General features: G+C 40.9%; 1 protein-coding gene and 1 long non-coding RNA gene across 5 annotated transcripts; both read left to right on the forward strand.

Annotated features, from left to right (window-relative positions):
• The first annotated feature begins 47,578 nt into the window (after nt 1-47,578).
• CDH18 (cadherin 18) lies at nt 47,579-886,976 on the forward strand. 4 transcript variants are annotated; one of them, XM_073332278.1, is made up of 16 exons: nt 47,579-47,869; nt 193,280-193,362; nt 275,434-275,543; nt 433,060-433,153; nt 605,720-605,790; nt 638,755-639,244; nt 693,461-693,755; nt 708,769-708,888; nt 786,102-786,269; nt 797,936-798,123; nt 810,972-811,225; nt 828,383-828,519; nt 847,818-847,939; nt 859,835-859,952; nt 879,596-879,847; nt 881,814-886,976. In XM_073332278.1, the coding sequence occupies exons 6-16, from the start codon at nt 639,017-639,019 to the stop codon at nt 882,302-882,304; spliced, it is 2,373 nt and encodes a 790-aa protein (XP_073188379.1). In that variant the 5' UTR covers nt 47,579-47,869; nt 193,280-193,362; nt 275,434-275,543; nt 433,060-433,153; nt 605,720-605,790; nt 638,755-639,016; the 3' UTR covers nt 882,305-886,976. The 4 variants fall into 4 exon arrangements, with proteins under 4 accessions (XP_073188379.1, XP_073188380.1, XP_073188378.1 ...); XM_073332279.1 differs by lacking the exon at nt 193,280-193,362; XM_073332277.1 differs by lacking the exons at nt 47,579-47,869; nt 193,280-193,362; nt 275,434-275,543; nt 433,060-433,153 and adding an exon at nt 532,717-532,859.
• Nucleotides 886,977-988,469: 101,493 nt separating this feature from the next.
• Nucleotides 988,470-994,604, forward strand: LOC140905973 (uncharacterized). The gene is made up of 4 exons (XR_012157009.1): nt 988,470-988,936; nt 989,206-989,407; nt 990,196-990,380; nt 994,526-994,604. It is a non-coding gene; the product is annotated as an uncharacterized lncRNA (long non-coding RNA).
• Nucleotides 994,605-1,153,433: the final 158,829 nt, after the last annotated feature.

The raw sequence follows: 1,153,433 nt of genomic DNA on the forward strand, positions 1-1,153,433 counted from the left end.
CTTATTCTCTACACCAGTACTGACTTGGACTCTTAATACATTCCATAGGTGGCGTCCCTGAGCCCATTTAATTACTGACATGTTAAAAACTCCCACACCCCAATCTGGATCTATGCTGGTTATGTGATATGTATGTACCTCGTGAACTTTGTAACCGATACTTGCAACCCCCCATAACCCAAGCCCGACCTCGGATGTACAGTACCTTCCCTCTTAACTTGTGTAAATTTGATTTTAAACATTAACAAAATTTTTAAATCTGTTCTTATAAGTTTAATAGCTGATATGTTCTCTATCTGAGAGCTTTATATTAAATGGATTTTTGGAACAGGGGGATGGAATAGGAACTTGCTCCATCCAAAAAATAAAAAATAAAAAATCACTCTCCTGTAACCAGCTAGCCCGACCTTGTCACACTTGGTAAACTGTGTGCAAAGTTATTGAACTGCAGATAAAAGAGAGATGATTAACAATAACAGAGGAGAAGACACAAGGCAAACACATCAGAGACCAGAGATTTGAAGAGTCACCCTGTCCGCAGCAGAGATTTCTTGATCAAACTACTTTTCTTGCCTTTTCTGTTTTTGCATGAATATGTAATTCATGTGTAATAATAGCATTATCTTAAAAAATAAAATGTACATAATAAAGGCTAAAAAAACTGTTTAAGCCTAAATTGAATTAGATCTCATTTTTCACCCAACAGATCACTTTATGATTAAGGTACTTCATTGGGCTATAGGAATCCTAGTTTCTGCTCCCAGCTTTGACACAGACTTCCTGTGTGACTTTGGGCAAGTCATTTATTTCAGGGGGAGTTTAGGTGACTAACCTGCTTAGATGCTTTTGAAAATCCGACTAGGCATCTGTCTGCATCTTTAGGCGCATAAATACCACTGAAAATCTGACCCATAATGGCTTGTGCCTCAGTTTCTTATTTGGAAAATGTCACTGATAGGACTTCTTGACTTTGTGGGTGTTATGAGGCTAAATCCAAAAAAACCCAAATTGTTGCTCAGATATATTGCCTTCATTGCTGTTGTAAGTACCTAAATAGATTAGAGAATGACAGTGTCCTTAGCTAATCAAATGAACAGGGACACAGTCCAGTTATTTCCAAATTACAAAATAGCAGTACTTCTTGCTAGCACATTATTACAGCTCCTTAAGTGATAAAATACTGTATGTCTTAAAAATCAATGTCAGGTTAAAAGAAGAATAAAAGCATGAGTGCCTGTGAAATACTGCAGTGCAATCTTATTGTGTATATGATTGGTTTTGACAGTTCTGTGGGTTCAGGAGAAAAGCCTGAAACTTGTCTTTCACTGCTAAAAGTCTTTGTTGCTAGATACAATATGCAATAACTGAACAAAGCAGAAATAGCTGGCAAGTTATTTTTCTCCAGCACTACAAGTGGACCTGAAGGTTTATGTAAGATGTTGCCATTGCAAAGTATTTTTAACATTTTCTAAGGTAGTTAATCCGTTGATTGATTTGAGATTTAAATAAACCAATAAAAAGCCATACCAAAGTGGTGAAGTTCAAGGTCTCGAGTAGGAGATCGCAGCCTTTCCAGTTCAAATCATTTTAATGATCTCACAAACAAGAGAACGGCCCAAATGCACCTGGACATTGGACAAAGCTTGGATATCAATACAGATCCAGCCTTTATTTCTCATCCTTATATCTGTAGTGGCCAAATCTCCATGGGTTTGAACTTTTATGAAGTTCCAGTCAAAATCTGAGCTCTGCAGTTTAGGCCTATGTCTAATCCCAGACACAAACTTTAGCCTTCTCTGCATTCCCTTCTCTCTTTTTTTTTTCCTGTTGTTTCAATTCTCTGCCCTATTTCCATTGTCTTTCTTTTTTTCTTGTCCTTATTCCAGTTGGCTCCTTTATCAATCATTTTCATCCAGATGTGCTGTTTAAATGCAATGTGTGCATATGTATTACAGAGCAAAATTTCGTCCTTATTTATTAAATGTGTATCTTCACAAAAGCAAGGATAATTGCCTGCTGGGGTCACAGAATAATTTTTTCCCCATGTACACAGACTTGCACCATTGTCTGGGTGAACTATTGGGGGAGGCAGACTTTCCTCTTGCTATAATCCCTTATACCAGGGGATGGCAAACTTTTTGGCCTGAGGGCTGCATCGGTTTTCAGAAATTGTATGGAGGGCTGGTTAGGGGAGGCTGTGCTTCCCCAAACAGCCAGGCATGGCTCAGCCCCCACCCCCATCCGACCCCCCCTGCTTCTCACCCCCTTGATGGCCCCCCCGGGATCTCTGCCCCATCCACCCCCACTGCTTTCTGTCTCCTGACCTCCCCTGGACTCCCTGCCCCTAACTGCCCCCCACCACCGCACCCAACCCCCGCTCTCCTTCCTGACTGCTCCCCTCAGAACCCCTGCCCCATCCAGCCACCTCTTCTCCCTGACCACCCCCAGACCTTCTGCCCCTAACTGCCCCCCACCACCCCATCCAACCCTCCCTCCTTCCTGACTGCCCCCCGGGACCCCGCCACCATTCAACCCCGCCCCCTGTTCCCAGCCCTCTGATCACCCGAACCCTTATCCACACCTGCGGCCCCGACCATGCCCCGAACTTCCCTGCCCTCTATCCAACCCCCACTTCTCCCTGCCCCCTTACCATGCTGCCTGGAGCACCGGTGGCTGGCAGCGTGGCCCCACCAGGACAGGCAGCCACGCTGCCTGGCTGGAGCCAGCCACGCACTGCACAGCATAGAGCACCAGGTCAGGCTGCGGCTCTGCAGCCCCGCCGCCCAGAGCATTGCATCCGTGGCACAGTGAGCTGAGGCTGAATGGGAGGAAGGACAGCGGGGGAGGAGCCGGGGGCGAGCCTCCCAGGCCAGGAGCTCAGGAGCTGGGCAGAACGGTTCAGTGGGCTGGATGTGGCTCACGGGCCGTAGTTTGCCCACCTCTGCCTTAGACACAGACTAATGTGAGAAATTAGATAGACTTGATAGGCCAGTGCTCTACACAAATATAAAAATGTTTCACTATACACAACAAATATAGAACAAAAGTCTACTTTAATGCTATTGTTACAGGGCAAGTCTACACATTGATGCAGCTGTGCTCATGTATTGCATCAGGTGAAAATTCATTATGGCAACAGGAGAGTGCTCTCCCGTCAACACAATTACTCCACCTCCAAGAGAGGCGGACGCTATGTCAGCAGGAGAGCGACTCCCACCAACACAGCACTAGTGTGGACAGCACTTAAATCTATGTAACTTACATTGCTTCGGGGGTGTGTGTGTCTTTTTCACAGCACTGAGTGATGTAAGTTACATCGACTTAAGTAGTAGTGTAGACCAGCCAGCCCTGAGTGTGACTATAGAAGGGATCCACTTGTTCTCTGTGTGATTTGCCAGTTATTCTTTACACATCCTTCTCACTGAAAACAATTGACAGCATTGCTGCAAAAACCAGACCCTAAACCTGTTAATTTTATTATGTTAACATCCTTTATGAACGTGGCTGGGAAATTAAAATATGCTCTTCTTACAGGTGGAAAATTGGAAAATCTAAGGATGTTACTGAAACTGAGCTGGCGATAAGCATAAGCAGACTAAGCGATTGCTTAGGGCCCTGGAAGCTCAAGGGGTCCCCTATTCACTTTTATTGTAAGACCTAACCTGTTTTAGTATGGGGTGGGGCAAAATATTCCTATTTAGGGCTCCCAGTGAGCTAGCATCAGCTCTGGATTGAAACTATTTGCATTTCTTTACAAATAAGCTTTGACAAAGATATCTTTAAAAATTTTAAAATCCTGCAGTGTGATGGAAACATTTCACATGCAATAATGCCTTTGAGGACTACAGGGAATCAAGCATATGTTGCTATACTACCAAAAAAAAAAAAAAAGTCCAATTCCATTCACAACAAATATATAATGAATCTTTAGCATAAGGATAAATATAATCTGCAGTTGCATATTGTTTTCAACTAAGACAATAACACTGATTTAATGAATACTATTCACTTTGTGATATTTTATAAAACATTCCAGTGAAAAACTACAATACCATACAAATAACACCCACACTAGAAGGAAAGACTGCAGCAATATAAAAATATCTGAAAAAAATAACCTGTGCTATTAATAAATAAAGAAGAAAAAGGATTAATAAATTGGAGCATTATTATGCAATTATTTATGTATCATTAATAGCAACATAGCTTATTGAAATAGCTTTCTGCTGGCAAAAGATAACTAATTTGAGCTTTGATATACAACTCAGTCATGGGCACTAAAATGACTCCATAAAATAACAACAAGAACAAGAAGAAGAACTTCTATAGTTCCCTCAATACAGCCTGAGAGGCTGAAGAGTGGACAGTATTCCCATAACTGATGAAGAGAAAAAATTAGAGAAGCACAAACCATCTGCAAATAAAGACAGAAAAAGATGTACATGATTTGTGTGTATGAAATACACCTCTACCCCAATATAATGCGGTCCTCGGGAGCCAAAAAATCTTACCGTGTTATAGGTGAAACTGTGTTATATCGAACTTGCTTTGGCCTCAAGCATTTCCGTTATTAATAGTCACTTCCCGTCCCCTGACTGACTCCTCAGAACCCCCAACCCATCCAAACCCGCCCCCCCACTCCCTGTCCCCTAACTGCCCCGGCCCCTATCCACACCCCCACACCCTGACAGGCCCCCCAGGACTCCCACGCCCTATCCAACGTCCCCATAACCCTGACGGCCCTAACCCCCAGAACCTCTGAACCATACAACCCCCCTGTCCCTGACCACCCCCCCCCAAGACCCTCTGCCCCTTATCCAACCCCTCGGCCCTGGCCCGGCACCCTTAACACACCGCTCAGAGCAGTGTGTCAGAGCCAGACACGCTGACACGTTGGTCCGCCGGAGCGTGCAGCCCCGCCCCCCCAGAGTGCTGCTTTACTGTGTTATATCCAAATTCGTCTTATATCGGGTCGCGTTACATCAGGGTAGAGGTGTATTCCCTGTCGTGGGCTCAGACTACATGTACGTTTGTTGATTGATCTGTTCATTCTCACACAGCATAGGCTGAAACTTGCTGAGACGGGGGCTTTGTATTTTTGAGATTAAGGCTTTTGGTTGTGGAATTCCACCAACATAAAACAGTTTGAATCTTACCGTCTAAAGCATTTTGCCCAAGCCTCTCTTCAATAAAGTTGGCTGCAGAGTAGCTCATAGAAGTTTATACAGGAGATAAACTACAAGTGCACTCTCACTTTGACATGAAGCATAAGCCAGGGACGGTATTTGTCAGAATGAGCTGGTACATAAATTTTGTTTTATTATTCATATGATAACTCAACTGTAATATGATGGCCATTTAAAAAACAACAACAAAAAAACAGTAGGCCCAGATAATTGTACCCCAGAGTCCTAGAAGAACTAGCTGAGGAGATCTCTGGCCTTCTCATGTTCATTTGTAATAAATCTGAGAATACCAGGACAATTCTAGGAGACTGGGAGAATGCTGCTATTGTACCAATATTCAAAAAGAGCAGACAGGATGAACTGGGTAACTAAAGCAGAGTTATCCTGATATCAATTTTGGACAAAATAATGGAAAATCTGATTCAAGAGTTAATTAATAAAGAATTAAATCATAGATATATAATTAGTACCAATCAACGTGATTTTATGGAGAATTGGTTTTGTCAAAGAAACCCGATTTATTCTTAGAGGACTTTACACATTTGGCTGACAAAAACTAGCTGTGTGGATGTACTTCAACTTTTGTAAGGTGTTTGACTTAGTACAACATGATATTCTGATTTTAAAATATCACTATACACTGTCAATAAGTCACACATTTAGTGGATTAAGAATGGCTGGCTAACAGCACTAAAAAGAAAGTAATCAAATGGAATTCACCATTGAAAGGGGTGCTTCAAGTAAGGTTCTCAAGATGTCAGTACTAGGCCCGACACTTTTCAAATATAAAATCACTGCTGCTAACATTTGTGCCTGACATAAAAGTTTTGAGGAATGGTAAATAATGACAGGGCAGTAGTACAGAGCAATCTGGATCTCTTGGTGACCTGGGCCCATCCAAAAAATGTGTTTCAGTAAAAACAAATGCAAAGTCATACATCTAGGAACAAGTCGTGCAGGCCATACCTAGAGAATGGAGGACTGTCTCCCAGAAAGCAGTGACTCTGAAAAGAATCTAGGAATCGGAGTCATCAAGTTTAAGGCCAGAAGGGACCATCATATCCTTGAGTCTGGCTTCCTGTGTATCACAGGCCTTCAGTGCCACCCAGCACTCACAAACCAAGCCAACGTACAGAATCAGACGGAACTATTACAACCCTCAGGAGACTAAAGTACTGTGTGCCACAGGCAGAGAATAGGAGGGACATAGGTGCATCAATGCCCAAGACCCCTACAATGACAGGGAATTGATTTAGGGAGATATATCCAGATGATTCTAGCAAGTGACCCAGGCCCAACACTGCAGAGGAAGGCAAAAGTCCCAACATCATTGCCAATTTGACCTGGGGGGAAATTACTTGTGAACCCTGAATATCATGATCCACTAGACCCTGAACATGTTAGCAAAACCTCCCAATCAAGCACCTGAGAAAGAGAATTCTCTGTGCCACCTCAGAGCACTGGCTTACCCCATCAAGTGTCCCATCTCCAGCTGTGGCCATCTCTCATGCTTCGGAAGAAGGAGAAAAAAATAAAAACAAAAAGCACCATGCCAGAATACATTGGGGGAAAATAATTGCCTTCCTGACCCCTATAGGTTACCAGAAGAAATCCTGAAGCATGAGATTTTAGGATCATAAAACGTGAACAAGAAGGGACCCCCAGAACTGCCCTGGCCAGCACTCCACCATCACAGGCAGCAGTCTCATACAATCCCAGTCATATTTATCAAGCTCTTAAAAATAATTTGGTAATTTGCCCCCCCAAATCCTATTGGGAGGCTATCCCAGAACTTCACTCCTCTGGTGGTAAAAAATCTTCTAATTTTCAGCCTAAACTTATTCATGGCTAGTTTATACCCATTTGTTCTTGGGCCAACATTGGACTTTAGCTTAACCAGCTCTTACTCTCCCTGGTATTTACATTCCAATATAGTTATAGAAAGAAATCATATCCCCTTTCAGCCTTTGTTTTGCTAAGCTAAACAATTCAAGCTCTTTTAGTCACCTCTCGTAAGATGGGCTCTCCATTGTGCTGATCATTGTAGTAGCTGTACTCTGTCTCTTCTTGGGATTTTCTCTGAGATCTTTTCCACTGGTTTTACCTAGGCATGTCATCCATTTCTCTGGGATCCAAAAACTCAGTTAGACTCCAGCTCATCTCTCAGCTATCTTTACTAGGCATGTAACAGATCGATGCCCATGCTAGCCAGGCTCAGATGCAGGGAGTTTAGGTATAGGGTGGATACCACTATCCCAAGTTATATGACCCACTACATAGTATATATACATTTTTCCTAGCTACTAATATCTATACTTCTTGAATCTAATTGTCTTGGACATTTTACAGATCATATAAGGACAAATATTCTGCAGATTGCATAAGGACCAACTGCTTATGTCCTCACCTTATCTACATTTCAAGTTTATCAATTCAGGGTGTTTCCACTTATCTCAGTTACCCCCCATACACCACCTTCAGTACACAGCCTGTCACACCTTTGTTTACAGTTTAACCTTGCACTCAAATCAAGCTATATTCAAGTTTACTCATACCTAGCAAGCTCTATACCTACACATTTGCTTTAATTTGAATTCATCTGTCTTGAATTTGGTGATTGGAACTGTATACAGCATTCCAGAAGAAATTTTACCAATGCCTTGTACAATAGCATTAATAGACTCATAGAATCATAGAATATCAGGGTTGGAAGGGACCTCAGGAGGACATCTAGTCCAACCCCCTGCTCAAAGCAGGACCAATCCCCAACTATATCATCCCAGCCAGGGCTTTGTCATCCCTCTCCCTCTCTCTACTGGAATTGCCTTCCCTACTACAGCCTAGGATCACATTTGCCTTTTTTGCAGCTACAGTACATTGGTGGCTCATAGCCATCAGATGATCAACAAACATGCCTAGGTCTCTTTCCTCCTCTATCACATACAACTGATTAAACCCCAGCTCATGAATCAGGCTGAGTAGGAACCTGAACTTGGGATGCCCATATCCCAGATAAGTGCCATAACCTCTGGGCTACTGGCTGTTCTGGTATCACACTCTCATTTTCATGAGAAATCTCAAAATGCCTCTGTTGCATCCTGACACAGAATGGGAAAATATTTCATAATCACAATTTTTTCCTGGGCCAGGGAAACCATTTCCTGCCCAGCCCTAGTGGGGTGGTAATTTTATCTCTGTATACAGCATTGGTGAGACTGCTACTGGAATATTGCATACAGTTCCAGTGTCTCACCTATTTAAAGGATGTTGAAAGATTGGAGAAGGTGGTGAAAAGAGCCACCAAAATGTTTCAAGGGCTGAGCAAAATACCTTACAGTGAGAAACTGAAAGAGCTCAAATCTGATTAGTTTATCAGAAACATGAAGAGGTGGGCTGATTACACTGCATATGTACCTTCATTGGGGTACTAAAGGGCTCTTTAATATAGCAGCAACCAGGATAATACCCAAGGATAATACCAGTGGCTGGAAGCTGAAGTCACCTGGATTTAAATTGGAAATAAGGGATACATTTTTAATAGCGAGGGTGATCAGCCATTGGATCAAACTACCAAGGGAAATGGAGGATTCTCCATCTTTTGATGTCTTAAAATCAAAGCCTTTCTGGAGGGTATGCTTTAGTCAAACACATTATTGGACTCAAAATTGGGGTAATGGATAAATGTACAGGCCTGCGACCTACAGAAAATCAGACGATGATTTAATGGTCCATCTTGGACTTAAACTCCATGAATCTTGTTAGAAATATACAGAAAGGTGAATAAAGGGAAGAACTGAACTTAACACCAATGTTGAAAGTGTGGGTGAGCAAGGATGGTGGAGTCATTAAGAGTGATGGAAAGGAAGAGAGCCCTAACTGGTATTCTGAACAATTTTCACCCCGTACATCATTTAGATGCATTAGGATCGGGGGTCAGGATTTGCCCCATCACTAACACGAAACATTAAGAAGAGGCTTGCTTGCAGTTTATTCTGGTGTTAGAGATCAGCTTATTTGTAAGAAATTAAATGGAATGGAAATCTTTTGCTAACTAAACAAGAAATGCATCTACACATATTTCCTCTCTTCATTGCAAGGTGAATTTATTGATGGCTTTTGGAAAAGCAGAAATAAATAAGTACAGTATTCAGATCTGCTACAAGGCACGCACAAACACAAAAGAAGTCAAAACAGAGAGGAAAAAAAGATATTGTCCTAAAATTAAGTGACTTGACATTTTAGGAAAATAAGTTTTGGTCCCATTGTGAGCACATTGTTTAGAATAATTCAATTTGTTTAGGTCTATGCTGTCTTCAGCAGAAGAAACAGATTTTAAAGGGAAATTAGCACTTTGAGTGGAAAGGAGATGAGCAGGAGAAGGAAAGACATTATCCAAATCAGAAAAAGAATTAAGAAAATAAGCAGTTAATGATTTGCAATCTGTACAAAATCAGTACTGCTAGTGTCATCTAATGGAAAAACTAATGTAAGAAGAAAAATAGATTAGTAAATAAGTGATTTCCAGATTCTTCCTGTTGCTCAAAATTAGGTCTGTGTGATGTATTCTCCCTTCCACGTACATGCATAGCCCCAATTATTGCTAATGGGAGACAAATGCTCACCAGGGGGAAAATATACTTCTAACTGAATATGAAATTACGGGTCTGCACTTTTAAAAGTGACTGAGAGCAGGCAGCTTATCTCTCTTGTGCTCTCCATGACCCCTACCCCTGGATGGAAGCCACCTGATTTGAATGCAGAGGAAACAGAAGTCCGACTATGGGTGGAAAATGAGTAGATTGGGACAAGAGTATGGTGCAGACTAGGACTGTTTGGGCAAGGAGACTGGGAGCTAGAAGTGGACAAAACTGGGACTTGGACCTGGTGAGGCAAATGGAGGTGACTGGGAGCTATTTGATTGGGGAGGGAAAGCACTGAGATCAGATAAGGAACTGAGGGAGAATGGACAGGGATACTGGGATGAGGAAACCGTGGGAGATGAAGAGGGTCAAGAAGAGGAGAGACAGATTTCACAAGAAGCTGTGGATATGAAGGGAGATCTGGGTCAGTTGCGGGGAAAAAAGAAAGAAAAAAAACTTGGGACAAAGGGACAAAAGAGGCAGGGAGAGGGGATATTGCTGCCAGAAGTCCAGGAAGGGATTACTACACAAGCTTGATTCATTTCCCAGAACAGGTCCAGCCTGTGCTCTGAATGAGGTAGGGATCCTGCTTTAAAACATAGTATGTGATCATGTAATTAAAGACTGTATCATAATTCACATGCACAAGGGGGGTGAATTAATGTTGCAGAAGCAACCTTTATTCTGGCATTTTGTAACTTCTGAGTGCTTGGCTTTGCAACCTTAATAAAGTTGTTTAAATGCAGTTTTTTGTATGCACTACTTTTGCACATTAAATATGTTAGAGATAAAATACAGGTGAGCATGTTGAAATTTAAGCAATCCAAAATCTGGGGAGTATTTTGGTAAGGATTATCCCCAGTAAATACATTAGTTACAGTAGCCTAACCATTCATTCCATTTGGTGTACTTTGCCCTGCTACTGAAGATGACCTTTGACATAGGAAATTCTCAGCTAATGCAAAGCTGGTAGCATCTCTACATAGGAGGCATGTCAGGGGCAGGGTGGAGTGCACAGTTGTCTGCTAAATCCTGGCCAGCATTGTGGCTGAAGCTAGCATCATTTAGAGGAGGCCGTATTGGCCTCCAGGTGGTATATAATCAAATCAATGGAAAGATGATTAAGGAGCACCTTCCTCTCCATCCCCATCACCCACAAGTTCCCCTGAGATGTGACCCCTGAAGACTCAGTGCAGTAGAGAATTGAGCCCAATGTGGGGGAATTATTCATGTTAGACAAAAATAATCTAGTTCTCCTTTCACTAAAATGTGCATCCTTAATGTTTCATGAATGGGGGTTTTGTATTTAAGTTATATCATTTCAACAGATGCAACTATACAACTTAATGCAATTGCTGGGGGGCAGCAGAAATGCATGCAAAACACATTTCTTTTTGCATTCTTTTTAGCAAAGATAAATTATCTTAACAGTTCTTCATTTAGCATGAACATTGTTAACAGATATTGAACAGTAACAGCTTGTCCAAAGAATATACACAAAGGCCATTTGTGATGCTTTCAACCTTTTGTGGAGGAATGTTTATTAAAGGAAGATATTTTAGAAGTTTGAATATTTGAACTTTTGTTTCCCTGAAACTCAGTAGTGATAACTTTCTAATTCTGTTCCTGAGTTTCTGTTTCTAATTTCTTTGTAGACTGGGTTTTTGATATAAGGTTTTGAGTACTGATAATTTCTGCAGAGCATTTTTATTCCTTTGTGTAAATGTTATGGCTGCCACTTCGGGGATAAACCCACAGACCTCCAGAACTTGACGCATAAGCTGCTATAGTTTGAGTTAAAGAGTCCAGGCTCTGTAGGTGGGGTTGCAAAAACCCATATCCTCTGTAGGTCAGCAAAGAAGGGGACTCATCATACACACGCACCAGTGGGTTATATAAACAGAACCAAGTCTTATATCTCAAGTAACTATGTGATATTTGTCTTTGATGCGACAAACAATTTGACCAGAAATTCAAATAAGATTAAGAAAGTATCTGACAGTAACATAAAAAGAAAAGGAGGACTTGTGGCACCTTAGAGACTAACAAATTATGTTATTCATAATTTCCTTCATCTCCTGGTTTTGTTCTTTTTCTTTTTAGTTGCAGAAAGAATATAGGAGACCATCGTTAACAAGATGTAGCAAGTCCCAACAGAACTCTCTTCCCTCATGGGCCTGCATCAATAATATTCAGATACATAGTTCAGAGATTTCATTCTTGTTCTTAAAGGGGCCTCAGCATGTCAGTATTCACAAAATTGCTTCAGAAACTCACATGACATATCACAGTTTGTTTATTATTTAAAAAAACAAGTGGTTCCCAGTAAAAAGAAAAAGTAGAAAGGTAAAACTGAGTAGGGCAAATCATGTTGAAAAGATGTCTTTCTTATATTGTAATCTTAGTAAACAACCATTTATTTTCACTATAAGTAGATTCCACTGTGTTGTTATAAAGGACCTGATCCTGTGTTGTACCAGTTCAGATGTGTGTACACTCTCTCTGTCTTCAGAGACTGTTTACCTGGTTATTTCTGTGAGTGTCCAGTGATGGGTGCTGGATACGAACAAGGGGGACAGTGGTGGAGGAGGTTGGTTTTTGTATGTCATGAGCCCGTACAGGAGAGGGTGAGGTCTGCAGAGACCTAGAAGCCGGGGATGGATTCTACCTAAAAGTGTGGGGGGAGGGGCTACGACTAGGGGGACCTACACCTCCTCTTCCCCCTGAGACCCTGCCTCCCAGCCAAGCTGGAAGCTGGAACTGGGCTTGGGACCCCTAGGGACGGGAGGGGGGACCTGAGAGTAACCCCTGACCCATGTCCCCACCTCTTAGCAGCAGGTGGTGGGTCCGTGGCTCCCTACAGCTGTCCACTCAGCTCTTACTCTGACCCAGGCAGGTGAATATTTTGGAAAGGTGGACGGCAAAAAGAAGAAAGAAAGGAAACATGTAAATAGTTAGGTAAAACAAAAACTGGATGTGCTATATGAGTTTTGAGTGGATTTCAGAAGACCATTGTAGAACTGGAGACATGAGATCAGAAATATATGCACCTGGTATGTGCTGTATTAAACATTAAGAAACTTGTAGAGACTTCAGATGTTTAGACAGTATCTATGATTTAGCAACTTCAGAAATATGGGCACAAAAATAGTGTTACTACTTATAGATTAAACGCATAGGTGAAATCTTGCCCCACTGAAGTCAATGGAAGTCTTGGCATACACTTCAAAGGGGACACAATTTCACTTGATGTTCTTAGCAGTAAAAAAAACCCAAAACAAAACAACTAATCGGAATATTGTTGATGTTAAAGTCATCAGAGAATAAAGAGGAGTTAGAGGGTAAGAAAACAAATTTTGTATCTCACCAGTATTTAATTTACAATAATTAGCTTTTATCCAAGAGAAACTGAAGAGAAGACAGGCAGAAACAAAGTTGTAAAGATGGAGGAAATGAATTTAATGAGGTTTGCAATTGAGTATCATAAGTGAACAAATGGTACAGTCGGTCATATGAAGAAACAATTTCTCCAAGAAGTTAAGTATAAAGAGAAAAGAGTAGGGGACGCAGAGCAAAGCACTTGGGAACACCGTCTGCTGCAAGAGAAAATATGAGAAAGAAATATTATTCTTTCATGTACTCTAAAGTATCAGTCATTTACTTTTATGCCACCTTAAAATTGTTCCAGGCCTTTAAAGGACTTTCTGCCCTGCAGGATGAATTCAATCAACACCTAGTTCCTATTTTTTAAAAAAAATCTCCCTTTTTTTGGGGTTGTTGGAATTTTAACAATCCAGGGCTGTGATTAGGAAGAAAACTATGGGAGTACAAAATCAGAGAAACCACACAGCATGTGCTAAGGAATTAAAAGAGAAGAGCATGATCCACAATGTGAAATTCAGGTGATAGTTCAAGAAGGTTGAGGACAGAAGTAAAACCTTTAGATTTAGCCACAAACAAATAATTAATAATGCCATAACAGTTGCCTCAGTAGAAGGACATAAGTGAAAATAAGATTGGGAAGGTGTGTGAATAGAATGCTGGATCAGGGAAGGAAGAATTTGAGGACAAGCAGCCATGGGCAGCAGTTATTATAGGCAGGGAAAGGCTCTGCCTCCCCAAACAGTCTGACATGGCCCTTCCCATGTTCCACCCCCGAGACCCTTTCCTGCCTGCTGTTCCCTTGTGGCCCAGAGGCTGAGGTAGGCAGGCTGGGGGCCGCAGTGTACACAGGATCCCTGGGCTGGGCCATTCCATACCGCCAAACCTCCTGGCGCTGGGACTTCTGCTGCCCGCCCAGCACTCCAGGGCTGAGGGTGCTCCAGCCACGCCGCTTGTCCGCCCACCCAGTGCTAGGGCTGGGGCGTGCTCCAGCCACGCCACCCAGTGCTGGGGGTGTGCAGGGGAGGGGGCGGCAGCAGTAGGGTGTGTGCACACTCCGGGCTCCAGGGGGAATGGAAAGTAGAAGACAGGGGGCCTCTAGCCTCCCCCAACAGCGTGTTCACCTGCCGCCTATGGAAGCAACCCATTCCAAGATGTTAGAAAAGAACATGAGGAGACAATTGGGGTGGTAGTTGGAGGAAAAAAACAGGTTTAAGGAGAGAATTTTTTTTAGAAGAAGGGTCCCCACATCATGACATGTAGTACCAACATAAGCAGCTAATCTGCCTGGGTAGGTGAGATGGGACCACAGCAGAGGTCTCTCTGGCTGTGGTATTTCCAAGGTCCCCCAGAGCAGCAGGTCTTAGAGTTCACAATCCACGGAGGGTTCACCCCCTTTCAGGTTGTTATTTCAGTTTGTCTACAGCCATCACTGCACTGATTACAATCTGGCCATTTTTTTTCAAGGTATTCTTTACAGCTGTGAATGCTTAAAACATTGCTTTAATGAAAACATAGGTTCTTATATAATCAGATGAATCCATGAGGTAGTGCCCACTGTATGTAAGACTTATGCTTTTATTGCTCTGAGTGATACTGAGGTCTTTATGTTTTTGTCCACAAAATATTGGACAAGTCATGAGAGGTGAAATGTAATGATCACAGTGGAAAAAGTCAAATGATCACCAGGAAAGGAAAGGAGTCTTTTTCATTGTGTGAGAACGAAGGACAGTTTTTAAATAGGACTTAATTATTTTATTACGGCTGCTGTTGTTCCAAAATGTAGTATTATCTAATTTCAAGGGGTTCAGAGAAGGAGGCAAACATCAGAAAACTTGCAAAAATACTAGAGACAATTTCCTGGCTGTAAATCTCAAAAATTGATTTGCTCAGTTTCCTCTAGATATTCTGGAGAAATTATCCTGTCTCTGGATACTTTACCTTTAAATGGTCTCAACATTTGCATTTCTTTAAAATTGGGGTTTGGAACGATGTGAAAAATCAGCCTTACAATGAAGCCCTCCCTGGCATCAATACTAATATAGCATGTTTCATCCATAGATATTAAAGCACTTTCCAAAGGAGGCAAGTATCATTATCCTCATTTTACAGACGGGGAATCTGAAGGAGAGATAGACAAAGTGATGTGCACAATGTCGCCCACCAGGCCCATGCCAGATCCGGGAACAGAATTGAGGTCTCCTGTATCCCAATCCAGGGAAGCTACTGATTAGGCCACATTGCAGCTCATATGGCAGAATAGGATGAGACTCACGGAAGGGACCTAGGCACCTAACATGACTTTAGATGCCTAAGTCCAAAATGTAGATTCTCAAAGCCTCCATGTTCAACTGCCCCCTAGCCCAATAGGCACCAAAGTTTCCACTGGTAATGTCACCTCAAATTTCTGCCATTGAGCATGTGCATAGGTGTTTTAGTCCTGACCACAGTGAGCAGCGGTGAGGCCCCCATGGGATTTAGAAGCTAGGCATTCCACGCAGGTATTTTTCCATCAGGGCCTAATCTTATAGACATTATCTATGATCAGCACATCTAATGGATTTTCCCCCACCCCGATAAAACATAGGTGGTGGTGTCCCCACCACTTTTACCAGACAATCCAGTGATTAGGGCATTCCCATGACATATGGGAATCTGGATTCAAGTACCTGATCCTCTCAGGCAAAGGAGGGATTTGAACCTTGGTCTCCTACCACCTTTAGGGTAAGTGCTCTAACCACTGAGCTATAGGGTAGAAAGGAAGCAACAGCTCCTCCTCCTCTATTTTTTTTAAGCAAGACCGCCCTTTTTCAGGTGCCTAACAGCAGGAGGAAGTTCACGGCTGTGAGTCCTGACTGGAGATGATTGGCATACCCTCCACTTTGAGGGAGTGGAGTTTAACCTCCCACCCATGGTATTTCCTAGAGGCTACTTCAGTGGCTCTTCACTCAGCATGTTGGCTTCTATGGATCCCGCTCTAAAGCTCCTAACTCTCCCATATATTGTAAAGGGAAGCTGAGTGCCTAAACTCAACATTGTGGATTCCACTTGGTGGTAGGACACCTAAGAGTTAGACAGGGCAGTCCTCATTCTAAACCCGCCAGGTGAATCCTGCCTCTAGTGCCTTGCCTGCATATTATTTTTAGTGGAATTAATTAGGATCTTATCAGTATAGTACTGTGGTTCTCAATCTATTTATCATCATGGGCTACATATGCAGCCCACAATGTGTTACCTGGGCTGCATGTTGAGAAGCACAACCCCTTCCACCCATAAATCCCTATGCCCAGCACCTCCTGCCCAGAGCCCCCTTCACAGAATGGGACCAGAAGCAGAGCCCTGGGTGATGGGCCGGGTGGGTGGCAGCCAGGAACCTGGTCCCTGCTGTATGACGCAGCAGCCTTTAGCAAACAATTGGTCACAGCTGTGTGCTAAATGCAGCTCACGGGTTGAGAACCACTGGTATAGTATAAGGTGCCCATGTAGATAGATAAGCAATACATATAATTCTCATAAGAAGGAGCCATCTTTTCTGCCTTCCCTCAGTTAAACTTTGAAATCAGTGAAAACCAAGTGGTTTCCATGCCCAGAGATATTAGTGGGGTGAATCCATAATTCCCTATGGGAAGACTTACAGAAAGGTTTGAGAATTGCAATGTAAAAATGGAAAGACTCAGGCACTTGTTTATTTTGCAAAGGCTCTGACATGAAAAGATAAACTCCTGCTTCAATAAATCATGTTTATTTGTCAGTAACATTCTGATCAACAGAGTCTCACCTAAGCAACAACCTCTTTTCTTTACCTTTTACAGCACAAAACAGTAAAAGTAGCATAAACTATGAACAGAGTGTGATGAAAACTTTAATCCAAAGTTCATTAAAGCTGTTGGAAACATTCTCAATGACTTCAGTGAGCTGTGCATCAGGTCCCAATTAAATAGCTTAAACTTATATCCCACTTCTCAGCCCCTATATTATATTTATCTGCAATTTTCAACAGTAAATAAAACATCTGCTTATTAAAAGTTATTGAAATATGAATCATGCTCTCAAAGCAAAGAGGCATTGTTTTATTTTTATTAAATATAATTTAAAAGAATAAAGTAATTGGTTCTTATGTAGTCAATTGATTTTTAATTAAATCACTGTATTTCAAGTACACAGTGCTTTTCAAAGCAATTTATTTGTTCAGGTTAAGTGTTCTTGTATGCAAGAGAAAGGTAAAACCTTTTACTGTGAAAGTAGAAAATTAGGAAACCCATTAATATACCAGTGGCATGTAAATTAGTTACAGTTTTAATTTATTTATTACATATATTAATTATTATTTCCATGTGTTTTTGTGGCAATGACATCAGGTGGTGAAGTGATAAAGAGGAACACACTAAAAATTATTCTCAAATTAGACTAATATACAACAAAAAAAATCTTGGAAAGGAAAAGAATAGAGGAGGGGGGAAAGCACTGTGAAAAGCTAAATACTGTGAAAGTATTTCAGATAGTTCTTCCACTCAAAAGAAATTTAGTTACTAAGGCATGTAAAAGGGAATACTGTCCCTTTAAGGAAAGGCCAGAGTTACAGTACTATCCTCCTGTTTCAGCAAAACCAAGGCATTCTGAGGCGGTTCCTAGAGGGACCATACAATTGCAGTAGCCTACAATGAGTAATAGGAAAGAGCAAATAATAAATAATCTCTATAGGCTAGAGCTGGTAAAAAAAATGGAAAAATAATTTGTGAACAATTATGCAATTTCTTAGCCATTTTTGACCCATGTATTCAAAATATATTAAAATTTCAGTAAACATTGTCAAAATGTTTTCCATTTTTTTTTCAATTCCCTTTTCCATTCTTCTTTTTCTTACACTTTTCCTTCCCCTTTTCTCTCACTTTTGACAATGAAAGGGAAATAGGGTAGAGCAAAGAAAGGAAAAGTGATAAATCAAAAAAAGAAAAAAACCCAAAGCAGCAAAAGTAGCATACATGATGAACAAAGTGTGATGAAAACTTTCATCCAACATTCATTAAAATTGTTGGAAACATTTTCAGTGACTTCAATAAGCTTTGGATCACGTCCAGCAAATGTGCACATTTGGGTACAGCAAAGAAAGGCAAAGTGATAAACTAAAAAAAAAAAAAATAGAAAAAAGAAAAAACCCAAACCAGAAAAAACTAATTTTTCAATTTGATCATAATTAGAGATTTTTTTTAAAAAATCATTAAAGTGTTTGATTTTTAAAAAGGACTTTGATAAATAAGTCATTTGTTCAAAAAGTCTTGACCAGAACTATTAGAGGAACAGGTGGTGACAGTGGGTATCTCCAGTGTACACATTGGAGACCTGGGAGGAGAAAATGCTTTTGAAAAAGAGAGAGAGCATGATAATGCACATGAGCATGGAAATGAACAAACAGTACTCCACCAGTACTCCACCAGTAGTCCACCACCAGTGGTAAGCTGTTAAAGGAGCAAGAGCTATACACCACATCTTTTAATTTCCTTGAAGCCAAGGAAGAAATAGCTTTCAGAGAGGATCCAGAATGCTGGAAGATGAAACTTTTGAAAAGAGAAGTAGAGTGTGTCAAGAGGATTCCAGAGAGTGTGGAGGCCTTGGATAAGGAGGCATAAAGGGCTTCGTACTTGGGGCCTGGAAAGGAGGATCTGAGTACTCAGTCAAGGCTGGAGTTTCTGACAGAAGGTGAGAGGAAGCTTCTCTCCTCTCCTGCAGTAAGAGAGGAGCTGAAGGAAGCACCAACTCTCAAGAAAAGAGCCGGCAGCCCTAAGAGCCCTGCATAAACAATGTGTTTCAGCCATTGGATTTTTCTTTTGGACTTTCATTACCCAGTAACATTACCCAATAAGCAAGGGAGGAAAGTCACCAGCTACAACCACACAAATGAATGGAGACCTTGCCACCAAGCAAAACAATCTACCCCATCTTATGCATTTCAACATCTGTCATTTATTTCTCAATAAGCTAAAAAAACCTTCAGCTACAGGATTACATTCACTTGGAGATGCACATCAAAGCTTATACGATAGTAATTTGACTTTTATTTTGCATTTAATTAGCGCTGTATAATATAGTCTAGGCATTGTATTAATTGTACAGCTGAGAGAGAGCTATTCATAGCATACTATTTACTTCAATTTATTCAATTATGTTCTGAATGCAAGTAAACTGTGAACAGATTTCTACATATTGCTCAATAAGATTGTGTAGAGGAAAATTTTAAAATTCCTCTGCAGTGGAATGGGTTGTCCACTTTTCAACACTTAGAAAATAAGGGGAAATTTTCAAAGCCAATTTCGAGCAACAGTTGTGCTCTGAAGACATTTTTGGTTGTGGGTTACCGGGGAGTATCATTTCTCCACTTGGGCTGAGCACAAGCTGAACTCGATTTTCTAAGTCTTGATGATCTTTGATATGGTTTCCAGGTACTTTCCCCTGTTTCTAAATGTGATAGCCTCTCCCTCTTGTCTCTGTTTCCTCCTGTCACTTCAGCCTTCTCATTGCAACATTTATTCTCGTGAGGGAGGGCAGTACAAGCACCTGAATGGATTGAAAAGGCCATCGGAACAGACTATGATAGGAAGGAAGGCAATTAGTCACTTTGTTCAAGTGATATTAAAACAGCTTCCTCCATTCTTTGCTCAAATGTTGCACAAATAGAATGTTAGACAGAAACAAGGAACTCCCTATAGTCTGCCAGGGCAAAGAAGGTGAGTAGGGACTCAGGTATGTGAAGTGGGTCCTGCTAGCCTGTTGCAGACACAGACAGCTATACAGGGCAAAAATACAAGAACCTGGGAAAATAAACAAAGAACAAGCCTAACCTCGTGAATAGTCCAGAGGCCACAGCAGGTGTGATGCATCATCTGTAAACACTGTTTGGAGCTATTCAAAAGAATAGTCCCCATCAGCATCACAAGTTTCTGCGATGGTAGGAGTTGGAGAGCTCTACCCCACTCTGCAAGGGACTGACATGTTTTTTTAGCTAATGTGGAAAAAAAATCCCATCTCACAACAGTTCAGTGGACAAAAATCAAAGCCATAGGCAGGACTTCTGATTTTAGGTTTTAACCAATAAACACCAATAAAACACCCCCCATACAAAAAAAAATGAAATTGATGTTTACCCACTAAACACAAGAAATGGTTACTTGTATCTAAGGACTTTTCTAGACAGTGGCATAATATGCATTTTGGGGGTGTGATTTCTAAAGATTAACATGTTGTGCCTTAATTGGTCTGTGTAGACTCTGTGTGCATTAAGGGTTCCCCAGCACACTTTAATATAGTGCTGTTTGAAACAGCTGTACACAGTAATGGTCCCTAGTGAATGTTAGAGGGCTTATTCCTTCACCCACTTACTTCCCTGGTCCTTCTCACATGAACAGAGAGCAACAATACCCAAAGTCCAAAGGTGCAAACAATTTGATGTTTATTGGGGTGAACTTCCAGCAAGCATGATTCCAGTTTCCTTCCTTAGTATCCTCCTTCCCAGCTCTGACACCACAGAGCCTTACACCTGTGTCCCTGTTCCCATTCCTACCCTTAGCCAAACATGACTCCAACTTCCTTACTCCCATTCCCATTTCCCCCTTTAGCAAAACATGATTCCAATTTTCTTACCCCCATTCCCTGTTCCCATCTCCCCCTTTAGCAAAACATGATTCCAATTTTCTTACCCCCATTCCCTGTTCCCATCTCACATGCCCATGCCCACCCACACCCAGTCACTTCCTCATTGACTACAGATTATATAGAATCATAGAATCATAGAATATCAGGGTTGGAAGGGACCCCAGAAGGTCATCTAGTCCAACCCCCTGTTCAAAGCAGGACCAATTCCCAGTTAAATCAAGCCTGACCTTAAAAACCTCTAAGGAAGGAGATTCTACCACCTCCCTAGGTAACGCATTCCAGTGTTTCACCACCCTCTTAGTGAAAAAGTTTTTCCTAATATCCAATCTAAACCTCCCCCACTGCAACTTGAGACCATTACTCCTCGTTCTGTCATCTGCTACCATTGAGAACAGTCTAGAGCCATCCTCTTTGGAACCCCCTTTCAGGTAGTTGAAAGCAGCTATCAAATCCCCCCTCATTCTTCTCTTCTGCAGGCTAAACAATCCCAGCTCCCTCAGCCTCTCCTCATAACTCATGTGTTCCAGTCCCCTAATCATTTTTGTTGCCCTTCGCTGGACTCTCTCCAATTTATCCACATCCTTCTTGAAGTGTGGAGCCCAAAACTGGACACAGTACTCCAGATGAGGCCTCACCAATGTCGAATAGAGGGGAACGATCACGTCCCTCGATCTGCTCGCTATGCCCCTACTTATACATCCCAAAATGCCATTGGCCTTCTTGGCAACAAGGGCACACTTGTTAGTGTCCTTAGTTATTCCTCACTCAGACCTAATTCCCATTGTCATCAATAACCTTGGAAAGATATGAGCTCTAGAGAGGAAGATTTTTGCTTCTCTAAGACACCAGGAAACAGGTAACATTTTCTCCTTCTTTATGATATCTAGACACTACTTATTTCTATTATTCTCTTTGACTGAGGGAATAAGGTTTTCTTTAGCTGAAAAGTATGGATGTGACATCTTGCTCAGGTCACCCAGCACTATGAGTCAGTATTACCCCTCTGCCTCAGCAACAATGAACTTTGCTGCTTCTAAGCTATGTATCAAGTGCTTGCCTGCCTTGCCAGCAAACTTTTCAGGATTCTGCCAACGCAAACTTAGCCTTTCAGTGAACCCCAGTTCCTGAGTTCCCAGAGACATTTTTCTGCAGTTTCCAGTCCCTCTCACTGGAGAAAAAAAAAATCACAGAAGTTATTAGGTATGTCCTGCCTTTTTGGAGGCAGCAAACAACAGCCTGTTAGGTAAGCTGATGACTCACACTTCATCTCAATATACACATGCACATTATTCTTGTTTTATTACAAAACAATTTAAACAAAGAACATAGGTTTCAGTGTTTTCAAATAAGAGCAAAAGGTTTGAAAGTTTACAAACACTTTTTAGTGACTAAAACTTAAATTTAGCAAGTTCCAATCTTTGTCTAAACAGGTTTCTTCTTTTATAGTCAGTTCTCAGAGACTTTAGCCCACTTGGCTGAAGGATCTAACTCTCTCAGATTTCAAGAGCTTTCGCTTCTTTCGTCCCTCAAGTGATGGATGCCAAAATGGCTGTTTCTGTATTTCTCAAAGTCCATTTTCTCTGTTTCAAGGGTCAAGAAGTCTTCTTGAAATACAAACTCAATCTCCCATTGTGATCAAGTGGTCATCTCCCACATTTGCTAGTTTGGTGGTTTAGTTTACCTTATATGTAAAAACTTTCATTGCTTCTGGCCTTGTCTTGTTCAATTACCTTGGAGACACTGTCAAGCAGATGAAACATTCTTTGTCTAGGACTGGCTGGGCTTTTGCACTGTCTGCCAAACCCATTTTAAGAACAGATGAGTGCTGGACATCTATAACTCTGTATACTCCACCTGTACATACCTCAGACAATAATATTAAATGACCAGCATGCTATCAGCTTATGTATGATACCTTACATGACACCTTTTAGATACAGATTATGACCACAGTGAGTTAGAGCAAGAAGTATGTCAGGCCTGACGTGAGTTACTGAAGGAGCTCCCTGGGTTGTTATAAGAGCATTTTTAATCCGGATGAACCTGAAGTGAAAAGCTTCCTTTTAGTGAAGAACAACATGGAGGGAGAAGTTTTAATTTAGGCATGCATCTAAACTGAATGCAAGCCAACATATCTAAGGAAAGTAATCATAAAGGTGGATAAAGTATGGATGGTGAAACCCAGGAATCAATATGAGAACTACCATTGAGAGTAAATTTTAATTTCTATGCAGAGATCTGGTAGAGTGCAGTGCCATGAAATCTGAACAGTCCATTTCTTCTATACATGTCTCCATCACCAAAACTCAATGGAATCCCTTCTCTGTTGGGCACCTATGGAGGGGCATCCACAAGGTGGAAGTGAGTAGGGATAGTAATGTGAGGAAAGCATTCCCCTTTCACTTAGGGAGGTCCAAATAATTAAGGTTTGTGGCTCCTGCGTGGGAGAAAGAGACAAACTGGCGCAGTGATATTAAGCTGTTTCTTTCACTTTCCTTTTATGTAAGGAAGTAGCACACGCATGATAGTTCCACAATGCTATTCATTCCGCAAGAATACTTTAAAAAAATCACTGCTAAAGAGTCTAACAAAAAGGCCCTTCTCTTAAGATGATACTTCCTGTTTTATGTGTGTGTAAATATGTAGCAAAGAACCTAATCACAAGTCACAAAAGAGCAAATCTTGCTGGGTTCTTTCAGGTGCATTACATTTGACCATAAATTACCTGCTCAATATTACAAAGACTAGGTGGGTGAGATAATTTCTTTTATTGGATCAACGTCTGATGGAGACAGAGATTCTTCTTCAGTTCTGTGTGGCTCAAAAACTTCTCTCTTATTGGACCAACTTCTGTTGGTGAGAGAGACAAGCTTTCATGCCACACACTCCTGAAGAATAGGCTCTGTCACCAACTGAAATTGGTTAAATAAAGCTTCAGAGGGGTAGCCATGTTAATCCGATGAAGTGGGTGTTCACCCACGAAAGCTCATGCTCCAATACATCTGTTAGTCTATAAGGTGCCACAGGACTCTTTGCCGCTTGGTAAAATAAAAGATATTACCTCTTCCACCTAGCCTCTCTAATGTCATGGGACTGACTCAGCTACAGCTATACCACATACTGCTCAACATTGTTACAAGTACTGATTCTTGGCCTAGTACACTCTTTGTATTTATTACACCACAGTAAGTCGAGCTAAGTATGTTGACTTCAGCTACGTTATTCACAGAACTGAAGTTGCATAACTTAGATCAATCCCCCTCGCCCCCAGTGTAGACTGGGGCTTAGACATGGAAAATCTCCACTTCCTAGCTGCATCCAACTTGGAGACTTCCCACAAGAATAACATGCAGAATGAGCATTCTGAACACAAAAATTAAAAATATGTGCACAATATTTTAAAATTCTCCATATTTTATTTGTCAGAATAACAATATAATTACACTGGTTTCAATTAGTTTGGTAATTTATTTCAAAATACAGGTCAACAAATATGTCTGTAACAATACAGACAATAAAAAAGGTTCCAGATTTTTTTTTTTGACAAATAGATTCCTTAGTAGGCATATTAATATAAAAATTTGAGTACTAATTCATTTAAACTACAATATGGAAATGCATTTCCCACACCCCTGAAAAGCAGTTGAACAGCTTGGACAAGTATAGGGTAATGGAGTTGCTGAGGGAAAAAGAAGAAATTCCTGGAAAGGAGACTGAGAATGAACCTGGAGGCTTGTTGGGTGTGGGTGGGAGAAGTATGAAATAGGTTTTTTTATTTTTTTAGGGTTTTTGGAGGGGTGGGGGGTTGATAGGGAGCTGGAGAGGTTAGGGAGCTGGGAAGCCTCCCCATGCAGACCCTGACTGACTCCTAACTTCTCCCATCCAGTCAGGCACATCTTCCCCTTCCCCATGTGCCCCTGCAAACCCTCCCTCATCCCCATGTGTCCCTGTACTCCCACTTAGCCACCCCTCTTCCCAGTGTTTCTCCCAGGAAATGAAATTAGGGGAGGTGTTCCAATATACAAGGGGGGTGAGCGGCAACAAGTGGTGACACCATACGAATGAAAGTAGGCTGTATGGTACAACAGTAAAAATTGAAAAATGTTTCATAATCTTTTTATTAGATTTTACTCATGTTTTAAAATCATCACAGAAATTAAAGTTGGCTACTCAGGCCTACTATAAAGCCTTATGTTTATATCCTTCTTGGTTTCTTGTTGTAATTTTGAACAACTCTTTCACTGAACTTCTTGAATGCAGTGTATTCATTTTGGGTGGCTTCTTGTGTGTCCGGTACTTCTTGTCCTTCTTGATATGCTCCTGGTCAGGAAGAAGGCAACTTCTTTCAGAACACAATATTCTATTCAATGAGGGAAAAGAACTCCTCTAAGACTGTTGTGACTGGGATAGCAAGCGATGAATTCATACTTCTTTCATCCCAGGAAACATAGCACAACGATTAGGTTGAACCACTAGTGATGATAAAGAAGAAGTTGAAGTCAAATCTTCATTCATTCATCGTAAGATATTACACTCTGTGTTCAAATTCTTTATATTCTGTCCTGATCACATGGCAACCCCATTGTTGTTAGTGCCTCACTGCACTCAACTTTCAGAGTTTTATGAGACAGGCATCTGTAAAAGTTACACAGAGGTTGAGTAGAATCCAGAAGTCGCTGTTGTCGATTTGTAAGCATCAAGTCTCTGTACTTTTTCAACTGGCTTAACAAACACTTCTTGTCCTCTTCACTTACAGCAGGGATCGGCAATGTGCCCCTCCCCAGCTTCTCCCTCCACTGCACCCCACTCATCGTTGTTGTCCTTGGTCAGTGGAGACCCAGAGTACAAAGGTGCTTTCATGTGAGTTCTCCTCCCACCCCCATCTTGCTTGTTTCTCCAGCCACTCACCACTTGCTCTGGTGGCTGCTGTTGTCTATCGTGCCATCATTCACTCCACCGCTCTGTCCCCAATGGCCCTGCACTGTCACTTTCTGCTGTCACCTGCAACTATGACCTCTGAGAGTCAGTCTCTCAAGGTTCCACCAACTTGATTTCAGCTCTCATTGGGGGAACCACTTTGCTAGCACAGGCTGGGCCATCTCTTCCACAGAAACTCTCTCAGGCAGCTGGTCTAAGCCCTTTGACTTGATAATCAGTGATTTTAGCTGTAGTGGTAACTTAAAAAAACACCCCAAAAGACTACTTATGGAGTTGAATCAGCCTCAATCTTTAAACAGGAAAGAGGGGCAGGTCAAATAGTGCCTGTGACTTTTAGGCAGAGCCCACACCACCAAGCAACACACCTGTGCCCCACCCTCTCTCCCCCCACCTGGATCTGGCATCCAACCCCCTTGCTTAGCGAGGACAGTTCAGTTGAGTGTGACCAGTGCTTAATTTGTAATGAAAGAGGTGCTGGGGCTCAAGAAAGTTTGTTACTTTCGTAACTGATATGTCAAGCCCAGAGGTCCCAGGCCTATCAACTGCCAAGCCTAGAGGTTGACCACTGGGGGTGGGGTGTTGGGGAAATTCAGGAGGGAGGGGAGGAAATCCCTGCCTCTACCCCCTGTGGCCCTGCACCCCCACTCAGCCCCTAGCTCAATGCTGTCACCCCACTACCTCCTGTGCCTTTACCCCACTCTGTCCCCCACCACTAGCCCTTCTGAACCTCAGACTGTGACACTCCCAGCAGCCCCAAGTGCCATACTGTTCATCCCCTTGATATCCCATGCCTTCTCAACTGGCCCCACAGGCAGGGTCTGTGAGAAGTCAGCATCTTCTCCCTCTCCACAGCTGGGTGTTCTGGCCCAAACCCAGCTCCCTCTCTTCTGGTGCCACAGCAGCACCTGGTGAGTGAAGGCTGTAATTGTGGGCCTCTCTGGCTCAATGTATTTTCTGCAGGGGGAAAAAAAAAATCTGCATTTCACATGAATTCTTCACATGAGCAGTGGCTCAAAATTCCTCTAGGAGTAGTGTGTCCAAAGATTCAATGCTGAAAACACTACTGCTTGAACAACTTGCTACCAGTTGTGCATGGCCTAAACATGTGTAAACACGTGATAGATGAAGAAAATGTTAGGTAGTGAGTACAGGCAATGGTGTTAAAAGTCAATATTTGCCGGGAGAGTTCTCACAATTATCACATATATCCCCTATGGAAAACAGCGGGGAACACTGTGGTGATTCAGGTATGGATATGTGGGAAATGTTGGCAGTGCTCACAACCACATGAAAATGATGGACCACAGATATGTCACTGGAATGTGAACAAATAAGACTGGACATTTGCTACCATGAACAGTGGGGTAATTCTTGTTGTAAGAGTTGGTAAATGTTGGCTTTATAATGATTTCTACTGTAATCTCCTCTTTTCTGCATCTCAAATCTGCAAATTTTAGGCAACACACACTGCATGGATCTAGAGTCAGGGTGTCAACAAGAGAAGTGAAATTTCTACCCAGGAACCTGTATTTAATTAGAATGTTTCAAAAAAGGGAGACTTTTCCTGGACAATTTTTATCAAAAGTGTGTCTTTGTGCGTGGAAAAAATGTTGAGTTTCTATTCCCTCAATGAGCTGCAGTTTGAATATGAATACAGCCTGCAGAAGTTCTTTTTCTAGCTCAGGTGAGTTAGGGCAATGACTGCTCTCACAGGAAGAACAGAGGCTTCTACTGACCTGCATCTGGGGTTGATTAGGCCTCATTCAGATAGTTCCAGTGAGCACACTAGAGCCAGAGAGTCAATTTTAATTACTGTGTGCCACCTCTGGAAGGCACAACTCAGTAGTCCTCTCTTCATAAGAAGACTTTCACTATCTTTCCAAACCAAAAGGGAGGAAGGTATTATCTGATCTGTTTCTACTTTAATAAGGTTTTGTTTATCAATATGGCACTGTAACCTGATTCAGCTCAGGGCACCTTTCATCTTTCCTCATATATAATAGATACTGTCAATCCACAGGTACCTCCTATTAAGTAACTAAAAATGCTAATCACTGCCTTTCTAGTAATCAACCACTTGTGCAACACAGGCAGTCTTGCTGTCTCTTCTGGACGTGATTTAATATTAACACACACATAAATCATTGCAAAGAGTCAGGAGGGACTGAAGCAGAGAGCTCCTAGACACAAAACAGTAACATTGCCAAGTAAGCCAAGCAGCTTCACTCATTTGAGTAAAAAGGGTTTGATATTCATATGACATTCCTTCCCCACCTCAGTCCATCGCCAGTATTGAAGCTTCTACAAAAATCATGCCCAGGCTGCTCTAAACATTAAGCGAAACATCCAAGGGGCACTGATCCCTGCAGATAAATGAATATTAACATCACACTGAATGAAATGGTCTGGTTGTTTTTTTTAAAAAGGCAGAGTTTAGCAATAAATTGAGTTTTGAATGCCAGGAAGCGGGTTGTTTTCTAAGTGAAATATCACAATGTAGAAAATAATTATTACACTCAGAGGCGGAGAAGATTTTTTTTTCATATTCAAAGGAATAATTTTAATTATAGGCAAAATATGCAGACTAAACCCACCATCCTGCAAAGACATATGCACTGGCTTACCTTTACTCAGAATTCATAAAGTTAAGACCATGCATATGTCTTTGCAGGATGGGGCATAAAGTAGATGGTACCAACATCATAACTTTGTTCTTCACAGAGCTTGGCTTACACTGAAAATGCCAATTCCTACTACATTTTAGTTGAATTCTAAATTGACCCTTTTTATTCATTTTCTGCATTGATTTGTAGGACCGAACATTTATTTATAAGAAAGTCAAAAAAGAAGGCTTACATATGCTGAGGTGAGTATTCTTATGAAGGCTCTATTTTTATATATGCTCAGTTCAGAAGGCTTCTTGTGATCATCTTGAAGTACGGGACTGGAAGGGAAGGAAGATAGAAACAGAAAAGAAGGGCAAGCAAATCCAAATAATCAGTAGCATCAATGAGGAGGTTTTGTGGAGGTGCTCCATCAGATATCCCGCTGTTATCAGCGCCACTGTTATTACCACCATTAGCAGCAAGAGAAGCAGTGGGATTTGCCTACACTAGAAAGCAACGCATCATAATGCTGGTGATCTACACACAAACTGGTAGGTCAGGATTTTAAATGTCCAGATCTTTGAACATCCAATCAGCCTTAGTACAGTATTTTTTTTAAAAAATTCCAATGCCTCGCACCTTTTTCCAGGACATTTTTCACTATCCATTTGATGCCAATAGTCAGAATATAACACTACAAGACCTCTTGAATTGGAGGGGAAAAAAGCAACAGCATTATCATTTGTCAGTTCCACTATATGTGGGGCACACACAGGACTAGTTGTGTTCTGGTGACACTAGGCACTTTGGAGCAACCGTGGTTGTGCTGGCAGCACTTCTGCTGCCTGGCTTCCTCTCCCGTGGTTGCACTTGCTCTGAAACCTGAACCACTTTGCTGTTCTCCCTTTTTCAACTGAGTAAATACATTGCCATAGAACGGTAAGGAACTGAGATTCAGGGGAGGTAAAGGTTAAGATAGTTACTGTAACTTTGCACTTTCTGGAAGCATTTCTCAGCTAGTGTAAATCAAATGTAGTCAGTCACTGAATTTAGTAGAGTTGTGCTGATTTACACCAGGTAAGACTCTAGTCCATCCTCAGCAAAATTAGCTTTGGGGGCTGATTAGCTGGCATGACAAACTTGCTGTCCTCTGGGGTGCCTGGAACTGGAGGTTATGTGACCGTGCTGCTCCTTAGGTAATGCAAACAAACATTGGAATTGTTTTTAAGACTCCCTTACATGTTGACTTCTTTAACTGTTGCAGAATATGCTACCTACAGCAGCTGTTTACTTCTACAGTTCTATAATTTTGAGTTTTGAATTGAGCTACAGCTGTCTACAGTGTGCCTCTGCAGTTGTTAGTCCTAGGAAGGGGCAGTTCAAGGATGATTATTAGACATATCCACAGGAGACTAGAGCTGTGAGCAAACCTGTTTTGGGGGATAAATGCTAGGAAAGACTTATAGTAAAGTCTGATCTGTGAAGAATGATATTTTAAATGAAAAAAAATCCCAAAGTAAAAAAATAAAACAAAACAAAAAAAAACCCACCTCAAATGAACAAACAAAACTCCACCATCCTCCTAGTATAATCTATGTGATAATCAATGTATTTTGGCCTTTGAGAAAAGGAAGAGTCCAGTAGACATGTGAACTCTTTCTCCCTCTAACTTTACTAGATTTTTTTGCTCTATTGTTGTAAATACCCAGGGACGTCTCTTTACTATGTATATTTGCAGTGATGCAGTTGCAATGTTCTTGCGCAATGAGGGGAGTCTGACATACTAATGTACCTTATAGTTCCAGTTTTCCACTTTGTTCTGGGCAAAACTACCTGTGGTTTCAATGAGAGTTTTGCCTGAGAGAGAAAAGCAGGATCAGGTTCTAAGATTGTTTGCACAATTTCTTGTCAGATATTAGACTATGTAAAATTAAAATGGATGCTGTTGCTCAGTCAATTACTAACTTAAAATTAGGGCTGTCAAGCAATTAAAAAATTAATCGTGACTAATCACACAATTTAAAAATTAATCACAATTAATCACGCTGTTAAACAATAATAGAATACCATTTATATAAATATTTTGGATTTTTCCACATTTTCAAATATATTGATTTCAATTACAATACAGAATACAAAGTGTACAGAGCTCACTTTATATTTTATTATAAATATTTGCACTGTAAAAATAAAAGAAATAGCATTTTTCAACTCACTTAAGTTCAAATTTCACAATAAAGATATTGCACTATAGTACTTGTATTATAAATATAGAGTTATGTACAAAAAATAATTGCATTCAAAAATAAAACAATGTAAAACTTTAGAACCTACAAGTCCACACAGTCCTACCTCTTATTCAGCCAATCGCTCAGACAAACAAGTTTGTTTACATTTGCAGGAGATAATGCTGCCTGCTTCTTGCTTACAATGTCACCTGAAAGTGAGAACAGGCATTCACATGGCACTGTTGTAGCCAGCGTTGCAAGATATTTATGTGTCACATGTGCTAAAGATTCATATGTCCCTTCATGCTTCAACCACCATTCCAGAGGACAGATGTCCATTCTGATGATGGGTTCTACTCGATAACAATCCAAAGCAATGCAGACCAATGCATGTTCATTTTCATCATCTGACTTAAATGTCATCAGCAGAAGGTTCACTTTCTTTATTCATGGTTCAGGTTCTGTAGTTTCCACATTGGAGTGTTGCTCTTTTAAGACTTCTGAAAGCATGCTCCAAACCCCCTCCCTTGCAGATTTTGGAAGGCACTCCAGATTCTTAAATCATGGGTCGAGTGCTGTAGCTATCTTTAGAAATCTCACATTGGTACCTTCTTTGTGTTCTGTGAAATCTGCAGTGAAAATCTTCTTAAAATGAACAACATCCTGGGTCATCATCCGAGACTGCTGTAATACAAAATGTATGGCAGGATGTAGGTAAAACAGAGAGCAGGAGATGTACAATTCTCCCCCAAGGAGTTCAGTCACAAATTTAATTAACGCATAATTTTTTTTAACTTACATCTTCAGCATGGAAGCATATCCTCTGGAATGATGGTCAAAGCATGAAGGGGCATATGATTGTTTAGCATATCTGGCATGAAAATACCTTGCAGTGCTGGCTAAAAAAGTGCAATGCAAACGTCTGTTCTCTCTTTCAGGTGACATTGTAAATAAGAAGCGGACAGCATTATCTCTCGTAAATGTAAATGATTAGCTGCACAAGAAGTAGGACTAAGTAGACTTGTAAGCGCTAAAGTTTCCTTTTTTTTTTGAGTATAGTTATGTAACAAAAAAAATCTACATTTGTAAGTTGCACTTTCATGAAAAAGAGATTGCACTACAGTACTTGTATGAGGTGAATTGAAAAAATACAATTTATTTTGTCATTTTTACAGTGCAAATATTTGTAAAAAAAATATATAAAGTGAGCACTGTATACTTTGTATTCTGTGTGGTAATTGAAATCAATATATTTGAAAATGTAGAAAAATATGTAATACATTTCAATTACTATTCTATTGTTTAACAGTGCGATTAATCATGATTAATTTTTTAATTAATTGCGTGAGTTGACTGTGATTAATTGACAGCCCTATTTAAAATATCTCATACCTATTTTCTCAAGTATGCAAAGTAACAGACAGAGCAGCCATTCAACTAATAGGAGGTAACATTTCTTTGGTAGATAATCATCACCCAATTACTAAGTTGTTTTGAAGGCTATTTTCATGCCCTGTGATACTGTATCTTATTACAAATAGTTTCTATGAAACCTTTTGAAGCTTGTTTCTAATGTGCCCTCTTAACATCATTAGATGGCACTACAGAACAGTTTCTCTTTGGTTTGGACAAAGCATAAACGTTTGCAATGATGTACAGCCACTTGTTATTTCAACAAAACATTTTGAGTTTTATTTCATTGGTCTGTTCAAATGTTTCTATAACTCAAGAACTACAGAACTACAGCATTTTCTGTGCAATCCAAAAGTGAAATAAATGTGAACTGGGAAGAGGATTTGAGAGAATGATTTAGTAGACAAACAGAATCACCTACAATCATCCCTTTATTTTCTTAAGGAAGTTAATAAAGCTTTCAGCATCTGATGCTAGGGAGCACTATGGAACTGCACAATTGAAGAACCAGTAGATTCTAGAAAAATGTCAAGACACTGGGGAACTGGAAGATTGAAGACACAGAATTAAAATTGTAAAAGCAGTTGGAAAAAATTCTGAGAAATGTAATACAGTCATGGTTATACCCAGTTGGCTTCAGGGAATTCAGATTTGGTCTTTTCTTGAGACTGTAATTGTCTATGTGTCAACCAAGAGAGTTCTGGATATATGCACAAGACCATGTGGATTCCAAAGAAAAATACCTTAATCTGATCTCTAATTTTAATTCTCTGATGGAAGTGGGGAGCTCTCAGCCTAATTCCACTTACCTCTAATTTTATGTAGGTAGTAGCATAACCCACACTCAGAAATGAGTTACAGGTCCCCCTCTGTGTCAATCCACAGAATACATCAGTTGTTACAGTTCCCAACTTTAGCATCTTACACTCCTAATTTTAGAGGTCCCTGCTTCAGTTTGGCCACATAAATGGGGTGGAGTGGATTATAAGCATTTAGGTGATAATCACTAAGCTAACAATGTAATTGAAAGGATATAAGTGGGAGGAACAAGAAACAAAGGAGTTCAGAAGGAAAACTTAGAGGACGAGCCTGTGTCATAAATATAAAGGGAAGGGTAACCACCTTTCTGCTATAAAATCCCTCCTGGCCAGAAGCAAAATGCTTTCACCTGTAAAGGGTTAAGAAACTAAGATAACCTCACTGGCACCTGACCCAAAATGACCAATGAGGGGACCAGATACTTTCAAATCTGGAGGGGGGCGGACAAAGGGTTTTGTCTGTGTGATGCTTTTGCCTGGAACAGATCAGGAATGCAAGCCTTACAATTCCTGTAAAGTTAGTAAGTAATCTAGCTAGAAAATGCGTTAGATTTTCTTTTGTTTAATGGCTTGTAAAATAAGCTGTGCTGGAGGAAATGTGTATTTCTGTTTTTGTGTCTTTTTGTAACTTAAGGTTTTGCCTAGAGGGATTCTCTATGTTTTGAATCTGATTACCCTGTAAGGTATTTATCATCCTGATTTTACAGAGGTGATTCTTTTACCTTTTCTCTAATTAAAATTATTCTTTTCAGAACCTGATTGATTTTTCATTGTTCTTAAGATCCAAGGGCTTGGGTCTGTGTTACCTGTACCAATTGGTGAGGATTATTATGAAGCCTTCCCCAGGAAAAAGGGTGTAGGGCTTGGGGGGGTATTTTGTGGGAAGATGTCTCCAAGTGGTCTCTTTCCCTGTTCTTTGTGTAAAACACTTGGTGGTGGCAGCATAGGGTTCAAGGACAAGGCAAAGTTTGTACCTTGGGGAAGTTTTTAACCTGAGCTGGTAAGAATAAGCTTAGGGGATCTTTCATGCAGGTCCCCACATCTGTACCCTAGAGTTCAGAGTGGGGAAGGAACCTTGACAGCCTGGTATGAAGGTTGTAAGGAAGTATTTCCTTATTACAAGCCTGTGCTGATTTGTAAGGAAAGAATAAATAAAGCCCTTGGTGAAAGAATAATACACACCTGATTTGTGTTTGTGACTGTGAACCACATAAACTGGCTAGGCAGTACAGTAGGTGGCAGCAGAGGTGCCTTGTGACAAGGCTTACTGAGAATTTGAACCATTCTGGCCCTCAGGGGTTTGGGTTGTGCTTCCTTTAAGCAGAGGAAGTATTCACTTGCTGCTGAGTGTGTTTTACAAGTCTACTTCTGAGCCAATTCACAGGGGATATGAGTTGTTACAGTCCCTTATTGTAGCAGCTTGGTTCTTAAGCTCAAGCTGTAGCAACTCCAGATTTTAGTTCTAGAGAGCCCCAATTCAGCCCCTCTTGTGTCAGCCAAGGGGGAAGCTGTCACAATTGCATCACTTTTAAAGGTCTACTCAACCTCAGTGGTTTCCCTAGTAGCAATGTTCCTGAAGGGCTATGCTTTGAGTTTGTTTAGATTTTTTTTTAATTAGTGAAGATTCCAATTCATGGCTCTAGGAGCCTTCATATAATTAATGATACAATAAAGACAACTAAATTAAACGTCAGGAGCAGTGAAATCAGTTCCAGAGGAACATGACCAGACAGCCACCGTATCTCCTTCTTCATCTAGAAAGCATGCCCTCAGCCTTCTCCAAATGGGTGTCTTTTTCAGCATGCTCTGAAAGTCACCAAATTCAGGATATTTTAAGACCGAGGGTGAGGAACAAGTTTCAGAGTATCAGAGCCCTTACAGAATGCCCTGCCAGCCACACCCTCTATTTTATAATGAGACATGTACAGTCACACACCAACTCCCAGGATGATGTTTACAAAAAAATCTCTAAAACGCCAGCCTGGGATGCTTACCCACCCAGGCGCTAGTATAATCTAAAATATTGCTAGAAGGACTTCTTCTCTGACTGGGGAAAAATGGGTTACACACCTGTTAGGGATGATGTAGGTTTACTTGGTCCTGCTAAATGGAGGGGCAGGACTTGATGACATCTTGAGATCCCTTCCAGCCCTACGTTACTATGATTCTATGTTACGCAGATTTAAAATAACCCAAACAAGTAAATACAGCTCTTTCCTAAATAAAGTAATAAACACATTTTCTAGGAAGTTCAGAATTAAAGTATAATGAACTTTGATAAAGTCTGCACAGATTGTATGTCTATTAAGTAAATATTTTGAAAGTTTTTGAAGAAAGATTGTCAACATCTCTTGCCATTGTCTAAGCTGGATAAATACGATTTTCTAACAAAAGGACTTGAAGGTACCTTTGTACTGGTTTAGGATAAAATGAGGACTATTGGTGATGCCAGAGTCATATCAATATAGTCGATAAGAGATGACGTAATAGTGAAAGGACAAATCAGACTGATGATCTTATGACTTCAATGTAATGCTACCTGAATAGAGGGTAGAGATACAGTCTTTCTAGAAATGAATGAAAGATAAAAGTAATACGAAAACTCACACATGCTACATTTTGAGGCATTTAAAACAGGAAGATCACGACTGGCAGAAGAGAAGAAACAGCACTGGAAAGATCTTTTTAGCCAACAAAATGTTTAGTCAACACAGCCTTCCAACATCTCCTCTGGAGAAATGCTGTTGAGACAAATCTCCACAGAGTCCCTCTTGAAGACAAATGTCCTCCAGGGAAAAGCAAGGAGCTCTTCTGAGGAAGTACTACATCACCGCTTCCAAGATGTTGAGAAGCAGCTTAGAAATAGACTTGAGCTTACATCAAGTTTACACAAACATCACAACGTGACTAAGTTGATTTTCTTTCTTTGTCTCTGAGTAAGGTATGGAGGCCTCCACATAAGTTTGATACTGTTCCCATTGACATCTGTGGTATTTCTGACTCAGAGGCTATAAGAAATGGAAATTCATTATAATGTATAGGTTTCTTTGGCCACAGACCAATGCCAAACAAGCTCAGCAAACCTTTATAAAATTTTTTAGTCCAATGCTTAAGTAATTTTCGTTGTTGGACAACTATCATTCTTCTGCGTTGTCTAGATCCTAACTATGAAAATGGGTGCCTGTTTCACAGCAAGCATAAAGGGGCTCACTCTTTAAAATACAAGTTTACTCTGTTCAGAAAACACTCACACACATATTTTAAATATGCAGCTTAATCTCTATTAAGTATTAACCAAGCATAAATAAGCAGTGTGTTTAAGAAACATTGTGTTAACTTTGAATTTGATAGTTGCTGTGTATTAAATTATTTTTGAATAAGTATTCTCTACTGTATTGAAATCTATTATGTTATCACCTATATTTGGCAAGTGGCTAACAAAAGGCCATTTAAAATCCCTTTTTTCATATTAAGCTTGTAAAGAGAGCTCTAAGAAACTTACATAAATAAGTATTTTAATGTAGGAAGTGAGTCCTATTGGTTGAATTGGCAGTGATAGGTTGCCTCACACTTTCCTTCACATGATCCTGTTTTCAGTTGCTTATAACAGTAGGAAGAGAGCCTGAGACATAAGCCCTTGTATTAGAGGCCTGTTTTTTTTAAATCTCTTTTATTAATCACTCTTATATTTTTTCATTGAATAAAAAATAAAAATAAAAGGGGGAACCTCAATATTGAGGTAAAGATAATATTAACAAAATGTCAATTTCTTATTTGGGTTTTATGAACTTGTTTGCACTTTTAAATATAGTTATAGAAATGTCATAGTAATTATTTTAAAAAAATAACAATGTATGCATAAAGCTATGTCAATTTCAACAGGTTTCCACCTTTTTAGCAGTTTTCCACCATTAGCTCCCAAACATAACAAAGTGTCATAAAAATTTAATACCCTCAAAGTGTTTGCATAAACTTGCATTTAAAATTTATTTTGGTTTAATTGTTAGACATTTTTATATTATGTTAAAGGGAAGTAGTTGTTAAAGATTGTGCTTCTAAATAGTTAAAAGTGGAATTAGTATCACAAGAAAATTAACTCTAAAAAACTTGGTGAAAATTATGTTACTAACTCTTTTGCTAAAACAAAGCGCTCAGCCAAGAAAAAGCAATACACCTTCTCATAGAAGATTGTGAGCATCTATTCTAGCAGTTAAGCATTACATTTAGTATAAAATATTAGTAATGAACCTCAAGTAAAAATTAATACATTTATACTATACATTTGCTAAATTATTGTTATGAAAGACTTGGTCCCCATTACATTGTAAACAAATTAAGTTAATCTGTGTATTAAATTTGGGTTACTAAAACAATGACAAATGTAAAACAAACAAAAAATATGTTAACTAACTAGATGTTTAAGGTTGCTTCTCACACACCAAAACTATCACACCACAAAAACACTAGAAGATATCAGTATACAGCAAAGGAACCCCCAAGCATCAAGAAAAGAAAAGTGAAGTGCTTTATAAATAAGACACTGGTCAACTACACCTTAGTCCACCACCTATGGACAATTAAGTTGGCAATCAGCTAAAAACCACTAACACTGGACCAGCTTAAATTGTCATTTAATTTGAACTTGGCTACTGTGTAAAAGCAAATGTATTATTTCTGTATTGCTACTTTATTGTTGTATTTTTGCTGTACACCATTTACAATGTGCATAACCTTCTAAACTGTTTAAACAACACACAGGTAAATATCAACAAGCAAATGGCAGCAAACAACATGAAGACAAACAAAGCAAATCAAATTAGTTACAAAAAAACATTACATAGTGACTACAACTTGGCTCAACAAATTCCCTAGTAGTACCAGTAACACTCTGAAGTCAGTAACACTGCATCCTAAGTAAGGCACGTTATTCAAAACAATCTTGTTCAGTGTCAGGGTACCAATACTAAATGCTAACACAGCAATATTTAATAAATTGGTTACTGTCCATTTAGTAGATTATTTGAAAGACAGCATCTATAAAAAACAACTCATCTACAGCAGCTACTGGTGTATTACAGAGCAATGCAACCGCCAAAACGAAAAAGCTAATGGTTCCTATTTCTTGCCCAGCAAAGCTTACCTGAGGGTAACAGCCAGCAGTAAGGGTAACCTATAACCACTGTTCTCTATAAGCTGTGCGCGTGTGTGCACACACACAGATCCTAAACCCGCGCACACGGCGAAACACCGCGCGCACAAAAATTTGCACAGAAGACATTTTTTGCGCACACGGCCTGTCAAAAGTTAGAGGGAACATTGCCTATAACCTGGATGGACAGTACTGTGTACTAACTAAACACACACAAAATTATATATAAAGGCCTCATTTGTTATGTCACTACTCCAAATTTCAGTTTTACTTCTCATATACATAGTACTGTGGAAAACACTATAAAAATGCCTATTTTAATACACTCAGCCTACTACCAATAATCATACAGGTAATAACTGCTATCTGTGCAACCAAAGTAAAAGGGCCAAACTACAACACCATATTAAAAAATATTGTTATGCTTCAATATAAGGTGGTGGCATATATACACATAAATATATACCCACATACACTATAAATATATACATCATAGCCATATTATTCATATGTATTAATTATTTGGTAGTGCCCCCAAAGTTCAATCAGAAACCTACATTCCTCATTCAAAGTCCTGAGCCTAACATTCCCAGGCATAAGACCCTACACATAATTGGAAAATAAAATCTGTCCATCAGTTGTATGAGGGAATGTGCAACTAATGGTACGTCTATACTACCCACCAGATCGGCAGGCAGCGATCCATCCAGAGGGGGTCAATTTATTGCATCAAGTCTAGGCCTGATAAATCGACCCCCGGGTGATCTCCATCGACTCCTGTACTCCACCACCGCGAGAGGAGCAAGCAGAGTCGATGGGGGGAGCAGCAGCAGTCGACTCACCGCAGTGAAGACACCGGGGAGAAATGGTATATAAACCCCTGTGACTCACTGCATAAACCAACCACTAATTAACTGAGGTTAGGAAGAAATTCCCCCTACAAACAGCTTATTCTATAATTGCCTGTTATGAGGTTTCTTGCACCATCCTTTGAAGCATCTGGCATTGACCAGTGCAGGAAACAGAATTCTGGAGTAGATGAAACATTGCTCTAGTCTGCAGTGGCAGGTGCTGTGTTCTTTGAATTAGGTAAGGCAAGAGATTGTCAATGCATGGACAAATATTTTAGTCACCGGGTGAAAAACTGTTGGACATACAAGATCTGAAGAGGGAGAACAAGCAGGATATGACAATTGCCTTTAAGTGTGAGGGGAACGGACAGACAAATATCACATGAAATTGTAGGAAGGAGGTTAGTTGTGCAAAGGAGAAGGGAGAAAAAGAAGAAAGTCTGAGAGGAAAAATGAAAAAAAAACCTTGACTTTCCCCATATTACGTCTGATCAGCTGTCAGCACTACAGCTGGATGGGAAATGGTTCCCACTCTGCATCAGAATGAAACCAAGACCTTTTGGAGTTTTTCAGTGAAAAACCAGAGATGGCCACCCCAACCCCAGTGTGGCCAATAGACTGCGGTGCTAAGGCCACTTGCCTTAGCTGTGGGAGATTCCCTGGTTCAAGTTCCTTCTCCGTCTCATTCAGAAAAAAAGGCTGAAAGCAGGTCCCATCTCATGGGAGTGTTTTGATCCTCTTGGGTACTTCCTTTTCTGAGATAGTCATGGTTATGTCTACCTCTCTCTCAACTAGAAGTTCCATCCTGGACCTGAGAAACCTTTCCTGATTAAAGTTTAATTGAAATGGGTACAATCTTGTGGAAAGTTTCCATTTCAAAAATTCAGCATTTTCTGATAAAAACTGTTCTGTCCCAAATTTTCTAGTATTGGAAATATTAGGCATTATGGTAATACAAATAAATAGAAAAAAGTAGAGGAAAATATTAAAGGAGGTCCTATCATTTTTCACCATACAGTCTCCTTCCCAATTCTAGCAGTAACAATTCCCAAAACAAACCAAAACAGAAAAAAAACTAACAAAATTGTTTTTAAAACCAGTCCAAGTGCCAAGTGGCAGCAACATCACTACCAATCACACTGTTTATAAAATCTCTCCACTTAAAAGTAAGGAAATAAATAACTAATGACAGCACAAAATCTTACAATGTGCACATCATAAGCAAACTCTGAATTCTTATCAAGCACAAAGAAATATGTTCTTAAGAATATATGAACGGCCATACTGGGTCAGACAATCTAGTCCAGTATACTGTCTTCCAACAGTGGCTAGTCCCAGGTGCATCAGAGGGAATGAACAGAAAAGGTAATCATCAAGTGAACGATCTCCTGCAACCCATTCCCAGCTTCTGGCAAACATAGGCTAGGGACACTTCACAACATGGTTTTGCATTCCTGCTCTTCCTGGCTAATAGCCATTGATGAACCTAGTCTCCTTATCTAGTTCTTTTTTGAACCTTGTTATAGTCTTGGCCTTCACAACATTCTCTGGCAAAGAGTTCTACAGGTTGACTATGTGTTGTGTAAAGAAATACTGTCTTGTTTGTTTTAAACTTGCTGCCTATTAATTTCATTTGGTGACCCCTAGTTCTTGTGGTATGAGACGGCATAAATAACACTTCCTTATTGATTTTCTCCACACCAGTCACGATTTTATAGACATCTAACATATCCCCCCTTAATCATCTCTTTTCCAAACTCGAAATCCCAGTTTTAATCTCTCCTCATATGGAAGCTGTTCCATACCGCTAATATTTTTGTTGCCCTTTTCTGTACCTTTTCCAATTCCAATATATCCTTTTTGAGATGGGGCCACCAGATCTGCATGCAGTATTCAAGATGTGGGTGGAAGCATGGATTTATCCAGAGGCAATATTGTATTTTCTGTCTATCCTTTTCCTAACATTTCTAAATGTCTCTTCTTCACAGCACGATAGCCTTTATTCTGGCCATAAATGACTGAGTTGTTTTAATGCATTTTCATCTTGATTTTGGGGGAAAAAATCAGTCAAATTTATTTCTGAACAATTTCGGAGAGTAGTACAGTGGTGGTCCATAACCCCAGCAATATGGTCTCTATCTATCAGGACCTGTCATGGTGGACAGAACAGATTTTTTTTTTCAGCCCAGCAGCATTTCCTTTTGTTGTAGAGGAAGATCTTTGACAAAGAAGCAACTACTTTCATGAAGAACAGGATCTTTATTAAAAACACTCACTCATCCATTAAACCAACGCTTCTTGAGAAATCTAGGCATTTTCACAAAGAACGTGTTCTTCTTGAAAGCAGTATTGTGTTGGAGATCCTTTCTTTACCTTAAAAAAAAGTGATGGGGATGGGAGGGAATTTGGGGCTTCATTAAGAGCCAGTCCATGAAATTGTGTGTAGTTTTAAGCATAGCACAAGGAAAGATTGTAAAGGCAGACTAAGCGTTTTGAACAAGATGAACAGATAGAAATATTAATTGAAGATTTCAATTCAGGGTAAATTTTTGTTATGGACTTGTAGTCAAAAATCATTTAATGAACTTTCTTCAGATTGTGAAGAATAATGTTTTGTTCGATTTGTTAATATTACTTAACCTTTGAATTGTATTGTATTGAATTGTATAGCACACAAAGTACCTGGAGGCCAGATTCAGGATCAGGCCCTATTGTGCTAGGCATTATGCACAGGTATAAGATTTGAAAGTAGATCTGGTAATTTTCAAACCAAATCACTTTTCCATCCTAAAGATGGAGGAGAAGAGGGCAGATGAAAGAGAGATTTTTATAGTGCAAGCTGATGCAACCTTAATTCAGAAGAGGCTACTGCTTCTGCATAATATTAAGTTTGAAATCAGGCTTGTAAAACCCTTTTAAAATGATTGGCCTGCAGAGAGCAGCACTGGTTTCTTAAGAGAACTTATATAATATATGAAACATTAACAGTGATAGATAACTATTTTTAAAACATTTATTTTTATATCATGTTCATCCTGCAGAAAAGCATTTCAGCATGTGATGTGTGTGTGTGTGTGTATATATATAGCAAGAAAGGAGGACATATTACTTTTCATTGATGGGTAATCAATGGCATCAGGTTGGTAGACCTAATTTTATGGCAAAACTAAGTCAAAGTCTACAATAAATAAGACTTTGCCATTAACAACGATTGAACTAGGGACCTCCAAGACGGAAAGCATGAGTTGCCATTTACTGAGCTATAAACCAAAGCCTTGCAGGGTAGTAGCTGTATGAACTCACATCTTCTATGGATCAGGCACAGAGAGGGACACAAGCCTACATCCACAAAGATATTTATGCCCAGCCTAAGGCACCTAAATCTCAGGTTTAAGTGCCTACGTTCACACATCTCTCCTAGAACCCTGTAGGCACCTAAATTCAGTCAGCACCTAAGTTTTCAAAGTAGAAGTTATCTAAGCACCTATGTTTCTGCTTCTTTCCAGGCAACTGGGCACCTATCTTCCTCCTAAGCCTCCGAGTGATTCACAAGTTCAGGCTGGCTGCCTAGGTACAGACCCCAAGGCTCTCTCCTTTTGCTGGGGTGCTGGAAATCAGAGATGCTTATCTGCTAAGGACACAACTGCACTACCAAAAATCAGCCCAGCAGAATGTCCCCAGGATGGAAGGGGTGCAGAGTGATTTGCAAACTGAGAGAAGATAGGTGCTGCATGCAGGGAACTCAACAGCAGGTGTGCTCAGAGGCTTCCCGCCTGTTCAGGTACCATTCAAAGTGTACCTGCAGAGTGATGGGGGCGGGGGGTGTTCACCTCATAGTTGTTAGCTTAGCAACTAGCACACTCCCCTAGGATGCGGGAAATGCAGATTCAATCACCTCTCTTCTCTTTGCCGGTGGGATGGGGGGAGAGAAAGAATGTGAACTCGATTTTTCTGCATCTCAGAAAAGCTCTCTAGCCATTGATCTAGTGGATAGTCTGGTGTCATGCTATGCCAATCTCTCCTGCTGAAATTATTCCATTGGGCCAGCGAGCTAGAGCAAATTCACAACAGATGGAATGATTCTGTCATCCAATGGTTAGGGCACGTCCCCGGGAGGTGCGAAAGCCTGGCTCCAAGCCTCTTGCTCTAATCACTTTCATTATTTAACCACGCTGGAACAGCTTCAGCAGGAGAGATTAAGGGACGTTCCCCCACAAACTATTCCATAGGTCAATGGTTGAAAAACATGCCTACCATGTGGGAGATAATGGTTCACATCCTAGCTCTCCCTATGAAAAAGAGTGAATCTCACATCACAGGTCTGTGCTCTAACTAGTGGGTTATAAGGTCTGCTCATCTTGTGGTCATTTTGTATAGAGAGAGGCGCAGGTACCTCAATCATTGCCTCAAAAAATAACTTAGGCAGCTGGTTCCCATTTGTGGATTGCTAAATAGGGCTAGGTGCCTCCCTACAGACCAGATTTAAGTGCCTATTTTCAAGTGAGCAGCACAGCTTAGCACATACCTCTTTAGGAGATGCCAACCATTAGCTACCTTAGGTGGCTCCCTGCCTAGTATGCTGGCTTTTGTGAATCACATGCTTAGGTACCTAGCTCTCCCCATTCATTATGTAGGCCACCTAACTCAGCTTTGTGAATCTTAGCATTATTCCTACGACTTTTCTAGGTGTCTAAAAGTTAGGCAACATAATGCTGAGCATTTCAACAGCTAAATCCCTTTGTGGATCCCACCCACAGTGACCAGTGAGTTATACTTGGAGCAAATAATTGATTTTTTGGTTTGCTAGCCAAAACAAACAAAAAAAAACTGGGGAAAAAAATCATTCAGGAGCAACCCAAAAGTGTGTGTATATATATATAGTTTTCTTGGTGAAACAAAAAACAACACATTTGTTGACTGAAAGATAAACTTTTTTATTTGGGGCATTCATAAAATGGAGGAGAAAAGGGTGCTTTCCTTCCTGTCCCCACCCCCTTTTATCCAATAGCCCAATGGTAAGGGGGCTTTGTTCTGGCAGGGGAGAACTCCGGATTAAATCCCTACTCTGCAGCAGGCATGTCAATCCAGGTCTCCCCTACGGGAGTACCCTAATCACCCCCTATTGGCTACTTGGGTGTAGGGCACTCTTAATCTCCTCTGTTGGAGCTGTTCCACTTTCTATAAGTAATTTAAATATTAGAAGGTTCAGTAGCACAAATCTATAGCTTGGTGTTTAGAACAGTTTCTCCAAGAGAATGAGGGAGACCCGCTCCCAGAATATCTAATGGCACACTGGTTAAGGCATGCATTAGGGAGACCTAGGATTAGGTTCCTGTTTTTGTCATTGACAGTAGGAAAATGCTTCAATTACTTTTACAGCCCTTTTCCCTCTAGATGTACCCATGGCAGAACTACATCCAAGATTTTAGTACACTGGTAATGAACCTGAAACACAATTAAATCCAAACCATTTCTAAGATCAAACTATGTGGAAAAATAACTACAGTCTGTTAAACTGAAGAATTCTAACACACTGTACATAACACTCACACAACACCACATAGATTCATAAACTCTGCTGCAGTGTTGACCTTTTATAGGCACTTTTTCCCAGCATGCCTTTCTGGGTCTGGCTCTTTAAATCTGGCAGAGACAAGCAGCTGGAGCCCTAATGGAAGCGCTTTGCACTTGGAAGCTACTGGCTGTATCTTATTTTTTCTTTGTGTTTTTCTTTTTTTATGGCTGAGACAATGACATATTCACATAGATTGCAATCCTATTTTAATCCTTATTGTTACAAACTGGAAAGGCAAAGGAGCCTCTGTATCTCCCTGCCTTTTAACTTTAATGGAGTTGTGCCCACTTATATGTCTACTGAATTTGATCTTTAATACCTTCCCATGTTGTGGGGAAAAGACAAGATTTTATATTTTTAATTAATGGAATATTTGAATGATTGTGTATTTGTATTGTTCACATACCTCCTAGGACACTTTCTGTAACAGTTTCTTTGCTCAGGGAAAAGTCATTTGATATGAGGGCTGGTTTCTCCCATTGGAAGTATTAGAAGGCCAGGATCCCCCGATCATTATTATATATATATATATATATGTTGTCATATAGATCTAAATATCCCTATGCAGCTTGTATTTTCTCCTGAAAAGAAATAATGAACAGCTTGTCAAAATCTTGGTTTCTCCCATCTTTTTTGGGGCAGAGACTGTGTCTTCCTAAGCATTTGTACCATACTGAAAACAATGGGGCCATGACTCTGGGGCTTTTGGGCTGTACTGTGACACAGACAACAATCAAACTCATCACATGTGGTTCAAAATTCAGGGAAAAGTGAGCCCTATTTATATATTGATATGGGGGGGAGGTAAAAGTGCATGGGAAACAGTATTTATAACGTGAAAATTCACTACTACAGAGATGTGTGGATATATTTATGTGTGTGGGTGTGTATATATATACACACACACACCCCCTTAGTTTTGAAACACAGCAATTAGGCCACCTGGCTTTTAATGAGCTATTTATTACTGTGTCTCCTCAGGGAATAATATAAGCAGAATATAGATACATATGAAAGGCTAACGATGTTTTTTATTCTGAATCTGTTTTTGCCTAGCTCTAATTCACACTGTTTGCTGGCATACTGATTCAATGCTCTGTGATACTATACTGAGCTCTGGTGTAAAACATCTGTGCATAATTCTGCCTTGCTAAATATCCTCTCTTTGTATTTTCAACTAAAAATGTGTGCTTCCTGTCCTAAACTCTTCTGATGTGGAGGTTTTTTTTTTTTCCTATGCACTGTTAAAACAGTACTATGTTCCACCCCAGAAGTGGCTGTATTTGTGTGGTGGCCAAAGATATATTTTTTTATGCTGGATGCATATGAGTATGTGTTCAGTATGTAAACAGTATACATGGCATCTATGGTAACTCCACAGTTAAGGTTGTGTTGAAATTTTCACTTAAAGGTAAACTAAAATTCCAAAAGCAGAACAGACTTGAGGGGTGGAGTATACAGGGAGAAGTGGGGAAGTGTTCCTTTAATGCACCAGGCAAAAACTCCATGAGGAATCCTTGAAGCACAGATATGTGGACTCCCTACCATCCCAGACTTCAGACCCCACACAGTGCTTCCTGTGTCTGTTTCTCCTTCTCTCCAATCCCCCTCCCCACCCCAAATTTCCTCTCTCCTGGACCTAAGAATGGTTCAGTTTGCTGTCTTCTGCCCCATATGGTAACCACATATCTCTCACCCCATCACACAACAGGTTCTTCACTCATGAAAAAACATAATATTGATCATATAATATTTCATTTACATGTAAAATGCTAAATTTCACCACTGTGCATGCAGAAAGGTGATTTATTGTCATCCACCTAGGATTGGAGTTCAGGTTGCACATTTGAATATGGTGTGTGCTTTGTGGTTGTTGATATGTTGGAGTTGAGAAGAAGTATAGTGTGGAGCTGAGGAATCTGAAACTGGATATTATATTTGGTGGTAATGGGTGAGTTGAAGCTGGTGCGTATACGAACTTTGGCTTAATAGGTGATTTCTTGGAATCTTAGTGATAGTGTTGAGCAATTTTTACTGCAAGTCAGTTTCATGTGGGAGCATGTATGCACAGTTGCATGCGCATATACTGTGACTCAGCCTGGAAAGATCTGGGTCAGCAAATGCTTCGTAGTCCTGGAATAGGGCAACATGGTTTGAGAAGTCACACTGTCTGTTTTTGCTCACTAGGAGGCTCTTCTTTTTTTAAATGTCTGCTGGGAGCAGTAATTGTCAGTAGTTGTAAGCAAGACAGCAGCTTCTCTGGTACTGTCAACATGACGAGGTGTGGGATCACCTTATTGTCAATGAGACCAATTCTGCGGAGTTAGAAGCATGGCAGCAGCTACCCATCAGTCTGTTTCAGAATGAAAACTGGGTCAAAAGCAGAACCAGAACCACCAGCTTGCAGACCCATTTTTCTGTAAAGTTTGCCAAAATCAGTGGTAGAACTATTCAGGCTAAAGAATTTTGTGGTGATACAATGCTCAGTTATGCACAGTGCACAATGACCCTCCCAATGGTTTTACTTGTAAGCTTCTGTAGGGTATTGTTAGGGGCTGTAAAACAAATGGAAGTATGAAGGGCATAAGAAAGGATCCTGGTTCAAAATCAGAGGGATATAAATATAAGACTGCAAGGCATGTTTCCCTTCTAGTCAGCATATACTTACTTACTTTTCTGTATTTACTAGAGATAGTCCCAAGTTCCGAAACTCAGAACTGGATTTTAAACACCCTAATATTCAAGTGCTTTGATCAGGGGGTTGCTGTTCAGATCCATCTCTGGCATTTCTATTCTGAAACACTGAAAATGGGAAAGAGAGGGGAAGGTTTCAGAATGCTACAGCAGCACAGTGTGTGTGTGTGTGTTTATATAATTCACATGAGAAAGCACAGAGACAAGACTAGCTTTGAAGCTGGGGTCTCCTAAACATTCTCTCTCTAAGGGAGATAAAATATTGAAAAATACTTGGTTTAAACTGCTGCCAAAACTCTTATACTTTGTACCACTTCTGGAAAAGACCCTGGGGACCAGCACTGGAATCCTTTCTATTGATTGGCTGGTTAAATAGAGGCCTATTAGATTCAGACAGGCTAGATTGATTATACAGCAGCAGAAGGAGCTTAGACTCAGAGCTGAGAGAGCAAGAGAGGGAGAGAGTATGTACTATAGCATCAGTATGTGACTGCTGGTGCCTGATAACACTGATACCTAGCTCCCTCAGTGGACAACTTACTGAGCTACCTTCTTCCTTCATGAGAGGATGCTAGCCTCAAGTCTGTGCAAGCGATGATAGACTGGACCTTGGAATAGTTCATTTTACTTATCTCTTAACAATCTGCATCTCTGAAGAAGAGGTTCATTATTGAAAACAAAAATTCGCCCTCTCCCCACTAAACCCACACAGCACTGATAATATACACAGTTTGATCCTCCAGGTAAGGATTTTCTTTCTCCTTTCTCAGCAGTTAATAAAAAAAATGCCTTATTCTTTTGTATACCTTGCATGTTAAAAAATACCTATGAGCTTTGGGTTCATGTACAGTATGTATTTATTGCATATAGTTTTCTCTCATTCTCAGATGGATAGGTATCAAATACTATGCATGCACAGAGAGAATTAGGAAGGAGTTCTGGATTGTGAAAAATGTTGATTATACTTTTGCCCAAACTAAGTGAAAATGAAGTGGGTAGCAATGACATTTTTCTATCTACTTGTGCAATATTATAATGTAAACTGTTCCACAAATGCTAAGCAATTTAGGGCAGTAAATTTTTGGCTATTCATATTGTGCAGCCAGGTAAGGCAGTCATTTCACGGGAGCATTTCACAGTGCTTGTCAGTAGTTTAAAACAAAATCTGTCTTTTGACGGTAAGCTAACCACTGCTGCACAAACATGATCTGTCTTAAATGATATGGCATTATACTGCCATCTTATTAGAGATATGGTAATTATAGCTAACGTTCTGCTTGAAAAGAAAATACCAAGGTTTAGGAGCTGAAACATGAATCTTCAGATGTTCAGTTATTCTGTGCCTGATGTACTAGTCTTATCGAGTTGATTGCCTATTTTGATGTGACATTGACACTCCCCTCCCTTAAAGCATCTTTTGTTCTCCGTAAACTTTTCAGACATTACATCCCTCAACTTGGTGGGAAACAGTTTCATTACCTCTATGGAAGGTGATAGGTTAGAAAAGAAATAATTGAGCTTTAGGCTATGCAGCAGTCAGGAAGATGATTGACTTTGGGATTATAGGTGACAGGAGAGTAAAGCTGAAAAGACAGCACTGTGACTTCAAACAAAAGGCATTCATATCATATTCTTTTTAACTGTGATGATTTGCATCACCTTTCATCTTAGTTTGTTTGTGCTTTCTGCTTCTTGATCCCAGCCAAAAGGATGTTTTGTATTCTAGCCACTTCAATTTTCTATCTGAGCAAAGTGGAGTAGTCACTACATTAATCCAAGCATTTGAGCAGTTATTCTCACAACCAGGAATAACTTTCCTATGGGTCATCAAGTTAAGGAATTTTTACAGGAGGTTACTGATCCTAAAATTTCTGTTCTTTTAAACCCTACATTGCAGTCTACCCCTGGTGATGGCAAACCATCAGTGGATATGCTGCAATTACATTTTTCCTCCCCCAAAATATTTTATCTATGTTGTATATGCAACATTAAAGTATTAAATAATATTATTTCACCTGGTAACTACAAAATCTCCAAAAGTAACATGAAATACCTTATTCATAATTATTCAGTTCACTCTTCATATTTTGTAGACCTTAAATATTAATTAAAAACTAGTTACTGGTATGTAGGGAAATATGGTCATAGATAATTTTTTGAATTTGGCATTAGTAGAGTGCATACTTGAATGGGTGAGCAAGGTATCTGGGTTCATTTTTAATATACTTTATGAAAAAAAATTGCTAGAAAAGTAAAAATGCAAACTGACCAGCCTTAAAAAAAAAAAAGCACTGTCTGCCTATTGTATTCAGCTTTCTGTTTTTACATAGTGTAGTTAAGTAGTCCCAGTGTCTTTCTATAGTTGATAAACACAATTTATGCATATAGGTAATTCTAGCCTTTCCTCCAGTGATATTCTTCACATTTAACAGCGGACTCATTTAGGGCCAGATTCTGCCGCATTTACGTGCATTGAATAGGGCCTCACTACATGAACAGTCCCAATAGAATAAATAAGACTGCTGGCCAGAATACATTACTGTACAAGGTAAATGTCAGAATCCAGCCCAAAGTAAGAGAGAGAGAGAGAGAAATGCTTTCTATTTTATCTACTGACAATGTTAACAGAGCACAGTATATGTGTCAGGTACTGAAGGGGGTAGAGCTAGCAAGTATATTAGCTGGGGCTGGGATTTTCCACCCAACTCCCATTGAATTTCATTAGGAGCCGAATTCCTAACTCCCTTAGGCGCCTATGAAAATGCATGCCTGTCTCTTTAAATATGTAGCACTGAGGGTAACATTTACAAATACTTCTTTTGCATAGCTTTGACTAAGAGCTATGGGAAAGCTTTCACATTTCACCTCTCCCTTTTATCTGTGCAGACATGCTTGCTTATTGAACCTGTGCTCTTTAAATGTACCACTTATGAAAGAGAGGAATCACTGATTGTTCTTGGTTGTTTCCCTCAATGGGATCCCCCCCCCCGCCATGAAACTACAAAATAAGCATCAGTTTTAATTTACATCAAAGGGGTATAATATCAATAAGCCCCCGACAAACAAGTATCTAAAAACATTAATACTTAGATGCTCATCATGAAATTCTAAAAGAAAATTACAAGACTTTTATTTTTCTACTAGCGATACTCAGCTTGAATGATTATTTCTTTAAAAAGGGCGAGGGGGGGAGAATCCAAAACCTTCACGTTATTTTAGGTTTTGAGATTGTTAAATTTAAATGTGTTGATAGCGTCTGTGCATAAGTTTTACACCATAAGGGTTCACTTTTTTCAGTCCCAGGTTTAAATAATTGAATTTACCTCTTAAACAGATGTTCATTTCAAGCTGGATTTATGTAGTCTAAACTGTTCATTTCCTTTGACTTTTTGAGCACAGAGAATCTTGACTGGTCACTCCATTCACACTTTGGTTCAATAATATCAACCATTTACCCAAATTACTAATTTTTTGCCATTCAGAAACTCATTTTGCTTCTGCTTTCAACCAGGAACTCAGGAAACTGAAATCTATTTATTTTCACAGATAACTTGAAGCCATTAGGGGGCCCTTTCTTCCTATACTATTCACACAGCAGGCCATGTTGGACAGATGCTATTGGTTCCTTTACCCGTTTTTAAATACATTCTGCTTGAATGAGTTTATTCTGAACATATAACTATTTTAATCAGATAGAGCAACCAGAAAATATTTATTGATTTTTTGTATGCATGCAGATGATTGAGAGGCTAGTCCTGATGATGCTGCTGATTTATACAACAATGTTTTAAATTTATTGTGTGTGTCCATCCATCTATCCATCCAGCTGTCCATCCAGTGTGTGTAGGGAAACACTTTCAAGAAAAATAAGACAACTGCATTTAATATTAGTTGCTATAAATGTCCAAAAGATGCTACATATCTGCTCATTCCAGAAACATTTCCTGGGAGCTGTCATGAAAAGAAATAGTTGATGAGTGCTCTGATATGGTTAGCGAAAGACTCATATTTGACTGAGCTGCCTGATAAGAACCTTTAAGTTGTTTGGAATATGGAATATGTAGTTTCTTCAGACATGCAACATTCTTGTGGAAGGAGAGAATAGATATCAGTGAACTTTTAAAGTGGATGCTATTTGTTTGAAATGAGACATAGAGCAAATGCTACACCCTTCATTTCCCTTTTTCCCTATCAGCCTAAACCGGAAAACACTTACTCATGTGAGTAATCTCACTGAAGTCACTTTTGACTGGATTCTGAACCTCTTGGTCATGCTGAGTATTAGCTGACTTTAGAAGCCACCCATCAAGTGGAATAAAATACTACTCCATAGGAGTGTCCTTGAGTATTACTTGCAATATTATTTCTGTATATAGTACTATATATATAGTATATTTGCAATATATTTCTGTATATAGCACTATTTAACACAGCAAATTGACATCAATGCAAGGCAGCTGACATTTAGATGAAAAGTAACAGAGTGAGCTTAACTAGTGAAAATATTTTCCAATGAAGGTTATACCAATAAGTATACTTAGAGCGATCAGTGGTTAGCACTGTTTTCCTCTCTGTACTGAGGGATCCCTCACATTAGCTGCACACATTCTATTGGGCGACAGATTTGCTGCACAGTTCCTCCATGCAGGAGGTCACTCCTCAACACCTTCCTCAGCACAGTTGCACAGTATCAGAGGTGGCTCTGGGGACTGAAATTGAGCAGTCCAAAGGTTATGAAAAACTCATTCATAAATCTCAGTGCCAAAACCTAGAAACAAAATCTTTCTACTTGATTTAGGCAAATATGGTAGAGAAAAAATATACTGACTGGAAGATTTTTCTCAAAATGAATGATTAAAGTAGTATTTTTCTTTTAAATGCCATCTTTGAACTCTACTCTGCACTGATATGGCCTCAACTGGAGTATTGTGTCCAGTTCTGGGCACCACATTTCAGGAAAGATGTAGATGAATTGGAGAAAGTCCAGAGAAGAGCAACAACAATGATTAATGGTCTAGAAAACATGGCCTATGAAGGAAGATTGGAAACATTGGGTTTGTTTAGTCTGGAAAAGAGAAGACTGAGAGGGGATATGATAACAGTTTTCAAGTATATAAAAGGTTGTACAAGGAGGAGGGAGAAAAAATATTCTCCTTAACCTCTAAGGATAGGACAAGAAGCAATGGGTATATATTGCAGCAAGGGCAGTTTAGGTTGGACATTAGGAAAATAAATCCTGTCAGGGTGGTTAAGTACGGAATAAATAGCCCAGTGAGGATGTGGAATCACCATCATTAGGGATTTTTAAGAGCAGGTTAGACTGACACCTATCAGGGATGCTCTAGATCAGTAGTTCTCAAACTGGTTCTACTGCTTTTTCAGGGAAAGCCCCTGGTAGGCCGGGCCAGTTTGTTTGCCTGCTGTGTCCTCAGGTTCGGCCGATAGCGGCTCCCACTGGCCACGGTTTGCTGCTCCAGGCCAATGGGGGCTGCAGAAGCGGCGTGGGCCAAGGGATGTGCTGGTCACCCTTCCTGCAGCCCCCATTGGTCTGGAGCAGCGAACCGCGGGAACCGTGATTGGCCAAACCTGTGGACGCGACAGGTAAACAAACCAGTCTTACCCACCAGGGGCTTTCCCTGAACAAGTGGTGGCCCTAGTTTGAGAACCACTGCTCTAGATAATACTTAGTCCTACCATGAGTGCAGGGGACTGGACTAGATGACCTCTTGAGGTCCCTTCCAGTTCGATGATTCTATGATTGCCAAGTGATATGGTCCCTTCCAGTTCTATGATTCTTATTGCCAAGTGATCTGTTGCTAAAACATGAGAAGAGAGGCTCAAGGGAATGCATATACTAAAAACAGTGACACAATGTGAAATTGGAAAAAAAATGTGAGCCAAAACTAGCAGAAAATTATTTCCCTCCTTCTTCCATTATTTTACTTCTGAAAGAGTTATTTTTATAACTGTTTAACTTTGAAATAGAATATATTTGCTTACTGGACAAGGTAACCTGCCAAGTCTGGTTGGTTTACAGAAGCTTTGAAATTTGTAATTCTGTTTAAAACAAAAGTTACCTTGTAAAACTGGGATGTTCTGAGTATGAGTCACTCAAAGTTACTTTCAGCATACTTATAAAAGATGGGATTCTCCTATTCCTGCTATTTTTGTATCTTCCTACACAAATAAGGCTATGTCCACACTTAAACCACTGCACCATAGCAACTGCATCACTGTAGCACTTGAGTGTAGGTGTTCACTACAGAGATGGCAGGGGTCCTCTATAGCTGTAGTTAATCCACTTCCCCAAATGGCAGTAGCCTGGTCAATTGAAGAATTCTTCTGTTGAACTAGCTCTGTCTAAATAGGGGGTTAGGTTGGCTTAACTATGTTGGTTAGGGGTGTGGTGTGGATTTTTCAGACCCCTGATCTGCCTCGCTGGGTCCCACCTGACTTTTTAGTGTAGACCTGGCCTAAGTTACCCAGCTGAACGAGACAATAGGAGTAGTCGCAGAGTAAGGTATTACTCAATGTGAATAAAGATGGGAGTATTAGCCAAAATCATCTCATCTTTTACGATACAGCTAACTTAACCTTTAAAGTATTGTGGTTTTGGTAGGAATTAGGGGCCACAGTCAGTGATCAGGCACTTTACACACATATAGCAAAAAGATGTCCCTGCCCAGAACTGCATCTTAAATGGAAACAATAGTCATTTTCCTTTTATATTTTCCTGAAGATCACAATGATCACATGCTTGCTTGTTTGCAGTTTTCTCTGTGAGATGATGTGCTGCATTCTGAGAGGAGGGGCTGCAATTCATTTTATTACAGTTGAACCAAGTGGTTCCAACCAAGATTGGGAACTCAGTGCACTAGGTGCTATAGATGCATACAGCAAGAGAGAGTCCTTGTTTTGGAGATCGTACTGTCTAAGGAGGCAAGACTGTCAAAGGCTGAGAGAAAGGAAGTATGATTTTGAGATGGGGACCTGAGGTCCAGAGTGATTGATTAACATGAACAAGATCACACAAGAAGTCTGTAGCAGAACCAGGAAATGAAGCCAGAACCCTTGAGTCAGAATGTAGTGCATTAACCCCAAGCTCACTGTCTTCTCCACAAATCCTGTATAATTTAATTATGCTCTGCTTATCCAAAATCAATGAGGTTTCTTCAAACGCACACACACACACAATCTCACATAGAAGCTCTTGTCACAGTGTCTACTGTGTTCCACTGCAGAGATGTCTCTAATTTACTAGGTGGTGAATTTATCCTTTAAATACACACACTATGTAAAGCACTTTGAATTACTTTTGAATGAAAACTACTGTGTAAATGTAAGGTGGTATTATGATAAACAGAAGTCACTCTGAAACTTTAGCTAATGAAACCTGCAACAGTCTAGGATGCTCTGCTAAGCATGTATAAAAGATTTGTCACTGATGAATGTTTAAAGATGTATAAAACAATTATTCAGACATGTCTCCAAATAAGACTCCGGATATGCTGAACAGGAAACATTTTTTCCCATTTTCTGCTTTCTTGGAGTCAATGCGGGGGAAGATTGTCATGTGTCTCTGACTATCATTGCTATAAGTAAGAAGTTTACAAGAATAACTTAAATATTATGAAAACTGTTAGACTCATTTTAATAGAGCTGATTTAAGATATCAACTATATTATGCATATGAAGCTGGGTCTGTTGCTGTTATTTTTTCCAGTTTCTTTTAAAAATTAAAAAATAATTAAAGCTGGGACCCCTGTTCCCAGATACCTCAGATCAACCTATTTATCATCCTATTTATCAATATGAAAAGGACAGATCAGGACTCACTGACAGCTATTTACAACCCTTGGCTTGAGAAGCTCAGGAATAAGCCAATGCTTATATTAATTCTACCTTTTGTTCCTCATATCATCTTGTATGTAAATATATGCATACCCCCATCCTGTTCTGTATTGTTGTGTATGTAGCCCTCGATCCTGCAGTCAGATATGTGGATGGACTCTTGCAGCACCAATGCCGAAACTAGGTGTGTTCAATCAGCCTCCATATTGGTACAAGGATCCACCTGTGCAGATTCAGTTGTAAAATGTGCCCCCTAGTTAAGCTCTGTGGTGGATATAAGGTATTGAAAAAGCTTGTAACTCAAAGTGCATGAACTTTAGTTGGTCATCAGATGGTTGAATCCTGCAATGAAATTTTTTTCCCAATATTTACAGTTATTCCATCCAACTAACATGACCAGCTGTAATACATGAAGAAGGAAAAAATACTTTACTGTGTATAATGAAGAAAAATACTATTAAAGTGTGTAGAAGGACAGTCTGGAGATAAGCTTTTACAAATTGTGGATTGACTTGAATTTCAAACCTCTAGAACAGAGGCAACAAAATGCTACTGCTTTGCAAAAACACTGAATATGCTGAGGTGTAGAACAATGCACAGACAAATCTTCCTCTGTACAATAATTAATGATGCAGGTCTGTGGAGCACAAAGTACATCAGCAAGGTCCTGCAGAACAGCTGATAGTGCAAAGTACTTCTTTTAGTTGGCTGTCCTTCCTTGGCAGATTTGTACCTTAGAAAATTAACTTGTTTATAGCAACAACAAAGCCATGTCAATTCCTTGAATTATTTATACTGTTGTTATTATTTTTTAAAGTATTTTTCATGAATTCCAGTAGTTGGCTAAGGACAGTAGCCCAAGTATATTGTATACCTTCCAATTATTGAAGATTCCTGATATAAATTGGTGCAAGTTTAACTTCCTGGCCAGATCTGAAGTAGTGACCACTTCAGTTACTAAGAATGCATGATGATTAACTATTTGCTTGATTCCATTGAGGAGTACATTTGTTCTTAATACTGAAGAGTGATCAGCAGTCCCACTTGTACATGGCCCAGAATATTTAAAGGTGAAGATGATAGACTAGACATGTGGCCACTGGGAATTATGTATGGTATAGAGGAGAGTAGCAATATACTGGTTTATAAACTGCTGCATTCATCTTTTTCCTCTTGGAGTAAACAGACTTTTGTTTTCCTCTTCCAACAAAAATTGAGACAAAGAAATGGGTTTTCCTTTTTTGCATTGCCCAGTCATCCAAAATCCAGACAATACTTATCGGCTCCAGCCTTTATTGGATGATAAATAAATGTACTGCTGAGTGTAGAACGATAGACTCAATCCCTCTACAATTGAAATTGATGGCAAAACTGCCACTAAATTCATTGGGAGTAAGGATGGACCCATTATTTAATGATTTCTCATGATGTACAAAGGCACTGAAACATGATCCAAAGTTCAGATCCATTTTTTTTTCTCAAGTTTAACTTTAAAAAAATATGCAGATAACCTTCACATTCCAGTTTTGGCTGGGACAGTATCTGGATATACTAAATTACCATACGGGAGACTAGTGTTGTGAAATGTCCTACCCAATTGAAACCAAAGTAAAAATCCTCACAGGAAAGCCACCTCTCTTCAGCTATCTAACCCTATTTTGAGATGTGACAAATTTCAATTAGCTTCAGATAAAGTTTTGGATGTCATTCCAAAACATCAAAGCTTTTGGAGGGTTGCTCATTACTGCTGTGCACTCATGTAAGAGAACAAGAAAGCTTTTCTTGATAATTTTCAAACACAGTCCTATAAGAAAGTAGATAATGTAATTAGCAAAATATCAGCAACACAATTGGCAACTGCTCTTCCTTCTCCACATCTTATTCCAATAAAATGTCTAGGGCTATATTGACAATTGCCATGAAGCCACTTTGTTACACTGATACAAAGTGGCTGCAAAGAAGCTATAAAACACCTGGTAAATAACCCCGGTAAAGAAAGCCCAACTGATAGATCCAACATCAGCTCTACTGATTCTACCCTACCCCCTGCAGGAGGCCATGGTACAGCAGCTAAGGCCAGGGGATAGCTTGGAGGATGTGGAGGGGTTGTTGCTGGGGCAGACCAGTGCTTCAACTATTATTTGGCTGTCACAAGGCCTACAGGGGCCTTGGGCAGCTGTGTGCAAGTTAAGTGGCCTGGTTAGTTCCCAGGAGCTCCTGGATCAAGGTGCAAACTACCCACCTCAGTATTTGTGCAGAGATGATCTCCCCTATTTCTACGAGCAATTGGGGCCCTGTCACAAGCTATGTTCTTCCTCACTGTTGATGAAAGTACTTTCCAGAACCAAAGTTCTTCCCCCTCTAGGAAACCAGATAAAGTCATCTCCTCCTGTTAGTGTACAAGCAGGGAAACGAGCCCTTCTCAACCTACATTGTAACTTTCTCCCTCTCCTTCCCCTTTTCTCCTTCCTCCTGTTATGATTGGCATCTGGGCATGGTGGGTTTGTGAGGCACAGAAGCATACATTCCTGACCCTCTTAACTCTTTCCGGTATGGTTCTAATGCCCTGCAGACTTGTCAGAGGATGGGAAGAGGTTTCTTGTGTTATTTAGATTCTTGTAAGGAGTTCATTACCACAATACGTGTTCACCTGGCTTTACCTGGATGTCTCCAATCAGATTCTAAAAGGCTCAATAAGACCACAAGCCCTTTCAGAGTATTTTGAACATCCACATAGCAGACAGCAAAAACAATTACTAAGCCCACAACCTGATGGTTATGAACTTCTCTTAAATGGTTCTCATTATTTTCTACCAGTTTTCTTCTTCTCATAAAATGTAAACTCCAGGATTGAAGTCCAGTGTTCTGCCAATTAAAAATATAACACCCAGGGGATAACTGCTGGGAACATTACATACAGTAATGCAAATAATGATTTTTCTAATGCTCCAGAGATGCCCACATTTGACCTACTCTCAGTCTAGTTTATAGAAGTCAAACTGTTTAAATCTGTCTTGTGTCTCTTTTCACATGAGATGTTACTGAACACCTCAGCCAGGAAAGTTTTCCATTTAGTACCTGAAGTCTATCCCCACCCAAGGCATATCACTGCCAAATATTTCTGACAGTTTCTTTATAAATGCAATACACAGTCTTCCCTTCTGGAAATAATCTCGAGGAGCTTTAGGACTTCGGTACTTTGAAAAGGAAATTGCTTAAGCAATTACATTGTTTCAGCCAATCAACTGACTATTCTACTATTTGAGGAGGTATTTTCTGCTTATTGCATCATGTACTTTACTAAAGAGAAGAAATGGATTAGCAAAATCCAGGCCAAGTGAATAAAAATATAGCCAAACGTAAAGCATGTGGGCATCACAATCACTTCAGCATGCATATGATTTGGACTCTGTGTCAGAGGTACTTCATCAATGCTGTATAATATCAGAGGCACCCTCTTATCTGAGAAACAGACTTTCACCCCACACTGTTGCAGTACTTAAATACATCAGCCCAAAGCTTCTTGCTGTTGGTTCTTTAGACTTTGAACACTTTAAAACCAGTTTCCAGGGCCTTCTTAATTTAGGGATCCTTTCTCAGAAATGCAATCCTTTTGGAAATCCACCAGCACCTATGTCTAGTGAGCTAAAGGGCCTGATGCAAGATATTTATTTAGTTTGTCTTGTTTTTATGGAAAGGGAGCTTTGTGTCCTCTTGACTGAGAATATGACAAAATGGTTGCTAAAACTCTTGTAGGCAGCAACCATGTTTCTCCCGTTACCTATGCATAAGTTATGTTTTGTTTTATTTTTTTAATTTTGAAAATGTGTCTAGTCACCATGGAGAAGGATGCTGTAATAAATATGTTATATTTCTAGTGGGCAGAGGACTGGAGTGTGATCTGTGTCTTGAGGTTACGTTTACACCTCACACCTCCTGAGGTGGCATGTAGGTTCTGTGCAGCTACATGAAGCAGTGAAAAGCAGGTTGCATCACATGTGTCAGGGAGAGACTCGGGGGGACGAGGGAAGGGCTTGGGAGCAGGGAGCTGCCGGAGACTTTCACCATTGCCTCTCCCTCTGCACCAGAGCCTTCCCTACTGCCAGAGTCGTTCCTTGTTACCTCCGCAAATGCAAGAATCTTTCCCCAGTGCTGGAGCATTTTCCCATACTGGTGAAAGTCTCCAGCAGTGAGGAGGCAGTGGGACACTATACTGTTAAAAATATAAGTGTAGAAAGGGTGAGTAGAGAGCCCTGAAGGCTACATACTAGGGTACATACCCACAGGGTTCAGAAATGTCTTTGCTCTATTTGCCTAAGCGGTATCTCATCATCTACACTGATATTTATATCTTTGCTAGGGGTACATACAATGTCTGTATTTTACATTCTGCTGAAAGGAATGTGCAGAGTAGACATTATTCTTTCTTAAGCTTTTTTGGAGTGGGAGTTGCTTTACATGTTCATTTGTGCATCTTCAGCACCCTACTAATAAATCTTGAGTTCAGATAATAAAATATAATTAGGTCAAACTTCACACTGCTTGCCTTGTAGATGATGCTTTAACTTCTGGATTTAACTGCAGGCTTGTGGGTTTGTGAATGTAGAGATGTGCCAACTCAGTGAATTCTAGCAGTAAATCATAAGATGCCCTGGTCTCGGGAAGGATAGTATACGAATGAAAATAAATGTATATAATAACTTATAGGTTTTAAAGCTGAGTCTTTCCCCAAATTGCAATAAGACCAATTTATTCTCATATTTTGATCCTGTGTTTTGCTTGTATATTCACCATCACTGGTCATTCATTTCTGCTTTTATATATATATATATATATATACACACACACACACATTATTTACCTGTTGGCTCACCTTTTGGTATGCATCATGCAATATCTGTGGTGGAAAAATACGGTGGTGTTCTTTGACGTGCTAATAGTGGAATAGATGTATCATTTTAAGGTAGTCATGTGGGTATTTTGTATCCCAGAGGACAGATATAATACAGCAATTAAATGATTACCCAGGCATCACTTTGCTGCTCCAACTCACAGGAACATGTGGGACTCAAAAGAAGATTGTACCTCATGCAGCATTAGCACCTTTATTTTACTTTTTTTTTTCTTCAAAACACTTTAAAAAATGTGCAGGACATCCTCGTTCAACTGGTTTCAGTAGATGACTCTACATATTAATTGCTGGTGCTACTAATGTAAAGCCATTTTAAGTAAATTCCTTTTAGGGCCTCACACTTCTTGTATTTGACATAAATGCAATATAATCTAAACTTTCTAAAATACTCTTCAAACCTGTGTATACACCTTGACAAGGTCATTATTTTTAGCCCCCGAGTCCTGCTCCTTTTGAAGTCAAACCCTAAATATCCTTTTCTCCAAATGCACAGAACTAGAACCTGAGTCTCTTCCTACTTTACAGCATTATGAACCAGGAGTAATGCTACTGAAATTAATGGCATTCTTCTGACATAAAATTGGTATGAGAGAGCAGAGAATCAATTCCCTATCTTCTGTATAACTAAGTTCTTAAATTGCCTTAGTTATTTCTGTAGCCTTTTTTATATTTACTTAGTTATAGTTTTGTATAGCTAGGAACTAAACTAATTACTTCTCAGTATCTATGTTTATACACCCAAATTGTGGTGACTTTATTGTTTCTAAAGTCGTTGGCAAATTATATAGAGTTCTACTGAGAGAATTGTGACTGCAGGCCTAGTCAGACAAATATTACTACTAGATTTAGGATTGAAGTGAATTTGGGACTATGAGCTATTGTTGTTTCCAAAAACAGACATTGGGAATATTTTCTCTGGTGTTTTTTGAATACTCCTAATCTCCTCCATATAACAAGAGGAAGTCATGTTAACATGTGCCATGTTCCTAGGGATCAGTGTAGGCAAAACATACAGAAAATTGTGGTTCTATTTGAAGCACCTGGTCCTACAGTGCTTACTCAGGAAATTTACCTATTACTTTCTAAGGACGTTTGCATGAACAAGGAGTAGAGGATTGGACCATAAATCTGATTTCATGACATTTTGTATGTTTGTGTATATTGGCAGGGACAAGGGAATGCCAGTATAGCTCTTGCATCCATTTTTGTACTAATATAGTCTTGAAATGAGTCCATGTCTTTCTATTGTTTTCTTAGAACAATATGGGCTCCCTCAATGGCTGACAGGATACATCAGTTCTCAGTGATATTAAGCAAAAGTGGTGTTGTGTGGCGTCAGATTGTCTGTCTGTATTTGCTCTCCTTTGCAAACCCAGGTGGTTCTCTAACAGTGTGACTGCAGATCAATGATCAGAAGAGAATTGGTTAACACTGACCTAAACTGCTGCCATTTGCTGGCGGGTGTGGGGGGGGCGCTTCTGTTTTCAGTATAATGGATTGCAGATTGTTGGAATAGAAAGGCCTAAGGAAGTTGTCCCATAGAATTGTGGGAAGCTTCCAGATGACTCCCAGGACCTGAGTGAAGTGGGGCTGTGGCTACACTGCAAATAAATAGGGCTCAGACCCTCGGTCCTGTCATGACTCTACCTCAGACCGTTCAGCCCTACAGGTTCTTGGGAGCCTGGGTCCAAGTCCTGGGTTAGTGCAGTTGCAGTGTAGATGTAAGGGGGGGTTATGCTTGAGCCTGGGTTCAAGCATTGGCTTACATTGCAGTGGAGATGTACCCACGGAAAGTCAGGATTGACGTTTTCCTGTTTGTTCCAAAAGAAGAGCCCTATGCCAAACTGGGTACTGCTTGCTTTTGCTAGGGTTAGGGTGGAAGGAGAGAGAAATACCAAGGTCTGTGATAAGTCATATGTTCTTTCTGCCTGGCTTGTCTATGCTTGAAATGCTACAGCAGCACAGCTGTAGCCCTGGAGATGCGCACCACTATAACACTTCAGTGTAGACACACACTACAGCAGTGGGAGGGGTTCTTGCATCATGCAGTTAATCCACCTCCCTGAGAGGCAGTAGTTAGGCTGATGGAAGAATTATTCGGTCATCCAAGCACTGTCTACATGAGGTTTAGGTTGGCTTAACTATGTCTTTCAGGGATGTGGATTTTTCACACTCCTGAGTGACATAGTTGGGTAGACCTCACTTGTTAGTGTAGACTGGGCCTTAGGGAGGTAGATTCCCTATGCTGATGGGAGACTATGCTGAAGCACTACAATGGCACAGCTACATCACTGCCGCTGTGCCACTGTAGCATTTTAAGTGTAGACAAGCCCCAAGTGTAGCAAGCTACACAACTTCACAGCTAAACCTTGCTTGCTGATGTGGACTTGTCTGGGAATTTCCTGACTTTGTTTTTCTGTGCTATGAGAAGAGAACCAACACTTCCTCTTTCATCCTTTCAGACTCCCCACTCTCTTTTAACCCTCCTTTAATGCAGGCCATCTGGGGAGTCCTAATTTTTTGCTGACAGGTTGAACATTTTCTCTGGGGCAGGGAAAGACCCTCTGCCTTTTTCCATATGTGAGCAGATAACCCCATCTCTTTCTAATTTTATGTGTGGGCTATGTGCATCCTATCCCATCACCCTATGCAAGCGAACAATAAATGTAAATTTTCATAAAGTCACTTTCTGAAGGGCATGTACTTATCTTTCATGTTAGGTTTTACCCGATTATTTTGGACATGCATTAAGATGCATCTGGAAAGAAGATTAGGATATTGTATTGCCAACTCCAAACTTTCACAGATTCAGTCAGACTCTCAAAATTCATGATAATGACTTAAACTATTATTTAAAAAAGAACTCCATGATTTTTATTTTCCAATTGTTTCTTTAAAACTTTAGAGTGCACATGGGTCACATTACCAAGTTTTCTTTTCTTTTTTACATTTATGATAGCTAGAACCATTATTTTATTTTATTTTTAAAAAGAATATAAATAAAAGATGATGAGTTACTCGTGTAATCATGCAACCCCTTGTCTCCAGGAGCTGAGGCATTTAGTAAAACATCCAATATTGTAAGATTTGTGATAAAGTTGTGACAGTTGGAAATACTGAGTGTGTATAACCTGGAACAAGGAAGAAGAGATTCTGAAAGTCAGACTAGCACAGTGGTTCTCAAACTAGGGCTGCTGCTTGTTCAGGGAAAGCCCCTGGCGGCCCAAGCCGGTTTGTTTACCTGCCGCGTCAGCAGGTTCGGTCGATCGCAGCTCCCACTGGCCACGGTTTGCCGCTCCAGGCCAATGGGGGCTGCAGGAAGCAGTGCGGGCCAAGGGATGTGCTGGCCGCCCTTCCTGCAGCCCCCATTTGCCTGGAGCAGCGAACTGCAGCCAGTGGGAGCTGCGATCTGCCAAACCTGAGGACACGGCAGGTAAACAAACTGGCCCGGCCCACCAGGGGCTTTCCCTGAACAAGCAGTGGCCCTAGTTTGAGAACCACTGGCAGCACCTATGACAAGAAGTTCAGATTTATATTTGCAGTTTCCCAAACTTCAAAAGTTTTGGATTTGAGGTTCTGATTCTCGCCATCCTCTTACAATAAATATATATATAATCTGTTTTAAAACATCCAGATGTTAAATACTTACTGCACATTGTTTTTTAAAAGTAATTCCTACCTAATTTAAAATGTGCATAGTAGTACTCAAACAGCAAAGAATTTTATACTTTCACATTTCAAATACTGTAGCTGAGGTAAATTATTGGTCAGCAAAAGAATGCTCACTTTTCCCCGCTCCTCCAACAAAAATAAGTCTCAGTCTACTTTTCCAAAATGAAGCCAGAGTAATGTTGTCTATTGTAAAACCTGAGCCTTCCATATTTCTATCTACTTACTTCCCTTTACCTTATCACAGAGAGAAGAGTCTTGGGAGCTAAGTTATTGTGCCTTTGTAGAATGAATTCATCAAATTCTGCTTTTACTGTCCAAAATGAGGGAATGATCTGCAAGAGTTTAAACAAATCTTTCCTTTTAGGAGAAGATTTGAAACAGGAAGAAGACATCTATATGTAGGTTCACTTTGCTAAATTCTACCTTCCTGCAGCAGGCAAACTCACAAACACATCCCTATGATATTTGTAACGTCTGATGAAAATAACAGTTTATAACAAAGCAAGTCTATAACACCACTGTATTTTTCAGACTGATTACCTTTCTCTTTGCACCAGTGAGAGCCACAAACACCATTAAAGAATCTGATCTGGAAATGCACTGAACAATATGATCTCATCTTGTATAACTACTGACTACACACAAACCCATTATAACATTTAACGTACACATGCTCATTTACTTTATATAATAAAAGATTAAACCAACCCAGTAATGCTCTTGTCAATACAAAAACAATCAAAAGTTGGCACATTTTTAAATACCTAGAGAAAACTGTGTCCCTTTCATTCATACTAAGCATGAGACAGTGTCTTTTGTTAAATGTCCCATAAACCTTGCTTTAACATTGCTTTCATTGTTATGGTTGCCAACTCTCCAGGATTGTCCTGGAGTCTCCAGGAATTAAAGACTATGTCATGTGTCGAAACCTCTGGGAATACATCTAACCAAAATTGGCAACCCTATGAATAGCGTAATTATTATTCTACAAGTGTAAGAACCCATCTCTTGCCTTCAGAAGAATGTGCTGCTTTACACATTTAAAAATAAGGTAGCTAGCAAACTCTGCTTTGCGAGACAGTGACCTGACCCTTAAAAGCACTTATGAGGCAAGGAAGCTATGGTGTTTATTTTCTTCCTTGACTGGAAATGAAGCATGTTGTGTAAATAGGGACAAAATTCTGGTGCGGACCACAGAGAGTCATGCCCTGAAGAAACTCCTCATTACATTGTGTTTGAAAAGATGCGGGAGCCTTTATCAATTGCATACTGAATAATTTGACTATTCCGTCCAAACAACCATCCCCAAATGCACTGTAAGAAACAGTTGTATGACTAAATTCTGCCTGGTGATTGCCATAGGTCTATTATTGATAAACTGCTTTTGAAATCCCTCTGTGGAGATCATTAGCTTGAGGCACAAATATCTTCCCATACAAACCTACATGCTATACTTGTAATGGTCAAATCCTCTAGTGACGATATAAATATTACTTAAAGTGAATTTTGCCTCTACAGCTGTATCTGTAGACCACAAAATGCTCCTGTTCCAGCCTTTGGCTTCCTGAACTGCAGTTGGGCTCAATGACCCAAAAGAGAGATGATGCCAGATGACTTATGTTCTCAGTCAATACATAAGAGACCATCCAATTTTGTATTTATTATACATGCTGAAAGGCTGATTAGGCATGCCAGCACATAACCTCCATGGGCGTTGTAGCTAAGTGCGTGTGTGTGTACACAGAAACTTCGTGTCCCTGTAGCCATAAGGTGGATGATTGCGCCATCTGCTTTAAAGCCTTGAGAGACTGCAAACAACTGGTGGAGCTGTGGCCTTTAAAAAATAAAATGTACCCACTAAAAATAAACTAAGTAAATTGAAACAGCCTGGGTGCTCTGATAACAAACAGCATGCCTGGCCCGCACTAGTAGTTGCTGTGATGGCTCCCTCACCTGCATTTAGCAACTGTAAATTGCTTGGTTCAAATAAGCACTTTTGCTGAGCAGAGCTGTGGTCAATAAAGTCGTAATGATTAACCCTCTGAGGGCAACAGGTAATGAATCAGTCTGTACTCCCTTAGGCACCAGTCCTAGCAGGGAAATTTTATATTTGGGTAGGAGAATATCATTTAATAGACCAGCAAACATGCCCATCTCCACAATTAATTTTTACTCCCTGGGGGGAAATAAAAACTGCTTTTCTCATCTGAAATACAAGATCATGATACATTATACTTGGGCATTGAATGACACCAACAAATAGTTTTTACTCTGATGGATATGGTATTCCTTCATTACCCGACAGGCTTAATTTTACTAGGGGCTAGTGCTATGGATATTGCCAAACTACTGTAAATCTACCATAATCTAGGTGCCTAATGTTGATTTCTATACCACGAAAACTACCACATTTAACCTAAGTATAATGTAAGTAACCTGAAAGCCAAGCAGTTCTGCTGTATTATATGACCTGCAAATTGTTTCTTCCTGCTTATACAGCTGGGAAGACATAGAATAGTTAAGAGAAATCTAATTCTGGTCTAATTAATATCATCACGCTCATCATGGACTAACCACTACATCTCAATCCACTGCTGTATCAATTGCCAGTCCTAACCTGTACAGTGATCCCTATACTTCATTTCATTTGCCAATAAAAATTAAGGTAAAACTTCCTATTTATGAGTCAAATTCTGTTCTCATATCCTCTGATGTAACACCATTGACTATTGTGGAGTTAATCTGGATTTACATTACACCAGTATAACCAAGAGCAGAATTTGGCTTTATATATTTATACATTATAAAAAATCCATATATATTTCCTTATTGTTTCATAAATTACAGTATACTTACTGACTTGGAGTCTGATTCTTTTGTGCCTTGCAGGTTTTGCCGTCCATTTACAGCACTGTAGAATGCTACCACATCAGAATGGCAGTGTTTTATATTCACTTTCAACTGTAAATGACTGCATATGGTGAAAGGCTGTGGGGAACTAGACGCTATGGTATTTCATGAATTAAAGAAATACTTTTAACATTTTGATGTTTGATTTTAGACTCTTTTGAAAGTTACATTTGAAAATTTATATTCCTGACTCTTCCCATGAAGCAGCTGGTAAAATTCTGGTTGGTCTTTCTATTGTTTATTCTGTAGGTAGGGACTCAGTCTTTTAATATTTGTGAAGTATTATCCACACTTATGACACTTGTTTACTGAAGGGTAATATTAAAATCTTAGTGCATAGGAGAATATAAACACTTTAGATATTCAGCTTCATCTAAGGTTAATATCCACTTTCTTATACTTAGAATGTTCTGACTATTGCATTTGGCTATCGTATCTCTGGTTTAAGGGGCAGACTGGCAGATGGAGGAAGTCCCTGGACTTTTGCCATGCTTAATCTGGCCACCCCATTGATAATGGCCAAAGTAAGCCGTGAATAAGCTGTCATTAGTCTTTGCTGCTGGACCAGATGCAGGAGTCCCCATGGCACTCCATTAACCATCTGTGACTTCCTTGTTGCGAAACTCTTCCGATTTCCAAAATCATTGTCCTTTTATTCAGGCTGTCAATCTAGTACAGAAAAAATATTTTTTTAGTAGTTAGTTATGAAATGACAATAGTTGTATCATAGGTCTGGTTGCAAATGAGTCTCCATTAGAAGCCTGATTTTGCCTCTCCTCTAAAATGCACAAAAAAAACCCCAAACCCACCCAGCATCTGTCTCAAAATTGCTAGGTTAGATCTGAAGTCGGGGTAGAAATTTTCACAAAATACTAACTTAATCAGAGAAGAGGCTCCTGACATATGATACTCTCTAATATAGGGGTTAAATGCTGTTCCAACATTCTTTTTAGATTTTTTTCAACTTTGTAGCAATAAAATAAAGGAAGAGAGCAAATCTGCTTTAGTGGATTGAGATCTGTAGTGCCAAAGACTCAAATTTAGTTGATTTAATGTGTGGTTTCAAGAGTTATTAAAATGTAGTTTATATTATTAGCAGATAACATTGTATAGCTCAACAGAAGACAGAGGGAAACATTTACAAAAAGTGCACCACTCTACCCTTCTTTTTAGATGAGATAGAGGTGAAAAGTATAGCTATGCAGTTTTTTCTATAGGGAAAAAGATATTTTTCCTATAAAAAGGCTCATGAAGAGCCTCTCTTATAGAGAGATGTCATAAATATAAAGGGAAGGGTAAACCCCTTTGAAATCCCTCCTGGCCAGGGGAAAGCTCCTCTCACCTGTAAAGGGTTAAGAAGCTAAAGGTAACCTCGCTGGCACCTGACCAAAATGACCAATGAGGAGACAAGATACTTTCAAAAGCTGGGAGGAGGGAGAGAAACAAAGGGTTTGTGGGTCTGTCTGTAGTCGTCTTGGCCAGGGACAGAACAGGAATGGAGTCTTAGAACTTTTAGTAAGTAATCTAGCTAGGTATGTGTTAGATTATGATTTCTTTAAATGGCTGAGAAAAGAATTGTGCTGAATAGAATAACTACTTCTGTCTGTGTATCTTTTTTGTAACTTAAGGTTTTGCCTAGAGGGGTTCTCTATGTTTTTGAATCTAATTACCCTGTAAGATATATACCATCCTGATTTTACAGGGGGGATTTCTTTATTTCTATTTACTTCTATTTTTTATTAAAAGTCTTCTTGTAAAACACTGAATGCTTTTTCATTGTTCTCAGATCCAAGGGTTTGGGTTTGTGGTCACCTATGCAAATTGGTGAGGCTTTTTATCCAACATTTCCCAGGAAAGCGGGGGGTGCAAGTGTTGGGAGGATTGTTCATTGTTCTTAAGATCCAAGGGTCTGGGTCTGTAGTCACCTAGACAAATTGGTGAGGCTTTTTACCAAACCTTGTCCAGGAAGTGGGGTGCAAGGTTTTGGGAAGTATTTTGGGGGGAAGGACGCGTCCAAACAGCTCTTCCCCAGTAACCAGTATTAGTTTGGTGGTGGTAGCGGCCTGTCCAAGGTGTAATATTTTGTACCTTGGGGAAGTTTTGACCTAAGCTGGTAAAGATAACCTTAGGAGGTTTTTCATGCAGGTCCCCACATCTGTACCCTAGAGTTCAGAGTGGGGGAGGAACCTTGACAAGAGAGAAGAGTGCTTTCCTCCTTTATGTGGACTTAAAGAGATCTGCAGCAGGGGAACGCCACCCACCCCTCCAGCAAGCCTTAAATTCATTGTTCTTCCCCCTGCCTTTATTAAGCTCATGGAGGGCAAACCCCAACTCACCAGGAGCCTTAGCTTAATTGTGATGCCTCAAATAGCCATTTTGGCTCATTGCATGCAGTGTTATAGCCTTGTTGGTCCCAAGATAGTAGAGAGACAAGATGGGTGATGCAATATCTTTTATCGGTCTGAAAAGCTTTTGTGCTTACACAGAGCTCTTCTTCAGGTCTGCAGAAGAGCTCTGTGTAAGCTTGTAAGCTTGTCTCTCTCATCAGCAGAAGTTGGTCCAATAAAAGATTTTCTCTCTAAGTTTGGTTCACCGGAGGATAATGACCCTATTTTGGTTTGTCAGGGGTAGGGAGCCTATTAAGGTTTTGAAGTCCCTCCTAAGTTTCATGGGGTGATGTCTGAACAGACTTCCTAGGGTAACAAGGGGACTCCAATTTAAAGATTTTTAAGGGCTCTCCCTTTCTGTTAATTTCAGGAGATCCACGGAAATGGGGATGGTCCTCAGAACCACCTCTCCGAGACCCTTATCCTCCCTCAGTTTCCCTTCTCTGCAGATCTCCTTCGGGAGATCTGGAAGGGTTGGAACCTTAAAGGGGAGTGGCTATCAGGGGTCATTCCCTACTGAAGTCTACACAAACGGAGAACACTCAGGCAGGGAATTTATCCCCAGGCACCTATGGATTTTGGGAGATACCCTAGAGGTCTGTGTCATGCATGATAGTCTTGTGCCTTCACACCGGCTCTGGTGTTCCTGCCTTCCATAAGGCTCTTTGGCAGCATGGCTCCATCTGCAGCTGCCCGAGAACAACCTACTTTCCATGCTTTGGGGAGGGTCCACATGATGAAGGAGGTTTGCTGAAAAATGAATACAGCCTCAAGATAGTTGAACGTCTCAGAGGATTCCCCATGCAGGGGTGGGGAATGGGGAGGAGATGTATGCAGTAGACACAGATCCCTGACTCTTCCGCAGTGGAAAATATTTTTGGAGGTGGTTTTCTGAGAACCTTGAAAGGGCTGATTTGCCCATTTGGTTCAAGAAGGTGGAGATGTGTATGTGCATTTGAGGGGAGGAAGAGCAGGGCTCCTGTTTCTAGCCTTAATAAATCATGAGAGAACTCTCCTTAAACCTGTCATTGTTTCACACCCAAATATGCCCCTTGCTACATTTCAAAGCAGTGTGAATGTTGAAGGGAAAAATTCCACAGTTGTGGTGGATAGGTAAGGGAGAAGGAGGAAATATTTCTCTAGCAGGCTGTTTTTAAAAGATGGCAGCTGGTTGAGGCTGCTTAGGGATTGGACATGTGAGAATGAATTCTAGGAAGAGGATTCCTTGTGCAATATCCCCTTGTTGACAGCAGGGATCAAACCTGGGATCTCTTTGAGCTTAATGCATAAGCCTCTACTGCCTTAAAAGACGCATCTCTTTTAACCAAGGCTGTAACAGGTCCATTGATTGCTGGCTGGCCTAGCCACTAGAAGAGCTGGGCAGAGTGCCACGCTGAGCAGCCAGGGGTTACACTTGGGAGGCTATCAGTTGTGTGTATCACATGGCTTTGTCATTTATGAACAATATCTCGGGGTGTATGTATAGCTACAAAGTGCAAATATCTTTTCATATGCAAATGTATGTAGACGGGTGGACACTTTTTAGGACTCCTCTTCCAGAAGGACTTTGCTAGCAGTTGGAAGGGAGCATAACGTGTGTGTGTGTGTGTGTGTGTGTCCAGGATAAATTTACTTGCATTCTTTCACAGACAAGAATTTATACAAATGTCAGGACTTTATTGAATATAATAAGATGAGACCATCTAGCCCAGTATCCTGTCTTATGACAGTGGCCTTTTCTTAGAGGTGAAATGAAATGTTTGCTAGCCAGAGACTGTCTTTCACTTGAACTTGCCATAGCGATGGGTCCATAATTTAAAGATAAATTGCAATCATCTGGTATTTAAGTGACAACATGGTTTTTATTGCATTGTGTTGTGCTTGGCAGATTGTTAAAATATACCATACAAGTCTGTGATATTTTTCATTAACAGATGCTATTATATACAACCATTCACTGAATAGAAATTGTGCATAGCCTGGGAGTTTTCTGGGAGCCAACTGATAAAGGACCTTATTCTTAAAAGCATTTCCATTCCCTGTCAAATGTTGACACAATAGCCAAGAACTCAAATTGTAATTTTCAAAATCACCTTGCAGATTATTATTAGAGGCTGATGGAATACCACAGAGCTCAGTACACTCCGTTCTTTTAAAATTATCAGCAGGGCACAGTTAATTTAGTAACTGTTATTTATCCACGTGAGGTTTTATTTTAATTTTTTCTTAGTTTGTCTCAACTATTTACTCCCACTTGTGGTTAATGATGAACAATCTTTTCCTGTGATTACTATAAGGTGGCAGAGATGTATCAAACTGGCTCATTTAATGAGACTCTTTCATGAAAGAATGAAATTAGGTCTTGTTGTCACTGCTACAGTGAGCTTGAGGTAGGTCATGTCTACACTACGGGGACAGTTACAGTGCTGTAGGTGTGCTGGCATAACCCCATACCATAGACACAGCGCACAGTGACAGAAGAGGGTTTTCCATCACTGCAAGAACTCAGTTTTCCTGAGTGATGGTAGCTAGGTTGATGCAAGCTGTGTCTATACTGAGAGCTAGGGCCGTTTTTCACACCCCTGAGCCCTGTCGCTATGTCAGCCTAACTTGTGAGTGCAAGCCAGGCCTCAGGTTAACTCCACTTGAATTAGTCTAGCTTGAGGGAGAACAGAATGAGGGTGACCACTATGCAAAGCAACCGCAGAGCTACACAGTGATTTGATTAGCATCATAGAGTGATTGGATTAGCAGTTGATTAGCTGTAACTTCAGTTGATACATCTGTGCTGCGTTACTAGCTCTAGCAGCCCTGAGACTTAAAATCACACCCCCAGTGGGCCAGCTTGCTCAATTTCAAAATGCCACGTAACTCAACCTAGAGCAGCGGTTCAAAACTTTAGCAACCCAAGGACCCTCATTTAGATATAAAATCTTTTGCAGACCCCCCCACCCCCACCCCCAGCACTAGGCCCCGCCCCAACTCCACCCCTTCCCCCAAGGCCCCACCCCCGCCTCTCCTCTTCCCTGCCTCTTTCCGCCCCGTCCCCGCTCCTCCACCACCCTCCCAGCACCTCCTGCATGTTGGGGAACACCTGTTCACCGGCATGCAGGGGGTGCTGCGAGGGACGGGTAAAAGTTAATCAGTGGGGCCCTTGGCCCCTCGGGAGTAACCTCGTGACCCGCTTTGAGAAACCCCAGTTTGAGAAACGTTGACCTAGAGAATTGTAGGTGTGTGGATGGGAGTTGGGTTGGGGCAAAGCTCGAGTTATAGTTCGAGCCAACAATACAGTGAAAGCAGATCCTTAAATTGAAGTAAATTCTTTTTTATGTAAACATCCTCATTATGGACCTTATTGTGAAATCATTTATCAGTTACAAGGTCAAAATCCAGATGATTTCAATGGGGCTTGTGCCTGAATAAGAACTCAGTCAAGACTATATGGCGTCTGAGATCTGAATCTCAGAGCAGCAATGAGAAGCAATATTGTATGAATATGTTGTATATCCGCTGGTATTTATAACTCCAAGTATGCAAGAAATCCATTACCAGAAAATCAGGAATAGTACATAAGCCATAGCTTTTGGTTAGACTTCAGAAGTACCCTATGTAGTCACTGCAACACTCTTACCTGGAGAATGTAAAGTTCTAGGTGGTTCTTGTGACAGGAAAGGAAACAGCCTTCTGGCCAGCCATAGATGTTGAAATTCATTATGGCCCCAGTTACAATCTGAGAGCCAGATGTTTTTCTGATGATCTGAGGGTACGATAGAGAGAGGGCAGTGTGCAAGTTGCATACTCCGATTGGGCACACCAGGAGTAAATTCCCAGTAGAGCGTGTGGCATCAACCATTTCTCTAAATGGCATCAGCCCCTTCCCATAAATTGTATAGCCAACAAGCCTCATTTACATTTTATTCAGGTTGTGACAGTCAGTTTCTCTTTCATGTGGAACATTATCTTGTTCAGGGATGGAAAGACTGCAAAATTAGAGTGTGATAGAGCTGAGCATCCTTATATACTGAGGATGCTTCAGTCCAAAATATCAGTCTCCCCTAGTGTCTTCACAAATGTATGGTAGGTGGCAAAAGGGAATGCTGAAGTCCCTGCACATGAAAGCCTTTGGAGAGAATGAGTCAAGGGCTATCTTCACTGAGCTGACAGGAAGAAATGACAATAGAGAATATCACTACTACTATTAACATTAACTACTACTATTAACATCACTACTACACTAATAGTAGTAGTGATGCCAAGGCTCTCCCAATAAATCTGGGGCTGTGGTGTTTGTATGCCCCAAGAGCCAAGGCTTTCTGCCTCTTGGCAGAAAGAGCATGTTTGTAAAGTGTGTGACATATATCCCACTAGTAACAAGTAGTAACAAGTAACTAGTAACAAGAGATAACAGCTCACTACTGCTGACAGCTAAAGGATTTACTTATCCATGATAGAGGTCCGTTTTAGTCCAGGTCTTGGATTAAAACCCTGTTGATGTGCGAGGGTTGTTACAGGGTAACAGAGTCACCAATTACTTTTAGGAAAAATTGCTATGACAACTTTTCACACTTGCAATCAGTTTACATTTTGAATGTGTCTCTGAAATGAGGGGGGCTAGAAATGTACCCTACTTTTAAATGAAAGCTGGGATTAGAATAATACTTAGGGGGCCAAAACATCATGGACCCCAAATGGTGAGCCTCTGTTACTGAGACTAATTACAGTAACTTCTCCAAAGTCCAATGTAGCTGTGTGATGATTTTATCTGAGTTAAGTACATATAATGTGAATGTCAGAGTGCATGATCACGGTAGTCCCTGCTGATCTTAACATCCAAACTTCCCCATTACTCATGGTAGAGAGTCTCCTTGATCCTCATCTCTTCCTTGGACTTTCTTACTCCCCTTTATTACCCAGGCAGTGCCATGACCACTTCATCCCTTCTTGTTTGCTTGGTCTGTATGCTGTTGCCAAGCCTCAGTTGGTCAGATGAATAGATACTGGGCAGAAGTTTCTTTTCTTTTCTTTCACTACATTATTCCTCGCCCCTTTCCGACTCATAAAACCATTTACAGAGGTACAAGGTTACAACAGCTTAGTTCCATTAAGTTTGCCTGTGAGTGTACTGTACGGATTCAGCAAGTTCACACACCTGTTTTGACAATGCATTTTCCACATCTCAGGAACCCTTCCCTGCCAACATTTCCCATATTTAAGATCATGTCAGTTGAGGAGGTCAGCAAAATGTTACTCTTGTTGAAGAAAATAGAGATACGTTGAAAAAATTACAATTTAAAATTTGAAATGTTTTTATAAATAATGAGTGCTGAAAAGGGTGATGATTTGACAGATAGAACACAGTGCTCCATGGAATTTCAAATCTCCTCTGATAAATACAGTCACATTTGCAATGTTTTTAATACCTCTAACAGCATGTTAAGTTTGTACAAAAATAAATAAATTTCACTAAAGCATTTATGCAGTTACATCCACACACACACACTAATGCTTTCCTTTCAGTCCCTCAAAAGAGGGGATTTATTAGAGGGTAAACAGAGTAATTACACAGTAGTGGTATTAACACACGCTTTTATTCTTGAAAGTGGAGGACAATTAGGGAGAATGTAAACCTCACACCAATCACTTGCATGGAGTAAGATGCTCCCCTGATGTGTCAGTCTCACTTTTCAGGCTGCAGAGGCAAAGACCTTCTCTCTATCATTCCCTTCCCTGTTTCTTCAGCCTTCTCTTTTCCAGCTGTAGGGACTGCTTCTGTGAGCAGCACATATAGGGGAGCAGAGAGGAGAAACTTTTTGCTTGAGCTCGTGTAATTGCTCTGGAGCCATTTGAAATCCAGCTCACAACATATTCTTTTCTTAATTTAGCATCTTTTACGAAGGAAGCTTGTATTTATTTATTCGTTCCTGATTTTGAGGCCTCCGTTGCATTATTTTAAAAAGAGGTTCAAGAAAATAACTGCTGTGTCCTGGAAGGTCATTTTATTTCTATGTGCATTTTGAATATACATCTCATATTTGTAATATGTAATGACAGAAACTGTTGCAGCTGGTTGGTTTCCTCCTGTCTGATATCTTATCAACTCCAGAGGGAGCAGCCACTGATTACGAATTATTAAAATAAAACAATGTCTGCTATCATGATCTGCTGGCTTTTTCTGTTCTATTTTGGCCCAACATTACTGTGCTTCTACTGGACATAAAATGTGCAGTCAATGGAAGCAATCTCAGGTCTATGGAACAAACAGTATCTTGTCAACATCCAGTGGTAGATTTGTAGATGAAGACTGCTGGATCACAGGAAGCTTAGAAATCCAAAGTATGATTTTGGATTGAGGATGACCACGGTTGGCAATACACTAGTAATAAAAATAATAAAAACCTTAGGAAGATATCTGGGAGAGAAACTCAATGAGATCGTCCCCACTATGGCATACCAGTTCCAAATTATGTATCATCTATGTTTTGTTTAGGCTTTTAATTGTGGATTCCTTCCTCTTGGTCTTTCTGCCAAAGCTGTGGTTTTGGCATAGGCCCATCCTTAAATTAATGGCTTTAGCAGTGCATTACCAGAAAGACAAAGAAATATTGTTTGTCGTATACCTGTCTTATACTTTTCTCTAGTACTGAAAACTTGCCCAGCATGAAGGACATTGCTGTATATCAATATAGGGTGATGGAGCAGCATTTCTCACTGGCTGATGGAGAGGGGAGGTTCAAACAGACATGCTCTGTCAGCCTTCTCTTTCAGACTCTGGTAGCCCCTTACATCCACATTTTAAGATAAGCCTAAGGTGGCTACTTTAATAAATCAGACTCCCAGAATTTGAATAAAATAACCTACTTGTGTTTTGCTTATTAGCAGCTTTACTTACACTAATTTCCATGATGCAAGTTCAATTTAGTGGGGCCATTATTCACATCATGCAACTGTGAACTTACTGGGAAGTTTCTTCTTGTCTCCTTATGTTTAAACAGTGGGGTATGCTGGGTAGAAAGTGGTTGTTGTGAGTCAGAGGTGGTATCGCTATTACCAAAATGAATGACACTCTGGGTTTGACAGGGGAGCTCCATGATGGTGACTAACCTGCATTAACCATCCCATAAACAATCAAGTACAAAGATGTTATTTCAATACCTCTGACATACAGTGCATTGTTTAGAATCAAAGTAACATGCAATAAATATAGAAAGTCAAAAGAGAAGATGAAATAATGCTGCAGTCTTGCAAATAGCTGATTTACTTTAAGCAAGTGAATAATTCCATTGTATTTAAGTCCTTATTTTGTCCTCTCTTTTGACATCCTATATTTATCGTAGTTCATGTAGATCATAGTTCATTTGATCTCAAGTATGTACAATGTGCCAATGGCATTGAAATGACCTTTGTAATTATGTTTGAAATGCTTATTGTTGGAAAACAAGCAGTTAAAGCACCACTTCAGACTTCCTCCTGTCGCAACCAGAGTGCTATTTTGGTGTCAGCAGTGATGCCATCTCTGACTCATACTGTCTTTCTGCCCTCTAACCATAAACAAAAATGAAAAAAAAAAACTTTACATTTGCATAATGTTCAGCGGGACTGCTCAGGTGCTTAAATATTTGTGGGATCAGAGCTTTAAAATGTAAGTGCTTTCTAATTTCTATTGAATTTGCAGCTTGTTCAAAGGAATAGGATTGGTATCACTGGGAATCATATCCACAAAACAATGTTCACTTTAAATGTACTTTTTTAATTTTTATTTTATATTCACATTTCCCATTTATGTGGTTCTGTTTTAACATTTTATAAAATTACAGTAGTGTGATGAGAATGTTGAAGTGTCTTGTTTGGTCATAGCTATTTTTTCTCTTATCATTTCTCTCTCTCTGGTTGGGTATCATTAAAACCAAGATAAAATATCGTGAAAGGAAAGAAGAGAAGCAATACAAATCCTTGATTCAGAACAAGGCTGAAATAGCCCAGAGTTAAGGCAATAAGAATCCATGGAGAGGAACAGTAGGTAAGAATTTAAAACGAGATGGAAGTGGTAAAGGGAAGAGCAAGAAATGGAAAGAACAGAAGAAACAAACAAGATATAATGGCAAAATTCAGAGGTATTCTAGCAAGTTAGTAAAACAGACAAACTGCAAGCCACAAAAATTAAGCAGACAAAAAAATGTTAGCGTGAACAGGGGGAAAAAATAAAATTCTGTCTCCAGCTGTGGCCTGTACTTGACATTTCTGAGAGAGCTAACGACTCCCACACCCCATAACTAGGGCAGAATGATACCTGGAGCGACTGTGCTGTGTGGCTTCCCTTTTGATTCTCAGGAGGTTCCCTTGACTGGTTTGCTTGGACGTGGGTTGTACAGACTCAGCAGTTTGTGCCCCATTTCAGAGATCTGCTGGTGATATAGCACACACACATTCTGCATCCTTTTCCTTTGAAGGGTCCACTAGAGAGAGAGCCAGTGCCTCTCCCAATCTTACTGGGTCTTCTAAAAGGTTCAGGACCAGCCTGACCTCCATTGGGCAGAGGGAAAAACAAACATTTTCCACTGGCAGAAGGCTAACAAGCCACAGTACTAGATTATCAGAAGCGCTAAACTCTTGCAGCTCCTATTGACCACAATTAGAATTGTGAGTGCTCAGTACTTCTGAAAATCAGACCCCCTAAGGCTTGCCACATTCTAAAACTTTTGAGTTGCTATTTTTCTCTCCAGTCTGCCATCTAGATGGCACCGGAAAAGGAATGGTTAACCTATCTGCTGCCTTGAGTTGGGGGGATATTAGAGGGTTTCCAAATGGTCTCCTTTTCCTGAAGGCTCCGCTATCTGGCAGGCCCACTACAAATGATAGTGTGGAGACCTGATTTCCCAGTAAACCCCAAAGATTGGGAGCCACTGATTTCCAAAAGGGAGTTGTGGGCTAGACCAGTGGGGACTCCCAGAGCACCACATAAGTGGAAAGTGAGGAGTTTCTGGAGTTTCTGAAGCCATGGAGTATGAGTGTAAATAGAACTAGCAAGCCGTGGTCTTTCAGATTTTTGTACGCCTGTACTGATGTCCACAAGGTCTAGCTAGAACCCAAACTCACCCTAATCTAAGATAAATGCAGGGGTCTAGCCAAACATATTTCCAATTAATCCTACTTCAAATACAATTGGCCAATTATCCAGTACTGTGACCTGGGTGAAAAATCTGTCCCAGAGCCCCACAAGTGACCAGTTTACAGCTCAAACCTGTGGTTCTATTATCCTTCTGTATATAAGCATAACTAACCATCACAAAGTTATCTAATCCTTTTCAAAATCCTTATATGCTACTTTTCTCTGGCCCTCTGCAGCTGCATAAGTCTGTCTTTGTCTTTTATAACACTTCTTGGGAGGAAAATTCCTTTGACCAGAAGAAAAGAAACTAGTATGAAAATAAAATACCTAACCCCTTTTTGATTCGGAAATTTTTAACCTATATTAATAAAATCCAGAATTATGCTTCACTTTTATAAGACAAATTTGGGTGTGGGTGTGGTTTTTTACATTGGTCCTAAGTTTCAGAAATCTAAATGATTGGCAGAAGCTGATAAACTTGATCTCCCAAAAGGAAAAAAAAAAAAAAAACTTAATTCCATGTTTGTGAAAGTTGCCAGATTGATAGACATGGAACTTGAATCCCTCTGTTTAATGGCAGAACAGGCATAGCTGAAGCAGCAGCAGTACAGACTTCTCCGTGCAGTCCCACAGCTGTCTCACCCCTCATCTGGAGGGGGCAGACACAGAAACCCATCAGTGCCAACTGGCAAAAGGGTTCATTACAAGCAACTCCTGTCTCAGACCTGACAAACTTGATGCGTGGGGGTCCTTCATGAAAGACTAGGTGCTAGCTCATTGGGTCTAGCAAGTGCTGCAAAGGACTGAACTTTGGGGTTAGAATCTGCTTTATTAAATAGGAAAGGTGACTATTAATAAGATCAGGCCCTAGTTAGCATTTCATTATTTTGCTGTGTATCTGTCATATGATTCACTACTTGCTGCTGTGGCCCATCTGGCAGTTAGCTCACAACCAGTCTGATACCCACTCCTTCACTTTCTTGATCTGTGGTCAATCTCTCTGTGGAGTCAGGCTACTCTCTCCTCATCACTCAGGATGTTCACACTGCATGGCTTGGTTGACCAGCCAGGTCACTATAGTTTTCCCCATCTGAGGTAGTATCAAGGTCCTACTGGACAAATTGTTCCAGACAGGCTTCTGCTTCATTGTCCAGTCTTTGCCACTTCCCCAGTGGTTGGTAGGGGAATCCAGGCCTGCCCACTACTCCGGATTCCAGCCCAAGGACCTTATGTCCAGCAACTGTGGTCTACTCAAGTTCTGACCTTGTTGCTGTTCTGCTGAGCTCCTTCCTACCTTTCCTTCCTATAACTGGCCCACACCTGGGTTACCAGTGGAACTTCCTCTGCCCCCTATGTCTATCTCACTCACTTGATTTCTGGTCAGAATCTATATCCCAAGGCAGGATCTCAGGGTTTACTCCTCCTTGTCTGTGGCCAGTCACCTTCCTCTCTAACGAGTGACTGCAAAGCTTCTCCCCACAGCCATCTCTTACCACCAACTTCCTCTCTGTGTACCTATCCCAGTTTGGCTCCATCTGCCATTAGGCCTTATCAGCCCTGACCCTTCTCAGGTGCAGTCTGTCACAAGGTTAATTGGTCCTTTTCGTCCAGTCAGGTCTTGTGTGGGGTGCACATGCAATCTCAGTAGCTAACCATTTGTTTCCCTCACTCACACTTGTTTGTACTTGAATCTCTTTTTTCTTAAATACTTTTCCTTATGTTTTATTGTAACTGAACTGAAGTACTGCATGTGATACAGAAGTGGTGGGCTAAAGTAAAACTTGTAAACTGGGGTATACTGGTCCCTTGGAAACAGAGTGTGTGGGATTTCTGTGAGTATCCAGAGATCAGGGGCTGGACACCACAGGGAACATTTTTTAGGGAGTCGGGGTCTGGGTGCATCTATTGTCAACCTGCAAGGCAAAGGCAGGGATAGCGTAGCCCAAAGGAGAGTCCATGAGTAGCAGAAAGTCTGGTGGTGTTAGGGAGCCAACACTCAGCCACATACAGGCCAGACTCCCTCGTGCTGGTGACAGATGGCAACAAGGTGACTCTCAGCCCTTGAAGGATCACAAGCCATCTCTAGACTTGAGAGGCTAGTTCAGTCTCTGTGCGCAATTGATCTTTGGGTTTTGTGGTCTTCCTGAGGAGAATACCAACAAGCCTCCAGCTGTGTAGATGTGTTTTGCAATAAGGGCACCTTTCCACTATGAACTGGGTGCAGATCACCAATTTCATTTTACACTGGCAACTGAACACTAGATATGAACCAACAACCTAGAGGTGAAAAGCTCCTCATAATGTGATCTCTCCAGTCCCTGAATCAGCTAGTCTTTCAAAAAGAGCCAATTTTTTAATGTATTTTGTTCTCCCATCCCACAAGAAGTTGTGATGTTGATTTGAACTTCGTTTATATTCTGTAAACAAGAATGAAGTCTGTTTTTGTCAACACTCCATTCCACACAAAGAACAAAGAGGGGGAAATGTGGCACAGTGATTAATGATCATGATTAACTCCCTGCAGGTTGTGGTTTCATGCCGCAGTGATTCTTCTGTCATTATTCTGGGTAAGATGCTACATTAGCAACATATGCCTTCAGCCACTAAGTTTGATAAAACCTAAAGGTTAAGCTTGAGCTTGGTATCTTCCATTAAGGCTTGTCCTTTAATGCCCTAAGCCATTACGATTACATGTTATAAAGTTATTTAGCTGAGTTATCTAATATGGTAAACCATGTAGTCAACTGCATTTAAAATATATATATTACGTAGTTTGCAAAAATGTAATAGCTATAAATTATAATTATAGAATCATGCTTTGAGTTAACTTTTCAAAGCTACCTCCTCCTAGCTTCGATTTATGTACATTAAAATAGAGCAAATAATTTGTGTTTTTGATCCAAGGCCAAACTAAAAAAATCCATGGGGAAATGAAAAAAATCACGGCAATGAAAAAAAGAATATTGTTTTGGGTGGACCAGAACATTTTGTTCAACCTGAAATGATTTTTTCCCCAGTGTTTCTCTTTGAGTGTTTTTCATCCTTTCTAAAAAATCGCCAAATTTGTATCTGAAATGCTGTTGTGAAACAAAAAGTCAAAATGAAATGTTTCAAAATGGTTGAAATGGAATGTTTCAGTTCAAAATGGTCATAACTGTTTCAACAGTTTTTGGACAAAATTATTGGCTGAATTTGATCCAAATTATTATATAGTTTTCGTGCTTCCAAAATGCATTTTGGCAATTTTACTGTTCATCAGAAACATGTCCCCAACTCTAATGCACGCGCTGTTTTTGTGTACTGTCATTTGCAAAGACAAATGAAAGACTGGAATGATTTAAAATATAAACTCCCAGACTGAATAATATTGTGACAGCTCTTATCTTCATTGCCTCTGTTTGCTGTATGTAAACGCAATAACCATTTTTATATTAATCATTTAGACACAAATTATTTGAGTGTACTATAGAACTAATCAGACTGTAGAAATAAGAAAAGTAGTTTTGCACTAGGTCTGAAGATGGATACGAAAGAATTTCATGTATATGACATAGATCCTTGTATCACCATTGGTGAACTTGTAAAATAATTCCAAAGTAACTACACCCATGCTTTCTTTTTTATTACCACTATTTTTCTTTTCCATATGCATATCTGATATAACAAATTATTTTGAACTAGTGATTTGGGGAAAGAAATAAAATATCTTGATATTTTTTAAAAGTCCTTAATGCCAATAGATTCAGAGCTCCTGCTACTGTATGAGCTTACATGTAACATGTTGAAGGAAACTCTCTATTACCAATAATTTTCAGCTCCAAAGAATATCAAGAAACATATTTGATACATATTTTTCCTTCACTTACTTTAACTACATATTTCGGTGCACTGTGCATACAGCAGATCAGCTGATCAGGAATTTTTCAACATATCATTTTTTGTCTGCAAATGCTGATTTGTCAAATTCAAAACTGTTTGTGAAATTTTGATGCATTTTCTAACTTGAAAAAAAGTCAAACAAAAAAGTTTTTAAATTGTTAGTTTTTAATGTTGTCATTTCCAAAAACAAAAATTCCCATCTTCCAGTTTAAAATGACTTTTTGTTTCAAAATTTAAACTAATTAGAGTGAAAAAAACTTAAACTTTTTTCTCCCCTTTTTTTTTTTTAACTTGAAATTAAACATTTTGAAATATCAAAATGAAACATTTTGGTTGACCCAGAATGAAAAAAATTATCATGTTTTTGGTGTCTCAATATTTTTAAAAATGTGTCCTGGTCCTGGTCTTGTTTCAAAACCATATCCATAGGATGGGAAACAGTTTCCTGCCCAGCTGTAGTTGGGTACAGCTTGTATAGTATAAGTACAGTAAGTTGATTTTGATTTGTTAGAGTTTATGTTGAGTTCTATTAGCATCACTTGGGCATTTTTTAAACATTTGTTTAGCCTGAATAACTGTGTTTCTATCCACTCAATCATCTTCATGTGTCCCTTAGTATTTGCTTCCTGTTTGGGATTTTTTCTCATCCTTGTTCTGGGGTTTGCAGCATGTAAGGGTACACATAAGAACCAAGATTTTCAAATCTAACTAGTGATTTTTGGGTGTAAAACATGATTCGTCTTAAAGATGTCTGATTTTTTTAAAAGCGCTGATCGTCTGCCCACTGAAATTAAGGCTGCTTTTAAGCTGTTACAGGTCAGGCGCACAATATCTTTAGTCACTTCTAAAAAATTAGGCCATGGTATAACTAATCAGCCTGCATCCTGACTCTAAGGATTTTAATATCTCAACTTTTAACTTCAAATTATGTTTATCTAACTTGTTCATTTAAAACTAAGCTAAAACTAAACAAAAAAAACCCCTTTTTAACATTTTTTTCGGTTTAGTACAATCCATGCTGCAAGGTTGCTGAACTTAATTAGCACATTTTATAGCAAAATTCCAAGAACAAATAGTATTTAATAGATATTGTATTACATGATAAATCAGTGATTATATCAGTCCAGCAGCTCAAACATATGGCTTATAAACTATGTCTTATAAACATCTTTAACACCTTCTACTAATGTACTTATAACTAGAACTCTTTGGATTTTGGTTTGTCATTGACACTCTCTTCCCCCCCCTCCCCCCCAGCCAAAAAAAATATTGAATTTAAAACAGACATTTCCTGCGGGAACTTCCCATTTTGCCAAAAAAGGCATTTTTTATTTTAAAAAAAACTATTAGACCAAAAATTTTTGACCATTTCTACTTACAGCAATGAATAGGTTTTTAATAAGATTATCACAGTTTTAAATCATTTATTGACCCCTTGCAAGCTATTATAAATGCACCCTTAATATAAAGTGTGACCTACTTAATTATATTATTGCTGTATGTGCTTCAGCCACATGGTACCTGAATTAAATCCTGTCTGTTACTGAGGGCAAGGTAGGGTCCCATCTCATCTTGTGAGTTCCATAGTGAACTATTCCAAGGAGTTTTTCATGGTATTTAGATGCTGTTTCTCCTATGTCCCAGGGTGTCATTCCACTTGCTCATTTCCTGTATCATTCAGCATTCTGATTTTACTGTTACATTTCTGATCTGGAGGTTGCAGCAAATGGCAGTATTGCATTTATATCCTTATTAATGGGATATTTATCCATACAAATCCTGAAGCATGGTCTCCCCCATGCAAAAAATTTACTTTATGCATACTGCTACTCTTCTGCTGCACAACTACAACCTGATATATCATTCCTGTATAGTTTGTAAGTAAAGTTTTGTAAGTCTAAGCCTTCTCCCACAATTAGCCTACAGATTGTTCTTCTTTGTGCCAGGGGCCTAACAGGCCCCCAGTCAATTTCTGAATCAGGGTAAGCGTAAAGGTGATACAAAATCACCTTTGCCCACAATTGCACGCTCACCCCGCCAAGTCTCCCAAGTAAAGATCAGCCAGACCTAGGGATCGGGCCTTCACTGTCTGTTTCTGAGTCAGATTTCTTTTTAAATATGAATTCATTTTTGCTCTTTTGATTTCACTTCTGCCAGCCACTCAACTCAAAATAACCTCTTATTAACTTGTTTCTTTTTTTTTTAAATTGAGAACCATATAGAACAACTGCAAAGATAAAAGGCCACACCATTTTTAGAAACTAGCTTTAAATATACAGAACACATACTCATCATTGGTTGCCATGTGCCATAGGGACAGATCCTACTTGAATCTTAGTGCCCCAAACACCCACCAACTTTAATTAATTTATTTCCTTTCGGTATTATTTCTAACACTATTTCTGTTGAAAACTTCTCTGCTTAAGATGACACCTGCTTCTCAGCTTGTGCACCTTCATTCTGCACTAATTGTGCAATGCTTTGGGGAGCCAACCAAAAATACTGCAGTAAGGCATCACAATGCCAGCACCTCCAATTGTAGAAACTTTGTATCCAAATACCAGACAAATGTACCCATGGCCTTGGCCACACGTAGCAAGTAAGTTATTTTCTAACTAGCACCTTACAAAATGCAACATATTCACTAATTACCAAAACAGCTCTCACATTAAATGCTTAACAGTAAATACAAATGTAAATGTTTTAGCATAATACAAACATATTAGAATTCAAACTGTTGTTCAAAATCAATTAAGGTGTGCATTATCAGGAACAGCAGAAAGCTGGGACTTACCACAGAAATTACCACAGAATTAGTCATGGGAGAGGTCTTGCTTTTCATGCATAATAACCATAGTTACAATATGAAAAGAATAATTATCCACCAGTCCTATAAGTCTTGAACTCAGTCCCACATCTATCAATAAATGTGCAAGCATTCTCTTCCCAGTGGAATCTCAACTTAATTCTGCCATCAGTAGTAGTAGGTTGCTTAATAGAGAGGTACATGTGAGTTTCAGCACTCAGGTACATGTGAGTCTCAGAGTCCAGATCAACACACTGGGTCTTGTGCTAAAAATAGCTGTTAGTTGTGGCTTGTGCTGGAGCCTAGGCTGTGAGGGCACATCTGTGCTGCAATAAAAGACCGGCAGCATGGCCATGGCTGGCCCAGGTCAGATGAGTTTGGCTCTTGGAATTCAGGCTGCAGGGCTAAAAATTGTAGTGTAGACATATGGGTTTGGGCTAGATCCCAGGCTTTGGAACCCCACTAGATAGGAGGGTCGGAGAGCCCATGCTTCCACCCAAACCCAAATATCTGCACTTCAATGTTTAGCCTTGTGAACCCCAGTCACTTGTGAGACTCAGTGCCACAGGATTTTTTATTGCAGAGTAGACCTACCCTGAGCCTATTCCTAGACTTCAGAGCCTGAGCTCCAACCCAAGCTGCTATGTCTATGCAGTCATTTTTATCATGAACCCTGCAAGCCTGAGTCTATTGAACCAGGCTCTGAGACTTGTTGCTAGGACCAGCTGCTCACTGTTTTGACATACACTCAGGTATCTCAGTGATGACTGCCATTAGATGGGGACTCAACAGCAAACATATTTTCTCACTGGATGTAGATATGTTTTATTTTTTAAAAAAAAGATTAACAAACCCTCATTTGGCAAAGTCATTTTGTAAATCTGTCCTCAATTTTTATAGTGCCCCATAATAAAAATAATTATATTTTCACATGCAAAACCAAACTGCCTGTAGTATGAAAAGGGAGGGATAACTGTTGGAAAGTGGTTAATCTCCACTTGCAACAAATGTGTGAAAGTTTACAATTTGTTCCAAGTTGCAATTTTGCAGTTGTGCACCAACAAAAATAAAAGGTTGATAGTGGAAATGGTGGAATTTTGATCCTTATGAAGTTTATCAATGTCTCTGATGTTGCAAGAGAAATCTGTTGTTTATGTAGTTTTATCATTTTTCAAAACCCTCTGATCTATATATACCCAATTTTTTGGGAAATTCACATCCAGATCTGAATTTTACAGCAGACCCATATCTCTGTAATGGGCCAAACGAAAGTTGTAGGTATAAACAGTCTCCAAATTTTGGAAGTCTGGACTCTATTCTGGATTCAGAACTTAGTTTTGGTGCTGGAGCCAATCCATGATCAGAATTTTTTTATTAGATAAATCTTGGGAGAATTCACTAGGGAAACTGCCAGACAGTAAAATCGTAGCAGCCAATAGCTTCCACAGGAAACCACTAAGTTCCTCATACAAATCAAGCACAATCACAAGTGTAAAATCTATCTTATATTGTTGTCCATCTCCAAAGTTTCTGAGTACTTTAAAATGAAAGAAAGTATAAATAATTTTCCATATGAAATTCAATAAATTGCAAAATAAACTGTATCCACTATAAGAAGAGGTACATTTCATAGAGTTCCTTCTCCACACTGAGAAGCAAAAAAGCTGAGTTATTCTATTGTGTGCATTCTGGATTTGGAAAGAAACAGTGTGTTGTAGAAAAATAGTTTCTTCATGAAATTTTCCTTCTGTCTACTACATCCGGTTTAGGATTTGTCAAAGCCATCAGTGGAGTGTTTCCCTTTCGCCTACCAGATTGGTATAGGTTAATTTTCATTACAAATAGTTTTGTGGAGAAAAAATGGGGCCTTGTTTTTCTTCACAGCACAGGGATACATTATTACTAGTACTTATTTGTATTAGAGTAGGGTCAATGCCTCATTGTTCTAGATCAGGAATGGGAAAACTTTTTGGCCTGAGGGCCACATTGGGGTTCCGAAACGGTATGGAGGGCCGGGTGGGGAAGGCTTTGCTCCTGCCCTCTCCCACTTCCTGCCCCGTCAGAACTCCCGACCCATCCAATCCCCACTCCGCTCCTTGTCCGCTGACCTCCCCCTCCCGGGACCCCCTGCCTCTAACCTCCCCCCCAGGATCCCACCCCCTATCCGACCCTCCTGCTCCCTGTCCCCTGACAGCCCCCCCGGGACGTCCTGCCCCTAACCAACCTCCCGAACTCCACCCCCTATCCGACCTGCCCCGCCCCGCCCCACTCCCTGACCTCTGACAGTCCCGACCCCATCCACCCGCCCCTGACAGGACCCCCGGGACACTCACGCCTATCCAGCCCCCCTGTTCCCTGTCTCCTGACCACCCCTCCCCCCAGAACTTCTGCCCCATCCAACCAACCCCTGCTCTCTGTCCCCTGACTGCCCCCCAGGACTCCCTGCCCCTTATCCAACCCCCCCATTCCCCACCCCCTTACCATGCTGTTCAGAGCAGCAGGACTGGCAGCCGCACTGCCCAGCCAGAGCCAGCCCCACCGCTGTGCTGCTCAGCAGGAGCTCACAGCCCCCCCACCCAGCGCAGAGGCTGATGGGGAGGGGGAGAGTGGGGGAGGGGCCAGGAGCTAGCCTCCCCTGCTGGGAGCTTGTCAAGGTTCCTTCCCCACTCTGAACTCTAGGGTACAGATGTGGGGACCTGCGTGAAAACCCCCTAAGCTTATTTTTACCAGCTTAGGTTAAAACTTCCCCAGAGTACAAACTATTTTACCTTTTGCCTTTGGACTTTTTTGCTGCCACCACCAAGCATCTAACAAATATATAACAGGGAAAGAGCCTGCTTGGAAATGTCTTTTCCCCCAAAATCACCCCAAGCCCTACACCCCCTTTCCTGGGGAAGGTTTGATAAAAATCCTCACCAATTTGCATAGGTGAACACAGACCCAAACCCTTGGATCTTAAGAACAATGAAAAAGCAACCAGGTTCTTAAAAGAAGAATTTTAATTGAAGAAAAAAAGTAAAAGAATCACCTCTGTAAAATCAGGATGGTAAATACCATACAGGGTAATCAGATTCAAAACATAAAGAATCCCTCTAGGCAAAACCTTAAGTTACAAAAAGACACAAAAACAGGAATCTACATTCCATTCAGCACAGCTTATTTTATCAGCCATTTAAACAAAACAGAATCTAACGCATATCTAGCTAGATTACTTACTAAGTTCTAAGACTCCATTCCTTTTCTGTTCCCAGCAAAAGCATCACACAGACAGAGAGAACCCTTTGTTTCCCCCGCCTCCTCCAGCTTTGAAAGTATCTTGTCTCCTCATTGGTCATTTTGGTCAGGTGCCAGTGAGGTTATCCTAGCTTCTTTACCCTTTACAGGTGAAAGGGTTTTTCCTCTGGCCAGGAGGGATTTAAAGGTGTTTACTCTTCCCTTTATATTTATGACAGAGCTCAAGAGCCAGGAAGGACCATCCCACAGGCTGTAGTTTGCCCAACTCTGTTTTAGATACTGTACAAAAGTTAAAGGAACACAGTCCCTGGCCTAATGAGCTAACATTTTAGCCTGAGGACAAGCTGCAACAGGCAGCACAGAGCTGTGATTAGGACATGTCACAGTTCAGGCAATAGCACCTGTATTCTCCCTTAGTGGTCCAGCCAGGGCACCCACTGTAGGCTTCCAGCTCCTCAGCCATCAACTCTTTTGGGTAGAGCACCACATCTCTCTCCCTTCTGGATGGACCTTTTTTCAGGCTGCACAGTTCTCTGCCTACATTGTGATATTCCCAGAAATGTGGACTGCCTAAAAGGCCTGCATCTGTACTTTGCTTTCTCTTCAGAGTTATGAAATTCCTAATGGCCCCCAGTTATAAGTTACTACACAGTTCTTTATGATCAAACATCTTTATATTTCAGGTGAAATCATAACAGCAGGGGGGAAAACACTTTAAAAACAATGAAAGAACCTACATGCATGCTAACGTACATGTATGCTCAATGATTGCCAGTTCTGTTCATTCCCTTTGAAACACCTAGGATTGGCCACTGTCAGAAGACAGGATACTTGGCTAGATGGACTAGTGATCTGACCCAGTATGGCCGTTTTTATGTAAAAAGCTTCCCAGAGGTCACCCCAACCTCAAGCTCTGGGGGGTGTCAGTCCTTCAAAACCCACAACTGCTTTTTCCCCCATGGTTATTAGTTTGTCATTGTCTCAGATTCAGAACCTGAACCACCATGAAAAGTTGAGTCTTTTCTTTAGATATAGTAGAACCTCAGAGTTACAAACACCTCAGGAATGGAGGTTGTTTGTAACTCTGAAATGTTCGTAACTCTGCACAAAACATTATGGTTTGTCTTTCAAAAGTTTGCAACTGAATATTGACTTAATAGAGCCTTTTAACTTTAACTATGTAGAAGAAAATGCTGCTTTTAATCATCTTAATTTAAATGAAACAAGCCCAGAAACAGTTTCCTATCCTTGTCAATTTTTATAAAAAAATTCCCTTTATTTTTTAGTAGTTTACATTTAACACAGTATTGTATTGTATTCCTCCCCCCTCCTCCCCACCGACGTTTTTTTTTTTTCTCTGATGCTGCCTGATTGCATACTTCTGGTTCCAGATGTGGTGTGTGGTTGACTGATCAGTTTGTAACTCTGAGGTTTTACTGTAGGTTGGACCTTTGATCTTGACCTCATGTAACAGGTGTTCAGCAGCCAATGGTGTGCTCTTCACAACATAGTTTCAAAAGGATGGGTTTTTGCATAACCAGAAATGGGGAATTTGCATTCAACTCCCCCCTAAATATACCCCAGGGAAATGACTTCACGCTTTTTGTTTGAAAAGTCGATTCTTGTCTGGCACATTGTTCAATATAATAGTTTGAACCCCCAGGTCTCACATCAGTCACATTAACCTTCTCTAGAGGTTATACACAGTTCCATCCCACAATAATACAAAAAACATGTATTTAATACAATGATCCCCAAAGATATTTACATTTAATCAAATAAGGTCTCCCAAGGATATTGCAGAAAATTGTCTACCACAGGGCAATTCAAAAAAATTCCATCAAACATATATATTTCAATAGAAAATTGGATCTGGGAGCAGACTTTTTTGCATGTGTGATATTAAACATCATAACTGAACACCAAAACCCAGAAATTTCAGTATTTGAATTTACACCAAAAATTAAAATTTCCATAGAAAATGTAGACAAAAAATAATATTTTTGTTTTGTTTTAATTAATCTCTGACTGTAATCTTTGAGTTCCTACCATAAGCATAAACTTTTAGTCTCTTCAATGAAACTGAGTTAAAAACATAATTTAAAATACTCAAAAATATTCAGCAGCTCTAATAATATGATCAAATACGATATTTGATAAATATTATTTAAAAAAATATTTCCCCAACTGTAGAGTGGAGTTGATGATTCAAGTATTTGACATATATTGACATGTGAATATATCCCCGATTTTCACGATTTTTGATAAATTATTTAACAAATATTTTAATTATACTGCCTGTTCTACTTTGCAGTTAGAAATTCCTACTAAAAATAATGACCTACTGCTTTATTTTCTAAAATCATAGAATCATAGAAGATTAGGGTTGGAAGAGACCTCAGGAGGTCATCTAGTCCAACCCTCTGCTCAAAGCAGGACCAACCCCAGCTAAATCATCCCAGCCACGGCTTTGTCAAGCCAGGCCTTAAAAACCTCTAAGGATGGAGATTCCACCACCTCCCTAGGTAACCCATTCCAGTGCTTCACCATCACCTCTCTCCAATTTGTCCACATCCTTTCTGTAGTGGGGGTCCCAAAACTGGATGCAAAATTCCAGATATGGCCTCACCAGTGTCAAATAGTTGAGAATAATCACTTCCCTCGATCTGCTGGCAATGCTCCTATTAATGCAGACCAATATTCTATTAGCCTTCTTGACAACAAGGGCACACTGTTGACTCATATCCAGCTTCTCATGCACTGTAATCCCCAGGTCCTTTTCTGCAGAACTGATGCTTAGCCAGTCGGTCCCCAGCCTGTAGCGATGCCTGGGATTCTTCTATCCTAAGTGCAGGACTCTGCACTTGTCCTTGTTGAACTTCATCAGATTTCTTTTGGCCAAATCCTCAAATTTGTGTAGGTCACTCTGGACCCTATCCCTACCCTCCAGCACATCTACCTCTCCCCCTAGCTTAGTGTCATCTGCAAACTTGCTGAGGTGCAATTCATCCCGTCACCCAGATCATTAATGAAGGTGTTGAACAAAACTGATCCAAAGATTGACCACTAATTATGATACCATACTTTAATTCTGTACTGATTGCACCCTATATCAGACTTTCCATGATTTTGTCCAGTAAGCATGTTAAGCTAACTAGTCTATAATAATTCCCTCCAGCCACCCCATTTACCCTTTTTAAATATTGGTACAATATTAGCTTTTTCCCCAGTCTTCTAGGACTTTCCTGTATTCCCAGATTTGTTAAGTATCAACCTCAATATAAATATAAAACCCCATTTACTGAGATTCATTACTATATGCATAAGACTTCAACTACTCAAACATCTGTTGGGAAAATAACACAGCAAGGCACAGATCCTCCAACAAGTTCTTGGAATGTATTGAAAACAATTTTTTTTTATATCAGAAGTAGGAGAAAGCTACCAGAGGAGAGGCTGTTCTAGATTTGATTTTGACAAATAGGGAGGAACTGGTTGAGAATTTGAAAGTGGAAGGCAACTTGGGTGAAATGATTGTGAAATGGTAGAATTCATGATTCTAAGGAATGGTAGGAGAAGGAACAGCAAAATAAAGACAAGGATTTTAAGAAGGCAGACTTTAGCAAACTCAGGGATCTGATAGGTAAGATCCCATGGGAAACAAGTCTAAGGGGAAAAACAATTGAAGACAGTTGGCAGTTTTTCAGAGACATTAATAAGGGCACAAGTGCAAACTATCCCACTGTGTAGGAAATATAGGAAGTATAGCAAGAGACCACCCTGGCTTAACCAGGAGATCTTTAATGATCTAAAACTCAAAAAAGAGTTCTACAAAAAGTGGAAACAAGGTCAAATTACAAAGGATGAATAGAAACAAATAACGGAAGTATGTAGGGACAAAATTAGAAAGACCAAGGCACAAAATGAGCTCAAACTAGCTAGAGACATAAGGGGTAACAAGAAAATATTCTACAAATGATTAGAAGCAAGAGGAAGACCAAGGACCAGATAGGCCCATTACTCAATGAGGGGGGGGGAAACAATAACAGAAAACATGGAAATGGCAGAGGTACTTAATGGTTTCTTTGTTTTGGTTTTCACCAAAAAGGTTGGTGGCTATTGGACTTCTAACATAGTGAATGCCAGTGAAAATAAGGTAAGATCAAAGGCTAAAACAGGGAAAGAACGAGTTAAAAATTACTTAGACAAGCGAGATATTTTCAAGCCACCAGGGCCTGATGAAATGCATCCTAGAATACTCAAGGAGCTGACTGAGGAGATATCTGAGCCACTAATGATCATCTTTGAAAAATCATGGAAGATGGGAGAGATTCCAGATGACTGGAAATGGGTAAATATAGTGCCAATCTATAAAAAGAGAAATAAGGACAACCCAGGGAATTACAGACCAGTCAGCTTAACTTCTGTACCTGGAAAGATAATGAAACAAATAATTAAGCAATCAATTTGCAAACATCTAGAAGATAATAAGGTGATAAGCAACAGTCAGCATGGATTTGTCAAAAACAAATCATGTCAAACCAACCTGATAGCATTCTTTGACAGGGTAACAAGTCTTGTGGATATGGGGAAGTGGTAGATGTGGTATATCTTGACTTTAATAAAACTTTTGATAGTGTCTCACATGACCTTCTTATAAACAAACTAGGGAAATGCAACCTAGATGGAGCTACTATAAGGTAGGTGCAAAACTGGTTGGAAAATCATTTCCAAAAAGTAGTTATCAGTGGTTCATAGTCAAGCTAAAAGGAAATAATGAGTGGGGTTCTGCTGGGATCAGTTCTGGTTCCAGTTCTGTTCAATATTTTCATCAATGATTTAGTTAATGGCATAGAGAATAAATTTGGCAGACAATACGAAGCTGGGAAGGGTTGCAAGTGATTTGGAGGATAGTATTATGATTCAAAATGATCTGGACAAACTGGAGTAAATAGGATGAAATTCAGTAAGGACAAATGCAAAGTACTCCACTTAGGAAGGAACAATTAGTTGAATACATACAAAATGGGAAATGACTGCCTAGGAAGGAGTATTGTGGAAAGGGATGTGCGGGTCATAGTGGACCACAAGCTAATATGAATCAACAGTGTAACACTGTGGCAAAAAATATGAACATCATTCTAGGTTGTATTAGCAGGAGTATTGTAAGCAAGACACGAGAAGTAATTCTTCCACTCTACTCTACTCCACTCTGATTAGGCCTCAACTGGAGTATTGTGTCCAGTTCTGGGCGCCACATTTCAGGAAAGATGTGGACAAATTGGAGAAAGTCCAGAGAAGAGCAACAAAAATGATTAAATGTCTAGAAAATATGAGCTTTCAGGGAAGATTGAAAATATTGGGTTTGTTTAGTCTGAAAAAGGGAAGACTGAAAGGGAACATGATAACAGTTTTCAAGTACATAAAAGATTGTTACAAGGAGGAGGGAGAAAAATTCCTCTTATTAATCTCCGAGAATAGGACAAGAAGCAATGGGCTTAAATTGCAGCAAGGGAGGTTTAGGTTGGACATTCAGAAAAACTTCCTAACTGTCAGGGTGGTTAAGCACTGGAATAAATTGCCTAGGGAGGTTGTGGAATCTCCATCTTTGGAGATTTTTAAGAGCAAGTTAGACAAACACCTCTCAGGGATGGTCTAGATCGGGAGTTCCCAAACTTGGTTCATGGCTTGTTCAGGGTAAGCACCTGGATGGTCATGAGATGCTTTGTTTACCTGGGCATCCCCAGGTACTGCCGCTCATATCTCCCAATGGCCGCGGTTCACCATTCCCAGCCAACGGGAGCTGTGGGAAGTGGTGGCCAGGCAAGCGCCGCTTCCTGCGGCTCCCATTGGCCTGGAACAGCAAAACGCAGCCACTGGAAGCTGCGAGCTGCCATACCTGCAAACGCTCAGGTAAACAAAGCATCTCGCGGCCTGCCAGGAGCTTATCCTGAACAAGCTGTGAACCAAGTTTGGGAACCCGTGGTCTAGATAATACTTAGTCCTGCCATTAGTGCAGGAGACGAGACGAGTTGACCTCTCAAGGTTCCTTTCAGTCCTCTGATTCTATGAACATTTTGATAAAGAAATCAAAACAATGACAAATCAACTTGGCACACATTAAATGGATTAAAAACTGGTTAATTGAGGGACCTCAAAATGTAATTTTAAGTGGACAATCATCATCAAGTGGATGTGTTTCTAGTGGGGTCTCACAGGGATCAGTTTGTGGCCCTATGCTATTTAATACTTGTTATTAATAACCTGGAAGAATATATAAAATCATTGGGAGAGAATGTCACAGGTTGGTCCCTTGAGTGTCCTTTCAGGCCTTAATCACAGACCACAACTACTCCAGATCCTCTGAACCACCTCTATGTTTTATTATATGTATTGATCAGTAGCTGACTTCCTCACTTACTTCTGAGGAAGGCTGCAATTGTAGCAACCAATCCTCCCTATTTCTGCTTTCCTTCAGGCTCCTAGCACTTCCTTCCTGCTTGCTTATATAATCCTAGCTGCTGGACTATTTTCACCCAATTAGCCCCTCATCTCTGTCTCCACTGCCAACTGCCTGTCTTTCAGTCAGAGTTCAATTAATTTAAACAGGTGAGGAGTTGAATGGCAGGATGTTGAGTTAGCTTCTGAGCTAAGTTATAACTTACCAAGGGTTGTGCCGAATTCTCCATCACTGGAAACTCATAAATCAGGATTGGATCTTGTTAATTTTTTTCTAAAATCATTATGATTCATGCTGATGAAGGATGAAGACTTGAGGGATTCTGAACTTTATAACAAGAATAACATAGGAAACATTTCCATAGATATTTAACCTTCTCTCCATTTAACACCACTGCAGAAACCCCCCTAACAGTACAGCTGTCAATAAGCTGAACACTGAGACAGAGTTCAACCTCTCTACACTTCATTTTTATATGAGTGTATTGGGACTGAATACAATATCTCACTCCTCACTGTTTAAATGCTGTGCTTTCTTAATGACTAAAACTGGTAAATGTGGTTTAAAAGCACAGTTTAAAAGCACCAAGAGTGCACTTCTATCTTTTTTGAGTATTTTAGCTTGAGACAGAAGAACATCAACACTTCAGAGAAGTTGTCACATTAGATTTCAGTACTGAAGCTTCAGTGGAGATCAGCTGTGAATGGGTTAAACTGTAGAGATGTTTTAGCCAAGATGAAATAAACTAATTTTAGTGCTATTAAAGGAGTTGCATTGCACCCAGTAATCTCATGGGATGTCCTGGAAGATATTGTGGCACCTATGACTATTGTCTGTTTATCCACTATAATACAGAATTTAATATACGAAGTATGCTGTTAAATTCCTGTTGGATGACTCTTCCGGTTTAAATTATTGAACAATTATAGAACCTGGATTTATTATTATGGAACCTGTGGTACAAAAGAATATCATTTCTCAAGCCTCAGCCAAACTCAAAGGTTTGCAAAGGGTCAGCATATCTACTGCCACAAGCAAGGAGGCAGCATGGACGGAGAGGGAACATGCCCATTTCTGAGCCAGCATTCTTCACAGATCCACAGAGTGATTAAAATGTCAAGTCAGCTGACAGCAGCTGATTTGCAAAACAAGTGCATGAGCGAATTCACTTCTAGCAAAAAGTTTTCAAACAGTTAAAAAAAATTACAAAGGTGATTTCAATAACAAAGAGTTTGGCTAATGATTGAAAAGATAAAAAAAATCCCATTCTGGACAAAGTGCTTTAAACAACCCACCGATTCTATCCTCTTGTTCTTCAAATAGACTCCAGTACATTATATGAGGAAGAGAATTTGGAAACATTCTGTCAGATTCCTACAACTGTGATTTCATAGGAAGCATAAAACAAGGCAAATTGATACCTCAATGCAGTTGAAAGCATGAGCTTTGACATTCAGGTTTGAATATTAATCATTCTTGTGTTGGAAATCATATCCAGCAGAATCATTGATATATAGCACCAGAAGTGATTTGATTTTTATACTGACATGCTTTATGAAGCGCTGCTTACAACTGTGTGCACATAAATTAGAAGTAAGCTTTTTATTTATTTAAACCATGAATCATTCTTGTAATGAAAAACATTTCAAGCAAGATTTTAAACTTCTCCAAGAACACGTGTTCAAACAAGAAATCTCTTTTTATTATTTTATTTTAAATGAATTTTACTGCTCATGAAAAGTGCTGAAATGACGGCTTTCTATTTCTCTTCAAATTGACTGAACAGGTGTAGCATAGGAAGAAGCTGTTCACATTTCTCTCACACCTGAATAGTGTGCTTCAAGCCAGACTTAAACGGTGACATCTAGTGGTGAGGCAGTTGATATTAAGTCTTCCTGATTCTTGCCATCTGTGGCCTCTGTAAGCATAGCTGCTTAGCCATGGACTCTGGTAATTGTGACATAGAAATTTGTTCACTCATTTCATATAAGCCTCTAACAACCATCATTTGGTCATTTGCTGGAGGTTATTGAATTATTCACACAGAGAAATTGTGTTATTGAATTTATTCCATGTATCAATTTGGAATGCTTTACTTCATTGTATATGATCATTGAATTTATGCAAACAAATTTCAGTCTATTGATTTCAAACTATTCATAGTGAATGTTAATCTGATTGTCACATATTCAGAAATCACTGCTTAAATTGTGTGATTGGTCATCTAATTCACACGGTATTGTCTCTTAATCCCTGACTGAATGACTTAATTTTAACAAAGATCTTTCACTTCTACCCAGCACCATTATTATAATTTTTTTTTGGTCAATTAAATTTAGTTTCTAAATTAAATGAAATATGATTTAAGGCCCAAGCCTGAGTCTTCTCCTCTCTAATACATCAGTTTTACCGTAATGATACTCCATTAATTTTAGTGTAAAATGTGTTTAATGAAGTGGAGAATTAAATCCCTAAAAAATCACTTCCAATAACATTCAGATAAGCATAGTTTTGTTTGTATGAATATTTGCAATTAAAGAACAATTTTATTTTAGTCCTGAGCCAGCAAGCACACAGCTCTGCTGATGATGTATCAGGAATCTTCTGACAACAAAAAGCTGCAGGTGTATATACTGCATGATCAGAAAAGTGAGATTGCTTGGGTTAAGATACTTATTCTCTGTCCATAATGCTTTCATTCCAAGGTACATTTGTATGTTATTGAAATGTATGTAGTCATTTAATAGTGGTAGATTAGGAAGCATTTAAGGAGGCAAACATTTAAATCTGAAAGACCAAGGGGAAAAATCAATAGGGGGCAATATGGTGTCACAACAATGCTGAAGCAGTCATGCCACAAGTTTAAATGGCAAACATTCCATAAAGTGTAATGAATGACTTGGGAACTTTTTAAAAAGATCATAGCAAATCTGTCTAATTTTCTCTGTTTTTCTTCCCTTCCCTCATGATTAAGGCTACAATTCTGTCACGTGTATTTTTGTAAAAGTCACAGACTGGTTGTGGGCAATAAACAAAAATTCACAGAAGCCCCTGTGACCTGTCCCTGAATTTTACTAAAAATTCCCTGGAGGGGACGTGGTACAAACAGAATCTGTGACTACCATGACAGAATCATAGTCTTACTCATGATTAACGGGCAGGGTGGTTATCTCAGCCCCCAAATCCCTTTAACTGAAGAAAAAAACACCCCAAAACAAAAGAAGAGATTGGTACTAGACATAGGTCAGAGTATCATAGCTTGATCAAGACCCAAACTTCTCCAAATTCATCAGTGTTTGGAGACAGGGTTTTAGTTTGGTGTCTGTGTTTAAACACTACATCAACAGTATACAGCATACTGTTGCCTAGGAGACAACTGTAGTAGTATGGGGCTGGGGTGGCATTAAAAGGATCAATGAGGTCTGAGCATAGACATTCAGAAGAAGTTTAAGGCCTCAGAGCAGAATAGAAGAACTAAACTGAGGTCTCAGACAAGTGGTGTCTTTTAAGAATCTGTTCACTCTGGGGAAGGTATACACGGGGTAGCCCTTGACTGATCCCCCAAAAAGAGCACTCAGAACAATGGTTTGCACTGCACAATAACTGACTGAAAGCTCTTTGTCAAACCTATCTTAAAGGAAGTCTGAAAGAGGTGGAAAGGGGTGCTCCAATCTTAAAATATTGGCACCATGAAGTGACTATATCTCAGATTCCGTAAAGAGCTTTGAAGATGCTTTTCTGTGAATGGAGAAGGATACTAAGCACCTGCTTCGAGGCGTCTGTTCTGGTCCAATGGTGCTGTTCATGAGCCAGGCCCTGGAATGAGACCTACCATGGTGTAGAATTGGTCCTTGAAATAGAAGGTCTGCCTTTCTGGAAAAGTGAGGTTGCATTCACCGGATGGAGAAGGTCTGTGAACCATACTCCTCAGCCAATCTAGAGCTAGAGGGGTAAGCAGACTGCCATTTTTTTTTTCTCTCAGCAGTCCTAGTTGAAGTATGGGATTGGAGGGAAGGTTGTAGAAGTAATGAAAACAATATCTCCTTTGCCTGCCTGGTCATGAATTTGTCATTTGCCAGGGCCCTGGGATCCAGTTAGTAACTGCAGTGCAACCTTTCTGGTCAGTGGCTTGGACTTGATGTGAAGAGGTTGACAGTCAGTGCTTCTGACTGTCCCCTAGGATACTTTTTGATGGTCCCATTCCTGGTAGGTTTGAATTATATTGAGCCAGCCTTCATGCAGAGCTCTAAGATTTCACATTCTTTCTTGCCCAATAGTACAGAGGAGCTCCCCATTTCAGAAGAGTTGCTTTTCTTGTTCCATTTGCTTCTCGTTGCACACTGTTTCACATATAGAAAAGGAGTACTTGTGGCACCTTAGAGACTAACCAATTTATTTGAGCATAAGCTTTCGTGAGCTGCAGCTCACTTCATCGGATGCATACTGTGGAAAGTGTAGAAGATGTTTTTATACACACAAAGCATGAAAAAATACCTCCCCCACCCCACTCTCCTGCTGGTAATAGGGTGGGGGGAGGTATTTTTTCATGCTTTGTGTGTATGAAAACATCTTCTACACTTTCCACAGTATGCATCCAATGAAGTGAGCTGTAGCTCACGAAAGCTTATGCGCAAATAAATTGGTTAGTCTCCAAGGTGCCACAAGTACTCCTTTTCTTTTTGCGAATACAGACTAACACGGCTGTTACTCTGAAACCTGTTTCACATATGACACTACTGCTTTGTTTATCAGTTCATTTGGAAGTCATGGCTGTCTAGGTAAGTCATCCTATGAGGCCTAGTAGCTCAAGGCTAACAATCTAAGTACCAGGATGTTGATGAAGAGGGCCTTATTCTTGCCCCGCCAACAGTCCTGAAACATGTTCCACACTGAATGTGCCCTCAACCAAATTGACTTCTGTCTGTGATTAAGCAATTAGGAGAGTTGGGCTTCCCTGAGGGTATCCTATGGAGAGTGCTGTGGCTGTTTATTTACCAGTCTGGGAATGAAACAGTCATGTCTGCAATCTGCATGCTTCCTCCCCTTTTTTGGGCCTCTTCCTCATCTCTTCTTCCATGGTGATCAGTGCAGGTGAGATCAAATGCCTGTTCTGATATGTGCAGGTTCTTATAATGCTCTCCTTACAATGGTATCTGAGAAGCTTCCAGAAATATATTCTTCATTCATCCTCTCCACAGGGGAGACATGGTGTGTGCAATGCAGAGTTTTGTTTTAGAAGTTCATTATTTTTTTTAAACTGTCTGGAAAAGGATGTCACATCCAACAACTTCTGCTGCTGCTTTAACAAAGGCAGGAAATCAATGAGGGAACCAGCTGCAGGAATGTCTGCAATGAAAACTCTTACCATGTGGATTGGACACCTCCAGTCTCATTGAAAAGAGAGATTTCAGAGGAACAGCCGTGTTAGTCTGTATTCGCAAAAAGAAAAGGAGTACTTGTGGCACCTTAGAGACTAACCAATTTGTTTGAGCATGCGCTTTCGTGAGCTACAGCTTCCACGGTAAACATCTGATGAAGTGAGCTGTAGCTCACGAAAGCTCATGCTCAAATAAATTGGTTAGTCTCTAAGGTGCCACAAGTACTCCTTTTCTTTTTGAAAAGAGAGAGTTGATATGCCCAGAAACAGTACTAGGGTCAGGTGCTCCTCAGGAAAATAGTATGAAAGTCCTTTGATAAAAAAAATGTCTGTTTTGTGAAATAGGTGAACATGAGTGATGAGGAAAGAGGCTGACAATAGAGGTTTTTTTAGCAACACTTTACAAAATGTCATTCTGTGATCTTTATCAGCCACTTGTTACTTGTGTGACCATATATATATGCAGCCTATTTGTTTTCCTAAATGTTTTGTATTACAGTTCCCAGTATGTTAAAATAAATTCTCCAGTGTTTCCCATGACAGCATCACATGAAAGCAGACAACTAAGTATTGACAAATTTGATAAGTGCTTATATACAAATGCTAGAAGTCTAAATACTGAGATGGGTTAACTTGAGCGCCTGGTATTAAATGAGGATATAGATACATGAGGTGCCACAGAAACTTGTTGGAATGGTGATAATCAATGGAATAGGGTAAAAACAGGGTATCAAAAATATATATAGGAATGACAGAGGAAGTTATTCTGGGGAGGGGAGGGACACAATATGTGAAAGAAATCATAAAGTCAAATATAGTAAAAGTCTTAAATGAATCAAAGTATACCAGACAATCTCTATGGATAGAAATTCTGTGCTTGAATAATAAGAGTATAGCAGTAGGAATATACCTCACACCACCTGACCAGGATGGTGATGGTTATTGTGAAATGGTCAAGCAGATTAGAGAGGCTACAAAACCAGAAAACCCAATAGTAATGCAGGATTTCAATTATTCCCATATTGACTGGGTACATGAGACTTCAAGAAGGGACATGGAGAGAAAATTTCTAAACATCATTAATGACTGCTCCTTGGAGCAGCTAGTCCTGGAACCCATAAGGGGAGAGGCAATTTTTGATTTACTCCTAAGTGGAGCACAGGATCTGGTCCAAGAGGTGAACATAGATGAACCACTTAGTAATAGTGACCATAATTTCATTAAATGTAACATCCTGGTGTGTGTGTATGGGAAAATACTAAAGAAACTTAACATAGCAGCAATTAACTTCAAAAAGGGGAACTACACAAAAATGAGAAAGCTAGTTAAATGGAAATTTAAAAAGAACAGATACAAGACTGAAGTGCCTTGAAGCTGCATAAAAACTATTTAAAAATACCATAATAGAGACTCAAACTAAATGTATACCAAATTTCTTTTCTTTTCTTAAGTAAGAGGACCCGAACAATGCCATCATGGCTAGACAACAGAGTAGAAGAGATGGTTACAGGCAAAAAGACATGTTTTAAAAATTGAAAGTCAAATCCTACTGAGGAGAATAGTAAGGAGCATAAACTCCAGCAAGATGTGTAAAGATATAATTAGACAGGTCAAAAAAGAATTTCAAAAGCAACTAGTAAAAGACACAAAAACCAACAGCAATTTTTAAAAGTATATCAGAAACAGAAAAACTGCCAAACAATCAGTGGGGCCACTGGATGATTGAGGTGCCAAATGAACATTCAGGGAAGATAACATCATTGGGGAGAAGCTAAATGAATTCTTTGTATTGGTCTTCACTGCAGAGAATGTGAGGGAGTTTGTTACACTGAGTCATCCTTTAAAAGTGACAAATATGAGGAACTGTCCTAGACTGAGTTGTCAAAAGAGGAGGTTTTGGAAAAAAATGATCAATTAAATGGTAATAAGTCACTAGGACCAGATGGCAGTCACCAACGGTTCTGAAGGAACTCAGACATGAAATTGCAGAATTATGTTATATAGCCTATTGCTTTAGTCAGCTTCTGTACCAGATGACTGGAGAATAGCTACAATAACACCAGGGGTTTTTTTAGTTTTTTTTTTTAAAGAAGGCTCCAGAAGCGATCTTGGCAATTACAGGCCACTAAGCCTAACTTCAGGACCAAGTCAAATTGATTGAAACTATAGTAAAGAGCAGAATGATCAGATACATAGATGAACATGACATGTTGGGGAAGAGTCAACATGGCTTTTGTAAAGTGAAATCATGTTTCACCGATACATTAGAATTCTTTCAGGGGGTCAATAAACATGCAGACAAAGGTGATCCCTTGTGAATATTTTGTTCCTTGACTTTCAGAAAGCCTTTGACAAGTTCCCACCCCAAAGGCTTTTAAGCAAAGTAAGCAGTCATGGGATAAAAGGGAAGGTCTTCTCATGGATCCATAACAGATGGAAAGATAGAAAACAAAGAGCAGAAAAAATAGTCAGTTTTTACAGAGAGAGCTAAATACTAGGGTCCCCCATGGATCTGAACCGGGACCAGTGCTGTTCAACATATTCATAAATGATCTGGAAAAGGATAGACAGTAAGGTGCAAAGTTTGCAGAAAATACAAAATTACTCAAGATATTTAAGTCCAAAGCTGACTGTGAAGAGTTACAAAGGGATCTCCCAAAATTGGGTCACTTGCCAAGAAAATGACTGATAAAATTTAGTATTGATAAATGTAAAGTAATGCATGTTGGAAAACAAAATCCCAACTATACACACAAAGTGTTCATTTACCACACAATAAAGAGATCATCTTGGAGTCATCATAGATAGTTTTCTGAAAATATCTGCTCAATTTGCGGCAGCAGTCAAAGTTAACAGAATGTTAGCAACTGTTAGGAAAGTGATAGATAATATGACAGAAAATACTATAAAACCATGGTATACCCACCACTGGAATACTGCATGCAGTTTTGGTTGCTCCATCTAAAAAAAGATATATTAGAATTGGAAAAAGTAGAGAGAAGGGCAACAAAAATGATTAGGGATATAGAACAACTTTCATATGAGGAGAGATTAAAAAGACTGGGACTGTTCAGCTTGGAAAAGAGACGATTAAGGAGGGATATGATAGAGGCATGGGCAGTGGGTGAACCCCCGCTTTGGGGAGGTTAGCCCCCTGGCCCTACCCCCCCCACACGCCAGAGCCCCAACCGCCTACCCCCGTTACAGGAGGAGCACACAATTACAACACAGAATACAAAGTGTACAGAGCTCACTTTATATTTTTATTATACATATTTGCACTGTAAAAATAAAAGAAATAGTATTTTTCAATTCACTTAATACAAGTACTATAGAAAACAGTTATGTACAAAAAATAATTGCATTCAAAAATAAAACAATGTAAAACTTTAGAACCTACAAGTCCACTCAGTCCTACTTCTTTTCAGTAAATCGCTCAGACCAACAAGTTTGTTTACATTTGCAGGAGATAATGCTGCCTGCTTCTTGTTTACAATGTCACCTGAAAGTGAGAACAGGCATTCACATGGCACTGTTGTAGCCAGCGTTGCAAGATATTTGTGTCACATGCGCTTAAGATTCATATGTCCTTTCATGCTTCAACCACCATTCCAGAGGACAGATGTCCATGCTGATGATGGATTCTGCTCAATAATGATCCAAAGCAGTGCAGACCAATGCATGTTCATTTTCATCATCTGAGTCAGATGTCACCAGTAGAATGTTCATTTTCTTTTTTCGGTGGTTCGGGTTCTGTAGTTTCCACATCGGAGTGTTGCTCTTTTAAGACTTCTGAAAGCATAGTCCACACCCCTTCCCTTTCAGATTTTGGAAGGCGCTTCAGATTCTTAAATCATGGGTGGAATGCTATAGATGTCTTTAGAAATCTCACATTGGTACTTTCTTTGTGCTTTGTGAAATCTTCAGCAAAAGTGGTCTTAAAATGAACAACATGCTGGGTTATCATCTGAAACTGTTGTAATATGAAATATATGGCAGAATGCAGGTAAAACACAGAGCAGAAGACATGAAATTCTCCACCAAGAACTTCAGTCACAAATGTAATTAATGCATAATTTTTTTAACGAGCGTCATCCGCATGGAAGCATGTTCTCAGGAATGGTGACCAAAGCATAGAGGGGCATATGAATGTTTAGCATATCTGGCATGAAAATACTTTGCAATGCTGGCTACAAAAGGGCCATGCAAACATCTGTTCTCTCTTTCAGGTGATATTGTAAATAAGAAGCAGGCAGCATTATATCCCATAAATGTAAACAAGCATGTTTCTCTTAGCAATTGGCTTCACAAGAAGTAGGACTGAGTGGAATTGTAGACTCTAATTGTTTTGTTTTTGAGTGCAGTGATGTAACCAAAAAAAATCTACATTTGTAAGTTGCACTTTCAAGATAAAGAGGTTGAACTATGGTACTTATGGGAGGTGAACTGAAAAATACTATTTCTTTTATCATTGTTACAGTGCAAATATTTGTAAAAAATATAGATATATAAAGTGAGCACTGTACACTTTGTATTCTGTGTTGTCATTTAATCAAAATATTTGAAAATGTAGGAAAAACATCCAAAATATTTAAAATATTTCAGTTGGTATTCCATTGTTTAACAGTGCAATTCATCATGATTTTTAATCTTGATTAATTTTTTTTTTTAGTTACTCACATGAGTTAACTGCAATTAATCAACAGCCCTAGTTTTTATACGAGAGTTTGAAGGACTTTGAATTCTCTCAGTGCAGCCCAATTATAAAAAAAACACCTGCACTAAATAAATTTGTGCTGATCCATTGTGAAAATTATGAGCTTTCAATAATTCACAATATATCTAATTTCATTCCAATGGTGTTGTGGTCTAGTTGTTACACTTTGGGAGCAGTACAAAGCATGTAATGGGGACATTTGTTCATGAAACCTTAAAATTTGTTTTCTCATTAACATTGCTTAAAAAGAACATCTGTGCTTACTTAATCATAGTATACACTGTATACATTGGCTTCTACTATCGGTCGAATTAAGAATTGGGACCAGATTCAAGCTGTTCCCCATGATCAAAGTGTTGAGATTTTCAGTTCTATTGCAGCTCATTATAAAGATAAGCTCTAATCACAACATTTGGATCTGAGTCTAGTTGTGAATTTTGAACCCATCTGAAATTAAGGTTTCAGGCTCCTCTCTGTTTCTCTATTTCAATTTACCTTTTGTAAGATTAGAACAGGATTTAATTTGCAGTATGGGGGAGGTAGTTGCCTTATAGTTAGAAACCTAGGTATTTTTGAAGTACCCACGACTGTAGTATCTGAGAGATCATTAATGTATTTGTCCACAAAACACCATTGTGAGGAATTTTCCTTATTTTACAACTGGGTCAAGGAGTCACAAAAAAAGATTGTGACTTGCTCAAGGTCACAGAGGACATCTGTGGCCTACAAAGAAATAAAACCTAGGTCTCCCATGTCTTGGGTTAGGGCCCTCGCCACTTGACCATCCATTTTAATTACTCAAATTACTCACCATCTGGCAAGATGTAGGGAACAACTTGTGTCATTCTGAATATACACCTTCTCCTTGCATCACTAATCCTCCTTTGGATTTGTGACAATGTCAGTTTACAGGTTGGAGAGAGGCACTGATAAATACTAAAGGGACTAAGCCCCAGTGCGCTCCTAGTACAGGTATGAACTGTGGGGTGAGTTCAAGAATCTTACCCATTTAAAATTCTGCAAATAAAACCCAGATTGGAGGTACGATAGGCATTATTTTCTAGATTACTGCAACAGGGCATGCAACAGCTACCATTTTGATTTCTTACATTCTCTATGGTGTTTACAGGAACAGGCTGACATTATTTCATAGGAATTAAAGACACATATAATTAACTCTATACAAAAGCCCTGCAATGGTGCCATGTATTATCTCTCAATCATATGAAAACATCTCATACAGTCACTTTACTATTTGGAGTTTAAAAGTCATCATCTGTCAGCTCGTATATCCCACTGATTTTGACCCTATGAGCCCAGAAGCCACTAGAAAATAAAGAAAATCTGAAAACATATTGGAAACCAGAGAGCCCTTTGTAGCACTGAATTTAGCATAGCACTAAAGCACATGCAATGGGACTTAGGCATGTGATTAATTGCTGTGTGGAAGAGAGTTGGAATTACTCATGTGCTTAAAAGTAAGCCCATGCTTTAATTGTTTTGCTGATTGGGGCCTGTATTTGTGGCTATTTCTAAATAGCAGCAATATATAAGCTTTCTAAACTGCTTGACAGCTAGTTTTTACTGTGAGTGATTTGCAGCTTTCTGACAGCAATACGTTGACTGCCAGACAAGCATTAATTTAGCATTATATTATGCATACAAAACAATTGGAGAAAGTATTATTGCTTATTGTTGTATATGTCTGAAATTATAACTAGTCACATGATTTACCCCCCAATTAAACTGTGCAGCTCATGCCAAGTCTTCTTCCTGGATTAATCATGTATACATGGTAATAATTTATGACTGCAAAAGAAAAGGAGCTGGGATTGTCAGTTTTGACTGGTAGAGTTCTTCAAAGTTGCAACACCCCAAATAATAAAATTCTCTGAGAAGAAAAAAGAAATTAATCAAGGCATATTTTTGAGGGGTGGAATGAAATGCCCTTCACATGCTGTTTTACTGTAATATGAAAAAGAAAAGATAGGGCTAAATTCTGCTAGCAGTTTCATCCATCCAAGCCCATTGATCAATCAGGATGACTGGCTGTAAGGGAAGGCATTTTTGGCCTATAATTCTTACAAATTGGTGGTGCTGGGTAAATCTTTCATTAAGAACGCTGCCAAGTTTCACTGTCCCTTGGCTTTTTTGCCTCTTAGGGAGAAATGATCAATTAATGTCAGTTGACCTTATCTCAACACAGAAAGAGATCAGTGATCTGAAGATCAGGTTCTGACTCTCCTTACAGTCCTCCCCTTGCAGTCTCTGCTAGCCATTCCTGCTTTTGAGGCATTCCAATTAGCTGCTTAGAGACCTATTCCTAAACAAGTTGTAACAGAGGCTAATCCAAAGGTTTTGCTAGAAACAATCCTAACAGCTACCTAAACCCTGCAGTCAAAATGTAGTTCATTCAAATCAAGGTTCTATCTGGGCTCAAACATAGCAGACCTTGGACAAATGACCTGAGACCCCAGTCTTTCAAAGACTTTGGCACATGCTCAGTGTTCAATTTGTGCCAGGGCTGAGCCCAAGCACCTCTTGGCTTTGCAGTTCATAGCCCCAGCACCTCAGGACTTGCTGCATCAGTTATGAATGTAAAAAAATTGCTTAAGCCCCAGCACTTCTTTCATTACAAATTAAGCACTGATCCTACTTAACCTCATGCTCTGTGATTTAAATAAGAATATTCATTGTGTAAAGTTAAGCACGTGTGTCTGTCTGTGCAGGATTGAGACCTTAGTATTTTTTGTTTTTGTTTTTAATTGAAAGATCTAGGAGACATTATTAAGGCCAGGTCTATACTTCAGACTTACATCAGTATAGCTCAAAGAGAACAGGAGGACTTGTGGCACCTTAGAGACTAACCAATTTATTTGAGCATAAGCTTTCGTGAGCTCCAGCTCACTTCGTCGGATGCTGTGTTGCTCAGGGGTGTAAAATCTTTACACCCCGAGCGATGTGAGTGGGCTTCTCACATTGATAAAGCTACCGCCTTTCACAGAGGTGGATTCATTATACTGACAGGAGAAGCTCTCCCATCAGCAGTGTCTTCACTAAAGTGCTACAGAAGCACAGCTGTGCCAGTGCAGGTTTTTAAGTGCAGACTGGCCGGAAGATGGACAGGTTACAAATGAGCCAATGACCTAGCACATCAAAACTTGAGGGAATGTCAAACAGCCATAAAAATCCACCACTTCCAGAGTATTTGCTAGTCTGGAATCTTTGGAATGCGAAGACTTTCTTGAAAAAAATGTGGTTTTATATTCCCTGGGTGTGTTTGACAGTTTACTACATATTCTAAAATTATTCCATAAAGGTCTTAAATCACTTCCATTTGGATCATTTTCCGCTTAGTCTAGAATAACTGTAATGGAGAATGTCATGTCTGCATCATTATAGGTAAAGAAAATATTTTATGTAAAAAAATACATACTTTTTCCAGATAGCAGCAGAGCTACTCAAAATTGTACATGGCAAATGCTACCACTAAATACCAAATTATTGTCCTTAAGATTCCAAACATTTGAGCTGTTTCTATTCAAATTTAAAAAGGTAGGGTTTTTTTTATACATCTTTTGAACGCATGATAATGCCAGAGTCATTTTATTAACATGACTGACAATGGTGGTATAGCTCATTGGGCCTTACTTACCTTTCACCTTCACCCTTGTATATCAGAAATAACCGTGATTAAGTCAATCAAGCTCTACAATGATGTAAAATTGGTATGATATGAGAAGAAAATCAGACAGCATTTGATTTGCCATTTTAATTGCTAAGGTTCTTTTTCTTCTTGTGGGCCATAATCTGGTGTGTCTCAAGAATAAAACAAGATTTATGTAGTGACAAATAATACCTATCATTTGTTAACTAGAAAGTCAGTCAAAGGTCTATGGATTTCAGTAGGCAGAGAGGGTGCTCTTCATTAATAGTCTTGGGGGTCTAAAAATGGCTGGAGGAGAACAAGGTGCTGATGAAATGGCGGCCTGGCACTGTGAGGCAAGAGAATAGCTGAAAGCTGTCACTTTCCCTACTCCTGCTGTTCCCAGTATTTCTCCGTTATCTTTGTCCATCCAGGAACACCTTGTCCATTAACTTTTTGACATTACCTATCCCACAAAATGAGTGGAATGGTTCTTGTTATTCCAACCTATCCTTTACCATCATGATTTAAAATACCATGATGGATGAAAATACTAATGATATGTTTGCTGAGTGAGTTGGTAAGTAGAATTTTGCAAGGTTGCTTCATTAATAATGCACATGTAGACCCCTCCCCTCCAAACCTTGCCAGGGATGTTTTGATAAGGCCTCTATGTACTGTGAATTGGCTCCAAAGGACTATAACTACTTCCAGTTGAATTGTAGACAATATGAGGTCTACACATCCCATGATGCCATATTTGGTGTCTCTGGGACTCTTTGGACTTGGGTCTGTGATCCTGCATCTGAAGAAACTGAAAGCAAGAGATCCTACAGGGATTGCAATGATAGGATCTAAGACTGAGGGCAGGGTCAGGCTAAGGGAAGCTAAAGGAGAGAAGAGACTGGAAAAGGGGGAGTGGGAGGAGAAAGATCAAGTACCTGAAAAAGAGTGTCAGGAGTTTCATGAGAAGGGGTTGCGAGGCCAGAAGCCAGCTGTGCTAGCTTACCAGTGCTGTGCATCTATGCTACAGTAACTTGGTGCTAGGCACAAATCCTGTAATTTAAAATTCTTGTATCTTTTGTTCGTTTTTTTTTTAAAGATGATAGAATTCTCTTTTTCCTTTGGCAAGCCGTTAAAGATAAGTAATGGAGTGAGAGGAGAAAGAACCACTGCAGCAAAACATCTTTTTTTTTTCCATTCCGCCCCCTCCCCCAGTAACATTACAATAAAAGTGCTAATTAAGATGAGGGGAAATATTGTGAGTATGTGTTCAAACTAAACCAGTGGTGGGCAACCTGCGGCCCGTGGGCCACACGCCACCCACCAGGGTAATCCGTTGGCAGGCTGCGAGACATTTTGTTTACATTGACCATCCACAGGCACGGCTGCTCACAGCTCCCAGTGTCTGTGGTTCGCCTTCCCTGCCAATGGGAGCTGCGGGAAGCAGCGACCAGCATGTCCTTGTGGCCCATGCCACTTCCTGCAGCTGTCACTGTCTGGGAATGGTGAACCGCAGCCACTGGGAGCTGCAGGCAGCCATGCCTGCGAAGGGTCAATGTAAACAAACTGTCTCATGGCCCACCAGCGTATTACCCTGTTGGGCTGCATGCAACAGGTTGCCCACCACTGAACTAAACCAAAGTTTTGATTTAATTATGTTAAAAGTGATTTTTCTAGGGTGATCATGAGGCAGAGCGTGAATAGTATTAACTTACCCCCACAGACTGTGATGAAACTAAAAATGCGTACTCTAATATGAAATTGCTCTCAAATGACATCCCATTGTATGACAGTGTGCACATTTCCATGATATTGCATCCAACATTCACTTAGTATCAAAGCTCACATGCTGTCTACAGGTCTATGACATAAGAGTCTGTGATTAAATTTTTAATGACCATAGAATAGTTTTCCCCCAACAAATACCAGACACATCCAATAAACCCAGAAATGCCAGACTAGAAGTTGACACCCAGTCACCAAAAGTCTTATTAAAACACAATTTGAGCCAATTGTGTCATACTGTGATATACAGTATAGCAAATATGTTGCATAAACCACCCTGCTGTGCTTAGAGGTATATTCTTTCTTAGTTACACAAGGATTTACATATGCAAATTTTCCAGTTAGAGCCTGATTCTTATTTTTAATGGAAATTAGGTGTACAAGTCAACATGGGCTGAGCAAGAACATAGAAAAAAAATGGTAATTCAGAGAAATTAGCACAAAAGATCATCTTATTTAGGCAACGCCCTGGAACTATTTCACTCTGTGAAGTATGCTAAGAAATCATGATAGAGGACATACAACTTCATAATGGCTGGATTCAAAACTCATAGCAACTGTTACAACAGATGAATCGCACCCTGCAGATACGACTGCAATGATATAATACAGAGTTTCAATATTTATCTGTAAGAAACTCTAAATAGTTTTGTGGTTGTTCAGCACATCTTTATTGAAAAGTGTTAATAGTTTCAAATCAAATTTCTTTGACACATTACATTAAAATAATGAACCCATTAGGTCAGCATGGGATTTTTTTTAAGCATTTTGATTGCTGAATATAACATCAACCAAAGAGAATGTATATTTTTAAATCTCTGGTACATGAACCATATTCCCATATTATCTCTTTAATGTTAAATACCTTTTGCCTAATATAAATTAATTACCATAATTTGGCAATTTCTTTAAATTAACCATGCCCTGATTACTTATATGTTAAAGTTGTATCTACTTTTATGATCGAAAGCTTTACTTTCCATCTTTTAGATTAAACTGAGAATTAAGACTGTGTTACAGAATAAGTGCATTTTTAAAGCTGCAAACTAATACTACTAGCCCTGTTTTTTTCAGGGTGCCTTAATGATTCTGAACCAAATTTTCCTCTCAGTTACACCAGTCCAGTCCCGTTGAAAGCACTGGTGTAATCAAAAGGAGAATTTAGCCCTGTGGATAAATAGAATCTTTTACATCCGCCAAAAAGAAAGAAACAATATATAAAGCTGATCAAGTGGAACGAAAATTAAGCAACTGGTTATGGGTCATGTCCTTGAAAATATCCCAGAATATTAGACAGTCTTGGAATGTCAACAAGAATATTAAGACATTCATCATGCGTAAAATAAATTCTGGAGTAAAATCACACATACTAATTCATACGGAATAAAATTCAGCCTTTTGTATAGGGCTAGCCCAAGGCTTATGCATCACTCAAGTCATACTTAAGCCCTCTGAATAAAGGGTTGTGAGGGGATTAATTGATGTGTAAGCCTTGTACTGTCCCTTTGCCCAGGGTGAATTCTTTCAGTGATGCGCAAGTAAACTTTTTGGCATGTCAGGTTAAAAAAGACATGAAGAATAATCTTTTCACACGTAGGCTGCCTTGAGAGAAAATAGTCTAAAAAACTGCAAAACTGTATTGAAACTCTGTCTGATTTTAATCTATTATATACACCAGATCTTCCCAGTTCAAAGTAAGATATTTAAAAATTCAATTACCTTTCCACAAATGAATTCTGAGCAGGCTTATATCCTAGCTAAAGAGAATAAGTTAGAGAAAATGAAGATAGGATGCAGAGGGACCTAGACAAATTAGAGGATTGAGCCAAAAGAAATCTGATGAGATTCAACAAGGACAAGTGCAGAGTCCTGCACTTAGTATGGAAGAATCCCATGCAAAGCTACAGATGAGGGACCGAGTGGCTAGGCAGCAGCTCTGCAGAAAAGGACCTAGGGGTGACAGTGGAGAAGAAGCTGGATATGAGTCAACAGTGTGCCCTTGTTGCCAAAAAGGCTAACAGCATTTTGGGCTGTATAAATAGAAGCATCGCCAGCAGATTGAGGGCCTTATCATTCCCCTCTTTTTGGCATTGTTATGGCCTCATCTAGAGTACTGTGTCCAGTTTGGGTCCCACACTACAAGAAGGATGTAGAAAAACTGGAAAGAGTCCAGAGGAAGGCAACGAAAATTATTAGGGGGCTGGAGCACATGATTTATGAGGAGAGGCTGAGGGAACTGGGATTATTTAGTCTGCAGAAGAGAAGAATGAGTCGGGATTTGATAGCTGCTTTCAACTACCTGAGAGGTGGTTCCAAAGAGGATAGATCTAGGCTGTTCTCAGTGGTAGCAGATGACAGAACAAGGTCTCAAGTTGCAGTGTGGGAGGTTTAGGTTGGATATTAGGAAAAACTTTTTCACTTGGAGGGTGGTGAAGCACTGGAATGGGTTACCTAGGGAGGTGGTGGAATCTCCTTCCTTAGAGGTTTTTAAGGTCAGGCTTGACAAAGCCCTGACTGGAATGATTTAGTTGGGGATTGAGCAGGGAGTTGGACTAGAGGACCTCCTGATATTCTATGATTCTAAGATCTTTTGGAGCCAAGTTCTGTTTTCAGCTGAAATTTTATCAGATTTAGAAACAACCAATTCCACCATTGCTATCAGTTTTTATGTTCCTTTGAAAGACAGGTCCAACTAATAGTCTCATTTGGTGTTGCAATAATTAAGGTAACATGGAACAAGATAAGGGTGCCTCTCAATGTATGTCATGTAAGCTGATATTTTTCTGTGTTCAAGAGACTAATAAGCACTCTAAGATACAACAACAAAATTAGAGTGCTTATTAGTCCCTTGAAAACATAAGACCTAGTTTTACAGATAATAGTCCTGATTCTCTTCTCTCTTACACCAGTTTTATTTCAGAGTGACTCCCTTGCCTTTGATGGAGTTATGCTTGATTTACACCAGTTTAAGTGAGAGGGTAATCAGGCTCAATAGTTATAGTTTTCAGGAGGTAAATGAATTGGTAAAATAAATAAATACAAGAATCAACAGATATTTTAAAGTTAGATGAAGGAGAAGTATTCAGTCAATTCCACCAATGGTCAGTTCTAACCAGTGGTGTTAAGAAAATGGAATTTTGGAGAACAAAAATGGATAGAGGTCTTGGGTCAAATTCTGGACCCTCCTGCACAAAGACGTTGAGTTTTGTAAATGGGACTGCACAGGAGACTGAGAAAGAATGGAAAGTTTATCCCTCTTGCAACAGCAGACTGTAAAGTCACCATGTTTGCACTGCAAGAGGCACTACAAGAAGCCTCGGAACTAAAATAGTGACTGCTGAGCTTGTGATCTCCCTACACAAAGAATTTGGTTCATGTAGCTGTGGATCCCCCGGTCACACCTCCAGGCCTGTCCTCTACCACCAGTGTTCCTTCCCCGATTCCCCCCTCTGCATTGTTACAGAGAAGAATACTAGAAATATTTGTTCCATGGTGTGCATAAGGGTTGTAGACTCTTCACAATGCTGCCTTTCCCTGATTTGTCTCATCTGTGACTGGGGATCATGCTAATTTTTGCTGGGTCTGAGGATTGTTGTGGCACTAGAATGACTGGGAGAAATGTTCACAAGCTATTTAAAAATTTGGGCCATGATCAAAACAAATTTTCCCTTATTTAAATATTCTTAGGCAAAAAAGAGACATTAGCAGGATTTTCTTCTTTCTTCAAAATTGTGTTCTTTAGTTTATTTATTGTATGTAGGTATGCATATCAGTATAAATCTGGCAAAATTATTTGAGTCATGAACAATTTCACTTCATGCCCATGATGTCTTGCACACACATTTGTGTATGTGTGGGGGGCGGGATGGGGAGGCACTAAGATGACATCCTGGATATGATGAGAAATTGTTCATGACAAGTAATTTTGCCAGAACCATATTAATACACATAGGATTCTCAAATAAAATAAAAAAACAGACAATACTTGAAATGACTGCTGCCATATGACTTTGAGTAGTATAGCAGTTTATAACACTGAGTCATGGAAAATATCATCAGAAGGCTAGTTTAGAAATAATTATGGGGCAAATGTTTCTTTAATTCAGGAGTTGGCAACCTTCGGCATGTGGCCCATCAGGGTAATACGCTTGCGGGTTACGAGGCATTTTGTCTATGCCGACCGTCTGCAGGCATGGACCCCCACAGCTCCCAGTGGCTAAGGTTCCACCATTCCTGGCCAATGGGAGCTGTGGGGGGGCCGTGCCTGTGGACGGTCAACGTAAACAAAATGTCTTGTGGCCCACCAGCGGATTACCCTGATGGGCCGCGTGCTGAAGGTTGCTGACCCCTGCTTTAATTAAATATGTTTCTAATTGTTTGGTTATACCGAAAGAAGGTCAGGAGACACTTGATATGGATTTAGTCAGGCTGAAATTTTATTATTAGATGATTGGGAATATCCAGCAGATGAAACTGCACAGTGCAGGCAACTCCATGTTCATTCAAATAGCTACCCAGGCCTTCGACTAGCCACCCCCTTCATTTTCCATCCAGATGCCCCAGCCAACCCATGGCTTGGATCTTGCCATCCATTCCCCCCACCCCCCAAGAAGATGTTGAGATGTTAAAATGGGGGTAGGCTCCCTGTCATGCCAATCATAGGAGCCCCGAACCTCTAACCCCTCCATTCTGTTCCTTTAACCAGCACCTCCTTTTTAAGTCCTTTACTAGGCCATTTGTCTGGTCACTAGATACCTTCCCTATGGAGTACCTGCACTGGACATCCACCCTACACTTACAAAATGGGTTGTGACATATAGCCTAATCCCTTTTCTTCCTCACTATAATAGGTCCTCCCTGATACCCACTGTGGGGAAGGGGGGAAAAAAACCCATTCCATCTAAGCCAATATGGTGGTGAGGGAAATATTTCTTCCCAGCCTCCCTAAAAAGGAGTGACTAGCGCAATGCCCACAGCAGGTCCTAACCTAGGGTAACCAGATATTCCGATTTTATAGGGACAGTCCTGATATTCAGGGCTTTTACTTATATAGGTGTCTATTACACCACCCGTCATCCCCATCTGGTGGAAGTAAAAAGTATGCTTCCTCTGAGGTACTTTTAGTATTGTCTATTTAGTCCCCTGAGACTGATTTGACAGTCTGATACCTTTAAAGAATGAATAATATTTTGAATGAATTCATTATGAATGAACAATATATTAAGGGGGTCTAGCTGTTTTAATTAAGATGACATGGACATAGAATTTAGTTGTCTTTTTCTCCAACATTAACCCTTAGAAAAGTACAGAATATTTTGTTTTTCTATAAAGGCGAGGGTGAGGAATTAACTTTTATTTTTAAATAAACATTCTGTATATGAAAATTCTCTATTCATTATTGTTATATTTCATACAGTGTTACTTTGTCTCTCCTAGGGGAAGATTTGCTTGATTTTTAAAAATGGAAACATTAAATTAAAATGAGGATAAACTCTATTAGAGAATGAGGCAATTAGAAAAGTCAAGATTGTCTTTAACAAATATTTATTTCAGACCAGTTTATGTTTCATTCTCTGTTCAGCTGAGGTTGCTAGTGCTGCTGGTTTCCCTTTATAATTCCTAACTTTTTTTAAAACAAACATGAATTTTCCAAGTGTTTTGATCATGTTTGACTGTCCTACATGGTATTTTCTCCTTGTGCACTGCTATAGGTGTTTCTAATGCATTGAATTAAATAATCTTTATTTGGTTAATGAAGTTGTACCTGGAGTTATGCAAGCATTTATTTTCTAATTCCTAAGCCTATTTAAATGATCAAAGGCTGAAACAATATTGCATTCGTGCCTTTGATGCATTATCTCATCTTTTGTAGGAGAACATATGGCATCTCGGTAATCAAAGACTGCACAACAAATGCCATAACTAAATTGTTATTGAATATGTTTTAGGAAGAAAAAATAAAAGTAAGTTGATTATAAACTTTGGGCCAAGGGAGTATAATATTCTACCACTATAAAATTTGGTTAAGTAAAAATAAATAAAGTTATGTTAAAACAAGTCTGTGTTCTAAAAGGCACTTACCGTTGTTTATGCAGATTACTGCAGAAGCATGTTTTGTCTTTGATCTACTAAGGAGTGCATCAAGGAAATCATGACTAGTTATATGCTTCTTCATCTAATCTCCTTTCACCTCTATAGTAAAGCAATACAAGAAGCATATATGCTTTAGCAAACATCAGGAGAGTTTTTATGGTGACAGTCTCTGTGGAAGCTGTTGACTAGTCCTTACCTTAACAGGGTTTCTCTACTCATATGTACAGTCTATTTCTAAATAGGGATGTAAATCCAAAAACTCAAGAGTAAATCAGGAGTAATGTCTTTCATTTCAAAAGCATTTCTTCTTATCTCACACTGTATGTTTCCCGTATGGTTAAAGATGCTGGTCCAGATTCTCAGTTTGTGTAAATTGGTGTATCTGCGTTAACAAAAATTGAGACGTCTGTCCATGTATTTTGTTCTCTGAGGAATCTCATAATTATGTTAATATATGATTCTCACTGTTCAGGGCAACGGCACCTCTATATCCCCTCAGTGGTTCAGTAAGAGCATTCACTCTTTGCTTTCAGCTCCCCATTTGTGGCTTCTCTTGCATCTCTATCCTTTCTAACCAGGGTATCCCTACAACATGCTCCAACCAAAGTGCTATGCTGGGACCAAGGAGGGTCCCAACCTGGTCCCCTCCATCTCTAGCAAGAGGATCCTGGGCTGCATCTGTGAAGAGGGCAACAGCTGCATGATCTGGTTCTGGCTGCACAAGGGGGAGCCCCAGCGCTGCCCCTCCTGTGGTGCCCATTACAAGCTGGTCCCCCACCGTCTGCCACACTGAGAGGGTGCCCTGACCCCCGTGGGACCCTCCTGTTTCTGCTCTGTGGGACCCCAGGCTGAGCTGCCTGCTGCTTTACAATGTCGTATTGCTTCTCAGAGCCAATAAAGAGTTGGTGTGTTAAAGGCATTGCCTCTTTAAAAAAAGAAAAAAAAAAAAAGGACTGTTCCCTGCCTTCACTCTGTCATTCGCAGTACAGACAGGTAGCTTGCTTTCTCTTCAGAGGTGGATAACAGTTTAATTGCTATAGATATGCCACCACATAATTTTTTTCTATGGAAGCCTAATTTATTCTTAAGGTAAAAAACATTACAGAGAAAACATATTAAAATACTAAAAGAAACTATGTGCATACTGTTGTACCAATAAAATAAAAACCAGCAGGATCTTATTAAAGGGAAAAAGGCAAAATACCACATTTATTGTGAATACAGAAAGAATCATAGTAAGCAGTTAGTTATAGCTATAACATTCCATTCAATCTCATATTTATTCTCACATTCATTCATACACACACACACACACACAGGTTCTGCAAGGTTGTTATCATAGTTACCAGCCTTAGAGTTGCTCATGCCAAGTCACTGGCCAGGTGGCCTGGACATGAGGAGGGAGCAGGGCCTTGTCAGATGCTCATCTGATGCTCCTGGAAGTTGGTTTGCAGAATCAGACCCCAAAGTTCTCACTTTTTAGAGTCTATTTTTATAGGAATTTCTTCCTATGGCAGTCTATGGGAATTGCTTCATCATGCTGTTGCTGAATCAATCAGCAGATAGCACATTCCTGACGACTCCAAGATGTTATCTTGTTCTTTGGTTCTCCCATTCTTGAGGCTGTTGGGTGGATTCCAGTCTGCCCTCCGGGGGGGGTCCTCTGGTTATTTCCACTTGACGCCTTCTTCAGCCGATGGACACTGGATTCTTAGGCTGGCACCTCCCTGATCATTCAGTTATTATCCACACCAAGCATCCATCCACATACATCCTCTATCTCTATTTTAATCACAATTGTTAATACAACAAAAGGGTGGGGAGTCTCTGGGTGCTGTTTCTGTTGTTAGAGTATTGCTTTGAGTCTCTCTCTCTGTGAATTGCTTTGAGAACAGACTCTGTCTTAGAATGTACTAACACAATTAGCAGCTTGCAAGTTTCACACATAGAGGGAGAGAAACAGTACCAAAAACCAAGAGACCTCTTAATTAGTAATACCCTGGAATTTAAACTCTGGGGAATCAAACTCATTTGTGATTTTAATACAGAACTTCTTTAATATGATCCAACAATACCAATAATCTTAACAGAGTTCATTCCAGCTTTCACATGGATTCTGGCAAGTGCAGTCTTTTAATATACCACCCCAGGGGTATCCTTGTAGTTACAAATTCATCAGAGCTTCAGGTCAGAACAAGGACCCTCCTATCATGTTCAGTTCCCTGTTTTGCAGTTCAGGGGTCTTTGAATGGACTTTCCAGAGCAGGTAGTTAGTATTCAAAGGATCTCTCTCCCTAAAACATATCATCAAAAAGTTGGCTTTGGGGGGGGGGGGGGGGAGAATTTGCATTCCCCTCACTTCAAGATATTTCCAAAGGAAATCCACGTTGCATGAATTATTCCAAAAAAGACCTTTGAACTTCCTCATACTTTCCAGAGATTGCTTTAATCTTGTATTTCTGCAAAGAGGGTCCATGCAATCTCACAATAGTACATACACATTTGCATTTGTAACATGATGAACTCCAAAGGTGTTAGCCCTAATTCAATGAAGTTTATCTTATTTTTACCAGGTTTTTTCAGTATATTGTCAATATGTCATAATGATCATTTAGTTTAGACATGTTTCTGTTACATGTCCTAAAAATGTTCCATTTATACATATTAACCAACACTACAATCCTTTATCTATTCTGAACAATACATTTCCTATGGATTAAGAAAAAAGAGATCCAGTATCCTTTTAAACTCACAGTAGATGAAGGCTAAAAGATACCCAATATAACTACCATAGCTGTTCAGTGCCATACTACGTCAAATCTCTAAACTATTAGTAGAATTCCAGGTTTATTGAGGCAAGAACTGAAGGTGGTTGAGAAAGTGTTAGGCCCTGTAGGTGTTAGCCCTGGTGAGTTCCAGTAATTACTCAGATACATGTCTATGGCAAAGAGTATTTTACTATGGCTGGCAAGAAAGGGAAAGGTCGCAAATACCCTAGGTACAGAGGTTTCAACAGTTACAACTCAGTGAGACAATAGTAGTTCGTATTTTGGCCCCTGGGGGCAGCCCAATCAAGGGTTCGGGCTCTTCAAGCCTAATTCCTGGGTTGGCATCTACAGCCCAGTCTTCTAATAAAATTGGAGCTTTGAGGTGTCAAGACCAGGATCACTTAGTGGTATCTCTTGCTCCTGGTCCAGTCTCTGCTGCTTACCCCCCAGGTTCGGCATAGACTTGATCCCAGCTCTAATGTTCAGCAGTCTCACCCTGGTCCACACACAACTCCCTAGCTCCTGCTGCAGTCTGCTCTGCACATAGTTCTCTGGTAGCTTCTCCTGCATCCAGCTTCCCTGATGCTCATGGCTTGCCATGTGGCCTCCGCTTGCCCCAGAGCCAGATCACTTTCTGGGTCAGGGTTTTACAAGTTTCTGTCCCCTTCCCTACTTTTCCCAAGGGAAAAGGATATGTCTGAGTGTTCACCTCAGAGGGTCATAGAACAGTGGAGATGGGGTTGATGAGATTGGTGATTTCCTGCTTACCTGATTTCTATCACAAATGCCAGAATTTCAAATTCTTCACACAGATTATTTGGAATCAGACATATGATTAAGGTATATTGTAAAACAATGCATATAATATTCCTAACAAAGAACAAATTCTACTAGAAAGACTGTAAATAAAATAAATATATATTGGCAAGGCACAATAATTCTTTCTCATACAATAAAATGTAGATTAAATGTGCGTTTTAGGAGAACTTAGAAAGTCAAGATAAAATGTCAGTGAACATATTTTTGAGTCCCAGTTCAAGCTCACAGAAGGAATCTAATGAGGCCTTTTCAAAGTAGGAGAGAATTTTCTCTGAAGTTTCTGATCTGAGATCTTTGAGACTGCAATTTCCTTGCAAAATTATAAATAATAAAGTAAAATATAGTGTGGAAGCTTTTAGCCTATATAGAGACCCAGTGTAATGTTTGATACCGAAAATGGACTCAAATGGAATAATGTAAATCTTCACATTAGAGATGAAACAGCACCATAAAATATAGATCTGAATTCAGATCTGGATTTCAGACACCCTTCTCCATAAAGTTCGGGGGTGGGGTAACTGAGAGGTTTTTAAGCGTGTAAGCCAGATCCAGGTTTGTGTCTAGATTTCAAATCCCATGCAGTGGTTAGAGTTGTTCTGCAATCCATTTCAGATCCATCTCTTCTTGAAACACACTTGAAAAATATATTCCTCCACAAAGTAAAAATCTCAGTATTAACTTTTGGCAGCTGGCTCAAAACAGTCATATAGGATTAAGAATAGCAGATCTCTTCCTGTCATAAAAAATATATATGTAAAGTACCTGTGTATCACAGCCAAATAAGGAATACAAACAAATACAAAATACAGACTGAATCTTGTGTTCCCACATAAATATATGCTGCTGATGTTTACCTCCCTCATTATAAACTGCAAGAGAAGAAAAGGGAATGAAGCACAGCACTGTTCCATAATGAAATGCCAATCCTGGGCAAGTCAATGGCAAAATTCCCCCTGAATTCAGTAGAAGTAGAATCAAGCCTGAAAACCTTAATTTCAAAATTGCATAAGTAATAACATTTGCTGACAAGCAAACATAATGTCTGGAAATTGCAAGTCACCCATGGTAGAAGAAAAGAATGCTAAGAATGATTAACAAACCAGTATTTGAAACTATCTCATAAACACAATGTCCCTGAAAAATGCTAATCACGACACACCTGATCAAATATTAAATGCAAACTAAATTATTTACATTTCTAGTGGAAGGGCAATTTTGTGAACTATTGTTTTCAATAAATAGTCCGTGTTGAAGAAAGCACAGTGTTACTGGGTCTGATCTTCCTGCAATGTAAAAAAGGAGTAACTCTACTGAAGAAAGTGGAATGATGCTGGTGTAAAAAAGGTGGAAGAAATATCAGAATCAGGTGTGATATCTCTGAACATATCATCTTGGAGAAGCCCAGCAGCAAGTAGAGCCCCTGTGGGCAAATTGATCATAAGAAGTTGTCTGGCCAGTAATGTATCTGATTAATGGTTGCAGCTGTTCCTAATGGTTTATAGCTGTGAGCTACAACTATGTGATAGGGCACAGTGGAGGTGCAACATGCCAGAGAACAGCAGGGCTTGAGTGAAGAGGCAGCGCTGGCGGAGGAGCCGAAGTGAGGTGGGGGGAGTTGCAGAGCCAGCCATGGAAAACTGGGAGGCTGAGGAAAGTGCAGTGGGACTCCTGAACCCCTTTCATGTCCCTCATATGCCATTTTTGTGGTTCAATAAGAGAGAGAGATTAAGAATGCAAGTTGGGAGTAGAACTCAAAATGTTAGGGCCTATAGGAGCTTATTGTTATGATTTAGTCCTGATCAACATATGATACTTGAACAGTGACTTTATTAATCCTTAGACAATATATCTGTAAGTTTTAGGGTCCAAAGGCCAGCTCTATCAGGGATTTCACCAGATGGGACAAACTAAAGTCCTCCTTGACTCAATTCATGATGATATCTCCTAAGCTTGTCTCAGCTGGAAGATGTTCTTTGTGTGATGTATGTTTTAGGCTCTCTAGGTCAGTGGTTCTCAAAACCAGTCCACCGCTTGTTCAGGGAAAGCCCCTGCCAGGCTGGACCAGTTTGTTTACCTGCCACGTCCGCAGGTTCAGCCAATCCCGGCTCCCACTAGCCGTGGTTCGCTGCTCCAGGCCAATGGGGCTTCGGGAAGCGACGCGAGCCAAGGGATGTGCTGGCCGCCCTTCCCGCAGCCCCATTGGCCTGGAGCAGTGAACTGCGGCCACTGGGAGCCGGGATCGGCTAAACCTGCGTACGCTGCAGGTAAACAAACCAGTCCAGCCCGGCAGGGGCTTTCCCTGAACAAGCGGCGGACCGGCTTTGAGAACCACTGCTCTAGATGGTAGCAGATACATCCCATGTTACCCAGCTGTGCTGTCTAATTGAATAATTAAAATATGGAATCACACAAAGGAAATACTCTTAATTCTTTGATAAGTAGGAACACACAGGCACCCATGTACTTCAAGGGGCAATTGGATGCTTCCTTCTGACTTTGTGGAAACAGCATGATCTACTGATGAAGCAACATTAACTAACTCACTAATCACAGATGTAATAGTGGATAGAATCTGTAGGCAATGAACCATAATTGGCACAGATTTACACTCTCTCCAACCGTATTGATTTTTTGTGGGGAGACACACAGTCTAAATCAGGATTAAACTTTCCTACAACTAAAATATGTACCCCAGTGTATATATATAGTTCTGTGTGTGTGTGGTGTGTGTACACACACAAAAAACTTACTTTTACTCACTGCTCATACTTTGTTTTGTGAGTAATTTCAGATGATTTTAATAAAAAAGTGGTATATGGCTCTCTGATTTATTTTCAGAGCATCTGCCTGTTGCACCTTCATTTTGTTAAAATAAATGTTCCAACTGTCATATATTAATCTCTTTACTAATCTACCTTGGTGTATTTCTAATGCACCCTGCCAGTGTATCTGTGTGCGAGATATCTTTAAGGATATATGGTGGCAATCCTTTATGATCCAGCTGTTTTGTGACTCCTTATGCTCCTCTTACTGAAAAGAGGGCTTGGCAGGGAGGAAAGTGGACATGGCTGAAGTACCCTTGTACTCCCTGGCTGCCAGAGTAGCCCACTGGACCATGGGTAGCCAGGTATATTTTTCAGCAGCTCCAGAATTTCTCTAAATTGCATCAGGTGACCAGGATGGGCCAGGATATCAGGTGACTTAAGACTACTTTTACACTCCTGTTGCTGAGCTGCACTGAACACCTTTAGCATAGCCCTTGATCTCTCCCATATAGATGTAGCAGTTTTACCCCTTTGCCACCATGGAACAAATCCCTGAGCCCAGCTACAAGCCCAAGCAGCTGGGTATTGGGGAGATGTGCCGAAATTCAAGGTGAGACCTCTTTTTCTCTTCCCTCCTTAGCTGGCCTTAGCTGCATGCTTGAAGTAGCCCAGCTTTTTCCTAATACAGCCCCACAGTATGGGGAAGACTGAGAACATATACAGCATCAGATCCTCCCCACCCGGTTGCTCTTTTTCCCTGTGCGCTGCTGTGAAAGAAGCCTGTGTGGAGCTGGGCTCTGCACCAAGAAAGAAGCTGGGCTCTGCACACTCCCTGAGCATCCTCCTGGAATACAGTCTCATCCTTGCTGTCGCTGGTTCCAGTGAGTCAGACACCTCCATGGCTGTGTATGTCAGGACTGAGTACATCCCTCGTTGCAGGGCTTTCATCTCTGGAGGCCGATTTTCAGATGATGCTCATTTTACAGTCATAACTGTACAATGGTTTCAGTTCAGGTTTAGCTCATGAATCAAGTGACGCACATAAAACATAACATGTAACACAGAAATGCTGAGTGTTTTTCAAGGAAGATCTAGCTGATGCCACAATGCAGATGCAATTGGGCTTCTCCATACGGTAGGTCTGATGTTGAAATCTGGAAATAACACACAACACCATTAGAAGGCATCGGTGCTTCTCTCTCTCCCCGTTCCCTTTTGGAGCTTGTCAGTTCAGTTCCATTTCAAAATGTATTAAAGCAATTGCATTTTACTTTTGTTTATTTCCATTGGGCCAGTATTTTGATGCACAATGCAGCATCAATGGGATTTCCTGTCTCAGAATGTAACTGCAACTGTTACATTCAATTTTCCCCATACTTTTAAAACTTTGCTTAAATGACCCTTTAAAGCCATTGGCAGCACAGCCACCAGAGGGACAGGAGCATACTCTTGTTGCTCCATGGGATTCTTGATTTAGAAGAGATTCAGGACTCTTGCTTCCTATATACTGATTTAATTATGTAATGTACCCAGTAAATTTAATCTTGAGGGTGGGCTTTTTTTCCCTCCGTCCTCTGTCCAGTGAATGTATGATTTGCCACACATCTTTTACTGTCTGTAATTATTATTAAAACAATTCCTTTGGAAGTATGTAGATTGACAATAAAGAAGAAATGAGTCAGATTCAGATCACCTTTTTACATGCAGATATCTACAAAATACATCTAGGCCAACTAGTAATATAATGTCCCAAGTTGCTGGAAAAAAATGAAAGCTGTTTATTTCATATGGAAACTAGATATAAGAAAATGAATGAATTGGGTTAGGTCAAGTATTTTCTCAGTCTCCAAGATGGCTGTTTTAGAAAGAGGAAGTAAGGAAATATAAATATCAGTAATCACCATATGATCAAACATAATTTTATTGTGCTATGAACTTTCTAACAAAATCACTCACAGCCCTTATCAAGATCATTTAAATAGCAAGATTTTAAAGACCTGGCCTCCCTTTTAGCATGTACAAGTAATTATGAATGTAAATAAGGATATATACATATATAGGCCCAAATTTTCAAGAATCCATTGTCATCATCATCAATATGGCAAGTCCCAAAGGGACATGGCCTCCTTGTAAATCGAGCAATACCAAGATTGATCTGTGGCAAGGTACTTAGTGTTTGTCTATCATTGTCTATTTTGTTTTCCCATCAAAGCTTTTGGTGCCCATGTGCCAGTTGTGTACCAGTATTCCTTGGTAAACCCACTTTGGAATTTGTTGGTCTTTTTTCCGGTCTAATAATATGTCCCTGCCAAGAAAGCTGCCGAAACCGAACCAGTGCTGATAGGGAGGCTAGGTTTGGTTTCAAACATCCTCATTTATATCTTGTCTTACCACTTGGTATAGAGCAGCTGACAAAGTTGACAAGAAATGAAAACATCAATCCAATGTTCTTCAGCCTTTCTCAGCGCCCAGGTTTCATTGACATACAATAGAATTGGCATCATTATATTTCGCTAATTTGGGGTGTGTCTAATTTGAGGTACCTAAATGTTTATTGGGCTCAGCATCCAGAAATTATGTCTTCCCATGTTAGTAGACATTTGAAAACTGATTGTGCTCACAATTCATGTAGTTAAATATCAAAATACCTTCATTTGTGTCTGCAAATAATTATAACTGCAAGCACAATTTTGTCAGTGTATGTACTCATGACAAGAGAAAGTTATTTTAAGGCTACTTTAAAAATCTATCCCACACTGTAAATTGCAGGTGGATCAACATAAACAGTAGCTGTAATATGCAGCTGTCAATAATGTATAGCTGATAATTAGGTTTCCTAGTGCATATATTACCAGTTAGTCACCATCAGCATGATTTTTAAGTGAATTTAATATTATATGTAAGATGTTAGATGACAGCTCCACTTTGCTTGTCTGAGTCAGCCATCTTGAAGTGTTTCACATTTCCACTAAGTCTTGGCTTATTTTACTGAAATTATCCTGATGTGCAATATAACAGGCTCTCTTAAACAGGAAGTGTTTATGAAATGGAACTGCTATCAATTGCAGACACCAAGAAACAGGTTACTATGTGGCTTGATTTATAGTTTGTTCTTTGTAGTTGTAGCCATATCAGTCCCAATATATTAGAGACACAAGGTGTGTGTGGTAATATCTTTTATTGTCTCTCACCAACAGGAGTTTGTCCAATAAAAGATATTATCTTACCCACCTTGTCTCTCTCGCTTTTTCTTTGTGATTTTCCAAGGACCTCATCCTGTCTGGAACAGGACACAGCACTGAGATGTCTAGTGGCTGAATGTTATACAGAAAGGAAACATAACACAGAAACTGCATCAAAGGTCTCATTTGTGATTGTGCCTTTCCTTATGTCAATATTTGCCCATTTAAAACCAAACTGAAACTGCTACCTCACTTTATGTAGGCTACCAAGCTGCCATCAGTTAGTTAAAAACCTCCAATCACTGCAGATTTGGGTAAGATTCAAATCAGTGACTTAGATGTGAGTAGTGTCATAAGCAGTATGTTTCCTTAAAAGGAAAAGGAAATGCTCCTTAGCCTAAATAAGGGATTTGTTTATTAGTACTCATCTGTGTCTTCCAGCATGCCCCCACACTCCAAGGCATAACTTAGAGGGGAAGATGCGTTATCTAGTGAGTCATCCATATTCATTAGTATGCAAGTGCTTTTAAGCAACCAGTGCTGACAGCTCTGAGCAAGGTTCTTCATCCTATCCCTATGTAATCAGCAACCAAAAAGATGTGATCTGAATGTTCTCTGACTGAGAGCAACTGATTTGGAAACCAACAAATGTTTCCTTCAAAGCTGGCTACAGCTGACTATTTCGTTCCCCATTACATTAGAGCTTGTTTTACCCTGACATTTGTAGCCCTTTCATCAAGAGAATATTGTCCATTGATAGAGGCACATTGTTTGCCTGAATAGCACCTCATCACTGTGAACTAATGATAACTAATGAGTTACATTTTTCAATTGCATTAGCAAAGTGTTCTGGCAGAGTAAAATGTCTTACTCCTGCTGATGCTCTTTCATGTATTAGTGTTGCCACAGCGTGTACTACTATAGTTTTTAGTCTCTTTTGTAAACTGAAATTCCAAGGATTAGGTGCAGTAGGCTTTGCGGGATTTATTTGGCCTTCACATTGGAGTTTGAAAGGACAGTGATGAGGCCTGTAGATTTGTTTATGAGAACATGGTTCTGACTAATCAGGATCTTACATTGGCCAGAGGTTTGACACCACCACTACAATGCTGTAAGTATTTCATGCAGTGAGCAAATGAAAAGGAACAGCAAGGGATAGGTATATCTTCACCATTGGCAATTCTTTCTTACAGAAATTCTGTATCAGTATGCTTCAGTCAAAGAGGTCCAAGGGAGAGGTCAGGAATAGGTTGTTAATGGATGAGAAGGAGGGACTAATCAGTCTTCAAATTAATACTATAGATTGTTAGGGCCTCAACCATCTGGTATGGTTCAGTTGAACTAGCAATTATTTTCCTTACTTTTCTGAGTGTTTTAGATTTTATTTTTTAGTGCTTAATATATTCCTTCTAAGTCACCTTTCCCACATTCTTAGCAGTAGATACCGATTGTTTAGATTCAGTATTATTATTTCTATTTCAATAGCACCTGAATTGTACTAGGTGTTGTCCAAACATAGAGGAATATAGACCCTGAAGTATTTATAATTTATTCTGACTGTCCATTGTCTTTAGTGTTGTAATTCATTGCTACAAATGTACATATATGACATAGGTAGTAGGTTCCTGAGTTTTTATATTCTGAGGAGAACAGAAAGGCCAATATTAAGTTCCTTTGCTTTCATATTCAATACGGATATTATGTTCTTCATGGATGTCCTTTCACTGGAAGGTATCCTAATGTCTCAGGATATAATAGCAAGAGCAGCTCTAAAGCTGCTCCCCCCCCCCCCCCCCCCCCCCCCCCGGTTCCTCAGACATTCTTGTTAAACCCTGGATTTGTGCTGGAAATGACCCACCTTGATTATTATGCACATTGTAAGGAGAGTGATCACTTTAGATAAGCTATTACCAACAGGAGAGTGAGTTTGTGGGGGGGGGGGAGAGAAAACCTGGATTTGTGCTGGAAATGGCCCAACTTGATTATCATACACATTGAGTGATCACTTTAGATAAGCTATTACCAGCAGGAGAGTGGGGTGGGGGGAGAGAAAATCTTTTGAAGTGATAAACACCCATTTTTTCATGGTCTGTGTGTATAAAACATCCTCACTGCATTTTCCACTTTATGCATCCGATTTAGTGAGCTATAGCTCACGAAAGCTTATGCTCAAATAAATTGGTTAGTCTCTAAGGTGCCACAAGTACTCCTGTTCTTTTTGCGAATACAGACTAACACGGCTGTTACTCTGAAACCTTTGTTTTGGTAATGCTCACAAATATCTAATCGTGTACTTTTGGTGTTCTCTTTATGACAAGGGGAAACTTGTATTATTGGAAATGAAGAAATAAGTCTCTCTTGACTAGAGTAGTAGAAGGCTAGTAGCTGACTGCTGAAAAATTTAAAGATTTTATTCCCACTGAAACCTGGAAATATTGCCATCTTGATAAGAAAATATAAGATTAATTATTTTTGAAGAGGGTTTTATTTTTACTAATCGTAATGCATAGAGTGTTTCAGAATTCTGGCCTTGGAATCATTCTTTTTTAAACAAGAATTCATGTAAGTAATTTTTGGTGAACTATGTCTGAGTTACTTTAACTGCAGATGTTTGCTTGTAAGTTACCCTAATAAGCATTCTTCCCTGCTCTGGCTCATTTGAGCATGTTATTGCTAGTCCATATACAAGTTTTAGAAACAGAAAAGAGACTTCTAGTCATTTTGTTCTATGGAAACTTCCCAGTTTCCCAATTGTTAGGTGATACATTAAAACTCAAACATAGCAGATAAGAGTATTGATTTATCATGAGTTCTGTTTGCCTGCAGCAGATTCCCTGATACTCCCTAAAAAAACACCACCTTCTTCCCATTCACTGTCATGCAGGTACTTGTGCAATAATGAGCAGTATATATTATAGATTGGGAGCAGACAAAACACGTTGTTAATACTGACAGATGAATTTACAATCTGATTCATAAAAATATCATAACATGCAGAATGCAAGTCAATTTAATTCATAATTGTTCAGAACCCCTAGTGTGTCATGGCTGAGTACATCAACACAAAAAGAATCCTGCAATCTTTCTTACAAACTGAAATAATGCTGTGCCATTAGTGGACTTAACTGTCCATGTTCACCATCAGATAAGCTGTATTACTCTCTTCCCTTTGGAGGTGAGTTCCAGATGGGTGAGAGTTTGCACAGTTGCTATATATGTGAATAAATGACCTGATGCATGGCACTAGTGTAAGTCCACTGATACCAAAGGAATTACACATAATTTGCCCTTTGTAAATAAGCAGTGAGTCAGGCCCAAAGAGAGGACTCTTGGCTTCACAGGTGTTGATCCAGCATCTTCCACAAGCCCAAAAAATAAAATTCACTTAAAAATTTAAACAAACAAAATTACAAGCCTGAAGGATCCCAAACTTTAAAAACAGTAGCTCTAACCCAATCTACTGTATAACCAAAGATAACCTCCCAAAGCAACTAAGTTAAAAAGAACTCCCAAACATGTAATTTAATGGTAAACTGAAATCTCTGTATTGTGTCATCTGCTACCTTGATAAGTGTTTGTAACTTGTGAACTGAAAATTGTGATTGGCACTGGTATTTATGTAGGCTCATTCTCGTTCTATAAAATATATAGTAGTCTACATGGAGTTATCAAAAAGTAAAATAAAAATTGCACTTGATCAACTGATAGAACTAAATGCTAAAACTTAAACTGTTGATCTAAATCCAAAAAGAAATCACTTCAAGTAAAATTAATTTAATTGACTGTTCCCAAAGAAATACTTGAATTCACAAACTGTGTACAGTCCTGTCAGAGGGGCTCTTGAGTTTGGGCTTTGAGTTTAACCATATATTTATGCTCCCTATACAACTTTAACAATCAGTATTATGGACGCACATCCACATTGCAGGGGCCCTTTTGATTTTTTGCACTATATGGAGATAAATTACAGAATAAATCTAAGACGTGTCTATATTTCTTTCATTTTGCCATGAAGAAGTTGATTTTCTCCAGTATATGGCTGCTAGTGTTGGCTCCAACCATAAAAGAACAGAAGCAAAAGAAAGATTCTATATAGCAGTCTCGCTTCAAATAGCAGCATCCAATCACATGCTTACTGGATTCTCTGAGTGAAAGAGGTACAGTAATGAAGAATATATATTGCTTGGTGGCAGCACATTAATCTGATATCCCGACAGTTTAACTTTCATGCCCAAACGTGTGAGGAAACAGCTAGTGCCTTTGCCAAAGTGTCATATGTGCTAAAGTTGAAAGATTCAGACCCTGATTTTGAATACAATGTTTGGATCTGGGATGTCAGGTGAGTACATTATAAAAATAGGGGCAATTTGCAAAATTCAGATCTGGATCTGGGGTAGTATTTCAAATGACCTCAAGTTTTGGGGGTTGATCAGGGCCAGGATTTTGATTTGGAGAGGAAGGATGGTCCAGTGGTTAGGGTGTTAGTCTAGCTCTTAAGAGAAACAGATTCAGTTTCATGCTCCACCACAAACTTACAGAGCAGTAGGCCCAGACTCTTGAAAGAGGGACACACACTGCAAGATGCATTATAGGGGAGGTAACGCACTAATAATTTTTATTTTTTATTGTCTCATAATCTGGCATATTATTTGTTTTTTCCTGCACTAAATGATGTGTGTTTTCCAGCAAATGCCTTTTGCTTTTCTGAAAGAAATTCCTTTTTGAAATATTTAGAAAACTGGATAGTATTTCTTTGTTAAAAAATGGGTAATAAGAATGGCAAATGCTGTGTATTTTGAATTGGCGTTATTGAAAACACTGGTGCTCCACTTTATCATCTGAACAATTCTGTAATAGGCCTTGGGTACACAAAGTATTTTGAAAAGTAGCTCTTAGTATCACCATGTCACAATTCTTGTTACTTATCAGGGATTATCCTGGCTCTTTTGATGTTTTTTCTAAATTACTTAAAGTTCCCAGTGCATATTCTGTAGTCCACCATGGACCCTCAGCTTGTAAGAGAGGACTTTTAAAAAATGTAGTGTTAAGTGTAATTTTATGCACACAGGTTAGAAGGCTAATAGGAACACCATCCAAGTGGTGAAAGACCAAGAACTGTCAGAGCACATTAGTCCATAACAGAGCATTTTTATGTTTCTAACAGAGCAAAGCCCATAAATAATAGAAATCACTAAAAGTACCCCTCATAATTACTGAGATAATGAAGGAAATTAAGGAGACTAGCTTATAAAACATGTAACAGGAATACAGTTTATTCCCCTTCTGAGATAAGCTTGTGCCTGGCCCAACTATTGATGCAAGGGGAGGAGAGGCAAGGAGATGTTAAGAAACCATTCCTCAGTCGTATCACCTGTGCAGGACACTAGCACAACTGGAGGCCCAGGGATTCCTCTGTTCTAGTATCCCCCAGGGATGTCAATTCACCACTTTGAGGGAAAGGGGTTGGGAGAATGAATGGCCCTAGCCCTCTACAATCTCTAGCAGAGAAAGGAACATGCCTGTACTATCCTAATGTGCAAGACAACATGCATATTTCACCTGTGCACTGGGGTTTCAGGTCACCCAGAGGTAGAAATTACATATTTTGATGAAGTGTCCACCGTGTGTGCCTTTACTTATATTGTGTCACCTTCAGAACCACATGTAATGCGCCTCTTTTACATAGTCTCGAAAGAAACAAGACTTGCAGAAATGTATAGTAGAGCTAGAACACATGTATTTAAACAAAAATGGCATTTCTGTAGTGTTTGGGTCACCCTGTTTAGGGCCCAGACTCTCAGCTGATGTAAATTGACCTAGCTCCATTGAATTCTATGGAGCTCCTCCAATTTACAGAAGGTGAGACTCCAGCCCATAGAATGAATTCCATACTACCATGCTTTCTGCTTGTCCAAAAGAGAATAAGTGAACCTGTCTATGATCAGAAAGACTAGTCACTCTTATTCAATTCTGATTTTGATTGTGGAGGTATTTTGCTTCTATGATCTCTCAGTTACACCTTTGATAGAAACAATATAGTAAGTAAGTTATAAAAGTGCTGTTTATAGGACCTCAAAAGAATAAGGAGGAAAAAGACCTGATTCTCCTCTCACTTACAATGGTAAACATCAGCAGTAGTGGCTAGAGTTACAGTTGTCTTAAATCAGGGTGAGTTCTGAACAAGGACAAGAGAGTTTGCAAGATAAATAAAAACTCATTTTGTACATTTTATCTTTTACTATAAACCAAAATTTGACTCTACATGGACAAAACAGCCAAAGGTCTAGGCATAGAGCTAGTGAAAACTGAGAATTTCTGTTCCATGGGAAATTCCAATTTTTTTTAAAATTGTTATAATTTGGAATGAGAAGTAATAATTAGAGGAGCAGCTGTGGTAGTCTGCAATCATTTTTTCTAAGACATTAAAAATAGCTGCTACTCTAATTATTAAAGAATGCTTATCTTGTTGAAAGTGTCAAACTGTTTCATTACAACATCAAGCAGGAGACATTTTCAACAAGAAAATAAGGTACATTTCACTCTACTAAATTAGCAACTGATTTTAATAATTTGAAAAATAAAATTAAAGCCAGATGAGCTGGGGAGTCATACCATTTTTTTAAATTCAGTTTTGATGTATGTGGATTCACACTGCTCTGGTTTCACTTTGAAACTGAGTTCAGAGAAATCCAAAAGCAAAAAAGCAAATCTCACTTGAAACTAATAAGTTTCTCACCTAATTTTGGTTGCATTTCAAAACTAAGTAAAATGGGATTTTGCATAATGTTGATGCAAAACCCACAAATTATTCCCTACTTTCTCAAAATTGGGCTTTTATTTACCTGTAATAGCGTCCAATATCAAGTAAACAGTGCACGAAGATAAGCAAACTGTTCTTGGAACCTAAGAAGAATTTGTGATAAAACTTTAAGACAGTTTTTACTTTTTAAATTTTCACACCAAATGTTTAGTACAGTTCAATTTTATCAGTTTGAGGCTAGATTCTGGACATAATCAGACCACTTTATGTTGTTCTGGGCTACTGGTATTGCCCCTTGGGGTTGCTGACAACCAGCATAAAACAGAGCATCTCTAAGCCTTCTCTACTTTACACCAGGGATTGATGAAGGAGGATTAAAGCTGATTTTGTCCCCCAAGCCTGCTGGACTCCAGTAAGAGTAGTTTGGAAGTAGCCCTTAATTTATAAATTTGTAGCAACCAGAGGAGGAAAATAAGTTTTTTTTTAAATAAAAACTGATACGGTCTGAAGAAGAGCCATTCAAACAGTGCCATTGTTGTACTACTGTCCTATAGGGTGGCCACTTTGTCAGAAAGCAAAAGCGGGACACATGAAGGAGCCTCTGTCCCTCTTCTTTCCCTGGAGGCCCTGCCCCCTGGCCAGGCCAGAAGCCAGAGCTGGGCAGTGGTAAGAGCTGCCTAGGAAGGCAGGGATGCTGTGGGGAGCCCCAGACACTCCACCTGCCCTGGATGGGGGCCGTGGTGCCCGAGAGCAGCCCCCAGCCCATGTCCCACCCCCCAGGGCATGCCATCCAGGGCAGGTAGTGGGTTCAGTGTTCCTGACAGCAGCCCAGGCTCCCTAGATGGTTCTTACTACTGCCCAGCTCCAGCATCTGGTCTGGCCAGGGGGCTGGGCCTTATGGTGGGGGGAGAGGAGAAGCAGGGGGTGGGGTTTCATGGTGGGGGGGGCTAAGCCCCACCGGGAAAAGGCTGGTGGCACCCCTGACCCTCGGGAAGGTGTGGCCTGGTGCCACAGGGCCTAGGACTTGAACTCTGCATTTTGGGATTGTCCCACTCAATCCCAATTCAATAAGGGTGGTCACCCTACTGCTCTATGTAGCTGGTATTTATTATTATTATTTTGTGGTAGCATCCACAATGTGCCACACAGTGTCCACATATGCATTGAAAGCCAGTCTCTGCCCCAAAAGTGATTATCTTCTCAGGAAGCGATTACAGTCTACTATGAATTCTGTAAATAAGATGAAATTATTGCATGTGGTAGTGACTGTGCTCATTTATTATTCCTTTTATGACCGCATTCTTTCATCAATAATTGATTTTTACAAATTATTATACTGTAAATTATTAAGTACATAAATTATTCTGTAGTTCTGTATAATCTGTAGTTTCAAGGTAGAATAGTATTTGCCATTTTTTTGCATAACAAAGATGTCAAAAAGAATAACTATTACAGGCAACAGAAGCTGTTTCATTACTGTGCCAACCATTCATTTTAAAAGGTTACATTTCCCCAGTTTTTTGTGTCTTTAGGTAAGTGAGTTAAACACATTGTATGCTGATGTTAAAATAGCCCCTTTAGTATATGGAACACATGAGTAAATGCGAATTAAAGTAATACTCTGTGAGAGATTTGTAAAAAATATTTCTAGAGAGTTAAATATGTATTTAAAATAATGTATTATTAAAATAAAAAATCTGAATTACAGTATCACCAGTGGAGATCAGGGCCTCTTCATACAAGCCACTGTACAAACGTTTAGTAAGAGAGTCCTCAGCACAAAAAGCATACATCTAAAGAGGATAAGAAAGATGATGGATGGGTGAAAGAAGGTATTACCCTAGTTTTATACATAGGTAACTGAGGCACATGGAAATTGAGGCTGGGGTTTACAAAGGAACTTTAAGAAAGTTAGGAGTGCATGTTCCACTGAAATTCAATGAGGAGTGGATACCTAACTATTAGAGTCTTCTTTGAAAATGGCAGCCTAAGTGACTTGGCCAATATCATAAATATAAAGGGAAGGGTAAACACCTTTAAAATCCCTCCTGGCCAGAGGAAAAACCCTTTCACTTGTAAAGGCTAAAGAAGCTAGGATAACCTCGCTGGCACCTGAGCAAAATGACCAATGAGGAGACAAGATACTTTCAAAAGCTGGGGGGAGGGAGAAACAAAGCCTCTCTCTCTGTCTGTGTGTTGCTTTTGCCAGGGACAGAACAGGAATAGAGTCTTAGAACTTAGTAAGTAATCTAGCTAGATATGTGTTAGATTCTGTTTTGTTTAAATGGCTGAGAAAATAAGCTGTGCTGAATGGAATGGATATTCCTGGTTTTGTGTCTTTTTGTAATTTAAGGTTTATCCTAGAGGGATTCTCTATGTTTTAAATCTGATTACCCTGTAAGGTATTTACCATCCTGATTTTACAGAGGTGATTCTTTCTACTTTTTCTTTAATCAAAATTCTTCTTTTAAGAAACTGATTGCTTTGTCATTGTTCTTAAGATCCAAGGGTTTGGGTCTGTGTTCACCTATGCAAATTGGTGAGGATTTTTATCAAACCTTCCCCAGGAAAGGGGGGGGGGGTAACATTTGGGAGGATTTTTTTCTGGGGGGGTGCGTTTCCAAACGGACTCTTTCCTAATAACATAATACCGGTTAGACATTTGGTGGTGGCAGCAAAAGTCCAAGGGCAAAAGGTAAAAACTACGTTGGGGAAATTTTAACCTAAGCTGGTAAAAGTAAGCTTAGGAGGTTTTCATGCAGGTCCCCACATCTGTACCCTACAGTTCAGAGTGGGGAAGGAACCTTGACAGCCAAGGTCACACATTCAGTTTGTATCAATGCCAGTATATCACCTGAGTCCCAGTCTACTGCCTTTCCAATAAATGTCCGTGGAAGCTAAATGTTTTTTTGTGACACTGCAGCTGCGATCTTGTAGGGGATGTAGAGTAAAATGGTCTGAGTCATACCAGCACCAATGTCATACTGCCCACCTTCCCAGTATTCCCTCACTGTTCCCACACCCACTGCCACAATCATCATCCTCTCTATTATGGTGATGATGTTACCAGAATCTGAAAGACCACTTTTTCCTCTCTGAATTTATTGCTGCTGAAATAGCATTCACCTGGTGTAAACAGTGTTATTGTAGTCATTTTTTTCCCCTGCTTGCAGTGATTTGTGAAACATCTCTACTTAGTTATGGAGCAGATTTGTGTTGTTTGCATACTTTTCTTTAGCTATGATTTTGTGTTTATTTATTTATAAACTTTACAGCTATAGCCGGTCATCAAATAGTGTTGGACAAGTAGCTCAACAGAAAATCACAGATGTGCCTGACTTTGACTTGAAGACACACAGACAACTCCAAACAATCTTCAGGTAGTATCTCATCAGAGCTATATTCATTGCAGAATGCATCACTTTTTACTGTTACTGCCATCCTAACACATTGGGTATGCACTTAATTTGCAAAGAAATGACCGTTCTATGCACACTTTTAGTGGACAATAAAGAATTATAGATTTTGGAAAATTTAAATCACCTGAGTGATCGCTTGCATGGGTTGTGAATCCTATGGAAGACAAGAAGTTGGAAAAAATAAAAGTTTGGTGACTCCGGCCTCAGGCTGGTAAACCAGAAGGAGCAAACTGCCTATCCTGTAATCCTGCAATGCCTCGTTAGAGATGCTATTTCCATTCATACTGGCCAAAGAATGGGACTGCAAACTGATGGAATGGTTCAGTATAAAATCTAGTTATAGTCAGGATGAGATTTAGTATTTATAAAAAAGAAAGATCTGTAAAACCAAAGTTATAATTAGAGGTAAACCAATTGGAGATACTACATCTGCCCACTGTCACAGGAGCTATGAAGGCAATACAGTCAGCCCATTGTCTGAGGGAAGCTCCTTATATTTCTCAGACTCTTTTTTTAAGGTCTGTTAAAGGGCTCTGAGCAGTGATGTGATGGAAGGGGCTCTCAAGTGGCTGTTCATTAACATTCCTTCACCAGACTGAAGGGAAGTCGAGGATAATTTTCCTATCTGTGATGAAGTTCACCTTCTGTCTGGATACTGTACCACTTCCTTACCAGAGATAAGATAAAGATGGGGCTCCTAAAAATAATCTTTAAAAACAATTGGTGGACACTTTTTTGGAATGTGCTAGATTATAGTTAATGGCAGGTTTGGTTTTTTTGTTTGCTTTTTTTTTTTAATGGTTGAAGGAGGATACCCCTGTCCCTCTTCAAGCTACCAAGTTGAACATTATGCTGTTCTATCAACATAATCAATATACCCCTTAGGAAACACAGTGGATTCCAAGGAAAGATCAATAGGTTAATACTTGTTTGACCAAGATGAGTGGTTGTGAAGTGTCTCTCTTGGAGATATGCAAAAGAAGCTAGACTGGGGAAGATCAAATGAGGATTGCAGTTCTTTGAACAAGTGGATACCTCAAGCACCAAACATATCAGTTAAGCGTTTGATCTCTTTAGCCCAGCAGGTCTTGAAAGTCAAATAAACTTTGTTTAAACTCTGAATTCTGTACAGAAGACCTAAGGGAGATAGGCCGCTTTAACCTAGGAGATAATAGGCTTCCCTCCAGGTCCATAATGCAGATTATTTATTTTAGATAATTAGATCAATGTAGTAGCCAACTGTGGGAGGAAAACAGGATTAGAGTGGTCATTTATGGCTTGCACGGGAGGGTAAGTGTTCTGAACCCTTCAGTGTATCTGTTATGAATCCGAGCTGTGAGGCAATATTGGCTAATCTGATATAATTTGATGCTTGGTGCCCCTCAGGCCTTGTTTTGCTGTAGGTGTCAAGACACATTTGCTGACATTTACTTCACAAAATAAATAGGCCAATAGTTCTTTCCTAAATCATGTGTGTTTATTACTGACAACAAGACACATGTGCAGATGATAAAGAATGTAAAGAAAAATATTTTTGATTATGTTGATTGTGTTTAACCTACTCATTACAAAAATGGTAGAGACAGCCACATGTCACCCAGAATGTGATGGTGGACTGGTGGGGGTGTTCAGAGATTACTTTAGAAAATCAGAATGAGACCAATAAGTGTGTTCAGACTATGATTTAAGGTCTGTCTGTCTATCTATCTGTGTATTTATAGTAGGTCAAACAACATGGCATCCAGGCACTAAATGTGTCATTCTGAGAGTCAAGAATATGGAGCGGATATCTAACCCAAAGCAGCAGCTTGACACAAATCCTATCTGACCTGACCATATCGGAAATCTTAATCCACTGATTATACCATTTCTACCATGGAAACTAATGCATCTCAGCAAACCCAAATTATACTTGGCTAGACAGAAAATCCATGTAATGAGTGGTTAGACTAAGAATGAAGGATGGGGGTAAGGAGTTGAGTCCAGTGATGACTGGAGGCTGCAAGATCTATGCTGTTGGTAAAAAGTGAATGAGAGAGTCATTTTCCTATGAGTTCATAAACAAAGGTATAGATCAGTCACTAGCTGGTTCCTCTAGAAGGCTGAAAACCTATCATAGAAGTCTTGTTTAACTCACTGGTCAGTGTATATTATGATGCGCTGATAATGAGTTGTTACGGATCTCAGCCACAGAGTGTGGTTCATTCGTTCAAACTGTAGACACTTAGCTTTTAGCTCTGAAAGTCCCCAGTTCAAACCCCAGTGTCAGTGAAGATGATGTTTGTTACACTTGCACATTACGGGGGTTGGTTAAGAGTAGGATATGACAAACTGGGAAAATGTATTATTTCTTAGTTTATGTATGACTCAGTTTCCCCAATCAGTTTTATATTGCTGCCTACTTGAACCCAAAAGACTAAGTAAGAGGGGGTTTGGCCTTGGCAGGAAAAGAAATGATGACTAAGAGATAAGATAGCTTTAGGTAGACATCAAAGCAGGTAGGGGCCATTACGGAGAGATGCTTCTTCCAGGCAACACCAAAGTTAATGCTTTTTGTATTCCCAATGCTGAGATCCTAAAAGATCAGAGGACCCTGAGAAGGTTCCCCTGACAGCAAGGAAGGAGATCTGGGGGTGAGCTCGGAGAGGTGGCTTTGGATGTATCACTGAAAAAGCTGACAGGCTTGAAGGAGACAGCTGACAGAGACAGGGAGAGAAGGCTGCAAACAGTGCAGGCTACGTCTTTCAACTCAATGAAGCCAGACCCACCTGAGCTAAAGATAGGGAAGTTACTCAGTCACAGAGGTTAGCAGATTTCCTGATTGGAACCCAAAACAGTGTGAATGAAGAACTGCATATCAACTGTAAAATTTACAGTTTGAGAAGAGAGTTATCTCCTTGGCTATTTATACTATTCCAGCTTGTTTGCTGGATATTGGCCAAAAGTGAACATGACAGTTGTATTGAAGTGAACATACAATGTTGAGATACTTGCCTTTTTACCCTTTTGATTGGAAAGTAAAATATTACAACATTTCTTGGCTGTTGTTTCAAATCAAGAACAAGTCAGTGGTTAGCACAGATTGTTACCATCTCGAGGCTGTTTATTGGTTGATGTTAAATGTGCATGTTGGTTGCAATTCAGCTCATAAGGGACAGATGTGCACATTACTAAGCTGCTGTCATAACAGGCAATAATTGGCACTTTGTTGGTGATGTCAATGACCAATATGCTATGGCTTCAGACCATAGAGATGGCCTTTTGTGGAGAAAATTTTCTCTGCCACGCTCCAGTATACATTGTAGTTAAACCCATGATTTTCCTATGCCCATGCTGTACCTGTTTTTTTAGATAAATAAAGAACTTGAGCACTGGCAATCAAACACCCTTCTTGGACTCTAAACTGACTTGAAAACAAACAAACAAAAAACGGTACTGAAACTCCAACTTTTAAAAAAGAAGGAAACAAGGTCCTTATACCATTTGATGTGCATTGCAAATTTCCGCACAATAAAAAGATTTTCTCCACTTACTAGAAGTGCTTACTAAAGCACTGTATTTAAAAGAGATGAAAAACATGGTTCTTTGCATATGTAGGCATCTATATTTTTAATGAGAATGGAGGATAAAAGCTAGAGTCAATTACAAAGAGTTTTAATAATACAGAGTTCTAATAAAGCAAACAAGAAAACTAGGCATTCTCTTTAAAATTATATGATACAAAGGAAACAAAAGGTCAAGCACAACATTATACAATGGAATTAATACAGGAAAGGCTTATTCTAGTGTTATGTAGACTTAAACTTCATAATATTCTCTAATGGGGCTAGAAGCTATCAACAGCCATAATCTCAGCACTACCGTTCTGGAAAGTTTCACTAATGCTGCCAAGTGTGAATTGTCTTGTTATAGACCAGGACTTGGATGTATCAAGTCATCACTGTCTGACACAGCACTGAATATTCTGAAGTTGTAGGTCTCTCTGCCTAGGAAGAAATGGATTATGTGAATTATGGATTAAGTGTGGGCCCCTTACTGAATGAGGGAGGCAACCTAGTGACAGAGGATGTGGAAAAAGCTAATGTACTCAATGCTTTTTTTGCCTCTGTTTTCACTAACAAGGTCAGCTCCCAGACTGCTGTGCTGGGCATCACAAAATGGGGAAGAGATGGCCAGCCCTCTGTGGAGATAGAGGTGGTTAGGGACTATTTAGAAAAGCTGGACATGCACAAGTCCATGGGGCCGGACGAGTTGTATCCGAGAGTGCTGAAGGAATTGGCGGCTGTGATTGCAGAGCCATTGGCCATTATCTTTGAAAACTCGTGGCGAACAGGGGAAGTCCCGGATGGCTGGAAAAAGGCTAATGTAGTGCCAAACTTTAAAAAAGGGAAGAAGGAGGATCCTGGGAACTACAGGCCAGTCAGCCTCACCTCAGTCCCTGGAAAAATCATGGAGCAGGTCCTCAAAGAATCAATCCTGAAGCACTTGCATGAGAGGAAAGTGATCAGGAACAGCCAGCATGGATTCACCAAGGGAAGGTCATGCCTGACTAATCTAATCGCCTTTTATGATGAGATTACTGGTTCTGTGGATGAAGGGAAAGCAGTGGATGTATTGTTTCTTGACTTTAGCAAAGCTTTTGACACGGTCTCCCACAGTATTCTTGTCAGCAAGTTAAGGAAGTATGGGCTGGATGAATGCACTATAAGGTGGGTAGAAAGCTGGCTAGATTGTCGGGCTCAACGGGTAGTGATCAATGGCTCCATGTCTAGTTGGCAGCCGGTATCAAGTGGAGTGCCCCAAGGGTCGGTCCTGGGGCCGGTTTTGTTCAATATCTTCATAAATGATCTGGAGGATAGTGTGGATTGCACTCTCAGCAAATTTGCGGATGATACTAAACTGGGAGGAGTGGTAGATACGCTGGAGGGGAGGGATAGGATACAGGAGGACCTAGACAAATTGGAGGATTGGGCCAAAAGAAATCTGATGAGGTTCAATAAGGATAAGTGCAGGGTCCTGCACTTAGGACGGAAGAACCCAATGCACCGCTACAGACTAGGGACCGAATGGCTAGGCAGCAGTTCTGCGGAAAAGGACCTAGGGGTGACAGTGGACAAGAAGCTGGATATGAGTCAGCAGTGTGCCCTTGTTGCCAAGAAGGCCAATGGCATTTTGGGATGTATAATTAGGGGCATAGCGAGCAGATCGAGGGACGTGATCATTCCCCTCTATTCGACATTGGTGAGGCCTCATCTGGAGTACTGTGTCCAGTTTTGGGCCCCACACTACAAGAAGGATGTGGATAAATTGGAGAGAGTCCAGCGAAGGGCAACAAAAATGATTAGGGGTCTAGAACACATGACTTATGAGGAGAGGCTGAGGGAGCTGGGATTGTTTAGCCTGCAAAAGAGAAGAATGAGGGGGGATTTGATAGCTGCTTTCAACTACCTGAAAGGGGGTTCCAAAGAGGATGGCTCTAGACTGTTCTCAATGGTAGCAGATGACAGAACGAGGAGTAATGGTCTCAAGTTGCAGTGGGGGAGGTTTAGATTGGATATTAGGAAAAACTTTTTCACTAAGAGGGTGGTGAAACACTGGAATGCGTTACCTAGGGAGGTGGTAGAATCTCCTTCCTTAGAGGTTTTTAAGGTCAGGCTTGACAAAGCCCTGGCTGGGATGATTTAACTGGGAATTGGTCCTGCTTCGAGCAGGGGGTTGGACTAGATGACCTTCAGGGGTCCCTTCCAACCCTGATATTCTATGATTCTATGATTCATTCTAGAGCTTGAAAAATTTCACTGAATGGTAAAAAGGTCTGCAAAGGATTTGCGTTTGCTTATATGCACTGTATAAGTAGGAACTCTGTATTTATGTGTATCAGTATGTTGTCTATATACAGCGGTCACCAATAAACCTCAACTTGTATCTGAGAGACAATAAATCTTCATCTCCCCACCCCATACTTAGAAAACAAAATAACTGGTATCTCAGATACAGTGTTGTGGTAAATGTTAATTTTAATGGTGACTACTGTGTGTATGTGTGACATGGCAATACATAGCATGCACACAATACATACACTGACACATGGTATAAATATGTTAAAAACATTATTTCAAAATCTTAGGGTTTTTTTCAAACTGAAATGGCGTTCTGGAAGGTGACAGGCAGGACAGCCAGTCATCTCTTTACAAATGTGCCAGAGCTAAAGACAACTCCAGACTCAATCTTCAAAAACTCAAGGAGATGGCTAAAAAGTCTTATCATGCAGCTTGATATGTGAGTCCTGGTGTCATAAATATAAAGGGAAGGCTAACCACCTTTAAATCCCTCCTGGCCAGAGGAAAAAAACCCTTTCACCTGTAAAGGGTTAAGAAGCTAAGATAACCTCACTGGCACCTGACCAAAATGACCAATGAGGAGACAAGATACTTTCAAAGCTGGAGGGGGCGGGAGGTAGAAACAAAGGGTTCTCTCTGTGTGTTGCCTTTGCCAGGACCAGAGCAGGAATGCAGGTCAGAACTCTTGTAAAGGGTTAATAAGCAATCTAGTTAGATATGTGTTAGAATCTGTTTTGTTTAAATGGCTGATAAAATAAGTTGTGCTGAATGGAATGTAGATTCCGGTTTTTGTAACTTAAGGTTTTTCCTAGAGGGATTCTCTATGTTTTGAATCTGATTACCCTGTAAGGTATTTACCATCCTGACTTTACAGAGGTGATTCTTTTATTTTTTCTTTAATTAAAATTCTTCTTTTAAGAACCTGATTGCTTTTTCATTGTTCTTAAGATCCAAGGGTTTGGGTCTGTGTTCACCTACGCAAATTGGTGAGGATATTTATCGAGCCTTCCCCAGGAAAGAGCGTGTAGGGCTTGGTGGGATTTGGGGGGAAAGACGTTTCCAAGCAGGCTCTTTCCCTGTTATATATTTGTTAGATGCTTGGTGGTGACAGCAATAAAGGCCAGGGTCAAAAGATAAAATAGTTTGTACCTTGGGGAAGTTTTAACATAAGCTGATGAAAATAAGCTTAGGGGGTTTTTCATGAAGGTCCCCACATCTGTCCCCTAGAGTTCAGAATGGGGAAGGAACCTTCACACCTGGATTGAAGGAGAAGCATTATGACATCCTCAAGTGGAGCAACATTTGAGGTTGATGTAAAATATTGTTTTTATTACAACAGATTTGGGGAAAAAAGAAGTGATGACATTATAGGCCACTGTCAGACCAGATGGCCTATTCTATTTGTGCATCCTCTCTCTCTCTCTCTCTCTGTGTGTGTGTGTGTTTGTGTGTGTGTAGGGAGATTTTACCCTCTTTAAAAATATTAAGCTGAGTGAGAACTTGATAGACTATAGCCTTCAGTGATTGCCAAAAAAGGCATATTTGCACACTTTGAGAGGGAAGATAAGCATTTTGATGTGTTATTGTTCCAATGGTGATTTGTAAGGTGGCTGCAGTATTTTTTTCACAGATGTGAAGCAAGTTCTTCAGTACGTTAGGTGCTTCTTAAACATGTGGTGTGTGATTTACTTCATTAATCATCCTAATTACCTTCTAAATACACAGTTCCTGTTTGTTTGTTTTTCTTGACAAGTGAGACTTCATAAATTTAGTCCCTGATTTAGCAAATCACAGTGTTTAAGTAAATCCCAATTCCGTAAAGCACTTAAGTATGTACTTAAGTCTTATTGACTTCAATGAGATTTAAGCACATGCCTAAAGTTTAAACATATACTTAAGTGCTTTGCTGAATATGGACAAAGTGATTAAGTACTTTGCTGTATCGGAGCCCTTTTTTTAAAGTCCCTCCATAATGCTTGGGTTCTTTAGCCACAGTTTTTTAAAAGTTCTCTTCTTTCAGATCTGCCAGATCAACACACTGTGACATGTGCTCCCCACCAATCGCCATTATTTTATATCAGAAAGTGCAATATAATATGATTTACATTTGGGAAAGAAGAGTGATGCTTTCTGTTCATAGTATGACATACTAGACCTTGATATCAGTGGCAGAATGTATAACCATCTGTGATCAGGGTCCCAGGGAGGCCACACTAAGATTGCTCGGTTGGGGCAAACTGCAAAGAATGAGGCAGACAATCCCCAAAACTGGTGGTTATTCTAACACTTAGATTCACCAAGCCAGCAACAAAACAACTTCTGCAACACCTTACTGGTTACCCAGAAGCCAAAACACAGTTCCCTTAAAGCAACCCAACCTTGGGCTACCACCCAGATAGCCAAGTCAAATATGATGTTGATCACTGAAAATCTTGTTCATCATATAAAAAAGTTCTACCAGTCCCAAAGAATTGGACACATTGCCCACCAGATCAATTACTAGCTTAGATCTTACCCAAATACATACTTACAGCCAATACTTATTAACTAAACTCAGATTTATTAAAAAAAGAAAAGAGTATTGTTTGAAATATCATTATACATATAGATATGAATAAAGTTCTTAGGTCAGTTTCATAGTAGAGGTGATGAGCTTCAGAGTTGCCAAGAGTTATTTCAGAATTATTTCCGTAGGTTATAATCCAATCTCTAATATCGGGGTGATCCAGAATGGAACTGGAGATTTCAGTCTTGTGACTCAAACTTCCCTTGTTGAAGCTTAAGCAGATCTGAGATGGAGGATCAGGGCCCTAGAGTTCTTTCTGTAGTTTTCTTGCAGCCTTTTTACAGCAGGCGAATAATAGGTGAAACATTGTGTCTTTGAAGTAGACCTCCTATGTCCTAAGCATCACTGGTAATTAGCTACATGGTTTAGCATAAGGCAACTGCCCATCTCCCACCATTTACAGTAGTTTACTATGAACTTCAAAGAGAAATAGTCAGTGATATTATTGCATTTACATTTCATCTAAATGTTAACATCTCCTTTTGATCTCTGTCAATTCAGACAGGACTGTTTGGTTACGTTGTCCATATATAACAATATATATATGTAAATGCACAAAAAACCCACAATCATTAGCTACTAATATGTCTCTAAAGATTGAATCTGGGTCAATTAGCCTGATAGTTGTGTAACAATTTCTGGCCCTGTGTCATACTATCTAAAATGAAAACACAGTGAGCCAGGTTCACCAGTGCATTCTTGCTGCCTTCCACTGCTCCTATGACATAAAGCAACTATTAATTCAGCATAGTGCTAAAGCAATGCATGCAGCACGTTTCAGAGTAGCAGCCGTGTTAGTCGGTATCCGCAAAAAGAACAGGAGTACTTGTGGCACCTTAGAGACTAACAAATTTTATTAGAGTATAAGCTTTCATGGGCTACAGCCCACTTCATCGGATGCATACACTGGAACATATAGTAAGAAGATATATTAGTGGGCTGTAACCCATGAAAGCTCATGCTCTAATAAATCTGTTAGTCTCTAAGGTGCCACAAGTACTCCTGTCCTCTTTGCAAACAGCATGTGTTACCTGTAAATCTGTCCCTAATTATAATAAAGAATTAACAACAGTGGGCCAAATTCTGAAATCATAACTTTGTGTTTACTCATACAAAACTCCCATTAACTCCCAAAATGCATCACGGTTGCACAACAGACTGTTTAATTGGGATATCTAGTAAGTGTTAGGAGAAGATCTCAGCTACTACAACCGTTTCTGAATAGTCCCAAAGGGGCATTGTCTTGTAACTAAAGAAAGTGATCAGATCTTTAAGCCACCTAACATATATACTGCAGTATGCCATTTAAATTAGCCAATATGGTGCACTCCACTCTTTTCTAAAGGAGCAATAATGTGCTTCTGATCAGGTAATTACCACCTTCCTCCTGCATAGCCAGGGAGGCTTTACTAACTGAAGTACTATATCTAACAAAAAATTAATTGATCTTTTTAATATATTTTTTTCCTTTTTTTCTCCTGTCCCTCCTCATTAAATAAATGAAAATCTTTATAAACTGATATGAGGGGTTTGTGAATTTGCTTGAAATGAGGTTAATTTAATAAGAAAAGAGAAGACACACGAGTGATTAGGCCAGAGTACAGGGAATTTGCACCATCTCTCATCAGCTGACTGTGTGACCCTGGGCTCTGTGTACATCAGGTAGTAAAATGGGTATAATAAAACTTTCCAGTGGTATGAGTAGTTAGTGTTTGCAAAGGACTTTGAGATCCTCCACTGAAAGGTACTATATAAATGTGAAGTATTAAAGCATTTGATTTATGTTCAGTGAATCTTGTTTTTAAGCATCAAAATGTTTTTACAACACAATTCAGAGGGGCCTTTAATAAGATGAAGAACAAACTCTATTGCATGTGGATGTCTATATAACTGCAATCGCTCTTTCAGTGTGTGGAATGTTATTAGTCTCTGTCCCTCATTCATGTTATTTCATTGTCGGTGGTTCCCAAATGGATAACTCCCCTCTGCATGGTAAGATAAAAAATGATGCAGCTTATCACATCTTGTGGGGTGTGAGATTGGGCTAATAAATCACTCGAATTATTATTTCTTTTGTATGCAAGCAGTGTTCGGAATGGTGCAGGCCAGGGGGCAGTTTACTAAGTGAGATAGATTTACATGGGTTTGGCACATGAGATTTTGTACATGGAGTATGAGGAGAAAGGAAATACACAGTGGGCAGGAGCTGTAAGACTTCTTATATGATGAACATGAGGCTGACTTTTAAGCCTTCAAATTGATCTCCTAATTCCAGGTGACACATTAGATCAGAGTGATGCTGACTAAATGGTGTTCTTCATCTTGAATTGGAGGGGGGATAGTCTTTCCACCTGCCCAGGTGTCTAGGGTTGCAATACAACATTGGTCTCTCACGTAGCTTGGCCTTTGCTTTCCACTAAGAGAGGTTGGGAGGGGGAATAAAGGAGTATAGAAGAACAAAATATAATTTAAAATGTAGGGTGTAGAATGAGGTAGAATGTAAACCAAATACAGAGACTGCAAAAAAAGGACAAGAAATAAAAGCAGCTGTTGAGATGTTTCTCTGAGCTACACCCCAATTGCAGTAGCAGTTCACCCATCAGTAATCGTGAGAGTCACATCCGGGAGTTGAATCTTTGTGCACAGACCAGCCTGCCACTCAGAACCCTCTTAATATCAGCACGTCTCTGAGAGTGCATATGTCTGCCTGCATAGTTCCAATTGCAGAATGTGGCCCTTAGACATGAAGTTCTTCATCCTTCTGCAGTATGATGGTATGTAAATTATTTGAACCCAATATGACTAGGTAATTAAAACTGGTGAAATCCAAACTGTTGTGAAAATAATTCAAACAGCCATTTGTATCTATTAGGCATGAAGAGAAAGCAATAATTAAAGATTGTACAAGGAAGACTGTCAACTGTGATACAGGATGAATAGGGGATTCACATGAAACAGCTGGTGGGAATAAGCAGGAGGAAAAAAGAGGAGGAACAGCTGGAGAGGATAAAGGAAGAGTGGCATATAAGAGGAGGCAGTAGCACCAGAAGAGGAGTGAATAAGCAGTAACAAGAATAAAAATGTGCTCATTTCCACTATATATTGTCAAAAATGAAGTATATGAAAATTATGGATTTATTTAAAGGAAGCAATGATATCTAGATTCTCTGGGTTCTTGGTTCCTTAAAGCTTAAAGTTTTATTCCATTTCTATCATTCAAGTTAACCAACAAAATGTTAAAGCTACATATTGATCAAGAGAAACAAAGGAGTTACAGCACTGCTGTGGTCTCTGTAACTTGTGGAATGTGTACTGCACATTCAAATAGAGAGAATTCCCCTCCTTGTTCTGAGGCAGCTAAAATTTTATACTCAAATGCAGCCTGCTATGTGTGTGGTCCTACAGCGAACATTACTTTTGTACTTTCATGGTTTTGTTCTTTTAATATATGTTAAATGTTACTGTGATTGAAATATTTGAGTTTTTTTAATCAGTTAAACACACACATGGTTCTTAGTACACTCCTGTAGATGTAATCTGAAGTAGGAAACAAACTGAGTTCACCTGCATCTGATGGGAATTCAGTTCTTGAGAAAATGCAGATGGCAGGGATGCTGCTTTAATGTAGCAGGGTTGGTCAGCTTTAAATCACAATCAGGACTCCATAATAGGTCCACCACCAAAGGAGACCTGGGGAATGCATTCAGTCAGTGCCTTTCCAGTGTCCCCCGATCCCCACTCCTCCTGCAGCTGGCCTAACCAAATTCTGGGTTGTAGGGTTTGCAAGCATTTTATGATGAGAGGCTATTGCTCCAGGTGGAGTTTCGACCAAGCAAGGGTCCACAGCCCATGTTATGCTGTTAGAACCCTTCCAGTAAATCAGGCTAATTTGCTTCTTGTTTCAGTAAACATCAAGGTTCATCAAACCTTTTCGGAAAATATTGACTGAAGTGAACCCTGCGAGGTAATCCTGTCAGAAAAAAGAAATTGATTTAGAATTAAAGTTATATATGCAATTCAAACACAGCATGTTATTACACACATTATTAATTCCTCATCCAACAGCTATTAAACTTTTATAAGCAATTTGCACACTAAATCTTTACGTCCAAGTCACAAACAGAGACCATTAAATAGAAAGAGACCTATTTCCTACCACCCAATCAATGTTAACTCTAGCCTGTAACAAAATACTTCCAGCAGCCAGAAAGTATAAAGCAACCTTTCCTGCCATCAGTCATAGCTCTTTACAAAACCCCTAACTTTTATACATGGGGGACAATCTTCACGCAAAAAAGGGTCAAAAGATAGTTTTGGCAGTCAAAACTATTTGAACATCATAGAAACAGCAATCTCCTCTCACAAAGCAGAAATTAATTCCATGTAGTTATAATTAGAGAAATGTCATATGTAAGAACCTATCTCGATACTAACTCTTATGCAAAAACTAAGTAATTAGTGTTATCACCAGGACCATCTGTGAAATTGCAGCCTCAGAGCATATATCACTATATGCTTAATTGAATGAACATAATTCCACGTATATAACATTTATCTATTTTTAATTATTGCTATTTTTGTGGCTGCTGTTATGAGAAGACCCATTAGCTTCATAGTTGTTTTGAGATGCATCACTAGAAACTTTACCATTTGAATATCTTGTAAGTTTCTTTTTCCTTTAAACAGAGATTGATTCCAGTAGATTTTTGAAGAAGCATTCATGTCACACAAATGCATTGTTGTCATTAATTAGCCATTATTTTGGTAATCTAAGTCAAGAGGCTAAGGAATGAGTGGCCAAGATTTCTGAGATGGTCTCTCCTGGTCAGACTTGAGGATCATTGGTAGGACAGTGTGAAGAAATTTGCTTCTGAGAATTAATAGGATTACATTAGTTTTTATAGAAACTCCTTTTGTTTACTAAAGATGTTAAATAACTGTCCAATAAGGTAACTTCACAAAATGTATGCTTCCAAAATCAATGGGGATTAACAGAGTGAGGACATACATATCAACATCTACTTACAGTATATGCTGCAATGGTTTTTCAACATCTTTTTCAGGAGTAAGATTTCAATACTACTACCAGACCACATGAGAAAGATGTCGCTGTAACAGTATCATTGTGATTTGCCTGTATTTTGAAGGTATCTAAAATACAGACAAGTACATACAACTCTTCTTCCTTGCATTAATGCCATCTGTCACAAAGTGCTCTACTCACTGCCAGAGTGGCTCCTTGTAGCTGCATCTGGGGATCGGCTCTGCCAGGCCCACACCCCTTCCTGTAATTGCACTCTGTTACTCTCTGCCTTGCTCTCTCAAGACAGAATTTCTCCCACTTCATGCTTGACCCTCCAGCCAGGTCATTCATATTTCGTGTTTTAAAAAACTATTCTGAATTGGAAAAAAATGTTATCTACTCTATTAAAAAACACTACAAAAATACCTTGTCACCAGTTTGCTAAAGAGTCTACAAATGTTTAAAGTGCTAATACTCAGCTCACTAGGCATTGTAATAGAAGTAAGATAGAAGGATAGATGTTCAGAAGAGAACTTGTACTAAATATATGCTTGTGGTAAGTCACTGGAGTTACACTAGGTGTGAATTTGATAGTTACCGATACTATGTGTAGGTATGGGTGCAGGTTTGCGTGGGTATGTGGGGAGCAGATAAAAGTGCTCATATAAGACAGTAGACTAGAATTAAGGTAATTTCACCATCATTACCTACATCTGTGGAAATGTTCTTCACTTCGAACCATCACATTAAGGAGACCCTGAAGTTGCATCCTAAAATCAGAAGTTACAGCCTAAAATCTGTATTTAGGCAACTAAATATCCATTGGGGCACCTCGTGCTAATTAAGGTGCCTAATCTTTAAGTAGTCACATTTGAACTGGCTAATCATTGTCTGTTTCTATCAAATGAAGGACAGGAGACACTTGATATGGTTTTAATCTTGCTGCAATTTTACTATTTGATGTCTGGGACTACCTGGTAGATAAGTGTACCATTCAGGTAACTCCACGACCATTTCAATATCTATTCGGGGCTTTTGTTAGCTCTTCCTTTTTCTATTCAGGTCCCTTAACCTACCCATTGCTGGGACCTTACCACTGAGGGTTAAGGTGGGCTGTAAGATGAGCTCCCTGCCATGCCTTTCATAGGAGCCCTGAAACTTCTCTCCTCCCCCCATTCTGCTTCTTTAACAACATCTACTTTTTAAGTCTTTTCCCAAGCCATTTATTGGGTCACTGTATCCCTTCCCTATGGAGTACCTGCACTGGACATCCATCCCATGCTTACATAATGAGTAGCTACATCATAGCCTAACTCCTTTCCCTACTCACCATAACAAAGCCCTCCCCCACCCGCCACTCTACCTTTGCCAATCTGGTGGTGAGGGAAAAATTCCTTCCCAGCTCTCCCTAAAAAGGAGTAGCTAGTGCGATGCCCCCAGCAGGTCCTGCCCAAACCTGGTATTTTGCCACCTTGAAGGGGGGGGGGGGGGGGAGAGGGTATGTGCTGCTCTGCCTGGTCCAAGGAAAAGGGGCTTCCAGGTTTGCCCTTTATCAACTCCTCAGCCCTTGTGGTCCCTGGGGGATGAGTCAAAATCACCAAGCTAACCCACTCTACTTTTACAGCAGCCACTGAGCCGCTCTCTCTCACCCCACTCACAAAGCTCTATTCCATTTCCCCTGGCAAGATGGACAATGCTGCCCGCTCCCCACTCCTCCCCCCCAACCCCTGCTTAAAGTTCAGGCTTTTAGAGAGGAAGTAATTGGAGACTCTAGAGGCAACTATGACTGACATCCACAAAAACAAACCCTCAGACCAATGTACAAAAATGTATTCAGAGATCCCTCAGTTTTTTATGAAAAAGACATACAACGTGCTTCTTACCGGTGTCCAATGAGACGAGGCCAGTTCCCAAGAGCCATGACTTAGAGTGCCACACAAGATGTGTTTTATGTGTGGGAGTCATGAAGGAATTTAAGTTAACAGACCACCGGCTAGCAACTGGCAGCCTTAAAATAAACTGCTGTATAGCGGTAGTGATGTTTACTTGGGGTCATGTAATCAATTAGATAGTCTAGTTCTTGCAATCATATTGATATAGGAAGAGTAGTTTATAGAGTATTTTTTCCCACCATCTATTTGTTCTCTTCTGAACTGCTGTTTTGCCATTAAAGATAATGGAATAAGCACCCCTAGAATGCAAACATATGTTCTGGTTTCAAGGAGCGTGTTTCCTATCTCTAGATTCAAACAAGCAAAGAAAGAGTCTCTTGCAGGCTGGCTTGACCTAGGTAGTTTACAGTTGAAACGTCATAGTAAAAATAATCACTACATGAATCATGAATTCTGACCTCAGTTTTACATTAGCGGATGTTTTACATGACATATCAGAGAACATTTAGCATGTTTTGACTTGTGCAGTGTAAGACAAGCATGGGCAGCTGCTGGTTTTAGTGAATTCAACCCTGTAAAATCCAATGAAGTGGGCTGTAGCCCACAAACGATTATGCTCTAATAAATTTGTTAGTCTCTAAGGTGCCACAAGTACTCCTGTTTTTTTCGCGAATACAGACTAACTCGGCTGCTACTCTGAAACCTGTAAAAATAGTTGACACGGAATGTTATTTGTGTATTCATAAGTTTTCCATTTAAAGATATGGACAATGTGGCTCTTTGCTGTGGTGATTTAACAATTACAAAACCACAATATACTGACATAAAATTATTAGTCTGTACAAAATCCAAATAAGGTTGCAGTGATAAAAGGCATCAGCTTTAGCATTTCCCTTCTTATGAAAATAAATTACCCAGTAAATTATGAAAACAGATCCAAGACTATTATTTTCATTGAAGAAGGCAGCTGTGACAGAGAAATAGCCTGCAACTTTGATAGTACACATCAGCAGACTCCTGTCATTGGGACATATTCTATTTCAATTTCAAAATACATTCATTTATATGCAACGCTTGACTACAGTGTCTTCAAGTTACACTTAAAGACATTATCATTTATCAACAAAAGTGATGTTGGAAAGAGTAAAAAAAAAATGCTGAGCATTCATTTGTTAGATTGTTGCATTTTTATTTCAAGGAGAAAAATAAGGAGCTATTTAAAGAGAGACTATCTGCTTCTAACAGGTCTGGAAGGAATGGGCTATTTTTAAACAACTAGGCTCCAGTTTCCAGACATGTTGCTATGCCCTACTTCGATGGTCCCCCCAGAGAGGAGAGGGAATACCATTTTGCCTACCTGCCAGAAGTGCAGGCAGATTTTGGAATGCTCTAGGCTAGCCTATGATTTTCACACCTGGTTCAGGAATGGCTAGAGTGGTGGGGAAATAGTGAATAATGTGGAGGTCACTAGCATAAGAACATACAAATTGCCATACTGGGTCAGACCAGAGGTCCATGCAGCCCAGTATTCTATCTACCAACAGTGGCCAATACCCGGTGCCCCAGAGAGTGTGAACCTAACGTAATGATCAAGTGATATCTCTCCTGCCATCCATCTCCACCCTCTGACAACAGAGGCTAGGGACACCATTCCTTACTCATCCAAGCTAATAGTCATTAATGGGCTTAACCTCCATGAATTTATCCAGTTCTCTTTTAAACCCTGTTATAGTCCTAGCCTTCACAACCTCCTCAGGCAAGGAGTTCCACAGGTTGACTGTGCGCTGTGTAAAGAACTTCCTTTTATTTATTTTAAACCTGCTGCCCATTAATTTCATTTGGTGGCCCCTAGTTCTTATATTATTGGAACAAGTAAATAACTTTTCCTTATTCACTTTCTTCACACCACTCATGGTTTTATATACCTCTATCATATGCCCCCTTAGTCTCCTCTTTTCCTAGCCTCTTTAATCTCTCCTCATATGGGACCCATTCCAAACCCCTGATCATTTTAGTTGCCCTTTTCTGAACCTTTTTCTAATGCCAGTATATCTTTGTTTGGGATGAGGGGACCATATCTGTATGCAATATTCAAGATATGGGCATACCATGCATTTATATAAGGGCAATAAGATATTCTCCGTCTTATTCTCTATCCCTTTTTTGATGATTCCTAACATCCTGTTTGCTTTTTTGACTGCTGCTGCACACTGCATGAACGTCTTCAGAGAACTATCCACGATGACTCCAAGATCTTTTTCCTGATTAGTTGTATCTAAATTAGCCCCCATCATATTGTATGTATAGTAGGGGTTATTTTTTTCCTATGTGCATTACTTGACATTTAACCATATTAAATTTCATTTGCCATTTTGTTGCCCAGTCACTTAGTTTTGTGAGATCTTTTTTAAGTTCTTCACAGTCTGCTTTGCTCTTAACTATCCTGAGCAATTTAGTATCATCTGCAAACTTTGCCATCTCACTGTTTACCCCTTTCTCCAGATCATTTATGAATTAGTTGAATAGGATTGGTCCTAGGACTGACCCTTGGGGAACACCACTAGTTACCCCTCTCCATTCTGAAAATTTACCATTTATTCCTACTATTTGTTCCCTGTCTTTTAACTAGTTCTCAATCCATGAAAGGATCGTCCCTCTTATCCCATGACAACTTAATTTACATAAGAGCCTTTGGTGAGGGACCTTGTCAAAGGCTTTCTGGAAATCTAAGTAGACTATGTCCACTGGATCCCCCTTGTCCGTTGTTGACCCCTTCAAAGAACTCTAATAGATTAATAAGACATGATTTCCCTTTACAGAAACCACGTTGACTTTTGCGCAACAATTTATGTTATTCTACATGTTTGACAATTTTAATTCTTTACTATTGTTTCAACTAATTTGCCTGGTACTGACGTTAGACTTACCCGTCTGTAATTGCCAGGATCACCTCTAGAGCCCTTTTTAAATATTGGTGTTACGTTAGCTATTTTCTAATCATTAGGTACAGAAGCTGATTTAAAGGACAGGTTACAAACCATAGTTAATAGTTCCGCAATTTCAGAACTCTTGGGTGAATGCCATCTGGTCCCGGTGACTTGTTACTGTTAAGTTTCTCAGTTAATTCCCAGACCTCCTCTAGTGACCCTTCAATCCTCAGATTTGTCACCTACAAAAGACAGCTCAGGTTTGGAAATCTCCCTAACATCCTCAGCCATGAAGACTGAAGCAAAGTATTCATTTAGTTTCTCTGCAATGACTTTATTGTCTTTAAGTGGTCCTTTTGTATCTCCATAGTCCAGGGGCCCCACTGGTTGTTTAGCAGGCTTCCTGCTTCTGAAGTACTTAAAAAACATGTTGTTATTACCTTTTGAGTTTTTGCTTAGCTGTTCTTCAAACTCCTTTTTGGCTTTTCTTATTACATTTTTCCATTTAATTTGGCAGTGTTTATGCTCCTTTATATTTACTTCGCTAGGGTTTGACTTTCTCTTTTTAAAAGGTGCCTTTTTATCTCCCACTACTTCTTTTACATGGTTGTTAAGCCACGATGGCTCTTTTTTAGTTCTTTTGCTGTGTTTTTTAATTTGGGGGATACAGTTAAGTTCAGCCTCTATTATGGTGTCTTTGAAAAGTGTCCATGCAGCTGCTTGCAGGGATTTCACTTTAGTCACTGTATGTTTTAATTTCTGTTTAACTAACCTCCTCATTTTTGCATAGTTCCCCTTTCTGAAATTAAATGCCACAGTGTTGGGCAGTTCAGGTGTTCTTCCCACCACAGGAATGTTAAATGTTATTATACTATGGTCACTATTTCCAAGAGGTCCTTTTATAATTACCTCTTGGACCAGATCCTGTGCTCCACTCAGGACTATATCGACAGTTGCCTCTCCCCTTGTGGGTTCCTGTACCAACTGCTCCAAGAAGCAGTCATTTAAAATATCAAGAAATTTTGTCTCTGCATTTCGTCCTGAGGTGACATGTACCCAGTCAATATGGGGATAATTGAAATCCCCCACTATTATTGAGTTCTTTATTTTGATAGCCCCTCTAATCTCCCTTAGCATTTCGTCGTCACTATCACTGTCCTGGTCAGGTGGTTGATAATAGATTCCTACTGTTATATTCTTATTAGAGCATGGAATTACTATCCGTAGAGATTCTATGGAACGTGGATTCATTTAAGATTTTTATTTCATTTGATTCCACATTTTCTTTCACATATAGTGCCACTCTCCACCCCCAGCACGACCTGTTCTGTCCTTCCAATATATTTTGTACCCCGGAATGATTGTGTCCCATTGATTGTCCTCACTCCACCAAGTTTCTGTGATGCTTATTATATCAATATCTTCCTTTAACGTGAGACACTCTAGTTCACCCATCTTATTATTTAGACTTCTAGCATTTGTGTACAAGCACTTAAAAATCTTGTCACTGTTTGTCTGCCCTTTTCTGATGTGTCAGATTCTTTATGTGAGTGTTTCTCATCTGATCTGGCCCATACTTTATCCTCTTCCATTCTCTACTCCTAACTAAAACCTAGAGAATCTCTGTCAATAGACTCTCTCCTCTAAGAGAAGTCTCTCTCTGATCCACGTACTCCTCTGCAGCAATCGGCTTTCCCCCATCTCTTAGTTCAAAAACTGTTCTGCAACCCTTTTAATGTTAAGTGCCAGCAGTCTGGATCCACTTTGGTTTAAGTGGAGCCCATCCTTTTTGTATAGGCGCCCCGTACCCCAAAAGTTTCCCCAGTTCCTAATAAATCTAAACCCCTCCTCTCTACACCATCGTCTCATCTACACATTGAGACTCTGAAATTTTGCCTGCCTACCTGGCCCTGCATGTGGAACTGGAAGCATTTCTGAGAATGCCACCATAGAGGTTCTGGATTTTAGTCTCTTTCCTAGAAGCCTAAATTTGGCCTCCAGGACATCTCCCCTACCCTTCCTTATGTCATTGGTACCTACATGTACCACGACCACCGGCTCCTCCCCGCACTACACATAAGACTATCTAGATACCTCGAGAGATCTGCAACCTTCGCACCAGGCAGGCAAGTCACCATACGGTTCTCCTAGTCATCACAAACCCAGCTATCTATGTTTCTAATGATCAAATCTCCCATTACTAACACCTGCCTTTTCCTAATGACTGGAGTTCCCTCCTTGAGGAGGTAACCTCAGTGCGAGAGGATACCTCAACATCATCTGGAAGGAGGGTCCCAACTATGGGAAGGTTTCCCTCTGCTCCCATTGACTGCTTTCCTTCCCTGGGCCTTTCATCCTCCGTAACAGCGCAGGGTCTATCTGACCGGAGGTGGGACAAATCTACAGTGTCCTGGAGAGCCTCATCAACATACCTCTCTGCCTCCCTTAGCTCCTCCAGTTCCGCCACCCTGGCCTCCAAAGCCCATACACAGTCTCTGAGGACCAGGAGCTCCTTGCACCGAATGCACATACACACCACCCGCCAACAGGGGAGGTAATACATGCTACACTGAGTGCAATAAACAGGATAGTCCCCACTCTACTGCTGGGCTTCTGCCTGCATTCTCTCCTACAGCTAACTAGGTTGATGATAGGGTTTTTATTTAAATCAGGAAGTTTTGATTATAGTTTAGTTTAAAGGTTTTAAAGAATGGCACCTTACCCCCTTCCCACTCCCCCTTCCAAACTCCCTCTCAAAATTCCCTGCTAACGGCCCCTAGTCACTTGCTCGCTGCTTTATAAAGGCCTGGCTTTCTTGATAGCCCCGCCCCCTGACTAGGACTCAGCCAATGAACAGAGGCTTCTAGATTTCAAACCTTGTTTAGAAGTTCACAGGTTCCAACTGCCAGCCACAGCACATGGTCCTTCAAACAAACAAACAGACAGACAAACACAAGTGCAGCACACAGCAAGTAACCCCGAAACACAAACACACACTACAGACAGCCACTTACCCCAAGAGTCCCGTATTTGCTCCTCTTTCACCGGAGAACTCCCTCTTGAAACTTCCTGTTGGCAGCCCCTGTTCACAAAATAGATGTCTACCCCACCTGCTGATACAGTAGCAGAATCTCTGCACCCAATTCTTTTGTTGAGTCTAAGTAGGCTTTTGGGCCCATTGGAAGAGTGCTCAGTTTAGATGACTATTTGAATTGCTTATCCATACTGGTCTTTGTTGGGTTGCACAGGTTAACACTGAACACCATATTTGGGTCAGGGACGGAATATTGCAGCAGATTGTCCAGGCCTCAGGGATGTGGCAAAGTTTTGGTTTCCACTCTGCACTGGCCCCTCAAGAACTTTGGTAAGCAATGCCTAATTGTGTTGCAAATATATTCTCTGAGTTCCCTTTGGTATAAAGGCAATTGTCTTAGCCCTGCATCCCACTTTTCAGTTAACGTTGGGAGAATGAGGGCTGTGCTGATATTGCTGAAATCATGGTGAGAATGGTCCTTAGTGGTGGTCCTGTTGTGAAGCTCCCCTTCCCTCACATGCAGGCAGTGCCTGACTGTACTTTTAGGGAAATGTGAGGGAAGAGAACTTTATTGTTCCCTTTGATAATAAGACTAATGAAATATCCAGAGACATGCAGGGACCAATTTTTTTTTATATTCCAAAAAAATATTTTAAATGTTAATTATATTAATGCTTGCCCACATCTGTTACGTGCTTTAAGCTCCTCAGGATCAAAAACCACTATCAGTTCAAAGTATTCACACTACACACATTTCATTAAATTAGGCTCAGCATCCACAAAAAAAGATTTCCTGGATCAATAGTGAAAATCTCAGACCTGCGTGAAGGAAAGCAGAATATGCCATTGCTGAAGCCAAAAAACAAGGCAACATTAGAAAGCATAGACAAGGATCACTGCATTCAATAAATCCAGTGTCTGTTCTTAGATTATAATCTCTTTGGGGCTGGGACTATTTTATTTTTGTTGGTATAGTGCCTGGCACAATGGGGTCCTAGTTCATGACGAGGGGTCCTAATTGCTGTGGTGATACACATAAATAATAAAAAGCTCTAGCTGAACTCTAAGTCTTGCACTACAACAAGACTTCGTTTTAGACAACCTGCGCGGCCTTATAGGGCCATGATCCTCAGTTGTTATCAACCAGAGAAGCTCCGTTTACTTCTATGGAGCTTTGTTGACTTTCAATCACTGAAGATCTGCCCCGTAATTTCTATACTACATCGAGTAGTCATATACAACAAGCTCTTAGATTTGAACATCAAAACCACCAAACAAATGGGGCAAACATGGAAAATTGTCAAGGGCCTACAAAGAATGGTAAAACATATGAAATAATCTGCATAAACCATTGTGACTGGTGAAGTAAGAGTTGAAAAACTTTCACAGAATACCCTAATAAGCCTACACAGGTTGGAATCAAAGAGTCCAAATGAATGCCAGACATGTATAAAGCAGGATAGGGACTGCATCGGTGGTATCAGGAGCAGAAGGTGGCGGTGCTTTGAAAATATACACACCAAATATACACAGAAATTGTACAATAAAAAAAGTTCATGGTATCTAAAAATTGATAATAGGGCTTGTATTTGAAAAAAACTACAGTACTTGCCCCTGCTGGTATATATTCCAGTTGTCATAATTCCCCTGTTCAAATAATCAGAGTACTTAAATCACTGTATAAATCAACTCTCTACAGCTATATATAAATTTAATCTTAAAAAGATGTCAGGGATAATTTATGTACCAGGTACAGAGATACTAAAGAAATAGGCGGCTATTAGAAATCCTTCTAGAAAAAGACAGTGGTATGTTTGATGCTAAATCATGAATATAATTGGATATGACCTGTATTTTTGTTTTTTTTATAAATCACTTGAATTCCAGGATGAATGAAGAATGAATAGAAAGAAATGGTATGCTGACTATAGCTATGCTATTGCTGTGCCTTCTTGCTTAAACTTCCAATAATCAGAAGCACAGTGGATCAGGACTATAGAATACATGAAAGCCTGACAACACTATCAATATGTAGGATGTACATGTTCGCTTTGTGTAAGCTCCCATGACAATATGTTCTTTGTGCCTACATATTTTCAAGGGAGCCAAGATTGATAAAATTTGAGCAATCTATAGCACCCCAGATGGTAAAAACTCAACAGAAAGTAGTAAACAACTTAGAATAACTGTATTTTCCCATAGAAAAGGAAGTAGAGAGAAATCCTGTCTAAGTTATTTTTTTTTCATGTAGTCTCAGTGTCAGTTTTCTGCTCATGGGGCAACTTTTCTGTTTAAATTTTAGTCTTAGTACAGTAGAACCTTGAAAATATGCACTAATATATGGGGGAGACATTAGACATTTCCAGATTTTGGTGTTTATACAAGTATATAATTGTGATATTGTATGATAACAAATGTACAATGAAAAATAAACTTGAGCTGTGCAGTAGAATATAAACTAAGAGCACAGTTCTATAGACACTTTACTGTGGTTTTCTTGACAAGTGGGGAGTGACACGTTTGATGCACGGTAAATGCCATTATTTATTAACAGTTTGGGGATTTGCATCTTTCCAAAGTGCACACTAGTGCAGGTCTACTGTACTGTAAGCTAGGCCTAGTTTAAGGCCCCAATCTTGAGTGGTGCTAAATGCCTTCAACGCATATTGACTATAGTGGAAATTGAAGGTGTGAGAATCTGTCGGGATTAAGTCCAAACATAGCATCTCTGAACTGGTCCATTATTTTAACCTTGAGAGTGTGAAAGAATGAGAGTGCATGAGAACAGAATGAGAGTGCATGAGGGTACAGAGAACAGCAGGAAAATTAACATCTTTTCTGAAACTGCAAGGATTTTTAGAAAAAGATACAGGAGTTAATTATATATTATTTTGGGCCTTCAGAAGAAACCGGAATTAACCTCTCCATGGCTAAGTCTACCATCCTAGAACTCATTCTGTCTAGGGGTATCCAGTTTAATTAGCATCAAGGCACAATATAAGACCTACATATCTGGTCAAGGTTTGAAAGGTTTTTGGTTTAGTTATTACCAGAGAATGCAGTTTTCTGTCATGGAGCAGGGTACTTTCCCTTTATACTGAAAAGCTGTTATTTTATTATTGATAGTTTTTCAAAATCTTAGGGAGCCAGATACTTAGCTATAGGTAGTAATGTAAAGTTCTAAATAAAACTATACAGGATTAGGAACAGGGACTTGGGAAAGGAATTATTATGACCTTTTAGCTAATGGGTTTAAAGCTAGTTCAGGCATATGATCTTTAGCCAACATGTATTTCTCTCAACATGTGCTTTGAACTTTTGCCTATTTCAAGCCCTGAACCAATCTTAGTCCATTCTGAAGGGTCTAAAATGGATGCCAAACTTGTGGTATAATGAACTCATCAAGGGACTGACACACAAACTCCTAATTTTTAATGCTGGCTCTTCTACTGATGTGCCAGGACTAGAGGTGATGAGAAACGTTTCAATGAAACTGCCCCCTCTTAAAAAAAAAAGAAAAAAAAAAGCTGATTTACTGAAAGTAAAGCTGTTCGTAAACAATGTTTAGTTCAACAAAACACCTGACTAGACCAGCATTTGCAAAAATAGTTTCAAGATTGTTTAAACATCCCATTTCAACATTGTCAAACCACAAAGTTTCAGTTTTTTTAGTCAAAACAACTTTTAATTTTGAAAACTTACTAAATTTACACTAAAATCAGTTAAAGGGAGAAAGATTGAAATCTCAACTAAATATTTCTAAATTATTGAAAAAAAACCAAACTTTCAATTGATCCACACTAAGAAACATTTGGAATTTTGGTTTGTGAAAATTTTCAAGATTTTGAATTTTGTCCTGATTTAGGAAATTTTTTTAATGTTGAATTCTCATCTTACATGGCAAAACTAATTGCTCCCAGATCTAGCCAGGATCTTAACTTCTCATCTAAACCATGCAATCTCATAGAAGTTAGTAGATTAAAACCATTATAACCAAGGGCAGAATTTGGCCTGGTCTCTCATTTTCCCCTATCTATAAAGTTAAAACACTACTTATATATTCTTCTGCAATGATTGTACTTAGCTAAAGCGTTAACATGACTTTTTTTTAAGAGATATATGAGTTCAAATTTTATTTTATATTTTCCCATTCTTGATTAGCATGTTCCTCATTAATTTCAGGGTGCAGCTGGACAACAGGAGAGGAATGTATCTGGGAATTTTGCCCATAACTAAAAGCAAGAACGGGGCCTTTTCCAAAGTCAATAGGCTTCTTTTCATTGACTTCAATGGGTTTTGGATCTGATGGGGAGCTCATTCTAATAGCTTTTAGCCAGTTCATGCTGACTCCAGAGATTCATATAAGAAAACATTCTACTGCCCTTTGTATCTAGGAGGCTTTTCTGAGTGATTTTCTTTCTTAATGTCTCTTTATTTGCATAACTTCCTGTCTTGTAAACAAATACTACAAAAGTGGTGCATTGCTGAGTGAGTATGCAAAGTGGGCAAATAGAGAGTGTTTGTGGCAACCGGCCAAGGTTAGTTCTCAGCCAGCTGATCTACTCAGGAAATATACTAGAACAGATAATGGGCACAATGGGTTTTTATAGGGTTTATTTATTGTCCATTGCAAAGTATTTTTGAATGAAAAATTATGCTAGCTGTAAGAATTAGTGTCCTTGGATTTTTTTTTCTTTTTCTTTCAATGCTAATAATGTAAGAACTTGCTGAAATAATGTGCCTGGCTGTGTGTTTCAGACATGTCTCATCTGCTAGAGTGTGCTAGGTTTTCTGGTTGCAGACAGTTATTTGGAATTGAATATAATATATTTTGTCAAACGCATTGTTTATCCAGGTTGCAGATCCCAAATTGGCGGGGGGAGAAGGCGGAGGGATGATACATTTAAACCAAATCTCTGCATTCCCAATATATCTATTCTGAATACAATTATATCTGATAACTTGAGAGTTTCCCCTCGTGTCACAGATTCCCACAAATCAGCAGTGTAGATTTTTGTTGTAGGTCAAGTAAGATGATTAGATCCTTGATGTACCTATCTAGTCAAGTCTTTGAAAAGTTTTCCATTTAGTTATTACCAGAGAATGCAGTTTTCTGTCATGGAGCAGGATTCTTTTCCTTTATACTGAAAAGCTGTTATTTTATTACTAGTTTTTCCAAAATCTTAAGGTGCCAGATACTTGGCTATATGTGGTAATGTAAAATTCTAAATAAAACTATACAGGATTAGGAACAGGGGCTCGAGAAAAGAATTATTATGATTCCTTAGCTAGGTGGGGTGAAAGCTAGTTCAGGTATAAGATCTTTGTCTAACATATGTATCTCTCCACACATGCTCTGAACTTTTGCCAGTTTCTAGCCCTGAACCAATCTTAGTCCTTTCTGAAGAATTTAAAATGGATGTCAAACGTGTGGTATAAGAAACTCATCAAGGGACTGAGTTTCCGTTGGTTTCTTGGTTCCATTAAAGCTTTGGGTTATCAAGGCTCTGTAACTTCTGATGCTGAAGAAGCAAAAACTGGATTTTCACATTTTAGTATAAAATGTGAAATCCAGCCAACCATCAGAAATCTTCTGTTTTCTTTGTGTTAGACACTGTCCTTGAAAATTAGCTGTTAGCCTTACTTCCCTGACTAGTCTTAATAGTGTGCATATAATTAAAAGTTGGCTAGGTCTTGGCTCAGTCCGGTTTCTAGTCCACATGACAAAATTCACCAAGATAACTGGCAGTAATTGGCATCCTAGCAGACAATCTTAGCAGAGAGGGCAAGGACAGCATGGGCATGGGAACTGAACTTGTCTATCCTTTCTCTGCTAAAGGTGATTCTGCCAGATCAGGGTTAAGACAAATGGGCAGGGTAGTGCAGGGAAACTAGTTCAGACTGTACTGGACCTGTTGTGTGGATTTTTTTTTAAAGGAACATCTGTCTCTGGCTGTCACTCATATACTCTTCAAAGATATTCTGAAACCCAGTCTTCCATAAAGTAACAAAAAGAATACAGAGAAGAACCTGGTGCATCCAAAAGCATGCCCATTGCCAGACATTTTAATTTGTTCCCACAGCTCATATGTCAGCAGGAGTATCCTGGAACTATTATTTAACAGGCTCACCTCTTCCCCTTTATTTTTTAAAGCACAACAAAGCTTTTTGAACTAAGTCCATGCACGTAAGGAAGAGAATGAGTTATTGGTCATGAGAAACAGTGATTCTACTTACATTTCTTGTTCTGCACTGTGGCAGGGCGATTCAGATTCAGCTGTCAAAAAGATGCTAACCACATCCACACTTCCCCTTACTATATGTCAAGGTTGATTCCCCTCTCTGGCACTTTGAGTGCAGAAGGGGGGGCCCCGCAAGGATTCTAAAAATTAATACTTGCCACTCCAGGCTTGTATTAAACGTCCAAGGTTACAGCTTTTCTCTGACCTTGGATTGGTAGATGCTGCCACCACCCAAGTGCAGAACCCTGGAAGGCACTCTTGGGAGTTCCTTCCTGTGGGGTACCCTCAAGCCCTTTCACGTGCCCCGCCCCCCCCGCCCCCGGGAAAGAGATGAGAAGGGGCAGGGGGGAATTCAGCTGTTGCCACCAGCTAATTAAACATGTGCACAAACCTCTTCAGACACAAAAATCCAATTCTTAAGGTAAAGTTTATTAATTAAAAAAAAGAGAGAGAGAGAAAATACATCTGGGAATTTAGGCGTTTGCTAGATTAAAAAAACCTACAAGGATTAAGTATTAAGACAGGTTTCAGAGTAACAGCCGTGTTAGTCTGTCTTTGCAAAAAGAAAAGGAGTACTTGTGGCACCTTAGAGACTAACCAATTTATTTGAGCATGAGCTTTTGTGAGCTACAGCTCACTTCATCGGATGCATACCGTGGAAACTGCAGTAGACATTATATACACACAGAGACCATGAAACAATACCCCCTCCCACCCCACTGTCCAGCTGGTAATAGCTTATCTAAAGTGATCATCAAGTTGGGCCATTTCCAGCACAAATCCAGGTTTTCTCACCCTCCGCCCCCCCACACACAAACTCTCTCTCCTGGTGGTAATAGCCCATCCAAAGTGACTACTCTCTTCACAATGTGTTTGTGTGTGTGGTTTTCGGAGGGGGGTGAGGGGGAGAGAGAACCTGGATTTGTGCAGGAAATGGCCCACCTTGATTATCATACACATTGTGAAGAGAGTGGTCACTTTGGATGGGCTATTACCAGCAGGAGAATGAGTTTGTGTGTGGGGAGGCGGAGGGTGAGAAAACCTGGATTTGTGCTGGAAATGGCCCAACTTGATGATCACTTTAGATAAGCTATTACCAGCAGGACAGTGGGGTCGGAGGGGTATTGTTTCATGGTCTCTGTGTGTATATAATGTCTACTGCAGTTTCCACGGTATGCATCCGATGAAGTGAGCTGTAGCTCACGAAAGCTCATGCTCAAATAAATTGGTTAGTCTCTAAGGTGCCACAAGTACTCCTTTTCTTTTTGCTAAGTATTAAGAGTAGCTTTTTTGAAGTCCAGTTTAAGGTTACAAGCACAAAAAAAAAGTACTTGGGGTTAGCACAGAGGAATCCACAAGCCATAAACAATAAAAGAAATAAACCTAATCACATCTTCCTAGACATTTCCTGATCTACTTACATATCTGGAGTTTTAAATGAGTAATTTCTAGGTATGATACTGATGATTTTTCAGACCTGGCCCAAAGCTTCTTACAGCATAACTGCAGCCCTGTCTGCCTCTCCCCAGAGAACAACGACAGACAAAAGGGGAGTCTTGTTTCAATTTTAAAAAAGTTCTAGCCTTCCTACTGGCTCTTTTGGCCATGTGCCCACTCACTTCCTTTTACCTATGCATCACAATGAGACTTTTTAACCCTTTACAGGTAAAGCAATTAGAGAACAGCTACTAAGAGGGATTTTAGAGCTAGTGGCTGGCTGGGTGTTCATAAAAGGGAGCTACCCCCCGCCCTTTATTTATCACATTATATATTGGCTATCTTCTAATCAGGCTTAGCAGCAGTGATGGTGGCTGTACCATATGGTGGTTCCAATTCTCAACTCCAACACAGCTTGGGCTGTCATTTGCCTGTGCACAAAATAGGTATAAATGGTTCCAAATCAGAATCACTACCATTCACGTTGGGGTTTTAAAACCTTCATAGGCACTGATATAAATGGCTATATTAGATGCAAAGAGCAGCAGATCCTGGGTTTTATTTCTATTCTCATTGAAATCAATGAGCATTTTGCCATCATGTTCAGTGGCATCAGAATCAGGCCCAACACACTGATTCACAGAATCATAGAGTATCAGAGTTGGAAGGGGTCTCAGGAGGTCATCTAGTCCAACCCCCTGCTCAAAGCAGGACCAATCCCCAACTAAATTATCCCAGCCAGGGCTTTGTCAAGCCTGACCTTAAAAACCTCTAAGGAAGGAGATCCCATCACCTCCCTAGGTAACCCATTCCAGTGCTTACCACCCTCAGAGCGAAAAAGTTTTTTCCTAATATCAGGGGTGAAAGTAAAATACAGCTTTTACCGGTACGGGTCCCATTCTTTCCCCCCCGGAAGGGGCGGGGCCAAGGGTGGAAGTAAGTTACATTTCTTACCCCTATAGTCCAAACACAAGCAACCCACCTCTCCTACATACTTCATGGATCCCTCCCATTCCATGACTTAGCTATAGAAAATAAAGCTACTATTACTACTATCAGTACTGTCTGTAATAAAACTTTACTATTGGAACAAGCCTGAAAACTCACTGTCACATTTTTCTCCTTGTCCTCCCTCCTCCTCCTCCTCCAGCCAGGCTGCGGACACAGCTAGGCTCTGCATTCCCCCAACCCCCACACGCTGCAGGGGCTCCCCTCTAGCTTGTAGCAGGGAACAGGGGGACTGGCTGAGGGAGAAGCCTCCCTAGGTAGCCTGCTGCCTGCATAAGAACAGTTTAAACTTAGCTGTTCACTCAGCGGTCTGAACCATGGGATTCGGGGCTATTTCTGGCATCCTTGTTCATTTCACTCAGGGTTGTTGCTGGGACCGGGAGTGGGGGGGTTGTGTGAGACCAAGGCAGGGGCAGAATACAATAGCCATTTGGCCGCACAGCTTAAATCCAGATGTGACAGTGAGTTTTCCCCTTCCACTGGCTTTTATTAGCTCTGGATTTAAGCTGTGCGGAGTTACGCACTCGTGAGGTCTCACTTACGCATTTAGAAGAAGAATTAGGATTGAATTGTATTCCAGCAGCTCATTCTCTCACTTTGATTAATTTGTATTCAGCATCTACAACAACTGGAATGTGATGATCCTCCAGTCATATGATTATGCTCAGGTTTTTCTGTCTTTGCTTCGCATAGCTGGCTAGAGGCCCCACTCACACCATACAAACTTTTTGTATGATACCTAGTCAGTATTAATTCACATTTTAATTGCATGCATTTCTCTAAACCAATCATGCATCAAGTAAAGGAGCTAATGGTAAAATATATTTTTGAGGCTACAGTCAGAGCACCAGCAGGGCTGACATGGGAGCAGAAGTGACCCAGGACAGCATTTCTGCAAGTGCAATAGGGTAATCTGTAGCTTTTGTGGTGCTACTGCAAAGATATTTTAAAGGATTGGTTTTAAAGCAGATTTGCTTCCAGACACGTTTGGATGCAACTTTTTCTATAGACATACTGAGGGGAACAAAATACACACCTTTTCAGAGATATATGCAATAGTATTTAAGGGTGGGCCTTTGGGGAGGGGGGTACATAGATATAAGCAGATATATATTTCAGATCTGGTCAAAATTTTCCAAATTCCAAGTTTAACTTTTTTTTTTTTAATGGCACAATGTACTTTGCAATTATTTTGGGGGGGAGTAGAGTGCATTTCCAATTCACTATACATCTGCTTTGAAGTGTTTCAACAGTTGAAAGATGTTGATGCTTTTCAAAATTGAAAAAAATCAGTAAAGGGGGTTTGGTTTGGTTTTGTTTTTTAATTCCCACAAAAAGTTGTTGTTGTTGTTTTTTTCCCAGCCACCTCTAATATAGAGACATCTGCAAAGATTGTACTGGACATTCTGCAAATAAGGATTTATTATAGTGTTTGGAGATATGTCTGCCAGTGCCAAGTTCTGTTCTTAGTTATATGGGTTTTAACCAAAACCAGGTTTCTCTTTAGTAACACACACCAAAATCTCGGATTGATTAAAAATAAATAAATACAAATTATTACCCCAATCTCCAGGGATACTGTTTATTTTAGTCTGTTAGCATAATAAGTCAACAAAAGGTGATGCCTACCACAGACTCCTCTATCTACAATCCCAGACCCCCTAATCCTTTATAATCTTGAAGAGCAGTGATTATAAGAAGAGAGACACAATTAGTCCAAATTCCAGGAGAGTCACCCTTCTAGTTATCCAGGCTAGGGAATTTACTTGTGGTCTACCTGGGTGGTATCTCAGCTCCCTAGCCAGGCTCAGGCCAGGTTAGCATATTACATAGTTTCAAATTTGAAGGCAAACAATGACAGCTTGTTTAATTTTACTGATCCTGGATTAGTCTCTATAGTAGACACAGGGTTGTAATAGGGTTAATGATTATGGACCAGCTTTGTATGGTGCACTGCTGGTCCAGAATTGTTTCTGCACTAAATCCTGAAGGGCTAGTATACCACATCACAAATACTATATCTCCTTCAGTCTATTCATTAGGGATTTGTAATAGACATCAGAATTTTATCCCAGCTGCTGCTACTCTAAAAGGAGCATAGCTTTTGTTTGGTTGTTTTTTGGACAAAAGTATATAGCTCCAGTTAGTGTGCTGCTATCTGAAAACTGCATATATGGAATCCATTTTAGGAACATAGTGTAATCCTGACTTTAGGAAGAATTCTTTTACTTCTTGCTGTCAGCCAAGATGTATTTCCATAGTGAGTTGACTGGCAACATGTCATGTGCAAATCCATAGTTCCCAGCATGAATATTTGCATACTGGAACATTGTGTTAATTTGAGACAATCAGCAAAGGAGTTTGGTTCTATGAACACAATATAAGCAAGTTGTGGCAGGCATAATCTTAATGTCAATGAGGGCTCTATTCATAAATTGGCATGACTATAGCCTTCAAAATACATATTCTTGGACATAATCTCAGATGGGAAGGTTTTGATCCTGTGTGTTAACATTTCATATTCTAACCAAATTTAAAGAGCACAATGCAAAATCAGCCAGAGCCAACGGACATTCTGGAAATCAAATACTTATGATCCTGCAAGTTATTTTACCTAATATTTAGATATTATCCATTCATTAATACTATGCAAAATTGTCACTGAATATGGAAGGTTTTGTTACAGAATAATTATATCATTACTAGTACACATTTTATGACATCAGAGGACCCAAATTTGCCCAGCTCTAAGAGATTGCAAGATCTTATTGATTTTGTGATAAAGCAACTACAAGTCTCGAATAACAATGGAAATCATGTACTGAGCATTGTTCTCAGTGTGCTATAAGTCACAGCCTAATCATTCAGTTTACTTCCCAGTAATTACCTGTGGACTTTTAAATTATTCTCTCACTCTTGATGTGCATTACTCACTGGAAATGAAAATGGCACGGAAACCAATAGTGCATAATTTGGAACATTTTTAATGTTTATGGATTTCTGAGCATGATGAGAAAATTGTAGTACTGCTGCTCCTTCTCGTGGATCGATAGAGACACATATGAGGAACCATAACGACAGTCTTCTCAAGGACAATGATTTAACAACATTGGAAGTAGTGCTCGTACTACTGATTTTTTTACATCTCCATTAGTGAACATGGGGAACTGCAGTTTTGTTTTGTTTTTAAACCCAAAAACATAAAGAAAACTTTTGACTAAACTGCTTTTGGCACAAATATTTGATTATTTTAAATCTGTATCCACTGTGTTTAATGAGAGGCCTCTAAAGTCTTAGCTGTTCTGGTCTGATACTTCTCTTAATTGTATGGCCTTGCAGATCACAATTTCTGTTCTCTCTGAACTTTGGTTACAATTCCACAGTGTAAGAGAAAATGCCAACCAGAAAAAGTTTCATAGCAACTTAAAGCAGCTTTGATAAGCCTCCCCCAACCCTAAACTGAAGTGTCATAATTAAATGTTGACTCACTCTTCCTATGTACACACATTAAGATGGCCTTGATTTGAGATATCTATATAATTGTATTAAATTGCAGATTCAAATGAATCAGCTCAACAGTTGACATATCCCATCCTTTAGAAATAGCTTATTTGCATATAGATATTTTTTTAAATAATCAGTTCTTCAAAATTGCTTAAATCAAACTTAGTTTATTTTTTTCAGACTAATATTTTAAGATCTGGTCTAACATCAAATCCAATAAAAATCAAACAGAAAAATGTAATGTGCTTATTAATTTTAATTCCGTTTCTAACAGAATAGGTCTTATTTTCTTCTTGCACCAAAGGTGCTGTGTACATTTGAAAATGTAGTCCCCTGTTTCTGCAAGTGGATTGATACAGCTACAGAACTGGGTTCTTAGCCTAAATTCAGTAACAGTTTCCTTTGGTTTCAACAATGAAAAACAATTCAATAAGACCATGAGATAGTGTAAGCTAATATGCCAAAGCTGCTTTTCCATAGATTGTCATGGATTTTATTGTAATGGGGACATTTTTAATAAGTGTTATGAGCAAGGTTAAACCTTGTTATGGATTGAGGTTAAACCTCACTGAGATTGATGGGTGTGAACACATACTTCAGTTAGCATAACCATAAGGATAAGCCCACACCTAGAAAAAAAGAGTTGGTGAACTTGCCCAGGAGTTTTTGCTCAGTATTGTTTTGCTCAGTATTGAATTGTGTGTGTGTGAGGGAAGAGAAAACTGAAAAACACCAAAACTGAGAACAGACAAGAAAAGAGAGAGAGAGAAATGCAAAAGCGAAAACCAGGAAAGACTAGCAGTAGCCTGAGAGCACAGTGTGATGCTGGAAGGAGCTAAGAGCATACTTTGGAGTTGGCTAAAGAGGCTTGGGGCTGTAAACTAAAAGACTGCTCCTTTAGTTCTTTGTGCCTGCTGTGTTCAAACAAGCAGGACTTTGTAAATAAACAAGATTGAATAAACAAAATACCAGACTTCACCAATTCCTCCTTTTAACTGGAACATCCCAGGGCCACAAACTTTGACTAGCTACTTGCTTCATAAACATTCAGATCTGTCTTCACTATTGTTTGATTGGAATAATCAGATTCCATTCAAAACTCCTCATTTAGTTCATATTGTACTCTAAATATGACCCCACTTGCAAATACATTGTCCCAATTAAAAAAAATGCAGAAACAGAAGTAGTCTATTTCTGTTTAAAATTAAAGGGATCTCCCTTATGAATGGTCCTAACTAAGAAGTGAGCCAGTGAGGGAAAGAATATTCAACTTCCCTTATTTGCTGGAACACGAGTACCATATAGGCAAACAATAAATGGATAACCATTAGTTGTATTGGTCACAGCTGAATATGAATTTTTATCTCATGTGGTGGTGAGCGTTAGCAGTGACCCAGTTCCCACATGGTGGGGTCTAAAGTGCTACACTTGTTTTCCCTGTTGCTCAATGAGGAAACAACTATGATGCCTAGGGTATGGTACTTCTATTATTGTACTGCAGGTAAATAGTGATCTAGTAACTATTCTTGTTCACTGTAATGACATGAACAATTTCTACTACAGAGCTTTAAAAAATTACAGATGAGCTAGTTTTGAATTCTGTCAGCTGATGTCCAGCTGAATGCCCATGATTACATGAATGGCCAGGACCACCATAGTTGTACTTTACTCCTAGAATTGTTATATGTAAAACTGCAGTCATATCAATATATCAGGCAATCACTATTACCCAGTGGGGTAAGGAGCACTCTGTAGGAAGACTTCATCTTTTCTGTTTTCTCTCGCTGGCATGTGGGGAGCAGTGAGGAGACATAGACCTGGATAGGGGAGATAAACTACCTCTAACGGGCAATCTATTGTTTTTTTCTGGTTACACGACAGAACAGAAAAAAGGCAGTTATTAACATGGTAAACATTTAACTGTGGTGTGTCCAAAGATTTCCCCAAAGATGAGTGTTTTTTTTCATATATTCTTTAATTATCTGGAAAAGGGGAATGAGAACTAATGAACAAAATATGTAAGTAACACATTATTTAATATGTTCAAGGCTAGACACAACTGAAGAACTTCAGAGGGACCTAACAAAGCTAGATAAATTGTCAGCACATAGGCAAATGGCATTTGATCTTGAGAAATAGAATGCAGTTCATATTGGAAGAAATAATTTGAGTTAACCATAAATATTGCTAGGTTCTAAATTTAATTTAGCTGTAGCCACTTTGGACAAAAGATCCAGACATCAATTGTGGACAGGTCAATGAAAAATTTGGTCAAATCGGTGGTAGCAATCAAAGAAAAAAAAAGTTAGGATGGAATAGAAAATAATTCTGAAAATAGTGGAATGCTATCATATGAGTTGAATACTGAGCTCACATATGACTACCCAATTTTATAAAAGATATAGTGGGAAAAGATACACAGAAAGAGGCAACAGAAAATGATTAATGTCACGGAAAGACAAGCATGTGAAGCAATACTGTTCAATTTGCAGAGGAGAATAATAAAAGGAAATGAGTTCCATAAACTTCATAATTCACTTATGGAGTTCACTGCCATAAAATATCAGCATCAAAGATTTAGAAAAGCAGTTGACTGACATATAATGAATCCACAGATACATAAGAATAAAGAGTAATAGAGCCTGATTTTCAGAGGTGCTGAGGACTTTCTGCCCTTTTGTGCTTCACTTCTGCTGCTGAAGTGCTAGAAATCAAGTGGAAGTGCCTTAACTGCAAGTCCCCCCAAGTATAGGCATTTTTCAGTTGTGGGTTGTGAAGGTTGTGCAGGGACTCAATCTGCCCGCCTCATCTTGAGGCAGCAGAAAGTATGTAACTGGGGGAAAACAAGCACACTTTCAGAATCTGTGAACACTCATTCTTCCTTGTCGCTGCCACAGATACATAAGAATAAAGAGTAATAGAGCCTGATTTTCAGAGGTGCTGAGGACTTTCTGCCCTTTTGTGCTTCACTTCTGCTGCTGAAGTGCTAGAAATCAAGTGGAAGTGCCTTAACTGCAAGTCCCCCCAAGTATAGGCATTTTTCAGTTGTGGGTTGTGAAGGTTGTGCAGGGACTCAATCTGCCCGCCTCATCTTGAGGCAGCAGAAAGTATGTAACTGGGGGAAAACAAGCACACTTTCAGAATCTGTGAACACTCATTCTTCCTTGTCGCTGCCGGACCTTGGGGCTCTAGATGTATGCTTGATCAACCCTGAAGCCTGCTCTACCTTAGACTGCAGAGTCGGGGTTCCCCAATGGTAGCCTAAAGCCATCTTTGTTCCCTGCCTTGGATTCTGCACTGTGTGCAGTGCAGCCACACTCAAGAACAGACCCATATTTTGTGATACATGATGCTCAAGTAACACAACACTGGAGCCAAAACGTCTAGAGAATTTACTTACATAAGTAATATTGAAGATTGAATTTCTTGGTTTGTCATGACAATTACAGTGAACAACTTGGGCAAAAAATTGTCTGAAGGGAATTTTGCCCTGTCTTTAATTTGATCTATTTCCCTTAAACTTATGTCTTCTACTGCATTTCAAATTCAAGCCAGGAATATTAAAAGACTCTCAGAAATGCTCAAACTTGTGTTCAAATGCATGTGTGTCACTCCCATTGAAGTCAATGAGGCGCACACTTAATTTGAGGTCAGATTTCAGTTCTTCCAATTGTCCTTTTGAGTGTCAGCCACTTCATCATTTCACTTTTCTGAAACACACACATACACACGGCTTTTATTTGTGGTGGTCTTGCTCCAACTTTTCTTGACAATTAAAATTATACGATAAGCCCTTCAAATCTGTGAAAATCCATTTGTTCTCACTGTGAAGAAGAGGAGGAAGTCTAGCAGTAGATAACTTTTGTTGGAGGACTTGCTTTCTATGCCAATCATCGTCCTTATTTTGCTCCCTGGAATATGCCTGGCACATGTAGAGTACTCATGCTATTTTACAAGATAGAGGACGATGTTCTATGGGAAGCTTTTAAGAATAACTCATGTAATTTAGTGTGCTTAATGTCAAACAAGGGTCCATACTACAACAGAAGTACTGTAAATATCAACACAAATCAATTTTGCAAATGTCAAACTGACAATGAAAACCCATCTCTCTCATCATAAATGCCTTCCTAATTCATAATAAATGTTACAACATCTTACAACACAACCATTTTATAACACAGGAAATAATTCCAGCTGAACTCTTTATTAGGGATTCAGTTTCCTAATTCAGATGAATCATTTACAAGCATACCCATTATAATGATAGAAATGTGTGTTCAAACAGATAATATAGGTATAAAATATACACTTGCAAAACAAGGCTATGCAAAGTCTTTCGCAAAATGCTACAAATCCTTGAACAGTCTTGAAATGATAGATTTAATGAAAAGAGACGTTTAATGGAGGAAACCTGGACAATCACATTAAAAATTAAAGCCAAACAGCGCATGGCTGTAGACATGTGCATATTTCTTATTTATATACAAATGTATCATATATATAAATTAAAACTATTCAAATACGGAAAACCTTTCCCACTAATACCAGTTAGAATTTTTTAATGTGTTTCAGCAATGCTTTCATCCCTGCCATAGTGTTGTTCCACAAATATTTGAGTAATTCACCTTTACTGGCACAGATTTCAAAGGTGAAAGCATGAGTGTTCATGAAAAATTAACTAAAAATTAATTAAATGCAAACAGGTTTCAGAGTGGCATCCATGTTAGTCTGTATCAGCAAAAAGAACGAAGAGTACTTGGGCACCTTAGAGACTAACACATTTATCTGGGCATAAGCTTCCGTGGGCTAAAGCCCGTTTCAACAGATTCATGCAGTGGAAAATACAATAGGAAGATATATATAGATTTAGATTAGATATATACACACAGAGAATATGAAAAACATGGATGTTGCCATACCGCCTCTAACGAGACTAATCAATTAAGGTGGGCTATTACCAGCAGGAGGAGAAAAACCTTTTGTAGTGATAATCAGGATGACCCATTTCAAACAGTTGAGAAGAAGGTGTGAGTAACAGTAGGGGGAAATTAGCATGGGGAAATAGATTTTACTTTGTGTAAATGACCCATCCACATCCAGTCCTTATTCAAGCCTAATTTAATGGTGTCCAGTTTGCAAATTAATTCCAGTTCTGCAGTTTTTCGTTGGAGTCTGTTTTTAAAGTTTTTCTGTTGAAGAATTGCCACTTTTAGGTCTGTAATTGAGTGACCAGCGAGGTTGAAGCGTTCTCCGTTTGGTTTTTGAATGTTATAATACTTGACATCTGATTTGTGTCCATTTATTCTTTTGCGTAGAGACTGTCTGGTTTGGCCAATGTACATGGCAGAGGGGCATTGCTGGCACATAATGGCATATATCACATTGGTAGATGTGCAGGTGAGTGAGCCTCTGATGGTGTGGCTGATGTGGTTAGATCCTATGATGGTGTCCCTTGAATAGATATGTGGACAGAGTTGGCAACGGACTTTGTTGCAAAGATAGGTTCCTGGGTTAGTGTTTTTGTTGTGTGGTGCATGGTTGTTCATGCGTATTTCCTTCAGGTTGGGGGCTGTCTGTAAGCGAGGGCTGGCCTGTCTCCCAAGATCTGTGAGACTGAGGGATCGTCTTTCAGGATATGCAAAGTTATTCTTGCCAGAAGTGCTGGCATAGAATCATAGAATATCAGGTTTGGAAGGACCTCAGGAGGTCGTCTAGTCCAACCCCCTGCTCAAAGCAGGACCAATCCCCAACTAAATCATCCCAACCAGGGCTTTGTCAAGCCTGACCTTAAAAACTTCTAAGGAAGGGGATTCCACCGCCTCCCTAGGTAACACATTCCAGTGTTTCACCACCCTCCTAGTGAAAAAGTTTTTCCTAATATCCAACCTAAACCTCCCCCACTGCAACTTGAGACCATTACTCCTTGTTCTGTCATCTGCTACCACTGAGAACAGTCTAGATCCACCCTCTTTGGAACCCCCTTTCAGGTAGTTGAAAGCAGCTATCAAATCCCCCCTCATTCTTCTCTTCCGCAGAATAAACAATCCCAGTCCCCTCAGCCTCTCCGCATAAGTCATTGTTCTAGTCCCCTAATCATTTTTGTTGCCCTCCGCTGGACGTTTTCCAATTTTTCCACATCCTTCTTGGCATTGGCCTTCTTGGCAACAATGGCACACTGTTGACTCATATCCAGCTTCTTGTCCACTGTAACCCCTTGGTCCTTTTCTGAAGAACTGCTGCCTAGCCATTCGGTCGCTAGTCTGTAGCAGTGCATGGGATTCTTCCATCCTAAGTGCAGGACTCTGCACTTGTCCTTGTTGAACCTCATCAGATTTCTTTTGGCCCAATCCTCTAATTTATATAGTTCCCTCTGTATCCTATCCCTACCCTCCAGTGTATCATCAGCGGATTTAGCGTCATCTGAAAACTTGCTGAGGATGCAATCCACACCATCCTCCAGATCATTAATGAAGATATTGAACAAAACCAGCCCGAGGACCGACCCTTGGGACACTCGACTTTATACCGGCTGCCAACTAGACATGGAGCCATTGATCACTACCCATTGAGCCCGACAATAGAGCCAGCTTTCTGTCCACCTTATAGTCCATTCATCCAGCCCATACTTCTTTAACTTGCTAGCAGGAACACTGTGGGAGACTGTGCAAAAAGCTTTGCTAAAGTCAAGGAACAACACATCCACTGCTTTCCTCTCATCCATAGAGCCAGTTATCTAGTCATAGAAGGCAATTAGATTAGTCAGGCATGACTTGCCCTTGGTGAATCCATGCTGACTGTTCCTGATCACTTTCCTCTTGTTTAAGTGCTTCAGAATTGATTCCTTGAGGACCTGCTCCATGATTTTTCCAGGGACTGAGGTGACGCTGACTGGCCTGTAGTTCCCAGGATCCTCCTCCCTCCCTTTTTAAAAGATGGCCTCTACATTAGCCTTTTTCCAGTCATCTGAGACCTCCCCCGATCACCATGAATTTTCAAAGATAATGGCCAATGGCTCTGCAATCACATCTGCCAACTCCTTTAGCACTCTCGGATGCAGTGCATCCAGCCCCATGGACTTGTGCTCGTCCAGCTCTTCTAAATAGTCATGAACCACTTCTTTCTCCACAGAGGCCTGGTCACCTCCTCCCCATGCTGTGCTGCCCAGTGCAGCAGTGTGGGAGCTGACCTTGTTCGTGAAGACAGAGGCAGAAAAAGCATTGAGTACATTAGCTTTTTCCACATCCTCTGTCACTAGGTTGCCTCCCTTATTCTGTAAGAGGCCCCCACGTTCCTTGACTTTCTTCTTGTTGCTAACATACCTGAAGAAACCCTTCTTGTTACTCTTAACATCTCTTGCTAGCTGCAACTCCAGGTATGATTTGGCCTTCCTGATTTCACTCCTGCATGCCCAAGCAATATTTTTATACTCTTCCCTGGTCATTTGTCCAATCTTCCACTTCTTGTGAGCTTCTTTTTTGTGTTTAAGATCAGCAAGGATTTCACTGTTAAGCCAAGCTGGTCGCCTGCCATATTTACTATTCTTTCTACACATCAGGATGGTTTGTCCCTGTAACTTCAATAGGGATTCTTTAAAATACAGCCAGTTTTCCTGGACTCCTTTCCTCCTCATGTTATTCTCCCAGGGGATCCTGTCCATCAGTTCTCTGAAGGAGTCAAAGTCTGCTTTTCTGAAGTCCAGGGTCCGTATTCTGCTGCTCTCCTTTCTTCCCTGTGTCAGGATCCTGAACTTGACCATCTCGTTGTCACTGCCTCCCAGGTTCCCATCCACTTTTGCTTCCCTACTAATTTTTCCCGGTTTGTGAGCAGCAGGTCAAGAAGAGCTCTGCCCCTAGTTGGTTCCTCCAGCACTTGCACCAGGAAATTGTCCCCTACACTTTCCAAAAACTTCCTGGATTGTCCATGCACCTCTGTATTGCTCTCCCAGCAGATATCAGGGTTATTGAAGTCTCCCATAAGAATCAGGGCCTGTGATCTAGTAACTTCTGTTAGTTGCTGGAAGAAAGCCTCGTCCACCTCATCCCCCTGGTCCGATGGTCTATCGCAGACTCCCACTACGACATCACGCTTGTTGTTCATGCTTTTCAACTTCATCCAGAGACACTCAGGTTTTTCTGCAGTTTCATACCAGAGCTCTGAGCAGTCATACTGCTCTTACATACAGTGCAACTCCCCCACCTTTTCTGTCTTGCCTATCCTTCCTGAACAGTTTATATCCATCCATGAGAATACTCCAGTCATGTGAGTTATCCCACCAAGTCTCTGTTATTCCAATCACATCATAATTCCTTGACTGTAGCAGGACTTCCAGTTCTCCCTGCTTGTTTCCCAGGTTTTGTGCATTTGTGAATAGGCACTTGAGATAACTTGCTGTTTGTCCTGTTTTCTTTGTATGAGGCAGGAGCCCTCCCCTTTTGCTCTCTCCTGCTCGTGCTTCCTCCCAGTATCCCACTTCCCCACTTAGCTCAGGGCTTTGGTCTCCTTCCCCCCGTGAACCTAGTTTAAAGCCCTCCTCACTAGGTTAGCCAGCCTGCTTGCAAAGATGCTCTTCCCTCTCTTCGTTAGGTGGAGCCTGTCTCTGCCTAGCACGCCTCCTTCCTTGGAACACCATCCCATGGTCAAAGAATCCAAAGCCTTCTCTCTGACATCACCTATGTAGCTATTCATTGACTTCCATTATTCGACGGTCTCTACCCAGGCCTTTTTCTTCCACGCAGAGGATGGATGAGCACACCAATTACACCTCAGACTCCTTTATCCTTCTTCCCAGAGCCACATAGTCTGCAGTGATCCGCTCAAGGTCATTCTTGGCTGTATCATTGGTGCCCACGTGGAGAAGTAGGAAGGGGTAGTGATCCAAGGGCTTGATGAGTCTCGGCAGTCTCTCCATCACATTGTGAATTCTAGCTCCTGGCAAGCAGCAGACTTCTCGGTTTTCCTGGTTGGGGCGGCAGATAGATGACTCAGTCCCCCTGAGGAGAGAGTCCCTGACCACCACCACCTACCTCCTCATCTTGGGAGCTGTGGTCATGGAACCCCCATCTCTAGGACAGTGCATCTCATGCCTTCCAATCAGTGGAGTCTCCTTCTGTTCCCTTCCCTTACATCTATCATCTAGTCCACTCTCCACATTAGTACCAGTGGAGAGAACATGAAAACGGTTGCTTACCTGTATCTGCGTTGCTGGTACATGGACGCTTCCCTTTCTTCTTCTGGAGGACACATGCTGCCAAATTTCTTCACTGTCCTCCTGTCCCCACTGCGCAGCCTGCTCTGAATCTTCAGAACATTGTGCCTGTAGAAGCATATCCTGACATCTATCCAGGAAATGTTCAGTTTCTCTTATGCAACGCAGGGTCGATACTTGTTTCTCCAGACCTTGAACCTTCTCTTCCAATATGGAGACCAGCTTGCACTTTGTACAGACAAAGTCGCTTCTGTCCTGCCGAAGAAAGACAAACATGGCACATGCAGTACAGGTCACAAGAGCTAAACGCTCCCCATCCATATTACCTTCCATCTACGAGCTTCCTCAGGAGTTGTAGTAACTACTCAGAGAAGCCGACAAGATATAAGCCTCAGTGGGCTCTCCCTAGGTGAACTCCCAGGCAAATGCCCTCTGTTAGCCTCTCTGCTGTTCGCCATTCAGCTGGTTCCCAGCTGACTGGCTTTTTATAACAGTCAGGCCCACTCAAGGCTCACTTGGAACAAAGCACTCCCAATTCACACTTTTCAAAAAACCAATCAAGCAAACGGTCAAACTGTCCCCACAATAGACACTCAGATACTCACCCACACAGCTTCCCTAATGCAGCCCTCTGTTACTCCCTCATGCTCAGTCCAGCCCCAGTTCAGTAATATAGGTTAACACGTGCCTCACTTTAAGTACAAGAGTTGTCTGAATGAAGTGAACATTTGTATTTAAGTGCCATGCTGAATCATGGAACAGAGACCAGGAAGTGCACCTGGCTAAACATAAACATAGCTTTCATTTTGAATATTTTTGTTTAACCCCTGGTGTATTTTTTGAAGAGATACTCACTGAATAAATTTGATTTATGAATAGGAATCAATCTGAGGCTATCACAGTCTGCTCACAAACAGTCTTCCAGGAGTGAAAGAACTTAAATTCATTGAATAAATGATTAATTACAAATTATTCACTCAGCTGTAATAGACATATATAGTGTATACACCAAATACTCCCTGACTAACAAGTAAGTCACGTTATTCCACTTTTGACTGTGTCCATCACAAGTGACATAGTTGTGCTTTGTAAATATATACTGTGACGTTGCACTCTAATGTTTTATGGAAATATGCTTATGAGTGTAAATATGATGTAACTGGAATATGCTTTATGCAAAAGGTCTCTTGTAAGGTATAACAAAGGTTACAGCCTACTGAATATATTCCTTCTATTTGTATGTATGTATCATTCTTGTATCTGAAGCTAGAAATATAAAGTATAACTCTGGGGTCCTATTGTAATTATGCAAAGTGTGGGCCATTGATGGTGATTTAGAATCTTGATGGCTCCCTTTGACTAGGACAATTACTTATAAATTTCTTTGTTTACTTGCAAGCTTTTTTGTGTTCTTGTAAGCCAGCCCGGGAAGAATGGAGGCTGGGAGGTCTCACAGGACATGTGACCATGTCACATGATGCTGAAATCCATCTTAAATCTGGTACTTTTCCATTTAGAAGGAGGGATGGGGACCCAGAGAGACAAAAGATTCCCACCTTGGGCCAAAGCTATAAAAGGGGGTGGAACATAAAGGGGGCTGCCAGCCATGAGAACACATCTGTTTTCCACCTAAGATGTCTGCTGGAACCAACAAGAACCGTACCAGGGGAAAGGATTGGGCCCAGACTAGAAAGGCGTCTCGTCTGTGAAAGAAGCTTATTGGAACAACTCTGAGGGGGAGATTTACTTGTATTCAGTTTCTTGATGTATTAGGCTTAGACTTACTTGTTTGCTTTATTTTGTTTGGTGATTTGTTCTGTCTGTTATTACTTGAAACCACTCAAATCCTACTTTTTATTCTTAATAAAATCACTTTTTTTTGTTTGCTTTTGTTTATTAGTGAACCCAGAGTAAGTAATTAATACCTGGAGGAGCAAACATCTGTGCATATTTCTCTATCAGTGTTATAGAGGGCAGACAATTTATGAGTTTACCCTGTATAAGCTTGTACAGAGTAAAACAGATTTATTTGGGGTTTGGATCTCATTGGGAGCTGGGTGTCTGGGTGCTGGAGACAGAGTACCTGCTGAGCAGTTTTTGGTTAAAGTCTGCAGCTTTGGGGGCATGGACCAGACCTGGGTCTGTGTTGCAGCAGGCTAGCATGTCTGGCTCAACAAGGCAGGGTTCTGGAGTCCCAAGCTAACAGGGAAAATGGGCACAGCGGTAATTTCAGCATGTCAGGTGACAGTCCCAAGGGGGTCTCTGAGTCTGAACCCATCACATATATATCTAGAAACAAAGAATGTAGGCTATACTTGCAGGATGGGGGACTCTATCTTAGGAAGCAGTGACTCTGAAGAAGATTTGGGGGTTGTGGTGGATTATTACTTGGACATGAGCTCACAGTGTGATCCTGGGATGCATAAACAGGGAAATCTGAAGGTGAAGTGGAGAGGTTATTTTACCTCTATGTTTGACACTGGTGCGACCACTGGTAGGATACTGTATCCAGTTCTCGTGTCCACAGTTCATGAAAGATGTTGATAAATTGGAGAGGGTTCAGAAAAGAGCCATAAAAATGATTAAAGGAATTAGAAGACATGCCTTATAGTGACAGACTCAAGGATCTCAATCTATTTATTTCTGCAAAGAGAAGGTTAAGGGGTGATTAAATACAATCTATAAGTATCTACATGGGGAACAAATATTTAATAACGTGCTTTTCAGTCTAGTAGAGAAAGATATAACATGATCCAATAGCTGGAAGTTGAAAATAGACAGACTGGAAAGAAGATATAAATATGTAATTGAGTAATTAACTATGGGAACAAGTTACCAATGGTTGTGGTGGATTTTCCCTCACTGAATTTTTAAATCAAGATTGGATGTTGTTGTTTTTTTTTAAAGCTATGCTGTGGGGTTTATTTTAGGATGGTCTATGGGCAGTGTGATATAGGAGGTCGAACTAGATGATTACAGTGGCCCCTTCTGGCCTTGAAATCAGTGAATCCATTATTTGCCTATCCACTGTCTGGTGTGGCATTAAAATGTATTTTTAAAGTGGTTTGTGGATTGTTAAAAATATATCATGTAGGGATTTTCACAAAAAAAATGACTATTTCCTTGACATAAACACTCATTCACCCCATCCCCAAAAAATTATCTGATTTAGCACCGGATAGGCAAATTCTTGTGAATGTGACCAACTGGTTCATTTTGCTGGTATTTCCCATACTCACCTACATGTTCACAAATAAAAGTATGTTTTAATTTTCAAGAAATGATGTAGAGGGAGAGCACGATACCTAGGTATAACCCAGGGGCAGTTTTAACAGCCATATTCCAGTCCCCCCCACTCATTTTTAATAGGTGTATTTCTCACTTTGTGGAACTGAAAAAAAAAATCAAAAAAATTCAAATCCTAATAAAGTCAACAAACAGGGTTGTGTCTGACCTCTGAATCACTATGTTTTATTACTAGGGAACTCAAGTATTTTGTGGTGGCAAAAAAGGGCCCATAACATTTAGTGAAAATGGAGCTACGCTCTTTCCTTCCCATATAAGAAGAATGAATGCCCTCTTTTCTGACTAAAAGCTCTAATTGGCAGTGAATTCCAACCCAGTGATTTTTAAACACAATTTGAATCTGGCAGAAAGTTAATATAGCTTTAAAATTCAGAACGTATCTGGCATCTTTCACCCCAGTTCATACTAGTCTTTAAGCTGTAAAGCTTTTGATCATTGGCAGGCTTGGCACATCATTAGAATATTTCAGATGCTAACTAGTACAGTTGTAATAACTTTAGGGAGAGGTGTGGGTAACTAAAATTATAGGGTGTTTTATAGACCTGGTCAAAACCTGAAATTTCCATTCCATTTTGAAATACATTTTCGTTTCAATTTGAAACAAAAAAAAATATTTCCCATACAATTAAGTTTTTGAAAAGTTTTGGGACAAAAAAAAAAGTGTTCCATTTCAATTAAATCAAAACATGTAATTCTTTAAAAAGTCAAAATCAGAATGAATTATATAATTTCATTCTAATATAAAAGAAACTAATTTATGAATCAACTTCATTTTGAAATGAAAAATCAAAATGATCTATTTTTACCAGAACACTTTTTTTTCATTTTTCCCCAAAACAAGACATCATCAAAATTGATACTTTCTTGTGGAAAGTTAATGGAACTTCGTTTATGCCGAATGGGGCTCTGTAGGAGTCTGCATATGTGGAATACCTTGAAGGCTGGAGGTCTTAATATTTTTCAGACTGCATCCCTATTAAGAATAATTTTGTTTATTCTGTCTTGATTAAACAGAAATCATTGACACCCACTCATTTGTTTAGCTTGCAAGTAGAAATCCCAGTGGGTTAGTGCCCTCCCAATTATGTAGAGTATCCTGTACTTTCAATTAGTGTTGCGTAGGTTTGCAAAATCCTAATCTCAGGGGGGTCCTGAAGGGTGCCATTTCTGACTGGGGGTGGGGGAGGCAATTTAACTGTGATTCCAGAGGCTACTTGGGCACCTGAAAACTCTTGTTTTGTTTTTTTCAGATAATAGTCTAGATACAGTGCTCCTGTCAGATAATAATTTCTAATTCCTACATAAAGAAATAGAATTAAATAAATATTAGACCCACGCAGCTCTAATACTAACATGTTCTGACATGTGTCAATTCACTGAAGGGACCGGTTAGGTTTAAAATTGTAATGTATATTCTTACTTTGTTACTAACTCTTGACTACAACAATTGAAACAATTGTAGAAAAATCTAGATTACTTTCTATCACTTTTTTTTGCTGTTCTTCAAGCCTGGAATAGATCATTTAATTAGGGCAAGACCTTGTGAGTTTATACTGCACCGGCCTGGGGCTCTAGGGATAGTAGTAGTTACTCCACTACAAATAATAGACTAGAAACTGACTTTAAACAGCAGTGAAACTGACACTGTCAAGTCACTTACAGTATGGCCACCCCCAAATGTTGAAAAATCATGAATCAGGCTCACCAAAAATCATGATTGGGTTTAAAATAATGAGATTATGTAAAAATAATAGATTTGGTGTACTTTTTATTTACATTCTGCTTTTTGAGCCTTTGAGCTTTTTGAGTACTAGAGTCACATTGTGATGCTTTCCCCATAGCCACAAGGGACAGAAAGTTCATTTTTCTTTAAGAATGAAAGCTGATATCATCATATATCACTTGACTGCAGGAACTGGGGCTTTAAGGAAAAAAATAATTATCATGAGTCCCATGACAAAATCATGAGAGTTGGCAAAGGCTATTTTCTTTCCAGAAGGGTCTTAAACACAACACTGGAGTAACTGAGTTGCAGCTTTCACAGGAGAATATTTTAAACCAAACGCCAAGAAAATTCCACATTTTAAAGTTGAGAAAAAAAAATGAGACTTCTGAGGTATATCAGAAGGAAAGGAAAATAAACAGGCACAGGAGCTCTGGGCAGCTCTTCCTCTTGAAAGAAAGTTGGAGGATCAAATCTTCTAGTCCTTAATCAAATAAAACTTCTATCTCCATCAGCACCTAGACTCATAGATATTAACATGTGCTTAATAACTATACCCTTCATACTTAAATATCTGAGCCATCTTATCCAGAGTTACACATTTTACAGGCATTGGCTCAGGGATTACATTTTCTGGCATATGCTGAACAGTGCTGAGCACACAGATGGCACCCAGTGAATAGTACAAATCATGACAATCATCGACTGTCAATGCAGTTTCTGATCTTTGTTCTGGAATTGCCATGAATACAGCTGAAACCCTAAGAATTTGAGGTATAATCACATCTGATACTCATAGGACACTCTCTCATTCCTTCCTTTTCTCAGACTCAGAACAAAAAAATGAGAAAACAAAATGTTTTTCAGTTAAAATCTGAAATTGCACATCAGGCATTGCTGTACAACCCAGCACAGGGCAGAACCTGCCACCCATTAACAGTTAAGTGCTCTTCTCTCATCTGACTCGAATTTTCTTTCTTTCTTCATCCTTCTTGACTTCTGTGCTGCTTTTCATACTGTCAACCATGACAACCTTCCCAATCTCCTGGGACCAACTGTTGGAGACTCAGGGAACTGACCGCCTTGGTTTTCCTTCCATCTGAGTCCTCTTTTTTGCAACATGCAGCAGAGAGCAAAAGGCTGGTCCACTGGATAGGGAGCTAGCCCTGCGTGGGAGACCTGGGTTCTACTTCCTCTGCACATGGACTTCCTGTATGACCTCAGCTCAGTGATATAGGGACAGAGTTTCACAGATTTTTAGGCACCCAAAGATGCAGCTAGGCATCTAGTGGGGTTTACAAAGCACCTAACCTTCTAGGTGCTTTTGAAAATCCCACTAGGTGCCTAAATATCCCACTAGGTGCTAAATACCTTTGAAAATCTGGCCTTTAGTCTGTGTGTCCCTCAGTGCCCCATCTGTACAATGGGGATAACAGCACTGCACTACCTCATGGAGGGGCTGTGATGTGAGGCGCTCAGATATTATGATGATGGGGCAACATAAGTACTGCAGGTAGAGTGGGAACTTCCCTATACCACTGCTATTCCTTTCCTGGCCCCTTCTTTTCACCTACCCCATTCACATCTCCCTCTTTTCTGAATGTAACCTTCGCTCAGAGGGCTTAGTGGTATTTCTTCAACAGCTTCTCCCCCCTGCAGAGGGATTCCTATTTTATGGGTTCATCTAACAATTTCCAGATTCTCAATTTAATTATCAGCCCTTGCTTATCTGAATCACTCTGCCTCTGTTTGTAAACAAAAAACTGACTCCCTGCCCCAGGGGCACAACCTGGGAGCAGCACCTCTCTGCAGAACTCACATTCCGTACTAATTCTGTGCAGTTAAGATCTCCTTCTGGGAGCACACATCCTGTGTGAAACTCAGTAGGTGGCTGGAGCCGCCCCCCACCCCCCTACAATTGGCGCCCTGTATCTTAGAACTGCAGTAACTGTGGGTTGCGGAAATTCAGTCTGGAGTCACAGGGAGATTAAAAATTTTATACATACGCACATCGTTGGCCCCAGGATATGATAGCATTCACTTATGCGCCTCACACCATTTTGGTCCTAAACAGTGTTTAAAAAAGAGAAGAAAGTAGTTTGTGTTCTTCAGACTGGCTGGTTTCTTGTTCATTCAGCCAGCAAGATGGAGAGGCATATTTCATAGGTTCTGCTGGCTTTCTATAGCTTTTCACATTTTGTGCAACTAGGAAATATATTTAATCTCTATTTTAATACAGCTTTCAAAAATAGGCTTACTCTACAGTTTTGTTGTCTAACAAGTTCATATTCAATTTAGACATAATGAATAACTTATTTACATAAATAGCAATCAATTACTACATGTACACTAATTTTTCAATTAGCTCCCTGCTGGGAACATTTGATTGATTGATTTATTTTTGGGGGCAAGTGAAAGCGAATTGATGCAGAAATTACTGGATAAAATGTTATGGGGTGTTATGTAGAAGATTGAACCAGGTGAGCACAGCATCCCTTCTGGCTTTAAAATCTATTCAGTATTGTATTAATACTTCACTGCAGGCACATGTATTTTGAAAGTATCTGCAGTATGTGCAGTTTTCTGAGCCACACATACTGCAGAAGGCTGGGGTTGTTAAATGTGTTGGGATGTATTGCTCACCATATTTAAAAATTGTGCAAATTGCAAACACTGCAGATAAGACCAACAAAAAACATGGATCACAATGAAATATGAAGAACGCCATTCACTTTCTACAGTACTAACTAGCAAGGTGTATGGTCAAAAATGAACATAAATGGACACAATTTAGAGAAACTGGCACTAGAAAAGCAACAGGATGCATTGCATGCAATTGGGTACCATTGTCATCCCCACTCTACTCCTGGTCATATATGCAGAGTATGTCTCATATTACTTCAAGCAACACCACAACTTAGATCTCCAGCCGTAATAAATGAGGTTGATAAACTGGGACAGCTATATAGGGATGTACCTACGCAATCATTTAATCCCCATAAGGTCAACAACAAATGAAAAAGTGTAACCCTTACAAGTATTGACACAATTGATTTGTCATGTCTATAATGATTATTATGAATAATCAATCACAGATTCTTTCCCAAAATGGGCTACACATGAGATTCCCTTAGGAATCCCCATTTTTCTTTCAGGGACTGAAGTGATTGGTGGTAGAGTAGTACAGATTCAATACTAACCTTACAAAGAAACCTGATAATTGGACTACCTGTAAACTGTAACTGGCATAAAAAAACGTTTCCAACCAAATAGCCTGTATACCCAGTAGGGCCAGGGTAATAAACACATTTCATATTTGCACTATAAAAGATGATGATGATGATGATGAAGAAATAGGGATGTAAATTAGCAAGTGAAAAACCTCAGAAGGCCACAGATCCATCTGATGCTAATCCAGAGCCAGAGAGAACCCGAGGAAAGGGAACTAGGCATAAGGCCTTATACACTACATTATGCAGAAGTTACAGATGTATGCCCATATTTATTCTGATATCCCAATTATCAATGTTAGTGCTTGCTCCCCTCCATCTATGGCATTCTGGGAGTCCATAATTAACCCTAATCACTAATATTAACTGTTGGCATCAATCCTTTCTCAATTATTTCCTAACAATTCCGATGTGTCAGTGTGGTCTACCTACTTACCTACTGCTTGCCAAGTGATTCTGTAAGTATGGAGTTTTGGTCTTGTGGTGTACTGTCCCTTTGTGGTCTCCTGTTTATCCTCTTGAATGAGAGTGCAAACATATGAGCAAGCGTTATATTCCTTTGGGCCTATACTACTATAACTAAAGCCTTAGCCTAACTACTTCTAATAAGTTTCCTGCTTATACAGCAAATCATTAATATAGCAACCCTGATAACCCAGTTACTTATGTTCACCTACTTGCCCCCGTTCCTGTTTCAAACCAATAAGAAACACAGCAAGATCCGTCACATACCTATGTGATTATCTGAATTTTCTCTGTGTGGGTTATGAGTTCACTGTGTGCCCATCACCTGCCCTCTCCCGCCTCTCAGCATACCTGAGTAAAACACCAGTCTGTATTGTACCTACAGTTCAACTCTGATTGCTAGGAGAGTGACACAGCCACAGCAAACTGCCTCCTAGTTACAGTGCATTGCTTGGTTACTGCACTCATCTGACATGCCACTGGACAGTATGCCCGAGTCTTATCCTTCCATGTGCCCCCACTCGTCTCATTTTCTTTGCTGAGCCTAATCATGCCCTACCTCAGGGAGACTTCACCTTGACATTTTCCAGTTTGCTGTATTCCAGATCATCGTGTAGGCATCCTGTACTTGCACACAGCCTGCAGCATGACTGACTGTGCATGTACGTGTACGAGTGCTCTGAGCCAGTGTTCTGCTGCAGTGATTAGATCTGCCATCCAGTCCCTATCTCCTCTGCCACTATGCTGTCTTGAAGGGGATCCTTTCAAATTGTTACACTCCTTCCCTGACTAATTTCTCATTTGGGCAATAGTTCCTTATTGTTACTATTACATGCATAGCACACTGCTTATAGTGCCGGAGTAACACTGCAATGTTGGCTTTGCTACCATAGCAGTTGTGGTGTATTGTAACATGGTGGGGTTCACTTGGTTATTTTGGTCTTACCTTGCTATTTTCTTGTTTCTTGGCTTCATGCCACAAAACCAGCAGACAATATAGCCTAGAATATATAAATTGAACTAAAATCAGTCCTGCTATAATTGGTGGCAACTTGGTCTCAATCAGTGGTTCTTATACTTATTTGATCGGGCCCCTCTCATTTCATGTATTCCCCCCCTCCTCAAGTACGCGTACCACCCCCCAGCTCTGAAGGCAGAGCGGGGAGCAGTGGGTGCTGGCCAGGCCCCCAGCTCCAAAGGCAGCTACATGCTAGCAGCACCACAGAAGGGTGGCAATGTGAATATTTGTCAATATCACTTTCCACCGCAGACTTTGTGCCCCCTTGTCACCCTTACTTTTGAGCTGCTATTGCAACCCTGGGGCTGACAGCCAGAGCCCTGCCACCTCCAGGTGAGGGATTGGGGTGGGGGGAAGGAGAGAACAAGCCTGGGTGGCCGGGCTCCTGCTGTTCCTTTTATCCCTACCTCCTAGACATGAATGGAACTTCTGCTTAAGCCCCAGCCACCCTAGGCTGACAGCCAAAGCTCTTAAAAAAAAACAAACACAACAACACAAACCACACACACCCCCTTTGCCTTTCTTGATATATTCCTGTGCTGCTGGTCTGAATCAATGGAGCTTTATCTGCTTACCCCAGGTATTAATCTGGGACATTGAAATCAGTTCGTCAGCTTGTGCTACAATAATCTTAATGCTTCCTACAGGTGTGTTTGAATACAAACAATCCAGCTTTGGCATTCCGTCTCCTGAATAGCGTAGCCTTCTAAAAAAAGGCCAATTTTTTTATATTTTAGAGAGCGTCTGTGTTGTGAAACTGTTTGAGGAAGTATGGAGATAAGCTAGGGAGATGACCATTTCAGACTCCTTTAATAATTCTTACCCATCTGACTGAACTGCTCTGAGCAGAACAGATACATTGTGTATACTGAGGGTTTTCCCTAATATCATTCCTATGAACCTATTGAGTCTACATAAGACAGACAAAAGGCCTAAAGAAAGTCAATAGATATACAGCAGGGAGAAGTTTAGCCCCAAATGATGTGCCACAGAGTGGAAACCAAAATAATTGAACAGCTGACTGTGAGGAAGCAATTTTCCTTTGGATAGTACAAAGTCTCTGTAGTTCTAAAAGTAAATTTAAGTTGGTGAGAGCCCTCACAAATGAAAGTGTGTGTCTTATAGAAGTCCTAGCAACATTAATTCTTTAATCATATAATGACTGTATTCAAAAGGTGTTAGTATAAATGTGCACTATGTACTAGGACTCTGATCCAGCAATCAGATCTTTACAGCTGGAGACCTGTGCCCATGCAAAGATGTATTCATTTCAATGGGCTCTACATAGATGCAGAGGGCCCATCTGCTAAAATCTGATTGCAGGATTGGGGCCTAATCAATGAGTGGACATCGGGTAAAAACAACTATTTAGTATATAATTAAGCTTCAGTAGATATGTTTTTGATGAGTCACGAAATGTTAACTCCTACCCCAACATATAAGAGCAGTATCAGCTAGAAATCTCAGGTGGTATATCGTGTACTTTGTAAACTTCTACGAAGCACTCAGCCAGATAGCTCTGCAGTTCCATAGATATCCTGTCAGATGCTGTCAAAATCCAGCAAATTTGAAAAAACCCTACAAACTCCCAGAAACCTCACTGTTGGAATCCACTGTTGTTCAGCAGATGATCCTGCAGAGACACGATTAAATGTATTATATAAAATGTATTGATTTTACTGACAATAGAAATGCTGAGCCACTAGAAATGCCATTACCATTAGAAATGCTAATCCCGAGTGTAACTCCAATGAGCAGAATGGAATTACACTAGGGATGATTATGATGTTCCTTGTTTCTTCATGCCAGGCCTTCCTTATTCTTTACCCTTTTTTTTTTTTTTTTTTCTTTAAGACCTGTGCATCTCATAATATATTGGCAATTAAAAAGAGGAAAAGGGGAATTTCCTTCATGGTTTCAAAGTAAATCTATATTTCATCTCATCAGTTCACGTTACAAGCCAATAGAGACAGAAGCATACATGTAACCAAATATTACATAGTCTAGTTCCAGTTTTTTCTGCAAACATCAAGGGTGATAGCTGTGAAACATGCATTGACTTTTTTATCTAGATGCTAGATATAAAATCCAATGGATTTTATACTTTGACAGTCGGCAACTTTTTCCTGTGCCAAATGATGAAAGGAAAATTAAAGTTTGATTCCTTTAGTGTTTAGAGATTTCAGACAATTGTGCAAAAGTGCATGCTCTGTGCCAGCTACATAATAACTGAATTTTCATACCACCTGCTCCTCATCCCAGTGCAGATACTGGGGAGGAACAACTGTCTGTGTAATGTTGAGAGAATATTTTTATTTTATTGTTTTCTACTTCCTCTAATGAAACAAAGAGGCATTATTACAACATGAAAAATGCCCTTGTAGATGTACAGAGATGGGTGATATGTCTGGTAATATACATCATAGAGCTATAGGCAGAATGGCAATGGAGTTGAAGCTTTCTTAGTTTTTATTAATCAGTGTTTCCATGTACTTTCTAATAACGTATATCTATAACACAGCTAGTTTAATTATCCTTGCTGGGGGGTTTTCCCCTCCCACAGAAAATATTTATATTAAGAGGGTAAAGGATAAGAAGTGTTCTGTGTTTTATTTCTTCCTCCCTGCTCATGAAGTAGCTTTCATGATACCCCATCACAAATCTGTCTGTTCTTTGCAAAGAAGAAAAACTGAAAGAACAGATATAACTTAGATGATTTTTTTCACTTCAAGGTCCAAGAGACACAAACAAGGTTTTCATTTCGAGGCCAAAATACCAAAAACATCAAGACACTTGATCACAGCCTTGGGTAGGCCAAGAGACTACATACACTTGATCTTAGCTCATAGAGTTGAGAAGCGAATGTTCCCCACAGCACCATGCACAAAAGCAACAACCAGCCCTCAGCATCTGTCTATGCTCACACCTCTCTTAGACCCAAAGCACAATAATATGTCAGAGAATACTTCCCAGATCTGAAGAAAAGCTTTGTGTAAACTTAAAATCTTGTCTCTCTCACCAACAGAAGTTGGTCCAATAAAAGATATTACCTTATTGTGACATACCAGGGTACAATCCAGATTCATGAGCACCTGTGTTACTCCTGCCCTGCCACCTTGGGTGCCTTTACAAGCTTAGCTCTCACCGAGGATTTAGAACCACAGTTGCCAACTTTCACGTGATAAATAAGCACCCCAACTTTCACAATAAGCCAAACGTCAACCTAATCCCATTTCAAAACAAGGTCAAAACAAGTCAATCCCTAAGAATCCCAACACTCTATGTGACTAGATTCCCCTGGCATGCACTCTGGGACTGTGGTGGGCCCACTGTGCACCCCTGACTCTTCCCCCTCCCTTGCCCCTACTTGCCCATTGCCCACACTTGCTGGGAGCCAATCAAAAAAAAGAAGCAACAAGGTACAAGCCAAAAACTAGCTAACAAGCAACTCACAAGCCAATTAAGTCAAAAACAAGCCCAATTTCTGAGGGTTTGGCAGAAACATGTGTTAATAACACCATACAGGGAATCTTATAACTTTACATACAACTTTTCCACACACATTTTATCAGGACAATACTGACCAGCAAATTATAAGTTTTCAGATGATACTTTGCAAGGCATACTTTGTACAAAGATCATTACAGTAGTGTGTAGGGTGCGAATACAAGGGTGTATTCAAAAGCTTGTCTCTTTCATCAATAGAGGTTGGTCCAATAAATGATATTACCTCAGCTGCCTTGTCTCTCTAATATCCTAGTACCAACATGGCTACAACAATACTGCATACAGTAATAGGTCATGTCAGATATGAAAGTTTGATTAATAGATAGGCTACAGCTTCCATTTGCATGCTAATGCTTACAGCAAAAGAACTACATTATGGTTACATAGTGAAGCTGAACTGATTCTTACAGATTAGGGGCTAATGTGTATGTTGTCAAGCAGGTTTTTTGTTATTGTTGTCGGGGAAAGCCATTTTAATGCACCTTAACTCTATGAATGTTCCTTATTTTAGAAATGGTTAACACCTAGGAACAGCAACTTCTTGTTTCTTGGAGTCAAGAAGAGGGATCAATGATGCATATATGTTGTTAGAGGTGGGGCAGGGAAGGAAGAAGGAGGTAAGAGCTTGGTTGGACCAGAAACACTGGGGGCAAGATGAAGTTCTAGAAGGAACAGACATGCAGGAAAAGTATTAGAACATGTAGCGATCTGGGCTGAGGCTGATGGGGGGAAATGGGTGGAAGAAGGCAATGAGGAGAACGAAAGAGGTGTGATAAGTATGGCCTGACTTTTAGTGGACATGGAGAACAATTGATCACCAGCAGCTGCGTAGCCAGGTGGAGGGAACAGGGGGAGCGATCCAAAAAAATCACACCACCCGCTGCAGCGCTTTTACTCACCAGGCAGCCCTCCAGCAGCCGGCCCTCACTTGCTCTGGGTGTCTTTGGTGGCACTGAAGGTCCTGCTGCCGAGGTGAGTAAAAGTGCTGCAGCGAGTGGCACCATTTTTTTTGGATCGCTCCCCCTGTTCCCTCACCAAAGGAAAATTTAAAGGGTGCTAAGACATTGACAAGGCACCACTTGTGCTCAGTGGGGGAGCGGCCGCTGCCCCGCTCCCTCCCTAGTTACGCTACAGATCACCAGCCACTTTATAACAGCCCTTAACATATTTGAAGACTGTTATCACGTCCTCCCTCAATCTTCTCTCCTCAAGACCAAACCTGTCTAATTAAAAAAAAAAAAAAAAAGTGATTTGATGATCACTTTAGATTTTATATCAGTTTCAGAGCATAGCTATATTAGTTGATATAAAAAGCATTGCTACTTAATATTCATTCTTTTCATACAGTGAGTGCTCAAAGAAAATTCACTCAGCAATATCTTCTATATCAGCATAATTATCAATAGTGCAAAGTCACTTTAAGAAAAGGAGTACTTGTGGCACCTTAGAGACTAACCAATTTATTTGAGCATAAGCTTTCATGAGCTACAGCTCATTGCATCCGATGAAGTGAGCTGTAGCTCACGAAAGCTTATGCTCAAATAAATTGGTTAGTCTCTAAGGTGCCACAAGAACCCCTTTTCTTTTTGCGAATACAGACTAACACTGCTGTTACTCTGAAACCAGTCACTTTAAGGTTCACCTGAATTTTTCCCATCCCTTCACTCTTCAGGAGATCCAGCTGCCTGGTATCGTTGGAGCTAGAAGGTCACTGCTAATTAATTATTGTGCTTATGAGATTCCTGCTGACTCAGGGTAAGACTTTTCCTATAAATATGTGAATTCAGCAGTCTTCAAAAGTTAAACTTTCATCTTGTTATCACTACATTGACCATGCACATCTAGGTTAGGGGGCAATATGCAAAAGGGATTTTTTCAATTTTATCAATTGTTTTCCTTTGGAGAAGGCATCTGTTGAACATACTGGCCTATTAGATTGATGCATTATTAGTATCTACAGTTAAGAGTCATTCTCTCCGTGTATCAAAATGAAAGAAACCTTCAGACTCAAGGAAATCAGATGCAGCATATAATTCATCCTAAATAATGGTACCAGGCATATAATTAGGCAGCTGTTCAGCAAGTGGCAAACACTAGAATACATATTTTGAATCAGAGCTGAAGTTTGAGTGTGGGGGTAGGTAGTTTGACTAACCACTTGAATACTCATGAGAGAGAAAGTTAGAATGGCCTAGAGTTTCAGACTAGATTTTAAAATTCATTATGCCAGTTTGGAATGAAGAATTAGTATCCAAAGTGGGGAGCAGGCCTATAATAGGGAATAGCTCAAATTTCAAATATACGGTCCAAATGGATCCAAACAAGACACTCTTGTTTTGCTTCCAGGTCTGACTCAAAACCAGGGTGTAATGTCAGGTTCTAATTTGAAAGCAGCCAAAAATCTTTCAAGAACAGCCATGTTTTTTTCAGGTTTTCGGTCCAAGATTGAGTAACACCTTCAGGAAACAATTGATCTCATGAATGACTCACCATTTGGTAGGGTGGAAATTTCACAAGATCAACTACATTTTTGTAGATTTTACTATATTGCCACTGTCAAGGCCAATCTCACAAAAAGAGCATGTGAGATTTTTCCAACTCTGAATCTGAGCATAAACTTTACTTTGAATATAGGGGCAGATCCAGCCTATTGAAGTGAAAGAGTTTTTACCATTAGCTTTAAATGGTGTAAAAGAAGAGGAAGACAGCAAAGGATACCAGAAACTGGAATCTGCAGTCAGAGTTAAAAACAAAAACAAAAAACACCAGGCATAGCAAATTTGCAATCTAACCCCTATTCTGGTTTGGTTTTGGTTCTATGTTTATGAATGAAAAGTATTCACAAGCAAATGTAAGCCCCCCCAAAACTCTCTCCCTCTCTTCCTCCCACCCCTATTGCTGAAATGCTTATCATGGATATTATGTTTTGTCTTGACAGTTTACAAGATTACTCAACAGGGCAATTTCCCCCCTTGTGACTCTTGTTTTTTTTATTCCTTCAATCCGAGGATTATTTTGATAAAATCAAGTATATCTACAAGGCAACCCCAGTGTGAAACTATCCTTCATCCTAATCCAGCTGTGCCAGATTGTTGTAATCTAAGGAAACCATTTTACAGTATCTTATTTTCCTCTTGTGGACTGTACATAGCATTCAAGCTACATTTGTATACAACCTTATTTGCAAATTAATTCCAATTAATTTAGGCTTGAATAAAGACTGGGAGTGGATGTGTCATTACACAAAGTAAAACTATTTCCCCTTGTTTATTTCCCCTCCTACTGTTCTTGTAAAGTGCTGGAAATGGCCCACCTTGATCACTACAAAAGGTTCCCCCTCCCTCCCCCCAAAAAACAATCTTCTGCTGGTAATAGCTCACCTTTCCTGATCACTCTTGTTGCAGTCTGTATAGTAAAAAGAAAAGGAGTACTTGTGGCACCTTAGAGACTAACCAATTTATTTGAGCATAAGTTTTCATGAGCTACAACTCACTTCATCGGATGCATTCAGTGAGGAGATTTATATACACACAGAACATGAAAAAATGGGTGTTTATCATGCACACTGTAAGGAGAGTGATCACTTAAGATGAGCTATTACCAGCGGGGGGGGGGGGGGGGGGAGAGGGATTATTTCCCCTTGTTTCCCCCCCCCCACCCCCCCCGTTCCTCAGACGTTCTTGTTGACTGCTTGAAATGGCCCACCTTGATTATCACTACAAAGGGTTTTCTCCCCCCCACCCTGCCCGCTCGCTGGTATTAGCTCATCTTAAGTGATCACTCTCCTTACAGTGTGCATGATAAACACCCATTGTTTCATGTTCTGTGTGTATATAAGTCTCCTCACTGTATTTTCCACTGAATGCATCCGATGAAGTGAACTGTAGCTCACGAAAGCTCATGCTCAAATAAATGGGTTAGTCTCTAAGGTGCCACAAGTACTCCTTTTCTTTTTGCGAATACAGACTAACACGGCTGCTACTCTGAAACCAGTCTGTATGGTAACACCCATTGTTTCATGTTCTCTGTGTATATAAAATCTCCCCACTATACTTTCCATGGCATGCATCCGATGTAGTGAGCTGTAGCTCATGAAAACTTATGCTCTAATAAATTTGTTAATCTTAGTACAGGCATTCTTTTAAATAAGCACCTGCTGTAATAAAGAGGATTAACAAAGTCTAAAGCCCAGTAGTCTGAAGTTAACTGTGGGAGGTGTGCATCTTAACCAATTGTTAGTTGGTAGCAGAAGGAAGGCCATTTTTGATAAAGGAGCAGAACATATGTTAAACTTTGTAGCATAAAATAAGGATGAGATGAACTTTTACACATGCTATCTCTACTGCACTCGTTGTTAAACCTGCATCATTTTGTCAGAGCAGCATGGGACACAATGAAAGCAAAATAAACAGCTTCCAAAAACAATTGATTGCAAAGTAGAACAGGCAGAAACCAGATACTGCCTGTTATAAGGAAGCGCTGCTTATGGTTTAAATATTGGTAGATAAGACTATTAAAGAAATTCAAGAAAACATTCTATGACCCAGTCTTGCCATATGATGGTTACACATGGCAAGAAGAGAAAGGTCACATTCATCAAGAAGAGCTTCTAATTGCCTATATTAGTGTCAACACCTGCTTCCTTTTCCTATTTGGAAGACAGCATTAAGGCATTCATCATCTGTTCCCACTCTGATAAATTGCAACAGCATCTGAAAAAAAGTCTTTCAAGTGTGTATTTCTGATATTACATGGATCTGTAGGAAGTTGATTTTGTTAGATCGTTTTTGTACTGTAAAATGGTAATTGCATTTCCAGCTACAAGGTTCAGCAAAATGCTGGAAAAAAAAAAAAAAAACTATCTAACTTATCGGAAGAAAACTCATTGGCTGCTATTATCCAGTATGGAATCATAGAATTGTAGGACTGGAAGGGACCTCAGGAGGTCATCTAGTCCAGTCCCCAGCACTCATAGCAGCACTAAGTATTATCTAGATCGTTCCTGACAGGTGTTTGTCTAACCTGCTCTTAAAAATCTCCAATGATGGAGATTCCACAATCAGCCTGAGCAATTTATTCCATTGTTTAACCACCCTGACAGAAAGTTTTTCCTAATGTCCAACCTAAAACTCCCTTGCTGCAATTTAAGCCCATTGCTTCTTGTCCTCTCCTCAGAGGTTAAGGAGAACAATTTTTCTCCCTCCTCCTTGTAACAACCTTTTACATACTTGAAAACTCTTATAATGTCCCATCTAAGTCTTCCCTTCTCCAGACTAAGCAACCAGAATCTTCCTTCATAGGTCATGTTTTCTAGACCTTTCAATCATTTTTGTTGCTCTTCTCTGGACTTTCTCCAATTTGTCCATATCTTTCCTGAAAAGTGGTGCTCAAAACTAAATACAAAACTCCAGCTGAGGTATCATCAGCACAGAGTAGACTGGCAGAATTACTTCTTGTGTCTTCCTTACAACACTTCTGCTAATACATCCCAGAATGAGGTTTGCTTTTTTTTTTTAAACAATGTTACACTGTTCACTTATATTTAGCTTGTGATCCACTATGACCCCCAGATCCAAACTCTGCAGTGGTCCTTCTTAGGCAGTCATTTCCCATTTTGTATGAGTGCAACTGATTGTTCCTTTCTAAGTGGAGTACTTTGCATTTGTCCTCATTGAATTTCATCCTGTTTTCTTCAGACCATTTCTCCACTTTGTCCAGATAATTTTGAATTTTAACCCTATCCTTTAAAGCACTTGCAACCCCTCCCAGCTTGGTATCATCCTAAATTTCCTGTAAGCAGTGCGACCGTGTAGCCGCCTATTTAGCAATGCGCAGGCACACAGGAAATCCATCTGGAGACCTGCCATGGCTGGGAGAGGGATTCCCCACCCCCACTCTAACCCAGCTCCCAACCTGCAACAGCCGATGCAGCCCTGTAGCCCCAGCTATGCTGCAGCTCGGACATGCCGGGGCGCCCCTCCTCTGACCCAAACCCAGCCGGAGTGGAGCATTGCAGCCCCAGCCCACAGGCGCCAACTTTTGTTGGTGCCTGTAGGTGGTCACTCTCCCCAGCCCCGCCCCCGGCCCTACCCAGACTCCACCCCTTCCTGCCCCTATTGGATTCCTCCCCAAATCCCTGCCCTGGCCCTGCCTCTTCCCCAAGCGCACCGTGTTCCTCCTCCCCCCTCCCTCCCAGACTTGCTGTGCAAAACAGCTGTTTCGCAGTGCAAGCGCTGTGAAGGGTGAGGGAAGAAGCAGGACACGTCAGCCCACTCAGGGGAGGAGGTGGAGGTGCAGCAGAGGTGGAGGTGAGCTGGGGCGGGTGGGCGGGTCAGTGAGCTGCCAGTAGGTGCTCCACACCCACCAATTTTTCCCCATGGGTGCTCCAGCCCCAGAGCATCCATGGAGTGGGCGCCTATGCCCCAGCCGAGGCCCACCTGACCCAGACCTAGCTGCGGCAGCCCTGCTTGGACCCAGCCATGGCCAGGGTGGCCTGACCCAAACCTGGGCAGCCTGGCGCGGCCTGATTGTGGGGCACCCCTCCCTGAACCCAGCCCCAGTCCAAGAGCTGCCATGGCCGAGGGAGAGGTGTCTATACCCCCAAGCCCAGGTGCTGCTGTGGGGAGAAAGAGCTGAGGGGAGTCCTCTCTCCACACTGTAGTCCAGGAGCACCTTTCTGTACCCCAAACCCCTCACCCCCAAGCGTGCATCCCTATCCGGGGCCCTCCCCTCCCCACACCGAACCCTGAGCCTCTCATCCCCATCCTCACCCCAGGGTGCACACCCCCAGCCAGAGTCCTCACACCCCTGCACCACTAACCCTCTGCCCCAGCCCTGAGCCCCCTCCCACACTCCAAACCCCTCAGCCCTACCCCCACCATATGAATTTTGTTATGTGCACCAATATGGAGGTGATGTGTGACACATCACCTCCATATTGGTGCACATAACAAAATTCATTCTGCACATGGGTGGGAAAAATTAGAGGGAACAATGGAGCTGGGCAATATTTTTCAGGCAAAACTTTTCTCTTGGTGAAAAATACAGATTCAATTAAACTGACTGTGTGTCAATTTAATTAAATTGTTTGCTTAATTCCTCCCCTCCACACACAGAATTGAAATATTTTTTCAAACTTCTTAAAGTGAAACTATTTGAATTCTTGGTTTTAAACAAGTTGCATTTTAATATTTCATTTTTTTAAATTTAAAAACATTAATAATAGTCATAATAAAATGAGAACATTCTGAGTTTGACAGACCAAAGTGTTTCATTCAATAAAAAAAACAAAAACAAAAACATTTTTTTAAATCTTTTTGATTTTCCAAAAGTTTTGGAAGTGTTCAATTTTGGCCTGACCCAATAACAGGTTTGGTAACTTTTCAAAGTTACCAATAAACCAAAAAGATCATTTTTCACCCAGCTCTACATATGCTTAATTTCAAGCATGTGAGTATGTTTGTGTGGGGGGGGGGGGGGCGCGGCGGAGGGTGAGAAAACCTGGATTTGTGCTGGAAATGGCCCAACTTGATGATCACTTTAGATAAGCTATTACCAGCAGGACAGTGGGGTGGGAGGGGGTATTGTTTCATGGTCTCTGTGTGTATATAATGTCTACTGCAGTTTCCATGGTATGCATCCGATGAAGTGAGCTGTAGCTCACGAAAGCTCATGCTCAAATAAATTGGTTAGTCTCTAAGGTGCCACAAGTACTCCTTTTCTTTTTGCAAAGACAGACTAACACGGCTGTTACTCTGAAACCATATAATTCAGTGTGCCCATTCATATGCTCAAAATTAAGCATGTGCTCAAAATTAAGCATAAGGATCAGGGTATTTTGTTTCTTATTAAGGCTAGAGAATACTTAATGTTTTATGTGTGAACATAAATCCTCAGATCCTTTATTTACAGCCACGCAAGTAAAATAGAAGGTTTTGCTTTGAAGTTCTCAGGTAAAACAAAACTAAGTGATAGTAAAAGATATAGAGTGAGGGTGATGTCATTAGAATTAAGCTACATTGATCAAAAGTCCATCAAGTGAGTAGCAGGTGAGGTAGAAAGACTATCTGGCAAGCAAGAAGATAAGCATAATCACTTCTACATGTAATTAGCTACTTGAGGTTCATACAGAGTGCGAAAGGTAACTTAATACTAACTCTTGAGTAACCTTCAGATCCATAATTAGTATTTTGCAGCCTTTTTAAAAGAGCATACTATAATCCTTAAACCAGAACACCCAAAAGCCTTTCCTCCATATTGCTTAGCTGTTGCTCTCACTTTAACAGAGAGAGTATGTCATAAATATAAAGGGAAGGGTAAACCCCTTTGAAATCCCTCCTGGCCAGGGGAAAGCTCCTCTCACCTGTAAAGGGTTAAGAAGCTAAAGGTAACCTCGCTGGCACCTGACCAAAATGACTAATGAGGAGACAAGACACTTTCAAAAGCTGGGAGGAGGGAGAGAAACAAAGTCTGTGTGTCTGTCTATATGCTGGTTTCTGCTGGGGATAGACCAGGAATGGAGTCTTAGAACTTTTAGTAAGTAATCTAGCTAGGTATGTGTTAGATTATGATTTCTTTAAATGGCTGAGAAAAGAATTGTGCTGAATAGAATAACTATTTCTGTCTGTGTATCTTTTCTGTAACTTAAGGTTTTGTCTAGAGGGGTTCTCTATGTTTTTGAATCTAATTACCCTGTAAGATATCTACCATCCTGATTTTACAGGGGGGATTTCTTTATTTCTATTTACTTCTATTTTTATTAAAAGTCGTCTTCTTGTAAAACACTGAATGCTTTTTCATTGTTCTCAGATCCAAGGGTTTGGGTCTGTGGTCACCTATGCAAATTGGTGAGGCTTTTTATCCAACATTTCCCAGGAAAGGGGGGGTTGCAAGTGTTGGGAGGATTGTTCATTGTTCTTAAGATCCAAGGGTCTGGGTCTGTAGTCACCTAGGCAAATTGGTGAGGCTTTTTACCAAACCTTGTCCAGGAAGTGGGGTGCAAGGTTTTGGGAAGTATTTTGGGGGGAAAGACGTGTCCAAACAGCTCTTCCCCAGTAACCAGTATTAGTTTGGTGGTGGTAGCGTCCAATCCAAGGACAACGGGTGGAATATTTTGTACCTTGGGGAAGTTCTGACCTAAGCTGGTAAAGATAAGCTTAGGAGGTTTTTCATGCAGGTCCCCACATCTGTACCCTAGAGTTCAGAGTGGGGGAGGAACTGTGAGAGTATATTAATGCTAATCATTACTTCACAACCATTCCACTAAATGTGAAATATCGGTACTTTGTGGTTTCTTCTAAATTACCAATAAGAACCTTGATTACTTACAGATGCATGAGGCCTTTATACTTAAACAGGGATACTGAGTGCATAAAATTGACTATATAGACCAGCAATTCTCATACTGGGGTCCATGGACCCCTGGGGGTCCGCAAGGGTACTCCAGGGGGTCCACGAATCTTGTCTGGCTCCAGGGGGTCTGCAAGTCATGTCCAGGGCTGCTGGCTCTGCTGATCAACTACTCCTCCTCCCTCCCAGTGTCTCCTGCAAGCCACGGAACAGTTGTTCAGCAGCGTGCAGGAGCCTCTGGGAGGGAGTGGGAGGAGCGGGGATGGGGCGGAAAGAGGCAGGGAAGAGAGGACAGGGGTGGAGCGGGGGAGGAAAGGTGAAGTGGGACCTTGGGGGAAGGGGTGGAGTGGGGGTAGGGGCGGGGGTTGAGAACCCCCGAGGAAAATTAGAAGCTGGCTTGAGGGTCTGCAAAAAATGTGAAATCACAGTGTGGGTCCTCGGGTTGCTAATGTTTGAGAATAGCTGCCTAAACAAAAGAAGGAAAAAGGTTCATTAGCCCCTTCCAACCCCTCCTACCCAGCCTTTTTTTTTTAAAAAAAAAAAACCCAGAGTTTTCACTTACTATTCAAAACCAGTGAAATAGAACAGGTATAAATCAAAGCCCATTAAAGTCCATGGAAATCTTTCTATCGACTTCAGTGGACCATTGCACCCTGGATATGGCCCTATTGGGATTATAAAGGGAATTAGCCTTTGAAAAGGACTTTGAAAATTAAGTACTTGTTAAATTAAAATTGTCAATACAAGTTTAATTTGAAGTCAGTTACAAAAATTCACAAAATATAGAGTAAATATATATACTAAAAAGTTGAGCTACTGGAACGCTATTATTTCAGTGAGAACACAGAATTCACAACAGCAAATAAGTGTTCCACCATCCCCCATATAATCCTCCATCTAACACAAGCAGAAGTTAACCACATACCCCCCAAATATAAATATTACAGGCAAAAAAAAAAAAGCACATCAAAATTACCCCTCCTCCCCAAAATCCACACACAGTATATGGAAACTCAGTGTCCACTTTTCCCATAATCTGACACATAATATACAAAAGAAATCAAAATTGATATTTCTTTTTCTCTTTCCCTTCAAGGTTTGATAGCCCTTCATCCTCATTTATCTTCCCAGTGCACATGAACTCTGAGAACCCTTCCTGCTCTTCCACTCCTCTGTAGATCCTTAACTTACTTGGTCTTTTGGAATGGTGGAAGTTTCTGTGAGTTGCTAGCTCAAATAGCTGTCTGAGGATCCCTGTGATTAGTAGAGTACAGGAAGCTGTAGGCATAGTCAGTTGTCCCTGAATACCCTGCGATGACTGGCATGACCAGATTAAGCACCTGTAAACCGGCTAGCTGCTGACTGAAGCAGCCTCATGAAGAGTGAACTGAGTGTGAACTGAACTGGGACACCAAGCATGAGCTATCTGGAAAAGGTTCTACTTATGGCGTGTCCAGCCAATAAAAATGAATGGCAGATTCCACGAGGCTGAGCCCATGCAGTTTCTTCTTTTTCCGTGTGCCTGTAAACCACATTCATTCTCACAGTCTAGCTGCTACTGTGAGAGCTGAGAATGTGTTGTGCCAGAGTCAGGTGAAGGAAGAAGCTGTAGGACAAGAAGACGACCAGAAAGCATCTCCGTGGAGGTGCTCGGAGTCCCCAGCCCAGCCATTGCTTCCCAGTCCCAAAGGTGGGACTCACAGCACTTTGTGCTCCCAGACTTTGAGCACAGTCCCATGGATCTTAGGATCAAAATTGTGGGTCCATAGACATCCTCTCAGCAGGATCCAAGCCCACTGATCCATGCATCCTGCTTTAATACACAAAACTTGCTATACAATGAAGCTGAGCTCAAAACACGGGGGTACTGACACACACAAAAAAAATCTTTAAAATAACATTGCAAAGCCTGGAGTCACAAAGATGAATAATAGCCCAGCACCATAAAGAAATTCAAGCTAGTTTTTTGAAAGTAACAATATTTTGTAGTAACTGAGGTTTCTGCTTTAGTTTGTTTGTAATGCAAAGTCAAATAAGGAAAAGTTGGGAGAAAAAGACTGATTTTACAACTCTGACAACAATTAATGAGCATGTGGAGTGGTTCACCTCAGATTGCTTTAACCAGCACATTTCAAAAGGGGCTACGTTATGATAAACTGTTGAATTGATTGTCCTGTATAGTAATGTCAGCATCACTCCTCAGACAGATTGTGATACCCACACTCCCCTTGAGTGGTGTGAAATCACCAGGGCTACTACTCAAGGTACTCAGGATCTCCAAATCCGGCTGCTAGTGAACAAATGGCAGTTCCCTCCTTTTCTCTCAGCAGTGCTTGTGGTTGTGAGAGATGTACCCATTCATTTACCTTGTTTTCTAACATTGCCTCATGCTCATTCCCCAGACTTTTTTTGTGTTTAAAAACAATAAATAAAAAGCTATTGACAAGTTTTTGGGGAGGATTTTCAAAAGCACTAGGCGTCAGCCTCTCCTTGTTCTCCCTGAAGTCAATGGGAGATTTACCACTGGCTTTAATGGAAAAAGAGTTTTCAATTTTACATCTTTTATTATATGCCAAAATTCACTAACGCCAGGTTTTTGCTTGTATACAAATTAGGCCAAGTCTGAGTGCTTTTGAAAATCCTGCTTTTACAGCTGTGAACATATTCATAATAGTTGAAGCCTATGGATACTTCGTAATATGGCAGTCAAATTGTGCTACTCTACCAATGGTCCTGGATACTTTTAAAAGTGGATTCCTGAGTGATGCTGGATTTCTGTCAAACATAATTTGTCAGAGTGATGCCCTGAGCATCCTGGCAGGTTCTAAAAAAAAAAAAAACCTTTCTATTAGCTGAGGAGAATGCAATTACCTACTAGTCATTTTGCATAAAAGATAAAAGGAAAGCATTTCTGACATGCTTGATGGAGGTTAGCAACCCATTCAAATCTAATCAACTAGCGTGGATATTTTCATTCTTGACACAATTTTCTTGACTTGTAATCTCTAGAGAGACACAGACATTTAAATGCAGGTGATATGTGATTAAATTGGCTGGAGGTAAAACAGAAAAATTGTTCCATATTCGTTTTAAATACACAACTCAAGATGGAAAATCCTATTATCCTGTGCCAAATAGAGCTATATATATTTCTTACCCTATTTTACGAGTGTAGCCACTAATTGAGTGCCTTCTCATGGCTAAGGGTCACTTTTCAGGCATCCTATCTCTATTAGCCCTCTCTTCCAGACTGCTTAGTACTCCAGATAGTTTTAGTTACAGATTCACAGCACCCCTTTTTCAGATTGGCTTAATGTCAGATAAAGCTCATAAAAACCTCAGAGTCCTTCATCACAAAATAATCCAAACAGCTTTCAACAAAGTCTAAAATCATAAACCCTACCTAAAGCCACCACTCCCCAGACCTCACTGTTTGGAGCTCACTTTTCTAGCCCTGCTTCCTTCTCCTGTCAATATCCCCTGATTTCTGAGCTTCTCAATGACTGCAGCAGATTTCCACATTGGGTCTACAAAACTGCACTGATTTACCAATTTTCCACACTAAGTATGTTGTGGTGTAGGTGTGTTGGTCTCGGGTTATCAGAGAGATAAGATGCTAAAGTAATATCTTTCATTGGATGTGTCAAGGTTCCTTCTCCACTCTGAACTCTAGGGTACAGATGTGGGGACCTGCATAAAAGACCCCCTAAGCTTATTCTTACCAGCTTAGGTTAAAAGCTTCCTCAAGGTACAAACTTTGCCTTGTCCTTGAACCCTATGCTGCCACCACCAAGCCTGTTAAACAAAGGACAGAGAAAGAGAGCACTTGGAGCCATCTTCCCCCCAAAATATCCCTCCAAACCCTACATCCCCTTTCCTGGGGAAGGCTTGATAAAAATCCTCACCAATTTGCATAGGTGAGCACAGACCCAAACCCTTGGATCTTAAGAACAATGAAAAAGCAATCAGGTTCTTAAAAGAAGAATTTTAATTAAAGAAAATTAAAAGAATCACCTCTGTAAAATCAGGATGGTAAATACCTTACAGGGTAATCAGATTCAAAACATAAAGAATCCCTGTAGGCAAAACCTTACGTTACAAAAAGACACAAAAACTGGAATATACATTCCATTCTGCACAGCCTATTTTACCAGCCATTTAACAAAAGGAAATCTAATGCATTTCTAGCTAGATTACTTACTAACTTAACAGAAGTTCTGAAGAGCATTCCTGTTCTGTTCCCAGCAAAAGCATCACACACACAGACAGACAGACCCTTTGTTTCTCCTCCCCCCCAGCTTTGAAAGTATCTTGTCTCCTCATTGGTCATTTTGGTCAGGTGACAACGAGGTTATCTTAGCTTCTTAACTCTTCACACGTGAAAGGATTTTGCCTCTGGCCAGGAGAGATTTTATAGCTCTGTATACGGAAAGGTGGTTACCCTTCCCTTTATATTTATGACGAGATGAACTTCTGTTGGTGAGAGAGATGCACTTTCAAACTTACATAGATCTCTGAAGTAAATTGGAATGCTTACAGTGCAAAACACTGATTTTTGCTGGATCAAGGCCCAAATGGACAATTGGGTTATTCTGGTCTTGCGATTTTGATGTTCTTAATGTTTCCCCAAGATTTTGACAATGCTATTTTATTTTCACAGTCTTGATATTAGCAGCTTTCTGAATAAAATTTGTTTTTGATTTTTGAAAAAATCTTCCTGTATTGTTGTTTGTCAACAGAGTCATCTGAGAAAGGGTTTCAGTCTAGGATATATTTCAGAGTAGCAGCTGTGTTAGTTGTATTTGCAAAAAGAGTACTTGTAGCACCTTAGAGACTAACAAATTTATCTAAGCATAAGCTTTCATGAGCTACAGCTCACTTCATCAGGTGCACACATCTAGGATGTAATTGCACATGTGGGAGACAGACTAGCTAGTGGCTAAGGGCATGCACCTGAGGTCTCAAGCATTCTCAGAGAAGGGATTTGAACACAGGTCTCCCAGAACCCATTTCTTGTTGGAGCTGTTCCACATTTTATAAATAAATATGTATTGTATAAGAAAGACAGACCTATTCTATCGCCCACTGGTTAGGACAGTCCTCTGCAATGTGGGAGATCTAAGTTCAAGTTTCTGCTTCAGGACTGGGATCTGGGTTTCCACATCCCAGGTGAGTGCCCTCACCCCTGGGTTATTGGCAGTTCTGGGTTGGGTGGAGGGTTCATTTTTTCATGAACAAATTCAAAAGGTCTCTGTTTTATTTCAGTGCAGAATGGGAAAAAAATTATAAAATCTTGAAAATATTTGTGGGATGGGAAAACTGTTCCACACCCAGCTCTAATCCTAACCTCTGTTACAGACTTTTCTTGTGACCTTGAGCAAGTCACATAGGGTCAACTTTTCAAGTGAGGCCACTCATCTTAGATGCTTCCATTTTTGAGTCTCCAAATTAAAGCCACCAAAAAAGAGACCACTTTTCAAAATTAGGACCTTAATTTCTGTCCATGTCTCTCTTCTCTCATCATTAAATTGAGGTTAAGAACTCATAGGGTACTGTGAGGATTACTTCATGTTTGTAAAAGACTTTGGGCTCTTCTGATGGATGTCACTGTAAAATTAATCTAATGTATACTTCTTGCTAATTTAATGAGTTTGTTTGGACCTAACCCTCCATACATTCAGTGTGTCCTGAATAAAAAATGACTTTTGTTTCATCTTTCATCCTAATTGTACAACAGATGTAAGAAATATCATGATAAAATCTATCCTCAGGTACATCTGTAAAACAACATTGAATTGAATGGAAACGGATGGGTGTAAATAAGGGCAGAATTTGTCTCATTATTGGCCTGGTATGACCAATTGAAGTCCCTGAGACAGCAAGATACTCAAGCAGCTTGTGACAGCATACCCCTGTGTTCACACCTTACACACTGTCGTAATAATTTTTATACCAGGCACTGTAAGATGTCACTTGAAAACTCATAACGTGCTGGTCAGTATCGTCCTGATAAAATATGTGTGACAACATAGTTATAAGATATAACACAAAGTTATAAGAATTCCCTATATGATGTTAACAGGTGTTCCAAACTCCATAGCCCTGCCAAAAAAGAGGCTGTTAAACAGGTCTGTCCTAAACAAAGGAATGCATGCTCTGCTTAATTTGCATTTAAGCAGCAAACAGAGTCATCAAGTTGGAAGGGAAACAAAGGAAACTCAAACAGGTGAGAAAAAGGCAGCAGAGAGAACATCTTTCCACACAGACTCCTGTTAGTACCCAGGTGGAAATGCCTTTTCAGAGAGGGACTGAAAGGATAACAAGTGACAAACACCTCAAGCCCCTCTGCCCCTCCAGTCCATTGATTCACTGCAGCTGCAGGGACAAAGGAAGGAAGCATTGGTGTTTGGGGGAAGGAGTCCTGAGCTAAGAAGTTTGGTCAGTAACACTGCAGAAAGCATGTGGTGAGAAAACGTTGCTTTGAATTTAACATAGTTTGTAAGTTAGGCACCAGTAATGTTTTATCTTTATTTTTCTTGTAATCATTTCTAACTTTTATGCATCATTACTTGCACTCACTTAAAATCCATCTCTCTGTAGTTAATAAACTTGTCTTCTTGTTTTATGTAATCCAGTGTGTTTAAATTGAAGTATCTGGGAGACTACATTTGGGGTGGCAAGTTGTGTGCATATTATTTTCTTAAAGGAATAATGGATTTAATATAATTTGTACTGTTCGGTACAGAACACACATTTCTGGGGGAAAGCTAAAACTGGGGATGTATTCGGGTCACCCTGCAGTATAACCAAAGCTGCTGAGAGCCAGAGTATAACCCGGGTGTGGCGTGTATGCTGATAGGCTGTTTGTGAGCAGCCCAGGTGGGAGCTATTTCAGTAAGGCCATTTTAAGGCAACAAAGGTTGCAGGCCAAGAGTGAAACAACTGCTCAATAGTCTGCATTGTACCCTGGTATGTCACATATATGCCTAGCTTTAAGCATGTGTTAACTATCATTAAGGTCATGTGCTGAAGTGCCTTGCTGAATCGGGGCCTAAAAATATGAATATATATGGGGAAAATGAATGAACAACTAGCTGTCTGATTTTTTTATATGGAATGTAATTTTAACTTTTAGCCTCCTTTTTGGAAAGGGGGTTGGTTTTGTTAGGAACAGCTCCTTTAAAGATCGAGATCATAGAGTAATAATTAGATTGGCAAACTCAACGAATAAATGTTGAATCATATGCACTAGAGTGTGGGTCTCACTTTCCTTCTCTCTGTTATTACTAAGGTAAACATCCAGCTCTGGCTCCTTTATATCTCTTGTGTGAATTGCTGTCCTTTGCTTTTTAAAAACCCAGATTATAAATAAATCTTTTTATTATATTGCTTCCTGCCACTCATTTATTCAAGCAAATGTCTCTGCTTACAGATGCTTTGTTTAGTTATCACCACTGTTCATTCTGAAGCTAGTTACTTTAAAAGGTGGAGACTACTTGGCTTCAGGTTGAGCTGACTCTGTAACAAGTTTCCATCTGGGTTACAAGGAGACCACAGTGCATTTCTGTAATTTTGTTGCTTATTAATTCACATAAGGGTTCTGATCATCGTGTTCCCAGTAGGTATCTCAGCAGCCATTGATGCAGTAGACCTTATTTTTTTGTGGTTAGAATGCCTGAGGATTTCAGATGGATTAACATTTGATGGACCAGAAAGAATCAGATATTCTCTTTTCAGAGATGTTCTTTTTCCACCCTACCTGAGGCAACGGTGGATATGCTATTTCTGAAAATAAATATTAGGTTATCTAGGTTCCACCCCAGCACCAGTCCTTTAACATCTATATTCTGCAACTTTGTGCTGCTGTTATAGTTAGATGGGTATGAGTTGGATTTTTTTCTGTTAAGAGGGTCATTTATTTATGTATTTACCTTTACTGTATTTTGCCTCCTGAAATAAAATTCTCCTTTCCTACTACTTTTCAGATTGAATTGTAGCTGAATAATTGACTACCATAATCGTTTAATACTGGATTGATATAAGACCCTTGTCCTGCATGGAGCTCTGTGTGGAGGGTCCTTATGGCTACCCAGAGCCCCATTGACTTAAAATGGAATCAGTGCAAGTGACTGCCCACAAAGAAGTCCTTGAAGGATTGGGGCTTGAGTTTTCATCTTGTCTAGGCCTGTATGGTTAGCTGGAACAGCTTTGTTATATGGACTGGCTTACAAGCCAATCTTATGATTGTTGTGAGACAGTGAAGTGCTTCTGACATTTTAATAAGGCACACAACAGCATTTAGTGAACAAATTTTGTGCTAAACTTTCCATCTTGATGAAGAGTTCACGCTATCAGCTCTGTTCTATCATAGACAATTCAATTCACATTTGCATGCCTTAAGTAGTCCAACCTTTTTTACTGATGTTCCACAAAATTGTGTCATCCATGCAATGTGACCCTGCACGTACAATGCCAGTAAGGTCAGGCTGTGCAGAGGAGGCCATTTTGTTCTACGGCATGAATCTGGGCCTGGACAGAATTGTCCTGTGGGCTGCCAGGTGGATCACCTCTTTTGTGAATTCAGGGGCATGCAATGCATGTATTGCATATATAGATGGCACACCGCTGCTGCTAGCGTTGGTAAAATACTATGGGAAAAAGTATTCCTGACCATTCATTCACGTAAAACTGTCCAAGGGTCATTATTTGCTCCAGCTTCCACACATGGAGATTCTGAAGCCTGTGCATAGTGTTTCTGTGGGATTGGACTGGCTCAGGCTGAAATGGCAGCAGTAGGTCAGAGCTGACTTTACAGTGAGGCATGACCAGACTAGTGGTGATGAGGATCTGGCTTCACAGCCGAGCCTGACCAGACCATTGGAAGCAGCACAGAGCTGACTTCACAGCACCCTGACAGGTAACTGCAGAAAGCTAAATTCCACGAATGCTGCCCAACCAGATGACTGGTGACAAAGCTGATGTCACAGAACTGGATCAGGGGGCTGTACATGGGAGAAAGACCTTGTTGTCTTCACTTCTCTAGTCTAGAAAAGATTGGTTGAGGAGATTGACCCAGACTCCTCTTAGTCTTATTGGACCCATGGGTGTGGGGATTGCTTTGAGATTAAGAGTTCTGGACTACAACTGATCAAATAACTAATACTGGCAATTGTGGTGCTAACCATACTCCTGACACTCTGAGTGGGGTTTGTTCATTTGTGTGTATATATAGTTAGTTATAGTGTTTCTTTGTTTTTCTTTTATTTTTTTCACAAATAAGACACTTTCATAATCCCAAAGACTCCTGAGTACTTATGAGCAAGGAAATATCACCTAGAAAGGTGGTCAAGAAGATTATATTTTAATTTCTCAGAGCCAGAAATACGAGTACAGCCCTGGGTAGGGTCTCAGGCCATACGTTTGTTTATTTTATAGGACTCTCCTAGACAGATTGAACCCATCCCTTACTGCTGCCATTTGCACTCGGCAGAAGCATTATATATGCATGAGGAAGATGACAAAATGTAACCCTCACCAAATTCTTTCCCAGCATGCCTTTCACTGGCCCTTTAAATTTGGCAGAGCAAAGCAGCAGCAGCCCTTAAGCAGCCATTTTGCAATACAACAATAGTTGCTGTATGCTCTCTTTCAGCTGGTAAATGTTTTATTTTCTGTTATGTTTTCCCTATGCGTTCCCTGAGGAGATGGCCCCATAGTCACAGAGGCAATTAACAATGGGACACCACAATTCTGTTTTAAGTCATTTTCCAGAACAGAACTTCACATCAAGGAACAGAGTTTATCCCCCCCAAATGCCTTATATACTTTGGAGTCTTGCTCTAACCATAGAAAGCTGCAGTAAAGCTGTCTATAAATGATGATGTTGTTTGATTTGAAGTCTTGCTTTTTGATGTGACTAGCTGGGTGTACTGGAGTGAGAGACTATGTAGAAAAAAAAGGAGTACTTGTGGCACTGTCAAGGTTCCTCCCCCACTCTGAACTCTAGGGTACAGATGTGGGGACCTGCATGAAAAACCTCCTAAGCTATCTTTACCAGCTTAGGTCAAAACTTCCCCAAGGTACAAAATATTCCACCCGTTGTCCTTGGACTGGCCGCTACCACCACCAAACTAATACTGGTTACTGGGGAAGAGCTGTTTGGATGCGTCCTTCCCCCCCAAAATACTTCCCAAAACCTTGCACCCCACTTCCTGGACAAGGTTTGGTAAAAAGCCTCACCAATTTGCCTAGATGACTACAGACCCAGACCCTTGGATCTGAGAACAATGAAAAAGCATTCAGTTTTCTTACAAGACAACTTTTAATAAAAAATAGAAGTAAATAGAAATAAAGAAATCCCCCCTGTAAAATCAGGGTGGTAGATATCTTACAGGGTAATTAGATTCAAAAACATAGAGAACCCCTCTAGGCAAAACCTTAAGTTACAAAAAAGATACACAGACAGAAATAGTTATTCTATTCAGCACAATTCTTTTCTCAGCCATTTGAAGAAATCATAATCTAACACATACCTAGCTAGATTACTTACTAAAAGTTCTAAGACTCCATTCCTGGTCTATCCCCAGCAGAAACCAGCATATAGACAGACACACAAACTTTGTTTCTCTCCCTCCTCCCAGCTTTTGAAAGTATCTTGTCTCCTCATTGGTCATTTTGGTCAGGTGCCAGCGAGGTTACCTTTAGCTTCTTAACCCTTTACAGGTGAGACGAGCTTTCCCCTGGCCAGGAGGGATTTCAAAGGGGTTTACACTTCCCTTTATATTTATGACAGGCACCCTAGAGACTAACAAATGTATTTGAGCATAAGCTTTCGTGAGCTACAGTTCACTTCATCGGATTGCTACTCTGAAACCTGACACTATGTAGAGTTAGAGGAGTCTAGGGAGATGGGTGATTAGAACTTTCATTCTCATTTTAGTTCTTTCTGCCAGGGTGTAGATCCCCCTTTTTGCAGCAGCACAATTCTCAGTCCCTTATCAAAAATATGCCTTGTCTCATTGGACCTAGCTTCCTACTGCTCCTATTCTCAAACCTTTAACCACAGACTTCCCTCCAAAATATTTCCCACTAGTCACTGATGCATATTCCCCTGTGGTTGACAAGGTGGTCTGTTGCAGGAATAGGTTCCCTTTCATTCTGTAGGTGGGCATGCCCTCCCCTGGCTGCTGGCACTGTGCTCTAATTTTATCGGAGGAATTGAGTGAGGACTAGTCTTGAAGTTTGAGAGGGGAGCAGGGGTTGAAGCACCCTCCTACTATTGACTCTAAAGTTTGAGCTGAGTCTGGTCAGGCAGGTACTGAAGCAGAGAGAGGTAGCTGCAGCAGCTGCTGCACTTCCACTCAATACAACAGCAGCAGCAGCTTGGTCTTGCCTCCTCTTCACTGCTTGTTGGAGGGCAGAGATGTAAGGACTATGCCGGGCAGCACACTTCATGTGCTCATGTTGTCACTGATGGGCACAAAGGATGCGAGGTCTCCTTGCAACAGCTGCTGCAGTCAGATCAATGACAGATGCACTTGTGGTGTTTCAGTTGTCTATCTGAATAGCAAACTTCTAGGTCTCACAGAAGGCTGAAAATTGTAACAAGCTAAGTTGGCCATTGCATTTGGTCCTGCAGCCCCCCTCCCAAAATGACCTTTCCAGTCCAAAAGGTACTAATGGCTTGCATTTTATTGGGTCATTGATGTGTAAGCATCTTGACACTCTTTAAGGTTGAAGCACTCTCCTTTGTCTGGCAGTTAAAGCTCTCAGGTTCTTTTGTATTTCAGAGCAGTTATACAAAAGGAGGATTGGTGCCAAGGCTCAATCTGGAGGCCAGATGGTCCCAGATGAAGAGCTTTAAGATAGGAGGTTTCTCACATGTAAAGTTCAGGGGATGGTGGTAAGTAGAGAGAACTGTGTTTAAGCAATTAGATTGTAGGAGAGTCCTGTAGAGAAACAGAGACCAATGACAACTGCTTCTTGGGGCAGGGCAGAGGCGCATGGTGTCCCCTGAATAGATATGTGCCATCACATGACACCATCACAGGGCCTAATAACATCAGCCACACTATCAGAGGCTCGTTCACCTGCACATCCACCAATGTGATATTTACCATCATGTGCCAGCAATGCCCCTCTGCCATGTACATTGGTCAAACTGGACAGTCTCTACGTAAAAGAATAAATGGACACAAATCAGATGTCAAGAATTATAACATTCATAAACCAGACGGAGAACACTTCAATCTCTCTGGTCACGCGATTACAGACATGAAAGTTGCAATATTACAACAAAAAAAACTTCAAAACCAGACTCCAGTGAGAGACTGCTGAATTGGAATTCATTTGCAAATTGGATACAATTAACTTAGGCTTGAATAGAGTCTGGGAGTGGCTAAGTCATTATGCAAGGTAACCTATTTCCCCTTGTTTTTTCCTACACCCCCCCCCCCCCCCCGACGTTCTTGTTAAACCCTGGATTTTCGCTGGAAATGGCCCACCTTGATTATCATACACATTGTAAGGAGAGTGATCACTTTAGATAAGCTGTTACCAGCAGGAGAGTGGGGTGGGGGGAGAGAAAACCTTTTGTAGTGGTAAACACACATTTTTTCAAGCTTTGTGTGTATAAAAAGATCTTCTATACTTTCCACAGTATGCATCTGATGAAGTGAGCTGTAGCTCACGAAAGCTTATGCTCAAATAAATCGCTTAGTCTCTAAGGTGCCACAAGTACTCCTTTTCTTTTTGCGAATACAGATTAACACGGCTGTTACTCTGAAACCTTTGCAGAAATGCAGTCAAGCTGCTTCTTCCTTTCAGAGCTATTTCTTTGGTTACATTGGCCTGCATTTTCAATGGTAGCTCTGCAAGGGAAAAAGCAAGTACCAAGGGGCTCAATTCTGGCCTTATCCTCGCTCAGTTCCCATTTAAGTCAATGGAAGATCAAAATTGTGCCCCCATTTTTTGTTTTTGCTTTCTTTAAAAGAAAGCAGAAATGATCTTTCATGGGCTTCCATGCATCTTCTTTGTTTATCACTAATAGTTGTAGTCCTGGGCCAATGGAATGTTGCAGCTACTGCACAGAACTCAGAAAAAGCCAAGGACCCTGAAGAGAGCATAATTATTTCATTAATAAACCTAGACCTGAATATTGTCATGGATGTTTCCACAGGCCCAAGAATGTCCTTCCTGCGTTAATATCTTTAGTTCAAAATGGCATAATGGACAAAACTATAATTTGTCCTGTAACATTAGAATTGCCTTTGGTGGTCAATGGACAGCTAAACACTCAAAATCAAAATCTTTCCTGACTTTTCTTGGTGTAGGAAGAGAGATTAAAAAAATATGTCTGGGTTTGCTGGTCGTACCAGGATAAAGATCTGGGAAAGTTTTGGCTGGATTCCAATTTGTTTTATAAATTGGATCCAAAAATTTATGCAAGATTTTCATGATTGCCAATTGTGCTTCACACTACTCTGACCTGGAAAGGGGGGCCTACTGGGAGGTACCTTTTCTATGCACTTTTTTTTCCCATTCTTTCAATCAAGGTCATGGCTATTCATCTCAGATCTTTGTACTTAATTTATTCAAAGTATTCAAGCAGGCAGTACTGCAGTTAAAACTGAACTATATGCTAGTGATAAAGTCCTTTTCATTTCTGAGTGCAGCTCTTCTCTTCCAGCTGTTATTGCTTGTATATATGAATTTCCAAAAAATCTGCAACTCTATATGAAATACTCTAAATCAGATGCTTTAGCTTTTTTCCCCCCATTCATATATATAATTTCCTTCTTCAATGGGCAAAAAACACATGGAGCTCTTTCTGTCTATCCTTTTCTTTCAAATTGTAGTATATTAATTCTCTCATCATACATCCTGTTCAAGATTTTCAGAACTGCACAGTGATTTTGATTGCTTCATTTTTTTGGGTACTCAACTTGAAACATCTTAAAGGGGCCTGATTTTCTGAGGCACCCCAGATCACTAGTAATTCTTAAAAATCTTGACTTCCTATATAATGGACAAGTTCCAAGAGACATTCAAAACCATGGCATTCCCTCCCCGATTCTTTATAGAGCCATATACATGTAATTAAAATAGTCTTGATTTCCTGTTTGCTAAATAAACTCCACATGTTACAATGAGCCTTACAAAGCTTAATTGACTTTTTCATTGTATTTAAGAAGGTTAAAGCCCACATGTGTTTAAAAAGGATGAAATTGCCCTCTGATACGTATGTCTGGTTTCTTATTCAAAGCAATTGAGCTGAGCATTCCAGCTGCTCCCTGGTGTGTCTGTTCAATGATTTTTACCAGCAACAATGCCCAGGTAAATCAACCAACTGGCTTCATTTTCTGTGTCTTTATTTGTTGGATGTGGACCTATTTTATTAACTTGAATGAGATAATCCATCCCTTAAACCTGGATGACCTCTACTCAGACACATATATTTAGTCATTTGGTATTGCTGATTTAAAGGTGGACCGACAGGTGGCATAAAGGAAGTTTAGAATGCAATCACTGAATTCTGAACCATTATGTTGTTTGCTGACAAGAAGCTATATCTTTTACCTTAACTTGGAATGTTCTCTGTGTATACCCAAAATTGCTTAACCATAGGTAACTCAGTTTCTCCTCATTCTTATTCTCATTCTACATCTCCTCATCATCTCCCTCCTCTTTTCTTTGTTAATGCTTTCTTGGGTTGGGAATTAAAAAATAATATATTTTTTCATATGTAGGGAGCTTTCATATTTAGGGGAGCTAAGCATATTTAGTGATCAAACCCAGCTGGGGAGGCACCTAAAGCAGTGGGAAAGAGGCCAAGAAGGAGACCCAGATAAGCTGGGTAGCTTCTCGCGGGCTAAAGGCAGAAGGAAGCCTTGGAGACCTGAATCCAGAATCAGAGGCTCCTGAGCCAGGAAGAAGCCTGGAAGGTTGGGGGCCGTGAAGCGTGGAACCAGAGGTGAGTTGTCCTAAGTCAGAAGAAAGCCTAAGGGAGTAACATCCAAGAGGCAGTGATGTTAAAGCATAAGGGACATTTGGACCGGAGTCTGAGGGGCTACAGGGACAGAGCAATAAACTCTGTAGTCTCAAGACTATAAAAGGGTTCAGAAAAGAACTAGATAAATTCACAGGGGATAGGGCCATCAATGGCTATTAACCAGGATGGGCAGAGATGGTGTCCCTAGCCTCTGTTTGCCAGAAGCTGAGTATGAATTTCAGGGGTTGGATCTTGATGATTACCTCTTCTCTTCACTCCTTCTGAAGCACCTGGCATTGGCCACTGTTGGAAGACAGGATACTGGGATAGATGAACCTTTGGTCTGACCCAGTATGGCCTTTGTTATGTTCTTATCCTCAGTGCATTATAAAGAGGAGATATCTGAAATCCACAGGATTGGAGCAAGCTCCTGTGGTTAACCCTGATACAAGGCTTAGAAGTGGGGATAAACACTGGTAGGTGTTGCTTGTTACAAAGATCCCACAAAGTGGCTGGTGAAAAGGCCTTGAAGAAGGGCTCCTTCCTACCATTAGCCTAGGGAGCCAGTTGCGACGTGTCTGATGACGCACACCTTGGCTGCACAGCCTAGGGTCCCTGTGTAGGGTCAGAGGGCTTGGATTCCCCTACCAGCCACTGGTAAGTTTCCATGAAGCCCTCAGAAGGGGATATGGACTACTGAAAATCCTGAGAAAAGGGTGTAATGACCACTGGGCCCAGAATTGAGGGTGGCAGACTGTACAGAGGGATCAGACATTTGTTTTTGTTGGACTTCTGTTAACCCGGAAGGGGTGGGACTAAATGTGACCTGCCAGAGGGCCAAGTCATGAGAAGAGGCAGACAGACAGCTAAGAGAGTGAAGTGATCATCATCAGGGGCTCTAGAGAAGGCAGAGCTTCTACACTACACCCAAGGAGGCATGCCAGTGGTGAGTCCACACTTCTAACTCTCCACTAAACCTTAAAGATCCACAGAAAACGGCATAATCTAGTTCTGCTGCCCTTTCACAATACAATTCTTAAAGGTGCAGAGTGCCCTCCACTCCTGTTGAATACAATCAAAGTAAAAGGGTACTTAGCATCTTTCATGATAGAACTGATAGCCACATGAGGAGTGAAGGGCTAATGCTTGCTATCTACATGTTGATCTCAAAAGCCACAGAATGTAACACACTAGCTGTGTTGTTTAGGAATTAGTGCTCTTTTTAATGTAGAGTATTCTGATATTCTTCTTTATAAAAGTGATTGAGATGTTCCCTTGTTAAGGTGCCCTATAAATTGTAGGATATTATATAGCCTAGCCCAATTTGAAGTTTGAGTATGAAACAGTCTATCAACCAGTAGCACCCTAGACCAGAATGCATCTTGCATTTTTCATGAGTAGCACCCCCGGGCTAGAGTTCCTGTTGCATTCTGTGTGCATTTGCTCAGTAGGTATGAGAGTCAATGTTGTATGCTTAGTTGGGTATTGCACTGTTACCTGCTTACTAATTATAATGAAAAGGCAAAGCGTGTACAGGGAAGAACATATATACTGTATTTACTGTGATGAGGAAGAAGTAGAATTCAAAAGGAATAAAATGGTTTTGTTTATTTTCCTAACAAAAGAGAGAGGAAAGGCAAGAACATTAATTAGATATTCATTTTATATGGAATAAGCCATTATGAAATTAAGAACTATGGCAAACCTGTCTGAGAAGTGAGACATAAACATCCTGTTGGCTACAAAATGCAGAAAGAACCAGTAAAATATCATCTCATTTTACAGAACATGAATCCATTGTTATTCTTCAACCTTCTACCTTGGGATAGAATACAGCCTTGGGAAATAAAGGATCAATTTTATTAGCATACAGCATATCTCTAACTTTTCCAAATTCATTTTTTCTGAATGCATTAGGTCTGATATTTTGAAAGGAAACTCTTTGAAATGGTCTCATAACACTGATAAAAGCAACAACTCAACAAAATCAACATATCACTTCCAACACATCACTGCAAAATAAGTATTAAAGTACATATGTGTGGAATAGGCAATCACTAGCAACTGTAGTAAAAAAATTAGCTTTGAATTGCAAGTTGTCAAATGATCAAAGCAAAACTGCTGTGAACTGGGTGAATAGTGAACAACAATATTCCTGGATACTCATTTGAATTTGGAAGCCAGTTCTGATTTAGACCATATCCATAACTTTTTATGAAAGTTTTCCCTTTCACGTTAATATTCACATGCTTTACTAGCCAAAGAAGTAGATTTTTAGCTAAAATAGTCACTGACAACAACTTTCTAAATCCATTAACTACCCACCAACAATGTACCCTTTGAAATGCAGATTCCTTTGTTATTGAGTTAGAAGGGTGGAGGAGGGTGGAGAATCAGGCTTAGGGTGAATTTTGAATATTCACTGTTTGTGACTGACATACAGACCTGAGAACTACTCATTGGAAAAATCCACAAATAATCTCCATGGTGAATACATCTGAAAATGTTATAATATGTTTGCAAACAATTCTTATGCAAAAGAAGTAGGCCTGTTAGTTTGACATCTGTAGTATGCAAGGTCTTGGAAAAAAATTTGAAGGAGAAAGTAGTTAAGGGCATTGAGGTCAATGGTAATTGGGACAAAATACAACACTGCTTTACAAAAGGTAGATCATGTCAAACCAACCTGATCTCCTTCTTTGAGAAAGTAACAGATTTTTTTAGACAAAGGAAACACAGTGGATCTAATTTACCTCAGTTTCAGTAAGGCATTTGGTACGGTTCCACATGGAGAATTATTAGCTAAATTGGATAAGATGGGGCTCAATATGAAAACTGAAAGGTGGATAAGGAACTGGTTAAAGGGGAGACTACAGCGGGTCACACTTAAAGGTGAACTGTTAGGCTGGAAGGAGGTTACTAGTGGAGTTCCTCAGGGATTGGTTTTGGGACCAATATTATTTAATCTTTTTATTACTGACCGTGGAACAAAAAGTGGGAATGTGCTAATAAAGTTTGCAGATGACACAAAGCTGAGAGATATTGCCAATATAGAGAAGGACCGGGATATCATACAGGAAGATCTGGATAACCTTGTAAACTGTAATAGGATGAAATTTAATAGTGAAAAGTGCAAGTGTTGTACCAATAAAATAAAAACCAGCAGGATCTTATTAAAGGGAAAAAGGCAAAATACCACATTTATTGTGAATACAGAAAGAATCATAGTAAGCAGTTAGTTATAGCTATAACATTCCATTCAATCTCATATTTATTCTCACATTCATTCATACAAACACACACACACACACACAGGTTCTGCAAGGTTGTTATCATAGTTACCAGCCTTAGAGTTGCTCATGCCAAGCCACTGGCCAGGTGGCCTGGACATGAGGAGGGAGCAGGGCCTTGTCAGATGCTCATCTGATGCTCCTGGAAGTTGGTTTGCAGAATCAAACCCCAAAGTTCTCACTTTTTAGAGTCTATTTTTACAGGAATTTCTTCCTATGCCAGTCTATGGGAATTGCTTCATCATGCTGTTGCTGAATCAATCAGCAGATAGCACATTCCTGACGGCTCCAAGATGTTATCTTGTTCTTTGGTTCTCCCATTCTTGAGGCTGTTGGGTGGATTCCAGTCTGCCCTCCGGGGGGGGTCCTCTGGTTATTTCCACTTGACGCCTTCTTCAGCCGATGGACACTGGATTCTTAGGCTGACACCTCCCTGATCATTCAGTTATTATCCACACCAAGCATCCATCCACATACATCCTCTATCTCTATTTTAATCACAATTGTTAATACAACAAAAGGGTGGGGAGTCTCTGGTTGCTGTTTCTGTTGTTAGAGTATTGCTTTGAGTCTCTCTCTCTGTGAATTGCTTTGAGAACAGACTCTGTCTTAGAATGTACTAACACAATTAGCAGCTTGCAAGTTTCACACATAGAGGGAGAGAAACAGCACCAAAAACCAAGAGACCTCTTAATTAGTAATACCCTGGAATTTAAACTCTGGGGAATCAAACTCATTTGTGATTTTAATACAGAACTTCTTTAATATGATCCAACATAATCCCCCTTTTGACACTAAGATTTATAATCGTCAGTGTCACTTTCTATGTAGCCTATTCAAGAGAAAGTACTGTGAGGCAATTTGAGTTTGTGATTCCAATTCATGCCACATACATGATCCTAGTGATGTATCTTTACTACAAGGTTCTGGGGCAACAGGCAAGGTGAGGCACACCCACTTTTGAGGAGTCCATTCGGTACAACCTCTAGTGTCCAATAGCTTCCCTCCCTCCCCAGCCCACTGGCTCAAGGTCCAGGGTAGCCAAAAGGATCCCATGTGTAATATGGGGAGTGGGTTAACCTTCAATACCTTTGCCTCCAGGGACTGTTGGTGTGCAATTTTGACAACAATTTCTCCCATTAACAAGTCTGGTTTACAATACTGGAAACATATTGCATCCATTCATATTGATAAGTGTCAAACAATTATCTCTTTCTTTTTTAACAAATGCATCAAACCCTTAATATTTCCCAATATGACCCAGAACATTTTGTGTTCCAAAGTAGCTAGTGCAAGTATCTGCATTTCAGTGCATCCCATAGCTATGCCTGTGTAGTTTCCTATTTCTAATATTTTTTTTTTCTTATGGATAAGCCATGTGGTAGTATTAAGCCATTACTAAAGATTCCATTGGCCTTTTAGGTTACCCAGACCAATTTGGACCAAGTCTACTTTGGCATGTACTTGTTTTTGTATCAGGCTGTCCTGTAGCTGGGACAGAAAGCTTAATTTATTTTTAAGTTCCTGCAGGTCTTCAGTATTTTTTTTTTTTAAACACACAACAGTGCTAGCAACAACACAAAACACAAGACAAAACATAGAACACAGAACACAATTTCTATTGTGACAGTAGATTCGTGGTATTGGGTTGCTTTTCAGCTGGCAGCTTTTCCTGATTTTCTGAAAGACAAAAAGAACATGTTTCTACCCCTTTTGGGGTGGCAGATTATTGCTTAAAATATTTCTTTTACAAATACCCTTGCTGATTGCAGGCAAAACAGAGAAATTGCCCCCATATTTTCCTGTTTTTGTTCTATAGGCAGGCCAGGTTTCAAAGGCTTTTATCTTCTAAGGGTTATGGGGAAATTATCCCACTGTTTAGTCATTAAATCCCTGAGTTTTCCTTCTTATACAGCAGACCAAGTTTATAATGTTTTTCCTGCTGTGTTAAGCTTTAAGTTTTATTTACAGGTAATAACTGAGAAGCATCATTACCATACGACCTTAAAAGATTTTTCCAAAAATCATACACACTATACGTTGTTACAGGGATACTTATTATCATTACATTTATTAAAATTATCTTGTTATCCCATGCCTTTTATTTAGACAATTTGTTTGCTGACCAGGTATGTCCTTTATCTGCAGCTCCTTTGTGCTGCTAGTTCTTTCCTTCATCATTTAGGTAATTTGCATTTTCACAGAAACTTCCTGCTTTTGGATTTAAAGCCATCAGCAGCTCAGAGAGTCTATCTTAAAAGGGACACAATCAACTTTCACCAGAGTTTTGATTACTTTTAACTTCTGCTTCCAAAACACACAGCAATCTGAAAAAGAAAACCCAACCTATTGTGGCTCCCTTTGGAGCCCTAATAGCATTTTAATTAAGTAACATGGTATGTTTGCATTTCTTTTGCCCCTTCTACAATATACCCTGCACATGTTCTGGGGCAAATGCACATTCCTTCCATAGTTTAACTTCTATAACATTATCCAGATCCATTTTTACATAAGGTGTCACTATTTCTTTTTTTTTGCTTACAGAGTTTTCATGTACCTTTATCAAAGTGACAGTCTGATTACTCAGAGCCATTTTAAGACTCAGTGTTTCTAACATTGCTTCTTTTTGTTTTGTGCACCTCACCCCTGCTGTTGCTTCAGAGAGGCACTGTCTTTTTTTAATTTTTTTTTTTACTACAACTCTCATCTGCTATTTTGTTACAAAAACAAACAAACAAAAAAACAAACAAAAAGAATCCAAAAAATTTTTTTTATATTCTCCTGATTTTGACTGCCCTGCTGCAGCCACAACTTAAAAACATTTTAAATTTTGTAAAGCATTGAGTTACCTTTTAAGGGTTAAATGCCAAATCCCAAAGCCAAACAACACTAATTACCTGTGTCTAGCAAAAAGGTCTGTCAGTTTTGCAACTTTGAATTAAAGAGTCAAATGGATTTTTAGTGGCATTATTTAAAACAAAAACAAAACTAACTGGTCCTTAGAACTTTACATATTTACACACACACAGACAGATACATACACATTTTCTTTTCCTTAACATCCCTTCCACACTGCTCTGTTTTTTACATCTTACATTCCCTTTATACATTTGAGGCAGTTAAGTTCCAATAGAACCCTCTTATGTTCTTTTAGCAAATTTGACTAAATTGTCCAGTCAAATGATTTTAATCAGATAGTTTATTTTTGCCTGGCTAATTTACAGACATTCCTTTGGAAAAGGGCCCATTTTTCTTTCAGAATGGCTGCAAAGAAACCAAGAATGCTCTAACACTTTTCCTTTTTAACATTTTTGGTTAAAAGTTGTTTGGGTGAAATACAAAGTTTAACTGCTTAATTCCCTCCAGCCTCTGCAGAGTTAACTTTTTTTTTTTTTTACTCTCTTTTCTCTTTGTAATTATGCCTGGGGGTGCCGTACATAGGACCTTCTCCCCCTTTACCTGCCTCCCTCCAGCCTCTGCAGAGTTAACTTTTTCACTCTTTTTGTATTCCTGGAGTGCCTCTTTCACTATTTTCAGCTGGCTTTGGATATTTGTAGCCAGCACCTTCCAATTGTCTGCTCCCTTTTCCATTTGTGCCTTTTCCTCTTTACATGAAGACAAGCGGAGGGAAGAATCCTTATATGCCTCCCACAACAACCAAATTGCTGCTGCATCTCTTTTGGCAGCACTAGAAGGTTTGTATATGAGGATATACTGAGCCAATCTATCCTCTAGGTCCGAAATAGTGCAGACATCAGCTAGGGCTTGTTTAGTCCAAGGACTGTGCCCAAATTTTTGAAGGATTTGTTTAAAAGGTGTAATTTCTTTAACAAAAGGTGAGGTTGGAGTTCCTTCTGACTCCATTCCTCCCTCTAGTACTGGCTTACCCTGTTTTCTTTTAAACATCTTAACATGGATATTTCAATCTCTTTGTCACTGCTGGTATTACTTAGCAAGTGACACAGCCTAGATTCTGAAATCATAGCTTAATCTATGCGTTTTTCCCCTGCTACCTTCCCGGAGGCCAGCAGGTCCCCTGCTACCTTCCCAGAGGCCAGCAGGTCCAGTTAACCTATTTCTCCCTGCTACCTTCTCGGAGGCCAGCAGGTCTGGTTAACCTGTTTCTCCCTGCTACCTTCTCGGAGGCCAGCAGGTCTGGTTTAATCTGTTTTCCCTACTACCTTCTCGGAGGCCAGCAGGTCCCCTGCTACCTTCTCGGAGGCCAGCAGGTCTGGTTTAATCTGTTTTTCCTGCTACCTTCTCGGAGGCCAGCAGGTCCCCTGCTACCTTCTCGGAGGCCAGCAGGTCTGGTTTAATCTGTTTTCCCTACTACCTTCTCGGAGGCCAGCAGGTCCCCTGCTACCTTCTCGGAGGCCAGCAGGTCTGGTTTAATCTGTTTTCCCTGCTACCTTCTCGGAGGCCAGCAGGTCCCCTGCTACCTTCTCGGAGGCCAGCAGGTCTGGTTAACCTAATAGAAATGCCTAGCTCACTAGAGCTGGCGGTGTGCACACCAATATTTACAATAACTGAGGTTTTTTACCAATATTCCCCCTTTCGCAATTCTCCACCAAAATGTTGTACCAATAAAATAAAAACCAGCAGGATCTTATTAAAGGGAAAAAGGCAAAATACCACATTTATTGTGAATACAGAAAGAATCATAGTAAGCAGTTAGTTATAGCTATAACATTCCATTCAATCTCATATTTATTCTCACATTCATTCATACAAACACACACACACACACACAGGTTCTGCAAGGTTGTTATCATAGTTACCAGCCTTAGAGTTGCTCATGCCAAGCCACTGGCCAGGTGGCCTGGACATGAGGAGGGAGCAGGGCCTTGTCAGATGCTCATCTGATGCTCCTGGAAGTTGGTTTGCAGAATCAAACCCCAAAGTTCTCACTTTTTAGAGTCTATTTTTACAGGAATTTCTTCCTATGCCAGTCTATGGGAATTGCTTCATCATGCTGTTGCTGAATCAATCAGCAGATAGCACATTCCTGACGGCTCCAAGATGTTATCTTGTTCTTTGGTTCTCCCATTCTTGAGGCTGTTGGGTGGATTCCAGTCTGCCCTCCGGGGGGGGGTCCTCTGGTTATTTCCACTTGACGCCTTCTTCAGCCGATGGACACTGGATTCTTAGGCTGACACCTCCCTGATCATTCAGTTATTATCCACACCAAGCATCCATCCACATACATCCTCTATCTCTATTTTAATCACAATTGTTAATACAACAAAAGGGTGGGGAGTCTCTGGTTGCTGTTTCTGTTGTTAGAGTATTGCTTTGAGTCTCTCTCTCTGTGAATTGCTTTGAGAACAGACTCTGTCTTAGAATGTACTAACACAATTAGCAGCTTGCAAGTTTCACACATAGAGGGAGAGAAACAGCACCAAAAACCAAGAGACCTCTTAATTAGTAATACCCTGGAATTTAAACTCTGGGGAATCAAACTCATTTGTGATTTTAATACAGAACTTCTTTAATATGATCCAACATAATGTCATGCATTTAGGGATTAATAGCAAGAATTTCTGTTATAAACTGGGGATGCATCACTTGGAAGTAACAGAGAAGGAGAAGGACCTCAGAGTATTGGTTGATCACAGGATGATTATGAGCCTCCAATGTGATATGGCCGTGAAAAAAGCTAATGTGGTCTTGGTATGCATCAGGCGAGCTATTTCCAGTAGAGATAAGGAGGTGTTAGTACTGTTATACAAGGCACTGGTGAGACCTCATCTGGAATATTGTGTGCAGTTCTGGTCTCCCATGTTTAAGAAGGATGAATTCAAACTGGAACAGGTACAGAGAAGGGCTACCAGGATGATCTGAGGAATGGAAAACCTGTCTTATGAAAGGAGACTCTAAGAGCTTGGCTTGTTTGGCCTAATCAAAAGAAGGCTGAGAGGGGAAATGACTGCTCTCTATAAATATATCAGAGGGATAAATACCATGGAAGGAGAAGAATTATTTAAGCTCAGTACCAATGTGGACACAAGAACAAATGGATATAAACTGGCCATCAGAAAGTTTTAGACTTGAAATTAGAAGAAGGTTTCTAGCCATCAGAGGAGTGAAATTCTGGAACAGCCTTCCAAGGGAAGCAGTGGGGGCAAAAGACATATCTGGCTTCAAGACTAAGCTTGATACATTTATGGAGGGGATGATACGATGGGATAGCCTAACTTTGGCAAATAATTGATCTTCAACTATTAGCGGTAGATATGCTCAATGGCCTGTGATAGGATGTTAGATGAGGTGGGATCTGAGTTACTACAGAGAATTCTTTCTTGGGTGTCTGGCTGGTGAGTCTTGCCTACATACTCAGGGTTTACCTGATCACCATATTTGGGGTCAGGAAGGAATTTTCCTCCAGGGCAGATTGGCAGATGCCCTGGGGGTTTTTTGCCTTCCTCTACAGCGTGGGGCACGGGTCACTTGCTGGAGGATTCTCTGCACCTTGAAGTCTTTAAACCATGATTTGAGGACTTCAATAGTTCAGACGTAAGTTAGGGGTTTGTTACAGGAGTCCCTTCTGACCTTAAATTCTATGATTCTATAAGTATAACTTGTTCAATATATTATTCACTACAAATTATCCATCAAACTCTATTATTTACATTATCCTGTCTTTTGCTTTTTTTTTTGGTCATCATTTCTTTAGACATGAAGTATTTACAGCCCAGTGCTGATATAGCTTAATAAATTATTGACTGCATCCAAAGTGAAATTTATTTTCAAGGTATTCTGAAGCTGCAAAAAGCAGGAGATAAAACAAGAGAAGAAAGAGCAGTTTTTGTTTCTCATATTTTAAATTAATTCATTTAGGAGCTGATAGAAGTATTTGAGGTGCAGTACAATAAATAAAACACCTAGAATACCAACCAACCCACACCACCAAAACACTACTAAACCCTTAAAGTGCCTTGATTGTGCCTCCCCATCTCACTCTGAATAATACCTTACTTCTTGTATGGGTCCTTGTTTATTAAAAGGAATGTTTGTGCAAATGGTGAAGACCGGTAAATGGTAAAGAATGTTTCCAGTGAGATTCACATTCTTAAATGTGAGTATCTATGTGGGGAAACCAATTCAAAAGGTATGCCTACCCTGCATACCACCGGTGATGGTATGTAGCTACATGCCTCAGGGAAAAGCAAGCTGAACGGACACTGTGGTATGGAGCTACACATAGCAGTGAAAAGCTATGGCAAGGGGAAGGCAGGCTCTGGTAATGGGAGTCTTCCCCCATTGGAAGAGTCTTTGGGCTAGTTTACACTAGAAGCGCTACATCAGCTGAGTTGCACCTCTGCAGCTGCACCCCTGTGCATATCTGGTGAAGATGCTCTGTGCTGACAGAAGAGAGCTCTCCCATCAGTATAATAACTCCACCTCCATGGGAGCTGGTAGCTATATTGATGGGAGAAGCTCTCCTGCTGACATAGCTCTGTTCACACTTAGGTTGGTGTAACTTACTTCACTCAGGGGGTGGCTTATTCCCGCTCCTGAGCAATGTAAGTGACACTGAAGTAAGTGCTTGTGCAGAGCTGGCCTTTCACCTCAGCAGGGGAAGACTCCAGGAACTCGCCACTGCTGGAGGCTTTCCCCACTGCCCTCCCTACTGTCTGTCAGTCTTTCCCTGCATCAGTGTCGATGAGGGAGGAATGGCTTGGACATATAAAGTAGGGTACAGACCCTGAATATTCAGGTGTATCTTTACTTGCCCAAGCAGTGCCTCACCATCTACACTGCTATTTATACCAGTGCTGGGACAGGGCAGTGCCACCATAAGGAGTGTGCAGTGTAAACCTATCCTAAGGGCTTGTCTATACTGGCAATTTACAGCGCTGCAACTTCCTCGCTCAGGGGGTGTGGAAAAAAAACCAGCCCTCTGAGTGCAGCAAGTTTCAGCACTGTGAAGCACCAGTGTAAACAGTGCCCCAGCGCTGGTAGCCGCGCTCCCAGTGCGGGTAGCTACACCCCTCGCGGAGGTGGTTTCTTTAGAGAGTGGCAGCCCTTTAGTGTTGCCAGGGTAGACTAGCTCTAAGAGTTACACTTACCTATTCAGGGGATGGAAACATCCAGTGTAACTAACATAGTCCAACAAATCAGCTTACACAGAAAACACTCACAATAATTGTCCATGACTGAGCTTCAGGAAAAGAAATATTTGCAGAAATTATATGACCGTTAATTTCAGACAATGAACATGTGAGAGAACCACAGATCATTTACAAGCACAGAGAAGCAAAGATTTGTTTTAAACAATATTTATTAGGAGTTATTCACCCAGCTCTGGTAACGTGGACCCATTTCTTGTCCTTTACTCAATATGAGTAATAACTTATTCTTTAACAGAAATCAGTGGTAGTACTCACTGAGCTCTAGGTTATGTAACAATTAGTTGACATGGATGGAGGGGAGGAGCAGGACTGGGCCCTTTGTTAGTCTAATTTATACTAAAAGCTCTTTCAGTCTGGGACAGTGTCTTTTTTTTTTATTTCTGTAAAGTGCTGCAGAAATATACAGTGCTATACATAGTTAATATTAAAGATATAGGGCCCATTCTTGCAGTCCTTACTGAAGCATTGACGTCACTGGAGATTTGGGGAAATACTGATTATTAATTTGGAAATGGAAAGTTAGGTAAGTAGCTGGGCCGGATTTAGACCTTACGCACACCTAGGCAGAGCATCTTCAGCGCCTCTCCCCCCCTTCCCCGCCTACAGCTGACCTTTGTGTTGCACACAGTTTTAGAGAGGTAAGTTGCCCCTAGAATTCCAGTGCCCCTAGGCAGTTGCCTACTGTGCCTAATTGGGAATCTAGCCCTGGTAAGTGGTGAATGTGTGGTAGAGTCATAAAAAAAAACCAAACAAACAAACAAAAAAACCTCAGGTGGTAGCTATGAGATTCTGCAGAATGAAATCACCTCTTTCTCTACACCCACACAGATCTGTTCTTGTTCTTGTAAACAGAGAAATGGCAATTAACACTGTTGTAATATAACATGCTTGATCTAGTCTGTTGCACTGAACTAAATACGTTCCAAGGTGCTGACTCCAGGACACAGCTATCCTCGCAGTCATCCCCATTGTCAAAGGGATGTTAAGGTTTGTTGAGAGGATAGCAGACAGCGGGACTGGATTTTTGGTCCATGATAGTGGCCATCATACATACTCTCTCTCTCTCTCTCTCTCTTCTATTGCTGTTTACCTATTTTCAGTCTACATGATTTATTAAAACATCAGTTGCTTCTGAGTATGAATATTTAACTTTCAACATCAGATAGTTTTTCTATGCTAGTTTATGCAGACAATGATAATATAAGGCCTGATCCAAAGGCCTTTAAAATCCATGGAAAGACTTCCACTGACTTCAGTGTAGTTTGAATTAAGCCTAAGTAATGTATGATGTAAAAAGTCATTATCTTGCAATATAATAGCATGACCTTCAGTGTCTCAAGTATTTAAATAGAGAAATAATATACAGTCTCTCTTCCTTCTGCTCTTGTAAGACAAATAGCTTTATTAATTTACAGCTTTGGTTTTTAATCTGTTTGTATGAACAAGTGAATAGGCAGATGTTTGGTGTGTATCTCTTTCTGAAGGACTAAGGTTTCTTTCAGTCTTTCACTAACTTGTGCCTTTCTCTTATTTTATTATCTCTAGCTGCAGAATAGTATGTGCATTTCATATAACACATGTATACGTGTGTGTATGTATGCCTCTCTCTCTCTCTCTCTAATGTATGTATTTACTTATATATTTTGAGTTATGCAGAAAAATACAAAAACACTTATATGCGATGTTAAGTGCCCATGTCACATTTTAAATACAATTATTGTAATTTATGACTCCATCGATTTTACCAATTTCCTGTAACCAAAAACGGCCAGGCAATATATAGACACTACAAAAATCCTTTCCCTTCCCACCACTCCTTGTGCTACCAAATTTCTGCCATCTTCTCTAAAGGCCAGGTTGAATGTGTGGGTGCGGGGGGAAGCTTTGCAGTGCCTTATAAAGGTTGAATAATATGGAGTATTTAGAACCCATGGAGGAAGTAAGTTCCAGAATCAAAGGGTTTTCTTAGAGAATACCTTACCAGCATCTCCTAGGCTTTTATACTAACTGGTCTCCAGCCTGAGTGTCTCCAGGTACCACAAGTGCAACAGTGTTCATTAAAAAAGGGAGTTGTTGTAACCACAGTATATTTGAAATTTCTGGTTTTGTTTGAAAACAGAAATAGTCTTTGGAATCTGAATAATTAGACATCCATAGGACAGGGAACTTTACAGAACCACTGGCTGAACCACATTGCAGAGCATGACATAGGACTTCATTCATAATAAGTTATCAGTCTGTATTCTTCTTACAAGTCTGTTTTAAAATTACAGGGCCCAGTCCAACGCCCGTTGAAATCAATGAGAATATTTGCACTGACTTCAGTGGGAGTTGGATCAGGAACACAATTAATTTACAAACACTACTTAATATACTGCAGTTTGAAAGGGTTTGAATATATGAATCTAGATATGCAGGCATGCACACAAAGCAATTAGTGCTAATTTTAGTTTAAATGTGCCACAGTACCTCAGGGGCACTGTATAAATTTGTTAGAAAATCAAGAAATATTTTATCAGGAACTAAACCTTGCATTAATATTTAATATGAAATTTAACCTTGTCCTTCCACATTATAGAACTGTTCTTAAGAGAACCTGCACTACAGCAGGAACACAGGGGAAACTATTTTACACTTCAAAAAAAAAAAGAAAACCTACGATACATTTTAGTACATGGGTACAGTTTTGTGTTCTGGTAATTGATATGTCTTCCTTAAAAAAAATATAGTGCAGTATTAATCCTTGTCCATGAAGCAGGAATGAAAATTCATCTTTTTTTTTTTTTCATGAAACTACTGAGTTTTTTGATTTATGTATAAAATAAATCAGCTTTGAAGTTCATTGCTACTAGCAAAACATACATTTATTATAGAGCCATTCACTTACGGAACATTGGATTTGGATGATTAAATTTAAAACTCAGTTTCGCACTGACTAGCTTGACAATTGCTATTTCCTTTGTAAGCAAGTGGTATATTCATAAATAAGAAGTTAGTTCTATTATCATTTCAGCTATTCTGAAATCCTAAGTAAATCTACTCAGCCATACTGGAAGTACTTTAACATTTTACTTCACTGTTCTGGAATAGCAAATGTGGAGATGGCATTTTCCTTCCATGCCATCAAAGAATTCAAAATATTGGTCAGGTATGATACAGCTGCAATTATTTTACCAAAGCAAGGATACGAAGTGTATTCCTGTAGTCTTAAAATGTCACCTGCTCAATATTTTATAAGGACAAACAATTTTTGCATTATTAAAAATAGAGAGAGGCCCAACTTGCAAAATTTGGATCCATATTTGTATTTGGCTCCCCAAAATGTTAGGGCTATTATAATCTGGGGTTCTGTTTCAATTTTATTTCTAATTACATTTATGTATGTATTTATTTTTAAATGTGGGTTTATTCATCCTTTCATCACATTCCTCTGATGTATATTTACTGTTCAATTTTTTGTGAAGACCCAATTTAGAAAATGTATCATCAGCTTTTGTACAACATAAGCTCTGAAAAAAAATCTTAAGTAATGTAACATTGTCATGTTTTACTGAATTGGACCCAAAGGGTAGCATTGCCAAACTTTCTAACTGTAGAAAAACAAATACCCTTCCTCCGCCCCTTACCCCTCCCCTGCCCCTTCTCTGAGGTCCCGTCCCTCCATTGCTCCCTCTCCCTCACTCTTGCTCACTTGCTCATTTTTACCAGCCTGGGGCAGGGGGTTGGAGTGTGGGATCTGTCTGGGGCTGTGGGCTCTGGGGTGGGGCCAGGGATGAGGGGTTTGGGATGTAGGAGGGGGCTCCAGGTGAGGGCAGGGGGTTCAGTGCGGGTCCAGCAAGGGCTCCAGCTGAGGGTGGGGATTAGGGGTTTGGGGTGAAGAAAGGAGCTCTGGGCTGGGGCCCAGGGATTTGGAGTGTGGGAGGGGACTCAGGGCTGGGGCGGGGTCTGGGGTGAGCTCCGGGAGGGAGTTTGGGTGTGGGAAGGGGTTCTGAGCTGGGGTAGGGGGTTGGGGCACATGAGGGGGTTTGGGGTGCAGGCTCTGGGCGGTGCTTACTGACCTCAGGTGGCCCCAGCATTTGCTGGGAATGGAGGAAGTCCGCGTGGCTCCCAGGAAGTGGCGGCATATCCCTCCGGCTCCTAAACGGAGGGATGGCCAAGGGTCTCCACATGCTGCCCCTGCCTGCAGGCGCTGCCCCCGCAGCCCCCATTGGCCACAGTTCCTTTGGAGCAGATGTTCAACCCAGGTATTCCCCTCCTAGGTGGGTGTCCACCTAAGAGGAAGAGACCTGTGTTCAAGTTGCTGCTTTGGCAAAGGGATTTGAACCTGAGTTTTCCACATCCCAGGTGAACACTCTAATTACTAATTCCCCACCTCTGGAATGTTGCCGAAATCTGCTTAATGTTTTGATATTTTGATACTGTCAGAATGAGTTGTTTCAATGCTTCATTTTTTTTTAAATTTCAACCAAAACCATTTGCCAAAATCTACACGAGTTCACCAAATGTTCCAGTTGACCTAAATCTTTTTTTTTTTGGGGTGGGGGGGTGGGGTGGGGTGCGGAATTGTCCCCAAAACTTTGCCCAGATCTAACTTTGACACTCCCTGACCAGGCAATAATCTTTGGACCCATGAGTCTGTCACTTTTAGAAATGAAGTAAGAAAATATATTAGGAGGGTTTTTTTCGAGCTTAGATCAATGTTTAGTGAGGAGAGAAATCATAAAAAATTCAAAGCAATTTTGCATCAAGGAATAACGTTTTTAAATGAATATCATTACTGAATGTCAGTTTGTTTTGCTGTAGGCATCAGTCTTCAGGATAAAATATCCTTCTGGAAAGAAGAAAGGGAAAGAAAGATAAAGAATGTGTTCCTGTTCTTTTCATTGACTGGTTATGTTAAAAGGAAATAGCAACAACATTTGTTAGTTACAATGGTGAAAGGAAGTTAAATAATGCTGGGCTAAGAGGAGAGCAGTGAGGTATACACAGGGGCTTAATGGTTAGAGTTTTGGTTTCAATTTCAATTTAAGAATGAATGAATCAAATAATGTCTCATTTTACAGTGCAGTGGAATATCAGGAGGGGATCTAGAATGCAACAACAGAACTGAAGCAATCAATAGAGGCAATTAAAAACAAGTGTTTTCTAGCAATTTGAAATGTTACTTCATTTTCTGGAAGTGAAATTAAATTGATTGTTTTTTGACTTTTACTTCACCTTGCTCCATGTTAATGAAATGAAAAGGAAGCTGGTATAGTTCCTATTACAATTTGTCAGTTAATATTTTGTAAGGCCAGGTCTACTCTAGGACATTTTAGAAAAATCCCATCGGTGGTGGTGGTGGTTTTTCATACATTCCAAGATCAGAAGAGACCACTGTGTTCAGGCCAGATGATTTCCTGTATAACCTAGTCCTGAAAACTTCCTCAAAATAATTCCCAGGAGATATCTTTTAGAAAAACATTAAATCTTGATTTAAAAATTCGGTGAAGGAGAATCCACCATGACTTTTGTAAATGGTTCTAATTACTCTCACTGTTAAATATTTACACCTTATTTCCAGTCTTAATTTCTCCAGCTTCAGCTTCCAACCATTGGATAATGTTATCCCTTTCTCTCCTAGATTGAAAAACCTATTATTAAATATTTGTTTCCCATGTAGATAGTTATAGACTGTAATCAAGTCCCCCTTAGTCCTATCTTCGTTAGTTAAATAGATTGAGCTCCTTGAGTCTACCATTATAAGGCATATTTTCTAATCCTTTAATCATTCTTGCGGTTCTTCTCTGAATTCTCTCCAATTTATCAACATCCTTCTTGAACTGTGGGCACCAGAACTGGACACAGTATTCCAGCAGCAGTCACAACATTTCCAAATACAGAGGTAAATAACCTCTCTACTCCTCCAGATTCCTTTGTTTATGTATTCCAGGATCACATTAGCTCATTTTGGCCTCAGTGTTACACTGGGAGCTCATGTACAGCTGATTATCCACCACAACCCTCAAATCTTTTTCAGAGACACTGCTTCCCAGGATAGAGTCCCCTATTCTGTAAGTATGACCTACATTCTTTGTTCCCAGATGTATGCATTTACATTCAGCCGTATTAAAACATATCATAGAATCGTAGAATATCAGGGTTGGAAGGGATGTCAAGAGGTCATCTAGTCCAACCCCCTGCTCAAAGCAGGATCAATCCCCATTTTTTGTCCCAGATCCCTAAATGGCCCCTTCAAGGATTGAACTCACAACCCTGCATTTAGCAGACCAATGCTCAAACCACTGAGCTATCCCTCCCCCCTTCTTTGCTTGCATCCAGTTTACCAAGCAATCCACACTGCTCTTAAGCAGTGATCTGTCCTCTTCATTATTACCACTCCTCTATTTCTGTGTCATCTGCCAATTTTATCAGTGATGATTGTGTGTTTTGTTCTAGGTCATTGATAAAAATGTAAAATAGCATAGGGCCAAGAGGTGAGCACTGAGGAACTTCACTGGAAACACCCACTCCATGGTTCCCCATTTCGTTACATTTTGAGACCTATCAGTTAGCCAGTTTTTAATCTATTTAATGTGTGCCATGTTATTTTATATAGTTCCAGTTATTTTAATCAAAGTGTCACGTACCAAGTGGAACATCTTACAGAATTCTAAGTATATTATATCAACATTATTACCTTTATCAACCAAACTTATAATTTCTTCTAAAATTATATCAAGTTAGTTTGTCAGGATCTATTTTCCATAAACCCATGTTTATTTGCATTAATAGCATTACCTTACTTTAATTCTCTATTAATCGAGTCCTGAATCAGCCACTCCATTATCTTGCCTGGGATCAATGTCAGACTGACAGGCGTATAATTACCGCAGCCATCCATTTCCCCTTTTTAAAAATTGGCACATTAGCTTTCTTCCAATCTTCTGAAACTTCCCCAGTGATCCAAGTCTCGTTGAAAATCCACATTAATGGCCCAACAAGCTCCTCAGCCAGTTCTTATAAAACTCTTGGCATGTAAGTTATCTGGACATGCTGATTTTAAAAATTGTTAGCTGTTGTTTAACATCCTCCTGAGATTCTAGTGGAATGGAAAGAGTGTTGTCACCATATTATGAGACTATACCATCTGTTTCTCTCCTTCCCACCCCCATACAGAACAAATATTTATTGAACTCTTCTGCTCCTTCTGCATTATTATTGATAATTCTATTATTTTTGTCTAATAATGTACCAATAACATTGTCAGGGTTTTTTTGTTCCTGATATATTTAAACAAACAAACAAACAAAAGCACCTTATTGTCTTACACTCTGCTGGCCATAGATTTCTCCTGGTTTCCCTTTGTTTTCCTTATCAATTTTATCAATCCTTAACTTCTGTTTTATATTCATTACTTTCTTCCATTTGTAAAGTATTATTTTTCAATTTACATCTTCCTGCACTTCCCCTCTAAATAAGGTCAGTTTTTTTAACCACAATTGTGGCTCTTGGGGTTTCTCATAAGGTGTTCTTAAATTATTCCTAATTATCATTCACACTTTTCTGATTAAGTTCTTCCTCCCATCTGATTTTACTTAAAGCTGTTGTCAGCTTTGTGAAACAGTCTCCATTAAAGCACCAGTTATATATATATTACTGGTCTGGACTTTATTCTGCTTGCACATTATAAATCATGATCACTTGTACCTAAGCTACCATGATTTTTTTAAATCTGTAAGCAGTGCCTCTTTATTTGTTAGGAAAACATCTAATATAAAATTCCCTTGTATTGGCTTCAATGTTTTTTCAGTTAGGAAATTGTCATCTATAATGTTTAGGAATTCCAAGGATGTTTTAATATTGGCACATGTCACTCATATTGAAGGCCTCCATGCTCATGCAACTTTCCCCCCCCCCCTGCACACTATAGACAGGTGCGTAAGGACTGGAGGCAGTCTTCCTGTTCCCTGAAATTATAGGGTGATCTGTAGCAGTACCCCATCTTGTGCTTTATCTATTCAGATATTGATTCATAAACATTTAAGATGATTTTCAGTGATTCAGAAACAGGTAATGCCATTTCTGATGTAGCGTCACCCCTTCTTCCCTTTTGTCTACCCCATCTTTTCTAAATAAGTTATAACCATTGATGTTAACTTTACAAGTGTGTGACTCATCCCACCCGGTTTCAGTGATACCAGTTAGTTCTAATTTATGCTCATAAATGAGCAATTCCAATTCCTGTTGTTTGTTACGCAGGCTCCTAGCATTGGTGTATAGGCAATTCAGTAATTTATTCCCTCCTTCTTCTTTAGTTCCTTAATTGATTTTGTTCTCAAGATCTCAATTCTGTGCTGAGTATTCATATAGTCCCTCTTTTCACTCACTGATTTTACTATTAGTTTAAACCACTCCTGACTACTCTACCCAGCCGGTCCCTGAGGAGATTGGTCCAACGTCTATTGGTAGAGGAAGCTGTGTAGTTTGGATGGCCTCTATTTCAGTAGAAGGGGGCACCAACATTCTGCAGAACCTAAACCCTCTACCTTACACCACTAATCTTACCTCGTGGGAACCTAAGAATAGATAAGGCTCTGGGAGTAGTTGTCTGGTAGCTTCTGTCATGTTTCCCATTGTATCAATTAATTAAACCTGCTCGTGAGCAGGTTTAACTAGCTTAGTCGTAGAAACATCAGAAGTCACCAGAACTATTTATAGTCAGAGCAAGTAGCTGCTCCCACATTTGAGGTTCTATTTAGCTAACTAGGTGTCCTGGAGCCTTCTCTACAAAGGGTTTCCGCTACTGTGGCAGAACTAGTGTTAGTACTGACTGATTTTTTTTTTCCTCATGTGGGTGTGGCCAACTTAGAGTAGTTGCACTCTGCACCAGTTGTAGCTGCTGTCTGCACCAACCAGAGGTGAAAGTAAACCAGTGTGGTCCAGAACGGCATAATGGTAAGAAAGTAGCCGCCGTACCGGCAGGACCGCTGATATGGGGTGGGCCCTTTAAATCGCCGCTGGGCTCCCAGCCGCCGCCACCACTACCCCAGGGCACCGGCAGTGATTTAAAGGGCGCAGGACTCCTGGCTCCTACCACTACCCCAGGGCTCCAGTGGCGATTTAAAAAAAAAAAGGAAACCAAAGGTTAGGAATAAAATAGAAAAGGCTATTGCCCACACATGGTAGAGTGTAAATGGTACAAAGTTTATTTTGCCTATCACATCCTATAATGAAAGGGCTGCTGGAGAGGAGAATTCACACCTCAGAAGTTAATAGTTTATGGTTTATGCCTTTGCTGTTGCTATTGTTTGGCTACAGACATTTTTATGCAAGGTCAGCTTAACAGGGCAACAGCAATAGGTTTGAAAATGAACAGATGAGGAAAGCAGCAAATGAAAAACACAAACTGTTTGCATCATTTGGTGAATTGTGCCGTGTGTATTTCACTTAGTCATTTACAATCTTTCTTCTGTATGTTGCCTCAGCAACAGTCGATGGGGTAACAGGTCACACAGGAGACTAGACATTGTGATGTCAGTGCCGCAAAAGGAATAGTGCTGCAATAGGTTCTGATCAAATTTTAGTTACAGAAATGTTCCTAAAAGATCTTTGGGTATAAGTAATAAATCCAAGGAAAATATAAAAAAAAAATTGTTTGACGGACTCTGCTGTAAAAAGTGAGACAGTACGTAACTGCATGCTCACAACTTTTGATCCACACTTAAATTTGAAAAATCAAAGTTTGTCAGACATTTAAGATTAATGCTGGATCTAAATGTTACAAGTTGCAGTGTCTTGTAGTCTATCTGCTCTAAACTGAATATTCTTATACATCTATAAGATTATTTTTTCAAGATATATTTTTCTTCCTTTGTTGCTGTAAGTACACTTGTCTGTGTTTGTTTGTTTTTATTTTATTTGTTTTTCTTTCAGTTCTGTTTGTATTGTTTTCAATCTGTTATAAGACTTCTTTGGTATTGATTTTATGATCATTAGTTACAGCCAAGGACCTGGGATCACTGTTCTTTTTTTTTATTTGCAGGTGAGCTATTGTTTAAAAGTGGTAACAACAGATCAGGAAACAGATCTAACAACTGAGATCCAATATCCTTTGCTTTATCTAAGAGTGCCTTATTCTGGTGTATTACCTGCTTGCTGTTGTAGTCCCATTATTGTCATGGAGCAAGCAGATAGTACCCCAGAATAAGGGTATAAGAATAGGATCCTTAAAAAAATACTTGTTCACCTGCATTTGTTGGGAGCTTATTCTATTTATTTTTAATTCACTTAGACTATAGTAAGGTATTTGAGTAATGAACACGATGCTTAAGGTGGGGTATGGTTTCTCTCATATCTCCTTGGCCCCCACATCCCAACCACCAAAATTGCTTTTAGGCTGAAACTTTCAAAGTTCTGTTCTAGCTACAAAGCTGACAAGTTTATATGTCAGTTGCACTGAAGACAGCTTCTTCTTCGACAGCATCTGTTAAAGCATATTGGATCAGATTCATCTGATGGTGGTGATAAAGCTTTACATAGCACCTTTCATCTCAAAGGATTTCAGAACCCTTCACATTACAGGAGTTACTTGAGCCGCTTCCTATAGCGAAATGGAGTAGTGCACAGCAATAACATTAGTGTACAATTTGTTTTGCTAATTAATAAGGTATAGTTACGTTACACAACAATTTAGGAAGTGAATAAGACTCTCACATCCTATTAAAAGTGTAGGGGGAATGTAATTGCAATGCTACCTGCAGTGACTCAAGAGTGTGAATACCACTCTCTGGACAGACTGTTAAAAACCAGGGCATAAACACATTATCAAGCGTAAGTTCCTCAGTCAGTATAACAGCCTAAATATGGAGTCACAGACAGCCTGCTTGGGTACTCTGATCTATCTTGCCAATCATGCGAGTTTACCTTTGTGATAGATGGTCTCTTACACTAAGAATTACAACAATATTGAGGTTACTCCCAGTCCCAAAGGACCAGTTCATTACCCTGGATCAATTGCACCTTAGATCTCACACCAAAAATAATGTTTGTAGCTAATCCAATAACAAATTATATAAATACTTATTAAATAAGAAAAAGAAACAAGGGAGTTATTTACAAGGTTAGAGCAGGTAAACATACATATATATAATATACACAAATAAGTTACATTTTTAAATTTCCAAAGGTAATAGAAGCTTCCATAGTAAGCAAGATCTATATGTACTTTAGGGCTAACCCAGGCTAAGTAGCTGGGGATCTTTTGCGAATGCCTAGGGCACATTGCCCCACAGAGTCCAAGTGTCACAGGGATACACTTCTTGGTGGTCTGAGCTGCAAACTCAGCTGATGGGAGGAATCCACTTGCTTCCTGATCTGCAGGGGGTGGAGGGCAGAACAATGCAATGCCTTTGTCCTCTTTATCATCCCACAGTAGTCCATCTGGTGTCGATGGACTCTTCCAGGACGTAATACCTCCTATTGGAGATCAACACTTTATGCTAGTTTATGTCTCTCCCTGTCTGGTGATCTACACAGTCTCAGAGGCTCCAATACAACCACTCAAATATTACCTTACAGTATGGGATATAGATGTTATAAGTAAGATTAATGGAAGCATTCAATAGAGTCTAAACATGAAACACACTTTTAAGTCTAATAGCTATGTTAATGCTACTAGCACACAGGTGAGCCAGACTTATTCCACTTTATGTGTTTGTTAGTGTTTAGCTGAGCTATAGGAACTTTGGCATGATCCGGCACCTGGGTCTGCCAGCATCACAGTAATAATTCAAAAGATAGTTCAGCCAGGACATCAAAGTTAAATACTCCTTTAAAAACACTAGGGGATATTTATTAATCAGAAATGGTTGGGACTCTGCTTTAGTGCATCACTGAGAGATGGCAGCTCTGCCAGCACAGTTTCCTCTAATTACATGCTTGATCATCGGTCCAAGCATCAACTCAGATGGAAGAGATCCACATGCTGAATTACCACACCTACACGCTGCAGCACCTAGTTATTTGTAAAGGCTCCCCATCCAAACAGGGATCAGGTTTAATCCTACATAGCCTATGACCAGACTGACCAAATGTCCCGGTAGGTCATTTACAAACAAAAAACCTATCTCATTTAATTATTTTTATCAGGTTTGGCACAAAGGGACTGGGAGAAATTTCAGTGAGTGGCATTGTGAGCTGGCACGTGGAGGTTGAAGCACTGCTTAGGTTTGGACTGGCCACCCCTCTGTCATGACAACAAATCTCCCTGAAGTTAATTTGAAAATGTTGGTCAATATGCTTATGACCTCTGAGATCACATACCAAGGTGGCTTCATTGCAGGTATGTATAACTGTAAGGCTCATCTCAGTACAGACTTTTAAAACTAAATCTATAGGTCAGCTCAGTCCGGACTACCGTACCCACATAAGGAGCCATTGGCAAGGGCAAATGGAAAGGCCAAAGCAGTGCTTCTTTTTTGGATGTGGGTAAAAAGTTGTTGAATCAGGAATGATTGTTTTACAGATTATTGTGAGGATTAATTTTTGCAAATAGAATCCATAACTGTGGCCAGGATCAGAGAGTTATAACCCTATTCTAGCTGTCTTTATTATCAAGTATGTTAGTTTCTGGAATGAAAACTAATAAATGCCACTACAACTGCCAAAACGACTATTTTCAATTAAATGAATTTAATATTCATTAAAGTGAGACTGTTAGTGTTGGTAAAAGACAGCTACAGTGGGCAGGCTCTTATGAGATACACTTTCTTACGTCTCCAATTATACACAAGCCCTGGCCTACAAAACTGCTTCTGTTCCAATCCCGGGACTCTTATAAGTAGAGACTGTTGATAGCACCAGTGTGCCTGGTAGTTTCATGATATGAATATACACTCTCTAAGGAATTTGCTGAGAGCACAAACCCATTTCCTTGTTTGACAAAGAATATGCGAGATCTGAAGCCAGGATACTCAAGGGAAAAGGCTGGGTCCCACGTGGGTGAATATCCATATCTAGTGTTTGCTTTATTTTCTTTGACTACTTTTATTTTCCTCCAGAAAACTGTTGTGAAAGCTGTTTAATGTGCAGGAGGAACTTGCTACGACATATGCACTGATGCATACAGATGGACTGCATTCTAAAATAATCTGTGATTATTTCAGAGCTCATGCTGGGAGACTGGTGCAGAGAGCAATATAAGGAATGCAATTTCATGAGGATTGTTAGTGGGTTGCAGGCCTCATCAAAAACAAGCTGGCAGTATTAGCAATCAACACACTTCAGAATTGTTTCATACCAGAAAGGTCAGTGAGGTTTTCCATCCCGACGTCTGTAGTGAAAGCTTGGGTATATTTTACTTAAAGGAACAGTGTTTGCTGACAGACTTCACTGCCAGTCAGCACTCTCCATTAGTTTTAAATAAAACCTACACAAGGAATAGACTGGGTGAACATCTCTGGGGAGATTCACTTTGCTGAGTAAGCTGCTGACTCAACATTCTTGGAGCAGCTGCAGGTTTACAGAGAAAGCAACCAGCAGACAAGCAATCACACAATGCCAGTCTCTGCTTCCAGCTGGTTCTTGAGCTATTAGGGAGGATATTATTTATTATGCTTCTCTGTGAAAAATGTATAACACATGGTCTCTGAAATTCCATGGAGTGAAGGACAAGTGCCATTAGTCCTGATGTCATACCATAGCTTCAATTTGTCCTCATTTTCAGATGAGCTGAATGCTGGCAGTCACCGCTGAAATCAATGGAAGCTGAGTGTTCAGCACCTCTGAAAATCAGGCCATTGTCTGTATTATGTATTACTGTGAGAGTGTAAACCTTCATGTCCCATGTTTCTTAATCATTTTAATCTCTATTCTTTTTTTTCTTTTTAATTTGGTGGTCCCTATTTCTCTCTATACTACCAGGAGATGCAATAAAACAATTTGTTTTCAATATGGCTAAATGTAAATGTATACATTTTAAGAACAAAGAATGTAGGCAATATTTACAGGGTGAGGGACTCTACCCTGGGAAGCGGGAGGGGCATGTGCTCTAGTCGGTACAAACTCTTCTGCTCTTTCCCCGCAAGCCTAACTAACCCCTTCTGTCCCTTTCCCTCCAACCTGTCCCAGTTCAGTTCCTTCCCTATTCCTGGCTTCTTCTCCCAGTCCCATTTTCCTCGCCTAAATAATCCTATCTACACCCCTCAGGCTTCAGACCCCAGCCTCTTTGCCTGGTAAGTCCCAGTCTCATCCCTCCAGACTTTCCATCATTGTTCCAGTCTCCCATCTGCTCCTACTCCTAGTTGGCTTACCCGGACATTCCAAGTCACCCCCAGCCTTCTGGCTCCATGTTCGCAGTGTCCTTGCCCAGCCAGTCCAAATTTCCTCCTCAGATTCCCTATCTATCATTCTTAATCCCTACTGACTCCTGGTCCCAGTTTCCCTTTTCAGGTTTTTCATCCATTTCTACTATCCTCACTTCCCCTGATTCCTTTCCCAGTGTTTTTGCCTAGCCAGACCAATTCTTCTGTCTCACCTCAGCTCCTTGACCTATCTGTCTTCCCTTCCCACCACATTCTTCCCCTGTCCCGCAGTTTCCAATTCCCAGTCTCCTTGTCCTACCAGTCCCAGTTTCCTCTCTGGTTCCTAAGCCCTGCCACCTACTGGTTACCCTCCTCACTCTATCCCTCACTCCATGTGAGTGAGTTGGTTTCCTCCTCCATGCTGCCTGGTTGCCAGCTGGGGTGTGTGTGTGGTGGGGGAGTCGCTCTGCAGAGACAGGTTGCCTGCTCTCAGTTACAGTGACTGGCCCAACCCCAGCCAGGACCAGCCATTACATGGAAAGTCCTTCTGAGCCACCAGAGTGCTGGGCTGGAGGAAGCAAGCTCCTCTACTGTGTGAGGACGGTGCATGCACAGTCTGCTCAGCACTAGGAGCTGTATGGAGAATGCTCAGTGATAACAGATTCCTTGGAGACTTTAGCTGTTAAGCTCTACTAGAGAATTGTCATTTTTTTTCAGAGGATTATAACTTGGACAAATTTGGGCAGGTTTTCAGAGTATGGCAAAAGCCACATCTCCAATAGAAAGGCCACCACCTGCAAAATTTAAGATCCTTGCTCTAAGGAATTTTTTGACATTGGAAAAAACATTATTTTTCCTTGACTTGTTCTCAGAATGGCTGAACTGTTTGGACTGAAATTTTCCAGAAATCTTCACCCTGAGGCAGCAAGGAAAAATTCAGCCCAAACAATTATTTTGGCAAAGCTATGAGAAACTAAAAACTGGGTCTTAAAATGCGGGAAATGTCAGGCAACCTGAATAATCAGTGGAACTATGAACCCCACCTCTAATAAAGAACTTGTGTCCTCACTACAGGAAGGGATACTTTGTCTTGCAAAAAGGAGCTCACAGTGTGATCTGGTCATTTGCATGTTAATGGAACCTTCCTTCCAGAGAGGTGCTAAATAAAATCTTTAGCAATGCAAAGAAAAAAGTCAATCTGAAAACATGCAAAGTGTTTTGAGTGCTGGAAGAAAAACATGGCAGCTAATGATATACTTTGTTTCAAATCCCATTAAATTTTGTTTAACCACATGGGGAAGGAACAGTAAAGGGGAGAGAGGTCTCCCTCTCTCTCATAGGAAATTCAATATATTAAGTCATTATTTTGTAAAAAGGGAGAATGGAAATAGTAATTGTTCTATAACTATGCCTCCAATTTGGAGGATGTCTTAATCAAAATGTATATGTGCTTTGGCCCAACTATTAGGGAAATCATGCTTTCTATTGAAGACATACCGTTTTTGTGAATGAGATACCTCAAAAGTAGTAGGGGTTATGAGCCCGATCCTGTTAGGTTCTTGTTGTCTTCCCATCCATTGGCTTCAGTGAGAGTTGGAGATGCTCAGCACCTTACACGCAGGGGTGCCATTTGGGCGGGGGGGAGAGGGGTGCAGGGGAAGGCTCTACCCCCTCCTCCCCGAGATTCATAGGGGGGGTCTACTCACCCGAGCCCCAGACAGAGTTCTTAACTGCAGCAACTTGAGTGTGTTGAGTTCAGAAGCTGGGAGCAGCACAGCCTTTGGGGCAGGGAGTTTGTTTATAAACAGAGGCAGGGTGATTAAGCTAACAAAAGGATTATCATTAAAGTAAATTAAGGATCATTAGATGATCCTGAAAGCATTGCCAGGCATGTCAGTTAAAAGATAGGAAACAAAGGATAGGAATAAAAGGTGAGAATGGAGAGAGATAAATAGTGGTGTCCCCCAGGGGTCTGTACTGGGATCAGTCCTATTCAACATATTCATAAATGATCTGGAAAAAGGGGTACATAGTGAGGTGGTACAATTTGCATATGATACAAAACTACTCAAGATAATTAAGTCCAAAGCAGATTGTGAAGAGTTACAAAGAGATCTCACAAAACTGGGTGACACAGTGGTAGAAGAAATTCAATGTTGATAAATGCAAAGTAATGCACATGGCAAAATATAATCCCAACTATGCATATAAAATGATGGGATCTAAATTCGCTGAATCCGTCAATAAAGAAATCTTGGAGTCGGGGGTAGTTCTCTGAACACATCCGCTCAATATGCCGTGGCAATCAAAAAAGCAAACAGAATGTTGGGAATCATTACAAAAGGGTTAGATAATGAGAGAAAAATACCGTATTACCTCTATATAAATCCACAGTACGCCAACATATTGAGTAGTGTGTGAAGTTTTGGTCACCCCATCTCAATATATTGGATTTGGAAAAGGTACAAAGAAGGGCAACAGAAATGATTATGGGTATGGAACATAGCCACTGACTCTATGGGTGCTGCGGGGCTGGAGTACTTACAGGGAAAAATTAGTGGGACCACCAGCAGCCAAGCTTCCCCCACCCCCTCTTCCTAGCCTCCTGCTCCCCCGAGCACCGTGTCCCCACTCCTCCCCCTCCCCCTCCCCGTGCTTCCTGCCTGCTGCCTAACATCTGTTTTGTGGTGCTTAGGACTTTCCGGGAGGGAAGGGGAAGAGTGGGGATGCGGCACACTCAGGGGAGGAGGCGGAAAAGAGGCAGGGCAGGGGTGGGGACTTGGGAGAAGGGGGTGGAATTGGGGCTGGTCAAGGGCGGTGCAGGGACGGGCAGGGGTGGGGCCGGGGGTGGGGGTCGAACACCCAAGGGGCAGAGGGGAAGATGGTGCCTAGGGTATGGAACAGATTCCATTTGAGGAAAGATTAAAAAGACTGGGACTTTTCAGCTTGGAAAAGAGATGACTAAGGTGAGATATGATAGAGGTCTATAAAATTATGAATGGTATGGAAAAATTGAATAAGCAAATGTTATTTACTCCTTCACATAACACAAGAACTAGGGGTCACCCAATGAAATTAAGATTTAAAGCAGATTTAAAACAAACAAAATATTTCTTCACAGTCAACCTGTGGAACTCTTTGCCAGGGGATGTTGTGAAGGCCAGAACTATAGCAGGGTTCCAATAAGGACTAGACAAGTTCATGGAGGATAGGTCCATCAATGGCTATTAGCCAGGGTGGGCAGAGATCCAACACCATGTTCTGCATGTCCCTCGCCTCTGTTTGCCAGAAGCTGGGAGTGGGCAACAGGGCAACTTGATGATTACCTGTTCTGTTCATGCCCTCTGAAGCACCTGGCATTGGCCACTGTTGGAAAACAGGATACTGGGCTAGATGGCCCAATGGTCTTAAACAGTATGGCCATTATGATGTTATTATATAGAACCCACATATGTCTGCTCCCAGCTGTAACCCACTAGACCTCGCTGTCCTCTCAGAGCTGGGATAGAACCCAGGAGTCCTGATGGGGTCTCTCTCTCCACAGAAAGAAAAGGTAGCTCACAAAAGCTTATGCTCAAATAAATGTATTAGTCTCTAAGGTGCCACAAGTACTCCTTTTCTTTTTGCAGACACGGACTAACATGGCTGCTACTCTGAAATCCCTCCACAGAGTTAGTAATAAAGCAAGAATATACATTAAAATATTAAACCTAACCAGTGTCCCTTAAGTGACTTGCAACAAGATGTCAAAACACGTTGTTGTTGGAGATGAGTGGGTCTAATATTTATTTAATTTTCTTTCTTTCACCAAAATCTGAAATGGTGCCCCTGCTTACAGGATCAAGCCCAGTATCTGAACATAGGGTCAGATTGCCCTGTGCCATAAAAAATGAAGTGGCTAGATTCCCTTCTGATTTCACCAGCTTTTAACTTGAGCCCCCACCCCCGCCCCACCCCGCCCTTAGAATTTTCCCTAGGCCAATCCATCAGAGAGACAGGATTTGAAAATAGTTGAATTTAAAGGTAAACCATTAGACATTGTGGTAGAGGGAAGCAGGAGCTGTGAAATGATGGGTTTCTTTGGGAGGGGTGTGTCTTTCCTATGTAACTAAATTATGTGTTCACTTGAAATCACTTTCTGCAATACCCATAACAGGTGCACAATATTTAACTCTTTGTTTTCTGTTTCCCTAATATTGAGTTCCAAACACCACTTCTTTTGTTCATAGAATCATAGAATATCAGAGTTGGAAGGGACCTCTGAGGTCATCTAGTCCAACCCACTGCCCAGAACAGGACCAATCCCCAACTAAATCATCCCAGCCAGGGCTTTGTCAAGCCTGACCTTAAAAACTTCTAAGGAAGGGGATTCCACCACCTCCCTAGGTAACACATTCCAGTGTTTCACCACCCTCCTAGTGAAAACGTTTTTCCTAATATCCAACCTAAATCTCCCCCACTGCAACTTGAGACCATTACTCCTTGTCCTGTCATCTGCTATCACTGAGAATAGTCTAGATCCATCCTCTTTGGATCCACCTTTCAGGTAGTTAAAAGCAGCTATCAAATCCCCCCTCATTCTTCTCTTCTGTAGACTAAACAATCCCAGTTCCCTCAGCCTCTCCTCATAAGTCATATGTTCCAGACCCCTAATCATTTTTGTTGCCCTTCGCTGGCCTCTCTCCAATTTCTCCACATGCTTCTTGTAGTGTGGGGCCCAAAACTGGACACAGTACTCCAAATGAGGCCTCACCAATGTCGAATAGAGGGGAACGATCACGTCCCTAGATCTGCTGGCAATGGCCCTACTTATACACCCCAAAATGCCATTGGCCTTCTTGGCAACAAGGGCACACTGTTGACTCATATCCAGCTTCTCGTCCACTGTCACCTCTAGGTCCTTCTCTGCAGGACTGCTGCCTAGCCATTCGGTCCCTAGTCTGTAGCGATGCATTGGATTCTTCCGTCCTAAGTGCAGGACTCTGCACTTGTCCTTGTTGAACCTCATCAGATTTCTTTTGGCCCAATCCTCCAATTTGTTTAGGTCCCTCTGTATCCTATCCCTACCCTGCAGTGTATCTACCACTCCTCCCAGTTTAGTGTCATCCACAAACTTGCTGAGAGTGCAATCCACACCATCCTCCAGATCAGTAATGAAGATATTGAAGAAAACCGGCCCCAGGACCGACCCTTGGGGCACTCTGCTAGATACCGGCTGCCAAATAGACATGGAGCCATTGATCACTACCCATTGAGCCCGACAATCTAGCCAACTTTCTACCCACCTTGTAGTGTATCCATCCAGCCCATACTTCTTTAACTTGCTGACAAGAATACTGTGGGAGACTGTGCCAAAAGTTTTGCTAAAGTCAAGGAATAACACGTCCACTGTTTTCCCTTCATCCACAGAACCAGTTATCTCATCATAGAAGGCAATTAGATTAGTCAGGCATGACTTTCCCTTGGTGAATCCATGCTGACTGTTCCTGATCACTTTCCTCTTGTCTAAGTGCTTCAGAATTGATTCCTTGAGGACCTGCTCCATGATTTTTCCAGGGACTGAGGTGAGGCTGACTGGCCTGTAGTTCCCAGGATCCTCCTTCTTCCCTTTTTTAAAGATTGGCACTACATTAGCCTTTTTCCAGTCTTCCAGGACTTCCCCCGATCACCATGAGTTTTCAAAGATAATGGCCAATGGCTCTGCAATCACATCCGCCAATTCCTTTAGCACTCTTGAATGCAACGCATCTGACCCCATGGACTTGTGCATGTCCAGTTGTCATAAATATAAAGGGAAGGGTAAACCCCTTTGAAATCCCTCCTGGCCAGGGGAAAGCTCCTCTCACCTGTAAAGGGTTAAGAAGCTAAAGGTAACCTCGCTGGCACCTGACCAAAATGACCAATGAGGAGACAAGATACTTTCAAAAGCTGGGAGGAGGGAGAGAAACAAAGGGTCTGTGTCTGTCTGTAGTCGTTTTGGCCAGGGATAGACCAGGAATGGAGTCTTAGAACTTTTAGTAAGTAATCTAGCTAGGTATGTGTTAGATTATGATTTCTTTAAATGGCTGAGAAAAGAATTGTGCTGAATAGAATAACTACTTCTGTCTGTGTATCTTTTTTGTAACTTAAGGTTTTGCCTAGAGGGGTTCTCTATGTTTTTGAATCTAATTACCCTGTAAGATATCTACCATCCTGATTTTACAGGGGGGATTTCTTTATTTCTATTTACTTCTATTTTTTATTAAAAGTCTTCTTGTAAAACACTGAATGCTTTTTCATTGTTCTCAGATCCAAGGGTTTGGGTCTGTGGTCACCTATGCAAATTGGTGAGGCTTTTTATCCAACATTTCCCAGGAAAGTGGGGGGTGCAAGTGTTGGGAGGATTGTTCATTATTCTTAAGATCCAAGGGTCTGGGTCTGTAGTCACCTAGGCAAATTGGTGAGGCTTTTTACCAAACCTTGTCCGGGAAGTGGGGTGCAAGGTTTTGGGAAGTATTTTGGGGGGAAGGACGCGTCCAAACAGCTCTTCCCCAGTAACCAGTATTAGTTTGGTGGTGGTAGCGGTCAGTCCAAGGTGTAATATTTTGTACCTTGGGGAAGTTTTGACCTAAGCTGGTAAAGATAAGCTTAGGAGGTTTTTCATGCAGGTCCGCACATCTGTACCCTAGAGTTCAGAGTGGGGGAGGAACCTTGACACCAGTTTTTTCTAAATAGTACCGAACCACTTCTTTCTTTACAGAGGGCTGGCCACTTCCTCCCCATGCTGTGCTGCCCAGTTCAATAGTCTGGGAGCTGACCTTGTTCGTGAAGACAGAGGCAAAAAAGCATTGAGTACATTAGCTTTTTCCACATTCTCTGTCACTAGGTTGCCTCCCTCATTCAGTAAGGGGCCCACACTTTCCTTGGCTTTCTTCTTGTTGCCAACATACCTGAAGAAACCCTTCTTGTTACTCTTAACATCCATCGCTAGCTGCAACTCCAGGTGTGATTTAGCCTTCCTGATTTCATTCCTACATGCCCGAACAATATTTATATACTCATCCCTGGTCATATGTCCAATCTTCCACTACTTGTAAGCCTCTTTTTTGTGTTTAAGATCAGCAAGGATTTCACTGTTAAGCCAAGCCTGCCATATTTATTATTCTTTCTACATATCAGGATGGTTTGTCCCTGTAACCACAATAAGGATTCTTTAAAATACAGCCAGCTCTCCTGGACTCCTTTCCCCCTCATGTTATTCTCCCAGGGGATCCTGTCCATCAGATCCCGGAGGGAGTCAAAGTCTGCTTTTCTGAAGTCCAGGGTCCGTATTCTGCTGCTTTCCTTTCTTCCTTGTGTCAGGATCCTGAACTCGACCATCTCATGGTCACTGCCTCCCAGGTTCCCATCCACTTTTGCTTCCCCTACTAATTCTTCCCGGTTTGTGAGCAGCAGGTCAAGAAGAGTTCCACCCCTAGTTGGTTCCTCCAGCACTTGCACCAGGAAATTGTCCCCTACAGTTTCCAAAAACTTCCTGGATTGTCTGTGCACTGCTGTATTGCTCTCCCAGCAGATATCAGGATGATTGAAGTCGCCCATTAGAACCAGGGCGTGCGATCTAGTAGCTTCTGCGAGTTGCCGGAAGAAAGCCTCGTCCACCTCATCCCCCTGGTCCGGTGGTCTATAGCAGACTCCCACCACGACATCACCCTTGTTGCTCACACTTCTAAACTTAATCCAGAGACTCTCAGGTATTTCTGCAGTTTCATACTTGTATCTAATCTGAGCTGGGTATGCCTTTTGTATCTTGAGGAACATGATGACTGGTGTTCTCAAAGGGAACAAGTCTCCATTTTCTTAAGGAAGCCAATATTATATATAGGGATGTGGACATTAAGAAGGCTTCAGGCTTTCATCAAAACCAGTGCCAAAAAAATCTTGCAAATACTGTTTTGTCAAAAGAGGGTAAAAAAGCCATAAAGTTACAGGGCTGTGTTGCAATTCTTAATATGATATTTTGGAATTTTTTTTAAAGGAAACCGTCTTTTAAATAGAAGAATTTTGAACATAACTTATATGATAAAATATAAACAAATGGAAAAAAAACATGAACTTTTGTGATATTGAACAATGTATTGCTAATGCTGTTATATAATCCATGTAACTAGAAGTCTCCATTTCGACTTGACAGCTCTCAGACTAAAGTCAGTGGAAAAAGCTCATGGATTTAAAGACAACAGGATCAGGCCCTTAATGAGTAGGTCATGGTTCAAATCTGTACTGCCAAAGCATCAGCATTTTACATTTTCATATATGATCCATTCTCCATTTCACCTTTTTTTCATCAGTCTTTTTGGTTTCCACATGCCATTCTCTCAACCTGCTTTACCTTGATTTTTAATGTGTGTGTGACAGGTCTATTATTTTTAGTTCTTTGTAGTACCATCACTTTAAATTGTAAACCTAATGTTGTACATTTAGCCACATGAAACAATGCAGCTGTATTTCTGTTTCTGAGACTTAACTTTTAATAGAAATAACACTGTTTTAATACAATCCATTATCATTTTCAAGCTTCTAAACATAGATATATGATACATAATTTATTTGAGTTGTCTTTTTAAATTGTTCTTGGAAACAATTATTGGCTGCTCAATCAGCAAATATTCTTTCAGAGGGCAAAGATGGAGAGGGATTAACTGCTGTTCTTTCAACTAATGGAGAAGCTTTTACTTTATTGTAGTGGTAAGGCAAAGCAAATATCGTCAGTCTTCTGAAAGTAAGAAGTGTGTAGGCTTACCAGTCTGCAGAGACTTAAGTTTTCTTAATTTGCTACAGATGAATTACATATATTTATATATGGATACTGAATGAGGACTGAAAAGCTCTGGATTCATCTTGGACACATATGTCCTTTGTGATGCTGGGTAAGGACTCTAAAGGATTTCTGCGCTGCAATTGTAGTGTGTGGTTGCACCACATATAGGCATATCTGAGCTAACTTTAATCTAGATAGCTCAGGCACCGCTAGCAGTGAAGTTACAGCCGCAAAAGCTTCAGCATGGGCTACACAAGCCCACCCAGGATATGTATTCAAGCAGCTAGCCTGCGCGGAAGTCAGTGCTGCTGTGGCTTCACTTGACTGGTACCACTACAACTGGAGTGTAGATATATCCTTACGCTCTAAAAGCGTGATCCAATGGCCACTGAAGTCAGTGGGAGTCTTTCCATTTACTGCAATGCACTTGGGATCAGACTGTGAGTTCCGCATACCTCCCGACTTCCCAGGAGTGCTATGAGGCTGAAGTCATTAATGTTTGTGAGATCCTCAGACAATACAACACTGGGGTTCGCAGAAGTACCTATATAGATATATTTATTACATATATCACAGATTGATAATTGTTTTCCAGTGCTTAATTTGTAATGAAAGTGGTGCCAAGCCTCAAGCAATTCTTTAAAAATTTCTTTCATAACTGATGCAGAAATCCCAGAGGTTCTGGGGCTATGAACTCCCAAATTTAGAGGTGCCAGGGCTCAACCCTGGTACAAATGATGCACTGCTGTCTTCCCTTTGAGCTAGTGGTGTTGTCGGCTGTTGCACACTTAGTTGTCCTCACTGAACTCGATCTTTTTTTAATGTTGCAATGTTTCTTTCATTGTTGTAAACGAAAGGAACAGTCTGATCTCTGCAGACAATTTTATATTAATCACTGATCTCTTATTCATGAATATGCAGATTTTCTACTTCCCAAGACATACTGATCATGACTTTTCTGATGGAAGGTAAAAACTGAATCAAGTAATTTCACATTCCCTTAAAACACTGTAGAACTGGTAGGCAGTAGGCTATGTGTTAATATCACATGCACTTGGTGCTTGTGTCTGTTTAAAGGTTGTAGGAGTTCTATATCAGCAACACAGAAGAAAAGTCATTTTCTTATATAAGAGTTTTGCTACTAATGGACTAATATCAGCCCTAGATCATACATGACCAAGAGCAGCATGCAGCTGCCCAGGAACAAATGCATCACTCCTTGGATAGCAGTGTGAAATACTACTCAAATTTACCCTTTTGGTTCCAACAGGCCATTCCAGTAATCCAGCAATCACTGGACCCTAGAGACATTCTGACAATATTGCCTTTCCCCTGGTTTTGTCCCCTATATATGCGGTAGTTCTTAAGCCATCCAGGCTTCCCCACTACAGAGGGATAATTTTCAGCTGACCAGATCCATTGGATTTCCAGCCTCTTGGCAGAACAGCACAAAGAGGTCCTGGCAAAAAAAAGAATCAGCATTCAGAGGAGACCCCTGTTAAAATTCTTGTAACAAATGGAAGGGATGGTGGGATAATTTTGTTTCTGCTAATGGAATGTAAGCCCTCTCATGTCACTTCTGAATCATACCTGCCAGAGATTGTTATCCCAATAAAGTAAAAACCAGCAGGATCTTTTTAAAGGGGAAAAGGCAAAATACCACATTTATTGTGAATACAGAAAGAATCATAGTAAGCAGTTAGTTATAGCTATAACAGTCCATTCAATTTCATATTTATTCACACATTCATTCATATACACATACTCACACACACAGAGGTTCTGCAAGGTTGTTATCATAGTTACCAGCTTTAGAGTTGATCATGCCAAGCCACTGGCCAGGTGGCTTGGACACGAGGAAGAAGCAGGGCCTTGTCAGATGCACATCTGATGCTCCTGGAAGTTAGTTTACAGAATCAGACCCCAAAGTTCTCAGTTTCTGGAGTCCATTTTTATAGGAATGTATTCCTATGCCAGTCTATGGGAATTGCTTCATCATGCTGTTGCTGAATCAATCAGCAGATGGCACATTCCTGATGGCTCTGTGTTGTTCTTCGGTTCTCCCATCCTTGAGGCTGATGGGTAGATTCCAATCTGCCCTCCGGGGTCCTCTGGTCGTTTCCACTTGATGCCTTCTTCAGCTGATGGACACTGGATTCTTAGGCTGGCACCTCCCTGATCATTCAGTTATTATCCACACCAAGCATCCATCCACATACATCCTCTATCTCCATTTTAATCACAGTTGTTAACAAAGTGAGATAAATACAACAAAAGGGCAGGGAGTCTCTGTGTGCTGTTTCTGTTGTTACAAAGTATTGCTTTGAGAACAGACTCTGTCTTAGGATGTACTAACACAATTAGCAGCTTGCAAGTTTCACACATAGAGGGAGAGAAACAGTACCAAAAACCAAGAGACCTCTTAATTAGTAATACCCTGGAATTTAAACTATGGGGAATCAAACTCATTTGTGATTTTAATATAGAACTTCTTTAATATGATCCAACAAGATGACTTCTCCATGGTTCTGATAAAAGTACTTTTGAAGAACAATGTTTTTGCCTTTGGAGTATACTACACTATGTTTCAGATATTTTCAAAATAAGTTTCTCTGGGGAGTGTGAGATTACTCTCTGATTAGTACACGACAACTTTCTAATGTGCCTAGGAGGAGTTTAAATACCTTTGTTTGCTTTACTGTAAAACAGAATTAAAAATGTAAAGAATGTCCTCTCTGTTTATGGTAAAAATGGAAAAGGAAACAGGGCTTCCCACAGATAGAATGCAAAGTGTAGATTTCTGCAGGCAAATTCCTCAGAGGTAAAGGAAAACACTTGTTCTTCTCTGATTACATCCCTCTTTGTGAGGGATGACTTCCTGGCAGAGGCACACTCACTTCCTATAACAATAGCTAGTAGATATTGTTCCCTGTCATGTGACTGAGGCCAGTCATCATTTCTTCACGTAACTGGGGCAGGAAAATAAAAAAAACGTCTGTGTAATATCTTTATTTCCAGATAGTGGGTTTTTAGGCCGACGTATGGGGCCAAACTTCACATCCCTTACTTACCCTGAGTAGTTATTACACAAAAGAGTAGTGTTAGTAAACACTGGTCAGTTAACGTAATTGGACCCATAGATCGCTGAGTGGAATTAAGTAATCCCCCAGGGCTGTCTCAGTTGTACTAATTTGCAAATCCTGCACGCAGGACATGTAACGATCTAGTTAACAGGAGAGGGTTCCTTGCCATACTGAACTGGGATATATCTATCTAGCTGTGACAGGGAGAATACTAGTAGACTCCTTTGTCAGTCTTTACTCCCTATTTCAACTTATGAATATCAAATATATTTATACTATTTATACACTCTGGGTGAAATCCTGCCCCCACTAAAGAGAATAGGAATTTTGCCACTGACTTCAATGGAACCAGGATCTCACCCTCAGTGTATTTTCAGGAGTAAAGTATGAAATTTTCCAGCAAGCATATGCCACATGCATTTGTTTGCCAAGCATTGCTGTTTCCCTCCTCAATCACTGTTATAACAGAGGATTTTTGCTTAAACGGGAAAAAAAAAACAAGTTTAGAGATTTCCAGGAGCACAAGTCTTTTGAAAAGCCCAGTTGAGCTTAGGCATGCTGTAGAGCAGCGGGGGAGTTGTGGGGGATGTCACATCTGAGAGCCAATCTGCTGACCCCCTGCCCCAACCGACTGGGAGGTGCAGGATCTGACGAAGGGGGCAGCCCATGTCCCACCATCCCTAAACTCTTATATTGCCACAGTCAAGCCACAGAGTGATCAAGAGATCTTCCTCACAGATCAAGATCTGTGATCAAGATCTGATCAAGAAGATCAAGAGATCTTCCTCATCCCCAATATATGAGGTGGAATGGATATTTTTGCTTATAGAGGAAAAGAAATCTAATAGATTTCTAAGTGTTTCATTGTCTCCCTACTGTGGCACATGTGCCATTGCTACAGAGTTTACCACAGACAAAAAGAGATTTTTTGTGGGCGCCTCTTTTATAAATCACTGCTTTATTAATCGTGGTTTTTTGCATAAGGAGGCCAGCTCCGAAGTTTAGCAGGTTTAAATTTTTCTTCATATTCATGAAGAAACTTTTCATATATTTCATAACCTACAAAATCCACCCAGTGGCTGCTCAAAACTCCTGATATTACAATTTTGATATAGACAAGATGGCCATGAAAAAACAAGCAAAAACTTTGTCGTGAAAATCAAAGACAGCTAATGAGGCAGTAATGGTACTTGCTGACATAGAGGTCTTAGCAAGCAAGCTTTACAAATATTTCTGCAAGAAAATTAGCCTGCAGTAAAGTGCATAGAAAAACAAATGCAGTTGGTAGTACAAATATTCATTACTTTCAAAGTTAGCCTTATTTGCCCTTGACCAAGCTCTGCAGGTGTTACTGCTGCTGCTTTCTAGATAGGATGAAATATTGATGTTTAGATATAAAATTAAGTATAATTGTCTACATCATGCTGTTAAATGATCTGCTAATGAAAATGAGTCATGAATCTGGTTTATTACTGTCAGTGTCTGGATTAATGCATAAATATTGGAGAGGAAAACATTTACTGAAAATACATGAAGGTCCAATTGTCTACGGTAGACCACAAAAGCATACAACACAACAAAATGCATGTAATAAAATACACAGAAATGGCATAATGACATATGTATGCTGTATCCCTGTTGAAGATATATGCAAAGTACACTATGTGATGCTACTATAGGATGGGTTTGAAAGTGTGCGTGACAACATTATTATGTAAAATTTTACGTCCGAGAAATAAGATTTGCATTCAGTTCTGAAACTGCTTGTTCTCATCTTCTGGCAATGAGTTCCATACTCTAGACCCATATCCTGTGAAAAGTTCTGTCTTCTGCACTGACAAGCCTCTCTGTGGTGGTGTTTTTTCAGTGTCGATAGTTTTTTGCTGCCATGGCTATCTGGACATCTAATACCATTCAGGAGTCCATGCCCTCTGCAATTCATCCAGGGGTGACTTCAGCAAGGCATTGAGGAAACTGAATGTGCTACTGTTTACGTTGGATGTAAAGGAGATATTGCACTGAGTATTATCTGCATTTTTCTGAAATTTCAACTTGTATCGCCTCACCAGCTTTCCCAAATGCTTCATATAGATGTTGGATAATGGGGAGGAGGGAGGGAGGACTAAGAACTGTGTGATGGATAAGCGGTGAAGCTTTGCTACAGAGTAACAGAAAGTGGCATTGCAAATGGGGGGCCCTTTTTTTAAAAAAAAGACTGGTACGGAACTTGTAATTCATCCATGCTGTGATATAGTGCTTGATCCTGGTAGGAAGGATGGGACGGTGCTGTTTTTCTTCTTTCAAGGAAAAAGGGGAAGTAGGTGACATGTTTCTGCCTTGGTTAGAGCCATATCTCGGGATGCAATATGTGAAAAAGATTCACAATGAGACACACACAAAAAGTGTATCCATGTGGGAAATTTACATTAGATCTGGTTGAATGACAATTATTTTCCATGGGAAATATTTAAAAATATTTGTTTATTAATTTCCCACTACATTGTTTTTGTCAAAAACAATCTGGTTCTGGGAAACAGTTTTCAATAAAAAAAGTGAGTTTTCTGCTTTAAAAAAAGGAAAATTAACAAAAATAGGTCTTTGAAAGATAAAGAGACTATTTTATCCAAAAATTAACCAAAAAAACCCATTTTTTTTTTTACTGAAAATTCATTTTACTCAAGAAAACAACAATTTAATCTGAAACTTTTCTGGTTCTCATTTTTGTATGGAAGAGAGAATGTCTATCAACATGAAAATTTTAAACACACTGTTTTGGTTGAAAAGCCAATTTTCGTTTTTTAAAAAGCATTTTGATGGGGGGAAAATGTAACCAGCTTTGCTTAAAATGCTGTGGGGTTAATTCCTTTATTCATTCTCTAAACCTTTTATGATAACTCTTTTGTGATTTTTTTTTTTTTTTTTTAGTACTTATAGCAATAAAAGAGAAAAAAAACAGTTTCATATTGAATGTTCTGGGAATTTGGTGACTAAAATTAGAGCCATTTCTTGAAATGAAGGGCTCAGATATGTTTAGGTCTTCCAAGTCCTGAGGCCCAGGGATGCAGCTGCTGAGCTTGTTTCTAGTGCTAGAGGAAGTGCTCCTCACTCTTTACTCCTGATGGGAGAAGGGAAGAATGGAGTTTCATTGTCTTTTGAGTGCTGCTCATTGATGGAGGGAGAATTTATATCCCTATACTGGTATGGCGCAGATCACCAGGTGACACTGTTACAAGCTTTCTGCATCATTTTTCTTTGCAAGTTTTTGTCTTGGGAAGACATGTTGTGATGGTGTTAGCTTTTGGTTCGACAAGGTTCTGGATAGAATGAGTTGTGTGAGCAGTATTGTTAGCTCTCAGTCTTGTGTCTGATTACAGTCAATACTTGAAGCAGAGTTGCAGAGGAAGCAGTAATAGTTGGGGTGAAGATCCTTGATATTTTTAGTCATCAGGTTAAGTGGAATAGATATCCAGTGTTTACATCAGCTTGTGGGATTACATTTGTGGTACTTGCTGCAAAGTGAAACAGGTCAAAGCAATATGACTGTGTATCATAGAATATCAGGGTTGGAAAGGACCTCGGGAGGTCATCTAGTCCAACCCCCTGCTCAAAGCAGGACTAATCCCCAATTTTTGGCCCAGATCCCTAAATGGCCCACTCAAGGATTGAACTCACAACCCTGGGTTTAGCAGGCCAATGCTCAAACCACTGAGCTAACCCTCCCCCGATACTGTATCTATTCAGTATGCTAAAGAAGGCAGGTACAAGATAACAAAAATGCATGAAGAGAAGGAATAAGGCTAAATTTCACAGGAGAATGAAACAATGCATCAGGACAGAGATTCTTTCCTGGCTGTTAGAAGGAAAGGGGTGGGGTTAAGAAGTTTTGAAGGTTGGGTGCTTTCTTCTGTGCTGGAGCTTGCCCTATCTTCCTGTGGCCTTCTCCTGGTCACTTTGATGTGCACTGTTCCCTGTGCAAATAAAAGTAGCCAAGGGTGAAACGTTTGCTCTCCCTTTCCACAGAAAGGGTTTGTTTTCCTTTTCTTCTCCCTCTACCAGCAGTTTTCTCCTTCTTGATCTGGAAATGTGGATTTTGGTCCAAAACTCCAGATGACAGTTTGTGTTCAGGTTCTATTTTCAATTCGTACCCAACTACAAGGTGGTTAAAAAGTCCATGTCTAGCTTCTGTCTAGTTAGTGTATTGTGTTTGACCATTAATTCAGGACACTCATACAGAATTAAATCTTTTTTAAGCAGAGCTCCAGCAGGCTGCTGGACACTCGAACACTTTGTGCGCCAAATTGAGCAATGCTGGAATGCTCAGGTTACAGTTGGTGGGACACAGTTACATTATTCCTCCAATCACTTACAAACACAACAATATCTAATAAATATATTCTTCTGTAGTTTTCTGTTCCTAGTTCTCATGCAAAGCACCATCATTATTATAGTCTTGCAGACCTTCTGCCCTAGTTACAGTTTGTTCTTACTATGGTTATTTCAAAAGATTGCTTATTGTTAAGGAGGTTTGGGTTTCCTCTGAATTACTATTATTTGAAGGCATTTTATTGACAACTGTTTTCTTCGTGGTTTTGTTCAACTGTTTCCCCTGCTTATTTTCAGTTCTGGTGTCTGAATCACCAAAAATGGAAGGCAGAAAGTATTTTTCTTGCTGGTTCTGGCTTTTGTCTGTTTTACTGCCAAGGTACATCCAAAGTTCCTGTGAAATCAGTTTGATCTTTTTTGCCATCAGATCTTCATTTGCACTCTTGAATCCCTCAATATTTTAATATTTTAAAGTTGTCTCTTTTGTAAATCTGACAGTTTCTTTCTTGCACCTTCCGGAGTTTTCTCAAACACTTTTTTCAGTCTGCAGCTGCTTGATGTCTTGATGTAGCTTTATCAAAGCCCCTTTCACCACCTTCACTTTGACTTCTTACAGTTTCCTCCTTTTAGAATCACTTTTGTACATTCTTCTTTGCACAAAATATATTCTAGATCAGTGGTTTTCAATCTGGAGGCCCACTAACTATGTCTAAGATTTCCAAAGGGGTCTGCACTTCCATTTGAAGTTTTTTTAGGGGTCCACAAATGAACAAAGTTTGAAAACCACTGTTCTAGATAATACTGTTGGAATTCCTGAGAGATCACTTTCTCCTCTTCTCCTTCTACTGCTTTCAGAGCACTGCAGTTCCAACAGGCTGGAAGCTGTCTTCCAGGTATGTATGTGTTCAGTTTCCCCCAAGTCAATGTTGTTTTCTTGTGCAGCCATTGCCTACTATCTTGAAGTTCTCACATATTGGCTATATGTAGGGTGACCAGATGTCACAATTTTATAGGGACAGTCCCGCTATTTGGGGCTTTGTCTTATATAGGCACCTATTACCCCCCACCCCATCCCGATTTTTCACACTTGCTGTCTGGTCACCCTATTTGTCTCCCTCATACATGGTGGATGAATTTTCTTTTCCCTGTATTGGGTGGGAATTGGTCCATTTGGTCACAAATTGTATCAATAACCATTTTTTCCCCTTTCCATATTTATAGAATTCAAATGGTGGGCAAACTGATTATCTTTCAGTGTTGAGACCCACTCTTGCATTTTGAGATTTGGCCTGTAAGCTATGCACATTTCAAGCCTTTTTAATAAACACAACTTGTACATAGTTTTCCATGCCTATGGCATATAATGACATTACTTCTATAACCTGCCTAGTGTCCAAAAGTTTATCTGGAGTAATCTGTGTCACTTACATTGAAGTAGGGTGTAGTTGAAGAGCAACTTGTGTTATTTTGAATTCCCAGTTTCAATCAATAGATACTGTTTAATCTGTTTGCTTGCTCCACCATTGAGCAACTGTATCAACCTTGTGGATTAGGAAAGTAGAAAAAACAAATGTCATGTACCTCTTTGAGATGTGTTTTTTTGTGTATAATTGTTGTTTTAATTGTGACTTTACTGTTTTTCAGACACTTTGCTTATTTTTTCCTCTTTATATCTGTGCTTTTTTACAGTATATGACTTTCCCGCTAAGGCAGAAAAAATGAATGGTATTAGCTGAATTGTTTGTTTTGGGGGGAGAGGGAGAGGATAACAGTTGCATAAGATATAAAATTGAGGCCATGAACACTTGAAGTAACAAGATTCCATGATATTTTTCACAAGAGTAGAGTTGACTTCCCTGGTTTCTTAGTTTAATTCCAATTTGGATCCATTAAAATTCCCCCTGGTGGTTACTGTTGGAAATGCTACTTTTCATTTCCTTTCCAGCAACCTTGACTAGCATTACTGGGACAGAATAGCTACTAAAAAGACAAGGAGTACTTGTGGCACCTAGAGACTAACAAATTTATTTGGGCATAAGCTTTCATGGGCTAAAACCCACATCATCGGATGCATGCAGTGGAATGTACAGTAGGGAGATATATATACACAGAGGACATGAAAAAATGGGTGTTGCCATATCAATTGTAACAAGACTAATCAATTAAGGTGGACTATTATCAGCAGGAGAAAAAAAAAAACTTTTGTAGTGATAATCAGGATGGCCCATTTCAAATAGTTGACAAGAAGGTGTGAGTAACAGTAGGGAAAAATTACCATGGGGAAATAGTTTTCACTTTGTGTAATGACCCATCCACTCCCAGTCTTTATTCAAGCCTAATTTAATGGTGTCCAGTTTGCAAATTAATTGCAATTCTGCAGTTTCTTGTTGGAGTCTGTTTTTTGAAGGTTTTTTTGTTGGAGAATAGTGACAAGGGAGGTTGAAGTATTCTCCGACTGGTTTTTGAATGTTATAATTCTTGATGTCTCATTTGTGTCCATTTATTCTTTGTGTTGAGATTGTCCGGTTTGGCCAATGTACATGGCAGAAGGGCATTGCTGGCACATGATGGCATATATCACATTGGTAGATGTGCAGGTGAATGAGCCTCTTATGATGTGGCTGATGTGATTAGGTCCTATGTTGGTATCCCCTGAATAGAGATGTGGACACAGTTGGCAACTGGCTTTGTTGCAAGGATAGGTTCCTGGGTTAGTGCTTTTGTTGTGTGGTCTGAGGTTGCTGGTGAGTATTTGCTTCAGGTGGGGGGGCTGTCTGTAAGTGAGGACTGGCGTGTCTCTCAAGATCTGTGAGAGTGAGGGATCGTCATTCAGGATAGGTTGTAAATCCTTGATGATGCGCTGGAGAGGTTTTAGTTGGGGGCTGAAGGTGACGGCTAGTAGCGTTCTGTTACTTTCTTTGTTGGGACTGTCCTGGAGTAGGTGACTTCTGGGTATTCTTCTGGCTCTGTCAATCTGTTTCTTCATTTCAGCAGGCGGGTAATGCAGTTTTAAGAAAGCTTGATAGAGATCTTGTAGCTGTTTGTCTCTGTCTGAGGGACTGGAGCAAATGCAAATGTATCTTAGAGCTTGGCTGTAGACAATGGATCGTGCAATGTGGTCTGCTGTTACATTTTAGTTTCAGATTAATGATTCCGACAATGGAAGTCACAAAAAACAACAATTCCCATCTATTACTACAGTTGTCTGCTATTCTAAGTATAGTGAAAAATAGTGGTAAACTCAGATACCATGGAGAGGTGGCTGTATAGTACATTTACAATACAAAGTAATTGTTTGGCCTTTAGAATGAAAGATTTTATTTTATATACATATACATTTCATTACGTGTGTCTTAATATAAGTTACAGCTATAATTCTCAAATGTGGATGTCTAAAAATAGGCATCTGGATCCATATTTATGTTTTTAAATAAGTGGGCTGATTTTTCAGAAGTGATGAGTACCATCAACTCCCACTGAGCTTTGATACAATTTAATATTCCCTAATTAGTTTTCATGTACTGCAAAAGGAATTATATTAGATGGAGAAACACATGAAAGAAATTAAACCAATATGATGTTCTGAAATTAATGCAACAGTATAATATAATTCCAGAAACAAGAAAAATGGCATTTTTGAAACCTTTTAAAATAATTTTAGAATTTCATTTTTTATCAAAATTAGCAAGGAATACTTAGCATCAGAAAATGCGAAAAGTAGTAAAGGAAAAGTATAGAGCAAAAATGGAACACCTGATTTGTTCTGAAGATGTAGAGGTGTAATTAAATAGATAATTCTATTATCTCATAGCAAATGGGAGTCTGGAGGAGAGAGCAGAGTGCTGAGATGATCTGCCTTAAGAATCCTGTTGCTGTTCTTTGACATAAATGTAGCTTTTAAAAGGTCAGCACTTATTTTTTAGTTACAGAGAATCTCAGCAGTCATGAATATGTGTATTACTGTAGTTAACTCTGAATCCTATAGGAGGGAGAAATGGCATTTCTGCAGCAACAGATGGAAAATGGCATCTATTTAACTATGGCTGTTTGAGTAGCATTGAAGAGTTCAGGCAAACACTGAGGCAGCAGACTGTCTTAATGATCTTAAGGGATGTGCCCTCAAAAGAAGCATGGTATACCTCCCCTTTTCTAAAGCTATTTCTAGATTTAGAGTTGTAATTTATTCAGTAGCCAAAGAAAGATCCCAATGAGAAAATATTTTTAGGGATTTTTTTTTTAATTTAGGGTTAGGTCATGCATAAGTTTTCTGGCAGGGACCAAGTGAAAATGAAGCATGCAGGCTTTTGCTTGCAATTGAATTGGTCTGTGAATTGTCTTTTTGGCAACAGAGTTGAGGGCTTACTAGTGCTGAATGCTGCAGAACAGTTATCTCCTAGGTCTTGCATTCAATGCTCCTGTATACTGGAACATTACTCTTTTTCTCAGATGCATCACATTGTTGACTCATTCAGTCTGTGATCCAGTGGAACCTCCAGATCCTTTCTTAGCAGTATTATAACCTAGCCAGTTATTCCCCATTTTGTATTTGGTATTTCCTTCCTAAAAGTAGTACTTAGTGCTTGTCTGTGTTTCATCATGTGGATTTTAGACCAGTTCTCCCATCTATAAAGGTCCTTTTTGGTTCTAATCCTGTCCTCCACAGTGTTTGCAACCCCACCTAACCTGGTGTAATCTGCAGATTTTATAAGTTTATTCTCCACTCCATTAAACAAGTCATAAATGAAAATATTGAATAGTTCAAGATCCAGGATGGACCTCAGTGGGACCTCATGTGATACATCTCCCAGTTGGGCAGTGAGCAATTGATATCTACTGAGTACAATCTTTGAACTGCTTATGCACCCACTTTATAGTAATTTCATATCTAGATCAATTTTTTTTCTAGTTTGCTTATGACAATGTCAGTGTTCAATGACAGTGTTCAAGCCTTACTAAAATCAAGATATAGCCCATCTACTGTTTCCCTCTTATCCAATAGGGCAGTAACTCTATCAAAGAAGGAAACTAAGTTGGTTTGGCATTATTTGTTCTTGACAAAGCCATGTTGGCTATTATATATCTCCCTATTATCCTTGAAGTGCTTACAAACTGATTGTTTAATAATTTGTTTCAGTATATTTCCAGGTATCAAAGGTATGTTCCTTGTTCTAGAATTCCTCAAGTTCTCTTAGTTTCCCTAATAAAAGTTAAGTACTATGTTTGCCCTTTTCCAGTCCTTCAGGACCTCACCTGTCCTCCATGAGTTCTTGAAGATAATAGCTAATGATTCCAAGATTGCTTCAGCTAGTTCCCTAAGTCTCTGAGGTGAATTTTGCCATTTTAAATATGATTTAGTTCTCAGTCACCCTCTCAAACGCCTTCCACATGCTTCCTTCAGCACACATAGTCGCAGTCACTTGAATATATTACTGCCAACTGAGGAAAATATTGTGTGAGAAAGAACTAGAGCTGATCAAAATTTGGAATATTTATCCTGCAGGAAATTGACACTTCAACACTTGTTTCCATCCCAGAAGAAAAAAGTTGAAATATAGATTCTGAAAAAAAAATTCAATTCAGAAATGTTCAAACATTTCATTTGGGCATTTTTGTTCTAAATAAAATGTTTCAACCATTAAACATGATACTGCATATCTATTGCCTCATGGGAGTTGTAGTTTGGGCCCCCGTGGTTTCATATGATAGGTTTAGTCTTTCAGGAAACTCTATCAAGATGCAGTGTGGACCCACCTGATCAAACTGCATGGATCGTCAGGGAGCCACACAATTCTGCGTACATCCTAGAAGAAATATGCTTAGTTTCAGGAGAAATAGGTACCTGAACTACAATTACCCAATCTGCAAGGAAAATGCAGGGATTATGTTTTTATTTATTTTAACTCATTCAAAGCAAAATATTTCAGGTTAATTCACTAAAATAAAATGTTCTAATTTGAGTTGTCCTCACCCAGTACAAAATATTTGATTTTGATTTTCCTGACCAAAACTTGAAAAAGAATGACAAAATTTGAAATTCCCCATGGAAAATTTTAATATTGTGGAAACTGTGTTTTCTGTCTTTTTTTTTTTTTTCCTTTTTCTTTTGACAGAGAATTCCTGATCAGCTTTAGTTATAACATAAGGTAAATTCTCCTTTGGGGTAGAAATCTCCCGTCAGGATGGTAACACATTCTGGTGACCATGGCAGTAACTGTTCTCTTATGAATTCAAGGAGTTTATCCCAAAGCAGAATATTATGTAAATGCTTTGCCTATATATAAATAGTAGGGCTGTCAATTCATCACATTAACAAATTAACTCAAAAAATTAATCACAGTTTTAATTGCACTGTTAAACAATAGAATACTAATTGAAATGTATTAAATATTTTGGATGTTTTTCTACATTTTCAAATACATTTATTTCAATTACAACACAATATAAAGTGTACAGTACTCACTTGATAAACAAAAGAAATAGTATTTTTCAATTCACCTCATAAAAGCACCATAAATATTATTCTATTATTGTTTAACGGCACAATTAATCACGTGATTAATAGTGATTACTTTTTTCAATCGTTTGACAACCCTAATAAATAGTTTTAGATAAGATTCCAGTAGATGCTGCTTGACAATATGTAGCAAAGTTTCTGCGCTTTATAGGATCAATAAATCTTGTTGTGCACTGGGGCTTCCTGGCAGCAGCTCTTTATGTCAGTTCTTATTATCATGGCAGAACCAAAAGGTTTTTTGTTTTTTTTTCAATTGCTTTAATTCTTCATTATGTCTGACCTGAGACACTGAGTCACTTCAGCAATGACTCTGAGCAACTTTCCATTCCCTGCTGCAGTGCAGGCAGGGATACCTATGAAAAGTGGAGCTTCTTCAGAGCCTGTGACAAACTATGAAGTAGCTGAAAGTCTGGACAAAGAAAGTATGGCAATCCGATTGGCTGCACTGAATACAGCAATGGATAATGACTACATCCTAATTTGCCAGCCCTTGAGACTGTGTCTGTCCAAAAGTTAGTTACTAGACATTCATGCCTAAAATATTGTGCTGTAAAAGAACCTGTAACCTAATGTGATGCTCGTGAATACCGATTGGGATCAGAGTTTTCACAAAATGGTCATCCTATATTTGCCTCCAGGGCACTATATCCAACAGAACAAAACTGTGCTCAAATAGAGAAGGAATGCTTAGCCTTTGTGGTTCATGCACCAAGCATGACCAGGGTCTCCTGGGGTGTCGTTGTACATAGATACAGAACAAAAACCTTTGGAATAAATTTGTTATCAGCTCCAAAATTTCTTCAAACAATGTTAATGAAAATTAACAACATTGGTTGGCTGTACAAAGTGTCTCGTGTTCATTGTAGATTTTTTGTCTAGGGCAGTGTCAAGGTTCCTCCCCCACTCTGAACTCTAGGGTACAGATGTGGGGACCTGCATGAAAAACCTCCTAAGCTTATCTTTACCAGCTTAGGTCAAAACTTCCCCAAGGTACAAAATATTCCACCCTTTGTCCTTGGATTGGCCGCTACCACCACCAAACTAATACGTCTTTCCCCCAAAATACTTCCCAAAACCTTGCACCCCACTTCCTGGACAAGGTTTGGTAAAAAGCCTCACCAATTTGCCAAGGTGACTACAGACCCAGACCCTTGGATCTTAAGAACAATGAACAATCCTCCCAACACTTGCACCCCCCCCCCCTTTCTGGGAAATGTTGGATAAAAAGCCTCACCAATTTGCATAGGTGACCACAGACCCAAACCCTTGGATCTGAGAACAATGAAAAAGCATTCAGTTTTCTTACAAGAAGACTTTTAATAAAAATAGAAGTAAATAGAAATAAAGAAATCCCCCCTGTAAAATCAGGATGGTAGATACCTTACAGGGTAATTAGATTCAAAAACATAGAGAACTCCTCTCGGCAAAACCTTAAGTTACAAAAAAGATACACAGACAGAAATAGTTATTCTATTCAGCACAGTTCTTTTCTCAGCCATTTAAAGAAATCCTAATCTAACATGTACCTAGTTAGATTACTTACTAAAAATTCTAAGACTCCATTCCTGGTCTATCCCCGACAAAGACAGAATATAGACAGACACACAGACCCTTTGTTTCTCTCTCTCCTCCCAGCTTTTGAAAGTATCTTGTCTCCTCATTGGTCATTTTGGTCAGGTGCCAGCGAGGTTACCTTTAGCTTCTTAACCCTTTACAGGTGAGAGGAGCTTTCCCCTGGCCAGGAGAGATTTCAAAGGGGTTTACCCTTCCCTTTATATTTATGACAGGCAGCATTACCATAAAGGACTGTGATTGCTGAGACATTTGATTATGAAATCTTCAGCATATGCACAAAGGGGAAGTTTCATCAGGAACTTGAACATATCAACTAAGCAGAATTCCTTCTTGTGACAGATACAGTCAAGCTGCAGATAGAGATAAATCCAAACAGGTCTCTTCCAACCCTAATCATCTATGATTCTATGCTGTTCAAGCATTCAGAATGGTCATCCAGTTAGGGATGGGAAAGGTGCCATTTAATATTCATGAATAGTGGGACATATAGAAGAACTGACAGTACAAGGCTTTATAAAGGCTATGGGGTCACAATGCATAAAGATATGTCTGCTAATGCTAATCCACATACACACACAAGCCACACTGGTGCTGAATCATATGTACCAATGCCTGAGACATCCTGTATTAGCCAAACATGAGAAGTGAGGTGAAAGACGACATAAGCCAGGGACATAGCTGCAATATGTTTTTAGCCAGTCTGCAAGGAGAAGCACACAAAATATCTTATCAGCCATGGAGCAAGCTAGAAATGGATTTATGTACATGGCAAAACAAATTTTACCTTTTGATGCCTGATTACCATTTGGATTATTGGGAATTAGACCCCTTATATGCAAGAGCAGAAATTTTTGTCAGAGAGTGCTGCAAAGCTCAGTTTGCCCAGCATGAAATTTCAGATGCTCATTATAATTAATGGGTCTCTGTTTTCCTATTGGGAATTTGTTGTATAGTTTTCAGCATTAGCTGAATAGAAAGATATCACATCACCTTCCTCCTCCCCACATCACAGCCAGTCTAATGGCAAAGCAGAAACAGGTGTAAAGAAACAATTAAAAACACATACTAAATAAAACCCCACAAACAGTGTTGCTCTACCAGACAAATGCACTAACACAAGGCATGTGCAGCAGCCCAGTACATCTCATCTTTCCTAACAACAAAGGAACGATTATCCTGAAGGGATGATCTAGGAGTCCTCCCATATGTGGATGTAGGGAAGTTTGTGAGGGGAGTTCACCTACTAGTGCTTCACAGAAATTGGCAAAGCTGATGCAGAAAATCTAGTGGCCCATAAATCTCTGGAGGGCAACTGAGAAGAGAGGGAAGGGACTCCCAAAAGAACAACGGTATAGTTACTTTGTAACTTCAAAGACAACAGCTACTTGAAATTACTCAGTTTTTAGTAGAGGATGAGACATAGTAAGTGTGTCCTCTGTCTGTTTACATGTAAACAGACAATTGATATGGCACTCAAGAATATGCAGCACAGTTCCTTGGTTTTGCAGTACTGATACAACTTGTTGTGCGCTGCACATGGCTTCCAGTGTACCGCTCTTCATATTAGCTTTTAACATGCACAATATTGGAAGTGCTTTTTCAAAGTTTAAATATCAGACACTAAGTAAAATCCAGCTGTTAGTGTCACAGTTCATGGCAACTGTGTCTGTATTTCCTCTCAGTGGTCTGGCACGGGCACAGACTCTCAGGCCTCCAGCTTCCTTACCTGTCACCTCTCTCTGGGGGAGACCCATGTCTCTCTCCTTTCTGACCAGGATATCACCAGGCAGAATAGTGCCTTGCCTGCTCTCTCTCATTTCCAGCAAAAGAGAATCTGCCTAAGCACTCCTCTTGCTTTCATTTCAGAGACTAATAACAGTTTAACTGCCTAGAGTTAAGCTACCACACTGCTCTTTCTATGCAAACTTATGTAATGTTTTTACCTTAAGACTATGGAGAAGACATATTAAAACAATAAAAGAATCTACATACTTACTAAGGCTATGTCTACACTAACCATTTTGTTGGTAGAACTTATAGTTGCTTCGGGGTGTGAAAAAAAACTTGCCACAAATGACATAAGTTACACCAACAGAAGCGCCGGTTTGGACCACGCTATGTCGGCAGGAGCTGCTCTGCTGCTGACATAGTTACAACTGCTCGTTGTGGGTGGTTTAATTGCATCAGTACAGCTGTGCTGCTGTGAGCTCTCTCGTGTAGACCTGGCTATTAAGCTAATCAGAGATCAGTCTGATGCCAGCATGAGCTCTGGCAGGTGATTAGTCCTCCACACTCTACAAAAGAGTCTGTTCTATGGTCACAAGTTCATAACAGCCCTACCTGTTATGTGCACCCAGGACAAGTTTAGTCCATCCTTTATACTGTTCAGGGGTCTCTGGCCTGGAGTTTTCAGGAGCAGGACATCAGTAGATAATGACTTTTTCTCCCAGGGTGTAACTTCAAATGAACTCACAATACCTCCTAGGAAACCCATTTCACATATTTTCCCAAGCAGTTCTTTGAAGTTCCGGACATATCCCCCAAGGTTTACATTAGTAAATGTCCTAGAAAAGTTATGTGCAATCCCCCAGTAACACATAAACAATTGCATTTTTAATACAATGGACCCCAAAGGTATTAAATTAAACTTTATTTAATTAAGTTTAATTAAATAAAGTTTTTCCAGGCTATTGCAGGAAATTGCCCTCTATCCCAGTTATTACTCATAGTCCCTCTTGAGTGAGGGGGAATTCCTGCCATGCAGGTGGTGTATCTGTGCTGGTTCAGGAAGACTGATGCTGTCAAGGTTCCTCCCCCACTCTGAACTCTAGGGTACAGATGTGGGGACCTGCATGAAAAACCTCCTAAGCTTATCTTTACCAGCTTAGGTCAAAATATTCAAGGTACAAAATATTCCACCCGTTGTCCTTGGACTGGCCGCTACCACCACCAAACTAATACTGGTTACTGGGGAAGAGCTGTTTGGATGCGTCCTTCCCCCCAAAATACTTGCACCCCACTTCCTGGACAAGGTTTGGTAAAAAGCCTCACCAATTTGCCTAGGTGACTACAGACCCAGACCCTTGGATTTGAGAACAATGAAAAAGCATTCAGTTTCTTACAAGAAGACTTTTAATAAAAATAGAAGTAAATAGAAATGAAGAAATCCCCCCTGTAAAATCAGGATGGTAGATATCTTACAGGGTAATTAGATTCAAAAACATAGAGAACCCCTCTAGGCAAAACCTTAAGTTACAAAAAAGATACACAGACAGAAATAGTTATTCTATTCAGCACAATTCTTTTCTCAGCCATTTAAAGAAATCATAATCTAACACATACCTAGCTAGATTACTTACTACAAGTTCTAAGACTCCATTCCTGGTCTATCTCCGGTAAAGACCAGCATATAGACAGACACACAGACCCTTTGTTTCTCTCCCTCCTCCCAGCTTTTGAAAGTATCTTGTCTCCTCATTGGTCATTTTGGTCAGGTGCCAGTGAGGTTACCTTTAGCTTCTTAACCCTTTACAGGTGAGAGGAGCTTTCACCTGGCCAGGAAGGATTTCAAAGGGGTTTACCCTTCCCTTTATATTTATGACAGATGCGGAGGAAAAATCATAGAATCATAGAATATCAGGGTTGGAAGGGACCTCAGGAGGTCATCTAGTCCAACCCCCTGCTCAAAAGCAGGACCCATCCCCAATTAAATCATCCCAGCCAGGGCTTTTTCAAGCCTGACCTTAAAAACTTCTAAGGAAGGAGATTCCACCACCTCCCTAGGCAACGCATTCCAGTGTTTCACCACCCTCCTAGTGAAAAAGTTTTTCCTAATATCCAACCTAAACCTCCCCCACTGCAACTTGAGACCATTACTCCTTGTCCTGTCCTCTTCCACCACTGAGAATAGTCTAGAACCATCCTCTTTGGAACCACCTCTCAGGTAGTTGAAAGGAATGGGGGTACCTTAGTGCATGTTCTTCCCTTTAGTGCATACTTCATGCCAAACGTCTGCCCTGTGGATCTGTTTGCATGACAATACCACAGATCAACATATCAAATTTCCTTGGGGTGTGTGGACTACATTCCAAGGGGTCCCCTGTTTGGAAATAGGAGTGTACTCTGAGCATGGTGGAACATGCTGCACTGGTGCAATGGCAGAAAGGAGCATCTTGTGCATGAAACAGAGGGCAGGACTTTGGTTCTGTGTTTGTTTGGTTTGGTTTCATGAATATTTCATGAATGACAAAAATGAGTATTGCATTTTTAAAAGCCTAACAAAGCTTCAGTATAACATGCACAGATAAAATACAGCAGTGTTTTACTTCTCCCGGTGTAATATACAGTGCACCGAGTAATGTTACTTCTCACATTTTTACTCAGCACTCATCCAGAGCCAGATCTATAGACACTGACATGCTGATCAAGGAGAAAGAATAAGATCAAAAGAATTATGCAGTTTTTGCACTGTATTCATAAATCCTGGGTCTTTTATGTTTGTTCATTAATTAGGAATCTGTTTATGCATCACTAGAAAGCTTTAATACACCAACGGTGATACAAAAGCATCATTGAAGGCATAAATTGTTACTTAATAGTCTAATATGTTTGTTTAATATTTTAATGGATTAATATTATTGGCAGTTAATAAGAACATTACCCTTCAGATTGGTTAGCTGATGATAACTCTGATGACTCTGGCATCAAATACATTTTCTGCAGTCTTTTATTACATCTTAAATTGTTTTAGCTTTCAGTAATAATAGCAGCTTACATAATTCATGGTCTTTTCAGTACAAGGTCTTGTATATAAGGTGCCAACTTTTTTCCTCCGCTTCTCTCTTTACAAGCTCATTATAAAAATAGAGGTAGCTGAACTGTTGGAGGAAGTGTGTTTTGGTGAGTCTGACATTCTACTACCTACCCACCACCTATTGTTTTTAAGAGCCAGGGCCTTCTCTAAGGCTTTTGCTGCCCTAAGCAAACCACAAACGCCATCCCCTTCCAGCCCAGTTTCCCTAACTGTCCTTCCTGTGTAGCCACTCACATAAAGCAGCCACTTAACACTTTTCTGCCCTAAGAAACAGCATGTTCTATACCTCTGTTAGAGCTAGCCCAGAAAGAACCATAATCTCCTCTCTGTTAAATGGCACTGAGGGCAGCAAATTTAGGTTAATCCTGTTTACGGTGGCAAAAATCAAAACAGTAAACACATAACATGTTGCCCCCCTGCACACAATACATAGTAACAAATTTGTGTATATTAAATCCATATGGCATTATGGGGGAATGGTTAGCATGAATTAGGGCCATGCCTGGCAGAATTTACCATAAGTGGCACACTTCTGTAGCAATGGCCTTTAACACAGGCTTTCTGCTGCCACAAGTATCATAGCAGCATGAAATCTCTATCTACAGACTTCTTCCCTGCAGAGGTGGAACAAGTGGAGAGCTGTGATAGGGAAACAAAACAACTGTATGGCCACTGAATCAGATGTGCTGTCAGTGCTGGTTTGGAAGGATGGTAACTGGAGGGGCAGGCATTTCCTGTGAATTACCCAAGAGCTGTGAGACTGGAATGAGCGCTTACCGCAGATCTTTAGCCCTATTTTCCATTGCCTGTAATTCCTCCAACAATGGGAGAAAAAGTGGTGCAAATTTAACAATTGTTTCATTTTTTTACTTTTATGTGCGTTTTATTTCCTTAGAAGGGGAGCACATGAAACAAGAAATTTACTAAGGAGCTGTTGCATGTCTGAGTTAATGATGACTCAAGATTGTCAAATAACAGGCTCAATTGGAATTAGTTATTCACAGATTATCAATCAGCGATAGAAAGAATAGATACATTACCACCTTGGTGGTGGTGGTGGCGGTGATGATGATGATGATAAAGAGCTTTCTGTGTGTCCCTCCTCCACTGTGTCTGGAGGAATGTGGTAGATTTCATTCCCCAACTAAGTTCCCATACCAATGTCATTATGTAGGATTTCCAAACAAATGAACTTTTGCCAAAAGAAACATGTTTTGATGTAATTTCTATACATTCTCAGTTTACCTGATTTGTGTGTAAAAACATGATTAACAGTCAAGAGGACTAACAAGATAATATATTTCAGTGGGTCTTTCGAACTCAATATACTCTTTGTTAATATCCTAAAGAGTCTAAAGAACAGTTAATACATTAACCAAATGTACAGAAAGTAAAGGACTAAAAGTTGTTAATATTTGCTAACAAATTACTAACAGAGCACACAAAAGTAATCTGCTTGAATTATAACAAAACAAAGGAATTAGCTTGCAGAACTTCCTGTCACATGATATTATCAAGGCCAGGAATTTAACAGGTTCCAAACACGGTTTGGAATTTATGGATAACAAGAGGATATCCAGAGTTATAACAGGTTTTTGAAGGCATATGAAGCCTCATGCTTTTGGGCAGAAGCTAATGAGGTGTTAGAAATGTTCCTCATGGGAGGGGTTACTTACAACTGCCCCACAACCAGCTAGTACTACTCCCTATTGATGTCAAGACACTGAACTAACAGATGATCCACTGGTTAGAGTTAGTATGGCACTGCCAGTGTTCATAAACAGCACTGACCTTAATAGAATATATTTAAGCATATAGTGCAATACTTATAGGCTAATTAAAAAGAAAAGGAGGACTTGTGGCACCTTAGAGACTAACCAATTTATTTGAGCAGGAGCTTTCATCTCTAAGGTGCCACAAGTCCTCCTTTTCTTTTTGCGAATACAGACTAACACGGCTGCTACTCTGAAAGGCTAATTAAAGCTTACTTAGAAATCAGTAAGGGTGCATAAAGGACAAGTTACATAAAACTTACACCAAACCACAACTTTAAAAAAAGTCAAATATAAAACATAAGCTGGCACTCCAGAAGTTGGAACCCAAACAAAGAGAAATATTTTATAGAGAACTGTGAAAAAAATTCAAGCGCAAAGCAAAACTAACTGTTGGGGCTCTTTGTCCTTCTTTCTGAATACAAAATTTCGGGCAATAATACAATAGTTTTTGAAACTTACAAAGGGCTTTATTCCTCCACATGTAACTTTCTTGGCTTTACTGTAAAATCTTACTTATCTAGGGCCTAATAGACCTCAGATGCCCAGGCCTTAAGAATTTGTTTTCTTAATTTCTCTTTGAAGTGTTAGAGATGGTTGTTGATAGTATACCATTTTCTAATCCTTGCCTTGCCCTTATATGCAGGTCCCAGAATCCCTGGTCAGCTGATGTATTATTTCAGTCTGTTGAACAGGGCTATGCTCCACTGAACTGAATGTGGGTAGGAACTCTAGGAACCTAATACTGAGTGTGTCACAAACTAACTGGATCTGATTTCCCTGTGTCTTGCTCCTTGTGTAGTAATTTATGCATGTGTAAAGTGGATTTAAAATACTACCGTTTGTTGTATACCAACTTTGTATTCATTTTCTACAGGTATAACTTAGGGCATAAGGCTGTGGAGGATCAAGACCATTGTGTGGCCTTGATCATATCACTTAAAGAATAATTATAACAATAAATCTGCTTCAGTTTCCTTCACTGTGTAAAACAGGATAATTATTTCATAGATTTTTAGGCCAGAAGGGACCATCATGATCATCTGGTCTGACCTCCTGCACATAACAGGCCACAGAACCTCACCCAGCCACTCCTGTAATAGCCACTCCATAACCTCTGGCTGACTTATTCAAATCATGATGTAAAGACTTCAAGTTACAGAGAATCCACCATTTACACTAGTTTAAACTAGCATGTGGCCCATGCCCCATGCTCTGCGGGAAGCTGAAAAAAAACCCCAGGGTCTCTGTCAATCTGACCAGGGAGAAAATTCTTTCCCAACTCCAAATATGGTGACCAGTTATACCCTGAGCATGTCAGCAAGACCCACTAGCCAGACACCCGGGAAAGAATTATCTGTAGTAACTCAGAGCCCTGCCCATCTAGTGTCCCATCTCTGGCCATTGGGGATATTTGTTAACAAAAGTCACAGATTGGCCACATGACATTATAGACAATCCCATCATACCATCGCCTCCATAAACTTACCAAGCTCAGTCTTGAAACCAGTTAGGGGTTTGTTTGTTTGTTTTTTTGCACCCACTGCTCCCCTTGGAAGGCTGTTCTAGAACTTCACTCCTTTTATGGTTAGAAACATTCCTCTAATTTCAAGCATAAACTTGCTGATTGCCAGTTTACATACATTTGTTCTTGTGTCAACATTAGCACTTAACGTCTCTCCCTCCCTGGTATTGATCCCTCTGATGTATTTATAGAGAACATTCATATCTCCCCTCTGCCTTATTTTGATAAGGATAAACAAGCCAAGCTCCTTGAGTCTCCTCTCATAAGATGGGTTTTCAATTCCTCTGATCATCCTAGTAGCCCTTTTCTACACCTGTTACAATTTAAATTTATCTTTCTTAAACATGGGAGAAGTAACTCACAGTGGTGCTCTGATGATTTAACAGTGTTTTTCTTTAAATATGAAACACTATATAAGTCGTAATTATTACCTCATAGCCCTTTCCATTTGATAGCTAGCCTGGGATGTGGTAGTATATTGCAATGTGCAATAGAGTACAAAGTTTATCAGTCATGCATGGTAAAACCCAATATATGACTAAACATGTTTTCTCTCAAACCGCTGCTGCCATCATTAAAATTAGAGCTGATCAAAATTTTTCTGATGGAACAGTTTGTTTCCTGAAAATGCTGGTTCAAAGAAGTCAAAACCTTTCACAGGAATATTTAGATTGTCCTGGGAAATTATTGAAATATTTTGTTTTGATAAGGTTGAAAAGCTTCATTTAGACTTTTATAATTTGGGACAAAACCAAATATTGATATCTCTGAACTTCCTATGGGTATGGAAATTCCATTTTTTGATCAGCTTTAATTAAAATATTACAGCATGGCACAGAGCTAACAATCAGTGAAGCTAAGAAAATATGAAGGAGCATGAGATATTATCTAAATTGCCTGGATAGAGTATAGGCTCTATTCCTTTGTTATGGATGTTTTTTCTACACTTTTGCTATTAAATACTCATAAAACTCTTTACAAATCATAATCATTCTTTCTATAATAGTTTTTCATTTTTGTTTTTAAAAAAGCTGATTGTCTAACCAATTTTCCAAGCTGGAATGCGATGTATGGGCAGGAAAATTCCTGAGCTACTTACAAGCCTGGAAACATCCCCACTATCCATTTGTTGTGATCTGAAGTTGCTGTTATGGACAGCTGTCTATTTTTGTTTGTTTGTTTTAAAAAGCATGTGCTATTACTATCGGAACTCGATAATTTGATATATTTGCTGAAAGTAAATATCTCATCATCTATCTGTCCCAAGTGCAGCATTTTAGGTATATTGCTATTTTTCATTTCGGTATCATGCTGGCAAAATGTGATCCAATAGGCACATTGTTATCTGATAGGCATATTGAAAGCAGTATTATTCTGTTTCAGTGAAAGTTTGTGAGCCTTCCACATCCACCTCTTGATATCTTCATGGGAGATGCTCAAGATTGTTTAACCAACATGCATTTCTGAGCTGTGGGCTACTCATCAAATAAAAGGTATTTTACCTTTTTTTTTTTTTTAATTCAATCACCTCTCATGAAAAACTTGATTGGCTTGTGCAATTTATTAATTTATTTAACTTTTGACATTTCTCCTTGCTGTTCTAAACCCTCCCCTCTTTTTCCTGCTTTAGGCTTTTTACATTTTTGGTCGGGAAAACAGAATGCTTAGATTCTGCACTCTGAGGCAGGGGGCACGTTTTCATTATATGTCTGTACAACATCTATTGCACTGAGCCTTGATGTCTGATTGTTGACCTGTGGGTACTACCACGCTATAAATAATAAATAGGCATAAGAATGCACAGTGTCTCCTGTGACTGATGTACTCCTATATGCTGCTCCATAGTCATCTTGATGGGGCTGCTGAAGAGCTCTGCTGTAGGCCATGGAATTTGTTTTCAGCATGATGTATCTTAAGATCTTTATATCAAATGTATTAGTGAGCAAGATTTCCAACGTTACTTAGAAACCTGGTTGTTCTGGATGTAACAGTTCCAAGCATAATTTTCATTTTAAATGCATCTGTCAACAAAAATTCAGGTAATAGTTTCCTGACTACATTTTTCATGCCCATTTGTTTGAGTTAAACGACCCCAAAACAACTATTACCTCCCCAGTCCTTAGGTCCCCATAGAGCCTTTCCCCCCAACCCCAGATTTCTTTAATAATATGTGATGTGAAGTACTATAGTTTGACAGATAGAAATAAGGAACTCTTCCTGCTTTTAAAAGTACCAAAATGTGTACTATCAGTGGAATTATTTGAAGAAGATAACTCAAATATTTTTGCACAAGTTAGAAGCTCAAACACTTTACTAGTGACAAAGCTAGTATCTCTAATCCTGGCAGGTTTAAACTGACCTTGTTACTGTGAAGTAGAGTTGGTCGTTCTGGTTTGGGGCTTCAAAATTACTTTTTATTTTGAGTTAATGTTATAGTTAAAAATAAAAAAGATTGAACTCAAAACAAAACATTTCAAAATTAGTGAAACAAAACGTTTTTGATTGACCTGAACTTAACCTCCCTTCCCTCCCTTCCCCCCCCCCCCCCCGCACCCCAGTTTTTGGTTTATGAAAATTTTTGAGATTTCAACAATTAGTCACAATTCTATGTGGGAAAATTGTCATAATCTCAAAAATTTTCATGGGAAGGGAAAACTGCATATAAAGACCTGCATATAATACATTAGGTGATCATCCATGTTAAATTAGCTAGAGCCACTACAATTTGTAAAACTGTATTTTTGTATTTCATGGCTCATTTTGTGAGTACTGCATAACACTTTCCCTAACATTTAGGGCTCAGCTAAAGTTTGATTGTGGAAAATTTCCAAATCAGAGTTAATAAGAGTGCTGGTAGTTACACAGGCATGACTATTCTATTTAGAACACTGTGACCACAGTACCAAATGCAGTAGGGACTTTTGTATAAAGTTGAATTCTCTGCATGCTTCATGGTACATTTTCAAAGTATGTATTTTTTTTTCATGTTTAGCAGTTGTTAAATGGCAATTTATAGTTCATAGTTTTTCATTGCAAGAAACCTTGATAAAATTTCCTTAAATATTATGTAAAGAAACTACAGAGTAAACACTTAAAATGTACAACAAATTCACATAAACCCACATGAAGTGAGAAACTCAGGAACCATGAAACGGGATTTCATGGTCTCAAAGCTTTTGAAATTTTACTCTATCCAGTTGAATAACAGGTAATTGTGACTGCCTGTGTACTACTCTGTCATTTAAAGTAGAAAAATAAAATTAATCACTTGTGGAATAGATGAGAACTAATGCATAGAGTGGAAGAATGGTCTTGTTACTGAGGCACTGTAGTAGGACTCAGGAGATCTGAATACAGTCGCAGCTCTGCCGCACGCTCCCTATGTGACCTTGAGCAAGTCTCTTTGCCTCAGTTTAACAGTAAAATGAGGCTCATACTTCCTTTCTCCTACTTCATTTAGATTGTAGGCTCTTGTGGGCGTAGATTGTGTCTTACTATGTGTACATTCCAGACAAGACCAGGACATCATTGTGCTAGGCAGTCTCTGCATCACCAGAGTATAAAGAATGTCTTCCATTTATTTACAAAAAACAACAAGGAGTCCGGTGGCACCTTAAAGACTAACAGATTTATGTTTTTACCCACGAAAGCTTATGCTCAAATAAATCTGTTAGTCTTTAAGGTGCTACCAGACTCCTTGTTGTTTTTGTGGATACAGACTAACATGGGTACTCCCTGATACTTTCATTTATTTAGATTCTCTTCATTGTCCTCTTCCTCCCTTGTGCATAAGCTCCTAACAATAACTTTTCTACAAGAGTGGACTGTGAAGAAAGTAGCAAGTCTGGAAGATTTGAAAAGAAAAGACTCTTGTATTGAATTATTTTGTAAAAAAATGGTAAGTAAACACCAGGGTAATTAGTTTAAAATCAGTGATTGAGGAATTAGCTGGGTTCACTCATTCAAGCATTTGAGCTGTACTGTTCTGAAAGGTTCTTCCAATCCTACACTGCGATCAGGTGCTTGGGTATTGACTGAATGACACTGATACTAGATCATGCCTCTATATCTTACTGAGAAGCAGACCAGTTTCAAGATAAATTCTTTGCTGTACATAGTTCCTGTTCATAACAATGAGGAAACACACATAGCTTTAGCCTGCAACTGCCCTCTCATGCACTTCTTTCTTTCTGCCCCAGTAGGAAGTCTCCCAGAAAACTAAAGACTGCATGAAGAGTACACAGGAAGTGTGGCTTCTCCACACTTCCTAGAGAATTTACTCTGTATCACATCTTCCCTTTTTTGGATCCTTTTTTAAAATTTACTTATTGAATTTAAACACTGTTAAACTAAACTATTGAACTATTACAAATACTACAATGGAATTAACTCTTCAGGTTGCTTGAAACACAACCCTAATATACCTTGCTCAGTCTTTTATGGTATTTCAGCTATTTGTCTGAACTGCTGTATTGCAAACCCTCTTCAGGTAAATCCTTGTCCATAATACTTCAGTCTCCTGGTCAGTAACAGGGTCAGTCTGAATACTTTTCAACTTGTGTATCTGGTCTAACTTCAGTTGTCTTGGCCAAGGTGTTAAGTATCTTGAGCAGATTATTATGATTACTTAACAATATTTTGCCTTCATCTATGATCAGTAAGTATGAGAAAGGTTATTATTCTTTGATCCCTGTGGCTTTGACTGGCCAGTATCTATATCCTGCCAAATTCTCATTGGGGCTTTGTTTATTGAGCTGTGGAAATGGTCATGCTCCTTTATTGTAATATTTTGTCTAATTGTACTTTCACAGTCTTTTCCTCACTATCACATGTGCCTTAGTAACAGGTTTGACAATATCTAGATGTCTCCTGATGAAAGTTGCACATTTTAATAAAGTTCAGGAATTTCCTATTCTTGAACTGTGATCTGATGTCAATTATTACTTTTCTTGGAATTCCATGACAATGCAAATAGAGATTTAATGTTTCTGACAACTGTTACTGCTATGACATCTGTAGGCTTGGTTTTATATGAGTAAGTACACATGTTTGCGGTCTCATTTCTTGGGAAACAGGATTAGGGAGTTAAATGGATAGTCAGGCTGGAAACAGAATGTCTGTACTAGCTAAGATAAGGAGAAGCATGCTGGGAACCATTTACAATGAACACGATAAGCCTGGATCTCAAAATAAGGCTGAGTAAGTTGTGCATGGACAATGTGTGACAGCATGCTGTACAGGGATTGGCTTCTACAAAGTAACCAGGCCAATCCCAACCCCTATACCCACCCCATACGCTTGAATCTGATCAACTCAGCATAGCTTTGTTGTATAACAAATAAAAATACTGTAGTAATGAAATCTGGAGTCAAACTGAGTTCTTGGGAAACTGTGGGGAAAAGAAGTCTCAGAGAGAATCAATCAGAATCCTCCAGTGTGACTACTTTTGGGAAATTGTTTAAGTAGTCCATTATAACCAGGTGATTATGTCTTCCAAAACTGAATATGTCAATTCCAGCTTTGTCCGGTGGAACTGCAAGTTATTCGTGTGGTAACATTGGTTCTTTCTGCTGGGAATCTCTGTACTTCTGAAATGTTCCAAACCTGCTCACCATTTCTTTGATATCACTATTCATCTATGGCCAGAATACAGCTTCTCCAGCTCTCCTTTTTGATTGTCATTCCCAGGTGGCTTTTGTGTATTAATTCCAACATTATTCTTTCATCACTGTGGGAACCACAATATGTGTTCTCTTCAGAAGCACTCCTGAGATCACTGAAACCTTATATTTATAGTGTGAATACACAGGTCGGGAGTATTTTTTGTTTTGTTTTGTTTTCTCCTTTACTTATCACTTGTATCACTGTTCGGAACATTTCATCTTGAGCTGTTTCTGTCCCCAGTTTATTACAAATGCCTGGAGATACAGCATGTAACACTTTTATCATATTCACATGTATGTTTACTGCTTGTTCCACATCATCAGGCTGTGTATTGTCAGATGGAGCACGTTTCTTGTGTAAGCAGAGTCAGGATGAGCTCTACCCTGACATCTGGTGGCGAGTCATGGTGGGTTATGGAAAAGAACTTCAGGGGCTGATCTTGTTTGCATAGGCACACCCACCCCGCCTCGATGGCCACTTTGGCTGCTGCAGAAGCCCCAGTTTCTCTGTTATTCGTGCAGGAAGAATAAACTGTTATTATCCTGGTTATGTGAATCAAGGACAGTTGAACTGTACTTGGCCTTTTGTTATGATGGAGGGACTCGCCATCAACTTAGCAGCACTCGCTAGGCAAGCATCATGGGTTCCAAAACCCAGTGAATTGAGAGAGATAGAGAGAGAGAGGGAGCGGCCGGGGCCGAATACCTGCTTGTATGGGCTCTTGGTGAGGGCCCTACATGCCAATTACACCGTTTCCTCTGTCCACAGTGGAATATCAGAGCTAGTTTTGATTCCACTAGGAGTCGAGTTAGACCGCTAAGCTGAATTCACTTTGGGCCAATGGTGTACCAGCACTGAGGCTCCCCTACTACAAGCTGAAATCACTAAAGAGCTAAAATTACTAAGAGCTGAAATCACTGAGCATTGTGTTAAGTAGCGGGGGGGGGGGGGGGGGCTGAAGATATATTGCGGAGCAGTTTGCGGGATGGCTGGCGGAGCGGTTGGCAGAGCAGAGCAATTTGTGGGGCAGCTGGTGGAGCGGAGTCCCACAGAGAGGTTGGAAAGTCGGCTTTAGACCACATAAGGTGCCCCTTAAACCCCCCTCCCCCCATTTCCACTCAGGTTGGGAGGTAAAACACTGCAGATAAACTTTCAAACTCTGGGGCTGTACTGACCAGGGACAGATACTTTTGGGTTGTTGGACTTTTGGGACTTTGGGTGATTTGGGGTTGCTGGACTCAAGAACCAAAGGGAAAAGGGCATGCCCCAATTTGCCTGGGGTGGGGTTGTTTTTGCTCATGGGTTGTGTTATGAATCCTGTTGGTGGTGTTTCCCCAACATAATGCCACATTGTTTCTCTCTGTTATTAAAAGACTTTTGCTACACTCAGACTATGTGCTTGCGAGAGGGGAAGTATTGCCTCTTAGAGGCGCCCAGTGGGGGTGGTATATATTTGTCCCAGGTCACTGGGTGGGGGCTCGAGCCGGTTTGCATTGTGTTATTGGAATGGAACCCCTAGATACTGAACCCGGCCCTTGTTGCTGCCAACTCTGATGGGCAGAAGGGTTACACTTGAAAGAGAGTCTGCCGTTACTAAGTGGCATCCAGGTTGGACCTCCAGGTCACATCATACTTCTGTATTTTCAACAGTAGTTACTGTATCCCTTTTGGTGCTTCTCCAAGTCCTTATTTGTGTATTGGAGTCAGTGGTTTGTGACCAGTTTCTGCTTTGAAGCTACATCCATAGAGAAATTTGTGAAATCTTGTACAACCTTACACCAGAGCTAGTCTCTTTTTCAGTTTGTTCATATGTCTTCTCTTTGGCTGTCATAGCCCTAGTTGTATATAAAAGTGGCAGTTAGTTCCATAACACTGTGATAGTACTGCTCCCAGCCCTCCTTTCAAGGTATTTGTGGAGAGTTTGTCTTTCAATGGGTAAAAAAATTGCCACACTGAAGCTGGTATCAAAAAGTGCCTTAAATCACTGAAATCCCTTACATGTTTTGGCATCCAAGGCCATTGAATGAGCTTGTGGAAGAGGTGCCTTAGATGAGATATATGGTTATGTATGAAATTGCTGACATAATTCAACATACCTACAGCCTTTAGAATTCCCTATTTATCTTAAAGTCTCAGCATGTTGAGTGTTGCTTCAATCTTTGATTCATCAGGCAAGATTCCCTTGGAGGTCAATCTCTCTTCCAACTATGTTGTTTCTGTTGTTTGGAATTGTTATTTGCCCTTGTGCAGTTTAAGGTTTCTACCTGTCACAATTTCCAGTACTCTTCTTAGTCATTCCTCATATTCAAAGGAAGTCCTGCCCCAAATTATTATGTCATCAATTTACACTTTCATACCTACTAGACCCTTTAGCATCTGGTTCATTTTGCAGTGAAATACTCCTGGAGCCAAACATATTCCAAAAGGCAGTCTTAGAAACAGTATCTGTCAAATGGTTTGTTGAAAGTGTAGATCTTGAATTTCTGACTGTCTACGGGGATCTGCCAATATCCTGCCAATGCATCTTATCTGGCTCATGCTGAAGCATTTGGTTCATGCCATCTCAGAAAACAGTTCACTTGTGGGCAAGTGGAAGTGTTCTTTTTATATTTTTCTTCAGCCCTTTAGGATCCATACACAGTTGTAATCATCCTTCTTCTCTTTTTTTTACAGTCACTGAAGAGTGAATCCAATCTCTTGGTTTTTCTGTTCTCCAAATGATACCGTTTGTCATGTTTTGAAGCTCTTCTAGTCTCTTTCTTAAGACTTGTGGAACTTTTTGTGTAGCACAGGTTCTCCATCTTCCCTTAAACATTTCTTGTATATTATTGAAAGGAATCCATTTCCTGTGAATACATCTTCATATGATATTATTAATACTTTCATATCCGGTTCTGTATAGCTTTCTGTCTCTCTATGGCAGGGGTCAGCAACCTTCAGCACATGGCCCATCAGGGTAATCTGCTGGCCGGCCACGAGACATTTTGTTTATGTTGACCGCCCGCAGGCATGACCCCTGCAGCTCCCAGTGGCTGTTCCTGGCCAACGGGAGCTGCAGAAAGCAGCTGTCAGCACATCCCTGTGGCCACTGGGAGCTGCAGGGGGCTGTGCCTGCGGACGGTCAATGTAAGCAAAATGTCTCATGTCCCACCAGCGAATTACCCTGATGGGCCGAAGGTTGCCGACCCCTGCTCTATGGTAATACATCCTCTTAACAAGACCAAGCACCTAACACATGTGTAAGCCCAAGACTGGTTGCTTGCTTCTGTGTAGCACTGCAAACTTGTTTTATCATTTGCCTTTGTATTTAATGTCAGTGTACACTCTCCCAACACTTGTTGTTTTTCCATTATAGACTTTCACAGACACTTTAGATTCTTCCACTTTTATGTGCTCCATATATTTCTTTATTCCAGTTTCTCTTGTAACATTTATTTATGCCCCAGTGTCTATCATTTATCTATCACATAAGTGTCATTTGTGCACATTTTAATTAGCTATTCTTCTGAGTTTTCAGCCTCCTCCATTATTATGCTTAAGAATAGCTCTTCCTCTTCACTTGGGGGAAATCCCTTTCTGCGTTAATACATTCACTTTACTGCTTTCTTTGCACATTTTAGCATAATGGTTGGGCTTTTTACAGTTTTTACACATTCACCTGAATGCTGGGTATTTCCTTTACTCATGCTGGTTGCCACATTACTGGCATTGTTTCCTGCTTTCCATGTTTCTGTCCTTGCCAATTTAATTTCTGTGAACTTTTCCCTTGCTAACTCAGCTGTAGTACTCATAGTTGTGCTCTCTGCCTTTTCCCTAGGATTTTTATCTGTGTTTCATTATGTTCTGCTGCTTGACATATACATATTGCCATATCTAGTGTCAGATCCCTTTTCCTTAGTAATCATTCATGGACATTTTATTGTTACACCCTGGCACAAACTGGGTTTTAATGAGAGAGTCTGTTAACATTCCAAATTCATGGGACTGATACTTTTGTGTGTGTGTGACAAACTCCTCTGTTTCCCCTACATTCCATGTTCTCATCCTGAACATAGGTCTCTCAAAAATAACATTTTTTCCAGAGACACAATGATCCTCAAACATTTTCTTTTTCTCCAAAGTTTTCCTCTCTTTCTCCACCATCATCTACATAGAATGTATTATATACATCTAGTTGCATTTGTACCTGCCACCGTTAAGAGCAGGGCAATCTTCTGCTCATCCTCCAGTTTATTTTCAACTGTGGCGTTCGTTGTACAGTTGAAATTGCTGTTTGAACATTTTACAGGCACATTCAGCATTTTCCCCTGATTCTCAGAGCTGGGAAGGGCGGAGGTTAGTAGGACTGGCTCTGTGGCAGCCATTTCAATGTTACTGCTCTGACTGGTCTTCCAGCATTCTGTGCCTTCCATTCCTGGTACCCCATCATATCTTACAGAAGAGCAGACCAGTGTAAAGGTAAACCCTATGCTGGAGGGCCAGGAGAGGTTGGCACAGAGCCACTCTGCTGGCCTTACTGTAGACCAGGATTCCCCCATAGCACAGAATTCTCAGCTTCCTACTTAGGGCATGTCAAGGTTCCTCCCCCACTCTGAACTCTAGGGTACAGATGTGGGGACCTGCATGGAAAACCTCCTAAGCTTATCTTTACCAGCTTAGGTCAAAACTTCCCCAAGGTACAAAATATTACATCCGTTATCCTTGGACTGGCCGCTACCACCACCAAACTAATACTGGTTACTGGGGAAGAGCTGTTTGGATGCGTCCTTCCCCCCAAAATACTTCCCAAAACCTTGCACCCCACTTCCTGGACAAGGTTTGGTAAAAAGCCTCACCAATTTGCCTAGGTGACTACAGACCCAGACCCTTGGATCTTAAGAACAATGAACAATCCTCCCAACACTTGCACCCCCCCTTTCCTGGGAAATGTTGGATAAAAAGCCTCACCAATTTGCATAGGTGACCACAGACCCAAACCCTTGGATCTGAGAACAATGAAAAAGCATTCAGTGTTTTACAAGAGGACTTTTAATAAAAAATAGAAGTAAATAGAAATAAAGAAATCCCCCCTGTAAAATCAGGATGGTAGATATCTTACAGGGTAATTAGATTCAAAAACATAGAGAACCCCTCTAGGCAAAACCTTAAGTTACAAAAAAGATACACAGACAGAAATAGTTATTCTATTCAGCACAATTCTTTTCTCAGCCATTTAAAGAAATCATAATCTAACACATACCTAGCTAGATTACTTACTAAAAGTTCTAAGACTCCATTCCTGTTCTGTCCCTGGCCAAGACGACTACAGACAGACACAGACCCTTTGTTTCTCTCCCTCCTCCCAGCTTTTGAAAGTATCTTGTCTCCTCATTGGTCATTTTGGTCAGGTGCCAGCGAGGTTACCTTTAGCTTCTTAACCCTTTACAGGTGAGAGGAGCTTTCCCCTGGCCAGGAGGGATTTCAAAGGGGTTTACCCTTCCCTTTATATTTATGACAGGGCAATTTTAAGGTCCTATAAGCAACACAAAGGTTCATTAGCAGTGGGCTGAGATCTGGCCAATTAAATGCATAGTGCTGTTTTCCTGTGAAGAAGTTTGAACACTTTAACATGTAAAATGAATAAAAACTACACTGATTAATTGTGATTGGGGTAGAAACAGCCGATGTAAGTTGGGTTTCAATTAAATCAATGTCCCCAGAGCTGGAGCATAATGGAAAGTGAGAGTGGAAACTGGTTTTGACATTTTGTTATATATCAAAGCAAAGGAAGTGATGTGTCTGAAAGGCATATGTCCAGAAACGGATTATGTATCTTATGTACGTATATAGAAGTTTCTTCAAAGAAACAAGGTATGCAAAAAAAAAAACTTAATGATCAAAGGTTAGGAAAGAATAAATATGCATAACTTAACGTAATTTTTAGAAGTAGAAGAATATCATTCTATGCTTTCTGGCAAACTAGTCTGGATCAAATTTTTAGTGGGTTTGTTGTTGTTGTTGTTTTTGTCATTTGCTTATTAATGCAATGCAGCATCTAAACATGTAAGATTGGATCAAGTGGTTTTCTAAAATATATTTGGCAAAGATGTTCCTGGAGGACAGTTACCTGGTAGTGATGCCAACTCAGATATTTCTTGAGGAAGGGGCAAATTCCAGTCTCTCCCTCCCCATTAACCCCCCTCCCCCCCCACGGTAGGAACTCTTTCTGGTCCCCACTCATGTCCACCTCCTCCTAAAGGGAACCAGTGAACTAGTGAGGTTCTACTAAATTTAGATTTTAACACAAGATTCTACTAGTTTTAGATTGTGTGTGTGTGAGCGCACGTTTTAATCTAAAGCAGAATGAATACAATATGTACATTTAAGAAAACATTTTCACAGCTGGGCTCAAACTTTTATAGTAACAACCTGCTGTGAAATTACTGCTGGTATGAATGTGAGGAAATAATGGCAAACATTACTGTAAATATGCTGCAGATCATACATCTCTGTAGACCATTGTATAAAGAAATGGACACAAGACTGACAAATACAGAAGCCTTCCATTGCTTTGTTTTTTGTTTCTCTTCCCAATGTAACACAAAGTAGGAGTGTAACACAATGTAACACAAAGCATTAGTAGGAGCATTGCCAGCAGATCGAGGGAAGTGATTATTCCCCTCTATTCAGCACTGGTGAGGCCACACCTGGAGTACTGCGTCCAGTTTTGGGCCTCCCACTACAGAAAGGCTGTGGACAAATTGGACAGAGTCCAGCGGAGGGCAACAAAAATGATCGGGGGCTGGGGCACATGACTTATGAGGAGAGGGTGAGGGAACTGGGCATGTTTAGTCTTCAGAAGAGAAGAGTAAGGGGGGATTTGAGGGCAAAACCCCTACCTGGAGGGGGGTTCCAAAAAGGATGGAGCTAGGCTGTTCCCAGTGGTGGCAGATGACGGAACAAGGAGAACTGGTCTCAAGTTGCAGTTGAGGAGGGCTAGGTTGGATATTAAGAAAAACTATTTCACTAGGTAGCTGGCGAAGCACTGGAATGGGTTACCTGGGGAGGTGGTGAAATCTCCATCCTTAGAGTTTTTTAAGGCCTGGCTTAACAAAGCCCTGGCTGGGATAATTTAGTTGGTGTTGCTCCTGCTTTGAGCAGAGGGTTGGACTAGATGACCTCCTGAGGTCTCTTCTAATTCTAATGATAAAAACAACACAGTGCTCACAATGTCTACTGAGACTAATGGGAAACTTAATTCAGCTAATGTAGGTAGCTGGGTATCTCAGAGCCTTGTGCACATCCCAACCTAAATACCATTTTCATTTATAACAGTGGCTCAGATCAGCTCATTTATTCACAACTAACATTGCTGATACTGGGGAAAAAAGCATTCTTTGCTCATACAAGTATTATTTGAAGCCTACACAACCATAGACTGTTAATAATTGAAATGACAATTCTGAAAATAACTTATCTTATGTTAACACACCTTACATTTTGCTCTGTTATAATTTTTTTTTTTTTTTAGCTTTTGCTAGAAATACAAAGAAAGCAATAGTGTATCAATGCAGACTGCAGGATTCATTAAAAAGCTGTTTGAAGAGTTTGCAGAGGATATGGTGTGAAACACATACACACACATAGTGAATGTTAATTAGCAAAGTGTGTCGACAGTGGAGGCGAGGGGCACTTCAGAAGAAGTTTTTCTTTGCTTTTTTCCCCAACTATTCCTCCTGTTTGTAGAAACAGAGAAGTCTGTCTAAAGCTAGGATCTGGGCAAGTTCTCTGTGTTTTTCAACACTTGTTGGAAATAGATTAGCAGGAACCCATGTCCCTGTTAAACTGTCTTTCCATGAAGATTGCACCATGCATGCTTCTGATTTTTGCTGCTTTCCTTACGGAATGTTCCAATTAGAATATATATTGACACAGGCAAAATTTGTGTTTACTCTGCACTTTTTGTTTACTTTGTGCGACAGCTTGATATATTTGTACCATAGTCAGTGACAAAAATCTGTTAATCTTTCGCACCATGGAACCCTACGTAAGGCTGTGCAAACCAAGGAGAAAAACTATTCCCCCCACCCCACCCCCGCCCAGGTTTTTGCAGCCAGAGAATTAGAGCTGAGTGAATACTGCACAAATTAACCATAAATATAGGTCTGGGTTTTTTAAAAAAGGATTTGGTTTGATTATGTTTGTGCCCCCTTTTGTGCTCACTTTCTACTAATAATCAAGTAAACAAGTTTGGTGAATATTTAAACCAGTAAAGGAATTAATTTAAACATTTATTCCAGAATATTTGTGGGCAGCAAATAATACATAATCATGAGTATTCCCAGGGGAAACTTGATTCTTAAGAATCATGCTAATCCAGTTGGAAAGATACATTCCTAATGAAGAGAGGAAGGGTGGTCCTGTGGTTACAGTGCCAACCTAGAACTCGGTAGACCCGGCTTCAATTCCTTGCCCTGTTAAAGAGCTCTTGTGTCACACTGGGCATGTCACTTAGATTAATTATTCCCCATCTGTAAAATGGGGATAACAACACTTTCTTACCTCACAAGGGAGATGTATGGATCAATACAGTCACATGATTATGAGTCTGTAACAAAGCAGGGCTTCTCCCCAGCTTGCAAAGGACCTACTGTCATGTCCACAGTCTCTTTTAGGCAATTTTTATTTCTCAAACATTGCAAAGCAAACAAAAACAGTTATTCAGCTCACCCCACAAGATTTTTTCCCTTTAACTTTTAGGCTGCCCCAGTCCTCAAGGACTCTGGGAGTCCTGCTTTCTCCCTGAAGGCCCTGTTTTCAGAACAGTTCATATCAGGTTCTCACTGCTTCCCCTCCCTTGGGACTCTGGCAGTCTTCCTTCCTGTAGCTTCCTACCTCTGACTCACCAGTCTCTCTCTGCACCAGGCCCAGGTGTCCTCTTTTAAAGCCTAATCTTGGTCAGCTCATGAGGTACAGGTGCACTTGCTCTGCTCCTTCTTAAAGTGTCAATGTCGTCTTGAGACAGAGGCTCTCAGATACTACGACGGAGGCCATACGTATACTTAATATTCAGAATCATAGAAATGTAAGGCTAGAAAGATGGATCATGAGACGTCATCAAGTCCAGCCCCCTTGTGCTGAGGCAGGACCTGGTAAACCTAGACCTATTATCCTCTAGGTGCTTACAAAGTGATTGTTTTAATATTTTTTTTTCTCATATGTTCCCAGGTATCAAAACTAGGCTGCCTGGTCTGTAATTATCCTGGTCCTCTGTAGACAAGCCCTTTTAAAAGTATATAAAGCTATAGCATTTTGATTCTAAAGCTGTAACATTTTTGTATAAATGTAGTTTAGTGGAAGAATGCCATTGGCAAAATAAACTAATTTGTTTACATTGCCATTCAACTATAATTAAGGTTACATAAATAGAGAGGGGTTAGTAAGCTCAGATAAGAACTGACCTGAAACTTCTTTCAAATTTCAGCCCAAAATATCTGAAAACCTAATAAGTCTGGAGGACTTTTAATTAAATTATTTTTTATTTATTTTAATCCGTTTCCTAACTTCATGGGTCCAGCAAGGCAGAAGCAGAAATGTTGAAATAGTGCAGGTAAGACTTCTTTTGCAATGTAAGAATCTCTTACATGTCAGGATTCAGGTAGCACTGGAAATCATTTGTGAAAGACTGTTCTTTTAAGACTTTCATTCTGTTTCTTGCAAGTTCAGGAGGCTCTGACAAAGTCTGGATAAGCAATACAGACTTTTGGAATGTTCCAAAGTGAACTTCAAATCCATGTAAGATTGCAGAAACCAGTAGGGTCACATTATACATGTCTGACCTTCTGGGAAATGCAGTATTTTCTTAAACTGGAGTGGCTGTGTGTCTAATATACTTTGATATGACAGCACACTGTGTGAGAGGGTGAAAAAGAATAGTCAATTTGATACTTCCTGCTTGTCCTAATCCAGGAGAGCAGCCAAGGATTTTTTCACCACAGTCCTCTGACAATACTCTGCATGTCTTTCTTCTAGCAGAGCCCAGATGGTTTTTCCCTGCACAACTTGACTTGTAAAGGTCACTTTCTCTGTTTGGAAGGCTCCAACCCAAATTCATTTCCAGGACAATTTCACTGGCCCTTTGTGTTTAGCTCCTCCCTAAATACATATTAGCCCTCCTTTCCCTTTATTTTGTGTTCAGACATATGCTTACAGAAGCATTCTATCTAGGGCACTCATCCTGGTGGTTCTGCAATAGGATCAGAGTTACTTAGAGACCCAAAGATTTTGATATCACTTACTGTCTATTATTTCTAAAAGGATTTTTCATACAAAGTCAGTAGCCCCTCCAGTTATCTCAAATATCAGCTGTGTAAGCCAAGCTTGTTTCTGAATGACACTGTAATGGTGTCAGCTCCCCATTTTAAAAGATTGTATTCACATTTTCAGTATCCTTTTATATGTCTTATATTTTTGCTACTCCAGCTACAACACATAGATCAGTGTTAAGGCCCTTATTCTCCACCACCATGCCACTTGTGTACACCTGAGCAAAGTGAGAGCAAAACTCTACTAAATCAAAATGCCTTTTGCACTCAGTTTATACAGATTTGTTCTCAGTTTGTGTATGGCTACCCCAGGGGCAACTGAGTGGAGAATCATGCTGTAAATCTGTATGTACATGAGTCAGTTGTAAAGGGAACCTGTAGCCAACAACACTTTATATCAGTTGTAGAAGTATTCATTGTATAAAGCCTTTAACTTTCAACAATTCAAAAATTAAGTTTCTTAGATTTTAGATGTTAACTGCATTAAAGAAGGCACTATACAATCGTATTCAGAAAGGCAATGAACTTCAAGTAACCAATAAAAAGTACTTAAACATGAACAAGAAAATTGTGGCAATGTTAACATGGCTAGGCCATGGGTTAAAAAACAAACAAACAAAACACACACACACACACATCCTCTAGAAATGTATACACATCCTTTAGCAAAGGCTACTGTGATGAGTTTGGACTAGAACTAGAGAGAAGTTATTTTCCCTCACTAATGGTACCTATTGCAAATAATCCAGATTTTAACCCAAATCATGAACAAGAGAACTTTAAAGATTGGGAGAGCCATGGAATACATATGGTTGTCCAGCTATTCAGTAAAGAAATTTTCTAATTTATTTGGAGATCAAAATTTACTGGTCCACTCTCTCATGGTACCACTACTTTCAAGTTAGGCATTACGTTTCTCATTTTTCTAGAAAGAATGTTTGACACAGAAAGCTAACTTCAATGGAAGCAATGGCATCTGGTCAGTTAGAAAACAAAACAACAACAAAAAAATAATTAATTTATATCAGTCTTTGTAGACAATGTTTCTAACAAAAAAGTCCACATGTGAGATGCCAAGAAAAGGACCTAAACAGACCAATTGGGGTTTGATCTGGAAAAGAGGACCAGCAGCCTCAATCTGTAGCACAATAAAATCAAATGTCTTTCAGAGAACATTTCAGTCCTACTTCAGACCTGTCAGGTTAAATGTATAGCTACACATTGAATGAGGATCCATGTTGGAGAAATTGTGAGGAAAGAGAAGATTTTATGCATTTGTGGTGGACATGTCCAGTCATTAGAGTACTGAGATGCAATCTGTAACCAAGTATCACAAATTACTGGATGTTTATTACCAAATAAGCCTTTTGTAATACTTACAGGGCTTCCTAACAGACACAGTCACACAAGTGGAAATATATATATATAATCAAAACACTTATAGTTGAAATCATTATTGCTTTATTTCTGATATTTAGTGGCAAGAATTTTAAAACCTGTTAATACGTCATAAATAAATACTATTTTTTAAAAGGTACGCAAATGGTAATGGTTAGAGAGCAACTATCCAAAGAATAATTTTGAAAGTGGGTTATTGAAAAATGTTCTTCATTTTATATCCTTATATTTTTTTTATTTTGATTCATTACATATATGTATGTTGTCAACAGATAGTTTAGCAAGTGTTTCCTTTAGGGTTGCCAACTTAGTAATATTTAAAAACCGGACACTACAGCAGGAGTGCCAGAACCTCCCCTGTCCTACCTCTTCCCTCTAAGGCCACTGCCCCCATTGCTCGCAGTTTTTCCCCTCTCTCCCCCCTTTCTTTCCCCCTCTGCTCAAGTTGGGAGGAACTCGCCTGCAGAGCTGCGGTGTGGAGCTGCAGCCAGCCAATGCAGGTAGGAGGCAGCCCCAGCTGAGTAGGGGCTGGCGGAGGTGATGACCTGGTGTTTCCCCACCTGCATTAACCAGACTTTTGGTGTCAGTAGATCTGACCAGTTACTGTCAGGTCCCCTTTTCAAATGGACTTTCCTGTCAAAAACTGGCCACCTGGCCACCCTAATTTGCTTTTCCAAAAAACGAAAAGTGCAATCTTCACCTTTATAGGCCAGTCATTTTTACGCTTCCTCAAGTGTGGTGAGGGCAGAATGTTAAGAATATACCTAGTCTTTGGAATAAAAGGTTAGTTACATTTATTTCCCAGTGCTGTTTTCAACCATGAGATTCTACTTGTGTGCCCTTTCTCAGTAGTACTCTCCTGTTTACAATGATTGTTGCCAAAAGTGGTGGTTCTATTTTTCCACAGTGAAAATTATTATTTACAAATAATTATTTGAAGATCTTTGATTTAGAAAATAGTATTGGTCTTTTAATGACATATCAGCATTAGCTTATCATACACAAAAAATGTGTCCTAAGACTTAAGTTTTCTCCTTTTCAATCTTTACAAATTTCAGAACTTCTTTAGGGTTTTTTAATATAAAGGTACATATTTTTTTAAAAAAAGTTCCTCGTGATTTTTGGCCATAAGGTAACATGGATTGAATGTAGTTCTCTGCCTCATGAAAAGGGGAGAAAAATCTTGGAAATATGACATTTTCCACTTCAGGGCCCGATTCTATCCTCCTTACTCACACTGAGTATTACCTTCATTTATCGCCCTTTGAGTGAGAGTCTCATCCTCCTTCCAGTCTCTGAATACTGGGTAGAGGGGCCAGAGTGGTGGGATAAAGAGGCTCTAAAAGCCATGAGAAGATTACTGCAGCATAGGAACGGAGACAGCCACAGCCTGTCTACTGAGAAACGGCCAAGCAAGCTCCAACACAGGATGTGTTTCAGAGATGGGTCTTGCAGCCCCAATCTGTCTAAATTATGTTGTGGGCCACATTGACTATTGAAATAGCCAAGAACTGGGAAAGCACAAAATTGGATTATAACTATGTTAGCATCCTCTCCTTCTGGGCTGTGAGTTCTGTGCTTCTTAGATGTGCATCATATAATCTCACCAATTTATTTCAGTGGAAACTATTCCTGGAGTAAGATTTTGCTACATGTGAGTAACTGTGGCAAAATCTGGGTTCAAGTAAATCATTGTAACTTGTAAAATGTATTGCCTGTCTTGGAAGATGCTTTTCCAGAGGAAGATGGTATTATCTCCGTTTTGCAGAAGGGTAAAATGATGCAGATAGATCAGGTGTGTGGCCTACGATTACACTCCCAGTCAGTAGTGAACAAGGAATAGAACTGAGTTCTGACACCAAATCCTGTGTTCTGACTTTTGGCTAATCCTTCCTCCCCATACTTGCGGTGCATTCACTCTACAAACCCAATCTGATCCACCTTGCAGGCCACTTAAATTCATGCTGAGCTGATCTTACAAATGATTCAGTTTGATCTGTTTACCATTTGTTCTAAATAACAAGCGGCACATTCTATGTGTTCACATTTTATATATTTCTATTTAACAGCAGCAGTGCCCAGCTCTTTTGGAGCCTTCTTTACATTATTGTCAAAGAATAAGCAGACGTTATGTTAAAGGATGTTTTATATGGGGTACAATAGAATTATTTAAATCCAGTTAAAATACATGAGTCATAGATTTAGTAAACTACCTGTACTCTTGCTTAGTCTTCATAAATTAGCAAATTGTAATATGTTTAACATTTTACATTTACTCCTATATATTATCTTAATTGTGAATACAATTATCTTTGATCATAAAATATTAAACATGTTAACATTCAACATTATTGTAATAAAAAGAATAATGCATAACAAAACCAATACAGTTTAAAGCTGTTTGAATAATTGAGTAGCACTTTACCTAGCGAGAACCACTTGCAGCAGTTGTTTACTTTTAGTAAAGTAAGTTGAATGAAAATTCCAAGCATCGTCTTGACAAATGTATTGTGAAACCTGCTGATCCTGTTGCATATGTGTGGTTAGAACATCTAGACACTGACATTCCCCTAACATTATTTATAGCTGCAGCAAAAAAGCAAATGATAAGTGCACTCAAGTGCACAGAATGTTAAGTGTTTAAGACTGCAGTTTAAAATGAGATCTATGTATTCAGAGGAGCAAAATCCTTTACAGTGTTCATAGCAGGAGAACTACAGTTTTTCTGGAGAACAAATCCAACAACAAAAAGGGCATAGAAAAAAAAGTGGTAATTCATCTTTTCATATGAAAACCAAAAGGTAGAACTTGGTTCAAAGGGTTGTATTTTCAACCTTGTCAGTTTTCCTTTTCATTTCTTTTACTCCTGCTTTGAATAGAAATAATAATAAAACAATTAGTGAAAAAATGCAAGATAGTTCATCTGTAGCAGTGACCTTGGACGTACAATTAAACCTTTATGTATGAACACATAACAATGAAAAATTTAGTAAAGTATGAGGGAACAATTCAATTTAGAGACCTTTTGATCTTCCTTGAGTAACGTTTCCAGTAGAGCTGAAAGATCAACTGTTGAAATAATATGTATTAGGCTTTCTTAAATTTGAAATGGACTATGAAACATCGAAGAAAATGTAGTTAGTAAAGCATACAGAAGTTATGGACTGAAGAAATCATTTGTATTTTAATGAACTTCCATTAGTTTGTTTTTTCTTTATATAGATATATAGCTATAGATATATATACATACTTAAAGAAAAAGAAGCCCTTCAATTCAATCAGTTTTTTTTTTTTTTTTAAATGGTTCAACACCGCTGATTCCACTGCAGGTGACAGTCTCAAATCCCTTCTGCTCCACTGTTTTGCCTGCTAGCATGTAGCACACCATCATAAACTGTATGTTATTGGTGGGTATGATTTCAATTCTTTTCCAGCTGAGAGGATTTTTAGTGATGCTAGATTTGGGGGTTAGAGGGCTATTGATTGTGTGATTTTTTTTGAATCTCTGTACATATGAGATCAGGTACTCCAGACCTGCTACTTGCCATCATCCAGCTGGGTTCACTACTCCACCTTCCTCAGGAAAGGTACAAGGAAGAAACACAGATATTGGATAGAGAGGATTGTTGGTAAAGGGCCAAGTGGCTTGTTTGGAGTGGTTTACCTTTCTCTGCCTTCACTGGAGCAGGGATCAACAATTAGCATCTTCTTTTTGATTGTCTAAGCTTCTAATTGTATCCCTATTTCATTTTTAATAGTTTCCTTTTCCATATTTTTTTTTTCAAATCACAATCAGATTGGGGTTAACTGGGTTATTTTATTACAAACTCTCAGCAAGGGGGAGGATCCGTGTTATAAAATTGTGGAATGAGATTTTTGGATGTCATCATCAATTGATTTAGGACACCTTTCCATTTCAGCCTGATTCCGTCCGAACAGAAAGTGTTAAACATTCAAAACTATGACGACTGTGTGTGTTTGAAACCATAAAATGTTTGCCTTGCTGAAATTAAAATATATGACTCAAACTATTCAGAAGTACAAATTGGTCCTAGCGGAATCTAATGGAACATAATAAGTAACCTTTTGAAGCATGTATTCATAGGCCCTTGTTAGTAAAAATAAACTGTGAGTATATGATCCCATTGAAGTTCGTTGACAAACTTCAAGGAGAAGCTTTAGACCAGGCCATCAGTTCATATTTCTATGTCCACCCTGATTGTCTTCTTCTACTTTGGAGCAATTTAAATATAAAACTTTCTGTGGATCATCTATTTTATGATTAATAAATTTGATAGTGTTATCAGATGTATTTCTCACTCTTCATTTTTTCCCCCACTATGATCATTTTTGGATAGTCCTGACTGAGTTCTGATCAGAATTTTGTAAGGGAGTATATCAGTTTAATAATTACTAGGGCTGTCAAGCAATTAAAAATAATAATGATTAATCACACAATTAATCAATATAATACCACTTATTTAAATATTTTTGGATGTTTTCTACACTTGGAAATATATTAATTTCAATTACAACGGAGAATACAAAGTGTACAGTGCTTACTTTATACAATATTTATTTTTGATTACAAGTATTTGCACTGTAAAAAAAAACCAAAAGAAACTATTTTTCAATTCACCTAATATAAGTACTGTAGTGCAATCTCTTTATCAGGAAAGTTGAACTTACAGATGTGGAATTATGTAAAAAAAAAACAAAAAACCTGCATTCAAATAACACAGAGCAGTGTTGTACAAAAATCAAGGTGCTCAGGCAAGCTTACCAAAAAGCCAGGGAGGTGAACGTGCGCTCTGGGTCACAGCCCCATACATGCCACTTCTACCATGAGCTGCATGCAATTATGGGGGGTGACGCCACCACTACCCCACCCCTATCCATGGACACCTTCAAGGGGGGAGTAGCACGGAGTGAGGAGGATGAGTTTTTGGAGGAAGAAGAGGAGGAGGACAACGACACTGCAGAGGTAGCAAGTGGGGAATCTGTTTTCCCCCCTAGCCAGGAACTATTCTTAACGCTGGAGCCAATAGCTTCCCCCAACTCCCAAGGCATTCTCCCAGACCATGACCCTGGAGAAGGCACTTCTGGTGAGAGAGAGCTTGATCGGAGCCACGCAGTGAACAGCCTAGCGCGGCTGGGTTTCCCCCCACCCCCCACCGCTGTCAAAAGAACTACTCTGAAAAATGCCATAAAGATTTCTGAGAAAGAAGTCACATTTTCTGAGGACTTCTGTCAAAGCAGCCCCCCCCCAAGTGTGCATTATAATAAACTGGGGATCCCCATCAAAATTGCAGGGGCCACAGAACTCAGCTGCTGGAAGAGACTATAATTTTATGTGACACCACTAGGATGGGATTTTGAAGAGGACCAAAATTAGCTCACAACTGGTAGGCTTTATTTTTACCCATGCACTGACAGGAGTAAAGTAAGCTCAGCAATAAAATAGAATCCCTTTTTATTTTGTGTAAAGCAGAGTAAAATAGTAAGCTGTAAAAACAAGTAGAAAGAAATATAAATAACCTTATATTAGAGCTGGGACCAGTCAGTACATTTTAATTTGAAGCCATGTTTTGGATTCACACACATACACACAGTATGATGGTGTTCAGAGCTGAGGGTTGGGGTTCAGTCCATTCTAGAGATAAGGACCAGCTGTGAAAATATCACCCATATTCAGATTTACAATATGAATTTTCCTGCCCCCAAACTCTGCAAAGATTTAGAGGTGTTTGGATCCAAATGGAAAACTAGCGATCCTATTATTTTATTGTACAAGACTCATTTATCTGCAGCAATATTGTGACTGTGCAGTGAGCAGGTCTGATTAAGTAGTGTTTGGGAATCAAGTATGGAACTGCACGTATACTTTTCAGCCAAATTGTTCAACCATTACTGGGGTGTGTTTTTTTGTTTTTGGTTTGGTTTGGTTTTAAACCTCTGTCCTGCCTTGCATGTCTTAAATTCCATTGTACACTAACTCCTCAACACCCTGCTTAATGCAAAACTGGCAAAAATGATGGCACTTTATATATTCACATTCTTATTTGATGACTAAGATGGAAGGACAATTCTCCAGATTTGGGTGAATTTTTCCATTAGCTGGCAGCTCTGAAAAATCTGGGGGACAAAATTTGGTTTTGTTGGATCCATGTTTTGTTTGACCTGAAATGGATTTTTCTGGGAAGTGGCAGAGAACGAGGCAACCTCCCTTTTAACCTTTAGCCTCTCGCGAGGGCGCTCACGCGCAATATGGAAAATCCAGTGTCAGTGCCCACCTCTGCCTGATGTGAGAACTTGCAAAAGAGTGCCCTAGTCACTAGGCTATAGGGAAAGTCTCCCTTCCTCCTGTTGAAGCTTTTCCACTGTGTAAAAATAGTTAAATGGTCATTGGAGCAGGGACTTGAGTCTCTCGCATCCTATGTGAGTGTCCTAACTACCAAACTGTAAAGTCATTCTCAGTCTCTTGCCCTGGCACAATTCATTGTCATTCATAATGACTCTTCATAATCATTCATAACTGCAATGAATAGGGCCAGGGAAAGAGACTGACTATAAATTATACTAAAATTTCACCCAGCTCTGTGATGAACTCACAACAGATACATGGATCATTGGTCAGGCCACTTATCACCATGAATTGGTTTGAGAATTGTAATATATGGACAGATTGTGAACACTTGACCCTCATTGGTGGGCAGCTGCTCACACAAGTGGTCCACTACTCATTAATCTTGGATCTGATCCAGCTCCCACTGAAGTCAATGGGCTTTGGATCAGGCCCATGCCATGAAAGGGGTTCACAGTCTAAGCCATAGAAATTCCTGACATGTCCATCTTAAAGCCTCAGCTGTAAAGATGCATTAAAACAGTCCCTTTTTGTCTACTTGTTTTTTTAGCTGGGACTTTTTAAAGAGATTATAAAAAGAGTATTGCAACTGAGCTTATTTGAATACAGTATGTATCATTGCAATAAAGGCAAAGAATGCATACATCTGTATGGTGTAAATGTGAAGAACACTAACAAGGAGTGTGTATGTTTGAATTCTGCCTATTAGTTACGTGCTAAAAATGTAGTGAAAAATCTTGTACTGCACATGTACAACATATGACTTCCATATTACTTCTAAACCAGTTTTCTTTAAACATATTGGTTCCATTTTTCCTCATTAAGGCATCCCTGGTAGGTCTGATATCTTAAAAATGAAGTGATATTGAGACACTAATGTTAATTAAAATCTGATTTTTCTTAAAGCATAAAACCCACATTTTTTCCATTCTTGCATAATTTATAAACAGCTAAACAGAATTTTACCAATCGTTCCAAAAATATTTGCCTTTGGGCTGAGAACAAGCATAAGAAATTTCAGCCAAAAGTATGTTTTTTTTGTTTTGGTTTGTTTTTTCCACAAACACTTAAATGGGGTCTTTTTCCAAATGGTCTCCTCAATAATAACTACCGGTACATTTACTCTAACAATATAAACTCTGAATCTGGCAAAATGAAAAAAAAATAAATCTCAAAGACTGCAGTTCAAATGTGACAGTCTGAGATTTTTTGCATATCTCTACTTTATCAGCAGCTATATTAGAACTAAAGACACTCTGAAAGTTTAAATGTGATGTGGACTGAATCACAAATGAGCTATTTGTAGCGTTAACTAAATTAGAACCGATCCTGCAACTGTCAGTAATCAGTAGTCAAATATGTACAAGAAACACTTACAATGCCTTTTTTCCCCCCCAGAATGTTATTAAAGTTAGTTTTCCTCACTTATCCCAATAGAGTACAGGTAAACTGACCATTTGAAACCCTTGCCCTTTTATAAATAGGGATAAACTATCTAATGGTTTTATGCATTTTTGTTAGTATTTGCTTAACTGTTATGCTAAAGGATTTAAAATTAAGAAAAACAAACCCACAAAGAGCTATAGCACAAATGACACTAAATAATACTTAACACATATATAGATGAAAAGATATATTATATCTCACACCAATCTGAACACCACTGCTTTATTGCTAGTGATGAGGAGAAACTACCAGAAGCCTGAGGAAGAGTTAATGCTGAAGAAATGTGCACAGCAATGTAATTTGCCATGCCAGTCAACAGGCTGTAGCATGTGATCTGCTTTTACCAGTTCACCTCGGCTGACTGGTGTGAAGGAGATATTCCCTAGTTTTCGTCTCGCTCCTCTCTGCTCCAATAAGTTTTCTATTGCCTTTGTTCATCCTAGAAAATTTAATAGAGACTTATAACCTTTTTATTTCATTTTCAAACCAAACTATAGACTTATACTGCTGAGACATTCTCTAAATAATTAACATAACATAAAATAGTAAATTCACTTGGTTGTTTGGGTAATTTCCAGAGAAACCTATTGGTTCATCCTTATAAAGTTCTATAGGAGTTTTCCACATGAATTAAAATTATGCCTGATCCCTATATAGTGGTGAGGTTGACTCCTGGTTCTTTCTTGCCATGCCTTGTGAGTGTTCACGAGGCTAAGCACAATCCATGCCAAAGATCCTATTCAGTGAAATTATGCATGGCAATGTTGGATCTAATAAGCTTTAGGGTTCATCCATCAGATAAATCAGTAAGTACATAGAAAGTATAGATTTATGGCTTTGTACTTTAGTTTAATGCAATGCTTGATATACAGTACAGCTTCAATTATCTGAATGTCATGTGGGACAGTGAATATCTGTGGATAACTAAGGTATTTTTTTCTGTGATTAATAGGCATCAGGGCACATGATCCTGCTTTGGATACCCACCTTTCCAATAATTGGGATCAGATAATTGTATTTCTACTGAATATGGCATGGGTGTCCTTCAAGTCTGTAGATTATAGCATGCAATATAATTATAACAAACAATAATATATTGTAAGTTCATGTCTGGTGACCAGTGTGATTGTTTTACCGGATGTTACCCACCTAAAAATCTTACAGATTCTTCATCAAGTAACACATATTCCAGGATGTGTATTCACATCATCAGCGATAGTGAAAAACATTTTGAGTGAAATCCTGGCCTAACTGAAGTCAGTGGCAAAACTCCCATTGATTTCAATGGGGCCAACATTTCTCCCATCAATTCTCTGTCTTCCAGCCAACCTTCCAGCAACACTGACTACACATTAAAAAAAAAAAAAAAAAACACACACACTTTCCTCAGCTTTTGCCAAGCATTTGAGTTGCATTTTTTTTAATGTTGCTTTGCCCAAAGAGCTGCAGTAGAGGGTGTAAATTGCAGAGTAACAGCCGTGTTAGTCTGTATTCGCAAAAAGAAAAGGAGTACTTGTGGCACCTTAGAGACTAACCAATTTATTTGAGCATGAGCTTTCGTGAGCTACAGCTCATAAATTGTTTTTCTTTTTCTAGATGGTGAATTAGTTCATATAAAAGAAATTCCCTCTTCACCCAAACCTCTTGCAAACACTTTTTTTTCATATGAAAGGGTTTGGTTCATTTTGGTTCCCTGTTACTCTTCACTTTTTCTGGAGCCAAAAGAGGAAATCTGCTTTCACTATTTCTACTCCAACTTGAAGAAGGCAGTTCCAGAATTCTCAGAAGAAATCCCTAATCTAACGAGATTTCCAGACTGATTTTACAGAGTGGCCCAAAAGGTTGGGATTAGATACTCATGATGAGTATTCAAATTTCTGAGTATTCATTTGAAGCAAACCTGAAACTCAAAGTCAAGCTCTGGAAGTGTAAACCCATACAGATAAAAAATTAAGGAAAATGAAACTGCTTTTACACATTTCTATTCATCACAAACAGAGCCTCACTTCTGCAAAATCAATCCCTCTGCTACAAACTTCAGGCTCAATTTTATTGACTGTAATCAGTCTTCAGCTGTTCACACGTCAGGTGAACCATTATAAATGTTTTAATTATGACCTCTTCTTATGTAATGCCTGATGATGACCAACCCAACCCCACTTTGGTCTTGGGACTTTACCAGAAAGAAAACATACAAATGCAAAGATTAATTAAATTGAAATGTGTAGCAAGCTTTGTTCTTGCACAGTTAATCAGATTGCATGACCCTAGAAAAGTAATAAGGGCACTTTTGTGGACAGCCTAACCATATATGGTATTATTTTTTATTGCCTGGGGAAAATGCACTGTTAGTAGTTTGCAAGTGAATTTTAGTTTTCAGGTTTCAGAGTAACAGCCGTGTTAGTCTGTATTCGCAAAAAGAAAAGGAGTACTTGTGGCACCTTAGAGACTAACCAATTTATTTGAGCATGAGCTTTCGTGAGCTACAGCTCACTTCATCGGATGCATGCCGTGGAAACTGCAGCAGACTTTATTTATACACAGAGAATATGAAAAAATACCTCCTCCCACCCCACTGTCCTGCTGGTAATAGCTTATCTAAAGTGATCATCAGGTGGGCCATTTCCAGCACAAATCCAGGTTTTCTCACATTCCCCCCACCCCCATACACACACAAACTCACTCTCCTGCTGGTAATAGCTCATCCAAACTGACCACTCTCCAAGTTTAAATCCAAGTTAAACCAGCAGGAGAGTGAGTTTGTGTGTGTATGGGGGTGGGGGGATGTGAGAAAACCTGGATTTGTGCTGGAAATGGCCCACCTTAATTATGCACATTGTAGGGAGAATGGTCACTTTGGATGAGCTATTACCAGCAGGATAGAGAGTTTGTGTGTGTGGTTTTTGGGAGGGGGGTGAGGGGATGAGAGAACCTGGATTTCTGCAGGAAATGGCCCAACTTTATTATCATGCACATTGTGTAAAGAATTGTCACTTTGGATGGGCTATCACCAGCAGGAGAGTGAATTTGTGTGGGGGGGTGGAGGGTGAGAAAACCTGGATTTGTGCTGGAAATGGCCCACCTGATGATCACTTTAGATAAGCTATTACCAGCAGGACAGTGGGGTGGGTGGAGGTATTTTTTCATATTCTCTGTGTATAAATAAAGTCTGCTGCAGTTTCCACGGCATGCATCCGATGAAGTGAGCTGTAGCTCACGAAAGCTCATGCTCAGATAAATTGGTTAGTCTCTAAGGTGCCACAAGTACTCCTTTTCTTTTTAGTTTTCAGGAACTCTTCATTTTAGAATACAGAATTAGAAAAATCTAATTAAAATATACTGCAGCAGTGGTTCCCAAACTTGTTCCGCTGCTTGTGCAGGGAAAGCCCCTGGCGGGTCGGGCTGGTTTGTTTACCAGCCGCGTCCGCAGGTTAAGCCGATCGCGGGTCCCAGTGGCCATGGTTCACTGCCCCGGGCCAATGGGAGCTGCTGGAAGCGGCGCGGGCCAAGGGACATACTGGCCGCCGCTTCCAGTAGCTCCCATTGGCCCGGAGCAGTGAACCGCGGCCACTGGGAACCACGATCACCCGAACCTGCGGACGCTGCAGGTAAACAAACCAGCCCGGCCCACCAGAGGCTTTCCCTGCACAAGCAGCAGAACAAGTTTGGGAACCACTGCACTACAGCATACTTTGGAAATAGATAAACAAAGAGTAAGATCTTTTCATTCCATTTTGGTTTCCTTCAGTGGATCCTCTCCCACTCATTGTTCCTCTGGTAGTTAGTTTTTCTTTTTTCTTTACAGCACACAAGTAATAGTAAATTTAGGCTAAAGAATGCTAAATAAAGGATTCATTTATCCTTCTCTTCTAAGAGGAATTATGTTGTATATCTGTAAGGTAAGCATGATGTTAGCTAAACAAGAAATACGGGAGGATATTCTCCTCTCATTTTTTAATGTTAATTTAATCATCCCCTTGAATGTGATGAAGAGGCAATCTCAGGTGATGACACTGAGTTTCCAAATTCTTTGTCTGGAAGACAGTAAATTTTCTGGACCTGTAGCTTTTATTGCTTTGATCTAACAACAAACCTTGACTAATTATTCATGCTGAAATGCCACAAGACTAATTTAGCAAACATATGAAAACTGATGCAGGAAGAATATAAAAGTTACTCCCCTCCATTAGTGAGAAATACAAACTTTAATGATTATATAATTTTAATGAACAGTGTGTGCAAGGCTAAGTATGGCTTTTGAAAGCCTCCCACTGATTATTATCATAGTATCTGGCAGAATGCAAGATTCTCACAGTATGATGCCCTATTAGTTTAATAAATGTCAAGGATACAAATAAGAATTGTTCATAAGGTGGTGAATCAAAATGTTTCCCCCTTCAATTTGATTTCAGTAATTACCAGCTTTGTGTATTATTTGTTTCCTCAAAACATGACACATAGATGAAGAAGAATGAACAGATGTTGTTTTCCATTGTCTTTTTCTGAGTGCACATTTGTTTTATTATAACTGGACTGTATGTAGGTATATGCAGAACTGTGCTTTTTAGAGATGTGCATACATATATAACATATATATACAAAGTTTTTCTCAGTTAGATGTTAATGTAAACCATAGGCATATGTAAACTCCATCAATAATTGTATGCAAGTGAGAAGATCTGTCTCTAAATCTATATTTGTATATGTAGATCAACTGTTGCCTTTTTCTCTAATGAAATTTGTAGATTTTCTTTCTAAATTATCCTCCTCCCAAGTCCACCCGAGATAAAACAAATTACATATTCTTCAAAAGAACTAGAAGTGGAAAATGCAGGACTTCAGGCATTTCTAACAGAAGTCTGTGCATTTTGATTACCCTCTTGGGAGGGGAGGGGGAAGACACATATCTCATATTCAAACTACCTCCACAAAAGGGTCAATGCTTAAAGGAGAGGCACCACTTCCATTCTTCAATTAACATATCTTTAAATTGCAATCCCATAATCTACTCTTCTGTGCAACTAATGACATTTGTTGTAATTACATAAGTGTTCTGAGCATAGTAAAAGTTTATTCAGTGGAGTAAGTGGAAGGATGTTCTTGGTATATCTCTCTTGCAGAATGACCTCACTGCACATTGTGCAGACAGGGTCATTGTCTGGTTTGTTGAAAAAGGTGTGTGACCCCTTTCAGGGCTAGAGAGCCCGGGAGTGACTTTTAGCTGCAGTGGCAAACCAGGACAGCCTGGGATGCTGATCCATCACCACCCCAGGTGACAGAAAGAGAGAAAGGATTATATAGGTTCATGCTGGTGCAGGAAAAGCCCTCTTGTGTCTGGACCAAGTGGAGCAGCACCCACCCTTCCATGCACTGAAGTGGTGAAATACCAGGTTTTGTGAGGACCTGCTGTGGGCATTGTGTTAGTCGCTCCTTTCTGGGAGGCTGGGAAGGAATTTTTCCTTCACCATTAAATTGGCCAAGGTGAAAGCGGTTTGTCGGGGGTTTTTTGCCTTTCCCAAAGTGGTTTTGGGGGGTGGGGCTTAGTTGGGCAAACACGAAATAGGAATTAGTCTATGATTTTGCAACTAATTATGGAAACTTGGGGCAGATTCCAGTGCAGTTGCTCCATACAGAAGGGATACAGTGATCAGATAAAATGGATTGGTAAAGGATTTAAAGGAAGTATTTTTAAAAAAGATGAAACTGCGGTTTGGGGGCTCCTATGACTGGTATGGCAGGAAGCCTACACCTCCTCTTCTTTGTATCCCCCTTTAACCTTCTTTCAAGGTGGATGGTGAAGTCCCAGCATCGGGTTCACTGTGGACCAGAATGGGTAAAGAGGAGGGATGATGGAAGCCCCCCAGGTACATGCTCAAATGATTAGGAAATTACCTTTACCGTATACTTTTCTCTGCTGGTATTCTCGGACATTTAAGAATAAAGTTGAAGCCTAATTAAACCACATCCAGTGTCTCCTGTTCTCTTTTAGGCATAGCCAAACAACAGTTCTATTGCGGTGCATTGTCTTGAATGAGCCTGGAGCATAAGGCAATTCTGCACTTGTTACACATCACTGTTATTCTATATTCAATCTATTTCATATCAAGATTGATTTTCAGGAGAGGAGGTGGGTTAGTTAACAAGTGGAAGGTGTTCTTAAAGGTTCTTTCTGACAGTGAATTAAGAATACTCAAAAGACAAGACTTGTGTCGGGGTGTCACCTTTCTATCGCTTTATATCCATTTTTAAAATATTCAAGAAAAGTGCTCTTTAGGAGTCATAGATTTAAGCAAACTCATTATGTTAGTCTTCACATTTGTTTTTCTTTGCCCCCTTATATCTCTGATCCAGAGATAGCTGCAGTGGTTTGAATAACATAAGAAGAGAAGTGGATCTTCTCACAAAGCTCAAATTGAACCATAGCCAAACTCTCCAGCCGGTTAAAAATGTTTGGATGAGGCTTTTAATTTCTTGTGTGTGTGTGTGTTTGTGTCTAGAACCTGATCCGATGATAACTGAAGTAACTGGGAACCTAGGCGCCTGGAAGTGGATATACTAAAGACTAAAGAAAGTCTTATCTCGTGGTATTTCTTGCTCAAGCAGATGCAAAAAATACTGGAAATATCACAAGAGATTGTGCTCTCCTGAGATTTCCAGATACAAACCTGGTCCTCTCTTGTGCATAAAATTACTCGTGTAAATAAGGGTTGGCAGGATCAGGCCTCAATATTACAAAATCAAGCAGCTGGTATCAAAGCAAAGCAGCCAGACTTTTGAAGGCTTACCAAAACTAAAGTGAACCTAACTTTATTTTATATGTATCCATGATACATCCGACTTAAGGATTAATCTGACATATACCAATAAAGGGAAAAATAAATCTCACATTGAAATATTATCAATTTGTTTAAGCATGATTGTAATGGAGTTCACTTACCACTTTGCCACTTCCTGATGGCTGTCCTGGGGATTAGCTCTGTTTGACAATGAACCCTTCCCTGGTAGTGCCTCACTGCCGTCACTTTTGTTCCAGGACCCATGCCTTTTCAAGGCCTCTGGCATCCTCTTCAATGACACAGCCCTCCAGCCATGCCACACACTGTGCTCGCCCCTTCTGGGGGACCTTCAATCCATTGTTCAGGCACTTCCCTTAGTGGCTACTGCAGCAAATTGTCTGGCTACTTCCTCATGGTCCCAGCATCCTCTTTGCCCTTGCCACAGGGCCTAAGCCTGCAAACCCCAGCAGCCAGTCAGGAGCTGTCTCTCGCTCCTCTGGTCCCTGCTTGCAGCACTGCTCTGTCCAGGATGTTGGCAGTTCTCTCAGTCCTCCAGAGACACAGTCTTTCCTCCCTGGGTTCCCAGCAGTGAACTGCCCTCCTCTGCCTGGCAGCTCTCTTTTTATACAGGCCTGCTTGGCCTTGCTTGGTTACTCCCTTTAGCCCTTCTCTAATTGGCTGCCTCCTGCACAGCCTTCCTAGGGCTCTATTACACCTTAGAGTTCAATGTGAGGCAGGTGCCCCATCACAATGATATTTTACTTCTGCATTTAATAATAGAGGAGTTTGAATCTCCTGCCTAGCCAATGGCATGATCTTTACTGTTTTTTTTTTTTTGTTCTTCATTGTGACCCTAGGAGTAGTGAGTACACTCAGGATACAAAGTGGCAGTAGAGTTAGGTGCACTGTTTCAGTTGGAGTAGGTCTATGATATTTTAAAGCTTTTTCCCAAGTATTCAGCAGACTGTTTAATTTCCTGCCTTTTCTCTCATTTTTTGAACTGTAAAATATGTCTACTGAATCATCATTATTTGTTTTTAAAAAAATCCCTTGACAGGTTCCTTTACGGGATTTTTTAAAGCTTTCAAACAACTTATTTTGGAGCCTTGACAAATTCTGTGCAGCCGGTGTTGTTAAAGTTAATTACTTATTTGACTGTGGCTAGATACACAGCATTTCTGCATTAGTTTTCCTGGCCAGATCTTCACATGAGCCCCCTAAGACAACTGTCTGGGCAGTTCTGCTGCTGCAAGCAAGGCGTATCTGTGCTTACCTGATCAAGGCACCACCCATTCAAAGATCCTCTTGTCCTAGCTCCTGTAGGATAATTCTTTCCACTGGATTATGCAGGACAGCCAGGGATACCCTCCATCAAACTGTGCAGATTTAGGGTAGGAAGGAAGATTTACCTGTGGTTTTTGCACCCTCAGTCAAATCTTTTTCTGTGTGTGTGTGTGTCAGGGGAGGGAGATTTATGGTCTATCTGCATTTAATTCCATGGTAGTCCTGGCTACAGGACTGGTATTTAGATGTTCCAACTCCTGGAGCCCAAGTATTGACTAGGAGCCTCTCCTCCCATAGGATCGCAAATGTAGAGAGAGAACTGTAGGGATGTTGTACTTCCGTAGTCCTAGTGCAGCCCATTAAATCTTCCCTGTCTTCACAAGGTGTCAGGGTTTCCTCCCCACTGTGAACTCTGGGATACAGATGTGGGGACCCGCATGAAAGACCCCCAAGCTTATATTCCACCAGCTTAAGTTAAAAACTTCCCCAAGGCACAAATTCCTTCCCTTGTCCTTGGACAGTATTGCTGCCACCACCAAGTGATTTAGACAAAGATTCAGGAAAAGGACCTTTTGAAGTTCCTATTTCCCCAAAATATCCCCCCAAGCCCTTTCACCCCCTTTCCTGGGGAGGTTTGAGAGTAATATACCAACCAATTGTCTTTAATAAAAGTATAGACCAGACCCAGTAGGTTTAGGACACTAAAAACCAATCAGGTTCTTAAAAGAAGAACTTTATTATAAAAAAAAAAAGTAAAAGAAGCACCTCTGTAAAATCATGATGGAAGGTAATTTTACAGGGTAGTAAAAAGATTTAAAGCACAGAGGATTCACCTTTAGGCTCAACTTCAAACAGTTACAAAAACAGGAATAAACCTCCCTCCTAGCATGGGGAAAATTAACAAGCTAAAAGAAAAGATAAACACTACACATTTCCTTGCTATTACTTACAATTTCTGTAATTTTAGATGTATCATTACAGTAGGAGCTGGATTACTGGCTTGGTCTCTCTCTTTGTCCCAAGAGGGAACAAAACAAAAAGCACTTACAAACCCTTTCCCCCCGCCCCCTCCCCCCGATTTGAACGTATCTTCTTTCCCCATTGGTCCTTCTGGTCATGTGCCAGCTAGGTTAATTGAACCGACTAACCCCTTACAGGTAAGTGATTCTGTACCTCTGGCCAGGAGGGATTTGATGTTACTGCATACATAAAAAGAAAAGGAGTACTTTTGGCACCTTAGAGACTAACGAATTTATTTGAGCATGAGCTTTCGTGAGCTACAGCTCACTTCATCGGATGCATACCGTGGAAACTGCAGCAGACATTATATACACACAGAGATCATGAAACAATACCTCCTCCCACCCCACTGTCCTGCTGGTAATAGCTTATTTAAAGTGATCATCAAGTTGGGCCATTTCCAGCACAAATCCAGGTTTTCTCACATTCCCCCCACCCCCATACACACACAAACTCAGTCTCCTGCTGGTAATAGCTCATCCAAAGTGACCACTCTCCCTACAATGTGCATGGTAATCAAGGTGGGCCATTTCCAGCACAAATCCAGGCTTTCCCCCTTCCCCCCTTTTCCTGGGGACACACACACACACACACAAACTCAGTCTCCTGCTGGCAATAGCTCACTCTCCAAGTTTAAACTTGGATTTAAACTTGGAGAGTGGTCAGTTTGGATGAGCTATTGCCAGCAGGAGACTGAGTTTGTGTGTGTGTGTCCGGGAAAAGGCGGGGGGTGAGAAAGCCTGGATTTGTGCTGGAAATGGCCCACCTTGATTACCATGCACATTGTAGGGAGAGTGGTCACTTTGGATGAGCTATTACCAGCAGGAGACTGAGTTTGTGTGTGTATGGCGGTGGGTGGGGGGGTGAGAAAACCTGGATTTGTGCTGGAAATGGCCCACCTTGATTACCATGCACATTGTAGGGAGAGTGGTCACTTTGGATAAGCTATTACCAGCAGGAGAGTGAGTTTGTGTGTGTGGTTTTTGGAGGGGGGTGAGGGGCTGAGAGAACCTGGATTTGTGCAGGAAATGGCCCACCTTGATTATCATACACATTGTGAAGAGAGTTGTTACTTTGGATGGGCTATTACCAGCAGGAGAGTGAGTTTGGGGGGGGGGGGGGGGGCGGAGGGTGAGAAAACCTGGATTTGTGCTGGAAATGGCCCAACTTGATGATCACTTTAAATAAGCTATTACCAGCAGGACAGTGGGGTGGGAGGAGGTATTGTTTCATGATCTCTGTGTGTATATAATGTCTGCTGCAGTTTCCACGGTATGCATCCGATGAAGTGAGCTGTAGCTCACGAAAGCTCATGCTCAAATAAATCGGTTAGTCTCTAAGGTGCCACAAGTACTCCTTTTCTTTTTGCGAATACAGACTAACACGGCTGTTACTCTGAAACCTGCATACATAAAGTTTGTTACCCTTCCCTTTATATTTATAACACAAGGTGTGGGGTACTTATGCCCCAATCATCTTCCCCAAGTTCTGTCATCCCAGATTCCACCAAGTGCAATAACACTTCCATCCTTGAACAATTCTAGCCTCTCAGTATTCATTTCAGGATCCAGTCCCCAACTGCCTTCCTTTGTTTTCAAAACCCTTCATAGACTTTGCCACTATCAGTCTCATGGATCAGTACTGGCAAAAAATAGATGCAACTGCATCAGCTTTCTGTGTGGTGATGCGGGGAAGCCCATTATCCAGATAGCATGGAAATGGGCACTATATACATGAATATATTTGAATAATCTAGTTTCTTGATTTTCTCAATTCCCCTTCTTGTTCCCTTCACACATCCAACATTCGTTCTTCTTTGTTCCTCCATATAATGTGACCAATGATGGTGAGTGGGATTCTTCTCTGAATTTCATTACATCTATCTAATCTAATGTGTCTACCTCATGTTTATCACTTGGTATATGGATTCCTTACACATAAAACATTCTTCCTGTATTTCTCAGTCATAAACGGTCATTTCATAAAAATCAGATGCAACATATATTCTCTCCTTAGATTGTATTTTTTAACTTGGTGTTTCTCAACTTTTTCCAGGTGGCAACGCTGTATTCAAAGTCAAACATTTGTATGATCTACCCCTTTATATTTAGTGTAAGAATTAAGAATGTATCAAAGATAAGACTACGTAATACAATTACTACATTTGACCTCACAAAGTTTGAACGTTTTGGCTGCCCTTAACTTACTCTGGAAACTTTATTTTCCTTCTTTTAGAATTGTAATGCAATTTTCAATGCCTCACAACTCCCCAATTGCTTTTCATGACCCTCTTGGAGATGTCGACCCACTAGTTGAGAAATACTGTCTTAACTTATCTCGCCTTATGCTTTTTTCAACTATGTTATCAGTCTCTTTAACTGTATCATTTAACTTTAACAGTAACTCAAAATTGTTTTCACTTTGAAACAGCTGCACCGAATAAAGGTGCATTATACTCTGTTCAAAAGGCCTTTTCCTCAGCTAGTGTAAATGCGTGTAACTTTTGTGGCTTCTGTGCATCTGTACCACTCAGAAAAGCTGAAGATCTAGCCCAAAGAGTTTAGTCAGTGAATCCTTTATTGAGTGGTGTTTGAATTTCAAGTTGTCTAACTGATTATGTGGAGAATGTGGGACATCCTCTTTTGCAAAGAAGAGTTGTCATTCAAAACAGTTTTATATTCTGTATTATTATATGTGATATAATGAACTACAATGGTAACCTATGTTTACTGCTTAGTAACTCAGAGTTGACAAGCTATGACAAATTAAAATCAGTGAGAATGGGGTAAGGGGAAGAAAGAAGGGAAAGGACTCATGGATATACATTGCAGATTCCTTCATCATTGGAGTGTGAGACTTCAAAAGTGCCTTAAAATAAAGTCAAAAATGTGTGACTCACTCCAGCTGTGCAATATCATGAAAATTAGCATTGCAGTCTGTTTTTGTTGATTACCGAGTGACAGTAGCATCTTCACCTTACTACTAGCTTTTCTTTCTCACTCCCGCCACTGTGATTTGGTTTTAATGATACTTCTTTTTTCTTCTTCTTTCCTTTCTTCATTTGTTTCTCTCATGTAGGTGAAGGTGATGTCTCCCTTTATTTGACTCTATCCTATTTTTTTTTCTTAATTTCAAACTTTGTCTCCTCTTTTCCCACCAATATCTTGTTTCATCAGTCCCTACTGTGGCCACACTGAACAAATACTTTCCCATTTCAGGAAGCAGTTTTCATTATTAATATTTGACACCCAGCATGTTTTGGGAGAAGAAGGGAAGGTCATTCCACAGATGTCTTTGGTACTTCTGCACAAGCATCATGCTCTGGCCCCTGTCAGGATATTGAACTAAATAGACCATTGTTCTGGTTTGGTATGACAAGTGGTAGGGCCTTCACATAGCATCATCTGGCAGGGCTGAGTTATTCTAATTTTGTTTAGGAATCTGGCTCCAGTCAGTAGGCTAATTTCAAAATGAGCCAAAATTATTCTGGTTGAGTGAGATGGACTTTTTCTGCCTCAGCCAGGCTGAATTTGCTCCCTACTCTCTAAAGGTGATTATCTAACAATAATTTGCTAACACTGTTTCTCTTTATGTGTAGTGGTGTGTAATAAAGTATAATATAGGCCTTTTGAGGTTGTTGAGGGGGAAGCATCATAGGCCAGTACCACACCACTGCTACAGTTGCCCTATAAGAACACCTGGATGACAGCGAAGGGTGGCACTGGGGAAAAAAGGATCCAACTGACAAATAAATGATGATGATGGCATGTATAATATTATTTACTAGTGCTAGCCAAAATGTGGCAAAAAAAGAAAAAAATGTCTATTTCCATGGACATTTTGCATTTTTTTACCATTTGTATAAGGTATACGTTTGTTTGTTTTCTGAGTTAGATACTAATTTCCCCTCCCTTCTTTCTTCCTCCACAATGCAATTGACTCACAATCCAGCACAGAAGTTCTCAGTTTCCAGTATCTGTCTTTTTTTCCCCCTCTCTCGCAGCCAAAAATCAAACCCTTTCCCATCATATAAATGACCGGTTAATTCATAAGTTAAATGAAACAGGTAGGAAAATGACGTAGGGTTCTTTGGGTGTCATGGAACAAATGGATTTTTGGAAGTGATATAAATAGAGGGTAGTGGCTTTACAAACCAGCTCTTCAAGAACAGTTTATTTCTGTAATTATATCTTCATAATGCAAATAAAAAGTTGTAAAAGTAAAAAAATAAAAGCTTTGTGAACTCTGCTGCTTTGATTAGTATAGGCAGACTAACAGAAGAGAAGCGTAACATTGAACTGTTCAATCAAGTGACTAGTACTAGGATAACACATTATTTTTTTGAAATTACTAGAACTAACCTTGGCATATTTTTTTTGCTGCTCTTTATATGCCATTTCATAGTTCTCAATCTTATTGAGCCTTCAGAACCTGTTTCAGAATAACTCCATTAATGTATTTTTCTGCCCCCAAATCAGTGAATGGTACAACAAATTTAATTCTGTCCAATGGTCAGCTGGTGTAAATTAGCATAGCTCTGCTGAACCCAGTATATTGTATAATGTATGAAATGATGGTTTGAGTCAATCACGGGATCAGATGAGCATGATTTTTTATTTTTACTTTTTTTTTTCTAGTGAGTTATGTTAAATGAAACATAAAGTGGAAATACCTAAATATTCATGTACCAAACTTCAAACCAGTTAAAGTAAATTTTTAAAATAAATGCCCCTTGGGTGTCATTTGATACCACTAAATGTAAATAAAAAGAAATTCCTTTACATTTTAGCTTAGTCTTCAAAAAACACAAACTGTCATAGTAACGGGAAGCCTAATTAAAGGAAGAGGCAAAACTAATGACAAAACCAAAAAACTCCACACCTTACAGAGTGGCACAACAAGCACAGCTGTGTTGCAACACAGTTTTACATGGTGCTCAGCACCACTGACTAAACATTCACCTAGAATTCAAATCACGTTAAGATTGCATCTAAATTCAATTCAGATAGAAGTATTACAAGATTTTCAAATGAAAGACAGAAACCATTGAAAACCTTCCTAAAACAAAGATGTTAATTTTCCTTTTGCTTGGCTATAATATGCAAAATAGACCAATCTTTTTCATATGTATGGAATTCTTTTTAAATGCAGGCCATTTTGAGAAACTGAATTTCTAGGGAAAGATTAAGCAACTGGTTTAAGTTGAAGTTTAGTGTAAGACAAGAGGGCATGGAATCATCATCTCTTTTGACCGTGTTCTTAAATTGAACACTGAAAAGAATTCTAAACAAGTTGAAGGGTGTGACATAAGGTGATCTGGAGTTAAACTCTTGAGTTTATGCAGATGACATTGCACAACTGGCAGACATGTTTGCATTTATGATGATATTTTTTGTTACCTTGGAAAAATGGTGTAATCGACTTGGACTTCCAATAAATGCTAAACAATGAAGTGTTTGTATCTTGGAAAAGGACAATAGATAAAATGTTGAAATTCAGTATCAGTGAAGTCATAGAATAAGTAAAGACTTGTGTACCTAGGAAGCTTGACCAGTGCCAACAGTTCCATCAAGGATGAGGTTAAAAGGAGATTGTGACTACATCAGGGTAGAATACAAACTAAGGAGGATCTGTGTCATCCCTGCCCTGGAACTTTGGGTGCCTTGCTGAAGTAGCTCCCACCTGGGCCACTCACAAACAGCTTTCCAGCATGCAAGCCACACCTTGAGTGTCTGTATGTAGCTGCAGCCTGCCAATCACTTTTGGGTTACACTCTGGCTCTCACTAGTCTTGGTTATTTTGAGGGTGACCCCAACCACCTCCAGTCTTAAATTCCCCCCCAGAAACACATGCCCTGTGCTGGCCAGCCCTCTCCTGGACAATACACGTTATATCAGGTCTGTTATTTCTTTAAAAGGAAAAAGATGCACACAACTTGCCACCACAAATGGAGTTTCCTAGACACTTCCGTTTAAACACACTGGATTAGATAAAACAATAAAACAAGTTTATTATCTACAAAAAGAGAGATTTTAAGTGAGTACAAGTAATGAGGCATAAAAGTCAGAAATGTTTACAAGAAAAATAAAGATAAAATGCTTATTAGCGCCTAACTTAACAAACTATGTTAAATTCAATGTAAAGTTTTCTCACCACATGCTTTCAGCAGTCTTACTGACCAAACTTCTTTTGTCAGGCCTCCTTCCCCAGTCCAATGGCTGCTTCCTTTTTCTCTTCAGGTGCAGTGAATCAATGGGCATTGAGAGAATGCCCATCAATGTGACTGTTTGTCCCTCCCTTTTATAGGTTCAGTCTCCCTCTTGAAAACCACTTCCAGCTGGGTACTAGGAGACAAAAAGTTTACATGGAAGGATGTTCCTTGATGTTTTTTTCTCACCTGTTTGAGCTTCCATTTTTCCCTTCCGATCTGATAACTTTGTTTACTGCTTAAATGCAAATTAAGCAGAGCGCACATTCCCTTGTTTAAGACTGACCTGTTTGCCAACCTCAGTTTGGAACATGTTTTAATAACCATACAGCAGACTCTTATAGCGTCACATACAATGTTGGCATGCATATTTTATCAGGACAATAATGACCAGCAAATAATGAGTTTTCAGATGATACCTTACAAAGAATACTTTGTACAAAGATTATTACAATAATGTTTAGGGTGTGAATATGACATTCTGTCATAGAGATCTGCTTTAGCTACAAATACAAGCACAGAAATCAATGACATTATGAACCAATAAAAACATTGTTTGGTGCCAAAGTGAGAAACTATAAAACCAATGCACTGACAATATTACTGTATGATCTGGAAGCAGCTGTGTTAAAGGAAAGACATCAGAAGGCTTGAAGCAGTAACAGCGAGCATTCCTTAAAAGATGGCACGTGTAAAATGGAATGGTATTAAGACAAATGATGATGTTGGAAGGAGAGAAGGATATGAAATCAACGTAGGGGACTTGCTACAACTGAAAAGATATTGAAAGTGTGAGCATTGCAAAAAACAAACAGATGATACGATGCCAACAGAAATAATTCAAACACAGCCAAGGTCAGTCTTACCTAGAGGCTGACCACCAACTAGATGGCAGATGGCATTTTGGCATAGATGGCATTTTACACAGACATATGACTAATCTGGGCTTAATGGAAGAACAAGCCATGGACTGGCTCAAAAATGGCAATGCTCACTCCCTATCTGCAAAGATGCTCTGGGATGAAAAGAAGAAGAGGAGAAAAATAATGGAATCTCACCCCATTGTTTTTTTTATTATTACACAGCAGCAAAAATTCTCTGACAGACTATCCCAGCTTTCAGAAAAGCACAAAAGATACAGTCATTTTTGGCAGTTTTTTAAAAATGAAAGTATAAGGCTAATTTGTTTGCTCAACGATCAGTCTTGAAACTTCCATTGGAAGCAAGACACCCTGATCTATATTTCATGGTCTAAATTTTGGTACTGAGCATAGATATTAACTTCAGACCAAGACAAATTTTTTAAAATCTTTGTTTTATGTTTTTATTTATTTGTCACTTAGATTAATTTAAGGGAGATGCAGCTCAATTTAAGGGGAATTCTAACAGCATTAATAACTTCTATGAACATTCTCCAAATGCTCATTCATTTAGGTGCCTAGCTCCCACTGATTAGTTTTTATGGCAGCATTTCCTTAACTTCTAGAAATTGAGCACCCCCTTCAGGAAAATAAAATCAATCATCCACCCTTCATCCTCACCATCTGGTTCGAAAGACCTACGCAACATAAGGAATTAGAGTAGATTGTGTATATCTCTGTAACAAGATCCTTCTTTTCCTTTCTTCCAAGTTTTGATCATCAGTGAAATAATTAGCAATGTTGATATAAAGTATCGTAATTGGGATCTGAGTTATCCCCAGTTGAGATGAATGTGGCAAGTCATATTTCTTAGAGATATTGTAATCTCTAGCAAACATTGCTGCATCAGTTAAACTCTAGTCAGATGTTAATGTTTCTTTGCATCCTTAACAGTTATAAAAATCTTTCAAAAATAAAATTGGACATTTAAGACGTCTGTCCACACACACATACACAGACCCCAAAAGTCTTTTGCACCCCTGCATGGGGGTGCACCACACATTTTGAGAAACACTGGTTTTGAAAACTTACCACACCACAACTCTATACTTAAGTCTATCTGTATTTGGAATCAGTTCAATTTACCAAGGAATACGGTGAATTCTCCATCACCTGAAGTCTTCAAATTAATATGGGATGTCTTCCTAAAAAAATATGCTCCAGCTCAACCACTAAGATACATTAATTATTGGTGAAATTCTGTGACCTGTGTTGTGTAGGTGCTCACACTGTGTGACCATATTGGTGCCATCTGGCTTTAAAAATCTATAAATTACATGAAATTTCTCAATAAAATGTTTTTAAGAGATCAGGTTTTTTCATGAGCATTTCTGTTTGCTTAACTAGAATTTCTGTTTCCCTGTTTTTTAAAAGAATTCTGCTCATTCTCTACCACATATTGCATCCTGTTTTTTTCTCTGTTTCTCTTTTTGTTCCCTTTTATTATAATGTCTTTGAAGTACTGTGTTATACAAGTAAAGTGAAACACTGAAATAGAATTAAACCTACACTTTTATCTGTGTATATTAGTTAATTTAATCTAAAACTTGTCCTTGACTCTAGTAGCTTTTAGATCAATGAAAATATCCATATAAATAGATAAACGGTGTTCGAGTGGGTCAAAATGAACTAAATCAATTTTGTCCGTTCGTCTTGGGCACACTATAGTAATAGCCAAATATACTTTTTTAAGATTAAAAAGTTATTTTTCAGCATTTGAAATCTCTCCCTTAAGCCTTGGATTTATAATAAAAGACTTTATCAAGTTTTTGTAATAAATACATCTGGACACAGAAAATGCATTCCCTCCCTTAAGATGAGGAAAGGGTTTTACACCTGTGGCAAATAAGGTATTTTAGAGGTAGCTGAGCCTTGGATAATCTCTGTGCCCACTACCAAATTTTAGACCATGAATATATATTAAAATAAATGCTATTTTACACAGCTATCAGCACCGACTGATGTCTCACCTAGAATTTACTCTGCATTATTTACTGACATTTAAAAGATGTGCATGGACACTGACCACCCTGCACCTTTAAGTGGGGTGGGGGGGGTGTTGGCTGGCTGGCCGAGTGAAGGGAATGGTGATTTATGGCTGGGGGTGGGGGTGTAAGATGAAAACTGCTGCAAAAAGTGGTCAATGTGATTGCTGATTCATCCCCTGGGAATGCAGGGTTTAAAAGGGGCAGTTCATCGCCTCAAGCCGTCCTTTTTACACGGACCAAGGCTCAAGTAGGACCCACCCTCCCTCCGTTTTAGGTGGTAAAATACCAGGTTTGGTCAACACCTGCTGTGGGCATTGCGCTAGCCATCCAGGTTTTAGAGGGAAAGAATTTTTCCCTTACCACCGTATTGGCTTGGGTGCAGTTAGGGTTTTTTTCGCTTTTCCCATAGCAGATTCAGAAAGGGCTCTGTTCATGCATGGCATGATGGGCAGTAGACCATATGTCATGACTCATTAAGTGTAGGGTGGATGTCCAGTGCAGGTACCCCATAGGAAAGGTATATAGTGACCAGATAAATGCTTTGGAAAAGGACTTAAAAAGAGTTGTTCTTTAAAGGAATGAATGGGCAGTGGTTGGGGACTCCTATAATTGGTACAGCAGGGAGCCAACCCCTTATTCTTATAACCCACCTTAACTCTCCTACTGGGGGCAGTGGGGTTGGATTGTAAGGTCCCGGCAATGGATTTTCTGGAGGGACCTGGATGGAAGAAGAGGGGGAGCTGGTAAAAGCCCCCTGGATAATTAACGAATAAACATGGGGTTACCTGCACTGTACACTTATCTACCGGGTAGTCCCAGACATCTAATAATGAAGTTGAAGCCTGATTAAACCCATATCAAATGTCTCCTGTCCTTCTTTCTGAATAGCCAGACAATTATTACATTTACACCATCTACAGCAAAGAAAGATGAAGCTCTGAGAGCAACAGCAAAAATGCTTTCTTCTGTCCCAAAGAATCAATTTGGAGGAACAATATTTAAGAACAGAGAAAATAATTTGTTTTACTGCAGACTGAGCTTGCTATGCATATCAAAGAGTCATTTTTTAACTCTCAGTAAGAATATGAAACTATTTCTAAATGTTAGTTTAATTCCAATTTCATTAAATTGTCATATTGCTTTCTAATTTCATCTGTGCAAAATGGAAACATTACGATTTATGGCATTTTCTGCTTTACAAATATTACTTGTCCTATTTATGAAGAAAGAATTCTAGGAACTGTGTTTCATAAAATGCCTAGGTGGCAGAAAGTACAATGGAGATATATTATGAAAACTTCTTAAATAATCAGTTGAGAGAGGGGAGAAACTGTCAAACTAATAGTTTCCAATCATCCTATTCTGTTCATAAAAGTGGGAATACGGGAAAGTTGTATCAGTAATTGCACAGACAATGGGCTATGATATGTATCTACAAGCAGCTTTTTAGGAGGTGTGAAAAGCGGCCTGTGAACAGAAAGGAATAGATTATACTTTTGGTGACTATGGCAGGGGAGATAGAGATGAGTTTGGGATTGTAGGGAAGTTTAATATTTATTTGTATTCTTACACACGGTGTGAGCATAGATTAGTGCAATGTGGAACTGTAAATAAATAAAGAGAAAATCATTGCCCCAAGACTGCATGAACCACATCCCAGTATATTTCAGTATCAGTACCATTGTTTTTATGACATTTTTAATTCACAAAAGCTTTCCTCCTGTGCATCATCCTTAGCACCATTCTGGACTGTTTCCAAACAGAATTCTGAGTGAAGGACTTGTGACATATTTGATTAAATAGGTCTCTGACCAAAGTCACCCAATATTCACACTCTACACCTGTTGTCCCCACACATTTTACCTCATGCCCCCTTTTGCCCCTGTCCATGCCTCCTCCCCCTGCTCTGGGAGCTGGGCTGGGGGCATGACTGTGGCTCTGGGAGGTGGAAACGTGGAAAGGGCTGGGGACACAGCTGGGGGCAGAGCTGGGAGTGGAGCCTCAGCTGGGGCCAAAACCAACAGCCGGGGACCCAGGGCATGGGGCAGCAGCCAGGGACGGGTCTAGAAGCAGAGCTGGGTGGCGCTTCCTCCCCTCCCCATCCTACATGGGGGCTGGCCCAGACCTCATCCATGCCCCGTGGACATTCATCCATGCACACTCCACAGTTTGGGGACCTCTGGCCTATGCACTATTGTAATAATCTTTGGGAAGAATATTCCTGTGAGGTATCATCTGAAAACTAATTCCTTGCTGGTCAATAATATCATGGTGAAATGTATGTAGCAACATTATGTGTGCAGTTATGAAATCCCCATTTATGATGTTATTAGCACATGTTCAAAATCACACAGCCCTGCCTATGGGAAAGTTGTTAAACCCTAAACAAAGGAAAGTGGGTTTACCTCAATTTACTTATTGGTAAACAGGGTCCTTAGACAGCAAGAGGGGGAAGACATGGAAAATCTACATTTCAGCAAACAGAAGTGAGAAGGAATGGCATTCAACCTCTTTTCACCACCAGACACCATGTCACCTTCTTTACTTTTTGAATAAACTTTAACTAGCAGCATCCCTCAGGAAAATGCATTTCAGAGGGTGACTGAACCATAAAGTGAGGGACAAAAACACTCCAGCTCATCTCTCCCTCTCCCCCATCTCTCTTGTTCACCTAAGAAGACAAAAAGAAACAGCCTATGGACTTTGCAGACCAAGTTTCAGGTCAGGATCTACTCCAAATGTTACTGGGAACCTGTGGTGAGAATTTAACTTTAAACCAAGTGTGATAAAATTCCTCCTCTGCCTTGGTGGGTCCTGCGCTTATTGGGGGATTTGCTCACCTTAGAGATTCACAGAAGCCCTCAGTTTGGCCACTTTTGCTAGTGGCTCAAACCTGCCGTCCACTCAGCTAACCTCATCACTTGCCAGCATGGGGAAAAGGAAGGAGAACAATTCCCTCAGTCTCTACTGGTCCACCTAGTGGGTCGTGGGACAGGCCAGGGACCTTCTCTCTGGTGGAATCCCACAGTCCAGGTCAACTTCTCTTGTATCCAGTAGGGAGTTGGGAGGATGGGCGGAACCCGGGCCCACCCTCTACTCCAGGTTCCAGCCGAGGACCCTGTGGATCACAGCTGTCTACAGGGTTTCTTGTAACAGCTTTGTGACAGCTACAACTCCCTGGGCTACTTCCCCATGGTCTCCTCCCAACACCTTCTTTATCCTCACCACAGGACCTTCCTCCTGATGTCTGATAAGGCTTGTACTTCTCCGTCCTCCAGCAGTATGCCTTCTCACTCTAAGCTCCTTGTGCCCTCTTGATCCCAGCTCCTTGCATGCACTTTACTAACTGAAGTGAGGTCCTTTTTAAAACCAGGTGAATTGATTAGCCTGCCTCTCCTAACTGATTCTGGTAGCTTCTTAATTGGCTCCAGGTGTCCTAATTAGCCTGCCTTAATTGGTTCCAGCAACTTCCTGATTGTTCTGGAACATCCCATTATCTTACTAAGGGAAAAGGGACCTGCTTAATCTGGGGCTAATATATCTACCTTCTATCACACTCCTGTAGCCATCTGGCCTGACCCTGTCACACAAGTCTAGTTTGTTAAGTTTAGAAAGTATTTTATCTTATAACCATTTCTGACTTTAATTACTTACTTAAAATCTATCTAATGGTGTGTTGTCTTAACCATTTAGCAGCCGTGATTATAGTTTGCAATATTCTTCATTTAAAGGCTACAGTCTCTGTCATAGCCTTACAGATTCCATTCCATGTTTCTTCCCCACTATATTTTTTTTAAATTCAGATGGAACTGTTTTGATAGCAACCCAGCACATCCATACCTTATTAAATTCTGTGGGGATTTTTAGGGAGCAGTTAAGGGAGTTCCCTAACAGTTTTCTGCCATGTTAGATCATGATTCCTACAGAGGGCAGCTTGCTTACTTACCAGATCAGCGGTTGGGGGTTACCAGTGTGGTCAGATGTTTGGCTGTATTTGTGTTCTCTCTGCATGCTGTACTGACTCTGGCCAGATAGCCCATACAGCAGGCTCCAAGCGAACTACCCGATAAATCCACAGACTTGGTATATTGCTGATGAAGCACAGTGCTCATGCCCTGGCTCAATGGTTACAGGTAGACTAACACATGGATGCTTGTGACAATGTACCGGCTAAGTCAGTGGTGGGACTTTCCACTGTACCCTCAGCCACACAGAAACACTCCCTCTCAGACTCCATTTTATACATCAGTTCAACAAATTACATACTTCCCCTCTGACATAGTTAGTTCACACCCTCTGACATAGCCAGTTACCACCCATCGCCTTGTACTTCTCTATCCATCACACTGTCATCCTGAACTTATCTTTAGGATGGGTCAGCATATTCCTATTATCTTTAGGAAATGTGTTGGTATTGAGGTGTTCTAATACCACCCTTTTGGAATGTGTTTGCATGAGTGCTCTGTGCCTAGCACCTCTTGGGAATGTGTGTTTTTGAAATATCAGCCCTGTTCTTGCCAGATTCTGTGAGCAGGGCCTGCCTATAGCTCACAGCCTGATTTTGCTTTATATCAGCAAAGCTTTGACCACTACTTTTGCCCAGGCCTCAGGCCTCATATCAGGCCTCTGATACAAGGGCTTATGTCTCAGGTCCTCTTCCTGCTAAAACAGGCTGCTAGGGTCAGAGTTGCTGGACCAGAGCTGTGGCTATACACAGAGACGCAGGCTGTAACCTGTATGCTATTTGTCTGTTTGTGAGGATCCCAGGTTGGGTGCTACAGCAACAAAGCATTGTGAGGCACCCCAGGTTGCAAGGCAGAGGTGACACAGTCCCTCACTGGTCTGGATTGCACCCCAGAATGTCATAATGTCTGCTTACATGTGTCATCTGGCTGCAGCAGTACTGAATCCTTGTGCAAATTGGCACCTTAAATTGAGTTGAGGGTTCACACTGTGGGGCAGGATTTGGTGTTCAGACCTTTTGGTTACCAGTCATCTTAGGCTTTGCATGATTTGCTATTGAGAGAGCCTTCCTCCCACACTCTTCCATCAATGGGACTACCTGCTCTTGGCTTGACCACTCCACCCACATTCCTGGACCAATCAGCTACTCTCTTCAAATACACACACCCTGTAATGATACATAAATTAGTAGTATATTGTTCATCCACGAGGTGTCTCTGTGGACTGCATCGAGTTCCAGATAGGGTGCGGTCACTGGAAAAAGTTGAAATCAAGCAATATGGAAGCCCATTTGTTGCTATCTCTATAACGTGTAATTATTGTTTTTCTTTTTTATGTAAATGCCTTTTATTTAAGATGGACTGCGATTTCATATTTCATGGTACACGCTACTACCCATTTGTTATGGATTTGTGCAGTAAGGTTCTCACATTTTAATGTGAAAGCTATACCACCAAAGCCAGTTGTTTCATGACACATGACACAAGTGATTAGAATGGAAAATTTACAATTGCTGGTGTATGTATCATCACATTAGACCCACCAAAACATATTATCAGACTGAGCCATATGATGCAATTAGTGAAAAATAGTGCGCTTGCACTCTTTCACCCAAATCATTTGCCTTTCTGCAGAAGGGAAAGAAAACCCCCCAAAAGTACTAACATCTAATTGCTTAGTAATTACTGTTCGAATGTAATGTAATCCAAAAGCAAGAAATATCATATTTTGGTCATCCTTTTTTTTGAATATCCTATGCATTGTAAAATCCTTACTGTCTATTTTTTTTTGCTGCCATACTTTCAGCAGAATAAATTTTGTTAATATAATGAATGTAGATTCAACCATATTCCATACATGTAACTATAAATTATAAGGGTATATAAAAACTGAGCACAAATATGTGGTTTTGTGTCTGAACCATATTAGTTTCTTCATGAAACAATACAGAAATGGAAAGCACAATATATATACCACCTCTCCCTGACTACTTTTGAAGTTTGGAGGTGTTGAACCCAAGATTTACATCTCTTTATGCACCAGTGCATTATGTTCCAGTCTTCCCTATTAAACATTTGCAGCATTTCCACTACAGGAGAATGAAATGTGTCTGTGACATTTTAAAATATTTCCCAGGATACATGATTTTGTGTATGTGTGCATTCTCTGAAGTGCAAGGAAAGTTGATTTGTTTAAAAACAAGTATGTTCTAATTTTTTTTTTAATTATGAGAGTGCTGGCCATTTCCCATGCCATTCCCAGTGATGAGGTTAGCTGAGTGGACGGCAGGTTTAAGCCACTAGCAAAAGTGGCCAAACTGAGGGCTGCTGTGAATCTCTGAGGCGAGCAAATCCCCCAATAAGCGCAGGACCCACCAAGGCAGAGGAGGAACTTTGTCACAATTTTGACTTACGGGTTCCCCATAAACTTCCCTCTCCATTTCCATCTCCCCTTTGTAAGAGTCAAAACTACCACTCACGTTCAAATAGAGACAATGTAATGTAACTTACTGCATTCTACTGGCCCAGTTCTGGGTACCCTGCGAAAAGAATGCAGAATCATACCTATATTCAAAGTTAAATTATGATCTGCTTGACTCTTTTCCCCCATTTTAATGGACCATATCTGCTTACTTTACTGTCTAAACCTACCATTATATATAAAAATAGAGTTGGACCAAAACTTTGGATTCAGCTTTCATGGAAGTTCCCTGTTACGATAGTGAGTGCATCCCAGATCCAAACACAGAACTACAAAGGGATTTGAAATTCAGAGCCTGTTCTGTATCTGGAGGTGGATCCTCAGAGCTGGTAGTTAGAAAAGTACATTGCTGTTTATGAGCTGAGAAGATCTGATCTGGAAACCATTGTGACACAATTAACACAAAGCAAAGTTAACAAATATTGTTTTGGGGAGATTGTCTGAGCCCCAGTTAGAAATAAAATGACTGATCTGGTTTACATTATTAACAAATCTTGTTGCTTTCTGGAATGGTGCTTGGAGAAGGACTGTCTAACCCAGGCAAGAAACAGAGTTAAATTTTATAAAATTCCTTAGTTGTGCTTGTGAACTGCCTTACTCTAACTCCTGCTTCTCTCTGAGTGACTTGGAGCCATAGTGGCTTCATCAAGTCCTCCTTATTGTAAGATTTGTGCTTGTCCACTTAGGGAATGGAAACAATACTATGTGACTAATCTCAACTAACCAAGTTATTGGGTATGATGCAAAAATTACTGGGTGAAATTCCATGGCTCACGTCATACTAGATGATCATAATGGTCTCTTCTGGCTTGAAGAAACACAACTCAGTTTTTAAGTGTTGATTACTGAGCATTCCCTGCAAACTATTTACAATCAATCTGTAGACATAAAAATACAAATTGGCAGTAAATTTGACAAAGCACTTTACAACTTTAAATCAATTTATCCAAATTAACCCAAATTATCCCTATGGGATAAGAGAGGATTATAAATTCTGATTTTGCAAATGGGGAAACACACATAGCAGTTTTCGAAATTGTCTACCAACTTGGGATTCCTCAAGTTTTGGTTGTCCATCTTGAGACACTGACAGCCTCAATTGATTCAACCTTTTAAAAACCCATAGAACAACATATTTTTAGACGGTAACCTGAAATAGTTTTATGGAACAACAAATCTCAACTATATTCCTAACTGTTAAAAAAAAAAAATCAACCCTTCTGCATTCTCAAGCTCAGTGGGTAATTTGTTACAAGCTTAATGATAATAGCAGATAGTGACATGTGAGTGGTTGAAAAGGGTTTTTTCTTTTTCTTGTCTGCTCATTCTTGTTAAGAACATGCCAGCAGACATTTATAGGCTCCAGATCAGAATACTTAAAACCAGCTGTGGTAAGGTAGTTCTGTAAATAAATTGTTGGATGTTGAGAAATAGTGAATCTGTCCTTGTTATTATGATTGGATAATCCTAGTCATACTTCAGTAGATTGCTCAAACACAGTAAGTTTTGTCATTCTGTGATATCCCCCTTCCCGTAGAATATAACAGACTCTTCCTTTGGCATCCATTAATTCTTGGGCACATGACAATAATTCTTTATTGCTTCTTTTGTCCTCTCTTGGCAGTCTTTCACTTGGCATTTCTCTTGCAATGATTGCTTTGGCAAAGAGAAATCTTGTGACAGGTTTGGTGACAATATGCCAGTTCAAATAAAGGATAGCTTACACTTACAAATATGCAAGTATGCAACCTCAAGAGGGTTTCTTTTTCTATTGGTCTTCACTATGGATAATATTAAAATATTCATATCTCAATCTGTGGAATTCAAGAAAATCTATGCAAACCACATGCATTTACCTATGAAAAATAAATGTCTCCTCTGTTGCCCCAAGCTTCCTGATCATGGAGGTATGTTTTTCCATTTGTTGTGTAGTGCATAGTGCATCATAAACATCTACTAAACCTTGCCAGATATATCTTTTCTGAATAGGATCAGCAAGAGACATGAATATTGAGCTTTACAGAATAAAGTTCAAGATGTGCAGAACATCAGCAAACCTGCTAATGTCTGCCATTTAGATTACTTGTATTTTTACAGCATTCAACTGAAATTTTCCAGTGTGAGACTCAGAAATAATACACTTCATTTATATAGCTCCTTCCATGCTTACATCCCAAAGTATTATATAAAACAATAGGAATATTTTTTCCCATCAGAGTCAATAGGAGTGTTGCATACAAACATGTGACGAGGAGACAGAATGTCACTAACTGTAAGGTAAACATGTCGTTTACCAAAAAAATGCAGAATCTAGAGGCTGTGGTGCAAACAATCATGATATTATCATACGTCACTCAATACTTGTTATTTTAAAGCCCCAGCTCCTGGTGTCATGTGATTATGTGAAAATCTCAGCTTTAATTTAAAAACAAAACAAGATTCTAGTTCCTCTTTGTTGATAAATGAGCTTAAAAACATGACCTGAGTGTTCCTTGCAGGCTCAGAAACCGGAAGGCAAAGAGAAAGAAACCAACTTTATTTTTGACAGGTTTCAGAGTAACAGCCGTGTTAGTTTGTATTCGCAAAAAGAAAAGGAGTACTTGTGGCACCTTAGAGACTAACCAATTTATTTGAGCATAAGCTTTCTTGAGCTACAGCTCACTTCATTGCATGCATACTGTGGAAAATACAGAAGAAGAAGTTTGTTTTTATACACACAAATCGTGAAAAATTGGGTGTTTATCACTACAAAAGGTTTTCTCTCCCCCCACTCCACTCTCCCGCTGGTAATAGCTTATGTAAAGTGATCACTCTCCTTACAATGTGTATGATAATTAAGGTGGGCCATTTCCAGCACTCTCCTGGGGGGGGGGGGGGGGGAGAAAACCTGGATTTGTGCTGGAAATGGCCCACCTTGATTATCATACACATTGTAAGGAGAGTGATCACTTTACATAAGCTATTACTAGCAGGAAAGTGGGGTGCGGGGAGAGAAAACCTTTTGTAGTGATAAACACCCATTTTTTTCACGATTTGTGTGTATAAAAACAAACATCTTCTGTATTTTCCACAGTATGCATGCAATGAAGTGAGCTGTATCTCAAGAAAGCTTATGCTCAAATAAATTGGTTAGTCTCTAAGGTGCCACAAGTACTCCTTAACTTTATTTTTAAATCTCAACATTTTTAATTCAATTTCATCACTTTCTGAGGCTCGACTCAATTATTGAATGCTTGGGGTTGGCAGTACTTTATTGATACAATATAACTGCAATGCAACATGTTAGATAGGAAGTAAATACTGAAATCAACTGAAACTAGAAGAGGATTTTATTTATAAGGTGCCATTTTGCCAGTATGAAACTTCATCAGGACACTGGTGTGATGGGTTGGATCACAGAAACCCTTGGGAATTGTCACCTGATGTGCCAAGACTACTTCTGCCCCTGCTTTCCCTGCCCTCCCAGCTTAGGACTTCAGTTCCCTGCCTGGTTTGAGGCAGATCCACTAGCCCGCTGCAAACCCAGATCTGTCAAGGTTCCTCCCCCACTCTGAACTCTAAGGTACAGATGTGGGGACCTGCATGAAAACCTCCTAAGCTTACTTTTACCAGCTTAGGTTAAAACTTCCCCAAGGTACAAATTAATTTTATCTTTTGTCCTTGGAATAACCACTGCCACCACCAAACTCTAACTGGGTTTACTGGGAAACGTAGTTTGGACACGTCTTTCCCCCCAAAATCCTCCCAACCCTTGCACCCCACTTCCTGGAAAAGGTTTGGGAAAAATCCTCACCAATTTGCATTGGTGACCACAGACCCAAACCCTTGGATCTGAGAACAATGAAAAAGCATTCAGTTTTCTTACAAGAAGACTTTTAATAGAAATAGAAGTAAATAGGAGTAAAGGAATCACCCCTGTAAAATCAGGATGGTAGGTACCTTACAGGGTAATTAGATTCAAAACATAGAGAACCCCTCTAGGCAAAACCTTAAGTTACAAAAAAGACACACAGACAGAAATAGTCATTGGTTCCATTTGTGTACTTTTAATGTGGAACTTGATAATTCAAGCAAAAAGTTAATACAGAACATAAAATGGAGGAAAAGATTAATAATCTTTTCCCTCACTTGTAGGGTGTAAATGTCTGGCATAATAGCTACAACAGTTAAAACAGAAAAAAGGCTTGACTTTTATACAACCTATCAGCTCAGCTAAATGTTCACCAAATCTTTTGTGAATTAATAATTCCATAGTGAACTGGGCCAGTTTCTAATTTCACTTAGGCATAAATCCAGAGTAATTTCATTAACTTTTCACTGGTATCAGAATCTGTCCTTTAGATAAAATAAAAATACTAGTTGAGTAATTTTTTTTTAAGTTTATAAAGTTCTATGGAGGCAGTGAACATTCCTGTCCAGTTAATGTTGCTTCACTCAATCCAAGGCCATGTTCATTTCAAATAAAAAGTGATTTCTGAGTTGAAGGACTTCAGGGAGAACAGGTTGTGTATTTGAATTTCAATAACTTTAAGGCCTATTATAGTTATTCTGTAAATAATGACAATAATAATAATTCAGAAGAGATAATGGTGATTAGTCCATTATTATGTTTAAGCTTTTGCCCTAATGAGATAAGGCCGAATGAGTAGCAGAAGGAGTAATGTACTAATGTAGGATACTTATATTGTGTTCATGACCATTATATTTTAATGCCTCACACAGTCTAAAAATGTATACTGAAGGTATGATTCAAATGAAAGTCTTCAAGACCTTTATTGAAATACATGTTTATATATAGTAGCAGTGAAAATGTTAATGAATTCAAGTCTGAAGCTCTTTAGTAAACAGTGGGTCACATCTGCCAGGTTTTTTTTTTTTTAATTGAGTCTAATCATGGTCTCTTCACTGCTGAGCTCCAACTGTATTGGGGGTACACAATGGACTCAATGTTTTCATTGAGTCAGAACATAAACTTGGTCACTGGAGATGAAAGGCAGGGAATGAAGAAATATTGTACTGGCCCTGTTAAATCACATTTTGACTCTGAAGTTAGGGCAGCTTCACTCTGCAGATTAAAAGTTAAAAGGGTTGGTTGGTCATGGTGCAAATGGGAAATTAATAGGAGACATATTGACACCAGTAGCTTGACATGCCATTACTTAGAGTCCCAGTGAAGATGGATGTCTGTATTTGTTTATGCTAGATCTACACACATGATAATAAAAAGTAACTCGGTGTCTGGTTCAAAGCACATTAAAGTCAATGAAAAGATACCTTTTGATTATAGAAAGTTTTGGGTCAGGCCCTTGGTATGCCTATTAAACCTCTTGCTGATCAGAAACCACTTACTCATTTATTTCAAACTCAGAGGTACACCTGTCGAACACTATTGAAATGGTTAATGAAAATGGGCTTTTTTGCTCTCGCCCATTTCACTATTGCTGGTGGTGCTGTTGAAATTCAGGTTGTAGATGAGGTTTATAAGATCGGACTGGCCAGTACAAATTGGCCTATGCAATATCTTTTGGCCAGCTGACAAAATACTGAGTGACAAAATATTGCATGACAGTGGAGGAAGAGAAAGCCACTGTATAGGAGTATCACAATTCAGTAAAAATACATTTCATGTAGGCCATTTTGATGTAATAATTTACAATGTTGACATTTAAATCGCCGCCTTCATGTTCAGAGCTAACCCCCCTTTGAGATAAAAAGGTCAGCTCACGTCTCTCAGAGTCAGGTTCTCTGCAAAGTCAGAAAGGCAGCGCTGTCTAGTCTCTGTTCCCATTTTCTGAGTTGTTTTTATAATCATGTGGGCTAGAAACAATGTTTTCCAAATGAAAGTTGAGGATCTGGAGCACAATTCTGTGGCCAGAGGTGTATTCTTCTCCAAGTACTACACCTGCGGTATCAGGATAAACAAATCCCAGGCTGCACACAAAGCCCAGTAATTCAAAGGTTATATGAGTAAGGTGGGTTTCACCCAGTGACTCTCTCCCAAATTATCATAAGCCTATCACAGCTGTCCATCACTTTGTTGCTTCCACTGCCTCTTATCTCATCTGCCTCAGCTTAAATGTTGTCTTTAACATCCAGTCTTTAACCATCCATCAGATGGGAATGGAGGTAAAGAGCTGTTGTGCCTGAGCTCAGTGTAGCCATGGGCGGAAACTCATTTCCTTGTTTTGTAGATGGAGTAAGATAGCTCCTAGGTCTACCCCCATTCCATTCCTCATTGGAACAGATGGGATTGGAGGGTGTTCTTCCTCCCAGTCAGGAAAGCCAGTAGTCATATATACATAAAGCTAGATGTACCATGTCCCTGGTTCTGCAACCCTTCTGTACAGGTGATATTTAAGTTCCTGACAAACAGACTTCTTTATTAGCTTGAATTCTATGGTATTTAAAGCTACCCCACTGTTTTGTTCTCCAGAGTCTAATCTGTTCACTTTGAGGAGGGAGTTTACTGGATGTGAAGTTCTAATGCTCTAAACTGTGAAAACACAATGTTTTGAGAAACAGACTTGTAGTAACATTCATTTTTAGTAACTAAAATGCAATTAATAGTTTCCCCCACAGAATAAATGTAATAATGACCCATATTAAACCTACTTGATTTTGGAAATTAACTTGACACATGTTATTAAAATCCTCAATATACTGTCAGTAAAGTTCATATTGGAAAGTTCGGACATACCCCAGCTACTCAAAAGTGACCATCTTTCCAAATTCACTGTATGCATCTACCTGGGATTGCCATTGAAATGTGCCACAGTTTCCTTTCTGCGAGGGCTCAGTATGCTGCTTTGCAGTGCTCTCTGCCGACGAGGGTTTTAAGACTAAAAGCTTTGAATCTGAAACTGGAACCCTAAGTAGTGAAAATGGTAGCTGCTCAGCTGGTCTTTCCTTAGCTTTAGCTAATTTAAAACACACACATATCTACCCACCCACCCACACAGAGTAATTCAGGTCTTAAGAATGTAAACTGTCCAAATTGCAGAGGATATATCTGTCTTTCGAGGAAGGGTTTGTCTTTTTGTACTTTCCCCTTTCCTACCTGGCTCATCCAATTAAAGGCCAATTTTCATGTGGTTTCAGAGTTTGTAATGGAAGATTTGCACAGCTGTCTTCAAAGTATCTCAATCTACTTCTTTGTCTCCTCTGTGCACTCCCAATGTTCACTTCCTTTTTAAAATCCCCTGTCAGTGCAGAATTGATTTCAAGTAAGATGGAAAAAATCAGGCATCAGAGAAACATATTTAACAGTAGACTTCCAAATATTTTATATGCTTGTTAACAGAGGTATTAGCACAAATATAATACAGAATTAGACATGCATTTGTATAAGAATTCTTTTAAGGTGCTCTTGATAGAATACACATACATCTGCATTCTCCCCTCAGTCACATTATGCACTTGTATGAAGTTGCACTGGTGTAACAACGAGAAGAATATGCCCTATAATCTATTTACCATTACACACAAAAACTGTTAAAATATTATTATGGTTGCAGAGTAAAACACTCAAAAAGTAGGAAATGCTAGAATTAAGTTTTCCTGTGCAACCTTAATTCGGTTCCTTGTGCTTATACATTATTGTGCAGTCTTTAATTACATGATTGCATATACTGTTTTTTTCCACGGTAGCCCTGCCTCATTCAGTGCACGGAACGGACAATGCTCAATGAGCAGCCTTGCGATATTTTATATCCTCCTTGTTCAATATATTGCCATAGGCCTTTTTACTGCATAATATTTACAACCTTCTCTGAAGACAGAATTATTCAAATCCCCATGGGCTTTTCTATGACGCTCATCATTATAATATCCATGTGCTTCACAAGCATTAATTTATCTTCACCAAACGGTTGTGAGATGATTTTACAGATGGGGAGCTGAGGGTCAAAGAGCTTAAGGTCAAAATAATTCCAGGTGTCCAATTTGAGACAACAAGTACTTGATTTTTCAGAGGACTTAGCATTATATAACATCTCAAATGTTGAAAGCATAGGTCCCATTGATTTCAACTGCAGCTGTGAGTGCTCGGAGCTTCTGCAAATCACAGCCCAACATCTCATGTTGGGCACCCAGAAAATGATGAATACACAATTGGTGACCACCTGTGAAAAGTCTGGTTTAAGTGACTTGCCCAGCATCGTACAGGAACTCTTGTATAGAGTAGGCTTAGAATTCAGTTCTTCAGGGCATCATTTAACTATCTTAACCATGAGACTGTCCTTTTCCCCCCCTGCAATACACTGCCTAATTCACTACACCCACCCCACTTTTTCTTTAATGGCTCCCATTTTCAGTCTCCCACCACCCCTACAGCTCCCAGTCTCCTTGCCCAACCAGGCCCAGCCTGTCTTCCATCCCCAGCTCCCAGTCTTCCCTTCCAGCTCCCAGTCACAGTTCTCTCCCCTCTAGTCCCAGTCTCATCAGACTTCTTATCCCAATCTTCTCTTTCTTTCCCTCATGGAGTGGCTCTTGTACCCTCTGCATTAGACTCAGGTGACTTCCTCTTCTGTGCTGCCTTGGCAGCAGCAAGGAGGGTTGTTGAAAGCAAAGGAGAGAAAGGCTCCCTGCTCTTGGTTGTTGCGCCAGCCCCAGTCCAGCCCAGAACACCCATTTCAGGAAAAAAAAACACACTTCTGACCCTTTTGTAGGCACCCTAAATTGGAGCATGCTCAGTCAGTCTCTCAGAATGAAAAAAACAAAAGGAGGACTTGTGGCATCTTAGAGACTAAGAGATTTATTTGAGCATGAGCTTTTGTGAGCTATAGCTCACTTTGTCGGATGCATCATCTCAGGATGGTACATCTACAATCAGATTGTCACTAGGAGCTGAGAGGCTCAAGCATGCTCAGGGAGCCTGGAATCTTAACACAAAACTGTAGCAAGACTATACTGAGCATGTGTGAATTGCAGTTCTTTAAAGAGTTATAACTTGGCCAAATCTGGGCAGATTTTCATGGGAAAATCTCTGACTCAAAACCACCACCCCGCACTACCCTTCACACCAAATTTCAAATCCCTACCCCCAAAACATGGGGGCTCTAGAGCTCTTCAGATAAAAGGTTGCCAGAATATTTCAACATGGGCAAAGCAATATATTTCTTCCTAGCCTTGTTTTCAGAAACAACTGAAACATTTTGGCTGAAATTTTCCAAAAAAATCAGTGCAGCATAGAAAGTATCAACCCACATGATTAAATTTTGTTAAATTTATAAGCAACTAAAAATAGATTCTTATAACACAAAGTGTCAGGCAACCTTAATAATAATCTGCACCCATAATAAAAATATGTAATATACTTCTCCATCACAGTACTATTATCCTGGCATCTGCCATATAGTTCAGTTCCCACATCATTGGATTGCAATAACTACTGATATTCCCCATCATCACAGAAGCTATTTGATATTACTGAAAACATGACATTGTGAACGAAAAATATAATCCACCACAAACTCATTAGTGACTATGTGTTTTGAATACTTAATGCATGAAGTGGGCCCAGAAACTTGAGTGAACTTTGCACATTGGATTTTTAACAGTTAGAAATATTAAGAGTCTGCAAAATTACTGGTGATGTATAAGAAAAAAAACAGGTGTGGTTTAATTACCTCTGTGACTTGTATATTTTTATTCCCCAGCACAGAAAAATACAACCAAAATATATATTTATGCAAATGTCTTAATGAGTGTTTGGTTGAACTCATTCTGTATGACTTTTCCAATAATGGCAAAAGCCAATTAAGTAGCATATTTTTCCCTGCCATTATGTGGGTGGTTGAAGCTATTGTGATAACAACTATGGGATTCCCAAAGACATATACATATAAAAAAGACACAAACTTAAGTTGCTGGAAAAACAGAGCATTTACATTGCTGCAGCATACTGTATGACCAAACATTTTTGTGTAGGTTGCCACGTGCTTAATTAGATAAAGTAAAGGGTAAGAACTGTATATTCATCCTAAAGCAGGAGACAAGCAGTCAGTGGACTCTCACCTTGTACAAATGACAAAAATTCACCTTCTATCAACATATGGACAAACAGATGGACGTTCATTTTGATCCCTGTAGAAACATGAAAATATAATGTGCACTTTTTACTAAACTCTGTAGTCACAAAGGGTGCATTATATAATGTTTTAATTGCTACAGAATCACTAGGCTAAATTATTACAAAGAATAAGGATGTAAAGAGTAGATGGGGAATATTAGGTGCTATCCAACTATAGTTCTACATAATGTACTTGGGCTGATAATATTTCATATTGGATTTTTGCAATATTTAACATGCCTAAAGGATGAAACGTCCAAGTATTGAAGATTATCCTAGCATCTAAAAATTAACTAACTGAATAGACTAATAGAAGTTAGAGATGAAAAATATTTTTTAGATCATCCAGTGCATCTCCTTGCCAATGCAGAGTTGTTTCCTTGGGTATATATTCTAATAGTGTATTAAGTTTAGTCCCCCAAAGAAGAGTCTTTCACTACATCTGAACTGTGATTATTCCACACCCTGATACATATCATTAGGGAGTCTGGTACATGGATCCACCATTGGCCATTTGCACTGGGAATTCCTCCAGCACAGGGGAAATCTCCTGGTGGCACAGAGGTGGTATCACTGTTCTAATTTTCTAAGTGTTTGTACAATTAGAGCATTATTTTTTACTCCTGGAGGGGGGGTTGATAGGGATTATTTATTTGGGGCTGGCTGACCAATGTATTTCTGAGACACCTCGTGGAGCCCCATCTACACTGTGGCTGCTTTTGTGAGTAACCCAAGGGATGCTTGAGGGACTATTATCTATTTAGTTAGCTAGTTAAGTTCAGAGAAGCTTCTGGAAAAGGGCAGCCTATGGGGGGTGGGACTGTTTTGTTGTTGTTGTTTTCCATAATAGACTCAAACACTGTGAAACTTTGGCATTGGATCTTCATGATGTACTGGACTATGTGTCTATAAGAAACACTAAGATTTCTATTAGCATTATGTTCAGATTCCTGCTCTGGTATACAGCCGTTCTTCATATACTAAATAAAGAACAGGAGTACTTGTGGCACCTTAGAGACTAACAAATTTATTTGAACATAAGCTTTTGTGAGCTACAGCTCACTTCATCAGATGCATTCAGTGGAAAATACAGTGGGGAGATTTATATACACAGAGAACATGAAACAATGGGTGTTACCATACACACTATAACAAGAGTGATCAGGTAAGGCGAGCTATTACCAGCAGGAGAGCCAGGGGAGAGGGGACCTTTGGTAGTGATAATCGAGGTGGGCTATTTCCAGCAGTTGACAAGAAGGTCTGAGGAATGGGGCGGGGCGGGGGGAAGCGAAAAACATGGGGAAATAGTTTTACTTTATGTAATGACCCATCCACTCCCAGTCTTTATTCAAGCCTAAGTTAATTGTATCCCTAAAGTTAAGTATCCTCACTCCTTCTTGTCAACTGTCTAAATTGGCCATCTTGATTATCACTACAAAAGTTTTTTTCTCCGGCTGAAAATAGCTCATCTTAACTAATTAGCCTCTCACAGTTTGTATGGCAACTTCCAACTTATCTGTATGTATATATCTTCTTACTATATGCTCCATTCTATGCATCCGATGAAGTGGGCTGTAGCCAACAAAAGCTTATTCTCTAATAAATTTCTTAGCCTCTAAGGTGCCACAAGTACTCCTGTTCTTTTTGCTGATACAGACTAACACAGCTGCTACTCTGAAACCTTCATATACTAACTGCAACTTTCAGCCACACCAACTGGGCCTGGAGAAAATTAGGGCTCTCAGAACGATCAGTTGTACAAATGTATTCTAGCAAGAATACTACTGTCACAAACAGATGCCACAGAGACCTAGGACAATGGCAGTTTGGGGATGCAAGATGTTGATGGGTAAATTGACTGTTTCTGTTTCCTTCAAAAATATTTCATTTCCCATCTTTTTCCCTTTGTGCTTCTCATTAGGAGTTCTTCCTGTTTTTGTGCTGGCTGCTCCATTCACTCAGAGTTCTGAGTAAGTGTTGTAAACTGATATTGTTCACAGAGGCAGAGTGACACCTATATTGTTCATATCCTCAAGACAACTGGAGGCATTGAGTAAAAACATTAACTGATGACATCAGATCCAGTTGCCATTAAACAGACAGTTGCATAAAGCAGGTTGAAACCACCACAAACTAAAAACACAGCCACTCGAACTTATTAGCTCTTGCCACAGAAGTGGGGACAGGAGTTACAATTGTAAAATCAGTCATTTTTTGTCTTGTGTATGGGGGGCAGGAGCTCAATTCACATTGAGCTTTTGTACACTATTAGTCCACAACAACTGCATGCACTAGTCAACTATTTTTGGCTCCAATATGAATCGGTGTGTGTCAACAAAGTAGGTACTTTTTGTATATTACCCACCCAGAATTCCGCGTGCTTATCCCATGGTGCTTTGCTTGGTTGCTGGGCTATTTAGTGAAGCATTTTCCTTTTCCATATTACAGGTGCTAGATTTTCTCCCATATCCCTCATATGCTCTCTCATATTCCTCCCTGACACTGTCTCCCTTTTCACGTCAACTAAAATATGTATAATAGAACTTTTAGATGAAGCTTGAAAAAATTTACAAAGAAACACATTGTTTCATATTGCTATACGATTGATCCTGATCTGTCCTTGGAAAGCAGTGCAACATATGCTCCCATTCCTTAACATAATATATCTCCAGGATCTGTGATACTCCCAGAGTTTCCATAAAAATGTTACCACTACTGCTTTCCCCCCAAACCATTGCAAAGCCTTCAGGCTTCTGGACTTGCAAAAAGGATTCATCATAGGGCCAAATTCTCTCCTAGTGAAAACTGGCTCAACTTCATTGAATTCACTGAAGTTGTCTTCAAGATATAACGGAATGCTTCAAAAACTCAATTAATTCTACTGTCCAAATTTTCTGCTGGTGAAAAAGTAATACAATTGGGAGTAGTACAAAGTGCTGGATTTTGACTACATCATCAGCTAGGTGAGATGATGGAGAGCATAAGAAAGAAGAAATGTCTGGCAAAGCTCACTCAACTTGCCTTGGTACTTTAACAAGAGGCAGGCAGGTAACATCCTGCACAATTTTTTCAAATGAGAGTGATGAACACCAGACAGCACTGCAGCTGAGGTGGATGCAGATTTACTGAGCTCTGAAGCAGCCCATGGGCAATCCCCAAACATTGTCCCCTAAAACACACCATCCAACTCTGAGAAATATTGCTCCCAACTACTGAAATCCCGAAGATGCCCTCTAGCTCTGCATCTACCTCTCCGAATCTGAAAGCACAAATAAAAAACAACAAAAACCACACACAACCACAGGAGATCTCCCTCGCTTCCCCTCTAGAATCAAAATGGCACCTGAACCTGGTGGAACATAACTGATGGCTGTACTAGGATAGGTGGCTTCACATACCATTGAAATTAAATTAAATTACCATGATTGAGATTCAGTGTGTACTAGAAGCTCTGTCCAGATGATTGGGTGAAGCAGAACACGGAATTTCTGAAGCAGAAGATTATTTCAAAGAGAACACATTACAGATCATGAAGAACTGTAATGTTATCAAAATGATTAGACCAAATTAACAGATCTGGAAAGCCACTCATGGAAATGTAACATCAGGATTGTGTGTGTTCTTGAAGGAATAGAGAAAGGTAAACCTTCTCTCCCTAAACTGCGACTTAAGTAGTTGGACCTGCTCATAGGATTTTTGTTTTGATATAGAATGGGCACACCAAGCCCTTGCCCCCTACACCAGCTCCAGGACGTTGGCTTAGAGCAATGATTGTGAAGCTCCTCAGAGTTAAGAATTGTATATTGGAGAAATCCAAGCGAAAAAATAATCTGTTATGGGGAGAACCAGCCATTAAAAGACAGCTCTTTCAGGATTGTGCCTGTGATGTGCTTGAAAGGAGGGCAGCTTTTAACAGAGAAAAACAATTGGCCAGCAAGATGGACTTTGACATATCTTATTAAGTACCTGACACTGCTGCATATTAAGAATGCTGCAAAGATAGTATCATTCATTTTCCCTCAGGAGGCAAAAAATACCTCAAAAATCTGCAAACTCCTCCCTTTCAAGAGGAGATATGTGTGGAATAATTTGACTTGTATGGAATTTATATATTGCTCTCAGATGGCACCTCTAAACAAGTTGATTGGCAATAGTTGATTCTGATACATTAGTTGGTTTTCTTTTATTTCTCCTCTCTCACTGGGGCTAAAGGGTTATCAATTTACTTCCTCTTGCCTTAACTCATTGGAAAAAGAGCATCAGTGTAAAATCTATCATGTGATTCGTAATAATATTTATCATTGCTTTATTAGATTGTGGTTCCTTATGGACTAATGTATCAAGGTTCTATTGGTAGTAGATAATTAGTGTATTTGTTATGTTTGGGGCCCCAGGGTCTGTGAGGATCTTCAAGTTTTATCTGATCCAGCCCACACCCCCACATCCCATCTGTCAAGTGTATTTTTGGATTATTTAAATGGATTCTTCTTTTTTGATTGTATGGTATTAAAGTATTTCTTTATCCATGATCTTTCTTAATGTATTTCATTCCTCTTTCTGCCATCTTCCCATTGCCTTGCATGCTGGGAATTTCCTTCACACTCCTGTAAATGGGTACCAGGAAACATCCTACTCCTGGATTACATAACTTTTGCTGATTAGATATGCAAGAACTGTATGCTATATAGGAAAATTTGCAATTTTATTTATTCACAAAACAACTTTATATGTATATTATATGGTTAATATTTTAACAATGGTAGTTAAATGTGTCTGCTGGAATATAAGGGGTTTTAATAACCCTATTAAAAGAAAAATATATACTCAATGCCTAAAAAAAGAGACTCTCGACATTGCCATGCTCCAGGAGACACATCTCTTGAAGCTTGTAAACTGAATAGAGATTGGGTAGTTCTCAGTTTCTAGTTGGTTTGAATGTAAAGTCAGGGGCATTACTATACTATTGCATATAACGTTATATGTTAATATTTTGAGCACAAGATCTGACAATGAGGACAGATTTACTGTCCTCCAGGCTGAAATTAGGAATTCTATAGTCATCTTTGCCAATCTCTACCAGCCAAACCAGAATGATCCCAACTTTTTCCGTAAATTTTTGGAGTATAAATGACCTGGGTCACTATCATATTATTATAGTGGAGACTTTAACAAAACTGTAGACCACTTCTTGATACGTCTTCTCTATCTCTTTAAAAAAACACATTCGGTACTTCATAAATACATGTCTGATTTAGGCTTACAGGATGTGTGGAGAGTGGGTCATCCTATGGCCAGAGATTCTAGTGTTTGTTTTTTATTTCCCCCTTTTCCTGCAGCTCATTTAACATATTAAAGATTGGACTATTTCTTAGTGGCACAAGACTGGATCCATTCTGTCACTGATTATGGCATCAGTTCTATTGTTATATCTGACTATGCTCTTATATATACACATCTTATAGGCCACCAGGGTATGCATCCCCAATTAAGATGTGGAAATTAAGTATTTCTCTGCTGTTTGATACATCATTTGTTAACTCTATCCAGCAGGAGTTAGATTTTTTTTTAACACCCCCACTGCTTCATCAGCTGCCACACTTCATCAGAAGTCATATCCTCTCTTATGCCACCTTTAAAAAGAAATGGAAGGAACCATGGAGCAATCCTATCCTTAATACTAGTGGAAAAACCTTGGTGTTGATTGGATGGGAAAAGGAATTATGACCATCTAAGCTGATTGACAATGATAAATTTAAACCATTTGTGGCTCTGCAGCAACAATTTGGCTGGCCCTGCTCCAGAGCATGGAAATATCTCTAATTAAAGCATTTGCTTACAGAGTTATTTGGATTAGATTCATTGGGAGCTCCAGAATATCGAGAAGTTTTATTATTTTGGAGGAAACTTCCTGGATTTACTTGGCCAGTGGTATCCTTTAAAAATCTTCTGGCCCAAAAAACTGTGCCAAAGATTGATAATTGGAGAGTTGCTTGGGATAGGGATTTGGATACTCAACTATCTCCAACCCAATGGATCGGAATATTTAAAATGTTAATGTTAAAAAAGCAACTATAGACTTGAGACCACAGCTTATTCACCAAAAGACACACTGCTTTGAATATACTTGTTCCCACATAGGTTAATAGTTAGGGGCTGCATAAATGCTGACTACTGTTGGAAGTGTAATTCCCTGGGTGCTACATTAGCTCATATGTTTTGGGAGTGCCTCAAGAATCTCTGGTATGATGTGGGTCAAAAGACCAATTTGATATTGGATGCTAAATTGGGGCCCTCCCCCTTAATATTCATTCTTAGATATATTCCTGATACCTGGAAGTTACCTAGTAATTAGATGGTATGGTTCTAATGTGGAGCATTGGTCACTACAAAATGAATCCTGCAAAAATTGAAAAGTCAATCCCCACCAAACACTGATGACTAACTTAGTGATATGGCAGACCTCACAGCTAAAGAACTAGCATTTTTCAGAAAGGGAATGCCCCAAAAATTCAAAGCAAAGGTATGATTACTGTAGACTTTGAACATAGATTTGTCACTTCACCTCCTCTACCTTTATCCTAAACTTATTTACTTATTTTGAACATGATGATGAATCTGGTATTTTAGTATATGTATTACTTGTAAAAAATAATAAAAATATAAATATTAAAAAATTGCAATGGCAGAGTTCTATTGGATAACACTTGAATGAAGTTCTCAAGAGTCCATTTAGAACAGAGATTTTATATTAATTTCAATACACACTTGAATTAAAAGAAAATTACTGAAGTTAGAAAGGTATATATATCTGGAGTGCTATTTTTGAACATCACAGCATGTATTTAATAATTGGAATTTGCATACAGTATTATGCAGCTAGATCTTTCAGTGTAATAAGGTAGTTATTATATACTTTCAAACACCAGTCAATATGAAAAACTTTTTTGAGGATAGGAACAAAAGTAGTTTTGTCTTACAAACAAGGGCAGGATCATACTAATAGTTCTTTTACTCTGGGTCATCTTGTACCCTATCTCCATGCTTCCAACTCTATCGGCTTCAGTATGGTAGCACCAATGTAAGTGAGAGCAGTATCTGTCACCATATGTTTATAAGCCTGTTACTTAGTATTTGTCTACATAGAGAAGTTAGTGCAATGTAAGATAACCTCTGAATTTAAAGAGCACTAGACATTCCACATTAACTCCCAATGTGCACACTCTTACTGCATGCTAAAAGTGCCCCATGTGGTTTAAGCTAAAGCACACACATAGCCACTTTTAACGCACAGTAAGAGTGTCTACACTGGGAGTTAGTGTGGAATAACGAGCATTTTAAATTCACCTCCTATCTTACACTGCACTAGTTTACCCTGTAGACAAGGCCTTTGTTATTGAACCACAGGACCCAGATTATAATCTTAAACGGAAGTAACTGTTGATTTAAGTGGAGTTACTCCATATTTTCACTGGTCTAACTGAGGTCATTATTTGTTTAAAGTTGTATCTCAGAGGAGAAAGGAGTACATAGGAGTACTTGCCATTACTTCTGTGTAGGAAAGGACCACAGTTACAAATAGATAACTAAGGACACATTGCTCTTCTTAGAAAGCAACTTCATGCTTTCTAAATACTCCATTAACGTAAGAGTTCATCTACAGGTGAAAGTTCTTATAGTCTCTCAGTCAATAGCTCATATCTCCTGCAAACTGGTGTGTTTGTATGTGTGCAGGCACATATATATATATATATATGATCATCTTTATCATATTTTTCCATTTAACTTGGTGCAAAGTTATACCAGAGGATTTCCCTGTATGATGCTGGTTTCATAAACTTGACATATTGTTATTTGATTCCTGAGCAGCAAAATCTGAACAAAAGGTTTAAAATGCTTAGCAAGGTTATGTATTATGTAAGACTATTTTTTCCCCCAATCAAGATGGAGAATATTTGTTGTTGGTTGTTTGTTCTTCTTGAAGCAGGTTTATATTAGTTTGGTTTCTGGGACTGTAGGATATAGGGTTGAGGAAAGTGTTTTGGAAAGTTAGACTGCCCTCTCCCTTAACCTTTAAAAGGAATCACTTTTTTTGGAATGGAAAGGACCGGTAAGTCTGAAGGTGTACATAGTTCAGCACCAAAACCCAGGGTAAATCGTGGTGATTTCTTTAGGATATTGCATCACTAACCCCATAATAAGAGAACTGTCAATGTAGATAGGATAATAGATCATTAACGGTTTCATGATGAATTTCATATAGGCCATAAATATTTATGGTTAAACTATCTCATTTATCATTCTTGGTTTAATGTGTATTCATGGTTACACACAAGAATAATTTGTGGATATTCATAAATATTGGCTCCTTATAATGAAACTAGGAAATGTTAATGCATGAATTTATATAAATGAAACACAAAAAAGGCATTGTGAAAAAAATCTTTTAAGCTGTGTAATCACAGAATGTTTTCCTTCAGGGTCTAACCATTTTTTTTTTTAATTTTCTACTAAATTTCATACTTTGACCTTCTGTTTTACTCTCTAGACCCATAATCTTAAACCAGTTTGTAGCAGTATAGCAGAATACTTATGAATACCTAATTATCCATAAACTCCTTTTCCTACATTCTCCTTGCCCTGGGGATGGTTTGTAAAGGTTTGCTTCATTTTTGTGGTGTAGGCAGATATTCCTCACTAGCATTACTAAATTTGTTGTGCTGGTATTTCTTTTGTCTAATGTGTCTCTGCCTGACAAGTGCACAACATTAATAGAATTTTCCAGTTCAGACTTGAAAATCTAGAGCAAACACTGATCACATCCATAAGCATTGGTTCTCTATTCAAAGGCTGTCTGCAGTTTACAAAGTTCATATTTTTTTATGAGTGAGATAAATCCTCCAAGTTCTAATTGCCTTTTTCTTTTAGTATCGTGTTTGCCTAATATTGTTGTTTCTTTTGACATCAGCCTCCTTAACAAAAGTTTTTTTTTTTTTATTTTTAGCTATATTTTGTACATCAACATCATTCATGACTTGTGGGAAGTTGGACCAACTTGGTTGTATTTCAGTAACTGACAACGCTCTAGCTAAAAGTGTGTTGCTATGGATGACAGCATAATCTCTGTTCTGAAATGCCCCAAAATGCTAATGAATACTATGTTTCAGAGTAGCAGCTGTGTCAGTCTGTATCCGCAAAAAGAAAAGGAGTACTTGTGGTACCTTAGAGACTAACACATTTATTTGAGCAAACTTTCGTGAGCTACAGCTCACTTCATCGGATGCATCCAGTGGAAAATACAGTGGGGCGATTTATACACATAAAGAACATGAAACAGTGGGTGTTACCATACACACTGTAACGAGAGACTGGGAGTGGATGGGTCATTATACAAAGTAAAACTATTTCTTCATGGTTTATCCCCCCCCACCCCCCAACTGTTCCTCAGACGTTCTTGTCAACTGCTGGAAATGGCCCACCTTGATCATCACTACAAAAGGTTTTTTCCCTGGCGGCTCTCCTGCTGGTAATAGCTCTCCTTACCTGATTACTCTCCTTACAATGTGTATGGTAACACCCATTGTTTCATGTTCTCCATGTATATAAATCTCCCTGCTGCTTTTTCCACTGAATGCATCTGTGAAGTGAGCTGTAGCTCACGAAAGCTTATGCTCAAATAAATTTGCTAGTCTCTAAGGTGCCACAAGTACTCCTTTCCTTTTTAATGAAAACTATGTAGATAATTAAATTTAGACTTCCAATCAATTTCTGTGATTTCCCTGACCTTGTTAAAGGGAACATTAAAGAGGTGGCAAAGTCTTTCTACCCCTGTGTGGGTCCTTAAGTATTATTGTGAAAGGATACTAAGTCACAGGCATTTTAACATACCTTTGCTCTATCTAATTTAAATAATGTCCATTAAAAGTATTTCTTATTTATCATTTTCCCTTTATCCTGCTTTAGCAAATGACAAAATTGGTCCACAAATGACCACGGTGCTAGAGAAAGAGCAGCACATTGTAGCAAGGAGAAAAGGGCTGTTCATACATTGGTTTGCTGATTATATAACGTATAGCAGGTTTCTTGGTGGTAACTATCAAATTAACATAGTCAGGAATGGCTCTGTGTTGTGTTCAACATTATCAATGCTTTCTGAGAGGCTTTAATGCACAGAACAGTCTTAATTTCTAGTTTATGGTAGGCCTTTAAGATTCATTAATGTTATGTTATTTTGTTTAAGTAGCAAGTTCTACAGAGCATTCAGAATTAAATAACAATATTCAAGGAATTCAATAAAGGACAGAATTACCAAAATTAATGAAGTGGTGAGAGCAAAATTTAACTTCATTTGTAGATTTAATTCAGGAGGAAAAAAGTAAATCTTCTTGTAGTGTTTTGCTAAATAAAGTAATTCCTCTTTTGTACCACAAATATACAACGTTCATCATCTTGCATGTTTTGTCCCCGTTACACTGGAAATTATTGTTTAACAGATGCTGCTATTTACTTAATTTTCTGAAAGGAAGGTAAACAGGTTGCAATGTCTACTCATTAATATTAAACCATTTTAATTAACATTGTATAATTCATTGCAAATTAACCTAAAAGATGAGCATTGCTATTCAGAATTTGGCATCTTACATGCCAGATTTGAGTCAAGCACTGGGAGAGGTGGAAGCAAAAAATGTCATGTAAGCAGCAGCTGTAAAAGGGAAAACTTGTAAGGCATACTGAGAATGTTCTTGAGCCATGTCATCTGCTTTCCTTAAGTTATTGTTTTTATTAATTTACAAGGACAGATCTCAAAGAAAAGTAATACGGCTGCACAGAAACACAGATCATACTAATTTAATGGTAGGGTCAGCTTGTTACCTCATTTGCAAATGTTAAGTTGTTTTAGGATCTTTACTTTCTAGTTGTTTCCTAACAAGAATATTGGCAAGAATTTAAAAAAAACCTAAACACACCTATTTGGCTACCAGCAGACAAATTCACTTGGTTTCACCAGGCCTGAAGTTGTCCCTTGTTGTTTATATTTCTAACACTATAAATAGGAAGATTGGGAGGTTAATAAAACACATTAATTGGTTACAATGAGTATTAGTGATAATGGGCAAGATTTTCCTCTTCTGCACTCAAGGAAGAGAGCTTTCTTGGGAGGAAACCTCTTCATGGAAGTTTTCATCTTAGCTGGGATGCTGAGCCTGCTGCCATGTAATAAACGTGTAAGGCTCTGTCCTCAAAACAGGTGGTCCTCACTTCCTGCAGACCCACCATTGTGATTGGCTGTATTCCTCCCATTGGTATTAACACTCTGGCAACATGAATGGCAGGAACTCTCCAGAAGGGGCTAGGTTGTAAAAGGTAATCCAGTTTGGGAATGTGGCCCCTGTTTCTTAGTCAGGTGCACAAGTGAATGGGGGGTGTGGAGAAGGAGAACACCAAAGTGTGGTCCCATCCTGCACAGCCTCCTCCCCCTTTTCCAATGCAGGCCCCAGATGATCCCAGCTGGGTCCACTTGAGGACTGTTAGAGAAGGCTCGAAGCACCTCCACATAGAACAAGGGAGATCTGGATGGGTAGGACACTACCATATGCAGACTGGGAGTAGATGATCTGATCCAGTCCTTGCTACAGTGCATAATCATGTCTGTGTTTAAGTGTTAAAGTTGAATATGGTTTCAACCATTTAAAAAAATAGGAAAATTACAGAAATTCAAGTTTTCAAATTCCTTGTAGAACAGTCAAACTCTGCTTTTAAAACATCTCTTGAGCCTGGCACGCTTAAATTTATGCTAGTAGAATAGTGTGTGCATTGTGTAAGTTTTTGGTTTTTGAAGTTCCTGTTTCGATAGGATCAAAGATCCTTATTGAAATTAATATGCTGATTATGGGCAAGTCCCCAATAGTAATGCATAACTAGTCAGAATGCACTGACAGCCTGTAATAAGAATCAACCCCATATTGGTTGATCAACCCCACACTTTCAAAGATTGGGCTTTGTAGAAGTCCTTGAACCAAATGTCTAAGGCACTGAACAAACTTCCTCCAGCTGAAATATCCTGGAGGAAAACAGATCAATATGGTAGAAAAATATTCTAAGGACTACCCAGAGATGACAAGACAGACCCCTATCTTCCAGAGATTTTTTGAGCTTTTCCTTTGAGTAAAGGAAGCAGCAAAGATAATTACCTCTATCTACTCCATGTTTTCTTAACATCTTCAGAGCATCTTCAAGATAAAACAATTATCTCCTCAGATAGTAGGAGACTGGCCTTCAGGAGATGCATCTTGGAGTCCAGGCTTTGGGGCCCTTTGGGGATAATTTCACCTTACCCAGTAGATTCTCAAATTTAGTGGCCCATTTTCTGACATGAGAATTTACTTTGAGGTTTCATCTGGATCCTGAGTCCAGCCCTTTGTAAACTCTTTAGCCATGTTTTATTTTCTTTCCTCTATTTGTGAGCCTCTTGAATAGGAGGAATGCCAAGGTACTGTCTTAAGTCTTTGTGTTAGAGGGCTTTCCCTTCACCCCCTCCCCTGGTTCTTGTCACGCAGACAGAAAGCAGAAGACCAGAAGTCCAAAGTGGACACAATGCAATGTTTATTGAGGTTAGTTTCAAGCAAACATACCATAGCTCTCATGCTGCAGAGCCTTGTTTAACAGTGTCCCATCCACCCGCCTCCTTAGCAAGCATACATATACCTGTAATACATGCCCCTGATCACATCTCTTACAATTTATGGTCATGTTCCATTTTAGGGGGTCATGAGTCTGGGGTCTTCAACCTACCTCTTTTGTATCCCATGGGAGGGGTGAGGTTGTGCCATGATCAGGGAGAGGCATTTATTTGGCTTTAGTGTTTTATACCTCCCCACCCCATTGCCCTTGCCTCTCCCAACTGGTTGCTTAACCTTGCCTTGAGAGAGAAGTTGAGGCAATATGAGTGTGTGCTTGTACATTATACCCCCACCATGCCCCAGTACAATTTAACTGTTACTATATGTTCCCAGTATACTAACAAACCTATCTGGCTATGCAGACGCAACATACCGTGTCTTTGTTCACACATATTAGTAATGATACAAGTATATAAAAATATTCAAATGGGCAAAGACGACCCAAAAGTCTATCTCAGATGAATATACAGGCCTGAATCCTACATTGTCACTAGCACTCCTAACACTTTGAATTAATGCTTATATTTTTAAATGCTACTTAACTATAGATTCAGGCCACAAGGGTTAATTATATACTCGTCTAGTCTAACCTGAAAAGTTCTTTTGGCCTCTAAATCCAATAATTTCTGGATCAAGCCCATAAATTCTATTTGAGCTATCTTTTAGAAAGAATAAATGCAGCTAAAAGCTGATACAGAAACCACCAAGTCCCTAGGTAATTGTTCTATTGGTTAATTACTTGCACTGAAAAAAATGTGCACCTTGTTTCTAATCTGATTTGTCTTGCTTCAGTTTCCAATCACTGGATTTATTATGCCTGTTTCTGCCATGTTAAAGAGCTGTCAACTATCAGAAATCTCTTCCAAGTGTAGACTCTGGCAAAGTCACTGCTTAAACTTTCCTTGGATAAGCAAAATAGATTGGTCTTATGTCTGACACTATCACACGTTTTCCAGACCTCTAATCATTCTTGTAGCTATTGTCTCAACCATCCAATTTTTCAGGGTTTTTTTGGGGGGGGGGCAGGCAGTGTGGATAGACAAACAGGACATATAATTCTGGTAATGGACTCACTACAGAGGTAATACTACCTCCCTATTCCTACTGGATATTCCCCTGCTAATCTATCCAAAGATTGCATTCACCCTCCTAGCTCCAGAATCACACCATAAGTTCATGCTCAATTGATTATCTACTATGACCCCTAAATCTTGTTCAGAGTCAGTGCTTTCCAGGATGCGGAAGGGTTTCAATGTCCATTGAACGTCAAGGACAATTTCTCTCATGCAATAGCCTTGTCTTTGATGGAGAGAGGGTTATCTTCTGCTGAGGAGAGATGCAAGTCCAAAGTATATAGTTTTCCTTACATTCCTTCAGATGTTAGCAGATTGATATGCATGCATCAGTAGACAGGACTTCCAGCTCATCTTAAGCCTTCTCTTTTATTCTGAGAAGTTTCAGAGTAACAGCTGTGTTAGTCTGTATTCGCAAAAAGAAAAAGGAGTACTTGTGGCACCTTAGAGACTAACCAATTTATTTGAGCATGAGCTTTTGTGAGCTACAGCTCACTTCATCAGATGCATATCGTGGAAACTGCAGCAGACTTTATATATACACAGAATATGAAACAATACCTCCTCCCACTCCACTGTCCTGCTGGTAATAGCTTATCTAAAGTGATCATCAGGTGGGCCATTTCCAGCACAAATCCAGGTTCTCTCACCCTCCACCCCCCCACACAAATTCACTCTCCTGCTGGTGATAGCCCATCCAAAGTGACAACTCTTTACACAATGTGCATGATAATCAAGTTGGGCTATTTCCTGCACAAATCCAGGTTCTCTCACATCCCCCCCACCCCCATACACACACAAACTCACTCTCCTGCTGGTAATAGCTCATCCAAACTGACCACTCTTCAAGTTTAAATCCAAGTTAAACCAGAACATCTGGGGGGGGGGGGGTAGGAAAAAACAAGAGGAAACAGGCTACCTTGCATAATGACTTAGCCACTCCCAGTCTCTATTTAAGCCTAAATTAATAGTATCCAATTTGCAAATGAATTCCAATTCAGCAGTTTCTCGTTGGAGTCTGGATTTGAAGTTTTTTTGTTTTAAGATAGCGACCTTCATGTCTGTGATTGCGTGACCAGAGAGATTGAAGTGTTCTCCGACTGGTTTATGAATATTATAATTCTTGACATCTGATTTGTGTCCATTTATTCTTTTACGTAGAGACTGTCCAGTTTGACCAATGTACATGGCAGAGGGGCATTGCTGGCACATGATGGCATATATCACATTGGTGGATGTGCAGGTGAACGAGCCTCTGATAGTGTGGCTGATGTTATTAGGCCCTGTGATGGTATCCCCTGAATAGATATGTGGGCACAATTGGCAACGGGCTTTGTTGCAAGGATAAGTTCCTGGATTAGTGGTTCTGTTGTGTGGTATGTGATTGTTGGTGAGTATTTGCTTCAGGTTGCGGGGCTGTCTGTAGGCAAGGACTGGCCTGTCTCCCAAGATTTGTGAGTGTTGGGTCATCCTTTAGGATAGGTTGTAGATCCTTAATAATGCGTTGGAGGGGTTTTAGTTGGGGGCTGAAGGTGACGGCTAGTGGCGTTCTGTTATTTTCTTTGTTAGGCCTGTCCTGTAGTAGGTGACTTCTGGGAACTCTTCTGGCTCTATCAATCTGTTTCTTCACTTCTGCAGGTGGGTATTGTAGTTGTAAGAAAGCTTGACAGAGATCTTGTAGGTGTTTGTCTCTGCTATTCCTACCTGCATGCCTCCAGCTTTCACCCTGACCACACCACACGATCCATCGTCTACAGCCAAGCTCTGCGATACAACCGCATTTGCGCCAACCCCTCAGACAAACACCTACAAGATCTCTGTCAAGCTTTCTTACAACTACAATACCCACCTGCAGAAGTGAAGAAACAGATTGATAGAGCCAGAAGAGTTCCCAGAAGTCACCTACTACAGGACAGGCCTAACAAAGAAAATAACAGAACGCCACTAGCCGTCACCTTCAACCCCCAACTAAAACCCCTCCAACGCATTAAGGATCTACAACCTATCCTAAAGGATGACCCAACACTCACAAATCTTGGGAGACAGGCCAGTCCTTGCCTACAGACAGCCCTGCAACCTGAAGCAAATACTCACCAACAATCACATACCACACAACAGAACCACTAACCCAGGAACTTATCCTTGCAACAAAGCCCGTTGCCAATTGTGCCCACATATCTATTCAGGGGACACCATCACAGGGCCTAATAACATCAGCCACACTATCAGAGGCTCGTTCACCTGCACATCCACCAATGTGATATATGCCATCATGTGCCAGCAATGCCCCTCTGCCATGTACATTGGTCAAACTGGACAGTCTCTACATAAAAGACTAAATGGACACAAATCAGATGTCAAGAATTATAATATTCATAAACCAGTTGGAGAACACTTCAATCTCTCTGGTCACGCAATCACAGACATGAAGGTCGCTATCTTAAAACAAAAAAACTTCAAATCCAGACTCCAGCGAGAAACTGCTGAATTGGAATTCATTTGCAAATTGGATACTATTAATTTAGGCTTAAATAGAGACTGGGAGTGGCTAAGTCATTATGCAAGGTAGCCTATTTCCTCTTGTTTTTTCCTACCCCCCCCCCCAGATGTTCTGGTTTAACTTGGATTTAAACTTGAAGAGTGGTCAGTTTGGATGAGCTATTACCAGCAGGAGAGTGAGTTTGTGTGTGTATGGGGGTGGGGGGGATGTGAGAGAACCTGGATTTGTGCAGGAAATAGCCCAACTTGATATTACACAATGTGCATGACAGAGTTGTCACTTTGGATGGGCTATCACCAGCAGGAGAGTGAATTTGTGTGGGGGTGTGGAGGGTGAGAGAACCTGGATTTGTGCTGGAAATGGGCCACCTGATGATCACTTTAGATAAGCTATTACCAGCAGGACAGTGGAGTGGGAGGAGGTATTGTTTCATATTCTGTGTATATATAAAGTCTGCTGCAGTTTCCACGATATGCATCTGATCAAGTGAGCTGTAGCTCACGAAAGCTTATGCTCTAATAAATTGGTTAGTCTCTAAGGTGCCACAAGTACTCCTTTTCTCTTTTATTCTGAATACAATGAGGTTGCTTAATTTGGAACATAGAGTCCCCACCACCAAAAAAAATAATGCCATTTTTATAAACTTTGGCTTGCCACTTGTGTGATACAAAAGAACATGAATGTTATAGTTACGGTCAGATACAAAAATAGTTTACAGGTAAACATTCCTATGTTTTCTTTATATATGTATTGCTTCATGCAGAATAAATCTGTTTAACAAGCTTTAACTGTTTTCTGAACTCCAATTAAAGTATCTGCCTTTCTACATATCTAAATTGAAAATGAAAGGAAAAATTGCTGTTTTTTGAAAACATGTCTTAAAAGAAATTTGGTGAGAAAAGAAAACTTTTATTCTGCTATGGAAAGATAAGGGAATAGGACTGTTTCAGGGATATGGGTAAGAACAGATGTCTTTTAAAAAGACATTGCTGCCTTGTAAATTGCTCAATATTAATTTTCCCTTTTCTGGGCACAAGCAAAATGTAAGATGGCCTAGAATGAAAGCATGGTGCACTAGTTAAAGCTCAGAATAGGAAATCAACATGTGTGTGTTCAGTTTCACTTTTGTAAATGGTACAGTGTGACACTTAATCATGTTCTATAGATGCTATGTATTGTTAATACCTACCTTGTTGTGGAGAGTAACTTATTACTATTTGCAAAGTGATTTAAGATCTTTGGAAGGTAGGTGCTGTATTTTGTACTATGACTCTTACAAATTCACTTTGTAGAATTTGAATATATGCATTTGTGACCAGGTGCCTAGAGGGGCCACACTGAGAATGCCACACTTGGGACCCACTGCAAGAAATAGGGCAAACAAACCCTCAAACTGATAGTTTGTTCTATAATTAGATTCACCAACCCAGTGACAAAATAGCTTTCGTAATACCACATTGGTTTTGGCTTCTTGTTAACCAATCTACTTTAGGCATTCCAGCTCTTGGCTCCCATCTAGACAGCTAAGACTAATAAAGTGAGAGGTTATTAAAACCCTATTCACCATATATCAAGTTCTTCCAATCCCAAAGGATCAGACACATTACTCCCCAGGTCTATGAATATTTCAAATCTTACCCAAATACACACTTATGGCCAATCCTTAATAGCTAAATGTAAGATTTATTAATAAAAGGAAAAAGAAAGAAGAGAGTTATGTATGGTTATTACGAGGTCAATTTACATATACATATATGTAAAGTCCTTATGTCACTTTCATGGCAGAGATGGTGAGGCTGCTGATTTGTAGAAGTCTCTCTGGAATCAGTTCAAAGGGTTATATTCCGATAGATGCCTGAACTGCCTATCTGGAGATGTCAGTTTTATGGTTTAGATCTCCCCGTTAAAGTTTAAGCAGACCTGAGATGAAAAGATCAGGCCCAGGGCTTTCCTTTAGAGCTCCATAGCAAGCTGACAAGCCTCCTCACAGTAATGTCACAGGAGGGCCTCCCCCAAGAAAGAATAGGCAATGCAGATCTTTGCTTTGAAACTAATCTTCTATTTCCTATGCATGCACAGGTAAACTAGTTGCATTTATTCACATAAGTCCATTAGCCAGTCCTTCATTATAGCTTAGATAGTTAAGCTGAAGACAACATAGATAATATTAGTTTCCTACAATGTCTCACATCTTTGATCTTAAGGTTAACTGGACACAGTTACATACATAATTAAGGTGATTAAGACATGAAAGGGAATTACAAGCTAATTTGGTTACACTTTTAACCTTATCAGCATATTGGTAAATACAGACATCTACCCTTGATTTCTATTATTAGAAATAAATGGATTGATTATTGCTGGTCTAGTACACCTTTTAAGTTCACATACAAGTAGATTGTCTTGATTGCATTTCAATGCCTCTTTGTTAGGTTGTTAGGGTAATACACAGGTTGGCTATTCTGTGCCTGTCACAGCATTTTTATACAAAAGGCAATTCTAATGCAGAAAGAGAAGCACTGGGATGCTGTCAGTGACACTCACAGGAAGTTCAGAGAGTGTAGAAGTTGTAAAATGGGTTTGGCTCCTGGACCTTTGTCTAATCCAGCTCCTTCTCAACCATTATGAGCTAAATGTGACATACCTGGGTACAAATCAGACAAGTGAGGGGCCACGTAACGCCTGCCCTGCAACCTCGGATGACTTATACTATCTTGCTGATACTAGCTCCAACTTGGTCTGCTTGCTAACAGCCTCCCAGCAAGCAAATAACACTCTGAATGTCTGTTTAACTGAAGCCTGCCAGCCACACTTGGTTTACACTCTGGAGTGCACAAGCCTTGGTTATAGTGCAGGGTGACCCCAACACAATTCCAGTCATGGATTTCCTCCCAGAAATTTGTCTTGCACTGCCCAGCTCTCTCCTGGACCGTCCAAATATATTAAGTCTGTTGTTCCTTTAAGTGAATAATATATACTAGTTTACCAACTTCAATGTGTTTAAATTAAAGTGTCTGGGTAACTCCACTGGATTAGATAAAACAGTAAAACAAATTAACTACAAAAAGAGATTTTAAGTGAGTACAAGCAATGAGACATGAAAGTCAATTTTTTACAAGAAAATAAGAAAAAATGCTTTCTAGTGCCTAGTTTCACAAACTATTAGATTCAAAGCAAAGTTTCTTACCACATGCTTCCAGCTGACGAAACTTTGTCAGGACCCTTCCCCCAGAGTCCATTGACTCTTTCCTTTTTCTTCTCAGGTGAAAAGAATTAGATAATCAGGGCAAGAGAGGTGGGTGTTTGCTCTTCCCTTTTATAGTGTTCTAGTTCCTCTTTGAAAAGCATTTTTATCTGAGAACCAGGAGATAGGCAGTCTGCTGGAGGAAGGAGACTCCATGCTGTTTCCTTGCTAAGATGCAGATCTTTGTGCCTGCCCCCGTTTCTTACCGAAGAACGGCCACTTGGTAGGTGATGGCCCTTTAGCTTTGTTGACACCTGCCTGGGACATCAGCTTTACCTTTGTCTTTGAGAAACTGGTTTAATCACTCCCCAGATTTATCTGGGAAATCTACTTCAGTCATTTCAGATTATGTTCATAACTTTACATATAATGTTGCTACATGCACCTTACCATAGTATTATTGTTCAACAAGTTATGAGTTTTCAAATGATATGTCACAAGCCATACCTTTTACAAAATTACAGTACTGTGTAGGGTCTGAACACAGGGGTTTATTCCATCACACTAAGGTGGGGTCTTTTGTAAATGACCCTAATGTAGACATGCCAGTAATGAAATTCCCAACCAAGATTTCAGTTGTGATATCAGTTTTTATGCTGTGGACTTGTGTCCACCAAGAAATGTGTATTTAGTAAAACTGAGTCTGGTGCACTACAGTATTATATGAGAAAGTACGGTTAATGTGTGTGTAGTAAGTGTTTGATATTTTCAGAATAATATATCGAGAATATGTTGAAAATGTCAGTCTTGCAACAAGATTGGATGGCAGGTCAGTTTATTGACTAATCAAATACATATAAATAATTGACTGAATGTTACTTGACTACACAAATATATATATATTTAAATAAAGATTAGTTTTCTTGACTATCAAAAAAATCAAAACTGCATAAAACCTGGATTATTTAAGCATGAAGCCACTGTCCATTGAAGTCAAGTTGAATACTGACTAGTCAGAAGAGCTGTCATAAAAATAAAGGGACCGGTAACCACCTTTCTGTATACAGTGCTATAAAAATTTCTCCTGGCCAGAGGCAAAATCCTCTTACCGGTAAAGGGTTAAGAAGCTCAAGTAACCTGGCTCGCACCTGACCAAAATGACCAATAAGGGGACAAGACACTTTCAAATCTGGGGCGGGGGGGCAGGAGAGAAAGAAAGGCTTTGTCTGTGGAATGCCTCTGCTGGGGACAGATCAAGAAAGCAAGCAATCCAACTCCTAAAGCATTTTCTAGCTAGCTTACTTACTAAATCTATAGTTTTTTGTTTTTTGGCTTGTGAAATTTGCTATGCTGGAGGGACTGTGTATTCCTGTTTGTGTGTCTTTTTGTAACTTAAGGTTTTGCCTAGAGGGAGCTCTATGTTTTGAATCTGACTGCCTGTGAGATTATCTTCCATTCCAATCCTGCAGAGTTTTTATTTGTTTTGTTCTTCTAATAAAGTTCTGTTTAAGAATCTGATGGGTTTTTAGGACCCTAAAAACCCAAGGCTTGTCTGTGCTCATCTTGTTTATTCTCAAGCCTCCCCAGGAAAGGGGGTGTAAGGCCTGGGGGGGAAGCCAAACTCCAAGTGGTCTCTTCCCTAATTCTTTGTTAAATCACTTGGTGGTGGCAGCATACTCTCCAAGTGCAAAAAGTTTGTGCCTTGGGGAAGTTTTACGCTAAGCTGGTAGAAATAATCTTAGGGGGTCTTTCATGCAGATCCCCACATCTATACCCTAGAGTTCAGAGTGGGGAGGGAAACCTGACAAGAGCAAACTGCCATCCTTACTTTTGCCATTGTGAGTGTTTGCAGTCAGTTCAATAGCAAGGGGTTATTTTTATTTATTTAGTGCTCAGGTCAGACTGATGTTGATCATCCAGTTGCTTCCAGCTAATGGTGTATGTGGATTTAATTCTGGATTTTTTCACAGAATTATGTAGCTCTAATGTAAGATAGGCCTTAGCAGAATGTGTCCATAAATATTAATAACCAAGTCTACGGGATAGTTCCCTCTTGACTGGTTTTGGAAATGTGTTTCAGTAGCAAAGTACAGAAAATGTCAGTGCTTAAAAATACTGCTTTTCAAAACTAATTTGTTGTTGCGCAAACTTTTATCCATTTCAGGGGAAGAAACATCTAAATAAACTTAAAGGGCCTGAATCTCATTTATATTAATGTCCAAGGGCAATGTAAAGGGCCTCAAAATGAGTGGAACAGTAATTTACACTTACTTTAAGGACCTTTGCCACAGCAGCAAAATGGGGATTTTTTAATAAATGAGACTGTAGCCCAAAATATACATTAAAAATACTGAAAATGTAATAGGATAAATAATAAATTAGTGTGCATCTTTGTGCTTCAGTTTAAAATGCATCCTAGTTCTAAAGTTTGAAATTGTCAAGACATTTAATCTTAGTAAAATTTTGAGTGGTTTACTTAGTTAAAAAATGATTAAGTAACTGTACAATAAGAGGCAAAAGTGTAGTAGAAATATGTACCCTTTCTTTTTGAAGTGTGCAGTCCATAACTGTAGGCCCCAATTCACCAAAGCATTTAAGCATGTATGTAATTAGCACTGACTTTGAGGGGAGTTGAAGGTGTTCTGTTTTTTGTTTTTGTATGTAAAAATAGATGCAGGGGCCTAACTTAAACATGCAGGTACGTACCTTTTGGGCTACAGTGTCAACCAGCAAAAGTGCTTGTGTAAACAGATATCAGATGGTTTTAGTACCATGTTGTGGTAAAAGTACCTAGGGTAAAATCTTGGATCCATTAAGCTGGCACCAGGATTTCACCCCAGTCTCTCTACACTAGTGCTTAAGACAGTTACAACTGTAAGTGCTAGTGGCTGTTTTACAGGTACTCTTTTTGCATACCATGGACAAGGCTTGAAACCGATAGGATTTCTTTCTGAATACTTTGTAGTTAGAGTATTTAGGAAATTTCTTTTCCTCTTGAAAGTCTGCATTATACAAGAATTCTCCTTTTAAAATAGTATTTCATTATTGAATGTCATTACTTTTTTTTTGGTTTGACTTTAAGGGCCACAGAGTCAACTCTCTTCTGTACAGTAGGCAGAGAAATTTAAAAAAAAATCTGTCACTGCAGCATGCACACAAGTGAACCAGGCAATAAACTTCCATTTTCATTTTTATAACTCAGTAATATACTCCAGACAGCAGAAAGCATCTGTTGTCCTTTCATGGTACCTATCTTTTCAAAAAAATCAACAGAATCCTAATGGCTAAACCCTACCCTTACCAGCTGAATCTGGCTTAAAATAGGACAATCCTACACCACAGAGATTGTTCCCTCAGGATGTATGTTAGTAGAGCTGGCATGCTTGCAGGCTCTTGTGCTCCATGGTGAACTCTGCTTAGCTATGTTTAAGGACAGAAAAAGCTCCTTCCTTTCCCAAACCACTCACCTCACAAAATTGGCTCTGCATCAAAATTTAAGTCACCTTACTGATAGTGGCTCATCAATTAAGGGTGCTTTTGGAGGAGTCTTTAAATCCTCTGCTGTAGCTGGAACATTGTTTGGTGAGATTGTATTGCTACTGCTTTAAGCTTCTAAGGCAACTTTGCAGTTTATCACATGATTATGCAATTCAGCAGATATTTATCACTGGGAGGTGATAATCTCAGAGCCTTGTGATAAATTGCATTTATCCTACCTTTATGAATCTCAACTGTACTGTGCCCACTAATCCATCTAGCCAAACAGATTCTAACATTTTAAGACTTGGATTGGTGCCAGTCCCCTTTTCTTCATATAATCCTGCCAAAGAAATATGTCCTTCTGTCCCCAAAATTAGGTAGAATTTTCCCCTAAAAATTACCTTGTTCTGTCGCACAGGATGGGAAATGTTCAGTGACAGCCATGAGGTCTGACATTGTGACCCTGTATAGCTAAAATCAGGAGCTTTACACCAGTGGAAAGGAGAGATGCTCAACTGTCTAGTGGGATACTTACTTCTAGCCCCCAGAAGGACCCAAAGTATGAGATTAGAAGGTGATAATATTGTGTAATTCCTAAAATTTGTTAGCTAAAATTTTTCTGCCATCAAACTCCTGTGTGGTTAGACTTATAGGTTCAGATCCAGGAAGGGACTCAGACTACATCTGCACTGAATGTTTCTTTTGGCAGAGTGTAGAGTACGTACTTGGGGAGCCCTTGTAGCACAGGTATAAATAACAGTGTAGATGGGAAGGCATGGCTTAGGTATATCAAGTGCAGATAGGCCTGAAGGGTGTGCATGTGTACTACAGAACATACCCTATAAGCTCTGTACTTGCCCAAGCGCTGCCTTCCTGTCTACACTTCTACTTTTAGCTGTATAGTGTCCCACTGCCTCCCAGCTGCTGGAGCCTTTCCCTGATACATGTAGTTGTACACTGCAGCATAGACACAGCTTGATTTTCACTGCAGCATGTAGCTACATTTACCCTACATGCCCCTGAAAGTGGTGTGCAGTGTAGGTGTAGTCTTAGATGTTGCAAGACTTAGCATCACAGCACCTAACTTATAGGCACTTAGAAAAATCACTGTGAACCACAAAGCCGCAGTGAGGCATGTAGGCTTCCTATACAATGAATGGGGAGCAGGGCTGTCCCTTGCTATTCTGGAGCCCTACACAGCCCCCCGATGGGTGGGGAGTGTGGGGCCCCAGGCCTCCATGGGTGGCAAGAGAGATGGCTTGCGGGGAAGGGAGGAACTGCCTCCCAGCACTCACCAGCGGTGCGGCTGGGGCTGGGTTGCTGCACTTTTCACCGCCAGTGAGTGCAGGCCTGGCCTTGCTGCAGTTCTCAAGGGAGTGGTGGTGGAGCAAGGGTGGGGGCTTTGGGGAAGTGGTGGAGGGCTGCGGCAGAGCAGGGGTGGCAATTTCAGTGCTTAACCACCCTGACAGTTAGGAAGTTTTTCCTAATGTCCAGCCTAAGCCTCGTTTGCTGCCCTTTAAGCCCATCGCTTCTTGTCCTAGCAGCAGTGGCTAAGAAGAACATTTTTTTTCTCCCTCCTCCTTGTAACAATCTTTTATGTACTTGAAAACTTATCACATCCCCGCTCAGTCTTCTCTTCACCAGCCTAAACAAGCCCAACTTTTTGAATCTTCCCTCATAGGTCATGTTTTCTAGATCTTTAATCATTTTTGTTGCTCTTCTCTGGATTTTCTCCAATTTGTCCATGTCTTTCCTGAAATTTGGCACCCAGAACTGGACACAACACTCCAGTTGAGGCCTAATCAGTGCAGAGTAGAGCAGAAGAATTACTTCTTGTGTCTTGCTTACAGCACTCCTGGTAATACATCCCAGAATGATGTGTTTTTTGCAACAGTGTTACACTGTTGACTCATATTTAGCTTGTGGTTAGCTATCACCCCCCTGATCTCTTTCCACATTACTCCTTCCTAGTCAGGCATTTCCCATTTCATATGTGTGCAACTGATTTGTTTCTTTCTAAGGGGAGTACTTTGCATTTGTCCTTATTGAATTTCATCCTATTTACTCCAGATCATTTTGAATTATAATCTTGTCCTCCAAAGCACTTGCAACCTCTCCCAGCTTGGTAGCATCTGCAGACTTTATAAGTATACTCTCTTTGCCATTATCTAAATAATGGATGAAGATATTGAACAGAACCAGACCCAGAACTGATCCCTGGGGGATCCCACTCATTATGCTCTTCCAGCTTGACTGTGAACCACTGATAACTACCCTCTGGGAAAGGTTTTCCAACAAGTTATGCACCAACCTTATAGTAGTTCCACCTAGGCTGCATTCCCCTTGTTTGTTTAGGGGAAGATCATGCGAGACAATATCAAAAGATTTACTACAGTCCAGATATACCAAGTCTACTGCTTCCCCCCAATCCACAAAGCATAAATGGGGCTGGTTAGTTAAACTGCATGAAAAGTATGGAGATTTTTTTTAAATCTACAAAATAGATTGTTACTGCACCATTTAAAAAAATATATGGTGAACTTAACAGTGCAGTATACAGTATGGGAGTCCCAATAAAGTCCACTTTATATGTAACCAGTTCCTGCCATATGGTGGGTCCTGCACTTTTCTTGGTGGGGGGCTAAGATGCCACCCCTTGCCCATGCTCTTAGGGCCCCACTAATGGGCCAGGAAAGTGGTAGAGGAGGGAAGCAGGTTAGTGGTCTGGGTTTGCTCCTCACTCTGAGCCCCAACCCCTCTCAACCCCTACAGATTCTTATGCTTTTCCCCTTTCAGGGGGGTACCTTCAGTCCTTAGATGCTAGGGAAGAGAGTCTCCTACTTCATTTCTCTGTTTTTTCAGAACACATCTCCAAACTCCAGTCCTCTTTTCTTCCTCCTCTTCCCCTAACTGCCTGAAGCAAGTGGGGGGGGGGGGGGGGGTTATTAGGTTCCTGACAGGGTCTTAATTGACAACAGGTGCTCTAATTGACCTGTAGGAACCCTCCCTAGTCTACAGGAAACCACGCCTTAATTAGCCTAGGGCTTATATATTTCCCCTCTAACTTTTTACTATTCCTTCCTGGCCCTCCTGTATCACAACTTCTATAGGCCTTCTTTGTAAACAAATGTCTTGAATATTTAAAACCTATAAGAAGGAAATCGTGTAAACCAAAAGGCTCTATTCTTTCTTTTAGAAGATTTCAAAAGAGAAGACATTTTGGAACAGAGAGAGATTCTAAAAAGGGTTGCACCAGAGGCTCACATCAAAATTATCAGGTAGTTTTTGTATTGTTCTTCATGTTACTGTTTAAAAAATAATAATATAGAAATGTCAGAATTCTTGTCACAGTGTTATCCTTTTTTAGAAGATCTTGCTTTAAGACAGATCAGAATGTAATATGAAAAAAATACTTTTGTTCTGTTGCTTAAAAGGTTCTTATTTTAATTATTTATTTAATCATTTGTTCTCCTTCATAAATATTAATACTATTCCAAAGAGTCACACTCCTTGCAAATGCCATGGCATAGGGAGGGTTCTTTGTTACTGTGAAATCTTTTGTAGGTGTTTCTAAAATAGCGCGGGGGGAGACCCACAAAACCTTTTAATTGGTAAAAAATAGAGAGATTATATCTGAGGGAAAAGCTAACTCTTCATTGCAGAGAGAGGCCCGTGGTCCTAAATGCTAATTAAAATGTTTCCACTAATATGAGCACTACAATTAAGTGTAAAATTAATGTTTAGAAAGGAAGAACATACATAAATATTATATATACATATATTTAAAAGCATGTGTGTTTTACTATTTGTCATTATTTCTGTGTTTCTTTGCTAATAAATACAGAGAGGCTTTTCATTTCAGAAATCTTTTAGGACCTCAGTCAAAACTAATGTTATCAATCCCTGACTTACGTTGCCAATTTATTAGATGCTGGGGGCTGGAGAGGAAGGGCCTGGCAAGTAACTAGAGACTGAAAAATCAAAAGTAGGAAAAATGAGGTGGTATCAAATAAAAATAGAGATCACACCTTTCAACAACTCTTAATACCACATTTGGTTATCTTGTTATCTCAAATGTTGATTGAGCCTCCCTTGTGGCACCATCAACCAGATGAAAAGCTGAAGACTTGAAAAGAGAGACATAAGAGAGCGATGCTACTTTTTCATTGTGCACTTTCCCTCTAATTGATCCTCATTTTAACCAGCCCTTAGTAAAATAGAACAGATATGTTGCATCTTTTGAATGGTAGATTCAATAGTACTGCAAAAAATTGAACAGTATTGTAGAAGAAAAGTCTAAAGAGTGCTAGATCCAGCAGATTTTTGTGTGTTTAGGACTAGATTGGAGAGGGCATAGCTTTTCTGTAATCTTTGTGCAATCTACATTGGGGTTATGCTGTGAGGAGCACAGAGACTGCTCCATTTCCTCTCCTCTGGGGGCACAGAGCACACTATAGAGTCAGGGTGGAAATGGGGACTAGATAGGCACCTTGTAGTCACTGACCATTGAAGCTGCAAAGACATACAGGTTAGACTTAGGTTAGACTCCACCAAAGCAGCCTCTGCATGCCCAGGAGATCAAGGCCTTATTTTTCCACAGAGTGTGCCAAAATAGCAAAATTGTGCCCTCAGGTAGTCCTTAAACATGCGAATAAATTCATTGGCTTAGATGGGACTATTTGTATAACTAAAAATCAGGTGCATGACTAAGAACTTACTTGCTTAGGACTTTGTTTTGAAGAGAGAAGAGAAAGGGAAAATATTTCTCTACAATAGTTTAGATGTTTTGCATACCTCCTATTTTCCCCCTTCTGTTGATTTTGTATCATTATGGATGGTTTATCTGGCATTGAAGTGTTATATGGTACTGTGCTTCTGTAATATTTGGGAAAAGGTGTTGGTTTCTTAGTTATCATCATACCAATAATACACTTGGTTCTTTAGCAGTTGGTTCTTTGGAGGATCACAAGATGGCCTTAGGTTGTATTCAACATACCGCACCATTTTTTCTCATGCTAACATTCGGTTCTGATATCATGTTGCTCCTCAGGAGTTGTTCGTTTGTTGAGCAGCTCTCTAGTGACATTCAGGAAACAAAAACAGATAAAGTTTAAGAAACTTCAAACTTACTGAAGAAATCAGTCCTATGAAGAGCTGAATATCCTCTCCCACACTAATTTCAATGGAGTTGAGGGCATCCACCACCACATGGACTCAAACCCTTCATTGAGCTTTAGTTCATTTTATGGAATTGAAGCCCCTGGTTGTGATCATTAACTTTTCCTACTGTGAATTTCTGTTTAAAATTATGATTCAGTCTTGCCTAAGCATTGTTTCACACTGGTAACTGACAGCAATGAGATTGTGTGGAGAGATGATAGAAAGCAGGTGCCAGGAGAGGGGAAAAAGTAGTGATAAAATGCGAAGCCTACTACATTCAGACAATATATGAAGGATTGTGTATTTCAGAGTGAAGGAGGTAGAAAACTCATAATCAAATTCAGAGCTTCCTCAAGCAAAAAAAACAAAAACAAAACAAAACAAGAAAACCCAGCAATGAGAGATAGGAGCAGAAAATAAAAATATATACATTTGTAAACTTAAGTATTTCTCCCCATTTCACAAATACTTTCTCTCCTGATCTTGAGATGCTTTAAAGAATACTGATGTAAATTAAAATAAAATCTTTGTGTAAGTTTTTAAGTAGATTTTTTCAGAGTTATGAAGTTTTATTTTGGGTAGTGAATTTTCATTTTTCAGTTTTTTACCCACTATGTATCAACAGTTGTCTAAGGGTATGTCTGTACTGCAATTAGACACCCGCAGGTGGCCCATTAAAGCTGATTTGGGCTAAGGGGTTCTTTAACTGCAGCATAGAATTTGAGCTCAGGCTGCAGCCTAAGCTCTGGGATGCTCCCACCAAACAGGATCCAAGAGCCCAGCTCCAAAGCAAGCCCGATTATCTATGCTGAAGTTAAACAAGCCCTTAGCCCAAGCCAGCTGGCATGCGCCAGCTGCAGGTTTTTAATTGCAGTGTAGACATACCCTAAGACAGTAGTGAGAACCTACTTAAATAAGCAGTATGCCATTTAAGGAATATAGTAGGAATTTTTATGTGAAGCAGGGCAGCCATCATTATGATCTACTATTGATATTGCTCATGGATACTGAATGCACTTCTCAAGGAACATAGCTTGCTGGTGTCATAACATATTCTTCAATGATTTCTGCTTTAATCCAGTGCCACAGTGGTGGGTGGTCTTTCACTGAGAACAAGTATGTCTTTCAATTGCAGTATGACGTGCAGAGCATTTGAAAGAGCAATAATTTATTAATTATCATATTATAATTTATTATTAATATTTATTAATTATAGCATGATGCAAATACTGCCCTCAGTTGCACCCAATCACTATCCCTGAAGTTGAAGATGTTGCAGGGATATAACTAAGGCAAAATATAGTCTTATGCCTTTAAAATGAAGATTATCTATAGTACTCTTTAAGGGCTACATACTGTTTTTCTTCATAGCAGAATTTGCATTGACATCCCATTGATAAATGACTTTTTTATACAGATTGAGATTGGTATTAGACCATAAGCACAAAATAAATGGAATTGATGTTGTTCATAGTCGATGGGAGTGATACTCACTAGCAGCAGATTAAACGTGCCTTTTAAGTGTGCAAATGGCTACACAGAGAGCAGAGTTAACTGCAATCAGTCAGTGGCTACACTATCATGATAAAATTGGCCAATAGCTGTCTAAGCCTTAAATTTAAATATGAAAGTAATCTCTCAAGCTTGATCTGTTGACTGAGTCAGAAACCATTTTTGACACACAGACACACTGTGTGTGTGTGTATATATATATATATATATATGTGTATATATATATATATATATATATATATATATATATATATATATATATATATATATATATATATATATATATAGTGTGTGTGTATATATATTTTATTTATAAGTAAAATATATAGAGATATTATTGAAGATGATTGTCATGGCCATATTAAAAAAAATCTTTGAAGCAACATAGACATGTGACTAGCAAACTGATTGCTCCAGACAGATATGCTGTTGAGAGACTCTCAGTTCTTCTACAAGAGTAAAGTGGGAAGTTCATCACGCTTTTTGAAATGATCTGTGTAAGAATCATAGCTTTTGTCATATTAGTAGGTACCAATTAGGTAATATGCAATGAGACTGTTCTCTAATGGGACTTGAGTTAAAACTGGTACAGAGCTTATATTTTCTAGACATTACATGTAGTCAGTTAAGATTGATTAACTTTAATGTAGTTCCCATTGCTTCAGTTTGAGATTTCCATGTTTATTCACAGTTTCATAAACATGAACTGGCTTGCAATTATATACCAAAAATGCATTAGTTATTATATAGAAATTATTTCCTTGCATATTTTAATGCTTCCTGAGCCTGTGATAATGAATATCATATTTCATTTTACTTTAATTAAAGCATACATCTTCTAATTTGTCATCTAAAATGATGTGATTCAAAGCAGTAATAGCACTTGTCATCTACATTAAACCTATGTTTTCAAGAGACCCAAAGTCATTTCAAAAACTTTGCTTTTCATGTGACGTTTTAAAATTAGCTGCATATATCCAATGTAGATGGGTGTCATTTTAGTTTTCAAAAGCTCTGTTGCTTGAGGTTTGGATTTACAAAATCCAAGGTGGTTTAGATCTAGATCTTTTATCCTAACCTCTTGAATAGTGTGGTCTTGGTTCTGATTATTAATTCTTATTCAGTCCTTGTTTTTGTTGGTTTATTATGAGGCTTGTCAACCTCTAATGTCCAGATACTTCAGAGTTTAGTATTTATAGTTCAGTATTGGGATCTCACATTTCAGGTCTATCACTGCCACCTGCTAACATGAGTCATTCACTTTCTTCTAGCCCAGGGGTCCTCACTTTTTCTTCCCCTTTTTGACTCTCCAAGTACATGTGAGACTCTTATAGAATCTCAACTATTTGCTGAATTTGGCACAATGTTTTGAAATGTATTATTCCAAAGCTAGCTCACCAGCTAAGCCTGCTGCACTAGAATTTGGTAACTTTCCTGGCATACTGCAAAATACTTCAGTTTCATAGGGTTTCTTCAAAAGGCTGGAGGTTTGCTTCTCTTATCAATGAAGGAGCAGAAGGGAGCATTTGTAGGTGGCTGGCTGAACTCCTGCTGAACTGGTTGCCTGCTGAATTGGTAACAAAAACTGGTTATTTGAATGCAGCTATAATTGTATTGTTAATGATGTGTTAGGGCACCTAGAACCTTGGAAATTCTTCAGTTATTTAAATTGAAGTAGATAAATAAGATTTTAAAATAGGAGGAGGGAGATTCAGCCTCTGTAGGGCGGTCTCATTTTATTTTCCTTTCTCTTCCTTCTGTGGGACAAAATATATTTTTTGAGAGTTTCTCACAGATTGTGACTGAGGTTACGATATTACAGTTGATGTGCATTTTCTTTGTTATAACTGAAATTGAAAATCAATTCTAAATTTTGCATGATTTTTCTACCAGGAGCCATAAATTGGCTCCCGTTTGCTCAATACTGTGCCACAGCATATCTAAATCTTGGCCGAAATTTGGAAACTCAGCAGAACTGGTTCATGTTTGGGGGTTTTAATTAAATCTAAAACCAGGTGATTTTGTCTAGTTCGTGTTTAGTTCTAAGTTGTATTAGTTCTAATTGTTTTAACACAAGATATTTCTGATGGACTTTAGAAAAATGAGGATACCTTTGGCTGTTCAGCAAAGTTTCCAAAATATAGCTAGAACAAAGAAAATAAACCAAAGGCAGAATTTTAGTTTGATCCATCAACTTATACTTTATTTACTTTCATCTTCCCATCTAAATTGTGTTGTCTTTGAACTCATTAGTTTGATCACCAATCAAGGAACTTCTAAAGGATTCCAGAATGGAAACATCTCTCTACAAATTATCTGTCATCCTATAAAATACTTATTTTACGTGTCACTCCTAAGACAGCGCCACGTGTACCACATTTTATTGAATCATTATTGAATAATGATTATTCGACAAGTGCCTCAAATACATACTCCCAAAATAAACAAGATTGGGTTTTGTAACCATACTAATAAAGCCAATTTGTCTGTAGGAACACCAATATCTCCTGAAACATTTTATTTTGTTACCAAGCAAAATGCTACTTCTGATTATTTCATTTTACATTGTTTTTCATCATAAACTTCAACCGGTTGGACATGAGACCAAATAAAATACTAGAACAGCTTATCTTAATGCCTTATGATAAGAATCATGTCACGCTAAAACAAAAGTAAATAAATCAATCAGATATTAGCTGTGTTCTAATAACCTGTCTCCTTGCATGACACAGATATCCAAACCAGAGTACTGTCTCTTTTTATAGTACTCATAGAATCATAGCTTCTGTAACAGGGCAGGGCTTCTCCGCAGCTCCCACATGATCTACTGCTATACCTACAGTTTCTTTTAGGCAGTTTTATGCCAAATTTAAACAAAACAAACAAACGGTTCCTCAGCTCACCCTGGGCTATAAGCCCCTTTACGTTTCAGACTCACTGCTTCCCCTCCCTCTGATTTTTGTGGCTTCCTAGCTCTGACTCATCCAGTTTTCCTCATTGTCTCCTCCCCCTCAAAGCCCGGACATCATCTTACAAAGCCTACTCTGGATAAATTGATGCAGCAAATGTACTTTGGCGCTGCTCCTTCTTAAAGGACTGGTGTCACCCTGTTACGGTGCCCTTATGTTACAGAATCCTTCAGGGTTATGGAGACAGGAAAAAATACAAGTCACAAAGAATAAGGCAAGAAACCTGTACTTACCAAATAAAAATCTCTACAAATACTAATATAAGCACAAATATCAGATTGAGTAAAAGGGGAGCTAATTGGTCCCCGTAGGGCAGCTTGACAATTTCATGTTCTGGATTCTTCACAAGTGGTTCAATACACCTAAATTAAAACCAAAATTATGCATGGAGTGTTAACATCTGCACTGTTCAACATGAGCTGCCTAGTGAAACCAAGGTTACTATTACAAAGTCAACTTTTAACAACATCTCTGATATAACAGTATTTTCCTGTGCCTAGAACAAAGAAATAATTGTGTTATCCCCAATTCTGTTACATTTAGAAGAGTTGGTGAATGAATGCGCAAATGTTCAGTTGTGACAGTTAAATTAGGTGAAAAAATTAAGGATATTGTGTGAAGTCTGTCACAGGCGTAAAACTGATTTGGCAGGAGACAGAACTTTATTTGGTCAGTTTGAGACTGTGGAATGAACTCCCACAGGGAGTAAGGACCATCACAATCCTCACCACTTCTGGCTCCAAGTATAAAGCATACTTTTTCAGCTTTCCTTTCTCTTACATGAACACATGGCAACATGTACCAAACCTACCAAAACACTACACTACATGTACAAGTCTTCGCCTGAGGAGATGAGAGGAAGACTGTATCATGTGACAGATGTTAATAATTTTCATTTAATGCACTTCTGGAAGAGACCCATCAGCCAGACACCTGGGAAAGAATTCTCTGTAGTAACTCAGAGCCCTCCCCCTTTAATGTCCCATCTCTAGACACTGGAGCTATTTGCTAATAGCAGTTATGGATGAGCCATATGCAATTATAGGCAACCTTGTCATACCATCCCCTCCATAAATTTGTCAAACTCAGTCTTGAAACAAATTCGGGGCCCCCCCATTATTCCCCTTGGAAGACTGTTCCTGAACTTTGTTCCTCTGGTGGTTAGAAACCTTCCTTTAATTTCAAGCATAAACTTCTTCATGGCCAGTTTATAGCCATTTTCTCATTTTTCCAACATTGGACCTTAAATTAAATAACTCTTCTCCCTCACTGGTATTTATCTCACTGGTATTTATCTGGTACTCATATAGAGAGCAATCATATCTCCCCCCCATTTCAAGGATCATCCTAGTAGCTCTTCTCTGCACCTGTTCCAGTCTGAATTCATCTGTCTTAAACATGGGAGACCAGGACTGCACACATGAAGTCTCATCAGTGCTTTGTAGGAGAGTAATAACACTTCTCTATTTCTCCTGGAAATATCTCTCCTGTTGCAGCTTACGATTGCATTAGCCTTTTTCACAGCTACATTTCTTTAGAGGCTCATAGTCATCCTGTGATCGACCAGTACACCCACATCTTTCTCCTTCTCTGGTACTTCATATTGATCAATCCCCAGTTTATAGCAAAAAAGCGCATAGTCTCCCCTTCAACTAATTCCTTAACCAACTTTCTATTCTCATATTAATCCTGGTCTTCTCCAATCTATGTGGATCTATATCTAATGCTTTAAGAAATCCAGGTAGATTAGATCTATTGCATTTCCTTTGTCTTATAAATCAGTTATCTTCTCAAAGAAAGTGATCACATTATTTATTTTCCATCAAATCAAGCTTTGATTCTAAGGATGTATATCTTCTGTTGTCGTCCAAGCAAGATAGCTCTCCTTTTTCTTGCTCCAGGTTGTTCTGTGGTTTGGTCATTCACTGGGAAGATGCATGGGGGACTGGAAAGAGTAATTCTGTTTCTCAGGCTGTATAGGCACATCACAGGCTTCCCAAAACTAATGCCTGGAGTACCCTCTGAGAGCCATTATCTGCCCATCCAGGGAACAGAACGATCTGTGCAACTCCAAGTTTTCTTATACCTTGAATATTACCATGCAGGGAGCCTCTACATGGATACCTCTCATCCAGCCACACATCATCAATCCTCCTCCTCATCATTTAACCAGTTCCATGCCATTGCAGGGGCCAAAGGCATTGGTGCACCTCAGTCTTTCCTATACTCTGTCTTCTGAGGGCTGTAATGCTAATACTGAGGGCTGGTCTCATTTTGGTTCTTAGACTTGGTATAGAGGTGGCTGGGTAATGTTAGTGGCCTGTGATATACAGAAGGTCAGACTAAATGATCTGGTGGTCCCTTCTGGCTTTAAACTATGTAACACTATGACCGCTCAGGTATTGGGACTCCAGTGGGCCCACTGTCAAGGGGCTCTGCAGCAAAGGAGGAAAGGACTGGATTTGCCTCAAAGGGAATAAAATTGTGCATTTATACTTCCATTTCTCTGAGCAATATCAGATTCTGGAAGCTGAAATTACTGTCAAGCTCAACAGATGGTGAGGAAAACGTTGCCACCAGTTCTGTTAATGAAGGAGTTTTAAACATAAGTCTGCTGAGTTGACAATTCTATCTTCTTGGGCATTTTCAAAATATGACCTGCTTCCTTTCATACTGTTGTATGGAACTGGGACCCTTCTGCAACCTTTGTGCTGCCACCTACTAAGATAATTCTCAACCATGCACCCTGAAAATGGGACCCTTGCCTCAATTTTTTGCCTCATAGTAAATAACTAGACTTTGAAGCATACTGGCACAGTGGAGCTACTCCTAATTTTTTTTAAAAAATGGTAATCTTTTGGAAATGCCATTCTTCCTGTCTGCATAATTTTGGTTTTACCAATTTATTCATCTTCTCAAGAGGTGAATTTATTAATACATTTCCTCTGACACATTCAGTTAAATTTAAAATCTTTCAGGTTAGTGCAGCAGGAATGGATTAGGCCTGTTTTGTCCCTTTTGGATATCATCTTTGTAGCAATGATTAAAAAAAGACCTTGCCTATCATAAATCTTCGTAAGTGCCAGCTTATATAATTTGAATTGCAATTGTGTCAGCAAAGAACCATTAGGAAACCAGGTATGATCCTAGTACATTGATTTATGAATAGTGGTGTATATGAATAGAATTATTTCCAAGCTTAAATCTTTCAAAATTTTTCATGGACTCTCTATTCAGCATTATTGATTGGGAGAGCATTGTTTTCAAGGAGAGCAAATCATTAGGCTTTCAGGATCAGATTTTCAAAGGTATTTCAGAATCTAAGGAGCGGTACATATTGAAAATACCGAAGTATGTTAGGTTCCTAACTCTTGTTGATTTTCATGATTTCAAGGGAGTTCGCTGCCTAACCTGCTTGGGTATTTTTAAAAATCCCATTAGGTGCCTGTCTGCATCACTAGGTGTCTAAATACCTTTGCAAATCTTGTCCTCCGTTACTACCATGATAGCAATAAGTACCTAAATAGATAAACAAATAAAACATATAAATTGCTTTGCTTTGAATAATTCTTGTTTACTTTAAAAAAAAATGTTGGAGTCAAGAAAAGTAGTGGTTAAGATAGGTGAAATAAATGAATTTAGAAGTAGTATTTGCGGAAGAGATACAGGGAAATCTTAGGTCACTGTTGAAAACTTGGCAAAACAGATTTTGAGTGCCTTAATTTTTAGTTGCCTAACTTCTGACACTTTTGGATTGATTTTCAGAGAGGTTGAGCACCATCTTCCATTCACTTCAGTTAAAGTTGTGGGTGCACAGCACCTCTAAAAATCAGGGCCAAGCTCTCTTAAATTGGTGTCATAGGGCAGCCACCTCCAGGGCACTCCCTCATGTCCTCACAGTGGCTATGCAAGCAACTCGCTGCCTCGATTTTGTTGTTTTGGGCACTCATAGTTCCCCTCTTCTAGTAGTCAATCACCTGTCCACAATCTCCACCTTATATCATACAGCATCCCTTCCAGCACCATGTTGCTGCATGACCAGAGCCCCTTCCTCAGTTTTCACTTCATTGGTACCAGTAATTCCAGTACAGCTTTCTGAGCATTTAAGTCACCCTTTTGCAGAGTTAGTTTATTATGAGTCCCACAATCTTCATGAAGAATTCTCCACCACAGTCCAAGCATTACATACAGTCTTTCAATTCCCAACAATCCATCAGCACGCCAAGTATGTCTCTGGCATCTCTCAAAACACGTCATCCCAACCAGTCTAGCTGGGATGCTTCTCCCCTCCCTATTGGCTTTCAGCTCTGTCTGCTCTTGAGTTCTCTGTGTCTTGGGACTCTGGACCCTTTCTCTTTGGAATGTGGTTCTGAACTCTCTCCCTTTGGGCTGTGGGCCCTGATTTCTCTTGATCTAAACTTCATGTGGTGTTTGGGCTATCAGTTATATCTCCCAGGGACATATACTGGGACATACCCACCAAGGTTAAAATTTCCCTGCTCTCCTCATTACACCAAACTAAGGCACATCTGAACTACAACAGGAGAGTTTGACTTGATTTCATTAAAGGAGCCGCTACCCTGTTACATAACTGCCCCTCTCAAAAGCAAAATTAAACAAGTCCTGCTTATCTCACAGAAAAGCCTCTACTCCCACCCCCCCTCCTTTAAGTTTCCAAACATCTCCATGGGATACATTAGACATACCCCAAAATGAGACACATTCTCAAACCATTTCATTTAATGCACGTAGATATGGCCAGGACTTCCCAAATTCCCTATGACTTTTCAAAATAGTCATTGAGGAATAGACTTATCTCAAGTCTCATCCATGATGTAGTTCCACTGGATCTTCCTGATCTTGTCAACTCACCAGTCACAGGTGAACTGGCCTCTTTCTTGTTAAAGGGCCAGTGTCACCCTCTGACATGTAAACACACAAAATCTGATGCCATTTAATAAAACATTGACCTTAACTTTTTTAACAGTACCTCCACCATTGTGGTCTGTCAATATAGGCTCTGATTCAGCAAGGTACTTATACATGTACTTAACTTTAAATACCTGAGGGTATGTCCACACAACCCAAGCAGACAAGCCTCCCATCCCAGGTCAACACATTTGGGTTAATGCTCTAAAAATAGTTGTGTAAACAGTGCTTTGAAGTTGCAGCTCAAGCTAGTGGTAGGGATCAGAAGCACATTTCCCCCGCCCCCCTTACTAGACTTCAGAGCCTGAGCTCCAGCCTGAGCTGTAACTTCAAAACTGTTTACACTGCTATTTTCAGAAAGCTAGAGTGAGCCCACTAGACCAAATCTATCAACTCACTCTAGGAGGATCACATCCCCAGATTGTGTACACTGAGTAGTTCTATTGACTTCATTGGGCTGCCACTTTACAAAAACCAAAACATCAAAAACCGTAAGTCTGGGCAGTGTGATTCTCCCCCCCCACCCCAAATCCCATGGTTTATTACAACTAATCACATATTTAAAGATAGGTAGCTGCTTAAGTAACTTGCTGAACTGGGGCCAAGCTACTTATTTATTACAATTTATATTTTTGTAAGCAAAATAAGTGATTAGTTCATGGTATAAACCTGATTTGGAGTTTTATTATAAAGATTACCTTGCAAAGATAAGGAAAGCCCTTGTGAAAAACTGTAGACATACTCCCTAATAAATTACACTTTGATTCTACTTTAGTGCAACTACCCGTCACCAATAAATCACCCAGAGAGAGACCCTCCCACATCCAGTTGTCTAAAGTTTTAGGCTTTCTGCCAATTGTTGTTGGACTGTCACATTTGGATTTTAAATTTGCAGCTGAAACAGTTTTTAAAAAATGGAACATAATTTGCAACCAATTATTCTGCTCTTTCTTTGGCCAGCAACAGAGGGGAAAAAAATCTGATTCTAACTTTGGCAAAAACTTTGAATCAGACGTAAAACGATAAATTCTTAATATAGAATATTGCCCCAAACTCAAAACAAACTAGAATTTGAACAATATATCTTGTGTTATCACTAATGAATATTAAGGGTCAGACTGTGCTCAGCTCCCGTATGTCTATGTAATGGGAGAAGGCACAAGGAGCTTCTTCCTCCCATCTGCCACTCCCTCCTGTGAACAGGCCAGCTTCTTAAGTCCCTATCAGAGCTAATGAGGTGAGTGAGGCCATCAATCTATCCCTTACTGTACTGGACAGCAAAGCCGATAGGGTGTGGTGTTGCCGGGGAGCATGCAGCAACTTCTCTAAGCAGAGTGTAGTGTCTGTGTAACCTATGGAGGAGGGAGGGTCACAAGTCCTCCCATATGCCACTCCACAGAGGATATGAGTTGTTACAGCCCCCAGTTACAGAGCTTTAGCTCAAGCTGTAGTACCTTATGGCTTTGTCTCTGGAGGATCTCTGTTCAGTCCTTGGTCTGTCAGCTAAGATGGCAGCTATCTCATCTGCGTAGGCTGAGAGTCATTGGAGGGAATTCTTGTGGAGACAGAATTCCTTCTGTGGATTCCAGCCATTGCATGGTCCCTCTGCAGCCCCTCTAATATACCTGGCAATGCCAAGGGAAAAAATCTAGCCTATATTTGATTAAGGAGGAAAGGAAGAAAGATGATTTACAAACATCTTCTACTTCAAAATGGTTCTGCTATTTAGAGAATGACCGACCAATCGTAAGCAACAAAAATCTTTTGTGAGAATTGGCTAGACTAATACCTGCTCAGTAGAATGAAATCAAATGGCCTGTCCTTCTCCTACTGACACCACTATCAATGGGAGCAGGTTAGAGTTCACAAAAATGGACATTTTAGCACTGATATAAACAGAAATTAAATATATCCATTCCTGCATTAACTGAGGAACAGGGGCAGCTCCTTCACCTAGCCTTCATCCCTCATGTCTATTCAGACTATAAGCTCTTTGGGCAGGGACTGCCTTTTATGGTAATCTGTAAAACTACTAGCCCAGTGAGACCCTGACCCAGGATTGGGGCCTTTTCCCATTACCATGATACAACTGATAGTAGTAGTAGTAAATGCAGACTCATTTTATTCTGGAAATACATAAGGTCCTCCCAATCACAATGTTGTTCTACCACCTTCCACTAGGTTTTCACAGACTCTGAACGAAAATTATTTCACATTCCTGCACTGGTAACAATATTTTTACTAAGGTATGTTTTATAATTTAGTGGTAGGCAAAACGAAAAGGCATAATTTGGAGCAAAATTGTATTCGGTGGTATGTATTTCTTCTGAATTACCATTATTTTATTTGAAATTATATTCCATAATCGGGACAAAATATGGTTCATGTACATGTTTTGAGCGCTGTGGGCTTCTTGAAATTCTTGTTGCTTCAAATCCTTTTTGCATGTAAAGAGAATGTTAGCACTAGCTGTTACTATGAATCCAAGTACTGCTACAAAATCCTCTATGAAAAATATTAGTTTCATTAATATAATAAGTATTGGATTCTTCTATATTTGAACAGTCACTTGACAGACCAAGAGCTTCAGTAACGCACTTACGCTGTACATGTCTTGTATACTAATGTCTTTATACAGCGACACTTTTCTAAGAAATCTATCACAATATAATGACAGGTGTCTTTAAAACCATGCTTCCAGCTACACTCATCTTTCATATTATTTATTTATTATTATGATGATTATTATTTATTATTATACAAAAGTTGCAAAGAAAGTGCACATTCCGTCTTGCATTCATGCATCTTGAGATTGTAAAAAGCAGAGAGAAACAATTCCTTACAATATTGTCAGACAGCCAAACCCAGCTGCGCTGTTATCTGCAAATTCCCTTTGTTCCAAGGGGTACAGATGCACCTCAGCAATCACTTACCATCCTGGATGTTGCTGTAAAATCAAAAGTTGAACAGAAGCAAAAGTGGGGAGGGTGGAGGACGATCTGTGGGTGAGAAGGGAAAAGAAAAATAAGCAGTTGTCTCTTGGGAAAGGGGACTTCATAAATCCTAAGGCTGGGAAAGGATCATTGTGGTGATATAGTCTGACCTCTTACATAGCAAAAGCCATAGAACTGCCCCAAAATAATTTCGATAGCATATCTTTTAGAAAAAACATCCTTGATTCAAAAATTGTCAGCAATGGAGAATCCCACCATGATCCTGGGTAAACTGTTCCAATGGTTAATTACCCTCATACTTAAAAATGTATACCATATTTCCAGTCTGAATTTGTCTAGCTTTCAACTTCCTGCCACTGGAATGTATTATACCTTTGTCTGCTAGATTGAAGAGCTTTTTATTAAATATTTTTTCTCCATGTAGTTGCTCATAGACTGTAGTCAACTCACCCATTAACTTTCTCATTGTTAAGCTAAATAGATTGAGTAGGGTACATTAGACAAGAAGAACACCTGGGAAGGAGTTTTAAGGGACATTTATATCTGAGAAATGTTAGGAAGCCTTGAAAATGCAATGAGGACAACTAATGCTTGGAGACTAGAGGGAAAATTTCTAGTGAGAGGTGATAGGTAGAAAAGGTTCATTTTAATTATTGGACACCAATAATTTTATTTAAAAATACTTAGTTTAGAGAAACAAAAAATGGTTCTTACTAATTGTTTCTCTTACTACCAATTCAGGAGTCTGATACCTACTACGTAGTCACAGGGGTTCATTTACTTACCATAAATGGTACCATAGTTAAGACCAAGCAAAATAATCACAATTATTAACCACACTTATTTTATTATTAAAGAAAGAAAAAAAAGAAAACTAACAAAATTACACCCATGACTAAACACAAATGATAAACTAGTTACTTCTGTTGAAAATTTTTCTGCATGCCTCAATGTGAACATCTTGTAACAAAAATCACACCATTGTAATAGAGCCACCTCTGGGGTCCTTTTCTCTTGGTAAATTAAAACCAAAGTATATTTCCTCAACTTATTGTGAATTCAGTTTTAGTATCTTATTAGATAATTAACACTGTTCATGGGCAACATAATTTGGTTAAGGGCAAGTGAAACCTGTCCAGTCGTCAATAACCTAAACAGTTTATAACTGGGCAAAGTAAGCAATCTTAACTAAATCATATGAAATCAAATAAATATTTAAATGAGTTATTTAGAAGAAGGCTTTAATCAGCTTTCTTAAAACAGAACAATTATAAATATTAAGACTCCTAAATCCAGTTAAGTCCTACTATTTCCCTGTTTACCAATGTTTAGCCCCAGTCTCTTCTCTAGGAATACATGGTCTAACCATTTGGTGATGAAAAGAAAAAACCTAAAGTATTAAGTTACAACAGCATTTCACTGTCTGGCTATGCTGAAAGAATGACAGGAGACATTAGATATGGGTTTGATCAGGCCGCAACTATATTATTAGATGTCTGGGACTAACCTGGCAGATAAAATGTGCAGTGCAGGTGAAACCCCCACAATTAACCAGGGTTGTGGGGTGGTGAGTGCTGTTACCACCACTACCCCCACACCACCTTTCCTTTTCTCTCCCTCCAGCAGATCCACTGCCAAGAACCTCCAATTCCAGCCAATTCCAGGAGGGTGGCCGGGGGCTTCCACCAGCTCCCCTGCATTTTCATCCAGGTCCTTCCAGCAATTCCCTTGCCAGGACCTTACCGATCATCCCCCCTCTTAGGAGTGGTTAAGGTGGACTATAATGATGGGGGGTTGGCTCCCTCCCGTACCAATCACAGGAGTCCATCTGCTCCCAGCTCTCTCAATTACCAGCACCTCTCCTTAATTCCTTTTCCAAGCCATTTATCTGTTCTTTTGTGCCTTAATTTACGGAGTACCTGCACTGAACATCTGCCACAAGGAGGCACCAGCCATTAGCTTGGCTGCCTCCCCCCCACACCCAGCCGGGTTCCCAGACATCTCCCAAGGCCCTCTTTTATATCGGCCAAAAATATGGCAGCACTTGAGTCTGACAAGTGCACCCCATCTTCCTGAAAAAACTGTGGTGCTCCATAGAATATACCAGGATGTGAAATTACTGTGCCCCCCAAGGGCAGCAAGAATTTGGCCACTTCCCTGTTCACATACCTCCTGGTTTTGTCCACCCTGGCAGGATTCATGGCTCCCCGCCACACCCTGTGCTGAAGGATATTTGACCTGACAGTGTTAACCCCTGGACAAATTGCCAGGATCTGCTTCAGGTTCCTCCTAGTTCGAAGCATTAACTCCAGTCCTTTAAGTATTCCCAGACCATTTTCTCCCAGGTGTATCACCAATATATCCGGTGGCCGCTGACGCGCCTGCACAGCATACAACAGCAATATCGGTTAATCCCATAATATGCCCCTCTGTGTGTGCCAACTGAGTAATGCTTCTCCACCGAATCCCACCTGGGAGCCCAAAACACAATACTGTGCCCACAGATCCACACCCTCGTGTGTATAGTCAGCTGTCCCGTATCTAAAATAAGAACACAACCGATTAATGTTGATTTTCCACCTGTGGTCTTACATATGTTTGGTATGCATTAGACTGCCAGCACCTGATTGCCTGAATAGCCTCTGCTTCCATACCTATCTGCACTGCTGCCGGAGCCCCCTCTATTTTGAATGAGTGGGAACCAAATTCATGGGCCAGCAGCCCCAACTTCATTAGCCTCATCTCAACATGGTAATCATATGCCATGAGGGGACGCCTGTCTCCATGTACAAAAAGGGGAGCTTCTCCCTTTCAGGGAAAAACTGCAACATGTTAAGCAAAACTGCTAAGCATCCACATACACTGCAACTGCTCTGGGAGGGGCCCACTCCCTCCCCCTTTTCTTTCTTGTTCCTATACCCCCTCTACTGGACTCTACCTCCCTTTGTGACTCTGTTCTCCTGTTGCTACCCTGCTCCAGTGGTGCCAGAGGAAAAGGAGAATTAAGCCTCCCCTTTTGTGAACCCATTTTTTTCCCCTTTTTGTGTTCCCCGGAGCCATGCTGAGACTGCTTACCAGCTCCTGCCCCTTTTCCCTCCTTGACTGAAACAGGCAATGGCTTGTTTGTTTGCCTCTCTATCTCTCCCCCTCTTTTTCTCTTTTGGTCCTATATCAGGACCCCACTTGGGTCTGAGATAATCCCCTAGGACCTTGTGTCCCCTGCCACAGACAAAGTTTCCTCCCCCCCTTAACTGTCTGGACTGCCTTTTGGGGCTGAATTGAGTTGCCCAGAGCCCTTTTGTACTCGCTGCAGGAGCGAGGGAGGTTTCTTCCCCCCCCCCCCCACACTCCCTCACTGTATGGGCTATAGCAAAATTGTGTTGGTCCCAGTGCCCTCTTTCTCCCTCCTGCAGCGATTGGTGGGGGGGGGGGGGGTTCCTGCCTTCCCCTACCTGACACTGTGTGGCTTTATGTGGTAGTGGACTGAGCACTATTATGCCCCCTCCCTCTCCCTGCTACCTTCCAGTTGTGGCAGGGAATTGTGTTTTTGTTGTTTTGTTTTGTTTTAAACAGGTCTCCTAGCTGAAAACATGGGGTTTCTAGGGTGCAGGGAACCAATGCCTCCTCCCCTCTGCCACCGTGTCCCAAATGCTCCCTGTTTCTATGGCCTGAAATGGGGAAGGGGCTACTCCCCGCTTGCTGTTCCTGCTCACTGTCCGGACTGATTCCACGTGGAGGGTTCTATGGAGCAGGGAACCAATGCCTGCTCCCCTCTGTCGCTGTGTCCCAAACCCTGACTGCTTTTATGCCCTGCAATGAGGGAAGGGGTTGTTCCCCTCCTCCCCCAACCCCTGCTGATTATCCAGACTGCTTCCACATGGGGGTTCTAGGGAGCAGGGAACCTGTGCCCACTCTCCCCTTCCACTGTGTCCAGTTCCTGCCTGTTTTTTATGTCCTGAAATGGGGAAGGGGTTGCCCCCCCATCCCCGCTCACCATCTGACTGCACATGGTCCTGCAGCAAGCCATCTACTGGAGCCTCTGCTTGCCGCCGAGCCTGCTCTGAGTGATGAAGGGAGGGCCCAGGCCCAGGCTGACCTTTTTAAACCCTTCATTCCTAGGTGGTGAGTCATCTACCATGCTGACTGCTTTTCCAGCAGTTTTACATCTCCCCTCCTCCCCACAAGCCAGAAAGCATTGCCCTCTTCTCCCGGCCAATCAGACAACCCTCCCCACCCCTTGCTTAAAATGCAGGGCGGTGATTATCCCAATAAAATCATCACAAGACTGTATCTAATCCCTTGGTAGTGTCTTATTTAGCTTCTCTCAAGAATTCACATTGAAGTTTTTAGGAGATTTTCCTTGGGTTGTTTTCTTCTTGAGTCTTCTCTGTTTTTCTTATTTGTCTTGTAGAGCTTGCATTTAGACAGGGATGGGATGTGTTGTGGAGTGCTTGCTGTCTAATCAGAGAAGAAAGGGTGTGTGTGTGAGAGAGAGAGAGATGTGCTCAATTCAGATATTTTATACCATCTCCTTCTTATTTTTAAGAAATTATGGGAAAATGCACCTATTCCAGGTTAGTCTCTAAGGTGCCACAAGTACTCCTTTTCTATTCCAGGTTTGTTTAGATTCAGAGTTGGTTGTGTTCACCTTTTCAATGGCTTCATGCCTTTGGCGTTGGCTTAGGTGGCACCCTCAGCTTCTGAATATGCAATCTGTTTAATAAATATGCAATACTTATTTAATTTGTTCTTCTTCTGGCAGGGAAGCATCAGATAACTTTCAAAGCTAGTTTTAACTTTCTTTTTCTTCAGACCATTCTCTGAGATACTCTTTCAATTGTATTAGAGTTTGGGAATGCTGAGAATCAGGAATCTTGGGTTCCATTCCAGGTTCTGGAAGGGAGTGGGTCCTAGCACACAGCCAAGCACACAGATTTGAAAGTCTGAAAGGAACTGTGGGTATGTGGATGAGATTTTCTACATGAGACCTGAGTTCATATATCTGCCCCTTGCAAATGTACATTACTATATCATTCTTAACTATAAAATCATATCATGAAATATGATCATATCATGAAATTCCTAATTTTTTATGCTTGAAGGGGAAAGCCAAGAAAAGAGTGTGTAAAAAATATTTGGCCACAATGCCTTATCCTATACAATTTACAAGGTCTATTGTAAAATAAAGTAAAATCAGTGTTTACAAAAGTAATAATAAAGCAATGCCTGTTATGAAGTCCGAACAGCTCAAGTCATAGGTGGCCAACACTCAAAGACTCTTCATTCTTGGTTATCAGATGAGTGCATAGACAAAGTTATAGGAGAGTGCTCACATGTTAATTTCAAATTGAACCCTTTGACAAAATCCACTTTGTTGCATATGACTTTTTCCAAAACAGCATTGTTAGATAACTAGAGATTAGTTATGGGATACAAGTCATTTCAGTCTGGTTTAGCTTAATAGTAACCATAAGAATGGGCATACTGGGTCCGACAAAGGTCCGTCTAGCCCAGTATCATGTCTTCCAACAGTCGCCAATGCCATGTGTCCCAGAGGGAATGAACAGAACAGGTAATCATCAAGTGATCAATCGCCTGTTGCCCATTCCCAGCTTCTGGCAAACAGAGGCTAGGGACACCATCCCTGCCTGTCCTGGCTAATAGCCATTGATGAACCTATTCTACATGAATTTATCTTGTTCTTTTCTGAACCCTGTTATAGTCTTGGCCTTCACAACATCTTCTGGCAAAGAGTTCCACATGTTGACTGTGAGTTGTGTGAAGAAATACTTCCTTTGGTTTGTTTTAAACCTGCTGCCTATTAATTTCATTTGGTGACTCCTAGTTCTTCTATTGAGGAGTAAATAACAGTTCCTTATTTACTTTCATCACACCAGTCATGATTTTATAGACCTCTATCATAGCCTCCTTAGTCATCTCTTTTCCAAGCTGAAAAGTCCCAGTCTTATTAATCTCTCCTCAATGGAAGCTGTTCCATGCCCCTAATTTGTATCTCATGTCACTGTCAACTATCCTCTGTTAGGGCCAGCAATTATGGTGATATGGTAGAAATATACTATCATTTTGGTGCTAAAAGAGTGCTCCCCTTTGGACTTTTTTATATTATAAGAAGCAAAGGCACTTGATGAAATTAAGACATCACATTTCAAAGAGATAAAAAGTACTTCATGAGGCAGCCTGTAATTAGCCTGTGGAGTCATTGCCACAGGTAGTAATAGCTGAGCAAGCTTGAAAATAGATTAGATAGTTATATGAATAAGAATAGCATCTTCACGTATATTAGGTAGCATTAAAATTATAAGTACTATTAGTTCTCATCCTTCAAAGTATAAACCAATCACTAGGTAGGATATGAAAGAAATGTCAGCCTCTAGTATAGTATTTCACTGTTAGATGCATTATGGGCTTTTTTTTTACTTCCTCAGAAGTATCCAGCATTAGCCCACAGAGAGCAAGGATACCGAACTATATGAACCATAGGCCTTTTCCAGTATGGCTAGTCATACATTGTAGCTTTTCCTTAAATAGTGCATTTGTATATTAGGGATTGATGTTGCGATTGAATGTGAAATGAGCTGTTGCTCTTTCAGTTTCCTAATGGACAGGTGTTCATCTCTTTAAAAAAGCCCACTCTGCCTTAATGATATTAATTACTGTTGTTGTTGGTCTTAACTGAGAGAACAAGGATTTGAATAGGCTTAGAGAATTATGTACTTCTGGTCTGATTCACACTGAAGCCACAAGACCTATGAAGGAGAAACCTACATGGCTGGAATCTTTAAAGAAGGGGAAAATTTCTTATGTGCAATTCGTTATCACATAGGATTGTCAGTCATGGTTCTTGTCCCTGTAGGTCAAATCAGCCTAGTTTTTTCACTTTGATTTCGAAACCCAAGAAATTCTTATGTGTTTGGTTTCATGTCAGAATGTAAATTGTCCAAAAAAGTGTATTTTCTTGATTTACACCCTGATTTCAAAACCAAAGAGGTATGGTTACTGGATAAGCTTCCAAAATACATCTGAAAACGGAATTAAGTCTCTGAACCATTTCATTCTCATCCATCATTAATTAAATCATTCTTAGAGAGCCTAGAGATGCTAGGGGTACTTATATTGATTATTTATTGATATTTATTACAGTAGAGGCTACAACCAAGATAGGTCATTGTGCCGTACAGAGAAATGGCATGAGACGGTCTCTGCACAAAAAAGTTTAGTCTAAATAGACAAAGGAAGTTTTCGCAAAAAGAAAAGGAGTACTTGTGGCACCTTAGAGACTAACCAATTTATTTGAGCATAAGCTTTTGTGAGCTACAGCTCACTTCATCGGATGCATAACGTGGAAAATGCATTGAGGATTTTTTATACACACAGACCATGAAAAAATGGGTATCACTTCAAAAGGTTTTCTCTCCCCCGCCACCCCACTCTCCTGCTGGTAATAGCCTATCTAAAGTGATCACTCTCCTTACAATGTGTATGATAATCAAGGTGGGCCATTTCCAGCACAAATCCAGGGTTTAACTAGAACATCTGAGGAACAGTGGGGGGGGGGGGAGGAAAAAACAAGGGGAAATAGGTTACCTTGCATAATGACTTAGCCACTCCCAGTCTCTATTCAAGCCTAAGTTAATTGTATCCAATTTGCAAATGAATTCCAATTCAGCAGTTTCTCGCTGGAGTCTGGATTTGAAGTTTTTCTGTTGTAATATCGCAACTTTCATGTCTATAATCGTGTGACCAGAGAAATTGAAGTGTTCTCCAACTGGTTTATGAATGTTATAATTCTTGACATCTGATTTGTGTCCATTTATTCTTTTACGTAGAGACTGTCCAGTTTGACCAATGTACATGGCAGAGGGGCATTGCTGGCACATGATGGCATATATCACATTGGTGGATGTGCAGGTGAACGAGCCTCTGATAGTGTGGTTGATGTTATTAGGCCCTGTGATGGTGTCCGTCAGGGGTGATGGTGTCCCTCATGAAAGCTTATGCTCAGATAAATTGGTTAGTCTCTAAGGTGCCACAAGTACTCCTTTTCTTTTTGTGAATACAGACTAACATGGCTGCTACTCTGAAAGGAAGTATTATCCCCATTTTAGAGATGGAAACTGAAGCACAAAGGCTATGGGAGAACTAGGAACTGAGCCCTCATCTCCAGAGTCCCAGTCCAGTGCCTTAATCACAAGACATGATTCCTACCTGCTTGCATATGCAAGCCCACTATAGAGATTTCAAAATATGTCCCTTGCCTATGTCTTAAGTGTTTTCATAACATCTCATCAAACAACGTGTAACATTTTCTTTGGATCTTTACAAAACAAAATACACAAAAAAACCACCTGTTTCCACAATAAAAATGTGAAATATCAGTTCTTCTGTATTGTGCAGCAACTACTAAAATCTACATAAGCAATTTGACACAACAGAAATCAGCAACTACTGATCCAGCTTATAAATTCATCTTATCTTGGTTATCCTTTTGCAAGGAAAATTGTTTTCATTTTACATGGAAGCTACTGATGCATGAAAAGGAAATGGAGTATAAATAAGATGTAAAATATAGATTCCCATCCTCCTCACTCAGGAGTCTGTCACTTCATCTGTGGTGTCTTGAGCTTCATACTTTCCACAAACCAGTTTTACATATTTAAAACTTCATCACCTTCAAAGCCCTGTATAAAACCCATCATCCACCCAGATAAGCAGAATTTGACAATATTCCCTAAGGAGTCACTCAGGGATTCTCCTTAGCCAGATATTTGGAAAATGCAAAGGAAACCCTTACAAGTCTCCAGGAGAATGGTCTTCAGCACATGAAGAACAACAGAATACTACGGATGGACTACTTGGTTTACCCCGTATGTTTTAATCTCGTCTTCTACTACATGGTGCCCCAAGATACTGAATTCCTGGAAATAGGAGGCAGATTGTATTTAATGAGGCTTTACAGCTCTTCAGTAGATCCAAATGGAATATGATTATATGTACTATTAGTACAGTACTTCTGAGATTCTAACAATTCAAATTGCAATTTAGTGAACTTGTAAAACTAAATGATCAGGCATACACTAGTGCTTACACATCCCATTTTTAAGCAAAGGATTTACAAAGTGCATATTAGATGGGCAGAAGACAAACATCAACTACTGTATCTTGTTACAGAGCTGCCCCCTGAATACATAAACAAAAAATATCACACTTTTTCATGCATTTAAAAGTGGGAAGTGTGAATGAAAGATCTCCAGCATCAAGACAAACAAAACACAGATGACAGCTGGAAGAGAACAATAGCTCTGTATGGTGCCCTTATATGGAAATTTTGTGTGCATTAATATATGCCAAATCGAGAGTGGCATGGTCTAAACACTGGGCATATTCTGTGCATACATTAAGCAAGAGACTGTTATCTAAACTGTGTCTACCTGCTTGAGGTTTGAAGGTCAAAGTATGCATCATTCATCATGAAGTCTCATAAAAGCTGTGAGTGTTTACAAGTTTGAGTGTCTGGGGAAGTTGCATTGCTTCAAAGAAGTGAGAGCACTCAGATGAACATGGATAAGATAGTGTATGTAATATCCAACACTCAAGGCCTCTCTCTCCTTCCTGTTATCATGGGCTTGAGGGGCAAACTGAGCCTGGATTTCTCGCAGCCTCCTACTTTGATCCAAGAGCACACTGTAAATATGAAACATGTTTATTTTCTCTTCTCTTCTGGAACCTAAGTTCACTTCAAACAAAGTTCCTTTAAAATGCTGCAGAGATATAGATCAGGAGTTACAGCGACACTATCGACTTAAAAGCCACATTTCTACATGAAAATGTTGTAACTACTATCACTAGAAGTATCACCTATGATTATTACAATTGATAGATACAGGAGAAAATAATTCCTTTGTGCATTTGACAGCACTTTGTGTATAATCAGTTTCACCTTTCCCCCATTCTTTGTTTTGATCTTTAAGACAGTTACACAGAAGAGAGAAAAAAACAGGAAAATGTATTTGTAGATCCACTAACCTGAAACTTTGTTTTTGTAAAGTAGACTGTTTAAAGTTAATAGTATACTATCAACCTTTGGCACATTAAAAGTGCAAGAATTCTGGACCCGAGACATTATGTGAAAGCATTCACTGCCGAACCTGTATGCCAAGGAGAAAATAGAAGCTGATATTTGCTCTAACTTTTGTAGAGATTTAAATTAAATAGCATTGATTGGATTTTTTATAACAATTTACCAAATTTAGGAGATTCTTTCTCAAAAAGGAGTAAATGCTGGAAGAAAAGAAGCTTGACTTTATTTATTTTAAGGAAAGGATCACCTGGCAAAAAATCAGATATGGCACTATTTTTGTCCAGCTTATACATCCAGGCAGTTCCATACAAACTTAAAGCTACATCTTGCAGTTAGGCCCAGTTCTATGTTGGGGGCAATGCAGAGCTGTCTCACCCCACGCAGGGAGCATTCTTAATCCACTCAGAGAGACTTCTTGCAGCCCTCCCTCAGTGTGAACCTAGGTAAGAGACAGGCAGATTTTGACCCTTTCTTATTCTTGATCTCAGTGGGAGATTTGGGTCCCATCACTTCTCAAATGAAGCCACTCGGGTTTAGGTCCTAATTATGGATTTAAGTAGTTCCCACATTTGAATATTTTCTTAATCTCTATAGTATTTTATGTACAGGGGTTCCTAAAATTCTGTTGACACAGACAAACCCAACTTATACAGAAACAGAAACAAATTAACCAAATGCCAGGAATCCAGGTCAAAAGAAAACTTGCTAGAAAGTGAAGATGGCTATGGTTTTGGCAGTCTAATATCACATATTACAATAGAATACTGATTGGAGCCATGGAGGAAACCCCTTCTTTTACAAGAAGAATTCACTCTATCTTGTTCTTTTTCTGAAGCACTAAAATATAATCTACAAGCAGTTAGAAGGATTATACAATTCAGATTTAGATATAGTAGTTTTAAGACATTTAATGGTTGGATGCTTGGAATTTAATGCCAAATTCTGCCTTTGGATGCTCATGTGAAGCTTCCTTTGAAGTTAACGAGAGCCCTATATGTGTTTTCCCTGAAGCACAGAATTTGGCCTATAGTGGTCATAAAGGAACTAGTAGAGTTTCATACACTTTCAGAGGCTAATTCCTTTCCTTTATGGTTAAGAAATACGAAATTGTAAACATTTACATGGTAGTGTCAGGAAATCTTTTAATACTATGCTTTCACCAGAAGCACTGGAAGATTGTGAATAATCTAAGAGGCTATTAATAATAACCTAAGTCTGAAGCAGATCATGCAATCTCTAAATCATTTTGGGTTGATCTGACATGGGTACCCTCCAAATTCCTTCATAAAAGAATGGAAAGTGAGTGGTTTCCATTGTAATTTGGACAAATTATGAATAAAATTCATGCTTCTATACTATATATGTTTATTATCATGCACGGCAACTTTAGCATGGTATTGGCATCTCTTGGCCAAATTCTAATGTTCTTTCTCCATCAACACTCTTGCTGAAGTCCAAATAATACAGCTTTTTGTTTGTAAAATGTCAGATATTTGTGTGTCCACATGGAACTGGTGAAAAATAAAATGTTTGCCAGCTTTCGGTGCTGAAAACCTTATTTCTAATGATGTCTATCAAAGTTGACTATTTTTGTGACTATCCAATGCAAATTTTAAAAGGGCTCTCAACCCAGTCTCAAATGTACTTTGTGCAATTCTGCATATCTGAATATTTCCTAGTGGAATTACGAAATTTGCATGTGCAAATACTGCTTATATATCATGTTTTTTGCGCACAAGAGTGTTTGTGCGATATTAGAGGCCACAATTTAAAAACGTTGCCCTCAATATTTCTCAGATCTCTGAGAGAATGTAATGCCTTTCTAAACTAGCTTTCCAAAACTGAGAGTGCCAAAAATGCACTTCACATAGGTGAGAGTATAGCATATGATACACTTCACATATGTGCATTGTGTTAACTTTGACCAAATATGTGATATATCTATTCAGTTGTGATTTGTTGATCAACATAATTAGCAATGGTAGAATACTGACTGATTTGATGACTAGGGCTTTAAGGACTTCATTCAAAGTCTCATAACTATAATCTGAACAGTGGAATATACCAGAAAGTCTTTAAAACAATTTTATGACATTGGTAATAAAACACCATCCTAAGAGTGACTGTTGACAGCTGTTTCCATTGTACAGAAGTCAGAGAAACAATGAATTCACAGCTATGATAAGCCTGCGTGGAAAGTGAAGCTTATGAGAGATGGCAAGAACAATTTCATATTTTTGCAAATTAGGATGTTGGAAGCACTGCCATTGTCATATCGTAGTTCTTGCAGATTGGGGAAATTTTTCATTAATAACTGAAAAGAAAAACTACTTATGATGATAAGATCCAATGGGATACCCAAGGCCATAACCAGGGCAGGGTGAGGGGGGCAGTTGCCCAGAGCACAAAGCTGCAAGGGCAGAACAGTGGGGCAGAGAATTGAAGGAAAAAATGATAGGGGGTGCAAATATGCTTGCTTGCCCCAGGTGCTAAAATGCCCTAGTTACTGGGCTCTGGAGATACTACCTTCCTAGAAGAGTTTCTGAAGCATATGTTGCTTTCAGCAACACCAGAATGAATCCAAAATAACTTAATTGACCTTATAGGAGCTACTCCAAATTTAAACCAAAGACATTGGGCGAAATTCTGTCCCTATTGAAGTCAATGACAAAACTCCAATTGATGTCAATGGGGCTGGGATTTTACCCCTTATGTCTGCAGGATATTTGCTCTCATGATATGAATAAAAATAATATAATTACAAATTAAGGCCTTGATTCTTAACCTCTTGATTCTGATTCCCTAACATTGAGGTATTCCACTGAAATCAATGTTAAGCATGTCCACAAGTCTTTGTAGGAGATTGAGTTTTATTTTGCTTTTCCAGATATCCATTGCACATACTGTCCTTATTGAAATATAAAGTGGTAGGGTGATCTTAAGAGTCCAAATCTCTGTACAAACTGTTATGGTTTTTGTATATATAATTATGCAGAGTATAAGCATAGCAGGGTAGAGAAATGTGTACACACACTATGCCCGCTTCCTTCCTTGGGAGCCCAGGGATGAGTGTAGGCCAGTTGTGCAATTCTAAGAAAAAGCTTTAATATTCAAGGAATTATTTAATTAACTACCTCCTGGTGTACATACTATTTTATTTTTTTTAAAGATTGTATTTTTCTGTTTTATACCAAAAAAAATTAATCTCAGGTTCAGTGAGGTTCCCCCACCCTTCACTAACTTCTATGAACAGAATCTCACACTGGGGGTAAATTGTTTACTAACTGATTTCTCTTCAAGTTGGGATTTTACTAACATACATATCCTAAATTTTATTTTATTTTACTTAGCTCTACAAATGTTAAATCTTAGTCTTTTGTAACTGCAAATAGAGCTGATTTTTTTTTTCAAACAGAACTCTTTTTAGTCAAAAATTGGTCTTTTTTCAAAATTGGATTTTTTTCCAGAAAAGAACATTTTCAGTTTTCAATATTTTTTAAATACAATTCAAAAATGGAAAGTGTGATTTCTTTTCTTTTCTTTTCATTTTCTTTCCATTTTCAGTGGCAAACTAGAAAAAAGGTAGGCAAAAATTGAATGCAATGGAGGAAAAAAGAACAGGATGGGAAAAATGGGGGCAATACTTTTAACATTTTTTATTTTTAAAATTTTTAAACCAAAAACTTTTTTAAAAAGTTGTCTTCATTTTCAAGCAAATGAAAAATGCCTTTTCTAAATCTGTAGAAGAACAATTACTGATTTTTTTTTGGTGAAAATTTGTTTCCATTTTTTGACCATCTCTAATTGGAAAAGAGTTAAAAGTAATTTGCTCTGGCAAACTATGGTACTATATATAATGTATGGTTCCTTTGACCTGAGCATTTCTAATCATGCCATATATGTGGTCATAATTGTACCTCCTTCCCTTCATCTTTCCCTAATCTATCCTCTTCCCCCACCCACATTGTATTTGTACAGTGAGCATACAGTATCTTAAAAGTTTCCAAGATTTATTACTTGCTCTGATGGGTACCGGGAATATTTCTGAAACATTTATTATGTCATAAATCTGAAGGAACTTTTTAAGTGCACACATTGTATGTATTTCTCTTCATCCTACCTCCGGATGGTGCTGAAAGGTGCATCTCCTGCTAATGTGCTCAGTGTTCCTGACAATGGCTATAAAATCAATACAAAGTCAGCCAGTTTAGCAACAAGCACCTCTTGCCTCTGCTGCTACAGTTTTTGAGCTGGTTTGCTATACTTCCACATGCACAGATTGGTTATAAAGTTGTTTTATTTGTCCACAGAGATCAATAAGATCCACATTTGAAATTAATATCAAGTTAGCTGTTTTGCTAGCTATGACAGTGACTTGTGAAATATGTCCTTTGTGAATTAAAATACAGTGGTAATAAATAGTTCTTCTTTCACAGCATTAGGAGTTCAAAATCTTTAATTAGAACATTTGGATGATTATCCATCTGAGACTATATGCTTCCTTCATTATTTACCTTTTTACCTAGGGGAACAGGTCCTCAAAAAGTTTCCAAGAAAAATGTGTTAAAAAGAGGTCTTATTTTGCCATATTTCTTTTCATATGAAGACAGGAGACTTTTTTCCCCTTTAGTATCTATTAAGTCAGGTAGTCAAGACAGGTCTTTTCTCCCTGTTCAGCTGCAAGAAGTCACAATGGCACAGGTGTTAAGGAGGCAAGTGAGGATCACATTAAAACTAAACCAAGCTTCAGCATGGTAACCACTGAAAAAGAAAAGGACTCATGCTGACAATGGCAGGTGTTCAAATTGTTTGAAGTTGTTCATTGTGTAGACAAATTAAAAAAAAGAAAAGAAAAGTGCTTGCTCTTAAGTACAAATCAATTGAAGGTAATACTTACTGGCATGTTGACAGAGGCAAGTAGCTACTACAGGCAGAACAGGGTTAAGCAGATAAACTGAAATAGTTTTTTTTTTCCTTTGGAATTCTGCAGGTAGCGATGTTTGTTTCATTTTCCAGGCTTATTTTATACAGCAGAACTTTTGCCTGAGGAATCAAAGATCATAGAGTAATGAAACTTATAGATCATTTGTGATAGGAAGAAAAATCACTGAGTTCAAAGTCTCAAATTGCTTTGTTTTCCAAGCCATGGCAATAAAGCAATAGTCATTTCTAACCTTTCTTTATCAGCAAAATGAAGAGATGAAAATCTTCTTCTGACAGCATTCCAGGAAAGCCAATTTAGTATTTCGTTACACGGTTCCTTTGGGGTTCTTCATCTTGCTATTCTTCCATAAAAAACCCCAGATCTATTCAGTATAGAAATATTTGCTTATGGGTTCGTTTGTTTTGTGTGTGTGTGGTTTTTTAATCTACATTACCCAAGCTAATTTTTGTAGTTCTTCTTTAGTTATTAGAAGGAGCAGTCAGATTGCATGGATTCTAAACTTAATTGGTGAAGTTGCAAGGGCTTTCAGTAAAACAAAACTTTAAAAAGAGATGGACTCCATCCCTGAGGAGGACGTATTTCTTGTTGTCTTTCCCCCTAATCTGTTCCTTAACTTTTTTTAACTGCTGTTGTTGAAAACCGAGAGACAAAGTGGGTAAGGTACTATCTTTTATTGGACCAGTTTCTGTTGGTGTGAGACAAGCTTTCGAGCTTACACGGAGCTCTTCTTCAAGGCACCTGGTCCAATAAAAGATATTACCTTGCCTACTTTGTCTCTCTAATATCCTGGGGCCAACATGGCTACAACAACACTGTATACAACATTCTGGAAAATAGCTTTATATTTTGTAATTCTGTCCTTGCTTGTTTTATTCACTGGGGTGTCAGAGCATCAGTGTACTTCAACACTGGGAGAAATTCATTGTCAGTGCAGAGAGCCAGTGGAAGACACCCCGCCACCACCACCGCTTAAGTTCCACACAGAAGCTGTGGGATGTGGCTGGAGGAGCAGAAAGGGTCTCTGTTAACCTATATAGGCCAGTGTCTAAGGCAGTGATAAGGATTAGCCATGGAAGAAGCCACAGGCTCTACATTTGGGTGGATCCAGAAGCCCAAGTGCAACAGGTGTTGAGGGGCTGTGGTGAGAAGTTATTAATAGACCCTGCATTGATGGGTGGATTTTACCTGCTCAGATCTTTGGTATCTATCTGCATACAGCCTGATGAGTTAACGTTTTAGACAGATGGAGTGGATTTTACCCTAGTATGCAGAACTACAAAAAGGCAGCTGCAGCTTTAAATGCCTTTGTTTCTCTACTGATATTGAAAGGAAATTAAAACAGCACGGTGGCCTCAACTGGGAATGCAGGGGAAGGCTACAATGCACTAGATACACAGGGTTAAATCTGGAAGATTAGAGGACATTTTAAAGTAGTAATGTTATGGAGGTCAGGGACTGGTGGTGGATAATAATTGAAGGTTTTAAAATCAATCCAAAACTAGGCCAATGTTGTCAAAATTAAATGCCTAAATTTAACACAAAAATCCACATACTGGTGCACACAGCCTGAATTTCACAGGTGCTGAGCAACCATCTCTGAGATTGAAGATACTGTTACTCTTCGTGCTATACCTGGTATGTGGATGAAAAGCAAGAGTTACACATTCTATGAAATCAATGAAAAATCCCCACAGGAAATGATAGCTGTTAATCTCAAAGGCTGTCAGTTACTGGCTGTGATTGGCAGGCTTTCTGACCAAAGGAAAAAAAAGAGAGAAAAAAACCCAATCAATTTCTAGTGTAGAAGTAAATATTATTTTTATTAGTTGTTTTTTGTGCTTTTCAGAATGACTAGAGAAGTAACCCTGGAACCTTAATTCTTTTATGTACCTAACAGGTAAAACATGGATAGTAGCAGGGCATGATTTTCCATGTGGTCTGGCCATTGTACTTCAGTCCTAACCTTGATGAACTCCAATAAAACCAAGGGGCTCATGGGACAGCTGAAACCCTCAGATAATCAGTGGAGCTGGCCCAGAGAAATCTCTGGAGTTTCGGCATCAGATCTTGCTGGCTCCTTCCCCAGGAGGACTAGCTGGTTCCCAAGGCCAACAAATGCAGCACAACTAAAGAGTAATTGAGTGCAGAGGGATTAGGGCAAAAGCTGAGGTATAACTATGAAGTATGTTAACAGTGTCTCACTTAAGGTATGTTGCTCAAAGCATTTTAGCCTCAGGTAAGACATTTTAGCTAATTGTGGGTGATTCTCTTCCTCCCAAGACTGGCCTGTGCTGAAGATAAGAACCTGCTACTTATTAACAGCTCATGGCAATGATCTTTTATGCTCATTTAGCAGGAACTTTTGATTATGGTGCAGAATCAGGTTCTGGCTTCTATCTCTGACGTTCCCTGGGGACTAGATATGTGAATGTGTTGAAATGTTCATTATAAAATGGAACTTTCATAGGGTTTGAACTCCTTGTAGACCTCATGCTCCTGAGTATGACCCATGACTAATGAACGAGTATGTAATATATTGCCTAACTGGATGTGATTGAACCTCTCTCTACTGGCTGTTCTATATTGAGGATGAAAGTCTGCTACTGACTAAGAGGAGTTACCTCTTTAGTTTGAATATTAGTGGGGTGTGCTCTATGGTAGTATTGAAAGTCCCAGGATTTATCTCCACTGATGGCTATGTGGTCACAGATTCATTGCACGAGCAATGAAGTCCTACTGACCTGGCTGGCCATCTATCCAAACTTCACACAACAAAAACTCTTCTAGAGGCATGATCCTCTTTCATATTAATGGTTTTCATATAAATGAGGTTGTAGTGTATCTTTTCAAGATAATTTAGTCTCCATTCAGTTCTTGGCTTCTCTTTGGAGTCAGGCAACAAAGGAAACATAGAGGGATGATATAGATACATTTCTCACTAGGGATTGGATTAACTGACTAATTGGATTAATTGATTAACCCAACAGTGGAATAAAGTCACCTCTGATAAGAAAGAGCACCTGATTAATGATGACACCGCAGCATAGCCATCAGGTGGTAACAACTTTCAATGATTTCGCTGTGGTCCAGGCTCAAAAAGTGAGCTAGATAGCCTGTTGCCAATCTCTTGAGTCATAACTGCTGCTGAAATAAATTGCCAGAAGGTAAATAAAAACAATAAAAATGTATTATTTTTCAAAAAAATCACATATTTTAAGCCATTCTCCTTATTTTTGAGGACAGCTAATGATTGTTGGACATTTGAAGTTGACAGGAATGCATTAGATACTCAGGCAACGAGGGGGGGAGTGAGTGAATCAGGATTTTAGGCTTCTGCCTTGCCCTTTTCCAGAGCTAATTGTTGAAAGCACCAGGAAAAGATATCACAGGCAAGGAAAAGGATAAAGCTGTCATAGTAGCAGTGGTGAGGCAATGTGGCAGGATGGAGAGGAGGCTGGTGCTAGATAAGTGGAGTGGTGCAAGGATGGGAGCATGTAGATACAAAGTACATGAAATAGGTAGGAGCAAATTTACAAAAGTTGTAAAAACAAGAGTAAGATTTAACTAGATGCTGAATTGTATTGACGGGCCAATGGAGGACTTAGAGCATATAGTTTTGCTACTTTGTAGGTGAAAGAAGGCTCGTGGTGATATTCTCTATGAACTGCAGTTGAATGGTTGCAAACTCGGCCATGGGTCACTTGATACTAGCAACACTCAAGCTTACTTTTTTCATACTGAAAAAGACTTAGGTATGGTTGCCCAGTACTTGTATTTACCTCTTCACATACTGAGCACTGACTTTTTTTTTTTAACTGGTACTTAAATTTTTGTCCTTAAAATGAAAACAGTCATTTAGATAATTTTTTCCTCTATCTACTCGGGAACATGACGTGATAATTGTAGTGTAACTAAAGCAAAAGTCACATCAATTAAATACCAAAGTGAAAATGATTCATCTGAGCAAACAATATGCTAATGGTGTTAGTATATTGTTCTCTTGCTGTTAATTATATTAATTACCAAAGATCACTTTGCAGTTGAAATTCGGATTGTCAAATCTAATTTGATTTCCACTGATGACAACCTGTCAGTTAATTCCAGCAATTGTTAACACCATTGGTGTGGTTTGTCTATAGTGAGATATTTTCCCAGGCTAGACGATGAACTGCACCATAATATGTAGATTGGATAGTTCAACAATAAGGCTAAGATTTAGTCATCGGTATTTTTGGTCAAAGTCATGGACAGATTAGGGGCAATAAGTAAAAATCCACCCCCACCCATGACCTGTTAATGACTTTTAAAAAAATACCCTACTTAAATCTCTACTTCTGGGGCCCTACTGCTCTGAGAGAGCCCCGCTGGGAGGGGACCCTGGTCCAGTACTGGGGGTTGACTGCCCTTCAGCTGCTGCTCCTGGGGATTACTCTCCAGATGCTCTCTGGGCATCCTGGGTAGCCAACTGGCCCCAGGTCTCCTGAACAGTGGCTGGTGCGGCTGGCCCCAGGGACCGCCAGAGCAGCTGGCCACAGATCACTCCAGCAGCGGCTGGTTTGGGTCACCTGAGCAGTTGCCAAAAGTGATAAAAAGATCCTGCTGCTCCTTTAGTCCCTAACATGGGTACACATGGTAGCTCATGACTGAACCCATAATTTCCAGAGAAAGAGAACACATTGGCAGCATAGCCAGTTTTAGCATTTTTTTTAATTAGGTATATTTCACAACCCGTTATCTGTACTTAAGCTTGCAGTCCCACACTGGAGAATATAACTACTGGAGAAAGCAAACTGAAACATGAACCAGTTCTTTGATTGGTTATTATATTTGTTTATGATATGCATAAATAAAAAATAAAGGAAGATAATTGAAATATATGCAATAGTTTAGATCAGAAATTTCCTAGCTTTAAATGGTACCTTGTCATCTGTGTCATAATGGGCTGATCTAAAACATGGAAGTCAACTTTTCTGAAGGAAAATGTTGTGTTGAACAAAAAACTTTTGCAGTAAAAGGTTAGTCTGTTCTTATGAGATTGCTAACTCAATTTTTGCAGAGATCAAATGTTTGGATAGTGAAGATAAGCATCAGAAATCTGAACCTTTTCAGGATGTTCCATTATTAAAAAAAATAGGGACAGGATTAATTAATTGTATGAAGCAGTGGGTAATCTGAGTTATATGTGCAACTCACACTGTTGATAAAGCTTTGTGTTTATATAAAGGCTGGGGGATAGCACAGAACCTATACATTCATGACAACAGAGTTCTCATCTCCCTAAAATACAAGGAATTAGGAAAGCACAAAGACACCTAGTACTCTAATGACAATAGATCTTGTTGTGTGGGAGGTCTTGCATCCCAAAATGAGGTATGACAAAGAGAGAAGCAAAAAATTCAGAAGAAAATTAATCCATCAAACTAATTTCCTTCCCAGTTTTAATTTTAGAGGAAGTGGAACAGGTTTTTGTTTATTTGTTTGACCTACAGTGATGGGGATGCCAATCCAGTGATGGGGATTCCACATCCTCCCTTCATCTGTTATTCAATAACTTCACTGGCTTCTTGTTCACATAAGATGAAATTCAGATATGTACAAAACTCCAGCACAAAATGCACACACTGCTTAAATAATGTTTAAGACCACTGTGGAATTAATCAATCATGGATTTAGGCCATGCATAGCAAGAGGCTCTATCAAGTATTTTAGATCATAGTTAGCGTCTTGTAAGTTTGATTTTAAAGGGTTTGTACTAGAAGTGTGTTTTGAGGAGCAATTTGAGGTAAGAGGGAATTAGATTCATATATGAGAAAAGGAAGATGTTTTCAAAAGATAAGGGATGGCACTAACAATTCATATGCACTTCCATTTTCATTTTGGTACTTTGCTATATTAATATCAAATAGGAAATACCAGTTATGCACACCCTGTTTTTACTACATTAATTTCTCCTTTTTCTTTACCTTTGCTTTTTTATGTTCTATTTGTTGTCGTACTGCAATTATATTTCAAAATGAAAGCAAGCTACTTTGAAAAAAAATCAATAAAATAATCATTGTAAATGATCATAAAGACAAACTACCAAAGAGAAGTTTCATCTGAACTAACACATTTCATCAAAGTAGGACGATTCAGTAAATTAATGAGAATATGATAAGCACTATTGTTTCAGTTAGGAAAATAATGAAGATTATTTCAATGGAACCAGCAATGAAAAGTAATGAGTATTTTTACCCATAAAATCAACCATTACTGATGAGATTCGAAGCAGCACTGGTCTGTTAAAGGATTAGCTCAAAAAAAAAAAAAGTAGCAGCACCCTTTCACAGTTCTAGCCCAAATGGTATCACAGACTGCAAGAAAAGCTCTTGCCAGATTATAGTCAAAATCGTGCTTCCAGGTAAAGACTTAAACTTCATATACGCTTTCAAAGTACTGTTGCGAACCAGACATATTTCTGCTGTGTGTGGAAACTAAATGCAAATGTGAAGATTAGGATAATACTTATTTTAATTAAGTATGTTTATTTGTTCTGAGAGTTTCTCATATAAGATTTTGGCACTTTGTGCCACAGGTTGCAAAGCATAGATCTGCTTACTATGTAGAGAAATAAGATAGTTCAGTGTAAGCCAACATCATTTGTATTTTTATTAATAAAAATAATAATTTTCCATTGAAAACCTTAAGCTTATATGCCTGGATCATCTGATGTGCCTTTATTGGGATAGGTAGAATCCATATAAATGTCAAAGGAATCTAATTACTTTAACTAAATATTTAATACATTTGAAAGACTGCAGGCGAGGCAGGGATGAAGGATATCTACTCAGGGCTGGATCCTTTTTCTAAAATACAGAAATCCACATAACCTTAAACACAGATTTAGCATATATAGGACAACCAAGAAATAGAATATACACAAGCTGAGATCTATGCCCTTGGATCCTAAGGATCTAAAAGCTATGAAGGAAATATCTTACTAGAAGGAAAGAGACTATAAATTGTACAAGACATAAATAAGAATTTGTTTTTAAAATGCTGTAAAAAGCTTTTGAGCTGCATGTGTGTATGCTAATACAGAAGTTTTAGTGTAACAAATGCTGACCATGTCACAAATTTACATGAGAACTACTGTATTATTTAGTTGCAAATTTTGTTTCATTTTTTGTGTAAAGTGCAAAGTTAAGAACCAGATTAGTACCTCTTCCCCAAATAAATATTGAGTGTCTTGATCCACAATTTTTATGTAGCCTGATTGGCAAATACAATATTATTCACTTTTATTTTCTTTCTTTCCCTGCCTCATGTGAAACCATTCATTTTCACTTTATGACAAAAACCTGATTTGCTCAGTTTAAAATGTTATCCAGAGGAAAATTTCCATCAGATTATGATTTTAAGATGTTGTGGTGTTGAACATAGTGGGCTGAAACTACTTGATGATGTATCTTTAACCATGGTCCATCATCACTCATAATTGTATTTCCAAATAGATACAATGCAATATTTTCTTTTTAGATCTTTGAAACATAATGTGCACCTGTAAGGCCAGCATGATGCTGTTTTCTGTTCTTTAATGGTTCTATTGTTTAAACATCCACGCTGTTTAACTCTAGAATTGCAATGTTGGAATGTTGAGATGTGGGCACTTCTCTACATTGGTAGAATATAATGCCAGCTATCCTATATACTCACCCAGGGCTTGATTCTGTTCCCATTCAAGTCACTGGAAAAACTTCCATTGATTTGAATGGTGCAGGACTGAACACTAAGGGCATATCTTCATTGCAAGACCAGGTATAGTAGAACTCAAGTTAGCAGGACTTGAGCATCTATACTCATTTGTAACCCCAGGTTTGGAACTGTTGAACCCTGGAGTTACACTGCATTATGCAGGCCTGGATCCAACTACTCATATCCCAGACTTCCTAGTGCCCTCCCAAAAAGTGGCCACTCTAGCCCTTTTTTGGACATCCACTGCAGGAAAACTTGAATGTCTACCAAAAGATAAAGAAAGTTTGCTTGCGGAATTGTGGTATACTTTTGGGGGGCTCACAGAGCATGAACTCAGTGGAGCTACACCTACACTGAAAAGCAATAGGGATTAAACCCTGGGTCCCAGCTTGACTCAGGCTTGGACCTCCACCCCTGTGAGATCATGGGACCCTTGGTCCAAGCCCTGGGCTAGTGTGACTTGTGTGTAGATGGAAAGGGATTGGGCTTGAGTCTGAGTTTGAATGCTGGACTTACATTGTAGTGTAGACATACCCTAAAGGACCAGGGCCATTGACTTCAAAGGGTTTTGAATCAGGCCCCATGAGTCCAAGCAAGGTGCTAACCTCCCATAGAGTTCATTGGGAACTGAGGACACTCAGCACTAATCAGGAGGTGCTCTGAACCTTGCAGAATCAGGCTCTTGGCAGGGGTGCTGGAACAATTTGTATAGTGGGGTTGCTGAGAGCCATTGAACCAAACTGTAAACCGTGTATATACTGGAAACCACTTCAAGCCAGGGAGTGCTACAGCACCCCTAGTTCCAGCACCCATGGTTCTTGGACTATCCCATGTCTCTTATTAGTAGGGCCACAAGAATGACCTGTGCCTTCAAACTGAGCTGTATGAAGCTGCTACTTTTTGCCTTGAGAGTGGAATTGCCTGAGATGTTAAGTCAAGTTTCATTAAGGCATTTTCCCCCTCTCTTAAACCCTACAGATTGTTTTATTGCAATTATGGTGAATAATGTAAAATTTTGAATTTCTCCCACATTGAAAAATATTACCATTTATATAAAGAAATGTCGTCATTCTGTTGTAAAATTATTCTTGGGCAGGGGGTAGCAAAATGGCTGTTCTGAAAGAAAAAGAAAATGTTTTCTATCTCTTTGTGTTGCATCCGTTTTCAGCCCAGTTTTAACAAGGTATAACTTTCATAATTTAAATAGTACCATTGACTTCAAATGGAATGATCCAGTGACTTCTGCTGGATGGTGTGGGCAGCAACAATGGCCACGTTCAGTATATAGGGGTCCTCTTAACATCACAAATCAGAACTGCCTTGAGACCCCACTCAGTAATCTGGGAAAACACTACCTGGACACCTCCAATAGGCTTTACTTTTCCACTTGCAAATCTGAGTCTGGTATAATAAAAGAAAACTTTTAATAAAAGGGAGAGGGAACTCAGCATCAATTTGGGGAAACTATTATTCAAAAGCATGCAAGCAATAAGCAAGCACATATCCCACAGTATATTGGCCAATGTCCTTTGCCTCAGTTTCCCACTTTGCGGTGTGAAAGTTCAACAGACTCATGCCTCTCCCCTTTTTCCTCCACTCTATCCCACTCAAGGTTTGTTGTCCGAGGTAAGCAATGTCCCAGGTGTGGATTTGGATGGGTTCACATCCCCCCTAACAGGAAGGATGCTTGAGTGATTACTCCACCTTTGTTCACCACTGTCACTGCAGTCTGCTGCTTCCACCTCTACTTGTGATGCTGTGTTCTGGGGTTCTACCACTTAACTCATTTCTTAGTGATTTCAGCACTTCTGTGATTTCACTGGGTAGTGGGGAATCTCTCTGCTGCCTCCTCTTCTGTGTTGTCTTTTCACTGCAATATTGTCTCTATGCCATATCTAAAGTTCAGACTTCTTACATCAGCTTATCAGTGACTTCAGCTCTATTAATCACTAAGCAGAAATAAGAACTCAAAATTGAATCTGATCAGCTCTCTTTAGATGCTAGAGGGAGAGAGTCAAATGGTAACTGGGACTTTTTAAACAAAGGTCACGCCACCAGGTAGGAATACCTGCCCTCACCCTCTGACCTTTACTTGGATTTGGGATCATTACTTCCTGCTTAATCAGTGAGGTTAAAGTTAGTGTCCCCCACAGCTAAGGCATGTTAAGTACTGTTCTGGTGCCCTTTACTTGTACAAGAAGGATAACATTTTATTACCCCCACATTCAATAATAAAGAGAATTTTAGCCCCAAACCACTAAAATTAATTACTTTGACAAAGCAGGTCTGTCTGCTGATCACCTAGGCAGAGTAAGTCTGCTTCTGAGGTTTCTTTCTCCCAGTTCATCACTAGATGTCAGGAGAGAGTTCATTCAGACCCTGCTTATAAAAGTGATTAAAGTTAGCACTTGCTTAAGTACCTTGCTGAATTGTGGCCTTATAGAGCTCCTGGAAAAATGCAGCTGAGTATTTGTTGGTGTCACGGACTATGGAGGAGAGAGGATTTTTGTTCTTTTTCATTGCTTCTGCTTCTCAAAATATAGTAACATGGTTTTACAGAGAAGCAGAAGAATGGTACTTTCAAGTGGCAGCACAAATAAATGAAGTGGTTAGTAATATCCTGTGGCACTAACCTTTGCAATATCTATGTAATTTAGGTACAGTAAACATCATAACTTTCTCTACCAGTGGGCAGATTAGAGACCCAGGACACTATGGTCATGGTGAATGCAAGGCTTGTTTACAGAGACTCTTATATCCTTACTATAACGCTCCCTCGTGACTGCTCTAACATTCAAAGCTCACACCACATACCCTTTCTGAAATGGAAAGAATGATGAACCCTGTATCTAAGCTTTTCATTAAAGCACAACATATAACAGTAATGAAATATGAATACAAAACAAGAATAAACAGCCCTATGAAGGACAGGGTAGATTGCCTGAACCTTCAGCCTTATGTCAGTCTCAAGGTAACATGCTATATTGGAGGTCCACCTGATGGCACAAGATGACACTGACTTGATTCCTGGTGGCATGCTTACAAAGTAGCATACACTGGCACATCCCTACACGGTCACCTTTTCTTGAGAATCTTTCACCTAAACATGATCTCCTGAATTCAGTACTCTCAAGGATTCGACTCTGATATATGTCAAAGTACCACTTCTGTTGGGTTTTATTTTGATCTTTCTTCTTCTTCTTTAGTCTTGGGAAATGAGGCCAACAAGGGTCTAATTGGCAAGGGATGGTTGGAGTAGTGGACCTCAATTCTTTCCCATCAACAGTTCTACAGGGCTGAGTCAATTTGTTAGAGGTGTTGACCAGTATGCCAACAGGGTACAGAGATGATGTGATGATTAAAAGAAAGTTGTTTTATTGTCTTTATTGCACATTCTGCTTCACAATTCCTGTGGGGGAACTAGGGGCTGCATATGACAAGAGTGAAACCATAAGTATCTGCCTCAGGAAAATTGAGGACCATTCTTAGAGATGAGTTGCTGGGGAATCCCATAGCAGATGAAGATGGGTTTTATCCTCTCCACAACTACACTTGATGTGGTGTTGTGAAACCTGGGAACTTCAATGAATCTTTAGAAATAATCAAAAAATAGGTTGTGGTATCCAGATAGAAAAGATCATTCCCAACTTTCTGCCTATTTGGTAGAACAGACGATAACAATTGTCCCACTGGGTTGGTTCTTATGCAGCCACAAACATCACATTTCTCAATTCTCTGCTGTCATTTTTTGGTCAGTCCAGACCACCAAACAGGCTGTTTAGCTATCTCCCTACATTTTGTAATGACTTAGTGTCCCTCCTGAAGTCTGTCAAGGATTTCCTGTTGTGTTGATATAAAGATAACCCGTGTGTACCCTTTCAACAGTAGACCTTGATTTTTGGTAAGATCCCCAGAAACCCCCCATATGGTTTTATAGAGGTTTCTGAATGTGTCTGTTTTGTCCAGCCTTCTTTCCAGTGAATTATGTCTTGACTCAGTAATTCATCTGTCTCTTGCTGCTTTTTCACTTCTTGTAGGTATTTTTCTTTAACTGGTGATTATTAATTACTGCATCTAGAAAATCTATGAACAGCTCCTCCTGTTTACACACTTGCTCTGGTGTTTGGTACTGGGGCCCTTGAGAATGTATTAGCTGTGACAAACCTCTCAGCAGGTACAAGCACAATCGGGAACAGAAAACTCATATGTTTCATTTGAAAATATATCTTAGGGAGTAATGCTTCTATATTTTTAACTTAAATGAGTGACAAGTTCTTTGTAGTCAGTTTTCACATTAAATTTTGAGCCCACTAGAAAGTTTTTGAAATGGTCACAGCCCATGTACTAGATAATGCTTCCATTTCTATATATGCATAGTACTGCTCCGCATTCCCCTGTATAGTGCTTGTGAGGTGTACACTACTGGCTGCCACAGTGAGATAAATTGATCCTGAGGAGGACTGGAGACCCCCTCTCCCCTGCATGGTGCATCACCAGCAGAAATTGGTGAGTTTATTTGGCTGATATAGTGTCAAAAGTGGTGGAGTGCTCAGGTCTTGTTTTATTTCTGTGAATGCCTGTCTGTTTAGTTCCCCAGTACCAGGAATTGTGTGGGCTCAGGTAATTTCATACTAGGTTTTACTTCTGTATTAGGTAACATAAGAATTTTCACAGGTGTATCACCATGCCAATGCCCTGACATAATTCACTGACATTGTGAAGCTGCTTCATCTGGGTAAATTGCTCACATTTTTTCTGTATCTGGTCTGACCCCTGTTCCATCAATGGTCTGGCCTAAAAACTTGATTATCTTCTGAGAATTCACACTTGTCGTTAACTGTTGGGTCTGCTTTCTCCAGTCTTTCCAGAATTGCAGACACCCAGATCATGTTCTTTGAGTTGATCCATAGGTAATTATATGCTCTGTTTGAAAGGGAACCCCTTCAAAATCCTTCCTCCTTGTGACATTTCCTCTAGAAGAGTTCAGGAGCAGATGATATGCCAGTTGGCAGTCAATTGAAATAAAACCTTACAAAAGGTGTGCTCATGGTCATTGATAGTACAGACTCTGCAGCAAGTGGTATCTGTCAGTACCCAGACTGGGCTCCAATTTTGAAAAGACTTGCTTTATTAAGATGTCCAAGGTTGTGTTCAATGCACGGGAGTTCATGTCGCTCTTTACCATTGAGCTACGTAAGATGTACAGTTTTGAACCTTGTTGTTTGGTTTTGAGATGACTAACATGCCTGCACACCATTCAGTCTGGGTGTCTATTGTGGAAATAACACCCATATGCTCCATGCAGCTGAGGGATGGTCTGTGATGTTTTGGGTATTTATCTGATCCTGTTCTGACACAGGGTAGAGATTACAAAAACCGAGCACACCCTGGCTGGGATGAATTCAAGACTTTATTTCTTTATTTCCTGTTTATACAAATGCTTACCTCCTTGCATTGTGTCCCCTACTGGCCACAGTGCATAGTGGTTGTAAATATGCACAACTAACAGCATAACAAAGGTTAAATACGCTATTCTCCTGTGTCACATAAATAGTGACTATTCTCCACTATCAAAATGAGTTTAGAATGTGGGGTACCGCAGTTTTAAAACAAGACATGACAAGCTGCAAAACTGAACAAACACACACACACACACACACATAATTTAAAATACATTAATATGTAGTAAATGTTTATAAATGTTCATGTTCTGTACACCTTAATTAAGGAACACATATATAATATAAGTTATATGAAAATTAAATATTTACTTTGTGCTTCTATGTAACCTGTCCTGCAATTAACCAAATAAAGCACTGGTCTACAGCAGATTAATAATTGCTATAATTAATTTCCCTAGCTGCAGAGAGAGTAGTACACATCACTTTCTTAATGTGTGTATTTAAAATGTTAACTTATTTTTAGCCAACCATTGCCTTTTTGTGGTTCAGTTGTCATATATTTTTGCTGCTGGGGTCCAATTTTTGTCTTAAACTGGGTTGCTCCCAAGTCAGCATTCAGGCGTAAAAAAAAAGGCCCGATATTCAAAAGTCCTGAGCACTTACAAATCCCATTGGATTAATTGAGAGCAACTTGGCACTCGGCATCTTTGAAAATCAGCCTGCTGATTTAGGAGCCTAATTTTAGGCACCACATTCAAGAATTTTGGCCTTGGTCCTCATACATTATGATTAAGCACCATTTGTCTTTTAAACCACTAGAATGTTCCCATTTAGCATCTGTTTTGTTTTAAATGGTCTAATGTGGAAATAAAGAAGAGCAGTAGGAATGTATCATATAACCAATGCATTTTATGTTATATCACCATGTCTAGACAATATATTTTAATCTACTGTAGTTCTCCTGATACTGCAAAGCCATTTATTTATTTCATCCCAGATGACCTTCCCTCCTCAACTAACATCTAAACAAGATGCCAAAAGTCTGACATTCCTATGCCAAGTGTCTCTGCCACATTGGTCAAGATGACTGATTATCCCTGGGTAGAAGCTGTCATAGAAAATATGCTAAGAAGAATGACTAGATGAGGCAATTAACAGTTAAAATCTTTTAAGAAACACTTGAGCTAATATAATTATTTAAAGTTATTGCATTATAGATCAGTTTTAGATTATCAGGAGGTTATTATCTCGCCACAATATTATGAATTTAGAAAATTAATGTAGAATAAATGGAGGCATTTTCAGACAGATATATTAAACATTTCTGTATTCTTACATTGCTATGCTTCTCTAGTAAAGCCACTTACAGAATTGCATATAACCGCACACTAGTTTGCATCATTTATGATCTCTGAAGCAGGACTATACAAAGATGGAGTGACAGTGACAGCTGGAAAGCACTCAAATTGGAAATGTAAAAGTGCACTAACTAGCAGCAACCACTCAGTCTGGCAGCCTTTGATTGTGTCTCCACAACTTCCACTATTCACTCACACACCCCTTGACAAGTGTGCCCACACCACTCTCACCCCTGCCTGCCCATAATAGGTGTCAGCCCTCCAACTGTATGTGAGATTCTCACAATGATAGCTAAAATGAAATCCCATAAGCATCGGTCCTGTGAAGTTATCACGTTTCAATACGATGTAAATATATGTATATGCACATGCATATGATTATTGTGTATTTATATAATGTTGTTGCAAATTTTCTATGAAAATATAAAAGTTAAATCACACTTCCATTGTTTTTGTTATTCCTTTGTTTGCACTTCATGGAATCTTTTCTCCCATCTTCCCTCCTCCCCCCAGTTACCTGTCTTCTGACTGTAATGAACAGCTTCTCACCTCCTGTGCCCAAGCTGCACCTCCCAGCATCTCATTCCATCCCAACAGCCGTTTTTCCCCCCAGTCTACCTCTGGGATTCCCCATCTGACAATTCATGAGCCACAGGGGAGGCAGAAGAACATAGGGCTTATACTTTTCTCCCCTAGGCAGCATGATTCACATGAGCAGAAGAATGCAAAGAATGACTTTCATAAATGTAGCTAGTTTTCTTAAAGGTGTGAGATTTTCTAACTTGCACTCAAATCCCATTCTGCTACCTGTGGACACTCAGATATTGTACCAGAACAGCATACATGTCAATTGCATGAATTTGTAGTCAACCTGTAATTCTGTGATGATGTCAAGACTGACTACTATATTTATGTGCTTGTATATGAAGACGGTGTTGCAGTTCTCCATAGTGGAGTGGACCAGTATATGATAGGTGGACCAGTATATGATAGATGTGCTTAGCAGTCCATCTTCCCAGAACAGCATCCCGTGGTCAAGGAAGCCAAAGCCCTTCTGGTGACACGATCCTTGCAGCCAGGGATCAGTTCTTGGTCCAGTTCTGTTCAATATCTTCATCAATGATTTAGATAATAGAGTGTACACTTATAAAGTTTGTGGATTATACCAATCTGGGAGGTGGACTGGACTAAAATCCAAAAGGATCTGGACAAACTGGAGAAATGGCCTGAAGGAGTACTGCAAAAAAGGATCCAGGAGACATAGTGGGTAACCAGCTAAATATGAGTGAACGGTGTAACACTGTTCCATAAAAAAGCAAACGTCATTCTGGGATGTATTAGCAAGCGTTTTCTAAACAAGACGTGAGAAGTAATTCTTCCGCTCTATTCCACGCTGATTAGGCCTCAACTGGAGTAGTGTGTCAGTTCTGGGTGCTACGTTTCAGGACAAATTGGAGAAAATCCAGAAAAGAGCCTGAAAAATGTTTAAAGGTCTAGAAGACATGACCTAAGAGGAAAGATTGAAAAATAGGCTTTGTTTGTCTAAAGAAGAGAAGACTGAGAGGGGACATAACAGTTTTCAAGTATATAAAAGGTTGTTACAAGGAGGGAGAATAAACCTCCTTTACCTCTGAGGATAGGACAAGAAACAGTGGGCTTAAACTGCAGCAAGGGCAGTTTAAGTTGGACATTAGGAAAAAACTTCCTGACTGTCAAGGTGGTTAAGCACTGGAATAAATTGCCTAGGGAGGTTGTGGAATCTCCATCATTGGAGATTTTTAAGATTACAAAATATCAATCAATAACATAGTTCAAGCAAAAGTCCATAGCTTGTATTTGCAATATAAGAATGTGCTAAGTTATTATTTATATAGGTATGTCATTAGCATAAGAGTGAATCAAAATTTTAGGATAGCAAGAGTGCTACATAGTTCCAAATCCTCTGCTTCTGGATCAAACGTAGTGGGGCTTTGTGCAAAGGTATTCAGGGTCAAATATAAGACTAAGTTGTCCAGTAGAGTCTCTGCAAAACAGAGTCCTGCCCACTGTTTCCTAGACAGAATTAAAACAAACAAATATAAAAGCTGCCATATTCACACAGACACGATTCCTACAGCTCACAGTGGCCAAAGCTGAATGCTTCTTAAGAACATATAAAATAAATCTAATTGTGCTATACATGGTCCCAGGCAATATGCGTGTCGACACTAATTTAGGCTCTGGTCTTGCAAACACTTATGTACATGCTTAACTTTAAGCATGATAGAGAAATTGGATTACTCAGATCAAGTTAAACATGTGCATAAGTGTTTGCATAATCAGAGCCATCACCCAATGCTATTTGAGTTTTTTATTCCATATGATTTTCCCCTACATACTAGCATATCTGATTATAGTATCAGGGCCTTAATCTCCTGGAGGGGAAGGAAATTATTAACATGTAGCGAATGTAGCAATTTAGAGCATTATGTAAATAATTGTATATTAAAAATTAGATGCCAGCTCAGTGATTTTATGCTTATAATAATAACCTTCAGAGTGCCAGAAATTTGTATTTCTATGGGCTAATATATACTTAATTAGATAGACATGGTGAAAATAAGAAGGTGGAGGCACAGCACATTGGTATGTTTGAGTGCAACATAGTACAAGACTTGATTCTTATTTTTGTTTTCAACCCTCACCAAAACTTGCACCTTATCCATCATGGAGATCAGAACTATTGTGATTCTCACCTCCCTTTTCCTCCAGAATAGGGGGTAGTTAAACTATCTGTCTCTCTGTTTCCAGTGTGTCTCGATCGAATCGAGTGTCATCTCCTGTCTGATCTCACTAGTTTAGGCATTTATTAGGACTCCAGCAGCACAGTTTCTCATTCCCCAAAGTCCCTTCATATCAAAATAAATGCTTAATTTTTCAAAATATTTCTAGAAAGACCATTGCAGAGTAAGGGTAATAGTATGTTCTGTCCTTTCATAGGATGATATGTTGCAAACATGAATAAGAAAACTCTTACCATAGATAGTAATGGTGCATACTACCCTTGCTGTTGAAAAAAAAAATAAAGACTCTTTTTAAGATGCACAGTGTTTGCAGGCACAATCAGTTAGTTGAATGAATGAGCAGTGAAACACTGACATACATCATTAACTCTGCATTAAAAAATTGCAGGCACATATACTTACTTTTTCAAGAAAAACTCAACATTTTCTGTGGAGGACAGCAGATGCTTTTCACAGACCCTTATGTGGCCCTGCCAACAGCGGTGGGCTTGTAACCAGAACTTTCATAGGAGCCAAACCAAGGATATGGAACTCATTACCAGAAGAAACAAGTACAGCCACTAACCATACCCCATTCAGAGCTAAATGTATAACCCACTTCTTTGCCAAGGCTTACTCACTGTAGTACTATTACATGACCTTGTGGTCTCCTTCTGGGTTAGCACAATCAGCCAGAGTCCCCAGAAACATGGCATTGGCATGAGCTCAGTAATACCAAAAGATGTGTTTGTTACTTTAAGATGGTAACTCTTAAGAGGCAGCTCCCCTCTCGGTGCTGGTGCTGCTGACTTTGCATACTCCCTTAGGCAGGAAGCACCTTCCTCTGAGGGTTACTTCTTGGATCAGGGATCTTTCCCTTTTTGGGAGGAGCCACACTCTTTACGGGCTGCGTGTTCATGTGCCAAACACAGAGACCCAGCCAGCATGGTAACTTTGTTACAGCATCCTCGTTTATAATGTTTCATTCATTTAGAAATAAAATATCATAAGCCGTGTTGTTGGTGGCAAGGGAAGCAGACAGAAGACTGTCATTTTTTAAGCATGGGGGATACTCAATACAAAGATGAGGGACATATATTGGTTGGATTGCTAGATAGAAGTAATGACTATTCTATAAGTGTGAGTATAGAGAAGGGGAAGTTAAGTAAAACTTTATTTTTTAATTATAATTCTTGTTCATAATAATGAATTGTGGTAATTAGATTGTCTCCATTTAATAAACATTTATGCTTTAGTTCTTTTTCCTCCTGGAAAATAAGGAAAATGTATAGAACAGTTATTTGCAGTTTGAAAAGAGAGAGCTCATTTGGAGTAGTGCTCAAATAATTGAACAATATTTGTTTTAACTACTTCATTACTAAAGCTCTGAGGTCTTGCTGCACTCCTTCCTGAATTGCTGGGAAAGTAAAGTGGCTCCAAATTTTTAGGCTGCTGATTGATCTGTTTAAGCACAAACACCACTACTGCAGTTACATGTTCTTTTCTTCCATGTTAGAATAAGATGACCTAGTGCTATCTAGCTGCCAGATAAAAACACCCTTTTAATTCAGTGAAAGTTGTACATGCGTAAGAACTCTAAGACTGGTCCCATGGATCATAGGGTTCTTTGTGGGATTTTATGGGAGTCTGTGTAACCATATTCAGTAGCTGCTTCACAAAGTATGCTCTGTATCCTTCACCCAAACATAACCGATCCCCACATTCTATTTGACTTTATGAAAACTTTTTCATCTGCTTGCATTTGATGCTGATACTCTATCAACTCAGGTTTCAGAGTAACAGCCGCGTTAGTCTGTATTTGCAAAAAAGAAAAGGAGTACTTGTGGCACTTTAGAGTCTCTAAGGTGCCACAAGTACTCCTTTTCTTTCTATCAACTCAGTTTCCACATCAGGTGTGACACTTGTCCCATTCATGGGTCAGTTAAATATTAGTATTTGTTGCTGTATAACCCACTGTGCTAATGCCTTTAAGCAAAAAACAAAACAAAACATTGTCGATCTATTAAAGCAAAGCTGAGCAATCTCTCATCATGAAAAATATTCCCCACTTGAAAGACACCTCTGATCCTCAGTAATGTTCTACTCTACTGGAAAGGACCAGCTTTCCCTAAAAAGGACGTAGGTCATGTGGAAAAGCCATGAAGTTCAGCTCACCAAGTACCATTGCAGCAATGGTAGTCAGTTTAGGTTATACTGACTTTATACACTATAAAGGTGAAGTCACAAGTCATGTACTGTCATGTCTGTGACTTAAAACATTCATGTTATATTGACCTGAAAACATCAATATGTGAGAGCCTGAGAGGTGAAATAATTTTGATGCTTCTATCAAAATGAAACATTGTTTCTGATGTACCTTCCAAATTGGCCTTATTTTTTAACTTTCTATTATGCACCTGATTTTTATTAAACATTAATTTCACCTGAGACTTCTATTTTTAGCCCAGTCAGAACACTTATTGTCAACTTTTTTAGTTTCACTTTTGTCGTTCTGAGTCAGTTTCTGATATTAATTATTTTTCCTAATATGAACTTACACACCGTGACACACATGCTCTTAATTTCTCAAGCATTTTTGAATGAAAAAATTTGACTACATTTGCAAATTATAAGTGAACTCATTTGGGCAATCAATTTTTCTTTATCCACCCTACTAGGGAAGAAAATCAAGGGGAAAAGAAGAGGCTTATTCACAGAGAATACAAAAAGCATAAAGCTACAGACTGTTTTCAAAATTGATTTTAAGTAACATCAACTTTTTGAAAAAAATGTCCACGAGAGCACACAGTACCATCTTTCCTCCTAGGTTCAGATGATGTCCACTAAAAGAATGCATCCTACTGATATTATAAATCAAGGTATAAAAATATGAATGGACAACATTCATTTTTATTTGGAAGAACTATTTTTTTAACATATCCTTGCAACAAAGCCCGTTGCCAACTGTGCCCACATATCTATTCAGGGGACACCATCACAGGGCCTAATAACATCAGCCACACTATCAGAGGCTCGTTCACCTGCACATCCACCAATGTGATATATGCCATCATGTGCCAGCAATGCCCCTCTGCCATGTACATTGGTCAAACTGGACAGTCTCTACGTAAAAGAATAAATGGACACAAATCAGATGTCAAGAATTATAACATTCATAAACCAGTCGGAGAACACTTCAATCTCTCTGGTCACGCGATTACAGACATGAAGGTCGCTATCTTAAAACAAAAAAACTTCAAATCCAGACTCCAGGGAGAAACTGCTGAATTAGAATTCATTTGCAAATTGGATACTATTAATTTAGGCTTAAATAGAGACTTGGAGTGGCTAAGTCATTATGCAAGGTAGCCTGTTTCCTCTTGTTTTTTCCTACCCCCCCCCCCCAGATGTTCTGGTTTAACTTGGATTTTAACTTGAAGAGTGGTCAGTTTGGATGAGCTATTACCAGCAGGAGAGTGAGTTTGTGTGTGTATGGGGGTGGGGGGGATGTGAGAACCTGGATTTATGCAGGAAATAGCCCAACTTGATTGTCATGCACATTGTGTAAAGAGTTGTCACTTTGGATGGGCTATCACCAGCAGGAGAGTGAATTTGTGTGGGGGGGTGGAGGGTGAGAAAACCTGGATTTGTGCTGGAAATCACTTTAGATAAGCTATTACCAGCAGGACAGTGGGGTGGGAATAGGTATTGTTTCATATTCTCTGTGTATACATAAAGCCTGCTGCAGTTTCCACGATATGCATCTGAGGAAGTGAGCTGTAGCTCACGAAAGCTTATGCTCTAATAAATTGGTTAGTCTCTAAGGTGCCACAAGTCCTCCTTTTTCTTTTTGCGAATACAGACTAACACGGCTGTTACTCTGAAACCTATTTTTTTTAAGTTTATGAAGGAATACAATTCTTCTACACTTTGTCTTAGAAAAGTCACTTCAAGCCCAGTGAGCTAAAAAAATGGCAAGAAGAATGGCAAGTTCCAATTAGGTAAACAGATTTTCTGGAAGTCACAGCACACTACTTTACATTTTCTTGAAGACAAATCCAGATTAAGTTTTGCTCCGTTACATATCCTTTTTTTGTTGCCTTATAATATTTGCAACTTGACACAAGGTTACTAGTGATTTTGTCTATTATACTAGCTACATTTAGCTTTAATGATCAGGCTAATGGAGATGGGGCTATAACATCCATAGTTCTTGTCAGCTTTTATTTTTAAAGTACTGTGAACTTCATTTCAGTTTAAATCTAATCTTATCCTCTGCCCCAACCTTAAACCAAGTTCCGATGGCTTGTTGGTCACTTGCCTCCACTTCCTTAATATGATTTAATCCATAAATTTTTATACTAAGGCAATCTCGTACGAAAGTATATCAAGTCACCTGTCAAAGATTGCCACTATTCATCATCATATACAGTTTGTGAATGGCATACTGTCAGGGTAACCAATTAGGAACCACCGTGACAGGGTTTGACTGGTCCTTCCTATTTTCCATGAGACCGTAACAAATCAGGGCTGCCTTCTGCATGTTTTTGCTAATATACAATATTTTACTTGTAGGTCCTGAAAACTAATACTGTTTTTGACTATATTTTCTGTGTGGTGTAAAATTTATTTTTAGTTATAATGCTCTTTCAAATTAAAATCATTTGAAATTGCCAGCAGTTTGGTGGGCTTTTCATCTCTGCTAAAACCCCTTCAGTTCTTTGATTCAAAAGCATATTCTCTTCTACTGTAGATGGAAATTATTCAATCTCCCTTTATTCATACATTTATACATTTTTACTTGCAGTCCATTATGAAAAATGAAAACAGCTAAACAGTTGCAAAAAATAGAAAGTTAATTTCCGTATTCTTCACTAGGAAATGAGGAAAAACACAGCAAGAAAGCTGTGCTGTGATTGATACTTAGCATAATTCCTTTTCCTATCAAATGCTGAGAGCACAGGGGGAACAAGGTAGGAGTTACCAAAAAGCAGCATCTTCCCTATAACAAATCAAATGTTAATTGAAAAGGAAAACCAAATATGTTATTTAACCACAGTCCCACTACCTTTGAAATATTTAGTTATGAATATTAAGGAACCCTTTGAAAAAATCTTTAAACTACCATACAGAGTAGCTCATGTTGCTAAATTATGTGGTTAGTGGTTAGTTGCTGATATCAGCTAAAGCAAGCTTGGTCAGTTCTCTTCTCAGTAAACATGTATAATTTCCACATATTAACTGGAGTTATTGCTAATGGAAATCATGCACGTTCATTAAATGGAAAATAGACCTCACTGGAACAGTGCACACAGACTTTATGAACAATTAACTAAGACTGGAATGAGTACTGACTATCAGTTATAGCAAGGGTGTAGTGATAAAAGGGCAGAACAATTCTTCCTCCCCAGGAGTTGAGTCACAGATTCTGCTCTGCAATGGGGCAAAGGGAAATGACCTCGGGAGATACATTAAATGCAATGTCCCAATAAAAGATGAGTGGGTTCTTTCTTGTCTGGCTGACCATCAACTAGGAAAAAACACAATATATATGAGATACAGTATATGGAATCTTCCAGGCTGACTGCTGCATCACATGTCTCCACCTCTCCCCTGCTATGCATTTTTCTTGGAATAGGGTATATAGTTGGCTTTGTTTTTCGGGCAGCGTTTGGCTTTGAACAGCAAGATGTCTTTACCTTCGATACATTGGCTCGACTGACTAGCTAATATCTTAGCCTTCTAGGCTAAGAACCAAATGGTACAGCTGTTCTGAGATGGATGGAGAGCTGCATGTCACCTCAAAAATTCTGTAAAGTCCTTGTGTATCTTCATCTTCTGAAATGAAAACTCTTTGTCCCAAATTGTCAAACTCGGCTGTGTAAATAGGTGAGTAAAGGCCATATTTATGCACCTAAATATAAATGGCCTGATTTTCCAAGGTGCTGAGCATCAAAAACATCTGTTTACATAAGTGAGACTTGTAGGTCACAGAAAATTAGGTCAGTTATATTTCAGCTGACTAAACATGAATTTAGGTATCCAACTGCAGGCAACCAAATTTGAAAATGTTATCTTAGTCTTTAGTAGAAATAGCTGCACAATATGATTTTTTAAAATACCCCCTCCTAAGCCTTTTTCATGGAAATGCTCTCAACTGATGCTGTGAAAGATAGTAAAATAGTGGCTGTTAATATTTTATTGAATAAATACCATAAATAAGTTCTAGCTGAGAACATGTGAGTAGTCAGTCAGTGGGCAAAACAGTCTTTGTCACAGGCCTGTATTTTATTGTCATGGGGAAATATGCAGTTATTGACCCCGCACCTACTGCTGCAGTATTTAGCTAAACATCATCCCAAGTCAGTAGCAAATCATCTTTTCTGCCCTGTCATTAGTTAGATTTTCTTTTTAGTTTCTTACACACACATTTTAAAAAATAATTAAACTAAACTATAAAGAGTTCTTTGAAGATTCCCTGTGGGTTTTATGGTGTAGTACAAGGGAGGAAACATCCTTTGAACTGTATGCTTTATTTTCCGGCAGTGTAGTATTTTATGCTAAGCCAGCTGGAGGTTTGTTTTCAGGACTCATAATGTATCAATTTATTTTCTACTTTATTTTAAGTTTCAATTTCATTCCCATGGTTTGTCTAAACTTTTGAAGTTTTAGTCATGTTCTGCTGAAACACTTTTATTGTAAAAGGATTGAAGATTGGCTATTTCATTAAAGATTATGGATCTCCCATGTGATGGTTGGAATTCAGTTTTGTGAAAAATTTCAAGATTTTTAAAATTGTCTTCCTTCTACACCAGCATGAAAACAAGACCCTTTCAAAAAAATTTCATAATTTTTCAGTACTAACCCATAACCAATAGCTCAGTGGTTAGGGCACTGACTTGGAATGTCAGACACGGGTTTAAGTCCCTGATCTGAATCAGATAGTAAGCTATATGGGAGGACGAGGAGGGGGAGGATTTGTGGGGCCACAGGACTTCTTGTACCCACTGAGTACAGTATTCCCTGCGTGTTGGGTTCAGCAAGTGTTGTAATATATCAGTTCTATCATTTGTTGTATTTTCACCTAGAATCAAACATAAACCGATTTGTATTTACCTCTGTGAACTTGAACTGCAAAGTAAAAATGATGATTGAGCTAAGAATCCATTTCAGTCGTTAATTTGGCTTGATCCTGGAGTTGCAGAGCACCCTCACTCCCACTAATGTTAATGGTAGGTAAAGACACTCATTGACTTGCAGGATTGAGCCCAGTGCTCCCATGAACCAGGCTGTATGAAGCAGATATAGTTTTAAACTTGCTTTTCTCAAAATTTGAATTTCCCTTCTGTGAAAAGCTCCTGGTTCTTCTTAATTCACCAAAGATTTACACTGTCTTTGTGATCTCATGGAATGAGGCATTTGGAAGTATGCTATATAAAGAAACTAGTAATGAGACAGCATCATGGAGAGGAGAAATAATTTTAAAAGAATGCATTAAAACTTGTTTCTGTACTGTATTCTGCCCCCACCGCCGCAGCGCAAAGTTAAAGGGCAGTGTTCAACACATTACTGTGCACTATTTTTCAGTTTTGTTTTCTCTTTGCAGTTCATCTTTCACAATCCAAATGGCAGAATTTTAAAAAATTACATTTATTAAAAGTGCACTTAACTGTGTTAAAACTTCTGTTCAGGATGCTAGTAGATCCCAAATTGTTTTTCTGTAGTATTCCTGTGCTATGCTAAATCCTCTTTGCAATGAAAAGAGAACTTAGAGAGACACTACCAGGGCAGCTGAGAATTCCCCTTCTGAAGAAAAACCCCTAACAGGCATAGAGGCAGTGTAGCTATTCCCCTTCTCCTCACCTCCAACCCCAGCTCCCTTCTGAACAGTTGTCAAGGGCTGGAGCAGGCATGGCCAAAATCAAGGGGGAATGCAATTAAAACTTAATAGAACTTCCAGACACTCTGAGGTTTCTTTAACTTGCATGACTGGCTGACTGACCCTCAGCTGCCTTCCAGGATAAGAGAAGGGACAAGGGGCACAGAAAGGTGGCTTGACACCCCCACCCTCACCCCGATATATGCTGAGTGGAACTTCTATGCACTTGAGAATTTGCCTCTTGATTTTGGCATTCTTTCTTGTTGTGGCATGGCCCGACCTTTGAATAGGAACCTTGTATACTTGTGCTGTACTACAGTGATTTAAAGCAATGGACACCTATTAGAGATTGATAGTATTCTGGGTAGCTGAGTACATGATAACATCAAATAGGGGCAGTGGGCAGAAAAAGTCACAAAAACTTTATAACCTAAACCTGAGAGATGCTAAATTCCTGTATCTACTTATTGGCTAAGATTTTCAAATTATGGATGCCTAAATTTAGGTTCCAAACCCCATATTTAGCCACTTAAATATGTGCCCCGATTTTCAAAAATGCTGAGAGCCTAGCAAGTTCCCTAGCAAATCCTACTGAAGTCAAAATAGTGTACATGCTCTCTCTGTGGGAATGTGTGTATGCATACACACACATGCGCACACATACTTCCACACAAACACTCAAAATAATTTGTTTTGCTTACTTATTTACCAAAGTAAATTTCACATGGATGACAAGAGGGAAGAGGTTACAATGAAAGTAGTCTGTCTCAAAGGAATGAGTCATTTGGCTGTATCCAGTGTCATGCTGTCTGGAGAAGCTCACAACTGTGAGTGCCTACCCCAGGGTAGACTGTCAGAAAACAGAGCAGACACCACTGGTGGTATGTTCTATACTTAGATTTCACCAAGCCAGTAACAAATGTGAACTCGTGGATCACTATATCAGTCTTAACATGGAGACACAGACAGTCCCCTTAGGCTCTCCAATCTATCTTGCCACCCAGACAAACTGGACTTTGTGATAAAAGGTCACTTACACCAAAAATCACACCACATCAGGTTGCTCCCTTTCCCAAGAGACCAATCACTTACCCCAGCTAAATTGGTACTCCAGATCTACGCTGGTAGCAAATTCTATAGTACAATAACTAAATGTTTATTAGCTAAGAAAAAAGAATGCAAGTTATTGAAAGGTTAAAGCCGGTAAAATATATGTACAAGTGAGTCATAGTTTGTAATTCTGAATGGTGGCAGTGATACAATAAACTGTCAGTTTCCCAGAAATCTTTTCAGGGTACCCAGATTGTCTCTGGGATCTCTGCTTTGCATCTGGTACACTTCCTGTAAGAGCTGAAACAGTCCAGAGATGAAGGATCTTTCCTTGAATTCATATTTACAGCTTTTTCTCACAGAAAAGAAGCTGGCAGGGTCAGTGTGAGCTTTTTCCTTTGATTATGGTGGGTGAGGAATGCACTTTGAGTCTTCGACTGCGGATCATCTCGGACAATGACCACTTGCTTTGAAGGAGCACTTTTCTGTTAAAGGTCCCCATTTGCATTCCACAAGGCTTCTTTCTTGTTTGGTAGGTTATTTAGTCACAGGGGTATACACAACATAAATGTTTGCTATTACATTACAACAAGATACAGATAAGTAAAAACAATCCCTAACCCATTAGTTTTCATGAAGTTTAAACTCCCAAATATACACTTACACATTTAACTATCACTTTGATCTATACTAATGCACAAGTGACTTGGCCTGGGGCTTTGGCATGAGCTGTCACTTGGTCTGCCAGCATCATAGCCGGTGTCCATAATTCTCCATGGATTCTCTTGTGTGTGTCCCTTCACATCCCCCCTGCATCCAACAAAAAGAGACCTCCTCAGCAGCAGAACTGCAGTATCATTTCAGTCTCTTACTGAAAGAGTGCAGTAGTGCTCTCAGAGGAATAGCACATAATCTGCCCATAATAGAACAATTTTGGTAACTATGTCCCTGTGCCTGTTTTGGTAATAAACCTTCCAGGATACTGAGAGCTTGATTCCTTACCACAGAGCACCTTGAGTAATTTTTTACACCTTTGCAAAAGGGGTGTAAAATGCTATGGTGATGTTATATGTTGCATAGGTGTAAATAAGTACCAAATCAGTGGGACATCATGCCCAGGATGTTTCAAAGTCCTTGGAATGCTGGTGCAGCACCTTGGAAGTTTCTGAACAATAGACTGGCAGTTCTTAACCTAGTGACTTGTGCGTCCCATGCTAACACATTAGCGATTCAGATGGCAATATCAAATCAGTTCCTTTAATCTAAATGCTACTTGAACGTAGAAGAAGTCTAACTTTATTGGGAATTGAGCCAAGGACATGTGCACTGAAAACAGCAGGTTGGCCACTTGAACAAAAGGTGAATTGCGGTCGCTTTTTCACTGATATCCTCTCTGCAGGCTCCTAGTCAATATGGCACAGGAGTATTGCAATATTTGTTTCTAATTAACATGTTAAGCTTTAGCAGCAGTATTCCAGTGTTCTGAATTTTTTACACTGTTCTGAATTTAGTCAGTCACAGCAACACGCCTAGCCGGTCTGGGAGGGTCAAGGCAACACTTCATACATTTATCATGTTTCCCCAAACATATTCATAGAAGCTTTATTAATTTTCTGAGGCTGCCTTTGCTGCACGTGCACTGTAAAAACAAGGCCAATATTGCTGACAGAGTCCATCTTTTGTCTGTTCATTTCCTTCTTTATAGTGTGGGGATTATTTAAAAATTATAAATACATTCCATCTCTCTATGGATATCTATCTGTATCTGTGTGCATTGCAACATAAAAAAGTTAACCTACAGTTTAGTCTGCTGAAACATACTTTCTCCCAATGAAGCAAACACTTTACAAAAGAAAAGATTATAAATGAAGACAACATTCACATTCAGTACATTAAATCTCTAGGCATTAGCAGCCCAATCCAAGTTTTACTGAATCAGTGAAAGTCCTGTATAACCTTCAATAAATGCCAGATTAGGAGCTAACCTGTAACATTTCAGAGTACAAATCCACACTAACACACCGGTACTCTCGCTAGTGCACTCACTCTCAATTCAGCAATATTATCCCCTTCACTGCACCTGTAACATAACGGAAAGCCATACTGCAACAGGGAACTTTAACTCCAGCCTGTTAACATGGTGTTTCATGAACTGGTGAATAATGTGCATATGATATAGTGTGTATATATGTGCACACTTGCATATTTAAACGGGTTTCATTGCTTATGTGCATAGTATAGTTGGTGTGATTTTTATTAGGAGTGGTTATGTAACTATATTATAGACGCATGTGGTTTTGATAAGGTGAAAAAACCTGAGTTTGTATGAGCAACTTGGCCCTGTCTGATGTATGATGAGAAATGCCATGAGATTTAGTTTTAGATGATATTATTAATTATTATTATTATATGTATTCTGGTAGCACCCAAAAGCCCCAGTCAGGACTGGGTACCAATTGTGCCAGTTGCTGTATATATATGTAGCGTATGGCTCAAAGAGTTTAGCGTCTCATTGCAATTTAATTATTCCATAACGTGGTGTTGGGAGGTTGAAGTTCAGATTGTGTCACAGTGTGATTTTCAATTCTGAAGGGAAAACTATTTTCTAAATATGTGAGAGACTTAGGATGTTTAATTACTAAGGCTACATTCATAACCCTTTTCCTCTAAAACCTTGCTGTTCTGATTACTATGGACTGGAACAGCCATTGTAGACCTGTGTGCAAAGGCGGCATGTTCTTGTGGAACCAGAGATTGCCACCCGTAGGACACAGTCCCTTCACTTTCTTACCCTTCATGATGCTCTGCTGCAGGAGCTCTGTATGGATAAAGTTCCACACAGCCCATGAAGTAAGATAATGGAAGGTGGATCTGATCAGCTGGAGGAGCTTACACAAGCCCCTGATTCAAGGCATGACATGAAGCCCTCTGGAGTCAATAGGAGTGTTTGCATTCCATACAATGGACTTTGGATCAGACCCTAATTGAGCCAGATGTTGGGTTCCAGGGAAGACTATCATTTCTTTCATTTACAAAGAAAGTCGTTTCTTACAATGATAGCCATTCAAAATGTAAGCTAATCAATAGAGTTGAAAAGAATATACAACTGGGTTCTGGGTCTGAAGCAGGAGGCTAAGGAGACCCTAAGTTCTTCTCCTACCCTTCCCGCCACTCATACTAAGCATGCACATACATTTTGGGTGAAATGAATTGGATCCTTATTCAAAGTCCATTAAAGACAATGGCATGACTTCCAATGACTTAGATGGACTTTGGCTCAAACCCATAGCTTGGTTTGGGGTGTATCCTTCAAAAATCCTCTTACTGCTATTCTCCCCCAAATCCCCTTGTGCATAGAAGTGAGATAAAGGAAGATGGGAATTTGTTTGATGGGAAGTTGGGCAGAGTAAAGAATTTTTTTTTTTTTTTCTGGCTTATCTGGAAGTTTAAGGCTGGTCCTGTTTGTTAAAGTGTTGTCCAGTCCTGGTACCCATACTTCAAAAAGGATGTTGATAAATTGGAAAGGTCACAGAAAAGAGTTACAATGATGATTCAAAGTCTGAAAAAAACTGTCTTATAGCACAATTCTAAGGAAGCTCAGGAGTGCACCTGTGGCTGATAACATAGGTTTTAATATGTGGTGGTGTGCATTTCATTATTTATTTGTACGTGGTGAGAAGGAAACATGGGTGTGGCAGTTCAATACAAGACAGGACACGGCTTTAGGCAAGCAGGCTGGTCTGCTGATGGGATTGCCCCTGTCAGCTTTTCCACCTTTTATTTCTCTCCCCCCTGTGCATCACATACCCCAACCGACCGCAAAAGGCATCAACAAAGGAAATAATATGATTTTGATTAATATTCCTATTTACTAGCCTCTATCTACTACAATCTTTATTCTCAGGCCTTGAGCTTCGGCCGAGGAAGCTTCCCACGGCTGATGTCCTTATTTTGACTTCCCAGATGGTCCATCTTTTCATGGTCCATGTCCTTGGACAGAACAGAGCAATGTGTGCATTGCTCCTACACAACAGTCAGGGTGTGCCCTGACTGTTTCCAGGTGCATGAACGCTACATGAACCCTTCACATGGGGACAAAAAAAGAACAGTATCTAAAACAGTGGTGGGCAACCTGTGGCCCACGGGACACACACGGCCCGTCAGGGTAATCTGCTGGCAGGCCAAGATACAGTTTGTATATGTTTACATCACCGCCCGCAGCTGCCAGTGGCTGTAGTTTGCCTTTCCCGGACAATGGGAGCTGCGGGAAGTGGCGCGGGCCACAGGGATATACTGGCCGCAGCTCCCATTGCCCGGAAATAGTGAACCATTGCCACTGGGAGTTGCAGATGGCCATGCAAATATAAACAGACTGTATCACTGCCTGCCATTGAATTACCCTGATGGGCCACAGGGTACCACTGATCTAAAAGGAGTCCCTGCCTATAGCTAGGTCTGCATCCAACTAAGTAAGAATGTAAGACCTGGTCGAAAATTATGAAACATTGGAAGATTTTTTTTTTTAAATGTGAAGTTGTTTCCATTTCTACTGGGTTTGAAATCAACCCATTTTAGTTTTTTTTTTTCACATCAATTAGTCAATCAAAATTCTTTACATTGATTTTTGTATTAAAATCATGATAGAAAATTTCCATTTGCTGAAAAGTGAGTTACTGGCAAATGAAGCATTTTATTAGCTGTTTTTGATAAATTAAAAACATTTAACAAAACAACCAAGTCCCCATCCCAAATGTATATGGGGCTCCTCCTCTTTCCCAATTTTTACCAGGATGGCAAATCTATATTGGTGTAAAACTGTGGGAAAGGACTGGGGGATTCTTCCTTGGTGATTGCCATAATTTTCTGTATTTTACAAGATTGTACAGCATTTTAAGGGAAAGATTTAGCTTCAGATCTATGAGTTATGTATCTGTCATCCCACACGGAGCATGCAGGGCGGGAGTTTTTCCGTCCCCTTTGGTAGGGTTGGAAAGATAAGAGTCTGCCCCGGGAAGAATCTTCCATTACAGGAAGGAAGGACAGGAGCCCCTTGTTTTCCCTGTCAGGTTCTGCTGTTTCCACCCATTTTGGGAAACCCTAGCAATTCCAGAAATCCCCTTAAAACCTCTTCAGGATTTCCAGTGTGGCAAGTCCTCCTGTCCCCAGCTAGGAAGGAAGAGGAGCTCCTCCACGCCAGGGTCAGAAAGAGGAGAGTGATCTGTCCCTCTGCTTTCAGCGGAGAAATGCAGCCCGTTATTCACCTTACCTTAATTCCTGATTGACACAGACTGTTCTTGCAAAATAATTGTCTCACTAGAGACAGAGAGGTGTGTGGCTTCTTGAATAAAATGCCATCTACTTTTTTCTGAACCAGACTCTCCCATATGCAAAGGTGAGGCAGTGCCGTCGTACTTATAGATTATGAAACAAGAAACGAGTTGACTGCATTTTTGGGAAGGGTTGTTATGCCTTAATGTAAACAATGTATATTTGTATTCTGCTGTTCAAAATCTCAAGCAAAGCGCTTTATAGTGCCAGATCCCAAGAGAGCATCCTTTTGAATCAACTTAATGAAATATAGACATATGCAAGTTAAACCTAAACAATAAACCTTTGTGAATGTAATGTAATCACAAGGTTTGTATCTTAAAAGTAAGAAAAATGAGACAAATCATTTCCTGATAATTTTAGTTTGTTTTTTGCACTGTAGTGCATTGAAAGTCTACTGTTAGGTTCACCTCTCTGATATTACCCTGCCTTTGATCTTTACTGGGATCTCTCTTATACCCTGCCCTCCTTCCCTCCCTCACCCCCCAATAATTTATCTATGATACATATTTATAAGAACTGCAATTATTGGAAAGGAATAATTTAATACGTGCTCATAAAATGAAGATCACAGTCATAGGGTAGGTTTGAGGTATATTGTTTGGGTGCTATAGGGATGCTTACACTACACTTGCACTTTAGTAATTGCTCTGTAAATAAACACAGGACTTCAGTGTCCAGGAATTTTATAGATCTCATAGAACGTTAATGCCAGAAGGCAGCATTTTGATCATCTAATCTTACCTCCGGCATGACACAGGCCATAGAAACTGACCCAGTGATTATTGTGTGAAACCTAACAATTTGTGGATGAACTAGAGCAGGATTTTTATGTAGCACTGGTGGTACATGAGTTCGTTGGAAGCCAAAGCCTCTTAAAGAAAAATCTTTTTGTTTGAAACAAGCAGTCATTGTGTACATTGCTGTGCACCAGAAAATGCCTGAAAAACAAAATGCATACTTCTGTTCACTTTCCGCTGTAACAGTGAGTAACACTCACTGACCATGCTGGAGTAGCAGTTTTATTTAGTGGTGTGTTGGATACTGTGTCTGTGTACATGGACACTGTACTCTGATGGGGCGCACAGCTGGCTGGCTTTCTGCTACGCCTCTCCTTCAGCCGCCAGGCTCAATTTACTGAGGCGAACTTGTGTAGTTCCATATCACACTGCCAAAGCTCCTATCCTCCAAAAAGACAGAGTGCTGGTTCTGAGCGGCTGCAAAACCTGCAGCTGCAGGTAGCCCCAGAGATCAAAGGGTCCCCCACAGGAAGCCACTGCACTCCCTGTCCCGCAAAGGCTGCAGCCTGGCCCCTGCAGGGCTGGGACGCAGGAAGAATTCCCTCCTGTCCCCTCAGGGAAGTTGAGGTGACAGAATTCGCAACTCTCGTGATTTTTGTCACAGTGGCAGTAGTTTGGCTTGGACTGGATCCCCATCTGGTGTTGATGAGAGAAGCTCCAGCTGCCTACCAAATTTGAGCCTTCTGATTGGCTACTTGCCCACATCCTAGGGCTGAACAACTAATCAGAGTTTCTGCAGGTGGAATTCTGTCCTGCTTCCCCTAAACAACCCAAAGCCATTTTTAATGGGGGGAAAGGGGAATAATGGTGCTAACGAGCCCAGCTGTTTGTTCCACTCCGGTGAGCTGTAGGTACAGAATGGTGCTCTGCTCCTCCTCCTTCCTGCAGCACCCACACTAGGAAGGGTCAGAAGGGGGTAAAGAGCCCTTGGAGCCACCCACCTCCCAGCCTGGAAGGGGAAAAGAGGACCCTGCTGCAGCTACCCGGACCCAGGAGAGGGTGGGTGAACTGAGGAGCAGAGATGATGCTCAGAGGCTGAACTGATGGGGAGTGGGAGCTAAGGGGGGCAAAATTAATTGATGGGCAGGAGACAGGTAGATGTATGGCCAAAATCACCTTACCTCATAATGTCTTGCAGTGGGGGCCAAAATCACCTTAAAGTCTGGGAGAGTGGACTGTGTCTTGATCCCACTCTGCTCCAGGAATATCCTCTCAGGCCTCTAGCCATCATCCCAATTGGGGAGGGGCCCTTCTCTCTCCAGGCCAGAGGATTAGGTTGCAGCTGCCTGAGGTTGCACTGTGATTATATCCAGCCCCTGCACTTTCCTTTCTTTCCAAGGGGCTATGAACCAGTGCATGCCAACAGTTACACGTGACCACAGAGACCTTCCAAAGTAGAGTATCTTTATTTAAGAATGAAAGCATTTTGCGAAAACATGAAACACAAGTAAAGGATCTAAGATGCTTTACCAATAGCCCTTTCTGCCCATCAGTCCTATGGAGATCCTGGTAGGTTTCAATTGTTCCAAACGTGCTGCAGGATTGCATGCTCCCTTGAACAAGAGGTCATGCCCCTTTGCTGAATGACAAAGAACCACCCCTCTGTCAGTTCAAACTCAGGCTTTTATGTCCCAGTTTCATTCTTTGTCTCCTGCATATCTTAAAAATCCAGCTTCAGCCAGTATATATACACCATGTCAAAGGATGGTACTTCTCTGGAGCTGTTGACAGTCCAGGGACCATAATAATCAACCCCCACTGATTTTAATTTTTAAAGGAGCTGTGGTAACCCTCCCCAATGGAGTAGAATACAATCCCTAGACCCCAGACATACATATAAACTTCATAAGGTTAATATAATAGTCCCCAAAGACTTTTCATGTGGTTGCATTATCTGTCACATGCACACAAACTGGGGATAGGCAGGGAGATTTAAAAAATCAAGACACAGACCAAAAAATAACAATATAATATTTTTGTAGCCAAATATTATGGTTTTTTGGGCTCCAACTCATTATTTTCTTTATCTTGATGGTGTCTGACAGTCAACTTTTAATCTCTTGAGATTGTGGTATTGGAGTGATCATTTAGGTTCCAGTAGATAAAAGCCAGGCTACAGAACTATTGATCTGGCTTTTCAACAGAAGAGCCAGCTGGCACCTGTTTGAGCTTTCTCCCAGCAGACAAGCTGCTATGCAGTTTGTCCAGCATTGCAGGCATCTAGGGACCCTGCTTGGTGAGGAGCTGCTGAAGAGCAAGGAGAACTTCTGGAGCTGAAGCTGGTGTCCAGGTAAAGCTTTCACTGCCACCATGACTCCCCCACCTCTGCCCTTCCCTACTAAGGCCCCTGCCCTTTTAGTGTATGTCTACATTTCAGTTTGACACCTGAGACTAGCCTGTGCCAGATGAGTTGGGCTCATGGGGCTTGACCTAAGGGGCTGTTTAATTGCAGTATAGACATTCGGGCTTGGGATGCAGCCTGAGCTCTGGGATCCTAGAACCCAGGCTCAAGCCCGAGCTCGCATGTCTACACCATAATTAAACAGCCCCTTAACCCAAGCCCTAGAAGCCCAACTCAGCTGGCCAAGGCCAGCTATGGGTTTTTTTACTGAAATGTAGACACTATTCACAGACCTACCTCTTTACCTTCTTATTCATGGCATTTTGTTTTTTTCTCCAAGAGATACTCAAAATGTTTTGATTCCCATATGCTCATCTAAAAAAAATCACAGCTGTTGTTGATTCTATATTTGTTTGTAAAGTGTCATGAACTCTCATGGTGTTTATAACTACACTATATACATGTTAATAACTTTTAAATTACAAAATTGTCCATCTTTTGCCTTATTCATTTTAGATCTTTGGATTGTTACGGTTACTAGCTAGTGCATAGTTAAGGATGGAAAAAAGGAGTTTATTGGGTCAGGTAGTCCAGTGGTTAAACTGTAGCAATAAGGCTTATTTCTATACCTGTTTGAAAATTTGATACTGGGCATGTTTGTCTGAGTACCTTATTGCTTTTTACTTACTACTACGTTTTCACAGCAGTGCATGGAGATTTAGCTGTGTGATTCCCACTATCTTCAAAAGAGGTTTCATGGCAAACTGACATGCACTGCTTTGAAAATATTCCTCTTCACGTTTTTACAATATTGGTAGGTCCACATTTGTGATTTGCCAATGTTAGTGGGCTATTTAATCTAATGCTTTCAATAGGATGGTGCCTATGGTAAAGTTCAAAATATACAGTTGAAAATCACCTTTTTTTTAATGTGAATACTGTACTTGCTATAAAATTCTATACAACAGTAAAAAACAAAACAAAACAAAAATAATACCCCAAACCAAACCCCATAGACCCTACACAAGATTTTACTCTCTATTAAATTTCATAGGTTTTTAGAGAAATGTATATAGACCTGCCCCTCTCTCCCAAAAATACAATTAGATTTTGATCCTTTAGAACCTATTCACAGTAAGGGTTGCATGGTTGGACCCTAAATTTTGTGGCTTCTGTCAACAACTGTGGTAGGTGCATACAAGAAAATTAGTTATTAACTTTCTTTAACAACTTCACACTTACCTAGTTATGTCCAGTTTAGGAGCTCAAAATGCTTCACAAATGTGTATTAATTTAATTTTTAAAAGTTAGGGGAATATAATATTATTATTCCGTAGATAGGGAAACTGAGGCACATAATGGTTAACGGATTCAACCATGGAGCAAGTGACATAACCAATATAGACCCTGGCAGTGCTGACACCCTAGCACTTTGCTCTGCCTGTACAGCTCAATCTTTTTTGTTCTTCTTTTTCCTTCTATTTATCATTTTTAAATTGAAAGAGCACACTATAATTAGTTCCTTTCACAGTCCACAAGCCTGAGCCAGGGCCAGCTCCCCATGGAACTAAAGGCTCAAGCTGCTGTGACTTCAGCAATTAAATTAAGTACAATACTAGGAAACAAAGCTTTCCTCCTCAAAGCCAGTTGCTCAAATCAAGCCCGGTTGTGTCCAGGTATCTTTCTATCTGCCCCCAGGCCCAAACTGGGCTGGATGCTCTGCCATTAGGCACAGTCCCAGACGACTGTCAGACCGCTGCCAGCACTGGGTATTCAGAGCCTTCATTTGCTAAGCAGTAAAACCATAGATCACTTTTTCACAAGCCACAGACCACATCCTCAACGTAGAGTCAATTTACATGGAAATAGCCAACACATCTTGGCTGGTCCGTTGCCTCTCTGAAATCTCAGAGGACTAAGGGTACATTTGTGAAATAATAGTTGGGCACCAGTATGCAATCTAAAATATGCTGTGGAGCTTTTTATGGGGCCAAAGCCATTCTTGAATGCAGCATTGTAGTGGATTAAGAATGTTTGCTACCTTATCGTCAGTATATTTTGTACATCCCTGTGAAAAATATCAGCAGAGTTTAATCTAGGCTGAAGAAAGAAATTCACAGCGCTTGTCTATAGGTGGCAAAGAAAGGAATATTGGTTGTTTGACAAGAAAATGTGGTTGTCCCAATTTTCAGTCTCACTCTCATTCTCTGAAGTAAATTAAATTGAGATATTGTGGCTGCTGTGATTGTCTAAAGCATTCTTCGTCTTCTGCATGTTCTGTTTTGGTCCATTGTGCCTGGGCTTTATTGTTCTTTTGTTTTTAGTGGGTCTGATTCTGACTTGGTCTTATAATAGGCTGTATGGAAAGGCCCTTATTGTGCTTAAAATTATGTTTTGTTCCAGCAACAGGAGCGCTACTTTTTTCTCTGCAAATTTATATAGCCAATAATCTGAGACCTTGAGTTTAAAAGTTTTCCACAAGAAACGCTGCAGTTTTCTGTCATGACACATCCAAAGTTATCAGTTTTGGCATCATAGTAACAGAGTTCTTGTCCATAACTTCCTTAATGTTTGCCCCGTAAAGGCCCAAATTGGCTTAAAATGATCAAAATGTGCCTCAAAGTACATTAAAGGTAAGGCTGAATGGACTGAGGAACTTAATCATACACAAGAAAAAATATTGCAAATAGCCAATTTGGAATAAAAATTTTATTTTTTTTAATATTATGGACAATAAAATGTCCTAAAGAACTAAAAATTCTTGCCCTACTGGGGTGTTTTATGCATCAATGTTTTCTACAATCATCAGTCTAACAAATAATGTGCAATAAATTACCATGTCTACCTTTTCGTGGTAAATATAGGTCAAGGTATTTACCTCATTCCCATAATTTGTTTTTCCTGGCAATACTCACCTTTCCCTGTAGGCTGGACTATGTTACCATTTGTCCCCAAAATAACTGTTTATACGCCGGCCTAACTATGTGAAATTATAAATTTGATACATCTGATTAATTTTTCTCTGTAAATACCTAAAATATTGCTTTTTCCCTTGACAACCAGCATTTTTCCTCAGCCCCAGTTCTGAAAAAGGTAAAACATAAAACTTTTTATGGGAATCCCCTTGTATTTGACATTTATTTCTCAAATATTTAAAACTGACATCTTAGCTGGATTGGCCTGAATTGACATAATTATTGATATAAATCAACATTTTATTTTATTATTCAAATCAGTGTTCATTTTGAGTCATGTATATTGTTGGCACCGTAGGGCTTATTCCCTCAGTAAAACACACTTTTATTTGCCAGTCTGACAGTCATGGTATCTGACTCCTCAAAGTAACTCTTGTCGGACACATCAGCATTGTGAAAGACAGGTTCAGCAGATTTTTTGTTAATATTCTCACTCTTCTGACACTTACACAAGTCTGTGCAGGTAAGCCCAGCAGCAAGACGGGAACACCTCCCTCTATGACATTTAACGTGCTTTCAGGTGTAATGCACAACCTGCAACATACTGTCTGATGTTGGACTTCCTGTTATACAGGTGATGGCAAGCTCCTTGTTTTCTAAAAGCCATCTGTGGCCAATAGGGGAAGAAGCATTCATCCTGTTAAAAAGAGAGTGCTTCATTATTGCAGCCTGGTAATTTGCCTCTTTGCTGTGTTGGTGTGCAAGCAGAGTCTTAAAATGTTTTTTCCAAGTATGATTTTTTAAGAGTAAAAATTAGTGTATTCAGGCTTATTCTCAAAACTTCAATGGAATGCCACATCTAAATAATATTTAAAACTAACTATCTCCAGTTCTACAAGAAGGACTTCTCTGAGTGCATATGGAATCAGTGGGTGTGCCACAGAACCACATCTTCTCCCTTTGCTACCTGTTCTGGCTCTTTCATATTAGTAGGAGTTGAGGAGAGGATGCCAAGTTCCATTATTTTTTTCTCTTTGTTGTCAATGGCGCTAATTTAGAAAAAAATAAAATGCAGTGCATTTATCTTCATTAACACACTCAACAGTGCTGCCATCCAGGATGCAAGCACCATCTTTTGTGGGGGTTTGGTCAACTAAAGCTCCTTTTGCTGAGTAACTGCACAAATCATAAGGTAGATCCTACATAATCAGTGTCTAAGTTATAGATTTATTTCACTACAGAAAAATGGTGTAATATTTGTTAATTGCATGTTAGAATATAAATTTTAGGGGACTAAAATTCAGACTTAAATCTTTAGTCGTGTCGCTGTCATGCATAAGTTTGTTTCTTTATACAGCTTAAGACATACTGAGATGTGTATTAGGTGCAGCAGTGAAATATTAACCTCCTGAGGGAAGCAAGAAAAACTGCAGGCTGTCAAGTTTAGCAATGTTTCGTCTGGGGGTTGATTGCAAGCTTGGGGCAGTAGTTTTCACCAAGATGTCGCACACCAGCTTTTCTCTCCCATCCTCCATCTTATCTTTTAGGGATGGAGTCTAAATAGGTCTCCTATGACAGTGGTAGCTATCTACAGTGAAAACACAGTCACTACCAACATATGCTCATGTTGCTTTAAATAAAACCAAGCTTTAATTAAAAAAATGGCTCAGGCTACCAGCAAGCCATTTGCGGGGAGTGGACCCCTGTGGTCTAAGCTAATTTCATTGCACTCAGTTCTTTCCACCGCATCTAATGTTATCATCCTGGGAAACACCATGACATTCAACAGTGAAAATACACTAACAATGTATTTTCATTTCCAACTGTCCATCACAACATTTTCTAAAAACAGGCATTCCCAAGAGCCCAACTGCCACAAAAGGATGAAGTTGATTCCACACACACCAGCTCATAGTCTGACGGAACTGCATTATGCTTGTGTGTCACAAACTCCACTGCCATTCTTTTCAGAACAAAATTTGATTCAGGGATTTCCCAAGGAGTTGGGTTCCCAAATGCCTCTGAAATTCAGTGGGAGGTGGGCAGCTGACTTCCCTAGACTCCTTTGAAAATCCTGGCCTGAAGTACTAGTGTTAATCCACTGAGTGTTTCTAAATTAAGACCTGACTATGTTTGATCTAGTTCTGCAAGGTCCTGAAAGACAATTATGCACCACAAGAACTATACAGCTTGTGGGAGTAAGGTTAAAACTATCAGATGCAGAAGCAGAATATTCCTAAGCAACAGACACACACACATACACACGAGTCCAAGAAATAATAAGAGTCCATGCTTGTCTCTGGCCAGAGCAAGAGTTAAGGCATATTTCTTCAATACATTTTTCTTTAGGTACAACACAAACATCAGTGAATATATATATAAAGCTATTTTTTAAATCTATGATAAATATAAACATGTTTATCCCTCCTTGCTGCTCTGAAAACTGCAGAGAGGATTCCAGACAATTTTATTTAGCACAGAAATACCAAGTTGATTGGAACGTTAGACATACCTGAAATAGATTAGACAAATAGTTGGGCAGTCTCAAAGATTTAGGCATTTTACCAAGCCTGGAAGAGTCCCATGAGATCAGTAAATCTGGTGAAATATTCAGTCTTGTGATACCAGAGATGAAATGGTTTGTGTAATACAGTAGCCTCCAAACAAAGCTTTAAAGTGGTCCCTTGTTCCACCCGAGAACTTTTAAGAGCTCCCTTCTCACATCATACCCCTGCTCCCTGTGTTAAGGAGTAATAAAGACAGATACCAACATTTGTAAAATATTGTTTTTTAGCAACAATGTACTATATAGTAACTTCTAAAGAGCGATCTAAAACATACATTATCCATAAGAGTAACTATACCAACCTAAGGAAAATATTAGCACCCCAATCTGTGAAATGCATCCATCCCATTCTGGCTGGTAAAAGCCAGCGAAGAACAACTATTGTACTAGTAATAAAAATAGTCAGGGCTTCTTCAGAGAAGCACACCTACTGCAAAACACAATTGAAAATTGAATGAACTATCTGAAAGACTTCTCCAACTACTGTTCTGTCTCCAGCCTTCCATGCCTGGGCAAAATAATTGAGAAAGTAGTAACCACTGATCTTCAACAACATGGACATCAGCCAACATTTGGGATTGGATGCCTCACAATAGGTTCAGATCAGGACACAGCAATCTTCTTAGGACCATGGACACAAGCATGATCTCCATACTCATCGAGCTAGACCTCTCTGCATCCATTGACACAAGGAACTGCTAACCCACCTACATGACATAACAGGAGTAAATGGTCCAGCATCACAGTGGTTCCAGTCATTCCTCTACAGCAAACCTCAGAGTTGTGATGCATTGTTCTTCCTCATTGCTAAAGACCCTTGCTTGCAGAGTCCCCCAGATAGCTGTACTACCCTTCTTTTCTTCAATATCTACATGAGATCACTGGGGGAGACAGACATACGTGTTCAGTTGCCAGAAGTATGCTGATTACATTCAAGTAAATATTTCATTCTCTGTGGATGCAGCCACTGTCATTGCTGAAATGTTGGAATGTGTACAAGAAATCAATGCCTGCATTAAAGTAGCTGGTCCAAGTTTAACCCAGGCAAGACCAAAGTTATGCTGGTCAGAAAGGGGAATCATTTTCAAGAGCCAGCTAGGATGTTGTCTCCACCTTCCATTGAAGACATGCAGTCCCCATTCATCAGTGGCATGGGTCTCAAGTTACTGTTTCACTCCTCACTTTGGCCCTTTCTCCTGGACAAGGAGCTATCCACAGTGATCCATATGTTTGTCATCTCCAGTCTTGATTACTGTAATTCACTGGATCTGAAGCTAAATGTGAAGATACACAAGCTCTAGCTGAAAAAAAAGGAGTACTTGTGGCACCTTAGAGACTAACCAATTTATTTGAGCATGAGCTTTCATGGAAATGGCCCAACTTAATGATCACTTTAGATAAGCTATTACCAGCAAGTTGGGCCATTTCCACGAAAGCTCATGCTCAAACAAATCGGTTAGTCTCTAAGGTGCCACAAGTACTCCTTTTCTTTTTGCACTGGAAATGGCCCAATTGATGATCACTTTAGATAAGCTATTACCAGCAGGACAGTGGGGTGGGAGGGGGTATTGTTTCATGATCTGTGTGTATATAATGTCTACTGCAGTTTCCACGGTTTGCATCCGATGAAGTGAGCTGTAGCTCACGAAAGCTCATGCTCAAATAAATTGGTTAGTCTCTAACGTGCCACAAGTACTCCTTTTCTTTTTGCGAAGATAGACTAACACAGCTGTTACTTTGAAGCTCTAGCTGGTACAGAATACAGCTGTGCACCATCTTCCTGGCTTAGACTGCTATGAGCACATCCACTCTATGCTCTAATCCCTCATCTGGCTCTTAGTCAGATTCTGATCCCAATTTAAAGCTCTGGGTCTAATTTTCAAAGCAATTAATGCATCAAGCCCTAATTACATTAAAAAGCATATTTCAATTTATGAACCACTGTCAGCTGCACTCCTCTGGGATAATGCAAATCAACTAGGGACTCTACTATTGCTATTGAATTCATGTGTAAGTGCTCAGATAGTGTTGTGATGAGTGGCATCCCCTAATATAGATTGATAAAATAAACTTTTAAGGTGAGAGAAAAAGTTGAGAAATACTTATATATTGATATACAAATAAGAATCAAATGTGCTCTCCTTTCGTTGCTCTACTCCTCAAAATTGTATCTCTTCCCACAGACATTTCCAACATGATCCCTTTCACAAAACACATATCCCTTTTGAATTTGAGACTAGGATTCAGTGAAAAAAATAGTATGTTTGTGGAAAGTGTCATGAACACGGCCAAAGGGAATACATGTTTTTCATTTGAATGCTTTAAAAGTCTCCACCATTTGTTGCCAGGTGTTAACTAGGTTCCACAAAGTATGGATATCTTTCAGATCTAGTCTTCTCATCTTATATTGTACCTGCACCATCACTTTTATATTTTCTTCAAAATAATTTTATTACAGCGGTTACGGCTATATAATGCAAAAAGCTATGTCAATTATAGAAATATTCAAAGGGTGACCACCAGGTAGAGAATTAGAATAGAATTTTGGAAACAATTAAGAGAAATAGTGATACTAATGAGAAGAAAAATGACATGCGGTAGTTGGCTTGTACACACCTGTTTTTTCCCCATATATTTAAAACACTATTTATATAGAAATATGTCAAACTTTTATTAATCTGTTTTAATACTGATGAGTTTTTCCAATGAGCAATTGTTCAATGCTGCCTATTTTCAAATAACATGATTGAAAGTGATGTGTGCGAGGTATAGATAGTGTGGTGCTAGATGAAACGGTTATATTAATATGATAATATTAATTAACTCAGCACTGTGCTGAGTTGTCCCAAGTTTGCATTTTTACTGTGCACTGCTTCTGCCCAGCTCAGACCCTTCACACATAACTATAGCTAGAGATAAATGTGTGTTTAAGATGTGCATAAGGGTTTACACTTTCTTTTTAATCATGGGTTATATATAGCAATACAATCAAAACAAAACCAGTTTTTCAGTCTTTCAAGGTAAATAAAATATTTTGATGACACTGGAAAAATTGCATGAATGATATTTTGATAATCGCTCACCTTACATACCTTTAAAATATTGTTCCTTGAGTAGAATCTAAATGATGACTTTTTTGTTGTTGTTGCCTTATTTGTTTGAGAGATCATGGTAAATAATGTAGACATATTTTATTTTAGGAATTCATGAAATCAAAGTTATGTACACATCTGTTGAAAATCTGTTAAAGATTGCCTGATAGGAATATTTTTGTATAGTGCCCTATTTATACAATGTCTTGCAGATTGCATTTTAAGAGAATGCCTCCCTGCACTGATGACATTCAGTTTTCTAATTCACTTTTAATAAGGCAATCCTTTTCTGAGATTTATTTCCTTACGATAATGAAGTAGGATTGAGGAATTAACAGCAATGCTATTAACATTTTTTTCCTTTGGTATAGCCTTATGCTTTGTTTGAAAATAAGTTGAGATTTATTTTTCCTAGGCCAGTGCAACAAATGCAAGAGCTGAAGACGAAAAAGCTGAAGACAGCTGAGATACTAATTCTTTGGTGAAATTAAGATACCTGTGTGTTTTAGGTATGTTTGTTTTATAAATCATATAAACTATTTTTCACTCTTTCTGCTTGTGTTTAAAAATAATTGTAACTGTTTTTGAACATTTGTTCTTAATCATATCTTCTAAAGACGTACATGTTGCTTCACTTTAGGGGAAGCCCAGAAGTATTGGTCTTTCTCTTTCGGTCTTTCTCTTTCGGTCTCTTTCTTTCTTCCATTTGATACTTCTAAGCTACTGGAAATTATTTTGTTTAGAAATCAGTTTGTGTTTTATCTACATACAATACAACAGGAATAGCGAGCTGTCTGTGGAGGCTAGTTATATCCAGACAAAGTCTAATAACTAGTGACTTTACCCCATTTATAAACAACTATTCTCCATGTTCCTGGTTAATGTAATAGGAATTCTAAAATAGGATGGTATTTAAATGTTCTGAAAGAAATCATTGACACTTATCAGACTGTGTCACAAGGTTATCTTCAGGATATTAGAGCTGTCTCTACAGTTCATGTTTGTGTTTAGTGATTTTAAGTGAAGCCTCTACCAGTTCAACATGCAAAAATAAAATAGTTTGTAAGTAAATTCCATATAGCTTGATAGGAGTTCAGCAGGTGAACAGAAGGCAATCAGTAGGTATACAGGCCAATGAAGGCTGTACTGAGAAAATCCAGGATCTGCCTTGATGATTAAATTAGTGTGATTAGCCCTGTCACCGCAGGTTACAGAAGTAGTTCTAATTTTAGTGAACTTGTTTCAGCCTATGTAAATTTTACCTACAAAGCTTATAGTGAAGCTACATCCATCCACTTGTTCCTAATGTAAAGGTTCTTATACATATAGTTATCAGCATTCTCACAACCTCCATTTTACAGCAACAAAAGTAGCTTTAGTCCTGCTCTTACTGCTGTCATTGGTTAGGCTCGAGCTGAGGAATTGCATCACAAAGGTCCTAAACAGTTACAAGAGAAACACCCTAAACATGCAGCTGATGGCTAGACAAACAGCTTCCCAAAGACATTGTAATGTAATGTGAGGTTTGGGATCCAGAACAGACTGACTGTTTTCTGTTACAGATATCTGGGACTGGGACCCATCTGTTTTCCCTCCTCCATTGGCAGCCCCAGTTTTACCTTCTCTTGAATAGGTCGAGGAGCCAAACATTTTCAGCTATTATTCAGAAACACCGAGTTTTCCCAAATAGCAATTTTCAGGCTGTGCCAAGTGTTATTTCTTCCATCTACACTTGGCTAGGAAGTTGCTATTGTTTTGTTACTGGTGTAAGCATATGGTAGCTGTACTTCCAGTTTCTTTCCCTGTGCAATTCAAGATGTTAGCTTTGACCTCTGAAAGCGTTTTGATTTCTGTCCTGGCTACCTTAAAAACCATCTCTCTTCTCATGTTCTTTCCCAAAAGTTAAGATCAGCTGGTGTGGGGGTTGGTAGCAGGGTATTTTTGAGAGAGCTTTTCCAACTGCAGGATTCATGGCCTCATACACTGGTCTTTGTAGCCCTGCCCAAGACTTTTGACCCATAGGCCTCACTTGTTGCTAAAGCCTTTGCTTGAGGACATTGGTTGGACAGGTTTTGTGGTCTGTTAGAGGTGAGAATTTTGTTGAGTCCTTTAAACTGGATTCTGTATAGTATTCCCTAGTTGACATTCGCTCAGTTTTGCTAATTGTCTTTTTTTTTTTAATTTCATTAATATAATAGAATGTTTTGAAGATGCATGTAGCAAGAAACTGAACACATTTTTATACATCTAGACAAAAAAATAAAAATAACATCTTATTTTCTAACATTATCTGGATCTTTGAAGCCTTATTGACCATTCTAGAATTTATAAACACAGATACCGTTCTTTCAATGACCTCTTTCTTCCTTCTTCAAGGAACCAGTATTTGAAAGCATTATTTTTGTGGTATAAGTGACCAGAGAGAAACCAAAGAATGGAAATAGATGTCACACATTCTCAGAATTTTTGATGTTGGTTATCATATCCAAACTTCCTATAGGTTTGTTAACAAAGGAACTGACTTTATTACTGAACTTCTGACAACCAACCAACCATTTGCTGATGACTTACTAGAACAATGCTTCAGAAAGTGTCTGCCCCTGATCCGTTGAAACAATCGTCATTAGCTCCTCCTGACTCCCATTGTGCTAAATGCAAGTACACTTATTTGTCTTATAGATTGTATATAGTGTGTGTTCTTATAGTTGAAACTCGTAGTATGAGTATTAAATTTATATTGCTTTTAGGAGCATAATAAAGAATATTGTTCTATTCAACTATTAGAAGATTTTAAAAAAATAACAATCTTTTTGCTTAATGTAATAAAGCAGGGCTACACATAAATTGCTGATTTTATATATTTGCAGCTATTTTGCCCTCTGCTTTTCCATGTTTCTTTTCCAGTTTTTTGTTAGGTTTTTTAAAACCATTACATAACCTGCACTAAATGAACATCACATATAAGGAGATAGAATAAAGCAAGAAGAAGAAAAAATGTTTATACAGGGAAAATATGTATTTGCCTTTTTCGTCTAACTTAATGAGAGAATGCAATGCTACATTTCTGCCTCCTTATGGTGTTTAATACTTATCAATCAGCTGCACGTCAGGTTAATTCAGAAGACTCCAAAATGGTGGTTCCCATTAGTAAGTAGTTGCTGCTGGCTTCTCCTCTGGCCTTGACCAACAATCTTTCCAAAGGTAAGAGCATTCCTTGGAGTCTCTTTTTCTAGTGTAGAACTCAGAATAATAGAGGTGACCAGCTTTGCAAACTGCATCGGGGTCCTTCTTATCTATCTATCCCCTTGCGATTCCATGCTGGGCTTCTCAAAAGGGATTTGATATAATTATCATAGGATACCCTTCCAGGTTAATCCTTCAGAGTGGCTCCACATAATTCCATGGGCCTTTTCTTTCTCACAGTCAGATAACCCATCATAAAATAAGAAAATAAACTCTCCCCTCCCCGAAATCTGGAAATAGTGTGATAGATTTTCAATGATACAAAAACACACCCCATCTAGTGAAACTTGTTAAAGCCATTGAAACAATTCTCGATCCTAATGAACTGAAATCGTTCAAATGTTGATTCCAGAAGACTCTGTACCAACTGATGCTTTCATGTGCATCTGTCACCTGATTTTTTGTAGTTAGTTTTGACTCAATAAGTGGTGTTTTTTTTTACTTTGGTGGGAGATTGGGGGAGTTGTGAAGGTGACTGAGCATCTTGCACTGGCTTGAGGTCTCTCAAATCAGGACAATGGCATTTGATTGACATTGTAAACAGAAAGACAGGATTTACACTATGATGCTTTACCATCATATATTAAGCTGTTTGAAGATATTCAGAGGTTTGGAATATCACAGATAGACACAAGGAATATAGAATAATGGACCATGTGCAAGTGAGTCAATGTTACCATGGTGATAGGTGCCTTAGAAATGTATAGTGAAGTAGGTGCATTATACATGTGATTTATTAAATGGGTATTGCCACCAGATATGTGATATATTGTAGTTTAGCTCACAACTTAACTGTTACACGTTTATCTTGTTATGGAATTCAGCTTGGATGTGGAGATTTCTGGGTTTAAGGCCTCATGTCACAATTTTGTCTATGTGATCCTTTTCGGTGAACTCCTAACCATTGTTTGTCCTCCAGTTCTTCTTAAGCACTAACAGTCATCTAGGGATTTTTTTCTTTGCATCCCTTGTCACTGACTGTGTAGCCTGCTATTCTGCTGACCAGTCTAATGCTCTAGTGCTGAGTCACTATTTTGCAATGCATTTGTAATCCTTTCAGATTCCCCTTTCCCACACCAGTACCCTGCTAAGATGTTTGACAGCCTTTTCTCCCTTCGTGCTCACATGCTGTGCCAGCAACTTCAATTATATCCCCTATATATTGAGACTGCATCCTCGCTATTTGTCTGCATGGTGTCCGCCATACTTCTGGGGGCTTTGCAGATAAATAACTATATAATGTACTACTTGTCATCCCCTTCTCCCTCCCCATTTCTATTAAGTATATTTCTTCATAGTGGAGCTTATACCCATTGTATCTGACTATTTATTCACATTCCATTTGTATATTTTCCCTGTGATATAAAATATAAAGTATATTGCTTTTCTTTGTTATATAAAATATTTGGTTTGTATGAATTTCATACTTTTGAAAAGGCATTATACTGACTGGCTGTCTTAAATACTGCCATCTTCTGGTGTATCTTTTGGACCAAAGGAGCATGGGAAGAGGAAGTGAAAACTTTCCTATGCAGTCCTTCATATTCATAGAATCATAGACTATCAGGGTTGGAAGGGACCTCAGGAGGTCATCTAGTCCAACCCCCTGCTCAAAGCAGGACCAATCCCCAGCTAAATCATCCCTGACCTTAAAAACCTCTAAGGAAGGAGATTCCACCACCTCCCTAGGTAACGCATTCCTGTGCTTCACCACTCTCCGAGTGAAAGTTTTTTCCTAATATCCAACTGAAACCTCCTCCACTGCAACTTGAGACCATTACTCCTTGTTCTGTCATCTGCTACCACTGAGAACAGTCTAGCTGCATCCTCTTTGGAACCCCCTTTCAGGTAGTTGAAAGCAGCTATCAAATCCCCCCTCATTCTTCTCTTTTGCAGACTAAACAATCCCAGTTCCCTCAGCCACTCCTCATAATCATGTGCTCCAGCTCACTAATAATTTTTGTTGCCCTCTGCTGGACTCTTTCCAATTTTTCCACATCTTTCTTGTAGGGTGGGACCCAAAACTGGACACAGTACTCCAGATGAGGCCTCACCAATGCCGAATAGAGGGGAGTGATCACGTCCCTCGATCTGCTGGCCATGCTCCTACTTATGTATCCCAAAATGCTGTTAACCTTCTTGGCAAAAAGGTCACACTGTTGACTCATATCCAGCTTCTCGTCCACTGTAACCCCTAGGTCCTTTTCTACAGAACTGATGCCTAGCCACTCGGTCCCTAGTCTGTAGCAGTGCATGGGATTCTTCCGTCCTAAGTGCAGGACCCTGCACTTATCCTTATTGAACCTCATCAGATTTCTTTTGGCCCAATCCTCCAATTTGTCTAGATCCCTCTGTATCCTATCCCTACCCTCCCGCGTATCTACCACTCCTCCCAGTTTAGTGTCATCTGCAAACTTGCTGAGGGTGCAATCCACACCATCCTCCAGATCATTAATGAAGTTATTGGACAAAACTAGCCCCAGGACCGACTCCTGGGGCACTCTGCTTTATACCAGCTGCCAACTTCCTCATCTCTGACCTGCAGGGAACAACCCTCCATGTGCAGTCAATCCTTAACATCTCTACTGAAATGGTTTCAGAGTAGCAGCTGTGTTAGTCTGTATCAGCAAAAAGAACAGTTGCCACAAGTACTCCGGTTTTTTCTACTGAAATGGGCAACTAGTGTTCAATTGTGTCACTTTCTGGGATATGGAATCAGTTATTGAGCAATGAAACCGACAGTAATTTCAAATAGAAAGAATGAACAGCCACTAGTCAATACCAAAATGTTAGTCTCTGCTAAGCTGGACTGAATTTGAACTGGTGGTCTAGAAATGGTGTTGGCAGGCGATTTGAAATTACCAGCTTGTTTTGGATATGATCTATATGATTTAGAAAAGAAGAGTAGTTTTACACAATTTGAAATTGATTAATTTGTTTACAAACATATGTGTTTTACTTCTTTCAGAACAACTGCCACAAAAATTAATGTAGTGGGTTAGTTATATGAAGAAAATGATGATCAAATATTCCATATTTATATGACTGTTATAGCTGCATATTGAAATCTCCAAAATGTAAATCTAGAAAAACATCTAATATCTGATCAAAAGATACTTAAAAACAGCATATTCTAAAGGTTGGCTTAGATCAAGAGAGATCTGTAAAAATGCTATCATAGTAAAAACCTGTTTTGCAGTTATTTGTGAGGCCAATTTCCTTTTTGTTTTTAAGTATTTTTGGCACTTTTTGTCAAATTGATCAAAACAATCTTTCACACAACCTCTTTTAGAATAGCAACTAAAATCTTTGATTACGAGTAGGATTGCCTTCGCCTATGAGTTTAACACCCATAAATATGTATGTGCCATTGAAGTAAGAGGACTACATTTATAATGAACTGCATATTAAATGAAATAGCTTGATTTAATAGACAAGAAAAGAAAAAAAATCTAATTATAATTGTATTTGATTAAAATATGCCTTTAAGATTTCTTAAACAATGTTGCAGTGCCGCAATTGCCACAGTACAGAGCAACTGAGATCTCCATCATATGTTGGCTTTGCAGTGGGTTTTACTGCAGAGCAACTTTCTTTAAGCAGCCTTAGTCATGGTGTCATCAGATGCATGTAAAGTATGTATTATGTCTGTTCTAATCAAGGAAGATCAGTCATTTGATATAATGGAACTTGATTATAATTGGCCATCTCTGGATAGCTAGTGATCCCAGTCTTTGTACCTGCACTGGATCAAATTGTATTTGCATGTATATTCTGGATATCACAGAAGATGCAACAGAGTCTCAAACATATGGAGTCCCATTACCAATTTTCTGAGCTATTTTGTCCCCACCAAAAAAAAATCTTGTCACTTGCATATTATCACTTTTAAAACACATAAATTTAAGGCCTAAGAAATCAGCCTTTATATTATACATAGATGCACACTTTTTTCCTTTATTTTATACTCAATATTCTTTCAAAATAACATGTACTCTTATAGCACTTCATTCACACAATGCTTTTTTTCTTCGTCTTCAAAAAATGCCTTTGGAAGTGCATGTGTCATATTTTTCACTCACTTTGTGTTGTGACCATGGGTGCAGAAAGTTTTATAAAACTGGTAATCTTAAGAAAATCTTGCTTTCTTTTGTTATTGTAGATCTCAAATTTTTCTACTCTTGTTATTGTTTGTATAGGATTTTCATGAAGCAGCACAGTATAAGTCATTCCAGCAAAATGTGCTGAGGAAAAAAAGTAAAATGCCAGAAGGAAAAAATAATTAGGATCCTTCTTTGTTATATTGTGATGAGCCTCTCTTTAGGACACAGTGAAATTCAACAAAAACTGTTTTCAAATTAAATTATATGGTGGGCTCATAATAATGTACGGCCACATTATGTTCTTTTACCCTGATATAAATATGGAGTAACTCTATTTCTTACAATGGAGTTACCCTAGATTTACACTGTTTGGCTGAGCAAAGCAAGGCCTTCCTCTCAACTTAATGGCATTTTTGTCTGCCTGTAACACAATAACATTTGAATTCTGCACCTGCTTAATTCCAAATAGTCAGGAAATGTTCTAGACATCAGTGCACAGATCTTTATTGGTTTTGGTGAAACCTGGAAAAAACAGAAGGAGAAATACACAGAACCCCTTACATCTGGCTAGTACATCTATTAGTTTTAACCAGGTTTAAATGGTTTGATGTAGATCAAAGAACTGGTTGATGAAAGCCATTGTCATTTTCTAGCATAACAATGACACCCCAGCTCAGCCCATCATTCCAACAGAGTTCAAAATATTGATATCCTGAGTGATTTATCTCCCAATCCGAAAGAAAATAAATAATTCAATGATTTACACAAGGTTACATATTTGCATGTGTCCCTGACATAGAGGAGGATGGGAGGGTGGCACACCAGGAGCTTTTAGAGTGGGGATGGAGGGATGCAAGCAGTCCCTGTGTGTATGATGAGTTCAGCCTAAAGAAGCAATGGAGTTTGTGACCCTCTAGACATGGGTAGGCTAAGATGGGACCAGTCACAAAATAAATGGCGTACACACACAGCTCCTGGCATGTGATGGAGAGGAGAATGGAGGGGAGCACAAAGAACTGTGGCATTGGGGAGGAAAAGGAGAATGGGGAACCCTAGTAGGGAGGTATCATTGGAGGCCCCCAGATTCCCTGGCATGGGGGAAAATGATGGACCATGGTATGGTGGAAAGAAGAAATAGGGGACATGAGTTGGGGGATTGTAGGGGTACACACAATTCCTGGTATGGGTGAAGAGGTGGGGTGGAGTTGCTGGGACTCCCTGAAAAATAGATGGGGATGGGAGGCACACAGGGATGGGGTGGGGGCAGAATGGAGAGATACAAGTAGCCCCTGCTGCTTTCAGTGAGCATTGCCTGAAGAAGCAAAGAAGTGAATGACCCACTAGCATAACTTGATCTTTATAAAACAGTTGCTAGGTTACAGGCTTCGTATGTGAAGTGGTGTATCACACTTGTGTGGAAAACTTCATATCCCAAAAATGACCTTTAGCTAGCCTTTATTATATATTGTCTAGATGAGTTGCCATACCATGCAGCTGAATGAGACTGATGGAACACCAAACTGTCAACACACATTTGACTTAAGAGAGCTTATCCATATCTTGAACTTCAGGGCTTTCTGAATTATTTTACCTTACTGGGAAGTTATCAGTCCAAATTAGATTTTAATGTACAAGACAGAACACATATGAAACACAAAAGAACAGGTTTAGAAAGCTGAAAAATTGTGCTTTGTAGACTTCATCCTCAAAACATGACTTGCAGGATCTGGGTTGTTCTTAAAACATAAGAGAAAATGTTTAAAAAAGAGTAACTCTCCCTCTATCAACCATTTTGTTTTAGCTATATTTGGTGGTGGAATGGGGGGTGCTGGGGTTGGCTTGGTGAAAGGAGAGAGACAGGGATGCTGAGATGTTCTGTTTTTTGGATAGAGGACTAAAATACCAATGGGTTGTGGTCATGATGAATTGGGGCGAGAGCAGTGTTAGAGGTCTTTCCCTTCACCCTCTCCCCTGGTTCTTGTCATGAAGACAGAAAGCAGAAGACGAGAAGTCTGAAGTGCAGGCAATGAAATGTTTATTGGGGTTAGTTCCAAGCAAGCATATTCATCACTCTATACACCGGCAGAGTCTGTTTCCCAGGATTCCGTTCTCAGCTCTGACGCCACAGAGCATTTACCCACGTCCCCCTTCCCAGTTCTGACACCGCAGAACCTTGCCTATGTCCCCATTCCTCCTCATTCCCATTTCTCCCTTCTTAGCAGGCCCAAATATACCTGCAATGCACGTCCTCAGTGCCACCCCTTACAAACTTATGGTCATGTTCCTTTTTGGGGGGGTCGTGAATCTCGGGTCTTTGTCTGACCTCTTTCGTATCCCATGGGAGGGGTGAGGAGTGAAGTTGTGCTATGGTCAGGGACAGGCTCTTCTTTGGCCTTTCAGTGTTTTATACCTTCTCCCAATCCCTCTTTGCCCCTCCCAACTGGTTGCTTGACCTGGCCTTGAGATAGGAGTAACACTTTAACTGCTCTTCTCTGTTCCCATTATGCTAACAAACCCATCTGGCCAGGCAGAAGAAACACACACTCTGTTTTTGTTCTTTGTTCACACATATTAGTGTAAGGTGTAAGAATATTGATAGGTCAAACCCAAAATTCTATCTGAGGCTGACTGACAAGCCTATATACTAACAAGCAAATGATATCTGCAGCTAAGAGTGCTGTGAGGAGCCAGATTAGACTTGGTTGTGACATCTGGTGCTTCTGATGTTGGAGGTAGGGGGAAAGGGACCAGAACGAATTTAAAGCTGTGCAGCAGAACAGATCTGAGGAACAGATGTGATAGATGCTGGGTCGAAAAAGGTGTGTGCACAGATGTTGATTTGGAGTGAGATCCTAGGGGATTTCTGTAACATGGAAGAAGTTGGAAGCTGTTTTAAACTCATTGCTTCTGGTAGCGAAAATGGTGGAGGGGAGATTTGTCATGTTCTTGCCATTTGTAACTTCAGGTGAGAAGAATTCTTTGATATTTATCTGCAGTAAATTACACTGTACTGTGGTTGATGAGATAAATGTCTTCATTACAAATGGATGTGTTTGTTCTGAAGTATTGCCTGGTTCTGATGTATCCAAAGATTCTTCTTGAATTGTCTTCGGTGAGGGTGGGTGTTCATGGGAGAACCTTTTGCCAAGGTAAAGGTTACCTTATTTGACATCTCCCTGCATTTCAAGTGCACAATTAGTTAAGGGACAAAATCTGAACTGATTTACACCCTGCAGCCAGGATGTATGAGGTAAAAGTGACCATAAGAACAGTCATACAGGGGCAGACCAATGGTCCATCTAGCCCAGTATCCTGTCTTCCGACAGTAGTCAATGCCAGGTGCTTCAGAGGGAATGAATAAGTGTTACATCTCCCATCACCCATTCCCAGCTTCTGGCAAACAGAGGCTAGGGACACTTCAGAGCATGGTTTTGCAAGTCAAGGCAGAACAGAGACTTAAAAATACATATATTTATTGTAAAGGCTATTCTATTTTAATAAATGTCTATTTAAATTTGATATGGTGTACATTGAGTATTGTAGATATGGTCTAACATAAACTAAGGGGAGCTGAAACTGCATTCTGATGTCATTTTGCACAGTCTCTCAGTAGACACATCTATTTTGCATTCCTCTGATCATTATAACTAAGTTTTAATGTAGTACATGTACATTATCATGCGCCTGTTCTGTTAATTTTAAACCTGTTTCTGTTGAAGGGTGTTAGTGTCAGGCTTATTGTTGGAGCTATTAAGTATGTCCTACCAAATCCTGCTACTTAGATACTTCTGACAGAATGAAAACCAGATACACAGCTTTGATTTAGAAACACTAAGAATAGGCTTAATCCAAGCCTGAAAGCTATAATCCAAAATGATACAGAAGACATAATGAACAAAATGAACAGCTTACTGGCACCTGATCTGACCGGGGAAGACCCAGGAATAGACACACAGCATATTTCAAAGACTTTAAATTAAAACAAGTGACTGTACCCATCCAATTGTTAGGGCTGTAACCATCAGAATTTTATATCCCCGAGTGCCTTTTTTTCATTGTTCATCTTTGAGGTTTAGCTAACCCTTAATTCTATGTTAATCTAGAGGCTCAATGATTGATCTGCTGAAAGTAACAAATCTCATGAGTTATTTCTGTAGCTTGCTTCAGGTGGAGTGAGAGTGAACAGAAATTACCTATAGCAAAACAATGATTGTTCACAAAATAGTTTCTTGTAATTGTATGTTTTCATGAGCAATATGTTGGCCTACAAGTTGTTGATATTGCGGGGGGGGGGGGGGGAACAGTGGATAGGAGCAACCCTAGACAGATCATCCTGTAGATCATTACTTAGAATCCTACCTGCTGCCAAGGCTCACATTTTGTTCAGAATGAGCGAGAAGATTGTTGCCTCCCAAAACTTCCAGCCATGCAGCAGTTCGGAGGGGTAACACTAAGACAGGAGCCACATTTAATATACTCCATTGAAATGAATACATGTACTTCAGACCTTTCTCTTCTTTCAGGCTTCCTGTAGATATTCAATAATAAGGTTTCCCCTGTGTAAGGTTACATATCAACTTTGGCCATAAGAGCTAGAAACTTGATTTTTGTTTTTTAATAAAGAGTTCAATGCTGCAGAAACCGATGGGTAAAACCTCTGCTTATCATTTGCAGTTATCAATATTTGTGGATGAGGCTTAAATATATGAGAACATTTTTAATAATGTTGATCAACAATACATGATACTGAAGTAACATGCCAAACCTTTGCTCTGTACTTTATGATGGTTAAGTAAAAAGGCTCTGGGGTGCACGCTTCTCTCTCCCACAGACACTGCTCCCCTCCACCAGCTCCCATTGGGTGAGCTGGTATTCAGGGCGGGCACAGAGCGCAGAGCCTAGTGGGCCCCCCCACCTAGGAGCCAGACCTGCTGGCCGCTTCTGGGGCATAGCACGGTGCCCCAGGACAGGCAGGGACTAGCCTGCCTTGGTTCCACAGCACTGCTGACCGGACGTTTAATGGCTCGGTCAACAGTGCTGACCAGAGCCGTGAGAGTCCCTTTTCGACCGGGTGTTCTGGTTGAAAACTGGACACCTCGTCACCCTAATTGGTACACAGGTGGAATCACTATTAACAAGATTTATGCTGCACTATGGGTGCAGATAATCTCCCATAGTACAAATTGAAATTGTTAAATGCACAATGTTAGGATTATTGTGGCTAGGATGTGCCAAACTCAGTGTGATGCAGAATCATTTAAAATTTGGACATAAAAATAAATAAAAAACAAGTAGGCATCATATACTAATGGAGTAAATTAACTGTGCATATGTGTTTGTGCAAATGAAGAGGTAGCCCTATATTCTAAGTAGTTGATGGTAGTTTATGGTTGCAAAATGAGGTTTGACGGGAACAAACTATCTTACCACAGCATTTCCCAAATGTACAATAACTGACCACCCCTTTGGGAAAATAAAACAAAAATGCCCTCCAGAGATTCTGCCAAGGCCTACCCATCTTCATTTATACATCTGCATCCACTGGCTAATCATTCACACCCACTTTTTTTTTGGGCGGGGGGGCTCACATTTTGGCATATGCTGTATTTTGGATAGATGAAGTGTTCAGAAAAAAAAAAATCTCATTCCACTGTGAAGCCCTTCATTAATTCAAATGTGTTAGTTACGGTTTCTTCAAGCAAATCAAATTCGGCAGGCTGCAGAAGCATAGTAGTTTGGATCAGGGGGGTCATCAACTCTTTAATTTGCTTTGATCCGTTGCTGGAAGAGCCCACATTTCTTAATTTTGCAGGCACAATGCAAAGTCCATCTTTTCTCACAGGCCTTGTGGTAGGCTGGAGTTCAGAGGAGGAGAGGCTGGAGGTTGAAGGATGATTTCAATGGAGGTCTCATGGTATGTTTAGGTAGATTCATTTCTTTGCCCAGCTATACTGAAAGAAGGACAGGAGACATTCTGACATGGTTTTAATCAGGCTGCAACTTTATTATTAGATTTCTAGGACTACCCAGCAGATAAGTGTACAGTGCAGGTAACCCCACATTTAGTCCATAATTACCTGGGGGGAGGGGGCTTCTGCCAGTTCTCCCTCTTTTTCCATCCAGGTTCCCACAGCCAGTCCATCCCTGGGATCTTAGCATTCTTCCTTCCACCCCGGAGGAGAATTAAGGTGGGCTTTAAAAAATGGAGATGGGCTCCCTGCTGTACCAATCATATAGGAGTCCCCAAATCTCACCCCCCTCCCCGTTCATTCTTTAACAAACACCTCCTTTTAAAGTCTTTTTCCAAGCCATTTTTTTGATCACTATATACTTTTCCTATGGAGTACCTGCACTGGACATCCACCCTACACTTATATATTTAGTGAACAAAGCCCTTTCTGAACCCATTGGGAGGAAGGCGGAAAAAAACCCAACTGCACCCAAGCTAATCTGCTCGTAAAGGAAAAATTCCTTCCCAACCCCCCTAAGAAGGGGGCATCCAGTGTAATGCCCACAGCAGGTTTTGGCCAAACCTGGTATCTGACCACCTAAAGGAGAGAGAAGGTGGGTGCTGCAAAAAATAAAAAAAACACATTTGATTATATGAAAATGACAACAATGCAGAATTATAGGCTGAAAGAATTAAGCAATCAGAACCATCAGAGTTACAGATTCATTTTGTCATGCAGCATTCTGAAGACAAACTTTGATGTACTGGATAGACTATGCCTATTCCTCAGCTTTCAATGGACATATCCAAAGTTTGAAATGATTCGTTCTATACTTTCTGAACCTGCAATTATTTTTCTGAGTTTCATGGTTTAAACAGGTATTTACCAACACCCCATCATAAACTAGTTTTTCCCATGAAATTGCCAATCCTGCAAGGAGCACCATCCAAACTTGAATGAGCTTCATGAAAATATCCCCCATAATTTATAAATTGTAAAGTCATCCTATATATTGTTGGCAAGCCTTCTGACTGATGTGTAGTGGCGAGGCTTTCATTTTTTTAGTATATTTTGGAACAAGAAAACATTAACTTTCAAGAACCCTAACTCTCAGATGATATACAATATAAAATTACTATAACATGCTCTATCATTTTAACTGCCTTGACTTCCTGATCTGTGTCTGCCAGATGTTCAACTGACTACAGCCTCTCAGAGCAGAGCAAAACATAATTTGGCCAGACTTCTAGAGTCTCCCAAATTGTAACAATGTTCCATTACTTTGTTCCCAGATAGTCTAATGGTGCAGTTCTACAGAAGTAAGGCCATGACTTTAGGGCACTTATTATTCATCTTTGGCACTTATGGTTTCCAAGCAGTGCCAAAGTTATCTTGAAAGCTCATTTACAGACTATTTCATTTAATAATCAGTGCTCTCTATAATTAAATGCAAAGTCATGTAATTTATTAATAGATGAGAGAATTTCATTAAGATTCCTGATTAGGACAAGAGCACTAACAGAACTCTAAAGGTTATACAAATTTAGTGCCTGCTTAAGGTAAATTAAATACAAAACCACATTTAAATAAAGTGGAGAGTCTTGCTTAACTTGTCAAAAGCCAGGAAATTTTAAAATTTAATTTGATATTCTGTCCTTACTGAAACAACTCTGTCCACCCAAATGAATGAAATTAAAATATAGCTGAGTGAATCAATAGTTTCAAATATGTTGTCTTTTATTTGGTTCATAAGGATCATTAACATGGGCCTCTAGGTCTACTTTTCAAATATGACAAGTTGTTTTGGGTATCTCAGCTTTTAGTCCCCAAATTTAAAAATCATAAAGAGGCCTGATTGAGAAGGTGACTGTTTAGCATTTCTGAAAATCAGGACACTTGAAGGTGTCCCGGGTAAAGGAGGTGGTTGGGGTTAGCCTTGGACTCACAAATCAAGACACCCAAAATTGCTAGTCACTTTTAGGAAGTTATAAAACATATAGGGTGAGTTTTGCTATTGACTACAATAGAGACAGGATTTCACCCATATTATTTACCAAGGGAATATAATGTCTCCTTTTACTCTGAATATACTTTGTTTTATGACCCTGATTCAGTAACGCATTTAATTGTGTGCTAAAATACATTGCTGAATTGGGGGCATATCAAACAAAGTGAGTTGATTCATATTTATTTAACCTGACTTTAAAATATTTTTTTATCACACACACATTGTATTTCAAAATGCACAATATGTCCCCAGTTCACCAAGGTGCATAGGCATGTGACTAATTTTAAGCATGTGCTTAAGTAACTTGCTGAATTAGGACCTAAATTATTTGACAACAAGCAATTCATTCCCAAATATATCAGCTGCTTCATTTGAAAACTCTAAATAATATTTTATTTAAACCAGTCAGAACCTGATCCTGTTGATTGGAATCAATGAGCTTTTGCCATTTATTAAATAAATAGCAGGATTGTGCCTTGCCTGACCAATACTATGAGCTAAAAGTAACCCTCCAATATATGTGCTTTCTAAGCACATCTACTGCATTCTTCTGTATTGCAGAAATGAAATATATATATACCCTCAATTTTAGAGAACATTCTTTGAGCTATTTTAAGCTTTAAGAGTGGAAAACAAAAATATATAATGTTCACAAATGTAACTGCTGCAATACAGATTATATGTATATGTGTGTTTGTGTATAAATTCTGATTATAAGACTTGTATGTAAGATCAGTATTAGTAATATATTTATTGAGCTGAATTGTTACTCTTACATGAGTTAGTCCCACTGAAATAGAATTTGACTTATTATGTATCTCAGTGATCTTACAACACACACACACACACAGATTGCTCAGGGCACATAATGACAATTTGTAAAAAATATGCAGTAGAATAAAAACAATGAGTGAATTCTCTGATGAAGTAATTCCATATACCAGGAGAGAATTTTAGCCAAAACTACTTCTAACTACATATTACTTATACCAAATGTAATTCCAGACAGAGACTTATTTTCTGATGTGTTATAAACTCCTGAGAGTAGGGATTTTTATGGAAGTGTCACTCTGCCCTCACCCCCTTTCTCCCAATGTACTAGTGTAACGTTGTGAGTCAAGCATGCTACTGCAGACTTATAGAAACAATGCCATTTATAATTAAATAGTCTTGTACAATTGCATCAGATTTCACATCTGATTTTTCCATTACATTCTGAGTAACTGTGGGCTTCCTCCCGCTCCATATTCTATTATGCCCTTGCCAGCACACAGTTTCACCGATGTTTGCATTTTGTTCCAGTGCTAAGGGCTGAAAAACAACTAAATGACTCATCATATAATCGTGTTTACTTAGGTTTGTAGAAATTATATGGTATATTCTTTCTTTTGGCAGTCCAGTAACCCATTTTAAAGTTGTTATATTTCATTCTTTCTTTCTTTGTTTATTATTAGGGAAAATAATTTCAAGTTAATAAAACCAGTCTGATCATACTGTGAAAATCATTACACTACTCAAAAATTCATGACACTCTTTAATTTAAGACAAAAAAATACCTCTTCTAGGTACTGTCTGCAGGGGCGTGTTCCTTTATGCTACTTCTGCCTACAGTACTTTGTTTTCCAAGAAAAATATTTAGAGATATTACTATGAGGACCAAATCCTGTAAAGACTTACTATTGTCATGCAAGTTCTATTAATTTAGTAAGGGGCTGTAGGATGAGCCCTTAGTCAGAAAAAACTCTATCCTATGAGTTGCTCAGCACTTCTGACTTCAATTGATGTTAACAGAAATGTAGAGTGTTCGGGACCTTACACGATCACAGGTTTAGCTAACATCAGCTTTCATCTGAGTGGTTACATTGAAATTCACTGTGCAAAGCTCTACAGAATATCATTTGGCAGTTGTTGCAGACTTAACACTTTGGAATATGATTACTGGCAGTGGCATTTTAGGTGATTGACGTGTTGATTTGATGTGTTGATTGGAAATGTTCAAGTGGAAAATGTTATAGTTCCTCATTCTGAACTGGGTCTTGTTTTAAGAGTTGTCAAGGCTTTGCACAAGCTGCATGAGATATGCGACTTTATCTTGCATCTTCTTAATTCATAGACATTTCACAACAGCTGTAAAGTTTCCACAAAGCTGACAAATGTCCCAACCTTCACACTTATGTCATAAGAATTTTAGGTCTTGTAGTAGCTTTACTGATTATGAAATAGTTCACCCTCCTTTTACACGAAGAGGAAGCTGAGTAGTGCCCTAAAAAGTTAAATTTTTACGTTATATTGTTTTCTACTCACGTGAGTGCAAAAACTATAAGAAGCTGAGAAGCATTTCAATTACATAATATTTTTTTCAGTAATAACCTTTACACAAAGTATATTCAAGTCAAGCTCGATATAGATGGGGATATGAAAAACTTCTGTGTATTATTGAATCAGGGACTATATGGGCTTCCTGCCCTTACTGTGAAGCTTGCCACCTCTTGGATGCTTTTATTTATTGACGAAGGAGTTTAAAATTATGGTGCAAAGAACCACTGGAAATGGTAATGTGCTGCCACGATTTTAACAAATGCTCTCTCAAAGATTGTGTCTCTCAGTTTGTGACATGACCCCCCAAATCTAACCATCCCCTCCCCCATTCCCAGTAATTTCCCCTCCTCATGGTTTCATGGAGGCTTCTATCAATGGCCGTATACCTGATGGGTGTCCTACAGTCTTGTCTGGAAATAGTGGTGGGTGGTTGTTTCAAATCACCATGTGTGTGGGCTGGATAGGAATGGATCCCCTTTGGTTCCTGAGATGGATGGGTTTCTCTTCATTTGTGTTAAGGGGTTTGGTGGGAGACTAGGTCTTCCTGCCTTGCTGGTGCAACTGGCAAGAGTGTGCAGGAACTACAATGAGGTGTCCCCCATATATTCCTATATGCACTTGTGTAGGATGCAGGAAGGGAGCAATGGATGCACTGTGCAACAGTCTGAGAGCAGCAGCCAGCTCAGGTCCATAATCAGAGATAGTTGAACATTATATTGGCTTTAGTATTTTGGGCAGACCTGTGAAAAAATGCTTTTCCCTCTCCCCAGAGATGACTGTTTCCTGCCCACCATTATCAGACAAGACTATACACTGTACTGGGCTAAGAATTTCAGGGAGGGTCAGGGAAATGAGACTGTGGAAAACATAATTGGTTCTTTTCATATAAAAAGTGTTGTATGGGCATCATTAGGTCTCTCTGGAGCCGCTACAGAAGTTGAGCTTAGCTCTAGTTCTTTTGAACCCAACTGATCAAGTAATAGGAACAGTTTGTTTTCAAGGCTACTCTGCAAGGAAAGGGGAGAGAAACTTCCAGATTTGTTTCTTTTTCTTTAAATAAAAACTGTGATTAGTCAAAGGTCAGTTAACAAGGGGCTAGCAAAACCCTGTGGTACCTCAGCTTACCAGTGCTTTGAAAAATGGTGAGAATCCCAAACGTGATAATGATAAACAGCTGTGTACTTTGAAAGGAAGTGTCTGGCAGATGCTGCAGGGTTCAGACAGGTTTTCCTTAACATCTTCATTACTGACCTGGAAGAGGGAGCAAACAGTGTGTTAATGAGATTCACAAATAATGCTGAAGTTCTTGGAAAGCAAACATGAGCAAGAACAGTGAAATATTAAAAAGGGTCCAAGAGCGGCTTAGAATTTGGGGATCCATTTTGCTGTCCTTGACCAGGCAAAACTCCTATTTAGTGGAAAGAGAAAAGGAGTACTTGTGGCACCTTAGAGACTAACAAATTTATTTGAGCATAAGCTTCCGTGAGCTACAGCTCACTTCATCGGATGCATTCAGTGGAAAATACAGTGGGGAGACTTATATACACAGAGAACATGAAACAATGGGTGTTACCATACACACTGTAATGAGAGTTATCAGGTAAGGTGAGTGATTACCAGCAGGAGAGCGGGGGTGGGGGTGGGGAGGGAGGGAACCTTTTGTAGTGATAATCAAGATGGGCCATTTCCTGTAGTTGACAAAGTCTGAGGAACTGGGGGGAGGGGGGAAATACTTTTACTTTGTGTAATGACACATCCACTCCCCGTCTTTATTCAAGCCTAAGTTAATTGTAGCCAACTGGCAAATTAATTCCAATTCAGCAGTCTCTCCTTGGAGTCTGTTTTTGAAGTTTTTTTGTTGAAGGATTGCCACTTTTAGGTCTGTAATCGAGTGATCAAAGAGATTGAAGTGTTCTCCAACTGGTTTTTGAATGTTATAATTCTTGACGTCTGATTTGTGTCCATTTATTCTTTTACATAGAGACTGTCCAGTTTGACCAATGTACATGGTGATTAGGCCCTATTCAGGGGACACCTTCATGGGGCCTAATCACATCAGCTGCACGATCAGAGGCTTGTTCACCTGCACATCTACCAGTGTGATATATGCCATCATGGCCAGCAATGCCCCTCTGCCATGTACATAGCTATTGAGTCCATACCTGTTAATGCTGTATAAAATTCTAGACACTTGGATAAAAGAAGAATGTACAGGCTGGAATGAATTGAGTGAAGAGCAACAATAGTGATTGAGGGGCTGGAAGTGTTGACTTATAAAGAAAGGTTAAAAGAACTAAGTGGACGAGATTCAGCCCTCTAGCTCAGGGAGAAGCAAATTGCAGTGACTGACATGAGCCTAGGCCACAGAATCTCAAGATATGTCTATATTAGAAGCATGAGAGTGGCACAACTGCAGCACTATATCTATGCCATGGGTAGCACTGTAGTGAAAAAGATTTTTTTCCCCATCACTGTAGTAAATCCACTTATCTGAGAGGCCATAGCTCAATGGACAAATTCTTCTCTCGACCTACATGTGTCTACAGTGCAGGTTAGGGCAACTAAACTGTTGCACCGGGCATGACATTTTTCACAGCCCTGAGCCATGTACCTCAGGCGACCTAAGTTTTAGGTGTAGAACAGGCCTTAGTGGGGATTCATCCCCAGGGAGAGCAGGACATAGTTCTACCACTGCTGTACATCAGAAGGTCTTCCTGCGTGTGGTAACATAAGTTTCTGCTGTATTCTTCATAGGAACCTTGCTGGTAGAGGCTGCAGGGGAATTTGATGGATCAGCACTTCTGCAGGTTGACCTTGCCTGCTTTGCCTTCCTCCTCTAATCAACCTCACTCATTTTTGGGCTGTGCTAGCTCTGGTAGCTGCGAGTATGTGTGAAGGCACCTCACCCAATGGACTTTCCACTGTCAGGAATCTGGTACTCTAGTTTATGATGATATAAACCAAGGGTAAATTTGGTCCAGTATGAATATCCTGACTAATGGATAACTGACCATGATGTTGTAACTATGCACAACTATTTGGAGGCTCTAAATGCCAAGGACAGAGAGTGTTTACACTGGTGTAACTTACACTTAAGAAAAGAGAGATTCAAGCTGAAGGGGGTGGGGGAGCAACTTCCTGACAGTGAGATCTATTGTATTGTCTCTATGGCCACGTGTACACTACCCACAGGATCGGCGGGTAGTGATCAATCTATTGGGGATTGATTTATCTCGTCTAGTGTAGATGCGATAAATCGATCCCCAATCGCTCTGCCGTCGACTCCGGAACTCCACCACTGCAAGAGGCAGAAGCGGAGTCGAAGGGGGAGCAGTGGCCGTCGATCCCACGCCGCGAGGACGCAAAGTAAGTGATTCTAAGTCGATCTAAGATACATCGACTTCAGCTACGCTATTCTCGTAGCTGAAGTTGCGTATCTTAGATCGATCCCCACACTCAGTGTAGACCAGGCCTATGAGAAGTAATGGAAGCCCCAATACTTGGGGCATTTGAAATTAAACTGCAGAAAACACTTGAAAGTGTGCAATAAGGACCTATTCCACTACCATGGGGATTGATATCAATTACCTAATAAGTCTCTTTTATTGCTAATTTCTATTATTTTTATAGTCTGGTGAAAGATATCCTTTTGTAATTTTCCATGTATTTTTTTAACAGAACTTGAGCTTAAGGGCCCACTGAACTCTCATTTGAAAGTCTCCTCCTTCATGAATAAAAAACATGGAAAATGCTTGTAGTGCTCATTATAACTGAAAAATGCAAAATGACAGAAAGTGACAAGGGGTTGTTGGTTGGTTTGGGGTTTTTTTATACGTAGATACATTTTGAGCACTTCCATGAAATGGAAGTTTTGGCATGCCTGGTGATACTTCACAACATCATTTACAGTACCCACTTGACTATCATCTTAATAAAACTGATAGATTATCTTGCTCTTTTTTATTAATAAGGCTATTTAGCGTAAGTAGAAGTATAATTAGACTGTATCAAGCTATTAAAAATTGGTTTGCATTAATCTAGCTCCTTATCTTTTACACCTCTCACACCCCTCTGCTTCCCTTTCTTTTGGAGTATAGGGGTGTTTTGAAGGTGGTCCTTTCCCTTGCCAGTTGACTGCTCTGTTTTGGAGCTGTTGATCACTTTAAGTACTGATAAGGTAGATAAGTCACTAATTCTCTTTGTTAGCTCCCTGGCTAAACCCCCCAGATTTCATTCGGACTTCCACAAAGACTTTGGGGCTGCAACAGCTTTTCTTTCACTACCCAAAGGGCTTTCCCATTTCTAGATTGAAACAAGTCTCCATGGGTGCAGAACTCTGCCCTGGTCCTTTGGGTGCAGAATATCCACCTCAGGGTTGGAGTCCAAAAGACAGGGCCAGCTCTCGGCACCAGCCAAGGAAGCACGTGCTTGGGGTCGCCTATTTGAAGGGGCGGCATTCCGGCTGTTCTTGGGGCAGCACATTTCAAGGAGAAGCCTTTTTTTTTTTGCTTCGGCGGCTTGGTGGTTGGTGCGGGAAAAAAAAGCTAGAGCCGGTCCTGCCAAAAGAGTAATATTACTTAGCAAATCTTCAAAATGCTTTTATTAAGTATTCCCCCCTCCCCGTAAGGCAGGTGAGGAGAATGAGAACCATGTGTATATTTTATAAATTTCATATGCCCCTTGGGTGATCTGTTTGATGTTACTCCGCTGGTCTGCCAGGAGTTAAATCAAAGGAGACTTAAGTGCAAACCTTCAGGAAATGAAACAATGATAGACATAAAAAATGCTGGAGGAAGCAATGGAAAAGCTGTTTATTATGGAATATCCCTGTCTGGCTCCATCCATAGTTTACTCTTCCTAAGGCTGAGTCTAGGATCAAAGGGAATTCTAAACCTAAAACAAATGCTTGAGGAGGAGGAGAGAGGAGTGGGTTGTCACCAGACAGACACTGAAACCAAAATAGGCAGGCACCCAGAGACAGAGGACAGGCTGGCTCTTCCAACTCAGAAATGGGAATAAGCAGGACCTCCCTGAGCTGTGGCTAGATAGGTTAAGCTTCGGTGAGGAAGTATACGTCTAGGTCTTTTATTCTGTCAACCTATTTTCATAAATGCTTTGTACCTTTGAGGAATAAATAAATAATGCTTTGTTCTGAAGCCCCTGTTCCTGTGCCACTGCCAAATTATGCTGCCATGGGCTTCCTATGGGAAAACGCTTACCCGTACCAGACTTGAGTTAGGCCTGTGTCATTAACACAGTTGAGAATCAGGAGGTACTGCAGCACAGAGAACCAGTCTGCTCATGGTTGGATCGTGTGGTTCCACCCAAACTGAGGTGCAGGGAGCCAGGCCTGTCACCTAAGTGGTACTCAGAGACCAAAAGGGATCTAAGGTACAGTTCACCCTGTAGCCATTAAAGTAGGCAAGTATTATTTTAGAGATGGGAAAGCTGAGGCTGGGATGTTAAGACCTACATTTTGATAAAATGTCCCTAATTTTTGCTCCCTATCTTGAGACATCAAAGGATCCAAAGTATTAAGGATCCAGATATCCAGCTGACCTCAAGACTTGCTGTAGATTCCCAGCACCTTTGAAAACCATGCCCTAGGTTTCTTAAATAGGGCACCCAATAATAGTTGTCAGACATTCTTCAAAGTTTAGGGCCAAATGACGTAGTCTAAGACTGGGATTAGAACTCAGAAGATTCTGGTTTAGTCCTGTGTCCAAAGCAACTAGACCAATATCTTCTCTATTATCAGATTGTGCAGTCACTGGGCTACTCATAAGAAAAAAGAAAAGATGGGCTAGTGGGTTGTTAGCTTCTTCCACTGATTTATTTTAATAATCTGGCATGAGACAGAAGCGACTGGCTTCAAGTCAATCTCATTACTGGCTCAGGGCACAGTGTATTTGTGGATTCAGTTCACTTTGCCAAAATATGTTTTGAATGCTTGCTTATTTAGAATTAGCGTAATTCCTGTTCTGTTTCTTTAGCAAGAATCTTCCAAACAAACCCAGTGGACTCCTACATATTTGTTGTTTTATAAATAGTTTGCAAGCTATACAACATCTGGGTTATAACACATTGGCAATCATACTTGTATCATGTGATACTAAGTGATAGAAGGAAGAAATTGGAAATACAGGCTCAATTATGTTTATCCTCTGGTATGTCTAGGCTCTACTGGGCCTCATGAAAATCTCCTTAAAATGTCATTTCAAATAATGTACCATAACATGGGCTGATAATTGTGTTAGAAGAAAACAGATAAAAAGAGAAAATGAGGTTTACATACAGATTCTTCATCATTTTGACAAGTATTTCCATGGAACAAACTAGCTAATACAAACAAGAGAACTTTGCAATTTATCAGAATCTCATGGAGTGTAGCACTCCTTAACAATACAAAATGGACTAATTGAGGACTAGTTTTCTTCAGAGAAGTTAGAAGAGTCAGATCATCTCACATCTGAGAAACTCCTTCTCTACTGTCAATCTGGTCACTGGTCTAATAATCATAATGGTTAATAGCTCTGGGAACAGGGCTTCCTAATGGTCACATACTACTGGCATTTGTCATTTCCAGATCCTTAATCTTTAGTTTAAATCTTCACTGTATGATTTTTAATATTGTGATCTGATTCAAACTGTATAAAATTTCATAAAGGAGTTAAGATGTGTAGGGGGAGCAGTGTTTTGGGTTTTGTTATGTTACTATTCACTCTTATGGATGGTATTGAAACTAGGATGAGTCTATTGATTTCTCCCAGCCAAATCCATTTCCATCTGGAAATTTAGTGGGAATACAATGCTGCTATCCCATTTCACCGGAAAGGTACTGCTTGTCTAGATCTGTGATGAATTCTGCACATTGTCATGCAGTACTAATTCAGCAGCTCAGGGCTTAGACACTGTGGTAAGAGTGCTATAGAAAACACTTGAGAGAGATAAGATTTTCTCCTCAAAACATTTTAAAACAAAAATCTCTCAAGTAATTTGCTCTGCATATTACCTTAGATGAGAAGTGCGAAAAATGTGATTCAGTGATTGCCTTCACTAGTAGTTCACACAGTAGACATTTTCAGGTAATAAATTAATTGCAGGTATAAAATTTCTCTAGACCATTCAATTTACCTCCTTTTTAAGGAAAATCCAGCCCACTAACAATTTGCTATTCTAACAAAAGGAAATGATCTACTCTATTAGCAGGTATGGCCTCATTTACTTTTCTGCTGTCATATCATGTTATGTCAGCTCATGTCAACCTTTCATATAAAACATTATTGTAGCTAAAATGGAAAGAGGAATAACAATTTGCAACATTCAAATAAAAGGTATTTATTTTTTAATAAATACAACTTGCCAAGAGTACCTTTTATGGTATAAATTATATACGAGTGGCCTAAGGCTTCAGGATGCGCGTTTCTTATGATCTGAAAGGTTTAAAACAAAATAAATATAGTCAAATAGCAAGCACCGTTTCTTGAATTATTTTAGACATTTTCCACATCCTAAAAACACTGCACCTGGCAGTGGTGGGGTAACCAAAGGATTGACATATAAACAGCACATGTAAGAGTGACTTGCAGCAAATCATATTTGTTCTAAATGTATGCATATTCCTTTTAAAGTAAAATCAAGGCTGAGTTATGAAAATCAAATCAAATCAGCTCACAAAAGCTTATGCTCAAATATATTTGTTACTATTAATGCGAAGTTTCAGCTGCTTGTCGGTATGTCATCTCCTTGCAGAATGTTGAGTTGAGCAGAACTCAGACTTCTGAAAACCAGGGAAATGAACAGTTAAGGTTGCATGGACATTTAACTCTGCTCTTTCAGCAAAGGTAAACTGGCCGTGTTGTGGAGTGCATGAGGTTTGGGGGTACACTGGCATAGCTGGGGGAGCAGGGGAACTGTAGTTCACTGGCAGAGCTGGGGGGTGCAGAGGGGTTGAGGTGCATTGGCAGAACTGAAGTTGTAGGGAGTCGGCGTGCATTGGTAGAGATGGGGATGCCATGCCTCCCTCACCTGAACCCCCAACCTCTCTCATTGCAGCCCCAAACCCCTTTCTCCATATTCCTCCACTCCTCTGCCCCCTTATGTCCCTTCCTTCCCCTCCCCTCCCCTCCCCTCCCCTCCCAGGAAGCATTCAAATACCTAATTTTCCCCAAAAATACTTTGAATACTTCCCCCCAACATGATACTGCCACCCATGACTCTCAAATTGTGACAACCTCCAGCCACTCCACTCAGAATTCCCTTTGTCATTCTTAGGTATGGGTTTGTGATTAAATTATCCTTAGATAAGCTAATAGAAGAGCGAGTTCACAGCCATCAATCTCAACAGTGTCTGATTCATCCAGTAACTAGTACCTCTGGGTTTAACAAAACAAGGCAGCGAAAGGAATTTATTTTTATGGGGGACCCTTCAAACTTTGAAAACTCATGGTGATCCGGGGAAGTCCGAGAAGACTGGAAAAAGGCTAATGTAGTGCCAATCTTTAAAAAAGGGAAGAAGGAGGATCCTGGGAACTACAGGCCGGTCAGCCTCACCTCAGTCCTGGAAAAATCATGGAGCATGTCCTCAAGGAATCAATTCTGAAGCACTTAGACGAGAGGAAAGTGATCAGGAACAGTCAGCATGGATTCACCGAGAGAAAGTCATGCCTGACTAATCTAATTGCCTTCTATGATGAGATAACTGGTTCTGTGGATGAAGGGAAAGCAGTGGATTCCTCGACTTTAGCAAAGCTTTTGACACGGTCTCCCACAGTATTCTTGTCAGCAAATTAAAGTAGTATGGGCTGGATGGATGCACTACAAGGTGGGTAGAAAGTTGGCTACATTGTCGGGCTCAACGGGTAGCGATCAATGGCTCCATGTCTAGTTTGCAGCCAGTATCTAGCGGAGTGCCCCAAGGGTCGGTCCTGGGGCCGGTTTTGTTCAATATCTTCATTAATGATCTGGAGGATGGTGTGGATTGCACCTTCAGCAAGTTTGTGGATGACACTAAACTGGGAGGAGTGGTAGATACGCTGCAGGGTAGGGATAGGATACAGAGGGACCTAGACAAATTGGAGGATTGGGCCAAAAGAAATCTGATGAGGTTCAACAAGGACAAGTGCAGAGTCCTGCATTTAGGACGGAAGACTCCAATGCACCGCTACAGACTAGGGACCGAATGGCTAGGCAGCAGTCCTGCAGAGAAGGACCTAGGGGTGAGAAGCTGGATATGAGAAGCTGGATATGAGTCAGCAGTGTGCCCTTGTTGCCAAGAAGGCCAATGGCATTTTGGGATGTATAAGTAGGGGCATTGCCAGCAGATCGAGGGATGTGATCATTCCCCTCTATTCGATACTGCTGAGGCCTCATCTGGAGTACTGTGTCCAGTTTTGGGCCCCACACTACAAGAAGGATGTGGATAAATTGGAGAGAGTCCAGCGAAGGGCAACAAAAATGATTAGGGGTCTGGAACACATGACTTATGAGGAGAGGCTGAGGGAACTGGTATTGTTTAGTCTACGGAAGAGAAGAATGAGGGGGGGGATTTGATAGCTGCTTTTAACTACCTGAAAGGTGGATCCAAAGAGGATGGATCTAGACTATTCTCAGTGATAGCAGATGACAGGACAAGGAGTAATGGTCTCAAGTTGCAGTGGGGGAGATTTAGGTTGGATATTAGGAAAAACTTTTTCACTCGGAGAGTGGTGAATCACTGGAATGCATTACCTAGGGAGGGGGTGAAATCCCCTTCCTTAGAAGTTTTTAAGGTCAGGCTTGACAAAGCCCTGGCTGGGATGATTTAGTTGGGATTGGTCTTGCTCTGGGCATGGGGGGTTGGACTAGATGGCCTCCAGAGGTCCCTTCCAACTCTGTTGTTCTATGATTCTATGAAACCAATCACACCAAATCTGGGTATAAAATGCAGGAATGGAACCCCCCCCCCCCCAGCTATTTTTCTGTATTGGTGCACATGCAGTGCCAAAATATACATTTTCTTAACTGCCGTTCTTAATTTGGGTGCCCCAGATATTTAATGTGTACCATGCACTACCTCATGTAAAACTTAAAAGATTGAAACTATTTTTGACCTTCATTATATTAGTAGTTTGATCTCTAGCTCTGCAAAACAAACACAATCTTATATTTTTTTTTAAATGGCACTTTTTTCAGAGCTTCTATCTATAGAACCCCTGGCTCAAATTACTCCAAATTTGAGTCACTGACCCTACCTTACCCTACCCTACCCCTCCTGATGTACATCAAATTTCAAAGGAATCCACCAAAGCATCTCAATTTTAGTGGACTTAGAATGATTATCCTTTAATCAAATGCTGTGATGCAACCTTAACTATAATATTTATTGTGATTGGAGTTGTGGTTTACAGTGAGGTTGGGTTAATGTATTATCTTACTTTGCAAACATCAAGATTTGCATATTCAGAATAAAGATTTGTTCATTTGTTTCCATTCTGTGTAAGATTAGATGAATGCAAGTTGCCTGCTAATTCAAAACATGGGTTACTAACCTGGTTTAAAGAGGTTTTCAGCTTCCCCAATGGCCGGAAATGTAAGAAACTGCCTCTTCAGTGAATCAATTACTGACTAGTGGCCAGGTATTCAATATGTATTTCTGCATTTCCCAGACTCTTGGAGACTAGCTGTAACTGAAAGAAGTCTGTAGTTCACTAGTTTATGTGCGATTGTTGCCTTCTATTGGCTGCTCACAGTTTACAACAAGTATATGATGGAAGGTGTCCATTTCATGTAGTCAGTGTTCAAAAGAAATCCTTACACATCATTTCACAGGTGTTGAGTGTCTAAATAACTAAAATGGGTTATGGGCTTGATGTAGAAATTACTGGGCGAGGTTCTATGGCCTGCATTATATAGTGGGTCAATAGTCCTTTCTATCTCAAAAATCTGAGGATCTGTGAAAAGCCCTACAACTCTTCATAGCTGTATAACTCTTATCCATTAGAAGAATTAAGACCTTTCAGAAACCAAAAGACTTGCAGTACTTTCTTTGATTCAACATGTCTGGCTTTATCTGGTACACTTGTCTGTCATGTATACCTATGGCTTTGTTGATGTAAACTGGGCCTGAATAAATTCTCCCTGATATCTCTTGATGAGCTGAGGGGAAAAGACATCAGGAACTGACCTTGTTTGTATAGACACACCTACTCTGCCTAGGTGTGCTGCATGATGGGGCTGCTTTGCCCAAAGGATCACTTTTAGTTGGTGTTGGATTGCAAATCGCTTTGTTATTGTGTACAGGGGTAATAATGTTACCCTCATTCTGTGAATAAAGGGCAGCAGAACTGTGCTTGGTATGCCCTGATGGAGGACAGTCACCCTCAACTGAACTGCACTTGATAAGCAGGAGGTTGGAGTGCCAAAGGCCAGCGGAAATATGAGAGGGCGGGGCCAGATACTTGTCTGGTGGTGTTGTCTCTTCCTTTCTCCACTGTTTAATGACAATGTTGATTAGACTCAACTGGGAGTCTTTTGTTTTGTAAATAAGCTGAAATCACTGATAACCAGGTCTAAGTGTTAAACCTTAGACCTGGTGTGGGGCAGTGTCTCTGCTGAAAGAAACTGACTAGCCTGCCCTCGTAGTAAGGCTCCCCCACTAACTGCTGAATTCACTGAGAGCTATGGCAAGTGGTGGGACCTCAAGATATCAGAGGTTGCAGCAGAATGACACAGTGAGTGATGGTCCAGTGGCAGAGTGAACAATACAGAGGGCAACCGCGCAGCCAGTGGTGGAGTGGACAGTGGGGGGGTGGCGGCAGTAGCAACACAGAGTGACTGGTGCAACAGAAGCCACTGAGGCCTTGCTCGACACCTTCTCCCTCCCTGCAGGTGAACTCTCACAAATATACTTTTGAACTCTGAGCCTTCGCTGACCAAGGACCCCAACTATGTGTGTGATGCGTTGGAGGGAAAGGGGAGTGGCATGTTAAAGGAATATTTGTTTGACTTTCGCACTGCAAGGTGAGAACCTGAGGTGAAGAAAACTGGCCAACATACTCTGGGATGGGTGTTTTGCTCCTGGCCCTATGCTTGCAATTCACGCTTATGGTATTTTCCCAAATTAGTGCTGGCTTTCTTTTCTTTTCTTTTAAAGTTTTCTTTGCCAAACACCGACTCTCTACTTGCAAGCGGCCCCCAGAGGTGGGGCTTCAATTTCCCAGATTACTGGGTGCGGGCTTGAGCCAGTTTTGTGTTGTATTGTTAGGAGAAACCCTTAGATATTGAACCTGTCTCTTGTTGCTGCTGACTCCACCTGACAGAAGGATTATATTTTAATGACTTCAGCCTATCCTTATTTTGAAAGCATTTTCCATGGAAAAAGAAACAGGTGTTTGATCATCCATGTCAATTTTTCATAGATTTTATGTCCTTTATGACCATTTAGTCATAACCACTGAAATACACAGGACAAAGAACCTTACCCAGTTTCTTGGTACTTGTGTTTCATTGTGTGGATAGGACTTGCTTTTAAGACTGTAGCGAAGAGAAGACTCACCAGCATGTGCCTCCTGCTGGTCGTCTTGAGAATTAGCTCTTCAGCCTACGGAGCACCCTCTACTGGCCAATGTCTCGCTTGCCTCAGACCCCCGTGTCCCTCCTGGACCCTGGTGCACCTTTACCTCAGGGCTCTGCCCCAGAAGTACCCCCACGCTCTGGGTCTCCCCTCCCAGGGGAACCCCCAACCCTCTATCCCCACCTTGCCTCAGTGGCTACTGCCATCATCATCTAGCCCCTGCTCACTAGGGCAAACTGCAGTCTGTCATTGCCACTCATCATTGGCAAAGGGTTAGGACCTGCTGCCTTTGCCTATTCCCAGGCTGTATCTCTGCAGCCCCAGTACCTCTGATAGGCCTTTCCCCGGCACTGCTCTACCTCAGGTACCCTCCTCTCCCAGGCAGCGAGGTCCTTCTCTCTCCAGAACTAGAAAGACTGCCTCAGTTCCTGGCTCACAGCCCTTCTATAGGGCCAGCTGTGGCCTGATTGGGGTGTGGCCCCAGCTGTGGCTGCTTCCCCAATCAGCCTAGCTTTTTCTCTCAGGAGCAGGTAACTGCCCTGCTACATACACCCAGGGTCTGGGTCCATTTGGTGTCTTGTACCACAACCACCTGGGCCCCAGCCTCTTGCAGGGACCTGCTGCCTTTGCCTATTCCCAGGCTGCATCTCTGCAGCCCCAGTACCTTTGATAGGCCTTTAACAAGGCCTTCAGCCTGGGGAGTTAGCAGGCTGGGGCTCCCCAGCTCCTCTTGCCTTTCCCCAGCACTACTCTACCTCAGGTACCCTTCTCTCCCAGGCAACCTTCTCTCTGAGCTAGAGAGAGACTGCCTCAGTTCCTGGCTCACAGCCCTTTTATACTGCCAGCTGTGGCCTGATTGGGGCATGGTGCTTCCCCAATCAGCCTAGCCTTTTCTCTCAGGAGCAGGGTAACTGCCCCACTACAAAGACACTTAGTGAGTTGAGAGGAGTGAAATGCTGGTTATCATACTGATCATATAAAATTTCCAGAACCAAAACACTGTCATGTGGGAAAGCGTGCTAGCTCTGATACTACAGGACTTAATCGGAGGGAATTGGCATTTATCTTTGCTGATTTACATGGGTCTTAAATCCCAGGATGGAAGAAAATAAGATTATTGGGTAATACAAGAGGAATTAGTCACTTGGAAACAACCATGTCAATCTGTATTCAAGAATATCCATTCAGTTCCATTCACAAATCTTTTCTACATTGGTCCTGACCCAAAGGGGAAGGATTAGCAGTCATAGATTTCTTAAAAATAAAATTTGGAAACAGATTAGGAGCATTAAAATGCAGTCATATTAGCATCTTTTTTTTATTATTGACTCTAATGTACCATGGAGTTTAAGATATAACATTTTAATTGCCAGCATTTGAACACAGTTCCTTATTTATGAGGTTGTAAAGATTGTAGTTTGAAGCTCTGATATTTGTGTGTATGTATTTGGGGATGTTTGTTTGCTTACAGGGTAACATAAGAGTTTTAGTTGAATTCAAATATTTAACAGATTTTCTTTCCAAAATACCATTTGTCTGGGTGAGAGAGAGAGAGAGACTTATGTCACCGTAAGGTTACAAGAAGGTTCCTTAAATATTGCAGGATATTGGAAGTTCCAATAAACATGTTTATTTTACAATCCTAGATCATTGTCTCTATATCCAAACATTTTGGGTATGATTCTGTCAAGCTAACTCAAATTGAATAATTTACAATTTTAGTCGGGTATGTGGAGTAAGTGTAGCTGAACTGGGCCATTTTTAAATAAAATAATTTCATTAGTTTAAATGTATCTTATTTTTAAAATTATGGTCAAATAATACTTTTCAATCCTATAGCACCCTTTCAAAGGATAAGCTGTCTTTTACAAACACAAAGAAAATAGGCTTGCAACACTCATGAAATAAGAATTATACCAATTTTACAGATGAATACACTAAGGCACAGAGTAATTAAGCACTTTGTCCCAAGTCACACACTGAGTTAGTAATATCACTGGGGATAGAACTCATAGATGTTAAGGTCAGAAGGGCCCATCATGATCATCTAGTCTGATCTTCTGTACAACTCAAGCCATAGAACCCAGTTCTGTAATAGATGCCTAACCTCTGGCTTTGTAACTGAAGTCCTCAAATTATGATTTAAATACTCCAAGTTACAGAGAATCCACCATATACACTAGCTTACAGCTGTAAGTGGCCTGTGCCCCATGCCGCAGAGGAAGGCAAATCATGCCCTGGATCTCTGCCAATCTGCCCTGGGGGGAAATTCCTTCCTTACTCCAAATATCAGTTAGACCTTGAGCATGTGGGCAAGACCCACCACCCAGACACCTGCAAAAGAGTTCTCTGTAGTAACTCAGAGCCCTCCCCATCTAGTGTCCCATCACTAGCCATTGGGGATATTAGCTACTAGCAGTCGCAGATCGGCTACATGCCATTGTAGACAGTTTCATCATACCATCCCCTCCATACATTTATCAAGCACAGTCTTGAAGCCAGTTACATTTTTGGCACCACTACTCCCCTTGGAAGGCTGTTCCAGAACTTCGCTCCTCTTGTGGTTAGAAAACTCCATTTCATTTTTAGCCTAAACTTGTTGATGGACAGTTTATATCCATTTGTTCTTGTGTCCACACTGGCACTTAACCTAAATAACTCCTCCCTCTCCCTGGTACTTATCCTTCTGATGTATTTATAAAGCGCAATCATATCTCCCCTCAGCCTTCTTTTGTTTAGGCTAAACAAGCCAAGTTCATGGAGTCTTCACTCATAAGGTAGGTTTCCCATTCCTCGTATCATCCTAGTAGACTTATCTGCACCTGTTCCATTTTGAATTCATCTTTCTTAAACATGGAAGACCAGAACTGCATACAGTATTCCAGATGCGGTCTCACCATTATCATGTATAATGATACTAACACTTGCTAGTCTCTACTGGAAATATATTGTCTGATGCATCCTAGGACTGCATGAACGTATTTCATTGCTGCATCACACTGGCATCACACTAGTCATCATGTGATCAACCAGGTCTTTCTCCTCCTCTGTCACTGATATGTCCCCAGTTTATAGCAAAAAATATTGTTATTAGTCCCGTAGTGCATGACGTTGTACTTTCCCCTATTAAATTTCATCCCATTTCTATTAGTCCAGTTTTCAAGGTTGCCCAGATATTCTTGGATGATGTTCCAGTCTTCCTTCCTATTGGCAATACATCCCAATTTTGTGCCATCACCAAATTTTATTAGCACACTCGAACATTTTGTGCCAAGATCACTAATAAAAATGTTAAATAAGATTTGTCCCAAGACCGATCCCTGTGGGATTCCACTAGTAACCTCCCTCCAGTCTGACAGCTCACCTTTGAGTATGACCCATTGTAGTCTCCCCTTTAACCAGTTCCTTTTCTGCCTTTCAGTTCTCATATTCATCCCCATCTTCTCCAATTTAACTAATAATTTCCCATGTGGAACTGTATCAAATGCTTTATTGAAATCCAGGTAGATTAGATCTACTGCATTTCCTTTGTCTAAAAATCAGTTGTCTTCTTGAAGAAAGAGATGAGATTGGTCTGGCATGATCTGCCTTTTGTAAAACCATTTTGTATTTTATCCCAGTTACTGTTTACCTCTATGTCCTTCACTACGTTCTCTTTCAAATTTTGTTCCAAAATCTTGCACACAATTGAGGTTAAATTAACAGTCCTGTAGTTTCCTGGATCACTTTTTCCCTGTTTCTTAAAATAGGTACTATATTAGCAATTCTCCAATTATAGGTATGACCCCCAAGTTTACAGATTCATTAAAAAATCCTTGCTATTGGGCTTGCAATTTCATGTGCCAGTTTCTTTAATATTCTTGGATGGAGATTATCCGGGTCCCCCAATTTAGTCCCAATAAGATATTCGAGTTTGACTTCCACCTCAGAAGTCCTCATTGCCATTAGCCGCCTTGCCACTACCCCTAAGCTCCTCATTAACCTTGAAAACAGAAGCAAAGTATTTGTTTAGGTGTTGGGCCATGAATAAAGTATCTTTTATCTCCACCCCATCCTCAGTGTTTAGAGGTCCCTTTTCTTTTGTACTTGTTTTCTTTTCCTCAAGAGCTATGGCTCCCAGGCCTGTGTTCTCATTCCTTCCTCTCATTCCTTCCTCTTAATGTGTAATTGCCTACAAACAGAAGCATGGAAATCAAACAGGCATAGTTTTAATAATGTATTTAATTGTAAATATTTAGTATTGAATGCATTTGTATAGTCTCTGCCAGTTATTTGCTTTTTAAAATATTGAGATTGTTATTGAGATTTTCATTTGGCTAACTGCTAGGAAACTGTACACTGAAGTATTGTTTGTGCTTTTATCATGAATTGTTGAAAAATGATACTGATTATATATTGTTTCAAGTATGATGAGAGAAATATCCTCATGGTTGTCAGCAGCCAGATGTCCAGTGACTGTATCGTCCACAGGCTACCAGAATTGCATACGCCAAGATGTCAAGCAAATAAATTAAGTGCAGTAGAGGCAAACTGGTTAGAATGATTGAATAACCACAGAATATAAACAAGCTTCAAATGGTTCCCAAGTGCTGCATGGTAGAGAGAACACAGATATTAGTAACATCTGTTTTATGTATCCAAAAACTTGAGTGGGTGGGATAAAAATAGATTCTTTTTGTGTCTTAACAACTTCATGATGAATGTTGTGAAGGCTGTCTGACCTCTGAAGGCCTAATAACAAGAAACTGTGGCATGAAAATGTGATTTAAATAAAGTTTAGTGGTATTAAGCTTCTCTTGAGTTATTTAGCTCCTGCCCTGATTCTTCTTGATGGAAAGGCTTGTTTTAGTTCCTTTTTATTTGGTCTGTTGTGCTATGGAAGTATAAAATCAAACAAATAAACCCAGAACTGGCTCTTCCTTTGAAAATGTTTGGCTTTATATACTTACCTGACTTTACACCATGAGTTTCTATCTTAATGTATTCGTATGGTTTTTGTCTCTATAGTATTTGAGGGCTTTACAAAAATAATTAACTTACCCTCACAAGCCCCCTATGAGGTAGGGAAGTATTATGAAACCAATTTTACAGAGGGGGAACTGAGGCACAGAGAGAGTAAGTTACTTGCTCAAGGTCACACAGGAAGCCTGTGGTAGAACTTGGAACTAAACCCAGATCTCAGTGAATCCCACTCCAGTGCCGCCTCAATAAATACCCTGGGGACAAGGCTTGCTTTTTACATGGACCATGAGCAGAGTGTAGTTCAGGTTGTTAGGATATAGATATTCAGGCCTGTCTGTAAAGGCCTATACTCTAAGAATTTAGGTGTATTCTTATCACTTAGCTAGTGATAGAGGTATAAAAGAGAGAATCAAAATCAGTGTCTGCTGGTGTAAAGGCCTTTTCTCACTGTGACAGTCTGAGGCCCTGTTCTTAGGCTAAGATCCTTGGCTAAGCAGCAGAGGCAGCCATAAGCTGGGAAGCGAACGGTCACATCCTCACATTCCAAACTAGTCACACTAAAAGAAGGTGCTATTGGGCTTTTAGGAATACAATCCTGTCCTGATAGTGCCTATCACCTCCAGAGAAAGGGAAGTGCCTAGGAAATGTAAAAGGAAACTTAGTTTGATAGCATCCTGTCTGGCAAGAACTCACTTATCAATAGCTGGGATGTGAAATCCTCATTTCTGTGTTCTATCATTGTAGTCCTCATTTCCCTATTGTTTGTCTGTATAATCTCTGGTTCTGTGATTGTTTGTCTGCTGTATAATTTTGCTGGGTGTAAACTAATTAAGGTGGTGGGATATAATTGGTTACATAATCATGTTACAATGTGAGGATTGCTTAGTTAAATTTCAGTAAAATGATTGGTTAAAGTGTAGCTAAGCAGAACTCAAGTTTTACTATATAGTCTGTAGTCAATCGGGAAGTAAGGGGGGGAAATGGGAATAGGGGTGGGGAAATTGGAATCATGTTTTGCTAAGGGGGGAAATGGGAACAGGGACACAGGTAAGGCTCTGTGGTGTCAGAGCTGGGAAGGGGGACACTAAGGAAGGAAACTGGAATCATGCTTGCTGGAAGTTCACCCCAATAAACATCAAATTGTTTGCACCTTTGGACTTCGGGTATTGTTGCTCTCTGTTCATGCAAGAAGGACCAAAAAAGTAAGTGGGTGAAGGAATAAGCCCCCTAACACAGGTCTACCATCAGCAAGAAGCAGTCCTGATTGTTGAGATAAGTTTTAGATAAGTATCTGAATTTGGGGGTGTTTATCCAAATCAAGTTGAAACTTTTGGGCTTTGCCTATGCCAAATTCCTATGAGTGTCTGCATCGAAACAAAGGATTCTCTTCTGAAAAATCTTCAGATATTTCATGTGTGACAAAAGAAAATCAAATGTGGATAGAGAACAGGATTTACTTGCCTTAGTTTGGCCCCCATAAAATTAACATTAGTGAATTAGAAATATCTATTTAAGCAGCAATGCAAACAGCTATAACGGTCTGTGTGCCTCCTAATACATGGATTGTGGATAGGAAGGACATTTTTCTAGATTACATTACTCACCCTGCACTATAACAAAACTTACATTTTGGTGCCTGAAATACTGATTTAACATTACTTAAGGTATTCTTTACAAATATACTTCCTTCACTTAACATAGTATGTTAATGAAATGAGATACCTCTGCATTTATGCCTGGGACAGAGAGAGTTTTTACTACCTTCTGTAAACATCACTTTTCATAATTGCCTTCCAAGTGCGTATGAACTCCTGACTTTCAACTTTGACACCACTTCAATATTTTCTTCCCGTAATCTGTTACCATTCCCATATGAGTATTATTTTGTATTTCACAATTCAGAGCTTTGTCAGGGACTTAATGTTTCCATATAATATTTGTGCATCCTTGTGGCAAAACTATGGAAAACACTGTCATATATATTGAAATTCAGAGACATGGTGCTCATTCAATATAGCAGATTGCTTAAAAAATGGCCATGAAATATGCAGCCTAAAACTGTCTGAGTTCATTATGCTGTAAACAGCCATGTCCTTCAGTCTGCTTCTCCGTGGGAAATTAAACAGAGATAATCAGTCAGAAATTAACAAGCCTTCCGGATGCAGAAAGCATTGAATTAACAGCTGATTAAACAACTATGTTTGTGTTTGGTGTTTGTGTGTGTGTGAACCCAAATCATTGGTCGTACACATCACTACTTAATTTCAAAATTACAAAAGCAGTCATCCGGTGTGTTTTATAGAGGTTTTAATTTATTCTTCATCTTTACTGGTATTTATTCAATAAACTATTGCTATCTTTTAAACATTTACATTAAATACAATTTTGAGATAGTTAATTAAAATTGTTACAATTGGTTTGTTTATTTTACTTGCAGAGTGTTTAAGTGATTTGTTGTTGTTACTTAGTCCCTGATGTCTAAGCAACAATAGTTTACAAAATTATTCTTCTGTTCCTCCTCTCCCCGCCCCCCCATCAAGTGGGAATCATGTTCCATCATCCACCTGTTTACCATCTTCTTTGAAGCCATCCATCCATTGCTTCCTTGCCTCTTTTTTCTACCACACTCTCCTGCCATTCTGTCTTCATCAGGTCCCCTTCATTTGTTCTCTGCATGTGTCCAAACCAGTGAAGTTGCACTGCTGGTATTTTGTCAGCCACATCATGGACATTGACTTCCATTCTAATACTTTCATTTCAAAATCTGTGTCTTTGTATAAGCACTCTTATGGAAAAAAGACATCTCATCTCAAACACCTGTAGGCGTTGAACCCGCCATCTCTATATCGTCCATGCTTCTGTATCGTACAAGTTCCGGGGCACACCATTGTTCTACACAGTTGGACTTTTAGTCTGTGTCATATGTTTAACATGCACAGCCCCTGAGACGTTATTCCTCACTCTTCCAGCACTTCCCAGTCTGGACTATATCTCGTGTTCAAGCATGCCGTCTTCCATCACCAAAGTACTTGAATGGGTCAGTCTGTTTATTCTCACTCCATTAATCTCTATGTGCAATTCCCCTGCGGCAACTCTGCTGACCTCAGCCTTCATCATGCATATTTTCATCCTAGGTCTGCTTAGCTGGTCATACCACTGGTATACATTTTCCTCCAGGTCGTCTTATAGAAAATGCCGTATTTCCATGTCATCTGTATATAGGAGCCTCTCACTTTTTCCATTGGGATCTTCTTGCTGACCTAGTCCAGTAATAATATAAACAGCAGTAGACTTAAGGCCAACCCTTCGTGCAATCTGACTTTTATTTCAAAGTGATTTGTCATTACAAAATATGCTTGGCCCACTATTTTAGGTGTTCAATATGTGACATTCACCATAGTTATTGAATCCTCAGAAACTCCATATTTCCTCAGCACTGGTGTGAGCATCTGTCTCTCCACTTTATCGTATGCCTTTTTCTAGGGGTATAAAAGCCCAGGAGCCATCCTGTTGGTGCTCTAGCCACCTCTCTATCCTCTGATGAATTAAAAACATGGCATCTGTGTTCCCCTAAAGTCTTTCCTAAAGACCTTTTTCTAAAGCCAAACGGTTCTTCTTTAGTGAGTAGAAGGAAAAGGAGTACTTGTGGCACCTTAGAGACTAACCAATTTATTTGAGCATAAGCTTTCGTGAGCTACAGCTCACTTCATCGGATGCATACTGTGGAAAGTTTAGAAGATCTTATTATATATACACAAAGCATGAAAAAATACCTCCTCCCACCCCACTCTCCTGCTGGTAATAGCTTATCTAAAGTGATCACTCTCCTTACAATGTGTATGATAATCAAGGTGGGCCATTTCCAACACACATCCAGGTTTTCTCACCCCCCACCCCACACAAACTCATTCTACTGCTGGTAATAGCTTATCCAAAGTGACCACTCTCCTTACATTGTGTATGATGATCAAGGTGGGCCATTTCCAGGAGAGTGAGTTTGTGTGTGTGTGTGTGGGAGAGAACCTGGATTTGTGCTGGAAATGGCCCAACTTGATTATCATACACATTGTAAGGAGAGTGATCACTTTAGATAAGCTATTACCAGCAGAAGAGTGGGGTGGGAGGAGGTATTTTTTCATGCTTTGTGTATATATAATAAGATCTTCTACACTTTCCACAGTATGCATCCGATGAGGTGAGCTGTAGTTCACGAAAACTTATGCTCAAATAAATCGCTTAGTATGTAAGGTGCCACAAGTACTCCTTTTCTTTTTGCGAATACAGACTAACACGGCTGTTACTCTGAAACCTGTTTAGTGAGTGGATCCACCATTTTCCTAATCCTAACATCCAGGGTACATTCCAGTATCTTCATCCCATTCAACAATAGCTTTATCCCTTGATAATTTTCTTCTTCATGCATGCTTCCCTTCTTATGTATTGGGAACGGGATAGACTTGCACCAGTATTCAGGAATTCTCTTGTCTTGCCATGTGGCTTTAATCACTTTGCTCATCCATTTTATGCCTCTGTAGCCCAAGATTTTTACCAGGTCTGCCCTCACTTAATCAGGTCCCACTGCCTTACCACTCTCCATTTCCTAGACTGCATTGCTCACCTCTTCCTTTGTTGCGTAGATCACATGTTGGCATCTCCACAAATGGGTTTTGCCTCATTTAAGACACTCGCTAAGTATTGTTTACATCTCTCCTTCACTTGTTCAGGAGCAGTGTCCCCAATCATTATTTATAAGTGGTGTTCTAATACCATCCTCCTTCCCTTTGTGTCTCATTTTTGCAATGCTATAGATCTTTTTGTCAACCAGCTGTGGGTCATTTACAAGCTAAGTGTACAAATCTATATGCAAAATACAAATATAGTTTTATGAAGAAGAGACATTATTATTGTATCGTAAGCAAGACACGAGACACGAGAAGTAATTCTTCCACTCTCCTCTGCGCTGATTAGGCCTCAACTGGAGTATTGTGTCCAGTTCTGGGCACCACATTTCAGGAAAGATGTGGGCCAATTGGAGAAAGTTCAGAGAAGAGCAACAAAAATTATTAAAGGTCTAGAAAACATGATATGTGAGGGAAAATTGAAAAAATTGGGTTTGTTTAGTCTGGAGAAGAGAAGACTGAGAGGGGACATAACAGTTTTCAAGTACATAAAAGGTTGTTACAAGGAGGAGGGAGAAAATTGTTGTTCTTAACCACTGTTGATAGGACAAGAAGCAATGGGCTTAAATTGTAGCAAGGGCAGTTTAGGTTGGACATTAGGAAAAACTTCCTAACTGTCAGAGTGGTTAAACACTAGAATAAATTGCCTAGGGAGGTTGTGAGATCTCCATCATTGGGGATTTTTAAGAGTAGGTTGGACAAACACACCTGTCAGGGATGGTCTAGGTAATACTTAGTCCTGCCTTGAGTGCAGGGGACTGGACTAGATGACCTCTTGAGGTCCCTTCCAGTTTTATGATTCTATGATTATCAATTTTGTACATAACTAACAACATTCATTGGAAGTCTAAGATATGGTCCTAATTATGTATCCATTTGTTCATTTTATCTATGTAGATGAACACCAGATAATATCTTTATATAGCTGAATATTAAAAAAGATCCTTAACATTGCCGTGAAGTTTTATTGTTAGTCACATATTACAAAATAAATTCAAGATGTCTCAGGTAAGGAAGAAAAAACTCATGTATCAAAATAAGCTGAATGACCCTAGCTAGTTTCACAAGTGATTTTACAGCACCATGAAATTCAGCAAAAGAGACCATGTGAACAGTAATAAAGAGAAGATGCTGCAAAGTGTGTGTGTGTCTGTGTGTATTTCTGTATGAAATCTGACTTCTTTCTATAGTGCATTTGACAACCACTTTCACCTTACGTATTCTCATGTGGAACATTGTTATTTTCACCAAAAAAATCGTGAATGTGATCAAAGATTAAATGACTTGGTTTCCACCATGAAAACACAGCCTTGCGCTACAAACACTGTATGGGGTTTACATAGAGAAATTATAGATGTCCACCAGGGGAAAAAATATTCCTATTTTGGCAGAAAAAAGTTTACACAAGGTGGCAGTGTTTCACTTGTGAAATCTCCTTTTGATTTTCACTGAAACCTGTGAAAAATCTGATATGAGAGCACATCTAAGATTTTTGTATAATTTAAAATACCATTTTTCCTGGGTGAGCATTTTTTAAACACAGTCCTATAAATGACCATAAGTATGCAGGATTTGCTGCTGTTCTAGAAAGAAGCAGGCACAAATGAAAAGGATGGAGGAAAAAGTGGGTGTGGGTTGGGGTCCATGTTTCTGCTAAAATGCCACATAGATTATTCTTTTGCTTTGTAGTTCAGAATTAGTGAGAGGCAGCTTTCTGTGAAAGGCCTTTTTCTGAATCTTAACAGAAAAGTACTGCCCCAAGGCCAAGCATTGCAACTGGATTTCCTGACCTTGCTCCTAAAGGCTTGGAGTATGAGAGGTTCACCCTCCTGCACAAAAGGTCTCTGATGAAGTGTTTGTGTCCTAAAGCATAGGAGACTTGGATCTTCATTTATGTACTTCAGTCTAAAAAGAAGCTCTGCATTTGGTGGTGAGAGAGCCGTATTAAGCCCTCAGTTTACCAAGGAGTAACCAAAAAAATACACAACTTGATTTTCAGAGGTTCTGTGCACCTGTAGATGCTGTTGACACCAGTGGACTTCTTGTATGCTCAGACTTCTGAAAATCAGGCCACTTCTATTTAAGTGCCTAAACGTGGATTTAGGAGAATAACTTTAGACACCACTTTAGAATGGCAGCAGGAAATTGTGCATTCTTATTGGAATTTTTACTTGTTCATCTGGTAGAGTAAGAGGAAAACCTAAAAATCTTTTGTAGAAATTAAATGAAATAGCATTTGGAGTTAAGGCCAACATTTTGAAACATCTAGAGTTAATCACACACATCCATACTTTGCCACCTAAATAAATGGCTTGGTTTTCAGAAATGATGACCAACCTGTTGAAAGTCTGTTAGAGCAGTAGATACTATCAGGCTACTTGTTTAGGTGCTTTGGTATACATATAAGTGATTAACTTTACACATCCATGTGTGAAAATTTGGAACTATAGGAAGTTCACAAAATCAACTCCACAGTAGTTACTTAATATATATGTGAACATTCTAGTGACGAATGGTGATGTTACCTTTTCCCAGGAATGTGCAGTCTGCCATTCCCTTTTGTATTTCTCCAGTCTAACACCTCATTTTCTTAACAAATAATCCTTCAATTGAAAGACCAGAAGGGCATGGAATGAATGGTGGAATGTAAAGGAAAGAATGAAATGGAATGAGAGGCAGCATCGAATAAAGGTTAGCTTGAGTCCAGTGGAGTAACCAATTTAATGGCTGTATCCACTAATAATTATATTCATTGCCCTACTTTCAGCCTTATGATTTTTCAGGAACTGAAATTTTATCTTTGGATTTGGTCAGTAAGGGACATAAACTTGCCAAACCAGAGGAGATTGATGCATCCCATTCAATATCCTGTTTCCAGTAGTGGCCAGTAGCAGATTATTCAATGAGAGATGTTAGTTGGAGTGAAGGGCAAATTGATAATATTATGAATGAGAAATTTCTTTCTAACCCTCAAATAATTATCGGCGTGTTTATGTCCTGAAATATGTTGGCTGGCACCCCTTTAATTGTATATCCTAGTAAAAGTAAAAGCAGATGATATTTTTTGTCATTCGTATTAATGACTAATGTTGTTGCCTCAATAATATGTCATTTAGTTACATGCTATATATGTATTTCCTCTTTTCGCTTCTAGATTTGTTACCTTTTAATTTCATTGGGTATCCCTGTCTTTTTCTTTTATCATGAGAAAAGGTAAAAAGAATATCCATGTGACCTCCTACATACCACTTTTATATACCCTTATTGTTTCATATTCATCTCCTCTTTAACCTGAATAGTTCTAATAATTTTAATTTGCTATTGTCAAGTTTGCTTAGGTCTTTCTGAAGTTTCTCACAATCCTCTCTAGTGTTGACTAATTTAATTCATTTTTGTCCTCTGCAATTTTGCCGTGTCTGGCACAACTATCACTACCTTTCAATCTCTTGATATAAGAATTAATTTTAATGATAAATTATAGATTTCTGGTAGCAGCTTGACCACTTCATTCTTCAGTTTCCTCAAAACATTTGGATGGATGCTAATATAAATCTGTTTGCTAGGGGTTTGCTCCCACATTCCCAAAGTCATTGGGAGTTTTAACATTGGCATCAATGGAACCAGGAGCAGGCCCTGTATGTGCATCTAAATACACTGTATTTTGACAGGTTTCAGAGTAACAGCTGTGTTAGTCTGTATTCGCAAAAAGAAAAGGAGTACTTGTGGCACCTTAGAGACTAACCAATTTATTTGAGCATAAGCTTTCGTGAGCTACAGCTCACTTCATCGGATGCATACTGTGGAAAGTGTAGAAGATCTTTTATACACACAAAGCATGAAAAAATACCTCCCCCACCCCACTCTCCTGCTAGCAATAGCTTATCTAAAGTGATCACTCTCCTTACAATGTGTATGTACACTTTCCACGGTACACTTTCCACGGTATGCATCCGATGAAGTGAGCTGTAGCTCACGAAAGCTCTTGCTCAAATAAATTGGTTAGTCTCTAAGGTGCCACAAGTACTCCTTTTCTTTTTACTGTATTTTGAGTTCGTTTACCTCACATTTTACCAGTGGCTGAGACTCTGCACTCTTTGCAGACCCAAAGCTCCTAGTACAATCCACAGGAGTTTGAGTGAAAGGCATGCAGGATCTGGTCCAGTTTACCAATATGTGCCCTTAGCTAACTATAAAAAAGAGTGTTCTTATGAATGGAAAGAATTCTGTTATTTAAAACTTCAGTTTCAATGACTCCCCTTGCATTTCGTTGAAATAGCCCCTTGGTTTAATATACACAAAGTTGTTATTACAAGAAGGCTATTCCTCATTATTACTTTTGTATTCCTTCTCTCTCTCTCTCAAGGTCAAGTAGAGACATTCCCATTTGCTTGGCTGATAACAGTTTCTGTCTTGAGTGATTATTTCTTTACAAAGCAGGGTCTCTAAAGACTTCCTGTTAACTTCTTTTTTGACACTTCTTGTGTCGAATTAACTCCATCTACCCAAATGACACTGATATTAGAAAAAAAAAACACAATCCTCTATTTTTCCACCACAATTGTGCCACAGTGTAATGATAATACCTAGCTTTTATATAGTGCTTTTCATCAGCAGATCTCAAAGGAGGTGAGCATCATTATCCCCATTTTACAGACTGACAAGCTCACATAGAGAGGTAAAGTGCCTTGCACAAGAAGAGAACCCAGGTCTCCTATGCAGTGCTCTACTGACTAGCCCACAATAAGTAGAGAATCATGACTTTGCCATAGAGGAATAACCCAATGGCAATTAACCCTTAAAACAATGGTGGGCAAACCATGGCCACTGGGAGTTGTGGGCGGCTGTGTCTGCGGATGGTTAATGTAAACAAACTGTCTCTGGCCTGCCAGCAGATTACCCTGATGGGCTCCATGTGGGCCACAGATTGCCCACCACTGCCTTAAAGTAACCACTTAGACAGATTATGCCAGGAAATGTCTCCGGTTGTTCTTTCTAAATTAAATGAAAAAGGCAGCAAAAATGGGGGAAGTGACCCACATGTAATTAAGAAGTAGATTGTTACAATTAGAGATGGAAAATATATCTATTTCATTAGTCATCATTGTAAAATTTGCATATTTTCCCAGTATACAGTATTTGTAAAGGATTTTTCTCATTATGTTCTACAATTTGATACAGTGCCTATTGGAAGGTGCAGATCAGCACTTTTGAAAATCAGTCCATTTGTACCTAGGTGCCTACATATTATTTAGGAGACTAATTTTGGACACCTGGACTTGAATATTTTTGGTCCCTCTTTTTAACACACATAGTATGTCACTTATTTCAAAGCATAATTATGGTATAAAGATCTCTTGCTGTTGTACATTGCTCTGCAATGGTTAAACATTTAGTCACTAGGCAATGATAATGTCTTTTTACACCTCCAGCCTTGAATTTCTATTGACTACTCCTTAAAATTTCATTCCCATGTAAGATGTACTGAAAATTTATAGTATTTAATTATTTTTTCAATACTTGTAATATCTTAGTATCTGTTTTTGGACACCTAGATCTGCTACTGTAAAATAAGCTTGCTATTTTTGCCATGATGATGCATCATACTGGGAATGTTTGTAGTTTAAGTTGATAACCTCATTAAAATACTTTTGTGCTCTTAACAAAATCATTATTTTGAAGAATGAAACTGATCCTAACAAACATTAGCAGCTTTGAACCTTTCTCAGTAAATTGCCTTAAACAATTTACCCATGTCCTCTAAAAAGTACTCAGAAAAAGGAGGGAGTTTAGGCTTGCACTAGGACTGTTGTAAAGTAACTGCCTTAAAAAATAAATCAGTGGCTCAGTAGGCAAACTGATTGATTGGGAAGAGATCTGCATGCTTCTTCATACAGACCCATCCTAGCCCAACTTCAAAACTCTCATGGGCAGAAAAATCAAACAGAAGAACAAAGCATTACTTCAGTCAAAACAGTGTCTCTGTGTTGTGCTTTTTTTAGGACTGGAATGTATATTTAAATGTTGATATTCATATAATATTATAATCAAATAATGTTACCTATTAATGAGTAGACCGCCTGTACTTTATGGTTTATTTAAAAAAAATCCCTTAATCATTAGAGTATTTCCATTTAATTAAATTCAACTAACAGTCTGAATAGCTATTCTACAGTACATACCCCATCTGAATTTAGAATTAGTCTGAGACTGAAAATGTAACTAGATAGTATCAGTATCGAAGAAACCTCATTTATGTGGAGGATTCTCTTTGTTTGATTAGCTAGGTCTGGCACTACAAGACAGAGTAAAGTCTGTGTGCTCAGGTTTGTTCCAGTAGGGTATACAGTACAGTGCACTTGCCATGGTTCTGCACTTAACATAAAATAATTGCTGAGTCAAATCTGTATTTACCTACCATTAATTTATGATGCAAGGAGGTTAGTAATGATTTATCATCAGTGACTGCAGGCCTGGCCCAAAATATTTAATGTAAGATGTAATTTCATTTTCATACAGTTTTCTGCCTCTCTAGAGAGGAACATTTTTAACAATGAGGAACAATGCAAATGCTGTGGGTTTTACTCCCTTTCTAATAAATTATTATAATAAATATACACCTTATAGCTATGCTGAAAAGAAAGTTAATCTTCTAAGTAAGATAGAAATGTACAATTTGTATTAAAACTTTTTGTCACCCTTTCATTCATATAGTGTCATACTTATTAATAGCAATAGTAACTGATTCTTGGCAATTAATGACCAGCTTAACTTTGGGGCCTCAGAACCTCTTGCTGGTCATTAACTGCTAGTAGACCCCCTTCCCTTATTGCTATGTTTTAAGATGAAATGGAGGATTTCTTCATTTTAGAACCTCAGCTGGGTTTAAGAGCCTAATCCTGACACCATGAAGTCAATAGGGAGTTTGCCATTAGGTTCACTGGGAGAAGGATTGTGGAGATCAGAAAAACAATGAGGAGTCTGGTGGCACCTTAACGACTAACAGATTTACTTGGGCATAAGCTTGATGCATCTGAAAAAGTAGGTTTTTTACCCACAAAAGCTTATGCCTAAATAAATCTGTTAGTCTTGAAGATGCCACTGGACTCCGTTGTTTTTGTGGTGTGAGAGGGTTGGGACAGATCATAGAATATCAGGGTTGGAAAGGACCTCAGGAGGTCATCTAGTCCAACCCCCCTGCTCAAAGCAGGACTAATCCCCAATTAAATCATCCCAGCCAGGGCTTTGTCAAGCCTGACCTTAAAAACTTCTAAGGAAGGGGATTCTACTACTTCCCTAGGTAACGCATTCCAGTGTTTCACCACCCTCCTAGTGAAAAAGTTTTTCCTAATATCCAACCTAAACCTCCCCCACTGCAACTTGAGACCATTACTCCTTGTCCTGTCCTCTTCTATCACTGAGAATAGTCTAGAACCATCCTCTCTGGAACCACCTCTCAGGTAGTTGAAAGCAGCTATCAAATTCCCCCTCATTCTTCTCTTCTGCAGACTAAACAATCCCAGTTCCCTCAGTCTCTCCTCATAAGTCATGTGTTCCAGACCCCTAATCATTTTTGTTGCCCTTCGCTGGACTCTCTCCAATTTATCCACATCCTTCTTGTAGTGTGGGGCCCAAAACTGGACACAGTACTCCAGATGAGGCCTCACCAATGTCAAATAGAGGGGGACGATCACGTCCCTCGATCTGCTCGCTATGCCCCTACTTATACATCCCAAAATGCCATTGGCCTTCTTGGCAACAAGGGCACACTGCTGACTCATATCCAGCTTCTCGTCCACTGTCACCCCTAGGTCCTTTTCCGCAGAACTGCTGCCTAGCCATTCGGTCCCTAGTCTGTAGCTGTGCATTGGGTTCTTCCGTCCTAAGTGCAGGACTCTGCACTTGTCTTTGTTGAACCTCATCAGATTTCTTTTGGCCCAATCCTCCAGTTTGTCTAGGTCCCTCTGTATCCTATCCCTGCCCTCCAGCGTATCTACCACTCCTCCCAGTTTAGTGTTATCCGCAAATTTGCTGAGAGGGCAAACCACACCATCCTCCAGATCATTCATGAAGATATTGAACAAAACCGGCCCAAGGACTGACCCCTGGGGCACTCCACTTGACACCGGCTGCCAACTAGACATGGAGCCATTGATCACTACCCGTTGAGCCCGACAATCTAGCGAACTTTCTATCCACCTTATAGTGCATTCATCCAGCCCATACTTCTTTAACTTGCTGACAAGAATACTGTGGGAGACTGTGTCAAAAGCTTTGCTAAAGTCAAGAAATAATACATCCACTGCTTTCCCTTCATCCACAGAACCAGGAATCTCATCATAGAAGGTGATTAGATTAGTCAGGCATGACCTTCCTTTGGTGAATCCATGTTGAATGTTCCTGATCACTTTCCTCTTATGTAAGTGCTTCAGGATTGATCCTTGGCTATAGGAGAGTAATAGAAGGCAGATATATTAGCCCCAGGCTAAGTAGGTCCCTTTTCCCTGGGTAAGGTAACAGGGAAGGTTCCAGAACAATCAGGAATCGTGTGGAGACAATTAAGACAGGCTGATTAGAACACCTGCAGCCAATCAAGAAGCTGCTGGAATCAATTAAGGAAGGCTAATCAGGGCACCCGGGTTTTAAAAAGGAGCTCACTTCAGTTTGTGGTGTGCGTGTGAGGAGCTGGGGGCAAGAGGCACTAGGAGCTGAGATTGAGAACGCGGACTGTTGGAGGACTGAGGTGTACAAGCATTATCAGACACCAGGAGGAAGGTCCTGTGGTGGGGATAAAGAAGGTGTTGGGAGGAGGCCATGGGGAAGTAGCCCAGGGAGTTGTGGCTGTCACACAGCTGTTCCAGGAGGCTCTCTAGACAGCTGCATTTCACAGGGCCCTGGGCTGGAACCCGGAGTAGAGGGCGGGCCCGGGTTCCCCCCAAATCCTCCCAACTCCTGGTCAGACACAGGAGGAATCGACCTGGACTGTGGGTTCAGAAAAACTGCCAAACTGAGGACTGTTGTGAATCTCCAAGGCAAGCAAATCCGCCAATAAGCGCAAGACCCACCAAGGTAGAGCAGGGACTTTGTCACAGTGGATACAGACTAACATGGCTACCTCTCTGATATGTGGGGGATCTGAGCAACCCCTGTTATATATGTATATATGGGAGGGGTCTTGGACAGAGGAAAGCCACAGGAAATTCTCAAATCTTCTGGGGGCAGGAAATACATAGAAGCAAAGACCATCTTTGTAAAGATCTTGTGACTTTTTACTATCTTCGGTACCCTTGACCCATCCTTTTCTGGCTTCCTGGCAATATGATTCAGTGGAGCTACCCTTACAGAAAATTGACAGGAATTAAGAGGAATGAAACCAACAGGGTTTTTTAGAACTTCAGTAGATATTGCTATGCAAACCTCTAGCATTTAATATCCTTTCTGTGTAGGTATTTTGAAGCAGATGTTTAAAGGTAAAAATGGCAATTAGGCACCTAACTGCTGTTGGAAGTCAATGTGAGTGGGGTGGTTAACTGCCATTTCTGCTTTAGAAAAGTTCCTCTATGATCTCCATTAAATTTTATAAGATAGTTCAAAGGATTTCTAAAAAGGTTTTCAGTGTCCATTAAATTCTACAGGACTTTTCCACCAGGATGTACCATCATGGCCTCCCTGGCTCCATCTAGCCATTTAAAAAAACTTGTAAAACGTAAGAGCATCTGAGGAAAAGGTGTAATACAGTTTAAACTTTTATCATCCTCTAGTAATCTGCCTGTGGTGTGAATTCCTTTCACTCTTTCCCTCCATATCTCCTCGTGAACACAGGCCAATCCACTACCTCTGTCTCATCCACCCCACTTGGATTCTGAATCCATGGAGAAACCTGTGAGAGATTCCAGGAAGAGGGTACTATATGCATATGGCTAATCCACTCTCCTTTACATACAGATTGAGGGAGATATACATATAGATCTCAAAATCATGTCTGGCCTTACATTTCCATGATTCAGACATCAAGCACAACCTTCCTTTTGTCAATATCTTCTCTCCCCCGCCCCCCCTCGCACCTCCAAATTAGGAGAAAGTATTGTATGTGCTGCCTTCACCATTTTTGTCAAAAGTTATATTTATGTTTATTTCCATGGACAATTTATTTACAATGACTGCAACATGTCTTTACTAGCTAAGCCCTGAGGTGCTCAAATATTTTTGACATTTAAAAGTAGCATACAGAGTAATGAGTTGCCAAGTGTGTCATACCTAGTAGCAGTTTATTTTCTGCATCCTGTTTCTGTCACTGGAATCCAATTTATCATGTTCATTGTGCTCTAGATGTCAAAATATGAAAATGTTTAAAATGCCTTTTAACAAACTGTCAAGGTTCTTTCCCCACTCTGAACTCTAGGGTACAGATGTGGGGACTTGCAAGAAAAGCGCCCTAAACTTATTTTTACCAGCTTAGGTTAAAACTTCCCCAAGTTACAAACTGTTTTACCTTTTGTCCCTGGACCTTATTGCTGCCACCACCAAGTGTCTAACAAATATAAGCGGCAAAGAACCCGCTTGGAAACGTCTTTCCCCCCAAGCCCTACACCCCCTTTCCTGGGGAAGGTTTGATAAAAATCCTCACCAATTTGCATAGATAAACACAGACCCAAACCTTTGGATCTTAAGAACAATGGAAAAAAAGCAATCGGGTTCTTAAAAGAAGAATTTTAATTAAAGAAATAGTAAAAGAATCACCTCTGTAAAATCAGGATGGTAAATACCTTACAGGGTAATCAGATTCAAAACACAGAGAATCCCTCCAGGCAAAACCTTAAGTTACCAAAAGACACAAAAACAGGAATATACATTCCATTCAGCACAACTTATTGTATCAGCCATTTAAACAAAACAGAATCTAATGCATTTCTAACTAGATTGCTTATTAACCCTTTACAGGAGTTCTGACCTGCATTCCTGCTCTGGTCCCGGGGGCAAAAAAAAAAAAAAAACAGACAGAGAACCCTTTGTTTCCTCCCTCCTCCAGCTTTGAAAGTATCTTGTCTCCTCATTGGTCATTTTGGTCAGGTGCCAGCAAGGTTATCTTAGCTTCTTAACCCTTTACAGCTGAAAGGATTTTTTTCCTCTGGCCAGGAGGGATTTAAAGGTGTTTACCCTTCCCTTTATATTTATGACATGCCCCCCAAATCACAGATAGGGAGAAATGCTGGCTGTGATTTCTTCCTGGAGCTCTAGGAGAAAACAGAGTTAATAAGACTCATGCACCTCTAGATATACTACCAAGTGTATAAAGACTAACAATATTTTTCACATCTCAAGGACAATTTTAACTAGTTGATTCTGGGAAACTGTCACAGGAGAGTGCATCAGCCACTTTGTTAGAAGCTCCTGAGATGTGTTAGATGTCAAAATAAAAATCTTGGAGAGCTAAACTCCACTGAATAAGTTTATTTCCCATGGTGGTATGAAGCCACTGTAGCTCAGCATGGTCGGTTTGCAGGTGGAAACACCATCCCCAAACATATGGGCGTAGCTTTTCCAGAGCGTAGACAATGGCGTAACATTCTTTTTCGCTGACTGACCAGTTGCTTTCCCTCTCAGACAACTTCTTGCTGAGAAACACTACAGGGTGGAATTCATGATCCAGTCCTTCCTGCATTAAAACTGCTCCCACTCCATGCTCAGACGCATCTGTAGTTACTAGGAACGGTTTGTCAAAGTCTGGGGCCCTTAGTACAGAGTCAGATATGAGTGTCGCTTTAAGCTGGTTAAAGGCCTTCTGACACACTTCGGTCCACTGACCGGCATTTGGCTGTTTCTTTTTGGTTAGGTCTGTCAGTGGGGCGGCGATTTGGCTGTATTGCGGTACAAATCACCTTTAATATCCGGCCAAGCCTAAGAAGGATTGGACCTGTTTCTTTGACTTTGGGACAGGCCACTTTTGGATAGCATCCACTTTGGCCTGTAGGGGGTTGATAGTTCCTTGGTCCACCTGGTGTTCAAAGTAAGTCACTCTGTTTAGGCCTATTTGACACTTCTTAGCCTTAACAGTTAGTCCTGTCTCCCTTATGCGCTCAAAGACATTTTTGTAGAATTTCTAGATGTTCTGCCCAGGAATCCAAAAATATGGCCACATCGTCAAGGTAGGCAACTGCATATTCTCCTAATCCCGCTAGGAGACCATCTACAAGTCTTTGGAAGGTGGCGGGTGCATTCCGCAGCCCGAAAGTGAGTACATTTAAATTCCCAACATGTGTGGTGAAGGCTGGTCTTTCCTTGGTGGATTCATCTAGTGGTACTTGCCAGTACCCCTTCGTTAAGTCCAAGGTAGAGATGAACTGGGCCCATCCAGTTTCTCTAACAGTTCATCTGTGCATGGCATTGGATAGTTGTCAGGGCGAGTTACAGCATTTATCTTACGGTAGTCCACGCAAAAATATATCTCCCCATTTGGTTTTGGAAGTAGAACCACTGGAGATGCCCATGCACTGCCAGAGGGGCAGATTACCCCCATCTGTAGCATATCCTGGATCTCCCATTCTATAGCAGTTTTAGCTTGAGGAGACACCCGGTAAGGTTGGACTTGAATTGGGTGAGCATTACCTGTGTCAATGGAGTGGTATGCCCATTCAGTCAGTCTTGGGGTGGCTGAGAACGTCAGCGAATAGCTAGTGCACAGCTCCTTGATCTGCTGCATACGCCCAAGTGTCATGGAGAGGTTCACCTCTTCCACGCCACCAGCACTTTTCCCTTCATAGTGGACACCTTCAGGCCACTCAGCGTCATCTCCTCCCTGGGCTGTAAACTGACAAACCTTTAATTCTCTGGAATAAAAGGGTTTTAGAGAATTAATATGGTACACCTTAGGCTTTCGGTCTGAGATGGGGAATGCTATGAGATAATTAACAGCTCCCGGCGCTCCTGGACCGTGAATGGCCATTCCAATGACGCTTCCATTTTATGGGCCTGGAGCGCCTTTAAGACCATGACCTGCTCCCCTACTTTGAACAAACACTCTCTGGCATGTTTATCATACCAGGCTTTTTGCTCTTTTTGAGCATCGTATAGGTTCTCTTTAGCAAGGGCTAAAGAGGTTTGGAGGGTGTTTTGTAGGTTGGTTACAAAGTCCAGAATATTAGTTCCTGGAGAAGGTGTAAACCTCTCCCATTGCTGCTTCACCAACTGTAATGGCCCCTTAACCTCGTGGCCATATACAAGTTCAAATGGTGAAAACCCTAAACTGAGATGTGGTACAGCTCTGTAGGCAAAGAGCAACTGCTGCAACACTAGGTCCCAATCATTGGAGTGCTCATTTACGAATTTATGGATCATGGCCCCCAAAGTTCCATTAAACTTCTCCACCATGCCATTTGTTTGTTGGTGGTAAGGAGTGGCAACCGAGTGATTTACCCCATGAGCTTCCCAGAGGTTTTCCATAGTTCCTGCCAGGAAATTAGTCCCTGCATCTGTGAGGACGTCGGAGGGCCAACCTACCCTGGCAAAAATGTCAGCTAGTGCGTGGCACACACTTTTAGCCCTGGTGTTTCTTAGAGCTACTGCTTCTGGCTATTGGGTGGCAAAATCCATGCAAGTCAGTATGAACTGCTTTCCTCTGAGTGTCTTCTTTGGAAAAGTACCCAGAATATCCGCAGCTACTCACTGAAACAGAACTTCAATGATGGGGAGTGGCTGGAGAGGGGCTTTGACCTGGTCTTGGGGTTTCCCCACTCTTTGGCATACCTCACAAGACTGGACATAGGTAGAAACATCCTTGCCCATTCCCTCCCAGTGGAATGACCTCCCCAAATGGTCTTTGGTCCTGTTCACCCCAGCATGGCCACTAGGGTGATCATGGGCTAAGCTCAAGAGCTTGGCCCGGTATTTAGTTGGAACGACCAACTGTCTGAGGATGCCAGTCTTCCTGGTGTCCACCAGAAAGAGTTTCCTTGTATAAAAGTCCCTTTTCTACAACAAACCTGGATCGATTAGAAGAGCTGAGAGGCGGTGGGTTGCTCTGGGCCGCCATCCAAGCTCTCTGGAGGCTTTCATCTGCTTTCTGTTCAGTCTGGAACTGTTCCCTTGAGGCTGGAGACATCAGTTCCTCATTGGATTGTGGACCTAGGCTTGGTCCCTCTGGAAGCAATGTAGGGGATGGGGCTGTTTCCGTTGACTGTGAACCGCTCTCCGCTGATGCGCTATGTTGGGGTTTAGGCTCCGGCTGAGCCTCTGGTGTAGGGTTATCGGCTGCTGCTGGTTCAGGTTCAGTGGGGCCCTCTGGTGTTGGGGTTGCAAGTACTGGATTCAATGCTGGCAATGGGTCTGGTGCTGGTTGTTCCACTGGTTCTGGGACTGGCTCTGTCTGGGTCTCTGGGACTGGATCCACTGCTGCTGTTGCAGACGTTGGCATGGGGTCCTGGTCCATCACCTCTGACCAGGTCCTGGTAGAAGTTTCCAGATCAGAGCTAGGTGTGACGGCTTGCTTAGCCTGGCTGCGGGTGACCATTCCTACCCTCTTGGCTAGCTTCACATGATTGGCCAAGTATTCCCCCAACAGCATGGGGATTGGATAATCATCATAGACTGCAAAAGTCCACGTTCCTGACCAGCCCTTGTACTGGACGGGCAACTTGGCTGTAGGCAAATTGAAAGAGTTGGACTTGAAGGGTTGAATTGTCACTTGGATCTCTGGGTTGATTAAATTGGGGTCCACTAAGGAAACATGGATAGCCAACACTTGTGCTCCAGTGTCCCTCCACACGGTGACCTTCTTCCCGCCCACACTCACAGTTTCCCTCCTGCCAATATACTGATTTTCCTACCCTCTAAAAATGATGTTCCACCTTAATGTACTGCAGTTTCAGTCACACTCTGCTGATGCTTTTGTATTTTAGCTGAGTAATTTTACCCTCTACTAGAAATAATTGTTGCATTGATAGATAAGATAGTTCAATTTAACTTATTGTCTATCCGTTACATTCACTTTACATTTTTGTTTCTGAAAGGGTGCTACCAGGGTTGACTGTTACATCATTGCTAGCATTGCAATGCCTAGCTTTTCCCATTGGTGGTTGTTTTCATTAACCAGCAGAGCCCCTCCTACCAGCAGATCTTTCTCTTTCTCAGACACAATTGTTTCCTACTTCAGTGACAAAGGAGGATCTCCTTCAGCAGTGGTAGCAGTAGGGGGGTTGGAAGGCACATGAACCACTGCAGTGACTACAAAGTGGGTCTGGTCCCTTTTATGGCTGGACTTTACTGTCTCCTTGCTCCATGGGACCTTCACTCTTGCCTGAGAGAGAGGAGGGGAGACGTCCCCCACCCTCTGACCAGGCCAACACCAGACTGGCTGCCTGTCCAACTTGAGAAGGCCAGAGCAGAGGCATAGACCCAGAGGAGATTTTAGTCAGGGAGAGCTGTATTACACATTAGTCCTAACTTTCCTCCTAGCTAAATCTCTCTCAAGTGAACTTCTTCAACTCTAAGTTTGAGGTATCTAATTAAGAGGTGACTGGGCATTCTTTTTCCCTGGGGATACTGAGGAGATTCAAGGAAATCTGGGAGCAACTAGATGCTCTCCCTGCACAAAGGTGATCCCCTGAGAGATGTTACAAAACTGGAAATTACTGTCATGCGTATAGATACTTAGTCACTTGCATGCATAAGTTGGCTTTCCAGATGGAGGGGATCATTTCCCTGAAAGATTCTTCTGACAGGAAGTTGAGGAGAAAAGGTAATTACATACACCATTTTGGAATGTTCAGCTATGGCCTTAACAATTTTGCTGCAGAATCTGTATCCAGACTCCACAGGGGAGCACAAGTAGGTAACAAAGGCCTAGAACAACTTCTAATTCATTTCCGACTTCATGGTGTGGTCATTTTTTCTAATTATTATTTCAATGTGTAGTTTTGTAAACTCTTAATATATCATTGAATGAATATAATTATTGGATACAGAGGGAGAATGAAAAGATCCAATTCCTCAGATTTTTATGGACATGGTAGATTTTTATGGACATGGTAGATTTTAATATTGTACCTTTTGTGTTTTAGAAATTTTCTGTTCATGTATAATTCTGCTCTGAAAAGAGACCGTGCAAAATTGGTATAGTATTTAGAGATCTACCTGTAGAGAAAGGTATCTCACTGTTTGTGGAAGAGGGTCTTCTGACTCTTCTTTTTTCTTACCCTCTGTCTTTTAGCCACAAAACCCCTTTTGTAGGTTGTTCCAGAGGATGGGCTCTGTTGGTTTTTTGGGAAGTTGGGGTAGGGATTCTTCCTAAACTAATTCCATTGGTTCAGACAGAGTATGAAATAACTTAGGCTGTCACCTTGTGATTTGGGACTCCTGTAAGGAAAACTTCAAGCAGCATGTCTCATGCAGAAGACATTCCCCAGAGTTGAATGGAGCCATGGGATAAGCCATATATATTGCCACCAGCAGACCCCTTGATAAAATGAGGTTCTATGTTGTAATCCTAAATCTCTTTTGTAGACAATAAGGTATTTTGGGGGGCAGGATGAGGGTGGAGCAAACTCCACCCTCTGATGGAAGAATTCTTCTGCAACTGACTTGATTCTTGTAGCTTCTCCTTCCATATGGAGGTTATTCTGGGTGCTTTATTCAAACTGGAATGTTAAATTCTGCCATTAGTTGTGAAGTCCCATGAAAGAACTCAAAGTTGTAGTCAATAGGGTAACTCCAGATTTACACAAAGAAAGCAGAATTTAGCTCATTGGATTATACAAAGCAAAATTTGTCCTTCAAAATCTTGATGATGATGTGCAAGCCAGAAAGAAAACAGCTTGAGTATATTGTAAACTGAAAAAAAAAATTAAACCAGAAAAGCATTGAGACAATGAACAAGGGATCTAAGTATGATGTTTTTTAGAGAGTCACTTCACAGAAAATAACCACATGTTAATCTGCCATACATTTTCGGCTTGGAGACATATAAACTGAAATGTATTATTGTTACTGATCTTGCCAATAGCAGTATTAGGCAATAACCCACTAGAAACTCTCTCTCCTCTGATTTTTCTTCATGACAGACTAGCGTGTCATTCATCAGGAAGAATTGTCTTCTTCATGCTGCAGGGCAGATCTGTTTCACATTTGGCATTCAGTCATTATATAGGACTCCCATTGACGCTGATGATGATTGGACATGGGTGTCAAGTGCAGAACACAAAATCTAAGGTGCAGTTTGATTAGATAATTTTACCTGTTTATTAGGAAAATGTGTTTAATACTAACCTCCTTGTACATTTCACAGTTCCTAACAGACACACAGAAACAAACTAACCTCCTTTAACGAAAAAAGTCAGAAACTATCCATTTTATTTGGGGATACCAACCTTAGTGAGAGAGAAACAAAAAGTCACCCTACAGTAATCAGAAGCTTCAGAGAAGAGTGACAAATATGTATTCTGTTGGGAAATATGAGTGCAGCAGTAACTGGTCTATTGTGTTTATAGACAGAGAGAACAAAATCAGAAGTGTGTGAGATTTTCAAGAACACATCCACAATCCAGATCCAGAGAAGATTTGATTTTTTTTTTAAACCTAGGCTTTTTAGGGAACCAGCTGGGAATTTTACTGAGCCAATTGCCTAAAAGTCAGTTTCAATTTACCAGTGGATAGGAATCTGTCAGTTTAAACTTTTTCCCCCTGGATTATGACAGCAGTCGCAGCTGCCAAAAAGTAAACACACTCTGTTCTCCATGACCCTGCCCCTACAAACCTGTATAATGGGGTATATGCTGTATACCTACACAGAAACACACTCACCACTAAACAAAAAGACAAAAAGTAATGGATGTTGACAGTGCTGTATAAGAATCAACGTTAATTGATTTTTAAAATAGGGCAAACGTACGTATGAATGCAGAGTGTATTTTGCAGACTTGTAGTTTATATTACAATGTCATATCTTATAGCAATAGAATACAGTATATTGGTATTGAACATGACATTGCAATGTAAAATACAAGGTTATAAAAGTCCATAATTTATCACATCTGTAACATCTAGTTATGAATGTTTGCATGTATAATACATTTGCATGAATCTGAATGGTGGCAGTTATTGAAGTGTACAATTGCAATAGCCTTTCACCTCTGGAGTCCTTGAGTTTAAATGCTATCTCAGATCACAAGTAAAATTAAATTTGGTGATGTTATCTTGGTCCCTATTTTTCACATTACAAAATACTCCTCAGTTTGGTGTGACTGACAGTTCATGTTAAAGAGTGACCCAGGTCTGAAATACTACAGTGCTGTAGCCCTGGCATTGCGGATCAGGATTTATTTACAATTTCGATTTGTACATTGTATCTATCTATAAATCTCTAGGCAATCTGAGGCATTGACATTGCCGTATGTGGAGCTTTATATAATGCCTTTCCCAAGCCAGTGATACTAGTTCCTCAATTTCAAGAACATTAAAATTTCACTTACATTGAAAGGAATAAACAGTCAGTATAAGCAACAATAGACTTTGTAACACACTGATGGATGGCAAAACAAAAAAATATACAGGTGAAATATAGTGATGAAAAATAAAAGAAATTAATAATGAGTGGCAAAGTCAAGTGGTCAGAAGATGGGACTGGAAGACAAGAACTTTTGATTTCTAACCCCAGCTCTGACACTGGGTGATTCTGTATCCCTGGGCAAGTCACTTAACCACTATATTTCATTTCCGGATCTCTAAAATGGTGGTGATGATACTTGCCTGTCTGTCTTTCAGGGATATTGCTATGATTTGACGTTTTTCTAAATAGCTTTGGAATGAAAAAGTGGCACAAAAATGCTAAATGGTGGGAACAGGACTGTGGATCTACAAATCTAGGACCTGGATGAGATGAAAGGTTGATTCCATGGATCCAAGGGAAGCCCAGCATCTGTCACTCTGGGGAAAAAGTGCTCAGAGATTTGAGGCATAGCTGGCTAGTTACTTGGGGGGGACATTTACAAAGGTGAGTTAGCTTCCCAGCTCCCCTTTGTACCTTTTGAATATTCCCCATTTCCCTGTACCCAGGTGCCTTTCAGTTGATTGTGTCTACCATACTTCTGCTGGCTAATCTCTCATCAAGAAATGGAAGATTTAGACCATTGGAAAGAGATGGATTTTCCCATGGAGATCATAGCACTAAAACATAGCTTTTAGTCATGGAAGGTCCTGAGATGTCTGACTTTAAAATAGACGTTTTTAGCAAATGTTTTCAGTTTATCAGTTCTAGTTTTCTTTCCCTTGAATCCTGAACATTTGGACTCATGAAGCCTTGATTTGCAGGTAATGATATACAGAAAATTCTAAATAATATTTTTGAAAACACACATAAAATAGTGACTGACACAGAATGCATGATAGAGTAAGGAGGTGTACCTTGTTTATTGCCAGTCAAATGGAATATACTGCAAAAGTCTATTGTGGTTTTGGATGATGTAGCCACCCTAAACACATGCCAGTAAAATCATTATACCACACTATCATGTTCATACTCTGTATGCATAACTGGGGTGAAGCTTCTGCTAAGGCTCTGAAGGCAGAATTTATAATAACTCTCTTATAGAAATCAAAGGATTTATTGGGACACTGCAATTAATGACTGCAGCACACAGGCAGGCAGGATTTAACCTTCTCCTATTCCTCCTGAATCAAGATAGCAGAATATCAACACAAGACAATTTAACAATAAGATAATGATACACCACCACCTATTGTGGATGTGCTGTATACACCGATCATTACAGAATTATATCAAGAGTACATCAAAAGTGTTATTACAGTATTATATCAAGAGATATTCTGAAATCAGTTTGGAGTGAACATATTGGCCACATTATATTTTATTACATTAGGCTAACGTTTTTCAACTTGAGTTCCTAAGAGTTGGTATATTATAACAATTTTGATGTCAGGAGTTCACACTAGTCTATCGTAAAGCAGAATATGGGCTTATTTTTCAGATGTGCAGAGCTCTCACAACTCCCATTGAAATTCACTTGAAAATTAAGCCACTGCGGGATTTAGGTAGTGAACATGAGGCCCCAATTCAGCAGTCCACTCCTGTTCAGAAAAGAACTTAAGCACATGTTTTAATTTTAGGCATGTGTGTAAGTCCCATTTACTTCAATACAATTTAAGCATATACTTTTAAGTGTTTTACCAACTAATGATGGACATACACAGATGCTTAAATGTTTTGATGAAATGTGGGTCCCAGTTCATTTCTGCAGTTTGTGAAATATAAAAAAAAAGAGGAAAGGGAAAAAAATGAGTCTGTTCATATATCCTGGCATCTCACGATTTTTGGTCTGATGATTTACATTGATTTAATCAAACATTGTAAAATTCACACAGCCATATTGGTCACAACCCCTGCATGCAAATAATAATTAAAAAACATGCACCTTCTGTGTGTGTGGAGTGTCCATTTTAATTGCCCAAGTTTGAACTCTTTACCTGTCTATTTCAAAGATGTATCATAAACAGTTTCGTTGGGGGGTGGGAAACATTCATTAAATCAGTGTCATCGTTGTGGATTGCTATTCTTCTTGGCTGGATGAGGACATTTTTCTTTTGGCCAACATTTCAATTTTATGTTTTGCTGGCAATGAATGTTTGTAGGTCAGAAAAATACCCTGGTAGCTCTTCTATTGTGGAATCCCAGATAACATTCTTCTTAATCTTCAGCATCTACATTAAACCGTTCTATGATGTATACAGCAGTGGTCAACACTACGTCTAGGAGATAATTTGTTGCTTTTCCATCTTTCATAATTGTAGAGCATGTGCTTAGTAGTTCAAAGCTGAAAAGAGGATACTCAGAGGGAATGCCTTAGTTGTCTGGATGATTTAAATGCCTCAGTTCCAGTTGAAAGTTTAATCCCAGTGGGGATCAACTCAGCACTTCATCCTTCAGATATTGATAAATTTAAATCTATACAGTTTAATATGTGGAAATGTAATGGCCACATTTTCACATATAGCCTTTAATTTTGCAACTATATCACATCCAAAAATCAGGTACATTGCTGATTGTTAAAAGGTCAACATTAAATACTAAATTTAAAATTAAATTTTACTTACTGATATATGCATATGGTTAAATTCACTACACAGAATCATAGCCATGTAGGGCTGGAAGGTACCTCAATAAGTCATTTAGCCTAGCCCCCGCCCCCCGCCCCCCCCCCCCCCGGGTGGTGGGACCAAGTAAACCTAGACCATCCCTGATAAGTGTTTGTCTAATCTGTTTTTTTAAAAACCTCCAGTGATGGGAATTTCACAGTCTCCCTTGGAAGCTATTCCAGATCTTAAATTACCCTTATAGTTAGAAAACTTTCCCTAATATCTAACCTAAGTCACCTTTGCTGCAGATTAAGCTCACTGTTTCTTTTCCTTTTAATGGTCATGGAGAACAATTGATCACCAACCTCTTTATAACAGCTATTAACATATTTGAAGACTATCATCAGGTTCCCACATAGTCTTCTTTGCTCAAGACTATACATACCCATTTTTTTAATCTTTCCTCATAGGTCAGGTTTTCTAAGCTTTTCGTCAGTGCTGTTGCTCTCCTCTGGATTCTCTTCAATTTGTCCACATCTTTCCTAAAATGTGGTGCCCAAAACTGGACACAGTACTCCAGCTGAGGCCTCACCAGTGCCAAGTAGAGCAGGACAGTTGCCTCTCATGTTTTATATTGGGGTTCCCAAACCATGGCAGTGGCCCAAAGGTGGGCCTCAGCATAGTTCCAAGTGGCCCACCATCATGAGCAGAGTTTCAGGGGCTGGTGGGAGTGGTGATGCCAGGCATTTTGTGCATCCAGGTCAGTTTCCTCATGTGGGCTGATAATGGATGCCGTGCCCTAGAGGCTCAGGTAGGTGTAGTCCATGGTGCCTGCGAACCACTGGGTGCCAGTGGTCACAGTGACAGTGTAGGATGGCATGACTGGGCCCAGCCCAGTGCGTACATAGCCAAGAAGAGTGGAGCTGCCCTCATAGTGCCAAATGGGGACCAAGTGCCTGGATGGGCCCCACAGCAGCACCCCCTTGGACACAGTCCTCTTCCTGAACCCCTTGCTACCCCCCGTCCCACCTGCACACAGCCCCTTGCTACTCCTTGCTTGCACCCTGAGCTGGCTGAAAGCTGAAAATAGAAGATGAGATCAGGTTAAGCTGGAAAAACTGTGCAAGGAGAAGCAGGCACATCCATCCCATTAACACAACTGCTGGTCTGTAAGTTGATATTTTTATTTGCAATATTTTATACTTTTCTAATTCGTAGAGAATAGGGTTGGGTCTTTACTTAGCACAGAAATTCAGATTTTACACTAAAAATATTGAAAATACAATATAGGGTTCAAAGTTGGACAACTATTTTGTTTTAAAATCAAATAACACAATGTGTTTAACAATTTTGTTAACATTGTTGTGTTGCTTATTATTCCGTTTTTACAAATTGTGCTTTCCCTGTTTGAACACCACATTTTGCTCTCAACATTTTTTTTAAAATGTAGTTTTACTAAAGCTTTTTTGGTTTCAAAAATATTGAAAGATATTGACGTATTCTTTGAGTGCATATCGCTAGGTATTTCTATCATTACAATTGGTTACATTAAAATGAAAAGGAAACATGTACATTGTTCAGTTATAGTGGTATAGTTTACATGCATGTAATAATATTAATAATTTTCCTCAAGAAGTGTTAAAAGTGGGCCACAGTGTCTATTGCAGCTACACAGGTGGGCTTCAGGGAAAAAAGTTTGGGAACCCCTGTCTTAAATAAGTCTTTTTATAATTGGCTTATAACCCCCTTTTAGAACACCCCATAATATTAGCCTTTTTTGCAGCTGCATCACATTGTTGATTTATATTCCGTTTGTGGTCCACTATAACCCCCTGTCACAGGGTAACTCACTCACTGCCAGTGGTACCTCCTTCTGGCTGTTTTGGGGATTAGCTCTCTTCCAGCAACATCTCCCCTTGCTGACACCTTCTCTTGCTATCTCTCTACCCATTGTCCTCTCTCTCATTTTATGGCCCATTTCTTGCTCCAGGAGCTGCAGCTTCCTCTTTGTGACTCAGTCCTCCAGCCAGGTCTCCATGTTGTTTCCCCTTGCAGGGTATAGAGTCTCTCTGGACCCACTATCCCACTGCTCAGTCAGTGGCTGATAGGGGAACCCGAGCCTGCCCACTACTCCATTTTCCAGTCCAGGGACCCTACAAAATGCAGCCAAGGTCTGTTCAGCCCCCAGCCTTTCTGCTCTCTCCCTCAGCTGCTTCCTTCTCAGCTCCCAGAGGTTTTCTTCTCCACCCTTCTCTCTTCATAGTATGCCCTTCTCTCATCACCAGGATCCCAGGTTCCTATCCTTTCCCTGGGTTCCCTCCTTCCCTCTCTAATACACAGAGGATGGCTCTAGACTCCTTCACTGTTGCCATTTCTGTTACCATCTTCCTGGCTTTATACCAGCCCAGCCCCCACCTGGTCAACTGAGCCCCATTTTCTACTCGGGGGTTGCTTCTTGGGCCTAAACCCCTAATGTGTGGCCATTTCACGAATTAGCCCCTGTCTCAATTTCCTTAACCCTGTCAGGGCAGGTGTAAGGTGAGCTCCCCATCAGACCCCCAGATCGTTTTTAGCACCACCTAGCCAGTTATTCCCCCATTTTGTAGTTGCACACTTGATTTTTCATTTCCAAGTATAATACTTTGCACTTGTCTTTACTGAATTCATCTTGTTGATTTCTTACCAATTCTTTCATTTGTCAAGATTGTTTTGAATTCAAATCCTGTCCTCCAAAGTACATGGAATGCCTCCCATCTAAGTACCTTTCAAAGTATGCATTTTACATTGTATTAAAAAGGGAATTTTACATTGAGACAAAGTAGAAAAATGAGATTGTTTGCAAAAATTAGTAATTTTACCTGGCTGGCTATCATTTGTACTCCTTTCTCTTTTATTTCAAATATCTTCTGTTCAGATAAGAACTTCCTCCCTTACAACTCAGTTTCTTCTTCTGATTGATCCTGCAGTAAAATCATAAATCTGTGTTTATGACACCACCATCTGTCATCACGGGAATAAACGGGATTTAGAACTACTCCCTAACTACAGAATAAATAAGGACAATAAATAATGGTGTTTCTTTTTATTATGATTGCTATTTTACAATTCCACAACAAAAACATGCTGTACCTTGCACTTAAGAAAAGAACAGTCAGATGAATAAATGTCGGGTAATTATTGCTATGTGTACCCTGTTGAGTTACGTGAGAGGACTGGTACTAAGACCTACTGTGCTGAGGTAATCTTATCAAGGTAGGATTATACATAATATGTATGGGTAGATGGTAATAGTGAAATGATGAAAGGCAAAGGTGGTCTGCACTGGCGTGGAAAGAAAATGCAGCAAGCATGGTTTCTTTAAGTAAACTGTTAGACATGGTTCATTTTAGATCTGATATTCCCATTCATTTTGGAAGCACATCACTGTTACCAGAAGCTTGCTTTTTAGGCTGGAAAAGATCACTGTAAACATATGGAAGTTTCTGTATCTCAGAGGAAAGAAGGTGAAGTGTGAGGCTAGCAATATCTGCGGTTATTCACAAGGAAGCATATGCATGCCTATTTCAGTTTACTGAGATGGGGGGGGGGGGAATAGGGAACCTTTTCATTGACTTCAGTGGGAGTTGGATTGAGCCCTTTGAGAGCTGTTGCTTTTTTATGGAAAAATAGGAATAGGTGACTTTCTGGTTTAAAAAAAAATGATTAGGGCTATATTTATACCTAGATAGAGATAGCAGCTATGAGTAAAAATGAAGAAAAATACTTAAATTTTGATCTGGAGATATAAAGGGATATATAAGTTATCTGCTGCCCTGAGAGGAATTAAATTTAAATAAGAAATGAATCCTTACCTCTTGATTAAAAATAAAAAATACACCAGAGTAGGATTTGAATTCTGATCCAGTAAAAAATACTCATTCACCAGTAGCCCATTGAATAAAGCCCAATTGTGACGCTTTGCTCTATCCATATAATTGACAAGCTGTGATAGAAGTGAGGTCTTTTCACCTTCACATGCATGGAAGTTTCTATTTTTAATGCCATTTTAAAGTTCTGTATATATCACTCTATGTAACAATAAAAAAACGAGGATTCCCACAACCCAGAGAAGAAAGAGAGATATTCCCTCTAGCTAAATGCCAGGCAAAGTCGTGGCATTCATGGGTGGGGGGGAGAAAAGTTGTGCAGTGGTTATACAAGGTAATTATTTTGTGTTATTTTGGGTATAATAAAGGAGCTGTCATTCTGTTTGACTGGCATTTTTTTTAATGCTGCCTTTGGCTGTCACTGGATAAATGTGAGCCTTTCCTTATTCTTGACCTCAAAATGTACTGCAGAATCCAACATAACTTTCAGAAGGTATTCCAAGAGACTGCAAGAAAAGAAAAATGTTCACCTGCTCTAAAATGTTAATTTCTATAGCTCACCTTTTGAATACGAAAATGTTTGTGTGATAAGATGGTTCAGCTTTTTGCTTTCCTCTTAGTAGGAAGAGTATAAACTTGAAGGTAGACTTGTGCTGAGAAGGGTCAGAGTATATGTTTCTCCAAACCTACACAGCAGGTTACTGTGCCCCCAAATGCAAGAGCCATTGTACCCCAAGAGCTGCTTCATAATTTAAGCAGCTTTGAATGCCTTCCTCTGGGGCTTCGCAGTGCAAACTGAGGTGGGGAGTCTATGGATCTTACTCTGCTGCTTGGAGCATAACTGCCTCCTAGGAAGATATCCACAGTGGCTGGAGGGGAAGATGTGGCTTTCCAGTATCTCTCCTCTGGGAATACACTTTTAACAAGTGGAGGTCTGTCCTTGCCAGAATCAGGGCAGACAAGCCTAAGCAGGCTGTGAGGAGGAAGGGAACTATGCCTTACAGCTGCTGTTCTCATCTTCCTATGTTTCCTTCTTCTGATTTGGTGCTTTTTATTCAGATTATCAGGGTCCCCATTCTCAGTCAGTTTATAAATCTATCTAGAGTAAAAAAGCAATAATTTGATATGTACACAAAGTAAATATAGTTCTGGCTATTTTAAAAACAAATGGCATGTGCATATATATACTGCTTTTAAAGCTGAAACATGCTTGTTTTTTAAAGATTAGAAGGCACTAAGCAGTTTAAGACTCCCCAAATTATTTTCAGAATATGACCATGTTTGTGCTGTTTTTTAAATGCCAATATTTCCACCAACTAGTTTGGGAGCAAGACTGAAGCCGGTGATATATGTAAAGACCTGAAGAATGTTAAATACAAACTGTTGGGAAGAACTCAATTTTCTTGTTGACTAGAAGGCCCATAGCAGAAAGACTGCCTAGCCTCAAGATTTCAGCAATGGAAGGCACTCCCAACTCTCACCCCACAGAGTCCCTAAACTGTCCAGCATAACTCCCAGTGTGTGTGGTTCTGGATGGAGCAGCCAGGAGATACACTAACTGAGCCCTTGCCAAACATAGCATGCTGTCCCTGGGGTGAATTCCTTCTGTGGCAGCAGCAAGCCACCACCTCTGTGACAGCAGGGCTGTATCAAGATCAAAGGAGTTAAAAATCATTTCCTCCTTAATTTACCTGCCAAGGCCTGAGATTGGGATTTAGTGTGTCTCCAGAAAGAGTTGATGGCATCAGTAAAACTTAATATAAATCAAAGCAAGTGGGTGGCAGTTTCATTTGTTCCAGGAGTTAGTGTCAGTGGGCCCTGGTATTGGAGCTATTACTACTGCCAGAGACCCACATTCTGTGGAAAATCTTGGTGCATGTTCTTCAGCATCTTTCTTCTGGGCTTTACTTTAGAAGTTCTTAATATTCAGTATGTCATAGGACCATAGGAGGAAGGGAATTTTACTTACCATTGGGGTAGCCAGAGTATCTTTACAAAGGCATAAATGTCTGTGGTAAATAAGGAGAATGTCCATGGGAATGTTTAAAGAATGCATGAATTTCTTGGAACTTTTCCATGTGTCACATAGGCAAACCTCAATTATCCAAATAGCAGTTAATTGAAAACTCTGATATGCAAAAGTCAGATCTGTCCCTTTGTGGTTTGACTTCAGTATATAAGGTTGGACTGGTCAGACGTGTGCATATAAATCTCTATATGCTCAAGTGATTTATATGCTCAAGTCTTTATATCTGTTTGACCAGTATATCAAGATATATACACTGCAGTCCTAAAGTGCAGCTCCTTCTGTGTCTTAGAAATGTAGCAGACACTAGGAGCCTACTAGTAAGTCTGAACTCTGAGCTCAGGACCAGGGGACTTAAAAGCCTGCTAGCTGGCTCTTCCAATTATCTGAAGTTTTCGAGAGTCCTTCTAGACCTTTGGATAATTGGGATTGTGCTTTACTGTTTTCTTTAATTTTGATCCAGCTCTTTTTAGATGAGCCTTAGTGCTTTCATTTCCTTTGTGTTTTCTTTTTGAGGTCTGCATCACTGAAATATTTACCCAGAATTTGGGCAGATTTTACAGATTCTATAGTTATAAATAATAATGAGGATTAGTAAATTAACATCTTTCAGACCATTTGAGTCTGTGCAGACCAATCTTTCTACTTGATTTTATTTTTCAAATATGTTTTACTTTAGTTGCCATTTGCTGCTGACTATTTAAGAAGAGTACATCTACTAAGTGGTTGCAATTAGAAAAAAATCATTCTTCATAAAAGAGGGAAGAGCAAATTATAACATGTTTTCAAATTCTTAAAAAAAACCCACAATGTTGTTATGAGGATCAGTTAGTAACAAATCAGAAATGAAAATCCTTTCCTCCATTGATTAACTGCTCTCTTTGACATAAAACACTTTCTAGATCATCCCAGAACAATCTAATTAAAATTAAAAACACATCCAAGAAGTATTTTATTAGCTGTTGTGTGTTTGGCACTGCTACAGTAACAGAAATCTTTTTTCCCTTTTTATTAACAGATAGTTGTCTGGACATGATACATTCTTTTTCTAGCCTTCAGTTTTACATTCACTCTTTTCATTAGGTTTGCATTAGAGACAGAGCACAGGCCAGCAGGAGAACACACTGTCTCCCCAAAGTACTTATATGGTCCCCATTACTGTAGTATTTGAGCACCTCCCAGTTTTAAAGGAATTAATCCTCACAACATCCCTGTGAGCATCCTAGCATCCCATTTTATAGATGGGGAATGAGACACAGAGAGAGTAAGTGACTTTCCCATGTTAACACAGGAAGGTGAAGTAGGGAATTGAGCCTAACTCTTGAGTCCCAGGTTAGTGTCATAACCAGTGCACTGTCCCTTCTTACACTGTTTACAAGCATATAGCAAGTATTCCTTCCTGCAGCCAGTTATCACTAAAGAACAGAGTTTGTCTGTTAAGGGAAGGTGGGGCCATGACCTTACCTTTTCCCTTCTCCCGCTCTCCATCATTTAGAGGTTTGATCCTCACGGCAATGCAGGGAGTGCAGTTGTAGCCAGCCTCTGTGTAGAATACAAGGGGCTAAGGCTCCTTGTACCCTCCCCTTTACCCACCTGCACAAGAATCAGCTACAGCCTGACCCTAAGTAATGTATAGTGACACTCCATAACTGTGCGGAAAAATAGCTAAGGTTGTCCTCTTTCACTTGTTCGTGCATTCATTAATCATAAATACTTTTAATTATTAATTATTATTAAGCCACTAGATTAGTATTAGGGAAAATATTTTTAAATGGCCCCAAAAAAGTCATTTGGTGCAAGAGTATTTCATGTGGTGGAAAAGTTATGATACAGCACAGTTATGAAAGATAAAAATATTTCAGTTCATAAAACTAGTTGAGTGCTCAGAAAGAAATCTTAGAAGCCACTGAACATTTAGTATTAAAAAGATCCACCATTCTCCCATCTGATGATGTCCTAGCAAATCTCCCAAAACAGAACATACCCTATGCAACGAAATGAAATCACTAAAACCCATTTCAAAACTTAGTGTAATCCTGATTTGTTCCTAAAAGACACAACAAATCATCACAAAATCCTGAACTTAGAATGAAGAGAAAAACCTGAGACAATGGGAAGGAAAATATTCCAAATAAATAAGACATGAAGTGGTCTTAAGAAGTGTCAGGGGGAAAAACATGGAAAATTATAAGAACAGGGTTTTTTGTACATTGCTCAAAATAGCTATGGTGTGATTTCAGTTTTAGCGGTTCAGCTTTACAAGGGTATTTTTGATCCCACTGTGCTTGTATTAGGAACATAGGGGCTAATTCTTCCCTTGAAACATGCATTCAGCTTCTACTGGCATTAATGTGGTTTGTGTATATACATCTGAAGACAAAAATGGGCTCATAGGAACTGAACAAAAAGAAAACCTTTCATTAAAGTAGGAAAGAGATGTTTATTAGTCCTGCTTTAAGCAAATCTCAAGCTATCCTTAATTGTGGTGTTGCTACCTGTCTAGTTCCCTTTAATGTTATTATGGAAAAGTGAGTCCCAAAAACTATTTACAGTTAAGAGAGTGTTGAGATTCAAACTTAGAGCAAGGCTAATATCCATCTGTTTCATATTTTAATGATTGAATTTAGTTTCCAGATTTGGCACAATGATTGTTTAGAAGGCAATTATTTATTATTATTATTTATTTGTATTAAAGTAATGCCCTATGGGCTTCAATCAAGGTTCCACTCTGCTAGGTGGTATACAAACAAGTAATAAAGTAATAAGATAAGAATTCCTGCCTCAGGGAGCTCAAAATTGAATTTTCCATGAATATTTTATGTGAAACATACTTACTAACTTTTGCAAAAGAACTATTTAAATATGATCCATTTTACAAATTTATCCCTGAGAGTCTACTTTTTTTTTCTTGGGTCCTCTAGTTCAGTGGTGGGCAACCTGTGGCCCACTGGCCACACACAGCCCATCAGGGCAAGCTGCTGGCGAGCCATCAGACATTTGCACGGCCACCTGCAGCTCCCAGTGGCTGTGGTTTGCCATTCCTGGCCCACGGGAGTTGCAGGAAGCGGCACGGGCCTGGCCGTCACTTCCCACAGTTCCTATTGGCTGGGAACAGCAAACCACGGCCACTGGGAGCTGCAGGTGGCCGTGCAAATGTAACCAAACGGTTACAAATGTAACCAAATGGTCTGGCGGCCCACCAGCAGCTTGCCCTGACAGGCTGCAGGTTGCCCACCACTGCTCTAGTTGAATAACAACAATACCCCCAAACTTCTCTCTCAAAACTCCTCAGACCTAGGCCACCTATCAACTCTTAAAATGAAATACAAAAACAATCATTCCATTTATCCATCATACCCAGATTGATCCCTGCCAGGGAAAGCTGGCAGAACTCCTGAGATCCACGAATGACCTTCCCTTTTTGATAAAACAGAGGGTAATAGCACAGCTGCAAGCTCCTAGCTGCAAGTAGCACAGCTGCAAGTAGCACAGCTGCAAGCTCCTAGACTCTGAAGACTTTGACTTAGACTCCAAACTCTTCCTGGCTCCTGCCACCCTGCCTTGGCTCCCGTTAGTACCATATGGCAATGGAAGAGCCAGCGTTAAACCTTAATTCCAGACATACAAACAAACATATACAGATTTCTACACAGAAATTATCACCAAATCTAGAAAAGCACCCAATCACAAAAGTTTTCTTAACTATATCACTCTCACAATTTACAATCCTGCAATAAGCCTTCCTTACATGCACCAGTATTGCACCATGTACCGAACTAGATACAATCCCATTTGCGAAAAGCCATATCCACCCTATGTTAGTAATAGAAATACATGAATATATAATATAAAAAAATGGGCCAGGTTATGTCTGTGCTGGAAAACAAAGGAAAACTCGTTCCCTCGTTAATCTGCAGCTGCTCCATCCAGAGGCGGATTTACCATGAAACAAGCAGTGCAGTGGCATGGGCCACCCAATGGCGGGGGTCGGGGGCCCAAAATGCAGGACAAATCTCATCTGACAACCTGTTTCCGGGTCTCTGCCGGCAGTGCCGCAGGGCTCAGGTAGGCAAGGTGCCTGCATTTCATGGCCAGTGGCCCCATGCCACTCACAGAAGCCAACAGCTGCTCGCATGTCTCTGCATGCCCCTGGTGGTGGGGGGAACACGGCTCCACGCACTGTCCCCACCCCAGGCAGTGCCTGGAGACCTGCTGCCCACCTCCCCACAAGGGGTGTGCAGAGATGTGCCAGCAGCAGGGCTAAGGCGGCTCCCTGCTGGCATTGCTTCCCTCCCTTCCTCCACGCCGCACCGCTCATGGAAGCGACCGGCATGTCCCTGCAGCTCCTGGGGGAGGGGGTATCTCTGCACATTGCCCCTGCCCCGACTGCCGACTCCGCAGCTCCCATTGGCCAGGAACTGCAGCCAATGGGAGCTGCGGGGGCGGCACCTGAGGGCAGTGATGTGCAGAGACCTGCTGGTCCATCCCTCTCCCGCCCGCCTTGGAGCCACTGCCAGAGGGGTGTCCTGGTCACTTTGGGAGCTGTGCCGCTGAAGGTAAGTCCCACCCCTGACTCCTCCTGCACCCCAACCCCCAGCCCAGAGCCCGCACCCCGCAAGCCATCTTCCCCCCAGAGCCTGCATTCCTCACCCCCTCCCAAACCCCTGCCCAGCCCAGAGCCCAGCACCCCCTCCTGTATCCCAACCCCCTGCCCCAATCAAGGTACCTCACTTTGTCATTTACAAAGAGTTAAGAGAGAATGTTCTTTTTCTTGACTGGGTCCTGAGTCGGGGGGGGGGGGGGCTGAAAATGAAGCTGCACACAGGACCCCACTAATTCTAAATCTGCCACTGGCTCCATCAGTGACTTCAGTCAACCAAAGGGTAAGTTACAGCTGCTTATTTCTTCTCTTCCTATAGTTTGTGTTTGTGGACTAGTCAGTCTAGCTATTTTAATTCTAAGGGTTGAATTTTGGCTTTTGCTGTGCTTCTCAAGGAGCAGACTAGGACCCACACTGTTACTCAGTCACAGTCCATTCTTGATTCTCTCATTGCTCCATGGAGGAAGTAATCTGTGCCAGCCATATACTTGAAGCAGATCACTTTCTCCTCCTTGCTGGTTTAGCTGCACGGTTTGGTGGAAGGGATGAGGGGTGGAGCTACCTATCTGCACACCCTGGTAGGCCTCAGTTTGGAATGGTAGAAGCAGAGGTGTGGCCAATTTACCTCTCTGCCGGTTCAAGTTTGTACCTCATGGTACTGGCAGATAGTTAGGGCTCTAGCAGCCCTGAAGAGACTGATCCCTGCCTCTTCATAAGCACTGGAGATTTTCTGGGAAAATAAGAAAGAACAAACTCCTATCTCTTACTCTGTTGTGCAGGTGCATAGGGCAACTCACAGTTGAGCCCTACATTAACAAATATTCTTGCTAGGGATTTATATTTCACATCTGTTCTTATCACTAGGTCTTTTTAGTACCGCAAACCATTCTTTCTTGTGATAACATGTACATCCTCTGTTGAAACTGTGAACTTAAAGCTTTTTAAAGACATCTGAATGGCCTATTGAGAGTGAAAAATTGTGTCTGTTTTAATTTTGCAAGGATTATCTATCAATTATTTGAAGTGAAGTGTTTAAATCAAGTAGCAATTAATTTTAGACATGTTAGTAACATTAGCATGTCCAGAATGTATGCTTTAAAATGGGGGGGGAATATAAGTCTGCAATTGTGCTGCATTTTTATTGCATCATTTTGCTAAATTTGTAATTCATTTATTTTGTCCACTATGCCCTAATACCTACCAGTCTGTACTCATGAGTTGCAGCATTTCTATCTAAAATGACAGCAGAAGCATCACTAGAAGGCAGCCAGGTTTTTAGTACCAGGAATTTCTGCTGTGTTTTCTCTTTTCCCACACTTTTGCTGCTTCAACAAGGGGCTGTTAAAATATTTTTGACTATCTTTTGCTGCATTTTAAAAAATGCCATTTTTTCAGCAAGGTAAAAGAAACTGTACAATATTTTGGCTTTGCTTTAAAACTACATAACATTTATTATTTCTTATGATTTGATGCTCAAGGTGAAATTTGAGTTTTGACTGTTTTACTTTGAGATTTTGTATGTATGCAGTCTTTTTTAACCTTCACTCATATGTAATTATTTCTCTAAATAGTGTACCATTCTTGTCCTATCATATTACAGTAGCAATATAATTGTGTTTAATATTTAAAATTAATAAGATATTTGAACATACACTCAAAAATGTGAAAGAAATGACACTTCCATAGTATGGATTCCATTTTAGGATAGAGAATTACCTATAGATTGTATTAATGTCTACGGTTATAACAAGTTATTAGGGGTCAGTAGGACTCCTGTTCCTGACTCTGTCATGGCTTAATTTGACATGGCTAAGTATGCTTCATTTAGAGTACTTAATAATAAATAATAATAATAATAATAATATCTATATAGTGTTTGCCAAGGTTCCTTCCCCACTCTGAACTCTAGAGTACAGATGTGGGGACCTGCATGAAAACCCCCTAAGCTTATTTTTACCAGCTTAGGTTAAAACTTCACGAGGGTACAAACTATTTTACCTTTTGCCCTTGGACTTTTTGCTGCCACCACTAAGCGTCTAACAACTATATAACAGGGAAAGAGCCCGCTTGGAAAAGTCTTTCCCCCCAAAATCCTCCCAAATCCTACACCCCCTTTCCTGGGGAAGGCTTGATAAAAATCCTCACCAGTTTGCATCGGTGAGCACAGACCCAAACCCTTGGATCTTAAGAACAATGAAAAAGCATTCAGGTTCTTAAAAGAAGAATTTTAATTGAAGGAAAAGTAAAAGAATCACCTCTGTAAAATCAGGATGGTAAATACCTTACAGGGTAATCAGATCCAAAACAGAGAATCCTTCTAGGCAAAACGTTAAGTTAGAAAAAGATACAAAAATAGGAATATACATTCCATTCAGCACAGCTTATTTTATCGGCCATTTAAACAAAACAGAATCTAACGCATATCTAGTTGGATTACTTACCAAGTTCTAAGACTCCATTCCTTTTCTGTTCCCAGCAAAAGCATCACAGAGAGAGAGAGCCTTTGTTTCTCCGTCCCTTCCAGCTTTGAAAGTATCTTGTCTCCTCATTGGTCATTTTGGTCAGGTGCCAGCGAGGTTATCCTAGCTTCTTAACCCTTTACTGGTGAAAAGGTTTTTCCTCTGGCCAGGGGGGATTTAAAGGTGTTTACCCTTCCCTTTATATTTGACAATGTTTTTCAACAATAATGCTTTATGAAGTAGGTCAGTATTATTTTCCCCATTTTACAGGTGGGAAGCAGAACCACGGGGAGGTGAAGTGACTTGCCCAGGGTCACGCAGGCCAGGAGCACAGTTGGGAATAGGCCACACTGCTCTCTCACACATTAGTATATACATTATGAAATATGTTCATAGTTGATTGTTGCAGGCAGAAGGGTGCGTGCTGAAGAGAAGAGGAAAGAGAGAGATAAGTGGTGTTGTCTCAAGGGAGATCAGTGGGTAAGTGCTGATGATGGAAAGTGAGTCAGAGGATAAGGAAGAGGGAGATGGAACAGACTGAATAGGACCGAGCATAGAGGAAGAGGTGTATTGTAAGTAGGTGTGAGTGAGATCAGGCAGGGGAGGGGTGCTCCCTTGCTTTTGTGGGAGTTGCCTTAGGAGAGTGGAGTGGTTGATAACTGATGCCTATGAAATAAGCAGATCATTAGTAATAACATCCAGTTTTCTAATAAAGTAGAAGATTATAATGATGCACAGAGGCTATACTTCATGGACCAGGGGGACCATGGATCCTATTAGGCCACATTTTGGAACGCTAGAAGCAGAGGTATGTTCAGTCTATCTCTCTGCCACTTCAAAATTGTTCCTCTATACTAACGTATTGTTGAAAACATAGTCTGATATTAAATGAATGAGGCCATAATTCAACAAACTTAAGTACATGCTTAAATCCTATTTACTTCAGTGGGATTTAAACACATGCTTAAAGTTAAGCATGCATGCCAAGTGTATTGCTGAAAAGGAATGGACTCAATAGCACTTAAGTACGTTATTGAATTGGAGCCTCAGTCAGGGTTTCCAGTCTTCAATTGGGGGATTAGATAAGCCACAACCTGAAAAACATTTCTGTTGGGTTTATAGTTATTCTGCTGACATCTAAGTTATTTAGTTATACTGTAAACTCTTTGGTACAGGAATCTCTTTTTGTTGTTGTGTGTGAAGGTCCTAGCATGGTGGTGGGCAGCCTGCGGGCCACACGCGGCCTGCCAGGATAATCCACTGGCGGGCCACCATACAGTTTGTTTACATTTGAATGGCTGCCTGCAGCTCCCAGTGGCCGCTATTCACAGTTCCTGGGCAATGAGAGTTGCGGGAAGACGTGTGAGCAACAGGGATATGCTGGCCGCCACTTCCCACGGCTCCCATTGGCTGGGAATGGTGAACTGCGGCCACTGGGAGCTGCAGGCAGCCGTGCAAATGTAAATAAACTATCTGGCGGCCCACCAGCGGATTATCCTGATGGACCGTGTGCAGCCCACGGGTTACAGGTTGCCCACCACTGGCCTAGCACAATGGGACCCCAGCACTGAATGGGACATTTAGGCATTACAAAAGTACAAATAATAAATAATAGTAAAAAACTGTATTTGGTCCATAGTATCTTTTTACTCTTAATTAGAGCCCGACAATCCTAAACATATCCTCCCTATTCTTAATGTTTACATTTCTCAAATATTTGTATTGACATTTAACAGTTAGTTAGTTAGTACCTATTACACCTCTGGTGTTTAGGGCAGTGACAAAGCTCCTCCATTTCTGTCTCTTTCTGGAAAGTCTTTCAATGGTTCCCCAGCTGTGTCCCAGGTTTTTCAGCTCAGCATCCACAGCTCTTTGCCATGTTTTTGGATGACCTTATTTTTGCTTGCCTTCAGGTGTCCATCTTATTGCTATTCTGGTGATGGAATCAGTTTCCATCCAAAGTACATGGACAATCCATCTCCAATGTCTCCTGGTAATGATGGTGCTCATATCTTCTTGGCTTCACTGTGTGAATAGGTCTTGTTTTGAGATTGTTTGGGGCCAAAGGATGTGGAGAATTTTTCTGATGCAGGTTGTAATGAATGAAGACAGTTTGGACATGTCATACTTCTTCATTCCCCAGTGTTCTGCACTATAAAGTAGTGTTGGAAGTGTGCAGCTCTGATAAATCCTGTGTTTGGTTTTGGTGTAGTATTTTGATGATTTCCAGACTATATTTAAGCTCCTGAAGGTGTTCCTGGTTCTATTAGTCTGTTCTGAATATCCTGGCTTGTTCCACCCAGCTGGCTGATGGTGCCGCCCAAGTTTGTGAATGTTTCTATATGGGTGTGAACATAATCCTCTATCCATATTGATGATGGTGAGGCAATATTAAGGGTTATGATATCTGTCTTATTGCAGTTGATTTTCAGTCCAATTTGCTGTTGACTCAGGTTGTTTAATAATTAAAAGCTTCTTTTCCAACTTTACATGCAGTGTTGATCACAGTGAGTTTATTTTTAAAGTGAAAACAGGAGTATGTCTGTGATGTCATGTCTGCAATCCTCTTCAGCATTGCCATTGACTGGGTAACACAGTGTACAACAGAAGACATGCCAAGAGGCATAGGGTGGACATCCTTCTCATCCCTTGAAGACCTGGACTTCGCAGATGATCTCACTCTCTTATAATATACCCAACATCATATACAAGAAAAAAACAACCTAAGTCAACATTTAACGTAATGCCCATATATTTCTTTGCTTAGCCATGTGTAGCTCTTACCTTATGAATCTGTCCTTCCTTCCCTTTAATCAACACCCAGGGCAGTGGGGTTTGAGCTGTCCCCCTCCTTGCCTGGGGCAGTGGGGCTCAGGAAGGCTCAGGCTTCAGTCCCCCTTCGTGGCATCATGTAGCATTTTTTGTTGTCAGAAGGGGGTCACGGTGCAATGAAGTTTGAGAAGCCCTGCTTTATTTCATTGTGTGGGAAGTGCAGGTTTATTTATTTTTCATTTTTTAATATGTACACTGTGATCTATGTTTATTACAGAAAACAGGATTGAAGACTTCATCTTGTATTTGGAACTGAATGGTGAGGTTTGTGATGGTCCTTATTTCTTGTGGGAGTTTGTTCCACAGTATCAGACTGGCCTCCAAGAAAGCTCTGATGCATAAACTTAAGCTGTATAATAGAAATTCCAGTGTGCTTGATGAGTTGTCGGCCACGTTCTTTATCTCACTGCTTTAGACAACTTTTAAAATATCCTGGGCACAGGATATTGAGTGTCTTTGAACTTACCTTAATATTTTATGGGAAGACAATGCAGAGAGCAGAGGACAAGTCTGATGCTCTTGCAATAGCCTGTGTTGCTGAGGAGACATGCTACAGCATTCTGTGCTGGACGGAATTTCATAAGGGCTGATGGCTTCATGCATTGCTGTAGTCCCGCCAGAAATGTGATTGAGGCATGTATAACCTGGCTCAGGGCATTGTATACCCAGATGGGACAGCCTCCTAGCCAACTGAAGAGGGTAAAAAAAGTGTTACACAGGCTATGGGAAAGCTTTGTGTCAGTGAGGAGTCCAGGAGCCCTACTCAAGTACAGATTGAATAGAGCACTTGTAGGGGTGTGCCTTTAACCAAAGGAGACTGCATCATACTCAAGACATTTTGAATTATTAAAAAAAAAACATTGTGAAGCACTATATGAAATGTTCTGTTAAAGTCTTGTTACATCTCTGATCATCTGCTGCATTCCTTCCATCTACAAACTTTTTAATTCTTTGAATGAACAGATGATATTTGGGGAAGTGACATCACTTGTAAGTGATGACTGTTTCAAGCAATTGCTCTGAGAGGGAATGCAACAAAATCTACTCTTAGTGGCCTTTTAGCCTACCACCTCCTCCTGGAAAAGGAAAAGGAAACCTAGAAGGCTGCTTCATAGGAAGGCCCACATTTGACATTTGTTCCCACTAACAGCCACTATAGCAGACACAGCAGAAAGCCTTCATCATCATCATCATCACACATCAAGAAAATATGGTGCCCAAACGCTGATCAGAGAGATTTAAATGGACAAGAGCTAACCTGCAATGAAATCAGATTTAAAGGAATAACTATCAGAATTTAAGGCAGTTAGAGCAAATATTAGTCTCAAAATACTGGCCATAGTAAAAGAGCCACCAATTTGAGTTTGAGTTGAGAACGGAGTAGTAGAAAATGCAAACAGGTGCTCATCTTCAGAGATGAATGAAAGTAATGAAAAATGCAGTACATTAAAAGGATATTGAAACAGGCAAAGGGAGAACAATATATATGTAAAGAGTACCTGGGAACTCAGAGGCTAGATTTACTCAGCAGCGATTAAAAAAAAAAAATCTGCAAAATGTAGATGAAATTCTAATGGCTACAGTACCCAGAGAACTTCTCGAAAGTGCTGGTAGCAGACTAACAGACTTTATAATAAGACTTCACTGTTTTCATGAAAAAAAAAGCCATTATACGAAAGCCAGGGAATTGAGTGAGATTAATTTTTATTTTACTCCCTGGAAAAATTATCAAGGGATCTCTCCATTGACCTTAAGAATGAGACTGGAGCTGAAGGAAACAACATAGATCCTGAGAGGAGAAGAGATCCGCTACTGCTGCATTTTCCCCTTCAGATTGTCTTTTATATCTCACAGACAATCTCACAATATCAGAGACTTGAAATAAGGCAGTAATAAGATTCTAAAAATATTGGGTCGGGATGCATGTAATAAAAGAAACCAAGAGGGATAGCTAGAGCAGAGTTCAGGAGAAGGATAGTAACCAGTACATTGGACTTTAGGGAGGAGCTGTTTTGCACCGTGTAAAGGTTTTCAGAAAGATATGGAGATGCTACTATGAATTCTCGAAATAAAGTCATTTGTGTTGGTAAACCAGAATATCTACCTTACAGCACCATATGGGTGTCCCAGATTTTTTGATTTGTCAATCAGATGCGTGTGAGTAGAGTACTGTGATGCTACAGAATCCCATTGATTCATTATTGGTAGAACATGCAGGATACTAGAAAAGTTTCCACACAGAGAGACTAGAAATCCATCGTAGGAACACAATATTTGTATTTGTAAATTGTGTGATGAAAATTAAACAGAGCAATGTTTTGTTTTGTGTTAACTTAATCTATTTGGAATTCCAGTCTTCTTTTGAGCAATCCAGATAGATGGACCATTTTCTGCTGTCATTGAAATGTGTAAACAAGCAGAATTTGACCTCAAGATCCTGATTCCATTTATCAGAAAATCTTAAAGAACCACCTAAATGACTTAATTATAACAATGAAGCATTCTGGTACAGTACATGTTAAATAAATTAAAACAGATGAGTTAAGTCCTGAGATTGCAATGAGTGTGGGTGAACACTCTGTGTCTGAACAGAATCCCAGGGAAGTCAATGGGATTCTGAAAGGGTCCAGGGTTGCAACTGTGCATATCACACTGCATTCCTAGGCTTAATTTGTAAAGTGTGTAGTAAATATACTTCAGGTTCATTTCCATTGTTGCAATAAAATAATGTTAGAGTGCTGGCAAAATAAACTAAAAAAATAAAAGCAAGAGTATATCATTATTTTACTTAGTAAAAGATATTAAAATTCAGACTTATTTTTGTCACATGTTCCTCCCAAACATGAAAAAAGAAAGATGATTTACATAAATCCAGAAATGTTGGTATATTCTATGATGTCCACACTGGAGAAATGAACTTGATAACACTTATGATCATAACCTTTTCCATTTTTTTTAAAAAAGTGTTGTTGTAACCCATGTGCCTAATTGGGAGATATCTGTTGAAGAGACCATTGTGGGGAGGTAGGAGTGAGTTGTGTCTGGGTCATTGTTGCTAGGCAGATTAAGCTTAATCTAGAAGCTTCTGGAACTGGGTGTGGTAGTTTTGGATATGCTCCAATACAGGGGTGGCCAACCTGAGCCTGAGAAGGAGCCAGAATTTACCGATGTACGTTGCCAAAGAGCCACAGTAATAAGTCAGCAGCCCCCACATCAGCTCTCTTCCCCCCAACCCCGGCTCCCAGTGGCTCCCACCCACCAGCAGCCAAGCCAATCAGCGCCTTCTCCTCTCTCCCTTCCCGCACCTCCCGATCAGCTGTTTCGTGGCATGCAGGAGGCTCGGGTGCAGGAGGGGCAAGGGCATGGCAGGCTCAGGGAAGGGAAGGGATGGGGGGGGGCAGGGGTAGGGCCTGTGGCAGAGCCAGGGGTTGAGCAGTGAATACCCCACCGCACATTGGAAAATTGGTGCCTGTAGCTCCAGCCCTGGAATCGGTGCCTATACAAGGATCCACATATTAACTTCTAAAGAGCGCATGTGGCTCTGGAGCCATAGGTTGGCCACCCCTGCTCCAGTAGGTTCCCTGTTGCTGGGGTCAGACACCATGAGGGCAAGCAGTTAGGTCAGCTGCTTTGCAGAAGCCCAGGTGCCGTGTGTGGGTTGGGAGAAGCTGACCCCAGGAGAAGAAAGCAGGCTGTTGTCCCTAACTCTGAAGCATTTTGCAGCAGGTTAGTGATGATGTAACCCTCTAACAGGGAAGCCTGGGGAATGCTAATTATAGCAAGGGGAAATTGGGAAGGAAAAATAACTTCTATTTTAACTGTATGTTTTGAATGTTTTGATTTTAGCCCAACTGTTCTAGTTAAATTGCCTCAACTAGTCTGATTCACGGTCTTTTCTTTAAATGTAGTAATGGGGAAAGAGTCATTTCTATGTTTCTCTTCTCAGTTTTGTATTTTCTTGTAAGAGGTTTTTTTTTTTTTTTTTCAAATCTATACACTTAACTGAGTGATTGGTTAATCAGTTAGCTGACTGTCTAGCAGTGATTTCAGTAGAGGAAGAGTCTGCATGGATTCCAACTGAAGATTCCTACAAGCAAGTGGAGGGAAGATGTTGTTTTAGACACAGCAGACTGTATAGATTTGGTGATCAAAGACTCTAACTGAGACTTAGGTGAACAAAACCTAAGCTTTGGGAACTTTCAGATTCTTCCCACTGTATTTCTGTGGGGACTGAACTGTTCAGATTTTAATTTGTTTTCTTTATTTATGTTTATGTATAACTGTGAAGGTAATAGCTGTGAATTATAAAATAGCCATGTCATGCTGTAAAAATTAGATTACAGTTTGTTTCTTAATCATAAGATTTTATAAAGTTATTTAATTCTTTAGTTCCTTTTGGGACCTGTATGTGGTGAGGTTGACCCTGTGCAATACTTGCTGAAAAGCCTTAGAGACCGAACTGTGGGTCTACAGCTACTTTCTATGGGAGGTGTGTGGGTTTTTTTTCTTCTTTTTTTCTTTTTTGTTTTTATTTAAGGCACTGGGGATGGGAAATGAAGTGAACTCTAGCCCACCCAAAGGTTACATTATGACGTGTGGGTCACTAGTAGAGCTGCACCAAATTTTTGGCCAAAACTTTTTTTCACTGAAAAAATGAACATTTGGGTTGACCAAACTATTTAATGACCTCATGTCAATTTTGTCTAATTGTTCTGGTAAAAAAAAAAAATCAGCAATGTTGAAACACTAATTTTGACATGTCCAAAATTAAATAGTTCATGGTGTGGGTCTAAAAGCACAAAGGGACTTAGGCACCAATCACAAAACAGAGATGATTCCAGTCCCTTCTACTTCTCCAATGAATATTGAAACAAAGAGGAACAGCTTCAACAGGAGAGACAGAGAGACACGGACCCCAGAATAGCCAATACCTGGAGGATGCTCACCAATGGGGTAGGGGGAGACCCAAGTTCAAGTCCCTGCTCCAGAGCAGGGATACAAGCCTGGCTCATCCACATCTCAGGTGAGTGCACTAACCGCTGGGCTTAAGGGGGATGGCAGCACCATCACTATCTCTGTTATGTGAATGGAACCTAACTTCCCTTTGTGAATTTAGCCCCCCCACCACCAAAAAAAATGGAATTTTGTGTTTTGGACATGTGAAATATTGATATTTCTGTTTTTTTATTATTATTATTTGACTAAACGGTTAGCCAAAATCAAAACAAATTTGTGGGAATTCAAATCTGGTTCAGAGATATCTCAGGTGACTTCACTAACCACTGGGTTATTGGGTTTAAAGGTAGAGGAGAGGGGGCTACTCCTCCTCAGTTTTATGAATGGCACCTAAGTGCCCAGATGAATCTACCATTTGCTGCCAAATGGTCTTCATTTGTATTTTTGTTAAAACAAACAAACAAAATCAAAACACAACTTTTTTTCAATTTTTGCAATGGCCATCAAACCAAAAAATCAATTATTTGCACAACTCTAGTCACTACTAAAGCTTTAAATAATGAAACAAGGCCCAATCCTGCAAACATTTACTAATGGGGTTAACTTTGCTCTTCTGAGTAGTGCATTGCAATCAATGCTGCTACTCGTGGCAAGGTATGTTTACATTTGTGGTGGTGTTTAGAGTACAGGTGCTTCATGCCCAGCTAGCACAGGTAAAAATAGGAGGGTAGATGGTGAGGTACAGCTTATGCAGGTAGAGACATGCACAATCCTAGGATATTTATACCCTACATGGTCCTCACCACACCAAAGCAGGGCCTCCCCCATCTATGCTGCCATTTTTACCAATATAGTATTCCATTGCCTCTGCACTGCTGGAGCCTTCCCCCTACCAGAGCCAGTAGCTACACACTGCAGAGTGGACACAGCCTGCCTTTTGCTGTGGCACGTAACTATACATACTCTACACCTTGCTGCAAGCGTGGACAAGGCTGTAATAAAGATAAGCTCATACATACACGTTCACAGGATCGGGAGAACACACCTGTGCTGTGGTGGTAAATATTAAATTGTCTTAAAGCTTCTCTGTAATCAAAACAAGAAAAGTCTCATTACTGCTCAATAACAATTGAAAACAATGGAATGTCTAGACATTCGCTCTTTGGAATCTTTTAACGTGCATAAAGATATGCATGTGTTTGCGAGGTTTTTTTGGATTGAGGCCTGTTTGATTGTAAAGAACTAACAGAATATGTGTGCTTTGTGATGCAGGTGTCTGCTTCACTAGTTAAAAAGTCAGAAAAGTGTATGAAACACATACATGCAAGGAATAATGAAAACCCTTGGTTCAATGTTGAGTCAAGCCAGGAACTGCATAGAAGATGTGGTCTGGGGCTCCTTGAGAATCAAAAGACAACCACTGAATGTATATGGGTACTGAGGTATTTGGCAGAGGCCTTTCGATCTCTAAAAATAATCAATGGCAAGTTAGTTTATTTATTGATGTTTTCAGGTGTTAAGAAGTTTTGTACATTTCAAAAAGTTAATTAACAAGGCTTTTGTCTCAGTAGACATATTTGAGTCATCAGTTTTATAATACAGAGTTTAATGTGCTCTGGAGCAGTAGACTTTTCCTTTTCTTTTTTTTTCTTTTTTTTTTTCCATGTATTTTGGGCTACTGTATTCAGGTGCAAATGACTTATAAAGGGTGTCAGCAGCAAGGCCTGAATATTGTTTTGTCAAGGACACACAGTATAGTATAATACTTTGCTACACTACAGCAAATAAAAATCTGTAAGTAGGGGCACAATTTCTAATTTAGTGATAAGGGGATTTCAACAACAGCTGTACCATTTTGAATATCTGGCACATAACAACCCACTCACAATTGAGAACTTGGACCTAATGTAGTATATAAATGATCACCCTTCTCACCCCATTTCCCCTACTCCTTTTTTTGCTGAGTATAAAGTAGGAGCTGCTACGTTTCCTGAGGTACAACCAAAACCCTAGAGATTTTTCTGTAAAAAGAAGTATGGTAATTAAAATAAATGGCTTATGTACCACAATATAACTCCCTAAGGTCACCTAGTTACATATTTTGAGCCCAATTTTCAAATTTGGACACCTAAATTAAATTGTTCAGTTACACACTGAATTGATTAGTGTAGTGTTTTGCATCGTAGATGAGATGAGGATCTCACTTAATATTTTTTGAATAATGGTTTCTTAAAAAATAGGTTTTGGGGGGCCATTTTCATGTAAAATTGACAGTGAGTTGGTAGGGTTGCCAACTGTCTAATCGCACAGACCCAAACAACTTTTCCCCATCCCCTATTCTGTCCCTTCCCTGAGGCCATGACCCTGTCCTGCTCCCTCTCATTCCATCCCCCCCTCCCTCCATCACTCGCTCTCCCCCACCCTCACTCACTTTCACTGGCAGGGGTTAGGGTGTGGGAGGGGGTGTGGGCTCTGGGCTTCAGGGTGGGCCCAAAGAGTTTGGAGTGTGGGCGGGAGCTCTAGGCTGAGCCTGGGGAAGGGGGTTGCAGTGCAGGGAGGAGTGTGGGATGCGGGCTCCGGCAGGGAGATGCTTACCTCAGGCGGCTCCCGGAAGCAATCGGCATGTCCCTGTGGCTCCTAGGCTTAGGGGTGGCCAGAGGGCTCTGCACACTGACCCTGCCTGAAGGCACTGCTTCTGCAGCTCCCATTGGCCATGGTTCCTGGCCAATGGGAGCTGCGGAGCTGGTGCTCAGGGCAGGGCTAGTGTGTGGCACCTCCCTGATTGCCCCTGCACCTAGGGGCCAAAGGGACATGCTGGCAGCTTCCAGGAGCCAGGTGGAGCCCAGGGAGGTGTGCCACCGATCAGATTTTTGGCCTATTAAAATCTCCCGGATTGATTTCAATAGCAACCGGGAGGTTGAGAGCAATTCCAGGAGACTCCCAGGCCGTCTGGGTTGGTTGGCAACCCTATGACCAAGTTGCTAACCTCTAAATGAACGTGAATGAAGGACATATCACTAAACCCTAAACTACAGCATGACAAATGGCCTTGCAGTAATAGCATATAGATTATTGTAAATGCTAAATGAATGTGGTTAATAAAAAATACAGATACCAATGCAGTGTATTATTGTATGAAGTGTCATAAATGAAGCAATAATAGGCCTGGGATTTTTAACTGACATACTTAGGCTCCAACTAGGGTTGCCTGGCGTCTGGTTTTCGACCGGAACTCCTGTATGAAAAGGGACTGTGGTGTGTCTTGTCAGCACTGCTAACCGGGCCATTAAAAGTCCAGTTGTTGGTGCAGCGGGGCTAAGGCAGGCTCCCTGCCTCTACACAGCTCCCCAGAAGTGGCCAGCATGTCTGACCTCTAGGCGCAGGGGTGATCAGGGAATCTCCACATGCTCTCCCTGCCCCCAGCACTGGCTCCACAGCTCCCATTGGCCAGGAACCATGGTCAAAGGGAGCTATGGGGGTGACACCTGTGGGTGCGGGCAGCAAGCACTGCACAGAGCCACCTGGCCGTGCCTCTGCCTAGGAGCCGGACATTCCAGCCACTTCTCGGAGCAGCGCAGAGCCAGGGCAGGGACCCTGCGCCACTGACCGGGAGCCGCCTGAGGTAAGCGCCATCCGGCCAGAGCCCACACCCTAACTCCCTCCCAGACCCCCCACCCAAAGCCCGTACCCCAGCCCAGAGCCTCCTCCAGCACCCCAGACACAATTGACTTCAATCTTCTGTCCATAAAATACAACCTAGATTCTGAAATGTTAAAATAATCTTTGTCATTGCTAAAATGTCAACTGCATGAAAAACATGCATGCTGTAGTCTCAACTTCCATTTGCAGCAATGAACTTTTACTTCTAATGAGGCATTTCGAAGAAAGAAAAAAATAAAGGATGGATATATATACAATTAATCTCATAGCCTTATATTACAAGGAACTGGGGGGAAATATTTAATTAGCTTCAACTTTGCCAAACTCACTGTTAAAGATATCCATTTTTAAATATGTTTAGAGATTAACTGTTTAGTTCCTCATTAGTATGGAATATTAAACTGTTTTAGAAGCTATAGATCTCTTAGCTCAGCAATTACTGCTACTTTGAAAGGAAATTATGTAAAAATGGCACCTACTTACAGAATAGACATGCTTTTCATGTGTATTCAGTCATATCTTGTTCTTTTAGTGGTAAATATAAAGTTAGACTATTGTCTCTAGCTACACAGTGAATAGTATGAGGCATACTCTCCCCTGCCAATTATAACCAGAATTTTTCACTAAAAGCCTGGTTCAAGGCCAATCACTTATACCTGTACAACTCCATTGAAGGCAATGGGATTGCATTGGTGTAACTGAGGACATAGCTTGGCCTGCAGAACCTTAATTATAGATGATCATGAGAAGGAAAGGACTAGTTTGACTTTAAGATTTCAGATTGAGTGTACAGGGCTGGCAGATGGGGAGGTGGATTCTGTATCTCTTGAAATCTTCAGACGAAGACAGAAGGTCTTTCAGGAACATACATTTTAATCAAACACAAGTTGTTGGCTCAACAGGAGGGAATATGGATTAAATTATATGGCTTGTGTTATATAGGATATCAGACTCAATGATCTGATGGTACCTTCTGGCCATAAAATCTCTGAATATGCCATTGTGATAATCAATCTTCAGAATACAACCAGACTTTGTAATTACCCCAATAAAACTATAAGAATAACTTCCAATAACAATGGAAAAAGATTGTCTCATGTTGTTTAGGATATTCACTACCAAATTTTGCTTTGTGAAAAAATTGCCTTTGATCTTAGTAGACATAAGACAAAAGCACAGTACTCTAGCTAACCTTTTTACTATGAATCAGGCTTCACATTAATTTAGTTTTCCTACCTCCAGTGAAAAGATGTTAAATAATCTATGATGTGTTTATGATGTGGGCACTAAAGAAAATGCTGCCATTTTCCCCATTAATCATTTCATTTATTGAATTATTTGATAGAACAGAAGAAATGTTACTAAACATTTAATTTAATTAAAATAAAAGAATGTACCATTGAGAGAACCTCCATGCTCTGTTTATGCTTGGGGAAAATAGCAAACATCTGTTTGTTTCATTCTTTGTCACCAATCAATATAAGGTTACTTTTTGTTGCCTACAAATCTACAAAAACATACTAACATTGTTTGCAATTCTCACTATTTCTAAAGTAAGCTGAAAACCACAAGAAACAAACAAAGTATTAAAAAATGCTTTCCCACCTATGGAAAGCATTTTTTATCTCAATAGATAGCCGTATTTCAATTACTTTTTTTCTTCCTAACTAGGTGAATACTGTTATCTGGCAGAACTGGAATGTTTTCTTCCAGTAAAAGCAGGAAATAGGAATTACTCTTAGTTTCTTGACTTCCGTTTCCAGTTCTGTAACTGATTCATGGTGTGACTTCAAGAAAATCCCATAAATTCTTGGTGATTCAGTTGTTCATTTGAGCTCTTCATATGAAAGTGCAAAGGAGTCAAGTGTTAAGATTTTGAGGACCCCCAGGAATGTGCTTCTTGTATACCTTCCATCCCCTCAGTTTTTCTTTCCTCCCAGAAGACTGTTCTATCTCCTTTTTTCTGCCTTGGCCCAAAACTTGGTTCACCCAAAGGTAATGGAACGAGTGTGCGCAAAAAATAATAGACTCCATGCCCTTGTGCTAAATGTGATTGTCCCACAAAGTGGATTAATTAACAATTTAGACATCTTAACAGTGAGTTTAGCACTTCCAAAGGCCAGTTTTAGTACTATATTAGTGCAAAGTACTATTACAAGTTAGCAGTGTCCATAAGTATAGGTTGGGAAACATGACAAATTGTTTTCTTTTTTAAACTCTTTTTTTAAAGCATAGATACTTTAGACAGGTTTCAGAGTAACAGCCGTGTTAGTTTGTATTCGCAAAAAGAAAAGGAGTACTTGTGGCATCTTAGAGACTAATTTATTTGAGCATAAGCTTTCATGAGCTACAGCTCACTTCATCGGATGTATACTGTGGAAAGTGTAGAAAATCTTTTTATACACACACAGCATGAAAAAATACCTCCCCCACCCCACTCTCCTGCTGGTAATAGCTTATCTAAAGTGATCACTCTCCTTACAATGTGTATGATAATCAAGGTGGGCCATTTCCAGCACAAATCCAGGGTTTAACAAGAATGTCGGGGGGGGGGTAGGAAAAAACAAGGGGAAATAGGTTACCTTGCATAATGACTTAGCCACTCCCAGTCTCTATTCAAGCCTTAGTTAATTGTATCCAATTTGCAAATGAATTGCAATTCAACAGTTTCTCGCTGGAGTCTGGATTTGAAGTTTTTCTGTTGTAATATTGCAACTTTCATGTCTGTAATCGTGTGACCAGAGAGATTGAAGTGTTCTCCAACTGGTTTATGAAAGTTATAATTCTTGACATCTGATTTGTGTCCATTTATTCTTTTACGTAGAGACTGTCCAGTTTGACCAATGTACATGGCGGAGGGGCATTACTGGCACATATCACATTGGTGGATGTGCAGGTGAATGAGCCTCTGATAGTGTGGCTGATGTTATTAGGCCCTGTGATGGTGTCCCCTGAATAGATATGTGGGCACAGTTGGCAACAGGCTTCGTTGCAAGGATAGGTTCCTGGGTTAGTGGTTCTGTTGTGTGGTATGTGGTTGCTTGTGAGTATTTGCTTCAGGTTGGGGGGCTGTCTGTAGGCAAGGACTGGCCTGTCTCCCAAGATTTGTGAGAGTGTTGGGTCATCCTTCAGGAAAGGTTGTAGATCCTTAATAATGCGTTGGAGGGGTTTTAGTTGGGGGCTGAAGGTGACGGCTAGTGGCGTTCTGTTATTTTCTTTGTTAGGCCTGTCCTGTAGTAGGTGACTTCTGGGAACTCTTCTGGCTCTATCAATCTGTTTCTTTACTTCCGCAGGTGGGTATTGTAGTTGTAAGAATGCTTGATAGAGATCTTGTAGGTGTTTGTCTCTGTATGAGGGGTTAGAATCCTAGAATCCTTTTTGTAGTGTTGGTAGGGAGGTCTCTGTGGATTAGTATGTTGTTCAGAGGTATGTTGGAAATATACTCTCAGCCCAGCAGAAGCAGTTGTCCTATCTCAGGGCCTCTCCTTCTGCCCCTCCACCCCTACGAACATGATACAGTTCTGTGGTGATCTAGAATCTTATTTTCGACATCTCCGACTCAAGGGATATTTCCAACATACCTCTGAACAACATACTAATCCACAGAGACCTCCCTACCAACACTAACAAAAGAGGGATTCTAGGTGGACTCCTCCTGAAGGTCGAAACAGCAGACTGGACTTCTACATAGTGCTTCTGCTGACCTGCACAGGCTGAAATTGTGGAAAAGCAGCATCACTTGCCCCATAACCTCAGCCATGCGGAACACAATGCCATCCACAGCCTCAGAAACAACTCTGACATCATAATCAAAAAGGCTGACAAAGGAGGTGCTGTTGTCGTCATGAATAGGTCGGAATGTGAAAAAGAGGCTGCTCGGCAGCTCTCCAACACCACTTTCTACAAGTCATTACCCTCTGATCCCACTGAGAGTTACCAAAAGAAACTACAGCATTTGCTCAAGAATTCTCCCTGAAAAAGCACAAGATCAAATCTGCACAGACACACCCCTGGAATCCCGACCTGGGATATTCTATCTACTACCCAAGATCCATAAACCTGGAAATCCTGGGCGCCCCATCATCTTAGGCATTGGCACCCTGACAGCAGGATTGTCTGGCTATGTAGACTCCCTCCTCAGGCCCTACGCTCCCAGCACTCCCAGCTACCTTCGAGACATCACTGACTTCCTGTGGAAACTACAATCCATCGGTGATCTTCCTGATAACACCATCCTGGCCACTATGGATGTAGAAGCCCTCTACACCAACATTCCACACAAAGATGGACTACAAGCCGTCAAGAACACTATCCCCGATAATGTCACGGCTAACCTGGTGGCTGAACTTTGTGACTTTGTCCTTACCCATAACTGTTTTACATTTGGGGACAATGTATACCTTCAGATCAGCGGGACTGCTATGGGTACCCGCATGGCCCCACAGTATGCCAACATTTTTATGGCTGACTTAGAACAATGCTTCCTCAGCTCTTGTCCCCTAACGCCCATACTCTACTTGCGCTATATTGATGACATCTTCATCATCTGTACCCATGGAAAAGAAGCCTTTGAGGAATTCCACCATGATTTCAACAATTTCCATCCCAACATCAACCTCAGCCTGGTCCAGTCCACACAAGAGATCCACTTCCTGGACACTACAGTGCTAATAAACCATGGTCACATAAACACCACCCTATACCGGAAACCTACTGACCGCTATTCCTACCTATATGCCTCCAGCTTTCACCCTGACCACACCACACGATCCATCGTCTGTAGCCAAGCTCTGTGATACAACCGCATTTGCGCCAACCCCTCAGACAGACACAAACACCTACAAGATCTCTATCAAGCATTCTTACAACTACAATACCCACCTGTGGAAGTGAAGAAACAGATTGATAGAGCCAGAAGAGTTCCCAGAAGTCACCTACTACAGGACAGGCCTAACAAAGAAAATAACAGAACGCCACTAGCCGTCACCTTCAGCCCCCAACTAAAACCCCTCCAACGCATTATTAAGGATCTACAACCTATCCTGAAGGATGACCCAACACTCACAAATCTTGGGAGACAGGCCAGTCTTTGCCTACAGACAGCCCCACAACCTGAAGCAAATACTCACCAGCAACAACAGAACCACTAACCCAGGAACCTATCCTTGCAACAAAGCCCGTTGCCAACTGTGCCCACATATCTATTCAGGGGACACCATCACAGGGCCTAATAACATCAGCCACACTATCAGAGGCTCGTTCACCTGCACATCCACCAATGTGATATATGCCATCATGTGCCAGCAATGCCCCTCTGCCATGTACATTGGTCAAACTGGACAGTCTTTACGTAAAAGAATAAATGGACACAAATCAGATGTCAAGAATTATAATATTCATAAACCAGTCGGAGAACACTTCAATCTCTCTGGTCACACGATTACAGACATGAAAGTTGCAATATTACAACAGAAAAACTTCAAATCCAGACTCCAGCGAGAAACTGTTGAATTGGAATTCATTTGCAAACTGGATACAATTAACTTAGGCTTGAATAGAGACTGGGAGTGGCTAAGTCATTATGCAAGGTAACCTATTTCCCCTTGTTTTTTCCTACCCCTCCCCTCCTCCTCCGACGTTCTTGTTAAACCCTGGATTTGTGCTGGAAATGGCTCACCTTGATTATCATACACATTGTAAGGAGAGTGATCACTTTAGATAAACTATTACCAGCAGGAGAGTGGGGTGGGAGGAGGTATCTTTTCATGCTTTGTGTGTATAAAAAGATCTTCTACACTTTCCACAGTATGCATCCGATGAAGTGAGCTGTAGCTCATGAAAGCTTATGCTCAAATAAATTGGTTAGTCTCTAAGGTGCCACAAGGACTCCTTTTCTTTTTGCAGATACTGTAGAGTTTCACACATTTCAGCAATATTTTGAGGGTGTCTTGCAATGGAATTTTTTTGATGTTTTATGAAAGTTTTCCTAAGATTTAAGAAGGTAGTAGTGCCTGGAATAATAATAGCAATGGAGTAATAATAGCTCTGGAGTGAGAGAACTTTAGCAAGTCTCAAAGCAGATTCTATCCTGTAAAAAAGGGGGGCAAAATAGCATTTGGAAGTTTTTCTTTGCCTTAACACTGCGTTGTCATGTTTCACCAGTGTAGTCTCAATGGAATGAACACTCACGCATCAATAGAAATGTTATCTTACTACATTTCAGAATTCTCACTTTCAATCCATACCTAGTGTATTGCTGAGTGTAAACTAGAGTTACTCTGTGCTGGTCTATTGTCTTATAGGACATTCATCATATCCCTTAAAGCTGTGTCATTCCTGTAGACAGGCATTAGAAGAGACTTAATGTTTAGAAAGTTCTTCATGTTCAAAATCGTGATTGTTACATCAAATGTCACTTGATGAAAATATACATTCAACTTTTGACTAAATATCTTCAAATTTTTGTTGTCCAACATGCAGTCAGCTTCTCCATAATTTGGTGGTTCTGACATATGCAGAAATGTAAGTGGTTTATTTTGTATTGGTTAGTTATATTATTGAAATAAATGTTTAGTGCTTGCGAAAGGGGTGAAGTTTACAACACTAGAAACAAAACTTGTCTATTTAGAATTGAAAAACAAAATTGGATAATTGGTCTGAAATCACCAAGATGAAACTCACTAAAGACAATGCAACACACTACAGTTAGGAAGGAAAAAAACAAATGCACAGATAGAAAACAGGGAATAACTGGCTAGGCAGTACTGTAGAAAAGGATATGGGATTTATAGTGGATCACAGATTAAATATAAACCAACAATGTGATGAGAAAAAGGCTACTATCATTCTGGGGTGTATTAATCGGAGTGTTGTATGTAAGACTTGGGAGGCAATTGTCCTGCTCTGCTTGGCACTGGTGAGGCCTCAGCTGGAGTCTTATGTCCAGTTTTGTGTGCCACACTTTATGAAAGATGTGAACAAATTAGAGAAAGTCTAGAGGAGAACCACAAAAATGATAAAAGGTCTAGAAAACCTGACCTAAAAGGAAAGGTTTAAAAAAATGGGCATGTTAAGTGTTGAGGAAAAAGACCCAATAGCTGGGTGGAGGGGCTGATAAGTCTTCATATATGTTAAGGGGATTTCACAACTTTTCCTGCATTCAGTGCATAAAGAGAACATTTGAGCACCACCCTCTTTAAAAGTAATGGGCTTAATCTGTATCAAGGGAGATTTAGGTTAGATATTAGGGGGGGGAAAGCCAGCAATAAGGATAGTTAAGTACTGAAATGGGTTCTCAATGGAAGGTGTGAAATCCCCATCACTGGAGGTTCTTAAGAAAAGGTTAGACAAAAACTTGTCAGGAGTGGTCTAGGTATACTTGGTCCTGCCTCAGCAAAGCAGATGGAACAGATGACCACTTGAGGTCCCTTCTAGCTCTACATTTCTAAGATTCTATGATTTACAGATATTGCAGGAACAGACAGGAGAAGGTGAAGATTCCTCCATACAGCATTAGAAATGTTCTTGAAATTAAGGGGCCACCAATATAAGTGAGATAAGTTATCGCCATAACCATTCATTCAATCCTTTGTCCAACAACTATGACTAGTTGATATCAGCTGTAATTGATTTACATGAAGTTATCACTTGTCCTGTAAAAACTGGTCTGAAACCACCAACTTCTGCCCCATAGGTGACTATGCAGCTTTTACATGTTAAGATTTGCTCAGTGCTGACCTAAAGTTGATGACAGAGAGGTGATATATTCTGTATCTCATTATCATTCACATGAGCCATTCAATTCCACTATTACACGCTTACCTTGAAAACAAACATTTTGAAACCAGATAGTTTATTATATGCAAATAGAATAGATAAATAACTAGCAGCACCACTCTCTGGAAAGAGTTGGTCTGTCAGTTAACATTAATGTCAGTATATCAGAGATTGTTTCTTTTGGCTCTGTTAGTTTAGAAGAGCATAAGTGTAAATTCACAAAAATTCTTCATCTCCTTGTAAAAAGAAAAGGAGTACTTGTGGCACCTTAGAGACTAACCAATTTATTTGAGCATAAGCTTTCGTGAGCTACAGCTCACTTCATCGGATGCATCTCCTTGTGTAAGCCCTACTCAGTTACTTGAAAGTATCCCTAATAAACAGCAGCCATTGCCATTATGTATTGTTAGGGATATTTTGGTTTCCTGGGAGACATCTCAATTAAGCAGGCTTTCTGCTTAGGTGTATCCTGACTAAGTGCAGCATACGCTATTCACTAATATGAAGAGTTAGAGACTAGGCAGAAAGAGCTCTTGACATGTGAGTCAGACACAGCACTGTCTCTAGTTGTGTCCTTCTTCTCCTTTTTCCTCACTTTCTTCCATTCAGTATGTACAATGACGCAGAAACTCAGGGATGGTCTACACTCGTAGAAACGCTATAGGACCGATGTAGTGTAGCTTCTTACTACAGTGACGGGAGGTGTTCTTCCATTACTGATGTAAGTGCACCTCTCTAAGAGGTGGGAGCTAGGTCGGCAGAAAAATTCTTCTGTCAACCTAGTGGTGTCTAGGCCAGAGCTTAGGTTGCCTTACCTACATTTCAGAGTGAAATGTTTCAGTCCTGAGCAATGTACTTAGGTCAGCCTAACTTTGTAGTGTGGACCAGGGCTCAGTAAAGGAAACGGCACTCCTATTTTCCTCCCTCTAGCTGAGATGATTTCATATTCTCTGTACTTCTTTGCAACTGAAGAGGGAATTGCTGAGTTCATAATTTGATGGAACAGGTAGTTTCATGGCATGTGCAACTTTTTCTGCATGCCCAGGCAGCATGTTTTGCCTGTCGTTTTATGGAATACCAAGGGGAAATGGTCCCTTGTGTCACTCGTTGTCTGTGATTGGCAACTATTATTATCATTCTATTTAGCAAAAGCTGTTGCTGTTTTGTTAGAAAATATTCCAGTGGTATTAGATATATAGGGAGCCAAGGCAGCACCAGCAACCTCACCTCACCTTGAGTTTTGTTGGCTGTTGCAGAATTTGCAAATCTTTAACAATGTATCTTTTTACATTCAAGCTTTAAAAGAAACGTTTAAAAAGAAATTGGAGGGCCAGATGAAGAAGGGGACCAAGCAGTGGGGATTTATGTAAAATGAACTGCTTGTCTGAATCAATTTCCCAGTGGGCATGTATACATGTTACCAAACCTTTTTTTTTTTAAATCCACTGCCGCAATTAGCACTAACTGGCATCCTTGTAGGCAGTCTCAGTCAGGAGTTTGAGGATTATGAGATTATAGAGAATTAACCATCCTCTCGCTTGATAGGATGATTATTCCAGAACAAGATAGAAGACTGTTACTGTGCATAGTATGTATTTACTGTGGCTAAATTGAAGTGTATGTTCTATAAGGCAATTGCTTTGATATCTGTAAGAGTATCTATAGCCAACAAATGTTCATATTAATTTTAATGTGATTCTATTTCTCTTGTGTAACTTTTCATTAATCTGACACTTGTGGAAAATTGTTTCATGTCCAGTCTTACTGGCATGAATGCATAGTTTCATTATAAGGATTATGCCTATTAAAGGGCTGTATTCAGTCCATTTTTGTCCAATAGCCTTTATGGGTTTCAAATGCTTTCAAAACATAAAATAATTATTCTTTTATTATTTCTACAGAACCCAAAATATGGTATGCACTTTCTAGACAAATAAAATATGCTCCAAGTCCTGGAGAAATATAAGTTAGGGGAGAGATCCATGGTCTGTTCCAAAGCTGTGATAAGAGTGCCTGCAACGTTAGGGCCTTTTTTGCACTGAGGTCAATGGAAGAACAAAGGAAGGTCCTGGAGTCTCCAGGAGTCAAAGGTTAATCTTTAATTAAAGATTGTCATGTGATGTAACCTCTAGGGATATGTCTAACCAACATTGGCAACCCTTACTCCCATTGATTTTAATGGGGGTAATCTTTGATGGAGGTGGTACATTAATGTGTACACTATACTATAGTAGTATGTAGAAAGACTTTAAAGAGTTTTATTATTTGTATTATGTTAGTTCCCAGAGGTCCTAATCAGGATACAGGCCTCATTGTGCTAGGCAACATCAAGGCTCATGGGAAAATACAGTCTAGAGGATTTTAGAATTTAATTAAAACAATATACAACAAATGTGAGTAGCAAACAAGATGATGAGGGTAATAATAATTAGTGACCATCCCATTTCCCACTGAAATGTTCTACTCTACTTTGACATCTATTGTTTTGTTGTTACGTATGTCAAGGTCTTGTAAATGGGGCTGAGTGGGTTTAAAAAGTGTTGATGACATAAGAAGTAAGATAATGAAAGGAGAGACACATCTGTATGACAGACAGACATACAGACGTGGCTGGCTGTTCTTATGCATTAGAGCAGAGGACAAAAGTTATGGTGGAGTCCAGTCAAACATTTTGCCCTGCCCACAACCGTGGAAAACACTATTATTTAAAGAGCGAGTTTCATTCATTTTCAGAGATGACAATCTCATTCCTTTGGGTGGGTGGAAGTAGACTGATAAAACAACACAAAAGGTCTCATGTGACTGCTGGAAAGAAGGAATAATTTCTAACTCTTCTTGTAAAACTGGAAAGTTTCTGCTAAAAATAAGCCGGGGGTGGGAGCCTTTCTCTGGTGCTAATGTCATATGAACAGTCGGAATCCTAGAAGCAGTGGTGAGATCCTTGGCAACAAATGTGTTCAGTTTCTTTGTCTGTTGCTGTACAGAGGACAACCTATTTTTTTTAAATGTTACATTGAGTTGGCCGCATCATGCTGCCAATGATTAGCGGCTCTGTACATCCCTGAGGTGCTGGCAGTTTTCAATCTGTAAATGACCCTGATTTGTTATTACCTTATTTACTAATGAAAGAGTCAGTCTTTTTGTAACTGTTTGAATATTAGCTGAATGATCTATTCTCCAGCAGTGAACTGCAAGATGATCAATACATTTCGCATAATAAGTGACAGCAGAGAGAGACCAGGTAAATTAGAACTATTCTGCAAATGGTTACCTAGATCTGTTAAACCAGGGGTGGGCAAACGTTTTGGCCCGAGGGCCACATCAGGGAATAGAAATTGTACGGCAGGCCATTAATGCTCACAAAATTGGGGTTCGGATGCAGGAGGGGATGAGGGCTCTGTTTGGGGGTGCAGGCTCTGGGGTGGGGCTGGGGATGAGGAGTTTGGGGTGTAGGAGCGTGCTCTGGGGTGGGACCGAGGGGTTTGGAAGGGGATCAGGCCTAGGGCAGGGATGCGGAAAGGTGTGCAAGTTCCGGCTGCGGGTGTGGGCTCTGGGCTGGGGCTGGGGATAAGAGGTTTGGGGTGCAGGAGGGTACTCCATGCGGGTATCGAGGGGTTTGGAGAGCGGGAGGGGGATCAGGGCTGGGGCAGGGGGTTGGGGCATGGGGAGAGGCTCAGGGGTGCAGGCTCAGAGTTGCGCTTACCTCAAGTGGCTCTCGGAAGCAGTGGCATGTCCCTTCTCTGGCTCCTAGGTGTGGAGCAGCCCCCAACCCTCAGTGTGGAGCCATGGCTTGGCTTCCAGGAACTGCTTGATGCGGCCCCCAACCTGGTGCCTGGCTGGAGCGTCAGAGCAGGGCTGAGCCGCATGGTGCGGTTCCCCCAGCCGGTGCCTCGGCTGGAGCACCAGAGTGGGACGAAGCTGCGTGGTGCGGCCCCCGACCCGGCTCCCCAACAGGCGCTCGTGGGCTGGCTTAAAACGTCTTGTGGGCTGGATTCGGCCTGCAGGCCTTAGTTTTCCCACCTCGTGTTAAACAATAAAGAAAAAATATCCTAGAGGTGAAATACTGCATGTTTTCTTTTTTAATGTAACAGAAAGGATTAGTGCTGTAGTGAAGAGCTGCATGTTCTACTTCAGAATTTATTTCAGCATTACTCTTAGAAGTACTGTATAACAAGCCCTTATGATGGAAAATACTAAAAACCAAATTTTTTTGTGATGATTGTCACAATCTCATGAGTTCACAAAAGGAACTTTCTGAATGTAGTCTACAGGAGGAGTTTCTACCTTTTGAGAATTGAAAAGTACAGGAGCCTACTGGACTCTTGAGATAAAATTATGTATAGAATTACTTGAATGTGATATGCCTACATTTCCCTGGGAATACCTCTGATAGTATTATCACAATCCAGGACAGTAATTTTAACTTTCGCATTTCAGTAGTAGGTCCTGCATGAATTCTGGATTAGATTCATAGGTAGGTATGTATCACTTAGCTATGTATGTATCACTCAATAGAAGGATTCTTCTAACATGCTCAAAGTCATACAAGTAGGAACTTGGCATCAGCAATGCCCATTCTCTCAGTCTCAGAAATTAATGCAGTAATAAATTCCAGTGATAGATATGTTTTTCTGCAATCATTTTTGATATAAAGAACCTTAATCACCTCACACAAATAACTTGATTTTATTTCGGCGGGCTATTTGCTCCTTTTGATTCTCCTTATAAACTCCAGAGTGGAAGAAGAGTCTGAAAGGCAGTATACTGAGGCTTATCTTTTTTCTGATTGTCTCTTTACTCCCATGAGCCCCTCTAATAATTCCAAAATGTTCAGAACATTTCTAATCATTTTATACCAATGCATCTTGTCGTGCTCCCTGTAAACTTTTTACATTGATGTTTCCTGAGAGAAGTCTGTATAATGTCAGAAAACAGAGATCCTCAACTTGTAAACTCCTTTATGGAATTTGTATACTGCTCTTTGGAATTATCAATAGTCCCTTCTGCATGTCATCCTAGTTTACTACACAGTAGAGTAGCAAATGCCTGTTGACTTGCATTATGAATGTCCAGTGGATGTGCTTAGTACTGTCTTAGCCAATGAAAACCACCAGGAAAGACTTACAATTTTGTTTTTGTCTGTCCCTGGGTTGCATATTGGTGGCATCTCAAAAAATGCTTCAGAGGCAGACAGGCAAGCAAACATTGTCTCTTTTCACTAGAGGCAGTGAAATATACCAAGTAGGGCATCTCTAGAGAATGTCTTAGTGTGATTTTTTTTAAATGAAGCTGTATCACCCATTAAAGAGTAAAAAGTTTTGTTTGTTTATTTTGTTGTGCTTTGCTTTGTGTTTTTTCACACACATGCACTCCTACCCCTTCCTGATGGGGGAGATTTGAAAGTTATTCCTGAGGTAACAGCAACAACAAAAAGAGCTGAATTAAAAACAAAAAATCTGAATCTAGAGATATACAAAACCTAGTTCGTTCAGAACAGAAGCTGCATGAGAGAGGGCATGCAGAAATACTGAACACTAAAGCATCGATTCATGTGTGTTGCTCTTGCAAGCCAGAGGACACACACATAGCAGATGGAAACAGTTTCTGTTTCACTTCCTGCTGAGAGTTTAGATTTCCCAAATCCAAACTTCTAACTCCCTGGCTTCAACATTCCTCCACAAGTTGCACACATCTTTTAAAATGTGTATCCCAAGGAAGCTAATGGTGTTTACGTTGGAAAAATGCTGAAGACCCAGCACCAGATTTTATCCTCTTGGATGTCTAACTGTTCGCTGGACACAATTCTGCTCTCTGCATCTAATTCAGGATATCGGCGTTTAGTCCAATTACATTAAATTGTAGAATTTCTCATGCCATCTCTCCTTTACCCAGTCTCGAGCATCTCCATTTTTTGTTTCATTATGAGATATATTTTTCTCTCCTATTATTCCTCCTTGTGTAACTTCAGCATGTTCAGTTTCATCTGTCCACCCATCCCAGTTCATGCTGCTACCCAGAGGCTAAAGACAGGATCTCTGACTGCCAACAGTCTGTGTGCCAGAGTTGCCACTTATATGGTAATTACATTTCTTATGGATTGCCCACAGCAGGTTGGGTAAGCAGCATCTGGCACTTGTTTACTCCGTTATCTAAAACCTGGATTAAGCCAATGCTATTTATCTTGGGGTGGATAGGTATGGAGTGATTTGTTTGAAGTGAAGGTGTTAAAGAAGACATGGATTCTGGAATAAATTTTTCATTAAGCCAGTGTGTCCTGACACACAGCTGTCTGAGGCAACAAAATAACTACAGAGTTTCAGTTTATAGTAGAATAATGTAAAGGAGGGGATGAAGGGCAGAAAATCAATATCTATTCTTCTTTAAATACATAGGGCTGACCTGGTGGGGGGTGAGCTATCTGTGCCCTGGCTAGGCTGGAAGAAGGCACTAAAGGACATCACTCAAACTGAATCTCTCAGCCACCATCAGATCGCGTGGATCATTGATGAATGAGCCAGCAGTTGAATGTTTAGCTGGCTGTGACGACTTTGCACCGAAATATGAAAATTTATTACCAGGTTACCAACCAATGCCTTACTGCGTGCTTTCCCTTGTATACTCCTTCTGTGCACTCCCAATCCATCCGACAGCCAAGCCCCTTCTTTCTGCTGCTCCCCTCCCTCTCCTGCACTGAATTTATGGGCTAACTGCCACAGAGCTGTCATTTTTTCCAGAGCTCTAGTACCAAAGGGTGCTTTTTTTTGCAGTGATGCTGATGCTGAGCTAAGATATACATTTTCTTTGTTTCATGCAAGATGACTTTGCTGAAAGGGCTAAAGGGGGACCAACACTGTGTGCTCTAGAATTTGCACAGCCCTGAAGTGCTTAAGAAAGAAAAACAAGGGGGGCAAAAAGGAGAGAGAGAGGGAGAGGATCAGGCAGACAGGCAATGCCAGCCAATCAGAGAAGCTCTCATGAGCTGCAGAAGCAGAGCATATGAGCTGAGAGGTTTGGAGGTACACAGAGCTGGAGTCGTGTGCCTCTCTGAGGACTGGGAGCAGCTGTGCTGCGAGCACTGAGAAAAGTCCCCATTTGCTTCTTATAAATTAAGTTCCTTGTCACCAGTTAGGGCAAGTCAGCCAAGGTAAGGCTTAAATAAAATGACACTTTAATATGTAGCAACATTAATATTTCTGGACTATGGTGCTGCTAACACAGTCTTCTAACCAGTGTCAACAATATTTTGTGAACTATTACTGTAGCAGTGGATCCACAGCCTATAATATGCTTATTTTAAAGTTAACTCTAATGTGTAAGCCATACCCTTGTGATATTTTAGAATTGTGTTTGCTTATCCAAGAATATTGCAGTGCAACCTACAAAATATAAGCATAAAAATATAGCTGTGTTCTCTGTGTGCATTTATCTGTGAATGTCTGAACAATACCTACATTTCTGCTGTATAACTTGTGAGAATAATGTGCAGATGCATTTTAATGGTGATCACATTCAGATGATTTAGATCAGATCTCATTTATATATGTACCTAAATATATATTAAAAGGCAAACCCTGTAAGATTGTATAGCAGGAACATTACATTTGATATTTGAACAGTGATTTTTAATCAGTCTTTCCAGTACCTGTAACATTACATGATATCTGAGCACTGAAATTGCAGTAGAACAGAGCTCTTGTCATGGTTTTAGCTGTAGCTGCTTGTTAAAGCTTAAGCAGTGCCTAAACTTTTACTACTTGTAAAGGGCACTGTAAACAATGCACAGCCAGAAATGAGACCTCCCTTCATTTCCCCTTCCCACCCCTACACCACTTATGCTAATGGACAAAAAATAATATATGATTCAGCATTACTTTAGCTCACTCAATGGTTTTGCCAGTTGAACTTCCGCAGGGTTTGGAATTGAGGGTTTTAGCAAGAAAGGAGTTCATCAATATGACTTCACTAACGTGTATTCTGAAAACAAGGTGGCATTGAACCAGTGTGTTCATGTGCAACTTTGTTTGTCTGCATGAGTGACACCACTGACAGAGGGCAAGTGGGTGGGGAAGCTACTTACTTGTCACACGTGTAAAAAATAGTAATGTGTTTTGGAGTCAGACTTTGTAGTATAGTATGTATACTTTTTTTATAAGTACTTTGTGGGCTAAATTGGGACTTGGGATATATCCAACTAAAAGAGCAGTGATGCCCCATCAGTTTTCTCTTGCTCAGAGGAAAGTGGTGAAAAGGAAAGGTAAAATGAGCATGGACTTCAGTTAGCTCAGGTGATAGCATCACTGACTTTTTATTTAAGGTACAGATTTTTTTCTTCATCCAGAACTCTAAACATAGCTGCGGTCTTTCCAAAGCTTTATTTTCTATGCTGCAGTCAATCAAATACGGTTGTCTGAAAACACAGTGTAGCTTTCCTTTTGCAGTAATTGTTCTTCTCCTTTATGGTAGTAAACACATGTCTTCAGGGGAGATATTAAACTAGTGTAAGATTTTAATGTGTGTTTGGCATAGAGTCCATCTTGGTAGGGAAAATGACACATTTAGAAAAAATAACCTGACTATATCCAAAGGTAATTTACCCTGTTGGTATTTACCACCTTAAAATATCACCTAGAATAATTAACTCACACTTTTCTTGGATATGAATTAAGTAAATGTGTTATAGGATTTCAAGTCAAGATATGGTTCCCATTCCACATGGTGGATCTAATTATATAAAGCATTGTGTCTGGTAGAATATTTTTATGCTTCCTGACTGGTTAAAATCACCAGGGATCTTGCTGACTAGCACTAATGACACACTTCTTGTTTCATTTCTGCTGTGAAAGCCATCAAAAAACCATGAGCAGGAACATATGTATAGGTAACAAACATTGATCCAGTGCACCAGCATGGTGTTAGGGGGCACTGTGCTGCTGGAGATGGTGCCACCTTATAGATCACAGACAGAATAAAACTCCTGATCACTTGCAGATGTTAAAGATCCTTTGGGACTTCAGAAGAGTAGGAGTGCTGAGGCTGGTATTCTGGCAAAATGCCAATTTGGGTAATTACATTCTACCCATATTAATTTCCTCAGCAATTTCATACAATATTCTTTAGTCCCTGAACTAGAATTATGCTGTGACTCTGTCTTGAGCAGTTTACTGTCGAGTCCAAAATGAAGTGTGTGTGTGTGCGTGTGTGCCAAAAATGTGTGTGTACTATTACTGACTCAGCTGCAGTATATAGTCAATTTGCCTAACTTAGTGTAGTTTGGGAGACAGTCTGCATTAGAAAAGGATTTTTAAAAAATATATATACATTGACATTTTTCCTATCCTATTCTTTTCTCCTGATTTTAAAGTTATTTACTGGTTTTAGTGACAATTGTGAATTTATAAACAAAAATAAAAAGAAATTAATTTAAAAATTGGACTGGTCGAACAGGTGGTTTTGAACTTCAGCTGTTTGTAATATTTAACCTCCTTCAGAGTCCAATGAATAGGGTTTAATGGACATGCAAAGGTATGCTCTGGTTCCCTAAAATCTTACTTGGATTAAGAATTAGTATTCTGTTAATGTGGTTGTGGCATTGAACTTACTGGGCATGATCAATGTTCTGAACAGACCACATCAAACTGAAGAGGTACCAATAAGCGCTCACTCGCTCTCTCTCTCTAACAGCAAGAAGGCCTACACTAGATTAGCTATGACGACACACACACTGTGGCACAGCATTCTTAAGTGTACTGAACATGGGGGTGGAGAGTGACAAGAAACAAAGGGGTGGTGGGAAGAGGTAACAAGCAAATCAATAAAATATATTCTGTTCATGGTGTTGGACACCCACTATGTGATATACAGAAATGATTCAAAGGAAATGGTAGTGCATATGGTAATTTACATAATCCAATGTATAAAAAAAACAGCTAGAATTTGGTTTGAGATTTCAGTGGAACACACATGTTATGGGTCAGCAATGTCGGAGCTTAAAGGAAAGGGAGTATGGTCTAGTGATAACACTAAGTCAGGACTCTTGGATTCTGTTCCAGATTCTGCAAACGATTTGCTATGTGAACTTGGGAAGTCACATGGTCATAGAATGATAGAAATTTAGGACTGGAACAGACCTTAGTAGGTCATCTAGTCAAGTCCCCTGCACTGAGGCAGGATTGAGTATTATCGAGAGACTCTCCCTAACAGGTGTTTGTCTAACCTGTTCTTATAAGCCTCTAATGATGGAGAGTCCACAAGCTTCTTAGGTAATTTGTTACGGTGCTTAACTACTTTTACAGTTAGGAAGCTTTTACTAATGTCTAACCTAAAGCTCCCTTGCTGCAATGTAATCCAATTACCTGTTCTGTCCTGAGTGGTAAAGGACATTTTATCACTCTCTTCTTTATAACAATCTTTCATGTACTTGAAGATTATCATCATGTCTTCCCTCAGTCTTCTCTGCTCCAGACTAAACAAACCCATTATTTTCCATCTTTCCTCGAAGACCATGTTTTCTAGGTCTTTAATCAATTTGTTGTTTGCCTCTGGACTTTCTCCAATTTGTCCACATCTTTCCCAAAATGTGGTGCACAGAATGGGACATGATACTCTAGTTGAGGCCATATAAGTGCTGACTAGAGTGGAAGAATTATAACTCTCTTGCTAATACAGTCTAGAATGACTTCTGCATTTTTTTAACAATATGACATTGTTGTCTCACATTTAGTTTGTGATCCACTGTAACACCCAGATCCTTTTCTGCAGTACTTCTTCAAAGGCAGTCCTTTCCCATTTTGCATTTGTGCAATTGATTGTTCCTTCCCAAGTGTAGTACTTTGTATTTATCCTTATTATTGTCCTTAATCTTTCTATGCCTTAGTTTCTTCATCTATAAAATGAATATGAATAATATGTAAATTGTATAGGGATTCCCTGATGCTTAATTATGGAGTGCAAGCAGTTTCAAAGTTAAGGTTGCAAATGAGTTTCCATTATACACCCAATTTTACCCTCCACTTCTACCAAATGAAGGACTATGGGACCCAAAATTGGTAGAATTCCCCCAAAACACTAAAAATGTATTTTTTTGCCACCTTTGGGACAAAGCAAGAAAGAGAAAACATAGTTTCCTGTATTCCCCTCACTGAAGAGTAGTTAACATGACCAAAGATTAGTTGATTACAATTAAATTGTAAAAGAGTTTAACCTTCTAATTAGGAATATTTCAATAGATTGTTGGTTTCAAAAAGTTTAAAATAGGGCACTGACTGACTATTTGAGAAAGTACAAAGCTTAATTCCCCCCGCCCCCGCCAAAAAGTGTGTCGAAACTTTTTTTCTTGCAGAGACAGGCCTCAGCCTCAGTGCATAAAGCAATTGCTAGATAGGCTTTTCAATGGAGAAAGGACAATGTGTGCTTAAGCCTGGAGTTAATCAGACAAGCTCATGGTAAATTAAGACACGCTCACAAAAAAGTGACTCCACAGTTAGAAAATAATTCTTAATTTTTTTTGCAAGATCTTAGCATGGGAAAAGAGTTGGAGACAATTAAAATTACATTAATTGCAATAATTTCTTTAATCAGTGACTGCAGGGGGAATGCCTCCCACCCCATTTGACTGCTAGCCTCAGTATCTTCATCATGTGAATCTGCTAATGTGCTTACTACTTTTGTCTCTTGAGAGGTCTGCAGCAAGTGTATATGTGAGAGGGAGAGGAAGGAGATCTTGAAGATTGAGGGGATGTTGCCAGTAGAGCAGGAAAGCAGTGGAAAAGGAAAGAGGGGAGAAGCAGAGTGAGAGGAAATGTCAAAGTATGGAAATGAAAAGTATGATGTGCTGGTGGTAGGGTTGCCAATTTGATAATTGCACAAAACTGAACGCCTAGCCCCACCCCTTCATGAGGCTCCCCCCCCTACTCACTACATTCCCCCTCCCTTAGTGGCTCACTCTCCCTCACCCTTACTCACTTTCAGTGGGCTGGGGCAGGGGGTTGGGCTGCAGGAGGGGGTGAGGGCTCGAAATGGAGGTGCAGGCTCTGGGGTATGGCCAGGAATGAGGGGTTTGGGGTGCAGGAGGGGGTTCCAGCTTGGGGAGGAGGGCTCAGGCCTGGGGCAGGGGGTTGGGGTTCAGGGTTGGGGTGCGGGCTTACCTTGGGCGGCTCCTGGTCAGAAGCACAGCGGGGCTAAGGCAGGCTGCCTGCCTGTCCTGGCTCTGTGCTGTGCCCCAGAAGCAACCAGCAGGTCTGGCTCCTAGGTGGGGCGGGGAAGAGGCTCCGTGGCATGTGCTGCTCTCGCCCGCAGGCACCGCCCCTCCCAGCCTCTGTTGGCCGTGAACCAGCCAATGGGAGTGCGGAGCCGGTGCTCAGGTAGCCAGCAGAGCCCCATGGCCCACCCCCACCTATGAGATGGACCTGATGGCCACTTCCAGGGCGCAGCACAGTGCCCTAGGACAGGTAGGCACTAACCTGCTTAGCTCCACAGTGCTGATGAGCGGGCTTTCAACTGCCCAGTCGGTGGTGCTGACCAGAGTTGCCAGGATCCCTTTTCGACCTGATGTTCCGGTCAAAAACTGGACACCTGGTCACCCTAACCGGTGGTAGAGCAGAAGATTAACAAGGAAATTAATGTTCTGTTAACTTAAAGCTTTAAAAAGTGCAAAGAAAATAATAATTAATATTGCAAATGTAACATGAAGCAAGTTGATACTGTAATTTATTAGTTAATTGATGTACGATGTAGCAACCCTTGCATGTCTTCAAGCTTAGTGTTATGAAAATGGATATAAAAATGATTGAGACCTCCAAAGATAATGCATTGGATTAGTTATACTGACATGTACATTTTTGCTGGAATTATATAAACTAGAATTTTTGGTTGTTTTGCCTCTATTAGGCAGAGTTAAGGTTGCTGCTGCTATTGCATGAAAATTAAAGTCTTGTTTAAGAAGCACAATCTTAACTGCTAATCTCTGGCTTTTTGATAGTTATTTGCTTTTTCCAAACACAGATATTCTTGAAAGATATGATGAAACATATTTATGTCTTTACTTCAACTTTAACTCCAGGTTAAGTACATTTTTATCTGTGAATTAATTAATGTTTTTAGAGCACTTAGATATTTTTGGATAGAAAACAGAAGCATCATTACTTTTATCAAATTTTAAAGCAAATCGGCAAGCAGGGGACAAGAAAAGGTTGCGGATTTTCTGTTGTGATAGTTTCAAACAAAACTGAGCTAGTTGGGAGATGTTAACTGTAGTTTGTAGCGTTTCCAATGCCCAGTTAATTATAACTACAGGATTTGAGTTTCTTCCATGCCTTTTGCTACTTCATTTGACTGACAATTTCACCCATATTATCTGGATCTTATAAATTCAGTCTCTGCTTTATGTCCATTACTCTACTAGGCAGTTGCAACATAGGAAAAAGAGAGAGGGGATTTTCTCTAGGCAGTGTTCCTATTAGAGGGTTATATGTTTTCATTTTGCCAGGTCACTAGTGATTTTTCACGGGTTCATCACATACTGTATCATTTCACAATGAATGATTATTAATATACTCATGCTTTAACTGAAAATATGTTGGGGGGTGAGGGAAAAGAGAGTATCAGCTTTTAAAAAATGCAAAAATAATGACACTAAGAATAGAGTGTTTGTTACTAGTAAACACATTTATAAGGTACTGCTCACAGCGTGTAGCTGAATAATGATCTTTCTTAGAATGTTTAAATAAGGCCAATATGTTTATTTTCAGAGATGGAAACTTTCTTTTTCACAATTACACTAAATGATTTTATCTAAATAACTAAATAAATGACTGGATCACTTAACCTAGCGGTAATGTTATATAATGCAATGCAGGAGACCTGAATTTGAATCTTGTATCACTCAAGTCTTTTCCTCCTTGCAAAGATTGAGAGAACTATGAATTGAAATTCTTTGCCCGAAGTGACAGTGCATATCTTATGTTTCACAATAGCGATCCCACTGGTTGATAATGGAATAGCACTTGTAGCCATGAAGGGGATTTTTTAACTTTGAAAAAATAAATGTTGCTTTCAGATCTCCTAAGCTGAAAGAATTGAGGTCACAATATAGGGCAATGAAGGTTAAAGCAGGGAATAATGGATACATCCTCAGGGTTGAATCAGGAATCTGGAAGAAAATTTGAGGGGGGGGGGAATTAAAACAATTAAATATCAGACTAATGATGAGCAAAGATTTTTTTCACCACTCAATTCCTGTGGCTATTTGGAGTGCATGGGCTGTTTTGACATTTTAATTCTAGTTGTAGAAATAAGTTTGCTTCTGTGTTCAGCTTTCCTTACTGGGTGAAATTCTGTCTTTCACTGCATTCAAGTAACTCTTTCAGTGTGGCTACATGCGTGTGAATGCAGAATGTGAACCCATGTGGTTTAATTCTCTCATTCCCTGTGACTTTTTTAAAATGGGGGACATTCCAGCTGGTGCAGAAGACTAGGTTGTGTGTTTATAAATACATTTTATCCATAACAATGGATCCAATTTTGCCGGAGGAGCATGAAAAAGTTGATTATGCTTGGATGAACTATTTTTGTTTTGTTTTAACATTTCTTGTTAAATATAACAGGAATATCTAGGTAGCAGTCACACTGATTGACGTTCTTTCAGTTTGTGTGTGTGTGTGTGTGTGTGTGTGTGTGTAGAGTGAGTATCCTGCTGAAAGAAAGCTGGCTACTATGGCTTGTCCTGTAGTGAGAGAGATTTCATTTGATTCTAAGAAGGTATTTTTAACATTGATATATGGCATTAGCACTATGGAAGTGCTGACTCTTCTAAGTGTAAAATCTTGGCTTTCAGGAAAGGTGAAATAAACTAGGGCACATGAGCAGCACCAGAGCATGTTATCTGACTGAGGAAAGTGCCAATATTTAAAAATAAAGAAAAAAACTGTAATTTATAGCTGGGTTAAAATCCTGAATCATTACTTCTTTTATGTTTCAAATTTTGTTCTTGCTAATAAAAGGCCTTATTACTGAAGTCACAGAAAAGCTACACATCATTTGTTATATGTAATTTTCACACACTTTGCTGATGAAGAGGACATACTCTAAATAAATGCATTTGTAATTAATTAAAACAAGATTTCTTGTATTCAGTTTAGAGATATTCAGCTGAGAGTTATTATCTCACCTATTCAGCTTAAAGTGATGTGAACATATTTTTGTATTTGTATGGTACAAGGTGTAAAATAAACCAATTCAGTTAGCAATGTCTTCTGCAGTGACATGAGATGAGCTCCTTTTAAAAGCTACATTTTAAAAAGTTTTTTTTTTTAATGTAAAACATCTAAAACCTTCTTTGAAAGCGACTAAAAAAACGTGGGGGCTGGATCTGTCACCACCCCCCCCCCCCCGGGAACTTCAGTGGGAATAGGATTGAGGCTTAGAATCCAACACAGCTTTGTATAAGAAACTTTTATAGAAGGTTTGGAGGTGGGGAGGTAGAGGACAACCAAATGTGTGTAATATACAACATTCAGACATGGCAATTCCGATCACATTTTACTCCTTGTCCCAACAAATGTATTCCAACACATTTAAAAAAAGGGCAAAAAAAGAAGGATCTCAGACTGACAACTTTCTTAGCTCGATGTATAATGGAAATAATCATATAATGGATTTTGTCCATGGGATTCTTCCAGATTATAAATCCATATTCTCCCTCTCTCTCCCTCACCTTGAAGCATTACTTTCACAGCTGTCACTAAGCTGTTTTATACAGTACTGCTAACCCCAATACCGTTCAGCTGTGGAATGCTTTTAATACTACTGACCTTTGACAGGTATTTTTGTTACCATTAAAACTTCCTTGATGTTTTCCTTCTATTATGGAAAAGTCCTATGCAATTTAATAGAGATTTATATCCCTACTCTGTTATGTTTAGGGTTGCCAACCATCCAGGATTAGCCTGGAGTCTCCAGGAACAAAGATAATCTTTAAAGATGTCATGCTTATGTTATACATTAGTTATACTTAAAGTCGCCTGGCACTTTCCTTTGAGACTCTCTGTTCTCAGTTCCTGATAACTTTGTCAAGTTGCAACCATTTTGAAAAATACTATGTTGTGTGTCTGCCTTCATTTATTTGTTTATTTATTTGTGGCTGTTTTTTAAGATTCTGCAAAAAAGGATTCATCTGTTTCAGAGAATGAGATTTGGGGAAAATACATTGTTTTGCCCAAGTTAAAAAACGTCTTACAACCATTTCATTGAATAACCTTGGCCATTTTTCTATTTTTGTTTCACTCAAAAAGCCCAGCATTTTAAATTATTTTTTAAAAAAATATTAATTTCCCCATTTTCTCTCTCACCCTTTCTTTTTGGTGAGCACTGGAAAAGGGGGAAAACAATGGGGAAATGAAAGAAAAGATGAGGGTAGGAAATGGTTTCTGAAAACTAAGAAAAAAAATAGCAATAAATAAATTCATAAAAAGCATTTACACTGTATTATGGGTATAATGGTCCAAAAATGGTGTCTCCCCATGAATTAGTGAATTCCCCTCTTCCCCACACAGCCCAGCACCGATTGTACCTCCCAACCACACCTGTTCAGATTCTGCTCCTGCTCCTGATGTCCTCCTCTGTTCTGGGCTTCTGCTTCTTCCCCATCTGATCTGCTCCCTCATTCCTATCCTGAGTTTGGGTGAGGTCACTGGGTTGGGGCATCTTCCTGCCCCATCCCCCTCCACCCAGTGTGTGGTGATCAAGAGGGAATTCCTTTATTTCCCTGACTTTCCTCAATCATGCTAGGCCAGGGAGGGGGCAGAACTGGGCGATGGCAACCCAGATGAAGAAAAGGAAGGCTGAGCTCCTTGGGGCAATCCTGGTCCTTTAAGAGGGGCTGGAGGGTGGGAGGGAGCACTGCCTGCTTCATGTGCTGAGGGATAAGAAAATTCTGCAGTGTTTGGAGTTGCTCTCATTGGCTCTCTTTACCCAGGAGATGGAGGAGTAGGGAAGGACAGCCAATCAGAGGGGATATCCTTGAAAATGACTCTGAAAACCAGTTGTCTACAGGGTCAACCCATAAATTTGGCAGCCATGCAAATATCCCTTAAGCAACCAGAGCAGAAGAAAGCCTGGGTGAATGTGTAGGGTTTGTCGTGTGCCTGGATGGCCAATAAACTTGAGCTTTGTTACACTAAGGTGAGTTCAGGTGAATACCAAGTTCCAGAATCTAATAATGGACCGATTTGCAACTGGAGTCAGATTGGCCTGGATTGATAAATAACTGTGGTGTGTTTGGTCAAAACCCAATCCCACATTTTCTAGTTTTAAACTGAAACTAGAAAGGTTTTCATCCACCTTAAAAAAAAAAAAAAAGGGGGAAAAAAAGAAAGTGTATCGCATTCTCAGAACTGCAATGAGTTTCACTTCATAGGGCCATCCGAATGCTAATTATTGCTCATTAAATTACAATGAGATCTTGCCTTACTCACTGTGGAGCTTATTATATTTAATGAGTTTTGCAACTCTCCTGCAGAACAAAACTCAAGAATGCCTGTATGCCTATGTCCTATTTAAGTCGATGACACTAAACATTCTGTGACATGTGTACAAGCTTTCTGACACATTTGTAAGTATTTGCAATTGTTTTTAAAAGCAGTAGGTTACTTTCCTCAACTTTAGAAATGCCTCCTAAGGTGCCTAACACCAAATCTTTGCTGAAGCATTTTGGATCAGATGAAGGGTGAATGGTTTTACAAATCAAACCCATTCAATAAACCTTGCTTTCAACTCTTCAGTATACTCATTTAAAAGAGTGTATGTGAATTGAGCGTAATTTAGGGCTCAGTGTGAGACATCATTCATATTTAAACTTTTTTAACTTCAGATTTATACACTTCGAACAGTGTTAATATGGATAAACAGTGACAACTAAACAGCAGCCAGAGGAAAATTGAGTAACATTATTTATATAACCTGGATCCCCTGCACACCATATCAACACTTAATATAAATTTTTGGTCACTCGGCACCTCATTCTTTGCTTACTTCTGTGCAGGAATCTCAACCACACCACCATCAGCCCAGGCAAACCAAATCATGCAGAATATTTGGAAATGTAGAAATTTTAGCAGAATTAAATCTAAAATAACAAAAAAAAAATTGGAATTGTTTTCTGTGTATTACCGTTGGATATCCTCTAAGAAACTGAAGGTCTGCTTGATGTTCTTAATTTAAAAGTTGCACTCCTAGTAAATTCAGACAAGCAAATGACTCTTTAAACAAACTATTTTGCCTTCTTTTAATGCCACTAGTGGGAGCTGCACACATGGGAACTAGATCCTTGGCCCAGATTCTTGTTCCACAATGGCCTCTTGGAGTCACAGGTGCAGATGCACCTGGATTAGCCCTAAGATCAAGGAGCCTTAAAGGGAGTAGCTTGAAGACACACATGCCTGCTCCAGCTGTGCTGAGTGTACTTGGTTGCAGCTGAACAGCTAGTCCATTAAATGATGCAATAGGTGGCACTTAGCTCCTGCCTATCCAGATATACAGCATACTCCGCGAAAGGGAGCTTTGTATGCATTCTTTGCAATGCCGGTCAGTGATCTAAGCAATAGTCTTTTTTTTTGAAAAAGCAGGAATGGACTCAAGCTCTGATCCACCGCTCTAGCAGGATTCTAGGGGCCAGGTCCTGAGTGTTTGCTGACCTGAGTCAGACTGATTTGTGTGTGGAGGAGAGCTTGGGCTCAAACCTGAGTCTTAGCAAGGGCTTGGTGTGAATGTAGACATCCCATAGAGGGGTATGCAGGGGGGAGATGGAGGTGATGGCTCCAAGGCTCCTCACATATAGAGCCTTCCATTGAGGTGACAAGAATGGCACACAGAGCTGGGATGATCGTGGAGTGCCGCATAGGCCCTGCTGCATGGGGCTGGATGAATAATAGATTATTCAGTTTGCCGGAAATTCTGAAAAATTAGAAAAAAAAAACATTTCAGGTTAAACTGAAAACAACATTTTTTGAAATGTTTAGTAAATTGGAAAGTCAAAAAAATGTCTTTTAGTGTCAAATGAAAAGTTTTGTCCAACCAGAAAAAAAACATTTTATTTTAATTTTTAGCGTTTTTTTAACATTTAAAGATAAAATTAAAGGAAATTTTGAAATTAAGTCACTTTGAATGGAAAAATTGAAACATTTAGTTTTGAAAATATCAAAATGAAACATTCATGGGCGAAGGGAGGCTTGTTTTTTTCCTGACCGAAACAATTTGGTGAAATCAACAAAAAATCATGAAATGTTTCCTGGTTGCCGAATCTGTATTTTTCACTGAAAAAATAATTGGTCAAAAATGTTTGCTCAACTCCAGTCCCATCATACACAGACTTCAGTAGAGGTGCAAGTGCCACTACTCCTACGCCAATCTGCAGTAGGTGCTTCCGACCCTGCACCAACCATGGCAGCACTGGAGTGTCTCTGCAGATTTAGGAAGACATTCCTACATTGAGTTACTCTGTTCAATATTGCAAGGTTTTCTTCTCATCATATGGACTGGAATTTTATAGTTGAAGAGTGCTTAGTTTTTGCTCATGTTGGTGAGACTCACTGAAAAAGATTCCTACTTGCTGTGGGTGAGTAAATTTTGCAAGCTCTGAAAGATAAAATATAAGTGTGAAGTTATTATTCTTAGTTACACTAGCTTGTATCCAATGAAAGTTTCTGAATTAGCTGATTTTTTGCCCCATGCTGTTAGGTGCCTGGATCCATTCAGATCTCTTTTGAATTCCAATGTAAATATTCCTTTTTCCCCTCCCACACCCATTCTTTAACACACACACATACACCCTTCTGGTGTTAACAGCATGCACTCTGCGGTGTAAATAACAATAAAAAAACCACTATTCCTGAGATGTTTCAGAAATATTGTTTTTGAGTGGTTTCCCAAGGGTCTTGTGAGCCTGGCATCTTAACATTTATTCAGTCTGATCCTCTGTTTGCACTTTTTCAGTCCAAAAAACCATATTACTCTCTGCTGCCTACAGGCATAAGAGATTCATTTCTGTCTTACAAGCAAAATGAATAGATATTTTGAACTGCCTCCATTTTGTTTAAAGTTTGCCTTTGAAAACTTAGCATGATGGATTTGAGATTTCCTTTCAGGCACCCTCCAATTTATTCCCATTATTTATATTTTAAGGTAATGCTTCTCTCTTCTGTCATAGTTCTCTAAGTGCAGTGGAGGACTGTTTAGCTGCTTTATGTAAGAGGCAGCTCAGACAAGCTGCAGTATCACTTTTGCTTTTGGTAGACCTTTTTACACATAAAATGCTCCATTATATCACTGATGTTCCCTAACTGAAACATCAGAATTGTTAAAGACCGTAAAGCAACAAGTGAACAGAAAGGAAATTCAGCTTCCTTTTCCCTCTGCTGATGGTTCTACATAATCATGTTGTTGCTCTCAATTTTACCCTTTCCCCTTCTCCTTCCTTATAGTTCTCTGAATCCTCTGGTCTTATTGCTCCAATTATAGTCCATTCTTGGATTTGCATCTTGAGATTTACTTCCTCTTAGAACACTAGTTCTCTAACTGGTACATTGTCTCTCTTCTCTTTCAAAACCATCTGTAAAACTGACTATTGGGCTATCCTCACCTTCTCCTCTTCCCCAGTAATTTCTTCATTCTTTCCTAAACTGATCTTCTAAATCTTAAAAAGAAAAGGAGTACTTGTGGCACCTTAGAGACTAACCAATTTATTTGAGCATAAGCTTCCGTGAGCTATAGCTTACTTCATCGGATGCATACTGTGGAAAGTGTAGAAGATCTTTTTATACACACAAAGTATGAAAAAATACCTCCCCCAACCCCACTCTCCTGCTGGTAATAGCTTATCTAAAGTGATCACTCTCCTTACAATGTGTATGATAATCAAGTTAGGCCATTTCCAGCACAAATATTTGGAAAAATCCTCAGAAGACATGAGGAAACATTAAATAGAACTAAATATGAATAGCTTGGTTAAAGTATGACTAAGGGTGTCTTGGAATGGAGGTGGGGGTAAAATTAGATATTTGAAGAGAGTACGAGCCGAAGCAAGAAAGGAGCTGTTGAAGATGGAACAAACGTGTACTAGGATTTGTGGGATAAAATTAAGAAGGGGGAAACTGAGTCTGGATTAAGTCAGATGGAATTTCCAGACCAGAAGCTCTGTTAGATTGAGGAATTGTCTCTGAAGGAAAGCTATAGAAGCCCCATCATGAAGAATATTTAAAACTCAACTGGATGAGGCACTAGAAAATCTACTTCTGGGGAAATGTAAACTCATTAAGCTTTACTTGCACTGGAGGATAAACGTGATGTGTGAATACACAATTGTGTGTGTGTGTATGTTCATGTACATATATGTATATATTTAATATTTATCTTCAGATAAAGGGTTGATTTCCTCCACCTGAAAAAAGACTGTTGAATTTTAACTTGAGAAGCTTCTCTCTGCATTATTCCTATAGCACCAGATTTTTATTGGAGCAGTAATTTTTTTATTACTTTCAGAAAAGAGCCCTTCCTTATGTATGATGGAAGGCCTCTTTGTCTTTAAGAACGTTCCATAGATTTTTGAAAACAGAGGTCTAATACAGAGTCAGTTTCAGTTCTCTCAAGGAAGCTCAGATGAGCCTGAACAGCTACAAAAACATCAGTTATAAAAGAAAAAGGTTCTGACCTCACTATTTGAGTGTCTGAGAAACCATTCCCTGCTTTCATTTTTCAATTATTGTCCAAAGCAAAAGTAGCCTAATCATTTTCAAACAAAAATCTCTCTTTTGAGGACTCAATGGCTCTAAGCTGATTTGATTTTAATTTTATTTTTAAAAGGTATTACTTTTATGGAATTCTTGTACTGCTGTATTAAATCTAGAAACTCACTGACCAGAGATTGTGAAAACAAAAAAGACTCGGAGAGCATTTTAATGTTCTGCCACAGCAAAAATTATTCACTTTCATAAAACTAGTAGAATTCAAGGGGAGATCACCAGGCTAAATTGGCTTGTGCCTAAACTAGCTACAACATGGTATGTATGTCCCTTTTGTTCACAGATTAATTTATGATAGTAATGTTTTGCAATCTTTGAACAAAAAGCTTAACCTCCACATCACTTCTCGTTTCCAGAAAAATGGGTATAAAACCAAATAAAAAATCTCAAGACACTTAACAGAAATGAGTAAGTATTTTATAGCATTTCAGCAATGGAGAAGCTGAATCACATAGAGATTAAGGCCCTGATCGTGCACAGACATATGCACATGTTGAAGCATGAGCATAAATCTGTGCAGGATTGACACTTAAGTGGTCATACAGTAAATCAGTGACTGAGTCTGGAATAGAATGCAGGACTTTCAGCCTTGTTGCCTCTCCCTATGGCATCTCTGTAGTCTATGGGACTGTGATACAGGAAGATGAAAGCAATGTACTATAGCATCTATAAAGAGGTCCCCATGGTATCACCATGGCAACAGAGATAGATAGTTTAAAGGCATCTTTGTTTTATCTGTCTTGAATGACCCAATAGTCTTCCTCCTCCCAAACACTTTGATTCAGTTTGGTGTCCAGTAGAACTGGGTAAGCAGCTGATAAAATGCAGGATTTTTTAATTAGCTTTTTCCCTCCACAAAAATCTTTCACTAAAAAAAAAAAAAAATCAAAACATGTTGAGCACTTTACATGCTGCTCACCCAATTCTACTGGACAGCAAACTGAGTCAAAGTGCTTGGGAGGAGGAAGATTCTAACTCTCAAGTAAATATACAAGCATTGGTCCTCAAGCTGAGTTTGTGTTTGGTGAATTTTGATTTGCTGGAGTGCTCAGGATATGTTTGAGGAAAACTGAAATGTCCTGAATAACATTAGCAAGGATACAATTCATATTCTTTCGCTGCTACCACCTGTGAGAGGAAAAGGATGAGTGCTGGATTGTCCCAAAATCTAATACTCAATAGACATCCAGAGGACATCTGAGAGATTCTGTAGGGTGTGATATACTGTATAAACAGCAGTAACTTGAAGAGTAAGGGAGCCTAACATGGCCACCCTCAATATACTCTGTCACCACAAAGAGGAATCAAGAGAGCAACCCTGACATAACACAAACATAATATGGATTATTTTGGTAGCAGCCTACACGAATTGAATTGTCCTCCAATTCCTTTGTTATGGCCAGTTTGGGGCTCTGGAGGAGCTTGCTGGTACAGCTATAATTTCAGCCTTTTTGTACCTGATCTCGAAGGGGACACAATTTTTGGATTAGGACTCTGATAGTTAATTGGCATTTTATTGTAGGTACTCGGGTGGTGAGCGCAGGGGTTTTTGTTGGTGGTTTTTTGTTTTTGTTTGTTTTTTGCTATAAGAAAAGAATCACTTTGCAAAATAAAATACTCATCTGCTGGCTTCATAAGTTGAACCTGTTATAAATAAAAATCAAATGTAAATCAAAAGTTTCTTGCAGGCTTGGAGAGTCAGTACTTTTTTTAAAACAAAGATTACTGTATACTGACAAAGGTTGGAGGGTTAGTCCAGAGTACGGCAGTATAGTGCACCCATGTGACCATACTTTCAAAAGTGTTCAGGGCCATATTTTTCAAGTGATCATCACCCAGAATTGGTCCCACATTTTTAAGAGAGCTCAACTTCCATTTAGATACCTAAATAAGAGCCAGAATTTCAAGTGTTCAGCATCTAGTAGCTTGCAGTATGCAGTTACCGTCAGATTTTTTCAAAAGATTTTAATACCTAAAGTGTTGAGCAGTTCTGAAAATCTGTTTCCTAAATAATGTATCTATAACAGTTCTGCAAACTTTTGTCAACAAATATTTTCGATATGGTGGTTCTGAATAGTGCCTTGGATTACAATTATATGTGACTTTGGAGAGATGAATGTTTATAATCCGAGTTAGAAATGGCTATCAGCAGCATTATTGTGATTAACAACATAATTAAATGATGTTGGAAATTTACTGATCTGCCTTTGTTAAAGAGCTAATACTCTGAGATGGCAGAGAAAGAAGGATTTCATAGATTCATAGATATTTAGGTCAGAAGGGACCATTATGATCATCTAGTCTGACCTCCTGCACAATGCAGGCCACAGAATTTCACCCACCACTCCTAAAAAAGACCTCACACCTATATCTGTGCTATTGAAGTCCTCAAATTGTAGTTTGAAGACCTCAAGGAGCAGAGAATCCTCCAGCAAGTGACCCGTGCCCCATGCTACAGAGGAAGGCGAAAAACCTCCAGGGCCTTCCAATCTGCCCTGGAGGAAAATTCCTTCCCGACCCCAAATATGGCGATCAGCTAAACCCTGAGCATATGGGCAAGATTCATCAGCCAGATACTACAGAAAATTCTTTCCCGGGTAACTTGGATCTTACCCCATCTAAAAACCCATCACAGGCCATTGGGCCTATTTACCATGAATATTTAATTACCAAAACCATGTTATCCCATCATACCATCTCCTCCATAAACTTATCGAGTTTAATCTTAAAGCAAAATAGATCTTTTGCCCCCACTACTTCCCTCGGAAGGCTATTCCAAAACTTCACTCCTCTGATGGTTAGAAACCTTCGTCTAATTTCTAATCTAAATTTCCTAGTGGCCAGTTTATATCCATTTGTTCTTGTGTCCACATTGGTACTGAGTTTAAATAATTCCTCTCCCTCTCTGGTATTTATCCCTCTGATATATTTATAGAGAGCAATCATATCTCCCCTCAACCTTCTTTTAGTTAGGCTAAACAAGCCAAGCTCCCTGAGTCTCCTTTCATAAGACAAGTTTTCCATTCCTCGGATCATCCTAGTAGCCCTTCTCTGTACCTGTTCCAGTTTGAATTCATCCTTCTTAAACATGGGAGACCAGAACTGCACACAGTATTCCAAGTGAGGTCTCACCAGTGCCTTATATAACGGTACTAAAACCTCCTTATCCCTACTGGAAATACCTCTCCTGATGCATCCCAAGACGACATTAGCTTTTTTCACAGCCATATCACATTGGCAGCTCATAGTCATCCTATGATCAACCAATACTCCAAGGTCCTTTTCCTCCTCCGTTACTTCTAGTTGATGCGTCCCTAGCTTATAACTAAAATTCTTGTTATTAATCCCTAAATGCATGACCTTACACTTCTCACTATTAAATTTCATCCTATTCCTATTACTCCAGTTTACAAGGTCATCCAGATCCTCCTGTAGGGTATCCCTGTCCTTCTCTAAATTAGCAATACCTCCCAGCTTTGTATCATCTGCAAACTTTATTAGCACACTCCCACTTTTTGTGCCCAGGTCAGTAATAAAAAGATTAAATAAGATTGGTCCCAAAACTGATCCTTGAGGAACTCCACTGGTAACCTCCCTCCAACTTGACAGTTCACCTTTCAGTAGGACCCGTTGTAGTCTCCCCTTTAACCAATTCCCTATCCACCTTTCAATTTTCCTATTGATGCCCATCTTATCCAATTTAACTAATAATTCCCCATGTGGCACAGTATCAAACGCCTTACTAAAATCTAAATAAATTAGATCCACTGCGTTTCCTTTATCTAAAAAATCTGTTACTCTCTCAAAGAAGGAGATCAGGTTGGTTTGGCACGATCTACCTTTTGTAAAACCATGTTGTATTTTGTCCCATTTACCATTGACTTCAATGTCCTTAACTACCTTCTCCTTCAAAATTTTTTCCAAGACCTTGCATACTACAGATGTCAAACTAACAGGCCTATAATTACTTGGATCACTTTTTTTCCCTTTCTTAAAAATAGGAACTATGTTAGCAATTCTCCAATCATACGGTATAACCCCTGAGTTTACAGATTCATTAAAAATTCTTGCTAATGGGCTTGCAATTTCTTGTGCCAATTCTTTTAATATTCTTGGATGAAGATTATCTGGGCCCCCCGATTTAGTCCCATTAAGCTGTTTGAGTTTCGCTTCTACCTCAGATATGGTGATGTCTACCTCCATATCCTCATTCCCATTTATCATGCTACCATTATCCCTAAGATCCTCTTTAGTCTTATTAAAGACTGAGGCAAAGTATTTGTTTAGATATTGGGCCATGCCTAGATTATCCTTGACCTCCACTCCATCCTCAGTTTTTAGCGGTCCCACTTCTTCTTTCTTTGTTTTCTTCCTATTTATATGACTATAGAACCTTTTACTATTGGTTTTAATTCCCTTTGCAAGGTCCAACTCTACTTGACTTTTAGCCTGTCTCACTTTATCCCTACATATTCTGACCTCAATAAGGTAGCTTTCCTTACTGTGTTGTTTATTCATTGGGATGGATTATTTAATCAATATAAATACCTTTAATGTCCAACATCTAGTGAGAATACACGACAAGAAATATGGTCATGTGCAATTATATTCCGCTTGTTTGTCATTTAATGAATACATAATACACTTAAATCCTTCTAATTGCACATGGCCATTTTTTTTTGTCATGTGATCACACTAGATGTTGGAAATTAAAGGTATTGATTGCTTGGGATGGATGTTCTTGAATAACTTTTTTATTGTTCTATGGCTATATATTTGTTTTTTGTTTGTTAGCCATTGCTTATTTAATCAACAGTCCCAGTCCTCTTTTTATTATTTTTTAAAAACTGAGTCTTTAATTTTACATTAAGAACAATTATCGCAATGTAGTTTCAGGTACTACACCTGCCCTTGAGTCCCTCTGTCAATTTTTGACTATAAAATCAAATTTCCATTAGTGTGTGAGTATGTATAATGCATTTTTCTTTCTCCTGTTTCTTTGTGAAAGACCCACATAGAAATTGCCTATACAGAGGGAAAAATGAAACTAACTATAATAAACAATCTTTAGACAAAAAGATAGTCCCTAACCCAGATAGTTTAGCTGTTATTTGTAGTATTAATAGGTAAAACAGCTTCATGCAGAAGTGCGACTTGCAAGTTAGCAGTGTCTTTTTGATAAATATCTTTATTCATACATCCAGAAAATAAAATCTTTGATACAAAGTACCTTATACCTGTATCAACAGGTTAATTATGTTGGTTTGTGATGCAAACATGTTGGTTGTCTGTTTTTCGCACTATACAAAACACTTCCTGATGCAAGAAGAAAGCTGGGATTCTTTATTGTGTGAGCAGATAGTGGCAACTGCCATCTCACTCTCTGGTTTGCTTCATGAAATTTTGCCCAGGTTGAAAGGAATACGACTGTTGATTGACTGTTAAATTGGAAGCAGAGCACAAGTGGAGCTATGTCCAGAGATGCACAGAAAATATTTTGTTTTTCCTCTCTATACTCCTATGGAATGATAATTCTAACTGAATGACTAATGTCAGTTGAATGACTTATGCAAAATTGGCAACTCTATCATAAATGCATAACTTTTGTATTGTTTCTATTAATCTAGCCACAGATGGTAGTGGCATAAAATGGCATGTAATTTTATTTTCAGTGGCCATACTGAATCTCATTTGCATGCCCTGGCAATGCCTGCTCCTAGTAACTAGACGTTAGAAACCACAATTATGTATTATACCATGGTGACTGAAAATGTTTAAGGCTGTGCACAGATACAATATTTAGGGGCATTTCTCACTAAATGTGTGTGTGTGCAAAACTGCTAGAATGAATTAGAAAATCAAACCATGTATATTTGTTAATATTTTCTGCTAAAGTGTAACATTATTTCTGGGACTATTTGTAGCTCTATGTCCATAATCTATTCAATATTTAAGTAATTATATGTTTACTTTTTACAAATTAAGGTATTTGTCACTGTCACAGTGAAACAACAACTCTTTATAGGACAGATTTTATTTGCCACTCATCTTTTGACTAGTTGAATATGACATGGGAACAGATTTCATCCGAGATCTGTGTTCACTGTGTGCATTCTCTATTCTTATTCATTACTGTTACTGTGTGCTGGGTAGGAAATATTACTCTGATAGATCTAAGGAGGGTGGGCACATTGCAATTCAGCCTGTGCAAAGAGTAGCACATAGTAACTTTCTCAGCTGTTTAGTTTCACACTCCTTAGATGGAACTCAGTAGCATATGTCAGCACTCCTCTAATGTTATGCAGTGTTTGCTCATTCTGTTGAGTTATTTGTCAGGTAAATACATTCAAATATGAAAAAGCAATCGACACTGATGTAAAGAAGTCATTCAGATGTTTGAGTACACTACTGTAACTCCTCTATTCAGTGTTATAAATGTTTTCTACCTCTCTGTCTTCATATAGCTCCTGAATGTAGTTTATTTTGGATAATAGATCATAACAATCCAGCTCATACTGCTCATCCAAAGAATGACATTTTAAATCACATCTTCTCTTCACTTTTAAAGACTGGCATACATTCCATATTATGACATGTCTTATGATTTGGGGATTGAACCAGACATCTTTCTAGGTTCAATCTATGGCTTCCAGAACAGTTAGACTATTATCATGTCTTAATATTTACATGGCTTACAACTGCAGCTGTACATCAACTGGAAAACATGGCACACTAAACGGGGCTATTTCTTCTTGTAATATTTCTGTATTAATGTTATGTTAAAAAAGTCTGTCGCTTAAAAGGTAATAAGGAATGTCATTTTCGTCTTTCCTGTTGAAGACTCCTTAAGCTGTTGTGCATTTGACACTTTTTATTGCACAGTGGAAAAAACTGTAATTTTATCTACAGATAGGCCCAAGCCACATAATTCAGATCCCATTTTGCATCTAGACTTCCCAAATGTGGCTGTGTATGTGTCTGTGCTCATCTCTAACTATTATATAGTTATACATTTTTGGTCTCTAATATCTATAAAAAACATTTGTATTGTCTCTATCAATTTGCTGTCATAGGATCTTGAATCTTTGGAGTGTCTTCATTCTCTTGGGGTGCGTGTGTGTGCATATTTGCTCAAGTTCTTGTTCTCCTATTTGCCTGATGAGCAATAGTGGCTTTCTGGAATGCTTTATATGGAAACTATGGCTGCATCACAAAATACATCACTTTGCCTGATCTCCATCAATCTTTCATGTTGCAGAAAAATCCATGCTGATTTGCATTAAGTTGATAATGTCAGCAGTGTAACTCCTTTTTGTGGCAATCTCTTATGTATAAGAGTCACCATTAAAGTGTCTTCCTTTGCTAATTGTTAATATACCGTAATGTCTTAGATAGCATAGCATTCCTCTCTACATAAACATAGATAACTGTTATCTCAAAATGTTGACATTTTGGCAAATAATGACTTTTATATGTATTTGCACAGACATGCTAATAAGTGATATTTTGAAAAATCTAAACCGGTTGTTGAACTTCCTTGGTTTCTTTCAAGAGACAAAATGGTTAGCAGAACTTTCATAGTAAACTAAAACTGCAATTAAATACAAACATGATTTTGTATACCTGAACTCAGAGGAGGGAGTCAAGGAGACTATTTGGATTACATTCACGATAGTCAGTGATGTGGCTTGTGTGAGGAAAAATGCTGTCTCGTTCTTGTTAGCATTTTCCTTTCTGAGAACATCATTAAAACAATTACTCTGAAACTTATAATGAAGCAGTGACCTATCAGATAGTGTTGTAAGCTGAGGGACATGGAACAATCATGAAAAACAGTTCCTGAGTGATATTTTGTAGAAATTGCTTACATGTGTGAGCTGCCGCCAGTTCAACATACAGCTCGCAAGGAATTTTAACACAACTTCAGAACCTCCCAGCTGTTTACATTTGATATATGTATTGAGGTTTAGCATTAGGATATGCCAACAACTCCTTGGAACTTGCACGTGTGGCAATGTTGCTTCATACATATGTGTTTATGCTACAAGAAAGGTCCATTTAATTGTGAAAAATCCCAGCGGCCATGTCCAGGCACACTTCTAACTTTCTTCATGGCTGACCCATGTTACTTGAACACTGTCTTTCTATATTATATCACTTGCCCTTACTGCCCAAGTTGAGAATCAGTTTTATAGTCACCTGATGAGTGGGCTGCCTAGTTTTTTCCCCAGAGATCTAGAAGGCAGTTGCCAGTGGTAGGCTGTTGAAATCCATGTGGAGAGGATTCATAAGCTGAATGCATAGATATACCAGTACATGTTCCTTGATGTTCTAGATTGTGCTCTTAAGTGTCAGACTAATTAGGTCATTTCTGCACTACAGAAATGCTGCATTATCAGGCTAATTATACTAAAAGCACAGCGCTAATTATGTGACAGCTCACTGTGAGGAGTTGCCTTGGATGTTGTCTTTATCTGTGATACAGTTAACCATTGTGTACAGCTACACTTTCAAAACCTTATCTGTAAAGTGCGAAATACTTCTGACATGAAAGAACAAGTCCCAGTGCAGTTTCACCTGGATTCAGATAACATTACAGGAACTCTGAGAACTTTCACAATACAGCAGAGCTTCCCCAAAAGTGGGTCATTAACCCCCTGAAGGAGAGGGCAGTGAGGGTCATGTCGGGCTTCTTGGGGAAGTCACAGAGATCATACACAGTTATATTTTTCCCCGCACACACACATTTGTTTTTAATTGATAAACATCATACATTCTCTACTGATGTGTTCCTTGAAGACCATTGTATTTTGTATTATTATTTATTTATTCAGTTAGATTGGGGCCCCACTGTACTGGTCCCTTTAAGGGTTTGCAAGCCTAATAGACAGACCTCTCTGTTGACAAGACTAATCACTTTCAATTCTGCTATTCAGTGTTGGGCTGACAGTATTTTCTTGGTCCCTGGCTCCACTACAGGTCACCAGGCAGGCAGTACATTTCTGTATTTCCAGAATTATATATTACAGGATTTCAATTCCATTCTTTGGTTCGGGGATTTTCATCCTTGTTCAGGACTTTTTTTCCAAAAACTTGAAATTTTTTTGCAGAACTCAACTTTGGTTTCCTGGCCAGCCCTCCTTAGATTAAATCTCTTTGGAGGCCGGGGCTGTCTCTTTGTTCTAAATTTTTACAGTGTGTAACAGAATAGGTCTTGGTCCTTGGGGACCCTAGATCCTACCACAATGTACACACACGCACATATCTCCAAACCCTACTCTCTGTTAGGGTAAGTCACAACCACTCTGGTTTGGATAAGACTGAAATACAAGGAAGGTGTCATTAACATATAGTACTATAAGTCTCCTTATAACATTAATAGTAGTCCCATTCTGAATTTATTTATTATGATGTATTTCTATTTGCTGTTCTGTTAGTATGATAAAAAATAGGAATCACCAATTATATTGGAGCTGTTTATATAAACATTGTAATACTTGTGTTTATATTGCTGTCCTAAAGTGCAAGACAATAAGCCATTTATTGCAAGGATATTAAAACCTTTGTACTAGCAATTAAAGAACAAATGAGTTGGTGGTAATGTGTTACCATGGATCATGTGTGACCGCCTCACAATGAAAAGGTGATTTTATTCTACTGACGCAAGTGTTTGGAATTGAGAACAATATATTAATTTAATGGATAATGTAATTATCTCTTAAAAGATTATTGTATACTATACCTTCATGTAAGTACATGCAAAATAAAAGGTACTGAGCATATATTGGCTAATGAACAAAGAGATGCGGGCAATATGATCTTAGCTATGCAGCTGTTCTACAGTAGCCTTTAGTACCAAAATATCATTTCAAATGGTACCTCAACCACCAATGGATCTGATTTCTTGATAGACACCAATAATTTGTTTCTGGATTACCAAGCCCAGGTTTTCTGTTTTGTTCTAGAAATTATGTGCATAACAAAGAATATGATCCAGTGTCCTGTAGCATAAGTAGTAGGGTGCACTAGGTAATGGATTTGGTTGATGGATATTTCCATGTTTAGAGGCACCACTTACTTGATGGGTTTGGTTGATGGATATTTCCATGTTTAGAGGCACCACTTACTTGATGGGTTGGGTTGATGGATATTTCCATGTTTAGAGGCACCACTTACTTGATGGGTTGGGTTGATGGATATTTCCATGTTTAGAGGTACTCAAATCATGCCACTTACACACACACTAATGTTAACAGCATAAAATTTGGCTGTAGGTAGGAAGGGTGATTTATAGGAATGATTGAACCTAGCAGACATGGGTTCAGTTTCTGGCTCAGCCACAGACTTCCTGTGTTAAGAATTAAGACAACATTTAGGGCTTTTAGCACTAAACTAAGTACTTACGTTAAGAAACATAAAAGCAGAAACTGAGAATACCCATACCGATGCCTTCTCCCCTGTATGCCATGCTCTAAGCAAAGCCATAATTACCAATGCCACTGTACTAATAAGTCCTGGGGGGGAAATATTTCCTAAAATCCAGTTTGATGATCAAATCAACTCTACAGCAAAAGTCATTAGATTCCTTTATAGTCTTACACCTCAGCACCTCTACAAGAGCAGGGACAGCAGACCTGTAATTATCCCTTTGTTTAGTGAGTATTAGGTAATGTCCCTACTCCCTGGATCCAAGTTATTGTCTTCATCTGTTAAAAATATTTGTGTATGCAAAAAACATGGATCTTCAGTACAGCATTTGATCTTTTGCACTGCTTGAGAGTTTATTTGTTATACAAAAGAGAAAGGTAGGTTGGTTGGGTGGTAAATCAGCACGTTCAATCGCTCAGCCCCTCATTTACCACTTTACGTACCAAACTGGAAATACTTGTAAAATCCAAGTTGGCACAATGAGACTGGAACAGACTTTTCCATCAATTTCTTCAGATTTCTTTTGAGCAAATGGATGAGTGGAATAAATCGACTACATGATTTCATTTTCCTGTGATTAGTTTACCACAGTGAAAAATATCAGTTTCCTGACTTAAAATAAACAATCTTCTCCTTTTTGCCAATGCCATTCTGTATGTGTGCCTGGGCCTTGACCTTGACCTCTAGTTTTGAGTTAGAAATATTTTGATTGATCTTCACGACAATATTTGGATGGACTTCAGACACTTCCTGAGCTCTGAATCTTATCAGTACTCTACTCTTCAGTCCATTTTAGATGCTCATTGATCGGGATTCTCCAGTGCTTTCAGTGTCTTTTTTGGCTCTCACCTGGTTCTGTAATGGTCTGATTGGGCTTGAAAAACCCTTTGTATTCACTCCTCTCCTTGGGCTAAAGGCTTCCTTAGTCTTTTGCTGTGGCTTTTTAAAAGGTGATTTCTAGATGGAGAGAGCATCACCTTATAGACATTTCCTTTCTGTTCTGTATTATATAATCTCCTATAGCATTCCATCTTACTTTCACTGTCAGAATGTTCAAGGGGTAGGGGCGTGTGTGTAGGGGAAGAAGAACTTTGCTTTTTTGGATTGTGATTTGTAAACTTTTATTAGGTGGTTAACATTAATACAGGCCTTGTATGCTTTATATACCTTCCTAATTAGTTGATTTCCCTTTTGGAGGAAACTGTAGACACCAATGTTAAAATTTTGTAAGTACCATATCTAAATATCTCTGAGATTAATATCATGTAGCTAGACAAATTCAAAGAAAAGAGAAAGAAACTAGTCTAACATTTTGTTTTGAATGAAACAGCTCGCAGCTATATGCTGAAGATTTTTGAAGTATTTCTAAGTGTCTGCCTCTTGGTGCTGCTCTTGAGAGAGTGAGAATGGTAACGGAAAGAATGTTTAAATATCTTCAAAGTAATACGGTCAGCAGTTAACTAGATTTGCAATAAGAGAAATGCAGTTAATATTTTGTCTACGTTTTTATTCTAAATATATAACCAGCTAAAAAAATCATACATTGATTAAAAAAACCTGCCATCATCCCAGAACACTGGTCAAGAAATACCATGTGCCTGGAATTGAATACCTTATTCAGACTTCTTGGGCATATGCTGTTCTGTTAAATTAGTGTCTGTCTGAAGTAAATCAAAATCAGTGAAGTTACTCTGGAATTACATTTGTGTAACTAAAGGCAGAATTTGGTCCTCTAAGGTCGGCCTGTTTTTGGTTGTTTTTTTCTTCGCTGTGCTGGTAAATCAGCTTTGTCTGTTTTATGGAGAATGTGACTGGATGAATTGTGGAGTACAAAGTGTAATGTACAAAGCAGAGCTGCAAAGGATACAGTTATCTAAAAGGCTCAGCAAAATCCTCCTCTGAAGGAAATGATGGACATTTAAAACTAGTTTCTTGAACTACAGTTCTCCAGAATTTTCCATTACAGGAATGGAATGAGAATGTACCTTTTAACTGTATAGTACATTTCTGAATTTAGTGAATTCTCCATGTTGTGGGGAATTCTCTTATCAGGATTCCAGACACTGCTATCAAATCCTGATTTAAAATGAAAGCTCCAAGCATGCTGGTGGTATTACTCATACTTCAGTTTGTGGGTTTTGTTACACTCAAACCAAAAACAGTTGGTGCTTCATGGAAACGTGTGTAGTTTAAAACAACCAATATCCTCATAAAATTAGTCTGTCATTAACAGTTGAATTTTTCCCATGGGAATTCACTTCAGGACATTTCAATGACATACAGAACTGAGTAGCACTTCCCAGCACCAAAGCACTGAAGTGAAAAGCCCTCTTCTCATAATCGCTTGTTGGAGACCAAGTGTGAGAGACTCACATTTTAAATAGGATGTTAACTTGTGAGGTTTTTCTTTGTCCTGGTGTGTTCAAAATTGAATTGCTTTTGTGTAGAAGATGAAGGACTGAGTACACCAGAGGCTAAAAATCATAAGCTGAGCACAGAAGTATCCAGCCTCAGCATCAAGCTGAAATAACCACCTTTTTCTGGGGAGAGGTAAAAAAATATATACTAGTAGCTGGGTGGAGTGTGGGTTTTTTGTTTGTGTGTTTTGTTTTTGCTCATGTTTGATTTTTGAAAGTGAGAGAGATTCTGAAGCAAGAAGAGGTATCTTATGTTGTGAATGATACTGACTCAGGATCATTTCAGTATATTCATACATATTTATATCATACCTACATACACATTTCCCATAATATTAGAAGATAAAGTGGAATGCCTTTATTATTGTAACCTACAAGGTGAGGCAGTGTAGTAATAAATCATGTAATCTTAGTAAAGTAGGGCTGAAAGGGACCTCAAGATGTCATCTAGTCCATCTGCCAGCCAGGGCCAGCTCCAGGCAGGTGTTTGGGGCGGCAGTGTTTCCGCGGCAATTCAGCAGCAGCTCCTCTGTCTTGGCGGCGGCAGCTTCTCTGTCCCACCGGCCACAGTGGCAAATCGGCAGCAGCTTCTCCCTTTTGCCATCTGCGGCAGCAGTTTTCTTCACTGTGTGGGGTGGCAAAACATGTAGTGGGGTGGCAAAACATGTAGAGCCGACCCTGCCGCCTGCATGGAGATAAGATTAGTTTTAAAAGAGTTGTTATATTTCCATGGAGCCCAGCTAACAACCCCAAATTATCGTTTTACAGTAATATTTTACTTTATAAAAAGACTTTACATCTTTTAAAAATCTTAAATATTAGAAAGTCTGGAAATTAACAACAGATGTATGGAAAACTTTTCCTGAGCATCTCACTGAATTAGTAGCCTATGTCCCCTTTTCAAAAGTGACTTTCAGTGTGGCTTGGGCTCCTAGATATGTCGCTTTTGAAAATGGGATGTAGGCTCTTAGGTCCGTGAGATGCTTTTGAAAATTTTACCCCTATAGGAATGATGACACGGGAGGTCCTTTCCAATACCGTGTCCTATGTTTCTATATAATTCTTCACCATATAAAGCTCCCTCACTCACTATAACTCCCTCTGACTTGCATAACCTACCCATCATTAGCTAATTCTAGTTCCATTATTTAACTGTTCTTGTGGGGGTATACTTCAGATTTAAAATATTATTCCTTAATTGTGTAATGAAGATTTCAAAATAGCCCCAAGAAATGTTATCCAGTATGAATTAAGATTTTTTTAAAGTATGATTTATTGATGGTGATTCCAATGGGACTGCTTACAGAATAAAATACTACTCACCATGAGCAAAGGGGGTAGAATCTGGTCATGTTCAAGGCTTCAATTTTTTTAATTTTTAACTATATTTTGTGGCAATTAACCTTTTTATAATAAATAAAAGTATATTTTCGTGTTCTAATAAACTGGAAATGGAACCCTTGCCATTATATTACTTAAATCTTGGTAGCTTTATATTTTCCATGTATGTTGTGTGCATTTATTACAAAAACACTACCTATCTCTTACATAGTGTTTATCATCATTAGATCTGAGAGAGCTTCCCAGTCTGTGTTGTAGTTATCCTTACAACACCCCTGGCAGGTAAGGAAGTATTACTATCCCCAGTTTTCAGCTGGGAAAGCGAGGCACCCTAAGTCAGTTGTCCAAGGTCACAAAGGAAGTCTGTGGCAGAGCTGGGAACTGAATGTACAGTATTGGAGTTTTGGAAAATCATATAACCTCACTCCCAAGAGTATGAACATTTATGCTAAGTTACTTTTTCACCCCTGTACTGCATGAGTTGGTGAATAAATGTTTAAAATCCTCAGGCCTTGGTAAATCAAGTGGTGTGAAACTTTTTAGGAGTTGAGAATATTGCTTGAACAGCCATTGTGGAATGATCCGTACTGTGCTTTGTCCAAACATGTCAAGTCTGTTTATTCAGAAGACTTAAATAAAAAATAAGGTAATCTCTGCAGGCAGCTGCAGAAAAGCTGCCTTTGACTGATCATCTGCATTCTCTTTATCACTGAAGTTTAAAAAAAGAAAAGTAAAATGAGAATAAAGGGTAATGAACTACATATACAGTATTTATCAGACAGCCACTGTACTAGTGTAGATTTCAATACTTTATTTAGTTGATGGACCAATTTTTCTTTGTTCCGCCTAGATTGCAGTTTTATATAAGCCTTTAAACTTCTTTGCAGGTACTCTGTTAAAGGCATTGTCTGTATGCATGTGAGTGCTTTGGTGTTACATGATACTCAAAAGGGCAATGAATCATGCAGCTTAGCACCCACCATATTTTGTTTTGATAGACTTCTATGGGAGCAAAACCCATGCTTTGTAAATAGAGGTATCTTGAATAAACACAGATAAAACAGAATATATTTTATATCTATCGATTTAAAAAAAAGATTTGACCTACTATATTCCACATGCCTTGATTTTGTCTACGACTAAATGCCCAAACAAAGTAGAAAGCAAAAGCTATTTTCAACCCTCTGGTTTACACTCTGAACAGAAGCTTAGGATGGATTTACTGCTTAGCAGGGGCTAATCAACTTTTTCAGCCTAGGTTTTGGGAACAGCACATGCAACCATTTCAAGGATGCATCTGTTCTTTCCCAATAATCCTTTTTTAAACATTTCAGATAATAGAGCTATTCACCTGTTATATATGCGGCTGTATTATCTTATGCTTGTTAAGAAACCATATTGTTGTACATAAAGAATGAAATCATCCTTTAAGATTTTGTTATAATGAAAGCTCTTTGCCAGCACATGAAAATGTTCTGCTATCACCCAACCCCATCTAAACTGAAAATACTCTTATTAAATGAATGTTGAGTAAGGTCGAGTAAAATCCCTAAGGAAATACAAACCTAAGGTCCTGATAAGTGCTCACCAGTGTGAATATTGGTTCCACACCTGGGCTGTGTTGATTTTTAGAGCAATTTCTACAGGACCCCATTAATTTTTAGTAAGACACTCTTTGTTTCATTCCCATTAAATTCCATGGGATTTGTCTGTAAGGGTTAACTAAATTCAATTCAATATATAGTACCACCTGGCTAGGTAACCTGTAATGACATCTGGTTTATTTGATCCTAGAAATGACTTTTACAGTTTAGGGACATAATGTGTACCTAATGGCACTGAGATATGTATAATACTGCTTCATTGCAGGACAGGAAGTGATAGGTCACTAATCACAGGAAATGAACATTAGATATTAAAGCGTGATTCCTTATGAGCACCAAGAGAGCTATGTCAGCTAACATGAAGTATATGTGTTTCTAATCCATTGCTCTCTCATTAGTATTCTATTTGTGCAACATTTAACATTTCGACAACAGTCACAGTGTAACAATTTATCTAATTCCAATCCCGTTTCCCACTGGAATAAATATTACATGAATGGTAAACTATGCTTCAATAAACTCTTGCTGAATATCACTATTAAGGAAATGATGCATTGTTGGTGGATGCTACCTCAGTGCTGTACATTTTGATGAACATTTGTAATGAAGGTTTATGTTCCTACCAAGCACCACTTAAAATTGTGTCAATTGAAGTTCACATTATTCACAATTTAAATATTTTACTGTGCATCTTATAAAACATGATTCTGAGTCTGATAAGGAGGCAGACTAGGTTGGCAATTTAGCATTCTTTTTATGCTTTCTTCTGAACGTAAAAATAGGGAAATATTCATCTGCTTAATGTTACTGAAAAGGACATTTAAACTAAAAATACACTGAGCAAAAAATGCAACAGACAAATATGACAAGATTGTGTGTGTGTAATATATATTCCTGCTTTCAGTGCAAAACTCAACTCAACCGTAACTAAGAAATCAGGACCAGTGCAGCCACACTATTGACTCTAGGCAGCTGGAGTAGCACTTTTTTCCTAGTTTGAATGTGCAGAGACAACATTGTGCTTTTTTTTTTCACTGTAGGATAGAGGAGAGAACATTTAAAATTCATGTATCAGAGGGGTAGCCGTGTTAGTCTGGATCTCTAAAAGCAGCAGAGTCTCCTGTGGCACCTTATAGACTAACAGACGTATTCACTAGAAGTGATTAGTGTTAACTCACACTGAATCCCTATTTACAACCAAATGTGATTCTGCAAACTCTTCCTCCTGTGAGTAGTCTCATCAAAGACATTAGTAGGATACTTGGACATAGAAGGTGTGAAAGTCTATTTTTTGTTTTTGTTTTTTAAACAAGTCAAGTTTAAAAGCCCACTTGTCTGATTTTGTGGTTGTTGATGTCATTATTTATTTATTACACAATTTGTTTATGTAAGTAATGTCCTTGCCACAGTACAAATGGAATAATCATGTTGCTCTGGAATATAACCTATGCCAGTAATCTTTCTTTAGTAGGCTGAACCAAATAACTCTGCTAGGCATATATTCAGGGCTGGATTAACTGAGGGGCTTTAGGGGCTGCAGCTCAGGGCCTCTGGCTAAGGGGGCCCCCACAAAAATAAATCCATAATTCTATACAATTCAGTGGTCACCAACGTATCGATTGCGATCGACAGGTGGATCCTGGAGTATCTAGAGCGATCTCCAGGCCACTAAAAGTCCAGCGCAACAGCAGGGCTCACGCAGGCTTCCTGCTTGCCATGACCCCACGCCGCTCCCGGAAGTGGCCAGCTGCTGGCACATCTCTGCGGCCCCTGGCGGGCAGGGGGAGGAGGCTCCTCACGCTGCCCCTGCCCCCAGCACCGTCCCCACAGCTCTCATTGACCAGGAACTGGTGACACTTGCAGGGTGGCACTTGCAGGTTTAGGCAGTGCACGGAAACACACTGTTCCCCTCCCCCCAGGGGTGCGCAGAGATGTGCCAGCAGCTGTCGCTTCTGGGAGCAGCATGGGGCTATGGCAGGCAGGCAGCCTGCACCTCGCATCCCCTCCTACACTCCAACCCCCTACCCCAGGTCAGAATCCCCTCTTGCACCCAAACTCCCTCCCAGAAAGAAACAAATATAACAGCTGTATAAGAAGTAGGCTATTTTGAATTAACTTAACTATATTCTACATATTTTAAGACTGAAATGTAACCACAGAACTGCTTTATGTTATTTAAAAGGAAAGTTTAATATAACATTAATAGCCTCAATGCCATAATTGTGATCATTTGGTTTTAAATTTGGAAAAAGACTTGTATACAGGGGCCCCAGAAACTCTAATAGTCCTGTGCCCACAGGAGAGTTCATCTGAGCCTCCTGTCCCTCCTCAGAAATAAATAACTATACTGATGAGCCTCAGAGTTATAATAGAATCACAGAATATTAGGGTTGGAAGAGACCTCGGGAGGTCATCTAGTCCAATCCCTTGCTCAAAGTAGGGAGTAACACCAACACCAAGTAAATCACCCAAGCCAGGGCTTTGTCAAGCCAGGCTTTAAAAACCTCTAAGGATGGAGATTTCTCCACCTCCCTAGGTAACCAATTCCAGTGCTTCACCACCCTCCTAGTGAAATAGTGTTTCCTCCTAGACCAACCTAGATCTTTCCCACTGCAACTTGAGATCATTGCTTCTTGTTCTGTCATCTGCCACCACTGAGAACAGCCTAGCTCCTTCTTCTTTGGAACCCCCCTTCAGGTAGTTGAAGGCTGCTATCAAATCCCCCTTCACTCTTCTCTTCTGCAGAACTAAATAACCCCAGTTCCCTCAGCCTCTCCTCGTAAGTCGTGTGCCCCAGACCCCTAATCATTTTTGTTGCCCTCCACTGGACTCTCTCCAATTTGTCCACATCTCTTCTGTAGTGGAGGGACCAAAACTGGACACGATACTCCAGGTGTGGCCTCACCAGTGCCGCACAGAGGGGAATAATCACTTCCCTCGATCTGCTGGCAATGCTCCTACTAATACAGCCCAATATGTCGTTGGCGTTCTTGGCAACAAGGGCACACTGCAGAACCATATCCAGCTTCTCGTCCACAGTAATCCCAAGGTGCTTTTCTGCAGAACTGCCGCTTAGCCAGTCCGTCCCCAGCCTGTAGCAGTGCATGGGATTCTTCTCTCCTAAGTTCAGGACTCTGCACTTGTCCTTGTTGAACCTCATCAGATTTCTTTTGGCCCAATCCTCCAATTTGTCTAGGTCACTCTGGACCCTATCCCTACCCTCCAACATATCTATCTATCTATCCCCTCAGCTTAGTGTCATCTGCGAACTTGCTCAGGGTGCAATTCATCCCATCATCCAGATCATTAACAAAGATGTTGAACAAAACCGGTCCCAGGAGCGACTCCTGGGGCACTCTGCTTGATACCAGCTGCCAACTAAACAGCGAGCCATTGATTACTACTCGTTGAGCCTGACAAACTAGCCAGCTTTCTATCCACCTTATAGTCCATTCATCCAATCCATACTTCTTTAACTTGCTGGCAAGAATACTGTGGGAGACAGTATCAAAAGCTTTGCTAAAGTCAAGATATATCACATCCACAGCTTTCCCCATATCCACAGAGCCAGTTATCTCATTATAGAAGGCAATCAGGTTGGTCAGGTATGACTTGTCCTTGGTGAATCTATGTTGACTCTTCCTGATCACCTTTCTCTCCTCCAAGTGCTTCAAAATGGATTCCTTGAGGACCTGCTCCATGATTTTGCTGGGGACTGATCTGACCAGTCAACCACACACCTCATTTGGGACCGGAACTATGCAATCAGGCAGCATCAGATACACACACAAAAAAGCAAACACAGAACAGTACTGTGTTAAACCTAAACTACTAAAAAATAAAGGGAAAGTTTTTAAACAGAAAGATTTGAGGAAGGTAAGGTAAAGGAAACTGTTTCTGTGCTTGTTTCATTTAAATTAAGATGGTTAAAAGCAGCATTTTTTTCTTCATAGTAAAGTTTCAAAGCTGTGTTAAGTCAATGTTCAGTTGTAAACTTTTGAAAGAACAACTGTAATGTTTTGTTCAGAGTTACGAACATTTCAGAGTTATGAACAACCACCATTCCCAAGGTGTTTGTAACTCTGAGGTTCTCCTGTAGTATAATCTTGAAATCTGCTTCTACATCCAGATGCTCAACTGGTATAAATTGGTGTTATTCCCTTCCCATCAATATAGCTATGCTGTTGCCAACAGCAGAGGCTCTGACCCCTAAAGTTTTAGTTTAAATAAAACAGGCCTCTCAAACATAATATTATTTATACTATGTTCCCAGAATTTGTGTGTTACTGGGTATAATCACATTATAGACAAAATCCCCAGACTGTCTAGATTGAGTTGGAGTCAGACTGGTTTGTTAGGTTCACACCAGACTAAGGGGTGAAATAGAACTTTATCTCCAGAAGGAGCACCTGTTCCCCTCTTGATCCACTGGGGGAAATAATTTACTGTAAGTGTGGAAAGAATGCTGCTTATTTTCCTCCTCATACCTGGCCAGTTTTGCTGGCCAATATACTGGAGAGGGCAGACTCATTCCTTTTAGCTAACTTGATGAGATGATGTTCTCGTGGTTAGGTTGGTAGCTTGTGACCTCAGAGATCCAGATTCAGTTCTCTGTTCTGCTACTGACTTTTTGTGTGACCTTGGGAAAGTCCTTTACTCATTCTGTGCCTTAATTCTATATCTGCAAAATGGGGATGTAACCCCCTTTGGAGGTTGCTATCTCCTAGAACACTGAACTGATCCTCTGTGGGTCCTTCCCTCTGGGCTACAGCAACAATGTCTCCAGAGCCTCCGAAACCATTTCCCAGCCTGTTTAGAGTCTGCAGAGGAGGGACTGAAAAGACTGGAAACGCCTACTAAAGGCAATAGGAAGCTTTGGATTGAGTGTTCTATATAGATAGTTTGCTGGACTAATGGGGAGCCAGGACTGCTCAGTCCCTTAGTCAGAAGGGACCGGCTGCCTCAGAACCAAAGGGAATAGTTCTGGTTTGACTCTTGGGCTGTTTGAGTTTGGAGCTGAGAGAGGAGCAGTGCAGCTTGAGGAATCTCTACTCAACTCCCACTCCCCATAGAATGGGAGACTTTGAATTATTGTGGGGTTTAGTACCTGATCGAGCAGTGCCAGTTGTGTAGAGACCAGCGATCTGGGAGGCAATGAACCAACCTACTGCTGAGACCACTGAGACCAACTGAGACCTCCACAGGGCTACAGACTAGGAGCCAGGAGAGGACCCTGCCCTACTTGATAAACGCACCCCGAGGGAACACCTTTCTTTTGGTGTAAGCCAGTTAACGTTCACTGTGCTACAGCACTCATTGCAGGACCAATTCCCCAGTGTCCCATTTGCCTGGAAAGATGCTACGGAGGTAATTGGGGGTCAGAGTGCAGTGGTAAATGCAGGGAGGTAGGGAATTTATCTTGTTGAGTTCTAGTATTTTGGCTGATCTTGAGCCTTTCCTTCCCTAGAACCTTTGTTTGGTATCCTCAATAAGGTCCCCTGTGTTTTATTGTTCTTTTGAGGGTACCATTTCATTGGTGAGCTCCGTATTAATGTATTGTGTTTGTGTGATGGGTATACTCTTTGTGAACAGAGTAGAGTATTAGTTATTTTCCACAGTGACAGCACCCCTTGCGTCCCTGTCTCAGCGAGGAGTCAGCTTGGGTAGAGGCACCAGGTACCAAAATAAAGAACTCGGGACCTAACTCATGTGAGAGGGAGTCAGGGATGGGGGAAGGTCCACTCCAATAAGCAAGCATCAGGGAGGAGGCTCGAGCCATGCCTCGTGGGAAGTCTGTGGGGATAACAACACACTGTATGAAGTAGGAAATGTGGGGATAAATACAGTAAGGGTTGTGAGGTGCTCAGATAGTTATAAGTAGCTATACTGTGAACTCCTTGGGGGAGTGTCTGATTCCGGGATGCAGTTCAGATCAGTGGAGGCTTGTCACTGCCAGCCCTGCAACCTTGGATGTTTCATAATGCTTTGTTGTTTCAGCTCCTAACCAGGCCACTCACAAATAGTCTTAACAGTATGCAGATCACACCCTGAGCAACTGTGTATAGCTACAGCACTGGCCCAGCAGCTCTGACCCCAGCAGCCTATCAACAACACTCCGGTCACACTCTAGTTTCCAGCAGCCTTGGTTACTACCTCTAACTTCACCACCTCAACCAAGCTTCACAATTATCATTGCTGTGTACAGTATTAAATTGTTTAAAACTTATACTGTGTGTGTGTGTGTATATATATAATAGGTTTTTGTCTAGTGAAAAAAATTTCCCTGGAACCTAACCCCCACCCCCCATTTACATTAATTTTTATGGAGAAATTGGATTTGCTTAACATCATTTTGCTTAAAGTTGCATTTTTTCAGGAACTTAACTACAACGTTAAGTGAGGAGTTACTGTATGTGAATGTTGCAGCATTGTTTAAACAAGATAGAAGCAAGGTGGCTTGGGCAACCTTCCTCCCTCCCCCTCCTTTTTGTCCTTAAGTCATGTTAGATGGATTTCTATGGGTAAGAATGAACAGATTGTAAAAGGAGGAGAATAACTTGTGCATTTCAGCACTTGTAGGGTTGGCAGAGTAAAGGTATGGGTGTTTTGAGGTGTGTTGGGGCATTGCTGAAAAAGGGAAATGTTATGGTTGCATGGGCAACTTTAACTGTGTATTTCCTGATTTTTAGAAATTTCGTATAATCATAGAATTGTAGGACTAGAAGGGACCTCAAGAAATCATCTAGACCAGTCCCCTGCACTCAAAATATTATCTAGATCATCCCTGACAGGTGATTCTCACCTGCTCTTAACAATCTCCAGTGACAGAGATTCCACAACCTTCCTAAGTAATTTATTCCGGTGCTTAATTACCCTGACAGTTACAAAGTTTTTCCTAATGTTCACTCTAAACTGCCCTTACTACAATTTAAGCCCATTGCTTCCTATCCTGTCCTCAGAGGTTAACGAAAATAATTTGCCTCCCTCTTCCTTGTAACGACTTTTTATGTACTTGAAAACTGTTATCATGTCCCCTCCGAGTCTTCTCTTCTCCAGACTAAACAAACCTATTTTTTTTTCAATCTTCCCTTATAGGTCATGTTTTCTAGACTTTTAATTTTGAGTTTTGCTCAATTCAACCTTCTGCAAGGGAACAATATGCCACCAAGCAACTTTAACTCTGCGTTAACATAGCTTTTTGCCATTGAAATGTTCCAGATATGTGCACAGAGCAGTTATTCAAGGCTGAATGCTGGACTGTGAGTTAAAGCACAAATTATATTATGGTAGTACTCTGTTCATATGCTTATTTACATGTATTTAGGGAGATTGAATATGGATATTTTGGTAAATCTTCTATTCCCTCAATCTTGGTTCTTACTCTGTGGCTTAATTGGGCATGTAGAGCTATTTATTGTAAATTATGTTGTTAAAATGTTTTGTTAAAGTGCCCACAGGTCCTAGGAATGAGTTCCTAAGATCTAAAGATTATGATGGTGATCTAGTTTGTGAATTACAAAGCTGCTCCTTCCATTTAAACTGCTCTCTTGTAACCCTTATGTTTGCGTTAGATTACAAGTTGTTACAGGAAAGGCAATTTGGGCAGGAACTTCATCTGATGTAATCAGTGTAGCCCCTGTGAAAAGTGCTATGTATGCTTACAGTGCTATAGAGTGACACTATTCCCTGTACTTCAGAAAACAAAAACTGATTTTGCCGTTATTATTGTTGTCTAGTTTTCCATCATTCAGAAAGCATTATAAACCTCTACATTTTGGGTCTCCTTTGTCAATATCAGAAGAATCTATGGCTTCATCCGTTTAGAGGCAGTTGCTGGTTCCTATGTATTGGTTTGTAATCGCATGTGCAGAACAACTGTGGGGAAGAGAGACTGAGTTGGGAGATGAGTCTATCCTAGTCCCAACAAATGGGGAGCAAACAGTGAACATTTATAGGGGCATCTTATAGTATGCACAGTGCTTTGGGAGAAAACTACAAGCCTCAATGAGGCGGTAAGAATGGGATGAAGAGAGACTTCTGAATTAGCTTAAGCTATGTCTACACTACAGCTTATGTCAGCATAATTTATATTGCTCAGGGGTGTGAATAAACCCCCCTACCCCTGAGCAACATAAGTTACGCCCACATAAACACTCATGTGCACAGCGCTATGTCTGTGGGAGAGTGTCTCCCACCAACATAGCTACTGCCATTTGCAAAGGTGGTTTTATTATGCCTACAGGAGAGCTCTTTCCCATCGGCACTGAATGTCTTCACCAACTGTGCCGCTGCACCGCTGTACATGTAGACATGCCCTTAGAAACATGATTGGAATATTCATACACAGCTGCTTATTAGTCTTGTCTGCTAGTCATACTTGGGACATGAGAGTAATTAATAATCAGAACTTACCAATGTGTTTGGGAATGTTCCTGAAGATGCCTTTAATGGTGTCTGAGTCAATGAAAGATGAGACATATTTAAAATTATTAAAGAGAGTGGGGGGAAAGTGCTCTTTTTGTTAGTCACTTGCTATAACAATCTGAAAGAAAAATAGCTTGCAGAATGACTGTGCTAACCATTTTTTTTATTAAGTGTGGAAAAGTGAGAACAGACTAAAAGCAGTGTCGAATGAACCCTTCATTTAATTTCCATGGAAACCAATCAAAACAAATGCATGACTGCTGGATGTCCTCTTCAAGATAGAGAACTGCAAGTACTGAGGCTTAACATGTAGGAATCGTCAACTTCAGTATTTCTACTTCAGGCCAGAAAATTCAGTGTAGAAAAGAGAAGTGTTGATGTTCATAATAGTAGGCTCTTACTTGACATTTCAGGTTCAGGTTACAAACAAAATATGTTAATGTGACCCATGATGTTTTAAATAAGACAGATGGCTCTTTCTTTCTTTCCTTCCTTCCAGAATACTGCTGCTATTGTTATCTGCAGAGAAAAAATAGATGATGATGTCCCTGCCTGGAAAAATTTAAAATCTGAAGGCTTGCTTCTGACTAGTAATAGTCACATGAGTAGTCCTTACTCTTACAAGTACTTTCTTTGACTTGAAAGGAACAATATGTTAGATAAAAGATAACTCAGATGGGTGAGGGTTTGTAGGACTGGGTCCTAGGTTAGATGCAATGGGATGAAAAATGGTTACAAACATGGGGTAAAAGAAAAAGGGAGCACAAGGATCACATTAATATGAAATTGCTAGCTATTTTTTGATGATGTAATGGGAATTGGGTACCTACTTCTCTTAGGTTCATTTGAAAAGCCCAGCCTCAGTCAACAGAGTTCTTTCTTAGCCTATTAGATTTTTTTTAAAGGCAAAAACTGAATTATCTACATGAAATAAATAGCACCGACAGTGGAAACTTGTTACTGAGGAATAGATCTTTAGGCTCTTCTTTTTTTCATAATACAGTTGCTCTCACTTTCATGGAGACACAACAGACTGCTTTTACCCATCACATTTCAGCTACATTTCAGTCCTTCAGGCTTATCTCTCAGCACTGCATTCTCTGAGTTTTCAGCTAATATCTAGCAGTGTCTGTGTTCTAGAACACTTGAGAGCTTTCTATGCTAGAAGAGTTGTTCCCATAAGTAGCATGGCTTTTCTTAACTTTACACAAAGGATGAAGTTGATACATTGCTACTTCCATTTAATGTCATAAGGATCAAAGCTTAATTAGTCAATTATTTATAATAGAGTGTAGGAGTCTCTTAAAATAGAAATTTTAGTTTAAAAAAACCCCCAAACAATAAATATTTGTATTCTATTAATCAAGGAATCATACTATGCCAACAGCATGGGTGTAGTTTGTGCAGAGGATGTGGAAAGGCATTGCCTTCTCAAACTGCAAGCCTCAGGTAGGTGCAGAATTTGCCTTCCACCTGTTTCCCCATTGGTCTAGCTGGAGCTGCATCTCCAAATATAGAATTAAAACTGTATCTATGGCTATCAGCAAGATCTGAGTAATTTTGAAGGGACATATGATTTTGGCCAGGGCTTGTTTGATTATAGGACTGTGTGGATGAGTCTCCATAAAGGAAAGTGTAATCTCTTCATGTTAACATAGTTCTTCTCCAGTCAGAACTGTAGCAGGTTCTGTAGTATAGCCAGAACTATAACCAATACTATAGCCTATAAAAAGAAGAAAAAATGTCATGTATTATTATAATTTTAGAAAATAAATCATGTCAGAATGAATATGCCACATTGATATATGTACTGTAGGATCTCTTCTCTTTGTTAGGAGCATTTGCTGTGCAATTAACAGACTTACTTGTATGAGTGAAATGTTCCTTTTCTAATCTTCAGCATGCAATACTGTGGAATGGTAGTGATGACATGCTCTATCTTCCTGTGCATCACAGAGAATTATGATTCCATTTCTATACCATTGTGGGAGTAAATGCTTTCAGTTAGCCTGAGCTGATGCTACACCTCATGCCAAGTCACACATTACATTGTGCCAGCCAAAAAGATAACTCAGTAGGATGATTTTTGCTTACTAAAAATAAGAATAAGAACATGTTTACTCCTTCAATAATTCAATTCATGCCTTACCACTAATTATGAATATAGAGAACAGATACTTTAAACACCTGACATTTATCCAGTTCAGATACTCATTTTGAAAAGTTACACATTTGTGTGCGTTCTTCGAGAATGCCTTAAGGGATTAGGTTGCTGGTAGAATCCCTAGCTACAGAAGACATGTTTAACATCCATTTTAGAATCATCCATTGAAAATCAGATCCACAGTTGTCATAAATTTATGGAGATGTTCAGATTAGCTAAGAAAAACTACAGAGACAGCAAGTTTTTGGTAGCCACTTTGAATGTAGTATTTGCCCAATTTACTGAGGGGATGGGGGAGAGAAATTAAGCCTTTTGTTTTCCTGTGATCATATTCCTTTTCTTTTCTTTTCTTTTCCTCGCCTCTCTGTCATTATTATGTAGCAATAACATCTTCTGAACAAAAACAGTTCTTCCTTCTCATATTATTAAACAAGCTTTGCATTTGTTTACCCATTATTTACCTGACAGTTACTGAACGGATGGAATATAACTGCTTATTTTGGAAAGGAATGCAGCTGCTCATGTATTACTAAACAAACAAATAAATATAACCTTGGAGTGACAAAGGTATTATAAAATTCCAGTCAGTGGGAGTTTTGCCTGAGTAAAGAGTTCAGGATTATGTCTTATAATGTTAGGAGGATAGAATTTATGTTGTTGTTTCATGTTACTGTTATATAATGCTTTATTTCTGTGGTTATGATGCTTTATATTAGCTTTTTATTGCTTAATAAGGCCATTATGCATTAAGCCTGTCTGCTAAAACTGTCATTGATCTCATTCTGTATTCCAAGATCACTGTTTAAGATCAAGGTGTATTCATCAACTATAATACAATGTATTTACATTTTATTATAGCTATGTGTATCTATGCAGAATGGTTTTGTGATTAGAGAACAGGATTGAGAGTCAGGAAACCTGGGACCAGTTCTCCCTCTTCCAAATCAGAATAATTCTCTCTGCTGACACTGGGACTTCATCTTATATATGAGAAGGAACTGGGTCCTAAGTATTAATCCTTTCTTTGATAATGACTTGGTTCATGGAATTGGGCATGTCACAGTTGACCTGTGTCCCCATTTAGAAAATGGATGCAGTACTTATGTCACAGCTGTAATTTTGAGGTTTAATAATAGCTGAGATATTTGAATGGAAGAGCTTTGAGATCTGCAGGTGAAAGTCACTATATAAGTGTTAAATAATCATCAGTTACAAAGCAAAACAAAAAGCCCATTATGTTAAGATAATGGTAAATTTGCAGGTATGTACCAGTGGTTTGAGTGTTGTGACAGGGTTGGGCCGGATGGCTACAGGAGAGTAATAGAAGGCAGATATATTAGCCCCAGGTTAAGTAGGTCCCTTTCCCCTGGGTAAGGTAACAGGGAAGGTTCCAGAACAATCAGGAACCTTCTGGAGACAATTAAGACAGACAGGCTGATTAGAACAACTGCAGCCAATCAAGAAGCTGCTAGAATCAATTAAGGCAGGCTAATCAGGGCACTTGTGTTTAAAAAAGGAGCTCACATCAGTTTGTGGTGCATGTGTAAGGAGCTGGGAGCAAGAGGCGCTAGGAGCTGAGATTGAGAACGCATACTGTTGGAGGATTGAGGAGTACAAGCATTATCAGACACAAGGAGGAAGGTCCTATGGTGAGAATAAAGAAGGTGTTGGGAGGAGGCCATGGGGAAGTAGCCCAGGAAGTTGTAGCTGTCGCACAGCTGTTCCAGGAGGCACTCTAGACAGCTGCATTCCACAGGGCCCTGGGCTGGAACCCGGAGTAGAGGGTGGGCCCGGGTTTCCCCCAAACCTCCGAACTCCTGGTCAGACACATGAGGAGTTGACCTTGAGTGTGGGTTCACGAAAACGGCCAAACTGAGGGCGGCCGTGAATCTCCAAGGCGAGCAAATCCATCAATAAGTGCAAGACCCACCAAAACAGAGGAGGAACTTTGTCACAACTGGTGTCAGCAATGGGATCTGGTGCGCACGTTGCGGCGGAAGGAGGAGGGTGTTGGGATGGAGGTAAAGGGAGAGGTTTTACTTTTTTTTCACCACAGTGGAGGAGGTAGTGTGGGCACTGATAAAAGCCATGGCTGCCCAGCAGGAGGCTACCCATGTCCAGGCAGCTGCCCAACAGGAGGCAGTGTGGCTGCAACAAGAGACTAATCACCTGCTGATGGACCAGGCTGCTCAAGACCGGGCTACGTTGCGGGAACTGGTAAACCAGGTGAAGGCTCTTACAGAGCTGAACCGCAGCCATGATGGGACGCAGATCATATGGGCCAGCAATTGGCTGCAGAAAATGACATGGGAGGATGATGTAGAGGCATACCTCCTGGCCTTTGAGAGGACAGCCCTGCAGGAGCCTTGGCCCCGATAACAGTGGTCTGGCATCCTTGCTCTATTTCTGTGTGGGGAGACCCAGAAGGCCTACTATGATTTGCCTGAAGAGGCTGCGGCAGACTACCCGGAGCTGAAAGCAGAGATCCTGGCCAGATCTGGCGTAACGTCTGCAGTGCGGGCCCAGCAATATTATGGGTGGAGGTACCTGGAAAACAAAACCCTGCGGTCCCAGTTATATGACCTCATCTATCTTGCACGAAAGTGGTTACGAACTGAATCCCAGAGTCCGGAGGAGATACTAGAGGTTCTTGTCATTGACCGGTACATGAGAGGACTACTGCCCGACCTTCACGCCTGGGTAAGCCAGAACAAACCCTCCTGCTATGATGAGGTTGTCGTGCTGGTAGAAAGGTGAAGGATGGCGAGGGAGCTGACCCGACCAGTTAAGGAAGAAGCACCCCGGGTTAAACTAGCAGCACCAAGCCCTAGAGCTCGAGTGACTGGGCCACCAGGAGAGCCCAGGTGGAAAAAGAGAGGGGCTGAAGGCCCACCAGAAGCCACAAAGAGTCGGAGCTCTGAGGGGAAGAGTATCATGATGTTAGACTGCCCAAACCAAGAGACCAGGGAAAGCCTAGGGCTCCATACAGATGTTTCGCCTGTGGGGAGTGGGGACACAGTTGCACAGTGTCCCAATGCCAAGGAGCCTATGCAGTGTAACCTGGGGAACTGGGCAGACCTATGCTCCCTAATTCACCTCACTAACCCCAAATATGTACACCAGACCAGTGAAGCTAAATGGGATAGAGACCACAGCACTGGTTGATTTGGGGAGTGCTATCACACTTGTCTCAGGGAAGCTCGTGAAGTGTAGTCAGCTGCTGGGGGCTAAGTGTATGGGGATAACAGACATCCATGGGACAGTTGGTTATTACCCCACCATCCCAGTAAAAATCGAGATTCAGGGGAACACTACTGAGGTTGCAGCAGGGGTAGTCCCTAAACTCCCATACCCCGTGCTCATAGGGAGGGACTTCCCAGGGTTTGGAGACTTACTCCCGGTAGGGAAATTGGAGAAAGGGGGAAGCCCTGAAAGTAGTGAGGTATCCACAGTAGACTGTCAACCCCCAACCTTCTCTGAAATATCCCCAGATTTGTTCTCCACTCCCAGACAGCATAGAAAGATGAAAAGGGAAAGAAGGGCAGCTAAGGCCTTGGGAATACTGAATACTAGCCCAAAGTCAGAGGGCCGCTCTCGTAGGTAGGCAGACCCGAGCAGCTGAAAAGGAGGCCACCCAGGAGGGAGAAGTACCCGAGTCTGACCCACACCCTAACGCCTCTGAACCAGTAGAGGCAACAGAGCCTGGCCCCCTAGATCTATAACAGTTTTTAAAAGAACTAGATAAATTCACAGAGGATAGGTCCATCAATGGGTATTAGCTATGCTGGGCAGGGATGGTGTCCCTAGCCTCTGTTTGCCAGGAGCTGAGAATGAGGGACAGGGAAAGGATCATTTGGTGATTACTTGTTCTGTTTCATTCCCTCTGGGGCACCTGGCATTGGCCACTGTCAGAAGACAGGATATTGGGCTAGATGGACCTTTGGTCTGACCCAGTGTGGCAGTTCTTATGTTCTTATATTATGGGGTTAAATAGAAACACACCCTTACGCAGCAGAATATCTTTTGGACAATGTTTATAAAGCCAAATAGTTGCCAAATAATCTATTATATATAAAGCAATATTGGGGAGGAAACATTTGCCCCAAGTTTGTTTGAGAGACACCCACCTCCATCCTCAAGATACTACCGTCTTCCAAGTTCTTTTATCCTCTGCTGTGAAATATGCACAATTCCATAAGGTCGGTTTCCGAGATTCTGACCCCTTACCTTTTACTTCTTTCACAGTCATACAATATTTCCACAGTGATCAAAAAGCTGTATTTGTTTGTACTCAGGAAGGCCTTTTAAATGTAAATCATTGCCAATTTGGGGGAGGGGGTGTCTCTCTATTTGTAGCCAAATTTGAGGGACTTCACCAGCGTTAGACATTGATTCAATCAAGCAATACTAAACAGTAAAGTAGTGCTTTACAAACCTTAATGTATTACTATTGTGGACACATAAAAGAATATACTTCACAATAACTGAACAGACACAAACGAGATGCAGTTAATTAAAAGATTCCAATTTTATTTAAAAAAAAGAAAAGGAGTACTTGTGGCATCTTAGAGACTAACCAATTTATTTGAGCATGAGCTTTCGTGAGCTACAGCTGCAGCTCATGCTCAAATAAATTGGTTAGTCTCTAAGGTGCCACAAGTACTCCTTTTCTTTTTGCGAATACAGACTAACACGGCTGTTACTCTGAAATCAATTTTATTTAAATATTTTCAAAAATAGTCTGAACTTACAAGAACTATGAGACAAATCAAATGTGCTAATTTTTAATGTAAGGAATGCAGAAGCGAGAAAGTGCCCTATAGGGTGATGAAAAGGATGTGTGGAGATATCACCTGCCTTACAATCAGGAGTACATGGGCTAAGTTTGATTGGACAGTAGAATTCAGTTGTGCTACTAAATGTTCACACATTCTTGGTGCATCTTTATTCACTTTGCATATTTTATACAGATTTGGATGAGTAGATGTCTTGATAATAAAATATTAGCTACTCCTATGAGGGAGGAGGAGAGAGAATTTTATGGTTTAGGCATATGAATGGCTAATCATGCCATTTTGAACCCTCAGTGGTGAGACCTGGGAACAAAGTGATTCTTTTTACTGACAGCACCCTGATTGTACATATCAAATATCCTTGCACTGTGTAGTGCGGATAACCACAGGGAAAAATGATCAACTTTGCTCTTTTTCGTTAATGATGGGCATGTGACTGAGTATAGGAGAGGATGAATACAAAAAATCGTATTTTTACATTTCTTTTTCCATGCATACATTAATATGTTATAAACCTCCTTAAAATAATGTGGGATTACTAGCTTCTAAATGAGAGGCTACATCTCAATGTAGGTACACTAAAATATTCATTTATTTTTCCTTAACTAAGTATTAAACCACTAATGATAACAAAAAAACAACAATAAAACTCAGAATGAGAGGTTTGCCTATAGATAATATGAAATGCTTGCTTACTTGATATCCATTATATTCCATACTTAACCCAAGAGACATCTGTTAGTAGGAATATAAACATATGTAATGTGTATGTGAGAAAATCTCATTTGTGAAAGCTTAATGCCTGTTGCCTGAGTTGTTCATGCAATAGAAAGTGTATGGGTTATGGGCATTGTAAATGGATGTGGTGTTCTGCTGAGTACAGCAGGTGAGATGTATTGTTTGTGGACCCATGATTTATTGATGCATCAAGGACATTGAGAAACATACACAAATAAATATAACAGCTGATATGTGACTGTGAATCATCCAGGTTTACTTGGTCAGCTCCTAGTTACCCTTCTCTCTCTGGGACACATCTTCACCAGGTGAAGTACAATTATAGAAACTATGCCTCAGGCTTTTTCTTGCATAGTGAAAAGACTATGGAGTAGATGTGGGGAAGCTGTAAAAGAACTGGTTTCAGCTCCCCAGCCCTATAGTCATATAACACAGCCTCAGTACTATTCTACACTACACCTTTGCAGCAGCAATCTCCATGGGGCCAGCTTTGTCCATTATCCCCCACCCTACTACTACCACCACTGAATGCTGAGAGGCCATGGTGTATGGTAGACTAAGCTGGTTTTATGCTACCCAGTGATTCCCCATATATCGGAGGGATCCCTTTGCATCACCTGGACCAATTATTTTTATAGCCCTGATGCCTAAGAAATAAATACAGAGATTACACCTTCATTGTACTAGGCACCATACAAACAAATAGCAAAGAGAGCGTTTGCCCCAGAGGGTGAATAAACAGACAAATGGGGGGAAAGAGGTAAGTAGAAAAGATGTTTTTTCATGCACTCGATGTAAGCTTCTGTTTCTCTCTCTGAAAACCTTATTCCATACTCTGATTCAGTCTGTGGCTGGCCATCTTTTTAAAGACTTCTGAAAGGATCAGTTACCCTGTATCCTGGGTATCTCCTCCCTAAAGCTGCTCCCTCCTGACTTATTGTTTCTCCTCTATTTTTATAACTGCTTTCTTAAAAAAACACATCTGCAGGAACCAGGAGCTGGTATGAGAATCTGTTTTATTTGTTTTTTTAGTAGGTATCTAGCCCACATGGTTGCAGAGAGAGAGAGAGCTGAGTGTACCCTAGAGGCTCAGAAAGCAGAAGGCAAATAAATAAATAAATAAATGAGGATTTTAGGGAGCCAGACTCATGATATCTCAAAGCTTGGGGTTGGCAATACTGAATTCCTATAAGAATGGGAAAGGCTGGGAAACCAGAGCAATATCCATAATCCTTTCTCCTATTCAGTGGTAAAACTTATTTCCATGACAGTGAGTTTGTCACTTTTTAGTTAAAGAATAAGATGAAACAAAGATGAAAAAATTTAAAAGGGAAAACATGTTAGAGTTAATGCATATTTGGAAATGAAGCTTATGCATGAACAAAAATGCAGAATACTGTTTGTTCACTATTTATTGAGGTTACCTTTCATCCTTTCCACATTGTATAGTAATGCAGACCCCCCTTCTATATTGTGTAGAACTGGTCAAGATTACATTCTGAAATCAAAGTAATCTTTCCTATTTCTTGGGTAGAACGTATGCTTTTTAATCAAATATGGAGAAATGGCCAGTGGGATTTAGCATACTGTATAAATAAAATAAAATTTTAAAAAGTGCATTGAATTATAAAAAAGCTTTAACATAACCAAGTTATTTATGACTGCTAGGAATATGCAACCTGGTTCAGATAAAATAATTGATGCATCTATGAACAAACCATTTAGTGATATATGAAAACAAAAAGTTTAAATATAATTAAAACAGTTGTATGCCTCTATATTACAGATGTTGGGACCAGAAGCTGAAGAGTGTGTGAAGGAAGGGGTGGGTGTGTGTGTGTGTGTGTGTGTGTGTGTGTGAGAGAGAGAGAGATTGTAAAAGAAACAAGTAAAATACAGTACCCAGACCAGAAATAATACCTAGCTCTCATGTCATGTATTTCATCTGTAGATCTCAAAGTGCTAGATAAAGGAGGTCAGTATCAGTGTCCCCATGGAATGTTTTAATTAAAACCAGTATCTTGAATTGCAGAAACAAATTAGATGCCACTTCAGTCTTTTGAAGCATAAATGTATTCTGTGCCCTTCACAACATCTGCTAAGTACTTTAACAAATGAACCCTCCCCTGCAGTGTGTAAAACTCAAATCTAAGAATATTGTGCTACTGTATGAGAATTGGAAAGTGAAATTGACTGGCACCTACTTAAAAACAAGAATGAAACTGACTAGATTAGAAATCCAAAAACAAAACCACCTTTCCACCCTCCCCACCCTCTAGTCTCCCAGTAAGTAATGGGTAAAATAAATTAGCTTAAAAATTAATTCAATTTAGTAATATAGATATGGAAATACAATTTATAACCTACAGTATCTTTTTTTTTTTTTGCACAGCTGTGTAGCTTTCTGGTCTTACCTGAGCAACTAGGCAGAAGCATTGAAATTCTGCAAGTATTGCTATAAGCAGTGCCACGATTTCTGACATATCTGAAGGGGTCCTGGAAAGCTCAAGAGAGATTCTCTGTTCATGATTTTTCCAGACTTACTTTCAGAGTTTTGCTGAATTCAAATATGACTCATGTGTACATTAAAAGTGTTGTATATTTATCTGTACTGAACTGAAACCATCAAATCATCGGAGACTTATTCATAACTTGTTAACCTTTGCAAAGCAAATGGAAGGAACCAAGGAATGTAAGACTTACTTTTAGGAGTTTTTATCCAGTGGTCAGCAAATTAGAAGGGCTTTGCTATGAAGGAGAATTTGTTTTCTTTTGATGCATTGATAAATGAAATCCTGTTTCCTATTTTAGTTAATTGAACATCTGCCATTATCTTCAGTGGGAGCAGAATTGGGCCCTTTGCATTGTTTTTTCACTGGGCCATGCTACAAATCAAATTCTCTCATTCAAGTTACTCTGAGCTCATGCTATTTATTTTAATCCACTAATAGCACTTCGGACTGCACTAAATGAACAACAGTTAAATGTCTAATGGAACTAAAGACTTAGTAATAATTCTGAATGGGTTTTTAAACACATATTATCTTTTTCAAAATCCTTTTATTTTAAGTGACCCAGGATAGATATACATTACAAATATGCTCTCATACAGCCACAGTGTTCTGTGGTTACTGAACATGTCATGAAAATGTGATTTTCAAAAGGAATACTATATATACAGAACAGACACATACCTACAGACGCTTACTATGAGGTGCAGTGCTGACTATACTAGTTTTCTCTGTCTTAAATGTTTGAATGTGCAGTCCTCGCACATACACACACTATCCTTAAAATTAAACAAAAATCTTTGTTTTAATGTGTCCCAAATTCCTCTGAACTAAATGACCAATTTCATAATAGGCTGAGTATCCTGTTGTGTGAACAAATAAGATTAGTTTTTAATTATGACAATTAGAAAAGAGGTTACACGAATGAACTTGTTTATAATGTGTTTTTTTTTTTTGGGGGGGGGATGTATTTATCTTATATGGTGTTGATTCTTACTCTCCTAAATCAATAGGGTGCTGAATATCCCTTTAGGGCTTTACTGTCAAAACCATCAAACTCATAATCAGAAACAATTTTGTTAGCAGGTTTTTATTCCAAAAGATGGACTGAAGCAGGTGACCCTGCTGTGGGATTTATTATAAGACTTTGCTGCAGGACAGAAGATCTGTAGCTATAATTTTACTTCCTATTAACAGTCAGTTGGAAATCTCATGGAGAGATGTATTCTTCATAGAATTCTCCATAAAAAGACCACAAATTACATATTTCAGCATATATAGTCGACAGCCTATGCTTTATTTCACATAAAAGTATGACATGCTGGAAAAGAAACAACTACTTTGAAGCCCATTAAACTTAGTTATAACAGGACTGAATTGACTTTTGCTGAGAACACACTGTCTGGGGGGGGAATGTAATTTAAACAGAGATGATATACTTTAAAGGACTATTATAGCATTAAGCATCCCAATACAATATTTATTCTTTCAAGTTGTTGGCTACTACACTCTGCATCTAAAATACCTGTTCTTACTTTATAATATTTTGAGTCAAGAATTTTGTTGGAAATCTGAACTATTCCAATTGTGGTGCAGTCTTTATTTGGGGCTAAGAATCTTGTCCCAACTCATTACAAAAATGGTGACTGTACAAGTTCAGTAAGTAGCTCGGCAAAAGTCCAATTGTCACTTGTCTTACCAGTACTCAGCTGTTTTATTTTGTGGTTGGTTGGTTTGTTTGTTTTAAATTGTGCTTGGTAGATTTTCCTATCATGTTAAATCAGTAATGGGTCTGATCCATGACAGGCTTGTAGGTGCTACTGTAAAACAAACAAGTAATAATATGCTGTATCAAAGTAGCAGAGTTTAAGACCTTATATGAGAGGAATGCAAAGTTCTTCTTTCTGCATCCCTCATGGCACAGGTGATATACCCGAAATTATGATTCAGGATAATTACTGCTAAGTCATACTGGCACGTGAGTGCGGTTAGTTTAAACTGTTACTGGAAGATGCTCAGATAAGACAGTGATGGCAGTATAAGAACCTGAATAGAATTAATAAATCTAAGTCAGTGATCTCTCTCTCACCTCCACCTCCATCATCCAGAGCTCTAGCCTCCAGTTCTTTGCAGCTGCTGTACTATGCATCCTAAGTTGTCCCACCACCCCCACTGGCATCTAAATTTACAAATCTTAAATTCCTCTTGGTGCACCAAAGAAACTGCCTCCAATGAAGTGAGCTGTAGCTTACGAAAACTTATGCTCAAATAAATTCGTTAGTCTCTAAGGTGCCACACGTACTCCTGTTCCTTTTGCAAAGAAACTGAGACTATCAGTAAGCACTAGCGTGTCCACCCTGCTTGAGATATAGTTGTTCTTTTAATGGCTCATTCAGCAGACATCTGTCATGCTTCAACAAGTATCCCTTTAATGGGAATAAATAGATTTTTAGCCTGAGAGGGCTATTTAAAATCATTATGCTTAGCTCTGTTCCCAGGTAACTGTGCCTTGTGTGAAGATTAGACTGTTGTGCTTTTGCAAAAGTTGGTATTTGCAGAAGTGGCATTTTGGCACCTCAAAAACTTATTTGCAGAGAGCAAAATACTTTTTTGGTTATTATCTACTGCAGCTACATATTTGAAGCAGTGTGGGTAGAAGGTGAAAAGGAGTAAACACTCATCTCATCAAAACCATAGAATCATAGAATATCAGGGTTGGAAGGGACCCCAGAAGGTCATCTAGTCCAACCCCCTGCTCGAAGCAGGACCAATTCCCAGTTAAATCATCCCAGCCAGGGCTTTGTCAAGCCTGACCTTAAAAACCTCTAAGGAAGGAGATTCTACCACCTCCCTAGGTAACGCATTCCAGTGTTTCACCACCCTCTTAGTGAAAAAGTTTTTCCTAATATCCAATCTAAACCTCCCCCACTGCAACTTGAGACCATTACTCCTTGTTCTGTCATCTGCTACCATTGAGAACAGTCTAGAGCCATCCTCTTTGGAACCCCCTTTCAGGTAGTTGAAAGCAGCTATCAAATCCCCCCTCATTCTTCTCTTCTGCAGACTAAACAATCCCAGCTCCCTCAGCCTCTCCTCATAAGTCATATGTTCCAGACCCCTAATCATTTTTGTTGCCCTTCGCTGGACTCTCTCCAATTTATCCACATCCTTCTTGAAGTGTGGGGCCCAAAACTAGACACAGTACTCCAGATGAGGCCTCACCAATGTCGAATAGAGGGGAATGATCACGTCCCTCGATCTGCTCGCTATGCCCCTACTTATACATCCCAAAATGCCATTGGCCTTCTTGGCAACAAGGCCACACTGCTGACTCATATCCAGCTTCTCGTCCACTGTCACCCCTAGGTCCTTTTCCGCAGAACTGCTGCCTAGCCATTCGGTCCCTAGTCTGTAGCTGTGCATTGGGTTCTTCCGTCCTAAGTGCAGGACCCTGCACTTATCCTTATTGAACTTCATCAGATTTCTTTTGGCCCAATCCTCCAATTTGTCTAGGTCCTTCTGTATCCTATCCCTCCCCTCCAGCGTATCTACCACTCCTCCCAGTTTAGTATCATCTGCAAATTTGCTGAGAGTGCAATCCACACCATCCTCCAGATCATTTATGAAGATATTGAACAAAACTGGCCTCAGGACCGACCCTTGGGGCACTCCACTTGATACCAGCTGCCAACTAGACATGGAGCCATTGATCACTACCTGTTGAGCCCGACAATCTAGCCAACTTTCTACCCACCTTATAATGCATTCATCCAGCCCATACTTCCTTAACTTGCTGACAAGAATACTGTGGGAGACCGTGTCAAAAGCTTTGCTAAAGTCAAGAAACATCCAAACTACCAACTTTCTTTGACTCTTTAGAAATATGTTTTATGGAGACTGCTTTTGATCCTTCGATTTTAAAATAGTTTCCATATGTCCCACTAAAGACTGTCTTCCTTGCTGGTATAGAACATTATTTCCCATTGATTTTAGTAAGACTGCTTTCAAAGTAAGGCACTATTCAGTATGGGGGGGGGGGCAGAATCAGGATCTTATATTATCCGTATTGTTTTTCCCTCACTTGGTAAAATGACTCAACTGTTACTTCAGTTTTACATCTATGTAAGAGAGACATAGAAAATAAGAGCACACGTGTGCGCACACACACACACACACACACACCCCGCCTCTGGTGTGGGCTACCCATACCTACAGGAGAGAGTGAGCTCTCTGTGCTCACATAGTTCCTTTCTCCTGGAGCAGTTGGTGAAGATGGAAACTGGATTGAGATTTGTTTCCAGATCCCTGATGCATTGAGCAGCAGAGCTAAGTCACTCCAGGGGAACCCAGAAAAAGCAGCAGTTTTGTCTCAGAGAGGTGTCTCCAAGGTACAGTGCCTCTAGGCATGTACTCCTGGGGTAGAGCTGTCTACTCACTGCCCTTTGTTCAGGACAATGCCTTAAAGCACAATCTAGCCATAAAGGTTTCCAGCTGTGATCTGACCTTTCAAAAATAATTACTATAGACACCTGATGATTTGATGATGAGTTGGGTATTTTTACTGGATTTCAAAGCAAGAGACTAAGAACAAATCTCCATGGGGGAAAAACGCTGCAAGTTATCTGATCTACTTAGTGTCATGTACAACCATATTTCAGTGAGGTAGCCATGCAGTATGGGGAAACAATGTGGTACAAACAGGAGTGATTTAATAAAATTAAGAAATGAAAAATGTAGGATGAATATCGTGAAAAAAAAATCCAGTCAGTGAGCTCTGGCAGGGACATAATGGAAGTCTCCTTACAGGGACATTTGAATCTGGAAAAGAAAAACACTTTAAAATGTATTATTATAAATCACATCACTCCAGACCACCTTAGAAAATAAACTATGAAGTGTTTACAGCATAGTCTAGAGAACACCTTCTATATATGCCAGAAAAATTGAGTTATTGATAGGTCTTTTCTAATGCTAACTTCCATGATCGTATCACTGATGATAAATGATTTCACAATGAAGTTACATAAATGGATTTGACACTATGTCAAGTGAAACTCAGCAATTTCAAATGAAACTCACTTTGAATTTTTGTTAAAATGAATCCAAAATCTTAAAGCAAAACATTGCAGAGAGAACCAAAGAAAATATTTACGCAAACACCTGAGAAACAAAACTACTCGGTTTCATACAGATCTAGTTGTTGTTTTTTGCTTACTTCATCTAAATAGTTGATGAATATCATGTAAGTTTCAATGTAAATAATCCAAAGAACATAGCAAAACACAGAATATCAGAGTCTTTTCTAATAGGAAAATCAGAAACAAAAACAAGGCTTCACAATGTAGACATTAGTCTTCTAGGCAAATTTGCCAATCTCTGTATCCTTCAGTGGCATTATTGTTGTTGGAAAAATCCTGTGTGTGATAGTGCAGGTATGAAAGGGAAGAAGTTTTATTCTAAAGAAGAGGAAGCAGACAGCTTTGACCACTTCATTTGGATTACCAATAATGTTCATGGTATGGTGTCCTTTCCTCATCAGTACCATGTCCCACTTGTAGCACAACCTTTTCCTCAGACTCATAGATTTTAAGGCCAGAAGGGACCATTGTGGTCCTCTAGTCTGACCTCCTGCACATTGCAGGTCACAGAAACTCACTCACCCACTCCTATAATAGACCCATAACCTCTGGCTGAGTTACTGAAGTCCTCAAATCATGTTTTAAAGACCTCACATTACAGAGAATCCACCATTTACACTAGTTTTAAACCTGCAAGTGACCTGTGCCCCATGCTCCAGGAGAAGGTAAAGAATCCCCAAGGTCTCTGCCAATCTGACTCAGGGGAAAACTCTTTCCTGACCCCATATATGATAATTAGTTAGACCCTGAGCATTTTGGCAATACCCATCAACCAAACACCTGGGAAAGAATGATGGTAACTCAAAGCCCTCCCCATCTAGTGTCTCATCATGGGTGATTAGGGATATTTGCGACTAGCAGTCACAGACCACCTACATGCCATTGTAGGCAGTCTTATCATGTCATTCCCTCCATAAAATTATCAAGCTCAGTCTTGAAGCCATTCAGGTTTTTGGCCCACACTGCTTCCCTTGGAAGGCTGTTCCAGAACTTCATTCCTTTGATGGTTAGAAATCTTTGTCTAATTTCAAGCCTAAATTTGTTGATGGCCAGTTTTTATCCATTTGTTCTTGTGTCAACATTGGCACTTAATTTAAATAACTACTTCCCTTCCCTGGTATTTATCCCTCTGATGTATTTATAAAGAGCAATCTTATCTCTCCTTAGCCTTCTTGTTAAATCTTTAAATCTCCTCTCCTAACATAAGTTTTCCATTCCTCTGATTGTCCTAGTAGCCCTTCTCTGCAACTGTTCCAGTTTGAATTTCTTAAACATGGGAGACCAGAACTGCATACAGCATTTCAGATGAGGTCTCACTAGTGCCTTGTATGATGGTACTAACACTTCCCTATCTCTACTGGAAATACCTTGCCTGATACATTCTAGGATTGCATTAGCCTTTTTTCATGGCTGCATCACATTGCAGTCATCCTGTCATCAACCAAAACACACAGGTCTTTTTCCTCCTCTGTCTCTTCCAACTTATAAGTCCCTTGCTTACAGCAAAAATTCTACTTGTTAGTCCCTAAATAGTTACACTTTGCACTATTACATTTCATCCCATTTCTATTACTCCAGTTTTCAAGGTCATGCAGATCTTCTTGTTTGATATTCCAGTTCTCCTCTGTATTGGGAATACTACCCAACTATGGGTCATATGCATATGTTATTAGCACACTCCCACTATTTGTGCTGTGGTCCATTAATAAAAATGTTAAATAAGGTCCTAAGACTGATTCCTGAGGAACTCCATTAGTAATCTCCCTCCAGCCTGATAGTTCACCTTTCAGTAAGACCTCTTGTAGTCTCCTCTCTAACCAGATCCTTATCCACCTTTCAATTCTCATATTAGTCCCCAGAATCTCCAATTTAACTAATAACTTTCCATGTGGAACTGTATCAAATGCCTTACTCAAATCCAGATGGATTAGATCTACTGCATTTCCTTTTTCTAAGAAATCAGTTATCAGAGACATATCATCTACATATTTTTGTGGACTAAGGAGTTGTACATCCAAGGCTATGGACTAAAATCAGCCAAGAGTCCATGTTCAACAAGTGGGTGGACTCTAGTTGTAGAAAATGTGCACCCTCTGATGGAGCGGTTGTAGGCCAGGGATGCCCCAAAATTGAGTGAGCACTGGCTGTGGAAGGGGCTGTTGTGTGTCTGAGTTAATGACTCAAGACTGTCAAACAGGCTCAATTGGAATGCTTTAATCAAAGATTATCAATCAGAGATTAGTACAGCACTATACAGAATATGGAAATAAATAGATACATTACACCCTTTGTTGTCACACCAAGAGCTGGCTCTGTGTCTCTCCTTCACTGTATCTGAAGGGACACGCAGTTTCCATTCCCCCAATAAGTTCCCATACCATTGTTGTCATATAAGGTTGTACACAAAGAAGACTTCTTTGTCAAAGAAACACATGTTGTTATATCATTTCTATACATTCTCAGTTTACCGGATTTAAGTGTGAAGGCATGATTATTTACAGCTCAGAGGACTAACAATTCTTCAAGTTAATATCTCTGTGGGTCCTTCTTACCCCACAATCATTCTTCCCTGTTGATTCTCTGTTGAAACAACAAAAAACATCTGCTGTAATAATCATCCCTTATTAGTTTCCCAAGTCTATGCATATGTAAGCTTATAGATATGTTAAGGAGATGGGTTCCAACGGTTTCTGAAGTTTTATAGACATGAAGGCACCCAAGATCGTTAAAATACAGCATATAATGCATAAAATTCCTGAATAGGGTTACTTGTTGGTCAAGGACCCATGTTCTGGGCCTTAGAACTCAGACATACTCTTTGTTGAAGTTAAATATTCTAAAGAATAGTTAAGATATAAATGAATCAAATATACAGAAAGAACTAAAAGGGTTAATATTTGCTAACAGATATAAACAGGGCATAGTTAGGGAATACACAGATACATTATATCCTTATCAATGTCTATTGCTGGGGGAGCTGCTGTTCAGTTCCTGGTGGATTTGAAGCTGCCCACTCATGATAGAAACCCCAAGGGAGTGCAGGCATCAGGAATGCCAGCTGCCTTTCTTCAAGCTTGAGTGAGATAACATCAGAGCATGCAAGGGGATAGGCTGGAGGAGTAAATTTTAATTTAAAACTCTCTGCACCTGCTTCAGTGAATCTGGCCTTATATATTTATTTCTGTGGATGATATGTCATCACTCTGAAACATCACCAATAAAACATTATACTACAAGAGCAGTATGGTGAGATAAAACAGGACAAGATGTCATTGCACCCAGATGTTTGGTACCAAAAAGTCCATGACAAGATGACATAGACCTGTTAAAAAAAACAGTCCCCTTTAGTTACATAGTCTAGTTCTTAGTTTTTCCCTGGTGTGCATTTCTTTATCTCTTAAGTCTGTCTATCCATATTTTTATTTTTAAGATTCCATACAAATCATCTTCTAACAGTCTTAACACTAATTCATTCATCATCTCATCATTTGGGGAACATTCACTGAAGGACACTGTTTGAAATTTAGATTTCATTCTCAATTTTATCTCTTAGTTTTTCTGGTTTCGGAAAGACCATATGCTGGAACTAATGTCAACTCTAGTTATAAGTATTCATTGAAACTACACCATTTAGCAAACTTAGGGAATTGGTAGTAAGATCCCATGGGAAGAAAGTCTAAGGAGAAAACCAGTTTGATAGGTGGTAATTTTTCAAAGACATTATTAAGGTCACAAGAGCAAACTATCCCACTGTGTATGAAAGACAGCAAGAGAGCACCCTGGCTTAACTAGGCAATAACCAATGATCTGAAACTCAAAAAAGAGTCCTACAAAAAGGGGAAGTTAGGTCAAATTACAAAGGATGAATATTAAAAAAAAAACCCATAACAACCACAAACACATAGGGATAAAATTAGAAAAGCCAAGGCACAAAATAAGATTAAATTAGCTAGACTTAAAGGGTAACAAGAAAACATTCTATAAATACATTAGAAGAAAGAGGAAGACAAGGACAGAATAGCCCCATACTCAGTGAGGAGTTAAAGACAATAACAGAAAATGTGGAAATGGCAGAAGAGCTAAATGCCTTTTCTATTTCAAAAAGAGAAGGAGTACTTGTGGCACCTTAGAGACTAACCAATTTATTTGAGCAGAAGCTTTTGAGAGCTACAGCTCATTTCATCGGATGCATACTGTGGAAAGTGTAGAAGATCTTTTTATATACACAAAGCATGAAAAAATACCTCCCCCCCACCTCACTCTCCTGCTGGTAATAGCTTATCTAAAGTGATCACTCTCCTTACAATGTGTATGATAATCAAGTTGGGTCATTTCCAGCACACATCCAGGTTTTCTCCCCCCACACACACACACAAACCCACTCTGTGGCCTGTCTCCCAAGATTTGTGAGAGTGTTGGGTCATCCTTCAGGGAGTGGCTAAGTCATTATGCAAGGTAACCTATTTCCCCTTGTTCCCCCCTCCCCCCAGACGTTCTTGTTAAACCCTGGATTTGTGCTGGAAATGGCCCACCTTGATTATCATACACATTGTAAGGAGAGTGGTCACTTTAGATAAGCTATTACCAGCAGGAGAGTGGGGAGGGGGGAAGTATTTTTTCGTGCTTTGTGTGTATAAAAAGATCTTCTACATTTTCCATAGTATGCATCCGATGAAGTGAGCTGTAGCTCACGAAAGCTTATGCTCAAATAAATTGGTTAGTCTCTAAGGTGCCACAAGTACTTCTTTCCTTTTTGCGAATACATACTAACATGGCTGTTACTCTGAAACTTTTCTATTTCAGTTTTCACAAAAAAAAGTTAGTAGTGATCCGAAAACTAACATAGTGAACGCCAATGAAACTGAGGAAGGATTTGAGGATAAAATAGGGAAAGACAAAGTTAAAAATTACTAAGATGTCTTCAAGTTGTCAGGCCTGATGAAATACATCCAACAATACTCAAGGAGCTGACTGGGCCATTAGCAATTATCTTCAAAAACTTATGGAAAATGGAGGAGATTCCAGAGCACTGGAAGAGGGCAAACACATTGCCAATCTATAAAAACAGTAATAAGGACAACCCAGGGAATTACAGATCAGCCATCTTAACTTCAGTAGCTGAAAAACTAATGAAGCAAATCAAGCAATCAATTTGCAAACACCTAGAAGATAATAAGGTGGTAAGTAACAGTTAGCATTTATTTTTCAAGAACAAATCATGTAACACCAACCTAAAAGCTTTCTTTGACTGGGTAACAAGCCTTGTGGATAAGATGGAAGCAGCAGATGTGGTATAACTTGACTTTAGTAAGGCTTTTGATACTGTCTTTATGTGCATAAACACACTATGGAAATATAGCCAAAATAGAGCTATTATAAGATGGGTGCATAAGTGGTTAGAAAACCATTCCCGAGAGCATATTTATCAGTGGTTCACAATCAAGCTGGAGGGGTATATTGAGTGAGGTCCCGCAAGGATCGGTTCTGGGTCTGGTTCTGTTCAATATCTTCATAAATGATTTAGACAATGGCACAGAGAGTACACTTATAAAGTTTGTGGATGATAGCAAGCTGGGTGGGGTTACAAGTGCTTGGAGTATAGCTTCAAAATGATCTAGACAAACTGGAGAAATGGTCTAAAGTAAACAGGATGAAAGTCAATAAGGACAAATACAAAGTACTCCACTTAGGAAGGAACAATCAGTTGCTGGTATGCAAAATGGGAAAAGACTGCCTAGGAAGGAGGAATATAAAAAGGGATCTGGGGCTTATAGTGGATCACAGGCTAAATATGAGTCAGCAATGTAACACTGTTGCAAAAGAAAAAGGAGCACTGTTCTGGGATATATTCACAGGATTGTTGTAGCAAGACACAAAAAATATTTCTTACATTTTATTCCGCACTATAAGGCCTGAGCTGGAGTATTATATCCAGTTCCGGGCACCATATTTCAGGAAAGATGTGGACAAATTCGAGAAAGTCTAGAGGAGAGCAACAACATGATTAACAGTCTGGAAAACATGACCTCTGAGGGACAATTGGGAAAAAAAAAAAGGTTTCTTTAGTCTGGAAAAGAGAAGACTGAGGGGTGACATGCTAACAGTTTTCAAGTACATACAAGGTTGTTACAAGGAGGAGGGTGAAAAATTTCTTCTAGTTAACCTCTGACGCTAGGAAAAGAAGCAATGGGCTTAAATTTGCAACAAGGGAGGTTTAGGTTGGACATAAGGAAAAACTTCCTAACTGTCAGGGTAGTTAAGCACTGGAACAAATTGCCTAGGAAGGTTGTGGAATCTCCATCATGGAAGGTTTTTAAGAACAGGTGAGACAAACACCTGTCAGAATGGTCTAATTATTACTTAGCCCTGTCTTGAATGCAGGGGACTGCATAAGATGACCTGTTGAGATCCTTTCCAGTCCTACACTTCTGATTCTGTGATTTGGTATCTGGAAGAGTAGAGAGTATTCTACTAATGGCAGGCACTTAGGCCTTCTGTTCTTCCAGTTCAATGTCATGCTTTGTCGTTCCAAATATCTGCACTATTGTGACTCTCTCCCTAGCAATCATGGGTCCTCCGAACACAATACATCAGGTCTTCATTGTTTCTTTTACTATATGTTACCACCAAAATTAGTCACACAGCCACACAGTAACAATTTAAACAGCACCCTTTCAATCACATATTTGAACAGTAAAATCCAGAAAAAGGTTTCATACAGGTAGGGACAGGATAGTCTTGTGAAAATCACTGGACTGACACTCAGTTCCTAGCTCTGCCACAATCTGAGCAAGTCACTAATGTCACTATGATTCAGTTCCCCATATATTAAATGGCTATAACATTTTCCTACATCATGGGATGTTGTGAGGATGAATAAATTAATGTTTGGGAGGTGTCCAAGTTATATGTTGAGGAGAAAGTTATAAATATATAGCCCCTCTTGGAGTGAAGAATCCACACAGTATTACAAAAAAGTATTTGCTCAATCACTTACACTAACTTACACAATATTCATTTAGAAAGTTTATACAGCAGAAGATTCAATAAAAATAGTTGTTTGTTTGCTCTTTTGTTTGGGTTTTGTTTTAAATAGAAAATATGTCACCGTTATGCTAATGCTGCTGTTTTATTTACTATAATACTAAGCACTGCCAATTATATGTTTAACTTTCAATATTATTTTTACAAACATTATATAATTATTTCTGGAGCTGGCCAGAAAATGGGATTTTTTTCTCATGTGAATTTTCCTATGGGAAATAAGTTTTCAGATTTTCCTGCTGTGGAAAAAAAAAAATGCCACACTTTCTGTTTTTCAAGTTTTGTCAGTTGGAAAACAGTAAAACTGCTGAAAGTGTTACTTTCTTAGGAAAAAAAGGAATACTTTCACTTTTAAGTGTTAACAAAGGGGGGAGGAAGGTTAAACATAAAAAAGGTTAAAAATAAAAAGGGCAAGAAAATGACACTTTTAAAAACAGAAGTGTTACTTTCTCTAACTTCTTACCATTTGAAATTTTTGTATCACTTTTTTTTTCTTGGGAGGGGAAAGTTTATTATTAGCATTATTATTTATTATTATTGTAAAAAGAACAAAAGTGATTATTACAAAAAAATTCCATAAACTTTTCAAAAATATCAAAAAATGTCAAGGGATTTTCCCTGAAATATTTATTTTGAAGTTTTTGTTTAAAATATTGATAAACCCCCTTTTTCCAATGGGGAAAAAAAACAACCTTTTTCTATGAAAAATTGTCAGATTCTTTCTGAATTACAATATAAAGGCTCAAACATAACATGAGGACGAAGTAAATAATACTCTTCTTACCACAAACAATTTAGACAACAGGCTAGGACATGTAATGCAGAGAAGGCAGCTTCAGTTTCACAAACTCTGCTCGGTCTTACAATCAACTCACACATAATTCCCCCACCAGGCGTAACCTAATGCCAGGTGGGAACAAAATGAGCCACCTTTTCTAAATGACCAGCACTAATCTAGTCTGGGTTTATCACATTCTAGACTTTGCTATTACACCATCACACCATATCTGTGTAAGGGCCCCAGTTTGGCACTGCCAAGCTACTTCTTATCTCAGCTGACGTAATGTCCCTTGCCATTTGCAGAAACACTGCTTTCTCAGATGTAATATTTCACCAAATTATCTCCGCATATGGATTGTTGGTTCACTTGCCATAATGTCACGATTAGCATTCCATGGAGAGTCACAGATTCCAAGGCTAGAAAGGACCGTTGCGATCATCTAGTCTGACCTCATGAACTCATAACTTTAACTCCAGGTAAGAACTGAGATCCTGATATGTTGGGTATTTCTAATAGAAGCCTTGTATATATTTACTGCATCACAAGGGAAGATGTGTTCTAGCATAAGGGTGTCCACAAGGCTCTAAATGTTGGCTCTTGAGCAGGACAGTGTTAAGAAAATTTGGATTAGGTTATTAATTGAAAAAGTGCTCCCTAAACCATGTTTCTAAGCTGAAATGTTGTGGCCTTCAGAACTCCTTACCACTTGTACTCCTATTGCCTCAGGCTCTAGTGCGTAGCCTCTGAGCAGCTACTCTCCTGTCTCTGCTGCAGCAGGTCAGCAGCTCAACTCCCTCTCTGGCTGCTTGCTGCATTGCAGAGAAAGGAGACTACTCCATAGCCTCCTGTGCTACTGGATTACATCTACACTGTAGCAGGGGGTAGCCTCCCAGCCCAGGTAGACAGACTTATGTTAGTGGGGCTTGCTCTAGCATGGAAAAAACAAACAAACAAACAAAAGCTATAGCTCTGAGGTTGTGGCTTGGGCTAGCCACATAAACTCCAGCCCACCCTGCCCTCTGGATCTGACCGTGGATGCTTACCCCAAGCTCCCTTCCGTGCTGCCATGTCCGCACAGCTATTGTTAATGTGCTAGCTTGAGCCCTGTTAGCACAAGTTGGTCTGTCTGGGCTTGGAAGCTTGCTGCCAGATGCACTGGAGTCTCAGGGGAGCAGGATAGGAATTATCTGGCCTTGCTTGAGCCAAGGGGACTGCATAGCAAAGGATGGGTACCCACTATCACCAGCATCAAGGGCAGTTCAGCAGATGTGGGAAACAGATGGGAGAAGATGAGAACCAATAACCAGTTATTGCCCTAGAACTGGCTGGAAAATGGAAATCCTTTCCTACAAAACAAGTTTCTGAATGTTTTCCCATCTCAAACTGGGGCAAAAAGTCAAAAAGCACAAACTGTTTTTTGTGGGAAGGGATTTCAAGAAAAAAATCATCACAGAACAAAAATGGAATTTTTCAGCTTGTTGGCTGTTTGTTTTTTGTGGGGGGGGGATGGGTGGGCTGCCCAGTTCCCTGGCTGGCCACCGTCCCATGCTGCTTGGGAAGGCAGCTAACCAAGCAGCTTGGCAATCCAGGAATCAGCTATCTGGGGCGCTGGCTAGCCAGGCAGTGAACAAGCACTGTGAGCCTCATAGCCTGGAGACTCCCAGGTCCTCTGTAGTCCAACTGGCAGTCTGCTGGAGAGCCTGGGAGCCATGGGAAGCCTGGTAAGGGATCTGCAGGTGGTTTCTCTTCCCCCAATACTGCCTGAATGGTGCTACTACAGCAGGTCAGGTAATCTGCCCCACAGTACTGATTGATTGTGGCCACATGGTTCCTTCTGCTCTCCAGCTGAAAATGCCTAGACAGCCTGCTGCTTTCTAGGGTTTTAATTTTTTGATTTAAAGTGACTGAATTAAGACTTGCTTGAAAGAGTTTAATAAGTAACACCTTGTTTCTGCCGTTGTTCTCTATCACCATTAGATATAAAATGACCTAGGTGATTTGATTTTAAATGGCTGATCTGGAGTTCAAAAAGTGAAAATCTTGTTTGGCAATTTACCAAAAACAAAAAAGAAAGATAGGGAACATGATTGTGTTTTGTGTTACACCAACATAAATCAGGAGGAATTCTGTCAGAGTTACTGGAAGGACACCAATATAAAACTGTTGTGAGATCAAAATAAGCACAGGAAATTAATCTACTTGTAATGCTACTGAAAGGATTTCGGAAACTGGCTTGAATCATCCTTCACAGTGGGCATCTGTACAGTATATATGCTCACCAGTTCATGTACTTGCTTCTTCTCTTCAGCTCTCTTCTCACCCTTTATCTTTCATGGAGGATAGTAGACGCTAAATTGAGATAGATTATTGCTGTCAAGATAATGCTGGTCATGTCCAAAAGACATTGATACCTTTTTTACATGTGCCCTATGAATGTAAATGTAGTTCACAATTTTTAGATTGTTCTATCTCTCTCCTCTACCTTGATAGAGGAGGGGGCTGAGGTGGGGGGAGAACGACACCACCACATCAAACAGTACCACAATTTCTTTTAATCCAATCTGGACAATTCTTTCAGGCTTTGTGGCAATACCAACAGAATGAGATCAATTAATTATATTTTCCCATCAACACTGCTTGTCCTTGTCAGCCATGGCCCTCTTTCCCTCATATCTCTTTTCTGTCTTATGTAAAGTGGTGGTGGTTGTTATAAATTTACTTGTTGTTATTAGTTTAAAATACAAAATTCTAGGACAGAAGATTATTTAGATTTATAAGTGTTGGTTTCATTCTAACTTGGAGATCTGAGGCTAATTAATTGCTTTCACTTACTTTGTACCTCTAAAGATGTTTGGTATTTCTTGAAGGAGCACCAGCAAGTTACTGAACGTGCTGAATTTCCACAGCATTCAGTCATGACATTATACATCTTGGATGGCTCTTAAAGAATAGATTAGTACAAGCTATCCACTTATTTACCTTTGTATTGCTATTAATGTTTTCTCATGTGTTACATTGAAAATTACTGTCTGGTGTCATGGCTCCAATTATATTACACATAATAATCAACCTTGCTAATTGAATAGCCTTAGAAGACCCCTAGTAAAGTTGAATAACTTCCAAATGTGGGTGTACATGCATTTTGATAACACATGTTTTCCTTAGTAATGTCATGTTTATCTCAATCACCTCTAGCAAAGTGCTGGGAATGCTTATTCTTAGGTTTTGAATGTATTATGGCGTTCTTTGAAGAACCATCTCTATCAATGCACAGTGGCAGTTATTACCAGGGTGAATGCAGATAGATGCAACACTATGTCTTGAAATGCTTTCTTGTGATAGAAAATATTTTTAAAAGGAGCTACTATGTGGTGGTGACCTGTTTTGACAAAGTGGAGAATTTGAAATCTGAGCCTTTTCTTCTTTAATTCATTCAGGGATAAATTCATCCCTGATGTAACTCCATTGTCTTCAGTGGGTTTACATCCGGGGTGGATTGTAGCTAAATATGTAAAAAGAAAGCAGCGAGCTTGTTTCTGTAAGGTAGAAAACCAAACCAAACAACACACAAAGAAACAAATCTACCCGGTATAATAAGTACAAATAAGTCATGTGCCTATTTAAACTAATATATGGCTAGGGCCCTATCAAATTCATGGTCCATTTTGGTCAATTCCATGGTCAAAGGATTTTTTAAATAGTAAATTTCACTGTGTTGTAATTGTAGGGATCCTGACACAAAAAGGAGTTGGGGGGGGGGGGGGTTTGCAAGGTTATTGTAGGAGATGGGGTTGCGGTACTGCTACCCTTACTTCTGTGCTGCTCATGGTGGCAGAAACTGCCTTCAGAGCTGGGCAGCTGGAGAGCGGTGGCTGCTGGCCGGGAGCCCAGCTCTGGAGCCCCACCAGCAGCAGCGCAGAAGTAAGGAGGGCATGCTGTGGTGTTGCCACCCTTACTTCTCTTCTGCTGCCTGCAGAGCTGGGCCCTCAGTCAGCAGCTGCCACTCTCTGGCTGCCCAGCTCTGCAGGCAGCAGTGCAGAAATAAGGATGGCATGGAATGGTATTACCACCCTTACTTCTGTGCTGCTGCTGCTGGCGGGGCGCTGCGTTCAGAGCTGGGCTCCCAGCCAGCAGCCGCCACTCTCCGGCTGTCCAGTTCTGAAGGCAGCACAGAAGTAAGGGTGGCGATACCACAATCCCGCCCCCCAAAATAACCTTGTGACTTGCCCCTGCAACTTCCTTTTGGGTCAGGACCACCAATTTGAGAAATGCTGGTCTCCCCCTAGGAAATCTGTGTAGTATAGAGTAAAGGCACACAAAAGACCAGTTTTCACAGCCCGTGACACATTGTTCATGGCCGTGAATTTGGTAGGACCCTATAAATGGCCATATTCTAATACCTGTGCTTGGTTCTAGCTGGTAATTTGAGCTTCCCTTCATGGATGCCTCAGTGAAGCTACAGATGAAGGGGATTATGGGGAGCCAAGCAATTAGACTCTAAGTTTAATTAAAAGATTTAAAAAAACCCTCTATAAGTTAGACAATAAGAATTGGGGGGAAAGGCAGCATAGTAAATATTTGGCTTATGCTTCCAAAAATGCAGTTTATGTATGATAAGCACACATTATTTCTTACTGGTATTCTCAGAAAGGAATGAATTTCTCATTAGAACAAATAGCTGTATGCTAATTCATCTCCCATTTATGGCAATGAAAAAGTGCAGGGCAGTGAAGGAAAAACTGTCAAGTTCAGCTATATGGCTCTGTGCCTTCAAGCAAATGCCATATGTAGGTAGCATTTGAAAATTATAGGGCATAAAATGACCATCCCCCCCTTTTTTTTTTTTTGTTCATAGCATAGTAAGATCACTAAGATCATTATACTGTTGTTGGAGCTTAAAAATTGAAGCTTTTAGGTCCCTGCTAGGTGCATGCATTCCCTAAAGTGCTGCTCTTGTTTCTATGCTTAGACTACAGTCACTCAGTTGGATTCCAGCTATGTGCCAAAGCAAGAAGATTAATTAGGCTTTCAGTGCTTTGGCTTTTCAAGTAGCCACGGGGGAGGGGGAGGGAAGGAATATTTAAAGTGTAAAAAATCACAAGGAAATCATTTCTGATGATCACTTTTCTGAGCAAATGCTTACCAATTGAAACTTACTTGAGAATATAGTTTACAAGTAATCAATATTAGTCAAAAATGTTATTTCCAGTACAAAAACATGTAGAAGACAAGTGTGTGGGTACAGGACTGGAGTTATCATATGTTGCAGGCCTTCAGTGTTGAGGACTTCTTTCATCCATATGGATCCCAAAGCATTTATGCATTTTGCTAAATGATATAAATAGTTTGTCCATCAGTCTAGTCTAATCACTTTACCCGCTACCAAAACTGAAAGAATTATGGAGTGTAACATAGCAGCTGATAACAAATGCACAGAAACACTATGCAAGAGCTTAGGACAGGAAGTAACAATATCATATCCAACCAAAATGTCACATTGTAATTAGATGAGCACATAAGGATGGTTATTGGCCTCCTCTTGCAAAAATTGCTGTGGGCTTCTTACATGCCCCAAGTATAATAACTGGGTCTCTAGGGTAATAGTCAAGATGACTTCTGTTTTAAATCACACCTAAAAGACAGCTTCTTCAATAGCACAGTGCCCACATCAGCAATTATTCAGTTATGTCAGGTACTGATATTATAACTTCTATAGCATTATCAATACTAGTTCCTGGAGCAGTTGGGTATGTAGGTCAGGCCCAGTATGTTTACCTTCTGAGAACTAACAAAATCACTTCTTGAGATGATATAGCTGCACTGTTTCAAGTTGTAAATGTTGGGAGATTTCTTTATGATGGATTTTGCACCATTGCAATACACTGTGGTTCTCCCACAGGGGCTAGCCACATACATTTATATTGGGATTGTGAGGCAGGTTCCCCAAAACAAAGTGAGTCACAGGCACTATTTATGGTAAACAAAAAGATAATAGCTTTAGTTGGTTAGAAATATACAGAAGGGGAGTTACAGTGCTCAGCTCCCTGAGGCGGGGAGTGAGGAATTTAAAGACTAATCCTGTTGCCAATAGCACTACCTCCCCTTAATTATACAACCTAAAAAAAACCCCAAAAACTTGCCATAATTTGTGTGGCAGTAAGTTGCTTCTAGTTCCCCTAGTGGCTCATTATAGTATCAATGGGAAAACAGACCATAACTCTTAGATCTCTCCTACCATTTCAAGAAGCAATAACAAGAGTAAAAGTAATAAAGACAATATTAATAACTTCTTTCAGTGTAAGGCTGTTGGATTTTTTTAAAAAATGTATACTGTTTATTTTCTTTTCTCCCCCAAAGATATCTTTAGCGTGGTGCTAATCAAAACAGATTTATTCCAACTGTGATATTAAACCCAGAAGGGGAGAACAGTGGGTTTTTTTTAAAGCATCTACAGTTATACTCATTTCCCTTCTTCCTTTCATCTTTCGGTGATGATGATGTTAGTTAGTATAATTGGTCTTGTGTGTTCCAAGGAAGAAGAAAACCAGACTCTGAGTGCCTATTTCTTCTCAACAAGCAGGTTCCACCATGACTCACCCTGCTCAACATTCTCTGCAAAAGGGACAAATGAAATATTCTAGGAGCAGTTTGCATGTGTTTACTGTTAAAAGCCACTGTAGATGAATGTGGTAGCGCAACCCAGGTAATCACCAGAAGGAGAGAAAAGAATATTAAACATGTATGAAAAAGTGCAGGACAGAAGGAAATTTTGAAACAGCTGGACAGCACTTTTTCAAGAGTCAAAATATAACCGTTATATTTTGACTCTCTTGAAAAAGTGCTGTCCAGCTGTTTCAAAATTTCCTTCAGCCCTGCAGGAACAGGAGGGGTTTTGTTTTGTTTTTGTTGTAACAGGCACTCTTTGTTGTTCAGTGAAATCCTCTGCAGAATTGCTGGAATTATAAGACTGCAGGATTATCAATGCACTGTAGAGGGAACTACACGTATCTCATTTTAACACAGAAGGGTTTTTTTTTTTTCTATTTTATATGTTATTCTGGAGGCCAAACTTGGTGCTCCAGCTCCACATCTGATCTCTTATGATAGTCTTCAAAGGCAATCAATTTGACATCTCCTATGTTTTCAAAGTGTCATTAAAATGAGCATCTTAAAGTTTGTGCCCAACTTGCTGCCACTTCATGATTTTTCTTCAGTTTGCACTTTTTCATACATGTTTAATATTCTTTTCTCTCCTTCTGATGATTACCTGGGTTGCACTAGCAGGGGAGAGAGCTTCAATGCTTCTCTTCACCTAACAGCTACCTTGGTTATCCCCACTTGATGCTTTCACGCAGGAGAGGGGTCATGACATGGCTTACAGTCCCTGCTATTATCTGTGACAGTGGCAGATCAGGCAGGGAGGCTCAGAGTCCTGCTACACCCCTGCTGGTAACTCATAGACTCTGCCTTCCCATTCAGTTCTCTTCCAATTCTGCAAACAGCCTGGGGAGAGACTAGAAAACCAGTGTCACCTTGCTACACATTGTTTACCTTTCAGAGCTTCATGCTGTGGTGATTGTGATCGTTGGATTTCATTTGCCCTAAAACAATATGGGGAACCACAAAGGGGAGACACCATCCCAGCTTTTATCCTTCAGCCTCTTCTAGGAGTCCTAGAGAGGTGAATAGACACCCTTCTGGCTGTTCCTCTGCTCTTATCACACGCTCTTATAGGACCTGTGTACACATGAATTCCCCTAAGTTGGCATTACTGTGATGTCACCATGCTGATATGTAAAATTAATGTGAATTTCACTATCAACACAGACATGCAACTGACTGGACACTAGCTACTTAGATTGTATAAACTCCTTGGAGGAGAAACATCTTTTTAATTTTACATGTGTCCTGATCCCTAATAGAGGCCTCCATGTACTGCTGCAATACAAATAAATATCTAATGCAAAAATAAGACTGAAAAATAGAGCGCACCACATTTTATTTGACCACTTGCAATTTCTGTATGGTAAGGTTACATGTAAAAATAGTAGGTCAGAGACTTTCATATAGAAATGAAGAAAGATCTAGAGAAAAAAGTTTTTGGTTAAAGCACTGAAATGGAACTTAGGAAAGCATGGGTCTAGGCTGAGTTCCACAACAGACTTCCTCTATGACCTTGGACAGATCACTCAATCACTGTGTCTTCATTTCCCACATATGAAATGGAGATAATACTCTTTCTCCCACCCTTTTATTGTCTTGTCTATTAAGATTGGAAACTTTTGAGGGCAGCTACTGTCTCTTAATACATGTATGAACAACATAATGAGGCACTAATCTCAGTGGTGGCCTCCTAGTGCTACCACAATATTAATAATAAAATGACATTTTGAAATTGATAGTGTTCCTTTAAAATCCTTTCCTCATTATGGTTGGTGGGGTTATCAGAACTTATTTGAAAATGTCACTAGCTTTTTACTCAGCATTGCCAATCTCAGGAGATCAAAAATCATGAGTCAGACCTTAAATGCAATTTACTACTATATCATTAATAATAACATATGTATTTATTAATATTATTAGTGCAATGTTAATAAACATGTACATTTTAATGTTATTATTAATTGATAATGTTATATCTGAATAAAATAGTGGGGGTTTTGGTCTGTCTTTAGATTTTTGAGCTCTCCCTTAGTGTGTGTGTGTGTGAGAGAGAGAGAGAGAGATTTGGCCCATGCTTCAGGTGCTCTTACCCCACGTCTTCCCATCCACTGCCCAGAAATTAATTTTGCCCCAACTTTCAAATCAGTTCTGCCCCCCGCAGCCCTTCTTTCCATCAGTTCACCCCCATGTTTTCTCAGCCACACTTCTGCTCCTCTTGGTGTTCTTCACTTCTCTCTTCCAGTCTTTTGGGTTGGGGGCTGCAATGGGGTCACCTCTCCCCCTTCCAGATTTGCGGGGGGTGTCAGCTCCAGGAATTCTTTAGTTCACTACTCCCCCTCTCCTTCCATGAGCATGGCTTTGGGATTATGAGGTGGGGGGAAGGGGAAACTGCTTTTCCCATAGCAGCTGTGATTGGTTGCTCTACCCCAGGAGGCAGGCAACTGGGACAGGCATTCAAGGCTCAAATTGGCTAGAGGGCTGGAGTTTCTCTCTTCATCTTCAGACTGGGCTCTAGCCACAGCTAAAATCCCGTCACTGCAAAAAAATCATGAGAGTTGGCAACAGTGATGTTACAAAACTGTCATCATTTCCCTAAGTTTTGACAAACTTTACAGACTGCATGGAGAACTGAAAATGGAACAACTGTAGGTGTAACATTGTAAGGAAGGTATGCTTCAATGTGGTGACATCTATAATGTATCAGAAGTGAGGAATGATTAAGAGTTTTATCTGCATCTCTTTTTAAATTTTTAATTAAATTAACACCATCTGATATTTTGTAATGGAGCTTACTAGAAACTGTAAATGCTTCTTCATACTAGGTTAATAAATGTGTGACTCACACATGAATGCTAGTAAGAGTCAACTGAACTTTATTTGTTTACCCCAGTCAGCTGACATGGGTATGGGTTACTAGCCCTGTCACGTGACTGGAGTCAGGCTCACTGGCTCCAGTGGTTACTGTACCCTTCAGTACACAGCAGTTGTCACACATGAATGTCAGAAAGTCAGTGCTTTCTTCTATTTGCACCAGCAGAAGAAGAGCTGGCCTATGCATGACAGTGGGGTGTTTACTCCAAGACCTACTGTTCCGGGCGGTTCTCAGTCAATGCCACTCCGGCTGAGGACTGTGTGACAGGAGAATAATACAGTAGGCCCAGACTACCCATCCAAACAGATATATCACAGCTGCCATCACTGCCTCCACAGGGGAGAGGGACAGTTGCTGTCACCACTGAAGCTCCCATGCAGAGTAGGTATCTGCTACTGTTCTGTCAGAGATTACACAGCCCTATCCTGCTGCCCCTTCCACTCTACTCCAATTCAAGTAGAGAGCTGGGTCATAATTTGGGGGCAATGCCAGAAGTGTCTTGAGGGAGTGGGTATGTGAGTGTTGCCTTTATGTGGCCCTGGATGGGTCTAACTTACAATGAAGTTGGTTGAGATGGGGATTCTACTTTCGTATGATAGGCAAACTATAAAGCGTTTGTTGTTTTGGATTTGGCTTGCATTTGGGTGAGATGTGCACCCTGAAGCTTGAGTGCTAATTAGAATGTCATCTGATGTATCCTAGCCTTTTTCATAGGAAAATTTGAGGTGGACATCTCATAATCAGGGTCTCCTCCACATGTGACTTCTGCTTCCAGTCAGGCTGGAAATTTGTTCTGTTTAATATTGCACTATTTTGATTCTTGGGTTTCCAGTTGGTAACTGGAGGTGACATAGCATGGGGAATAAATTAGGGAGGCTATTTAAAAAGAAAAGTTAACTCACTACTCTGGAACGTTCAGGATTGCTCTTAAAAATGGCCAAAGGTGAGGGTGATGGATCTGATTATTCTTCAGTATGCTGATAAACCCATCTGATTATTTTTTCTTGGTCAGACCTGAACTTTACACAATAACATAAAATATTTGTGGCTAGATTTTACACTGACAGATTGTCATTAGTTTGTAGCAGGTAGGGGTTAAATGGAGTCCACTGTCAGAAGGGGAAAAAAGGGAACTTCCATCCCTATCTGCATTTCTTTCTGAAGAGGACTCTCAAGTGTCAACAGTATTTCCAAACAGATGTACCAATATCATTTATGCGTAACTCCAGCTCCGGGCAAGAATTAAAAATCTCTCCTCTTTCGCTAATGTCTGATTTGTTGTCTTATTTTTTTTTTCAGCATCGCAGAAGCAGTAAGATTGGCTTGGCAGATTGTGTGAGAGAAGGGAAGCACACAGCTACCATTGGGCAGTAAGTGCCAGTTTTAAGTGTTATTTTCTTATCTAACCAGCAACACATATTGCTTCTGGTTTTAAAGTGAATGGAGATGAGCAGGACGTTCAGAGTTATTGGTTTGAAATGTTTTTAGACCTGCTGCTCAGCACTGGGAGTGCTACTTTCATTTCAATCACTTTGTAACACGCACACGTGTACAATCCAAAGGCTTCTAAACTGAAGTGCTCTGAAAAATGTCAAGATATCAATTTGGCGGTAATCAGGGACCTGGACATAAGCGCTGTACAGAAATATACAGTAAATTATTGATGTGCTACAAACTGAAAAGTGTGTTAAATGGCATTCAGGTAAACTCGTTCAGATACCAAGAAGTTTTAAATAGATAATATTCAAAATTATTCAAAATCCCTCTAAAATTAGAGGGAGCAGTGCAGGCATGCACACACTAATTTATGCCCTCAGAAGCTAGGAATAAAGCCATATCTGTCCATTTTGTATACATGCTACTAAAATGCCACTCTGTTTTATATTATAAATGACTGTCAGCTTTGTTTGCAATGTGCCTTGCTGCTAATTTACACTGTTTTTGGAATAATGCCAGCTTAATTTCTATTGTAAAATATAGATGGCTTCTATTTTTCCCCTTGAGAAAATATCTCTGCAGCAGAATACAACATATAATAATAAACCTTAAAGGGCTTGGTAGACTTAATTTGCAAACGGTGCATAATGTACTAAATTGGAGGGCTGATGGTGTACGAACATTTAGAATTATTTGCAGCTGCATTAAGCCCATCAGCTGCTTTCTGAAAATAATGCAGAGATTTTGCATGTGTGACTTTTCATGCCGCAATTATCAGCTTCTTAAAACATACAAGTAAGTGTAAGGGTGCCATTTGTGAACTAACTAGAGTTAAAAAATTGACAGCTATTCAGGTAGAACTGTCTGGAAATGTAGTCTGGTACTCTAGGTCTCATGGTTCTACTTCAAATAATTAGGGGATGGATCGCGCCTTTTCTTTTTACAGAAGTGCAGATTAATAGGAGGGAATAAGGTCTCCCCTGCCACCATCCGTGTGACTAATGTAAGAGACAGCCAGATGTGGAGTTCCTGCACTCCTGAGAGCACAGGATCTTTACCTCAGCTACTCCCCCTCGGAACAACTGAGCAAAGGGGCTGGGGAGGTGGAACAAGGGTTCCACCATGCCCATGTTCTGGCTGGTCATGCTATGAGAGAGAGTATAGTATTCCCACTATGTAGCTGTAATAACTGACTCCCCTCCCTCCTGCCACAACTCAGAGACCCACAATGCCTCTAGTGCTCTCCACCCCACCCAGAGTATGGTGCATCTCCACCCCATACCTTCCTATGTACTCTATACTAAAAGCTCAAGCTAGCACTAACTAAATAAATCATTAATACTAGCTTAATATAGTAGTGGGAAGGAAGAAAGGAAGGAAGACAGAGAAAGTAGCTACATCAGATGAATTACTAGGTGACATGGGGTGGTAGAAAAGATCTAATTTGCTTGAATAAATATGGGAACCATCCATATACCAGCAGGATAATCTGGCAACCCATCTCCTACTGTCAATAAAAAGGTGCCAATCATATGTTTGACATAAAATTTATCTGAAAAAAGAACACCTTGAAGGTACGCCTGCATTATCTCCTCAGAAATCAGCACCAATGTTTTGAATGAGAGAGGAGCATCCATAGAAATATTAGAACAAGAGAAGTGATGATAATGTTTTGAATAAAGTGGGGGCGAAGATGAACCAAGAAGGTGTGATCTGCAGCTCTTTGTTTGGAAGAGTGTCCAGAGAAACTGGAGGCTCATGGGTTTATTAGTGGGAAATAGTCTCATTTTTATGTCACTGGCACAAGCCCAGCCTAGTCCAATAGGGACCAAACATTATTTCCACCTAGTGATTTTTTCACACTGTATGTGTAATGAGCAAGATAAAGGTGTCCATGTTTGAAAAAACAAACAAAAGAACCCCACAGCTGTTGTTCATTGTCACTCGTGTTTACAGTTTTAGCAGAGGAGCTGAAGACTGAAATCCCCTAATTCACAGGATATGTCAGCCCTGCAAAATGTCGGGTGGGATTGGATAGGCAGGGTATGGAAAGCTTGCCCTACCACCGGCTATGCTGTTCTTTTCCTGGTCACACATGGAGGAGTTTAGTCTGCAAGGCTGTCAACCCTGTGTCCTTCACAAGCAGAACAAAAATGAGGGGAAAAATAAAAACATCTGCCTAGTGCTCTGCATATTTACACCAAGAGGGAGTATGTTGCCATTTTTAATATGCTGTCATTATTTTGTTAATCGTTCAAAAAATAATTGGTGAGCAAATGTGAGCAGTGGCCGTTATGTGTACATAGCAGCTACCACTGCTCTTTATAGAACTTATATATGAAATGAATAGACAACGTTCACAGTTAAATAGTACATAAGCCATTATTTATTAAGATGTTTCCTACTCTGGCTGTTCAATGGGCCATAAAATACCAGTTGATGGAACAATAATATTTTATTCTATTTTCTCCAAATAAAATGAAGATTGGTTCCCTAATGAAACATGTGCCGAACAATCATCCCTATCCTACCAGGCATGTGTGGACAACTGCCCACTTGTGGTGGACTTTGTTAGTGATGGTTATGGGGTAAGAACTGGAAGACATTTCAAATGAACCCAAGACAGTTTTCAACATATGTCAATGGTGTACAGTTCAAACATTCAAAGAGGAAAAGAGTGTTCACATTTAAACAATTATGACCTTAAAGTAGATGATAGAATACAGAGATTCCAAAGCAAGTTGGGCCAGATCCTCACCACGAGGGGGCAACTTCCTGCTGCTCCAGTGATGCAGAGCTGCTCTAAAGCCATTTTAGCCAGCTTCTGGAGGATTTCTCCAGTGCAGGAGAATTCCCAGGTAGACAGATTTGCTGCGGAAGCTCCTACTCCAGCCTCTATCCCTGAAGCCAGCACTAGGGGTATTAGTGGGGAAAAAGAGTGCCCCTGGTATCCCTGGCAGTGAAAAAATAGTTTCCTGAAGGTTGTAAGGGGCTTTCTTAATGGGTTTAGCCTGGAATGAAGAACCCCACAGAGCAGGGTTCCAAAGGCAGTTTACAGGCATCTTTACACTCCATCCCTGCCCCTTATCTCCTTGGGGCTGCAGCAAAGGATTGGGGCCATGAGCTTGATATTATGGTATGCTGTTTTCATATTAGCACCAGTGGTCACTTATTTCATAAACTGCATAGCATAATAGCTCATATAGGGGGTAACTATACTGCCACCAATGGTCTTAAGCTTTGCCAGGAAAAGTGAAGCAAAATTAATACCCCGTTCTGTAAAAAAAAATATATTTTATTCATCGGTAAAATCTCTGTTTGTAGGAGTGTCTTGCACAACGGGGTCCTGGTCAATGACTAGGGTTGGTAGGTGCTCCTGTCATATGTAAAAAATAATCTGTATATTTTAATCAGAGAGGAAACACTAAAATGCAGGGATACAAAGCTGTAAATAAAGATGTCTGAGCCACATTTTTCCTGACTGGGTGAGGAATAGCTGAATCATGTTGAAGATGAGATTGTAGGACTTTTGGGTCGAATATTTGTTGGCTGTTTTCACCAGGAATCAGTATCATGTAAAAGTTCAGAGACCCCTTGCAATCTGATATTCTTTTTCCTCATTTTGTTGTTCAGCAGGGGCCAGATTGTGCAATCTATGCACATTGATGAGCAGGTACTCACATAAGTAGTCCCATAAAAGTCAAGGGGCTAAAATTTGGCCCCATAGAAATCAATGGCAAAACTCCCATTGGTGTCAGTGGAGCCATCATTTCATCCAAGGAGTTTACAGGATCCAATTCTACCACCTGTACTCCCATGGTGACTATTTATGGTGGAATAAGGAACTACTACACAGCTGTGATGCTAGCAGAATCAGGCCCTAAATTATTTGAGGATTTGATTTTCTTCAAAAATGATCACAGCAGCACTATGATCATCTACTGTAACTTCCCAGTTAGATACTTTTCCTTCTGGGCTTGTAAATTGTAAACCCAACATTTGAAACCTACAACGTATAGCCGGCACTCTTTCTTCTAAAGGGTCAAGTCTTTAGGTCATTAAGCCTTCAGATTTGGAAATCATATCAGAAAGTCTTTTAAAGCTGAAGTCTGAGTCAGGGCTCAGGGTTGAGAAAATAGCAGCTTTTAATGTTGCTCCTGGTCTTGTCTGGGGTGGAAATGGAAAAGTTTGTTTTTTGTAAACATCCGAATCATTCTAACTCTTTGGCACATCATAACAAATCACCGTAAATAAATGTGTCGGTGGGGCTAATGTGTCAATAAGGGGACTAAGGGTATGTCTACACTACGAAATTAGGTCGAATTTATAGAAGTCGTTTTTTTTTAAATCGGTTTTATATATTCGAGTGTGTGTGTCCCCACAGAAAATGCTCTAAGTGCATTAAGTGCATTAACTCGGCGGAGCGCTTCCACAGTACCGAGGCAAGCGTCGACTTCCGGAGCGTTGCACTGTGGGTAGCTATCCCACAGTTCCCGCAGTCTCCGCTGCCCATTGGAATTCTGGGTTGATATCCCAATGCCTGATGGGGCTAAAACATTGTCGCGGGTGGTTCTGGGTACATATCGTCAGGCCCCCGTTCCCACCCTCCCTCCCCCTGTGAAAGCAAGGGCAGACAATCATTTTGCGCCTTTTTTCCTGAGTTACCTGTGCAGACGCCATACCACGGCAAGCATGGAGCCCGCTCAGGTAACCGTCACCCTATGTCTCCTGGATGCTGGCAGACGCGGTACGGCATTGCTACACAGTAGCAGCAACCCCTTGCCTTGTGGCAGCAGACGGTACAGTATGACTGGTAGCCGTCATCGTCATGTCTGAGGTGCTCCTGGTCGCCTCTGTGAGGTCGATCAGGAGCGCCTGGGCAGACATGGGCACAGGGACTAAATTTGGAGTGACTTGAGCAGGTCATTCTCTTTAGTCCTGCAGTCAGTCCTATTGAACCGTCTTATGGTGAGCGGGCAGGCGATATGGACTGCTAGCAGTCGTACTGTACCATCTTCTGCCGAGCAGCCATGAGATGTGGATGGCATGCAGTCCTTCTGCACCGTCTGCTGCCAGCCAAAGATGTAAAAGATAGATGGAGTGGATCAAAACAAGAAATAGACCAGATTTGCTTCCCCCCCTCCCCTGTCTAGGGGACTCATTCTTCTAGATCGCACTGCAGTCACTTACAGAGAAGGTGCAGCGAGGTAAATCTAGCCATGTATCAATCAGAGGCCAGGCTAACCTCCTTGTTCCAATAACAACGATAACTTAGGTGCACCATTTCTTATTGGAACCCTCCGTGAAGTCCTGCCTGAAATACTCCTTGATGTAAAGCCACCCCCTTTGTTGATTTTAGCTCCCTGAAGCCAACCCTGTAAGCCGTGTCGTCAGTCACCCCTCCCTCCGTCAGAGCAACGGCAGACAATCGTTCCGCGCCTTTTTTCTGTGCGGACGCCATACCAAGGCAAGCATGGAGGCCGCTGAGCTCATTTTGGCAATTAGGAGCACATCAACCACCACACGCATTATCCAGCAGTATATGCAGCACCAGAACATGGCAACGCGATACCGGGCGAGGAGGCGACGTCAGCGCGGTCCCGTGAGTGATCAGGACATGGACACAGATTTCTCTGAAAGCATGGGCCCTGACAATGCATGCATCATGGTGCTAATGGGGCAGGTTCATGCTGTGGAACGCCAATTCTGGGCTCGAGAAACAAGCACAGACTGGTGGGACCGCATAGTGTTGCAGGTCTGGGACGATTCCCAGTGGCTGCGAAACTTTCGCATGCGTAAGGGCACTTTCATGGAACTTTGTGACTTGCTTTCCCCTGCCCTGAAGCGCATGAATACCAGGATGAGAGCAGCCCTCACAGTTGAGAAGCGAGTGGCGATAGCCCTGTGGAAGCTTGCAACGCCAGACAGCTACCGGTCAGTTGGGAATCAATTTGGAGTGGGCAAATCTACTGTGGGGGCTGCTGTTATGCAAGTAGCTCACGCAATCAAAGATCTGCTGATGTCAAGGGTAGTGACCCTGGGAAATGTGCAGGTCATAGTGGATGGCTTTGCTGCAATGGGATTCCCTAACTGTGGTGGGGCTATAGACGGAACCCATATCCCTATCTTGGCACCGGAGCACCAAGCCGCCGAGTACATAAACCGCAAGGGGTACTTTTCGATAGTGCTGCAAGCTCTGGTGGATCACAAGGGACGTTTCACCAACATCAACGTGGGATGGCCGGGAAAGGTGCATGACGCTCGCATCTTCAGGAACTCTGGTCTGTTTCAAAAGCTGCAGGAAGGGACTTTATTCCCAGACCAGAAAATAACTGTTGGGGATGTTGAAATGCCTATATGTATCCTTGGGGACCCAGCCTACCCCTTAATGCCATGGCTCATGAAGCCGTACACAGGCAGCCTGGACAGTAGTCAGGAGCTGTTCAACTACAGGCTGAGCAAGTGCAGAATGGTGGTAGAATGTGCATTTGGACGTTTAAAGGCGCGCTGGCGCAGTTTACTGACTCGCTTAGACCTCAGCGAAACCAATATTCCCACTGTTATTACTGCTTGCTGTGTGCTCCACAATATCTGTGAGAGTAAGGGGGAGACGTTTATGGCGGGGTGGGAGGCTGAGGCAAATCGCCTAGCTGCTGGTTACGCGCAGCCAGACACCAGGGCGGTTAGAAGAGCACAGGAGGGCGCGGTACGCATCAGAGAAGCTTTGAAAACCAGTTTCATGACTGGCCAGGCTACGGTGTGAAAGTTCTGTTTGTTTCTCCTTGATGAAACCCCCCGCCCCTTGGTTCACTCTACTTCCCTGTAAGCTAACCACCCTCCCCTCCTCCCTTTAATCACCGCTTGCAGAGGCAATAAAGTCATTGCTGCTTCACAGTCATGCATTCGTTATTCATTCATCACACAAATAGGGAGATGACTACCAAGGTATCCCAGGAGGGGTGGTGGAGGAGGGAAGGAAAATGCCACACAGCACTTTAAGCACAGCACTTTAAAAGTTTACAACTTTAAAATTTATTGAATGACAGCCTTCTTTTTTTTGGGCAATCCTCTGTGGTGGAGTGGCTGGTTGGCCGGAGGCCCCCCCACCGCGTTCTTGGGCGTCTGGGTGTGGAGGCTATGGAACTTGGGGAGGAGGGCGGTTGGTTACAGAGGGGCAGCAGTGGCAGTCTGTGCTCCAGCTGCCTTTGCTGCAGCTCAACCATACACTGGAGCATTCTGGTTTGGTCCTGCAGCAGCCTCAGCATTGAATCCTGCCTCCTCTCATCACGCTGCCGCCACATTTGAGCTTCAGCCCTGTCTTCAGCCCGCCACTTACTCTCTTCAGCCCGCCACTTACTCTCTTCAGCCCGCCACTTACTCTCTTCAGCCCGCCACTTACTCTCTTCAGCCCGCCACCTCTCCTCCCGGTCATTTTGTGCTTTCCTGCACTCTGACATTATTTGCCTCCACGCATTCGTCTGTGCTCTGTCAGTGTGGGAGGACAGCATGAGCTCGGAGAACATTTCATCGCGAGTGCGTTTTTTTTTCTTTCTAAGCTTCACTAGCCTCTGGGAAGGAGAAGATCCTGTGATCATTGAAACACATGCAGCTGGTGGAGAAAAAAAAAGGGACAGCGGTATTTAAAAAGACACATTTTATAAAACAGTCGCTACACTCTTTCAGGGTAAACCTTGCTGTTAACATTACATACATAGCACATGTGCTTTTGTTACAAGGTCGCATTTTGCCTCCTCCCACCGCGTGACTACCCCCTCAACCTTCCCCCCTCCCTGTGGCTAACAGCGGGGAACATTTCTGTTCAGCCACAGGCAAACAGCCCAGCAGGAACGGGCACCTCTGAGTGTCCCTGAAGAAAAGCACTCTATTTCAACCAGGTGACCATGAATTATATCTCACTCTCCTGAGGATAACACAGAGAGATAAAGAACGGATTTTGGTTGAATGCCAGCAAACATACACTGCAATGCTTTGTTCTACAGTGATTCCCGAGTACGTGTTACTGGCCTGGAGTGGTAAAGTGTCCTACCATGAAGGACGAAATAAGGCTGCCCTCCCCAGAAACCTTTTGCAAAGGCTTTAGGACTACATCTAGGAGAACCGCAAATGCCAGGGCAAAGTAATCCTTTCACATGCTTGCTTTTAAACCATGTATAGCATTTTAAAAGGTACACTCACCAGAGGTCCCTTCTCCGCCTGCTGGGTCCAGGAGGCAGCCTTGGGTGGGTTCAGGGGGTACTGGCTCCAGGTCTAGGATGAGAAACAGTTCCTGGCTGTCGGGAAAACCGGTTTCTCCGCTTGCTTGCTGTGAGCTATCTACAACCTCCTCCTCCTCATCATCTTCTTCGTCCCCAAAACCTGCTTCCGTATTGCCTCCATCTCCATTGAAGGAGTCAAACAACACAGCTGGGGTAGTGGTGGCTGAACCCCCTAAAATGGCATGCAGCTCATCATAGAAGCGGCATGTTTGGGGCTCTGACCCAGAGCGGCTGTTCGCCTCTCTGGTTTTCTGGTAGGCTTGCCTCAGCTCCTTCAGTTTCACGCGGCACTCCTTCGGGTCCCTGTTATGGCCTCTGTCCTTCATGCCCTGGGAGATTTTCACAAAGGTTTTGGCATTTCGAAAACTGGAACGGAGTTCTGATAGCACGGATTCCTCTCCCCAAACAGCGATCAGATCCTGTACCTCCCGTTCGGTCCATGCTGGAGCTCTTTTGCGATTCTGGGACTCCATCATGGTCACCTGTGCTGATGAGCTCTGCATGGTCACCTGCAGCTTGCCACGCTGGCCAAACAGGAAATGAGATTCAAAAGTTTGCGGTTCTTTTCCTGTCTACTTGGCCAGTGCATCTGAGTTGAGAGTGCTGTCCAGAGTGGTCAGAATGGAGCACTCTGGGATAGCTCCCGGAGGCCAATACCATCGAATTGTGTCCACAGTACCCCAAATTCGAGCCGGGAACGTTGATTTAAGTGCTAATCCACTTGTCAGGGGTGGAGTAAGGAAATCGATTTTAAGAGCCCTTTAAGTCGAAATAAAGGGCTTCACTGTGTGGACGGGTGCAGGTTTAAATCGATTTAACGTTGCTAAATTCGACCTAAAGTCCTAGTGTAGACCAGGGCTAAAAGTAAAATGGGAGTCAGATTTCAAAGATATCTGCAGGCTAACAATCTTAAATCCAAAGCAATGAGAGCAGAGTGGTCAGCAAGTGAGAAGGTCCAAAGAGAGAAGAGAAAGCAAAGATAGGATCTCCTCATGCTAGGAATTAAACTGACAAACTGTCTCCTAGTCTATACACCTACAGAAGGAAGAAAATATTAAAAGGAGAAGAAAGCAGCAGGGCTAAACAGTGAAGGGTAGTACCAAGCTATTTCTAGGAGTGAGCAGAAAAGAAGGAAGATCTGAGGAAGGAAACTGGCTGGACAAACTCAGCTTAGATTATCAGATTTCTCAGTCTTTAAGGCTCTCCGTATTCATCCTGTGTCCTCAAAAGAGCAACCAAGAAAGCAGAATGGTTTCCAGAAGCAAAGAATAACAAAAGACTGCTGAAATATGTGCAGTTAGGAAGTGATAGCAGAGAGCTAATGTATAAATCTACTCCCTTTACTTCCCACACGTATGTGGCCCCCACTTCCCTTCCCTTCCCTCGCCCCAGTACTTTTTCTGGATGTTCACTCCTGGATTTTTTAATGATTCTTGATCATTGAGTAGGATGATGATAAATGTTCTCTCTCTTCACTTACAGGAAATAGGTTAAGATCCAGCAGATATATAGGTTATACCTCAAGTTAGCTTCTGCATGTAAAGTGTCTAGTAGCTTCTTTCAAATATTAAAATAAATGTTCTCAGGCATACAAGAAGTGATCTCATATGTGGCTCCTAAAATGTCCTTCAGCTGACACTTGAAAGCTTCATACATATCAAATTCTGTGTCAGACTTTATAAAGAACATTTCAAAAGAAAGTTTATACTGCTTGGTTTGGTGCCAGGCTGCTACTAATACGGTGTGAATGAGGGGGAAAAAAGTTTTGAAAATGAATGCTACAAATGCTCTTAACACTTCTTAGTATATATCAATCTGTGTTTCACTGATTACTCATAAATATGTGCAATATAAATCCCACGGTATCATGGCTCCATGATACAAGTGCCACAAAGTTTGCACATTCCCAAAACTGAGATTTTGCTGAAAGTCATGTGAGTTCAGAGAACACATTAAAAAGAAAAAAAAATATGGAAACAGAAAATGTTTTTGTTCTGGGATATCAATCCACTTTATGAGTCTATTGAACCAGTATACAATAGAGAGAAACTATCAGTTTGTAAATATATCCTCACATATTACTTAGCATTGCATGTATATTCTGAATTGGTGATATGCTGGTGGGCTGGGGAAGGTGAATAATTACAAAAATAATCTCAGCACATTATATTTGTCAGATCATAAACCCATCTGTCAGAAAGGTGAATAGTTAAATCATCAAATTATTTTATGTTGCAAACATGTAATGGAAGTTTTGTAATAGCTATGCATATGTTGTGAATATTAGGATTTGCACACATTATGGAATTGCATTGTATACACTATGGATTTGTGTTTTGCAAGTGTGTAAGAGAATTTGCCAAAGACTTTTGCATTATGTATATATTGTACATGTATATATATAGGTATATATCTAACTAACATAATATATATATATATACACACACCAAAACACTCAGAAGCAATTATTGTGCTCTTGACATATTTTTAGTAACAATGTGATAGTATACAGACTGAAAAAAACAAAAAACCCACACAAAACAAAAACATACAGTTTTTTAAAAAATGTAGAGGTACAACAATATGAGATATAAGACACAGTTCTCTGCTAGCATAAATTGGTGCAGTGAGATCAATATTATCATACAGTTGACTTCAATAGGGCTGGGATAATCATAGCAACAGAGAATTTGGCCCCAAATTACCTGCAGATATACAATTTTGAAAAGAATGCAAATATGCTTTTACTACGTAAGTAGGATAAATATTTCCCTACTCATTAGTAAAATTTAAAGACTTTTTTCCCCCTGCTACAGTACATTTCTTGTTGGAAGGCTTTGGTGCAGATATAATAACCACAATTATTACTTTTTAAAATGTAGTCTTTAGATAGATTTCTTGGTTAAAATATAATATCTTGTACCTTTTTAAAAGATGTTTTGAGACCCTTTTTTATCAAACTTTTGTATGTGGAGTTAATTTGAGTTTCATTTATTTGCAATAGTAATACTGAGCAAATTTATAAGCTGGAAAACATAAGGATGCTTTCTTGGAGATTCCAGAGATTTCCAGTCACTGTAGGCAATGTATTCATAGCAGATACACTAGTTTCTTTTAATAATAGAAAAATCACAGGTTTTTCATGTCCTAAAATAGATAACCTAGTTATCCGGATAGTGGGAATCCTCCAACCCAGTAAAAGTCTTTAAATGTAAGGTGTTCTGTGCAAGTCCATTCAGCCAGTCTAGTTTGCCCCAAGGGTGAAAAGTTCAAATGCTTGATGCTTGTATTAGTTTCTGCTTGAAAGTGACAATATAAATAGTTACTGCTAAAAACAGAAATGTGATTTTTCTCCAAAGTTACTAAGAAAAAAATAAAAATGTGACATTTAGCCCTTCATTTTCTCAATCTGTTCTGGAAGGCTTCTGGACTAGATCTGGTATTTTTCTAATTATCAAGGATTCTTTTCCTGCCAAGATGGTGAAGGTAAGTCAAATATGTTTTGTGTTTGCAGAACTAATTATGGATGGACAATTCCAGTACTAAATAATATCAGACCCAAGATTTTATTTGTTTAGTTTGTGGTGGGCAGCTGGCTCCTTCCCTCCTTCCCCCACTGAAACACACATCTAGCTGTCTAATACACATTAAAAGAAAATTATTACATTTGCAATGCACGCACTCAGGAAGTAGAAAATGCCAGAATTGGGGTTGCCTATGCATCCTTAGTTTGCCTCCCTTGTGAGAATACATTATGATAATTTCATGGTCACATACTATTTTCCCCCATGGGATCCCTGCCTCATTCAGTGCACAGAGTAGACAGTGCTCAATTAATGAGAAGATATCGAATATTTTATCTTCATTGTTCAATATATGGCCCCCCACCTTATTTATTGCACACTGTTCAAACCATGCTCTGAAGACAGAATTATGAATTTCCTCCTGGGCTTTCCTATGACATTTGTCTACAGTGCCTGAGTGTTTAAAACATATTTATTTTCACAAAAGTCCTATGAGGTGAGGGGCTATCATCTCCATTTTACAGATGCAATACTGATGCACAGACAGAATAAGGTCAAAAGTGTCTGCTAATTTTGTGTGCCCAATTTGAGATACTTGGAATCTGATTTTGCTGAGTATTTAGCTTTTTATGTTCAAAGTTCAACTCCCATTGACTTCAGACCCAGGTGTGAGAGCTCAGCACTCGGACAAATCAGATATCAGGAGGAATATACAATTAGTGACTACCTGTGAAAAGTTTGGTTTCTCCAGTGCCAAATAGGAACTCTGTGGCAGAAAAACAGGAATAGAATCCAAGTCTCCACAGTAGCATTCAACTGCCTAAACCACAAGACCATCACTGCAGGAAGAGAGAGGATGATTCTTTTTCCATCCCCTGCATTCTTAGGATGATCTGTCACAAACTAACCCTCATTTGTCCTATGTGTAACAATCTGTTCCTCCTTGTACTTATCTGTGGCACTCTAGATATGTCTGCACTGGAATTAACACCCACGGCTGGTCCATGTTAGCTGACCTGGACTCTCAGGGCTCAGTCTATGCGGCTGTTTAACTCTGGTGTAGACACTCTCTCTGGAGCCTGGGCTCTGAGACCCAAATCTCAGGTTCCCAGCTTGAGCCTGAATTAAATTTTTCTCCACTAAAATTCACTGGGACATTGTGACCTGTCTTCCATGTAGACATAGGAACTGTATGTTACAATAGCAGCAGCATGGGACTCAAATGATTACTTTCACTTTTCAGAGTGAGGGAATCCTAGCCTAGGGACAGATGTTAACATCTCTTCACATTTTGTGAAATAGATGGAAAATGTTAGAGGGTTAACACTAAACAGCTAAAATATTGAAAGAGTTGAATAAAATGAATAACATTCCCTCTTTAAAGGCTGACTTTTCTGAGTTAGATACTGAGATTCTGCTCTGTGATACAAGAAACATTCCCCACACAATTCCCCTGTTGTACAAGGGGGTGAAGGCATCTTTTGGAGAACTAACATAATTGCATTATGCTGCCCAAACACCACGGCCCCAGAGTAAGAGACATATCAAGGGCAGAAAGATGGCTGGCTGGAATAATGGCCTATAAAGCACCATTTCAAACCAGTGTTATTTAGAGCAGCCCTCAGGTTACTCTAAGTTTTGCTTCTGGCTAAGGAGGACTCTGGTTCTGTACAGAATTTGTAACACCTTTTCCAATATCTCTCTCTCCTTACCTGCACCCAGCACAGGACAGGAGTAACAGAATTTAACCTTAATGCAACTTACCCCTTGAAAGCTGACTTAAAAAACTTCCAGATATTAAGCAGCATTTATTCTAGCTCCAGCAAGATGATGGTCGCTAAAATCTTGAAGGAATCAAAGTTTGGAGAAAAAGGTTCTGAAAACCTTTAGCTCATAAGGGTTAACAAGCGTTACTATTCATGACTGAAATGCTGAGATCCCAGGCGTTCATAAGATTTATGGTAGTAGTTTCTAAACCCAGAAACCAACTGAAAATGTACGAGGTAACAAGGCACAAAAGGAGGTTGAGGTGGGATGTAGTCAACACCCAGTTGTAGGAATTTCTCCTTGAAAGTTTGAGTTTAACCTGTAGGCATTGGTTCACTTCTAGCATTTGTGAAACACCCCATAGGGTTCAGTTCACAAGCCACTTCATTGACCAACCCTACCCCTTAACTACAGCTTTCATAAAAGCTGTAACAGTTCCTATGGACCTATCCTGTTTCAAATTAAAAATGAATCTAGGTCCACAGCCTCTGTAACAGAAACTGTAGAGTTTGAAGACTAATAGAGGACCCCTGTGTTTTCTCCCTGCTTCTCTTCAACACCTCCTGCAGCTAAACAGCAGGATATTTATAGACTGAGTTTCAGGATATGTTAAATTAGCAGAGATTGACTGTGTGGAACTTTCACTGAGACAAGAGCAATTTACTCCCACTTTCAGCCAGCACTCAGAACACAGCTGACAATGAATTAAAATGATTTGTGTCATGTCCATAAGTCACCTAAGTCGCTAAATGTCTCTGCTTTTTATTAGCTGAAATTCTGTCATGAACCTCAAACTGTCCCCCATATATGACTCCACCCCCTACGTTGGAATATCTATACACACTTCCAAATACTCAGAACCTAACTCTCCCTGGTCTTTTCAACTGATATTCAGAAACATATTAATTGGATTTCCAGTGCAATACTCTTTCAAATGGAAGGTAGAGATCTCATGCAGATTCATTACATATGAGCTTAATAGTACATTGTTTAGAGTAATTTCTTTCCTACAAAGTAACTGCCTGGAAGTGCTGTCGGCAGTCTTTAGCAGAGCACCTACTCAAATATTTTGCCCTGTCGTTTTCAACTAGAATGTTTGTGTGTAGAAAAATCAGTGGAATTCATGATACTTTACGTATGTTACACACGTAAGTTTTTTCAGTTTCTGTTTAATTTAGATAAAGAAGCAAGTAGTTATAACTAGAGCTGGGCAGAATTATTTCAGTATAAAAAAAAAAGTGCTGAAAATGCAGTTTTAGTTTACCCAAAACTGCGAATTTAGGTTGAATTTGGCAAGTAGTTTCAGGGAAAAATGGAAGGGGAACTTTCTAAAAAAAAAATCAAAATGTTCTATGTTGAAACTTTTCATCTAAAAAAAGTCACATTTCAACTTTTCATTAAGAAAAAAAAAGTTGTTTTGAAACTTAGCTTGATTTAACTAAAAAAGCCCATACAATAAACAAAATGTTTTGTTTCAGGTTGAACAAAACATTTTGTTTGCCCAGAAATTATTTGTTTTCCAATTTCTCGTTTCATTAGGAAAAACATGGGAAAACTTTGTCATTGCTATATACAGTAATTTTATTTTTCGATTTTGCCACTGACCTGAAAGCTCAGTTGTTGCTCAGCACCTCTGCCATCAACATCTTGTTCCTTCTCTGTTAATCCTTTAAACAGCATTTTTGAAAGCTGTTGTCCAAACTTTGACTGATAAACTTATCCTCTGTAGTCTAATGTACTGTTTGCAGGACACTCTTGTGATGGGTCAAACAAGATTTGGAGGTTTGGGGCCGTAGGGATTAATCTCTAAACATCTGGATAAGGTTTAGTGAAACTTCAGAACTATCAAAATTTCTTATGTCTGCCACATGTAGCTGGAAATCTTGTGAGAATAGCATTTATTGCTATTTTAGCACTTCAATTGCCAGTCTTGGAAGGCAGGTGGAAGTGCATGAAAATGAAAAATAGAGAGTTAAGCAATCTTTTTAAAACATCAGAAAAGATTTGGTTCAGGTGCAGGCTGAAGGTTCAGATCACTGCTTCTGCTGTTCTTGACTTTAACCAGCTGAGAGAGAACTGAACCTCAGTCTTCACTGGTTAGGTATTTTGCCAGCAGCTGAGCTATTAAGCTGGACTTCTCCTCAACATTTGAGCCACAGTTTCTGAGAGATCAGGCTTTAAGAAGCCAACTAAAGATAGACATGGGGGTTTATATTTTAAGCACAAATTAATGAGTTTTTCAGAATGATGAGGCATTTTGCTAGTCACTCATAGCATTTCCTCTCATATATTGTTGTAATTAAAGATCTGTTCACATTTCAATTGTGAACTTTGGCTTTGAGAAATTTATAACTCGAAAATACATTTGAGGAGGGAAAAAAGTTCATAGGAAAATTACATAAACAGTGCATAACATGTGTTTTTATTACCAAGATACTACAATTCATGCTGCGTGCTACTAAATTGAAAGGAAGTCTTGGTCCTGTTGAACTCAAAGGGAGTTTTGCCATTGATTTCAGTGGGGCCAGACAGTGCTTAAAGTGTACATGGGGCAGTTAATAAGGGGTTGCAGATCCATCAATAATTAAACAACTAAAAATAAAACTGAGCTGGGTCACTGAGACATGCACTTTAAGCAGTGTCTTAGTAAAGCTTCTGCTCCCAGGTTATGATAGACCGCCCCTTCCCTTTTTGTCAGACCATATTAAGCGCAGGAGCCAGGATTTCACCTTTGATTTTTGAGGAGTATGTCTGTAGACTGCTTAGCCATTTGAATCATGTATGGTTACCAACTTTATATGCAATGATAATTATGATTATGAGAATATCAAATCAGAACTTAAAATGATCTATAAATGCATATACCTTAAATGCAGAGCTGGTAGGGAATATTCAGGCACAGATTTTTGTTGTTGGAAGATGTCAATTTGTCAAAACTGAAACTATTCATGAAAAGTAGTCAGTTTCGATTGAATTTCCTGATTCAAAACATTTTTGAACAAAAACTTATCAAATTGTTGAAACATTCCAGTGAAACATGTCCAGAATGAAAAGTTTATTATTTTGGACTCAAAATAACTTTTGGTTTTGAAATTTCTGTTAATTTATACTAAAAAAAAAAGTCAAAATAAAAATGAAACATTTCAAAATTGTTGAAACAAAACATTTCAGTTGACCAGATTAAAAAAAAAAAAAGTTTGGATGATCAGTTGGTGAAAATTGTCAAAGCTATGAATTTTAATCCCAACTCGGGATGCAAAACCAATATGAAATCTCATAAAATCTTGTGGAATAGGAAAATGATTACCTGTCTATGGCTACTTCAGTGCATAACCGCAACATTTTGTTGCCCTAACCCTGGTCCTTCCTCACATCACCACTTTCCTGTTGACTACCACCCTCACTTGCCAATCATATTTTACATTTAGATTGGACAGGGGTGGCGGAACCAGGGTGACAGCGGGGTAGGTGGGAGGCTTGTGCCCCTGCAATGGGAATTGGGGGGGGAGAGTGGATCTATGTTTCCACCCCGCAATATTTTTTGTCCTCACAGTATCTCTTAGAAGCCAGAGAGGGACCTGGCTATTTTCCACCGTGTGTGTGTGTGTGTGTGTTGTGAGGGACAGAGATGAGAGTGGGACCCAGAGGAGGGGCTGCAGTGGCCATGATTGTGCAGGAGCTTGGCCTGGCTGCCATGGAACTGGTAGGACCCGTCTGGGACAAGAAGTCCTATCTTCCAGCTACTGCAGGGCCCATGGAGACACCTGACCTGGGAGAGGGGCGGGAGCATGTGTGCTAGCTGTTGGGATGGGGGAATGGGACAGGACTCCAGCATCTGGGTGAGGGGCATGGGGGTGTCAGCACACAGGGTGCCAGCCAAGGTCTGCTGGGGAGTTCCGGGCAATAGGCACCAGATGCAGAGGAACTGCCATTGGAACAGTGGTAGGAACTGCCAGGAAGCTGGCTTTTGCCCCTCCCTCCATCTCAGTATCTCCCCTTACCCCCACCTTCTATCTCTTCCCTCCCCCATTCACAGGAGCCATCTACCCCTGCCAAGATTGGTAGCATTTGGGGACAAAGGTTCTGTCTTTTGGTCTGTCCTCTAATGCACCTTGCACACTTCTGGTAGCTGTCAAAAAATGAGCAACAATAACAATAGTGATTGTTTAGGAAACAACGGTGGCAATTGGTTATACTACATTTAGTTGCAAAGCAAGGAAAACAAATAGAATCAAGCAGTTAAAATGCATTTTGTCCATGTTCTGTCTGAAAAATTCACCTTTTAAGGCATGCTTCTACATAGGGCAGACATGCCTCTTGGCATTTAGAAAAGAAATGTTTTCAAACAGCAAGCATATTTGTGTGCAATAACTACTGCAAAGACTCAGTAGTTATTGATTATGATGGCTTTTTACCCTTTCAGATGTGTGATTTTACAATGCCTTATAGATCTAAAACTGTTACACAAGCATCATTCTTCCTGCCCATGTGCATACACTGTAACAAAGAGTGGAGCACAAAGGGGAGTTGAGCACCTCAACCCAGATCCAAAGGGACTTAGGTGCCTAAGCGGAGCCAGGTTTAGGGGCAGGTGACCCAGGTGACTGCCTGGGGTACAGGGCTTTGGAGGGTGCCAGGCTTGGGGTGCTGCTGTTGTTGTTAGTGACAAAAGGGAAAATAGAATGTTTGAAGTAATATGGTTCTGGTATTGTGCGTGTGGATTCATTTTTCACTGACCTCCTAGAATGTTCTGATCCAGTGGTGGGCAATCTGCAGCCCGTCAGGTGTAATCCTCTTGCAGCCCGCCATATAGTTTGTTTACATTTGGACGGCCGCCCGCAGCTCCCAGTGGCCGTGGTTCACTGTTCCCAGCCAATGGGAGCTCTGGGAAGCAGCACGGGCCTGGTCTTGGCGAGGTGCCATTTGGTCTAGGACTGGCCCTAGCCTAAGACACCAGTTTTAGGCTCCACTCTGATTCACAAAGCTCCTGCTTGGCTGCCAACTAACCCTGTAGGCAGCTGAACTAACTCAGAACCTAAATTTCCACTGTGTAAGTTCCCTAAGTTTCTGCTTCAGAGCACACGTACTGCAGCCTCACTCTAGGTGTCCAGTCGCCTATCTTCCATTTGAGCCCCAGAGCAATCCATGAAGCTGGGGAAGCTAGGCAGGTGAACACCTGTCTTCCCAGTGGCGGCTGAGCCAGTAGGCATGCTTTGAGGAGAAGGAGATTATGGCAGTATCCACTCTATAACTTTTGGCTCAATGCTTAGACCAGTCACCCATGATGTGGGAATCCCAGGTTCAATTCCCCCCTCTGTCTCAGGGGAAGAAAGGACTTGAACAGGGGTCTCCCATAACTCTTAGGAGAGTGTGCTAACCATTGACCTATTCTGATCTGGGGCTCGCACAATCACTCCTGTTGAAGCTGTTGCACTTTGGATAAATGTTTAAAGAGTTGCTGGACCAAAGAGAGAGATGGTCTATAGCCTGGTGGTTGGGGCACCCACTTGGGATGTGAGGGAGACCCAGTGTCCAGTCCCCCTGCTCCAATGACTTTAAGTATTTATCCAAAGTGGAACAGCTTCAGTAAGAGAGATTGAGAGAGCCCCACATCAGAATAGCTCAGTGGTTAGAACCCTCTCCTCAGAGTTATGGGAGACCTCAGTTCAAATTCTTTCTTATCCTCAAGCAAGGAGTGGGGAATTGAACTTGGTTATCCCACATCCTAGTCCAATGCTTTTGCCACTGCAATAAAACTTATAAAGTGTGTGGTGCCTGGCTCCCAGAGAGGGGTTCCTAGTTCTGGATTGCAAGCAAAGATAGGTGCCTCCTTCCAGCCCAGACTTACTCACCTATCTCTGGGGAGGGGTGAGACTTAGGACACACCCCTCTCATCAGCATCTCCCATTGGCTATCTTGGGTGTGGGGGGGGAGTCACTTAGCATTCTGGCTTTTAATGATCGCATTCTCAGGCCTGCATCTCTTCCCATTCATTGTATAGAGACCCTAGGTATCTAACACAGGCACTGTGGATTGCAGTGTTGTTCCTATGATTTTCAAGGCACCTAAAGTTAGGCACAGAAATACTGAATGTCACATTGTCTCAGTCACTTTTCAGCTCCAGTTCTAACTTCTATTGGTTTCAGTGTAATTTGGATGCCTAGGCACTTTTGAAAATTCCCTATGGTGCTTATCTGCATCACTAGGCACCTCAATACCTTTAAAAATCTGTCCCTTTTATGGTTTGCCTATTTTCAATTATCTGTTAAGGTGTCATGATTTTCACAGAAGTATCATTATTCACATTTGTTTGACAAATAATTTGTCTGAACAAAGTGTATGGATTACACAGAGATGGACAGCTGCAAATATTTGCTATTTAAGTTGCATAATTGCTCATCAAAATCACTTTTTGCTTGTTTGTTTGTTCCCTGATTGAATGACCTAACCATTATGAACAGGCTGAAGAAATCACTGAAGCTTTGATTCTCTTGGGGAGCAGCTTGGAAAAAGACAGAACAGGAGAATTTAGAACACTTAAAATATTTTCCAGTTCTCTCTTGTATATGAAATTGGATTATATTTGGCTAGATCTATTTAATTCTATACATTCTCCAGATTTAGAAATAGCTGGTATGGTGCTTGACAGAGAGAAAGTTGTAAATCAGCTATGGATCATTTAGCAGACTTTGCAACTTGCTTGGGTCACTTTCACGCTTCTATTAACCATTACCATTGTCATTAATTGCAGGTAGGCATGTAGAGTTTGCAAATAGTGGAGTCACCTATCTTGTTGTGTCTCTCTTGATTAGTTGCCTGAGTATCAGGGCTCTAATCAGGAAAGGGCTAAAGGAGTTCTTATGTATTCCTCCACTCATGTACAGATGCATAGTCTTTCATAAATCATATCTGCCAAACAAGGTTCATTTATTGAATCCACTGGCTTCTATTTTGTCGTCATATTTTGCTATCAATGATTTACCATTGTATCTTATTGTGTAGTCATGCACAGTATTTTTTTTTTTGCAAATGGTGTGAATTCCTAGCTTTGTGTCACATATTTGACTAATTACTTCCATGTGAGATCCTTGAATGGGAATGAGGTAGGGTTGGAAAAATCCTTTGTCTCCTACTGCCATTTAATATAAATCCACATTTCTTGTGTCTCTTCAGTGCATTTATTAAATATATTGATCTACATAGTCAATCACTGTCGTAATTGCTGCTCACTGGAGCCATGTGTTACAATAATTTAGCAGCTGTGGTGAGGGATGCAACTCAGCTTGTGCATCGACATGTAATTATAGAACCAAACAGTTACACAGGTGCTAACCCACATATGGAAATGGGACTGCTCCTTTGTCATACTGCTCATAATCTGAAGAAAATAGTGAGGGGCGTATTTGGCCTGCAGAATCTCTATCCCTGGTGGTGTGTCTAGGGAGGAAAGATCTTCCCCTAATTCTGAGAGCACAGGGTGAGCTTTCAGACCTGAAGGTTAGAAAAGTAATCTTTTTCCTTGTAAATAATGCACATTTGCTATAGAAATCACTGAGAGCCAAAAGACCATGGAACCCCAGGTTGCCATTTTACAGTCACTTTTCAGGGTGGATCCACACTCTGATCAGGAGCTGAAATGATGAACTGTGAACAATAACTCTTCTCTCTTTAAAGTCAATAAAAATTGTAACTGAGCCTGAATACAGCTCTTTGTTCATGCCAGCTTGGGACTGACTGCTTGTAAAGCCCACGTGGCTCAGCTGTGCATCAGCAGGATCTTGTGCAGCAGCAACCACAGAAATGGTTTGCAGGTCAAATGTCCTGGCTAAACTGTCAGACTCTCTTTGAATGGTACCCTGCTGCTGCCTCCACAGATGCTGTCCCATCTCCAAGACTACTTGTGTTCCATGAGCAGCCCCATGCTTCTCCTTCAGCACCTGCACTTCTACAGAGCACTACGTTGGCACCTAAGGTCTTGGTCCTTCACCATCACAGCAGCAGCCAGGTGAATGTTCTCACTGAGCTGATGCCTTTGTTACAGGCAGCATTTATGCCTCATCCAGCACTGCTTACAGTTATGGGCCGCCTTCTTCCTCTGGCACTGCTGCAGTTTTCACTGCCTCTGTCCTTCACTGTGATACTGTCTCTTCTCTTGGTCTTGGCCTGTCCAGATATAACACAGCATTTACCTAGCTGCTAACAAAGAGCTTCTGTTGTGCGGTGGTCCTCACCCTCCTCGCTGCCTGTCCAGGAACCCAGCTAGATGAACAAGTGCATCCCTGCCCTTCATGTGTTCGTGGTTATCGCACAGACCATATTGCTGCTAACGCACCATCTCCCCACTCCCTCCCTGTGACTGCTGTCCATACTTTTTCTTGTTTTGGGGGGTCCTCATTTCCATTCTGAAGCCTTTCTTCCCTTTCTTCCTCCCAACTCACAAAGGTCTTTCAAATATGGCCTGTGGGACAACTTCCCCCTGAGTAATTTCAGAAACCATTTATTCATGCTAGTATTTGCACTCTAATATGACCTCAGCTAATTTAAATATGATTCATATTACCCAGTGAGGTAACTGTATGTTAATGCCTATTAAACTAATGCAGCGTGTGGACTCTGAATGGCTTTAAAACTGCATTTTGGCAGTGGAATATGGCTAGAGAAAAGTGGACCTTTATCAAACACTTGAATTGAACAAAAACCTTGTGGAACTTCAGGAAATGTGGTTAATTCTCTTATTTTCGTCTCTCTCTCTCTCTTATTTTCATATATAAATAAATAAAATCTCCACACTGCCTGATTTCAGTCAGGATTTTAATCAAATGTACTTCAACCCTTTACTTAGAGCAAACATAAGAGAGTCAGAACCCAGTAATATCAGAGATGCTTAAGCAGCATGAACCAGTAATCTCTAATTTTTTGAAGAATGTTCCCATCCCTTTTCCTTCACTCCAGTCTCCAAATTTTATTTACCTTTATTACTCTGAGGTACTATATCTTGAAAAAGAATCCCATGCTTCTGCGGTAGTGAAAATAAATAGGACTGCCTGCTCTTGTAGTACTGAAGTGGGATATGAATGGTCTGAAACCAAAGCTATGAAGCAAATGAAAACAAGAACTCAGGTAATGTTTTCCATATATCCATGAGTGCAAAGGCCTCTACATCAAACAACAAATGCAGCAGCTGGTTAATCAGAGGAGGTTTTCAGCTATATGTGCCCCCCCACAAAACAACATATTAATTAGTGGCAATAATTTCATGATTGCTATCATTTGGAAGCCACAGTAACTGTAATCAGCAGTTAATGTAATAGTAGTGGAGGAAGCAATATCCTTTAACATTCGTGTAAAATCTAGCCAGAAAGAACAGGAAATGGGACATAACTTTGAGAAGGCAAAAAAAGGACTGTTATTTTTATTTTTCATGTATTCGTACAAAACTGGACCATGCAGCAGTGTTTATACATTAGGTGGAATAGAGAAGATGTTCTCATAGAGAGACAAATTCATACATTTTAAGGCTAGAAGGGATCATTATGCTCATATAGGCTGACTTTCTGCATAGCACAGGTCACAGATTTCACTTGGCAATTCTTGCATTAAGCCCATCAAAGGTGTGAGGCCTGGACCAGGATGTGGAATTGATATTATATTCTTGGACCAACATAAGTGAGAACTGTCAATATGCAATATTGGGCGTGCTGGCCGCCACTTCTGCTGCTCCCATTGGCCCAGGAACGGTGAACCGTGGCCACTGGGAGCTGCAGGCAGCAGTGCCTGCGGACGGTCAATGTAAACACTGTCTCACGGCCTGCCAGCAGATTACCCCAACAGGCTGTGTGTGGCCCGCATGCCACAGGTTCCCCACCACTGATCCCAGGGACTCCAAGATCTCTTTCTTGGGTGGTAACATCTAATTTAGAACCCATCACTGTATCTGTATAGCTGGGATTATTTGTTCCAATATGCATTACTTTGTACTTATCAACATCAAATTTAATCTGCCCTTTTGTTGCCCAGTCATCCAGTTTGGAAAGATCCTTCTATAACTCCTCATAGTCTGCTTCAGATTTAACTATCTTGATTTATTTTGTATCATCTGCAAATTTTGCCTCTTCAGTGACTACCCCCTTTCCCAGATCATTAATAAATATGTTGATCAGCACAGGTTCCAGCATAGATCTCTGGGGGACCCTGCTCTTTGCCTTTCTTTAACTGACCATTTCTTTCTAACCTTTGTTACCTATCTTTTAATTAGTCACTGATCCATCAGATGACCTTCTGTCTTAGCCCATGGCATTTAGTTTCCTTAAGACCTTAAGAGACCTAATCAAAGGGTTTCTGAAAATCCAATTACACTACATTGACTGGATCATCTTTGTCCACGTGGTTGCTGTCACCCTCAAAGAACTGTGATAGATCGATGGGACATGGCTTCCCTTTACAAAAGCCATGTTGACTCTTTCCAACAAATTATGTTTATCTAGGTGTCTTATCATCCTTCTGTTCTTTGCTATAAGTTTCCACCAATTTGCCTGGTACTGAAGTTAGGCTCATTGGCCAAGATCTGTTCTGGAGCCCTTTTTAAATCTCAGCATTGCATTAACTACCTGCCATTCATCTGGTACAAAGGCTGACTTAAATGATAGGTTACATACCAGAGTTAGTAGTTCTGCATTTCATATTTGAGTTCCTTCAGAGCTCTTGGGTAAATACCAACTGGTGACTTATTGCTGTTTATCACTTTGTTAAAAAAAAAAACTCTCTTCAGGGTCAGGGGGAGTGGTAGGGGAGCATTGCCTAGTGGTCAGACCTTTGCCCATGACCTGCAGTGGAGTTATTAGGGCATCCGGGTCACTCCCACTCCATCAAGCTTTGACCCAGGACCCTTTGATGGCTATCAGTGATCTGACAGTCAGGGGATGCTTAAGGTTGTCCTCCCTGGTCCAGTTCCTATCACTCCTCCCTTTGTGATTGCCCCAGAGTCACCATCTGGGTTAAGGCAGTGTGCAAGGTGTCTGCTCACCACACAGCACCTGGTGGTGGCTGCTCTCTTTCTTGCTCAGGCAGCAACTGCCTCCTCCTGCGCTATGGACTCCTCCCCTGGGAAGGATCAGTCCCGGGCTTTCCCCTGTTGGGGTAGTCCACACAAAATAAAGGGTAATTAACAAACTCAGAGTCCACAGGAGAGGGAGGGGGAATTGCTTCCCTCTGAGGCTTTCTCTGTAGTAGGTCCTCTTTTCCCTCAGGCAGGAACCTTTTCACAATTGTCGTGGGGAGAAATTTTGCTTTTTCCTCAGCTCTTCTCTGCTGGAGCTTCAGATTGCAGGTTTGCTCTTCCCTGGTCTGCCACCAAATGAACTGCTCCCTTGCCTTTTAACTCCTCCTACAGGTGGAGTGTGATTGGCTGACCAAGACTAGTTCCTTAACCCCCGGTTGCTCAGTGTGGGGTTTCTACAGCCCATCACATAAACACATTAATTTAAGACAGTACTTCAGATTTGTCACCCAAAAAGACCAGGTCTCGTAGTATCTGCTCCATATCTGCAGTGAAGATGAATTCAAAGACTTAATTTTGTTTTCTACAATGGTCTTCTCCTTGAGTACTCCTTTAAAACCTTTATTATCTAGTGGCCCCACTGCCTGTTTGGCAGGTTTTCAAAATGCATGGGTGTGATGATGTAGGAACAGGGGAACCTTTGGGGGAAGGAATAGCCTATACAGGAGGGATGGGCTCCACCTAAAGCAAAATAGACACAGACTGCTAGCACATAAAAAGGCTGTAGATTGTTTTTGTTAAATTAATGGCTGGAGGAAAGTGCACAGTTGTAGGGGAGTACACAGTTTGTGCAGAGACATCCTGTCAAGGTTCCTTCCCCACTCTGAACTCGAGGGTACAGATGTGGGGACCTGCATGAAAGAGCCCCTAAGCTTATTCTTACCAGATTAGGTTAAAAACTTCCTCAAGGTACAAACTTTGCCTTGTCCTTGAACCCTATGCTGCCATCACCAAGCGTGTTAAACAGAGAACAGGGAAAGAGCCCACTTGGAGACGTCTTCCCCCAAACTATCCCCCCCCCAGCCCTACACCCCCTTTCCTGGGGAAGGCTTGATAAAAATCCTCACCAATTTGCATAGGTGAACACAGACTCAAACCCTTGGATCTTAAGAACAATGAAAAAGCAATCAGGTTCTTAAAAGAAGAATTTTAATTAAAGAAAAAGTAAAAGAATCACCTCTGTAAAATTAGGATGGTAAATACCTTACAGGGTAATCAAATTCAAAAAATAGAGAATCCCTCTAGGCAAAACCGTAAGTTACAAAAAAGACACAAAAACAGGAATATACATTCCATTCAGCACAGCTTATTTACTAGCCATTTAAACAAAAGGAAATCTAATGAATTTCTAGCTAGATTACTTACTAAGAAGTTCTAATACTCCATTCCTGTTCTGTTCCCAGCAAAAAGCATCACACAGACAGACAGACCCTTTGTTCCCCCTGCTCCAGCTTTGAAAGTAACTTTTCTCCTCATTGGTCATTTTGGTCAGGTGCCAGTGAGGTTATCTTAGCTTCTTAACTCTTTACAGGTGAAAGGATTTTGCCTTTGGCCAGGAGGGATTTTATAGCTCTGTATACAGAAAGGTGGTTACCCTTCCCTTTATATTTATGACACATCCCGTAGGGATTAATTTCTTAAAATGGAACTCTATATCCTAATATAGACTATAGGAAAGAAGTTGGTAAAGTACAGGTAAGAGTTAGTAAGGAACAGGCAAATGTAAATGAGTCCCATTTAAACATAACACATGAAGGCAAGCAACTGAATTTTAATAAAATGTACAAGTGCTTATATACAAATGGTAGAAGTCTAAATACTAAGAATGGTGAACTAGAGTCCCTACCATTAAATGAAGATATTAATATTATAGGCATTGCACAAACTCGGTGGGATGATGATAGTCAGTGGGATATTGTAATACCAGGGTAGAAAATGTATAACAACATAGTAGGTCATGCTGCTGGGAGGAATGGCACTCTGTGAAAGAAAGCACAGAGTCATGTAAAGTAAAACTCTTAAATGACTCAAACTGTACTATAGAATATCTATGGATAAAAATTCCATGCTTGAAAAATAAGAGTTCAGCAGTAGAAATACATTGCTGTCTACTTGACGAGGATGGTGACAGTGATTGTGAAATGCTCAGGGAGATTAGAGAAGCTACAAAGCCAGAAAACACAATCATAATGGATGATTTCACCTATCTTCATATTGACTGGGTACATGTCACCTCAGGGAGTAATGAAGAAATAAAATTTCGAGACACCATAAATGACAACTTGGAGCACCTAGTCCTGGAACCCACAAGGGAAGAGGCAATTCTTGATTTAGTGCAAAGTGGAGCACAGTATCTGGTCCAAGAGTAACTATAGCTGAACCACTTGGTAATAGGGATCATAATGTAATTAAATTTAACGTCCTTGTGGAGGGGAATGAATATACAGATATGTACACATACCACCACAGTACCATTTAACTTCAAAAAGGGGAACTAAGCAAGAATGAGGACACTAGTTAGACAGACGTTAAAAAGAGCAGTCACGAGTGTAAAATGCCTGCAAGTAACATGAAGACTACTTAAAAGCATCATAATAGAGGCTCAGACCAAGTGTATACTGCAAATAAAAAAAAAGACAGTAGGAGGACCAAAAGAATGACCCTAAAACTAAACAGCCGAATAATGGAGGCCATTAGAGGCAGACAGGCATCCTTTAAAATTTGGAAGTCACATCTTACTGAGAAAAATAGGAAGGAGCACAAACTGTGGCAGGTTAAGTGTAAAAGTATAATAAGGCAGGCCAAGAAAGAATTTGAGAAGTAACTTACTGAAGATGCAAAAACTAACAATTTTTTTTGAAGTTTTTAAGATAGACACGCTAGTGTGTCAAAACATCACACCTAAATTCAGAAGGCTGGGACCTTAAATCCTGGTTGAGCGTGATGTTTCTAAGGAAATAATTTGTTTTTTTTCCCCCAGTATGATACTGATAAATGCATTCACCACTCTTAAATATCTAAACCACCTTATAACATGCTGTGAATATTTCCAGAGTACTTCACAAAAACCAAAGGTTGAGATTTTTAAAAATCTGACGAGTCTCTAGCCGAATAATTTAAATAGAAGATGTGTTGCTAAATTCCCTAGCCAGTTTGGAAAATCTCATCAGGGAAGCATGATTTGTGAATCTCTAGGTCCATTTCTTAATTATGGTACCTTACCACAATGCTAGGACATGCAGAGCCAACAGTTGGGCTATCAAATTGTCTCTATATTGGCATAATACAGCAGTTTGTTATATTGGCACCTGAGTACCAATATGAGATTCAGGGCCTCTCAGGGGAGGGAAAAGTTTGCCCCAGGATTCCTATTTGAGAGGCCCCCTCCAAACCTGAGACACACTGTGATCCCCTGGGCCAGGTCCCAATAACTGAAGTGGTGAACTCGACCCAGCCTCCAGGACAGGATCCGAGCCACTACAGTGAGGGTGAATACCGTTTTGGCTTCATCTCCAACCCTTCCTACTGTGGTAATTTTTTTTGGAAGGGTGGAGGTCCTCAGCTTCAGATTTTGCCCCAGGCACCCAAGAAAAACTGTGTGGCCCTGCTGAGATGCCAAAGGAAGGATTTGCTTATTTAGGGAGCTTACCCACACCAAATGGGAGATTGCTTCTTTTTGGACTTTTGACACCTGCTGTGTACATATTCTTTTGTATACCACATTTGGAGCAATCATGCAACTACTTTCTCAGCAAACAAAATGGTGTGTTTGTACCTTTTATCTGCAGTGTTTTCCTTTTACAAATGTTGCTTTCTTCTCCTTTTATTGTGATGTGTTTCACCCTTTTAGAACGGGAATCCTAGTATTATGCAATCTGTATAGAAGCAGGTTTCACAGGGTACTGCTGTGACAACTCAGAACATTAGAGATTCTTTCCTTTTCCGTTGTTTGTGGTTTGTTTTCCCTTTCTTTTTTGGTTTTACTTGGGCAGCATTTATTGATTATTCTCAGCAGGAGTTGACTACAGATCAAGGTGAATAACTTCACATTATTCATTTCTCTGCATGCAAACTGTACACAAGAATATTGTAGCCTATCATGCATCTATTCATACTGTATAGCTGCCTCTAGTCATTAAACTTGAACAGTTCTTTCTATACTCATGTATGATTACAAGCATTTTATGTTTGCTTTTTCTCATGTCCTGGGCAAAATATGTCATCAGCTGACTTCAGTGGGAGTTGCACATAGGTACATGTGACACAGAACAAGAACCATTGTTATTGTTTGAAAAATAAAAAAAAAAACATACGGGGCCCATTTCTATCAGTTTTGCATTCACATCTGTCAATACTGTGTGCTGACTTTTGTTATAGGATGATTCCTATAGGTTGATCATAAATCCAATTAATTTCTATAGGCTGATTCACAGATCCAAAGCCAAAATCTGGGATTCAAATGTATACTGTGCATTTGTCTGATCCACTAGCTGATAGATAGTTTCATACGTTTAATAGTGTTTTCATCTGTGTAAGATATACAGTTGATCTTTTTCATTTTTCAGAACTTTTTACTGTCTGCTTGAATCATCTATAATTCTCAGATGCATGCTATCAATTTACGAGATCAATCTCTTATTGAGACAGAGCTTTCCACGGTATCTTTCATGATTGCCAAGTTACCACGTGTTCTTTTCTTTTTCTTTCTCCTGTGCTTATCTACCTTGATGTACTTTCTTCAGTCATTTTCAATATTCTAAGTCTTCTGAAAGCAAATCCATCTCAGAGAGAGAGTTTCACCCCGTATCTTGCACAATTGCAACGTTCCCACTTGGCCTTTCCTTTTTCTGTCTCTTGATGCCTTTTCTTTAGGCACTTTCAGTTTGTTTTATCTCACACAAAATTTTCTATCATTGTTCATCTTCTTCAATGTTTGTCTCATTCTTTTCATGCTATCTATCTATCTTTGGTTCATCATTCCTGTTTGTTCTCATTCTTGCACTCTTTCTACTCCACCATTTATTCTCTCCTCTCCATTCTCTCCAAGCTTCTCTCACATTTCATTCCACATTTTACACCTGCTCAGTCCACCTAACCATGGCTTAATGATACAGTCGATAAGAGTTAAAATAAGTGCATTAAATAACTTATAATATTGGGTTTCTACAGTGACATATTAAATGAAAGATCTGCATTTATCTGGTTTGGAAGCAGCTTATGTGTCTTTAGGGTTTTTAACATTTCACAAAAGAAAAACGGCATGAATTTATTTAATTCCCATTATCTGATCATTTACTTTTTATGTTATTACATTTCTCATACTCTTTGCAACCATGAAGTAGTATCTAGAGGCTTTCCCCCCTGGTAGTTGGCTAGTGATCACCATATCTATTTAAGATCAATATAATTCAGTATTTGTAGATAGAGATGTTCTTTACTGGAAGACACTGTAATACTATAAAAATAGTTTGTTTTAGCCTGACTCCACTGGGCCTGTGTATAGTGTGTGTGTGTGAGTGAGAGAGATATCTATGTGATAAACTGCACAGGTTGTGATACATCTATTAGGCATGTTTGATCACATCACTTGACATTAATCCATCAGCCTCAGTACATATTCTAACATTCTAAAATCCTGAGCTGTTTCAGTAAGTGATCATTTAAAAAAAATTCCATTTGTTTCCCTGCTCAGCTCCTTAAACAAAAAAAAAACACCACTGCCACCACCACAACAAAAATACCAGCCCAAGTCCTAGGATGGGAAAAATTGAATCCTGGAACAATAAGAGTTTTTATGCATAAAATTAGCAGAATTTCAAGTCTAATCCCTTATGATTCTGTATATTGAGAAAAAGGAATTTTATACCATTGGAAAAAGAATACTTCTAGCGTTTTAGTGGCAGGCACTTGGTTCTAGGGTTGGAAGATGCTGAGATATTAGACGATGAAGTTATGACTTTTTTTGTACAGAAGAACTTTTTAAAATCATTTGTTAGACATTTTAATTGTATTATACATTTTTCTTTTCTTTTGAGTCCTATACATGTAACAAAAGGACCTGGTTTTACAGGTGGAGGGGTAAGATAACTGGGCCCAAAAATATCCTAAAACATGTTAAGATATTTTCATAAATTATCTGGAATATATAGAATGCCTGATTATGTGCTTTTGTATAAAGTGTTTTTGAATTTCACATACATGGTGGCCATGTCAAGCCATGCTGAGGGAACCTTTTGTATGACACCATACCGTGATGACATCCCCATAAGTCCAACTGTACAGGTTGTGGATGTAGAGAAATAAGCAAGATGTTTTAGGGACCCTTTCATATGTAATGCACAACTGAATGTGATGGGACTTCATCTAGCCAGCAGGAAGAAAAGGGGTCATGGCTCCTTTAAAGTGCCCCACTGCCATTGGGTTATGAGGGAGAACAAAGGGGGACTCATCTGAATGGAGCCAAAGGGGGGAAATTGAAGTGGCCAGAGCAGGTGGGGACACCATGAGCACCAGGGGATAGAGAGTGGGGATGTATTTATATCCCAGGCCCTCCAGATGGAACCCTTTCCTCTCATCATATCCCGCAGCATCCAGCTATAGGATGAGAGTAGTACTAGGTATTATGATCTGATGTAGGCATTGAGCTAATCAACTTTTTCTTTCTGTTCGGGGCTCAGAAGGAATATTTCCCTCACCACTAAACTGTCCAAGTGGTGGTGGGCTTTGTATGCCTTCCTTAAAGCAGACCAGGCACCTAGTGGGAGATGTAACAAGATGCTGCAGATTAATAGGTAGCAAACGTGGTAAGTGTCCAGTGCAGGTACTCATTACAGAGCGGCTATGGTTCCTGATAAACAGGAGTAGGAAGTGGATTTAGGGGAAGGCATCCCCTAAAGAAGCTGGGCAGTGGGAGTCAGGGTTCCTGGTATGCTGGCGAGATAACCCTCAACAGTCATATACAATGTTAGAGAAACAAAGCGGGGGAGGTAATATCTTTAGTGGACCAACTGCTATTAGTGAGAGAGACAAGCTTTTGAGCTTACGCATAGCTCTCCTTCAGGTTTGTGTAAGCTGAAAAGCTTGTCTCTCACCAATAGCAGTGGAGCCAATAAAAGGCATTACCTCTCCCGCCTTGTCTCTCTAATATCCTGGAACGAACAAGGCTACAACAACACTGTGTACATAATATTGTAATTTTAAAATGGGATTTTCAAAACTGATCAGAGCTGTCCTAACTCCATCATTTTTTTTTCGAAATCAACACACTCGTGGGAAACATTTCAGTTTCAACTAAAGTTCAGTTTCTGAGGGAAATATTTTACCAGCTCTAGTCCTGATAGAGAGAGAGAGAGGAAATCAGTGAACAGAGTGCAGGTGAAGTAGTCAAACGTTTATGAGAAATGCAGTTTATCACAAAATTCTGTAATTGTTTATCTGTTTGTCACCGCCACATATGTGCTTGCGTATACATATGTGCAGCACTCTATCCTCAGACAAGGAATGAAAGAGGTCTGTGACAAGAACAGTCAGTGAATGTGAAGGAGTTGCCTAGATTTAGATATATAAACATCTGTTAAAATCAATCATTAAGCTGAATTCAAATTTAGGGTCAGTTTGCATTTAGGAAGGGTGTGAGTTTAGGGTTCAGGAATTGCTTGGGCCCACCTTAATTACTGCTCAGCTTGGACTGACGCCCTCTATGCAGCCACATAGGAGGTAAAACACAGGCACTATCAGTTTATGATTTGGTCATACAGTTCTGTGAACTTGCCTCAGTTTTGACCTGGAGTCTCCACACTCATTCTTTTTTTGCCCTCTCTCTCGAAACTACCAGTAGCCACGATGGTGGTTTTCATAATGTTGACCTGCTGTCCAGTTGAAAATTCATGGAGACCAACAACTCATTTCACATAAACTGCTTAACGCGATCAATCGGGTAGCAGTGGTTTTTGATTACGACTGCTGATGCTGTCACTCTGAACCAGTAGGTAAAAGGCCTAATCTCGTACTACCAGAGTCCCTTGAATCATCCAGTCCTTATATTGCACACATTTTACGTACTTTTAAAGAGCCATACTAACTTTTAAGGTGCTTTCACAAAAACAATCAGAAAACACTTCCACAAAAGATTGAAAATAAATGTTGATTGGTTCTGTCAAAGGTTCCAACACCAATTAGCACAGCAGTGGGTACATCACCTTTTGAGGTTGAAAAGCTCTAATTACTGTTTCTAGTGATTTGTAAGTGGTTTTCATTTTTTTCCCCTTCTATTAGGTATAAAATGGTTGGCTGTGGCAGTCTATTGTGAAGATCTCGGAACAAATACCAGAAATTTCTACACTCAGTTCTTCATGATGTAAATGCAGTGTGACCTTTCCCCAATGGGCAGTTAAACCATGGACATACTAAAAAAAACATTTTGGACTGTTTTTCTAAACCAGGCTTCACCTTCCCTCTTGGGGACCTATTAAGGGATTACGTCTGAAAAGAAAACCAAAAGAGAAAAGGAAACCTTGAACTGGAAAGTTATCCTACAATGAGAATTACGAGCACATCTTGTATCTGCCCAGTCCTAGTTTGTCTCTGTTTTGTGCAGAGGTGTTATGGAGCTGCTCATCATGGCTCCATCAAGGTGACCAGAAATCAAACCAAACACATAGAAGGTGAAACAGAAGTGCACCATCGTCCCAAGCGTGGATGGGTATGGAACCAGTTCTTTGTTTTAGAAGAACACCTGGGACCGGATCCCCAGTATGTGGGAAAGGTAAGTTCTTATTTCTTTTCTGTAAAGGGGTACAGGGACATTAGGAGAGGAATATATTGTTGTTCCAGATGCCAACCTAGCTGATGTCTCCTGTAAAGTTGGAAGCACCTCAGAAGTCAATGATGTTAGACATTCACAAAGTATTTTATTTGCCCACTATCCCTATTTACAAATAATAATCATGGTGAGTAAAAAAGATGACATACAACTATAAAAAGTTGCAAATCTTCCCTGAGAAATGCTTTAGGGACAAGATTTGTCCAACAAGTTGCAGGCCAACTTTGAGATCCATGTGAAGAAGCACCATTTTGGAAGGAGTTTCATTGGGACTCTTCCTCTATCAGAGGGTATATCATATGCTTCCCTCCACTGCTGGCCATGTGTGCATCTGGGGGGATAATGGCACCATATCTACCACATCCATTTAGGATGCAACTTTAGAGTGGTAGGAGCCCAAGGAGAGTGCAAGGACTACATTTATGTCTGGCTTTTATGCAGTGAATTCAGGGGAAAGGTCCCTATGCTTTCCCACACCCTTACGCTCCTGTGTAGGTGTCAACCAAAAAACTGGCTCCCAGCATGTGATGTTGTCTGTATGAGATAATCCATGCTAAAAAGTCATTACAAGAACATGAAGGCTGCAAAGTGTCATTTCCTGACTTCTGAGAGCCTCCAAGTTACAGGCGTATCTAAACACTGTTCTCTTCTACACATTGTGATACAGGCTTTCATTAAACCATGTTAGTTTTTCCTTAGGACCCCCACCTCACTCATTGCCCAGGATGGATGGTGCTCAGGACATGAGGCAGCTATTCAGTATTTTTTTTTTCATCTCCCTCATTCAATGTGTGGCCCCACGCCTCGTTTGCTGCACTCAGTTCAAATTCTGCACTGAATAAGGATATTGTTTTTCCTTCTTTCTTCATAGGGTTCTCTTTGGTGCCAACCATTTTAGTATCTTAGTGCCTCACAAAAGTTAGTGAATTTATCTTTGCAGCAAATTCCTTACAATGGGAATTCCATTTTACATTTGACCATTTGTAGTTTACATTTTTACATTTACATTTGTAGTTCTGATGCTCTAATTTTATTGTAGAGATTGACCAATATTATCATACGTAGCTTTATTTATTATTATTTTTATTCAAGAAGGGAAATCTGTAGAGACTAAAATAATACTAGTAATCAACAGAATTTAAATCATGGTTGCTGTGTTAGTGTCTCTTCATTTTGAGAAATAGGTTTCCAAACTGCTGTAATATTTACGGTAATTTCTTCTACATAATCTAGGTTTCATCTGATGTGCCTTTAATTTGACAAGAGATTTTCATACCAGGACCCTAGATTTATGAAGGAATGGATGGGTGGGTGTGTCTCTGTAATTCTAGGCATCTGTTCAATGTCACTGACCTGCCAATGCTGTCAATTATTAATCAAGTCATCTATTCTGCCTCATTGGTAGTAGTATTAGATCATGCCCTTTCACATTTTTCATACCCAGTTTAGGAATAACATCACAAGAGCAGAGTAATGGTGTAAAATAATGTTATAATGTTGCAGTCATTGTCACTGTAATGTTCACTAAAGACAAGAATAGGTCTCTAATCAAAATGGTGAGGTATCTCATCCTTATTATGAGGATGGATTAATTTTCTGTCACTCACTGTGTGTTGTACAGTATGTGCTCAGACATATAGGCCTTAAGGCCAGAAGGGATCATCGTGATCATCTAGTCTGACCTCCTGCACATTGCGGGCCACAGAACTTCACCCACCCACTCCTGTAATAGACCCATAATCACTTGGTGAGTTATTGAAGTCCTCAGATCATGATTTAAAAACCTTAAGTTACAGAGAATCCAACTTTTACACTAGTTTAAACCTGCCATGGATCCATGCTCCATACTGCAGAGAAAGGCAAAAAACCCCAAGGGTCTCTGCCAATCTGACCTGGGGGAAAATTCTTTCCCAACCCCAAATATGGCAATCAGTTAGATCCTGAGCATGTGGGCAAGACCCACCAGCCAGGCACCTGGGAAAGAATTGTCTTTAATAACTCAGAGCCCTCCCCATCTAGTGTCATATCACCAGCTGTTGGGGATATTTGCTACTAGCAGTTGCAGATTGGCTACATGCCATTGTTAGGGAGTCTCATCATACCACCCACTCCATAAACTCATCAGGCACAATCTTGAAAGCAGTTAGGTTGTTTGCCCCCACTAGTCCTCTTGGAAGGCTTTTCATTCCTCTGATGGTTAGAAACCTTTCTTTAATTTCAAGCATAAACTTGTTGATGGTGAGTTTATATCCATTGGTTCTTGTGTCCATATTGGCGCCTAACTTAAATAACTCCTCTCCCTGCCTGGTATTTATCCCTGTGATGTATTTATAGAGAGCAATAATATCTCCCCTCAGCCTTCTTTTGCTTAGGCTAAAGAAGCTAAGCTCTTTGAATCTCCTTTCCTAAGGTAGGTTTTCCATTCCTCTGATCATCTGAATAGTCCTTCTCTGCACCTGTTCAAGTCTAAATTCATCTTTCTTAAACATGGGAGACCAGAACTGCACACAGCATTCCAGATGAGGTCTCAGCAGTGCCTTCTATAATGGTACTAACACTTCCCTGTCTCTACTGGAAATACCTCACCTGATTCATCCTAGGATTTAATTAGCCTTTTTCACAGCCACATCACATTGGCAGCTCATAGTCACCCTGTGATTAACTAATACTCCCAGGTCTTTCTCCTTTGTCACTTCCTACTGATAAATCTCCACTTTATAGCAAAAATTCTTGTTTTTATTCCCTAAGTGAATGACTTTGCACTATCTGGGGTGCCTCAATGTCCAGGTTACTTCCCCCCAGTGGCTACTAGAGATGGGAGAGTGAACCCAGGCCCGCCCACTACCCTGGATCCCAGCCCACGGACCCTGTAGATTGCTGCCATCTGCTGTGTCACTTTAACAATGTTGCATGGCTTCTCTAATTCCCTGGGCCAATTCCCTGTGGCACCACATCATCTTCACCCTTACCTCAAGACCTTGTCCGAATGGAGTCCCAGCAACCAACTATGGCTCCTTCTCACTCTCCCCAGCTTCTGATTGCACTGCCCTGTCTGTGGTTCTGTAGTTCCATCAGCCAGCCACAAACCATCCACATTCCTACAGCTCTAGCAAGGAACTGAACTCCCTCTGGCCCTGCAGCTTTTCTTATACTAGGTGGCTGGGCTCTGATTGGCTGTGTCCCACACAGGCACTCTAGGAGGTTTGGAAGACCCTCTCAATTTCCCATTTTTGGGGCGGGGTGTGGCAGGGCCATGAGGCCTCCAGCAGGGGGCCTCAGAAGATCTGGTATACCCTGTCACATAAGTACTATATTACCAATCCTCCATTCATAGGATATAACCTATTAAAAATCCTTGCTATTATGTTTTAAATTTCATATTCCAGTTCCTTTAATATTCTTGGATGGAGATATCTGGGTGCCCTGATTTAGTCTCATTAAGCTGTTTGATTTTGTGTTCGACATTGTATGTGGTAATTTCTACTTCCATATCCTTATTTCCATTAGCCACCCCGCCACTACCCCTAAGGTTTTCATTACCCTTATTAAAAACTGAGACAAAGTATTTGTTTAAGTGTTGGCCCATGTCTAGATTATCTTTAATCTCCACCCCATCCTCAGTGTTTAGTGGTCCCACATCTTTTTTCCTTGTTTTCTTTTTATTTATATGACTATAGTACATTTTACTATTGGTTTTAATCTCCTTTGCAAGGCCCAACTCTGCTTAGTTTTTGGCTGTTCTCACTTTCCTGCCCTACACTTTCTGACTGCCAAGAGGGAGCTTTCCTTGCTGATCCTTCCATTCCTCATAGGCTTTCCGCTTTCTCTTAATCACTTGTTTGAGATGCTTGCTCATCCAGCGTGATCTGCAACTCCTCCCTACAATTCCCTCCCCCTCCCCTGCTTGGGATTCAGGCTTCAGATAGTTTCTGCAACTTTGACTTAAAATAATTTCAAGCCACTTCCACATTAAGATCCTTTAGTTCTCTAGTCCAGTCAACTTCCCTAACTAATCCCATTATTTTTTTTTAAGTTTCCCTTTTGACATCAAGGACCTTAGTTGCAAATATATTTTCTTTATCCCTCCATTTAGTTTAAAGTGAAGTAGCTCACGATCATTCGACCCAACGTTGGCTCCTGAAACCCATTTTTCTGTGATGTCCTCACTATTCACCAATACCAAACCAAATCTAAAATGTCGTCACCTCTTGTTCATTCAGGAACTATTTGTTGAAGAAATCTGTCAGCCATCACATGAGCGAAAATCTGGGCTGCACTATTATTAGTAGCAGTTGTCTTCCAATCTATACCTGAGAAGTTAAAGTTTCTCATAACCATACAATTACCAGTAGTATTTATTTAATTTGAAACTTAGAGGTCTCTATCCATATCTTAACCAGATATTGGGGTCTGTAGCATACCCCAAGCATTATCTCAGGGGAACTTCTGATAGCTTTCTTCCCCAAAGAGACTGACGAAAACAGACAGTTTTACCCATTCCGTCATTTCCAATTTCTTTGAAGTCTATCTTATCATTAATATGCAATGCTACTCCACCACCTTTTCCTTTATTTTTGTCTTTCTCGAACAGCACATACCCTTCAGTATCTGTACTCCAGTCATGACTAATGTTCCATTGTGTTTCTGTTAACCCTATAATATCTGGTTTCACTTCCTGCACCAGTAGCTCTAGTTCCTCCAGTTTGTTACCCAGGCTCCTTGCACTGGTGTCCAAACAACTTAGTTGTTTCTGTTTGGCTTTCCCCAGATTCCTCATCTGATTAGGTATAGTCATTCTACTGCCAGTATTGCCTGCCTGACTGTTAGCTTCATTGGTATAGACCCTATCTTTCCCTCTTAAACTTCATTCTTCTACCCATTGCTCTTCCTTTCACAATTGCTGTATTTCATTTTGATTTTCTTCCTGGTCAATATTAGAATCAGGCATGGAGATTACATAAGCACCTCCCAACCTTCACCACTGTGTTCCTAGTTTAAAGCTCTTTTAATCGGTTTTGCCAACCTCTATCCCAGAAGTCTATTTCTCTCCCTACAAGGGTGGAGTCTATCCCATGAGAAGAGTCCTCCTTATAGCACCACTGTCTGAGCCATCTGTGAATCATCAAAATCTTGGGTTGCCTTCGTTTTCCTCCTCTAGGAACAGGTAGAATCCTACTTAAGATCACCTGAGCCTCCATTTCTTTAAGTTTCTTCCCTAGCCTGGCACACTCTTTCTTGATGCGTTCCAGCAAGAATCTATCAGTATTATCTTTTCCCATGTGAAGGAAAATCAGTGGACTCTTTTGTGCTCCCAATAGGATCCTCTTCAGCCTTACATCTTCAGGTCCATGTTCCATATCTTAGCTCCCAGCAGACAGCAAACTATTCTGTTCTCCAGATCAGCTCTGGTGACAGTCCTGTCTGTTCTTCTTAGTAGGAAGTCACCAATCATGTAGACCTTCCTCTTTCTGGTGTTGTGGGATTCTCTGGACTTCCTCCTGTTCTTTCTGGCTGCAAATCCTCTTGTCTTTGGTCCTCTCTTGCAATATTCTGCATGTCATCCTGTATTCTCCCAGAACTCCAAACTCTTTCCATTGACTCTTCCCTTCTTCTTATATGAATAGCAGCTCTTAGCTTCTTCCTTGCCATCCCACCTTCTGTTACTGACTACTGTGCCCCTTCTTCATTTTCCAACTCAGCAAACCTCTTCCTGAGCTCTTTCTCCTTCACTAGCTGGTCTTTTCCTGTCCTTGGTTCTCACAGTCACATGCTTCCACTGCCCTCTTTCCTCACCCAGCAGTCTGTCCTCTCTGTTCTCCAGTCCATCTTACATCTGCGAGTCTTGGCATTTTCCTCCATCATGCCCAAATCCCCTCTGAAACTCAACCATAGTTTCCACATGCACCTCCAACCTTCGGATCTTTTCTTCCATCAGCTCTATCAGGCAGCACTTCATACAAACAAAGCTCTTTCTGAGTACTCCTCTTACAAACACCCACTCAAACTCCCCTGTTTTCAGTTCTGTTTGCTGGCTCTTGTGCTGCTGACTGGCTACTTGGCTGGCTTTATAGGACCCCTAATCAGGGCTGTGAAATCAAAGTTTCTGATTCTCTCTCAGCACACTGCTGCCTTCCAGACTTTCCAAACTGAAAACACACACACACACACACACAAACTCAATCACTGCCCCTGAGGAATAGGGGTTTGCCTCCTCTCTCCTTCTCCAACAGAACTCCCACTCAAACTCCCCTGGTTGCAACTCTGTTTGCTGGCTCCTGTGTCGCTGATCCTGAATTTTAACACGTTATATACCCATTCTTAAAGTGTAATATTTCTATTCTCCTGGAAACATGTTGCTAGGAGACTGGAAAATTGTATGAAATTAATCTATATTCGTAACACTCTTAAGGTTTTTATAGGAACATGGAACATGACAAAATACAGCCCTTCACTAAATGGGATTGTGATAAGAAGTGATGATGAAGTGAGCTGTAGCTCATGATGAAGTGAGCTGTAGCTCACAAAAGCTCATGCTCAAATAAATTGGTTAGTCTCTAAGGTGCCACAAGTACTCCTTTTCTTTTTGCGAATACAGACTAACATGGCTGTTACTCTGAAATATCTAACCTAATGTCTGTGCTTGTGAGATGTCCAGCATATATACACGCAAGAAAGGAATTCCATTATGTGGAGTTATTTTCTTGATAGCAACAAAATTCTCCATCCTTCATGAGTGTTCAATGAGACAAAGGCTCATGAGGACCCTTACCTCTGAGTGGGCACTTTACATGTTAAAGCAAAGGTCTACATTCTCCATTGAGTCTTGAGCACTGGATGAAGCAGGGCTCACATATGCAGAATGACCTGGGAAGGAGTTGGATACAATCCTTCTATGCAGTGCACTACTCTCATAAAATGGGAGAGTCCCAAGAGAAGAGCCACAAAGAAGTTGGCACTGCTTGATGCATCATCTCCTCACTTACAATAATTCACACTGGGTATATTTTCCACACATAAAAGAAAAAAAACATGCGCTTTCAGTTTATCTGGCTTTTTATGTTAGACTAAGGAAAACAACAAATAGAAAACTCCATGAGACTGACAGAAAATCAGAGCTCATCTTGCAGTCCATAAGATCTTCAGACATCCCTGCCTCTGACAGACAGGTAGTTATACTCCTGGTATGTTTAAAAGTGCACAGCACAGGAAACAGAATCATAGCTCACATCCTCAACATTCCTTACCTTGGAGACACAAGTAAGGTGCATGGTGATGGCGGGATGGCAATAACAATCTGACTCTTGAATGAGTTATGCTGCTAAGGAAAATTGCATAGCGACATAGGCATGGGATCCATGAAGTTGGAACCTGATATCTCTGATGGTGATCTGTAGGTTCTGTGAGTTTTTAAGGGTACACCCCTCATAAGCAGCTGCAAAAATCTTCCCACAATGGGGGAATGAGTCTGGGAGTATTTTAGCCTTTTTTTTTTTTTTAAACTGTTCACTGTAAAACACTTTGACACGCTATTTATGATGACAATATAGCAAAGCATACCAAATGGAATTATATGACTCTCAGTTTAAAGGGAGTTCAAGCAGGGCTTTGGAGCGGAGCCTGGAGCTGGAGCACGGAGCAGCTCTGAAGCGGTGGAGCTGCAGGTTTTTGCCTGGAGCTGGAGCAGAGCCGGAGCACAGGTCCAAAGCCCTGAGTTCAAGTGATAGGTAATACAAAAGGAGGATATGATTTGAAAGAAAATTATAGCATTTCCACTTCCCTGGTAAAATATTGCACCGCAAATTAGCCATATAGAGAAAGAGATCTCCATTATCATGTGGGATTTTCAAGATAATTCCTTGGAAGTTTTATTCCCTGAAGACTGAAGATACAGTATATTAAACTTGTAAGCAGTGCTGTAACCAGGTTGGTCCCAATATATTAGACAGACAAGGTGGTTGAGGAAATACCTTTCATTGGAGCAACTTCTGTCCAAGCTTAAACAGACCTGAAGAAGAGCTCTGTGTAGATCGAAAGCTTGTGTCTCTCACCACCAGAAGTTGGTTCAATAAAGTATATTACCTCACCTTGTGCCTCTATATTATACTTGTCATTCATACTTCCTGAAAAAGACAATGTGGTGACATGATGCTGAAAGAGATTAATTCTAACACACAGCAATATTGATTTAGTATTTTCCTGATAATATCAAGAAAATTGCAACTTTCTTGTCTTAATGTTAGTAAGGAGAGAAATTGAAAATGTAGAGTTTAAATCAAATGCTAAGGAGGGAAACACAAGTTGTTTTCATTAAATCACACGTAGAAAATGCATTTTATTGAACCTTACTAACGAGCTCATATGTAATAAATAATGTAACTAGAGTTTGAGCATCTTCATATGATAAATTAGTAGACTATATTACATTTATTTTAATAATTTGAAACAATGTTCTTACTTGATAAAGAAAATGAAATGAAAAATGTACATGCCACAATCTCGCTGAAGATTTTGCACATGGTTTGTTAGCTGTCTTCATGCCTTTGTAAAGATGAGTGCAAGTGGCATAATCAACAGCTAGAAAAATATGTGCTTTGTTTTATGCCTTTTTAAATTGCTAGTTTCACAAATAATAAATTCAGATAGAATTATTTTTCTAGGATCTATTGCTGGTGAAAAATGATGGCGGTAACAGTAATATAGCCAGATGCACATGAAAGAACAGCTTTTTCCTTTCCTACACTGACCTTGGGTACTTCCCAAAAGTTGTGACTTAAATGTGACTTGCAATCAATCAATCAATCAATCAAATCCTTTATAATGTAGGAAAGTCTGTTCTTAAAAACAGATAAAAGTAATTACATTTTTAATTTCTCCTAGTTGTTTATACTAAACATTCCTGTGTTGTCTACCCTGCTTTGTTTTGTTTTTCTGGATGACTAGAGAAGTAGCAGGTTTTGAGACCATAGATACTCTGGATGGAAAACCTGATTGATTGAGAGAGGAAGTGATTTTTATTCAGACTGTTTCAAGAAGTGGGTGTGTAAAACAGTGGGAAGAGAGATTTGTTCTTAAAGTTTCACTACAACAACTCCTTCAATTAAGGGTTGAGAGAACTCACAAGCTAACTTTCTGGATCCTTCATGGGAGACCTCCAGCAAAACAGCAAAGATAACACGTAAAATTCCTGATACTTCTACTGTAAAAATTCAGTTGAGGGAAAAGTATTCTTTAAGAACAATAATAGTAAAAGTTTCTCATCTTTTGTACATTATAAAGAAGCACCAAAAAAAGCACAAACCTTCTTTTTGGTCATTTTTAGGTTAATTTTCAATTTTATTGTGTTTTTATCTGCTTTTCTAGTATCTGAGGCTGCTTAGGAGCTTGTCCTTGCCACCCTTACTCACGATGAACAGGCACTGATTCTGAATGTGATTGTAGCCTTGACATTAATCTCATTGGGCACAGGATCAGGCACTAGTTTCTTATTCTGTGTTTAGTCACATTGATTTCAGTGTGGTTATTCACTGAGTAAGGATCTACTAAAGATAGGTAGACTGAATCAGACTGCAGTATAAGAGCAAAGTCTTCCCATTATCACAGTACTGATGTAAAATCTGTTGTAAATATTCAGTTTTTTGCACGCCACATCTAGTTCTTGCATAATCCTAATACATGCTACTTGCTACATTTTCTTCCTCATTTTTTTATGTTAGTACTCAATATATCGACTCTCTGCTTGTTTGGCTATAAGGAAAGAGGGACTCATTACACAAATTGTACTAGTCATGGAATGTAATGGAACTCCCTTATGACTTGGAATCTCAAAACATTCAGAGGTTATTGGGGAGAAATTAAAACCCAGTAGAAGAGACTGCTTTTACCCTTCTGAATTTGATACATAGAGTTCAGCCATGTCTTACATTTCCTGGAGCATGTTCTCCTTGTCACTCATAATGCAGTTCAGTGACAAGAAATGGCTATATAGATGAGACTGACAAGTGCATTTTGATTTGACAGAACAAACAAACAAAAAAGCTGGAACACAGTGGACTTCAGTGTTTCTGGGTCAGATTCATATCTGGTATAACTTCACTGAAGTCAATGTGGAATTCCACAGGGAGGAATTTGTCCTTTTATGTCAGAATGACAACATTCAATCTATTATATCAGTAGAATATTGTTTTTGTCAAAAGGCTTTATCCAGTCTGTTAGCCTCATACTGTAAACTGTCTAATTGCTGCAGAGAGACTATCATTTCAATTAAATGTTCAAATCAGTTTTATCAGGGTAAACTCATTTTCCTTGAGATTCTTTTTATACTGAAAAGTCAGGACAAGACTCAGCTTTCTCTGACTTTCTCCTTGTTGTTACTTCTTGCCCTTTCACCCCATATCCACATAGACCAGTATCTGAAGCACAATAACTTTTAAAACATTTTCTGCACTAAGTGGAAACATTGATCAAGTCAAGACTTTTTAAGTGCACAAGGCCACTCATTCCTTAAACTAGCCACCTTCAAGTTAAGGAAGGCCCTGGTTGCCTGCCTTCTGAAAGTAAAGAATGTCTCATTAGGAGGATAAAAGGAAGGAAACCACCTTTGTATGGAACTCTAGAGAGATGGTTGGAAATATTATTACTACATAACACATAGATCTTGTAAATATCACATAATCTTAGGGGGAAGTAACACATGTAGGGGAGATTATAAATTTAAATAAAACTCATGAAGAAATCAGACACATTACATGTAATACTAGAACTGCAATATATCACACAACCTTTTGAAAGCAGCCATTGTCTTTTAACATGATATATCTCCCCAGGCTGGTGGTACCAAAGCCGAAGCCCAAAGGCCTGAGACCCAGGCTGGGGGCCTGTAACCTGACCCCTGCTGCCCAGGGCTTAAACCCTCAGGCTTGGGCTTTGGCCCCGGGCCCCAGCAAGTCTAAGCCAGCCCTGGTGACACCATTAAAATGGTGACACCATTAAAAAGGGTACATGCACTGTTTTTAATTACAGTAAAAAGTTGTCGGAAAATAAGGAATAAAGCTGTAGATGTGTTGCCTGAACCTTTTTGTGGTAAATAATGTTGGATTAATGGCCAGTTGATCTGACAGTGATGAGGTTCTTCCCCCAGAATCAGGCTACACAGAATTCACACTATGGAGCTCAATATCTTGTGGGGAGTCTTGGGGTGGATGACAAGGACACTCGCATTGAGAGCAAAATAAAGCCTTCGATATCTTTATTAAAATAATGGATAAAGCTAGAAAAGATCCAAGCCATATAACCCCAATCCTGTATTATTGCTATCTTGTTATCTTTATCATTCTGTACATAAGCTCTTAGTATTGTATACTCATGCCCTTAGTTGAGGACCTGGTGGTAAGAGACAAAAGGACCAGCCCTGTCTCTGGCATGTCACAGTGTCCAATAGTCCAACTTCCCGACTGAGTTGAAGGGTCAGGAAGTAGAGAAGCAGACAGCAATGGAAGAGGCCCAGAAAAAAACAGCCCCTGATCACATGGTGACTGTCCTGTTATAATCCCTGAGCATCATCTGCTTGTGCTCAGTCCTCCATGCCCATATTTAGCCTTTTCAAGAATATAAAACGGAGGGTGTACTTATTCTATAGGTTAACACATTATGTGTAACTACCCTTTCAGTGCATGATCATTCCATCACCCCTTGTTTAAGCGGATTTGCGGCAGTTACTTCCATATTCCTTGCGGTAGCACTTACTGGAACATTCTAACTCTTACCACTGAGCAAGCTCTTCTTAGTTCCCAAAAACTAAAGGTAACTGTTGATCTGTGCCAAGGGTTACAGCCTACTTAACTACACTTATGCTAACCTATGCGCCAGCTAATATCTTACAGGATACAGACCTGTAGGGTTCTTGTGTTGTAGCTGAATATAATAGAAGCAACTAAATATCATAAAGGCAAGCCAATTAATAGAATGGGATGAATATAATGGCCAAGCTTGATCATAGATCATGGACATCTACCAAAAGAAGGAGCAAAAAATTAGAATACTGAGTTAAACCCTTGGATTTCTCATCTGTAACCCAGACAGCAAGCTTGGCCATTATATTCACCCCATTCTATTCACTGGCTTGCCTTTATGATACTTAGTTGCTTCTGTTATATTCAGCTGTTACACAAGAATCCTACAGGCCTGTATCCTGCAAAGATGTTAACTGGCACATAGGTTAGCAGAAGTGTGGTTAAATAGGCTGTAACACTTGGCACAGATCTACAGTTACCTTTAGATTTTGGGAACTAAGAAGATCTCTCTCTCTCTGTCTCTCTCTCTATCCCCTACTGATTTAAAGTAGCAATAGGGAGATCCCAGATTTACTGACACCTCTATAAACATTTAAGGATAATCTCTGACTATAACAGAAATTATCAGTCAGAACAATGTGAAATGACTATTTCAGATTTTTTGCTCACCAGCATTTTATTGCAGCTGTGGGAGCTATGGAAGGTTCTTAGTGAGCAGTTAATTTTCATGTATGTCATTTCCCACCGCGAGCTTGTCAGTTGCAGTTTGAATATTTTTCAGTAATACTGAATAGCACACAGAGAAGGGAACTTCTAACCTTATATAGAGAATGGAGGAGGTGGTATTTTCATCCAGTTTAGATTTGTGGCTGTAGAGTTACAGCCACAGGTTTAAACTGTGGTCAAGCAGTGTAAGTTAGGAGAGGACAGAGGGATAGCATGAGTTTAAGTCACCTCTGCATTCTCCTGGTCCTAGGTGCGTTTGTCTTTCAGTGTGTTCCTGGTGGAAATGAGAGCATCCTTAGAATTCCTTTTTTGTGCAGGCCAACCCCATGGAGCTGTTTATGGTAGCTAAGAGTTAATTGCCAGGGCATAGGGTTAGGAAGTAGTGTGGCATAGGAGCTGCTACAGTGGACTTCACCACTTGAAGACTTAGGGAATCCTTCACAAGCTAGAAAAGTCAGCTTTAGACCAGGTCACCATGCAAGAATACCACATAGTGGCCTTAATGGCACACAGAACCTGGCACTTAGGAGATTAGATTCAGTGGAATCAATGTCTCTTGAACTGTTCTCACTAGATTTTTCTTCATCTTAAATAGCAGAAATCTCAAGTGTATTCTCATTTTTTAATATTATTGTTTTGGTATTTCCTGTTTTATCCTATATTATTTAAAGCACCATGATATGTGGGAATGGTGCACTATAATTTAATAAATAAAAAAACCCTAAAACTTCCCAACAACATATAAAGCATTTTAGATATGGTAGAATATTGCAAAAGCATTGTTTGGAAACACGCACTGGATTTATGAAAAAAAAAACAACCCAGTATCAGTTTGTTTAAAGGAGATAGCTTTATAACTTTATGCCGTTGATTTTTATTTTTCACACATTAGATCAAGGCCAAATGCACTGGCCCTCTGAGCCGCATACAACAGTCGTCAGAAGTTTGAGAGCTGGAGCACACTTGCCAGGAGCCAGAACTTAGGGCTTCAGCTCCACTCCTGCTGAAGCCCCGAGCCCCGGCAGGTGTGTCCCACAGACCTGAGACCCTCCTCCCTATTGGACAGAAGCTCCTACCCCACCACTGCACTGCAAGAGCTTCCCCTCACTTCGCCCCCACGGTCTGGTAGGTGGAGAATAGTGAGGCAAAGGGAGGCTTGCAAGCAACACTTTCATGGTAAAATAGCTGCCTGTGGCTCGCAAGCCACAGTTTGGCCACTCCTGCATTAGACACTTGTTCAGATATTTCTAGGTCAAAGATAACGGGTAACCAGAATATGTCAATATCCATTAATATGATTTGCTAGTTTGCCTCAGTTGCCCCAGAGATCATCCTGTGACAGATCTCCATCAAGCAAAACACTTAAGCACATGTATACCTTTAAGCACATGAGCAGCATTATTGTCTCATAGGGATTCACATATTTAATCAGAACCCCCAAAATTGTGTGATTGGCTTAAAATTCATAGGATTTTTTTAAAAAAATCATATTGTTTTTTGCTTGGTCGCTGATTTTTTTTTTCCTTTCATCCTGTTTTTGTGTGATACTCTCAGGTTTAATATTCAACTTTAAATATATCTCCAAAAATTCCAGACTGCCTTCTCGCTATTTTAAAGGATTCTCTTTACCGTCTCCCGTTCCATGGAGCATGGGGAGCTCCATTCTATCCCCCTCTATCCCTCTTTCAAATAAACAGGATAGGCAGATGCCCCACTCATATTCAATATTCATGCTCTTCCACAGTCTCCTGTCCCCCACCTACCAGTAAATTCACTTGGTCCCCATATTTTGCTACCTTTCCCATCAAGTGTCCTACACATGACATTCTTCCTCTCTGTTTGCCAGAAGCTGGGAATAAGTGACAGGAGATGGATCACTTGATGATTTCATGTTCTGTTCATTCCCTCTGGGGCACCTGGCATTGGTCACTATCAGAAGACAGGATACTGGGCTAGTATAGTATGGACGTTTGGTCTGACCCAGTAGGGCCATTCTTATTTTTTTGTTATTTCTATGCCCTGCTTCCCCTTGAGTATTCCCCTGATCCCCCTATTCACTTGCATCACTCTCAATCTACCTCCTGATCCACACATTTCCCTGTAGCCTTTCTGCCTCTTTGTGTACCCCTGTCTGGATCCAACTCCCACAGATTCCCACCCATGATTCTCTGTCAGAACAGAGAAAGCAGAGAGAGTCATTCTCTGCCGTATGAGTTTTGTACTGAGGTATAAGCCACTATCCACAGAGCTCCTAAACTACAGTAGCCAAACGAAAACACCCTGTAATGAAAAGGCAAAAGACAAAGTTTAAGAAAGATCAACAAGAGGTTACACCAACACCATTCATACTGTTGATATGGGTTCATAGACAAATACACTTTTAAAGTTGAAACTTATGGCAAAGAAAATCCCAGAAGTATTTATGTTCTTTCTTGTGTTCATCTTTTATGAATATTCTAGTGAATTAATTTCCTGGTTGGCATGTTCAACAAAAGAGAGAGCTCATTTTCAGTATATTTGTGCAAAATGAATTTTGAATTTGTAAACACACATTCTTAATGAAAATCTGATTCTAAGACTATTTAACACTATTCTAGAGCTAGCCTGGTGGCATAGCAATTCAGTTTTGTTTGACAGTTTGAGAGGTTTCAAAATTGTCTTTGTTCTAATGCAGAACAAAACCAACACCTTTGGAATGTTTTAATGAAATGGCACTCACCTGTGGCATGGCCATGGCTGACCCGAGTCAGCTGATCCGGGTCAGCCATGGCCATGCCACAGGTCTTTTATCACAGTGTAGATGTGACCCTTGTGATTTCATTGAAAAAATGTTCCAAGCTGCTGTAACACTAACATTTTTTGTTGTGCATAAGCAATTGTCATAGAAGTTATGTACTTCTATCCAAAAGCCTTTTGTGGGAAACAACAGAATACAAAAAAGCCACAAGTGGGAATTTCATGATACTACAGTTTCAGAACACAAGGTTATCCCAGGGAGAATTCAGAAGTTTTCCAGCTGTTTTGACACCCTTCTAATTCCTGGTTAACATTTTTTCCTCAGAGCGATGAGAGCATTATCTGACCTTTACAATCAAAAATACTTTCAAAGAGCCTCTTCTGAGAATTTCAAATACATCATTATTTAATAATTGCCCGTATCAAATGCAGTGCCCTAACACCGCATTACAGAGGAGGCAGTGGCAATAACTATTTACTAAATTGGAAACAATCTGAATTATAGTACATTTTATTTAAGAAATATACCCTACAAAATTAGAGTCTCTTCAAAGCCAAGTGATTGTCCTGGTTTGTCTTGGATAATCCTAATTTAAAATATTCCATGTTTCTTGTGCTATTCCCTTTTTCTTCAGCTATATATTGTCTGCTTTTTCCCTCCCCAGCCCCCACCGCTAGCAGCAATGCCTCTGGGGAAGTGGAGATATATATTTTTTTTAAGATAAGTCTGTTGAAATGCTTCAGCTGGATTCCGTTCACTTGCTGAAATTTCACTGAGGGATTGCAGTCCCGGTTTTTAGTAACTCATGAATGTATTTGGGACCTGTAATCCCTTTGCATGCCGTAGCACCTGTGATTTCAAGAGCAACTTTAAAAGATCGCTTCATCTCACCCCCAGGCATACTCCTTTGAGGTTAAAACATGATTTAATTTTCATGTCAGCTCAGTCCATGCTTCTGCCAAATAGAATTTTTTGTGTGTGAGCAGAATGTTATACACAGGCACTAAGAGAAGCTAAACCAAAGGTTTTTTCAATCACTTTGCTCTCAACATACTCTGAACCAAATTAAGCAAGGAGATAATGTAACAAATTAAACCAGGAGATAATTTATGTTTCAAGGGTACGTAAATTGCTTATGCTAATAGGGAGACAGAATAGGAAAAAATAGGGATTACAATGCATCAAAATGATTTTGAACTATAGCACATTCTATCTAAAGATCTCAAAGCTCTTTGCAGTCATTAATTAATTTAACATCACAACACCCCTATGATTTGGGGAAATATTATCTCAGTTTTACAGAAATGGAAGCTGAGGTACATAGCTGGAAGGTCACATCATCTTCTGTGTTTTAGCCCCAAATCTATCTTTCCAGTCCTGATGAAGAATATATGAAGATTATTAAAATCAGTTTCTGGTAAATGAAACAACAGAAATTAATTCCTAGTTTTATCACTCTGTACATCCAGAATAAGCAGGAATGAAGGTTCAGCTTCAAAAACACTGCCTTTTTTTTCCATCTGAATTGTCTTTCCAAAACCAGACTCTTTACTGTAATATGTACTACTGAGTATACACAATGACAATCAATCTCCCTAGGTTCCTGGCATCACAACCAAATGGTGTTTAAGGCAGACAGATGCAGATTTGTTAGCATTATCAAGACAAAAGGAGCTCCAGGCATAACTCAGGACCACAAAACAAGGGAATTAATTGTAATGGCAGCAGTGTTGTTGTCTCTGAAGTGTTCCTCACTTCATTGAAGCCCTAAATTAATGGGTATTCATGCTGTGTAACCGTGGAAGAAGCAGAGTCCTCTTTTTTCTCCTTTTCCTTTCCCATGTGCAGATAGAAATCGGTATCTCCACTGCCTGGTGCCTGCAGAGCACAATGTTAAGTTATTGGAGAATTGCAATCCCCTAGTCAGTAGGTAAATGATTTTTAATAATTTTAATTAGTTTTTCATATTTACTGTGTGTTACTGAACATTGTTTTATCTGTAGCCCCCAGAACATAGTAAGAGCATAACCTGGACATCACCAATTGCAGCTGTGCCCATCTGTAACACCTGAGGATCTGGACCCCTCTATGGCAATTAGAGGAGAATTAGAGACAACTATTTGGCTGATACCTTGTAGTAGTTGTGTTCCCTATGTTTTGATTTGTTAGAGCTGTTCATTTGTTGTACAGCCTGAAGACTTACTGAGGGCAGGTCTACACTACTGTTTAAGTCGATCTAATTTGCATTGCTCAGAGGTGTGCAAAAGACACCTCCCCCCACACCCAAGAGTCGCAAGTTACAGTGACCTAAGTGCTGTCCACACCGGTGCCTTGTTTGTGGGAGATGCTCTCCCACTGACATAGCTTCTGCCTCTCATGGAGGTAGAGTAATTATGCTGATGGGAGAGTGCAGTCCCGCCAGCATAGAGCATCTTCACCAGATGCGCTACAGTGGCGCAGCTGCACCAATGTAGCGCTTCTAGTGTAGACCTGCCCTGAGGTAATTAAAACATTGGTTATCACCCTGATCTGTAAATCCTTCCCACACTGTAGATATGTCAACTATATCTTGTAACAGAGTGCATGAATGCGTCAGTGTGTGCTTAAAAGGGAACGCAACTTGTTCCTGTTGATTACAGCCAATGGAAAAATCTCTTGTGTGGGGCAAAGGTACATAGACAACACAGAAGACAGGTTACAGTAGCATCCCAAATCGCATTTATTGAAAGTACATACCAAAGTGGCTGCTCTTCACTGTCTATCACTTTGAGTTCAAATATAAAATTAAAGTGAACATGTTTGAGTGCCCTATGTTGCCTCTTCAGTCTTCACTCAAAGCCCTTTGATTTTGCTCAGCTTTTTCAATTCCATCCTTCTTTTAAGAAGACTCTGCTTCTGCTAATTGCAAATCCTGAATTTCTAAATAAATTATTGGGTTTTAAAAGCTTTGTTTCAGACATAAGTGCCATAAATATTTCCAGTGTTGGGATTGCTGAACATAGGAAAGATAACTAGACATCTTTTCCTCATTTATTTTCAGTTTAACACAATTTGTATTTCTGTAAATGTCTCTCACCCCACCAGCATGAAAAAAGTATTTTACACTTGTTGGCTGTGTAGTACAGTCTAAACATTGTACAGAAATAGTCATGTCCTCAGGTTAGTGGGCATTGTGTTTGCTTGCCTTTTACCTTGTAAAACAAAACCCTTGTAAATCAGAAATGTTAGAGAGATTCAAGAAAAATGAAATGACTAACTCCAGAAACTTCAGAACACTTCTGCAGACAATTGCATTTTTAACTTTGCAGAATTTTGTGGTTACTAGGGTGACCTCAAATGGGTTCTTGAACATTGCAGCAATGCTTCATATTTTTATTAATGTTCAGTTGACAACCAAAAGAGGGATTTGTAATTGGCTTTTGTTTGATAAGCTTCTGCTGTGCAGAGACAAACAGGACATGGATAATTAAACAGGTGAAAGAAGCCAGTTTATTTAACTGTCTGAAATTTCAAAGAACCAATTTCATGTTGTGTAAAAGGGACAGATCTCATACAACCCACCCACTCCTGTCTGCAGTAGGAATGCCTATCTAAGGATACACTAAAAGCTAGGTGACTAGATTATTAATCTGTGCAAAGAGTACGACAAATACAACTTGATTAATGAAGTGCGGTGTCTCTTTGGCAATTGAGTTGGGAGTTTCTTGATTTAGGACCCATTGTAGTGAAATTATTTAGTTTAGTGAGAAGAAGGGAAATTGCAAGTAAAATATATTGTTTTATATGTACTGTTCTTCAGGACCAAATGGGGGAAGGGGTTATCTCTTAGGGTATTTCTACACAGCAAAGAAAAACCCACGGCTAGCTGGACTAGTTGACTTAGGCTCACGCTGCTCAGGCTGTGGATCTGTTTCATTGTTATGTAGACTTCCAGGCTTTGGCTAGAGCCTGAGCTCTGGGATCCTCCCACCCCACAGAGTTGTAGATCCATTCTTTCTGAATGGTGAAGAAATGAAACCCTGCTTCTTTCCTCAGTAACTGGTGGAAAATTGTCAGTGTTCATTCCCAGTTTAAATCCCCCACACTCCTTCATTTTAGAGGATGTGAGACAAATGCATTCTTTTTGAAGGGAAAAAAATATTTCCCCACAATTAATATCCCACAATTTGATATCTTAATTTACCTCATTACTTATGGAATTTCTTTTATATCTTAGTTTACCTGATGGATAAGCTAAGAACCCCTGTTGTAATAAGCACTTCCTAATGAGTTAAAAACATTTCAATGGGTCATTATTTCATAAACCACAGAAAACACGTGCAATAAAAAATGTCCCATATCAATCACAGCACATACTTGGATTATAAGCATCCCCTTATTAATTACCCAGTCTTGTTTATAATATATTTCTGTAGGGTCACTTCATTAGTTTTGGGGTGTCTCTTCAATAATATATCTGGGCTATATTAGTAAGGTTAGGGGAAAGAGCAGGGTAAAAGATTATACAGATTCCATTCTTGAGTTCTTTTTCCCTTCACCAACTAGGTTCAAGTATAGGACAAAGGACATTTCAGTTTCAATAGGTAAAAGGCACTAAATACAGTAAAAGCTTTGTTATCCGGCATGTTGGCACCCTCCATACCCCCGGTTAGTCAAAAATTCCAGTTAACTAAGAGTTATACTTACCAATGGAGGGGGTTCAGGGGTGGGGCACAGGAGGAGGTGCGGGCTCTGGGAGGGAGTTTGGGTATGGAAGGGGCCTCAGGCAGGGGGTTGGGGTGAGGTAGGGGTTTCGGGGTGCCAGATTCGGGAAGGTGCTCACCTCATGCGGCTCCCCACAAGAGCAACATGTCCCTGCTGCTCCTAGGTGGAGGCGCGGCAAGGTGGTGCACTGCCTCTGCCTGCAGGTGCCGCCCACCATCTCCCATTGGCTGCAGTTTCCGGCCAATGGGAGCTGTGGAGCCAGAGTTCAGGGTGGGGTGGGGCGGGGGCAGCGCACAGAGCCCCCGTAGCTGTTCCTCCGCCTAGGAGCAGCAGGAATATATTGCTGCTTCTGGGGAGCTACGCGGAGCCAGGTAGGGAGCTTGCTGGTCCCGCACCAATCGGACTTTTAATGGCCTGGTCAGCAGTGCTGACAGGATTTGCCAGGGTCCTTTTAAGACTAGGTGTTCTAGTCGAACAACAGACACCTGGCAACCCTATTGAAGATTCGTATTGGGAGATATCAGAAATGCCAGTTTCTAGAGCTTTCCGGTTGGTAAAGTGCTGGATAACACAGCTTTTACTGTAAATAGATACAATATAAAATCATGTTGGTTAGCACATAAAAGAATTATGAGAGTTTAACATACAGAAATCATAAAAAAATTATATTTACTTATAATATTCATTGATAGTACAGCAGGTAAGACAACATATGTAACAGACATACCAATACCAATCTGTCCATATCTCTAGGGGCTGGAAGTCTACACAGCAATGAAACAGACCCACAGCCTGAGCCCCATGAGCCTGAGCTGATGGGCCCTGCCAGCCACAGTTTTTTTCTTTACTGTGTAGACATACTTCAGGAGTCGACCCCATCCCGCTTTTGGTCCTGGAGAACAGTACATATAATTCTTCCCTAGTTATGCTTTACCTCAGCAAAAAATAATTTGTCTTCCACATTGCAAATTGCCTTTTGTGACATCTCAAGGCATGGTGGGCAGCCATATATTGTAAATAGAGTCTAACCCTGTAACATATACATTATAACAAGGACATACTCCTTTTAGCAAAGGAAAAATACTTAATTTGGATGAATGCCATAAATACTGTAACCAAAGCATTGGTATAATTTCAAATTAATTTACACATAAACAGACACATAAAGAAGATAGTGTAACCCTAAATGGTTATTGCTGAGGTTTTGTGTAATGAGAATAAAATTTATTCAAATACTTATTCAAATACTTCTCATGGCTGATTTCTTGTTGAGAATTGACAGACCACAGTTCTTTTTCGAGATGTGGTTTATCAGTTCCCTAGACCTTTTAGGTCACCAAATGTGAGCTTGAACAAAACTTTCTCATAAGGTATCTGATGGTTCCTCCTCCTAGTTGGGCCAGATGCACTAAGAGAAACTTTTCTGCGAGTATCTCAACATTTCCACTTCCAGAATAAATCAGGAGCAGGAGAGAGGCATAAAAATGAAAGATTCCCTTGAAAAAATCCTTTTTAAACATCTGAAATGATTTGTTTAGAGGTCTCTGTGTTAGTAGAGGTTGCTTTTTTTATTTTGTCTGTATCCGTTCACCTATTCTTAGTCAATGCAGCCTTTGCTGCCTCCTTCCTGACACAGAAAAAACAATATCATGGATTAAAAGGAATGAGAACATTCAGAGACAAAATGGCTAAAAATATGTAAAACATTTAAAATATGTAAATATGTAAAACTCACTTGCTGAGTTTTGGAAAGAACACTTAGTGATCTTGCAAAATCACCACAAGTGTTGGAATTATGCATCTTTATTTTACTCACCAGAAGTCAGTCAAATGCCATATGTGGTGATGCCAGGGATATATAGAGAAAGCAAGTGTGATACTTCCCAGGGATACCCAAGGTTGTAAGGCACCTCATGAATATCTGTCTTTCGTGTTAAGTGGTCTTGTCTATGCCTGCTCTAGCTCAGCTAATGGAAGCTAACAGCTTCTAGCAACACAGACACTGTCTTCCAGGCCTCCGCAGGCCTCATGCCCTCTGTGCAGTCTAGTGATAGACAAATGCCAATCACTGAGTCCTCGGAGTGCTCCCTGCAGTGTCCAGCCTTTAACCACTGGACACTCAGAAATTACTAGGTTTGCTATCTCCCGAGGGATAACATACAAACTAGCTTCTCTGATTCAGCTCAGGATTAGGTCCATTATAAAATCACAGCACTGAGATACATTTATAGTGAAAACAATCATAAATTTATCATCACCGATTAGGACTGAAGAGATAGTGAGTATGGATAATTAGAAACAAAATGGTTATACATAAAATCAGAAAATGGAAACCTAGTGTAACATACCATACCTTCGGGTAGCATCTTGTAACCCACATATTCCTTATCTGTATATAATTGTGATTTTGCATATAAAGCAGGCTGTGGTATCAGGGGAAAGGTATGATCTGCTGACAGTCATTTTTCTATCCATATATGTATATCATTAATGCATATGAAGTTATGAGAATTGTGTTGTATGGTTGTCCGTAAAACATGCTGTAAATTGGTAAAACATGCAACTATTAGTTCCCCAGAGGCAACAGCAAAGTTACCAATTCCCAGGCGGGGTGTCAAACAACCCATCACTTGCCATTGTCCAACAAGGGAGCTACATGCAATGACTCACCTGCATAAGGCCAAACCATAAGGGGAATAAGGGGAATTGCTCAACCTTGCCTGGGGACTCAGCAATCCCATCATACTTCCACAATAGAAAGTGGATATACACCAGCCTTTGCATGAAGTGTTTGATAATCTGCTGAGGTTTGCAAACTCACTGGTAAAAATAAACAAGTAAACAAATTTATTGACGACAAAAGATAGAATTTAAGTGATTATAAGTGTTAGGCAAAAAGTCAGAGTTAGTTACCAAAATAAAATAAAATAACCATGGACTCTGAACTCTCAACCCTATTAAACTGGGAAACATCTAGATTAAGCGTTTTTTCTCGCCCCACTGGATATTGCAGTTCATAGTATACAGATTTCACCCTTGAAATCTGGGCCAGTCTCCTCTGTTGGAGTCTTAAGTCTTCTTCTGAGTGTCTTTGTCACTTGCAGCACAGGGACAGGAGAAAGGCAAAGCATGGGCCTGCTGTGTTCTGTTTTATACCCTCAGTCCCATGTGCTTGGAGAATACAAGTCCAGGCATGTCTGGTGGGCATTTTTTTATGCAACACATTTTATTTAGCTTTAATCTACCAACACAAAAAAGGTTTCAGGGAATAGAAAGTGCATTAATAAAAGCTAGTCTTTACCAAAAAGAAAAAGAAAATATATTATTGATTCAAAATATCTTACACTTGAATGATGTAATAACTTTGCTGAGTCCCTAGGCAAGGTTGAGTCATCCTCTGGTTGACTTCATATGTAAATTGGTCTCCCAGTGTGTTGTCTTATATGCTTAATATACATATAAACTGATAGACAAGTGACTATACATCCTCACTCCTGTCTGGAAGAAACTTTTTTTTTTCCTTTTTTTTTCTGTTTGGTTGATGAAAGACTTTAAAATGTATTTTCAGTACATACACAGAGCTCCTTACATATCATTTGTACATACGTCACAATGCTTATGAGGATCTATATGACATAATTCTTTATTAGCGATCTTCTGTGATATTCTTTATGGATAAATACTATGAAAGTGGTGTGCTAGATGTAGTGAGTTTGTCAGGCCTTTTTGGGGCTACTGTTATAGAACAGTGAATGTTTGCCAGTGAGACTCTTGTCACAAGAATGCAGTGAAATACCATACTTAGTGATGTCAGGGATATATAGCGAAAGCAAGAAATGCATGAAGTGAACCCATGGATATGAAACACTGCTTTCTCCAAATGTTCAAATTTTACAAGCAATATATGGTATAATGAACTTTCACAAACTCCCATCCTGAAAACAAAAAGTAGTGACTCCCTACGTCTATATCAGCTAATAAAGAAACAGTAATTGCATCATATGCAAAAATGATAACTCTGCAGTGAAAATGGGAACACATATCTCACTGTGTATAATTCTTCAAGATTTTAGGCTTATGTGTGCAAGCAAAAATCTGTTGTCATTCATTTTATTCTCCTGAGTGAAACATGGTGGACTATCCAGAAGCAGCTTCACTAATTATTGAGTAGGCTGGAACTTTTTTGGTATCCTCAGTAGAGCTTGAACTAACTTCATGTGGTCCTCCAGTTCATGGTTCAGATATATTCATGAAATGTGTGAGAGAATTTGCCATGTTCTACTCTGTACTGTACCTGTTCTGTGGACAAATCATTACTTGAATGAATAATAATGTCAGTTGATGACTTCATTGTCCAGAAGATAGGGGACAAGAGGACTATCAATCCTGCTTTTTTCACAACCTCTAAATTCACTGATTTGTTTTTTTTTTAATATATTTCAACCAATCTCTTCCCCTCTTTCCCTCCCGAAACTCCCCCACCAAGCATACAGAGTACTGTGATGACTGTGTGATTACTGTATCTTTGAGGATCCTTGAACACTGTATGTGGTGTAGCACTCAAAAGAGATTTGTTAAATGGAAGGAGTTGCAGCTGGATTTGGTTGGAGACTGAAGAGAAGAAAGAAGTGGGGTCAGATATAACTTGTAAATGGATACCAACTCATTGTGTTAATTCAGCTCATTGTTTGTTATATTATTTTCTTGCTGTTATTCTGATCCCAGTAAAATCACTGTATTTAAATTAAAATGCACAATTGGCTCACTGTTTTTTTTAAAAGGCATAACAAATATTAATGTTGTTTTTCTTCTCAAACTTGTGGGGAATTAAATGGTCCCTCTGAAGCAGTGCAGCTGTAATGACTTTCAGGAATACAGTAAAGTATAATCCCAGAGAACATGGCGGATAGAGCCAGATGAGTGGCATGTATATACTTTGGATTATTTTACTTTGTAACACGTTATTTCCAGTCTATATCCTATGTCAGTGCAGGTTAGCACTGGGATGATTATAATTGCAATTTCATCATTTTATTTGCAGAAATATGTAAAGAAAACAGATAAAACACTGCAAGAGACAAAGGGTTCCCACTAGATGACTTTCTCCTCCCCTAATTATTAGATGTGTGAAACAGGGACTAAGTCTTTTCTTCTCTATCAGGCCGTGTGCACACCTAAGGAGCTCTAGACACATGCTGAATAACAAAAGTGATGTGATAAAGAAAAGCAAGTTGGACGGAGATAGTGTGATAAAAGAACAAGCATCATGAGCTAAAATAAACTTATATTCAGACCTAATTAAGCAGAAATGTTTGTTCATCTAGGTAGCATGATTAATAAGTGAATAGTTACTGGCATCAGAAGAGTTCATGACAGTTTATAGGGATAGTACAGTGTATACTGAAAGTTCAAGAGTCTGTTAAATATTTGGTAGAGCTCCCTGAGATGGTGGAACCACTGCAGAAATGATGGTCTTATGTGGGGGGCCCTTACAGAATGCTCCACTGTAGTTTACAGGACTCCAAAAAATAAGAACATAAGAATGGCCCTACTGAGTCAGACCAAAGGTCCATCTAGCCCAGTATCCTGTCTTCTGACAGCGGCCAGTGCCAGGTACTCCAGAGGGAACGAACAGAACAGGTAATCATCAAGTGATCCATCCCCTGTCGCTCATTCCCAGCTTCTGGCAAACATACACTGAAAATCAGCCTGCTCCCAACACTACTATAACATTCACAAGTGCTATGGCATTGACACCATAGCAAGATGTGACCCAGGTACTGCCCACAATTGTGAGGCTTTGAATGTAGTTTGTGGAGGTCTACAGGTGATTTGCCTCAGCACTGTGCCATTTCCAGTGACCTCACCTCCTAACAGGAGTGTTCTTTTAAACAATGACTCTAGCAGGACACCTCTCTTAGTCCTGTCTCCCTTTCTAGAAAATAATTGCTCCCTTCACCTGAAGGACTGAGTCTCTTCTTCTCTCCGAAGAAGAACAATTGAAGGGAGCCCTCTTGTGGAGTTAGGGGGGATATGACACCAGGTTTACATAAGGGATTGTCATTTAATTAACCATTATAATTTGTCATACAGTTGAAAGCGTTCCCACTAGACGACATCCTCTTCACCTTTGCCTGATGTCACCTCTCCTCTGTCGTCCCATGTTCTCCTATTTCTATATCTCAGAGTTTCCTTTGGCATAAAAGAGAGAGAGGGAGTTTTCTACTGAAACTGAATCAGGTTTAAAAAAACCAGGAATGTAAATGATATAAAGTGTTGCAAACTCACCAAAAATAATGTGGGATATATGCAAAATCTGAAGCACTTGTAAAGACTTCCTGTCACATGAACAGCTATAGGCAAGGGTGAGACAGCAGCATTATTATTAGCAGTCTCACAAATAGAATATGAGTAGAGAGCCAATATTACTCTCACCCGTTTAAGCACAGCTAACCACAATTGGTTATGAAACTATCAATAAATATTTGCTAGATTTTTATCAGAAAGTAAATTCTCAGAGGCTGCATTTGTCCTTGAAGATTTTGAGAATTTAATTGGACATTATGACTTTCAACTCTTAAATAACCAAATTACATTGAAGCCAGTATTTCCAGAAAAAACAGAAGCAAGAGCAAACAACATTCAGACTGAAGTGTTAGGCACACATGTCTTTTCTGTGTATTTTGCCAATGCTTTTATCAAAGATGTAGCCACAGCTTTTATTTAGATGCATGAAGCCCTCCTCTTATGAGTAGTGATATGCTTACAATTCTGAAAATTGCTATTGTTTTCTGTGTTTAAAAAAAAGCAAACTACAAATTCAGTGTTTCAAAATATTCTGATGTTTAAACCTAATTTTATCCACTTGTTCAAGGTTGCATATGAGTGCAATTGCAAGGAATTAGCTGTGGCCATTATGAGTGGTTCTGTGTTAGGACTGAACCTGAGTTTCATGCATACTTGTGGACTTTGTGATTGTGTCTGGGTAAGAGATGTGAGATGGGTTTGGTATGTGTTGAGTGCTGGTTTCACTGGGGATTGCCTTCATTTTCAGTGATTGCTTTAGGGAAATTTGCACCCTAGTGACCTTAATTCTAAACCAATGAAAGGGTTTTTTTGTTTGGGAAACTTCCCAGGGTATTTAATATACATATCAGTGTGGATAGCCACATGGGTCACTATCAGTAGGGCCCTACTAAATTCACAGCCATGAAAAACGCACCACGGACCTTGAAATCTAGTCTCCCCCTGTGAAATCTGGTCTTTTGTGTGCTTTTACCATATACTATAGAGATTTCAATAGGGGAGACCAGCATTTCTCAAACTGGGGGTCCTGACCCAAACTGACATAGCAGGGGGATTGCAAGGTTATTTATGGGGGGTCATGGTATTGCCACCTTACTTCTACGCTGCTTTCAGAGCTGGGTGGCCAGGGAGTGGCGGCTGTTGGCCAGGTCCCCACCTCTGAAGATAGTATCCTACCAGCAGCAGCACAGACATAAGGGTTGCAATATCATACCATGCCACCCTTACTTCTCCGCTGGTGCCTTCAGAGCTGGGTGGCCAGGGGGTGGCGGCTGCAGACTGAGGGCCCAGCTCTGCAGTCAGCAGGGGAGAAGTAAGACCGACAATACCATACCATGTCATTCTTACTTCTGTGCTTCTGCTGGCAGAGATGGGCTCTCTGCTCTCCAACCTCCCAGCTCTGAAGGCATCACCACCACCAGCAGCAACACAGAAGTAAGGGTAGCAGAGCTGGAATCCCCCCTACAATACCCTTGCGACCACCACACAACTCCTTTTTGAGTCAGGACCCCTACAATTACAACACCATGAAATTCAGATTTAAATAGCTGAAATCATGAAATTTACAATTTTAAAAATCCTATGACCATGAAATTGACCAAAATGGACCGTGAATTTGGTAGGCCCCTATCCACCCTGGTAAGTATTTATCCTTGCTGTGCTTCCCAGGGACCCCAGATGCCCTTTATTTCCCACTACAGCCCTGGTTTTCATATTGAGCGCACACAGCTGTATTCCTCTAATATGTCCACAAAAAGCCCAGCACCCTGCTGAACCTCCCTCCCCCTAACAAAGTTCTATAACTTCTCCACCACATTTATTATAGCTTTTAAATGTTGATATGTACAAATGTTTCATATGTACCAGAAACCGAATGTGGTGGCACGGTGGAGGAGAGGTTGATGGGGATATGGATGGTGGTGAGCAGTATAATGAGGTGTGTGGTTGTGAGGGAGCATGTAGGGAGCAGTGCTAAGTGGAGAAGAGAGTGGGAATAGGAGAAAGATTGTGTGAGGCGGCATGGAGCTCTCTGGATGATATAGGGTTATAGGTGAGCATGACAAAGGTGTCCAGGGATGAGAGGGTGCTGGAAGGAGAACAGAGTTTTAAGGGAGAAGCGTAGGGGGAGAAGTGGTCTTCAACGGGCGAGTATGTCTCATTCGAGAAGCACTCCAATTCGATGAACTCCTGTGTTTTTTCAAAAAAACAGCTCCTCTCTGACAAACCTTAGGCGAACTCTATCCTGAACTCAACAGCTCAGAAAACATCTCCCACCTGATCCACCAGATCAGGTACTCACCTTCTGTGTCACCAAACGCTTCATCCCAGAAACCCCCTTTAGACACCCCTTATTTTCATTCCATCAAGTCGTCCCCCTTTCCCCCCACCCCCCCTGTGCCTGGATAAGCAGATCCTAAGGCAGCAGGGAGAGAATGTGGCTGCATGGAGTATATGCAAGGAGCCAGAACACCTACATCTATGGGACTAATCTGAATTAGCCCCACAGAGATCTGTGTGCCCTGTGCCTCAGTTGCCTGCAGGCTGTGTATAGTATTGCAGGAACTCCTGTTAGCCCTGGAGCATCTCTGGAAGCTCCCAGTGGCAACAGATCTACAAGAGTCTACAGCAGGAGTGGGCAAACTACAGCCCGCGAGCCGGATCCAGCTTTGGATCCAGCCTGTGGGATTGCCACCCCTGTGGTGCCGCAGGTACCGCGCCATTCCCAGAAGTGGCCGGCACTAGGTCCCTGCAGCCCCTGGGGGGAGAGGGGGCAGAGAGCTCCGTGCGCTGCTCTGCCAGTGGGTACCTCCCAGAAAGCTCCCATTGGACCGGAACAGGGAACCGCGGCCAATGGGAGCTTTGGGGGAGGTACCCACAGGCAAGAGCAGCGTGCGGAGCCCTCTGTCCCCCCGCCCCCTACGGGCCACAGGAACGTGGTGCCAGCCGCTTTCTGGAGCATGGGGCCGGGGCCAGGGCAGTCAGGGAGCCTGCTTGCCCTGACACCGGTGTGCGCTGCTGCCACCCCGGAGCCGCTCCAGGTAAGCAGCGCTGGGCTGGAGCCCTCACCCTGAACCCCTCCTGCACCCGCACTCCATCTTCCTGCCCCTCCCGCACCCCAACCCCCTGCCCAGCCTTACATTCATGGCCCTGCATTCAATTTCCCCACCCAGATGTGGCCCTCGGGCCAAAAAGTTTGCCCACCCCGGTCTCCAGTGTGGCTCACAGCTGGAGAATTAGCCCCACCAACCCCTAATAACTAACCAGCCTACCCAGAGATAGCACATAAGGTATTTCCATCAGAGATAAGGAAGTATTAATACGATTGTACAAGGCACTGGTGAGGTCTTATTTGGAATAGTGTGTACAATTCTGGTCACTCATGTTCAGGAAAGAACAGGAGTACTTGTGGCACCTTAGAGACTAACCCATTTATTTGAGCATGAGCTTTCGTGAGCTACAGCTCACTTCATCGGATGCATTCAGTGTAGCTCACGAAAGCTCACGCTCAAATAAATGGGTTAGTCTCTAAGGTGCCACAAGTCCTCCTTTTCTTTTTGCAGATACGGACGAACATGGCTGCTACTCGGAAACCATTCAGGAAGGAGGCATTCAAACTGAAACAGGTGCAGAGAAGGCTACTAGGATGATCAGGGGAATGCAGAGTCCATCTGTAAGAGGGTCACACTCACCTCTCGCGAGCCACCTCTGGCCAAGTGGTAGAGCCTGCACAACCATTCCTGTGGTGGGTCTTCGGTGGCCCGGCCGGAGGGCTGAGTCACACAGTCTGTCTCATAAAAGCAAAGCAAACCCCTTCCAGGGTATAAGTCTAACTGGGGGCCTATTTCAGCGCCCTCTGCAAGGTCCTTTGATCTTCAGCCCTATCCTGGGGCTCGCTTTTCAATCAGTTCAGCAGGGCCTATCCCACTACCCTGACCAAACTGTCTCTCAGCCCCTTCTGGGCTCCCACAAATTATCCCTGCTTTTTAAGCAGTCCTGGCCCTGGTGTGGGACCACATTCCCCAGAGCTCCCTCTCTGGAGACTCTATGCTTGCTCCTCTCTTCCCCGTCACTCTCTCCCTCTTCCTCTGGGGTATACCTGCAGAGCCAGGTTGGGAGGAGCTGATGCAGAGCCTGCCTGCCTGCCTTCCTAATCGGGACACAGGTGCGGCGCGGGGTACTGGAGAGAGCCAGGGCCATGGGTGGTTGAGAAAGTGGGTCAGGTCATCCATGCAGTGAGCCCACCTGTTGGCCCCACTTCTCAAATGCCATGCACTGTGAGGATCCCTGCTCCTTCAGCAGCAGCTGCTCTTCCATCCTCCAGGAAATGGAGGCCAATTATGGTTACTGCGGTAACCGGACTTTTGGTGTCAAGTCAGCAAAACTGACTGGACACTGCGTAGGTCCCCTTTCGACCAGACTTTCTGGGCAAAAAATGGAAACCTGGCAACCCTAGAGTTTGATAAGTTTATGAATGGAAGTATATGATGGGGTTGTCTCTGATTGCTGCGGACTGGACTCAGTGACCCAGGAGGTCCCTTCCAGCCCAATGTTCCTGGAGGTAAAAGGGCTGGATATTCCCTTTTTCATCCTACCTGCACATCTGTCGATCCTTGGTCTTAAGGGTACACAAATTTTCCCTTTTTATACCTGCATCCAAACTACTTTCTCTTGCCTTAACAATAACTAAACAGGGCTATTCGGAGAAATGGAAAACTGCATGCCCATCTTATCACAAATGGCTCTCAGAAATGTCCAACGCTTCACTGATAGAAAAGCTAATGTTCCCTTGCAAAAATAATTGAAAATAATAAAACCTATAATAATAAGCTGTGCTCCTTTCATGGTCAGCTAACTGAAGGCATTATATGACAATATCCCCTATTTATTTTAGTGTCTCTTTGGGACTGGCAGTCTGCTGACTTCTGAAATTAAAGTTGTCCCCTTTCTATGATGTTATCTAGTTATGTTTTTAGATTTATGCTTTATTATACTGTATGCATACATATTAATCTTACCTTATTCAAAATGTTTGCTTCTTTTTTTTTTTTACTAAACAGTTACAATAAAAATAATTACTTCAAGAATATTCTGTCTTTATGCCTTATTCAGTATCTCCTGGCATAATGGGTCTGAACTAAAGCCCACAAAAGTCAATGGGAGTCTTTACACTGACTTTAGTGGACTTTGAATCAGGCCTAAATTAAATAATACAAGAACCAGGGGACAGTCAATTAAACTGAAAGGTAGTAAATTTAAAACTTCTCAAGGGAAATCCTTTTCTTACACAGTGCATAATTAAATGTGGAATTCATTGCCACAAGGTATTATCATGGTCAGGTGCTTAGTAGGACTCTAAAAGGTATCACAAATTTATAAAGTGATTAAGAACATCCAGATTAAAATATATAGGATTTAAAATTAAAAAAAAGAAAAAAAGAAAATTAAATGCTTATGTTTCAAGGCATAAGCCAATCTTCAATTGACAGTGGTTAGGAAGAAATTTCCCATTTGGACAGATTATTTCATAAGTGACCAGTAAAGATAAGATAAAGCCTGGCACATTTTAGGGCGACATTTTTGAGGACTGTGAAATAGTCATGCACAAGATAAAAGAACACTTTTTGTGTTGGTGCCACCATTGCCGGTGTCTGACTCAACCAGTGACTTGTGCCTATTTCTCCACTAGACTTACGTTTTTAACATTCCTTTTAGCAAAATAATAGCTCTGATAATATCTAAACTCATTCATATTTTTTCTTCACTGGAAACAATACTTTTTGTCTTGAACAAAGGTAGATAGATTTTGATTCATGAAATGAGAAACTGGGGCATGTCAGGTATCCACAAAAATGTTCCTAGAATATCATATGAAGATGGTTACACGTGTTTTTTTTAATTACAACATTTCTTCCACTCTCCTCTGATACATCTGGCAATGCCTGAGAAAAAAAAACAATGTTCTACGTGTACCAGTGGTCTATGCCAGTGTGGCAGTTGCTATATTCCTTTTTTTTTTCTGAAGGTTTTGTATTTTATAGTTCTTTTATTGCCAAAACTAAAGATGATGAAAGAGTTGGAGAGGTGGAAAGGGTATACAGTGGTAAATGCAACGACAATATAAAACCACAACAAATGCAAACTTCTTGCATTGATACAATTTAGAGTATTAATATGTAGTTTATCATTCAACAATCTGTTTATACATTTTTCAGACAAGATGAATTATCTCCTGCATTTGGTGCTTGCTTTCTTTTCCTGTCATACAGAGCTTCTGGTTAGCTTCCCAGTATCTCTTTCTCCACATCTGACAGCAGCTATACAGTAGAAGCATCAGACAAAAAAAGTCATTCTCATTTTCAGATGATACTTTAGTATTGAAGGCACCCAGTTGAGTAGTTACAAATTAATCATTTGAAGAAAACCAGATTTTCATACTGGAAACACCAATTGGCCACCGCAAATGTTAAAAACTAGAGTTATGTCTAAAAAAAACATAACATTTGCTGAAATATATAAATATAATGATATTTAATAATAATTTATTATTATTTATTATTAACAATAATAAATGAGGTATTCATATAGTCACATGACTTCTGCAGTTAGGGGTTTAAAAAAACACCAGCTATTATGAGAAATGGCAACTCTGTTAAGAAACATCTCTAGAGGACAATCCTTATTCATACACACTAATATTTTTTATGTACAGGGCTCCATCCTGCAAGGTACTGACTACTCTGGCCCCAGTGCAGCAAAACACTTAAGCATGTATTTCACATCAAGTAGGGAATAGGTCCAGTTAAGTGGAACTACGTCTGTTCTTAAAGATAAATGGCTGCTTGAGTGCTTTACTGGTCAGAGCCAGAGTAATTGGCACCTTGCAAGATTAAGAGCATAGAGTCCTTTCCACCCCAACCACTGGGTGGGTTAGTGGAGTGCTTTACAATATACTTTTAGACAAAGGGTCACTCAGGATGGAGTTATAATCCTGAAAGCCAATAGTGCTGCCTGTAGCCATAGCAAAATTTGTTTATAAGTAAGTGTTTTAAAACTCCAAAAGGAAATGAAAAACCTAGGAATGCAAAATGGAAAAAAAAACATCCCTTAAAAAACGATGATTTCATTATATTCTTGGCTGTTTGATTGGTAGTCCATATTGTATCAATCAGCTCTATTAACTATTTTTCTACTATGTTCTCAGAACATTAGTGAATGTCACTGTAACCTTTTAAATCACTGGTTATGTTAGTCTAGGTAGGATACCCTATTTACCTGAGAGAATTTACCTGTATGCAGTAGATATTTTGAGTTACATGGCTGCAATTAAAGATCCTAAGCTTTTCCCCAGAAACAAAAGATATATGTCTGCTTCAGCCATAGGTTTTATACTTTTAGGGCCTGATTCTGCTGTTTCGCATATTGGTAAAAATAACAGTGATATGAGATCAAAATTTGACGCTTTGTTCCCCGCCACATCAGCACAGTATTAACATACTTCCTACAAGATTCCTTCCTACGAGATTCCTCTAATTTTTTAAAGGTCTATTGTGAAAGTCTTAATTAAATGAATAGGAGAGGTGTCCAGATTAAGTACACACCGGTACTGTGTGCAATAATCTCTGGAAACAAACTGTATTAAAATTCTCATTTTCATTATATCCAGAATCTTCAAAAATGAGGTATTTGATATTGATGTACCTGTCATTTTGCCAAGCCCACATTGCTTTGTAATACTTAAGGTGCTTAATTTATATTATTCTTTGGCAGAATACAGTGTGAGGCAATACAACCCTACACTGCTGGAACGTTGATTAGGGGATCTCTGGGAAGTAAAACCACTGAAATGTTGATCATAGATGACTTTGCTACTGATGTTTGAGCAGACACTGCCAAGCACACCAAGTAGAGGAAGATGCAGTTCTCCAAGTGTTGGTAATTAATTTTTGGTGTTTCATGTATTAGGAAACTCTGTTTCTGAAGAAGGGTCAAGATAGAACTGAAAATGAGTTGATGACCACAAACAACAGTTCTGTATATTAGGGATTTAATGGACTTCCTTGGGTACTTGCAAAAGGGGATGAAAGAGTGTCCCATTTGGATTTTGGTTTTGATTATCTTTGGACAGCATCATCATAAGGAGAAAGGTACACACCAAAAATTTATGAAAAATATGACGAGCAAAATGTGATATTGTGTATTCCATACACCTAAGTGTATGGAATTGAGGCCACTGGGTGGGCAAGGATCTCTCTGAGACTCCCAGAATACCACACTGCTTTTAAATCTAATCAAGAGGATAACTAAGTAGAAAGGAAGGTTGACTCGACCTGCTTTTTTGTGTGTGTCAATCTCCGTAATGAAATTACCACATGACCGGGGTACAGTCAACCTGCAGTCAGACCAGGGGAAGTTCAAATACCAGCTTCTGGTTGAGACTTTCCATGGACTCCACATTAGGGCAGTGAAGAATTTAAAATCTTGCTTCACTGAGAAACTTAGAACCAATATGTCCCTGTAAAAAAAACAAATCCCCCCCTCAAGTATTTTAGTATTGTTGCTGAATGTGGAAGATCTACCTTTCTGGCTCATGATAGCACATTCTCAGTTCTTTACTATGGGCGGAAGATTTGTTGAACAGTGCAATAGTTCAGAAGTACCAGCATATCAGAAGTTAGAAGTATACATTTTAGGGCATGGTTTCAGATATGGATACCTAATTTCTGCCAATAGCCAGTGCTTTTGTTCACATTGTGCACTCACAACCCACATTTGCATAGAGAAGCAGATATTTTTATGTGTAAAATGTTTCACATAGGAGCACAGTTAGACATTTGCTTTGTACAGTTGTGGGTCTGAGCATGCAATAGACACCCCTTTGTAGAAACATCATTTTGTTTCTTTGTGTCCCTTGTCTATTTAGTTGTCATGAATAGTTGTGAAACCATTTATTTTCTGCATTACCGGAACATAATATGTTGTCATTATCATTATCAGCACTTGTGCTGAGCCAAATCTAAACATCTGAAGTTTGATTGTGTCTTGTAGGCAGAGTCCTGCATTATTGCCACAACAGGGAAGACTTGGAGTCAATATACCTCCAAGAGGTATTCAGGGGGATCAGCTTACTACCCCTCTGAAAGCCAGTGCATAGTTGTAGCCATCAGAAACGTCCTTATTTCTTCCCCACCTGATTTGGCATGCTATGTATCTCCAGGGGAGGAGGGGAGGAGAGCAGGAGCAGTCTCTGACTTCCTCTGAATACTGACACTGCAGTTTTGCCTAGCTCTCACATGGTTGCTCAAGGGAGGATGGGAAAAGGCTTCTCAGACCCTCCCCACTTCACTTCACCCCACATCTAATGTGGCAGAATGTGGCTCTTGCTGAGGTTCAGAAGAAGCTTGGTTAACATTTTTTTTTTGGAGGGGGCAGGGAAATGGAGATTATTTCTGCAAACTTGGGAATTTCCTGGCTTCACCCAGAGCTATTGTGTTTTTCTCTGATTCAGCTAAAACAGATTGGTATTAGAAATCTCAGAAGAAACACTGAGTATGCAATTTTTTTCAGCCTTTGAATGAGGTTTACATAAGCATGGTTATCGTTGCAACAGTAGCCACATTTGTGTCACTCCTTTATTACTATCATTACCACATCTTGCCTTTATTGAGAGGGCTGGTGAGGAACATTTATAAACAACACTGGTGTTTCTCTGAAATAGCCAGCAGAGGTGTCATGAATAGCATAGCTGATGTTCACCTCCTTGCCATTATCAGAAAACACCTGAGCAGGAGGCACAGGTGACTTTCTAAAGTAATTCCTAATCACCGTTCTTCACTATGATAATATGACACTCTGTTCCCAGGCCACACAGGTCTTTGGATTTATATCAAACAATGAGGGTGCTATGATGGAAGAGGCAGGAAAGTGATCATGTCAGGGAGCAAAAGATATACAGTATTGTAAAGGAGACATGCTGAATGGAAACCTCAGACTGAAGCAATTTTCGTATACATCTAAACTACTCGTGTGCCACATGAAAAAAGTGAAGTATCAGAACCATAACCAAAACACCTCTGTAGTGCTATATCTTCTGTGTATGGCTACAGAGTCAAAATCTTCACCACTAAATTTTGTGATCTTATCATCCTGTGACTTGGAAATAATTTAAAGTAACTTTTAAAAGCCAGAGAACGTTTAACAAGCAAAGTGAAAATAAAAGTAATATGTAATACAGAGTAGACTGAAGTGGAAAAATCCCTTTAAATTGAATTGTTATGGGATCTGTAGCGGGGGAGGAGACAGATTCTCATAATATATTTTAAATTTATTTCTGTTTTTACCTTTTTGGCTACCAGCAAATGTCCAGTTCCCTCACTGTCTGTTTGAACATGTCTATATTATCTACTATATTTATAAAAAAAATTCATACAGTTTTACTGATATGGAACTGGAGTAATAATCTCTGGAGATTCTTCATATCAGGTTGTAAAAGGCATGTCTCTTTTATCGTATGAAAACAGACAAACCTCATGTTTTAGTGAACTGGAAGCCATTTGATACTGTCCTCTCAAAGATCCTCTGTTCCTTATTTCACGGTCATCAGTGTCTTAAAGGGAGTTGGACAAACTAAGCAACTCTTATTGCACTCATTCTGCATAATATTTTTCCTATTCAAAATCTTGAATTAATGGAGTCCATAAATTAAAATGGTTCCTAGTTAGTTACCATTTGAACTACAATCACTAAATGAACAAATCACGTACATTTCTCTTATTTTTGCTCCCTTATGTGCAGGGGCAGGGAAGGAGTGGGTGACTCACATTGTCACGTGGATAAAGTATTGAGACCGGGAGGCCTCAATAAAGTGTCCATGGTGCATTAAAAACAATTGACATTACCAGCTCTGGTTAAAACAAAATAAAACTGCTTATATTCCAATAATCATTAGCAGACCTGAGCAAATAGACAAAAACTTTGTGAGCATTTGGGGAATTAGAAACTGCTGTGTGTGGAGGGGTGGTGTACAGCTACACATGTACCAATGTTCGTGAAAAACTAATTTTGTGTCTGCAGCTGAAATGTGTTGAAACAATTGAAAGAAAAAGAGACTGCTGTGTCTTTCCAAAATAACACTGTGCTTTGCTGCTAGTGACAAAGAAACACATTGTGACAAAGAAGTTACGCTGGTAGTGTCCATTATAAGACTCTCTGTTAATGTCTCCACAGAGTCAAAATGTGTCTGTGGCAGATCCCTATATCCTTCCACTGCTAATTTTCTTGTACATTGTATGTGTGGATGACCAGTAAAGCAGTTGCAAATAGAACAATTCTTAATACAATGGAGGAGTAGAACTGTGGAAATGAATTGATCCCCAGAATCCTGACATAGACTACTGCAGCTCTTTAATGAACCCTTATCAGTTTGATGGTGCATGTACACACAAGGTAGGAGTTTCAAAAGTCCTCAAACATTGGTCTACCTCTTCTCCCATTGAAATCTATGGTAAAACTCACATGTAATTTCAGCAGGAGGAGAGTTATACCAATATTGAGCAATTCTGAATCTCCCATGTACAGACTACAGTTGTTGAGTGTCAATGACTGTGATGAATGGTGATATATCACAGAATACTGGAGACCAGTGCATTTTAAAAAAAAAATCCTGTAGTATATGGTAAATGGATGTTATTGTAGATGGGTTTCTGCTTAAGAACATCATATATCCAAAGACACTGATGTGCTGCCTGGACTCCTGGTCAGAATCATGGTATTATGGGTATCTGGTTGGCTTTACCAACTATGAGTGGGGGTCTGTACTACTACTGCAATTACTAATTTGTTTATGACAGCGAGTGTGGTGTGTGGTGGTAGGTGACGGAAAAAAAAATGGAGATTACTAAATTAAATACATGCAGTAGATATGGAGTGCTGTTGTACAGTATCACAGGGAGAGATTGAATTCCCAAATTTCAAAGCCAGAACCCTAACAATAGCACAGTTAAATAAAGTGGGCAAGGATATTGACCACAACCATTGTAGCTAGCCTTTCAAACCCCTGGCCAGAGTCCTGGTACAGGGACAATTACAAATCATCCAGGCAAGACTCTGACAAGACCCTTCACAGCTTTGACCACTGGTTTGGTTGAATATTACAACAGAAAATTAATTTTAAATCTGACCCCAGATATGTTATGATGGCCTATTTTTTCTAGCAGTGGTGTCATTCTTTTGGCCCAGAAAGTAAAAGAGTTAAAATATCCTAAAATTCCCTAATCCTCCCAGATTAACTTTCCCTAACTCCACAAACTGTGATCTCCTTTACTCTGTAAAGTCTCATAATTCCTCTTCCTTTTTAAAGTTACCCTCACCTACTCAGAAAAAAGAAGCAATACGTTGTAACTAAGGTAACTGCTTACACCTCGGGAATAACCAATAGTGCATATGCTCAGGCAACTCAGGAAGTGAGCAGGCTATAGGCTGAAATGCAGTATATTCACATTATATCATTTTCAAACAATTCTGAATAACACAGAGATTCATTTAAAAATAATCTGTTTTCAAACAAATTCCCAAACAGAACAAAATTATGTTCAGTTAATAGTTCAATATACTCTGAGCATTTAGCCATATAACCAGCAAAAAAATGCATTGGCCTAATGGTGACATACTTAAGATGTTCTTTGGGCACATGATTCTGCAACCAGAGTGGCCATCCTGCTGTACAAAGATCCATCTGAACAAAAGAAGCATGTGTTTAAATCCAAACTGCTGTAAAGGGCCCTATCCTTGTGAATAGTACATTTAAATGCTCATCACATCATCTCACACAAATAAAAACATAACTGAAATGAAAACCTACTACTATGAAGAGAGTTCACACAAAAACTTTAACATAACTGAGAGATTTGTTTTCTTGTATATTGATCTGTACACATAGTGCACTGTAGATGTAGCTTCTGAATCTACAACCATTTTATTTCTAAAAGAAAGGTACTCTTGTTAAAGCAGTCTAATAAATGAGCATTTCAGTTTTCTTCTGCTGACTACATTAAATACTATTTTCTTTGCTATTTTATTTTCAGGCTGTATTTCGCTTGAGTCATTCTCACAGTGGTCTTCCTTTTAATATCAATTTTTTTTGTGTGTGGAACAAAGTAAAGAGTATCATTGACCGCTTGTATCAGCTTTTATGCTCTAGAAGTTATTTCAAACTCCATTACGTATGCATCTGCACACTCCCGCCGTTACTCAGGCTCCCCAAAAATAGTAGGAAAGGAGTGGACTTTAAATGGATACGTCTCACAAAAACAGATGTTGGTGTGCTATTGTGTTATACTCTAAAGTTAATACAGTTTCTGTTGTGTTTTCTTGGATGATTGCAATCCAATTATTTTCTTCTATCTCAGAAAGCCCATTCACCAGATGGGGGCAATTGCAATTCTGTGTTTTCAGCCTCCTTTTGACATGGGTGTTTGAGTAGCTCCGACTCAATTTGTGAACACCACTATGGATAACACAGTTATCTCCTGGGCTAATGATTCCCTCTGAGAATTCAGTAGAAAGGTGTGACATTGCCCACAGCAGTACATTTCATTAAATCAGATTTTGTAGTATATGCCAAAGGAAGAGATTCACTGGGGAAGTCTGAGGATGCTCTCAGTTGCATGGAGACAATGCACATCTTAGTGGCATCAAGCCAGATGCCGATTATGCAGTATATGCCTCATTTGGTAGCATTCTGTATGTGGTTGTTAACCTCACTGGTACATTACAGGAGCATTTCTGTGAAGTTACATATTATATCTACATAAGTATCAAAAGAAGTCATCATGATCAGTATTCTCACGAGTACCAAAGAGAGAGCAAAAGATTTGCCATTTAGTATATTATTAATTTATTATTATTATAATGTAATTTCCGTTATATCTATATTTTGACTATTTTCTAGAGAAACACAAAATGAATAGGAACCTCATATACATACCCAAGGACAGAAGTTGCCCTCAATACTGTATGCATGTCTGAAGTTAGCGGGCATTATGTATGCGTTCATTGTCTACAGTTACTCCCTTTCTTTGTCAAAAATAGTTCATGTGATTGCTGCAATCTGCGTGGGAGATCCAGCTTGTAGAGTAACCTTGGGACTCTTCCTTCTTGGGTCAGTGGGGATAAGAATGTTATGGTAGTACTATGCTTGACCTCTGGAAGTAGCATAGTAGACCCACATGTTGTCTGGTTAACGGAGCAGCGATGACAGCCGTTTTAAGGGAAGCCATGCCTTCTTCCTGGGCAGAAGGAATGTGTTTGTTCACAGGTCTGAAGAGAATAGGGGATCCAAAATATATAGTGGCAGGATCAGAATAAAAATAGAGGAAATAAAGAAACTCCTTGCAAATGGATTGATTTAACTGACTAATTCACAGATGTATATATTTGCTGTTGTTCTTTTATGACAAACACTATCACTGCTTGAGACTTCTTTCAGAGGTTTTTTTTTTCCTGTTCATTTTATATTGGTTCCAGTTCGCTTCCCAAACAGTTTCCAGTACAGATCTTCATCCCACAGCTTGAGTTGCTTGTACTTTCCATAGGGACAGCAACATGCACATTAGTTATAACACAGTATGTGGAATGTAATTGCTACAGATGCAATTTAGTGTTGCAAAACTAATCTGGTTTTAGCCAGATTAACCTGTTTACATTAATATCTAAAGCTCTAAGGAACTGAACGGCCGTGTTACTACTTGGACTTTAGCTGTGTCACTTTGTTCCAGATGGATACTGAGGAAACTAGAAATTAGCCTCAATACATTACAACTAAAGCTCAGCAATTGGCATTGTGAAATGTTCTATTTTATTCTAATTATTAATTTACTTATTCTAAGACGAGGTTGTGTTATCATTTTAATGTTAATTAATATTAAATGAATTTTGGACTTGGCTTGTGGGATAAAATATATTTTAGCATATGGTAATCTGAAAATATAATATTATTTTAAAGGTGGAATGGACTGCATATAATTTAGTAGCATGGATAAATCAGCCTTGGTTTATTAACTCCTTGTTAGCTGTGCTGTGATGAATAGAGTTCTGCTGTGAGTATGGGTTAGGGGACACACATTTTTTCGTGTGTGTGTGTGCGCGCGTACATGTTTAAAGAAGAAACAGCAATACCATTTGTTTGCAAATTCAGGATAAAAATAAACTCTGGAATGCTGAAGAAGGAAAGCTGGAAGCGGTTGCTGGCTGGGAGCCTTGTCTAACAATGGCAAATCGTAGATTAGGAGGACACATGCTGTTTGAATGAAGAAATTTTAAAGTTTGCTTCTAGGGGAACAAAACCCAAAGTATTTTTGGAGTTCTGTAAAATATAAAGTGAACATTAGAGAGCTTTTCCTGCATCTCAAATTCATACAAATTTGTAATATATGTAATTTGTTAAAATATATTGTTGTCACAAAATAGCTAAACTCTCATGAATCCTTACTCAAATTCAAAGTAGTAATCTCAATTAGGAACAATTTTCGATTCCCACCCCCTGCTGTGATTGGGGTACAGATGCTTTGCTGCCCCTCACATCATTGTAACCCTCTGACCCAGTCTACCCAGCAGAAGGAAGCACCATTAGTGTAGACTCCAATGCAGTTCTCTTAACACAGGGAAGGTAAGAGAAAAGACACCTGCATCCCTCTGGAGCCTGATTTACTGAAGGCAGCTGCACTTTATTACTAATGAAGGAACTTATAAGAGGCAGTTCCTAGGGGAAAGAGACTGTCAGGGGAACAGTTCTTTGTTTTCCCCAAGTGCTTAGTGAGCTTACTGAAGCAAATCTCAGAAAACAACCCTAGGTGTGTATGTAATTTCATTTGTTTGTATGCATGTCATTGTTTATTTGAGTACCCAACAGAGATTCACTGGATGTAGTGAGAATCAAAATGAGTTAAAACTTTTCATCTTCATTGATACACAAAGCAGTACTTCAGGCCTATCTGAGGAAGGCTTTTGTTTCTGTTTTGTTTTAGAGGAACATCTAATCAGGGACTTGAACTGGAACCCAGCCACAAAATATTGTTCAACTCTAATAACCTCCATCTATTTTTGTTACTGAAACACCAATCCCAACGTGAAAAACCACTCTACTAAAGGCAGTATTGGTAGCACTGCTGATATCTAATATGAAATATTGCCTGATACTTCCTGTTATAAGACCTTGTCTTCAATTGCTTATAATTTTGCCGAACATGGGCTGAAATTTTCCATTTTTGCCTCAAGTTTTTTCCTCCCAGCTAAAATGGTCCAACTGTTGGTGAGAATGAGCTTAGAGAGGGAAAAATATTATTTCCCCATGTTTTTTTAAAAAAATCTAGCTTTAATTTGAAAAGCTCTAGTGTTTTGGGGCAGGGACTTGAAAATTGGCAAGGGAGGGGTAATCCAAGTACCAGGGATGAACCTTTTGCTCTCCATGAAAAAATTGTCCAAATTTGGCCAAGTTTTAAGTCTTGGAAAAATAACAGTTCACACCTGCTCACTAGAGTCTTGCTAAAATGTATCAGTTGAATTCTCCATACTGGGCATATCCCTGTGTAGGGCTGAATAGACATTCCCTGCAATTTCTGATCTGGGCTGCTGAGGATTGGGATTCAGAACTGAGAATGTAAGCCTGTCTTTCCTGTGATCACAATGTCCCACCAGTGATGCCTGGCCAGCGGGATGGAGAAAGTTGTCTGATTGGAATGTGGAGTGGGCAAGAACTGGTCCTTGAGGAGGAATTAGGAGGAGTAGAGTGAGACTAGGATCCTTCGGAGAGAGACTGGGACTAAAATCTGATGTGGCTTGAGGGGAAGACTGGGACTAGCTTAAGCAATGACAGTGTGACTGGAAACCAGTATGTGTGGCGAAAGGAACAAGGTGTGAGGGGAATGGGAAACAGATATAACAAGGAACTAGGATGCAGGGGGAAAATTGGGACTGCCTGGGCAAAGAGACTAGGACAAGGAACTGGGGACTAAGAGTGGTGGGGGAAGACTGGGAGTCAGGAGGGGCTGCAACTGGGATGGGAAGTATGTAGGAGGATACTAGCACTGGCTGGGTGAGGACACTAAGGCTGGGAAGAGAAGCCTGAGGAGTGGAGAATGGGACTGGGAGGAGGAAGGGAAGAGACAGGACTGGGACAGGGGCAGGATGAGAGGGGAAGAGGCAGACAGGCTTTAAGCTTGCGGGGAGTGGGCAGAAGAATCTGTTGCCCACAAGAGCACACACACCCTTGGAGGCCAGAATAAAATCCAGAAGTCCTGATTCTCGTTATTTCTCTGCTGTCAGCAAGTATCTGTGAACCACAAAGGCAAAGGATCTTACCCTCTACTTCTGGTGCATATGGAGGATGACAATGCACTGCTTCTATCGGTGACTGTGCTGGCTCATTTGGTGGGGAGCTGTGTGTGGGATCTGAAAGTCCCAATGCTGGTGGTGTCCAATGTGGATATCAATGATAATATCATGTGATGAAATTACTGTTTTTAAAAACAAACAAACAAAAAACCTGGGAAATTACACCCAGGCAAACAGAGCTCAAAGAATAGTATTAAATTTGCAAAGTCAGAGTAGATGACTCATGCCTCCCCATACCAGAGGGAGGGGGGGCACAATCTAAAGGGGAGGACACGTGACAGTCCCACATGTCTCCTCTGCTCAGTGACTGCACCCAGCCCGGGGCTGCCACACTCTCCTCACCTCATGTTACCTGGGGATGGGGGAGGGGAGGAGAGGGACTCTGTCCTCCTGCTGTGCCTGCCCCCTGGTATATTCGGGTGCTCTCCCTAGCCGCCAGGCCCAGGCAGGGAGCGTAAGGGAGCTGCTTCTCATATGGCTCAAGCTGGCCGTTCCGAGTCACTGCTCTGTACAGTGCAGCAGCTGCCTGAGAGACCCTGATTGGGGAGGCAGTGGTGGGCTGCCCCCCAGCCAGGCCCAGTGGTTGGGGATAGGGACTAAGCAAGCCAGAAACATGTTGGGGGAGTGGAGGCTCTGGCTTGCTCTGTCCATGTCCTTGGCAGCTGGGTGCAGGAAGGGGGCAGCCTGCCACCATCTCCCCAACAAGGTTCTCTCAGTCTCTCTCGGACATCTGCTTTGTTGCACAGAGCCGTGACCCAGAGTGGCTGGCATGAGAAGTGGCTGGTCCTGCCCCTTCCATTCCTCACCCAGCTGCCAAGGACAGGGGCTGAGTGTGCAGGGGGCAGATGTAGCAAGAGAAGGACAGAGCCAGTGAACCAATCTGGGGGGAGCACATCCCCATTTTATGCATCACTCAAAAGTTAGCAAATGCCACAATTAAGGTTGTCTTTCTTAATTTGGCCCCCTTGGCATATGTGTTATGATAGCCTTTAATTACATAATTATACGCTGTGTTTTTTGCCACAGGATCCCTGCCTCATTTCATGCACAGGATGGACCTGCTCTTGGAATGAATCAGGGTTGTGTGGTAAAGGAGGCTGTTGTCTGTAGGAACCCTTCCTTATATGTTGCAGAAGTTGGAAGTTGTATGGTGAATGAGGCAGGGGATTTCAGGAAGAGTGAGGATGGTCTCATGGTTAAGGCACTTTAATGCTGCCCTGGAGAATTGGATTCTATCCCTGTCTCTGCCACAGAGTTCCTATGAAATGTGAATCAAGTCACTTAAACCAAACCTTTCACTAATTGTATTTTCCTCATTTTACGGATACCTGACTTGAGACCCTGGGGTCTGATTTGCAGAATGCTGAGTTGCTCACAGTTTCAACTGAAATTAATGGGACTGTGCTTGAATATATACAAGTCCTATATAATACCAAGTACTCTGAAAAATCAGGCCCTAGGTATATCAAATTGGACACTCCAAATTGGTGGACATTTTTTACCTTAATCTCCATGCTTCTATTCCCTATCTGTAAAATGGGGATAATACAACTACCCCACCTTACAAGTGTTTGGTGAAAATTAATTAATGTTTTTGAAGTATTCAGATACTGTAGTAATGAGCACCATAGAAAAGCCTCTGAGGAAATTAATATTTCTTATCTTCCTTGTAATCAAGCAGACATCTTGAAAAATGAATATAAAACAAAATATTGAATATCTGCATGTTAATTGAGCACTGTCTACTCTGTGCATTGAATGAGGCGGGACTCCTCTGAGAATAATACTGTGTGAGCATGTAATTAAAGAGTGTATTATAATGCAGACACACAAGGGGCTACATTGAAGTTGCACAGGCATACTTAAGGTAGTTATCTGGCCCTCATCCCTACTTCATGGGGGTATAGTGAATGAGGAAAGTGCTGTTATCCACACTGTGCAGTTGAGGATCACAAGCACAGACAAACTAAATGACTTGTCCAAGATCACACACACTGTCTTTGGTATAGTGAGAAATCAAATACTGTATGGGTCTCTAAGTCCTAGGCTAGCACCCTAGCCACAGGACCATCCTTCCTGTCGTATTCAAATATAGCACTGAAACCAATTCCTTCTTTGTGGTTAATTAACTATGGTGACTATATTTAAATTACTACAAATATGTTCCCCCCAAAAAATTAAAGTTCAAAAAAATCCCACATCATGTTTTGCTTGAAATAATCAACCCCCATAGTAAAATAACTACTGTATTTATTATGATCCCTTCATTAGTATGATGCAAATTAGCATTTTTTCTAGGTAGGTGTGTATATGTGTGTGTATAATATTAAAAAAAAAATCACAAACAAGTGGGACTACCAATGGTTACATTTTGCTTTAATAAAATTTGCTAGCAATTCTTACCTTCTCCTCATAAGGTAGCACTAGAACTTTCATAACATATTAGTTATTACTGTGATCAATTGGCAATATACCGAATGAACCATATGGAGTTAAGGTAAACTTTATAGAGTTAAGTTAAACTTTATTGTATTAGATCTAACACCTTGGGGTACATTGTATTAAAAATGCAATTTAGTATGTAGAGTTGCGGCATTGTATATCTTCCTGTAGTAGAGAGGGGAAATACTAATGTACTTCCTCCATTATCAACCCTTTGAAACCACCCTCCTTGGGGAGAAATGCATATGCTAGTTCCAACTGGAGTCTCCAAGGAGCAACAGTCAAAAAAAGGATTTCTGAATAAAAGCCTGCGGTTTAACGTACCTCAGGGCCTTCTTACTGTTCCAGCAAATGGACAGGTCCATGGAGGACCCCAATCCTTAGGGGAGGTTTGGAAGGACTAGGCCTACTGGGTCCTCATAACACTGAGTGCTTGTTGTGAGCTGAAACTCTGATGAACTTGTAACCATAAGGATTCCCCTAGGTTAAAAGATTGCACTTGCCAAATCCATAGCAGAAAATTGGGTTGACTTCTGGTAAGCTTATTAGCACGCCTTGTCAGTTTTTTATTGTTTTTAATCTGTTTTCTCTGTAGTGCTTTGTACCTTACAAGTGAAAAAAGTTTGCTTAGGAAGAGTTGTGCGGAACTTATATCTGTAGCAATTACACTGTTATCTTTCTCTGAAGGGAAAGGAAGCAGGTATTCTAGGGCAAGCTGTCTGTGCTGGGAAGACACAGTGAAGGAATGGGAACTCTCCAGCCTGGGAAAGCACAGAGTCAGAAGGGAGAGAGAGATGCGTATCTCCACCTAAGAGAGACAACAGCTAGGGAGCTGAAAGCCAAGAGTAGGTGCCCATGGTGAACCATCCATGGGAAATACAGGTTCAGTTGCCCTAAACTGTGACAATTACAAAATCATTCAAATAAGCAGGTATAGCCAGCTTGCTGAGAAATAAAGCTTGTTCCTAAATTATCACTTTCAGTAGCTACACAGTGGTGCCACACAGATCTTGATAGTGATAACCTAGTTCCGGATCTGAGGGTTTTAAATATTGTACTGAAATCCCTGTGTGGTGTAGTTAGTGAGCTAGCAATTCAGATTGCAGGTCTCTGAAATAGTATGGCATTTATTTAGAGGTTTTAAAATTAGTTGTGGAAAACTGATATTAGCTAAGAGAAGTTTAAACTACATGTATTAACATGTTCTCTGTGTATATATAATCTTCCCACTGTATTTTCCACTGAATGCATCCGATGAAGTGAGCAGTAGCTTATGAAAGCTTATGCTCAAATAATTTTTTTAGTCTCTAAGGTACCACAAGTACTCCTTTTCCTTTTGCGGATACAGACTAACACAGCTGCTACTCTGAAATCTATTAACACTGTGCCTTTCAGAAACTTAATCCTTTTTATGATATCTTGAGGATTATAAAAGAAAATTAGACATATAATAGCATTAATGGAAAAAAAAATGTTTGTCTTAACAAAACAAGGACACCTTGCTCACTCTTCTGCTAAATCAGTCATACGCTAGAGAAATAGACCAGTTAAAGATGAAAGAGCTATCATAAATCATCTTGAAGTCAAACTGTTATTAAATATGTCAAGAAATGAAGCCTACTGACTTGATAAAGGTGATATTTCAGATTTACTCTTCAGCTATTATTTTCACTTTCTTGTTTCTCAGAACAGGAACACATTTAAAGAAATAAAGACAGGGATGGGGTGAGTGAGGGATAAAAGAAGGAAAATAAGCATACTGCAATACTTGTCTGGCTTCCTCTTGAAGTGAACAAATTCAGAATATTTATTGTATTTGTCCTGTTGAGGAATTTTACCAAATAAACAATATTGGATAAAATCTTCAAAAGTGCCTAAGTGATTCAAGGCCTAAATCTCATTTTCAGAAGAGACTTAGGCCTTTTCTACACTATATAGTTTTGTTGACAAAATAGTGTACACACTGAAATGCTCCTCCCACTGATGTAACTCCCCTGCTATGCCGACATAATGTAGAAGCCCAAGTCTCATTTCAAGTCAAAGGGGATTTGATTGCTAAGTGCCTAGATAATTTTTTAAAATGGAGCTGAGGCTCCTAAGTCATGCAGGCACCATTGAAGATGTTATCTTTTATTTTTGTATGGCTCACCTACAGAGAAAGGTACATATTGAAATACTTTCTAGTATTTCAGTATGTAGCCTGCCCTATCTATTTGTGGATGACCTAATCCTAGTTTGTTTATCTACTAACCTACTCCCATTCAAACCTCTCCGTGTATTTACAATTTGGAGGAAAGGGGGAAAAAATCTGCGTTATCCCACTTTTCTATTTCTCTAACATTTAGAATGTTGTTTATTAGACTGTAATCTCTATAGGGCAAGGACTGCCTTTATTTTTTGTCATGTCCAGTACAAGACAAATGAATAATTAAACATCTTGTTTTCTGAGACACAGAAGCGGACTCAGAATGGCCAAGATTTCCAAAAGTGATTAGTGATTTTAAGTGCTTTGATTTTGGATGCCCTGTTTGAGACTCTTTGAAGGGACCTGATTTCCAAAACACAGGGTGCTCAGCACTTTCTGGAAAATCAGACTCATCCAAGGTGTCTTAATTTGTGCACCCAGTAACTGAGACACCCAAAATCATGTAATCAATTCTGAAAATCTTGGCTCTGTGTCCTGCATGTAGAAATGCTCTTTTATGAGCAACCATGTCTGTGGAGTTTATAGGGAGAAGAAAATGTCTTGGTGGGGACAACAACAAAAAAACCTGGGACTTTAGGGATAAATGATTATGTCTTGGGCAGATGTGCCACAGAGGCTCTCAGAGCTCATGTACTTTAATAACCTAAAGCTGTTTTAACCTAGAAGATGGTCACTCTTTATTCTTCTTTCCTCATGTCTATGGTTTGTTGTCTTGTTTGTGACTTCCTGGATTTGGATTCAGTGATACTGCTTTTGATAGAGGGACCTCAAAGGGATAGTAGTCATTGAAAGGAGTGGAAATAGGGTTCCAAACAAGCATTGGTAACTTGGCATCTGATCTTTCTGTGTTATCTATTAGGAAAGTTAAGTAACCTCAGACCTGACAAACTCACTACACCAAACACATGATTTACAGGGTATTTATCCATAAAGAGTAACATGAAAGGTATCCACAGAAACCGCATAACTTATCAAGATTCATGATTATTCGGAGATGCATATATGGGTAATATTCAAGTCATAAGGTGTTTATATTGGAGTAGTAATTAGTCACGAGGACATGATGTGTCTTGGTGATGGCCTATTTAGTCAAAGGGGAATTGACACACTGTCCTGTTTGGCCTGTGATTCAGTGCAAGGCTCAATTGTTCAGCCTTGTGGAATACTAAGATTTTGTATGGAAAACCACCAGAGGCAACAACAAGCAACTGAAACCACTTAAAGTTAAAGGTAAAAAAGAAAGTTTACAATGAGACAGGATTTCTTCCTATCTGTGAATAGAAAAAAAATCTGTTTTCAGTATAACACGGGTGGGAGAAGCACTCTGGGTCCATTCACTGAGGAGACACCTGGTGGAGTGTGGGGAGGAGGCATCATGAATATTTGAATCGTGGTTCCTGTGAAGCCAGACAGCTCTGCAACAGACTGAACTTTGGGGTGGGAGAACCTACTTTATTATATTGGAGAGGTAACTATTGATAAGTGTAGATCCAGTTTGCATTTTGCTATTTCGAGTTCTATCCAGTTGCGTCCATCACTTTCTCTCATTTCTAGTTATTTTTTCTTAAATAAACCTACTTCTGTTTTCTTGTAAGTGTTCACAAGTGCCGTGTGGTTCACGGGAGTAGTGGTATAAGGTGAAACAGGTAAACTGGGGTACACTGTACCTTTGGGGGCAGAGGATTTGGAATTTCTGTGAGTAGCCAGTAGCAGTGGCTGGATATCACAGGAGAATAATTCAAAGGGACTCGGGGATAGTGGTGTCCCTATTGTTAACCTGTGAGGTGACGTCAGGGATGCCATAGCCTAGAGGAGAGTGCTCGAGTGGCTGTAAGGCTGGTGGACCTATCTGTCATGCAGCTACCACAAGAAAGATTCCCTCTCTCTAGAGTCAGGATTAACAAGGTGATTCACAGTCCTAGGTATCCCAAGAACCCTAACATCCTATTTTACAAATAGGGAACTGTGGCAAATAAGAGTAAGGGCTTGTCTACGGTAAAACTCCATGTAAATACTGCTGGCATGAATAAGAATAATATGAATTAGGTGCCTTTTAATGTGTGCCAGCAAGGTCTGTGTTGGGCAGTTAGAGTGCAGCACATTCTGTAAATCACACCCCTCTAATGTACTTTATCATGTCATGAGGACAAGCCCTAAGTGACTTGCCCAAGGTCACACAGGAATTCAGTGGCAGAACAGACAATTAAATCCAGATTTCCAGAGCCCCTGCCTAGTGTCCTAACCATTGGACCATCTTCTAGTCATTTTTTCTTTGTGAGCCACAGGGATACATTTTTTCTACTGGGGATGATTTAGCAGTATGCAGGGGGGGGAAAGACCAACTCCCTCATAAGTGGGGGAATGACTGAAGGAAACATATCAAAAAGCAGAAAAAGAGGCACCCAAATCATTTTCTGCCAGTTTCTTTCAGCAGTTGCTTTACAATGGAAGTGTGAAAGACACAATTAAAAATCTGAAGGGTTTCAGGTTTTGCTAATGTAATCCAACTCATTGTCTTCCCTTAATTATCCCAGCACAAATTTTCCTTTAATAGCTTGCAGGGTAATTTTCACATAAGATGTAGCAGGACAAGCATATAATTTGTTGACACCTGTGAGCAGAGGAATATTTCATTGCTGGTACATGTTTCTTACTTCCTATAGTTTACCTGTGAGAGTCAAGATTCTCCTGACTGAAAATATACCTGAATTTTCATTCTGACAGCTAGTGCTAAGCTTCCTTCCCCTCTGTCCTCCCCTCCACCCCCACCCCACAATAAAAATAAGTCCAATACTGTTCAGTTCCCTGAGCATGCCAGTGGTTTTGGAAAGTTTTTATATCCTAAGGTATTTCATACTTAGAAGCAGCCTGCTACAGACAATTTTTAAAAGTTCCCTTCTCTGGTGGACTAGTAGAACTGCCTTGAGTAGTGGCGTCTTTACAGAAAAATCTTACAAAGCTGAAGTGAGGAAGTGGTTGAGCCCATTCAGTCTGTATTGCTCAGTCTGTTAATTTCTTACCAGTGTTCTGGGCTTGGACAACAACTACACACACAGAGTATTAAAGAAAGAGAATGAGGAGGGAATTTTCCCTGTTATCTCCTTATAGCATGGAGTAGGCTTCTGCACATTGCTGGGACAGCTCCATTGACTTCAGAGCTTTATACCAGGGGTGGATTTGGAACGATCTGCCGCATGCAGCTTGTCTGCAGGTTTAATAAGAAATTAGACCACTTGTGCTTTCTGAAATAAATTCTACTGGCCTAAAAATTATGGCACATAGTAATCTATCCATAAAAGTGGAATTAGCAATGATGCACATGAGAATTCTTGCTATTTCACCAGATGGACCAACATCCTGGTCCTGATATTCCAGTTTTCTCACAGGGCAAATTCCAGCTTGGTGAGTGTTTTGGGTTTATAAGCATTACAAGACTGAGCACTCTGAGCATTATAAATTACTTACATATAAACAGATCCTCCCTTTGATAATACAAGCACCAATTCTGTTTAAGTCTGTGAGATATGTGCATGTATCTGAATGCAGAATGTGGCCCAAAGGAATAAAAAATGAGATATGTAAAAATAGAAAGATCCCCTTTCAGGACTAGATGGTTGCGCGCACACACTCTCTCAGTACAACTTTGTCTCCCTCCCCACACATTTTTTTTTTATTATTTTTCAGACTTAAAAAATAAGTTCAGAGTTATGGAATTTTATAACTTTTTAATTTGATCTTAATTGTTAGGCCAGGTCATCCACTAGCTTCAATCTGTGTAGGTACACGGGCTACAATGGAGCTATGCTGATTTATATCAGCTGAGAATCTGGCCTTTAATTTTATTAGACTTTCCCCAGCAATGTTAAATACAGAACACAGTATAAATGATGTGCAACATCAACCATGCCTAGCTGATAGAACCACAATGAAAAACGTCAAGTGACTACATATGTCTTTTACCTTTATAAATCACAACCTCAAATGCCTTTCCAACATAAAACTGAGTTTCCAAAGAAGGAAGTAGGTAGAAGGGGTGATAAGAAAGTGTCTGCAGCTTCTGACTTGACAAAGCATAAACAAGAAGGTTACAATCTCCCTTAACTATCTCATTTTACATTATACTCTATGTCCTAAAATGGTTTCTAAAATGAGGTTTGAAAGGAAATTGTACACTAATGGAGAGGCACAAATTGGACAGGCAACTGGAAAGCAACACCATGTGTTGCATTAATTGAATTAATAACATTTGTTGGTATTCTCGATATATTTTACTCAGATTCTTCAAGGAAAGTTAATAATGCCAGATATTTAGTGCTAACACATGCTAGAAGAATACAATTTGTGCTATTCAAGCAAATTCAGTGAGTATGAGAATGAGTCAGTACTTAAAATCATAAAGTCTATTTCTCCAATTTAATGTCACTTGAGGAGAATGTGAGGATTGGGACAGATGTTGATAACTGTATTCTCACTTTGGTCAGCATTGTACAAAATTCACTCTCCTCTTATCAAGGTGATGTTAATAAAAACCTTTCAACCCATCAAATAATGATGCCCTCCTGCCAGAGAACACAGATTTGTTTTTAATGTAGATAACCACTAGTTTTCCATGGTTAAAACCCCCAAAATTCTCGAATTAAAAGAAACATAAAAATCTACGTTTTTTGTGATTAAAATGAAATGTTGAACTTTGCTTTCCCTAGCCATAATATGTATAGATATTAGTTGAACAGTGTTTTATTGATATACAGTAGAACCCCATTTACCCGAGCCTCTGGCTCTCCATATTAACTGAGCTCCAGTGGCCTAGGGCTGACTGTCTGAGCCTGACAATATAAGATGGCTAAATGGAATTCTGCTGTATGAGTTCAGAGATGTCTGAAATGGGTAAGGAAAATGTTATTCTCATAAGGCAGATAACTTGCAGTGAGTGAAGCTACCAGTTTTTATCTTTACATTAAATGTAAAAACTAAAGATTTTTCCTGTAAAAGCTGAAATTCTGCATTTTTCCATGGTTTTTCTGTGGCAAACAGATTTCTAGGCTCCCTTTTTATGAATTTAGTAGGGGAAAGCCTGGATACATAGCTTTTTAGCCTTCATTTTTAATACAATTTGGTATTTATTTAAGTTCACAAGGAGTTTTTTGGTTGTTTTTTGTCCTATTCAAAGGATGAAATAATTACATATTTTAAATAGATATGCTAGCAGTAGTTAAGATATAGACCATTCAAACTCCATTACTTTATAATGGATAATACAGGGGTCAGCAGATTAGGTGACTTTCCAATAGAAGAAAGTGAAAAAGTAGTTATGTTTTAGGCAGAGGTAAAACAAGGCGGGGGAGGGGGGGCATCTGTCACTCAGGTGCTATCACCAGCTTCCAGTTATTACAAATGGTATTGTGCATGGGGCCATACTAGATGACTTATGGGTGATTGGATCTGAACCATAATCAGTGAAGTAAAACTTAATCATATTGCCTTAGCTCATCAGTATAGGTGTTTCAGACACAGTGCTCAAGGTATTGCTCCAGCAGTGCTGACTCAGTTTGATGTGAGCCTTAAAAAAAGGCAACTGATAGGAATATTGTTTTCATGTACTTGCTGGTACCACGACAGAGTTGAAGAAGCTCACTGACTGGAGGGAGATCCCTATGGAACTCAAGCAGATCAGTTATGATGAGGTAACCCACAGCAGAATAAGTATGAGTTGGCTAAACTTGTGCACAGAACATTACAACAGCCAGGGAGGAGTTTTTTCTAGACCAGTATTAACAGCATACAGATGCATTACATCGTGTTATATGACATGTTATATTAAATATGATTTTACATGATATTGTGTGTTTGTGTATATTTTTCAGCTACACTCCAATTCTGACAAAGGTGATGGATCAGTCAAGTATATCCTTACGGGAGAAGGGGCTGGAACTATATTTATTATTGATGACACTACGGGAGACATCCATTCAACCAAAAGCCTAGATCGAGAACAGAAGACACACTATGTGCTGCATGCTCAGGCTATTGACAGACGGACGAACAAGCCACTCGAGCCTGAATCTGAGTTCATTATCAAAGTGCAGGACATCAATGACAATGCACCAAAATTTACAGATGGACCTTACATTGTTACTGTGCCAGAGATGTCTGAAATGGGTAAGGAAGATATGTTATTCTTGTAAGGCAGCTAAATTTTAATTAGTGAAGCTACCAGTTCCTGTTTCACAGAGTTATAATAAAGCATTTTCTTTTTCATCAGTTATACACAAAGGTCAACAAAAGCTGGAAGGTTGTAGTAATAACAAGGCAGCAAGATTTCAAATTGAACATCACATGTTAGTTTTCTTTATCTGCCTGTCCATAGTTCACTCATACAATACATTATGCATGTCAGCAGAAGAGGAAATGCAATGCTATTCTTAAATACTTCAATAGTTTTGCACTCCTGGGTAACTGCACTTTGGGAAAAAAAGTTACATTCTTACATTTCTGTACAACTACACTGTTTACTTTATTTTCAGAGGCATCTGACTGTGTAAATAATCTATGCAATTTATGGAAAGAATAAAATAAATGAAAGGAAAAGTAAATCTCCAGTTTATTTTAGACCACAGCCTCACAGGTTCATCTTCAGTTATTTTTTATAATGGAAGATAAAGTGTAGCTCAGCTTTGTATTACCCTATGACAGTTTTACCTTAGGTATTAATTATATGTCCATGCATTTTGCTGCTGCTTGATCAGTGCTGTATTTAAAGCAGCAGCAACATGCTAGCAGTTCCTGTTACTTATTGGTTCCTCAATAATATCATTGATTTAGATTTTTTTTTTTGGCACAGTGCTAGATATATTTCTTTTCTCATGCAGGATGGACAGATCCAAAAATATTTTTGTTTTAGAAAGCTCAGTTATTGTAAGCAGTTTTCCTCCTGAAGCCTGCTGCCTTGTATCACTAACGGGTGACTGGGGACAGTTACCCACACTAGTTCTAAAAGAGAACAGCAGGAAGTCCAAGACAAAAATAACCCTCTGGAGTCGATTTACATAAAATATATAATTTGTTCACTTCTACTGACTCTTTCTTTCTTAAGTCAGCAGGTGTCTAGCTGAACTTTTGCGAAGTGGATTTTATAAATGCCAACAGGAAAAAATATCAAAGTGAACTGAGTTACTGGCCTCTCATAAAAAAGTGATTATTTGAATTATATGTTTGGAGAGAAAGGCTAGTATGATTGAATTTTGATGGTTTATCATCATTCAGTCACACTGAATTATGATGATGGCTCATCATAATGGGCCAGATGCAGCAAAAAAATAATCAGGGGTGCTTTGTACGAGTCAGGAAAACAGAGAGAAAAAGGTTTTATTTTTAATGAGAGGTAATTTGAGGACATTTAAAAGCTTAGGTATGGAGAGCTTGCTTTGGGCTGGGAGTCCTTTGTTTGTTCATTCTCTGGCTCACTGGCATTTAAGATGTAGAGTGGGGGGTGGGCATCACCAGCCGTCATTACTGTGAGCTAGCTGACATATAGGTCTCTTGGGTTCATCCTGTTTGTGACTCTAACCTTGCTGTGGGAGTGGTCCAGGCACATAGCTAGCCCCTTCACATTTTCCTTCAACACGTGCATGTAGTAAAATACAGCATATAACATATTAGCATGTGTGTTGGTCACACCATTGTAGATAGCACCAAACTGTTAAATCATGCTCCTGAAATATTCAACAGCCAAAGCCAGGATTGTAGCAGTTTGAAAACTTGAGACTGATTCTCCTCTCCCTTTACATTGATGTAAAACGGCCATTACACCACTGATGTAAATGGACTTACACTGGTGTAAGAGAGAGGTGAATTAGCCCCATTGGTTAAATACAGTTCTTTCCCATCTACCCTGCAAGACCAGATTATTTTAACTGTCCAGCCCAGCACAGTAACTATCATAATGTAGAAGGATCTAAATCTCTCCCTCCATCCCCTTCTTTTCTCCTGTTTCTAATGCTTTTAGCTCCATCCCCATTTCTCGCTTCCCTACTGTTTCATTCCTCCTTAGGTCACGGAACAATCCCCTTGTTATATCCCCTTGGTTCTCTTCTCCCACTTCCCCACTCATTCTCTTCTCAGATTTTCTTTCACCCTCACTATGCAATAGAATCCCAACTTCTATCTTGCTCAGCATCTCTAACCTCCCTCACCATGTTTCTCTTCCACAGATTATCTGATATATTCTGTAAGTCTCCATTTGTTTCTCTCCCCAATTCTTTCCCCTTTCTAAAAGTCTCTCCCTAACCCCCACCCCTTGGAAGTACCCTTCTCTCTTCCTAATAGCTGAATGTCCAAGCCTTTGGTCAGTCTTCCCCTTGGTGTCTTTCTGCCCCCGAGTGTTCTTGATTCTTTCTTTTAGTCTCCTGCTAACTTTTGGACCCCTTCCTGGGGTCTCTGTCTCTATCTCAACTCCCAGCCTTGATTCCATGAGTCTTTCCCCCATACTTGGAATCTCTCCCTCAGCCCCTTCTCCTTCCACTACCTTGCTTTCAGCTTAAAGCACATTATCTACCTTTTCTCCCAGCTCCAGATATCACCATAAATCCTTTCTAGCTGCTCTGCACTTTTTATCAGCCACTCTAACTGGCCAGTCTTTGATAGCTCTTCAGGTGACTGATAAGAGGCTTTCTAACTGACTTGATATCATTTAAAACAAAAGGTGCAACACTACTTTGCTTACGGTTGTTTGTTCCTGTCTGAATCCATGACTCCTTCATGGATACTGACTACTTAATTGATCTATTGTTTCTGACCTGGAGCTAGCAAGATTTTTCTCCACACAGAGATACTAATAAGTAGAGATCCACATGTTTTATTTTAATGCTTTGAATTCATATCTGCTATGCCCGACAACCAACATATATTAATTCTCCCCCACCTCCAGGAAGAAATATAATTCCTGGAAGTAATGTCTCAAAGGCCTGGTCTACACTACAAACTTAGGTTGACATAAGCCATGTAAAGTCAATCTAATAATGTATGGGTCTAAACTACTGAGTCCTTTCTGCTGATCTAAGTGGCTTGTGAAGTCAACTTCTGTACTCCTCCGCGAGAGGGGGAGCTCTTGATTCAATATCCATGGGTCGACATGGGGATAGTGTATAATTACTCTATCTGTAGCATGAGTAGAGTTCACCTCTCTTCACCTCTCTCTTACACCAGTGTAAGTCCATTTACATCAGTGGTGTAATGGCTGTTTTAACATCAATGTAAAGGGAGAGGAGAATCAGTCTCAAGTTTTCAAACTGCTACAATCCTGGCTTTGGCTGTTGAATATTTCAGGAACATGATTTAACAGTTTGGTGCTATCTACAATGGTGTGACCAACACACATGCTACTCTACTACTCTGTTGTATAATTCGAATGAATTGGCCTCCAGGAGGTGTCCCACAATGCTCCACTGTGACTGCTCTGGAAAGCACTTTCAACTCCGCTGCACATCAGCCAGTTAAACAGGAAACAGCTGCTCCCCTGTTAAAGCCCCTGGAACTTTTGAATTTTCATTTCCTGTTTGAGCAGCATGGAGAGCATGCTGGCATAGCTGATGATAGAGACTCAAGGCTGAAAATGCACTCCAGCATGGAGTACACAGGAGGTGGTGAATCTTATTGCTGTGTGGGGAGAAAAGTCTGTGCAGGCAGAGCTCCGATCCAGCAGAAGAAATGTTGGCATCTATGCCAAGATTGGGGGAGAAGGGCTACACCAGGGACATGCAGCAGTGCCATGTGAAAATAAAGGGGCTTCGGCAAGTGTACCAGAAGACAGGGGAAGCGAAAAGTTGTTCTTGTTCTGCCCCACAGACATGCCACTTTTATGAGAAGCTGCATGCAATTCTCGGCGACCCCCCCACCACTACCCCAAAACACTCTGTGAATATCTCCCAGGAACCCCGGGCACCCTTGAACAACAACAAGGAGGACATTGTTGTTGAGGAGGAGGAGGAAGAGAATGGAGACTCAAGGCTGAAAACGCACTCCAGCATGGAGTACACAGGAGGTGATGGATCTTATTGCTGTGTGGGAAGAAAACTCTGTGCAGGCAGAACTCCGATCCAGCAGAAGAAATGTTGGCATCTATGCCAAGATTGTGGGAGAAGGGCAGGCAAATGGAGGATCAATTCTCCCCAACAGCCAAGAACAGTATTTAACCCTGGAGCCCATCACTTCACAGGATCAGTTGGCGTCAGAATATGATGCTGGGGAAGGCAACTCTAGTGAGTACACATTTCCAATCAAACTCTAAGAGTTACATTCTATTATTTTTAATGTTTAATCTGAACAAAAAAGTTGGTGTAGTGGGTATCGGTGGCCACTCCAGCTTCGCAGAGAGTGCCTTCTGAAAAATACTATTTATGTGCATAGGGATGGCCTGGGAATCCTCCATGGAGATCTCTAGGAAGCTTTCATGAAGGTATTCTGCAATCCTTTGCAGAAGGTTTCTGGGAAGGGCTTCCTTGTTTTGTCCACCATGGTAGGACACTTTCCTGTGCCACTCCATTATTAACTCTGCTGGTATCATTGCAGCACACAGCATTGCAGCATCTGCTTCCTTGCCATCTATGATACCCTCAGGAGAGTGATATCACATAGGGTCACTTGGGAGAAACGGGGGGGAGTTTTCAATGCTAGCCCTTATACCGCAAACAATTCAACAAGTAACCCACCCCCTCTCTGGTGAAATCTGGGTCACACAACCACACTTTCCCAAATGTGCAATGGTTGCAGTTGGAAGGGATCAGTGTGCATTGCAAGCAGCATTGAAAAAAAGAGGGTGGCAGCTTCTTGTTTGTCTCCTTCCCCTCGGTGCTGCTTTTGTTAAAAACCAAACTATTTCAGGGGCTTTACCCTAGTGCCTGTCCTCAAGCACCATTCAGGTTCCTGGGGAAAGGGGGCTTTTCTCAAGTTCCAACTTGTGATCCCAAGGATGTCTTCACAAAGGCAGCAGCACAAGACCTCTCGCCCATAACTTGTGGCCTTATTCTCCATGGCTGGAGCAGCAAACTGACTCTTGCAATAGCCAGTGGCTATTGACTCATTATTATGTTGTGGCTTGCAGTGAAGTGTATTGAGGGGTGGGGTTTTTAATTAAAAATATTAACCTTGCACCAGAAACAATGTATGAACTGTCAATGCTACCCTTGTACTTTGCATTCCTTGCAGCTGAAGCCTTGTCTCCATGTGTCCATCCTCCACACCGGGACACAGACTTTCCCAGATTAGAAGGTGGAAAAAGAAGACTCTGCAGGACATGTTCAATGAGTTCAAGAGTGACAAGATGGAGCTCAGAGCATAGAGATCACACTATCCGGGAACCTGGGTATAGTCAGGGAGTACAGGTGAGCATGCATGGAACAAGAGCATATCATGCAGGAAGAGATGCTGCGGATTATGAAGGAGCAATCAGACATGTTGAAGTGTCTGCTTGAGGCTCAAAAAAGGTCACCTGGATGCTGGAGTCCCTCTGCAGCCTATGCTGAACGTGCTGCCATCATCACCCAGTTCTACATCCTCCTCCCACAAATGTCCTGTGAGGCGGAGGCTGGGAAAGTCTGTTATCCCTTGCACTCAACACCAGGGGAGGGTACCAGGACCAGAAGGTGCCCATTTCGACACCTTTGATTGTTATTGCAGTGCTTCTGTAAGCAAGCTTTCCTTGTTTCTCCTCCCATCGTGTTATCAGCCCTTTTGCCCCAGGTTATCTTACTTTTCTTTGCTGTCTCTTTGTGTTTATGTGCATAATAAAACTTAACTGATTGAGGAGAAAGGGCTCTTTATTCATTGAACACAAAGTGGTTGGTGGGGGTGGAGTATACAGGGGAGAAAATGCAGATCGCAGGGACATTTTGGGAAGGAACAACACAGATACGTGTCACATTACTCTGGCTCATTGCTGAAATTTGTTTTCTACACCTTACTGAGATATAGAGACCCTCAATGTGCTCTTCTTATTGCCCTGGTGTTTGGCTGCTCAAAATTGGCTGCCAGGCGATCTGCCTTAACCTTCCACCCCTGCAGAAACTTTCCTCCCTTTCTTTCACAGATACTGTGGAGCACACAGCAGACAGCAATAGCAATGGAGATATTGCTTTCACTGAGGTTTAACCTAGTATGCAAACAATGCCAGCAACCTTTTAAACGTCCAAAGGCACATCCCATCACCATTCTGTCTTTGCTCAGCCTATGGTTGAACCGGTCCTTACTGTTGTCTAGGCTGCCTGTATATGGCTCCATGAGCCATGGGAGTAAGGGGTAGGCTGGATCATGGCTGGCATTTCAACATCAAAAATTATTATTTTGCAGTCTAGAAAGGAAGTCCCTGCTTGCAGCTTTCTGAACAGACCTGTGTTTCTAAAGATGAGCACGTCATGCATCTTGTCTGACCATCCAACGTTCATGTTGGTGAAATGGCCTCTGTGGTCCACCAGCACTTGCAACACCACTGAAAAGTATCCCTTTCAGTTTACGTACTCTTTGGTGGTATGGTGCCAAGATAGGGACATGTGTTCCATCTATCATCCCTCCGCAATTAGGGAACCCCATCACGGCAAAACCATCCCCTATGTCCTGCATGTTGCCCAGAGTCACTACCCTTCTTAGCAGAAGTCTGTTGATGGCCCTGCAAGCTTGGATCGCTAGATTTACCCACTCCAAATTGATGCCCTTCTGACCGATAGCTGTCTGGTGTTGCAAGCTTCCACAGAGCTATCGGCACTCATTTCTCCACTGTCAGAGCAACTCTCATTTTAGTATTGCTGCACTTCAGGGTTGGGGAAAGCTCTTCGCACAGTTCCTGGAAAGTGGTCTTACACATTCAATAGTTCTGCAGCCACTGCTCATCATCCCATAACTGCATAACAATGTGGTCCCGCCAGTCAGTGCTCGTTTTCTGGGCCCAGAAATGGTGCTCAACTGTGTCAAGGTGTTGCGTGACTGTCGCCAGCAACTGAGAATTGCTCCGCACTATGTCTTCCAGCAGGGCTGCTTGCGTGGCAGCACATTGTTCTGTGCAGCAGCTCCTGTATCGGCTGTGTAAATACTGCAGGATAAGGTGTGAGGTGCTTGTAATGCTGACAACTACAGTGTACAGCTGAGTGGGGTCTATGCTTATCGTGCTATGGCAACCATGTGGGTAACCCAGGCTTACAAAAAAAGGCTCGAAAAAGGCTTGGTTTGTTTGCCGTTGATTTCAGGGAAGGGAGAGTTAAGTGCATCATGGGAGGCTAATGCCATGTTCCAATACCACCTGCGCCAATGTTTTAGTCCCATAAGGCATTGCAAGTCCAATCCAAAATTCCACTCGGCTACATGCGCTGTGGGATAGCTACCCACAGTGCAGTGCTCTGTGTATCGATGCAAATGCTGCTAGTGAAGATGCACTCCGCCGACACAATGAGCGTAGTATGGAAATGCAAGATCAACTTGCTTAAATCAGAAGCTCGATGTGGACTTAGATGAAGTTGACTTAACTTTTTAGTGTAGACATGGCCTTAGAGGCCTTTTCTGCAGATGGTATTACAACAGTGAGAGTGTTATTTCTTCATGTACACTATTGATGTCAGGGAATGCTGCTGTCATGAAAAATACAGCAGATCTGCGTGAAGTCTCTCCAGTTGTCTTTGGTTTGTTGCTGCAGTGTCACATCACAACTATAGAAACAGCACGGCAATTTTTGTATGTTTTTGGGTTAATTTTTATTTTTTTGTCTTATAGTTGCTAGCTTATATTCATTCCTTGCAATACCTTCCAGTCATCTGTAATCAGACTACACGCCAGTTACTTCTGCCAGTTCTGTCTCCAATAAGACAACTTTCTATGAAGAAAACTCACCAGTTTTACTCCTCCCTTTTTTCAAATTCTATACTCTCGAATAGGGTATTACTTGCAATTAAGCTCATGATTCTCTGTCTCTTCAGCAGTCACTTTATTATCTACATAGTGAAAAGGTTGGTAGAGAACAGATCAATGTTGTCCTCAAAGTCAAGAGCACATAAAGTAATGATTTCTTCTTCTTATCTGTAGTAGTTCACTTCTTATTGTCCTCTCACTAGTCACTCTAGGGTAGAGCTTGTTTGATTCTTCTATAGATAACAAACCTCATTTCATATCAGTCTGAATTCCTGGCTTTAATTCACAGCCACATTACAAATTATGTATCCTGATCATCAGCTTTTAGGGATTACTCAGACTCTTCCAGGCTATTTTAGGACAACATTTTGGGTAATAAATCAGTGTGTTTTATTTTAACCCAGAACACTGCTAATGCTATGGTGAAGCATCAACATCTAGCTTGTGTGGAGAAAAACATATTTTTTTTCCCTGTTGATGGGCTGTGTCTGAGATGATTGTTAAAGAATATATTCTAAGAAACTTCCCTGTGATTCAGAGTTAGTGTTACATCTCACCATTTACTGTAATCAGTCTTGATGCTTTCATTGCAGGTTTTTGATCATTCTTTTCTTTAACATTTATTGATTTTTTTCCCACCTCGTCACACTTTTTGAAAAGTCATTGTATATTGTGCACAATTTGTTTTCTTGTCAGTCTTTCCAGTGATACCTGATAAAAGTCTGTTATTGCTTTTTTATAGATATTTTTTGGTCTCTTTATCTCCCCATCACCACCTTCAATTGATGGATAGATTCATCCCATCTGGATTGGATCCACTTTCATGACAAGTTTGCCATTTTAACCTTCAGCTGGGATGCTATAAACAGCTGAACTTCTTACCTTTATTTTAGTATTTGTTAAAGGTGTTTCACCAGTAGCTATTCTTGTGCTTGTTGTGATATCTGAATTTGTTGTTTTGCCATTCAATGTACTTTCTTTGGTTCTTGAATTCTACATTAGGGTGGATTTGGTGGTAATGCTTTATGAATCTCTTCTCTCTCTCTTCTGCCCCCCATCCCCCAGTCTTTCTCATTGTCATTACCAAGAATAAATTTGTGAGCATCTAGAGGAAAATAGGGTGATAAGTAATAGCCAGTTTAGATTTGTCAAGAACAAATCATGCTGAACCAACCTAATTTCCTTCTTTGACTGGTTAAGGCCTGGTAGATAGAGGGGAAGTGGTAGACAGAATATGTCTTGATACTAGAAAAGCTTCTGACACAGTCCTACATGACATTCTCATAAGCATAGTAGGGAAATGTGGTCTAGATGAAATTATCATAAGTTTGGTGAAGAACTAGTTGAAAGAAGAATACTCCAAGAATAGTTATTATTGGTTTGCTGTCAAACTGAGGTGGGGAGGGAAGTATCCACTGGAGTCCTGCAGGGGTCTATCTTGGGTCCTGGTACTATTCAATATTTTCATTCATGATTGGGAATGGAGTGCACAGTATGCTTATGAAATTTGTGGATGGCACCAAGCTGGAAAGAGTTGCAAGCACTTCAGAGGACAAGAATAGTATTCAAGCAACCTTAATAAATTGGACAATTGGTCTGAAATCAATAAGATTAAATTAAATATTGAAAAGTACTACACTTTAGTAAGGAAAAATCAAATGTATACAAAATAGCGAATAGCTGGCTAGGCAGTAGTATGGCAGAAAAGGATCTGGAGTTAGAGTGGATCATAAATTGAATATGAGCTGACAATGTGATGATGTTGTGAAAAAGGCTAATGTTCTGGGGTTTATTCACAGAAGTGTTGTATTTAAGACATGGGAGGTAATTGTGCTGCTCTACCTGGCACTGCTGTAAGGCCTCAACTGGAGTATTGTGCCCAGTGTTGGGTGCCACACTTTAGGAAACATGTGGACAAAATGGAGAGAGTTCAGAGGAGAGCAATAAAAAAATGACAAAAGATTTAGGAAACCAGACCTATTCGGTATGTTTGGTCTTGAGACAAGACTGAGGGGGACATAACAGTTTTCAAATAAGGTAAGCATTATATAAAGTGTATGATGATCAATTGCTCTCTGTGGCCACTGCAACTAGGACAAGACGTAATCTGCAGCAAGGGAGAATTACATTAGATATTAGGAAAACCTTCTCAAGTATAAGGATTGTTAGGTAATGGAATAGGTTACCTAGGGATGTCGTGGGATTGCTGCCACTGGAGGTTTTTCAGAACATATTAGACAAACATCTGTTAGGTACCATCTGAGTATACTTGGTATTACTTCAGTGCAGGAAAGATGGACTACCTGGCCTATTGAATTCCCTTCCCTCCTTCCATTTCTGTGAGTCTCTGTGTGTAACTATAATCACATGCTTAAGTGCTTCACTGGTGCAGGCCAGAGTGTTCAGCAGCTTACAGGATTGAGCCCTATCAGCATGTTATCTGATTCCTGGTTATCTTGCTCGGCATGAGAGAAAGAGAATGTGACGATTGCTCAGGGGACCATTCTGATGGAGACAGGACCACTTCTTCCAGTGGTTTCCTTCAGAGTTATCGTTACCTGTAAATTACTGTAAATGTCAGACAAATGAACAATTTCTTCCAATGAACTATGTGGCTATATGTAAACCAGGACTCCATTACTGCTACCAGTAATGTTAATGAACCTCGTGTAGCATGTATGATTACCTGACTTATGGACGGGTGGCGTATGTGTGCATTCAGTGCAAAGAGCTCCCGGCCCCCAGAGAATGCATACAGGCTTTGGAGACCAGAGTGGCTGAACTGGAAGACCTAAGGGAAACAGAGAGGTACATAGATGAGACTTTCTGGGACGCAGTAGAATGGTCCCTCTCCCAGTCTGACAATCTCTGTACTGTTGAGGAGGATGAAAGTCTCAGGGAAAGAGAACATCAAACTGAAGCAGAGTGAAATGATCCCATAGTTGGGATCCTCTTTCCAGATTATGTCATGGTATCCTGTCACACTAAGGATACCTCTCTCTGGGAGGGAACTCCAGTTATTAGGAAGAGACAGGTAATAGTCTTGGGGGATATGATCATTAGAAACATAGTTATTTGCATGGGTTTGCGATGATCAGGAGAACCACATGGTGACTTGCCTGCCCTGTGTGAATGTTATTGATCTCTTGAGACATCTAAATAGACTTTTGTGTAGAGCTGGGGAAGAGCCAGTTGTTGTGGTACATGTAGGTACCAGTGACAGGATAGGATAGGAGAGAGGTCCTGGAAGCCAAATTTAGGCTGCTAGGTAAGAGATTGAAGTCCAGGACCTCTATGGTAACCTCTGAAATGCTTCCAGATCCACATGCATCATCAGACAGGGAGAACTGCAGGGTCTCAATGTGTGGATGAGATGATGGTGTAGGGAAGAAGTGTTAAGTTTATTAGGAACTGGGGAACCTTTTGGGAAAGGGGGAACCTATACAGGAAGGATGGGCTCCACCTAAACCAAAAGGGCAACAAAAATGATTAGGGTATGGAACGGTTTCCATATGAGGAGTGATTAATAAGACTCGGACTGTTCAGCTTGGAAAAGAGATGACTAAGAGGGGATATGATAGAGATCTATAAAATCATGCCTGGTGCGGAGAAAGTAAATAAGGAAGTGTTATTTACTTCTTCTCAGAACACAAAAACTAGGGGTCACCCAATGAAATTATTAGGCAGCAGGTATAAAACAAACAAAAGGAAAAATTCTTCACACAGTGCACAGTCAACCTGTGGAACTCTTTACCGGAGGAAGTTTTGAAGGCCAAGATTATAACAGGGTTAAAAAAAAAACTAGGTAACTTAATGGAGGATAGGTCTATCTATGGCTATTAGCCAGGAATGCAGTACCACGTTCTGAAGTGACCCTAGCCTCTGTTTGCCAGAATCTGGGAATGGGCAACAGAGGATGGATCACTTGATGATTACCTGTTCTGCTCATTCCCTCTGAAGCACTTGGCATTGGCCACTGTTGGAAGACAAAACATTGGGCTAGCTGGACTATTGGTCTGACCCCCTCTGGCCATTTTTTATGTTCTCAAAAAGGAACCAAGTAAAAAAATAAACATCTAATTTCCCTGAAGGCCTTTATTCACTAAACTACAGCATAAGTCTATATCAAGGAAACCTGAAAATTTTGCTGTGAAAGCATTTTTGACATTGTAAATATTTTTTTTTAAAAATGGTGTTTTTTTCCCAAAATTTGGATTAGTTGGTTATTCAGCGTACATTACCATTCCAAACTATTCCCCTTGGCACTTTTAGAACTACATATTGGGTATTACTTCTACTTAGTTGATACTTTGTTTGTAACTGTAAAATATGGTTATGTACTTTCAGAATCACCTTCCCCCCCGCCCCCCCAAAAAGTTTTACTTTTTCCTGTGTTATCAAAACTAGGCTGAATTGATTTGGGAAATCAGAACTGTAGCCATATATTAGTCTGTCTTTTTTTTTCTTTCTTTCTTTCTTTCTTTTTTTGCAATCAGAATGTTGTAAAGTTATCTAGAGAAGAAAAGCTGAAGAGGATAACAGTCTGTGTCTCTGCAGACAAAACTTTAACATTTAATGAGGAAGTTTAATAAAAAGTAAATGTCCGCTGAGAATGCAAATCTGTATGCATAACTTGCTGTGATTTGCTGCATTGTTAAAATCTCAGATGGATCAATGTTGAACGAAAACTTTAAGAAGTGAAAATAAGGTGAAGATTTCTGAAGGCTGAGAGTACTTGCCTGCCTGCATGAACTGCTCTGGGCTGAATTCTCAAATGAATTCGCAAGGATTGTAAAACAGCAACAGCGAACAAGATACAACTTGAATTTCATTCTGCACAAGGAAACAGTAATTTCTGCAGCAAAGCCATAACACTTGGATTCCAATGGTGCGATTTGATAAAATGTCCTGAGTATGCATTCTAGAAAGTCTTTATTTTTCATTTTTGTTCCTTTTTAACATCAAATAAAAATGAAACCATAAATAAATAATTAAGCATGAATGCATATTTATTGCTCTTTATGAATAAATAATAAAAATGCCCAGATTATTTTAAACTATGGTGTCTTCTTGGTATAGAATCATGATAGCACTTCAATCTATGAATCTTTTGCCAATGTATCTATTTAAAAGAGAGAGGGACTGTTAGAAAGGTGTTTACAATGAAATAACATCAGCTTTGGACCTTACTCCTCCTATGCCTTCTGAAAAAGCCCATATTCATTGACATGTAGAGACTTCTTCAAACCTCATATGTTTTCCAAGCTTTGGGGAAGGTGCTTATATGGGGCTAATATGTTTTGACAGGGAAGGCATCTGCTGGTAATTACTGTTTTTGAGGATAGGAAGAGATTGCAGTTTTTACCGTATTTTAAATATCTATAGAAGCTGCCTACATGGGCAGGTGGTTTTGGTTAGTATGTACATTGTAATGAGTAAAATCACTTTGTTCCTGTGTCCTGGCATTGACGGTGGCCCAAATAAAATAAAATAAAATAATACTTCAAGGTAAAATAATAAATTCATTAATAAAAAGTATAAGTAAATTAATACGGAAAGTCTGTAGTCAGCAGAGATTTTAGACTAAACTAAAGTACAGAGAAGATATGGCTTTTCCACGTTGATGTTTATATTATTGCTGAAGAGGGTGGAAGTTCATTCTTCAGGTAGTTAGGCAAGTTGTGAAACAGAGGAGGGGGCATTTGCTGTTAGTTGAAGTTATCTGTCATGATTTGCTGAAACCTGTACATGAACATTAAGCATGGGCATCACAGTAAAAATGGCCATATGGATTTCAATGACAGTTTAAGGAAACAACATTTTATTTCTCTTTTCAGCTTATTGTACTTCAACAATAATTCAGTCATCTTGAACCTAAAATAATTGCATGCCAGTGTATCTGTTACATTTCTATATAGGTTATTAAAACTTGGATAAAAATAAATGGTCAGGTCATTATCAGCTGATTGAGCTATATTTAACTTTTCAAATTAAACAAGATATTCTCAAATTTCACTCTTTCCCATGTATTCAAGTTATTTATGTGAGTGGAATTAACAACTACATCAGATAACAATTCTCAACATTATAAGGCATATGCTAATCACCAGCTTGGAAGTAGAAAGGAACTTTTATGTCCAGGATATAACATTGCACTATAGCATGGATGCTTCCTCAGCATTTACAGGTCCTGATCCTGCAAAGCCTCACATGCTTGCTTGACTATGACTCTGAGTCCCATTGGCCTCAAACAGTTCAATTCATGGTGCATACGTATCTGCCAGATCAGAGCCATAGGCTTCAAATATCACTGCCAGCTTTACGATAACACTAGAAATGGGCTAATGGTCTATTCCAATATTACATTTCTTATATGTCTCCTCATTGATATTGGCCAACTCTATGTGTGGAAATAGGAAGTGTGAGGCTACATGGAGTAGTGGGACAAGAATGAAGCTCCAAAACTTTATCCTCCTTCCACTAACTGATTTCTTGAAAATAGTGTCCAAATGAGATAACAAAAAAGATTCATAATCAAGTATTTACTGGGGAAATTACAGTAAATTTCAAAGTTTCTTTATTGCAACTGGAGCCATCACAAACTTCTCTGCTTCACTTTATCTACACAGCAATTCACACAGTTTAATCTCTCTAGAGTGCATTTTATAACCCTATTCCACTTTATGATGTAGTTGCAACTGATAATTTGTTAAAAATATCTGTTAAGTACAGCAAGAAGGCTGCTCGCAGATGTTTCTGTTAATTCTGGAATTGTGTCTCTGAAATTCCATTTGTAGTCTTGTAAAAAGCAGTTTTAGGTTTAAGTTTTTGTTCTTTGGAATCTCCTGATTTCTATACTTCAATTGTTGTACACCTTTCATTGATTTCTGGAGCTCCACTGATGTGATTTAAAATGAATATATCTTTCAAGATTAGTATCTGCAGTAAATGGTGGACTTATCCCAACATGTATAACTTTGGTGGTTCAAAATCTTGATCTGAATATGAATTTTGAAATTGCTGCTATCCTTACATAATGAGCTGAAACAAAACCCCAGACCTTAACACTCATAATTTTTTTTTGCAGTTAGATACTAAGGTGATAACACCTTAAAAATATGGAAGGATGGGAAAAGGAGAAGCAACTCTGCAATTTGATCCCTTCACTAGCTAGAAAGAAGGGATTTCGGGGGGGGGGGGAATTTTGGAAGTGCATTTAAAAATAATTGTTTGACAGGAAATCTAGAACTTTTATCAACTAAACCTTGTTTTCCTGGATGTACAGGTACCTCTGTTCTACAGGTGACAGCTACAGATGCAGATGACCCTACCTATGGGAACAGTGCCCGGGTGGTATACAGTATTCTTCAGGGACAGCCATACTTCTCTGTTGACCCTAAAACAGGTGGGCACTTTATATTTCTTATGGTTTGATGCACCTGATAGATTGCAATCTGGTAGATTGTAACCCAACATATGAAAGAATTGTTTTTCTCCTATTAAATTCTACCATTGACTTGAACACCCTTTGAGCTATGAGAATTGCAATTTTGTACTCTTCATTCAAATGACATGTCTGTGTATAGAATTTATTCTTCAAGGAGTTGTGATATGAACCATTCAGCCAAAGTGGAATATCACTTTTTTGTACTTTCAGGTTTAGGCTCAGCAAACCACTCAACTGTGCCTATTAAATTATTATTGTATATGCTTTGTCTTGCCTGTAGGACAGGCTTAGCAGGATTAGTGAATGTGAGCTTCAACACACATACCATAAGAAACAAATATTATGTTTGTATTTCTAAAACTGCAATATTGTCATTACACTGAAAATGTGTTCTATATGACTCAAGGAGTAGAATGAGCTGAAATGATCAGGTTTAAGCTCTGTGCATCATTTATGCTCCCCCCCCCCGCCCCCTAAGATACATAAAAGCATAAAACAAGAATAAGAAATCCAAATAGCTTATTAGAAAGAGTAAGAAATGTCTACCAAGTGAGGTGTTTAATACTGCTTGAATTTCCTGAACTTCATTAACCTATCCATTGTTCGATGACAGACATTTTATTTTGTTTAACGTGATTTTTTATCTTTAATAACAAGGCTGTTTAATTTAATACAGTATACACTTCGGGTTAATTTAATAATTGTTGTTTTTCCTTTTCCCTCCCTTCAAAAACAAATCCTTGTAAGCCAGCAAAATTTTGCTATGGAGCAAAGAGATCACAACTACTATTTATGACAAAAAAATAACGCTTTTGAGATTGTATGACATGAAATAAATGCAGACATACTTTATATGCATATATATTCACAGGAGACTTGTTACATGTGAAAGTGTGTGTGTGTGTGTGTTGATCTCCCTATGCACAACTGCTGGAGGAGTAAATTTACTATGTGAGGTAAGAGTATCTGAATCTGGCTCTTGGTGATTATAAAACAAAACATTTTTATCAGGAACAATGGGTTCTTATTTTCCCTGACATGTCTCAAGACAAGAAGCCTGTAGACTCAGATCGAAAAACGGTATTTTGTGCTGTGTCCTTAAGAGATGTAGTACAAACCTCCCCAGCTATGGGGGCTGAAACAGCCCCGGGTGCAATTTGAGGAGTCTAAACCATGTTGCCTATCGGCAGCAATGCCACCCAGAATCCACTGTTGTGGTGCCCCACACACATTCCCTCGTCTGGGATTTGGAGAGATGGCCTCTACTCCGTTCCTATGGTGGCTGGATACAGGATTTTCACAACCCATTTTGCTGCCACAGTATAAAGCAGCATAAAGATTGCAGAACGGGAGGGAGAATTTCCACCCTACATCATTTCTTGATGAACTTGATAAAACAATAACAACAGTTTGCTAACTTATATCTAGCAAAACTGATCCAGGGTACCAAGAAAGACATTAATGAGGCTTGGAATATTTTACACTTCAAGTTGCTCATGCAGCTTCCAGTAGGGAAGGGTCATCTTCTGATTTAGAGTGTTGAGAACAAAATCTTTCCAATATTTAATTCAGACAACTAGATACAGGTGTGTGTGTGTGCGTGTGCACATGCATAGATGTATCAGATCCTTTAGAAAGAATTCAGTATGTTTTAAAGGTGATAGAATATCTGTATTTGATTGGCCAAGCATTATGATGTGTTTGATAGTTGATTTTTTCAGAATTGTATTAATGTAGGCCTTATAGAGTAAGATAATTTTAAACTAAATTGCATTTTAAAAAGCTTAAGAAGAAAATTGGAAATTCAGAGTTAAGTTTACGCAAATTTTCTCAATCTTTGTACCACACCACACTATGCACCATCCACATGATATCAGATCACAGCTGTGATAACTATAGTTCCCATTGTTGCCATCTATATTTCTACTTTATTTTGTCATTCTAATGCAATGTTGGATCTAATTCATTCTGGAGAATGAAATATTCTGTAAACTGGAGCCATTACTTAGCCAATGGATGGCTCATAGTGCAGATTTGGTTATGTGTGGATGTTTGAAAGTCAGGCCCACATCAGGGAAGAGAATAAGACAGTTGTAGTGGTCTTTGTACTCAGAAAGTGGATAGGAGTAGATTTAATGTTAATTTCTGAAGCCTTCATGAGGATTGGCCTTATAAACTTAAGTGGTCTCAAGACTTTATGTAGATGATAAGATGTGAAAATATTATGACTTCTTGACTATATTGGAAATATGAGATGGGAGAAAGATAGGTTTTATTCCTTATAAGGAAGGTAAAAAGTGAGACAGTGATAGAGATGGCTCATGTGGGCAGAGAAAATTGGAGAAAGGTATTTGACTTGACAGGTAGTTCCGATAACATCAGTATACAGAGTTTGGTATGATTCAAGGGGGGAACTAAGATACTGGAAAATGAAGAAAAAGATGTAGTGTGTGGCTTTAAGGTGTTGTAATCTAGATGCAGGATAGTCAGAGATATAACAGGAGAATATGAACTGTTTGACAGTCTTTGTAAAATCTTAATTCTGAACTTCCAGATTTTCAATCACTTCTATTCTTTACAACTACAGTAGATTACTTTTCCTGAAGTCTTTATTTCTTCTACTCTATCATAATGAAGATTTTATCTGGCCATTCTCTTAGTTTATAACTTAATATACAAAATAATGATATACAAAAAATAAATGTAGATGGATTTGATACAATCTGGAGGGGGGAGAAAGAGAGAAAGTCTTATAAACTCCCCAGGAGTCCATGCTATGGTTATTCAAACCCACAGGGTCCCTGTAACAGTTCTTAAAGCTTCTTGGAGTCTTTGGCTAGAGACATCTTAAATCTTTTATAGCTAGCTGTCTTTTGTGAATACTGACTTTAAGAAGTACACAGCTTGTAACTACAGATAGTTTGAACTCAGTTCTGTGCAATTTACAATTCAAGGACTCCAATTCTGGACTTCTCAGAAGTATGGTATCAAATAACTCAAAAATTAGATCATCACACTTTCAAAAGTTATCAGAGTTGAAGAGAATAAAACAATAGTCACTGAAGAGAATAAATCAAATCTGAAATATGTTGATCAATGGTGGGTTTTTTTTTTCAAGTTAAACTTTCAAAAATGCAACAGGTTTCACATTTTTTAATTGTTATGTCTTAAGGCATTTGCTTAGCTACCCTCAAATAAAAATAAATACATAAATAAAACAAGTCTCCTTCCCTGGCAAAACAATATGTGCAAAATTTTCAGGCAAATAATTTAGTTTTCATCAAGGTAGAGGGATGCCAGACTCCTGCCTCAAGTGGAAACTTAACCCTGGCCAACTACTATCTAAGCTTAAGGTTTATAACATGCTTTGATTACAAAAAGGTGCTCTATACGTTTTAAGTATTATTATGTATTTACTTACTACTCTTAGTAGTTCTGCTGTGGAAAATTGAACTGGACTCTTTCCTGCCTTGCTTCACATCTTCAGCAAATGATCTATGTTCTGAGTATAGAATATTTATTACTGATGCTCATGAAAGAGGCAAAAACTGAAGAGATTTATTTTTAGATCCTAGGTTATGTTAGCAGAATTAACCTGCATCAACTTGATGTGGGACCTGAATGTGACAGATATATAGGGAACCTACGGTAATAGTCTTCCCCCCTCATATTATAACTAATGACATTATAAGGCAGGGATGGCCAACCTGAGCCTGAGAAGGAGCCAGAATTTTCTAATGTACATTGCCAAAGAGCCACAGTAATACGTCAGCAGTCCCGCGACAGCTTCATGGCGACAGCCACACCGATCAGTGCCTCCCCCGTCCCTCACCGCACCTCCTGATCAGCTGTTTGTGGTGTGCAGGAGGCTCTGTGGGGGGAGGGAGAGAGAGGAGTGAGGGCACTGCAGGCTCAGGGAAGGAGGCGAGAAGGGGTGGAGTGGTGTGGGGGGAGTGCCTGTGAACCAGGGGTTGAGCAGTGAAGTTGGCTCCCGTAGCTCCAGCCCCGGAGTCGGTGCCTGTACAAGGAGCCGCATGTTAACTTCTGAAGCACTGCATGTGGCTCCAGAGCTGCAGGTGGCCACCCCTATTATAAGCAGCAGTGAGCTGGAGCTGGTTCACACTGGTTCGCTGGAACCGGTTGTTACATTTAGAAGCCCTTTTAGAACCGGTTGTCCTGAAAGGACAACCGGTTCTAAAAGGGCTTCTAAATTTAACAATTGGCCAAAAGTGACACCTTAGGCGCCGACTCCATGGGTGCTCCGGGGCTGGAGCACCCACGGGGAAAATTTGGTGGGTGCAGCTCCCCTCCTAGCTATGCTACCCTGCCCCTAGGAGCCAGAGGGACCTGTGGGATGCTTCCCAGGAGCTGCCCCAGGTAAGCACCGCTGGGACTCCCCACCTCACCCCCTCGGCAGGTCCCTCTGGCTCTTAGGGGCGGGGCGGGGCGGGATGGGCACCCACTACGGTGGCCCACGAGACCCTCCTGCCCGGATCCAGGGGCGGACAGGGGAGGGGGGTGGATGGGTAGGCCACGAGGCGGGCGGGCCACGACCCCCTCATGGGGTGAGGAGGGAACTGGTTGTTAAGAGTTTGGCAGCTCATCACTGGTTATAAGGTAATTAAGTTATCAGTGGATATGAATGGTTATAGAACAAGTAAATTGATAAATATATTAGGGTAAAATGGCATTTAAAAATATGAATTCTAGTATTGGTGGAACTTTCTGAAGAATCAAGAAATGCTTTTAAAATACTTTTTGACATTTGTACATTGCTTGTTCAATAGTTCATGACAGATAGAGAGCTGAGTTACAAATTTCAGATCCCAACTTTCCTAATATTTGGGAAATTTTAAATCCAGTCTTTTGATTTGGAACTATCTCTACTAATTAAACTCCACATCAAAAAACTTTCTTTGTTAATATAAAAATAAGTGTATTAAATCAAAATTATATAATAAAGATAGATAAGCTGTAAAGCTCTATCGACTGACTGTACAATACAGATATCTTGCTGTATTAGGGCACGGTCGAAAGCCCATAGAAGTTACTAGGAATCTTTCCTTGAGTGTATTACTCTACAAATAGCTTTAATCATTCACTCAATGGTATAAGAAATATGAAACCGATATGCAGACATACCTGATGAACTTCATTAAAAATATACAGTGTGCAGTATTCATTAGGAATTTACTGAGACTAGTACAATGATATAATTTATCTTTTTCACACAAACAGTTTATCTTATATCCATTAAATATACTGAAATTTGTATTATGAAAATCTGACTCCTGACACTAATTTGAAATACAGAAATTGATGCAGGGAAATGCATTTATTCTTGAAACAATGTCTCTGAACAAATCACAAAGAAAAGTTAAATATTCAGATTACACAGAAAATGTACTTTTAAATGTCTGGCTGGTTGGAACTGGGTGGCAACAATACACCAAAATTCGTAATCATAGATCAGTTATTGTTGTTTTTGAACATATTACTTTAGAAGTTTAAATTGTAAAGCAACATATTTGTGAGATAATATTTCTGCAAACTAGTATAAACAAGGTATGAGAGAAGTGGCCTCATTTTGTGTTTTTCAAGAATGCAATAAGATTTCAACGGCTTCAAGCATTCCTCATAAGAAAGCATTAATTTACAACATCTCTGGACTGATTCTTTTACTGAGAGTACAATAATAATGATATTAAAATATGCCAATACAAAGAAGGGATGTGCAGGTAGTTCCAAGCATAAGGATGTGCCATGTGTGCCAAACTGGCTATCTCTGTGATTTATAACATATTGTCACTTCTATTTTGTGTAGAACAATGTACTTACCCATAATTTACAGACAGCACGTAGATTTTGTGATAACAAAATCTTTAAAAAATGATTTTGCAAAAAAGAATTTAGAATTCACTTGGAGGGGGACCGGGGGAAGGGGGGAACAAACAGCACGTGATACTAGCTCATAAGCCAACTGACTACTGTAGGACTTATACAATTTGTGTATCTGTTTTTATTTTTCACGTGTTAAATCACGCTGCATAACAGTAATATGGGATGAAACTATTAACATTAATAATTTATGATCATGGTATTGCTATACAGACACATATATATATAGCAATATGCTACAAAGACTTAAGTGGTCACCCCGTTTCAGCTCACTTAAAAATGCAGCGCTCATGGCACAGGCACGTTGTGTTTCTCTTTTAGAGAGAGTATATCTATATAAAAGGAGTACAACTATTAATGTGCCTACATTACCATTAGTGCTGAATTTTTAAGTGAGCTGAAATGGGGTGAGTACTTCAGTCTTTGTAGTTTTTAGGTGGTGTGACTTTGTTCTTTGTGTGTTTGATGTTTTTGATCACATTGGGCAGGATTGTGGCTTTTGAGGGAGGGGGTACAGCATCCCTTTGTTTCCATTCAGAGTTCAGCCACAGAGCACAACACACTGCAGGAAGGGCAGAGTGCTATGTTTTTGATTTATTATTAATTGTTAGTATCAGTATCACTTAGGGATCCTGATCAGGGCCCCATAGTGTTCAGTTCTGTACACACACAGGTCATAAAAACACAGCCAACGCTCCAAAGAGCTTACAGTTTGAAGCCTTGACTAAATTTGCACCAACATAAGTATCTCTGTTTAGGTTTCAGAGAGGTAGCCATATCAGTCTGTATCAGCAAAAACAATGAGGAGTCCTTGTGGCACTTTAGAAACTAACAAACTTATTTGGGCATAAGCTTTCGTGGGCTAAAACGCACTTCATCAGATGCCTGGAGTGAAAAATACAGTAAGCAGTATATATATTACAGCCCATGAAAATATGGGAGTTGCCTTACCAAGTGTGTGTGTGTGGGGGGGTGGGGAGGTCAGTGCAAATGATGCCAATTCATTTAAGGTGGAAGTGGCCTATTCTCAACAGTTGACAAGAAGGGGTGAATATCAAGAGAGAGAAAAATTACTTTTGTAGTGTTAACGATGCCAATGAAATCAAGGAGGACATCACACATTTCCAAAAGTTGACAAGAAGGTGTGAGTATCAGCAGAGGGAAAATTACTTTTTGTAGTGACCCATCCACTCCCAGTCTTTATTCAGGCCGAATTTGATGTTGTACAGTTTGCAAATTAATTCCTGTTCTGCAGTTTCTCTTTGAAGTCTGTTTTTGAAGGGTGTTTTTGCCACTTTTAAGTCTGTTATTGAGTGTCCAGGGAGATTAAAATGCTCTCCTACTTGTTTTTGAATGTTACAATTATTCATGTCTGATTTGTATCCATTTATTCTTTTGCATAGAGACTGTCGTGTTTGGTTTCCGTTTAGGAATTGATTTAATTACAATGGTGAAATTCTCTTGTGTGAACATTTCAGTTTCAAAAAAAGAAAAGGAGTACTTGTGGCACCTTAGAGACTAACCAATTTATTTGAGCATGAGCTTTCGTGAGCTACAGCTCACTTCATCGGATGCATGAAGTGAGCTGTAGCTCACGAAAGCTCATGCTCAAATAAATTGGTTAGTCTCTAAGGTGCCACAAGTACTCCTTTTCTTTTTGCGAATACAGACTAACACGACTGTTACTCTGAAACATTTCAGTTTCAGTGTCTTATATAAATTTGGCAAAAGTACATTCCTTTCTGACCTAAGCTAAAGCTAAAGCCAAAGCCAGGCCTGCTTGGTAGGACTCGTCATTGGCTGTTGGTATGGAGGATGGGTGACAATAGCACAGGATTTAGAAGATCTGAGTCTAATTCTTTCTTCTGCATCAACTTCCTTCTGTGACCTTGAACAAGTCACCTCATTCTGTTTTTCAGTTCCCCATCTGTAAAATGGGGATAATAGTACTCTCCTGCTCACAGGGGTGTTGTGAGGATAAATATGTTAAAAAAATGTGAGGTGCTCAGATACTAAGGCAATAGGGGCCATATAAGTAGCTTAAATTACTTCCACATTGGAGCAGGGAGGGAACTTTGAATCGTTTACAACTCCCTACTCGGTCAGCTGCTAAGTCTGCATGGCTGAGTGCTGCCCATTGAAATGGACTCAGAGTAAATTCTTGATCTGGCTTATTATGTTGTACTACAGTCTTGACATGACAAAGGGCCCTAAACCTTTGTAGCTCAATATTCAAACCTTAAGAACTCTGCAAGAATTGTTACATGAAAAATGGAATTTTGCAGAAGATAAATTCTATTTACATTATACAAGCAAGTATAGAGAGTCTTGAAAGTCTTGCTTACAATGATCACTCAGACCATTTACTTATATCCTCCACTACAGAATCCAAATGTATTATTATATTTGACTGATGTCTGCTCTGTGGTGTCAAAAAGAAGTCATACTAGAGAATGACCATGTCAGTCAAAGTCTTCTCTATCAGTGATATATGTTACTAACAGAGCATGCAGCTCCACTTAAGCTAAAACTTACTGTTTCCTTCGTGGATGATTTCACATTTTCTCCAGGAGATTTAAAAACTATATTCCATGAGCAGGTTTTATTCTTTTTTCTTTGAGGTATCCTTGGAAATAGCTCCCATGGATATTTTACCTCCTGTTTACACCAATGTCAACACATTCAGTTTACCGTCAAAGAGAATTACAAGAGAGACAAGGTGGGTGAGGTACTGTCTTTTACTGGACCAACTTTTCTGTTGGAGAAAGAGAATCTCAAGGAATTCAAGCTCAAAACAAAATTTAAGAGTCTAGTCACTTTCTTCTAATTCTGCTAGGTATTATTCAATGTATTGTTCTGATCCTTGAGGTTTCTGTTTAGTTTTGTTTCTCCTTTCAAGAATTATTTTTTACCCTGGTTCTAACAGTGCTACTTTTTTAAATAGCAACTAATAATACCTTAAGTATTATTATTTCCTTCGCTTTAGATTTCATGGGAATAATTAAGACACAAATGTGAATCTTTCTTACTATGATCGTAAGCTGCGAGTATTCACCAGTCTTCGTTGTACTTCCATTTCTTGTGTTCAGCACATTTGCACATCATTATTATGTTCCCCAAAGATACTCAAAGAAAGGGAAAGGTGGTAAGAGAGATGAGTTGTACATGTGGGAAGATGAAAAACAGAGTGGAAGAAAAATAGTTGGTTGATGCCACTTAATACATTTACTGACATGCTGCTGAGTGCTACAAAACACAGGCTAGGAATATTTAACATCCTAGTTTTGATTAAATAAAGTAGCTTTTGCTGCTCTGCATCTGGTTTTCCTGAGAACTCTATTTTGGCCCAACTAAAACTTTCACAGGACTTCCATACAATTAAAACCCTCATTGATTAGGGCTATTTGTCCACTATGATGCAAAGACTACAGGAGAACAAGATGTGCTCCAAAAAAGGGGAATGTGAGAGGAGTCCCAAAATGGGGACAGATACCTAGTCATTAATTTCCAGATCAAAAGTGCTCAGCAAAGCTTGTGTACAAAGAACAGGGGGAGGTACAAAACTCTGTGCAACCTGTCCAAAAGAAGCCAGTGAAATGGTCATGCATCCTTCTCCAAAGCTGTCTGAAAAATGATGCTTAGTTGACAACCACCAATGGTGACCTCGGTCCTGATAACAGATTTCTCGGAGAAGCTGGAATGCATGAGGAGGAAGAGGAGATATGATGTGGCACAGTCTAGCATGCTTCAGACCTTGATTGACAAAGGCATTGGACACAGACACATGTCCCAGACAGGACACGGGATGACAGTCGTTACCCCCTAAGAGGCTGCAGTGCTTTTACCCCAAACATGTCCAGTATAATGTTTATTCCAGAAAACAGTTAAGAGGATCAAGACAAAGGATAACAGGCTGCCCAGCACTCCAAGACAATTGCTCTTCTCCTTTGGAAATGGAGCTGGATGCTGGGGCTTTTTTATTTTTTTTTAATAAAAACCCTCTTTGCCCTTCTGGGCAATTGCTGTGGATGATGATGATGTCTCATGATGTCTGCCTATCTGCTAATTGCCAGTCAGCACCAGTTCACAGTGTTATTTTCTCAAGGCTTTTGGACATGCCACCTAGGGACTCCAACATCCTGACTCTATAAGCAGAACCATTATCCTAAGATGGCATTGTCCCAGTCTTCTGTGGACATATACCTCCCTTTACCGATGATCTGTGGATATATTATTATATCCTTATACTTTTGACGCAGTGCCTGGGCAGCTTTGCCCTGTATATTTGTTATACCCTGCTCTTAAACACATGGTGGGGAAGAAGGGAGGAGTATACTGTAGCACAGGTTCTGTTCCCTTACCGCCCGTTTCCCTTGTCTTATGTGTAGATTGCCCTGTGAACAGCATTATTGGAGGTTTGAGCTCTATCTTCTGCATGCTGGGACAGCATAATGATACTCCAGCTTTTGTGTTTATTTTGCATGCTTGCCCCTGTCTGATAGCTGCTTGCATCTCTTTTCACATGTGCTGGCCCCACTTCATTCAGGATGCTAGGGCCTATATTTTTTTTGCCCTTAAAATACCCTACTGGCTATGTTACAGTAGCTAATGATATCGGTGTAAGAAAAAACAATTCCGTTTTATCAAGCTGTAAAATGTGATATCCGTAAAGTAGGATTATCCTTCTATTCACAGATCTTTCTCCCTGTCTTGCTTTTGGCAAGAGATGTATAAGCTTTTTAATTTAAGAGATTTGTAAACATTGTGAGCCAATATTCTATACAAACACCATGTAGAAAATTGCATGCATGGTAGAAATGTGTTTAACTTCAGGGGGAGGAGAGGAAAAGAAAGAGATTTCACCCTTAAACCACACATACATCATTGTAATTTTTAGCTCATCTGGGATGTGAGCCAGCACAGTGACTCTAAAGATTAATGCACCAGACTCTTAAACACTCTTCCCCTTAGGACTTGTTCCACATGTTAGAAACACTTTGCAGGTCAAATTTCAGTTCTGTGGAGCTAAGTAATATCTTCATGGTTTTTGGTTGTACTAACAGGTGTCATTCTTCTTGATAATGATTATCTCTTTCTTACTTCCTGTTAATTTACTATGATAGAAAGAATGGGGAAAACATGTTGGCCAATAATGCATCTAATCCTCAATTCAAAAATTACTGGGATATTTGGAGGATACTGTTTGTCTTTTTGTTCTATATCCATTACTTACATTTTCTTTAGAAACTGATTCAATAGTTTAGATTAAAATATTAGTACAAACATATATAATTCTCTTTGTGTACTAGTACACAACAAACTTTTACTCCTCCATCCACAGCATACACCTTAGCATTATGGCAACTATCATACTACACAGATCACTCTCCATAACCTTAATTTTGCCACCCTTTGCCTTTCTCTACCCCATTACCTAATGATTTCCCCAACATTAATAGTTATGGATCTTAGCTGTAGTATTTGGTTGCACTGGATGAAGATATTTTGCTAAAGGCTGTGTGTATCAGGGAGGTTAAAGAGGATGATGGAACACTGGCGTCCCCAGAGGGAGCAGAGATCCAGGCAGCAGTGTGGTTTATAATGTGTGTTAGCTGTACTAATGGTGAGGTGTATGTTTGTGGAGGGAGGACTAGAGGTTATGTATCACTAGGTGACTTAATTTGTCATGACTTTGCTTTTGTGGGTTTGTGTCAGGTATGTTGTGTGAGTAGCAAACCTAATTACTTCACAATGAAGTGTTTTGTGTATTAATGTCCTAATTTTTTAATGTTAAATCAGCGCTTGAGGTTGTATAAAGGGCAGTGAACCTGTGGGGTGATAAAAGTACAGCTATCGGTGGAGAACATTTTATCTCTCAGCAGCTGCACATGGATCCTCATTCATCTGCCAAAAAAAATCTGACAAAAACTATAGATTTCCCTGACGGAGAAGGTCATATGTGTGTCCATCAGTTGCATTTGCATGCACCCAGGCCCCAACAATCAGGTTTGAGTGCACAGCACACAAACTTTTAGTTATAATGTGAATAACATCTAAAAATGACTCAACATTTTATTTTAAACAAACTACCTATTGTGCCAGATTTAGTCAGGAGCCACCTGTCTCTTAATGTATGTGCATATAGACAATATTTCTTGAGACATTGGACAGCCATGAAAACTAGCATTCTGAAGGACAAATTGCAACTCAGCACAAGTAGAAATACTTCCTACTAACCATTTAAATTTCACATCATTTGGCCACCTACTTTTAGAGGAAACACAGAAATATATACCTCACTTTAGAATTCAACACTAACTGAGGAGTTGATATCAGGAACCTCCATAATGCATTTTTTTCATCTGAGCAGGAAGGTGGGAGAGAAACCACTTTCAAGCCCGAGCACATTACCTCCATAATGGTTCTGAGCTTTACCAACCCAGAGTGTCAGAATTTGGTGTTGGCTTCTGGGATGTTTCGGGGATCACCAAGACTAGTTCAGGGTTCTGTCACTATCTGTCCTGTTACCTTGGGTGCCTTAATGCTGTACTGCTATGTCTCAGTGCCCTGACACCAGTAGCCAGTCTAAAAGCATAAAGGTCTCACCTCAGTTGCCACTAGCCTACTTACTCCTTACGCGTTGACATCAACAGCCCTTCCAGTCCTGAGTCTCCCCAGATCTGTCCACCCTGAGCTCTTAACTACCAGACATTTGGACTTTTCCCCTCTGGTTCATCACCCCTGAAGAAAGAAAGCTACGCCTCATGTTATAGGTTCACTTTGGCACACACACACCACACAGTCTCCACAACATAAACCTGTCTTGGGTAAAAATAAACAAAAAAAGTTAATTTAATAGAAAAGTCTTAATTTCAAAGGTGAAATAGTAAGGGAGGAAAACATATATGTGTTACCCAGAAAATAAGCATATACACAACCTCAGGCTTTATATTTCTATATTAGCTAAAATCCCTTTTCTAATACAAGTTACCTATAACCTCTGGACAGTTTCCCAGCATGTTCTCTGTCCTAGAGGGATTCCCGTATTCCACAGACAGCCCTGTGCTTAGGTGCTGGCCCTCCATTTCTGGATAAAAAAAATCTCAGCAACAAGCCTGCTTTTAAAAGTTGCACTCTCTCTTTCTCTCTCTCTCAGACTCCGGTGATCCATGGTGAGGGAAATTCCCTCGTCTCTTAGATTTCCGAGGGGTTGTCTGTGCTTACAGTGTTGCAGCAGTGCAGCTGCACTGCACCACTGTAGAACTTAATGAAGACGCTCCCTATGCCAAACACCTCCCGTCAGCATAGGTACTCCACTGCCCTGAGAGGCAGTAGTTACGTTGGCGGGGGAAGCCCTCCCCATGACATGGTGCTGTCTATGCAGGGGGTTAGGTCAGTATAACTATGTCACCCAGGGGGGTAGATTTTCCAGAGTGATGTAGTTATACCCACATAAGTTTGTAGTGTAGATCAAGGCCAAGACGGCAGTTTTCTTTTCATTCTCAAATTGTTTCAGTTTTTTCTCGTTAACTCGAATGATCCTCCATTATCTCTTCATGGCTGGACAATGAGTGGGTACTTGAAATTGGTTTTGTGTAAACTACTAGGTTGGGAGATGCCCCTCCCTGTCTGATTACTTGTGAGGTGACGCTGTAGTTGCACCACAGTTACAATTTCTATGATCTGTATGTGCATACATTCATAATCATAATCTGAATACATATCTCCCAATGACCATCACATTCAGAACATTACAAGCTTTCATATAAGACTTTCCTCAATACACTTTTATATTACAGCAATACTATATACTATCAGGTGATTCAATTACTTATTCTTTTGTGTTCAAGCTCACTATTCTCCTATGATGTTCACTAGACCCTTTAGTGGTTCACCAAGACCAGTAAGGGGTTCGGTTACCGTCTGCCCTGTAACCCTAGGTGTCTCTGTGCTGTGCAGCTTTGGCTCAGAGCCCTGACACCAGGAGCATTCTGACAGCATAGTGGTCTCACCCTGGTTTCCACCAGTCCAGATACTCCTTGAAGGATGACCCCAATAACCCTTCCAGTCCTTAGTCTCCCAACAGCCATCTCCCTTGCAGTGCCCTGTCTCTTTTACTGGACACTCACAGAGGTAAAATCAAATTCTCTTCCTCCAAGAAGCCAGTACACATAACAGCTTCTTAACTCAGCTGGGATTATACACCCATCTTAATACACAGCACTGAGATTGTTTATTTGTAGTGAAACTAAGAATAAAGTTTTATTAACAAAGAACACTTTTAGGTCCATAAACATCTCGCAGGCAAACAAGTTTCAGAAATCCCCAGCCCATAAATGCTTCCAAGGATGTCTCAAAGCAATGTCACAATCTCTGTCACTGAAAATGTCATAATTTCAGAATGAGAAAAATGGTACCACTCACTAGAGTTTCTGCCTTGTAACCCAATATGCAGTTCTTAGTCTGCACTTGGAGCAAAACTCCCTTTTAAGTCTTTGGGAGATCTTCCTTGATAAAGATTGACTAAGGACTTCAGGAATAGGCCTATAGTATGAAAGTTTTCATACTGCTTGCAACAATGCTTGCATTATTGGAATTGCCTAGACTTCTCAGGGATTCAGTTGCCATTGCATTTAACTCTATATGGTCAACAACATCCTCAATATTTTTGTATCCGCCCCATCACTTAGTATTTTGAAGAGACTAAATTTAAGATACTAGCAAAGCAAACTTTATTTCTGTCTATAAGGATGTCTTTTCCTTATAAGTAGAAAACTTAGATAAAACATTTACAACACCAGAAGAAAATGCAGGCATCCTGACAGCAGTTTCACACGATGCTGGTAGATGAAATGAGTGTTTAGCTCTCCACCACATTTTCTTAAAAGAAATACTCGTAGATTGATTGGCTGTATATAAAAGTATTCAGGCAGAAAATACCATGATTCTCTCTATATCTAACTACCACATAAATTAGGCCAGAGGCTCACTTTGCTTGAATGGAAAAAAAAATCAAATAAAGAACTTAGCTGATACAGTGGGGAATACCTTCCTGGGGAATACCTTTTTATGATGAGATTTTTCCTACCTTCATGTCCTCAGCATAGAATGGCAAAGATTGGTAACAAGATAAAGGTCTTTTCACTGTCTGAACTCATTTTAGCATTCTTGGGGTTTAATGCATTTGAAATTAGTTTCTACGAAAAGTCATTAAAATCCCAGTGAAATGGATTGTTGGCCTCAGCAATATTATTGTGTACAAATGATTTGATTGTTGCAAGTGTGATTGGGTGTCTGTCTACCTAATTTTTCCTATTCAGGTTTCCTATTCCTATACAACGCCCATCACTTTGGTATTTAGCCTTCAACTTCAAAATAGATGTCTCTATAATAAATACCTAGGTCCTTTTTTACTTAGTTTTAAAGATAGAAGGGGAAAAAATTAACAAGAGTGCCTACAGCTTGCCATGTATGTATAAAACCTTGCATCCAATATGTGCAGCCAACACATGGTTGGTCTTTGGCTCCAGTCTGCTACAGTTTAGAGCAGGTTCTCATCAGTATGGAAAAGATATGACGAGAGTTCCTGTTGCTTTGGCTCAACCAGCTGTCTAAATTCTAGCTCAAGGTGCAGTATCTTATATTTAGGAATTATTCAAAAGTCCCTGTTCCCAACAGCAGTTCTGGGCACTATAAAGTGGGTATTTCAGGAGTCCCAGAATGCACTGGTACAACCACACCTGTAAGCTGTGCTGCATCAGAATGTCCCAAACTGTTTGTGTCAAAAGTGGTAGTTTTGTTGGGTGCATGCACACATGAAGCAACAAGTTATTTCATATAATCACTGTAAATGGAATTCAGTGCAAAATTTGTACTTGCTAAAACAATCAATCTGTTTTAACAATTTATCTGTGTATTAAATTAGACTATATAAAAAAACACTGAATGCATACTCAAGGTATGGACCTATTAAGAGAATATATTTTGCTGCTATATTTCATTGTCTAGCTAACGGCATTGTGCCTTAGCTTATATCAATAAGCATATACAATGAAGGAGGATGCAGCATAGCATGATGCATATAACTGAGGCAGCTGAGTGAGATTTGCATGTCTTTATAACAAAATTTTGTTTCCTTGATCTACATTTATATCACTCTTGCAAAATCCTATGTTCTTATTCGTACTTGTCCTGAGCTAGGTTTAGGGTATTTTGTTTGTGTCTTTGTTTTTGTTTTGTTTTCACAGATAAGTAAAATATCATGAAGGCAGGAAGGTTGTTTGTTTGTTTTTCAGTAGCATGATTATCATGGGAAGGATTGGTGAGTAGATTTTGTGCCTGACATGGTGAATTTTCATTGCAGTTTTCCAAGATTGATCTGTAAATATCTATACCTAAAGATACTCTGATCAGATTTCCAGTTGGTCTGTTTATTGATTTAGTAGTTTACAGAAAGAAATAGGTGGAGAATTACATCTTAACAAATGTAATAATAAATGTAAACATTTATTGCTAGACTGTTCCTTTTAGGTGCATCTTTGAGCAGGAATGGTGCATAAACTGCCCCAGTCCAGAAATAGCAGTGACAGGCATTGTGCCTCAAAGATATTCATATGAAGCACAGTTCATTCCCTGCTTTCCCCTTGGGCTTGGGGTCATGGATAGTAATTTGCCACTGCCCTATACCAGAAGCATATTTGACCCCCCTGCTGTGAAAGCTGGATATGGGGCCAGGGGGAGATGAGTGGTGGGGCTTGTCTCACTCCTGTGCATTTGTGTTGTCCAAGTCACAGACTAGGCCAACGTGACCACAATACTTAAGAATTGCAGAACATATAGATTTATATTGGTTTTGCTGTAATTCTCCCCCATCCCTTTTTCTTCCCCCAACAGACTGCCTGTTACTAGCCGGTACTTACGGGCTGATCTAATGCCCATTGTGGTCAATAGTAGATTCCCATTGCCTTCAATGGGCATTAAGTCAGACCATTAGTAAAATGAAATAGATATTTTTTCTTCCAATTCATTAATTTGGGATTCATTACTACAACTAATGTGGATTTTTTCAGCTTGAAGACACTTTCTTTTTGATAGGCAGCTGGAGGATGAATTTCAAAGGCTTGAAACTAAAAACAATTCACATAAATTTCTTCACAGAGATAGTTGCTGACACACACATCCACTCCCAGGACCAATTTACTATTTATAAGACCCCAAATGGATTGAAAACTGATTTTAGTTCTGTCATTGTAACCAGAGGTAGTGAAACGAGGGATAACAAAAAAATTTCCACATATGCGTGGTATTGATTCTTGCCAATTTCCAAACCGCCTTAAACAAAATCAAAGTTAATGTATCACAAAAATCTTCAGTTTGAGCAATAGAGAAGTTAAAATATAAATGTAATATTTGCAGTCATTCTCAGATTTTCCAACCAGCTTTTCCACAAAGTAATCTTCAGTTAATTATGGATTTTGGATTTGAATAAAAGTAATTTTGTTAGATAAATGGCTTTTGTTTTAGGGTAGATTGTAAGGCAATACAGACAATATACTTTAACAAGTAGCAGTGGGAAGCTACTTTCTCACTGGCTTATATAGGTGAGAGTCCACACTGTGGTTCAGGTAAACAGTAATAAGACAGTGTTAGAAGGTCTGATTCACAGTCCATTAAGTTCAACAGGAATCCTTCCATTCACTTCAGTGGCCTTTGGACTAAACCCATAAAGTCTTTCCTTTCACTAATGAATCAAGAGAGGTAAACGCAATATTACCAGAACTAGTTGAAAACTGTTTGTTGAAACATTTTTGACCAAAAAATTTCAACAAAATACAATTTTGGCAGAAAGTGTCTGTCTTCCTCATTTTTTTGGTTTGTTTTTTACCCCCCAATAAATAAATAAAAAAAAACATTTTCAGTTTGGAGGTTTTCATGTTTTTGATGATAAGTTGGAAGTTTCACAGGGATTCATTTTCCAATCAGCTTTAATGGGTGACAGTGCAATATTTTAAATATATTTTATATTATTATGTTTTCCAATATCAGTATCTTTGCAGATTTTTTTTAATTAAAACATTGATTAGAGCTGAGTGAAAATCCACAATTTCCATCCATGGGAAATTCTGATATTTTAACATTTGTTTGTTTACAGATTTGGGATGAAAAGTTGAAATAACACATTTTTTATGGAAAGAAAAATTCTAACTCAGAAATGATGAAACTACATATCCCATGATACATCTAGAATCAGAGGACTCCCAAGCTGTATTACACAGCTTAGTAAGTGGGAGACCACATTGCATTGTGGGACATGTTGTCTGGTCAAGCAGCCCTGTCTATCGGGGAGAAGGAGGGCATATGGAACCCAAACTTCAATTCCCATGAGGCACCACACACTTTAGGTAGATGCAGTTTTCATTTGAGGTCTGTTCAATTTCAGTTCAATTTAGGAAACTGAAATATTTTGACTCAGATTGAACCAACTGAAATGAAATATTGTATTTTAATTTTCCTGCATTATGTTTTGATTTTGAAGAAAGTGCATTTCTACTGAAAACTCATATTCAGAGAAAATTCCTGACAAGCTCTAATGTTGATCTTCTGTTAATAATGGACTTTTTCTGATTATGTCAGTTTGGTCAGTAATGTGGTACATAAATTACCTGTTGTAACTCTGGAAATGTTTGTAAGATAGAATGTAATTAGTTATTTTGCCATTTTATTTCTTGGGAATATTGGTACAGTTTTGAATGATAGCTGTCACAAGGTGACATAAAAAGTAACTGGTAATTTCAGTGTCACTGTAATATGAAGTTGCAATTGACATGTGGTAGGTTACACTATGATAGGTCTGCAAATGATTTGCATACAATACAAATTGTTCTTCATTTTTAGTATTAAAGGAAAGATTCACATAAAACATTTAAATGTATTCTGAGCAAGTGTTTTAACATGTCTAGTTAAGATTGACTAAGACTTTCCATTTTAAGCCCCTGTTTTTAGATGCTTGCAACTTTGCCAGACTTTAATCATTTGGGCTAAAATTCTCCATACTTACTCTCTGTCTCAGGCTGTTTATTAAGTTTCAGTAAACACGGTATCCAAAGTGAGTTTAGGGAAAAATAAGTAGTTTTGCTTGCTATTTTTTTCACCCAGCTGTTTCTTTTAAGAGGGGTAGTGGCTCCACAGTTCAGAGCAGAAACATTATATTTGGGAGGTGGGCAATGCTGGGGATTAGAGGAGGTACATTTTGTTTTCCCAATGAAAATCCACCCAGAGGTGGTTGCTTAAAACTTCTGAAAACCCCCCTGCTATTTGCGCCTGTTCTGTAGAGCTTTTTAGAAAATTGTCACTCAAATATCTGAGAATGGTTCAGCTCCCTGAGTTTCCTAAATATTCTATGCACTGTGGCACAGGGCAAGAGATCCAAGGGCGATACAGTAGTACAGCAGCTGCTGTCACTTGTTTGACACCTAGGAAGGCATCCTCAGTGCCAGTCATGAGGTCTAATATTTTCTTGTATGCTCATTGGTGTTAATTCTTTGAGCTCCACAGTCCTTATTATTGAGCGAGTCCTCAAAATGCTACCCTTGGAGCTCAACATTATTTTTCCTCTTTCTGCCCACCCTATTTACAGATGAGATAGCTGAGAAGTTGCAAAAGATCACTTGTGTAAGAGCTAGAAATAGAACCCAAGGTCCAGAAAAGTGACTGAGAAGGCCTATCACAGAATGTACAACCCAGCATGGGGGTGAGGGGGGAGAAGGTGGTCTGACTCTTTATGGGCCAGAGGACCTGGGGTCAGGGGACCTGGGTCCAGCCAGCCCTGTTCAGATACAGACTTTTTTAGAACAGGTGTTTTTGCCTGGGAGAGGGGATTATCAAATCCAGCTGGAAAAGGGGTCAGGTGATTCCTATAAAAGACTGAAAGAGCTCAGTGGAAAGGACAGTTACAGGAAGTAATTGGGCTCCTGTGGTAGGCAATGGAGGAAGGAGAAAAATATGCCCAGGGAAGGCCTCTGGGCCCCTGCAGCCTTCTTTGGTTAGGGGAATAGCTGTATTTTGTGTTGGAGAGTCCTAAGAAAAAGGACTTGACCCATACTTTGGGTTTGCTGTCGGTCCTTCCTGCACTGGGAAGATAGGCCAGCAGCTTCATGTCACTTTGCATCGTTTAAATTCTGGGCTGCTTCAGGTGTCAGTCCAATCCTTGACATAAAACACAACAGCCCCGGAGGTTGCTCTAACTTACAACAGCTGTAACTGTCTGCTTATAGGAAGTTCTGCAGTCCAGAATTGTTGGAGCAAAGAGCACTTCCCTACCTCCCATATCTGACCCTTTCTCTGCTTCCAGGATGACTTTATGGGGAGGGCATAGTGTAGTGTAGTTTGGTGTGTTTGTGTTTAGGCGTTGGAATAGGACCTGGGAAAGCTGGACTTTATTCTTGCCTCTTCCCCAGACTTCTTATGTGATGCTTGACAAGACTATCAATTATAATGCATTAGGACTGCACAGGAAACCTTAAATCTGGCATGTCTGAGGTTTGGAATGCCTGATTTTGCACCCTTAAAATTCTTTTAAGATAGCTACTACTTCTATGAAACTATGCTGTGTAAAATAAAGACATGTATAGGGGGACTACAAGACTGCTTTTGTTTTTGTTTTTTAAATATTGGAACAGATCCAATATTTGGGTCTGCCAAACCTAAGCAATCTGTCCTATCACTTAGCTAGCTTTTGCTGGTGTCAGCCTGAATTGTTAGAGGGACAAAAAGAATCATAAACACGTGAATGACTCTGTACAGAGACTAGTTGGTTAGTGCAATACTTCATAAAGCAAGGGGCATTTATTCATTAGTAAATAATTAGCTTTATAATAATGTTTAGTCTTTCTCAAATCATTTTGTCACTGAGAGGTGAGTCTAAGCAGTCTTATTACATGTTTGCAAAACAGACTCAACAGAGAATCATAGAATCATAGAATATCAGGGTTGGAAGGGACCCCAGAAGGTCATCTAGTCCAACCCCCTGCTCAAAGCAGGACCAATTCCCAGAAGAGCAGGTGATATAGAAAGGGGAACTGTATTGTACATTATCACATTTCTCTTTCTGATTTAAACATTTCTATTGTGGTAAAATAAAGTGTTGTTTGTTTGCAGTTAAATGGAAATAAACAATTACTTGTACATATCTGAATTGGAACTACAGATGGGCACTAATGAAAAAAATAGTAATAATATTTGTTTTTTGTTTTTGATATATCAAAGAGAATGTTGTACTTATGAAGACAAATAGGAAAATCCCTTATGACAATAGCTCCCCCCTCCACAATACTAGGTCCCTAATGCTTTATCAGAATGCTTTAGTCTTTAAAGAAAAACCTGCACTATCGATAGAGCCCTATCAAATTTATGGTCCATTTTGGTCAATTTCACAGGCATAGGATTTAAAACATCATACATTTCACGATTTCAGCTATTTAAATCTAAAATTTCAGGGGGTGTAATTGTTGGGACCCAATAGGAGTTGGGGGGGTCTCAAGGTTATTGTAGGGGGGTTGAAGTACTGCTACTCTTACTTCTGTACTGCTGCTGGCCGTGGCACTGTCTTCAGAGCTTGGCAGCTGGAGAGCGGTGGCTGGGAGCTGGGAGCCCAGCTCTGAAGGCAGAGCCACCGTCAACAGCAGCACAGAAGTAAGGATGGTACGGTATGGTATTGCCACCCTTCTGTGCTGCTGCCTGCAGAGCTGGGCCCTCAGTGAGCAGCTGCCACTCTCCAGCCTCCTATTGCTGAAGTCAGCAACACAGAAGTAAGGGTGGCTACACTTACTTCTGTGCTGTTGCTGAAGAGGCACAGCCTTCAGAGCTCAGCACCCCTCCAACAGCTGTCGCTCTCCGGCCGCCCAGCTCTGAAGGCAACACAGAAGTAAGGAGTCCTTGTAGCACAAGGACTCCTCATTATTTTTGCTGATACAGACTATCAGGGCTACCACTCTGAAACCTGTCACAGAAGTAAGGGTAGCAATACTGTGACCCTCCCTAAAATAACCTTGGGACCCCCCCCCGCAACTCCCTTTTGGGTCAGGACCCCCAATTTGAGATACACTGGTCTCCCCGATGAAATCTGAATAGTATAGGATAAAAGCACACAAAAGACCAGATTTCACGGTCACTGATGTGTTTTTCATGGCCGTGAATTTGGTAGGGCCCTAACTACAGATGAAGAATGTTTCCATTAAATAGTGATATCATTGTAATGTCCTATATTCTGATTTTCTTTAACCTTTTGTGTTTATATAGCAGTCAATCTGTGCAGTACACTAGAGTGCAACATAACATCCTCTATACAAATTGTGTTTGGAAGCACTTTACTGAAATAAGTGACACATTTGCAGTTATAAACAAGAATAGAAGGATGAAAGAAGTTATTAAGAATATGTAACAATACCCACTGTTAGCAGATACTGAACCATGTTCTATGATTTTTGGAGCCCTAACCTATAGAGGTGACTAGGAAATAAAGTCAAATCTATTTCAGTTTTTTTATTTCAGTTTTTATTACTCAATGAGACCCCAATCCTGAAAACAATTATGGACATGTTTAACTAGACTGAGTCAGAGTTACAGGGTAACTGCACATGTTTAAACCCTTCTGTGGTTCCTCAAAAGCACCCACAAACTTAAGATTTCAAACTTTCAGCAATTGACTCTTGGACAGAGACCCTTGTGTCTTTCCCTCCTGACTGGGGGTTTTAAGGTTGCATAGCACCCTGCCATAGACTTTGATACCCCTAGCAAGCCAGTCTTCCTAAATGCCACCACCTGTACTTTGCTTTCCGTGAAGATATAAGGGATACAATTTGACTGAGGTCAGAGGCTGGCAGCTAGTTAGCCGGCTGATTAGCCCCGCCTACAGCACCTGCTAAAGCTGGCAGCTTAACCCTCTGATCATCATAAAAGGAGGAGTCAGGCAATTAAAGGGAAGAGTTGCAGTACCTGTTGGAGGCTGGAGCTCCTGCTGGGAGGAACTGCTCCCAGAAACAAAAAGGTGGATGGAAGGAAGACTGTGGGGGAAGTCCTATTATCAAAAGGCTCTCAGGTAGAAGCCAGGAACTTTGGATTGAGGAATTTATGGGGAGTGAGGGACAGACTCGGGGAAGATTTTATCTTGTTTGTCGAGAAAACTTGAAATGAAAGAAAAAGAAGCCACAACAACTGACTCTGCTGGAAATTACCTTCCCTGTTCTCAGTGAGAAAGTTTCAGGAAGAATTACCCTGGGAGAGCTCTGGCTCAGCAAGAACAAGCCAGGGTCCAGCAAGAAGGCGGCCCCAATCTCTAATACACTCTCTCTCCAAGTTAGTGTTTTTACCAGTGACCTTCCACAGCAAAGTACTGGCAAAGGCAAAGCATTACAGAGAACACATTTTATACACGTATATACATACAAATTTGAATGCACCCTATACATTCCAGGATTCACCATCATACTCATCAGTAGGCCAAAGTCTTTCCAATCGTTTAGCAAAGGTTGGGGTCCCCTGAAGATCCAATGCCCTGTCCATTTGTTGCGTCAAAAGGAAGACACATCCTCACACTCAGCTTTGATATCCCAAGTTCTTTTTTGTCCCTTGCTCTTTCTCAGGGACTGCCCTAAACCAGTTTGTGCAACCCCCTCCCCACCCCGGGGACAGTACTTCTCTGGAGCTATTTAAAATCTCTGGCACTGCAGTAATCACCCTCTTCTGTTTTCAGTTCCTGGACAAGCTGTGGTAACCCCTCCCCTAAGGAGCTGCTTTGGGCTGCACAGATAGCCTTGATGCTGGCCTTTGGGCTTCTTTGAGATCCCAGAATAAATTAATCTTAAATTCCTTAATACAAAGGTTTAGAGAAGCCAAAAAATAAAATAAAATAAAAACCCCAAACCATATTTGCAAACAAGTTGTAACATATTTAATGTGACTTTTTTCTCGTTATGTATGAAGGCATTGCTAGTTATTCCATAGATAAGGTTTTATGGAGATTAACAGTTTTAATGGTAATTACTTTTGTGAAGATATAAGGTGAAAACACTTCATTTATACTTGCAAGACACAGAGACTTTTTTTTTCTGGAAATTTACATGAAAATTTGCTCAATGGTTTCAAGGTTAGCAGTTAAAAATAACTTTTTAAAAAATTTATGCTGTTAGTCTGAACTTTTCCTTCAATGCCCTCTAGCGAACAAATAGTTTGCTCGTAGTGGTTTAAATTTAGGTTTGGATTACTCTAGACAGAATCTGAGACATAACTAGTTTTCTTTGTGTGGATTTATGGGCTGGTATAGATTTGGTTTTTGAAAGGAATACATAGTGTAAGAATGCATATGTATAGTGTTACATGTGGTTGTAAAGCTAGGTAGCATGTAATGTGTTTGGGTGATGTTTTCTTAACTAGGGAATTTCTAGTATTTAAATGGGATGGGAAATGCACTCCCATAATCTTAAGTGAAAGTTAATTGCATATTTTATATCAATCAATAAAAAGCATGTGACTCCACTAAAGCTACAGGAACAAGAGGGAAAAAAGAGAAAAAAAAACATTGTTCTATTTTTTTCTTTGAAATGTAAAAAAACAATCCTTTTAGAAGAAAGTGATGTTTTCAAATATTTCAAGATTTTTTGTTTGGGGTTTTTTTGCATATGAGTAAGTGTATTTTCATCACTCTTGAGACTAATTTCATTTCTCAGCTTTAATGAGATAAAAATAAAAGAACTGAACTAATAAAAATAAACTCCTTTCATTCCGTGGTCTAAATTCTGTTCAGAAGTAAACCAGTTTACACTGGTGATTAAGAGCAAAATTTGACACTGTTTGCTTCTGTGCTATTGTATTTACCCTCAGACTACTTTGCTAACAGTAATGCTTCTTTAATATTGTTTTTATTTTTTTTAATACATTACCTATAATTTTGATTGAACGTTTGCCATTAACACTTGTAATTCATTCTACAGGGAAGGAAATAAGTGTCAGCTTGTGTAAATTAGTCATCAATGAAGTTAGCCCAAATTAGACTAGTTGAGGATCTGACCATATATGTAACCACAAGACCAAGCTGTTGATGTGGGAAAAAAAAGTTAGTCCTTCCATGTTTAATATTAAACAATTTCCACTCATCCCATCATCTCATGTGTTTGCTGATATTCGTTCCTTCTGTCAGTTTCAGACACAGGAGAATTCAAAGAGCTTTTGAAATCAGCATGAAGTGCCATGAGCAGCTGAACCACATGCTATTTTAAGTACTTTGATGTTTCATTCCATCACACACAAATTTATAGTCCTGCAGGGATCAGACATTCTGTGACCATATGGAAGTTCTCTGAATAGCCCATTGTCAAAAGCTATGGGAATTGTGGTTTTCATATACAATATTTATACAACATGGAACTTGTATCTTGCACTATTGAAGTTCATGGGAGTTTTGCCACTGACTTCAGTGGGAACAGGTTTGGGCCTTGTGCTTGCTTCTTTCTTTCTTTGTTTCTTTCTTCCATTTGGGCTTTAGCTATTCATCTATTATGCTTCCTTTTGCAAAGGCATTCTATTCCCTTTTCATCCTCCTTACACAGAATAAGAGAATCAAGTGCTGTTTCAAACAGTTCAGCATAGCCGGATAGTGGTAACCTGGTATAAGTCTGTTGTCTACAGTTGAAAAATGAGCTGAAAAAGCAACAAATTCTGGAACACTGTAAAAATTCTAAAATCCACAATTTTATTGTGGATGTGATTTTTCAGAAGACTGGAATTGAGATCCTACCTGCTCTGTAAATCACAGCTCTTCCAGGTAAACTATAAGGAGACCTGGTTTTGGCCAGCACTGTGAGAATCTACTAAGATTCCCTGTTAAAAGTTGTGTTTTTGCATATCATGCCAAGGGCAAGTTACTGAGCCTCTCCCAGGGGGATGTGGGGATAGTGAAGTGCCAGCTCTTTGTAGAATCAGACCCCAGATGTTTAACTCATTTTCTCCTTAAAAAAAAAAAGAGAGAGAGAGAGAGAGAGGAGTTAACGAGTTGATTCACACAATGTTATGTAACAAACTGAGTTCAGCAGGACCATGATTCAAGTCACAGGTTCGCCAGGTACTTATGCCTTCACAGGATTGGGGCCATAATTTGTATTGTCAAGAATTCTGTTGATCTTTAATTAAATTTTAATTACTAAAAGAACAGAAAAATCCTGCACAGTATTCTGTGAGAGTGCTCCTAAAGCCACATCCTGGTCTCACTCCTTCCTTGCTCAGACAAAGCTTCTGTTGACTCCATAGGAGTTTTCCTGAATAGGAGCTGAGGGAGAAAGCTTCCCTTCATCCCCTCACCCCCATCCTCCCCGATTGCACAAACATAGAAGATCCAAAATGCTATCCATTCAGTGTGGTTCTGCTTGCGTCTGTTTGAGTGCAGGCCATGTAGATGAAATGGAAGGGAGAAATGACACTCATAGCACTCACTGGAGAGATGTTTTGCATTGGCTGTGTCTCAAGGAGTAGGATGGGTGCTGGTTGGAGGAGGGGTTCGTTGAGCAAAATCTCTTTGTAGGGGAATATGGTGGCCTGAGCACTGTAGCAGTCATTGCAAAGTAACTCCGCATGTGCTGGTGGATGTCGGGGGTATGTTTCCATCCTCCACAGAGATTAAGATGCACAAAGCTTGTTTACTTTCAGCACTTGGGTAATGAGGATTGCACCCTAAGAACGTAGGAACGACCATACTGGGTCAGACCAAAGATCCATCTAGCCCAGTATCCTGTCTTCCAGTAGTCAATGCCAGGTGCTTCATAGGGAATGAACAGAACAGGTAATCATCAAGTAATCCATCCCCTGTCGCCCATTCCCAGCTTCTGGCAAACAGAGGCTAGAGACGTCATCCCTGCCCATCCTGGCTAATAGCCATTGATGGACCTATCCTCCATGTATTTACTTAGTTCTTTTTTGAACCCTGTTATAGTCTTGGCCTTCACAACATCCTCTGGAAAGAGTTCCACAGGTCATGATTTTATAGACATCTATCATATCCCAATTTAGTCACCTCTTTTCCAAGCTGAACAGTCCCAGACTTATTAATCTCTCCTGATATGGAAAATGTTTCATACCCCTAATCATTTTTGTTGCCCTTCTCTGTACCCTTTCCAATTCAAATATATATTTTTTGAGATGGGGCGATCAGATCTGCATGCAGTATTCAAGATGTGGGAGTACCATGGATTTATATAGAGGCAATATGATAATTTCTGTACTATTATCTAACCCCTTTCCTAATGACTCTAAACATTCTGTTAGCTTTGTTGACTGCCGCTGCACATTGAGGGGATATTTTCAGAGAAGTATTCCCAATGACTCCAAGATCTCTTTCTTGAGTGGTAACAGCTAATTTAGACCCCATTATTTTATATGTACAGTGAGGATTATGTTTTCCAATGTGCTTTACTTTGCATCTATAAACACTGAATTTCATCTGCGATTTTGTTGCCCAGTCACCCAGTTTTGTGAGAACTGAAGGCTGTGGCACTGTGGTAATGAATCGAGTAAACTGTTGCCTCATAGACTATTACTGCAAAATTCTGTGTTAATAAAGTTAAGCCTCTTCTTAGTTTACCAGGATTTTTCCACAATAAATTTTATGTATTTACATTTTCCAGCTAATACTGCTCCTCTGAAAAATAGGTGGAAAAATACCCAAGAGTGAGATTAGCCATGAATTCTTATGGAAATCTATTTTCACATGTGAAAAAGCATCAAAATGGATAGTTGTACACAGATCTATTTACGATCTATTTATATCGTTAATATTGTGTCAACAGTCTTACAGGTCTTATAAAACGGTGATAATAATTTGCTCTCGGGGTTACAATGTAAGCAAATAAAACCCATTACAGTACCTCTGGTAAAAGAAATCTCATTCATTTTTTTTCTCTGCACAATTTTATGAAAATCTCTTAAATTCTTTAAAAGGGATGCATGTTTTGTTCTAAAAAAGTGTACAGATTTAATAATATATCTAAATATACGGAAGGCATTTAGGATCTAGTCCTGTGAAGTGTTTAATGTCCAATGATGTTAATGTACATTGAAGGTGACCCATACCTTGCAAGGGTCAGCCCTCTAGTTCTCAATCCAACCTGGGGCCTTGTACTTTATATATAATAAATCCAACTGTTACATTACGATCAAATCCAGATGGTTGCAATCACATCTTGAATCAGCAGTCACTAGTCCCAACTCCCAGTGTAACTGGGAAAACCAGTATGATCTTGAACTAAAACAGTGGTTGGTGGTGTTAAAAAATACACAAACATTTCATTTAATTATTTTTAAGGCTGAAACATGACTTAAAACATAGCCTCAACAAATATACCTTAAAAGTGGGAAACTTGATTTGCTTCACTGAAGTTACTTTCTATTTACATTGGTGTACCTGAGAGCAGAATCTAGCACAATCTCTTTATTGTCCCAGTCTCTCACAAGTGACCCCGTTTCTCCTCCCCCCAGGCTTTTGCTGTTTGTTACTATTTATTGGCCTTTGCCACATTTTTTTTTCCAATTTTGTATTGGTGTTAGAAGCTGAATAGTTCTCATTATTTTTTTACATGAATAAAATTATAATGTTGCATTCATGACAGTATGGTGGTTGTGGATTTGTAGTCTCTATTATAAACCCTGTTCTTTAATGAGCCTTTTTGATTACCATGTGTACAGCTTTCTTTCAGATATCATACATTTAAATAAGCTTTCCTCATTTGTTATCTCTGAGACAGCATAGACTCAGAATATCACATGCTAAAGAAAGAAAGTAATTGAACATATAGGAAACCAAGAAACTTTTTTCATATTGTTGTTAAACTATTCTCAGGTCTTCTGGTTGTTACTCGCTTTATCAAATACTGAGCTGAGCTGATAAGCCTTTAAACATTTTTATGGTAGGCAGGCACCGTATTTCTTTATAGTCAGGCAGGCGAGACAGTTATTTCTTATTAGTTAAACTGATGACATTTATATTTTAAAATGAATAAAGCCACTCTTTTGAGGGCAGTGTTTTAAATTATCTGAAACAATAGGGGATGATTTTAAAATAAGTGGCTAGTCATTAACAGTTTACAGTATTTGGTATTCGGTGTAATAAAGATAATCATGGTGTACTAATGAGTATATAACTTGTACTTAATAAATTGAGCAAACAATAATTATGCATATACATGTAAGAATAAAACCCACTATAGTACAAACTGTCTCTTGGCCAAAATATCAGTTCATAAGTACAGTAATTCCTTGCTTAACGTTGTAGTTATGTTGCTGAAAAATGCTACTTTAAGCTAAACAATATTAAGCGAATCTGATTTCCCCATAAGAATTAATGTAAATACGGGAGGTTAGATTCCAGGGGAAATTTTTTTTCCAGACAAAACACATTAGATACATATATAGTATAAGTTTTAAATAATTTGAAACAAACAATTTAATACTGTTCTCACCAATGATGATTATGAAGTTTGGTTGAGACAGGAGCGTAGTGGGGTCAGGGCACGGGGGCTTGCACTGCTCTGACCGCCTGGTGTTCCATCCGGGAAGTGGGGTTGGGGTCCAGGGTCTTCCCCCGCTCCGCCCGCCCGGCATTCCAGGAGCACTGGACGGGCGGAATGAGGCGAGCCAAACAGCCTTATAAGGGAACATTGCGTTACTTTAAACAAGTATGTTCTCTAATAGATCAGCAACCTAATAACAAAACAATGTTAACCGGGATGACTTTAAGTGAGGAGTTACTGTAGGTCCCTCCAAATTCACGGCCGTGAAAAACATGTCACGGACGGTGAAATCTGGTCTCCCCCTTGAAATCTGTATAGTATAGGGTAAAAGTACACAAAAGCCCAGATTTCACGGGGGACACAAGCATTTCTGAAACTAGGGGTTCCGACTCAAAAGGGGTTACAGGGGTGGGGGTCACAAGGTTATTGTAGGGAAGGTCACAGTATTTCCACCCTTACTTCTACATTGCCTTCAGAGCTGGATGGCTGGAGATTGGCGACTGCTGGCCAAGGGCCCATATTTAAAGGCAGCGCAGAAGTAATGGTGGCAATTCCGTGACCCCCCCTCCCCCTACTCCCCTCTTTGGGTCAGGACCCCTACAGTTACAACACCATAAAATTTCAGATTTAAATATCTGAAAACATTAAATTTATGATTTTTTAAATCCTATGACCATGAAATTGGTCAAAATGAATCATGAGTTTCATAGGGCCCTATTCATAAGGTTCCCTCCTCCCCCTTTTTTAGCCATGAACTACACCTGTGTATTGTGGATTCCTCTACAGCTTGACTTAGTCATTATGAAAATCTGCTTTCCTTTGCATAGCATTTCATGAGTGTCTTATGAAACATTTCAGATATGCAATGAAATGATGGGCACTACTGCCCAGTAAAGGCACAGAAAGAGTTGAGGGGAGGAACTGGGTCAGGTGACAAGGAGGTTGAATGCTATCAAATATTTATGAACTCACACAAAAATAGAGTGCACATGCTTAGATGACTGGGTGGCTTGATAGTGGGATATGGAGACTTTCATTTCCAATGCCCATGGTGAGAGGTCATATGGTTTGGATGTTTTCTTGTTGGTAGTAGTGACCAGATCCTCAGCTATCAGAATACTTTCCAATTGCCTATTGTCATTTCTGTGGTTGTGCTGTAAGATAAATTAAAAACCCCAGTCCTTTGCCTGTTTGGAGTCTGCTTGCTTCTAGGGGCTTTAAAACAAATAAACAACAGTTATAAATGTGGCAGGTGCAAATGCAGCAAACAGTGTGAGATCGAAGATATTTCCTTAGAGGCAAAAGAATCCATGTTGTTGATAATGGCCAGATCCTTAGCTGGTGAAAGCAATGTAGCTACAATGAAGTCACAGTGAGGTTCATTTACACAGCTCAGGATCTGGGGCTTTAAATCTTATTCAGCTGCCTGTAAAATCCTTTGAGGGAAAAGGAAAGAGAGCAAAAGGAGCTGTTAATTTGCAAGTGCATATTAACAAAATCTCTTCATAGGATATGGACAACTCTCTCTCACAAGCACTCTGTCTTTTAACAGCATGATCAAGGTTGCTATCTTTCACTCTGATGAAAATCTACAGAGCACTTGAAATCATCATAACCTGACATTTATTCTTTATAATACAGTCATAAACTGACATGCAATTTGCAGTATTTCTTAACTTCTGTCATTAACCAGTTTCCTGAACTGTAGAATGAGAGGCTCCATACGAAGATTTTGCTACATGAAAATCTGCATTGTTACTTTGTTATTTTTGTAGGTATCTTGGTATCAAAACAAAATGGATTAAGAAAATGGAATTCTGAAAAAAAACAGTCCTTAAAATCAGGATTTTAACAGATGACTTCATGTAAAGACAGGAAATGATGGTGTGGGGAATAATATAGTTTTATTTATTTGTTTGTTTGTTTTATCCTATTTGATATCTTTTCACACCCTGGCTTTCACCTCAGGCCAAACCAATTTCCTCCAGACTAAACTGCTTGCTCTTTTTGAATTGATTATTGACAGAATAGAGGTTTGAATTTAAGTGTACAGATTGAGCTAATCCATTTAACTAAATTCATACCACTTTGCTGTGTTTAAGCCCTGTATAACAACCCTGCTGTGTTGATTGTAATTTTTGCTGAGTTTTTATTCTCAACTACTTCAGCACCAGCTGGCATCACTTCTGTGAGACAATGTTGCTGGCATATCAATGCATTGGTATCAGTTCGGATCGGGAAATTGTTAGAGCAAATCAGTTCCAAGATACTACGTCCTATTCATGGATGAATTTCGTCCAGTGGAGGCCAAAACATAACTGTATGTCACTTCTGTTTACCACATCTTGTCATCTTTTTTTCTCTCCTCGACTCCCCCCTTATGTCATCAGTCTGGTAGTACTATTTACCTCATTAACAAACATTGCCATGCTATGGTTTCCTTAATAAATACCTTTAAAATCTGTAAATCTTCCTCCTTGAGCATCTTTAAGATGGTGGCCACACGTCTGATTAAGAACAGAACCTTTCTGTGAAGCTTAACTCTGTTTTTATTTTTCATATTTGATCTGAGTTTAGTAATGAGACAAATGTAATATCAACATATCCAGACGTATCAGACAGCTAACAGTTATACACGTTGCACTTATTATCTGTTTATTCAATGCATATAGTTTTATTAAAATTTTTATCTCTCTATTTTATGACAAATGGATTCAGGAAACACACTAAATAGCCCTTCTGGGTTAAGAGTAAGGAGTCAAGGAACACAAAGTCTGATTAAGACAATTACATCTTTAAATACTAAATTGTAACTGTTACATGGAACATTAATGAAGTGATCCAATGCCCCATAAAGACAAGGGGAATCTTTCTGCTGAATTTGGTGAACACTGAATGAGGCCCGATTGAAGTTGAAAATAGATATAGTTGTCTTAAAAGAATATATCCAGAAGCATTTATCAGATTGTAGTTCCCTGGAGAAATTTAAAATATTTCTTCTATTGTTTCCTCCTTTTTGTTGTCCTAGATAAAGCCTTCAAGCCATGATCTAACCTCCCCTTCCTCCAATGCCTTTAATATCTTATGTATAAAGGAAATAAAAATATATTATTTTTGAGAAGATTAATTCCTCCAAGATCTCAAGGAATTAATAAATGACACTGATGTCCACTTTACCACTGTTAATAAGTATTGCTTAGGCAATTGACAACTTCTAGTCTTGTTTTCTCTTTAACAGAAGCTGCAGAAAGCCTTAACCTCAGATTTTATTAATTTTAGTGTACCTTAAAGGTAGCCAAATTAAATAATACCTTTGCTAGGAAACTCAACACATGCTTGTTTTCCCTGAGAGAGCACCATCTTAAAAGGTTCAACAAAATATCCATTAGCAATGACAGGAGAAAAATGTTTAAAATCCTTAATTTTGCTAGCTTTCATGCGCAGATGGATGCATAAGTGCACCATTAAAATCTCCACAAAATAAGTGTTTAGTATAATTAAAAAATGTGTATTCACTTTCTGTTCTGATATTCTGAAGACTATTTGCCTCTGAGATTATAGTATATCTAGTATATCTATAGAAATATATTCCAAGACACAGCATTTTTTTAATAGAGCTAAAGTTGACACCTGTTTTTGTAATCAAAAATATATTTTCCTTTAACACATCATCAGTACTGTGTTATAGATAACTTAGAAAAACAACTACATGGTAAAAATTCATAGGTAAGTTAATAGCGATAGAAAGACAGCTAGAAGCCACTTCTGAGGAGCAGCTTGAAGCATGTGTGAACCTTAGCCCTACCCAAAACTTTTACTAAAATTTAGATCAGCTTGTTTAAACTTCACTCCATTCCTACATACATTATTAGTACCAATAGGAATTGTGAATTAGTGACTATCCAAAACATGAACAGCAGAAAAGATGAAAAGTTCCCATAAAACACCTGGCCAATAATTTAGAAGAATAACAAACATCAGAGTATATGTCAGGACAAAAAAAGAGCTAAATTCCTTAAAAATATATTATTTGCTAAAAAACAGTTCACATAACTCTAGATAAATAGCAAGTCTAGATACATAGCAATGCCTCTTAGAAAGAAGAGCAAGCAAATGGCTGCTTCAGATCTGAGAATAACTCAGTGAACCTCTGAGGTGCCAGTGGAAAATATACATGGTATTCAACTCCTCCAGCCCTGTCACCAAAGTTGCCTGAAATCCTTAGTGAAAATAATTAATCTTTATTTCTCTTTGAAGGATCTTATTACACATCAGCTTTGCAAACTCTAACTAAAATCTCAAGTCTGTGATGGCATAGATTTTCAAGCCCTTCCATTCATAATGTTTCACCTTAGCTCATCCACAGAGTAATACACAGGATATGAGGAGGAAGATAAGATAATTTACAACTCTCTGTAGCCCATAGTTTTAACTTCAGTTCTACAAGATGGCCATATAAATATTTGAAAGGAAGTATTCTAAGCAAAAGCAATTTACTTTATTAATGTAAATATAGATGCATTTTGAAATATTTTATGCAAATTGTATCTTTCAGTTCACTCAGTAAAATGCACTCTGAACATTCAGTGTAATAAAATAAACCTTCCATCAGGAAGAGAGGCAAATGAATGCTGCAGCATATATTCATACACAGTGACGTTAACTTGCAGTAGGGAGCAGTCCTGCATTGACAAAGAGAAGGAACTAGATGACCTAATACATCATTTCCATCTCATACTTCTATGAGTCTTTAAGTATTTGTCACGAGCATCAACACACAGAAAATGGGGAGACTGGCATATTATTTTAATATCTGCACCGTCCACTCCTTCACACCAAAAAAGACCATTAAGATTTTGACTCAGATTTATTGTCCAGTTTTTTGAGCATCTGTGTGTGTGAGAATTCATTACTGATCATGATTTTTGCACTGAGCAGGGTCTTAAAAATGAGCCTGGAGTAACTTGGAACAGCAATTTCTGTCTTAAATATATAACACGTGTGTTTGTGTGTGTGTGTGTATCTAGCATGTCTCTTGGATGAGCAGATAGCCACGGTATAGTGGTGTTGTGCCCCCAATTTTGTTTATATAGAGCTATTGCTCCTGGGTTCTTTTTCTTCCACATATTTCCTAGCTGGAATAGGTGGATGTGGGAAGAAACAGAGAGATTTTATCATGGGGGAGAAAAATCATATATATGAAAGAGAGAGAGAGCATGCAATGATTTTCTCTCTCGTGATAAAATCTCTTTGTTTCTTCCCACATCCACCTATTCCAGCTAGAAAATATGAAGAAGAGAGAAAAAAAAAAAAGAGGAGCAATAGCTCTATATAAACAAACATGGGAGCATATGAACTTTATACTGTGCCTGTCCAAGAGACGTGCTATGTGACTAGCATGCTACCTCCCACATTTAGAAAAAGAGTTTCTTGGGCAATTTTATGTGGGTGGCATCTATTTTGGATGTATAAGTATTCACATGTAGCTTTCATTCAGAGCCACACCTGGAGGTTTAATAATGCCTTCTGTTCTACACGTATGGACTTTCACAAATAAAGTGGAGCACAATTACAAATTTAAATCCTATTACAAATCTTTGCATAAAACCTGCCATAACATAGTTCTGTGCCTGTACAGACCTTAGTGAGGATGCCTCTCCTAGAAAGCCATCACAATGAAAAAAATATGTTGCAATATTATATGATAGCTATAATGGATCAAAATAAAATGGAATGTAATTTGAGGATTTACTTGTAGGAAGAATTGATTTGGAAGTGAGTGAATAGAGTTTGTGCATAAATCTAAATGCATTGTTTGCTGTACTGTCTGTTGCAGAATAATGAATATCATTTTTGACAGAATATATATAAAAAAAGTCCAAGAAAAGTCATGGCACCATTTTCCCCCATTCAGCTATAGCAAAAAAACCTTTAAAAATACCCACTTCTGCAGAGAACCCATTTTCAGCCCCTTGGGCTTGGGAGTGCTTTGTGTCACTCACAAACATCCTTTTCTGGCAGACACCCAAAGTCCTAGCCTGTCATCTTTAGCCAGAAGGAGGGTCACTGTGTTATGGGGCCTTTGAGGGAGGAGAAGGGAGAAAATGAGGGATCCCAGTAGTCCACTGCTCAGCACTGAAAGAAACTAAAAGATGCTCAGCTACATTTCTTTTGGATTTCTCCCTAGGACTCTTTGTTAATGCCATCTAATACTGCCAGATTTTTTTTCCCCCCTTGTACTCTGGCTCTGTATGTATTCATTAACTGTGGGCCAGTCATATACCATCTGCACAGGAAGGCCATACACCAAATGTACAGATGACACATTTAAAAGAGGATTACAGATGATGGCCTGAAAGTTATTATCTTTCCTGTATTTTGCCTTTTGACAAATTTGCACCTGCATGTACTTATACCACTTTCTATGTACCTATTAGTCTTTTTATATTGGAAATGTCCTGGATGATCAGAAAATAGTTTCACTTTTGTTTACTAACTCTATGTAGGAATGGACATTTAGCTGGAGTGACTTCCCTCTTAAAAATAATGGAACCAATCTGACCCAGTTTTAATTCCATTAAAGCCAATGGAATTACAGTGTGTTAGAATTTAGACTAATCAAAGCACAGACAGGCCATTCAGTGAAGATGGCTGTAGCTGGATTTATATTTTGGGGAGACAGGGTTGCCAACTTTGTAATATTTAAAAACCGGACACTCCAGCAGGAGTGCTGGAGCCTCCCTTTTCCTACCCCATTCCCCCTGAGGACCTGCCCCTGCCCTGCCCCTTCTCTCTAAGGCCCCATCTCCCCATTCCCTCCTCTTCCCCCGTCCCTCCGTCACTCACTGCTTTTTCCCTCTCCCCCACTCCCTGTGTGGGTCGGGATGGATTCACCTGCACAGCTGAGACTGGGAGCTGCAGCTTCCCAATGCAGGTAGTAGGTGGCCCCAGATGAGTAGGGACTGATGCAGGTGATGACTCGGCACCACCCCACCCTCAGTAACCAGACTTTGTGTGTCTGATCCGTAGATCTGACCAGAAACCATCAGGTTCCCTTTTCAACCGGGCTTTCTGGTCACAAACTGGACACCCTATGGGGAGAATAGGAGGAGAAATGGACCTATCTTAATGATTTCCCTGGTCCTTAAGTACGAGGCTGGTAGGCCAGACCTCCACTTTGTGGCTCCAAGAAAGTGGAAGCATCCAGAAAGTCACCCACTGAAATCTGTAGAGTTGGAGGGCTGGGAAGTAGAAGACTATCAGACTAACTGTCCAGAGGACAGCTCTTGTTAAGGAGAAGAACCTGGTGCCAGATCTGCACGGTGTAAGTAGGAGCTAATTGGTGTTAGAAAATTACTGATCAACTTGGGGTATGCTGCTGTATCCTGTCAGCATCAGACCATAGGGATAGGTGACTGAATATTGCTCAGATGAATATTGCCAAAACGTACAGTTTTATATTCTTGTCCTTATGTATACCACAATGCTGTAGCTTGATTTTAACCCTGAAGCAAATGTTTACATTATTTATATGATGAGTAACCTGCTTGATTTGGTAATATCCTTTTAGCATAGTTTTTGTATGTAACTTCATGTTTTTTAAAGAAAATTGAAAAAGCAGAAGTCCTATAATGTGGAACCATATTGACTCCCCACTGGTGTCATCATGGGTATAAATACAGGGTCTTTATATCCACAGCAAGAACTTTATTTATATAGAGCAATTTTTCACATGAGCTAAAGAAGTAACAGGTAACAGTTTTAGGTTGTTATAGAGGAGGATGTAAAACATCCAATGACTTTGCCAGTTATTTCCATATTTTTTTGCGAGACAGTGGTAGGAAGGAGGGAATCAGTATTGCTGGGTTCTATTACTGACTTGGAAGGGAAGTGTGGTGTAGTGGTCACAACATAGCCAAGTATATGGACCTGGCCCTTTCCTTTTGAAAGGCTATGGGACTCCTTGGATGAGACTTGGAATATGACATTTTAGTGACATGGCTTCTATTCCCATCTGTGCCAGAAGAAGGCACTTTGTACAATCTCTCAGTTACCCCATTTGTTAAATGGTGGGAGCATATTTGTTGTATCCCAAATTTTAGGACATGAGGCTGTCATAAATATAAAGGGAAGGGTAAACCCCTTTAAAATCCCTCCTGGCCAGAGGAAAAATCCTCTCACCTGTAAAGGGTTAAGAAGCTAAAGGTAACCTCGCTGGCACCTGACCAAAATGACCAATGAGGAGACAAGATACTTTCAAAAGCTGGGAGGAGGAAGAGAAACAAAGGGTCTGTGACTGTCTATATGCTGCTTTTGCCGGGGATAGACCAGCAATGGAGTCTTAGAACTTTTAGTAAGTAATCTAGCTAGGTATGTGTTAGATTATGATTTCTTTAAATGTCTGAGAAAAAAATTGTGCTGAATAGAATGACTATTTCTGTCTGTGTGTCTTTTTTGTAACTTAAGGTTTTGCCTAGAGGGATTCTCTATGTTTTGAATCTAATTACCCTGTAAGGTATCTACCATCCTGATTTTACAGAGGTGATTCCTTTACTTCTAATTACTTCTATTTCTATTCAAAGTCTTCTTGTAAGAAAACTGAATGCTTTTTCATTGTTCTCAGATCCAAGGGTTTGGGTCTGTGGTCACCTATGCAAATTGGTGAGGATTTTTACCAAACCTTTCCCAGGAAGTGGGATGCAAGGGTTGGGAGGATTTTGGGGGAAAAGACATGTCCAAACTAAGTTTCCCAGTAAACCCAGTTAGAGTTTGGTGGTGGCAGTGGATATTCCAAGGACAAAGGATAAAATTAATTTGTACCTTGGGGAAGTTTTAACCTAAGCTGGTAAAAGTAAGCTTAGGAGGTTTTCATGCAGGTCCCCACATCTGTACCCTAGAGTTCACAGTGGGGGAGGAACCTCGACAGAGGCCTTACTCAATAATATGTGAAGTAAATATAAATCATTAACATCAGTCAGCAGAAGAGATACTAGAACTCATGACTTCCTCCTAGCTTCCAACCGAGAACTCCTTTTTGTTCCTTCAGTTCTGCCTATTATAAACCACTTCATCAGGAGACGCTTGATTAAATAGACAGACTTTGCAGTGTTTCCGGAATGTCAGCAAGCTCTGGTTCAGTTGACTGAAGAGGGAAAGCAAATTCCAGTCAAAGGCTCTCTCCTGAATACTCCCTTCTGTAAACATCAGATGTTTAAGCCTAAGGATTGTTAGCCTAAGTGCCTCAGCCAACTCAAATGTTGGGTAGAAGTACAAAGAGAGAGGAAGTCTCTGAGATTACCAGTACCTAAATTATAAAGAGCTTTATAGTGCAAAACCAAGTCCTTATTTTGCATTCAGAAATGGACTGGAAACAAAGCCTCACAACAACCCTGTTGAGATAGATTCGTATAATATTCTCATTTTACATGAGGAAATGAGCCAAAGTGGCTGACACAAAGTTACAATGAAAGTTGGTTGCAGAGGCAGGAAGGGAACTCATATGTCCTGCTTTGCAGGCATTTAATTTAACCACAAGATCAACATTCCTCTACTTCCTTTAAGAAATAGTAAATATTGAAAGAGAGAGAGAGAAAGAAAAGATGTAATTCATTATTGGACATGAGCCTAGGGTTGCCTGTCTTGAGCACATTGTCAAGTGAATTTTGGCAACATTTGATTAAAATATTAAAACTGAACATCTAATTGGCATTAAGATTATTTCTGGCATTTGGGAAGTGCAAAAGTAAATGTTGAATATGCTAATGAAATATCAGAACAGTTTTGTTTACCAAAAATACATTGGCTATTTTTTAATCCACTTAGAAGGAAGGTTACTACCAGTGTTTAAATTATATTATGTACCCTAATGCATCCAAGGAAAGTTACTTTACATAGAAATTACATCTCAGTTAAATAGCTGTATGTACATTCCACAGGTAGAATTTCAATTACTGTTTGGCTTCTACTAGCAAGCCATGCAAAATCTATTTGAAAGGCAAGCAGAAAAAAAGTGATCTGTTTCCTTTTACTCATAACATGTAAAGAAAGGGTCAATTTACCTTAATCCTAATCCTAAATGGAGGAAGCAATTGCTTTTTGGAATATCCAGTGTAATGGTTTGCATGGTGCATGTTAGATAGCACTTTCTGAAGATGATGGAACACATTAATTGATTTTGTAGCTTAGTGACACCAGGATAAGTGATTCTCTCAATCACACAGCACAATTCTAGAACTTGTTTTCTTTTTTTTTTCCTTTCAGTTTGAAAGGTTTATATCAAATATGTGGGAGGCACTTGATGGGAGAAACATACCATTCAGTATATAATTAGTATGATGAATGCAACAGCCAGTGTCTGTGTTTAGTTAACTTAGTGAAGTTATGTAAGTGCATTAGGAGCTTAAGAGGAAAAGTATCTCTCTCTGGACTGTAGCTGAGAGAGGGACAAAAAGTGAATAAACAAAAATGTTCTTTAATGTACAAGTACATGTGGAAAGCAGCACCTAGGAATTCTGCAGTGAGGGATAGTTTATTTTTCATGCCAAAATGATGTCAGTTTATTATTAATGGACTTTTGAAAATGTAATTATTATTAGTTTTCCAAGCAACAATACAGAAATTCACATAGGTTACAATAAGTTATTAATAAGGAACATAACCAAGATATTAAGGTGCAGAGATGCCACTCCTCCCTAATTTTTCACAATACTCCCAATTACTTACATTTCACTATGAAATTAGTAATTTGGGTTTAAATTTGCAAATTTTGTAAGCTGAAACATGTGCATTCACACACATGTATATAAAGTATGTGTGTCACTCATCACCACTAGGGTCTTACAAACACAGCAAAAAGCACTACAGGGAGCCACCTTCTCCAACGCCCCTGTGGCATACGCACAGACTGCACAGTCAGAGCCTGATAGGAGGCAAGCGTGATAAGTTTTTGAATGGGTTGGAGTGCTGCTGCGTTTATCACCCAAGCCACAGGCTGGGCGTTGCATTCTACCTGCTTCAGATGGATCCTGCTGCACCATGTTTCAATGCACTCTAGGTATCTAGAGCACACCAGCAGGATGCATATGGGGCAGTTAAAATACAACACATAGTGTGTGGCTTGGGTGGTGAATCCAGCACCCCAAACCCCACTGACAGTTTCCATGGCTTTGCCTCCTATCTGACCATCACTGCTCAGTCTCAAGGGAGAGAAGCCGGAGAAGCAGGAGGAGGAGGAAGAGAAGGAATGCAACAGAGGAAGATCATCCTGGAAAAGAGATCCAGGCCCAAGACTGCCAAGGTAATTAAGCGCCCCAGGCACCATAGGAGGGTATCTTTCCTAGGACCAGTCCTCCCCTTCTCCCTGTTTGGGGCAAGAGGGCCAGAGGTGCAACAAGTGGCGAAGGGCAGGGGGAGAGAGAGGTCCTAGTGTCTCCAGGGGGAAGAGAGAGAGAGACCAGATTTTCCAGGGAGAAGGTAGAGGTTAGAGAGAGTTCCCAGTCTCTCTACCATACACAGGAGTGCATGTAAAATGCACCTCAAGTGGTCAAGGTGTTACCCCAGATCCCCTGTCTGTATTTGGCTTAGCACCTTCAACACTTGCTGCCAGTCCCAGGAACCTCCCTATTTCCTCCCTATTTTTTTGTTTATAAACATCCCTAAAAGTCTCAGAGCAAGACTGGCATCTCTGCAAGGTGGAATTCTTTGCTTAGTTATCAAACTCTACCCTTTTCCAGAAATTGCAGATCCCACTATGTAATACTGCCAAGCTATCTAGCAGGGAGAGAACAACCCCACTGTGTCTCCTCCCACTCCTTTGCACCATTTATTCCCCAAAACCGCCATCCATAGACTCAGAATTTTTACAATATGCCAAGTGCAGCATCATGACCTGATATTCCCCATGAGAAGAAATTATGACTCTAGATACCCCTGTATTTGCACCCTATACATTACTGCAATAATGTGTACAAAATATGCCTTGTGAGGTTGTGACATACCATGGTATAATCCAGACTAATGGCACCTGTGTCACTCCTACCCTGCCACCTCGGATTCATTACAATGGCCTTGCTGAAGTAGCTCCCACCTGAGCTGCACACAAACAGCCTGCAAGCATGCAACCACAACCTGAGTGTCAGTGTGTAACCGCAACTTGCCTGCCAGCTGCAGATGGGTTACACTCTGGCTCTCAGCTGCCCTGTTTATACTGCAGGGTGATCCCATCACATCCCCAGTCTTAAATATCCTCGCAGAAATCTATGTCCTGTACTGCCCAGCCCTCTCCTAAATAGTGAAAATATTTTAAGTCTGTTATTCCTTTAAGGGAATAATATGCCATTTTATTATCTCAAATAGTTATTCAGATACTTCAGTTTAAACACACTGGGTTAGATAAAATAGTAAAGCAAGTTTATTAACTTCAAAAAAGAGAGATTTTAAGTGGGCACAATTAAAGAACCATAAAGTGTTTACAAGTAAAACAAAGATAAAATGTTTTACTAATGCCTATCTTAATAAACTATATCAGATTCAAGCAAAGTTTCTCACAGCATGCTCCAGCGGATTACTGACCAAATTCTCAGGTTAGGACTCCTCTTCCAGAGACTAACACTTGCTCCTTTTTCTCTTCAGGTGCAGTGAATGTGATAGGCAGGGAGAGAGAGGGGTCCATTTGGGGGTGTTTGTCCCTCATTTATATAGTTTCAGTCCCCTTCTTAAAAAAAAAATATTTCCAGCTGGGCATAAGGAGACAAAGAGTCTATGTGGAAGGATGTTCCCTCCCGGTTTTTTCTCACCTGTTTGAACTGGTTTTGTCTTCCATCCTGCTTGATGTCTCTGTTTACTGCTTAAATGCAAATTAAGCTGACCACACATTCCTTTGTTTAGGACAGACCTGTTTGCCAACTTCTGTTTGGGTAGGGCTCCGGGGTTTGGAACATGTATTAATAACATCATACAAGCAAATCTTAAAACTTCACATACAATGTTGCCACACCTATTTTACCAGGATGATACTTGCTAGAAAATGGTAAGTTTTGAAATGATACCTTACATGACATTCCTTGTACAAAATTATTACAGTAGTGTGTAGTGTATGAACATGGGTATATTTCTGTCACAGAGTTATATATGAAAACTGATGGCACTCTGATAATTTATATAATTGCAAAATGCATTTGTTAACTTTATGTGTGAAGTTATGAATTCATTCTGTGTGATGTAACTAGAACATGTTTAACACAAGACAGCCTAGCCAAGGCAAAGGTGAGAAATGGGTCTGTCTTAGACAAAGGAACGTGGGTTTACTTTGATTTACATATTAGCCATTAAGAAAGCCATCAAGCTAAACCAGGGATAATTATCTTGAGCCTGACCTCAAGAGATAAAGAGTTAACATGTCTCCTGCACCCCAGAGAGACAGTGGAGACTGAATCACCAGGTAGCCTTCCTGACTAGTAAAACGAAAAAATCCCAGTGGGAATATAAGGAACAGAATGATACTCCATCTTAACCCTTCACCTCAAGGAAGGAATGCCCCTTCCCTCCCTCCGTGAAAGCAACGGCAGACCATCTTTTTGCGCTTTTTTTCCAGGATCCCATCCACTGGCCCCGCTCAGCCCACTGCCTGCCTGGATGATCAGAACCGCAGGCAGGCAGCGGGCTGAATGGGGCCAGCGGACTGAGCCCCAGACCGGCAGCAGGCCCGCTGCCGGACTGGGGCTCTGTCCACTGGCTCCTGCCAGCCGGGGTCCCGGCCGCCAGTGCCACTCAGTTCACCATCACCGTACGTCTCCTGGGAGCTGCTGGCAGATGCGGTACTGCATTACTACACAGCAGCAGCTCCTTGCCTTCGCAGCAGACGGTGCAGTAGGACTGATAGCCGTTGTACGTCTCCTGGGTGCTCCTGGCAGACCTTTATGAGGTCGATCAGGGGCACTTGGACAGACATGGCTATCCTCCTCTTAGAGCACCGAATGGGAGTGACTCCAGGTCATTCTCTTCTTTATGTTTCGTCTCATGGAGATTCAGTCCTGCCTGGAATATCGTGCGAGATGGAGGCTTCTGCCTCAGGCTGCTCTCCCAGCCGGCAGCGCCATGCGGTCACACCTACCCCAGCCTACCCTTGCTCCCATGGCTCTTGAAGCCTGGACAGTAGTAAGGAGCAGTTCAACTTGTGGAATGACAAATCCAGAATGAAGGATTGCACTCTATGGGCCACATTAAGATTATTTCAGAGTCCTAGATAGCATTTAGTCCCTATAAAAGGCTTCATGAAAATTTTCCCCCTCCCCTAAGAAAAATGTTAATTTATCAGAGCAGCTGAAAGGGTAAGGGACCCAGGACTATAACTTAGAGAGAGATTCCTTATTATTTAACTCATAATTGATATACTTCAAAGTAAAATTTCACAGTGAGGTCTGTTCTAAGACTAAAAATGCAGGAGGAGAGTCAGAGAAAGAAACAGTAACCTGTTTCTGCCCGCTTTCAAAGCGGGGACCTTCTGTGTGTTAGGCAAACATGATAACCCCTTCACTACAGAAACCCAACTTGAATGGGACTTCTCTTTTTTTGACACAGACTTTGCCAAATGCACAGGAATGTTTTCTCTAGCTACAGAAGCTACGTAATGCAATGTCTATATCTATGGCCTTCCAGCTCACAAAGCGGTCATGCCCCTGCCCAAGGCTGACACAGCGCGGAGTGCATGTGACACAGTGATATGGCTCAGGCAGGATCGCTAGCAAGGCATGATACTTTTGCTGTTAAGGAAACGCAGCAATTCTTTCCTGGCCTCTGCCACTGAATGCCTCCATGTATTAAGCTGTGTCCTATCAGTGTGGGAGGATTGCATGAGCTAGGAAAACGTCATTGCAAGTGCTTTTTTTTCGCCTTCTAATCTGCGATAACCTCAGGGACGGAGACGATAGGGGGAGCATAGAAACTTTCTATGCTCTACGATTCTGGGGGGACTGCATGGTCACCTGTGCAGCTGAGTGCTGCTGAGTTTGGCATGCTAACCAAACAGGAAATGAAATTCAAAAGTTCCCGGGACTTTTCCTGTGTACCTGGCTAGAGCATCAGAGTTCAAAGTGCTGTCCAGAGAGGTCACAATGGAGCACTCTGGGATAGCTCCTGGAGGCCAATACCGTTGAATTGCGTCCACACTACCCCAAAATTGACCCGGCGATGTTGATTTTAGCACTAATCCCCTCATCGGGAAGGAGTACAGAAATCGATTTTAAGAGCCCTTTAAGTCAACAAAAATGGCTTCGTCGTGTGGACGGGTGCAGAGTTAAATTGATCTAATGCTGCTAAATTCGACCTAAACACGTAGTGTAGACCAAGGCTCAGTCCATCTGGAATGGACACAAAAGGGAAGTTAGAGACTGGACAGTAATTGGTTATTATTCCAGCATCGCATCAAGAGAACATGTAACAGTAAATACATCACAGCCACACAGTAAGCTCTCAGAATAGACTAGAGTCAGAGATAAGGATAACAACACTCATCACAAAATGTAAAGAAGCTCAGAGTTAAGGCTGTCCGTTCTCAACTGGCCTTTTATTGCAGAACATATTACATAAAATAAAGCATTTTAGGAATTCCAGGATGATTTTCTTTTAATCAAGGGCCTAAAGAGTGTTTTTATAAACACTAGTTAAATTTCAGCTTGGAAAAGAGCTGACTAAGGGTGGTTATGATACAAATCTATAAAATCATGATTGGTATGGAGAAAGTAAATAAGGAAATGTTATTTACTCCTTCTCATAACACAAGAACTAGAGATCACCAAATGAAATAGGCAGCAGGTTTAAAACAAACAAAAGGAAGTATTTTTCTTCACACAATGCAGTCAACCTGTGGAACAGCCTTGCCAGAGGATGTTGTGAAGGCCAAAACTAAACAGGGTTCAAAAAAGAACTAGATAAATTCATGGAGGGTAGGTCCATCTATGGCTATTATCCAGGATGGGCAGGGATGGTGTTCTTAGCCTCAGTTTTGCCAGAAGCTGGGACTGGGCGACAGGGAATGGATCACTTAATGATTGCCTGTTCTGTTCATTCCCTCTGAAGCACCTGGCATTGGCTACTGTTGGAAGACAGGATACTGGGCTAGATGGACCTTTGGTGTGACCCAGTATGGCCGTTCTTATGTTCACAATACCTCTCTGAGGTAGGGTAAACTGGCTCATGTTATAGATGGATTATTTAAAACAGGAATGTTCTGGGACCTCTACAATGCTGACTCAGCACTACATTTCTGTGCCTCTTTGGCTTAGTCTCCAATTATTTTCCTTCATCATTTTGAAATAATGTGCTGGGTATTCCCAATAAATAGGTGATATTTCAATAGCCCAGACAGCGATTTTGAAGCCAGTTGTCCAAATTTGTCTGTGTGAAAGATAATACAGGGAAAAGTTCAGGGCTACTAGGAATCTGGAAAGAATGAAATATGACACGCCACAGCATAAACTGTGGCTGAAGTTCACTCTCTCTCTTTCACTCTCACACACACACACACACACACACACAAAATCAGTATTCCCACTTAGTTAAATTCAAAGGAGTAGTATTTTTATATGTATTCACTGCTTTTCATTCCAAGGAATCCTAAAGAGCTGCTTTACAAACAGTGCCATTGAAATGCAGCTACTTCCAAGATGTATGGTGCCATTCAGTTAGCACACAGTGTGCTGCAGAAGAGTGATGGAGAGGGGGCACTCTGTCCAAGGATATTGAAGCGAATTTCTACCCTTATGAATGGTTGCACACAATCTTGTTCCCCACAGAGCAGACAGACCTTTTGTTTATAAAGTTTGAACTGCAAAGCAAATTGGACAGAACTTTGTCTATCAACCATCAAAATGTGAGGAACTGAATTGACTGTTCTGAAATTGTCACCTGTGGTTCTAGGACGCCTCCATTTTCCAAATGTAAGGCTTAGACCAAAACAATAAAATAGCATGAGGTATACTAGGCAGGTTTATATCCTGCTAAGGGATTTCAGTATTATAACCTAATGACACACTACTCTGTCTTTTTATAAACCTTTGTGATTATGTATTTTCCAGAAAGCGCAGGATTTCATAAAAAGGAAAAAAAATAATATAGTGACTAAAATAGAGGTTATAGCTACAATGACTCAAAATAAAACAATGTAATTTGAGGGTTTAAACATCAGAATGGTTGTTTAGGATGTGACTAAGTAAAGCTTGTGCATAAAGCTCCCAATGCATGATCTGCTGTACTATGTTCGACAGAAGAATGGATATCATTTTTGGACACACAAATTATGAAACATTTCAGAAAGTCAGAGCAGTTTATATTTTGCCACCAAAGTGGGGGGCGGGGGCTTTTGGAATGCTGCTGAAGCACCAAATTCATCCTTTGAGGATTCTTACTGCTTACAATTTACCCTGTCTGGCAGGTATCCAAAGCAGTATTTATTGGCCAAAAGAGTTGCTATGATTTGGGACTCTGGAGGGTATGGACAGGGAACAGACAGATCCTCAAATACCTCCCCATGAAATCATCCTGTGCCCTCAGAAAATCTGTGCTGCTGCATAAAAAATAAATAGTTGACACTTAATAGTTGAGCACACACATATTCATTTTTTGTATGCAAAAATGTGCATGTATATTTCTTTGGGTACACTCACTGCATCTGATTTTGAAAAAATGTTCCTCTCCTCTCCCCCCCCCCCACTCTGCACGATCCGTTGTTAGTCATTTAATTTAGATAGAATTTGTTTTTTTTTTCTTTTGATTTTTCAAATATTCAGTTAGTGTGAGACCGTAATATGCCATCTGTACAGGAGGGACACATACCAAATACACAAACATAGCATTCAAAGAAGAGGATTACAAGTGATGGCTAGAAACCAGTTCTTCTTCTAGTGCTTTGCCTTTTGACAGGTTTGCACCTGCATGTACTTGTTTGAATTATCACTGCTTTATTATTAACATCTCAGTCTTTTAGGTGGGGAATGCACTTAATGATCTGGAAAACGATCTGAGTGTTGCTCAACAGCTGTATGTGGGAATACAGCATGTGTGATGCAGTTATCTCCTCTCGGTTATCACTGCCATGAAAAAGGATAAAATAAAAGCACTGCTAGCAAAGTGCAAAATAAAATGTCAAATTAGCCATCATTTACACTAAACTCATTAAAGTTATGAAAGAAATGATGCAGTCCAGACGTATAGATGTATATTGTCTTTATGAAACTGCTGGACCGAAAGCTACTTGGAAAAATGACTGTGTAAAAATGGCACCTTTTCTCATAGCAGCTCGGCTTCCTGTGTTTATTTTGAATCATAGCTCCATTGCTTTACTGATAGTGGTAAAAAGTGGTAGATTTGTTTACTTCTGTTAGCCCAGCAGAACCAACGTAGCTCCAGGAGAGGAAATTTGATTCTTTTCTAGCTTGCACACAATCAACAGAATTATGATTTCCATTTGATAGGTCTTTTGGAGAGGGCTGAGTATATTTATTGAGCTGCAAGAAGGGGTAGAAAGGAACACATTACTTGGCTGCCTGTGTTCCTGCCTGACTGATTGGTTTAATGTTGTTGGGGTTACACTATAACATTAATGGTTTGTTAGAACTCCTAGAGTCTCAGGCATCTTTATATACATTTTTTTAAATTTATATAAATAATAATTGTAGTAAAAAAAAAATCTGAGCTTTACTTGCCCCATAGGTCCCTTGTATATCTCACAGTATTCAAATAGTATTCTTTCTGTTATTCCTGTGAAAACCCCACTGAAGGGCAAGAGCACTGACTGTGTGTTCCTGAGGGCAGAATATGAAGAGGTTGGAGCTGCCCAGCTGCAACTGGCAGAATTTGGCTTGCTGAATCCTGAGCTTGGTGATGATGATGAATTTTTTATTATGATTTTTTCAGTTGCCATGGAGTTTAGTGGAAAAGGAGACACTGAACATTTGTCAAGAAAAATGTACAATTTCTGTGAAAAAAAACATGATATTCAAACTGCCACTTTTTAATTTTTTACATGTGCACTGAAAAAAGCTTGAGAGAGGCAGAAGTGATTGAGCAATTCAGTTCTCTGAGGTGAAGGAGGCAGCCATAGCAGGAGGAAGGAGGTTTGCTCTTCGGCTATCTCAGCCTGAGCTGCCTGCTGACTGGATCTCTGAGAAAAGCAGCAGAGAGAAGTGTTAGGGAGCTTATTCCTTCACCCACTTACTTCCCTGGTCCTTCTCGCATGAACAGAGAGCAACAATACCCGAAGTCCAAAGGTGCAAACAATTCGATGTTTATTGGGGTGAACTTCCAGCAAGCATGATTCCAGTTTCCTTCCTTAGTATCCTCCTTCCCAGCTCTGACACAACAGAGCCGTGCACCTGTGTCCCTGTCCCATTCCCTACCTTAGCAAAACATGATTCCAATTTCCTTAACCCCATTCCCTGTTCCCATTTCCCCCACACACACACACACACCCCTTAAGGTTAACCTGTCCCCCTTATTTTCAGGCTTGACTTGTTTTTTCACCTCCCTTTCCTGGAGGGCCATAATCTGAGTCTTCTAGTAGCTTGTTTGCTGACCAGATGTATTCGTTATTTGCAGCTGTTTTATGCCCATCAGCTAGGTAATTTGCATTTACACACAGAGGCTTACTAGCTTGCTTTTGGATCCAAAGCTGTTAGCAGTTTAGAGAGTGTCTTAAAAGGGAAACATTCCACTTCCACTAGAGTTCTGATTACTTTCCACTTTCATTTCTTGCTCCAAAACACAGAGATCTGAAAAAGAAAGCACAACCTATTGTGCCTCCTTTTGGAGTACCATGTTTTATTTGCATTTCTTTTACCCCTTCTCCAATATGCACTGCACACATCCTGGGAAATGCAAATTCCTTCCATATAGTTTAACCTCCATAACATTATATTAGCCATATTAATTTTACACAAGATGTAACTGCCTCCCCCATGCCCAGAGTTTTCATGCACACCCACCAAAGCAACAATCTGATCCCCCAGAGCCACCCCAAGGCTCAGTGTTCCCATCATTCCCCAAGGGAGAAGAAAACACAGAAGTTAAACTAGCACTGTTCATTCAGTGGAGATGCATGTCCCCTCTCTCCTAAGTTCTTGTGTTTGCTCTCCTCTCCCCACTTATTCTCAGGGCAGGCTCCACAATCACCTACCTCAGTTGTGAGAGAGACAAAAGAATGAAGAACTTGTGAAACGGGTGTTCCACTTTGACTCTTCTTCCCGACCATCCAGAGAAAACACTGGTGTGTGCATAGGTGCTGGGGATGCTACTGCATCCCCTGGCTTGAAGTGGATTCCATTTACAGTTTGATTCAATGGCTGTCATCATCCCCACTACAAATATTGTTCCAGCACCCCTGGGTGTGAGCATGAGGGAGAAGGAGTCATAATACTCCTAAAATTCCTTCTCCCTCTTCTGAATGATTTTCTCCCTCTCAGATCAGTTAATCTCTGGCTACCGTATGTTTGCCCTGAAGCAGTCACTCCTGTAGATTAATCAGAAAGACTTTAAAGCAAGTATCACTGTACATAGTAAGTAGAATGATGAGGCAAACAAAATAGATTCTAAATTAAGAAATATTTCTGTCAAATTTCATTCTCCTGGATATAAAGCCTCAAATCTCCCGTGTTTGTGATGTTACGTTTTGTGCTCCATGTAATGTACGTTTGTGAATGTACGAACATACGTTGTGATGTACGTTTTGTGAACCAGTTGCTCATAAAAGCATGTGCTCATTATCTAGAAGCCACTCTGTATACTAGAAGAAGTGGGAGTTTGATCTTACTGCAAACTGCTGTGCAGAAAAACAGGTAACCATGAAATAGTTATTTGGCACAAATACAGAGCAACAAGAAAAGCAGGCGTTTCTAATGTGATGGAAGCATTTATATCTGTGAGTGTTCCGTACTGTGCAATGCTGAATAAACTAGCTATCCATTTCTATGTGGAAGCAAACCTAAAAATCTCCTTTCTATAATAGAAGTTTCAGAACATTTAAGTTGATTTTATTGAAATGTGTTGGGTTTCTAAACAAATTGTACACACGTTACCCTGTAATACTAAGAAGTGCTCAAAGAAAAGCTCCAACAGGGTAAACAATGAGTGGAAAGTCTCATTCTTTCTTCAGGTATGTTCTGAAACAATTTTAGCACTTTTTTGGTTCATGCTGGGCATTGAAATACGTGTATATTTAAAATGTCATGTAGCTTTGTTGCCACTTTGCACAATTGAAGAGAACACATTTCCCCCCCCTAAAGAAAACAATTTTAAAGAAAAGGAAAGGTTTCAGAGGCAGAAGCTAGAAAAAACACAGCTTAACTTTCAGATCCCAGACTATTTTAAAAGGGATGTCAGTTATAAATATTATTAGTGAGGGGAGAATGGGAGGCATTTTTTTATAGAGGGAAAAATTATTCTTTGCTAGGAATAACTCTGTTTGCTTTTCTGCAAAATGTGAGGCAATCATAGTGACTTTTATCTAGATAGGGATATGAGGCTTTGATCATTATAAGAGCTTGTGAAGTGCACAGAAATATTAGCAACAGTTATCAAAAGAGGTTACTTGAACTCATGATAGTTTGTCTTCCAGGTCAGTGCAACTTGCCCTAAACCAAATGATGTGTTGTAGCATAGTCTACTTTTTTTCTTCCCTCCAAGTTTCATTAGACAGTGCTGGTGTCCTATCTATGAACAGTAGCAACCTGGGATACCATTCCATGGAACCAAAACCAAAGTCTAATAAGTTATTGAAATTTGGAGCTGGTTCTTGGTGCTCACCAGTAGATCTCAGCAGGGGCAGCTCAATGATATAAATAGAACGTGGATATTTCCCATTGTTTTTTGCTTTTGCTTTTTCCCCTATCTCTGCACAAAAAAATTGTTCTAAGAAAGATGAAATGTTAAAAATGGGTTATTGGGTGGCGATGGTAACATCTCTGGTAATCCCTTAACCAAATGACTCCATATTAATAAACAAACTATACCATGTGTCCTTACCTAGCATACCTATGTGCAGGCCAGTCTGTGTGCTTGTGGATTTTAGAGAACTATGGAAATTTTGCTTTAATATTGTTGCAACCTAAAATATAGTTCAGCTACTTTCCATTCCATTATGCTTATATGCATTCTTCTGTACAGTGTTGACACTAACTGTTACACATCATTTTGTAAAATTTAGTTATGTATGCATACTCTGTAGGAAATATTTTGCATTGATTTGTATGGTTTTATTTTGTTAAAATGGTCAAGTCATAACATTGTCTATATATATTTTTTTCCAATAAGACCATATGAAAGCTAGCTATTTAAAACTTCTTTCCCCCATTTCACATAGTAATGCACAATCTGTAAACAAACTGCTAGTCTTGTTATGAATATGTTTAAGATTCAAGCAATTAAAATATAAAGGTTACATTTTCAAACATCGGTTGACTAACGTTAGAATTTGATTTCAGTGGGAACTGTGGATGCGTAGCACCTCTGAATATTAGGCTATTCTTTAGGTGCCTAAGTTCTTTATTCTTTAGGTACCCAGATTTGAAAATTATAACCATAGTCTGTGAACTCCTGCTAGCACATAAAAAGGGATTACATTGTGAGGGTACTATTTGATAATGTTGAGACCAAAATTAAGAGATGTAATGCTCAAGGACAGCTTTCAGAAATGTCAAATCTCATATTCTGTAGAAGTTAAAAAAATGTTCAAAGCATAGTGAAATAGCAGTGTCCTTTGCAAAATATATTTCTCTATTTCATTCAATATCTTAAAATTCTCAGGATGTGTGTGTCATCGTCCATGTGATAAATTACATCTTTTAGAAATGGTAATGAAAATCTGTTCTCCAATCTTTTGTAAATGTCTTCTCCAACACAGTTCATAGAAAAACCCTAAGTGATGCAATATTAATGTAATGGATAACCACACAAAGGTTTTATACATATCAAAATACGTATAAAGTTTACTGTTTAGACTTTAGCACTCAGGATATGAATTCTCTCAAAGTTTTAGAAAATATTTGAAAGGTTTTCTGTTTTGTTGTTTGTTTTGGTTGTTAAAAGCGCCTGTGCAGGGTTGCCAGTCTGTTAATAACTAAATTGTTCTCTGTGACATAACAAGTAGAACTACATGAAAACTGAAACAAAAATATTTCCACAAGTATTAGCTCAAATGTAAGAGCAAATTATAGCTATTACAGCAGTACTTACCGTATATCCTTTTTATGTTCACTTTCCTTGGACATTTGAGCAACTGAGTTAACCGGCTATGCTGGAAGAAGGATAGGAGACACTGTATGTGGTTTAATTAGGCCGCAACATTATTCTTAAATGGAGTACCCAGCAGATAAAAGTGTACAGTGCAGGTAATTCCATAATCATTTCAATATATACCAGGGTGAGATTTCCATCAGCCCCCCCTTACCCATCCTGCTTCCCAGCCAACCCTTTGCTAGGGACTTTACCCTGCACACCCCTCGAATGAGGGTTGGGGGGGCTATACAAATGGGGTTGTCTCCAGTCATAAGACTATCCCTCCCCCTTGCCATTCATTTAAAGAATACCACCTTTAAATCCTTTACCAATCCATTTTATCTGCTCACTATACCCTTTCCCCATGGAGTACCTGCACAGGACATCTGCCACAAGGAGGCACCAACAATTATTAACGTGGCTGCCTCCCTCCCATACCTTGCCGGTTTCACAGACATCTCATAATGCCCCCTTTATTATTGGCCCAAAAACGTGTCCCTCCCAAGTCTGACAGGTGGACTCCACCCTCCCTGATAATTCGGTGCCATGTATGCTATGTCCTGATGCAGAATTATCAACACCCCCACCCCATGACACCTATTCACGTACCTCCTAGCCATGTCAACTCAACACACCCTGCATTGCAGCATGTCCAAACACACATTTTTTTATTCCTGTGCAAAGTTCCAGGATCTGCCCCAAGTCCTTCTTAGCTCTGATCCTGAAGTCTACCCCTTTACACATTCCCAAAGCATTTTCCCCAAGGTGAGCCACAATTATATCTGGTGCCCGCTCATGGGCCCCCAGAGGGTATAGAAGCGGAATCACCTGGTCTCCTCCCATGCTGGCTCAGGACTGCATCACCACTGAGGCCCAGCTGTGAACCTCCAGACAACCTGGAAGCCCACCTGTGCACCAAGTAAATGATACAGTGCCCATAGCTCCACACCACAATCTGCCTGGCCTATCTGCCAGCATCTGAAATGAAAACACTACAGAAAATTAACATTGATTCCCTACCAGTGGTCTCATGTACATTCTGTATGCTTTAGAATGCCAGTGCCCAATTGTCTGAATTGCCCTAGATCTCAGACCAAGCTGGACCATTGCTATTGCCACCATGATCCTAAATGAGTGGGAACCAAATTCATGCACTGGGAGCCCCAACTTCGTTAATTCCCATCTTAAAACTGTAATGAACTGGAATGTTCTGAAGGGCCCCCCCATTGTGAATAAAGAGGGGCAGTCCCCGGAAAAATCATGGAGCATGTCCTCAAGGAATCAATTCTGAAGCACTTAGACGAGAGGAAAGTGATTAGGAACAGTCAGCATGGATTCACCAAGGGAAAGTCATGCCTGACTGATCTAATTGCCTTCTATGATGAGATAACTGGTTCTGTGGATGAAGGGAAAGCAGTGGATGTGTTATTCCTCGACTTTAGCAAAGCTTTTGACACCGTCTCCCACAGTATTCTTGTCAGCAAGTTAAAGAAGTATGGGCTGGATGGATGCACTACAAGGTGGTAGAAAGTTGGCTAGATTGTTGGGCTCAACGGGTAGCGATCAATGGCTCCATGTCTAGTTGGCAGCCGGTATCTAGCGGAGTGCCCCAAGGGTCGGTCCTGGGGCCGGTTTTGTTCAATATCTTCATTCAGGATCTGGAGGATGGTGTGGATTGCACCCTCAGCAAGTTAGCGGATGACACTAAACTGGGAGGAGTGGTAGATACGCTGCAGGGTAGGGATAGGATACAGAGAGACCTAGACAAATTGGAGGATTGGGCCAAAAGAAATCTGATAAGGTTCAACAAGGACAAGCGCAGAGTCCTTCACTTAGGATGGAAGAATCCAATGCACCACTACAGACTAGGGACCGAATGGCTCGGCAGCAGTTCTGCAGAGAAGGACCTAGGGGTGACAGTGGACGAGAAGCTGGATATGAGTCGACAGTGTGCCCTTGTTGCCAAGAAGGCCAATGGCATTTTGGGGTGTATAATTAGGGGCATTGCCAGCAGATGGAGGGACATGATCATTCCCCTCTATTCGACATTGGTGAGGCCTCATCTGGAGTACTGTGTCCAGTTTTGGGCCCCACACTACAAGAAGGATGTGGATAAATTGGAGAGATTCCAGCGAACGGCAACAAAAATGATTAGGGGACTGGAACAAATGGCTTATGAGGAGAGGCTGAGGGAACTGGGATTGTTTAGTCTACAGAAGAGAAGAATGAGGGGGGATTTGATAGCTGCTTTCAACTACCTGAAAGGTGGATCGAAAGAGGATGGATCTAGATTATTCTCAGTGATAGCAGATGACAGGACAAGGAGTAATGGTCTCAAGTTGCAGTGGGGGAGGTTTAGGTTGGATATTAGGAAAAACTTTTTCACTAGGAGGGTGGTGAAACACTGGAATGCATTACCTAGGGAGCTGGTGGAATCCCCTTCCTTAGAAGTTTTTAAGGTCAGGCTTGACAAATCCCTGGCTGGGATGATTTAGTTGGGATTGGTCCTGCTCTGGGCAGGGGGTTGGACTAGATGGCCTCCAGAGGTCCCTTCCAACTCTGTTATTCTATGATTACCAAGTCCCTGTAGAATAATGGATTCATCCCCAAACCTTGATCTAACTTTGACTTCCTCAAGGTTAGTATAATTGATCGCCCCTTCCACTGTATGTTCCTTAGTGCCAAAGCCCTTCCAGAGAATCACTATCAGGAACTAGGTACTAGCTCACTGATCGTAAAAGCTCCAAAAAAGCTCCAGAAATGCCGCTCTGAACAAGGCCAGCGCCTGTCCACAGCAATATATGGGTTCCAGGATCGGCAGCAGATCCCTAAGCATATTAACAGTGATGGGATGATGTGTAGCCTCCCTAGGGTGAACTAAAAAACCTGCTGCAAGGTCTAGTTAACTGTTCAGCTCACAGACAAATGTAAGGGCCGATAGGTGAGTGGAGATGGTTGAAGACACCAGTCGTTTGGTTGTTGACGGCATGTACTGCAGCACACGGTCCTCTATAATGGGCTATATCATTGACAGGCCTTCCAGAGCCTGAATAGCACAAAATCATTAAAAACTTCTCTCATAGCTTCACACTGTTTGCAGAGCCACCGACCTCTGTGCTATACTGGCAACCATCATTTGCCAAGGTTCCGCAGTGCTCGCGGTGTCTGTTTGGGTTCCTCGCTAGCTCCTGGTGCCAAAACCCAAAATCTGTCCGTCTGAAAAGGAGACAATGCACCGACTATTCCAGTATCAACCCTGCACACGTGTTTGGAAGTGAAGCAGATTTAAAGCATCAACATCGTAGTACAAATATCCTTACTAACCTCGTAACCCTGTGTGATCTGGAGGACTGGCGATGGATAATGTGTACCACTGCCATACTGTCACACCAGAAGCACACTCTTTTGTTAGCGAACTCTGTTCCCAAACGACCACAGTGACCAAAATGGGGAAAAATCCAGAAATGTTATGTCCTGCACTATCCCTTTTTGCAGCCAGGTGGAGGGCCATTTCTGGGCACACCCCACATTGGTAAAATACCCCCAAACCCATACCTCCCAAAGCATCTGAGTTCATCTTTAATTCAGCCTCCAGTATCCATTCTTCCGTCCATGATGACGCTGCATTAAAATGGCCCAGAAACTGTTCCCACATCCCGAAATCTTCCTTCATCTCTCTAGTAACTCATAAAAGGGTGAGGTCTCGCTATTCCTGCAGTGGCTGCTGCAAGCCAAACACAGAATGCTTGCCCTGAGGCTAACACCTGGCAGGAAAAGTTAAGATTCCCAATAAGAGATTGCAGCTCACAGAGTGTAACTAGGTAACCCCTTTACGTCTCCTAATCAAGTCCAATAGCTCCTGAAGCTTATATTAAGGGAATCATGATTTACCTGCCAGTGTGTTTAGCTCAATGCCCAGGTAGGTCAGTGTAGTGTAAGGTTCCACTGCTTTTTCATACCCCCAAGTCTTTTAGCAAGGGACTGAAAGGTGTCCATCAGTTGTCTGAATTAGTGCTGCCCATGAACAAAAAGAATAAGTAATGCACGACTTGCCATAAACCAGCTTCCAACATCACTGCCCAGTGTAGCATTGTACTCATTTTTTCAAATGCTGAAGAGGATAGTGCACATCCCATGGGCATAGTTTATCAAAATAAAATTGACCCTTGAAAGAGAAATCCAAAAGGTTGAAGTCAGAAGTGTGCACCAGCAACAGTCAAAAAGCAGATTTGGTATCACACCTGGCCATCGGTGTCCCTGGGCCATAAGACCTAACCATGCACATAGCTGCAGGTGCCGGCTTCCAATTGTCCCCGGGGGGAAGGGGGAGAGTGCTCAACCCCTGGTCATCCCCAGGCCCCACCCCCACTCCACCCTTGCCCCAACCCCCCCGCCTCTTCCTGCCCCTGATCCACCCCATCTCTTTCCACCCCCTCCCCTGAGTGTATCCCGTCTCCTCTCTTCCCCCTCCCTCCCAGCACCTCCTGCATGCCACGGAACAGCTGATCACAGGGGGCAGAAGGCCCTGGGAGGGTGCGGGAGGAGTCAATTGGCAGATCTGCCAGCAGGCAGGAGGTGCTGCCCCATTTTGCTAGTGACTCTACAGACGCATACTAAAAGACAGACCCTGCCCAGAGCACCTTACAGTTTACATAGACAAGATGGATAGAACGTGGAAATAAAAAGAGGCACAGAGAGGTGAATTGACTTGTCCAGTGTCATACATTGGGTGAGTGACTGAGCTGGGAGTAGAATCCAGTTTTCCTGAGTCCCAGTCCAGTGCCATAGCAACATGTCAATAAATGCATATTTTATACACCAGGCATATTTTAGTCTGGGAAACAAAAAGACAATGATATAAACAACTTTAATTAAGAACTAAGGGCCAGATTCTCAGCTGGTGTAATTCTTGTACTTTTGCTGTTTATGCTTTAGAATGTGGAATTTTTACTCATGTGACAGATTATTCTCTCATGAATGACTGTTCTATTCATTTAACATCATGAAATGTTTCCTAATCCTTGTGGCCAGATACATAACTGTTGTAAATCAGCATCGTTCCATTCATTTTGGAAGAGGGACATTGATTTACACCAACAGAGAACCAGGCCCCAAAACATTTGGATTTAGTATTATTAACTAGTATCCTGTCTTACTGTTTGTATTCCTTTGTGCAGCATCTTAATACTATTTGTTTCAATTTCCAAATTGAAATTTTTCAGAATGTTTTTTTTTTCCCTGAAAGGAATCTTGATAGTTTGATGTTTCATCCTGATTTGGGATGAAAATAAATTTAGAAATACCAGGAATGCCTGTGGAATTGAAATTTCTGATCTTCAACCGCCTCTGGTTCTCATTGACTTAAATGGGCTTTTGGTAGTCCCCTAAACTTCTTTTATCTCATTGTTCCAATCCAATAAAATAATCTCATGGGGGTTTTGTGAGGGTTAATACAGCCAATGTTTTGGCTGAAGATGTAAAGCACCACAGTATATAGTAATGCTTTGTTAAATGAGAGTCTTATGAAAGATTTGAACAAATAAGAAGTCCCAGTTTTCAGCGGATGGTGATTCATTTCACTGTTAATTGAATTAGACCAGCAATATTTACTGAGCTTGAAAATATATGTTACTGTTCCTCTCATGCTACTGTATGAATGCTTTGTACATGAGTAGATTAGTGCAGTACATGAAACTGACTCCTATTGGCAGAGCGCAATCAAGTTATAAATTAGTACGTTTCAGCATTTCCTCATAAAATTAAATTATTTGAAATCAGAAGTCAGAAAACAAAGTCTTATGCTTTTGACATCAAATGCTTAAAAGAATGTATCTGAAAGACAGCAAGAGGAAACAAATAGAAGATGGACGATAGTATTTATGATTCCCAGTAATAAGCTTTATTTATAGTATGCCAAAGATAAAGTTTTTAAAATGCTGCCTTTCTTACGGAAATAGGATATTTCCATGCCAAATCAGACCACTGGTTCATCATGCCCCTTCCCTTTCTCCTGGCAGTATCTCCCATGTTGTTACCTATTATGCAGATAAAAAAGAACCATTTGGTTTTATAGGGATAGTTGGAGCAATAATATCCATTGGTTTCTTAGGCTTCATTGTATGAGCCCATCACATATTTACTGTTGGAATAGACGTAGATACACAAGCCTATTTTACATCCGCAACAATAATTATTGCCATCCCAACAGGAGTAAAAGTATTCAGCTGATTAGCCACCCTACATTGTGGAATAATTAAATGAGACACTGCCATACTTTGAGCTCCTGGTTTCATCTTCCTATTTACTATTGGTGGACCACCAGGCATTGTATTAGCCAACTCATCCTTAGACATTGTGCTACATGACACTTACTATGCAGTAGCACATTTCCACTATGTTCTTTCAGTAGGAGCTGGGTTCGCTATTATAGCAGGGTTTACCCACTGATTCCCTCTTTTTACAGGATATTCACTACACCAAACCTGAAAAAAAGTACATTTCGGAGTAATATTTGCAGGTGTTAACATAACCTTCTTCCCTCAGCATTTCCTAGGCTTAGCTGGAATGCCACGACGTTACTCAGACTATTCAGATGCACACCTTATGAAATTCTATTTTAATGATAAATCTCCCATTCACTTCAGCGTGGCCAGGATTTCACCCATGGTATTTTCAACCAAGGGCAGCATACCATACACTATAACACACCTGGTTAATTCAAAAGGAACTTTTTTAAAAGTTTGTCCCATAATGTTGTTTATAAATATTTATTATATGTTGAGTCATGGTGGGTAGGAGGGAGAAAGAAGACAAGGCTTTCTTTATGCACCATAGCGTGTTGGAGAACTTTTTTTTAAATAAGCCAAAACACTTTTTTAAGTCTTATTTTTTTTCCTGGTACCATAGCACATGTAACAATGAAACAACACAAACATCTGTTTTCAGACAAATTTAAGATTTATTGCAACCTTCAGATAAAGATTTATCTTGTCTTCAATGCAATCAATATTTAACTCTCAGGTCAATAAGTCCTGACTGAATCTCAACAGAAGTCAATAGTTACCTATTATGTCATCTAATGGATAAATAAATTGGAGGTGTTGGGTCTAAGAAGCAAAATAGCATTTTTAAACACACTCATCACAAGTTTCTTGATGGGATTGTGTTACATGTTCCATATATAACATACAGCATTCTTTGTTGTGTGTGTTGGAAAACAATAAACGTGTTCACATAGCGAAGGTTCCTAAATCAAGCACTGAGCATCTGCAGGAGTCATGAATTTCTGCTTGTTGTAGCAAACTACCATTTTATACTAGCTGGCTATTCAATCAACCATTTGCCAAGAGTGCAGCCAGGAAGCCATCCGATGCAGTAATATGTTTGTTTTCTTGATCTCTTGGGGGGACACAATGGAATTTGCAGAAATAGCTTTTACCATAGTGAAGGCAGATCAGTAGTACTGTTATGACTAAAAAAGCATCCAGAATTAGTGAATGTAGTGTTTAAGGTGGTCTTGCATTTCTCCACCCAGAATTCTATTTTATATAGATTTTTATACAGCACTCACACTCACCATAATATCTGAGTATCTCCCAGTTTTGCATTAAACCATGTGACTAACGTCCATTGCGTATTGTTCTCTCATCCCCTCCCAAGAGGGAAAAGAATGTGCAATGGAGTGTCTCTCTCTCACACACACACAACTGTGTATTTATGTTAAGAGAAGGCAGGTCAAAGAAATGTGTCTTGCACTTGGAGTGGAAGATGGTAAGATTTGTGATAGTCCTTAGATCCTGGGGCAGTTCCTTGCACAGTCACCTACCAGCCCCCAAGAAAAATCTGTCTCTCACACAGACAACCTTTACCCTTATTGTTGAGAGTTCAATTGTGTTCGAGGAGCAGAGTTTTTGACTACAGTCTTCATCCCAGGGTTTTAAGTGATCTTTTACATATTCTGAGTCCAGGTCATTGAGTACTTTGAAGATAAGAGCTCAGAACTTGGATTTGATTTGAAATTGTGTGAGAAGTGAGTATAAAGAGTGGAGGACAGGTTCCATGTGCTCAAGCTAGCCTATGTTGCTGAGGAGACACACAGCAGCATTCTGTACTAGTTGGAGTTTCCTAAGTGCTGAAAGTTTCCAGGTTTATCACATTGCTGTAGTCCTGCTGAGAAGTGACAAAGGTGTGAATACCTGAGGCAAGATTATTGTCCACCAAGATGTGACAGAGTCTCCTAGCCAACCACACATGATTGAAAACATTACTTATGGATGCTGTGGATGTATTGGTTAAAGATAATATTGTCCACGGTTTTAGCATTGTTCATCCAAGAATCTATAGGACACTGATTAAACAAAGCACTTTGCCACATATGCACCTTTAAATATGTAGGTAGTCCCACTGACATCTTCAAATTAACTTCAGTTGGACTATTCTAGTCATCAAAAGTTACATGTATGCTTTAAGTGATTCTCAGGATTTGGGACTAAATGCTTTGCAAACATTACTTAAATCTCCCCATATTACATGAAATAGCTAACCGTTAGGTCATTTAAGAGATATGTAAATCAAGTACTGAGTTTATGTTCAAGGGCACATAGTGAATCTGTGGCAGAAGTGGGAAAAGAACCTAATGATCTGCAGCTAGAGCATGCTGTCTCCCTGGCAATACATAGAGACTGAAATTATATATCAAAGCACTGTAATGTAAACAGATCAGTAAATCAAACTGAGCTGAAGTGGAGTGAAGGTGAAGATGAAATGGAAGTATTCTCCTGAATGCTTTTTTTCTATCAGTTTTCACGTCTATTCTCCAGTCTGACCCCATATGAATGTTCTATTCTGATGCATAGTTTCTTATCTTGGCCCTGTCATTAAGGTGACCTGCTGTCTGTTGAAACTGCAATGTTATGTATCAACACAGGCAACCACATTAATTATCTCAGATTGTTTACATACACAATCAAATAATTATTAAAGACAAAAAGATACATTTAATTGACATAAGAGTCCAACTTAAAATGATAAATAGGAAATGCAAAGTTAAGGTTGCCACTCCATCCTTTGCTCCCACCATTGTGAAGGAAGTAATAAATGGAACAGCAGCAGGCATTTTGAATGGGACAAGTAGCAGATTAATCTGACTTTTCCTGCTTTTTGTCAATTTGATTGAGGCCCTAGAGCAGGGATTGGCAACCTTTGGCATGTGGCCCGTCAGGGAAATCCGCTGGCAGGCCAAGATGGTTTGTTTACCTGCAGCGTCTGTAGGTTCGACAAATCGCAGCTCCCGCTGGCCACGGTTCGCCATTCCAGGCCAATAGGGGCTGCGGGAAGCGGCGTGGGCCGAGGAATGTGCTGGCCACCACTTCCCATAGCTCCCATTGACCTGGAACAGCAAACCGCGGCCGGGGGAGCTGCGATTAGCCGAAAGTGCCTGTCTAAAGTCCAGCTTCGGGTAGTGCAGGAGTGAGTATGAAAGTGGGTTAGGGCTTGGGGCACTAACGCTTTCTTCCTTCCTTTGAGTGACTTGGGGAATGGAATCCCAGCATTCTCCGCTGTTATTTTATTATTTTATTAATAAAGCTTTAAAATTTGGTCACTTGGTATGCTCCGTCATCTCCTCCCCTAACAATCCTGCGGCCTCAGCCTGATCACCTGAAGCCTCAGGCAGATTGGTAACATAAATTTGTCACGCCTTTACATTTGCCATCCAACAAGAATTCTGTCTTGTGGATAAGATTCCTTGCGATGGAGAATTTGAATCTGCTCCCACTATCTAAGGGTCTTATCTAGGGCTACCACTGCCCCCCCCTTCATCTCAAGTTGCATAGAGTTGTTTCTTTTCACCAAGTGCCATGGAACTATACAAACCTATGGGAAAAAATCATTTATCTGAAGAAGGAGCCTATAATGGATTATTTCCTTAGCTTTAACCTCCCCTCTAACCCATCCCCTGCACAGTCATTCACTCTATTTCAGCCTGCCTGCCTGGTGTTATGAATCTGTTATGAAGGAACTTGGAGAGGATTTTGAAGTAGAGATAGATATGTCACCCAGGGCCTCAGACATCTAGGCAGCAATAGAATTAAACACAGCAGGGACACTATATCACTGCAGGCCCAGTAGACTGTCCATCACTCAGGGAAGATCTTTTCCCATGGTATGAAGCCTTCAAGGTCTGTGGTGCTCCTAGAACTTGATTGTCCAGATTCTAGGATTTGAATATTCAACCATTTCTATTCAACCATTTCTATTTCTATTCAGATTTTTCTCCTGATAGAAACCCCACTGACTCAGACCTCAACCCCAAGCAAGTGCTGCCAGTAAGTGCTGCCAAGAGTGCTGAAGTGATCTCTTTTCTGGAGAGAGTTAGGAGCTTACCACTATTGAAGTCAGTGAGATCTACTGTTGAAACTTTTTGCATCTTAAACTACAAGATATTGCAGCCAAAACATCTGCAGAGTGTCTGGACTGGGCCAGCAATTGTGGAGAGCTCCCCATGATGGAGAAAATATTGGCTTACAGTGAAGCATGATGAGGAAGGAGATTATATGATTCAGTCAGTGAAGTGACCTGTAGCTTTATGAGACCCGAAAGTGGCTCTCACTAGCAAGCATAGCAAGAGTGGATTCTGGTGTGGTGGTATATGTTGTGGCCTTGAGGAAACTTCAATAAGGGCCTTTCTATTGGAACTTCCTTAGTTCTTTCTCTGTATTTAGCTTCCTCCATGTCTGTAAAGAGCTAGACACCAAACAAAGGGTCATTACAGTAAAGATCTTTTCAGCTATTGTTAAAACTCCTATGCTGGAGCCTTCATGAAAGGAAGTCCAGGAGAATAACAAACACCCTCAGTGGGCTGCCTGGGCCTGTCATTCCATAAACTGGATTGCAAGGAGTGAAACAAAATACTGAGAAATGGGACATATTCAAATGATGCAATACAAAATACTAACATGACAATAGTCTGTTCTTTTCGCAAGGCATATCTTCTGCTGTGTGACTGGAGTCACAGCAGATTCTAGATTACAGGACTATAAGGTAAGGCCATTCCCCAAACACAGGGATTTCCCAACTTTTCGGTCTGTGACCAGTTAGGGTAAAGTTACACAGAGCTGATTAAGAAGTAAGATAGTCATCCCAAGGGAACATGAAGAATACAAAAGCCCCAAGTCATTATTAGCCAGAGACCATTTTCACCCACAACACCTTCTGGGTCACAAGTTGGAACTGGTTAACTCCTGCTTGCTGCTGGAGGTATGCAGTTACTATATGTTGGTATGCAAGCCAAACAAGTATCATCATATCAGCCATTCCACAGTAGTTACTTTGCAGTCCCTGTCAGAGGTTTTAACCCTGCCACTGCCGAGAGAGTTGCTGGTACCACCCACCCATTGTGAAGAGTGTCACGTCATCACCCACACACACACACAGCCAGCACGTTGTATGGCACTGCTAGAAGTAGTAATATATTTGACTGTCAGTCGAGTCTGAAGGGTGTCCTGACTACAGATAAATTTAGGCCAAGCTAAATCTTTAACACTGGAGGAAGAAATTTAGGGGGGTCTAAAAGCAGTTCAAAGAGGGATCTGTCGGAGCTAAAGTCATTTTGCTGTCACTAAATCCTCAAGAGATTATAGTCCAGTACTTATATCTCATACCCCTGAACAATTCCGTAAGGACACAGGAGCTTGATTGACACTGAAAAGAAGAGAAATCAATGAAGAGCCCAGTTAGAGAAAGAAAATCACTTTGAAAAGGTTGCTTGGATTATTTTGGAAGGGATCGGGGGAGGGTCGCAATATTTGATCTCTGTGCAGTTCCAGAGCTATTAAAAGTGTTTAGGAATAATAAGACCTGGAATTCACCTTTTAAGATCTTTAGGTCTAACAATGTTAATCCTTTTAGACGATTACATGTTAATTGCAGATGCATCAGGATAACTTATAAAATTACACTTAAGGGCCTGAGTACCTCTGTTAAAGGCCTGGGGCATGGCTAAATGCAAATCTGTTTTTACTTCCTCCCCCATCTTCGATTTCCTAAGTGTTTGAATAAATGCAGAAGATTTACCTTAAACATGCCTGAGTCCAAAAGCCTATCTCTAATAACTTTGTGTCAGGAGGTGAGTATTAATCCTTTCATCTCACAGGAAAAAAATAGCCAAGCTACTGATGACCAGTGATGTTGCTGCACACTTTTCCCTGGACACTCTCTATTTATAGAGCATTAAAAAGGTCTTTTCTGAAAGCCAAGAAACAGCTAAAGAACTGTGGAACAATATTGGCTTGTCAGAGACAGCTTGTAGTCTTGGCTCCCAGCTCAATGACCATTCTTTTAAACCAGTGGTTCTTAACCTTTACTGCAGCCTGCACCCCTTTGGTTCTCAAAATATGTTCTCACACCTCTTACCAAAATCAAAATATGTTCTTGCACCCCTTATCAAAAATTGTTAAAGTAGGTCAGTTCTTTAAACCTAGATATATTTTTTGTTTGTATATGACAGTAATTGTTAAAAATGTATAATGTTAATAAATACATAGGTTTGTGAAACATAGTAGTTGTACTTACGTGCCTGTGCTTAATTGTGTTTTCAATGATTTACCTTCTAAAAAAATCTGGCATGTCTCGTACCCCCAGAAAGGGCATCTTGCACCCCCAGGGGGTGGGTGCACCCAAGGTTAAGAACCACAGTTCTAGACCGTGTCATGATGGAGGTTGGTTCTTATTGTGTTGCAATACGTATTGTGTTAAATACTGTTTTACATCTTTCTGCACCTAGAAGTAGCATTTACTATCTGTGTCACTTGAAGATTATCACTAATAAAACACTTATGTCTATTGTATCCCTACAGGGATCTTTGTGCTCCTTCTCCTGAGTGCACTGCAACATGGCATTTCTTTTATCAGACCCAATTCATCCCTCCCCAGTATTTATAAGCAGCATGAAAAGCATTTAAAGAGCCAGCTTTCTGCCTTCACTTACATCCAGACAATCCCACTGAAGTCCATGATAGTTGTACCTGATCATAGAATTGAGCCAACCTAGGGCCAGATGCTGAGAAAGTTTATCAACATAACTTCTTTATCTTCAGAGTATACCCGCTTAGGTTCGGGCCATTCATGTATTTTTGCACAGAATGTCACTTCTTTAAAAAAAAAAAAAACAAGCAAAAAAAAAAAACTATACAGAAAGCTTTAGATTTTTGCAGTGTGCTTAAAACTTGGTATGTTACTAGATAAGTTGGTTTGTACTGGAGAATGCATATGTTTTGTTTGGTTGCTAAATTAGTTCAAGAACAGGACAGTGAGCAGAAGTCAAAGGGTAATGTTTACAAAAGTGAGCACAGTCGCAGTGCTGTGAACCTGCGATCAGCAGACACCAGAGACCCAGGCAAAATGCCCTCAGTATCACAGTGATTGGGAAGCAGCACTCAGAAAGCAATTTGCAAGGAATGGGACAGCTACAACAGCTCAGCAGAAAAATAATCTGCAGGTAATAGGATCCTGCTGATTCAACCAGCTCCAGGAGTCAGAGAGGAAAGAAGAATATTTTTTAAATGAGGGTGTAAACACCAACTGAAGAACAACTGACAAACCTGGCATCCATATTATTGCTGCTTTAACTATGGACAGTAGAAAGAATGACAGGTTTTTTTGCCCAGCTAATGTGGCCTATTGCTATGGTAGTTCTGTAGCAGGCAGTTCTTGAGGTTTCAGCCACTGTACATGACAGATTAGGTTTTCCTTTCCGTTCATTGGCAGCATCTACTGCATTTTATGCACTTTGTTAGCTCTGCATTAAGAAAGTGTTGAAAATATTGTGATTGCATTTGGCATCCAGAAGAAATTATTGTAGTTAGGTCTTTCCACTTTACCAGTGAAGGCTTCCTTCAATCAATAGATACTATTGCTTTTGGAAGGCTAGTGCATGAGGTTTTTTGATTTTATAGTTCTGGTTGCTATTCAGAAGCCTTTTTGACAAGGCTTTCATTATTAATGACAAATCATGACTGATTTTTTCCCCTTAGTTTCCTTATAACACCATTCTAGCTAAATTAACTTGATTTAATTTAAAAAATGTATTCTAATTTAGTACTTACTATTATTGCCTACTTAATTACGAAGTCTGTGAAAGATAAGTAAAATATTTCTGCAATAACTCACTCTAAAGAGGAAACTTCTTCCTTTTATACACACAGACAGTGTCCATTAACGCTACAGTCTTTAATGTAACAGAAATTTGACCCCTACATGAGGGAGTATTATTGGTTCTATTACATTTTCTTGGCTGTAATTGTCAGATCTAGTTTCATGGCTGACTTGAGTAATCTCAGCAAGGAGCACAATGCAAGATATGTTTTATCTAGAGAGAGAGTTGAATGAAAAGCTTGAATCCAAACACCTATATTTTGGAAGTATTCACAGTCTGAATTGGGACTAAAATCTCAATGTCTATGTTACTCATATCTTTATAATTAAGGCTGAACAAAAAACTTGAATCCAAACTTTAGGAAGCTACATTTTCTAGCTTTAGTTTTAAGTGTCTTTTGTGATGAATAGTTTCAGAGCTTGTGCTTCTTCAGCAGTTACCCTAAAAAGGCAAAAATAATACAAAAAAGGGATGTGATGACCTCCTTGAAAGTTGTTGTATTTTCACATTTAGAAATTTAGAAATTCATAATAATATGCTCATGACAGTCTATTAAAATAATAAGCTATCAGAAAATGAATCTAAAAAACTATCCTCACATTCTTAAATCAAAGCAGTTGCAGAAATACAGCTTTCATCCACCAGGAGAAAATAGTACTAATTAAATTATCATATTCCAATGCTTTCAGAAGCACTTTTTCTTTCTTTAGTAATTAGTCAAAATCCCATGCATAATCAATGTGTAAAGTGGACATTTAAAATATATTTTGAGTTTAGCTCTTATGATTATCTGACTGACAGCACAAGAAACTAAAGTACTAATTGCACAGAAGCAGCAGAGGTGGAGTCAAAGTGGGCTGGTATGAATCGCTCTACTTGATCAGCTTCATGTTCCAGCAACAAAATAAAATATTTCACATGCAAAGATTGCACTTCCACATGGCAAATAGAGTAACTGCTAAAGGGAAATGAATATTCCTAGTTAGTTTCCATTAGCTACAAGCGTTTTGCGTTAAGAATGTGGAAAGAAAAACTTAGTTTATTCTTTTCAGATGATGTGCATATCAACAGCAATGTGTGCTCCACTCTCTAAGATTTGCACCTCTCTAAGAATCTTGTTTGTTTGTTTGGCTGTTGTCTACAGGTTACATCTATGCAAGAAAGAAAAATATAACTTGTTGCCAAAATATTACCCTAATTTTAATATGCATGTTCTATATACATATTTATGAAATTTAAATATATATTTTATTTGATTGGATCAAAAAACTTTTAGCACTAGATATACGTATATACACTACATAGATAGATAGATGATGACATACCCGTGCAAGCAAGTAAGAGGGAGTAAAAAAACCCAACCTTTTAAACTCTACAAGGACTTCCCTAGACTTTGGGCCCAAGCATTAAGGAGCAAGCAGAACCAATTGCCTATTTATTTGCTCCCCAGAAAATACAGGTGAGAGATTGTCAGGAAGGGGTAGAGAATGGGCAGTACCGCCTAGGAGTAAGGAAGAAGCAAGGAGAAGTTGTGACTTAGGAAGGATTTAGTTTGTATATGGAGAAATTCTCAGAACTGCCTTAATGTTAATTAAAATTTACCAATTTAGCCCTCATCACATCCATGGCATAATATACCCCACGGGATATATGTTGGGATAACTCATGCGCATTGGCCCTCCTAATATGTTATTTTAGGACATTGCATATGCTAATTTATAATGCATTGCAGTGACAGTGGTTATTGTACACATAAAAGCCTGCAAATCACTGGATATACACTTTATATCTGTGGATATCTGCATCCACAGAGCCCAATTCGGTTGTATTGTTTACCATCCTTGCAGATCACGGAGCGGATGTGGATCCAAATTTTTTTTTATCCTTGCAGGGATCTAATAGTGAGATAGGTGCTGGTGCAGGTGCGCATACACATACATATAAAAGGTGGAGTGCAGATTGGATACAAGTTAATTATCATGGATGCGGATTGGATGCAGGTCCAAATTTTTTATCCGTGCAGAGCTCTATATATACAAGTATCAAGGGGTAGCTGTGTTATTCTGTATCCACAAAAACAACAAGGAGTCTGGTGGCACCTTAATGCATCTGAAGAAGTGGTGTTTTAGCCATGAAAGCTTATGCCCAAACAAATCTGTTAGTCTTTAGTTAAGTTAGTTAAATCTGTTAGTCAACAGACTCCTTGTTGTTTCGAAATATACAATCGACCTAAGGTAGAAGGGCTAACTGAGACCCCTGGTAATTCTTTCAATTTGCTAGGTAAATAAAGTTGTTTGTTTGTTTTTTTTTTGTTTGTTTGTTTTTTTTGCCTAACACATTAAAGAACTGTTCATAATTTCTGAATAAATTTGGGGACAAAAGTCCACAACACAGTTAGTATAACTTTTTTCATGATACTTGATTTTAAATATTTTTGTTCTAAGATATTAAAGAATTATTCTTGGTTTCTGAATGCATTTAGGGTACAAATTTTCTCCACCTCATAGTTAATGTAACTTTTTTCTTGACACTTGAGAAAGGTTAATATTCTTTGTGTTATAATTACTTGATTATACTGTTCAATTCAATGTTCAATGAAATTCAGTGTTGATAAATGTAAAGTAATGCATATTGGAAAATATAATTCCAACTATATATATAAAATGATGGGGTATAAATTAGGTGGTACCACTCAAGAAAGAGATTTATCCACAATAACTCCTAGATCTCGGAAAACATCCACTGAATGTGCAGCAGCTTGGAAAGTGGGGAATCATTAGGAAATGCATAGGTAACAAGACAGACGATATCATATTTCCTATATATAAACCCATGGTTCACCCACATCTTGAATACTGCATAAAGATCTGGTCACCCCATCTCAAAAAAAAAAAAAGATCCACTGGAATTGGAAAAAACTACAGAAAAAGGCACCAAAAATTATTAGGAGTATGGAACAGCTTCCACATGAGGAGAGATTAGTAAGTCTGGGACTTTTCAGCTTGGAAAAGAGATGGCTAAGGGGGGAATGATAGAGGTTTATGAAATCATGACTGCTGTGGAGAAAGTAAATAAGGAAGTGTTATTTACTCCTCATAAGACAAAAACTAGGGCTCACCAAATGAAATTAATAGGCAGCAGGTTTAAAACAAATTAAGGAAGTATTTCTTCACACAGCGCACAGTCAACCTGTGGATGATGTGAAGGTCAAGATTATAACAGGGTTCTAAAAACTACTAGATAAATTCATGGAGGATAGCTATTAGCCAGGATGGGCAGGAATGCAAAACCATACTCTGAGGTGTCCCTAGCCTCTGTTTGCACAAGCTGGGAATGGGCAACAGGGAATGGATCACTGGATGATTACCTGTTCTGCTCATTCCGTCTGAGGCACCTGGCATTGACCACTGTCAGGAGACAGGATACTGGGCTAGATGGACCTTTGGTCTCACCCAGTATAGCCATTCTTATGTTCTTATGTTTACTCTGTGTGGAGGAGAGAAATCCCTTTTTGTGTTGGAATTTGAGATTTCAAAATGTTGTCTTTATTCCAAAATGGAATGAAAAATGAAAAAAATCATTATTTGTAGGGCTGTCAAGCGATTAAAAAATTAATCATGATTAACTGTGTGATTAAAAGAATAATCTTGATTAATCATGTGATTAATCGTACTGTTAAACAATTATAGAATACCTTTTTATTTAAATGTTTTGGATGTTTGCTACATTTTCAAATATATTTATTTCAATTACAACAAAGAATACAAAGTGTACAGTGCTCACGTTATATTTATTTTTATTACAAGTATTTGCAATGTAAAAAAAACAAAAGAAATAGTATTTTTCAGTTCACCTAATACAAGTACTGTAGTGCAGTCTGTTTATCATGAAAGTTGAACTTACAGACGTAGAACTGTGGACAAAAAAGGGCATTCAAAAGTAAAACAATGTAAAATTTTAGAGCCTGCAATTCCACTCAGTCCTACTTCTTGTTCAGCCAATCACTCAGACAAACAAGTTTGTTTACATTTGCGGGAGATAATGCTGCCCACTTCTTGTTTACAATGTCATCTGAAAGAGAGAACCGTTGTTCCCATGGCACTGTTGTAGCCAGCTTTGCAAGATATTTATGTGACAGATGCGCTAAAGATTCATATGTCTTCATGCTTCAACCACCATTCCAGTAGACATGCAACAATGCCAGTGATGGTTTCTGCTCGATAACAATACAACGCAGTGTGGACTGCCGCATGTTCATTTATCTGAGTCAGATGCCACCAACAGAAAGTTGATTTTCTTTTTTGGTGGTTAGGGTTCTGTAATTTCCGCATAGGAGTATTGCTCTTTTAAGACTTCTGAAAATATGCTCCACACCTCATCCCTCTCAGATTTTGGAAGGCACTTTCCTTAAACCTTGGGTTGAATGCTGTAGCTCTCTTTAGAAATCTCACATTGGCACCTTCTTTGCGTTTTGTGAAATCTGAAGTGAAAGTATTCTTAAAATGAACAACATGTGCTGGGTCATCACCCGAGACTGCTACATTGTGAAACATTTGGCAAATATATATGTGGGTAAAACAGAGCAAGGGACATACAATTCTGCCCTGAGGAGTTCATTCACAAATTTAATTAACACATTATTGTTTTAATGGGTATCAACAGCATGGAAGCATGTCCTCTGGAATGGTGGCCAAATCATGAAGGGGCATATGAATGTTTAGCATGTCTGGCACATACATACCTTGCAGTGCCGGCTACAAAAGTGCCATGCAAATGCCTGTTCTCACTTTCTGGTGACATTGTAAATAAGAAGAGGGCAGCATTATCTCCTGTAAATGTAAACACACTTGTTTGTCTTAGCGATTGACTGAACAAGAAATAGGACTGAATGGATTTGTAGGCTCTGAAGTTTTACATTGTTTTGTTTTTGAGTGCAGTTATGTAACAAAAAAATCCACAGTTGCAAATTGCACTTTCACGACAAAGAGATTGCACTACGGTACTTGTATGAGGTGAATTAAAAATACTATTTCTTTTTTTATCAGTTTTACAGTAAAAATATTTGTAATAAAAATATTTACACTTTGATTTCAATTCAACACAGAATACAATATATATGAAAATGTAGAAAAACATCCAAAATATTTAATAAATTTCAGTTGGTATTCTATTGTAGAACAGTGCAATTAAAACTGCAGATTAATTTTGTTGGGTTAATTGCATTTGTTAACTGTGATTAATCGACAGTCCTAACAATTTGTTTTGTGTTGATTGAAACATTTTGTTTTGATTTGGTCTTTAAAAAATAGATAATAGATAATCTAATTATAATAGATAATATAATGCAAAATAAAAAATACAGAATGAAGTAATTTCCAAATGTAAAATCAAAATTTTCTAATCTGGAAATGTTGAAATGGGAAGTTGCAATATTGTTAGGATTCCCCCCCCCCCATTCCCTTTTTCTTCCAAAATAGAAATTAGGCAAAATTAATCTGATTTCACAACACATTTCAATTTTGACAGATCTGCATATTCTTACTGAATGTGGTTTCATCCAAATTTCTTTGGCAAGTTCTGGTAATTACATATAAATTGGGGTTAGATATTTATTCTTGAAATGTTCTGAGAATCTCTGTGGGAAAACTAAATGTGAATAAAGACAAATGATGTGGATAGAAATGTTTCTATTTGAGTGAGAGGTGTCAGGCAAACTTCCTTTGGCTCTGGTGTATGCAATTCCGGAATATTAAGTTGCTGCTGATAGTGAACCTAGAAACTCAAAGCTGTACTGAGTTAAAACCACAATTTTTTACATGGTTTCTTGTTTAAACATACTCTGACGGGACCCCTGGGGTGCAGCCTGGGACTGTGGGGCTGCTGTACCCCCTGAACTCTCTCCAGCCTAGGCTGTCTCTCATAATGCTTTGCTAGTGACAAGAAGGTACCCCTTCTAGGTGCTGTGATCACTCAGCACAACAGCATGTGGAGCCCCACACCCAGCTAGATTGCATGAATGATCCCAGAGCCACTCATGAATCACACAGGGAAAGGCCCCAGCACCCAGCACTGTACCCCAGGAATACACCATCTTGTACTGCTCAAGATGGGCAGTGCAAATTTATTAATTGCTTCAGCACTTCAACAGTGGAAAGTGGACATACACCAGCCTTTGCAAAACCTGAGCAGATTTGCCGCACACTTCATACAAACTCACTGGTAAAGATAAACAATTAAATAAATGTATTGAGCATAAAAGGTACATTTTTAGTGGTATTAAGTGACAGGCAAAAAGTCGGAGTTAGTTACCAAAAGAAATAAAATATAAGCACGCAGTCTAAACTCTCAACCCTATTAGACTGGGCAACATCTAGATTAAGCAGTTTTTCTCACCCTGTTGGATATTGCAGTCCTTAATATACAGATTTATTCCTTAAATCTGAGCCAGTCTCCTCTGTTGGAGTCTAGTCTTAGTTGCTTGCAGCATAGGTGGAGGCAGGAGAAGGGCCAGCATATAGCCTCTGTGTCTGTTTTATACCCTCACTCCTTGAAAACACAAGTCCAGGCATGTCTCGGGGCATTGCTGAGTCTCCAGGCAAGGTTGAGCAATTCCCCTAGTCAATGGTTGTTGATTAATTGATTGATACCCCACCCTGGCATTGGTTACTTTCCTTGCTGTTGCCTCTGGGGAGCTAATACCTGGCTTATTCCCCAATTTACAGCATGTTCTAGTGACAACCATACCACACAATTCTCATAACTTCATATGCGGTAATGATACACATATATGGATAGAGAAATGACTTTCAGCATATCATAACCATTCCCCTGATACCTTACAAGGCATGCTTTATATGTAAGATCACAATTATATAGAAATGAGGAATATGGGGGTTACAGGATGCTCCCCCAAGGTATGGAATGTCACACATACATTGCTCCAGGTTCTGTTGAAATGGTACAGAACAGAATCTCAAAAAATTCACCAACCTTTTAATAAACCTAACTGAGTTTACAGTTGGTTATGAAGTGTCAAACTAGGAAAGTTGCATGTGTTTTAATGTTACATAACCATGTTTAACCCAGTTCTGGAAGTATGTTGTGTGTTTTGCTTACCTGTGAGCCAGTCTATAGAGTCTAGTGGCAAGGAAAATGACATAGCCTTCACTTTGAAAGTGGGATTTATATTTTCTCAAGTACGGCCAGTTTGATCTAATCTTAGGCCTCTTGCAAAGCTACCACAAACTTCCTGCACCGGGCAATGTGCTAGTGTTATGTATAGGAATGTAAGAGGAATAGGTAATGATCCTGATCCTCATTTGATATAAATTGCCATAAATAGCTTCATTAATCTCAGGGGTGCTATATCAGTTTACTCCAGTGGAGGGTCTGGCTCATTGTTCTCAGAACTCATTTGTATGTTTCTGGAAAGAATTAGGAAACTAGCAAGTAGATGACGGAGGTTTCAGAAAGCAGAAGGAGAATGCTTTGCTGTGTACCAGCCAGTGTAATGATTAGGGAGAGAAGCAGAGTGATTCTCACCGCAGAGCTGTCAGACATCACAAAATAGCTCATATTCCACCTCACACCTCACTGGAGCATGCACAATTAAGATAATATTAACATTTCAGTCATTCCCTAGTGGGCTGAAACACCTGTGACCTGGAAGCTTGCTGTAGACTGCAAATGATACTTTTATGTCTAAGCCAGCCCTACTTTCAGTTTAAGTGTATCTAGGACCCAAGCCTGAAACCACTAGTAAGAATGGGCAAATCAAAAGAGGCTCCATGTGGCCTCTGTGCCAAGTTACATCCTGGGAGCTGGGAAATGCTGATTCATCAGCACCTCTCTCCTGCAGCTGGCCAATGGGTGCCAGAGACTCCCAGGGGGAGGAGCTAACTATTATCCCACGGGGAGTGTCTCCCTCCGTCGCTGCTAGGACTTCCCACCTTTCACTGCAGCCCCATCAAGTTCCCTCATCCATCAATGCATTTGTTGTTATATCCCTGTCTGTTCTTGTGCATGGCTATCAAATGATTTAAATTTGTAAAGAAGCAACAGTTACCATGTCAGGACAGTTTTATTTTAACAAGTTTAGTCTTTCACACACTTTTTTAAGGAAGCTTTGATAGTGGTAGGTTTTGTTTTCTTTCTCTATTTAACAATCTGTTTCAAAATGCCCTTACAAATCTTTTTGTAATTCTAAATCTTAAAGTGGGACTCTGCTCTGGAAAGTGACTCCTGCAGTTCCCTTTAAGTGTGAAATTCTCCCCACTCACAAATAATAGTGTGTGGAGGGGAGTGGGGGGATTTTCCGGACTGCCAACCTTGTAAACTCAGTCTGGGCTCAGCGAATGTAGCTGGGTTATTCTATCTAAAACAGGGGTCTCAAACTCGAATCACCAGAAGGGCCACATGAAGACTCGTACGTTGGTCCGAGGGCCGCATCACTCCCCCCCCCGCTGCCCCCACTCCACCCCCCACCCGCAGGGTGAAGCTGGGGGCTGAGGGCAGGGGGTTGGGGTGCAGGAGGGAGTGTGGGGTATGGCAGGGGGTTGGGGTGTGGCAGGGGGCTCAGGGCAGGGAGTTGGGTGCAGGAGGGGTGCGGGATGTGGCAGGGGGCTCAGTGCAGGGGATTGGAATGCAGGAGGGAGTGCAGGTGTGGCAAGAGGTTGGGGTGCAGGCAGGGGGCTCAGGGCAGAGAATTGGGGTGCAAAAGGGGAGCAGGGTGTGGCAGGGGGCTCAGTGCTGGGGGTTGGGGTGCAGGAGGGAGTGCGGGTGTGGCAAGGGGTTGGGGTGCAGGCAGGGGGCTCAGGGCAGGGAGTTGGGGTGCGGGATGCAGGAGGGGTTCGGGTTCCAGCCTGGCGCCTCTTACCTTGAGCGGCTCCGGGGTGGCAGGGGCACGCACCGGGACCAGGATGGGCTCCCTGCCTGTCTGCCCTGGGCCCAGCCCTGGCCCCGTGCCGCTCCGGGAAGTCACAGGCACTGCTTCCCTGTGGCCCCAGGGGGAGGGGGAGCAGAGAACTCTGTGAGCTGTTCTTGCCTGTGGGTACCTCCCCCAAAGCTCCCATTGGCCGTGCTTCCCCGTTCCCGGCCAATGGGAGCTTTAGGGGCGGTAACCACAGGCAAGAACAGTTCACAGAGTTCTCTTCTCCCCTTCTCCCGGGGCCGCAGGGAAGCAGTGCGGGGCCCTCAGCACCACGAGGTTGGCAAATCCGCGGGCCAGATCCAAAGCCCTGAGGGGCCGGATCCAGCCCGGGACCGTAGTTTGCCCGCCCCTGGCCTGGAGGTAGGCTGGGGATGCGGTGCGCTAGGGAGGGAACGGGGGGAGCGGAGCGGGGAGCTTGGCAGGCCACAGGGAAGAACCCTGCGGGCCACATGTCTGAGACCCTTGATCTAACATACCACCAGTGACAAAAGTAATATTGGTCCTATTGGTCAAGCCTTAGGTGATACCTGCACAACCCTTTTGTCATCAGTGTGCTTGAAGATATTGGAAGTTAGTAAACATTTCTGCTGATGATGTGTAAAATTAAGTAGAAACTTTTGCTCACTCACCTCCAGCCCTATCGGCTCTGCTGGGCTAGATAGGAGTCAAAAAGCAACAAAAATGCATTTTTCTCACTAAGGTCAACTGTTTACAGCTGTGAATGGATATAGGGATCAGATCAAGGCATTTTGAATAAGAGGGTGCCATTTTTGAAGTCACTTTTCAGAATAGTTCCAAACTTTATGCACAAAAACAAAAGATTATTATTTGTTTGGCTACTGGATAGTGGAATTTGAGACTTCTCTTGTGGGGCATGAATGCATATTCATTAATATTTCAATTAAACAGCTACTTAAGCAATTATTATATAAGATAAAACATTGTGTTTTTTTGGCAATGTGCCTTGAGGTCTTTGTACATTACATGAATTGGAGTAATCATTTATTAATATATTACATTTTCTTGTAATATGGGGCGTTTTTAATTTCTACATATCCTCAAGCAAGCTGTCTGTCTAGCAAATGCTGCCACAATTATATTATTTTTTTTAGAAAACAATGCAGTTCTCACCAACATTTCTCCACAACACATTGTATAACCCATTTTCTTTGGTTGTCTTCACACAAGAGACTTCCAATCTGTTGGTTAGAAATCAGAAATTAAATAAAAAATAGTTTATTTTGGCTGTAAAGGGGCTTTGCAATAGTAGAAGTTCTGTGTCCCACCTCGGGTGACAAAACAGGCTCTGTGGATGTCTACCCTTGACCACTGTTCAGAAGTGCTAACGCTGGTGTTTCTTTTATTTTTCTTTGCATCCTAGGAGTCATCAGGACTGCCTTGCATAACATGGACAGGGAAGCCAGAGAGCATTATTCCGTTGTCATTCAAGCCAAAGATATGGCTGGGCAGGTCGGAGGACTATCAGGGTCAACAACTGTAAATATCACACTCACTGATGTCAACGACAATCCACCCAGGTTTCCTCAGAGTATGTAAAAGTTCGATATGTATTTGATTTGAAAAGCCACACTGATTTTTAGTGATGGAAGTGACCTATTAATGAGAATCAATCACTGTTCAAGTTACAGGTGGAGAGGGGACACAAAAAGTGATGTTTTCAGGGGTTTTATTTTTCATCTTTTTCATGTGGGATAGTGTGTGAGGGTGTGATACAATTCCAGCACAGAAGCCAACCATGATCCCTTTACATATAATACTACTACTAACAACAACAATAATAGGGAAAAGACAAGAACTCTACTGTGGGTTCTGCTCCATCCATTCTGAAATGTAATTACATGATAATATGGTATGGATTCACCAAATTAATCGTGTTGTTCCCATGACAGGGAAGGAATTATAAACTTTAATCCAGCATGTACATGCCCCTCCACCACCCCGCTCCAACACAAGATTTATAAATCACTTTTGATATTAAAAACAATAGTTCAAAGTATGATATTACTATTATTGTTGGTGTTGTACAGTAAATCCTGCCTTTTCCCGAAGTAAGTGAAGTGTGGATACTAAATATCAAAAACCAAATGCTCGTACATCACAAGTTATGACGAATGTTCATGTAGTAGGAATATCTTAGTGTAACTCCTCACTCATGGCATCATGTAGAATACAGATACTTCACACTTAGCTAGCATGGATGTAAATGTCAGTGTAGATGATGAGGCACTGCTTAGGTGAGTAGAGTAGGGTGTCCTACCTGCTTGAGCCTTTAATGTATGTACCCTTCATAGCTTTCTACACACCCAAGCAGTGCTTATTTTTATCAGTGTAGTGTCGCAGTGTCAGAGCCTCTCTCCACCCTCCCACCCACCCTCCCCACCCCCGCTGCCTCCCCCTGCCTTTCACTGCTGCATGTAATATACACCAGAGTGAGGGTGGGCACAGCCTGTCTTTCACCGTGCTGTGTAGCTTCATGTAACTGCAAGTGCATACAAGGTCACAATCAAATAACGAATAGGAAATGTATTGACACCCAGCATATGCATTTAGAATTCTGAAACAGGAGTTGTAGTCTTCTAAGACTTCAGAGTCTGGCCCCAAAAAGGTATTTAAGAGACTTTTCAGACCAAAATTGCATGACTAAACCTACTTTTGATTGCAAATTGGCTCAGGGCCAGTAAAAGTATGGTTATCTGGACTTAGACATTATTAAGAGCCACTGTAGAACATAATGGCCTAGCAACTATAAGTTCACCCAGTGGGAAATATGTTAAGCTGTTTAAAGGAAAAGATTTATAAGGAAGAATTGAGATCACAAAGCTCCAAGGAAAGATACAATTATCTGACAATTAATGTTATGTAGTTAGGAAGCTCTTTAAAAGTTTTGTAATAATGAATACTTGTCCTGTCCTTCCCATATGCACAATGAAGAGCCTTTGAAATGTAATCTGAGATAGTTAATTCAGTTTTATATCCCATAAAATTGGCAAGATAGCCACCACCATCTTTAACACTTTCACATTTTGATTGGAAAGATGAAGGCTACAGCATATAGTGGAATAAATGTAATATTTAGATATCTTAATTAACAAATAAAAAGTCTTAGGTTACCATGATGTGTGAGAATTCAGTGACCAAAGAAGGCAAAAATACAAAGCAGCTTTCAAAAGTTTTGGAGAGTTGTTTCCTTTTATTGGAGGTAGGGAGAGTCAGGGTTGGGGATGTGCCTAGATATTAAACTGACACAGAAATGCACACCAACCTCCCTGGCAGGTTTTGGAGATGAGTAACTCCAATGTATGAACTCTAATGGCTGCCAAGTTTGCAGACAACACACAGGCTGAACTAGTGGTGTCACTGGGCAAAGTTCCAGTCTAGTGGAGAGTCTTGATTGTCCTTGTAATCTTCAGCACCAGTAAATCTTCCCCCCAAAACCCGTATGGTGCCTTCTTCTGCCACTCTCTGCAAAGCCACAAAGAGTGACAACCTCCCCACTTAACAACAGCCTTCCTCCTTATTTCCAAAGCAAAGGCACAAGCCCCAGTACTCACTCTGGGCAGCAGCGATAATGGGTCCAGCTCTGGGTTGTCCTTCTTGTGAGATTCCTCCTTGGCACAGTGAATCATAGAATATCAGGGTTGGAAGAGACCTCAGGAGGTTATCTAGTTCAACCCCCAGCTCAAAGCAGGACCAATCCCCAACTAAATCATCCCAGCCAGGGCTTTGACAAGCCTGACCTTAAAAACCTCTAAGGAAGGAGATTCCACCACCTCCCTAGGTAACCAATTCCAGAGCTTCACCACCCTCCTAGTGAAAAAGTTTTTCCTAACATCCAACCTAAACTTCCCCCACTGCAACTTGAGACCATTGGTTCTTGTTCTGTCATCTGGTACCACTGAAAACAGTCTAGCTCCATCCTCTTTGGCACCCCCTTTCAGGTAGTTGAAAGCAGCTATCAAATCCCCCCTCATTCTGCTCTTCTGCAGACAAAAAAACCCCAGTTCCCTCAGCCTCTCCTCAAAAATCATGTGCTCCAGCCCCCTAATCATTTTTGTTGCCCTCCGCTGGACTCTTTCCAATTTTTCCACATCCTTCTTGTAGTGTGGGGCCCAAAACTGAGGCCTCACCAATGCCAAATAGAGGGGAATGATCATGTCCCTCGATCTGCTGACAATGCTCCTACTTATACAGCCCAAAATGCTGTTAGCCTTCCTGGCAACAAGGGGACACTGTTGACTCATATCCAGCTTCTCGTCCACTGTAACCCCTAGGTCCTTTTCTGCAGAACTGCTGCCTAGCCATTCGGTCCCTAGTCTGTAGCAGTGCATGGGATTCTTCTGTCCTAAGTGCAGGACTCTGCATTTATCCTTGTTGAACCTCATCAGATTTCTTTTGGCCCAATCCTCCAATTTGTCTAGGTCCCTCTGTATCCTCTCCCTACCCTCTAGTGTATCTACCACTCCTCCCAGTTTAGTGTCATCCGCAAACTTGCTGAGGATGCAATCCACGCCATACTCCAGATCATTAATGAAGATATTGAACAAAACCAGCCCCAGGACCAATCCTTGGGGCACTCCGCTTGATACTGGCTGCGAACTAGACATGGAACCATTGATCACTACCCATTGAGCCCAACAATCTAGCCAACTTTCTATCCACCTTATAGTCCATTCATCGAGCCCATACTTCTTTAACTTGCTGGCAAGAATACTGTGGAAGACCGTATCAAAAGATTTGCTAAAGTCAAGGAATAACATGTCCACTGCTTTCCCCTCATCCACAGAGCCAGTTATCTCGTCACAGAAGGCAATTAGATTAGTCAGGCATGACTTGCCCTTGGTGAATCCATGCTGACTGTTCCTGATCACTTTCCTCTCCTCTAAGTGCTTCAGAATTGATTCCTTGAGAATTTGCTCCATGATTTTTCCAGGGACTGCGGTGAGGCTGACTGGCCTGTAGTTCCCAGGATCCTCCTCCTTCCCTTTTTTAAAGATGGGCACTACATTAGCCTTTTTCCAGTCATCTGGGACCTTCCCCGATCGCCATGAGTTTTCAAAGATAATGGCCAATGACTCTGCAATCACATCCGCCAACTCCTTTAGCACTCTTGGATGCAGCACATCCGGCCCCATGGACTTGTGTTCGTCCAGCTTTTCTAAATAGTCGTGAACCACTTCTTTCTTCACAGAGGGCTGGTCATCTCCTCCCCATACTGTGCTGCTCAGTGCGGTAGTCTGGGAGCTGACCTTGTTCATGAAGACAGAGGCAAAAAAAGCATTGAGTACATTAGCTTTTTCCACATCCTCTGTCACTAGGTTGCCTCCCCCATTCAGTAAGGGGCCCACACTTTCCCTGACCTTCTTGTTGCTAACATACCTGTAGAAACCCTTCTTGTTACTCTTAACAGCCTTTCCTAGCTGCAACTCCAATTGTGATTTGGCCTTCCTGATTTCACTCCTACAGGCCTGAGCAACATTTTTATACTCCTCCCTGGTCATTTGTCCAATCTTCCGCTTCTTGTAAGCTTCTTCTTTTTTTTTTTTTTAAGATCAGCAAGGATTTCACTGTTAAGCCATATTTGGTCACCTGCCATATTTACTATTCTTTCTACACATCGGGATGGTTTGTTCCTGCAGCCTCAGTAAGGATTCTTTAAAGTACAGCCAGCTCTCCTAGACTCCTTTCCCCCTCATGTTATTCTCCCCGGGGATCCTGCCCATCAGTTCCCCAAGGGAGTCAAAGTCTGCTTTTTGAAGTCTGGGGTCCGTATTCTGCTGCTCTCATTTTTCCTCTTGTCAGGATCCTGAATTCGACCATCTCATAGTCACTTCCTCCCAGGTTCCCATCCTCTTTTGCTTCCCCTGTTAATTCTTCTCTGTTTGTGAGCAGCAGGTCAAGAAGAGCTCTGCCCCTAGTTGGTTCTTCCGGCACTTGAACCAGGAAATTGTCCTCTACACTTTCCAGAAACTTCCTGGATTGTCTGGGCACTGCTGTATTGCTCTCCCAGCAGAAATCGGGGTGATTGAAGTTCCCCATGAGAACCAGGGCCTGTGATCTAGTAACTTCGGTTAGTTGCCAGAAGAAAGCCTCGTCCACCTCATCCCCCTGGTCTGGTGGTCTATAGCAGACTCCCACCATGGCATCACCCTTGTTGCTCACACTTCTAAACTTAATCCAGAGACACTCAGGTTTTTCTGCAGTTTCATGCTGGAGCTCTGAGCAGTCATACTTCTCTCTTACATACAACGCAACTCCCCCACCTTTTCTGCCCTGCCTGTCCTTCCTGAACAGTTTATATCCATCCATGACAGTACTCCATTCATGTGAGTTATCCCACCCAGTTTCTGTTATTCCAATCACATCATAATTCCTTGATTGTGCCAGGACTTCCAGTTCTCCCTGCTTGTTTCCCAGGCTTCTTGCATTTGTGCTCATACTGAATCCTGTCCTGGGGTGTCCCTGGTCAGCCGCTCTGTCCTTTCTTGGCTTCGGGCAGAGTCTCAGCTGCTGCACTCTGTGAGGGCTTGCTTGTTGTAGACCTTCTGTCTGGAGCTCCAGACACACACAAACTCTGTTGCTCTCCCTCTCTCCAGGCTCTTACCCTCCCCAAACAGCATTTCCTCTTGGCCTATGCTCTCTAAACCCCAAAGGGGTTACATGATATATAATGCACATTTTCATATGTATTAAAATAACTTAATGTAGTTAAATATTACCAATTTTAAAAGTGTGATTGAAGAAACACATTTTTCGATAGAGATGATGTTCTAATAATTGGATGCCTTCATGGGTTCCTCTGTGACTGTTCCCAGTAAGGCAATCTAATAGCAATAATTCACTTAGGGTAAAAGCTGTTGCTATGCAGATGGCCCATGCGTCACTTAAGCATTACTTAAGACCTACTTAACTCTTTTAAGGCCTTAATCAGTGCATAGGGACATGTACTGGCTGTGTAGTTGGTTGATTTTCATCCTAACTACAGTAGGAAGCTATCAGCTCTATGTTTATAAAGATTTTTTTTCTAAATAATGTTCTCCAGCTCTTCAGTTTTAAGATGACACACACTGTTTTTTGGGTTTTTTTTCATCTGTGAGTTCCATAGCTGAGTTTTTGTTCCACAATAATTATTGCTTGTCCTTGTGCATAGTTTGCAACTTAGCATGACAATAGTCTTCTAGCATTTTGGTTTACATGCAATAAGGTTTGATTATTTAATATATTTAATAATTCTCTTCATATAATCTTTCTTAGAGTCTGGGATAAAGAACAGCTGGGATCTGGGTAGTTGGAAATTTTGCTGCGAGGATAATTTCCTGAAAGGCAATTATAAACATAAAATCAATATTCTTCCCACACATGCAGAAAAGCCTTAATTTTGTGGAAAGGAGAAGCTTGCAAGTGAGGGGAAAATATAAGAGCCTCTACGGATTTAGATTAGCTCAGCAGCTAGTGCTACTTAAAAATTAAACTAAATGTCTATCCTTTTCTGTTGTGAAAATTCAGCCGTTACATTGGGCCTTAGGGAGCAGAGACCAATGGGCAATTTGAGGGATCTCAGGCTACGTCTACACTACACGCCATTTTTGGCAGCATGTAGTGTACATACCTGGAAGCCTCACCCCCCCCCCCCCCCCCAGCATGAGTATAAATAGGAGTGTAGCCAGTGAGGCATGGCTTAGATAAGTAGAGTAAAGATATGCCTGAGAGGTATGAGTATGTATGCAAGCATATACCTTGTGTGCTGTCTACTTACCCAAGACGTGCTTCCTATCTACACTGCTATTTTTAAACATGTGGTGTCTCACTGCCTCCCCACTGCTGGAGTCTTTCCCCGCTGCAGGAAAAGGCTCCCCTGTGAGGAACAGTTCTGGAAGAGGGAAGACATCAGTGAAAGGCTTCAGCAGTTCCCTGCTGCTGGACCACTACTTTGTCATAGGGCAAGATACCAGCAGCTAAATGGCAGAAAGGAAAGGCTCTGCCAGCTCCTGGCTGCCAGAGCTGACTCCAGGAAAGGCTCCATCAGCTTGACCTTTCCCAGTGGCCTCCTCCCTGCTAGTCTTTTCTTGCCTCAATGAAAGGCTCTGGCAACAGGGAGCTGCTGGAGCTTTTCCCCACTGTTCCCCTCTGCCAGAACCTTTCACTGACACATGTAGCTACAACACTGTGGTGTGGACACAGCCTGCTTTTCCCTGTGGAGTGTAGCTATACAGACACTATCTGCTGCCAAAAATGGTGAGTAGTGTAGATGTAGCCTCAATGTGAGGAATCTCCAAAATGAGATCCTCATCGAGATTTCCTCCATGCTGCCCTGTTGTACCAGCTATGCTGAAATTTGTCACCAGCCAAACCATACTGCAACAGCTGGAAATAGTTTTCTGCAAAACTTTGATTTCTCCTCCAGCCCGTCGCTTTCAATCAGATATGGGTCTCAAGTTTAATCCAGACTACCTCAATACATTATTAAGTGGCCTCAAGGTAAAGGTTCATTTTGATGTCACAAAGAAGTGGACTTTATTAAGCAATAATTCCTAGTAGTTGCTGACAAATATATTTAGATTATATTTCAATAGCCTGTATCTTTATTATCCAAGCAATTTTTTTTTCAAATTTAGCACACAAATTTGCATGCCAAGTTAGAATCAAAGTTCACCCTTTTTTGAGTTGGCTGAATGGGGAGGAAATATGGTCAGAATTGTTTTTAAAAGCACTCATAACTCAGAAAGAGTCAATGGGATTGTGTTTAAGATTTATGGAAAAACTGACAGTCCAGCTATTATGAAGCATGAAAAATGTTAGCCCCCTGCAAAGTGAATGTTTTGCAGATCTGAATGCAAGGACATAGGGTGCTAATGAAAACTATTTTGCAACTTTAACTGTAGAGGGCATTAAGACTGACATAAGAGTGCCACTTGAGGAATTATCTCAACTATTGAGCAGAACTTTACTGCCATTAAACATGAATCAAGTCAATGTTTGTATGATAGTCACACTGCATAACTCTCCTGCTCAACTGTTATTTTCTTCCTCTCTTGTTCTTAAAGTTTTCAATTATACAATTATTTCAATTAGTAATATGTATAATGTCTCTACTTCTGGTCCAAAAGAGACCGGCCAGTGACTGACACATCCTTTGTTTAAATGGCTTAGTGTACAATGTATTGATTATTCTCCTTTTTTTACAAGATAACATCAGATGAAGTAAATCCCCAAACTATTTGACTTTGATTGTTTTACATTTAAAAATTGCAAATGTTTCTCACCTTTTATTAAAGGTAAGCCTGGTAAGAGTTGAACTATCCAGGCTCAATTTCTTTAAATTTTCAGAGCATGTGGCTTCTCTCTAATTCTCTCAGCAGGAGATATGACAGGAGAAAAAATAAATAGGCATGTGTTTGTCTTTTATTATCTGATGCTGGTATGAGAATCAAATCTGTCAAGCCAAAGAGCAGCAACCTACTGTTCCAAACATAAGAGACATGGGGGTGGGAGGTTGGGGGGGCAGTGGTTAACCCCCTATAAGAATTGTTTGGAATCACCTGCCTAGCAAGGTTGCTGAACCAAAGATATTAGGTCATTTTAAAAGCAGCTAGTATCAAGACCGTCCCAAGGAAATATTGTGTAAAAAGAGACAACCCTCAATGATCTGAATGGTTTTTTACCTTTTCCACTATGTTTTACATTCTTAATATACTAGAATCATTTGTTAACATATGATGTGCCCTGAGAGATGGAAAGGAATACATAACATAATAACTTACGAAGAACATAAAATGTATCCAAGAGTTAAGAGCTAAGGGTTTTCTGTTTGTTTGAGACAGCTAAGAATTCTCTCTCTCACTCTGTCGCTCTCTCTTTCTCTCTCTGGAGCTGGGCAAATAATGTGCAAGAAATAATTTTTGATGAATTTGCCTTCTTTTTATGTTCACAGAATGCCTGTGAGCAAATGTAATTTCATTGTATGTATAGATTATTTGAACTTAGTCAACTAAATAGGTTTTGAATATCATTTACAGCATTGCTTGCTTTATTTGAAAACTGAGATTTGTTGCTTTAACTGTATTTGGTCACATAAGGTTGATGGTATTGCCTTTGTTCCCCAGTTAGATAAGCGTAATTCTTATAATCAGGTTTTTATTGTAAATACTCCTGGAAGGTAAATTTAACACTCAGTTTTCAAGAGTATTTTAAGTATGTGATTTTAAAAATTGATCACACGACAGTTCTTGGAAGTCAAACACAAAAGGGTAGCTAACATGGCCAAAGAGATTTGTATTTAAATTCAAATAATTTCTTGTGAAAAATTATTTTCTTTATTCACCTACTTGGGGGGTTGGGTGGTGGGGAGGGTGAGTATTCCCACATCCATGACAATAGCCAGATGATTGTTCCACTTGATACAGTCATCCTTGTGCTTTTCTACATACAACAAATTATTCACATATATTCCTCACATGTCCAAGGTAGACGAGAACATTTCCCAGGATCTACATTGAAAATAAATGAACTTGTTTCAGCAAATACCAAACATTCATGACTGACAAATAGGGATAAAGATTCTAGCTAGAGCAGAAAACTAATGTTTTCTCTAAACAGCTCAATGTCATAAATGTGCTTTGTTACCCAGCAGCACAGTTACAAACATGGGTCCTGCCCTTGCAAAGGAGACTATGCAGCTGTAGTCCTGTAGACCTCACAAGACCCCCATTTAATCACTGGGACTCCATGTGGGTGCAGGTTTCTGCCCTGATGCAACAAGTTACAGAATCCAGTCCCCAGATCTCTATGATGTGGATTTCCGATGGAATTTGGAACAAGTCCTTGATACATTACATGAAAACTTCAGAACTTAATTTTACATCATTTCTCTGGGTAACACAGGGAATATAAAATCAATATTACTTTGTTCTAATTTCCTTACTGGTGAAATCAATGCTGGGTTTTAATTAGATAAACTGATTTTTTTTTAAGCTTCCTAGTTTAGTTTTGGGGTTGACAGCAAAGAGCTGAAGTAGTCTCACATTTGAAGAAAACACTGTATATTTGTTAGCAGCAGACTGAAAACAAACCCTTGTTTATCAAGTAAAAATAGAATGCAAGACCGAATGTGAGAAACAAATTCAGACTTTACAATAGCATCAAAGTCTGAGTTATTATCAGGTAATATAGTCTAGGTGTTCTTAAAATTCATCACAGTCTTAAAACTTCTTTTTCAAAATTACAGGTTACAATTCAGCAATGAATTTAAGTTCATATTTAATTTTCAAATGTATCTTTAAGTAGATCCAGTGCAGTGCATAGTTTTGAAAACACTTTTTTGTAGGATTAATGCTATTTTTTCTGTTATTCTTCATGACTGAAAGTGTCTCTTAAAGCAGAAACTGGGAAAAAAAAGTGTGCTTCTGAGAAACTCATGAAGAGTTGTCCTGATTCAAAATGACAGCACCATCTGTTGTTCTCAATAAGACTGAGGCCACAGGCTGTCCCCAATTAAGACAGTGGCAATTTTGGCCCAATCTTCTTTTGTTCTCAGTAGGTCTGAAGCCACAGGCTGCCATTAGCAAAGGTTGGCAGTCTGTAGCCTCAGTAGCTGTGCTGTAGTGACACCATGCGGAAAAAAAGTATGAAATGATGTTTTCACAAATCAGTTTAATATGTCTTCATTCAAAATGACAGCACCTTTATAATGCATTTATAATGGTGTTAAATATATTTTAAAGTGTTTTTAATTTACAGGGGTGGGGGTCGCACTCAGAGGCTTGCTATGTGAAAGGGGTCACCACTACAAAAGTTTGAGAATCACTGCCCTAATGTGTGTTAATGAGCACTACGTAAATGTCGATGAACATTCACACCCCCCCCCCCGATGAAAAAATATTTCCAGCAATTTTAATTGAAATGTATGGATGGGTAAAATAAGAAAAATGCTGTTTGATAACTTTATTAGAGCTTGATTTAAGCATATTTACTCTGCATATTTTGATATGTGATGTTAATAGTTTGTGATTTAATGTTTATGGAACTTTAACCATTTAAATCTCAACAGCTACTGTCATTAAATAATTATTGTCTAACTCTCTCCATTGTTTGATCCCCCCATAATTCCCTGAAACTATGAAAGTTTAAATAGACAAAAATCAAATAAAATGCTTAAAACCCATAATTATGTGATACTGTGAAAATTAAAACTGATAAAAAATCAAATATTTAAAATTATAAAAAAATCAAATAAAAGAAATTGAATTCTGCCAAGCCTAAATATAGGTCTGCTAGTATAACAGTACTGGGCATATTTCTCAATGAACTCAGTAATATTAAACTCTTCCGGCTCCATATCAACAGCCATTGGTGTCATTGTATCATAATTGCAGCTTCTCTTGTCTCATTCTTTTTTATAGGCATTTACGTTACATAATAGGCCTTTTTACGTTATGTCTAGACAATGGGGTGCATGAATACTCACTTCAGATATAAACAGATTTTGTTCAGTGCAATAAAGTTTTGAGTGGTAATCACTCTTGCAACTGCAAGAGTTGGGAAGGAAGAGAACAACTCCAAGCTTTTTACATTTGTAAATGTAGTTACAAATGTTTCCTTCACCAGATGAGGTGGAAAATGAACATAGAGAGTTATATGTTTACTAAGGCTGCAAAATACTCATGCTACACTGGCTGTTGCCTCTAAACCTTATATTGAAACACATGTTTCAAAGTATAAGAACTGGGACTTTTCTGTGAACATAGATTTTTACCCCACTGTAAGGAGACTGGTTCTGTCATTCTTGCCTACAAAACAGTGATCTGCTCTTTGAAGAAATTATGTCCCATAGTCAAGGTATGTGTAGTGTGTTGATACGTTGATATTTTTGTGTGGATAATATAAACCAGTGATTCACATCACAGTGTATTTTCCCAAATGTTTGCTAACAAGAGGTATTGTGCTCCAATTACTTAATTATCTCTTGAACTAGTATTTTATCTTTTAGTGGCCATCAGAACCTGCTTGTTCAAATACTGGATGTCACTTAGAATTCTGGCTGGTGCTCTTTATGGTCAGAAATGTATATGGTTTGCAGTTTAGTATGGTCAGTATTCTGAGGTAATTGTGTTCTCTGATTAGCAGGCACGATGGGTGTTGAGCATTCTGAAATTCTGTTTCTAGCTTGATTACAAATATTGTCCTAATATTTTTTTCCAGAACATTATCAGCTGTATGTTCCTGAATCAGCCCAAGTTGGGTCAGCAGTAGGCAAAATCAAGGCAAATGACGCAGATGCTGGTTCTAATGCAGACATGAAATACACGATCATAAACGGTGATGGTTCTGGAGTGTTTTCCATATCCACTGACAAAGAGACACGGGAAGGAATTATTTCCCTGAAGAAGGTAAGCAAATGGCTTTGGAAGTGCTTCTGTAAATATAATTAAAATGTTAGTGAAGTCTGCACAAGACAAGCAGAGGTCAAGATGGAAATGTTTGTTTTAATTTGTAAACTTACTAGAGCACATATTGATCCAATGCTAATATAACGTCTCCATCAAAAGCTTTAATTCTGTGTTGGAAGTGCAGAAGGAGATGGGAAACAATCTGAAGGCAACAATTAATTAAATATTCTGTGCTTCTAGAATGACCAGAGTTCAGTATTCAGTAATATCCAAATAGACTGAATCAGATTAAACCATGTAGGATTTTTTTAAAGGTCCCGCCCCTTGCAAGTGGCTATATTGTTCATGAAACATTTTGGATTAAACAAACTAAGTACAGACAGACAGCAAGAGTATAGTTGTCCCCAAATGTCTTGAATCCTGACCTAGAAGGTTCATCTATGGCAATGAGAAATTCAGTTTAGTTTTCATGCCTTTTCAGTCCTTGACCTCCCTGCTGAGACTACCGGAAAGGTGCCAATTATTGAGGTGGTTTATATAACATACACACTTACACCTTTGCAAATAGACTGAAATCACTAAGTAGCTATCAGGTGGTTATAACATATATGAATTATCCATGTTATCCAGATTCTAGTCAAATTGTTGGCCCTTAGACAAAAGGCTTTGTGCCATATATGGTGATGTTTAACTGAGTTCTACACAAATGGGTTTATGACACCGAGTTCATCTCATATCTGCATTAAGCAGGTCCCCTGAACTGAGTTTCTAGTAAATTCCCCACAAAATACTAAGACCCCTTTGTAGGATGTGACTGGATTTTTGTTTAGTTTTACATGAAGAAAACAGGAATTAACCATACGCTGTTATAATTAATTAATTATTTTTCAAAACATTGCCAATGGTAGGAAATTGTTTTTAGATTTAAATCTCTGTTTGGATTAACAGGCATCAATTAGTTTTGTTTTTTTTTTTGTTTTTTTTTTTAATGTGGAGCTGTTGTTTACCTGTGTAGACCTGGATTATACTACACAAACAAGCAATGGAAGAATGCATTAAAATTCATATTTTACTAATGTATTTGCTCACTTTCAATGAAGGCAGAAAGAATGAAAAACAATCTCTGGAAGATATGAAGAAGGGGAGATGTTGGGAGGGAAGCTCCAGAAGTGAAATCAAACAAAACTTTTTGAAAGAAAATATACTCCCCCCATCTCACTTTTCATGTTTATTGAAATATAACCAAAAACCCAAAATTAGAGTCAAAGTAAGAACAAATCACAGATACACAAACACACACAAAAAATCCACACACAAAATCCAAACCCTCCCCACCCCAGAATTTTTGTCCTTAAAACTAGAAGATCAATCCAGTATTATAGGGCCCCATCTCAGCCTCCATTCCACCAAGCTCATACTTTTTTATCCACATTGCCAGTGACTGAACAACTGCATAAATAGCATGAACAAGAGTTTCAGGTGTGCCATTCTGTGCTTGCCCCAGACAGCTGAACAGTGGCTCTGCAGAGGTAGTATAAAACCATTGTATTAACAACTACCAGAGTTTCAGAGAAAATGTCTGTCTTTTACTTATTGGAACAGATGCTGAGTCCTCTGGTGTCTGAAAAAGATCCAAAAGTCAATTTTCCGTAAGTCTGGCCATGCAACAATGGAACTCTCAGTTTTGAAGCCAACAAATCCCAAATGCAGATGTAAAGGGAACAGAATAATAAAAACTGCTCCACTATCTCCTCTGACCCAGAGCAGGCTTCCTGAGGATCCTCTTCATCTACTATGTGCTTCCCTCATAGGCTACTTCTAAAATAGAATTTACTATGAAATACCTGCAACCATATGTCCCTGTACGTGACAGGAACTCTGTTATTTTGAAGGTTCTATAATGACCTTACTGAGACAATCTTTTGGGCAATTCAATACTTCTAAATGGCATTCGGAGAAATATTCCATAAGCATGCTCTGGTTTAGAGCTCTCCTAAATTGAGCCACCATGCTGGAATGCTGTTGCCTGAATTTGCCAATGGGAAATACATTTTAAAGTAAGCGTAGGTTAGAGGGAGGCTGCTTGACTGTTACGGGGGGGGGGGGGGGGAATTACCCTTTTTTTCCACCAGTTACTCCATTTCTTCCCCTGTGACATATCGGAATAATACTGGGAATTGAGTTACCATTCTGAACTCTCAGCCATGCAAAGCCTATGAAAATTAAAAATACAAAGAATTCCATCAAGAAAGCTTCAGGGCATAACAACCCAAACCCCCTTCTTTAACTGGAAGGTAGACTCTCCAGTCTTCTCTCCATTAGGTTACATTATTGCCCCAGAGCATCTGAAAAAATAACCCGGTTTTCCAGGGGCAGGATACCCATACGCTATATAAATGCAAAGGACTAATAGGAATATTTATAGTTAATATCATCCTTTCTGCCAACATTAGTGTTCATCCCTTCCACCTCATCACCTTAATCTGGCACCTTATCACCTTAACCTGCTTTTCTCAGTTCTACTCAGCAACTGAATCACTGCCCAAGACAAGTCCCAAAATATCTGTAACTCCGGGAAGGCTCATCACAAGCTCCAACTTCTCTGAAAGAACAAAAGAGTACCATGAAATCCCCACCCACAAAAGCTCTTCTTCATGTTAATTGCTGCTCTGGCTGCTGCTGAATAATTATGTAAAGTGTAAAGAAAATAAAAGTCCCCATCTTCTGTGCTGCCCACCAGCACTGTGACATCATTTATGTGGATGAACATTTTCATTGACAGAGCGAAATTCCTCTTCCCCTTAATCCATGTATTTATGCCCTAAAATTCTATTACTATACACTGCCCACAGTAAAGTGTCCAAAGAAAAATAATACAATGGACTCAAGGGACAACTTTGTCTTATCCCAGAATATAGCCTCTCCCTTCCACTCTTTTACTAAAGGGCATAATACATGAACATCCAAGAGCTGCAGCCAATTAATAAACAGTAGGGAAATACCACTATGAGACTGGACCAACCATATATAATACAAGTTCATTCTTGTCAAAAGTTTTGGTCTGATCCAAGGACAAAACATAACTCTCCCATTTCCCCTGTCAACCAATTTCAAATACTTCCTGCAAACTACACAAAGTGCCTGCCAGCATGTGACCTTGAACTGCATTAAACTGAGTGGGATGCAATAATTTCCCTGCTTTTTCTCCAAACTTTTTGCTAGAAAAGCCAAAATTTTGTTTCCTGTTTTCAAAATGGTATTAGGTCTCCAGTTCCTGATGTCTTCCCAATCCTGTTTTTGAAAAAAAGAGAGGCCTTCATAAAAGGAAGGTCCGATGTACATGTATTCAAGGTGTCACTGAGAGCACTGCAGAGAGGGGATTCGTAAACCTTTGATAAAATTTGACTGTGTAATAGTCCGCCCTCAGAAAAGTTCCTTTCTTCAGTGACAAGACAACTACATGAACTTCCGTTTCCTCTATTGGCCTCACAAGTGAGTCCTGTTCCTGAACTGCCAGTGTTGGAAAACCTGCAATACTATCCAAAAACTGCTGCTGCTAGAAATGAGGAATGGTTTGTCCCTAAAAGAGCTCATTGTAATATTTGTAAATTATCCTCCACATGCCATTAGAGTCCCTGCAGACCTGCCCAGTGTTAGGATCCTGTAACCCCACCATAACCCAAAATAGTCTCTTTTCTTTACATCCTGAAAACATATCAGAGGAGACTATTGCACCTTCTGGCCTCAATTTTTTTGCAAATATAGCTGATTCCGGCTTTCTCCTTCAGTACTGAACCATTTCCTACTTAACTTCCCCAGAGATCCTTATTTCTAGGCATTCCCCACCTTGCAGTCAACTATGAAGATCTCTCAAATAGCTCTGCAATGCTAAATAATGCCTAATGAGATGTATGCAGCTGTCCTGAAAAAGAATGTTGACAGCTCACCAGATTCCTCTGTGTCCATTCCCAGCACTCCATCTGGGGTTCATGAAACTTCCAAACTATTTCTCTTTCTACAAAGATGGCTTCAACTTTTCTAATTGTCACTGCCCTATTAAGTAAATAACCATTTAGTTTCTAATAGCATTGACCCAAAAATCACTGTTCTATACTCCCCCAGTTCAACTTGACCAAGCAGTCGTCAGAAAACTCTACTGGCTGCACTACACATTGTCCAGTCATTGAAGTAGCTTTTGCATATACTCTGTCCAATCAACTACTCTACAAAATTCTCCTCTACAAAAATGTGAATTCCCCCTCTTTCACTGAATGAGGATACACAAAAAACATTTCTTAATCCAGCAACAACCCACACTGCTTCTAAGTAAGTTGCATTAACTCATAACCCTGCCAATTGATTCACACTGTCAGTCACTGCAGCTAAACAATTAAAATCTCCCATTAAAAACAAGTGTCATAATGTCTGTTAAAAAAAAAAAGGAGCAACCTCTGTAAATAAATCTTTCCTCAGCTTTTGATGCTGTGGGTTATAGATGGTGCCACAACAATACCCCAACCCAAATAACAGAAATCAATGAATAAACATCTTCTCAGCTGCAGTTCTTCTATGCTTTATACTGATGCTCCATAAGTATAAAACAGTACCCCTACTCCTTCATATGTATCAGATACTGAGGACCAAAAAGATGGTCTCCTCCTCCACTCTCTCTGCACTCACAAAATGTGACACCTAGAATATTGCTTTTGTTTCCTGCATCCCCATGAAATCCAAATCCTGCCCCTCCAAAAACTTAATAGATCAACTTCCTCCAGACCACACTCAGAATGGAGTGCATACTCCAAATTGCAATACCATCTATACAAAGGAAGGTCCAAGTACTTACTGGTACTTGTGATTCCTGTCTACTTGACCACCTCGTCACTGTTACTAATCCGTCTGATTTGCCCACACACTCTTTCCTTTAGCCACTTTTTCTTTGTTGGCTGGTTTATTATTCTCAGCTATGGGGGGGCCTTCTGAGTCCCCAGATATTGATCCCAACTGAGAGTTCTTTCTGAAGTTGCTCAAGCCCAGTAACCCCTGGGTCCCTTTCCCCTAATGAATGCATTTGTAACCCACCCACAGGGTCATCTCTCTGCTCTCCCTCATCCAGAAGAGTGCCTAATACAAACTGTATTATAATGCTGCCTGTTGGATCTGTGAAAATACTATGTGTTTCTCTGGGAGTCGTCCGGAATTGGGCTCTATCTCCCGGAGGCTACTGAAGCCAAACTGGAATATTTTAGGCGATAAAGTCTGGTGGTGCAGCAGGGCTAAGGCAAGGTCCCTGCCTGTTCTGACCCCACACCGCTCCTAGAAGTGACTGCCAGGTGCCTACAACCCGTGGGGGGGGGGTATCTGGAAGGGGTGGGGGTCAGGGGCCAGAGGGCCTTGAAGAAGGGGTGGGGCAGGGAACAGGGCAAGGGTGCGATTGGGTTTGTGCGATTAGACAGCTGACAACCATATATGTGGTTCAGACAGCTGTAGGCCATAACCCCAGCAGTCTTCTCGGATCCTCTATTTTAAAAAATCCTACTGTTCTTGAAGCTCAGCACATAAAAACATGCTGCCCAACTATCAGGTCTTCTATACCAGAAGCTGCCAGTCCCTCCCTGGTGACTTGGCTTCCTGCACAACCAATTACACCTGCAGATGTTCCTTTCCAATTTTCTCTTTTTCTTCGTCATCATCTCTAATAGACTCCTCCACATTATTAGTGCTTGTACCCTCTTCTGTATTATCCTGGCTCTCAATGGTTCCCACTCCCTTGCTCTGATCCCTTCCCAATCCTTTACTGCTAAAGAACAAAGTCAGTCCTTCTCTCAAAAGTAGGGAGGCCATGCTGCTCAAAATAGGGCTTTCATCAATCATTGCAGGGCTGCTTGGAATCCTCTGCCCCCCAGCTCAAGGAAGGAGGAAAGGTCCTTGCACGGGTAGGAATGCAGTCTTTCCCTATTTTGCCATGTCTCTGGGCACTGCCTATAAACATGCCACTTTTTACACACACACACACACACACACACACAGCATCTAATGAAGTCCCTGCCATCCTCAGTTTTGTATGCATTAGAACAAAAGTGCATGTACTTCCTCAAACACTCTTTAATTCTACAGTTAAGAGAAGTGCATGGCTTCCAAGGATGCCTACAGTAACTCTGTTCAGAACCTAAATAAAATATGTTGGCAAGATGCTGAACTGTATTATTTACCTGGAAAAGTACAAAGGTGCCTTGAATTCACTATTCCAAACTCTACATTGACCCTATATTTTAATTGGAGGCTACAACACTTTGGCATAACATGAAACCCAGCGCAGAATGTCTGTTTCATGTATGTTTTTATTGTGGAAGAAAATAGTCACAGGCTTAATGGCAGGTTGGAATAAAGAAACGGCTACTATATCATCCCAATCCCTACTTCCTTTCCCAATTCCAAACCGCTCCCAGAAAAAATCCAGTTCGTTATCAGAGTGAAAGCTGACAATGAATTCTCTGCTGCCTAGCAGGTGGATCACAGTTTTCAGCTGTGCAAGCGAGAAACCTAAAGATTTTAACAAGAGTCAAAACAACAAAATCCCTAGTGTGACCTTTGTCTGTGTCCTCTCTGTAGCTCGGACGTATCACAAATCTATGCCAAGGCATCCTAAAATAATCCTTCCATTGTGAGGCACCCTGCCCAGAAGCCTGATCCTGATTGGCTATGACAGCTGCATGGGATTTGTTCCTGGGTGGCCCCTCAGAAGACATAGAGTCAGAAATAGACAAGTTAGGTCCTTCCTTATTGTCATTATTCCATGGCTGCTTATTCACAACAGGCCTTTCTGCTCCCTTATCAGCACTGCAGCTTCCCTCTGTGTTTCTGGGGCCCCCAGGGTCAGGAAAAACAAAAAACCCTACTTCAGAGTCTTAAAAAATGATTCTTTTAGGGCACTTTTCCCTCTGGTCAGCTCATATTCTTAATAATACTGAGTGAAATCCATTAAAGTGAATGGACCCCTGCAACAGAGGAGAGCCCAGTACTAGTCCCCTCTCCAATCACAGAGGAAGGGGGAGTCATAGGTGTGACTGCTAAAATGCCCTACACCCCTACATTACTGATACAGCCTGATTGTAGCAAAGCTCCAATGTATTCTTGCCCCTCTTGAACACCCAGGCAGAGTTTGAAATGGAGTACGCCCTGCAAGCCATTTCCCAGAGTAAGGAGAACTAGTTCCACTATATCTATACCAACAACTTCCTTTGTCAGCTGCTCCCCAACAGCAGAGAAAGGTACAGAAAACTCTTTCTCCTTTTGAACACGTACTCCTATTGCCTGTCCCTTCATTGCAAATCCTTCCAGTCCCCAAGTGAAGTTCCCAAGTCAGCTTCCCTACAGATACATTTGGCCTGGGTGCACAACCCCCTCAGGCAACACAGGAACAAGGCTTATAACGTCAGCTCATAGAACCATGGGATCTACCAGTCTGCGCACAGTAACTTCTGCATCAGTTTCCAAACAAACAGACTTTTCCACCATCACATCCAGTGAACACACTGGAGAAACAACACTTCCTTCAGCTCCAGCCAGTAAGGCTGCAACCATCTTGGCAAGAAGAAGAAATTAGAACAAACTCTCTCTTGTATAAGCACCTAACAATAGTCCTACATGTAAAAGTAGATAAAAATACCTTTATTTGACACCGCCAATATTGGCCTATGCATTATTATTTTTTATTTTACAGTATGCACAACTAATTTGTATATAAGTTATGAGATTTTATAACTAACATTTCATTGTATTGTGTGGGTTTTTTTTTAAAATGGCTCATATGTCTATCCAAATCATGTCAAGTTTTGATTCATTTGTTTATAGTGAGTGGGTAGCATCTGCCTTTTAATATTAAATGTGTCTCTGTATAGTAAGAGTGACAACTGATGCAGATGCATAGAAATAAATTCTGCCCTTCTTTGTGTTCCTGCAATCCCAGTAAAGTCAGTATGGTTATATAAATGTAACTAAAGTCATAATCTGGAACATTTTGTTTAAAATAAGAGTGGTTCAAACCTCTAAAAGCTCACTATGACTATTGCCCATTAAATGCAATACATTTACATTTTAAAAACATGAGGCGAAGGTGCAGAAATTGCATTGATACTGTATGCTTCAACCAGGTTAAAATCTGAGTTAACTCCATTTATGGCTGACACTGTAGCAGCTGGGAAATGTTCATTTTCACACTATTTTGTTTTAGGGTACATTCAATGTGAACACAGCCTGTTTTTGTATCATCATGCAAAATAATAGGTGATGTGAGTCACTTGCACATTCAGACATACAAGGGCATATTTTGCTGAGCTAATACTATGGTTCGGATGAGCTGAAATCCAATGCTTCAGAAAATTCCTGGCATCCCATGTCCCCTGTATTGCCTCTGAGACATTATACTATACCCACTGGCTATATATACATTTTAAAAGCGTCCTTCGGCAATATGTTTAGTGTTTGGTCAATTCTATAAATGGATGCCTGGAAGGCATTTAAGATCTATATTTTTATCAAGAACTTGAATATGAGCCCCTAAACTAATTCTGTACTCCTGTGATTCCAGTTCAGGGAATGGAAGGTAATTTCAGATAATCTTTAAAAATCTTTCTCCTCGTTTAATCACTGTAACATTTTACCTCAAATAGCTTATCTCTGCTAAGATCACAATCGGTTTTGTTCAGTAAATAAAGTTGCAACAGATTCTCTAAAGCATATAAGAATATCCCTTCCCTCTTGCTTTTCTGAGGAAGAATGTACTGTATCATGAGCACATCAGAAAAGCCACAAGTAAATGTAGTAACTAAGTCTACACAAAATTTCTCTTCAAAATCATCTGAAATTTGGCAGGTTTGAAGTTTTGATGCAAGAATAAACTTCTCAGAGATTCACTCAAGGCTCTAGGCCAGGTTGGTCAACCTGACTGAAACGCCCACATCAGCTTCTGTGAGGATTATCTCTAACCTCGTTGTGGTCTGACCCAGGGCCTTCTATTCCCTCACAACCTCCTTCCCTCATGGTCCCTGTGAGTGCACGCTTCAACCCTTCTGACTTCTGTCTACAGAACAGACCTCAAGCTTTCATCAAAATCTCATGAGCAAGCTATAATTTCCCTTCACTTCATATGGTTTATCAGTTCTGGGGAGAAGAGGGTGAAAGTGTGACGAAAACCATTACTTCCCTGGGTGGCATATTCCCTCCAATCACCCATTCTATCTCTTGGGGAAGGGGTTGGCTATATTTTTACTGACTCCCTCAAACAACTAGAAACCATGTTACTCTGTGGAATAGCCTGAGTAGGCAGCCCAGCCCATATTCCCATTGCCCCTGTGCTGAAGTGGAACAGAAAACAGTCCTCCTACTGCTGATGGAACTACTGCTGAACCTCACCAAAATCTGAGTCCTGAGAAACCCATACTGCACTAAGGTAGTGAATACTTCCCCAAATTGCTTAGTAAACCAGTGAGTTTTGGAAATGGTCATGTGAGATTCATTTAGTGGTTTTTATATTAACATGATGACGTTGCGGTCCAAATACAAGACAGCACAAAGCTTTAAGCAAGCAAGCAGGCTGGTCTGCCAACGGCTGGTCCTGTCAGCTTTACACCCTCTCCTTTATTCTTTCTCTCCCCCCGCGCATTGCATTCTCCAACCGATAAAAGGAATACACTGGCTTTGTTTAACATTCTTATTTACCAATTTCTATCTACCGCATTCCTTGCTCTCGGGCCTTGAGCCCAGTCCTGGGAGGCTTCCCACGGTTCATGTCATCTGGGCGAGATTCCAAGGTTCATGCCCTTGAGAGGAGCCGTGTGTGCACTGCTCCTACACAACACTCCAGGTGTGCCCTGAATGTTGCCAAGTGCATGAACCTTGTATGAGTGATACAACATGAACCTGAAACAACTGGAAGAGCAAAACCACAAAGGTATATACAGCCCAAATACTACCTAATCTATAGTAGGGTGAATGCTGTATACCAAATTTTTAGCCCCATTTTAACCAGGCCTCCATTGTTTCAGGTGAAAATGTAATCGTGGACACAGGATTTTTTTTTCTTTTAGATTACATAAAGCCAAATTCAATTTAAGTACACAACTTCAAGCAGCCGCCATACAAAATCTAGTTCTGTCAGTCCAAATGACAAACACACTTCAATTTCCCACATTTTACATTAAATGTAAAAGAAAAAGGTCAAATGATAGCAAAAATTATTGGTAGTTGTGGAATATTTTGTTAGTTTTTGTTATATGAGTGAGTGTCCTAGGTTCACCTTAGGATTTTAAGTGGCAAATTCTCCACTGATTTTCTCCCTGTCACCTCACTGCCTTCAGTATGATTGTATGGGGTGTAAATCACTACCGTATGTGTCCCATATGCTACGGAATAGCTAAATATTAAAGGGCATTGGTCTTCCCACCACCATGAAGCGCAAAATAGCAGAGTGGAATGGTCTTCCTCTCCCACTTCTCAATGACAGATTCTCTTGGATAGGCTGGAGGAAGCAGAAAGAAGAAGAGAGGAAAAACTGCATAGGTCTATCTTTTGGACATAAAGGCATAGATGCCCTTGAAATCTCAGCTGTTCCCTGCTTATATGAAGTTATTATTCCTGCTTTGCTGTAGCTACAAATATTGTTAAAATAGAGATAAACTTTGTTGAAGCTGTTGGGTACAATTGCCACCCTTCATTTAAGATAACTGCAAAAAACAATTACGTTCCTAATTAGACTGTGTATCTTGCAACCATGTATTTGATTTATAGCTCTCCACAATTTACTTGGGAATCCAAATATTGCTATGGGCCCATTTACTTTCATCTTTCCACAACTATGGCTTAAATTGTGTTTCCAAAGTAATACACGTATGTTAGTTGCATTTTGCATTGTCTTGTATAATTGATCATTGTCTAAACATGTCATCTAGCAGTATGAATTGTCAATTTATGTTCACTTCTTTTAAAATAGACGTGCTATTAAAACACTGACTAACAAGGTCATATGAGACGTAATTACATAATTATGTTGTGGCAATAGGCAATGATTATTTGTTTTGAATAATGTATATGGTTCTGATCTGCATGCTGGAAGATTTGCTAGGTCCTGAGAAATTTGTATGACTTTTAAAATAACATACATTTCCATGCAAAGAGACCTCATTTCCTTAGCATTAAGATTGCACAAGTTCATTTCGTTTCAACATACCCAGTAAAAACTGAAGAAATCACCACAACTTTAGGCAACTTTAACATCCAGACAAACCTAAATGCCATACCTTATCACCGAAACATACTGTAGACCTGATGTTCACAGCAAATTCCCTTTCACTTGGAACATATAGCCCCAATGGTTCACACAACTAGTTCATCACAGTTCCTGCCTTAATTAGTGATTTTTTAGATTCTTGATGTTGATAGGAAATGCATGTATGTAGCTGTCACTTTGAAGCTTCACTCTTGCACCGAGTTCTACTCAGTCAGCCCTTTGTGATTTCAATGGAGTTCTGTGTTGGGTATCATTTCTGCTTGCAGGAAGCTCAGTGCTGAATCGGGGTCTTATGTGTGTGCGTGTACCACAAAGTGTGGTGTTCATTGTTTAAAAAGAGCTAAATGCTTTATGTTTATGTAATTTCACAAAATGTCTTAATAACATTGTTAAACAGTTAGAACTTTCTTGAGGTTGCAGAACAATTTCCATTATAAGCTACTTTTTTCATATGATCAAAATTTTCTTATATATTCAAAATGTGATCTTATATTTTCCTTGCTTGTTGTTTGCTCAAAGATGGAATTGGTTCAAACATTAGAACAAAATCTCTTCAGCCATTTGGGAGTTTAGTGATGGGGAAAAAATACACATACACACACACTCTCTCTCTCTTACATTTCCCTTTTAAAATAAAGAATCTCTCTTTCTCTTTTTAGAAATGACTGACGTATGAAGTATGGTGTAGATTTAATCCTCTGATGACTAGTACCCTCTTTATTTAAAAGCATTATTATTTTTTAGTTTACTAGTTTATGAACCTTTGAAAACTACAGCTTGAGCACATATATGCATTAAATTGGTACATGAGTACACTGCATATGTGCTTGCATCATGGAATGTGTTCACTTTGCATCTAGAATCACAGGCCAATCTCTGTGATCCTGGGATTGTATTGTATTATTATTATTATTATTACCCTCTTTCCCCCATGTAACTCCCTAGAATGTTTCACAAAATTACAAGCATGTAGCCCTTTTGTCTTACATGCACCCGATACTGCACAGTAGTACCAGATGGTAAACATGAATATCTAAAATTGTTTAAAGAAAAAATTATTAAGAAACACCATGTGATCACAGAATTAAAGACATAGGACCAAATTCTGCTCCAGAGATTTCAATGAAGTTATTCGAGATAATCAGAAGGGTAACAATGAAAAATGCAGCTCTATGCCATAATATTTACACACTAGAGGCAGAATTAAGATTGCACATGTAACCTTATATTTTATATGTCATGACTGAATGTACAGCTGCAAAGTTACCATTGCATTAATATAATTTAATGTGTACTTATTATTCAAGGCGTGAATGGATGTAAAAAGAAGCAGAATGTAAATTTAGAATTTTTTTCATGTGTTCAACCCAAGCCCAAAGTTCTACACTACAGTTTTATAGCCCCATAAACCAAAGTCAGCTGCCATGGGCCAGCTGCAGGTGGTTTAATGCAGTGTAGACATACTCCAATTGTCTTTCCGACAAAACTGAAAGAAATTTTGTTTGCAACAAGTTAAAAAAAAAGCACAATATGATAATGTCATATCTTTTTCTTCCAACAGCCACTCAACTATGAAAAAAAGAAATCCTATACACTTAATATAGAAGTAGCAAATACACACCTTGATTTCCGTTTTTCACATTTGGGACCCTTTAAAGATGTAACAATGTTGAAGATCATTGTTGGGGACGTGGATGAACCTCCACTATTCTCTATGCCTTCCTATGTCATGGAAGTTTATGAAAATGCGAAGATTGGGACTGTTGTTGGTACAGTGGCAGCACAAGATCCTGACAGCACTAACAGCTTAGTAAGGTACAGTAAGTCCAAGTAGTACTGAATTGATCTCTGGTTGCTAATGGATAAATGAGATCTGGGATATGTCGGATTATGTATTTTCTGTTAACCTATATTAGAAAAAATGGATGAATTTTTTTTATTCCCAACATCCAATTTTGTGTACGTACTGTAGTTATCAGCTTTTCAATTAATTTGTGCTAAATTGAGGCATTTTGCCATCAACCTGAATAGAAGTTAGCATGAAGCTCACGTTGACACAATCCTTCTCTGAGTAGTCCATTGTGCAGGAATGATTTACTGTTCATAGTATCATAGAATCATAGACTTTAAGGTCAGAAGGGACCATTATGATCATCTAGTCTGACCTCCTGCACAACGCAGGCCACAGAATCTCACCCACCCACTCCTGTAACAAACCCCTGACCTATGACTGAGCTATTGAAGTCCTCAGATTGTGGTTTAAAGACTTCAAGGTGCAGAGAATCCTCCAGCAAGTGACCCATGCCCCACGCTGCAGAGGAAGGCAAAAATGCCCCAGGGCTTCTGCCAATCTGCCCTGGAGAAAAATTCCTTCCCAACCACAAATATGGTGATCATCTAAACCCTGAGCATGTGGGCAAGACTCACCAGCCAGACACCCAGGAAAGCATTCTCTGTAGTAACTCAGATCCCATCCTATCTAGCATCCCATCACAGGTCATTGGGCATATTTACCACTAATAGTCAAAGATCAATTAATTGCCTGACTCATCTGGTAAGATTGTACAGCCTGCTGTTCCACTCCACAACTGGTGTAACCAGCCCATTCCCTGGTTAGGACCGTGACCCTGGCTTCTCTCTACCTTCTTTTGAGGTGCTATGCTTGCACAGGGAGAAAGCAGTCACTGCACTTTCCCAAATGGAGGAAATTTAACAGTGACAAGCACTTGTGCCAGGTGTCAAGGAGGTTCCTCCCACACCATGGGAATGCAGTAATTTTACAAAATATTTATAATCTGAGTTATAATATTCTAATATTTTTCATTCATATCAGAGTAGAAAAGAATTTGGGTCATCTAGTGAATTTTCTTGCATTGCTGATATTGTTTGAGGCATACTTTGCAAACATTTACTACCAGGCAAAGTACATACAAGGATGATTAGTCCTGTTGCTATTTGTCTCAGTAGCGAGCATGTGCTAGATCAGATACGTCATTTGTAAATGAAACAAACATATAACATTTTAGTGAAGAAAGAAATCAAATAGTCTTCTTACTGGAATTGATTTCTTGGAACAGTTTCTGGGTTTTTTTTTAATAAATTCTGTGATATTCTGTGTTAATGGTTTGACCATAACACTACAGTTTATAACACAGCTAGGTTTGAAAAACAGCAAGATCTGAACTATGAAGCTGGCTCCAAATTTCACACACTCCGTATTACAGGCCATATCACCACACTGGGGCTGAAAACTCATATACCCAGGTACAGGAAATCTGAATCTGAAGTTTTCTAAGTTTCAAGGTGTTTGGATTCAGCCAACATAGAAGGAGAGGGTTGCTGGTCATAGCTAAAATTTTGGCTTGGATCCATTCCTGGTTTACAGCAGAGTTACTCTATATGTTTTAGGCCATACTGAGGAATACAGTGGTAGTTCTTGTGTTGCTTTATATAAGGAAGTGTGGTTCTTTTCAAATAAAAAGTATGATAATTCCCTAGATAAACAAACAAATATCTAAGGTTGGAATTCAGATCTTTTAGAAAAAAATAATTCCCATATGACTACATGTTTGGTAGCCTAATCCTTTTTATGAATGAATTGTAAATCCCTTGCATCATTATATGAGAAAGTAAATGGCAATCAGTCTTTCTGAAGTTAATTGGACATGCACAATTTTAATTAAAGCCTACTGTATGAATATGATACTCTCAATACAGTGGAACAATTACCATGGAATGTTATAAACTCCTAATTTTTTATGATTCTGAAACCTGTTTTTGTGCTGATACTCCAACTCTCAGAAGTGTTTGGTATCCAACAATCAGTATCCACAATTTGATAATGCTAAGATAATTAATTTAAACTGTGGTTATCATGTTATTGTCTAAATCATAACATTAGTATGTTAACTAGTAAAATTAACTAGACTAAGAGATGAGTCGCTTTCTAAGTCAGCTAAATGACAATGGCTGTAAGGAAGATGAACCTGTGACCCCATAGCATGGAGCAACATAGAGATTAGCTTTCTTGCTGGCCTGAGAACAGGGAAGCCAAATGAAGATCCACCACCCCTCAACAGTTTTCAACAGTTAAGAAAATTTTGTCTAGAGAAGAGTCAGAGGAAGGTGGTAGGAGAGAAGCCATTGCAAGTTGTGAAAGGCTGAGAAGGAAAATGGCAGCAGGTTTGGTGAGTAGAGTGGGAAACTAGTTGGAGAAACAGCTGGCACCAGTCCTGGTAGTGGATCCAGCCCTTTGGCATCTTTTTCACTAGCAGCTTGAAACAAGTGGCTGAGGTGACAACATAAATTATTCAAATTCTTTCAATAACTGAACCTAATTTTTGCTCACCCCTGCCTGAGCCCTATTCTTTCTTATCATTTTCCTCATTCATCTTATTCCCTTTATTTCCTCACTCTTTCTTCCATTTCTCTCTCTTTTAATGTTTTTTCCCTATATGAAAGATATGCTTGTGGAAGGAGCTGGATTGACTACCTTGGACATTGAAACCCTCTCTTTATCCATAGTAGAGGTTTAGCAGGGACAGCAGCGGTGCAAATGCCCCCTTACTGCCCTACTAGGGATTCAATCCTGACCTGTAGGAAACATTGTTAGGCGTGAGAGGAAAGTTCATTGTCCAACCTCTCTTTATCCATCCCTCTGAGAGTACCAAAATGGGTGTCAATTGTGATGGTAGTTTTTGTTATGGAAATACCTGTCTTCTAATAGCTGGACTAGCCATCAAACTCATTTCACATATAGTCACCCGAGCAACCATCATCTGGTAACAATTTCTGTCATGGTAGCTTTGGGTTGTATTTGAGCCAGAATTCAAGAGGTGAAAGTGTGTACATCCCAATATTGAACCATCTGATGCCCACACACAACATATTAAGGGGCTTGTAACTGTGCAGGCTTCATCCCCATCCCCTGATACCCCAGAAACCTCTCAAACTCTATCAGTAGGTGTCAACTTCATGTGAGTTTATTTATAGTCCTGCCACTATCCCCCGTGCAGTCTCACACAGCAAAGTATTTATGGTGCTTCTGGCCCTTTGGCCCTTTCCCACAGGAAAAGCCCTCCTTTCCTGAAAATCTCAGAGCATACAGGGCTCAGCTAGCCCAGGTGCACTCCTTCATTTCCTTTCTGTACCTCCTTTTATAATAATAAGCTTCTGGTTCAACACCCTTCTCAGCCTGATTGGGGATTTCCAGCTAGTTATCCAATCAGCCGTCTCCAGGGGGTCTGATTGGTGCCTAAGTGGTCAGAGTGCTGACTTACCTTTTAGTTTCCAGCACTCTGTCACAGGGCTTTAATATTTAAAGGGCTGAATTGTGGCTTTGTGACTGCTCTGAGTAACGGGTGACACATACTTGTGCTGCCCCATGAGCAGAACAGAAATGAGCACTTTGCCTGGTGCATATTGCCTTCCCCTCTATGCTTGTTGTCACACTGGGGAGGAGAGTCAAATCTCTCTCCTTATTTCTTACCTACCTGAACAGAGGGAAATTGCAGTTCTGTGGAAACTACCCATGATGCAGGCCATCAGTGGAGGGAAGTAAAGGATTCCCTTATTCCCCTGCCATGGTGTGGAGGGCAAGTTACTGACTTACCCAATATGTTTGAAATATAGCCATAAAACTCCCATTAACTTTAATAAGAGCTGTTTGATTAAAGTCTTAAAATTCAGGGGTGAGCCTGTTGAGAGGAGGAGAATAGGATTACCTTCTCCATGTTCATTCCCACAGAACGCTAGTTTAAAACAATCAAACAAAAACTACTTTGCTTGACATTGATTTACTAGAAAATACAAAATCTACAGCCTGTGTACCGCATAGATGAAGGTATGTGTTCCACAGCTGATCCATCTACAGTGCTAGCTACCAGTCAATTAAGTTACTTAGATCCATTATAGAATGATACTACTCCACAGTATAATTAAAGAGCAATGACTTTCTTCACAGTGTTTCCTAATCCAGTTGTATGTCCTTTCCATTTTATAGGGACACTGCCATTACTGAGGTTGATATAGCTTTAGACAAACATGGTTTCAAGCATATTATTATTAATTTATTACCTGCTGGTTTAATGATACAATTTATTTACTACCCAATTAAGTTACACTTTATTCTGGTGGCAAGAATGATCACTGTGGACAGAGTAAGGATCAGAAGACTGATTATAGCAAATAACTGTCCCGAGGAGAAATATTTTTAAAAAAATTCTTAGCAATAAAGCCAAGCAGCAGGTGACCAAATACAGATATTGTTATCTGCTGTTAGGAGGTGGGAGATCCTTTCCTCCATATTGCATCACTGTTGTTCCCACATAACATTTCTTATTTTTCACATAAGTCTAAATCGAAAGATGCTGCTGCTGTGTCAAATTGTACATGCAGTTAAACATTGCTAGTACTGACACTGTAGTTGACGTAGAGGAGGACATTCTACTATTTTTTCCATCCACAATATCATCACAATCTTTATATACCTCCTTCTTCAAATTGGTGATGATTAACCATCATCTTCTGTACCAGTTTCAAAATGCAATATTTTTTTTAATTGTCAGTGGTTTCTGTGCTTGGGAAAATCAATGACCTTATTTCTTTCTTTTTAACGTACCCAATTTACTTTATCTAGACATTTTACTGTGCTCAGCTCTGTGCCTTACAAATTATAAAAGTAAGCAAATGAAATCTTATATCTCTATCCATCCATCTGTTTCTCTCCATTCACTCATTATATATTTTTGGATTTGTCTGTTTTTTATTTATTTTGGGAGGGCCAAATCACCAATTATTTATAGCTTTTTATTTAGTTAAGGACTCCTATCCCAATTATCCTAGCACCCTGTTTATATTTTGCATCACTTCTGAAAGGTTCTGCATACACAGGGTTACATACCGTTCACAATAAGCTTGGCAAGAGTGCAAAGCATGGTGGTAGTTTGGTTCATACCATGTAGTTAGTGTAAATGCTGAGAATACAAAGCCTTCTAGAAATACCATATTAGTTAACAAATATTTTTCATGTAGTGAATTTTACATTATTTCCAGGATTCAACTCACTGTTTTAAAAAACAAATTTTAAGATTTCCTCCAATCAGCTGTTAGACACATTTGTTTTGTCCTACTTTAAATTAGATTGTAAGCTGTTCAGAGCAAGGATTGTCTCCTACTAGCTGTTTGAACAGATGGTCCCTCGTACAAAGGGTCCTAATCGTGATTTGCTCTCTATGTGCCACTGTAACACAAATAACAACAAATATAAACATCTCGTGCTTTTCTATATAATTTCCATAATTGTTTGCTTAAAATTGACTCTTCTAAGTGACTGACTTTTGTTAGATCCTTCCATGGCTGATTAGGGCAGGTTCACTGTATTAGTGTTTTGAAATTCACAGCATTTTCATGTTGAACCAAACCACTCGGAATTCCACTTTGCTATAATTAACTTCATTAGTCAGTGCAGAGCTTGATTAACAATAGGAAATTGAAGTAGTCTGAGTATCTTCCTGAATGCACTAGAAAATAAACTTCTTTCTTTCCTTCCCCTCCAACCTGACTCTTGCCACTATAGCTAAAACAGAATAGCACATGGAAGATTTAGATATGGAGTAAATTGGGCCGTATGGTTCAGTTGCCTTTTATACAAAGCAGCTGCTTTATTTCCAGGAAAAGTAGAAAGCATTAACCAGATTAAGGAAACCTACAAAATTGGAAAAGCTTTTCTGTAAGCTTCAGACTGCTCATTTTATGGGAAGTTAGTAGAGCATGTAGTAGAGTCTCCCGGCTGCTTTTGCCTTTCTGCTTTGTCTAACTGTCGCGTAGTGTTACCTCATAATGGATGATATATGATAGTGGTTAAGATACCTACTCTGTTACAGAGTAGAAGAACCTGCTTTCCAGCCACTGAGTGATATCGGCGCTGTAATGAACTCAGATTTGCGTCAACTTAGTCTGGATTAAATTGCTAACCTTCTGTTTGGAGCTTTCAAATAACCTACTAATTAAATAATACATTACTTAGTCACAGGATTACAAAATTAACATTATATAGGGAAATTAATTTGGGTTTCAAATAATGGAGCAGATGCAGGAACCTATTTTAACCTTTGCTGCATTGCTAGTAGAATATAGGGATGATTTAACAAATTATATGGTATCATACTTCAGAGAGCCAGGAAAAAAATTGATATTTTAAAAGGAACACTGAGATTCATATTGTAACAAAGAGTATATCCTCTTGAAATTCAGTGTACTACTAACATTCTTTTTGTGGCCTTTAAGAACTTTAATGATCTTGAGCTGGATTATATTTACATTCCTAAATACAAAAATGTATATTTATTAGAGATGGAACAAAAGCATCCCCTCACATTCTGAACCCTCCTTAATTTTTGATTTGAGGAACCTATAGCCAAACCTTTGCTTACACAAAGTAGGATCTGGTTCAGTATCAGAATCTTAGCAGTGAGTATGTGAGGGATCTATAGTGTGGGTTTGGAAATGAAATGAATGTTGCAAGAATTATGTTCTTATACTTTTTTCTTCCCTGCCTAGTAGCTGGTTTTCCTAAAACCCACTGCTGATAAATAGGGAAGAGAATGAAAGCTAACTATTCTAGCTTCACCCTTCGAAAAAAAACAAACAAACAGACAAAGCTAAATTGCACAGGATCAGTTATCTTACATGTCTTTGGGAAGACAGGTCTAATGAGCTTCGGTGACCTGGTAAACATCCTGACCTACACCCTCTTGCATGCCCACACTGCAAGAGGAAGCAGAACAGGGAGCAGGAACTGCTTGCTCAAGTGGGTTCTATGGCAAACACACTGTTCAGAATCAGTTATTACTCTTTTTATATTACAGTACATGCTATGCTGATGGAGAAAAAAAACTCATATTAAATACGGAATGCAGCATATTAATGGAGTGAAGGTTTCCATTGATAAATTAGGCCACAATATATAAATGATAGAATAGCATCTCCTATTCCAGTTAGGCGCACAATACACATAAACAATGGAGTGACAGGCACCTAATATAAGATTGAAACACATTACATCATCAGTGCAATAAAAAGCTCCGATAATAGTCTGGAATGCCGTAAGTAAAGAGTACAGTGAAAAGCCCTACATAAAGTAGGTCCAGTACATGCTGGAACAGTAGAAGCTATTATATTATGGAATGTAGTCTGTGAACTGTGGGAGCACAGGCTCAATATGGAGATGTAGGGTTAGTGGAAGGATCCTTACTGTAATCTGGAAAGCTGTGTGTAATCACTGTGTGAGAATAAGGTCAACAACAACAAAAATACTTGGCTAATATGGAACACAGTGTATGAATGAGAAGAGAAGTCAACAGAAGGTCCTTACTACAGTCAGAAGTGATGATATAATGTATATGCGGAAAAGGGTCAGTCTGATATTTTAAATCATGGTGTAGTATAGAGAATGAACTGTTTTCTGTCTGTGTTCTGTATTGAATATATCACTTTGGCTCTGTTTTATGAATCTGTGCTACGGGGATCACCCTGTTGTATTTTTTATGAATCTGGGTAATATATGGGAATCACCCTGTTGGCTGCTGCAGAACCTACTTTGGTGCAAAGCAAAGGGCCGATAAAAAGGTAGAGATTCTTCCTTATGTTTACTCATAAAATTTGTAAGGCACTAGGATGAAACAGTGAGCAGGATGGTACCAAAGCTCTGACAGATGGACTGTAAAGTTTTCCCACTCTGTATATCTCTGCAGGAGTTTCAGTGTACAGTAGAGCTATGCAAATAACTGATTTTTGTTTTGTTTGAAGGCAATTCCAAATAAAATCAGAGGGAAAAATAATGGGTTGACCCAAAACCAATTATTTTCAAAAATTTATGTGAATTGAAGAATAAATAAATAAAAATGGTCTTGGGTCAAAGGAAAAAAAATCAGTCAACCCAAAACAAATGGTTGTATTTTGAGTGGTTCCTTTAAATAAATAAATAACATTGAAGCATATTTTCAAATGAAAAGTTATTTTGAATTAAAAAAATCAAAACATTGTCTTTTTTAACTTTTCATTTCAACATTTTTTACAATTTTGGCATTTTTGTGTCCTGGTTTTTTTGACATGAACAATTTGGCAAAACCAACATGCATTCACACAACAGTTCGGTGTCGATGGATCTGCATTTTTTTCCGGAAAAAATCACCCAGTTCTTGTGTGCAGATCCATACAAGTAGAGAAGGCAGGGGCCTTCTTTTCCTCTCATGTTACATCTTTGCCCTCTCTTTTCCCTCAATATTATTTTTCCCAAGGTCTACAAGGTTGTCTGTAAATCAAAATATATGAAGAGCACTCTATTTTGCCTGGCTGAAGACTAGAAGTCTTTTGCTTTGTCTGAATTGCTGTGGGTCTTCCCCAGGGCTGCAGCGTACATCTCTTTACTGACAGTGTTGGAACAGAAGCAGCTCTCATCCAATTGCTGCTCCTTCCCTGTAGATACCCAAAATATTATTGGGCTAGGTCAAGCTGTGTGCTCTATCTCTGCTACGCATACGTAACAGCAGTTTATAAGTCCAAAAGATGCTATCACATCACAGATTTCGAGTACAAGGTGGTCAAAATTTCTCAGCAACCAGAATTGTTTCTTCCCTTATCCATAGTTTTGACAGCAAAACTGACAGTTTGTTTCTCTGTTGGAGTTCCAAGGGCCTGAATTTTCACTCTGTGCTGGTGGAATTGCACTAACTTCAGCATAATTACACTGGAGTAAAACTTGCGTATAGCATTAAGACTCAGGTAATATATCTGAGTGTCCCCAAAATCTAGACATGATTTGATCTGAAGGATTGAGCTTCACCAATCTGTAATAAACAAATATGAATATATAAACTTATTCTTATATGACTTATTCTGCTATTTTGTGTATATACGTCCAAAAGCAATGAGTAAATATTGCTCATTTTTATTTTTATTTCATTTTACACACTAAAATCACATTTAGTGTGTAAGTTCCTTGGGATGGAGCCTGGGTCTGGTATTTACTGAACTCAATATTGGTACTTACCTAGCAGCACTGGAACCTGAGTAAAATATTTATTTCGCTGAAAAAGGGGGATTCTGAATATAACAGTGAGATGCTCAGTATCAATACACCTATTTAAAGCGCCATTGCAGCAGGAGTAATTCTCTGAAGAATTCAGTGAAATCAGTAAAATAAGACAGGTTTCAGAGTAGCAGCCATGTTAGTCTGTATTCGCAAAAAGAAAAGGAGGACTCGTGGCACCTGAGAGACTAACCAATTTATTTGAGCATGAGCTTTCGTGAGCTACAGCTCACTTCATCGGATGCATTCACGAAAGCTTATGCTCAAATAAATTTGTTAGTCTCTCAGGTGCCACAAGTACTCCTTTTCTTTTTAGTAAAATAAGAGAGATCTTCATCTTGCTTTGGCTTCTAACTTAGGTCCTTACAGGCTTTCCTGTCCATGCAAAGGTGAAGAAAGAAAATGTGGAAGCAAATCTTTTCCTAGAAAAGCAAGATAATAGAGTACACATGATCAAGGGTAGGAAAGATGTGTAGAAGTTGTCAGTGAATAAAAGTGAGTGTGGGAAAAATGTTTTTTCCCCTCATAGAAACAGCATTCTATTTTCTCAGAATGAAAAGTAATCTGTTTTTATACATGGTGGGCTAATGCCACATAGTTTTTCACATTTGGGAGGGGCATCTGAAGGCTGCATCTGCCGAGTTGTATTTGTCCACATTTGAGGAGCTCTAGTAATGTTTAATGAAGGTTCTGTCTTCTGACCAGGAAGCTGTGGCTAGCTGCAGCTGGAGCACCCAGCTCTCTGACAGTGCCCAAGCATACTCAGAAATGTTCAGGTCACTTGAAATTTATTCCAAGACTTGATTGTATTGAATCTAATCAACTTGTAAAGCCTGTTAGATATCTAAGCCAGTTTATCTATCCTCAGACCTTTTTGTATACTTAAGGCAGGACAGTGACTAGAACAATCCTCAGTCTCTCATCAGTACCAATTTAGAACTGGATAGGATTACAGTCTCCTGAGTTTTAGTCTTGCCTGATGAGAAAAATCCATAATCTTTTATATTTTCTTGGGGACAATGCGGATGTTAAGCACCATTGCCTTCAACTGGCACACAACTTCTTTCCAGAAGAACATTAGAAATATCTTGTAATTTGAATGCATGAGGATGACAGGAAAGACTCTGCTCAAACCTGATTTTGCCAATAAAGTAAACAATGGCTTTTAAATCTTTGAGGTCACCCAGGTGAAATGACTATCATTCACTGATTAAATGTGTTTAGACTCAAACCAGGTGGACATGGAGGACTGTGGATATAAGATCTAACCACTCTCTCTTGAATCTTCACATTCAATAACCCTTCTTGAGGCCTGAAAGCCTCAATATTACCAGTTTCCTTCCTTTAGAGCCAAACAGTTACTTCTATCTATATTTAAGATTGTGAAACCCCTTGCATCAATTTAGAGTTCATATACAGATTCAGCCCCAGTGACCACCAGTAAGGATGACTGGGGACTCTTTTTTTTTTTTTTTTTGAAATCCGATGTCAACCTTAGGCTGCCTTCTTTTGCTAGGGTCTGATGGGGGAGGGTACAGGTTTAAATCTTTCTGGGTTGGATTGCATCAGTTTGGCACTGCTTGTCGTAACTGGCCATGTGGAGCTTTCCCAGGAGTGCATAGGCAGCACATCTATTACAACCCTTTGTGAAGTGTTGTATATTACATTGTTCACCCCTGAGGCAAGGCTATCCAGATCTGCTAAGTTCTAGTGGATAATGAGGCCACACCCCCTCGCCCATGACCCTAAAAGGAATGTGCAGATTGAAATTCCAAGGAAGCAAAGATTCCTTATGCTTTCCCCCCACCACACAAACACATACCCTTTCTGTCCGCACTAGAGTGGTGGAGTACTTCTGCCATGAGACAAAACAGAGTTAACAACAGTGGGAGATTTTCTTAAGAAGTAGAAATTTGGCCTTTTGGGATCCTGTTTCTCCATTTTGCGGGTGGAGGTGGCAATCTACCAGTCCTCTGAGATGCACTTTTAAAATCAAAACACATCCACTGAGGTTAGGCTCAAGACACCAGTCAAAGCTAGTTATACTCATCACATCACTCAGTATTATGTGACTGATTCTTACATAAACAATAGGCTGCAGTATCCTTAAGGTTTGTATTGATCAAAATCTTTGTGCAAACTTTTGATCACAGGCAGTAAACTTAAAGGAATAACTTACTTTTTTCTGCGCTACTGTTTGAGATATCTTCCCTCTCACCTTTGCTTTAAATCGGAGAGTCTTTTGTGAAGAAAGAGACTCTGCTACGATTTGAAGCCAAATCAAGTCTCCCAATAGGTATCACTGTAGTGCTATTTAATTATATAATAGTATGTCTGTGGATAGTGTGATTAATAGGTATGCCAAGATACCTATTTATTTGAGTGATATTTTTGGTTTGGGGATGAACAGTTTATCTAAGGGTTGTCTGGCTAAGCATGCTTTGATGTGTAAAGTCAAAGATGTATTGGGAGTTGTGAACTCAGGTCTGTCTCAAAAATGATTTATGGAGGATTATTTGGTCAGACAGCTATGTATGCCAGATGACAAGGGGCAATTGAACAAGAACATTTCTTATTGTACATAGCTGTTGAGAGGTATGAGACAGACACCAAACTGGGTTTGTACTATCTATAATGTAATGTGTAAGCCAATAAAAGGGGTTAGGATAGGATGAAAAGCTAGGTTTTTCAATAAAACAAAATGACTGGAGAGAGACATGCAGTAACTCCAACTGACAGCTTGTTTGGCTTGACAGAGAGACAGATTTGGTATTATACGGCATCTTCAGTTAATTTAGCGAGATTTTGCAAAAGCTTCTAAGGGATTTAGAAGCAAAAATCTCAGTGAAAGACTATCAATAGTGATTGTGTTTCTAAAATCCTTAGTATTTTTGAAAATCTCCCTTGCCCAATATTTTCTGTATCTAAGCTCAGAGCTTAACTCACTTTGCTTTTCACATCTGTCTACGGTAATATTCTGCTTACTGCTTATTTTCTTTATAACTTCTCTTTGTTTCTGCCTCATGGCAAATATACTTTGCTTTTCTTAAGATAACTGGGGACACCTGCAACCGCTGCTCAACTAAAAGACATAGAGCTGGCCAGTGCAGCCACCATCCCCTTTGACCAGAAACTGGGTCAGAAGACCCAAGGAAAACAGTGATTCACATTCCATTTGACCTTCTCTTCAGCGAATCCCCCTCTGGGGCACAGACCCCCTCCTGACAAAAGGGTGGTGCAGGTTGCATCTAGTTTCATCTATGATAAAAATTCAGTTTTGAAGAAACAATATGAAGCTTTAGAACTTCAATGATGCTATCCCCATTTTCTATTCTACAGAAGCACCAACATTCATTACTAGTATTATTAAGAGTAATAACAATGTAATTAATTAATGTCATAAGCAGCAAGGTGTTTTTTGTTTGGTTGTTTGTTCTGGGTTGTGTTGTTGTTGATTGGACCAAGAAATTGAAAAACCTAGGTGAAGTATAGTCATCTAGCTCTAAAATAGGCTATATGAGTGGAGCTATTTGGTCATCAACCTGAATCCAGTGGATCTGGTCATTAAGAGGCAGGAAGCTTATTTCTAGAGCACCAATAGTATGCATTCATAGTACTTTATAAGTACAGCAAAGTGTCCATTCAAGGGACTGACAAAAATCAGTAGCTTAAGCTAAACAGGATTGTACTCAGTACTTTTGGGGCCCTTTGGATCTCCCACCAAATACAAAGTGTTTGGTTCCTTTGTTTGTTAGGTGAAAGATAACTTGGGGTTCTTTGCCTCTGACATTTATAGTCCAGTGAACTTTTGAAATATATCTGTAGTGGGGTGGCTACCCTGCTCCTAAAATAGAAGGGGTTAAAAGCAGCCCTGGAGAGGGCTGTGGCTGGGGATGGCTGATTGGGGAAGCAGCCGCAACTGGGCCATGCCCAAATCAGCCCCAGCTGGCCTGTATAAAAAGGCTGTGAGCCAGAGGCCCAAGGAATCTCTCTCCAGGCTGGGAGAGAGCAGGGCCTGCCTGCCTGACAGGGTACTGAGGGTGGTGCAATGCTGGGGAAGGAGCAGGCTTAGCCGGGGCACTCCAGGCTGGCAACTCCCCAGGCTGTAGGGCCTGGTCCAAGGCCCACAGAGGTACTGGGAGGCAGAGGAAGGCAACAGGTCCAAACCCTCTTGCCTGTGATGAGTGGCCTTTACACTGCAGTCTGCCCCAGGGAGCGGGGGCTTGGTGATGATTGGCAGTAGCCCAGACTGAGGCAAGGTGGGGATAGTGGGTTGGGGGTTCCCCAGGAAGGGGACTCAGAGGCAGTGTGGGGGTACTGCCAGGGGGCAAAACCCCAGAGAAAGGGACACCAGGGTCTGTGAGGGACACGAGGCCAGATGGTGCTCCAGGCTGGAAAAGAGCTAATTCCCAAAGACTAGCAGGAGGCACCGCCAGGTGAGTCCGGATCTTTTACAGTATCCTTCTCAAAGTTCGGTGGCCCTGCTGTGAGGGAAAGGTGCCATAGTGTCTGATGGAGAAGGTTCCAGGCTGCTGTCTTCCTTGTTGGTGCTTTCTGCAATGCAAACTGATCTGCCCCTGCTGCCTCTGATATGCCAATGAATGGCCACTTGACTGTGATTGCCAGTTATCTCTGATTACACTTGGAGGGGGGCATCGACCTTTCCTTTGTTAGGAAAAAAAAACATGTTTACCCATTCCCCAGACTTCTCTGGTTCAAACACATTTTAGTCCCATATTTCCTTCCCATTTGTTCAGCCCTTGCGGAATTTATCATACATACACCACGCAAAAATATTAATGATTATTGTCATATTGGTTTTCTAATGATACCTTACACCAGTGTTTCCCACACTTGGGACGCCGCTTGTTCAGGGAAAGCCCCTGGTGGGCCAGGCTGGTTTGTTTACCTGCTGCGTCCGCAGGTTTGGCTGATCGTGGCTCCCACTGGCCGCGGTTCGCTGTGCCTGGCCAATGGGGGTTGTGGGAAGCAGCGGCCAGTACGTCCCTCGGCCCGCACCGCTTCCCGCAGCGCCCATTGTCTGCGGCTTCCCAAGTTTGGGAAACACTGCGTAACAAAATACCTACTAGACATAGATTATAACATAAGTTAATTGGGATACACTGAACTGGTCAGACTAGCTGAAACGCACTACCAGATACTGGCTCTCTGGCACTGGGATGGTCTTCAGGTCATACCTACAATGGTTCACCATACACAGGAGACAAGATACTTATAAAATACAAGTGAAGAGTTTACCATCTAAGAGTCTGTCCAGCAAACAGTTAGTGCTGCATGCATCATTTCTTCTGCACATCATTTCTTCTGCACATGAAATCAGGGGGACTCCACGCTACACTAACTACTTGTAAGATGCTTCTAGATAGGATACACAAGAGACAATTGGGACACATGGAGTTTGGAGAACTCAATGAAAATATTAGTATTGGAAATCTTTAAGCAAGAAGTGGTTTTAAGGAGGACTCTGGACTCTTAGAAGACAGGAACGCACTCTCTCAATATAAGATATTAGGGAAGATGAAAGAACAGTCCAGTAGTCCATTTATTTATGCCAAAGAAAATTTCTCTTACCTTTGCCATGAAAATATGTAGCCACCCAATAGATGTTTTTTTTTAAAGATACATCCCTAACTGTATGTAAATAAAACTAGAGAAAAAGTAAATACAACTGTGGGTTGATTCAAAACTTTTCTCTCTCTCTAATATCATAGTAAGTGAACTGAAACAGTGAGTGAAATAAATTATTTTCATAAGTGACATAAAAATAAAAATGAAATTATTCATTCAACACTGAGTGCTTTAATCTCCCATAGAATATACATATTGTGACGGGGCAAGGCCAGATGGCTATAGGAAAGTAGTGAGAAACAGGTATGTTAGCCCCAGGCTAAACAAATCCCTGTTACCATGGTAACCAAATGGCAGTTGTTCCAGGTTAAGCAAGACACCTGGGGCCAATTAAGATCCTTCCAGAAAGAAGTGGAGACTGCTAGGTTGATTGGGACACCTGAAGCCAATCAGGGGCTGGCTGAAACTAGTTAAAAGCCTCCCACTTAGTCAGGTGGAGGGCGTGTGATGGGAGCTGTAGGAGGAAGTCATGCTGCTGGAGAAATGGAGTAGAACAAACCTTATCAGGCACAAGAAAGGAGGCCTGAGGTAAGGGTGATGTAGATATTGAGGAAGTGGGGGCTGCTGTGGAGAAGTGGCCCAGGGAATCGTACTCGTCCTGTTTCCAAAAAGCCAGCTACCAAGAGCTGCTACTATCAGGATTCCTGGGCTGGAGCCTGGAGTAGAGCGTGGGCCCGGGCTCCCCCTCCCCTCCCCAACTAATCACTGAGACTGGGAGACAACAGAGACTGTGCGAGGGAAGGTAGCTTCTCCTCACCTCCCTTGCTGGCTTATGATGAAAATGGCTCAGTAGGCTGTGACTCTTGCCTCTAGAGAAAGAAGGGCTATGTGGAGGGTCACAGTGAGCCTCTGAGGCTAGCATAATCCACCAGGAAGTGCGGTGCCCACTGAGACAAGGTCAGAGCTTTGTCGCCATATGTAATTGATGTGGACAAAGCTGTTCCTCTTTTAAAAACTAAAGCCACCATTTGTTATGCAGCTTTGAAAATCAAGTATAATATAGATATAGTTTGTCTAGTGATTTGATAGTTATCCATAAGCATCCATGTGTTCCTATCATTGTAATCCTTATCTCATTTACTCCCATCTCTAGCTGTACTTATTGTACTATATCTAATCCTAGAGTACAGTGTTCATGTTCAAACAAAACTAAGTGTAGTACATACTACTGTGAATAGTCAATAATGGGTCTCCTCTCGGTTATAAGCAATGTGTCCAGTACTCAGTGTCTGCAGGAGCCAGACTCTTAAATTAGAAACTCCTTGGAATAGGGACTATGTATTTTATTATCCTGCAATGTACAATACATGTTTGTAGGGATATATAAATCATAATGAAAATATTTTTCATTTTGGATGTGGTATGTCAAAACTACTGTTTTGACCTACATAACTTCTGTATGTTCAAACTATCACAGTTACAGCACGACTGTCATAAACTATCTGAAGAACCACTTACAGTACATAAGAGATATTCAGTATCTTCTTCCTTTGTTTTTCGTCAGAGATTATGAACAAGCCTGAAGTTAGAAAGAAAGCTTGACTGAAGTCTGTAAATGATACATTTATTAAAAGTAATCGTGAATGAATTATACATTGAAAAATATTGCTTGCCAATCTCTTTCTTTGTGTTCCCTCACTCTGTTTTGTTGTTGTTGTTTTTCTTTCCCCACTTCAAGGCTCTCACTTTCACTGCTAGGAAACATGCCAACAAGCCAAGGCAGTTAAGCTTGGTTAGTTCTGCTTCTAGTCCAGTGTCACTTGCAGTTTCATGAATCAGCTATTTTTGATCCCAGCAACCCTTAATGTTGTAAAATATCTTACGTCATCATGTTTCAAAATTCATTATCAGTGAGACATGCTACACTATTGGTACAGGAAATAAGCAAACAAGAGAGATTGCAGTCACAGCAAATAATTAATAATAGAATTTAACCTTTTTTTTTCCTGCTATGTAAAAATCAACTCCTGGCAAAATGTGTCTTGTAAATTCCTGTGGAAATTTTGTTTTGAATAAATAAATCAAGTTGCATGATGAAATAAGAAATAAATGTAATTTTATTTTGGATCCTTTGATAATATAGAACTTCTCCTAACCTTTTAAAAAATCTGCGCCATTTTTAAAGACTTACAAATTAACCCATATTATATTCCTTTGTAGCCTTCTTCAGCTCTGCAATTATATATGCCACAAGGAGTAGATCTGTGCATTTATGCTTTTTTATTCCTTCATAGATATTTCATTGACCATAATACAGAAGAAGATAGGTATTTCATCATTGATGCTAACACTGGAAACATTAAGACTGCCAAGATCTTTGACAGAGAGGAAACACCTCGGTACAACATCACAGTTGCTGCTTCTGAGATAGGTAAATAATACATTTAGTAGACGTGTAACAGAAAAGCTTCCATATCTTATGAATGCAAGACTAATAATTGTTTTTAAGGAATATTATACCGATTGTCTATAGGTTCTCTTCAAAGGCAGGCCTTTTCCCACCAATTTGGAGGTAAAGGAGAATTTGAGGTATACATGTTATTTCTCTAATTCCAGAAAAAAATACAAATACATATATTTATTCATCTATGTATATTTACAACCTTTTCCTCTGTTAAGCACATTGGTACCAATTTGTCTCGGGCACAACTCCATTATAGGTAATGTTCTCATATCCGGGAGGAATTTAGCCTTTTTGTGTGGGTTGAATATCAGCTTTCATATTTCTTGACAAATAACTAAACAGTATCATTTTTTAAGAATATTGCCTAATCTGAGAAACTCAACCATTCCCTTTTATAACTAGAATTAACCTAATGACCCTATAGATTGAATCTCTGTTCCCTCCCCCCGCCCCCTGTTGTTTTCATCTAAGAAATTAAATCCCCAAATATTCCTTAAGGTATTATTAATCTGTTTTTGACTTTGGAAAATGGGACACAGGTTAGGAAATGTTGAAACTTTTACTCATTGTGACTAAGACACAGAAAGCTGAAGCAAATTGTCAGGGGGTCACTGTAGTTTAGTGGATAAGATTTGGATCTGGATTCTGTTCCTATTCCTACAGCAAACATTCTATGTGAAATGCTCATAACTGCCTAATCCAGACCAAATTTCTCTGAAGAAACAAGGCTACTTGCAACCTTAAAATAAGAGTATTTTCTTGATACGTCGCATCTGTAAAGCCAGTTTTGTCAGTAGCCCTATTTAACTGAAGAAGTTGTAAAAATGTTATTGGTACAGGGAAAAAAATGTTTTACTTTTTAAAATTCTCCTCCAATTAAGAAAATAGCTAAAAGTGACTGAACTCATTTTCGTCACAGATCCTCCATCCTGGTAAAGTATAAATGCTGGCATCAAAACAAAGGGAGATAGGAATACTAAGCATGTGTCCACACAAACTGTGCCAACTGAACCCACAAATGTAATCTTTCAGTGGCTATGATTTTGCTTGGGAACATGAAGTATTTTCAGATGCACTTTTTCTTTTCTTCTTGCTATATCCCATCATTGTCACAAGATGATGCAACACAATGTGGACCAATGACAATAGCCACCAACACTGGTGAGCATCCCTTCTGTTTTCATCTGTTTCAGCTACAGATTAAAATTGAATCTGTTTTGCAGTTTAATTTATGGAAGATGCTACTAGGATATGCTATAGTATTAGTACTATATATATAATTGTATGAGGACAACAAATTGATTTTATTATTATGCCTATAGTAAATAGTAAAATCTTGAGTTTTATGTGGTTAGTCATAAAAAACACAACCACTGAGACCTCGGTGTGCTTTACAGTTTCTTTGCAAATTGTCTTATTACAATGCAACATGCATTAAACTATAATTTAGGCCTAATCATAAACAGGTGCATAGTAAAAGTGAGCTTTAATTAAGATTTAAAAGCCTCATTGGGCCATCCATATGAAGCTGCAAGTGAAAAGGAATAGTAGCTATCCAGGCTTTCCAAATGTAACTCTTTTGCAGAAATAAATCTCAATAGCACTAAAGTTAAATGAAGCTTTTCTATACATTATTTATGTCACATTATCAAGAGAGTGGTGTTGTGCACAGGATAGTAATAAAGATTATATTTATAACTAAAGAAAATGAGATGTATGGTGATGAAATGCTATTTTAAAAGACAATCTCCTTAGAATTCTACATCCACAGTGCTCTGTGTTGTGGGGGGAAATTCAGAAAAGCTTGAAGCAGTGTTGTACACTGTTGTGGGGGGAAATGGGCATTGCTTTCCCTCCATGTACTTCTCATTCTTAAAACTGGAGTGTTGAAAAGATTTGAAGCTTTTGGTTAAAAGGGAGGGATTGGCAGACAGACTAGGTTTTGATTAACCTTTCTTGGGTCGTCTTCTTCCGTAACTAGTCTCTAAGATTAAAATATTGTCTCTGAGCCCTCTAGGAGGTGCTTACATGCACTTTCTGGGTGGAATTTTGAGAGGAACTCAGTTCCAGATCCGCTAAGGTATTTAGGCACCTAACTCCCATTGAAATCAAGGGATCTGGGTCTCAGAATTGGCCTAACTGCTCCCATTGAAGTTTTACCTCAGTGGGAGCAGAGTGAATATAATGATGAGTCCTTTTGAAAATTCCATCCCCAATGAGCACAAAGCATGAGTCCTTGCAAGGGGAATGGGTTTCTTTAACACATTAACTGGGAAGATGGATAAGAAATGAGATATAAGAGGGCCACAGTCAGGGTAAGTGGGATGTGCCAAGAAAATAACATAGTTGAAGTAGCTGTTTTGGCTGTTTCAGCATTGGTTGGTACAAAACAGTCTGCAATAACTCTTGCTATGAACTCCCCAGATGTCAAGGGAATAAGAAAGTTGATAATCTGGTACTACATCTTAAGTGAAGGAACTGCAGAGTGATGAACCTCACCTCAGTTCTGGGAAAACTGACTGAGAAAGTATATTAAAGACAGAGTAACGTAATACTTGGATAAGTGTAAATTAATAGGATTAAAACAGCATGGCTTCAGTGAGAGTAAATCATGTCTCACTAACTGTTCGAATTCTTTGAAAAAAGTAAGTGGAATAGTGATGGAGGAGAGCCAGTTGACATGATTTGTTTGGCTTTTCTAAAGGTTTGAGACAAGGTCTCTGACAAGAGACTATTAAGGGAAATAAATAACTACAGAATGAGTGGGCAATGTGCTGTCGTAGATTAAAAGCTGATTTAGTGAGAGGGAACAGAGCCTCTGTGAAAAGTTGTTCCTCTGAAAGGAAAATAGTGATGTTGGGATCAGTGTTGATCAGAATACTTTGTAATGATGTAATGAATGAAATGGGCAGAAAAGTGGTGAAATCAGATTACAGTATGTCCCATCCCAGTTGGTAAAAACTAAGGAGGATTTAGACGGACTCCTGAAGAATCTAAGCATATTGGAAATTGGGCAGTGAAATTTAAACTTGGATAAATGTGAGGAGTCATACTTGAGGGAAAAAAAAATCAAAACGTCTTATTCATATATATATATATGATATATATATCATCTTGTTTCAGACATGTGTATATATATATTCACACACAGATACATTCTGTATCAATAAACACTGATACAAACCATATATCAGTATAATATTATATACACCTCTACCCCGATATAACATGATCCGATATAACACAAATTTGGATATAACGCAGTAAAGCAAAAATGGTTTTCTGTCTCATCTACAACATTGGTTCTCAAACTGGGGGTTGCGAACCCTCAGGGGTCACAACCTAGTTATGTGGGGGTTGCGAGTCCCGAGCCTAACGCACGGCTGCAAGTTGCGAGCCCCGACCTCTGCTCCGGGCTGCAAGCCCTGACCCCTGTGTGGAGCTGTGGGGCTACATACCCTGACCCCAGTGCGCGGCTGTGAGTCCCGACCCCGACAGGGACACATGGCTGCAAGCCCCGACCCTGGCGCGCAGCTGCAAGCCCCAACCCTGGGCTTGATGCGAAGGACGACATCAGTTGCGCCCTTTCTAAAACAACACCAAGAATAAAACTTATTGTGTCAAATACTGTGTTAATAACGGAAATGCTCGAGGCCAAAGCAAGTTCAATATAACGCAATTTCACCTATAACATGGTAAGATTTTTTGGCTCCCGAGGACCGTGTTATATCAGGGTAGATGTGTATACACACACACTGATACATTTTGAAGAAGAAAGTTCTACTGCAGGAATCACTGATAGATGCTTCATTTAAGATTATTGCTCAATATGCAGCAATGTTGAAAACAACAAATTGGAGTCTGGCCTACTTTAAGAGAAAGATGAGGGCCAGAGAGGGGCAGAAGTACTAAAGCACTCATTTCTAATAGGCTTGTTCCAGCTCTGAAGTCAATTCCAATTAAAGTTAACTTATAGTTTGAACAATCAAAGCAACGCACGCTACAAATGGGAAAGATTAAAAAATATCCCTTGGAGCCTGTTGTTCCAGTAACATGGGGTGAGAGCTGTGGGGGGAAATAAGCATAACATGGAGGCATTAGAGGATTAGAATGAGAATGGCATGCTGCATCAGAGGTCCCAGCCAAGGAAAATTTCAAGTGTTGTTAAGAATGTTGCTGAAGAATGTTGTTACTGCTGCCAGGTTGTTATGGCTGCTCAGTGCTTCTTTTCTTGGAGCTCCACTGTTATTAGCACTAGCAGAAAATGCAGCCTACTAATTCAGCAGGCCTCAATGTCAGTCATAAAGAAAGACCACGGACATGGGTTTATTGCCCTGAAGGCATAGTCTAGCGCTCTGGCTCCTTGGTTATAGGTTACGCTAACACATGAGTGCCCAGTGACAAGGAGTAGCTCAGTCAGCAGTGGGACTCTCTGCTGTCCCCTAGGCCACACAAAGTATTAAGGAGAGGTACCCCAACATTTACAGACTGAGTCAAATAACTTACATACCACCTTACATGTTTCACAACATCTGCTTGTTACCTCCCCTTATACTTTGCTCCAGATGACTTAAGCAAAACATCCCCATTCATCATAGAATCATAGAATATCAGGGTTGGAAGGGACCCCAGAAGGTCATCTAGTCCAACCCCCTACTCGAAGCAGGACCAATTGCCAGTTAAATCATCCCAGCCAGAGCTTTGTCAAGCCTGACCTTAAAAACCTCTAAGGAAGGAGATTCTACCACCTCCCTAGGTAACGCATTCCAGTGTTTCACCACCCTCTTAGTGAAAAAGTTTTTCCTAATATCCAATCTAAACCTCCCCCACTGCAACTTGAGACCATTACTCCTCATTCTGTCATCTGCTACCATTGAGAACAGTCTAGAGCCATCCTCTTTGGAACCCCCTTTCAGGTAGTTGAAAGCAGCTATCAAATCCCCCCTCATTCTTCTCTTCTGCAGGCTAAACAATCCCAGCTCCCTCAGCCTCTCCTCATAACTCATGTGTTCCAGTCCCCTAATCATTTTTGTTGCCCTTCGCTGGACTCTCTCCAATTTATCCACATCCTTCTTGAAGTGTGGGGCCCAAAACTGGACACAGTACTCCAGATGAGGCCTCACCAATGTTGAATAGAGGGGAATGATCACGTCCCTCGATCTGCTCGCTATGCCCCTACTTATACATCCCAAAATGCCATTGGCCTTCTTGGCAACAAGGGCACACTGCTGACTCATATCCAGCTTCTTGTCCACTGTCACCCCTAGGTCCTTTTCCGCAGAACTGCTGCCTAGCCATTCGGTCCCTACTCTGTAGCTGTGCATTGGGTTCTTCCGTCCTAAGTGCAGGACCCTGCACTTATCCTTATTGAACCTCATCAGATTTCTTTTGGCCCAATCCTCCAATTTGTCTAGGTCCTTCTGTATCCTATCCCTCCCCTCCAGCGTATCTACCACTCCTCCCAGAAGTATCACTTCTGTCAAACCCTTTTATCTGGATTAGGTCAGGATGTACCTGTGTTAATCTTCTGAGATGTGTTCATGTACATACCCAGTATCTGTTGTTTCTTAGGAATGCCTGTGTTTTAGCAACGAACTAGCAATAACCCTTGCAAAGTTCATGTATTGGACCATGAACTTGTAAGTATCTGTTTTAATACTTGGCCTGGCTTTGGTTTATGGCCTGACTTTACTGACTATGGTTCAGGCCTCAGGTCTTTCACTGGCCCAGTGTTCCAGATGCTCTCTCTCTCTCTCCTCCAACAAGAAGGATTTTGTCAGGAAATCTGTTTCAGCAGTAAGTCTAGCAACTGAACTAAACATTTCTGAGACCTGCCACATGGTAAACACAGCTCACAATCAGTCTGTGGAATTCATTACCACAAGAAGTCATTGAAGGGGAAAAGATTTGACATTAAAATGGATAATAATATCATCCAGAGTGATAATAGTAAATGTTAACAAAAATCATGAATTTTGGAAAGATAGAAACCATCATGCTTTAGGGCATAAACTGTCCTCTAGGTACTGAAGATTTGAAAGAAAGTTTCGTCAAACATACTATACTAGTGCACTCTACAGAATTTCTCACTCCTTTCTCCGAAGGAGATGGTATTGGCCACTGTTGGATATAGAATCCTGGTTTAGATAGATCACTGGCCTCATATAGAATAGTAGTACCTATATTCCTATGTAGCTATCAAGTGAACTCACTGAATTTATAACCAGAATGGATTAGAGAGGGGAAGGAGAATTTGCAACCATTAGGATAAACTCCAAGAACAAGCCTGAATTCCAGTGTGCACAAAGACTTATTAATTATGGTTCCTAGATCTTTTTCCAAATAGGATTCTAACCTGCAGAGCAGAGGATGCAGAGAATAGGAGCAAATTAAATAACTTGAAAATAGCAAGGCTATCCACTGGGGTAATGTCAGATCCACATAGACTTTCTTAAGCTCTGGATGTCTGAAGTTCTAGGAAAAGAGAGTAAAATATGACCATGTGAAATGATACTGCACACATGGAAGTTTGATCCCACAGTGAGATAGGAAATAAGAGTCTTTGAAACATTATTATGCAGCCACATACTTTTAAAAGTCCTCAAGTCTCTAAGATAAAATGAGATACTGGAAAACAAAGATATTTGATGATGTTTGTTTGTTCTTCCCCCCACCACCACCATTCCTCATGCCAGCTTCAAAGGGAAAGGGAAAATTATATACATACAAAGCAGCAACTCTGTGATATATTAATAAAATGTGCAATGGTTTATGCTGCAATATTGAAATGATCCCAGGTAAATACAAAAGGAGTACTTGTGGCACCTTAGAGACTAACCAATTTATTTGAGCATGAGCTTTCGTGAGCTACAGCTCACTTCATCGGATGCATACCGTGGAAACAGATGATAGATGCACCCAAGCACTCTTGTTTAACTTTGAAGAAAGATAAAGGAATTTATATATGTACAGCCTGGTGGGATGATATGATTCTGGTGTATAAAAGGGGAAAAGGTTTTTTTTCTTCTTGTGAATTAGCACTGATAGGACCTGAATTGTTGTTGATGTAATTACCTTCAAAAACAAGTGAGATTCTTTCAAACTCACATCCCTAATTTTAAAGATCAAAGACACTGCCCATCAAAGAAACATATGAATGTTTTTGAGGCTATTAATCTGGATTATAATTAAGCAACCACCATAGATGTGCAAGACCGCAAAATCTGAATATGACCACATATAGTCACGTCTCATATATTCTTTCACTGTTTAGAGTTCAGTATCCACAGTGTATTATTTTTTTCTTGCTAAAGATTTATTTTATTTTCTAAGAGGATATAACTAATTATTGTTGTTCTTGTTCACATGTGTTAGAAAAGTAACATAAATGCTTCCCCCTACTCTGTGAAATATTAAAATAGTTATTTCGCTGGACTTAGTAGAATTCACCTTCCCTCTGTTTTCGGAAAATTAAGTAAAAAACAGGCACTTTTCTTAGTTGTTGGTACAGTGTTTGAGAGGAATAATTAATTGTTATGATGATTCCCATACCTGAGCCATCCTTATGAGGTGCCAAATTCAGGAAGTGTTCCAGATTGAGGTGTCAGTAGAGGAGGGTTTGGAACAAACTGATAAATTAAACAATAATAAGTCACTAGGACCAGATGGTATTCATCCAAGAGTGCTGAAGGAACTCACATATGAAATTGCAGAATTACTAACTGTGGTATATAACCTATTTCTGAAATCAGTCTCTGCACAAGATGACTGGAGGATAGCTAATGTAATATCAATCTACAAAAAAAAAAAAAAAAAAAAAAAGGCTTCAGATACTGGCAATTACAGGCCAGCAAGCCTAACTTCAGTACCAGGTAAATTGGTAGAAACTATAGCAAAGAACAGAATTATCAGATGGATAGATTAACATGATATGTTGGTGAAGAGTCAGCATGGCTTTTGTAAAAGGAAATCATACCTCATCAATCGATTAGAATTCTTTGAGGGTGTCAACAATCATATTCACAAGGGTGATCTAGTGGATATACTGTCCTTGGATTTTCAGAAAGCCTTTGACAGGCCAAAGTAAAGTATGCAGTCATGTGATAAGAGGAGAGGTCTTCTCATGGATCCGTAACTGATTGAAACAGAGGAAATAAATGGTAGGAATAAACTGTCAAGTTTTCACAGTACAGAGAGGTAAATAATGGGGTCTCCCAAGGATCTGTATTGGGACCAGTGCTGTTCAACATATTCATAAATGATCTGAAAAGGGGGATAAAAAGTGAAGTGTCAAAGATCGGCAATGATACAAAATTACTCAAGATAGTTAAGTTCAAAGCAGACTGTGAAGAATTACAAAGGGATCTCACAAAACTTTACGGGGCAACAAAATGGCAGATGAAATTAAATGCTGATAAATGGAAAGTAATGCACACTGGAAAATATAAAGTTATATGTACAAAATAATGGGGTCTAAATTAGCGGTTACCACTCAAGAAAAAGATCTTGGAGTCATCGTGGATAGTTCTCTGAAAACATCTGCTCAATGTGTAGCGACAGTCAAAGAAGTTAACAGAATGTTGGGAATCACTAAGAAAGGAATAGATAATAAGACAGAAAATATAATATTGGCACTATGTAAGTCCAAGCCCACACCTTGAATACTGAGTGCAGTTCAGGTCACCTCATCCAAAAATATATGTTGGAATTAGAAAAGGTGCAGAGAAGGGCAACAAAAATTATCAGGGTTATTGAACATTAAGAAGACTGGGTCTGTTCAGCTTGTAAAAGGGAAGCCTGAGAGGGGATGTGATGGACGTCTATAAAATCATGTATTGTGTAGACAAAGGCAATAGGGAAGTGTTATTTACCTCTTTACATAACATAAGAACCAGGGGTCACCCAGTGAAATTAATAGGCAGCAAGCAGGTTTAAAACAAATTAAAGGAAATATTTCTTCACACAACACATAGTCAGCTTGTGGAGCTTATTACGGGGATATTGTGAAGACCAAAGCTATAAATGGGTTTAAAAAGGAATTAGATAAGTTCATGGAGGATAGGTCCATCAATAGCTATTAGGCAAGATGGTCAAGGACACAAACCCATGCTCTGGATGTCCGTAATCATCTGACTGCCAGAAGTTGAGACTAGACAACAGGGAATGAACGGCTCAATAAATAACTCTGTTTTGTTTCTTCCCTCTGAAGCATCTGGCATTGACCACTGTTGGAAGACAGAATATGGGGCTATATGGAACATGGGTCTGCAACCTAGAATGACCATTCTTATGTTCTTATGAACTAACTTGAGTATTCGTTATTTGTCATAAGCTTCATGACATTTTTTGACTCATAGTGGTGTGGGTTGGTGTACAAAATGCTTCAAGGTTTTCTGAATTTCTGAACATTCTGCTAGAACATTAATTCAGACCAAAATTTTAAAAGTATTTATTCACTCTTTTCTCATAGAAAACTATCACTGAATTCATCAGTCCAAATCCTGGTCCTAGTTATACCGGATATCAAAGATGTCATGCAATAACTGAATCCAGAGTGTTATTAAGGGTATCCTGTGCATTTAAGAATGTTTCTTTGTCTAAGCCTTTAAGATGTTTCATTAGAGAGCAGTTGCACAAAGGAAGGGTAAAGGCCCTGATTCACCTTTCCACATTATGTGGTGTCCATGAGCAGCTTTCGATTATGGGTTTCCCAGGTGAAAAATGCGAGGGGCACAAAGTTTGTTAAGTAGTTGAACTGGAGTGATGACCCCCTGAAAAGTAACAGAGGTGCAAGATTGTTGCTCTGGAGACAGGGTAGCAGTTTCTGATATGAAGGTTCTGCAAGAAGGAAGTTGCCTGTTTTGCTGTTTGTTACCACTCCTGTTCAAGCAAACACGGCTTGTATACATTTTGTGAAAGAACAAACTACACTAAAAGCAGCCTCACCAATTCCTGCTCCAAACAGGAAACTTACCTGCAAGCTTCTGGATTCTGCAAACACTCAGCAAAGGGGCAGGGTAAAGCAGTGGGGCCTGTCTATAGCAACATCATTTTACCAGACCAGGTTTTGCTCTTGCTGAGCCAACTTGCTCCCTGGGGTAATTCTGTCTGATGTTCTCTCACAGAATCCAGGGAAGCAATTTTCAGCAGGGTTAGTAGGTTATATATATATTACTGTTATTTCAAGCCTTTTAAAACAAATGAAAAAAACTTCACAGACTCTTCCCTCAAAGTCTGTGCAGGCTGAATAGTCCCTTCCCCAAGTTTGCCCCTCACACCAGTTAGTTTATCAACCCATTTTTTCCTGGTTCTTACCTCAGAACCTTAGTAATACAGTTTCTCTAGCAGTAGTCCATTGGGCTTAAAGCCACTGGCCCCTCAGCTTTCTGGAGGGTATTGCTGACCCCTCCTTCCATTTCTTACTGCCTTCTTCTATGAGGATCAGCTAATTAAGTTCCAGCTCTTTTCCCCAGCTGCAGTGGGTGTGGCTAATCAGCCAGACAGTCAGTTGCTGGCCTCTGATCCCATAGGAATGGAATCTCTTATACCTTTACAGGGAACACTATGTTTCTGTCTATGCTCTATGTTGTGCTCTCACTCACTTTTTTTCTTTCCTTCCCCTATCAATGTATTTCTCTCACCTTTAGAGGAGCAATGCTGTTCTTTGAATGGGAGTCATCATCTTTCTTCGTCACCCCGAGCTCCCTCTAGTTGTGTCTCACCTGACATCTTCCATTTCTTTCTCCCCAAAATTGATGGGATTACCCCCAAATCCATTTTTGCTGCTTTATTTACTCATCCACGAGTACATTGTCACTTTCTTCCCAGTCCATTCCTCCTACAATCATTCCTTGTTCTCCTCTGTCCCTCAGTCTGTCTGCCTCCTTGTGTTAGTTTTTTGCTTCTTTCCAGTTCATATCCCACTCAGTCCGTATGCACGAACCTGCTGGAGTTGGGATCAGGCTCCTCTTAGCCACAGATCAGCTCAGGCTCAGCTACTGGCAGAATCCACCTCCCATACTTCTCACCAGTGAAATGCATGCTCTTGGACTGTCCCAACTCTGCACCAAGAGGGGGGATCAGGTAAACAGAAGGCAGCTTATAACTGTATTTTCCCAACTAAAAAGAAATGTGCTGTCCTTTCATTTGTACTCTCCTAGGAAACTTCATGGTGTGCCTATCACGGAGGGCCAACTTTGAGTTTCCCCTATACCTTAAAATCTTCTTTTACCAGGGTCTGGTTTTCCCACCACCTTACTTTGAATTGTCTTCTGAGGGGAAGCCTACTGGTATTCCAAGTCCCTCTAGCAGTGACCAGACAGCTTGCTCCTTTCTTCCAGCTGTTCAGAAGTGACCAGTTGGTGTCCTTTCTGTTCTGAATCTCCTCTTTTCCCACTATTCTTTCATTCTCAAATATTCCCAATAGAGTCATCTTCTCTGATGCAGGTGACAACTTCAATGCCTCATCCTTGCATTAATGTGATACAGAAAATGTGCATAGTTGCACCTTCTACTGGCCTTTAATATTCAGTAGTGGAGAGATGGTCCAGTTTACAGTGGGCTGTTACGAATCTATTTATATAATCTATTCTATTCAATATAGGTTCTTATACCATGCTCATGACTATAATATCTGAGTACCTTCCACTAATGCACTGAGCAATATGACTAACATCTGACCCATGTTCTCTCATTCTCTCCTTATAGGGAGACGTGTGTGCAATGGAGTGTCTTGTTTTGTTGGAGGAATTTGTTTTGTTTTGATTTGGGATTTGATAGGGTGGATCTTTCTATTTTTTCTTTAATGTACATGTTGCTATTTATTTGTGTTAGAAAAGGCAAAATCAAAGAATTGTACCTTGTACTTGGAGCAGAAGGTGCTGAAGTTTTGATGGTCTTTAGCTCCTGGGGATGTTCCTTCCACAGTCTCCATTATTTGTGGTATGTCAATATTACATGTAGCTAGAGATTTTACGATGACACAGTGGATTCTGTGGGAACAAAAGGAGGATGGTCAGATCTTCTCCCGCTCCATAACAGTAGAGTGTGAGGGGCTTTTGGGGTGTTGATATATCTACTACTTTGAATGATTGCACACATGTATTTCACCAGATGCGTGTGTGCGCCCAGCATGCCAGAGCCAGTGCACGCTGCGGTGGGACATGTCCTGCACATCCTTGTGGCCTCTCCTGAGCCTACATAAAGGCAGCACTGCCCTGACCCAGCTCAATTCATTTTCATCACCTGTGGCCTGACTCAGAAATTGATGTATAGTTTACCTCATGTTATTTTCTTCTCCAGTTAGCCAGTTGAGCCTTATACCTTATCTGTAAATAGTTAGCAGTTGGTAACTGTTGTTTAGCTTTTTATTTTATGTTTTACTTGTTTTTTTTTTAAATATTTTAGTGCTATGCACTGGTGGCATGAAGTGCTCACTAGGCTTTGAGCACTTCCCATCATGTAAGTTTTATCCTGAATAGTCACCCTCATACATGCTGCCTTTTTGACCCTCAGTGAGGAGCACATTGAGAAGTGCAGTATCTATCACTCTTTTTAGAAAAGAATGCAGCTTTCCAGAAACCCGCTCCTCAAACACCACCTATGGAGCAGGTAAGGCCTGCCTCAGCCCCTGGGGCCTTCACATGAGTGCCCTGCTGTTATGAACCAGTATGTATGCAGTCTGGCATAGTAGTCAGAGCAGGAGTCAGGTCTAGTGGGTGGAACAGGCATCCAGGTTGGGGAATGAAGCCAAGGATCAGCACCAGAGTCAATTGCCAGTTACTAGAGCCAGGGGCCAAGCCAGAGTCAGAACCCGTAATCAAAACTCAGGGCCAGAGTTGAGATCAGATGCCAAATACTAGAGCCAAGGGTCAAGCTGGAGTCAGGGTCAGAAGTTGGGGGCTGGGGTCAGAGCAGGACTGGTCACTGAAGATTGGAGGGAAGGCATAAGGACAGAAGGAGAGGCAAGGATCAAGCATAGAGCAAGAGCCTGGTGGGAACAGGAGAGAAGGTGGGAGAGAAGTAGGAGGCAGGAGCAGAGCAGGAGGCAGGAACAGGGTTGAGTGCAGGAGGCAGGCACAAGCACAATCCAGTGCATCCACAACAGAAAACCACCGGGTTGCTCTGACAAACTTCCTGTTCCTCCTCTTGGTTTAAATAGCATAGTTGGGCCAATCGGTGGAGCCAAGTGATCCTCCAGTCAGTGCTCCCATGGGTGGTCCCTTGCCTGGCGCTGTAGCCTCAGTAGCTTCTCAGCCCGCCCACTTTACTACCTATTGGGTGAATCAGGAAGTGGCAGCTGCTTGGGGACTCTCTGATCTGGCTTCAAGCCCTGGGACATCACACCTTTCATTCTCATGAAGTCTGCAAGTTGTCTGGCAGACCCCTGGACTTGCACTCTTCTCCACAGAGGAAGAGGGGGAAACCTTCTTCTTCAAGGCCTCCCCAAAAGTGGACACATAAGCTTGTCTTCCTTGAAAGAGAACTCAAAACATCATTGGGCTCTTCAGGTACCCATGATAGAGCTGGGCCATGTATACATCTTCCTGGTACTACAGCAGCAGGATATGGGTACCATGTCATCAACTCTGGTACTATCCGCAGGACAACCATTGAGTTCAGTACCATGCCATTGACTCTGGTACCATCGGTAGGAAGGATGTTGAGTCTGGTACTGCAGTGGGATGATATCAGTACCATCCTGTCAACTCTGGTACAATCTTTAGGATAGCTAACTGAGTCCAATACCATGGTGGACGGATATCAGTACTGTGCTGTTGACTCAGTGCATTATCTACAAGATGGCTGTTGAGTCCAGAACCAGTGCATGCTACTTCAGTGCTGACATCATACTGACAACCCCACAGGTCTCTGAGGCAGCAAAAGAATTTGCTTTGCCCTCTGTTCCAGACCATCCTGTACTCACAAGTCCATGCATTTGTGACATCTCCTGCAGTACCAGCTCTGTCTCCTTAACTCTGGTGCAGAGACTGTTAGTGGTACTGATATCAGTATGAGCTAAGAAGCATATTGAGGGCTGGGTGCCTTCTCTGGTACCCACTTTGACACCAGGACATGCTGTGTCAGTGGTGGGAAAGTCTTAGGTCTCATTTTCAGTCTTGGACTCTGCTTTGGCATCAACAGCCTCAGTACCAGAATGATTGTCAGCTTGACTACTGATCCCAGCATATTCCATGGCACTGACTATGAAGTCTTTCTCAACAGCAATTCACAATGCTGTACCATCAACATCTTGGGAGTTTTTTGTGGTATCATCTGCCATACCTGTCTCGGTACCTACATTGACCTCTTCACAAGGGACTAGAGATCAATCAGTTCAACTAGTGATCCCATCAACTTTCGATCCCCAGTGCCTACTGAATATTTAGATGACCGCTTGCAGTCTGATCAGAGTCCTCCAAAACTTTGTCATAGCCCTTGCGATCAATGAGACTCTTCTAATACCAGCAAAGACCTTATGGAATATGCCAGTATCCTTAGCTCCTATAGCTAAGTGCACAGACAAATGTTATCGTGTTCCTGTGAAAGACTTTGAGGGTTTTTATTCTATTCTGCCCTGAATTTTTAGTAGTGATCCCTGTCAATGAAAAATCATGTTTGGGGAGATTTAAATCAACCCACAAGAAGTAGGGCACAAGAGACTTGATTTATTTGGGAGAAAAAATTATTCCCCCTCCTTTCTCCAGATACATATAGCAAATCAGCAAGCACTGTGAGTTACATGTGACTGTGTGAACTGGGATGCAATGTCCAGCTTTACTGAGAAACTACCAGGAGGAAGTAAAGTCTTTCCTGCCAGAAAGTCGCTTAGTGGCCAAGATGGCACTCCAATCTGCATTTGCTGCATCTGATGCTGCTTCTATGGTAATATCATCTGTAATAACAATGAGAAAAGCTTTCTGATTACAGAACTTTGGGTATAGCAATTGGATATGCAACAAACTATGTTTGATGGTTTGTGTTTGTTTTCATACAGCACTAATGAGACTTTACATTCTTTTAAAGATTGTTGAGCTACTCTTAATTCATTAGAGGTCTATATCCCAGGCACCAAGAGCCCAATAGCCCACCACCACCAGAGGGGGAAATGCTAAGTCTGCCGAGACTAAGGAGGTGCCTTGCCACGAGTGGTATCTGCCTTTCATTTGCATTTCATTCTTCCCCCCCAAATTATCACACTCACGTTAAGGATGAAGAACATCTACATATTTTGGCTTGTAAAGAGGGCATGCACCTTTCATCCTGATAGGACTAAGCCTTTTAAGATATTCCACTGGCAATTTGTTTCTTATGCTGACAAACTCAGAGGTCAAGCAGTTACCACACAATTTCTAAATGGATTGCTTCCTGTATTATCATGGTTCATGGGAGTAACAGATACCCGTCCTCCACGTACACTATTGGCTCATTTAGTGAGAGCTCAAACTACTTCAGTGGCTTTTCAAAAGGATGTCCTCATACTGGACATTTGTAGGGCTGCCACTTGGTCCTTGGTGCATACCTTCACTCATCATTACACCATCATGACTGCTTTGAGATCTGATGCAAATGTTGAGAAAGCCACATTGCAGTTACATATTGCAGACTCTGAGCTCCACCCTCCTAATGGTACTTCTTGTGAATCACCTGAGTGGAATACACATGTGCAACCACTTGAAGAAAAAAATGATTATCTGTATTTTAACTGTTGTTCTTTTAGATGTTGTTGCCCTCGTATATTCCACAACCCGCCCCTCCCGTCTCCAAGTCTTATTTTGCCATGTTCTGGTGTGAAGAAACTGAGGGAGGGATGGGGTGCCACCACCCTGATATAGTCTCAGGTGTCACAAGGATGTGCATGTGTGATCTCCAATGGGTATTGCTGCAGAAAACTCTCCAGCTCTGGTGCACTGGGTATGCATGCACCTTAACGAATACACATTTGCAGTGATATCTCGAAGAACAACATTTGCAATACAGGTAGGTAACCAGTCTTTTTTGTAAAGCTGAACTGAAAATAAAAACACACAAGAAAAGTTGAAGCAAGAAAATAGAAGTGTCCAGCCTGTATCTAACTTCTGAAAAGGTTCATTTGATATACGTTCTAATACTGGGGGGGGAGGGGAAGTTTGGGGTAGGAGTAGATGTTCTTATGCTGTCCTGATCAGGTCTTCCATCCGTATGAGTGACACTTCTTATCATTAAGGAGTCCGATGGCATCTTAAAGACTAACCAATTTATTTGGTCATAAGCTTTCGTGGATAAAAAAAACATTTCTTCAGATGCATGGGGTGAAAATACAGATGCAGGCATTATTATACTGACACATGAAGAGAAGGGAGTTACCTCACAAGTGGAGAACCAGTGTTGACAGGGCCAATTGGATCAGGGTGGATGTAGTCCACTCCCAATAATTGATAAGGAGGTGTCAATTCCAGGAGAGGCAAAGCTGCTTTTGTAATGAGCCAGCCATTCCCAGTCCATATTCAAGCCCAAATTAATGGTGTTAAATTTGCAAATGAATTTTAGTTCTGCAGTTTCTCTTTCAAGTCTGTTTCTGAAGTATTTTTGTTCAAGTGTAGCTACTTTTAAATCTGTTACAGAATGTCCAGGAAGATTGAAGTGTTTTCCTACTGGCTTTTGTTTATTACCATTCCTGATATCCAATTTGTGTCCATTTATCCTTGTACATAGGGACTGTCCAGTTTGGCCAATGTACATAGCAGAGGGGCATTGCTGGCACAGGATGGCATATATAACATTAGTAGACGTGCAGGTGAATGAGCCACTGATGGTGTGGCTGATGTGATTGGGTCCTCTGATGGTGTCACTAGAGTAGATATGGGGACAGAGTAGGCAACGAGATTTGCTACAGGGATTGGTTCCTGTGGTGTGGTGTGTAGTTGCTGGTGAACATTTGCTTCAGGTTGGGGGGCTGTCTGTAAGCGAGGACTGGCCTGCCTCCCAAGGTCTGTGAGAGTGACACATCACACGATCCATTGTCTACAGCCACGCCCTAAGATACAACTGAATTTGCTCCAATTCCTCAGACAGAGACAAACACCTATGGGATCTTTATCAAGCATTCTTAAAACTACAGTACCCACCTGGGGAAGTGAGGAAACAGATTGACAGAGCGAGATGGGTACCTAGAAATCACCTACTACAGGACAGACCCAACAAGGAAAATAACAACACCACTGGCCATCACGTATAGCCCCCAGCTAAAACTTCTCCAGCAGATTATCAACGATCTACAACCTATCCTGGAAAACGATCCCTCACTCTCACAGACCTTGAGAGGCAGGCCAGTCCTTGCTTACAGACAGCCCCACAACCTGAAGCAAATACTCGCCAGCAACTACACACCACACCACAGAAACACTAACCCAGAAACCACAAAAGCTTATTTCCAAATAAATGTGTTAGTCTTTAAGGTGCCACCGGACTCCTTGTTGTTTTTGTGGATACAGATTAACATGGCTACCCCCATACTTGATTTCTTATAATTATTTTAACTTCCTCCTGTTTCTCATGTTAACTCATTAAGAACTGTTGAATAGGGGGCAAGTGGAGTATAATTTGAAACACATTTGTATGCATTTGTGTGTGCATGCGAGAGAGTGGAGACTCTTAAGGGGACCTGTCAACCAGAACCTTTGTCCCAAAGCCCACCTATAACTCGAAAAGACTGGCTTGTTGAAATACACTAGAATGTTAGCATTCTGATATATTCTGATATATTATCTCACCAGGAAGTTATTTGGTGATACAGGTTATCTCTACATTTGAGCTGAGAAGTATGATTTGCATGGACCACTGCTAGTTCTGCGAGCTAGCTCCCTAAAAATAGTGCTACCTCGTTACACATGGGTATGTCTACACGAGCTAGGAATCGCACCTCCCTGCTCAAATCTAGAAATAGCCTTAGATAGAATTTTTTTGGACTAGAAAGCTTTCTCATCTAATCAATAAGATGGAAGAATTCTGAGCAACAGTCAGCAAAGTTAAAATGAGTCTGAGCCATCACACCAATAACCTTTTTGATAGAGGTATGTGATATGGGCTAATTAAGGCAAAGATAACACACACACACACATTATAAAAAACACAGACTCAGTTTTCCGTGGCAGTTACAAGCAATTTACATCTATGCAGTGCTCGAATATTGGACCCAGATATCTTTTACTGCTAGTTCGGTTCCAGTGGAGGACATAAAAATGAAGTCCACAATTTTCAGCAAAGGGTCTACATTTTTAACCAGTTAGGAAAGATTTTTTTTCTTCTGTTCAGCTATGCATATTGCATTTTTTTTTGGAAGAGATGTTGTTACAGGAGCTGAGGGTATTATAATGAAGAATGCTAATTATAAAAGGTTCTTCACATAAAATGTATACAATGAAATATAAAAAGCCAATGTAAGGTAATGAAAATGAGAGAATATGTGTATAGATCAAGAAAACATGCATTTCTTTCCCATTTCATCATGTAAAACTGTTATTTGAAACAAGTCTGTTTATTGTACTTTTCGTTTTGATTTTTTGGAAATCAGAGACAGACCTAATCTCGTAGAATAAACTCTGTTTTTTTTTAAACCTAAACAACTTAAGCCTTTATTGTTCATTATTTTATTACTGTTTATGTGATTGATCCTGCACCTTTAAAGTCAATTGAAAAAGTCCCATTGACTTCAATGAAACAGCATCAAGGCTGACTTTATTATATTTATATAATTTGCAGCTGTGTAATATCTTGCATGGAATCTGGAGCGCAGTTTGAGAAAATGATTTAAACAGTTTTTTTTCTTCTCTTATCACTTCAGTATTTTATTTTCATACCCTGAAATCTTTGAGGGACAGAGGAAAAAAAAGTACTATATTTAATTTTAGATTTTGTTCAACACTGGAGTGACACTTCCAGGTTAATTGTGAAGCCAATTGATCATTTCTTAGCATACAGTGTGACACCATCTAATAAACTCTGAAAACTTTCTCCCACTTCAGTTCCTGAGTAACTTGTAATTTTCTTGATATGACAAAATAGCAATTTAGTATTCATGCTATGCCTGTCTATTCATTTTTCATTTTTCAGAATGTTAATGAGACTCAGCAAATACGATCTTTATTAAAGTATCTTTACTGAAAGTTCTGTTGTAGTAGCTGGAGCCTCCAACAAACTATGATTTTAAAATTTTTTGTGTAGACTAAGGCTTTAGAGTGTGTATTAAAACTGTCAAATGACTGAATCCATTTTTGTTTGTATTACAGACAACCCTGGTCTGCTAAGCCATGTTCCAGTTGATATTCGAATCCTGGATGTAAACGACAATCCTCCAGAGCTTGCCAGAGAATATGATGTAGTTGTCTGTGAGAATGCAAAGCCTGGTCAGGTAACCCATCCATCTCACAGTTCTCTTTCCTCTAATGTATGGTAAAAGAACAGATTTATTTCTGTTAATGTTGCGTGCAAAATAATTTTGATTCAATGAATACTTGAGCATCATATTTTCATAAGCGAAAAATATGAATGCCATTTATATTTTGTATACTTTGTATTTGATCAGACTTTTGAATGTGATAGGTGGCGGGAAATGTGTTTTGGGGATTTTTTAAAAATATTTTTGTGATGTTAACGTTAAAAATCAGATGTCCGTGTTCAGTCAAGATAGTCAAAATCGTAATCACATCTGTTAAATGACTATATATTGGAAACCCATGATCTTGTTTATAGTTGTCGTCGTCATCATCGTCACCATCATCATCAACAATGCTACAAAACAAACTCAATGTCCCTCCACCCCATTTGTCACTCGGTGCAAGATTCCTTTATGGTGCTCTGTACAATGGTAGATACAACAAAGCTGCCATAGTGCTTCTTTGAACATTTTGTTGTCCTAAAGAGCAGTTTGTGTGAGGATTACAAACAGGCTGAACCCTACATGGGTATCCCTGTGAAATGACATCAGATGTTCATAATGCAAAGGAGGCTGACATTTTTTTCTTTTAAAACTGAGGCTGAATAACGGAGTACTGCTCTACTGCTACGTCTATTGCTGGTAGGCTCCATCAGTGCCCTGGGCTTTACCATATTTCCATATTTTTCACTCTCTTTCAGTGTTTTGCACTGTTCGCTACCACTTCCTTCTGGCTATGCACTAGTTTGCTTGACAGCCTTAAAATGGATGTTAGGGTGTAATTGCTTTTCACATTTTCTGTTCATTTGGGGACGCATTTTATCTCAATCTGTGTTAATTTATGCTTAATGGAGAAATCTGGTTTTATGTGTTTAATAAAGTATTGCTTTCACCACAGATTATAATACAATCTGAGGCAGATATTGAGCAGCTATTAGAGAAAAAGTGTTATCTGTAACAAAATGAAAACACTCAAAATACAAGGATTCTCACATTTTTCTCAATGGGTCCATTTTTTGAGCAATAATGGCTTTCACATCAAAAACATGAGGAAAGGGTAAAAGTATTCATATCTGCAATGTAAGAAATATCCGCACCAAATCTTTAAACCATGATTTGAGGACTTCAATAGCTCAGACATAGGTTAGAGGTTTGTTACAGGAGTGGGTGGGTGAGATTCTATGTCCTGCGTTGTGCAGGAGGTCAGACTAGATGATCATAATGGTCCCTTCTGACCTTAAAGTCTATGATTCAAATAAAGTACAACTTCAGGGACTGAAGAATTGAACAAAACTAAATGGTGACAAAAATTTGTGAAATTCTCCTAAATAAAGTGACTTTCTTTTCTGACTTCTAGATATTATCTAGTGCAATGCTTTTATTTTTAAATTATGTAAATTAAAGACAAGGTATATATTGAATGCGTTATAACAGGACAAGGAAAACTCTGAAATTTTGAGTTTTCTTTGTTTGCTATGTTTTTAAGTCAGCAAATTAGTCCCATTGACAAAGATTTAAACTCTCAAAAGAAACTTCCGTATATGGGCAGTTTTGAGCAAGCTATTTATTAAATTATCAGATATTTCTGACCACACTGACATCTGTTGCTGATGTGTACTGGGATTATATTTCTCTCCGGAGCTATTGTTCCCTGATGTGAATGATGCCATGACCCTTGCTACACTACAATCTAACATCCAGAAGTAGTACCTCTGGGAAGGACTTTATAACACAGTAGTTTAATATGAAAGTGTGCTTGTTATTAATGTTTTATTTTTAAACTAGGAAAATTATATTGCACACTTTTTATTATTATTTATTTGTATTGGGGAAGTGCACCAAGGCTCCAGTGAGAATTGAGTTACTGTACTGTGCAAGAAACACATAAGAAGTCATGGATCCTTCCTCAAAGAGCTTACCATGTAATTGAAGACAAGATGCAACAAATGAGTTTGACAGATATTAAGAAAGAGGAGAGGAAAAATGAGGGTACATTGTAAGTTAACCATTACTTATGATAAAAGGTGTGATGGTTCAGATAGATATGATGGTTCAGAATAATTTAAAAGACATTTTATTGCTTTTATTTATCCTGACTTAGCCACAATTGATGAGAATGACCAATAGGATGTCCCATTAAGGAACTCATTGCATCAAGCAACCTCAATTCTTAGATTCTTAGACTCCGCACATATATAGTTTAAAGTACACCCAGCTTGACACAAAATCCCAATTTTGTATCTTTTCCCTAGATTAATACATTTACATTTAGCTGCATGAAAACGCCTGTTTGTTTGTGCCCAGTCTACCAAGTGATCCCAATTGATCTGAATCAGTGACCTGTTTTCTTCATTATTTACACTCCCCCATTTTTGTGTCATCTGTCCACTTTATCAGTGAAGTTTTTATATTTTATTCCAGGTCGCTGATAAAAATGTTAAATGTAGAACCAAGATCTGATCCCTGAGGGACCTCACTGGAAACACACCTGCTTGATGACAATTCCGCATTTCAGTTACATTTTGAGACCTATTAGTTAGTCAGTTTTTAATCCTTTTAATGTGTGGCATGTTAATTTTATGTCATTCTAATTTTTTTAATGAAAGTGTTGTTCAGTACCAACTCAAACACCTTCCAGAAGTCTAAGTATATTCATCAACACAATTATCTTTATCAACCAAGCATGTAATCTCATAAAAAAAGATAAATTTGTTTGACAGGGTCTGTTTTCCATAAATCCTTGTTGATTTGCATTAATTACATTAGACTCCTTTAATTCTTTATCATTTGAGTCCTATATCAGCTGCTACATTATCTTGCCTGGGACTGTCGTCATGCTGACAGACCTATAGTTACCTGGGTCACCTCCTTTACACTTTTTATAAATTGGCACATTAGCTTTCTTCCATTCTTCAGGAACTTCCCCAGTGCTTCAAGACTTCAACATTAATAGTCCAGTAAGCTCTTCAGACAGCTCTTTTAAAACTCTTGGATGCAATTTATCTGGATCTGCTAATTTCAAACTGTCTAACTTAATTAGCTTCTGTTTAACATCCTCCTGAAATACTAGTGGAATGGAAAGAGTGTTATCATCACCATCTGATGAAACTATATCATCTGTTTGTTCCCCAGATATGGAACCACAATATTTATTGAATACTTCTGCCTTCTCTGCATTACTATGGATAATTCTACGATTTCCATCTAGTAACAGACCAATACCATTGTGAAGGTTCTTTTTGCTCCTAGTATATTTAAACTCCTTTTTATTGTCCTTAAATCTGTTGGACATAGATTTCCCCTCGTGTCTCTTTCCTTCCCTTATAAATTTTCTACACTTCCTTACTTCTGATTTATTGTCATTATTATCAACTTCCATTTTTATGGAGCTGCCTTCAATTTTGGGGCATCTTGTAAAGTATTCTTAAAAGACTGTCAATTATCATTCACAGTCTTCTTGTTAAATTCTTCCTCCCAGCTGATTTGGTTCATAATTATTTATAGCTTTGTGAAACTAGCCCAATTAAAGCACCAAGTGTATAGATTGCAGGTCTGGACTTTATTATGCTTGCACATTATAAATGTGATCAAATCATGATCACTTATACTTAAGTTACCATTAATTTTTAGTTCTGTGATCATTTCTTCTTTACCTGTTAAGACAAGATCTAATAAAGAATTCCCCCATGTTGGATGCAACACTTTTTGAGTTAGGAAACATAGGAAACATAAAAGCTGGAATTGTATTTTCTTATTTGATTATAAAAAAACATATAGATTCAAACACCCAATTTTACATTTCACAAAAAATAGGCATTCACTTCAGCTAATCACAGGGCAAATAAATTGTCAAGCAACTCCATAAGATTGCTTCACTTTACACTGTTGTGAGTAAAAATCAAATTAGCTATTAAAAGAACAATTTAACAGAGAAAAATATTTTTCTTTATTTTAATACAGACTTGGGGCTTAACATTTTCCTTGAACTCCACAAATAGTCAACACAATGGAAAATGTACTTTAGGGTCACAGCAAAAATGGAATTAGAGTAGGGATTTGCAAGAAAAGAGGATAGTGGCCTTGTGGACTAGTTCACAGAAGGCATTCCAGTTGTAAGGGGCTATCCCCTCTTTAGTAAAATAGCTTGGTTTGGAAATTAAAACTTGATTGAATCCTAGAGGTAGGAAGGACTATAACCAGAAGAATCCTGTTTCTGAAAGCAGAGGGCTAAAATGTAAACACTAAGAGCTTGTTTTCACCACCGCACTACATCAGCGAAGAAGTGCTATGTTGAGAGGCAGAAGCTATGTTGGTGAGAAAGTGTCTCCCCACAACATAATGCAATGTAGACAGCACTTTAAGTCAATGTAACATACGTCGCTCAAGGGTGTTTTTTTTTTCAAATCTCTGAGCGAAAAAGTTACATCGACTTAAGCGGTAGTGTAGACAAGCCCTGAGTTGAGGTTCTGTACTAATAATTACAATAGCAAAATATTGCTCAGCATTTCTTGGGTTTCATACATTTTCATTTTTGAAAAATATTAAGTACTTCAGTTTAAAAGTTCCATCTAACGAAAAACATAATTTATGTAAGAAATCAGATGTATAACAGCAATGTATAAATGTATGACTAAAACTTGCTTTTCAAATATCACTTCCTGATAAGGCGATAAGGCGGGTGAGGTAATATCCTTTATTGGACCAACATCTGTTGGTGAAAAGGACAATCTTTTGAGCCACAGAAAGCTTTTCTTCAACTCTGGGAAAGGTACTCTGAGCATCACAGTTAAGTGCAAGTTGGAGCAGATTGTTTAGCGTACATAGTTAGCATCTACCTTGAATGGTTCCTTAGAATATGTGCAAACTACTTATGTTAATGAATTTGCTCCATCTTGCATTTAGCTGTGATGCTCAGAGTACCTTTCCCAGACCTAAAAAGAGAGCTGTGTGGCTCAAAATATTGTCTCTCTCACCATCAGAAGTTAGTTAAATTAAAGATATTACCTAACCTATCTTGTGTCTTTAAAATCCTGGGACTGACTAGGCTACAACTATACTGCAGCCTTCCTGATGAGTTACTTTGCAGGTCTGTGAAAAACACATGGGTTTTGGGTCCAACACTCCTCCCACACTGTCCCAGCTTTTTGTGAATATCTATATATAGATAGATAGATAAATATGTATAAATAACTGTACAACTGATAGAGTTGGAAACAACTGATAGAGTCCTTGATAGCACTGTGAACTCTTAGAACTGCGTGGTTTGCTAGAATCTGGAAACTCTTGGAAGGAGTCAGGGCACTTGATAACATGATTATTAGTTTTTCAGGCTTCACAATGTTGAATTGATTAAGGGGTTGTTTCTCATTCTAGTTGCAGTACATGTGAAAGCTGCTGATCAATACTGCAAATGGTTGATAAATATTTAGTGATTATAAACATTGTTCATTAGTCACTGATTAAACATGTCTGAAGTTGAAAAAAGTAAAAAAAAAAAACAACCCTCAGTGAACTGAAGTAATGAAAATAGGTAATTCTAAATAAAAATTTAAGATCAAATGTGCCACTGAATGATACTTTGTCTTTTGAAGTGGAAAAGCAGAACATCTACTGTTTTAATGATCCTGGAAGTGAGGCATTGTGTATGTCAGTGCTTCTCAAGCTATCTGATGTGGGGGACCAGCAATTTTTTTTTCCAATATGCCTGCAGACCGGCAGCCGATGGCTCGCGGTCCGGCACCGGTCCGCGGACCACCACTTGGAGTAGCACTGGTCTATGTTGTTATCTTCTGTTTGAAAGTCGCAATAATTAAAACCCTTGTTTACAGTCTTTCAGCAGCTTTTCAATATCAATTTAATTCGGGAAACTCTTTGTTTTTCTTCAGCTTTCAGGAAATGAAAAAGAATAATTTGTATATTCAGTTGGTGAATGATTATCCCAGAAAAGCAACTGAAAGGCAAAGACTTGAACTTGATAATTTATAACCTTCTTTTATGCTGACACTGCCTTCAATGTAGCACAAAATGAGCAATTTAAAGAAATGATTGAAGCACTTTGCCCTAGAGATATCTTTTGAGACAGATTTAAACTCTCAGACCCACTGCTTGATGCTACATATGAAATAGCAGAGGAAAAATTAAATTAAGGGAAGAACTAAAGAATCAAGATTAACATCAATACACGATGGTTGATCAATCCCAGACTTTCCTACATTGGCCCATCAAAAAGAATGATTACTAATTTACATTAAATTTTCATGATTTCCACATTAACATTTACATACAATTACCATGCTTATCGCTAATTTCTACGTCTCTGTCTCTCATCCTTTCTCTCTGTGTAACTCCCTTCCCCTTGAGGACACTACAGATGAAGCAAAATCTCTGGTCTATGCCTAGGAAGGGAAAATAAGTTGTGACTGGCTTTTCTAAGAAAAACACCCCACGACAATACACCTAGGCCTCATCCCAAGTTTTCTTCTCCCCTGTGCACCATGTACTCACCCCCTCACACAATCACTTCTTTCTTCTCATAGCAGAATGAATAGATTTGCCTCCCACAAAATCAGTACCTCCCCCCAAAATAAATTCTCACCTCTCCCAAAATCAATTTTCTCCACAAAACAGAATTTTTAAAAAATCATTTAGGGAAATCAGTAATTTTGAAATGAAATTATGCCTGGTGGGCTGATGGGGAGCCAAGATCCTGGAAGCCCTGAGAGCCTCAGCAAAGCTGAGAACCTTAGAGCTTGAAGCCAGCACTTTCAGGCTCCTGTCTTCCCTAAAGCCTGAGTGGCAGACTTTAGAAGAGTTGGGTGGGCGAGCTGGCAGGAAACCAGGTGAGTGTCTGATGGAAACCTGTCTGGCTGGCAGGATTCCGTCAGAGCCCTGGCTGGGTTCTGTTCGACCTTTGTTGAAATCAAACCTTCTCCTCAAAATATTTCAATGTTGAGAAACCTGCATTCTCCAATGGAAAACTGTTCCACCAGAGAATTTCTAACCAGTTTTACCTAAGAAGTCAATCACATAGTAGGGCAGATTCTCAGCTGCAGATGAGTTCTAAAATTCAAGGGGGAGGGGGGCACAATGACATCCTAAGAGCTGCTTTATTTTATGCTAGTTGCCCAGGGTCCTAAGAGGCTGTACCAGCAGTCAGGGATTCCCCTGGCCGTACCTTTTTGGCCCAGCCATTCCTCCTGCCCCAGCAGCTAGGATGAGAGTGCAGGTAGCCCCACAGCAGCCCTAAACTGCCTAAGGTTTTCCTTACAAAGTGATAATCCTCCAGTGTCCAGTTAAGCAGAATAAAGCAGACTTAACATACTGGATTTATTTTGTTTTTAATTCCATAAACCTGTGGGATTTTTTTAGTGGGCGTTTTTAGGTACAGGTTTGGGGATAAGTTTGAGGTGGGGAAAATAACAGCGACACTGATTTCCACAGTCTTTCCTTCTGTTTCTCCCTCTCTTCCCAAGAGCACAATTTATTTTGTTTTTAATTCAATAAAACCTAGTGTTAGAAAGGAATTATTTCAATGAATCCGCAAAAGGATCTCACAATCAAAACACTTGTGAGGAGAAGACCATTTGAACATTCTGCTCATGACTTTCCTAGTCTGGCTTTCACCTTGCTTAGCAGATACATTCTGTATCCCACAAGAACTGCTGACTGATGCACAATAAATATAGCTTGAGACACAGGACCAAATTCAAATCAATCATAAGAGAGTGCAATTCCCCTTGAAGTGAATTAGAGTTGTGCCAGCTTATGCCAGGACATAATTTGACCATCAGACAGAAAGACTTTTACTCATACGTGTTTCAATACATTTGTAAAATAAAGTCCTCTTCTATGGTGTAATCCTTATTAAACAAATTACAAGATATTTCAAAGCATGTTAATTTATTAATGAGGGGGAAATAGCATATAATATAGATCAGAGTTCAAGGTCCTTGTATTCTGGAACTATTCAGACTCCAATTATGGATATTATCCAGACCCAATAAATGATAGCAAAACTTTCATCTGAACTGTGTGATAAAGTTTGAGAAGCTGATTAAATGTCTGGCAGGAAGAACAAGACTCATATATGAGAAATCCCTCCATCCATATATAGATACCTCACTGGAGGAGGACAGAAATTCCATTTTCCAAAATATTTTGGCTTAATTACGAATAGGAAAGGGAACCAATTATTTCAAAATTCATCAAGAAGGAATTTTTTTCAATGCTTCATGTAGATTTTGAGGATTTTTTTTATTTTGTATTATACATTATATAACATTCTACAACATAATACAATACAAAAAATGAAGCAAAAATATTTCATTCCCAAATGTTGAAATAGGACATTTTGACATTGTTGCACCTTTCTCTCTTCTCCCCCCACCCCGCCCAGTTTTCTTCTGCAACAAAATATCGACCCAATTTCATGAAGCATTTCAAATTCAATAGCTAGGGTTAGGGTTAGGGTCAGCCTCACTTCAGTCCCCAGCAAAATCATGGAGCAGGTCCACAAGGAATCCATTTTGAAGCACTTGGAGGAGAGGAAAGTGATCAGGAACAGTCAACATAGATTCACCAAGGGCAAATCATGCCTGACCAACCTGATTGCCTTCTATGATGAGCTAATTGGCTCTGTGAATATGGGGAAAGTGGTGGATGTGATATATCTTGACTTTAGCAAAGCTTTTGATATGGTCTCCCACAATATTCTTGCCAGCAAGTTAAAGAAGTATGGTTTGGATGAATGGACTATAAGGTGGATAGAAAGCTGGCTAGATTGTCAGGCTCAATAGGTAGTGATCAAAGGGTCGATATCTAGTTGGCAGCCGATATCAAGCGGAGTACCCCAAGGGACAGTCCTGAGGCCGGTTTTGTTCAACATCTTTATTAATTATTTGGATGATGGGATGAATTGCACCCTTAGCAAGTTTGCAGATGACACTAAGCTGGGGGGACAGGTAGATATGATGGAGGGGAGGGATAGGGTCCAAAGTGATCTAGATAAATTGGAGAATTGGGCCAAAAGAAATCTGATGAGGTTCAACCAGGACAAGTGCAGAGTCCTGAACTTAGGAAAGAAGAATCCTATGCACCGCTATAGGCTGGGGACCTACTGGCTAAGTTCTGCAGAAAAGAACCTGGGGATTACAGTGGATGAGAAGCTGGAATTGAGTCAGCAGTGTGCCCTTGTTGCCAAGAAGGCCAATGGCATATTGGGCTGTGTTAGTAGGAGCATTGCCAGCAGATCGAGGGAAGTGATTATTCCCCTCTCTTTGGCACTGAAAACTTTATATTTTCTGTGGAATGCAGACATGTTTCATGAAGCAAATTAATTTTGTCAAAAACCCAAACTTCTGTTGAAAAACAATTTGAACAAAAAAATTCAGTCAGCCCCGATGTACACACTTTGTACATGAAAAAAGTGTTGTTTCCACATTGCGTGTTTTCAATTGACTATAGACTTTCTCAGTTATATGGCTTAAAGTAGAGTAAACATGGATTTTCACATGCAAAAATCAGAGAATATAGCTAGGGTATTTTCTTGAGATTTAAAGTGCTACTAAAGACACCCTACCAATTCTTCTGTGGCACAGAAACCTTGAGATAGAGTATTGAAAAACTGTGGCATGTATCTGAAACAAGATCCTGTAAAATCATTGGCCTGAAATGTTAGATAAATGAGAGAGGTACATTTTTACACATTTGGATAGTAAGATTTTCCTTGCATCAACCACAGTGCCCACGGTATGTTCCGTCATGAAAAACTGGAAAAAAAATGCATGCATTTCAGTATTGTTAAAGATCATTTATTTCTAATAGTGGAGTGGTGGCTCAAAAGTTCTTAATCTTCCACCCCTCTGTATCTCTAGAAGTCCTCAATGTCAAATAAAAGCGAGAACACTGATTTTATCTCGCCTAAGCAGAAATGCTGGCTTTCCATGACTTACCTGCTCTTTTAGGATGAGGCCTTCAAATTGCAACCAAAGGCTACTTACTTAGGGATGCATTTCAATGGAAAGCACATGCATCTGAGAGGAAAATTTGGTCCAGTCTTCCATACTGAGTGTAGTCAGATAGAGCTACTTATATGAGTAAAGCAGGATTGAGCCCCAAGATTAATCCATTAGCAAAAACATAGTTTGTCAAAGAAAAGTGTACAATGTATGACAATATAAAGTATTTTTGCTAATAAACAGCCAAGTTTTTGGAACTATTACTTAATAAAACACACTTTCATTTTCTCAGGCCTTTGATCTACATTTTAACTAGCTATTAAAGGAAAAAAAGAAAAAAACTGTGAAAAGAAATTTCAGTAGTCCCAAAAAACTGACGCACTTGAAATTGAAAATATTCCCTCCCCAAGTATCTCTAAACATTAAGAATGAAATATCTGAATTTAGGCTGATCAGGTAAGGCATGTCAATCCTTCTTTCATTTTGCAAGGCCATTTCAATTACAGATATGCCTCTTGGGGTTTACCACCTTTTCAAAATGTAATGTAGAGCAATTAGCTGCTTACCAAAGTTTTAACAGGGGGTGCTGTAGTATGAGGCTGCTTAGCTGCAGACTTCAAGATTATAGATGATCTGAGATGTAATTTGATTGCTTACAATCTGGCAAATAATTGCCTTGATTGCTTACAATCTTGCAAATAATTTATTGTGGCTACTTTTAAAAATATCAAATCTTCCCCCCAACTCCCAATAAAATATAATTATCAGAAAATATTGTTTGCCTTCTTATCTGCTTCAGACTCAGACTCTACTGATTATACAGTAATTGTTGTATTATATTAGCTTTAAAAATATCATTTCTTTCTTTTGCTTTGCCACTCCTGTGTAAGTGGACATTGAGACAAGCCTGTGTACTTCAGCTTTTAATACAGCAGCACCCCTAACAGCCCTAAAAGAAGTTCAGTGTGGATGAGTCTATAAACATTTGGACACTTATCAGTCTACAAAACTGAGCAGGAAATCTCATGAGAAAATGTATTTCCCTCCCTGGATTTCTGGTCATTTGTGTGCAGCAGTTTATTCAGTCTTATCCAGAAATACCTTAAGAACAGTCTTTCTTTTACACTATTTTGGCACTTGAATTTCCAGTCCCACCAAGAAAATGAAAGTGAAAGGTGAAAAATATTCAGTCAAACATTGCAAAAGCCTAGTAAAGTTTTGGGTTGCATTCAATTTGAAAAATCAGTAGGGATTTGGGTTATAGGAATCTTATCTTTCAAACCTGGCTCTCCTAATCATGGTGTCTGTCTCAATATATTTCATCTAATGTTACTCTGGGGTAAGCCAAACTAAAACCGGTTATGGCTGCTGCTCTTCATCTTCTGCTCTCTTACAATTTGGTACTGAGTCCTAAAAGGGGATTTAAACACAATGCTTGTGTTGAGTGTCTGTCACTCTGATTTAACAATTGTTTTTCCTAAGCATTTTTAGAGTGGAAAAAGCGTCAACTGCTTTTGCATTTCATTAGTAGGGACAACACACAGAGGATGCTTTATATTGGAGACATTTGTCTAATCGTTGTCTTGTCTCTCAGAAAACAGGTGTTTATGGAAAACTGTAATTCTGCAAGTCCCCAGTATGCACTATTAATGATAAGGAAAATATTTGTAGCAAGGTCCTGACTCATATTAAAATATTGTGAAGTATGGATGCTTTTAGCTTGCTCCATAGTATGGGTCCTAAAATATTTCATTTGAGAGAAATCAAGCTAATGGGCCAGTAGTTTCATGGGTTGAATTTGGCTGCAGCCAAGTAGAAAATTAAAATAAGCTAAGCTTAAAGATTGTGCTGAGGTCAGGTAATATTTGGGTCAAGTTGAAATTTCAATACATTTACTATTTAATTTATATTTCAGGTCATTCAGACTATCAGAGCCACTGACAAAGATAACTCTGCAAATGGGCCAAGATTCCATTATTCTCTTGATGAAGACCTTTCTTTGAATCCCAACTTTACCCTAAGGGACAATGAAGGTAAATCAAACACATTAATCTATAAGAAGTGGGACTCTGTTTTGTCTGGGATGTCTCATTGAACAAAGCAATTGTGCTCTGTTTCCACACAATGCTTATCAGGAGGTGGAAACTCTAATTTATCAATGTTCAACTGGCTGATTCCAAGGACACCATATTTGTACACATTGTATTGTGAACTATGAATAACCAGGACTATATTTCAAAAATAGTCTTTTAGAAAATGTTATTCCATTTTTATATTCTGTTCTATTTTATACCCAGCATGTACGCTTTATAGTCTTTTTATCCACTCATGGTGGTTGTTTTATTTAAATGAGTTGGAGAAATGTTTTGTTTGCAGTCTCAGTGCAGTTCCTAGTTGATGATTATAAAGCCACCACCACTACACCACTATGAATTGTCACTATGGCTGACATTCTTACAAGAGAAACCACGGACTGAAGGAAACTGAACTCCCTCTCAGTCCTAGAGGTCTGTATCCCAAAGGAAGGCCTCCGGCACTGCCCCGGGAACGATATGACTCTGCACTATCCCCCCACAGGGCGGTGACTAAATGGTGCAATCTAGCCCTTTGCCAACTTGGAGCTTTCATTCTGTTCAGATCATGATGGAGCATTGTATTCAGGGATGGGAGGTCTACCCCTGAAATGAATGCAGAGTGTACTTGTGTGCCTTTATATTTTGAACATTGAAGGGAGATTCATATAAACTCACTGAGTGTTTGGATGTTTTTACGTTTGGGATCACAGCTGCACTCATTTCAATGCACAGAGCTTCAGATGTTTGCATGCTTTTGAATGGATATATTTGGATCTCTGGATCTTGATATATTATTAAACCTTTGGAGCCTTTGAACAAATTGTATGCTCTAAACCATACACTTGTCTGGCCACCAGCAAAATATCAATGTTCTAAGGCTTAAGGGCCATAATGTGACTTGGACTACATATTCACACATACAGATGTGAGGGAGAGTAATAATTTTCCTTACTTCTATGTGCAAGCTATCCAGACTTTGGGTGCAGTTGAACTGAAGTAAGAGGTTGCTGCTGGCCTACTATACCCCCTGGAGCATATGAGTGTGGAATATGGGCACATGGAGTGGAGCATTGGCTCCACCCCACCAACTACAGCTGGTATATGGAGTGTCATAATTTGCTTTTGTTATAGGACAACAACAAATGACTAGCACTCTTGAGCAGGGGAACTAGAGCGGGAAATTGTGCCTCCAAAGGCTGTCCATGAACCAATGCGTCCTTGGTTTGTGCTATTTATCTAGCACCCCTTCTTCAGAGCTGTGTTGTTAGGCACGATCTAGCCCTGAAATATCAGTGGAAAACATATACAGTGCAATTTTCAACCACTTGAAACTTTAGTATTTCTAAACCATTTTTTCCAGACTTGGCTGAAGACACATCCCATGCATATGGCAACTTTGAACTTTTCAAACAAAACCATTTCTAAGCTGTGTTGCATAAAAAAAAGATCAGAACAATTTAATAAATTGGTTTTATTTTACAACTGCATAACTTTATAATCGCTGAATATTTGGGGATTGTTAGGTTAGAAAAAAAGAAAAAAAATCAGTGTTGGGCTGAGAACAAGCTTGAGAAAAATCAATTCAATAATGTTTTTCAAGACTGTAGAATGAAAATGTGTCTCAATGAGAACTGTGCCATGTCACTGCAGAGCTACAATATTTTTGTGAAAGAGGAACTGCAGAACCTTTTGGATTTTAACATATACCCAAGTATTTCTTCTCTTTGCTTTGTTTCTTTTAGAAGTAGGCTGAAACTGCAAGATTCAGCTCTGGATTTAAGGCCCAATACACTACTGCATTAATTCCATTTTACACCATTTGACATCCGTGGGACTAAACCAATTTTAAAACTGAAGCTCTGCAGCGGTGCTTCAGCCCGCCCTGGATGTTAATCGCTCCTTTCAAAACTCTGGGGTGTTTGGAGCCAGGATTTTGGCACAGAGATAAGGAGGAGCTCTTGAAATATAAATGTGGAGTTGGGTTTGGATTATGGTCTGGGCCCTTTAAAAATATTAAAAGGGGAGCTGGGTGCTGATACTCCTTCTTATGTTGAGTAGTATTTTACTTCTCAAGTAGATTCACTGAAGTTGATTGAGTGTCCTCATGAAATAAGTACTATTCAGTTTGAACAAGGGTATCAGAATCAGGCCCAGAGGGATCAGAGAATACCACCAGCAGCAAAATAATACAGTATGCACAGACAAATACAACAAAGAAACAACAAAATATTGCTACATTGAAGAAAATCACATATATTTTTATTTAATGGTTTAATCCTGCAATTCTAGAAAGCAAGACCAATGAAAAATGGCTTTTCAATTATTTGGGAGTTGGTTATTTGAAAATTTTCTGCTGCAAATGTTTTTTGATGGAAAACTGGGTTTTCAAGAAAATGTTGCTTTGTTTTGTTTTGTTTTTTGCAAAATATACTACTTTCTGAGGGAAAGTTTGACTTCTTGTCCAAAAAATTGAATACCCCTCCCACACACACACGAAAGATTTTGTTTTTCGTTTTGTTTTTGGAAGACCTACTGTGGTTCCTCATAGGACTTGTAGTTTGGTTCCCTCATGCCCACATTCTACTCTGTGCCTTCAGGGTCCCCAACCAGAGTGCATCGCTCAAAATGCACCATAGGGATTCCTGTTCTTCATACGCAGGCTCAGCAAGAGAGGAGACAAAGGTACATCATGGTAGATATAGTCCAGCCTGAGAGCCTGGCTGATAGAGAAGGGGAGCACAGGAGTTACAACTCCCATGAAGCTGTGCAGTGGCATTTCTGAGTCAAAAATTTTGGGTTTCATCTGAAAGTTTTCAGGTGAAAATTTTTGGTTTATAAACATTTGCCAAAAAGTCAAATTTTTCGGTGGGGGGGGGGGGAGAATTCTGAGCTTCTCTAGTCTTCCCACATTGTTCTTCATAATATTGCAAGCACTGGGCATTATAGAATCTATTAGAAAAAAATAAGTATTCTCCGTAGGTTTTTTTTTTTTTAATTTATCAATAATGTCTGAACTTGGCAGTTATTACTTAGTCTAGCATAGTTACTATCATTTTTTTGCAATACAGTTGCCCATTCACCCAGTTTAAAATCTGCTTGTTTAGTCTGCCAGTGTGAATCTGCTCTTTATTATGAATTCTGTACCTACCCAAATGGTTTCTTTTTCCCACTAATGTGTAGTTGATTAATATGCTTAATTCTTTTTATGTTTTTTTAAACCTTATCCTTTCCTCATGAATTCTAGCATACAAAGAACCTTGCATATGGATCTTTCTCATCCCATACAGAAGGTGCTCAGTCGGATACCCTGATTTTTCTGTGCCTCAGTTCCTTCATGGGTTTTGGGATCTGTGTCTGGGAAGGGAAAGGGGTCAGTAACAAGAAGGACATTCCCTGCTCCCCAAAGACAGCAGTAGAAAAGACGGCAGCATGAATGCATTCTACATAAACTGTTCCTCGAGTCTTTTCCTGCTGAGGAAGGCCCCTTACGGGAGTTTTCACAGTTAGTGACACCCAGGGAAGTCTTTGCTGCAGGACCACACTGTCAGGGAGCCAAAGGAGGGGAGAAGAACCTCTTCAGAATGCAGAGCTGGCTGACAAAATTTAAATTTTCAAAACATCAACAATATTTTTTTTTTTTTGCAAAAAGCTTGCACGGTTTCTTGACCAGTTTGCAGAATGCTTGACATTTTTGAAAAAAAAAAAAAAAAAGATTTCAATGAAAATGTTTGTGAATGTTTTTTCAGCCAGCTCTGTCTACTCCAAGTTGTGGTGAAAGCCCAAGACCTCTGTACAGATATTTAGGTTGGTATGGACATAGTCACACACATACATACAGAGTCTTCCTGTGTGTGTGTGTGTTTATATATACACACACATACACATACAGAGAGAGAGAGAGAGGATTAGATTGATAGATCGCTTCGTCCCTATTTTGGTTCATGCTATAACCTGCAAGCAGAAGTTATACTGCCCTTGAGACACTTGGAAGAGACTGTAACCTCTAGAGGGAACTTCATTCAGGTTTCAGGGAACTTTTAAGATTTTCAAGCTCTTTGAGATACAACTTTTTCTCTCACAAAACTTACAAATCCTACTGGCTGCCCCAATGGCTCTGGTAAATTCTCTGTAATTTTTGGTGTCACAGAATGTACGTATTCAGTCAGCTGTGCCAATATAATTTGTAAATTCCCCAAGCTTTAACCCACTGAGACTGGTGACTTCTGAAAGTCTGAAATTGGACTTAACCCCAAGAAAATGTTCAACTCCAACTTGGTAAAGACAGTCTCGTGCACTAATTGTCATTGAGGATCAATATTGAAAACAAGTTTGAAGATTTTCCAGTGAGCCATTTTTGAGTTATGTGTGGGGGAAAAGTTACATGCCTTTTCTATAGCTACAACTTGTTTGCTTTCTTTTTTCAACAAGATATTTTAACAGCAGCTGCAGGAGAAGAGCTGCCTCCAGATAAATACCTGAGCACCTCACAATTTGTAATGTATTTACCCCTCACCAGACTCCTGTGAGGTAGGGAAATACCATTTATTCCTGTTTTAGAAATGGGGAACTGAGGCAAAGAGAGACCAAGTTATGTATGTGTTGCAACACCTTAGTGATTTAGGGGCTGAAGTCCCATAGACTTTCAATTAGTCTTAATGTAAGTCTACATGGCAATCAAAGATTTCTGGCACAGCTGCGGCTGCCCGGGTCATCAGACTCAGGCTTGTGCGGCTTGGGCTGTGGGACTGAAAATTGCAGCATCGACATTCGGGCTTGGGCTAAAAGTCTGCACTGCTATTTTTAGCCCTGCAACTCGATCCCCTTGAGCCCAAGTCAATTGACCTGGGCTCTGAAACTCAATGTCTCGGGGGGCAGGGGGTGGGGTGGGGTGTGCAGTGTAGACATACCCATAGGGTCCTAACTTCCAAACTAACTTTTTAAGATAAGATTTAGAGTCCTAAGTCAGTTAGGTATTGTAACACTGAGCAAAGAAATGCCTAAATATCTTTTAACATTCTGGGCCTAACATCATAACAGAACTGGGTTCTCAAGTTCCAGGCTAAAGCTCTATCCACTGGGCCATCCTTTTCCAATAATAAATTAATGTTGTTCTGTTGATTACTGAGCTTATATCTGTACCATTATTCCAGAGATTGTGTTCACTTGTCCTCCAATGCTGAGCAGACTGCAAAGTCACATAACTCTGGGATCAAGGCTGGGATCAGCACATAGGAGGCAAAAGAAAGAAAAGGGTACAGAGGCACCTCCTCATGCTGGTGTTGCTGATATCAAACAGCTGAACTTTCAAAATTAATTCTGTAAGAGCACACATTGATGTTACTAGAAGATGTAACATACGCACATATGTTTTTGCTGCTCTGGTAGCAGTAATACTTAATAAATGGGCACAAGAGAAATAAATATTATTTTTAGTAGAGTAGCACAGGAAGAAATCACTTTTTTACTGTAGAGCTGGATGGAAAACCAAAAGCTAGCACAACTTATAGAACTATTACAAATACTTTCTGCATATTTCATGAAATGTGGACCTTTAAAGAACATATTTTTGCTGAATTAGCAGGAAGGGAGAAAATGTTAAGATATCTGGGAAAGGAGAACAGCATTAGCACTAATTATGATAACTGTAAGACTGAACCCCAGAGCACTTGGGGCATCAACAGGATGTATACTGTCTTGCTCAGATATTATCACACAACTGAAAAACATAAATAAAGAGGAAATCTGCTGCAAGTGCAAAGGGAAGGAGAAGGGATGGCAACTTATGAGCCACGCAGAGAATTTAGAGAAGGAGTGTATCAGATATCAGGAGTTTTTCCATGGTGAGGGGGAGGGAACTCTTCCAGCTAAACACTTCTCAGAGCTGTGAAGATCTCTGCTATTTTCCTCCTCTCTCTGGCCAAAACATTTCTTAAATGAAAAAAAAGCTAGATCCCTCTCTGCTCCTGAACTGACCAGAGGGGATGCTAAAGAGTGACACAAAGGCTCTTTATCCCTTTGTTTGAGTGGGTGCACTCCGCTCCCCCTCCCCCCCCGCCCCCATCTGCAACTCACAATCCCTGCTAGCTGAGAAACGAATTCCTGAGCCCTAAGCCCAAACTCTGAACTGCACTGTGGCCACACATCGTGCCATCGCTACTGGAGTGGCAGACCAGCCCCGTGACAGTAAATTTGAAACTAACCAGAAATAAATGTTTGTCCCAGTGTTATCAGTGAAGAAATGAAATGGAAATGCCCAAGAATATAGTCCTACGTAAACAAATTAAAACTCAGAAATTCAAAGCTTGGACACCAGAGGCACTGTGACTGAGGTGGATGCAGGTTTCTTGAGCTCTAAAGTAGCCAATGGGGAATCGCCAAATATCCGTCCCCTGAAACTCACCATCCAACCCAGAGAAATATTGCTTCCAACTATGGAAGCCCGCAAGATGCCCTTTAGTTCTGCGTCTTCCTCTCTGAATCCAAAAACACAGGGAAAACAAAACAAAACAGACGAGACCTGCCTCCCCACTTCTACAAACAGAAACATGCCCGAGCCTGAGGCAGCACAATTGGGTGGTACTACTGCAGGCAACCGTAGATACTGGTGAAATTAAATTTACAGTTTTGACCCTACAGACCGCCACGACTGAGATTCAGAGTGTGCTACAAGCTCAATCCAGATGGGTGAAGCACAACACACAATTTCTGATGTGGAAAATGATTTCAAAGAGAACAAATTGCAGGTTATGAAGAACTGTAATGACATCAAGACTGTTAAGACCAAGCTAATTGATCTAGAAAGCCACTCACAATGATGTAACATGAGGATTGTGTTTTTTCCTAAAGGACTAGAGAAAGGTAAACCCTCTGAATTTGTCCTTAAACTGATAACTAAGTTGTTGGATCTTCTGGTTTTGGCATAGAATGGGCACAATGAGCTCTTGCTTCTTAGCCAGCTCCAGGAAATCAGCCTAGACTAGTGATTGTACAGTTCCTGAAGTTTACCACTACGGGAGTTATACTGCAGAAATCCAGAGGGGGAAAAAAGGAGCTGGTATGGAGAGAAACAGCAATTAAAATACAGCTCTTTTGAGATTATTCCTGTGATGTGGTTGCAATGAGGGCAGTGTTTTAACCAAGCAAAACAGTTGGCCAGGAAGATAAACTAGAAATATTTTATTTGGCAATGCTCCATATTAAGAATGATGAGGGGACAGTATCATTCAGTTCCTCTTAGGAGGCAGAAAAATTGCCTCAAATTCTGCACTCTTTCCTCACAAGAAGAGACATCTATGGAATGATCTGACTGTATGGGATTAATGTATGGCTCTCTGAGATCTGATATGGCCCCTCTAAAGAGGTTGATGTGCGCTCATAGATATTGATATGTATGTTTCTTTTCTTTTCCTTTATTTCTCTCTCACTGGGGCTGAAGTGTTGAAAGGTTATCATCAATTTACTTCCTATTGCCTTAACTTGTTCAAAAAGAGGATCAATGTAAAATCAATCATTTGATCAGTAATTATATTTTTGTAGTAGCTTTATTAGATGGTGCTTTCTTATCGACAAATGTGTCAAGGTTCTGTTGCTAGCAGACAGTTACTATAATTTTAATGTTTGGGGCCCAGGGGTTGTGAGAATCTCAAAATTTCACCTGATCCAACCACCTCCTCTGGTTGTCAAGTGTGTATTTTTGGACAGTTTAAACAAATTCTTCTTTTGGATTGTATGATACTTGTGTGTATTTCTCTCTCCCGTATCTTTTTATATTTTGTTTATTTGCTTATTTAATTCCTCTTTCTGCCTCCCTCTCATCACTCTTCCATGCTGGGAATTTCCTTCCCATGCCTATGGAATATGTACTGGGAAGTGACACCCTCTGCCTAGATTATATAGCTTTAGTTGCTAAGATATGAAAGAGCTGTATGGTACTTAGGAACATCTGCAATTTCTCATTTATTCACAAAACGACTTTATATTTTATCCAGTATATCTTAACAATGATGGCTCCAATAATTTAAAGCATCTCCTGGAATATAAAAGAATTTAATAACCCCACTGAAAGAAAAAAAAGTAATTCAGTACTGAAAAAAGAGAACATTGACATGCTCCACAAGATGCGTCTGACAGAACTTGAAGCTTATAAACTGAAGAGAGATTGGATAGGCCTCTCAGTTTCTAGTTGCTTTAATTCTAAAGTGAGGGGTGTTGCTGTACTAATACATAAAAATTTAATGTTAATATTTTGATCACAGGGTCTGACAATGAGGGTGGATTCACTGTCCTTAAGATTGAAATTGGCAGTTTTATAATCCTCTTTTGCAACCTTTACAGGCCAAACCTGGATGATCCCAATTTTTTTCATAAACGTTTTCTGAGTATAAATGCCATAGTATAGTATAGTATAAGGCCACCATACCCTTATTATAGCTGTTGATTTTAACAAAATTCTAGATCTAATCCTTGATAAATCTTCTCCATTTCCATATAAAAAACATACATAGCTAACTTAGAATGACAAAATGTGTGGAGATCTGGTATTCCTACAGCCAGAGCCTATAGGTTTGGGGTGTTTTTTGTTTTGTTTTGTTTCCTGCAGCTCATTCAACACATTTTAGTTTGGACTATTTCCTACTTTCACAAAACTTGACCAATTCTGTCACTGGTACTATTACTATATCTGACCATGCTTATCTATATATGTCTTTGAGGTCCCCATGTTATGTACCCCCCAACTAAAATGTGGAGATTAAACACATCTCTTCTGTTTGATACATCATTTGGTAACTCTATCCAGCAGGAGTTAACATTTTTTTAATACCAATGCCCCACTGCTTCATCACCTGACACACTTTGGGAAGCCTTTAAAGCTTTCGTCAGAGACTGTATCATCTCTTATGCCTCCTTTAAAAAGAAATGAAGAGAACATGGAATTGATGCCCTTTCAAAGGAAATTAAGGTCTTGGATGTAGACTGCATCTGCCCCCTTCCTAAAGGAACTCAGAACTCTCATTCATCTAAAATACAAAATCAACAAATTTCTGTCCCAAAAGGCTGAGTTTGCTTTCTTCTGTTTGAAGCAAAACTGCTGGGAATCTGGCAAGAAAGATAGCAAGCTATTGGCATATAGATTTAAGCAAAAGGCTAACAGAAATAAGATGGGTGTTATTCATGATAGGAGCAATACATTATATAAAACACAGATATTAATGAAGAATTTCAGCAGTTTTATTCAAAACTATATTTAGCTGAAAAGAGAATCGGCAAAGATGCCCTAGATGACTTTTCTAGTGTATTGTCTCTTCCACAGATCTCTAATTATCAGAAGCAACTTTTAGCTGCTCCTTTAGAAATAACGGAACTAATGCCAGCTGTAAAAGAAATGAAAGTTGCAAAGATTCCTGGTGTTGCTGGGTTCTCAACTTAATTTTACAAAAAGTTCTATGTAACTTTAACACTCAGATTATTGAACATATTCAATGAGGCCAAGAATGAGCAAACTCTCCTGCCTACTCTAAGAGATGTTGTAATTTCAGATATTTCTAAACCTGGGAAAGACCTTGGACTATGTAGAAATCACAGGCCACTTTCTTCAATAAATTGTGATGCTAAGATTTCAGTCAAAGCTCTTGCTATGCAATTGGATGAACTTCTCTCACACATTATACACATAAATCAGGTAGGCTTCCTTCATAATAGACAAAGCTCAGATAATTTGTGTCATCTGACTGATATTATTGCTGCTTCAGGAGATACTAAGGAACCCTTAGCTCTTGTTTATTTCGATGCTAAAAAAGGCCTTTAATCACATAGCCTGTGATTATCTTTTTCATGTGTTAGCAAAATTTGGATTTGGTAAGCAATTTATTTGCTTGGATTAAACTTTTGTACTCTAACCTGACTTTCAGGGTAGTGACCAAAGGAATTATTTCTGCCCCATTTCTGTTACACAGACGAATGAGGCAGGGCTGTCCCCTTTCTCCTCTTCTGTTTGATTTAGATCTAGAAGTTGTAGCCATTGCTATCTAACCAAATCAATATATTTATGATATCAGGGTGGGGGATAACAGAGTCCAACATTATGTTCTATGCGGATGATGCTCTTGTATTTGTATCTAAGCCCAAAGTTACGATTCCTAACCTTCTAACCCAACTGTTTAAAAGTTTGGACACCTCTCAGGATATAAAATTAATTGGAGTAAATCAGAAATCTTAGGCATTAACAACTATGCTCACAAAGGTCTTTTCTTAAATCAGAACTTGTCAGTGTCAATCGTTTTACATAAAATGTATAGGAATACTGATTATACAAAAACAGAATATTCAGGACATTCCTAAGATATAGAGAAAGCCAACAATTGCCCAAGTACCTAACCATTTGGGGAGATGGAACTCCTTAACCCCTCAGTTTGTTGGGTAAAATTAATATACTGAAAATGTCTGTCCTTCCCAGAATTTCATATCTTCTGAGGGGTCTCCCTAGTTCTATTCCTCAAAATTATTTTAAGAAATTCAATAATATTTTCAGAATGTTCCTTTAGGATGCAGGTAAGAAACCTAGACTAATTCTGAACAGCTCCCCCTCCCTCTGGGAGAGTTTGGCTTTTCCAACTTTGAAAATTATGATATCTCCTTTTTATTAAGTCAGGTATCTTTGTGGCTGTTAGCTATGGCTGCAAAAAGTGTTCAGTCTTCTATGATTGTATGAGAATTGGTATATCCTCTCCCTATTTCAGACACTGTAGAATTGAATTATTATGGATTTGAAGACTCCAACGTTTCCACAATAACAGCTGTGAAGCAAGCTTTAGTCATACTTGGCTAGAAAGTTCTTCTTCCATGCATTCTTCCATAAAGAAGCAATCCCATAGAGCAATCCTATTTTTAAAATCAGTGGCAAAACCTTGACTGGGGTGGATTGATGGAGACAGGAATTATGATTGTTTCGCAGCTAATAGGCAATGAAAAAGTTAAAGTATTTGTAGATTTTCAGCAACAATTTGGCTTGCCCTGCCCCTGAGCATGGAAACATCTCCAATTAAAGCATTTACTAATGAATGTGTTTGGACTGGATGCACTGGGAACTCCAGAATTTTTATTACTTTGGAGGAAACTTACTGGATTTACTTGGCCAGCGGTATCCTTTTACAGTTTTCTGTCCCAAAAAATTCTGCCAAAGACTGATAATTGGAGAGTTGCTTGCAAGAGAGATTTGGATACACAACTATCTGTTACCCAATGGAATACAATTGCATCTAATGTTAACAAAAATAAAAGCAACTGTAGACCTGAGACTATGGCTTATTCACCGAAAAAAAAAAAATTATATATATACAGTGGTCTCCACAAAGGCTAATGATAATGGGCCTCATGAATGCTGACTGATGTAGGAAATGTAACTCTCTTGGTAGGTTAGTGCATATGTTTTGGGAGTGTCCTGTGTCAAGAATTTCTGGTATGCAGTAGGTCAAAGGATCACTTTGATATTGGATGCTAAGTTGGAGCCCTCTCCCTTAAATTTCATTCTTGGATATATTTCTGATACCTGCAGATTACCTGGTAACAAAATGGTGTGATTCCAATGTCAGCTTTGGTCACTAAAAAATTAATCGTGATAAAATTGAAAAGTTGATCTTCACCAAATATGTATGCCTGGGCCAGTGATATGGCTGACCTTGCAGCTAACAAATGACTGGCATTCTGCAGAAAGAAAATATCCAAAATATACATAGCAATTTGAGCTGACTTTTTAGAGGTCTATGATTAATGTAGACTCTGAGGATAAATATGTTGCTTCCCCTTGACTTCCTTTATTCTAACCCTCTTTATTTACTTGGTGTATTATATTGAATCTAGTATTTTGGTATATTTGTTGTATTTGCAACTATTATTTATATATTGTAATATATAAAATATATATTAAAAAAAGAAATTGGCAGCTATCACTTTAGGAATATTACCAATGCAAACATTGTCTCTTTGATAATTCTGTTTATTTTTAATTAGTCACAATATCTCAGAGAACTTCTAAAAGTTCAGCTGCTGACATAAGCAGAGTAGAGCAACAAATTAAAATATGCCTAAAGCAACAAATGGATTTTTATTTTGTTTTTGACTTCCATTTCTCTTGTGCTTGCCTGTAGTGTGTCAATAGAATTCTCAATTTGTGTATAATACATAAATTAGTAGTCCACAAAGTGCTCCTACTTTCACCTTCCCCAGAACTCGCACCAGTTCTTAGCTTCTTTGATATTTTCCCTATTCCTGCATTGCATTTCTCAGGGTGGGAACAAAATATAAATCAGAGATGAACAGCACTTTGGAAACAAAGAGGATTGTGATAATGGCCTTGAGTGCAGGATAGTCTGGATTCATAGTCTACAATTCCAAAGTGTAAAGAAAGATTGCTTAGAGCTGTGGGGAATATTCCACACTGAACCTCATACCCACTTGAGCAGAGTCTTGGGTTCTAGCTTCCGTGTATTTCCAAAGCGTAGCTCGTGTGTATACAAGTTCAGTTATCATGAACTACTGTTATTTGTACAGCTACAAAACTAGACAAATTTCCCTCCCCCTCTAAGTTAGCCCCTTAGCAGCCAATCCTCTTATCCCCTGCAAGCCTTGAGACCCACCTTCTGACTTTAGATCTTTTCAGGAAGTAAGGGTGCAGCTTTGTAAAGGTGTCAAGGGCCTTACTGGAATGTACAAAGTATTTTTTATTATGGAACAAGTATAGATAGGTCATTGAACATGAACCATCTAGCCTATTTACAAAGGCTGGTTCACTTCTGGCCTGGTGAACCAACCTGTACAGTTTTCATCATCCTAAGGTTACTGCTTCTGTTCCAGTATATCTGTCTTCTTGTCTCTTTTCCTTTGTCAGAAGAAACTCTCTGTGTTATTTCCCCCATAACCCTTAAATGGATCATTAGCATCTTTCTTTGTACCCCACTGTCTTTGGCCTTCTACATTTGTGGGATTTTTTTGTTTCATGTTAAGTTTTTCCACTTATAAGTTGCACAGTCCATAGTTTCCCTCTCAGTGGCTTCTCCAACTTCTCTTCCTCCCTCAGAAAAGTCACCCAGTGTAAATATAAAAAGCATAGGAAGAAAAGTCATTGAGCAAATGTTTGGCTGAACTTTTGTACATTTATTCACTTTATTCATATTTAGTCACTAGAATGAGATTCTGAACACCAGCTCTGCTACTATCACTGACCTGAGTGGTGAGTTTGGGCAAGTCATTTCACCTTCCTGTGCTCAGTTTCCCCACATGGAGTAAAGATACTGACCTCCTCTGTAAAGCACTTTGAGATCCACCATAGAAAAGCACTATATAACAGCTAGGTATTACCTTTATCAAGGTTTCCCCCATAGTAATAATGAACATTAGAATATATGAACATACTGATACCCCTGGACCTTCTATTCCACCACCACAACACATACTTACAACCTCCTTTGCTTGTATTTATATCTGTAAACCTCCACTGGGAGAAAAAAATATTTATTTTTTGTACACATGGCTCTAATTTTGCTTACTATCTTAGCGATCTTAGACACATTCCAGCTAGGGTTTTGTCTACTTATTCCATGCTGTAAGTACTTTTAGAAAGAATATAAAGTACCAAAATGACCATGATCAAGGGCATTTCTAAATTAGAGACCTTGGTTCTAACTGCTTTTGTGTTTAAACCCATGCCTCTTGATGGTTACTATCTTTTTAAAAAAGAGTTAAAAATGCAAAACTGTGAAAAATGTTGTTGCATTGCATTCTTCCAACTCTTTGGTGTTTACTAATTTATTTTATACAGTATAAAAATGTCAGCTTCTCATTGGGGTGGTGGGGTTAAACTTCGTTCTTTCAAGATTTCTTCACTCTAGTGTTACGTCTGCCAACTTCGTCCATGACTTTTTTATTTCATCTTGTAGCAACCTTGCCTATTTTTTTTTCTTTTGACATCTTTGTGCTTTTTCAGTTTGGATTTCCCCCTGTCTGCAGTTATCTGCTGCCTTATTTCATATCAGACCTCATGTTTCAATGTTCTTTTCTTCACAGCTTTGCCAATAAGCTTCCATGCTTAAATTCTTTCATCATTACTTGGTTGCTACTCGTGTTTTTTGTGTGACTTTAAACCCTTTCTGCTCAGGATGGTTCACTTTTTGCTCTCGTATTAGGTCTCTGATGTGTTTGGCTTTTTTTCTTAACAGACTGCATTTTTGTCACTGCTGTTTTAGCTGCATCATTGGATCACTCACTCTAGGTTAGATTTATGTCAGGGGAAGAAAGGAGGAGGTTATGCTTTCCTGCCCAGATTTAAAGACTGGGCCTCTTCTGGATGTCATCCCAGGCAGATTTACATGGGCAAATACTGTAGGAACTTCTTATTCTGTCTAAATTTACACAGAGTAACTGAGCTTATATGTTGGGGCCTGTAGACACCATCACAACAGAAAAATAATACATCACCAAAAAGAAGTAAAGGGCCATCATCAGTATTCTTAATAGCACTTGCTACTACATGTTTGATTAGCTGTAGAAGATCTGAGGATGACTTGTATTGGGATGAGCCTCATGACTGATGCAACTGTTGATGCTCAGTTGATGGATACGGTGTTACTTGTCACGAAAATGGAATTGCACTACAAGCTTTAGCCCTTAAATATATTCTTGATATTTTTACTTTATTATATTGTCTAGATAACTTTGTGGTGTTGTTTTCTCACCCCATTTTTCTTACAACTTGAAATCAAACCATTCCTACTGTTGACCATTCTATTACAAAATTGCTGAGATGTGCCGAGTACCTGCAACTCCCATTGACTTCATTGCAATTCCAGGAGCCCAGTGCCAGTCAGGATATGGCACTTTTTAAAAAGTCATGTTGCAAATTAAAGTATTTGCCTACATTTTGGTTATGCTGTTTCATCAAAATTCTGGTTGATAGAATGCAATTCAGTTGGATTTTTAAGGCCTGACATTGCATTCTGGAAGATATATGTTCTTAAAATGTCAAATTTGTTGGCTCTTTGGTACAATGATCCTCCTTCACATATTGCAAATCTAGCTCTTGGAGTGGTTTGCAGATTTGCACTACAAAAACACATGGAGTGAAATCCTGGCCTCATTGAAGGCAATGGGAATTTTGCCATATTAAATAAAACATTATTGTATAACATTGTACTTTTGGGTATGAAAATTACTAAAGATCTTGTTCTTGGTGTTAAGGTCAGAACAAGTTAACTTGAATTATCCGAGATATGGGCAGAGTTATTAGATGAACAATGACAGTGTGTAAAGTCCTGGCCCCACTGAAGTCAGTGGCAATTTTGGGAACTGAAATCAATGGGAATTCAGTCCATATCTCTGTTTTTGCTCCTTTAAAGCATACCTCCTTTACCAATCCATTTTGTCTGATCATTGTATCCCTTCCCTAAGGCATACTTGCACTGGACAGCCTCACCACTTTTACATAATGAGTTGCGACATCATAGTCTAATTCCTCTCTCATGTTCGCCCAACTAAGCCCTCCTGAACCTGCTGTAAGGAAGGAAAAAATAATACAAAAACACTTTGCCTTTGCCAATCTGGTGGTGAGGGAAAAATTTCTTCCCAGCCCCTTTTCCCTTGCCCCAAGAAAGGAGCAACTAGTGCAATGCCCACAGCAGAACCTGACAAAACCTGGTATTTTACCACTTTCATGGGTGGTAGGATGGGTGCTGTTCCACTGGTCCAGGTAAAAGAAGGCTTTTTCTGCACCAGCATGAATCTATATAGTCTCCCCTCTCTTATGGTCACCTGTGGATAACAGGTCAGAGACTCCATGCTGCCCCGGTCTGCTGCTGCAGTCAGAAGTCACTTCTTGGCTTTCTAGCCCTTAAAGGGGGCACACTTCTTTTCCAACAAGCCAGACAACAGCCCCCCACTGTTTAATGAGTGGCAAGGTCAATATTATGGTCTTTTGTAGCCAATTCAGCATCATGATAGCCCATCGCCCCATCCGTATGCTAGAATAAAAGAACTGAAATTGTTTGTGAAAAACATTTTAGTAAATGTAAAATGTCATACATGTATCAAAGAACAAGCTCTTCCAACCTCTTGTCAAATAAGCCTTACGAATCTTCCAATTCTTTTTAAATTAAATTGGCAGAGGCCTGTAAAACCTGTGGACCTGTGAACTCGATGAACCTCTTTCCATGGCACAGTCTGTGAATAGAATCTGCAGGCCAGTACTCACCCAGCTTTGGGGAAGAGGTCTCTGAATATAATACATGTAATCTGAATCCCAGTGACATTTAATTTGATCTTTTCAATCAAGTGACACAATTGTAACACAAAATGAGGGGTGCTGCAAAATAAGGTGGAAATAGCATGTACTTTAATGGTGAAACAGTGAATATTAGTGGAGGGATCTTGATTTTTTTAATAAAATGTCATAGCTGCAGAGTCTCATTAAGGCTACCTCCCCAGACAATGCATGGTAAAAACTAAAATTTTATCAGCTTATTTGGAGATGTCTTAAAACAAATCTTTTTGTATTGCATACACTTTTAGGTGTATTTTGGAATAAGGTCTGTGTCACAAAATCAAAAGCAGCTGTACAGATTTGCTGTGTTTCTTGTGTAGTACTTCTGTTGGGGTTTTCTTGCAGACTATTTGACACCGTTTTATTTATTGCTGAGGGGTTTTCTTTCAGTTTATTTTAAGTGTGCAACACCCTAGCACCTCAGTAACAGAGGGGATAGATTGTATCATTATAAATATTATTTCCCCACTCTCAGGCTGTTTTGTAGGAACATACTGTCAGTGGGTGTTAATGACTTCAAAAGAATCATCTATTTGTGTTTTTATACATGGGGCCTGATCATGGATTTATGGGCAACAAAGCAGGCAGGCATCATACCACCAAAAGAGTGGGAGGAATTCTGCTGGGCAGCCAGCCTGCCTCAGAGCAAAACCCACAAAAGTGGCACCTTGACCTTTAAGTGCGGAAGGAGATTTAAGAGGCAGTTTTATATATTGCAACCAGTGGAAATGGAGACAAAGATAAATGTATTTAGCTAAGTCATCTAAGAAAGCACCAATAAGCACAGTGAACAGTCCACTGGACTGGGACGTGGGAAACACATTCAGTTCCTGGCTCAGTCACAGACTTCCTGTGTGATCTTGGGTATGTCAATTAATCTACCCTTTGCCTCAGTTACCCACATGTAAAAATGGGATAATATCTACCTCACAGGGTGTTGAGAATGAAATCCATTAATGATTGCCAAGTATTCCAGTCCCATGGTGATGGGGGTCACATACGTACATAGATCTTGCTGCAGGCATGGGTGAAATGTTAGGATAGAGAGACAGATGAGATCAATGTTTAAAGTGTTGGCACAAAGAGCTTGATAGAGAAAGGGCTGGCTTATTGAATCAAAACCAAGTAAGTAATACCTACCCAACCTAGCCATACTCATGACCCCTCCCCACCATGGAAAACAACTAGCCATGTGGGCTGGAACGTGCCATTCTATCTATATTCCTGCACCTGTATCCCTTTTTCAGTGACATCTACCTAGTTCTCTTGGTGTGCCCCTTTCCCAAAGCATTGTTAGCAGAGTCTTGAAGCATCACTAAGCCAACCCAGCTGTTCAGGCCCTTTAACAGGACTCTTAACAATATGTATGCTCTTTCCTGCTTCAATTTCCTCCATTCCTCAGGAAAAATTCATACTTTCCTCAGTTCATCCTAACTGGATGGACTTCAGCACACCATAATCTTGGTCAGTTGTTCTTTCTTAGCATTCTTCAGCACCCACTGAGCTTCTGAGACCATATATATATGTTTGCTTCAGTATGTCCTGTACGCAGCAGCTCAACACCTAAACAAAAATATTCCAATCAGAAAGAGTCAGGCAGTGAACAGACTTTAATAGTGATGTGAAAGCCACTTCCAAAAAAGAACTGCCCCAACACATGTGTGTGCAAGATCTTCCTGCCTGTAGTGTTGGTTAAACAAAGCTTGTGAGGCTATCTATGTAACAGTATCATCTGTTGACTCCCAGTAATATTACAAAATCATCCCCCTGTTTTCTCCTCCCTGCCCTTAATCACTCCACTCTTACAGAGATACATCTCCATTATCATACATATTCACATACACGATGACCCATCTCCTCGGCTCTGCCAGTGATACCAGACTCATCAGCTCACTTACAAGTTTCTCTTGAAAACGTCGCAACACTCCCTGAACTGATCTCTATGGCCACTATCCTCCTCTTTCATATTGCTCCTCAGGATTCATCTCTGCTCACAATGTCTTTAAGAAATCAATCAGTTAAGGATGGATTTGGTACCATGTTGGTGGGGATAAGTGACTCTTGTTTATAATAACTAAAAAATACTTCTGTAGATGTGTATATGTATATAAAAATGTATCGATTCCCTCTTCCACTTGACTTCTTAGAAGATTTCATGCTGTTTGGAGTAGGAACAGTGTCTTCTTATGTGTTTGCACAACCCCTGGCACTGGGATTGGCAACCTTTGGCACGCAGCCGGTCAGGGAAATCCGCTGGCAGGCCGGGCTGCTTTGTTTACCTGCAGCATCTACAGGTTTGGCCAATCGCAACTCCCACCGGCCACAGTTCACTGCTGCAGGCCAATAGGGGCTGCGGGAAGCGGCAGCCAGTACATCCCTCGGCCCACGCCGCTTCCCGCAGCCCCCATTGGCCTGCAGTGGCGAACCGCAGCTGGTGGGAGCGTGCCAAAGGTTGCCAATCCCTGACCTAGCACAATGGGGTCCTGATCCTAATGAGGGCCTCTGGGTGCTACTATCATATAAATGTAAAATTAAAATAACCCCTTAGTATTATTAACTGCGGAGCATGCCAGCTGGACCTGAGGAACTTTTAAGTAATGAAATTCAACATGAACTTCCTCTCCCCTCTTTTTTGTTCTGCTAGGACTCGAATCCATTTGCCTGTTCCCTCCCTTTAGCTGAGTGTCACCTTCTAACTTCCCATGCCCCCTACCCTAGCTCACTCTGTCAACTCTCACCTCCACCTTGAATGTCACACAGCTGGTGCTTTTTGGCCACCCTCTTCTCCTCGCTCAGATCTCTCCTGATAACTCACTTCTGCTGTGAAGCCTATAAGAAACACAGTCAGTTAAATTGAAGGGCCTTATTCTCGTTTATGCTAAAGAACTTTTACACAACTGTGGTAGTGGAAAATGGGACTTTAAGTGGATATAAGTTACATGTGCACCCCCTTTCAGGTCCCTATACACTACCCAGATGGTACAAAGTGTCCTTAAGTGAGAATGAGACCCAAAAACTTTATCAAAGTAAATTAAGTCATCAAGAAGTGAACTGGCAAATGGCAAAGCTGGCACATGATATTTATGTAACCCTGCCTAATCCCACCACACTCCCCCCTGTTGTTTTCCTCTGTCACACACCTTTGTCCTGCCATGTTTAAATTGTAGAATGTAAGCCCTTTGAGGCAGGGACTGTCTGTTTGTTGAGGTGTCTCTCACACCCTTGGGCATGACAGAAACAATAAATCATAATTATTCTTCATTAAGCCAGGGTGTCCTGCTTTTTGTGATTATAGATAACACAGCCAGTATCCTGACCAGACGGAGGAGATTCAGTCGAACTACTCAAGATGTCTACTACCTCCCGATTTTGATTTCTGATAGTGGAATCCCTTCTCTCAGCAGCAGCAGCACCCTTACAATCAGGGTCTGTGCATGTGAGAGAGATGGGCGCGTTCGGACCTGCCATGCCGAAGCTTTCCTTTCCTCAGCCGGTTTGAGCACAGGAGCCTTAATTGCAATTCTGCTCTGTGTCATCATTCTTCTGGGTAAGCCACTCTCTTGGTTAAATACTGATATCCTTTCATTAGCCTTCAGAACGTGGCAGTAGCGGCTTTTACTATCATGCGTTTCTGAATCAGGGATTACTTGTGAAAAGAGGTAATTAGAAATATAAAGCTGTGGTTTTATAGATAGGTTTTGCTAAAATTATTAGGAAAAATGCCTGTAAAGCATACTGGTGAAAAACTGGCATCCTGTAGAAAAAAATGTCCAGAGGTCAGAGTAATTAGCATTGAAGATCTTCCCAGGTAATTTGAAAAGGTTTCAGAAAGCCATTGACTCAAGGATCATCACTAGAACAGCTGGAAAAATGATAAAGAAGAGAGATGAGGAAAAGAGTTTTGAATTGCATTACTCTGTAAGAAGCACTATTAATACTGTACAAAAGCCACTTTCTAATTACCTCTGTGAGATGAGCTGATATCAGTGCACAACATAATCAAGAGGGGCAGGGGACATATAAAATGACAAAATGATTCCATTAGATAAATGTCCGTGGATATGCATTTTCTCTATTTTCCCAGACCAATTTTAATTTACCCATTACTTAATATTCTCATTTGGCAGAGATACAACATGTTGTACGTAAACATCATTGTACTATCCATGTGTTTTTATGCATTCTAACAGAGAATGTTTGAAACAATGGGATTTGTCCTGTGACCCACGTACATCCCTTAAATCAATGAATTTATCTTCAAAGCCTGTGCTCTTTCTACTGATTCCTTTCACCACAGCTTCTCAGCCATTTCCTGGGTTTTAGAGTATAACTTTAAAATGTACAGAAACGCACTTGAGTTATGTTATCAACATTTCAGTCACAATATGTGCAAATACATGGACATGGAAATGAAAGAGCATTTTGTTATTGTTTTTTCCAAAAGGAAAACACAAAACCTTGAAGATTTTAAGTTGATAGCTAATTGATTATTAATTTTATTAGGAATTGGGCATCCAGATCCCTTATGCAGTGTTGAAAAATCTCATCTTTCGTATATTAAGTGAAGATTTTCAAAGCAGGAATCAGGCACCCCAATCTCATTGATACTTAATCAGGGTTGGACACCCAACTGCCCTTTGTGCCATTGGAAATTTCCCTCTTAGTCATTATAGGCACTGCTTGCTATATTCTGGCAGGCTGCTGTGCCAACAGGGAACCCCACTGATTTAAGTGGGACTCCACATGGGTACAGCAGACTGTCTGCATATGACAACTTGCAGAATCGGGGCCTTATTGACAATAGAGCCTGTTCTTCCACCAATGGGCTGTGCATGGGAGGTAAACTTTAGCTGTACTCACAAAAACCTCTAGTTTATGTGTATTACATATTCTTCCAGTGTTTTACATTATGTGTGCTCAGTTTTATGACACACAGGAACACACAGGCAATCTGAACGTTACAAGGGTCCATAATGGGAAATGGAAATTTGAAACGTATGTGTTGAGTAGTGGAGCTGTTGAGGGACATGGTGAGGAGTAGGGTTGTAACTAAAGCTTGGTATTAACAAAAGTGGCCTGATGTTACCAGTCCTGAGTAGCCACAATTTCCAGTGAAGTCAGCGCAAGCTGCAGGTGTTCTGCACCTCTGAAAAGCAGGATGCCCTTATTTAGTTGCCTTTGGTGGATTTTAGTGGCTGGATTTTCAGCAGATGTAAATTGGCACAGCTCAGTTGGACACCAGCTCCATTTCAGCTGCAAATCTGTTCTTTGATGCCCAAATTTAGGCATCCAGGTTTGAAAATATTGGCCACGGGGTATACAAACATACTGCTGAGTTAATCATAACTCCGTTGAAGCCAAACATCATAATGCAAGAATCCAAATAGCAGTCCGCAAGTGTCTGATCCGTTTTTATTTGGGATTTCGTATTTGTGACCCATGTAAGAGATATGTTGCTTATTTCATATGTAATGCCTGTAAACCTAACCTAATACCTGCAATTTTCTCTTTAGCAATTGTGGTCCTTTTCATTACATTAAGACGCAGCAAAAAGGAGCCCCTGATCATTTCCGAGGAGGATGTTCGGGAAAACATTGTCACGTATGATGACGAGGGTGGTGGAGAGGAGGACACTGAAGCATTTGACATCTCAGCCCTACGGAACCCATCAGCTGCTGAGGAGCTGAAGTATCGGAGGGATGTGCGTCCTGACGTGAAGCACGCACCTAGGCACCAGCCTTCTTCAAGTCTGAACAGTATAGATGTTCATGAATTTATTAGACAAAGATTGGCAGAGGCAGATCTCGATCCCAGTGTGCCTCCCTATGACTCCATACAAACATATGCATATGAGGGTCATAGATCAGAAGCCGGATCTATCAGCTCTCTGGATTCAGCCACTACACACTCTGACCAGGATTATAATTACCTTGGTGACTGGGGACCAGAGTTTAAGAAGCTAGCTGAACTCTATGGAGAAATAGAATCAGAAAGAACAACTTAGTTACCATTCCTGGAACAAGAAGTGTTTTAGTTCCCAAACTGGAGCGAACCACAGCAGCGGTAACAATAAATGAATACAGTACTTGGAACTGAGCAAGTTGTACACAGTTACTGTAGAAACAAGTGCCCTTTTCATATTTGAAACTGGGTTCTTCAACTGGAAGAAAATCAAATTTTGAAAAATACAGAAAAAGAAAGAAACAATTGTCCTTTGTGTATATTTTTTAATTGCTAAATAAAGTCTGTGATACCATATCCATAACAATACCTAAAATAAATGAAGCAATGACATTTTTATTGCAATATATTTAAACATGCCAGAAAAACAGTAAGTCTATGGTGGTGCCTGTGGTGAGGATTGTTCACTGGAGAGCTTATGCAGGTAGTTGTGACATTGCATTTCTAGCTCTGCACTAGGCTTGGGATCCCAAACTGAGATAACCAATGGGGATCGTTACTGCTGTGATAAATGCCAGCAATCCATTCCTTTACAGAAGGGATACGTTGGAATTATCCACTCAAATGGCCCTTTGGTGGGCCCCTATTAGTAACACATTGAATCTTATTGAAACATCAGGCTGCAGTGCAGGTATGTAGTTTCGTTGTGCCCTCCCTCAGTCTATTCCTCGATAACAAACCAATGGAGATAGGGGTAACTGGCTGCCTGCACAAATATGCATGCAGCCCATAGTCACAAGCCCTGCACTGTTATTGAGTGGTGTAGAAGCTGTTGCTTCCATTCTCTGTTTCTTTTTTTTTAACCTTTCCACAGGGACCTTGTTCATCTAAATGGAATGGTATAAAATATTCTCTATGCAGTGAAGCAGATGAGACATAGACTTTCTCAATAAAAAGAACCGCACAGTACATTTTAACCTATGCAGTAGTTTGGGTCACTGTGCATCCTTGGGGGTCAGTGAATGAAGCTAACTAGGCTTACATTCCTCTGTGTCTGGGGCTCCAATGGTCAATTTGTGATGCGAGGACTCTCCTATGCCATGTTTATTTTGCATGTGTTACCCAAAGAAAAATAGACCTGCTGGTATGATGTTATCTGAATGTGGAAACTGAGACAGCAAGGAGTTTAAGACAATGTTCCTGTGTTTTTTAATGATAGTTACATTAATTATTATTGCCCAAAATGCTGAAGGATCTTAGAAGTATCTCCCTCCAAGCACAGCAAAGTTTTTGACTAATTTAAGATCTGGCGGGTACACAAATCTATTAAAATCAGTGGAGGTGGAAAAAAATTGTAATGTAGAAATTCCATTACTGGGGTACATGTAAGTTGAGTAAATCAAGATATTCAATTTCTAATTGTTTATCATTGTGGAATTTGCTTTTTCAGCATTTTAACACTTAATCCAACCTCCCACAGTTTTTTGATGGCTAGTGTTTTTAAAGTAAGTTTCTTCTGCTCTTCATCTTTCTCACACTCAGACTATAAAAGGACCATGATCATGATTAATGACCTTTAAGGTACAGCCCAGAGCTAGGAGCAGTGTGGAGCTGCATAGACCCTGGTGGAGCTCAAAAAGATGGAATTCCTCCCCAAGATAGGAGTGGCGGAAGCGCCCTAAAAGTGGGGGGCCATAGACACCCGAAATGTGGGCCCGTCCCCAATGCCACGCTGCCCCCTGCACCGCCCTTGCACCACCCCTCTACCCCAAGCCCCCACCCACACACTGCCCCTTCTGCCAAGACCCTGGCCCTGCACCTCCTCTTCCCCTGAGACCCTGCTTCTGCACCACCGCTTCCCACCCCATTCTGGTACCCCTGTCCCAAGCTCCCTATTGCACAGGGGAAGACTGGCTGCTGCTATGCTACTCTACAACAGTCCTGTTCTGCAGGTAGTTGTGGAGGGGTGGAAAAACCATAATCCCACCTTCTTCCCACCCTTCCCTGCGCCTTTGGGCTGCTGTATGCCCTCTGGTGAGTAGAGACGGAAGCACTTCTAGACTTTCCCACCAAGCAAGGACCTCCGTTGTATATGGCCTTTACATGAGCCACATAAGGCAATCAGAAGGCTCCTTAGGACCTTCCTTCCCCACAACACACCTGAACAAGGGCCAGAAACAAATGGGACCCTAATCATCAGCTCACACTTAACATTACTTTCGATTTCTTGATTTTTTTTTGCCAGCCCCTCATGACATTATTGAAGAGTGCTTTCAAGTTTACAAGGCCTACTGGGCAAATGGGCAGGAAGCTCACGCATTTTGAAAGAGAACTGATGAAGAGCTCTGTGTCAGTTTGAAAGCTTGTCTCTCTCACCAACAGAAGTTGGCCCGATAAAAGATATTACCTCACTCACCTTGACACTTTGAGACAAACATTGAAAACTCCTTTAAGCTATTTGCCGCAGCACTTCTCACAAGCTTCTGTTAGCCACTTTCTCATCACCTCCTATCCCCAAGCACAAGTAATATATTTTTTAAAATGTTGATGTGCTAAAATGAATTTGAACACAACAGGAGTATATAAAAGCACAGCAGTTGTAACAAGACCTGTTTGGGAGGAAAAGTGGAAAAAAATTACAAGAGCAAATTTTCTGTATCTTTTTTTATTTTGAAATTCAAAATTTCAATGCGATTTGAAAAAAAATTGGTCTACTTTAGTTGCAATGTGAGGGCGATTCAGGGCCGGCTCTAGGTTTTTTGCCGCCCCAAGTGGAGTGCCACCAAAGCAAAAAAGAAAGTGGGGGGCCGAGTGCCGCCGAAGCAAAAAAGGGGAGAGGGGGACGGAATGCCGCCCCTTGAAAAGTGTGGCCCAAGCACGTGCTTGGTTTGCTGGTGCCTAGAGCCGGCCCTGGGTCTATTTAGTCCGGCATCCTGTCTCAATTTGTGCCCAGTGCAGGATGTCTCAGAAGAGAAGTCTTCATAGGATCTTATTCAAGCTGACATCCCTGTTCAGGACAATATTGAAATATGTGCTTAATATAAAGTGATTTCAGTGGGAGTTAAGCACATGCTGTGCCCATGGAGCACATGCTTACGTGCGTTCCTGAACTGAAGCCATAATTTATTCAGTGGTGCAATAAATGATCTGGAGGCGTTTCTTGCCGATTTAAATGACTATCAGTTTATGACACCATCTGTATTATTTGTATAGCACCAACAGAGTGCTAGGGTAAGGAAACAGAGTGCTAGGGTAAGGAAACTAGGGTAAGGAAAGACAAAAGCTTTCAAAAGCTATAGTACCCATGTTTCCTAATATATTACACCTGCTTCATTATTATATTACAGGTTTGAGACATGGAATCTAGGGCAGTTTAATCTGCAAAAACCTTCCCCTCTGCCCCCAAAGAGGAGAAATGACTTGCCGTTTGAGTTGTGTAATATTTGATAGGATACTTTTGTATGAATTGCGTCATAGATACATGAAGGTTTAAAGCCAAATAAAAGTGAAGCGTAGTGACACAGGCAGATGGACTTTCCTAATGCTCATATTCTGACATTGAGAGTAGGGGGTCACCTTTCAGAAGACGAGAAATCCCTGTTTGACCATTTGTAATGTTCCATGTACCATTGCTGCTATGCTGCACATATACTGTACACAGGATGTGTGGAATTCTGAGGTGTTTAAAGTGCAAATTCTGCTGTGGGGTTATTGAGACTCGGCTTCACTGATGCTTCTGTGCGTTGTTTCATATCTCCTAGCAACTATGATCTCCAAATGTGCTTTTATATCATTATAAGTCTGCATGCTATGCTTACTGTCGTTTACTCAAATAAACATCACAGTGCTGTGTTGTTTGCATGACAAAGAGCAGAATACCAAATCTTCAGAGACACAGAGAAGGATCTCAAGGTGGAGATCAAATAGGTTTGCCAGATTTCCCCTTGTTACCTTTCCATTTTACCCTTGATTTTCTTGTCCCAGGAACAAACTACAACTATACTTGATGCTTTCTGTGTTAACATGATTAAACTGAAAGAAAAAGCTAACTCTCTGTGTCAAAGAAGCCATGATCATTTTGTCACACTATTGATTTAAGCAAAGGTTACATAGAGTGAAAATATTGTGTTGAAATCTTTTCTAGTTGTGGTTGAGTCTGATTCTACAGACGTCACTTAAAACTTTCTTGGATCTCTTGTATTAGTCATGTTTTTAAACAATTTACTCTGAGCCCAAACATTAATTCTATTGCAGCTCTGCCAGCTTAAGCACTGGAATGTGCTCAACTTTTACTAAAGCTGGATGATCCTGAATCAGAATAAAGCTATATGGCTATAATAATAGTTAAGTGCCATATTACAGGGGTTACTTAAGGCTTTCTAATTATTTCTGCAAAAGCTGTCTGATATTTACATCCAACCAATTAATCATATTAATTCAAACAGGTCTTTTTTGTTTGCAAGGTGCTGGGTGAGGGCACTCAGCATGTTGTAAGCATGGTTTATAATCTGGGAAAATGAACAGCGCACATACAGGGGTAAAGAATAGAATCTAAAAGTGCCCTGCCAGGTTAAAAATCACAGAGCTTCATCCATTGCCTATTGAAGTCAATGGAAAGATTATCATAGACTCATTGGCATGGCCGGTATTAGGGGGTAGGAAACAGGGCAATTGCCCAGAGCCCCATATAGGGAGCCTCACGAAGCTAAGTTACATCATCTTTACAGAGTTACTGTGGGTAAATGTAATGCGAATATTACAATAATTTAATCTCTAAAAGTACGGTGGGGGTGGGGGGGAGAATTACACTGAAGCAGAGGTTTTGAAAGTGTGGGGTATGCCTCTTCAGGGGGTGGGGACGAAAGTTTGCAGGGTAGGGGTGAGCGGCAACAACAAGTGGCTCAGTCTTCAGCCCTGGGCAGCAGGGCTTGAGCTTCAGCTTGAGCATAGTTGGGGCCCACTCCTTAGTTTTTGCCCTGGGCTCCAGCGAGTCAAACTCCAACCCTGCATATTGTTGTTGGATTTGGCAACAGATCAGTTTCTTTATCGGTGCTACTATTAACACCTTGGATGTTTTAAACTGAAAAAAAAAAAAACAATTAAAAGTCCAAAATAGTTTCCACTCTCTAATGTACTTTGTTTATTTTTAGCCTTGCTTTCAGCTTGGAACATGTCAATCATTGTAATCCATTTTGCTTTCAGATTTGAAGTTGCTGCTATGTTTGAATTGCAAATACCGCAGGATAATACTCATTGCTGTAACAACTATTTCTATTGGTACTTTTTAAAAAATGCAATGTTTCTGTTGGTCTTAGGCTTTGTAAAACCTCATTTTACAAAATTTTAATGTCAACCACATTGGAGTTAACTGTGTCCTGTAAACTCCTCTATACACTGTCATACGAAAGAATAATGAAGGAAACTTTAAAAATCTAGAGGAGAATAGCAAATTGCGCTGCATAAGGTAATTGTTTTGGGATTGCAGTGTACTCCGGATCTTGTACTTGCCATTCATATAAAAGAGCACAATGCATTCTGAGGAACATTAAAAGCAGCATTGCAAGTATTAGGATATTCTTACTTTTCCAAAGTCACCAAATATATATATATTTTTTTAACAAAAGAGAAATGTCAAAAGTATAATATTATATTGAATTAGGTTACAAATACCTCCTTAGCAAGTGTTACCATTAGAGATTGTTACATTTTTCTTTGAATAAACAAAAGGGATCAAATCTTTTATTCGTATTTTTCAAATAAACTATGCCGTTTGCCATGGTGATGGGTTATTGCATTCCTCATCACTCCTGAAACACAGTGGGATATTTGCATGTAACCCCATATATTGTATGCGCTGATGAAATATAACCATTTAAAGGCACTTCACATTTAAAAATAGGATATGCTCTAACAGTATTAGTGAGGTCGATGTATGTCAGCAATGCTATAGTAACTTTAATTTCACCCAAATCACCATTGTTCTGAAATGGAACCAGGGCTTCTTAGATGAATCAATGACCAAAATATAATAATTTGTGAAACCATTTGTGAACCATTCACAAATATATATAAATGATCAAAGTGATTAAAACAGTGAATTGCACATACATGGATCCATGATCACAGCAGGGGTTATTATGGTTGCTTATTACTGATGTGGAAGAAAATAAAGGCAAGAATACGCATAGCCACCCTTAGGCACATGTATGTGTATATGCATGTGCAGCAATCATTCTTTCCCAAATGAATTCATTATTGGCTGTTATGGTGACAAGCTGCCTTGCTTTAGACAATTCTCATAGATGCCTTCAGAAAAATTGTAAGAATGGCTTTTGGGGACAAGGTACCATCCAGTTGTAAGATACAGATATTTTAGGCCTGGATCTAGAAAGGAAGTTTAAGGGAGAAACTGATCATTTTTTAAAAAAACATTTAGGGATACCTTAGACCCTCTTTAAAGTTTAATATCCTCTGTATCCTTCCTTCTCGGCACAGCCAATTTGTAGGCCCACCCCACTTATTATATTTTAATTTTAGGGTTTCCCCAACTTGGTTCTATTTCCCCTGTGCTGGTTGGAATATAAATCATTTGTATGCAGTTAGGGATGAACTCAGTGATGAGCTGCCAAAATCTTAACAACGGGTTCCCTCCTCACCCCACGAGGGGGTCGTTGCCCACCCCCGCCCTCTGGGACTCCTGTGTTCCTTCAGACTCTAGTTTTGTGAAAGAATAGTAGTTTATAGAGAGTGCTTTCATCCAAGGATGTTAACATGCTTTACACTCAGTAATTAATTAATCTTCACAATATCCTTAAGCATGAGGAAAGCATTATTGGACCCATTTTACAGATTGGGAAATGAAGGTTAAGTGATGTGTCCAAGGTCACACAGTGAAGATGGAGGAGCCAGAAATTAGTAGCGTTCTCACTCCTGTGCTTTAACCAGAAATCCAGACTCTGACTTGAACTGAAACCACTGATTCATAATCATATTTCAATTCACTTATTAATTACACACACACTCAGTTACTATTATTGATAAAGGATGTCAATAATAATAATTAATGCACTCTCATTAGGCCTGATCTGAGCTTGCTGAAGTCAGTCTGAGTCTTTCCTTTGATTTCAATGGGATTTGGAACAGGCGCATTAGGCCAGATTTTTAAAGGTATTTAGATGCTTAAAAATGGTGTGACGAAGCGGGACTGTTCTTACTGTTTCCTCTGAATAGGGTTGGGGTGCCTCAGTTTCCCCTATGCAGTTCTTAAGTATCTAGGTGGTGGGATAAGGGTGTATGATCATTGCAGAGCCCTAGAGGGCAGGTGTGTGCAGGGTCTGTACACAGAGAATGGCCGACACCCTGTTTCCTGGCAACTGATGGCCTGGGCCCTTCCCCCCTGCAAGGTGAGAGCTAAAGGGTTGGAGAACAAAGGAATTAGGTGACCTCCTGGCCTGGGAAAGGGACAAAGCCCAGAAGAGGAGGGGCTGGAGGCAGTTTCAGTTTGGGGCTGGCTGGGGACAAAGCGTGAAGTGCAGACGTAGTTGTCTGGCTCCTGCCCCCCAACTCCGCAGTCAGACGGGACTCTCAGCCAGCCAGTAAAACAGAAGGTTTATTAGACGACAGGAACATGGTCTAACACAGAGCTTGCAGGTGCAGAGAACAGGACCCCTCAGCTGGGTCCATTTTGGGGGGCAGTGAGCCAGACAACTACGTCTGCACTTCACGCCTCATCTCCAGCCAGCCTCTAACTGAAACTGCCTCCAGCCCCTCCTCTTCTGGGCTTTGTCCCTTTCCCGGGCCAGGAGGTCACCTGATTCCTTTGTTCTCCAACCCTTTAGCTCTCTTGCAGGGGGGAAGGGCCCAGGTCATCAGTTGCCAGGAAACAGGGTGTCGGCCATTCTCTGTGTCCAGACCCCTGCACACACCTGCCCTCTAGGGCTCTGCAATGATCATACACCCTTATTCCACCACCTAGATACTTAAGAACTGCATAGGGGAAACTGAGGCATCTCCACACTATTCAGAGGAAACAATAAGAACAGTCCCGCTTCATCACAGATGGGTACCAAGTACTTTTGAAGATCCCAATAGAAGCCTATCTGCCTCTTTAGGAACCTAAACAATTTAAAAAATCGGATCCATTGTAAATGATAAATCAAGCGTGGTCTGATCAATTGACGGCAACTGCAAGGGAAATATTTATTGTAGTTAACCTAGCAATAGATTGGTTCAAATCTGATTTATTTGGATCTATGGTCTATCATGCATAATTAGAACAAATTCCAGGATAGAAATACAATCATAAGCTCACAGGTGTTGAAGCAGAAAAACACTAAATTTTCAAATAGTGGCTGACCATTATTATTAATTACTTATTTGAACTGCTCTAGCAAATGATAACATTTAATGCTGACCTTTATGAATACTCTATATCTTTGTGCTTACAATGACTGAGTGTACACATAGAAATTCCCATTTGTGTGCACAAATGCAGGATTTATGCACGATAATGTTGCATATGCATTTTGGAAAATGTCTAGCTACTCCCCCTCCCCCCCAGCCCGGCCCCACGCATATGCATAAGATTGTACCCTGCAGGGGGAAAAACAAAACTGTAGTGCACATGTAAAATCATTTCCCTTGGTCATTTGTGGCATTTTTAAACTCCTCTGGTTAGAATTATAAGATGTTTTTGATTGTTCAAATATGTAAAAGTGGCATGCGCCATAATGTATAGCTATGGGTTTGAGTTGTAGGTCTTAATTGGCATATGTATACTCTTGGGAACATGCCAGTTTTCACCTGGTTTTGTGTCAACACAAACCATACATCTGGCCAGGTTCACTGGAATTTGGATGGGGCATCACTCAGAAGATATATTCACCAAAGCATCTGATGAATCTGGCCTGAGGTCTCCATTTGTAACAGAACATGAAACTAGGTGAGTTCTGCATGAGCTCATTGCAAACATTTCACTCAACTTGTGTGAAAAGCCAGGAGAAAGGAGGCAGCATACAAAGCATGGAACATGAATAAATAGATTGCTTACTCTTCAAGGCATACACCAGATTTATCATATTACCTGTGGAGATAAAGTGTTGGATAGCTTTGACATACAGCTCCTACATCCCATTCACCATGGTTATATCAGTTAAATGGTTATGTCAAAGTGGCACATTCAGGGTGCAGCTGTGATGCTGGGCAGCTGTGTGGATTTGAACTCCAGCAGCCACTTGTCCAGGTATTTTTAAAAGGAAAGAACACCAGGTGACCTATAAGGTGGTCAGGTCAAATGTTCCACTTCAGATGTGCTGAAGAACCTGGTCACTCTGTCTTGCAGGGTTTTATGTACCTGTGATGGCCAAGTAGAGGCTGCAGTTGGCTATTTCTGACTAGGGAAATGAAAACTCTCATATTCCATAAGTGAAAAGGTTTTGCTCGTTTGCAATATGTTTTCCACCATACTTTGATATAATTTAAAAGGTTTCTTCTACGTACAGTAGCTTGTGACATCTGACGGTCAATCCACCTCCTTGACTATTGTGTGGACAGAGGTAGTGTGCCATTCAACAGAGGATGTCTGCTGATCTGTATTCCATCCCTTCCATCCCCTTTAAAGGTGAGATGGAGATGGATAAGAGGCCTGGTAATGGAAAGTGAGCATTTCACTTCTGGGTCACCAGTTCAAATTTGAACAATATGAATGGTGACCAAATGTTGTTACCATCTCATGATTAGTGGTTTATGTGACATGAGCTGGTGATCTCACTCCAGTTCCATCCCAGAAAATATCCCCACAGTTGATGCTAGCCTCCTTGGCAATCTCACTGTGGGCACAATCTCAGAATCCTATTTCTTGAAGCATTTTGAGACTCCTACAGCATATTAGACTTGGCCCTGCAGATGTGTGTGTTCTTTTCAAATGATGTCAGTGTGTTTCCCAACTCCACATAATTCTTCTCCTCACTTAGCCCCTACCGCATTGCTGGTACTGAGTCCAGACTGGAACTGCTGCCCTCTGCTCATCTGATTTCCATGTGGTATTAAATTTATATGATTCTTTTTTCTTAAAGCAGATCAATCTTTCTCTCTGCTTCTCTTTAAAATAACCCCCCACCCGAATGACATTTTTTTCTTTTAAAGATATTGCACATGACAATGGTACAGATACCTATTTTCTCCTATTTTTCTTTGCTATAACATGCTACCATTAACAGTACATAGTTGTGGTGGCTGTCTTCTTTAGTTTTTCTTGTACTGTGACACTGATTTGAGGGGTAGTTGATGGGAGTTGAGTTGATGTTCTTATTCATACTCCAACATCTCTACCACATCAGAATAATCAGAGACCACATTTAAATGTGCAGGCTACCTCATCTCCCAGTACACTTCCTCTTTCCACTCTTGAACAACAGGAATGGGCAGAAGAGAGGACAGTTGTGTTACAATCAAAATATTTTCACAATGATTTATTTATATTGCAATAGCATCCCAGAGATCCACTGAGGGTCAGGACCCCAATATGTTAGATGGTGTACAAACACAAAGTGAGATTCTCTGCCTCAGTGAGCTGACAGCATACATGAAATTGAGAGAGGGTGTCATCTGGAAAGTAATAATATGAATGATAACAAAGAGTAATTAACGATATTTTATAGTCAAAGTTTTGTTAGAGGAACAATCCAAGGGAAGAGAAGGATCAATAATTGCTAAGGGAAAAGGGACCAATGGTTAGATTAAGTGTCTTGGTGCTTTTGGGTGACTTCAACTTTCCAGTTATTTACAAAGGAAAATGTGTACTGAAGCAAAAGTCCTTGGTACATATATTTTAAAAATGATAAAGGATACCTTCAAAACACTCAAATCACTCAAAACTTGAAAAAGACACAAAGAGGAAATGTCCATCAGAGATCTGATTCCAACAGAGATTATATTAAAAAGTGGAGGACACCTGGGAGTTGTGGTCATGAACTAACTAGTTCATGAATACTGAGCTGGTACAACCCCTTTGAAGTCAATGGAGTAGCATCAATACAGATCCACTTATTGAGCTTAGCACAATAAAAGATGAAACCATGGGCAGTGACATAGAAATGGTCCATTTAATAGTTTGATTAAGAGATGGTGAGTCAGGAATCCAGGACTGTATTCTAGATCTAGGTGAATCACTGATTTTTCTGGTTGGTCACAGTTCTCAAATATTGAACAAATATTTCAATTCAGGTTGGACCAAATCTGAAAAAAAATCAGAATATTTTGAGAATCAAAAAAAGGCCATGTCAGGTCTGTTTCTGAGTGCGGACATGAACCTGGATCTCCCACCTCCCGGTGAGTACTCGAGCCAATGGTCTGGAGGCTAGGGGGGAGGGAGGGAAACCATCCTCTTTCTCTTCTGGCCATACTGTGAATGGCCAAAACAATTCATGTCAAATTTGCAAATATTTTTGGGTTCACCAAAACTGCATTTTCTGTCAAATAAAAAAGTCATCCAAAAAAACTTTCCCAGCTTTACTCTAGTCCCAACTCTTGCCATTAACTCAGTGTCTGATCTTGAGCAAGTGGCTTAACCTACTTAGGTTTCCATAACATTTTTCTGATGCTTAATTAATTTGGCCCCAAATGTTCAAAACTGAGTGCTTAAAATTAAGATCTTAAATCCGTATTTAAATATATATGAAATACAAGTAGACTAATAAATGGATTGCAGCCAGAGTCTTCCATGGGATTTGTGGGAATGAGCACTGTTAAAAATGGGGCCATTTAGAATTAGGTGCCTAAATATTGAGTTAGGAACCTACCTTTAGGTCTCCAGGTTTAAAAAATATTTGCCTCAATATTTGTTAAGAGCAACTAGGATGAAAGTTGCTATATAATTGCCATTATTTCATATGTCATAAACTTCAAAAGAATGTGTTCTTACTGAAACACATACCACAGAGGGCCTAGAAATAGGTGGTTAGAAATGATAAAAACTGAAGAGATACATTGCAGCAAGGAGGTGACACCTTAAGACATAATACGAGGTGCCTGTTCTGGGAAATGTTCATAGCCTTGAGAATGTAGGACACCAACATAAATCTAGCTTTGTCAGTAGCATTCAAAAGTCATTAACATTTGATACCTACCCAGTGGCCTATATAAATAAGATGGAGTCTCAGTCCTGTCTCTAGGGAACACATTTTCTGTATCAAAGACCACCACAAACTGGTATCAAATGGCTCACTTCTCTTTAGTCTCACCAAAGTGGTTATGTGTCAAATGGATAGAAAATGTAATCTAGGACCTGATATAGTGCCCCACTGAAGTCAAGGAGTCTTTTAATTTACTTTAATGGAGTTTGAATCAAGTCTTAAAGGCTTGATCCAAAGGTTACTGAAGTTGATGAGTCTCCCATTTACTTCAGTGGGAATTGGATGGGACCCTAGGAGCCAAAATCAAGGGGGGAAAAGGTTTGTGTTTTGTAACATATCACATACACATATGCACTTTACATTTAAAGAGAAAGCAGAAGAGAAGTTATCTAAGGAACAATTATGTAACAAAATTATTGCAATCTAGAACAGAATCACTGTAAAGGTTTGATCCTGCAAAATTCTGAGCACTCTGTCCTTGATCCAGCAAAGCACTTATTAATGGGTTTAAAGTTAAGCGTGTACTTAAGGACTTTGCTGGAACAGGGCCAGAGTGCTTGGTACTTTGCAGGATTGTGCTCCAAGATGATACAAAATATTAGTTAGTTAACTCTAATGAATAGAAATATTCAAGACCAGGCTGCATACATCTTAGATTCCTGTAATCACCAATGAAAGACCTTTAGGACCCAGAATTTAACAAATAGAAATCAAGTAATGTGCTCAAGAAGTGGAGGAAGACGTACAGTTTATTCTTTTAAAGAGAAAAAGGATGTCCTGAAAAATTAATCTGAACTGTTTTAGCCTAACTTCTTGCATAGGGAAAATGCTTGTAAACATAATGAAGGTCCATTTGCATGCATTTGTTCAGAGAAAATCATTATATGGCAGGCCCTAGAAGGCTAGGAAGAAAAGATTGTGCCAAGCTGAGCCCCTTGTTTGATATGGTAAGAGTCTGAGCAATTAGAGATGAATTTGGTTGACATGATAGTGGCCTAAATTTTCAAAAGTAACTAGTGATTTTCGTTGCCGAAAGCTTAGGGTGCCCAACTTCAGACATCTTAAAGAGGCCCCATTTTCAGAGGATGGGCACTCAGCACTTTATGAAAAATCAGGCCCCTTACAAGTGTCTCCAGTTGAAATAAGGGAGACACCCAAAATCATTAGTCATATTTGAAAATCTTGGCTAATAGGTCCTGTTCTGTCCTCAGTTGCAGGAGTATAACATCCTTTGAGGCAAGTGAGCACCACACCATTATTTGAAGGTAAAATTGTCCCCAATTGATCTGGATTTGGAAGCCAATTTTGAAGCTGTACTGAGGCAAAAACCTGCACTGACTAACATGCAGGTATTGCCTCTGCAAAGCCTTTTAGACTAGGTAATTTAACAAAATTCACATCTCAGTGCTACACAGAAAATTAATCGAGAAGCTAGACGTGTATTTTCTGATGGTAAAATAAAATAATGGCATGGAATGAGTCTGCAGATAGGATTCAAAAGCCACTATAAGTGAGACTATGGTTTATGAAAAAGGGTTAAGAGAAATGGATTTTTTTTTGACCGATAGAAATGCTGCTGTGGAATTGATAGTGGAACAATTTGGCTGATGAATTGCTGTGCTCATGGCAAACAGCACAGAAATTATACAAATCAAAATCAAATAAATGAGTGGGTGGATAATATTAGGTAGGATGTCTCATGCTTGCTGATGTAGAATGGGTGTAAAAGAGGCAGCGGTAAGCCTGGTGAAACATCAGATCCTTTTCAGCCTTATTATATATGAACCTGAGACCTCTTATGTCTTTGAAATTTGCCTATCACTTTGTGACAGATGCAGCACCTGACCCTTTTTAAGAAGATGCAGTTCATCTGTGGGTAATACTGGGTCAGGATAATTAACCCAGATGTCCATCTGATGCATATTGAATTATGAACCTGCTTTCTAAGGAGCTGCTTGCCCTTACTTGGTCTGTACTGTCCAGAGCCATATATTATTTCCATTCCACATGCTCTGAAGTGAACTGCTGTTTAACTAAATTACTAAAAGCTGGGAATTATGAAGCAGTCATATAAATGATTCAGCCAATCAGGCTTAAAGAAGAATGCAAAAGTAAGTCATTATATTTCTCAGCCATTAATCATCTCCACCTCTGACATTCATGGAAATCTTTAGCATTGCAGCTGAGCTTGTACCTAAGAAATCCTGACATCAGAAAGTTATGACTTTCTTCATGACTTGGGTAAACCACAGAAAGGTTTAGCCATTTAAGACAGTGCCTATTTATATGAAAGATTTAAACAAATGAACCAAAATTCCTTTGTTTAAAATCCAGTTAATATAAAGGTGTTATGTGACAACAATACACCTAACTACCACATCCTTTACCAATCTCAACAACTTGAAAACAAAGATATTAATGGGTAAAGACATTATAAATCTTACAATGCCCACATAATAAACAAACACATAGATTTAAATATGAAGATATAAAGTATAAGGAAATGCATATTGCATCACATCAATCTTAACTCTGACCAGTGCATTAGTGAGTTATTTAGGCATTACTCTTGACTTCAGTGTCTAAATTTTTAAAGGAGATACTATTACATATTTAAATACTGATAGTATTTTGCATTTGTCAAGTGGCAATAGAATATTTTTTGGTAAAGTACTTATAAGTGCTGTTTCTTGAGACTAATGTATACGTAATTTAAAAGAAAAATGTAATATTGATTGTAGTAAAAATTTTGTACGTATGTCGCCTTAGATTAGAGGCTGGTAAGATCAATAATTTATATATTGTGTCAGGGTTGGGCCAGATGGCTCTAGGAGAGTAATTTTTTCTTTTAAAGCAAAAGATATTTTTATTTGCATAACACACTTACAAAGTAAAAACAACAGCACATGCAATGTGTAACACAGCAACCAATCACAATTGTTTTCTCATTAGCTTCAGGGGAGGGAAGTGTTCAAGCTGCCTGCTCCCAGAGCGGGGGGCTTCCTCGACTCACGTGGTCTTCCACCCTTCCAAGTTACCTGGTGGCCCAGAGCGAGGGGGCTTCATTGACTCTCGTGGTCTTCCACCCCCTCGAGTTACCTGGCGCCACGCCAGAGTGTCACCAACAATTCCCTCCTCTGAAAGTACCCAACAAGCGGGGCAGGCTGTGGGGTGGACAATCTGGGAGAGGGGCACGTGCAGCCACATGTGAAAGGACCCCTCTAAGGTGGTGGTGTCCGCAGCAGCAATGGCTGGGGCTGGGGTCCCTTACTCTCTCCCACAAAGGGACCCGGATGGGGACACCGAGCAGAGAACTTCAGACAGCGCCCACCGCTCCTCAGAAGCATCAAGGGAGTCGGTGGACGCCGCCTAGAGGAACTCCGCCCGGATACGTGAACGGACCGAGGATCGGAAAATGGCCCCACAGTCACAGGAAACTCCATTGGCCAACCTCCTCTCTCTGCTTTTATAGATGGTCATTTTAGCCAGGGCCAGGAGGAGGTTAACTAGGAGATCCCGCAACTTCGTGAGGCCACGGATGGGGAGTGCATAAATAAAAAGGTGAGGGGAAAAATGCAACCAAAAACATAATAGGAGATTTGTGAGGAGCTGGAACAGGGGCTGCAGCCTGGCGCACTCCAAATATACGTGCACCAGGGTTTTCTTCACACCACAAAAGGGACAAGTATCTGGGATGGGGGTGAACCGCGCCAAGTATGTGCCCGTGCTCACAGCTCCGTGAAGGAGCCGCCAACTGATGTCCCCGACGGGCCTCGGAACCAAGGTGGAATATAGGCTGGCCCACCGGGGCTGCTCTCCCTCCAAAGGTGGCTGCAGGTCTCGACACTTTGTTGGGGCGGGTCACTAGGGTGAGGGTGTGAAGGGTGTGGAGCACGAGTGTGTATAGATGTTTCCTTGGCGCGGTTTGGAAGCGTACTGGCTGCAGTTCATGCAGCTGGCTCACAGTGAAAGGGTGGAGGGGGGTCAATTGGATCTGCGGGGCAGGGGTCCAATTAAAAAGTCCGGCGGGCCTGGGGTAGACGGTGGGCGAGGTGTGCCCTCGAGCAGGACCCGGTCGAGGTAAGCTCGAGCAGCGGGCGGCAAAGCGGCCTTCACCTCCTGAAGTACATGCTGGGGGGTATGAGGTCTGGAGAGCCCCATGCGCCAAGCGAGCATCAGGGGATCCAGCCAGTCTCCCCAGTCATAGTCCAGGAGGTCTCCGACTCTTGTGACTTCTGCCAGGATAAGCTCTGGTGCACCGAGCGGGACTCTGCCACCTGCACATGGAGCTTGGGGGTTGTGTAGCAGGGGCTCCGCGAGGAGATCTACCCCCTCGGTGGCCACCACAGACCTGGTCGTTAAAAACAGTTTCCAAGTCTGGAGGAGGTCCTGGTAGAAGACCGGCAACCCGGAGAGGTCTCGCGGAAGACCTCCCGGACGGAGATAAAGGAGCTGCCGGGCATACTGGAGCCCGTGGATGCGGCGCAGGATGGCGTGCGCCAGTGTGCTCCACGCCGAACTGCCTGCACCCTAGAGGAGCCTCTGTAGGGTCTGGAGGCGGAAGACACAGACCTGAGTGTGTAGACACTTCAGGCCCTGTCCTCCTTCCCTCAGGGTAGATGAAGAACCCCTACAGGGGCCCAGTGTGTTCCTGACCAAAGAATCCCAGAATCAATGTCCGGAGGTTGGTCAGAAAACCTGGGGCCAGGACCAGGGTCTGGAGCCGGTACCAGAGCATGGACAGGACTAGTTGATTAAGCACCAGCGCTCTCCCTTGGAGGGAGAGACATCGGAGTAGTCCCGTCCATTTCCGGTTCCGCTCTATCACCCCGCCCTCTAAATTTTCCCAGTTCTCCGGCAGAGAGGGATGCTTCAGGGGAGGTACGCCTGAGGTAAAAGCCAAGGTAGAGCAGCAGACCCGCACTCCACCGGATGGTCTGAAGCGCGGGTGGGAGGGAGCTCGCCTGCCGCCAGTCTCCTACCGCCAAGCCAGAGCTCTTGACCCAGTTGACCTGGGTGGAGGAGGCTGCCGAATAGATGGCCTGGCAAGCCTCCACCCGCGCCAAGTCGCCAGGGTCCTGGATCAAGAGGAGCACATCATCAGCGTACGCCGACAGGACCAGCCGCAGCTCCGGCTCCCGCAGCACCAACCCTGTCAACCTCCTGCGGAGGAGACAGAGGAAGGGCTCGATCACCAGAGCATACAGCTGGCCTGAGAGGGTGTACCCCCCTGTACTCCTCGCCCGAAGCTGACTGGTTCGGTCAGGGTACAGTTGAGCTTAACCAGACACTCTGCGGAGGCGTACAGCACCCGGAGAAAACCCACAAACTGGGGTCCAAAGCCAAACGCCTGCAGAGTGCTCAGGAGGTACCCGTGGTCCACCCTATCGAACACCTTCTCCTGATCTAGGGACAGGAAGGCGAACGACAGACAGTCTCTATGCCCGAGTTCCAAAAGGTCCCGAACCAGAAATAGTTTATCAAAGATACTGTGGTCCGGGACAGTGTAGGTCTGGTCTGGGTGGATCACGTCCGCCAGCACAGACCCTAGCTGCAGCAAGATTGCTTTTGCTACAATTTTGTAGTCCGTGCTGAGGAGAGAGACGGGATGCCAATTTTGTAAATCGCGGAGGTCCCCCTTCTTCGGCAACAAGGCAAGCACCACTCGCCTGCACGAAAGAGGGAGGACCCCGCCCTGCAAAGACTCGGCCCACACAGTGGCTAGGTCTGGGCCAAGGATGTCCCAGAATGCGCGGTAGAACTCCACGGTCAGCCCGTCCATGCCTGGAGACTTATTGGTGGGCATATGTCAGAGGGATTCCGAGAACTCAGCCAGAGTGAGAGGCAACTCTAGCCGGTCTCAGTTGCTCGTGCTGACCATAGGGAGCTCCTCCCAAAGCACTCTGCAAGTGCTAGGGTCGGTTGGATCCGGGGAGAAAAGACTTGTGTAGAAGGCTCGGGCCCTCCCGCACATCTCCGCTGGTTCCGTGAGGGGGGTGCCGTCTTCTGCCAGGAGGCAGGTGACGTGTTTTTTGGCCCTCCTCATTTTCTCCAGGGCATAGAAGATGCGGGAGCCACGATCCATCTCCCGAAGGAGGCGGATGTGGGATCGAACAAAGGCGCCCCGGGCCCGATGGTCCTCAAGGGCCCGGAGTTCCTCCCGCTTCTCCCAGCACGCTCCCCAGAGGAGCAGGTTTTCGGGACTGGTGGCCAGACGCCTTTACATCTCTAAGACCTCCCATTCCAACTGCTCTATCACCGCATTTTTCCGTCGGCTGGTGCCCCAGGTGTAGTCGCGCAGAAAAGCTGGGCGCGCACCTTCCCCAGGTCCCACCATCGCCGCGCCGAGGGAAAGGCATGCCGCTGCCCTCGCCAGGCCAGCCAGAATTCCCGGAAGGATGTCATGAAGCCCTCATCCTCCAACAGGCTGTTTTTAAAATGCCAATAGGCCGGCCCCGGCCTCTCCGCACAGAGAGAGGCTGTCACGGTAGCTAGGTGATTGTCAGAAAATGGGGCCAGAATGCTGGAGGAGTGGGTTGTGAGAGATGGAAGCATGATAGATAAATGCGGTCCAACCGGGAGTGGCTCGACCGATGGGCTTCCACCCAGACAAAGGTGAACGTGGAAGTATCATCCTGGTGGTGGTCAAGCCAAATGTCCACTAGGGAGTGATGTTCAACTATCTCCCGGAGGGTGTCCGCAGCGGCCGGGCACTGCTCGGTCCCCGAGCAGTCTCGCTCCTCGAGGGTGGTGTTAAAATCCCCTCCCAGGACCAGGCACTCGTGAGAATCTAAGGTGCCGAGAAAGGCAGACGCCTGCTGATAGAATTGCAGCCGCTCCGGGCCCGATGTCGGGGCATAGACATTAATGAGGTTAATCACGAGACCCTCTATACGGACACAGAGATGCAACAGGCGACCCTGCTTAGCCTCGGCGACCCCTAGCACCTTGGGCCATAGGTCGGGGAGAACAGGGTCACCACTCCAGCCTGCTGAATCGTGGAATGGCTAAAGTAGACCCTGTCCCCCCTCTCCAGCCGTCAACTATCTTCGGCGATCGGATCCGTATGTGTCTCCTGCAGGAAAATCACAGAGTACCCTCCCTCCCGAAGGAAGGAGAGCACCTGGGACCTGCAGAGAGCCATCCTACAACCCCGGGTGTTCAACGTTGCGATGGTGAGAGGTGTCATGGGGAGGGTTGTGGGGGTTCTCACTGGCAGGGACGCTCGCATCCCCCAGCGGGCCGCGCAACAGTCCTTGACCCATCCCGTAGGTGAGTAATTGGTCACAGAAGACACGGACCCACCAGTAGGCCACGGCATCCTGCTTCCCGATCCCTTTACCTTCCCCCATGAGGGCCCTTGTGGCCCAGAGCATTTGAAAAAAATCCCCCCATTGCCGGAGAGCAAGCTATACCTTGTTGTGGGAGCCACAGACATCCTCTAAAAACTTCTGCAGCTCTCTTTGCAGCTTATGGGGGGGTGGGGTTATGGTTTCCCGGTTGTTCCCTGGCGGGGCCCTTGGTGCAGCCCCGTGTCCACTAAAATGGATAAAGCAGGGTGCAGACCCCCGACAGGGTGCCTGATGGGCTGGAGCTTCTAGGCCCGCCTCAAGCTCTGGGGCGACAGAGGGAAAATAGCAGCCGCTAATGGGTCAGGGCAGAAGAACGCAAAGGCCACTCCCTGCGGGTCATCGGTTGGAAAAGGGAAGGAGACAGCCCCGGGGGTGGCAATAACATCGCAGGAGGTAGACTGGATAGGGGTAGGGGCAGTGGCAGAGGCGAGGTTCTGGGTTTCAGGAGGCAAGCAGCTGGATGGTGGTGCCTCCCAGTCAGGCTCAAGGGTTAAGGGGGTGGGGAGGGAGCTCTCAGTGACACTGGGCACGCACTCTGTGGTGAATTTAGCGGCCACAGCATCAGGAGGTGGATTATCTTCTGTTGGGCCTCCACCCGGGAAGGAAATCAACTGCTCCGCACCAATGGGGGGTGCCCCTGGCGGCTCGTTTCCGGCCAAGTGGCACCGGCTGTCACCTGAGCAGGCTCGGTGGTCGTCAGCGGGGTGCCATCAGCGGCCGGGTCAATGGAGGAGTCCAGGGGCTCCTCGGAGGTGGGAGCAGAAGCAGCAGTTACAGGGAGGGAGCACGGGGAAAAGACGGGTGGAGTGAGGTCGCCCAAATAGAGGTTTGCTGGCAAAAGGTCATCCTCCCCCTGGGCGACCGGGGTCAGATCTAGGGCCTCGATCTCCTCAAACATGGAGGAGAGGACACTTTCCGTTGCCCCGGGGTTCTCCCTGCTGGCACCCACCACGATGGTTGCCTCGAGGTTCACGGGGGCTTTGGGTAGTGTCAGGACAGAAGGGGTTTCCTCGAGGGTCTCGGAGGGGAGGGTCTCCTGTGGAGGGGAGACACTACCTTATGGTGCTACCACGTCTTTCCCGGCTGACACCGGTGGATGGGATGCACTCGTGGGCAAAGCGGAAGGTTTGGCATCGGTGCCCCCCTTCCTGGTCTTCCAGGGGGCCTCTGCCTTGAGTAGATGAGGTGGAGCTCGAGCCTCCTGCTTGCCTCGCTTCCCCTGGACTAGGGCCCAGCCCTCCATGGCATCATCTGGGGGCTGGTTAGCAGGGGTCGTATCAGGGGGTAAAGGCAATGGTTCAGGGGCTTGGTGGGGACGGTGGGGCGGCATAAGGGAGGGAGGATTCTCCCTGGGGCAGGCTCTCTCCCATGCCTGGTGGTATCTCTGCCACACCCTCCTTCATAGGCCCTGCCAGATTGTCAGCAGCGAGAGCGGGGCTCTCCCTCTCGTCCGGGTGTTGTAGGGGAAGTGCCCCTTGGGCCTGAGTGGGAGAAGTGGTGGTCCGAAGACGATGGGGGGCGGGTTCGGGTATCGGGCAGCTAGGGGCATTGGCAATGATGGGGCCGATGTCCTGCTGGGTCTCGGGGATCCCAGGTGCCCCTCCTTGCCGGGCTAAGGGGCAGTCCCTCGGACATGCCCTGACGCCCGGCAGAGGTAGCATCGGGCTTCCCCCGTGGAGAAATACACCCAGTAATGGGCCCCCTGGTGGGGGACTAGGAAGGACCCCTCCAGCGCCTCTCCATCATGCGCTGCTGACAGCAGTAGAAGCTGCACTTGCCAGTGGAAGGAAAAGATGTGACGGAGGGTGGGATCCTTGCAGCCCAACGGGAGAGGGCTGATGACAGAAACAGGTTTCCCCAGGGTGGACAGGGCAGGTAACAGGGCAGAACTGGGGAGAAAAGGAGGGACAGAGGTCAGGACCAGGTGGACGCCCAGGTCCTCCAGCAGCTCTAGGGGCACAAACATCCCCCCCACTCCCAGGCCACTCTCCACCGCCTCCTGGGAGGCAGCCTCCGATGCTAAGAAGAAGACGACCTTCCCATACATTTTGGAGGCCACCACAATGGCTGAGGGCCCCACCACCCTCGCCAAAGCCCGCACATAGGTCTTCACGTGGGGCGAGGCGGGCACCAGGAGGCATCGGACACCATGCTTCCTTGTCATGGTGGGGAAGGGCCCCCGGCTGCTGTTGATGGTGGCGGAGGCGGTGGGTGGGAGAGATGATGAGGTGGCAGGCTGCCACCTGGGCATACGTCCTGGGGGGTGAGGGAGGGACACCCGCAGAGTCGGTGGAAGGGGCAGCGGGGAGGGACACCATGGTTGGTGGCGGGGTCTGGGGAGGCGGTGGGCATAGCAGCGGCAGAGGTCACCCCAGTGCTCCTCCATTGACCCAGCGGAGGCAGTGGCAGCTGGTTAACTGGAGTTGCGGTCAGGTAAAAAGGGACAGACCTTGGGATGGGCAGTTCGGGGGGGGGGCACATGAACCACCGTACGCTTGTCCAGAGAGTCCTGTTTGGTTGGCTGGTGCTTCTAGCCCACATGGTGGAATTAAGGCGAGCAGCTAAGTCCAGAGGCAGATGTTAAACAGCCAGCAATGATGATGGAGGGGGCAGTGATGAGGATAGTAGTGTGTGTGTGTGGGGGGCACAGATGGATCAGGGGGCAGCTCCGTGCCACACCCCCTGTGACCCTGCAAATACAGTCACGACACAGTCAAGGCCTCCCTCCACACGAGAGCACAGTTCGAAAGTTACTCAGTCTTGGGCCCCCTCCATGGTGATTTGTAGATTCCCCGGGAGGTGTTCCTCCATTAGACGGCTGTTTTCCTTCCTTGTCCGGGCTTTCTTTTTCGCAGCTCCAACATTCCAGGGATGCCGGAGCAGGTGATAAGAAATTTTCTCAGCCTGAGACGGGTCCACAAACAAACAGCAAGCGTCTGGGTCCTTCCACTCCCCCCCTCCGGGGAGTGGGTCAGCAGGCCCCCCCTCTCTCAGGGGGGCGGTTTCAGCTGGAGCAGCAGCAGTGTCCAAGGGCGGGCAGGGGGGCAAACAGCCGGCCAGCAGCCGGCCAGCACTCTAGCAACAGCAGAGAAAGAAAAAATCAACAACAACAAAAAAGAAAGGTGGGGGGAGCATCTGGCCCGGTCAGGGGGAAGCCGAAGCACGGGAAAAAAGAAAGAAAAGCCCAGGCCAGAGGGCAGCAGTAGGAGAGCAGGCTAAGTAGGTCCCTTTTCCCTGGGTAAGGTAACACGGAAAGTGTTTGTTTGGTTTTTTTTGAAACAGAAAAGAAGTTTATTTGTAACACTTACAAAGAATTACCAATGAAAACAAAACAAACTATGCAACAAAACAATGCAAACAGAAGGTATAACACAGCAGCTTTCAGGAGGGAGAAGTGTTCAGGTTAGCCTGGGCCCAGAGCGGGGGGGCTTCCTCGACACTCGTGGTCTTCCACCCTCCTGAGTTACCTGGTGACCTAGAGCGGGGGGCTTCCTCGACGCTCGTGGTCTTCCACCCCCTCGAGTTACCTAGTGCCACGCCCAGTGTCACCAATCCTCCCTCTCCTGAGAGTGCCCGGCAAGATGGGCATGGCTGCAGGGTGGGCGGTTTAGGGGTGGGGGGAGGTAGACACCCATGTATTATAGGACCCCTCCTAGATGACAGTAATGATGGTATCCACAGCGGCAACGGCTGGGGCTGGCGTCTCTCGCTCTTCCCCTCAATCAAAGGGTCAGACGGAGGGAACCGGACGGGGTCACCGAGCAGAGAACCCCAGATAGCGCCCACCGCTCCTCGAAGGCTTCAAGGGAGTCGGTGGACGCCGCCCAGAGGAACTCCGCCCGGATACGTGAATGTACTGAGGATCGGTAAAAGGCCCTACAATCGCAGGACGCTTCATGGGCCATCCTCCCCTCTCTGGTTTTATAAATGGCTGTTTTAGCCAAGGATAGGAGGAGGTTAACCAGGACGTCTCACGATTTTGTGGGGCCACGGATGGGAAGTGTATAGATAAAAAGGTGAGGGGAGAAATGAAGCCAAAAGCGCAATAGAATATTTGTGAGGAGCCGGAAAAGGGGCTGCAATCTGGCACACTCCAAATATACGTGCGCCAGGGTTTCCCTCACATTACAAAAAGGGCAAGTATCCGGGATGGGGGTAAACCGTGTCAGAAACACGCCCGTGCTCACAGCTCCATGAAGGAGCCGCCAACTGATGTCCCCAATGGGCCTCGGGACCAAGTTGGAATACAGGCTGGCCCACCGAGGTTGCTCACCCTCCAAGGGTGGCAGGAGGTCCTGCCACTTTGTATCGGGGCGGGACACCAGGGTGTGGGCGTGAAGGGTGTGAAGTGTAAGTGTGTATAAATAATTCCGTGGTGCGATTTGAAAACTGACCGGCTGCAGTTCATGCAGCCGGCTTGCAGTGAAAGGGTGAGGGGTTTGTTGGGATCTATGGGGTAGGGGCCCGATGGAAAGGTCTGGCGGGCCTGGGGCAAGGGATGGGCGGGGTGCGCCCTCGCACAAGGCTCGGCTAACGTAAGCTCGAGCAGCGGGGGTCAAGGCGGCCTTCACCTCCTGAAGTACGCACCGGGGGGTACGGAGGCTGGAGAGCCCCATGCACCGAGCGAGCGTCAGGGGATCCAGCCAGTCTCTCCGGTCGTAGTCCAGGAGGTCTCCAACCCTCGTGACTTCCGCCAGGACCAACCTCTGGTGCACCGGGCGAGACTCCGCCGCCTGCACACGGAGCTGGGGGTTGTGTAGCAGGGGCTCCGTGAGGAGATCTGCTCCCACGGTGGCCGCCACGGACCTGGTTGTTCGAAACAGTTTCCAGGTCCGGAGGAGGTCCTGGTAGAAGACCGGCAGCCCGGAGAGGTCTCGCGGAAAACCCCTCGGAGAAAGATAAAAGAGCTGCCGGTCGTATCGAAGCCCTTGGAAACGGTGCAGGAAGGCGTGCGCCAGTATGCTCCACACCGAACTACGTGCACTATAAAAGAGCCTCTGCAGGGCCTGGAGGCGGAAAACGCGGACCTGAGTGTACAGACACTTCAGGCCCTGCCCTCCTTCCTTCAGGGGGTAGATGAAGAACTCCAACAGGGGCCCAGTGCATTCCTGACCAGAAGAACTCTAGAATCAATCTCCGGAGGTGGGTCAGGAAACCCGGGGCCGGGGCCAGGGTGTTGAGCCGGTACCAGAGCGTGGACAGGACTAGTTGGTTAAGCACCAGTGCTCTCCCTCGGAGGGAGAGACATCGGAGTAGCCTTGTCCATTTCCGGATCCGCTCTATCACCCCACCCTCTAAATTTTGCCAGTTCTCCGGCGGGGAAGGGTGCGTGGCGGAAAGGTAAACGCCGAGATAGAGCAGTGGACCCGCACTCCACCAGATGGTCTGAAGCACAGGTGGGAGGGAGCTCACCTGCCGCCAGTCCCCCACCGCCAAGCCAGAGCTCTTGACCCAGTTGACTGGGGCGCAGGAGGCTGCCGAATAGATGGCCTGGCATGCCTCCACTCGTGCCAAGTCGCCCGGGTCATGGACCACGAGGAGTACGTCATCGGCGTACGCCGACAGGACCAGGCGCAGCTCTGGCTCCCATAGCACCAACCCTGTCATCCTCCTGCAGAGGAGATGGAGGAAAGGCTCGATCGCCAGAGCGTACAACTGGCCCGAGAGGGGGCACCCCTGCCGCACTCCTCGCCCGAAGCTGACCGTTCAGTCAGGGTCCAGTTGAGCCTAACCAAACACTCCGCGGAGGCATACAGTACCCGGAGAAAACTCACAAACTGAGGTCCGAATCCAAATGCCTGCAGAGTGTTCAGGAGGTACCCATGGTCTACTCTATCGAACGCCTTCTCCTGATCAAGAGACAGGAGGGCGAACGACCGACCATCTCTCTGCCCGAGTTCCAAAAGGTCTCGGACTAGAAAGAGGTTGTCAAAAATGCTGCGACCCGGGACAGTATAGGTCTGGTCTGGGTGGATCACGTCCGCCATCACGGACCCTAGCCGCAGCGAGATTGCTTTCGCTACGATTTTGTAATCCGTGCTAAGGAGTGAGACGGGACGCCAGTTTCGTAAATCGCAGAGCTCCCCCTTCTTCGGCAGCAAGGTGAGCACCGCTCGGCTGCACGACAGAGGGAGGACCTCGCTCTGCAAGGACTCAGCCCAGACAGTGACGAGTTCTGGGCCGAAGATGTCCCGGAATGGGCGGTAAAACTCCACGGTCAGCCCGTCCATGCCCGGAGATTTATTGGTGGGCATGCGATGGAGGGCTTCCGAGAACTCAGCTAGGGTGAGAGGCAGCTCTAGTCGGTCTCGGTCTAGACTCACGCTGACCATGGGGAGTTCCTCCCAGAGCACCCTGCAAGCGCCAGGATCGGTCGGATCCGGGGAGAAAAGGCTTGTGTAGAAGTCACGGGCCCTCCCACACATCTCTCCCGGATCCGTGAGCGGGGTGCCGTCTTCCGCAAGAAGGCAGGTGACGTGTTTCTTGGCCCCCCTCGTTTTCTCCAGGGCATAGAAGAAGCGGGAGCCGCGGTCCATCTACCGAAGGAGGCGGATGCGGGACTGAACGAAGGCACCTCGGGCCTGGTGGTCCTCGAGGGCCCGGAGCTCCTCCCACTTCTCCCGGCACGCTCCGCAGAGGGACGGGTCCTCGGGACTGGCGGCCAGGCGCCTCTCCATCTCTAAGACCTCCCGTTCCAACTGCTCTATCATCGTATTTCGCCGTCGGCTGGTGCCCTGAGTGTAGTCACGGCAGAAGAGCTTGGCGCGCACCTTCCCGAGATCCCACCATCACCGCACCGAGGGAAAGGCACGCCACTGCTCTCGCCAGGCCAGCCAAAACTCCCGGAAGGACGTCACAAAGCTCTCGTCCTCCAACAGGTTGTTGTTAAAGTGCCAATAGGTCGGCCCCGGTCTCTCTGCACGGAGGGAGACCGTTATGGTGACTAAATGATGGTCGGAGAATGGGGCCGGCCGAATGGCGGAGGAGTGGGCCTGTGAAAGATGGAAACGGGATCAGTAAATACGGTCCAACCGAGAGTGGTGTGACCGATGGGCCTCCACCCGGACAAAAGTGAACGTGGAAGTGTCATCTGGGTGATGGTCACGCCAGACGTCCACTAGGGAGTGATGTTCAACTATCCCTCGGAGAATGTTCGCGGCGGCCGGGCTCGGCTCGGCCCCTGAGCGGTCCTGTTCCTCGAGGGTGGTGTTAAAGTCCCCTCCCAGGACCAGGCACTCGTGCAAATCTAGGGTGCCGAGAAAGTCGGACACCCGCTGATAGAATTGTGGCCGCTTTGAGCTCGTTTGCAAGGCATAGATGTTAACAAGGTTGACCACGAGCCCCTCCATATGGACTCGAAGGTGCAGCAGGTGGCCCGGCACGGCCTCAGTGACACCCTAGCACCTCGGGCCGTAGGTTGGGGGAGAACAGGGTCGCCACTCCAGCTTGCCAAGTCGTGAAGTGGCTAAAGTATACCCCGTCCCCCCACTCCAGCAGCCACCTGTCCTCGGCAGCTGGGTCCGTATGGGTCTCCTGCAGGAAAACTACAGAGTACCCCCCTTCCCGAAGGTAAGAGAGCACCTGGGACCTGCAGAGAGCCATCCTACAGCCCCTGGTATTCAGGGTTGTAATAATAAGAGGCGTCATGCGGAGGCCTGGGGGGGTGGGGGTTTCTTGTTGGTGGGGGTGTTCGTGGCCTCCAGCGGGTTGCGCAGCAACCCGTGACCCATCCCGTGGATCAGTAGATCATGTCGGAAGCCGCGGGCTCGCTTGTAGGCCGCAGCACCACGCTTTCCTTGCCCCCTGGCCTCCTGGCCTCCTGTATAAGGGCCCTTGTGGCCTGGAGGATTTGGTCAAAGTCCCCCCAGAGCTGAAGAGCCAGCTGTACCCTATTGCGGGCGCCACGGGTGTGCTCCAGGAACTTCCGTAGTGCATGCCGCAGCTCATGAAGGGGTGGGGTTACGATTTCCGGGGTATTCCCTGGTGGGGCTTTTAATGCAGCCTTGTGGTCCGCTAAGGCGGGTAGACAGGGTGTGGACCACCGACGGGGCGTCTGACAGGCTGGGGTTATTAAATCCATTTCACGCCTTGGGGTGGAAGGGGATGGCAGGGAAAAAATTGCAACTCCTAATGGGTCGCGACTAGAAAGTGCAAAGACTGCTCCCTGGGGGGAATCTGCAAAAGGCGGGAAAGAAATAACCCCAGGGGTGGCATTAGCATTGCAGGAGGAGGGGAATTGGGCAGGGACAGGGGTGGGGGCGGGGGTAGAGGTAAGGCTCTGGACGAGCCTTCATGAGGCGAGCAGCTAAAAGAAGGTGCCTCCTGAGCAGAGTCAAGGGTTAAGGGATAAGGGAGGGGGCTCCCAGTGATGCTAGGCGCTGGCTCCGTGGTGGTCTTGGCAGCCATGGCATCAGGTGGTGGACCACCTTCTGCGGTGCGCTCGCCCGGGAAGGCAATTAGCGGGAGGGAGCATGGGTAAAGGGGGGCTGGGGTGAGGCTACCTAGATCGAGGCCAGCCGGCAGTAGATCATCTTCTCCCTGGGTGACCAGGGTCAAATCTAGGGCCTCAATCTCCGCATACACGGAGGAGAGGCCAACTCCTGCTACCCCAGGGGCCTCTCCTCTAGGGCCCGCCTCAACGGTCGCCTCGGGGTTCGCGGGGGGTTCGGGTGGTATGCAGGCAGAAGGAGCTTCCTCAGGGGTCTCGGAGGGGAGGGTATCTCGTGGAGGGGGGATTCTGCCCTCCAATGCCAGTCTGTCTTCCCCTCCCGACACCAGCGGATGGATCTCACTCGTGGCCGCAGCGGAAGGCTCGATATCAGTGCCTCCCTTCCTGGTCTTCTGGGGGGGCTTCCGCATAGAATGGGTGCAGCGGGACTCGAGCCTTCCGCTTGCCTCGCTTCCCCTGGACTACGGTCCAGCCCTCCATAGCGTCGTCTGGGTGTTGGTTAGCAGGGGTCGTGTCGGGGGGCGGAGGCGATGGTTCAGGGGTTCGGGGGGGTAACGGTAAGGCAGCATGAGGGGCGGGGGGTTCTCCTTGGGGCGGGCCCTCTCCTATACCCGGTAATATCTTTGCCACACCCTCCTCCATAGGCTCTACCGGATTGGTAATAGCAAGAGTGGGACTCCCTTGCTCGCCTGGGCGTTGTAGGGAAGGTGTTTCTTGGACCCGGATGGGAGCAGCGGTGGATCGAGTAGGAGGAGAGTTGGTTTCAGTTTCCGGGCGGCCAGGGGTGTCGGCAACGATGGGGCCGATGTCCTGCCGGGTCTCGGGGGTCTTGGGTGCCCCTCCACCCTGTACCAAAGGGCAGTGTCTGTGGACATGCCCCGCTGAGCGGCAGAGGTAGCATCGGGCCTCTCTGGTGGAGTAAAAGACCCGATAGTGGGCTCCTTGGTAGGGGAGTAGAAAAGACCCCTCGAGCACCTCTCCGTCACGCACCGCCGCCGGCGGTAGAAGCTGCACTTGCCGGCGGAACAAAAGGACGTGACGGAGGGTGGGGTCCTTGCAGCCCAACGGGAGAGGGCTGATGACAGAGACAAGTTTCCCCAGGGTGGAGAGAGCAGGTAACAGGGCGGCATTGGGTAAAAAGGGAGGAATGGAGGTGAGGACGAGGCAAACACCCAGGAACAATCAGGAACCTTCTGGAGACAATTAAGACAGGCTGATTAGAACACCTGCAGCCAATCAAGAAGCTGCTAGAATCAATTAAGGCAGGCTAATCAGGGCACCTGGGTTTTAAAAAGGAGCTCACTCAGTTTGTGGTGTGCGTGTGAAGAGCTGGGAGCGAGAGGCACTAGGATCTGAGAGTGAGAATGCGGCCTGTTGGAGGACTGAGGTGTACAAGCATTATTACACACCAGGAGGAAGGTCCTATGGTGAGGATAAAGAAGGTGGTGGGAGGAGGCCATGGGGAAGTAGCCCAGGGAGTTGTAGCTGTCGCACAGCTGTTCCAGGAGGCACTCTAGACAGCTGCATTCCACAGGGCCCTGGGCTGGAACCCGGAGTAGCGGGCGGGCCTGAGTTCCCCCCAAATCCTCCCAACTCCTGGTCAGATACAGGAGGAGTCGACCTGGACTGTGGGTTCAGAAAAACGGCCAAGCTGAGAGCTGCTGTGAAGCTCCAAGGCGAGCAAATCTGCCAATAAGCGCAAGACCCACCAAGGTAGAGCAGGAACTTTGTCACTATATATATAGATATAGATATATATAGATATACTCCTTTTGCAAGGGTCTTTGTTGTGTTTGTGTTGAGATTACTATTCAAAGAATTGGATTTTGGGGGGATCAAAGTTGTGTTGAGGGTGTTGTATTTCTTTATATTTTATAGAAACAATATGTGTTTATTATGGCTCCAATTCAACAATGTATTTAAGCACATGCTTAAGTTTAAGCAGGTGAATAGTCACATTGGTTTCCTTTTCAAACATATAAAAAGGTGACATTTTTCAAATATGGCTACAATTAAATTAACCAGCTGTACTCCATTCAGTTATTTTATACCTACTCTAGTGTTTTGAGCCAAAACTTTAACTATCAGCATCTAATCTGTTTCTGGACAATATGCAAGAGTACTTTCCTGCTCAGGCAAAATTGGTAGCTGTATCCATTGCATTGAATATTCCCCCATAAGGTTAAAATAAAGAGATCCTTCTGTGTTCTATTTTGGTCCTTATAGGCCCTGATAGAATCAGCTGGAATTTTACTATTGACTTCAGTGGGAGCACGATCAGACCCTATAGGTTGGCCCAATGGGAGGTTTATAAAGAGTTCCCCAATTTATCTCCTCCCAAAACTAGTTTTAGTGTGAGCTAAAATTAACCGCTTTAAACCAAGTGGTGGAAATATTGAATAACAATAGTTTAAAAGGGAGAAAAGAACAACCCCCACTGAACAACAAATTCCATAGTACTTACTCCAACACACTATAGCTTTTCTCCTTGTACTGAAATGCTGCAACCCATCTTCTTTACTATTGTGTTTATTTGATACAGCCAAGGATGTTTATTATCTGGCACTGAAAAGAGGAACTGGCTTTCTTTTCAAAAAATATAGTCTACTGCACAGGAAATGTTAAGGCAGAAAAATGATTTAGAGGTTAAAAAAAAGAATCTTGGAAACTGCATTTACTGACTGGGATATTCATTCCTATTCAGTTACTGAGGCCTTTGAAGTTAGATTACTTCTGTATGAAATATTTATATTTATGTCTCTGTCTGTTTGTTTTTCACCTCTGCTGCAACCACTACAAAATTGAAGGGAAGTCTACTTTCTCGGTTGGTTTGCTTGCTCTGCTGATGATTTTGAGAACTCTCTAAGATTCTCTCTCATTTCATTGATGCTACAGGGATATTCTCTGTGACAATCTGCTGGGGTTTCCAGAATTGTGTATTACCCCTTTCAGCCTCATCAAGTGAGTTTTGCTACTCCTAAACTGTGTGACAACTCCCTGACACAACAGATGACTGTCTGGCCAACAAACTCTTCAGGATACTGCTAGTCCAAACTGTGCCTTGCAGGTAACACTCGGTGAACCCCAATTCCAAAGTTCCCCAGAGACGTCTCCCTCCAGTGTCGAGCCCCCTTACTGAACACTTACAGAAGTTAAGTTCATTGCTCCTTTAAAGAAACAATACGCTACAGACTGTTATCTTAACTCAGGTCAACACACCTTTCCCATCAATCAGTGCACTGAATTGGGTTATGCTAAAATAAAACAAGTTTATTTAACAAAAGGATATAGAATTATGTGATTAAGGACTAAAGATAGAAAGGGTTACAGGCAAACAAAAGTAAAAATATGCTTTTAAGACAAACATCTGATTTAATAAATTAGACTCTCTTGCTCAAAGAAGTCTTCCTCACCTATTTCTTTTCCAGCATGGCTGACCAGACCCTGGCCAGGACCCTTTGCAGATCTCAAAGTGCCTGGTTCCTTTCTCTTTAGGTGAAGGATGCCAAAATTGATTTCTGTCCTTGCTTATATCTTCCAAAGTTTAATGCCCAGGTTCAAGAGGCTGGAAGGTTTCCTGGGGGTGCTGTGTCCATCTCCTATGGAGACTGCTAAATCAACGTCTTTCCCCACTTGCTCTCCTGATGGCTTTCTTTACCTTGCATGTACATGCAATGGTGCTGGAACACTTTTTAGAGTGGGGGAGCTGCTCCCCTCTCTTCCCCCATCTGCATCCCTCGACACCCCTAAAGCTGGGGCCAGGAGCAGGGCCATGGTTCCAGAAGGGGGGGATGCATACAGGGGTTAGGGGGGCAAGGCTGGGGCCACAGCTGGGGATGGGTGAAGAGCCCCAGCTTGGGGCCGGCAGCCAGGACCCAGGCGCAGGGTTGGCAGATGGTACCAGGGCCAGAAGCCAGGACCCCATGCAAAACCTGGGGGTACTGCAGCACCCCCTGCACCATTAATTCCTGCACCTATGTGTACATGTACCTTCGTTGTCTTTGCCTGATAACCAGGCTGGTCTGACAAGCAAATACACATTCCTTTGTCTAAAGCAGCCTGGGCTTGTGCATTTCCTGCCAAACACATTTTAAGAACATAATTCTAACACCTATTTATAACTATTTGTACACATCCTGTATATAAACCACAGAAAGGTTTTGGGGATCAGTGTGTTACCATGTTGTATATGGTACCTTACATGACACCTGTTAGATATAGATTATGACAACACTGTGCTAGGTGTAGTAAGTATGTCAGGCCTGACTAGAGTTGCTGACCCAGAGTGATGAACCACCACTGGGCCTCTATGTGACATTCTCCCTATGGGAAAATTGCCATGCATCCCAACATTCTGATGGGATAGTGAGAGAAAGATAAGGGTGAATGGCATGAGGAAAAATCACTGATTTTTTTTCTGTTCCGAAGTGGCCTGATTCAAGCATTAATGGGAGCAGACATAGCTCTAATCTATAGTATACCCTATGGACCATCTATTTGGTGTCACTAAAAACCTGTCATCACCAAAAACCACATCAAATATGTAGAATATTTTTCATTGAAAAATACTACTGGAGTGAAACATCTACCTCTCCTCCATTTAAACATTCCTATTCTAAACACGCCATTTAAATAGACTTGACAGAATTCAATTTTTTAAAATAATTTCAATGGATATTGGTTTTTATTTTTAAGCACTGGTTTCTATTTATATCAATTTAATTTACCACAGTTGGGCAAAATTATGGGGTTTAAGCATTTCCCCCCCCCCAATTTTTATTGATTTAAATGTTCACGGTTGCAGGAAAGTACTGAGGGAGTCACCCCCGGGGCGGGGGGTGTGTCAGACAATAATTATTTAATGACAACAGATGTTCAGATTCAAAAGGTTAAAGCTTAATAAGCACTATAACACAAATTGTCACAATTATCACGTGTCAAAATATATAAAGTTAATATCCTTAAATAAAACTTGAATAAGTTCTCAAGCAACATTTTTCTTACTCTGTGTATCTGTAAATTTAGATTATCATTGATGGAAATATTTGTTTCTATGTTTGTGTGTGTATGGTGAAATCAACGTTTGCTGATAAAAAAAAAATCTAATCCTTCCAAGCCTATCTATAAATTAAAACTCATGTGACTGTCTATAAATCGAGCATACACTACAATAAGGGATAATGATGACTTTTGTCCCACTGCCCTGAAGAAGGAGCAATGCTGAGCTATCCTGTACCAGAAGTAGCACCAAGGAGATAGTGTCTTGGGGGTGATAGAAAAGCGTGAATGGGCAGGGGATATGAGCAACCTGTCACATTTCTTTGGATGGCGAAAATTGCTCCTTCCAGTGCACCAGCCCTGTCCCCTGGGCAGAAGCAAAGAGGTAGGGGAATCAGGAGCTACCAATCCTTTGTTCCCTTTTCAGCAATCTGTTCTCTAGAACACAGGGATTACTATTATAAGAGAGGCACAAGAATGCCTCCCCCCTTGTTTCATGAGGGACTGAATTTATTTGGCTCTTAGAGGTCAATCTAGTATGAAACTTATTTCCTGGCCTTGGTCACATGACTGGGGTCGGCATGATAAAGAGCCAACCCATATCACACGTCTCCTCCTTGTCAGCTGTTGTTTCTTACAATTTGTTTTGTTGGTTTGTTGCTGTAATCTTGTTCCTTTTAGCTGCATTCACTAATGTTTAACTTTCTAATATGGCAGAAAAATAATTAAAATGGAAATAATACAAAAGAAAGGAAACATTTTAAAAAAATTCAAAATCAAATCTACTCTTCCTTCATTTGCTTTGTAGTCAATGAAAAACCAATCACTTCAATCAGTGCCTTTAAATAACTCATCATTAATTACACTCATAAATGCATCAGTTTAGTCTGGGTACACAATTAGACGACAAATTATAGTAAAAGTACAATTGCAAATTTAATTAGACTGCCACACATCTGTGTCTGCCCAGTAGCTTTTGCCTCTTTGTCAGCAGTAGTTTCTTTTCCATTCAGCACCACCTGCTGAAAATGTCAATGTGTGCAGCACTACAGATCAGTATCTAAGTACATGTGACATTGCAATTCTAACATGCACCACCAAGGTCTCGTAGAAAATGTATCTTTGGTTCCATGTGGTGTATGTGATACCTAAAGAAGGGGTAATTTTAAAACCCAGCACTCATTTGGGGCTCAATCCAATTCCCATTGAAGGCAACAGGAGGACTTTTTTTGAACTTCAGTGATAGTTGGATTGTGCCTTTGGTGACAAGGAAGTGATTGGGCACATTACATTGGATTACTGTAAATTAGATAAGAATATCAGATCACTTATGTTCAGTGGTCAGCCATTTTGAGTTCTCTCTGAGGATGTAATGCTTGTTTCTTAACATACTTATTATCTTTGTTTGGCACACTGGCAGCTGGTCTGATATAGTATCTCTTGCTTAGGGAATATGCCACGTCTCCTGTTTTATGCAGATGACTTAAAGCCTGACAACGAAGCAGCTGTTCCCCTCCCCCCAAATAACCTTTGGATTCTCACAATACTCTACAGAAGAAAGTGGGAGATTTTCAAAGGTAAAAATATAACTTAGACATCAATTTCCATTGATTTGTCAATGGGAGCTGAGCACCTCACTGGCCTTTGTGACTCTGAAAATTTTCCCCGAAATGAGTGAGAGTGAATTTATCAGTCTGCAACAACCATTATTTCCCAACCATTTCAGATTTTCATCAAACCTTTGTTGATCTTTTCATTCTGGATATAGGTAAAATGCTGAGGTATGGGTTGTTTCTGAGCTGGATCTTTGGAAGATGGAAGGGAATATTTGGAGCTCACACTTGAAAGTTAGTAAATCAGATTGTCCAATCCTATGCCATAGTTTTAACACCAGTGTAACTTCACTGATTTGAATGGTATAATATATATGTTTAAAAGTGGTGAAACAACTGTGGAAAATCTGGTTCAATTAATTTATAATGTTATATTTTATTAATTGTAATTGTTAATTTCTTCCTAGATAGTTTGCATATGCGCTGAGTTGGCAATGGTTCAGCTGGTTACCAAACCCAATATTTACATAACAGGTCGGTGTCTTGCATATATTACATCTGACCAGATTTTGCCACCTCTACTCAACACTAAGGATCATCCTGCTCCTCAAGTAGTCCTATTGTTTTCAGTGGGACTATTCTTGATTTCTCAATGTGAGCAATGATGGTGGAATCTGACCTATAGAGAATATAATTATACGGAACATTACAGAAGACATCACACGCACAAAAAGATGCTACTGTATTGTCAACATGTACCTCAAGCGTCGGTCAGTATTGTTGGAGGTATCAAGAATCTTGGTCCTTGCTTGGTCTCACAAGCACGGTTGACCAAACATGAAGATGCATCTGATCTAGTCTGTCCATCATCAAAGCCTACTTGGGTTTTAAGGGGGTAAGAGTTTCTGGAATTCCAGTGAACTTGAACAAATAGCTCCGTTTTGAATGAGTCATTTAACAGAAGAAATGACCGTACAAAACAAAATATTGACCGCAGAGAGGGCAAAACAATGTAACCTTGGAAAAGAAATGCTGAGCAGTGCATAATATACCCTCCACACATAGCACTTGAATTACTTCCTGATTGACATCTTGACAAGTGGGCACTGGATGTTGCTATTCATTTTGGTGTTTGCTACATAATACTGTACTTACTATTTCAGATATGGCTTAGTCAATAGACATTATCTCCAGGTTACTTGGAACCTAACCATGTAGAATGTCAGATAAAAACTCAAGGGAGGGCAAGGTTTAATTAGGAAATATCAAAGAGTTTCAAGAGCTCAACAGAAATTCTGTCCAAACTTTATTTTAAACATTGCCTCCTGCACCTCTCACTTTCCGCAACAATGATCAGCCTTCTCTAAAAGCTTTTATAACACTTTCCAGACACAACTTCAGTTATTTTTACTTTAATTGATGGAGATTACTAGTCCCATGTGTTGTGTTAGCTAAGTAGTCATGCAGCATATTTGAAGTTTGAATTAAAAGTCCTTACCCTGTGTCGCTATCCCCCAATAAGATTCATAAATAAATAATACCACCTTGGGGAAAAAAAATCAGATGGGGCACTGCGGGAAAAGGCTTTATATGTAAAGCTGTCAAGATTCGATGATGCACAGTACACTGGCTGCAGTATTGGTGACATGCACTGCTATTAATTCTGATATTTAAGCTACATTTATATTCTCTAACTTCTACTTTAAAAATCAACCAGTTTACTAGGTTTCATAAGATTTTCAGTCAGAATATATTCTATTTCCTGCATTTCAGTGGAAAATGGATGTAGGCTCTATGGAAATATATATATTAGATTGTGCTTTTGGACCTACCCCCCTTACTCATGGGTGTAGTCCCACTGGATTCATGTGAGAATGGTCATATGAAGAGAGACATCAGAGTAAGGCCTATCATTTAGAATCACTGTATCATATTCATTTATAATATATATCTATATAATTTTTTCCTGTTCTCAGTGAAGTTAATGCAGCAGGATCTGGTCCTTCATTGATCACAATGATGATGGGTGAACCTCAAAAGATACCGAAGATCAGTTTGTTTAAGCACAAAAAAATCAGCAGAACCTTTTGGATCCCCACACAATACTTTTGAACCCCAAATTGGGGAAGCTCCTCTAATCCCTGCTGCCAGGTTATACTGGCACAATTACAGCTTTCCTTGAGTTTTACGGGCAGACTTTATTCCCTCAGATGCCAGCCAGACCCCAACTCATGTCAGTTTGTCAGTGTTACAGAGATCAATGCTGATGTCAGTGATATAAATGTCATTAGGATCACAGGCGACTAGTAACTGTGGATAGTAAGGCAGGGACAACTTAAAGGTTATGGTGATATGCAACGGGGTTCAAGGCAGTAGTCATGAGATAAAGGAGTTTTGGTTTACTACTTTTGATGTCATGTTTTACGATACTATGTAACAGTAAATGGAGACTGTTCTAAAAGAGAGCTACACATGAGAAAACTGTGATTGTATGTTTCATAGGTGCACTAAACATCTTAAGAAAGTTGTCCTAATATGTGACTAGCATTTAGGCAGATTTGTATGTTGCTGGCCCTGACATTTGAGATTCTTAAAAAAAGAGTCCTCACAGAAATTCTTATGCATTCTGTCATTTGCTTTTTTGGTGTGCCCACTGCTACCTTAGAATAAAGGGCCAGAATCAGTCTTGTGAATAAATATAACCCCAACACAACTGCATACAGCTTTATAATTATAGCGAAACCATGTGAAGTTTTGATAGAAAAATAATCTATCTTTATTTTAATAATAGGAATGAAGTCCTATCCCTCATTCACATTCCCAAGCACTAAGATAACAAATGATTTTTATTAGCACACTAGATGCATATTAATTTCATAGGCAGTGTCGAGGAACTTTCCTGATGCTAGTGGCAAAGATGTAAGCAGATCATTAAACAGCATGGACGAAAGCATTGCCACTGCGGTGAAAGCTCTGAATAATAGCAGCAGCTTAGCCCTCCAATGAGTTTACATTTCCCAGAAAAATTCCTGCAGCTGCCCAGAGATACAATCGTTTTATCTGCACTTTGTGGATTAGAGAAATTCAGTGGAAGATGGCTGCCAAGAGACATACGCTGTCCCATAGCGTGCAAGCAGGCAGAGAAGTACAATGCTAGACAGAGTTTGTCTGGGGAGAGCGCCCAGCTAATTGGACAATAGAATGGGGACTTAGAAGCAAATTAGCAAGGTCTTGCTCAGACAGTGCACAAAAATGTGTCACTGATTTGTTATCTAGCTGGCTTTGAACCCTGCTAAAGTGAATGAGAATTTTATGCCCTTCAGCTGCTATATCCCCATCAAATCAGTGAGACAGCTGATCCACCTTTACTTCTGTATTAGTTATTTGAAAAGACCAGCCATGGGCTAAAAATGTAAGAGACTGTTTTCCTGTAACAACAGCTATATCAAGGGGGATACCAAGCCAAGACTCTTATTTCAGTGATCCATTACTCTGGTCTAGTTCAGAGATTTGGGCTTAATTCTCCACTGCCCAAGTGGAAAGATCCCCCAAGGCCCTTAAACCAGCGGAGAACTGGGTATACCAGAGCCTAGCTCTTCCTTCTCCCCTTCCCTCACATGGCTCTGTCCCCTCTTTGCCTCCGAGAAGCCTTTGCTTTCCCTTATGCCACACAGTGGGTTCCAGCGCAGTAGATGGCAGATGCAGAAGGCAGCAGAACCATCACTACCACTGGGGAAATTCCTTTGGCTGTTTCAAGTTCATTCTGTGCTGCATTAACAGAGACCTGTCCCTTAGGTCTGTAATACCAGGGACGGCTAATGGTGTGGTCATCTTAGACCTGGTTTACCTCCTCTGTCACCACTGACCTGCTACTTTCTGTTTGGCTTTGGGAGCAGAGCAGATCTATTGCATCTCTTCACCAGACACCAGGTTCTCCTGACCAACCAGGACCGCTCCGGGCACCAGCTTTCCAAGCAGGTGCTTGGGGCAGCCTTCAGAATGGGGCAGCAGTCTGTGGCCCGCAGCAGCAATTCAGCGGCAGCTCCGCCGCTCTTCCAGGCACGGCAGCAATTCGGTGGCAACTGATTGGGGGCGGCAAAATTGGTAGAGCCGCCCCTGTTAGCAACCCAGCTTTTGGACACCTATTGCGTTGCTCAGTCACTTCAATTATACATTTGACCTGCTTGCTTTATGGCTTAAGCCTTAAATTTCTCTTTTCATTTTAGGTTTTTGTTTTTAGTTATGCTAAAGTGTAGGGAACAATCAATAACTAACTGTTTGTTTGCTGAGGATTTCTGGAACAATGTAAGCCATAAGATATTGGCAGCAGTACAGAAAAAGTACAGAAAAAGAATTGAATCAACTAGGCCAATTTTACCTCTGGTGTAATTTCACTGGAATCAGTGGAATTACAACAGATTAATTATACCCCTAGCTTTCAAAATGCAACAACATGCCATACCTTCCAATACCCTGGGCACAATATGCCACACCTTCCAACCCACCGCTGTATACAATACAGCATACCTTCTAATACCCACTCTGTATACAGTATTTTCAGAGCTTGTAACTTATAAGCCCCTATTATTGTATTGTACTAGAAATAATATTGAAGTTTGTATCCATGTAGCACTCGGCCACTGCAGGGATGGTGCAGTAAGGTGACACTCAGGATGGCTGCACCCCACTTGTGTACTTTGCGCCTGGTGAGAGAGAGCAGCTAACAACACTTTTTCCTTATCCTTTGTTGGCAAACTCTTTGCAGTGAAAACATTGCCACCAATGATGCTTTCTGTATTTCCATTGTGAGCTGGAAGGGGCTCTCTTGTTACGTGGCAAGACCACCAGCATGCTACTCTGGGAATAGGGCACATACGCTGTAGACCTATAGAAACCCAGCGTGCTAATGCAAACACACCACCTGACCCATCCAAACTTCTTCAATCAAAAGACTTTACATACGAAATGAGGCGCCACCTTGGAATGTGCTGCTAAGGGCATAGCCTGAAAGGAGGCCATCAGCTAAACATGCTGTGCAGCTCTTCCAGCATTAGATAAAATTCATACTCCCAGCAAAAAGATGAGAGGGGTTTATGGCTCTCAGAGTTGCCTAGAGGCAGCACGATCATCCCCAGTGTCCCCGGCAGCCCCCCCTTCCTCCCTGCTCCCCTCCTCCTATTTTGCCCCGTTACTGCAAGAAAGAAGCTCACCAGCGCAGGGCAAGCAGCCGCAGAGCGCAGGCGAGTGCTCTCCTTCTGGCCCGAGGCAGGTACCTGAGCACAGCTGTAACTCCCCACCCCCTTCCCCCGCATCTGGGAAGGGTCATGTGACCATGCCTGCCCCTCCCTAATGTCGCTTCTGATTAGGATGGAATAGGTTGGATTTTTCTATATGATGCAATCACGCCTATTTTAACCACCCCCAAAGGAATGCCGGAAACCCCTCAGCTCCTAGATGATATATCCTTCCTCGGCTGGTCAACCACAGTAGGGCTGCTAGCTCCCTCCAAACACAGGTTTCAGAGTAGCAGCTGTGTTAGTCTGTATCCACAAAAAGAAAAGGAATACTTGTGGCACCTTAAATTTGTTAGTCTCTAAGGTGCCACAAGTACTCCTTTTCTTTCTCCAAACACAGAGGCCATGGTAAGAGTTCAGAAAAACACTAGCCTGGTATCTTGAAATGTGTACTTCATACTCACTTCACTCAGATGAACTGTGTCCAATCCTCGTATACCCAGCCTATGGAACAAAGTAATTGTCTGACCTTGGTCAATAGTAATATTTTAGGGCAACTAAGTGTGTCTAGTTGAAAAAATCTTTGCTTGGCCGATCAAACAGTTTTCTATAAAAGAACTTTAATATATTGGAGGGTTTGTACAGCTGGTGGGAGGACCTGTTTTGCAGGAACTTGAAGACAGCGCTGCTGTTTTGCTGGAGCTCTGAAACTAGCATTGCTTTTGTGTAAGCTTTTCGGTTGCTCATACATCCCGTAGCGAAATATTAATAGAAGCTATATACATAATTGTAGATAACAGTAGATTAGGAAGGAATATTCTGACTCTCTACTTCTGTTTCGGTAATGAATTAACACACTCCAGAAGTCCAATCCCCCTTTTGACCACTTGGACAATACTTTTGACAGTAATCACATCTCATCTTATAGATAGTGGAAAGTATAACCATTTCCATAATGCCATTAACTGAAAAAGTAAAATCAGTCAATTTCTACCACAGACAAAGTAATTAATAGCACAGCTTTGCCTAACACAACCTACAAAAACTAATTGTTCTGATATATTTATCTTTGACACTGTGACACTCATTACTGTACTATATTTTGCAGGATACCTGAAACATTCAACAACTACAGACAAAAGTAATACTTGTTTAAATTGTATTTGTGTGCTGAAACAAAACACAACTTCCTTCTACTTATGACGGAGGCAGTGTTTTATCTCATTATGCCAGTAGACTTGTAATTCTGTGTTTTGGTGCACTTACTGGCCTCTCGCCCCTTTGAAAGTAGCTGAAAGCTTTAAAATCCTCTAGTTAGCTTGATTAGACAGTTGCCCTTTATCTGGCATTGATTTCTGGATTTAGAGATTATTGGGGGGTCACCTAACAATTTTTCTCTGTACAGTGTTGGCAATTAGCCAATTTCTTGAACGATTAAAATCCAGGAACAATACAAAACTAAGGCTAATAGTGTGCTGAGAACCAAGCAACTTTTTGATATTGTAAAGTTGGTTGTTTATAAATGAAGAAAATAAAAATAGGTTTGAGTTAGTCTGGAGTTATGTGTGGGATTAGTAGATTCTGCTCTTAGAAGGCGACAGAGACAGTATTTTTGTCCTAGATAGTGAAGAGATAATGGTAGACTTTGAGATAATTTTCCTCTCTTGCTCTTTTGACCATGTTTTTCCACTTCTCGAGTCTCTACATTGATTTCCCATATTCTTTTATATATACATTTATCTTCTTCAAATAACTTTTCACACTCTCTCTATTGACTTGTCTTCATTTTCTCCCCCTCCTCCTCCTCCTCTTGTGCCCCAGAGATTCTCTTTGCAGGATCAGGATCTTTTTCTCTTTCCCCAACTTCATGCGTTCATTCATGCCACCATCTGTGCAAATGAGGCAACCTGTCCTTATAGGTGGAGGATTCCAGAAATTAGTACTGCTTATTTAAAACAAAAGTTTAAATTTTTCAAAATATTCTCAAATGCCCTGTCTTTAAACTGTCGCATAAGCAACAAAAATACTTGATGGTGTTTGACTATTATTTATAATGTATATTAGAGTGACACGCAAAATCCTTTTAGCATAATACAAATATAGGAGGACATAGTTCTTGATCACTTCAGGAACTTACAGTGTAATAAGGGATGTTTTGCATAATTTACCAACAGCTTTACCTGTAATGAGTAATGTGGGACCCCACCTGAGATTCTGTGCCAACTCAAAATTGTGATATTTAATCTTAAGTATGAGGTTGCTTCATATTCTGGAGGTGTTTTAAATAAGGGGATTATCTCACATGGCAGATAGTCTCTGGGCCTTCTAAAATGAGGGTAGTATTAAACTTGATTGGGCTGACTCTCTTTTATGCATTGGCTGTTCTATGTGGTTTTGCAGTATAAAGAGGCCTTCCTTGAAGTGGAAGTAAAATTATGTTCACACATATTTTAAGGTTGTTTTTCATAACTAAAACATTAGCATAAATGAGACTGAGGATATTTGTACACTTAGAGCTGAGGGTGTAATTTACAGCTTGAGGAAATAGATCCATGCTAGCTCTGACTGAGGTAAAATTAGTGTAGCCAATGCAAGGCTACAGGAGAAGGATGGTCCAGTAGTTAGATTCCAGAAACCCAGATCCTATTCCCTGCTCCTCCACAGGCTTCCAAAGTGACCTTGGGCAAGTAAATTAATCTCTTCCTGTCCCACAACTAAAGGAAGGCAGAAGATGCTGGAAGTGCACCAGTGGATAGGTAGGTGGTGGAAGGTTTTGATTTTGTGGAACTTTGGTTCACTTTCTGCGAGGGAGGGGGCTATCAAATTTCGATGGTCTCCACCTCAGTAGAAGGAGAACCAATTTCCTCAGGGAAAGGCAGGGTAGATTACACAGGAGGAGGTTAAAATACTAGCAAAAGGGGAAGGTGAAAAGGGGGGAAGATATAAGCACTCAGAACAAAAGTGAGATGTAGTGAACAAAATGAATAAAAAACAAAGGCCTCTAAGAAAAAGAAATTCTATATACCAATGCTAGGAGCCTGGGTAACAAACACATGGAATTGGAATTGCTAATTTATGAGCATAAATTTGATCTAGTTGGAATTACTAAAACTTGGTAGAATGTTTCATACTATTTCAATGTTAAAACTAATGGTTGTAACCTATTTTAGGAAGGACCTAGTGGCCAAAGGGGAGGGGGAATGGCACTCTATGTAAAAAATGGCATTACCTGTTTTCAAGTCACTGCTAACTTGGAAGAAAATTAACTTGAATGCTTATGGATCAATGTCCTAACAGATAAAGCACAAAATGGGGTACTAACTGATGTCTGCCACAGTCTACCACATAACACTAGGGAACAGGATGACTGCCTCCTTATGAATTTATCTATAATGCACAGGAGTATAAGCCATATGATCATGAGGGACTTCAATTTGAGTGACATATGCTGGAGGTGTTATGCTCCCTGTACTAAAATATCCTGAAATTTCTCAATATTATAGATGACAATGTCCTGACTCAAGAAGTGTTGCAGCCAACACAGAGGAAGTGTGTATTAGATAGCAGGACTGATCACAGAACAGAAAATTAACAGTAGCTTAGGTGCAAGTGATCATGACAAGCCGAATAAAGTCCAGATCAATAATATATATATATACATATACACACACATTTGGTACTTTAATAGGGCCTGTTTCACAAAGCTGAAAATAATTATGAGTGAGGAGGAAGAATTTAATCAGAAAAATGTGAGTGATAATTGGGAATCTTTTAAGAACATCTTACCAGATGCCCAAAAATCCATAATTCCACAATCAAGGAAGAAGGCCACAGCAAATTGATAAGGGAAGCAAAGGGACACCAGGAGTGCTCTATAGTCAGCTGAGTTAGAACAACAAGAAGGAGGGTTTTTTTTTAAAAAAATATTTGGAACAAAAATATCTTCTCAATGGTATTGGTCCATTACTAGATGGAAATAGGAGAGTTATTAATAATAATGCAGAAAAAGCAGAAGTGACCGATAAATATTTTTGTTCTGTGTTCGGAAGGACTAGGGAAATAGATGATATAGTCTCATCATATGCTGATGAGAACACTCTTGCCTTTTCACTAGTCTCTCAGGAGTTATGTATCAGGGTGGTCACCTGCTCCTGCCCTGAAGGGCTTGAAATCAGCCCTGGGAGAGGGCTGAGGCTGCGAGAGGGCTGCTGCTAGGGAAAGCAGCAAGCCTCGGCTGAATGGGGAAACAGCCACAGCTGCAGCCATGCCCCAGTCAGGGCCCAACTGGCCTTTATAAGAGGGCAGTGGGCCAGGAGGACACAGAGTCTCTCTAGATGTTGAAAGGGAGGGGCCTGACTGCTGGGAGCTGAGCCAGGTACTTAAGGTGGGCTGGGGAAAGGCCAGAGGACCTGTGGTGCTCCAGCCTGGGAAACCCCCAGGCTGCAGGCCTTGAGGAAGGCCTAGGAGAAGGGTACTGGGGTTGCAGAGGGCAGCCCAAGGGGAGGCAGAAGCAGCAGATCCAGACCCTCCTTGCCGATGATGAGTGGCAATTATACTGCAGTCCGCCCCAGGGAGCAGGGACTAGATGGTGACTGGCAGTAGCCAAAGACTGAGGTGAGGTGGGGATTCCTTGGGGCGGGGGGAGAAGACCCAGATCTGTGGGGGTACTGGCAGGGGGCAGCACCCCAGCGTGAAAGGGACACTGGGGTCCGGGAGGGACTCGGGTCCAGCGGCAAGCAGGATACTGGCCTGCAGAGGGCTCTCTGGAGGCTAGAAATGCTAATTCCCTGGATGACCAGCAGGAGGTGCCACAGGGATGAGTCCTGCCCCACCACAAGGTAGTTAAACAGAAGCTACAAAGTTAAACATTTTTAATGTACAGGTCCAAATAGCTTGCATCCAAGAGTTTTACAAGGCTTGGATAAGGAGCTTGCTGGACCATTAATGCTGTTTTTCAATAAGTCTTGGCACTATTGAGGAAGTTCCAGAAGAATGGAAGCAAGCTAATGTTGTGCCAATTTTTAATAAATTTAAATGGGATGACCCAGGTAATTATAGGCCAATCAGCCTGACATTAATCCCAAGCAAGATAATGGAGAGGTTGATAAGGGATTCTATGAATAAAGGATGGTAATTTAATTAGTGGAAAGCAACATGGCATTATGGAAAATAGATCCTGTCAAACTAATGTGGTTTCTTTTTTGGATGAAATTAAAATTTTGGTAGATAAAGGTAATAGTGGCTGAAGTAATATACTTGGGGCACTCTTGCAGTGAAAGACAGTGCAGTGTACTAGCAGTGAGGTTCCCCACTACCCGGTGAATTCACTAAGAGCTGAAATCACTGAGAACATAGTTAAGTGGAGGAATCTCAGAACACAGCATCACAGAAGTGGCAGTGAGCTGCAGGGGATGGCAGAGGAAACCATAGTAGCTGTGGCCAATGGCAGCAGAGTCCAGCGGTAAGTAGCAGAGGCAGCAGCAAGCGACGGCAGAGATGGCAGCAGCAGAGGGTGGGAGTGAATCCTCATGAACACACCTCTGAACTCTGGGTCCGGTTGACCAAGGACCACCAACTGTGAATGGCGTGCAGCAGGGGAAAAAAAGGAATGGTGTGTTGAAGGGACATTCGTTCCTTGGACTTCCACACTACACGGTGGGAAATTATGGCAAAGGACGCTACCCAATGTACTGTGGAGTAGGTGTTTGCTTATGGTTACATGCTTTTGAATAATGGTTGTGGTGTTTTCCCACATTAATGCTGGGGTCCCTTTTCCTTTTAATAAAAGTTTTTCTTTTGTTAAGCACAGACTCAGTGCTTGCAAGTGGGGAAGTATTGCCTCTTAGAGATGCCTGTGGGATGGTGTTTGATTTTCCCAGATTACAGGGTGGGAGACTGAGCTAGTTCTGTTTTGTATTTGTAAGAGGAAACCCCTAGATATTGAATCTGGCTCTGGTTTCTGCCAACACCACCCGGCCAAGGGGTTACACAATGATTGCATTTAGTTTGTGTCTTACACACAGAAGTGGAAAGCAGCTGTATAGATTGAAGACACACATGGGCAAGAGCTCTGTTTCTTTTTTAATCTTTTCCTTGAAATACTGGTGATCCAAAATAACTAAAAGTCATCAAATAGATATATGGACAAAATGTTCAATCGTGGTTACCTAAAAGTGGATTTAGATGCCTACCTTTACGCACCTAAATAAGTTACCTGATTTTCACAGGTGCAAACCAGTTTTGCTCAGGAGACTGCCAATTTCATGCACCTTCTGCTGGACTCCCAACTGTCCACCTGACTCTCTCATATCACAGATGCCATGAAAGCTGTATAGAGATAACATAGAGAAACACTAGAGAGAAAAAGATGATGCCCTCACACACGTGTTCATGGAACAGATCAGGTGGAGGAGGAAGGGAGATTGGCCAATGAGGAAGGGAGGTAGCCCACACATGTGGGACTGAAAGAATGTGGAGAGTGGTGACTTCTATGTGTGTATCAATGTGAAAGCTTCTAGGAGTGAATGAGGTTTTTGGGTCCTGGGAGTTTAACCTGGTGCTTGGAGCTGAGGTACCTGCCCATGGATATATCCACCCTGCAGGAGTGTTATACAAACCATGGTGACTGGGTTATTTAACCATTTATTCATGTTATTTAGCCAGTTGATGGGAGGACATGCAAATGTTCATTCTTCTGCAGTAAACCTGAATCTGTCTTCCACTCCAAAGTTAATCTGTAGCTTCAGTAGCTTTTTTTCCTATTTGACCCCATTGAGTTTTATAAGTGGAAAAGGGTCTAGGTGGCTAATGGCTTGTCATGGTGCTGTGAGCCAGTGTAGGAAGGCTGAATGCTGATGACCTCTGGGATGAGGTAATGTGGCAGATATTCAGCGTGGTGCTCTCTTCTCTCCCTCCCCCACCCCCAACTGTGTAGCATGGTGTTTATGCAAATGATGTAATGCATATTCACAACACATGACAGGTTCTATATTGCATCCTTTTCATAAAATCTGCAGATTTCTGGACCTTCAGCCTAGACATATGTAGGTGCCGATCTCTTGCAGCTTCTATTGAAGTCATTGGAATTAAAGGCAGCTCAGCCCCTCTACAAATAAGGCTGTTTAGTTGTTTGTTACCCCCATGTTGCAAACACTTACACACAAGATTACCTTTTCACATGCGAGCACTCTTATTTAAAATGTGCGTTGACACGATCAGGTCCTTATAATTGGATTTGGAGATAGATGCCTGATTTTTAAGTAAGAGAAAGGTTGGGAGAGCCAAAACTAGATTTCCTAAAAAAGGCTTTGATTAGCTGCAGAGGAACTGCTTCAGGACAGATTGGAATGGAGAAGAAATTCTTAAATTAGCCATTCTACCTAACTCTAACCTACTCCCTGTTCCTGAGTAAAGGGGCATGATGCTTTGGGATGTGTTACTATTTTTTAGAACTAAATGGGTGGCAACTCAGCTACCCTAAATTAACCAAGGTAGAAGAGCAGTGTTCCCAATGATCTGGGAGCCACAGGCGCCGGACTGAAATATTGCTTCAGTTCCCTTTGGCTTGTTAAAGATTGTAGAACCTTTTTAAACCCTAAAACATCATGTTTCAATGTAAACGTATTAAAATGATCCTTAATTGTACTAATTTGAAGCTAGCTGTGCTGAAGCTCAAGACAAACATTTGGGCTAATGTTCTCTCATTTATTAATAGAACAGCAATTTTGGACATTTCTTTTAACCGTAAAGAATTAGCATCTCAGACAATATGGGTGTTGTAACACAGACTTTTGTAGCTGTGAGCACTTACAGAACAATTCTAATTCCATCATCAATCCCGAGAATCACACCACAGAGCAAGGAAGTGGTGTAAAGCCTTGAAGTTGTGCTGTAGTCCTCACTATTTCTGGACACACAGATTGGCTAATATGGAGAGGAATGCTTTCTTTCCCACTCAGTTGGTCAGGTGATTGTAGCCTGTCCTGTCAGACAAGGGCCTACCTACTGAGATCCATGCTTTTGTCGCCCGATATCCTGGAATACTGCAACTTACTTTATTAGCAAAACTGGCTGATGCAACTATATTGCACCAATGCTATTCAAACTTCCCATTCACTTCTGTTTGGAATTCATCAGTCCCTACAACCCATCACCTAACAGAGAGCCCTGGCCAAGTGTGTAGACTTTATAATATGCCCTGATGATCAGTAATTCAGCATCTGACAGAGCATGGTGGTGGGGAACTAAGAAAATGATTCAGAGTTAGCGAAGGGCACTCCACTCAGCTCCCATTTTAACAAATCAGTGAGTTAGTGAATCTCCTTTCTCTTTTGTTCCAAATTCCCTTCTCAGATATGTGTGTCCAGTTTTCATTTTCTTTGATGTGAGTTGTACATGCATATCAGAGGGGAAAATCTGTCCCTTTGTGTTTGTTGTACTGTCTGCTTCTGGCAACCTGGAATATCAACATTTCCACTTCCATACTGAATGGAATCACATAATCATTTGACTTAAAAGAGGGCTGTAGTGCATCAAGTTTGTGGTACAGCATCATGGCAGGAATAGATTAATTTAACTTTTCCTCAACTGATACTTGATAAAAGGAGGGTTTGGTTTAATAGTGAAGATCTTCACTGACAGTGATTCCATGCCACAACCTCCCTTGATGCATTTTGTTGTTTCATTACTCCTGTTAAAGATTTTTTCTATGATTTAACTTAATTTTTCACAGCAGCAATGTAAGCCCAGGTCAAGTTCTGTTCTCCCCGCCGCGCCCCAGAGTAATGAGTATAATATTGCTTAGGCAGTCTAGATCCACTGCTTGCTGATCAATGAGGATAACTCATCCGTGTCCCCTTTAAAATATCTCTTTATGCATTTGCACACAGTTAGAGCTGTTTTGTGGCCAGAGCTGCATTAGCAGTGTAAATAGAAGGAGGAGAAGCCCTGTTCCAGAGGGGACAGACAAAAGCATTATGCCTGCAGATGGATAGAAAAACATGGTTTCTCTATCTTTTCTCCACTATAGTATACCCACTTACGGCAGTCACAATTGGGACTTTTATATTCGTGACAAAACTTGAGCAGCACCACAGCAGTAGCCCAACATCTTTGACTTGAGTGAACTTGACAGATCAATTAAATACAGGTTTTACAAAAATGCTTCTACATACCATATGAAAAAATCCTCAATACTTAGCAAGTAGGAATTTTTCTAAAGTCGAAAGAGCCATTAAGCACCTAATTGCCATTGAAATTCAAGGGGAGACATGTGCCTCACTGTACCTTTGAAAATCTGCCCCCAGACAGACAAGGGTCCCTTCTTTTCTCCTTTTATTTCTTCATTCATAGTTACTTTATTTTAAATGGGTATAAAGTAGGTTTTATATAGGAGTTGGGAAAGCTCTAACAAACGCATGCAAAAGCCTGGGGTTCAAAAATGTTTTTTGCTAGAGGCATTGCTATTAAGATGCATGTACCCATATATACCCAGATTTAGATCTCATTTGCACCAATGTAATTCAGGAGATACTCCATTGAAATAAGACAACACACTCCACTGATGTAATTAAAATCTAGACCCAGATGAGTAGTTGAAGCAAATGTGCTTGAGAAGGAAGAGGTGAGAGTAAAGTGAGTGATATAATATATTCATGGAAAGGTACACTTTTTAAACAACCCTGAAACGTTCTTATTTATTAAAGATTATTTAAAATAGTTTGTGAGATTCAGGCTCTCTTTTTTGGATAACCTTTAGGGGAATTGCTAAAAAGTAAGAGAGGAACTGTAACTATGATTCTTGATTTGGGATCAGACATAACATGCTGCATGTGTTAAATTGTCTTAACATAGGATAGTTGTTCAAATAAAAAGGAAGTAATTGAACCATTGATTCTGGAGGGGGAGGTGCTATATGAGAAATAGTAGAGGCTTGAACTTATGTTGAATTTATACCTTATCTAACTTTCATTTGCAGAAACACTGAAGTTGACTAAACTCTCAAGTAATGCCACAATGAATACTATTATCCCTACAGTTCTACAAATGTGATTAGATTGGTCTTAAAATGGGGATGTTTTATGTGTATCCAGGAGAATTTCAGCAACTGTTTGGAGGATATGTGGTCTAGATGGAACCGAGAGCCAAGAGTTTAACATTTTTTTCTTGGCTCTGCCACTGACTTACTGTTTGACCTACAGAAAATAATTTAACCTCGGCATTGAGGCCAAGAATTTAACAGGAGTCAAAAAAAAGATCAGACCTAGGATAATAAAAATATCTGGAATTCTAAATATTTGTAAAGATTTTTAGAAGGGACGTGTCCTTTGCACCCTTTATCTGGCTAAAGATAAAAGGGGAAAAAATTGAGGAGACATGATGGAAGGGGTCTGCTATAGTCCACCAAATCATGACAAGGAGTGGATCAGGCATATCTAGAACAAATAACAGAAATATCTAAAACATCAGACCTGGTGGTAATCGGGAACTTTAATTGTGCATACATCTATTGGAAAAATAACACAGCAAAACACAAAATTGCCAATAAGATATTTGATTGTATTGGGGTCAACTTTTTGTTTCAGAAAGTGGAGGAAGTAACCGGGTGGGGGGAGGGACAGAAATTTGAGACTTGATTCTGACCAACAGGGAGGAATTGGTAGTGATACTGAAGGTGGAAGGCAATTTGGCTGAAAGTTGTTATGGAATGATAACATGAACAAAGAGCACGCAACCCTGCTTTTGAATATAATGAATGATAGATTTCATTATTTTAAGGAAAGGAAGGAGTGAGAGCAGCAGAATAAGGACAATTGACTTAAAAAAATCAGACTTTAACAAACTAATAAAACTGGTAGAGAAAGTCCCATGGGAAGAAAATATCAGGGAAAAAGGAGTTCAGGAGAGCTATCAGTTTCTCAAGGACACAATATTAAGGGCACAACTGCAAATGATCCTATTCTTCCTATCTTTCCTTTGCATCAGGAAGTGGCCAATATGTCTGCATTAGAAGCTCTTTAATGACCTGAAAATTAAAAAGGAGTCCTACAAAAAATGGAAAGATGGGTGAATTGCTAAGGAGGAGTATAAAAGAATAGTATAAGCATGTAGAGACAAAATCAGAAAGGCTAAGACACAAAATTGCCAGGGACGTAAAAAGCAATAAGAACATGTTATTTACATACCCTGGAAGCAAGAGAAAGAAGGAAAGTGTAAATTCACTTCTTAGCGAGGAAGAAGAGCTAATAACCGATGACGTCAAGATGGCCGAAGTGTTTAATGCTTGTTTTGGTTCGGTCTTCACTAAAAAGTTTTAATGGCGACCAGATATTCAGTATAATTAATATTAACAACAAGGAGGGAGGAATGGAAGCCAATATAGGGAAAGAACAGGTTAAAGAATATTTAGATAAGTTTGACATATTCAAATCAGCAGGGCCTGAGGACATTCATCCTAGGATACCTAAGGACCTTGCTGAAGCAATCTCAGAGCCTATAGCAATTATCTTTGAGAACTCATGAAGGACAGTTGAGGTCCCAGAGGACTGGAAAATGGCAAATATAATACCTATCTTTAAAAAGGGGAACAAAGAAGGCCTGGGGAATTAAAGGCCAGTCATCTTAATTTCAGTACCTGGAAAGATACTGGAACAAATTATCAAACAATCAGTTTGTAAGCACCGAGAGGATGATAGAGTTATAAGAACTAGCCAGCATGGATTTGTCAAAAATAAATTAAGTCAAACCAACTTAAATTTCTTCTTTACTTGGGTTACTGGCCTAATGGTTGGTGGGTAGTGGAGAGAGCAGTAGATGTGATATAGCTTGATTTTGGTAAGGCTTTACCAGGTTTACTGATGCCAGTAAACTGATGGGTGAAGGGTTGGAGCATGATAATCCTAAGGAACCATGAACATCCAGGTCTGAAACCTCTGGATTATGACAAATGGGAGGTTATTCTGCTACTTTACTCGGTACTGGTGAGGCCTTAGGGGAAGTATGTGCCACACTTAACTAAAGATATGCCTAAATTGGAGAGAGTCTAGAAGAGAGCAACAAAAATAATAAAAGGTTTACAAAACCTAACCTGTGAGGAAAAGTTGAAAAAACTGGGCATGTTTTAGTCTTGAGAAAAGAAAACCTGGAGAGGGGACTTGATAACACTCTTAAAATGTTATAAAGACTGTTATAAAACAATTGTGATTTATACTGATCAATTGTTCTCCATGTCCATTAATGGTAGGACAAGAAGTAATGGGCTTAATCTGCAGTGAGGGAGATTTAGGTTAGATATTAGGAAAAACTTGCTAACTATAAGTGAAGCTGAGCTCTGGAATAGGCTTCCAAAGGCGGTTGTGGAATCCCTATCATTGCAGGTTTTTAAGGAGAGGTAGAACAGGAATGCTCAAGGTTTACTTGATCAAGCCTCAGTACATGGGGCTAAGCTTATTGATGTCTCAACGTCCCTTCCATCCGTACAATTCTATGGTTCTCTAACCCCTTATTTTTCAAGGCATAAGCCAGTTCTGGAACACTATGGGGGAATTTCTCTGAGACAGATCATCCCAAGTGATACTTAACAGGACACTGAACCAGATGGACCATTGGAGGGATCCATTATAGCAATTCCTGTGTTTCCGACTTTCCCAAAGAGGTAGGCAATTTTTTTTTCCAATTGACCAGATTTCCATCAAAAAATGCTGAGTTTATGAAATCGAAATGTTCTGAGGGAATGTGTCAATTTCAGTGAAAGCTTAGAAGGAATCTCAATGGGCGGACTGGCTGGCAAAGAAGCAAGGTTCCCTGGGCAGTCCAGCTCCTACTCTCCACAGCTCCCTGAATGGACAACTTCTTGAACTGCCACTTGACAAGCTGCCCAGTTTTTTATTATATTATATTATGTTACCAAACCAATTACTAAATCAAGTACTTATTATAAAGTGGAATAACAGTTACAAATCACAAGTTATAATACCATTTGAGCAAACCATGTACCAAACTAATTTAAATACCAATTACCAAATCACCAATTGTCAGTTAGATTCTAGAATATCATGTACTCATCCAAATACCAAGTACCAGTCAGAATACCAATTTCAAAACCAATTACTAATTTAAATAATAAAAATGTAAAATATAAACTTATAACACTCAAAACATTTTATATTATAAACATAAAAGTTGAGTCAATAAAGTCAAAACAGAACATTTCAACTTATCAGACCAAAAAAAAGTTTTGATTTTTTTGAAATTAGACCTCGGAATTTCACTGCATGGAAAATTTCAAAACATTTGTTCTGATTTGAATGAAAAAAAAAATGAGAAAAGTAGAGCAATAAATCTGGGTTCTGACCAGCTCTACTTTCCGATCTGGAAAATATTTTTATCTACTTCAGAATGGTATTGTGATCATTCATTAGTTAATATTTATAAAGCGCTTTGAGCTCCTCAAATGATACACACTACAGAATTGCAAATTAGTATTATATTAGATAATGAATTGGTTGGAAACACTCTTAAGGGCCAAAGCTAGTTTAATCAGGTGCAACTCCATTGACTCCACTGATTTTAAAATAGTTTCACTGGATCTGACACTCAAGTAAACTTTAGAACATCAACAGTCAAATTAATTTAATTATTTATTTTAACTGATAAAAGTTACCATTGTTCAAACTTTATACATACTACAAATAGAACTAATGCCCAAAACCAAACACTCTTCTAAACCCCTATTTAAAGCTTTCCTCTCACCTCCATCATCAGACATGGATATTCTACTGAGGACTGTTGCACCAGCCAGAGTGACCATGGTTGATGACGTTGTACCAGACATAGTGTAATGAAGTTCCCAGATCTGACTCAATCCACTGAATCCATGAATCACTGGGGAAGCCCTGCAGCCATTACCAGTTAGGGTCAGGGCGTGCATCCCTTTGAAGTCCTAGGGAGAGATTGAGAGTACAGTGTGCTGGGGTGTTTTGTGTCCATCCAGGCAACATGAACAAAGAGCATGCAACACTGCTTTTGAATATAATGAATGATTGAAGGAAGGCTAGATCTTTGTGAGATATCTCCCACCTTTGCTAACCCATTAATCATCAAGCTCTGGCAAACTGATGGTGGAAGCAGATTCCACTTTTGTGGACCCTTCTCTGAAAATACTTCCAGTCACATCTAGTTAAAGTAGGGGAAAGACAGAAAAGCTGGACGTGCACAAGTCCATGGGGCCGGATGCGTTGCATTCGAGAGTGCTAAAGGTGTTGGCGGCTGTGATTGCAGAGCCATTGGTCATTATCTTTGAAAACTCATGGCGATCGGGGGAAGTCCCGGACAACTGGAAAAAGGCTAATGTAGTGCCCATCTTTAAAAAAGGGAAGAAGGAGGATCCTGGGAACTACAGGCCAGTCAGCCTCACCTCAGTCCCTGGAAAAATCATGGAGCAGGTCCTCAAGGAATCAATCCTGAAGCACTTACACGAGAGGAAAGTGATCAGGAACAGTCAGCATGGATTCACCAAGGGAAGGTCATGCCTGACTAATCTAATCGCCTTCTATGATTACTGGTTCTGTGGATGAAGGGAAAGCAGTGGATGTATTGTTTCTTGACTTTAGCAAAGCTTTTGACACGGTCTCCCACAGTATTCTTGTCAGCAAGTTAAAGAAGTATGGGCTGGATGAATGCACTATAAGGTGGGTAGAAAGTTGGCTAGATTGTCGGGCTCAACGGGTAGTGATCGATGGCTCCATGTCTAGATGGCAGCTGGTATCAAGTGGAGTGCCCCAAGGGTCAGTCCTGGGGCCGGTTTTGTTCAATATCTTCATAAATGATCTGGAGGATGGTGTGGATTGCACTCTCAGCAAATTTGTGGATGACACTAAACTATGAGGAGTGGTAGATACGGTGGCAGGTAGGGATAGGATACAGAGGGACCTAGACAAATTGGAGGATTGGGCCAAAAGAAATCTGATGAGGTTCAACAAGGATAAGTGCAGAGTCCTGCACTTAGGACGGAAGAATCCAATGCACTGCTACAGAGTAGGGACCGAATGGCTAGGCAGCAGTTCTGCGGAAAAGGACCTAGGGGTGACAGTGGACGAGAAGCTGGATATGAGTCAACAGTGTGCCCTTGTTGCCAAGAAGGCCAATGGCATTTTGGGATGTATAAGTAGGGGCATAGCCAGCAGATCGAGGGACGTGATCGTTTCCCTCTATTCAACATTGGTGAGGCCTCATCTGGAGTACTGTGTCCAGTTTTGGGCCCCACACTACAAGAAGGATGTGGAAAAATTGGAGCAAGTCCAGCGAAGGGCAACAAAAATGATTAGGGGTCTGGAACACATGACTTATGAGGAGAGGCTGAGGGAACTGGGATTGTTTAATCTGCAGAAGAGAAGAATGAGGGGGGATTTGATAGCTGCTTTCAACTACCTGAGAGGTGGTTCCAAAGAGGATGGTTCTAAACTATTCCCAGTGGTAGAAGATGACAGGACAAGGAGTAAGGGTCTCAAGTTGCAGTGGGGGAGGTTTAGGTTGGATATTAGGAAAAACTTTTTCACTAGGAGGATGGTGAAACACTGGAATGCTTCACCTAGGGAGGTGGTAGAATCTCCTTCCTTAGAAGTTTTTAAGGTCAGGCTTGACAAAGTCCTGGCTGGGATGATTTAATTGGGGATTGGTCCTGCTTTGAGCAGGGGTTGGACTAGATGACCTCCTGAGGTCCCTTCCAACCCTGATATTCTATGATTCTATGATTCTATCATAGACACCTCAGCTGATCTTACCCAATGAGAGTCTTTTGGTAACAAGATCTCTTTGGTAACAAAACCCATGTAGGGCTTTGTAGATTAAAATGAACTTCTTATTCTAGAACTAGAAATAAATTAGAAAGCAGTGTAGATTGAAGAACATATGTGCAATGCTGGCAATTCTACTGGTCACCCATGGCCTTTAAAATAAAAATATTCCTGTACTAATCTAAATCAATCAAAAAACTAAGATATGGGTTTCTGGCAAAACCCTTCATCAAATCCAGTTGAAAAGGGTGTAATATTCAGCTGAAGATTTTTTTTCACCATTCAGATCATACATTACTTAATCCTGAGTGAACTGCAGACAGCATTACCAGACAGAGAATATGCCACTCTTCAGATTATGTTTGTCACTTTCTTCATTGTCTCCAGCATGACTCTATCTGAGTTCATTGACCTGTTACTCTCAAGAGAGCTCAGCAACATCTGCAGCACTTTTAAATTTTTTTCTTTTCAGAAGCGCCATACATTTTAAGTCTAAATCAAATACAGGTTCACCAAGAGGGCAGCTGATTCCCTGTGTAACTAGCAAGGATGGACTCATGCTGCTCCATGTAGCTAAAACTTTGGCAAACTCAAGTTTCTAAATCACCAGGTATTATGTTATTTATTTTATCTAAAAACTCTGCCTTACTGTTTCTGGACTATTTCAGAGCAGTTATTATGGAGCATTCATTCTGCTATCACAGTTTAACATTAAGATGGCCAGAGCAGAACAAAAACACAGCTTGAACGATGGATCATTTTAACTTCTGCCTTTCTATAGGCTCAAACAAAGACTTGAACAACAGCACAAGACTGATATGAAAGAAGCAAAGGGAAATGATTTTTATAAACCTCCTTTGTAATGTGGATGGTGATTATGTATCACATTTAGTCAACAAAGAAGCACTTTTAAAAAGACAAAATAAATGACTGCAGTGTGGCTAGTACAATAACTCTTTGTTCCCCTAAGGATCGTGCAGACTCTAGCAGGAAGAAGACAGCAATCAGGAGCTCCACAGAAAGGTGAGGGCATTGCTTCACTTGGGAAGGCACATGCAGCCCCTGCTTCCCATCCTGAACCATACTCCACTGTCCATCTTCCCTGCCCCCCCACCCCAGGCAGCCGCACTCAGGCAGGCAGCAAGGTGGCACTTTTGGGGCCCTCTCATTTTCACAGCCTTGGGCCCTACTCACTGACAAGATACTTGTTCTTTTCCTCCTGGTGAACTAGTCTGTTTCTGTCGCCATAGCTACTGCTGCCTGTTGCTGACTCACTGATTGGGTTGCTGCCCTCTGGTACCTGTTAGGAATTTGACTGTCCTATTAACTGGCTGCTCCAATAGCTCCTAAGTGATTTCTTCTGCTTGTAAATTTCATTCCTGACTCATGCTGAATTGCTCAGTTGTGCTTTCCTGTTTAGTCCAATGAGCTTCAAGGTATAATGCAGCTTCCACGGTTATGACTGAACTTGTAATATTTTGAATTTTATCAAGATACTGACATAGTGTCCATAGTGAGCTCCTCACACACATTAATGAATCTATCCTCACAAACCCCTGAGAGCCAGGGAATTATTCCCTGTTTTATAGATAGAGAACTGAGGCACAGAGAGATTAAGGGCTAGAGTGTGGTATTTAGCCATAGCCGTGTAACAGGAGATGCACTGCATCCGAGGTAGCATTGGGAAACATTCTGTCTTAAAAGTACAATGCCTTCCACACTTTGTGATTGTGCTGGGAGGGAGAAATCCATGACAACCCTTTCGCAGGGAGGGAAAGGGGGGCAACATACTTCCCCAATGCAGCACGCCAGCTCTGCTAGCTGTGTGTGTGAGAACCACAGCTTTACTGACTCCCTGCCTTCTTATCAGCAAGTTTCTTCATGAAGGAAACAACTTTGTTGCAGCCCCTTCACTTCTATGTCTACAGCAGCTGAAACTTTGCTTCTTTACATAAGCTATACAAACAGGACTGAGCCATCCCCCCTTACTGCCACTGAGCAGCCACATACGGGGCACCACAATCTAGCCCTAAATAATTTGCCTGTGGTCAGACAGGAAGTCTGTAGCAGAGCTAAAAACTGAAGTGTTGTACTTTGTGTGCTGATCCTTAACCATCCTTCCTCTCCAGCCTTTAGATATTTTTATGTATTTGTATTGAACAAAGTCCTATAGTAAAAAACTAATAACTAGTCTCATTCTATTAATTTACTTTGACTAATGCCCATAAACCTGGCCCCAGACTAAAACACCTACACAAGCAAAGTCAGGCTCTCCATGGAAAGACACACCAAACATCTCCAGTCCCTACTCCAGGAAAACAATGCCTGGCCACGCCTTATGTAGTGATTGCTTCACCTGTCCTTTAGGCCTGCCAGTTATTTGCAAATTGATTTATTGCACCACATACTAACTTGACTTCCTGCTGTAATTATGGTATAGTAACAGGCTGCTAATAGTCCTAGTTACTTCCAGTCTACGTCATTTGCTTGTATGATCTTATGTATATTCTCTGTGACAAACTGCATGTTCAGCTGATGTATTGCTTTTTTTTTGTAACTTTGAACTACAATAAAGTTGATGAAAGATACCCTTTCTCAGTATTAAAAAGCTAGCAATATAATAGTAAATTGGACTGATTTTTTAAAAGGGATTTCATGTTGGTCTTGACATGATCAAGATATCCACAGCAGCTTTTTATTTCTTATTTTTGACTCTCACTACCTTGCAGGCGAATTTGCTGTGTATTAGTTGTCCTGAATGTTTGATGGAACACTCTAAGAGCATGTATTTAAGTCCCAAGTCAATGGGCTATATTCATGTGCTTACTTTCTTTTCTGAATAGGGATGCTTTCATGAAACAAGGCCAATAGGACAAGGGAGGTGGGTAATACAAAATGTGTCTGATGTTTTATAGATCTATTTATTTACACAGATACATGGATGTTGGCAAATAGTTTTTGTAGGGTTTCTGTGTCCTAGCAGTGGTTGCAGAACTGAAAGAGGAATGCAATTTTATTGGAAATTCTTAAAACAGCTACCTAAGGGATGCCCAAATCATGTTTGAAATATGTTGCTTCTCTTAAGCATAACAGTGGACCTGTTTAAATGGATAGCTATACTGAACAAGTTGCAAATGAGTGGCTGTAGAGGGGTGTTTATGGGCACATATCTATGTGTGTATTTTTAAGGAATAGGATACTGACAGTTCTGGTCGGTGATATGTAAATGCTTTGCAAAGTTCTTAACTGAGTTATCAAATGATAACTGGGGCAGCAATCTTTCTATTGGCAAGAAATGCCTGGGATCAGAAATATTGTGATCTAGGCCCCTATGCAGCTTAGCCCTTAAGCCAGGGGTCGGCAACCTATGGCATGTGTACCAAAGACGGCACGCGAGCCCATTTTTAATGGCACGCTGCTTACTGCCGGGGTCCCGGCAGCTTGGTCCTGCCGGCTCCCCTGCCTGTTCCCGCAGTGTGCTGGGTTCCTGCCCCTCCTCCTCCTCTTCATCCCCCCCTCCTTGCCGGCCCGACGGAGGGGGTGGGGGAGGAGCGGAGTCAGCGTGCTCGCTGCTCCCGGCGGAAGCAGAGAAGAAGCGTGGGCAGGGCCTTGGGGAAGCGGGGCATATCCCCTTTCCCTCCAGCCCCCTGCCGTGAGCACCCCACAACCCCAGCCCACACCCCCAGCCCTCTGCCCTGACCCCCCCAAACGCACCCAGCCCTCTGCCCTGAGCTCTGCAGCCCCGCATACCCCAAGGCCCCTGCCCTGAGCCCTGTACCCCCTTCACACACACCCAGACCTCTGCTTGACTCCTTCACCCTCCACGACCCCAGCCCTGACTCTGGCACCCCCCACATACCCAGCCCCACCCTGAGCACCAAACGGGAGCACCTGCACCCCTCCCACCAAATGGGAGCTGCCCAGGTAAGCACTCCACACCTAAACCTCCTTCCCCAACCCTGAGCCCCCTCCCTCATTCCAACTCCTGGCCAGACCCTACACCCCAACCCCCAGCCTGCTCCCTTCACCTGCTGCCCTGTGCTCAGTGCACTCCCACCCTCAGCTCAGTGCAGAGACAGAGGAAGAGAATGACCAGAACCAGGGAGAAGGTAGGTACCCACTGTATGTGGACAGGGCCGGGACCCCAGACCAGCAGCGGGCTGAGCGGGTTTGGCAGCTGGGATCCCGGCTGGCAGGAGCCAGCAGATGGAACCCCTGAGTAGCAGCGGGCTGAGCTGCTCAGCCCGCTGCCAGTCTGGGGTTCTGGCTGCCGGCTCCGCTCAGCCCGCTGCCGGTCTGGGGTTCTGGCTGCCGGCCCCGCTCAGCCCACTGCCGGTCTGGGGTTCTGGCTGCCGGCTCCGCTCAGCCCGCTGCCGGCCTAGGTGAATGGAACCCCAGACCAGCAGCGGGCCGAGCAGGCCGGCGACGTACGATCAACATTTTAATTTAATTTTAAATGAAGCTTCTTAAACATTTTGAAAACCTTGTTCATTTTACAACAATAGCTTAGTTATATAATATAGACTTACAGTGAGAGAGACCTTCTAAAAAAACATTAAAACATATTACTGTCACGTGAAACCTTAAACTAAAGTGAATAAATGAAGACTTGGCATACCACTTCTGAAAGGTTGCCAACCCCTGCCTTAAGCACATACTTAACATTAGTACATCAGCAGTCCTATTTACTTCCAAAGAGTTGTTCTCATGCTTAAAATAAAGCATGTGCTTAAATGCTTTTCCAAATCATAGTAGTTGTAATCATAGGGCTGAAACTAATCTGCTAGATTGCACCTATGTTAATGATTTAGTCGGGACCGGAGGGCAGTTTGAGAGCTAATAAAGAGAAAGGAGCTAATTTTTATCTCATTTCTGTGCCTAAAATAAGGTAAGCATTTTGTAAAGGGTAATCAAGCAAGCCCTGAATGATTCTTCAGTAGGGAACTGTGATGCTGATGGGGCAGCAGTTACACCCTTTTGAACTTCTCACTTATTCTCATGCTTTTTTTTCTATTCTTGTAAGACCTTTATATAAATAGGGTCTGACTCTAACAATTGACCTCTGAGAGACTCAAGTAAACACTGTCCTTTACAAAGACACTGAATTCAGCGTATTTTCTTTTGTGTGCTGCCTGGATCCCTGGTGCTTCATGCCTAATCAGCAGCCTGTCATTTTGTATTTCACAAAAGTCCTTTCAGAAAAAGCAGGTAAACTGTGTCATATGTATTGCTATTATCAGCCTTGCTTGGCCTATAACCTCAACATTGTTAGGTAGTAACTTTAGCTTTTTGAATTTTCCTTTGTCTCATTTTGTCTTACTGAAATGGTTGCATTTTAATGTAAGGATATTGGTTCTAATGCAATAAAAAACAACTTGAAACTTCCCTGAATCTTATTGTATCTTCTGGCTACAAAGAGCAAAACCTAGACCTTCAGACTGGCTGCTGCTTTTTTCACATCAGGGAAAACAAAGAAAGAACACATTTAAAGAGCCAAATCTTCAAATCTTTGGGGAAAAAAAATTGTGTGTGTGTGTGTGTAGAGGGGGACTAAGAAGTATAATCATTCTCTCTCGCTTTATATGATCTCAGAAGGATACAATACAATTGGCTTGAAGGATGTGTTAAATGTTTTAACAAGTGTCATATTAATCATTTGATAATATCTTAAGTAATTGTAAAATTGGGCATCTAGGTTCAACTGGAGCTGTGGTCATTTCTGAGTTGGTTAAGCTTATGGCTAAGTCTCCCTAAATGGAAGAATTTTATTTTTTTGGCCACTGCTAAATTTCACATAAATTGCAATAAACTCATGGGGTAATAGGCTGCTGGAATGTTTGTTAACACTGAAACATTTTTTTATGACAATAATGAAAAGGGCATGCTGGGTAAACTTTCTTTTCCCTCTGTTTAGAAATCAGCTCCAAAAAAACCTATTTATTTCTTCTGTAGAAATTGCTGTGACTACCAGGTTCTTTCAATTTGGATCTTTCAGTTAGATTTCAAGTTTTCACATCAAAAGAACTGCAATACCCATCAGCCTTGGGAAAAAACCCAAACATTGGTGGTTCAAAGACATTACAGTGAAAGCTTACTATGCTCAGAATAATTCTTGCATGCCATTTTAATTGCCATTTATAACATGCAGGGTGTAACCAGGTTTCCCCATTATCCTGGGGTATGCTCATTTATTTGGGTTATTCTTCTGGGGTGGGGAGTTCTGTAATTCTATCAATGTACTGCTTGTGTCACTTGTGTTCTCATACAGAGCTCTACTTCTCCCTTCTGCAAGTGCCTTCCTAATGGAGCTATCCTGCAGGACCTAGGTTCCCCAGGGCTGGGTTCCTCCAGTCCCAGAATCAGATGAAAACACAAACACACACATTAACAGAGCATGTCTGAGAAGACTGGGTCAATCAGCACACCCAGGCTGACCCCTTAGATGTCCCTGGACTCAGCAGGCTGGGTCAAGCAGCACTTAAAAGCTGCCACCCTCCTCTGCCACAGGTTCAGCACGTACCTATCCCCACTTTCACGTTACAACTGTTCTGGTGGTAACTCACTTGATGAGCAAACCCTACAGGAGTTTTGGGTGCTGCAGGGATCTTTAGCTTAGGTAAGAGGAACATTGCTGCAGAGCAAATAGGGAAGCCAAAAATGCAAAAGAGAGAGAAGGAGGGAGGGAATCAACCAACTTAACCATAAAAGTTATTTATTGCCAGGTAATAACCATACAAGGAGAGCCAAACAAAACAGTTACAATATTAAATCTAGCTTAATTTGACTACAAAAGTCAGGTTTAGAAAACTATACCTGATCACACAAGTCAGGGTTAGAAAGCTGTACCTAGAGTAGGGGGTGAAAAAAAGAGAGAGTTGGGTTCTCACCACTCCGTGAAGCTTGAACCGGTCGGGGTTCCTAGGCGATGGTGGTAGCTGAGGGTTCGGAGTGCTGGAGACAGGCAGAGCCCCCAGCACAATCAGTCAGGAGAAGATGAAGTCCCAATGGAACTGATGCAGATTTTTAATCCAGGCATCAGAACACTTACTTGAGAGTGGGTAGGGGTTTTCTTTGTTTGTTTGTTTGTTTTTTGTAGGGAAACAATGGTTCAAGGGAGAACACTAGATTTGCTTAAGGGTAAACTGATGGCTCAAGGGAGTATACCAAAGTTGTTTTGTTCAGGCTGGACAAAAGGAACTGATCATTCCTGGCTGTGGGCAGTGATCCTTGGAGGGAGCTCACAATGGAATTAGGAAGCTTTAGTATTTTGGGTACCAATAAAGGATTTATTACTAGAATTGGTCTGATAACTACTGAGCTCGGTGTGTGCAGGCATGGGTTCATTAACATCTGGAGCAGAGATCCCCCATCATGCAGTGCTTCCCTGCTTTTCTGGTCCCAGAGGTCAGTGCCGTTCTTGCCTTGGAATCTCTGTTCTCGATTCTGTATGCTAATGGAGATGCCTCCCTGTCCCATCTTCAATGAAAATGAGGCTAGGTGAATTTCCTTAATCCTGTCACCCTTGTCCCAGGGGTTTAGGTGTGTCTCCCACTGCCTTTTCATTGCTTTTTGTAAGTCTTTCTTCTGATCGGTTTTGGTTCAAGCAGAGGCTGTGTGTGTGTGTGTGGGGGGGTCCTTTGTGAGTCAGACAGGCTGGATACTGTGCCCTGGTTCCCGACGAACACAGAGCTGATAGGTAACAAGGGAATTGTGCATTTGGTTCATAGGCATATTCAGAGGTGACTTGGTTAAACTGTATATGTACCTTCATAGAGAGAAAATGCAGGGTACTAAATGACTCTCTTATCAAACAGAGAAAGGCATAATAAGAACCAGTGACTGAAAGCTGAAGCCAGACAAATTCAAACTGGAAGTAAGATGCACATTTTAAGTGAGGGTGATTAAATACTGAAATAAATTACAAGAGGAAATGGCAGAGTCTCCATCTTCTGATATCTTCAGCTCATGACTGGATGCCTTTCTGGAAGATATGCTTTAGTAAGCACAAGTTAATGGTCTCAGTACAGGAGTAATTGGGTGACATTTGAGGGTCTGTGATATACCGGTCAGAGTAGATGATCTAATGGTCCCTTCCCGTCTTAAACTATCTGAATCTTGGGCCACACCAGATCTGTGTTTATGCAGCTAAGGCTGGAGTATTGGAAAGATGTTTTGAAGTCCCCTCAGTGTTGTCCTGTCCTGGAAACACATCTAATTTTATGATACCCTCAGACACCATGCTGATGTGTGCTATGTAGAGTGTCAGAAAATTTTCCAGACATATTTCTGTACAAAAGAGAGAAACAACTGAGCATTTGGCATTTAACTATTACTATTTTCCTGTCTGCATAAAACACATTGTATATTTATTAAATTTCTGAATTTGGTTTTGGAAGGGAGAAACCAGGATTATCAATATAGAAATGACAAGTATGGCACTTCATGGTACCCCTCAGTACTGACAAGCTCAGTGGCCATATTCAATGGATAAGAGATGTTGTTTGTGATAGATGACAACATTTTTAGAGGTCCTATTTAGAAAAGGTGCACTTGGCAAAATATCATACTGTCTACCTTGGTTTTCAAGATAAGGGGTTTCCATCTCCAGGTTTGTATTTGAATAGGTTATAGATGTGCAACGCTTTCATATGGAAATCCCAAATCAGGAAGGGACACACAACTTTTGTTCAAAAAAAATTCAGAAATAATTTGGTGAGCCTGGACCAAATTGCAAGCAGTCCTAGTTCAGATTAGTGTCTATATGCAAAGACTATATGCAAATTCTTGTGGGTGGGTATGATATCAATCAGCTGATTTTAACTCTGAAAACAAAACGCAAAGCAAAACTCAGAAAATGCAAGCCCACATGAACTGAAACTGAAAATGTTCTAATGAACCTTTACACATTCAGTGTCAAGTTCCACAAAGCTCTAAAAAGATCTAAAGCCAAATTTCTCATTGGTGAAATTTGTGTAGCTACACTGAATGAATATATACCAATATGTACCAGCTGAGGATCTTTCCTCTTATATTTTGGCTCAGGGTGATCTTGAACCTAATATGAATGCACAGAGAAGTCTGAATGCACAGAGAAGTTTTTCTTCTTCCAGGTAAGACTCTTGCATTCCAGAAAGTGTAGGCACTACTCCCTGCTAGTGCTTTTGGGGATGCAAATTACCCCAAAAGATGAGTGTGGAGGTGAGACTTTCCCTTCTACAGTAACTAGCAGAGCTGCCTAAGAGCACATTAAGCAAGCCCACCACCGAAAGGGATAGCACACCAACATCTGGCCCTTTGCTTTTCCAGGGCAAGCCAATACCTTAATACCACTATCTGACCATTCATATTTTCAAAAAGCTGAGACAGATCCAATATTAACATTTTGCACATCTTCATATACCTGTGCTGGAGCAGTTTCCTGCATTAAGAAACCTACAGTAGTTGGGGATGTTGTCTTCCTAGTCTTTCTGTGCAGAAAGTCTGTTTTGGGCTATTGCTTCCTCAAAGCTACAGTTTTCATTTCAATTTTCCTTTTATCTAAAATTATCAGTTCCAACACTTGTCTTGGTTTCTAAATGTATCTAAACAGTGCATGAGGGTACATGTTGGTTGCATTTTCTCACCCTTTCTTTCTCTTGCCTTCTGTTTTAGTCCTTTGGTTTAAAATGTCTATTTTTTTTTATCTTACTAGACTTTCACTTGTACAAACAAAATACCTGGGATTTATATTACCTTGAATGACACCCCCTCTCCCATTGCTTTAACTTGACTGTTTCATATTTTATTGTGTGTTCCTCTTAGCTTGTGTTTCTGTTTTCCCTACATATTGTATTATTTTTGCACTTATAACCTGTTTTTTCCCCTATAGATGCTCTTGTGTGTTTGTGTTTGTATATATATGTATATAGGTTTTTGGTTTTGCACAAAGACTTTTTAAAATCCTGGCCTTTGAAGTCACCACCAAAATCCATCATATAGACCACTTGCTGTGTAATCTCCATTCTTTTTTCTGATCACAATGCCCTAGTGATTTCCTCACACATGACACCATTCCTTACAGGTGGAATTTTCAAAAGTCCTATATGATTTAGTAGCACAGGTTCTGTTGAAAGTCAATGGGATTTGTGATCCTGACACACCTGGACTTAATATGTTATTCCTTTATACTTGAACTCTCCTCTTCCCTGTCTGTCCTTTATCTAGACAGTAAAAAGTCTGACTTATGTTTAGATACTTGTTTCCATTTAGAATAAAAGGATCTAAAGAGACTGATTCTGCAAGGTGCTAAGCACTTTTTGAGATGGAGATTAGATGGGTCTCAGCATCACTTGTCAGGCACAGTTTCTTCAGGCCCTATGTTTTTTAGCTACATGAAAGTGAGAAATGATCAGAGCAAAGGTGGTAATTTTAGAAATTGTTTATATTAAATTCTTCTGATTATGTCCAGTTAGGATATGCCATCAGAGTACATGATGGAATGTGACTGTAGCTGAGATATATTATTTAACATTATGCACATAAAATCAATATACAATGTCTAGAATAGTAGAAAATGTAACCCTAAGGTTTGGACTTCTATGATAGGTTATTTTAATGTACTTGTGAAGTGGATGATTCCTAACTCTATTTGCATAAATATAGATATTACTTATGGCCTAGTGTCTTTCCTACGTTTCTAGAGAGATGGCATCCAAACTGATAACGAATCAATAAGGTGTATCCATAACCAAAAGACTTGCAGCCAAATTTTCCACTGGTGTATACTGATGCAGATCAGAATTTAGCCTCTTTCCTTCAACACAGTTTTATTGGCCTGACATCTACAGTGATTCATCCAAATGGAGAAAGCAAAGCAAGTTATTCTAACTTAAATTTTAAAATTGAGCGTATCACCTAATGGTTGAGAATCATAACAATAAGCTGATAAAACTGATAGAATGCAGAACATATAAACCGTAATATAATGTCCCTCACTGAAACAGTGTGCAACAATTGTCACAATCAAGACCAAGCACATGAACAGAAATCGCAAAAAGAAAAGGAGTACTTGTGGCACCTTAGAGACTAACCAATTTATTTGAGCATGAGCTTTCGTGAGCTACAGCTCACTTCATCGGATGCATACCGTGGAAACTGCAGCAGACATTATATACAAACAGAGATCATGAAACAATACCTCCTCCCACCCCACTGTCCTGCTGGTAATAGCTTATCTAAAGTGATCATCAAGTTGGGCCATTTCCAGCACAAATCCAGGTTTTCTCACCCTCCGCCCGCCCCCCCACAAACTCACTCTCCTGCTGGTAATAGCCCATCCAAAGTGACAACTCTCTTCACAATGTGTATGGTAATCAAGGTGGGCCATTTCCTGCACAAATCCAGGTTCTCTCACCCCCTCACCCCCTCCAAAAACCACACACACAAACTCACTCTCCTGCTGGTAATAGCTTATCCAAAGTGACCACTCTCCCTACAATGTGCATGATAATCAAGGTGGGCCATTTCTAGCACAAATCCAGGTTTTCTCATCCCCCCGACCCCCATACACACACAAACTCACTCTCCTGGTAATAGCTCATCCAAAGTGACCACTCTCCCTACAATGTGCATGGTAATCAGAAATGTTCATGTGTGCACTACTTGGCAGTGTATTGGTGCAAAGATGGTTTTAGTCTACCTTTTTGCTTTCTTATCTAGGGCTGACTTTTTGCCAGGCCAGACATTTAATACATATTACAGAAGGAGTCAGTGAAACAGATGTTTTGTGACTGGCAAGATATTAAGCCTTTGATTACATTTTTTGAAAAATCAAATGATTAATATCATGCCCAGCTAGTCAGACCACTACAGGTCTGTCCTATTACCCAGTCAGCTAGCTCTCATAAGCTTTAGTACAAAAGAGAAAAGAGTTAGTCTTTTCAGGTGCCCATAGAATGGACCTATTTGATAAGGTCCTTGCTTTATAGCAATGTAATTTAAGATATGAATATAGGGCATTGTATAGCCTGTTCATATTCACTTGACTCTGATGAGTACTTCTTACAACTGAACAGATTCCAATCTCAAATAAAGAGCTAAACTCTCCTCTCGGACACAGGTGCACAACTCCCATTGACTTTAATGACAGGTTTCAGAGTAACAGCCGTGTTAGTCTGTATTCACAAAAAGAAAAGGAGTACTTGTGGCACCTTAGAGACTAACCAATTTATTTGAGCATAAGCTTTCGTGAGCTACAGCTCACTTCATCGGATGTATACTGTGGAAAATACAGAAGATGTTTTTATACACGCAGACCATGAAAAAATGGGTGTTTATCACTACAAATGGTTTTCTCTCCCTCCACTCCACTCTCCAGGATTTAACAAGAACGTCTGAGGAACAGTGGGGGGGGGGGGGGGGAGGAAGGAATAAACAAGGGGAAATAGTTACTAGGGTGGGGTGGTGGGAGAAAACCTGGATTTGTGCTGGAAATGGCCCACCTTTATTATCATACACATTGTAAGGAGAGTGATCACTTTAGATAAGCTATTACCAGCAGGAGAGTGGGGTGGGGGGAGAGAAAACCTTCTGTAGTGATTAAACACCCATTTTTTCATGGTCTGTGTGTATAAAAACATCTTATGTATTTTCCACAGTATGCATCCGATGAAGTGAGCTGTAGCTCACAAAAGCTTATGCTCAGATAAATTGGTTAGTCTTTAAGGTGCCACAAGTACTCATTGACTTTAATGACAGTCAAATGCATGTATTCATAGTTGTGCTCCTGAGGGCATTCTGTGCCAAAAAAATAAAAATTCTGTGCACAATATTTTAAAATTCTGCAAATTTTATTTGTCAGATTAATGTGCAGGCTTCAGCATGACATTGGGGAGCACAGGCCACTGGCTGAACGGAGGTGGGAGATCATCCTGCAGCTCCCCCTGGGACACAGACTCAGCGGTGAGGCTGCACCCAACCCTGACAGCACAAGGACCGGACCTGCCCCAGAAACACCCCAGTATCCTGCCCCTCTATGTCAGGTGCACCAGGTGTGGGCAGGCAGACTCAGACCAGCAGGATCCACGTGTGGAGGGGCTTAGTGTGGAAGGATCCAGGTGTAGATTGAGAGGGTTCTGTGTGGAGCTATCTAGGTGTGGGTGGGTCAGTGGGGTATCCGAGTGTGGGAGGTATCTGGATGCACAGGGACTTGTTAGGGGGTTCTGGATGCAAAGGTAATGGAATGCTGCAGGGGGATCCAGGTGAAGGTGGTTGGGGCTCAGCAGGGAGGTCTAGGTGTGGGGGGATAGGGCTTGGCAGCGGGTGGGGTCTGAGTGTGGGGATCTCAGTGCAGAGTCCAGATGCTGGGGGAGTGGGGCTCAGTGGGGTAGTGATCCAGGTGCAGCTGGTTGGGGCTTGGTGAGGTGGAGATCCAGGTGTGAGTGGCTCACTGGCATGGTCCAGGTACAGGGGAAGTGGGGCTCCTCTGTGTGTGATGGGTGTGAGGCTCAGCAGGAGGGTCTGGGTATGAGGGATCCTGGATGTATGATGGTTGGTGAAGCAGCTCCCAGTACAGTGATCCCTCCCCCTGCAGCTGAAGAGCAATGGATGCAGGAAGTGGGGGGTGGGGTGAAGAGTTTGCAGAGCTTCCTGGATCTGGGGGACAAATCTGGGTGTGGGTCTGACCCAGCCCCAGATGCCATGCAGGGGAAGAGGAAGTCACATCCTCCCTAGCCCAACCAGAACTAGCCATTGAGCCCAGCACACAGTAGAAGCCACCAGATGGGTCTTCCCCAGTCCTTCCCCCATCCTACAGTAATTTACTTCTCTGCCAGCTGCCGTGGACACCCAAAACGTACTGCTGGGGAAGGTCACATGACTGCTCTTGTCGCTTCCCTTTTTTTCCACATCAGAAAGTCATTTTCTGTGGAGAAGCAAAGAAATTGGCAGGGGACATAAATTCTGCGCATGCGCAGTGGTGCAGAATTCCCCCAGAAGTCAGTTTGTATTATGGACTAGTTATCAGATATATTCTGTACCAAGTGATGAACATTTGTATTACCTATAAGTTAATACAATAATAGCAGCATAGCAAGTAGATTTTACAAAAATGATTGTAGTGAGGCGGTGTGGGTCCCTGCCACCCCAGAGAGATGAACCGCTCTGTACACCAGAGTGGGTGGAGCCGGGGAGCTCTGAGCCCACCCCCCAGAGGGTCAGGCATGGCACAGGAAGTATAAAGGCCTGACCCCAGAGCTTACTTGGAGAGCAGACACCTCCAGCTTACTTCCTGGTTGGGAAGCCCCTGCAGCAGACCAGACCCAAGGGCTGGCCAGGCCTGCCCCAGGTCAGCTACCCAGAGGAGTTGCTGAGCCTGCCCCAGGCCAGCTACCTGGAGGAGTTGCCAGGCCTGCCCCAGGCCAACTACCCGGAAGAGTGGCCCAGCCTGCCTTGCAACAGTGATCTCAAGGAACCCATGGTGTTGGACCCCCCCTGAGGACACCACTCTGACCCAGGTACTTCAAGATGGGGAGTCCAGAAGTAGCCCCAGGCAGCAGACCCTAGTCTGGCTGCGACACTGCCAGAACCCATGTCAGTGTGTTGTGGCCAGGAACCCCACTGGCATAGCAGCGGGTCTTCGTCATCAGCCTGCATCATCCCTGCTACCCAACTTGTGAGTAGCAGTCTCCCCCTCTCCCAGGCCTTCGCACCCATGGCCTGGGCTCACTGTTGATAAACTGTTGTTGCTCAGCCCCTGCCTGAGGGCCTGAGCACCTGACTCACCCTTGCCCTGCCCTGACCTAGGGCCTGGGCTGAGGACTAAGTATGTTGTTTCTGCCCTCACAAAGGCCGCGGAGGAAGACTTCTGTGGCTGGATTAATTCCCTGCTAGGCCTCCTCCCGAACTTAGTGAGACGGTGGGGGTCCCTGCCACCCCAGAGAGAGACAAGCTCTCTTCATTACAATGATCAAAGAATGAAAAAAAAACATGTAGGGAGAAAAGCATGAAGTGGAAGTTCAATTGGGTTTTGGTTTTATTATATGTGTGGTATAAAAATTAAATATTTTCATTATAAAGAGAGTTGTATTTATCACTGCACCCGATTTGGGAAATTAAATTTCTAAGCAGTCACATTATATGAAATTCAGTACAAAATGTAGGGATATTGTGTTTCAATTTGCTTGACAGTAAATTTTAAAAACTCTTGAAAGGTAAATATTTTTAATATAAACCTCTTGTTAGAGTATATTAGTCCAGAACAGGAGTTCTAAACAACTTTTTCCTAGGACCCACATTTCAGACACTTTTTTTATTTTTAATCTTGTGGCCCACTTCCCCACATCTCAGAAACATTTGTGCCATTGACCATGGATCTTCAAAGGATTTCGAGAAGTGGAGGAACTCATTTTTTCCCATTTCCTTCTTATTGTCAAGTTAGAGACTAATCCAAAGAACATTGTAGTTAATTGGTTCCTCCAATAAATTAGACCTTTTATGAAGAAAGAGAAATGTTGCTCTTTTCTCTCTTTGTGTTGTCTCCTGAAGCAGAGATTTCTTGTTTTTTCTCTCTCTGTGCCTTGCCTCCTTTTCTCTTTTAGTTGATACTAAAGGCGAGTTATAGTCTATAGTGCATCTTGGGTGTTTCACATTCTATTCTGCACAACGCAAATGTATCACACAATTTTCTCCTGGGACTGGCTTTCCACTTGTGCAAAATATGAAGCAGTGTTCCAATTATCTGGATATAATGATAGTTTAACAGGTCAGGTGGGAATCAACACAGTCTCATGAGCTCATAATGACCTGCTGGTGACCCCTTCTAGTTCATAATTTACCAATTGAGGATGATTCCTTAAAGTGCGATAATAGTTCAAATTTGGGTAACAAACATCTGAAAGCACTTCAGACCAAATCTAAACGCTTACCCTTTTGCTATTTATAAACATAATGAAAGCTGTTACATTATTATTTACACAGTGTAAATATATTCAAGTCTTAAGTACTTAACAAAAAATCATTCATTTGAACAATTTAAGGACACTAACAGGGCATAGCTGGGTCCCCCCAGGGTCCTGCCTCTGCTCTGCTGCAAAAACCACTCAGAGACCCTCCGGTTCAGCAATCACCCGTGCAGTTTATTTATAAGTGCAATCCCATCACCTTCTCACCACATACAGCATGGGGGTTTCACTCTAAAGGACTTCCCAGCCCCTGCAGCCAGGAGAGAAGCACTCCCACTTTCCTTCCACTCTCTGGTTTCCCCCGTTTCTGTCTGCCCCCTTTGGCTTCCTTCCTCTGAGGCTTCTATGCAGCCCCAGGCTAATTAGGCTGGCAGCTGTTTCCCAGGGCCAGCCCACAACATTTTGGCACCTGAGGCGGGGAGCTCAAATGATGCCCCCATGTCCCCTTGCTTGGGCCAAAAATTTGAAAGGTCTCAATTCTGCCTTCTTCCTGTTCTACTCTTCTTATGGTACTGCTCTGCTACCTACCCCAATAAAGGAGAACTGATAACTTAAAATGCCTTGTTCAAAAATGTTAAGTAACACTAACATTTGCTGTTCAGGTGTTTGAAAGTTAACTTTTCTTGTCTGCATAGTAAACACTGGCATTTGTATATGTTTGAATAATCAAAGTGCCTTCTGTGCCTTCTTGGTTGCAAAGATTTGAACTGCTTCCTGAAGGTCCACAATCTGGGCCAGCTCATGCTCTACTGAGATGGTTGCAAGGCCAACCAGCCTCTCCTGTGTCATTGTGGAGCGTAGATGTGTTTTTATGAACTTCAGCTTGGAGAAGCTGCATTCTCCACTGACAACTGTTACAGAAAGTGTTAGAAGTATGCACAGAGCAACAAAAGCATTTGGAAAGAGGGTGGTCATCTTATTTGTGCACATATAGTCCAGAACAGCCTTTGGAGTTGATCCTGCTGAAATGTATCTTGAACAGGCTTTCAGTTCATCGCCTAAATCACTCGCATCAATATTGCACATGTCATCATGTGTCAACACTGTCTCTAGTGCCCTGCATTGCTGGTGTAGGTCTTCTTCAGGTATAGTGAGGAGTTTTGGAATATCATAAACATCCCAAATATACAGCTGTATTCCTTGAGCTGCATGAAACGTTCTTCAACTGACTATTGCACAATCTAGCACCTGGTTAAGGAATTCAATTTTGAATTGTTGTTCGGTGTCTCTTATGGGATTATCCCATGCCTCATAATCAAAATGTCTTCTTTTTTGGTGACTCCTGTATTCTTGAATGGGTGGAAAAATAGCATCAGTGTGAAGTTTCTTCGTCAACTTCTGTGCACTCTTCAGAATGTTTTGAAATCCCTCATCTGACCAGTAAGACATCATGCCACAACACTAAGCCACACAGAAATTTGAAGTTCTGTATGTTTCTCATGATTCCATTTCCCTCTGCCACTGTTCTCCCATGAACAGTTCCTGTCATAGCATTAACCTCCATCATGGCAACTATGGCATCATCTATCTTCCCAATTTGGTGTTTGATGGGCTTTATCGCCTCCACTCAACTTTCCCATCATGTGGCACTCAGTGGTTTCAGTGTCAGAGAGGATGTTCGCAGATTTTGCTTCAAAATTTGCCATCGATGAGTTGATGCAGAGAAAAATACATAGATGCTTTGAATTACACTAAAAAATTCAGCATCCTCACCACAAGCTGATGCTGCATCACTGACCACCAAGATCAATGAATGAGAACTGCATGGGACAAAAAAAGCTTGAGGGTTTAAGTCTTGGATCTGTGTCTGCACTCCTCTGTTCTTTCCTCTCATGTTGACACCATTATCGTAGCACTGACCTCTCATGTCAGCTATCACAATTCCCGTATCTTCCAGCTTTTTAAGAAGCACGTTTGTCATACCAGCTCCTGTAGTATCATCAATGTCAATAAATTCTAGAAAATTCTCTGACAGTTACAATTGCAGGGACATTTTCACAAGGTTCTGTTGTTGTTACAAAATGCACCATTGAAGTCATTTGCTCTGTATGGCTGATGTCAGGTGTGCAGTCCAGAATAACAGAGTAAACTTGCTGACTTCAGATCTGCCACAATCTTCTGTTTGACTTTTGTTGCCAGTAACTGTATGATCTCATTTTGAGTTGTTTTTACAAGGGAGTGGTGTGTGTACATTTCTTGGGTGGTGACTCTTCTTTGATACTGTACCCCAGGAGCATGTAACTCAGCCATCAACACCACAATTTTAAGGAACTTTCCATTGTTTGGCACATACAGCTGATCTGAAGTGCCACGCAGTGCTAGGTTTTGGGTAGCAAGCATTCTCACAATGGCAATGAGCCTTTTCAGAACATTTTGCCAGTAAAGAGACTCTGATGCAATCTTCTCTTGATGCTGATCATCTATGGTGGCCTTTAACTTTAGTCTCATCTCAAGCTCTTTCCACCTATGGAATGCTCTCTGGTGATCTGCTGCCTTCTCATGGCATGCCAGATTTCTAGCCAGATTTTTCCAGTCCTTTGTTCCTGTAGAACCCAATGTGGCTGGAACATTAGACTCAAAGAGTTTTTGCAACAAAAACAGTATGCAGCATTCTGGGTTTTTGAGTACATGGCCTCTCCACTTTGTCACCATTGGGGATTTCAGGCCAGTCATGTGTTGGATGGAAACTTCTATCTTCATTGTCTTTGGGGAACATGAAGTTTTTCACTTGCTGTGGCCCATGCAGTACAAGAAGTCCCTCAGGCTACTGCTCAAGTAGGTCCACAGTCCTGGATCATCTTGACTTAAGGAACTAAACTCAGCAGCAGCTGTTTCTTGTGCCTCCACGACACTCTTCTCTGATCAACACTTTTCTTCAGGAATGTTCATGGTTACATCTATCTGAGATGGAGATATGGATGCTGCAGTAGTTGCCAGGTCAGCTACACTCTGACTAATTGGAAGATCAGGCATCTCCTCACCACTCACGTCCTCACTGGGGCCGGAAGGCTCACCGTGAACATTTGTGTCTATGTATCTCAGGAGAGCTCCTTCCTGCTTAGATAGAAAAGCTTCCTTTTGCTTTCTTTCTTTTTCTGAATTCTGCCCCAGAGGGGCGTTTTCTTCTTTCACTCATGACTGCTGTTCTGTGCCCGCTATAGTGGCTCTCAACACTCAATTGAAGGGGACAAATAAGCAGGCTGGTAGCAAGGCCAGAGTGAGGGAAGATATCAGCTTCTTAAGGGCCTAACTGGCTCCTACTACTACAGTTGACTGCCTGTTCTCCTCAAGTGGGTTCAGGGAAGCAGCAGGAAACAGGAAGCTCCCTGAGAAGCTGGTGTTAATCATCCAGGCTCCTGGGGGTGCTAGAGAGGTACATAAGAGGCTGTTCCTCCTCTCTCTCCCTGCAGCTCCTGCTGCTTTCTGTTATTCCGTCTCACCTTTTCTCCTGCATGCCTGTTATGTCTCTTGTGCCCTCCTTCCTCCAGCACAGCACTCCACCATCTCTGTGCATCTAGAGCAGAGAGAATACATATGTACCAGCAGCCAACACAATTTTCTATACTCTGGGTCCTAGTGGCACCCTGCCACAGTCTGGCACCTGAGGCAGCTGCCTCAGTTCGCCTCATGGTAAGGCTAGCCCTGCTGTTTCCCCTTTGTCAATCAGGTGCAGGTTTCTCTAGACAGCTCCAGTTTAGTTCCCTTAATTATAGTTAGCATGACAGAGGGCTGGTTTAGGAGTCCCAGCCCAGCACCCTGTCACAGACACCTTAAAAAAATTAACAAGTTATATAAACTATTCTATGTAGGAGGGGGAAATTTTTGATAGCCCAGAGCTCAGTAACATCCCTACACCACTGCTCATAGCTGGAATGCCAATTGTTGTTATGCTCATTGCAGAAAGTAGCTAGAAAGGCCATTCTGAAGCTTTAGCACAGCTAACAGACCAGGAGGAGAGGTGGGACATGAGTGATCATGAAACATAAACATAACCCTGTTCCCTCCTGACTTGAGCTTTTTGACAAAACGTGGTTTTACAAGATGGAAAGTCTGGCAATAGTTAACTATTGCTATGTGAAATACAGCTGGTTAACTGATGGAGAACTCCACACTTAACTTAGCTTCTGCTCAGCAGTTTGGGGTGAGGGGTTGGTTTTTGTTTTTGTTTTTTGATCAACAAGCTATGTAATACTAACAAATTGGGTATAAAAAGAGGAAGAAATTTGAGCTTGGTGGACTCTTGAAGACCTTGGATACCTCTCAAGTTCCCCAGCAGGTGGAAAGCTGGCCTCTGGACATCTACAGAAATCCAATCGAGACCTCATCAAGACTCTGGGTAAATATTAATCTGAGATTAATTTTGGGTGCTCTACTAACCTGTTGCAGACCTGTGTAAGTGCTGGAGACTAAATAAAGTAGAAGCTTTGAGTGAAAGCACTTTTGTTTGCCTGCTTGCATCAACTAGCTATTGGTCAGATGGCCTCTGTCCCCATTGACGTATTTCCTGCCAGTGCCTTGCAAAAAGTAAAGTTACCAAGAGTTTTGGCTTCAGCAAAACTCCAAGTAACAGAACTGGAGGCCCCAGTGAGATGGTGGAGAGGAAGGGGTCTCTTGGTGCAATCTGCTAGTTGTCTATTGCAATAGGAAGTAGAGGACAGTGAAGTAGGGTCACAACCTATGGCTTTTGTGTTGTAGCTCGCAAGTCAATTAATTGATAACATTCTGTTACTGGTACTTAGAGCTCAGACTGGCAGCCTGGTCAAGTGAGAAATTTTGTCCAAAGGAAAGGAAACATTTGGTAAGGAAGAACAGTTGAAAATGATGTTGGGAAACAGCTTGACTGATTTTATACAGGAACATAGTAACAGATCCTGGAAACCAGGAGTCTGGACTGGCCCCGGAAAATTCCTGCAGCTCTGTAAGAAGATGGTCACGATGGCAGTAGATAAAGAGAAAGATCAGTTAAAGACAGAAATAGAGGAATTAAAGATAATGTTGAAAAAAACAAAAAGATATCCAGCCTGAAGGCTGAGTCAGACATGCTCCGGGCTCAGATAGTGGAACTGCATAAGCAGGGGTGTGACTGTAAGTGACAGAATAATAGGGTGCAGCAGGAAGTATCTGGATTGAAATAGCAGACAGTGGAGAGTGAAAGAACTTTTAGAATCTTACTGAAGGGTTCTCAAGGATAAGACCTAGGCAGACCATGGGGAATGTAAGAGGCAGGGTTTGGAGAGCAGAAGGGAATAGCGGCTGTAATTAGAGGAAGTTGTAGTCTGGGAAGGGGGGATGGGTCAGAGGAGGACCCTCATTTGTATGCTTCTTATTATGATGATGAGAAGGATGATCCCTATGAACTTCCATTTCCTTTGAGCTCTTCTGGGCAATCTCTGTATGGTCCCTTGCTTGAAACACTGGAAGAGCTGCAGACATTCACACCGATAGGTGCCACGGTGAGGGAAGATTGGTCTCCAAGGGGGTAACCGACGAGGGGAAGAATGGGTAGAGTTCAGGCCCTTCTCCTCTGAAAAGGTTAGAGCCCCAGGGAAATTGGTTGGCATGTTAAGCTGGAGCACAGCCTTGTGGTGGCTAGCAAGCATAGATGGCACCCCCGGTTTCACTCCGGTGGATGTGGTGGCAATTCCCACTCTCCTCTCGGAGCCAAGATAGGGGTTAAAGGTTCGGGTTCCTAGATGCTTTAGCTCACAGAGCCCTACTTCTATATTTGTTGTTGCTGTCTATAGTTTTTCTTGGCTTAAGTTCCCCTTCCCTCTTAAGTCAATCTTCACACACACTTTCTTTGCCTGCCCTTTCCATTTCTTCTTTTTCCTCCCCTCTCTTCCCCCATCTGCTGTTTTTTGCCTTTGTACGTCTTTGTTTTGAAAGTTAAGAGTTAAAGCTTCAGCTGGCTTTACTTTACTAAAAGTATTGTACTGTCCTTGAAAATATCGTTGCCTAGCAACAGGAAAATTTACTTTGCTACTGATCCTAACTACTGCCTGGAAAGCAGTTTTGAAAAAGCAGTAGATTAACAAAAGAAGGATTGGGCCCAAAGATTGTAGTTTATTTGAGAGCTAAAGGGGAGAAAGGAAAGAGAAGGGAGACAGGCGGTACAAAAGTCGAGCAGAGCCCCTGATCCCTGGTGGGGTGGAAATTTGGAGACCGTGCCTAAGGTATGAACTGAAGGACAAAATAGATGGCTTTTCCATCCCAGAAATTTTATTAAGGCTGGCTGAGCATGAAGGGAAGATCCCAAGTGCACCTCCCGTTGCCTCCCCGTGAGGAGGCCAGTCGCCCCCAGTTCTCCTGATTTGGACACTGATGGGTTGGGGGAGGTTCACAGTTTATGTGGCGTTTGAAGGAGGGGTGTTTGGATAGAATTTGTTATATACAGGTGCCACCTATTCCTTGATTAGTACCCAGAATAAGAACCTGTTTGAATCTCCGGCTGGAGTTAAAACCTTGCAGGAGTTTAATGAGGCACAGAGAGTTGTTCCTTTTTGCCGAAACATTTTGTATTGGGTAGGGAAGAGGAGAAATAAAAGGGCAGTATGGTTCAATGGATTTGGGAGGAGAAGTGATCCTGGGAATTGATGTCTTGAGAGAATTAAGAATGTTTGTTGATTTTGCTAACAGATCCTATGGGAAACGGCCCCTGACATGCCCTGGGAGCCAGTGGAGATTTCAGCAAGCTACTGGAGAGCATCTCTTAAGATATCTGAAGAACTGAATTGTCCCATGTGGCCCCCAGAAATCCTAGCAATTGCAGAGAAACACTGTGATGTTTGGGCCAAAAATAAGAACGTATTAAAAATGGTGTAGAAATCTGAGTCCTACACCCTGATCCCCCACACCAGAAGCAATAAAAGAGGCAAAAGCCAGTCTGAAACAAACACGTGATGGGCTTTTGGGCCAAGGAATTTTGGTGGAACAGATAAGCCCCAATAATGGTGTTCTCTGGCCATTCCTTAAAGGTGATAACAAAACTTGGAGGTTGGTAGTGTATTTCCCCCCTCTGAACTGGGTGAGCTGGCTGATGTCTAGGTATTAGGAGGGGATGGCCTCCATTGTAGGAGGGGCCCAGTGGTTTTCAGTTTTAGATTTGGCCAATGCTTTCTTTGTTATCCCTTTACATTTGGGACAGCTATTACAAATCTGCTTTTTACCTTTTAAGGGAAGCAGTTGTGTTTTCATAGGGTCCCCATAGGCTGGATCAATGCCCGAGTCAAGATGTGGGCAGGAATGCCCAAAAGAGACAATGTAATTTTTTTTATATGCATGATATCCTGGTTTGCACTCAGACAGGGAAAAGAATCTGGAGGTATTGGAGAGGCTGTTACAAATGATTCAGGAAACTGCGTTTAAGATAAGCCCAAAGAAAGTCCTGCTCTGCTCCCAGCAAAAAAACTACCTCGGATTAATCCTGGAACAGGAGCGGCACTCCCCTGATCAACAGAGAGTAGAGCTGATTCTTAAATTCCAGGGTTCCAGTTTAGCATATCCCAGGTGGAAGAACCATTTTTTCTGCAACTGATGACTACTGAGAATGGGATGGGAGCTATTCTGAATCAGAACCATGGAACAGAGCTCCATCCTGTGTCATATTTCTTTACCTTCCAGTGAGGTGGAGAGGGGATTTACTCACTGTGAAAAAAAGAACATGGGCTTTGCAGCATTGGGAATATCTGGTGAGATTGTCCTTTGTCCTGAAAACAGACCATAAAACATTTACTCGCTAGCAAAAATAATAGGAACATGTTCAGCCCCAGCAGGCCCTAAGCAAATCAGCTCTGATGAATTTGCTGAGCAAACCCCAAGTGGGTGCTCAAAGGACAGTTGAAAGCTCAAGAGTCCCCTCCCAGGAAAGAAGGAAAGGGGAAGAGGGACTCAGGCCTGGATGGGTCTGAGTAAAAGTTAATAAATTTAGCTTAAATGTTCAGTGATACCTCCTGCTATATAGGGAGAGGAAATGTTTGTTTTGCTTTGTGTTTTAGATTATTAACTATGTAGATGCTGGAAGATCTTGGAGGCAATGCACTCCTATGTGCTGCTTTTGCTGGCCTTTGGATTATAGATCTGTTCCTTTGGTCATGTGAATAAGGAACCTGTTGTGTTTTCTGCATGGGGAGACTATCCATGAATGACTGTGAAATGTAAAGTGAACAATACCCTTGACATCACTACTGATCCCAACATCCTAGGAGAACAAATCACTTCTTTAGGCCCCGGGGACAGATATGGCCCCACTTCAATAAAATCGAAAGTAAATATTAACATTGGTAATGAGTGAGAACTGGTAATGTATCATGATTTGGGTTGCAAATGGTCTATGCTGGTGACTATGGAATCCCTACCACTTTGGTCGTAACCACACCATCCTCATGTAAATGCAAGGGGCTAATAAAGGAGCGGATTAGTTAGTGGGGGGAACTAAAAGCTACCCAGTTGGTTACAATTGTCACTGGGTGGGAACTGAGAGGCTGTTATTTAATTGTAGAAAGCCCAAATGTGTTTACTGGGGAATAGCCATTTTTTTTTAAGTAGAAACAATCCCTTTCACCCCCAAACACTGGACAAGAAGATCTGGGGGAGGCAAGGCTACAGATAGTGACGTCTGTTTAAAGGAATCTGGAATTGGACATGAATGCAACAAAAATGCACTGCAAGTAAAGAATGTGTGTTTGGGAAACAACTGAAGGGAAATGCCACTCTGCTATTAATCCATTAACAAATAATAACTCTATGCTTGTGTATATACAGGTGATCACTGTGTTTGTCTTAGAAGCTGATATCCTGTGCTTCTTGTTAATTACATGCATAAAGTAGATCATGATCCTCATGAAAATAAATGTTTTTGTCATGTTATAGTGATTTGGGGATGTAATTTTGAATTTCAAGTGCCTGAACTTAAATTATAATCAGTTAAAAGAGACATATACTTTGTACTCTGCTGTGAAAGCTGTATCCCTTGGAATGAATTTAACTGTTTTATAAATGTTGCTTGTACACTCTGACTTACAGAGCCAGATGCACACTGCCAAAAAAGAGGTGCGTAAGGTCATGGTTACCATACATCATAACACCACTGAAAGTAAACGTGTATTTACAAGAATTTGCCAGGATATAAAACTCCAGTTGTGGAAGGTATTATTGGGATGGTTCCCCACTGGCACAGGGATCTTAAATTTGGCCCTGAATCTCACGGTAGTATTTTTAGTGTTCCAAGTAATAATGATCTTCTTTTTCAGCCTGATGATATGTTGGACCTCATGAAAATTTGGCAACTCCAAGTCCCCCGACAGATGAGCCAGTGGCTTCTGCCACCATTGCCCTCATCCTTAGAAGGGGAGTATGTGTAACTTGCCACCCTGTAGTCATCACACAGTTAATCTGGTGTGCTGAGTTTGGGATGCCAACAAGAAGAAAATTTGATCAATCTCGGCTGAGAGTCTTGAGTTTTCATTGTATCACAGCTCTGGTGCAACCATAACTCTTGGTGGAGTTGACTGTGGCTATGTGGAAGCCCCCTTTTAAAAGGAGGTGACCTTCAAGGAGGGCACTGTAGGAGGGGGAAAATTTTGATAGCACAGAGCCCATTAACATGCGTACACCACTGCGCATAGCTGGAATGCCAATTGTTATGTTCATTGCTGAAAGCAACGAGAAAAGGCTTCAGAAACTGCCTAATGCAACTAACAGACTAGCTGGTGACGGGGGATATGAGTGACCGCGAGGCGTAAACATGACCCTGTGCCTCCCTGACTTGAGCTTTTTGCCATAGCATGTGGTTTTGCAAGATGCAAAGTCTGCCAATAGTTAACTACTTCTATGTGAAATACAGCTGGTTAACTGATGGAAAACTACACACTATAGGCTGGAATATTTCTCACTTAGCTTCTGCTCAGCAGTTTGTTTGTTTATCTATTTTGATGAATAAGCTATGTCATACTAACAAATTGGATATAAAAAGAGGAAGAAATCTGAGTTTCTTGGACACTTGAACACTTGGACACCTGCCATGTTCCCCAGCAGATGAAAAGCTGGCCATAGGACGTCTTCAGAAATCCACTTGAGACCTCCTCTAAACCCTGGGTAAATATTAATCTGAGATTAATTTGGGGTACTCACCTGTTGTGGGCTTGTGTAAGTGCTGGAGACTAAATTAAAGTAGAAGCTTTGAGTGAAAGCACATTTGTTTATCTGGGTTCAAAAACTATCTATAGGCCAAACTAGCCATGTCCCCATTGATTTATTTCCTGCCACTTCTTCGCAAAGAGTAAAGTTACCAAGAGCTTTTGGTTTCAGCACAATACCAGGTAACACTAAAAGCATTTTCCTGATATCAGTCTGATTGTCTATACTTTCAATAGTTTGTGGATTTTTTTCCCCTTATGCTAGAGATTAAGACTTAGAACTTTTCCAGTTACTACTGGGTCACATTCACGTTCATTTTAACTGGTGTCTATATAAAAGCCATAATTGGCTCCATCATTACTAGTTTGTGTCAGATTAATAATTTTATCATTTACCAAACCCTGCTATCAATGATGTGGCATTCAGGGATATTGATAAATAAATATAGATTGTTATGCAATAGAGTTGGAAATGTTGATCTCACTCCAGAAAATAAAATATTTTTTTTAAAAAAGCCTCACTAATTACAGACTCTGACAGTTCTTTTAGTCAGTACACACATTTAATTTCAAAATCAGCAGTAAAATATTGTACATAAGCTCTTGTGATAATACATATAGGTGAAATTATTTCTATTAGATAAACACATGCAGTTTCCATTGAAATGTTCCTATGGGAAACCCAAAGATATCCCAGGGTGAATATGAAGTTAACCTGTGTCCTGGCTGTATACACAATTGCTCAATTCAAAGTGAGGGAAATCTGTCCAACTGAACAGCAAAATCAGTCTTCCTAAAATAATGTTCATTCTGTTTCATGACCACTGCTCTTTCTTTCACTAAGGAAGTCCACAATCTCAGCAAGTGATTAGGAAATAGTGATGGGGATTATAAGGAGATATGTTTATCTTTTTATCTAATTTTTAATCAGTAAATGGCATTCATTTTTATCTAGTGATAAATCATAATTAACGGATGTAGTGAAAACAGATGTATTTATTTATAGACACTTATTTCAGTTCAACATCACCTTTAAACTATATAAAATTTCAGCAATTATCACTGGAACAACTTAATAACATCCTCAACTAGAATCATAAATACATAGTGTTCCTATTAAATATTTAAGTTTAAAAATAAGTTGCTATCCTCTTAATGTCTCCCTAAATAAATTAAAATATTACCTTATTGATAGGAAGTAAAATAATTAAATTACGTATAATATTGCACTCCATAGCTCCTTCCATGCTTGGATCTCAAAGGACTTTACAAATGTTTAGGATTGTAGGTAAAATATTCAAAAGCAACTAACTGACCTAAGATCTTAACTTCGATTTTCAAATGTGACGTAGGCATTTAGGAGTCTAAGGTTTAGATTTTTAAAGCATATTAGCCACATCTACCTCCATCCTTATGTACCTAAATACCTTTAACAATCTGGCCCTAAGTGCCCAAGTCAAGTTTGAAAATAGAGCTTAGGTTCTGTGACAGGGCCGGGCCAGATGGCTCTAGGAGAGTAATTTTTTTTTTTTGAAGCAGAAAAGAATTTTATTTGTGTAACACTTACAAAAAATCACCAAAAAGGATAAAGCAAAACTATGCAACAAAACAAAAGCAAACACAAGGTATAACACAGCAGCCTTCAGGAGGGAGAAGTGTTCAGGCTAGCCTGGGCCCAGAGTGGGGGGGCTTCCTCGACACTCGTGGTCTTCCACCCTCCTGAGTTACCTGGTGGCCTAGAGCGGGGGGCTTCCTCGAGACTCATCGTCTTCCACCCCCCTCGAGTTACCTAGTGTCACGCCCAGTGTCACCGATTATTCCTCTCCTGAGAGTGCCCGACAAGATGGGCATGGCTGCGGGGTGGGCGGTTTGGGGGTGGGGGAGACGTACACCCGCGTGTGATAGGACCCCTCCTAGGTGACAGTGATGATGGTATCCACAGTGGCAATGGCTGGGGCTTGGGTCTCTCGCTCTTCCCCTCAATCAAAGGGTCAGATGGAGGGAACCGGACGGGGTCACCGAGCAGAGAACCTCGGACAGCGCCCACCGCTCCTCAAAGGCATCAAGGGAGTCGGTGGACAGCGCCCAGAAGCACTCCGCCCAGATACGTGACTGTACTGAGGATCGGAAAATGGCCCTACAATTGCAGGAGGCTTCATTAGCCAACCTCCCATCTCTAGTTTTATAAATGGCTGTTTTAGCTAGGGCTAGGAGGAGGTGAACCAGGAGATCTCGCGATTTTGTGGGGCCACGGATGGGGAGTGTGTAGATAAAAAGGTGAGGGGAAAAGTGTAGCCAAAAGCATAATAAAATATTCGTGAGGAGCCGGAAAAGGGGCTGCAGCCTGGCACACTCTAAATATACGTGCACCAGGGTTTCCCTCACGTTGCAAAAAGGGCAAGTATCCGGGATGGGGGTGAACCATGTCAAAAACACGCCCGTGCTCACAGCTCCGTGAAGGAGCCTCCAACTAATGTCCCCGACGGGCCTCGGGACCAAGGTAGAATACAGGCTGGCCCACCGGGGTTGCTCACCCTCCAAAGGTGGAAGGAGGGCCCACCACTTTGTATTGGAGCAGGACACCAGGGTGTGGGCGTGAAGGGTGTGAAGCGTGAGTGTGTATAGATATTTCCATGGCACGATTTGGAAGCTGACCGGCTGCAGTTCATGCAGCCGGCTCACAGTGAAAGGGTGAGGGGTTTGTTGGGATCTACGGGGTAGGGGCCCAATTGAAACTCCGGCGGGCCTGGGGTAGAGGGTGGGCGGGGTGCGCCCTCGCGCAGGGCTCGGTTGAGATAAGCCCAAGCAGCAGGCGTCAAGGTGGCCTTCACCTCCTGAAGTATGCACCGGGGGGTATGAGGTCTGGAGAGCACCATGCGCCGAGCGAGCGTCAGGGGATCCAGCCAGTCAACCTACCTGCACTATAAAGGAGCCTCTGCAGGGCCTGGAGGCGGAAGACACGGACCTGAGTGTGCAGACACTTCAGGCCCTGCCCTCCTTCCTTCAGGGGTAGATGAAGAATCCCAACAGGGGCCCCGTGCATTCCTGACCAAAAGAACTCTAGAATCGATGTCCGGAGGTTGGTCAGGAAACCCGGGGCCGGGACCAGGGTGTTGCATCGGTACCAGAGTGTGGACAGGACTAGTTGGTTAAGCACCAGTGCTCTCCCTCGGAGGGAGAGACATCGGAGTAGCCTCGTCCATTTCCGGAGCCGCTCTATCACCCCGCCTTCTAAATTTTGCCAGTTCTCTGGCGGAGAAGGGTGCATGACAGAAAGGTAAACGCCTAGGTAGAGCAGTGGACCCGCGCTCCACTGGATGGTCTGAAGCGCGGGTGGGAGGGAGCTCACCTGCCACCAGTCCCCCACCGCCAAGCCAGAGCTCTTGACCCAGTTGACTCGGGCGGAGGAGGCTGCCGAATAGATGGCCTGGCAAGCCTCCACCCGCGCCAAATCTCCCAGGTCCTGGACCACTAGGAGCATGTCATCGGCGTACACCGACAGAACCAGCCACAGCTCTGGCTCCCGCAGCACCAACCCTGTCAACCTCCTGTGGCGGAGACAGAGGAAGGGCTCGATTGCCAGAGTGTACAGCTGGCCCAAGAGGGGGCACCCCTGCTGTACTCCTCGCCCGAAGCTGACCGGTTCGGTCAGCGTCCAGTTGAGCCTAACCAGACACTCCGCGGAAGCGTACAGCACCTGGAGAAAACTCACAAACTGAGGTCTGAATCCAAATGCCTGCAGAGTGCCCAGGAGGTACCTATGGTCCACTCTATCGAATGCCTTCTCCTGATCAAGAGACAGGAGGGCGAATGACAGACCGTCTCTACGCCTGAGTTCCGAAAGATCTCGGACTAGAAATAGGTTGTCAAAAATGTTGCGACCCGGGACAGTATAGGTCTGGTCTGGGTGGATCATGGACCCTAGCCGCAGCGAGATTGCTTTTGCTACGATTTTGTAGCCCGTTCTAAAGAGTGAGACAGGACGCCAGTTTCGTAAATCGCGGAGGTCCCCCTTCTTCGCCCAAGATGAGCACCGCTCGCCTGCACGAAAGAGGGAGGACCCTGCCCTACAAAGACTCAGCCCACACAGTGGCTAGGTCTGGGCCAAGGATATCCCAGAACACACGGTAAAACTCCACGGTCAGCCCGTCCATGCCCGGAGATTTATTGGTGGGCATGCGACGGTAGGCTTCCGAGAACTCGGCCAGGGTGAGAGGCAGCTCTAGTCGGTCTCGGTCGCCCACGCTGACCGTGGGGAGTTCCTCCCAGAGCACCTTGCAAGCGCCAGAATCGGTCGGATCTGGGGAGAAAAGGCTTGTGTAGAAGTCACGGGCCCTCTCACACATTTCTACCGGATCCGTGAGGGGGGCGCCGTCTTCTGCTAGAAGGCAGGTGACGTGTTTCTTGGCCCCCCTCATTTTCTCCGGGGCGTAGAAGAAACGGGAGCCGTGATCCATCTCCCGAAGGAGGCGGATGCGGGATCGAACAAAGGCACCTCGGGCCTGATGATCCTCAAGGGCCCAGAGCTCCTCCCGCTTCTCCCGGCACGCTCCGCAGAGGGACGGGTCCTTGGGGCTGGCAGCCAGATGCCTCTCCATCTCTAAGACCTCCCGTTCCAACTGCTCTATCGCTGCATTTCTCCGTCGGCTGGTGCCCCGAGTGTAGTCACGGCAGAAGAGCTTGGCGCGGACCTTCCCTAGATCCCACCATCGCTGCGCCGAGGGAAAGGCACGCCGCTGCTCTCTCCAGGCCAGCCAAAACTCCCAGAAGGACATCACGAAGCCCTCATCCTCCAACAGGCTGTTGTTAAAATGCCAATAGGCCGGTCCCAGCCTCTCTGCGTGGAGGGAGGCTGTTATGGTGGCTAGATGATGGTCAGAAAATGGGGCCGGCCGAATGTTGGAGGAGTGGGCTTCTGAAAGTTGGAAACAGGATAAATAAATACGGTCCAACCGAGAGTGGTGTGACCGACGGGCCTCCACCCGGACAAAGGTGAACGTGGAAGTGTCATCTGGGTGATGGTCACAGCAGACGTCCACTAGGGAGTGATGTTCGACTATTCCTCGGAGAATGTGCGTGGTGGCCGGGCTCAGCTCGGCCCCTGAGCGGTCCTGTTCCTCGAGGGTGGAGTTAAAGTCCCCTCCCAAGACTAGACACTCGTGAGAATCTAGGGTGCCGAGGAAGTTGGACACCTGCTGATAGAATTGTGGCCGCTTCGGGCTCATTGTCAGGGCATAGATGTTAACGAGGTTGACAACGAGCCCCTCCATACGGACTCGGAGATGCTGCAGGTGGCTCGGCATGGCCTCAGTGACCCCTAGCACCTCGGGCCGTAGGTTGGGGGAGAACAGGGTCGCCACTCCAGTTTGTCGAATCGTAAAGTGGCTAAAGTAGACCCCGTCCCCCCACTCCAGCCGCCAGCTGTCCTCGGCGATCTGATCCATATGGGTCTCCTGCAGGAAAACCACATGAGTACCCCCCTTCCCGAAGGTAAGAGAGCACCTGGGACCTGCGGAGAGCCATCCTGCATCCTCTGGTGCTCAAAGTTGCGATAATCAGAGGCATCATGTGGAGGGCTGGGGGGGTGGGGATTCCGTGTTGGCGGGAGTGTTCATGGCCCCCAGCGGGTCGCGCAACAATCCATGACCCAACCCGTAAGTGAGTAAATCATCATGGAAGCCGCGGACAAGCCCGTAGGCCGCGGCACCGTGCCTTCCTTTCCCTCCACCCTCCTTTAAAAGGGCCCTTGTGGCCTGGAGAGGTTGATCAAAGTCCCCCATACCTGTAGAGCCAGCTGTACCCTGTTGCGGGAGCCACGGCTGTCTTCTAAAAACTCCCGCAATGCTTTTCGCAGCTCATGGTGGGGTGGGGTTGCGATTTCCTGGTTATTCCCTCGTGGGGCTCTTGGTGCAGCCTCGTGGTCTGCTGAGGCGGGCAGGCAGGGTGCGGACCACCATCGGGGCATCTGACAGGCTAAAGTTATTAGGTCCATCTCAAGCCTTGGGGTAGAAGGGGATGGCGGAGGGAAAATTGCAGCTCCTAATGGGTCGCGGCAGGAAAATGCAAAGGCTGCTCCTTGGGGGGAATCCCACAAACGTGAAAGCAATAACCCCAGGGGCGGCAATAGCATTGCAGGAAGAGGTGGATTGGGCAGGGACGGTGTGGGGGCGGGGTCAGAGGCGAGGCTCTGGGCTTCGGGAGGCAAGCAGCTGAGAGGTGGTGCCTCCCAAGCAGATTCGAGGGTTAAGGGAGTGGGGATGGGGCTCCCAGTGATGCTAGGCGCAGGCTCTGTGGTGGATTTGGCAGCCATGGCATCAGGTGGTGGACCACCTTCTGTAGGGTGCCCGCCCAGGAGGGCGGTTAGGGGGAGGGAGCATGGGGAAATGGGGACTGGGGTAAGGTTGCCCAGATCGAGGCCAGCCGGCAGTAGGTCATTCTCTCCCTGGGTGACCGGGGTCAAACCTAGGGCCTCGATCTCCTCATACATGGAGAAGAGGTCATCTTCTGCCACCCCGGAGGTCTCCCCTCTGGCGCCCGCTACGACGGTCGCTTCGGGATTCGCGGGAGGTTTGGGTGATATTCGGGCAGAAGGGGCATCCTCTGGGGTCTCAGAGGGGAGGGTCTCCCATGGAGGGGGAGTACTATTTTATCTTCCCCTCCCAACACCGGCAGAAGAATCTCACTCGTGAGCATAGTGGAAGGCTCAGTGTCAGTGCCTCCCTTCCTGGTCTTCGGGGGGCCTCCGCATCAGATGGGTGCAGCGGAGCTCGAGCCTTCCTCTTGCCTCACTTTCCCTGGACTAGAGTCCAGACTTCCATAGCATCGTCTGGGGGCTGGTTAGCAGGGGTCGTGTCGGGGGGCAGAGGCGATGGTTCAGGGACTCGGGGGGGTAACGGTGAGGCAGCATCGGGGGGGTGGTTCTCCGTGGGGCGGGCCCTCTCCTATGCCCGGTCATATCTTTGCTGCATCCTCCTCCATAGGCTCTGCCAGATTGTTAACAGCAAGGGTGGGGCTCCCTTGCTCGTCCGGGCGTTGTAGGGGAGGTGTCTCTTGGGCCCGGGCAGGAGCAGCGGTGGATCGAGCAGGAGGAGAGGTGGTTTCAGGTACCGGGCAGCCAGGGGCGTCGGCAACGATGGAGCCGATGTCCTGCAGGGTCTCGGGTGCCCCTCCCCACCTGGCCAAGGGGCAGTCTCTTCGGACATGCCCCGCTGATCGGCAAAGGTAGCACCGGGCCTCTCCTGTAGAGTAAAAGACCCGATAGAGGGCTCCCTGGCAGGGGACTAGGAAGGACCCCTCGAGTGCCTCTCCGTCACGCGCCGCCGGCGGCGGTAGAAGCTGCACTTGCCGGCAGAACAAAAGGACGTGACGGAGAGTGGGGTCCTTGCAGCCCAACGGGAGAGGGCTGATGACAGAAACAGGTTTCCCCAGGGTGGGGAGAGCGCGTAACAGGGCGGCATTGGGTAGAAAAGGAGGGACGGAGGTCACGACTAGGCAGATGCCCAGGTCCTCTAGCGGTTCCAGGGGAACGAACACCCCCCACCACCACCAGGCCCTTCTGCACCGCCTCCTGGACGGCAGCCTCCGATGCTAAGAAAAAGACCACCTTCCCGTACATTTTGGAGGCCGCGACAATAGCCATGGGTCCTACCACCCTCGCCAATGCCTGCACATATGTCTCCACGTGGGGCGAGGCGGGCACCAGGAGGCAACGGACGCCGTGCTTCCTGGTCATGGTGGGGAAGGGGCCCCAGCCGCTACTGATGGTAGCAGAGGCAGTGCGTGGGCGAGATGATGAGGCGACAGGTGGTGGGGGGGCTGCTACCGCTCGGGCATATGCCCTGGGGGTTGGGGGAGGGACGCTCGGAGAGCTGGTGGAGGGAACAGCAGGGAGAGATGCCATGGTCTATGACGAGGCCACAGCGGTGGGGGCAGCCCCTGCCATGGGGGGCCTGGTGATTGTAGTGGGGCCCCTTTCCCTTCTTCACACCCTGGCCTTTCCGGCCAACTGGGGGGGCTCTCCTAGAATCTGGGGGGGCAGTGGGCGTAGTGGCGGCAGTAGTCGCCCCAGTGCCTCCTGCTGCCGATGACCCAGCGGGGGCGGTGGCAGGTGTTTTGGCAGCAGTGGGCGGGGGGAGGCTTGGACGTTGGGCAGGGGGGTAGGTGGGAGAGGGGCAGCTGAGGTTGTTAGAGGAGCCTCACCCCTCTCATTCCCCACCATTGTGAGCAGGGAGAGACGGGGAGGCACCAGAAGGAGGAGTGGGGAGGGGGAAGCAGATTAACCACTTCTCCTGCTGGGCTGAGGGCGGTGGGGGGTGGGCCAAATGGGTCGGACAGGGGGAGGAAACAGGACTTCGGGTCAGGTAGTAGGGGCAAACTGTGGGGTGGGCAGTCCAGGGGCGGGGAGGGGGGTGGAACGTGGACCCACGCACGTTTGTCCAAAGAGTCTCATTTGGCCGGCTGTTGTATCTGGTCCGGATGACGAAATTCAGAGCAAGCAGCTAAATCCAGAGGCAGATGGCAAGTTGCCAGCAGGGATGGACGGCGGGGGGGCTGTGATGGTTGTAGTAGTGTTGGGGGGGCACCGATGGACCGGGAGGGACAGCTCCGTGCCACACCCCTGTGCCCCTACAAATGCAGTTAAGACACAGTCAAACTCCCCCCACACGAGAGTACAGTTCAAAAGTTACTCAGTCTTACGGCCCCCTCCACGATGATTTGTAGCTTCCCTGGGCAATGTCTCTGTCGGCTGTCTTCTCTTCTGGGATTTGTGGATCATTCCAGAAATGCCAAGCAGATAAGAAGAAAAAAATAAACTGTTGATTAATTACGGGTCCACAAAAACAGCAAATGGCTGGGTCTGAGGGCTTCCACTCCCTTCCTCCGGGGAGTGGGTCGGCATTCCCCCACCCCGGGGTTTCAGCTAAAGCAGTAGCAGTATCCGAGGGCAACCATGCGGGGGGGCTGGCAGCAAGCTGGCAGCCGACCAGCACTCGAACGGCAGCAGAAAAACAGCAAAAAAAAAAGAAGAAAAAGCATCTGGCCCGGTCAGGGGTGGGGGAACTGAAGCAGGGTCAAAAAGTAAGAAAAATCCAGGCCAGGGGCTTTAGGAGAGAATAGAAAGCAGATAGCTGAGCAGCAAGCGAAGAAGGTCCCTTTTCCCTGGGTAAGGGAGCAGGGAAGGTTTGTTTTTTGTTTTTTTGTTTTGTTTTGTTTTAAAACAGAAAAGAAGTTTATTGGTAACACTTACAAAAATTACCAAAGGAAACAGAACAGCTATGCAACAAAACAATGCAAACAGAAGGTAACTGACTTCCGACAGGACCAACTTCTGGCGCACTGAGCAGGACTCCGCCACCTGCACACGGAACTGGGGGTTGTGTAGCAGGGGCTCCGTGAGGAGATCTGCTCCCACGGTGGCCGCCACGGACCTGGTTGCTGAAAACAGTTTCAGGAGGTCCTGGTAGAAGATCGGCAGCCCGGAGAGGTCTCGTGGAAAACCTCTCTGACAGAGATAAAAGAGCTGCCGGTTGACCACGTCCGCCATCACGGACCCTAGCCGCAGCGAGATTGCTTTCGCTATGATTTTGTAATCCGTGCTAAGGAGTGAGACGGGACGCCAGTTTCGTAGATCGCGGAGGTCCCCCTTCTTCGGCAGCAAAGCGAGCACCGCTCGCCTGCATGACAGAGGGAGGACCCCGCTCTGCAAGGACTCAGCCCAGACGGTGACTAGGTCTGGGCCGAGAATGTCCCAGAACGCGCGGTAAAACTCCACGGTCAGCCCGTCCATGCCTGGAGATTTATTGGTGGGCATGCAACAGAGGGCTTCCCAGCACTCGGCCAGGGTGAGACACAGCTCTAGTCGGTCTCGGTCGCCCACGCTGACCGTGGGGAGTTCCTCCCAGAACACCCCGCAAGCGCCTGGATTGGTTGGATCCGGGGAGAAAAGGCTCGTGTAGAAGTCACGGGCCCTCCCACACATCTCCTCCGGATCCGTGTGGGGGGTGCCGTCTTCCACAAGAAGGCAGGTGACGTGTTTCTTGGCCCCCCTCGTTTTCTCCAGGACATAGAAGAAGCGGGAGCCGCGGTCCATCTCCCGAAGGAGGCGGATGCGGGACCGAACGAAGGCACCTCGGGCCCGATGGTCCTCGAGGGCCCGGAGCTCCTCCCACTTCTCCCGGCACGCTCCGCAGAGGGACGGGTCCTCGGGGTTGGCGGCCAGGCGCCTCTCCATCTCTAAGACCTCCCGTTCCAACTGCTCTATCGCCGCATTTCGCCGTCGGCTGGTGCCCCGAGTGTAGTCACGGCAGAAGAGCTTGGCACGTACCTTCCCGAGATCCCACCATAGCTGCACCGAGGGAAAGGCACGCCACTGCTCTCACCAGGCCAGCCAAAACTCCCGGAAGGACATCACGAAGCTCTCGTCCTCCAACAGGCTGTTATTAAAGTGCCAATAGGCCGGCCCTGGTCTCTCTGCACGGAGGGAGACCGTTACGGTGACTAAATGATGATCGGAGAATGGGGCCGGCCGAATGGCGGAGGAGTAGGCCTGTGAAAGATGGAAACGGGATAAGTAAATACGGTCCAACTGAGAGTGGTGTGACCGATGGGCCTCCACCCGGACAAAGGTGAACGTGGAAGTGTCATCTGGGTGATGGTCACACCAGACGTCCACTAGGGAGTGATGTTCAACTATCCCTTGGAGAATATTCGCAGCGGCTGGGCTTGGCTCGGCCCCGGAGCGGTCCCGTTCCTCGAGGGTGGTGTTAAAGTCCCCTCCCAGGACCAGGCACTCGTGCGTATCCAGGGTGCCGAGAAAGTTGGACACCCGCTGATAAAATTGTGGCCGCCTGGAGCTCATTTGCGGGGCATAGATGTTAACAAGATTGACCACGAGCCCCTCCATACGGACTTGAAGGTGCAGCAGGTGGCCCGGCACGGCCTCAGTGACCCCAGCACCTCGGACCGTAGGTTGTGGGAGAACAGGGTCGCCACTCCAGCTTGCCAAGTAGCGAAGTGGCTAAAGTATACCCCGTCCCCACACTCCAGCCGCCACCTGTCCTCGGCGGCCAGGTCCGCATGGATCTCCTGCAGGAAAACTACAGAGTACCCCCCTTCCCGAAGGTAAGAGAGCACCTGGGACCTGCGGAGAGCCATCCTACAGCCCCTGGTATTCAGGGTCGCAATAACAAGAGGTGTCATGCAGAGGGCTGGGGGGGTGGGGGTTTCTTGTTGGCGGGGGTGTTCATGGCCCCTGGTGGGTTGCGCAGCAACCCGTGACCCATCCCGTGGATCAGTAGATCGTGTCGGAAGCTGCGGGCTCGCTCGTAGGCCGCAGCACCGTGCTTTCCTTGCCCCCTGCCCTCCTTTATAAGGGCCCTTGTGGCCTGGAGGATTTGGTCAAAGTCCCCCCATAGCTGAAGAGCCAGCTGTACCCTATTGTGGGCACCACGGGTGTGTTCTAGGAACTTCCGTAGTGCATGCCGCAGCTCATGGGGGGGGTGGGGTTACAATTTCCGAGGTGTTCCCTGGTGGGACTCTTAATACAGCCTCGTGGTCCGCTAAGGCGGGTAGACAGGGTGCGGACCACCGACGGGGCGTCTGACAGGCTGGGGTTATTAAATTCATTTCACGCCTTGGGGTGGAGGGGGATGGCAGGGGAAAAATTGCCACTCCTAATGTGTCGTGGCTAGAAAGAGCAAAGACTGCTCCCTGAGGGGAATCTGCGAAAGGCGGAAAGGAAATTACCCCAGGGGCAGCATTAGCATTGCAGGAGGAGGGGACTTGGGCAGGGACAGGGGTGGGGGCAGGGGCAGGGGTAAGGCTCTGGGGTTCAGGAGGCAAGCAGCTAAAAGAAAGTGCCTCCTGAGCAGAGTCAAGGGTTAAGGGGTAAGGGAGGGGGCTCCCAATAATGCTAGGCACTGGCTCCATGGTGGTCTTAGCAGCCATGGCATCAGGTGGTGGACCACCTTCTGCAGGGCACTCACCCGGGAAGGCAATTAGCGGGAGGGAGCATGGGGAAAGGGAGGCTGGGGTAAGATTGACCAGCTCGAGGCCAGCCGGCAGCAGATCATCCCCTCCCTGAGTGACCGGGGTCAAATCTAGGGCCTCAATCTCCGCGTACACGGGGGAGAGGCCAGGTCCTGCCACCCCGGGGGCCTCTCCTCTAGGGCTCGCCTCAACGGTCGCCTCGGGGTCCGCGGGGGGTTCGGGTGAAATCCAGGCAGAAGGGGCGTCCTCATAAGTCTCGGAGGGGAGGGTCTCCCGTGGAGGGGGGATTCTGCCCTCCAATGCCAGTCCGTCTTCCCCTCCCGACACCAGCGGATGGATCTCGCTCGCGGCCGTGGTGGGAGGCTCAATAGCAGTGCCCCCTTTCCTGGTCTTCCAGGGGGCTTCCGCGTCGGATGGATGCAGCGGAGCTTGAGCCTTCCGCTTGCCTCGCTTCCCCTGGACTCGGGTCCAGCCCTCCATATCATCATCTGGGGGCTGGCTAACAGGGGTCGTGTCAGGGGGCGGAGGCGATGGTTCAGGGGTTCGGGGGGGTAGCGGTGAGGCAGCATGAGGGGTGGGGGTTTCTCCTTGGGGCGGGCCCTTTCCTATACCCGGTAATATCCTTGCCACATCCTCCTCCATGAAACTCCCTTGCTCGCCCGGGCGTTGTAGGGAAGGTATCTCTTGGGCCCGGACGGGAGCAGCGATCGGTCGAGTAGGAGGAGGGCTGGTTTCAGGTGCTGGGCAGCCAGGGGCGTCGGCAGCGACGGGGCCGATGTCCTGCCGGGTCTCGGGGGTTTCGGGTGCCCCTCCCCCCCGGGCCAAAGGGCAGTCTCTGCGGACATACCCCGCTGAATGGCAGAGGTAGCACCGGGCCTCTCCGGTAGAATAAAAGACACGATAGCGGGCTCCCTGGTAGGGGACTAGAAAGGACCCCTCAAGCGCCTCTTCGTCACGCGCCCCTGCCGGTGGTAGAAGCTGCACTTGCCGGCGGAACGAAAAAATGTGACGGAGGGTGGGGTCCTTGCAGCCCAACGGGAGAGGGCTGATGACAGGGTGGAAAGAGCAGGTAACAGGGCAGCATTGGGTAAGAAGAGAGGAACGGAGGTAAGGACGAGGCGAACGCCCAGGTCTTCTAACGGTTCTAGGGGGACAAACACCGCCCCCACCGTCAGGCCCCTCTCTACCGCCTCCTGGGCGGCATCCTCCGAGGCAAAGAAAAAAACGACCTTCCCATACATCTTGGAGGCCGCCACAATAGCCGTGGGTCCTACCACTTTCGCCAACGCCTGCATGTATGTCTCCACGTGGGGCGAGGCGGGCACCAGGAGGCAACGGACACCGTGCTTCCTGGTCAAGGCGGGGAAAGGGCCCCGGCCGCTGGTGATGGTGGCAGAGGCGGGGGGGGCGAGATGACGAGGCGGCAGGCAGGGGGGAGCCCGCTGCCGCCCGGGCATACGTCCTGGGGGCCGGGGGAGGGACAATCGCAGAGCTGGTGGAGGGAAACGCTGGGAGGGGCGCCACGGTTGATGACGAGGCCGTAGCGGTGGGGGCAGCCCCTGCCATGGAGGGCTTAGTGGTTTTAGCGGGGCCCTTTCCTTTCCACCCGCCCTGGCCCTTCTGGCCAACCGGGGAGGGTTTCCTAGAATCTGGGGGGGCGGTGGGTGCAGCAGCAGCAGCAATCACCCTGGTGCCTCCTGCTGCCGGTGCCCAGCGGGGCGGGGTGGCAAGTATCTTAACAATAGTGGTGGGGGGAGGACCTTGGGGGTCGGGCAGGGGTGGTGGTGGGGGAGGGACAACTGATTTTGTTAAAGGAGCCTCGCCCCTCTCATTCGCCGCCATTGTGAGCAGGGAGAGACGGGGAGACACCGGAAGGAGGAGGAGGAAGGGAGAAGCGGAGTAGCCGCTCCTCCCTATGTGCTGCAGGCAGGGGGGTGGGGGAAAGCCGAAGGGGTTGGACTGGGAGGGGGGGGGAACAAAATCGGGGTCCGGTAATAGGGGCAAACTGTGGGATAAGCAATCTGGTGGGGGGGGTGCAGACCCACGCACGTTTGTCCAAAGAGTCTCGTTTGGTCGGCTGTTATATCCGGCCCGAAAGGCAAAGTTCAAAGCGAACAGATGGATCTGAAGGGAGATGGCAGGTTGCCAGCAGGGACGGATGGCGGGGGGGCCGTAACAGTTGTAGTCAGGGTGGGGGAGTTAGGGGCACCGATGGATCGGGGGTGGAGGTCTCCACGCCACACCCCCTGTGCCGCCACAAACGCAAGTAAACCACAGTCAAACTCCCCCCACGAGAGTATAATTCAGAAAATTACTCAGTTTTACGGCCCCCTTCACAATGATTTATAGCTCTCCTGGATTATTTCTCCTGTCTTCTGAAATCTTCTTCTCCAGCTGTGTGGGCTGTGTTCCAAGGCTTCTGGCATGCTGAGAATGTTGTAAAGTCCGAGCTGCCAGCAAAACAGCTGGGTCTGGGGGTTTCCACTCCCCCCTCCGGACAGCAAAATTGGCAATCTCCCCCCCCCCTCCTCCGGGGGGCTCAGCTGAGACAAATAGCTGCGCCCGAAAGCAGGCGTCGGGGCGCCAGGTGCTGGCGGCAAGCTGAGGGCTGACCAGCACGTAGACGGGAAAAAAAAACAAAGAATCAAAACAAAGCAAAAAAAGCATCTGGCCTGGTTGGGGGGGGACTAAGGCAGGTTCAAAAAGTAAGAAAAATCCAGGCCAGAGGGCTTTAGGAAAGAATAGAAAGCAGATAGCTGAGGAGCAAGCAAAGGACGTTCCGTTTCCCAACAGGAGAGGTTCCAGAACAAACAGGAACCTTCTGGAGCTAATTAAGACAGGGTGATTAGAAAACCTGAAGCCAATCAAGAAGCTGCTAGAATCAATTAAGGCAGGCTAATCAGGGCACCTGGGTTTAAAAAGGAGCTCACTGCAGTTTGTGGTGTGCGTGTGAGGAACTGGGAGCAAGAGGCCCTAGAAGCTGAGAGTGAGAGCGCGGACTGTTGGAGGACTGAGGTGTACAAGCGTTAACAGACACCAGGAGGAAGGTCCTGTGGTGAGGACACAGAAGGTGTTCGGAGGAGGCCATGGGGAAGTAGCCCAGGGAGTTGTAGCTGTCACACAGCTGTTCCAGGAGGCTCTCTAGACAGCTGCATTCCACAGGGCCCTGGGCTGGAACCCGGAGTAGAGGGCGGTCCCGGGTTCCCCCCAAATCCTCCCAACTCCTGGTCAGACACAGGAGGAGTCGACCTGGACTGTGGGTTCAGAAAAACGGTCACGTTGAGGGCGGCCGTGAAGCTCCAAGTCGAGCAAATCCGCCAATAAGCGCAAGACCCACCAAGGTAGAGCAGGAACTTTGTCACAACTGGTGTCAAAAGTGGGATCTGGTGTCCACAGCACAGCGGAAGAGGGAGAGTGTTTGGAAGGAAGGGAAAAAAAAAAGGGAAGTGGGTCTATTTTTATTGTTTTTCACCACAATGGAGGAGGTAGTGCGGGCACTGATACAAGCCACGGCTGCCCAGCAGGAGGCTACTCGTGTCCAGGCAGCCGCCCAACAGGAGGCAGTGCGGCTGCAGCAAGACACTAATCGCCTGCTGATGGACCAGCCTTAGAACTGTAAATGAAGAGTGGATCATTGTGTTCAACAGTGGGAAGTCTATGGATCCATGCTGTGCTAGAAATGTTTGCCTGTCTGTTTTCATCTATAAAAGTGTGCCCTGGGAACGATCCTACATCTCTGATCCATTTGGATGCTGTCGGGGGGACACCAGATGCAAGCCAGAGGTCCCCAAACTCATATTTGGGCAACCTTAAGAGACTATAGGAAACCAGCAAATTACTGCACCTGTGCTATCATAATGAACTTACAACCTTTAATTCACCTATAATGGATTTGCTTGCTTTAACCTCTCAACAAAACTCATTTCTTTTTCTTAGCTAATAAATCTTTTTAATTTAAGAAAGGAATTGGCTTCGGCATTGTCTTTGGTGAGATCTGAAGTATACCTTGACCTAGGAAAAGTGACTGGCCATTGGGGGCTGGAAGAACCTAGTATGTAGTGGTTTTGCTTTTAATAACCTCTCATCATAAAGTCCAGTCTGTCTGGATGGCAAAGTAGGGGCTAGCGAGCCTAAGGGTAACTGTCTATGGCTCCAGGGAAAAACTAATGTAGTGATCCAGGAGTACCCATTTGTTACTGGTTTGGTGAAATCTAATTATAACGTATACTTCCAGTTTGGGTGTGTCTGCCCAGTTTTCTCACAGTCCAAACTGTGATTGGCACTCACATCTGTGACCTATTTCAGGACACCGTGATACTCAACTTCCCCATTTGAGTTCTCTAAACCCCAATCTTCAGGAATGCTGGAGAGCCACAATTACAATTTACTTCAGTGAGAGCTTTAGGTGCTCAACATCTCTAAATAACACACTATGCAAGAGAAATCCTGGACACATTGAAGTCCACAGGTTGCCTTCGATTTTAATGGAGCTATGATTTTACCTTGCATGTCTCAAACTGGCCACTCTAAAACTGAGTAAGAATTTTCAAAAAATTAGGCCTAAATAACTTGGCAAAATTAATACAATTTCAGCCAGGAAGTTTATTGCTAACTGATTGCTTTGACTAGTTTCTATTTGCTATTCATAATGATGATGGTCAGCTAAGCTGCATGGCATTTTTCCACTCCCTGACTGGATGTTCTATTCTTTTAAAACAGGATGATAGTAACAAACAATCTATTATATATTTTGGTAAGAATGTTCTGATTTATGTTGAAATTTGTCAAACTTTGGGGATTCTTGAAGGTCTTTGTGAATAGCTTGCACCCCTTTGAACAATTATGACCTTTACATAATACCCACCCACATGTGAAAGTGACCTGAATATGCTGTTTTTCACAAAATAACTGTAAGTCACCTTTAACCCCCCCCCCCCCCATTTAACAGCCCTATAAGCAGTCCTGTGCATTAATGAAATTACCATCTTCCCTTCCCTAAACAAGGACTTTAGAAGTTTACTATGTGCCTTGAAATGCTGTACCTGCTTAGGTGATAAAGAGAACATAGCTTTTTTTGTGATAGGGGAATATAATTCTTGAAAGCCTACATCTTTCATGCCAACATTTTTTTTTTAATTTAAAGTTGCATTTTGCACAAAGAACCATATTAAATCTTTGTTTTTCAAAGTGCCACTGCTTTAAAGTTTCTGCTTTCACTCAAAATATGCCAAATAAACACGTATGGTAATGTCTTAGGATATGTTGGAAAATACAGCAGTGAAAAGGATTCAAGCAAACAGGCCCACAGTCAGTAAACAGAAAAGGAATAACACTTTTTCATTCTCTCTGTAGATGAACAAGAAGCAATTAAGCTGAAGCGAATCTTAATTTATGAAAATATTGTTTACACACTGCTTCATAGGGGCCAAACAATGAAGAGTGATTGACAGAAACTTCAGTATGTGTGGGGAGACTTGTAAGGTTCCTGGGAATGAAACATATTTGTCTTTGTCGAATGAAATGTGAGTTGAAGAGCCAAAGCTTTACAGGGGCTGAAGAATTAAAATGAGTCATTTCCTCCAGCTCCCCAGCCATGTATCCCTGAATGGTTTGCTGATACTATTTGATTATTTTGAAAACAGTAGGAAGAAAACTTCTAGCAGTTTAGGATACCTTAATGCCAAGTGCAGCTCATGAAATGAAATAGAAAAGACAAGGTACAGTAAAAAGATGGACAAAAGAGATGTCCAAGGCCTTGGCTATAAACAAACTTTCCCTGATTTAGTAAAACCCTATACGGGCGCTCTTCTTTTCTGTATTTAGCCACAACATGACTGTACTGGATCACAGTAGAAGGAAATATTTCGCTGTCAGGCTCCTTTCAAAAACAATAGCTAAATAATGAAAGGGCAGTTGTCTGAAGCTGCTAGGGCATTTTCAAATAGTTCCGGTAGTGCTGCACTGAAAAGCTGAGTGCAGGTGAGATGTTTAAAAGTGCATGTTGAATTCCACTTCTCAAATGGATCATCAGTTTAACAGATAGTGAACACTTCCATATGCTATTATGGATTTTGTGCAGCAATCTACCATTGAAGCAATATTACATATTCATATGATTATTATTTGTATTACTGTAGTGCCTAGGAACCTCAGACATAGACCAGGATCCCATTGTCCTAGGCGCTGTGCACACTAGATCAAAAAGATGATCTCTACCCCAAGAAATCACACAACAAAAAGTCAGGAAACAGAGTGAAGGTTGAGGCAAACCTTATCTCTGTTTGTGTGTCTTCAAAGATGGCCTTATATACTTTTGTCAATTATTACAGTGTACATTTTAAAACTACTTTATATATAGTGCATAGACTGTGTTGAGCGTGGTGTACTACTGCTTAATACAGAGCATGCATCAAACCTAATTATAATAATTAATTAACATTTGGTAGCAGGAACAAACAAAGATATTTTAAAAAAGAAAAAAACCTGCTTCTCTCTTTTGTTATATTCAATGTTGTTGAAGTTATGTTGGTCTCAGGATATTAGAGAGACAAGATGTGTGCAACAATCTGGTCAACTGACCTTTTAGCTGAAATACCCAAGAGTTTATTTGCCTCTGAGGCAAAAATTACTATTGAAACCTTGTTAAAGGGCCATTCTGGTACCCTGTGTGTTGGCAGTCGATATAAAATTGGTGCCTGGAATGTTAGAAATAGCTAAAGCTGTCCTCCTCTTTGAGAAGCTGCAAAATCTGAATATTGATATCTGAGCCTTCTCTGAAAGTGAAAGGAATGCCAAGGAAAGTGTGGGCCCCTTAATGAAAGAGGGAGGCAACCTAGTGACAGAGGATGTGGAAAAAGCTAATGTACTCAATGCTTTTTTTGCCTCTGTCTTCACGAACAAGGTCAGCTCCCAGACTGCTGCGCTGGGCATCACAACATGGGGAATAGATGGCCAGCCCCCTGTGGAGAAAGAGGTGGTTAGGGACTATTTAGAAAAGCTGGACATGCACAAGTCCATGGGGCCAGACGAGTTGCATCCGAGAGTGCTAAAGGAACTGGCGGCTGTGATTGCAGACTCGTGGTGAACGAGGGAAGTCCCGGATGACTGGAAAAAGGCTAATGTAGTGCCCATCTTTAAAAAAGGGAAGAAGGAGGATCCTGGGAACGACAGGACAGTCAGCCTCACTTCAGTCCCCGGAAAAATCATGGATCAGGTCCTCAAAGAATCAATCCTGAAGCACTTACATGAGAGGAAAGTGATCAGGAACAGTCAGCATGGATTCACCAAGGGAAGGTCATGCCTGACTAATCTAATCGCCTTCTATGATGAGATTAATGGTTCTGTGGATGAAGGGAAAGCAGTGGATGTATTGTATCTTGACTTTAGCAAAGCTTTTATACGGTCTCCCACAGTATTCTTGTCAGCAAGTTAAAGAAGTATGGGCTGGATGAATGCACTATAAGGTGGGTAGAAAGTTGGCTAGATTGTCGGGCTCAATGGGTAGTGATCAATGGCTCCATGTCTAGTTGGCAGCCGGTGTCAAGTGGAGTGCCCCAGGGGTCGGTCCTGGGCTGGTTTTCTTCAATATCTTCATAAATGATCTGGAGGATGGTTTGGATTGCACTCTCAGCAAATTTGTGGATGATACTAAACTGGGAGGAGTGGTAGATATGCTGGAGGGCAGGGATAGGATACAGAGGGACCTAGACAAATTGGAGGATTGGGCCAAAAGAAATCTGATGAGGTTCAACGAGGATAAGTGCAGGGTCCTGCACTTAGGACGGAAGAACCCAATGCACAGCTACAGAGTAGGGACCGAATGGCTAGGCAGCAGTTCTGCGGAAAAGGACCTAGGGGTGACAGTGGACGAGAAGCTGGATATGAGTCAGCAGTGTGCCCTTGTTGCTAAGAAGGCCAATGGCATTTTGGGATGTATAAGCAGGGTCATAGCGAGCAGATCGAGGGACGTGATTGTCCCCCTCTATTCGACATTGGTAAGGCCTCATCTGGAGTACTGTGTCCAGTTTTGGGCCCCACACTACAAGAAGGATGTGGATAAATTGGAAAGAGTCCAGCGAAGGGCAACAAAAATGATTAGGGGTCTGGAACACATGACTTATGAGAAGAGGCTGAGGGAACTGGGATTGTTTAGTCTGCGGAAGAGAAGAATGAGGGGGGATTTGATAGCTGCTTTCAACTACCTGAGAGGTGGTTCCAGAGAGATGGTTCTAGACTATTCTCAGTGGTGGAAGAGGACAGGACAAGGAGTAATGGTCTCAAGTTGCTGTGGGGGAGGTTTAGGTTGGAAATTAGGAACAACTTTTTCACTAGGAGGGTGGTGAAACACTGGAATGCGTTGCCTAGGGAGGTGGTGGAATCTCCTTCCTTAGGAGTTTTTAAGGTCAGGCTTGACAAAGCCCTGGCTGGGATGATTTAATTGGGGATGGGTCCTGCTTTTGAGCAGGGAGTTGGACTAGATGACCTCCTGAGGTCCCTTCCAACCCTGATATTCTATGATACTATGATTCTATGAAATGTTCTGGCCAGGAAGTGGTGTAAAGAAAGTTGAAGGCCATATGTTTTTGTTCTCAAATTGCTACTCCAGGGGTTGCTCCAGCAAGGGGTGGCTGTTGTACTTTCACTCAATGCCCAATGGGCATTGCAGCATTGGCAGTTAATGAGTGACTGATCAGCGTCCAATTCTGTTTCTTCTAGGCTGATGCAATTGAACTTTTCCGCTGGTAAGATGGACAATAACCTGTTTGCTGTCAGTGTGATGAAGTACACACACCACACTTTTCCGGGCCATTTTGTCCAACATGCTGTGTCAGATTGCTGCTTTGGATGTAAATCTTAATTTCCTACTTGAACCATCCTGACAGTATCCTATTACAGGCTTCTCATACCACACTGGAAGCTATTAACAACATATGCTCTCCCAGAAGGCTCTGGTGTATAGAAATAGCCATGAGAGGATGAGACCCTTTCCTAATTAGCAACTGTTGCTAGATGGATATATCTACAAGTGCCACAATGCAGGGTGCTATTGGGAGAGAGAGAGAGAGAGACGGATGTTTGGTTAGAATGTGCTTCCTCCTACTAGATGGTTACTTCTGAAAATTTGAGTTAATCAGTAGTGGCTGTTACATTATCCGACAAACCTCATCCTCATCCCTAACTGAACCCTTGTTTTAGCCAGGTTTTGTAAATTGATCTTGCCTATAAAATATTGGATTGGATACCACACAATCATTTTACAAGGATCAACATGGGGGTGCTGGGTGTTCCCCCCGAGGTACAGAGTGTCACAAATATTTCCCCAGAAAAGGTGTAAGGGAGAAAAGTCAAATAGCTCAATTAATCTTTTAAAATGGAAACCGTAGGCCTGAGACTCTACTCTGTTACTTTGGTTTTATGCCAGTGAGAGTTGCCCCAGTGTAAAATAAATACATAAATAAATAAATATGTTCTTACCAAATGTAGAATAAGTTTTTTATGGCTTTATCACTTTCCCTGAGTTTGGAAAAGAGCTCTGTTTTCACCAGCGAAAACTGTTGTCCCATGACAAACATGCAAAACATACAATTCTGGAGCTGGAGGGGTAGGCCTATAGTTCTGGAGCTGGAGGGGCAGGCCTATAGTTCAGTGTGGTCTACCAACCCCTGGCAAAAATTATAGCAGACTTGTTTCTGCACTAACTTACATCAGTGACTGATTTGGCTCCAGGATCAGAGGAAGCAAAAAGATTACTTAGAGCCATGTTCATCTCCCCCAATTAACTAAGAACTGTGCCCTTTCAATCTGCAGGAAATAACATTTGTACCTCAACGCTGCTAGTATTTTTTAAATTTAGTATTCTAAAAGGGTAGTATAGCTAGAATGGATATATTGTGAAGCTGTAGAGAATTAAGTAATGCCATACCTTTGTGCTTCTATTAAGTACCTTTGAACTGTAGGGCTTGCTGTATATGCAACATTCATCCAATTACCTAATTAATATGAATAGCGCTAGTAGTCTAATAAATGCATCCTGGTAATTACTAGGCACTAATGTGGCTAGTCTCTTTTCACTCATGACCCTTGTAGTTTGACTTTTTAATTTAACTGGAAAAAGATGAAATTCTCTCAAGAGATAATCTGTATTCTGCCATTGCTAAATCCCGTATCTCTCAGTCAATTTTAAGAGGTGAGTGACTGGGCGATGTGGGTTGTGATGCAATTGTAAGTGGGGCAATAGTCCCGCTATTGTAGGGAACTTTCCTGGCTTCTGCACTACCCCGGTGAAGTGGGCTAGCGAAAGGATCTGAGTCCTCGCTCCCGCTTCCTTTACCCAGTGGCCTCCCTGCCCTTGAGGACTCCCCTTCCACTCTCCTGTCTGGCAGAGTCCTCGTAACCCCAACAAGGCTGGGCCCAGAATTCCTGGGGGGCTTGACCCCCAAACCTGCTGTGGTCACCTAGGACGGGGGCTAGGGTGTCCCCACTCCGGGGTACTCTCTCTGCACTGGGCATTTCTCTGACCCACTGACCATTACATACAAGTTAAAGCAAATGCAAGTTATTTAATCAACAATTAATTTTAAAAAGAATAAGGAAAATGGGAAAGGTTAAAGGAAACACATCAACCCGCTCTGTGGCGGGGAACATCACAAACAATGTCTCTGGAATGTCCGGGCAGTTCACAGTCTGTTCCTTGTAAGTCCCAGGCCTTCTTCTCAGGCTCTGGCTGTGCTGCAGGGATGCTGTGGGTTGGACACTTGCTCTGGTGGTGGCCACATGCTCTCAGGCTCTAAGTGGTAGGACCCTTCTTCCCAGTGTCACCCCTGCCCTGTCGGGGTTACGATCCAAGCCTGGCCTGCAGAGCCTCTTGGCTGAGGCGTCTCTCTGTGCTGGGCCTGCTGCCCAGGGTCCCTCTCGCTCTCCCCAGCTGCTCACCGCACCCAGCTCCAGAGTGCTCCAGCCCCAGCTCCACCACTCGGTCTCTGCACTGCTGCTGCTGCTCTGCCTCCAGCTCCCTGGGCTGCTTCTTTGGCCCCTCTGGCTCTGGTTGCTGCAGCTCTGCTCCCAGGACAGGTCTGCTCTCTCTGGGCTGTGCCTCTGGCTTTGGGGCAGCAGCTCTGCTCCCAGCACAGGGTCTGCTCTCTCTGGGCTGCTTTTCTGGTCCCTCTGGATCTGGCACAGCTCTGCTCCCCAGCTCAGCTTGGGCCCCTGCTTTCTCCTTAGCTCGGCCCCACTCTGTCTGTCTGACCCAGGCATATCCAGCTCACATGGAGGACGGGACGTCCCTGCCCTCCTGACTCCCTGATTAGCCTACTCACCCTGTCATTCAGGCTGACCTGGAGCATTGGCCTCTCCCCATTGTTCCTGGGAGCTGTCAGTCTCGGGGTCCTGATTCCCCATTGACCCTTCCTCCTTTTTAATACTGGGAGCTAGCAACTAAAACACCCTCACTGACTGTTAGTAAGGGGGCAACTGTCCCCTTACACAATTCATGTTTTTTTAAATGATAGAATATACATGCTCCTATATCCATTTTTATTACCCGTAATCTTCTTTTGCTACTTGCTTATCAAGTAAATAAAATGATTCTTTTTGGCATAAAAAGGAATTAACAAAACTATTGAAATATTGTCCAACTTCCCTGAGTGAAATCACCTAAATGTTTGCAGACAATTTTAATTCCATCTCAGACCAACCATGGAATAGAAAAACAAACAGTTCAGTATATAAGAATTAATATGCCCTTAATTATGTAAAATATAGTGCAGTAGATAAAATGGTATAGGTATGGCGAAAGTACTATGTGTAGATGATGTTACAATGCATGTGCAGGATGAGAACTGATAATTTTCCAAATCTTTCTGAACATTTGGACCCACTCATCTCCCTTTCTTCACACTAATTTGAAACAACTACAATCAGCATCTGGGAGAACACCGTGACACAATCCATTTATATGTCTTGCACAGCAATATTTATTTCTCATAAAAAGTCAGGTCAGGATGTAAATCAACAAGCCCGAAGAGTACATTATCACACTGTGCAGATTATGTTTCAAGACGCTGTGAACTAGTAGTAGGTAACTTTGATATGTTTGGCTACAATTTTGTGATTAGGAAGAAAATGACTACTATTAATTGTTTGATTCCTAGATCCTACAGTGATTGGGACTCTGCGGAAATGTATAGGGGGCAGTAGTAGTGACAGTGATTAAAAGTAAAAAGAATAAAACATTTAACTGATAACTTCAAATGAGTTGGAAAAGGTTTAATTTCTCTTGGAAATTTTCATGAGATATATTTACCTGTTTTTAGCTAGTGCTAGTCTCTTGAGGGCCATAACACTTTGTTTTGATTCCAGGTGTTGGGTTTAGTGTATGGGTGCTGGGTGGCCTGTGATATACAGGAGGTCAGCCTAGATGATCTGGTGCTCCTTTCTGACTTTAAACTCTCACTCTATTAAGCACTGATGGTATGCCTCAGGTGACACAAGATACCAAGAAAGCGTGGTACCTGCCTTGTAAACCTTATGTAGGCACCTTTTACTAGAGGGGCCTCTGAACTTTATTGGGAGTGTTCCGGGGAAAAGCCTGTGTGCCGCAATCTAGCCTTAGAGACTGCAACTCCCACGAGGCCTTGAGGAAAGAGGCAGAGACTTCCTGCTGCAGGGCGAGCAGGCAGTGAACTCCATTTTGGGAAGAGGAATGAGAGTGCTGCTGTGGAGCTCTGTCCATACCAGGAGCTGCTGCTGCTGCTGCTGAGAGCCTGCAGGGGCTTTGATCCAGCAGGAAGCCTCAGCGGCTGTTGGTGGCTTCACTGGAGCCCGGGCAGAGACTGTTGCTGTGCTTAGAGCTGACTGGGGTGGGCCTGCAGTGAAGGACTGTGAGTAACCTCCACTGTTGTTTGGGAAAGTACTTGCTCGGGAAGGGACACCACAGAGAGACTGAGTCTGAGTCGAGCAGAGTGATCTTCCCATCAAACCAGGACCCAGAGTTGCTGACGTCTGGTGGGGCCAGCTCCAATCGTCCGAGGGGTTGTGCAGATTGTTGCCTTGGTGGGCCTGATACACAGAAACAACTGAGTGCTGTCTCCAGCTGCAGATCTTCCAGAGCGCCCACACAAGCCGGTGTCTCGGACTCTGAAATCCAGAGGAGTGTACACTGCGGGGTGGGGTGAGTGGTGGCAGTGTCAATGCCAGTTAGAGAAGTTTAATTTATCACTGTATCCTATACTTGTTAATTGATTTTATTCAACTCCCCCCCCCCCGGGGATTTGAATTAATCGTGAAATATTTTAGTCTGTTATACCCTGTTCTTTAAGTTGTTAAGTAAAGGTGTGTTAGCTCTAATTTAAGTATATTGGATGTATATTATTTATAATTGGTATTTTTGAGTTACACCCATGCCACAGATTATATTATTATTATTTGTTATGAGAATAGCTTTATTCCTGGAGGTTCCCAAGGTACACCATTGAGTGTGTACAGAGCCCAGCCACGTGGAGGCACTGCCAATTTCAAATTCCTTTCGGAGCAAAGGACTGCAGCAGAGGTGTGGATAGAGGATTCCCACCTATCCAACATCACCACTGGGATACTCAGGATCTCCTTTAATGTCAACAACATCAGGCGCCCAGGCACACAGGTGAGTGTTGCCTGCTCCTGAGTAACCCAGGGAGGAAAGGGGTGGTGGGGAGTTACACTTATAATCCAAGAAGAGCTCTCCCCCTCCAACACACACACACAAAAACAAATATCACTGGGAAACTTAGAGTTTTTGGCTATACTAAACTCTGATCTTTCTCCCATTAAAATCAAAATAAAAACTCCAGTTGATTTCGGTGAGTCAGGACAAAGCCTCTAGAATGAGATTTATTTTTCCATTAATGGCTGCATGGGAGCACTTTTAATGCTATGCAATATCACTGGTGGGTTATGTGGAAGACCTGAGTTTTGAGGGAATTGTGTGAGGAAAAGGTGCCGGGATGGATAAAGAGGGAATTCTGGGGCATGGCTAGTCTAGAAGTGGGCATTGTGGAAAACTGTGAAACTTCTTATATATATATTTTATGAAAGAATGAATCAATTTTCCAACTCATATACCATTGTTACCCATTGGGGCAAAGGGATTAAATTCTTTCTTTTCTAATGGGCAGGTGTGACAGATGTGGGCTCTTGAAAGCGTGGAAAACTTCAAAGACTATTATACTGAGATGTGCCAGACTCTGTGGTCCCACAGAATATTCATAAATCTTTGTACAAATAATAGTTATATGTATCTTTGTGTTCCTGGCTCACTGGGTGGGTTTCCTATGGAATCTGGAACAATGGGGGTGATTAATACAAAGTCCCAATGCCAGTTATTCAGCTATCCAGCCTTTGAAACTTTACCCCCTTGAGGAAAGGGGAATTGAGTGGTTTCATCTGTTTCAGGAGATCTGGGTAACAAAGGTTCCAAACTGTAGACAGTGTCAGCTCGAAGTGACTCCAGGTTGACCCACAAACTCACGTGTAACAAACTGATGTGACACCTTAGCCAAGAGAGCAAAATGCTGCTGGAAGGAGATGAAGGACTGGAAACAAACCCAGGTCTCCATGTGGAAGATGGGTGATACATGGTAAGCTTAGTATGTTTGTAGACTGTTTATTGTTGATATGCTTTCTCTGTAATGCTTTTGTTCTAAAATAACTGTACCGTGCTTTGTGAGAGCTGGCTGCTCTCTGGTAAGTGCTGACATAGCCTCTGGGAGATAATAGAATAGCAGATGCTGGGCTAAAGCTAGACACGCTGAAATATTCACAGTGAATTGAAAGAGCATTGTGACCCTAAACTGTGTTCTGGAGGGAAAGTAAAACCAGTGCTGGCCCACAGAGAGGTCACGTCTTTAGGGCTGAGACCTAAAAGGGTGTTCTTGACGGGACCATGGAGAGCGTAGAATTACAGTTAACCCTGGACCTGATAGGCATGAAGAAAAGAGTTAGAAAAGGCTATTTTTGGGGAAAAGCTTCATAAAAACTTTCAAATAGACGAAAAGCAGGGAAGCTTTGCCAAAATGGGTTAATTAGTTCTGTATACCGTTTGTGTAACGGAAGAATAAACCAGTGAGTTGAACACAGTACAGTATCTTACTCAAGGGCTGTTCTTTTCCTATAGAAAGCCATCTAAGAATAACACAAATTTGAGTTAACAGTTCAAAACAGAACATGTGAATAAGCATCACTTGTCTTGATGCATTATCTTAAACCACTGACTGAGGGTTGGATTATGTCATTCTAAGTGCAAGTTATACATCCGAATTCTGAGAGGCAGCTTAATCTTTACTTGTCACATGTTACATCTTTAAGGACCAAGTGAGCTCTTACAATTGAAACTCTTCACAAGTTATTTGTGGTGTCAGGTTTGATGTATTCTGACAGATGGGATGTAGCCAAGCTTTTGACAGATTTTCAAAAACAAAACAGAAAAATGAAATTAAGCTCTTTTTCAGGGATACATAAGTGACACAGTCATGAATACAGTGGGCTCTGGAGGAGAATTGCCCTATCTGTACTCATATAAGTCATGATCAGCTCTTGCTGAGTGACAGTTATAGCTAGTTTTTTCAAAACGAATGATCCAAATGCTCATAGAAACATGTTAGTGTCCCTTTAAGATGGAATAAAACAAGGAGGCCTGATGAACAAAAGCATTATAATTTTAATCATAGCCCCAAATTGTGAAGTTGAGTTCTGGATCAGAACAGAATAATTATTAGATCCGATTTTTCTAGTTCAGGGTGTCTAGCATTTATGTAACAGTCAAGAACATGATACCGATTATAAACAGACCAATTAATTCCAGATGAGTGCCCATACAAACTTCAAACTGTACCATATATCTATTGTCCATGCTGCATATGTTACAAAAAAAACCAAACATATTTTACAGAATTTTAAAAAGACATAGTGCTGCTATTTGTCATATCCCCCTGCTTGTATTGACAGGCTGCCTAAAAAGTATAATAAATATAAGCAATCTTTTTAATACAGCAGTTTAGTCAATCGTAGTCCGAAATGTAAAATCCTGTATCCTTCAACTGACCAGTGCTAGAAATAAGTCCAGAATGCTATTGGAGAGAGAGGATTTCCAGCTCTTAAGTGGTAGACGGAGCCAATTTATATCCCTGAAGGTTAGGATCCCAAATCTGCACCAGGATCTTCAAGTGTGCTCCACCGTGCCCTTGAAGAATTAATTGACTTCAATAGGACGCCACAATGATATAGATGTCAGTGCTAGCAGTTCCTCATACAGGACTAATGCCTAAAAGTGAAATTGATTTAGGATTGGATATTGCCTACCCTGCATAGTGCATTTTAGGGAAAATCATTTCATATTTGAGGGGAAGGAGTGTAACATTTTGGCAGATTTTTCTCTTTTTTAAAATAGAAGCTCTAGGAAAATTTCTTAGGGATTTGAAATGTTAGAAGTAGTTTTGGCAGTTATAGATCTGTGTTCAGACAGCAGGTGAGGCAGACGAAGGCACGGGATACTGTAGAACAGTATGATAACATGGATTTCAGCACCATACGTGCTTTAAAGTAGATTGGGAACTTTTAGTCACCCTGTCTCATAATACAAGAACACAGAGACATTCACTGAAATTGAATGGTGGCAAATTAAAAAATGCATACAAGTATTTTTTTCATATAGCTGCACAATCAGCCTGTGGAACTCATGGCCACAGATATAACTGAGACCAAGCGTGTAACAGCATTCAGAAAAGGATTTTTTGTTTACACAAATAACTTATCTAGAGTTAACACAGTAAATATTAACCAAAAAACCCAACAAGCATTTTCAGCGCATAAGCCTACTTCTAAGTATTAGGGGCTAGGAGGAACCTCTCCCTGTGGGCAAGTTGTCCGACAGCTGCCTGCAACTTCTTCTTCTGAAGTATCCAGTAGCTTTTGGAGCTAGAATCCTGCTGGTTTGATCCATTATAACCATTCCCGTGTGTCAGTAAGTATTTCATTGTAACTTTCCAGGAATAAATGCACATTCTTTCTTTTCCTTATTTTTTATGACCCATTTATCAAGTTCTCCCACATAATGCCACTGCCCAGTCAGTGGTGCCACTGTCCCTCTTACTACTCAGTCTGTCCAGCAAAAGGAGACTTATGTTACAGTGTTACCACAAGTAGAGTCCTATAAAGTTGAAGTCTTTGTTGATAAGACTCCATTTGTCAACACTTTGGTCCTCAATATGTATGGGCAGATTCTCTCCATTTTTATCTTTTTTTTTTTTTTTGGTCTAGTATGAACAAGCCTCTGGCAACTTTTGTCCTTTGAAATAGCTGTTCTTCTCACTTGGCAATGGCGTCTTTTTATTATTTGTATTGTATTTTACAGTCTTATTTTTGCTTTTTTACTGCATGTAACATTGACCTTCTGATGTCTTCCATGTCCCTTAAAGGTTGGTTTTGTCACCGGATATCGCAGCAGCTGTGCTGTGCTGAGAAGCTGTTGGAATATGCATATGTAACAATTCAGCCTTTTCTGAATACCAGAGTAGTAATCCTGAGAAAAATCAACCTGGTTAATAATAGTATTAGTACTTAGCTGACATTTTAGTGATTATTAACGTATTCATTTGATTAGGGTAGCACTCAAAAGCACTACAAGGATTATCCTGGGCTCTATACAAAAGTATTCAAGGCCTAGGAAGGGAATTCCCCCCACTCCCCAGTGTTTTCTGTGACTATCTCTCCCTCCCCTGCCCCCCATCCTCTGAGGCATCAGGGATTTCCATAGCTGGAGATGGGACACTGGTGGGGTGGGCCAGGACTCTGAGGTGGCACAAACAATTTTCTCTCTTACATGTTTCACTGGCTGACTCTTGCTCACATTCTCAGGGTCTAGCTCAAGGATCAGCAATCTTTGGCACGCGGCCCGTCAGGGAAATCTGCTGACAGGCTGGAACAGTTTGTTTACCTGCAGCGTCCACAGGTTCGGCCAAACGGAGATCCCACTGGCCGCGGTATGCCGTTCCAGGCCAATGGGGGCTGCAGGAAGTGGCATGGGCCAAGGGTTGTGCTGTATTTGGGGTTGGGAAGGAATTTTCCTGCAGGACAGATTGGCAGGGGCCTTGGGGAGTTTTTTGCCTTCCTCTGCAGCATGGGGCCTGGGTCACTTGCTGAGATTACCTGGCTAGATGTCACTTAATCAGTTCCCTACCATTGCTGGAGCCTCAATTACTGTTATACCTCAGTTCCTCCTGTTCTCTGCCTGTGGCACACAATACTTTAGTCTCCCAAGGTCTGTAATACTGTGGCCTGATTATAGCTGTTTGCTTGGTGTGGAGTGGCTGGGAGGTGTTAGTTGTCCTGTACAGAAGGTCAAACTAAAATGGTATGGTGGTCCCTTCTGACCTTAAATGCTGACACATGAACAGATACAACCCCTTCCCCAAAGATCTTACAATCTCATATTTTTCCATATGTATAAGCTATGTTTATTTGCAAGCTTTGAAAAATGTTGGCTTTGAATTAATGAAGTTATGGCTAGTTGCGAATACCATTTGGATCGTGCAGAGTAGAAAAATAGCAAAGTATACATGTCTGTCTACGCTTCATGTACAGTGCAGATGTGTGTACCAGTGTTCTTTTATTAACATATTTTCCCATGATTCAGGGGAATAAGCTGGCCTTTGGGGACTGGATTTGCTTTTATTTATTTTTTTAATTTAATCTTTCCCCATTTTGTTTTCTCTCTTCAATCTTTTAGGAAATGGCAGGGAAATTTAAAGTCACAAGTTAATATGAATGCAATGAGAAGCTTGAAAAAAGTCAGGAAACTCCAAAAGTTAAGTTTTCTGTTCGTATGCTAACATGATATGTTGCATTTACTAATCCTTTGCTTGCTAACTGACATTTTTTATTTAATCTATACCATCATGAAGGGGGAGGGGTATGTTTGGTCTTTCCAGCATGAGGGAGTACCCAGCAAGCATTCCCCCATGGGATCTCCTTTTTCCACTGCATCAAATGCAAACTACACGTCTTCACTTTTTCAGTCTATCTCTTCCATTGGTATATTCTCAAATGCTGTCAAGCTGCCCATATACAGCTGTGATCTACCAGCAATGCCAGCCTTTATTGTCCTTTAGTCACATTTTCCCATAAGCACCTTTGCATTATCTCGATGCCACTGGGTAGGCAAGCTTTGTCAAAAATCTGCAAGTCCACTACATTATCCTCCTTGACATCTCTCCATTAAAACTCCTGTTTGTTGTGATTCCTGCAAAACGCTCAACAATGGATAGGCAGTTGTGACTGCTGCTTCTAATAACACTCTATGCTCATCACAATTTTCTCACTGTTATTTTGTTAATTTGTTGTATCTACCAGTTCTCCTTCACCTCCCTGTATGCTCTTAGGGGCCAAAACTATCTTTTATTTTTGTGTGTGTACAGTTCTTATCCGCATTCCCTCACTGGGAACTGTAGATGCAAATTGTGATGCTGTATGGAATTGGGGGTGGGGGGCACGTTAGGATATTATGAATACCAATATTGTAAAATTGCAATGAGTTATGCCAGATATACCATGTAAGGTATCTGCAAAAATGTTATAATTTGCCAGGTATGATGATCTTATTTATGTGTTTGTATCACCTTTGTATTGTAGGTTATAGGCATGGTATGTCTGTAGTTCCAAACTTGTGCTGAGCATCTGGGTGACACTCCCAGACAGATTGGCATCAGCACTGCCTAGCCTGATTGATAGCCCATCAAGGGACATCATCTATACAATTGAGAGAAGGCAAGGGATACACCTTATGACTCAGCAAGGCATGCAGGGGCATACCTATGGACAGAACTCTAAAGCTACCAGGCCATGTGCTGGGCAGCTTGTGTTTGAAACAAAGGAAATCAAGCTGCATGGCAAAAGACTATAAAAGGCAGCTGCATTTTCTCCATTTTGTCTTCAGTCTGGCTTCTTGTCTTCACACGTGCTTCTTACCTCTGGAGTAACCTTTCTACAAACGAAGGCCTGAAAAAAGGTCTGAATGACCCATCCAAGCTGTGGATGTATTCCAGAGGGATGTTCAAGCCAGCAAACTCACCAATACTGCTAGGAACCTGATGGACTTTGAAGTCTTTGTATGTTTTGCCATTTAAATCTCTCTTCTTGGTCTTTCTTTTTTATATAATAAACCTTTAGTTTTAGACACTAAAGGATTGGTTGGCAACGTGGTATTTTGGTAAGATCCAAACTATACTAACCTAGTAACATGGCTGACCCTTTGGGGTCAGAAGAACATTTTGTATATGTGAACAGAGTTTTTAAATAACTTCTCACTGTACTGGACCTAGGTGCTGATTGGGAGCCAGAGAACTGGAATGCAATAAAGGGGGCTCTGTGATTTCTTTTTTGCTTCTTGATAACCAGTGTGGGGGATTGAAAGCACAGTTTGTGACTGGTTGGGAGTTTAAACTAAGTGTGACCCACCAGTCTTCAGATTATCTGCTCTCCTGTTTGAAGCCTGCCCTGACATTGGCATTTCCAGTTATGGCTGCCCTAGGCACACCGGGTCATACTAATGCAGCGCAAATATTTAATAATAATAATTAATGAGAGGTTAGCTAGCCCAGCACAGGGGCTGTGTTGTGTGGAAAGCGCTGAGGTTGCCTTAAACTGTGGAAAGTCTGGTATAGACCTGGACCCAGGATCAAGGAGCCACTCATTTGGGCATTCCCTAAATATTGTTTGTATTTGGGTATTATACTTCATGGGTGTGAACAAAGATTTTCCATAATATACCCAGTTAAGTATAAAGTTTTAAAAAGTCCTTTGAGATATCGGTAAATTTTCCTTGTTATCTAGCAGTACACTCGCACAACATACATTTGTGTCACTGACAGCAGAAATTGGCAATTATGCAAGCAGATAAGTTATTCCAGATGTAACTAATGAGACACTTCCACAAATCAGAAAGATCCATTAAAAAAGAAAATCTACGAAGCCTCGAATAGAATAGAATTGGATTATTATCAAATTTGGCAAGAGTCTATTGCAGGAGTGGCCAGACTTGCTGACCCTCTGAGCCACATACGATAATGTCTGTAACCTTGAGAGCTGGGCAAGCCTGCTGGGGCTTGGGGCTTTAGCCCTGCGGAGCTGCCTGCCAGGGTGCAGGGCTGCCCTATGAGGGTGAAGCCCCAAGCACTACCATCGTGCTGAAGGGCAGAAGCCCTGAGCTCCTCCGCCAGTCTGGTATACAGAGAAAGGGGGGCATGGTGGGCTTGGTAAAAGAGCTGCATGTTGCTCGCAAGCCACAGTTTGTCCACCCCTAGTCTATTTCTGATAGTTTGGTGAAGGATGCAATAGAGAGAGAGTAATATCCTTAATCAACAGTTTGCAGTCATTACATGAAATAAAACAATCCCACCGCTGATTCAGAAAGTCCTGTAAGTGCTGTTCTGAGGCAACACAGATTAAAACAGGTATATCAATAATCAAATGGCTTATGACACAAGACTTCAGGTGCCTCTAGCAAATGGTATGTAACTAATAATTAATTATTTACAATTGCTTTTAAGGGAGAGAATTCTTGACAAGTATTGAAAAGGCAGAGGCAGATCTAGATATCAACTACTCCTATGTAATTGAGATAGAATCTGCCCAGATGGGAAAATGGCAGACATTATTCATGTAGAAAATGTATAGGTGTTTACTAATCTAGCAGATAATGACTGGTGGCTTTTAAGAGAAAGTAGCAGAAATAAATACTCTTCAGCGATTCTCAGATGGCTGGCTGATCCTATAGAGCAGAAACAAAACCAGTTACCTTTAAAATTACTATCTTAACTTCAGAAGAAAATTGTTACTAGGATTCAACACTTCTAAATATATTTACATGACAACTATATAAAAATATTCTACAGCAAAACACTAGTCCAAATTCCATCTTTTACTACCAGAGATGCGTTTGGGGGAAGCGGGGGGAGCAGCAAAGATGTAGCACCTAAGTACTGACTCCAAGACATTCTACATACAACAGCTGATGCACATAGGTTGCGTCAGTGGATCAGAGGCAAGCGTGCTCAGAAATGGCATGTGCATCTCTAGAATGTGCTGCATTCTTTTCCCCAGATCTACCTCTGATTATCAGATGGAGTGGGAAACAAGGCTTTGATCAGACCCAGAAGCCATCTAGGAAAGAGTGCTGCCAGGAATGTTCATTGCCCAAATAGCCAAGTGTTTCAGGAACTGTACTAGTGTATATAGGCAAAAATAGCAATAATGATACATTTCTTGAATAGTTCTGGCTGATACGCAAAGGAAAGGCTGGCATGTTTTCAAATAGGAATTGTGCCGAGCAGGTTGAACTAACTCTTGTCAAATAATTTAATGAACCTGAGATAGTTGCTGTTGAAGATCCAGCCCAATATCCAGCATGAAACTGCAATGTCTTTCTTAATGTAAAGCTTGTCTTTTTTAGATCTTCAGGCCCAAATAATAAGACAGCTCTTTAGCTCCTTATGTCCTTGACTCTAGAAAAAAACATCTGCAGCTTCACATGCAGTGAGGCGCGTATGTGCCAGAGGATGGCTTATTTCTAAGTCAGATAAACAAAACACAGTCCTCTCTGTTCTAGAGGCAATGTACATTACTGGCAGACCATTCTGTAAGTCAAAGTAGGAGGTTAACCCTGGGCTACCCAACCAAAAATGCAGGGGAAATTGAACTCTGTTCTTTCCCCAAAATGACAGTATATCATTTGATCAGTTTAATGGAGCAAAGAATCCTTAAACTGGTTAAGAGTTTTGGAAGATTCCTTACCCCTCTCCCATTGATTCTAATCAGCTTTGGGTCAGGCCCTAAAAGAAGATGGTAAAAGAAGGTGGGACATATTTTAAAGTATTTAAACTAAATGTGAAGTCCTGAATGTTATTTTAGATACATTATATCTATATGTTCTACCTCTTTCCCCCAAGGTAACCCATTTCCCCTTGTTTTTTCCTACCTCCCTTCCCTTCCTCAGACGTTCTTGTTAAACCCTGGATTTGTGCTGGAAATGGCCCACCTTGATTATCATACACATTGTAAGGAGAGTGATCACTTTAGATAAGCTATTACCAGCAGGAGAGTGGGGTGGGGGGAGGTATTTTTTCATGCTTTGTGTGTATAAAAAGATCTTCTACACTTTCCACAGTATGCATCCGATGAAGTGAGCTGTAGCTCACGAAAGCTTATGCTCAAATAAATTGGTTAGTCTCTAAGGTGCCACAAGTACTCCTGTTCTTTTCATGATTACATAGTGAGGGGCAGATTTTCACTGCACTCTTGCACTGTAAAGAGGCCTTTGTGTCAATAGAAATCTGTACATCGCTGTGTTCAATACCAGGAGGAACGGGGGGAAGCAATAAGAGGCTTTTATTGAAGTGTAAGATAAAGAGTGCAAATCAAAGAACAGAGGGAGGACTTTATCAATTGTTTCCTGACTGACAGACATTTCTACAAACTCGGTAAAACTCAGAAAAATTATATTAGAGGCAGTAAACTTGCTGGACTTAATCAGGGTGAATAACAAACCCATACTTTTCTATAAGAGTCCTAGTGACCTGAATGTTTCTTCTGTGCTGGGAAAATAATGTGAAGATAGTTGATTTTGGAGCGAATCTATGTGCATCGCCTTAGCGCAACACACACAGCTCAAAAACTTACAGGTGCTTTCAACAATTTAGGGCAAAATTGTCATATGCATAATGATCTTTATTCTCCCCTGTACGGGGTACTTGCCTTGGAGATCACAAAACAGCAAGAAGAGCATCATGAACTTGCAGTTATTCTCCCTCTCATGCAGCTACACAGGCAAAACGAGGAGTAGGCAAAGCCTCTTTTCCATCACCACCACCATGCCCTAATGTATTAGCCAGCACAGCTGAGTAAGCAGAGCAAGGGAAATGATCTGGATTCAGTAATGGACTGGCACAGTATTACTTTCCTCCTGGAGAAAATAGAGAACCAGGGACAGAATTGTCACAATTCGGTACTGTCCTTTATTTGGGGCTCATTAAGAAATCTATAATGTTAGTAAATATTAACCTTTTTAATCCTCTTTTTTTCCCTTGTAAATTAAATTTATTTACATATTAACTATTGCCCCAGAATCTCTGATATTAGCAAAAAGTGTTTGTTTGTTTTTTTTAATTCTAAGGCCCAGAATGATGACTCTTAATCTGTGAGTGACCTGTACTCAGGATTTTTTTTAATGTAATTGAGATTTGGGCTGCATCTAATTATTCCCACAGACCTGGAGTTGCTGAGGATATAGATGTCTAGGGAAAAGACCCCTCAAGCGAATGAAAATTGTCTACAGACGTATGCTAGACTGAGACTGGGTGATTGATATGGGGTGCCTATGATTTAATTTATCTTCAGTGATTGATAAGGCATACTTGTTGTTGCAGATGTTTTCTTTAATGGATGAATTAAAGATCCATTGAAATGTTTTTAACCCCATAAGAACTGCCGTCACAGCCATTAGTAATAATGACTGGATTAGCATTCCCTTTAGTTTATCGTTCATGTAACCTAACTATAACATAAAAGAAATTCCATCAGTAATTAGGTAAAATGAAAAGGTAAAAAAAAAAAAAAAACACAGGAGTTAATGTAATCATGGGAAAGGATTTTCCCTCCAAAAAGGAGTTTTTGTCTCACACCCTACAACTGAAATAGGGTTGGAAACTTAGATTAGGAATAAATGCTGTCAGCATTCTACCAGGTACAGAGGAAGGGACCAAACTGCCTTCTTTTCACCGTCTACGGGGAATGATAAATTATATCTTCTTTCTGTAATCTGTATAGTACTGCACTAATCTCTGATCATTAATCTTTGATTAAATAATTCCATTTGAGCCTGTTATTTGACAATTTAAAATCATTATTAACTTCAAGCATACAAAAACAGACTAGCTCCTAGTAAATTTATTGAGGTTAGGGAGAGTGTTAATAAATGTTTCTGTGGTAATGGGCTTTGGGACTATAGGCACAGAATAATTTGCATTTTTGAAGCTAAATTAGCTAAGAAGAGTCAGGAGCTGTTCTGAGCTTTTTGAGATTTAGAGCCATTGCTTATTATATATTTCTTAGGAACTGAGATCCCACAATTGGGCCTGATCCCATTAAATCCTATATGTGAGAATAATGTTACTGAGGATATTAATCAAGGCAACAATTTATGGGACTAGTGTTACTCGTGTGAACATTTAGCATTGGATTGTTTGGTAGAAAAGTATGAAGTTATGTCAATAAAATTTGATTTTAACATCACTGAGATTTCTTTATCCCAATGTTTGTAAGTTTCCAGGTGAAAAGGGTTTTAAAGGACAAAGAAGTTGATCAGAACCCAGGAAATTCACACTTTTAAAATTAAGACTGAAAACTGTATCCAGAATTTGATATCCTGAAGCCAGCTCCCCAAATCATAAGGGGAAAGATAACTGATACAATTCTGGAAGGTCTTATCTTTAATTCTTGTGCTGTTGAAATCTGTCTGGATCTTGTTTTTGTTGATTGAATATTTCTTTTCTGTGAAACTATCTGTACTGCTCTAAAAAAATTCACTGAATGTTTTAGAACCTTTGGAAGGATGGTTTTTTAAACATTAGTTTTGTTTTTGTCTTGAGACTGAACTTAACAGAGTTGTTTGGGGGGCAAAAAGGTGTATTCACCTAAATTATCCTACTCAGATTCTTTTCACCACTCTATCTAAGTCCTCATCTGTCCCAAAATTGTTCTTCATAGTTGGTTTCACAAAGTCATCTAAATTTATGGAGCAAGTAAGATTGTATTCAATTTCCTCAGTAGAGAAAGCAATAAATGAATCTGGGCCCCTAAGCTGAAAGCAATATTAGCAACAAATTTTAATGATCTGGCCAGGTTGTCTAGTGGTATTTCATTTTTCCTTTGACTGGGTGGGGAGAGGTGTGTTAGAGTTCTGATCCCCAGCTCATCCCTGACCTGGATGTGCTAGAGTGGTATTGCACTAGGCATGCTGGGAGCTGACCTCTCATTTTGTTCAAGGGAGCTCCCTTAAGCTGACAATGAAAGAAAGTTAACAGGAATTAATGCGAACCATACTGAATTCATTGTGTGAGTCACTGTGGCCTGGAACTTTGGAGGTTAATGCGAAAAAGCTCAATATGATTGGTTGGAGATCCCGAATACAGCTCCTGAAGAGTGAGAAACAACTGTGAATTCAGGGGACTCAGACTTTAAATAGGTTTCAGAGTAGCAGCCATGTTAGTCTGTATCCGCAAAAAGAAGAGGAATACTTGTATTACTAAAGAACCAAGTCTTTTTTTGTAGAGCATCCCAAGCATATTCATCATTTTACCAACAATATTGGAGCTCAAATAGGGTAGGTCAGAAAACAAGGGTTCTGCTTTAAAAAAAATGAAGTTTCAATACTTGTTTTCATTTCTCATTACACAATTTTTTCCCCACAAAAAAAAAAAAAAAAAGAACAAGAGAGACCCCAGATTAGCCAATATGTTAGTCAGTAGGGCACTCCACGGGGATGTTGCAGACACAGGTTCAAGCCCTGCTGTAAATCAGGCAGAGTAGGTATTTGAACCTAGCTTTCCTATGTCCTAGCTAGTGATTTACCACCAGGCTAAAAAATCAGCCTCTCAAGTGCTCCTGTGAGTACTGTTTCACTTTGTAAAAAATAAATAAATATTCCTTTGATGTTTTCAGGAGGGACTGACTCTATACCTTGGTGGTCATAGCACTCACTTGAGATGTGGGAAACCCAGGTTCAAATCTCAGTTTAGGCTATTTGCTATTCTGGGCTGGGTCCTTTCTCTGATTTTGACCATAAATTCTGTCCTGAATCTGAAAAATCTTCCTGCTGATTTTTTTGTCCAAACCTATGTGTTTCCATGAAAAGTTCTCAACCTGCTATAAGCTCAAACCTTAACTCAATGGAAGTTTAGGGTACTTACTACCTTGCAGGATCAGGCACTTAATCATTTTAGACTCATGATGAAAAAATCATGGTTTCCCCAACCCCCCATACTAATGCACAGGGAAGCCAAACAACTTGGCAGCATTCTGTATAACTGCTGAAATGTTGATGTTTCAAACCACAATCTTTTTGGTCATGTTTAATATAGCAGCAAATATAGATGGTCTCATTTTGCTCTCGCTTACAACTCTGTAAGTCCAGTGGCTTCAATGTAGGTACTTTCCTTTTCTACAAACATAAATGAGATTAGAAGGCAGCCCACAGGGAGCATGTCTTGATTCTGTTGTAAGTACTATCACTTAAAATAAAGTTGTAAATAAGTCTTTTCCTTTACATTTGCCTCACATAGTTGACACACCTTCCAAAATTTACAGTGAAAAATTTTTCCTTCAGTTTTTTAAATAATTAGCATCTTTTCATGATTAGTACTTTTTATTACCTTTACTAAGCAGTTTATATTTTTAACTTTAAAATGTGCCTATTATGCCAACCATTACCAATATTTATAGGGCATGTGACAGAGTCGGGCCAGATGGCTCCAGTAGAGCTGCTAGAAGGCAGATATATTAGCCCCAGGCTAAGTAGGTCCCTTTCCCCTGAGTAAGGTAACAGGGAAGGTTGTTTTTTTTTTTTTTTGAAACAGAAAGAAAATTTATTGGTAACGCTTACAGAATTACCAAAGGAAACAAAACAACTATGCAACAAAACAACGTAATCAGAAGGTATAACACAGCAGCTTTCAGGAGGGAGAAGTGTTCAGGCTAGCCTGGGCCCAGAGCGGGGGGGCTTCCTCAACACTCGTGGTCTTCCACCCTCCTGAGTTACCTGGTGGCCTAGAGCGGGGGGGCTTCCTCGACACTCGTGGTCTTCCACCCCCTCGAGTTACCCAGTGCCGCGCCCAGTGTCACCGATCCTCCCTCTCCTGAGAGTGCCCGGTAAGATGGGCACGGCTGCGGGGTGGGCGGTTTAGGGAGGGGGGGGTAGACACCCATGTATTATAGGACCCCTCCTAGATGACAGGAATGATGGTATCCACAGCGGCAATGGCTGGGGCTGGCGTCTCTCGCTCTTCCCCTCAATCAAAGGGTCAGACGGAGGGAACCGGACGGGGTCACCGAGCAGAGAACCCCAGACAGCGCCCACTGCTCCTCGAAGGCTTCAAGGGAGTCGGTGGACGCCGCCCAGAGGAACTCCGCTCGGATACGTAAGTGTACTGAGGATCGGAAAACGGCCCCACAATCGCAGGACGTTTCATGGGCCAACCTCCTCTCTCTGGTTTTATAAATGGCTGTTTTAGCCAAAGCTAGGAGGAGGTTGACCAGAAGATCCCGCGACTTTCTGGGGCCATGGATGGGAAGTGTATAGATAAAGAGGTGGGGGGAAAAATGAAGCCAGAAGCGTAATAGAATATTTGTGAGGTGCCGGAAAAGGGGCTGCAATCTGGCACACTCTAAATACACGTGCGCCAGGGTTTCCCTCACATTACAGAAAGGACAAGTGTCCGGAATGGGGGTAAACCGTGTCAAAAACACGCCTGTGCTCACAGCTCCGTGAAGGAGCCGCCAACTGATGTCCCCGACGGGCCTTGGGACCAGGGTGGAATACAGGCTGGCCCACCGAGGTTGCTCACCCTCCAGAGGTGGCAGGAGATCCCGCCACTTTGTATCGGGGCGGGACACCAGGGTGTGGGCATGAAGGGTGTGAAGCGTAAGTGTATATAAATATTTCCGTGAAGCAATTTGAAAGCTAACCGGCTGCAATTCGTGCAGCCGGCTTGCAGTAAAAGGGTGAGGGGTTTGTTGGGATCTACGGGGTGGGGGCCCGATGGAAAGGTCCGGCGGGCCTGGGGTAAGGGATGGGCGGGGTGCACCCTCGCACAAGGCTCGGCTAACATAAGCCCGAGCAGCGGGGGTGAAGGCGGCCTTCACCTCCTGAAGCACGCGCCGGGGGGTACGGAGGCTAGAGAGCCCCATGCGCCGAGCGAGCGTCAGGGGATCCAGCCAGTCTCTCCGGTCGTAATCCAGGAGGTCTCCGACCCTTGTAACTTCCGCCAGGACCAACCTCTGGCGCACCGAGCGGGACTCCGCCACCTGCACACGGAGCTGGGGGTTGTGTAGCAGGGGCTCCGTGAGGAGATCTGCCCCCACGGTGGCCACCACAGACCTGGTTGTTAGAAACAATTTCCAGGTCCGGAGGAGGTCCTGGTAGAAGACCGGCAGCCCGGAGAGGTCTCGCGGAAAACCCCTCGGAGAAAGATAAAAGAGCTGCCGGTCATATCGAAGCCCTTGGAAACGGCGGAGGAAGGCGTGCGCCAGTATGCTCCACGCCGAACTACTTGCACTATAAAAGAGCCTCTGCAGGGCCTGGAGGCGGAAAACGCGGACCTGAGTGTACAGACATTTCAGGCCCTGCCCTCCTTCCTTCAGGGGTAGATGAAGAACTCCAACAGGGGCCCAGTGCATTCCTGACCAGAAGAACTCTAGAATCAATCTCCGGAGGTGGGTCAGGAAACCCGGGGCTGGGGCCAGGGTGTTGAGCCGGTACCAGAGCGTGGACAGGACTAGTTGGTTAAGCACCAGTGCTCTCCCTCGGAGGGAGAGACATCGGAGTAGCCTCGTCCATCTCCGGATCCGCTCTATCACCCCGCCCTCTAAATTTTGCCAGTTCTCCGGCGGGGAAGGATGCGTGGCAGAAAGATAAACGCCGAGATAGAGCAGTGGACCCGCACTCCACCGGATGGTCTGAAGTGCGGGTGGGAGGGAGCTTACCTGCCGCCAGTCCCCCACCGCCAAGCCAGAGCTCTTGACCCAGTTGACTCGGGCGGAGGAGGCTGCCGAATAGATGGCTTGGCATGCCTCTACTCGCGCCAAGTCGCCCGGGTCCTGGACCACGAGGAGTACGTCATCGGCGTACGCCGACAGGACCAGCCGCAGCTCCGGCTCCCGCAGCACCAACCCTGTCATCCTCCTGCGGAGGAGACAAAGGAAAGGCTCGATCGCCAGAGCATACAACTGGCCCGAGAGGGGGCACCCCTGCCGCACTCCTCGCCCGAAGCTGACTGGTTCAGTCAGGGTCCAGTTGAGCCTAACCAAACACTCCGCGGAGGCATACAGCACCCGGAGAAAACTCACAAACTGAGGTCCAAATCCAAACGCCTGCAGAGTGCTCAGGAGGTACCCATGATCTACTCTATCGAACGCCTTCTCCTGATCAAGAGACAGGAGGGCGAACGATAGACCATCTCTCCGCCCGAGTTCCAAAAGGTCTCGGACTAGAAAGAGGTTGTCGAAAATGCTGCGACCCAGGACAGTATAGGTCTGGTCTGGGTGGACCACGTCCGCCATCACGGACCCTAGCCGCAGCGAGATTGCTTTCGCTACGATTTTGTAATCCGTGCTAAGGAGTGAGACGGGACGCCAGTTTCGTAGATCGCGGAGGTCCCCCTTCTTCGGCAGCAAAGCGAGCACCGCTCGCCTGCATGACAGAGGGAGGACCCCGCTCTGCAAGGACTCAGCCCAGACGGTGACTAGGTCTGGGCCGAGAATGTCCCAGAACGCGCGGTAAAACTCCACGGTCAGCCCGTCCATGCCCGGAGATTTATTGGTGGGCATGCGACGGAGGGCTTCCGAAAACTCGGCCAGGGTGAAAGGCAGCTCTAGTCAGTCTCGGTCGCCCACGCTGACCGTGGGGAGTTCCTCCCAGAGCACCTCGCAAGCGTCAGGATCGGTCGGGTCCGGGGAGAAAAGGCTTGTGTAGAAGTCACGGGCCCTCCCACACATCTCCTCCGGACCCGTGATGGGGGTGCCGTCTTCCGCAAGAAGGCAGGTGACGTGTTTCTTGGCCCCCCTCGTTTTCTCCAGGGCATAGAAGAAGCGGGAGCCGCGGTCCATCTCCCGAAGGAGGCGGATGCGGGATCGAACGAAGGCACCTCGGGCCCGGTGGTCCTCAAGGGCCCAGAGCTCCTCCCGCTTCTCCCGGCACGCTCCGCAGAGGGACGGGTCCTCGGGATCGGCGGCCAGGCGCCTCTCCATCTCTAAGACCTCCCGTTCCAGCTGCTCTACCGCCGCATTTCGCCGTCGGCTGGTGCCCCGAGTGTAGTCACGGCAGAAGAGCTTGGCGCGCACCTTCCCGAGATCCCACCATCGCCGCACCGAGGGAAAGGCACGCCACTGCTCTCGCCAGGCCATCCAAAACTCCCGGAAGGACATCACGAAGCTCTCGTCCTCCAACAGGCTGTTATTAAAGTGCCAATAGGCCAGCCCCGGTCTCTCTGCACGGAGGGAAACCGTTACAGCGACTAAATGATGATCGGAGAATGGGGCCGGCCGAATGGCGGAGGAGTGGGCCTGTGAAAGATGGAAACGGGATAAGTAAATACGGTCCAACCGAGAGTGGTGTAACCGATGGGCCTCCACCCGGACAAAGGTGAACGTGGAGGTGTCATCTGGGTGACGGTCGCGCCAGACGTCCACTAGGGAGTGATGGTCGACTATCCCTTGGAGAATATTCGCAGCGGCCGGACTCGGTTCGGCCCCTGAGCGGTCCCGTTCCTCGAGGGTGGTGTTAAAGTCCCCTCCCAGGACCAGGCACTCATGCGAATCCAGGGTGCCGAGAAAGTCGGACACCAGCTGATAAAATTGTGGCCGCCTGGAGCTCATTTGCGGGGCATAGATGTTAACAAGATTAACCACGAGCCCCTCCATACGGACTCGAAGGTGCAGCACGTGGCCCGGCACGGCCTCATTGACCCCTAGCACCTCAGGCCGTAGGTTGGGGGAGAATAGGGTTGCCACTCCAGCCTGCCAGGTCGCAAAGTGGCTAAAGTATACCCCGTCCCCCCACTCCAGCCGCCACCTGTCCTCGGCGGCCGGGTCTGTATGGGTCTCCTGCAGGAAAACTACAGAGTACCTCCCCTCCCGAAGGTAAGAGAGCACCTGGGACCTGCGGAGAGCCATCCTACAGCCCCTGGTATTCAGGGTCGCAATAATAAGAGGCGTCATATGGAGGGCTGGGGGGGTGGGGGTCTCGTATTGGCGGGGGGGTTCAGGGCCCCCGGCGGGTTGCACAGCAACCCATGACCCATCCCGTGGGTGAGTAGATCGCTTCGGAAGCTGCGGGCTCGCTCGTAGGCCGCAGCACCGCGCTTTCCTTGCTCCCTGCCCTCCTTTATAAGGGCCTTTGTGGCCTGGAGGAGTTGATCAAAGTCCCCCCATAGCCGAAGAGCCAGCTGTGCCCTATCGCGGGCACCACGGGAGTGCTCTAGGAACTTCCGTAGCGCATGCCGCAGCTCATGGGGGGGTGGGGTTACAATTCCTGAGGTATTCCCTGATGGGCCTCTTAATACAGCCTCGTGGTCCGCTAAGGCAGGTAGACAGGGTGCGGACCACCGACGGGGCGTCTGACAGGCTGGGGTTATTAAATTCATTTCACGCCTTGGGGTGGAGGGGGATGGCAGGGGAAAAATTGCCACTCCTAACGGGTCGCGACTAGAAAGTGCAAAGACTGCTCCCTGGGGGAGTCTGCAAAAGGCGGAAAGGAAATAACCCCAGGGGTGGCATTAACATTGCAGGAGGAGGGACCTTGGGCAGGGGCAGGGGTGGGGGCAGGGGCAGGGGTAAGGCTCTGGGGTGCAGGAGGCGAGCAGCTAAAGGAAAGTGCCTCCTGAGCAGAGTCAAGGGTTAAGGGGGAAGAGGAGGGGCTCCCAATAATGCTAGGTGCTGGCTCCATGGTGGTTTTAGCGGTCACGGCATCAGGTGGTGGACCGCCTTCTGCAGGGTGCTCACCCGGGAAGGCAAAAAGGGGGAGGGAGCATGGGGAAAGGGAGGCTGGGGTAAGGCTGCCCAGCTCGAGGCCAGCCGGCAGCAAATCATCCCCTCCCTGGGTGACCGGGGTCAAATCTAGGGCCTCAATCTCCGCATACACGGAGGAGAGGCCAACTCCTGCCACCCCGGGGGCCTCTCCTCTAGGGCCCGCCTCAACGGCCGCCTCGGGGTCCGCGGGGGGTTCGGGTAGCGTCCAGGCAGAAGGGGTGTCCTCAGAAGTCTCGGAGGGGAGGGTTTCCCGTGGAGGGGGGATTCTGCCCTCCAATGCCAGTCCGTCTTCCCCTCCCGACACCGGCGGATGGATCTCGCTCGCGGCCTTGGCGGGAGGCTCGATAGCAGTGCCTCCTTTCCTGGTCTTCCGGGGGGCTTCCGCGTCGGGTGGATGCAGCGGAGCTCGAGCCTTCCGCTTGCCTCGCTTCCCCTGGACTAGGGTCCAGCCCTCCATAGCATCATCTGGGGGTTGGCTAGCAGGGGTCGTGTCGGGGGGCGGAGGCGATGGTTTAGGGGTTCGGGGAGGTAGCGGTGGGGCAACATGAGGGGCGGGGGCTTCTCCTTGGGGAGGGCCCTCTCTTATACCCGATAATATCCTTGCCACACCCTCCTCCATGGGCTCTATTGGGTTGGTACTAGCAAGGGTGGAAACCCCTTGCTCGCCCGGGCATTGTAGGGAAGGTATCTCTTGGGCCCGGACGGGAGCAGCGATGGGTCGAGTAGGAGGAGGGTTGGTTTCAGGTACTGGGCAGCCAGGGGCGTCAGCAGCGACGGGGCCAATGTCCTGCCGGGTCTCGGGGGTTTCCGGTGCCCCTCCCCCCCGAGCCAAAGGGCAGTCTCTGCGGACATGCCCCGCTGAGCGGCAGAGGTAGCACCGGGCCTCTCCGGTAGAATAAAAGACCCGATAGCGGGCTCCCTCGTAGGGGACTAGAAAGGACCCCTCAAGCGCCTCTCCGTCACGCGCCCCTGCCGGTGGTAGAAGCTGCACTTGCCGGCAGAACGAAAAAATGTGACGGAGGGTGGGGTCCTTGCAGCCCAACGGGAGAGGGCTGATGACAGAAACAAGTTTCCCCAGGGTGGAAAGAGCGGGTAACAGGGCAGCATTGGGTAAGAAGGGAGGAACGGAGGTAAGGACGAGGCGAACGCCCAGGTCTTCTAACGGTTCTAGGGGGACAAACACCCCCCCTACCGTCAGGCCCCTCTCCACCGCCTCCTGGGCGGCATCCTCCGGGGCTAAGAAGAAAACAACCTTCCCATACATCTTGGAGGCCGCCACAATAGCCGTGGGTCCTACCACCTTCGCCAACGCCTGCACGTATGTCTCCACGCGGGGCGAGGCGGGCACCAGGAGGCAACGGACACCGTGCTTCCTGGTCAAGGCGGGGAAAGGGCCTCGGCCGCTGGTGATGGTGGCGGAGGCGGGGGGGGGGCGAGATGACGAGGCGGCAGGCAGCGGGAAGCCCGCTGCTGCCCGGGCATACGTCCTGGGGGCCGGGGGAGGGACAATCGCAGAGCTGGTGGAGGGAAACGCTGGGAGGGGCGCCACGGTTGATGACGAGGCCGCAGCGGTGGGGGCAGCCCCTGCCATGGAGGGCTCAGTGGTTTTAGCGGGGCCCTTTCCTTTCCACCCGCCCTGGCCCTTCTGGCAAACCGGGGGGGGTTTCCTAGAATCTGGGGGGGGGTGGGTGCGGCAGCAGCAGCAATCACCCTGGTGCCTCCTGCTACCGGTGCCCCAGCAGGTGGGGTGGTAAGTACCTTAACAATAGTAGTGGGGGGGGGGCCTTGGGGGTTGGGCAGGGGTGGTGGTGGGGAAGGGACAACTAATTTTATTAAAGCAGTCTCGCCCCTCTCGTTCCCCGCCATTGTGAGCAGGGAGACACAGGGAGACACCGGAAGGAGGAGGGGGGAGGGGAGAAGGCGGAATAGCCCCTCCTTCCGCTGGCTGCGGACGGGAAGGGAAAAAATGCCGAGGGAGGGGGGCTGGGAGGAGGCGGGGAACAAAATCGGGGTCCAGTAAAAGGGGCAAGTTGTGGGATAAGCAATCCGGGGGGGGGGGGGTGCAGACCCACACACGTTTGTCCAAAGAGTCTCGGTTGGTCGGTTGTTAGGTCCGGTCCGGAAGGCAAAGTTCAAAGCAAACAGCTGGATCCGAAGGGAGATGGCAGATTGCCAGCAGGGACAGACTGCGGGGGGGCCGTGACAGTTGTAATAACGATGGGGGGGTAGGGGCACCGATGGATCGGGGGTGGGGGTCTCCACGCCACACCCCCTGTGCCGCAACAAACGCAAGTAATCACAGTCAAACTCCCCCCCACGAGAGTATAATTCAGAAAGTTACTCAATCTTACGGCCTTCGTCACAATGATTTATATTATTTCTTCTGTCTGATGAAATCTCTGTCTCCGGCTGTGTTGGCTGTGTTCCAAGTCCTCCGGTATGTTAAGAATGTTGTAAGGTCCGAGCTGCTGGCAAAACGGCTGGGTCTGGGGGTTTCCACTCCCCCCTCCGGACAGCAAAATCGGCAATCTTCCCCCCCCCCTCCGGGGGCTCAGCTGAGGCAAATAGCTGCGCCCGAAAGCAGGCGTGGGGGGGGGGATGGCCGGCGAAGGACGTAGACGGAAAAAACCCACAAAAAATAAAAAGAAAAATCAAAAAAGCGTCTGGCCCGGTCGGTGGGGGACTAAGGCAGGTGCAAAAAGTAAGAAAAATCTGGGCCAGGGGACTTTAGGAAAGAATAGAAAGCAGATAGCTGAGGAGCAAGCAAAAGACGTTCCGTTTCCTAACAGGGAAGGTTCCAGAACAATCAGGAACTTTCTGGAAACAATTAAGACAAAAGACTGATTAGAACACCTGCAGCCAATCAAGAAACCGCTAGAATCAATTAAGGCTGGCTAATCAGGGCACCTGAGTTTAAAAAGGACCTCACTTCAGTTTGTGGCATTCGTATGAGGAGCTGGGAGCAAGAGGCACTAGGAGCTGAGAGTGAGAACACGTACTGTTGGAGGAATGAGGAGTACAAGCATTATCAGACACCAGGAGGAAGGTCCTATGGTGAGGACACAGAAGGTGTTGGGAGGAGGCCATGGGGAAGTAGCCCAGGGAGTTGTAGCTGTCGCACAGCTATTCCAGGAGGCACTCTAGACAGCTGCATTCCACAGGGCCCTGGGCTGGAACCCGGAGTAAAGGGCAGTCCCGGGTTCTCCCCAAACCTTCCAACTCCTGGTCAGACACAGGAGGGGTTGACCTGGACTGTGGGTTCACAAAAACGGCCAAACTGAGGGCAGCTGTGAATCTCCAAGGCGAGCAAATCAGCCAATAAGCGCAAGACCCACAAAGGTAGAGGAGGAAGTTTGTCACAGGCAGTACACCTGATTGCTTTCTTTTAATGATTTTTTCTGTCTGTGAGTTTCTCTAGGAATGTTCCAAAGATGGGTACAGGTGTATAAGCGTGTAATTCTGCTCTGGAAATCACAAATTGTTCTTGAACAATTTGATAGGGATCGTAGAATCTACTGTATAACTCCCTATTTTGCACTAGTGCTTGGGTCCATTTTTCCTGTATGATTCCAATAATAGCGTATAGAATATCTTCTCAGCATCAAGTGTTAATAAATGTTCAGAGCAGTATGGGAAAACATCAGGGCAGAGAGGGGGTTAAAACGAACTAACAACTAAACCATGATGAACAGGGAGCATGGAATGATTTGCTCCACAACTGTCCAGTCCTTCAAAGTAGAACTAAAATTTCTTGCTTTTGGGGGAGGAGGGGAGGCAGGGGCGTCTTTCTATAATCCTAAACCCTTGTACGAATCAAATACCAAGTGCACTGTAAATTTATTAGTGAAAATTTAAAAAAAAGTTTTCATGCTGTAATTAGTATTTTATATGAAACACTGAGCTGTTACTACTGAGTAACACGATGCTTTTAAAGCTTTAGCTACAGGTTAGTCACTAATAGACGTATAATCAGACATTTAGGGAGGGAAAAAGTGAGTTTATTATTTTTAAGATAACCTAGTTGCATTTTGTGCAGATGACTTACAAAAGTCAAATCTTGAAACCTCCTCTTCTTCATTGAAATTCAGATGAAACCAATTCATATAGTTATACCAGGACACTGACATAATTATGAATGCCACGTAATTGCTGTAAAGTAGGATAATTACTTCAAGGAAGACAGTTCTCTTGCAGTATTGATTCCCATCAAATGTGTCAGTCAGATGTTAAACTTTAATTAAAGGGTGATCTTTGTCAGTCACTCTGTTTCCCAGATTTAAATTCGAGACTATATTAGCATCTTCAATTAAATTTACCTTATTCACTGTCAGGGATGTCTTTGGAAGAAATAAACTCACTCCTCCAGTATTCCCTTTCTGGGAGTTCTGAGGTGGTGACAGTACCACTGAGACCTCTTATCAACGTTGGCATGAGTAGGGCACAGCCTTTGGGATCATTGGTTCCTTATGCATTTTCAAGAATTTGCTTACACAAAGGTTGCAAATGTTTACTGCCCATTCCCACCTCTCCCACCCCATATTCCATCAACAGGCCCAACTTCAACTGCCAAACAAGTAAACCCTTTAATATCATGTTGAATGCTCTTGGACTGTCATGGACCAGAATTGAAAAAATAGTAGGAATAACTTGATGTAAGGTTGTAACAAGGTAGGAACTTGGGCCCAGATCCTCAAAACTCCTGAGTTCTGCCCCTTTTAGGATTTGAGCCCTAACTCCATTTAATATCAATAGAAGTTAGGAGCCTAAATAACTTTGAGAATCTCTGCCTTGGAGACTTTCAGATGAAAGTTAGTGTAAGATATCATGTTTTAAAGTACTTCAATAGAATGTTTTTGACCATAGTCATTCAAGTTCCTTATCTTTCATTTACCATTTAAGATCTTGTAACACCTCTCCTTAATAGATATTGGGAGGTTTCATAGTATTTACGTTTTGCCAGATGTCAAGTAAAATTTCATAAGTCCTTTAATATCTGTGCAATGCAGTGCATCAATAGAGAAGATTAATTCAAATTGACTTCATCCTTTAGAACAAACAGACACACAACTATGATCAAACTAACATAACTTTTAACTTCTACAGCAAAGGGATATGCACAGCAGCCTAGATAAAATAAGAAGTGACCCAAACCTTCAAGAACAACAGACAGCTGCAGCGGCACAGGAGCTAGCAAACAGAGCTGTAAACAGGGGAGTTTGAGTGGGAGTTCGAAAGAGGAGATTGTCTTGTGGTGCTTGTTTTTTGCTGTGGGTGGTGGTGTTTTGGTGTGCTTTGTGTTTCCCAGATTAACAGGATTTAGGTGGCAAGGCTATGACAGATACAGAGGCAGCAGTGGGAGTGGCCCATGTAGCGGAAGACACAATGAAGATGACTGGTTGTGGTATGTACATGATCCTGGAGGGGGCACCTGGTAAGAGTTTTGTCTGTATGAAATGCCATCTGATAGAGCTGGTGGAGGAAAAGATCCGAGGTTTGGAGATGCAGGTGGAAAGTCTGGTAGAGTTTAGGAAGGGGTTTGAGCAGATTATGGGGCAAAGGCATGAGGTCTCTGAAGGGAAAAGCTCAGACTTGCAGATGGAAGCGGGACTGGGGAATTCTGAGGGGAGACTGGGTGAGGAAAGTGGTCAGTGGAAGCATGTGACTAAAAGAACCAGGCAGAGGAAAAGACGGGCCAGTGAAGGAGAAATAGAGCTTAAGAATAGGTTTGCAGAGTTGGAAAATGAAGAAGGGGCTCAGCAGGTGGTCACTGAAGGTGGAAGGGCAAGGAAGAATAGAAGAGCGGCTAGTCCTATAGGAAAAGGGGAAGAGTTAATTGAGATTACACCAAATATGAGCCCCAGGAGGATACAGGATGGGTTAAAGAGGATTACAAGGGAGAATAGGAATGGAAAGAACTTGCAGCCAGAAGGAACAGGGGATAGACTGGAGAATAGCACCATCACTAGGAAAAGGCAGGTCTATGTGATTGGGGACTCTTTACTGAGAAGAATAGGTAGGTCTGTAACTAGAGCTGATCCAGAGAATAGGAGGGTGTGCTGTCTTCCAGGTGCTAAGATACGGGATGTAGACCTGAGGTTGAAAAGGATTCTAAAGGGAGCCGGAAAGAATCCCCTAATTATCCTTCGTGTGGGAACAAATGATACGGCTAGATTCTCGCTGGAAAGTATTAAAGGAGACTATGCTAGGCTGGGGAAGACGCTTAAGGAAATTGAGGCTCAGGTGATCTTTAGTGGGATTCTGCCTATTCCTAGAGAAGGGCAACAAAAGGTGTGACAAGATTATGACTCTCAACAGATGGCTTAGGCAGTGGTGCTATAAGGAGGGCTTTGGGATGTATGGCCACTGGGAGGCATTCATGGACAGAGGACAGTTCTCTCGGGATGGACTTCATCTGAGCAGGGAAGGAAATAGACTTCTAGGATGGAGGCTGGCACAACTGATTAAGAGAGCTTTAAACTAGGAATTTGGGGGAGATGGTTGGGAGATGTCCAGGTAATCTCCACGCCAGAATTTAGCATTGAGAGGAAAGAAAATGAAGTAAGAGTGGATACAGCTCTAGGAGGAAGGGCAGTGTAGATACAAGTCTAATACTGGTAGTAAAATGACCTTGCCTAATAGGGTACAGAATGTGAGTGAGGCCAAACAGCAAAAATTAAGATGTTTGGACACTAATGCGAGGAGCCTAGGTAACAAAATGGAGGAACTAGAGCTACTGGTGCAGGAGGTGAAACCAGATATTATAGGGATAACAGAAACATGGTGGAATAGTCGTCATGACTGGGCTACAGGTATTGAAGGGTATGTGCTGTTGAGGAAAGACCGAAATAAAGGTAAAGGTGGTGGAGTAGCACTGTATATCTATGATGAGACAGAATGTAAAGAAATAAGAAGCGATGAAAATGGATATGACTGAGTCCGTCTGGGCAAAAATTAAATTGGGGAAGAAAACTATTAGAGCCTCCCCTGGGATAGTGCTTGGGGTGTGCTATAGACCGCCGGGGTCTAATTTGGATATGGATAGAGCCCTTTTTAATGTTTTTAATAAAGTAAATACTAATGGAAACTGTGTGATCATGGGAGACTTTAACTTCCCAGATATAGACTGGAGGACGAGTTCTAGTAATAATAATAGGGTTCAGATTTTCCTAGACGCGATAGCTGATGGATTCCTTCATCAAGTAGTTGCTGAACCGACTAGAGGGGATGCCATTTTAGATTTTGTTTTGGTGAGTAGTGAGGAGAAGAAATGGTTGCAGGGGATAATCTTGGTTCAAGTGATCATGAGCTAATTCAGTTCAAACTGAACAGAAGGATTAATAACAATAAATCTGCAGCTAGGGTTTTTGATTTCAAAAGGGCTGACTTTCAAAAATTAAGGAAATTAGTTAGGGAAGTGGATTGGACTGAAGAATTTATGGATCTAAAGATAGAGGAGGCCTGGGATTATTTTAAATCAAAGCTGCAGAAGCTATCGGAAGCCTGCATCCCAAGAAAGGGGAAAAAATTCATAGGCAGTAGTTGTAGACCAAGCTGGATGAGCAAGCATCTCAGAGAGGTGATTAAGAAAAAGCAGAAAGCATATAGGGAGTGGAAGAAGGGAGGGGTCAGCAGGGAAAGCTACCTTATTGAGGTCAGAACATGTAGGGATAAAGTGAGAAAGGCCAAAAGTCATGTCGAGTTGGACCTTGCAAAGGGAATTAAAACCAATAGTAAAAGGTTCTATAGTCATATAAATAAGAAGAAAACAAAGAAAGAAGAAGTGGGACCGCTAAACACTGAGGATAGAGTGGAGGTCAAGGATAATCTAGGCATGGCCCAATATCTAAACAAATACTTTGCCTCTGTCTTTAATAAGACTAAAGAGGATCTTAGGGATAATGGTAGCATGACAAATGGGAATGAGGATATGGAGGTAGACATTACCATATTTGAGGTAGAAGCGAAACTCAAACAGCTTAATGGGACTAAATCGGGGGGCCCAGATAATCTTCATCCAAGAATATTAAAGGAATTGGCACAAGAAATTGCAAGCCCATTAGCAAGAATTTTTAATGAATCTGTAAACTCAGGGGTTGTACCATATGATTGGAGAATTGCTAACATAGTTCCTATTTTTAAGAGAGGGAAAAAAAGTGATCCGGGTTATTATAGGCCTGTTAGTTTGACATCTGTAGTATGCAAGGTCTGGGAAAAAATGTTAAAGGAGAAGGTAGTTAAGGACATTGAAGTCAATGGTAAATGGGACAAAATACAACATGGTTTTACAAAAGGTAGATCATGCCAAACCAACCTGATCTCCTTCTTTGAGAAAGTAACAGATTTTTTAGAAAAAGGAAATGCAGTGGATCTAATTTACCTAAATTTTAGTAAGGCATTTAATACTGTGCCACATGGGGAATTATTAATTAAATTGGATAAGGTGGGGATCAATAGGAAAATTGAAAGGTGGATAAGGAATTGGTTAAAGGGGAGACTACAACGGGTCCTACTGAAAGGTGAACTGTCAGGCTGGAGGGAGGTTACCAGTGGAGTTCCTCAAGGATCGGTTTTGGGACCAATCTTATTTAATCTTTTTATTACTGACCTTGGCACAAAAGGTGGGAGTGTGCTAATAAAGTTTGCGGATGATACAAAGCTGGGAGGTATTGCCAATTTAGAGAAGGACCGGGATATCATATAGGAGGATCTGGATGACCTTGTAAACTGGAGTAATAGTAATAGGATGAAATTTAATAGTGAGAAGTGTAAGGTCATGCATTTAGGGATTAATAACAAGAATTTAATTATAAGCTAGGGACGCATCAATTAGAAGTAATGAAGGAGGAAAAGGACCTTGGAGTATTGGTTGATCATAGGATGACTATGAGCCGCCAATGTGATATGGCTGTGAAAAAAGCTAATGCGATCTTGGGATGCATCAGGAGAGGTATTTCCAGTAGGGATAAGGAGGTTTTAGTACCATTATACAAGGCACTGTGAGACCTCACCTGGAATACTGTGTACAGTTCTGGTCTCCCATGTTTAAGAAGGATGAATTCAAACTGGAACAGGTACAGAGAAGGGCTACTAGGATGATCCGAGGAATGGAAAACTTGTCTTATGAAAGGAGACTCAAGGAGCTTGTCTTGTTTAGCCTAACTAAAAGAAGGTTGAGGGGAGATATGATTGCTCTCTATAAATATATCAGAGGGATAAATACCGGAGAGAGAGAGGAATTATTTAAGCTCAGTACCAATGTGGACACAAGAACAAATGGATATAAACTGGCCACTAGGAAATTTAGACTAGAAATTAGACAAAGGTTTTTAACCATCAGAGGAGTGAAGTTTTGGAATAGCCTTCCAAGGGAAGCAGTGGGGGCAAAAGATCTATCTGGCTTTAAGATTAAACTCAATAAGTTTATGGAGGAGATGGTGTGATGGGATAACATGGTTTTGGTAATTAAATATTCATGGTAAATAGGCCCAATGGCCTGTGATGGGCTATTAGATGGGGTGAGATCCGAGTTACCCAGGAAAGAATTTTCTGTAGTATCTGGCTGGTGAATCTTGCCCATGTGCTCAGGGTTGAGCTGATCGCCATATTTGGGGTCGGGAAGGAATTTTCCTCCAGGGCAGATTGGAAGAGGCCCTGGAGGTTTTTTGCCTTCCTCTGTAGCATGGGGCACAGGCCACTTGCTGGAGGATTCTCTGTTAGGGGGCTTATTCCTTCACCCACTTACTTCCCTGGTCCTTCTCACATGAACAGAGAGCAACAATACCCGAAGTCCAAAGGTGCAAACAATTCGATGTTTATTGGGGTGAACTTCCAGCAAGCATGATTCCAGTTTCCTTCCTTAGTATCCTCCTTCCCAGCTCTGACACCACAGAGCCTTACACCTATGTCCCTGTTCCGATTCCTGCCCTTAGCCAAGCATGATTCCAACTTCCTTACTCCCATTCCCTGTTCCCATTTCCCCCTTTAGCAAAACATGATTCCAATTTTCTTACCCCCATTCCCTGTTCCCATCTCACACACCCACATGCCCACCCCCACCCACTTCCTCATTGACTACAGATTATATAGTAAAACTTGAGTTCTGCTTAGCTATACCTTAACCAATCATTTCCCTGAAATTTAACTAACCAATCCTAACATATTGTAACATGATTATGTAACCAATTATATCCCACCACCTCAATTAGTTTACACCCAGCAAAATTAATTATACAGCAGACAGGAACAATCACAGAACCAGACAGAGATTATACAGACAAACAACAGCAAAGTGGGAACTATAATGACAAAACAATACAGAAGTGAGGATTTCACATCCCAGCTATTGATAAGTGAGTTCTTGCCAGACAGGATGCTATCAAACTAAGTTTCCTTTTACATTTTCTAGGCACTTCCCTTTCTCTGGAGGTGATAGGAATACAATCCTGTCCTGATAGTGCCTAACAGCCCAATAGCCTAATTTCAATGTGACTAGTTTGGAATGTGAGGATGTGACCGTTCGCTTCCCAGCTTATGGCTGCCTCTGCTGCTTAGCCAAAGGCCTTAGCCTAAGAACAGGGCCTCAGACTGTCACAGTAAGAGAAGGCCCTTACACCAGCAGACAGTGATTTTGATTCTCTCTTTTATACCTCTATCACTAGCCAAGTGATAAGAATACACCTAAATTCTTAGAGTACAGGCCTTTGCAGACAGGCCTGAATATCTATATCCTAACATTCTCTGCTCCTTGAAGTCTTTAAACTACGATTTGAGGACTTCAATAGCACAGATATAGGTGTGAGTTTTTTTGTAGGAGTGGTGGGTGAAATTCTGTGGCCTGCATTGTGCAGGAGGTCAGACTAGATGATCATAATGGTCCCTTCTGACCTAAATATCTATGAATCTATGAAGTTAAACCAAAAATAAACCATTTTTATTTTTAAAAAAGCCAATATTCTTTTAGCTTCTTTCACGACCAGAAGCAAAAATACCAGAATGTCATGAACTCTTCTAGCTGCATAACAGGCAGGACAGAAAACTTGGAAGTTATTGTAAACTATATGAGATGCTGTTCTTGTGAGATTTATAGATGGATCTGTTAAACAATGTGGTTCTAACAGCCTTTCTTCAGTTGTGCAGAAGAAAATGCAGTATTTGAACTGAGTTAACTTTCCAATTCTTCAGAAGTTCACTTCTCACTGCTATAAGGGTAGGGAGGCAAAAATATATTTTGGTTTACAATATTGTGTGGAGGTACTCTGAAGTATGGTGATTACATCTGTGTATGAACCATGGTTGTTCATTCACTGATATTACCTCCTGTGGGAACTTGGAGTGTTCAGCACATCTTCTCATCAGGCACTATTACACTAGGCCTAATAGTATGGACCCAATCAGAGCCTGCTGTTGAAGCAAATGGGGAGTTTGCATAAGGAGTAAAGTTCAGCACAGTGCAGATGGCTGGTCTAAGGCTCTCTGTACCACTTGAACCCTGAATAGGGGCAGGGCTGGGATTCCATTGGCTGTATTGGCAGCCATGCAGAGGTGCCACTATATTTCCCATATCCCAGTGGAAAGGCTTTGGTAGTAACCCTACCAAATAATAATTATAATAACCCTACTGATAATAGCTCATCTTAATTAATTAGCCTTTTACAGCCAGCACTGCATTACTAGAATCACCTTCTATAACTTCCAGTCAGACACCTTCCCATTTTTGGTTGTAAATTGTGAGCCCAACATTTTTTAAACTTACAGTCTCTAGCTTATGAACATAGGACGGGACTGGAAGGGACCTCATGGGTCACTGAGTCCAGTTCCTTGCTATCGCAGGCAAGCCCATCATATCATCGTGTTCATAAGTGTATTAAAATGCATCTTAAATATGTTAAATATGTATGTTTCCTGCTCCACACAACAAACAAAAGAAAGTATTTCTTCACCCAGCGCACAGTCAACCTGTGGAACCCTTTGCCAGAGGATGCTGTGAAGGCCAAGACTAAAATAGGGTTCAAACAAGAAGTAGATAAGTTCATGGAGGATAGGTCCATCAATGGCTATTAGCCAAGATGGGCAGGGATGCAAAACCATGCTCTGAAGTATCTCAGTTTCCCAGAAGCTGGGAATGAGTGACAAATGATGGATCACTTGATTACCTGTTCTGTTCTTTCCCTCTGAAGCACCTGGCATGGCCACTGTTGGAAGACAGGATACTGGGTTAGATGGACCATTGGTCTGACACAGTATGGCTGTTCCTATGTTCTCCTATTAGGACGCTGTTCCAGAACCTCACTTTTCTGGTTAGAAATCTTTTAATTTTCAGCATTACTTTTTTCATGCCCAGTTTATACTCATTTCTTCCTGTGCTGATATTGATCTTTAGTTTAAATAGCTCTTCTCTCTCCTGATGTTTTTATAGGGAGTAGTCATAACCCCTCCCAGCCACAGATAGTGAGCATAATTCTCCTCTCAGTTACATCAGTGTAATTTCAATCACATTATCCCTGACTTATGCCAGTGTAAGTGAGGAGAGACTCGCCCCACCTGTTTCCTCTAAGGAGTCCCTGATTAGTAATTTTGTCATAAGATTTTATTCCTTTCAGGGTCAAGTATGTGTTGAGGAGTAGGCTGCAAAAGTAATAACTGATGTTGTCCCTTCTCTTGTCTGAGGAGAAAAATGAAAAGTATGTTGTTTCCAAACATCCTGCATGTTTTTTGCCTTTAGCATCATGACAATTAATCAACAACAATTTTTGTCAAGGGATTACGTTTTCAGCAAGGGGACAAATACATCTTCTGCATAGATTTTTTTTTTAAAGTGACCAGTCACAAAAGTCTTACATCCAAAGAAATGAGTGCAGCGTGGTCCTCAAGCTCAGAGGGGTCAGACAAGAAAAGGGGAAGGAAAGGAAAGACTGCTGTACATGTTTCATGGAGGAAATCCTGATGCTGCCTCCTAGCTAGTGTCATGTCAACAGAAAGCTAAGAAAAAAGGGAGAAGTGTGATGTGGTGTGCACACCCCTCATTAGGCAGGAAAGGGCTAATGACCCTGTGGGCTCACTCAGCCCTGTCCTACTTCACTTGAGAGAGATTTTAAACCTGGAGGGAGGGGTTAAAAAGGGAAACAGGCTGGATGCAGTGGCTGGCTGGGAGGAACAAAGGACATTTCATGCTAGCCCCTTGAAAAGGCTTGTCTGGGGCCAGGGCCTGTCCTCGGGCTGCCTGAAGGGAGGCCAGGATGTGGCTGGAAGATAACCAGAGGCTGCTAGATTCCAGGGTGTTCCTAGGGGCAGGTAGGCTCATCGCAGGACTCTTCCACGCACTTTGTTCCCTGGGACTATGGTGTTTTGTTTTTTTGGTTTTTTTTTTGCAGGGGTCTGTGGAGGAATGAGCCTGGGAGGGGGCTGGTGGAAAGATGCAGAGCAAGGTAAGGTAAAGAGGTGGTCCAGGTAGGAAGATTTTAGCTGTTTATTAAAGGGTCTCTGGGCTGGAACTCTGCATAGAGGGAGGGCCTGGATTCCTCTAAAGGTAGAAGGTAAAGGTAGCGTGGACGCTTCAGAGACAAAAGCTGGAAAGGATTATTAAGGTTGAAGTTGGGCTGAAGACGCACCGAGAAGTTGCTGGAGTATAGACATAAATGGCTCAATTTACCCTAGCAGGGCATATGTGACCCAACTGGAGCACTGAGTCATAAGAAGAATTAGACCACTGCAGGACTGGAACAGCTGTCAGCAGGGGAAAGGCACCTGAGGAGGATATCCTATTACTTCATGCCCTGAAGGAGAGTGGTGATTAGGGAGTGACTTCACCACAAGAAGGCAGCAGGGCAAAAGCCTCACAAAGTCATTCAAATTCTTAAGGATTAGAATTAAACTAGCTCTAGGAGCAAGTGGCAACAAAGGAAGGTCCATTTACAATACTTTAATGTATTTTTTTAATCAATGTTAATATTGTCTTGAGCTGAAATCAGATAAGTGATATGCTCTCCTTCCAGGCCTGCTCAGAGGTTCTTATCCCTGGCAGATCTCTCCAGTAAAGATAGTTTGTTATTCACTCCTAAGGCTTGCAGTTAGAAGGAGGAGATATTTCCATGAGAGCCTGTTGACACTGGGGCCTTGAAAGTGATACTGTTCTTTCAGTGCTGTCATTGTGCTGTCCTTTTAGTGCAGTCATTACAATACTTAGCAGAGGAAAGGCTCCCTCTGTTACGTTTTGCTAGGGAATCTCACTGAAACATAGAAGTTTATGAATGTAATGTAATTGTATTCAAGGACAATTATAACTGGGAATTTAATGGGGAAAAAAGTCATGAGCTTCGGCCAGAGCCATTTGTTTTCCCTTTTCCAGTGCTGTTGTCGATATTAATTAATCTTCCCTTTATTCATTCATAGACCTGCAAGGTGAAACTGTACATTTTTCGCTCAACTAATTCAGTTATATTTACAGTGAGGTTTAGGGGAAGCCTTCAGCTCTCATGAGAGTCATTAAAGCTACCGATAGATCATGTATCTCATCTGTCACAAAGACTTGCAAGTCTGGCATTCTCTAAAGGTTCTCTAACTCATGAGATTGTTGGTAGGTGTTGAACTGTGCTGGCTTACAGCAGTTGGGCAACCTGTTCCGTAGAATCCATGCTTTCATCTAATAATAAAATAATAATAATAAAGAAGTATTGGTCTCCAGTGTAAACAAAGGTGTAAATATGTGCTTTGACATTGAGATAGCTATCTTGAAGTAAATTAGTAGTGGAGATAAGGCACAGGTAGCGTTCACCTCCTCGATGTATCTAGTTACAGTAAACCTGAAGTGGGGGATCTACGGTTGAGCTCAAGTAGCCACATTGAGGATTTTACAGCAAGAGATCTTGAGTTAACTACCTTAAAGTAAAAACACTTTTTTTTCCACTTAGCTTAAATTTCTTGCTCTATATTGTTGTGAAGACAATTTATAAAATGTAAATACAGTGTAAACGGATGCTCTGATATCTACCATAGTCTGGAGGTAACCTGAAACAAAGCTTGGAGAGGAATAAACTATTTTCATTCATTTTAGTGAAGTGTTAACTCTGAAATAGAGCTTGGAAAATGTATTTTTTCCAGTTCACTGGCAATTCAGGAAAAATAATTAAAAAAAAGTTTTTGGGGTAAAGTAACTGAAACGTTTGATGAATTCCACATGAATTCATGAAATATTTTGGGGTCACCCAGTCTACATTTTTTGCTGAAAAAAGTTTCAGTGAAAAAATATTTGTCCAGTTTTATTCTGAAGAGTAATTTTGATAATTTAAATGTCAACATTTGTAAACAAGTTCACTGCTGATCAAAGCACACAAGAAAGAAGAGACACAATTGTGTCAACAAATCTACACAATCCACTGTAAGTGATGTATAATTTTTGTGTCATCTCTGCATGGAGAGCATGGTCTGTGATTTGAACTTGGGGGAGCACCATGACTCTCTCCCCCCTCCCCCATCAGGCAGGTTTTTTTGTAAAGATATATTCTTAGTCTTATGTTAATATACCAATATTAATATCTCCTAATCCAGAACTCTGGCTGGCTGCATTGACATTTGGAGTAGGAGTTCTAAGTCCCCTAATACACCTCTTAACAAATGTGAAGAAACGAATATTGATCCTCAAGAAACACAAGTAGTGATGGCATCTCATTCAGTTAAACGTCCATTCGATCATTCTGCTTGTTTAAGTTCCCACAGCATAACCTTTAGATTTGCTGCTATTTCTTAGGCCCTGTCCACGTTTAAGGAAATTCACACCCATCTAAAAACTTAATGTAGTTATACAAATTCAAACTCCTAACGAAGATACGCGGCACCCACTTAAAGCAGGACTTACACCATTGAAGCTTAATTGGGTAACAAAGTGAAATAATTTGTACCAGTGTAAGTATCCTAATGCAGATAATCTGAGTTCAGTACAGGAATTATTAGTGATAAGGTCCTTTAAAGAAGGTCTGCAAATAAAGCAGTAACAACCAAACAGATACATTTTCAAAGTCGTCCTGTACAGGTAAACTTCTTCTGAACAATAAGTTTGCAATAATTTAGATTTTTCAGTCTACTTGATCTTTCACTATTGAAGTGAATAGGAGCTTTGCATTTAAGTTCCATGGGCCCAAGATCAGGCCCATTAGATGATGCTGTCTTCCTTACTAGGTGGTTCAGACAGGAGTTGTGAGAAAACTAATTCAAAGCAGTAAAAGAAAACTTCTGGGAACAAGGTAACTGAGTAATTTAAGGTAAGGTGTCTGGATCAGAAGTCATCCACTTTGTCTATAGCGTCACTGTAGATGTTTCAGTTATCACAAGGAGTGATGAGCAAACTGCCCTCTTTCACTAGTCTGGTATTTAGTGCCTTTGGCTTGAAACAAACATTACAGTTTAATTAGAAACTGGCCCATATATTTTTTAGAAAATAATGTTTTAAGGCAGGGAATCTGCCTGCCCTGCTTCTTTCTCCAGAGTGTGCTAACTCTGCCTTACTCATCTTACAGTCCCCCAGGGCCTTTAGAAACATCTGCTATTCGTATTTTGAGGGCTACAGAGTTTACTTTGTTGAATAAGTAAACGTGTTTCATTAGGAATGTAATGCAAGTGTAGGTATTTGCCAAAACTGGGCTGTAAATGTAGCTTGAACCCTGCAATGTCCCACTGAAGATGGCATGCAAACTACAGTCCGTTGTGCAACTCCCCTGGTGAACACCAGTTAAACTGGCAGGAACTGGGGATACTGAAGTTGCAGTATCTGGAAGAGGCAAAAGATACTCTTGAGGTTTTCTGACATCAATCAAGGCCTTCAGTCAGCTAAATCAGGTAGACAATGTTGGTAAAGGGGTTTGAAAGATGTAAAATGAAAGTATAAATGCCAAGGATGAATCTACTAATTATTATAGATATATGCTGGGAAAGTGATATAGTCCATATGGTTTCAGAACTTGTCTGTCTCTATCACTTTGCTACAACACAATCTCTTTTCAATGTGAAATCACAAGAACCAAACTGAGAGGCTCTTCCCCACTTTTTCACAAAGTATAATTGCCCTTCAAATTCCAAGAAGAGAAGAAATCATATATATATAGTATATTAATATTTCAGAGTGTAAAACATACTGAACTTGTGCACCAGTTGATTTTCTGAACTCAAGGGTTTTCTGCCGGAGATTGGTTGACCGATTGGAAGGCATGAGATGCACTGTCCTATGCTTGGGAGCTCCACGACCACCGCTCCCCAGAGAAGGAGGCGGGTGGTGGTGGTCGGGGACTCTCTCCTCAGGGGGACTGAGTCATCTATCTGCCGCCCCGACCGGGAAAACTGAGAAGTCTGCTGCTTGCCGTGAGCTAAGATTCACGATGTGACGGAGAGACTGCCAAGACTCATCAAGCCCTCGGATCGCTACCCCTTCCTGCTTCTCCACATGGGCACCAATGATACTGCCAAGAATGACCTTGAGCGGATCACTGCAGACTACGTGGCTCTGGGACGAAGGATAAAGGAGTTTGAGGCGCAAGTGGTGTTCTCGTCCATCCTCCCCGTGGAAGGAAAAAGCCTGGGTAGAGACCGTTGAATCGTGGAAGTCAACGAATGGCTACACAGGTGGTGTCGGAGGGAAGGCTTTGGATTCTTTGACCATGGGATGGTGTTCCACGAAGGAGGAGTGCTAGGCAGAGACGGGCTCCACCTAACGAAGAGAGGGAAGAGCATCTTCACAAGCAGGCTGGCTAACCTAGTGAGGAGGGCTTTAAACTAGGTTCACTGGGGGAAGGAGACCAAAGCCCTGAGGTAAGTGGGGAAGTGGGATACCGGGAGGAAGCACGAGCAGAAGTGCGTGAGAGGGGAGGGCTCCTGCCTCATACTGAGAAAGAGGGGTGATCAGCGGGTTATCTCAAGTGCCTATACACAAATGCACGAAGCCTGGGAAACAAGCAGGGAGAACTGAAAGTCCTGGCAAAGTCAAGGAATTATGATGTGACTGGAATAACAGAGACTTGGTGGGATAACTCACATGACTGGAGTACTGTCATGGATGGATATAAGCTGTTCAGGAAGGACAGGCAGGGCAGAAAAGGTGGGGGAGTTGCACTGTATTAAGAGAGCAGTATGACTGCTCAGAGCTCAAGTATGAAACTGCAGAAAAACCTGAGAGTCTCTGGATTAAGTTTAGAAGTGTGAGCAACAAGGGTGATATCGTGGTGGGAGTCTACTATAGACCACCGGACCAGGGGGATGAGGTGGACGAGGCTTTCTTCCAGCAACTCGCAGAAGTTACTAGATCGCAGGCCCTGGTTCTCATGGGAGACTTCAATCACCCTGATATCTGCTGGGAGAGCAATACAGTGGTGCACAGGCAATCCAGGAAGTTTTTGGAAAATGTAGGGGACAATTTCCTGGTGCAAGTGCTGGAGGAGCCAACTAGGGGCAGAGCTCTTCTTGACCTGCTGCTCACAAACTGGGAAAAATTAGTAGGGGAAGCAAAAGTGGATGGGAACCTGGGAGGCAGTGCCCATGAGATGGTTGAGTTCCGGATCCTGACACAAGGAAGAAAGGAAAGCAGCAGAATACGGACCCTGGACTTCAGAAAAGCAGACTTTGACTCCTTCAGGGAACTGATGGGCAATATCCCCTCGGAGAATAACATGAGGGGGAAAGGAGTCCAGGAGAGCTGGCTGTATTTCAAAGAATCTTTATTGAGGTTACAGAGACAAACCATCCCAATATGTAGAAAGAATAGTAAATATGGCAGGCGACTAGCTTGGCTTAACAGTGAAATCCTTGCTAATTTTAAATAAAAAAAAAGAAGCTTACAAGAAGTGGAAGATTGGACAAATGACCAGGGATGAGTATATAAATATTGCTCGGGCATGTAGGAATGAAATCAGGAAGGCTAAATCACACCTGGAGTTGCAGCTAGTGAGGGATGTTAAGAGTAACAAGAAGGGTTTCTTCAAGTATGTTGGGAACAAGAAGAAAGTCAAGAAAAGCGTGGGCCCCTTACTGAATGAGGGAGGCAACCTAGTGACAGAGAATGTGGAAAAAGCTAATGTACTCAATGCTTTTTTTGCCTCTGTCTTCATGAACAAGGTCAGCTCCCAGACTACTCCACTGGGCAGCACAGCATGGGGAGGAGGTGACCAGCCCTCTGTGGAGAAAGAAGTGGTTCGGGACTATTTAGAAAAGCTGGATGAGCACAAATCCATGGGGCCGGATGCGCTGCATCCGAGAGTGCTAAAGGAGTTGGCGGATGTGATTGCAGAGCCATTGGCCATTATCTTTGAAAACTCATGGCAATCGGGGGAAGTCCCGGACGACTGGAAAAAGGCTAATGTAGTGCCCATCTTTAAAAAAGGGAAGAAGGGGGATCCTGGGAACTACAGGCCAGTCAGCCTCACCTCAGTCCCTGGAAAAAATCATGGAGCAGATCCTCAAGGAATCAATTCTGAAGCACTTAGAGGAGAGGAAAGTGATCAGGAACAGTCAGCATGGATTCACCAAGGGCAAGTCATGCCTGACTAATCTAATTGCCTTCTGTGACGAGATAACTGGCTCTGTGGATGAAGGGAAAGCAATGGACGTGTTGTTCCTTGACTTTAGCAAAGCTGTTGACACTGTCTCCCACAGTATTCTTGCCAGCAAGTTAAAGAAGTATGGGCTGGATGAATTGACTATAAGGTGGATAGAAAGTTGGCTAGATTGTCGGGCTCAACGGGTAGTGATCAATGGCTCCAAGTCTAGTTGGCAGCCGGTATCAAGTGGAGTGCCCCAAGGGTCGGTCCTGGGGCTGTTTTTGTTCAATATCTTCATTAATGATCTGGAGGATGGTGTGGATTGCACCCTCAGCAAGTTTGCAGATGACACTAAAGTGGAAGGAGAGGTAGATACACTGGAGGGTAGGGATAGGATACAGAGGGACCTAGACAAATTGGAGGATTGGGCCAAAAGAAATCTGATGAGGTTCAACAAGGACAAGTGCAGAGTCCTGCACTTAGGACGGAAGAATCCAATCCACCGCTACAGACTAGGGACCGAATGGCTCAGCAGCAGATCTGCAGAAAAGGACCTAGGGGTTACAGTGGATGAGAAGCTGGATATGAGTCAACAGTGTGCCCTTGTTGCCAAGAAGGCCAATGGCATTTTGGGATGTATGAGTAGGGGAATTACCAGCAGATCGAGGGACATGATCGTTCCCCTCTATTCGACACTGGTGAGGCCTCATCTGGAGTACTGTGTCCAGTTTTGGGCCCCACTACAAGAAGGATGTGGAAAAATTGGAAAGAGTCCAGCAGAGGGCAATAAAAATGATTAGGGGACTGGAACACATGACTTATGAGGAGAGGCTCAGGGAACTGGGGATGTTTAGTCTATGGAAGAGAAGAATGAGGGGGGATTTGATAGCTGCTTTCAACTACCTGAAAGGGGGTTCCAAAGAGGATGGCTCTAGACTGTTCTCAGTGGTAGCAGATGACAGAACAAGGAGTAATGGTCTCAAGTTGCAGTGGGGTCCCTTCTAACCCTGATATTCTATGATTCTAAGTGACTGAGGATCCACCAAAGACTGCAGAGGGAGGTATATTGAACAGTGAATCCCCAGATGCCCTAGCCACACTCTTTCTCAGGCAGTATCACCACCTATTTTGGACAGAGCTGTCAGACTGAGAACTACCGAGCTACCACTACCACCTGCCCCTCTATTAGACTTCCTCGGCCCTTGGCTTTTCAAATGCTTCAGATTCATTCTCTTGTGTTTTCTGTGGAGGAGGGGGTAATGGTAAGGGAATATTTTACTTTGTATTGTATTTTGTTTGTGCCCGTTCTTTAATTTTACCATTGACCAAGACCATCCTGTTTTTTTCCCATTACTAGAGACCTTGGCTCTGTTCTATGCAGTTCAGGTTCCTGCACTACACTCATAATCATATCATCTGATCACTTAGTGCTAGTCCTGCTGCTACCACTGACCTGCAGAGTGATCTTGAGTAAGTCACTTTGGCTCGCTATCGCATGCCTCAGTTTCCCCACCTGTAAAATGGAGATAAAGGTAATAAATTAATAGCTTTTCTATGTAAAGCAATACAGAAATCTTTAAAATCTAAGTATTATCTGAATAATTATATAATTCTATTCCAGTTGAATTAATAAGGTTATTTTGTATACTAATTTTAATTTGTAGGTACTTATACTCTGAAGTTTTTTAGTAATTAAGGATAACTATGAAGATGAAACATACAAAAGACTTCCTCACCCCATGAAAAATAGCATCCCAAACTCTATCATGAACACATGACAGTGGATGCTTTTCTTTCTGGGATGAGAAAATATTTTTTGTCTTTCCACTGACTGATTTCATATTTCATACACGGTTAGATGTTGATAGATGTTTGGCTGTGTGTGTGTGTTTCCTCTGTGTGCTGCCCCAACCCTGTGCAGACAGCTGGCATGACAGACCTTGAGTGAACTGCCCAATGACCACAAGTTCTGTTAAGGGATGAAGGCACCCAACCAGGTTTATTGTCGACTAAGCACGGTACTAGTATCCCGCAGACTCTATCGGACCACTAATACATGTATGCCCGTAACAATGGACCAGCTCAGTGAATGGAGAGACTTTCTGTTCTTCCCTAGGCTAGACAAAGGTACTCCCTCTGAGATGCATCTTTATACCCTGATACAAACAGGGTATAGCAGGTCCTGCCTCGTACCAGGCCTCTGATACAAGGGCTTATGTCTCAGGCTCTCTTCCTATTACATCATAAAACAGCAAGTAGTGTGATATTATAATTGATTGTTCCAAATTTTAAAACATAAACTGGACCAGACAGTGGTCCTGCTACATGAGAATGCTGATTAATATCACAGTAAATGGCTCTTAAAATTTTTGGTCCAAGAGTGAAGAAAAATCAAGTCACCATCAAAAATTAAAATGGATCCACTGTAAAGTGTTTGTGTGTCCCTGTAGGTCTGTCTGCTTGTCCCTGACATCCAGCCCCAGTTCCTAAAATAACAAAAAAGGGGTGGGGAGAATTCTCCTTTTAGAAGAGCGTATGTCTGTAGCAATCTAGTTCTGAATGTCGCCTCCTGTGAACTTCAATGGCACAGCCCCTGGCTTCATTCCAGGTCTTCTCCTCATCCCCAGTCCTATGGAAGTTCCAGGCCAGCTGTGCAGAGGAATCCTAGCAGGCAAAAAGCAATTAACTTAAGAGTTTGGAAGAGCATCTTCACCAGGGTCTTTCAAAAATAATTCTTGAATAAATAGGTTTACTTGTATCAATGCTGTTAGATTTAAAGTGTACCTGACCTTTTTATTTTTTTCTTAAATAAAAATCTCAGGCCATGTCTACATTAACACTTATGTTGGCAAGACTTTTGTAGCTCACGGATGTGAAAAAAACAGCCCCCTGAGTTTTGCCAGCATAAGTGTTAGTACACAGGGGTGCACAGTGCTATGTCGACAGGAGAGGTCTCTCCCATAGGCATAGAGCGGCTACATGAGCATTCTTACAACAGTGCATCTGCATTTGTACAGCTGTGCCACTGTAAGCTCGTGTGTGTAGACATGGCCTCAGATCATTTGAAGATCGTCACCTGTAATTGTTGAAATGCCAAAGTTTCGTTGTAGTGTTTTCCTGGAAGCCTTCTATGATCGTTTTGTTCACTCTGTTGCTGCCCTAACTGCTTCATGGTTAGTTTGTGTTTTGATTGACACCTACCTGCATGTCTTGTTTCTTTTGTTTGTGTTTTGCAGATTGCTGTGCTGGGGTGCATCAGAGAGTAACACTTCATGATCTCTGTGTGTATATAATGTCTGCTGCAGTTTCCACGGTATGCATCCGATGAAGTGAGCTGTAGCTCACGAAAGCTCATGCTCAAATAAATTGGTTAGTCTCTAAGGTGCCACAAGTACTCCTTTTCTTTTCACTTTCCCTGCCCTATGCAACAATTTATTTTTAATAACTCTATGTTGTTTGCCTTCTGCAAATAAACACAGAGCGGGTAAGTAGTGAGGGAAACTTTCAAGTCTCTCTTCACAAGTTTGCCTTGCTTTTCTTTTAAGTAACTATTTTTTTAAAAAGGCCAAGTCTACACTACAAAGTTTTGCTGACATAGCTACGTCCATCATGGGGGTGGGAAAAAAACACACGCACCCCCACACCTGACAGCTATGCTGGCAAAAGCTTCTGTGTAGATGCAGCTATGCTGACAGAAGAATACTTCTGTCAGCATAAGTTATGTCTACATTAGAGGGCTCTACTGATAGAGTTTTACTGGCAGAGCTTTTGTAATATAAACAAGGGCTACATTTGTGTATCTGAGTTCTGAATTACTCTCTGCACTCTCTAGCTATCAAAGTACTAAAAGGAGCGTCTCTCCAAACACGCTGACAGAACCCAACAAACATGTTGTCTCTTGAGCAAGAGCTAGCATGAGGGGCAGAAGATTCTCCCCTCCCCTGAAATAAATATCCAAAGTTTCAGATCCCTATAAAATGTTTTTTTATTACACATTCCAGGAAAAAGGTACCCTAGGATTTGCAATATTTAATACATTTCAGTTTCTTTCTGGTGAAGTTATGGGGATGTTGAAAAATCAGGTTTATAACAGAGCTACTTTCAGTATTGACTATGGAATGACTAGTGCCACTCTACATTAAAAATAGAGGGGTGGATGATATGATTAGTTAAGGCTTATTTTGCATCGTTAATATATCACAAAAAGAAGAATTGTACCAAAGACTAGTCCTTTTTTTTTAAACTGAGTAAGCAAATTACATATGCTAATACTTTGTACTGAAATACAACTCTGATCCTTTTTTCTTTAAGAATAATGCACTTGAGGGAACATGTAACAGAATACAAAGTACAGCAAGAGAAATTCACTCCAGGCAGCCAGGCACTGCAACATATGTCTGTGGATAAGCCTGGTTACTGTTTACCTTGAAAGATGACTGTATTTAAAATCAATTGAGCCCATCAATAATATACTAGTAGTAAAAGACAAGGAGCAGGGTCTGCATTACAATTGTTATGCCCACCAGCAAAGTCCACAATAGGAGTTTTCCCTTATTCATGAACAGTTAGACACCTGTGACTTATTGGCTGACTTGCAGGAAACTTTTCATGGGTCAGTATTAAATGGTTACGAAGGTAGACAGGCACTCCAGAGTCTTAAAATTCTCAGATTTTAATTCTCAGGGGAGGCCCTGGTGGGAGAGGAGAAGAGGCTGAAGGAGTCTCTGCCATGACAGAGGAGTGGTTGAGCCGAACATGAGTGGCCCTTTGACCCCATGTACCAAGTCACAATATGTGGAGTGGAGAGCAAGACCCAGCTCTGTGGGACAAGAGCCACATCTGGGGGTGAATGAGGGATGGTCTCATGATTTCTGTGGGTGAAATTAAACCCATGAACCCCTGCTAAAGTTGCTTGTGAGCTGAAGGTATCTTTTAATTGTTACTGTTATGTATCAAAGCAGACCTCATACTGATGAATAGGAGTTTCCAAACCCGGAATTCTTTGTCTGAATCTGGTGCTAAAACTGGACTTAAATTTCAGTTTAAAAATGAGAATTGGGGATGCACTGATTCTATCCTTTTCAACAAAATTAACATTGAGAATATTAATCATCCACTGAAAGCCCCTTCTGCTGAACCGGGTACTGACATGTTTCTTTTGTGTAAGATTTTGTTCCCTTTCCATATATGTGCATTTTATAGGGCAATGCATGGCCTATGTAATGGCCATCTAGAATTGCAGTCTCTGTGCTAAGGGAGCACAAGGAATACTCTCTCCCTACTCCACAATAGGGACAGTGACGGGTGAGCAGAAAGGGGGGCCTTCCCTCCATCCCCCATTCCATGGGCCAGCCAGCACAGTTGTCTGACTGTGGCAATGTTGCAATCTGCTATCTCTGTATGCTTGTGCCCACCAGGAAGCAGATTGTGTGCCAGGGGCAGAATGCCTTCTTGACTGCTTAGCTTCCAACTCAGGGCTGAACCTACACAGTTTAATGAATCTCTTACATGTTCAGAGGCATGTCAGCACAATTTTCAGCCCCAGCAGTTGCTTAAATGAACTGTTGCGTGGGAACCTTAATGGAATTCAGTCTGATCATTTTAGAATCATAGAATCATAGAATATCAGGGTTGGAAGGGACCCCAGAAGGTCATCTAGTCCAACCCCCTGCTCAAAGCAGGACCAATTCCCAGTTAAATCATCCCAGCCAGGGCTTTGTCAAGCCTGACCTTAAAAACCTCTAAGGAAGGAGATTCTACCACCTCCCTAGGTAACGCATTCCAGTGTTTCACCACCCTCTTAGTGAAAAAGTTTTTCCTAATATCCAATCTAAACCTCCCCCACTGCAACTTGAGACCATTACTCCTTGTTCTGTCATCTGCTACCATTGAGAACAGTTTAGAGCCATCCTCTTTGGAACCCCCTTTCAGGTAGTTGAAAGCAGCTATCAAATCCCCCCTCATTCTTCTCTTCTGCAGGCTAAACAATCCCAGCTCCCTGAGCCTCTCCTCATAAGTCATGTGTTCCAGTCCCCTAATCATTTTTGTTGCCCTTCGCTGGACTCTCTCCAATTTATCCACATCCTTCTTGAAGTGTGGGGCCCAAAACTGGACACAGTACTCCAGAGGAGGCCTCACCAATGTCGAATAGAGGGGAACGATCACGTCCCTCGATCTGCTCGCTATGCCCCTACTTATACATCCCAAAATGCCATTGGCCTTCTTGGCAACAAGGGCACACTGCTGACTCATATCCAGCTTCTCATCCACTGTCACCCCTAGGTCCTTTTCCGCAGAACTGCTGCCTAGCCATTCGGTCCCTAGTCTGTAGCTGTGCATTGGGTTCTTCCGTCCTAAGTGCAGGACCCTGCACTTATCCTTATTGAACCTCATCAGATTCCTTTTGGCCCAATCTTCCAATTGGTCTAGGTCCTTCTGTATCCTATCCCTCCCCTCCAGCGTATCTACCACTCCTCCCAGTTTAGTATCATCCGCAAATTTGCTGAGAGTGCAATCCACACCATCCTCCAGATCATTTATGAAGATATTGAATAAAACCGGCCCCAGGACCGACCCTTGGGACACTCCACTTGATACCGGCTGCCAACTAGACATGGAGCCATTGATCACTACCCGTTGAGCCCGACAATCTAGCCAGCTTTCTACCCACCTTATAGTGCATTCATCCAGCCCATACTTCCTTAACTTGCTGACAAGAATACTATGGGAGACCGTGTCAAAAGCTTTGCTAAAGTCAAGAAACAATACATCCACTGCTTTCCCTTCATCCACAGAACCAGTAAATTTTGTTAATTTTGAACATGAGGATATTTTCTTGGAAACTAAAATGGACTTATTCTTAGAAATACCCCAGCTGATCAGCACTGTCAGTAATGTCATTGTGGATAACACCTTGCCATATAGAGTATTTGCTCTGTGCAGCATCCAAACAAGTCTTGCTAAGAGAATTTGTATTCATCCCACTGAAAGTAGCATAGCTGCTGTCAAACTTTTTATAGATATTTTCCACCAATGTTATAATGAATCTTTGTTATCTAAATACTGTTGCACTGTAACAGATGCACTTTCCCAAATCCAACCCCTACAGGACAATGCTGAATTCTTAGAGCATCTGTTTTTTTTAATGCAAATAGGCTAATTGTTACAGTCTCTTGGCACTCTTAGATGAGCTAACACATACCAATTTAGAAAAAATATGAGCTGTATGAGACAGGTGGATAATCGCCAAGGAGGAATCCTACCAACCTCTCAGAAATGCCAGCAGTTTATAGGTTTCTTTAAATGTGCATGTCATTTGGGCTCCTTTGTGTATGCATATTTTTGATTCCTCTTACTGATGAAGAATATCTACTCCAAGGGAGACTAGGAGAGAGACATGGAAAATGAACTACTGATCTGATTTTGAAAAAGGGTGCTCGCCACCATAATGAGAAATAAGGACAAAAAATGCACTTTCCCCAGTAAAAAAAATTACCTTTTGGATACCTTGTGCAGTTCTGTTAGTGTCTACTAAAAGAAAAGTTCCAGAAAAGCACATTACCAAATAAAATAAAATCATAAATGTTCTCTATCTCCTTGGAAAATAAGTGATCTATCTAGAGTATTCTTGAGTGAACAGGGAAAATTCCCTTGCACATAAGGAGTCAAATATAATCACAAAACACACAGATCAATTTGTGTAGGGTTGCACAGCATTTTGGAATCTAGTATTCTTAACCGTAATGAGAATTGTATGTGTCAAACCCTATAAAATGCTTTGAAAATTTATCCCCTAATCGAAGACTATTATTTATACTGGTTACAGTGGGATTTACTGTTCAATATCCATACTTTTCATTACATTGAGTTTTGATCAGTATAGCTAGCTATACCTAACATTCCAACTGCTTGCATTTTATCTGCCTGCTTATTTCCAAAGTATAAACATCCCAGTGGTGAGAACGTGAACTGCTGAAAGGGTACCACTGAAAAGCATTTATCACATGAAGACAGAACACATCCCTTAATTCCCTGGTGGGCAAAGGGGGTGTGTCCTCTACTACACCTATGCTTGGTCTGGAGGCTGAATCCTCCTGAGTGCCAAAGATGCTCTGGAGGGGTGGGGTTGGGTGGGGTGGGGGTGAAGGGTCAGAGGGAAGACCATGTGTCTCCTTTTCCCCACCCAACAACTTTTAATCAATAACATTAAAAATGCTACTAAACATTTCAGCCAAGATTTTAAGAAACAGGAGCTGAAAGTTAGGCTCCTAAACCCATATTTAGTAATCTAAATAAATGGCCTGTTTTTGTTGAGCAACTTGTTACAACCTGGGGCTCAGTTACCAGTCTGTTGTAAGTGGACCCATGTGCTTCTAAGCCAACTGAGTCTGGGCTGAGTATAGTCATTGTTTCTACCTCTAGGTCTCTAGGATTCTGTGACAGGGGAAACTAGGCCCAGAGGCCCCCCTTTTGGAGACCTCAAGGTCCTGCCACATCCCGTTGCAGAGAGGAGCAGAAGAGAAAACATCCAAGTGGCCTAGACTGACTGCAGGGGAATTAACCAATCAGAGGGGCTTCAGAAGCAGCCAAGCAGGGGCCAGGAGGGCTATATGAAAAGGAACAGCACTGTCTCAGACTCTCAAGACTCCCAGTCTGCTCTTGATCGTGTTCCAGTCCTGCCTGAGCCCTGTTCCAGCTTTGTCCTTGCCCTACTTTGACCTTGCTCTAGCCCTGTTACTGACTCGCTCCAGCCTGGTCTCCACTTCTTGATCCTCCCTGGATGCTCCTACTCTGAGTATCCAGCTTTGACCTTTGGTCTGTATCTGGACCCCAGCTTTGAACCCTGGTTTGCACCTGGACTCTAGCTATGGTACTGATTCTGGCTTGTCTATGGATCTTAGTTCTGACCCTGCCCTGTCCCCAGATCTTGATTCCAGTGCCACCCTTGGCCCAGTCCTGACCTGACATCTGACTTTGACAGCCACTCCAACCAGTAGGCCTGGGTACTAGGAGTCAGCACCTGACACCCCAAAGTGGGATCCTACTTTGCTAGGAATGGAAAAAGCACATAATAATAGACCGTCACTGCCTCAAAGACCTCAGAATCTAAAGGATCAATAAGGACATGAAAAAGGATGGTGAGAAAACAGAGGTAAAGTGCGTATTGTCTAGTAGCAGGTAAGTGGCAGATGCAGGAATATGGTCTATGTCTTCTGACTGGGCAGGATTAGGAACTGGATTGCCAATGCTGTCCCTCAGTTGAGTCTTTTCTCACGTAGGGGCTTCTGCTTTCTATTAAAGGAATTCATTATATAGAATTGTCCTCAGCAGAGTGAGATAAGACAGTTTGGGCCATTATTACATTACTTACAAAAGAATTTTAAAAAATCTGTATCCAAGTCACTTTGCAAGATTAAAAGGAGCACAAAAAAGGGGACATTGTTTCATGTCCTTCATGAAACAATCAGAGAAGGAAAACTCCACAAGACATGAGCAAAGAGATTGGAAAGAAACTGATTGAAATGGAGATACAGATCTCAGGCACACACAAACCCTGGGTGCAGTCACATTCAGATTGTGGGATGTTTGAAATTTGGATTTGAAATTTGCTGGATTTACCTCTTGATCATGTAGTTTGGTGAGGGTCTCCTTTCATCTGCTACAACATTATCAATCTATTACCTATTAAAAATAATTGTGAACCAAAACCTTGGAACCCAGCATCCCTAATGTATGGGAGAAGGGTGAGATCCGGATCCAAATGTTTTGGGACCATCTCTAATAATGATAGACCCTGATTGGTAAAGCCCTGGCAGAACCAGGGAAGCAGGCTGTTAGGTGCCCCTCTTACTGCCTCCCTCTGTCACTCTGATGCAGAGAAGGGTCCTGACAAAACATACTAGCGAGATGAGGTCATCAGCATTGTTGCACCCCATTGATGACTCCACTCTTTCTGAACTGTTGCTGGCCAATGAGGTTGCTGTATTTTGTCTGACCTCACAAATCAAATCCAAGCCATGCTTCCTGCACCCATCCAGCTCTCATCTCTATAGGGCTTTCTCTGTCCTTTTTGTCCCAGTTCTTCTGTATTTTTACAGGGTATTTAGATCCTTTACCTGCAATAGCAGCCATTTAATGTCACTCCTTGCACACTCCCAGCTCCATTGACTCAGAATATATTAAATTCAGTGCTGTCTGGGCCATTATTCAATAATCAATAAGGAAGGTGCTAGCGTTAAAGGGTTTTTGACTGCACAATGACATTTCCCTTCATGTGTAGGAGACAGCCTTTCATCTTTTATTAGTCACTCCCATGAGTGCACACTCTTCTCTGCCCTGCTGACAAGGTGCTTATGCTGTACTCAATTCCTGCTGAGCTTGTGACAGCATGTCAGATCTGTGTAAAGGGCACTTTCCTACGTTTCTTCTGTGAGCTAGCCACTGGGACTACTTGCGAAAGTAAGAGTTGTAGGATCTAGGATACTCCCACCCATCCATCCTACTTCCACTCCTACCCACCCATCTGGCCAATTTAACTTTGCAGGTTTTGCAGAGATCACTCTGCTGTTCTCATTATATCAACTGCATTGCAGTGCTGCACCAGAAACAAAAAAGCAGAAGGGAAAACTCTAACTAGCCTCATGTTATGACTAATATGAACCAGTGATTTTTATTGGTGGCTGCTAAAACAGGTACAGTGAAGGGGTTGTCTCTGGAGCATATGATTGGGAAACTTAGCATCCATAAGTGGGTATCGTGGAGAGGAAAGCATCAGGCCTCTTGCTGGTTGTTTCTTGAAGGCAATTGTAACCTACATGTTTGTTTTAAACCTGCTGCCTATTAATTTCATTTGGTGACCCCTAGTTCTTGTTTTATGAATAAGGCTGCAAATCATTCATGGAAATCATGGCTTTTGTGACTTTCTGTGAACTCCATGAATTTTGCAGAGCTGGTGCGTCTGACCCCAGAACCACCCCAGCAGTTGGGGAAGCCCTAGGGTCAGACGCACCAGACGCTACTCTGGCAGCCTCAGGCAGCTGGTCCCAGAGTTGCGCTGGAGCAGCGATGTGGGACCAGCAGCAGTGGCCTCGTGGCCCTGGGCCATCCCCGCCCAGATTAGCAGCGGCAAGGCCACAGGCCATCTCCCACCCGGACTAGCAGTGGTGGCGGGTCCCCAGGCCACCCTGCACCCAAACCAGCAGCATCAGGACCACAGGCTGTCTCCCCCCAGCAGCAATGGGGCCCTGCGCTGCCCCACCCCCGCAGCAAAAGCATCGCCCCTCACTGCCCCTCCCCAGCAGAAGTGTCACCCCACACTGCCCACCCCCCAGCAGCAGTCTTCAGGAGTGCCCCCCTCCCAGAAGGTAAGATTTAGTCACAGGCATTTTTAGTGAAAGTCATGGACAGGTCATAGGCTATGACTTTTTGTGTATTGCCCATGACCTGTCCATGACTTTTACTAAAAATACCCGTGACTAAAATGTAGCCTTAGTTAAGAAAAGGAGTAATTAACACTTCTTTATTTACTTTTTCCAAACCAATCATGATTTTATAGACCTCAGTCATATCCCTCCTTGGTTCTCTCTTTTCCAAGGTGAAAAATCCCAATCTTATTAGTCTCTCCTCATACAGAGAGCATTCCATACCCCTAATAATTTGTGTTGCCCTTTTCTGAACCTTTTCCAATTGCAATATATCTTTTTTGAGATGGGGTGACCACATCTACACACAGTATTCAAGATGTGGGCATACCATGGATTTATATAGAGGCAATATAATATTTTATGTCTTATTATCTATCCCTTTTTTAAGGATGCCCAACATTCTGTTTGATTTTTTGACTGCTGCTGCATATTGAGTGGATGTTTTCAGAGTCCACAATGACTCCAAGATTTCTCTCTTGAGTTGTAACAGCTAATTTAGACCCCATCATTTTATATGTATAGTTGGGTGTGACGTGGTGCGACTCACCACTGTGGCACCTCCTGCTGTGTGTCCAGGGAATTAGCTTAGTTCGCTAGTGTGTCCTCATCTGGTGATATCTCACCACTGTCAGTTCTGCTCCAGGAAGCATGTCACCCCAAGGACCGCACCATCCTCTTCAGGATTCAGCCCTCTGGCTGTGTCACAGTTTGTCCTCCCCACTTCCCTGGGAACCATAGTCTACTGTCCAGTGACTTCCTCAGTGGCAAGGGGGGGGTGGGGGGGAAACCCAGGCCCACCCACTACTCCAGGTCCCAGTCCAGGGACCCTGTAGATGGCAGCCATGTGCTCTGACCCTTCCAATCCTGCAGTCTACATCCTTGGGCCACTTCCCCGCAGCCCCCAGCACCTTCTCTGCCCTTGTCTCAGGGCCCCAGCATCCCAGTTGGGAGCTCACTCTCACTCCCCTGAACCTGCCCAGCACTGCTCTTTCCAAGATGTGAGCAGTTCTTCTCCCTCCTCAAGCTCCAGGGAGTAACTGACTTGCTCTGCCCTGCCGCTCTTCTGAAAAAGGCCTGTGCAGCCCTGATTGGCTGCTCCTCGTAGCACTCTCCAATTGGCTATCTCCTGAACTGGCTTCCTGTTGCGCAGCCTCCCTAGGGTTTTCTTAACCCTTTATGGGCTACTGGGGGCAGATGTCCCATCACACAGGGATTATGTTTTTCAGTGTGCATTATTTTAAAATCTCCCTTTATGTGTGTGTTACCCAGGGAGTATATAGAAATCTGAGACTCTGATGTCCATTGCATTAATGGTTTCTAGTCTAAACCCTTTGAAGGACTCATGATCACTACCCGCTCCACTTGCAGACAGCCCTAGAAAGGATAAATGGGATCTCAGCTCTCACTGTAAAGTCAGAGGCTGTAGATCTGAAAATGTTTTTATCACAAGCAGAGCCCAACTGTAGACAAAGCATAACTCACTTTATAATCTTTCCAAATAAATTGTATTGAACCAACTCCACACTGGCAAGTCAGTTAGGAGAGAATTACATATTAAAATTTGTAGTCTTCAGGAGACTGAAGTGTTGTCAGCCACAGATGGAAAATAGGAAGTACAGTGAAAACAGGAAGTGAGCCTAATGTCTGAAGCCCCTGAGATAGGTCCAGATGACCCAAGCAGACAGCCCCTGCTCAGTGATGCAGAGGAAGGCAAAAAACCTCCAAGGTCTTGGCCAATCTGACCTGAAGGAAAATTACTTCCTGACCCCAAATCTAGTGCAAAATTTAACTATGAGCATGAGAGCAAGAGTGGCACAGCTAAGCAGCTCGGGCCATAGGAGGATTTGCTGAACTGCTGGTCTTACCTGGCCTGGTGTCTTTCTTCCATCTATGGTCAATATCGGGTTATATCCTAATGTCTCCTATGCTCCCCCGAGGGTCTGCAGTGTCTGACTGTCATTCACACTCACTCTTTCTCATCCTCTTTATTAAACTCTCTCTCCCTCTCTCTCTCTCTCTCTCTTTCCATTTTACTCTGTGTATAGATTGTGGATGGTTTATGCCCTGTGGGATCTGTGGAAAGAAATGTCAGTTCAGAGCTAAAGCATTCAACTGTCTCTTGGTGCTGATTGTGCCAGATCCTCTTTCAGCTCAACCCAGGGACAGGGGTACTGAAACACAATTACAGAAAAGATGGCACTATTCCCTTGTCTTTAGCTGCAGATGAGTGGTTAAGTTGATGTATTTTCTTTGAACTCTCTCTCTCATATGCACTATTTGTAGCTATTCCTCACCCAGTCACTATCCGAATAATTAGTTGTATTTATTGTTGGTATTAAAGGAGCACCTAGAAATCCAGTCTCACCTGGGATCCCATTGAGCTAAGCATGGTAAAACCACATAGTAATAGACTGTCCCCACCTTGAAGAACTGGAAGTCAAGAGGGGGAAGAAACAGAGGCAAAATATCAGTTGCCCAAGATGGAATAGCCAATCAGTGGCAGAGACAGGAATATTACCCTGTTCTCCTGATTGACAGTTCAGTGTCCAATTCACTGGCCACTGCTGTTCCTCAGCTGACTCCATACACACCTAGGAACAGCTGTTTTCAGTTAAAAAAATTCATTACACAGAATTGTACTCAGCAGATTGAGAAATGACGATTTGGGGCATTATTACATTATTTATAAAATAATCTACAAACATCTTTAGCTAAATCAGTTGTATGACACCCCATTGATGACTCCACCTTCTCTGGGCTGCTGCTGGCCAATCAGGTTGCCATATTTTGAATGATCTCATAATCCAAGTCCCAGCCCTGCTCCCTGCACCCAATCAGCTCATTTCTCAGTTGTGCTTTTTCTGCTGCTTTTGTCCCAGTTCTTCTGTTTTTTACAGGAATTCAGATGCTTTACTTGGATTAAAGAATTTTTCCTTCCCCTCCCTGATCCTTCCCAGAGCCACTATCTGAGAAAAAAATTAACTCATAGTTGGCTGGACTGTTGTTCGATAATTGATACTGCTTGATTTAAAGGATCTGTCACTGTACAATGATATTTTCCCCTCATGTTGAGGAGACAGTCCTTTGTCTATGATATGAAACTCCCAAGAGCACACTGTCTTCTCTACTCTACTCATAAGGTGTTTATGATGTTAATCACAGACGAGTCCGCTGCCCTGGCAGAGTCCAATTAAGAATATCAAATGCTGCAGTATAAATTCTTATTTCCCTCTTACTTTTGGGGTTAAGGCATGTATCTAAGGGCATGTCTATACTACAGACATAAGCTGACCTTTGTTAGGTTGACTTACAGCCACCACAGCAATTACTGATTTCCACACTACCCTCCTTCTGTCAGTGGAGTGCATCCTCACTAGGAGTGCTTCCACTGACTGAAGAGGGGCAGTGTAAGGGACTGAGAGCCAGGGCTCTCAGCTCCACGCAGCTCCCTGTGGGGAGCCCCACCAGGAGGTGGGGCCAGCTGGCCTGGCTTCTCCAGCATGGAGCCATGAAATTGACAAGACAGCTAACAGCCAATGTAAGTAATGCAGTGTATACACAGACACTGCACTGCCCTAACTACACCAACATAAATCCTACATCTCTTGTGGAGGTGGAGTTACTATGTCGGTGTAGTAGGACATTTACATTGGTGGAACAAGGCTGTAGTGTGTACACTGACATATTTAGGTCAACATAAGCTACCTTACATCAGCCTAACTGTGTAGTGTACACCAGGCCTAACTGTATTCGAGATATGACAATATGTCAAAACTGGATGAAGGATGAGTTCCTGAACCTCTTCTGTGAGATATCACTGGGACTTCTCACAAAAGTAGAGATTGCAGGATCTGCCCTAAATGCATAGGTTTGGATTTTCCCCCTGTCACTCACCCATCTTGCCAATTTAGCTGTCCAGATCTATTAAGGACCCCTCTGAAGTATCCATTATAATAACTATGTTGCAGCTCAGCCACAGAACCAAACAATCAGGAGAAAACTCCATTTGTGGCTCTCCCCTTGTAATAACTAATGTAAAATGCTTATTGTTATTGGTGTCTGCCTAACAATTGTATGGTAGTGGGGTTGGCACATGAAGATGTTTCTCAGAAGCTTAGCATCTCTGTGAGAGTGTCATGGCTGTTTCTTGAAGGCAATTGTAACTCACATGGTTGTACTGCAGCAATTGAAGTTCTTTAGTCTAAAGATGAGAAAGAAGCAATGGGGAAAAGACATGGATTTTTGTTTATATCTCTCTGTCTCCGCACACATGTAGAGAGCAGGGCAGGATGCTCAATGAGAAGGGCTCAGAGGCATCTAAAGGAGGGAGTGGAGGTGGTGGTGGTGGTAATTTGTGGATATGCTCAGTAGCTGTCTGATGTTATGTCAAGGGTTTTGATTAAGGGCAAGCTGTCTAGCTGGTTCAGCACATCTGTTATCTGCGAGCTGAGCCTATTGGAGCTCAGTGGGGTACAGGTTATAAATAGGGGGAGTTGGAGAAGGCTTTGTGGACCTGGCAATTGATCAAAGCAGGACTAAGATGCATATGTTATGTGAGCTGTGTCCTACAATCTGTGACACTGCAGAATTCCTATCTTCCTGGAAGCTGTGGAGACAGTCAACTATTGACTTTGGGACTGGAATTACTGCTGACCATGAAAGAGCTTTGCACTGATTTGGTGAGGGGACTCTGAGGAGCTTGGAGAATTGTGGGGCTGCCATTCCTCTCTGGCTCTGAGGAGTCCAGCTGACACACAGGCACTTTTGATGCCATGCTGCAGATATTGTGAAGTCATCTGTCTGGGTGTATGTGTGGGAGTTCTGATGAGTGCCTTCCAATTTAGGCAACAGCAGGAGAGTGGGGAAAACTATGTGGGGAAAACACTGCATGAGAATTGTTTAAATTTTTTTTCACAAGTATTCCAAATGCAGGTTGCAGAATGATATTATTCTTAAAGAAGTGGTATGCCAATCTCTCTTGGCAGTGGCACTTGTGTAATATTTTTCTTTTTTCCCCCTTTTAAGTCATGAGCAGACTAAGCTCTGACCTGAGCTTCAGCAGAGAGGTGGGCTGAGGTGCAGGACAGAAGGGAGTGTATTAGTTATACAGAATATTACGAGTACCCCCTGAACTCATTACACAATACTTGGAGTTCTACCTCTCTCTCCCCCTCTCCTCTTTTATCCCTTATTTTAGGGCCCACAAAGAGAACCAGATCTGCCTCCCTCCTAACCCACATCTCAATCCCTGGACGCACTATAAGCATTAGGGACAAAACAATGTTTTGGGGAGCATATACTAGAAAATCCTTTCCCCTCACATACATCTCCCCAGCTTTCTCCCCACCATAAGGGAGGCCAGTTCCATGGCCTGGGTGTGTGTGGAGAAAGTTAGGCAATGTGGTGAGTTATTCTATGTATGGGGTTGTGGAAATTAAACACATGGTTGGACATAAGAGTGTAATTGGACATCTAAGGACTCGGTAAAGGCCCATTTGGTTGCTAAGATCCACCATGAAAGTTCACTCAAATGCAAGTGGTAGGCAAGGATGTGGGGAAGGGAGAGGTGAGGCTTGCTGGCTAGAGTAAGTTTTTGCAGGACCTAGCTGAAAGTGTGAGGATTGGACTTTCAAGACACTAGAGACTAGTTCTTCGGTGACTTAGGAGTCCAGGGTAGTGGAAAGGTGATGTTCAGAGGATGTAGGACCCAGCAGCTTCTGTGAAGGAAGACTAAACTGGGAAGTGTAATAAGACTTTCCTGTTCTTGAGAGAGGTCATCACTTGATGAACAGTAAAGTAGTTCATTCATGTATTTACTTGTAAGTAATGAAGTAAAGCGTTTGTTAGATATGTCTGCAGTGGAGCTGTGGTGACTAGTTTTTCCTCCAGTGGTCTTTGAAGAGCCCCTAACATATTTATCAGGGATCACCATTCTCCTGGGGACAAGGTCCTCAGAATAAGGGAGCAAAATGAGGGGAGTCATGGTAAAATTGTCAAGTTCAAAGCTTGCTGGTGGCAGCATTTACCTGAGCCCATGGCGTAGGAAACCTAATGTCACTACAGACTGGTCCTTTGCTATGCTATTTGCATCAGCCTGATCTTTTCTGAGTGGAATTTTTAACCTCTGCTCTACCTCAGGTTCTGTCACTCAAAGTAATTTTCAGTGCTATACCTCCATCACTGTGTGACATCCTGAAAGTATAATACATTGAATAGTAGATGCCAAAGCCAATACAATCACTCCACCCTGGGAGAAAGTTTTATCCTCTATCAGTTTTTCATTCATATTTGAACTTCAGGGGGATTTCATGATCCTGGTTTTGGGGGCTGCTTACTGTAAGTGGCCACTTGGGCTTGGCAAACACCTTGTGTAAAGTATGTCTCTTTTATATTCCCTATATTTGGGGGTTGCAGTCCTTTCACACAAAATAAATAACATTCTAACAGACAAAGAATGAATAGCTGGGGCTTTCTTAGTCTCCCTTTATGTTTTTGTATTGCCCCAGGGGTTGGTCTGTATCACTGACTAGATAGATAACCGAGGCTGGGATACCCATTGTGTTTGCAGTTTTTAGTACAGACGCTTTGAATAAGAACTGTTACAAGGAGGGATGGTTTTTCTTCTCCAACAGCACTACCTATGCGACTGCCCTGCTATTCTTGAGGCAGCCAGTTACAGAGATGTAACGCCACTGGTGGCATGTTCTTTATCATAACATACAGACCCCATATCCTTTATGTACAGGATCAAGTCATGGCAAGACTTAGGCTCTCACAAAGTGAATTAAAGCAGACACAGCTGAGAGAGAGAGAGAATAGGGCAACCTCTGGCTTTAGCTGGGAAGTGTTGGACAAAGCCAGTTTCCTAAAATTGTGCTGCATTGGAAAATAAGCCTTCCCCACTGGGCAAAATTAGATCTACTATTGTGAACTTACAGTCCTCATATATTTGGACACTTTTATGTTTTTTTTAATCTTTACTCAACAAACTATGATGGCACCATAGGGACACTGTGGAGTCCAAATGATTGTGGTTACTAACAATAAACATGCAAGGCCTGGCTGCATATACTATTTCTGGGAGAATTCTGCACCCACTGTTTGGGTGCAATAGTCATGTTCCCTGCAGATTTCTTTGCTTCCCTGCAGAAAAATGACTTTTTGATAGGGAAGCAAAGGGAATCCGCAAGAGCAGTCACGTGCCACTCCCCAGTAGCACAGGTGTGTTGTTTTGGGCACCTGCAGCAGCCAGCAGAGTGGTAAATCACTGAGGGCAGGGGGTGTGGCTGGGGACGACTGGACCAGTGGCTCCTACCCTGTGCCAGGCTCAGCTACTAGTCCTGGCTGGTCTGGGAAGGATGGGACTTGCAGGGGAAGAGGAAGAAGCAGCCAGGGCTGGGTCAGACTCACCCCCAGAAACCTCTCTGGCTGCAGGAAGCACCCCCCACCCCATCCCCCAGCTTCCTGTCCCCTTTGCTCCTCAGCTGCGAGGGAGAGGGGTCACTATACAAGGAGCCGCTCCCCCATCCACCCAACCCCCATACATCCAGACCCACCTTATACCCAAATTTCCCCACCAAGCCTCACCCCCTGCACCCAGAACAACCCCACTGACCCCCCCAAACCTGAACCCACACCTCGACAAGCCTCACCCTCTGCATCCAGAGCCCCCCTTCATCCAGACCCCCTTGCTGAGCCCCATCTCCTTGCATCTGGATCCCACCTCTGAACTTAGACCACTCTCCGCACTTGAATCCCCACCCCAACAAGCCCCAGCTCATCTGCATCTTGACCACCCTGACTAGCCCCCTGCACCCAGACACCCACCCCACTGAACCCCACCAAGCCACCCCTGCACCCTCACCCTATCAGGCCAGCACCTGGACCCTCCCTGCTGATCCCTCCACACACGGACCCCTCCGCCTCCGCTGAGTCTTAATCACCTTCACCTGGACCCTCTTGCAGAGTCCTATTGTGTCTGTACCCAGAACCCACCCCCGCCCCCAAGAGCTCCTCTTCATCCAGATCTCCCTCTCACCCAGACTCCCACCAAGCCACCCGCATCCAGATTGCCCCACACAGAACCCTATCACCCCACACTTGGATCTACCTATACTAAGCCCCTCCATACTTGGATCCTGCTGGGCTGAGCCTGCCTGCCTACACCTAGTTTGCTTGGCACAGAGAGGCAGGGCCCCAAGGTGTTTCTGGGACAGCCCTGGTCCTTGCGTGGTGTCAGGGTCGGGTGCATCTTTACCTCCGAATTCATGTCTGTGGGAGGAGGGTGCAGGGTGATCTCCCTCTGTGCAGGCAGTGGCCTGTGCTCCCCCTGCCAAGCTGGAGCCTCCACATTTATTTATTGACAAATAAAATTTGCAGAATTTTAAATTATTGTGTGCAGATTTTTTTTTTTGCCACAGAATACTCCCAGGAGTAATATACAAACTGCTGCTCTGGCAGGTTTCTAACTATAGAACACAGGTACTATCATCTCTAGAGGACTCACAAACTATGTAAAGGAATACCACTCAACTCCAATTCATGAGAGATGGATGTCAGTGGATTTGGGACTACCAATCTTAGGACAATGTAGTTTCTTCTCTCCATTTGGGATGAAACATGACTGCTCACTAACTGAATTGACTTTAGGCAGGCACCTCACTCAGAGCAGGTTGCCATGCACAGCAGATATCAGCTGGTCTCCCAATAAACCCACATCTTTTTCCTTTTACCCTCATTTCCTGATCAATGATCTTTGAGCTCCGGGCACCATTAATTTTAGAGCCAGTTATGGGTATCTCCACATACTTTACCAGAGTCTTGGTATTGAATTCCCAGTTCTCTGAATTTCCTGCTGTTATGCTTCCTGCAGGGTCTCAAGAGCATGAGTCCCAACCTCAGGGCAGATTGTTCGGAAGCAGGACACAACCCTCGAATTGGCTGTGAATTCTATACTCAGATTTCACCAACTAATCATCAAGTGTAAACTCCTCAGGCACTATAACAGCCTGAATTGTTAAAGGAAGCCCCATTAGGTACTCAAATCTCTCTCTTCACCCAGATGAGCATAACTCTGTGATAGATGATCCCTTAGACCAAGTATCACAGCAATATTCAGGTTGCTACCAATCTGAATGGAGCAGTCACTCACTTTGAGTTAGGTGCCCCTTAGATCTCACACCAAAGACAACACTTGTAGCCAATTCTATAATAAACTATATAAAGATTTATTAAATAGGAAAAGGAAATTAGAGTTATGTTGATGGGTCAAGATGATTCTAGAAGACAGCCCTGGTTGATGCTGTCAATGAAGGTGAAAAATCTGCAAGGTCTTTAGTGACCCCTAACTGGATGATTAGTTTAACCATGAGCATGAAATCAAGAGTGGCACAAACATCTAGGGGCATAGAATTTGCCAAACTGCATCAAACCATTGGTTGCATTTAGCCTTGTGTCCAGTAGTGGCTATCTGATGTTTCAGTGGAAGACTTAAAAACAACAACAACAACCCCTAAATCATTTGGCCAGTTCTGAACTAGGGGAGAATAACAACCGTCCTGGCCCCTGTGCAGGTGACCAGCTGAAGAGCTGAAGCCTGAGATAGATTGTTCTTATTTTACCAAAAGAAAGATAAGTATTCACGTTGTGGGAGAAAAGCAGAGGTTCATTTCTTTTTTTTCTGTACTGTGGAAGATATGGGCAGGAGGAGCATATTACGAAGGATAGGGGTTAGGTTTGGCCATTATGTCTCATACTTTAGTCCACAAATGATCTGTTGATTTTCATGAGAATATTAGAGACCGAAGGTACTTGGGGCAGTAAATAAAGTATTTTAGGGCCAGATTGTGCCACTTTTACTCACCTTGAGCAGCATTTTACTCCACAAGTAGCAACGTTTATTTCAATAGCACTTGGAGGAGCAAGGCACTACTCAGCCTGAGTTAAGATGGTACACGCTGGTCTTTATAAAGCACAGCAAATGTGTGCAAACACATGCACAATACATGGCCCTCACCAAATGGACAAAAGATCAGACCATGGAGAAGTTATTTGCATGGAGAGCTCTTTCTCATACTACTGCTGGAGTCAGTGGTTCTCCTTGGGTGAATAAATGCTCAGCAGGGGAGTAAGAAGTTCACAAATAAGACCTAAATCAGAAAAGACTCTTCTAAAGAGTTGTGGATGAGAGGCAGACTCTGAACTGCCTGATGGGTTCTATTGGGCTTCTCTGATAGTCAGCAGTGTTTGACTGTCATTCTTTTTTCTTTCTCTTTCTTTATTTCACTCTATCTCTCTGTTTCACTCTGTGTATGGATTGTGGATTATGGGCTGTGGAACCAGTGGAAAGAAATGTTATTATTAGAACTAATACATTCTACCGTACCTTTGTACTGATTGTGCCAGAGCCTCTCCCTCTCCCAGCTTGATCACCAGGCTCAGTGGTATGAAACACCATTAATAAAAAGATGCCATCATCCGCAGCGAGACACCCAGCTGATACCTTCCCACTGAACTGCAGCTGAGACATTCATCTGATGTATTTTCTTGGACCTCTGTCTGTCCAATATTTTATTTGGTGCTATTCTCCACCACAAACATCATCCTCAGTATTAGTTTTATTTATTATTGGTATTAAGGGATTGTGTAGAGAGCCCAATCCCATCTGAGATCCCATTCTGTTAGGCAAGGTAAAAACACATACGTGTCCTTGTGCCAAAGAGCTTGGAATCTAAAGAGTCAAGATGGACATAAAAAAGAAAGGAGAAGAAACAGAGGCAAAGTGTCAATTGTCCAAGGTGGTACAACAGATCAGTGGCAGAGGCTGGAATACTGCTTAAGTCTCCTGATTGACAGTCCAGTGCTCAATGCTGAGTATCAGTTGAGTTCTTTTATTTCTAGGGACTTCAGTTGACGGTGAATTAATTACACAGAAATTTACTCAGCAGGGTGAGAAAAGACTACTTAGACGATTATTTCTTTATTTATAAAATAATTTTCAAATATCCTTATCTGAGCCACGTGGCAACTCTGAAAAGGACACAAAAGAATCATCGTGAAAAGGTTAGAGAAGGAACATTGCACAAGAGAGAAGAAAAAAGGAAAGAAACAGATTGGAAAGAAACATTGTGACAAGGAGATACAAATCTCAGTCACACCCAAACCCTGGATCTAGTCACACTTAGGCCTGGTCTATACTAGAATATTAAATTGGCTTAGATACATCTCTGAGGGGAGTGAAAAATCCACACCCTGAGCGACGTAGTTAAGCTGACCTATCCCACAGTGTAGATAGCGCTAGGTTGACAGAAGAATTCTTCCATCAACCTAACTACTGCCTCTTGGGGAGGTCATTTACCTATGCTGATGGAACAACCCTTCCCGTCAGTGTATGTAGTGTCTACACTGTAGCATTTCAAGTGTAGACTAGCCCTCAGACTCTGGGGTGTTTGAAATTTGGATCTTAAAATGGCACCTTGTCCCCAGTCTGTGACAATAACACATTGTTCTGTGTGAACTGAGGAAGACCTTGAAACATTTTTTCCTCTCCCTCTTTCTCTCTCACATACACACACTCACTCGCTCACTTACACACACACACGGACACAGGATGTTTGGCCAAATGAGCTCTTATTTTGCAGCATGCTAGGTTGTGAATCTACCCTATGCTAACCTGCTGCTCACTGTGTCTGTGTTGGCACTGCTGCCATGCCTGCTGCCATGCACTGAAAGTTCCCCTCTGCACTTTGCTCAACCTTCCTTTGAAACTGGTGTAGGTTAAAACACCATAGGGATCTTTTAGTTCAGGACAGCTAGAGAGTGGACAACCATATGCACTATCCGTTTCTGAATATGTATGTAGTACTTATTGGACACACCTCTGGGTATGGAGATCTGGTAGGTGGGTGAAGGTCTCCTTTCATGTGCTGTAACATTATCACCATATTATCTATCAGAAATGGGTGTGAACCAAAACCCCAGATGTTAGCATCCCTGATCTTTGGGAGAAGGCAGATCCAGGCCCTGGCAGCACTGGTGAGGCTGCCCCTCTCCCTGCCTCCCTGTGACACTATGAGGCATAGATGGATTCTGACAGAACATACTGGGGACGTGAGGTCTTCAGCATTGTGACACTCCATTGATGACTCCAGCCTCACTTAACTGTTGATGGCCAATCAGGTTGCTATATTTTGACCGATCTCACAATCTAAGTCCCAGCCCTGCTTTCTGCACTCAACCAGCTCTTTCTTTCAATAGGTCTCTGTGACAGAGTGCTGGAAGTTAGCAGGTGAACCAGCATTCTCATCAATTAGGCATCAGTCAGCTTCCCTGGAGAAAACTGAATGAGGATGTGGAACATAATTGGCTGATCAGCCTGGGAGGATGAGCCAATTGGTCCAGCTGCTGAGGGTTATAAGGATGACACAGGAAGGCGTAACAGGGAAAAGATGGAGTAACAGGGCCCAGTGTGTGTAGAGATCTCAAGGAAGGGAGCCCTCCGGTCCTGCAGGAAAGGGTTAAAGGTAGAGAAGTACTGTATATACAATTGTTGCATGACATTGTGCTGGTATTACTCCTTAGGGTATTCTGTGCCAAACAATTTAAAATTCTGCACACAATATTTTAAAATTCTGCAAAATTCTTCAAATTTTTTGTCAATAAATAAATATGAAGGCTCTATCATGGCAGTGGGAAGCACAGACCACTAACTGCAAAGAAGTAGGAGATCACCCTGCACTGCTCCCCCTGTGCTGGGACATGGACTTTGCAGTAAAGTTACACCTGACCCTGACACAGTGCAAGGACCAGGCTTTTAGGGGTAGGGGTGTGGGTTCGGGTTCAGATTCAGATGAGTCAGTGTGGGAGGGGGATTCTGAGTGCAGGGGGTGAGACTTGCTGGGAAAATCTGGGTATGAGGTGGGTCCAGATGCACAGGGGTTGGGCAGATGGGGGAACAGTCTCCCATTCAGTGACCCCTTCCCCTCATGGCTGAGATGCGATGGGGGGGGGAGGAAGTAAGGTGGGGGTGTGGTGCTTCCTGCAGGTGAAGAGGCTTCTGGGGGTGAGTCTGACACAGCCCTGGACGCTCCTTGCAGGGGAAGAGGAAGTCCCATCCTTCCCAGCCAGGACTCGTAGCTGAGCCTGGCACATGCTAGGAGCCACTGGCTGGAGTGTCCCAAGCCTCCCTCCCCAGTAATTTAACACTCTGCTGGCTACTCCAGGCACCCAAAAAAATGCACCCAGGCTGCTGGGGAGCTGTGTACAACAGCTCTTCCAGCTTCCCTGTCAGAAATCATATTTCTGTGGGGAAGCAAAGAAATCTGCTGGGGGCATGAATGTTGCATGTGTCCAGTGGTGCAGAATTCCCCCAGGAGTATGATGTTGGTGAGGGGAGTGTGTAAATAAAACACACACAGTTGCCACTCAACAGACAGATACTGAGGGTCATCTGAGGACAGAGCATGCCCCATTACAGGCGCACTCTGTTCTTTTTGTCCAAATTCCTTCCATTCCTGCACAGGGTATTTAGATGCATTCCCTGGGAAAAGTTTCTTAATGCCACTCCCTGAACCCACTCAGCTCTGCTGACTCAATGAATTAAATTCTGCGCTGGCTGGGCCATTATTCCATAATCAGTAAAAAAGGTGTAAGAGCTACAGTATTTATGCCTACAGAATGACATGTCTCCTAAGGTTTAGGAGACAGCCCCTTGTTTGTGATGTGACTTCCACAAGTGCACACTCTCCTTTGCCCTGCTGACAAGGTGCACAGGTTGCACCCAATTCCCAACCAGTCTGATATCCTGATGGTGTCCCTCTTAGGACACTTAATTCTCTTCACTTCTTTTGGTGTTCAGATGCAATTGTGTCTTACCAATTGTATGCATATTTGAGCTGTAACAGTGTGTCAGAGCTGCAGGAAGAACCCATTCCTGTCGTCATTCTGTGGGCTAACTATTGGAACAACTTGTTAGAGTAACTGCAGAGTCTGCCCTAAAAGTACAGCTATAGGTTTTTACTTTGGTCACCTTATCAGTCTAGCTGTGCAGGTCTAAGAGGGACCTCTTTGTAGTTCCCATTATATTAACTGTAATGATTTTGGGGTTCATCAAATAACAATCCAATGAATGAAAAAAGAATAAAACTTTAATAAAGCAAACTGGAGTGTCTCTGGCGAATTGCTGCACATGGCCATGCAGTGTTCCCAACCCCTGCCTCCAGGACACATCTCTGAAGTCCTATGTTCTTAATACTGTCCATAATGAGGGAACATCTCTAAATTATATTCTTCTGCAACCATATCTTTATATCTTCCCTTTTAAAGAAAAACAACTTAACTCATATACATATATATAGACAGCTAAAAACTATCTAATAACACATGCATTACATTTTCAACCCATGTAATACATTTCCATAAACCCAGTATATCAGCTACCTAGAGAGGAGAGGTTACCAGCACATCACTCTATTTACCAGTCACTTTCCTCTAATACCCCATCTCCAGGAAGGTTAGCAAGTCCCTATGCGTCTTTCAGGACATTTAATCTCCTGTTCTGATCTTCTCAGCATCAATCCTTCATTAGAGTCTGAGTTGTTCTCTTGTTCCTTGACAGTTTCTCCTTTGTGCATTGATGATAAAGGATCAGTCATATGGGAAATGCCAGAGTCCACATCTACTGTCAGTGTTTCGGAACTTTCTGGGATTACTCATGGATCCCTTTGATTATGTTGAAATGCATCCCCCGGGTCTGTCTGGACTACATAAGACCTTGAATGCAGCTCTTAATGGTACCCCCTTGTCCCCAAGTATTAGATGTATGATTCCTCAGGCACACTCTATCCACCTGAGTTAAGAGATGGGAGATCATGGACCCTTTTGTCAAAATAATATTTCTGTGTAGACTTCTGGTTTTCTTTCATCTTCCATATGGTTTCATTGTTATGAGATTTCAGCATATTATCAGTATTTGGTAAATTAGATCTGATCCTTCTTCCCATTAACAGCTGAGCTGAAGAAAAGCCATTCTCCAAAGGTGTACTTTGGTAAACCAGTACAGCTTTGTAGAAATCGCTCCCACTGTCAAAAGTCTTTTTCATACAGACATTTCCACAAGTCCATTTGATTGACGGTAATTTGGATTTGATGTTTTCTGATGCAAATCCCAATCTCTGGTTTATTGCCTAAAATCTGCACTGGAAAATTGTGGCCAATGACCTCTAAAGACTTCATTTGGAATTCCATATCTGGAGAAGATTTCCTTCATGCCAGCTATTACTGACTTACTACTAGTACTGTGCAGTGTGTGTGCAAATTTCAGGATACAGAATATAATAATCTGTGACTATTAAATAATCCTTTGGTTGCCAGGTAAATAAATCGGTGTCAACCTCCTCATAAGGCCTTTGTAGAGCTGGATGAGGTCTCAGTGGTTTTGCCTATTGTCATGGATTCTATTTCACATGAAATGCAGGTTCCTACCCCATCAGCAATGTTGTGATTGATCCACAGCCAATGCAGCACCTTTTCTGCTCCTTGTTTGCACTTCTCAATTCCTAAATGATCCTTGTGGATCTTCTGTAGCATTGCTTTTTGGGGGGTCGTTGGAAATACAACCTTACTGCCCTTTAAAATCACTCAGTCTATCACAGTAAGTTCATGTCTGCAGTTCCAATAGTCGCTTATATTAGGACAGCAACTGCTTATTTCTTCAGGCCACCCTTTAATTACCACTTCTTTAAGGATTCCCAACAATTCATCCTCTGTTTCCTCTCTTATTTGTTGCAGTTTCCTGTTAGCTATGGGAATTGACTTTACAATGAAATCTACTTGCTTCTCTGTCTCAAAAGTCTTCTCTGGTTTTGTGGGAGCCACTGCTCTAGAAAGTGCATCTGCAGTGAACATGAATTTACTGGGAGCATAGGTCATAACCAAATCAGACTTTTGCAGCTTTATCATCATTCTTTGAATCCTTAAGGTACAGTCATTTAGTTGTTTGTTAAATAATGCTATCAGGGGCTTGTCATACATTTCAAGCTCCACAATCTGTCCATTAATATACTGATGAATCTCTCACAGGAAAACACTATTCCTAAAAGCTCCTTCTTGATCTATGTGTATCTGGTTTCTGCCGCAGTCAGTTATTTGGATACATATGCCACTGGTTGCCAACAATCCTCATTCTTCTGTAAAATCACTGCACCTAACCCAGACTGTGAAGCATCTGCTGGGAGTTTAATAGGCATTCTTAGTGCATAGAAATTTAATGCTGGTTTCTTGTATCAGTTGTTTAAAACCTTGCCATGATTCCTCCTATTCTGTACCCCAATACCATTCATTTTTATTCTCTAAGAGTTTTCTCAAAGCTACTGCTTTGGTAGATAGATTAGGTATGAATTTTCCAAGATAATTAACCATTCCCAGGAACTGCTGGATATCTTTGTTTGACTGGGCATGTGACATCATTTCATTGGCTGAAATCTTCCTCTTATCAGGTTTTACAGCTTCGTTTGAAATAATGACCTCAAGAAAAGTCAGTTATGTAACCCATAAAGACATTTCTCCTTATTTAGTTTGAGGTTTGCAGCTATAGTTGCATCCAGAACTTACCAAAGTCTATGATCATGCTCCTCTTTCATTGAGCCCCAGATGATGATCTTATCCACTGAGGTGTCAACACCATCAGTATGTTCATAGACCTTTGCAAAAGGTCATGATATTCCCCAAAGAGTGCCTCCTAGCCAGGTTCAGTATGATCTTGTAGTGAGAGCACCCATTTTACCAGACTGAATTTTTCACATGCACCCAGGCCTAAAGTTGGTGTCACCTCTTTTGGCACTTCAATGAACGGGAGCCTGTACAACAGGGGTGGGCAAATTACGGCCCGTGTTCCGGATCCAGCTCTTCAGGGCTTTGGATCTAGCCTGCGGGATTGCCACCCCCGTGCACCGCGGGCACCACTCCCAGAAGCAGCCGGCACCATGTCCCTGTGGCCCCAGGGGATGGGGGGAAGGGGAGAGGCTCCGTGCACTGCTCTTGCCTGTGGGTACCTCCCCTGAAGCTCCCATTGGACAGGAACAGGGAACCACGGCCAACAGGAGCTTCTGGGAAGGTACCCACAGGCAAGAGCAGTGCACGGAGCCTCTCCCCTTCCCCCCGCCCCACGGGGCCGCAGGGACATGGTGTCAGCCGCTTCCTGGAGCGGCGTGGGGCCAGGGCCAGGGCAGGCAGGGAGCCGGCCCTGACACTGGTGTGCCCTGCTGCCACCCTGGAGCCTCTCCAGGTAAGCAGCGCTGGGCCGGAGCCCACACCCCAAACCCCTCCTGCACCCTGCACCCCAACTTCGTGCCCTGAGTCTTCTGCCTGCACCCCAACCCCCTGCCACACCCTGCACTCATTCTGCACCCCAAACCCCTGTCCTGAGCCCCCTGCTTCACCCCACACCTCTCCTGCACCCAACCCCCTGCCCTGAGACCCTCCCACACTCTGCACCCCTCCCTGCACCACTGCCCTGAGTCCCCTCTCACACTTTGCACCCCTCCTGCACCCCAAACCCCTGCCCTGAGCCCTCTCCCGCACTCCTCCCTGCACCACTGCCCTAAGCCCCCTCCCGCACTTTGCACCCCAACCTCCTGCCCTCAACCCTGTCCCGCAACCTGCACTCCTCCCTGCACCACTGTGCACCCCCCCTGCACTCCAAACCCCTTCCCTGATCCCCCTCGTACACTCCGCATCCCTCCTCTGCTCCAACCACCTACCCTGAACCCCTTCCTGCACACCGCACTCACTCCCACATCCCACACTCCCTCCCGCACCCCAACCCTTTGCCCCAGCCCTACATTCATGGCCCTGCATAAAATTTCCCCACCCAGATGTGGCCCTCAGGCCAAAAAGTTTGCCCACCCCTGTACATGGTGTTTTTATGGTTGATGCTAGCAATGTATCTCCTCTTCACTGGTATATTTGTTCCTTGGTCTCAGTTTTGGTCTTATTTCTCATAATCTTGTTCACACAGAATATTAACCTGAGCTCCTGTGTCAAGTTTCAGTGGAATAACTGTTCCATTCACTGTCATAGGCTGTATCCATTCCCTCTCGTCAGGCTTGCTAGATCCCAGTATATCTAAGGAAAAATCCTCAACCAGATTGTCTTTAACTGAATGCACTTGACTTTTCTGAATCAGCAAAATGATGTATTTTGTCCCAATTTATGACAGAGTTTCCCAAAGGCAACACACTGTTTGGGGCAATGCTATGATCCACACCTTTCCACATGACCATCTGTACCCAGTCTTCATCCTAGCAGCGATTTTCATAGCAAGTGGTTCCACTCTTTGATTTGACCTGTTCTGGTTATATTCTTTTATACTTACTGCATGCTTTTATACTTACTTACATACTTAACTCCTTCTGGTGAATTAAGCTTGTTGGCTTGTGCTTTTACAGTTTCTACTGCCTTGCATATTTGGAGAGCTTTTTCTAAAGTTAAGTCTCCTTCAAGGAGAAGTCTTTCTCTTAACACATTGTCTTTAATGCCACAAATGATACTATCTCTGACCAGAGACTCTGTCAGCTCACCAAAATCACATGTTTTACTGAGTTTCAGCAAAAGTGGATGGGAATCTGGGAGGCAGTGACCATGAGATGGTCGAGTTCAGGATCCTGATAGAAGGAAGAAAGGAGAGCAGCAGAATACGGACCCTGGACTTCAGAAAAGCAGACTTTGACTCCCTCAGGGAACTGATGGGCAGGATCCCCTGGGAGAATAACATGAGGGGGAAAGGAGTCTAGGAGAGCTGGCTGTATTTTAAAGAATCCTTATTGAGGTTACAGGGACAAACCATCCCGATGTGTAGAAAGAATAGTAAATATGGTAGGCAACCAGCTTGGCTTAACAGTGAAATCCTTGCTGATCTTAAACACAAAAAAGAAGCTTACAAGAAGTGGAAGATTGGACAAATGACTAGGGATGAGTGTATAAATATTGTTCGGGCATGTAGGAATGAAATCAGGAAGGCTAAATCACACCTGGAGTTGCAGCTAGTGAGGGTTGTTAAGAGTAACAAGAAGGATTTCTTCAGGTATGTTGGCAACAAGAAGAAAGTCAAGAAAAGCGTGGGCCCCTTACTGAATGAGGGAGGCATCCTAGTGACAGAGAATGTGGAAAAAGCTAATGTACTCAATGCTTTTTTTGCCTCTGTCTTCATGAATAAGAATGCATCCCAGAGTGCTAAAGGAGTTGGCGGATGTGATTGCAGAGCCATTGGCCATTATCTTTGAAAACTCATGGCAATCGGGGGAAGTCCCGGACGACTGGAAAAAGGCTAATGTAGTGCCCATCTTTAAAAAAGGGAAGAAGGAGGATCCTGGGAACTACAGGCCAGTCAGCCTCACCTCAGTCCCCGGAAAAATCAGGTCCTCAAAGAATCAATCCTGAAGCACTTACATGAGAGGAAAGTGATCAGGAACAGTCAGCATGGATTCACCAAGGGCAAGTCATGCCTGACTAATCTAATTGCCTTCTGTGACGAGATAACTGGCTCTGTGGATGAAGGGAAAGCAATGGACGTGTTGTTCCTTGACTTTAGCAAAGCTTTTGACACTGTCTCCCACAGTATTCTTGCCAGCAAGTTAAAGAACTATGGGCTGGCTGAATGGACTATAAGGTGGATAGAAAGTTGGCTAGATTGTCGGGCTCAACAGGTAGTGATCAATGACTCCATGTCTAGTTGGCAGCCGGTATCAAGTGGAGTGCCCCAAGGGTCGGTCCTGGGGCCGTTTTTGTTCAGTATCTTCATTAATGATCTGGAAGATGGTGTGGATTGCACCCTCAGCAAGTTTGCAGATGACACTAAACTGGAAGGAGAGGTAGATATGCTGGAGGGTAGGAATAGGATACTGAGGGACCTAGATAAATTAGAAGATTGGGCCAAAAGAAATCTGATGAGGTTCAACAAGGACAAGTGCAGAGTCCTGCACTTAGTTCGGAAGAATCCCATGCACTGCTACAGACTAGGGACCGAATGGCTAGGCAGCAGTTCTGCGGAAAAGGACCTGTGGGTTACAGTGGACGAGAAGCTGGATATGAGTCAACAGTGTGCCCTTGTTGCCAAGAAGACCAATGGCATTTTGGGGTGTATAAGTAGGGGCATTGCCAGCAGATTGAGGGACGTGATCGTTCCCCTCTATTCGACACTGGTGAGGCCTCATCTGAAGTACTCTGTCCAGTTTTGGGCCCCACACTACAAGAAGGGTGTGAAAAAATTGGAAAACATCCAGCGGAGGGCAACAAAATGATTAGGGGACTGGAACACATGACTTATGAGGAGAGGCTCAGGGAACTGGGGATGTTTAGTCTACGGAAGAGAAGAATGAGGGGGGATTTGATAGCTGCTTTCAACTACCTGAAAGGGGGTTCCAAAGAGGATGGATCTAGACTGCTCTCAGTGGTAGCAGATGACAGGACAAGGAGTAATGGTCTCAAGTTGCAGTGGGGGAGGTTTAGGTTGGATATTAGGAAAAACTTTTTCATTAGGAGGGTGGTGAAGCACTGGAATGCATTACCTATGGATGTGGTGGAATCTCCTTCCTTTGAAGTTTTTAAGGTCAGGCTTGACAAAGCCCTGGCTGGGATGATTTAGTTGGGGATTGGTCCTGCTTTGAGCAGGGGGTTGGACTAAATGACCTCCTGAGGTCCCTTCCAACCCTGATATTCTATGATTCTATGAATTCTGTGACATACTGCTCTATGGTGTCATCAGTTTTTTGCATACATGTGAAAAACTCTCTCTCTCTCTCTCTCTCTCTCTCTCTCTCAAAGGTGTCATTCTTTTTCGGAATGCAGTGTTTCTCAAATGAATAAAATAGTCAGTATTTTACTTAACTTCATGATTTCACCTTCTTCAAACTTTGAATTGTTATAAGTACTCAATGCTTCAGCCCCAACAACATGCAAAAAGACTGATGGCTTTCACTTTATCATTTTTCTCCTCTGCTCCTACGGCTGCTAAATACAATTCAAATCTCTGTCTGCATTTTTTCCAGTTCTCTGCAACATTGCCTGAAAATTGCAGACTGGATGGAGGTTGCAAAACACCCATTTGAGGCTTTCCCTTCCTTTCTTAAGCTAGTCAAGCTTCTATTGTGCTCACCAAATACATGCAAAACCCTCTGTGCCTTGTGCTCCACCTGGCTCTCTGGTGCCTCCCTTTGTCTCTGCTTTCTGTTGAAAACATAGGAGTTAACTTCAAAATGACTGCACTTTCCTTCTCATTCAGCACTTCTGATATCATGCAACAATTCTGGGCTTCATTAAATAACAAACCAGTGAATGAGAAAGGAATAAAACTTCAATAAGACCAGCTTGAGGGTGTGTCTGGTGAACTACTGCACGTGGCCATGCAATGTTCCATACCCCTGCCTCCAGGGCACATCTCCAAATACCTATATTCATAATACTGTCCATAATGAGGAGCATATCTAAATTATAATGTTTTACAACCATAGCTCTACATTGACTACAAGGCAGCTCAGCATGAAACTCACACCTGCCAGCTCTTTTACCAATAAAATTTTTTAAAAAATTAAGAGGTCATATTATCTATAACAAAAGGACTGTCAGAAGTGGAGTTTTGTCTTGATTTTTTGGTGCGGTAAAATCCAGGTCTGTGCTTTTAAGGGAGATCCTGCAACCCTTCATTGAAACATTTCAAATTTCTAGCAAAACATGGGCAGGTGGGCTTGTCAGAATAATGCTATTTTGCAACAAAGATATCTAACAAACACAAATCCCATTTCTTTTCGTAGCAGCCTGTTTCATTTGGAAACTGGTACTTCTAGTCGTGCACACTACTCACATTGCCATCCACGAGCTATTGAGTTCAACAGAAATTACCCAGGCAGAACAAAAAGTAAGACTACTTGAATGACTAAGGTCAGCTAGACTTGCGCATTACTCATATACTTGAGGTTAAGCATGTGCTTAAATGTTTTACTGTGTTGAGGCCTTGTAGACTTAAAAGGGGTATTTTAAGGATCAAGGAAAATTTGCACACATTTGTAAGAGAAAAAAACAAAATTAAAATTATTTTATTTCTTAGAAACGAAAGCAGCTTGCATGTATTTCTTTTTCAATTATCTATTTTAATACAGTAAATAAATCTGGAAACAACTATTGTAACAAATCTGTAATCTTTAAATTACCTTTTTTCAAATGTTTTAATTTTTTGACATCTGCTAGTAAAACTCTTATTGAAATCAATGAGAATTTTCCCTGAATTTAGAATATGGAAGATTGAAACCCTAAAGAATGAGAGAATGTGTAAGATAAGATTGATAGGAGGAAAATATTTGATAGGAAAGGCTAGATTCTTAAGTCAAATTCAAGTGATAGCAGAAATTGTTCTATTAAAATTTACTTAATTAATTATGGAAGTTCTTGCATGGTATCTCTGTTTACACGATTGAAAGCTAAAGGAATTTCAACCCCATTATTACTGAAAACCACTGTGGAAACACATACTTCCGAATGAGTTAAAAACATCTTTCAAAAGGCCATTATTTCATAAGTCACCAAAAACAGCTACAATAAGAAATATCAGTCACAGAACTGTTCAGTGGTCCACTGATCTGGATCATAAGTACCCCTTATCAATCACACTGCCTTATTCATTACAACACACTTCTGTAGTAACAGGCATCCTTTGTTAGTCGACTGGGGTCCCTGTCTGAATATAGGTTACCAGAGTGGATAATTAAGAACAGCCCTACTATAGGTTATAGACATTAGTCACACACTAACTCAGTCTAAAATATAGTATTGTTAAGGCACTGGAGTTTAGACATGTTGGCCAATACAGCAAGGATCTTGGGATTTTTGGCCAAATAATATACAAAATTAATATACAAAAAGCTTAATATACAAAAAGAATCATTAAGGATTTATATCTACTAACACAGCTAAATTAAGCCAGTGAAGATTGCTTGTTACATTACTTAACATTCCCAATTCCTTACACTGCTTAGTCATTCCCAGTAGCTATGTAAATACATTTATAATAATTTAAAATAAATGCTAGACAGTTTGTAGATTTAAATTCTAATTTATCTTTAATGGGTGATTTTTCAGCTACTGTAAATCCAATGTGAGACGTTTGGTGAGCAGGTCATAAGGGCATGATATGGTGAAAGTATCATTCTCTTAAGTAGCTGTATTTGTTGTTGATTTTTCACCGATCTTGGGGCCCCAAAGAGTTCTAAATACTGCAGGTTTCTTTGCCAGTGGTGGACATAAACATTTGTATAATTAAGCAGTTCTACTGAAACAGTCACCCACACTGCAAAACACAACTTTTTTCATTAAGTGATAATGGGTTTTTTGGTTTTGTTTTCGCATGTGAAATATGCCGAATTGACAGTGCCAGAGAAGTAGTCTGCTGCGTTGCAGACAAGTAGAAATGAGCAGTGTCAATGTAAGCTACCCCACACCACCCAGCACACTGGTTTACCTCAGTCCTGATCTGGAGAGGCTGCTTCTAAGGGGCAAAGAAAAAGAGTGTATGCTCATTAAGTTCCTGACATCTCGCTCTCTTGCATGCATTACTGTCCCACAAAGGTGCCAATTGTCTATTAGGAGCTAGCCTGAAAAATCCATTTAAAATAAGCTACTGAATGACTTATAGTCACTTCTGACCTGGGCTGCACTGGACTGTGAACTAGAAAGAATAAAATTTCACAGCCCATTAATTAATACCCTGAGCCATCTACAGCAGTCTTCTCCAAACATTTCTGAGATTTGAAAGAATTTGTTTTACATAGATATTAATCCAGACTATTAATAGATCAACCATCACTTCACCCTGAACTAACCTAAATCTATACCTAGAGTATAAATAGGCTTCTTTTCTTGGTGACTATTCTTTTTATGGTCTTTAGTAGTAGGAGAAGATGAATAGTAGTTTGGATGAAAATAGGGAAATGAAGGATGACTTTTCTCTCAATCTTTAAAAAAGGGAAGAAGGAAGATCCTGGGAACTACAGGCCAGTCAGCCTCACCTCAGTCCCTGGAAAAATCATGGAGCAGGTCCTCAAAGAATCAATCCTGAAGCACTTGCATGAGAGGAAAGTGATCAGGAACAGCCAGCATGGATTCACCAAGGGAAGGTCATGCCTGACTAATCTAATCGCCTTTTATGATGAGATTACTGGTTCTGTGGATGAAGGGAAAGCAGTGGATGTATTGTTTCTTGACTTTAGCAAAGCTTTTGACACGGTCTCCCATAGTATTCTTGTCAGCAAGTTAAGGAAGTATGGGCTGGATGAATGCACTATAAGGTGGGTAGAAAGCTGGCTAAATTGTCGGGCTCAACGGGTAGTGATCAATGGCTCCATGTCTAGTTGGCAGCCGGTATCAAGTGGAGTGCCCCAAGGGTCGGTCCTGGGGCCGGTTTTATTCAATATCTTCATAAATGATCTGGAGGATGGTGTGGATTGCACTCTCAGCAAATTTGCGGATGATACTAAACTGGGAGGAGTGGTAGATACGCTGGAGGGGAGGGATAGGATACAGAAGGACCTAGACCAATTGGAAGATTGGGCCAAGAGGAATCTGATGAGGTTCAATAAGGATAAGTGCAGGGTCCTGCACTTAGGACGGAAGAACCCAATGCACAGCTACAGACTAGGGACCGAATGGCTAGGCAGCAGTTCTGCAGAAAAGGACCTAGGGGTGACAGTGGACGAGAAGCTGGATATGAGTCAGCAGTGTGCCCTTGTTGCCAAGAAGGCCAATGGCATTTTGGGATGTATAAGTAGGGGCATAGCGAGCAGATCGAGGGACGTGATTGTTCCCCTCTATTCGACATTGGTGAGGCCTCATCTGGAGTACTGTGTGCAGTTTTGGGCCCCACACTTCAAGAAGGATGTGGATAAATTGGAGAGAGTCCAGCGAAGGGCAACAAAAATGATTAGGGGTCTGGAACACATGAGTTATGAGGAGAGGCTGAGGGAGCTGGGATTGTTTAGCCTGCAGAAGAGAAGAATGAGGGGGGATTTGATAGCTGCTTTCAACTACCTGAAAGGGGGTTCCAAAGAGGATGGCTCTAGACTGTTCTCAATGGTAGCAGATGACAGAACGAGGAGTAATGGTCTCAAGTTGCAGTGGGGGAGGTTTAGATTGGATATTAGGAAAAACTTTTTCACTAAGAGGGTGGTGAAACACTGGAATGCGTTACCTAGGGAGGTGGTAGAATCTCCTTCCTTAGAGGTTTTTAAGGTCAGGCTTGACAAAGCCCTGGTTGGGATGATTTAACTGGGAATTGGTCCTGCTTCGAGCAGGGGGTTGGACTAGATGACCTTCTGGGGTCCCTTCCAACCCTGATATTCTATGATTCTATGATTCTATGATTCTCTCTCTAGTCACAACAGAAGCAGCTACTTTCTCTAGGAGATTATTTACATCAGTTCCCACAATCCTCTGTGTGGGGTTGTTTCCATGCCCGAGTAGATCAGCTTTTTGAATTCATCTTGCTCCTCTGTGGGGAGAGAATCAACATATAAATATGCTTCTTCCACAACTTGAACTGGTATTTGCCCAAGAAGAACAGTGCTCTGCGGGCTTGTAAGCAATCTTTCTTCTGACTACATCCCAGCATCTTGAATCTCAGTCAAGAAGTGCCATGAGTCTGGATACTATAGCAATCTCTGTAGACATGCTTAAGTAGAATGGATGGGAGGAATAGCTGGTTCTTTCTACCCACCGTCTTTTGCACAGTTGGGATAACATGATGATGCTAAGGGTCATTATGTTTATTCTCTTCCCCTGTTGAAAAAATATTTTACATCAAAAGGGACCTTTTGTGTCAAAGTACTGCTCCTTATTATCTGACTCCAACTTTCTCTTTCACCTCACTCAGGCATAAATGTGTTACACTGTTATAAGAATGAGTAATGAAACTACTAGATCTTGCCTAACCACAGGTTTTGCTGGGGGGACTTGCATAGGATGTGTCAATGGAATTGTATAAGTATTGGGATCTGTGCTCAGTACATCAGAGGAGTTGAGTCATACAACGTGGGGGATTTGATTCGGCTGCACTCAGTGCTTCCATGATACCATGAGTTCCAAGGATTGTCTGTATTTGAATCTAGATTCAGCATGCTGCCAAAAACTTTGATGTAACCTAGGCAATCTGACTCAAGAAATACATCATGTCCATCAGCATCTTCTGTTATCTCACAGAGTCGTTTTGAATAACATCCCCAGTGCAAAAAAACCATGAAGGATTGTCTAGTGTTTAGGCTCTTAACTTGGGAGCTTTAATTCCCTGCTCTGCCACAGACTTTCTTTGTTCTCTTGAACAAGTTACATGTGGTATGTCAACACTGCAGCTGGGTGGTGTAATTCCCAGAATGGGCTGAGAGACACACTAGTTCAGGTGAAGCTAGCATGTTAAAAATAGAAGTGTGGATGTTGTGGCACTGGCAGTGACTCAGGCTAACTACCTGAGCATGGACCCAGGAGATTAGGTAGGTTGGGATTCAGGTGGCTAGGCTGTGCTGCAATGTCTGTTTTTAGCATGATAGCTTCAGCTGAACTAGTACAAGTCCATCTGTCTGCACAGGGAATCACACCTCCAAGCTCCAATTTCGCCATACCCTCAGTGTCTCTGTAAAGGGGTGATAATAATCCTATCCTCACTCACAAGAGAATGATGAAGATAGATATATTAAAGGTGGTTGGAGGAGATGAGACCCCTTTAAATACCATAAGTAGGTAAAAAGAAAAGGAGTACTTGTGGCACCTTAGAGACTAACCAATTTATTTGAGCATGAGCTTTCGTGAGCTACAGCTCACTTCATCGGATGCATGCCGTGGAAACTGTAGCAGACTTTATATATACACAGAGAATATGAAAAAATACCTCCTCCCACCCCACTGTCCAGCTGGTAATAGCTTATCTAAAGTGATCATCAGGTGGGCCATTTCCAGCACAAATCCAGGTTTTCTCACCCTCCACCCCCCACCTGATAAAACCAGTAGGCAAGGGTCACAGCCTACTGAGCCATTTTCATCATAAGCCAGCAAGGGAGGTGAGGAGAAGCTGTCCTCCCTCGCACAGTCTCTGTTGTCTCCCAGTCTCAGTGATTAGTTGGGGAGAGGAGGGGGGAGCCTGGGCCGCCCTCTACTCTAGGCTTCAGCCCAGGGACCCTGATAGTAGCAGCTCTTGGTAGCTGACTTTTTGGAAACAAGACGAGTACGATTCCCTGGGCCACTTCCCCACAGCAGCCCCCACTTCCTCAATATCTATGTCACCCTCACCTCAGGGCCTCCTTTCTTGTACCTGATAGGGTTTGTACTGCTCTGTTTCTCCAGCAGCATGACTTTCTCCTACAGCTCCTGACACACGCCCTGCACCTGACTAACTGGGAGGCTTTTAACTAGTTTCAGCCAGCCCCTGATTGGCTTCAGATGTCCCAATCAACCTAGCAGTCTCCACTTCTTTCTGGAAGGATTTTAATTGGCCCCAGGTGTCTTGATTAACCTGGATCAACTGCCATTTGGTTACCACGGTAACAGGGATTTGTTTAGCCTGGGGCTAACATACCTGTTTCTCATTACTTTCCTATGGCCATCTGGCCTTTCCCCATCACAATCCACAGCTGGGATGGGTCACTCAGCCCTTCGTTCAGAGCTTCAGTTTGTAGCAAGGTTCCTCCAGTGATCAGAAGCAGGATTGAAGACAAAATAGAGGGGTTTCCAAGGCCTTTTATATCCTCTCTGCCCATGGAAGGACCCCCCTTTGTTCTTACTATGGAAAATCACAGCAGCAAAATGGAGTCTGGAGTCACATGGGCAAGTCAAATGTCTATGCATGACTCAGTTTGCAGGTTGACACCATTGTTTACATGTTAGTTTGAATGTTCCCAGGAAAGCTCAGATGTGGATTGGCGTCTCCCAAAGTCTGTTGTCAGTTAAGTGTTTCTTGATTGAGCACTTACTGAGAATAGTCCTTTCTCAAGAAGCTGACCAAATGCTTCGCTGAGGCTACTTGGAATCAAATACATTTGAGATACAAGTACATAGCCCCTATTCATAACTTCAAATACAAAAATGTTATACACATACAGCTAGCATAATTATAACCAGCAAATCATAATCTCTTCATAGACATCTCACACGACAACCTTTGCATAATATTTGCTCTAAATATATAACAATGGTGGCAACAATGATCTATACGGTCCCAGTTCATATTAATAACGTTACACCAATTTAAGGTGGTCTTAATAGAGTTCAAAAGCAATTGAGTCACCCTATTCTCCAGAGAGTTGTATTGATCCAAGACAACTACACAGATTGTGGGAGAGGCTGATTACCTCAATGTACAAAGAGACTTCATAAATCGTTTGAATTAATTCCCTTGGAATAAACATAATCTAATCTAATCTAATCTAATCTATCTATCTATCTAACTCCTTAAAGCATTCAGAAGATTTATTCATGCTATGCGATTTATTGTTTGCCAGTCATTATACTATGGTTTTGTCCCTTAATGGTTCTAAGATGAATTGTAATTGGCCAGTCCATGCTTTTTCATGAAAACATGGCCATGTTTAGCTCATCTGTAACATCTTGATCCCCACATCATCTCATTTGAGACTAAGAATAAATTAACTGCTCTAATAGATTCTCCAAAGATGAAGGTGGCTAGGTGATTCCACACCTCTCTTATGATGGAGAAAAGAAGCACTTTTAAACTCCTGCATAAAGTCAATGCCTCTAGACTCCTGTCCTTTCAGTCCATTCTGTGACCCTCTGGCTACTTTCAGTTCTCATTTCCATTTGAAAAGCTTGAGTATGCAACTTTAATAACTTTTAATGTAGTTTTTTAAGTGCTATACATGTTTTTTTTTATCATGATCATACTAATTCCTGCTCAATGCAGTTCTTCCATGATACAAAGAAGAGTTTTTTGTAGCATATGCTGAATGCGTTCAGACTGGATTATTCCACTCCTCAGGAAGCTCTTTCCACATCTGAATTCCCTCAACTGAGAGCACTTTATCCCTGGCTCTCATATAGTCCCAGAGAAGCACAATTGTCCATTACAGAGTCCATTATAGTACCAGGCAAACTGGTTGAAACTATAGTAAAGAACAGAGTTGTCAGACACACAGATGAACATAATTTGTTGGGGAAGAGTCAACATGGTTTTTGTAAAGGGAAATCATGCCTCACCGATCAACTGGAACTCTTTGAGGGGGTCAATATGTGGACAAGGGGGATCCAGTGGATATAGTGTATTTATATTTTCAGAAAGCCTGTGAAAGAGTCCCTCACCAAAGGCTCTTAAGCAAAGTAAGCTATCATGGGATAAGAGGGAAGGTCCTCTCATGGATTGGTAACTGGTTAAAAGATAGCAAACAAAGGGTAGGAAAAATCGTCAGTTTTCAGAATGGAGAGAGGTGAATAGTGGTGTCTCTCAGGGTTCTGTACTGGGCCCAGGCCTATTCAACATGTTCTTAAATGATCTGGAAAAAGGGGTAAACAGTGAGGTGGCAAAATTTGCAGATGATACAAAACAACTCAGATACTTAAGGCAGATTGCAAAAAGCTACAAAAGGATCTCTCAAAACTGGGTGACTGGGAAACAAAATGGCAGATGAAATTCAATGTTGATAAATGCAAAGTAATGCATATTGGAAAACATAATCCCAGCTATACATATAAAATGATGGGGTCTAAATTAGCTGTTTTTAGTGAAAAAGAGCTCTTGGAGTCATTGTGTATAGTTCTCTGAAAATATCCACTCAATTTGCAGCGGCAGTCAAAAAAAGGAAACAAAATGTTGGACATCATTAAGAAAGGTAAAAAGACAGAACATACCATATTACCTCTATATAAATCCACGGTATGTCCACATCTTGAATACTGTGTGCAGATGTGGTCACCCCATCTCAAAACAGACATATTAGAATTGGAAAAGGTTTAGAAAAGGACAACAAAAATGATTAGGGGTATGGAATGGCTTCTGTATGAGGAGAGATTAATAAGACTGGGACCTTTTAGCTTGTAAAAGAGATGACTAAGGGGGATATGATAGAGGTCTATAAAATCATGACTGGTGTGGAGAAGGTAAATAAAGAAGCGTTATTTACTTCTTCTCATAACACAAGAACTAGGGGTCACCAAATGAAATTAATAGGCAGCAGGTTTAAAACAAACAAAAGGAAGTATTTTTTTTACACAACGCACAATCAACCTGTGGAACTCTTTGCCAGAGGAGGTTGTGAAGGTCAAAACTATAACAGGATTAAAAAATTAGATAAATTAATGGAGGACAGGTCCATGAATGACTATTAGCCAAGATGGGCAGGGATGGTGTCCCTAGCCTCTGTGTGACAGAAGCTGGGAATGAGCTACAGGGAAAGGTTCACTTGATGATTACCTGTTCTGTTCATTCCCTCTGGCACATGGCATTGTCCACTGTTGGAAGACAGGATACGGGGGTAGATGGACCTTTGGTCTGACCCAGTATGGTCGTTCTTATGTTCTTATGCAGGTTATGGCAGGGAAAGCATTTGCTGATGGAGCTTTGTTTTGACCCATCGATTGCTTTGGAGATCAGACTCAAGGCTTTGAAATGTCAGTGAAGTGGTTGGGAAGCACAGCATGGGCAGCGTGGGCCATTCAGGTGTCAGAAAGTCACATTCTGGAGCCTCTGGATTGCATACATACTCAGTGCCAAATATGGTAAACAGTACTGCCAACCCCAGGTTCAAAATCATGAGTCAAATCCCCAACAATTATGAGGCTGGTCCCAAAATCATGAGGTTTATTTTTTAAAAAAAGATTAAATCATACCTTTGTAATTGTCTTTTGATTTTTAAACTCCCTCTACACACAGCACAATGTGCCTGTGACAATTACAATGTCACTAGCTCTCACAAATCTGTAGTGAATAAAGAAATTTTGGTTACAAGGCAATAGCTCTCACTAGAGGGTCCAATCAGGATCGGGCACCCATTTTGTTAGGTGCAATATGAATTCATTCTAATAATTACTTCAGTGTCCTTATACTAACTCTTATACATGAGACTTGAGCAGGGTTTGAACCCAGAGCCTTTAAATCAATAGGACAGTCTTGTCCACATCAATTATAGTGTAAGTGATAGGAGAAAGTTTGTTGTTACACTCCATGTGGGCCAGAAATCTTGGTCTTTGGGCTTATAATTTAGTGGAACTTTCACTAGGTGACAGGGTATTAAGCAGAAGGGGTGGAGAGTGGTGACCAAGACACACCCATATCTAGTTTGCTTTCCCAAAATTATATAAACATTGGAAATGTATGTCATCATGAGCCTGCCCAGCTCAGAGGCCAGAAAGCACATTATTCAGTTGGCAGCACTGGAGGTGACAAGTGCACAGATTGCTGTGGCCAAATTGTCTTCCGGTGGGAAACAATTTCCTAAAAAGCTACGTGTGAAAGAAGTCTTTTTAGCCACTGACTCTACCTAATTAATTAATTTAAAGGTTAGGGGAGAACTGAAAAGGTCCTTTTAGCTTTGCGCCATTTTGATGAAGCAAGTGGCGGAGCAACTGCCTCAATGGAGGACAGAATCCTGACCAGATCTTCAAAATGTTTTCCCCTCTGACCACCATCACCAAAGTCTAGCCTGGGTTCAGTTACTACAAACATATATGCACGCTATGTAAAGGGTTCACTCTAGGGATGAGTAAACTGGTCCATATAAAATATTAACGGATCCAAACCTTTTCCCACTTTTAGCAATGAATGTATATTGAACCATTGCTGAGGTTCTGAAATGTTTATATTATTTTTTAATTCATTTTGCATGCCTTTTCATTTCCAAGTTCTGGCTTGGGCTGAGAATAAAAAGCAAGACAGATATGTGAGAGCATCTATTGACTGTGAAATTTCCAGCCCTGTTTTGCAGCTTCTAGAAATTGTAAGCATTGGATAATTCTGTGGATGCTTATCTAAACTGAACCTAAACTCCAAGCCCTTAGAGGTTCACCCAGGCCTAGTCTACAGACTAATGCTAGATTGATAACATATAGCAAATCACAGCATATTACTGCATTCTTATTCAAAGGATTCAGCACTGAAGGCTTTTTTTCATTTACAATCTGCAATAAGTATATTGGTTTCATTACTACCATTGAGAAGAAAACTAACATTTAGAATACTGAACCTCAAATGAGAGAAACTAAAATATTTTTCCCCCCACAGGCTTATGACTCCAAGACAAATGTATTGCAGGATTAAAGCAGGGTTTTCTAAAACCTAAGGATGTGGAAGTCCAAGTGGTGAAAGAAAACCTGAGAAGTAAATGATCTTTATTTTGTATCCTGAAGTGGAACCCTACTGTGTCTTAAATATTAGCATTCAGTGTTATTTCTTGTGCTATAGAGGTTACAATAGAGAGAAACTTCAACTAATCTGTCTTCACTTGGTTCAAGCTAACACTATAAAACTAGACTACTGCTATAAAGTCAGCTGATTATTCTGTGCAGCCACTACTTTTCTGCCATGATTTATTTCCCTAATAAAACAGCCAGTATTCTCTATTTGCTATGTGATAGGTATAAATAATATGAACTATATAAAAGAGGTGAAAAAACATATTGAAAAAAAAAGCCAAAATGATTTTGCCCTTAAAGGTCTGAGAGTCCATAAGGTGTGTGTTTCAATCTACAGTGGGGTAAATTGGCTCAACATCCCTAGGGAAAACAGAAAAATACTTTATCATTGCTAGAAAATGGGAATTGCTTGCACTGTTTCATTTTAGCTAAATACTTCATTCTGATTGATAAGCCGCACACTGTACAACTCATTGTTCTCTTATGGCTTCTCCTAATGAGTCTCCTAGTTTCGATAGTTCTTCATACTATCAGATTTATGCTAGTGAAGTAATATGCCTTTTCTCCATTTCATTCTCTTTCTGTCCTACAATGTATAAATATCAGGTACCAATAGTTCTCAACAAGGTAGTGTTTTTTTCTTTTTAAGTCATGTTAATATATGGGCATTTCTAGTTGGCGTATTTCTTTCATATCAGAGCAGGTTTTTCCATAGCTTTCTCCTGTTCCCCTATTTTCATTTACTTTGTTCCTCCTATACTTTCCCTCAAGCATTTCTTATACAATATAAATATAATCTCATTTTAAAAGCACCTTCCTTAACATCCCAAGGCTCTGGTGCTGTCAAGTTTCCTTTGTTCCTAATGCTCAATATAATCACGCCCAGGAGAAGTTGATAAAGTAACTCCTGATTCTGTCAGCCTCATTTGGAAGCATCCTTTGAGGCTGACTATGATTTCATTTTCAGCTGGCACAGCCAGTAAGATTTTTAGTTATTTAGACTGTTCCTCATGGGGGGAGGGATAGCTCAGTGGTTTGAGCATTGGCCTGCTAAACTCAGGGTTGTGAGTTCAATCCTTGAGGGGGCCATTGAGGGATCTGGGGCAAAAATTGGGGATTGGTCCTGCTTTGAGCAGGGGGTTGGACTAGATGACCTCCTGAGGTCCCTTCCAACCCTGAGATTCTATGATTCTGTGATTAAGCTTGATTCTTCACGGGCCCCATTCCCCACAGCAATGTGTGTTTAAAGCTGGACTGAGTTGACTGAACTGAAAAAGCCTTTCCTATAAGAGTCTGCATCTACATGCAGTTAAGGCAGCTTCCTTGAAGCACCAGAATCCTGGTCATGTGTTAAGAAGGAGCCTTTAAATTTCAAAATACAAAAAACTTTGTTCCAAGGCTCACCACCTCCAATGGGAGAGTAGCCTCTTACATGGCAAGCCTTTCTGCCTGTCTCATAAATATAAAGGGAAGGGTAAACACCTTTAAAATCCCTCCTGGCCAGAGGAAAAATCCTTTCACCTGTAAAGGGTTAAGAAGCTAGGATAACCTCGCTGGCACCTGACCAAAATGACCAATGAGGAGACAAGATACTTTCAAAAGCTGGGAGGAGAGAGAAAAACAAAGGGTCTGTGTCTGTCTGTGTGATGCTTTTGCCAGGGATAGAACAGGAAGGAGTCTTAGAATTTAGTAAGTAATCTAGCTAGATATGCGTTGTTGCCAGCTACTGGCTCAGCCAGTATTGTATTACCAACACTGAGAATCTTTGTTGATTAGATTAAACCTGCTTTGAGCAACTGAAGTACACTTAGGGTGAAATGCTGGCCTCACAGAAGTCAATGGAAGTTTTTTGCCATTGAATTCAATGGTGCCAGAATTTCACCATTAGTATTTAAAACGGTGGTTGCTGCTAGTGTACACAAGGCCTTCTGATGTTGCTAATGGTGGTGGAACTGAACCAGTATTAGCACGGGTGGAAAATATATAGAACAATTACATAGTATAGACTGAACTTTTATGTTGTCTCTTTAGAGTTTAAATTTCCCGGGGAAGGAACTGATGACCTGGTTCACCATTGTCCTTCACCTTGTGCAGCCATTTGTGCTAATGGAAGCATTTTATGCTCAGTTTATACTGGTATAAATGACTAGAGAAGGTACAGAAACTTATGAGTTGGGTTCTGTATACTTGCCTGTAAATCAATTTAGCACATGTTTGGAACCACACAAACAGTAAATGATAATCATAATAGCCAGTTTTACCAATGTGTCTCTTTATTGATGACCACTGTTAATGGCTTTAGAAATGTAATTCTGCCTAGGAACAGTAGGTAGCGAATCTTGTACCCAAGGTTAAGTTTACTGCAAACATTTCTCACAACTCTACTAATAACTAATGTTGGGACTGAGCAAAGAAACCTTTATATGGCTAATTTCCTTTAACTAATGAATGAAGAAGAAAGAAAAATGTTTGAAGTAAAGATCATGGGTCAAATCCAGCTCTAGGATTGCAGGGCACAATTAAGGAAATGTTTGACCTCCTATTGTAACTGTTTCATTAAGCTAATTCTTTATCTTCATGCCTCAGTGCTTTGCAGTTACTATTACTTTTCTGTTAATATTCCAAATGACATGAACATTTGTAACAAAGAAGCTTGGGTTTGACTGTAGATTTCGCTGATATGATTTTATCACACATTACTTTATACTTTTAACTGCTAGATCAATTTCTGTTTCCTCAATAAGTTCTTCATACACCCAATCACATGCATAAACAAAAATTAACAAATAATAAAACCCTGCAAACTAGCCAGATTTGTTCTCTTATTCCTTTGGAAGGAAGAAAGAGACAGGTTCCTATTGTTTGCCCTATTTTTAAATACTTTGGAGGTACTTATCTATTATGGTGATGGGATCCATAACAGTATCTTGAGAAACAGACAGATGCACTCCATTTAATCAGGACACATATAAGGGATGAATCCATTTAACAGATAAATCTCCCAGAGACCAGAATTAAGTGATAATAAATATTAATCATATCAGTTTAATGGGGATGCAATTCTGCTCAGTGATTTAATGGCACTGGGTGCTGTTTAGGCTTTTTGTGCATCTTTGTCTAATGATGGTTCTCAGTTGTTTGTCCCTCTAATAACTTTGAATCACTAATACCTTACCTGGAATGCTCACAAAAAGTGCATGGACTCCCAGTGCCAGCTCCTGAATAACAAATCTTGTCTATTTTAGGAAAATTACCACTGCTGACAATAAGTGCAGATCAACCACTGTTGAACACAGTCAAACCATAAGTGTAAAGCACATTGAGCATTGTTTCAAAACCTGTGGTTAAACCTAGCAGGTTTTAACTAGAGTGGGTCAAAAAAAACAAAACAAACAATTCCACAGTGATCTCTTACATTTTGAAATGTCTTTTCATTCTGAATGGGGACAAAAAGTGAAATTTCAAAATATTTCATGGAACAGAAATTCTGAAATATTTTTGTTTGGAGAAGTTTCTTTTTTTTATATATCAAAACATGATTATACCATAGAAAATACTACCAATAATGTATACATATCAAACATTAAAACATTGTTCCAGCGCCCCTGCTTCCCACAAAACATTTAGCTTTTGATGAAACAACATTTTCTGAAGAAAACCTGTTGGGTTTTTCAAGCAGCTCTATTTTTAACCATTGTTTTAAACACAGCTCTTTCAGTCAAATGTTTCTACCAGTGAAGACCAGTTCCCTTGAAATTCAAATTGATCCCTGTGGTGGAAAGTGACATTTTCCTTGGGTAACTGAGTCAGAGAGGTCACAATTCTATTCTATGTATTGATTTACTTGTCCACCTCTGTCCCCCTGCCCATCTTCCCCGCCCCCTTGGCTTTCATATTTCCCCTCTCTGCCATTAGGGTGCTGGGCCCCTATGAATTGTAAAGTACTGATTTATTTGATTTTGTAGTTTAATATTAAAGTTGTTAGAGTGGTTTTTGCATAAGTAGGTTTGTTACTGATGGTGATTATAAATTCATAATGTCCACTTTTGTTTTCTTTTTCTATTGTGATGTTTGTATTGAAAAGCCAAAATCAATACAAATTTTATGAAAAGTAAAACACTGCTTCTGAAATAGCGTTGACCAGGCGTCTACTCTTATGGTCAAACCTTGTAGAACAGTCATTTACTGCACCTGCTGCTGACATCCCTTATCAATAGCAAGTATTTTCCTACTGTAGACAAGGCTTTGGTTTGCTCCTTCCATGCCAACTACCACACGTATCCCGTGTCATAAAACATTTATCTTGCATCTGCCCCTCTTAATTTCAAGGCACAGACAGCAGGCTCCATCTCTATGCCAGGCATATCAGTGCCTCCTCTGAGCTCTGTAGGTCTGTTCAGTAGTATGCTGGAATCTCTGCAGCTCTCTAGAGATCAGTATTGCTGCTAATATTCTGCTGGCAATTCTTCTGGGAAAGGGCAATTCTTGTTAGCGGGGTAAACAAAAGGTGTTTACCAGAGTAGCCTGATTCAAAGGATTCTAGAGTATTACAGAACAGTTTGGACTGGATGCTGCCCCTCACCTTAATTTATCATTCAGACCAGTGTAAAGGAGGTGTAAAATGCTACTAAGCCTGACTGATTATAATTTACACCCACTTTGCACACGTGTAAATGACAGCACAAAGGGCAGCGTTATAGTGAATCATTATTACAGAATTTTATTGCTTGAAAAAAATACATGGAAAATAATTTCATTAAATTATCTAATTTACCTATCTGTCAAAATTAAATAAAGGTTTTCTATTTTCTATGAAAATTAAATACTTTTTTTATTTAAAAAGAAATTTAATAATCCAAACACTCTAGTAGTTGCAAATGACATTGGTATCAAGGAATATTAGCTTCTGTCATCTCTCATTCACAGTACAGGCAGCTATCAATAACCTGCACAAAGGTCAGTTATCTGAATTTTCCATTGATGCTGTTACTTTTAGTATTATACGCAAGAAACACAAAATGCTTGTTCCATTTCAACAAATGCTTCTCCTTATTTACCACCACAACAATCTCACTGTCTGGCTGAGTTTTTATAATCTCACTATACTTAGAGATTCTCAGCAAAAGGAAGGCAAAAGAGGAAGATAAGGTAAAAAGATTAATGAACTTAAAAAATGCCAGAGGCCAGAAGATAACCCAGTTTTCATACAGCTTGGTAATTAACATGTCAACTAAAGTCTTTGTTATATGGAATTTAAAGTGCTCTTAAAAGGTTAAAACTTTGTATTTGCCTTCAGTGCTCGGTATAGTGATCTTGATGTTGGCATTAATACAGAAATCATATTACTGAAAAGTGCACTAGCAATAGCTGTGGATTGAAGTCAGACATCTGCATTTGTGGCAATTTTCAGGAAAATTCAACTAAAGCCATATATGGTCTGTGCATTTGTGCTCATATTTTGTAATGCCACAGAGACCAATTTTGGGGGCCCAAAACAATGTGAAACTGTCTCCTTGTATTTTCACCATCCAAATACTGAAATACCAGAATGCCAGATCTGACTTACTTCAGATACAGAATAGTATCCTTGGGCAGTACAAATATACGTTAATATTAAGACATTAACAAACAATGGAAAGCTGCAAACGGCTTATGACTATTAGTCATGCACATCCATCCTCATCTCGACTCAAAGACTAATAGATGTCTTAGTGCTGGTGTGCTGGCCTGCGGCTAACTTAGAGCCAGATTCTGCCACTCTTATTCGTGTTGAATAGAACATTATTAGCGAGAAGCCCCACCGACAACACAACTCTCAGCCCCAGTGGAGGGAAGATAAAGTGGCATTAAGCAGATACACTTGTCACCACCGGATTCTGAGCTGCTTGGTGCGGGGACTAAAAGTTTAGATAATGCTAATGTACATAATGCATAAGTTACAACATCCTTCATTCCTTGTCTATGGGTAGCAGCTCTTCCCAGAATCTCTGTAGTCCTACAAACTATGGCACAGCCTATGACATGCCCCTCTCACTTTCAGTTTCACCCCTAGTATTCCCCCTATGCCAGGAATTGTGAGATGGCCATTGGAAGCAACCAGTATCTGTGTTCTTCAGTTCCTGCACTTGGAGAATTCTCCCTCAGCAGGATCTGGGAGTTTTTAGAGCCCCTTTATGCAGCACTGGCCATTTTATATAGCAAAAAAGGGGCTTGATAGGGGTGAGAAGCACACACAGTGAACAGTTGGTTGAGTAAGGTACTATTCAACATAAAGCAGACAGTATTTGACCCTTAGCCAGCTACTTCTGTCTTCCTAAAATTCCCTCTGCAGTGTCAAATGGAGAAGTTATTCTCCACTCACTTTCATGAAACTGTTAGCCATCTTGCACAAGAAAGATGATGCATCACATTCACATTCAACAACTGCGGGGGTTGCCTTTCTGTGGAAGTGGAATAATCCTTGTACAGACAGCTAGTGAGGCATTTTTTTACATTCTTCTGGATGAAAGGTATATACACGTAACTGCACTATTAAATTGGGTAAGGAATGGTGTCCCTAGCCTCTGTTTGTCAGAGGGTGGAGATGGATGGCAGGAGATAGATCACTAGATCATTACCTGTTAGGTTTACTCCCTCTGGGGCACCTGGCATTGGCCACTGTTGGTAGACAGGATATTGGGCTGGATGGGCCTTTGATCTGACCCTGTACAGCCCTTCTTATGTTCTTATGAATTAATAAGCTACAAGAAAAGGCTTAAGTGCTACATTGATCAAATTTTCTGATATTGACAGAATTAGAGAGAAGCATACATACTGGAGGACAGGTCCAGAATGCAAAGTGATCTAGAAAAGGAATTAGATTGGGAAGAATGTTATAAGAGGTGAGTAGACACTAAAAAAATGTAAAGCCATAAGTGTGGAAAGAGGAAATAAACAATGTAAATACAAACTGGCGGGGAAATGGTCTAGAAAGCAGTGAGTGAAAGGGAGATCTGAAGTGACAATAGATCAGAGGCTAAATATGAGCTTGCTCAATGAGTCTGTTGAGGAAAAAAAAAACAAACCCAGAGCTATTCCTGGATGGATGTACAAAGGCATCTCATTTAGAATAAGGGAGGTGATAATGTCACTCTCCATAGCCCTGATATGAGCATATCCGTAATGTTATACACTATTTTAATCCCAATAGTCCAAGAAGGATATTGCCAAAATGAAGGAGAATACTAAGAAGGGCAACATTAATGACACAGCGATGGGAGGATAAGATATATAAGGAGAGACTTAAAGAGTTTGGTGTGTAACAAATGGAAAAGACAGTCTTGGGGATTAGTTTTATGGCAAAGCAATATAAATGAAGGAAAGAAGATGAATCACTTTATCATTACATTGTAGGGAAAAGAGTAATTATTGTCTAAAATGGGAAAAAGAGTGCTCCTTGACCACAGCATGACAGGTGAGGTGAACATACTATGATTCCATGGAGGGGTTTGCAGCCCTTACGTGGCACCAACCACATGGGTCAACAGTGAGTCAGCAATGTGCCCTTGATGCCAAGAAGGCTAATGGCATTTTGGGCTGCATTAATATGAGCATTGCCAGGAGATCGAGGGAAATGATCATCCCCTCTACTCAGCACTGCTGAGGTTACATCTGGAGGATTGTGTCCAGTGTTGGGCCCCCCACTACATAAAGGATGTGGACAAATTGAACAAAGTCCAGTAGAGGACAACAATTATTAGGAGGCTGGGGCACATGAGGAGAGGCTGAGGGAACTGGGCTTGTTTAGTCTGCAGAAGAGAAGAGTGAGGGGGAATTTGATAGCACTCATCAACTACTTGAAAGGGGGTTCCAAAGAGGATGGATCTAGGCTGTTCTCAGTGGCGGCAGATGACATAACAAGAAGCAGTGGTCTCAAGATGCAGTGGGGGAGGTCTAAGTTGGATATTAAGAAACACTATTTCACTAGGAGGATGGTGAAGCACTGCAATGGGTTACCTAGGGAGGTGGTGGAATCTCTATCCTTAGAGGTTTTTAGGGCCCAGCTTGACAAAGCCCTGGCTGAGATGATTTACTTGGGGTTTGTCCTGCTCTGAGCAGGGGGTTGGACTAGATGACCTCTTGAGGTCTCTTCCAACCCTAATATTCTATGAGTCTATGAACCTGCGTGATCTAGAGGATCCCTGCAATTCAACTTCCTGGAGTGCATGGGGTATCGTGGGAAGGCCAGTAAAGGAGTGGGGCCAGTGGATCCATATCTATTCAGATACCATGAGCATTCTTCCTGGAGGTGCAGTGAAGTCACTGCAGTCTTGAAGGTCTGTGATCTCTTCCCCAACTGGATCCTGTGGGTTCCCCCGGTACATAACTCAATTGCTCAAGATGTGCACTGGAAGTAGAAACTGGTTCTTACAGCACAAAGTAATGGATAGACATCACAGAACAGCATCAGTTGCGGTGAATGCTGGGTGACAACATATCTATATATTACACTGTCAGCTGTAAAAAAAAAAAAAGCTGCATCCTGTACCATTTTATTTATTGTGTTTTGATTTTTTTTCCTTCCACTTGATCTTTGTTACAATTTAATGGCCAGTCTTGTAAACTTATTTTTCTTACAGGTGATTCTTTTTTATTTTGCTTTTCACTTCACTGTAGCTTTCCTTGTTGACCTTCTGCTCATGTGTTTGTTCTCAATTTCACACAGTAAGCCTTTTTTCTGATGTTCTGTCACGTATTTATTGGATTATGTGGCATGTTGTTTTCATTGGTGTCACTTTTATTTGCCCAGGTTTCCTTTTACTCTCAGTAAATCTTTTATATAGCTGGTTGAAATCAGTGTTCAGGCCAACATTTTCTTTGGGTTCAGTCTGCATGGTTTCTCCTTCACCATGAATTTCATGCTGAGCTTCAGGCACAAAGCAACCTCAAATATCAAAGTGAAATTGCAGTCGCTAATACCATGGACAAAATTCAGAGGTGAGGTATAAACTTGAGTGAATTAGACTCCTGGTCATTTCACTAATGTGGACCCAGATCCACAAAGGGATATTGGCCTTGCAATGCCTAAATTTTAGGTATGTTGAAAATCACTGGAATCCACAAATCTTGCATTAGGTGCCTAGGTTCCCTGTACAATGCATGGGAAAGGACAGGCACCTGAAAATGGTATCCAAAAAAGCCAGCATGCGAGGTGGGGAGTTATCTAAGATAGCCAGTTGAAGATGCCAATGAGAGGGGTGTATCCTAAGCTGCCCCCTTCTCCTGAGGTCAGGCACCTAAGTCAGAGCTAGGGGGAGTCATCCACTGCTGCTTGTGATCCATACCTGAGAACCCTCTCCTGGAGTTAGGCACCTAAACTGTTCTTGCAAGAGTAGTTAAGACACCTTCCTAATTCTGCACAAAACAGCCAGGAGCTGGGAGAGGAAGGGAAAGAAAGGTGGAGGTACCCACTCCTTTACAACCTGCAGCCCGGTGATTAAGGTACTCATCGGGGATGAGAAAGATCCACTTTAATTTCTTTTTAGGCCTGTTGAGGTAAAGAGACTTGGGCAAGGGTCTCCTCAGGTGAGTGGTCCAATCTCTGATGTAAAGAGTTATTCTCACTCTTTCTGTGGCCCAATTAATATTTTATACAAAGTGGAATGGCTTCAACAAGACAAAATGAGAGAAACCCACATCAGATTGTTTCATAGTCCAGTGGTTAGAGCACTTGCTTGAAAGGTGGGAAAACCCTCTTCAAATCCCTTCCTCTCAGGAGAGCATTGTGAATTTCTTAACTGCTGGACTAAAAGTTAAAAAGGTAGCTGCTAACTTCTCCTTCCCAACACCTATTGTCACCTGGTTTGAGGACTGTGTTAGGTTATAGGTGTGATATAAGTGCCTAGCTGAGGCACAATGGCACATTCCCAGAGGTGGAAACTTAGGTGCCTAAGGAACCTTTACAGCAAAAATTAAATGCCACCTAAATCTAGGCACCTGTAGGGTTTGGCAGCAGCGGAACATGGTGTTTGTGGATCACAGTAACATGTAAATAGGGGGGTTAGGTACCTAAATCCCATTGTGGATCTGAGCAACGGTATTAGCCACATGAATCAGTGGGTATTTAGACTTACACACGCAAGTTAGTACTGAGAGTGCTGTCTAAACTCCCAGTACTGCAGTGAACTGCACACAGATGTATTTATTTGAAGTCAGTGGAGATCTGCACAGCTGCAGGTATTTGCCATATAGTGCTCACTGCAGGCTTAGGGCCCACTTTTCAAAACAAGGAATCAGAACTAGATGTCAATTAAAAGTAGGATGACTTATTTTCATTTACGCATTCCCTGGTACAGTTTTGTGAGTTACTTTTCTTGCTACACTCCTTTTTTTCTGGCTACTTGACATGAGTTATAGCAAATTAGCTGCTCTGAGACTCAGTGGTCCGAATTCAGAGCAGAAGTATCAGGCAGAGAGTGTGAGAAAAGAAGTGAATATAAAATAGTCTAAAAGTAAACTAATCAAAGAAAAAAACACATCATAACTCTCAAACATATTCCAGCAATGACAATCTCATGAAGCTTGATGTTTTTCACCCTGAATCCTAGTGCTCAGAAAGACAGGAATGCAACCACTTCCCTAAGAACTTTTTCCTGTTTCAGTTACAACTGAACTCTCTGCTCTAGGTTCTTCCTCCCATGAAAATCTGGTAGTTGCTCCTTTAAATCTGGGGGGAGAATCAGCTGCCACCCACAGTGGCCATGTTACATCTGAGTGCTAGAAGGCTATGCCATTCATTCTTCCATCTCTCTGGTAAATATTTTTAGCTATTGCTATGTTTTTTGCCTGGTTTTCCCAAGCTCTTACACCTGAGGAAGTGGCATCTCTGCACAGCAGGTCACATAATCTCAGGTTCCACTTTGAATTCAGCCCAGTAAATACCAGTAATTATGGAGAGAGTCTAAGTTCCTGTGTTTCACCTGGACCCAGAATTGCTGTACCCCATTTTACTTGAAAGGTTTGTGAACGTTATCACCTATGGTTGGACTATCAAATCTATGGGAGAATTCCAAACAGAGTCTGGATGGTTTGGGGTTTTACTGTGAGCATAGTTCCCAGCTTTATTTATTGTCTTTTTCTAAGGATTTTTCTCCTCCTAATCATTTGCAAATTATAACTTAATCTAAGGTGCTGGCTGAATTTGTTACTCTGCTGTCCCGTGGCAGGAAATAGACTTTTAACCAATACTCAGATCAGTTTGTCAGAGAATAGATATGTTCCTCCTGTGATTTTTAATATATTTGGAGAGGTGGCAGATGGATAAATAAAGTCACCCTCAGACCCTTTATTATCTAGTACACAAGCTCATAAATGATAATGCTAAACATTTTATTTAAATTAATTCCGGCCTAGTTGAGAGCTGCCAAGGGTCCTCAACTCCTGCTAAAGGATTGCACTTGGCAGGCTCAGGTCCATAAACAGAAGTTAATAGAAACCTCAGATTTCTGATCTATTTTCATCCTCATCCATATTTAATCACATTGATTCATTGGTTAGAGTGCATATTCATGCCTGTAAGACCTGTCTTTTAAATTGTCTCCTTTCCTGCCTTCCTGTTAGCAGGGCAAGGGGAGGTTTTGGGCTCAGCCACAGAATTGTACCTTCCACACCTCCACACACACAATTATTACTAAAAAGAAAAGGAGTACTTGTGGCACCTTAGAGACTAACCAATTTATTAGAGCATAAGCTTTCGTGAGCTACAGCTCACTTCCTCAGATGCATATCGTGGAAACTGAAGCAGGCTTTATATATACACAGAGAATATGAAACAATACCTCCTCCCACCCCACTGTCCTGCTGGTAATAGCTTATCTAAAGTGATCATCAGGTGGGCCATTTCCAGCACAAATCCAGGTTTTCTCACCCTCCACCCCCCCACACAAATTCACTCTCCTGCTGGTGATAGCCCATCCAAAGTGACAACTCTTTACACAATGTGCATGACAATCAAGTTGGGCTATTTCCTGCACAAATCCAGGTTTTCTCACATCCCCCCCACCCCCATACACACACAAACTCACTCTCCTGCTGGTAATAGCTCATCCAAACTGACCACTCTTCAAGTTTAAATCCAAGTTAAACCAGAACATCTGGGGGAGGGGGTAGGAAAAAACAAGAGGAAACAGGCTACCTTGCATAATGACTTAGCCACTCCCAGTCTCTATTTAAGCCTAAATTAATAGTATCCAATTTGCAAATGAATTCCAATTCAGCAGTTTCTCGCTGGAGTCTGGATTTGAAGTTTTTTTGTTTTAAGATAGCGACCTTCATGTCTGTGATTGCGTGACCAGAGAGATTGAAGTGTTCTCCGACTGGTTTATGAATGTTATAATTCTTGACATCTGATTTGTGTCCATTTATTCTTTTACGTAGAGACTGTCCAGTTTGACCAATGTATATGGCAGAGGGGCATTGCTGGCACATGATGGCATATATCACATTGGTGGATGTGCAGGTGAACGAGCCTCTGATAGTGTGGCTGATGTTATTAGGCCCTGTGATGGTGTCCCCTGAGTAGATATGTGGGCACAATTGGCAACGGGCTTTGTTGCAAGGATAAGTTCCTGGGTTAGTGGTTCTGTTGTGTGGTATGTGGTTGTTGGTGAGTATTTGCTTCAGGTTGCGGGGCTGTCTGTAGGCAAGGACTGGCCTGTCTCCCAAGATTTGTGAGAGTGTTGGGTCATCCTTTAGGATAGGTTGTAGATCCTTAATAATGTGTTGGAGGGGTTTTAGTTGGGGGCTGAAGGTGACGGCTAGTGGCGTTCTGTTATTTTCTTTGTTAGGCCTGTCCTGTAGTAGGTAACTTCTGGGAACTCTTCTGGCTCTATCAATCTGTTTCTTTACTTCTGCAGGTGGGTACTGTAGTTGTAAGAAAGCTTGACAGAGATCCCTTAGGTGTTTGTCTCTGTCTGAGGGGTTGGAGCAAATGCGGTTGTATCGCAGAGCTTGGCTGTAGACGATGGATCGTGTGGTGTGGTCAGGGTGAAAGCTGGAGGCATGCAGGTAGGAATAGCGGTCAGTAGGTTTCCGGTATAGGGTGGTGTTTATGTGACCATTGTTTATTAGCACTGTAGTGTCCAGGAAGTGGATCTCTTGTGTGGACTGGACCAGGCTCACGAAAGCTTATGCTCACGAAAGCTTATGCTCTAATAAATTGGTTAGTCTCTAAGGTGCCACAAGTACTCCTTTTCTTTTTGCGAATACAGACTAACACGGCTGTTACTCTGAAACCTGTCACAATTAATACTATTGGCTCTGTTAGATGAAAGATGCCCCTCCACTAAACCTACCTCTTCTTCTGTATCTGGACAGGAGCTTACACTCCCAGTTGTGGTCTGGGGCTGCACAGATGGTGAGAGTACTGCTTCTGAGCCCTGACCTTCTCTAGAAAATGGGTCTGCTGGTTTATGTGTGGTGGCACAGGCTTCAGCATGAGCTAGCAACATGAGTACATACTTGGGGTTCCTGGGTGGGCTCTTGCAACCTGTGGTGCTAGTGTGCTAGATAGATGTAAGCATACCTGTGATAGCTTTACTGAGCTGCCATCAACTCCTGACAAATTCTCCACCCATCACCAAGCCAGGCCGTGAAGATAGAAGGAAGCCAACATAAACTACTGTGAAGTGAATTGCCCTGCTAAAGCTGGTTGACCTTGGGGTGGACAAAATTTGGGAGAGTGCTTGAAATCTTGGCTCCTGCTGGAACCAATTTGTGCGGGGATGACTGGAAGCATGGGGAGACCTGGTCAGCAGTGTGGAAGCTTATGGGCTCTGCAAGATGGTTCCATGTCTCTGGAAGATCTCCAAATATATGTAGGTTTCTGAATGGTCCCTCTGGACAGACTTCCCATCCAGATAAATACATTTGCAGGAAAAACAATAAAATTTAAACTCATGGCATTTACACTCTCTTAACTGAGAGGTTTCCGGTTAGGGAGAATGCAACTCAGTGTTTGCCTTTTAATCTTTTTAAGGCTTCTTTTGGAATGAGTAACAAGAACTGTCTATGAAATCAGTCCATAATTCAACCTGCCACTCAGATAGTAAAACCTACCCTTTATTAATAACTGAAACATCTTACAGAAATTGCATTTAACGTAAACATATATTACTCACCAAGTATTATGTGGGGGAAAAAAATACATAATTAAGATTGCAAAGTCAAGTGGTCAAAAGTTGGGAAATGCTAGAGTTAAGAGCTCTGTCCAAATGTTTTCAAAGAAAAGGTCACCATACATTTTTAACATGGAAAAATATATTTCCCCCTCATTTTGTTTTCTGAAATAGCCAAATTGGTTTGGCTAAAGTTAAAAAATGGTCTGGGGCAGATATGTGGCATGGAGAACTTCAGCCCAGACACCTAACGTTTGACACAATTATAAGCAACTGAAAAAAGAGTCTTATGATGGGCAACCTTAACAACAGGCAGCTCTATGAGCACAACCTATAACTTTTATGAGGTAAGGGATCTCCAATAAAGCTGGTTCATTAATTTGAATATTTTTCATTTAGAAAATGTCACAATTTTTTTTTCAAATAAAGCATCTGACAAATATTTCCCATTATTTGTCCCCATTCTAGTGACCAAAAAGAGGCGCATATATATATATATATATATATATATATATATATATATATATATATATATATATATATAAAACCAGTTACTTTTTTAACAAGGTGAATCAATTGCAATGGATTGTTCTGAGACGTCCAGCAGAAACTTCTTTAAGGAAAACGTCTGTGATTCAGGATTAGTCCAAAGAAATGCAGCACTTTAATTAAATACAGATAGTTGTTTGGGGTTATTCCATGTAATGGCAAATACATACCCTTTATGGCATGCATATGAATTGCTAAAGAAGAGAAGAGATAGATGAAGACAAAACGATACGATAGGATTTACTTTTGTTTACCTCACTGAAATACAATCTATTATAAATCAGATGTCACCTTGTTGTCACCAAGAAACACCAAATTTAACAGTTGTATGAATATTCAAAGAAAAGCCATTTCATAAAGGTGAAAGGTAAGGCTAGAGGCTGCATATCTTTTCTTGAGATTTCCTCTTGAGACTTCAGTGATTTAATAGTCCAAGTGATCAATGATGGTACTAAGGAGGAACTGATAAATCAAAGCCTTTACAGCTTTTAACACAATTTATAGCTTAAAGTTTGTTGTGAATATGTGGCTACACCCTGAATCTTATAAACGAAATGATTATCTTGTTACTGAACCGGCTAAGGAAAATGCTTTACAGAAAGAGACCATGCATTTCTATGAGCTAATTAGAAGTAATAGTTGTAAATAATAACTTGAAGTGCTAAGCTTTTTACTTCTGGATTCATCAAGAGAAGTGAGCAGATATCAACACAATTAAACTACCCATTCAAAGCAATGACGCAGAAATTTGCAGCACCGAAGTCTTTGTTGGCAACTTGCCAGGAACCCGTGCCTAACCTTACATAAATAATTGCATAGATTCAAAGACTTTTAATTGGAAATCTTAATGCACACCGTCTTTTTAATTTTTAGAGTATTTTTGACCATCCAATGTGTTTCCTTCCACCCCTTGTCACACTTTAGATCCTCCTTTTCTGATATCTATTTTTAGTTCCAGAAAATCCTACCATGTTTGCTCTTTGCCCCTCCCCTCCTCCCCCAAAAAAAGAAGAAGAAGAAGAAACTTTTCTAAAAATTACCAACTTGCTCTTTTCCAGAGCTCAGTACCTCTTTTGGATATTTTCTTTTCTTCACACAGCTCCTTTCAGGGCCCTTCTCAAGCTCTTCTTCAACCATCTCTTTTGCCCAAATATGCCTGGGGAGGGGAAGGGCATAGTTGTGGCAATACTGATGTTGATTGTTTTCCTAGCATGCCCATTCCATTAACCATGCTCACTTTTTCTGCCTACAGTACCACAACCACTGCGCACCTACTGAGACCACTGTAACTCCTAACTTGTATAGATGTCTGTTACTTTGCCTCTCACCCCTCTCTCTTCCTGATTATCTGTTTATTCATCCATTGTATAGTCTCTAAATTCTAGACTGAGGCAGGGAGACATCAGTGGTATTTGTACAGCACCTGGTACAATGTGGCCCTAATCTGCATTTCTGGTCCGCAGGCACTACTGCAATAAAAATGACAAGGGCCCTCACTTCCTTCTCTTCATGCTATCTGTTGCCCTTGTCTCTCTCTTACCACTTTTTTTTTCTCACCAAATCACACACATACCTAGGGCCCTACCAAATTCAAGGTCCATTTTAATCAATTTCACGGTCATAGGATTTTTTAAATCGTAAAGTTCATGATTTCAGCTATTTAAATCTGAAATGTAAGGGTGTTGTAATTGTAGGGGCACTGACCCAGAAAGGAATTGTGGGGGGATCAAAAGGTTATTATAGGGGGATTGTGGTACTGCTACCCTTATTTCTGCACTGCTGGTAATGGCGATGCTACCTTCAAAGCTGGGCGGCCAGAGAGTGGCAGCTGCTGGCTGGGAGCCCAGCTCTGAAGGCAGAGCCACCGCCAGCAGCAGCACAGAAGAAAGGATGGCATGGAATAGTATGGTGTTGCCACCCTTACTTCTTTGCTGCTGCCTGCAGAGTGGACCCTCAGTCAACAGCTGCCATTCTCCAGCCGTCCAGATCTGAAGACAGCAGTGCAGAAGGAAGCGTGGCAATAAAATACCATGCCACCCTTACTTCTGTGCTGCTGCTGTCAGGGTGCTGCTTTTAGAGCTGGGTGCCCAGCCAACAGGCACCTCCCTCCAGCCTTCCAGCTCTGAAGGCAGGACAGAAGTAAGGCTGGCAATACCGTGACCCCCTAAAATAACCTTGCAACCCTCCGGCAACCCTCTTTTGGGTCAAGACCCCCAGTTTGAGAAATGCTGGTCTCCCCTGTGAAATCGGTTTAGTAGAGGGTAAAAGCACACAAAAGACCAGATTTCACAAGGGAGACCAGATTTCGCAGTCTGTGACACGTTTTTCATGGCCATGGATTTGGTAGGGCCCTAAACATACCCAAACAATTTTTAATGGCTATACTTGGCAGTATCCAGCTCCTCTGAAAGTTTAAATGATAAGCAGCCTGGTGTCCACAGGTTGTACATCATGTTCCTGATAAATCATTCTCATCTCTAGAATCACATTGCACCATGATTTTTTTTTAAAGAGGTTTTCTTTTATCTCATTGTGGGAATTCTGCTTCAAACCTACAGGCACAAATATCCCCCTAATTCCTGTGATATTTAAACATCTCATATGAATATGTCAGCTGGGCCTGTTTCCTAAGATGGTCAACAGTAAAGTAACTAATAATAACAGCAAACGAATGGGTGTAATTAACACCTTTCAGAGTTAAGTATACAGGATCTACAGCCTCAGGAAGGCAGCAATGCATCAATCCATATTCAGAAAGTTTTCATCAAAACAATATGTGCTGAAGGCACTTGCAAACTTGGGGTAAAATCCTGGCTTTATTGAAATGAATGGAAGCTTTGCCACTGACTTCAGTGAAGCCAGGATTTCAACCCTTGTCCACATGGAGGAAACTTCCCAAAATATTCCTCCCAGCGCTACCATCCATTCATGTGTAAGAGGAGCAGAGGCTGGAGGACAGGCATAGGTAGAAGCAGAAACAAATAATCTGGGGACATGTTGGATGGCAGCATGGGGAATAGAATAGGTGAAAGGTTCTGGAAGAGGGAGGAGGCAACTGGGGATGAGACAGAATTGGGCGGGGGGAAGCGGGGGGGGGGGGGGCTAAAGAGAAGCAGAGAAGTGTATGTGTGAGGTAGGGGGTGGGGAAGGTGCTCGTCCTGGATCCCAAATCCCCTTCCTCAGGTTCTGAGGAGGGTTTGTATGCAACTTCTATGTTTGCATGGATAGGCCCTCTGCACTAGGCTAAATTTAATCGTGTCTGAGGATTTGGCCCCTAATAGACAAGGAACTGGCACAAACAAGCTGCATGTACTTTTAACCCATGTGTGTTTGTCTCACGGTCCCATCCTTCAATATACAGATCACCTTCTTTCCTAGTGATCTCAGTAGGAACTGCAGGAACTTAGTGGCAAGCGCGATATAAATGACCTGTAATCCACTGTTTAGAAAGAAATGTAATAGCCCTAACTTCTCCCATGCTGCCCCTCCTGCTTGGGAGGTGCTTCCCTTAAACAAGTGCAAAGCTATCACAATATCTACCCTCAAATCCTGCCTCAAAACTAAGTCTCCTTTGCTGTGATCCCTACAAAAAAAACTTTGACAATGGTTAGGCTGATGGTGTTCTGAGACCATGGCTTGTTATGTTGACTCCTTCTACTCCCCTACCTGCCTGTCTATAGCCATCTGTTTATCTCTTGTCTTATATTTAGATTGTAAGCCTTTTGGAGCAGGAACTCTCTCTTTCTTTTGTTGGTGCAGTACCTAGCGCAAGGGGTCCTGGTCCAGGACTGAGGCTCCTAGGTGACGCAATAATACTTGTTAAGGATAATTAATAATCCAAATCTAGAATTCGGACAGAATCACTGAATCAAGTTGTTCATCAAATGTCCAGGAAAAGATAGTAAAATGCTACATCCAGCAAAGTAGAATGCATGTTTTTTACTATCTGTAGATTGTTGTGGCAGTCCTGTTCGGTGAATTGGTTCACTTAGCTGTGACTAAAGAGAACAAAGTGTAACAGTTTTGTTGTTTTGGTTATGCAGTTCCATCAATCTGAACCCATGAACACTTTTACTGGCTGGAAATATGAACAGCCAGATGGTACCATGGGGAAAAAATGGATTCTTCCATCTACTGGAAGATACGTCAAAGATATATGTTCCTTTTTATGTGGATGCAGAAACCTGCTGCATTGGCCCAGATTGCTGGACCATCATCCAGCGCCTCCAAAAACCTGCAGAGTTCCCTTAGCTAATTGTAGTAAACAATCTGGCTGCCTGTTGCGCATGTTGAAGGGTGACAAATTTACGACCTGAAAAATTATGGACATTTCTCCTGTGTGGGTGAACGGAGCTATTTATCATTTGGAGATAATAAAAATGTGGAGCAGCTGTCATGGGATGTGGAGGGGGACATGCATGACAGCAAACCATCCACATCCCATCTTGCAGCTGAAAAAAAACATCCGTTGAATTTTCAAAACAGGTTAAAATAGAACATGAAATAACTAACTGTACTCTGGGGCAATGCAGAACAGCAGGAACAAAACAAAAACACTGACCTCTAACAGAATTGCAGTGTCTGAGTGATGCGTGGGGACCTGAAACGACTTAATGGAGCATGGGTTTTCCAAATAACATGCGCACTGGTGCCCCTTGAAAATTTTCCATATGCCTTAGATAACTAAATCAGGTTTGCAATTAATTTGAAAAATTGAATACTGCAAATAGTAAGTTTAGCTGTTCCTACTGTAAGCAACAGCATAGGAAAATACATAGGAATAATGCAGCTATTGAAGTACCCTGATCTATTTATCTTAGTCACTGCAGTCACAGTTGGGACTTCAGCACATATAGATACCCTGAGCTAGTTTTATTCTAGCTAGCTTGAGGTACCAGAGCAGTGAAGCCGCAGCACCACGGGCCTCTGTGCTGGCTGTACAAGTCCGACTGGAACCCTGGGTAATATTTTTCACAGCCAGGCTGTGCTAAAGCACCAGCTGCTGTGGTTTCACTGGCTATTGATGCTGGAGCTAGCTAGATAAAAACTAGACAAACTGCAATTGCACCCTGTGACTGCACTGTAGACATATTCTTACAGTGCAACTGACAAACTTTTCAATCCCACTACTGTACTTATACACAACAGCCAGGAATCAGTATGAGGTTTTTTTTAACCGTTCAGTTTTAGTAAATAGTCATGAGATGAAAGCAACACCATCAGTAATGGTAGAATGAAGCAATAGCCACTCCAAATAATGTACAATTAGGCTGTGGCAAGGGTGTCTCCTGATGAGCTGTTTCATTGAACTGGATAACAGCACAGATGCAGGGAGGCCAGCAGGTTTTTTGAATTGTCTGAGATGTGATACAATTATAGGAGTTGCTACAGAGCAATTGGATTTATTTTATTTCAGAGGGGGCAAGCCACCTGCTTGGTTACGGTACTGAATCCAGGTCATTTTATCAGATATTTTTGCAGTCAAAGATAAGAGCTCGTGGTTCAGAGACATAGCACGTGGATGTGGTAGTGGAGTGAGCCATATTACCCCTTGACAAGTTATGTTTCCCACAGAAAATAGATCTGTTCATAATAAATTCTTAAAAGGGATCATTTACTCTCCCATTTAGATTAAATTACAAGCCCAGAGGCTTATACTCCAGTTCAAATATTACAGGACTAAACACTAAGAGAATGTCCTACGGATACAGATCCCAGCACTTTTATTAGCTACCTGGCCATCTTAGCTCTGCAAGAACTGAAATACTGAAAGCGCCTTAGAAACAATCATTCACAAGATTCTGAGTATTCATCTGGATTTCTTCTTATAAAAGATCCACAAAAAGTGTGCTGGAGAAAAGTCTCTATAATCCCATGCTCGCATTTTCTCAAAGCTGACTGTGTTAGGGTTCACACTTTGACCTCAGCAGAGTTTGTTCACAATTTAGGAATAATGTTTGTTGCTGTGTCTGAACTGAGTGATCTGTTGAGGCCCCTGCAAAGAAAGGATATAACCTTGCCAGAGGCTCAGACATTAATGTCCAGACAGATTTGTTGTTTTGCATCAGTGGTTGACAACCCTTGGATGCTATGGTAAAGAGATGAATAAGCCAGCCAGAAAGTATCTTTTAGAAATATTTCACTCCTTCAGGGCAGATGTGTTATAATTATATGCTGGAGAGATATATAATTATATAAGCATATAATTATATGCTTGCCGGATTCTCGAAAACCTGGTTTTCGAGAATCCGGCAAGCAACATGTTTCATGACTCCTACAGCCTCATACATGGCAGAGTCTCATAAATTGTATTTACTGGAGGATATTATCAAGCACATATTGCAGCCTGTGTACATTACTTAGACCTGGTCTAGCACTAACAATAGACATTAGGCAGGTAGAATTCCACTGCAGTCGATGGAGTTCTTCTGGACCAATATCCAGCAATAGATTCCAATAGAGTTCTACAGACCCAGGGTCTTTTGTTAGTGCTCTGAGTTAAATTTGGCTCATCTTTTTGGTGACAAAAAGATAATAACCCTGTCCAAGAAATTTAACAGCTGGAAATTTCAGCACATACCCAGACTATGGGGATATGGCATTGGCATGCGACCTGGAATCGTTGCTGATGTCTGTGGAAAGTCCCTTGTTAACAGTGAGGTGGAAGAAAGGGCTCAGCACTAGAAACCATGTCTTCTATATACTACTAAAAGATTTCTTATGTTTTAAATAGTTTGGTGCTTACAAGCCCAAACTTATAAACCTTTAAGCCATTTTGAATTTTACTTGCAGGAGGGAGGGAAGGGAAATGTTTAAGTACCGTGAGGGAGAACTTGGTGGGGAAGGACCATGTTTAGGTCAGGCCCAGCAGGAGTAACTCTGGCATCTACACCTAACTCTCTCTCATTGGTTCTGCCCAGTCTCTCTCTTTAATTCATAACTCTCTTGCCCACTCTTTTTAACCCATAACTTTTCTTCCATCTGGGGGGTGGATGTTTCCTCCTGCCATCATTTCAAGAGTGAATTAGAAAGAGAAAACAGTCTCTTTCCCAGGATAGAGTCCGAAGCTACCTAGCAACTGTGTCTTTGTTTGTATTCTTGTGTCATCAGAGCAAAACCTGACCCTTGTTTTTTGAAAATGGGAGATTCCCAACTCTCTAGTGATGCTGTGATTAATTGGTTGAGCAGACACAGGACAGCAGAGGGCAGCATTGTAAGTCTAAGGGTAAATCTGTCACCCTTCTCACACCTGATTGAAGGGTGATAGGAGAAAGGGAAAGTTCTGGCCCAATACCATGACCAGTTAGTGAGTTAGTTGAGTACTTGCTCAAGGAGGCAGGATGTCTGGAGGCCATGGTAAGAGTGTTGCAGTTGGAAGCAGCTGGTAGCATGTACGTTGGGACCCACAAAGTGCAAGGGCTTTAGCGACCAACAGCTACAGCAGTTGCCTGAATTATGATGCAGCTGACGTGCTCAGCAAAGACTTTTTCAGGATAAAGGTTGATGTAACATACCAATTCAGAGGCCCCCACAAGAAGGTGATAGTAAAACACTCATTTTAACTACTTTTGTTCAGAAGATATTAAATCATAAATCTGTCACTGGTTCAGCACCTCAGACCAGTGCAGAGCGTGGCAAGTTTCATATTTATGATTTTGTAATATATCCATGTATGCTTTAGCCCAAACACAAGTTATGTTTTAGTCAAATATGAGTTTTTAGTCTCAATATAGGGATAACTGGGTGAAATTTAATGGTCTGCGATATACAGGAGGACAGACTAATTTGACCTTAAACTCTATGAATCTAATTGAAATGAAGGAGAGAAATATGTTTGTGGAAAGATATTCAGAAAGAGTGTTAGGTGTGTGAAACTCCTTGAGGGGTTTGGAATGCTAGAGTAAGTCCTGCTGGAGATGGGATAGTGGGCAAAGTGAAGGTGACTTGCATCCGAAATGCAATTTATCATACAGTCCTCATCTAGCTCACGGATATCACCATGTTATAATATTTATTGGCAGGAACTATCAATCTAAAGGATTTTTCTTCTTAATAATCTCCATCCCTAGTAACAGACAGAGAGAAGGAGAGGCTCAAATATGTGTGAATCTTAGTAGATCTTAGTGAATCTACTAATCTATACCCTCTGCATTTAAAAAAAGGAAAGAACCATTGTAAAGTTTTAGAATTCAGTCACCTCCCCCCCCAATAAATATTTAGGGCTGGATTATGATTCTAGGCACCGTCTAACCGTGGTGCACCATCTCAGTATTAACACTGGAAGACATGATTCAGAAGCATCTCTCTGAGACAGTACTGCCCCCCTGCTTCCTTCTTTTCCCTGGTCTATCCATCCTGCCTAGTATGTAAAGGGGATAACTGGAGCCAAGACTCTCTTCCCTAACCACTAACATCAGGGGAGAATTAAGCTGTCAATTATCCCCAAATTATACCTATGTAAAGCTGGTCAAAATTTTTCTGATGGAACATATTTCCACTGGAAAATGCTAGTTCATCAATATCAAAACATTCAAGGGAAATGTCAAAAAATCAATATGAAGCTTTTAAATGAGGCCATAATGAAGAAAACCTAATCAGAAGAAAACATTTTTAATTTTTGTTTTGCTTTGGAAAGATTTTCTTTTGAAAGTTTGCGGGTAATTTTTTAAAATATTTTATTTTATAATGTATTTTAATTTTGTGTGTTATTGTATACATTTAATATTTTATATTATAGTATAGTATTGTATATTATATATTATATCATGTGATTATATTAATATATTTTATATACTAAAATTAAAATAGTATAAAATTAAAGAAATATTTTTGAAAAGGTCAAAATTGAAATGAAACATTTGACCTGGAACACATTTCAGGGGGAAATTTTGTTTCACGTGAAACTTTAAAATGTTGACTTTGTTCCAATTTGTAACTAATGTATTTTTAAAAAATATATTGGAATTACCTGTAAAACAGAAATTTTGCATTTTGACCAGTTCTAGCCCTATGCATGTGAATGCAATATCTTGGTTCGGTAGCCCAGGTAAATTTGTAAGGAGAGCAAGGGAGTTCTTACTTCCTTGTATGGGCATGTAGTCAAATCCTAGCCCTTAATATTCATATGAAATATTTGCTTTGCAACTATGCTACATCTGGTCTCAGTCCCTAATATGCATCCCCTCTTTCCCCTGACTTTTCCCCATTGGTTTTTTGATCACATGTCACTGTACTGTAAGGAAATGGCAACATGTCCTTTTTATTTATTTCTTTATTGTAAATAATTTAGTAATAATTCTTATCAAGATACCAATGTAACCTCCACTGCTAGAGGCCAAACTATGTATATCAATATCCATTTACAAAAATATCAGTCACTTGTTCTAGATCAGCGATAAAACTCTTCTAGTCTTTCTTCCTCCTTTTTTCCATGGTTGTCACAGTATAAATTAGGACAGTTTAATAAATCCAAAGTACAAAGAGGTTTATAATGAACCTGTCAGAGGACTTCCTTTTAATTTGCTTGAAATGATTTTTTTTCCCCTGGGAATGCAGCTGGTTACTTCTGTCTCTGTATAATTCTTCCAGAGCTCACTGCAGAACCCTGAAAATGGACAGCTGAAGTGACTCAAAGGAAAAATGCAGGTGTAAATCAACGTATCTAACAAAGGAAAGCTTTTTTTTTAAAGATAATGTTTTCTATTTAAAATACTCAAACTTTGCAGTATTTACATGTACCTTTTCTTCCTGTTTATGATAGTAAAACTCAATAGGTCACTTTTGCTACCACTAGTCTGGCTCAAATCATGCCATCCGTTTTTAGTATACAACACTGGGGTATTCTACTTAAGTGATGGTGATCTTATGGCCCCAAGTACAGAAGTGTTGGTCAGGACAACTACTGTATTCCACAGTTCCTTTCCAGACATGTTTAGATGTCTTCAAATCACCAGGGCCTGATTAACTGCATCCTAGAATGTTCAAGGAGCTGACTGAGGAGATATCTGAGCCATTAGCAATTATCTTTGAAAAGTCATGGAAGATGGGAGACATTCCAGAAGACTGGAAAAGGGAAAATATAGTGCCCATCTATAAAAAGGGAAATAAGGACAACTCGGGAATTACAGATCAGTCAGCTTAAGCTTTCTGTACCCAGAAAGATAATGGAGCAAATTATTAAGCAATCAATTTGTAAACACCTTGAAGATAATAAGGTGATAAATAACAGTCAGGATGGATTTGTCAAGAGAAGATTGTGTCCAACCAACCTGATAGCTTTCTTTGACAGGGTAACAAGCCTTGTGGATGGGGGAAAGCAGTAGATGTGGTATATCTTGACTTTAGTAAGGCTTTTGATACTGTCTTGTAGGACCTTCTCATGAACAAATTAGGGAAATACAACCTAGATAGAGGTACTAAACAGTGGGCACATAACTGATTTTTAAAATCGTTCTCGGGGAGCAGCTATCAGTGATTCACAGTCATGCTGGAAGCGCATAATGAGTGGGGTTCTGCAGGGATCGGTCTGGGCCTGGTTTTGTTCAATATCTTCATCAATGATTTAGATAATGGCATAGAGAGTACACTTACAGTTTGCAGATGATACCAAACTGGGAGGGGTTCAAGCGATTTGGAGAATAGGATTAAAATTCAAAATGATCTGGACAAACTGGAGAAATAGTCTGAAGTAAATAGGATGAAATTCAATAAGGACAAATGCAAAGTACTCCACTTAGGAAGCAACAATCAGTTGCACACATACAAAATGGGAAATGACTGCCTAGGAAGGAGTACTGCGGAAAGGGATCTTGGGGGTTATAGTTGATCACCAGCTAAATATGAATCAACAGTGTAACACTGTTGCAAAAAAAGCAAACATCATTCTGGAATATATTAGCAGGAATATTGTAAGCAAGACACAACAAGTAATTCTTCCACTTTATTCTGCGCTGATTAGGCCTGAACTGGAGTATTGTGTCCAGTTCTGAGTGCTACATTTCAGGAAAGATGTGGACAAACTGGAGAAAGTCCAGAGAAGAGCAAAAAAATGATTAAAGGTCTAGAAAACATGACCTATGAGGGAAGATTGAAAATACTGGGTTTGTTTAGTCTGGAGAAGAGAAGACTGAGAGGGAGCATGGTAACAGTTTTCAAATTCATAAAAGGTTGTTATAAGGAGGAGGGAGAAAAAATGTTGCTCTTAACCTGTGAGGCTAGGACAAGAAAAAATGGACTTAAGCTGCAGCAAGGGCAGTTTAGTTTGGGCATTAGGAAAAACTTCCTAACTGTCAGAGTGGTTAAGCACTGGAATAAATTGCCTAGGGAGGTTGTGGAATCTCCATCACTGGGGATTTTTAAGAGCAGGTTGGACAAATAGCTGTCATGGATGGTCTAGATAATACTTAGTCCTGCCTTAAGTGCAGGGGACTGGACTAGATGATCTCTCGAGATCCTTTCCAGTTCTATGATTCTCTGTATTCAGTGCTAGGCTCACCCCTGTGCAGGGGGCATCTGGTATCTACATTGCCCCTGGAAGCACATCAGGAATGAATTGTAGTTTAAAAACACACACTTCCCACCCTGCTCTTTTCTTGTTCCACAGTGTGTCAGAGTGCTGGGATTCAGCAACCAAACCCACACTGATCACTGTTTAACCAGTCAGGCCTCCCAGGAAGACCTAATTAAGGAGAGGAGTTTCTGATTACCAGATCAAATTGGCACTTGGTAGCTGTCTCTGTGGAGAGGCCTCATCCAACCCCACCCCTTGAGAGAAGGGTTATTTATGCTGAATGACTCTGTAAATAGTATGGCTGCATGAGTATGTAAAAGGGGGTGAGGTGAAGTACTGTAGATAAACTACTGTGTGGTATCTGCAAAAGGAAGGTCTCTCAGCAGTCTGAGTCAGAACAATGAAGCTGGAAGGCAGGCTGCCCTGCCACACAGGGGAAAGGAGGAGTACCTTTATATGCACAGTGTATTTCTTCCTCTTGCCCAGCTAGTTCCTTGTCAGCCATAATTCTGTCCACTTATTCCTGTAGCTAACATGGGGCACAGTGTCCCTGCTCTCCACTAGCCTCTTTCTGCAATAGGCTCAAAGTCATGACTAGACCAGGCTTTACTGGCCACAACAGGGGCTCCCTCCTCTACATAACTACTTTAGTCCCTTAACAATTGAGCCCATAATAAATGAAATAGCCAGCAAGGAATATCTTTGTGTAGCCAACAAATAAATTAAAGATGGGCCACAAAGTCAGAATGGGTTTAGGAGCCAAACTTCTCAAAATCTGATGTTTTTATTAAATCAAGGTTTTTAATTCCACTTATTTCAGAAATAAAAATTAATTTAAAAATTGAGAGCTGGATCCAGATTCCAGCTTTTGTGGAATGTTTAGATCCACTATTTTGGTTCAGGCCCATGTCCAAAATAAATGTAAGTGAAGTTTTATATCTCAGTGTGTCAGAGAATGACTGTAGCTAACCAGAGATACAGGGTGCGTGAGGTAATATCTTTTATTGGACCACTTCTGTTGGTGAGAGAGAGACAAGCTCTCGAGCTTACACACAGCTCTTCTTGAGGTCTGTGTAAGTTTGAAAGCTTGTGTCTCTTGGTCCAACAAAAGATATTACCTCACCCCCAACCACTGTTCCCGATCTCTCTAATATACTCGGACCAACATGGCTACAACATTGCAGGTAGCTCACATGTGAGACTGAAATTTTCTTTCTGTGTCTCAGTCAGAAAAAAGATTCAAGATTTGTCAGATCAAGAAAAATCAAATGTCATACCTCAAAGCATAGCCAAATTGCCTTCAGGGATTTGGAAAGGACTTTTACCCAGACTTTCCCTTATGAATATACACACACAGAGCCCACAGAAAGTTTTGCAATATGATTGGCTAAATACACTATATTGGGGAGGGTTTGCTTTCCTCTAAAGCACAAGTACTAGCCATTGCCATAGGAAGGATAACAAACCAGACAAACCAGAATTCTCATCAAGTATGATAACTCTTCTCATTAAATAAGTGCAACTCTGTCAAATCCTTGTGTATCAATAGAAGTGTCTGGGATTAAGAGCAGAAATGGCCACCTCAATTACTTTTCTCTGTTTGTTACATTTTTTTTTGTCTTAGTGCTAGTATATCCACAGTTCGTACTGCTTTCAAATTTTATTCATGTACTCTCTCATACATATTCTCTCTGTGATATAATCTGAAGGCAATGACTTTAATATATCCAAAGGAAGGAACTGCAATTAAATGTTAAGTCCATTATCAGTCCTGCTGGAAATGAACATCGGTATAAATGTGTAAACTGATCTTTGGAATCACGTACTTTGTATTTCCTCAGGAGGAGTTTGGGCATTGACAGAGAGGTCAAAATGGTCAAGTGAATCTATTAGTAAGGTTCCTGTAACTGATATTTTCAGGGTTAAAGATGCCATCATCTATAATGACACAACTCAAAGAAAAACTACAAGAAAAATTGTGCTTTTCACAATATTAAATAATAAATATTGTGAAAAGCACAATTTTTCTTGTAGTTTTTCTTTGAGTTGCGTCATCATAGATGGTTTCAGAGTAACAGCCGTGTTAGTCTGTATTCGCAAAAAGAAAAGGAGTACTTGTGGCACCTTAGAGACTAACCAATTTATTTCAGCATGAGCTTTCGTGAGCTACAGCTCACTTCATCGGATGCATACCGTGGAAACTGCAGAAGCAAGCTTTTTCATGCAGTTGATAGATTTCCACTCCATACAGCAAAATGCAGTGCCTTGCATAATGACAGGTTTCAGAGTAACAGCCATGTTAGTCTGTATTCGCAAAAAGAAAAGGAGTACTTGTGGCACCTTAGAGACTAACCAATTTATTTGAGCATGAGCTTTCGTGCAGTTTCCACGGTATGCATCCGATGAAGTGAGCTGTAGCTCACGAAAGCTTATGCTCAAATAAATTGGTTAGTCTCTAAGGTGCCACAAGTACTCCTTTTCTTTTTGCATCATAGGTGGTGGCATCTTTAACCCTGAAAATATCAGTTACCGGAACCTTACTAATAGATTCACTTGACCATTTTGACCTCTTAGTCTATATATTTCTATATTTATATCTATATATCTATATATAATGTTGTTTAACTTGGTAGCCTATACTTTGATACATGAAAGGAGACCTGGTTGGAAAATAAACTGTAAGTATCCCCTGTTTTTTCACCACCTGGGTTATTATTGTACAGCTGGTATAAATAGCTTATCACAACTGTGGTCCAGAAGTAATACATTATTTTCCTTAGTATTGTGGTAGCATTTAAAGCCCCCAGTCAGGGACCAGGGCAACATTATGATAGGCACTGTATGCATATATAACAAAAGAACAGCCTCTGCCTCAAGGAACTTACAAAGTATGAGATGAAATTATAGGTAAGTGCCACATAAAGATGGGGAAAGCACATAGTAGTAGTGAGATAAGTGTTAGCAAGCAGTGTTCACATCTCAGGGTCTGACCTGGAGCCCAATGAAGTCTATCAATTGACGGAATGAACTTTAAATCAGGACACAAATGCTTAGCAATTGTCTAGTGTTTTGTAGGCATTATATTTTTGTAGGCATTATACCTTGCGTATAAAGAATAGCAACAGAGAGGAGAGTGTGAAGATGTTTGTGAGAAATTTTGGTTAATGGGAAATAAGGGAAAATAATCATTGATGGAGCAGAGGGAAAGTCTACAAAAATGTCATTTAAACTCCTTGGTATTTTATAGTCAATGCTAACACATATATTTATTAGAGAGAGGCCACAGCCATGAAGTTTGCATCTGCTCCCAAGTCTCTGAAAGTTTGAAGTTTCAGATTAAGTTTTCTACCATCTACTACAAATACTAGAAAGGACAAAATAAGCTGGAAAAAGCAGGGTCAATAGAAATTATTATTTAAAATAAAGTGCACCAGGTTTTTATATTTAAAACATGGTTTTAAAAGAAAAGTCAGTTCTTTATAATGTAATCAGAATTGTATGTACACAGTGCTAGTTCTTTCTTTCCCTTGTCTTGTTTTGTATTGCTGAAGTGGATTTTTGTACTCATATCTTTAGCTTCCTAAATGTAGAATTTGAGATTTCTGCGTAAAGATTTTTTTCTACTAAGCATTTTCACACTTAAAATGCTCATCTATGCTGAAAAACACAAGTCTAGGGCTTCATTAATGCCTACTGTGACAGCAACACAAACCCAGACACAAAACTGATAAGAAAGTTGCCTGTGTTGTATTTGCACCCAACATTACCTTCTATTATATTGAACTTCCACATGTCAAGAAAGCAGAAAGGTTTCAACTTGGCTATACTGTACTCCATGAAAGCTTGCAATTTGAAATCAATGGGACTTGTGCTCTTAAGTGACTTAGGTGTTTTGTTTTTTTCTTTCAAGATACCATATTCAGTACACACACGCAATTTTCTTTGAAGTGACAAAGATATTTTGTAAAATACAATTTAACCCCTCATTCTGCAAATACTTATGCACATGCTTAGCTTTAAGAATGCAAAGAGTACCATTTAAGTCAATGGAACTATTCGTGTAAGTAGAGCTCACATACCTGCTTACATGCTCGTAGGGTCAAACTTGCCCTAAGACAAACTGAATACTTAGATACTGCATTTGTGAATCTTAGCACAAAATAGATAACTGACACTTTCGATATTGAAGGCTATTAAATAACTTTTTAATCATCTTAAAATTTTTATTTTTCCTAATTACCTTCTCAGACACTGATATTTGTTTTATGTGCCATTTTATACTGGGTGTTTATATGCTGATGAACTCATACAGACATCTGGTCATTCCATACTACTCTGTGAAAGTATTGAGGGCCACTTCCTACTCTCTGTGCAGCATGTGTATCTATGAAAATATGATCCATCACTGTTGCGGTGTCTTCAAAAGGTGCAGACTGAGATATCTGAATGGCTTAATTTTGACCAAAGAGTATGGACAGATCTACAATGCACAAGGTATCTCACTGAAAAACTTAAGCACTTTATAGGATGCCATCTGAAAGAGGTGGTCTTGGCAACATTTTCAGGAGTGTAAGCTATGGTGCTTGAGTGGTACAATTTGATTTATGGTTACTTATCTCTATAATATTGAAGTCTTGAAAGCAAAAATATGGAGAGTCATACTTCTGATCCTTCAAGGGTCCTCAAGGCCAAGGCTTGAGACTCTTCTCCACATTTATAGATTTCCCAGTATGGTGGCGGAAGATTGATGAGACAACCAAGTAATCTAAATGCAAAATCAAAGCTTCCTCTTTAGCAGCATCTTACCTGTCTTATATCAGGGCATCCCTGCATTCAGCAAAATTTCCAGTTATTGAGTTGCTCTCACAAGTCATAAATCTATTTAAAAATCATGGAATTAAATATGCAAGGGATTTATTTCTTGGATCTGTCCAATGAATTTCCCCCCCAAAGACTGACACTACAATAAGTGATTTTTTACCATGATTTTTATGGAAACATCTATATCTATTATTAAAATGTACACGTGTGGCTTAGCACTTACATTTTTACCCCTACAGAAAATGAAAGGGTATAAATATATTTAATAGTAGCTCTTATAAGGAGACTAGCTAAAGCACATTATCAATGTGTTTAGGATTTCAGTCTGTCAGTAGTTTAATTTAATGTATTTTTTGCATTTATTTATTCAGAACCTATTACTGTAGCAGCTAGATGTTGTTCCAAAACATTTAAATTGTGCAAAGATACCAAATGAGAAATTTATAAGCTACTGCCACCATTGCTGCCAGAAATACATTCATGATGAAAGTGCTTTAAAACTTTTTTTAAATAAACAAACAAAACCAAAATTAAATCATATAAATACAATTTGTCACCATGTCCTGGAGATCATTAAACCCAACAGATTACTGATGCTTAACAGACAAATTTTCTGTAAGAAAAAATGATTGAATTTTTGCAAGAGTGGAAAGAGTCTCTCAAGCATCTGAGATCAGCATGATGGAACTGAAGGAAGTTTGGTTAATGGACAATGTTAATGATTCTGAAATGGTATTATACGATTAGAAACTAAACTCTACCTAAGATATCTAAGCCTAAGCACTTTGGGAGGAAGAATTCTAGGGCAGGCGGTAGGACTTCCATGCAGTTGTCTATGAATCATGGCTGCATGTGTACAGGCATCAAGGTCTTCAGTAGCAACCAAACTTAGTTATTTAAACATGAGTCCCTGCCAAAGAGGGATCCTTTAGCTATGAGTAAATTATAAGCTCTTATAGATACTTAGGTCAGCCACAGGAGGGATATGTGACACCCTGGCACACCCCCGCCCCCATTCACCATTGTCATATAATTATGATACATTTTGGACAAGGTATGCCTTGTGAGGTATCATTCTAAAAGTCTTGATCTGCTAGACATTAATATCTTATTGGATTGTATGTGCCATCATTGTATGTGAAGTTATGAAGTTTGGCTATGTATGTGCTACTGAAATGTGTTGTGAGGTTGAGAACACCCACAAGCAGCCTTTCAGGTACAACAATAAAAAGGCCAAACCATGTTAATGGCTTATTGAGGAAATACACACAAGCACAAGGAGTACCCCAGGAACTGTGTACAATAGAAACCTCTCAGAGATAGCACTACACAATGGGAACTGTTTGACCCAGCTCACAGCAAAAGATCTTTCCAGAAACTTGGAAGAAGATATAAAAGGGGGGAATGACATCATGACTGGACCTCACTCTCCCTACAACAACATACCTGAAAGTACCAGAGGAAAAAAGACTGAACTGGGGAGGGGGGGAAGTCCTGCTCCCAGGCTAACGGGATTTCTAGCCTGTGTATGGAAACCTGGTGGACTGCTTGTATCATCAGCCAGGGTGAGGAACTGCTAATTCATATCCAATCTTTCTAGTATCTTTGGCTTAGTTTTATTTACTAGGTAATCTATTTTGATCTGTTTGCCATCACTTATAATCACCCAAAAACTATCTTTCTGTAGTTAATAATCTATTTTGTATTTTACCTAAAACACTGTGTGTTGTTTGAAGTGCAAAGGGGATAAATCTCAGCTCATGAACAAGAGTTGGTGCACATCCTCTTTCCTTTGTAGAAGTGGTGGATTGGATAATAAATTCATCCTGCTTGGATTTTGACCAGGGCAGGATGGGACAGGCCTGGGGTCTTAGGCTGGGGAGCTGGGAGTATTTTACCTGTAGATTCTCTGTTGTGGGTTCATGAACACAGCTGGGTGTGGTCCCTGCCTGTGGAGGTTCGTGTGAATGCAAGTTTGGAGAGCTTTGCAGCTTGTCCATAGGCGCGGACTTCCCCTCTGCCCGGTGGGTGCTCAACGCCCTCCTGCCTCTGGCCCTGTCCTGCCCCCGCCCCACCTATTACCACCCCTGCACCTCCCTCGCCCCACCCCCATTCCACCCCCTTCCCCAAAGTCCCTGCCCCACGCTGTCTTTTCCCACCCCAGCCCCCATTCCACCCCCTTCCCCCAGTCCCTGCCTCTGTCCTGCCTCTTCTCTGTCTCTTCTTCTGAGCACGCCATGTCCCCACTCCTCCTCCTCCCTCCCCGAAAGTCCTAAGTGCCACCAAACAGCTGTTAGGCAGTGGGGGGGCAGGAAGCACTGGGAGGGAGGGGGAGGAGCAGGGACATGGCACGCTCCTCGGGGGGGGGAGAAGGAGGTGAGGAGGGGGCAGCTTGGCTGCTCGTGGGTGCAAAGCACCTGCTAATTTCCCCCCGTGGGTGCTCCAGCCCCGGAGCTCCCATGGAGTCAGCACCTATGAGCTTGTCACAATGACACAGTGCAAGAGGGAACCCATATTGGTGAGACAAAGGACTCAGCTGTACCTCAGTTCCAGGTGGCACCCCAGGAGGAACCCACCACAGGAGACACAACCTGAAAAAATCGATTATCATCGTGAATATGGTGGTCTTTCCTCCGCCCTTCATTACAGATGAGGATGAGCACTCCTACATTAAAAAAGCTAAAGTTGTCAAATGAAGCAGCCAGCATCCTCAGGAACACTAGTTATTGAGAGTGCATTGCCCCATTTTTCTGGTCACTACATTAGCTTCCCATGAAGTACTAGCTAAAATTGAAGTTCTTTAGTTTCTTCAGGAATGATGAACATGTCAGTATTAAGAGTCATGCTCATAAGTGTGGGAGACGGTGCTTTTGCAGCACAAAGTCTAGATCTGTGGTATTCATTACCAGAGAAAATAATAATGAACATAGATCTCATTCTCTGCAGAGCAAAGCATGAAACTGTTTCTCTGACTTGGCACTCTTATGCATGAACAACTTAAGCAATAAAAGATAAATAAGAGGACAAAAGAAGGAAAAAGAGACTAAAGAGGTGAAGGAGGAAAAACGGGTAAGTAGTAGGAAATAGTTTCTCTCTCTCTCTCTCTTTCATTACTTTTAAAATATAATTCTGATTTTCTCAGAGAAAATAAGGTGGGAGAATTAGCCTGCTGGCCTACTGTAATTCCAATAATCATCTCTTGGCAGGGCCTCATATACTATAATGCCATTATAAGAACCAGAATAGAGAAATAGATCCTACAGTGCTTTCCACACCAGCCTGTTTGGGAATGGTATGGAGTTCCGGCTACAACATGCATTGTTTGCAGAAGCCATTATGCTCTCAACCCCCTAAAGAGGACTAATGCAGAGCTGAAATGGTGCATAGGGCCCAGTAAGGGGTCACTATGTGCAAAATGCACAGATTAGCTCCTTTGCACATGTACATATGTGTACACATGCATCAGAATTATTTCCTTGATATATTGAGTAGAACTTTGAATGTCGGCATGTTGAAGGAAACTAAGAGCAGCCAGGGAACCATAAAACTTAATGAGGCCTCAGAACAGGAAAGCAAACAATAGTAATAATTTTAAAACTATTCTGTTCTGGTATTTCATTCCAGAAAAGGGATGCCTTTTTTTCTTAATATATTTTATGATGTTAGCGAGTAAACATGGTCTTTGGCTTGCTTTCAGTTGCAATGTAGACTGTCCCAGTCCATTGTATTAAATCCCCTGTCCTATAGCTTGCATTGTTAAAATGATTGAAATTGTCTATTGGTTCACAATATGGTGTCTGTTTTCTGACACATCCATTATTTAATCTAAAACTAGGAAATCGTTCTTTACAGTGACTTTAGATATAGCTTATTCTACTGTCAATGTTTGTTTATTACTTGAATTTAATGCTTTAAAATGATATACTATAAATAAAAACACATATAAAAAGTGAATTTCCAATAAGAAGCAAAGTTATTAGTAAAGTTTCAAACAGTATTATGTGGCCATAAGCAATTGTCAGCAGAATTATTATTAACCACAGCTATATATGCAGAGGATTCTATATTTCATATATTAAATATAAATTAGCAAAATGACATAATATATGAGGAACATGTTTGTATTTTAAAGTTGATAGTGATGAGCAATTTGCACATATTATCTCTTCAATAATAAGGCTAAAAGTAAGCTATCTGGATATTGTGACCTATTTAATTCTGTTCCAGAAGCAAATGTTCTAATTAGAGATGTATAGTACTTAAATTCAGATTATTTTTTTAAGATACAAATGTTTAGGATTTTTTTCAGAGTCCTTTTTTCTCTGGATTTCAGAAAGCTGTATTCATTTAACTCGCTATATTGTTCACTTTTAAGTCTTGTTAAGAAGTACAGGCTTCTGAACATAGCTTTTGAAACATTAAGCCATATTCAGCATGTTTTCTCAAACTATGGATGCTTATGGTATGAGCTTTCAGGAGAACCTGTTTTCTGAAACTCAGTGGTGATAGGCTGCATGTTGCTGTAATCATGCACACTGCTGCCAACTATAGCAATGAAAGTACAGCCTGATCACCTCAGTTTCATGTGGCTGTCAGTTCTAGTGACTAAAGGCCCTGAATTATGAATTATTATTAAGAATTGCCCAGGTATCAAGACTTTTCAGAAAAGAGAAAGACCTGCAAGGGTAGAGTCTCAAAATCCAACAGCCCAGTTTCTTCATTCTTTTCCAAACACTGAAGAAACTCAGTTTCTTTTCCCTTTCAGAAGAGTATGTAATGTAACGCAGAACAGGCAAGTCAGGAAACCTGTTAACCACCTAGGTGCCGTAGCGGAAAGGAAACTTCCCTTTTCCATTTTCTCTACCCTACTTTGAAACAATTAATTGAAATATAGATACCTAATATTAAGATACTGTATGATGTTGCCAGATATAGTAGTTAGGGGTAAAAATAGGGAACTAGACTGAAACTATTTTGATGAAATAGTTATGTTTAAAAGGGAAGATGAAAAAAGTTGATACAGCTTTGGACAGGATATTGTAAACTTTAAGGACAGGGCTTACTTTAAGGGCAATCCTGTTAGGGGTGAAAAGGGTTGCATTCATATTGATTTATTTTACATTAATGGTAAAGTTATAAAGGAAGGATGATATTTGCAATCAACCATGCTTATATTACTACAATTCAATGAAATACACCTATACTGGAAATGGCAGTAAATAAAAGGAGTTGAAACCCAATAGAGTCTTATGAGAACACTTGATAGCAGTCAAATAAACAACGGTTTGATCAAGAAAACACAAACACAGCTCATCCATACGTACAGAGGCCTTGCCGCTACTGTTAAAATAAGGAGACTAGGAATGTAAGATTTATACAGCTACTGGCCTCCTGGAGAACAGTAGTTTAAGTGACTTTGTGTTACTGTGTTGTGGACTGTTAAAAGAAGTTTAAAGAGTATCAAAGAATGTGAAGAGATTTTTGTTTTGTACCCAGTTCCAATCAATTTCTCGTAAAGTAGATTTGACCCTGAACAAGTTACTACTGTAATGTTAATTAAGATAGTGAAACACTATACATGTGTCTACTACAGTTAATAGTTCATATTGCCATTTGAGTTCTCGGTCTATGCAGACATAAAGTAATGCTGAATGTGAAAGCCTCTTGAACTGTGTTCAGTTCTTGAATGGGGGTAGAGCAAGGAAGGGGAAGATCACCTGTGAAGACGCTGGCTACAGCCTGACTACAGTGCATCATGTCTTTCGTTTTAGGATGACAAATATTGGCAGCTCAAGATCCAGCCCAGTCTCAACTTTTGATGTCACTGGCACTACACTGACTCAAACCACTTAGGAACTGGGCAATTCATCGATGGAATTTTCCATCAGGGCTGCGAAAATTAAATTGTTTTTCCGATTAAAAAATCGATGTAGAAGCTAGCCAGGAGTTTGAAAACTGAAATGACCAATGGCATTTTATATCACAACTCGGGCTAGGTTCTTTAACCCCATCTGCTGAAGGGGGAGAAAAAGTAAAAAACACACAGTTGTAAGAATGTCAAGAGTCTAATTTAGTCAAGATATTGTTTGAGGTGTTTTTCATTTGTTTTCTTGTTGTTTTTGGATTAACTTGATTTGATTTTTTGTAATAAGAATTGTTTAAAATAATTAAAACTTTTGACGAGTAACTTACTTCAAATATTGTATCTGTCCTGGCTGCAGTTCAGTATGGTTCATTGCTTGGACTGTGTCACACTCTCTTTTCATCCCAGCACTGTCTCCCTGTTTCATATAAATTCTTGTATAGTATCAAGACATCCAACCCTATCTCTTCTACACTAATGACACCAACCTTCACTAAAGATTTAAAATTTTCCAGCCAGCTCCTTCATGCTTTCTCCCATCTTTATGGGTGGAAAGGGATCTCTATAAAGACTACAATGCCACCACATTATCTTTCTTTAAATCTATCCTTAAAACGCATCTAGAAAACACTCAACAGTAGTTGGGCATCTGCTATGCTCTGACTGCTGGTTGAGTTGTCACTCTCACTGGAATCATCTTGCTGTTCCTGTCTCCTGCCGCTCTCTGGAATCAACCTTGTCTTCTGCTGAGACTGTAAGTAGTTTGAGCAATGGATTATCCATTGGGTTATACATAAGCATGATGGGGCTGAAGACTCTAGGTGGCACCTCACTTCAAATAATAAGACAGGGATGAGAAAGATGTTACTCCCTCTTCAGATGATCCTTATAAAATCTGAGTGCCTCACAGTCTTTTATGTATTTAGCCTCATAACACCCCTCACTCTATTATCCACACTTTACAGATGAGGCACTGAGTCCTAGAGAGATTAAGTGACTTGCCCAAGTTCACACAGGAAATCTGTGGTAGAGTGGGGAATTGAATGTGGTTCTTCCAAGAGCTCAATTAGTTCCCTAACCCCTACACTATCCTTCCTCTCAGTACTTTTCAGAGGCATCAGAACTACACATGTACCGTTTTAAAGTGGGACTGTCCATGCTCAGCTTTTCTTTCCCCTTAAAATAAGAGAATACAGGCTATGTATGACACCCTCCCAAGCCAATTATGGAGATGGTAACAACTATGCTCAGTGAACTGGCAAACCAGTCATGATGTGTGTGTGTTGTGTTTGCAAAAGATGTAGTTTTAACTGTCTTTATCTTGTGGTAGAAAGAAACTGTTTTTAAGATCTGGTTTCATATAGAACAAAGCAGTCTACAAAATATATAAGAAAATAAAAAAGTCAGACATGATCCCCCTCCTATTCTCATCCCCTGAAATTCAGGATTTTTTTAAAATCTTAAGCTTTGAAAATGTGTTTATGATTAATATATATGAAATGATCTTCAGTGTGGCTGGGGGAACAGACAAAATCTTGTTTCCATTTGCTGTTATGTATAAAAAAAAATAAACGTGTTACTGTAACCTAGATTAACTAGAAGGAAAATTACAGCCAGAATTAACACACAGCATGATACCACTGTTGTGAGGAGGGGAGAGACTGATATATCTGACACTTTCAAGTTATTCCTCCAAACACACATTTTCATTTGATACCTTTCCAGTTAGTGTGTTAATGTGCAGAAAGACAACAAAGTACAAAAGAAAAGTGAAAAAAGCCATCAAAACTTTGATAAAAGGAAACTTGAAAAAATAAGTACACTGTTTTGGTGTTTGTTCAATGTGGGCGGAAGGAGAAAAAAGTGAAACCATGTTTTGTACATTTCTTCATGTTGCATGCTGTTGGATGAGTAGCTGTTTTGGTAAATATTAAGTAATAAGATGTAACAGGCAGAGAACTATAGGGCAGTATCTTGGATGACTATATATGGCACAGAGTTGAAGTCCCAGTAATTTCAACCAACGAAGAAGTTCAATAATTGACCTAAAATGCAGTCCTTAATGCCTCTCTATCATGAAAAAAGATTTAGACATAAGAAAGCAAACATTACATTTAAACGGTTAGTATGGAAATTCCAATACTGATAAACTATCTAACCAGTGCAATTATATGTACTATTGCAAAGCAATGCAATCATGAAGACTGGTTTGTAATATTAGACAAGTTGCCTGTTTGGAATTGAGGAGATAATTTTAGGGTTATATAAACTCCTTTTCATAAGCAAATGTGTTGTTTTATTTAATAGTGTACATTCTCTTCAAATTCATTAAAGATAGAAATAATTATATACAGGGCAAGCTGCCTTTCATAACATTTATATGATTGATTTCATATTGATTTATATTCAGAGCTATGAAATGCTAATTCACAGATTACTTGTGTATCTCACATTAATAATGTTATCAGGAGTGCCTATCATAAATTGAGACACTATATAGGAGATGAAGTGAGCTGTAGCTCACAAAAGCTTATGCTCAGATAAATTTGTTAGTTTTTAAGGTGCCACAAGTACTCCTTTTCTTTTTATATAGGAATAAGTATTGATTGGATTTAAAAGCTACAGAAGAGATTGTGTAATGAGTCAGAGTACAGGAGATAAAAGGCTTTTGAAATTTTCATTTTTTTCAGCTGATTTCCCCTGTAGCAGAAACAAAGTGCATGCTGACTCTGGGAAAATATAAGATTAATTTATGTCCGTATTTTACAAAGCATGTATTAATGAGCGCATTTGATGACTTCCTTAAGAGTTTTTTTATTGAAAAAAAATGTGGACTACTTATGATCACTGTATCCTCTCTGCACTAGAATACAAGTGAAAATGAGATGTTGCTTTTCTTTGGTGGATACCTTTGGAGACCAAATTTAAGTCAATACAATAACTGAACAAAATTGCCTGTCACCTATTAGGACTCACTTTAGAGTAGATAAAGCAATTAATTGTGTCAGGATCATGCCATTTGGTGATCTTGATTTGTCTGCATATATATTTTTATGTAGCAGGAAGTGATGAATTTTAACTCTTCTTTAAGTGCGTGACTTTGAGTTAAGTCTCTTCATTTGGCATTTTGCTATTGTGCCTCCACACAGTATCGTAGGAAGAGAAGGGAGAGGATCTGCTGCCCAAAACCCAGTTACCATGCAAATGAAATGAATTTCTAGGTAACAGAGCATACATTAAGCTTGGAACACTAATGACTGTAGTAATAAAAAATATATGGCATATTTTATGTAGCTCAATCTTTTTAATCTTTATGTTCAATTAGATGACAGTCTTCAGATAATTATAAAGGATTTGCATTCCTTTTGCCACAGACATGATTAGCTGCTTTATAATGCCATTCTCTCAAGGTATAACTATTGTTTTTTTAAGCAGAGAATGAAAACAAAATTTAAAGTCTAGCTAAGGAAAGAATTCTTTTCAGAGATCCATATCCGTTTTCAGAATTAGAATTTGAGGGTTCCTGAGGAAAATATGTCTAAAAGCACAACGAAAATACCCAATCACTCTATTAGCACTAAAGACATGATATTAATACTGTGCATTTTAGACCTGTTTAAGTAAAACATCACACTTCCTAAAAAGATAACAGAGACCGGTTAAGGCAGTGCAAATAGGTACAGTTCATCCTGTCCCTGCCATCTCTGGAGAGCTGCTATACCTGTACGAACTTTCAGCAGGAAGAGCAAAACTCTTCCCTGAAAGCGAATGTCCTGCTCTCCAATTCCACTCTGACAGACTTCCCCATCACTCTATCCACACAGATGCTTTTATATATTCTAAGAGATACTTTTTCCTTTAGAAGAGACTTTTATCTTGATCAGAGCAAATAATTACACAAAAAGTACTTTACTGGAATCCTAAAATAAAATGATTATTTTCAAAACTAGGAGTTTAAAGTTAGGCTCTTAAAAAGATATTTAGGCACGATTTTTCAAGTGCTGAGCACCCAACAGCTCACACTGAAATTTTCAAATATGCAACAACCCAAGAGTTCCCATTGACTGCAGTGGGAGCTGAAGGGTACTCAATTATTTTGAACATAAGGGCATATATTTACATACTTATTATAAATTTAGGATTGTCTCTTCAGGCTCAAAATTTGGAATATCTTGGTCAATGTAGCCAAGGCAAAAAAAAAAATTAAAAAAATACAAGTTAGACTGAGAAGCAGCAGCTCACAAAAGAATTAACTCAGACCAGTGCAATTATTTCCAGAACCTAGTGCTGTTCATGCCACACTGGCTTTCTGAAACAATAAAACTCCTTTAAAGTATAGTGCTTGTTTTTAATTCTGATCATTCTTTACGTGGTGTGATGTGTCACTTTAACAATTAGAGCTGGAACAGGAAACTCAATTATATGTGTGCCCTATCCAGGAACGTTCATTGGTAGTTTAAATCACTGGCACCAGCTATTGATAGTTGAGAAGCCCTAAGTGCTGCAGCAGTAGAGCAGCTTTATCCTGTAACCATATTCAATTTGTGAAGTTACCCCAGGAATGGATTTGACCTAGAGAACTGTCAGTGGAAAAAAAAAAATCAAGCCCTCAAAGAACCTAGACTTAATAAGAGCGGATATAGGAAGATTGACTACCTCAGGAAATAGAAATAGGGTGTGGTCTAGTTGGCTCCAGTTAACTTCTTATCCTTAGCAAAGCTTGCTGGACTGGGGCCCTACATAATAAAGATCTGGCTGGCTCACTTAAGGGATGGCAGGAGAAGAGGCTTTAATACAGAAGTGTGTGCTGCTAAGGGAATGCTGAGACTAGCACCAGGGTAGAAAATACTTTCTGAATGAGCCTGGGAAGATTAAACCAGTTGGCCATGCAAGTAAAAGCCTGAAGAGGTTCTCCTGCTTGAAAGACTATGTACTGCAGGAAGTATTGCATCTGGGAACTGGGGCACACAGGTGAGGGCCTGTTTCCTTATGGAGACCTTGGATTTTGCAGAAAGAAAGAAAAAAAGCTTCAATCACACATGGGGCAGACTGAAGATGGGGAAATCTTTGGGAAAGGCACTGAAAGCAAGTGAAGGTACAAGCATGCAAAATAAATACTGATCTATCTTTTTAAGAACTTCTATGTATCTGGCTTCTACTACTTCTGTGGTAGCTAGGTCATCTTGACTCACCTGTTAGTACCTTTATAAAACAATTTTGCTTAGTGATCAACTGAAAAAGCTTTAAAGTTGATATATTTGGCCCAATCTAAAGCACACTGAAGTCAATGGAAAGACCTTGTTAACTTAGTGGTTTTGGAATATGAACTAAAATACCACATCTACAGCAGGAGATATATCTATTATATATGATATATTAATATGATATATTATAACATTTATAATGTTAATATTGATTTAACATTTGTGAAATATGTTAGAAGAGTAACTCACATTCTCATAATTTTCTGACATTTTCATATTTTAATTCAGATAATCTGTATTCAACAATTTGCTTTTTTGGATCATTTTGTTTCCCTTATCCCATCCTCTCCTTCCCCATTACAATGTATTGGAAACTAGAGCTGCCTAGAGGACAGACATTCCATTTCGTGAAGCATTTCAAAATTTCCAAATTTGTTTTTGTTCCACCTCAGAACAAAATCCAAACATTTTAAAGTTGATCATGAAGGAAAATTTTAAAACATTTTTCATTTCATGTCAATCAGAAGATTTTATTTTGAAAAAGTCAAAATATTTTGATTTCAACTCTATGTTGTACCACAGAACACATTTAAAAAATATATTCTGAAGAGCTGTTTCAAAATGAAAAATTGAAACATTTCATTTAGAAACTGGTAAAACTGGATGTTTCAGCCATATTGGAACTTTCTCCTCCCTTAGTTTTCTTCCAAAAATAAAATTCTGGCAAAGTCAACATGAGTTTGATGGAACCCTATGTTCTAAAAGAATATGGTTCTGTCAAAGTCTCTTCAGCAAACTCTATTAGCAACATTCCCCCTTGTCTTGCATAAAACCCACTTTAAATTAATTGTCCGAGTCTGCTGCTTTTACAACTAAATTAAAGTATTACCATGACCTTGTTGCATAAATTGAGCTTTTCTACATTTTCTGGGTTAATAATGGCATTGGTTGTTGCAAAGAAAACAAAGAATCCTCAGCAGGTCTTGCCAGATGATCAGAATGAGAAATTCTGCTCAGATATTTCGGTTCTAAACTTAGTCACCCTTTTAAATATATATGTGTGTGAGATGTAAGAGAGGCTGTGTGGAATGGAAAGAGGAAAATAAAAGGGGTTGTCAAGGTTCCTTCCCCACTCTGAACTCTAGGGTACAGATGAGGGGACCTGCATGAAAAAAACCCTAAGCTTATTTTTACCATCTTAGGTTAAAACTTCCCCAAGGTACAAACTATTTTACCTTTTGCCCTTGGACTTTATTGCTGCGACCACCAAGCATCTAACAAAATATAACCAGGAAAGAGCCCGCTTGGAAACGTCTTTCCCCCCAAAATCTTCCCAAACCCTACACCCCCTTTCCTGGGGAAGGCTTGATAAAAATCCTCACTAATTTGCATAGGTGAACACAGACCCAAACCCTTGGATCTTAAGAACAATGAAAAAGCAATCAGGTTCTTAAAAGAAGAATTTTAATTGAAGGAAAAGTAAAAGAATCACCTCTGTAAAATCAGGATGGTAAATACCTTACAGGGTAATCAGATTCAAAACATAGAAAATCCCTCTAAACAAAACCTTAAGTTACAAAAAGACACAAAAACAGGAATATACAGTCCATTCAGCACAACTTATTTTATCAGCCATTTAAACAAAACAAAATCTAATGCATATCTAACTAGATTGCTCACTGATTTTTTTACAGGAGTTCTGACCTGCATTCCTGCTCTGGTCCCGGCAAAAGCCACACAGACAGAGAGAACCCTTTGTTTTTACCCCCTCCAGCTTTGAAAGTATCTTTTCTCCTCCTCGGTCATTTTGGTCAGGTGCCAGTGAGGTTATCTTTAGCTTCTTAACCCTTTACAGGTGAAAGGGTTTTTTCGTCTGGCCAGGAGGGATTTAAAGGTGGTTAGCCTTCCCTTTATATTTATGACAGGGGTGTTTTGTGTGACAGAGTTGGCTGGGGAGTGAGTGCTTTGTTGAATAATCCTTGGATTTTAAGACATGAATTTGCCTCATTCACTTTTATACTCCTAATACCACAATACGAACAAACAAAGAACAAGATGTGGAGTAAAAATTTCCCTAGGACATAGGTACTTTTGAAAATATTACACATGATCAATTGGTCAGACTGGAATAAAAACATATTTCACAAATGTTAAATCAATATTAACATTATAAATATAAACAATCATATAAACTCAAAACTTTATAATCAATGCTGCCTTCCAAGACATACTGCCCCTAATCAGTGTTTGTGGTGCTTCTACTGCCCTAGGTACAGGTACCACTCACGAAGTTGAAAACATTGAGTGAACTCTTGAGAGGAGTAAGATGTGCAAGCTGAATCTACCACACAAAGCATTTATGCACCTAATAACCCAAGAGGATGCTGATGATTTAGACATCAGTCATTGAAAATCTGTATGTATTGGTTAGAGCTTAATGATGTGTAGAGCAGAAAGGAGATCATTCAGTTTCCAAGCGTAATAATCTTGCTGCCTATTTATATCTGAATTCTTTTATGTCTTTCATACTATGTCTTGAAACACAGTGACAAGCAGGTACACTACTTGTTGTAAATCGTCTGTCTCCTATTATTCCCTTTTCAATGTTTGAATGTTATGGAGCAAGAGGTAGAATCCAGTGACCACTGAACCGGAAGTTCCATCTTTTGGCTGTTGAAATAGATTTTGCTTATCTTTTTATGTAATCCTTTTCGCATCCACAGTTCTAATATTGTATATAGAGACATATGTCATATAAAAGGTATTTGGATGCTCAATATATCTAAAATTTCTTGTCTCTCTTTAAAAAGCCATCAAAAAGCCTAAACTCAAGCACATATATCTTTAAAGAAGGACATAGCCATGGGTGGGCCACAGGCTATCCAATTAGCATGCAGGCCCACCCAAACTGAGCCTATATGAACGCAGAAACCGATGGCTGTGTGGTTGTGCATCGGGAACTCCTGGCTAAAGAGCAGATGGCTCTTGGCCTGTCTGTGGAATGCCATGGCCAGCAGATAGTGAAGTGGAGATGATCAGCCTGGCCAGCCCTGCTGCTGCTTACACCCAGTGCCATAGACTTCTCCTGGACCTTGTAAACTTCAGTGAGAGCTGGGCCCCTGCACAGGCAATGACTGGCCCCTCCACCTCATCTGAACCTGTACCTGCTTGTGAGGCTGCACAGATTGTCCCTTTCCAAAGGCCAGCCCAACCCTCAGGCTCGCTGCACTCAAATCCCTTCTCTGCACCCAGCTGTTCTCCTACAGTCCTACCCCCTGGCACTCAAATATATGTGTAATATAATAGAAAAGATTTGCAGTGACACAAGACCTTTGGTCATTGTCTTCAAAGCAGAGGTGAACTGAGGAGCTGACATTTTCATCCATATTAAGTTTAGGCTCTGTGTGCTTTTGGAGCTGACCCACAGCAAAAGCATAGGGATGGATTTGGAACCAGGAATTTGAATTCAACCTCCACCAAAAATTCAGGGGTGTTCTGGATTTGTGCTTTCTCTGTTTGTGAGTGGCATAATACACTGAGAACTATAATGAAAGTAAAATTGATAAACAGATAGCACCACTTGTTAGCAACTGGCCATGTACCACTACTGCCTAGGAGACATCCAGAGAAAATATGATGTGGCCTTGTATGTGTATTCTTTCCTTTGTGCACTTCCATTTTGCTTTGTGACTCTCCACGGAGCACTGCTTCAGTCACATATGCATGCCTGTGGTGGTTCATGCCTCTGTCCTGTGTGAGGCTTCTTCCATTGTTCTTTCTAAAGTTATCTGTCTACGTGTACCAGCTACTTCCTTAGCAAAGACGTTTCGCACTGTCTGTTCCATGTGTGTCATTTCCTGTCATAAGAAGTGGCTCTTTTCCTAGTAGTCAATACACAGTTCCTCACCAAGATTATTTTTGGGACTGCAGGTTAACCATATCTAGTTATGCATGAGCAGCACATCTCCTTACCAGTTGCTTCATGGTACTTGCTCTCTGCCAAAGATGACACTGTGGTGGCTGTCAATTAGGTCTTCTTGCTCTGTTTAGCCTCAATTCTGGAAAGCCTCCTTACTCAGGACATCACTTAAGCACAGGCCTAAATCCCCACTGGATATTTAGCATGTGCTTAAGTGCTTTCCTGAATCAGAGACTCTGTGGGTTTTTCCCCCCTTGCTTCCCAGTTTTGCCATAGCTTGTTCAACACAATGCTCCTTCAATGGCAGGCTGTGTGCCAACTCTTCCCTGGGTGAAGGTAATCACACAATTAATTGTGTGCATGAATTTTCCTGTGGCACACTTTTTTATTCTAATTGAGATAACTAGGTGCTTGATGTTAGATTCAGAAAACAGTCAGCTCAGGCAAGTGTTAAGTATCAGATCCACTGTAGTCTATCTCTGCTGGAGATAGCAGGGGCACCTTGTCTCCTTACTGTTTAACACTTTAGGTGTTAGAATAAATTGGGGCATGACAGTAGATAGAAGAATGAGCAAGCATTTTGCGACTTGCACACCATTGACTAACTGATCCAGCTCCAGCAGCTATAAAGCTCCAAGTTTGTGGATGCTGAACAATTTAATGAGGAAGAAATTGATTATTCCACACAGCAAGACTGCTGGATGTTAATTTATCTAGTAATGAATCTGCCAGTGAAGTGGATATTCATGAAGATTTGTTTTCCTCTGTTTCCTCAAACATCACAGCCCTTCCAATCCCTGTTTAGTGGAACTGGTTCTGTGCAGGAGAATATGTATGCAATATAAGGAACAGATGATTCTAAGTAGAGAGCAAAACTAAATGCCTCCAGACCTCAAAGCATTTTTCCCCAAACCAAGAAACAAATAATTTGCAGTCATGTCACTAGGGTGGATTAATTTAAATCAAAGTGATTGAAAACATTTATTTTAATCATAATTTAAATCAACAAGCAGGAAACCTTGATTTACACAACTGATTTTCAGAATGTTTTGTTTTTGTAATTTTTAGTTATTTTTCTAAAAAAAGGTGGATTATCATTAGTTGGTAACCATTAAAACATGTTGGTTTGCTGCTAAATATAGCCTTTACACTAAATTTAGTTCTTCTTTTAACTAATCAGGAGGATGCACTTTATACATTTATTTAGGATTCAAGATTTACTAAAATAACTTCTTACGTTTATTCAGATTATTAATTTTACATATTAAATAGTGAATGATGCATTTCTTATGTACTAGATGATTAATTTCTACATGTGAATTTTGTCAAACGCTATTTGGATAGAAATTTAAATTCAATTAAAATGCACAAAAACAGCATTTAAAAAATTAAACTACTTTTAAGATACTTTCAAATGGAAATCATGTTCTGATCAAACTAATTGATTTATTAAACAAAGGAAGTGTTATGTGTAGTTAATGAACTGAATTTATTTACTTCTGAGCATCCTGTCTTTTGAAATTTTAAAACTAGTGTATCTCACCCATTTTTCATTCTTAGACTACATGAGAAAAAACAAGATTTCCTGTTTGTTTGTGTTTTTTTGAACAACCAATCAGTTCTTTTTTTAAACTCAACTTTGAATGAACTAAACACTGAACTGAACTAGGTGAATAGAATGAAATGAAGAAAATATTCTCTCTGCACCTGTGGAAGAGGCTACTGCTGTCAAAAGCTTATTGAGCACTTGTTTTCAATAAACTCTGGTTCCAGGTGTTTAGCCAGTGAATTCCATTACATTAGTGGTTTGATTGTCTTTAAAGTTGGCAGCAGGCATATAATGTTTAATATTTTTGTGTTTAATTTACATAATTATAGAAGATTATAGTAAGTTTAGGTCTCAACATAGTTTGTCATTTTTAAATTTTAGGTTAAGTAGGCTTATTTTCTTAAAAAATAAACTTGTACTTAATTTAAATGAAAAAAATGATTTCAATAAAATCATTTTTTTATTTTAAAAAGTGACTTTTATACCTCTGCATTTTGCATTTTCACCTGAGGGTCTAACAATGCTTCCCCAATATAAATGAAACTTCTCCTCACTCATGTAAATATTATATCTTTTAAGGTGAATAAAGAAAGAAGTAGACAAAAATTAAGTGATTTGTCCTAGGATCATAAAATGAGTCAGTTTTACAGCTGGCTAAAATGTTTGGGAGAAAACAGGTGGACAAGTGCCAGAGTTAATTGAAGGTGTTTTGATATTTGTAATTATTAATTTCAGCTGAACTGAGGGGTTTGGGAATAATGCTGGCACATATAACTTTCTGGTAAGTGTTTATGCCATATAGATTTGAAGGTGGACAATTGTTTGTGTAAACAATAACTCCATCTTTCTACAAACAGCGGGGAGCAGGGAATGGGTGGGGAGGCTGGTTTTGTGATTAAAGCACTGGACTGGGATTCTGGAGAAGAGGGTTCTAGTCTGACTTTGCCACAGACTTCCCTTGTGCCATCTGTCTCAGATTCTCATCTATAAAATGTGGAGACCTTTGAGGGGGAGAGAGAGGACGAGTCTGAAGATATATTGATTAGTGTGTGTGTGTGTGTAAGGCATTCAGACACCAGAGTGGCGGAGGCCAGGTAGGCCCAGAAGTAACTATGAAGATAGAAGGAACTTGCCTTTACTTTTCTATCACAGGTCCACACGGAGCTTGATTTTTATTTATTTTTTCTCAATTAACCCTGCTCTTAACAATCCTACCTTTACTTCTGTGCATTAATCCGTGGCTTTCCCGTTCCTCTTCAAAATCTCCTTATTGGGCTTCTTGGGACTAGTGACTGCTTGAAAGTCCTTTGATTCACTATTTTTCCTGCCATTTCTTTTGCTTACTGTTTTGAGGCTGCTGGTAGGCCCAAAGACGGTGTATCAAGCTATCACACCTGGTATGATTGGAGCCAATGAACCTGATTGAGTCAGTTAAGGAGAGCGTGCCCACTGACAAACTTTGGAGGAGGTCCATCGTGTCCACAGACAGTGGCTTACATCTCCACAAGGCAATCCACAGACACTGGCTTACATCTCCCTGCTGCCATCCCATTTTTCAAAGATTAGTTTTAGAGAAGACCATGGACAATAATGAACAGTCTTTCCTTGCCTGTTTCTCTATTTCCTCCTTTCTGACTTTGGGCTTCTCCATATTGTCTCACAGCTGGGACTACAGAACGTGAATTGCAGCATGCCCCAGAGTGTTGCACTGTAAGCGCCCCAAGTAGTCACTGTTAACACAAAGTAAAAGGTACCTGGTTTTATTAGCATAGTCCTGTTTGAAGAGAACTATATATTTGAGAAATAAGTACATTTTTGTTTGCACCAGCAGTATCCACATGGGAGAGTTGCCATGCAGCATGCTGCCGTTCTCACCCCATAGTCCTCACTAATGTACAATATAGACAAAGCTTAAATATTTGTATTTGTTGCACAGAACACTTTCCTGATTTATGGAAATATTTTCTATTACCCAATATACTTTGCTGCTCCTGGCTCTGATTAATTACAGCTTGGTTCATGACCTTTTCTGTCAACCTTTTTTGGGTGTTTAATACATTTTTAAAAGACTACTGCTGAAGTGAGTGTTACAATTCCGCTTCTAGCTGACATGATTTGGAAATAGAATCCTCAATTCTTTATGTTGGTGCAGCCTCAACTAATCCTTCCCATTATTAGTGCATTACTAGGAATGGATTTCAAGATTCCTCCCACTCTGTTGCTAAATATTAAGATATAAGCCACCCCAAATATTCATTCTATATACTATCTTTAGACAAGAAGAGATTATCATCATGGACAAATGGAGGGAGTAGCGACTGGGATGACTGGGTCATGAGAGACAATGAGATATGGGATACACTGGCTAGAGAGTAAAGAGCTAGGAAGAAGGCCTAGAAAAAGATGGTTTGAGATGCTAAAGAAGGACATGAAGAGGGTTGGAATCAGCTTGAAAGATACACTTGACAAGTCCGTTCGGAGACTAAGAACAAGAGCCATTGATCCCCCGCCCCAATTCATGGGACAAGGAGTAAAAGAAGACAGGGATTATGCCTGCTGAAATGAACCGATCAATCCAAAACTAATTTTATGAAGCCCTACTTTCATAAAGGTCTTTGTGCTGAGAGCCTTTAATATGAATTACCACAGAAAAAGGCTTGGAGGAGTTGTTCAGAGCACAGGGAAAGGTGTTAAGACATGCAAATCCCAATTAAAGTCGATGGGCATTATTAAACTACCTAATGAAAAATTATCCCTTAACCATGTTGTTGTGGTGGTGTTTTTCCCCTCGTAAATAGCACTGTTGTGGGGCAGCTGCCCCACTCCCGGAGAGCAAGGGTTAAAAGCCAGCCCTGGAAGAAGGCTGAGGCCGAGAGCCAATAGGAAAAGGCTGGGAGGCAGCCAATCAGGGCCAGCTGGGCCCGATAAAAGAGCTGCAGGGCGAAAAGACAAAGGACAGACTCACTTCAGCCCTGAGAAGGGCTTAACTGCCTGGGAGCAGAGCAGTGAGAAAGGTTTAGCTGCCAGGGAGCGGAACAGTGCTGGGGAAGGGCAAGAGGAGCTGGGGGAGCTCCAGCCTGGCAACTCCTCAGGCTGAGGTCTTGTTAAAGGCCCAAGGAAGTACTGGGGCTACAGAGGTGCAGCCTGGGGATAGGCAGAGGCAGCTGGTCCAACCCCCTTGCCAGTGATGAGTTGCAATTACAGACTGCAGTCTGCCCCAGAGAAAGGGGGCTAGATGGTGACTGGCAGTAGCCACTAAGGCAAGGTGGACTTAGAGGGTTGGGGTTCCCCTGGTAGGGGAGACTGAGTGTGGGGGTACTGCGGTGGAGGAGAACCCCAAGGGAAAAGGGCACTGGGGCCCAGGAAAGACACGGGGCCTGAGGCAGGAGAGACACCGGCCAGCAGGAGGTGCTCTGAGGCTGGTAAAGAGCTAATACCCAGACAATCAGCAGGAGGCACCATGGCAGTGAGTGCTCAAGCTGCTACAAGCACCAAGAAATGTATTTTTTTCATAGGCATGGCATAGTTTTCTCTGAAGAAGGCAGGCAAATAGCCTTGAGCTAACACAAACTGTTTTAGGTGTGACTCCAAGGCCTCGTCTACACTAGAAAATTAGGTTTGCATATTATGTGAGAAATCCACCATCCTGACTGGTGTAGTTAAGCTGACCTATGTCCCTCTGCAGGAAGTGCTTGGTAGATGGAAAAATTCTCTCAGGGAGGTGGTTTACGTATGTTGACAGGAGAATCCCTCCTGTCGGCATAGATAGTGTCTACGCTGAAGCGTTACGGCAGTGCAGGTGTGCCACTATAGCATTTAAAGTGAAGACAAGCCCATATGCTCCAGGGATTCCTTCTATTTTAATGCTCTCAATACTTTAAAGATACAGTTAAAATGGAAGGGAACTGTCAGATAGAAGGGCACTGGAAACAAACATAATAGAGGAAATACATTTAATTTATAAAAGGGAGAAATGTACCCTCCCTCACCCGAATCAATAGTGTGGGAAATTGATGAGGAGAAAGGAAGACAGTTCCAATAATAGGAACTTGTCAAGGAACAATAGGTTGCTCCTCCCATGGGAATATTGAGCACCCATTGGCCAGCTGGGGTTGAGGGATACTGATTGCCCGCATTCCCCAGCTCCCAGAATTTAGCCCAGCGGAGGGGCCATGTGGAGTCTCTTTCGGCTCTATTCCAGCAGTGAATACCACCATGTGGAATTTCTGATTGTGGGAAGAGAGATTATGAGCTGCCACTTGTCTTTCATTTTTAGATTATGAGAATATTTAATCCTGAAAATGACTGCAATCATAGAACTGAATCTGCAACGTATCAATAATTCATTCAGAGCATCCTTTACCTGAGTGGATAGCTGGCAGCAAGTTGTTAACCAATATCTGCATATTTTTGACTGGGAGACTGTAGTTGGTTTTGTTGGACTTCTAGGACAGATTCTAAATTCAAGACATTCTGGAAGCACAAGTTCTGTAACCTATTCAGAAAACAGAGAAATATTTCCAGGAGGATTTTTCTTGTTCCCGGTTTTGAATTCAGTTTGTATTTTGCGGAGAACAAAACCTTTGGTGTGAAGACAATTAAGAATTGACTTTAGTTAATGGTGAACAAGTAAAATTGCTTATTTTTTCCTTTCTCTACATTTTTGGATGGAAAACAATAAACAATTTCCCAGTTGCAGATGTAGTTTCTCATACACAGTGATTTATTTGTGTAATGGCTACAATCTGGGCATCAGCAATCACTTATATCACAGCAGAGGGAAAGTTTGCAGAACAAATCTCAACTCTCCAGAAGCTTAAAAGGTACATCAGGATGATAGAGCAGCAGTTTAAGAGAACAGAAAACTAAACTGAATTGACGCTTTCAATTTAGGCAGCAAAATTTTACACATTTGGGACGTTGTAAACAATGAATACCTTGTTAGTCGTTGTCTTATTTTTTATTATGGATTTGCATCATAGTAGCTACTGGTGGTGCCAATGAGGATCAGGGCCCAATAGTCATATGCTTTCTTTTAAAAAATAAAAAGAGAGATTCCCTACTCCAGAGAGCTCACAGCTGAGAATTATGATAAAACTCAACAGGTGGATAAAATAGTCCAATGGGGTGGTATGAGAGCACTTTCTGCATTATGACCCCAATTCAGCAAAGCATGAGCTTAAGTCCGTTTGACTTTAAATACATGTCCAATTATTTTTCTGAACACAGACAGACTTAAGCACACACTTAAACTTAAGTACCCAATCCATCAAGGCATTTAAGTACATGCTTAATTGATTTGCTAAATAAGGATGGACTTAAGGACAAGCTTGACTTTAACTACTGACATACTAATGAAGTCAGTGAAACATAGTCAAGTATGTGCTTAAGCGTTTTGCTATATAGAGATGGCCTGCTGTATTAAGGCCTATAAACAGTAGTCTCAGCTCACCACTTGCCTTGCTATTGCTGAGCACTTGCTAGCGTTCTCTAGGCACATGAGAATGTCTTTAGAAGGATTTGAAAGACAAGGTGGTGGACAAGGTGGTGGACAAGGTCTAGGACAAGGTGGTGTCTTGTCACAAATTTTAAATATTCAAAGGGTTTCCTCTCTCTCTCTCTCTCTCTCTCTCTGGTATTTTAAAGTGCTGTTGTGAGCTCTTTGGCATCATCAGGTTTCAGGAATTTTTGTTTTTGCTATTGAAATGAAAGACTTCTAAAAATACCAGAAAGACACCTGAAATGGAAAAATGAGGAGTACTTGTGGCACCTGAGAGACATATATATCTTCCTTCTGTGTTTTCTACTCCATGCATCTGATGAAGTGGGTTTTAACCCATAAAAACTTATGCCCAAATAAATTTGTTAGTCTCTAAGGTGCCACAAGTACTCCTTGTTGTTTTTGCTGATACAGACTAACACGGCTACCCCTCTGAAACCTGAAAGGGAGATTGACCAAACATATTATCAGACCCCAGAAATGAAATCCTGGCTCCACAGAAGTCAATAAGAGCTTGCCACTGATTTCAATGAAGTCAGGATATCACCCCATGTTTTTAGGGTTTTTTTCTTAATTTAATTTTAATTAAAACCAACTCCATCCAACACTTGCAGTGGAGCTTGATGCAGTCCACTGTGTGTGCTGTTATGTGAGCAGATGTCTTTAGAACCAAAACTGTCATCTGCAGCCTACTGAAAAAAATTATTTTACCAAATCCTTTATTTGAGTTATGAGGAATTGATATCCTTCCATTTGCATTCTAACAATATTACTAATTTTTGCTGCTTCTTAATATTCAGAAAAATATGAAGTCTTTTTAACACTACTAGTTCTTTTTCTATGTACATTTTTGTGCCAAGTTTTTCAAAGAAATGATTCTAGCTATGCAACTGATATGATAGACTACTTAAATATAGTGAGTTATTGACAACTAAATGCATGGGGAAATCCTTTATGTCCTTGTCTTGTCGATTCACATCTACTTTATACCTCATAAGAAAACTACATTATTGAAAAATCCAATTTGAACAATCCAGGAAGGAAGTCTGAGGGCCCAAATTTACTTGAATCATAGACTCAGATAAATGTAGGACTTGAAGGGACCTCAGTAGGTCATCTAGTCCAGGGTTCTCAAAGCTGGTCTGTCGCTTGTTCAGGGAAAGCCCCTGGCGGGCCAGACTGGTTTGTTTACCTGCCGTGTCCGCAGTTTCAGCCGATCGCGACTCCCACTGGCCGTGGTTTGCAGCTCCAGGCCAATGGGGGCTGCAGGAAGGGCAGCCAGTACGTCCCTTGGCCCATACCACTTCCCACCGCCCCTATTGGCCTGGAGCGGCAAACCGCAGCCAGTGGGATATAAGCCAGTGTCTGTGGACAGGATGGACCTCCACCAAGGGACGTGCTGGCCGCCCTTCCCACAGCCCCCATTGGCCTGGAGCAGCAAACTGCGGCCAGTGGGAGCCATGATCGGCCGAACATGCAAATGTGGCAGGTAAACAAACCAGTCCAGCACTCCAGGGGTTTTCCCTGAACCACTGATTTAGTCCAGTCCCTTGCTCTGAATTGACAGTCCCTTGCTCTGAGCCAGTATTAAGTCCCTTGCTCTGAGCCAGGACTTAATACTATTCAGACCATCCCAGGGAGTTGTTTGTCTAACCTGTTCTTAAAAACCTCCAGTGACAGAGATTCTACAATCTCTTTAGGTAATTTTTCAGTGCTTTGCTACCCTGATAGGTAGTTTTTCCTAATGTCAAACCTAAATTTCCCTTGCTGCAATTTAAGCTCATTGGTTCCTGTCCTCTCCTCAGTTGTTAAGGAGAGCAATTTATCACCCTCCTCTTTATAACAACTTTTTATGTACTCAAAGACTGTTATGTCCTCTCTTCTCTTTCTCTTCTCCAGAATAAACAAACTCAATTGTTTCAGTCTTTCCTCATAGGTCGTGGTTTTAGACTTTTAATCATTTTGATGCTCTTCTGTGTATTTTCTCCAATTTATCCACATCTTTCCCAAAATGTGGTGCCCAGAACTGGATATAATACTCCAGCTGAGGCCTTATCAGTGCTGAGTAGAGAGGAAGAATTACTTCTTGTCTTGCTAACAAAACTCCTGCTAATACTTCCCATACTGATGTACACTTGTTTGCATTTTTTGCAATATTACATGATTGACTCATACTTAGTTTGTGATCCACTATAACCCCCAGATCTTTTTCTGAAGTACTCCTTCCTATGCAGTCATTCCCTATTTTGTATTTGTCCAATGGATTATTCTTTCCTAAGTGGAGTACTTTGCATTTATCTGTATTGAATTTCATCCTATTTATTTCAGACCATTTCTCCAGTTTGTTAAGATCATTTTGAATCCTATCTAATTCTCCAAAGCACTTGCAACCCCTCCCTACTTCGGTATAATCTGCAAACTTTATAAGTGTATACTCCTTGCCATTATCCAAATAATTTATAACAATATTAATAGAGCCAGACCCAGGACAGATCCCTGCAGGACCCTACTTGATATACCTTTCCAGATTGATTATGAACCATCGATAACTACTCTGAGTATGCTTTTCCAACCAGTTTTGCACCCACCTTATAGTAGGTTCATCTAGGCTATATTTATCTAGTTTGTTTATGAGAAGTTCATATGAGACTGTACCAAAAATTGATATATATGACATCTATTATGACATATATTACTAAAGTTGAGATATATGACATCTACTGCTTTTTGCCCTTCCACAAGACTTGTTACCCTGTCAAAGAAGGATATTAGGTTGAGTCAATATGATCTGTTCTTGACAAATCCATGTTGATTGTTATTTATTCCCTTATCTTCTAGGTGCTTACAATTTCATTGATTATGTGCTCCATTATTTTTCTGGGTTCCAAAATTAAGCTTACTGGTCTATAATGTTAAGGGCATCCTTATTCCCCTCTTATGGATAGGTACTTGTCATGGATCCACAGGATCAATGCTATGACCCCAGCTTTGGAACCGTCTCTGGGTGGACCCCTTCCGTGAGCCAGACCCCCAAGGGATCTCACTCTTCCTTCAGGATAAGTCCCATGGCTTCATTGCCTTCTTAGGCTGGACCACTGATCCTTCAGCACTTCTGCTTCATACCGTGAACTTTGTTCAGCATGTCCCACTGAGGCAGACCCCTGAAGGAGACTTGTACAATCTTAAGGATCAATGTACCTCCAAAAGCATCTTCAGGGACATTCAGAGTGTCATCCAAACAAAAGGGTTTATTAGTCAACTGGAACACAGCATAGAAAGTCCTTGGCTAGCATAGAGAAAAGAAAGTTACAGCATGGGTCATTCTGGTTACCCAGAGCACCAGCCAAGTGGTGTTTCCCCTTGACTCCTGCTCTGTCCCTCTATGTCCTCTTTGTTCAAGTTCCTGGCTCAGTCCCACTTGGGGAGCGCGGTGAGCCACCCAGGGTAATTAGTTGCTAGGTAGAAAATGTCCTGTTTGGCTTTGACATTGTCTTCAGGGACTCTCCAGTGACAGTGGGCCAGGCCCCAGACAGCTAGGTATCAGTCATACCTCTGTGGTAGCCTGCCTGAGAGTAAACAGCCCTTTGTCCCCGTTCCCCCAGTGGACAATGCAGCATATTGGGGAAGCTGAGGCCCATGTAGGATTCATACAAAATATTTATAAAAAATTTGTAGTCCATCACAGTACTATATTTGTCCTTTTCCAGTCCTCTGGAATCTCTCCCATCCTCCATTATTTCTCAAAGATAATTGATAATGGATCAAAGACATCTTAAGCCACTTAATTATTCTAGGATGTATTTCATCAGGCCCTGCTGACTTGAAGACATCTAACTTTTCTAAGTAATTCTTAATTGTTCTTTTCCTATTTTAACCTCAAATCATAGAATCATAGAAGTGTAGAACAGGAAGGAACTCTATAGGTCATTGAGTCCAGTCCATGGCATTCATGGTAGGACTAAATAATAATTAGACAAGTGACAGAGATTCCACAACCTCTATAGGCAATTTGTTCCAGTGCTTAACCACCCTGACAGTTAGGAAGATTTTTGTAATGTCCAGCCTAAACTTCCCTTGCTACAATTTAATCCCATTGCTTCTTGTCCTATACTGAGAAATTAAGGAGAGAAAATTTTCACCCTTCTCCTTGTAACAACCTTTTGTATAATTGAAAACTGTTATCTTGTTCCCCCTTAGTCTTCTCTTCCCCAGATTAAACAAACCCATTTTTTTCAATCTTTCTTCATAGTCATGTTTTTTAGACCTTTAATAATTTTTTGTTGCTCTCCTCTGGACTTTCTCCAATTTGTCCACATCTTTCCTGAAATGCGGCTCACAGAACTGGACACAATACTCCAGTTGAGGCCTTATCAGTATGAAGTAAAGTGAAAGGATTATTTCTCATGTCTTGTTTACAACACTACTGCTGATACATCCCAGAATGAGGAGAGAAAGACAAGAACAGAAAACGCAGCAGTGATCCTAAGCCATTTATGCTGATGTTCACTATGTTGTCATCTAATCATTGCTAACTTTAAGGTAAAAACTGAAACAAAAAAGGCATTTAACACTTCAACCATTGCTGCATTTTCTGTTACCACCTTTCTCTCCTCATTGGGTAATGGGCCTACCATGTCCTCAGTCTTCCTCTTGTTCTTCATGAACCCCTGAAAAAATGTTCAGCATTTTCTTTACCATGGTAGCCACCTCTCCCAGAGAGCCAATCTTGATGTGGAGATCAAACATAGGATCCATTGTGCCAGCACATTCTTCAGAAAGTTGCTTTGTCCTGTGTTTATTGACAGAGATCTGAGGATGGAAACTAAGATGCTGGTCTACAATGGAGTAGCTATTCCCTCTCTTCTTTATGGGTGTGAGACATGGCTGACATACCAAAAACCATCTGAAACATCTGGAGTGGTACCAACAGCGCTGCCTTTGGAAGATTACTGTATCAGATGGGAAGATTGTCGTACCAATGCCAGTGTTGTCTGTGCAGCTAACATCACCAGTGTTGAGGAGGAGAGTTTGAAACATCAACTTTGTTGGACTGACCATTGTGTATGGATGGTTGATACTCATCTTCTGAAGTAAGTCCTCCTTTTCTCAGTTTAGTTATGGTAAGAGGACCTGCGAGGGACAGAGGAAATGCTACCAGAACACTCTGAAAGTATATCTTAAGAAGTGAGGCATTGACCCCACAAATTGGGAAAAGCTGGCTGGCAATAGAGTGCAATGGTGTCACATCATACATCAAGCCTCAGCCCATTTTGAAGAGAATTGGCTTGCTCAAGAGGCTGAGAAATTGTAGAAGAGGACGGAAAGGGTACAGCATCCCGGCCAGCAGTTGTGCTCTCTCCAGTCAACCACCTGTCACATATGTGGAAAAAACTGTAGGGGACAAATTGGACTCCTCAGCCATCTTAAGTCTCATCAATGACTTTCCCCCCTGACAGACATCATCCTCATATAGAGGGATAGTCAACAATGATGGATCGTCATGTATTTGTAATTTTTTTTTCTTTTTATGTCCCTAGCTATTTTAATCTTGTTCTGTGCCTCAGTCTTTCTAATTTTTCCCTACATATTTGTGTTATTTGATTATATTCATCCTTTGTAATTTGACCTAGTTTCCACTTTTTGTATTACTCTCTTTTTAGTTTCAGGTTGTTGAAGATCTTCTGGGTAAGCCAGCCTGGTCTCTTACCATGCTTCCTATCTTTCCTACACCTTGGGATTGTTTGCTCTTGTGCCCTTAATAATGTCTTTTTAAAAAACTGCCAACTTTTCTGAACACTTCTCCCCTTCCCCCTTAGATTTGCTTCCCCCAGGCTCTTACCTACCAATTTTCTGAGTTTTCTAAAGTCTGTCTTCTTGAAGACCTTTGTCCTTACTCTGCTGTTTTCCCTCCTACTAATCCTTAGAATGATGAACTCTATCATTTCATAATCAACCAAACTGCCTTCCACCTTCAAATTTTCAACTAGTCCCTCCCTGTTTGTCGGAATCAAATCTAGGATAGCATCTTCCCTAGTTATTTTCTCCACTTTCTGTAATAAAAATGCAGTGTTTCCAATGTATTCCAAGAATTTGTTGGATAATCTGTGCCCTGCTGTATTATTTTCCCACCATATGTCTGGGTAGTTGAAGGCCCATATCACCACCAAGTCCTGCGTTTTGGATGATTTTTTCAGTTGTGACATAACATCAGCTGTTTAAGGATTACACATTGCTGTCATTTCCACAGTTTAGAAAAACTTTTACTCTATAGGGGTGGCATCATTGCAAATATCCTCATTTGTGATAAGTGTCAGGGCAACTGAATATGCTCTTGAAGGATCTTTTGACACAACCTCTACTTTTTCTTTTCATGAGACTTCTTAAAAATAAATCTAAGGGGTCCATATCCAGCCTCTATAACTCAAGCTAAATTCTATCAAGAGCTGAGCAAATGTGCTGACAGCAGTGTGGAATGGAGCTCTGAATCAACAAAGAGGTGATAAGTGGGATGGGAGTGGATGTACAGGTAGAAAACTTTTCAGCTTATACAAAACATCTCTCATTAGTATGTTGGACAGCCAGCCAACAAAGTACGAATAAAGAGAAATTATTGATTTTCTAAATTTGGTGATGAGAGAAAGAATTAAATGTACCTTTTATGAGTGTGTCTTTACATAGTCACTTTGGAATGAAGTTAAAATGCACACAAATATTATCTTAGACATATACATTTATGTCAGGGACCCAAACATTATACTGCAAGTCTTAACAATTCTCAGACTTCCGAGAGGCAGAAAAATGTTTCTTCTTAAGAACAGTGGTAAATACAAAGCAACAACAACACAAGCAAAAAAAAAAAAAAAAACCAAGCAAACAAAAAAAAAAAACATTCCCCGCCTCACCCAAAGCCCCTTAAAGTCAGCCAGCATCCTGAGTATCATAGTGGAGATATCCTAGGTTAGGAACACAAGCAAAGCTTTAAAAGATTTGTTTTTTCATTATGTCTGAAGTTCAAGAGGGAAACTTGAAAGAATATGATCTATGGCCCTAGCTCTGCCTCACTTTTGGCATTTCAGTTTACTAAATGTGTATGGCAGAGTTCCCTTCTGCAACTTTGTACTACATTTCATAGCAAGACTATGCATACTATGACTGTGTATGTTCTGAATGTACCTTCATTTCTTCTGTTACACAAATGGGTAACAACTGCAAATTGTTCCCCCTGAAAATATTTGGAATGGAAACACTTCTTCCCCAGTTGCAAAAATTAATCATAACTTGTCATAACTCTGTTGCTAGCATTAGTTCATCAATCGTGCTGGACTGCTGGGCAAACGTGTTTGTTGAATAACCATGTAGGACCAGATCCTGGCCCCCATGTTGCACTAAAGCCTGTGGGAGCTGACATAAAATGAGTTTTGGGATGAGGAAGCAGCTGCTAGGTCCCAGGTGATTCTCTGCCAGCCCTCTGCCATAGATCTGAGCTAAAATTTTCTTGCTGTGTTTGCTGTTTCTCTTCCCTCACCACCACCCACTTGTTTTATCACTTATTCGTTGAATCATTTGTCACTGACATCATGATCTAATAATCATTGACTTCAATGGGCTTTAGATCAGTCTCTTAGGGTATGTCTACATCACAGTTAGACACCCGTGGCTGTTTAATTGCAGCATAGACATTCAGGCTAGGGCTGCAGCCCAAGCTTTATGACCCTCCAACCTCACAGGGTCCTTGAACCCCGGTTCCAGCCCAAGTCCGAACAGCTACACTGAAATTAAACAGCCCTTTAATCCAAGCCCATATGCCTGAATCAGCTGTCATGAGTCAGCCATGGGGTTTTTCATTGCAGTGTAGACATAGTCTTAGATTGAAAGGTTTTCAAGGCAGAGACCCCTCTCCTTTTCTGCACTCTTCTCCACTGATTTTATGTCAATGTAACTCCTCTGATCTGCGGGGTGGAGAATGAGGTCCTGCATCTTTTCTTTGTGTATCTGCAAAGTGCCCGGCACACTTCGGGTACTCAGTGATAAAGCCTGATCCCCATAGTTGTGAAAGTGTGATACTGAATATTCAGTTTGAATTTGGCAAATAGTTTTGGGCTTACTAAAATTGAGGAAACTTTTTTTTTCTCAAAAAAGTCAGACTGGTTTCAACATTTTGTAAATGAACCATTTTTTAATTGACACAGTTTGTTCTCAAAAGGATATATTACATCATCCAGAACTAATTTTTTTAGGTTATCCATTTGAGTGAGAAACTGCGGGGGGGGGGGGGGGGGACTGTGTCAGTTGGAAACAATCCATTTTTGGTTTATTGGGTGAGCCACTAAAGTAAAAAAATTAATTATGTGCTCAGCTCTTGTCTTGGGTTCAGCTTTGATAGACTGGAAAAATGTGGGAATATGTTCTAAAGTTCTTCCAATAACCAACAAATAGTTTAGTATAAACCACATGCTGTATTTTCAGCATTACCACTTTTTAAAATTATATGTACAAGGCTAATCATTTCCTCCTTATTCCTAAGCATAAAACACTAGTCCATACTCTAGTTATCTTTATCATCATTACCATCAACCTCAACTTTTCTGGTTTTTCTGTGTCTGACCTTTCCCCACACCTGTCTGTACCAAATCTTGTTGCTAAAATTTTATTTTTGATGAGGTTTTCCTTCTTTTTCAAATATCTTCAGTTGCTTCCTGTATATTTATATGTTAAATTTAGGCAACTCTCTTAACCTTCAAAGCTCTTCTCGGTTTTGTCCTAGCTAAATCTATCCTTTTCTCTTCTCCTGTTCCCTCTCATCTTCCTATGCTTCTCCAACACTTCTTTCCTAATTACTCATGTAACGGTCCGCAGCATGGATATTGAGTGAGGATTGAACCTGGGACTTTCAGCTCCAAAAGTATAGACATCTACCAGGACAGCTCTTTTAAATGGCAGTGGTAGTAATAGGCTTGTCAAGGTTCCTTCCCCGCTCTGAACTTGAGGGTACAGATGTGGGGACCTGCATGAAACCCCCAAAGCTTATTTTTACCAGCTTAGGTTAAAACTTCCCCAAGGTACAAACTATTTTACCTTTTGCCCTTGGACTTTATTGCTGCCACCACCAAGCGTCTAACAAATATATAACAGGGAAAGAGCCCGCTTGGAAATGTCTTTCCCCCCAAAATCCTCCCAAACCCTACACCCACTTTCCTGGGGAAGGCTTTATAAAAATCTTCACCAATTTGCATAGGTGAACACAGACCCAAACCCTTGGATCTTAAGAACAATGAAAGAGCAATCAGGTTCTTAAAAGAAGAATTTTAATTGAAGGAAAAGTAAAAGAATCACCTCTGTAAAATCAGGATGGTAAATACCTTACAGGGTAATCAGATTCAAAACATAGAGAATCCCTCTAGGCAAAACCTTAAGTTACAAAAAGACACAAAAACAGGAATCTACATTCCATTCAGCACAGCTTATTTTATCAGCCATTTAAACAAAACAGAATCTAACACATATCCAGCTAGATTACTTAATAAGTTCTAAGACTCCATTCCTTTTCTGTTCCCGGCAAAAGCATCACACAGACAGACAGACCCTTTGTTTCTCCCCCCCGCTCCAGCTTTGAAAGTATCTTGTCTCCTCATTGGTCATTTTGGTCAGGTGCCAGCGAGGTTATCCTTTCTTCTTAACCCTTTACAGATTAAAGGTTTTTTTCCTCTGGCCAGGAGGGATTTAAAGGTGTTTACCCTTCCCTTTATATTTATGACACCCCCCTGAAATCTCAGATAGGGTGAAACGCTGACTGTGATTTCTTCCTGGAGCTCTAGGGGAAAACAGAGTCAATAAGACACATGCACCTCTAAATATACTACCAAGTATATAAAGATTAACAATATTTTCCACATCTCAAGGACGATTTTAACCAGTTGATTCTGAGAAACTTTCATGGGAGAGTGCATCAGCCACTTTGTTAGAAGCTCCTGAGATGTGTTAGATGTCGAAATCAAAATCTTGGAGAGCTAAACTCCACCGAATAAGTTTTTTGTTATTTCCCATGGCAGTATTAAGCCACTGTAGTGCAGCATGATCTGTTTGCAGGTGGAAATGCCATCCCCAAACATATGGGTGTAGCTTTTCCAGAGCATAGACAATGGCCTAACATTCTTTTTCGCTGACTGACCAGTTGCTTTCCCTCTCAGACAGTTTCTTGCTGAGAAACACTACAGGGTGGAATTCTTGATCCAGTCCTTCCTGCATTAAAACTGCTCCCACACCACACTCGGATGCATCTGTAATTACTAGGAACGGTTTGTCAAAGTCTGGGACCCTTAGTACAGGGTCAGACATGAGTGTCATTTTAAGCTGGTTAAAGGCCTTCTGACACCCTTCGGTCCACTGAATGGCATTTGGCTGTTTCTTTTTGGTTAGGTCTGTCAGTGGGGTGGCGATTTGGCTGTATTGCTGTACAAATTGCCTGTAATATCCGGCCAAGCCTAAGAAGGATTGGACCTGTTTCTTTGACTTTGGGATAGGCCACTTTTGTATAGCATCCACTTTGGCCTGTAGGGGGTTGATAGTTCCTTGACCCATCTGGTGTCCAAGGTAAGTCACTCTGTTTAGGCCTATTTGACACTTCTTAGCCTTAACAATTAGTCCTGCCTCCCTTATGCACTCAAAGACTTTTTGTAGATATTCCAGGTGTTCTGCCCAAGAATCCGAAAATATGGCCACATCGTCAAGGTAGGTGACTGCATATTCTCCTAATCCCACTAGGAGACCATCTACAAGTCTTTGGAAGGTGGTGGGTGCATTATGCAGCCTGAAAGGGAGTACATTAAATTCATACAGCCCAACATGTGTGGTGAAAGCTGACCTTTCCTTGGCGGATTCATCTAGTGGTACCTGCCAGTACCCCTTGGTTAATTCCAAGGTAGAGATGAACTGGGCCCATCCCAGTTTCTCTAATAGTTCATCTGTGTGTGGCATTGAATAGTTGTCTGGGCGAGTTACAGCATTTAGCTTATGGTAGTCCATGCAAAAAACGTATCTCCCCATCTGGTTTGGGAACTAGAACCAATGGAGATGCCCATGCACTGCCAGTGGAGCAATTACACCCATCTATAACATATCCTGGATCTCCCGTTCTATAGCAGTTTTAGCTTGAGGAGACACCCAGTAAGGGTGGACTTTAATTGGGTGAGCATTACCTGTGTCAATGGAGTGGTATGCCCGTTCAGTCAGTCCTGGGGTGGCTGAGAACATCAGCGCTTAGCTAGTGCACAGCTCCTTGATCTGCTGTCGCTGCATATGCCCAAGGGTCATGGAGAGGTTCACGTCTTCCATGCCACCAGCACTTTTCCCTTTGTAGTGGACACCTTCAGGCCACTCAGCGTCATCTCCTCCCTGGACTGTAAACAGACAAACCTTTAATTCTCTGGAATAAAAGGACTTTAGAGAATTAATATGGTACACCTTAGGCTTTTGGTTGGAGGTGGGGAATGCTATGAGATAATTAACAGCTCCCAGGCATTCCTGGACCATGAATGACCCTTCACACGACGCTTCCATTTTATGGGCCTGGAGCGCCTTTAAGACCATGACCTGGTCCCCTACTTTGAAGGAACACTCTCTGGCATGTTTATCATACCAAGCTTTTTGCCCTTTTTGAGCATCCTGTAGGTTTTCTTTAGCAAGGTCTAAAGAGGTTTGGAGGGTGTTTTGTAGGTTGGTTACAAAGTCCAGAATGTTAGTTCCCGGAGAAGGTGTAAACCCCTCCTATTGCTGTTTCACCAACTGTAATGGCCCCTTAACCTCGTGGCCATATACAAGTTCAAATGGTGAAAACTCTAAACTGGGATGTGGTACAGCTCTGTAGGCAAAGAGCAACTGCTGCAACACTAGGTCCCAATCACTGGAGTGCTCATTTATGAATGTACGTATCATGGCCCCCAAAGTTTCATTAAACTTCTCCACCATGCCATTTGTTTGATGGTGGTAAGGAGTGGCGACCAAGTGTTTTACCCCATGAGCTTCCCAAAGGCTTTCCATAGTTCCTGCCAGGAAATTAGTTCCTGCATCTGTGAGGATGTTGGAGGGCCAACCTACCCTGGCAAAAATGTCTGCTAGTGCCTGGCACACACTTTTAGCTCTGGTGTTGCTTAGAGCTACTGCTTCCGGCCATCGGGTGGCAAAATCCATGAAAGTCAGTATGTACTGCTTTCCTTTGGGTGCCTTCTTCGGAAAAGGAGCCAGAATATCCACAGCTACTCGCTGAAATGGAACTTCAATGATGGGGAGTGGCTCCTTTTCTCTATGTTGGCCAGCTACCAGAAAAAGGCATGGTGTACTTAGTTAATTAATTCCATTCCCTTTGGGCCTAACCATGCAAAATTATTCAATGATACTTTTAAATATTGTACAACTGTTGGATCACCCATAATAGCTCCTTCTGTTCTACATTCTGAGTATCCTTTCCTGCTAACCCATTCATTCAGTGCAGCTTCCCAGGTTTTTTCCAGCAGAAATTTGAATACTAAGAATTTTTGTCAGAAAACAACAAGAAATTGATATTGAAATGCTGCTGCAGTGCCCCCTTGGAGTTGAAATTTGGGTCCCTCATTCTCTTATGGGCTGTGCTTCCCGGTCAAACTAAATATCCCATGATGTACCACAGTCTGTCTTGGAAAGGGGAGGGAGCATTATGGGAGTCATAGATTCAGAGATACTAAGGTCAGAAGGGACTATTATGATCATCTGGTCCAACCTCCTGCACAACGCAGGCCACAGAATCTCACCCACCCACTCCCGCAAAAAACCTCTCACCTATGTAAGTCCTTGGCCATGGTGAAACATGGGAGAGGTAATGTCACTAGGGATCCCATCCCATCCCTTAGAGGAAAATCGGAACCTGAGACAACTGATCTGTAATTCCCATGAGGCACCATGGCAGCATTTATGAATGATTTGTTTGTTTTTTCCAGAAAGTTTTGCAGAAAAACGTGTAATCTAACTCAATATTCCATCAAAAAAATGTTCGTTGATGGGAAATTTTCAAACAGTCCCTATTCCCAACTATTGTCCACCAAGCCACCTTCATTCTTTACCTTTAAATTTCCTGCTTTAAGACAAACTTTTATAAAGGCTCTCAGAGTTTGACCTTAATGTGGTATGTTCTCACTTCACCTTCCTTGTGTATTGTTAAACCAATCTTCTATATTTTTCTACTCTTCCTTAGGGGAAAAGCTTGCTCTTTGCAAGAGCACCAATGGGGGAAGAGGCTATAGGGAATCTTTTATCCTTTACCCTCTCAGTCAAAATGAATTGTGGATTGCTATATAGGCCTTGCAAGGCTAGGTTGGGCAGACAGCTACCATGCATGCTGGTGTACCATCACTACAAGTGCATGCAGTCTGTCAGCTTTCTCATGCCAGGCCTCCAGGCCCCTGTAAATCTGCTTCAGCAAACAGCAGCCACTACAGAGGGAACATATTACTTCTTTTTCTTGGAGCAGCAATAAGGTACATTCTACCCTGTGTTCCTCCCAGGCTATGTTGAGCAATCATTCCCTAACAATAGGATGCTGTTATACTTACTAATAAGGCAGATATCTCTACTATTTCCAGCTAAGTTAAATGTGATCAGGATTTAGATCTTCAACTGTAATCTCCCTAGGACAGGGACCATGCCATGAAACTGAAGTTAATGGGAGTTTTGCAATTAACTTCAATGAGGCCAGGGTTTCACCCCATGTCTCTTGTGCATTTAAACATCATACATATATACAGTGTTTCATATATTATAAAAATATTTGAGTGTGTGTGAAGCTTTGTTTCTTTATAGATGTATATGTGCATATATTTGGCCATATTCAGGTATGATCCAGCTTCTTTTTTCCATTCTGACTGGTAAACTGGTTTCACAACTGTTTTGTGTCATCAGATCATGATGTAGAATGATGGTAAATAAGAACATAAGAATGACCATACTGGGTCAGACCAATGGTCCATCTAGCCCATATCGTGTCCTTGATAGTGGCCAGTGCCAGATGCTTCAGAGAGAATGAACAGAACAGGGCAATGATCAGAGATCCATCCCCTGACTTCCAGTCCCACCTTCTGGCAATTGAAGATTTAGGGAAGCCGAGGAGTTGCATCCCTGACTATCATGGCTAGTAGCCTGTCCTCCATGTACTTATCTAATTCTTTTTTGAACCCAGTTATACTTTTTTCTTTCACAACATCTTATAACAATGAGTTCCACAGGTTGACAGTGTATTTTGTGAAGATGTACTTCCTTTTATTTTCTTTAAACTCGCTGTCTGTTAATTTCATAGGGTGACACCTGGTTCTTATGTTATGTGAAGGGGTAAATAACACTTTCTCAATACCATTCATGATTTTATAGGCCTCTATCATATCTTACCCCTCCCTCTCCGACTCCCTTAGTCATCTCTTTTCCAGGCTATACAATCCCAGTCATTCTAATCTCTCCTCATATGGAAGCTATTCCATACCCCTAATCATTTTTGTTGCCCTTCTGTGTACCTTTCCAAATTCTAATATATCTATTTTGACATGGGGCAACCAGAACTGCACATGGTATTGAAGGTGTGGGCATACCATGGATTTATATAGTTGTATTATGATATTTCCTCTTTTATTATCTATTCCTTTCCTAATGATTCAGCTTTTTTGACTGTGGCTGCACATTAAACAGATGTTTTCAGAGAACTATCCAATATGACTCCAAGATCTCTTTCTTATGTGGTAACATCTAATTAAGATCCCATTATTTTGTATGTATAGTTGGGATTATTTTTTACAATGTGAATTAGTTTGCACTTACCAAAATTGAATTTCATTTGCCATTTTATTGCCCAGTCACCTAGGTGCTGTTGTCATCATGAATAGGTCGGAATATGAACAAGAGGCTGCTAGGCAGCTCTCCATCACCACTTTCTACAAGCCATTACCCTCTGATCCCACTGAGGGTTACCAAAAGAAACTACAGCATTTGCTCAAGTAAGTCCCTGAAAAAGCACAAGAACAAATCCGCACAGACACACCCCTGGAACCGCGAACTGGGGTAGTCTAATTGCTATTCAAGATCCATAAACCTGGAAATCCTGAACGCCCCATCATCTCAGGCATTGACACCCTGACAGCAGGATTGTCTGGCTATACAGACTCCCTCCTCAGGCCCTACGCTACCAGCACTCCCAGCTATCTTCGAGACACCACTGACTTCCTGAGGAAACTACAATCCATCGGTGATCTTCCTGAAAACACCATCCTGGCCACTATGGATGTAGAAGCCCTCCACACCAACATTCCACACAAAGATGGACAACAAGCCATCAGGAACAGTATCCCCGATAATGTCACGGCAAACCTCGTGTCTGAACTTTGTGACTTTGTCCTCACCCATAACTATTTCACATTTGGGGACAATGTATACCTTCAGATCAGCGGCACTGCTATGGGTACCCGCATGGCCCCACAGCATGCCAACATTTTTCTGGCTGACTTAGAACAACGCTTCCTCAGCTCTCGTCCCCTAATGCCCCTACTCTACTTGCACTACACTGATGACATCTTCATCATCTGGACCCATGGAAAAGAAACCCTTGAGGAATTCCACCATGATTTCAACAATTTCCACCCCACCATCAACCTCAGCCTGGATCAGTCCACACAAGAGATCCACTTCCTGAACACTAGGCTGCTAATAAGTGATGGTCACGTAAACACCACCCGATACCGGAAACCTACTGACTGCTATTCCTACCTACATGCGTACAGTTTTCATTCAGACCACACCACACGATCCATTGTCTACAGCCAAGCTCTACGATACAACGACATTTGCTCCAACCCCTCAGACAGAGACAAACACCTACAAGATCTCTATCAAGCATTCTTACAACTGCAATACCCACCTGCTGAAGTGAAGATACAGATTGACAGAGCCAGAAGAGTATCCAGAAGTCACCTACTACAGGACAGACCCAACAAAGAAAAGAACAGAACGCCACTAGCCATCACCTTCAGCCCCCAACTAAAACCTCTCCAATGCATCATCAAGGATCTACAGCCTATCCTGAAGGACGACCCATCACTCTCACAGATCTTGGGAGACAGGCCAGTCCTTGCCTACAGACAGCCCCCAACCTGAAGCAAATACTCACATACCACACATACCACACAACAGAACCACTAACCCAGGAACTTATCCTTGCAACAAAGCCCGTTGCCAACTGTGTCCACATATCTATTCAGGGGACACCATCATAGGGCCTAATCACATCAGCCACAATATCAGAGGCTCATTCACCTGCACATCCACCAATGTGATATATGCCATCATGTGCCATCAATGCCCCTCTGCCATGTACATTGGTCAAACTGGACAGTCTCTCCGTAAAAGAATAAATAGACACAAATCAGACGTCAAGAATTATAACTTTCATAAACCAGTTGGAAAACACTTCAATCTCTCTGGTCACTCAATTACAGACCTAAAAGTGGCAATACTTCAACAAAAAAACTTCAAAAACAGACTCCAACGAGACACTGCTGAATTGGAATTAATTTGTAAACTGGATACAATTAACTTAGGCTTGAATAGAGACTGGGAGTTGATGTGTCATTACACAAAGTAAAACTATTTCCCCATGTTTATACCCCTCCCACCCCCCACTGTTCCTCAGACATTCTTGTCAACTGCTGGAAATGGCCCACCTTGATTATCACTACAAAAGGTTTTCTTCCCCCCCTCCCCATCCCCAGCTCTCCTGCTGGTAATAGCTCACTTTAAGTGATCACTCTGCTTACAGTGTGTACGGTCACACCCATTGTTTCATGTTCTCTATGTATATAAATCTCCCCACTGTATTTTCCACTTAATGCATCCAATGAAGTGAGCTGTAGCTCGTAAAAGCTTATGCTCAAATAAAAATGTTAGTCTCTAAGGTGCCACAAGTACTCCTTTTCTTCTTTCTAGTGTAGTGAGTTCCCTTTGTAATTCTTCACAGTCTGCTTAGGCTTAACTGTCATTTGTATTATCTGCAAATTTTGATCCCTCACTGTTCATCCCCTTTTCCAGATCATTTTTGAATCAGTTGAACAGTATTGGTCCCAGTACATATCTTTGGGGGACACCACTATTTACCCCTTTCTCCATTGTGAAAACTGACCATTGATTCCTACACTTTGTTTCCCACCTTTTAACCAGTTACTGATGCAAGTGAGGACTTTCCCTGTTATCCCATGACTGCTTAGTTTGCTTAAGAGCCTTTGGTGAGGGATCTTGTCAAAGGCTTTCTGAACAACCAAGTGAACTGTATCAATAGGGTCACCTTTGTGCACATGCTTGTTGACACCCTCAAAGAATCCTAATAGATTGCTGAGGCAAGATGTCCATTTACAAAAGCCATGTTGGCTCTTCCCTAGCATATTGTGTTCATCTATGTGTCTGATAATTTTGTTCTTTACTACAGTTTCAATCAATTTGCCTGGTAGTGAAGTTATGCTTACCAACGTGTAATTGCCAGGATCACCTCTGAATCTTTTTAAAAAAAATCTATGTTGCATTAGCTACTCTCTAGTCATCTGGTACAGAGGCTGATTTAAGTGATAGTTTATATACCACATTAGTAGTTCTGCAATTTCATATTTGATTTCTTTCAGAACTCTTGGGTGAATACCATCTGGTCATGATAACTTATTACTGTTTAATTTATCAATTTGTTTTAAACCTCCTCCATTTACACCTCAATCTGGGACAATTCCTGAGATTTGTCACCTAAGAATATATTTATTTATGTGTGTTTATATATTTAATATAGACACATGCACATAACTGCTGTAGGTTGATCCTGTAAGATTTTGCATTTTCTTTCTAAAATAAGATTATTCAGTATAGGTTATTTTAAAACGTTAGCTAATGTTGATAGGTTTTTTTGCTTGACTTAAAGGCAGGCACACAATGAAAAAAATATGTTTTGAACTTGTAGTAGTGAGAGAGCACCCTGGACAAGGTTTCCCTAGCAACTATGGGAGATGCGGGGGAAAGTGGTGATTCTTAATTCAACATAGAATAATTGTATTTACCCACAGTATTAGGATGCTTTTATTTAATTACTTTTATTTAAATAGAGGGCTTAATATGAACATAGATATTAAGAATATTCTTGCACATTTCTATTTTGTGGTTTTTGTTTTTTTTCCATGTTGGGTCTGCTTTTGATACTTTGACTCAGGTTGAGAAGTATCTTATTCCATAAGTGGTTTATACTGAAATCATTTGGACTACTCTCATAGTAAGCCACTACTCAGTATGAGCAAGGATAGAAGAATCAGACCCCATTGTCTCAATTGTGAAGAACCCCTTACTCCTGCTGTTGAGTAATCAGTTCAGGGTCTGTATTCTCCCTCTATGGTTCAGCAAGGACACCCAAGCTAGGTTTCCAGCTCCCCTGGCCATCACCTCTCCTGAGTGGAGGCACACATCTCACTCCCTTTTGACCAGGTATTTCCAGGTTGTACAGTTCCCTGATTATACTATGATATCTCTGCAAAAGACTGCCTGAGCAAGGCTGTTTGCTTTCCTTTCAGAGACTAATAGCAGACTAATTGCCAGTAGTGATAAGGTACCACACAGCACTCCCTATGCAAGCCTATTTTAATCTTAAGGTAAAGGCATTACAGAGAAAACATTAAACCCCAATAAAAGAACCTACATGCATGCAAATAAGCTCACCAGAGATCACCCCGACTGTAACATGGGCTCTCTTCCTTTCAATTCTTCATCTCTGTTTTGCTTCTCACTCACTTCAGAAACTGACTCATAAGTGTCATGACACAGACTCATAAGTGTTTAGAAACAGTACCCATGGTTAGGTACCTAAAATGGGAGGTCTTGGTTTGCTTTATCTGGCTTGGGTTCTGTTTCCAGGATTCTTTCTGGAAAGCATTCCCATTAAGGAAAGTATGTAAGCACCTGCTGGAATTTAGCATATGTTAAAGTGATGCCCTAAATAGGGAGGACTTGCTTAAGTTCTTTCTTGAACTGGGGCACTATATAGAAGCTTTTTTCTGTGTGGTACATTATATAAAATAAGTGTCTGATTCACAGTACTAGTGTCACCTTTTTTTGTCTATAGTTTTTCAGGATTTCCATTAATTAATACAAAGAACATTGTTATATGATAAAAGGCATGTGGCATTACCAACTGTCTCATTAAAAAGACTAAATATTTAAAATATTTATTACACACACACAGTGGTTGACAGCCATGTGATGAACTGTAGAACCATTTTATAGATAGCATAGGCATACACATTTGATTGCCCCACCTGCACTCATGATGAACATGAATCCCTTTCCACCAGGACTACTATTAACCTTCTAAATGTCTGATTGGCTGTTACTTGTTTATTTCATTAAACCACTTACCTGACAGAAATTCTACCATCAGGAGACAGACAGAAACCTGGGTGACCTATGTTTTCAATCAAAAGCTCTAACTTGAATTTGAGAACAATTTAAGACTTAAGGCCAAGGTTTTCAAAACTGTCTAGAGATTTTGGATTCCTCAAATTTTGGGTGCCCAGCTTGAGACATAAGGGCCTGCTTTTTCAGAAAGTGCTGAGAATCCACCCTCTGAAACAGGGCCCCCTTTAATGTGTCTCAAATTGGGCATGCAAAGTCCCGAGTCACTTTTGGAAAGCTTTACCCAAAGAGTACTCACAGTGAACAGTTTATAACTAATCCATAGCTTACCATTGGCTTATGTCAAATATTTGTCACATAACATCAAATAAGTAAATTTACAGATATTGTGATCACTTCATGAACAACTGATGCGCAGTGTAAAAGGCAAAAATTAAATGTTATCTGTGGATAGTTTGCCCAACTCTAAAAATGATTAAATATTATCGTGGGTATGATTATCTGGCTTGTGTGTACAACTGTGGAATCTAGATATGTATTTTGCAAATGTTGAGCCTGTTTGTGCAAGAACACTATATACCTGCAGTAAAGCAGTCCATAGTTTTATTCCTGTAATTCATGTTTACATTCTCCTGGCAATCCATAATAGGTACAAAATTGTGCTTGCAAGAATGGAGGCATCACTTCACAGGTAGGCTCTGGGGGCACAAAATGTATACCATCATTCCATCAACAATTTCTGCAGCTGCACACATTGCACCGCAAACTTCTTAAAATAGAAGGCCTGGTATATGTACTGGATGTGCCCAAACCCAATTTTCTAACCGAGTAACTCTCAGTGTTAAAAGCAGCAACACAATAAATGCACAAGGGCAAATCTGGCACTAAAGATAAATGTTCATGCTAATATTGAACAGAGATATTTTTCAAATCAATATAGTCTGTGTTCCTTCAAGCATGACAGCTATTTTTTTCTCTTTAAATAGCCAATATAATACACTTTGTGTAAACAGAAAATGTACCCATCCTGTTTTTTAAAAAAAACTAAAAGATAATTCACCTGTCTATTTGTGTCAGAGTAAGCAAGTGCTGTCCTCACCAGGGGGAAAAGAGCAGCAGGATTACATAGTATGATTAACATGAGTAAAAATTGGTTTATGAAAAGGAAAAGTAACTTACAACACAAACACCTTAAGAATAATGAGTTAGAAATAGAAATCTGGACTACTCCTTAATTGGACGACTTTACATGGTAAATTAATTTCTCTTCCTGTATTTTTCCTCTTAATATGTTTTTCACCCTGTTTATGTATGAACAGGAAATTTAACAAGTAAAAATGGGTGTGCAAATAACTTAGCACTTACCGCCATTTTCTGCCTGGGAATCCTCTACACAGGAAGACGGAAATGGCTATATGATAGTCAATCTTTGTTTGAGTGTGCATGTGCCTTCCATGCAGAATTTGGGCAACAAAGATCTGAATAATTGCTCCAAATGAGGGTACATGACTAAGGGAATGGAACAAGTTCCAGACTGGGATTTTCAAATAGTGATCATCATTAGCCTCTCTGAAACTGATGGGATTCTTACCGTTGACCTCAATGGGAACAGTTAGGTCAATGAGTGCTTTTGAAAATTACACATTTTATGTCCTTCAATCACGCATCTTATACATAGTTTATCAAGAACTAGAGAATTGCCGTATACTATAGAGGCAAGCTAATGTTCCTCTCTGTCTAAAATACCTATACATTTCTATCGTGCTCAACTCCTTAACATCTTGTCTCTGGCATTACTATTACCATTACACTATCACTTTTTGCACTCTAATCTTTCTGGTAAGATTGTCCTACGTGCACTTAACCAAAAGGGGGGAGGAGGAACTGTAATGTAATTGGAATCCCCTGGAGGAATTCAGGCCAAGTCAACCACAGTTCCCCAATCTTTTCAGAGAGATTTACCTGGTGAAATGTCACTGTCATGGAGCAGGGACTATGCCACCGAGTGTGATTCAGGCCCTGTGAACAGTGTAGCCAAGAGGATGGAGTCATCTTTTGTATGGCAAGAGCAGTGATTGTCAATGTTCAAATAACCAAGTCTGGATTAGTGATTCAATGGGTAGCTTTGGAAATGGCTTGGTGTAATTCAGAGGTTCCACTGGCAAAGAATAGAAACATTGATTTACAATTTGGTCCCTAGTTTGTGACTGGTATCTACAGTCACATTATACATAGTATCTCATCTTCCAGAGGTGTAAGAGGTGACAGCAGGTGTCATTTAATGTTCTGAAACAGTTCAGTGTGGACCATTGTTTCGGGGTAGGTTGAAGCCTGGAAGTTGGTGTTTTTTTGTAGGGTTAGCAATTAGGTGTTTATTTGGGACATTAGCATTATCCCAGAATTCCGTCCCTGTGCCTGAGAACTGAACAAGAACATTTTAAGAGCTTTAGCCCAATGCCAAAAGATGGAGTATACTTTCTTATACCCTTCTGGTATGTGCACATGAGGGCTGGTTAAAATTTGAGCTACAGTCTCAATATCTTGTGCTGTTGGTATATTGGCAAACTTTTGCATGAAGGGTTTCTGGCTGTTCCATAGGAAATCCTTTGTGGAATCTTTAAAAATAGTGCATATTGATAAAGATAACTAACAGAATGTTTTTTTTGTGACCACACAGATTCAGAAAATGCCTTTCCCTGTCTCCTCAGTGTAGGATACTATAGGAGGAACAAAAAGGGACTCAAACAATTAAAGAGAGGGACTTTTATTATCGTTGTGCAGGACACACAACTTCACCCCGAAGGAGGCTCATTTAGCAGTACAACTGTTACCACTCCCTTGTAAACCCCATCGCTGTGCTGAGGCAGTCTCATGAAGAAACAGAGCTAAATGAGATTGACTGGCATGTAATTAATCCCTATGAAAACAATTTTAGAAACATATCTGAAAGCCTGAGAAGAATCCTGTAATACATGCAAGAATCCTTTAAAAAGTACTGTCTTTTATTCACCGTTATATAGGGCTTTGATCTTATGATACATCATATGAATCACTAATCTCCTTTTAAATCTACTAGGATCTGAACAAGAGACCTTCTGTACAAAAACCAACAACAAAACCCCAAACAATAACTACTCAACCACTTAATCTAATGGCGATTCCAGTAGTCATTTGAGCTGATAATATGTATATAGAGGTAAAGATGACTTTGTGAGTAAGGAAGATTTATGGGTTCCATTCTGAGGGTTGAAACCTTCAGGAAGTAATTCAAGTGCCTTTTCTTATTCAGAAGGGGGTAATAATAGTTACCTACCTCAGATGCTTGTGATTTACTTTGTGATGTACAATATTTGGAAGATGTTTTTGCATCTTTGGATAAAGAGCTCTGCAGAAACAAAGTATTTTATGATATATCCTCTGTGTAACTGGCTGGACACTGGGAAGCTAGCTCATTTTACTTCAGTGTTTGCAGAGCACATAGTATAACAATGAAGGCCTTTTTTTAAGGCAAGTGTGTTCTGACTCAGGACAGCATTTCTAACCAGGACAAGTCAAACATGTGCCTAAACGCTTCCCCACATAGGGATGGACTGAAATCCCATGCTTAAGTGGTTTTTTTTAAATTGGGGCCTGCATGTTTTCAGCCTGTGCTCCCCACTCCTATTGCTAACAAAGGAAGATCTGATGCAGATAAAGGGCACAATATAGCTCTCTGCTGGATCCCATGTGCATTGAGAATCAATTTAATTAAGGCCCAATTTCTGCCATCATTGCTCTCACTAAGTAGTGTCTTACTCCATGAGGTGCCTCAATGAAATGAATGAGAATACTCTCAGTGTAAAGTATTATTGAGTGCAAGGGGAGAGATGGTAGAATCAGGCTGTGGACATCAATCTCTAATAGCATAAAGCATTCACTTCATTAGATGTCCTTACCACGAGCATTAATTTAGAATAATATATTTTGATATATTGTGCCAGAATCTTAGCTGCTGTAAACCAGTGGAGTTCTGCTGACTTCAATCATTTATGCGGATTTATACCAGTCAGGAATCTGGTCTATTATTTCCATTTTGTCAGTTTAACATATGGCCTTGGTTATGACTATGGGGAGCTGGAGAGAAGAGAAACACATAAGATATTTTTTTTCCTGTTAAAATCTCTAATGTATTGCCATGTATGTGCTGAGTCAAACCTACACTTTTTTCATCTGCCTAAACTCAGTAAAGATAAAGTGGACATCCGTTAAGGGAGAAAAAGTCTGTCTGAAATGCTGAATTTGCTTTTACTGTAATTACTTCCCTGGCTGACATAAGCACATAAATAGTATCTTACGCTAGAGCAAGTCTCATATTATAGTCACTCGCTGTTCTTATTTGAAAGCCTTCATCACCTGTGGCAATGTCATATCTAGGTCATAAACATGCCTTGCTAACCTAGACAGTGCAGGAAATGGTGCTTTTTGCTGAAGAGATGGGAGACAGTCATTTACAATATGCAAGAATCAGAGCTCATTGTGCATTCTGTGTAGTTGAGCGAGGCTAAAGAATGCCTGATGCACAGAGAATGCAGTAAATAACCTTTTTAAACTTTAACTGTTTTTGCTCACTATTTGTCCACTATAGCAAAAAGCAATGAAGCCACTGAGAATTTATTCAATTAGGCACTTCTAATCAAAAATCAAATAAATAATTATTGGAAAAATGCTTTTGAAATATTTGTTCAGCTTGTCAGAGATCAAATCTGGTAAGTTTGAGAACAAAGTGCCACAAAGAGGAAGCGGTGGGGGAAAGGTAAACAAAATATTCAGGCAGTAACTCTGAATTAAAATTAAAATTCTTGTTAAATTAGAACAGCAGTGAGAGATGGTTCTGCTTATGATATTATTTAACAAAATAATTTTAAAGATATTAGTTAGATATCAGTCAACAGACTAATAAATGCCAGTTTGCATTGTTTCCCTGTGATATGATTTAACTAACCGTAGGCTATCTTGTTAAATATTAATTAAATGACTAAAAATTCCCTTCAAGTTTAAGGCAATAATAAGAATGTAATTACAGTTTGTTTATTGCATTTTCTGCCTACAGAAGGGTGAGTTAATTGCATGTCAGCAAGTTTTGTTTCATGTATCTCTTTTGATAACTAAGAAGCGCACTTCTGATGCTCAATAAGATACTTAAACATGCAATTATTTCTTATTTAAGTGGACTGGCAAAGTTCCTTCCACCCTCCTCCCACCACAGTGCTGTTCATTCTATATAGTTTGATATATCAAAACACACACACTGGAAATCAAGAATTATGTTTGTTTGAATAACCTCTTTATAAAGTAAATGCATAATTCAGTATCAAATTAGATAGCACAATTCATCATACTTCAACAGGATTTGCCAACGTTGAAAGCAGAGTTCTTACTGCAGAGCTGTAGTAAGAACGTTGATTTTTTTCTTAAGCATTACACCCGTGATTCTCATCCTATTTTGCTTGCATCCTCACTCCATGCCACTTATGCCATGCTCTAGTACACTTGAAGTCTTCTTTCCATTTTTTTATCCTGTCCTTTTCTGTCTGTTTTCCTGCTCACTAAAGTATAGATTCTGGTCTTGCAGCTCTGAGTAGGCAGGGCATCCTTTGGGGCAGGCTTTGTGTATGCTTGCAGCTGATCTGTGCTGCAAGAACAAACATTTGAATCCCTGTACATATGAGCAGCTTCTAAGCCTGGTTACATTGTGGGCTACCCTGGGAACAGAGTGGAAAGGTGGGTGATTGCAGGGAATCACTATTACTTAATTCACTGCAACATGAGCATTTTTCCCAGGAGGGATGGAATCAGATTTATGAACCTTGGGAAATACAAGTTCAAGAATTTGAGTTTTGGCTTCTTTTTACTTAATCAAATCAACAAAAGGGGTTGTCATTTCTCCAAGACTATTGTCTCCTTAACATATTGAGGGTTTTCATTCACCCCTGTCATCTGGGCTGGCTTTTTTTTTTTTTTTTTTGCTATACTTTCTATAATCCCCTCTGTTTTATTTCCCTTGTTAAGTATCATACGTCTGCAGTTTTAGGCTGAAAGTATGTCTACACTGCAATGTAGTGTTAACCTAGGGCTTGAGCATCTACACTCATTTGTAACCCCAGGTTAGTAATTGTTGGACTCTGGGTCCCAACCAGCAGCTCCAGCATCTACACTACATTATGCAGGCCTGAGTCCACCCATATCCCAGATTTTCTAACACCATCCCAAAATGTGGCCCCTCTAGCTCTTTGTTCATGGTGCAGTGTGGGAAAACTTGACTGTCCCCCAAACTTGACTGTCCAGAAGACAAAGAAAGTCAGCCCATGGAACTGTGGGATACTTTTGCTGTTCTGCCAGAGCCTGAGTTCATTAGGGCTACATCTACACTGCAAAGCAATAGTGCTTGAACAATGGGTTATAACTTGACTCAGGCTTGGACCCTTCACCCCATGAAGTCCTGGGAATTTGGGTCTGAGCCCTAGGTTAACACAATTTGTGTGTAGGTAGAAGAGGTCTTAGCCTTGAGCCTGAGTTCAAACCCTGAGCGTATATTGTTGTATAGAGATATGTGGAGTGTCCTAAGTTATAATATACAGGTAGTGCATATGTATAAAGCCTGTGAAAAATAGTCCAGCTCCATGGGCTATATCTCAAAGAACAAATTTTCTTTAAAGAAGTACTCTTGACGTTACTAGAAGATACTCCTAATTCAAGCTCCTTAAAGACTACTTCTGTTACTTCTGGGCCCAGTTTGACTAGGTACCATTTATCAAAATAATGCATCCTGAACAGCATTTGTGTCAATCGTGTTTTTCAGTACTAGTTTGCATGGCCCATTAAACGCTTTCTGTTACAGACTTGCACCTTCCAACTTAGACTGTCAACACTGCAACTTGGTGAGGAATTGTTTTTTGGTAAGGCCAATTACCTATTATTGCTCAGATTCATCTCCAATGGATTTTCAATGGTAGAAGGTTCCATGTGGTTAGCCAGAGGATATAGGTGATAACAATTGGATAGAGGAGCTTGAGGCCTCTGACAGACATAGCCCTAAGGACAGGAGAATGTATAGGGAGGCTACTGGGGGCTCTTTCAATGGAAACAGCCAGCTGCCAAAAAGGTTCATATTTGTTTCAGTTGAGGGAAAGGGCAATGGTTTGAGCCTGTTCTTATGAATTAAGAATTTGTCTGCCGATCCCTCGCAAAGAGCTTCTGCATTGGTAATTGAAAAAAGTTATCCTCCCCATTAATCCACATTGTGAAACTTGATCACTCACCAGAACTAGATCCATGCAAAACTCTGAGGTTCGGCTTCTTTGGGCTCATAGAATCATAGAAATGTAGGACTGGGAGGGACCTCAATAAGTCATCTCTTCCAGTCCCCTACACTGAGGCAGAACTAAGTAGTAGATCATCTCTGACAGGTATTTGTCTAACTTGCTCTTAAAAACCTCCAATAACAGAGATTCCACAACTTCCCTAGGTAATTTTTACCACTGCTTAATTTCCTTTACAGTTAGAAAGTTTTCCCTAACGTCTAACTTAAATCTCTCTTACTGAAATTTAACCCCTTTACTTCTTATCCTGGCGCAGGATAAGAGTGGTGAAGAACAACAATTTATCACCCTCCTCTTTATAACAACCGTTTATGTACTTTAATACTGTTATCATGTCCCCTTTCAGTCTTCTCTTCTCCAGACTAACTAAATCCATTTTTTCACTCTTTCCACACTGGTCATGTTTTATTGACTTTAATAATTTTGTTGCTCTCCTCTGGATTTTATCCAATTTGTCCAAATCTTTCTCAAAGTATGTTGCCAAGAACAGGCCACAGAACTCCAGTTGAGGACTTATCAATGCTGAATAGAATGGTAGAATTACTTTTTGTGTCTTGCTTACAACACTCTTGTAGTAAGATGTTCACTTTTTTGCGACAGTATTACATTGTGGACTCGTATTTAGTTTGTGATCCAATATAACCCCCAGATCCCTTTTTTGCAATACTCCTTTCTAGGCAGTCATTTCCCATTTTGTATTTGTGCAATTGATAATTGCTTCCTAAGTATAGTACTTTGTATTTGACTTTATTGAATTTCATCTTTTCATTTCAGACCATATAAATACTTCCTCATTTCTGATTTATGTGAACTTGCTGTCCCAGAGTTTTGCTTTAGAATTTTGGGTTTAATCCTGATTGTGCCCATTGCTCCCTTCAAAATGAGTCATTTTAAACCAAGGAGTTCCTCTTGTTTCATATGTAAACCCTGTGGCACTGCAAATCATGAATGCTTTCAAAGTGAAAGTATAAACTGGCTCACATTTGCTTCAAACTGGGATTAGGTTCTGTGATGGTGCATGTGCCCCACACAGGCCCATAAGGGGTTAATAGAGCCCTGGTGAAGTTGTTGAGGAGACAGCCAATCACAGAAGGGCTGAAAGAGGCAGCCAATTAGAGAAGGGATGAAGAGAACAGCCAATCAGGGTCAAACAGGTCCATATAAAAAGGGAGCTAAAGGGCTGAGGAAAACAGTTCTCTGCTGGGAGCCCAGGGAGGAAGGACTGTGTGTCTGGAGGGCTGAGAGAACTGCCAGCACCTTGGACAGAGCAGTCCTGCTAGCAGGGACTGGGGGAGCAAGAGACCACTCCTGGCATTAGAAGAGGTTCAGAAAAGGGCAACTAAAATGATTAGGGGTTTGGAACGGGTCCCATATTAGGAGAGATTAAAAAGACTAGGACTTTTCAACTTGGAAAAGAGGAGACTAAGGGAGGATATGATAGAGGTATATAAAATCATGAGTGGTGTGGAGAAAGTGAATAAGGAAAAGTTATTTACTTGTTCCCATAATATAAGAACTAGGGGCCACCAAATGAAATTAATGGGTGGCAGGTTTAAAACAAATAAATGGAAGTTCTTCTTCACTCAGCGCACAGTCAACCTGTGGAACTCCTTGCCTGAGGAGGTGGTGAAGTATAGGACCATAACAGGGTTTAAAAG

This window comes from Lepidochelys kempii, chromosome 2 (genome assembly GCF_965140265.1).
Source record: "Lepidochelys kempii isolate rLepKem1 chromosome 2, rLepKem1.hap2, whole genome shotgun sequence".
Classification (NCBI taxonomy): domain Eukaryota; kingdom Metazoa; phylum Chordata; order Testudines; family Cheloniidae; genus Lepidochelys; species Lepidochelys kempii.

What these genes read in the sequence shown, in the direction of transcription:
- CDH18 (XM_073332278.1), top strand. Translation starts at nt 639,017, where the DNA reads ATGAGAATTACGAGCACATCTTGTATCTGCCCAGTCCTAGTTTGTCTC. An exon ending in GAATTATTTCCCTGAAGAAG is followed by an intron (nt 798,124 to 810,971) that starts GTAAGCAAATGG and finishes TTCTTCCAACAG; the next exon opens with CCACTCAACTATGAAAAAAA. An exon ending in TACCCTAAGGGACAATGAAG is followed by an intron (nt 859,953 to 879,595) that starts GTAAATCAAACA and finishes TTGTGATTATAG; the next exon opens with ATAACACAGCCAGTATCCTG.